Source organism: Tachyglossus aculeatus, chromosome 2 (assembly GCF_015852505.1).
Source record: "Tachyglossus aculeatus isolate mTacAcu1 chromosome 2, mTacAcu1.pri, whole genome shotgun sequence".
NCBI lineage: Eukaryota > Metazoa > Chordata > Mammalia > Monotremata > Tachyglossidae > Tachyglossus > Tachyglossus aculeatus.
The window spans coordinates 126,563,319-127,716,751 of record NC_052067.1 but is presented as its reverse complement, the minus strand read 5'-3'; the positions used below and the strand labels follow the sequence as shown (position 1 = coordinate 127,716,751).

The 1,153,433-nt window shown below is 42.1% G+C and overlaps 1 protein-coding gene and 6 non-coding genes across 12 annotated transcripts; 4 read left to right on the top strand and 3 right to left on the bottom strand.

Moving 5' to 3' along the window:
* The first annotated feature begins 59,990 nt into the window (after positions 1 to 59,990).
* LOC119925040 lies at positions 59,991 to 60,128 on the top strand. Its single transcript, XR_005449712.1, has one exon. It is a non-coding gene; the product is annotated as a small nucleolar RNA SNORA7 (small nucleolar RNA).
* Positions 60,129 to 458,204: 398,076 nt separating this feature from the next.
* Positions 458,205 to 458,342, top strand: LOC119925134. Its single transcript, XR_005449801.1, has one exon. It is a non-coding gene; the product is annotated as a small nucleolar RNA SNORA7 (small nucleolar RNA).
* Positions 458,343 to 477,503: 19,161 nt separating this feature from the next.
* LOC119924475 lies at positions 477,504 to 477,609 on the bottom strand. The gene has a single exon (XR_005449187.1). It is a non-coding gene; the product is annotated as a U6 spliceosomal RNA (small nuclear RNA).
* Positions 477,610 to 606,127: 128,518 nt separating this feature from the next.
* LOC119924825 lies at positions 606,128 to 606,265 on the bottom strand. Its single transcript, XR_005449515.1, has one exon. It is a non-coding gene; the product is annotated as a small nucleolar RNA SNORA7 (small nucleolar RNA).
* An 8,210-nt stretch (positions 606,266 to 614,475) lies between these two features.
* LOC119925017 lies at positions 614,476 to 614,613 on the top strand. Its single transcript, XR_005449689.1, has one exon. It is a non-coding gene; the product is annotated as a small nucleolar RNA SNORA7 (small nucleolar RNA).
* A 7,095-nt stretch (positions 614,614 to 621,708) lies between these two features.
* KLF12 (Kruppel like factor 12) lies at positions 621,709 to 1,113,556 on the top strand. 6 transcript variants are annotated; one of them, XM_038765808.1, is made up of 8 exons: positions 621,765 to 621,831; positions 763,546 to 763,609; positions 828,722 to 828,811; positions 836,421 to 836,499; positions 926,277 to 926,826; positions 969,661 to 969,796; positions 1,065,485 to 1,065,642; positions 1,105,347 to 1,113,556. In XM_038765808.1, the coding sequence occupies exons 3-8, from the start codon at positions 828,759 to 828,761 to the stop codon at positions 1,105,526 to 1,105,528; spliced, it is 1,158 nt and encodes a 385-aa protein (XP_038621736.1). In that variant the 5' UTR covers positions 621,765 to 621,831; positions 763,546 to 763,609; positions 828,722 to 828,758; the 3' UTR covers positions 1,105,529 to 1,113,556. The 6 variants fall into 6 exon arrangements, with proteins under 6 accessions (XP_038621729.1, XP_038621736.1, XP_038621752.1 ...); XM_038765824.1 differs by lacking the exon at positions 836,421 to 836,499; XM_038765816.1 differs by lacking the exons at positions 621,765 to 621,831; positions 763,546 to 763,609 and adding an exon at positions 621,963 to 622,096.
* Positions 751,265 to 751,402, bottom strand: LOC119925118. The gene has a single exon (XR_005449786.1). It is a non-coding gene; the product is annotated as a small nucleolar RNA SNORA7 (small nucleolar RNA).
* Positions 1,113,557 to 1,153,433: the final 39,877 nt, after the last annotated feature.

The following is a 1,153,433-nucleotide window of genomic DNA, read 5'->3' as shown; positions in this document are numbered from 1 at the left end:
GGAATAAGTGGTCAACAGAAAGTGGTTGGGATCATTGCATCCACTCATTCATTCAATTGTATTTATTCAGCACTTACTGCATGCAGACCACTGTACTAATTGCTGGGGGTCAGAGAACATGAGTTCTAATTCCAGCTGTGAGACCTTGGGCAAGGCACTTCACTTCTCTGTATCTGTTACCTCATCTCTAAAATGGGGATCAACATTGTGAGCCCCATGAGGGTCACGGTCTGTCCAACCTGATTTCCTTGTATCTACCCCAGTGCTTAGAATAGTGGTTGGCACATAGTAAGCGCTAACAAATACCATAATTATTCTTATTAGAAGTGATAATTATTAATAATAATATAATTATTACATTCCCAGCCCACAGTGAGATTACAATCTAGGGGGGAGGCACATTAATATAAAGTACAGATATGTACATCAATCAATCAATAGTATTTATTGAGCACTTACTGTGTGCAGAACACTGTACTAAGCGCTTGGGAAGTACAAGTTGGCAACATATAGAGACGGTCCCTAGCCAACAGTGGGCTCACAGTCTAGAAGGGGGAGACAGAGAACAAAACCAAACATATTAACAAAATAAAATAAATAGACTAGATATGTACAAGTAAAATAAGTGAATAAATAGAGTAATAAATATGTACAAACATATATACATATATACAAGTGCTGTGGGGAAGGGAAGGTGGTAAGACGGGAGGGAAGGAGAGGAGGACAAGGGGGAGAGGAAGGAGGGGGCTCAGTCTGGGAAGGCTTCCTGGAGGAGGTGAGCTCTCAGTAGGGCCCTGAAGGGAGGAAGAGAGCTAGCTTGGCGGATGTTGGCAAGGAGGGCATTCCAGGCCAGGGGGATGATGTGGGCCGGGGGTCGATGGCGGGACAGGCGAGAATGAGACACGGTGAGGAGATTAGCGGCAGAGGAGCGGAGGGTGCGGGCTGGATTGTAGAAGGAGAGACGGGAGGTGAGGTAGGAGGGGGCGAGGTGATGGACAGCCTTGAAGCCCAGGGTGAGGAGTTTCTGCCTGATGCACAGATTGATTGGTAGCCACCAGAGATTTTTGAGAAGGGGAGTAACATGCCCAGAGCATTTCTGGACAAAGACTATCCGGGCAGCAGCATGAAGTATGGATAAAAGTGGGAAGAGACACGAGGATGGGAGATCAGAGAGAAGGCTGATGCAGTAGTCCAAATGGGATAGGATGAGAGCTTGAACGAGCAACGTAGTGGTTTGGATGGAGAGGAAAGGGCGGATCTTGGCAATGTTGCGGAGCTGAGACTGGCAGGTTTTGGTGACGGCTTGGATGTGAGGGGTGAATGAGAGAGCGGAGTCGAGGATGACACCAAGGTTGTGGGCTTGTGAGACGGGAAGGATGGTAGTGCCGTCAACAGTGATGGGAAAGTCAGGGAGAGGGCAGAGTTTGGGAGGGAAGACAAGGAGTTCAGTCTTGGACATGTTGAGTTTTAGGTGGCAGGCAGACAGCCAGATGGAGATGTCCTGAAGGCAGGAGAAGATGCGAGCCTGGAGGGAGGGGAGAGAGCAGGGGCAGAGATGTAGATTTGGGTGTCATCAGCATAGAGATGATAGTTGAAGCCGTGGGAGTGAATGAGGTCACCAAGGGAGTAAGTGTAGATTGAGAACAGAAAGGGACCAAGCAATGAACCTTGGGGAACCCCCACAGTAAGGGGGTGGGAGGGGGAGGAGGAGCCTGCAAAAGAGACTGAGAATGAACGACCGGATGGATAAGAGGAGAACCAGGAGAGGACCAAGTCTGTGAAGCCAAGGTTGGATAGCGTGTTGAGGAGAAGGGGGTGGTCCACAGTGTCAAAGGCAGCTGAGAGGTTGAGGAGGATTAGGATAGAGTATGAGCCATTGGATTTGGCAAGCAGGAGGTCATTGGTGACCTTTGAGAGGGCAGTTTCCATGGAATGTAGGGGACGGAAGCCAGACTGGAGGGGGTCGAGGAGAGAGTTGGTGTTGAGGAATTCGAGGCAGCGCGTTGCATCAGTGTTACAGGGCTGGGTGTGGGGAATGCATAAATTGAGTAAGTCAGGGTGACACAGAAGGGAGTGGGAGAAGAGGAAAGAGGGACTTAGGGAAAGCCTTTTTGAGGAGATGTGCCTTCAATAAAGCTTTGAACGCAGGGAGAGTAATTGTCAGATTTGAGGAGGGAGGGCATTCCAGGCCAGAGTGAGGACATGGGCAAGGGGTTCTTCTTTATTTCCTAGTCAGTTGTATTTATTGAGCACTTAACTGTTTGCAGAGAACTGTATTAAGAGCTTGGGAGAGTACAATACAACAGCATGGCCTAGTGGATAGAGCACAGGTCTGGGAATCAGAAGGCCATAACTGTGGTATTAAGTGCTTACTATATGCCAGGCACTGTTCTAAGCACTGGGGTAGACATAAGCAAATTGGGTTGGATACAGTCCCTGCCCCACGTGGGGTTTACGGTCTTAATCCCCATTTTCCAGATGAGGTAAATGAGGCACAGAGAAGTGAAATGACTCACCCAAGGCATCACATCAGATAAGTGGGAGAACCAGGATTAGAGCCCATACCTTCTGACTCCAAAGCCCATGTTCTATCCACTAAGCCATGCTGCTTCTCTAACTGTATACAGAGCACCTATGCCTTTAACATTGACTGGAAATGCTGTTCATGATGGGAAATGTTTTATACGAGACATTTGGCCTCTATTTGAGCAAGTGGAAAAAATTTGAAGGATATTTGCCAAATGTTGAAATAGTCTGAAATTTAGGAGTCAAAGAAGGCTTATTTCATAACTTTCATCAGTCAAGACCCTGAGTAGAATAACTAAAACCTGGTAATCCAGATGTTTCAGGCTATTGTTTATAAAAAAAAAAACTCTAAAGATTCATGTTCTGTGTAAGATATTTAAGGGAAGAAATGGTTGTAATTAACAGTGATGAAAGTTTTTGGAACACAGGCAGATTCCATCATTAGAGAACAAATGATGATCGGAATGCAGGAAGCTGATGGAAGAGAATCTACTGAGGCAGGGTAATGGGATTAAAAAACTGATCATTAAATATGTCAAATAAAGTTAATCCATTATATGTTCAGTTTATGGGGAAATGTCAATAGACAAAATTACATGGCAGAGAACCAGAATGTGGTTGAAGTGGATCGAAGGATACAACTGCAGTTTTAGAAAAAAACAGGCATAATGATCATTTTTAAATTGAAAGCGCCAACGTTATAGTTTGTCTTATAGTTTGTCTTCCCTCCCAAACCCTGCCCTCTCCCTGACTTTCCCATCTCTGTTGACGGCATTACCATCCTTCCTGTCTCACAAGCCTGCAACCTTGGTGTCATCCTCGACTCCGCTCTCTCATTCACCCCTCACATCCAAGCCGTCACCAAAACCTGCCGGTTTCAGCTCCGCAACATTCCCAAGATCCACCCTTTCCTCTCCAACCATACCGCTACCCTGCTCATTCAAGCTCTCATCCTACCCCGTCTGGACTACTGCATCAGCCTTCTCTCTGATCTCCCATCCTCGTGTCTCTCCCCACTTCAATCCATACTTCATGCTGCTGCCCGGATTATCTTCGTCCAGAAACACTCTGGGCATATTACTCCCCTCCTCAAAAATCTCCAGTGGTTACCAATCAATCTGCGCATCAGGCAGAAACTCCTCACCCTGAGCTTCAAGGCTCTCCATCACCTCGCCCCCTCCTACCTCACCTCCCTTCTCTCCTTCTCCAGCCCACCCCGCACCCTCCGCTCCTCTGCCGCTAATCTCCTCACCGTACCTCGTTCTCGCCTGTCCCGCCATCGACCCCCGGCCCACGTCATCCCCCTGGCCTGTAATGCCCTCCCTCTGCCCATCCGCCAAGCTAGCTCTCTTCCTCCCTTCAAGGCCCTACTGAGAGCTCACCTCCTCCAGGAGGCCTTCCCATACTGAGCCTCTTCCTTCCTCTCCCCCTTGTCCCCCTCTCCATCCCCTCATCTTACTTCCTTCCCTTCCCCACAGCACCTGTATATATGTATATATGTTTGTACATATTTATTACTCTATTTATTTTACTTGTACATATCTATTCTATTTATTTTATTTTGTTAGTATGTTTGGTTTTGTTCTCTGTCTCCCCATTTTAGACTGTGAGACCACTGTTGGATAGGGACTGTCTCTACGTGTTGCCAACTTGTACTTCCCAAGCGCTTAGTACAGTGCTCTGCACACAGTAAGCACTCAATAAATACGATTGATGATGATGATGATAGTTAATGCTGAATGGATGTAAAGTGGAAATTTGGTTGAGAAGCAACATGGCCTAATATAAAGAGCAAGGACCTAGGAGGCAAGGAAACTAGGTTCGTATCCTGGCTCTGACCCTTGCCAGCTGTGTGACCTTAGGCAAGTCACCTAACTTCTCTATGCCTCAATTTCCTTAACTGTACATTGAAGATTCAATACCCATTCTCCCTCCCACTTAGTCTGTGACCCACCAAGGACAGTGATTTATTTGACTTGCTCTAGTCTCTAAAATCCTTGTCTACTCACTCTGTTATATGATGCCCTTCCAAGCACTTGGCACAATGCTCTGCTCACAGTAAGCACTCAGTAAATACCATTGATCGATTGATTGTATCTACCCCAGAGGTTGGCATAAAATAAGCATTTAATAGTTAATGGTATTTATCAATCAGTGGTATTGATGGATTGTGTACTGTGTGCAGAGTACTAAACACTTAACAGAGTACATTACAAGAGAGTTGGTAGGCATGAACCTAACCACAGTGTCCATGACTGAGCTCCTTATCTTCCCTCCCAAACCTTTTCCTCTCCCTGGCTTTCCCATCACTGTTGACGGCACTACCATCCTTCCCGTTTCACAAGCCCACAACCTTGGTGTCATCCTTGACTCCGCTCTCTCATTCACCCCACACATCCAATCCATCATCAAAACCTGCCAGTCTCACCTCCACAACATTGCCAAGATCCGCCATTTCCTTTCCATCCAAACTGCTACCTTGCTGGTTCAATCTCTCAGGCCCACGTCATTCCCTGGGCCTGGAATGCCCTCCCTCTGCCCATCCACCAAGCTAGCTCTCTTCCTCCCTTCAAGGCCCTACTGAGAGCTCACCTCCTCCAGGAGGCCTTCCCAGACTGAGCCCCTTCCTTCCTCTCCCCCTCGTCCCCTCTCCATGCCCCCCATCTTACTTCCTTCCCTTCCCCACAGCACCTGTATATATGTATATATGTTTGTACATATTTATTACTCTATTTATTTATTTATTTATTTTACCTGTACATATCTATTCTATTTATTTTATTTTGTTAGTATGTTTGGTTTTGTCTCCCCATTTTAAACTGTGAGCTCACTGTTGGGTAGGGACTGTCTCTATATGTTGCCAATTTGTACTTCCCAAGCGCTTAGTACAGTGCTCTGCACACAGTAAGTGCTCAATAAATACAATTGATGATGATGATGATGATGATGATCCCGACTGGATTACTACATCAGCCTCCTTTCTGATCTCCCATCCTCCTGTCTCCCCCCACTTCAGTCTATATTTCACTCTGCTGCCCGGATTGTCTTTGTACAGAAACGCTCTGGGCATGTGACTAGACTAGACTTCTAGACTGTGAGCCCACTGTTGGGTAGGGACTGTCTCTATATGTTGCCAACTTGTACTTCCCAAGCACTTAGGACAGTGCTCTGCACACAGTAAGCGTTCAATAAATACGATCGATTGATTGATGTCACTCTCTTCCTCAAAAATTTCCAGTGGTTGCCCATCAATGTTCGAATGAAGCATAAACTCCTCACTCTCGGCTTCAAGGCTGTCCATCACCTGGCCCCCTCCTACCTCACTTCCCTTCTCTCCATCTCCAGCCCAGCCCACACGCTCTGCTCCTCTGCTGTTAACCTCTTCACTGTGCCTCGTTCTTGCCTGTCCTGCTGTCAACCCCTGGCCCACATCCTACCTCTGGCCTGAAATGCCCTCCCTCCACGCATCCGACAAACTAGCTCTCTTCCTCCCTTCACAGCCCTACTGAGAGCTCACCTCTTCCAGGATGCCTTCCCAGACTGAGCCCCCCTTTTCCCCTCCTCCTCCTCCTCCCCTCCCCATCGCACCCACCCTGCCACCCTAACCTTTTCCCTTCCCACAGCACTTGTATATATTTGTACATATTCATTACTCTATTAATTTTATTAATGACATGCATATAGCTTTAATTTAATTTATTCTGATGGTATTGACACCTGTCTACTTGTTTTGTTGTATGTCTCCCCCTTTTAGACTGTGAGCTTGTTGTTGGGTAGGGACCATCTCTATATGTTGCTGATTTGTACTTCCCAAGCACTTAGTACAGTGCTCTGCACACAGTAAGCACTCAATAAATAAGATTGAATGAATGAATGAGTTTAAACTCTATTGTCAGAGAAAGACCTTAGAATGAATTACAGATAGGGAGAATGGCAGAGATAAGGGCATGTACACGAATGCTATGAGGCTGGTTGTGGGGGCAATAGCAACGTGCTTAAGGGGTACAGAACCAATTACCTAAGTGATGATGGAGGGAAGGTGTATAGGGAGAGGATACTCAGGGAAGGTCTCTGGGAGGAGTTTTGATTTTAATGCTGCTTTGACAATTCGAGCACCAGTTGAGCGGTGTTGGATATGAAGTGGGTGGGAGTTCTAGGTCTGAGGAAGAATGTAGGCAAGGGTTGGTGTCAAGACAGATGAGGTCGAGGTATAATGAGTAGGAGTCATGTGTGGGCTGGGTTTGGGTTGCAATATATCAACAGTGATAGAAGGGGGAGAGAAGGTTGAGTGCCTTGAAACCGATGGGAAAGGAGTTTCTGTTTAATGCAGAGATGGATCAGCAACCATGGGAGGTTTTGCAGGAGTGGGAAGACACAGACTGGACTTTTTTTGAATAATAATCTGGGCAGTAGAGTGAAGTATGGAGTAGAAAGGGGAGAGGTAGGAAGCAAGTGGGTTGGTGAGGAGGCCAATGCAGTAGCTGATTTATATGATCAGGTTATAAAATGGATATGATAACTGCACATTTACAAATACTACAATTGCTATTATTTCCCAAATAACATTTCATATAGGAGTCAGAAGGTCATGGGTTCTAATATTGGAACTGCCACTTGTCTGCTGTGTGATCTTGGGCAAGTCACTTTACTTCTCTGGGCCTGTTACCTCATCTGTAAAATGGGAATTAGAACTGTGAGCCCCATGTGGGACAGGGACTGTGTCCAACTCAAAATTCTTGTATTGCCCCCCAGTGCTTAGTACAATGCCTGGCACATAGTAGGCACTTAACAAATATCACAATTATTATTATATATTATATATATGTATATACATATATATATGTGTGTGTAAATATACATGTATATATAAATTACCTTTCATTTTTGAAGATGCTATTATTGTGAGCTTGTAACCATGTATGGGGCATGGTTGAACATAAGCAGCATGGCTTAATGGAAAGAGCATGGTCTTGGGAGTCAGTTGTCATGGGTTCTAATCCCTGCTCCGCCACTTATCCTCTGTGTGACCTTGGGCAAGTCACTTAACTTCTTTGTGCCTGTTACCTCATCTGTAAAATGGGGATTAAGACTGTGAGCCCCACGTGGGAGTACCTGATTACCTTGTATCTACCCCAGCACTTACAACAGTACTTGGTACACAGTAAGTGCTTAACAAATACCATCATCATCATTATTATTATTACTTGTGCCATCGATCATTTATTTCACATACTGAGCTCAAATATATTGTCTCTTCCTGTGTGATGAATTCGTCTTTTGCAGGGCTTTTCACTGTTTCAAGCATGCATCTTGGTATCTTCATTTTTCCAGTCTGGTCTGATTACTATAGTTGTCTGCCCAAAGTCCACCACTTATCTGATCTCCCTGTTTTTTATGGTATTTAAGTGCTCACTGTGTGTCAAGCACTGTTCCAAGTGCTGAGGTGGTTACAAGTTAATCAGGTTGGACACAGTAGCTGTCCCACATGGGGCTCACCATTTCAGTAGGAGAGAAAAGAGGAACCGAATCCCCATTTTACAGTTAAGGAAATTGAGGCACAGGGAAGTGAGGTGACTTGCCCAAACTCTCACAGCAGGCAAGTGGTGGATCTGGGATTAGAACCTAGGCCCTCTGGCTTCCAGGCCTGTGCTCTATCTATTACACCAGGCTGCTTCCCTGTTTGCATGTGCCCCTCTAATTTATCAGGTAACAGCTTTCTGGGAATTCTACTGTTGTCCATTCTTCTCAGGTCCTGTGCCCAGTAAAACTGAGCTGCTTTGTTAAACTGACCGCAATCTGGGAACACACAGTTAAAGATCACCTCCTCCCATTTGATAAGGTGTATTATTGTAGGTGAGGAGCATGTAGTTACTCAAGTCGATGTATATCTGCTTTCTGGGGTAGACCCAGTTTCACTGCCATAGATAAAATTGGACATCACCATACTTCGATTTGGTATGAGGTTTGAATGGCCCAGTGTTGCCAAAAGGTACAATGGTCTTTGAGTTCCATTTTCTAATGTCATCATCATCAATCGTATTTATTGAGCGCTTACTGTGTGCAGAGCAATGTACTAAGCGCTTGGGAAATACAAATTGGCAACATATAGAGACAGTCCCTACCCAACAGTGGGCTCACAGTCTAATGTGATTAGCTACCATTAAAGTAAATGTACTGCACTCAGGGATTTTTTTTTAAATGGTATTTGTTGAGCACTTATAAGGTATCAGGCATTGTACTAAGCGTTGGGTTAGATCAATCACTGTCTTATTTATTGAGCACTTACAGTGTGCAGAGCAATGTATTAAGTGCTTCCAAGAGTACAGTATAACAGACACATTCCCTGACCACAGCGAGTTTACAGTCTAGAGAGGGAGAAAGCTAATCAGGTTGGACACAGTCCCTGACTCCCATAGGTCTCATAGTCTTAATTCCCATTTTACAGATGAGGTAACTAAGTCACTAAGGTCAAGCAGCAGACAAATGGAAGAGCCGGATTAGGACCCAGGTTCTTCTGACTCCTAAGCCTGTGCTCTGCCCACCAGGCCTCGCTGCTTCCCTGTTAAGGTACTAAGATTTGTGTTCCGGTGAAAATGTTTGATTCCCAGAAAAGCCCTTGAGTGTAGTTTGGTGCATAACCTTGGTATTCTTTGGGTTTAGGGTTAGCCCCTTTATGGCCTAATCATATGCTTATGTTCACTCTTGATGACATCTTACTTCTGGCTTCATAAGATGGGATCAGAGAGGATGATGGAAGTTCTCCTCCTGGCCTCTTCCCTCCTGCATTTCTGGTAGGCAGCATGGGAATATTACACTGAGGGGGGGAAAGAATAAATTTTATTTTAAAGCCATAAACAGAGCCAGTCATGGGTGCTGGGCAACCTGATGATGAAAGAAGGATTCTCCCGGAGGTGTAGGGGAGAGTAGGAGGTGTCGGGTTTGGGGTATACTGAAGTGGGAGAGAAGAGAAGTGGTGTCAAGGAGACTAGGGAGACTGTGGTGGGGCATGGAGAGAAGGAAGCTGTTGGAATTCCAAATTGCAGGGAGGATGGAGTGAGGAGAAAAGGGGACCAAGTGACAGGGGTACTAACCTAGATAAACTGGAACATCATGGGAATCAAAGCAAGTTTCCTCTCCATCAAACAAGCATCTAGGAGGTTTTGTTGGGATTTTACCAGGACTTTCAGAGACATGAGAAGTAAAGGTGGGGGGAGTAGAAAATCATCAAACCTATTGTGTATAAAGTGCTCCAGGAATCTCTTGATGATTAGAACTTTAAATGCAGATTATTATTAGTTTTGAGATACCAACCTCGGACCTCCTTTGTAGAGTAACACTACAGAACCACAGCCCTTTAGCTCAGAATGATTAAAACATAAAATGAACACAAGGGAAAAAGTCTTGTCTTCATTATATTCAGTGTTATTCTGCACAATGACTATAATCTCCCTCAGGTTTTACCAGACATCTGAAGCTATTTAATTTATATTAGTTTATTCATTTGAATTCACCTTGGACTTACTGAAGGGGAAAGCAAAAAAAAAAAAAAAGCTTAGAACAAATGATAAAATGTAGCTAACAAGACATGTTAATGGATCTTAATAAAAGCTATCTGTGCTGAAAGCGAACTCCCTTTAGCCCCAAGTCACAAGGCATATGCCAAAGTAAATGTAAATGTTATCAACTGTGTGCTTTGATCCTCATCATTTTTAGATAATAATTATGCTGAATGCCTGTATTATTATAAAAATAATTGCTTTTTAAGACATTTGTTAAGCATTTACCCTGGATCAGGGACTGTACTAAGCTAATCAGGTTGGACACAGTCCATGCACATGGGGCTCACAGTCTTAGTCCCCATTTTACAGATGAGGTAACAGAGACAAAATAAGTGAAGTGATTTGTCCAAAGTCACACAGCAGGAAAATTGCAGAGTTGGGATTAAAACCCAGGCCCTTTTAATTATAATTATTATGGTATCTGTTAAATGCTTACTATGTGCCAAGCACTGTTCTGAATGCTGGGGTAGATACAGGGTGATTAAGTTGTCCCAAGTGGGGCTCACAGTCTTAATCCACATTTTACAGATGAGGTAACTGAGGCATAGAGAAGTTAAATGACTTGCCTAAGGTCACCCAGCAGACAAGTGGCAGATCTGGCATTAGAACCCACGTCCCCTGACTCCAAAGCCTGTGCCCTTTCCACTAAGCCACTTCTGTTGTCAGTCATTCAATTGTATTTATTGAGTGTTTACTGTGTGCGGGGTACCGTACTAAGCACTGAGTACAGTAAAACAATATAACAAACACATTCCCACAGTGAGCTTATAGTCTAGAGGGCAAGATTGACCTTAAAATATAGAAAAAAATTGCAGATATGTATTTAAGTACTGTGGGGCTGGGATGGGGGAATGAATAAAGCAAGCAAATTAAGGTGGCGCAGAAGGGAAGAGAAGCAGCGTGGCTCAGTGGAAAGAGCCTGGGCTTGGAAGTCAGAGGTCATGAGTTCTGATCCCAGCTCTGCCACTTGTCAGCTGGGTGACTTCGGGCAAGTCACTTCACTTCTCTGTGCCTCAGTTCCCTCATCTGTAAAATGGGGAAGAAGACTGTGAGCCCCACGTGTACCTTGTATCTACCCCAGCTTTTAGAATAGTGCTTAGCACATAATAAGCGATTAGCAAATACCACTATTATTATTATTAAGTGAAGTGACTTACCCAAGGTCACGCAGCGGACAAGTGGTAGAGACAGGATTAGAACCCAGGTCCTTCTGACTCCCAGTTCCTACCTCTATTCACTAGGCCATGCTGTGTAAGGAAGAGAGGCAGGTGTTTTTAGCCCGATTTTGCAGATGAGGAAGCCAAGGAACAGAGAGTTTAAGCGACTTGCCCAAAGTCATACAGCAGGCAGGTGGTAAAGCCCAGACTAGCACCCTCTCACTTCAAAAATGGTGTTCTTTCAAAACACCACACTACCTTCCCTAGGTCTGGGCTTCTGTCTGGATTTTAATCCACAGATTGGAGGGCCAATCTGCAATGTCTAGTACTCATCCCTTTCAGCTCTGAATGGACCAAGAGCTGCATTGAATGTGATGTTTCTAGAACCCTATAATACGTAGGTCACCTGAGAGCACATGTCAGCTCCCTTTACCCAAGGGCAGCAGCACAGTAATGCTAATGCCACTCTCTTATCCACACATTACATTTCTCCTCTGCCTCCCCCATATCTAGCTGAGTGTAGCCATTAACCCAAATTCCTCTCCCTTCTTGTCTTCAATGCCATTATCCTTCTCCCTTCAACATCATCATCCTTTCCCTCTGACTTCATCATCCTCCCCTTCTTTAACTTCATCCTCCTCCTCAGAACAGTGCTTTGTGCATAGTAAGTGCTTAATAAATGCCATCATTATTATTATCCTCACTGAACCCTGATCCAGTCACCCCCTCCCGTGGGTGACGTTCTCTCTGGATCACTGAATGGGGATCTTGCTTCTTGTCCTGGTCTTTCACCCAGATCTGGCAGTTATAATAATAATAATAATGATGGCATTAAGTGCTTACTATGTGCAAAGCACTGTTCTAAGTGCTGGGGAGGTTACAAGGTGATCAGGTTGTCCCATGGGGGGCTCACAGTCTTAATCCCCATTTTACAGATGAGGTAACTGAGGCACAGAGAAGTTAAGTGACTTGCCCGAAGTCACACAGCTGACAATTGGCAGAGCTGGGATTTGAACCCTTGACCTCTGACTCCAAAGCCAGGCTCTTTCCACTGAGCCACGCTGCTTCTCTAACTGTCTAGGGCTAATCAAACTACACTGTTTCCCTACTTATTGGTTCAACTGATTCTACCTGCAGCCATTTGTTCAACCCTGTTATTCCAACTGTGCTTGATTTTTCCTCCACTGATTGGTTTCCTAAGTCAGCTGTGGTAACTGGATTATTTTACAGTTCCATTCCTTTCCCCAAGCAATAACCATCCTCACTACAATATTTGTCAGACATAGGTCCCTGCCTCCAACTCTTTAATCCTTCCAATTTTAAGACTAACAGGGAGAGCAACTGGAAGAGGGAGTGGAGGACTGTGGAGGTGAAGAGAGAAGGAAGACTGGAGTGGGTTGAGCATTGGGTTGAGAAGCAGTGTGGCCTAGTAATAATGATAATAATAATATTAATAACAATAATAGAATAGTTGTTCTAAGTGCTGGGGTAAATACAAAGTAATCAGTTTGTCCCATGTGGGGCTCACAGTCTTAATCCCCATTTTACAGATAAGGTAACTGAGGCACAGAGAAGTTATGTGATGTGCTCAAAGTCACACAGCTGACAAGGGGCAGAGCTGGAACTAGAACCCGCAACCTCTGACTTCTAAGCCCGTGCTCTTTCCACTAAGCCACGTTGTTTAAAGAGCATGGGCCTGGGAATCAGAGGACATGGGTTCTAATCTCAGCTCTGTCAATCCAATTGCTCTGCCTGCTGTGACCTTGTGCATGCCACTTAACTTCTTTGTGCCTCAGTTTTCTCAACTGTAAAACTGGGATTCAATACTTGTTCTCCTTCCTACTTAAGACTGTGAGCCTCCACGTGGGACAGGGATTATGTCCTACCTATTTAACTTGTACCTACCCCAGTGCTTAGGACAGTATCTGAAACAGAGTAAGTGCTTATCAAGTACCATAAAACAAACAGTAAACTACATGGATTAATCAGTCATTGGTATTTATTGAGGACATACTATGTACAGAGCACATTAAGGGCCGGGGAGAGTACAATACTACAGAGTTGGTAACCACGATCCCTGCCCTCATGGAATTTACAACATAGGGGTGGAGAGAGACATTAAAATAGATCATTGATAAAGGAAGTAAGAAAGTATAAGGTTATGGACATAAGTACAGTGGGATGGGATGAAAATCAACGTGTTTGGGGGATGCAGATCACGTGAATAGGTTTTGCCATGGTGTCCGGAGAAGTAGTAGAAGTAATGGGAAGAGGAAAATGGGAAATCATAATCAGTCTTCTTGGCATGAGGGCAACAACAGACCTAGAGAGGGCCCTCTCTCAGTACTTAAATCCCTTGTTCTAGCTTTTCAGTGCATTAATAAAATCACACAGCAAACAGGGGGCTTTCAGTGGAGGAGGAGTACCTGGTCTAAGGCAAGTATGGGGGGAGTCTTTGACAAATGAGTAGAAATTGAAATAGAAGCGTTTTTCAAAGCGGTTATGTGGCTTCATCCTACTGCTTTCCTCCCTTCTGTCTGTCTCTCTCTTTCTGTCTCTTCCTCCCTCATTCCTGCTCCCATGTTCTGATGAAGGCATCGTGGGAAGGCAGACTTGAGCAGTTGGAATGGCTCAGTATGAGTTCCAGAGTGGCAGCCTTGGAAATATTGGAAATCTCTCCAATACGTACCTATGTATGTACACATTCATGCACAGCCTCCCTTCCAGACTCCCCCGGCCAGGATTAGAAAATAAGTGATCACAGTTTCATACAAAACAACACTAGCTGATTCTCTTAAAGAAATGCCAAAGGCCTTCTTTCAGAAACATAGTGATTCTTTCGGATGTCACCCTCAAGTGTAGTAAGATATTAGAAGATTAACAGAGGAATAAATGCCGATGGATGTGTGTGTGGGAGGGGGTGGTGGGGAGGGGTCTGGGTGAATATATAAAATGGGCATGCCTCTGTATGCATCACTTAATAGTTTGTGGTACTGCATGTCCCTATCCAATTGACTGTGTTTTATAATAAAATAATTCATATTTAAATAATCTTGTGGGTGAAGGCTTCCTTAACTGATCAAAACTATAATGATAATAATAACAATATCCATGGTATTTTTAAAGTGTTAACAATGGGGTTCTGGGGTTACTATGAGAAGCAACGTGGCTTAGTGGAAAGAGCACGGGCTTGGGAGTCAGAGGTCATGGGTTTGAATCTCGGCTCTGTCACTTATTAACTGTGTGACTTTGGGCAAGTCACTTAACTTCTCTGTGCCTCAGTGGCCTCATCTGTAAAATGGGGAGTAAGACTGTGAGCCCATGTGGGACAACCTGATCACCTTGTATCTATCCCAGCACTTAGCACAGTGCTTGGCACATAGTAAGTGCTGAACAAGTACCATTATTATTATTATTATTATCAGACACAGTCCTTGTCCCCATGGGGCTTATAGTCTAAGGAGAAATAAGGTACAGAGAAGTCAAATGACTGGCCCAAGGTCGCACAGCAGACAAGTGGCAGGCAGAGTAAGGATTAGAACCGAGATCCCATCCACTCCCAAGCCTGAACCCTTTCCACGAGGCTACACTTCTTCACACTCCACCATGAATTGTTTTTGTTGATGAAAGCTTTAAATGCTTGGAATGCTTTAAAACTAAAATCAGTTTCCTCGTGGTTGCACACACATTTCCCTTGACCACAGTGCTGGGTTGTTGGAATTTGCTTTTAAGCCAAGAAGTACTTCATTGGTGACCTAATGTGTAATAATAATGATGGCATTTATTATGCGCTTACTATGTATAAAGTACTGTTCTAAGTGTTGGGGAGGATACAGGGTGATCAGGTGGTCCCACGGGGGGCTCACAGTCTTCTTCCCCATTTTACAGATGAGGGAACTGAGGCACAGAGAAGTGAAGTGACTTGCCCAAAGTCACACAGCTGACAATTGGCGGAGCTGGGATTTCATTCATTCATTCATTCATTCATTCAATCATATTTATTGAGCACTTACTGTGTGCAGAGCACTGTACTAAGTGCTTGGGAAGTACAAGTTGGCAACATATAGAGACGGTCCCTACCCAACAACAGGCCCATAGTCTAGAAGGGGGAGATTTGAACCCATGACCTCTGACTCCAGAGCCCGGGCTCTTTCCACTGAGCCATGTAAGAAAACAGATATTTCCGTCTCAGGGAATGAAACGTGAATATCAGTGAATCGATGGTATTAATTGGGAACTTATTAGGTGCATTAATTCATTCATTCATTCAATTGTATTTATTGAGTGCTTACTGTGTGCAGAGCACTGTACTAAGTGCTTGGAAAGTACAGTTCAGTAAAAAATACATGTGTGCAGCACTGTACTAGGTGCTTGGGAGAGTCCAACAGAATTAGCAGACATGCTCCCTGCCCATAATGAGTCTACAGGCTAGAGGGCATAGTAGTCTACTCATTCTTTACCAGGCTTCTTTTAGATAGGAAACCTCCACTACAAAGCCAAGACCATTCTAGTAGTAGCAGTAGGAGCAGTTATAGAGAGGTCACTTAGTCTGGTGCACTATATTAAGACCTGTGGGAAGCAGGGTAAAGATATAACACTTTTCCTGCCCACAAGGAGCTAACTCTTTGAGTAAACAAACATATAAAATGTTTATAACTTTAGTGATCAGAGTAAATAATTATGTGAATGTTGCAGCATGGCCTAGTGGAAAGAGCACTGGCCTTAGAGTCAGAAGACCTGTGTTCTAATCCCCGTTTTGCCGCTTGCCTGCCACGTGGTCATACTGGGCAATGCCAGTGGATTAATTACCTCAGTGAAAATAGTACAAACTGTTATCATGCAGAAATATTTTTCTCTTCAAAGTCTTCTCTTTAGAAATGCACAGTTTATTAACTTTGGGAAGGCTGTGTTATCTGGGCTTGCCTTGCTTCAGTATCATGGAAGTGTACGTGTATGTAAAACGACAGTAATTTGCTATATTGTACTCTCCCAAGTGCTTAGTACAGTGCTTTGAACACAGTCAGTGTACAATAAATATGAATGAATATTTGACTGTGCAGATGACACCGAAAAGACCACCATATGACTACTCATTTTTTCCGCATTGTGCACACAAAAATCGCTCCTTCACTCATGCTTTGGGTTGCTCTTGGCAAATCACTTACCATCTCTGTGCCTCAGATTCCCCACCAGTATAATGGGGGTTAAATGCTTGTTTTCCTCCTTGCTTAGACTGTGATTGCCATTTCTCTGCACAAACCTATCTGAGTCAGGTTGGGTATCCCCGTTGCCGGATTTGACCCAAGGTTTCTGGAGGAAAAAACCGGGTTCAATTCCATTCTCTAACCTCTTCATCCCAGGAATCGGCTACCAAAAGGAGAGGACTCTCAAGCAGAGGCCCACGCTGGAACTGCCCTGTTGTGTTGCCAACTTGTACTTCCCAAGCGCTTAGTACAGTGCTCTGCACACAGTAAGTGCTCAATAAATACAATTGAATGAATGAATGAATTTGGGACAGGATTATGTCTACCTCGCATCCAGCCCAGCACTTAACCATTCATTCATTCATTCATTCATTTGGGTTATTTTTTGAGCATTTATTGTGTGCAGAGCACTATGCTAAGTGCTTGGGAGAGTACAATACAACAATAAGCATACATATTCCTTACCCATTATTAGCTTAGAGTCTAGAAGGAGCAAATTCAGTGCTGGACACATAGTAAGTGCTTAACGAATTCCACGGCTATTAAATGAGTCTCTGTGTCTTAGTTGGCCTGTGAGTTTGTAAGATTTAGGATGCTAGGAAATTTAACTCCAAATTGACAAGTGTTCCATCCCTTTATGGGATACTTTCAGATTGCATCTTGGCTCAGTGGAAAGAGCATGGGCTTGGGAGTCAGGGGTCGCGGGTTCAAATCTCAGCTCTGCCAATTGTCAGCTGTGTGACTTTGGGCAAGTCACTTCACTTCTCTGTGCCTCAGTTACCTCATCTGTAAAATGGGGATGAAGACTGTGAGCCCCACCTGGGACAACCGGATCACCTTATATCCTCCCCAGCACTTAGAACAGTGCTTTGCACATAGTAAGCACTTAAAAAATGCCATCATTATTATTATTCCCTGAGGTGAGAGAATAAGCAATGAGATCTGGTGTTGTCAGCTCTGTGAATAATCGACCAAATACATAAGGATGTCATCATACCACTTCTCTTGTACTGTACTCTCCAAAGCTCTTAGGTCATTGTTCTGCACACAGTAAGAGCTCAGTTAATAGGATCGATTTATATATTTACAAATATCTCCTCTTAGGATTATTCACTCAGTCCATTTTTAGAACACAGCACACAACTTTCCCCACAGGCCAACATTCAATATGTGTTCAACAGCAGCAGATTGTATTGGCATGTCCAACAATGCAGATGTTAACGTTAATATATTGGGTAACTTGGAATAAGCTTTTGTTCCAGATCTTCCCAGTGGTCATACTGAGCAATGTCAGTGGATTAATTTCCTCAGTGAAAATAGCACAAACCGTTATCATGCAAAAACATTTTTCTCTTCAAAGTCTTCTCTTTAGAAATGCACAGTTTATTAACTTTGGGAAGGCTGTGTTATCTGGGCTTACCTTGTTTCAGTATCATGGAAGTGTATGTGTATGTAAAACGACAGTAATTTGCTATATTGTACTCTCCCAAGTGCTTAGTACAGTGCTTTGAACACAGTAAGCGTACAATAAATATGAATGAATGAATGAATATTTGACTGTTCAGATGACACTGAAAAGACCGCCATATGACTACTCATTTTTTTTCCTCATTGTGCACACAAAAATTGCTCCTTCACTCATGCTTTGGGTTGCTCTTGGCTCAGTGGAAAGAGCACGGGCTTTGGAGTCAGAAGTCATGGGTTCAAATCCCAGCTCCGCCAACTGTCAGCTGTGTGACTTTGGGCAAGTCACTTAACTTCTCTGTGCCTGTTACCTCATCTGTAAAATGGGGATTAAAACTGTGAGCTCCCCGTGGGACAACCTGATCACCTTTAACTTCCCCAGTGCTTAGAACAGTGCTTTGCACATAGTAGTGCTTAACAAATACCATTATTATTATTATTGTTATTATTAAAGGCCTGTTGTTGCTTCTAAACATCTTGGTATCCTAAGTTTCCTGAATCTTTTTTCTCAAAGATTTCTACACCACACAATCCATTAAAAGTATTTAATGGTATTTATCACTTACGTTATGCCAAGGACTGTTCTAAGCTCCCGGGGGAGTACAATACAGTTGGTAGATACACCTTAGGCTGGTCTGTCTACTGATGCTGGTTCCACAAGGGGTTGGTGTATTTTATTCTACAAAACGATATTCAGGCAAAATCCTTCAAGATGATGCAACAGATGAGTGTTTTTAATGGCTACAGATGGATCATCCTACAGTTTGAATTGCTTAGTTGCCCAATCTTCTGGGCAGGGGGGTAACTAAGGCCCAGAAAAGTTAAGTGACTTGCCCAAGGTCACACAGGAGACATGGTGGAAAAAGGATTAGAACCCAGATCCTTCTGACTTCCAAGCCCGTGCTCTACCCACAAGGCCACATGGGTGAAACTGGAGTTGAACACCACAGCATTGGCAGGGAGGACCCCAGTCCAGGCTCTCATAGCCAGGGATTTCCCAGACAGTTGTGGAGAGTTGCTGTTGTTATTACCGCAGCTGCTAAGCTGTATGCATGAAGGGAGACTTGCATGCATACATTTTCCACTACTGGACCAGGGGACAGAGAGGCTGCTCTGGCAGGGGCAGGAGTCGGGGGTTGGTCTCCCCGCACATCAGCCCATGCTCTGGAGCAGAGAAGACCTTTTCCCTCTCCTCAAAGCAGGAAAGTAGCAAAAAATGAAGCAGCTCTGTCCCAGCTCCTCGGGAAGATTTGTGCGACCCAAGTTCTGTCTCTTCATCAGTCTGGAGAGGGGAAAGCACCTGCAGGAAGCCTCGTGTTTTCTTCTTCCTTTCAAAAATGACCAAAAATAAAATCCCTGGGAACATGCTAAGGTAGGGTCAATCTCCCCCACCCCCCCAGACTCAGGAGCACTGGGGCCATTGTCAGGCCCATGGGAGCCATACGCTGGGGATGGATGGACATGAGGATGGGGGCAGATCACATCATATGACTGAGAGAGGCAGCAGCACCATTTTGGATCATAGCCCAACTCCCTGTGCCTCAGGTTTGGTGGAACTAATTCAACTAAATCCAACAATCCCACCAAATGAATGTAAATCGTACCCTCATCCTGAACCCCTGTTGTCTCTCAACCAGAAGCAGCATGGCTTAGTGGAAAGAGCATGGGCTTTGGAGTCAGAGGTCATGTGTTCAAATCTTGGCTCTGCCAATTCTCAGCTGTGTGACTTTGGGCAAGTCACTTAACTTCTCTGGGCCTCAGTTACCTCATCTGTAAAATGGGGATTAAGACTGTGAGCTCCCCGTGGGACAACCTGATCACCTTGTAACCTCCCCAGTGCTTAGAACAGTGCTTTGCACACAGTAAGAGCTTGATAAATGTCATTATTATTATTATTATTATTATATCACATTATTTGAAGCTGGATTTCACTGAGCCTTTAAAATGTCTATTGTGCTTTCCCTGCTTACACCCAGGGATTGTTCGTGAAGCCTACTATCTTTCATCTTGCTCATGTTCCTGTTTAGCTAAAGTACGCTGTCATAATGAGTATTGCCTCACCAGGAGTGAGCTGAGTCTTTCCTGCACATGGTTTTTGAGAGTCTCGGTCATTATTATTATTAATAATAATAATAATGGTATTTGTTAAGCACTTACTATGTGCTAAGCACTGTTCTAAGTGCTGGGATAGATACAAGATTATCAGGTTGTCCCACTTGGGGCTCACAGTCTTGATCCCCATTTTCCAGATGAGGTAACTGAGGCACAGAGAAGTTAAGTTACTTGCTCAAAGTCACACCACTGACAAGTGGTGGAGTCGGGATTAGAACCCACAACCTCTGACTCCCAAGCCCATGATTTTTCAACAGGTTTTACCGGCCTTGATGCTGTATCCTGGTTGAAAACTGGAGTCAATTGCTGAGGACAGACCTGGCATGTAACAGGGGAAATAGGGTGTGAGAATGAAAAAAGTATTAAGAAGTCTCCCTGGAGGAGATGTGATTTGGAAAAGACTTAAAAGATGGGGACACCTATGGTCTATTTTATATGAAGTGTGAGGGAGGTGCAGACAGGTAGAGGGTGTGAGCAAGAACTTGAATGTATGAGCAAGAAGTTGAAGATGAGGAAAAAAAAATGAGGCTTTTTTGCGGGTGGTTTCCTGTTTTCCCCACTCCAGACTGATGGAGAGACAGAAGCTGAGGGTGAGAGAGAGGAAAAGTGAGTAGTCCATCATTAATGGAAATAGGGTGCTGGTAGGAGTGGAAGGGAGTGAGTGTAAGCAGAGGGAAGAAAGATAATTGCCTTAAAGCCAATGATTGAGGAATTTTGGCTTGTCATAGCATGGAAAGGGGAATCCACTGGAGGATTTTGAGGAGTGGTGTCATGTGCAAAATGATGTTTTAGAAACATCTGGGCAACAGAGTGACATATGGACTGGAGAAGCTAGAGGCAGTGAGTTCTGTGAGAAGACTAATGTAGTAGTCGAGTCAGTCTAAGAGGAGTGTTTGGTCCAGCATCATGGAAGTTTGAATGAAGAGGAAGGGACAAATTTTGGAAAAGTTCTTTCATTCAATCATATTTATTGAACAGTTACTGTTTACAGAACACTGTACTAAGTGCTTGGAAGACAAAGCATCGATTGACTAGGTAGAAATTCAGGATAATGCCAAGGTTACAGGTTTGAGAGGTTTTGAGATTTTGAGAGTGGTGACATAATAATGATTGTAGTAATAATTGTGGTATTTGTTAAAATGCTTATTATGTTCCAGGCACTATTGAGACTGTGACCCCATGTGGGACAGGGACTGTGTCCAAACCAATTTGCTTGTATACACCCGAGTGCTTAGTACAGTGCCGGGCATATAGTAGACACTTAACAAAAATTTGTTTGAATGCTTTCTTATACCTTTACATCTGGCCTTGGAATCTTTCATTTTCCTGCAAATACCACAAACATTATTATTATCATTATAGTAAACACTGGGATATGTACAAGGTAATTGGGTTGGACACAGTCCCAATCCCACATAGGGCTCACAGTCTTAATCTTCATATTTCAGAGGAGGTAACTGTGGCACAGAGAAGTTAAGTGAGTTTCCCAAGGTCACAGAGCAGATAAGTGGCAGAACTGGGATTAGAACACAGGTCCTTCTGATTCCCAGGCCGATGCACTATCCACTAGGCCACAACGTTGATGGGAAAGTCAAAGGGGATGGGAGAGTTTCAAAGGGAAGGTTAGGAATGATTTATGGTGTATTGAATTTGCTTTATCAATCAGTCATATTTATTGAGCCCTTACCGTATGCAGAACACTGTACTAAGCACTAGGGAGAGTACAATATAACAATACAGCAGGCACATTCCCTTCTCACAACGAGCTGACAGTCTGAGGTTTTTGGTCACTAGAATGTGGTGTTGCAAGATCTGTGACTGGTACAATTTATGATGTGTGGATGTAATGTGTTTTATGCATATTGTGGGGAAAACCCAGTTATGGTTGAGAGGGAGTGGTAAGAGAGGAGCTAGAATCACAAGTCTCCCCCTTCTAGACTGTGAGCTCACTGTTGGGTAGGGACCGTGTCTATATGTTGCCAACTTGTACTTCCCAAGCGCTTAGTACAATGCTCTGCACACAGTAAGCGCTCAATAAATATGATTGAATGAAGGAATGAATGAAGTGTAATTATAGAAGCAGAACACGCAAAAACATTAGATGTCTTTAGTACACTCCACGTTGCAAATAATCATGGAGAAGTAGCGTGGCCTCATGGGTAGAGCACAGGCTTGGGAGTCAAAAGGACCTTCTAAATTCTCAATATAGTGCTCTACACACAGTAAGTGCTCAATAAATACGATTGAATGAATGAATTACCTGAGTCTTATTTTTTGGGTTTTTTAAAAATGGTACTTGTTTTAAGCACTGACTATATTACAATTGAATGAATGAATGAATATGCCACACACTGTAATAAGTGCTGGGGGAGATACAGATTAATCAGTTTGGACTCAGCCCGTGTCCCACATCGGGCTCACAGTCTTAATCCCCATTTTTACAGATGGGATAACTGAGGCACAGAGAAGTTCAAATGACTTGCCTGAGGTCACAAAGCAGGTAAAAGGCAGCGCCGGGATTAGAACACAGGTCCTGTTTCTCCCAGATCCACACTCTACACACTAGACTAGTTCGAATCCCTGCTCTGCCAATTGTCTGATGCTTGACCTTGGGCAAATCATTAACTTCTTTGTCCCTCAGTTATCTCATCTGAAAAGTGGGGATTAAGACTGGGAGATCCATGTGGAATATAGACTGCATCCAAACTAATTAGCTGGTATCTACTCCAGCACTTACTACAGTGTCCAGCACATAGTAAACCCTTAACAAACCCTTCTACAGCCCAGGCCGCACCCTCCGCTCCTCTGCCGCTAACCTCCTTACTGTGCCTCATTCTCACCTGTCCCACCAGTCAACACCCAGCCGACGTCCTCCCCCTGGCCTGGAATGCCCTTCCTCTGCCCATCCGCCAAGCTAGCTCTCTTCCTCCCTTCAAAGCCCTACTGAGAGCTCACCTCTTCCAGGAGGGCTTCCCAGACTGAGCCTCCTCTTTCCTCTCCCCCTCCCCCTCCCCATCCCCCCACCCTACCACCTTCCCCTCCCCGCAGCACGTTTGTATATGTTTGTACAGATTTATTACTCTATTTTACTTGTACATATTTACTATTCTATTTATTTTGTTAATGATGTGCATCTAGCTTTACTTCTATTTATTCTGATGACTTGATACCTGTCCACATGTTTTGTTTTGTTGTCTGTCTCCCCTTTCTAGACTGTGAGCCCGTTGTTGGGTAGGGGCCGTCTCTATATGTTGCCAACTTGTACTTCCCAAGCGCTTAGTACAGTGCTCTGCACACAGTAAGCACTCAATAAATACGATTGAATGAATGAATGAATGAACAAGTACCATAAAAAAGATGTAAAGAATGCCCATTCAATGCATGCCTATTTTCTAGAGACTGTAGAGGAAAAACAGGCAACCTATTTATTTTAAGAATTAGAAAAAAAAATCTATGGAAAATAGACACTTCTGCAAGGGCAAATGGGAACTTTTACCTTCTTGTTGACTGAAAATCTCAAGGTAGAATTATACTATTTTTATGCTGAGAATGTTTTGAAATCAGAATTCACTAACTCTCTTTAGTTCAACTTTTTTGTAAAGTATGTTATATGATCGATGGCCTTTTGACCTTCCTGATCTGCTTTAGTTTTATTTGCAGCATAAGGTCATTTTTCTTTGTTTCATGAACTGTGCAGTATGTGCGATCTGAATTTTTAAACATGGCAGAAGCGATTTCTCTGAAAGCAGAGTATTAAATAGAATTAAGCATCTGAAAATAAACAATCAATGCCAACAAAGTCAGTAACGAATAACACATATTCTTTTTATCAATCATTTTTCCGGAATCCACAATGTCTTTCTGGGAGTAGGACTCCATCATGTGTAAGTGACGTGTTCCACATACTATAAAGTAGTTGAAGGGAGAAGATGTGGAAAGTGAGTAGAGCAAGAAGATGATAAACTCTTTAGGTGGTAACATTCCCTAAGAAAATTGTGAACATATAAAGGACCTCAGAGAGAAAATTCTTTTCTGCAGCTGTGCAGTAGTGAGAGCAGAAGGAAATCTGTTCCTTTCCATACCAATTCCATACAGCTTCTCCTGGGGATTACATAGTTGAATAAAAATTTCTGTTTGAATGCTTTCTTATACCTTTACAGCTGGCCTTGGAATCTTTCATTTTCCTGCAATTCTGTTGCAGAATTTGTTTTCTACATAGTTTTCTATGCAATATATTTTATACAATTATTTTTCTGTACCATTTCTAGACCAAGAAAAGAAAATACTGCTGCAGTCCCCAGAGATTTGAGTATGGGAAGAACAATTTGTTCTGTGGAGTTTAAATGCATTTTATTTCACAGGTACCCAAATTGGAAACAACACCTGGCAGAGAATGCCTTTTTATGTGGAAAAAATGCTAAATTCAATTGAAATGTCACTTCCAAAGTTTTTCTCGGGCTTGTTATCAGTTGTGTGTTTCATCCTCTGTTTACCACCCCAATCTCTAACATATCTGTCCTGGTAATCAATCAATCAATGGATATGAGGGCTTACTATGTGTGGAGCACTGTAATAAGCATTGGGAAATGCAATCCAATAGAGTTGGTTGGCAAGGTCACTGTCCACTGGAGCTTGCAGTTTACAGGACTGCTAAAATGTTGTTTGTCACGGTAGGTAAATTGGAAGGTAGAAAGCCCTTCAAGGCGGGTACTGGTGATGGTGAGAGACAGCTAGGTGGCAATGCAGGTTAGTATTCACAAGTGATAAGATCTGTATGATCTCAGCCCTCTTCCTCAAACCAGTTTTGAATTCAAACTTGGCAAAATTGCTGCTTTGCATTTAACAAATCTTGGAATCGGATCAATTTTGACTTCATAAATCTGAGCATTTAAAATTCAGTAAAATACATTAGATTGATAATATGTATTCTGATGGCAGAGCAGCTAACCTGTGCCAATTTTGATATGCCTCATTTCTCAGAAATTTAGGATCACACGGACTGAAGGAAAACCCTTTTAAGGAGGAGCAAAAATTGAAATTAAACAATCCAAATGTACGCTTATTCTTCCAAGCTTTTGAGGCAGAATACTAATTTTTATTTGGTTATATTCTGAATGAAATAGTTGTGGGTAGACTCACTGAGCTCTAAAGGATTCTATCATTTTGCTGCCCCATGCATTTTCGCTGTGACTGAGGCTTCAGGAATACTGCAGCTGTTTAGCTCATCAAACGGTTAAATGGATCACTACCACAATAGTCTGTTTTCCTTAGGTATTCAATTAGTAGAACTGAGAGTGTGCTTTGAAGTAGGATATTCATACCTACATGTTCTTATTTTATAACTAAGTCCTAAGCACTGGTCCTCCTTAGCCTGTTACCTTCATAGTGTTACTAGGGCTAGTGATGTGTGTTGACACTCCATAAAGTAGAAGGCACAAAGCTGAATTTGGAAAGCCAAGATTTACTTTTACGGATGCTACTCATACGATGAATTGTAACTAAATTAGATACGAGTTTCACCCCTGTGTTGAACATTCTCCAAGATGAAAGAGACTGGGGCAAAAGAATCCATATAGATTGCAGGCTAGGCATAATGATCCATTGCTTATATTCTCGGCTTGTTTGTTAGACTGAGAAAATTGTGGAGTTTCCTGTTGCTGTCTAGAAATAATTATGGTACTTGAAAAATGTTATGTGCTGTGCACTGTAAGTGCTGAGGTAGATAATCAGATTAGATATAATCCTGGAATGCAAGGGGCTCACAGTCTAAGTGGGAGGGAGTAAGTCTTAACCTCCATTTTTAAAATGAGGAAGTTGTCATCAATCGTATTTATTGAGCACTTACTATGTGCAGAGCACTGTACTAAGCGCTTGGGAAGTACAAATTGGTAACATAGAGACAGTCCCTACCCAACAGTGGGCTCACAGTCTAAAAGGGGGAGACAGAGAACAAAACCAAACATACTAACAAAATAAAATAAATAGAATAGATATGTACAAGTAAAATAAATAAATAAATAAATAGAGTAATAAATATGTACAAATATATATATATGTTGTGTTAGAGTATGCTTCCCGTAATCAATCACATCAATGGAAAGCACACCATAAGTACTTCCCGAATGTTAATGTTGAGAATCAGCCTGGCTCAGTGGAAAGAGCCTGGGCTTAGGAGTCAGAGGTCGTGGGTTCTAATCCCGGCTCAGCCACTTGTCAGCTGTGTGACTTTGGGCAAGTCACTTAACTTCTCTGTGCCTCAGTTACCTCATCTGTCAAATGGGTATTGAGACTGTGAGCCCCATGTGGGACAATTTGATCACCTTGTATCCCTCCAGCACTTAGAACAGTGCTTCACACATAGTAAGTGCTTAAAAAATACCATCATCATCATTATTATTATTAATCCTCCTCTTCCTACTATTATCAATTAATGGCATTTGTTGAGCACTTATTGTGTGCAAAACACTGTACTAAGCACTTGGGAGAGTACAACAGAGTTAGTAGAATCTGCCACTGGTGAGCCTACTCCTGTAGTTACTGCTACTAATACTTGGATACAGGAATAAAGATAAATATTTCAGCTGGTGGAAGTAACAGCAGAGGCTACTTTGGTAGTTGAAGAATTCATTTCATTCAATCGTACTTACTGAGCGCTTACTGTGTGCTATACATCAGCTTCCATTTCTTTTGCTTGATTTCACTGTTGCCATCTGCTTTGTTCTGAGTTCATCACTGGTATTATGATTATTTTTAAATCATATATGCTTTTTATGAATGATGAAAGAGTCAGACAAATTTTTGGATGGTCCTGTTGATTCAGGTTAATCAGGATAATTGTATGAACATGAAGTGATTCAGCAAGAATCTAAATCAATAAATGTAACCCGGGCAAAATAGGGGATGAAACGTATAGGTACACTGACTTTGGGAGGTTTTGAATAAATCAGGATTGACTAAGGGGATAGCTCTTATGCTCCATGGTGCAAGTCCAGTGAATTATTATTGTTATTATTATTATATTAAGCACTTACTGTGTGCCAGGTGCTGTTCTAACCACTGGGGTAAATATAAGCTAATCAGGTCTGATGTAGTCAATATTCCACATGGGATTCACAGTCTTAATTCCCATTTTAAAGATGAGGTAACTGAGGCATAGAGAAGTTAAATGACTTTCCCAAAGTCACAGAGCAGACAAGTGGTGGAGCCAGGACTAGCAACCAGGACCTTCTGACTCCTAGGCCTGTGCTCTAAAGCTTGGAAGGTATTGTATATTATTGATAATATTAATAATGGTAGCATTTGTTAAGCACTTACTATGTGCAAAGCACTGTTCTAAGCACTGGGGAGGATACAAGGTGATCAGGTTGTCCCACTGGGGGCTCACAGTCTTAATCCCCATTTTACAGATGAGTTAAATGAGGCACAGAGAAGTTGTGACTTGCTCAAAGTCACACAGATGACAAGCGGCAGAGCTGGGATTTGAACCCATGAACTCTGACTCCCAAGCCCGTGCTCTTTCCACTGAGCCTCACTGATATTTGGGGAGGGAGGGAAGGTTGTGTTTAGACTACCCAAGGGCTTAGGTGATCTACAAGTGCTGAAGTGGAAATTGGAGGGGAGAGAAGATAATTCAGGAAGATCCAACTTGTACTTCCCAAGCGCTTAGTACAGTGCTCTGCACACAGTAAGCACTCAATAAATACGATTGAATGAATGAATGTGATTTCCAAAGGGTTTTGAAAATGAGGAGAGCAGTACTTTGCCGTTTATGCAGGAGGAAGGAGTTCTAGGTGAAAGAGATTGTGGGAAGCAGCATGGCCTAGTTGAAAGATGATCTTGGACTCAGAAGACCTGGGTTCTAATCTTGTCTCTGACACTTTCCTGCTGTGTGACCTTGGGCTAGTCACTTAATCTTTTTGTTCTTCAGTTACCTCATCTGTAAAATGGGGATAAAATACATGTTCTTCCTCCCCTTTAAACTGTGAGCCTCATGTGGGTCAGGGACTGTGTCCAATCTGCCTATACGGTATTAACCTCAGTGCTCATTGCAAAGATTGGACCATAATAAGGGCTTAACAAATGTGATGATGTTGACTCCCACACATGTCTCACTCCCAAAGAGGAGGCCATCAGGTCCACAAATACTCACACATCCCTAAATTCACACCTATGTAATCTGAATTAAAAATAAATAACAGTAGCACAATTTGCATCCTTTGACAGATCAGTGATAGCATGAAATATAAGCCTTTGGCACTCACAGTTAATTTGGTAATAGTTAAATGGTGGATTGGGTGAACCCCAATTGCATTGCTTGGAGAAACAGCATGATCTAATTAGAAAGATCACGGGCCTGGGAATCTAATGGCCTGGTTGCTCTGCTGCTGGCCTTCTGTGTGACCTTGGACACATTTGAACACCCCACAGAGAAAAACAGTGATGCTTTAGCATAGCAAAATCGAGAGGCTTCCCTCACCTATATTACAATTCAACCCACTTTCATTTAAAATCCCTATTTTACAAAGGAATACTCTTACTGTTCTATTACACACAGGAAACCCTTAGTCCAGATGAAGTGTAGCAGGTTGATTTCTCATATTTTGATCTCGATTTCTCTTGATCTTGCTGGAGTGGATATGATATGATCATGTCACTGACAGATAGTTGTTGAGCTTCAGTCATAAGGTCATGTTCAATAGTCCCCATCTCTTCTTTGTGTCTAGTTATATGTAGTTCTTCTGGATAAAGTGCTCCATGGAGTAAAACGGGCTTCCTGAAATTCCGGGATTTTAAGCTTTGAAAACTACTAATCAGGTTTAGTTGGAAGTTATATTCCTAAATAAAAGTTGAAGTACAAAAAATATAATTTTATCTAATAATCTTACACTGTGGAATTCAATTTCAATCAGTTCCTGTGCTCCTAATAATATTTAACAAATCACTATTCTTACTTCAGTAGGCTCTGCTCAGGGTGATAGTAGAATCTATTTCTGTCTGTAAAGGCCTTCCTATCTCTGGAATGACATTAATGATTAGCTTTCTCTTTCACATGGACTCCCACCAGCAGAACTACCTAGGTGACTTCCTGCCCCCTTAGATGATTAGAATCCTGCGTCTCACTGAGACAGGCAGGTGGATCAAACTAACCAACTCCGTTTGGCTGCTTTAAATTCCACGTCCAGACCTTCAGGAAAGAATATGGGCTTGTCATACCTCTGACCTACCTAGCTGAAGGTAGATGCTTTAATTCCATAAATGTGCAGAGAATGGATTCTGATTCAGGTTAGGCGAACATGAATATTAAAGAAGGCGATCCTGAAGAGGGCATGAAGCTGCGGCTTGAATACAAAATTGAAGAAAAGAATGGAAGAAAAGCTGTTGCACAAGGAAATACAGTTTCAACTAAAGTAGGGTGAAGAGATTTGTAGTCAATTATTCAATTCTAGCTCTTAAAATATTGAATTTGACTTTAATATTGGTTACTCTATTCACCACTTGCATTAAATTTCAATTTATCTTGCAACCATAGGAACTGCAGCATATAGGAAGCAGCATGGCCTAGTGGAAAAGGTTAGACCTGGGAGTCCCAGGACCTGGGTTCTAATCCCAGCTCTGCCACCTACCTGCTGTGTGCCTTGGGGCAAGTCACTTTCCTTCTCTGTGCTTCAATTCCCTCATTGGCAAAATGGGGATTCAATACCTGTGTTCCCTCCTACTTCGAATGTGAGGACCATGAGGGATGTGATTATCTTGTATCGATCCCTGTGCTTAGTAAATGCTCAACAATTGTTATTATTATCATATGCCTTAATATGACACTGTCGGGGGAAGAAAGAGAAATGAGAATTCCAAGATTTTAAACCGACCCCAAAAGGAATATCTTCATTTAGGAAAGATTAATCTTACTAAAACCTTGATGGTGATGATGAGAGATTTCTAAAAAGATTATAAAGTCATAGCCTAGTTTTTACAAATTTCAGCTAAATCAAGAAGCAGCGTGGCTTAATGGATACAGCATGGGCCTGGGAATCAGAAAGACATAGGTTGTAATCCCGGCTCCACCATGTGTCTGCTGTGTGATGTTGGGCAAGTCACTTAATTTCTCTGCACCTCAGATGCCTCATCTGTAAAATGGGGATGAAGAGTGTGAGCCCCATTGGGACAGGGACTGTCTCCAACCTGCTTAACTTGTATCTACCCCAGTGCTTAGTACAGTGCTTAGCACATAGTAAATGCTTAACAAGTACCATAATTATTATTATTACTTATTATTAGTGTGAATGGTCATCTTTGCACAACAAACACACTACTTAATAATACTAATATTAGGGTGAAATAAGACTGAATAAACCCACGGTGTCTCCTTGGACAACATTATGGTTCCTAAATGAAAAGTTTGAAGTGTTCACTGCTTTGCAATGGTTCTAATGATCCCTTTAGACAGGTGTAGACTTTGCAGTCTTGTGGAGCCAGACGGTGAGATGGCAACTTTTGGAGGAGTGAAAATTCCTTAGAGTTATTCATTCATTCATTAGTAATTATTGAGTGCTTACTGTGTGCAGAGCACTGTACTAAGTGCTTGGAAAGTACAGTTCAGCGACAAATCCCTAGAGCTTTTGGTTTAGAAAGTCAGAGCGGTGGCATGAAACACATCATTTATTGCCCAAAGCTCCAACTCCTTATTGAGCTGGGTATCCTACCAATTTACTCTTTAGTAATGTCTGCTGCGTGACCTTGGGCAAGCCACTTAAATTCTCTGAACTCCAGTTTTCTCACCTGTAAAATGGACATTAAGACTGTATGTCTTATGTGGGACAGGGACCGTGTCCAACCTCCTTATTCTGTCTACCCCAGCATGTGGTACAATGTCTGGCACATAGTAAATGCTTAACAAATACCATTAATAGGAAGAAAAAAAAAGTTAGCAGGAGAGGGGAAGAAGAATTAATGGTTAAACCATTTCAAAAGAATAGACTTGCTACCTGGAGTCTTCTTGATCCACAACCACCCAACCATGCATATTCAACATATTTCCAAGGTTTCAGTGAATTGTTAAGAAGTAACCCTTTCTGATGAGTTGCTCAGAATCCTTTAGAGCCTGAAGAGCTTTCTGAGTCATCACAAAAGCCGTCACCAAAACCTGCCGGTCTCAACTCCGCAACTTTACCAAGATCCGCCCTTTCCTCTCCATCCAAACCGCTACCCTGCTCGTTCAAGCTCTCATCCTATCCCGTCTGGACTACTGTATCAGCCTTCTCTCTGATCTCCCATCCTCGTGTCTCTCCCCACTTCAATCCATACTTCATGCTGCTGCCCGTATTGTCTTTGTCCAGAAACTCTCTGGGCATGTTACTCCCCTCCTAAAAAATCTCCAGTGGCTACCAATCAACCTGCACATCAGGCAGAAACTCCTCACCCTCGGCTTCAAGGCTCTCCATCACCTCGCCCCCTCCTACCTCACCTCCCTTCTCTCCTTCTAAAGCCCACCCCGCACCCTCCGCTCCTCTGCTGCTAATCTCCTCACCGTGCCTTGCTGTCACCTGTCCCACCATCGACCCCTGGCCCACATCATCCCCTGGGCCTGGAATGCCCTCCCTCTGCCCATCCGCCAAGCTAGCTCTCTTCCTCCCTTCAAGGCCCTACTGAGAGCTCACCTCCTCCAGGAGGCCTTCCCAGACTGAGCCCCTTCCTTCCTCTCCCCCTCGTCCCCCTCTCCATCCCCCTCATTTTACCTCCTTCCCTTTCCCACAGCACCTGTATATATGTATATATGTTTGTACATATTTATTACTCTATTTTACTTGTACATATCTATTCTATTTATTTTATTTTGCTAGTATGTTTGGTTTTGTTCTCTGTCTCCCCCTTTAAGACTGTGAGCCCACTGTTGGGTAGGGACTGTCTCTATATGTTGCCAACTTATACTTTCCAAGCGCTTAGTACAGTGCTCTGCACACAGTAAGCGCTCAATAAAAAATGATTGATTAATTGATCTTGGCGAAGCCTTCAAGAATTAAATTGCCACCTGATGTTCCTCCACCCCTCTCTACCCACTAGCAAACAAAATCTCCTCACCGTTGGCTTTAAAGCACTCCACCACCTCACCCCCTCCTACCTCACCTCACTTCTAACCTACAATTGAGGCCGCACACTTTGCTCTTCTAGTGCTAACCTTCTCAGTGTGCCTCCATCTCGCCTGTCCGGCTGCCGACCCCTCGCCCATGTTCTTTTCACTACCCCATGCTACAGACCTGGGTGGAGTCTCACTGGCCATGGACTAGGAAACCACCCGCCTAGGAGCCGGGTTGCTCTTGGTCCCATCCACAAGAGCTAATTGTCCTTTCCACTAGTAAGTGGTCATTGAAGGTGGTTTAGTAACTGTTAATGGAAACTCTGCTGGCTGGGGGATCTAGGGCAGGCTCCCCTGGAATTAGGATTCCAGATTCATCACAAAGAGTGTAATGTAATTGGGGACCACAAAATTTAGGGCTCTTTGCAAACCTGTGCCAAATTTTTTTTTTAAAAAAATTTTCTTTTATTTGGGTCTTCTGCAAAAAAAAAAGGTTGCCGATGTAGTATAGAGGTAATGTGAAGAGAGAGAAAGAGAGAGAGAAAGGAAGCATGATTTATTCACGCCAGCCCCACAACACTTAAGTAAATATCCTTATACCCCACTATTTCTCTTAAATAATAATAATAATAATAATGATGACATTTATTAAGCACTTACTTTGTGCAAAGCACTGTTCTAAGTGCTGGGGAGGTTACAAGGAGATCAGGTTGTCCCCCGAGGGGTTCACAGTCTTAATCCCCATTTTGCAGATAAGGGAACTGAGGCACAGAGAGGTTAAGTGACTTGCCCAAAGGCACACAGCTGAAAATTGGCAGAGCCAGGATTTGGACCCATGACCCCTGACTCCAAAGCCTATGCTCTTTCCACTGAGCCACACTGCTTCTCTAGCTGTAGAGAAGCTGTAGTTCCTAGCTGTAGTTTATTAAAATGTCCTCTTCCCCTGAAGACTATAACTTTGCTGTGGGTGGGGACGGTGTTTACCAATTTTTTTGTACACTTTCCCAAGTAGTTCAGGCTCTGCACAGAAGCACTCAACAAATACCAGTGAGTGCTTTCTATTTTGTTCCTCTTCTTGCTCCTCTTTTAGCCCCAATCCACACTTCTCTCCCCAAAGGGGATGGTGGCAGGGGAGCTGCATTATGAACCTTTCTGCTGTAATCTAGGCATTTCTGTGTATTGTGTGTCTACAAGCCTGCACCATTCCCTCAGGCCAACCTGAACCTGTCTCGAACTCACACCTCCAGGTTTCCGAAGCTAAGTTGAGGGCCAGCCTGGAGAAGTAGGCTTCTGGGGTGGGTACAATGAGTTTCCTTTGTGGTGGAGGTGAATCAATCAATCAGTAATGATAAGGATAATAATTGTGGTATTTGTTAAGCTCTGTTCATGTGCCAGGCACTGTACTAAGCACTGGGGGAGATACAAGATAATAGGTTCAGGCACAGTCCCTATCCCACATAGGACTCACAGTCTTCATCCCCGTTTTAGAGATGAGGTAACTGAGGCATAGAGAAGTGAAGTAGCTTTCCCAAGGTCAAAAAGCAGACAAGTGGCAAAGCTGGGATTAGAACCCATGACCTTCTGACTCCCAGCCCTGTGCTCTAGAGGTCCACTGGGCCATGCTACTTCTCAATCATATTGCATTTTTTGACTTTTTACTTTGAGCAGAGCACTGTACTAAGTGCTTGGGAGAGTCCAATATAACGGAGTTGGTAGAAACATTCCTGCCCATAACAAGCTTACAGCCTAGTGGACTAGACTACAGTCTAGAGGTGGAAATGGGAAATTCAGACTATGCTTGGGTAGATTTCTAGTAGACCCCTTGTTGCTGAAGGCATTTTGATACCCCCATTAAGGATGTCAGAAAACCTATAAAAGTAATTGACAAACATAAAATTTAAGAGGAAGGTTGTGAGGAGTGTTTCATATTTAGGAGCATGCTCCTCTTAAGGGTCCCTTATCCATCTGGTGTGTGTTGAGGGAATGCTTTCTAGCAGCTTGAGAGATCTTGACATGTAAGCATTTATCCTGAAGAGACAATGGGATGATTCCACACGATAGCTGTGTAATTGCATAGGAACAAGATTCTGGGAACTGGTATTTCATGCATTTTAATTGCTGCTCCCTAGAAACCCTGAGAAAGCAAACTGTTGTGGTTTATGAGTTTTTCCAGAGCACTAAATCTTTATGTAATCGATACTATATATGTTAACTATCTTCTGTATGCCTGGAGTAAGTTTGAGTTATTAGCTGCCTCCATAGCTCAACCCATTCTTCTTTTTGCTATCAGTTACCATTTATCTATCCATCTATAGCATACAGATGGTTTACAAGAATATCTCTAGGTGCATAAATAAAGCAGTTGGCAGACGGGTGTTTTATTGCATACAACAATACATGCTGGAATCAGTGCTCTACGAAATTGACCACTGCCTTTCAGCTCTGAAAAATACAACATTTATGAACGTAGGGATTGGTTTCTAGGAAAATAGCTGACAGGAAAAGGTGAATTTAATGCCCTCTGGGCAATGTGAGTTCATTTCAGCTAGAGGTAAAGTAGTATTTTCTGTGCTATTGTGCTAATAAACCCCACTCCTAGTTTGGACAGATTACCACTCTAGATAAGTAGTAATTCTGTGCTAACTTACATGCCTCTGCTGAGACTACTAAACTACATCCCGGTTCATGCCTGATCCCTGCTGGGAACTGGATTGAAACTTCAAATGCACATCTCATTATCCAACATCTAACTGTCAGGGCACTGCATCAGTCAATCACACCATGGGGCTTAGATTCACCTTAGCTGTGGACAGCTGCTGCTCGTGATTAAAGGGCATTTATGTGGTGCTTCAGTCTCTTTTTAAGACACAAAAAGGGAGTGGGTGATCATTGGAAAAGAGAATGGGGGAAACTTCAAAGAATTGGAGGAGTCAGCCACTCATTCATGTGATGTTGAAAAGCACGAGTCTGAATCTTGAAGAACCTGGGTTTGAGTCCTGGCTCTGCCACTTGACCACCACGTCACTCTGGGCAAGTCGCATGGCTTAGTGGATAGAGCACAGACCTGCGTGTCAGAAGGACCTAGGTTCTAATCCCGACTTCACCACACAGCTGCTGTGTGACCTTGAGCAAGTCATATAACTTCTCCAGGCCTCAGTTACCTCATCTGTAAAATGGAGATTAAGAGTATGAACCTCACGTGGGACAGGGACTGTGTCCAGCTTGATTAACCTGTATCTGCCCCAGCACTTAGAACAGCACTTGGCACATAGTAAGCACTTAGCGAGTACATAATAATAACAGTTATTATTATTAACTTTTCTGGGCCTCAGTTTCTTGATTGGTAATACGGGGCTTAAATAGTTGTTCTCCTTCTTACTTAATATTATAATAATGATAATGATGGCATTTGTTAAGCACTTACTGTGTGCCAAGCACTGTTCTAAGTGCTGGGGTAGGTACAAGGTAATCAGGTTTTCCCAAGTGGGGCTCACAGTCTTAATCCCTATTTTACAAATGAGTTAACTGAGGCACAGAGAAGTCAAGTTACTTACCCAAAGTCACACAGCTGATAAGTGGCAGAGCCAGAATTAGAACCAAAAACATCTGGCTCCCAAACCCATGCTCTTTCCACTATGCCATGCTGCTTCTTACTTAAGACCGTGAGCCCCACATGAGATAGGGACTGTGGCCAACCTAACTCACTTGTATCTCCCTCAGCACTTAATACAGGACTTGGCACAAAGCAAGTGTTTAACAAATACCAAAACTATGAATTTCCCAAAATTCCTAGAAGTGCAAAGCATCTAGGCTTGTTAACCCAGTCCCCATCTCCTCACACAATACTCTTGCTTCTGGTATGCCATGGGAACTACAGAGCTGGGAGTGAAGGAGTCTGCTTGGAGTCCCACCCAAGTCTTCCCACCCAGAAATCTGACCTTGCTTTCTCACTGGGTACCAGTTCAAGCCTCTTAATGTAGACCACTTTTCCTTTCCACACTGAACTCCTAAAACTTATTCTGTGGTTGGGTAATCTAATGGCTCGCTTAATGTAGTTCAAAAGAAAATTTTTAGTGTACAGAGGTGGCCCTGTCCCCCTAGGTTTGCTTTTCTTTGCTGCTATTATTCTTTAGCTTTATTTTTCCTGCAAAAATTAAAATTAAAAAATCGTCTTTGTGTGCACCAAAGTAATAAGCCTTTTTGAGGGTGGGAAAACTTGTTAATGGAAATTTCTCATGACCTTAGACTAGGATGGTGTAAACTCTGGGGGATTGATAGGCTTAATGAAAATAATGAAGAAAAAGCTGTATACAGTAGGCAAATACTTTAGTGCGATTTTTGGATTCAATTAACATGAAGAGAACTCAGCAATGATGAAGATAATAGCAACATTTGTTAAGCACTTAGTATGTTCCAAGCACTATTCTAAGTGCTGGGGTAGGTAATCAGTTCAGACATAGTCCCTCTCCCACATAGGGCTTACACTCTAAGCAGGAGGGAAAATAGACACTGAATTCTCATTTTACAAGTGAGGAAATTGAGACCCAGAATGATTGTCAGTTTCCCCAAAGTCCCACAGCAGGCACGTGTCAGAGTCAGGATTAGGACCCAGGTCCTCTGAACTTTCCCACAGCACTAAATTCTAAATTTAGAATTTGTTAACATTTGTTAAGCACTTAATATGTTCCAAGCACTATACTAAGTGCCGGGGTAGGTAATCAGTTCATAGTCCCTCTCCCACATAGGGCTCACATTCTAAGTAGGAGGGAAAATAGACACTAAATTCTCATTTTAAAAGTGAGGAAATTGAGGCCCAGAAAGGTTGTCAGTTTCCCCAAGGTCCCACAGCAGGCACATGTCAGAGTCAGGATTAGGACCCAGGCCCATGAACTTTCCTATAGGTCACACTGTACCTCATCAGTGCATACTGAGGGAATTTACTACAGATACTGATAATGCTTGGAGGGATTACTTTAAATTGTGGGCCTGTACCCCACTTTGTCCATCTCAGAAGGCTTTACAATAAATTAGTCACCTTTGTAGTTAGCCACCAATAACCTTCCCATTGGGTATCCAGGCTTCCTGTTCCCATCAAGCCCTGGACACATGAGGCTGTTAGAAATTGAAGCAGCAGAATCATAGTCCTTCTGGAATTTTAGAAGGTTGGGAAGATTTGCTTGTGACTGGACTCTGGATGATCTGAGTAGCAGCACCCTAAGACCCGGAATAGTTCCCTTTAATGCTGGACTTGCTGTAAGCTAGCTCCTTGTGGCAGGAAATGTGTCTGCTGGTTCTGTTGTATTGTATTTCCCTCCCTGACTGAGCCCTCTTTTCCTCTTCCCTCATCTCCCTTCTGTATTGCCCTCACTTGCTCCCTTTTCTCATCCCCCCGCCCAGCCCCACAGCACATAAGGACATAACTGTAATTTATTTAATTCTAGTAATATCTGTCTCCCCCTTTAGACTGTAAGCTCGTTGTGGACAGGGACTGTTTCCGCTTATTGTTGTACTGTGATAATTATAATACTAATGGTATTTGTTAAGCACTTACTACGTGCCAGACACTATACTAAGTGCCAAGGTGGACACAAGCAGAGTTTCAATCCCCATTGTACAGATGAGGGAACTGAGGCACAGAGAAGTGAAGTGATTTTCCTGAGGTCACGCAGCTTAGAAGTGCAGCTGGGGTTAGAACCCATGACCTGACACCCAGGCCCTGATCTATCCACTGCATCATGATGAACTTAGTACAGTGCTCTGCGCACAGTAAGTACTAAATAATTATCATTGAATGAATGAATGCTCTGCACTCAGTAAGCACTCAGTAAATGCCATTGATTAATTGTATTCTGTGCTTTATTGTCTATGTTGCTCTTGTGTTCATATTGTTTCTTCTTTCAGCCAGTCAAAAATATTTATTGAGCAGTTACTGTGTGCAGAGCACTGTGCTAAGTGCTTGAGAGAGTACAATACAGCAATAAACAGACACATTACCTTCCCACAATGAGCTTACAGCCTAGAGAGGCCTGTAAGCTATTGTATTTGTCACCAAACCTCTACTTACCTTTCTATAATTGTGAGTTCCTGGACAGCTATGGATTGTATTTATTCTCACCCATTTATTTTTCCCTAGTGCTTAGTGCAGCGCTCTGCAAGCAGAAGATGCTTAATAAATTATTTTCTACTACTCCTGAATGATCTACACAGATAGAAGTATTTATTATTAGAAAGAGGGGATTTTTTGGGACACAGTAAGCTATGACTATCATGAGCAAACCATTTCTTTCTCCCTCTCCTAGGACTTCAGGAAGGTCTGCAAGGTTATTATGGGCAGGGAACATGTCTGCCACTTCTGTTGTGCTCTTAAGTACTTAGTACAGTGCTCTGCAAATAGTAAGCACTCAATAAATGCCATTGATTGATTTGTATTAAAATTCAAGGATGTTTTCATAAAACCTCAATCCTGTCCCTCAAACTGTCCTTGATTTTCAAACTGAAAAATAAGCACCTTTCTCAACAAGCCATTTTTATTTGCTTTGGGAGACCACAGTGTACTTTATTCTATTTTTTTTAGAGAGGATGACATATCAGAGGAAACATAGGGACAGAGTGACAAATGTGTTGGGCAAGATGCTAGTGAACCTGTATGTTCAGTTCCTCCATGGTATACTTTTTCACTACACCATCTGGCTAGAATTCTATAAGAGAAATTATGTTCTGACATGTTTTTCTACCTGTTTAGGACACAGTGTGATGCTGGAAGAAATTGGTGCATGGGGCATGAGGAATTGATTGAGACACATGAACCATAACATGAGTGTCTCTCTCTGTCTGGGCCCTTGGAGAACATAATTCCTGAGATTTAGGAAAACAGGAGGGTACATTTGAGGCAAACTGCGAACATTAAAAAAATGACCAGATCCTATGTTTTGAAACTACAAAAATATTAAGATCCCTTAAGGCAAAAATCATATCTGCCAACTGTATAATACTCCGCCAAGTACTTAGTACAGTGCTCTTTACACAGTAAATGCTCAATGAAGTCTTGCGATCATTATCTGAGAGAGACCATTTGTTCTCTAACCTGATACTTATGTCTCTGGAAAAGGAATGCTGGAAGCTCCTTGTCTTATGCTGTCGAGTCGTGTCCGACCCATAGCAACGCCATGGACACATCTCTCCCAGAATGTCCCATCTCCATCTGCAATCCCTCTGGTAGTGTATCTGTAGAGTTGTCTTGGTAAAAATACAGCCTCAGCTAAATGAAGAAAAGTTCCTGATGATGATCTGCAAACACCGTTCTAAGTATCCAAAAATTGTGTGAATGTGTAGGGATTTGGTGCTCCCTCATATTTGTTTAGGAGTGTGAGTGTGTAGAGTGAGATGTTTTAAGTGCCTGTTCTATTTCAAGAAAGAGCTTGGCCTAGTGGATAGACCATGGGCCTGGGGGTCAGAAGGACATGGTTTCTCATTCTTGTCTGTCCTGCCTGTCGAGCCCTGGCCCACGTCCTTCCTCTGGCCTGGAATGCCCTCCCCCTGCACATCTGCCAAACTAGCTCTCTTCCTCCCTTCAAAGGTCTACTGGGTGCTCACCTCCTCCAGGAGGCCTTCCCAGACTGAGCCCCCCCTTTATCCTCCCCTTCCTCTGTCTCCCCTCCCCATCACACCCCTCCCTCTTCCCCTCCCCACAGCACTTGTATGTATTTCTACATATTTATTACTCTATTTTATTTGTACATATTTACTATATTTATTTTATTATTGATGTGTATATAGCTATAATTCTATTTATGCTGATAGTATCAGCACCTGTCTACAAGTTTTGTTGTCTGTCTCCCCCTTCTAGACTATGAGCCCGTTGTTTGGGCAGTTCTCTGCACACAGTAAGTGCTCAATAAGTACGATTGAATGAATGAGTAATCCCAGCTCTGACACTTTGTCTTCTGTGTGTCTTTGGGCAAATCACTTCACTTCTCTATGCCTCAGCTACCTCATCTGTAAAATGGGGATGAAGACTGTGAGCCCCATGTGGGACAGGGGCTGTGTCCAGCCCGACTTGCTTGGATCTGCCCCAGCGTTTAGTGTAGTGCTTGGCACATAGTCAGTACTTAACAAATAGCACTTATTATTATTATTTTTAATGAATACCATTGATTGACTGAAACATTAGCTGGTTTGTCCACTAAGAGTCTTCTCAGTTAGAGAGGGCTAAGTAGTGCAGAGCTTAGAGAGTGAGCCAACGGGCATTTGCTCCAAAAACCTGCATGAAGTACTAATTACAGAAATACATTTCCATAAGGGGAATGAGAAACAGGGACAAGTTTGACCTGTCCCTCTCCCTGCCCCCAGGCTAAGGGAAGATTGGCCAGCTTCCTGAATTCCGGATACAGCCCAGGCTCCTCCAGCTGACAACACAGTGTCTGGCGAAGAGTGATTGAGGAAAAACCCTGAAAAGCTTTGTCAGTCAGACAGAGTCAGGGTTCCTTGGGTGAGTTTGATTTTGGAACAAAGCCCAGGTGGTTCTCAAATGCTTTGTCTGGGCACCTCAGGCCCCGTTAACATTTGAATGGTGCTTAGCTTTAGGCTGGCTCTGTGTCAAAATGGGATAAAATAATATTTTCCATGGTCCGTTGCTACTTCCAAATCAGTTTTGCCTCATGCAGATGGGATTGTCAAGATGAGGAAAGAAACTTTGGCTTTTCAGTGGTCAGCCCATGCTTTCATCCATTCATTCATTTGTTCAATTGTATTTATTGAGAGCTTACTGTGTGCAGAGCACTGTACAAAGTGCTTGGGAGAGTATAGCATAAAAATAAACACACGTTCACTGCCTCTTCTCCCTCCTTGACACTTGACTCTCAGTATGAATTCTTCATTCCTAGAAGAATATGTTTTGTTGCTTACTGATAAAGCAGATCAACATGATATGATAATAATGATAATAATGTCAGTTAAGCTCTTATTATGTGTCAAGCTCTGTTCTAAGCATTTGGGTAGATAGAAGCTAGTCAGGTTGGACATAGTCCCTGTCCCACATGAGGCTCACATTCTTAATCCCAAATTTTTCAAATGAGGTAACTGATGCACAGGGAAATTAAGTGACTTGCCCAATATCACACAGCAGACAAGTGGCTGAAGTAGAATTAGAACCCAAGTCCTTCTGACTACCAAACCCTTGCTCTAGCCCATAGGCCAAGCTGCTTCTACTAGTAGAAACAACAAGGCTTATATAATAATGTTAGTATTCGTTAAGCGCTTACTATGTGCCAAGCACTGTTCTAAGCGCTGGGGTAGATACAAGGTAATCAGGTTGTCCCATGTGGGGTGCACAGTCCTCATCCCCATTTGACAGATGAGGTAACTGTGGCCCAATCAATCAATCAATCAATCGTATTTATTGAACGCTTACTGTGTGCAGAGCACTGTATTAATCGAGTTGCCCAAGGTCACACAACTGATAAGCAGCATGGCTCAGCGGAAAGAACACGGGCTTGGGAGTCAGAGGTCATGGGTTCAAATTCTCGCTCTGCCACCTGTCAGCTGTGTGACTTTGGACAAGTCACTTAACTTCTCTGTGCCTCATTTACTTCATCTGTAAAATGGGGACTAAGATTGTGAGCCCCACATAGGACAACCTGATCACCTTGTATCCTCCCCAGTGCTTGGAACAGTGCTTTACACATAGTAAGCACTTAACAAATAGCAAAATTCTTATTATTAAGTGGCAGAACTGGGATTAGAACCCACAACCTCTGACTCCCAAGCCCATGCTCTTTCCACTGTCATGATATGTGTGTGTGTGTATTTATATAGCATATATATATATATATATATATATATATATATACAGATAGATATGTGCATATATTATCGGGTTGATCTATTTTTATAGTTGTTAGGTAAATGTAAACTTTTGTTTTGCACCATTGCATTTGGCATCATCAGTTCCTAGGGCCATCTCGAGTGGCCCTGATATAAGACAACTTGACAAATGAGGCTGTGTTTCCTGAGAAATGTTGCTAGGAAGCAAGTTGCTCCTTGATATCAGCTTCACACACCTCCTGCTGCCTCTCCTGCTTTCCTGATGCAGTGGAACCTAAAGATGAAAACAATGAAAAAATGAGCCAGAAGGAAGGTGTTTTGCAGCCATATGTTTTGCTCATGTTGCCATGAAACTACTTTTGGATTGGTCCATTGAAAGAGAAAAATATAATCCTCTTCCTATAAAATGAGCCAGTATGTTTAATTTTCACGGAAAGAAAATGTCCCCTTAATATAGCATGAGATCTGTGAAAGGGTATTACGAGTTATTGATGTTTTCTCCTCAGAGCTTTTTGAGTTTGGAAGGGACTTTAAATTGCAATTCTATTTTGGTTGCTTAAGATGTCGAATGATCTTTAGATGTCGAATTATCTTTAGCTTCTTCAAAAGGCTTTTTGGTTATAAAATAATTCAATCAGGAATTAGTCACACATTTATTACACAAAAATCCATATGCATGATAAAAAATGATTTCACAATGGAAGAAAAATCAAGTTGTTATAGCAACTGGAATTATTTGATGTAATCACTGTGTTAAAGAAAAACCCTTAGTAAATATAGCTTTGCACCTGTTATCATGGCTCTAAGATGTTTCCCCTCAATAAGACTTCCAGAAACAAATGAAATCCTGGGGAAATATCTTTAAAAAAAAAAAAAAGGTTATGATACATTGTTCCATTACTGATTTTTTTTAACTCTCGAATTGGAATGTCTGTGTCTGATCTTTTTTTGTTTTTGTTTTGCAAACTTCCCACAGTTTTGATTAAAGGGAGTGACTCATGTTAAATTTCTAATATGATAAGGTAGGTTATTTTCTGTTCAATCTTATGATGTGGAAAACAAGATGCTTCATTTCACTGAGTACTGCCAGCTGCTAAATAAAAATATCTATATCCAGTTGGATATAGATATCTAATGTCTTTAATGTCTTAGAGAAGATTTAATGGAGACACCCTAAGGAAATTAAATCCACTTTTACACCACTGGGTGTGATGGAGGCCAATATCTCAAAAATTGAATCCTTGGAACACTGTTAAAATGTACAATTATTAGGATCAAGTAAGCTGGCATAGAATGAGATAACTTCCCTAAATCCAAATGTCGCTCTGATGCAATTTGCCTCTGAAATTATGAAATGGAAATATTTAGAAAGCGGACATGTATCTTTTCAGGCACATATTAAACCCTCACTAGCATTACATCCCAACTGAAATAAGGGCAAAACAATGTAACAGAGTCTTGTTTCCTAGAGTGTTTTAAGCACTAATAAATGGGATTTCATGATATCTCTATCTTTTTGCCAGAAATCTTGCTCAGGTAGCTCATCTTCCTTGCATCTAACACTTTACAGTGGATCTGGGATAATCTTTGATCCTTACAGGGCTCTAGCTAGAGAAGCAATTGCCTTTGTTACCCTTTCCAAGTGGATATAGCCTGATACAAGGCAGACAATGAAGTGGGTTTAGTACAATACATATAGAGGTTGGCTATGTGTTAGGGTGTTTCCAAGGGGATTTAGGGATAATTACAGAAGGTAACAGTGTGTGCGTGTTGCTGGGGAGAGGGGGGGCACAAGGACACATCTGTGCTCCGAGCATTCTAGGACAGGTGGTTCTAGTGATCTTGTCATAATATGCCTCATCTTTGTGACTTTTGCTGTTACAGCTGGGCTGTGGAGGAGAAAATTACAGTGAGGTGGAGACACTGGCCTCTCAACAAATATGAAGGCCAGTCACTTGCCCTCAGGGCTTGGAACTCCCTGTCCCTCCAAAACTGCCATGGCTCAACCCTTCCCAACTTCAGGTGCCTCCTAAAATTCCACCTCCTTCAACAAGTCTTCCCTGGCTACTAGTATCTTAGATCTTGTTAACCCTCATTTGTTCATGTCCATCCCTAGCACTTTCATATATTTATGCCTTAGATTAAACATTTGATTTTATTTGATTCCCCTGGTTGAGAATAATATACAGCTGTTTCCCCTGAAACAGTGTACACTTCTTGTGAGCAAGAACAATATTGTCATGCTTCTATAGTGCATTCCATAAGCACTTTATAAAGACCATTACTACTACTACTAAGAATAATAATTGTGGTATTGGGTAAGTGCTTATTATGTGTCAAGCACTGTACTAAGCACTAAGGTAGATACAAGAGAACCTGGTTGGACACACAATCCCTGTCCCACACGGGGTTGAAAGTCTAAAGAGGAGGAAGAACAGGTATTACATCCCCATTTTACAGATTTGGAAACTGAAGCACTGAAGTGACTTGCCCAAACAGGTTAGTGGCACAGCTGTGATTAGAACACAGACTGCCTGACTTCCAGGCATGTGCTCTTGATACGAGTAGCTTGGCTCAGTGGAAAGAGCATGGGCTTTGGAGTGAGAGGTCAAGGGTTCAAATCCCAGCTTCGCCAATTGTCAGCTGTGTGACTTTGGGCAAGTCACTTAACTTCTCTGTGCCTCAGTTACCTCATCTGTAAAATGGGGATGAAGACTGTGAGCCCCTGTGGGACAACCTGATCACCTTGTAACCTCCCCAGCACTTAGAACAGTGCTTTGCACATAGTAAATGCTTTATAAATGCCGTCATTATTATTATTATTAAGCCATGCCATTCCCTATTTCTATTGCTACTTCTGAGCCATCACTTCACTGATGGCACAGTTTGTAGGATCCTGTGATAATAGGACTTAATTCCCCAGTACAGGTTTACAGGGGGGGGAAAAATCTCCAGAATACTCAGATATTTATAAAACCACTGCTAAAAGTATTCATCTAGATTGAGTTGTGCTATAATGAATTCATTTGACATTAAGATGGACTAGCTGACTAAATTATCTATTTTTTAAATGGTATTAGTTAAGTGTGTATTATGCACAAGGCACTGTAATAGCGCTGGGGTAGATACAAGTCAATCAGGTTGGACAGTCCATATCCCACATGGGGGTCACAGTCTTCAACCCCATTTTCCTGATGAGATAACTGAGGCACAGAGAAGTGAAGTGACTTACTTAAGGTCACACAGCAGACAAGTGGCGGAGCAAGAGTAGAATCCAGGTCTAATGTCAATTCACAGTTTGTAAACCAAATCTAGAAAATGGATTAATTCATTTGTTCAAGCAATAAATTGTATTTAATGAGCACTTATTGTATGCAAAGCACTGTACAAAGCACTTGGTAGAGTACAATCCAACAATAGACACAGTCCCTGCCCATAACAAGCTCACAGTCTAGAGGGAAGTAGACATTAATATACATAAATAAATTAATTACAGACATATACATTCGTTCTTTGGGAGTGGGAGGGAGGATGAATCAAGGGAGCAAGTCAGGGAGATGAAGGAAGGAGTGGGAGAAGAGGATGGCTCAGTCAGGGAAAGCTTCGTGGAGGAGATATGTCTTCAATAAGACTTTGAAGTGGTGGAGAGAAATTATTTGCCCAAGAATGGGAGGAAAGGTGCACCAGGACAGAGGCAGGAGGTGGACAAGAGGTCGTTGGTGATGAGATAGAGATACAGTGAGAAGGTTAGCATTAGAGGAACAAAGTGTACAGTTGGGTTGTAGTAGGAGAGTAGTGCGGTGAGGTGAGGTAGGAGGGGGCAAGGTGGTGGAGTGATTTAAAGCCAATGGTGAGGAGTTGTTGTTTGATGTGGAGGTGGATGGGTAACCACTAGAGTTTGTTGCTTAAGCTCATTTTTTCCCCTAAAATTGTATTTAAGTGCTAATTATGAGTCCAGCCCTGTTCTAATTGTTGGGGTAGATACAAGTGAATTGAGTTGGGCACAATGCCTGTCACTTGTCGGGGTCACAGTCTAAACCAGAGGGATAACCGGTATTTAATCTCCATTTTATAAATAAGGAAACTGAGGCCAGAGAAGTTACATGACTCCCCTAAGGTCACACAGCATACAAGTGGCAGTGTCAGAATTAGAACCCAGGTCCTCTAATTTCCAGGCCAGTGCTCTCTCCACTAGGACACACTGTTTCCCTGCTTTTTGTGGGCTGGGAATGTGTCAAGGAACTCTACTTCTTTGTACTCTCCCACGTGCTTAGTACGGTGCTCTGCACACAGTAAGCATTCAATAAATTCCACCAATTGATTTACTTGATTACATTTGTGAATTTCCTCTGGAACAATGGCTGCAACTTGAACCTTCCTAGATCTGGCTGCTCTCCTATATTTATTATTATCACTACAATAATAATGACTACAATGATATCATTATTATATTTGTTAAGCACTACAATGTATAAAGCACAGCTTTACTTGCTGGACTAGGCATAGGTTTAGCAGGTTGGATACAGTCCCTGACCCATATTTATTCAAGTTTATTGTGGGCAAGGAATGTGTCCATTTATAGTTGTATGCTCCCAGGAGCTTAGTACAGTGCTCTGCACACAGTAAATGTTCAATACTAGACTGTGAGCCTGCTGTTGGGTAGGGACCGTCTCTATATGTTGCCAACTTGTACTTCCCAAGCGCTTAGTACAGTGCTCTGCACCCAGTAAGTGCTCAATAAATATGATTGAATGAATAAATACAATTGAATGAATGAATGAATTCCATAGATGAACTAAGGGCGGAATCAGCATTGTAATATTAAAGGTAGTACGCAAGTGTTCAATATGGTCTGTTTCTGCTCCCTTAGTTACTCTAGGAATTATTCAAGACAAACAAGTAAGCTAAACTTGAAAACCCCTGCTTAGAGTGATGGGAGTCTAATAAGGGGAATTCGACTTAATCTGTTTCCCCAACCCATTTCTGCAAAACCTAATTCCACTCCAGTTTCAAGAATACTTGTGTCCTGAAGAACCAGAGCAGGAAGTAAGCAAGCCAAAGCAAGCAAATGAATTGTTCACCTCTGTCCATGTAGTCAGATACACAGTTTTGGACTGTGAGCCCACTGTTGGGTAGGAACTGTCTCTATATGTTGCCAACTTGTACTTCCCAAGCACTTAGTACAGTGCTCTGCACACAGTAAGCGCTCAATAAATATGATTGATCAGTTACATCATGCTACTACTTAGAGAAGCAGTATGGCTCAGTGGAAAGAGCATGGGCTTGGGAGTCAGAGGTCACGGGTTCTAATCCTGCCTCTGCCACATGTCTGCTGTGTGATCTTGGGCAAGTCACTTCACTTCTCTGAGCCTCAGTAACCTCATCTGTAAAATGGGGATTAAGACTGTGAACCCCACGAAGGACAACTTGATCACCTTGCATTCCCCCAGCGCTTAGAACAGTGCTTTGCACATAGTAACAAAGTGGTTAATGGCTCATTAACCAGACTTACAAGAGGTCTTCCACCTCAGTCATCACCACCCTGAGCAGTTCTGGGATGCCTTGTCCCCTTAACATTCATTCATTCGATCGTATTTATTGAGTGCTTACTGTGTGCAGAGCTCTGGACTAAGTGCTTGGAAAGTACAATTCGGCAATAGAGACAATCCCTACCTAACAACAGGCTCACAGTCTGTGTCAGGAACTGGGTGGTCAGGTGCTGTTAATCACTTAATCAAGGATATTTATTGGGAACTTACTTTGTGCAGAGCAGTGTGCTAAGTGCTTGGGGGAGTACAATGCAATAATAATAGTAATGATTATGGTATTTCATTCATTCAATCAATCGTATTTATTGAGCACTTACTGTGTGCAGAGCATTGTACTAAGCACTTGGGAAGTACAAATGGGCAGCACATAGAGACAGTCCCTACCCAATGGGCTCACAGTCTAGAAGGGGGATGAATGAATGAAGCACCATTTAAGTGCTTCCTATGTTCCAGGCACTACACTAAGCACTGGGGTGGATACAAGCAAAGCAGGATGGACGCAGTCCCTGTCCCATGTGGGACATCTAGTTTCAATCCCCATTTTAAAGATGAGGTAACTGAGGCCCAGAGAAGTGAAGTGATTTTCCTAAGGTCACACAGCAGACAAGTGGTGGAGGTGGGATTAAAACCCAGGTCTTCTGACTCCTAGACCCCTGCTCTATCCAATTAGCTGTTCTTGCTCCTCTCCCACTTCAAAGCAGCTGGTACATTGCCCTCCTCCATTGCCCACCTGCTATGTGCCATTTGCTCTTGTCTCTCCTGCCATCAAACTATTACTCACACCCTCCCTCCAGTCTGGAACTCCCTCCTAATTCAAATCCAACAAACCACTACTATCCCCATCTTCAAAGCCCTACTGAAATCATTTCTCCACTGGAGAGCCATTCCTGCCCGATTTCTCATCTCCTCACCCTCACTTTTATGCTCTTCAATCCATACCCACTAAGCACTGAGCAACTCACTCCACCCTCACACACAGCACCTGTGTACATATCATCATACACAGTTGTCTTCCCTGCCTCTGTTGGTGGAGGGGTTGTGTCTCTTTATTGTACAATTCCAAGTGCTTATCACAGTCTTTGGAATACCGTATGCTCTCAACAAACACCACTGGTTGATTGGTCTAAGGTGGGAGGGTTGCCAAAAAGGCACAATGAGATGGTGAAATTGAGGAGAATAAAGAGTGGGAACTGGGGTTCAGTGGGAGAAAAGAGTAAGATGGAGACAGCTGATGTACACAACCCAGTAGGAGAGTTTGGGCAGGAATAGGGATAGGAAGGTAGGATGATGATAGGAAACGGTTCAGTGGAATTGAGAGAAGGTATAGGAGAGACTTGGGCATGTTTGAAGGCAGAATTGAAGGAAGCAGAGTGGAAGAGTTTTGAGAGAGGGTGTGGAGGGGTCTGAAGCCCAGGGATGGGAGATCTACTGAGAGATGCCTGAGAAGGATGAGAGAATAGATACTGTAAGCTTGTAGAGGACAGGGAATGTGTCTACAAACCCTGTTTTATTGTGTTCTCCCAAGCACTTAGTACCATGCTCTGCACACAATAAATGCTCAATTAATATCATTTATTGATCGATGATGGGATGTTGGGAAGTTGAGGGAGGCTCAAGCTGGTACCAGAAAATTCAACTCCCCATTATCTGAGTTGGTCCATTTTATGTTTAGGACATTTGTTAAGCATTTGCTATATAATAATAATAATGGTATTTGTTAAGCACTTACTATGTGCAAAGCACTGTTCTAAGTGCTTGGGGGATACAAGATGATCAGGTTGTCCCACATGGGGCTCACAATCTTAATCCCCATTTTCCAGATGAGGGAAGTGAGGCACAGAGAAGTTAAGCGATTTGCCCGAAGTCACGCAGCTGACAATTGGCAGTGTAGGGATTTGAACCCATGACCTCTGACTCCAAAGCCCGTGCTCTTTCCACTGAGTCACGCTGGCTATTGCTTTCCCTATTTAAAACAATTCTTTGTTATGAAAAAAGTAGCATTGCCTAAAAAGAGCATGGGGCTTGGAGTCAGAAGACCTGCATTCTAATCCCTATTCAGTCAATTGCCTGCTCTGTGACCTTGGGCAAGTCACTTTATTTCTCTGTTCCTCAATTTCCTCAGCTGCAAAATGTTCTCCCTCCTATGTCAGGCACTGTACTAAGCATTGGGTAGATTCAACCTAATCAGGTTGTACACAGTGCCTGTACCACATTGGGCTCACCATCCTAATCCCCATTTTTTATGGATGAGGTAATTGAGGCACATATGCCCAAGGTCACACAGCAGTCAAGGCGTACGTCCAGTTCCTGAAGACTTTAGGCATCATTTTATAAGTAGCAATTTATCTTAGTATAGAACTTGGCCCTAGGCACTATGGCACATATTTGGCATTTAGTGACTCACAATATTTTAACAATGATAATAATTATTATGGTATTTAAACACTTACTATGTGCCAAGCACTGTTCTAAGCACCAGGGTATTTACAAGGTAATCAGGTTGGACACAGTCCCTTGTTCAATAAGGGGCTCACAGTCTCCATCCCCATTTTACAGATGAGGTAACAGAGGCACAGGAAAGCGAAGTTACTTGGCCAAGGTTACAAAGCAGACAGGTGGCAGAGCCAGGATTGGAACTCATGACCTTCTGAACCCCAGGTCCATGCTCTATACGTTAGGCCACACTGGTTTCCTTGCAGCAGTGGCCAAACCATGGCTCGTGAACACATATGGCCCTAATTCACTAACTGTGTAGTGGAATCACCTAGGCTTCGTTATTGATTATTTCGCAGCAGCGGCAGTTCTAGTGTTTCAATTGCACATGTGGCATAGAGTTCACTCCCCACAGGTTCCTCCCCTGACTGTCACTCACCACTATCACACTTATCTCATAGAGAAGCAGCATGGCTCAGTGGCAAGATCATGGACTTGGGAGTCAGAGGTCATGGGTTCTAATCCCAGCTCCCCCACGTATCAGCTCTGTGACTTTGGGCAAGTCACTTAACTTCTCTGTGCCTCAGTTACCTTATCTGAAAAGTGGGGATTAAAACTGCGAGCCCCACGTGGGACAATCTGATTGCCTTGCATCTCCCCCAGTGCTTACACAGTGCTTGACACATAGTAAGCGCTTAACAAATACCAAAATTATTATATTGGAAGCAGTGTGGCTCAGTGGAAAGAGCCTGGGCTTGGGAGTCAGCGGTCATGGGTTCTAATCCCAGCTATGCCACTTGTCTGCTGTGTGACTTTGGACAAGCCACTTCACTTCTCTGTGCCTCAGTTACCTCCTCTGTAAAATGGGGATTAAGACTGTGAGCCCCCCGTAGGACAACCTGATCACCTCGTAACCTCCCCAGTGCTTAGAACAGTCCTTTGCACGTAGTAAGTGCTTAACAAATATTATTATTATTATTATTATTATCTCCACTTCCTCCCAACCCTCATGTAGACTGCTTGCCATTCTGATTTAAAAGGAACTTTATTTAAAAATCAGGTTTCTCTTTGTGGTATTCAATTCTTTAGGCTTCATTCCCCCCAGCCCCCCACCATGTTATATTGCTGTTATCTTATCCCTCTCTGTCCACATCCCTGAATCTAATGACCCAGAAAGTATCAGGCAGCAGAGCCTCTCCAGCTCTCAGTCTTCCATTACCTAGATAATAATAATAACGATGATGGTATTTGTTAAGAACTTACTATGTTCCAAGCACTGTTCTAAGCACTGGGGTAGATAAAAGGTTATCAGGTTGTCCCATATGGGGCTCCCAGTCTTAATCCTCATTTTACAGATGAGATAACTGAGGCACAGAGAATTTAAGTGACAAGCCAAAAGTCTCACAGCTGACAAGTAGCTGAGCCGGAATTCAAACCCATGACCTCTGACTCCCAAGCCCATGTTCTTTCCACTAAGCCACGCTGCTTCTCTATCCGATCTTTCATTTGTCTTGCATTTTCTAGAGACTAGGTAGAACTTAATTCTCAGTCTGTCCCCAAACCTCCAATATTCCATATTCCTAGAAAGGGCAGGAGAAAGTTTGGAGACCTTGAATTCTCCATCCCAGCCCCACAGCCAAGCACCGGTTCTCTGACCTTGCTCCAGGATATGGAACTTCATGCTGGGACCTCAGGGAAAGATAAGTCATACTGCAACAGTTAATAGACCCCAGGAGACGAGAGAGGATCGGTGGCAGAAGGAGAGGAGAAGAGCACAATAGCTAATAAGCCACTGTGTATGAATTGGTGACTCCCCCTGCTTCACCATTATGCAGTTGGAGAGTAGGTGGGGGGACTTGGGGTCTGGGTAGGAGGGAATTGTGATTTCATAAAAGAGTTAAGATAGCAGCTAGGGGGCTTGGCTCCACCATATATTGCCTTTGTAAAAGTTTTGGTAGGCTGATACGTTTCTAAAACTCTGTAGGGATGATCCCTCTTATGTTTTTTTAGGGTGGAATAGGCTATTTTGGAGCCCAACAGCATGAACATCTTGCTGCTTGCCCTTTGACCTTATTATCATTAAAAATGGTTAGCCGACTTACAACTAAACAAGTCTCCCTAAGGCAGGCATTTTGCTTTCGTCAAGATGACAAAGTGGTATGCAGTGTTTTGGCAGCTTAACCGGAATGCTAAGCAGCTTGACAAGGATGTAGGGAGAAGAAATATGGAGAGAAAATGTTTTTTCAATTATTTTTATACAAGAATAATCAATTAAAACTTCAATTTTCTCTGAGCTTGTTTGGCAGTAAATAACTCCTGATTTTTTTTTTCTCAGAAGGAACATGAGGGAGCCTTTTCATTGCCAAGTAATTTTGAGGCAAGGGGAAAGGGTATTGAATTATAGCGAAGATATCTTGCACATATGTATAGCACACCTGGATGAAAAGATTTAGATGAAAACTGATCTTCCCGTAAATCCCTTGATTATCTTTTAAGGTTTCATTTTAAAACCTGAAGTGTGAAAATATTGAATTGCTAAACTTGTTCCTAGTCACTTAGTGCCTTTTCAGAGCGTTTTACATCTTACAGTTTTTGTGAGCTTTATTTTGAAGTCATAGTAATCCAGATAACTGGTTCTGACTAACATTTTCTGCAGGTCTTTCTATCTATAGATTCAGTTTGCACAGATTCACAGTTGCAGTCCTTTAACCACTTAATTACTGGTAGAATTTTGGATCGATTTGCAAATCCATTACCGACACAGGTCAAAATGCAATATTTTAGAGCCCTATCTGAATAGGATGTTATGGAATAATAGGGGAGCACTGTGCCATATCATGTCTGTGAATTTGTTTGGTTATTCTTGCCCATTGTCTTTGTCAGTGATGATTCATGGAATCAAGTTTATCTCTCTGAATGAACTGCTCTTAGCTTGCTTCGGTTAGACTTCATCTTTTTCTTTGTCACTCTTTCAACAATTTAGGGTCATTTTGAAGCCTGTTTCTGCATTCCTCGGTGCCAGCCCTGCTTCAATTTACCATACTTTGTAAATTTATATAAATCTTTGAGGAATACATTCCCTTGTATCAAACCCAGTGTATACCCTTTGTGAAGCCACTTAATAAGATCCCACTCATATCTCTTCTTTTGAATAGAGACATAATTTTTGTGTCCATTCACCTAACAGTAGTATAATCCCCTACCCCCTACATCACCCCCACTCCCTCCCTCTGCTCTATCCTCCACCTGGCCCCACAGCACTTGTGTATCTATGTACATATTTATTTTATTATTCTATTAATTTTATTAATTATGTGTATATATCTATAATTCTACTTATTTATATTGATGCTATTGATACCTGTTTGGTTTTGTTTTGTTGTTTGTCTCCCCCTTCTAGACTGTGAGCCTGTTGTTGGGTACGGATTGTCTCTGTTGCCGAATTGTACTTTCCAAGCACACAGTAAGCGCTCAATAAATATGATTGAATAAATGAATGAATATAATCTAACCAGATCTTGAATGCTATAGTCATTAGATGATCACATCAAGCAATATGGATTAATATATTATAAATCAATTTTAGGGTTGTATGGTTGTCCATTCAGTATATTTATTCCCAGCATTCAGATATATCCATTTGTCCTGCAATAGTGATGAGGAAGAGCATATGCATTTTTTTCTTCCCATTCTTCGAAAAACTCTAGGTTAAAGCGAGTTAGAAGTGCACAGCTCTGGGGGGCAGAGTACAAAGTCATTTATTATATATGTAGTAACTTTGAAAATCATTTTGCAGCATAGTGTTACTGACCTATAATCATTACAGTGAATTTCCAGGACCATTAGATGCAACAATTATTAGACTCAGTAATTATTGTAAATTGTGGTATTGGTTTATCAAAAATGTGTTAAAAACAATGAAAACCTAGAAAATTACTAACTAAAGCTATTTAGCTACATAGAATTAGTTAATGGAATTAAGGACGAGATTACACCATCAATAGATGTTTTAGTGGGGCATTAGCCTACTTGTGTGAATCCTTATTACCGAAATAGAATACTTGTGGATGAGGTTTTCACTAGTTGCCCTGAAGCAAGAACCAGCATGTCCTTAGGACATTTGCATAAAACCTGTTTTTAGCTCTGGTGTCAGTACTGTTTCAGGAGAGAGAGAAGGGAGAGAGAGGGATAAACTTCACTAATTAAATCACCTAGGAACTTAGTCAGAAGCCCTTTGAAGAACTGGGGATTGTTGAATTCCCACCTTGACAAGAGTTAAGTACTTCCTTTTCTGTTATCCAGGCTAGGTAAAAATATTAAAGGATAGTTGCTATCCTAAAACTGAATATTTTTAGTCTGTCAACCTTTCTCTGATGCTTTAGAATGCCACTTGCTAAAGAGAGTACTGGATTTATGCTTTAGGAAAACGCAGCACATAAGAGCTGGAAGAAAAGTCAACTGAATGAGTAAAAAATGAATTAGAGCATTAAAATGGAAATGCTATGCATGAGGCTTTTGAGCTTTCTCTTAGTTGACAGCTAGCACACAATTAAACAACACTCTCCTCTGGATCCTTAGTCTTGTTGAACTGGAAATTAGGTGATTTGGGATTGTGCTTCTACCCTGCCTTTGTTCAAGTTCATGTTCATCATCTGAAAACCCAAAGTGCCCTGAGCTCCTATTAAGTTCTCATGGGACTTTTGAGCAACACCCTGCACCCTTTAGTCAGTCACTCAGTCGATCATAGTTATTAAGCACTTATGGTGTGCAGAGAACTGTACCAAGCATTTGAGAGAGTATAATATAGCAATATAACAGACACATTCCCTGCCACAATGACAGAAACCTTTCCTGTGTGACGGTGTAAATGGGAAAGATAGATCATCGGCATCATCTTGTGGGGATTCCCTAGATTAATTCATCATGAAGGGCATAAGAAGATCAACTGGCAGGTTGGTATTCGGTCTTCAGTAAAATCATGAATAAAGAATGCATTTTTTCATCTCCTTATACACGTCTCCTCATCACCTACCCAGTGAGGGTCCCTACCTTGCTTCCAACAGCTACACTTGATGCTACTTTTTAAATTCAATCTTATAGTCCTGAAGCCATTCCCGTGGGCTTGGGTATACCACCAAATGGTAATACAAATTAATCAGTTCTTGAAAGCTATTGTCATTAGATGATTACATCAAGCAATGTGGACTAACATTATAAAAGTGCTTAATGTAGTGCTATGTACACAGTAAGCACTCAATAAATACAATTATGAAATCCATCTTAATGATGATAAAATGGTCCATTGGATATATTCTCTATATGCAGATACACATGCAGATATATCCATTTGTCCTTTTGTAAAGATAAGCAAAAACACATTCATTCTTTCATTCAATCGTATTTATTGAGTGCTGACTGTGTGCAGAGCACTGTATTAAGCGCTTGGGAAGTACAAATCATAAAACTTTTTCTTCCCATCCTTCTGAAGACTAGGTTATTAATAATAATAATAATAATAATACTAACAATGGCATTTATTAAGTGCTTACTATATGCAAAGCACTGTTCTAAGTGCTGGGGAGGTTACAAGGTGATCAGGTTGCCCCACAGGGGGCTCACAGTCTTAATCCCCATTTTACAGATGAGGGAACTGAGGCCCAGAGAAGTTGTGACTTGCCCAAACTCACCCAGCTGATGACTGGCAGAGCCAGGATTTGAACCCATGACCTCTGACTCCAAAGCCTGTGCTCTTTCCACTGAGCCACACTGCTTCAGGTTTCCCACAGTATGAGATGGGTTCTCAATGATGGGAAAGGGAGAGAGGCAGTTGTTGCTCTTATCTTCACCAGAAAGAGAATTGGTTGTGGTGAGTTTTTGGATGTATGTGAGTGTGAAGAGGGCAAAAAGTGAGGGACTACTTAATCTGAAATCTTGAGGTGACTGGGATTCAGTAATTAAAAAAGGTGGAATTATTTTTATTTTCCCTTAAGCACTTAGTACGTGTCAAGGGCTGGGATTTATAATCCCCTTTTTATAGATGAGGAAACAGGTCCAGAATGGTTAAGTGATTTGTCCAAAGTGGGCCAGTGGAAAATCTGATTTATTCCTGAAGGCATCTTTGCTCTTCTCTCCACCTACTCTTCATCTATCTGGGTCCTGTGGCAATAATCAGAAACATGATTGTGACTGGTTTATCAATCAATCACTCAATCAAATGTATTTACTGAGTGCTTACCGTATGCAGAGTGCTGTACAAATCACCTGCTCTCCTAATATAGTAACAATATAGCAAGGTTGGTAGAGACATTCCCTGCCCTGAAAGAGCTTACCGTCTAGAGGGAGAGACAGACATTAATAGAAATAATTAAATTACTGAGAACTTTGGGGCTGGGGGTGGAGTGAAAAGGGGATGTGAGGGTGATACAGAAGGAAGAGGGAGTAGGGAAAATGAGCTCTTAATCTGGGAAGGCCTCCTAGAGGAGTCAGATATGTAGGGGCAGGAGTTTCTAGTCCAGAAGCAGAATATAGGTGAAGGGTCAGAGGCAAGGTAGATGAGAGGTAGAGTGAGTATGTTGGCATTAGAGGAGAGAAGTGAGTTTTCTGGGTTGTGCTAGGAAATCATCGAGTTAAGATAGGAGGGGGCAAGGTGACCTGAATGCTGTAAAGCTGTTGGTGAGGAGTTTGATGTGGAGGTGGATAGGCAACCACTGGAGGTTCTTGAGAATTGGGAAAATATGGACAGAACGTTTTTCAGAAAAATGATCTGGGTAGCAGAGTGAAGTATGGACTGGAGTGAGCAGCGTTAGGAGACAGGGAGGTAACCAAGGAGATTGATGCACAGTCTCCCACTGTTGAGCTGAATATAACATCACTACCATTCTCTAGCCTGGTCACCACTGATTCCAGGGAAAATTTCCAGAAATAAAATGTCAAATTTAGATTAGTCTCTTTGTCATCCTAAAGCATGTGAATGAAAATCTTAGTATTGTTTCTGACAAACATTCTAATTGCTCATTGTGGGCAGAGAATGTGTCTGTTTATTGTTATATTGTACTCTCTCAAGCACTTAGTACAGTGCTCTGAACACAGTAAGCACTCAATAAATGAAATTGAATGAATGAATATTTTTGTATCAGTTATATTTATTGAATGCTTACTATGTGCAGCACACTATAATAAATGGGAAGAGTACAATATAACAGAGTAGGTAGACATGTTCCCTGCCCATAAAGAGCTCTTTGTACCATCAAAATCCGGGTTTTTGTTTTTACAACTTGAGTAGGCATTAAGCAATCAATCAATCATTGGTTTTTAATTAATGCTCACTATGTGGAGCAGTTTCTGCTTATTACTGCCTCAAGAGGTAAGGACAATCCTGTTAAAGATTTCTCAGCACAGTTTAGCTTAATTAGCTCAGTACTTCATAGCTTAATTCACAACTTTATCATTCACAGGAAACACATCTCAAATTAGTTTTTATAACTAACTGAGAAGCAGCATGGCTTACTGGAAAGAGTATGGGCTTGAGAGTCAGAGGTCATGGGTTGTAATCCTGGCTCAGCCACTTGTCAGCTGTGTGACTTTGGGCAAGTCACTTAACTTCTCTGAACCTCAGTTATCTCATCTATAAAATGGAGATTGACTGTGATCCCCATGTGGGACAATTTGATCACCTTATATGCCCCACATTGCCTAGAACAGTGCTTCGCACATAGTAAGTGCTTAACAAGTGCCATCATTATTTTTATTATAAAGGCAAAACCATTTTATTGAAAGTACCAGCACATCAGATTGGAAACAGTGTTGGGCACACCTTGCTTTGACTTTTTGTATCTGGAAGTCATTCTGGTTCTGGGTTAGAACTGGAGGCCTTAGGGAGGCTCAAGACATCAAGATGCTTCTGCAGAATCAGATCCAGCACCACAGAAGGGGTTTGGGCTGTGATGGGGTGAACCCAAGCCTCAGTTCAGTCCTGATGTCCCTTGTCCAGAGATCCCTAAATGGGATCTAGAATGGACTCACACCTCTTTGAAGGATCCTAGCCTTCTAACCAGGTCAGTCAGTAATATTTATTGAGTGCTTAATGTATGCAGAACACTGTAAGCTCTTGGGAGAGTGTAATATAACAGTAAACAGAAACATCCTCTGCCAACAGTGAACTTACAGTCTAGAGGTCAACATGAACTATGTGAGTCAGACCCTGGGGCAGATTTTGAAAAGACTCAAAGCAGGAGGCGAAAGCTGGGTAGCATTTCCTCATGGTTGAATTTTCTTTTACTATTCATTCACTCAATCAATGCAGTTTATTGAGTACTTACTACGTGCAGAGTACCATATTAAGTGCTCAGGAGAATACAACAGAGTTGACAGAAATGTTCCCTGCCTAGAACAAGCTTGCCATCTTCTCTCTCTTCATGTGTTACCTCCGAGGACATTTGGCGCAGGTTTTCTGTTGAGGGGTGTGGCTATTGTTTTCAACCCCACAGTGTTTGACTGGGCTTCCAGTTTCACTCATTGCATTCAATTTACTGGGCACCTAAGTGTGTACTAGCACTTAGTACAGTGCCTGGCAGATAGTACACCGAGACACGCAGACACGCAGCAGCAGGAGGAGCTGCAGCAGCAGCGGCCCTCGTGTCTTTCTCTGCCAAGAAGGCCAGATGCCTGCTCTGCAACCAGAACCAATATACTGAGCTAAGGGCCACGGGATGGCCCAGCCCGCCCCCTCCACTCCTCTGCCGCTGCTAACCTCCTCACTGTACCTATTCTTGCCTGTCCTGCCGTCGACCTCCAGCCCACGTTCTTACCCTGGCCTGGAATGCCTTCCCTCTACAAATCCACCAAGCTAACTCTCGTCCTCCCTTCAAAGCCCAACTGAGAGCTCACCTCCTCCAGGAGGCCTTCCCAGATTGGGCCCCTTTTTCCCTCTCCTCCTCCCCATCCCCCCAGCCCTACCTCCTTCCCCTCCCCACAGCACTTGTATATATTTGTACAGATTTATTACTCTATTTTACTTGTACATATTCACTATTCTATTTACTTTGTCAATGATGTGCATATAACCTTAATTCTATTTGTTCTGGCATTTTTGACACCTGTCCACATGTTTTGTTTTGTTGTCTGTCTCCCCCTTCTAGACTGTGAGCCCATTATTGGGTAGGGACCGTCTCTGTATGTTGCTGACTTATACTTCCCAAGCGCTTCGTACAGTGCTCTGCACACAGTAAGCACTCAATAAATACAATTGAATGAATGAATGAATAGTAAGATCTTAACAAATACCATAAAGAAAAGATTATTTTGGGCTTCAAAGTGTTCCAATAAACCCTGAATTTAGAAAGTCTCATTTGAAGAAAAAAACACCATCTGCCTCTTTGGTTTCACCATGTTTATGAACATCACCATGGCAAAGAGTTAATGACCAGTTGGGACTAATTGCCCTTGGCTTTGCCTCAGGCCATTGACTCTCCCAATTAGTCATTAATTCCCAGAAATGCCCTGTGCTTTAATTGCTACTGCTGAAGCAAGGGTTTATTGATTCTGACAAGTACTTGGTTTTTTTGTTTTTGTTTTGTCCTTTCTTGACTTATCATTTCTCCTGAATTTTCCTACTCTTGAATTATATTTGATATAAACACTGTAGACTACATATGATTTAAATCACTTTTTAAGGAGTTCTCTATAAGAATGTAATTTCATCTATTTCAGTAATTGCAGTAAAGGCTTAATGGGTATATGGATTCCAGATCACTTTGGAAAGTGCACAGAAGATACTGGTAAAGATATTATTCTTTTGTTCTGAACGCTTATATGTTGCCAACTTGTACCTCCTAAGTGTTTAGTACAGTGCTCTGCACACAGTAAGTGCTCAGTAAATATGATTGAATGAATGAAATCTGGACTCTGTGCTGACTGATTGATTAACTGATTAGGCTCCTGGAGCTTTAGAGGGGAATTTGTTAGCAGGGTAGAAATTGGGGTCTGTCCACTCCCAAGCCATGACCTTAAACATTCTTGATGAGAATATTGATTAATATTTCCTCAGGTAATGTCAGGGACCAGTAAGGTTGTTTGAGCATTTCTAAGTTAGGAGCCTCCTCTCAGGGTCACACCTGGAGAGTTTCCAGTACTCTACCAGTCACAGCTATGGGAGGGAGAGTCAAGCAGAGGCCTACCTATTCCATTCCTAGCTTGGACAGTGGGTTGCGAGTGGAAGGCAATCTGCTACAAGTCAAAACTCACCCATGCTGGGCAGCAGCAGCATGGAAGAGAGTCGGGGGTGGAGACTCGAGTTTGCTGCACGGAAGGTGGAAATGGTAAACCACTGCCATATTTTTACCAAGAAAACTCTGTGGATACATTGGCAGAATGATTGCAGACAGAAAGTGGGGCATTCTAGGAAAGATGTGTCCATGGTGTCGCTGTGGATTGGAAACAACTCTACAGTATAAGACAAGTCAGAAGCAGATTGGCCATCAGTAGAGCTGGAACAAATGAGAGCCTAGACTGATATAGTGAACATTATGAGGCTTTGGAGATGGTAATCTTGAGGGAAAGAAACGGGAATAATTATTTAGAGAAGAAGAGGGAAGGGGAAAGAGCAAAGATATGACAGATACTTTAAAGATTAAGAACCATAGGAATAATAATAATGATGGCATTTATTAAGCACTTACTACGTGCAAAGCACTGGTCTAAGTGCTGGAAAGGTTACAACGTGATCAGGTTGTCACACAGGGGGCTCACAGTCTTAATCCCCATTTTACAGATGAGGTAACTGAAGCACAAAGAAGTTAAGTAAGGAATGAAAGGGGAAGAAGCCTGGCCAGTTAAAATTAGACTGAACCTAGACTTTGATAGAAAAACGAAATGGAAATAGTTTTAGATTGGCAAATTGAATGGGTAGTAAAACTTTAAAAATATAACTAAAGCCTAGAGAGGTAATGGTTTACCTTTTGCCTCTCTGGCCTTCTGGGGCTATTTGGCTGGCCTCTCCTTCCATTCCCACTCCCTAACTGTGAGGGTCCCCCAAGGTTCAGATCTAGGTTCCCTTCTCCATTTACACACACTTCTTTGGGGAAAGAAATGAATGAGTTCCTCTTCTAAACTGTGAACTCGTCGTGGGCAGGAATCTGTTTGTTTGTTGTATATTGTACTCTCCCAAGCACCTAGTACAGTGCTTTGCACACAGTAAGCACTCAATAAATATGATTGAATGAATGAATGATCCCCTATTCTGCCTCTATTTCTGACCTCTCTCCTCCACAATCTCACATTTCCATCTGCCTTCAAGAAATCTCTATCTGGCTGCGCTGTTTACAAATTAAACATATCCAAACTGAAGTCCTTATCTTCCCTCCTATATCCTCTCTCCACCCTGTGACTTTTCCATCACTGTTGATACCACCCTGCCTGTCTCACAAGCCCACAACCTTAGTGTCATCCTTAACTCATTTCCTTCCTTCAACTGGCATATTCAACCATTCATCAAATCCTGCTGGCTCATTCATTCAGTTGTATTTTTTGAATGCTTAGTGTGTACAAAGCACTGTACTAAATGTTTGGGAGAGTACAATTTTATCATCAGAATTTGCTCCATCCTCTTGATCCAAACAACTACCATGTTAGTCCAATATCCTAATAATATCCTTCCAATATTCTGTTTTGACAACTATGTCAGCTTCCTCAAGGACCTCAATGACAAAAACTCCTCACTATTGGCTTCAAAGCTCTCCATCTCTTCGCCCCCTCCTACCTCACCTCCCTTCTCTCCATCTGCAACCTAACCTGCACACTTCACTCCACTGGTGCTAACCTTCTCATTGTACCTCGATGTCGCCTGTCTCACTGCCAACCCCTGGCCCACATCCTACCTCTGACCCGGAACGCCCTCCCTTCTCAAATCTGACTGACAATTACTCTCCCCTGCTTCAGAACACATCTCCTCCAAGAGGCCTTTTCAGACTAACCCCCACTTTTCCTCATCTCCCACTCCCTTCCGCATCATACTAACTCACTCCCTTTGCTCTTCCCCCATTTCCCTGCCCCACAGCACTTATGTATATATTTGTAATTTCATTTATTTATATCGATGTCTGTTTACTTGTATTGATGTCTGTCTGTCTCAGTACATTGCTCTGCACACAGTAAGTACTCGATAAATACAATTGAATGAATGAAAATGACCTCCATGTCACTAGCCTCATCTTGCCAAGTCCATACTTCACTCTTCTTCCTATAGCACCTTTCTAAAAAAAATAGTTCTGTGTACATTTCCTTACTCTTCAAAACACTCCAGTGGTTACCCATCCAGCCCCAAAATCAAATGGAAACTCCTCACCTTTGCCTTTAGACACTCAACTAGCTCTACTCCCACTACAACCCAGTCTAATACCAATACCAGCCTACTAATACCAACCAACTCAATGTGAGTCTCACCTGTCTTTCTTGCGATCAACCTGTTGCTTATAATAATAATAATAATGCTGGTATTTAAGTGCTTACTACATGCCAAGCACTGTTCTAAATAATAGTAATAATAATAATAATAATAATAATGGCATTTGTTAAGCCCTTACTATGTGCCTAGCACGATTCTAAGCGCTGGGGAGGATACAAGGTAATCAGGGTGTCCCACGTGGGGTTCACAGTCATAATCCCCATTTTACAGATGTAACAGAGGCACGGAGAAGTTAAGAGACTTGCTCAAAGTCATACAGCAGACAAGTGGCAGAGCCAGGATTAGAACCCACAACCTCTGACTCCCAAGCCCGGGTTCTTTCCTCTGAATTTTCCACTGCATTTAGCCCACTAAACACTGGGGCAAATACAAGGTCATCAGTTTGGACACAGTCCCTGTCCCACATGGGACTCACACCCCTAAACCCCATTTTACAGATAAGGTAAATGAGGCCCAGAGAAGTTAAGTGACTTGTCCAAGGTCACACAGCAGACAAGTGGCAGAGGCGGGATTGGAACCCACGTCCTTCTTACTTCCAGGCCCAACCTGTAACTACTAAGGCAAAATGCTTCTCTAAAAATAATAAGGTCCCCCTTCTCCTTCATATTTATCAGACCAACACTATCCATATCTTCAAAACCCTACTAGCATCATATAATAATAATAACTATGGTATGGTAGGGAAGCAGCATTGCTCAGAGGAAAGAACGTGGGCTTGGGAGTCAGAGGTCATGGGTTTGAATCCTCGCTCCTCCACCTGTGAGCTGTATGATGTTGGGCAAGCCACTTGTCTTTGCCTCAGTTACCTCATCTGTAAAATGGGGATTAAAAGTATGAGCCCATGTGGGACAACCTGATCACCATGTATTTCCCCCAGAGCTTAGAACAGTGGTTTGCACATAGTAAGCACATAACAAATACCATTAGAGAAGCAGCGTGGCTCAGTGGAAAGAGCCCGAGCTTGGGAGTCAGAGGTTGTGGGTTCTAATCCCAGCTCAGCAATTTAGCTGCGTGACTTTGGGCAAGTCACTTCACTTCTGTTTGCCTCAGTTGTCTCATCTGTAAAATGGGGATTAAGACTGTGAGCCCCACGTGGGACAACCTTGATTACCTTGAATCCCCCCCCCCGCCACCGCCAGCTCTTAGAACAGTGCTTGGCACATAGTAAGTGCTTAACAAATACCAATATTATTATTATTATTACTTGTTATGGTACTGTTGATACCACCCTACCTGTCTCTCAAACCCATGGCCTTATTGTTATCCTTGACTCATTTCTGTCCTTAAACCGGCATATTCAACCATTCATCAAATCCTGCTATTCTTGTACTTGTTAAGTGCTTTCTCTGTGCCAAGCACTGTTCTAAATGTTGGGGTAGATACAAGTTGATCAGGTTGGATGCAGTCCCTGTTCCACTTTGGGCTCACACTCTCAATTCCCATTTTTTACAGATGAGGTAAATGAAGCATACAAGTGGTGAAGCTGGGATTAGAATCCATATCCTTCCGACTCCCATGCTCATTCTCTATCCACTATACCATGCTGCTTCTCTAAATCATATCTCCTCTGGGAAGCCTAGAGGGGAGACTGGAATTAATAAAAATAAATGAATTGTGGTATATGCACATAAGTGCTGTGGGGCTGATTAGCTCTTCTCCCCTTATCTATGCTTACTCCTCTCCCACTGCATAAGTGCTGTGGGACAGAGGGACAGGCAAAAAATGGGAGCAAATCCAAGTGCAAGGGTGATGCAGAAGGGAATGGGAATAGGTGAAATCAGGGCCTAGTTAGGGAAGGCCTCTTGGAGATGATGTGAAGATGGGTAAGGCGATCGTCCATCACATATGAAGAGGAAGGGCATTCCATTCATTCACTTGTATTTATTGACTGTGTGCAGAGCACTGCACCAAGTGCTTAGCACTGGCATTCCAGTCCAGAGGCAGGATATGGGTGAGAAGTCCACGGTGAGATAGATGAGATTGAGTTACAGAGTGTAGGTTGGCATTAGCGGAGATGCGTGCGGGCTGGGTCATCATAGAAAATCAGGGAAGTAAAGTAGGAGGGGGCAAGGTGATTTCAGTTTGATGCAAATCCATAACATGTTTTTCATATGTGTTTTGGCTCGAATGGAATTAGGGAACATTCTTCCAATAATACAAGACTTTTGGGGCTTAGCATTCTATATTGCTAAGACTGAGCCCCTTCCTTCCTCTCCCCCTCGTCCCCCTCTCCATCCCCCCCATCTTACCTCCTTCCCTTCCCCACAGCACCTGTATATATGTATATATGTTTGTACATATTTATTACTCTATTTATTTATTTATTTTACTTGTACATATCTATCCTATTTATTTTATTTTGTTAGTATGTTTGGTTTTGTTCTCTGTCTCCCCCTTTTAGACTGTGAGACCACTGTTGGGTAGGGACTGTCTCTATATGTTGCCAATTTGTACTTCCCAAGCGCTTAGTACAGTGCTCTGCACATAGTAAGCGCTCAATAAATATGATTGATGATGATATTGCCAGACTGAGCCCCCTCCTTCCTCTCCCCTTCCTCCCCCTCCCCATCCCCCCCCACCTTACCTCCTTCCCCTCCTCACAGCACCTATATATATATATATAAACATATATATATATATATGTTTGTGTGTATTTATTACTCTATTTTATTTGTACATATTTATTCTATTTATTTTATTTTGTTAATATGTTTTGTTTTGTTCTCTGTCTCCCCCTTCTAGACTGTTGGGTAGGGACCGTCTCTATATGTTGCCAACTTGTACTTCCCAAGCACTTAGTACAGTGCTCTGCACACAGTAAGTGCTCAATAAATACAATTGAATTGAATGAATGAATGAATATTGCCAGAAAAATGATTTCTGCACATGTGCATGGAATCACAGTGTGTCTTAGGTTTGCTCAATTCATTCATTTTGAGAATGTTATGAACATTTTATATTTATCTCCCCCATTAGAGTGTAAGTTCACTGTGGCTAGGTAATATGTCACCTTGTTATTCTGTACTTCCCAAGCCCCTAGTATGATGCGTCACACCAAGTCAGTGCTTAATAAATGCTATTGCTACCACTACTGTTAAAATGTTATTACTACTATTATTGCTATTAGTACTCTGGCAGAAATTTTTGTAACTGTATGTGTGGGCATTTTGGTACAATATCTCCTCCCATTAAGGTTTATTTTTTTTTCTTGGGATTCACTTGCAAAGTCAGGCAGTCATTTTTGAAGATATTCCCCAACTGTGAATGAAGCCATGCTTATGAGTACAAGTGCCATGATTAATTTATATTCCCATAAAATGGTAGGATGTGTTTTCCTGGTGCTTAATTAACCACCTTCCAAATGAATCAAGACCCTTAAGTGTAATTATCCCTGTATATACCTGATATAACGCTCACAAGAATTATACAGTAATTACAGAAAAGTCAGAGGTAATCAAGTAATTTGCAGGAAAATGTGAACTTCCATTATTTAATTTATGAAGAGTGGGAATTTTTACTACCCATTTTTTTCTATCAGAGAACAGCTATTCTTATAGTCTATATGGCATCAGGGAGAGTATCACTGCACTGTAAGATAAATGGCTTTGATTTGATAAAGTGTTGATATTTAAACAGAAGCATGAACTATCAAAATGCTCAAGGAAATAAAGGTCTTGTTCTCTCAGGAGATCACTGCCTCATTTTGGCATATAATCTATTTCTGAAACACATGTTGCTTATATGATGCTTTGACACATCAGGAGCTTCGTTTTTAGTTCTTGAACACTTTACTGAGGTAGGTAAACTTGGATCTCATAGACACAGTGACATTGAGGAAAACAATGGTAAACCTTTCCCTTTATTGTGATCTGACTTCAAATTTTAGATGAAAATTCAGACCCAATCATGCCTTGGCCCAGAACTGGAGGGACATTTCTTTGACAAAGTCTTGGGTTGTTACCTTGAAACTGTCTCTGATTTCTTGGGTTCCTGGGTACTAAGTGTCTCTAAGACTACATACTCTCATTTTGTGAAAAAGAAGGGAATAGATGACTGGCTTGAGAAACAGGATGGTGTAGTGGCTAGAGCATGGGCCTGTCTGTTGTGTGACTTTGGTCAAGTCATTTCACTTCTCTGTGTCTCAGTTACCTCATCTGTAAGAAATGGGGATGAAGAGTGTGAGCCCAAGGTGGAACAGGGACTGTGTCCTACCTAATTAACTTGTGTCTACCCCCAGCATTTAGAACAGTGCCTGGCACACAGTAAGTGCTTAACAAGTACCACGATTATTATTATTAAAACAATTTGAGAATCAGAGTTAAAAGTGTTGTTGTTCCAGAAATGTTTAAGAAGTCATCGGGTCCATTTACCCAGTACACAATTGTATTTCTGACACTGGTTAAGAGTAAAATGATTTAGATAATGTTTTGAGGTTCCTTGTTGCCCTGTGATTTTTGTTGCCCAAATATACAATGTACTGGTAGATTTCAGAATGGTTAATTTCTGGATCACATGAAGCTAGACTTTAAGCACATTCATTCATTCATTCAATCGTATTTATTGAGCACTTACTGTGTGCAAAACACTGTAGTGAGCACTTGGGAAGTACAATTCAGCAATAAAGAGAGACAATCCCTGCGCACGCCAGGCTTACAGTTTAGAAGGGGGGAAGACAGACATCAATATAAATAAATAGAATTATAGATATAATAAATAGAATTATAGATACTGTAGGTAGGTTATATATCTACCAACTCCATTTTATTGCATTCTACTGAGAGCATAGTGCAGTGCTTTGCCCACAGTTAAGTGCTCAATAAGTTAAGTGATTGATTGATCAGGTCATTGCATGATTTTTTCAGAGGCTTTTTGTTTGTTGTTACTAAGTTGTGGAATAGGTTTTCCAAACAAGGTATGCACACTTTATTATGTGACTAAATCAGAATTTCAAAAAGCATGTGAAGGAAGTTTTATGAAAAATGGACCCTGTACCTTTCCTGCAAACACATTAAAGAAAACTTTTATGAGATTTGTCCATTATTAAGATGTAACGTTACCTCATCCATGCCTTTAAGAGTGTAAAAGGCTGTGGGAAACAATTCTATTTTGGATAATCACAAATGAAATTTGGCTGGAGTTTACCACAAAAGCTTGCTGTTACCAATCCAACAATGACTTCCCATAGCAAGATTTTGGAAAATTCCTTTCTTGAGCTAGTGCTCAAAATTCCTCCACAATTGCAGAAGCTGAAACTGTGTGTATTAGAAAATTCAGAGTGCGTGTAAAAATCTGGGGAAAGGTGAGCAAAAGCGGAGGGAGAGGGCACGTATAAAAGGAGTGTGGACTAGTGGAAAGAGCACAGGCCTGGGAGCCAGAGGACCTGAGTTCTAATCCTAGCTTCTCCACTTGCCTGCTGTGTGACTTTGGGAAAGTCACTTAACTTCTCTGTGCCTCAGTTCCCTCATCTCCAAAATGGGGATGACATACTTGTTTTCCCTCCTACTTTGATGGTGAACCCTATGTGGGATCTGATTAACTTGTATCCACCCCAGCACTTAGTACAAAGTTTGGCACACAGTAAGTGCTTAATAAATACCACTGTTTTACTATTATCATTATTATCATTAATGCAGCGACTGCCTGGTGTTGGAAGGCATCATTAATAATGGTGAAATTTCACCTGTGAGTGCAAGTGTGACTGATAAAACTGATAGAGAACTAAAAATTCTTCCATATTAGCAGGAGATAACAATTGCATTAGATATACTTACTACAATTTAAAATATTTGAATTTAGTCAAAATCAACCCTTTGCTTCCTTCCCTTACAAAAGGACAATGAGAGATGGTTTGTGGCCTTCCTTCAGTTCTGCTTGGGTCAGAAAGCTCACCTCCTCCAAGAGGCCTTCCCAGATTGAGCTCCCTTTATTCCTCTCCTCCTCCCCATCCCCCCTGCCCTACCTCCTTCTCCTCCCCACAGCACCGTATATTTGTTTGTACAGATTTATTACTTTATTTCACTTGTACATACTATTCTATTTATTTTGTTAATGATGTGCATCTAGCTTTATTTCTATTTGTTCTGATGACTTGACACCTGTCCACATGTTTTGTTTTGTTGTCTGTCTCCCCCTTCTAGATTGTGAGCCCATTATTGGGTAGGGACTGTCTTTATATGTTGCCAACTTGTACTTCCCAAGTGCTTAGTATAGTGCTCTGCACGCATTAAGTGCTCAATAAATACGATTGATGAATTGAATGAATGAATGATGATGGTATTTGTTAAGTGCTTACTATGTGTGAAGCACTGTTCTAAGTGCTGGGTGGATACAAGGTGATCAGGTTGTCCCACGTGCAGCTCACACTCTTCATCCCCATTTTACAGATGAGGTAACTGAGGCACAGAGAGAAGCAGTGTGGCTCACTGCAAAGAACATAGGCTTTGGAGTCAGAGGTCATGGGTTCAAACGTCGGCTCCACCAATTGTCAGCTGTGTGACTTTGGGCAAGTTACTTAACTTCTCTGTGCCTGTTACCTCATCTGTAAAATGGGGATTAAGACTGTGAGCCCCCCGAGGGACAACCTGATCACCTTGTAACCTCCCCAGCGCTAAGAACAGTGCTTTGCACATAGTAGGTGCTTAATAAATGTCATTATTATTATCATTATTATTATTAAGTGACCATCCCAAAGTCACACAGCTGACATGTGGCGGAGCCAGGATTAGAACCCATGACCTCTGACTCCAAAGCCCAAGACCTTCAGGAACAAAGAATCAATCAGTCATCAGTGGTATTTGTTGAGTTTTTACTGTGTATAGAGCACTTGAATGCTTGAGAACAGTTGGTAGACAATCCCTACCCATAAGGAGCTTACAGACTAAGACTGCCTCTCCTAGTTCATAGTCCAGGTAATACTGGGAGCCCATGTTGAACCATTTCAACAGAGCAGGCATTCCTGAGACATTTGAGAAACACCAGTTTCACTGTATCGTCTTATCTCTCTTTAGCAATCAATCTATCAATCCATGGTATTTGTTGAACAGTTACTGAGTGCGGAGTACTGTACTGTTTGAGAAAGAACAAAAGAGTTAGTAGAGGTGTTCCCTGCTCACAAGGAGCAGTGTGGCCTAATGGAAAGAGCATGGGCCTGGGATTCTAATCCTGGCTCGCCATGTGCCTGCAGTGCAACATTGGGCAAGTCATATAACTTCTCTGTGCTTCAGTTATTGAGAGATGTGGTTTTAGGAGGGCTTTGAAGGTTCATATCCCCTTCAGATATTAAGGGGAGTTCCAGGTCTGATGGAGAATGTGGGCAAGTGGTCGGTTGCGGTAGAGATGAGATCAAGGTACAGAGGATAGGTTGATGGTAATGATAATAATAATAATGATAATGGCATTTATTAAGCACTTACTATGTGCAAAGCACTGTTCTAAGTGCTGGGGAGGTGACAAGGTGATCAGGTTGTCCCACGAGAGGCTCACAGTCTTCATCCCCATTTTACAGATGAGGTAACTGAGACCCAGAGAAGTTGAGCACCTTGCCCAAAGTCACACAGCTGACAATTGGCAGAGCTGGGATTTGAACCCATGACCTCTGACTCCAAAGCCCGGGCTCTTTCCACTGAGCCACGCTGTTTCTCCCAGAGAGAAGTGCTTAATTGTAGAGAAAATTGTAGAGAGGTGGAGTGTGCGTGTTGGGTTCTAGTAGGGAATCAGCAAGGTTAGGTTGGAGGTAGAGGGCTGATTGAGCTCCTTAGAGCCTATGGTTAAGAGTTGCTGTTTGATGTGGCAACTATTGGAGGTTTTTGAGCAGTGGGGAGGTATGAACTAGTGGCTTTTCAGAAAAATGGGTAACAGAGTGAAGTTTGTCCTGGAGAGGGGCGAGAGAGGATGCTGGGAAATCAGAAAGAAAGCTGACTTAGAAGTCAAAGTGAGATATAATAAATGCTTGGATCAGCATAGTAGCAGTTTTGTTGGAGAAGAAAGGACAGATTCTAGAGATATTGTGAAGTTAGATCTCATAGGGAATTATAGTGGTAAAGTCTACATCAGTAGGAAAGTAAGGGGGAAGACAGAGTTTGGGTGGGAAGATGAGGAATTCTGTTCTGTTTAAGTGCTTAGTACTTTGCTGTGGAAATAGTAAGCACTCAATAAATATGATTGATTTTGGACACAAAAAATTTGAGGTGTCAGTGGACATCTAAATATACACATCCTGGAGTCAACAGAAGAAGAAATGTCAGGTTGGAGAGGTAAATTTGGGAATCATAGACAAGGTATGGGAATGAATGTGTTCTCCAAGGGGGTGAAGAATAGAAGGGGATCCAGAACTGAACTCTGAGGGACTCCTAAAGTTAGAGGGTGAGAGACAGAGGAGAAGCCTGCAGAAGAGACTGAAAAGGAATGGGCAAAGAGATGGGAGGAGAAGCAGGAGAGGACAGTTTCAATGAAGTCAAGGTTGGATAATATTTTCCAGGGAAGGGGGTGGACCACAGTGTCAAAGGCAGCAGAAAGGCTAAGGAAGACTAAGATGGAGTTGTGACCATTGCCATTAGGATGAAGGAAGACATTGGTGACTTTTGGGGCTCACAGTCTCAATCCTCATTTTCCAGGTGAGGTAACTGAGGACTAGAGAAATGAAGTGACTTGCCCAAGGTTACAGGGCCAACAAGTGGTGGAGCCGGGATTAGAACCCATGTCCTTCTGACTCCCAGGTCTGACACCGTGCTGCAGCTGGGTGGATGAGAGGGCAGAACTGAAGCAGGTAATGACAAATTTGAGATGAAAGAGGTCAGCCTCCTGTCTGAATTTCTGTCAGCAGTGCCCTGCACATTGTTCTCAAGAGTGGAGAAAGTATTCTGTAGATGTGATACACAGGACTGCGGGTTGGTGATATGAGGGAGCCAGGGAATAGAGTTTCAGCTGGGAGGGGGCTGTTGAAGGTGTGAATTTGTGTGTCAAGAGAAGGTAGGGTGGTTAAGGACATCAGATGGAGGATGATGATGAGAAAATTGTTGGGGGGCAAAAGAATGGAGTTCTCAGTTGGGGAATAGGACAGATTTATGGGAGAAAGGGATATGGGAGAGAAGGCAAGTCAGAAGGTTGTGGGAGGAGGTTGGAATTCCCTAGTTGGTGAGGTCAGGAAATGTGTCTACCAATTCTGTTGGATCGTACTCTCCCAAGCGCTTAGTACAGTGCTCAGCACACAGTAAACAATAAATATGATTGATCAGAGATTGTATAGGGAATAGAGATGATGAGATTAAGCCCCCTTTTTCCTCTCCTTCTCCCCATCCCCCCAACCTACCTCCTTCCCCTCCCCACAGCACCTGTATATATGTTTGTACAGATTTATTACTCTATTTATAAATCTATAAATTTATAAATACATAAATACAAATTTATGTACATATAAATATGTACATATTTACTATTCTATTTATTTTGTTAATGATGTGAATCTAGCTTTATTTCCATTTATTCTGATGACCTGACACCTGTCCACATGTTTTGTTATGTTGCCTGTCTCCCCCTTCTAGATTGTGAGCCTGCTGTTGGGTAGGGACCACCGTCTCTATATGTTGCCAACTGGTACTTCCCAAGCGCTTAGTACATTGCTCTGCACACAATAAGTGCTCACTAAATACGATTGAATGAATGAATGAATGAAGTGTGTGGCCATGTTGGTGAGTGGGAGAGAAGGGTGAAGCTGGAGGTCACTGGCGTTGATGAGTGAGAAGAAGTGGTCAGTAGAACGGTTGTCGGAAACATTCACGCGGATGTTGAAGTCCCCAAGGATCAGTGTCGGGACAGAGAGAGGAAGAAAAAAAATAAGAAAGGGGTTGATATGTTTCAGAAAGTTGGAGAAGGGGCCTGGGGGATGGTAAATAATCAATATTTGGAGTGAGTATAGAGATGGAGGGCATGGGAGCAGAAGGAAGGGAAAGAGATAGGGGACAAGAAGGAAGCTAACTTCCACCCCCTGCCACCTTTCCCATTATGTCTTTGGTAATGGGAGAAGACGAGGTCCCCCTGAGGGTCTGGCTTGGTTCTAAGAGGGATACTTCTCCTTTAAATCAATCAATCAGTGGTATTTATTGAGCACTTACTGTGTTCAGAGCACTGTACTAAGCCCTTGGAAGAGAACAATGCAACATGTCGCCTTCCCACAAGGATCTTACAGTTGTGGCTCATCGACAGCTGGGGGGAAAGGCAGGCTGAAAGAGGAATCTGGTCATCCCAGACCAGCAGATAAGATATAACTGGGATTCCTCTGTCTTTCTCCCCTCACCCCGGGACTGGGTAAAATCTGTTGAGATTGAAGGAGAAAAGCTTAGAAAAGATCCAGTGCTTAGCACAGTGCTTGGCACATTGTAAGCGCTTAACTAATACCATAATTATTATTATTGTTATTAAGGAGGTACCCAAAGTGGGGAATGGGGACAGGCTTAGCGGGGCTTGAACCCAGGCCATATTTTGTGTTTCTGCTCTGTCACAGCGTCTCCTGGGGTGGCCACTGATTGACTGATCTCTGAATATCAGTCATCAGCAGCTCTGACTGAAGTGCTGTTACTAATCAAAATAGATTTTATGAATTTAATGAAATGGGCCTGGCTTATTGTGCATTTGGATCTGTGATCTTTGGACATTTCATATTCATCCTGACCCCACAGTACCTATGTACATATCTGTAAATTATGTTATAAATTATTTGTTCATATTAAATGTCTCCCTCTGCTGTAAATTCATTATGGGCAGAGAACGCTCATTATGTCTGCTAATTTCTCTTGTACTCTTCCAGGTGCTTAGAACAGTGCTCTCTGCACAGAGTAAGTGCTTAGTAAATACCTTCAGTAGCCACATTGCCATTTATATAACAAATCTTACAGCCTTTGGGTAGACTCACTGTACCTCGCTCTCGCCTGTCCCGCCATCGACCCCCGGCCCACGTCATCCCCCGGGCCTGGAATGCCCTCCCTCTGCCCATCCGCCAAGCTAGCTCTCTTCCTCCCTTCAAGGCCCTGCTGAGAGCTCACCTCCTCCAGGAGGCCTTCCCAGATTGAGCCCCTTCTTTCCTCTCCCCCCATCCCCCTCTCCATCCCCCCGCCTTACCGCCTTCCCCTCCCCACAGCACCTGTATATATGTATATATGGTTGTACATATTTATTACTCTGTTTATTTATTTATTTATTTATTTTACTTGTACATTTCTATCCTACTTATTTTATTTTGTTGGTATGTTTGGTTCTGTTCTCTGTCTCCCCCTTTTAGACTGTGAGCCCACTATCGGGTAGGGACTGTCTCTATGTGATGCCAATTTGTACTTTCCAAGCGCTTAGTACAGTGCTCTGCACATAGTAAGCGCTCAATAAATACGATTGATTGATTGATTGATTGATTGACTCATAGTAGGCATATTGAAATGGGAAATCAAGAGTGTGGACCTCAAATTATCACCTATTGGAACCAGTAATATTTGCTCTTAGTTGGGTGGGGTCACAGACTGAAATTACCACTTAAATTTCCAGAATTTAGACTGTGAGCCCACTTTTAGACTGTGAGCCCACTGTTGGGTAGGGACTGTCTCTATATGTTGCCAATTTGTACTTCCCAAGTGCTTAGTACAGTGCTCTGCACACAGTAAGCGCTCAATAAATATGATTGATGATCTGAGGTCCTTTTTTAGGTATTTTTTACAGTTTTTTTAATTTTTATTTATGGTATTTAAGTGCTCACTGTGTGCCAAGCACTATACTAAGCATTGGGGTAGCTATAAGTTTATCAGTTTGGACACAGTCCCTGTCCCAGATGAGGCTCACAGTCTTAATTACCATTTTACAGATGAGGTAACTGAAGGCACAGGTAAGTCAAGTGACTTGCTCAAGGTCACACAACAGGCAAGTGATGGAGCTGGGATTAGGTACCAGATGCTTCTAGCTCCCAGGCCTATGTCGTACCCACTAAGACCACACTGCTTCTCTTGAATACTGCATCAGTCTTGTTGCTGGCCTCGCTGCCTCCTGTTTCTTCACATTCCAGTTCATACTTTACTCTGCTGCTTGGTTCATTTTTCTTAAAAACCAGGCAGTCCACATCTCTCCTGTCCTCAAGAAACTCCAGTGGTTGCCCATCCAACTCTGCATAGAAAAGAAACTCCTTACCATCAGTGTTACAAAGCACTCAATCAGCTCACCCCCACTATCTTACCTCGCTGAATTCTTACTACAACCCAGCCTGCACACTTTGCTTCACTCCTATAACCCCAACCAACATCAACATTGTACTTCCATCTCATCTATCTCACTACCGACCCCTTGCCCATGTCCTCCCGCTGACCTGAAATTCCCTCTCCCTTCATATATGACAGACCACAATTCTCCCCACCTTCAAGCCCTATTGAAAATCACATCTATTCCAAGAGGCTCTCCAGAATAAGTCCTCATTTCCATTACTATCTCTCCCTTCTCCATTGTCTATGCACTTGGTTCTATAAACTTTAACCACTTGACATTCATCACACAGTCAGCACTTATGTACATATCTGCAATTTAATGTCTGTCTTCCCCTCTAGACTGTAACCTCCAGGTGAGCAGGGAACATGTCTAGCAACTCTGTTATTTCGTACTCTCCCAAGCAATTAGTACAGTACTCTGCACACAGAAAGTGTTCAATAAATACCATTGATTGATTGGTTGATGGATTTTTGGTTAATTGCTATTGCATAATCGTCATAGAATAGAATCCTGACCAACGTACCTTGGCTAAAGCAGGCTATTTTACACTTGCAATGTCTCATTTGTAAATAGCCTGCTATGAGTAATAGGAAGTGATCCAGATGGTTGTTAAAAGACACAAGTTTAACGGGCAACTCCTAGTGGACTAATAGTTTTGACTGAAAAACATGCACCTGCAAGACATAACGCTCTAGTTTTTGTTGAGAATATAATGAGCCTGTGCTCAAGCAGAAAGACACTCCAGTCTCTCTGGGAGTTAGAAACCTTGAATTATATGTTCAAAAAAAAATCCAATTCTTTAGCCTCCCCTGTGGCTGACATGATATAATCATCCTTTTCCCAGGTTCAGTAATTTCCAGGTGTAAGTGGCGACACTTTTTGCACAATATGTAATACCTGTTAAAATGTTTCTTGAAGCAGTCAGTAAATTTAAGAAAACATAAATCATGCTTCTGTTCCAAACTATTGCCACCTGCAATACAACATAAAGATGAATGTATGTGTATGTTTATGCATATACACCAGAACATCTGGGTACAGGTATAGGTATACATACAATGTGTTCCCAGGCTCCCATTACAGTGTAACCCTAAATACTGTGGCTTTAATTTTTTTTTACCAGGCCCCCCGCCACTGGCCCAGATGTCCTGCCTAGGCTCCTCCCTGGCACGCCTGGGTTCTTTCATTCACAGCATGGCTCAGTGGAAAGAACAAAGGCTTTGGAGTCAGAGGTCATGGGTTCAAATCGCGGCTCCGCCAACTGTCAGCTGTGTGACTTTGGGCAAGTCACTTCACTTCTCTGTGCCTCTGTTACCTCATCTGTAAAATGGGGATTAAGACTGTGAGCCCCCTGTGGGACAACCTGATCACCTTGTAATCTCCCCAGTGCTTAGAACAGTGCTTTGCACATAGTAAGCACTTAACAAATACCATCATTATCATCAGCAGCATTCAATCGTATTTATTGAGCATTCTGTTGTGTGCAGAGCACAGTACTAGGTGCTTGGTAGAGTACAATATATACAATATAACAATAAAGAGACACATTCTCTGCCCACAATGAGCTGAGCAGTCCATAGGTTCAAAAGTAGTAGATTCATTCATAAACATGGTCAGACTTCTATTTGGAATGTGAAATGCCAATCATTTGATCCTGGGAATCTCTTTCATTGAGAGGAGCAGCATGGCCTAGTGGATAGAGCTCAGGCCTGGGAGTGAGAAGGACATGAGTTCTAATTCTGGCTCTGCCACTTGTCTGCTCTGTGACCTTGGGCAAGTCACTTCACTTCTCTGTGCCTCAGTTATCTCATCTGTAAAATGAGATGAAGACTATGAACCCCATGTGGGACAGGGACTGCATCCAACCAGATAAGCTTGTATCTACCCCAGCACTTAATACAGTGCCTGTCGTATAGTAAATGTTTAACAAATATCATAAAAAGAAATTATAGAAATTATACTTATGAGAATCCATTCCTACTCTCTGACAAGGCACTCCCTAATTATCTTTGGCTCTTCTTCTGCCTCTCATCCAATCAGCAGATCCTTCAGTTGTATTTACTGTGTGCTACTGTACTAAGTGCTTGGAGTTGATCAATCAGTCAGTGGCATTTATTGAGCACTTACTGTATGTAGAACACTGTATTAAGCTCTTGGGAGTGTACAACACGACAGAGTAGGCAAGCTTCCTGCCCACCAGGATCTTACAATCTAGAGGGAGACAGACTCTAAAATAATTCTGTATATGTACATGAGTGCTGTTGGGCTGAGGGTGGGGTGAATATCAAGCACTTGGTACAGTGCTCTGCACACAGTAAGTGCTCAATAAATATGATTGAATGAACTGAATTGACTCATTAGAGAAGCAGTATGGCTCAGTGGATAGAGCCTGGGCTTCGGAGTCAGAGGTCATGGGTTTGAATCCCGGCTCCGCCACATGTCTGCTGTGTGGCCTTGGGCAAGTCACTTCACTTCTCTGAGCCTCAGTTACATCATCTGTAAAATGGGGATTAAAACTGTGAGCCCCCCGTGGGACAACATGATCACCTTGTAACCTCCCCAGCACATAGAACAATGCTTTGCACGTAGTAAGAGCTTAATAAATGCCATCATTATTGTTATTATTGAATGAATGCATCAAGTGCATAAAAAGTACAGACCCAAGTGTCTATGTGATACAGAAGGAAGAGGGAGAAGGGGAAATGATGGATAATTTGGGAAAGGCCTCTTGGAGGAGTTGTGATTATAATAAGGCTTTGAAGGTGGAGAGAGTGATTGTCAGATATTAAGAGGGAGTGAGTTCCAGGCCAAAGGGAGGACTTGGACAGTGGGTTGGCGGTGAAATAGACAAGATCTAGATATAGTGAGAAGGTTGGCATTTGAGGAACAAAGGGACCAGGCTCAGATTACTAGGAAGTAATTAAGTTTAATGGTGGGGAGGGAGTAAGCTGATTGAGTGCTTTTAAGCAGATGGTAAGGTGGTGGAGGGGCAACAATTGGAGGCTTTTAAGGAGAGGGGAGAAGTAAACTGAATGGTATTTAAGAATAACAATCCAGATAGCAGAGACTGGAGTGGGGAGAGACAGGAGGCAGGGAGTACACTGAGGAGGCTGATGTGGTGGTCAAGACGGCATATGATAAGTGCTTGAATCAGCAAAGTGCAGTTTAGATGGAGAGAAAAGGACTGATTTTAGGCAGGTTGTGAAGGAAGAACTGACACGATGTGGTGAAAGATTGAATAAGCAGGTTGATTGAGGGAGAAGAGTTGAGGATAATGCTAAGGTCATGGGCTTCTGAGACAGGGAGGATAGTGTACATAAGTGCTCTGCCAGGGCAGGGGGTGGGGTGGGGGGCGGGTGTAGAGGGACTCGTTCTGTTTCATGTCCCCTTCTCTTCTCTCTCCTCTCTCACTCTCTTGGGAAACTCATTCACTCATTCACCTGCTCAGGAATGATTCCCCAATCTACTTCTATTCATCTACCTTCTAACCTGTTCTACAGTACCACATTTTCTCTTGCCTTCAGGCCATAGCTTCATAGATACTCCCACTGGCTTTTAACATGTCTTACACTGAACTCATCCCCGTCATAGCCCCATTTCCATCACCATCCAGCCTGTCACTAGAGTTTGCATCCTCTGTGATAACTTTTACTCCTCACTCTCTTATATCTCTCATACTTAGTCTGTTGCTACATCTTGCCAGTGCTTTCTCCATGGATATTTTGGATCCACCAATTCCTTCCATACAGATCATCACCACTACAGTTCTAGCACTTAATGTCTCCTGAATAAATTTACTTATGAGCCCCCTCTTGGTCTCCCAGTCTCTGAAATATCTCCCCTGCCATTCATCCGCCACACTGCTGCCTGGATCATCTCATTCATTCATTCAATTGTATTTATTGAATGCTTACTGTGTGCAGAGCGCTGTATTAAGCACTTGGGAAGTACAAGTTGGCAACATAAAGAGGTGGTCCCTGTCCAACAACAGGCTCACAGTCTAGAAAGGGGAGACAGACAACAAAACAAAACATGTAGACAAGTGTCAAAATCATCAGAACAAATAGAATTATAGCTGTATGTACATCATTAACAAAACAAATAGAATAGTAAATATGTACAAGTAAAATAAATAGAGTAATAAATCTGTACAAATATATACAGGTCCTGTGGAGAGGGGAAGGAGGTAGAGCCGAGGGGATGAGGAGGAGGATGGGGGTTGAGGGTATGGGCTGGGCTGGGCCAGGGGTCAATGGTGGGGGTCTCCTTAATCCATAGCTCAAAACATGGCTCTCCACTTCTCAAAAACCACCAAGGGCTTCCCTTTCCCCTCCTAGACTCCTTGCCATAAATCAGTCATGATAATACTAATGGTTGTAGTATTTGGCTTCAAGACAGCCCACCAACTTTCTCCATATTTCTCATTGTCTGTCTTCACTCATCTCAACTTGCATTCTTCACTCCTGCCAAACTCATTACTCACTATTATATCCCTCTATCATCTTGCCCAAACTCTTGATCACCCCCTCCCCTTTAAATCCTCTGGCCCACAATTGTCCCATGTTTCTAAAACCCTCTGAATTCCTACTTCCCCAGTTAATTTCCTTCTACTTGTTTTTTGTTATCCCAGCAGCCACCTTAGCACTTAAGTAACAGCAGCCCCTTAGATCCTTTATGTACATATTGATTTATGTACTTTACTCCTTATACACAAATGTATTAGCTTATGCATCTTTTTATTCTTCTGTTATAACCAGCCGTATCTCTCTTTTCCCTCCTAGATGCCAATAGCTTGAGTTTGTCTGTCTCTTTTCATCAAATTGTAAGGTCTTTGAGGGCAGGGATTTCATATTTTATTTATAGTATGCTTTCACAAGTGCTCGTTAGATTGATCTGTACAAAACCGGTATAGAGTAAATACCACTGATCATTTGACTGATTGTAATGTAAGCACTGTTCTATATTTGTAAAAAGTGAAGAAATTTCAGAGAGTGAAATGAAATGAATTTCCTTAATTAGCTTGAATAACAACAACAACAACAATAATATTGATAGTAGTGTTTGTTAAGTTCTTACTATGTACCAAACACTCCACTAACCTCTGGGGCAGTAACTAGTTAATGAGGTCATATACAGTCCCTGTCCCTCATGGGGTTTGCAGTCTGAGCAAGAGGGAAATATCAGACATTTAATCCCCATTTTACAGGTGGGGAAACTGAGGCACAGAGCAATTCAGTGAATTGTCCAAGTTCACACAAGAGGCAAATGGAAAGCTGGGATTAGAACCCAAGCCCTCTGTCTCTCAGGCCTAAAATCTATCCACTAGGCCATGCACTGTTCTATGATGTATTGGTGTCCGATTGTTTTGGGTGTGCATATGTGTGTATTTATTAGGCCATTGCCAATAACCTGTCTGACAGCTCATAGAGAAGAGGCCCACATATCAGACCATGAATCCATCCTTGCCAAAATTGAAAATGTGGATGAGATAATCCTGTAGACATACCTGGCAAACCTACAGGTTATTCTAGAATTGATACCTTTAACCCTTGAACAATCTACAGAAAGGGATAGGTTTCAGGTTTTCCACTATGTATACGACTCTGCTGCTATGCTGATTTATAAGGTATTGTGGAGATTATAGTGACACAGAGGGAATAATGAAGGTGCCTTTCACTATGATTTAGGCTGCTGTTAATAATAATAATAATGATGGCATTTATTAAGCACTTACCATGTGCAAAGCACTGTTCTAAGCACTGAGGAGGTTACAGGGTGACCAGGTTTTCCCACGGAGGGCTCACAGTCTTAATCCCCATTTTACAGATGAGGTAACTGAGGCACAGAGAAGTTAAGTGACTTGCCCAAAGTCACACAGCTGACAAGTGGTGGAGTCAGGATTTGAACCCATGACCTTTGACTCCAAAGCCTGTGCTCTTTCCACTGAGCCACGCTGCTTCTCTAATGGGCTTGTGGTTGAGAACATGAACTGGTGCATTGGTTTGGTTAGAGGGAAAGGATCATCTTAGAGTTTCTTAGCTCTGGACCTGAGCCTAGCCACTTCAGTCCCTGGCCCTCAGTTTGGAGCTGGGGCATTTTTTTAAACCTGCTTCCATTTGAGCAGCTGAGGCCTCGAAACACATCCTGGCATGTGCACATAATCCTTCAGTCCTAAGCTAGCCATCTTTGCCCAACATCAAACAAAAACTCCTCACCTTTGGCTTTAAAACACTTAATCACCTTGCCCCCTCTTACCTCACCTCACTACTCTCCTACTACAACTCAACCTGCACATTTCGTTCCACTAATGCAAACTTCTCACTGTACTTCATTCATTCAATCGTATTTCAATCTCATCTGTCTCACCGCCAACCTCTTGCCTATCCTACCTCTGACCTTGAACATCCTCCTTCCTCATATCAGACAGATAATTGCTCTTCCCAACTTCAAAACCTTATTGAAGGCACATCTCCTCCAAGAAGCCTTCCATGACTAAACCCTCCTCTCTTCTTCTCCCATACCCTTCTGCCCTGCTCTTTCTTTCTCCTTCATTCATCCTCCCTCCCATCCCCACAGTACATCTGTTTATGTCTATATAGATCTGTAATTTATTTATTCATCTATTTATTCATTTATATTAATGTCTGTCTCCTTCTCGAGACTGCGAGCTCATTGTGGGCAGGAATGTGTCTGTTGTTATACTGTACCCTCCCAAGTGCTTAATACAGTGCTTTGCACACAGTAAGCCCTCAACAAATATGACAATGAATGAATGAATGAACAACTCTATTCTTAGCACCACACCAGCAGGAGGATTCTCTTTCTTCTCATCTCCTTTAGATGTAAATATTATTCGTTCAACACTTCATCATAACAAAGTACAGCACTCTGCCTTTGATTTCATCCTCAAAAGGGGGTTAGGCGTTCTTGTTCTTTCTAATAATAATAATAATAATGGTATTTGTTAAGTGCTTACTATGTGCAAAGCACTGTTCTAAGCGCTGGGGAGGTTACAAGGTGATCAGGTTGTCCCATGGGGGGCAAACAGTTTTAATCCCCATTTTATAGATGAGGTAACTGAGGCACAGAGAAGTTAAATGACTTGCCCAAAGTCACACAGCTGACAGTTGGTGGAGCCAGAATTTGAACCTATGACCTCTGACTCCAAAGCCTGTGCTCTTTCCACTGAGCCATGCTGCTTCAGCATCATTAAAGTGTAGCAACTTAGTGACCGCATAATCAATCAGTCAGTCAATTGTATTTATTGAGATCTTACTAGGCACAGAGCACTGTACTAAGCACTTGGGAGAGGACAGTAGAGCAATATAACAGACACATTCCCTGCTCACAGCGAGCTTACAGTCTAGTGCTGGAGTCAGACATTGAAATAAATAAATAAAACTACAGATGTGCTCTGGGGTTGGGAGGGGTTAATGAATAAAGGGAGCAAGCAAAGTGACACAGAAGATAGTGGGGGAAGAGGAAAGGAGGGCTTAGCCAGGGAAAACCGCTTGGAATAGATATGCCTTCAATAAGGCTTTGTAGGTGGGGTGAGTAATTGAGAAGCAGCGTGGCTCAGTGGAAAGAGCCTGGGCTTTGGAGTCAGAGGTCACGGGTTCAAATCCCGGCTCCGCCACTTGTCAGCTGACTTTGGGCGAGTCACTTAACTTCTCTGGGCCTCAGTTCCCTCATCTGTAAAATGGGGGTTAAGACTGTGAGCCCCCCGTGGGACAACCTAATCACCTTGTAACCTCCCCAGTGCTTAGAACTGTGCTTTGCATATAGTAAACGCTTAATAAATGCCATTATTATGAGAAGCAGCGTGGCTGAGAAGCAGCGTGGCTCAGTGGAAAAGAGCCGGGGTTTTGGAGCCAAAGGTTAAGGGTTCAAATCCTGGCTCCGCCAATTGTCAGCTGTGTGACTTTTGGGCAAGTCACTTAACTTCTCTGGGCCTCAGTTCCCTCATCTGTAAAATGGGGATTAAGACTGTGAGCCCCTTGTGGGACAACCTGATCACCTTGTAACCTCCACAGTGCTTAGAACAGTGCTTTGCACATAGTAAGCGTGTAATAAATGCCATTATTATTATTATTATAATTGTCTGTCAGATATGAAGAGGGTATTCCAGTCCAGAAGCAGATGTGGGTGAGATAGATGAGATTGAGGTACAGTGAGAAAGTTGACACTAGAGGATAGTTGAAGAGGTGTGAGGTGAGGTAGGAGGGGGCAAAGTGATTGAGTGCTTACTCTATACAGAGCACTGTATTTATTGAGATTTTACTGTGTGCAGGGTACTAACCCGCAATGGACTGGGCTCTAATCCCGGCTCTGCCACTTTTTTTTTAAGTGGCATTTATTAAGCACTTACTTTGTGCACAGCACTATTCTAAGCACTAGGGAGGTTACAAGGTGATCAGGTTGTCCCACGGGGGGCTCACAGTCTTAATCCCCATTTCACAGATGAGGTAACTGAGGCACAGAGAAGTTAAGTGACTTGCCCAAAGTCACACAGCTGACAATTGGTGGAGTCTGGATTTGAACCCATGACCTCTGACTCTAAAGCCCAGGCTTTTTCAATGAGCCATGCTACTTCACTTGTCTGCTGTATGACCTTGGGCAAGTGGCTTAACTTCTCTGTGCCTCAGTTACCCCATCTGTAAAATGGGGATTAAGACTGAGCCCTATATGGGACAGGGACTGTGTCCAACTTGATTAATTTGTATCTACCCCAGTACTTAGTACAGTGCCTGGAACAAAGTAAGCGTTTAAGAAATACCATAAAAAAAGAGAGTGGAGAGACAATCCCTGCCCTCACGGAGCTTTCAGTTTAGTTGGGGAAACAGACAATAAAAGGATTACAGAAAGGAGAAGAAGCAGTGCATAAGGATATGTATGGAAGTGTTGTGGGGCTGGGGATGGGGTGAGTATCGATGTGCTTAAGGGATACATACCCAAGTGCAGAGGCCACACAGAAAGGGGTTTATAATAATAATAATAATATAATAATTATTTTGGTATTTTTTAAGCACTTACTATGTGCAAAGCACTGTTCTTAGTGCTGGGGAGGATACAAGGTGGTCAGGTTGTCCCATGTGGGACTCACAATCTTAATCCTCATTTTACACATGAGGTAACTGAGGCACAGAGAAGTTAAGTGACTTGCTCGAAGTCACACAGCTAAGTGGGGGAGCCCTAGACTGTAAACCCTTTGTTGGGTAGGGACTTTCTCTATATGTTGTCAATTTGTACTTTCCAAGCACTTAGTACAGTGCTCTGCCCGCAGTAAGTTCTCAATAAATATGATTGAATGAATGAGTGAACAGGATGGGGAAATTAGGTGAGTCAGAGGAGGATTCTGAAAAGAAGCAGAAACAATGAGGAGGCGAACTGTTTGGTTTAATCAATCAATCATATATACTGATCACTTTTTGTGTGCAGAGCACTGTACTGAGCACTTGGGAGAACATGGTATAACAGCATCGTTAGACACATTCCGTGCTCACAATTATTTTCCTTTGGGATGGAATCCTGCATGAAAACCTTGGGTTTTAATCCAGATTGGGACATTTAATAACTCCATGGAAAATATCAACATGTGTGTCACAAGCCCCCAGTTCATACCAACCAGGACCTTCCTGGACCGGGGCAGCCTCTGTGACACCTAGTAGAGTTCAAACCATACCTCTGATCACCAAGGCTAATGTGAAAAGTTTTTTACTTAGTTTTGCCAACATGCAAGGGAGTGACACGTACACACACTCACTCACTCCACTCCACCAAGGGTCCAATACCAGTCTGTGGTCAAAGGAGCCCATTCTGCCAACGCTTCTTCTTTCTGCTTCTAAGTGCTGCTTCTTTCTGCTGCTCTCCTGCTGCTTGCTTCTCTCTTCACCTCAGCAAGCCTCTGTCTGTAAGTGCCTCCAAATACCCCACGTGTGCCTCAAAGCAACTGCCTTTCATCTGCTGTAAGCATGGCACCTATGGCTCTATGTAACAGTCATTGATTGATCCAGGCCCATTACGGGGTAGAACAGGGAGAGAAAGTCATGCTTCCCTCCATGCTCCGCAGCCCAAAAGCCAGCAGTCACCTGCCTCAGATAGAGCCCATCGGTGGCTTTGCAAAATCTCTTCCTTGTTTTTTGCAGGATCAAAAACCTTGCTGTGGTCTCACCACAATAAGAAATTGAATTACTGTAATGCGAGGAGATGGAATAGTGAAATGATTAAAAAAAACCAACATGGAAAATAAAAGCTAATCCCAGAGCCCCCAGTTCATCTAACATGAGCCATCTACAGAGATGATTATAAACCCCACACAAATATCAGCCTAAGAAAATTAATTGCTGTGATGAAAAGAAAATGAATAGTAAAATGGTCACAGTGAAAATGATTTAAAATAATAATAATCATCATCATCATCATAATTCCAACTAATTTTGGGAAAACTTTACCCATGTGAGCTTGAGGTTGTTCTGCGTTATATTTAGAATGAGTGGTATTTATTGAATGCTCACACAATGTGCAGAGCTCTTGCACCACACAAGGTGCTTAAAGGTACGGGTAATATTTATTAGGCACCTACTTGTGCAAAGCACTGTACTAAGCTGCGGTAAAAAATACAGAAATGAAAATTAGACACAGACCCTGTGTCTAATAATAATGAAATAAATAATAAATAAACAATAATGAAATAATTATGAAGTGAATAAGGTGGGCTGAGGAAGCAGGAGCTGTTGACAGACAAAGAACAGCGAAAAGACAAAAAGCACTATTAGAAGATGCCTAGGGGAATCCCGATGGCATAGAGGAACAAGGTGATCTAGTGGAAAGAGCACAGCCTGGGAGTCAGATTACCTGGGTTCTAATCCTGACTCTGCCACTTTCCTGCTGTGGGATCTCAGGCAAGTCTCTTTGCTGCTCTGCATCTCCGTTTCCTCATCCGTATAATGGAGATGAAATCCTACTCCCTCCTACTTAGACAAGGACAACAATGAAAATTGCAGTAAGTGGAGCATTTAGCAGAGGAAAAGAGTGTCAATAACCACATCCATGCATTCAGTAAGCATTGAGCGCTTACTGTGTACAGAGCACTGTACTAAGCGCTTGGGAAGTACAAGTTGTCAACATATAGAGACGGTCCCTACCCAACAGCGGGCTCACAGTCTAGAAGGGGGAGACAGACATCAAAACATAACATATTAAAAAAATAAAATAAATAGAATAATAGTACGTTAAAATTCGAGAAGGCCTAAAAGTTGAAGAGAAGCAGCATTGCCTAGTGGATAGAGCATGGTCCTGGGGGGGGCAGAAGGACTTGGATTCTGATCCCAGCTCCGCCACTTGTCTGCTTTGTAACCTTAGGTGAATCACTTCACTTCTTGGGGGCTCAATTATCTCGTCTGTGTAATGGGGATTGAGACTGCGAGGCCCAAGTGAGACAGGACTGTGTCCAAACTGATTAGCTTGTTTCTACCCCAGTGCTTAGTATGGTGCCTGGCACAAGTCAGTGCTTAACAAATACCACAAGAAAGGAAAAAAAAAAAACCTTCATGCTGCTGGAGTTTCTTAATCTAAGCAGAAGGAGAAAGGGCCAATTGGGAGTTCTATTGGTGGGAGGATATGTAGGCTTTTTGTCACTTATAAAGTTCTGGTGGCCTGGTTGTGAGGGGAGCAGTTGTGGGACCTTTCTGCTAGAGACTCCTTCCCCTTCCTCCCATCCCCTCTATCCCCAGCTGGAGAAGATGCCTATGGAAGTCCCACTGGCATAGAGGAGCAGGGTAATCTAGTGGAAAGATGACAGGCCTGGGAGTCAGAGGACCTGGGTTCTAATCCTACTCTGCCACTTGCCTGCTCTTTGACCTTGGGCACGTCTCTTTACGCTCTGCATCTCCGTTTCCTCATCTGTATAATGGGGATGAAATCCTACTCCCTCCTACTTAGACTGTGTGTCACATGTGATAGGACCTGTCCAACCCGATTTGTATTATCAGGCTTATGTTCTTTCCACTAGGCCACACCATTTCCCATATGTCCCCCCTTTCTAATTTACCTCAGTGATTTCCTACTATAACCCAACTTGGGTACTTGGCTCCTCTAACACCAACTTAGTCTCCGTACCTCAATCTTGTCTATCTTGCCACTGATGCCTTAGCCAATTGTCCCCCAGCCCTGGAACTCCCTCCCCCTTCCTATCTGTGAGACTACCATTCTCCCCATCTTCAGAGTCCTCCTAAAATGGCATCATCTCCAAGAGGCTTCCTCTGACTAAGCCCTCATTTCTTCTTTCTGCCTTTCCTTTTCACACAGCTGCCTGGATCATTTTTTTTTACAAAAATGTTGAGTCCATGTTTCCCCACTCCTCAAGAACCTCCAGTGGTTGCCCACTTACTCCACATCAAAAAGAAACTTCTTCCTATCAGCTTTAATAATAATAATAATGATAATAATAATAATAATGATAATAATGATGGCATTTATTAAGCACTTACTATGTGCAAAACACTGTTCTAAGTGCTGGGGAGGTTACAAGGTGATCAGGTTGTCCCACGGGGGCTCACAGTTGTAATCCCCGTTTTACAGATGAGGTAACAGGCACAGAGAAGTTAAGTGACTTGCCCAAAGTCACACAGCTGACTATTGGCAGAGCCGGGATTTGAACCCATGACTGCAGACTCCAAAGCCCAGGCTTTTTCCATTGAGCCACACTACTTCTCTTTAAAACATTTAATCACCTTGGCCTCTCCTACCTAACCTCACTACTCTACTACTACAACTCAGCCTGCACACTTCTAATGCCAACCTACTCACTGTCCCTGCCTAACCCTTATTTCCTCTTCTCCCACTCCTTTCTGCATCACCCTGATTTGCTCTCTTTATTAACCCCTCTCTTAGCCCCAAAGCACTTAGACACATATTGGTAATTTATTTATATCAGTGTCTTTCTCCCCTGCTAGACTGTAAGTTCTTCGTGAACAAGGAATGTGTCTACTAACTCTGTTATTTTGGACACCTCCAAGCACTTAATACAGTACTCTATGCACAGTACATGCTCAATAAATGTAATTTGATTGATGGATTTCCTTCTGGTTCACATCTGCACTTGGTCTGTATTGTTTCAGCACTTTGATATTCAGTCATTTCTCAGCATTTATGCACATATCCTTGTTATCTGCTATATCTCCTACCATAATTTATTTTAGAGCCTGTCTTCCCCTCAAGACTGTACCTCCTTGTAGGCAGCGAACATATCTACCAACTCCGTTGCATTATACTCTCCTCAGCCCTTAGTGCAATACAGTGTTCTGCATATAGGTTGTGCTCAATAACTGTGATTGATTGTGCTACAAAAAGCCAAGTATTTTATTTTTGCTTCAGATATGGTTGGGAAGGATATTATGCAGTGCATGCAAATAAATGTGGTAGGTCATAATAAACCAATGTAATCCTATTGTGGAATTTGGTGAATAATAATTCTGTTCTCATTCTGTCCACATCCTTCCTAATTTATAAGATTCCATCCTGTTCTTTATAATCTTCACCTTTCCAGAATCCAAATCTTTCCATTCCTTCCTCAGTCGGAAATATTTCCGTCTTCTAGATCATTTTGGTCACAGGAGACTCTTCCTTAATGTTCATCAATAAAGCTATCCTTTAAAATAGATGTAAATGGGAAAATGTGTATCTTCAATATCGGATTTCTTAGAATTCGTGTCTCCTTTTTTTTTAACCTCATAGAATATCTTTACATTTACAGAAAAATGGAATGAAAGAGGAAGGAAAATAAGTCATATTCATCAGATAAACCTTTGTTCAATGACATTCAACCGGGAATACCACAGAGGAATGATGGAGGAAAAAAGAAGTAGCCTTCCATTTAGAGTAAATCACTGTGTTAATTGGGGATCAGGTGGCAAGCTTCATGGAGTCAGCAAAGAGAAAATAGTATTTATAGGAGCTGTCAATGTAAAACATGTACACTCCTGATTTGACCCCGTGTGAAAATGGCACATAGCATATTTCAAAATATATTAGAAAATTAAACTCCCCTTAGCTTAGCAAGCTTGTCAAATCTGACGACTGTAAAAATAAAACATAAAGAAAAGTGGCCTTTCCCTTGTGGTGCATTTTTTCCAAATCCTCATAGAATATTGAAAACCTAGCTAAGGTTATAAGATGTTATTCAAGCAAATAATCATGATTCCTGTTGGAATATTCCCATAGCTATCCTATCAGTTAGGAGTAGTGATTCCTATTAGAGCAGTTATTTGATCGGGGAGATAGTGGTAAATGTCTTTAATGTGTCCTGGTAGACTGGTAGAATATAACCAAAGCTAAGGTGATGTTGAGTTATTCTACCTTGGATGTGGATATGATAAAAATGTAATCTGGATATTTTTGTCTTGAACACAGATGTATGTGGCCTGGCTGATGTGAACTGATTGCCTTCATAACTTAAATTCAGTGAGAAATTTCTCAGTGCTTGGCTTCATTTGGTTGGGAAGCTCTAATTTCTAAGAATTTGGTGGTTTGCATGAACAAAACAAAAACAAAAAACTTGAGAATGTATTCTGAAACTTTTTTAGGGTGTGTGTGGAAATGATACAGTGAATCTTAATTAATCTCATTTCTGGTATGCTAAGGTCAAGGATCCTTTAGGTACTAGAACCGCATGTTTATTTCAAGTGATTATAGTAATCCTAATAACAAAGATTTGAGAAAATGAAAATAATTAAAACCAACGTCATATTTTATCTTTGACTTGTGCATATGGATAGGCAAGCAAAGTCTGTAAGTGATAAATTAGTATCCAGTAAAGTGAGAAGACATCCTTAGAAGCTGTAATGTATTTCTGACATGCAGATTTTGCTTGCCAACCATAAGGGGTGTGAGGCATGAAAATACACTCATTTAGTCAAAGCCTCTTTCCGTATGACCAAAGGCTAAAGGTATAAGGGATGTTAGAGGCATCTAAGTTTCCATCAGGTAGAATTTAAGAAGTTTGAGGAAAACAAATGAACAGAAAATAAAGTCTATGCCTATTGCAAGCTATGCTGTCCCGTGCTACTTCTGACATGTCTACACTGGGAAATTCTGAACAAAACCAGAGGTACTCTTCAGTATCTCAGAACTTTAAGCAGCTACTGAATTCTGTTACCTTACTGGTATTCTCTCTAGCACTACCATCGGCTTTAAGGCACTTGATCCTCTCTCCTTTTCCGTCTTGTCAGGCTAGTCTGTCTGCTGCAATGATCTCCAAATAATAATCATTACCAGTGTGCATTTGATGAATGCTTAGCATGTGTCTAGCACTGTTCTAAGCACTTGGGTAGATTCAAGTCCATCCAGTTAGATCCAGTTCCTGTCTCACATATGACTCACATTCACTGCAATACCGCACTGTTTGAAACTTGGCTATACTATGGATGAAAATGGCCTTTTCTGCCCTTCTGGCTTGTGTATTCCTTTCAATTCACCACACAACCGCTAATTGGGTACTCTGCTGTCATCCACCTCCCTCACTGGGTATCTTTCTGTCATCCATCCCCCTCACCTGTGCCACTCACAGAGAATGTGTTTATTGTTTATTGTGCTTTCCCAAGTTCATTCATTCATTCAATTGCATTTATTGAGTGCTTACTGTGTGCAGAGCACTGTACTAAGCTCTTGGGAAGTACAAATCAGCAACATATAGAGATGGACCCTACCCAACAACGGGCTTGCAGTCTAGAAGGGGGAGACAGACAATAAAACAAAACAAGGAGAGAGGTGTCAGTGCCATAAGAGTAAACAGAATTATAGCTATATACACATCATTAATAAAATGTATAGAGTAATAAATATGTACAAATATACACAAGTGCTGTGGGGAGAGGAAGGGGGTAGGGTGGGGGGGCGATGGGGAGAGAAGGAGGAGGAGAAAAAAAGAGGGGGCTCAGTCTGGGAAGGCCTCCTGGAAGAGGTGAGCTCTCAGTAGGGCTTTGAAGGGAGGAAGAGAGCTAGATTGGTGGATGTGTGGAGGGAGGGCATTCCAGGCCAGAAGTAGGACATAGGCCAGGGGTTGACGGTGGGATAGGAGAGAATGAGGCACAGTGAAGAGGTTAGCATCAGAGAAGCGAATTGTGTGGGCTGGACTGTAGAAGGAGAGAAGGGAGGTGAGGTAGGAGGGGGCGAGGTGATGGAAAGCTTTGAAGCCGAGTGAGGTATTTTTGCTTCATTCGAAGGTTGACAGGCAACCACTGGAGATTTTTGAGGAGGGGAGTGACATGCCCAGAGCGTACAGTTCTCTAACATAGTAAACATTCAATAATAATAATAATAATGATGGCATTTGTTAAGCGCTTACCAGTGCAAAGCACTGTTCTAAGCACTGGGGGGGTTACAAGGTGATCAGGTTGTCCCACGTGGGGCTCACAGTCTTAATCCCCATTTTACAGGTGAGGGAACTGAGGCACAGAGAACTTAAGTGACTTGCCCAAGGTCACACAACAGACACGTGGTGGAGCCGGGATTTGAACCCGTGACCTCTGACTCCAAGGCCCGGGCTCTTTCCACTGAGCCACGCTGCTTCTCTATTCATATTCTTCAATGAATATGATTGAATTAATTGAATGAGCTGTGTTACTGTGGGCATTGTTTTAATACTAGTGACCTATCTGCATTTCAGGACTTTCCTGTTAGCAATCTTATCCTACCACTTGGTGGTTCATGTATGACACAGGTGAAACTCACCCAGGAGCTCAGTGGATTTTCTGAAAGAAGTTCAGACCTCAGAGCCACATATAAGTTTGGAGCCCCAAAAGACCTTGTAGACTTCAACCATTGTGGAAATTTTGCCTTCCTGCTGGATGGAGGTAATGCTGGCCTTTTTCATTTCAGTCAAACAGTGGTATTAATCAGAACTTGGTGTCTGCTTGCAGTAGGGGCCAGGGAAGAAACTCCAGATGGCAGGAAAAAATGTGACCTAGGGAGCCATGGGTAGGAGTGCTTTGTCTGCAGGCTTCCTGGTGGCAGCCCTGGAGGTGGGTTTTTGCTAGTCACTGATGACCTCTATGCCTTCAGTGAGATGTCTGGGCTTCAACTGTAGAGAGGAGACAACAATTGAGATGCAGGGATTTACGGGGAGGTTTGTAGGATGCCTCCAAACCTGTTGAAGAAGAATGAGAATTATGGAGATCTCTGGGGACTCAGAGGAGGCAGACCAGGGTCTAAGCACCCCTATAGTAATGCCAGGGTCACTTTCACCATGGAATTAGGGCTGGAAACTCCCATAATTTCACAATAGGTTTAAAAACAGAGGTAGATCCAGTGAAGGACAAGTCCATAGCACACCAATGATCTTTTTTCACACAAAATTTAGAGGGAGTATCAGACCCACTCTGTTTTTTTAACCACACCTGCAATGCAAACAAACCCTGCTGGTGGGCGGAATCTTCTTTGGAAACAAAGCACTGCTATGTTATATTGTATCAGCAGCTTGTTAGTTTCGTGAAGGGAACTTTAATTACTGTTCACTTTCATCGGTTATTAACAGTGAAATTTAACAGTTACAGTTATTTTAATTGATTGGTATGGTGATAATTAACTACTGATACAGTTCCAGAGAAACACAATGTGCTCCAAGGGCTGGAAGTTTGAAAATGAAAGGGCAAACAGGGTGGAAATAACAGCTAATATTATCTATACTAGGGGAAAACCCTGGTTATTAAAGCACTCTACATTGCAATAGCCAGATTGGAATATGGAAAATTAGACGTGGATGCTCAAAACCTTGAGTGGAAAAATCGTGGAACAATTATTTTCAAGGAAATATGTAAATAGATCAGTTCACTCTAAGCACATTTTCAAAAATGTCAAAGCAGTAACAATACCTAAGTCAGTGACCTAACTAGAAGCAAAACTAACTTTGCATTTTAATGTGTGCTTTATTTGTTCATGTCTCGACTCAACAAAACCTTTCAATATTTGCCCATCCATCATTACATAAAGCAGAAATTCCTCCCCATCAACCTTAGGATACTCAATCAATTTGCTCTTTGTATTTATCCTCACTCCTCTCCCACTGCAAGCCTGCCCACATACTTCACTCCTCCAGTACCATCCTATGCACTGTGACTTGTTCTCATCTCTCACCACTGATCCTCTGTCCTCCTCCTCCATGGCTGGAATTCCCTCTTCCTCCATAGCCAACAGACCGCCACTATCCCCATTTACAAAGTCCAACTAAGAGCTCATCTCTTCCAGGAAGCCTTCCATGACTAATACCTCATCACCCCACCTAGTTTCCTTCCTTACTGCATCACCTGAAGTATGAGGGAGAGGGGATAGGGAAATGAGGGCTTAGTTGGGAAAGACCTCTTGGAAGAGATATGATTTTAATAAAGCTTTGAAGTTGAGGAGCGTGATTGTCACATACAAAGGGGGAGGGAGTATCCCTTTTAGCACAGCATTAAATAATGAGTCAAAGCAACAGTTTTGATGAAACTTTTTGTAGCTAGGTCTCTGATTACTCTGTTGATAATCCTGCCCCCAATTAAAGACTCTGGATAATGCCTTCCCTGAAGGAGACAGAGTTCTCCTTAGAGCAGGAAAGTGAGGGCCATTATAGGTAGGGAATGTGTCTGTTATACTGTATTAATTTTACTCTCCCAAGCATTTATACAGTGCTCTGCAAGAAGTAAGCACTCTATAAATGTGATTATTGATTGATTGGAAGCTGGATCATGGCTGAGATGGATTGTGTGTTGCTGCTATTCTGAGACCAGCAAGAAGCCTCTCTATGTGGCCCTGTCTTTCTACTTAAGCTATCTATGTGTGAGATAAAAAGGAAGCTAGAGCAGGTTAATTGGTTGTTAGCCTCATTTAAGGGTTACCTAGGAGAAAACCCTGCTTCTCAGCCCTTTATTTTCCCAAGCAAAACTCTCAGAAAGTCACATGGCCTAACTCCAAGACTATCTTTAGCAAATCTTCAGTTTGACCCTGACAATCTTTCAAACATCACTCAATCAACCAAAGCGATATATTGTGCCCTTCCTGAAAGTGGAAAGTTTTATGAAGCATTTGGGAGCATACAAAAGAGTAGATATAGATAATCCCTGCTCACAAAGAATATACGCACTGTAATACATTGCAAACTTTGTCTTTAGTATTTTCTGTAATGATCTCACCCATTTGAATTACTAATTATAATCTGATTTTGGTCCTTCCCTAATTTGTGGGTCTGGTTTAGTCATGGCCACTTGGGCCAACCAAGAACTAGTTTTGACCCTTGCCTATGGTTAGGCAGCTAAAAAACTGGCCACACTTTGATCCAGTGAGTAAAAACTCTCACTAGAATCCAATGAGTGTGCTTGAGTATGTATAAACAGCAAGCGTGGAAAAAGTTAAATTATTCTTTCATAAATTAAACTAAAAAAAGTTTAGAGTGTTTGAGTATAACTGAAATAATGTATAGCTTTTTCAGACAGAACATTCCAAAGGGCCCCAAGAGCTTTCTCCATCTTAAAATGCATTTGTCAAGTACTCATATACCATTTTTATTTCTCCTTAAAATCATCTCATTAATTTCTGAAAACCGATCAATTCTTGTGTCTCAGTTAAGTCCTGATGATACTTCTCTCTATTAAATGAGAAAATATTAATCCCAGAAAAAATTAAATGGCTTGCTATTGGTTGTTCCTAACATAAAATTCCATAGCATTATAAGAACAGGCTATTTCGCTGTTCTTTAGCTAATGTGTCAGATACTTCTTAAATGCCAACCCAAATTCCAAAAATGATGATGTGATTATTTTATATTTGATTAGCCTACCAAAATATTCAGATATCTGTTCCAAAATTGGGTATAAATCCAATTTTATTTGACTCTCGTTTCCAGGGAGAGCAGAAACCATGAATAAAAATGAGACAGATGGACATTAAAATGTACCGTATTTTGACAGAATTGTACCAACTAATGGTATATTTTTATTTGCTTTATTTTATTAGTCTAGAAATCAAGATTAAATAAACTCTTAATGTCCACATTTTTATATTCTCTATTGCCCTAATTCTAAAATTTCAGCAGTAAAGAAAATTAAAATACCATTTTATATTAGAACATCCATAGATGATAACTTGCTCGCAAAGTGTTAGAAGAATGTGTATATCCGTATCCCTATATGAAAATCAAGGTCAGAGCACAAAAAAATGAAAACCAAATTTTGTGAAAAATCTTTAGTTTTTTAGTACAGCTGATTATCTCGACTAATTGACTAATGAGGTGAGTTCAGATAAAATAAAAGGTTTGGATAACTGAGTAAAGACAGGTTGGCCCTTGACATATCCTTTCTTAAATCACAATTATTACAGCTTTTTTAATTTGTTTATCCTAGATAGCTGCAGTTAGGATATGAGATCAGTTTAGATTCTTTTTTTTAAATGCTCATATGATGGACTATCTTCTGTATTTAAAGCAAAAGAGTATTCGAAACAAGTATAGTTTAGAATTTTTATTTTTCCTAGATTCAATTGGTCAATCACATTTTTTGAATGACTTCTAGGGCATAGCCATATACAAAGAACTCGGGAGAATACAATTAGAATAAGTAGACTTTGTTCCTACCCTTACAATATGATGTGCATATTGTGGGGCCTGGGGGGACAGATAATAATTAATTATGGTACTTAGTTCTTACTATGTGCCAAACATTTTTCTACATGTTGGGGTGTTTACAAGTTAACCAGGTTAGATGCAGTCCCTATCCCACATAGGGCTCACAGTCTAAGTAGTAGGGAGTAGAATTTAATCCCCATTTTACAGATGAGGTAACTGAGACACAGAGAAGTGACTTGCTCAAGGTCACACAGTAGACACATGGCTGAGTTAGCATTAAAACCTGGGTCCTCTGACTCCCAGACTGATGCCCTTTTCACTAGGCCATGATGCTTATTGGATATTAAAGTAAATTATGGATAAGAGGGAGTGGTAGAGTATGCACATATGTACTGTCTTTGAGTGCTGTGAGGGTTGAGGCTATGTATGTGCTCAGTGATGTGATAAAGTGGGGTGACTGGAAATCAACCCAATCAGGTCTCCTGGGGGATATTCATTCATTCATTCAGTTGTATTTACTGAGCGCTCACTGTGTGCAGAACACTGTACTAAGTGCTTGAGAAATACAAATCATCAACATATAGACACGGTCCCTATGTGATTTAATTCATTCATTCAATCATATCTATTGAGCACTTACTGTGTGCAGAGCACTGTATTGATAATAATAATAATAATAATAATGGCATTTATTAGGGACTTACTATTTGCAAAGCACTGTTCTAAGTGCTGGGGAAGTTACAAGGTGATTAGGTTGTCCCATGGGGGGCTCACAGTCTTAAGCCCCATTCTACAGATGAGGGAACTGAGGCACAGAGAAGTTAAATGACTTGCCCGAAGTCACACAGCTGACACTTGGTGGAGCCGGAATCTGAACCCATGACCTCTGGCTCCAAAGCCCATGCTCTTTCCTCTGAGCCATGCTGCTTCTCAATAATGGCATTTGTTAAGCACTTACTATGTGCAAAGCACTGTTCTAAGCACTGGGGAGGTTACAAGGTGATCAGGTTGTCCCATGGTGGGCTCACAGTCTTAATCCCCATTTTACAGATGAGGTAACTGAGGCACAGAGAAGTTAAGTGAGTTGCCCAAAGTCACACAGCTGACAATTGGCGTAGCCGGGATTTGAACCCACGACTTCTGACTCCAAAGCCCATGCTCTTTCCACTGACCCATGCTGCTTATTAAGTGCTTGGAAAGTACAGTTTAATAATATAGACAATCCCTGCCCACACATCAAATCAAGTAAACAGTCATCAATATAAATCAAATTTGAAGCAGATTTTCACAAGTGCTGTGGGGATGGTTGTCCTGTCCACAGTGACAGGAAAGTCAGGGAAAGGACAGGGTTTGGGAGGGAAGATAAGGAGCTCTGCCTTAGACATGTTAAGTTTTATATGGTGGGAAGACATCAATAGTTACAACAGGACTTGAGAGAGGCGATACTGGCAAGGCTTGGGAGATAGAGCAGAAGGTGTTGATTTCAATAATGATGTGAAATTTTGGAGGAGGAGGAGGGGATTTGGGATGGAAGATGAAGAGTGAAGTTTGGATATATTGAGCTTGACATGCCAATGCATTATCCAGGTAGAGATATTTTGAAGGCAGAGAAAATTCAAGATTGCAGAGAATGAGAGAAGTTAAAGTAAATTTGGGAGTCATCCACATTGAGGTGGTAGTTGAAGCCACTCCAAGACAGTGAATTTTAAATGAGATGAGAAAGGAAACCAAACAGAGTGTCGAGATAACCTCAGGGAGTGGTCCGCAGTATAGAAAGAAGTTGAGAGTTCTGGGAGGATTAAAACTGAGTAGACTCCACTAGATTTGGCTTTAAGGGGCTCATTATACTTTTTTCCTCTTATTGATAATTTATTTTAATGTCTGTAAATTTCTTGAGGACCAGGATCATATGTATTACAGTTGAACTGCTCCAAGTTCTTAGTTCAGTGGTCTCCACAGAGTAAGTGCTCAATAAATACTATTGATTAATTGCTTGAATAAGCGCAGTGCCAGTGGAGTAAAAGGAGCATAAATGGGATTGAAGGAGGAAGCTGGAGATGGAGAGAAGGCAGCGGATGTTTGAAACCCATCCAAGAAGTAACCCTTCTCCTGGAGCTAGTCTAAGTTTCCCAACTTTGAACTGTTCAAGTCTACACTGTAAAAGAAGCAGGGATGACTCCAGCACTGAATTCAAAAAACTACAACTGAAGTTGATTTTCCATTTCACAAGAAGAAAAGTAACTATGGAGTTTGGGAAGCAGACAGAAATATTAGAATTGAAACCCTTTCTCTAAAACATTCCTCTGCTGAGTTAACCATTCACCTTTGTGGCCACGATCAATTTCAGTGTAGGGGAAAGAAGCCAGAATTCATCAAACAAAAATTTTCCAGGTCCAAACATTCTTGAGGAATGTCAAATGAGCATGGCCAGGATTGACTCAAATAATATCCTCCACACAAAAATGGGGAAAAAATTTGAAAAAAACAAAACAGGTAAGCCAACTGGTCTTGGAAAGAAATAACATATTTGGTGGCATACCTCATGGCATTTTTGATACAAGGAAAATGTCTACTTCTCTCAAACCTCCTAAGAAGAATACACTTTAAACATGAAGCAATTCTAAGAAGATCAATCCTTTTGCTTAGCCAGAAGGAGATTCCCTCTCCTAATTAGCCTGTTGATTAGTACAGGAGGTTGTGTTGATAGGATTTTCAGATGGGGAAATGTCATCTTCAAGCAGGTGCTTTAGGTGAAAGATTTACATGATGTGACTATTCAGTCTTTGAACAAAATTACATCTTTTTGCTTTTAGGTGAAAGAAAGATAAATCCCGGTTATACCCTCTGAGTCTTTGATTCCTTGATCCTTGAAGTGTTTAAACTTTGGAATTCATAGCCACTTTAAAGGAAAAATCTGGGTTTCAACTGAAGTTAATCACTTGCATTAAATAAATGTGACTTCTGAAGGCTCACTGATGGACACAAAAGTGTTCCCTTGAGGTTTAGTTTTGGAAGAGGCAGTAAAATATTCTCAGTTGAGCGTAGAGGTCAGGCACAGATAAACAAGTGTTCCCCTTTTGTGGTACATTACAAAATCACCAAAGCAAAGGAAGATTTCAATGGTAAATGTATGTTTATACATTTATACATTTAGGTTATACATACATTTGTATATATATTTAATAGTATAGAACTGAAGAAGGTCACTCACTGGTGAGGACAATGGCTAAAGAAGTGAGAAATTGATACTAAATGAATCAACATCACTACAATCTTAAATAACTCCCTTCTCCCAGTGGTTAATGGCTCCATTATAAGGTTGATCAGGAGCCTTTTGAAGAGCATCACACTGTGGTCAGATCTGTCCGATATTTCTGTCTGATGATCACAATCCAAGATCCCTTCAGCACTCTGTTTTTCCGGGGTTTTATTTCCAGGATTGCTCTTGGAGAACGTATAATTCACAGTGGGCCCACTTTATGTTAGCAGAGATAAGATAGACTGCTGGAAGAGAAGTAATTAAAAAAAGAGATGTGAATTGAACAACAGTGAAAGGATCATGGAACAACAGGGGGTTAACTTAGGAAATAATAATTTTGAATAGAACACTTCCCGAGCAAAACAGAGTGATGCATTTCAATGTTTCTAATCCATTCATTCATTGTCATATTTATTGAATGCTGACTGTGTGCAGAGCACTGTACTAAGCTCTTGGAAAGTACAATTTAGCAATAGAGGCAATCCCTGCCCATGCCGGGATTACAGTCCAGAAGGTGGGAGGAAGATATTAAAACAAGTGAACAGGCATCAATAGCCTCAATATAGATAAATAGAATTATAGATATAAACACATCAAAACATGTAAACAGGCATTAATCCCATTAGTTTTACTATGAAATGTCAAATAGTATAATTTCTTAAGGAAATCTGACATAAAACAACCAAATAAATTTCCAGACATTATGGTGCTTCTTGATTCCATAGGAAAGTGTGCATTCCCCATCTCTATATGTCATTAATTGTGTATCTGTCCTTAGAGAAGCTGCGTGGCTTACTGGAAAGAGCCCGCGCTTGGGAGTCACAGGTTGTGTGTTTCAATCCTGGCTCCGCTACTTGTCAGCTGTGTGACTTTGGGCAACTCACTTCACTTCCCCGTGCCTCTGTTACCTCATCTGTAAAATGGGGATTAAGACTGTGAGCCCCACGTGGGACAATCTGATAACCTTGTATCTGTCCCAGCACTTAGAACAGTGGCTTGGCATGCAGTAAGCAGTTAAAAACACCATCATCATTATTATTATTTTAAGTCATTTAGTTTAGAAATCTCAGATTTCTTGAAAGCAACATCATATCCATAGAGCATTTCTCAAAGAAGGCCCAACTCTAAAATGATTTCACTAAGAAATTTAATTGTAACTATATATTTAGAGCATTTCTAAAATTGTAGTATAAACTAATAATGAATTAAATATTTACTGGTGAGTATGTTGATAACCATTGTAACAAATGGATCACACACTTTTCAAACATCCCATTTTATGATGTAAATTTTGACACTAAAATATAATTTAGTGCAAAGTCCCCTATTTTTTGTCATTTTCCTCAGGTGTCCAGAACCACTCCACAGACATTCAGGAATACTTTTGGAAACATATCTGTGTAGTGAAATGATGTGCACCCATAATAACTTGGGGAGTCTGAGGGAAGCAGTACAGAAGCAGTGAAAAGAACAGGGGGCTGGGAGTCAGAAGGCACGGTTTCTAATCCCTGCTCTGCCCCTTGTTTGCTTTGTGACCTTGGGCAAGTCAATTAATCAATTGTTCAATCAGCTGTTTTTATTGAGTACTTACTCTGTGCAGAGCACTATACTAGGCACTTGGGAGAGTAGGTATACCAGAGTTGATAGACATATTCCCTGCCCAAAAGAAGCTTAGAGTCTAGAGGAGGAGTTTACAGTTTCTGTACTTGTTACCTCATCTTTAAATGGGGATTAAATCTTCCTCTCTCTGACCTATACTTGAGCCTCATGGGAACAGGGATGGACTATGTCCAACCTGATTGTCTCATCTACCCCAGTGCTTCTTTCCATGTCTGGCACATAGTAAGCACTTAACAAATACCATGAAAAAAGGCGTCTTTATTTCCTTGCCTAACTTGTCTAACCCAAGAGCCATAATCGAGGTGTTAAATGCTTAAAGATGTGAAAAATGAAATAGCCTTAAGTACACGTGTCTATAATTTTGGGCAGTTCAGTGACTGAATCCTCTAACAGGCGAGGGACAAGCAATGAAGCCACAACACTGTAATGCTCTGAGCCTAGCTTTAGATATTAGTATTTGGGAATATTTGCCCTGCTTCCTAGGGTCATAACTCTTCCAAAAATAACTGATATTTTCTTTTTATGAAAGGTTACCTCCCCTTGATGTCAGAATGCAGGATGATGTTGGAATATTCAGCATTCATTCCTTGGGCTAATGGGAAGAAATGATGGAAGAAATTCTGAGCTCTTTGGCTGAATGAACTATAAAGTCCAGATAGTTTAGCCTGCTTGCCCTTTGTGTGAATTATTATTATCACCATTATTGCTAGTATCATTATTATTATCATTATTATTGTATTTACTAAGCATTTACTGTGTGCCCAGCACTATTCTAAGTACTGGGGCAGATACATGATAATCAGGTTTGACACAGTCCCTTTCCCACATGGGGCTTAGAGTCTAATTCATTCATTCATTCATTTATTCAGTTGTATTTATTGAGAGTCTACTGTGTGCAGAGCACTGTACTAAGTGCTTGGGAAGTACAATTCCCATTTTACAGATGAGGAAACTGAGTTAAATAGAAGTTAAGTGACTTGCCCATGTCACACAATAGCTAATACACACATAGCTTGCCCATGTCACACAAAAGTAGAACCAGGATTAGAACCCAGGTCCTTTGAATCCCAAGTCTGTGCTCTTACCAATAGGTCACACTGTTCCCCATGGATCAAAGCGAATGAAGGCTTTTCTGAGTGTAACTGGTTCCCCTTTTAGCTGTTCAGACTCATTTTTCACTGAATTAATTCAGGATGAAATTTGAGCAGAGAAAACTCTACTTTTCAAATACATAAAATATTCTCCATTATATATCAGATCTAATTCCTGGAGTGATTAAATTTTCACACTAGTATTTAGTAATGAATCACTGCTTATAAGTTAAAAACTTGAACAGAGTAAAACAAACCCAAAACAACAAAATAGGAACAGAACAAAAGCAACAAAATAATAAAAGCAAAATGAAATAAAAAATTAGAAATTAATCCAATAAAATAATTCCAATAAACAAACCAAGTGTGTGTTGAAGAAAGTGTTGATGGAAATTTAACTAAGTTTTGTTTCTTGGTTGAAAGACCTGAGGTAACTAACTGTATTTGGAGTAGATGAAAGTGACTATTGGTGAGAATATTGCCTTTGACAGTTGGACAAAGAAAAAATGACACTGATACAGAAATAATTGAAGAAATTAGTTGCCTCGCATCCATTAGAAAGCATTATTTCCAATAATGTTAAAAAGGTAATCAATTAATCAATCCATCAATCATATTTATTGAGCACTTACTGTGTGCAGAGTACTGTACTAAGCGCTTGGGAAGTACAAGTTGGCAACATATGGAGACAGTCCCTTCCCAACAGTGGGCTCACAGTCTAAAAGGGGGAGACAGAGAACAAAACCAAACATACTAACAAAATAAAATAAATAGAATAGATATGTACAAGTAAAATAAATAGAGTAATAAATATGTACAAACATATATACATATATACAGGTGCTGTGGGGAAGGGAAGGAGGTAAGATGCGGGGGATGGAGAGGGGGAGAGGAAGGAAGGGGCTCAGTCTGGGAAGGCCTCCTGGAGGAGGTGAGCTCTCAGTAGGGCCTTGAAGGGAGGAAGAGAGCTAGCTTGGCGGATGGGCAGAGGGAGGGCATTCCAGGCCCGGGGGATGACGTGGGCTGCGGGTCGATGGCGGGATAGGCGAGAACGAGGCATGGTGAGGAGATTAGTGGCAGAGGAGCGGAGGGTGCGGGGTGGGCTGTAGAAGGAGAGAAGCGAGGGGAGGTAGGAGGGGGCGAGGTGATGGACAGCTTTGAAGCCGAGGCTGAGGAGTTTCTGCCTGATGCACAGATTGATTGGTAGCCACTGGAGATTTTTGAGGAGGGGAGTAACGTGCCCAGAGCATTTCTGGACAAAGACAATCCGGGCAGCAGCATGAAGTATGGATTGAAGTGGGGAGAGACATGAGGATGGGAGATCAGAGAGAAGGCTGATACAGTAGTCCAGACGGGATAGGATGAGGTGCTTGAACGAGCAGGGTAGCGGTTTGGATGGAGAGGAAAGGGCAGATCTTGGCAATGTTGCGGAGCTGAGACCGGCAGGTTTTGGCGACGGCTTGGGTGTGAGGGGTGAATGAGAGAGTGGAGTCGAGGGTGACACCTAGGTTGCGGGCCTGTGAGACGGGAAGGATGGTAGTGCCGTCAACAGAGATGGGAAAGTCAGGGAGAGGGCAGGGTTTGGGAGGGAAGACAAGGAGTTCAGTCTTGGACATGTTGAGTTTTAGGTGGCGGGCAGACATCCAGATGGAGATGTCCTGAAGGTAGGAGGAGATGTGAGCCTGGAGGGAGGGGGAGAGAGCAGGGGCGGAGATGTAGATCTGGGTGTCACCAGCGTAGAGATGATAGTTGAAGCCATGGGAGCGAATGAGGTCACCAAGGGAGTGAGTGTAGATTGAGAACAGAAGGGGACCAAGCACTTAACTTTGGGGAACCCCCACAGTAAGGGGATGGGAGGGGGAGGAGGAGCCTGCAAAAGAGACTGAGAATGAACGACCGGAGAGATAAGAGGAGAACCAGGAGAGGACGGAGTCTGTGAAGCCAAGGTCGGATAGCGTGTTGAGGACAAGGGGGTGGTCCACAGTTTCGAAGGCAGCTGAGAGGTCGAGGAGGATTAGGATAGAGTATGAGCCATTGGATTTGGCAAGCACGAGGTCATTTGTGACCTTTGAGAGGGCAGTTTCCGTGGAATGTAGGGGATGGAAGCCAGACTGGAGGGGATCGAGGAGAGAGTTGGTGTTGAGGAATTCAAGGCAGCGCGTGTAGACAACTCGAGAAAGGACAGTCTCCTGGGAAAGATGAAAAGGCCACTGTGAGGGACAAGCTAATTGACCTAGAGAAAATGGATACATTGGATGAACATGTTTCAGAAGTTTATGGAAGATAAGATTTCAACATTGATTCTCAGATATGGATTACTTTGAAGCTCCATCTACACTTCCCAAAACAGTTTTATTTATGGACCTCCTGAATATTTCAGTGCATTCTAAACTGCTTTTTAACAGAATCTTGAGGCACATTTGGCCAAAGCCTCCATGAGGTCAAATATAGACTGTCAACTTCCAAAAATATAAAGGATGTACACAATTTGTTTCATTTAAGTGTAGGCATAGCTGGAATGACAGCAGTTTTCTGAAGCAGAAGGATGCCATGTTTTTTTGTTTTTTTTTTCTGAGTGCTATGAGTTTAAATAAGGGATGTAAATCAAATATCTCCAGTTTGCAAGTCCATGGGGTTGGCAGAGGCAGAATAGTCTGGTTTAAGTTACCATACCTCTAAGAAATGGGAAGTACAAGAGATTGAGGAAGTCAGTAGACACGTTAAGAGACTCAGTGGTATATGGAAGAGGTCCATGATAGGGGTGTGTATGGTCTGCTAATTTATGACTCTCATAATAATGAATGGTTACCAGGCGACATTTTAAAAAAAATCCTCCATTTAAAATCTTGGCTTGCACAAGCAAAGCAGCGTGGTTTAGTGGATAGAACACCAGCCTGGGAATCAGAAGGACGTTAGTTCTAATCCTGGCTCTGCCTCTTGTCTGCTGAGTGACCATGGGCAAGCCACTTAACTTCTCTGTGCTAAAGTTCCCTCATCTGAAAAGTGGGGATTAAGACTGTGAGCCCCGATTAAGACTGGGTCCAACCTGTTTATCTTCTATCTACCCCAGCACTTAGTACATTGCTTGGCACATAGTAAGTACATAACAAATACCGCAATTATTATTTTTGTCATTATTATTGGCTGGAAAATTTGTTTTCTGAGTGCTTGTCTCCACTAGGCTAGGCCTGAATGGCGGGAAAATCCATTTGTTAAGTCTGCCACCCTCCACACCAGTGATGCAAATCCCTCTGGTTGAACCACCACCCAAGTGTTTTCCATGGACCTACCTTAGTCTCAGGTGGTCTTCTACTGTGCCATAGCACCCACTCTATCCCGCTTCTCAGGGTCAGTCTGAGCTGAGTCACACTTGCTCAGAAACCAGTCAGTCAGTTGTATTTACTGAACCCTTATTGCATGCAGAGCACTGTATTAAGCGCTTGGGAGAGTACAATATTTCATTCATTTATTGAGCACTTACTGTGAGTGGAGCACTGTACTAAGCTATTGGGAGAATGCAATATAACAACAATATAACAATGTAAAAGACACATTCCCTGCCCACAATGAGGCTTCCAGCTCCAGGAAAATGGGGGTAAATGGGTAATCTTTAGGGAGGTTCTGGTGGATTCTGATCCCAACCAGGGTGACATAGGAGAAACTTTCCAATGGGTTTTGCCCCATGAACTCCCACAGAACTTCCACAGGTTTCTTCTTTGCTGGGGACAGGACAGCGGGAGGTAAGCAGTTTTCCAGCTAAGAAAATTGGCATAAATGGGTGTTCTCTATGGTGACAGGAAGGTTCAGGATTCTGTTCTCATGAAAACATGGAGTAAACAAGTGGTCTTTGGGGAGATGGGGGAAGAAGGCCACCCTAAGGCAGAGAAGACATTCTTTATTAGGATTGTCAAAGCCAAGACTTTAAAAAAGGGAGAATTACTTTGTAAAGTATCTTTAAAACAATCGATCTTGGGGAATTGGCCAAATGTGAGGATCTCTGAATGGTCCTGGCTTTCTGCTGAAGTTCAACTATTCATGGAAGAAGGGGAGAGTCTAAAACATTAGAGATGCAGTGATTGGTTTGAATGAAAATGACATTTTTATTATCTCATATATTTTTGCACTATTTCAATTGAGAAGTTCAATTTTTGCCAACTGTGCTTGGCTCAGTCAGACATGGACTTTATATATATATAAATATACTATCTATATAAATATATATTATTCCATAGATGATATATACATCATTAGAGAAGCAGTGTGCCTCAGGGGAAAAGAGCACGGGCTTTGGAGTCAGATGTCATGAGTTCAAATCCTGTGTCTGCCAATTTTTAGCTGTGTGACTTTGGACTAGTCACTTAACTTCTCTGTGTCTCAGTTACCTCATCTGTAAAATGGGGATTAAGATTGTGAGCCCCCCATGGGACAACCTGATCACCTTGTAACCTCCACAGCGTTTAGAACAGTGCTTTGCACATTGCCAGTGCTTAATAAATGTCATTATTATTATTATTATGGTATTTAAATGGTATTTGTTAAACACTTAAGAGATGACAGGCACCATTATGAGCACTGGGGTAGATACAAGCTTATCAGGTTGGATACAGTCCATGTCCCACAGTGGGCTTGTGGTCTTTAATCCATATTTTACAAATGAGGTTACTGAGGCACAAAGAAGTTAAGTGACTTGCCTCTGGTCCCACAGCAGGCAAGTGGCAGAGTCAGTCACAAAATGTATCATTCTATTGCTGATTTCTGCTGTCCTTGTGGGAAGAAAAAGTGTCACTTCTTTGTTCTGCACTTCCCAAGTGCCTGGCCAAGTGCATTGAATCTTGTGGGTGATCGATAAATATTACTACCGCCTTATGTTTGAAAACATATTGTTGTAGAAGCTATATTTGGTAAACACCCACTGTGTGTCTTGCTCTACTGATGCTTTAAAAGGAAGTTAAACAGAATATGCTTTGAGTTAAGAATTTAAACCAGTTTGAAATGATGTTTTGGAAAGCCTAGTTATTTACCGAAAACATATTGCTAATCATGCTACATATATATATAATGTGATGCTTGTAATAAACTGGCAGCATAGGATCTTTAACACAAGGAATATTTCCCTCATCCTATTCTACACCAGAATCAGTAAAATTTAGACCCAGGATATCAGTCTCGTTCATTTTCTCAGCTTAATACACTTACTAAGTAAAATATATGTGCATTTGGCAGTTGAGACCAGAAATAATGAGGCACTTAGAGAAATTAGATTTCTACATTACAATATAATAAGGTTTTAATGATACAAGTAACATATACCATTCATACATTTTGGTGTGCCGAAGCCATGCTGATTAACAACAGGGATTTTGTGTGTGTGTGTGTGTGTGTTGTTGCCAGAAAAGTTCAGATGATTTACATCCTCATAGAACAATGTTGCCCTACTGGAATAAAATCAACTATGAAATTATGTACAGCTTTTATTAATTCTACCCTATTGGATAATTGGAGATCTCCAGTGTTTTTTCAAATGACGGAGTGGGGACCTTGGCTCATTTTACATTTTTTAATTTCATGCTTGTCTTCTGCAAAGCATTTTTCATGGATTTAAATTCAACAAAACATAGCATAAAGCGTGTGTTAATGAATTGATTAAAATTTTATCCGGAAGTTAGTGAAACTGCAATTTCTTTTACCTAACTGTTTATTCCCAACTGCTGCAAAGTTCAGTTGAGGATATGTTTACTCAAGAAACAGTTATGCAATTAAGAATGTGCAATGTGTTAAGAAAAGTCAAGTAGGCTGTTGATAAGAACATTGCTATCAAGATTTTGCTCAAGGAGAAAGAAACCAAGGAAGGGAAGGAATCGCCATCAACATTAAAACAAATTTGCAGTAGGGGTGAAAATGACTAGAAGACATGAAGCAGAATGTGGAGATAAGAGTCTAAATTCTAATTTGAATCAATTGCTTATTTGCGCAGAGCACTGTACCAAGCACTTGGGAGAGTACACTACTGCAGAGATGGTAGACAGCTTCCCTCCCCACAAGGAGCTTAGAGTCTAGAATTTGAATGCTGAATTGGTCTTGTGACTGAATGGAGGACAGTTTCCAAACATTTTATCCCTGAAAGTGTACCATATCACTTGTTTTAATAAGTTAATATGCTGCCTATCTATTTGTTCAGAGAGCCATTGTGGTTAGCTAAGCAAGTCAGCTTAGATCAATATTTACTTTAACTGCGCTTATTCCCAGAGTAGTTTTTTTCTAGCTTCTTAAAAATGCTTTTCCATTTCAGCAGGAAAAAAAAAAACTAACTAAAAGGAGCTGGAACTTCAAAAAATAATAGAACTGGCAATCGTGCCCTAAAAAGATAAGGAAAGTCTAATTCCTCTTTCCCCTCTCAGGATCGCACCTGGAGAGTTTCTGGTACTCTACCAGTCTCAGATGCAGGAGGGACAGTCAAGCAGAGGTCTAGAAGCTGGGTGAATTAATGGAAAGAGCAAGGGCTTGGGAGTCAGAGGTTGTACATTCTAACCCCAGCTCCGCCACTTAACAGCTGTGTGACTTTGGGTAAGCCACTTCACTTCTCTGTACTTCAGTTCCCTCATCTGTAAAATGGGGATTAAGACTATGAGCCCCACTTGGGACAACCTGATTACCTTGTATCGACATAGCTCTTAGAGCAGTGCTTGGCACATAGTAAGCACTTAACAAATACCATCATCATTATTATTATTACCCATTCCATTCCTAGCTTGGGCAGTGTCTAGTGAGTGGAAGGCAATCTGCTACAGAACAAAACTCACCTGTGCTGGATAGCATGGGAGAGAATAGGGAGTGGAGACTCAAGTTTGCTGCACGGAAGAATCCAATTATAAATGACTCACATTTTTACCAAGAAAATTCAATGGATCCACTACTAGAACAATTGCAGATGGAGGTGGGACATTCTGGGCGACCTGTGTCCATGGAGTCGCTATGGGTTGGAAATGACTCAGTGACATAAGACATGACAAAATTCCTCTTTAACTTCCATTATATGGACTGTGATGTTCTGTTACTGAGACTTATTCTTGTCTTCATTTGGGATTTTCTTGTATCTGTTAGAGTATTCCCCTGAAAGCTACTGCCTTGAGACAGTTGAATAGTGTTATCATTAGAGGCATGTCAACAGAAGAGTGCTTCTTGTGGTCAGTCAGCTTGCATTTTAAAGCAAGATATCCAATTACCTTACTCATCATTGAATTTCAAAGAGCAACAAACAGTGACCATAGAGTCATCAGTTAAATTAGTCTTTGTTTCTCTGACCTTCCCGCAGTAGGGTTTCTTATACAAAATACATTTAAAATAAGATTTTCTTTTTATCAGTTAAAATTTGGTTTTAATCCAGGTTTTGTGTTTTTTAAAACACATACTTTATAAACCAACCATGTCAGGAGGACAAATAGCAAGTTCTTCCTAATTCATAGATACTTCAAGTTGCGAACTTGAAATAGCTTCTTCATTCATTCAGTAATGTTCATTAAGTGCCTTCTGCTTACAAACCTCTGTACTATGCTTTAAAGGCACTAGGATAAAAATACAGCCATATTTCCTGACCCACAAGGGGAGGGAGAGGGTAGAGATGGTTTGTGATGGACCCACAAGGAAATGTTGATATGATTTAAACAAAGAGGCAGGGCCTAATCATGTCATTTGTTTGTTAAGTGCTTACTATGTGCCAGGCACCGTACTAAGTGTTGCAGTGAATACAAGCAAATCAGGTTGGACACGGTTCCTGTCCCACTTTGGGCTCAAAGTTTCAATCCCTATTTTACAGATGAGGGAACTGAAGCCCAGAGGAGTGAAGTAACTTGCCCAAGGTCATGCAACAGACAAGCGCCAGAGCTGGATTAGGACCCATGACCGTTTTGTCTCAGGCACTTGTGCTACCCACTATGAAAACAAGGGGACCATAAAAGCAAATGGAGAATCCTCACAAACCCATAATCTTGGCATTATCCTGGACTCAGATGCTTTTTTGACACCTCTCCACATGTTTCATTTTGTTGTCTGTCTACCCCTTCTAGACTGTGAGCCCATTGTTGAGTAGGGACTGCCTCTGTATGTTGCCAACTTGTACTTCCCAAGAATTCAGTACAGTGCTCTGCACACAGTAAGTGCTCAATAAATACAATTGAATGAATGAGTGAATGAATAAATGAATGGTCAGGGCTCAGTGGAAAGAGCACGAGCTTTGGAGTCAGAGGTCATTGGTTCAAATCCCGGCTCCACCAATTGTCAGCTATGTAACTTTGGGCAAGTCACTTAACTTCTGTGCCTCAGTTACCTCATCTGTTAAAATGGGGATTAAGACTTTGAGCCCCCTGTGGGACAACCTGATCACCGTGTAACCTCCCCAGTGCTTAGAACAGTGCTTTGCACATAGTAAATGCTTAATAAATGCCACCATTATTATTACTATTATTATTATTATTATCTCATTTCATGAGGAGCAGTTAGTGGGTAGACCATAGGCCTGGAAATCAGAAGAACCTGGGTTCTAATCCCGGCTCTGCCTCATGTCTGCTGGGTGACATTGGGCAATTCAACTAACTTCACTGGGCCTCATTTACCTCATCTGTAAAATGGAGATTAAGAGTGCGAGCCCCATGTGGGACAGGGACTGTGTCCAACCTGAATGACTTGAACCTACTTCAGTGCTTAGAACAGTGCTTGACACAAAGTAAATGCTTAACAAGCACCATAATTATTCAACCGGCACATTCAGTCTGTCACCAAATCCCGTCAGTTCTAGAATCTGCCCCTTAATAATAATAATGATGGTATTTGTTAAGCGCTTACTATGTGCAAAGCACTGTTCTAAGCGCTGGAGAGGTTACAAGGTGATCAGGTTGTCCCACGGGGGGCTCACAGTTTTAATCCCCATTTCACAGAAGAGGTAACTGAGGCACAGAGAAGTTGTGACTTGCTCGAAGTCACACAGCTGACAGTTGGTGGAGCCGGGATTTGAACCCATGACCTCCGACTCCAAAGCCTGTGCTCTTTCCATTGAGCCATGCTGCTTCTTCCCACTGTGAGCCACTGTGTTCTCCCCACACCCAAATTGCTACCACTCCTCGCCAAGTAAAAGCCTCCTCACTGACCTTTCTGCTTACAGCATCTCCCTTCTTGAGTCCACACTTCCCTCTACGGTGTAGATCATTTTTGTTAAAAAAATCATTTTGCACAAATCTTCCCACTCCTCAGAATTCTCCAATGTCTGTGCATCCATATCCGTATTACACAGAAACTCTTACCACTGACTTTTAGCTACTGATTAGGGAAGCACTGTGGCCTAGAGGAGAGAGCATGGCCCTGGGAGTCAGAAGGACCTGGGTTCTAATCCCACCTCTGCTAATTGCTTACTGTGAGACCTTGGACAATTCACTTTACATCTCTGTGCCTCAGTTTCATCAACTGTAAAATGAGGATACCCGTTCTCCCTCCTACCTAGACTGTGATTAACCTGTATCTATCCCAGTGCTTAGAACAGTGTTTGGCACATAGTAAGCGCTTAATAAATACCGTAGAAAAAGAACTGAAACTCAGCTCCCTTTCTCCTTGATTGTAAATTCCTTGAGGTCAAGGATCTTGCCTGACAATTCTATTTTACTTTCTTCTCTCAAGTTAAGAGGTCAATAAATACCACTGACTGATTGATGCATATTTGACTTTAACTCCTCTGACTTATTGTATCTAGATCTTATCTTTCTCACCATGTCATACTTTCCTTCTAATCTGGATTGCTGCTTTATGTTTCTTAATCACTTAATCATTATTATTGTGGTATTTGTTTAGTGTTCACTTCGTGCCAAGCACTGTACTAAGCACTGGAATAGAATCAGAATATCCCGATCAGACACAGGGACAGTCTCAGTGCCACAGTTTTAGTGGGAGAGAGAACTGGTATTGAATCTCCTTTTTACAGATGAGGAAACTGAGGCACAGACAAGTTGTGTCTTTGAGACTTGCCCAAGATAATAATAATTATTATAGTATTTGTTAAGCACTTAGTATGTGCCAAGCACTGTTCTAAGCATTGAGATAGATACAAGGCAATCAGGTTGTCCCATGTGGGGCTCACAGTCTTAATCTCCATTTTACAGATTAGGTAATTAGCTGAGGCATAGAGAAGTCAAGTGGCTTGCTGAACGTCACACAGCAGACATAGCCAGGATCAGAACCCAGGTCCTTCTGACTCCCATGCTCTTTCCATTATAACTCAACTGGGACTCCTTTGTGTTATAGTGCTTTTCTATGACATTGATATATCCCCTGGCAAGATTTTTATGATTCCCAACAAAATCTCTTTCCAGTTTTTCCAGTATATGCCAGTCATATTGGCTGCCTTCAATATCCCGTAATAATTTACTTTTTCAGTAATTTTTCATGCTTGAAGAACAATTATTCTCATTTTAAAACCCTCCTTTTTGTGGTAATATGATTTCCCACAGAATAGCTTAAGTTTTTCTCAGATAAACTTCCTAAATCAAATTATCAAGCTGTATTTGAATTTCCTCTCTTTGGAAGATAAATCAGATCAGGGCTGAAGTCACTCTCTTAGAAAGTTTACTTGCAGTAAAAATTTGGCATAGATTAATTCTGTTTCTGAAACAGACTCCCTTTGTACCTAATTAAAAAATAAATCCCACCCCATGCCTCTTGACTTCAAGAATTTTAGGTTTCCTTATTATGTTCTATTGACATGAAATAATTCTGCGCCTAAACCTTTGATGAACTGAGCTTTGAAATATATCCCCAACAGTTTTTAGAAGATAGTTCATAAGCACTCTCTATGTAATTTTAGTGGAAATTGCATAGGAGACCTTACAAGATACAAGAGGGAAGCCATTTGGCCAATTAGATAGAAAACAGGCCTGGGGGTCATAAGAACCTGGGTTCTAATCCCAGTTCCATCACTTATCTGCTGTGTGACCTTGGACAAGTCACCACACTTCTCTGTGCCTCAGTTACCTCATCTGTAAAATGAGGATTAAAACTCTGAACCCCACGTAGGACAACCTGATTACCCTGTACCTACCCCAGTGCTTAGAACAGTACTTGACACACAGTAAGCTCTTAATAAATACCATTATTATTGTTATTATTTGACAGATGATCTTTTCTGGTCTCAAATAAGCATAAGGAAAAACAGAAAATATCCAACCCATCCTTGTCCAAGGATTGGAGCGGGCAACATATTCCCTGTCTCCCTGTGTATATCCAAGAAAAATCCACACCTTTTTTCTTTATTGGGAACAGAGCTGAGGAGGCAGGAGAAGGCAAACAGTCAGGACCTAGGCTTCCAGCTCCAGGAAAATCAGGCCTACATGGGCTCCCCATTCCCACGGGAATTGGAGTAAAAGAGTGGTTTCTGGGAAAGCAGCCTTTCCCAGAGGACTCCCAACCAACTTTCCCAGCTCAGATCATCCCCTCATACTTAGCAATGACAAAGTCAGGCCTTACTAAATTGAGAAAATAAATAATAGCTCTTTGTAAAACCATTTTCTAAAATGATCAAACTTGGGAATTGGCCAAAGAGGAGAATAATAATAATAATAATAATAATAATGATATTTTATAAGCACTTACTATGTGCCAAGCACTGTTCTAAGCGCTGGGGGACATACAAGGTTATCAGATTGTCCCAGGTGGAGCTTGCAGTCTTAATCCCTATGTTACAGATGAGGTAACTGATGCACAGAGAAGTTAAGTGACTTGCCCAAAGTCACACAGCTGCCAAGTGGCGAAGTCGGGATTAGAACTCACGAATCTCTGTCCATCCAATCAGATTGGCTTCATGGCACCCTTTCCTCAAGATGAATTTGATTATGATGATAAAATGCAGGTTTGAAAGCAATGAGAGGAACTGCTAGTCACCTCATCAGTGCAGCGGATGACTATCAGTATGTCATTTAAGTGTGGATATATATTCATTCTCATAATTTTATTTTCAGGTTCACCTGCACATTACTTAGACTGTGAAAGTCATGAGGTGCAGGGATTGTGTCTGACCTCATTAGCTTATATCTACTCTATCGAGAGTAGATATACTACTCTAATCTAGAGTTTAGATTAATGCTTGAAACAAAGTAAGCATTTAATAAATGCAATAATAAGAACACTTGATTGACTGTCATTTTTAGCTAGGTCAATTTCAAACATGGGAAAACAGCCTTGGACATGAACTTAAATGATGTTTGTCTTTGGCCTTTACACTAAACAAACTTTATTAACCAAGTGATATTTCTGAATTACTCTATGCTATGCTGGTGTCATTTAGAAAGTACACTACCAAACATAATCAAAGTTTGCCTCTCAATTTAAATAGAACTACTTCAAATGATTGTATCACTACATAGTTTTACTAGTTTGAGTACTTACAAACATGTGAACTTTTCTTCATTTAAAGTCAGGGAATCAATCAATCAATCAATCAATTGTATTTACTTGCTCAATCATTCAATTCAATTGTATTTATTAAGCTTGTACTGTGTGCAGAGTCCTTGGGAGAGGGAATGTTAAAACATCTGCCTTTTTGACTCCTTAATAACTAGAAACAAATATGGTTCTAATATATTAATGTATATAATAATGATGATGATGGTACTTGTTAACACACTTGTTAACAGTGTGTCAAACACTGTTGTAGGGCTGGAGTAGATACATGTTAATTAGGTTAGACACATTCCCACCCGTCATGGGGTTTACATTCTTAATACTAATTTTCCAGGTGAGGTAGTTACCTCACAGAGAAGTTAAGTGACTTGGCCAAGGTCACACAGCAGACAAGTGGAAGAGCCAGGATTAGAACTAGATCCTACTGACTCCCAGGACTGTGCCTTTATCCACTAGATCCTGCTCTACTCAAAGTAAATTTACCTCTGGGATTGTGTGACTGAAAGACCAATGTGGATCTAAAACCACAGTCACAGTGAAGGTCCAAAATGTTCAGGTGTTGGGTTGCTGATTACAGCATTAGACACTGGTTGGTTTTTTTATTTTAAATATTGGGGTTTCATTCTTTTCTCAACCATCTTACTTAAAAAGGAACCACAACTACCTTGGTTGAAATGCCACCATGGAGCATCAAAAATGTGGGAGGCAGTAAAGCAAGGCCTCCAAAAACATAGCATTTCTGCTGAAAGTCAGTCCATTGCAAACATTCAGCAGAGATGTCATGTTTTTTGAGGCCTCGTTTTACTGCCTCTAAAATTTTCAATGTTCAATTTCCAACTCACAAAATAGCAGCACTTTTGGATATCCTTCTCCTCACATTGACCTCAAACGAGCATAGCTGCCGTGCTATTAGGTTAAGTTTATAATAATTATGGTATTTGTTAAGCCCAGACTGATTATTTGGGATCCTTTGCTAACTTGACATTCAATATGGCACTTATGTAACACTGTTGGAATTCCTCAAGTAGTTGAATGTGATGTCTGTTCAGAGACATAGGTCCACACCTTTCTTCATAAGGTCAGGGATTTTATGGGGAGGTGGGGACTGGGAATAAATAGAGCCAGTTGGCTTCCAAAATGCTACAATTTTGGATATTTTCCTCCTTTATTGGAAACTCTTAGGCTTGGGAGAAACATGATTGGGTGTCTGGTAGTTTCTGGTGCTTTGCTATTCTTCATGGTTCTGACTGCCAGGATAATTTTCTCAATAGTTGGGACAGGCAACATGTTGGTAGGTTATTTGTGTTTTTTGGGATCTCATCTTCAGTAGATTACTGAAGTATTGTTGTCATTCCTCAAGATTTCCCTAGTCTGTTAAGACTGGAGTTATCTTCCCTCTTCAGAGGTGCTGTGATCATCTAGTCAGGTTCGTCAGGTACTGCAAAGAGTAGGTGATTTAATACTTGTTTGGGTGCAAATAGTGGAACGGAAGTAGCAACATCATTAGCAATTGCAGATTCACATTCTCATTGGCACTTGCCAATTGGAAACAAGTGGTCTAGTGGAAAGATGGAAAAAAGATAGGCCTGGGAGTCAAAAGACCTGGTTTCTAATCCCAGGTCTGCCACCTGCCTGCTATGTGAGATTGAGCAAGACTCTCACCTTTTCTGTGCCTCAGTTCCCCTTCTGTAAAGTGTAGATTCAATACCTATTCTCCCTCCTACTTAGATTGTGAGTTCCATGTGTTAGAGGTACTGTGTCTGGCCTGATCATCTTGAGTCTACCCCACTGCTTAGGACTGTGCTTGGCACATAGTAAGCATTTATCAAGATTTACAATCAATAATAATGAATGATTATTGTTATCATCATGATTATTACTATGATAATTATATCCAGGCAAAAACAAATCCATCATTCTGCTACATATATCCTCCTTCTTCTTCCTGACTATGTTGATGTTATTCTTTCTGGAAGACAGTGAGTACGCATTTTGGATTCCTACTGATTATACCTCACACAGCAATCAGCTAACAATTCACTTGGATTCTGTTTGCATTGTAAAGGGATATGAGAAAGGTGTTTATTGAAAAGATCTTCTGAACAAGTTCATCAAATGGTTCATTGGGCAGTGAAAAGAAGAAATGTCAGAGAAAACAGAAAGAAGATTAGAATGGAGTGAAGAACAGGTAGCCTAACCTTACTTCCATAAAATTTTTAAGCTTTTGTAACCCCCTTTCCCCACTTGTTTCATGATGATTACATTGGCACCAAAATAAACAATTCTAGAGCAATTCTAGAATACTTGAGATGAGAAAATTAGAAATGTTTATCAGATTAGTACTCTGTTGTTGGCCTTGGTATAAACATTTGCAGAGGAGAAAGTAGAACAATTGGAAACATTCTAGAAATTTTATGTCTGTGTCTACGTGACTATGTCTAAGCACATATGCATGTGTACCTTTGTCATTTATATTCCTTTTTGTCTAAAAAAGAAAGGAAAATGTACTACAATCAGCTCCTAAAGAATATTTTAATTTCATCAAACATTTAATTTCCCCATCGATGCAAAAGATGAGATTGATGTAGGCTCATTGTGGGCAGGTAACATCTCTACCGACTCAGACTGTAATAATAATAACAATAATTATGGTATTTGTTAAGCACATAGTAAGTGCTAGACACTGCTAAGCACTTTACTGAGCTCTGGAGTAGATACAAGCAAATAGGGTTGGACACAGTCCCTGTTCCACATGGGGCTCACAGTCTCAGTCCCTATTTTACAGATGAGGTAACTGAGGCCTAGAAAAGTGAAGTGATTTGCCCAATGTCACACAGCAGGCAAGTGGCAGAGCTAAGACCAGAATCCATGGCCTTCTGACTCTTCCAAGCACTTAGTACAGTGCTCTGCAGTACTGTAGATGCTCAATAAATATCACTGATTGCTTGACTGGGGTCTTCATTCCTAGTATTGCCCTAATTTCAAAATAATGTGATTGATTATTATCATACTTTATGCCCAGTGAAATTAGATGAAGTAGTCAGTGCTAGGCAAGCATGAAGAAGGTTTATCAATCAATCAATAATTTTTATTGAATCCTTATTCTGTGCAGTGTAATATATGAAGTGTTTGCTGCAATAGTAGACACAGTCTCTAGTTCAGAAACTATACAGTCTAGCTAGAGAACAGAACAGATAATGCTCTGGGTAGTTGTGAGTAAACCATTGTGTAGTTAGAGGGATCCTTCCTGGGGGAAACAAAATTAAGCATCTTAGGGGAAGAATGCTTTGAATAGGTTGTTGAAGCTAGGAAAAACTATGTTCTGATGGATTTGAAAGGCGGGGGAAATCCTAGGCAGGGAGTGAAGAAGTAGCCAGAAGTTTATAGTCTAAGATGGTTGGCAAGTAAAGGACAAAGGGGATGAGACTGATTATGCTAATGAGAAAACTGTTTCCCTAATTCATGTGCTATCTTTTATGATTAACAATTTAGAAAGCCTCTGAATTTTTGTTGACTCATGTAGGGTTAGAGGTTGGTTGACTTCACTCCCTCCCCTTTGCTTGAGTTAATTGTAAAGAGACAGTGCAGCACATTCATGAACTTTATATAATGTTTCTGTCACCTCTCAAAGATGAACAAAAGAATGATAGTCAACAAAGAGTTATGAATGATGTGATTTTTTTTACCTCTCCCTTCTTTCTTCCTCTTGTCCTAGAAAAAAAATACTAAAATTCACACTCAAGTTTTGTTTGGAGACAGGTTAGTGTGGTGAGCCCACAACAAGCTGCCTTATTTGTGACTGCTTGTGATCCCGTGAACAACCAAGGAAGAGACTCACAAAGGCAGTGATGGGCTCTCCCTGGGACAGGTGATGGCTGGCCTGTTGAGGTGGAGCATGGAGGGATTTGTGTCCTTCTCTCCCTGTTCTACCCAGCAATGGGCCTGGAACAATCAATGACTGCACATAGAGCCAGAACTGCGGCGCTTAAGGCAGATAAAAGGTGCTAGTTTTGAATCATGAGGAGGTACACACTGTGGCATGCAGAGAGGCACACAAAAGCACACTCAGAGGAAAGCGCCTGGAATAGAAGCACACAAAGATAAGCAAGCATTGAAGCAGGAGAAGCACTCAGAAAGGCAAGAGCACTTGGAAGCAGAAAGAAGAAGCATTGCCAGAATGGGCTCCTTTGACCCCAAACTAGAATTGGACCCCTGATGGAGTGAAGTGAGTGAGTGTTTGTGCATATGTGTCACTCCCTTGCACATTGGTACAACTAAGTAAAAACTTTTCCACAGTAACCCTGGTGATCAGAGGTGTGGTTTGACTTCTACTACGTGTCACCAAGACGTCCCTGGTCCAGGAAGGTCCTGGTTGGTATGAACCAGGGGCTTGCGAGGGTCATTGGCATCACTTAGTAAAGTAATTTTTATCCTTTAGCATGAGATAGGAGTGCTGTTGTAGCAATTGAGGTTCTCTGTGTCCAATCTGATTATCTTGTCTCTATTCCAGCACATAGTTCAGGACCTGGCATATAGTAAGTACTTAACAAATACCGCAATTATCATTATTTATTATTGTGATCCACTTTACAGGAAACCTGGGAGTTTGCACTTTGCTGTATTTGGGTTTGCACTGACCTTTTAACACTGTACAGCTCTTCGATATACATTGTATTCACATTGCACTCTCCCAAGTATATAGTACAATGCTCTGCATACCGTAAGTGCTCAGTAATTACCATTGATTGATAAATATTTGCTAGGTCTCAGTTACGCCTTGCAGAGACACCTCCAAAATGTACATGACATTTAATCCCAGTTCATTGAAGACCTAGCTATTCAGACAGCAAAACCAGTGTTATAAAATGACTTTGAAAGTATTGGAGGTGTAGGTAGTCTAGGGTAGTAGGGCTTAGGTGGGCACAAAACCCTGAGGATTGATGATCTGCTGGAAGAGGTTGATGGTCCTTGGCTGTAACTTGGGTCATTAACCACAACCAGTCATTAATTGCCTGGAAATGTCTTGGGCTGTGGTCATTACTGTGATTATAAACTGAATTAATGCCCAGTGTGTCAGCCAATCAGATTATTTCAATTACCTCTTTTCTCTATTCAATTTATAACTTTAAACAGAACTGCAGGCAATCAGACTTGATGATAGATTATTTTTCTGCAATATTACATTTTGAATGAGTTATTTGGGATGCTTACAGCTACACACAGCATTTGAATGTGTTAATATTCTAAGTGTTTGGAATTTATAGAAATTGATTGGCCATGCAATTTTTTCATACTGATTTAGAAAACATTGGAAAGATTATGTTTGTTCCTTTTCCTGAATTAGAGTTGCATACAAGTTTCTTGATTTCTGGTATTTTCAATCAGTCAGTGGTATTTATTGAACATTTATTGTGTGCAGAGCACCATACTAAATATTTGGGAAAGTAGAATACGACCAAGGTAGTGGACACATTCTCTGCCCACAATGAACTCACAGTTTAGTGGGAAAAAACAGACATTAATATAAATAAATGTGAAAGGGAGAATGAATAGGGAAAAAGAGGGCTAGGAGACTATATTGAAAATGGTTCCTCACTAAAGCAGGGCAGTTCTTTTCCATTAGAAATTAGAAGCAGCATGGCATAGTGAATAGATCACTGGTCTGGGAGTGAGACGGTTATGGGTTCTAATCCCGGCCCTGCCACATTCCTGCTGTGTGATCTTGGGCTAGCCACTTCACTTCTCCATGCCTCAGTTTTCTCACCTATAGAATGGGGGTTGAGGCTGTGAGCCCCACATACAACAGGGACTGTGTCCATCTCGATTTGTCTGTATCCATCCCAGCATTCATTCATTCATTCAATCGTATTTATTGAGGGCTTACTGTGTGCAGAGCACTGTACTAAGTGCTTGGGAAGTACAAGCTGGCAACATATAGAGATGGTCCCTACCCAACAATGGGCTCACAGTCTAGAAGGGACTTAGTACAGTGCCTGGTACATAGTAAGCGATTAACAAATACCACCATTATCATCATTATTATTATTGTTGTAACATCCTTTTTTATTATTGTTGTAGAGATTTTTTTAATTTCTGGTTTTAGTTTTTTTGGTTTTTGGTCTAGACTGACTACTCTTTTTGGCTGGGATCCAGTGAAGCTTGCACAGCTTAAGTGGATGGTCATTACCATCCTTGCTATTGGGAAGATTGTTAATAAATCAATCAGTCAATCAACAGTATTTAATGTGTGTGCAGAACACTGTACTGAGAGCTTGAGAAATACAATAGAATTGATAGACTGATCCACTGCCCACAAGGGCCTTACCATCTATAATCTACAGGGGAAGACAGACATTAAAATAGATTAGCAAGGGGCAGAAATAGGTAAATAACTATTGGCTGGGTCACAAGCCAGTATGGGAATGTCACCTTAGCCCCCCCAAAAAATTGCCAAGCAATCTTGCTTTAAATTGAGTTCTGAATATAATTGCCAAAAATGTCAATAATTATTAATAATAAAAATAAGAGGAATAATATTTCTTGAGCACTTACTATGTGCCAAGCACTGTTCTAAGGGGTAGATACAAGGTAATCAGGTAGTCCCACGTGGGGTTCACAGTCTTAATCCCCATTTTCCAGATGAGGGAACTGAGCCATAGAGAAGTTAAGTGCCCAAGGTCACACAGCAGACAAGTGGCAGAGCTAGGATTATAACCCATGGCCTATTTCTTAATGCCCTAAGAACTAAAGAAAGGGTTGAGGAGAATATCCTGGAAAATGAAAGTTGAAGCAATAAAATGACAAAGAATACAGGATGCTTTTCAAGGACATTCAGAATAATAATAATAATATGCTATTTTTTTAAGTGCTTTCTAGCTTCCAAATACTGTACTATGTGCTGTACTAAGGTGTATACAAAGATATACAGGTTGGGCACAGTCTCTGTCCCACTTGTCTAAGGGAGAACAAGAATAGGTATTTAATCCCCATTTTGCAGATGAGGACACAGAGGCAAAGAGAAGTGAAGTGACTTGCCCAAGGTCATCCAGCAGGCAAGTGGTGGATCTGGGATGAGAACACAGATTCTATGATTCCCAAACCCAGGTTCTTTTCATTAGGCCACACTTTTTCTTGCAGAATATAGGTTTTAAGAACTTGTACCGATCCTCAGCTCTTTTGTATCTATTTTCAATTACACATTCCATTGCTCTTCTTGACTACTATAATTGCAAAAGGTATAATTTTATAATTTTATACCTTTCTCCCCCATTGGTGTATATGCTCTTTGTTGTACTTTCCAATCAGTTAATAAATCAATGTTATTTATTGAGTTCTTACAGTGTGCAGAGCACTGTCCTTAGAGCTTGGGAGAGTACAGTACAACAGAATTAGCAGATATATCCTCTACCCATAGTAAGCCTAGAGGGGGAGATGGACATTAATATGAATGCATAATTTGTAATATACAATTTAAAGATATGTACATATGTGCTGTGGGATTGGGGATGGGGTGAATATCAAATTGTCAAGTGCTTAGAACAGTGCACTGCACCAAATGACTCCTCAGTAAATATTAAAACTACTTGTAGAAGGTGAAAAAATATAGGGCTGAAAGAAACGTTCAGGAGACATTGAAAGGTGAAGATGACAATGAAAATAGACTAAATATGTAAATAATTCTACCTTGACTTCTACTCACCCAAAGTTATAACACAGCACACTCATTCATTCATTCATTCAATCATATTTATTGCACGCTTACTGTGTGCAGACCACTGTATTAAGCGCTTGGGAAGTACAAGTTTGCAACATATAGAGACGGTCCCTACCCAACAACAGGCTCACAGTCATGTGGCCAGGTGTCAAGTCATCAGAACAAATAGAAGTAAAGCTAAATGCACATCATTAACAAAATAAATAGAATAGTAAATATGTGCAAGTAAAATAAATAGAGTAATAAAACTGTACAAACATATATGCAGGTGCTTTGGGGAGGGGAAGGAGGTGGGGGGGATGGGGATGGGGAGAGGAAGGAGGGGGCTCAGTCTGGGGGAGGGGGCTCAGTCTGAGCAAGAGAAACCCCCAAACCAGTGCTGGAAGTAATTTAGAATAAGTGGAATACATCATTTAAATGGGAAACCCATAAATTATCTTGATAGTGATGCCATATCAAAGTGGTAGGCATTCATCCAATTAAGGCAGCAATTCATCATATACGCTATTGACTTGCATGAGTGCCTGCAGACCATAATTGCCCTATCCCAATTTTTGAGGCAGAAATGAAAGGTTATTCTTTGTACCACAAAATTGTAAACAGTGATAGCCAAGCTGCCACGGAGAAGAAGGATGAAGCAGCATGGCTTATTGGAAAGAGCACAAGCCTGGGTGTCGGAGAACCTGGATTCTAATCCCAGCTCTGCCAACTGTTTGCTGTGTGACCTTGGATAAGTCAGTTAAATTTTCTGTGCCTCAGTTTCCTCAAACATACCATGGGGATTTAATACCAGTTCACCTTCCTATTTATCTGCTTTGTGATTTTGGGCAAGTCACTTAACTTCTGTGCCTCAGTTTCCTCATCTGTAAAATGGGGATTAGGAGTGTGAGCCCCAACATGGGACAGAGACTGTGCCCAACTTGATTTGTTAGTGTCCACCTCAGCACTTAGTACAGTGCCTGGCACACAGTAAGCGCTTAACAAATACCAGAATTATTATTATTATTATTTTGCCCCACGTGGAATGGGATTGCGTGCAACATGTGGAACAGCTCTTGACAACACAATAGTAATAGCAATATGCTCTAGGGAGAAGATACAGAAATATTTTATTCCATGGTCCCAGCCTGCTCCCATCCAGAACTAATCATCTCTCAAGGGGTATTGTTGGATTCTGTCTATAACATGGAAGCTCTGCTCACTGTAATATAGCCAAGCTTGATGGAACGCAAGAAGAGACTGAGCCAACAGCAGGATATCCAGACAGCTGCTCCATATAGGGAGAGCTGAAAGTGAGAAACTGAAAGCAAGAAGGACAGAGGAACCATTTTAAGGCTGATGTAAAAACAAAGCCTCAGTGCTGCATCACAGCTAAAACTTGGGAGCCAGTTACTTAGAACCGAACAGCTTGGTGCTCTGCTGTCATGAGAAACTGCGTGGCTCAGTGGAAAGAGCACGGGCTTTGGAGTCAGAGGTCATGGGTTCTAATCCTGGCTCCCCCACATGTCCGCAGGGTGACCTTGGGCAAGTCACAACTTCTCTGTGCTTCAGTTACCTCATCCGTAAAATGGGGAGTAAGACTGTGAGCCCCATGTGGGACAACCTGGATCACCTTGAATCCTCCCCAGTGCTTAGAACAGCGCTTTGCATATAGTAAGTGCTTAACAAATGCCATTGTTATTATTATTACCCCAGCGGTTAGAACAAAGCTTGGCAAAATGTAGGCGCTTAACAAACATCATAATTATTATTATTAGAGCACAGCATTTAAGTTCAATTATATGTGGTTGAAAATGAAGTGAATTAAACCTTTCCAGACAATAAATTTATCAGTTTTCTAATAATTTAAGATATTTTGTTTGTATTTAACAATGAAGAAATAACATTAATGTGCATTTGTGTGCAGAGCATTTGTTAAGCTCTTATGAGTATACCCTCAAGTTGAGTGAGAAGATATGATCCCTATCTTCAAATAGCTCACAATTTAGCAGATTTAATCTAGTTTATATTTGATGAAGATGATAGCACATCTAATAGCTCCTCATCTAGACTTTAAGCTCGTTGTGGGCAGGGAATATGTCTGCTTACTGTTTTGTTGTTGTATTGCACTCTCCCAAGCGTTTAATAGTGTTTGTCACACAGAAGTGCTCAATCAATACAGTTGAATAAATGAATGACTATGAACTTCCTTGATCTAATCACTTTACCATCAGCAAAACCTTTGCCAAATACACGGTGATATGGAACTTTGGTTTGGTGGAATAAGTTTCAGATAATAGATTCAATGTTCAAGATAGGGCAAATGAATGTACTCAAGCAGTTAGTTTAATTGCTCAGAACATGAATTAAAATGTGGCCATTTTTGATGTTTATCCTTTATCCACTCTGTCATTTTTTCCTTTAAGAATACATGTCAATGGCCTACCACCCTCTTTATCTTCCATCTTTGATCTAAGAATCTCATTATTTTATCAGTCCTAAATGTCCTCGGACTTCCCTGTTGGTTTTCAGTTTCTTTGGTTCCCACCTGATGGATCAGAAGGCCAGATATTGCCTGGGTGAGAGCTACATGGCTTGCTTCGACTCTTGCTTGTTGCCTTCTCCTGCTTCTCAACAAACACTTGGAATGTGGTGACCAAGTGAGACTTTTGCTCACTTATTGCTTCATTGCTCTTTGAGTTACAGCCATCTTCTCCACTGTGTCCGCTCATTGATATCAAAATAGTGGAGTCAACATTCTGTCTTTTCTTTATGAAACTGATCAACGCTGCTTTGTCATCCTGCTCCGATCACCATCAGAGAATCATTAGCCTCATTTATTTCCCGGCTAAAATAGATGTACCTTTCACTTCAATTTTGTCATTTTTTACTTCTTTCTGGGCGTATTTTTTCATGTGTATTTATTTGGCTTTTGAGAGATTCCTGATGCCCTTGGGCAGCTATAATTTGTGCATTAAAAGATGTACAATTGAGTTCCATTTTTTTGCCTGGCCCATTAATCACCAAAATTAAACAACCCCCTTGTTACTTTAGTGAATGTTAACGAGTCTTGTTTACAAAATTTACTCCATCATTTAGCTCTTTTAAGATTACTTCCTCCCAGTCCTAGAAGTGTGGTTTGGATAAAAGTTATACATTAAAAAAGTACACGTTTTAAGAAGAGGTTCATTTTCTATTTTTCATGCTCAGTTCCCCACTTAATATTTAAGAGCTTATCACTGGTAATTAGCAATGTCCTAGGCATGTTGTGTTAATCAGGTTAGACAATTAGACAGATTCAGAGTTGGTTCAGCATTGCTTGTTACATTTGAAACATATTCTACCCCATTCCCAAACTAAAATTATCCAGCAGAACTCAATCATCTTTCCAAATGAAAAGATAATTGCCAATAGACGACCTTTCCCATTCCATGCTGCAGAGAAAGGCAGGGTGAAAATTGGGTTCCAGGAACTGCAGTGTCAATTTCCGGGATGCCAAGTTCCCAAATACCAGTTCTTTTGGTATGTCAAATTGCTCTTCTCCAAATCACTGCATTAGAAGAGCTATGGGCAGGCAGGGGTAGATCTCGTACCCTATCTGAATTAATAATTCTGGCTTGATTCCCAGATCACATCTTCATCCACGATGCCTCAATCAATAAATCAATCAATCATATTGAGCAGTTATTGTGTGCAGAGCACCTTACTTGCCTAAACATTTAATACTATGCTTTGTACACAGTAAGTTCTTAATAAATGCCATTGATTGATTAACTGACACTTCTTTAAAATAGTAATTTTTGAGCACTTACTCTGTGCTAGGCACTGTTCTAAGTGCTGTGATTTGTCTTATGCTCTCAAGTCGCCTCCAACCCGTAGCGACGCCATGGACGCATCTCTCTCAGAATGTCCCACCTCCATCTGCAATTGTTCTGGAGTGTATCCATGGAGTTTTCTTGGTAAAAATATGGAAGTGGTTTACCACTGCCTCCTTCCAGGCAGTAAAGTTGAGTCTCCACCCTCGAATTTCTCCCATGCTGCTGCTGTCCAGCATGGGTGAGTTTTGACTTGTAGCAGATTGCCTTCCGCTCGCTAGCCACTGCCCAAGCTAGGAATGGAATGGATAGGCCTCTACTTGACTCTCCCTCCCTTAGCTGAACCTGTGAGAAGACTGGAAACTCTCCAGGTGTGACCCTGAGATGGCAAGAGCTGGGATAGATTCAAGCTAGGAAGGTTGGACACAGTCCAAGTCCCATGTTGGACTTCCAGTTTTAATCCCCATTTTACAGATGAGGTAACTGTGGTACAGAGAAGTTAAGTGACTTGCCCAAGGTCACATAACAGACATGTGGCAGGGCTGGGATTAGAACCCAGGCCCTCCTACTCCCAGCCCGGTGGTGATCTTTTCACTAAGCTCCACAGCTTCTCAATGACTTAATATTTCCCCTATTCATAATTTATTTTATTGTATTTGTCCACCTATAGAATGTAAGCCCTTGAGGACAGGGACCATGTCTACCAACTTTGTTCTACTTTGCTTCCCCAAGCATTTAGTACAGTAATCTGACACATTAAGTACTTAAAAATGCCATTTATTGATTGACTGGTATATCTGTGCCTGGCTCTAAGCCAGTTTGAGACCATGCATTTCAAAGTGTTTGCACTCATTAACTTTGAATCTCTGTCCTTTACTCTTCCCTAGAGCTATGCAGCCTGCAGTGACCTCAGGAATTTGTTAGAAAGTTAGCTCTTTCAAGACAGGCCCGATGACCCTGTTCATAATAAATTATGGTATTTATTAAGCTCTTACTCTGTGCCAAACACTGGGAAGATGCAATCTAGAGGATTCAATTATCAGTCACGGTGGTTGCTCCTCTAGACTGCAAGCTTGTTGTAGGCAGGGAATGTGTCTATTTACTGTTATATTGTACTCTCCCAAGCACTTAGCACAATGCTCTGCACACACTAAGCGCTCAATAAATACAATTAAATGAATGAATGAATGAATGAACGAATGAGCTCACAGTCAAAGGTACTGTGGGAAACATAGCCTACTCCTGTTTTCCGGATGAGGGAACTACAGGACAGAAATTAGGTAGATCACACAAGGCTCATAGCACGCAGGTGGCAGAGCTGGAAGCAAAATTCATGTCTCTTGCTTCCTAGTCCCACCCACTTTCCATGAGGCCAAGCTGCCTTTTGACAATTTGTGCATAACATCAATATACTGCAATTTCAGGAGTCAATCTGCAAAATGAACTAACTCATCATAAGCAGGGAACGTGTCTGCTAATTCTGTTTTATTGTACTCTCCCAAGCATGTAGTATAGTTTTCTGCACATAATAAGCACTCAGTAAATACCACCGATTGATTAAAAGAAATGCCATTACTAGTCAAACCAGTGATCTATCCAATAGGGCTAATAAGACACCACTTTGACTCCAATAATAGTAACTGAGAAGTACCATGGCCTTGTGGAAAGACCAGGGGGTCTGAGAACTTGCGATCTAATCTCAACTCTCAAAAACTCCTCACTCTCGGCTTCAAGGCTGTCCATCACCTTGCCCCCTCCTACTTCACCTCCCTTCTTGCCTTCTCCAGCCCAGCCCGCACCCTCAGCTCCTCTGCCACTAACCTCCTCACTGTGCCTCAGTCTCACCTGTCCCGCCATCAACCCCTGGCCCATTCCTGGCCTGGAATGCCCTCCCTCTGCACATCCACCATGCTAGCTCTCTTCCCCCCCTTCAAAACCATACTGAGAGCTCACCTCCTCCAGGAGGCCTTCCCAGACTGAGCCCCTTCTTTCCTCTCCTCCTCCCCATCCCCCCGCCCTACCTCCTTCCCCTCCCCACAGCACCTGTATATGTGTTTGTACAAATTTATTACTCTATTTATTTTACTTGTACATATTTACTATTCTATTTAATTTGTTAATGATGTGCATCTAGCTTGATTTCTATTTATTCTGATGACTTGACACTTGTCCACATGCTTTGTTTTGTTGTCTGTCTCCCCCTTCCAGACTGTGAGCCCGTTATTGGGTCGGGACCGTCTCTACATGTTGCCAACTTGTACTTCCCAAGCGCTTAGTAAAGTGCTCTGCACACAGTAAGCACTCAATAAATATGATTGAATGAATGAATGAACTCTATCACTTGCCTGCTGCATGACCTTGGGCAAGTCACAACTTCTCGGGGCCTTATTTCTCTCATCTGTAAAACGGGTACAGGGCAGGGGTAGGGGGAAGAGAGGGGTGACTTAGAATGTTAGCCCCATGAAATGTAACAGGCTTCTAAATGCTACTTAGCAGGTTCCATGTAGCATGTGTGTCGACGGACGACAATACTGCTTTTAGGCAAATTCCTCCCAGAGTCCCACTTACATGCTGCCTCTCTAAGCTGTGTTTGGTCTTGTTGGGAATCTGTAATTCTCATTTTACAGATGAGGACACTGAGGCACAGACAAGTGCAATTAGTTACCCAAGAGCACACAGCAGCCAAGTGGTAGAACCAAGATTGAGACCAGATCCTTGGCTTGTGATCTTGCCACAAAGCCACACTGTTTCTTTACAAGGAGGTTTTGCAAAAAGTTGTCTTCCCCCCTCCAAGAGTGTAGGCTCCTAGTTGGTGGGGAATGTCACTGTTTATTGTTCTACTGTACTTTCCTAAGTGCTTAGTACAGTGCCTGAAACTGTCATCATTATTTTGGCCCCTTCTCTTCCCCATTCTTCCCCTCCCCGCCTCCCACACACCCTTCCCTCCCCACCCCTCAGTCTGAGGGAATTAATCAGATAATGTGGCCCTGATTGGAATTTCTGCCAACCAACAAGATGCTATCTAGGGGAACCAGTCAGAGCATGTTTCCCATAAACAACCAGAAGGTGGTCCTTTCAACTATTTCTTGGTCCTTTGTACTTCGGCAAGGCCCATTTTTCTCATTTATCCTTTTGGTAACTTACTAATTCCTTAGTACCAAATTGCTTCCCCACAACAATGGCAGCCCAGTTGCCTCTCAGAAAGTAATTTGCATGCCAGGAGAGTGTTACTAACAATTTCTATACAACATAACCTATTTTGCTTTGCACTTGGGAGACAAAGACTGCATTCAGTTCCAGTTGGGTGTGTTATCTCCTACACTGTACAGTTTTCTTCTCTAACTATTTTAGGTGGAAAAAGATAAAGTTTCACCTCCTCAGTTGGCATTTTACTTGATTCTTAACATTAGATGTTTACTGAGTAAAGAATCTTAATGAAAATCTATATTGGCGAGGACTCCATCGCTTAAAATAGATGTGAGTAATTTTCAATAGAATCTTTCATTAATTTTATAATTATCACTGGTGGAATAACTATTTAAAATAAAGGTAGAATTCATTATGCAAGACAAAAGTGTAGAATTATGTGCTTATGTATTTTTTATCGTGACACTTAATTGCATATTAAAAATGCATTGCCTTTGACAGAAACAAAGTGAACTCTGGGGAATAAACACGCCAAGCTGTTTCAGTTTTCTTAAAGCAACTGTAATTGGTGATTTAAATATCATTTTCTGTTTAAGAGAATTGGAATGGAGATTTAGTCTTCCAGCTGTCTTTCCTGAACAGTCATGGAATTCTTGGGGATTTGATGTCGATCTTCCCCAGAACACAGCCATCACTTGGTTTAACTGCAGAGTACATTAATTCATTCTAATTAATGTAATATGGAGAATATCCATTGACAGTAAATTAGTGGTTAAGTGAATAAACATGCTAAAAATCCCTGAAGTAATATTCCTTAGGCATCTACTTTGTCAGTTGCTGAAGACACATGGGCTACAAGTGGGATGGATAATCTCCGGGGGAAATCAGCATTGTGAAGAAATACTTTGCTCCGGTCAATATGGGGTACTTTACTGCGCTGGATCAATATTGGTAAGAAGTTGATTGGGATTGGGTGGATGAAAGAACTGTCTTTAGGGGATTTCTGTGTCCTCAGGTCTATTGAAAGTTCCTAATAAAGTTAGAAAGACCCAGACTTTACATAGGGGAGAAAAAAAAAAAACTTGATCACCATCATTCTAAATTGTTTCAGTGTTTATTTTAGGATAAAATTTTCAAGCTGAATGGATGAAGATATTTTAGTGGGCCTCACAGGCCTTGCTTAATTGTTGTAAAAATTGTGGCTTATGTGACTGCAGATGGAATCCCTTCAGGGGAAGGAATCGGGATCACTGAGGTATAAATATGTTGGTAGTGTTGATGTTAAGTGAATGGGGCCATGATAAAAGTGTACGGTGGACAGTCATCAGTTCTAAACCAGAAAATCATATTTTCCACTGGTTTGCCCCCAGTATGTTCCAATATGGCACTGGATAGTTCTATGGCTCTTTCCAGATTACCTGAAGCAAGGCTCCCGGTGTTGTGGCTCCTGCCTCCACTTTTTGTGTTCTGGATGTTGTGTCAGATTTCACACTGACCTGGGAGGAGGAACACCAAGGCTCTGAAACAAGTGAAGGGTGCTTACTGTGGGCAGATACCTCTTTTAAATGCTTGGGAGAGTACAAGACAATATCCATCCAACTTAGTCAAGTGCCCCATATTGACCTGAGCAAAGTATTTGTCATAATGGTAGATATGATTCCCCTCCCACAAAGGGCTTACAGTCTAGTGGGGTGTTCTAGGTCTTTCTCGAAATTGGAATACTTATGGAATGTGACAGCCAGGTCATCATTATGTTATGCTATGTGCTCCAGTGCAACAGGTCTGTTGCAGGGTGGGTTCCTTGTCCAGTTTTCGAAGGGGCCCCCAATGTCCAAATCACACTATGGAGGAGAGGAAGTTGTAGCTGGGTCATAGAGAAAAAAATATTCTAATGTCTATTGCTTCCAATCCTAGATGCCTTTCACGTATTCTGAAACATTTCTTGTGACTCATGGTTTTCAGAAGAAAAATTTTCTCTGTTCCCAGCAAAGCATTATCTTTTTTTGTAAATTATAGCACTTAACCCATATGGAGTGACATACTGAATGAAGCAATGAGATTTCGGTGCAGAATTGCTAATTCCGCAATTTTATATATTTTTCAACTTTTGAACAGTATGGAGAAAAGGGAAAACAGGTTTTGGGGACTTGCTCCCTAAGTTATGAAAATGAATGTCTGCTATAAGGGTCGAAATGGACCATTGCAGGAATGTCGGTATCCAACTATCTGATTGTAATGGGAGATCCAAATGTCTAGCTTGGCATTTATGTCCAAACAAAGAAAAATGTCATCGGACCACATGGGATGGACAAAATAAGCAGCATTCTTATACTTTCACATTTCAAGAACACGGCAATCAAAAGCCTTTATGGAAACTAGTAGGTAATTGTGTCAGAGAGGCCAGCATGGTTAGGCAGCATATTCTAGAGGAAAGATCATGGGAATGAGCACCAGAAACTGAGTTCCTGTCTTAAATTTGTTTTATTTTACTTCAGATATCTGTTAAGTGCTTACTCTGTGCCAAACACTATACAAAACACTTGAGTAGATGCAAGATAATCAGATTCCACATGAGGCTCACACTCTGTAGGAGGGAGAATAGTTATGGAATCCTCGTTTTGCAGATGAAGAAACTGAGGCACAGGCAAGTTAAGTGACTTGCCCAAAGTCATACAGCGAGTATGTGGCAGAGCCCAGATTTAGAACTCAAGTCTTCTGACTCAGAGGCCCAGGCTTTGTCCACTAGGCACACTGTTTCACTCAAGTAAGTGCTTAACTTTGCCTCTGGCCTGTTGTGTGAATTTGCATAAGCTACTTAACCTCTCTGGGTTTCAGTTTTCTCAGTAATTAAATGAGGATTAAAATACATGTTCTCTCTACTTCTTTGATTGTGAGCCCTGACTAGGATAGGGAACCATGGACGATTGGATTATTTTGTATCTACCCCAGTGTTTTGCCCTGGGTTTGGCACATAGTAAGTGCTTGATAGATTTCATAATTTTTACAGGGCATTTCAGGCAGCGATCTTGTTTACCAACTCTATTGTACTGTATTCTCCCAAGCAGTTAGTACAATGCTCTGCAGCGTAAGAACTCAAAAAATATCATTGTTTAGTTGATTCAGTAAAGTATGGCGTGGTTCTTTTTTTGCAGGACCTTCAAGAGAATTGTGATATATGGAAGCCAAAGTGCAAATAGCAACTGGGGCTGCAAACAAGAAGCAAAACGGAACAGCAAAGACAGTGCAGTTGGAACTATGGATTCACAATAGCCTTTTCAATCACTCATGAATGTATGAGTAAATCTTACCATCAGCAATGTGCTCCTCAAATACAAGCTATCAACTTGGGAAGGAGATGGTCAGATTATTCTTCAGATTTTTATTCTCTAAGTTATGATTTCTTTTTGCCTTGCTGGAAACATCACTTTTTTTTCCTGAAGCCTTGAGGTCCCTTGAAATATTTATGATTGGATGTGATGAACTTTGGTTAACCAAATCCCACACGTGATGGAATTTTGTCAAGTGCTAGGAACAAAATCCAGCAGCATCATTTTTTCCTCTTCTATAGGAAGCATCAGGCACTTATTTCAAAGCCCTTTTACTACATGATTGGGTGTTTTTTCTCAAGAGATCAAAGTTTCCAAGAAAAAAACTTAAATAGGCATAACTTAGTTTGATCCTTTAGGATACATATACCTAATACTATAGGCTCTTGGATAAAATCCACATGACTCAGGAGGCAAAACAGGATTTTGTATATAGACCTCACTTTTCTGGAACAGTTAGTCTTTCAAATCTTCCTCGTGAGCTTAAGGAGATGGTTAGATGGAAATCTCACGTATGATTTCACCTGCTAGAACCACCATGGGAATACTTTATAAAATCTTGGGGTGTGGCTTTAATACTGATTTTATTGCAATAACTTTTCATTTTTAGTTGCAGTGACATGAGAATAGTTTTCATATATATGAACAATGTGAGACAAAAGTAGCATATAAATCAATTTTTCCTAATCTTTTTTTTGTGTGGTATTTGTTAAGCACTTACTATGTGCCAGGCATTGCTCTAAGCACTGGAGTAGATACAAGGTCATCAGGTTGGACACAGTCCATTTCCCACATAGGGCTCACAGTCTTCATCTCAATTTTATAGATGAGGGAACTGAGGCAAAGATAAGTTAAGTGATTTGTCCCAAGTCACACAGCAGACAAGTGGCAGAGCTGGAATTAGAACCCACGTACTTCTGAATCCCAGGCCTGTGCTCTATCTACTAGACAAGCTGCTTCTCAGACAATGCTTCTTCTTTCTCTAGTCTTAGAACTAGTAATAATAATAATGGCATTTATTAAGCACTTACTATGTGCAAAGCACTGTTCTAAGCGCTGGAGAGGATACAAGGTGGTCAGGTTGTCCCACGGGGGGCTCACAGTCTTAATTCCCATTTTACAGATGAGGAAACTGAGGCACAGAGATGTTAAGCGACTTGCCCAAAGTCACACAGCTGACAGCTGGCGGAGCCGGGATTTGAATCAATCAATCAATCAGTCAATCGTATTTATTGAGCGCTTACTATGTGCAGAGCACTGTACTAAGCGCTTGGGAAGTACAAATTGGCAACATATAGAGACAGTCCCTACCCAACAGTGGGCTCACAGTCTAAAAGGGGGAGACAGAGAACAAAACCAAACATACTAACAAAATAAAATAAATAGAATAGATATGTACAAGTAAAATAAATAAATAAATAAATAGAGTAATAAATATGTACAAACATATATACATATATACAGGTGCTGTGGGGAAGGGAAGGAGGTAAGATGGGGGGATGGAGAGGGGGAGAGGAAGGAAGGGGCTCAGTCTGGGAAGGCCTCTTGGAGGAGGTGAGCTCTCAGCAGGGCCTTGAAGGGAGGAAGAGAGCTAGCTTGGTGGATGGGCAGAGGGAGGGCATTTCAGGCCCGGGGGATGACGTGGGCAGGGGGTCGATGGCGGGACAGGCGAGAACGAGGTACAGTGAGGATTTGAACCCATTTGAACCCATGACCTCTGACTCCAAAGCCCGGGCTCTTTCCACTGAGCCATGCTGCTTCTCCCGGAGAATTAACAATCCCCATATTTGCTGCCATAATGACTGGGGTACCTGTTAAGCGTTTCTATAGGCCAGACACTCTGATAAACGCGGGGGGAAACCCAAGACAATCAGGTTGGGCACTGTCCCTGTCCCACACGGAGCTCAAAACCTAAATGAATGGGTATCTAATCCCTATTTTTACAGCTGAGAAAACTAGTAGTAATAATACTAGTAGTAGTAGTAATAGTATTAGTAGTAACTTAGGTCAGTGCACAATAATAATAATAATCATGGTATTTGTTAAGTGCTTACTGTGTTCTAAGCACTGGGAAAGATATAGGGTAATCAGGTTGTCCCTCGTGGGGCTCTGTCACCCGTTGTCCGGGGACGGGTTCATTCAGTGATCGGCGAGACGAGAGAGAGAGAGGCCGGGGACGGAAAGCCTAAGTTTTATATAAAATTTATTCCGCGAGGTGAACTGAATTTATGTAATTGTTTAGGCGCAATGGATTGAGCTTCCCTTTCGGGAGGAATATAATCAATTAGCAATATTAGAGCTTCCCTACACGGGAGGAACACAATCATCCGTTAATCGCGCGTGGGTGAGTTGGTTAACTCTCATCCATGTGCACTTCCCACTCGGGAAGAATCCACTTACTTTCCCACATGGGAAGAACTCATTCCATTCCCCGCGCACGTGGTGGGCAGCTAGCTCTCACAGTGTGCTCTCCTTATATGGGAGGAATCCACTCATAATTCCCATCAGCAGCGGTATACCTGGGTCCCACCCACGAGACACTTACCCATCCTGTGGCCCTTGCCTCAGTGTGTTGGTTCTGGTTGTAGAGCAGGCATCTGGCCTTCTGGGCAGGGAGAGACACGTGGGCTGCTGCTGCTGCTGCTGCTGTTGCTGCAGCGGCTGCTCCTGCTGCTGCGTGTCCTGGTGTTCTGACCTCGAAGGCCAGAGTCAGCAGGTATTTATTGCCTTTGCCCCTAGGCCATTCCAGCTTCCAGCCTCAGTCTATCCAATCTCTGCCCTCCCCCCTCCTCCATACCTAATTTGATTGGCACGGGGGCGAGGGACACCTTCTGTATTACCAGCTTGGGCTGTCAATCTAGCAGATTTGGTCGTGGGGGCGGTATCCCACCCTCACTTCCGAGTTCCGCCTGCTGGCTCAGGCGGTCACGAGATAGCTTTTGACCTTGAGATGACTGGTACCCAAGGGTCACCTCAGGACAGGCTCGCAGTCTTAATCCCCATTTTACAGATGAGGTAACTGAGGCACAGAGAAGTTAAGTGGCTTACTCAAGGTCACACAGCAGACAAGTGGTGGAACCAGGATTAGAACAATACTTTGCATTTGGTCTTGAATCAGGGGATGCAAGACCCTGGGTTACTTGGATTCTGAAGTACTTGCATGTGTGAGATGGAGATGAAAGGATCACAATACATCCAATATGGGCAAGCATTTGACTTTACACGTATAGGGATGCAAATGGGATCTGTTAGGATACTTGCAGTCAGTCCGTATGCCCGTAGGAGAAGAAGTAAAAAAGAACTATGTACGGAGGAGGGATAATACCATAGCAGCATCCTTCTGGCTTGAAGGAGCCCTGGATTCTCAAGCGGACCTTCTGTTCTCACACTGTTCCATGTTGCAGTATTTCTGGTGTCAGTTGCAGTATTTCTAGACCCAAGGCTGAGACTCAACTTCCTAGATCTTTCAGCGGTCTTATAGACAATTTGACTGTCCAGCACACTGTGTGTAGCTAGGTCTCCAAGGCTTATCAATTGATAAACATCTCTTACTGCCCTGGGTCCATTGATTGTCTGCAGGACTGTTAAGTGCTTTTGTGTAAAGCCACAAATTGAAGTGCTATTTAAACTGTGTATTGGGCTCTCCAAGGTGCGTGGTCAGCTCTCGGGCACAACACCCCTCATTCCTTTTTGTTAACTCTATATTTTCCTCCTCAAATACAATCTTCTTATGCTAAACTGACATCTACATGCTGCTTAAGAGAAGCAGCATGGTCTAATGGAAAGAGCCCAGGCCTGAGATCAGAGGACCTGGGTTATAATCCCAGCTCTGTCACATGTCTGCTGTGTGACCTTGGCAAGTCACTTAACTTTTCTGTGCCTCAGTGATCTCATCTGTAAAATGGGGATTAAGACTGTGAGCCCCGTGTGGGACAGGGACTGTGTCTCACTTGATTACCGTATATCTACCCTAGTGCTTAGAACAGTTCTTGGCACATAGTAACCACTTAACAAACACCACAGTTTTTATTATTATCATTATCTATATGCAGTATATACAAAATAACAAATTGACATTTCCCTGCCCACAAGGCACTTACACTGTAGCAGGGGAGACAAACAAAAATATATGCACCTAAAGTAATCTTGTTGACTGGAAATGTTTTATTGAAAATTCCAGAAAAACAAAACACATCTTTTCGCTCCACTTTTGATGGCCACTTTCCTTAAGACTAACTATTTCTATGTAATGCATATTTTTAAACATTACCCAAGGAGTGGTGAAACAAATTTGGCATTAACTATCTGATGATCTATTCAATGAAGGAACAGAAAAATATAGTTAAAAGACCCAAGCTGAGAACTCTGCCTACATCTTACCTCACAATATTTGTCGTTACTTTGATCTCTTCATCTGTGAACTGTTCTAGTCACCCTGCTCCTCCCACTCAGTTCAATTTGGATGGGAAAGTAATGTGAGGTAAGCTTTGGGGAATTGTCCTCCTTCACATTTATGTGGAATGTATCTGGGAGGAAGGAGGATAGTGATATCTCTCCCCCCTGTGCTTGAGAGTAATGCTACTGGTCCACAACCTTAGACCGTGAGCACCATGCGGGACAGAGACTCTGCAGATCAGATCATCATATATCTACCCCAGCAGTTAATATACTGTTTGGCACATAGTAAGCACTTAACAAATATTCTTCTTCTTTCTTTTTTCTTGATCCCCAGGCCCGTGCTCTATCCACAATGCCACACTGCTTTGTTACAGTGCTTGGCACATAGTAAGTGCTTCACAAATACCATAAAAATATTTTTTAAGTGCTTACTGTGGATAGAACACTGCATTAAGTTCTTGGGAGAGTATGATACAACAGTTGGTAGACATATTCCCTACCCTTGAGAGATTTCTCTGCTGGACTTCTTTCTTTAAAGTCCATTGCTCTTGCTCTGCTTCTGCTCTCTCCACAGATGAACACTTTCGCTGCTACTCTTCTCTTCCCCAGCCATCTAAAAGGCTCCAAACTCTCAAGGCCCAGACTCTCCAGCCTCTCTGTCTTCATCTTCTTTTTCATTTACTCTGTTCTTCTTCCTCCTTTCTCTTCCCCATCCCTTCCTACTTTTGCTCAGAGCTCCACTCCTGCTTCCTCTGGTGGCCCATCCACTTGGCCATTTCCTTCCAGGGACCCATCTCTGAGCCAAGCAGAATGATCTTTGGTGACCAAGACAAAAATCACAATTACATTCTACTCAGAACAATAAAGTAGCGATTTATAAATGTGGCTTGGAACGATCTACTGTCACCACCAAATGTCTTTCTCCCTCTCTATCCTTCTTTCTCTCTTTCCATTAGAGAAGCAGTATGGCTTAGTGGAAAAAGCATGGGCTGGGAGTCAGAGGAAGTGGTTTTTAATCCTGGTTCTGCCACTTGTGTGCTGTGTGACTTTGGGCAAGCCACTTAACTTCTCTGGACCTCAGTTCCCTCATCTGTAAAATGGGGATTAAAACTGTGAGCCCCACATGCGGCAACCTGTATCTACCCCAGAGCTTAGAACAGTGCTTGGCACATAGTAAGTGCTTAACAAATACCATTATTATTATTATTATTATTATTATTACCTCTAAGAAGATCCTGTTTTCAGGGCTTTACTCAGGCTGGGATGCTCGCTAAAGTCTGTATTCTTAATACTCCTTCAGTGGAACATTCAATCATTCTCACGTTCTCACGGCACAGCATGGGTCTTTCGGGCACCACAATGCATTCCGACACTGCATTAGTTACACATTAAAAATTTGAGAATCCATTTTCTCTGGAATAGAATTCACATACAAAGCCTAATGATTCAAACCAGACTCCGACCTTTCTATGCTTTCCTTGGAAACTAACTTAAAATGAAATTGCTATAGCCTAAAGCACACATGGGCTCTGAGCATTTGTATTATGAGGGCATTTGGAGATAGCCCAGTTTGAACCGATTGGACATTGCTTCTCCTTGGAAATGCTCTCTCCCGCAACAGGAGAATTGTTTGGGTGCCAGACTGAAACCATCTTCAACCAAGCAGAGGATGGAGAATTTGTTGATAGATTGGAAAGTGATACCAGTGTTCTTTTTCCAAACTCAACCTGATGATTTACTGGGGTCATTTTAGGAACTTTCCATTATTTAAAGGGCAGATGATCTGGAGAAAGTTTCAGTGTGGTGTTTTCCCTGTTTTGGGTGCTTTTTTCCTAATCTTTCATGATTTTGTAATAATCTTCTATACCCAGACACAGTTTGTGTGCCAATCTGCATGGAAAATTATAGCTTATAATAATGATAGCATTTATTAAGCAGTTTCTATGTGCAAAGCACTGTTCTAAGCACTGGGATTTGCCTGTTCAGCCTTATAGCTTGCATGAAAAAGGTAAATATTTCACATACTATCATTTATTAGCATGATGATGATAATGATGATAAGAATAGTTTTATGATGCTGTAGTATCCTCTATATTCATGATAAAATAAAATGCCAAATAAAGGTTTCTTTGTTTGAAAATTGGGGTGAAGTGACTTCCACATAACTTCATATACAAACTTGAAGGGAGAAAGTTCATTCACTCATTCATTCAATCATTTTTATTGAGTGTTAACTGTAAGTAAAGCAGGGCTCTATTAAGCACTTGGGAAAGTACAATATAACAATAAGCAGACATATTCCCTGCCCACAACCAGCTTCTATTGTGTTAACTGAAAAAAAGCAGAGTGGAATAAATGTAAATAACGAGGGTAATGATGATTGTTGTTATTAGTGATTGACTTTTATTTAGCTTTCAATATCTGCTCTCCAAATATGTTCACGTTACGTTAGGTAAACTTTTCAATTAAATTAGCACAGTTAAAATTGTAAATGTCTTCCTTTCCATTCAAATAGCCACCATATCCTTGGTCTATTTTTCATTATGTTCAATCAATCATATTTATTTAGAGGCTACTATGTTCATTACTGTACTGTACTAAGTGCTTCGGAGAGTTGCTGCCCACAAAGAAAATACTGCCTATTCATTATGATATTTATTAAATGCTGAGATAAGGTACAAGATTATCAAAGCAGACACATTTCCTGTCCTACATGAGGCACAAAATATATCTCCCCTTATTTTACAGATGAGAGATCTGAGTCCCAAACAAAGTGCTTTGTTCAAGATCACACAACAGCCCAGAGGCAGTGGGCACTAGAATTCAAGGGTCACCTCATGATGAGTTGTAGATTCTTTCCACTAGGTTTTGTTGCTTCCTCTCGCCTCAGAAATCTTCAGTGTTCACCTATCCCTTTCTCCTGTAGAAACTCATGAATGTAGCAATAAAAACACTCAAATACTTCTCCACCTTAGACGTATTTCTTATCTTCTCTCACTACACTCCAGCTCATCCTGTTAGTTTATTTCATGCTATCCTTCTCACCATGGCTTGATCTCATCCTTCTTTCCACTGACCAGTTTTTAATTCCCCCTAGCTTTGTATTCCCTCTTCTTCCAAATATGCCAGACTATAGCCCTCTCCATCTTCAAAGGCCTTCTAAAATCATATCTCTTCCAGGAAACCTTCACTGATCATTTGCTTTGCACATAGTAAGTGCTTAACAAATACCAAAATTATTAATTATTATTATTATTGTAAAGTGACCCTGAATGGCACAGACTAGACTTTAGACTTGTATGTGGCAACTTGGGACTTCAATAATTGATGATGGTGCTTTGACCCAGAGACTTTGCGTCGCCTTTGATCCCAAAACTTTGTGTCTTCTTCTTCTCATATACGTAAATGAGAAGCAGCATGGCTTAGTAGATAGAGCACAGGTCTGGATGTCGGAAGGACCTGGATTCTAATACGGCTCCGCCACTTGTCTGCTGTGTGACCTTGGGCATGTCACTTTACTTCTCTGTGCCTCAGTTCCCAGATCTGTAAAATGGGGATTAAGGTTGTGAGCCCCAACTGGGACCAGGACTATGTCCCATAATAATGATGGTATTTGTTAAGCACTTACTATGTGCAAAGGACTGTTCTCGGTCAAATCTGATTACCTTGTATTTACCCCAGCACTTAGAATAGTTCCTGAGAAGCAGTGTAGTTTAGTGGAAAGAGCATGTACTTGGGAGTCAGAGGTAGTGAGTTCTAATTCTGCCTCTGCCACTTGTCAGCTGTGTGACTTTGGGCAAGTTGCTTAACTTCTCTGTGCCTCAGTGACCTCATCTGTAAAATGGGGATTAAGACTGTGATCCCCATGTGGGACAACCTGATTGTGTGCATCTACCCCAGCTCTTACAACAGTGCTTGGCACATAGTAAGTGCTGAACAAATGCCATAATTATTACTCGACAAATACTAAATTTATTATTATTATTTATTAACACTTGATATTCACCCCAGCAACAGCTCTACTGGTATCGCTTTCCAATCCATCAACAAATTCTTCCTCTCCTGCTCAGTTGGAGACGGATTCAGTCTGGCACCCAAACAATCTACCTGATGCAGAAGAGAACATTTCCAAGGAGAAGCAATATCATATCGGTCAGTTGCATGGGCAGAACCTGAACCGAGGTTTCTGACCCCAAGATCTCAGGCAACATCATGGCCTATGAGAAGCAGCATATCCCTAATGCATAAAGCACGGGCCTGGGAGCCAGAGGACCTAATTTTTAATCCTGGCACCACTGCTTGCCTACTGTGTGACTTTGGACAAGTCACTTAACTTAGAGAAGCAGCGTGGCTCAGTGGAAAGAGTATGGGCTTGGGAATCAGAGGTCATGGGTTCTAATCCCGGCTCCCCCACTTGTCAGGTCTGTAACTTTGGGCAAGTCACTTAACTTCTTTGGGCCTCAGTTACCTTATCTGGAAAATGGGGATTAAAACTGTGAACCCCACGTGGGACAACCTGATCATCTTGTATGCCCCCCAGCACTTAGAACAGTGCTTCACACATAGTAAGCACTTAACAAATGCCATCACTTTTTTAAATTTTATTTTTTAACTTCTCCGTGCCTAAGTTTGCTTAACTAAAAAATGGGGATCCATTACTGATTCTCCCTCCTACTTAGACTGTGAGTTCCATGTGGGGTAGGGACTGTAACTATCCTGGTTAACTTGTATCTGCCCCAGCACTTACAACAGTCCTTGACACAAACTAAGCACCTAACAAATTAATTTATTCATTCATTTCATTGCATTTATTGAGTGCTTACCATGTGTAGAGCTCTGTACTAAGCACTCAGAAAGTACACACCACAATAACCACTGATGTTCCCTGCCTAAAATGAGCTTAAAGTCTAGAGAGGGGGGAGAGAGACATCAATACAAATAAATAAAATTATACATATGTACATAAGTGTTGTTAGGCTGGGGGTGGAGGTGGAGAGCAAAAGAGCAAATCAGAGTGATGCAGAAGGGAGTGGGAGAAGAGGAAAAGTTGGGCTTAAACTGGTAAGACCTCTTGAAGTTGGAGAGAGTCATTATCTGTCCGATTTGAGGAGGGAGGATGTTCCAGGACAGAGGTAGGACATGGGCTAGGGGTTGGCAGCGAGATAGGCGAGACTGATACACACTGAGAAGATTAGCACCATCATCATCATCATCATCAATCGTATTTATTGAGTGCTTATTGTGTGCAGAGCACTGTACTAAGTGCTTGGGAAGTACAAGCTGGCAACATATAGAGACAGTCCCTACCCAATAGTGGGCTCACAGTCTAAAAGGGGGAGATAGAGAACAAAACCAAACATACTAACAAAATAAAATAAATAGAATAGATATGTACAAGTAAAATAAATAAATAGAGTAATAAATATGTACAAACATATATACATATATACAGGTGCTGGGGGGAAGGGAAGGAGGTAAGATGAGGGGGATGGAGAGGGGGATGAGGGGGAGAGGAAGGAAGGGGCTCAGTCTGGGAAGGCCTCCTGGAGGAGCGAAGTCTGCTGATTGTGTTGTAGAAGGGGAGAAGCAAGGTGAGGTAGGAGGGGGCAAGGTGGTGGAGTGCTTTAAAGCCAATGGTGAGGAGTTTTTGTTTAATGCAGAGGTGGATAAGCAACCACTGGAGTTTTTTGAGAAGTGGAGTAACATGTTCTGAATGCTTTTGTAGAAAAATGATCTGGACAGCAGAGTGAAGTATGGACTGGAGTGGGGAGAGACAGTTGGCTGGGAGGTCGGCAAGGAGGCTGATGCAGTTATCCAGGCAAGGTGCGATGAATGATTACATTTATGTGGCAGTTTGGATGGAGAGGAAAGGGCAGATTTTAGTGATGTTGTGAAGGTGGTACTAACAGGATTTAGTGTGGGATTGAATATGTGGATTGAATGACAGAGAGGAGTCAAGGATAATGCCAAGGTTATGGACTTGTGAGACAGGAAGGATGGTGAGGCAGTCTGCAGTGATGGAAAGCCATGGGAATGACAGGATTTGGGAGGAAAGATAAGGAGCTCTGTTTTGGACATGTGAAGTTTGAGGTGAAAACTATGTATACATCCATGATTTATTTTAATGTTAGAAAGCAGCGTGGCCTATTAGAGCATGGGCCTGGGAGACAGAAGCACCTGGGTTCTAACCCTTGCTCCACAATTCTGCTGTGTGATCTTGGGCAAGTCACTTAATTTCTCTTTGCCTCATTTGTCTCATCTATAAGATGGGGATTAAGACTTTGAGTTCCAAGCGGGACATGGACTGTGTCCCAACCTCATTAGTTTGTATTTACCTCAGCACTTAATACAGATCCTGGCACATAGTAAGCACATAATTAACACCATAAAAAGTCTGTCTCCCCCTCTAGACAAGGAAAAGATCATGTGTACCAATTCTATTGTACTCTCCCAATCACCACTGCATGATTGATCTTAACCTGAGAGAACCATGTGCATTTTTTATGGTGCTTGTTAAGCATTTCCTATGTGTCAAGCACTGTTCTATGTTCTAGGGTAGGTACAAATTTATCAGGTTGCAAACAGTCCCTGTCCTACATGGAACTCACAGTCTAATGAGGGAGAGCAGGTATTGAATCCCCATTTTACAGATGAGGTGGCCGAGGCACAGAGAATTAAGTAACTTGCCCATTGGTCACACAGCAAACAATAGGCAGAGCTGGGATTAGAATTTAAGTCCTCTGACTCCAAAGCTCGTGGTCTTTCCACAAGTCTATGCTGAGCGAATGAACAGAGACAGGAGAATCAAGGGTGAGGTAGAGCTAGGAGGATGACTTGGGAGAAATGGAGCAAGCTCAGTTGAGAAATGAACAGAACCAATAATAGATTGTCTGTGGTTTTATGTTATTATGTCATTCATGAATTCATTCATTCAGTCATATTTATTGAGGGCTTTCTGTGTTCAAAGTCCTAAGCATTTGGGAGAGTACAATATAAAAATAAGCTGGTACATTCCCTACCCACAATAAGCTGTGTCCTTCTGATATGGCACCTGCCGACTAGGCTGTGGTTGGAAGGCAGGGAGGTTGAATGGCCTTATGCTATTTTCTTCCATAAAGTTAATTCCACTCACTGAATCCTTTAAGGAATGGATAGGGAAGGGTCAGCTTGTCTTGTCTTTTGCTGTTATTTCTGACCCATAGTCACTATGGCCACATCTCTTCCAGAAAGCCCCACCTCCTTCTGTAATCATTCTGATAGTGGATCCATAGAGTTTTCTTGTTAAAAATGCAGAAGTGGTTTACCACTGCCTTCTTCTTTGTGGCAAATATGGGTCACTACCCTCTACTTTCTCCCATGCTGCTGCTGCCCAGCACAGGTGAGTTTCGACTTGTAGCAGATTGCCTTCCACTCGCTAGCCACTGGCCAATCTAGGAATGGAATGGGTAGGCCTCTCCTTGACTCTCCCTCCCATAGCCGAGCCTAGTGGAGGACTGCAAACTCAGGTCCCATACTGAGAGGGGAAGGGGCACATACTCCTACCTATTAGAGGAGAAAGGAGGAACAGAATCAGAGTGACAAAGGAGTGTCCACAAAGAAGATTGTCTCTATCACTCATCAGTCAACAAACAGAGAAGCAACATGGCTCAGTGGAAAGAACCCAGGCTTTGGAGTCAGAGGTCATGGTTTCAAATCTCCGCTCCACCACTTGTGAGCTGTGTGACTTTGAGCAAGTCATTTCACTTCTCTGTGCCTCAGTTCCCTCATCTGTAAAATGGGGATGAAGACTGTGAGCCCCCTGTGGGACAACCTGATCACCTTGTATTTCCCCCAGTGCTTAGAATAGTGCTTTGCACATAGTAAGCACTTAGTAAATGCCATCATCATTATTATTATTAAATAGGAATGAGTGTCCTTGATGTCTGTACTAGGTCCCCTTATTTTATTGGTCTGTGTGTCACAATAGAGGCCCAACCATGGTATTCCTCTTGCTGGATCTGCTGTTGCCTTTTTTTTTCTTTTTTTGTTATATGGCATTTGTTAAGTGCTTACTGTGTGCCAAGCACTGTTCTAAGTGCTGGGGTAGATACAAGATAACCGGGCCAATTGCAGTCCCTGTCCCATGTGGAGCTCAAAGTCTAAATAGGAGGGTTAACGGGTAATGGATCCCCATTTTGTAGCTGAGAAAACTGAGGCACGGACCAGTTAAGTGACTTGCCCAAGGTCACACTGTAGGCAAGTGGTGGAGCTAGAATTAATAATAATAATAAGAATAATGATTGTATTAAGCACTTACTATATGCCAAACCCTGTTTTAAGCACTGGGGTAGATACAGGGTAATCAGGTTGTCTCACGTGGGGCTCACAGTCTTAGTACCCACTTAACTGAGGCCCAGAGAAGCTAAGTGGTTTGCTCAAGGTCACACAGCAGACTAGTGGCAGAGCTGGGATTAGAACCCACAACCTCTGACTCCCAGCTCTGGTTCTTTCCACTGAGCCATGAAGGTCTTCTGGCTCCCAGGATTGTGCTTTATCCACTAGGCTATGGTGCTTCCCAAATGCCATAGTGCTTCCTGAGATCCTGGGGTGAGGAACTTTGATTCAGGTTCTGTCCATAGAAAGACTTACTGGGTGGCTTTGTGCAGGTTTGTTGCCCAATTTCTGCCGTATAAGAGCAGTTAAGAAGCCTTTTTTAATGGTTTTTGTTAAGCACTTACTATGTACCAGGTACTGTACTAAGCACTGGAGTAGATAACACCTAATCAGGTTGGATACAGTCCATGTCCCACATGGGGCTCACAGTTTTTATCCCCATTTTGCAGTTGAGGTAACTGAGGCCCAGAAAAGTGAAGTGACTTGCCCAAGGGCACACAGCAGACAAGTGACAGAGCCAGGATTAGAGCCCATGTCCTTCTGCCTCCCAAGCCTGTGTTCTATCCACTAGGCCATGCTGCTTCTGAACTTTTCCAAGGAAAAGCCCCAAATGCTATATTAATAATAATTATGGTATTTATTAAGCGCTTAGTATGTGCCAAGCACTGTTCTTAGTGCTGGGGTAGATACAGGGTAATCAGGTTGACCTATTTGGTGTTCACACTTTTATTCCCCATTTTACAGATGAGGCAACTGAGGTAGGAGAAATTAAGTGACTTGCCCAAGGTCACACAGCTACGAGTGGCAGAGCTGGGATTAGAACCCAAGTCCTCTGAATCCCAAGCCCGTGCTATTTCCATTAAGTCACTCTGCTTTTCTAGTGAATCATATTAGTGAATCATTCCTGACATAGAGGGTAGTTCGTGGTTTTCATTAAAGGATGCAGTAGGGAGAGTTACAATTAGAGGAGGGGGTCTCCTCCCATCCGGGAGTCTCCGGGTCAGGTCATCCATCCCACTTCTGCCACTCTACACAGAGTGGAAGTCATGAGTTCCGCAAAGATTCCTGATGAATTTAGATTTTTCTGGGCAGTCTGTTGAATCTTTTCTTTTTCTTCCTGAAGTTCTGAAAAACTTCTCAAGGACAAAGTTTTATTTATTTTTTTATTTTTTTAAAATTTTTGGAGCTCAGATGAGTTGAACCAGATAACTGACCCACTGTGACCAGATCTGATGCTCAAGGCTCTGTGGTAATATCAGTAAAGAAGGATTTATTTTCTAAGAGCCCAGTAGAAGTGAAAAGCCCTGCATTATAGCGAGCGATAATGTGATTATTCAAAAAGGAAAGAGGATTCGAATTTAAGTTACTTAGTAATACAAGGTACGTAACTAGAATAATATTTAACTGAAGTCTGATTAGAACAAACACACTGGAGATTTGTGTAAAAACCTTGTTCAGTAGAACAATTTAAATTTTGAAATGTTGCGATACAGCCTGAATGTTCAATTCATTAGACTCGATGCATACTGTGATAGTTACCTCTGTCCTCTAAGCCTTGGAAAATGAAATAGCACTTGGATCTTATAGCATCCCTATAGAAATCTACAAGCAAAGAGATGGCCTAATCCTCAGCCTCTGCACGGGCTTTAATTAAGCATACAGATTACTGAGGAGAGGCCACAAGGCTATAAGCACATCATCATAAATTACATCTTCAAGAAGAAAGGGAAGAGGGTTGACTGTGAGAATACTAATAGTGGTATTTGTTAAATGCTGACTATATATCAAGCACCGGTGTAGATTCAAGATAATCAGGTCAGAAGAGTCCCTATTCCACATGGAGATTACAGTCAAAGAGGGAGGGAAAACAAGTTTTTCATTCCCATTTGATGATGAGGAAACTAAGGCACAGAGAATTAAGTGACTTGCTCAAGGTCATGCAGCAGATTTGTGATTGATCCTGGGTTCCCCTTACTTCCAGGTCAGCCCTCTTTCCACTAAGCTATGCTGCTTCTCTTATGGCAGGAAGCATGTCTACCAAATCTGTATCTTGTACTTTCTCCCAATCTCTTAGACAGTAAGCACTCAATAAAAACAGTTCATTGATTGACAGACAAGGGAATCTGCCTACTAGCATTACTGCTGAGCAGACTCTTACAAAACATGCCTTAAACTCACTACTGGGCTATAATCTCCCTGAAGGCAGAGATCATGTCAACTTTTCCTCATCTCCCACTCCCTTCGGCGTCGCCCTGACTTGCTTCCTTTGCTCTGCCCCCACACCCCACTCCAAGCCCCACAGCACTTATGTATATATCTGTAATTTTATTTATTTGTATTGATGTCTGTTTACTTGTATTGATGTCTGTCTCACCCCGTCTAGACTGTGAGCTGGTTTTGTTCAGGGATTGTCACTGCTTATTGTTGTATTGTACTCTCCCAAGTGCTTAGTACAGTGCTCTGCATACAGAAAGTGCTTAATAACTACAATTGATTGAATGAACCAACTTGTATTGTATTCTCCTGAGTGCTTAGTACAGTGCTCTGCCCACACTAAACACTCAATAAATACTATTGATTGATTGACGGCCCTCACACTGCACTCATCTAATGCTAACTTTCTTAATGTAACTTGATCTCATCTATCTAACCACTGATCCCTCGCCCATGTCCTGCCTCTGAACTGAAATGCCCTCCATCCTCAAATCCAACAGACAGTCCCTCTTCAAAGCCTTATTAAAGGCACATCTCTTCCAAGAGGCCTTCCCTAATCTGATTAAACCCTCCTTGCCTCTTCTCCTACTCCCTTCTGAGTCACCCTGACTTCCTCCCTTTGTTCATCCCCTCTCCCAGCCCCACAACACTTATGTACATATCCGTACTGTATTTATTTCTATTAATGTCTCCCCCTCTAGACTGTGAGCTTGTTGTGGGCAGGGAATGTATCTGTTTATTAATATATCATACTCTCCCAAGAGCTTAGTACTAGTACTGTGCATACAGTTAGTATGAATGAGGTAACTAATAAATACTATAGAATGAATGAGTAAACATAGATCAGAATCATGTGCTAGGAGAATCACTTTGTGGCATCAGACCATCATGCTGGACAGCAGCTAGAAATTTAGTAGAGAGGTCCTGATGTTGTTATGTTGACCTTCCAAAGGCATTTGGTGTCATCAGTAGGACCAAGACTCTGGGAATTGTTAGGTAAATTTGAATATCCTGAAAATATCACCAAGGTCCTCAGGCCATTTCATGATAGAATAGATGGTAGAGTCACACCCTAACCCTGACCCCTATCTGACCCTTTCCCCATCATTACTGACATGAGATCTAGTTATACTCAATCTATTCTATGCTACAAGAATACTGGTAAATTTCAACCAACTTTGAGATTCTTCAGAAGATTTTAAATAGTGGTTCAGGAGCTGCTTTATGCAGAAGGCTGTATTTTGGAGGCATGCATTCAAGAAGATACACAAGTGACAGTGCTAAGCGCTTAGTACAGTGCTCTGCACACAGTAAGTGCTCAATAAATATGATTGAATGAATTATGAATTACTTAGATTCGAAGCAGTCCTATGGATTGATAAAACAGAAGTTATATATTAGTTTATAACTATGTGAAATCCTATACATAGTCAAAGGTTTTCACATACAGCACAGAATATTTCAGTTAAATAGTCATTGGATTCTGCTACCTAGGCAATTTGCTGTCCAACAGTATGGAGGCAGGTAAAGAGATATGAAACAGAATTTTAAAAAATGGCAGCATGACTTTCTGCTGACTGCATTATAGTGTATGGTGACCTCTGGGCATTACCGCTGTGAGCAGGGATTGTCTCCATTTGTTGCTGAATTGTGCTTTCCAAGCACTTAGTACAGTGCTCTGCAAACAGAAAGCACTCAGTAAATACGAATGAAAATGAATGAATGAATAAGTTCATGGCCTAGTGGATAGATCAAGGGCCTGGGAGTTAGAATGACCTGGGTTCTAGTCCTGGCTCTGCCACTTGTCTTTTGTGTGACTTAGGCAAGTTACTTCACTCCTATGGACCTCAGATACCTCATCTGTAAAATGGGGATTAAGACTGCGAGCCCTAATAGGGACATAGACTGTTTCCAGTGTAATTACGTTATATCTATCTACCCCAGTGATTCGAACAGTGCCTGGCACATAGTAGGCACTTAACAAATGCCATTAAAAACAGTTCCTTATCTAGTTAAAGGTGTAGAAGGCTTTTATGTCCAAATTGCTATATTTCTGCGAGACCTGTACCTACTGAATATATATCCAGCTTCTAGGGCAGTTTCACCACTGCCAACTAGGAGCCAAATTCAACATCAGGTGGCAGGGCCAGATTTCCAACTATGAGGTCCCGAAATATGTCAGCTCAGCAACAGTGATGCAGTTCTGAAAGTAACACACCCTGCTGGGCCAGAATACAGAAACAATGGAAAACAGCAGGATGCCCAACATCCGCCATAGTATTAACTGAAATGGAGCACATGTGAGCTGAGAGAACAAAATACCAGGCATTGTGATTATAATAATGATAATCATGATAATAATGGTATTTGTTCATCATCATCATCATCAATCGTATTTATTGAGTGCTTACTATGTGCAGAGCACTGTACTAAGCGCTTGGGAAGTACAAATTGGCAACATATAGAGACAGTCCCTACCCAACAGTGGGCTCACAGTCTAAAAGGGGGAGACAGAGAACAAAACCAAACATACTAACAAAATAAAATAAATAGAATAGATATGTACAAGTAAAATAAATAAATAAATAGAGTAATAAATATGTACAAACATATATACATATATACAGGTGCTGTGGGGAAGGGAAGGAGGTAAGATGGGGGGATGGAGAGGGGGACGGGGGGGGGAGAGGAAGGAAGGGGCTCAGTCTGGGAAGGCCTCCTGGAGGAGGTGAGCTCTCAGTAGGGCCTTGAAGGGAGGAAGAGAGCTAGCTTGGCGGATGGGCAGAGGGAGGGCATTCCAGGCCCGGGGGATGACGTGGGCCAAGGGTCGATGGCGGGACAGGCGAGAACGATGTACGGTGAGGAGATTAGCGGCGGAGGAGCGGAGGGTGCGGGCTGGGCTGTAGAAGGAGAGAAGGGAGGTGAGGTAGGAGGGGGCGAGGTGATGGAAAGCCTTGAAGCCCAGGGTGAGGAGTTTCTGCCTGATGCGCAGATTGATTGGTAGCCACTGGAGATTTTTGAGGAGGGGAGTAATATGCCCAGAGCGTTTCTGGACAAAGATAATCCGGGCAGCAGCATGAAGTTTGGATTGAAGTGGAGAGAGACACGAGGATGGGAGATCAGAGAGAAGGCTGATGCAGTAGTACAGACGGGATAGGATGAGAGCTTGAATGAGCAGGGTAGCGGTATGGATGGAGAGGAAAGGGCGGATCTTGGCAATGTTGTGGAGCTGAGACCGGCAGGTTTTGGTGACGGCTTGGATGTGAGGGGTGAATGAGAGAGCGGAGTCGAGGATGACACCAAGGTTGCGGGCTTGTGAGACGGGAAGGATGGTAGTGCCGTCAAGCGCTTACTATGTGCAAAGCACTGTTCTAAGCGCTGGGGAGGTTACAAGGTGATCAGGTTGTCCCATGGGGGGGCTCACAGTTTTAATCCCCATTTTACAGATGAGGTAACTGAGGCACAGAGAAGTTAAGTAACTTGCCCAAAGTCACACAGCTGACAGTTGTTGGAGTTGGGATTTGAACCCATGACCTCTGACTCCAAAGCCTGAGCTATTTCCACTGAGCCACGCTGCCACATTCATAACCATGAACAGAATGTTGCCATCATTAGCGCCACCTTTCAAAAAGATGGACAGTTATAGACTGTAGGATAGACAGATAGCAAGCTACTTTTTTATGAGATTTGTTAAGAGCTTACCTTCTGTCAAGCACTTTTCTAAGTTAGGGGGTAGATGTGAGTTTATCAAGTCAGACAAATCCATATACATTCATTCGATCACATTTATTGAGCATTTACTGTGTGCAAAGCACTGTACTAAGCCCTTAGTACATAGTACTAAGTCCCTATCCCACATGGAGCTAACAGTCTAAGTAGGAGGGAGAACAGATGTTGTATTTTTGTATTGTTTATTGTTTTATTGTACTCTCCCAAGTTCTTAGAACAGTGCTCTGTGCCCATTAAGCACTCAGTAAATATAAATGAACAAAGGTACAAAGATGTTAAACCTCCATTTTGGGGCTGAGGAAACTGGGGCACGGAAAAATTAAGTGACTTGCTCAAGGTCACAGAGACAGTAGGTGGTGGAACTGGAACTATGATCTTTCCACTAGGTCATGCTGTGCTCTGTCCTTGTTTACCAACTCATTTATATTTTACTTTCCCAAGTGCTTAGAACAGTGCTCTGCACAAGTAAGCACTCCATAAATATTACCAATTGATTGATAGATATACAGACATTCACCCCAACCTCAGCCCCACAGCAATTATTTGCATATCCTTACACTCTGCCATTTCCTCCATCTGGAATATTTTTAAGGCCTGTCTCTTTTTTGATATTTGTTAAGTGCTTTCTATGTGTCAGGCACTGTACTAAGCACAGGGGTAGATACAAGGTAATCAAGTTGGATACAGTCTTAACCCTGATTTTACAGATGAGGTAACTGAGAGTCAGAGAAGTGAAGTGTCTGGCCCAAAGTCACACAGAAGACAAGTGGCAGATCTGGGATTAGAACCCAGATCCTTCTGACTCCCTGATGCATGCTCTTTCCACTAGGCCCAACTGTTTCTCTTGTCTACCAATAATATTGCATTGTACTTTCCCAAGTGCTCTCACAGTGCTCTGAACACAGTAAGCACTCAATTAATACCATTGATTGATAGATTGATATAATAATAATAATAACAATGGCATTTATTAAGCACTTACTATGTGCAAAGCACTGTTCTAAGCTCTGGGGACGTTACAAAATGATCAGGTTGTCCCATGGGGGGCTCACAGTCTTAATCCCCATTTTCCAGATGAGGTCACTGAGGCACAGAGAAGTTAAGTGACTTGCCCAAAGTCACATAGCTGACAACTGGCAGAGCTGGGATTTAAACCCATGACCTCTTACTCCAAAGCCCGTGCTCTTTCCACTGACCCACGCTGCTTCTCTAATAGTGCTACATGGAATCATTGCTTCTGGTCATCTAGTGTCCAGGTTTATCGTGTTGGCCCTTATGGATTTAAAAATCCCAGTTAAGTGCCAGATTGTTAATGAAATGAGTGGTTGAGTAGGTGGAAGCTCTAGGCAATAAAGAAAGACTGGATCTTGAAGTCCCGTTTATTTTATATCCAAGGTAGTCATTTTCATCTAGATTCTTTCCAGGTTCATCTTATGAGACTTTTGAAAGTGATTTTCATCTTAATATACATTTTGTGGAGATACTGTTTGCCAAATATTTTTTGCTTCCGTACCATGCTTCCAGTAATGATCTTTCGTTTCATGAAACTTACACAATTGGTTTTTTTTCATGAAAAATAGCTTTCTTTGGTCAGTGTGGACCATGTAACTGGTACTGGTCAGTGGGAAATATGAATAGCAATGACCTTGATTTGGCATAAGAGGAGTTTGAACTCGAAGCTCCTCAAGCAGCTCAGCCACAAAAGTTCTTCCCATCCAAACCCTGTCCTGTCCCTACCTATCCCATCACTGTAGACAAAGCCATTAACCACCCTATCTTACAGGCATATGACCTTGGTATTGTCCTCGACTCACCTCTCTCATCCCACAACATATTCAATCTGCCACCAAATCCTGTTGGTTGTACCTGCACAACATTGCTAAAATCTGCCCTTTCCTCTCTATCCAATATGCTACCAGGCTTAACCAAGAATTTATCCTATCCCACCTTGACTACTGCAACTGCCTCCTCACTGATCTCCCAGCCTCCTGTCTCTCCCCGCAGCAATCCATAGTTCAGTCTGCTGACTGGATCAAAAACGTTTAGTTAATGTCTCCCCACTCCTTAAGAACCTCCAATGGCTGCTCATCCATCTCCCTATCAAGCAGAATCTCCTTACCATCGGCCTTAAAGTACTCAGTCAGCTTGCCCCAACCTACACTCCGCTCCTCTAACATCAGCGTATTTACTGTGTCCCAATCCCCTCTCTCTCTCACCACCAACCTCTCACCCTTATCCTGTCTCAGTCCTGGAATGCTCTCCCTTCTCATTCCCGAAAGAAAATTACTCTCCCCCATTTCAAAGCCTTATTGAGGGCACATCTCCCAGAAACTTTCCCTGACTAAGCCTTCTTCCCTTTTCTTCCACTCCCTTCTCCATCACCCTGACCTCCTCCTTTTATTCACACCCCGTCCCAGCCCTACAGTGCATGAGTCCATATCCACACTTTATTTATTTATATTGATGTCTGTCTTCTCTTTCTAGCCTGTAAGCTCATTCACTGTGGGCAGGGAATGTGTCTGTTACATCATTATATTGTACCCTCCCAGGGACTAGTACAGTGCTCTGCACACATTAAGTGCTCAATAAATATTATCGAATGATTGATTAATTGATTGAAATTGTATACAGTTTTTGTTAAATGTTTCGTCTGGATTTTTTTGGCAAAACATGCTAAGAAATGAGTCAGAGAAATATAAGTAATGTCCTTTGGATCCCATAACCAAGAATCATATAGTGAGTCTACTGTTCTCTCTAACTTTGGCATTTTAAAGCTTCAAGTGAAAGAAAATGTCCAGAAGAAGAAAAGCAGTCCTGCACCTGGAAAGCATTTCCGTAATGTGTTCTGGCAGGAGTCTTGGCTACCCATCGTATGAATGAAAGGAGCCTATTTTGAGTTTTCAGAATAAGAAATTCTGTACAGGATGATTCATCTGAGCATCAGTTAATTTCTGGATGCCACAATTATTGTCCTTCAGAGAAGGAAACTAGGTGAATTTGGGGTTAAGTTGAAGTAAAATCTAAGAATACAGGAATTTGATATGTAATGTCCACCAATTTCTTTGGAAGAGATGAGGATTGGAAGAGCGTAGAGGATTTGGCAATATCAAAAACCACAAAGTCCTGCGTTGTCATTATTCATGATCACCATGAAAATGCAGGAATTTTGAGCTTCCCTTCATGAGTTATAGAGGTACCTAAAACTCACATATTTGGCATTTTTAGCACATTGTACTTTATCAATCATTCAATGGCATTTATTGTGTGGCTACTGAATGTAGAACATAGTGGAAGGGTATGGAGCAAAGCAGAGTATTAACTGTCCCTGCCTTGAAGTTCTTACAGATGGATGGGCATCCAGTGGGTATGTAAACTGTAATCCTCCAAATGTTGCCTGTGGTCAACAGAGTAAGGCCAGGCAGGGGACCCAGTTTTGAATAGGCCATGGAAGATGAGGTGAGGAGAAGGAGGAAATGGTTGCATTGTAGGACCTTGGGAAAAGCCATACTCACATCATCTCCCCATTCAATCAATCAATCAATCAATCATGATATTTATTGAGAGATTGCTGTGTGCAGAGCAATGTACTGAACACTTAAGAAGTAAAATATAACAAGGTTGGTGGACATTTTCCCGGCCCACAAAGAGTTTATGGTTTGAGAGGGAGAAAGATGTTAAAATAACTTATGGATACATACATAAGAGCTGTGGAGCTGAGAATTGGATGAATATCAAGAACAGTAATGTGGCAGAGAGGAAAGAGGATGGGCCAGTTGAGTCAGAGAACAGGGGTTCTAATACCAGCTCTGCCTGCTGTGTGATCTTGGGAAAGTCTGTTAACTACTCAAAAATCTCCAGTGGCTACCAATCAACCTACACATCAGGCAGAAACTCCTCACCCTCGGCTTCAGGGCTATCCATCCCCTCGCCCCCTCCTACCTCACTTCCCTTCTCTCCTTCAACAGCCCAACCCACACCCTCCGCTCCTCTGCCGCTAATCTCCTCACCGTGCCTTGTTCTCGCCTGTCCCACCATCGTCCCCCGGCCCACGTCATGCCCCTGGCCTGGAATGCCCTCCCTTTCCACATCCGCCAAGCTAGCTCTCTTCCTCCCTTCAAGGCCCTACTGAGAGCTCACCTCCTCCAGGAGGCCTTCCCAGACTGAGCCCCCTCTTCCTCTTCCCCTCCTCCCCCTCTCCGTCCTCCCCGCCTTACCTCCTTCCCTTCCCCACAGCACCTGTATATATGTATATATGTTTGTACATATTTATTACTCAATTCATTTCTTTTACTTGTACATATCTATTCTATTTACTTTATTTTGTTAATACGTTTTGTTTTGTTCTCTGTCTCCCCCTTCTAGACTGTGAGCCCAGTGTTGGGTAGGGACTGTCTCTATATGTTGCCAACTTGTACTTCCCAAGTGCTTAGTACAGTGCTCTGCACACAGTAAGCGCTCAATAAATGATTGATTGATTGATTGATTCTCTGTGCCTCAGTTTCCTCATCTGTAAAATGGAAATTCAATACCTGCTCTCCCTCCTACTTAGAGTATGAGCCCTATGTAGGACAGGGACAGTATACGGCCCAATTAACTCTTACCTACCCAAGTGCTAAGAACACTGGGCTTGAAATATAATCAACACACAGTAATAATCATCATCATCATAATAACAATAACATAGGGTGTCTGTCCAACCCTTCTCTGTGTCCAAAGATAACTTGACAAAGGTTGTTTCCTAGGCAACAATCTATCATTGGCTTAGGTATTTGTGGGCAGAGTTCCCAGTTTTCCGCCACCAAGAATGAGTGTTCCTAACAGTGTTGTGAACTCCAAAATGAGGGATAATGTGATCACACAGGGGCAGTGAAGGTAATTGCTAGCAATAAATTCATATTTCTAATTTATATTAACATCACTGGTGTATAAAAACTTTAATGATTTTAATTTAATTATTCAACATTTATGCAGTGTTCTTTTGCAATTTCAGATAGAAGGGCAATAAGCCTGTTTGCTGGGTACAACACTATATCTGATGAGTCTGGTTTCTTCTGTTTCTATTGCAGGATGGATGGAGTCTTATGTTCAGAATGTCAGGTGAGCATCATCTCTTCCACTGTGTTATGAGGGTAGGGTGGAGGGGCTGGGGGTTGGGATGGGGTGGCACTTGGACGAGAGCTGTTTTGAAAGAACTTTCTTCTTCTTCTTCTTCTCCTTCTTATTCAATCATATTTATATTTATGCTCCACCAACTGTCAGCTGTGTGACTTTGGGCAAGTCACTTGACTTCTCTGTGCCTCAGTTACCTCATCTGTAAAATGGGGATTGAAACTGTAAGCCCCACCATGGGACAACCTGATCACCTTGTAACCTCCTCAGACCTTAGAACAGTGCTTTGCACATAGTAAGCGCTTAACAAATACCATTATTATTATTATTGGGTGCTTACTGTGTGCAAAGCACTGCACTTACCTCTTGGGAGAGTACAATATAACAAAAAACAGAAACATTTCTGCCCACAGTGAGCTCACAATTGAGAGGGAGAGACAGGCATTAATATGAATTAATAGATTAATAAAGCAGCGTGGCTTGGAGGAAAGAGCATGGGCTTGGGAGTCAGAGGTCATGGGTTCTAATCCCAGCTCTGCCACTTGTCTGCTGGGTGACCTTGGGCAAGTCTCTTAACTTCTCTATGCCTCAGTTCCCTCATCTGTAAATTAGGGATAAAGACTGTGAGCCCCAGTGGTACAATCTTATCTTGGATCTACCCCAGTGCTTAGAACAGTGCTTGATGTGCATATAGCTTTAATTCTATTTATTCTGATGATTTGGACACCTGTCTACATGTTTTGTTTTGTTGTCTGTCTCCCCCTTCTAGACTGTGAGCCCGTTGTTGGGTAGGGACCATCTCTATATGTTGTCAACTTGTACTTCCCAAGTGCTTAGTACAGTGCTCTGCACACAGCAAGGGCTCAATAAATATGATTAAATGAATGAATGAATGCTTGGCATATAGTAAGCACTTAACAAATACCATTATTATCATTATAAATTACAGATATATTCAGATACATATGTGCTTTGGAGATGGTGGGTGGGAGGAACAAGGAAGAGTGGCACAGAAAGGAGTGGGAGAAGAGGAGAGGAGAGCTTAGTCAGGGAAGCCTTCTTCAAGGAGATGTGCCTTCAATAAGGTTTTGAAGTGGGGAAGAGCACTCATCTGTCTGATATGAAGAGGGAGGGTGTTTCAGGCCAGAGGTAGGATAGGGCGAGAGGTCTGCGGCAAGATAGATGAGATATTACTTTGATATTACAACTTCCTCCTTTGTGTTTCCCTGTTTCTAGGAGAAGGAGCAGATGGCCCAGAAGAGAGAGTGAGAGAAATCAGTGAATACCATGACTGGACCAGGAAGCATGGGTCCACTAATGAGATGAATCAATTAATCAATTGTATTTATTGAGAGCTCCCTGTGTGCAAAGTACTGTACTAAGCAGTTGGGAGAGTACAATAGAACAGAGTTGGTAGATATGTTCCCTGCCCATTCTCTACTCTGCCCTAATCCTCCTTGATCACTCAGCTGCCTTCGACACTGTCACCCACTTTCTTCTACTGGAAATGTTCTCCAACCTTGGCTTCACTGACACTGTCCTCTCCGGGTTCCCTTCCTATCTTTCTGACATCTCATTCTCAGTCTCTATCCTGGGCTCCTCTTTCTCCTCCCACCTGCTAACTATGGGTGTCCCTCAAGGTTCAGTTCTGGGGTGCCTTCTATTCTCTATCTACAGATATTCCTATGGAGAATTCATTCACTCCCATGGCTTCAACTACCAAATCTGTATGGATGATTCCCAAATCTACATCTCCAGCCCTGATCTCTCTCCTTCTCCGTAGTCTCACATTTCCTCTTGCCTTTAGGACATCTCTACTTGAATGCCTCATCAACACCTCAAGCTTAACATGTCCAAAAAGAACCCTTTATCTTCCCACCCAAACCCTGCCTTCCCCATGACTTTCCCATCACTATAGCCAGAACCACCATCCTCCCTGTTTCACAAGTAGTGTGGCTTAGTGGAAAGAGCCCAGGCTTTGGAGTCAGAGGTCATGGGTTCAAATCCCAGCTCCGCCAACTGTCAGCTGTGTGACTTTGGGCAAGTCACTTAACTTCTCTGGGCCTCAGTTACCTCATCTGTAAAATGGGGATTGAAATTGTGAGCCCCCTGTGGGACAACCTGATCACCTTGTAACCTCCCCAGCGCTTAGAACAGTGCTTTGCACATAGTATGTTCTTAACAAATACTACCATTATTATTATTATAATTATTAGAGCACAGGCCTGGGAGTCAGAAGGACTTAGGGTCCAATCCTGACTCCAACTCTTGTCTGCTGTGTGACCTTGGGCAAGTCACTTCACTTTTCTGCTTCTCAGTTCCCTCATCTGTAATATGGCGATTAAAACTGTTGGCTCCACTGTGGGACATGGACTGTGTCCAACCTGATTTGCTTGTTATCCAACCCAGTGTTTAGTACAGTGCCTGGCACATAGTAAGCATAACCTTAGCATTATCCTTGACTCACTTCTCTCATTCAACCACGTATTCAGTCTGTCACCAAATCGTGGCTGTTCAACATTCACAGCTTTGCTAAAACAATGCCCCTTCCACTTCATCCAAACTACTACCATTTTAATCCAAGAACTTATTCTATCCTGCCTTGATTACCGTATAAGCCTCTTCAATGACCTCCCTGCCTCTCATCCAGTCCATACTTTACTCTGCTGCCTGGATCATTTTTCTACAAAACTATTCAATTCACATTTTCCCACTCCTTAAGAACCTCCAGTAGTTGCCCCTCCACCTATGAAACAAACAGAAACTCCTTACCATCAATTTTAAAGCACTCTGTCACCTTGTCCCCTCCTACCTAAACGCGCGGCTTTCCTACTCCAACTCAGCCGGCACACTTTGCTCCTCTAATACCAACTTACTCACTGTACCCCAATCTCCTTTATCTTCATTCATTCAGTTGCATTTATTGAGTGCTTACTGTATGAAGAGAACTGTGCTAAGCACTTGGAAAGTGCAGTGCAGCAATGAGTAGAGAAAAAACCCTGCCAACCACATACTTACAGTCTAGAGGGGGGAGACAGACATCAAAACAAGTAAACAGACATCAATATAAATAAGTAGAATTATAGATATATACATGTATACATAAGTGCCATGGGTGTGGGATGGGGAGAGCAAAGGGAGTGAGTTGAGGTGATGTGGAAGGGAGGGGGAGCTGAGGAGAGCGGGCTTAGTCTGGGAAGGCCTCTTGGAGGAGTATACCTTCAGTAGGGCTTTGAAGGAGGAAGTGTGATCATTTGGCGGATTTGAGGAGAGAGAGCGTTCCAGGACAGAGGTAGTACATGAGCCAGGTGTCAATGGCGGGACAGGAAAAAATGAGGCACAGTGAGAAGGTTAGTACCAGAGGAGTGAAGTGTATGGGCTGGGATATAGAAGGAGAGAAGAGCAGTGAAGTAAGAAGTGGCAAGGTGATGGAGAGCTTTAAAGCCAATAGTGAGGAATTTTTGTTTGATATGGAGGTTTATAGGCAACCATTGGAGATTTTTGAGGAGTGGATGTAACGAGTCCTGAACGTTGCTGTAGAAAGATAATCCAGGCAGCAGAGTGAAGTTTGGTCTGAAGTGGGGAGAGTCAGGAGGTTGAGAGGTCAGAAAGGAGGCTGATGCAGTAATCCAAGCGGGATAGGATGAGATACTGTACTAATGTGGTAGTGATTTAGATGGAGAGGAAAGAGCAGATCTTGGCGATGTTGTGAAGGTGACACCGGCAGGCAGGCTTTAGTGATGGATTGGCCATTTGGGGTGAATGAGAGAGTGGAGTAAAGGATGACACCCAGGTTACAGGCTTGTGAGGTGAGAAGGATGGTTGTGCCATCTACAATGACAGGAAAGTTTCAGAGAGGACAGGGTTTGGGAGGGAAGATAAGGAGCTCTGCCTTGGATATGTTGAGTTTGAGGTGGCAGGAGGATATTCAAGTAGACATGTCCTGAAGGCAGGAGGAGATGAGAGCCTGGAGGGAGTGAGAGAGAATAGGGGAGGAGGTATAGATTTGGATGTCATCCGCATAGAGACAACAGATGAAACCATGGGAGCAAGTGAGCTCTCCAAGGGAGTGAATTTAGATAGAGAATAGAAGGGAACCAAGAACTGACCCTTGAGGGACCCTTCCAGTTAAGGAATGGGAGAGGAGGAGGGGCTCCTGAAGGAGACTGAGAATGAATGGCCAGAGAGATGAAAGGAGAACCAGGAGAGGATGGAGTCAGCGAAGCCAAGGTTGGATAGAATATTGAGGAGAAGGAGTTGATCCACAGTGTCAAAGGCAGCTGAGAGGTCGAGGAGGATTTGGATGGTGTAGTGACTGTTGGATTTGACAAGAAGGAGGTCAGTGGTGACCTTTGAGTGGGAAGGTTTGGTGGAGTGAAGAGGGAGTAAGCCAGATTGGAGGTGGTCCAGGAGAGTTGGAGAAGAGGAATTTGAGGCAGCGAGTATAGATGACTCCTTCAAGGAGTTTGGAGAGGAAGGGTATGAGAGAGATGGGGTGATAACTGGAGAGGGCTTTGGGATCAAGAGAGGGTTTTCTTAGGTTGGTGAAGACATGGGCATGTTTGAAAGCAGTGGGAAAGAAGCCATTGGAGAGTGAGTGGTTGAAAGTGGTAGTTAAGAAGGGAAGGAAAGAAGGAAGAGGCGAGAGTTTTTACAAGGTGCGAAGGAATGGGATCCGATGTGCATGTGGAGGGGGTGGCACTTGAGAGGAGGCAGGAGATCTCCACTGGAGAAACTGCTGGGAAGGATGGGAAAGTTGAAATGGGGGCCAAGAGGAAGGGGCTTGAGGAAGGCGAGGGGTGATTTGGGGGAGCTCTGCTGACCTCTTGCCAAGATCCTGCCTCTAGCCTGGAACTCCCTCCCTCTTCATAACTTAGAGATGATCACTCTCCCAACCTTCTTAACTTTATTAAAATCACATCTCCTCCAAGAGGCCTTTTCTGACCTAGCCCTCATGTTCTCTTCTCCCACTCCCTTTTGCATCATTCTTTCACTTGGATTTATTCACCCTTCCCTCAAACCCACAGCACTTATGTACATACCAGTAATTTATTTATTAATGTTAGTATCTGTCTACCCCTCTAGACAGTAAGCTTGTTGGGGACAAGGAATATGTCTACCAGCTCTGTTATTTTGTACTCCCTCATGCACTTAGGACATGCACTTAGTATTTCATTCAATTGCATTTATTGAGTGATTACTTTGTGCAGAGTACTGTACTAAGCGCTTAGTACACTTAGTACACAGTAAGCACTCAATAAATATGATTGATTAGTTAATTAATTGAGTGACTTCCCACAACAAGCTCACAGTCTAGAGGGAGAGAGAATCAACGTCTCAGGGCTTCACCTCCAGCCCCATCCTGGTCAGAGTTCATGCTCTGCTAAGCATGCAGAGCTAGAGCAGGGAAGGTGTCTTCTGTGGCACTGTGAACCAAGCTAGTGGAAGAGTACAGAGAGGGAATTGTGTGGAAGAACCTGGCCTGAATTCAGAGATTTGGCCACCCTGAGGTGGGGAAAAGTGTTTCGCCACCATTTTTCCCCTCTATATGGTCATATGGAAGTCAGCCTGGGCTTCCAGCCCAGAGTATTTCCCTCCCTTGGCCCAGAGTCATTTAATTCCATTCCCAAGTTCCTACTCACAAGGGTTCTGCTTCTAACACAGGCTGAGCACTTTCAAATGCTTAATCCTTCCTCATACATTCATTCACTCAATCGTGTTTACTGAGTTCTTACTGGGTGCAGAGCACTGTACTAAATGCTTGGGAGAGTAAAATATAACAATATAACAGACACATTCCCTGCCCTCATTCCTTGCCTCCTTCCTGTGAGCCTTCCACCCTCTTCACCACAGCACATCCTGAGGTGGCCAATTCCCTAACTTTCTTTCTGAAGCTGATCCTGAGAAGATTGGGCCACAGGGCCAGAGAGGTAAGAACCAGAAAGAAAAAAATATAGAGCCAGAAGCAGAAACATGGTGATGGAGAGGAGAGGACACCAAAATCTTAGGATCCCCATAAACTTTTGCTAGATTTCCCCTGGTCTGAGCCATTCTGCTTTCCCTAGTCAAGCTCCATTAAATGGATGCCACAGTAGGTAACCAGCTGACACTCAGTTCCAGGGCTGTGAAATGGCCAATGGCCTCTTGGGCTTCTTGTGACCTTCAGCACCAAGAATCAAAGGCAAACTGATGACAGATAATTATTACAAGACAATGAGCAGCAGCCAGCTACTCCATTGTTGATTAAAACAAATGCAAATAATCTGTGTCAAATGAGTTGGCTTTGCACTGCTGAATTCAGCTAGCTAACAAAAGCTTTGCCTGAAAGGTGCTTTAATGTTCATGAGAAGAACTGCCAACCCCAATTGGACTGATATCTGTCTGTTGCCAAGAGATGCATTGGCCTTTTCCCCATCCATTGTCTAAATGATGGAATACATTCTTCAGAAGGATCAGGGAGAAGAATAAAAAGACTAAAAATTGCCTCTGACAAAAACTTTTGTGGAATCAGTCTAATAGATATGAAGTCTGAGTGTTGTTGAGCGTCTCCTGATCATCATCATCATCAATTGTATTTATTGAGCTCTTACTATGTGCAGAGCACTGTACTAAGTGCTTGGGAATTACAAATTGGCAACATATAGAGACAGTCCCTACCCAACAGTGGGCTCACAGTCTAAAAGGGGGAGACAGAGAACAAAACCAAACATACTAACAAAATAAAATAAATAGAATAGATATGTACAAGTAAAATAAATAAATAAATAGAGTAATAAATATGTACAAACATATATACATATATACAGGTGCTGTGGGGAAGGGAAGGAGGTAAGATGGGGGGATGGAGAGGGGGACGAGGGGGAGAGGAAGGAAGGGGCTCAGTCTGGGAAGTCTGGGAAGGCCTCCTGGAGGAGGTCCTGATTCCTGATGACGTATGGAAAACTTCGCCTCTCAAAGACCTTTAAACTTTCTCACAGACTTCCTGTTCTCTAAAAGACTGGGCAAGAATCCTGTTCTCTTAGTGTTCTCCTATAAAGGTTGGCAAGGAAAAATGCATTATTCATTGTTACCTGGAAACCTCCCTGGACTCTCTAGCTTACAGTTATATATTCAGGGTTGAATCTGGGGGTAAAAGAGTATTATGGGATCTGGAAATCTGACAAAATTGATTATCGTGGAATATAGGACAGTCAGAAATCTTGGACTCTAATCTTACCTCTGCCACAGATGATGTTGACTTCTGCCCATCCCACTCTTGGTGCCTCAGTTTCTCCACTTGCCAATTTCAGATAATACCTTTTTCTAACTATACATGGATGTGTTGAGGATGAATAGTATAGCTGTGTCTCAGAATGAAAGGTGCAATAAAAGTTCATAATAGTTCTCATAATGAAAGAATAGTAAGTCATCAGGACTACATTTGAAAGTTTAAACTCTCCTTGGAGGGTAGTGACATATTTGTTGTTTTATCAAGGCTACTCACAGTCACTGCAGATAATTCAGATGTTATGACCCACATGATGTGAATGATTTCATTTCCTTTAAATCGAGTTTATTGGGAGTGAACCTTTGCTTGTCAAACATTCAAGTTGCTAATAAAAAATGTAAGAAATCCCTCAAATTTTTCAAGAGCGAAACAAAAATTCATCTCTCGGGGTGCTTTCCTTTAAAGTGTTTTTGGTATTACCAATGAGAATTCCCCAAAATCTTACATAGTGTTTTTGTGGGGAGGGGGCGAAATCACATAAATACTCGGGGGAAATTAAAATATTGTCATTAATTTTGACATTGACAGTTCTACATGACAAATTCATTCATTCATTCATTCAATTGTATTTACTGAGCACCTACTGTGTGCAAAGCACTCTACTAATAGCTTGGGGAGTACAAATTGGCAACATATAGAGACTGTCCCTCCCCAACAAGGGGCTTACAGTCTAGAAGTGGGAGACAGATAACGAAACAAGTAGACAGGTGTCAGTACCATCAGAATAAATGGAATTATAGCTATATGCACATCATTAATAAAATAAATAGAGTAATATGTACAAATATACACAAGTGCTGTGGGGAGGGGAAGGGGGTAAGGCAGATGGAGGGAGGGAGGGCGATGGGGGGAAGGGAGAGGAGAGGAAAAGTGTAGGCTCAGTCTGGGAAGGACTCCAGGAGGAGGTAGGCTCTCAATAGGGCTTTGAAGGAGGAAGAGAGCTAGTTTGGTGGATGTGTGGAGGGAGGGCATTCCAGGCCAGAGGTAGGACGTGGGCCAGGGGTCGAAGGCGGACAGCTGAGAACAAGGCACAGTGAGGAGGTTAGCGGCAGAGGAGCAGAGTGTACGGGCTGAACTGGAGAAGGAGAGAAGGAAGGTGAGGTAGGAGGGAGATAGGTGATGGAGAGCTTTGAAGCTGAGAGTGAGGAGATTTTGCTTCATTTGAAGGTTGATAGGCACCCACTGGAGATGTTTGAGGAGGGGAGTGACATGCCTAGAGCGTTTCTGTAGAAAAATAACCTGGGCAGCAGAGTGCAGTATAGACTGAAGCAGGGAGAGACAGGAGCATGGGAGATCAGAAAGGAGGCTGATACAGTAATCCAGTTGGGATAGGATGAGAAGTTGAACCAGAAAGGTAGCGGTTTAGATGGAGGGGAAAGGTCAGATCTAGGTGATGTTGTGGAGGTGAGACCTGCAGGTTTTGGTGATGGATTGGATTTGTGGGGTGAATGAGAGAGAGGAGTCGAGGATGACATCAAGGTTGCGGGCTTGTGAGACGGGAAGGATGGTAGTGCCATCCACAGGATGGGAAAGTCAGGGAGAGGACAGTGTTTGGGAGGGAAGATAAGGAGCTCAGTCTTGGACATATTGAGTTTTAGATGGTGCTCAGACATCCAGATGGAGATGTCCTGAAGGGAGGAGGAGAAACGAGCATGGAGGGAAGGAGAGAGAACAGGGTGGAGATGTAAATTTGGGTGTCATCAGCATGATAATAATAATAATGTTGGCATTTATTAAGCACTTACTATGTGCAAAGCACTTTTCTAAGCACTGGGGAGGTTACAATATGATCAGATTGTCCCACGGGGGGCTCACAGTCTTAATCCTCATTTTATAGATGAGATAACTGAGGCACAGAGAAGTTAAGTGACTTGCCCAAAGTCACACAGCTGACAATTGGCAGAGCCAGGATTAGAACCCATGACCTCTCACTCCAAAGCCAGTACTCTCTTCCACTGAGCTATGCTGAGATGATAGTTGAAATGGTGGAAGCAAATGAGTGAGTATAGATGGAGAACAGAAGGGGATCAAGAACTGACCTTTGAGGAACCACTACAGTAAGGGATGGGAGGGGGTGGAGGAGCCCTCGAAAGAGACTGAGAATGTATGGCCAGAGAGGTAAGAGGAGAACCACAAGAGGACAGGGTCTGTGAAGCCAAGGTTGGATAGCGTGTTGAGGAGAAAGGGATGGTCCACAGTGTTGAAGGCAGCTAAGAGGTAGAGAAGGATTAGAATAGAATAGGAGCCATTGGATTTGGCAAGAAGGAGGTCATTCGTGACCTTTGAGAGGGCAATTTCGGTGGAGTGTAGTGGACAGAAGCCAGATCAGAGGGGGTCTAGGAGAGAGTTGGGGTTGAGGAATCTGAGGCAGCGAGTGTAGACGACTCATTCTAGGAGTTTGGAAAAGAAGGGTAGGAGGGAGATAGGGCTATAACTAGAAGGGGCAGTGGGGTCAAGATAGGGTTTTTTTAGGATTGGGGAGACGTGGGCGTGTTTGAAGGCAGAGGAGAAGGAACCAGTGGAGAGTGAATGGTTGAAGATGGAAGTTAAGGAGGGGAGGAGGGAAGTGGTGAGAGTTTTCATAAGATGAGAGGGAATGGTGTCCAAAGCACAGGTGGATGGGGTGGCACTTGAAAGAAGGGAGGAGATCTCATCTGAAGATACTGAAGATACAAATCCCACTTCATCTTAATTTTCACTGATGAGACTGGATATCCTCTATAAATTTAATTTAAGTTCTCTCAATTTAAGGTATATTTGAATTTCTTCCACAGCTTTGATATCTGATCTAATTAATTTGTTTCTACCCCGGCTCTTAGAACACTGTTTGTCCTAAAGGCAGTGCTTAATAAATACCATAAAACAAACAAAAAACAAACAAACCCCTTTATTCTTCTCCCTTATCCTACCTTCCCTCCTTGGTTATCACTACCACACCACATTCAGTGATCATACTGTTGTGACTGTAAATAAGTCTCCCTATTTTATGACACAAATCTCAAATCTCAAATCTCCCTGTCATTTTGCCTTACTATGCCTAGATGTAAAAATGCCTTCATCAGTCAACAGTAGTATCATAAATACTCCATTAAGGGATATTAATGAAAGGGACTGCCATAGAACCCATAGTATTAGCTTGGTAGAGTCCCCATAAAAAGGTAATAAATCAGGTACTCATAACAGCAGATCTATAGTACTTAGCATATAAAAATGTGGTCTTTGTCAGATATACAGCTCTGGGTTCCCTTAGCCCTCCAATATTCTGACCCAAATAACAAAAATAGCCAGTTAAATGACCTTTTCAAGCATCACCCTTCTCCATTTATGTACTTCCCACCCCTTCCCACACAGGAGAGATCACAGGAACATAAAGGCTTATTTGTGAGTTTATTAACAACACATACCATAAGACCTTTCAGAAGATATATGGAGGGCTAAGTTAACAGCTTTCTGGTAGAAGGGGAAGCCAGAGGCATAGCCAATCACAAGTAACAGACAGAATAAGGGTGCTACTCTAGCACTGGTTTGTTACTCTCTGTATGGGTCCCTAAGTGAAATCACCATTTTGATTGAGTCACTAGGGCCACCTCTCCCTAGCTGTTTTATTTTCTGAGATATTTTTGTGCTCACTGGTCCATGTTTTGAAAGTTTATTCAATATTGAGTGCCTATTTCTTTTGAAAATCACAGTAAAAGGTACAGATCCAAGTGCATGGGTGATACAGAAAGGGTGGAAAGTAGGGGAAAAGAGAAGCTTAAGTTGGGAGGGCCTTTTGGAGGCGATATGATTTTGGATATCACTTTAAATGTATTTGGGCAGAGTCTGTAGGATATAAAGGGGGAGAGGGTTACAATGCAGAGGGAGGACAAATGGTCAGTGGTGAGATTGACAAGATTATAGTGCAGTGAGTAGGTTGGCATTAGATGAGCCAAGTATGTGGTCTGGGTTGTACTTGGACACCAGTGAGGTAAAGTAGCAGGGGAAGAGCTGATTGATTGTCTTAAAACTGATGGTAAGGAGTTTCTGTTGAATGTTGGGGAGGGTGAGTAACCATTGGAAGTTTTTTAGTAGTGGAGAGATGTGTCCTGAACATTTCTTTGAGCCCCATGTGGGACAGGGACTGTGTCCAACCCAATTTGCTTGTATCTACCCCAGGGCTTAGTACACTGCCTGGCACATAGTAAGTGCTTAGCAAATACTATTATTATTATTATTATTATTATTATTATTATTATTATTTAGGAAAATGATTTGGGTGGAAGGGTGGGGAAAACAGGAGGCAGGGAGGTCAACAAGGAGGCTGATGTATTAGTGAAGGTGAGAATCAACCGGTAGTAATTTGGATGGAGAGGATAGGGAAGATTCTAGAGATGGCTGTGACAGGATCTGAGACAGATTTAATATGTGGGTTAAATAAGAGAGGCGAGTTGAGGATAGTGATAAGATTATAGTTCTGTGAGACAGGAAGAATAGTGGTATTCTCTGCAGTGATGGGAAAGTCAGGGAGTGGACAAGGGTTAGGTGGGAAGATGAGGTATTCTCTTTCTCACTCTAATCCTTTAATGTCAGAATAGGCTGGCTCAGCCACATTTGGCTTTCTCCCCATTTCAGTTGCCCTCAGCACCTCTAAAGCAATTTTTGTTACAAGACAGAGTTCTTCCCTCCAGTAAGAAAGAAGCATGGGTAGCCTTATTTCTTCACACCCAAGAAAATGCAAGTGATAAATGTTTTTGCATTTGGGAAACTTCTGAGGTTTCTGCTTAACCCCAGCTCTCACTCTTTCTCCTCCAAAGCTAACATAATAAAAAAATTACATGGTCCCTGTGAGTCTCCCAAGTCTGAATCATATCTCTACTTCCACATGAAGACAGCAGCCCCTTAGGATTCACCAAAACTAATTCCTTCCCACCTTCAAAGGCATTCTAAAAAGCTACCTGTTCCAAGGAGTATATTTGATGAGATAATCAGTGGTATTTATTGAGCACTTTCTATGGGCAGGGCACTGTGCTAAGTGATTTAAGAAAGTACAACATAACTGAATAGTGGAGGTGGTGGCTGTGATCCCCGCTCCCACAGTCGTTCCTGTTGTCCCATCAGCCACCTCCTTCGTTAGCACCTACCTTCGAATATTTGTTTGTATATCCATTTATTTAAATGCTTACTGTTCATCACCTTTGACCCAGACTGTGAGCCCCATATGGGCTAGGACTATGTCATACCTGCTATGTACCCCAGTGCTTAGACCAGTGCTTGGGACATAGTAAGCAGTTAACAAATACTATTATTAGTTTTATTATTATTTGTTTCTATGCTCTTTCTCTTCTACCTACTGCAATTCATGTTCAGTTTTCTCCATTAAATCGTAACCCTTCAAGGGAATGGACTATATATTTACTTCTATTGCACATTCCCAATCAAAAATCAATTGCATTTATTGAGCACTTACTGTGTGCGCTTAGGAGAGGCCAATATAACAGAGTTGGTAATCACACTCCCTGCCCGCAATGAGTTTGCACACTGGAGGATGAGTTTAACATCAAGTAGAGTGCTCAATAGCCAGTAGGTTTTTAATAAATGTTGTTGCTGATTATAGTGAATATTTATTAGGAAATCATCACATTTTTCTAAGGAATTATAAATGTAATTACAATTTATTCTACCCCAATTTCCTTTCTAGCTGTTCCTTGTCACAGCTTCTTGGAATATAATATTCAACCGTCTTCCACCACTTTTCCTGTCCCTGGGACCTTAATTTAGGGACAAATATCTTGCTTGTAAATTTCCTGGAGACCTGCTGTAAACAGGAAATATTTTCCTTCTTGAAAATATGGAGTGAACTTTGATCTCAAAAACTGACCAATTTAATCCTATCATTATTCCCGCTAGCTGTAAATCTTTGGTTCCCTTCAGTTGTTTTGTTTCTAAATCCCTTTCTTGTCCATTTATGGCCCACTGTGAATGTTATGCTGGTTCCCTTGGCAACTGCCCCACACTATGTATCAGTGGTTATCCAGGGATGCAGGATTTCCATCACAAGGTGATAAATAACAGGGACAGCCTAGAGAACTGTATCTTCATTTACTTACCCATAAATGTGACCAACCATGACATTAGAATTTCTTTTTATATATTAAATTATGTAACCTCGTTAGGAAAATAACTGAACAAAATTTCATTTGAAATACTTGAGGGTAAGTATAATGTTGATTGATGTCTCAGCTTGAATAAGATATCAGAAGATGTAAATTCTGGCCTAATTTGAAAGATGTGTGAGATTCAGATACTTAAATATCTAAATTCTTAAAACTCATGCAACATTTAAATTATAGTTCTTTAGAGAATTGAGATTTACTTAGCTCTAGCAGTTCTGAAATTGATGTTTCTCTGTCTATTATTTTTTCTCTTATTTCTCAATTTCTCTTTTTATTTATATTTCTCTGCCTTCTTTTTCTCTCTTTCTAAAGAAGCAATAACTTTGCAATATCCAGATATTAAATATTCAGATAGCTATGCAAGAAAAAGGAAAAGTGTGGAGATTAACTGTACACACATTTTTTAATGGTCTGGGATAAATCTGAGTGGTGTAGAAATAAGTATATGCCTTTTGAATGTCTCTAAAGCTAGTATTCAGATCTCCAGTTCAGTGCTCTAGATTTTATTGTTGCATCTGTTATGATGATTTTTGAACAACTTTACAAACAGCAAATCATAAACTCTGATAGAGTTGGTCTGAAACTTAATTCTTGTCTTGCTAGTCAAAGGTCCTATTAATACAGAATGCTTAGTATTGATATTATTAGCATTACCTTAGGAACTGCGATATAATTTACAACATATGAGTCTGTGAAAGACATTGTACTTCTCATCTTTTAGAATTTTGGGTAGGATTCTTTTCTTTCATTTGTAAAACTCTGCAAAAAGAAAAGTTTAGCCTCTGTGAACTAGTCAGCTAAGGTAAAAGATCACACACTATTCATTTGCCTTCAGAGAATGGGAAGATGGATTTGAGTTTATGACCTTTATCTCTTATATGACTATTGGATGAGTTAATATTTATCTAAGGTAGACTTTGACAAAGCTACTGCTGACTGAAGAAAAGATGGAATATTCTCTGTGTCCGAATATTTAAAAAAATAAATAAGTCCAGGCCCTTCTTAATACAGAGATTTCTTTTTTAAGTCATATTTCATCAGCTGGCCTTATACTTCTCATTCAGTTATATCATTTTAAAAGTCATTGAATTATTCAGTTGATTACCTCTTTAATTTAAATGTTCCTTGTATGCTCTTTTTGTGGCTTTTTCTGATTTGAGCGTTGTCTCTACAAAACTTCACCATGTGGTTTGTCCTACTTGAAATATGCAAAAATGCTCTTTTTTTGCCTAAAAATTGAGAGAAAAATAAATGGCAAATGTTTCATTTCTCTATCATAGTATAGTCAGATGCTATTGGAATGAGGGACTTCAATCTTAAATACCAATGTGAACAATGAATGAAACTTCTCCAAGATTCAGGCAGCCATCACAATTGTGTACAGGGCCCAAAAGCATCTCTTTAGTTTTGACAAAAATAACTAATCAATTAATAAAAATCAATATATTACAAAATAATCCTTCTGTCAATCTGTACATAGAGATGTACTAAATAAGTACTTTAAAGAGTAAATTAAATTGGGTAGACACTATCTCTATCCTAAAGGAGCTTACAGTCTAGCTTGGGGAGACAAATTGAAAGAAGAAATGCATAGCCTGAAACTTTTTTTTTTGGCTTAATACCATTATGACATGCGGAAGGCTTACAGAAGCCTGCACGATATCAGGTGAATCAGTGTAAGCAAAATGTACAGCCAATAGTAGAGCTCTGGGTCTTTGCTGATCAACAGCAAACTAATACATTTTACTCATTTTCAAGAAATTTTATGGGCCCATAAACACTACCAACTGCACTGCTGAAGAGCAAAGATGCTCCATCCACAGGATGACACTGCCATCATTTTCTGAACAGACTTGTTTCTACAGGAACTGTGTCTGATCTAGGTTGTGTTTACCATAAGCCTTAGTGCAGAGCTTGCTACGTAGTAAACACTTAACAAATACCACAGCTATTATCACTCTTTCAGATGAGACCCTCCGAAGCATTACAGGACCAGTCAGTTTATGAAGGCATATTTTCAGCCCCAGTTTTTGGAGAAATTACTAACTCAGGTATGAAAATGCTTTATCAGCTAGTGCCCAGTTCTGCCCCTTGCCTGCTGTTGGGACCTTGGGCAAGTCAGTTAACTTCTCTGGGCCTCAGTTTCCTGTTCTGCCTCCTACTTTGACTATGGCTCCATGAAGGACAGGGACTGTGTCCAATTACCTTATACCTACCCCAGACGTTAGTAGAGTCCATGATACAGGATAAGTCTTGTCTTGTCTTATTCTGTCAAGTCATCTCTGACCCATAAGCAACTCCATGGACACATCTCTCCCAGAATGCCCCACATCCATCTGCAATCATTCTGGTAGTGTATCCATCAAATTTTCTTGGTAAAAATATAGAAGTGGTTTACCATTGCCTTCTTCCATTCAGTAAATTTGAGTCTCCGCCCTTGACTCTTTCCCATGCTGCTGCGCAGCACAGGCGAGTTTTGACCCATAGCAGATTGCCTTCCACTTGCTAGCCACTGCCCCAAGCTAGGGAAGGAACGGGTATGCCTCTGCTTGCCTCTCCCTCCAGTAACCGAGACTGGTAAAGTACTGGAAACTCTGCAGGTGCGATCCTGAGAGGAGACAGAGGGTAAGTGCTCAATTATTATTGTTGCTGTTGTTATTATTAACATTATTATTGCCAATAATGATAATAATACACCACTGTTTAGATTGGGGTTTTATCCCCAGTGTTTATCTTTTATTTGGCAGGTGAATAATGATGTTTCCTGTTATGAGGTAGTTTTTGACACACTCAGCAAAATGAAGACATTGCCTTTGAGTTGCTAATCCTTGCTGTCCAGAACTTACTCCATGTGTGGGCATCCCTTCTACTGTGGTATTGAAATAGCCCTGTACAACTGATGCATGGGAACTATGATTAATAGCCCTATTAAAAGGACATGAGACCTTCCCCAACTATACCCTCATTTTCTCATCTCTAATTCACTTCTGCATTGCCCTTGCACCCTTTATTCACCCCTCCCTCAGCTCCATAGCACTTATGTACCCACCCATTATTTGTTTATATTAATGCTTTTCTCCCTCTCTAGACTTTAAGCTCATCGTTGGCTGAGAATGTCTACCAACTCTGTTATATTGTACTGCTCCAACTACTTAGTACAGTGTTCTGCACACAGTAAATGCCATTGATTGATTAATTAATTGATTGAACGCATTTGGCATTGGTGCTATTGTGATAAGTTAAACATTACGGAAGTCTTCGGTATCTTCATTCATTCAGTCAACAGAATCTATGGTGAGCTTTCTAGGGGAGAGTACAATATAACAATTAACAGACACATTTTCTGCCCACAATGAGCTTACAGTCATCCCAGTTTGTCATTGTTGAGGCATAAGGGCTTATAATGATAGCAAAGCACTTCTGTTTCAGGGCCAGGTGTAGGATCACTAGATGGTTGCTTGTACATCTGGGCAGTCTGACTGTCAAGTCCAAAAAAAAGGCAAATACGCATTATTTTGGAAAGCAAGGAAACTCCCAGGTAGGGTAGGATAATAATAATAATAATACCAATAATAATAATAGTTATTATTTTTATTGGTATTATTATTATGGTATTTGTTAAGCACTTGCTTTGTGTCAGGCACTGTACTAAGCACTGGGATGGATACAAGCAAATCGGGTTGGACACAGTCCCTTGTCCTACGTAGGACTCATAATTTCAACCCCCATTTTACAGATGTGGTAACTGAAGGAAGTGAAGTGACTTGCCCAAGGTCACACAGCAGACACGTGGTGGAGCTGGGATTAGAATCCATGATGTTCTGCATCCCAGGCCACTGCGCCTCACTCTCAAATGCTTGCCACTCAACTTTAAATCAGCCTACTCTCACTAGAGCTGTGATTGCTTTGCACACAGTAAGTACTCAATAAATACAATTGAATGAATGAGTCCAGGTCTGGTAGTTCATATACTATTAAAGCTGTTCTTATAGGCTGAAGATTATTTTCCTGGCTCCATCACTTAAAAGTAATGATAATGATAATATTATTTGTTAAGCACTCACTATGTTCCAGGTACTGTTTTAAGCACTGGGGTGGTTACAAGCAAATCAATTAGATACAGCCCCTGTTCCACACGGAGTTTACAGTCTTAATCCCCATTTTGTAGATGCAGTATCTGAGGCGCAGAGAAGTGAAGTGATTTCCCCAGGTTGGAGGCAGGATTAGAATCCATGACCTTCTGACTTGCATCCCCGTGCTTTTTTTTACCACTCTGTGTTGCTTCTCCACTTTTCTGCCATGATCCCTTGGGCAAGTCATTTCACTTCTCTGTTCCCCATCTGTAAAATGGGGATTGAGACTGTGAGCCCTCTGTATCCAGTTGGATTAGCTTGTATTCACCCCAGGGTTTAGAACACTGCCTGGCACAAAATAAGCACATAACAAGTACCACAATCATTATTTATGAACCCGCAGCTTCCTGATGTTCTATCATAATGCAGTGGCTTTTTTCTTAAAGAGGGTCTTTCTTCTGCCTGTTTTGGCACTACAAATATCAAGTGAGACAGGCAATTTTTAGGGACCACTATTTTAGTCTTCTTCTCCATTCCAGATGAGCAGGACATGCCTAAATAGAATTGCTCATCCATCCACAGGAATCCCCCTCCTTCCTCTCCCCCACCTCCCCCTCTTCATCCCCCCCCGCCTTACCTCCTTCACCTCCCCACAGCACCTGTATATATATCAATCAATCAATCAATCAATCAATCAATCGTATTTATTGAGCGCTTACTGTGTGCAGAGCACTGTACTAAGCGCTTGGGAAGTACAAGTTGGCAACATATAGAGACAGTCCCTACCCAACAGTGGGCTCACATTCTAAAAGGGGGAGACAGAGAACAAAACCAAACATACTAACAAAATAAAATAAATAGAATAGATATGTACAAGTAAAATAAATAAATAAATAGAGTAATAAATATGTACAAACATATATACATATATACAGGTGCTGTGGGGAAAGGAAGGAGGTAAGATGGGGCATGGAGAGGGGGACGAGGGGGAGAGGAAGGAAGGGGCTCAGTCTGGGAAGGCCTCCTGGAGGAGGTGAGCTCTCAGTAGGGCCTTGAAGGGAGGAAGAGAGCTAGCTTGGCGGATGTGGAAAGGGAGGGCATTCCAGGCCAGGGGCATGACGTGGGCCGGGGGTCGATGGCGGGACAGGCGAGAACGAGGTACAGTGAGGAGATTAGCGGCAGAGGAGCGGAGGGTGCGGGGTGGGCTGTAAAAGGAGAGAAGGGAGGTGAGGTAGGAGGGGGCGAGGTGATGGAGAGCCTTGAAGCCCAGGGTGAGGAGTTGTATGTATATATATATATGTTTGTTCATATTTATTACTCTATTTTACTTGTACACATTTATTCTATTGATTTTATTTTGTTAGTATGTTTTGTTTTGTTGTCTGTCTCCCCCTTCTAGACTGTGAGCCCGCTGTTGAGTAGGGACCGTCTCTATATGTTGCCAACTTGTACTTCCCAAGCACTTAGTACAGTGCTCTGCACACAGTAAGCACTCAATAAACATGATTGAATGAATGAATGAATGAAATCAGGCTGCTACCTCTTTAATAATAATAGAAGTATTTGTTCCAGGCACTGTACTAAGTGCTGGGGCATATACTAGCAAATCAGGTTGTACACAGGTCCTGTGGGGCTCACAGTCTCCATCCCCATTTTATAGATGAGATAACTGAGGTATAGAGAAGTGACTTGCCCAAGGGTCCACAGCAGACAAGTGGAGAAGCAGCATGGCGTGGTGATTAGAGAACGGGCCTGCGACTTGCACAAGGTCACACAGCAGGCACATGGTGGCGACGGGATTAGAACCCATGACCTTCTAACTCCCAGGCCTGTGCTCTATCCACTATGCCATGCCACTTCTCAACCAATAGCAACCAATTTATATTTAGCAACCAATATCTTGGACCACCTATCCAGGTAGGACTGTTTGGAGTAGAGGTATCATGTATCCCAACATCAGTAGCTCTTGCACTTGAATTATTTTTCATTTGTGTTCGTGGTTTCTGCTAAGTCACCTCTTGCCTAGTCTGCTAGAAGCCAAAAGAATGCCTTGAGAGGTACTTGGTTAGAAATCATTTGCCGTCTGTGCCACAAAACAGTGTATCACTGTCCTCTGGTCCTCTGACTTCCAAACAATTGCTCTTTCCACTAGGCTATGCTAATTCCCTGAGAGAGAGATCATCCCTCCTAGGCTATAAGTCTACATGTTAGTCCCTGAGTCCAGTGAAATGCTCTTTTCTTCTATCAGACATTGCCCTCAGAAAATGTTGAGGACATTTAGCTGTTAAGATTTAGAGAACAGCTTGTTCTATTAGTTCTCTAGGCAAAAATTTCACAGCATCCTATAAACACAAAACGTGGCTTAGACATTCCCACTCTAAGGCTCTCATCTTCAAGACTTTATCAAGTTCCAAAACCCATTTTGTAAGCACTTTCCCTCCTGAATTTCTCGCAGTGTATTTCTAGGGAAATTTCACTCATGTGTTTCTGATTCACTCACACAACTCAGCAGACTGTTTCCTGCCTGAAACACATTTCGTTTTTTTCTTAAATATAGGAAGTTGTGTTCTGTAATAGTAAGTAAATGTGAAACTCAAATAGTTTGAGATTTTGTTTTTTCTTTCCAGGTATTTAACTGTTTACTCTGTGCCAGGCACTGTACTAAGCACTGATTTAGATTCCAGTTAAATTCGATACAGGCTGTGAACCAAGTGGGCTCATAGTCTTAATCCCTATTTTACAGATGAGGTAACTGAGACACGGAGAAGTAAAGTGACTTGTCCAAGGTCACTCATTAGACAAAGGCCTGAACCCACATTCCAGAAGTCCTTCCTGCTTCTAGAAGCAGCATGGCCTAGTGGATAGAGTCAGAATGCTGCCTGGGAGTCAGAAGGACCTGGGTTCTAATTCCGGTTCTTCCCCTTGTCTGCTCTGTGACCTTGAGCAAGTAGCTTTACTTTCCCATCCCTTAGTTACCCCATCTGTAAAATGGGGATTCAATACCTATTTTCCTTCTACTAAGATTGTGAGCCCTGTGTGGGACAGGGACTGTGTCTGTCTTGATGATGATGATGATGATGATGATGGCATTTGTTAAGCACTTACTATGTGCAAAGCACTGTTCTAAGGGCTGGGGAGGATACAAGATGATCAGGTTGTCCCACCTGGGGCTCAAAGTATTTATCCCCACTTTACAGATGAGGTAACTGAGGCACAGAGAAGTGAAGTGATTTGCCCAAAGTCACACAGCTGACAAGTGGCGGAGCTAGGATTAGAACTCATGACCTCTGACTCCCAAGCCTGGGTTCTTTCCACTGAGCCATGCTACTTCTCATGTCTTGATCATACTATATCTTCTCCAGTACTAATAACAGTGCTTGACACATAGTAAGTTCTTAACAAATACCACAATCATTATTATTATTATTAATAAAAGGAAAATGTAAAGCACATGCTGAATTTAAAACTAAATTTAGACTGCATGTGGGTCTCTAAAAATACTTTTTTATTGAGCTTTACTGGGTATACACCCAATGCAACGTATTTAGGATCACCCATGAATTTTTAGGGAACCAGTCCTCTCATTAGATTTTTTCTCTATAAGAGAGCCACTCCTTTCTGTATAATAGTGCTCTGTGCTAGTCTACTCTCAGCATTAAGTCCCACTTTTCAGCAAGGATGCAGTACGTTGGAAGTTTTGTTTTATCGCGTTTTGAAAATGTTTCTTCTGTCCTCCTTGCTTTCCCTTTCCAAGTTTCAGCTCTCCATGCAGCAGTTACTGGGGTTATCCAGCTCTTGCTCTTTCTCTTTGTACTTCCCACCCAGTTGGTTGTGGTATTTTTAAGGCGAATATAGCCGTGATGCTAAGAGTTGGTCTCTGCTCCAGAACTACATTGTCTGTGATCTTGTCTTTCCATTTGATATTGAAAACGGGCTGTAAATAGCCTTCGTGGAACTGCTAGATGTGTTACCTGTGCCCGGCCCAGGTTTAACAGCAGTTAAGAAAGTTGGACAACCCTACAGCTCCACAAACGTTTAGTTTGATCCTTAGGTTGTTGCGACACTGCCATCACGCTCAGCATGACAGTATCCCCAAGGATGTGCTGACCATCTAAAGTACGTTTTCTGCTTCCTCATTTATCATTGCGTCCTTGGTCAGTGGGAGACCAAAAGGTCACAGAATCACATCATGGCTTTCACCTCTGTGGGAAATGCCAATGGAATAGATAGATAGGTCCTTCTTTCAAAAAAACCCCAAAGAATGCAGCTGCAACACAAAGTTGCTGAAATCACCTGCTCTTGAGAAGGAGCACGGCCTAGATCATGTGTCTGGGAGTCAGAAGGACCTGGGTTCCAATTCCCACTCCACTACTTGTGTGCTGTGTGACCTTGGACAAGTCATTTAAATTCTCTGTGCCTCTGTTACTTCATCTGTAAAATGGGGATTAAGATTGTGAGCCCCATGTAGTACAGGGATTGTGACCAACCTGATTAGGTTGTAACTACCACAACACTTAGAGCAGATTTTGATGCATAGTAGGCGCCTAATAAATACTATTATTATTATTATCACTTGGCACATATTAAATGCTTAACACATACCATTATTATTATTATTATTATTATTATTATTATTATTATTATTATTATTACCTAATACATGGTTGCCAGCCACACTTAAGTCATGTCATAAGAAAAAAAGGCTTATCTCAGACTGTAACTTTTGTAAGCCCATTGGTGGGTAGGGATTGTCTCTGTTGCTGTATTATACTTTCTAAGTGCTTAGTACAGTGCTCTGCACACACTAAGTGCTCAATAAATATGATTGAATGAATGAATGAATTAAATTAATTAGAGTAACCAAACTTCTTATGATTGCAGGTTTACATCCCTAGAATTTGTCAGGTCTCAAGGGCCCAACTCGGGACCTGAGAGATTATATTAGAGGATTTGTGTGTTGGGGCCAAGGGAACGATCACCACAACTTAGTCAGAAACTAGATATTTACTAAACAGCATGCAATCAACAGAAAATCAGAGCTTCGGCTATAACAACACAACTGTTTCCTGTCCAAACCAGGCCTAAAGTCATTCTACCGCAAGGGGGTCAATCTCATCCAGTGTTCAGGTCCTTAATGAGCCCGACTGGCATGGGCATCCCCCACCTGAAAAGTCCCTGAGCCCGGGCTGTTTCTGCCTTCCCCTCAGAGGACAGTGAGCAGGAACCGAATCCCATTTCTATGTCCTCTTATACTATTCTTGTTGACTGTAACATCGAGCTTCCTCCGGATATGCCTTAATCCATTACTACCAAATAGTTTGCTCGGTTTTTGGCAATTTGGGATGACAGTGCAGTTTTCTTTCTTCTCCCATTTGTTTTCTTCTCCGCTTTTCTTTCTTCTGCACTTTTCTTTCTTCTCCAGATCCTTAAGCCCGGTGCTCCACCTTGTCAGGATGTGATAAGCAGAAGGCTGGGGGTCGTGGTCATTGAGAACCTTAGTTTAGGAAGTAGATTAGGCGTTGAGTTAATGATAGAAAGAGTTTGTCTGAAGAAGTGGGTGCTAGGGTCAAGTTATTGCTGGGGTCTTTAGCTTAGCCCATTTCCTTCAACCCTCCACCCCAGCCAGAGCAAGATCATGGCCCTGGCTCATTTCCAGTGTCCAGAGTCCAGGGCTACAAGGCTGACATCCTTTACATAGAGACAAACAGCAGAGTAGTAGGTGAATCAATAGCCATAAAAATAGGAGGAATAAGACCATATGTATTATCACTTGGTCTTTGCTTGGAGCATATCTATACATCTGGCTGTGATCATAGGAAGTGATATGCCAAAGGGCACTACGTTTAACATGGTCTTTTACACAAGGTGCAAACTGCACTCAATAGTAGTTTAGTTTGTTTTTACATAATCATTTTTAGCAAGAGTCTGGAACCTGATACATTTTGAGAAAAAAATCATTTGGTGATTTCATTTTCTACCCAGAACCTTCTAGTGCTTTTGATGCCTATCACTTTAATGTCAGCCGACAAACACCGACAATAGGTTGCAGATGCATGAATACGTTCACTTTGCCATGGCTAATTCAACCTTTAAATTTCTGCAAGCACAAGAAAAATGGACTCCGATATGGAGAAGCACAGTCCAGAAGGCTGTGTATTTTTTATTCCTGCTTCTAGAAGGGAAATGTAAAGCATGTGCTGAATTCTATTTGTTCAAAAATTTGGGGCAGGGTTGGCACACCTGAGAGAATGTGGGCAGGTCACCCTCCTCCCCGCCTCCTACATTCATCACAGTCAGGTTCCGTTCTAGGAGATCCAAACCAGCAGCTAAATAGCAATTTTTTTAAACAAGCAGGTGTTGCTTTTACGAAGACCATATGTTCTTCCACAAGCCTTATCCAAAGCACCTACCATGAGTGCTAGAGTCTGTGGCCCAGTGGCATCCAGCCAGATTTCCTGCAAGAATGCTTTCTGTACTCTAAGGAGAGCAGGTGTGTGAGGGGTCTGGAGATGGTGGGCCATAAGAGACAACTCTGAAACTTTAAAACACAGTTCCATTCACCAAGTAGAGCTGTAGGCCAAAGTGACGTGTGACATTCTTTCACCTAAACTGATTGGGCTTCCAGAGCCTGTGGTAAATAGAATTTCCCAACAATGGCATCCATGTGAACCAGTGTGACCTGGTGGATGAAACACACGCCTGGGAGCCAGAGGACCTGAGAAGCAGCAGGTCCTTGTGGATAGAGCATGGGCCTAGGATTCAGAAGGTCATGGGTTCTAATCCCTGCTTTGCCACTTGTCTGCTGTGTGACCTTAGACAAGTCACTTCATTTTTCTGGGCCTCAGTTTCCTCATCTGTAAAATGAGGATTGAGACTTTGAGCCTTATTCATTCATTCATTCATTCATATTTATTGAGCACTTACTGTGTGCAGAGCACTGTACGGGTCAGGGAATGTGTCCAACCCGATTTGCTTGTATCCACCCTGGTGCTTAGTACAGTGCTGGACACATATTAATACTAATATGTTAATAATATAATAGTGCTTAGCACATAGTAAGCACTTAGCAAATACTATTATTATTATTTGGCTTCCAATTCTGGGTCTGCCATTTGCCTGCTGTGTGACCTGGGGCAAGTCACTTCACTTCTCCGTGTCTCAGTTTCCTCAACTGAAAAATGGGGATTCATTATCTATTCTCCCTCCTACTTAGGCTGTGAGCCCCCTGTAGAACAGGGACTGTATCTGGCCTAATTAACTTGTATCTACCCCAGTGCTTAGAACAGTGCTTGATATTCATTCATTCATTCATTTAATCGTATTTATTGAGCCCTTACTCTGTGGAGAGCACTGTACTAAATGCTTGCAGAGTACAATATAATAATACACAGACATGTTCCCTGCCCACAACAAGCTTACAGTTTAGAGGCAGGGACAGACATTAATATAAATAAATTACAGATATATACATGAGTGCTAAATGCTTAACAAATGCCATAAAAATGCTGACACCGAGTACCTTTCTGACAAACAGGCAGCGGTCCAACCAGGTGGATTTCTCAAATTAAGAATAACACTAATTACAGAGAAAGAAGAGCACCACTTGAAGCTGAAAACTCCCCATTCAATCATGATTGAAAACAGGCACCCTAAAGGGACAGAAAAAGCATGGAGGGTTTGTCTAGCTAAGTAAACAGAATGGTTTAGGCTGTAACCACAGGGAGATCAAGGGTAACATCTGGGACTCTGAGTCAAGTGGACAAGCGATGGTCTATGCTGGGAACAATCTACTGGGTAAATATACCTTTGCAAATCATAGTCAAATGTGTTTGTGTTTCCAAGGAGAAAGCATACTGTGTTTATTAAAGACAAGGCTTCTGTGTCATGGGTGAGAGAGACCCCCTGGCCACTGAAATTTTACATGAATATGGGATACTTGAGAGGAATAAAGTGGGAGTTTGAATACACAATTTTATTTGAGCTTCATTTTGCTTGTGTTTCATGTCAGTGAGCAAATTGTCAGGGAGCAAACTGGAAAAGCAGCAGCGTGATGGTGAACCCATTTCTGCATTGCCGTTTTAGGAGTTTTAACAGTGTGGCCTAGTGGAAAGAACTTGGGCCTGGGAGTTAGGGACTTGGGTTCTAATCTAGCTCTGCCACTTGTCTGCTGTGTGACCTTCGACAAATCACTTACTTTTTCTGTGCCTCAGTTCCCTCATCTGGAAAATTGAGATTAAGACTAGGAGCCCCACGTGGGACATGGACTGTGTCCAACCTGTTTGGCTTGTACCTACTTTAGTGCTTAGTACAGTGCCTGGCACATAGTAAGGGCTGAACAAATACCATTAAAAAAAAAAGTACCTTTCCTGTCCAGGGTATCAAAGAGAACTCTTAGTGCTGCCTTTGCATTCTTTAGTCCAGCCCCTGTTTGCTTTTATCTTATCTCTAGATATTTACCACATAATCCATTCCTTCCAGAAACTCAAAAGAGAACTGCATGAGCCATTCTCCAAAGAGCCCGCTGAGGCAGAGAGTTGAGTAGAATGGAAGTTCGAAGACCTGGATTCTCATCCTGGCTCTGCCTGCTGTGTGACCTTGGGCAAGTCACTTAAATTCTATGTGCCTCAGTTTCTTCATTTGTACAATGAGAATTCAATACAGCGAAGCAGCATGGCCTAATGGATAGAGACTGGGCCTGGGAGTCAGAAGGTCATGGATTCTAATCCCGGCTCCACCGCTTGTCTGCTGTGTGACCTTGGGCAAGTCACTTCACTTCTCTGGGCCTCAGGTACCTCATCTGTAAAAATGGGATTGAGACTGTGAGCCTTACTGGAACTGGGGCTAGGTCCAACTCGATTTGCTTGTATCTACCTCAGCGCTTAGTATAGTGCCTGGCACATAGTAAGTGCTTAACAACTAACATCATTAGCACCTAGTCTTCCTCCTACAGACTGTGCGTCCCATGTGGAATAGGAACAATTGCTGATCTGATTGTCTTATATCTATCTGAGAAAGTACAGTGCTTGGCACATAGTAAGAACTTAACAAATGCTACAATTATTAAGGAAAGAGTAAGAATACAAGTCACAGATGGTAGCAACTGCCTAGGTTGTCAAGAAACACAGGCTCCTATTTTCCTTGTTAAAAAGCAGTGTGGCCTAGTGAAAAGCGAATGGGCCTGGGATTCAGAGGAGCAGGATTCTATTCTGGCTCTGCCACGTGTCTGCTGTGTGATCTTTGGCAATTTACTTAAGTTCTCTGTGTCTCAGTTTTCTCAACTATAAAATGGGGATGGATTGTAAGTCCCAGGTGGGACACAGATTAATGTGGGGCAGTTCATTAATTCATTCACTTTCTCCCTTCAAGGCCCTACTGAGAGCTCACCTCCTCCAGGAGGCCTTCCCAGACTGAGCCCCTTTCTTCCTCTCCCCCTCATCCCCCTCTCCATCCCCCCATCTTACCTCCTTCCCTTCCCCACAGCACCTGTATATATGTATATATGTTTGTACTTATTTATTACTCTATTTATTTATTTATTTATTTATTTATTTTACTTGCACATATCTATTCTATTTATTTTATTTTGTTAGTATGTTTGGTTTTGTTCTCTGTCTCCCCCTTTTAGACTGTGAGCCCACTGTTGGGTAGGGACTGTCTCTATATGTTGCCAAATTGTACTTCCCAAGCGCTTCGTACAGTGCTCTGCACACAGTAAGCGCTCAATAAATACGATTGATTGATTGATTGATTTGTTGAGCGCTTAATGTGTGCCGAGCAGTTAGAGACTGAGGGGAGAGAGGAGAAGCCCCTGGGAAGTTGATGATACTAGGCCAGGATATTTTGCTTCCTGGTGGCTTCAGGAACAATGTGACTCCTTAACAATTTGGCCGTGAAATCTGGAAGTCCTGAATGGAATAATAATAATAATAATGGTGGTATTTGTTAAGCGCTTACTATGTGCCAAGCACTGTTCTGAGCACTGGGGGGGATACAAGGTGATCAAGGTTGTCCCACGTGGGGCTCACAGTCTTAATCCCCATTTTACAGATGAGTAAACTGAGGCCCAGAGAAGTTAAGTGACTTGCCCAAGGTCACACAGCTGACAAGTGGCAGAGCTGGGATTTGACCCCGGACTTCTGATTCCCAGGCCTGAGCTCTTTCCGCTGAGCCACGCTACTGGAAGTCAGTAGGCCTGGCATGTAGGGCGACCTTACTCTGCTGCTACAACCCAGTACACATAATCTGCTCCTCTAATGCCAACTAACTCAACATAGCCTAGTGGAAAGTGTACAGGCTTGGGAGTCAAAGGATCTGGATTCAAATCTGGACTTTGAGCTCATCTTCTAGGCTATGAGCTCGCTGTGGGCCGGGGTTGTCTCTATTGTTGTATTGTACTTTCCCAAGCACTTAGTACAGTGCCCTGCACACAGTAAGCACTTAATAAATACAGTTAAACAAACAAATGAAATCATTACTCATCCACTTGTCTTCTGTGTGACCTTGGGCAAGTCACTTCACTTCTCTGTGTCTCAGTTACCTCTTTGGTAAAATGGGGGTTGAGATTGTGAGCCCTAAGTGGGACAGGTACTTTGTCCAGCCTGATTATCTTGTATCTATCCCAGAGCGTAGTACAGCCTGTCACATAAACTGCTTAGCAAATACCATCGGGGCAAGAAAAAAAGAGGCCTTTAGTTTCCAAACTGAAGCAGAAAGCAAAAAAGTTGTTGCTGTCAATAGTCTTGTTTTGTTTGGTACATTTTTTCTATCCCACTAGGTCAACTCAGGATTTATTTGAGAAAACACCAGCAAACCAGTTGCAGTGGCTGTTGATTCTAAGAGAACGGAGGATGTGAAGGATGAGGTTATAGGGTTCATTCTTCATGGCACCCTTTCATCCCACAAGAACATTTTTAAGGAGTATTTAAAAAGGTTTCTATGTGTTGGATGAAATAACAAATCTGGACAACAGGAACCCAGAACCTTTAGGAACTTAGAATGTGTTTTCCAAGCATGCTCTATTTCTGTTTTCTTTTTTATACAAGGTACCTCACCTCAAACAGCTGCCACTCAGCTCAAACATTAAGAGGTGTCCAGATTTTATATTGTATATAGATATAATCAACCTAACCATAAGCAAATACTTATGTCAACTATTTTATTCATTTAATCATATTTATTGAGCACCTACTATGTGCAGAGCACTATACTAAGCACTTACTTTATGCTTATTATGTCCTAATCTCTGGGTACAGAGTTATCAAAATGGACCGAGTCCCTGCCCACCTAGAGCTCAGAATCTATTTTACCCCCATCTTATAGTTGAAGTCCATAGAGGTCAAACCTCAGTCTCCTGTTTCTCAATCCCATAATTTTTTAACAAGGTCAATAGCAGGATGAAAATGAATGGTCCTGGGAGTCAAAAGATCCGGGTTCTACTCCTGGCTTCACAACTTGCCTACTGTGGGTTCCTGGGCAAGTCATTTACCTTCTCTGTGCCTCAGTTTCTTCAACTATAAAATGGGGAATCAACACCTCTTCTCCCGCCATACTAGAAGAGAGATTATGTTTAACCCAGTTAACTAGTATCTACACCAGCACTTAGAAGATTGCTTGACACATAAAAAACTCTTAACAAATACAATAATGAGGATGTGATGATGATAATCGTTCCATAAATACTCATTCATTCATTCAATCGTATTTATTGAGCGCTTACTGTGTGCAGAGCACTGTACTAAGCACTTGGGAAGTACAAGTTGGCAACATATAGAGACGGTCCCTACCCAACAGCGGGCTCACAGTCTAGAAGGGGGAGACAGAAAACAAAACAAAGTGTACTAACAAAATACAGTAAATAGAATAGTAAATATGTACAAGTAAAATAAATAGAGTAATAAATCTGGCCCCACCCACACTGCGCAGCCTTCAAATGCCACCAAGTCGTTTCTGACCCATAGCGACTCCATGGACACTCCTTTTTCAGAACATTCCAGCTTCTGTCATAAGGTCATTCCGGTATGTGTATTCATAGAGTTTTCTTGGTAAACATATGGAAGTGGTTTACCATTGTCTTCTTCTGTGCTGTTGTCTTTATTCAACATTTTGATCACTTGATCATCTGCCTTTGACTCTTTCCCATGTTGCTGTTGCCCTGCACAGGTGAATCGACTTTGTCCTTACCTCAGTTATATTAGAGGATGTCACAACTTTTGTAGGATGTTTTCTTAACAGGGGATAAATAACCTTAACCTGAATGTAAATTTCTGAATTGAGATGTTGATTAGCTGTCACAAAGTCATTTAGGAATGGAATTATATAAATCAAAACCATGCATTTTGATAAGATCAAAGCTGCAGATCAGATACCTAAAATATGAGTGTTTCTAAAATCAAGAGAATGCTTATGAAATAAGATTATGATTGAAAAGGTATACTGGGATGGCTAGGTGGCACCCCCTTAACAGAAATCAGTATGCGTTATATAAAAGCATCGTAAATAATGAATGATGTTTGGATTTACCAAAATACCTCTACTAGAATTTCTTACCACTTCAATGAAACTGGATAATAAGGATAATTACAGTATTTGTTAAGCGCTTACTATGTGCCAAACCCTGTTTTAAGCACTGAGGTATATACAAGGTAATCAGGTTGTCCCACTCAGGGCTCACAGTCTCAATGCCCATTTTGCAAATGAGGTAACAGGCACAGAGAAGTTAAGTGGCTTGCCCAAGGTCACCCAGCAGGCAAGTGGCAGAGCTGGTATTAGAACCCACGACCTCTGACTCCCAAGCCCGGGCTCTTTCCACTAAGCCACACTGGATAACTAGGGCATGTGAGATACATCTTAGATAAGGATGATGATAATGGCGTTTATTAAGCATTTGCTGTATGCTAAGTACTGTGCTTAGCATTGCAGCATGGCTCAATGGAAAGAGCATGGGCTTTGGAGTCAGAGATCATGTGTTCAAATCCCAGCTCTGCCAATTGTCAGCTGTGTGACTTTGGGCAAGTCACTTAATTTCTCTGTGCCTCAGTTTCCTCATCTGTAAAATGGGGATGAAGACTGTGAGTGCCCCGTGGGACAACCTGATCACCTTTTAACCTCCCCAGCGCTTAGAACAGTGCTTTGCACATAGTAAGCACTTAATAAATGCCATTATTATTATTGTTATTATTATAACAGACAAGTACCTGGCCCATACAAGACACAGGCATTATCAACTTTCTCGTTTAATGCACATATTCAATCTGTCACCAAATCCTGTCAGTTCAACCTTCACGACATCACTAAAATCTGCCCTTTTCCTCTCCATCCAAACAGCTACCACATTAATCCAAGTACTTATCCTGTCCCACTTTGATTACTGCATCAGACACCTCACTGACCTTCCTACCTCCTATCTCTCCCAACTCCAGACCATACTTCACTCTGCTGCCTCTATCATTTTTCTAAAAACAGTTCAGTCCACATTTTCCCACTCTTGAGAACCTCCAGTGGTTGCCCATCTACCTCCGCATCAAATAGAAACTCCTTACTATTGCCTTTAAAGCACTCCATAACCTTACCACCTCCTACCTTACCTCGCTGCTCTCCCACTACAACCCAGGCCACAAAACTTCCCTCATTTAATGCTAACCTACTCACTGTACCTCAATCTTGTCTTTCTGGCCATTGGACTCTCGCCCATGTCCTGCCTCTGGCCTGGAACAGCCTCCCTCCTCATAACTGGCAATCACTCTCCCCACCTCCAAAACCATATTAAAAGTACATCTTCTCCACAAGACCTGCCCTGATTAAGCCCTCATTTCTCTTCTCCCATTCCCTCCTGTATCACCTTTGCACTTGGATTTGCCCCCTTTATGATTTTAGGAATATCAAGATGGATCCTGTTAGCTTCTGTTGTATCCCTACCTCATCCCTACAGCAATTACGTACATATTCATAATTTATTATTTTTTATTCATTCATTCATTCATTCAATCATATTTATTGAGTGCTTACTGTGTGCAGAGCACTGTACTAAGCACTTGGGAAGTACAAGTTGGCAACATATAGACACGGTCCCTACCCAACAACGGGCTCACAGTCTAGGAGGGGGAGACAGACAACAAAACAAAACATATGGACAGGTGTCATCACCAGAATAAATACAAATTAAGCTAAATACACACCACTAACAAACTAAATAGAATAGTAAATATGTACAAGTAAAATAAATAGAGTAATAAATCTGTACAAACATGTATACAGGTGCTGTGGGGAGGGGAAGGAGGTAGGGCAGGGGGGATGGGAAGGAGGAGAGGAAAAAGGGGGCTCAGTATGGGAAAGCCTCCTGGAGGAGGTGAGCTCTCAGTAGGGCTTTGAAGGAAGGAAGAGAGCTAGCTTGGTGGATGTGCAGAGGGAGGACATTCCAGGCCCGGGGAGGATGTGGGCCTGGGGTCGATGGCAGGACAGGTGAGAATGAGGTACAGTGAGGAGGTTAGCAGCAGAGGAGTGGAGGGTGTGGGCTGGTCTGGAGAAGGAGAGAAGGGAGGTGAGGTAGGAGGTGGTGAGGTGATGGAGAGCTTTGAAGCCGAGAGTGAGGAGTTTTAGCTTGATGCGTGGGTTGACTGGTAGCCACTGGAGATTTTTGAGGAGGGGAGTAACATGCCCAGAGCATTTCTGCACAAAGATGATCTGGGCAGCAGCATGAAGTATAGACTGAAGTGGGGAGAGATAGGAGGATGGGAGATCAGAGGATGCTGATGCAGTAATCCAGTCGGGATAGGATGAGAGACTGAACCAGCAAGGTAGTGGTTTAGGTGGAGAGGAAAGGGCGGATCTTGGCGATGTTCCGGAGGTGATACCAGCAGGTTTTGGTGACAGATTGGATGTAAGGGGTGAAAGAGAGAGCAGAGTCGAGGATGACACCAAGGTTGTAAGTTGTGAGATGGGAAGGATGGTAGTGTCGTCTACAGTGATGGGAAAGTCAGGGAGAGGGCAGGGTTTGGGAGGGAAGGTAAGGAGTTCAGTCTTGGACATATTGAGTTTCAGATGGAGGGCAGACATCCATATGGAGATGTCCCGAAGGCAGGAGTATGTCTGTCTCTCCCTCTAGACTGTAAGCTTGTTCTAGACAGGGAATGTGTCTACATCTCTGTCATATTTTACTCTCTCAAGTGCTTAGTACAGTACTCTGCACACAATAAGTTCTCAATAAATGTGATTGATTGGTACAGGAGAAGGAGAACAGGTATTTTATCCCCATTTTACAGATGAAACTGAGGCACACAGATGTGAAGTCACTTTCCTAGGTCACACATCCGACAAGTGAATAGCCCAGAACCAGAAATGCAGTCTCCTGAATCCCTGTTCTGTGGCCTTTGTACTAGCCCACATTACGTGTTCCTTACCACCTGCAGTATTTTAATTTGACTCCGGTGACTTCACATTCATTTTCAAGTCAGTCTGTCTGTCTCTCTCTCTCACGTGTGCATTTGTGTATATGTACATATGCATGTATCAGCAGCATAGCCATTACTATAAAACAGTTCCTGTCTCACAGACCTTTGTTGTTACTCATAGTCTGTGCAGTTGGAAGGGTTTTCTGGTGGCTGGGAGTTACATTCTTACTCTGACTTTCTTTCCAATTAAGCTTGGCAGTGTAAGATAGGTCAGATTGGACTGGAGTTAATGGAGAAAGGTGAATGGGGAAAAGATCAAAGAGGCCACCGGCAGTCTGACTCAACAGTCCTATAAATGTTTAGCAGCCTGAGGATCTTAGTGAATTTCTTAGAACAGTCTAATGTAATTACGAATGCTGGGGTGCTGTGTGATAATAATGGGAATAGATCACAGATGCTTCCCCTCACACCTTCTATTCCTTATCCCAGACTGGCTAGGGGGAGAGGGGGAGGGTTAAAGAAGCCCTGATGACCGGGGTGGCTACAACCAAATCAGGTTGGACCCAGTCCCTGCCCCACATAGTCTTAATCCCCATTTTACAGATAAGGCAACTGAAGCACAGAGAAATGAAGTGACTGGCCCAAGGCCACACAGCAGACAAGTGGCAGAACAGGGATTAGAACCCATGACCTTTTGACTCCCAGTCCCAGGCTCTATCCACTACACCATGGGAGTAATAAGGGTGGCCAAAGTGAAACAAAGTAAAATAAATTCAGCCATGTGGAATGGGTTAGGAATTCCTGGGCAAGGGATCAGGCCAATGAGGGTGGAGTAGAGGAAGTGGATGAGGGAGTGTGCCAATAAGGGAGGGTGAAGAGAGATCACAGGAAATTAGGTTTATAGGTGTGATCTTTCCAGGGATTCTCAGTTACAAGTCCCATGCCAAGAAAGCCCCTGGAGTCAATCAATCAGTCAAGCAATAGCATTTATTGAGATTTTACTGTGTGCAGAGTACTGTATTGAGTGCTTGGGAAAATACAACACCACAGAGTTTGCTGATGCAATCCTTAGCAGTAAGGATCCTACAGAGTCAGAAGATCATTGGTCCTAAACCCAGCTCTGCAGCCTGCTGTGTGACCTTGGGCAAGTCACTTCACTTCTCTGTGCCTCAGTTACCTCATCTGTAAAGTGGGGATTAAGACTGTGAGCCACCATATGATACAGGGACTGTGCCCAACCCAATTGCCTTCTATCTACCTCAGTGCTTAGTACAGTGCTCTGCACATAGTAAGCACTTAACAAATACCATAATTATTGTTACTATTAATTAGTATTACAGCCTACAGGGAGAGACAGACATTAAGATAAATTGTGGATGGAGGAAATAGTAGAATAATAGAAAAAATAGAAGTCTCTCCTTTGTGAATATCAGGAGGGACCCTGTTAGCTTCTGCTGGATCCTAAAGTCCCCCAGTCCTTCCTTCTCTGGGATAAGCAGTATTTGATGTTCCTGCTTAGCAAATCCCCAATTCTTCCAACCCTATCATTGCCACTACCCCTTGTGTTTAGCCCAAACATCTCCCTGAAGGCAAGGAGATCATCTGGGGACTAGCCAACTACGCTCCTCCCAAGCTGGCTACAGGATGTTCGTGGAGAACATGCTTTCTCTGGCTGTTCCACAGATCCATGAGTCTCCCCGACCCCCTGTGCTCCTCCTCCAGCCCTATCAGAGGAAGACAATAAGATCACAGTGTAGCTTAATGGATAGAGCCTGGGCTTGGGAGTCAGAGGTCGTGGGTTCAAATCCCAGCTCTGCCACTCTTCAGCTGTGTGATTTTCCAGGCCTTCCCAGACTGAGCCCCCTCCTTCCTCTCCCCCTCCCCCCTCCCCATCCCCCCGCCTTACCTCCTTCCCCTCCTCACAGCACCTTTATATATGTTTCTATGTATTTCTTACTCCATTTATTTTACTTGTACATATTTATTCTATTTATTTTATTTTTTAATATGTTTTGTTTTGTTGTATGTCTCCCCCTTCTAGGCTGTGAGCCCACTGTTGGGTAGGGACCATCTCTATATGTTGCCAATTTGTGCTTCCCAAGCGTTTAGTACAGTGCTCTGCACACAGTAAGTGCTCAATAAATATGATTGAATGAATGAATGAATTTTGGGTAAGTCACTTAACTTCTTTGTGCCTCAGTTACCTCATCTGCAAAATGGGGATTAAGACTGTGAGCCCCACGTGGGACAACCCTATTATCATGTATCTACCCCAGAACTTAGATCACTGCTCAGCACATAGTAAGCACTTAGCAAATACCATAATTACTGTTGTTATTATTATCACAGAGCTCAAGAACATTCAATAATCTTCTTGACAGTATTCTTAAGGTATTAATAGGGCAACAAAGAACACGGGCCTGGGAGTCAAAAGGACCTGCGTTCTAATCCCGGCTCAATCACCTATCTGCTGTGTGACCTTGGGCAAGTCACTTAACTTCTCTGTGCCTCAGTTACTCATCAGTAAAATGGAGATTAAGACTGTGAGCCACATGTGGGGCAGGGGTAGTGTCCAACCTGATTAACTTGTATCTATTCCAGTGTTTAGTAGAGTGCCTCGTGCATAATATGTGCTTAACAAATACTATAAAAAAACCCCAAAATAAACAGATGCCTGTTTCAAACATGTCTTTTCTAGATTTAGTACTCTCCCCACAGTCTGGACCCCCTGTACTTTGATGTAGGCATTTCGGGATTCAATTTCCACTGGTCATTTTTTCCCTTAAAGTCAGGAGCGTCACTCCTCCAATGTCCTAACCCCTGTTTCCCAAACCTTCAGGTATCCTAACACCCACATGGGATCATGTCTTATGGTATTTGTTAAGCTTACTATGTGCCAAACACCATTCTAAGCCTTGGGGTAGTTCCAAGTTAATTAGGCTGGACATAGTCCCTTTCTGGAGAAGACCTCGAAGTCTGAGAAAGAGGGGAAACAAGTATTTAATCTCCATTTTACAGTTGAGGAAATTTAGGCACAGAGAAATTAAGTGACTTGCCTGGGGCCACACAGCAGGCTGTTGGCCGAACTGAGATCAGAACCTAGATCCTCTCACTCCCAGGTCTATTCTCTTTCCACTAGGCCATGCTATGCCCTGTATCCGTCCAGAATCATGGCTCCAAATCTTTCCTTAATCCTTCCATTACAGGATCAAGACTTAAAAAGTTCATCTAAAATAGCTGAGGGATTTCTCCTTTAACTAGTCAGCCCCCAACATCCCTTCCAATCCTTCATTCTGACTGGTTTATTCCAAGATAGTACTATGAAAAGCATTAGTAGCTGCAAATGGAAAGAGCATAGGTTTGGGAATCAGAGGTCATGGGTTCGAATTCCTGCTCCGCCGCTTGTCAGCTGTGTGACCTTGAGCAAGTCACTTAACTTCTCTGTGCCTCAATTATCTCATCTGTAAAATGGGGATTAAGAACCCCACGTGGGACAACCTGATCACCTTGTATCCCCCCCCCCCCAGCACTTAGAACAGTGCTTTGCACATAGTAAGTGCTTAACCAATACCATTATTATTATTTTTGGGAAGCAGCATGGCTCAGTGGAAAGAGCACGAGCTTCAGAGTCAGAGGTCATGGGTTCTAATCCCAGCTCCACCACTTGTCAGCTGTGTGACTTTGGGCAAGACACTTAACTACTCTGGGCCTCAGTTACCTCATCTGTAAAATGGGGATTAAGACTGTGAGCCCCATGTGGGACAACCTGATCACCTTGTATTCCCCCCAGCACTTAAAATAGTGCTTCACACATAGTAAGTGCTTAACAAATGCCATCATTATTATTATTATTTATCCTTCCCTTAGGGAGAAGCATTTAGGAGATCTTCTTCTGGATTGCTCTTCCCCTTCTGAGTGTAGGGACTAGTTCCATTAAAGAAAGATGGGGTCTGTATGGACAAGGCAATGAGAGACTAATAATAATAATAATAATAATGATAATAATGGCATTTGTTAAGCGCTTACTATGTGTGAAGCACTGTTCTAAGCACTGGGGGGATACAAGGTGTTCAGGTTGTCCCATGTGGGGCTCACAGCCTTAATCCCCATTTTACAGATGAGGTAACTGAGGCCCAGAGAAGTTAAGTGACTTGCCCAAAGTCACACAGCTGACAAGTGGAGGAATGGGATTAGAACCCTTGACTTCTGACTCCCGTCAAAGTCAAAGCTCTTTCCACTGAACCATGCTGCTTCTCGATTACAAACAATTCTGTTAGACGGTACTAATTCTGTTGCATTATATTAATTCTGTTGTACTCTCCCAAGTGTTTAGTACAGTGACCTGCACATAGTAAGCACTCAATAAATACCACTGAATGGTTGGTTGATTGAGAGGGTGGAAGGAGGGTGGGACAATTAAAGGAAAATAAATCAAATGCCACACCTAGAGTACAGGTAGTAATAACAGTTGGAATTAATTTTGGTATGCTTGTAGCACCAAGGAAATGATTCCGGGCTCTCTGAGAATCCCTTCTGAATCTCTTCTTATTTTTCAAGTCAAAATGTCTTCCAATGGCCATAATGACTGATTTGGATAGAAACAACTCAGGGATTTTAAAGTAACCTGCAGCAAAGCGAGAAATGTGAATGAAGGCAGCATGTTCATTTCAGTCTTCTGGAAGAAGCTAGGTGCATAGTCAAAACATGTAAATCAGGAAGCCACAGCTTATATGATACCTCTCTCCCTCTCATTCTCTCTTCTTCTTAATTGATCAATCAGTGATATTTATTGAATGCTTACTACATGCTGAGCACTGTAGTAAGCACTTGGGAGAGTGCAATAGATTTGAAAGACACAATTCCTGCCCTCAAGGAGTTTATAGTCCAGTGGAGGAACTTACCTTTTCGCTTCCTTTTCTTAAGTGCTCCTAAAACATGCCGGACTTTACTGAAGAAGCCCACAGTAGGAAACCTTCCACTACTGTAACTCACTGGCTCTACAGGCTCCCAACATGTTTACTGATATATTGTACTTTCTCAAGCTCTTAATATAGAGCTCTGCACACAGTAAATGGTCAGTAAATATGACCAACTGACTGACATGTGTTGCTGTGTATCCAGGCAGACATATGGTGGAAGAGCATTTCTTAATTTTGTGATTATGTTTTAGCCAAAGCGCATGTATGTGCTCTAGCAGAATTGAGTTTATAGCCATCTCCAAACTCTTGCCATCAGGGCTACCGAGTGCTGCTTTTGAGGGTTCTGCTCGATTAGAAGCAGCCTGGCCTAGTGACTTTAATAATAATAATAATGGTGGTATTTGTTAAGTGCCAAATATGTGCCAAGCACTGTTCTAAGCACTGGGGTAGATACAAGGTAATCAGGGTGGCCCACATATGTGGGGCTCATAGTCATAATCCCCATTTTACAGATGAGGTAACTGAGGCACAGACAAGTTAAGTGTCTTGCCCAAAGTCACACAGCTAAGTGGCGGAGTCGCGATTAGAACCCATGACCTCTGACTCCCAAGCCTGTGCTCTTTCCACTAAGCCACACTGCTTCTCTAAGACAAGAGCAAGGTCTTGTGAGTCAGAAGTTGTGGGTTCTAATCTTGTCTCCACCACTTGTCTGCTCTGTGGCCTTGAACGGACATTGAATCCTCATTTTATATGTAAAGAAACTGAGATAGAGAGAAGTTGAATGATTCACACACAGAGAAGTTAAATGAGTCGCCCCAGGTCACACAGAAAGCAAAAAGAGCCAGGATGAGAATCCGAGTCCTGAGACATCGGCAAGGCCTGTGCCCTTTTCATTAAGCCATGTGGCTTCTCAATGAAGCCTCTCCCTGATACATCTCTCCCAGAAGGGCAAGTTGCCTGCTGGAGCAGAATAGTATTTATTGAGCACTCACTGTGTGTAAAGGACTGTACTAGACACTTGAGAAAGTACAACAGAGTTGGTAGGCTCCATCCCTGCCCACAAGGAGTTTACCATCTACAGAGAGAGCTGGATATTAAAATAAATTACACATAGGGGAAATAGTTGAGTGTAAGGACATTTTCATATTTACACCACTGGACATTCTCCTGCCTCTCCACAATGATTAGAGAGCATGGACATGAGAGTCGGAGGTCATGGGTTCTAATCCCAGCTCCACCACTGGCCAGCTCTGTGACTGGGGCAAGTCACCTAACTTCTCTGTGCCTCAGTTACCTCTTCTGTAAAATGGGGATTAAAACTGCGAGCCCCATGTGGGACTGTGACTGCGTCCAACCTGATTACCTTATATCTACCCTAGTGCTTAGAGCAGTGCTTGGCACATGGTAAACAGATAACAAATCTCATATTTATTATTATTATTATTATTATTATTATTATGTCAAGGGTCTTGTAGGTGGAAAGTTACTTCCTCATTCTCAACCTTGAAACAGCAGGCACGCATAAATGCATATGATTTTATACATATTATTGAACATGGGTCTGGTGTGAATGAGATTTTATCCAATAGTGGGTTTATGAATGGGTATGGGGAGATAATAATAATAAAGATGTTTTTCTTAAGAGCTTTCTATGTGTCAACCACTATTCTAAACTCTGGGGAAGATTAAGGTAATCGCATTGGGCACAGCCTTTCTCCCACCTGGAACTCACAGTCAAAGTTGGAGGGAAGCAAGTATTGAATCTCCATTTTACAAATGAGGAAACTGAGGCACAGAGAAGTTGTTACTTGCCCAAGGGCACACACTAGGCAAGTGAAAGAGTTAAGTTTAGAACTCAGGTCCTCTGACTCCCAGGCCTATAATTTTTCCACTACACAAGGCTGCCTCAGAAAGAAAGGGGAAGGAGGCTCATTGTAAAATGAAAATTTAAAAAAAAATATTTAAAGGAAGAGAGGGAAGAAGGGAATTAAATTAGTTGGGCCCAGACCAGGCATAATAGTGCTGCATAAACAGAATAAAGAAGCTCATTTTATTTTCTTGCTCAGTACTTTAGATAACCTAATTAAGGCTGAATGCTCAACCATTTAACCAAATGGAGGGAAATTTGTAATTGTAAAATGATCCGGGAGTAAGCATAAAGAAAGCAAACAAGATTTAGTGGGGTGTAATCTGTTTCCTGTTGGTGAATTTTATTAAATAACATAGTTCATTCTTTAGAACCGAACAATAGAAAATGTTTACTCATGTTCAGTTTATAAAAAACTACCCAGTGTTTATGAAACAAATTGATTGATGACTCCTACAACAATATGTCCTGTTGAGGAAGAAATAAGGGAAAAGACAGGGAAACCAAGCCACCTGTAGCTTATAATAGCAACCGCATTTAAGCAACTACTGTGTGCTAAGCACTGGGGTAGGTACAAGGTTATTGTACAAACGCCATTTATTCAAAATAAATACCCTTTAAGAGCCAACAAGAGGTTTGATGGTTTTATTCAGTTTTCAAAGCTAGTCTGATTTGAACACCCTAAAGGAAGAGATCTCAACTTTACCAATGCATTTCACCTAGTTTTATTTTGCTTCAGTTTTTCCATCTACAGAATGGAAACTGGTTAACTGGTTAAATTGATCAATGGAAACTGGTTAACTTGTTTCTCTTAGGCATCTTTAAGAGATCAATAATATAGCTAATGTAACATAATAAAGCATGAGAAGCAGTTTTGCTCAGTGGAAAGATCATGGGTTTCGGAGTCAGAGGTCATGGGTTCCAATCCCGGCTCCACTGCTTATCAGCTGTGTGACTTTGGGCAAGTCAATGAACTTCTCTGTGCCTCAGTTACCTCATCTGTAAAATGGGGATTAAGACTGTGAGCCCCCCCGTGGGACAACCTGATCACCTTGTAACTCCCCAAATCTTACAACAGTGCTTTGCACATAGTAAGTGCTTAATAATTGCCATTATTATTATTATTATATCTAGGATGAATCTTAGTTTCTTAGAAAGTTGTTGAATATGTTTTCTCTACCAGAATTTCAGTTCAGACTTTTGTTTGCCAATTTCCTTTGCTCATTACACATTTCTACCCACTGACCCTGACCTCACGCTTTGATTATAATAATAATAATGATAGCATTTATTAAATGCTTACTATGTGCAAAGCACTGTTCTAAGCACAGGGGAGGTTACAAAGTGATCAGGTTGTCCCACGGGGGCTCACAGTCTTAATCTCCATTTTACAGATGAGGTAACTGAGGCAGAGAGAAGTGAAGTGACTTGCCCAAAGTCACACAGCTGGCAATTGGCGGAGTCGGAATTTGAACCCATGACCTCTGACTCCAAAGCCCGTGCTCTTTCCACTGAGCCACACTGCTTCTCTAATAATAATAATAATAGTATTTGTTAAGTGCTTACTATGTGTGAAGCACTGTTCTACATATTTAGACTGTTTCCAAGTCTGAAGGGTGTACTAAAAGCAGATGGTTTGTTTTTCATAACTATGTGCCAAAGAGCAAATGGGATTCTGGATTCAAATCTTGCATGATATTTGAGTCCTTTGCTCCTTTAACCTACTCTTCGACCTCCTGCCTTCTACCTGAGGCAGCTCAGATGCACGACTGAATATTCATTAGTAATCGAAACCTCTGAAGGGAAACTCAATTTAGTATTTCTGGAAGTGGGAATGTGTATGTGGGAAGTTGGCTGGCCTAAAAGAAAGAGCTGGGGCCTAGACATCCAAGGACCTGGGCTCTAATCATGGCTTTGCCCCTTGTCTGCTATGAGAACTTGGGCTGGTCATTTAAATCATCTGTGCTTCACTTTCCTCATCTGTAAAATGGGTTTTGAATATATGTTTCTCCTCCCCCTCAGAGTGTGAGCCCCACATGGAACCAGTTCTGTGTTCCATCTTATTATCTTGTCTTTACTCCAGTGCTTAGTACAGTATTCGACACACAGTAGGTGCTTAGCTACATGAAGAACACTGTTCTAAGCACTTGGTACTGTTGTAAGTGCTTGTGTCCCGGTTGTTCAGTGGTGAGGTGGGATGGAGCAGGAGTTCAATGGAGAAGGGAGAGGAAGCATAGGGTGGAAAGATCATCAGAAACTTTCAATAGGATATTGAAGTCCCTGAGGATCAGTGTAGGGACCGGGAGAGAAGGAGAGTGAGAAAGGGATCAAAATGATTCAGAAAGTTGAAACTAGAGCGTGGGGAACGGTAAAAGCTAGCAACAAATAGCAGAGTGGGTCAGGGGAAGCAGATGATATGGGCTTCACAGGAAGTGTGCGAGTTGGAGAAGGTGGGATAGAGCAGAGCAGTACTTAGGAGCTTTCCCAGTGAATCCTGGGGAGTGGGAGAAGATGAGGTTCCCCTGGAAGAGAGCAGAGAGGAAGACCGTGTTGTCCAAGGAGAGTCAGATTCAGTGATGGTGAGCAGTGACTGGGTCAGGAATAGGTCAAGGATGAAGGGAAGTTTTCCTACAATGGAGAAGGGTTTCCATAGGCCACACTTGGCTGTGACTGTAGGGTGAGGAAGTGGGGAGGGGAACAGCGTGGAGAGGGGATAGATGATAAAAATAATAATAATGATGGTATTTATTAAGTGCTTACTATGTGTAAAACACTGTTCTAAACTCTGGGGAGCTTACAAGGTGATCAGGTTGTCCCATGGCGGGCTCACAGTCTTAATCTCCATTTTACAGATGAGGTAACTGAGGCCCAGAGAAGTTAAGTGACTTACCCAAAGTCACACAGCTGACAACTGGCAGAGCCGGGATTTGAACCCCTGACCTCGGACTCCAAAGCCCGTGCTCTTTCCACTGAGCCACACTGCATAGGATAGATAGGAGTGAGCTGTGGGGAGGGGAATGAGGGGTTAATTGGGAAGGAAGGACAGGGATGAGGTGATTAGGCAAAAGGTATTGAGGGAAAATGGAAAAGACAGAATGTTTAAGACTGGTGATTAATGCAGGTTTTTTAGATAACTCAGCAGCTCCTTGTCAGGGAGACCTTTCAAAGTGAACAGGCAAATATTGATACATCATTAAGCAGCTGCTTCCTGAGCTGCGTTATCAGTGTGTCTACAGTGATCAAATGAATAATATCTCTGCCATGTTGAAATTTCATTTACAGTGGGTAAAACCAGTCAACACCTCTTCTAGCCTACAAAAGGGAAGAACAGATAAAATAATTTCCTATGGATTCCATAGAAAAAGGCAGGGATTGTGCCTACCAACTCTATTATACTGGACTCTCTCAAGCAAGTGATACAATGTGTAAATAAATACGACTGATAAGTGACTGAAAGTGATTCATCAGAGGCAGGGGTGAGGGGAGGAAGCAGTGGAGAGGGACCTGCCTTCCCTGCAGCACTGGATGGAATGTGATAATACTAATAATAATGTTGGTATTTGTTAAGCGCTTACTATGTGCCATGCACTGTTCTAAGCGCTGGGGTAGATACAAGGTAATCAGGTTGTCCCATGGGGGACTCACAGTCTTCATCCCTATTTTACAGATGAGGTAACTGATAAGCAGAGCTTTCAGGCCAAGTTCTGGTTTCAGCAGAGCTTGAAAGAGAGGTAGCACAGGGGGCTTGGGAGGGAAATGGATGGAAATCTATTCTCTCCCATCCTGATTCTCTGCTTCTTTCAGCTGAAGCTGGAGAAATCCATTCAGCTCCTCTCCCAGACTCACTACAGCCCTGTTACACTTCCTCTCCCACCCCAATTCTGTAATATTTTCAGGGCAGGGAAGGAGTGGTAGTTTGGTGGGGAATTGTTGTGTGTTATCACAGTTGGAAATGCCTCTGGCCTAATGCAGTGTTTTGTATCCACGGTGATTGAAAACTGAAAGGCAGATAATAGTAGGAACAGAGTGAGCTTCAGTGAGGAACTGAGAGTTGAGTGGACAAAGTGGCAAGAGGAAGCGTTGTCAGGTCAAACCGAATCCTCGATGCTACTTGGGGCAAGGAAGCTGGGACAGAATAGGGGTCCTGCCTGGAGCCCCCTAACATTATTTTACCTGCTTTCTGATGGAAGCCATAGTGATGGCACATGACTTGAGAGGAGCGGTGCAAATCACTGGTGAACAGCAATAAAAATTAAGTTTCTGAGTAGCGTTTTGGGGCCTCGGGAAGTGGGTGGAGGGGGCCATGTTTGGTGTGCATGAACAATGCCTCAGTGCTTAGTACAGTGCCTCACACATAGTAAGCACTTAACAAATACCATTAAAAAAAAGAGAGGCAAGGGAACTGGGACAAAAAGGAGTGACCTAAGATGTAGTGTTTAATTATCTCAAAGGGCTCAGTCATCATGTCATTGATTTGGGGTTGATTTTGGAACTGGAAACTTAAAACTCACATTTATGTCTGTGGCAAAATGTATCACAGCATAAGCTATTTTACCCCCTAAGTGCATTTTTGAGGAACATGTTATATGTATATCCTGGAGTGTTCTTCTACTAAGAGCTCATATTGGGCTTCTACTCTTCTACTTGAGAAACAGCGTGGCTCAGTGGAAAGAGCACAGGCTTTGGAGTCAGAGGTCATGGGTTCAAATTCCAGCTCTGCCAATTGTCAGTTATGTGACTTTGGGCAAGTCACTTAACTTCTCTGTGCCTCAGTTACCTCATCTGTAAAATGGGGTTGAAGACTGTGAGCCCCCCATGGGACAACCTGATCACCTTGTAACCTCCCCAGTGTTTAGAACAGTGCTTTGCACATAGTAAGCACTTAATAAATGCCATTATTGTTATTATTATTAGTCAGTCAACCCATTATTTTAGTCTAAGAGTATTACTAAGGCAGGAGATGTGATCTTCAGGGTAAGAAGTAGTCCTGAGTCAATTGTACTGCATATTTCTGGCCCATAGACCCTCACTGCTATGTTTGTGCTTTTACTGGTTTAAAACGTATGTTCTGCTTTACTTTCCGCATTTCCTGTTTTCCCCACCCTCAGAAGTTTCACTTGCTCATTTTAAAACCTAATAAAGCTCAATTGTGGGTAAAGCTGTGGTTTTAAGTCTATAAAAACGATTTCAGGGTTGTCCTGCCAAATGAGATCACAGCAACAAAGTCAATGTGGTAAAAATATTTTCATTTTGTTTCTTTTAGTCAATACCAGTGTTGTCTCTGATTCCTCCCATTTGTTCTCTTCTGGACCTCTTCTTCTCCACCCCTGTACTTAAGAGCTCTGTTTCTTCTCAGCCTGTTTCATGCTGCAACCACCTCCCCCTCTTCCAATCTGATTGCCAATGCTGCCACTGTTAGAAATCTGCTCTCACCCTAGGGCCAACTGAACACTAGTAGCAGCCTTGCTAGCCCCACCATTTAGGACAGAGGCCTGCTGGAAAAGAGGAAGTTCTCCTCTATTGGGACCTAACCATCTGATTAATCAATCAATTAATCAATGAATCGTATTTATTGCGCGCTTATGATTAGTGATTAATGCTTGGAAATATATTTGTCTGGAAACCAATGCTATATAACATTTCAAATACTACTGATAATGATGGATAGTAATCCGAATCAAAGACTAGAAATTAGAAGGCAGATATGGTTTGGGGATACCTGTGACCGGGCCTAAGTTCGATTGATTTTATGATTGGCAGTCAGGAGTTGAATGGTTCTCAGTTTCCAAGGTCACTAGGTTAAAAAAAAAAGCCTTGTTAGTTCTTTTACAGATGACCTGCTATTCAGTAAGTTATCTGATAACTCATTTAGTCAAAAGAAACAGTCTCTTCATATTCATAATTGTACTTAAATGATTATCATATCCGTCAATAGTATACACAGAGATGGAGAATAATCAAAGCCCAATTGTTCAGCACATGATGATGTAATTGAAATAAAAATAGTCGTACTTCTCATTCGGATGGCTCTCATTAGTGCTCTAACCTGAGAACTCAAATAAAACAATGTTTTCAGTCTCCAAGGCATTAAATGTGATTATGCCAAATCTATAAATCATCAGGCAGTAAAGCTTCAAGGCAGTAGAGATGTATGTCACATTTAATTAAGATGTTACCTATCATTTATTATATTGAAATAGTGTTTACATCCTGTAATGTGGTGTATGCTATTCTTACATATTAAAATTTTACATCAGTACATTGCAACAGCCCAATGTGATATTAAAATATGAATTATTAAAATCTGACTGAATATCAACTTTGCTAAGCTAACAAATCCTTCGTAATTACCTAACGTGGCTCTAACACTCTGCAAACCTGTATAAGCTTTTCCTTTTCAGAGTCTGTTCTACTTAGACCAGGTATTTTACTGTTTTTTATATTCATAGACAATAATACTGACACTTCCTATATGTTGAAGGGTACTGGAAAAGATGTGTATGTGACTATCATTCCATTGAACTGGGAGAAGATGCATAAATCAGGATGTCCATAAATCTGGAGTCATTAGCATTATTGATGTAAAATCATTTCATTCCTGCTCTTTTTTTCAGACTTTCAGATCACTACTCTGCCCACGTTTAAAGCCTTATCAAGGTCACATCTTCTCCAAGAGGCCTCTGATTAAGCACCCCTTTTCCCGATTCCTTCCCCTTTCTGCATTTTCTGAGCACGTGGGTGTGTCCGCTTTGGCCACTCAGTATTGATCCCACCCTCAGCTGCACAGCACTATATATTATGAATTTATTTATTTATACGAAAGTCTGTCTACTGACATATCTACCAATTCCGTTGTATTGTAATCTCCCAAGTGTTTCGTGCAGTACTCTGCACACAGTAAGTGCTCAATGAATACCATTGATTGATTCACTTTTCAGATTTGTCTTTAATACGGATTATTTTAAAATAATACAAATGAACAATTAACCTCCTGGCTGAGTCAATATCAATCAACTGACAAAGTGAGTCAATATCAATCAATCAGTTGTATTTATTGAGCCCTTTCTGTGTACAGAGCACTGTCCTAAGAACTTGGGAGAGTATAATATAACAATATAACAGAATGGGTAGACACATTCCCTGTCCACAAGGAGCTTACAAGTCAATCTTACGACCAATCTCCCGGAAGTCCGCTGGACTTTTTTAAATTTTTTTTTTACTTCTTCCATCGCTCGGTAGTTTTTTTATTGAGCATCTATTGTTGCAGAATGCTGTACTAAGCCCTTGAGGAGCCGTGTGGCCTAGTGGAAAAATTTTGGGCCTGGATGTCAGAGGATCAGTGGAAAGAGCATGGGTTTGGGAATAAGAGGTCATGAGTTCTAATCCTATCTCTGCCAGTTGTCTGCTGTGTGAGTGTGGGCAAGTCACTTCACTTCTCTGTGCCTCAGCTATCTCATCTATAAAATGGGGATTAAGACTGTGAGCCCCACGTGGGACAACCTGATTGCCTTGTATCTACCCCAGAGCTTGGAACAGTGCTTGGCACATAGTAAGTGCTTAACAAATACCATTATTACTATTATTTATTAATCTCGGTTCTGCCACTTGTCTTCTGTGTGATCTTGGGCACTTAAAAATACCACAATTGTTCTTAAGTACCTATGTGGCAAACAAATTGAAGTAAGTAGTGAAGAAAACAAGGGAGACTAGAAATCAATTGGGTAAGGCCACCTAGAGGAGATGTGCTTTCACAAGAGACTTTGAAAATGGGGAGGGCTTGTCTGACTAATTTGGAGAGGTCGGGAGGGAGGGAGTTTCGAGCTGGGGGTAAAACAGTTGAGCAAGTTGGCAGAGCGCTTAGAACAGTGCTTTCCACATAGTAAGCACTTAATAAATGCCATTATTATTATTATTATAACAACAAGGAACGGTGATTAGTTGACTTTATCTCTGGGTATTGTTGGAAGGTTTACTGCCTGGGTAGCAGAATTTGGTGACAGCATAAAATTCTTTATGGTTGAGTGCTGTGGGTTTTCCTCTACCCACTGGTATACAATCTCAGTCCCTTTGGGTTTATAGTCAATCCATATATTTTTTATGGCATTTTTTAAGAGCTCACTGCGTGCCAGACACTGTACTAAGTGCTGGGGTACAAAGTCCATGTCTCACATGGGACTCACAGACTTAATCTCCATTTTACAAGTGAGGTAACTGAGGTTCAGAGAAGTTGAGTGACTTGCCCAAGATATTGCTGAAATATATCAGAAGGTCCCACTATCTAGCCAGGTACTGTGCCAAAAATTGTTTTGTGGGGCTATGTCAGAAATTGTGGGATCTTCGGAAGAGTCAACAACTACACACTAACACCACTCCCCAATCCTCTCATCCCAAACAAAGCCTTGTTCGGAGTGCAAATTGTACTTTAATGGACTTTTGAAATCATATTTTTTGCTGGAATTTATGTCATTGACATATATAGAAATCCAGTAGGGTCTAAAGCAGATGTGAGCAAAAAGCACAAATTCAGATAGTGTGAATGGGTGGTTTTATTGTATTCTCAAAGGAGAATTCCCAACCTCCCAGATTATGGATGAAATATTGCAATAATATATAAAACTGATTAGTTCTACAAATTGAGAGTTTTTCTCTTTATGTAACAATTCTTAGAAAATGTATACATTTTATCTAAAATCATTTTCACACATTATTAGGTAACATGTATAACTACCATTCCTTCTGTAGTATTTAAAACAGTTCTGTTTAACTGCTATAACTCTGTCAAAGGAAACAGTCCTGAGTTCCAATCGTCACAGGGCCAGTAATTTTGAGACAAATTTAGATAGTCACTTAATCTCTGGGTGCTTCAATTCCTCATCTGTAGAACAGGAATGACACTCATCTGGTATTTCACCAGGATATCACTATATTTCTAGGAAAAAAGTATAAACAATTTTGAATTCCTCCGAGAATGATGGTATAACAGTACAAAATAAACAGTGTGGCCTAGTGGAAAGAGTTGGGCCTAGGATTCAGAGAATCTGAGTTCTAATTTCTGCTCTGCCTCTTATCTGCTGTGTGACCTTGGCAAGTCACTTCACATAATAATAATAGTAATAATAACATAATAATAATGGTAGTGTTTGCTAAGAACTTACTATATGCCAGACACTGTACTAAGCACTGGGATGAATACAAACAAATCAGGTTGGACACAGTCCCTATCCCACATGGAGCTCACCATCTCAATCCCCATTTTACATGAGGTAACTGAGACACAGAGAAGTGAAGTGACTTGCCCAAGGGCACACAGCAGACAAGTGGCGGAGCCAGGATCAACACCTATGATTCCCAGTCCTGTGATTTATCCACTATACCATGCTGCTTCTCTCTGTGCCTCAGTTCCCTCATCTGTAAAATGGGGATTCAGACTGTGAGCCCCACGTGGGACAGGGTCTGTGTCCAAATTAATCATTTTTATACACTTAGTACAGTGACTGGCACATAGTAAGCACATAACTATTAACATTAAAAAAAATTGAAAAGCAACATGGTCTGAAAGAAAGACCATGGGCCTGGAGGTCAGATCCCACCTTCGAAGCCTTATTAAAGTCCCATCTCCTCCAAGAGGCCTTCCCAGATTTAATCCTCTTTCCCTGACTCCCTCTCCCTTCTGCATCATCTATACGTCTGGATCTGTACCCAGCCCCACAGCACTTTGGACATTTCTGTTATTTATTTATGTTTTTGTCTCTCTCTCCCTCTGGATTGTAACCTCACTGTGGGTAGGCAATGTGTCTACTGATGCTGTTGTATTGCACTTTCCCAAGTGCTTAGTACAGTGGTTTGCAGACAGCAAGTGCTCAATAATTACCATTGATCTATTACTTGATTTATTGATTTTTTTTTATAATGGCATTTATTAAGCGCTTACTATGTGCCAGAGCACTGTTCTAAGCGCTGGGGAATTTACAAGATGATCAGGTTGTCCCACGTGGGGCTCACAGTCTTCATCCCCATTTTACAGATGAGGGAACTGAGGCCCAGAGAAGTTAAGTGACTTGCCCAAAGTCACACAGTTGACAAGTGGTGGAGCCGGGATTTGAACCCATGACCTCTGACTCCAAAGCCCGTGCTTTTTCCACTGAGCCACGCTGATTCAGAGGATATGGGCTCTAATCCCAGCTCTGAGATTTGTATGCTATGCAAACTTGGGCAAACCATTTAACCTTTCTGTACTTCAGTTTCCTCATCTGTGAAATGGCAATTCAATACCTGTTCTCTCTCCTACATAGACATGAGTCCCATGTGGAACAGGGAGTAACTTCAACCTGATAATACTGTATTTACCCCAGCACTTAATATAGTGCTTGGCACAGAGTTAGTGTTTAACTACCACAATATTTATTAGTAGTAGTAGTATCACAATTATTATTATTATTATGCAATGACTTGCTTAAAGGTTGAAAGTGCCAAGAAGCATGAAAACAAACCATTATTTGCAATAATAATAATAACAAGAATATATTTGTTATATATTCTTGTTAAGAGAAACAGCATGGCTCAATGGAAAGAGCACGGGCTTGGGAGTCAGAGGTCATGGGTTCAAATCCCGGCTCTGCCAACTGTCAGCTGTGTGACTTTGGGCAAGTCACTTCACTTCTCTGGGCCTCAGTTACCTCATCTGTAAAACGGGGATTAGAATTGTGAGCCCCCGTGGGACAACCTGATCACCTTGTAACCTCCTCAGCGCTTAGAATAGTGCTTTGCACATAGTAAGCGCTTAACAAATACCATTATTATTATTATTATTATTAATTTGTTCAAATAGTATTTGTTAAGCACTTCCTATGTGCCAAGCATTCTGCTGAGCACTGGGATAGTTACCATATAATCAGATCTTCCTCCACTGTTTGCCACAAGAGGGGTCACAATCTAATAGGGATGGGCATAGTAACCTCATTTAACAGAGGAGGTAACTGAGGCATAGAGAAATTAAGTGGCTTGCTCGTCACATAACAGGAAAGTCACGGAGCCAGGATTAGACTCCAGATCTCCTTGCTTCCAGGCCCCTGCTCTTTCCACTAGCCCCACTTGTATTTCCCAGCAAGTAATTAGATGGAGCTAATGGAATGAAATAAGTCCAGTTTATCTTTATATTTGTATAAAATGAAAAGCTTTTATCCTAATACTGTTAGGTCTCTCCTATACCTTAAGTAGCCATTCTATTACAAATTTAAGAAGAGCTTGGAATCTCAAATGAAGATGCTGAAGTAATATCTCCATTCAAAACAAAACAAAACAAAACCCAGAAGCTAAATTTTCCCCAAGGTCCTTAAATAGAGAACACTTGTGCAGTCCCTTGGGTATCCTGTTATCACTGATTTCAAGCCAACCCATAGGGGTTCGGTGAGCATTGCCTCATTGCTCATAACCTGGCTGAGTTTCATATCTCATTGCTGATATTCTTAACCTGCCATCTGATGATAAGTATGGCACAGAGGGATCACAAATTTACCTACATCGGCAGCTGAATGTGTCTTAATAATAATAATAATAAAAATGCTATTTGTTAAGCACTTACTATGTAATAGACAATGCTCTAAGTACTGGGATAGATGCAAAATAATCGGGTTGGACACATTCCCTGACCCATTTAGGGCTCATAGTTTTAATCCCCATTTTACAGATGAGGGAACTGAGGCATAGAGAAGTGAAATTACTTTCCCAAGGTCACACAGCAGACAAGTGGCGGAGCCGGGATTAGAACCCAGGTCTCTCTAACTCCTAGGCCCATGCCCTATACGTGAGGTCATAAGGACCTTCCACTCTTTTTTACATTCCCTCAGAGGAATTCTTTGTAGGTAGAGAACGTTTGCTGTTTCTGTTGTATTTTACTAAGAGCTTACCACCAAGAGTTGCACACAGGAGATCCCATGCATGCTAAGTTTTCCATCAGTGAAGTAGGCGGGAGGGGAAGGGGGAAAACCTTTATAGAAGGTTGAGGTCTTTGAGGTAATAGATTTTTAGATTTTCAATTTGGTACAATAATAATAATAATAATTTTGGCATTTTTTAAGCACTTACTATGTGCCAAGCACTATACTAAGCACTGGGGTGGATGCAAGCAAATCGAGTTGGACATAGTCCCTGTCCTACATAGGGCTCACAGTCTCAATCCCCATTTTACAGATGAGGTAACTGAGGCACAGAGAAGTTAAGTGACTTTTCCAAGGTCACACAACAGATAAGTGGCAGAGCCGGAATTAGAACTCATGACTTCTGACTCCTGGGCCCTTGCTCTATCCACTACGCAACACTGCTTCTCTGTACGGATTGATTTTCCATTTTCTTTGAGTTTCTGTTCCTCTCCTAAAGCTATGCAACAAACAGAAATTCCCCACCATTGGCTTTAAAGCACTCAAATCGCTTTGCTCTTGCTTACCTCACCTCACTACTCTCTTACCACACCCCAGCTGGTGCACTTCACTCCTCTTTTCCTAACCTCGCTATACATCAATCTCATCTCTCACTTCCAACCAGTCGCCCACATCCTGTCTCCGGCCTAGAATGCCCTTCCTCCTCATATCCAACCAACGATTCCTCTCCCCACCTTCAAAGCCTGATTGAACGCACATCTCCTCCAAAAGGCCTTCCCTGACTGACTGCTTTTCCTTTCCTTCAACTCCCTTCTGCATCACCTGGACTTGCTCCCTTTATTCATTCCCCCCTCCCGGCCCAACACCACTTCTGTAGATATCTACAACATTTATTTCTATTAATGTCTGTCTACCCCTCTAGACAATGAGCTGGTTGTGGGCAGGGAATGTCTCTGTTGCCGTATTGTACTCTTCCCAACACTCAGTATAGTGCTTGGCACACAGTAGGTGCTCAATAAATACAATTGAATGAATGAATGGATGAATATATTGTACTGTCTCAGGTGCATAGTACAGTGCTCTGCACACAGTAAGTGCTCAATAAATATGATTGACTGACTATGCTGGCCTTTTCAATTCTGCTTCCTCCTCTGACCACAGCGCTATCTGAATCAATGGATAGTGAACTTCTGAGGTAACAGAAATCACTGTTAGTTTCCAATTCTGGTTACTGATAACAAATCTTTAGTTGAAGATAGAACTATTTCTGGTACATGACCTCAAGTTTCTCTAGGCTTGTTGCCAGTCCATTATGCTGAGCTGACTGTGGAAAGTGATTCATTATCACTTACATGTCTTCCTTTGTATGGGCACACAAGCAGAAGTCATCATGAAACACAATCTCAATTGATAGGCCCTCACCATGGATGGTTGGGGATCTCTGCTGAAAACATATCAGCTTGATGGGAGGAATCAGCCCCATGTGAGCCCTGAATGGAAAATGGATTATGTCCAACCTGATTACCTTGTGTCTATCGCAGCACTTAGTACAGTGCCTGACACATAGTAAATGCTTAACAAATACCAAAAAAAAAATCAGGGGAAAAGTTTCTCTTCTGGAGTCAGGCTTTCAGAGAACTGCAGTTAGTTAACAGGAGGCAGATTTGAGAGTAGAAAAGGAACCCTATAAGCAGTAAATGCTTCAGTACAACAGAGGACTATTTTATTCTGCCATCAGTTTGCTAGTACAAAGTATTTTTTGTTTTGTTTTGTTTTTGGTATGTTTTTAAGCACTTAATATGTGTAGAGCACTGTACTAATCATTGGGGTAGATACAAGCTAATCAGTTTGGACAAAGTCCCCTTCTCACATGAGGCTCACACACTTCATCCCCATTTTACAGATGAGGTAACTGAGGCCCAGAGAAGTGAAGTGACTTGTCCAAGTTCACACAGCAGATAAGTGACAGAAATGGGATTAGAACCCATCATGGATGGCCTAGTGGATAGAGCACAGTCCTAGCAGTCAGAAGGACCTGGCTTCCAATCCCAACTCTACAACTTTGCTGTGTGACTTTGAGCAAGTCCTTTCCCTTCTCTATGACTCAGGTTCCTCATCTCCTAACTGGGGATTATGACTGTGAGCCTCACGTGGGACAGGGACTATGTCCAACCTGATTAGCTTGACTCTAACCCAGAGCTCAGAACAGGGCCTGACACATAGTAAGCACTTAACAAACACCATCGTGGCTCAGTGGAAAGAGCACGGGCTTTGGAGTCAGAGGTCACGGGTTCAAATCTTAGCTCTGCTAATTGTCAGCTGTGTGACTTTGGGCAAGTCACTTCACTTCTCTGTGCCACAGTTCCTTTATCTGTAAAATGGGGATTAAAATGGGGATTAGGACTATGAGTCTCCCGTGGGACAACCTGATCACCTTGTAACCTCCCCAGTGCTTAGAACAGTGCTTTGCACATAGTAAGCACTTAATAAATGCCATCATTATTATTATTATTATTATAGAAAAACACAAACAGGTCCTTATTGTGGTGATCCCACAACAAGCTGCCTTGTTAATGACTGTTTGTGATGCCGCAAACAACAACAAGGGAGAGACTTTGTGAAGTCACTGAGGGGCTTTACTTGAGGGCAGGTGATTGCTGACCTGTGGGGGCAGAGCATGGAGGGAGGCATGGCTTTCTCTCCCTGTTCTACCCAATCACCAATCACTGACTGCCACTTAGGGCCACAGCTGTGACCCCTAAGGCAGATAAAAGATAGTTGTTTTGAATTGGGTTGGCACGTGGAGGCGGCACAGAGGCAAGCAGAAGGCAGCCCAGAAGCCCACTGAGAGCAGGAGAGCAGCACCTGGAAGCTGAAAGAAGAAGCATCAACAGAACGGGCTCCTTTGACCACAAACTGGTATTGGACCCTTGTTGGAGTGGAGTGAGTGAGTGAGTTGTATATGTATGTGTCACTCGCTTGCACTTTGGTAAAACTAGGTAAAAACTTTCCACAGTTACCTTGGTGATCAGAGGTGTGGTTTGAACTGTACTAGGTGAAACTGAGGCTCCCCCTCATCCAGGAAGATCTTGGTTCATTCATTCAATCATATTTACTGAGCGCTTACTGTGTGCAGAGCACTGTACTAAGCGCTTGATATGATGTTTGTACTAAGCGCTTGATGGTTGATATGAACCCAGGGTAGGGGGAGGCTCATGACACTTCTGACTCCCAGGCCTGAGGTCTATCCACTAGACCATACTGCTACTCAATATTTTCTCAGTATTAGTCAACAATTTTGCTGCATTAGCAGGCATACTACTGATGACACATAAACAGCACCATGGTCCTGCCTCTGGCCTGGAATGTCCTCTCATCGCAGATCCTACAATTACTCTTCTCCTGTATCTCTCTTCCCCCCCCGAACTTTATTGAAGGCACATCTCCTCCTGGAGGTCTTCCCTGACTAAGCCCTGCTTTTCTTCTCCCACTCCCTTCTATGTTGCCCTGACTTACACCCTTTGTTCTTCCTCCCTCCCAGCCCCACAGCACTTTTGTATATATCTGTAATTTATTTATTTGCAGTTATATCTGTCTCTTTTTCTCCCCCACCACCTTTAGACTGTAAGCTCATTGTGTGCAGGGAATGTGTTCGTTTATTGTTGCATTGTACTCTCTGAAGTACTTAGAACAGTGTTCTGCACTCACATATATATGAATGAAGTAGCATCATCTCTGAAAACTAAACACTATTTACCTACATGTATGTAGAAAGAGATATACTGAAGCATCTGTTACATTGCACTTTTCTGAAGAGCATTGTAATTTAAAAACCTTGTAAAGTAGGAAAAACATTTGTGTCTAGTTTTGTTAGTGCTATGCCCAAAACAGACATCATCCCTTTGAAAAAACAAAAAAAAACCCATTCAGAATGGGCTTATTCCTTTCATAGGCTAGAAACATGCAATCGTTATCTATTCACAACATTCTAAGTCCTTCAAGTGTGATCTAGCCAAGAAAACATTAGACAGGGAATCCTAATCAATCAATCAATAAATGGTATTTATCGAGTGCTTAATATTTGTAGAGTATTTTAGTAAGTCCTGGGAAGAGTACAATACAGCAGAATTAGCAGACAAATTGCCTGCAAATAACAAGCTCAGAACACTTGGCTTTTTCCAGGGTTTTGCTATTACCTTTCTGGATGACTTTGAACAAATTATTTAACCCCCGAGAGCCTCTTGTAAACTAGGAAAGAACAATCATTTTCTTCTTTAGACTTTCCCGGGATATTATGATGAAAAATGAGCTAATTTCTCTTTTAGAATTGGAGTTCCTTGGGGGAAAGCAAAAACTATTGCTTTATGGGGCTCTTTTGTTTTAGCATTGTGGATGGCACAACAATACACACTATGGAGGAAACTCCATAGTGGAGGAAAACTGTGGAGGAAAGAGATATCTGTGACTCTTCCCATGGCCCATAGGGAAGAGTCATAGCCTTTTTTAAACTGCAGCATCACTCCTTGGTCACTGCTATAGTCTCAGACGATAGGACTGGACTCTTCTGGTACAATGTTCGGCATAGAGTAGAACCCTTCTAGATGCTCAACAGAGGGTGCCCTATTGGTCAAAGCAAAGGCCTGGAATCAGGAGATATCAATCAATCAATCATATTTACTGAGCGCTTACTATGTGCAGAGCACTGTACTAAGCGCTTGGGAAGTACAGATTGGCAACACATAGAGACAGTCCCTACCCAACAGTGGGCTCACAGTCTAAAAGGGGGAGACAGAGAACAAAACCAAAGATACCAACAAAATAAAATAAATAGGATAGAAATGTACAAGTAAAATAAATAAATAAATAAATAGAGTAATAAATATGTACAACCATATATACATATATACAGGTGCTGTGGGGAAGGGAAGGAGGTAAGATGGGGGGATGGAGAGGGGGGCAAGGGGGAGAGGAAGGAAGGGGCTCAGTCTGGGAGATATGGATTTACTCTATCTGCCATTTGCCCACTCTGTGACCCTGGAAAGGGTTACCTAACTTCTCTGTCCCTCTGTTTACTCATCTGTAAAAGGGGGATTAAATACCTGTGCTCGCTCCCCCTTAGATTTTGAAACAGGGATTGTGTCTGCTCTCATTGTATTTTATCTACCCTGGTGCTTGGTTCCTAATAAGCACTTACCATCATCATCACCATCATCAATCGTATTTATTGAGTGCTTACTGTGTGCGGAGCACTGCACTAAGCGCTTGGGAAGTACAAGTTGGCAACATATAGAGACAGTCCCTATCCAACAGTGGTCTCACAATCTAAAAGAAAAAACAAAAAAACCCATTCAGAATGGGCTTATTCCATTCATAGGCTAGAAACATGCAATCATTATCTATTCACAACATTCTAAGTCCTTCAAGTGTGATCTAGCCAAGAAAGCATTAGACAGGGAATCCCAATCAATCAATCAATAAATGGTATTTATCGAGTAATGGTATTTACCAAATACCATTACTATTTTTATTAGCTATGCTGCAGGCTGTTCTGATTTACTTTCAGCTCTGGTTGGGCATTCTTCAGGGACCCTGAAGAATCTGTACACATAATCACCTGGAGGACTGAAAAATGATGGAACGGTGGTAGAGGGAGGTGGTAAAGAGGCACTAGCAGCTGTGTAGCTAGCCCTAAGTGGAATTAGGGCTGTGACCAACCCTTGTATCTTGTATCTACCCCAACGCTTACTATAGTGCTTGGCAAATTCACTCATTCATTCATTCAATCGTATTTATTGAGTGCTTACTGTGTGCAGAGCACTGTACTAAGCGCTTGAGAAGTACAAGTTGGCAACATATAGAGACGGTCCCTACCCAACAGTGGGCTCACAATCTAGAAGATAACAAATACTCAACAAATACCACAATTATTATTGTCAGATGCTGATGATTGATGATTATGACCAATCAGTCATATTTATTGAGCACTTAACTGTGTGCAGAGCACTGAACCAAGTGGTTGGGAGAGTAGAATATGACAGAGTTGATAGACACATTGCTAAAGTGAACTCAGTCTAGAAGAGGAGACAGACACTAATATGAATTTAAAAAATTACAGATATGTATATAAGTGCTGTGGGGCTGAGGGAGGGATGCATAAAGGAAGCCAATTAAAGTGATATAGAAGGGAGTGGGGTAAGAGGAAATGAGGGCTTTGTTAGGGAAGGCCTATTTGAGGAGAGAGTAATTGTCTGTTGGATATGAAGAGGGAGAACATTGCAGGATGTGGGTGAGTAGTCAGCGGTGAGATACATGAAATTGAGATACAGAGAGTTGGTTGGAATTAGAGGCGTGAAGTGTGTAGGCTGGGCTGTAGTAGGAGAGCAGCAAAGTATGGTAAGAGGGGGGAAAAGAGATTGAGTTGTTTAAAGTCCATGGTAAGAAATTTGTTTAATGTGAAGGTGCTGGAGGTTCTTGAATGCAGAAATATGGACCAATCATTTTGTTGAAAAATAATCCATCCAGCAAGTGAAGTATGGACTAGAGAAGGGAGAGTGAAGAGGCAGGGAGGCCAGCAAGGAGATGGATACAGTAATCAAGGCAAGATAGGAAAAGTGCTTATAGGATGAGTAGAAATTTGGATGGAGAGAAGAGGGCAAATTTTAGCGATTGTTTTGAAGGTTGAAGCACCAGGATTTAATGATAGATTGAGAACCATCGGCCACCTACTTCATTAGGAAAATTAAGACCATCAGGTCTGAGCTCCCCAAAGTCACCCCTCCTCTCAGCCCCCTCTTCTACTTTTCCATCCTTCCCAGCAGTATCTTCAGAGGAGATCTCTTTCCTCTCAAGTGCCACCCCCTCATCAATCAATCAATCAATCAATCATATTTATTGAGTGCTTACTGTGTGCAGAGCACTGTACTAAGTACTTGGGAAGTACAAGTTGGCAACATATAGAGACAGTTCCTACCCAACAGTGGGCTCAGTGCATCAGACCCTATTCCCTCCCACTTTATAAAAACTTTTGCCCCTTTCCTCCTCCCCTCCTTAACTTCCATCTTCAACCACTCACTCTTCAGTGGCTTCTTCCCCTCTGCTGTAAAACATGCTTACATCTCCCCATCATAAAAAAACTCTCCCTTGACCCCACAACCCCCTCCAGTAATCTCCCCATCTCTCTCCTACCCTTCCTTTCAAAACTTCTTGAAGGAGTCATCTACACTCACTGACTCAAATTCCTCTCCTCCAACTCTCTTCTGGACCCCCTTCAATCTGGCTTCTGCCCCCTCCACTCTATGGAAACCTCTCTCTCGAAGGTCACCAATGACCTCCTTCTTACCAAATCCAACGGCTCCTACTCCATCTTAATCCTCCTCGACCTCTCAGCTGTCTTCAAAATCCTCTTCTCCTCAACGTGTTATCTGACCTTGGTTTCACCGACTCTGTCCTCTACTGGTTCTCCCCTTTTATTCATTCATTCAATCATACTTATTGAGCACTTACTGTGTGCAGAGCACTGTACTAAGCACTTGGGAAGTACAAGATGACAACGTATAGAGATGGTCCCTTCCCAACAACGGGCTCACAGTCTAGAATGGGGAGACAGATAACAAAACAAAACATGTGGACAGGTGTCAAGCCATCAGAATAAATAGAAGTAAAGCTAGATGCTCCTCATATCTCTCCAGCCATTTATTCTGTCTCCTTTGGGGGTTCCTCCTCCCCCTCCCATCCCCTAATTGTAGGAGTACCTCAAAGGTCAGTTCTTGGTCCTCTTCTATTCTCCATCTACACTCACCCCCTTGGTGAACTCATTCACTCCTATGGCTTCAGCGTTCATCTCTATGTGGATGATGCCCAAATCTATATCTCCTCCCCTGTTCTCTCTCCTTCCCTCCGGGCTTGCATCTCCTCCTGCCTTCAGGATATCTCTACTTGGATGTCTTCCTGCCACCTAAAGCACAACATGTCGAAGATAGAGCTCCTTATCTTCCCTCCCAAACCCTGTCTTCTCCATGACCTTCTTGTTGCTATGGATGGCACAACCATACTTCCCATCTCACAGGCCCACAACCTCGGTGTCATCTTTGACTCCGCTCTCTCATTCTCCACACATATCCAATCCATCACCAAAGCCTGCTGATCTCAGCTTCACAATATCGCCAAGATCCTGCCCTTCCTCTCCATCCAAACTGTAACCATGTAAGTACAATCAGCCATCTTATCCCGACTGGATTACTGCATCAGCCTCCTTTCTGACCTCCCAACCTCCTGTCTCTCCCTATTTCAGTACATACTGCACTCTGCTGCCCAGATTATCTCTACAGAAAAGGCTCTGGACATGTCACCCCCCTCAGAAAATCTCCAGTGGTTGCCTATTAACCTCCGTATCAAAAAAAAACTCCTCACTATTGGCTTCAATGCTATCCATCACCTTGCCCTCTCTTATCTCATCTCCCTTCTCTCCTTCTACATCCCAGCCCACACACTCTACTACTCTGGTGCTCACCTTCTCACTGTGCCTCGTTCTTGCCTGTCCTGCTATCAACTTCTGGCCCATGTCCTACCTCTGGCCCAGAACGCCCTCGCTCCTCAAATCCGCTAAACAATCACACTTCCCTTCTTCAAAACCCTACTGATGCTCACTTCCTCCAAGAGGCCTTACCAGATTAAGCCCCCCCTTTTCCTCAGCTCCCCCTCCTCTCCATGTCACCCAGATTTATGGCCTTTGTTCTACCTCCAGCCACAGAACTTGTGTATATATGTACATATCTGTAATTCTATTTATATTAATGCCTATTTACTTGTTTTGATGTCTGTATCCCCCCCACCCCCCCCACACACACCTTCTAGACTGTAAGCCTGGTGTGGGCAGGGATTGCCTCTCCTTATTGCTGCATTGTACTTTCCAAGCACTTAGTATGTTGCTCTGCTCAGAGTAAGTCCTCAATAAATACAATTGAAAGAGTCAAGGATAATGCCAAGGTTATGAACATGAGAGACAGGAAGGATGGTGGTGCCTACAGTGCCCTAAATTACAGTGGCCTACAGTGATGAGAAAATCAGGGAGAGGACAGGGTTTGGGTGGGAAGATAGGGAGTTCATGATAATGGTGACGATTATCTTCCATCTACAAATCATTGATGATAATGATGACGATTATCCTCCATCTACAAATCACCCCCCACCTGCTCTGCTTATTCAAGCGTATGGATTCTGTTTCACAGAGAATGAGACAATGGCGTTCTCAGCAGAATCACTAGACTCATGAGCCTACCACCTGTCTCCAGCTTATTCATTCTCCCAGACAAAGCTCAGTGCTATGTATTTGAACATCAGCACAAGGATCCGTCTCAACGTTTTTGCATTCTGTGTATTTCAGTGTGGGAAAGGACAGATAGGCAGAATGGGAGAGAAGAAGAATATAAAGAATGAACTCATCTCCATGTGAGTCTAAGATGGCAAAATTTTAATGATAATTGCATTTGTTAAGCTCTTACTATTTTCAGTCACTTTTCTAAACACTGGAGTTGATCAAATATAAGCAAATCAGACAAAGTACTTGCCTCTCATGAGACTCATATTCTAAGTTTAGGGGAGAACAGGTACTGTATCCCCATTTTACAGAAGAGGTAACTGAATCAAAGAAGTTAAAGAACTTGTCCAAGGTCACACAGCATGGAACTGACAGTCAAAATTAGAACCCAGGTCCTCTGGATCCCAGACCCAGGCTCTTACCACTAGGCCATGGCTTCACTTGAGTAGAATGAGGTACTTTGTAACCAATTGAATCAGACATATCAAAATGATTTTTCTATAGATACACACTAGTATTTTCAAAATAAATTCATTTGTAGTTTTATAAATAGGATATATAACTTCTCCCTAAGTGTCACTTCTCAAAGCCCCAATTCTTTATGAACTGCTGGTTTTAAGGAATTTTAGTCACCTACTACTTAAAGAGGCATTTCTGCAGTAATATGGGTATGCATTTGAATATAGCTGACCTTTGGATTTCAAGATGTTTCTACTGACAATAAGATTTTACCCTTGTTTGTTTATTCGTGTGTGTGAGCATGCAAGATAATGATGATAATAATAATAATGGTATTTGTTAAGCGCTTACTACATGCGAAGCACTGTTCTAAGTGTTGGGAGGATACAAGGTGATCAGGTTGTCTCTTGTGGGGCTCACAGTCTTAATCCCCATTTTGCAGATGAGGTAACTGAGGCACAGAGAAGTTAAGTGGCTCACCCAAGGCCACACAGCTGACAAGTGGTGGAGCCAGGATTCAAGCCCAGTGGCCTCTGACTCCCAAGCCAACCTCTTCCATTCTGTGCCCACCTACAGACTGTCCTTTGCTGTGGCATTTACTATATCAAGACCTTCCTCAAGTGTCTGCAATCAAAGACAGACTTCAATGCTCACTGCTTAAAGACGACTGTTCCGTCTACTATTGTTGCCTCCAGGATACAAAAATATTTCTCATCGTTTGAAGAGCTTAATTAGCTATTTCAAACTTTGTTCTGCCCTCCTTATTTAGACCTTTTCAGCTCATGATACAGCGATTGCTTAGATACCCGACCGTGATCCATTCTTCCCTGAAGCTGTGTTATCGTATGTTTTGCGCGGTGCCGATAGGAGGTCTGTATTTCAGTTCTTCACTTTTAGTGATTCAGGATTGCCATTTGATGTCAAGTATGCTTTATAAGTGATAGAATTTCTCAAGAAGACAGATGTGAGTTGGTGATAGGCCTGATAGTAATAATAGAAAAGGAAAACACTAATAGTGTATATTAAGGACTTATTATGTTCCAAGCACTGTACATACTGGATTGGAGTAAAGATTATTGGTCATTCACAGTATTTTTCCCACACGGGGCTCACAGTCTAAAGGTAAGTGTGAGGCTCACAGCCCAAGGGTAAATATGATTGATTGAGTACAAAGAACTGTACATAAGAACTCTGGGAGGCTGTGATTACTAAATGCTTACATGGCATTGAATTTCTGGAGTTGTTATGGGAATAATGTGGAGCAATTAGAAATTAATCGGAGAAGTTCTACTGGAGGAGATGTGATATTAGTGTACCTTTGAAGATGAAAAAATAGTGATGATTATGATGGCATTTGTTAAGTGCTTACTATGTGCAAAGCACTGTTCTAAGCACTGTGGAGGATACAAGGTGATCAAGTTGTCCCACGTGGGGATCACAGTCTTAATCCCCATTTTACAGATGAGGGAACTGAGGCAGAGAGAAGTTAAGTGACTTGCCCAAAGTCACACAGCTGACAAATGGTGGAGCTGGGATTAGAACCCATGACCTCTGACTCCCAAGCCCAGGCTCTTTCCACTAAGCCACATTGCTTCAGATATGAAGTGGGAACTTCCAGGCAGGAGGAAATGCATGAGTGAGAGGTCATTGGAAAGAGAGATGAGACCAGGGCACAGTGATAAGTTGGCTTGAGAAGAATGACTGGGAGCCGTGGTGCGGTGGGAGAAGAGAATTCATCAATCTGTCGTATTTACTGAGCATTTATTCTGGGCAGAGCAGTGTCCTAAGCACTTGAGAGAGTACCCTACAACAGAGTTGGTAAATATGTTCCCTGCTCACAAGGAGCTACAGTCTAGATGGGGAAACTGCAATTTGTTTTAATGTCTGATATGTTCGAAAGTGCTGTGGGGCTGAGGGTGGGGTGAATAAAGAGTAATAATGATATTTGTTAACTGCTTACTATGTGCAAAGCACTGTTCTAAGCATTGGGGGAATACGAAGTGATCAGGTTGTCCCAGGTGGGGCTCACAGTCTTCATCCCCATTTTACAGATGAGGTAACTGAGGCACAGAGAAGTTAAGTGGCTTCTCCAGGTCACACAGCTGACATATCCAAGTGCAAGGGTGACACAGAAGGGAGCCACAGAGGGGAAATGAGGGCTAAGTCGGGGGATGCCTCTTGAAGATGTGGTTTTTAATAAGGTTTTGAAACTGGGGTGAGTGAAGATGTTGGATATAAGAAGGAGGGAGTTCAAGGCCAGAGGCAGGACGTGGGTGAGGAATCAGTGGTGAGGTAGACAATATCCAGGTTCATTGAGTAGGTTGGCATTGGAGGAGAGAAGCAAACTTGCTAGGTTGTAGTAGTTTGTAGAAGGAAATGGATAAGTAGAAGGGAGAGAGATCTGAGTGAGTGTCTTAAAACCATTTGTCAAGAGTCTCTGCTTAATGTAGAGAGGAATGGGCAACTCCTGGAGTTTTTGAGGAGCAGGGAAATATGCCATAAATCATGTTTTAGAGAAATGATCTGGGAAGTAGTGAAGTATGAACTGGAGGGAAGAGAAACTGGATAGCAACAGTGTGTCAGGGCAACTATTATGGAGGTGGAAAGAGGTAGAACCCTTTAGTTTGATTCATAAATCTGAGCTGTTGAAAACTTGGAGTGTCAGATCTCCAGTCTTGGAGTAATGGATGAATTTAGTGTAGATTCTAGCTTCCTCATTCAGAGGTATTGGGGAATTTTAGGCTCATCTGTTAGATGAATCTTATTGGGAGAATGGGTGTCACATGGTTCTGTTGGAAAGTTGGCTTACTTTTTCTATCGTCTTCATTTTATTCCACTGAAGGTTTGCTGTTGAAGCCATCTAATCAAGTGAATTGAATTGTGGTCAGCCTTATCTCTCAAGTGTGGCTGTCAAGTGGTTGTTTTACACTTTTTCCCACACATTATCAGAACTTTGGTGGTACAGATAATAATTACGATAATAAGAATGATGATGATGGTATTTGTTAAACGCTTACTATGTGCCAAACACTGTTCTAAGCGCTGAATCCTGCTCTTGGCTGTCCACTGGGAGCAGTAAGAATCTGCAGGAATCAAGGACAGAACTGAGCTTAAGTGATAGGAGTCTGAATCTCCAGACCAACAGTTCCCTAGAGCTGCTATTTCCCAGAAGTGACAGTGTTTGAATTTAGGTTAGATATGCTATTTAATCAGCCCTTTCCATGCACCAAGCACTCTACTAAGTGCTGGGGTACATTTGAGACAACCAAATCAAATCTAGTTCCTGGCCTACATGGGACTCACAATATAAGAAGCAGCAAAAATGGAAAGAAGAGAAAGGGAAAAGACCTGAGTTCTAATACTGGCTCCACCACTTGCCTGCCCTGTGACCTTGGACAAGTCATTTAACTTTCTGTGCCTCCTTTTCCTCATCTGTAAAATGGGGATTAAGTCTTACTTCCTCTTACTTAGATTGTGAGCTCCAAGTGGGACAGGGACTGTGCTCTCCTTCGTATCTACCCCTGAGTTCAGTGCAGTTCTTGGCACTTAGTAAATGCTTAACAAATACCGGAATTATTTTTATTATTCTAAGCCTTTAAGTCATAAATCTCCCACTGCATGTCTGTCTCTCTCTCTCTCTCTCTCTCTCTCTCTCTCTCTCTCTCTCTCTCTCTCTCTGTCTCTCTTTAACTTTGCTTTAACCATATTTAAATGCTTCTGGTAGACTCAGCACTATCTGGAATAGAGACAAAGTAATCAGGTTGGACACATTCCCTGTCAATGATCAGGAGGAGTTTTTGCTTGGTGCTGAGAGGAATAGGTAACCATCGCAGGTTTTATTTTAGATGTGAGAGATATGCAGAGAATGTTTTAGAAAAATGATCTGGTCAGCAAACTGAAGAATGGACTGGAGTGGGAAGGGCCTGAAGGTAGGGAAGTCTGTGACAAAACTGATTCAGCATATAACAAGTGCTTGGGTCAGCATAGATTTTGTTTGGATGGAGAAAAAGGAACGGGAATTAGAAACGCTACGGAGGAAGAATTGATTGCATTCAAAGCTGGACTGAAATGGAAGTTGAAAAAGTCCAGATTATTGCCCCTTCGTACCATACCTTGCTACTCTCCTCCTACAAGCCAGCCTGCACACTTCGTTCCTCTAATGCTAACCTTCTCATTGTACCTCGATCTCATCTATCTCACCACCAACCTCTCACCCACATCCCTCTCTGTCCTGAAACGACCTCTCTCCTCAAATCCGACAGACAATTGCTCCTCCTCACCTCTAAAGCCTTATTGAAGGCACATCTCCTCCAAGAAGCCTTCCCTGACTAAGCCCTCCTCTTCTCTTCTCCCTCTCCCTTCTGCATTGCCCTGACAGCTCTCTTCATTCATACCCCCTCCCAGCCCAATGACACTTATGTACACATCTGTAATTCATTAAAGTATTTATTTAATTATATTAATTCTTGTCTCCCTCCTCTAGACTGTGAGCTCCTTGAGGGAAGGAAATGTGCCTGTTTATTTGTTATATTGTACTCTCCAAGCACTTAGCACAGTGCTTTGCACACAGTAAGTGCTCAATAAATATGACAATGAATAAATGGTAGTGTTGTTGACTGATGGAAAAGTTGGGAGAAGGAGGGGATTTAGGAGAGATGATGAGGAATTCAGTGTTTTGACATATTGAAACTGAAGTCCTTAGAGGACATCCAGGAAGAACTGTCTGAGAGAGAGAGATAAGTGCAAGAGGAGAGAGATAAGAGCTAGTGAGGTAGATTTGGGAGCCATTCACCTAGAGGTGAGAGTTGAAGTCATGGGACATCTGAAATCCCCAAGGAACTGAGTTAAAATTGAGAAGAGAAGGAGAATTGGATGAGGATATTGATGGACCACCCACAGTGGAAGGCAGAGGACAAAACTAGAAAAAAAATGGCAAAGATCGGCCAGAAGTAAAGGGAGTACCAGGAAAGAACTGTGTCAGAAAAACCAAGGTTCAGTAGTGTTTCCAGGAGCAGATGAGGAGGATAAGGACAGATTGATATCCTTCAGATCTGGTGAGAAGGTGATTACAGGTGATGTTTTTGAGAAGGCAGTCTTAGTGGAGAAGGGAGCAGAGAGCAGAATGGAGTAGGAGGAAAGATAGTGGAGGCAAAGGCTGTAAACAACCTGTTCACGGATCTGGACAGGATGCTCCCTAAGAGCAGGAATTGTATCTGTTTTTTTATACTCCCCCCAAGGGTCTAGTACAGTGCGCTGCACACAGTGAGAGCTCATTAAGTACCACTGATTGACTAAGTGGGAGGAGGGGAATAGGGCAATACCTGGAAGACAGTGTTGTATAGTGGAAAGAGCACAGGACTGAGCTCGCTCTTTCAACTGTCTGCACTTTGACCTTGGGAAGATCACTTAACTTTTCTATGCTTCAGTTTCCTCATCTGTAAAATGTAAATTGAATGCCTGTTTTCCTTCCACTTTTGATTGAGAGCCCCATGAGGGACAAGGACTATGTCTGATCTGATTGTATATATCCCAGTACTTAGCACAGTGCTTGGCACTTAGTAAGTGCTTAAAAAATGCTATTATCATTGTTACATTCAGTGAGGTCTAGAGAATGTTTTTGAGGGCTTTTTTTGTTTTGTTTTTTGTTTTAGGACAGGGGAGATGTGGGTGTGTATGAAGGTAGAGAGGAATGTGAGGTACCTGAACTGGAAAGGAGAGAATTATGCACACCAAATAGCAAGCAATGTGATGGATGATGCAACTATGAACATTACCCTGGGCCCTAACTTATCCTCTTTCTCTAAACAATATGAAATGTGTGTCAAAAGTGACTGACGATTCATATTTAGCAAGAGGCAGAAGACCAGTACTCAGAAACTTTTTCTGTAGGGCATATTGCCCCAAAAAGGATTAAAAATCGCAGTTTAAGCCACCAAAGACGCTTGATGGTAATTCTGTGAACATTGGTTACAAATGTTATCTGAAAGCAGTGTCTTGAAAGCTTCAGAAACTATATACAGAAGCATAAGCAAAGTAAATGTTTTACCAACTACCCATATGTTTGTGCGTGTGGCTTGTAAAGTGCCCACATTATTCTAACATGGAGAAATAGAAATTTAGGCTTTTGCAAAGTCAACTATTGAATGATGGTCATCATTGCTTTTAATTTCCACAAAGGCTTATATACGTAGACTAAGAAATCCTGCAATAAACACGGAGGTAGCACTATTATTGTCACCTTCTGGAACACTCACTCAGGCATTTGCCTGGAAATCTCTTCTGGAATAGCCCAGATTTTCCAGAGAGGAGAAGCTTACAATGCAGTAGGTCATTTTTCCTTTTAAAGAAATATAATGGATTTATATCATCCAATCAATCAGTGATATTTTTTGAACACATAATGCAGGCAAAGTACTGTACTAAGCCCTTGGGAGAATACAATACAAACAGAGTTAGGAGACATGCTCCCTGCTCTCATAGAGTTTATAATCTAGACCAGGAGATAGACATTGAAATTAATTACAGATATGAACATAAGTGCTGTGGGGCAAATATCAGCACCAAGGGGTACAGATTCAAGGGTATAGGTTACGCAGAAGGGAGATGTGATTTTAATAGGTGAGTCTCATATGAAGGGGAAGGGAGTTTCATGCCAAAGGGAGGACAGGGGCAAGATGTCGTTGGCAAGACAGATGAGATTGAGGTACGATGAGTAGGATGGCATCAGAGGAGTGAAATGAGAGGGCTGGATTAGTGTAGGGAATCAGAAGAGTTGGTAGGAGGTGATGAGCTGATCAACTACTTCAAAGCTGATGATAGGGAGCTTCTGATCGATGCAGAGGTGGATAGACAATCATTGGGGGTTATTAGGGAGTGGGGGAAAAGTGGATTGAACTTTTTTTTAACGATCCAAGCAGCAGAGTGAGGTAACAAAGCTACCCAGCTTCACAAATTATCACCAGTGACATCACATATTCACTCCAAACGAGTCATACTAAAATTCTAATGAAAAACAAATATGAGAGAAGCAGCATGGTTCAGTGGAAAGAGCACTGGAGTCAGAGGTCATGGGTTCCGCCAATTGTCAGCTGTGTGATTTGGGGCAAGTCACTTAACTTCTCTGGGCCTCAGTTACCTCATCTGTAAAATGGGGATTAAGACTGTGAGTCCCCCATGGGACAACCTGATCACCTTGTACCTCCCCAGCACTTAGAACAGCGCTTTGCACATAGTAAGTGCTTAATAAATGCCATTACTATTATTATTATTATTTTGAGAGAAAAATAAATAAGTTTCTCAGCATTACCGAGAGGCCCTGGTATTACTCATCCCTAAATGATAGGCCACTTCAGGCCATGTTTCTACAGGCACTCAAAATCCACACCTTCAGAGCCTAGCCTGGCATGAGGATTGGGGTGGTGGACCAGGTAGTGGATGAGGTCCAGCCTAATCCTCAGCTTTGACCACGCACGGGCTGTGAGAAGAGGAACCAAACATGGCATGAATTCAGATTAAAATGGAAGGTGGTATGGCCTTCCTTGAGAGGGCAGCCCCACACTTAGGAGCAGTATGGCTGCTGGAAAGAAAGCTGGAAAGAAAGCTGGAAAAAAAGCTGCTCTTTTGGAAAGAGCATGGGCCTGCAAGTCAGAGGATGTGGGTTCTCATCTCAGATCTGGCATATATCTTCTGTGTGACCTTAGGTAAGTCACTTAACTTCTCTGGGTCACAGTTACCTCATCTGTAAAAGAGAAGACTTTGAGCCCCACGTGGGACAGGGACTGTGTCCAACCTGATTACCCTCTATCTACCCCAGCACTTAGAACAGTGCTTGGCACATAGTAAGCACTAACAAGTACAGCAGAGTGGCTTAGTGGAAAGAGTCCAGGCTTGGGAGTCAGAGGTCATGGGTTCTAATCCCAGTTCCGCCACTTGTCAGCTGTGTGACCTTGGGCAAGTCATTTAACTTCTCTGTGCCTGTTACCTCTTCTGTAAAATGGGGATTAAGACTGTGAACCCCATGTCGGACAACCTGAATCCCTTGTATCTACCCTAGTGCTTAGAACAGTGCTTGGCACATAGTAAGCGCATAACAAATACCAATATTATTATTATTAAGTACAATTGTTATTATTATTACTATTACTATTGCTTGGGGAGCACCCCCTGAGGTAATGGCCATGGACTACCACACACACACAAATCCAGTAGCCACTCAGTGGCCGCACGGTGGCTCCAACATCATTCATTCGTTCATTCATTCATTCATTCAATCGTATTTATTCATTCATTCACTCAATCGTATTTATTGAGTGCTTACTGTGTGCACAGCACAGTGCTAAGCGCTTGGGAAGTACAAATGGGCAACATATAGAGACAGTCCCTACCCAACAACAGGCTACTGTGTGCTCACTGTGTGCAGAGCTCTGTACTAAGTGCTTGAGAGAGTGCAATATAACAATAAACAGAAACATTCCTAGTCCACAACGCCCACCCCTAAAATGGGTGGGAGAGATGCAGGGCTGGAAGGAAGGAGGAACAGACCCGGGAGGGCCTAGTAAAAGCACAAGGGTGTGACCACCCTTTTGGATTTGAACAGTTTGCAAGCGCACGTTGCTTTGGGGGCTTTGTAGATGCCGAGCCCCCTGGGCCAGACACCTCTGGGTGACGTGGAGCTTTCCTGTCCCTGCCCAGCCTTGGGTCCCTGTGAGCCCAGGAGTGGATCTCTCCCCGACACAGTGGAATCCAACCCATGCTCTGGCTGCTCCCGCTCTTTCGGATAGATTGTAACTTCACTATGGGCAGGGACTGGGTCTATTGTTGGATTGTACTCTCCTAAGCACTTAGTACAGTGCTTTGCACATAGTAAGAACTCAAATACGATCCACTGGTTGAAGATGTAGAGCCTCCAGCCCGGGGACGGGACGGTGACTTCTTTACAATTCCTTAGCCCTGCCCCCCATTTCAGTATGAATCGACACCACTGACTGGGCCCAACTGTGTTTGCGCTGGCCCATGGTGGCCCATGCTAGCCCTAGAGGGTCAGAAACCATAATCAATCAATCATATTTATTGAGCGCTTACTGTGTGCAGAGCACTGTACTAAGCGCTTGGAAAGTACAAGTTGGCAACATATAGAGAAACCTAAGAAACCTAAACCAAGACTAGGTTGGACTCTACTAGCAGAACATTTGAAAACTAAAGGAGATTGGAGTGTAAGCTTCTAAAGGGAAGGGATCATATCTACCAAACATATTCTATCAGCTCCCTCTCTTTTGCCTATTTATAATAATAATGATGGCATTTATTAAGCACTTACTATGTGCAAAGCACTGTTCTAAGCGCTGGGGATGTTACAAGGTGATCAGGTTGTCCCACGGGGTTGTCCCCATTTTACAGGTGAGGGAACTGAGGCACAGACAGGTGAAGTGACTTGCCCAAAGTCACACAGCTGATAATTGGCGGAGTCAGAATTTGAACCCATGACCTCTGGCTCCAAAGCCTGGGTTCTTTCCACTGAGTCACGCTGCTTCTCTAGTCTAGGATAGTCTAGTCTAGTTCAGGATGGAATTTATCCATTCTCTAGTCCTGTACACCCACGACTGGGTGCCTCATTCTCTGAAATCAACCTCCTCACTATCTCTTGTTCCCATCTGTCCCACCACCAACCTCTTTCTCACATTCTCAGTCCTCCCTGGCACTGTCTCCCCTTTTACATCTAGTAGACAGCTGCTCTCTCCATCATTAAAGCCCTTTGGAAATTACATCTCCTCCAGGAGGCCTTCGCTGACTCATCTCTCATCTCCCCACTTTAACCAGCACTTAGAACAGTGCTTTGCACATAGTAAGCACTTAATAAATGCCATTATTATTATTATTATTTAATATCACCCCTCAATTGTCGTGTCAGACCTTTTGCATCACCAAAGAATTTAGTTATTCACCATCGCGCCCCCACCCATCATAGCACTCATCTACATATTTTTGTGTTCTATTACCTGAGACTGTCTTCTAGACAGTGAACTCTTGTTGGGTAGTGACCGTCTCTATATGTTACCGAAGAAGCCTACTTCCCAAGTGCTTAGTACAGTGCTCTGCACACAGTAAGCATTCAATAAATATGATTGAATGAGTGAATGTCCCACATGGGACTTACAGTCTTAATCCCCATTTTACATATGAGAAAGAGAAGCAGCATGTCTCAGTGGAAAGAGCCCGGGTTTGGGAGTCAGAGGTCATGGATTCTAATCCCGGCTCCCCCACATGTCTGCTGTGTGACCTTGGGCAAGTCATTTAACTTATCTGGGCCTCAGTCACCTCATCTGTAAAATGGGTATGAAGACTGTGAGCCCCACATGGGACAACGTGATTACCTTGTAAACCCCCCAGCGCTTAGAACAGTGCTTTTTACATAGTAAGCACTTAACAAATGCCATCATTGTTATTATAACTGAGGCCCAGAGAAGAGAAGTAAATGCTTAAAGTTACGCAGCAAAGTGGCAGGCCAGGATTAGAACCCAGGTCCACTCTCTTTTCCCTTTCTCTTCTTTCCTTTTTCCCTTTCCCCTTTTTGTAATTATCCTAAGCTGACAGCACACTAGTTTTGGGAAATAAGGCTTTGGGATATGGGATTAGAGGAGACATTTTGAATAGTACTATGAAGTCAATTCAATTTTATGGACAATCAATCAAACATTTATTAAGTGATACTGTGGGCAAAGAACTTTACCAAGAACTTAGTGATTCTTAGTATATTGGGGAATTCCCTAATGATTAAATGTTTTTGAGGCTGTTTTATGAAATGATTATTCCTTTTCTTGAGTATGTTAAGGCTCAATTTCAGCATTGCAAGTGAAAAGGGGTGGGACGAGGTGGGGGAAGCAGGGTGGATCAGGGTCCTGCCTGGGATTTGGGAGGGAATTTTCAAGGAAGCAAGAGAAGAGTTAGAGGAAAAAAAGAACATCTCCTATTTTCTCTCCTACTTGTTTGCAATTTATTATCTGCTTGTATGCTTCCATTTTCCCTGTCCTGCTCCCAAAAAGCTAAAAAAGTGGTAGGTTTTTAATGGGGAAGCAGAAGAAAGACGGAAGAAGAAAACTAGATATTCTATTTTCCATCCTAATTGTTTCCATTGTATTATTTGACTCAGAAGATGAATATATCATCTTTCAAATTTGATTTACTGAATAATGACGAAGATGTTTTATTTTAAAAGATGAAAGTGGACATTTCCAAATATATGTGTTTTGATTATTAAACATAAGTGCACCTTCTTAGCAAGTTAATGATTGGTGAAATTGTTAAGTCTAAACCATTAATGGAACTTCGGCTCCTTTTTGCTAGTCTCAGTTGTTTTTTCCACCTTAGAATATTTTATGGCAAAAACAATTGTACTGTCAAGGAGTCGCTTTTTAGTTCCTGAGTTTGGAATAGACTCGGCTCTCCTAACAGTATGAGTTTGTTAATAGCATGTTAAAATTCAATTCCACCAGTTTGTAACTTTGTAAGTGAGCTAAATGTGATGTAAAAGTAAACAGTGTTTTTTTTGTTTAGAAGTAAGCTGTGCAACCATGGTCTTACATTACCTGGCACTCTGGTGCTTTGAAGATTCTCCTACTTCTGACCACACACTTGCACTGAGGATACTAAAAAGTAAATGGAATTAGGAAATAAACCCAGTTTTAAGAAAAAAGCAGTTTGATCTTAACCAATTACTGAAGGGTGGCTAAATATACTACTATTACTACCACCACTACTGCTACTAATAATACTAGTTGTGAAACACTTATTATATGCCTGTATATATGTATATATCCTGTATATATGTATATATGTTTGTACATATTTGTTACTCTATTTATTTATTTTACTTGTACATATCTATTCTATTTATTTTATTTTGTTAGTATGTTTCGTTTTGTTCTCTGTCTCCCCCTTTTAGACTGTGAGCCCACTGTTAGGTAGGGACTGTCTCTATATGTTGCCAACTTGTACTTCCCAAGCACTTAGTACAGTGCTCTGCACACAGTAAGCGCTCAATAAATACGATTGATGATGATGCCAAGTGCTGTGGTCAGTGCTGGGCAGATGTAATATAATTACATCAGACACCGTCCCTAACCCACAAGGGGCTCACAATCTGAGACAGAGGGAGTACTGGTTTTTAATCCCCCATTTTATAAATGAGGAAACTGAGTCACAGAGAAATTCAGTGTATGGCCCAAGGTCATACAGCGGATAAGTGACCAAGCTGGAATTGGAACCTGGGTCTTCTGAACTCCATCCTGTGCTCTTTCCACTAGGTATGCTACTTCTCAAAAACAATCAAGAAGTGGAAAAGACTAAAAAAAAAAAATAGGGGATAATTTTTACAAATGATAGCCAGTCTCTTCCAAAAACTGTTATAGATTATATTTTATCATATTCAATCTGATGCATATGTACCACAAATAACAGATCTTGTCTCTATGTACTATAAGCTCTTCCAGAAACATCTGGTGCTTAGATTCTAAAATACATAAAATAGCGTATTGAAAACCTTGTAATTGTTTGTGGTTGGAACATGCTTAGTGAATTCTAGAGACTCTCAGAGACAGTGTAACTTGTTGGTCGAATTTCCAAATAGAAAGATGAGGTTTGAAAATAGCTTTACGATGAAGAATTTAGGAATAATGTTCAGTAATTCAAATCCATGTTATTAAAAATGAGAGAAATGGATAGATTAAACATTCTACCATGTGAAAATGAGATCTTTACATAAAAAAGGTACAAAATATGAATGAAAATTATTGGTTAAGATTACAGTTGGAAATGCAAGAAGAGATAAATATCTGAGGATAGGCTTCATAAATGGAGTTGAGGCTATGGAAAAATTAGAAAATTTGGCCTTCTGATTGGATCCAACATAACTCTCAGCAAAAGGAATCAATTTTCCCTTGACTTATGTAATTCTCCTGCTTCATTACCTTCCAGCTCCTTCTCTCACTGTCCCTTGGGTTTCTCCCATTGTCCTTTTCTAATAATAATCATAATAATTAATAATAATGACAATAATAATGATATTTGCTAAGCACTTACTGTGTGCCAGGCAATCCTACACCCTTATCCTCTTCCTCCTGATCTCTGTTTCCTTCCAGGCCAACACTGCTCCCATCCTCCTTCTGCTCTCCTTTCACTCACCATCTCATGATCTCACGTACTTTATTTTTTTATTTTTAATGGTATTTATTAAGCGCCTACTATGTGCAAAGCACTGTTCTAAAACTTTACTCTTTTTGGACACACTTACTCTCTTCTTCCTTATTTCCCCTACTTCCTTCATATAGCCAACTTGTCTCCTCCTGAATCTCTACTTCATTTCCTCACTTCTTTTAATCAGTCACTTAATCAGTCAATCAGTGGTATTTATTGAGTTGCTGTTGAGTGCAGTTCATTGTATTAAGTACTTGGAAAATTGAACAGAAGCAAAACACACATTCCTTTCTATAAAGAGCTTACACACTAATAGGTGAGAAAAAACATTATTTATAAATCCCAGGAGCCATAGGAAGAATAAGGATCTGACCGATAGCAGAATATGCCAGATAAAATTCAAAATTAATCAGAATAAATAATTGAAGGCATAATTGGATAAAGATAGATAGAAAATGCCCAATGTTGATATAGATACATATAAATATATTAGTTTGGCTGTTAGGTCGATCCTTAATGAATTCCCAACATTGTAAAGCATACTCCCTTCTTCATAGTATTTTTTAAATGGCATTTGTAAAGTGATTACCACGTTCCAGGCATTCATTCATTCAATCATATTTATTCAGTGCTTACTGTGTGCAGAGCATCTACTAAGCATCTGGGAAAGTTTAATACAACTGTGAACAGACACTTTGCCTGCCCACAACTAGTTTAGTCTAGAGGGGGGCTTATGTACTAAGCACTGGGGTAGATAAGAGATAATCAGGTTGAACATGGTCCATGTCCCACATGGGACTCACAGTATTAATCCCCATTTTACAGATGAAGTAACTGAGGCACAGAGAAATTAAGCCACTTGCTCAAGGTTGCACATCAGACAAGTGGCAGAGTCAGAATTAGAACCCAGGTTCTGCCAACTTCCAGGGCTATGCTTTATCCACTAGGCCATGATGCTTCTCATATCCAATTTCCCCCATCCTAGATTTGTTGAACAGTTCCACTTTTCATCTATACACATGTACACTCAGTAACTCAGCCTTAGGCACACATACACACACATACACCTATGCACAGAGTAAATATGAGTTATTCCGTGGGTTGACACTTTTTCAGCTCAGAAATTAAGTCGAGCAAAAGAGAAATTTCACTGGAAGTTACCTAACAAAGAAAAAATATTTGAGGGCTATCCATGAAGACTGGAAATGATGCGCAGGTCTAAAATCAGGTAAGAACAGTCAATCAATGATAATTATTAATATTTAATAATAATAATTATGGTATTAAGTGCTTACTATGTGCCAAGCACTGTTGTAAGCACTGGGGTAGATACAAGGTAACCAGATTGTCCCCTGTGGGGCTCACAGTCTTAATCCCCATTTTACAGATGAGGTAACTAAGGCACAGAGAAGTTAGGTGGCTTGCCCAAAGTCACACAGCAGACAAGTGCCAGAGCTGGGATTAGAACCCGTGACCCTCTGACTCCCAAGACCATGCTCTTTCCACTAAGCACTGCTGCTCCTCTAATGCTTTTAAGCATTAGATTTAGGCATTTAAGCATTTAAATACTTACTTTGTGCAGGGCACTCTACTAAATTCTTGGAGGAGTACAATACAATAGATTTGGTAGAAATGATCTCTGCAATGAAAGAGCTTCATTCATTCATTCAATTGTATTTATTGAGTGCTTCCTGCAAGCATTGCACTATACTAAGCACTTGGAAAGTTTAATTCAGTAACAAAGAGAGACAGTCCCTGCCCACAACGGGCTCACAGTCTGAGTCAGACAGTGTCTAGGAAAGAATTAATAGATTCTTCATTTCTTTGCTATAAGAATGCCAAGGCTTTTTCAAGATTTCTAGCCCCAATCTTTTATCAATCTCAAAAACATGATGCATATCTCATTTACTATTTCCAAAACTTTGATAGTACATTAAGTATTAGTAACAGTGATATAATATTCCTTTTGGCCATTTCTATAGTTTCATGTGGAGCAAAAAAGGTGAGTCCTTAAGTACTAAACAGCTTTTTCTTTATTGACCACCTTAAATTTAAGGAACCATACTCACATAATCGGGTGGATATCGTATACTGGAAGAGTATTCATTGATTCAGTTCTAGACATGCCTCAGGTTTTTCTACAGAACCAGAAAGTTAAAAAGTGGCAAGCAAAGGTAATCCAATTCTCTCACTGTCAGACTCCATTAGACTTATTCTTTCTACTAGCAAGGCTCCCTTCATCATCTCTAGTAATGCAAGGGTACTTTTAACTGGACGTGACATGGCTAGTCTAAAAAAGTTAAAAAAAAGTTAGAAATGTACTGAAAGACTTTTTCTTTGTTAAATATCCTGGGGAAAGACTTCATGGGTAAGAGTATCAGGGTTACAAATAATCATAAACTAGACAGTGGGATATGAAATTTCTGGATGCTCTTCTGATAACGATCATCCAAGTGATGTCTTCCTCAGTGAAGGGAAAGGGGAGAGTAAAGGCAGAACCTGTGAGAGAGAAGGGGTGGAGAAACCAACATTTCTGGCCCCATCTTCTGCAGGCTGGAGGGACACCACTTCTCGGAGAGGCCCAGTGGATAGAGCTTGGTCCTTGGAGTCACAAGGACCTGGGTTCTAATCCCAGCTCCACCACTTGTCTGATGGGTGACCTTGGGCAAGTCATTTCACTTCTGGGTGCCTCAGTTACCTCATATTTAAAATGAAGATTAAGATTATGAGCCCCACTTGGGATAGTGACTGTATCCAACTCAATTATCTTGTATCTACCCCAGCGCTTAATACAGTGCCTGACACGAGTGCTTAAATAAAACAATTATTATTATTATTAATAAGAACAAGGAAGGGTTAAGGCTCAGGACTCAGTCCAAATTCCTGTCAGGAAGCATGGGAGGCAACAAACATGGCAGAACTCCTGTGAATCCCATGGCTACGTAATGTTGATGATGTTGGGAGAGAAGGATTTAAGAGTAGAATTTCTGTCCTACTAAATCACTCTGGAGCCTCAGAAATGACCAGCTGACCTGGGCTTCACTTCCATAGGGGCACTCTTGGTGTTATATTGTACTTTCCCAAACATTTAACAAAGTGCCTGCACACAGGCACTGGTGATGATGGTTTTTGTTAAATACTATGTTCAAATACTATTCTAAGCACTGGGATAGATAAAAGCTAATCAGGTTGGTCCCTGTCCCATATGGGGCTCTGTTTTAATCCCCATTTATAGATGAGGTAACTGAGGCACAGAGAAGTGAAGTGACTTGCCCAAGGTCACACAGCAGACAATTGGCAGAGCAGGGATTAGTCCATCTGACTCCCAAGCCCATGCTTTATCCACTAGGCCATGCTGCTTCTCCAGAATGATTGAACATAAATATGTTTGACTGATGACTGCAGCTTTTATTGCGATTGGCTGACTGAATTTCAGGAGGCTTTATTTTATTGTATATATTAGGCATTTATTGAGAAGCAGCATGGCTTAGTGAAAAGAGCACAGGCTTGGAAGTCAGAGGACGTGGGTTCCCTCCACACATCCGCCCAACTAGCTCTCTTCCTCCTTTCAAGCCCTACTGAGAGCTCACCTCGTCCAGGAGGCCTTCCCAGACTGAGCCCCCTTTTTCCTCTCTTCCTCCCCTCCCCATCGCCCCCCTGCCCTACCTCCTTCCCCTCCCCATAGCACTTGTATATATTTGTATGGATTTATTACTCTATTTAACTTGTACATATTTACTACTCTATTTTATTATAGAGCATATAGCTATTTATTCTGATGGCTTTGACACCTGTCTACATGTTTTCTTTTGTTGTCTGTCTTCCCCTTCTAGACTGTGAGCCCATTGTTGGGTAGGGACCGTCTCTATATATTGCCGACTTGTACTTCTCAAACGCTTAGTACAGTGCTCTGCATACAGTAAGTGCTCAATAAATACTATTGAATGAATAATCCTGGCTCCACCACTTGTCTGCTGGGTGACCTGGGGCAAGTCACTTAACTTCTCTGTGCCTGTTATCTCATCTGTAAAATGGGGATTAAAACTGTGCGCCCCACATGGGAAAACCTTATTACTCTGCATATATCCCAGAGTTCAGAACAGTCCTTGGCACATAAAAGCCCTTAACAAATACCATTAATATTATTATTATTATTATTATTATTATTATTATTATTATTATGTGTTAAACATGGCTCTAAGTACTGGGGTACGTACAAATTAATTAGGTCAGGCAAAGTTCCTGTCACTCATAGAACTCACAGTCTAAGTAGGAAAGAAAATAATAAATTAATCCCCATTTTACATTTGAGGGAACTGAGGCCCAGAGAAGTTAAGTGACTTACCCAAGGTCACACAGCAAGAAATTGGCAGAGCAGGGATTAGAATTTCTTTCTTTAACAAGGGTATCTTTGCACTTGGCCAAAGAAGCTCTCCACCAGAGATATGAGATTGTGAGAGAGTGGGAAATTGTTCATGTACTTGTAAATATAAGTATTTCTAAATGAATTGAAGAATGTAAAGCCAAATGAATTGTGGAACATGAAGGAAGCTGGATTTGAAAGAAGGATGCACTCAGTTCTAAATGAAAATGGAAATTTGAAAAGTAATCTGTCTCTGGAGGTTCCATCTAGTTAGGAATAAAATAAATATGATTATATTTACTATTCTAATCTTTAGATCTAATGTAATCTTCCCCTACAGAAAACATTCTTGGCAATTAATTTCTCAGCAACAGATGATAATCTGCCATTCCCTGTGGATAGCATCTGGTTTAAGAGCATGTTTCCATCTAAAAGTGCTCTCTACTCGTTAGTCTTGGATATATGTGTATGTCAAACTCCCACATTTTGTTAATCTTCATGTTAATTCCTGGAACTCCATTTCTTCTTCATAACCGGCAGATGATAGTTCTCCTCTCCTGTTCTCCAAGGGGCCTTCTCAGAATAAACCCGTATTCTGTGTCCCTCTTGCACTTGGATTTGACCCTTTATTCACTGTACCCTCAGCCCCACAACTCTTAAACATATCCATAATTCAATATCTGTCTCCTCCTCCAGACTGTAAGCTCCTTTTGGGTAGGGAACATGTCTACCAAATCTCTTACATTGTATTTTCCCAAGTGATTAGTAAAATGTTCTGTGTGCAGTAAGTGCTCAATAAATATGATTGATTGATTCATTCATTCATTTCCATTTACTCTTTAAGTGTTTTATTTGGGCACACAAAAAAATTATTTTACCTATAGCCCTTCATTCTATGGTGAATCTGAGTTGTTAACCTGTTTACTAATAGTGTTGTAATGTACTCACCCAAGCACTTACTACACTGTAATGCACATAAGTGCTCAACAAATACTTGATTATCATTATAATTATAATATGATCTGTAATATTGTTATATGTTATAATTATTATCTTTAATAATAGTATTGGTTAAATACTTTCTATATGCCAGGCACTATGTTAAGCCCTGAGGTATATACAAGATAATAAGGCCAGACACAATCTCTGTTCCATAGATGGCTCACAGTCTAAGTAGGAGGAAGTTCTCACAAGAAGGCACGTATTTCCCAAGCGCTGTACTTCCCAAGTGCTTAGTACAGTGCTCTGCACACAGTAAGCGCTCAATAAATACGATTGATGATGATGATGGTACTTGTTAAGTGCTTACTATGTGCCAAACACTGCTCTAAGTGCTGGGGGAGATACAAGATAATCAGGTTGTCCCACATGGGGCTCACAGTCTTCACCCCCATTTGACAGATGAGGTAACTGAGGCACAGAGAAATTAAGTGACTTAATGTCCAATTAAGTGACATGTCCAAGACTGAACTCCTTATCTTCCCTCCCAAACCTCGCCCTCTCCCTGACTTTCCCATCATTGTTGACAGCACAACCATCCTTCCCATCTCACAAGCCCACAACCTTGGTGTCATCCTCGACTCCGCTCTCTCGTTCACCCCTCATGTCCAATCCATCACCAAAACCTGCCGATCTCACCTCCGCAACATCACCAAGATCCGCCCTTTCCTCTCCATCCAAACCACTACCCTTGCTCGTTCAATCTCTCATCCTATCCTGACTGAATTACTGCATCAGCCTCCTCTCTGATCTCACATCCTCCTGTCTCTCTCTACTTCAATCCATACTTCACGCCGCTGCCCGGATCGTCTTTTTGCAGAAACACTCTGGGCATGTTACTCCCCCCCTCAAAAATCTCCAGTGGCTACCAATCAACCTATGCATCAGGTAAAAACTCCTCACCCTCGGCTTCAGGGCTCTCCATCCCCTCGACCCCTCCTACCCCACTTCCCTTCTCTCCTTCTACAGCCCAGCCTTCACCCTCTGCTCCTCTGCCACTAATCTCCTCATTGTGCCTCGTTCTAACCTGTCCCGCCATCGACCCCTGGCCCACGTCATCCTCCTGGCCTGGAATGCCCTCCCTCTGCACATCCGCCAAGCTAGCTCTCTTCCTCCCTTCAAAGCCCTACTGAGAGCTCACCTCCTCCAGGAGACCTTCCCAGACTGAGCCCCCTCCTTCCTCTCCCCCGCCTCCCCCTCCCCATCCTCCCCGCCTTGCCTCCTTTCCCTCCCCACAGCACCTGTATATATGTATATATGTTTGTATGTATTTATTACTCTATCTATTTATTTTACTTGTATATATTTATTCTATTTATTTTATTTTGTTAATATGTTTTGTTTTGTTGTCTGTCTCCTCCTTCTAGACTGTGAGCCCACTGTTGGTTAGGGACTGTCTCTATATGTTGCCAACTTGTACTTCCCAAGTGCTTAGTACAGTGCTCTGCACACAGTAAGCCCTCAATAAATACAATTGAATGAATGAATAAAATGACTTACCCAAGGTCACACCTCTGACAAGTGGCGGGGGGGATTAGAACCCACTACCATACATACATATACAGCAATTCCCTATGAAAAACCAGCTTCCCTGTGAAAGATTTCCTTTTTTACATGAAAGATTCCCAAGTCCCAAGGACAATTCACAAATGAATGTTTTAAGAAATGAAATGCTGCAAGTTAAAAGGCTAACCTTCAGTAAGGAAAGGGGACAGGGAGAAAGGGGAAAGAATGAAAGTGTTTGCTTTGTGTTCACCTTTCTTTCTATGAAGAGTTCAAATCTGGCTGGAATTAATTCCAGACAATCTTAAAGAAGTTAAAGTGTATTTTGACTGGGTTATGGTCAGCCTTGCTCCAGTTCTACTTTGTCTTTCTCACCATTTTAATCACTTGTTCCAGGTCTGACCTAGAGTTTGTAAACAACTTGTTCAGTTTGGCACACACTAATACTACTGGAGTTATAGAACTGTAGGTTCATCTCAGATTGCTGGGTGTCTTTAATGGGAAGCAGTGTTGCCTATTGGATAGAGCACGGGCCTGAGAGTCAGACGGTCCTGAGTTCTAAACCTGGCTCTGCCACTTGTTTGCTGTGTGACCTTGGGCTAGTCACTTCACTTCTCTGTGCTTCCATTGCCTCATCTGTAAAATGGGGATGAAGACGGTGAGCTCAGTGTGGGACAGGGACTGTGTCCAACCCAATTAACTTGAATCTACCCTAACACTCAGTACAGTGCCTAGCACATAGTAAGTGCTTAACAAATACAACAATTATTATTATCTCACCAGTCTTACTCAACCTACTTCAAAATATTTGAGAAGGGAGGGCTAGTTAGGTAAATTTAGAATGGTGTCCTAATATTGCTGTCAGCCTATTCTTTGGTGCTTATTTTCAAAATTAGTCATAAAAATTAGACTTACAGTATATATATATATATAATATATATATATATATATATAGTGTGTGTGTGTGTGTGTGTGCATATATATATATATATATATATATATATATATATATATATACATATATTCCATCTTGAGGAGTCTCAGTTTAGAGGTATAGCATTTAAAACTCAAAAAATCAGGATATGTCCTCTTTTTTATATATAGAAATAATAACATCTTTGGCAATATAAATTCTGTAATTAGAATTCAGCTGGCAGTTTCATTGATGAATAAGACACATTGGAATAGTTTCAAATCCCCAGACCACAGCTCTCTCCATCTTCAAATACCTCTTGGAATCCCATATTTTCCAGGGAAATGTTTCTCAATTTTTTGCCATTGATTAATTTTCACTCCCCAGTTCTTCCCAACCAATCCCTTCAGGATTTCTGCACTTTGTGACAGTTGGGGATTCCCCAAAACTTTCTCTCTGTTACAGACAATTATAATACCATGGCTTAGTGGATAGAGTATGGGTCTGAGAGTCAGAAGGACTCTGCTCCTCCACTGTCTCCTGGGGACCTTGGGCAAGTCACTTCAGTTCTCTGTGCCTCAGTTTTCTCACCTGTAAAATAGGGATTAAGACTGTGAGCCCCATATGGAACAGAGACTATGTCCAACCTGATAAGCTTAGATCTATCCCATTGCATAGCACAGTGCCTGGCACAAAGCTAAGCACTTAATACCATATATTATTATTATTATAAATAAATACATTAAGGATATGAACATAAATGCTGTGAGAATAAGAATGGGTGACTAAAGCTTGCAAATCCAAGTACAAGAGTAATGCAGAAGGTAGTGGGAGAAGAGGAAATGAGGGCTTAGTTGGGGAAGGCCTCTTGGAGAAAATTTGTTTTTTAATAAGACTTTGAAGGTAGGGAGAGTGATCGTCTATCCAATAGGTAACAAGTGAAATTAAATTCCAACTTCAAACTGCACATCCTTTATTAAGCAACCACATTAAATTCTGTCATGATTTCCCTGCTTCTTCATCCAGGAGTCTGTACGAATCTCTCCTGGGTTTTTCTAGTACCTCTGCCCACTGAGTCCTTGATGAGCTCCACCTCCCCAGGTCCACGTTCTGGTTCCTTTCTCAAATCCAATGCCTGGACTTTCTGGCATTGAGAATCTCTCCCACAGCACACTTTTTTTTCTCATTTATGACGTATGACCCTTCTCCTTCCATGTCAATTAGCCTATTCCTCTTAAACCCTCTTAGCCTCCTCTCAGATTGACCCTTTTGAGATGCCACCAAGAGGTAATGATTGACACCTTACTCAGATTAGCTTTTCTTCTGAAAATCTCTTTAGTTAATAACTGGCTTCATTCGCTAATGAGTTTTTCTTTACAAGGTCCAGCCAAGCTAGTGTAACTTTCTAAGTGTTATCAGCTCCTGAACTAGGCTATGGCATTCAGTCACCCCAGTAACTGACTGGGGGGCCCTGCCTCATTCTGTCCCTATTAGTTTTGTGTAAGAACTATTTTAGGATTGCTCATTCATTCATTCAATCGTATTTATTGAACACTTACTTTGTGCAGAGCACTGTACTTGGACTTGGAAAGTACAATTTAGCAACAAATTGAGACAATACTCCCATAGTCAATGCATAAGTTTGGGTTGAGCAGGCCTTTCTGAATTCCTTCTCTGTCTCCAAATATGAGTTTAGAATGAGCATCACATATTTTTAAAAATGTGATAATTTGTTAAATGTTTACTCTATGCCAAACACTGTAATAATAATAACAACAATGATGGCATTTGTAAAGTGCTACTATGTGCAAAGCACTGTTCTAAGCACTGGGGAGGCTACAAGGTGATCAGGTTGTCCCACGGGGGGCTCACAGTCTTAATTCCCATTTTACAGATGAGGTAACTGAGGCCCAGAGAAGTGAAGTGACTTGCCCAAAGTCATACAGCTGACAATTGGCAGAGCCGGGATTTGAACCCTTGACTTCTGACTCCAAAGCCCGTGCTCTTTCCACTGAGCCATGCTGCTTCTCTGTACAAAGCACTGGGGTAGATACAAGATTATCATGTTGGACATGCTTCCTGATGTCCCAAAGAAAGTTTGCAGTTTTAGTCCCCATTTTACCTCACACAGCAGGCAAGTAGCAGAGTCAGGATTAGAACTCAGGTTCTCTGACTCCTGGGCCCATGCTCTTTCCACTAGGCCATACTGCTTCTCACACTAATGGTTACTGGAGAACCTCGGTACACTTCTATTTATACTCTCTACTATTTAAGCACTTATTTATTCACCTATCAATTTTTCCATTCTCCTTTCTGAGAATATTGGCATGCATTTCACCTTGGCTCTATTGTAAACTCATTTAGGATAGGCATTGTGTCTTTTATCCCTATCATACTCTCTCAATAAAAGTAAGAATGGCAAAGATAATAATAGTAATAATAATGATGCTTTTTGTTAAATGCTTACTAAGTGCCAAGGACTTCATTAAGTGCTGGGGTAGATATGAGATATGGAGGTTCCATATGGGCTCACAGTTAAGTAGGAGGGAGAACAGGTATTACGCAGGTAAGGGAGAGAGAGGTGAAGTGACTTACCCAAGGTCACACAGTAAACAATTGGCAGAGCTGAGTTTAGAACCCAGGTCCCCTGACTCTCAGGCCATACTGCTTCTTTCAAGTGCTTAGTAGCATGCTTTGCCCCAGTAAGTGCTCAATAAATACTATTGATTAATTAATGATTTGCTCTTTTACAAGTTCCTTTTCTTTGCATAAAATTAAATGCATTTCTTAAACAATCTGGAGTGGTTGTCACAATATATAGGGTAGTATTTTAAACTCATATTTTCATATCTGATGTATCAGTTGCAAATGACTTTTATAGGAACTTAAATATGCATTATTGAAAAGAAGCAGATATTACCCAAACAAGACACATTTTAGCACTTTTATCTCTTAGAAAAAGTTTTCAGATCTTCCACACTTGTGTCTCGGGACACTTGGAATACTCATAAGATTATCTGCGGTGTTTTAAGACTTCGAATAATAAAGGAAACGGTGACTTTAGAAGCTTATTTTAAAAGTTCTACTTTTGGTATTGCCAAAGCTGATGATCTTTCTCTGAAGTAGGGAATAATAGTTATAATAATAATGTTGGTATTTGCTAAGCACTTACTATGTGCCAAGCACTGTCCTAAGTGCTGTGGTAGATACAAGGTCATCAGGTTGTCCCACGTGAGGCTTACAGTCTTAATCCCCATTTTACAGATGAGGTAACTGAGGCCCAGAGAAGTTAAGTGACTTGCCCAAAGTCACATAGCTGACAACTGGCGGAGCCGAGATTAGAACCCATTCATTTGATCGTATTTATTGAGAACTTACAGATGACCTCTGACTCCCAAGCCCATGTTTCCACTGTTCAGAAATAAACTAAAATAGTGTCCCCCCAAATTTGGATGCCCAAAATATTTTCTGGATTTAATTTGGCAGCCACTACACATGTATTTTAGTCACACTGACCACAGAAACATATCAGTCCAGGTAATGAATATAGCATTGAATGAAATTTCATTGCTCAAAAAGGAGCATTATGTTTTAAAATTTAAGTAAAAAAATACATTTATTCTTTTTTTATGGCACTTTTCTTCTGACCTCACATTATCCTCAGGAATTTTTAAATGATCTAAATCACTGTCTTCCTTTACAAGTTTAATATTGTGAATATATCCAATATCTGGCTTTGCATTGAAGCCAAACAACCCAGTGACTTTTTTAGAGAATCATGAGCTACTGGACTCCTCCAAATCGCCCTTAGGGTTAAGTAAACCCTTAAGCATTGACGAACTATAGTTTATGCATTGGAACTCTTCACTTGATTTGGATTACCATGCCTTGCTTTATCTGGGGGCATCATGTAATTTGATTTTTATTGACTTGTTTGTTTACTAAATAAATTCTACAAGCAACCTCAGCTCAAATTAACACCCACCTGCTTTATGCTAACCTGAAAGTCTTAGAATCGGCAAGAGGAATAGAGAGCAAGTTCAGCAGAGTGTTATCTCAAAAAAAGAAAGTTAGCAAAAAATCTCAAATCTCTTGCACTGCCCTCTGACCACGAAATATGACTTTCTGAATCTAGAATCTTAACTATCTAATTATGAAGCCCTTGATATTCAGTATTTCACTACTGGCTAAATTGTCAATGTGGCCTTAATTAACTTGGCATAATCTGTAGTTTTGGGGTTTTATCTTTTCAATTAACATACCCTTAATGAGCGGTTTGTTCTGATTACAGCATGCAAATCATATTATGCAGACTTGAGTCAATCATATTTATTGAGCGCTTACTGTGTGCAGAGCACTGTAGTAAGCGCTTGGGAAGTACAAGTTGGCAACATATAGAGACAGTCCCTACCCAACAGTGGGCTCACAGTCTAAAAGGGGGAATTGTACCCAATTGTCGGCTACTATTTGAACTCCATATTAAGGAAACCCTGTGTTTCTGCACATGTCCCCATCCTGTTTTTTCTGACATGGTGGCATCCTCTAGCCAATCAAACTTGCATTATCAAATGAATATTCCTCATTTCTCCAGAAATATTCTAGGCAAAATGCATAGTGAAAGCATGTGCTACTAAACTAATTAAGAAAGTACAAACAGTAATACTAAATTGACAATAATTCTTTGAAACTTCATAAATGCTCATGACAATCACTTTCAAATCATAATGAAAAAAAGAGCTCTAATTTTTTTTAATACAAAGTTCTTTGATTATGGAAAGTTATTCTAAGGTTTCCTGCTTCCAAGTTTGAATATGATACCTAAGGAGACACATTCCTTTGTATGCTATTTGTTATTAATAAGCAAGTAAGCTGGGGCAGTAGACAGTGAAATCCTCAGGATTTATATAGGCTCTATTTTTTTGAAAATGAATCTCAGAAGCAGCAGGTAGCGATTCACATCTTAATCCTTAGATTGTTATTCATTCTTATAGTATTTCCAAAAGTGTAAATTTCTGGTGAATGATTCACTTTTACCCTTAAAGTTTCTTGGGTAAATTAAATGATTCGAGATTTTTTTTCATAAAGACATGTATACTACCTCTTAACCCATCTCCTATTACCACAAAGTAGAAAATGTAATAGATGGAACTTGGGAAATTCAAGGCCTTGCAGTTTTTTGATAAATTCAGATCTCTGCTGTTGTGAAGTTGTGGAGGCCAGAAAAGGCAGCTACCCTGGCTGTAGTGGGAGCCCATTGTGGGCAGGGATTGTCTCTCTTTACTGCTAAATTGTAGTTTCCAAGCGCTTAGTACAGTACTTTGCACGTAGTAAGAGATCAGCACTTGGGAAGTCCAAGTTGGCAACATATAGAGACGGTCCCTACCCAACAACGGACTCACAGTCTAGAAGGGGGAAACAAACACAAAACAGGTGTCAAGTCGTCAACACATCTTTCTTATCACACCAAATCTTGTCAGTTCAACCTTCATAGCATCCTCTCCATCCAAACTGCTTCCATGTTAATCCAACCACTTATCCTTGAGTATTGCATCAGCCTCCTTGCTGACCTCCCTGCCTCCTGTCTCTCCCAATCCAGTCCATACTTTGCTCTGTTGCCTGGATCATTTTTCTATGAAACTGTTTAGTCCATGATTCCCCACTCTTCAAGAACTTCCCATGGTTGCTCATCCACCTCTATATCCAACAAAAACTCCTTACTATCAGTTTTAAAACAATCATCTTGCCCCCTTCTACCTTAACTCCCTGATTTCTTACTACAACCTAGCCTGCACACTTTGCTCTTTTATTGCCAACCTACTCACTGTACCTCGATCTTGTCTATCTCAACACCAAGGAAAGGCCCTTGTTATCACCAAGTTACATTAACAACAACCTCATTCGCACCTACTCAGCCTTCCTGTCCCGCCATCGACCCCCGGCCCACGTCCTCCCCCGGGCCTGGAATGCCCTCCCTCTGCCCATCCACCAAGCTAGCTCTCTGCCTCCCTTCAAGGCCCTACTGAGAGCTCACCTCCTCCAGGAGGCCTTCCCAGACTGAGCCCCTTCCTTCCTCTCCCCCTCGTGCCCCTCTCCATCCTCCGCATCTTACCTCCTTCCCTTCCCCACAGCACCTGTATATATGTATATATGTTTGTACATATTTATTACTCTATTTATTTATTTTACTTGTACCTATCTATTCTATTTATTTTATTTTGTTAGTATATTTGGTTTTGTTCTCTGTCTCCCCCTTCTAGACTGTGAGCCCACTGTTGGGTAGGGACCGTCTCTATATGTTGCCAGCTTGTATTTCCCAAGCGCTTAGTACAGTGCTCTGCACACAGCGCTCAATAAATACGATTGATTGATTGATTGTCTGTAGCCTGGAATGCCTCCCATCTTCATATCCAACAAACCATCAGTCTACCCACCTTTAAAAACTTATTAAAACCACATCTCTTCCAAGAGGCATTCCATGACTCAGCCCTCATTCTCTCAACTCCCATTCCCTCTGCATCACCCTTGCACAATTTTTTTGTTGGTATTAAGTGCTTGCTATGTGCCAAGCACTATTCTAAGCCCTGGGGTGGAGGGGGGAAGAATAGAAGGTAATCAAGGTTGTCCCACGTAAGGATCACAGTCTTAATCCCCATTTTACAGATGAGGGAACTGAGGCACAGAGAAGTTAAGTGACTTGCCCAAAGTCACACAGCTGACAAGTGGTGGAGCTGGAATTCGAACCCATGACCTCTGACTCCCAAGCCAGGATTTTCACTTGGATTTGCACCCTTTATTCACCTCTCCCTCAGCTCGAGAACACTTATATACATATCCATAATCATGTATTCATATTAATGTCTGTTTCTCCTTCTAAAATGTGAGCTCATTGTGGGCAGGGAACATGTCTACCACCATTCTTATGTTTACTCTCCCAAGGGCTTAGTACAGTACTCTGCATACACTAAACTCTCAATAAACATGATTGATTGTAGTAATTGCCTCTATAAATATTAATAATAATGATAGCATTTATTAAGTGCTTACTATGTGCAAAGCACTGTTCTAAGCACTGGGGAGGTTACAAGGTGATCAGGTTGTCCCACAGGGGGCTCACAGTCTTAATCCCCATTTTACAGATGAGGTAACTGATGCACAGACAAGTTAAGTGACTTGCCCAAAGTCACACAGCTGACAATTGGTGGAGCTGGGATTTGAACCCTTGACCTCTGACTCCAAAGCCTGTGTTCTTTCCACTGAGCCAAGCACTATGTTCTGTAAAAGAAATGCACTGGTAAGAAACACACATAGTTCCCAGCCCCTACAGGGAGCTATCAATAGAAGAATAAAAGGAGGGGGATTGGTGTCAGGCACTTGAGGAAAGATAAATAAAAATTCAGGAATGATGGATAATGATGTGGTTGATGATGTTTAAGATTGTTCTGAACCAGAATCCCTTTTGTCACCTCATCCTGACCTTACTTCAAGAGAGCTTATGTACATATCTCCCCCTTCTAGACTGTGAGCCCATTGTTGGCTAGGGATTGTCTCTATCGCTGAATTGTACTTTCCAAGCACTTAGTCCAGTGCTCTGCACACAGTAAGCACTCAATAAATATGATTGAATAAATGAATGAACGAACACCAAAGGAGAGGGAGGATTTTAGGCTTCTCATAGCAACCATCCCAGAAGTCACAGCCGCGGTAGCTGCATGAAACATTTTAACATTTTAAATGTTGGTAAGGTAGACTGCCATATGTCTTGTACTTCTTGGGCTAGAGCAAAGGCTGGTGGGTATTCTGGGGGCAACAATCAATCAATGGTATTATTGTACACTTACTGTTCATTCATTCTTTCATTCACTCTATACTGTGTGGAAAGCCCTCTATTAAATTATTGAGGGAATATAATAGATTGAGTAGGCATGATCTTTGACCTCAAATAACTTACAATCTAACTGGGGAGACTGAAATTAAATTAATTACAGATGGAGAAGCAACCAGGCATAAAGATATGGACATTAGAGTTGTGGGACTGACAAGTGGGATGAGTACCTAAATCTTTAGGGAGCTTGGAAAATCGGTTGGGCAGGTGAACTTTAGTCAGGGAAGGATTCTGGAGGAGATGTGATTTTGAGAGGATTTTGAAAATTGGGAGACTAGTGGTCTGCCAGATGACAATAATAATAATAATAGTAATAGTACTTAAGCACTTATTATTTGCCAAACACTGTTCTAAGCACTGGAGTAGATACAAGCTAATCTGGTTAGTCACAATCTCTGTCCCACATGGGGCTCACACTCTCAATTCCCATTTTACAGATGAGGTAACTGAGGCCCAGAGAAGTGAGGTGACTTTCCCAAGGTCACACAGCAGACATATGGTAGAGCTGAGATTAGAACCCAGGTCCTTCTGACTCTCAGCTCTCAGGCCCATGCTCTGTGGTGAGAGGAGTTCCAGGTAGGAGGGAGTGGGGAAGAGTCATTGGCAGGTGAGATGAGAGTGAGGCACTGTGAGTACGTTGATGCTAGAGGGGTGACGTTGGGGGCTGTTTGTAATAGGAGAGGAGCAAGGATAAGTTGGGGGAGAGAGCTGATTGAAAGCAGCAGGGCTCACGGGCTTGGGAGTCAGAGGTCATGGGTTCTAATCCTGACTCCCCCACATGTCTGCTGTGTGACCTTGGGCAAGTCACTTAACTTCTCTGAGCCTGTTACCTCATCTGCAAAATGAATATTAAGACTGTGAGCCCCAAATGGAACAACGTGATCATCTGGTATCCCTCCCAGCACTTAGAACAGTGCTTGCACGTAGTAAGCGCTTAACAAATGCCATTACTATTATTATTATGTCTTAGAGGAGTGTCTATCCTATTTGGTTGGGGCTCTGAGGTTGGATGTGAGGGGAGCTTCTGTTTGAGTCCTTCCAGGGCCGGAGAAACTGTCTGGCCCATGAAAGTAGTCATGCTTAATGGCAGGTATCTGGGGTGGGCAGGGAATGTGGAAGAAAAGAAAACTCTCTTTTCTTCCACTCTCCAAGTGCAGTGTTCTGTTCACAGTAAGTGTTCAGAGAATACTACTGATTGACTGAGGGCTTCGATCCTTGCACTTCGACAATATATTGTTTGTGCTCCATAGTTTGGGACTGTGAGCCCCATGTGAGACAGGGACTTTGTCCAACCCTATTTACTATCCATGCCAGTGCTTAGTACAGTGTCTGTCACAGAGTAAGCACTTAATAATACCACAATTATTATTATTATTGTTATTACTATTATTATTCTTTGCTGACCTAGGTCCACAAACCCTGCCTGATGTTACACCCAATCACTGCAAGGAATTCATTCCTTCCCTTTCCCCAAAGCAAAGTGGAGCTCATTGTGGACAGGGAACATGTCAGTTTACTGTTATACTGTTCTCTCCCAAGCACTTAATAAAGTGCTCTGCACACAGTAAGGACTTAAAAATTATGACTGAATGAAGCCAGCTTCTCTGCTATTTGAAAACAGCACAGAACTACTGCCTGGTAGAAAAGGCTCTCTAGATCTGGCTAAAGTCTGCTCTTCTGCCTCACCCTGATTATGATGAAGAAGAGCATACTATGCTGCCTGTTGAGAGAGTGGGATTTTTCTTGGCTGCTGCTAAGGCTAGAATCTTAGCTCCACCTCAGGCTAAGAATTTTGCATTTAAAAAGTCTTGCATTGATTTCCTAGAAAGCAGATAAGCTTATAAAAATGGCTGCAGGAAAAGTCCCTGATAGAGAGAAAGAGAGGAGGTCAAGAGAAGGCAGAGATATTCATCAGGATTTAGCTAACTGCATGTTCTCTATGAAGAAAAGCAGACTACTGTTCAACCTAAACTTGACACATTTTTAGGTAAAGCTGTACAAACACTTCCACAATTATCAACAGAGCAAGCGTCTATTTCTGCAGCTTCTGGAAAAGACTAATAATCATACAATGACATTATTGTGTTATGTTTTTAATGGTATTTGTTAAGTACTTATTAGTATGTCCAGACATGTACTAAGCGCTGGAGTAGATACAAGATAATCAGGTTGGACACAGTACCTGACCCATATGGGGCTCACAGTCTTAATCCACATTTTACAGATGAGGTAACTGAGATCCAGAAAAGTCAAGTGCCTTGCCCAAGGTCACATAGGAGACAAGTGGTGTCACTGGGATTAAAACCCAGGGCCTTCTGACTCTCCACTAGGCCATACTGCTACCCATGCGGCTTTGAATTAGTTTAAAATCAATCAATCGTATTTATTGAGCACTTACTGTGTGCAGAGCACTGTACTCAGCGCTTGGGAAGTACAAGTTGGCAACATATAGAGACAGTCCCTACCCAACAGTGGGCTAAAAGTCTAGAAGGGGGAAGAAATATTTAAAAGAAATAATAGCTTTGTGTTTAATGTTACAGAAAGCTATATGAAAAAGAATTCCAAATCATTTTTCTAGAGGTTCTGGAAGGGATTCCAATATAGAATTTGTTAGTCTGTGTAGAAATCCACATTGAGACACAGCTTTTCATGATATACCAAGTAATCAAGGAATATGTTGAGTCTTCACCATGGGCTACACCTGAAATAATGGCCATTAAATGGGGTCAGCAAGATGCATTTAACAAGAGTTTTGTATGGATGAAACTGGTGAAAATCTGTTTATTATAGCATTATATACTGATATATTTTTTAGCATTATGTAGCAGTCCACCATTTCTGAGTATGTTGCTACCAGTAGGCATGAGAGTGCAGAGAAAAAGACTAATACAGAACTGACACACCTGTGGAAATGTCTCCTGGTAAAATGGATCCTTGCCATGCCATTAGGCAAACTCCCTTCTCCCTTCTCTCTTCTCCCTTCTTTCTTATTATCATGACCAGTGGCAGCCAGGAGAGAACTCTCCCCAGAGAAGGTTTCACAATTTAAGGCTATATCCACCTAAATCAGTGTGAAGTGGCCTTTGTACAGTAACATTTTTTTGTGAATTTGGGATTCCTGGTGACCAGGAAATAGAAAATGCAACCAAAATTGTGTAATGCTTCAGTTTATTTGGGTGGGTAAACCAACCCGAAGAAAATGTTTCAGCTTCTCATAAATAAGATATAAATCCCTTTCAGAAGAACACGATTTTTGGGCTATTGAGTCCCTGCTCTTCTATTTTGCCCAGATGCCCTAATTTTCATTCAAAGAAAAAGAACATTAGAATTTATTACATTGTCTGGAAGCCCATAAAAATGAAGTCATCTTGAATAGTTTCTTTCACCACATCTCCCCAAGGGCAGAGGCTCCGGTCTTCTAGCAGCACATTTGACAGTCGACAAATACAGTCAACGAATAGAAAATTATGACAATTTTATGGTTTCATTGGAGGACAGCTATTCAACAGATCTGATGACATATTTGTTGGCTCTGGTTTGTGTTTGTGTAGGCTAACCTTCCCACTCCTTGAGCTAGCTCCCCCATTCATTGTGAATATCAAGCTTTTGATGTCTCTCAGGAAATAATATTCAGCTGCTTATAAGATTCAGACAAAAGCTCAAGTGAATGCCAGAAACCTGGAATTCTAAGTTCTTTGGGAAGACCTGGAGGGTATCTCCTAAAAATTTTATGACATTCTTTAATGGTCGGAGAAGAAGCTTAAAAGAAACAACTGGAATTTGAAATGTGTTGCATAGTCTTGACACCCGTCTTGTTTATGGTGGCAAACAACCAGGAAGTAGGCAGTGGTCTGATTTTGAAATGAGACTTTTGCACAAGAATTTTGCAACACAGACTGATACATGTAATAACTAGCACTCTCCAATAAGTCGTGCTTACTATTTTGTCCTGTAAAAGAAGCACTCTAGTTGAAGACAGCAACAACCCCCATGCCAAAAAAAAAAATATAGTTTTGTCTTTTCACAGTTTAACTTTTTTTCTTCCTCTTATTTGACCTGTGACTTTTTACTTTCCTAAGGAAATGGATAAATACATAATTTGCATTCCAGACAGGAAAGTGGGTTGTGAAAAATTCTAGTCTTATTAATTCTCTCTTACATGTCTTGAAAAAAATAACTAAATACCCTTGGACAATAAACATTGCCCTTACCTGCTCCAATTCAATTATGTCCTTAGAAGAAATTCAGTCAGTTTTTTCAAGATGTGGGAACTTACTGTCACTAATATCCTTTTGCATGTCATATGAGGAGTAAGGAGGGTCAGTTCAAACTTCATGCAATACTTTATGATAGTCACTTGAATTAAAGGCCAAAAACAGAGTAGATTAGTAACCCACTTCATTTGAGTGATTTTTGACTTTCCACACTGAAGATGGAGACATTGACAGCCCCTAACAATAGGATGAAAATATTGGTTATGGACTAACAACTCGTGAGAACAAATGTTGGCAGATTGACTGTCGAGATTAAAAATATAAATAAAAAAAGATAAAATATGCCTTTTGGCTCAAGCAAACTCTAAAGAAACCATATGAGCTTTTACTTAGTTCCATAATTTTATTAACATCAAAGCCCCTTTTTATTTTAAGTTGGACTTTAAGCAAGATAAATGAAACATAAGCCTGATTCATTGAATGACAATTTAGAGAGGGGTATTTCTTAGTCATAGCAAAAGACGTGGTCCCAAATATGATGTTCAATTCCAAGAAGGTTTTCTAGAGGGAGCTTGCAAATAACAAGAGAGATATTTGTTATATTGCCTTTCTGGGTGAGGGAGTCAGCTTGTACGTCTATTGAAATTCCACATCACTCAGTATGGTGCTCTCGCTACTCTCCTATGACGAACTAGCCTGCACAATTTGCTCCTCCTATGCTAACCTTCTTGCTGTACCTTGATTTCGTCCACCTCACCACTGACCTCTTTCCTTTATCCTGCCTTTGGCCTGGAACGTCCTCCCTCCTCATATCCTACAGACAATGACTATCCCCACCTTCAAAGCCTTATTGAAGGCCCATCTACTCCAAGAGGCCTTCCCTGACAAAGGCATCCTCTTCTCTTCTCCCACTCCCTTTTCCATCACCTTGATTTGCTACTTTTATTCATCCCCAATTCCAGCCCCCCAGCATTTACATGCATATCTGTAATTATTTATTCCTATTAAAGTCTGTCTCCCCGTCTAGACTGTAAGTTCATTGTGGGCAGGTAATGTGTCTGTTATATTGGACTGAGTAATAATAATAATAATAATTATGGTATTTGTTAAGCACTTATTATTGCCAAGCACTGTTCTAAGCGCTGGGGTAGATACAAAGTAATCAGGTTGTCCCAAGTGAGGCTCACAGTCTTAATTCCCATTTTACAGATGAGGTAACTGAGGCACAGAAGAGTGAAGTGGTTTGCCCAAGCTCCCACAGCAGACAAGTGGGGGAACTGGGATTAGAATCCACGTCCTCTGACTCTGAAGCCAGTGCTCTTTCCACTAAGTGCTCAATGAATACGACTGATTGACTGGCTGACTGATGTCTTGTGCTCAATGGTGAGGTAAAACTGAGATGATGAATACGGTATACACTGCTGAACAAAAGTAACCTCATTGCACTTCCTCCAGCACAAAGAATGAAGTCTCAACACCAGCCCCCAGCCCCCACTCCACCCCAGCAGCCCCTCTCCAGACAGACAGAATGAAGATGAAGCAGCAGTGTCAGGACTTGAAACCAAAGCTCTGATTCCCGCTGCCCAAAGGTGAGTGAATGCAGGTTCAGAACAGTGCTTTGCACATAGTAAGTACTTAACAAATACCAACATTATTATTATTATTATTATTAAGGACTATTTACCTGGAGCAGTGGGAATTCTGAAACTTCCCACCTCCCAAACCAATTCTGCTACTTGTCTTCTTGGTTGGTTGATTTAGTAGATTGTTGTTTGTGATCTTTTGTTACCATCATTCTGTATCCCTCCACCTCTCAGCTAGATTTTGAGCCCATGAGGGACAGGGATTGGGATGATCTATTTTGTTTATATCTACCCCAGTGCTTAGTACAGTGCTGGCACCTCCTTACTAGAAACCATACCTAAATAATTAGAAAGCAACCAAAGCTATGGCTAGACACTATTGGATACATTTATCTTTAACTCCAAAATAATTGGGCATATTTTTCCTTCAGTTGAAGAATAATGATGGTATTTGTTAAGCGCTTACTATGTGCCAAGCCCTGTTCTAAGCACTGGGGTAGATACAAGGGAATCAGGTTGTCCTACGTGGGGCTCACAGGCTTCATCCACATTTTACAGGTGAGCTAACTGAGGTACAGAGAAGTTACATGACTTGCCCAAAGTCACACAGCTGACAAGTGGCAGAGGTGGGATTAGAACCCACGACCTCTGACTCCCAAGCCAGGGCTCATTCCACTAAGCCAGGCTGTTTCTCTAAATTGAAGAACACTTGAAGAACTGTCTCATGAGGTACTCTCCAGTGAAAGGTCTAAGGCCTCAACCAAAAATGTTGAATTTGTTCCTCTTTACAAGTAACGGTTGGAAAGAAAAATGTTTATCATGCAGCTAAGATGGACAAGTAAAGAGGATAAAATGTCCAGTCAAGACAGTGCACTTGTCCTTTTTCTTTTACATTTGTGGTGTTTTGAGTTTTCTCTTCAGGTTCATGTGGCCACATTGCTTATTGCTGCATACCGCTTTTCTTGCTATTTTCCTCTTTTCTGCAGTTGGGGGTGTGCTTAATAGGTGTCTGTTTAGTGTCTTATTAAAAATTTTCCATATGACATTAACCACATTTATTTTTATACTATAATCATCAACTTCATTTCTTAGTGCTCTGAATTACTTTTTGGTAATTTTGGAAAGGACATTAACTATTTCATACCTCTGGTGAGAGCACTGATATCTTCTGAATGAGTGTTCTATTCCAGTGAATTTAATCCCAGACTTTTTTCAAGTGCATACTTGATTGCTAGGGAGTAAATACAGGGAATGCGGGGATTGAGTTCATTAGAATTATAGTAAGAACTATTACTTGTTTCTGTTTTGGTCAAGAATATTCAGGGTCTAAGTTTTCTACAGGGTTCCTGATGAATATTAAAATTAAAAAATACTGCTCTTTCATTGGTTCTACTACCCAGCTCCACCACTAGTTTGTTGTGTGACCTTGGGCAAGTCACTTCACTTCTCTCCACTTCAGTTACCTCACCTGTAAAATCGGGATAAAGCCTGTAAGCGCCTTATTGGACAGGGACTGTGTCCAACTTGATTAGCCACCTGTGTGACTTTGGGCAAGTCACTTAACTTCTCTGTGCCTCAGGTGCCTCATCTGTAATGTGGGGATTAAGACTGTGAGCCCCACGTGGGACAGCCTGATTACCTTGTATCTCCACCCCCGGCAACGAGAATAGTGGTTGGCACATTGTAAGCGCTTAACAAATACCATCATTACTATTATTATTATCTACCCCAATGCTTAGAACAGTGCTTAACATGTAGTAAATGCTTAACAAATACTATCATCATCATTATTATTATTATTACCAATGCCTTCGGTTGCTTGACAATGATCTGGTTCTTGTGTGTACCCAATTTTTTGCACTTTAATCAGTCAGTTGTATTTTCTTGAGTGTTTACTGTGTGAAGGGCACTGTACTAAGCACTTTGAGAGTACAACACAACAATATAATCGACACTTTCCCTGCCCAAAACGAATCCGAACTCACTTTGATGATGGTTGTGGAGTCATCTGTCAGGCTAATCGATTGAGCTCTGGTCCTTACACTTCAGGACAGAGGAATTGATTATAGTTAGAATGTTTTTCAGTCTCTTCCTTACCAGTTGTGTTCTTACTGGAGCAAGGAGGGCACATTGAGTAGGAGCACTTTGAGGAAAGTATGAATCATTCTTTCACATCCCCGGAAAAAGTATGACTCAATCAGCTTCAGCAGCTTTCCAAGACGTAAGTGTAGTATTTTTTTTTTTAATGACATTAAGTTCTTACTATATGTACTAAACACTGGGGTAGATATAAGTTGTAATTGGGTTGGACACAGCTCCTGTCCCACATGGGGTTTACAGTATTAATCCCCATTTTTTCAGATGAGGTAACTGAGGCTCAGAGAAGTGAAGTGACTTGCCCAAGGTCAAACAGCAGACAAGTGGCAGAGCCGGGATTAGAACCCATGTCCTTCTGACTCCCAGGCCCATGCTGTAACCACTAGGCCAACCTGCTTCTCTATTAGTAATTGGGTCTGTCTTTCAAAAATATTCCAGAGTCTGTGACACATGGCTACTTGGGGTACTTGCCCCTCAAATTTGATGAAATTGCTCATTTTTGTTTTCCTTTAAACAGAAACATGTTAATGTTTTCACCTTCACAACATCATAAAATCTTCCCTTTCCTCTCCATACAACCGCCACCACGTTGATACAGTCACTCATCCTACCCTACCTAGATTACTGCATCAGCCTCCTTTCTGTCCTCCCAAGCTCCTGCCTCTCCCCACTCCAATCCATACTTCACTCCACTGCCTGAATCATCCTTCTACAGAAACATTCAGGGCATGTCATCTCACTCCTCAAAAATTTCCCATGGTTGCCTATCCACCTCCATATCAAACAAAAACTTCTCATTATTGGCTTTTAAACACTCCATCACCTCGCCCCCTCCTACCTCACCTCCCTTCTCTCCTTCTACAACCCAACTCGCACACTTCCTAAGAACACTTTCCCTCGATCTCAGCTGTCTTGCCACTGACCCCTGGCCCACGTCCTACCTCTGACCTCGAATGCTCTCTCTCCTCAAATCCACCAGACACTTACTCTCCCCCCTTCAAAGCCTTACTGAAGGCACATCTCCTCCAAGAGGCCTTCCTAGACTACACCCTATTTCTCCTCATCTCCCATTCCCTTCTGCCTCACTTGACTTCCTCCCTTTGCTCTTCCCTCCTCACCCTGCCCCCCAGCACTTATATAGACTGTGAACCTATTGTTGGGTAGGGACCATCTCTATATGTTGCCAACTTGTACTTCCCAAGTGCTTAGTACTGTGTGCAGAGCACACAGTAAGTGCTCAATAAATACAACTGAATGAATGAATGACTATATATATATGTAATTTTATTTATTTATATTGATGACTGTTTACTTGTACTGATGTCTGTCTCTTGCCCCTCTATATTGTGAGCTTGTTATGGGCAGGGATTGTCTCTCCTTATTACTGTATTGTACTTTCGCAAGCACTTAACACAGTGCTCTGCACATAGTAAGTGCTCAATAAGAACAATTGAATGAATGAATGAATGAATGAGGTGATCCTGTGGTCTCTGGTCAGAAATCAATGATATTTTTTGAGCAATTACTCTGAACAGAGCTCTGAAATGAAGGATGAACCCCAATCCTGAGACTTCTGAACTGAGAACCTGAACAGAGGAGTAAATTATGCTGTTAGTGGCTTGTGAGGGTGTTTGTTTGATGGTATTTATTCATTTATGGAGTGCTTACTTTGTGCGGATCACTGTACTAAGAAGCACTTGGGAGCATACAACACAACCGAGTTGGTAGACACATTCCCTCCCCACAATACATTTGCGGTCTAGAGGAAGAGCTTACTGTCTAGAGGGCTACAGTGTGGTACCACCCCTACTCTCTCACCCCTGCCAGCTCTAGGGAGCAAGCAGAGGAAGGCAGGGCATAGCACACTGCCCATTGTGTATGCTGACTTTGCCCATGTGAGACTGGTTACACCAGAACCAGGGCTGTGCTCAGGCACATCACAGTGTATAAAGCACTGTCTGGGAGTCTGAAAATCATGGGTTCTAATCCTGGTCCACAACATGTCTGCTGTGTGACCTTGAGCAAGTCACTTCACTTTACTACTTCTCTGTGACACAGTTACCTCATCTGTAAAATGAGGATTAAGACTGTGAGTCCCATGTGAAGCAGTGTAGCTCAGTGGAAAGAGCCCACGCTTTGGAGTCAGAGGTCATGGGTTCAAATCTCAGCTCCTCCAACTGTCAGCTGTGTGACTTTGGGCAAGTCATTTCACTTCTGGGACTCAGTTACCTCATCTGGAAAATGGGGATTAAAACTGTGAGCCCCTCGTGGGACAACCTGATCACCTTGTAACCTCCCCAGCACTTAGAAAAGTGCTTTGCAATTGTAAGCACTTAACAAATACCATTATTATTATTATTATTATATTATTATTATCATAAGAAGCAGCATGGCTCAATGGAAAAGCAACGGGCTTTGGAGTCAGAGGTCATGAGTTTAAATCCCGGCTCCACCAGTTGTCAGCTGTGTGACTTTGGGCAAGTCACTTCACTTATCTGGGCCTCAGTTATCTCATCTGTAAAATGGGGATTAAGACTGTGAGCCCCCCATGGGACAACCTGATCACCTTATAACTCCCCAACACTTAGAACAGTGCTTTGCACATTGTAAGCGCTTAACAAATACCATCATTATTATTATTATAAGAAGCAGCATGGCTCAATGGAAAGAGCAACAGGCTTTGGAGTCAGAGGTCATGGGTTCAAATCCCGGCTCCACCAGTTGTCAGCTATGTGACTTTGGGCAAGTCATTTAACTTCTCTGGGCCTCAGTTATCTCATCTGTAAAATGGGGATTAAGACTGTGAGCCCCCCATGGGACAACCTGATCATCTTGTAACCCCCCGTAGCACTTAGAACAGTGCTTTGCACATAGGAAGTGCTTAATAAATGCCATCAAAAAAAAATGTGGGACAGGGACAGTGTCCAACCTGATTACCTTGATACCTGCCCTACTGCTTAGAAGAGTGCTTGGCACATAGTAAGCTCTTAACAAGCACCATAATAATCATTGTTATTATTTTTGGTAGTAATAGTAGTAGTAGTAGAATTAGGAGGAGGAGGAAGAGGAGGAGAAATAATATTTAAGTGCCCTAGTATTTAGTACAGTGCCCAGCACATAGTAAGCTCTTAACAAATAACATCATTAGGAAATAGTTGACTAGATCGTTAACAGAGTCTGGCAAAGCAAAATGAAATTCTAATCAACTGGTGCAGATGCACAGAAGAAACAGTGCCCAAAGGTTAAAGTCCTTAAAGACCAGCTGTTCTGTTTTGAGGTTTAAGTTTATGGGTGAGTGAATTCTTATTTTAGTAGTAATTCTCCACTCGTGGCTGGCTGAACTACACTTACCTTTATGCCAGTAATTACAACCGTAATAAGAGAAAATCTAATAGGCAGTCACTTTGTAATACTAAGCACACTCAACCGATATTCTTAAAATGTACTGTGTAAATATTATGTTTGAAAATGATAGGGTTTGTGTAACAGATTGTTGGTCATGATTTGGTATTATCAACCATGCTTGCACACTGATAAAAATCTCACCATCAGCAGCACCGTCCTTGAACACAAAGGAGAGTGAGCACTGTCCTATACATTCCTCCATTTGTAAATATTTTTATATAAAGACATTCCTGTCCGAAGGATGCTAACTCTCTGCTGAGATACAACCTAAGCAAAAACCTCCTCGAGCTCTGCACTGAGCCATTTTCTCTCACTTAATCCCCACAGTAAGACATAGGAAGCAGTGGGGAGAGGAAAAGTAAGTCCAGAATCATCTTGTGCCAAACTGGCTCAGGATATGTTTGAATAACAAAGATACAACAACAAATAAAAATACTGGCAGCCGAGAATTCTCAGAGGCTAACAAAGTTGAGTCCCAAACTAAAAACTCACTCTCACTCCCCTTAGAGCAGAATGCTAATAATGAAGATGTGGGACACAGGGCTACCATGCTCTCATTTTGGGGTGGGGAGGCAAATTGGGATGGGCATTGGAAGGGTAGGGCTTTGAGAAAGGGATAGGAAGGGAGAGGAAAAGGCTGTCAGGGAAGACTGCGGGTGAGGTGGGTATAGAACCAATTTCCACTGGGCTCTGGTTTCAGTGGCTATAGAAAGCTCTGGCCAAGCCCTGGAACCTGGTGTGGCTAAAAGAAGCTTGATTTGAGCTGCATTAAGAAGCTGACAGGGGGTGGAAATGGAAGCCAATGTCTTGGTTCTATTTAGACCCCCTTTCTAGCTCAAAGAGTTGAAAGAACAGAGATATTCCAACTTCACTTCTTGGGAGACAGTTCTACAGGACTAAGCCCTCCCCCCCCCGCCCCCCCCCCCCCCCCACACACACACTCTGCAACCATTCAGTCCACATCTCCCCTTTCCTCAAAAACCTCTGGTGGTTGACCATCTATCTTCTCATCGAACAGAAACTCCTACCCATCGGCTTCAAAGTATTCAATCACCTTTCCATCTCCTATCTCACCTCACTGATTTCCTCCTACAAACCACACATTCAGTCCTCTAACATTGAACTACTTATTCATCAACTTACCTTCATTTCGTCTGTCTCATTCCCGACCCTTTCATTCATTCATTCATTCAATTGTATTTATTGAGCGCTTACTGTGTGCAGAGCACTGTACTAAGCACTTGGGAAGTACAAGTTGGCAGCATATAGAGACAGTCCCTACCCAACAGCAGGCTCACACAGCCCCCTCCCCATCCCCCAACCTTACCTCCTTCCCCTCCCCACAGCACCTGCATATATGTATATGTGTTTGTACAGATTTATTACTTTATTTATTTTACTTGTACATATTTATTCTATTTATTTTATTTTGTTAATATGTTTTGTTTTGTTGCCTGTCTCCCCCTTCTAGACTGTGAACCCGCTGTTGGGTAGGGACCATCTCTATATGTTGCCAACTTGTACTTCCCAAGCGCTTAGTACAGTGCTCTGCACACAGTAAGTGCTCAATAAATATGATTGAATGAATAGAAGGGGGAGACAGACAACAAAACAAAACATATTAACAAAATAAAATAAATAGAATAGTAAATATGTACAAGTAGACCCTTCTAGACTGTAAGCCCATTGTTGAGTAGGGACTGTCTCTATATGTTGCCAACTTGTACTTCCCACTTGCCTAGTACCATGCTCTGCACACAGTAAGCGCTCAATAAATACTATTGAATGAATGAATGAATGAATGACCCCTTGCCCAAGTCCTCCCTCTGGCCTGGAACTCCCTTCCTCTTCGTTTATGACAGACCACCACTCTCCCCAACTTTAAAGCCTTATTAAAATCACATCTCCTCCAAGAGGCCTTCCCCGACTAAGTTCTCATTTTCCCTACTCCCTCTCCCTTCTGCATTGCCCTTGCACTTGGATCTGTACATTTTATTCCCCACAGCCTCAGCCCCCAGCACTTATGTACACATCCATAATTTATTTTAATGTCTCCCTCTTTAATGTCTCTCTCCCTCTCAAGAGTGTAAACTCCTTGTGAACACGGATCATATTTACCAACTCCATCGCAATTAACTCTCTCAAGTGCTTAGTATAATATTCTGCACACTGTAAGTGCTCAGTAAATTGATTGATTGATTATTCCATTAGAACTGACATCTCCTTGAAAAGGCGGAAGAGGTGGATTCTGAAGTTGGGATTCAACTCTGCTGTCCTTGAAATGGCTGTGCTGCAAATAATTCCGGTGTTGCCTCAGTGTTAACTATGGCCAATGAGAGGCTGAGTCAGAAAAAGTAAAATAATCGCTAATGGGTGATTCCAGGAAGGGCTATGTAATCGGGACAATGACTGAAACAAGGTCATGAAAACAAAGGAATGGAATGATGGGATATGAAGCATCAGGGGGAATATGAGGCCCAGGGTTACTAAGTGGATAGGGAACAGAGAAGAGTTCATGGAAAAGCACGTGCAGAGAGGGAAAGTTCTCTCTCAAATGCTTCCCGCAGTGGGGTTGATACAATATTATCAGGTTGTCCCACGTGGTACTCACAGTCTTTATCCCCATTTTACAGATGAGATAACTGAGGCACAGAGAAGTTAAGTGACTTGCCCAAAGTCACACAGCTGACAAGTGGTGGAACCGGAATTAGAACCCATGACCTCCAACTTCCAAACCCATGCTCTTTCCACTAAGCCACACACTATCTTCCTGCTACCCACTTCCTCTCACTCCTCAAAGCCACCGCCTTCCTGCCCCAGCCCACCTCACCCACTCACCAACTAGTACACACTTTTTGTAGCATCACTGTCAGTGGTTAGACAGTTTCTAACCTCACCAATTCTGAAATCCACTCTCCAACTACAACCTCCTCACCTTCCTTCTCTTCCACACAACCTCTCCCAGTAACAATGTCCTTTTGCCTCAGATGTCCCTGATCTCTCCTGTTTTCCAAAATCATCTTGCCCTGTTTGATCTCCATACCCAACTTACCATCTCTCAACACAGAAATCCACACGCTTAACTCCACTCTCTCCATTGACCTCATCTGCCTCTCTCCCTGGCCCTTCGTCATCTTGTGTCATCAACTCACAGCTCTGAACCACCTCTAATATACTCATCAGCTCTTGCATATGAGTTGTAGAGTGCTGCTGGAAGAAATTTGGAAACCAGGCTGACCTCATCTGTCCCCTACTCTTCCTCCCCAGCTTTAACTCTGCCCTCTCCTCCACCCAGCAAAATTACTTCTCCATCCTTATTGACTCCCATGGAAATTGCCCACACCAGCTGTTTCAGACTAAAACAACTGAACTGACTGGAGTGATTTTTGAATTACATAACCTGGTTAAAACATCTTCTTTTATCCAGTTACTGTTGAGATTGTTCTTAATTGTATGTCTGATTTTGTAGAGAATTCCCTAATGACCATCTATGAGATTAGCAAAATCAAGAGAATGATGTGAAAGGGAAAATAGGATGACAGTTCAGGGTTACAAATGATCTTTCATTGTTACAGGGTTTGATTGAACTTAATTGTGTTCCCATAATTATACATTTTTCCCCTCAAAGGTTGCTTTTCATTAGGTGAACAGGTGTTCATGTACTGAAAACCAGTAAAAAATATGGTCATTTTTGTCCCAAGCATCCAAAAATAAAATTTCTGATGTTTGTATATGAAGAATGAGACTAGAATGACCAGGGAACTAATTAGTCACAATAATTTTGTTAATAATCACACATCATCTCTGTATATGTACAACATTAAGCCTTATTATCATTATTGTATCCAACCTGATTATCTTGTATCTACCCCAACACTTAGCAAAGTGCTTGGCACAAAGTAAGCATTTTAGAAGAACCACAATTATTATTGTTGTTATTGTTGCTGTTGTTATCTGTGCTTAAATTTACCTATATATGTGTATGTCTGTCTAGGAATGTGTGTATAGAAAATTATTCAATTCTCTAGAAACATTTAGCATTCATTCATTAGTTAGATATTTGCCACAATTTTAGAGTTTAAACAACTTCAGCTTGAATTGAAGCAGATCCCTTGATACCTTCTTCCTATAAGCACTCAATAAATACCATTGATTGACTCACTGATTGATTTTTGAAATGTTCTCTAAATATTTAAAAGTCTTCCTCATCCCTTTGTTTACCAATTATGAACTATAAAATAAATTAAAAATCTTGGAATGTTAATTTGAGTATATTTCTGAAAATGAAATTTGTCTGTTTTAAGCAATGAAAGCATTTAACTCAGATCATTTTTGGGAATTAATATAAAATTTGGTGTAGTAATCTACCTTTTCCCTTAGGCCTAAAATTAAATGGAAATAATGAAGACCATTGGTTTATTGATTTTTACATAAATTTTGTATTTGTCAATGATGAAAAGAAGAGGAAAAGGAAGAAGCTGTTGATAATGGCATTGAAGATTTTTGGTGGATGCTAAAATTTCTATTTTGGTCTGTGTTCATTTTTCAAGTTATGCTGAGAAATATGTTTCAAAAGGGAGTTTCTTTAAGAAGAGTGTTCTATAAATGTTATCAGGTGTTCTACATTTGCAAAAATATTTGCTTGGTAACAATAACATCTATATACATTAATTTAGGAGCAAATTTTTGCCTTTTCCTAGATTATTGGTATATTTTTTTTGTGAGTTTCCCATTTTTGCAGGAAATTATATGATATGGATTGCTGATTTTCGTGTTCTGAGAAACAGTCATTGTCTGTAGTTGAAGAAAAAAATAATGCATTGGTAATTGTGCCATCAGGTTGAAGACATCTTTTAAAGGAGAGAGACAGAGAGAGAAAGAGAGAGAGAAGACTGAGAGAAGGTTTCCGGGCCATTTTCCCTCGTCTCACAATAGTATTGAAATCTAAACCATTTAGTGGTGTTCAGCATCTATAATAGTTATACCTGCCTGTCTGTTGCATCTAGCTTTATCAGTTCAGATATGGAGACTAAAAAAGCTGGCCAAGAAAATCCCAGGACATAATAGCTAAACATCAACAGCAAGTCTCATTTAGTCATGCTGTCTAGCATTCCCTTTCTCTTCCCATTCTCTCCTGCCCTTTGCTTTCCTAACTCAGCCTCTCATTTTGGGATGTTGGAACTGTGTTTGGCAAGGTAGGTCTTCGTAGGAAGTGACAGATGTCAGAGAATCTAGTGTTAATTATCAACGAGGGTTTCTGTACAGATTAAGCCAGCTAGGTTTTGTCCAGTGTTTTCTCTTGATAACTAAGAACAAATTACAAATGAGGCGGTCCAGAAATTAAAGACAATTTCAATTTAAGGTGCAATTTTTCATTTAATATAACAAAATCATTAATATTTCAATAGAAGGTATTTGAAATGAGAAGGATCTGTGTAAATGTACAAATTTATTTTAGAAACGAGCAATCAATCATGTCAGCAGATTTCTGTATTCATCCAACCCTTGTGGTGTTTACATTCAAAACTCTAGTGCCGATTTACAGTATCCTAAGTAAATGGTGTTAGCTTTGAGGCCTGAGAAAGAAGACATGAAAACTGCTAGTGTTGTCACTGTGTTTGGCTAATTACCAACTTCCACCCTTGAAAATCTAGCCAGTGGATTCTTTTAGGGCCAAAAAATTGCAGGGATTAAGAATTAAAGGGAAAACATTGCTTGCAAATCTCGCTGGTGTGCTTGAAACTCAAAGAAGTCTCGAAGAGTATATGAGTTTTTGATTTTCTACATTTGTTATATCTGAAGCAATACTTAGGCATATTGGAGTTGACTCATAGCTCCATATTCCAGATATAAAGCATGACTTTAATATCACTTTAAGTTTTATGGGTACTGTATGGAAAAACTGCACACAGATTAGGACGTTTACATTTTTCTATTCTGCTTAGAGCACTGCAGCAGGCAAAGAGCCATGCAGACAGCGATATATTTAATAGGCCCCTTGAGGTGTGAATGGGTTCATGTTCTTTCCCATAGGGCCACCCATTTTAGGAAGTAATGAACTGGGAGAATTGGGTTCCTGAACATTACTCGGAGCATGTAGGGATACACAGAGAATAGGAGGCAGTCAGATCATGATAGCTGCCCACAGGGAGACCAAAGGTGGCCAATAACACTCCTACTGAACCCCCTTTTTCCTCTCCTGCTCCCCATCCCCACTGCCCTACCTCCTTCCCCTCCCAACAGCACCTGTACAGATTTATTACTCTATTTTACTTGTACATATTTAGTATTTATTTTGTTAATGATGTGCATATTGCTTTAATTCTATTTGTTCTGACAATTTTGACACCTGCTTACGTGTTTCGTTTTGTTGTCTGTCTCCCCCTTCTAGACTGTGGGCCCGTTGTTGGGTAGGGACCATCTCTATTTGCTGCTGACTTGCACTTTCCAAGCACTTAGTACAGTGCTCTACACACAGTAAGCGCTCAATAAATATGATTGAATGAATGAATGTAATTGGAAGTTAGCACAGAAGGGACACTTTGTGAGTGGGATGCAGAAAAGCCAGGAATACTCAGAGTTGGGAGTTTAAGGCTGGAGTGGTGGCACATAGATGAGAAAAAATGGAAGATTTTTTAAAAGCCAGAAGAGAGTGAAGACAAGAGTCAGAGTAAGGTGTGGGAGGGCGGGGAGCGGGGGGGGCACGGGGGAAGAGATTGAGAGATGAGAGACGTTGCACATTGCCTAGTGGAAAGAGCACAGGTCGGAGGGACAGAGGACCTGGGTTTTAATCCTGAGTCCACCTCTGTGACCTTAGGCAAGCCACTTAACATATCTGTGCCTCAGTTTCCTCATCTGTAAAATAGGGATTTGATAGTTGCTCCCTTGCCTACTTGGACTCTGATCCCAACGTGGGACAGAGATTGTGTCTGATCTGATTATTCATTTCAATCATTCATTCATTCAATCGTATTTATTGAGCACTTACTGTGTGCAGAGCACTGTACTAAGCGCTTGGGAAGTACAAGTTGGCAACATATAGAGACAGTCCCGACCCAACAGTGGGCTCACAGTCTAGAAGTATTTATTGAGGGGTTACTGTATGCAGATCACTGTACTAAGTGCTTGGGAGAGTACACTATAACAATAAATAGGCACATTCCCTGCCCACAATGAGCTTACAGTCTAGGGGACCTTACAGTGTAAGAAAGCTACAGTCTAGTCTACAATCTGATCATCTGGTGCCTACCACATTACTTGGCACATAGTATGCACTTAAAAATATACGGTTTTGGTTTTTTTATGGTATTTGTTAAGCACTTATTGTGTGTCAAGGATTATCTTTCTACAGAAATGTTCAGGGCATTTCACCCACCTCCTCAAAAATCTCCAGTGGTTGCCTATCCACCTCCGTATCAAACAGAAACTCCTCACCATTGGCTTTAAAGCGCTCCATCACTTCACCCCCTCCTACTTCCCCTCACTTCTCTCCTTCTACAACCCAGCCCACACACTTCACCCTTCTTACTCATCATCATCATCATCAATCGTATTCTCCCTCCAGATGCCTTCTCCCTGTGCTTCCATCTCGCTTGTCTCACCACTGACCCCTGACCCATGTCCTACCTCTGAACTGGAATGCCCTACCTCCTCAACTCCACCAATTACTCTTTCCCCTGTTCAAAGCTGTACTGAAGGCACAACTCCTCCAAGAGGCCTTCCCAAACTAGACCTCGTCCCCCTCGTCCCACTCTCCATCCCCCCCATCTTACCTCCTTCCCTTCCCCACAGCACCAGTATATATGTATATATGTTTGTACATATTTATTACTCTATTTATTTATTTATTTATTTTACTTGTACATATCTATTCTATTTATTTTATTTTGTTAGTATGTTTGGTTTTGTTCTCTGTCTCCCCCTTTTAGACTGTGAGCCCACTGTTGGGTAGGGACTGTCTCTATATGTTGCCAATTTGTACTTCCCAAGTGCTTAGTACAGTGCTCTGCACACAGTAAGCGCTCAATAAATACGATTGATGATGATGATGACCTTCCCAAATCTTCCCTTCTGCATCACCCTGACTTGCTCCCTTTGCTCTTCCTCCCTCTCCCCACCCCACAGCACTAATGTATATATCTGTAATCTTATTTATTTATATTGATATCTGTTGATTTGTAATGATGTCTGTCTCCCCCCCATCTCCTTAGAGTGTGAGCTTGTTGTGGGCTGGGATTGTCTCTGTTGCAGTATTGTACTTTCCCAAGCGCTTAGTACAGTGCTCTACACACACTAAGCACTCAATAAATACAATCGAATGAATGAATGAAGTGGCTGATACACATTTATCTGGTTGGACACAATCCCTATCCATATGGGTTCACAGTCTAAATTGGAGGGAGGAGGATGTAATCCTCATTTTACAGATGAGGTGACAGAGGCACAGAGTAATTAAGTGACTTGCCTAAATTCAGACAGCATGCAATGGGCAGAACCAGGATTAAAACCCAGATCCAACTTGTAATAATAATAATGATGGCATTTATTAAGCGCTTACTATGTGCAAAGCACTGTTCTAAGTGCTGGGGAGGTTACAAGGTGATCAGGTTGTCCCACGGGGGGCTCACAGTCTTAATCCCCATTTTACAGATGAGGTAACAGGCACAGAGAAGTTAAGTGACTTGCCCAAAGTCACACAGCTGACAAGTGGCGGAGCCAGGTTTTGAACCCATGACCTCTGACTCCAAAGCCCGTGCTTTTTCCACTGAGCCACACTGCTTCTCTGTACTGCTTCTTCTTGTACTTCCCAAGCACTTAGTACAGTGCTCTTCTCACAGTAAGCGCTCAATAAATACGATTGACTGAATGAATGAATGAATCCTCTGACTCCAAGCCCCATGCTCTTTCCACTAGACCACGTCTTCTCATTTACTATTAGGAGAATAAAGTAACTCATGTTTTCTGTAGATTGAACCACTAACAGTCATTGCATCTCAGTGTGCTTGTGCAATTGTTCATTTTTGCCCATCATTTTTCCTGGCTTCCTGATGAAAGAAATGGTTCAAAACTTTCAACGACAGAAAACTGTCATTGAAGAAGTTAACTTTCTTGGACCCCAAATAAAAGTCCTAAGGTTATTTGGCCATTACCTGCTTTAGAAATTAGGCTCCTGCTTAACTTAATCGGTATCCAGGGATCAGGCCCAAAATAGATAGTTCTGACTTTTCTGAATCTGTATTTTGTCATATTACAAGTTCCTAGAATAACAGTTCCCTACAGAAACCTCTAGAGAGTTATATACAGAAACAAGATTGCAGCTTGTTCTTATGCTTGTGGCGCATACAGATGAGGGTTCTGAGAAGCAGAATCTTTTTCCCTCACCCTTGTATCTGGGAAATACAAATGGTCATGCTTTACCGTTGCCTCTGGGAAAAGACCTTCATTGTAGGAGGGAGAATTCAGAAACCCTCCATAGTATTTATCATTGCACAGGTAGAGGGATATACAGAAACAGCAAGGTGTAGTAGAAAGAGTTTGGGCCTAGGAATCCCAAGGCTGGAGTTCTAGACTCAGCATTCGTATTTGATTGTAAATTGGGGCAAGGTATTTAATGGGTTAATTAAACACTTCCACTCACCTCAGCTTCTCCATTTGCAAAATGGGAATAAAACCTGCCTCTCCCTACCTGACGAATAGATTGTAAGGACAGAGCTGACCTAAGTAATGTCACTAAGCTTTGGTAATTGATGCACTGTAGAAAATCCAGCTATTATAGGGCCTTGCAGATTTAGGGCTCAAGCCTCTAAATGCCTAACAGCAAAGTACCCAAGACCAAACTGGAGCTGTGCATGTGGTGCAGTGAAACTGCAGTGTCCCACACCCCCTCACTCTTCAGAGTTTGGAGTGTGTCCCAAAGCACTGAGCCAGCACGGCCAGGGTCTGCCGTCATTTATCCTTCTTTCAAATCCCTCTGCTGAATAACAAAATCACTATGATGTCGTTGCTTAGACCTTGGGTACACCTAAGTGTCTGTCTCATTATTTGGGAGGTGGAAGGTGTTATAGGTAATTAAAAGTTAATATTTAGCTCCTATACTGAGCTTAAATAGACCCTCTGCTGGTTAGATTTCCAATCCCGCGGCATTTGATGATTTTCTTCCACGTTTTGGCATGGCTACTCAGCTAAGCTTTGAAATCTCATGTGATGAAGTTTGCCAGACTTTGGTACTATAGTGATCAGACTGTCTAGATCCTTATAGAATTTTCCTTTTCAATGGTATGATTTCTGATTATGGACTAGGATAATCGTTCACAACAGTACTAAAAGTTTTAGGGCAAGTATATAATCATCTGTGAGAATGATCCTCCATACAGATTGAGGGCACGAGATTAAGAACTGTCCCATTTCAAATCCAACTCGAGAAATCAATCCATCAGTCAATGGTATTTATTGAATGTTTATTCTGAGCAGGCTAAGTGCTTAGGAAAATACAACAGAGGTGTTAGATGTGATTCCTGCTCACAAGATAAGCGAAACCTCTTCTTAAGAAAAGAGGTATCAAGTACCAGCCTCTATGCAAGCCCCTCATTAGATAATTTGGTTTTACTTAATCCTGTGATGTCAACTACAACCAGCACCATTCTTTCAACTGGCCAACTGTTGTTTTCCCAATTACATTAGTGTAATGATGTTACACTATTTTAAATGCAGTTTCTGTCTACTTTTGAGCAACTGCAACAATCAGTTACATTTACTGGGCCCTTACTGTGTGCGGAACACTGTACTAAACCCTTAATTTAAGTGCTTAGACTTCCAATTCTTCACCTGGAGAACTATTCTGTTAAGCGTGGCTCAGTGGCAAGAGCCCGGGCTTGGGAATCAGAGGTCGTGGGTTCTAATCATGGCTCTGCCACTTTGCTTTGTGACCTTGGGCAAGTCACTTCACTTCTCTGTGCCTCAGTTACCTCATCTGTAAAATTGGGATTAAGACTGTGAGCTCCACGTGGGACAACCTGATTACCTTGTAGCTACCCCGGTGCTTAGAACAGTGCTTGGCACTTAGTAAACACGTAACAAATACCATAATAACAATAATAATAATATAGTAATAATTGTAGTAGGAGTAATAATAATAATAATAATGGCACTTGTTAAGCACTTACTATGTGCAAAGCACTGTTCTAAGGCTCTGGGGAGGTTACAAGGTGATCAGGTTGTTCCACGGGGGGCTCACAGTTTTAATCCCCATTTTACAGATGAGGTAACTGAGGCACAGAGAAGTTAAGTGACTTGCCCAGAGTCACACAGCTGACAGTTGGGGGAGCTGGGATTTGAACCAATGACCTCCGACTCCAAAGCCCATGCTCTTTCCACTGAGCCACGCTGCTTCTCGTGGCTCATGCTCTCGTGGCTCACTATTACTACTTTGAGTAGTGATAGTAGGAAAAGAAGGAGTAATTAGTATTTAAGTGCCTATTTTATGCAGAGCGCTGTACTAAGTGCTGGTAAAGAGTACCCAGGTGAGAATTGGACAGAGGCCCTGACCCTTGATGAAGTTACAGTCTATGAATGCTAACAGTGGAGGAGGTCTGAAGGCAGACACATTGAGTGCAATGAAACACCAAAATGTTAAAATAATAATAATAATGACATTTATTAAGCACTTACTATGTGCAATGCATTGTTCTAAGTGCTGGGGAGGTTACAAGGTGATCAGGTTGTCCCACTTGGGGCTCACAGTCTTCATCCCCATTTTACAGATGAGGGAACTGAGGCACAAAGAAATGAAGTGACTTGCCCAAAGTCACACAGCTGACATTTGGCAGAGCCGGGATTTGAACTCATGACCTCTGATTCCAAAGCCCGGGCTCTTTCCACTGAGCCACGCAGGGACTATGTCCAACCTGATTCACTTGTATCCACCCCAGAACTTAGTACAGAGCCTGGCACATAGTAAATGCTTAAAAAATATCACAATTATTACCACAGTTATTAATGCTTGTTGTTGAGCTGCAGAGGTGAAGAGGAGTTGAGACGGCAGAGCAACTGCTTTTTAGACCCCGTCCGGCATGCACAGAGCATTCTGGGGGCAGGAAGACAGTTTTTCAGCCACGATGGAAGGGCTTAAGAGCTTGAAGGTGTGTTTCACTCAGCCGTGATGGAAGACTGGGTTCCTTCTGTAGCTCTGACTTGGAACTAAGCTAGCTTCAAGATTGCAGTGATTGAAATAGCTGTTCATAACACTTATAAGCCTTGACTAGTGTATTAATGGGTATGTAGCAAGTTAAAATATCTTTATTAACTAGCTGCCATTGGCTTTAAAGCTCTCCACCACCTTGCCCCCTTATCTCCTTCTACAGTCCTCCCCGCACACTCCGCTCCTCTGCTGCTAACCTCCTCACTGTGCCTCATTCTCACCTGTCCCACTGTTGACCCCTGGTCCACGTCTTACTTTTGGCCTGGAATGCCCTCCCTCCACACATCTGCCAAACTACCTCTCTTCCTCCCTTCAAAGCCCTACGGAGAGCTCACCTCCTCCAGAAGACCTTCCCAGACTGAGCTCCCCTTTTCCTCTGCTCCTTCCCCCTTCCCCATTGCTCCCACTCCCTCCCTCTGTCTTACTCCCTTCCCCTCCCCACAGCACTTGTGTATATTTGTACATATTTATTACTCTATTTTATTATTGATGGGTATATATATCTTTTATTCTATGTATCTATTTTGATGGTATTGACAGTTGTCTTCTTGTTTTGTTGTCTGTCTCCCCTTTCTAGACTGTGAGCCCATTGTTGGGTAGGGACTGTCTCTATCTGTTGCCGAATTGTACTTTCCAAGCACTTAGTACAGTGTTCTGCACACAGTAAGCGCTCAATAAATATGATTGAATGAATGAATGAATATTCAGTTTATTGTATTTGACGACTGAGACTTTCCTTCCTCAACTGCTTATTACCTCTGAGGCCCAGTGGAATGAATCATGTTCCCCTAGAATGTAGCTAAAGAGACATTTTTAACTTTTCTCTCGCTCCTTCATTGCCAGCCTTCAGTCTATTATCAGACCCTCCTTCACCCATAGAATTTAGAGAAATTCTCTGATTTGTTTGAATTTCCACAGCCCTTATTCAGACCCTAATTGTCTTTGGTCACTCTTTCAAATTATCTCTTTGCCTCCATTCATTCAATCATATTTATTGAGTGCTTTCTGTGTGCAGAGCACTGTACTTAGTCCTTGGGAAAGTACAGCACAGCAATAAAGAGAGACAATCTCTGCCCACAAAAAGCTAACAGTCTAGAGCAGGGGGAGATGGACATCGATACAAGTAATCAGATATCAATATGAATAAATAAAATTGTAGATATATGCATAAGTGCTGGGGGCTGGGAGGGGGAGGAGCATAGGGAGTGAGTCAGGGTGATGCAGAAAGGAGTGGCAGATGAGGAAAAGGGGGCTTAATTTGGGAATGTCTCTGGGAAGAGTTGTGTTCTCTGTAAGGCTTTGAAGCGGGGGAGAGTCATTGTCTGGCGGAGTTGAGGAAGAAGGGCGTTCCAGGCCAGAGGTAGGACGTGGGACAGGGGTTGGGGACAAGACAGGTGAGAACAAGGCAAATTGCAAAGGTTAGCACCAGAGGTGCGGAGTGTGTGGGGTGGGCAGTAGAAGGAGAGAAGGGAGGTGAGGTAGAGAAGCAGCGTGGCTCAGTGGAAAGAGCACGGGCTTTGGAGTCAGTGGTCATGGGTTTGAATCCCAGCTCCGCCACATGTCTGCTGTGTGACCTTGGGCAAGTCACTTCACTTCTCTGAGCCTCAGTTCCCTCATCTGTAAAATGGGGATTAAGACAGTGAACCCCGCGTGGGACAACCTGATCATCTTGTAACCCCCCAGTGCTTAGAACAGTGCTTTGCACATAGTAAGTGCTTAACAAATGCCATCATTATTATTATTATTAGGAGGAGGGCAAGGTGATGGAGAGCATTAAATCAATCAATCAATCATATTTATTGAGTGCTTACTGTGTGCAGAGCACTGTACTAAGCGTTTGGGAAGTACATGTTGGCAACATATAGAGATGGTCCCTACCCAACAGTGGGCTCACAGTCTAGAAGGGGGAGACAGAGAACAAAACCAAACAGATTAATAAAATAAAATAAATAGAATAGGTATGTACAAGTAAAATAAATAAATAGAGTAATAAATACGTATAAACATATATACATATATACAGGTGCTGTGGGGAAGGGAAGGAGGTAAGGCGGGGGGGGATGGAGAGTGGGAGGAGGGGGAGAGGAAGGAGGGGGCTCAGTCTGGGAAGGCCTCCTAAAGCCTCCTTAAAGCCTTAAAGCTCCTTAAAGCCAATTGTGAGGAGTTTTTGTTTGATATGGAGCTTGATAGGCTACCATCGGAGATTTTTGAAGAGACGGATGACATGCCCTGAACGTTTCTATAGAAAGATAATCTGGGCAGCGGAGTGCAGTATGGAATGAATGAGTGATTGGAGTGGGGAGAGGCAGGAGGTTGGAAGGTCAGAAAGGAGGCTGATGCAGTAATCTAGGCAGAATAGGATGCTTTCCAACCTTTTCTATCAATCAATCAATAGTATTATTGATCAGGTGCCATTATCTTTCCTGCCAGGGAGGTGGAAAGCAGGATGGGATGATAAAAATAATAGTAATAACAATAATAATAATAGTATTTGCTAAACTTTTACTTAATGACAGGCACTGTACTAAGTGTTAGGGTAGATAAAAGCTAATCAGGCTGGACATAGTCCCCATTTTACAGATGAGGCAACTGAGGCCCAGAGAAGTGAAGTGACTTGCCCGAGGTCAGATAGCAGACAAGTAGTGGAGGCAGCATTTACACCCATGAATTTCTGACTCCCAGCTCTGTCCTCTGTCTCTTTGCTGGTTCCAAATGGAGCTAGGGTCAGCATTGGAAAAGGAGGGGCAGGGGAAGAGTGAAGTTGGCTTGGCTATGGCCCTCAAGTGGCTACAGCTTACATTCATTCATTCATTCATTCATTCATTAAATCACATTTATTGAGTGCTTACTATGAGCAGAACACTGTATTAAGCACTTAAAAAGTACAATTCACCAACAAATAGAGACAATCCCTGCCCAACAGCGGGCTTGGGAAGACAAGGCTATAAGTGTTGCATTCAGTTCCTTACGTGAACTTTTTCTACACATGAAAAGATTATAAATTACCTTGCAGATTCAGTAGCCTATGGACTAACAACATGTCAGCAGAACACTGTTAGTAATGTACTAGCCTACACTCAGAAAATCCTACTCATAAGGGAAGATTTTCATTATACAGGAAAAAACAGGCTACAGTATAAAAACTGGACATACTATTGACCTACCCTTGTGACTGTCTGGCAACTAAATAATCCTCCCAGACTAGCCTGCCCCATACAGGGCATGCATCTGTTTCTAAGCCTGCTACTTGATAGTCTGATCCATGCAAATCCTTTGCTCAGGGAGGCAACCCATCTCTTGAGCTCTATCTTTAAATTGATCTATCTGCTATGGTGGTGGTGTGACTGGCCACGATTACATTTCGTTGTTTGAGATTGGGTTTCAGATGTTTCTGCAGGAGCTCGATTGCTAGCAGAATCTGGGAATTCCTGGGGACAGAAGGAAGCGGAAGCATGGGAAGAAGTGGTGTGTTCATCCAACATGTGTACCTGAGTTCCTATCAAGTCAAAGTGACCTGATTATTTTCCAGCATAGCTACTCATCAGGCCCTTCATATATTCAGATGACTCTTTTATATTTGTCACTATTCAATTCCAGCTCTTATCTCCTCTTCTTGAATTCTAAACCTGATATCCTCATTTACTAAGATTTCACCTTGACCGTTAAAATGCTTACATTGCATTGCATGTTTACTCCAAAGTAGCGTGCATTGTATTAAATAAATACCATAATTTGATTCATTCTGGTTAGCCTGCCTGGGGAAAAAGGGACTTGTTTGCATCTCATCGGGCAGAGAGTAGAGGATTCTCATGTGTTCTGCATGTTACACAGATTTCTAATATAAAGTGTTCAACATATTTTCTAAAAACAAATAAGGAATTAGTGTAGAAAACAGAATAAACAAATAAGGTTAAAGATGGAATCCATCACCTGAACATAATGAAATCTGACTCTGGTTATAATGCCAAATATGAAATTATCCATTTCTTGGAACCTCAGCCAGTTGTCATCATTCAGGAAAAAAAGAACCCTCAAAAAAAATCTACATTCCTAATGCTGTTTTGATATTACTATCAACACTCCCTAATGTAAAGTAACTGTAAAAAGGTTTGAGGAAAAAAAAAACTATTTATTGAAATTATATTTGTGTGTTATCTACATAGGAATAGCTCGAGGAAAATGTTATAAATAAAACCCAAATACAATTATCAAATTGATCATCGAACCCCCAGAGCAGAAATGCCCTGCAAAGGCATTCAGTCTTCAGTGGACATGGGAACAGTTAGCCAACCTCCTCACCCCTCAGCCTTCTCTCGGTTAAAATCCAGGATTCTTTTAATGTTTCTTCTCAAAATCTCAAGAACAGAAAATAATGGATTTAATAGAAAAATCTATACTACAGGCCTAAATGAACCAAGGGATTTAGAAAGGCATTCTACAGGGTGAGCACTTCACTCAATGTATTTCTGAGTCAGACTCTCTGATATGATTTGGGAGCTTTAAAAGCTGTGTAAATTTTTTCATGTCACTGGGGCATTAGCAAGTTGCTGATTCTTAGAGTAAAATAGTGTTTTAGTGGCCTGAAAATGACACAAAAGGAGATAGCCTAGGTACTGGGAAGATCTTGTTTGATAATGGGGGAAGGAGAGCAAAGTGGAAGATGATTGAGGCTTTGAACAAAAAACTTCATTAGTACCTGCAGGGAACTGTGGATTTACGTTGATGCATAGGAAGACTAAGGAGCTTCTGTAGACTGTAGGCTCCTTGTGGGCAGGAAACCTGTCTACCAGCTCTGTTGTACTAAATCCTCCCTATCAATTAATCAAGTAAGGGTATTTAAGAGAAGCAGCATGGCTCAGTGGAAAGACCATGGGCTTGGGAGCCAGGGGTCAACCCGGCTCTGCCACCTGTCAGCTGTGTGACTTTGGGTGAGTCACTTAACTTCTCCAGGCCTCAGTTACCTCATCTGTAAAATGAGGATTAAGGCTGTGAGCCCCATGTGGGACAACCTGATCACGTTGTATCCCCCCACCCCAGCGCTTAGTACAGTGCTTCACACATAGTAAGTGCTTAAGAAATGTCATTATTATTATTATTATTATTATTTATTAAGCGCTTATGGCATGCAGAGAACTGTACTGAGTTCTTGGGAAAGTACAACTGAGTTGATGGACAAGTTCCCTGTCCACAACAAACTTAAAGTCTAGAGTTTTATTCATTCCTTCATTCAATAAATCATTTTTATTGAGTGCTTACTGAGTGCAGAGCACTGTACTATGCACTTGGGAGGTTACAATACAACAATAAACAGACACAGTCCTTCCTACAATGCCAAGCACTTAGTAGAGTGTTCTGTGCTCAGGAAGGGTTCAGTAAATACCACTGATGGAGTGATTGAGCTCAGCTCAGAGGATGTGTTTGATAATGAATTTGTTATGTTTTAGTTAGGAAAATATAATAAAAACATGTTAAACAAAGAAAACTATAGCAGGAATCTATGTAGACAAGAAAAAAGCATAGTTTTTCTCCTTAACCTGTGTGATTGGTCTCAATCATGATCATGAGCATCATCAGTGGTATATATTTATTCATTCAATCATATTTATTGAATGCTTACTGGGTGCAAAGCACTGTTCTAAGCTTTTGGGAGAGTGCAATACAACAATAAACTGACACGGTCCCTGCCTTTATTGAACACTTACCTTGAGCACAGTACTAAGTGTTTAGGAAAATACAATGTGACTGAATTCGTAGATATGTTCGTCAGCATTATCATCATCATCACTATTTACTGAATACCTTTTGGGTGACGAGTAATCTATTGTGCTCTTGGGAGCAGACAATACAATTAAGTCACTGAACATCTCTTCCATAAACTGTAAGGTCTTCAAAAGGACACAGATTCATCAAATACAATAGAAAGAAGAATAAAATGAAAGTTATATCTAGTAAAAACAAATGTAATCAATGAAAGGACTAAATAGAATAAATAGGTCCACACATAAGTGCTAAAGGATGGCTGATAATAATAATGATGATGGTCTTTGTTAAACACTTATTATGTGCCACTCCCTGTTCTAAGTGCTGGGGTAGATACAAGGCTATCAGATTGTCCCACATGGGGTTCACAGTCTTAATATCCATTTTACAGATGAGGGAACTGAGGCACAGATAAGTTATGTGACTTGCCCAAAGTCACACTGCTGACAAGTGGCGGAACAGGGATTAGAACACATGACCTCTGACTCCCAAGCCTTTGCTTGTTCCACTAAAACATACTGCTTGATCAGGAAGATGGGGCTTAGCCCTGGAATGCCTTCTTGTGGACGTGGCTTGATAGGAAAGCTCTGAAGGTTTAGAGGGTTTCGGTTGAATGTTTGAGGGAGGATGAAGTTCAACATCAGACACTGAGCTGGAAACTCATAGATATAAGTGATGCAATATTAAGTGGCTTTCCTCATTTTTCTCACCTTCTTTCCTCCTCCTTTCTTTCTTTTTTTCTCCTATTCCCTTATTACTAGATTTCATTTCCCCCCATGATAGTCCCTTCACTGCTCTCCCCCTCCTCCCCATCCCCACTGCCTTACCTCCTTGCCCTCCCCACAGCACCTGTATATATGTATACATGTTTGTACATATTTATTACTCTATATATTTATTTATTTTACTTGTACATATTTATTTTATTTATTTTATTTTGTTAATATGTTTTGTTTTGTTCTCTGTCTCCCCCTTCTAGACTGGGAGCCCGCTGTTGGGTAGGGACCATCCCTATATGTTGTCAGCTTGTACTTCTCAAGTGCTTAGTACAGTGTTCTGCACACAGTAAGTGCTCAATAAATACGCATGAATGAATGAATGAATGCTAAAAAAGTCCGCAAAAAAGTGGGGCAATTATGTGAGTCCTCATGAAATTGTTTTTAACGTCTGCCTTCATCACTAGATTGTAAGCTCCTTGAGAGCAAGAATCTTGCCTACTCACCTTATCATATTGTACATTTCCCCTGTACTTAGTATAGCGCTTGGCACTCAGGAAGCACTCAGTAAATACCAATGATGGATTTACTGATTAATTGAATAAATAGGGCATTTAATACTTTAGCTTTAGGTAAAAGGCTATACTTGAAATCACTAGAAATGTGTGACCACCCATCAGAATCGCTGTAATGAATAGAAGCAGTGAGGTCTAGGTGAAAGCACAATGGACCTGGAACTCAGAGGACCAAGGTTCTAATTACAGCTCTGCCACTTGCTTGCTGTGTGACCTTGGCCAGGTCACTTCACTACTCTGCTGCTCCTCTGCTGCTAACCTCCTCACTGTGCCTCATTCTCGCCTGTCCCACTGTAGACCCCTGGCCCATGTCCTTCCCCTGGCCTGGAATGCCCTCCTTCCAAACATCTGCATAGAAGCATAGAAGCAGCGTGGCTCAGTGGAAAGAGCACGGGCTTTGGAGTCAGAGGTCAGTGGGTTCGTATCCCGACTACACCACGTCTGCTGTGTGACCTTGGGCAAGTCACTTAACTTCTCTGAGCCTCAGTTACCTCATCTGTAAAATGGGGTTTAAGAGTGTGAGCCCCCCGTGGGACAACTTGATCACCTTGTATTCCCCCCAGCGCTTAGAACAGTGCTGTGCACATAGTAAGCGCTTAACAAATGCCATCATTATTATATTATTATCTGCCAAGCTAGCTCTCTTCCTCCCTTCAAAGTCCTACTGAAAGCTCACCTCCTTCAGGAGGCCTTCCCAGACTGAGCCCCCTTTTTCCTCTCCTCCTCCCCATCCACCCCACCCTACCTCCTTCCCCTCCCCACAGCACTTGTATATATTTGTACAGATTTATTACTCTATTTATTTTACTTGTACATATTTACTATTCTATTTATTTTGTTAATGATGTCCATATAGCTTTAATTCTATTTGTTCTGATGATTTTGACACCTGTCTACCTGTTTTGTTTTGTTGTCTGTCTCCCAATTCTAGACTGTGAGCCTGTTGTTGGGTGGGGACCATCTGTATATGTTGCCGATTTGCACTTCCCAAATGCTTAATATAGTGTTCTGCACACAGTAAGCTCTCAAAAAATATGATTGAATGAATGAGTGAATACTCTGTGCCTTAGTTACCTAATTATGTCAAGTGGGGATAAAATACCTGTTTTCTCTGTCTTACAGACTGTGAGGTCCAGGTGGGTTGGGGATTGTGTCCAACCTGCTTCTCTTATATCTATCCTACCAATTAGTATAGATACCACAGTTAACATTAATATTTATTAAGCCCTCCTGCAGAAGGAGAAAGGCCTTTGGAGAGACACAAGCCCACAGATCACCTCTGTCCCCACTAAACCCAAGCCTCGGGCCCCAAATATCTGAAAGTGGTATATTTCAGGACTCATGATTGTCATGTCCAGTGACACTTGTGGAAAAAAAATTTCATTTTCTAATTATGTCTTTCCTTTCTTTCCTTCAGAAATATTAGCTCTGATTTCTTAACAAGGGTTTAATCTTTTTTTTCTTGTTTCACTGAATGAAATATTCATCAGTGATGATGATTTAGAATCTGGTCAGTCGGAGTGGAGTCAGACTAGGAAATATATGCAGGAGGTGAATTGTGATCAAGTCGTCTTTGCTACAGAACATTCATATTTGAATTTTCCTGACTTCCAAGTGTTTTTATTCTCAACCATAACATAGCTTTAATCCTGTTGGGGCATTTTACAGGTCAGCCTATTTTGTTGCTATTCCTGCTGGCATCCAGTCCATTAACATATGTTGAGGCTTGCTGAGAAAGCATTGATTTAGACCCGAGTTAGATGTACTCTAAAGTGATGAAGGGACAAAGTAGCCAGCAGTCTATTGTGTCATCTTAATTTAAAGTGATGTTTTAGGGGATTGCATTAGGCCAATAATCTAATACTTGTGGCTTCTGTTGGGTTACTGAGTTATGTTTAATATACAAAACTCTTGATTTTTCTCCTGGCTTAAAGCCACACTGCATTAAAAAAATAATTGGCTCTCTGCTCTGCCTGGAAGCAGGTGACTGTACCATCTGGATATGGCATTCTCCACTTCACTGAACAGGCTTTCTGCTACAATCTCACATGTCTGGCCTCGGGGAAATAGACGGGGGGACAGTAGCAGGATCAGGGATCCTGTGAGCAATTTTCTTTTCTTATTTGAATTTACAGCCTTATGTTGAGGACCATTTCCAGGAGGGAGAGGCAAGTTCAGGAAATGTGGGAAGCATATAGGGGGTAGATTTAATTCCAGATCTTCCGCAATAGGATGCAGATATTGCCATTTTCCACTGAAGCTTTCAAATTCACTCGTATTTTGGGAAACACTCTCCTCACCATTCAGAGGCTGCAATTGTCTCAGTGCAGAGAGGCAGCCTCACAGATCATATGGAAGCAAGGATGGAGGTGGCCTCCTAGCTGGAAAGAGCCATTTGTTGGGTGGGTAACAGCATGAAACCCATAGCTGTATTCTGGGACAGTTAGCAGTTGCAGCAATACATCTGGAGGGCAAATATCACTTGTCTTTTTGTGGTTATTTTTAATGATATTTGTTAAGCACTTACTATGTGCCAGACACTCTACTGAGGTAGATACAAGTTAATTGGGTTGGCCACAGTCCCTATCCCACATGGATATGAGCTCACAGTCGTAATTCCCATTTTACAAATGTGAAACTGAGGCTCGGAAAAGTTAAGTGACTTGCCCAAGACCCACAGTGTACAAATGGCAGAGCTGGGTTTAGAACCCAGGTTCTATCCATTGGGCAATGCTCTTTCCTCAAAATTTCCACATGGATCCTTGAAACATCCTGTTGTCCTGGCCAGAAACTGTTTGTACGGCTCTTTTCCTTTCTTTTCATATCTGGCAAGGGAAGTCCCTTTTAGCCAGTGCTTCTTGTCTACAAGAAAACCATCAAGAGATCTTGATGTGTGGGCTAGAATTTTTCCTGTGACATCAGGAAGTGGAGTAGGGAAGGGGAAGGAATGGTGGGGAAAGAGAAGGATTAGAAATTTAATCATATTCACCCTAAAGACCAGCATTAGGTTTCTGAACTGCTGTTGATGATGACCAGATCAGTCTTCACACAACGGGTGATAAACTTATATGTTTTTAAATTAATAATAATCATGATAACAATAAAGATAATAATTATGGCATTTGTTAAGCCCTTACTATGTGTCAAGCACTGTTCTAAGATCTGGGGTAGATACAAGGTAATCAGGTTGTCCCACATGAGGCTAACAGACTTAATCCCTATTTTACAGATGAGGTAACTGAGGCACAGAGAAGTTAAGTGGCTTTCCCAAGGTCACACAGGCAAGTGGCAGAGCCAGGATTAGAACCCTCATCCTCTGGCTCCCTGGCCTGTGTTCTTTCCTCTACACCATGCTGCTTCTCCCTGTCCCATGTGGGGCTCACAGTCTCAAACCCCATTTGACAGATGAGGGAACTGAGCCCCAGAGAAGTGAGGTGACTTGTCCAAGGTCACAGAGCAGATAAGTGGCAGAGCTGGGATTAGAACCCAAGACATTTTGACTCCCAGGCCCGTGCTCTATCCACTATGCCATGCTAACTAGGAAACTATCTCTCTCATCCTATCCTGACTGGATTACTGCTTCAGCCTCCTCTCTGATCTCCCACCCTCCTGTCTCTCCCCACTTCAGTCTATACTTCACTCTGTTGCCCGGGTCATCTTTGTACAGGAACGCTCCGGGCATGTTACTCCTCTCCTCAAAAAACTCCAGTGGCTGCCTGTCAACCTACGAATCAAGCAAAAACTTCTCACTCTCTCCTTCAAGGCTCTCCACCACCTCACCCCCTCCTACCTCCCCTCCCTTCTCTCCTTCTCCAGCCCAGCCCGCACCCTCCACTCCTCTGCCACTAACCTCCTCACTGGGCCTCGTTCTCGCCTGTCCCGCCATCGTCCCCTGGTCCACATCCTTCCCCTGGCCTGGAATGCCCTCCCTCCACACATCTGCCAAACTAGCTCTCTTCCTCCCTTCAAAGCCCTATTGGGAGCTCACCTCCTCCAGCATGCCTTCCCAGACTGAGTCCCCTTTTTCCTCTCCTCCTCCCTACCCCTGCCTCCTTCCCCTCCCGACAGCACTTGTATATATTTGTACAGATTTATTACTCTATTTTACTTCTACATATTTACTATTCTATTTATTTTGTTAATGATGTGCATATCTCTATAATTCAATTTGTTCTGACGATTTTGACACCTGTCTAACATGTTTTGTTTTGTTGTCTGTCTCCCCCTTCTAGACCGTGAGCCCATTGTTGGGAAGGGACTGTCTCTATATGTTGCCGAGTTGTACACCCCAAGGGCTTAGTACAGTGCTCTGCACACAGTACGTGCTCAATGAATACGATTGAATGAATGTATGAATGAATGTGGGCTGAAAATGTCAGGAGATTCCAGAGATCCAGAGATCCGTTTATAGACATAGTGGCTTTGCAGAGACAAGTTTGATTTGGAGAAGGATAAAGTTAGGAATATTCAAATGTGCCTTTAAAATATTAAGATGCATGTCAAATTAAACAATATCCAAGGGTTCCTCCATGTATCCTGTCATTACTGCTGGAACAAGAATAGTGGCCTGAATGAATCATTTGCTTGAGCCAACAATGGCATTACCAACGGTCTTAGCTTTTGGGCCTCTAGTACCTGATACTCTTCACTACTGACTATGAAGTACTCAGTGACCACTACTGAGTTCCAAAAGAGAGACTGGATTGGATCACTCCATTAAGACCTCCCTAGACCTTCCTAGACCTTCCTTTCTTCTCCCGGACTTTCCCGTCACTGTAGACGGCACCACCATCCTTCCTATCTCACAAACCCGTAACCTTGGCGTTATCCTTGACTCCTCTCTCTCGTTCAACTCACATATTCAATCCTGTCAGTCTCACCTTCACAACATAACTAAAATTTGCCCTTTCCTCTCCAGCCAAACTGCTTCCATGTTAATAAAATCACTCATCCTATCCTGCCTAGATTATTGCATCAACCTCTTTGCTGACCTCCCAACCTCCTGCTTCTTCCCACTCGGTCACTCATTCAATTCATTCAATCATATTTATTGAGCGCTTACTGTGTGCAGAGAACTGTAGTAAGTGCTTGGAAAGCAGAATTCAGGAACAAATAGAGACAATCTCTACCCAACAACAGGCCTCAGTGACCTCATCTGTAAAATGGGGATTAAGTCTGTGAGCCCCCCGTGGAACAACCTAATCACCTTGCAACCTCCCCGGTGCTTAGAACAGTGCTTTGCACATAGTAAGCACATAATAAATGCCATTATTATTATTATTATTATTAATCCCCATAGATTCTATGTATAGATCCATAGAATTATAGATATATGCACATCATTAATAAAATAGAGCAAGAATTATGTAATTATATATACAAGTGCTGTGGGGAGGGGAGGAGGGTAGAGCAGAGGGAGGAAGTCGGGGCGATGGGGAGGGGAGGAGGAGCAGAGGAAAATGGGGGCTCATTTTGGGAAGGCCTCCTGGAGGAGGTGAGCTTTCAGTTGGGCTTTGAAGTGGGGAAGTGTGCTAGTTTGGTGGTTGTGAGGAGGGAAGACATTCCAGGCCAGAGGTAGGACTTCTGGTAGGGCCAGGGCTTGATGGTGGGACAGATGAGCACGAGGCACAGTGAGGAGGTTAGCATCAGAGGAGCGGAGTTTGCGGGCTGGGCTATAGAAGGAGAGAAGGGAGAGCTGAGTCCATACTTCACACTGCTGCACGGATCATCATTCTACAGAAACATGTGAGCCCACTGTTGGGTAGGGACTGTCTCTATATGTTGCCAATTTGTACTTCCCAAGCGCTTAGTACAGTGCTCTGCACATAGTAAGCTCTCAATAAATACGGTTGATGATGATGATGATGATTTAGGACGTCACGCTGCTCCTCAAAATATCCTGTGGTTGACTATCCACCTCCTTATCAAACAAAAACTCACCATTGGCTTTAAAGTACTCCATCACTTTTGCACTCCACACCTCACCTCACTTCTCTCCTACAACCCAGTCCACACACTTCTCTCCCCTGCTGCTAACCTCCTCACTATACCTCGATCTCTCCTGTCTCACCACCGACCCCTGGCCCACGCCCTACTTCTGACCTGGAACGACCTCCCTTTTCAAATCCACCAGAAAATTACCCTCCCCACTTCAAAGCTTTACTGAAGCCACATCTCCTCCAAGAGGCCTTACCTGACTAAGGTCCACTTTTCCTCATCTCCCACTCCCTCCTGCATCACCCTGAATTTATGCCCTTTACTCCTCCCCACTCCTGCCCTACAGCACCTATGTCTATATTTGTAATTTTATTTATTAAATTGATGTCAGCTTATATTGATGCCTGCCTCCACCCCCCCACCCCCGACTGTGAACTCGTTGTGGGCAAAGATTGTCTCTCTTTATTGCTGTATTGTACTTTCTCAAGCACTTAGTAAAGTGCTTTGCACTCAGTAATCACTTAATAAATACGACTGAATGAATGAATTAATGAATGAATGGAGCAAAATCCTTGGCTGGCTCTAACTCTCATCTGTGCTCTTTTCTAGGTCAATTAATCAATCAATGATATTTGATGAGCATCTACTGTGTGCAGAGGACTGTACTAAGTGCTTGGGAAAGTACAATTGGGAGAGTACAACTATGTATACATCTGTATTTAGCTGTAATTTATTTATTTATTCATTTATTTATATTAATGTCTGTTTCCCCCTCTAGACTGGGAGCTCATTGTGCGCAGGAATGTGTCTGTTTTTATATTACACTCTCCCAAGTGCTTCAGTGCTTTACACACAGTAAGTGCTCAATAAATACGATTGAATTAATATAATTCAATGGAGTTGGCAGGCAAAATCTCCACTGACAAAGAGAGTATAGAAGCAGAGAAGCAGCGTGGCTCAGAGAAAAGAGCACGAGCTTTGGAATCAGAGGTCATGGGTTCAAATCCCATCTCCGCCACTTGTCAGCTGTGTGACTTTGGGCAAGTCACTTAACTTCTTTGTGCCTCAGTGACCTCATCTGGAAAATGGAGATTAATAATAATAATAATAATGGCATAATGCTTACTATGTGCAAAGCACTGTTCTAAGCACTGGGGAGGTTACAAGGTGATTAGGTTGTCCCATGGGAGGCTCACAGTCTTAATCCCCATTTTACAGATGAGGTCACTGAGGCACAGAGAAGTTAAGTGACTTGCCCAAAGTGACACAGCTGACAATTGTTGGAGCTGGGATTTGAACCCATGACCTCTGACTCCAAAGCCCGGGCTCTTTCCACTGAGCCACGCTGCTTCTCTAAGACTGTGATTAAAATTAAGATTGTGAGCCCCACGTGGGACAACCTGATCACCCTGTATCCTCCCCCAAACGCTTAGAACAGTGCTTTGCACATAGTAAGCACTTAATAAATGCCATTTAAAAAAATGAGCTTGAGAACAATTCCGATTTTGTCCCATCTTTCTGCACTGATTTTTTTTCCATTCACATATTCCATAGTGAGATATCCAGATTTCTTGAGGTTGTCTTTCAGTGCCCTATCCATTTCATGCCAAGTCTGTGATTACTATGAGCATTCTGCACTTCTTGCCCAGCTGGGCTCTGATTAGCTATCATTCTAAGATAAATTGCTTTCAAGTATGTCACTCTGTCCCTACTGAAGAAGTGCTACCTCAGAAGCTCTGACAGATTAGGTCTCAGGCAGCACACTGGCTGCTCCTCCAAAGCCATTCAATAACAGAACAGCCATGCTTGTTTTTGTTTTAACATTAGCAGCAGTATTTTTGACTTTTCAGTGATGACGTGTTTGTTTCTCTACACCTGGAAGACTGAGTCACCAGTAACTGAGATTCAGATAATATTTGAAATCGCTCAACGAGGAGCAGGTACATTTTTCACATTTAGAAAGATGAAAACACACCCAATGATTATTACATTAAAAATAATATACTTTATGGACATGAGATGGAAAATCCTTAGGATAAAAATTGTGCATTTTGGACACAAAACTGAAGAGTTAAGCTTTGAAACTGTGGGAAGGTATCCACTAAATATCAGTGTGTTTCAGTTAACCTCTCCTCTTAATTGTTTACCAAAAGCAATGTAAGGGCATCTCCATGGCATAGCTACATAGCAGTTAAAGTGCATTCTCCATGATGACATAAAAGCCCCCTCTTCAAGTTTTGTGAAGCTGAAACCAGGCTAAACACTGTCTTCATCAATCTTCTATTTTTCCAGCTTGTTCGTGAGAGTAAGGAAGCAGGGGACGGGAATTGGTGAAGGGAAGTTAGCCATTAAGGAGAGAGACATCCAATAAGCTGTGCTGGTCTGGGTGAAACCTGAGTGGATGAAGTACCTAATGATTATAACCTAAATTGATGTGTCTACAAGGAGTAAATCTAACAATGGTGGCTCAACCATTCATCTACCTTGAGCTAGGAACACTCACTCAGAACTGAAAATTGGTCAAAAAATATCTTTTTTGTTCTGCATGTGATCAGGGAAATTTAGATCGTGAAGGGAGTAGAATATCTTTAAAGACTGAAGAAATTCATTTGGATGCATTTTGAAAATGCCAGAGGATTACCATGAATTGAGGTTTTAGGACTACATAATTAAGGAAAATCTTTTGATTTCTTCAGGGACTGGAACAAAGAGTTAGTAAGAACGCGAGTATACTACACCATCCTCATATAACCTATCACAATAAGGCTTGCTTCAGATTTTGTAGAAATTCTAGAATTTGGAAAGACTGCAAGGTTGTTGGAGGAAGGAAACGTGTGTCTACTAATTCTGTTGTATTGTACACTCCCAAATTCTTAGTACAGACAGATTATCAGGCAGAAAATTGCTCTCCCCCACTGCAAAGCCTTATTGAAGGCACGTCTCCTCCAGGAAGCCTTCCCTTATTGAGCCCTCCTCTACTATTGCTCCTTCTTGGTCCTTCTTTCATCCTCTCTCCCTTTCCCATGGCACATATGCATATATCTGTATATATCTGTATATATAAATTTATAGATTTATTTATTTATATTGCCTGTCTGCAACTCTAGACTGTGAGCTTGTTGTGGGCAGGGAACATATTTGATATTATAGTGTACTCTCCCAAGCACTTAGTACAGTGCTTTGCACACAATAAGTGCTTGATAAATATGATTATTATTATCAATAATAATAATCAGAATACAGTGCTCTGCCCATAGTAAGTGCTCAGTAAGTACCTTTGCTTACTTGACTGTTAGGGTCAGGTTAAGATTTTGGGGCACTGGAACACACAGAACTGGAGATAGGAGGATAGGGGAGCAAGGGGAAAAAGGAAAAGAGGAGAAGGAGTAGAAAATTATGATGGGGGAACAAAAGGGAAAATGGAAGAGGAGAATGGAGAAGAAGAAGGAATCAAATGGAAAAGAGAGGAATCAAACAGAAAATTCCAGAACTGTTCGCTCCTTGTTGACGAGGACGTGCCTACCAATTCTGTTGTACCACATCTTCCAAAATGTGTAGTGCAGTGCTCTGCACACATAAGCATACCATAAACGCCATGGACTGATTGATTGATTGCTAGTCATCTTCTACTGGCACATTGATGTTATCATCTTGGTGATGATTTCCACCAACCAATAGCAAATTGAGAATGCAACTGTTTCTAGCTGAGGCACTGGCCTCCTTTCTTCTTCCCTGGACCATCCCCCCACCCAAAAAAAGGGTATCTGGGTAAGATGAAGATGAAACAGACCTCTAACCTGACCCCTGGGGATCTAGAGATGGGGAAAGAATCCTCAGGCCCATCTCCCGGACCCTGAAGAGGTGGGTAGAAACCACAGCTAGATTTCTGAGTTCTGCTTCATGCATCTTTTGTTCCCATTGGGCAGGGCTTCTCCATGGAGGTGAGAGACCAATTTTATGGGAAGGATGGCCATGGCACCTCCCCTCCCTCCAGGTCCAGATTGAACTCCTCTTAGTTACTGCTTCCTTATCCTTGGCAAAGTCAGTTTATTTTTTTTATGGTATTTGTTAAGTGGTTTCTCTTTGCCTGACATTGTACTGAGCACTGGGGTAGATATAAGCTAACCAGGTTGGGCACAGTCCATGTCCCACAAGGAGCTCACAATCTTAATCCCCATTTTAGCGATGAGTTAGCTGAGGCTCAGAGAAGTTAAATGATTTGTCCAAAGTCACAAAGCAGACAAGTGGCAGAGCCAGAATTAAAACCCAAGTTTTTCTGACTTCGTGACCTGTGAGCTACCCCCTAAATTGCGTCTTTAGACTGCAACTGTTTTGCTGCTCATTAGAGGAAACGAACTTTTGCAGGCTCATTTTTTTCAAACTCAATCCACTCTTTATCATATAACTGTAACTAGTGACAGTCAAATGACTTCTTATGTCAGAACTATATAGCAATATAAAACTTAAAATAAACAATAATGATCTAGATGATTACCTTACAAGCACTGAAAGATCAAGGAGTTATTTTCTATTATATTTACACTCGAAGCTCTTGTTATGGAGTGTGCGATAGAGAAGAATTATTATTCCTCCATTACTTGGTATTTCAGCATCATTCAAGGAAGGCTATCTGGAGAAGATGCAATTTCAGAAGTTCCTTTAAGATAGGGAGCTATAGGATGTGAAGTGGGAGAGATTTCCACGTAGAATTGAGGAAGGGAGCAAGAGATCAGGGGTGAAACAGAGATTAGAACAAAGCCCAGTGAGCAGTCAGCTTGATAGGAGTGAAGTGTTCAAGTGGGGGACAATGGAAAAGAGTGACGATAGTCTACAGAAGTTGGAATAGTTTACAAACCAGCATTTTCACAGATATTTTTAAGGTGGATGTGCATAACCTGAAGATAAAAAATTCTGAAATTCCATCCCACTTCTTCCCTAGGGAGAGAGAAAAAATTATTGGGAGGTGGCAGTGTCGGGGGGAGTGAATAAGTAGTAGATTGAGCCATGATCTCAGTATGTGGGAGAAATAGATGCAATCAGTAGGTGATGCTTTCTGTTTCCACGGTTACTGCCTAGCGAGGGCTCTAGACCCGGTGATGATAATAGAAACTGCCTAGTTGATTCATTTTAACTCCCTCTCTATATTTATGAATGCCAATACAGGAACTCAGTTTATTAGTTCCAATTAATACTTTTTCTGGATTCTCAACCTGTCACTTCATGTTTCTCATTGTGTTCCTTTACTCTGATAGTGATGTGATACATATTTCCTAAAATCATCTTTGACTTAGGTGTTTCAAGGTGTTTATTTTGTTTCCTCCTAAAGAAACGTATTCTAAATTCAGCCAAAAGAGACTGATTTTTGATTTTTATCAGCTCTGGGAAAAGGAGATGAAGGGTTTTGAATTGCCTACCCAAAATCAAAAGGAAACTTTTATAAATCCAGACAGCAAAATAAGTTTTTCTTCTAGGCAATGACGCTGGATCACATTAAAGCATTCATAGTTTACTTGAGGTAGACCACTCTAGTCGGAGGAAAGACATGTGGTCTTAGGAGAAAGGTACCACCACTTGAAAATCACTTTGAGATCTTCTCTAATATAATAATAGCTTGGATTTATATGATGTCCAAGGTTTAGCTTAAAGACTTTCTACATGGATAGGCAACAGAGTCAAGTATGGATTGGAGTGGGGAGAGACAGGTGGCTGGGAAATCAGCAAGCAAGGCAATACAGTAATCAAGGCCAGAGAGTTATCGGATGGTGCCCATCCACTTCCGTATCAATCTCTATCTTGCCTATCTCACCACCGACCCCTAGCCAATGTCCTATCTCTGGCCTGAACTGCCCTCCCTCCTCAAATTTGACAGACAATTACTCTCCCCAACTTCAAAGCCTTATTGAAGGCACATCTCTTCCAAGAGACCTTCCCAGATTAAGCCCTACCTTTTCTCATGTCCCACTCCCTTCTACATCTCCCTGGTTAGATCCCTTTGCTCTTCCCCCCTCCCAGCTCCAGAACACATATATGTATCTGTAATTGTATTTATTTTTATTGAGGTCTCTCTCCCCTCCTCTAGACTGTAAACTCACTGTGGACAGGGAATGTGTCTGCTTCTTGTTATATTGTTTACTAAATGCTTAGTACAGTGTTCCCCCCTCCCAGCTCCAGAGCACTTATGTATGTATCTGTAATTTTATTTATTTTTATTGAGGTCTGTCTCCCCTCCTCTAGACTGCAAACTCACTGTGGACAGGGAATGTGTCTGCTTCTTGTTGTATTGTTTACTAAATGCTTAGTACAGTGTTCTACACACAGTAAGGGCTCAATTAATATGAATGAATGATTGAATGAATGAATGAACAGTGTTATATCATTGTAGCATATTCTCCCAAGTGTTTAGTACAATGCTTTGCAAAGAGTGAGTACTCAATACATGTGATTAAGTGATGTGTATTTTCTGACTGCTCTGGACAGTGAGTCTGTTGTTGGGTAGGGATTGTCTCTATCTGTTGCCAAATTGTACTTTCCAAGTGCTTTGTAAGCGCTCAATAGATATGACTGAATGAATGAATGAATGAAATGGGAACTCACTAAGTAATATTACTACTACTATTATGACCCTAGAAAATATGCACATATCTTATATAACCTATTATTCCAGGTCCCAACCAAGTACCCATTACTTTTTACTTTTCACTCTCAGCAATTTATTTTATTCATTCATTCAATCATATTTATTGAGTGCTTCCTGTGTGCAGAGCACTGCAGTAGGTACTTCCAAAGTACAATTTGGCAACAAATAGAGTCAATTCCTACTCAATGGGCTCACAGTTTAGAAGGGGGGAGACTGAAAACAAAACAAAACAAGTGGACAGACATCAATAGCATCAATATAAATAAATAGAATTATAGATATATATGCATCTTTAATAAAAAATAGAATAATAAATATGTACAAATATACACGAGTGTTGTTGGGCAGGGAGGGGGATAGAGTAGAGGGTGGGAGTAGGGGTGATGGGGAAAGGAGGAGGAGCAGAGGGAAAGGGGGTCTCAGTCTGGGAAGGTCTCCTGGAGGAGGTGAGCTTTCAGTAGGGCTTTGAAGGGAGGAAGTGAGCTAGTTTGGTGGATGGAAGACAGAGGGCATTCCAGGCCAGAGGTAGGATGTGGGCCAGGGGTTGATGATGGGACAGACAAGAATGAGGTACAGTGAGGAGGTTAGCAGAAGAGGATCGGAGTGTGTGGGCTGGGTTGTAGAAGGAGAGAAGGGAGGTGAGGTAGGAGGGGGCGAGGTGATGGAGGGCTTTGAAGCCAGTGGTGAGGAGTATTTGCTTAACATACCTCCTACTACTGTTGGAGGATGGGGATCACGCCTAGTAATTCATTAAATTGTATTTATTGAGAGTTTACTTTATGCAGGGCACTGTATTAAGTGCTTGAAAAGTACAATTCAGCAACAAATAGAGATAATCCCTACCCAACAAAGGGCTCCTACTGAATTCTTCCATGATCTTAGTACAGTGCTCTGCACAAAGTAGGTGTTCCATAAATAAAATTGATTGATTGATTACTCCATTCTCCCGATTGCTTAGTACTGTGCTCTGCCCATAGTAAGCACACAATAAATGCCATTGATTGATTGATTGATTGACTTCCTTATTTCTCCGCCAATATTTCTATTCAGTCCATCAATCATATTTAGTGAGCAGTTACTCTGTATAGAGCACTGTACTAAACATTTGGAAGAGTACAATAATACAAAATAACAGATACATTCCCTGCCCAAGGCACACCCCTTCCAACTCTTCTTGGTCACATGGACCACCTAAATTTGATCAGAATTACCACAGATTAGGTCACCTCAGCCCTTTTTACCGTAGGTATAAGTTAAAAAGAGAACTACGTCACTGCATGGAGGATTTCTTTTAACCAGACTCCACGGAAAAGAGTAACTGGGGCAAGTAGCATATGACAAACTGAAACTTTTACCAGAGAAGTCTTATTAAGGAACTCTCTTCCCCACCCAAAAGGGGCAAGTGGAGTTATTATACTATTAGTGGAAAAGTCAAATAATTCCCCAAATGCTCCAATAATTTCTGGGAGGTATAAGTGGGACCACCCCTTTTGTAGTAATAATAATAATAATGGCATTTATTAAGCACTTACTATGTGCAAAGCACTGTTCTAAGTTCTGGGGAGGTTACAAGGTGATCGGGGGGGGGGGGCTCACAGTCTTAATTCCCATTTTACAGATGAGGTAACTGAGGCACAGTGAAGTTAAGTGACTTGCCCAAAGTCACACAGCTTACAACTGGTGGAGCCAGGATTTGAACCCCTGACCTCTGACTCCAAAGCCCGTACTCTTTCCACTGAGCCACACTGCTTCTCTTTTGTACCCTGGTTGTTGTAGTCCACCTGGTCCTTTCCTTTCCTACAAATCTCTTGCTCACTGTTCAGCTAGAACTGTTCTAAAGCATTACATCAAATCCCTCCAGATGTGACCTCACCATCTAACATTCACAAATAACCAATATTTCATCTCAAATCTTCTCCCTTCTCATTTCATACTGAGCCCCCTCACACTGAGCCAACTCTCCCTATGTGGCATGTCTCATGTGTTCAACCCAATTTGCTTGCATCCACCCCAGCACTTAGTACAGTGCCTGGCACATAGAAAGTGCTTAACAAATAGCACAGTTCTTCTTCTTATTATTTTTATTAATAAAGTCCTTCCCTTCCCCTTCCACCCAAAACCACAGAATTTTCTTCATTCCTTTTCTGAAAGGGACGCAAAAGCATTTTGCAGTGTCAACTTAAAATAAATTCATAATATTGTAATGGCCAGTCCCAGTGGCTCCCACATTTATGAGAGGGAGGAAGAAGTCGGGAAGATCACTCTCTGAGATGCCTGTCCATGAAAGAATGATAATAATAATAATGGCATTTGCTAAGCACTTACTATGTGCAAAGCAGTGTTCTAAGCGCTGGGGAGGATACAAGGTGATCAGGTTGTCTCACGTGGAGCTCACAGTCTTAATCCCCATTTTACAGATGAGGGAACTGAGGTACAGAGAAGTTAAGTGACTATCCCAAAGTCACACAGCTGACAATTGGCAGAGCCGGGATTTGAACCCATGATTTCTGATTCCCAAGCCCATGCTCTTTCCACTGAGCCACGCCGCATCTCAAGTGTAATACATACCTGAGTCAATCAGAGAGAAGGGTTGGGGAGGAAATAGAGGGGTCAACTAGTTGGAGGAAGATACCCTCAGCCATCTTGGAGGTGAGTAAATCCTGGCAAATCCTGGCTCCGCCACTTGTCAGCTGTGTGATTTGGGGCAAGTCACTTCACTTCTCTGTGCCTCAGTTACCTCATCTGTAAAATGGGGATTAAGACTGTGAGCCCCTGTGGGACAACCTGATCACCTTGTATGCTCCCCAGCACTTAGAACAGTGCTTTGCACTTAGTAAGTGCTTGATAAATGCCATCATTATTATAAGCGCTTAGTACAGTGCTCTGCACATAGTAAGCGCTCAATAAATACGATTGATTGATTGAGTAGAGTGAGCTGTGAGCCTGGGAGAGGAGGTCACTGGGAGAGCTCATGTTGTGAACCTGGGTGGACACAGAGCACAGGAAGGAATCAGAGAGGATCCCAGATTAAGGCTGGGATTCCCTAGAAGTTCAGAATCCAGAGTTGGGACTCCAGAGGAGTAAGGCTCCTGCCCCTGAATGACTTGGAGAGGGTGAGACTGGAACCTGAGTTGTTCCAAGAGATGAAGGAAAGGACCGGAGTCACGTTAGACTAGGATGCCTACCAGGAAGTACAGAGGATCCTGGGAGGAAAAGCATTAGATGCAGGGAAATGTGGTTTGTTAAGAAATCACTGGACATTTTTGATATCTTAGATCTTGGTGTCTGCCTGCAGTAGGAGCCTGTGGAGAAGCTCTAAGAGCTGGGGAAATATATAAACCTACAGAAATGGATCCCCAAGTCCAAAGGTGTGGGAGGGAGTGTTTTTTCAGTGAGCTTCCTGCAGACAACCCTGGGAAAGGTGGGGTAGACTAATCTCTGCCCTATGAGCCTATGCCTTTGGGAAGACACTAGGACACCAGTGATAAATGGAGACAGTGATCGGATGCTGCCAGCATTTGTGGCTCAGTGGAAAGAGCACAGGCTTGGGAGTCAGAGGTCATGGGTTCTAAATCAGGCTCCGCCACTTGTCAGCTGTATGACTTTGGGCAAGTCACTTGACTTCTCTGTGCCTCAGTTACCTCATCTGTAAAATGGGGATTAAGACTGTGAGCCCCATGCGGGACAACCCGATTACCTTGTAAACCCCCCCCCCACAGTGCTTAGAACAGTGCTTGGCACATAGTACGCACTTAACAAATGCCATCATTATTATCCCTGAAAATAAAAATGTGACCAAAATGTATTAGAAGAATGGGTGCACTGTGTGACTTCATCATCCAGTGGAGGCTGACTAGGATTTGTGCACTTCTATAGTGAATCTGATGATTCTTTCAGCTGGGATTTAAGGCCTGGTATTATCACACCAGAAAAACAAACAAATGGATTTTGGAGCAAATTCAACCAAAGTGGTCTTCAGAAGGCCAAATGACTGGACTTAGATTAGCATATTTTGGACACATAATCAGAAAGACTGATTCTCTGGAGAAGATACTGATGCTAGGGAAAGTCCAGAGAAAATGTGGTAGAGACAGACCCGCAGCTAGATGGATAGAGACCATAACAATGATAATAAAAGAACCATTAGAAAGGTTGTAGATTAGGGCAGAGGACAGGACGTTCTGGAGAAAGTATATCCATGGAGTTGATGAAACAACTCAACGGCACTTAATAATTATAATAATAATGATAACTATCACACCCAGGTTCCAGTCTCAGCTCCACCACTGACCTCCTGGGTGGCCTTGGACAAGTCACTTAAATTCTCTATTCCTTACTTTTCTCATCCATAAAATGGGGATAAAATTTATGTTCTCCCCTCTTTGTTTAGACAGTGAGTTATTAGGTGAGATAGGGAGTGTTTCCAATCGGATTCTTTTGTATTTACCCCAATGTTTGGAACATAACATTTTTCTTAAACAATAATTTAAAAAGAACTAAGGAGTGACAAAAGCTTAGCACCAATTGGAGGCAAAATGTTAGTTCCGTCCTAATCAGAGGCCCCAAAAAGTCAATCCACTTTATTGAATGGCTGATTCTTGCCCATTATATTACTACTCAAAGGTAACGTTAGGGTGTGGAAGCGGGGAAAAGGTGACTGTATTTATAAAATGAATTTTGAGTGTTACCGCCTGTATTTAGAGGGAGAAGTTGCAAGACAAGTTAGATGAAGTATGGCATATTAACATAATGCTAGCTTCAGGGTAATAGCTACCTTTCCCTACCTGTTTCACTCACTTGATATATTAACTCAGAAAGTCATTTCACCTAAGCTTTTCATCTCTACAACAGGAGTGAAACTTGCTATATGGTTTGTAAAACACTTTGGGCTTTTTAGATTAAAGATGGCATAAAAGCACGTTCTTGTGCAGATCAAATCCACAGTGGAATTGAATATTGAAGGCAAACTCTTTCTGATCTTTTGGGCCATTTCATTTAGTAGGAAAGGAAAAAATTAGAAGTCCTTCCAACCCCAAAATAAAACCTCTCCCGGGCTACAAATTAAATTGCGATCTTCTCTTCGTAAACTGACACTAGTAGTACAATATTATATTTTAAAAGTTATCCTCTGGGGCAATTTAAATTCAGAGTTCTTATCATGGCAATAACCTCCTGCCGCACATAAAGATAGTACATAGTGAATTATTTCCAGTTTTTATAATTTCCTCCACGTTCCCATAACGGAGGTGGAAGCCTTTTACTAATTTTTGTTATTATTCAGTGTTGAAGAGTGCAATAAATACAGATTCAGAATATTTACAACCAGCGTTTATGGCCACATCATTTTGGAATATTCATTGTTCAATGTTTTACAATTACTACTTGTAATATTTTATTTATTATTGGGAATCTACCAAAAACATACTGAATTTCTCTTTCTGTGTTCCCAGTCCTCCTTCTGCGAAATTACTATTATGTGTGAAATAAGTAAATGATAAGGCCTTCTCACACCACCACAAATATCACTTTGCCACATACTGAATGGCAACATTCATTCATGCGCAAAATATATAATCCTCTAGAAAGAGTCTATAATACTAAATGGTAAATGACTTTGTTATAGAATGAGAGGATCTTTATAAGAAGCCATTTATTTCAGTTTTCATATTTGCATCCTTTATTGGTTTCCATTTGCACTGCTATAAAATAGGGACTACACTTTTAGATATTTGGGTCTAATTTGAATCCCCAGTATCCATATAAATAGCATTTCAGAACCCAGTTAATGTGGGCTAAGTAAAAGACAGACATCTAAGTTATTTTATGACCTTCTCAAAAGTTGCCATCAGGGTTTTCTTTCTTTTTTCAATCAATAGGCACTCTGAAATACTTTATAAATTTGTTTTGTGGTATTAAGTGCTTACTATGTGCCACGCACTGTACTAAGCACTGGGGTGGTAATAATAATAATAATAATAATAATAATAATAATAATAATGGCATTTGTTAAGCACTTACTATGTGCAAAGCACTGTTCTAAGTGCTGGGGAGGGGAAACAAGGTAATGAGGTTGTCCCATGTGGGGCTTACAGTCTTAATCCCCATTTTACAGACGAGGTAACTGAGGCTCAGAGAAGTTAAGTGACTTACCCAAGGTCACACAGCAGACATGTGGCGGAGTCGGGATTCGCACCTATGATCTCTGACTCCAAAGCCCATGCTCTTTCCACTGAGTCACGCTCACAGTCCCTGTCCCATATAAAACTCAGAGTCTTAATCCTCATTTTACTGATGAAGTAACTGAGGCACAGAGAAGTTAAGTGACTTGCCCAAGTCACACAGCAGATAAATGGTGGAGCCTGAGTTAGAACCCAGATCCTTCGGACTCCCAGGCCTGTGTTCTATCCACTAGGTCATGCTGTTTCTCTAAATATAATGAAACAGAATAAAGAACTCAGTTTGGATAGACTAGGAGGAGTCATTCATTCATTTATTCAATCATATTTATTGAGTGCTTACTATGTGCAGAGCACTGTACTAAGTTCTAGGGAGAGTACAATATAACAATGAACAGACACATTCCCTGCCCACAGTGAGCTTACAGTCTAGAGGGGGAGACAGATATTAATATACATTAATAAACTACAAATAAGTACATAAGTGCTGTGGGGCTGGGAGAGGGGATGAATAAAGACAGCAAGTCAGGGTGACAGAGGGGAGTGGGAGAAGAGGAATGGGGGACTTAGTCGGGAAGGCCTCTTGAAGAAGATGTGCCTTCAGTAAGGCTTTGAAGATAATGAGAGTAATTGTCTGTCATCCCCTTCACTAGAGGAACCTGTGTTGGTCTCTGATTCTCAGATCATCAGTTGTAGTGGTTCGAGTGTGGACCTGGAAAACAGAAAGACATGGGTTCTAATTCCGGCTCCCCAACTTGTCAGCCGTGTGACTTTGGGCAAGTGACTTAACTTCTCTGTGCCTCAGTTATCTCATCTGTAAAATGGGGAATAAAACTGTTAACCCCAGGCAGGACAACCTGATTACCTTGTATCTACCCCAGCACTTAGAACAGTGCTTGGCACATAGTAAGCAGTTAACAAATACCTTCTAGACTGGTTGGATTTGAGGAGGGAGGGCATTCCAGGCCAGAGGGAGGACGTGGTTGAGGGTTTGACGGGGAGATAGATGAGATTGAGGTATAATGAGAAGGTTAGCATTAGAAAAGTAAGCGTGCAGGCTGGCTTGTAGTAGGAGAACAGCAAGATAAGGTGGAGGAGGGGTGAGGTGATTGAGTGCTTTAAAACCAATGGTGGATTCTTATAGGCCACCTGTGATGCTATTGATTATCAGTAGTATGTGCTATATTGCATTCTGCAAGCTTCTTGTTTTATATGTAAATTCCACTCAATATGGTAACTTTAAAATGCTCAAGTCACTAAATTACATGCTGATTATTCTATAACTGTGATTGATTTAAGTCACTCTTCCTTTGAACTCATACCAGCTAACCAAACCCTAATATATTGAGAGCATCTGCAAATGCATTTCGGGAAAATGCAATTGTTTAATCAAGGGCCAGAAGCAGCGTGGGTCAGTGGAAAGAGCCCGGGCTTTGGAGTCAGAGGTCATGGGTTCAAATCCCGGATCTACCAATTGTCAGCTGTGTGACTTTGAGCAAGTCACTTCACTTCTCTGGGCCTCAGTTACCTCATCTGTAAAATGGGGATGAAGACTGTGAGCCCCCCGTGGGACAACCTGAACACCTTGTAACCTCCCCAGTGCTTAGAACAGTGCTTTGCACATAGTAAGCACTTAATAAATTCCATCATCATCATTATTATTATTCAGCCACTCAGACAAGTAACCATCCGCAAGCTTTTCTTACAACAAATGATTGAACAGGCTATCTGCAATCACGCAACCTAGACCCTGGTGATAAATGCTTTAGAAATGCTCAGGGAACCCAAATTTAAGAATGTACCATCATTAGTGGTAATTGGGGAAGATCTTTAATTGGTATCTTCATAATTTAAAACATTTCAAAAATGAAAAAACCAAATAATAGATGTAATATTTTGATTAAATATATCTGGTCTGTCCTAAAGGATCCAATTGCTTAACGAATTGATTTACTCACCATGGACTGTATAAATTTAAACCATCTGTGGATGCTTAATGATGTGTTAATGCATGCACCTGGTGATGTCTGCTCATAGGAGAATATGAATCATCACATTTTGACTTCAGAAAGAGGCAGGAATGCTTAGCTTATTTTTGAAATCATTTAAGGTGCATCCAAGCTGTTCAAGCAACTAATGTTTTTAGAAAATTGGACCTTACTAATTTAATTCAGACCATATCAACAAGCTGATGTTTCTGACATTTATATTTCTTTGACCTGTTGTGGACATATTACATTAGAAATTCAAACAGGCACGGACTGGGGTGTCAGGAATGGCCAAGACTAAAATTTTGTTACTCCGAGTACCCAGTTGTATTTCTAAATTTAATTTTACTCTTTGTTTTAATGGAAAATTTTAGACTTTTCAAAACTGGAAACATTTCCATTGAACAGTTAGTCAATCAAATTTATTAAAAATCAATCACATTTATTGAGTACTTACTGTGTGCAGGGCACTGAACTAAATGCTTGGGAGAATACATATTACAATAGACAGTTAATGAATTCCCACTGTCTGCAGAGTATAGTACTTGGCACTATGGGGAATAATCTATTTACCTTATTCTCAGAGCTTCATTTCTACTTAAATAACTGCAAAACATTAGTCTGAAACTGGCTATGAGGATAGTGGGAAGTAGAGGTGGGAAGAGGGAAAAGAATAGAACAAGAAGGAAGTTAGAGGAAGGAGGAGTGAGGAAGGGGAGATTAGATTCTAAGCAGGACATATTAAAAATTATAACAAAACCAAAAATTTCTCCCTGCATTTGTCTTTTCTTAACTAGGGTATTTGTTTTAATGTTGGTGGTTTATGGAAAGTACTATAAAAGCACTTAATAGAGTGCTCTGCACACAATAAGTGCTCAGTAAATGTCATTAATTGACTGACTGATATAAATGACTCAAACATTTCAATCCAGTGTATTTCTACCAAAACCTTCATCCTTCACCTCAGGCCTCACAAAGCGCAGTCTTATTTGCAATAGGTTGAATAGAACTATGTATGTATTCTTGGATTCTTCTTTTTTGCCTTTCATTTTGCTAGCAATCCTCATGGTTTACTTGAACTACTGCCTGTATGTATGTGACTGCTGGCATATCCATAAGCACCTGCTAATTGTGTTGTTGCCAACGTGTACTGCCTTAATGAAATGTCACTATTTCACCAGCAGTTGCAATCAATCTATCAATCAATGGTATCTGCTGAGAGGTTATTTTATGCAGAGCACTGTACTGAGCACTTGGGAGATTACAATTCATTACAGTGTGGTTAGGATGATCACCAGTCATTTTTTATGACATTTATTAAGCGCTTACTATGTGCAAAGCACTGTTCTAAGCGCTGGGGAGGTTACAAGGTGATCAGGTTGTCCCATGGGGGGCTCACAGTCTTAATCCCCATTTTACAGATGAGGGAACTGAGGCCCAGAGAAGTGAAGTGCTTGCCCAAAGTCACACAGCTGACAATTGGAGGAGCCGGGATTTGAGCCCAGGACCTCTGACTCCAAAGCCCATGCTTTTTTCCACTGAGCCACGCTGCTTCACTAAAGCAGTATGGCCCAGTGGAAGGAGCACAAGCCTGGGTGTCAGAAGGCTTAGGTTCCAATCCCAGCTCTTCCACTTTTCTGGCCTATGATCTTGGACAAGTCCCTCACTTCTCTGCGCTTCAGTTTCCTCAACTGTAAAATGGCGATTCAATATCTTTCTCTCTTCTACATAGACTGTGAGCCCCATGTGAGATAGGGATTGTGTCCAACCTAATTGTCTTGTGCTAACCCTACTGTTTAGAACTGTATTTGGTACCTGTTAAGCAATTAAAAAATACCAAAATAATAATTCCTCTCCCTAGTCTAGTTTACCCTCTTAGGGTCACACTTGGAGAGTTCCCAGTCCTCTTCCAGTCTCACCTATGGAAGGAAAGAGTCAGGCAGAGGCATATCCATTCCATTCCTAACTTCGGCAGTGGCTAGTTAGTGGAAGGCAATCTGCTACAAGTCAAAACTACCCGGTGCTGGGCAGCAGCGGCATAGGAGAGAATCAAGGGAAAAGACTCAAGTTTACTGCACAGAAGAAGGCAATGGTAAACCATTTCTGTATTTTTACCAAGAAAACTCTGTGGATAAACTACCAAAACGATTGCAGATGGAGGTGGGGCATTCTGGGAGAGATGCATCCATGATGTTGCTACGGGTTGAAGATGCTTGATGGCATAAGACAAGACAAGAATAATGATTACAGTTGATGGACATGATTCCTGCAGTCAAAGAGCTTTCACATTGCACCAGAATGTCTCCATCCCTGGAAATTACCCTTTTCAATCAATAGAAATTACTGAGCAATTACCCAAGTTCAGAGCACTGTACTAAGTGCTTGGGAGAGTATCCTTGATTAGAAGATGCTCTCAAGGAGTTTACAATCTAGTGGGTCAGACAGACACTAAAATAAGTTGCAGTTAGGTGGAAGTGATTGAGTATTTCTTCACATGACTGCCTCCACTGTATAATCCTTCCATCACAATTTTTGAGGAGGAAATATAAAATTATGTTTTATGCCACATAATTGTAACTGTTAGGCTCATCCTGGGGAAGTAGAGGAGGGACGAAAGGGTGAGAACGGGATACAGTACATGGGGATAGTTGTTGGGTTTGTGTGTGTGTGTGTATGTGTGCATGTGTGTGGTATTAAGCACACTCAGTGTGCCATGTACTGTAGTAAACCCTGGGATAGCTACAAGATAATCAGGCTAGACACAGTCCCTTTCCCACACAGAGCACACAGTCTAGAGTGGAAGGAGTAAGATCTAATCTCCATTATATAGATGAGGAAATTAAGGCAAAGAGCAGTTAAATGATTTGTCAAGGTCACAGAGCAGACAAGTGGCAGAGCAGGAATTACAACCCACATCCTCTGACCTCCAGGTCTGTGCTCTTTCCATTAGGCACACTGCTTCTCCTGTGAGGTCAGGATAGGAGGAGGAGAATGGTGAGAATCTGGTCAACAACAGCAATGGTGGGGGATTAATTCACTGAGTGCCTAATGTATACAGATTTGGGAGAGTGAAAACCATGCAAGAAAATCAGTTTCAGTATCCTCTTACCTCCTTCTTCCTTCTCTCCACCTCTTTTATTCAACCCATCAATAAGTCAATGGCATTTATGGGCTGCGTAATATGCACAGGGCACCGTACTAAGCACTTGGGAGGGTACAACAGAATTATTAGACATGTTCTGTTTTTGCCTGCTCCCCTTATTGCTCAGATTCAATTCCCTGCATGATTCCCTCTCCCCTGTTTTTAGATTCCAAAGCTATGGAAAATGTGGTGAAATTATGTGACTAAATAAGGTATGTTAATAGTGTTAGGGGAGACTGTTAGTTCCTAGGTGGCTCAGATGTGCTGAGGTGGCAGTTTGGAGGATAAAGGGTGAGGAAAAAGATTCCTGCAGAAGATACGATTTGAGAAGGGCTTTGAGGATGAGGAGAGTTGTGGTCCAACTCAGAAAATACAAGGTTCCACTGACTCAACAAACCAGTATGTAGATCTCCCCCTTCTAGACCATGAGCCCACTGTTGGGTAGGGACCTTCTCTATATGTTACCAACTTGTACTTCCCAAGTGCTTAGTACAGTGCTCTGCACACAGTAAGTGCTCAATAAATATGATTGAATGAATGAATAAATAAATAGGCAGTGGTCTTGGGAAGAAAAGTCTCAGGGAGGTTTTTGTATTTTTTAAAGAAAAGTATTATTATTACTATTATAATATTTGTTAAGTTATTACTATGTATCAAGCACTGTTTAAAATGCTGGAGTAGATACAAGTTAATTAGATTATTCTGCCTCAATCCCAAATGGAGCTCATAGTCTAATTAGAAGGGAGATTGGAGAGGTTCACTATTGGAAACCAAGGCCCCTCTCGCTTAGGTATTACCCAAACTACTTGTTAGCCTGATAAAGGAATTGAAACCCTAAACTAAGTGCTGCATCAGTTAACATTTACAATGTTATCCTAATTTGGAAGAGTGGACCAACAGCTCCAGTTTTTTTCCAGTCTGAATAGGGAGAGGGTGTTTAAGCTATGGATCCATCATTCTAAACCATATTTATCTTGTTCTGACCATGGGACAGGTGAAAAAGGTGAGAAGTATGGGGTTTAAAGAAGCCAATTATTAGCTGGTCTAGTAATTCCACTCCTTAAACTGCTCTAATGAAATTGGAATTATAATGATGATGGCATTAGTTAAGTGCTTACTATGTGCCTAGCACTGTTCTAAGGCTTGGCCGGGTGGGGGGTACAATTTAGTCAGGTTGTCCCACGTGGGGCTCACACTTTTAATCCCCATTTTACAGGTGAGGTAACTGAGGCACAGAGAAGTGAAGTGACCTGCCCAAAGTCACACAGTTGACAAGTGGTGGAGCCAGGATTAGAACCCACGACCTCTGACTCCCAAGCCTGTGCTCTTCTCACTGATCCACGCTGCCTCTCTATTCTTTATTGAGCACTTACTGTGTGCAGAGCACTGTGCTAAGCGCTTGGGAAGTATAATTCAGCAACATATAGAGATGGTCACTACCCAACAATGGGCTCACAGTCTAGAAGGGGGGAGAACACCCTAGAAGGGGCAGATCTGGCCACTCCAGGCCTCTGGCCACCAACTGGGCCCTGTGGAGAAGGAAGCCCCTCTACCCCACCCCTCACCCCAGCATCCAAGAGAAGCAGCATGGCCCAGTGGAAAGAGCCCGGCCTTGGGAGTCAGAGGTCGTGGGCTCCAATCCCGGCTCCGCCACCCACCAACCATGTGACCCTGGGCAAGTCACTTCACTTCTCTGGGCCTCAGTTACCTCATCTGTCAGTCATTCATTCAGTCAATCATATTTATTGAGCACTTAATGTGTGCAAAGACAATAATGCTAGGAAAAGTACAGGGAAAATGTGGAAGAGGCAGACAGGCAGCCAGATGGTTAGAGACCATAACAATGCTAATGGAAGAACCATTAGGAAGGTTGTGGATTATGGCAGAAGATGGCACGTTCCTGAGAAAATATGTCCAGAGTTGCTATGAATTGGAATTGATTCGACGACACTTGATAATAATAATATTGTGCGCAGAACACCGTCCTAAGCCCTTGGGAGAGTACACTGTGAAAATATATAGACATATTCCTGGTCCACAATAAGTTTACATCCATCCACCCATCATTTTTTTTAATAATTGGGATTTTGTTAAGCCCTTACTATGTGCCAGGCACTGTGCTAAGCACTGGGGGGTTGGGGGAGGAATACAAGCAAATCGGGTTGAATACCATCCCTGTCCCACATGGGGCTCATGGTCTTAATCCCCATTTTACAGATGAGGTAACTGAGGCCCAGAGAAATGAAGTGACTTGCACTAGTCACACAACAGACAAGTGGAAGATAGTAGTCCCCCTAAATTAGTGGCCCAGGGCAGGCAAAGAAGACACACGCCAGTCATCTGGGCTCCTCAGAACAGTTCTGTCTGCATCTCCCTCCAATCGCCTATGGCAGCCTCCTTTATAGCTAATTATAAAGCAGTGATGAAGGAGAACAAATTCCCCCAGTGTCTCCATTCTTGTATCTTTAAAGCCTTATCAGTAGAAACATTTGCGTTGTTGGCAGGATAGCTGACATTTTCTTGCTGAGGAGTATTTTAAATATTTCAATCTCTCCTTTCTGGATTAAATCTGTTGCTTCCTTTATGGAAAGACATTGGTAGCAGCAAATGCATTGCCTTTGATTTCTGGCTTTGGGCGGTTACCGGAATGTCAGGGTATGTTGGAAGCTTATTTTGCAGCTTGTGAGATGAACCCATGGAGCTCCTGGAGGTGATCAGGTCCGTATTTGGCACAGTTGATGAATTCTTCGCCTCATGAGAATGGGCTGCCAGCCCTGGGTAAACAGATGGTGGCCACACTACTATCCAATAAACCTCTAGTCAGTTTTATCCATGCCAATTTTCTCTCCATACTCAATCTCTTGTTTTTATGGTAGATTATTAAGCATGCTCTTGAGAAATGTCTTACTTCCATACCCCTTTCAATCCACTTTCAGGCTGGGTTTGGGATCGGAAACTATTCTTAGAAAATAAGAAAGTAAAATTTGTCTCTTTACCTATTTTGTGCTTATCAGTAATGTCCTACTTGGCTGATATAAGATCATAGCCAGTTCATATTTTCTGCTAGTAATGGAAGGAGTTCCATGCTGGTAGCTGCATTTTTACTACTTCTCCAAAACCATCCCAAAAGTTATTTATGGAAAATTATTCATTCACTCAAAGGACTTGAAGCTGAAATCTCAGGAAGCGTTTTCTTTCATCCCCAATGAATCAATAGCACACTTTGAAGCTTTGAAGCCCATAGTAAGGAGTTTGGGCTTCATGTGAAGGTTGATAGGCAACCACTGGAGATTTTTGAGTAGGGGAGTGACATGCACAGAGCATTTCTGTAGAAAGATAACCTGGGCAGCAGAGCGAAGTCTAGACTGAAGTGGGGAGAGACAGGAGGTCAGGAGGTCAGAAAGGAGGCTGATGCAGTAATCCAGTCGGGATAGGTTGAATGATTGTACTCACAAGGTAGCAGTTTGGATGGAGAAGAAAGGGAGGACCTTGGTGATGTTGTGAAGGTGAGACCGGCAGGTTTTCGGATTGGATTTGTGGGGTGAATGAGAGAGCAGAGTCAAGGATGACACCAAAGTTGCGGGCTTGTGAGATAGGAAGGATGGTAGTGCCATCCACAGTGATGGGAAAGTCAGGGAGAGGACAAGGTTTCGGGGGGAAGATGAGGAGGTCAGTCTTGGACATGTTAAGTTTTAGGTGGCTGGAGGAAATCCAGGTGGAGATGTCCTGAAGGCAGGAGGAGATGAGAGCCTGGAGGGAAGGAGAGAGAACATGGGAGGAGATGTAGATTTTGGTATCATCTGTGTAGAGATGATAGTTGAAGCTATGGGAGTTAATGAGTTCACCAAGGGAGTGAGTATAGGTGGAGAACAGAAGGGGAGCAAGAACTGATCTTTGAGGAACTCCTACGGTTAGGGATGGGCTAGGGAGGAGGAGCTTGTGAAGGACACTGAGAATGAACAGCCAGAGAAATAAGAGAAGAACCAGGAGAGGACGGGGTCAGGGAAGCCAAGGTTAGTACAGTGCTCTGCACACGGTAAGTGCTCAATAAATACGATTGAATGAAGGTTGGATAATGTGTTTTTCCATCAACCGTGGAAACTTTGAGCATATTTTGGTATTTGTTTGTGTTGTGTTTCGGTGTTTCATCTCTCTGATGTATCTTTATCTAATCCTTATGCCCCGCTTAAACTTTTAGATTGAGAGCCCCCCCATGGAGAAGCAGCATGGCTCAGTGGAAAGAGCACGGGCTTTAGAGTCAGAGGTCATGTGTTCAAATCCTGGCTCCTCCAGTTATCAGCTGTGTGACTTTGGGTAAGTCACTTCACTTCTCTGGGCCTCAGTTTCCTCATCTGTACAATGAGGACTGTGAGCCCCCTGTGGGGCAACCTGATCACCTTGTAACCTCCTCAGCACTTAGACTAGTGCTTTGCACATAGTAAGTGCTTAATAAATGCCATCATTATTATTATTATGGACCAGGTCCTGCATCTAATTACCATCTGTGTATTCTCTACCAGCACTTAGTATGGCATTAATAATTATCATCATAATTATTAACTATAAAAATATTTAGAATACAATTATATAATGATTATTCTATAATAGAACATATTATAATGTTATTGTTATGGAACTTGTTTAGTGTTTACTAACAGGTCAAGCACTGTTCTAAGTTCTGAGGTAGGTACAAGATAATCATGACACAGGCCCTGTCCCACAGGGGACTCACAGTTTTAATCCCCATTTTCAGGTGAGGTAACAGGAACTGAGAAGTTAAGTGGCTTGCCCAAGGTCTCACAGCACACATGTGGCAAATCTAGGATTAGAACCCAGGACCTCTAATACCATGGCCCATGCTGTTTCCACTAGGCCATGCTGTTTGACATCACAGAAGTTTAATAAATACTACTACTGCTGTATGGTTCAGTGGAAAGAGCCTGGGTTTGGGAGTCAGAGGTCATGGGTTCTAATCCCAGCTCCACCACTTGTCAGCTTTGTGACTTTGAGCAAGTCACTTCACTTCTCTGTGCCTCAGTTACCTCATCTGTAAAATGGGGGTTAAGACTATGAGCCCCACGTGGGACAACCTGATCACCTTGTATCCTCCCCAGTGCTTAGAACAGTGCTTGGCACATAATAAGCACTTAACAAATGCCATTATTATTATTACTACTACCACCACTATGAATCAAGTGTGTTTTTTGAGCACTTAACTACATGCAGAGCACTATACTAAGAGCTTGGGAGAGCAGTGTAACAGTTGCTAGAAATGTTCCCTGCCTAAAATGATCTTACAATCTAGAGACTATCCTATTACTGCTACTATTGCTACTATTACTACTGCAAAATTTTTGTCAATATGTTGCAATGCATTGGGAACACCATATTTGCATGATCAGAATATACATTTTCCAAGTTTTTCCACATTCATTTATGACTCGATTCCTGCATGCTAACAGAAAATAACCAGAAAACCACAGATATCTTGCAATTCACATTCCCCTGTAGGGAGCCAAGACCTGAGAGCAGGTGGGCCTGGCAAGCAGCTGAAGAAATGGAGGAATAGACAGGAGGTATCCACCCTCCGGTGTCATTCAGTAGCAGAAGGGTGAGAACCATAGTTGAAAAAGTGTCCCGAGTATCCAGTTGTAGTAATAATGATAACTGTGGAATTTATTAAGCCTATGTAACAGGCAGTGTACTAAGTGCTGGAGTAGTGCAAAATAATCAAGCTGGACACAAAATAATAGAGTCTCTGTCCCACATGGGGCTCACAGTCTAAACTCCCATTTTACAGATTTGGAAACAAAGGCGCAGAAAATAATAGTGGTATTTGGTAAGCGCTATGTGGCAAGCACTGTACTAAGTGATGATGAGAATACAAGCAAATCAGGTGGGACACAGACCCTTTCCCACAACAAGCAGCGTGGCTTTGTGGAAAGAACATGGGCTTGGGACGTGGGTTCTAATCCCCGCTCCACCATTTGTCTGCTGTGTGACTTTGAGCAAGTCACTTAACTTCTCTGTGCCTCAATTACCTCATCTGTAAAATGGGGATTAAGACTTTGAGCCCCACGTGGGGCAACCTGATTACCTTGAATCTACCTAGCACTTAGAACAGCCCTGCACTTAGAACAGCCCTACTGACAGCTCACCTCCTCCAAGAGGCCTTCCCAGACTGAGCCCCCTTTTTCCTCTTCTCCCCATCCCCACTGCTCTACCTCCTTCCCCTCCCCACAGCACTTGTATATATGTTTGTACAGAATTATTACTCTATTTATTTTACTTTTATATATTCACTATTTTATTTATTTTGTTAATGATGTGCATTTAGCTTTAATTCTATTTGTTCTGATGACCACATGTTTTGTTTTGTTGTCTGTCTCCCCCTTTTATGCATTCATTCATTCATTCAATCGTATTTATTGAGCACTTACTGTGTGCAGAGCACTGTACTAAGCGCTTGGAAAGTACAAGTTGGCAAGATATAGAGACGGTCCCTACCAAACAATGAGCTCACAGTCTAGAAGGGGGAGACAGATAACAAAACAAAACATACTAACAAAATAAAATAAATGGAATAGTAAATATGTACAAGTAAAATAGAGTAATAAATCTGTACAAACATATATACAGGTGCTGTGGGGAGGGGAAGGAGGTAGGGTGGAGGGGATGGGGAGGGGGAGAGGAAGGAGGAGGCTCAGTCTTGGAAGGCCTCCTGGAGGAGGTGAGCTCTCAGTAGGGCTTTGAAGGGAGGAAGAGAGCTACCTTGGCAGATGTGCAGAGGGAGGGCATTCCAGGCCAGGGGCAGGACGTGGGCTGGGGGTCGACGGCGGGACAGGCGAGAATGAGGCACAGTGAGGAGGTTAGCGGCAGAGGAGCAGAGGGTGCAGGCTGGGCTGTAGAAGAAAAGAAGGAATGTGAGGTAGGAGGGGGCGGGAGATTAGCAGCAGAGGAGCGGAGGGTGCAGGCTGGGCTGTAGAAGGAAAGAAGGAAGTGAGGTAGGAGGGGGGCGAGGTGATGGACAGCCTTGAAGCTGAGAGTGCGGAGTTTTTGCCTGATGAGTAGGTTGACTGGTAGCCACTGGAGACTTTTGAGGAGGGGTATAACATGCCCAGAGCGTTTCTGCACAAAGATGATCTGGGCAGCAACATGAAGTATAGACTGTGAGCCCGGTGTTGGGTAGAGACTGTCTCTATATGTTGTCAACTTGTAATTCCCAAGCACTTAGTACAGTGCTCTGCACACAGTAAGTGCTCAATAAATACGATTGAATGAATGAATGAATGAACAGTGCTTGACACATAGTAAGTGCTTAACAAATACCATAATTATTACTATTAACAGGGTAGCAATCTTAGTACCGATTTTATAGATGAGGTAACTGAAGCACAGAGAAGTGAAGTGCCTTGCCCAAGGTCACACAGTAGACAAGTGGCAGGTAAGTGGCTTGCCCAAGGTCACACAGCAGACAAGTGGATTAGAACCCAGGTCCTTTGACTCCAAGGCTCACGCTTTCCTCTAAACCACACTGCCTCTTCTTTGATAGTCTCTGATACAGCCAAATTATGATAATGTGGCTGAGGTATGAATGGTTGGATATGAATGGTTGGATCATGGGGTATTTTTCCCATAGAGTTGCAGGCAATTAGATTCTGTCTCAGAACCAGCTCATCATGATGGCTGAGGCCTACAGATGCATACATGTCACTTCTCTCTTCCCCACTGTATTATATCAACATTTCATTTCCTCTTCCTAACATGCCAATTGAGGAAACAGCTGCTGAGGTCACTAGTTTGAAAAAAGAATAAAAATTATAGGCGCATGATGAGGAGATAGGGTGGGAGAACGGGCAGGAAAAACTGCAGGAAACAAGAGAGAGAAGGGTTGGGACAAAGGAAAATGGAGAATGAAGGAAAGGGAAATGGCTTCCCTGTAGTGATCGGAAAAACCATCTGGACAGATACTGCAAAAATTCAGTGAATTATGTAGGACCTATCTATCCCTGAGACTGTGAGCTCCCTCTACACTGTAAGCTCACTGGAGTCAAGGAACATTGTATTTTCCTCTAAGAAATGCTTAGCACAGTGCTCTTCACACAGTGATGATGAATTCTACATATTGTTGTGTGGCGGTAAGCCAGAGAACAACTTTAATTGCAAATCACTTATGCAAATGACACTGTATAGTAGGAAAATCTGTAACGGACACTGAGGGTGAGTTCAGTCTTCTTTGGATACACTTGCCTGAGGCAATGTGCCAAGACTGGTAGAGTATTGGAAACTCTCCAGGTGCAATCCTGAGTACTAAATCCCAAACCACTGGCATTGTCAACTTTTTCTGAGTCCAGCACCAAATGGAATTCTGTATACTGGGACTTTTTTATGATATTTGTTAAATGCTTTCTATGTGATAGGCACTGTACACTGGGGTAGATACAAGCTAATCAGGTTGGACATAGTCCTTCTCCGAATAGAGCTCACAGTCTTAATCCCCATATTACGGATGAGGAAATGGAGGCACAGAGAAGTGAAGTGATTTGCCCAAGGTCACACAGCAGACAAGTGGCAGAGTTGTTATTAGAGCCCAGGTCTTTCTGACTCCCGGGCGCATGCTTTATTCACTAGACCAAGCCACTTACATGGGTTAAAAAAAAAAAGCAGTGAAAGACCCACCATTTCTCATAGAACCAAGTCCAGGCAAAATCACATTTCCCAGACCTTTCTTCCTGTTCCAGTAGAAAACACTAGATAGATCCAATAAGAACATGATTGATGAGTTCTCAGGAGTGAGGCTATAACCAAAACAATAAATGCTGTAGTTTTGTCCTCCTAAGTGCATTATGAAGAAGCAAAATGTTAGAGTCTCAGTAGTAAACTGCTCTGAATGACTTCATGAGTGTTGCTTGGTGTTTTCCCTTCAGCTTGATTTTGAAAACATTCATTTCAAACTAAACTGGAGAGCCTGTTATAAAATACTTTTAAGTCTGGGAGAAATGACACAATTTCTTCACCGACAGATCCCTGTCACTGCCCAGGTATGATTTAAGTTCCTGGGGGCAAGATTCACTGCTATATATAAAGTTATAGCACTTGTGTTCAGCTACTCTTTATTGACATTGCAGAAGGAGACCTTATGGAAGAAGCCAAAATTTATGGACTTGATTTGAGAGTCTGGCATTCATTAGTTTCTTGTGTGTGACCGAAACTGCAGATTCCTAATTCCTGTTTTCTCTGAATCCATCTCTAGTGAGTCAAACTGGAAACATAAACAGAGCTCTCCATAAACAGTTTTCTATTTAACAATTTGAAATGCCCCATGTGGACTCCTCCTAATCCTCTACAATCTTTGTACACAGCTTCTATATACTCAATCAATCAATCAATCAATCAATCGTATTTATTGAGCACTTACTGTGTGCAGAGCACTGTACTAAGTGCTCGGGAAGTATAAGTTGGCAACATATAGAGACAGTCCCTACCCAACAGTGGGCTCAAGCAGCATCGTCTGGTGGATAGCACAGGTCTGGGTTCTAATGCCAGCTCTGCCACTTGTTCGCTGTGTAACCTTGGGCAAGTCACTTCACTTCTCTCAGCCTCAGTAACCTCATCTGTAAAATGGGAATTAAGACTGTTAGTCCTTTGTGGGACAGGGGCTATGTTCAACCCGATTACCTTGTATCTATCTCAGTGCTTAGTGCAGTACCTGGCACCTAATAAGCACTTAACAAATACCACATTTCATTCATTCATACATTCAATCATATTTACTGAGCGCTTACTGTTTTCAGAGCACTGTTTAAGTGCATGGGAAGTACAAATCGGTAACATATCGAGACGGTCCCTACCCAGCAATGAGCTCGCAGTCTTGGAGGGGGAGATAGATAACAAAACAAGACGTAGACAGGTGTCAAAACCGTCAGAATAAATAATTTCCTACTATTACTTTTACCCATCACTTTTATTTCACCTCTCCTATTCTTGACCCACACTGCCTTCTGGTTTTTACTTTCTTATTACCCTGAGACTAAGGTCACCATGGCCCTACTAAGAGCTCACCTCCTCCAGGAGGCCTTCCCAGACTGAGCCCCCTCCTTCCTCTCCCCCTCCTCCCCCTCCCCATCCCCCCCACCGTACCACCTTCCCCTCCCCACAGCACCTGTATATATGTCTATATGTTTGTACATATTTATTACTATATTTTATTTGTACTTGTTTATTCTATTTATTTTATTTTGTTAATATGTTTTGTTTTGTTCTCTGTCTCCCCCTTCTAGACTGTGACCCCACTGTTGGGTAGGGACCGTCTCTATATGTTGCCAACTTGTACTTCCCAAGCTCTTAGTACAGTGCTCTGCACACAGTAAGCACTCAATAAATACGATTGAATGAATGAATTAATTTGCTGACCTGGTAGTCAACACTAATTGGCTCTCTTTACTCCTAATATTTTGTACATTCTTGGGTGCTTTTTCCATGCTTTCTACTCTGTTAACCACTGTCTTCTCCTGCATATGCTCTCCAATTGTATTTTGATCAGTCTGGTTCCACTTTCATCTCCCCTTTGTGCCTTATTTGCTGACTCTTCTCCGACATCATTTAACAGTGGGGGTCCTACAAGGTTCTGTTCAATTGGATAAGATGCACTCTATCTTCACCAATAGAAAAATTTACTGCATCAGCTTCCTTGCTTACCTCCCCTCCTCCTGTCTCTCCCCCACTCCGGTCCATATTTCACTCTGCTGCCCCGATCATTTTTCTACAAAAATGTTCAGGACAAGTCAACCTGCTCATGAAAAAACTTCAGTGGTTCCCCATCCACTAAAGAAGAGATGCAGTGTGGCTCGATGGAAAGAGCACAGGCTTGGGAGTCAGAGGTCATGGGTTCTAATCCCGGTTCCACCACAGGTCTGCTGTGTGACCTTGGGCAAGTCACTTAACTTCGCTGAGCCTCAGTTACCTCATCTGTAAAATGGGGGTTAAGACTGTGAGCCCCACGTGGGACAACCTGATCACCTTGTAAACTCCCCCACGCTTAGAATGGTGCTTGGCACATAGTAAGTGCTTAACAAATGCCATCATTATTACTATTATCCACCTCCGCAACAAACAAAAACTCCTCACCTTTGGCTTTAAAGCACTCCACTTCCTTGTCCCCTCTTATCTCACCTCACTTCTGTCTTTCTACAACACATTTTGCACACTTTGGTCCTCTAGTACTAACCTTCTCCTTGTGCCTTATCCTCCCCTATCTCTCCTTCCACCCCTAGCCCATGTCCTGCCTCAGGCCTGGAACACTTTCCCTCCTCTAATCTGACAGACAATTACTCTCCCCTCTTCTTCAATGTCTTATTGAAGGCACATCTCCTCCAAGAGACCTTCCCTGACTAATCCCCATCTTTCCTCAACCCCCATTCCCTTCTGTGTCACCTTGACCTTCTCTTTTTGCTCTTCCCCCTTCCCAGCCCCACAGCACTTATATATTTATCTGTAACTTATTTATTTGTACTGATGTCTGTCTCCCTCTCCTCTACACTGTAAGCTCACCTTGGGCAGGGAATGTGTCTGTTTATTGTTATAGCATACTCTCCCAAGTGCTTAGTACAGTGCTCTGAACACAGTAAGTGCTCAATAAATATGATTCAATGCATGAATGAATATGGCTAATTAACCTGCTGTGCACATTTGTGTGCATTAATTAACACCTTGTAACATTTGTTATTGGAGAGAGAAGAACTGAGAGAGTTTACTGGATAGCGAAGAGCATTGTTCCTTATCAAACTGAATGTCATATGAAGAGTCATGCTAAGGAGATTTACTGTAAATATATTTCTTTTTTACACCCTAGTTACTTAAATATTTTTCTTTTCCTTGATACATCCATCCTCCTCCTGTGAGAACCTACTTCTACCATTACAGAGAAAAACTACTGGTTCTACTAAACCCTATAATTCTAGATGGAAATCTGGCAGTTTTACCTGCCTTCCCAACAATGATTTAATAGCAGCACCCCGTAATAGAGGTTCTTATCACTAAAATGCCAACACACTTTCCAAATGTATTACAAGAGTCTTACTAGTAATGTACTTGAGAAATGTCATAAACTAGTAAATATAAGATAAACTTAAAATGTATGAACAAAAGCCATGTTGTGCTTCAATACATTTATTTGAAAAATATAAGAAATCAATTTATTAATCTGCAAATTCAGAGAGCAATATTCAAAGTTCTCAACTGAGGGATAGGAGACTGAATTCACAATGCATTCCTCCAGAAGGAGAGGGCATATCTCTCCGTTCCTAAAGAAAATGCATTTGAAAAAGCACACAGAAGATGATTCCACAGTATTCTAGGAGTAAAAAAATGACAATACTAACTGCCAGTGAAAAATTAACAAATCAATTTCCAGGTGCTTGTAAAATCACCCAATCTAAATCTGGCCAATTAGCTAACCAGGACTCCTTTGAAATAGAGGTCCTTTTATATTTTGCAGATATTTTCAGAAATTATTTTGCAGATTAGCTGGCTGGGTGTACCTCTTTCTCATTAAAGATTTCAGATTTTCAGATTTAAAATCTGAAACCTCATTGAGTCAGTTGTCCTACTTGGCATATTTACCCATATTCCTCCCCACAGTAAATACCCTGAGTATTTTCAGCAATGTTCAGATGTCAGCAGAGATGCTGCTTGAATCATTAAAAAAATTCAAAACAGAAAACTGGCAACTTATTTTGGGGGACTAAAAAAAAGAAAAAGGTCATGTTTTCATCCCCTGAATTTGTTCTTCAAGAAATGAACTTTTAAATGAAATATGAAGTGAAATAAAACCACTCCACTGAAGATCCTTTAGCTACTTCTGACATTGTATTATTTTTCCTGTTGCTTCTCATTCTGGGTTAGTAAAATCGCTTTTGCTTGAAAAGCCTAAAGAATTTTTGTAGGCTGGTTAATAGTGTTGTTCAGGCTTGAGAAGTGAGGGCATCTTTGTTATATCTCATGAGGTATTTTAACCAAAAAACCAGCTTCTGAGAATAAGAAGCAGTGTTGCTCAGTGGATAGTGCACAAGCCTGGGATTCAGAAGGACCTGGGTTCTACCTGACTCCTCCACATGTCTGTTGTATGACCTTGGGTAAATAATTTAATTTCTCTGGGCCTCAGTTACGTGGTCTGTAAAATGGGGATTAAGAGTGTGAGCCCCATGTGGGACAGGGACTGTGTCCAACCTGATTAACTTATACCTACCCCAGTGCTTAGAACAGTGCATGTTGTAAGCATTTAACAAGTATCATAAATATTAAGAAGACTGCACTTTGGGGGGCAGTTTTTGATGAACTTGATAAAGTGTTATCAGAAAATCTGTTTCATTTGAGTTCTAATAATTATATTGGTGATATTTGTTAAGAGCTTACTACGTGCTAGGCACTGTACTAAGTACTGGAGTGGATACAAACAAAGGCGGTTGGGCACAGTCCCTGTCCCACATGGGGCTTATGGTCTCAATTCCCATTTTACAGATGAGGGAACTGAGACCTAGAGAAGTGAAACAGCTTGCCCAAGTCGTACGGGGGAGACAGACATGGCATAGTGGATAGAGCACGGGCTTGGGAGTCAGAGGTGATGGTTTCTAATTCTGGCTCCACTACTTGTCTGCCGTGTGACCTTAGGCAAGTCATTTGACTTCTCTGTGCCTCAGTTACTTCATCTGTACAATGGGGAATAAGACTGTGAGCCCTATGAGGGACAGGAACTGCATCCAACCCGATTTGCTTGTACCCACCCTAGCGCTTATTATAGTGTCTGACACACAGTAAGCGCTTAAATACAATAATTAAGTCACACAGCAGACAAGTGGTGGAGCGATGATTAGAACCCATGACCTTCTGACCCCATTATGTCATACTGTCACACTGTCATATATGTCATACTGTCATTATGTCATTATGTCACATCCAAGCCGTCACCAAAACCTGCCGGTCTCAGCTCCGCAACATTGCCAAGATCCGCCCTTTCTTCTCCATCCATACCGCTACCCTGCTCATTCAAGCTCTCATCCTATCCCATCTGGACTACTGCATCAGCCTTCTCTCTGATCTCCCATCCTCGTGTCTCTCTCCATTTCAATTCATACTTCATACTGCTGCCCGGATTATCTTTGTCCAGAAACGCTCTGGGCATATTACTCCCCTCCTCAAAAATCTCCAGTGGCTACCAATCAATCTGCGCATCAGGCAGAAACTCCTCACCCTGGGCTTCAAGGCTGTCCATCACCTCGCCCCCTCCTACCTCACCTCCCTTCTCTCCTTCTCCAGTCCAGCTCGCACCCTCCGCTCCTCCGCCGCTAATCTCCTCACCGTACCTCGTTCTCGCCTGTCCCGCCATCGACCCCCGGCCCACGTCATCCCCCGGGCCTGGAATGCCCTCCCTCTGCCCCTCCGCCAAGCTAGCTCTCTTCCTCCCTTCAAGGCCCTACTGAGAGCTCACCTCCTCCAGGAGGCCTTCCCAGACTGAGCCCCTTCCTTCCTCTCCCCCTCGTCCCCCTCTCCATCCCCCCATCTTACCTCCTTCCCTTCCCCACAGCACCTGTATATATGTATATATGTTTGTACATATTTATTACTCTATTTATTTATTTTACTTGTACATATCTATTCTATTTATTTTATTTTGTTATTATGTTTGGTTTTGTTCTCTGTCTCCCCCTTTTAGACTGTGAGCCCGCCGTTGGGTAGGGACTGTCTCTATATGTTGCCACCTTGTACTTCCCAAGTGCTTAGTACAGTGCTCTGCACACAGTAAGCGCTCAATAAATACGGTTGATGATGATGATGATACTGCTTCTCCTACTTTTTCCTAACATAGACTAGAAACAAAATACCCAAAAAGTGAATTCACTTCCGATAACTTGCTTCTTGGTGGTGAAAAATGTCAATAAAATATTCATATCACATTGAAATTTTAAGCAACACTATAAGTTTAGGCATCTCAAGTTTTCATAGTATTCCCCATGGTGGAAAAAAGATAACCAGATACTATCACAGTGTTTCATATACAACATATACCTATAAGCAATATATTTGTCTCAAGCCAGTTCCCCAGTTGATACCTAGGTCCAGGTTTTGGTGATATTTTTCTCCTGAATTTACAAATGAAAGATGTCTTTTCCAAGGGCTGTGAAAAGCGGCAGGTTTAACCCTGAGGGTCCTCATAAATCTAAAATCTGTATTTCACTCCTCACTAATGGAAACAACAGGAAGCCAACAGAAAACTTAACTCAAAGCCCTATTGAGAGGTCACCTCCTCCAAGAGTCCGTCTCAGACTGAGCCCCTTTTTCCTCTCCTCCTCTTCATCCCCCCTGCCCTACCTCCTTCCCCTCCCCACAGCACCTGTGTGTATGTTTGTACAGATTTATTACTCTATTTATTTTACTTGTACATATTTACTATTCTATTTATTTTGTTAATGATGTGCATTTGTTCTGACGACTTGACACCTGTCCACGTGTTTTGTTTTGCTGTCAGTCTCCCCCTTCTAGAATGTGAGCGTGTTGCTAGGTAGGGACTGTTTCCATACATTGCCAACTTGTACTTTCTAAGCATTTAGTACGGTGCTCTGTACACAGTAAGTGCTAAATAAATACAATTGAATGAATTAATGAACAAATGAGAGTGTGGAGGCAATTGTTCTGTTTCCATGCTAATAACCCCTAAACTTTTTTCTGCACCCCTAAATAGCCTCCCTTTTCTGTTTTGCCTGTTGGCTCCTTGGCATTACCGACTGGAGAATATGCAGGATGTGATGTGACTTTGACTCTAGACTGTGAGAACGTTGTTGGGTAGGGACTGTCTCTATATGTTGCCAACTTATACTTCCCAAGCACTTAGTACAGTGCTCTGCACACAGTAAGTGCTCAAGAAATATGATTGAATGAACGAATGAATACCCTTCTGGGTGGAAGCTTCAACATAAGCTCACCTGTAGATTGTCTGTAAACTCACTGTAGGCAGAGAATGTGTCTACCAACTTGATTGCATTGAATTATTCCAAGCAGTTAATACAGTGCTCTGCACACAGCAAGTGCTCAATAAATAACACTGATTGATTGGGTGATAAATTAGGCTGACACTTTCCCCGGTATATCGTATCATACCTTTTTTTCCAGAATAAGGCTATAGTTTGCCCTTACTTTCCATCTTTGTTGCTGCTGCTCTCATCCGCACCTTAGAAAGAACACTAACATCATGTAGCTTTGACCTTCTATGCGTAATTAGCAATGATCAATTTCCCATGATGCAAATGTCAGGAGGTGGTTCTTGAAAAGTCATTTCTCTCCACTTCAAGGACAATAACTCTTTGAAGCTGACAAATTATGTGCATTCCATTTCCTCGTTACCCAACTACTGACTTCTCATGCCATTTATTAAAAAAAACCAACAACCCACTTATCACAGATGGGATTTACAGGCGATCTGAGTGAGTTGGTAATTGTGTTTTATTCCTTGAGAGCCTTTCTGTGGAGCAAACCTGGATAAGGAATGGTGTGTTTAAGATTTTGAGGGCTGGCATAGACCAGCATGGAAATGATTAATAACAAGGCTGCTTCTGCCTCTACACACGTGATGGCCCCAAGCCATAACTCTTATGAGGATAAAAAAAATAATAATAATGGCTTTACTAAATGCTTACTGTGTGTCAAGGTCTGTACTCAGCACTGGGGTAGGTGAAATATGATCTAGTAGGACACAGTCCTTATCCCACATGCAGCTCAATCAATCAATCAATTAATGGTATTTATTGAGCATTTACTATGTGCTTGGGAGAGTATAATACAACAAAATTAGCAGAAACATTCCCTGCCCATAATAAGCTCACAGTTAAAGTAGTGGGGAGAACAAGTACTGGAATCCCCATTTTCACATACAGAAACTGAGGCACAGAAGAGTTAAGTGACTTGCCCAAGGTCACACAGCATGGACGTGGCAGAGCTGAAACTCAGGTCCTCTGACTTCCAGTCCCATATTCTTTCCAATAGGCCATGCTAGTCATCTCAGAGAAGCAACATGGCTTAGTGGGTACAACATAGACCTGAGAGCCAGAAGGACTCTGCCCCATGTCGGCTGTGTGACCCTGGATAAATCACTTAATGTCTCTGGGCCTCAGTTACCTCATCTGTAAAATGGAGATTAAGGGTGTGAGCCCCATGTGGGACTGGGACTGTGCCCAACCTGATTAATTTGTATCTACCCCAGCTCTTAATACAGTGCTTGGCTCATAGTAAGCATTTAACAAGTACCATAATAATTATTATTATTGTTATTATTAGGAGCTAGGTTCCCTCTAGGTAAGGGAGCTGTCCAGATTCTGTTCATGGAGCTAGAAGTAGGGAGGTGGGTTGATCACGTAATTTATAGAGAATAGGCCCTAGCTGTGACATTGGAACCATCTGCAGGGGGTGTTTTTATAGCTACTGCAGGAAGAGAAGTGCAGGAACATTCTGTCCCATTCCATGTGCTTAAGATCGGAGCATGGCCAGGGTGCTCTAACCCAAACCTCCAACTCTGACATCAGCCTGTAACAGATCGCTACTGCCTGTAATTGGAGTGTTCCCCACAATAAACCATCTCAGATAAATGGAGAACATAACTTTTCATAGCACCAGAAATGACTCCACTTAGTATATCCCATGAATGCCCAGTTGAATCATTACCACCACCCTGTGTCTTTTAGAATTTCCCCAGAGCAGCAAAAATGTGCTACTAGAATGAACACAGGTGGCTTTATGTTCTTTTTTTCATGTCTTTGTTAAGCACTTACTATGAACCAAACATTGTATTAAGTGCTGGGGTAGATACAAAGTAATCATGTCGGACACAGTCCCTGTCCCACATGGGGCTCGCAATCTTGATCTCCATTTTACAAATGAGGTAACTGAAGCACAGAGAAGTGAAATGACTTCCCACAGCAGATGAGTGGTGGAGCTTGGGTTAGAACCCAGGTCCCAGGAAATTTGTCTTCCAACTCTGTTGTACTCTCCCAAATGCTTAGTACACTGCTCTTCACACTGTAAGTGCTCAACAAATACGATTCAGCGATTAAGGTTCTCTGAGTCCCAGGCCCAAGCTGTATCCACTAGGCCATACTGCTTCTCTGATGGGGCCTTTCTCTGAGCATGTGACATCTGAGAAGGGCCGTTGGAAGAAGAAGAGCAGAAGGGTAATGAATAAGGCAAAGGCATTTCCTTTACAGCTTAATTATGGTAGAAGATGCGAAGTGTGGCCTAGTGAAAAGAGCATGGGTCGGGAGTAAGAGGACCTGTTTTCTAATTCCTGCTCCTCCACCTCTCTGCTGTGTGACCTTGGACAAGTCCCTTAAATTCTCTGTGACTCAGATACCTCATTTGTAAATTGGAAATGAAGACAGTGAGCCCCATGTGCAACACGTACTGTGACCACCCTGACTAGCTTGTATCCACCCCAATGCTTAAAACTGTGCCTGGTACGTAGTAAGCACATAACAAATACCATCCACAAAAGAAGGAGGAGATGGAGGGTTATTTTCTGGTTCTGTTCAGCAGATCTTTGCGAAATCACATTAGAAACAGCAGTGCGAGATACCATTTTTATTCTAAATTCATCTAGCTGTCGAAACTGAACTGTGGCACACGGACTCCCATTTTCCCATCTTCTCTTTTATGCCTCTGGTTGGATATCTTCAGTTCTAAAGAAGCAGCAAGGCTTAATGGTTAGAGCACTTGCTTAGGAGTCAGAAGGACCTGGCTTCTAATCTCATTCTGCCACATTCATTCAGGTCAGTTGTATTTTTTAAGCACTTACTGTATTAATCTGTCAGTTTTACAGTTTTAGACTTGTGAGCCCCATACAGGATAAAGTCCTTATCCCATATGCAGCTCAATCAATCGATCAATCAATGGTATTTATTGAGTGCTTACTATGTGCAGAGCATTGTACTAAGTGCTTTTGAGAGTATAATACAAAAATCCCATCAGAAACATTCCCTGCCCATAATTAGCTCATGATCAAAGTAGTGGGGAGAGCAAGTGGGAAAGGGACTATGTCCAACCTGATTAACTTGTATCTATTACAGTGCTTAGAACAGTGCTTGGCACAGAGTAAGCACTTAGCATTCATTCATTCATTCATTCAATCATATTTATTGAGCGCTTACTGTGTGCAGAGCACTGTACTAAGCGCTTGGGAAGTCCAAGTTGGCAACATATAGAGACAGTCCCTACCCAACAGCGGGCTCACAGTCTAGAAGGGGGAGACAGATGACAAAACAAAACATATTAACAAAATAAAATAGACTAAATATGTACAAAAAAATAGAGTAATAAATACATACAAACATATACAAATATATGCAGGTGCTGCGGGGAGGGGAAGGAGGTAGCGTGGCTCAGTGGAAAGAGCCCGGGCTTTGGAGTCAGAGGTCATGGGTTCGAATCCCGGCTCCACCACGTCTGCTGTGTGACCTTGGGCAAGTCACTTAACTTCTCTGGGACTCAGTTACTTCATCTGTCTCTCCAGGCCAGTGAAGGGACTGGGTGGTGGCTCCAGCAGCCGTCCGGGGGGCGGCCGGGGGAGTCCCTGGGGTCCACGGGGGGGGTCCTGGAGGGGGGTCCCGGGGCAGATCCGAAATTCCAGACCACCAGGGTCTGCAGGAGCAGCACGGTGAGCGCAGCGATCAGCGCAGAGTGCGAGCGCCGGGCCATCTTGCGGGGGCACGGGCCTGCCACCATCTTCGCCCGGGCTGCCCTCCTCCTGTCAAGTACCATTATCATTATTGCAAGTAGCAAGTAGCAAGTACCATTATCATTATTGTTATTATTATTATTATTCTAGCCACACTACTTCCTCACAGTTTCAACATCTGACCCCCTTCATTATCTTAGTCATCTCAACTGAGCATTGGCTTCCATCCTGCGCTCAATAAATATGATTGATTGATTGATTGATCCTGAATTCTGCATCCCGAGAGTAACAGGAGGTAGCAACAGTTCTCCGAGACAGACCAAATCTAGTAACCAGAGCACAACAGGCCTGAACCTAGAACATACCCACCGCTCCCATTAATGGACCAAACCATATCTAGATATTCATTCTCCAAGTGTTTCTGTCCTTGGGAGGGATTGTTCCAGAAAGGAGTCTGATCAACTGAAGTCTTCAAAGCCTAAAACCTGCTGACTCTATCCTTGGAAGAAATGGTTATTGAGAGGTATGGAATTTACCTGGACTTTCATCTTTCATTTCCTAGGCTTTTTTGGCTCATTGCTGAAGCTCCTGGAAAAGGACATCATTAGTAGCCATCTTTAAAATCTCTGAGGGTCATGACAATAATAATCATGATGATGATGGTATTTGTTAAGCACTTACTATGTGCCAAGCACTGTTCTAAGTGCTGGGGTAGATACAAGCTAATCAGGTTGTCCCACGTGGCACTCCCAGTCTTAATCCCCATTTTCCAGTTGAGGTAACTGAGGCACAGAGAAGTTAAGTGTCTTGCCTAAAGTCACACAGCTGATAAGTGGCATAGCCGGAATCAGAACCCACAACCCTGACTCCCAAGCCTGGACTCTTTCCAGAAGCCATGCTTCTTCTCATGATCTTTCAGTAAGCTCTGAAATGCACCAGTTTTCCTGAAACCTTAATTGCTTTGCTTAATTGTACACACAGTCTTAAATATTTGGGAAGATATCGTGTGAAGAGGCCCAAAATGATTTTGTGTTCTATGCTAGCAAGGGGCAGGTTCCCCTAGGCCAAAATGAACCACCCATCTCAGAGTATCAGAATTTTATCTCCACCTCTTGGTCTTAAACTGAGTATAATGATAATAGTGATAATAATAACTGTGACACTTGTTAAGTGGTTACTATGTGCCATGCACTGTTCTAAGCACTGAGGTGGATACAAACAAATTGTGTTGGACACAGTCCCTGTCCCACATGGGGCTCACAGTCTTAATCCCCATTTTACAGTTGAGTGGACCCAAAGCACAGAGAAGTGAAGTCACACAGCAGACAAGAAGCAGATTAAGGATTAGAACCCAGGTCCTTTGGACTCCCAGGCCAAGGCCTGCTTCTCTGGTTGAAGGGCTAATCCCACCACCTAGGAATAGACCGACGAAAGGCTTAGAGAAATGAAAATCCTCTAGAAAGTCAAAACAGAACCATTTGGTTAAGCTATGACATTTCCCAAGGCACTGAAACCTACAGGAAATATGCATGAAACCATCTGATGGCATATGGAGAAGCAACATGGCTCAGTGGAAAGAACCCGGGCTTTGGAGTCAGAGGTCATGGCTTCAAATCCGGCTCCCCCACTTGTCAGCTGTATAGCTTTGGGCAAGTCACTTAACTTCTCTGAACCTCAGTTATCTCATCTGTAAAATGGGGATTAAGACTGTGAGTCCCCCATGGGACAACCTGATCACCTTGTAACCTCCCCAGCGCTTAGAACAGTGCTTTACACATAGTAAGCACTTAGTAAGTGCTATCATTATTATTATATTCGGTGCTTGTCACTGGGGCAACACATTCAATATTCAGATTTTCCTGGACGTGGGCATGAATGTAATTGCAGGATCACATTTTCACATTTTATATTTGTGTTTTCCTTGCCAAATTTGGGTAGTTTACACCATCCTGTGAGTACACAGGGGGGAAATTCAAAGGAGAACTACAAAGTGGAATTGCAAAACTCACCCTGAAACTCTTTTTTCAACTTTTCACCTTATTCCTTTTTGTTAAGAAAAGTTTCCTTTGATGGCCATCAAAAGACTAGGTCCTCCATTCTCTCAGGTAGTAGAGTAGATCTCACAGAACCTCCTCATGCGAGCTGAAGCGAAATCACTATTTTAAAGTAGTTTCATTTAAAAGGAGTTTGAAGTCACAGCAACAAATGATTTATAGAGGTTAGTCCCCTGAGTAGGGAGGAAACACCTCCAGTGACTCTATGGAACACCTTGGGTTTATCTCTTCTGGCAGCCACTTCACTAACAAATAATAAAATAGCAATTTAATCCTGCATTCATCTTGTAGGAAAGGCAGCTGAGAGCTTTGAATGAATTTTTCTCTCATCATCCTTTTCCTTGCAGCCCCAATTATTCTAGATGTTCCTGTGTTTCTGGTCACTGATGATTATTTTTAAAGAGAGATTTGATGGTGCCATGGGGAATCTTTGCACTACAACAGAATCACATATGGGTGAAAAAAATTCAGCTACAGGTAAGAAGTTTTTTTGCATCTAATTTTCAGTGTTTTTTATATTGGAATTCAGCTTTTCAAGCACTGAAGGGCTAGAAAACAGGTAGAAAAATAATCAAAAAATTAGATTTGACTTTTCAATCAATAAACTTTCAGTGTTTTTCAGTGTTTTCTTGCTGTTCTTCAGTTCTTTCTCCAGCAATCTTTGCAGCTCCTTAGTCTTCCATGCACTTGTAAAGGAGAGGGCACCTGCTTAGGGCAAGAGAAATTCTGCTGCACTGAGTTGAATATTGGGATCACGTAAGGAAACAACTAAGGTGATTCATCTCAGTCTGATCTCTCTGCTTCTGTTAAGTCTCCTGGAGAGAACTCCAGGTAGCAAAGGATTCCAGTTCTCTTCTTATGGGTAAAAAGAGACTGAGGTTTTAACAAGGAGAAATGTTCAGTCTGGGCCTGAATTTCACAGGAATTAGCTGGGGGAAAGGAGGAGGAAGAGGAGGAGATGATGATGATGATTTGTCTAGGTAATTTGTGACTTCAAATCTGTTCTCTTCTCTGAATTTCCCAGAAGCCCACTGCTACTGGTTGTGAAGGGGTGATGTAGCCCAAATCTAAAAAAAAAAATCATACTGAGTGAATGAGCACTAAGTTTTTAGGGCCTATAACCATATTGATGATGATGATCCCTGCCTACAATTTAGTTGGCTTAGCATGGTCTAGGGGAAAGAGCACCACCTTGGGAGTCAGAGGACATGAGTTCTAATCTGACTCTGCCACTTGTCAGCTGTGTGACTTTGGGCAAGTCACTTAACTTCTCCGCGACTCAGTTACCTCATCTATAAAATAGGGATTAAGAATGTGACCCCACAGGAGGCAACCTGATTATGTTGTAACTACCCCAGTGCTAAGAATAGTGCTCGGCACATAGTAAGTGCTTAATAAATACCATTATTATTATTACTATTATTATTATTATTATCTGGTATAGTCAGAGCAAAGAGATGGAGGGAAATGTCAGACAAATAATAAAAATCATTAATAAGTGAGGGCTGAGAAGGTTACCAGGAGGACACGAAGACCATAAAGGAGGGACATTAATCAGGGACTGCTTTTTTTTAAAGAAGTGAGTTTTTTAAGGAAGAGTTGAAAGAGGAGAGAGGTGCAGTTTTATAAAGCCAAGTGGAGAAGGCACAGACATGAACAAAGGATCAAAGCTGGGAGGGTCTTGGGAGAGGTAATATCACTCCAAACATTAAAGACTTGAGTGTATTTCACAATGTATTGCACCACTCCCTGCTTTCTTGCTTATTTCACTCCATGCCCCAGCAGGAACAAAACTGGCAGGAATGCCAATGACCAGTATGCCAATCAGTTCCTTGATAAAGACTCTGAAGTCTCAGTATTGTCAAAGATGGAAGCTTTACTTGGGGGCAGGGAAGATCACAATTTCGTAGTCAGAGAAGAGAGCAAAAAGGTCAAAAGTAACTAGCTGACTCACTGAGCATTTATTTAAGAGGCTGGGTGGCTTAATAGGGCAGCGATTCCATTTGTTTTCAAATATTTTCTGTAAATATTCAACAATCAGTGACATTTACTGATCAATTATGGAATGCAGAGCACTGTACTAAGTGCTTTGAAGAGTACAACAAAGTTGATAGACCCATTCCCTGCCCACAACAAGTTTATAGTCATGTCTCTATGCTTTCGTTACACCATCTGAAAAGAGGTTTAGAATCACCAGCTAAAAAGCCTCTCTCACATTGCTCCAGATGAATAAACCAGACTCCATGTTGAGGAAGAACTGGTCAGCTACATCATCTCATTGCTATTCTCCAGGCTATTTTGCCATTCTCCCAAGCAAATTAGCAGTACGTCTCCCAGGCTGGAGAGGTAGGCTGCTTACCCTGACCTTTAAGTACATTAGCCTCCACAGCTGTGGCTGCCAATCCCTTAAATCCAGCTTCAGGCTGCTTTCCACTTAAATGTGTAAGGTCACCAAGCCCCCTATAGGAAATGGGGATTTTAACCTACACTGCTGTTTGCAGCTGCTGAAATGGCTTTATGAACTTTGCTGCAAGAATTGGAGAATCTCAAATATGGGGTAATAAGCTTCAGAAAAGGTTTCACTTTTGGAGTCCTGGAGATATGTTGGGTATTCCTGCTGGTCTCTGGACTGAGAAAAGTGACTGGAAGAGGGGGGAGAAAAAGGAGAGGAGGAGGAAAAGCAGAAGGTAAGTTCTCCTTTTCTGACAGTTTTTCCACTTTGGCTGGCATGCCATGCTCTTTTTCTCAAGTGTAAAGGTTAGGAAAATTCTGGCCTAAAATCTGTTTACATGGTTTTAATATCAAGCTACCTTGGGAGTCAAATTGTACTTAAATGCCAATATCTTCTGAAGTTGCTTTGAGCACTTTTCATGAGAGAAACACGATAGATGTTAAAAGCAATTTCAAGAGAAGGTAGATTTTCAAAATACAGCATAGAAATAAGTGGATGGCCGCTCTTGGATATTTTTCAGTTTAGGATTAACATTTAAGAACACTCTTGCTCAGGTGACTGATATATTATCAAACAACTGTCTTTAGCAAATGTATCTAGCGGTTCATTTCTATATGGTTAGGCTGTTTGATTCCTTAGATTTGAAACCATGGATTAGACTTGTCCTTTGTTTTACGAAGGATACTAATACCATAGCATGATGCAGTTTTCTGTTCTGTGGTAAGATACAGTTTATCTGAAACAAATTTCCCATTGTTCTTATCTGCAGAGGAACCTTTTTATTCTTTTATAATTGAGTATTTCAAAGAACATCTGTAAGAAGACACTTGGTGATTTCATTCTAAGGAATAAATATCCATTATTTCCAGCTAACAGCTTGCTTCTGCAACACAGGTTGAAGAAGCACACTCCTCCTGCTTTTGTTCTAAACCGTCATTCAATAAATATCATTAAGCAAATCAAGCTCTTTAAAAGCAATTAGCACTTTAAACCAGATTGCCATTTCAAATTCATCTATAAAGTGGGGATTAAGATTGAGAGACCTATTTAGGGCAGAGACTGTGTCCAAGCTGATTAGCTTGTATCTACTCCAGTGCCTGGCATAGTGTCTGGCACACACTAAATGCTTAATACCATTAAAAAATCAAAATAAATGTTTTTGCTTCTACTGGTATTCTTAGGAGAAACCATTTGCTTTTTTTTTGTAATTTATTAAGGCCTACTACAGTTGTATTCAGGTGGTTACCGGAGTACCCTTAAAGATCTTATTTTTCCCAAAGACTTTAGTCTCTTCTTTTCCATTTGCCAGAGAAAATCTTGATCATAATCTCTTTTCTTGTCTTACCTCCGGAAACGTATATAACATCAATCAATGGTTTAATTAACCATCAATCAAGAACTTACTGTGCTTAGAGAACTGTATTAAGAGCTTGAGAGAGTACAACAAACTACAACATGAATTTATCTTTTGCTTTCAACACTCAAATTACATGAATTTATCTATCTTACTTTCAACTCTTAAATGACATGTTGATTCACACTACTGTTAAGAAGAGACATTAGTTTAATAGAGAACTTCACTATGTTGTCACTTGTTTTGTAAGATTCTTTCATATGTCTGAAAGTATATGGTATTTGGTTCTGTAAATTGTTCTGTAAAGTTCAGGATCATAGGGAATCAAGATATTTTAGATTTCACAGTTATTGCTTAATCTCCTTTTGCCAAACTAATCTTCAATCCATAGTTAGATGGTAGATTCCTCTATTCATTAATTCAATCGTATTTATTGAGAGCTTACTGTCTGCAGAGCACTGTACTAAGTGCTTGGAAAATCCTTACCCAACAACAGGCTTGCAATCTAGAAGGATCATTCTCCTATTGATATGTCCACAAAGTAAAGTATTCCTCCAGTTAGGACAAACATAATAGCAATAGTGGTTTTTGTTAAGCACTTGCTAAGCAACTAGCACTGTACTTTGGGCTGGCATAGATACAAGATAATCAAGTCCCATATAGGGCTCAGAGCCTAAGTAGGAAGGAGAACAGGATTGAAGGCCTATTTTGCAGATGAGGGATTGAGAGACAAATGAATTAGGTAACTTGCTCAATGTCACACAGCAGGTGATTGGCAGGGCAGGAATAGAACCCACTTCCTTTGACTCCAAGGTCTGGGCTCATTCTATTTAGCCAAGTTGCTTCTCACATGAATGCTACACTCAGACAAATGCTAAACTGTAAGCTCATTGTGTTCTGGGAGCTTGTCTACCACCTCTGTTGTATCCTCCCAAGCACTTAGTAATAATAATAATAATGACAATGTTTAAGTGCTTACTATGTGCCATGCACTGTTCTAAGCTCTGGGGTAGATACAAGGTTATCAGGTTGTCCCACGTGGGGCTCACGGTCTTAGTCCCCATTTTACAAATGAGGTAACTGAGGCACAGAGAAGTTGTGATATGCCCAAAGTCACACAGCTGACAAGTGACAGCACCAGGATTCAAACCCATGATCTCTGTTCCCAAATGGTATGTCCAAGACTGAACTATATGTCCCAGATAAACTCCTTATCCTCCCAAACCCTGCCCTCTCCCTGACCTTCCCATCACTGTTGATGGCATTACCATCCTTCCTGTCTCATAAGCCCTCAACCTTGGTGTCATCCTCAACTCTGCTCTCTTATTCACCCCTCACATTCAATCTGTCACCAAAACCTGCTGCTCTCACCTCTGCAACATCACCAAAGTCTGCCCTTTCCTCTCTATCCAAACCGCTACCCTACTGGTTCAATCTCTCATCCTATCCCGACTGGATTACTGGTCTCCCATCCTCCTAACTCTCCCCACTTCAATCTATACTTCAGGCTGCTGCCCGGATCATCTTTATGCAGAAACGTTCTGGGCATGTTACTCCCCTCCTCAAAAATCTCCAGTGGCTACCAGTCAACCTACACATCAGGCAAAAACTCCTCACTCTTGGCTTCAAGGCTCTCCATCCCCTCGCCCCCTCCTACCTCACCTCCCTTCTTTCCTTCTCCAGCCCAGCCTGCACCCTCTGCTCTGCCACTAACCTCCTCACTGTGCCTCATTCTCACCTGTCCCACCGTCGACCCCTGGCCTGGAATGCCCTCCCTCTGCACATCTGCCAAGCTAACTCTCTTCCTCCCTTCAAAGCCCTACTGAGAGCTCACCTCCTCCAGGAGGCCTTCCCAGACTGAGCCCCCCTTCCTCTCCCATTCCCCATCCCCCATGCCCTACCTCCTTCCCCTCCCCACAGCACCTGTATATGTTTGTACAGATTAATTACTCTATTTTACTTGTACATGTTTAATATTCTATTTATTTTATTTTGTTAATATGTTTTGTTGTCTGTCTTCCCCTTCTAGACTGTGAGCCCATTGTTGGGTAGGGACCATCTCTATATGTTGCCAACTTGTACTTCCCAAGCACTTGGTACAGTGCTCTGCACACAGTAAGTGCTCAAATACTGTTGTGAATGAGCCCATGATCTCTGATTTCCCAAGCCTGTACTCTTTCCACTAAGCCATGCTCCTTCTCATAAGTAGTATATAATATAGTACTATAGCACATATTATAGTGCTCTGTGCACAGTAAGTACTCAATAAATAGCATTGATGTCAGCTAGTCAAATTTCTGTGAAAGAGAACATGATGGAGGTTTCTTAACATGCTCTCACTTATACCATGTCATCACACGATCTTATAATACCAAATGAAGGTAGATCCTTAGCACACTAAAGAAAGTAGCCTGAGACTTTAGTTGACTGTTGTGAATGAGCTATGAAATTGCTCTAATAGACTTCATTTGATTGTCAAGTCCCCAGAAGTACAGTTTCATTGATAGACTAAGTGAAAAATCTCAAATAGGAAAATCATGTTGGTTTTATTCATTGAAAATTACACATGTTGAGCAGGCTCTGAGTGTTTGCCAAGACTGAAAAGCATAATAGATGGCTGCTCTGAGAAAAAGATAAAATGATACGTATTCAGAATCACCACCCACCACCTCTATATCATGTTGTTATGCAGTACGGTGGCTGAGTGTTTTACAGGTCTGTGTCATAATTCAATATATTCAATTTTCCACTAGAACTAGGGGCCACGTAACCCAGTAGTGTCAGTCTTATGATGTACGGACAATATTTACTTTACAATTCAAATGTTCCTGAATTCAAATAACATTGTCCTCAGTGAAAAAGAGTCTATTTTTATCTCAGAGTAAAATGAATCATTACATTTTAACATTTAATTACTTTTATCATCCAGACAATGCACATTTGAAACATATTTAAATAACCTTTATTGCCCAGAAAGGCAAACCAAGTGTAATTTAGTGGGTGGATAGTTTTTAATATGAAGCAGGGGATTCATTTGGCTTGAAGATTGGAGTGGCTTACTTCGAGTTTGTAATAAAGATTTGGTATTTCTTGGGCCATTATTCTTTTGCAAAGTGGAAAAAATGTGTTCAACAGCACTGCTTCACTCCCCCTGAGTGAAACCGACTTTCGTTTTGAGCAAAATGATGTGGTATTACGAACAGCATCCCTGTTAATTGGTACAAGGACTAGATGCAGTTGGCTTCAGGAGGACAACGAATGGCAATAAGAAGCAGCATGGACTAGTGGATAGAACATGGGCCTGGAAGCCAGAAGGACCTGAGTTCTAATCCTGACTCCATTGCTTGTCTGCTGCATGATGTTGGGCAAATCACTTCAGCGCTCTGTGCTTCAGTTACCTCACTGGTAAAACGGGATTGACTGTGAGCTCCATGTGAGACATGGACTATGTCCTGATTACCTTGCATATTCTTTAGTGCTTAGTACAGTGCCTGACACATAGTAAGCACTTTTAAAAAAAAAAAGACATTACAGCATATCATATTGTCTCCTGAAAGGATAAAACTACCAAGCAAAATGAGATGAGAATGTGTGCCTGGAATGTCAGATTAAATTTTAGTAAAAGAATCAAGATAATTTTCATGTTTAGCATCAGGCATAGCCATTGATTCAGGTTCAGAGGAGGAAAAACAATCTTTACTTGTCTAGAAACAGATGTTAAGCTACTAAGATAAAAGATAAATATCATCAGTCTTTTGCTTCTCCAGAAACTCTGCAAACTATTTCAGGTAATGCTTTAAGGCATTGCCTTCACAGTCAAAGATGGGAAATCCCACTAGACACTAAAAGGTTGTCTTATTGACAATAGCGGGGCAATAAGACAAACTCTCAGGGTCATCCTAACTGGGATTGCTCTGTGACGCTGAGGTGGCTAGCAGTTGTCTGAAGTAACTAGAGTATGTACTTGAAGTGCTCTCCAGCTGTTACTGAAACAAGTTATTATAGTAGCCTGCTTCCTTAGCTAACTCAAGGAATGGCCAGAGTTCCCAACAGGCTTTGTGACTATACATTTTTTTTTCTTCATATTTAGAGCCTCAAATAAAATTTGATGAGGGCAAAATCACTCCAGTGGAGTGATGAAGTAGGCTTTTGAACATCAGAAGTGCTTTGTTCAACTTTATACACAACTCAGTGATATTTATTGAATGCTAAGTGTGTGCAGAGCACTGTGCCAAGCACTTGGAAGGTTACAGTGTAATAGAATTCATTCATTCAATTGTATTTATTGAGCACTTACTTTGTGCAGAGCACTGTACTAAGCGCCTGGAAAGTACAAGTTGGCAACATATAGAGACAGTCCCTACCAAACAGCGGGCTCACAGTCTAGAAGGGGGAGACAGAGAACAAAACAAAACATATTAATAAAATAAATAGAATAAATATGTACAAATTAGAGTAATAAATATGTACAAACATATAGGTGCTGTGGGGAGGGGAAAGAGGTAAGGTGGGGGGATGAGGAGGGGGAGAGGAAGAAGGGGGCTCAGTCTGGGAAGGCCTTCTGGAGGAGGTGAGCTCAAAGCCCTACTGAGAAGGGAGGAAGAGAGCTAGCTTGGCGGATGTGCGGAGGGAGGGCATTCCAGGCCAGGGGGATGACGTGGGCCAGGGGTCGACAGCGGGACAGGTGAGAACAAGGCACAGTGAGGAGATTAGTGGCAGAGGAGCAGAGGGTGCGGGCTGGGTTGTAGAAGGAGAAAAGGGAGGTGAGGTAGGATGGGGCGAGGTGATGGAGAGCCTTGAAGCTGAGGGTGAGAAGCTTTTGCCTGATGCATAGGTTGATTGGTAGCCACTGGAGACTTTTGAGGAGGGGAGTAACATGCTCTGAGCATTTCTGCACAAAGATGATTTGGGCAGCGGCATGAAGTATGGATTGAAGTGGGGAGAGACAGGAGGATGGGAGATTGGAGAGGAGGCTGATGAAGTAATCCAGTCGGGATAGGATGAGAGATTGAATGAGCAGGGTAGCAGTTTGGATGGAGAGGAAAGGGTGGATCTTGTTGATGTTGCAGAGGTGAGACCAGCAGGTTTTGGTGATGGATTGGATGTGAGGGTTGAACAAGAGAGCAGAGTCGTAGATGACACCAAGGTTGTGGGCTTGTGAGATGGGAAGGGCGGTAGTGCCATCCACAGTGATGGGAAAGTCAGGGAGAGGGCAGAATTGATAGACATGCTCCCTGTCCACAGTCTAGAGGAGGAGACATGTACATACGTGCTGTGGAGCTAAGAGTATGGTACAAATTTAAGTGCAAAGGTGACACAGAAGGGAGAGGGAGTAAGGGAAATGAGGGTTTAGGGAAGGCCTCTCAGAAAAATCTCAGTGATGTGATTTTTTTCATAAGGCTTTGGAATTGTCCCAAGTGCTTGGGAAAGTTCAATACAACAATTCCTCTCCAAACTCCTTGAGCAAGTTGTCTACACCCACTGTCTCCATTTAAGATGGATCTGGGAAGTTGCCCAGATTATACATCTGGCTTTATGACAATCTTCAGAGGAAAAGATGTAAGGGGAAAACAGTGAAAAAGATCACATTTATTAACAGGTTTATGTGTGAAACTTTTCACAGCTGTACAATCAACCCACGCTTTCTCAGATACCATCTGGCTCTGTTCTTTTTTTCTTTTATTATTTTTTCAATAAATGAATAATACTGTTGATCAATAGTAGTTACATATGACAAGTGAATCACAGATTCCAGGAATGCCCAAACTGAGGCTCTTGACCTGTGTAGCTGGTGGTGAAAAGTGAGGTTGAATATTCTTTGTGGCTCAATCAGAAGTGAAAATATACAGCAATGTACCAGTACTCAGTTAAAGAAAAACAGAACTTGTCAGAAGGACAATTCTGTTATGAAAACTATTTTGCTGCTGTTTCAGACCTAACTTTGTTTATTTTCTAACATGAATAAAGTAACCCCTGGAGAAAGAAAAAGTATATTCCAAAATGTAAAGATCATGTTCTGATTTGTGCTGTGCCTTTTCATATACATATAGTCATAAAAGAATGTTTTCAAGATAATACTACTGTTGGTGAAACCCGAACTGTACATAGGTGCAACAAAGGACAGCATTTTTGTGTGCACACTGCAGCCAGGACTGTGGGTTTTGCATTGGTCTTTTTGGTCACACATGCACCTATGGGTGCAGCATGGCCTATTTCTGGCTCCATTTGTCTGTTGTGAGACCTTGGGAAAGTCACTTCTCTTCTCTGTACCTCAGTTCCCTCATCTGTAAAAGGGGGATTAAGATTGTGAGCCCTGTGAGGGACAGGGACTGTGTCCAACCCAATTATCTTGTATATACCCCAGTGCTTAGAACAGTGCCTGGCACTTATACCTTTAACAGATGCCACTATTATTATTATAGGTGAATTTGATTGTCCGTGACATCTTCAGATATGAAGAACTGAATAACCTCAGCATTGGCAGGTGATTGCAATGTAAAGATTGGAGTGTCTGAAGGATCAGTAGATTGTAAAATGATGGGAGAGTAAGGAAAGATTAGATGAAGACTGTCTTAGAGATTAGATACTACAGAATGGAGTAAGAACCATTTAATAATAACTTTGGTATTTCTTGAGCTATATGGCCAAGAAATGTACTAATAGTAATAATTTGTGGTATTTAAGCACTTATTATGTGTCAAATGCTGTACAAAGTGCTGGGATCAATAACAAGATAATTGAGTTTCTAGACTGTGAGCCTGTTGGGTAGGGACCGTCTCTATATGTTGATGACTTGTACCTCCCAAGCACTTAGTACAATGCTCTGCACACAGTAAGCACTCAATAAATACGATTGAATGAATGAATGAGTCCCACATGGGGCTCACAGTCTAGGAGGGAAAATAGGTATTGAAACCCCAGTTGCTCGTGAGGCATCTGAGGCACAGAGAGGTTGTGACCTGCCCAAGGTCACACAGGAAGTAAATGGCAGAGCCAGGATTAGAATCCAGGTCTTTTGATTCCCAGGCCTGTGCTCTTTCCACTAGGCCATGGTAGGTATAAGATCATCAAGTCATACAGCGTCCGTGTCCCACATAGTCTAGGGAAGAGGGAGAATCGTGAGACAGTTCTCGTGGATAACAGAGAGAAAGGAAAAAGCTCTTCCTTTAGGTTTCAAAGGACTTCTTTCTTGCTTTATGACTTCTCTGTAAGCTCGTTGTGGTCAGGGAATATGTCTACCAACTTTGTTATACTGTACTCTCTCAAGCTTTTAGGTCAGTGCTCTGCACATTGGCAGTGATCAATAAATACCAGTTATGATGATGATTCCTACTTCCTACAGTGATTTATACCTGTTCAATTTCCTCTGACCTTTACTCATGGGAAGAGCACGGTATTTAGTGACTGTTTAAACATACAATTAGGAATGGAGTTTTTAGATCCATCAGTTGCCCTGCCCAATTTGAAGCTCCATCTAAGTGTGTTTGGTTACTCTAAGGCATTGCCTGCACAATAAGATGTAAATTTTTTGTATGTGCAAAAATTATTTTGGAAATGTAAAGACCCAACCCTCTAAAGGGCAAATCTAACCTATGGCAGACAGTAAAACCTGTGCAGAAATAACATGATGACTAAAGGGGAGTAATGTTTGTGGACCTGGTGGAAATGAGAGCTCCAAACATCACTCAAGTATTGATGATGTGTGATAAATTTGAGAGAGAAAGAAGGCACAGGACTTAATGGAGCCAGACATTATGAATCTTGCTATTCAGGTTAGCAGGAGTCATTTGAACATAAGACTAGGGATCGACCAAAAAAAGATTCCTAGTTAAATCTACAACACCTATAAGCACGGAACCAATGAATGGTTGGAAGCAATTCATTCAGGAGTTGGATTTGTTCTTGAGATGAAAGTGGATAATAATGATAATGGTACTTTGTGCCAAGCACTGTTCTAAGCACTGGGGTAAATACAAGGTCATCAGGTTGTCCTATGTGGGGCTCACAGTCTTAATCCCCATTTTACAGATAAGGTAACTGAAGTACAGAGAAGTGAAGTGACTTGACCAAAGTCACACAGTCGACAAGTGGTGGAGTCTGGATTAGAACCCACATCCTCTGACTCCCAAGACTGTGCTCTTTCCACAAAGCCATGCTGCTTCCCTAACTCTAAAAGTTTATTTCAATGCCTTCCACTCCCACTAGATTGTAAATTCCTCATGGGCAGGGATTGTGTCTACCACCTCTATCATCTTGTATGCTCTCCCAAGAGCTTAATATAGTGCTTTGCACACTGAAAGTGCTCAATTAATATTAGAAATTATTAGATCTAAATGACCTGATTATGATTTAGTAGGGTGTCAGCATGAACAGAGAGATGCCATGTTAGATGATAATTTCATCCTTACAAGACTTATATAAGTGCATAACAACCATTATTAATGTTCTCTTTTCCACATGATGTTATTAGCTATCACTTTAATTGTGCTGTTATTTAGTTTTAATAGGCATATTGGATGTCTAAAATGGTTGTAGTAGTAATGGTACTGCATGCCCAATCAATGATCTACTTGTTTATAATTATTGTGCAGCCTCTAACCTCAGTTCTGAAATCCCATTCTTTCACCAGAATCTCTCAACTGCCTTACCCTTTTATTTTTTTACATTTTTTTAATTTTTACATTTAAGTATATTTTATGTATATATTTATATATACAATATATTTATATTATATGTATATATATAATTTATATTATATATGCATATATATTTTATGTATATTTTTACATTTAAGTGCTTACGATATGTCAGATACTTTACTAAGTGCTAGGACAGATAAAAGGTAATCAGGTTGGACACAATTCATGTTCCGTGTGGGTCTCACAGTCTTAATCCCCATTTTACAGATGAGCTAACTGAGGAGCAGAGAAGTTAAATTACTTGCCCAAGGTCAGACAGCAGACGTTTAGCAGATGAGATTAGAAGCCTTCTGACTCCCATATCCATGCTCTCTGCAATAGACCACAACCCCTCCACAAAAAACTGTACTGTTGTCTCCTCTACACAGATTCATTCAGTCAATCATATTTATTGAGCGCTTACTTTGTGCAGAGCACTGTACTAAGCGCTTGGCAAGTACAAATTGGTGACATATAGAGATGGTCCCTACCCAACAACGGGCTCACAGTCTAGAAGGGGGAGACAGACAACGAAACAAAACGTGTGGACAGGTGTCAAGTCATCAGAATAAATAGAATTAAATCTAAATGCACAGATACTTCCAGTTCTTGACCCCTTCCACTTAATCCAGGCTATCATGCCCCATTTGGTCTCCCTGTCCAACAATTGCCTGAACCAACTATTTCTGACTTAATACCCTCCTCCTACCCCAAATCCTCTCACATTTCCTTTCTCTTGCCCCTGATGGTCTTGTCAGCTATTCCATGAACAAAATGGAAACCTTCACATGTAAACTCCCTAAAATCTCCACTGCACCTCTCTGATCCTATTCTCCTACTGCCACCTCATCAGTTTCTTCATCCTTATCTGCTCTCTGTCAAGAGATTTTCTGCCTCCTTTCAAGATGATTTTGATGGTATTTGTTAAGTACTTACTATGTGCCAAGCACTGCTCTAAGCACTTGGGGAGATACAAAGTCATCAGGTTGTCCCACGTGGGGTGCTCAGTCTTAATCACCATTTTACAGATGAGATAACTGAGGCCCAGAGAAGTGAAGTGACTTGCCCGAAGTCACACAGCTGACAAGTGGCAGAGCCGGGATTAGAAACCACAACCTCTGACTCCCAAGCCCGGACTCTTTCCACTGAGTCATGCTGCCTTTCCACCTGCCTCTATGACCCCCATCTCTTTGCACCTTACTAAAGCACTTTCACAAACTCTTATTCCCTCCCATCCATCATCTTTGCCACTCACTTTCTGATAGTTCTTTTCTCTCTGCTTTCAAATGCTCCCCAAAATCCCTTATTATAAAAACCCTACCTTGACCTCACTGTCCCTTCCAGCTCTCACCCCATTTCTTTCATACCACTCCTTTCCAAACTATTTGAATGAGTTATTTGCTCTTGCTGTCTCCACTTCCTCTCTTCCAAGACCCTCCTCAAACTCCTGCAAACCAGCTTTTGTCCCCTCCACTTTATGGATACTACTCTCACAAAAAGTCACTAATGATCTCCTCCTTGCTAAATATAATTGATTATTCTCCATCCTAATTCTCCCTGACCTCTCAGCAGTCTTTAGTGGGTCAGTGGTGAGACAGATGAGATCAAGATAAAGGTTGACTTTACAAGAGCTAAATTTGTTGGCTGGGCTGTAGTAGATTTGCCAGCCACACACTTAGCTTTGTTAATGCCACCTATTCACTGTATGTTGATCTTGTCTTTCACAACTGACCCCTTGTCCTGACTCTGGCCTGGAACTTCTTTCCTCTGGCCAGGAGCTACTTTCCTCTTTATATACAATAGACCACCACATTCCCCACCTTTATAAACTCTACTAAAATTCATTCATTCAATCATATTTATTGAGCACTTACTGTTTGCAGAGCACTATACTAAGCTCTTGGGATAGTACAATACAAAAATACACTCCCTGCCCACAACAAGCTTATAGTCTAGAGGGGGGAGACAGACATTAATATAAATAAATTAAAGATATGTACATAAATGCTGTAGGGCTGGGAAGGGGTAAGAACAAAGGGAGCAAGACAGAGTGATGCAGAAGGGAGTGGGAAAAGAGGAAAGAAGGGAAGAAAAGAAAAAAGAAAAGAAGGAAGATTAGGTCTCTTGGAGTAGATATGCCTTCAATAAGGCTTTGAAGGTGGGGAGAATAACTGTCAGATTTGAGGAGGGTGTGCATTCCTGACCAGAAACGGGATATGGGTGAGGGGTTGATGGCAAGATAGATGAGATCCAGGCACATTGAGAAGATTAGCATTATAGGAGTGATGTGTACGGGCCAGATTGTAGTAGGAGAATAGTGACGTGAGGTAGGAGGGGGCAAGGTGATGGAGTGCTTTAAAGCTAATGGTGGTGATTTTTTTTTTTTTGATGTGAAAGTGGATGGAAAACCAGTGGAGTTTTTTTTTTTTGAGGAGTGGGGAGGCATGTCCTGAATGTTTTTGAAGATAAATGATCCAGACAGAGGGGTCAAGTATGGACTGGAGTGGGGAGAGACGGGAGGCTAGGAGGTCAGCAAAGAGGCTGATGCAGTAACCTAGGTGGAATGAGATGAGTGACTGTATTAACGTGGTAGCAGTTAGGATGGAGAGGAAAGGGTGGATGGACAGGATTTAGTAATGGTTTGAATAAGTGGGTTGAATGAGATAGAAGAGCCAAGGATAATGCAGAGGTTACGGGCTTTTGAGACAGAAAGCATTGTGGTGCTACAGTGATGGGAAAGTCAGGAGGGGGGCAGGATTTGTGTGAAGATGGAGAGTTCTGTTTTGTACATGTTAAGCCTGAGGTGATGGGAGGACATCCAAGAGAGATGTCTTGAAGGCAAGAGGAAATTTGAGACTGTGGAGAGGGAAAGAGATCAGGGCTGGAGAGGTAGATTTGGGTATCATCCAAGTAGAAATGTTAGTTAAAGCCATGTGAGAAAATGAGTTCTCTGGGGGAGTGGGGGCAGATGGAGAATAGAAGGGGACCCAGAACTGGACCTTGAGGGACCCCCTGCCCGCCATAGTTATGGGTTGGGAGGCAGAGGAGGAGCTCGTGAAAGAGACTGAGAATGAGCATCCAGAGAGATAGGAGGAGAGCCAAGAGAGGAGAGTATCAGTGAAGCCAAGGTTGGATAACATTTCCAGGAGAAGGGGGTGGTCTATAATATCTAAGGCAGCTGAGAGGTAGAGGAGGATTAGAATGGAGAAGAGGATATATGGAAGATGAGGGCTTAGTTGGGAAGTCTTTCAAATCCCAGCTCCATCAGCTGTCAGCTGTGTGACTTTGGGCAAGTCACTTAACTTCTCTGTGCCTCAGTAACCTCATCTGTAAAATGGGGATTAAAACTGTGTGCCCCCCGCAGGGCAACCTGATCATCTTGTAACTTCCCCAGCACTTAGAACAGTGCTTTGCACATAGTAAGCACTTAACAAATACCATCATCATTATTATTATCATTTTAGAAGAGATGTGAATGAATTCTCTGAGAGAGAATAGGGGACCCAGAACAGAACCTTGAAGAATTCTCACAGTTAGGAGGAGGGAGACAGAGGAAGAGCCTGAGAAGAAGCAGCCAGAGAGAAGAACTAGGAGAGGTCATTTCACTGAATTCAAGGTAAAATAATGTTTCCAGGAGAAGGGCCTGGTTGACACTGTCCAAGACAGCTGAGGATGTATGAGAGGTCACTGAATTTGTCAAGAAGGAGGTCATTGGCGACCTTAGAGAAGGGAGTTTCAAAGGAGTGGAGGAGGGGGACACCAGATTGTAGGAGGTCAAGAACAGAATAGAAGGAGAGGAAGTGAAGGTGATGGGTGTAAGCAATTCACTTGAAGTATGGCATTGCCCATCCACCTCTGCATCAAACTGAAACTCCTCACCACTGGCTTTAAGGTACTCAGCCCGTTCTCTCAGCACTACCTAACCTTGCTTTCTCCTCCCCAAATATAATCCAGTCTACACATTTTACTTCTGTAAGACCAGCTTACTATATCATGATCTCACTTTTCCCAGCATCAACTCTTTTTATTCATGAACTCCTTCCACCTTCATTTGGACAGACCACCTCTCTATTTTTAAAGCCCTCCAAAAATCACGTAACCCTTCCCCAATTAATTTCTTATCCTATTTTGCTCCCCTCCTCATCACCAATGTTCTTGAGTCTGTACCTGCTAAGCACACAGGTAATAATAATAATAATAATAATAATGGCATTTGTTAAGTGCTTACTATGTGCAAAGCACTGTTCTAAGAGCTGGGGGGGATACAAGGTGATCAAGTTGTCCCACGTGGGGCTCACAGTCTTAATCCCCATTTTACAGATGAGGTAACTGAGGCACAGAGAAGTTAAGTGACTTGCCCAAGGTCACACAGCAGACATGTGGTGGAGCCGGGATTCAAACCCATGACCTCTGACTCCAAAGCCCGTGCTCTTTCCACTGAGCCACATTGCTTCTCCTCACCATGTCCCTTACTGAACTTGTGCACATACGCTTATACTCTGTTGTTCACCTACCTTTAATTTTATTTTAATTTCTAATTCTCCCACTAGACTGTAATCTCCTTGAGGGATCAGTGGAAAGAGCACGGGCTTTGGAGTCAGAGGTCATGGGTTCAAATCCCTGTTCTGCCAATTGTCAGCTGTGTGACTTTGGGCAAGTCACTGAACTTCTCTGTGCCTCAGTTTCCTCATCTGTAAAATGGGGATTTAGACTGTGAGCCCCCAGTGGTACAACCTGATCACTTTGTAACTTCCCAGTGCTTTGCACGTAGTAAGTGCTTACTAAATGCCATCATTATTGTTATTACTCTGTTGTACTTTCCAAGGTGCTTAGTACAGTGTTCTGCACACAGTAAGTATGATTGGTTGCCCATGTGCTGAGCACTTCGAAAGACTCAGTGGAGTGAAGACACACTCTTTAGATATTTTCCATGTCAGTGTGTTTCTCTGCTGATTTCCTTTCTATAATAAAATCAACTCACTTCTTGGTTTTCAATTACTGTTATCAGAGCATTTCTGCACTGTGACTTCTCCTGTGCTCTGAATTTGTGCACCTGCAATGCTGATAAACATCATGAACGTTCACCTGATTCACTGCAAGTATTTGGGCTTTCTATTGGAGGGAAGAAGGAAAACACTGAAATATTCTTTGCAAGTCAGCCAATGTATTATTCGGTGTGAGATACCACTTTTGCCTGTATAATAATTGTTTCCTATAGCATGATTTTATTTTGAAATAATTTAACAAATCCCAGAAAATAGAACAGACTGTCTTCTGATTCCCTTAACTCTCCCTCCCCCTCCCCAGATTCCATTTTCATTTTTTTTTTCAACCTCTGCTACCCACTGGCATCAGCGGGGAGAACCCTCTGTGCAGTACATGAAGTGCGCTTGGCCATAGCAAGCCCCAGATGCTAGGCTCAGGATGCCCTCTCTTCAGGAGCTGCAGCTGGCACTTTGGCAGACTCTACAAGCTGATGGGCTGGCAGCTTTGTTTTGTGCCTCTGGTCTGTCATCTGTCATGTTGTTAGGCTACTGATGGGTTGTCTCTGCAGTTCTACTCTCCCTTTCCTTCCTTTTCAACCTGCTTTCAGTTGCTTTTGCTGTCTATTATAGAAAGAAAATCAAGAAGTCAGACTCCTCTCAAAATTTTTTTTTTTTTTGGCTCTGTTGGGCGTCAGATCATCAGCTGTGAAAAACAAGACACTTCCAGGGGTATATTCATATTCCAAGTGAAAACGTCAGCAGTAGAATTCTATGCTAATGCTCTTTTTTGTGACCCATCTACCTTTTGGTTTTAATTGTAACGTTTCCTCTTGCCTGCATTGTTCACCAGTGTCTGATGAACATAGAACATTGTTGATTACCCAGTCAGTCGTTTGGTAATCTGGTTGTGACCTACGTTAACTATGCTCTGTATCTCTCCGAATTCTCATCTGGAAATATCAGGGCATGTCACGATTTGGGTAGAGACAGTTCAAATGAAATATTAAAGACAAAGCAGAATCAGCTTATTGCTAACATGTCCAATGGCTGGAGAAAATTCCAGGTTTCATTGTATATGCTGCACCATCTGCCTACACAGAGAGGCTGAGCCAAAGACTTTCCCTGGGGAAATAGCTGTGGATAAGTTATTCAATTAGAGCAGCATTATTGGCCAGCTACCTTGGAGAATTGGGTTGATGATGTTGTGATTATCTTGCTCTACATTCCTTCATGTTTCCGACGGACTGCATTGCTCTGAAACTATCTTTAAGTGTTGGCTCAGCTATATGGTGGGCAAACAGTGGAAATGGGGAATATCAGAAAGACCTGAGAGGAAAAATCAATTTTGAAGGTGCTTTCTGTGCTTAGTTACAGCCTCCCTACTCTGAGTTTGTTGTATTTTTGTGAACTGCAATTGGGTCAACTGACAGAAATGGCAGTGGTAAGGAAAAAGAACTCCATAGTATACTTTAACTCATTTTCCAAAAAAGAATCCTTCATGTGCATTACAAAATGGCAGAATGCATAAGCCTCATAAAATGTGGAATTCTAGGAACAAGAGAAATGTTAAAAGTGCCAAGTCATTATTTCATCATAGATTTAGATACAGCTTCTATCTCATAATCATATCTTATGACTAATGAAGTTCTTAAGGAAATCAATACTATGATTTTAATGATTAATTTACTTTAATTTGTATTTCCCTTTGGCCTCTATCCGTTGTGTCCTTGGGTTGTTCGGTATTTATCACTTCAATCTTTCCTCCTGTCTCTGCCAATCTCACTATGTTGTAAACTCCTTTAGAGTAAGGATTAATGTGTTCTTATTCCATTGTATTCTTCCAATCAGTATAGTGCTTTGCAACCAGTAAACACTCAATACCATGGATTGATTGATTGTGCCCATCACCAATTGACCACTATCCCTCCCCTTAATAAAATGTGAGCCCCTAGAGGATGAAGCACCAATATTTACTAACCACTGGGAGAGTAGTTGTAGACACCCTCCCTGTCCTCAGGGAGTTTATATCATCCAGGGGAGACAGAAGCTAAAATAAATTACAGGTAAGTAGCCCTTTAATTTTTATCTATGTATATGCACTTCCCCTCACACTCAAGTGCTTTGTATGCATGTATGTATCCCTGTGTTTTTGTTTTGCTGTTTCATTTTAAATGGTATTTGTTAAGAACTTATGTGCCAGGCACTATACTAAGTTCTGGGGAAGTTACAAGGTAATCAGGTGGACATAGTCCCTGTCTCCCATAGAACTCACTCTTAATCCCCATTATACAAATGAAGCAAAGAAGTTAAAGAAAAAAGTAGTCCAATATAACACAACAGATAAGCGGCATTCAAGCATGTGTCTTCTGACATGCAGGCCCATGCTCTTTCCACTAAACTGCTCTGCTTCTCACTGTGTACAGAGCATTTCAGGTGTACAGCCCATTGTAAAGTGAAAGTTATGAATGGCCATAGTGACCAGTGGTATATGAGGTTGCTAACAACCAGCAGCCAATGACATAGTGGAAAGAGCACTGGCTTGGGAGTCAGAGGTCATGGGTTCTAATTTCAGTTTTTCCACCTGTCTGCTGTGTGACCTTGGGCAAATAATTTTTCTCAGTTACCTCATCTGTAAAATGGGGCTCATCTGTAAACTGGGACAATCTGAATACCTTGAACAGTGCTTGGCACATAGTAAGCACTTAACAAATACCATAATTATTATTATTAATGACCTTAGTAATCACTGCCATGTTTGCCACCCACATTGCTGAGAGGTTTTTCAGGATTCCCCCTGAACTGGTCCATCTAATGAAATGCTAGTAACTCTTTGGTCAGAAAACTTGTCCTCTGATGGCATAACACCGGTATGGATTCTCCTTGCAGAACCAGGATTAGAACCCAGATCTTCTGATTTCCAGAATGATCATCTTTCCCCTGAGCTAATAGCAGGGCTATTTATTTCATATTAGCCTCTTTGACAGCATCTCAACCTCTATCCTCTGACTCCTCCAAACTAAACTACATGCTATTTGCACAGATCACTTTTCTGAATCTTTGCTCAGGCCACTTTTCTCCACTCCTCAAAACACTTGACTGATTCCCTCTTCACATCAAACCAAAACTTCCAATAGCTACAGGGCTTCCACGATCTGGCCCCATATTTCCTATATATTCTCTTCATCTGCTACACCCCAACTCTATGTCTTTGATTCTCCCAAGTGAACTTTTTACCTGAGGTCTTTCAGTCAATCATATCTGAGTGCTTACTATGTGCAAAGCAGCATACTAAGTGCTTGGGATAGTGGAATATAATGGTCACATTCCCTGGCCACTAAGAACTTACAGTCTAGAGGGTACACCTCTGACCCTTGCTCATGCTGTTTCCACAGCTTGGAACTCTCTCTCTCCCCAAATGAAGTAGACCATTGCTCTCCCCAATTTCATATCACTCCTTAAATCTGAACCTTCATCTATAGTCATTTCTCATTCAAGTTCCCAGCAGCTTGTCATAACATCTGCAGCATGGCTCAATGGAAAGAGCACGGGCTTTGGAGTCAGAGGTCATGGGTTCAAATCCTGACTCTACCACTTGTCAAGGTATGTGACTTTGGGCAAGTCACTTAACTTCTCTGTGCCTCAGTTACCTCATCTGTAAAATGGGGATGAAGACTGTGAGCCCCCCGTGGGACAACCTGATCACCTTGCATCCTCCCCAGCACTTAGAACAGTGCTTTGTACTTAGTAAGCTCTTAAATGCCATTATTATTATTATTATTATTCCTTCACTCAACTCTAGCACTTAAGTACTAAACACTCACCTTAGCACTCATGTATATCTTGTCTAATGCTGTCGAGTCGTTTCCAACTCATAGCTACACCATGGACACATCTCTCCCAGAATGCCCCACCTCCATCTGAAAATCATTCTGGTGTGTATCCATAGAGTTTTCTTGGTAAAAATATGGGAGCAGTTTACCATTGCCTTCTCCCATGCACTATACGCACTCCCTTGGTGACCTCATTCGCTCCCACGGCTTCAACTATCATCTCTACGCTGATGACACCCAGATCTACATCTCTGCCCCTGCTCTCTCCCCCTCTCTCCAGGCTCGCATCTCCTCCTGCCTTCAGGACATCTCCATTTGGATGTCTGCCCGCCACCTAAAGCTTAACACGTCGAAGACTGAACTCCTTGTCTTCCCTCCCAAACCTTGCCCTCTCCCTGACTTTCCCATCTCTGTTGACGGCACTACCATCCTTCCCGTCTCACAAGCCCGCAAACTTGGTGTCATCCTCGACTCCGCTCTCTCATTCACCCCTCACATCCAAGCCGTGACCAAAACCTGCCGGTCTCAGCTCCACAACATTGCCAAGATCCGCCCTTTCCTCTCCATCCATACCGCTACCCTGCTCATTCAAGCTCTCATCCTATCCCGTCTGGACTACTGCATCAGCCTTCTCTCTGATCTCCCATCCTCGTGTCTCTCTCCACTTCAATCCATACTTCATACTGCTGCCCGGATTATCTTTGTCCAGAAACGCTCTGGGCATATTACTCCCCTCCTCAAAATTCTCCAGTGGCTACCAATCAATCTGCGCATTAGGCAGAAACTCCTCACCCTGGGCTTCAAGGCTGTCCATCACCTCGCCCCCTCCTACCTCACCTCCCTTCTCTCCTTCTACAGCTCAGTCCGCACCCTCCGCTACTCCACCGCTGATCTCCTCACGGTACCTCACTCTCACCTGTCCCACCATCGACCCCCGGCCCACGTCATCCCCCGGGCCTGGAATACCCTCCCTCTGCCCATCCGCCAAGCTAGCTCTCTTTCTCCCTTCAAGGCGCTACTGAGAGCTCACCTCCTCCAGGAGGCCTTCCCAGACTGAGCCCCTTCCTTCCTCTCCCCCTCGTCTCCCTCTCCACCTTCCCATCTTACCTCCCTCCCTTCCCCACAGCACCTGTATATATGTCTATATGTTTGTACATATTTTTTTACTCTATTCATTTAATTTATTTCTACATATCTATTCTATTTTATTTTGTTAGTATGTTTGGTTTTGTTCTCTGTCTCCCCCTTTTAGACTGTGAGCCCACTGTTGGGTAGGGACTGTCTCTATATGTTGCCAATTTGTACTTCCCAAGTGCTTAGTACAGTGCTCTGCACATAGTAAGCGCTCAATAAATACGATTGATGATGATGATGATAAATTGAGTCTCGTCCGTGACACTCTCCCATGCCGCTGCTGCCCAGCGCAGGTGAGTAGCAGATTGCCTGCGACTCTCTAGCCACTGGCCAAGCTAGGAAAGGAATGGGTAATCCTCTGCTTGACCCTCCCTCCCATAGCTGAAACTGGTAAACTACTGGAAATTCTCCAGGTGCAATCCTGAGCGGGTCTCATGCATATTTGTGTACTTATTTTTATTTATATCCATTACAGTCTATGGACTTTGAGGGGTGGGGTGGGTGTATCAGTTGATTTTTATACATATTCTTTACATTGAATGGACATCTGTATTGCTGCTACTACTTATGTAAGTTTTAACATAATCCACTGTGGAGAGGATGTATGCAAACTTAGAATTTGGAAGGATCTAAAGGTCATCTAGGTCACAGATTTTCTCCTTACTGAATAGTCCCTAATAGGACTTATGGTAATTTAGAAATTCTCAAATGAGCAATAACAGGCAGAAATTTTTGCGGCATTTGCTGCCCTTGTCAAATGGTTCTATCCTCCAGTTTATGCACGAGAGAGCCGAGTCCTCTTCTTCATCTGTTGGCTCAATTCAGTTTTCTCTGGGCTTGGCAGTGATGAAATCCTTCCTATCCATTCTTATCTATCTGAGTATCTATTTGCTGTTGGTAAATATTTTGCGAGGAGTCAACAGGCTTACATCTTCCTTAGGACAGCTGCCTGATTCAGTGTTTTCCAAATCTTTGTGTTTTTCTATCCATTGAAATGAAAACAAATGTTAAGTTGACATCCTGCAAGTTTCCCAGTTCTCTCCATTGTGGTTTCTGGAAAATCAAGTCATGTATCGGAACATTCATAATTCCTAATGCTCAAGATGTGTGTGTATACCCTTATGTAAAATGCTAAACTATTTATAATATATATTTATGTATATATATATATGTATTATATATATATGTATTATATGTATATATAAATATATATGTATATATATATATATATATATATATATATATATATATATATATGTTAAAAGTCACTGTGTGAACATATATTTGAAAGCGGTACAGACTAGGAACCTGAATAGCTGTGACAAAATTGAAAATAAAACCAAAACCACTGACATTAACAAAGATAGCATAGGGGATCCTTCTCCTAGAAGACCATCTGGACTCTGTGGTAATCATATTGGAGGGAATTAGAAGAGCAGTATATATTCCAAAGCAAATTATGCCATCATTTCCTAAGTATTTATAATTGCTTAATTGTCCTTAACTAAACCTTTCTTAAAAATTACCTCGAAACCATTGTGAAATATTGATTATTGAATATTTACCCCTTTGTGTTCACCCTCTTCTCCCTCCACCCCCCCGCCCAGTGTTTAGAAGCACATGTTCATTTAACCCTTGACTAATGCTGAAATGAACTATTGGCACCCGGGGGAAATATTGATTGGAAAAGGAGAAAGCTCTATAAACTTGAGCTTTCCACTGTTTAAATAATATGATCATTCAAGATGTGCCAAAACATGCATATGGTTTAAGAAAAATTTATAAAATGTGTGTTTTGTAGGTATTGCTGGCCTTTTTGTTCAGAGATGGATGATACTACTGACAATAGGGCCTATTCATTTGTGTATGAGAGGCTGAGGATCATTTCTACCTACTCTACAGCATTTTATTTTCCCAAACGTTTAATTACAGTGTTCTGCACACAATAAGCACTCAATAAATACCATTGATTGACCGATAATCTCTGTAAAGCCTGTGTTCAATGAGACTAGCAGGTCTCCTGATTGTTGCCTGCAGCTGCAGGGTTAATTACCATGACACTTAGATGGAGATTGACAGCTGTGTCACAGAAGCAGAGTGACTCAGTGGAAAGAGCCAAGACTTTGGAGTCAGAGGTCATGGGTTCAAATCCCCGCTCTGCCAATTGTCAGCTGTGTGGGCAGTCACTTAAAGTCTCTGTGCCTCAGTTACCTCATCTGGAAAATGGGGATTAAGTCTGTGAGCCCCACGTGGGACAACCTGATTACCCTGTATCTACCCCAGCGCTTAGAACAGTACTTTGCACACATAGTAAGTGCTTAATAAATGCCATTATTATTATTATTATATAAAAATTGACCACTAAATAATAATAATAATAATGATGATGATGGCATTTATTAAGTGCTTACTATGTGCAAAGTACTATTCTAAGCACTGGGGTAGATACAGGGTAATCAAGTTGTCCCACGTGGGGCTCACAGACTTAATTCCCATTTTCCAGATGAGGTAACTGAGGCACAGATGTTAAGTGACTGCCCACACAGCTGACAATTGGCAGAGCTGGGATTTGAACCCATGAGCTCTGACTCCAAAGCCTCGGCTCTTTCCACTGAGTCACACTGCTTCTCTTATATCATCATCATCATCAATCGTACTTATTGAGTGCTTACTGTGTGCAGAGCACTGTACTAAGCACTTGGGAAGTACAAATTGGCAACATATAAAGTCCCTACCCAACAGTGGGCTCACAGTCTAAAAGGGGGAGACAGAGAACAAAACCAAACATACTAACAAAATAGAATAGATATGTACAAGTAAAATAAATAAATATACACACACACTTATGTACATATCCAAACTTGTTTATATCGATGTCTGGCTTCCCCCTTTTGACTATAAACTCATTCTGGGCAGGGAATGTAACTGTTATACTGCTGTGTTATAAAGTGCCCTGCACACAGTAAACACTCAATAAATACAATTGATTTTGCTCAAATCGAAATCCTTTAAAATCCTGAAGATAACTGACTTTTCCAAAGGGAAATAGGTTGTAAAACAGTTGATTACACTAAATAATTGTACAGTATCTCTTATAAGATGCTAAAAATTGGGAAAACCTCAGCAGAAAACTTAGTGATTCTCAAATGTTTATTCTGAAATTTCTTGGCTCTCCTGATTGTCCCGTATGCAATCAGTGGCATTTATTGAGCAGTTACTGTGAGCCAAGCATGGTACTAAGTACAGTAGAATTGGTTGATGCGATCCCTCAAGGAGTAACGATCTAGTGGAGGAGTGTACAATCTAATGGAGAAATTTATAATCTAGTGGTAGAGTTCTGAAAGGAAAAGGAAAAAAAAAAAGTAAAGCTTCCTCTCACAGCCTCATAAATCACTGTAATTTATAACTCCAAACCCATCTGGATCCCAAAATAAAAGTTAGAGATTTCAATTATGTAGAAGAGCAGACTCATGTTTTTATTAGAGATAAGGGTATTAAGGCATAAGGAATCTTATTCCAGTGTCTGAATGAACCTGGACTGAAATAGATATATAGTCATCCAGGAGGCAGTGAGCTGCAATTTCAAATTTAAAAACATAATATTCCCAAAAAATGTTGTACATACCTATAGGAAAGTAAAGTTAGTGTTGTAAGCCCACAGCAAATGCGTTATTAGTAATAATAATGGAGGTATTTGTTAAGCACTTACTATGTACCAAGCACTTTTCTAAGCACTGGGGTAGATATAAGATAATCAGGGTGTCCCACGTGGAGCTCACAGACATAATCCACATTTTACAGATGAGATAACTGAGACACAGAGAAGCTAAATGACTTCCCCAAAGTCATACAACTGTGAGCCCACTTTTAGACTGTGAGCCCACTGTTGGGTAGGGACTGTCTCTATATGTTGCCAATTTGTACTTCCTAAGCGCTTAGTACAGTGCTCTGCACATAGCAAGCGCTCAATAAATACGATTGATGATACAACTGACAAGTGGCAGAGCTGGGTACAGAACCATTGACCTCTGACTCCCAACCTCGGGCTCTTTCCACTAAGTCATGCTGCTTCTCTGTGACTGTTTGTGATCCCAAGGAAGAGATGAGCAAAAGCACTCTTGGGCTGTACTTGAGGACAGGTGATTTTTGGCCTGTGGGAGCAGAGAGTGGAAGGAGGTGTGGCTTTCTCTCCCTGTTCTACCCAGTAATGGACCTGGACCGATCAACGACTGCCAAGTATAGCCACAGCTGGAACACCGAAGGCAGATAAAAGGTGGTCATTTTGAATCATGAGGAGGCACACAAAGGGACAGAAGCATGAAGAGAAGCAGCTGAAGGCAGCAGCACTTGGAAGCAGAAAGAAGAAGCATAGGCAGAATGGGCTTCTTTGACCAGCACACTGGTATTGGACACTTGGTGGAGTGGAGTGAGTGTGTGTGTATGCGTCAGTCCCTTGCACGCTGGTAAAACTAAGTAAAAACTTTCCACAGTAACCTTAGTGATCAGAGGTGTGGTTTGACTTCTACGTGTCACCGAGGCTCCCCCGGTCCAGAAAGACCGTTGGTAAGAAGCAGGGGCTCGTGACAGTTGGACTTTAAAGTCTCACCAAAGTTGCTTACAGATGATAATGATGATAATAATAATAATAACGGTATTTGTCAGGCACTTACTATGTGCCAAGCACTGTTGTAAGCGCTGAGGGGATAGAAGGTAATCAGGTTATCACTAATAGGTGAGTTTGTGGCAGAAAAGAGGAATGTGATAGTTCTAGCCACACTGTAGAAACACGCAGACTGTCTTGTTCTGTTTGGAATGGGGATGGTAAGAAATTGACGCATTTCCTCTGCACTGATACATTATTTTCCAGTATAATTCAGTAAGAAAAGATCACGCAATAATTGGAGAGATTCACCTCCTAATATCTGTCCAAAACTGAACACATACACAACCAATCCTTCCAGAAATTACTCTCCCCATCTTCAAAGCCTTATTGAAGTCAAATCGCCTCAATGTGAGATGTTCCCAGACTAAGCTCTTCTTTTTCTTTTCCCCCACTCCCGTCTGCATTATCCTGACTTGCTCCCTTGGTTTCCTGCCCCTGCAGCCCCAGCCTCACAGCATTTACTTATATGTGTGTAATTTATTTGTATTGATGTCTGTCTCCCTCTCCCCCTGTCTAGATTGAAAGCTTGTTGTGGGCAGGGAATATGTTTATAGTTGTTTCATATTCTCCCAAGTGCTTAATACAGTGCTCGGCACAAAATAAGTGCTCAATAAATATGATTCAAGTAATCCATTCATGTAAGGACAGGGGAAAATTAAGAAGTGAAAGAAACACTTCTGCACTAAAAGAGGGCAAGCAGCATGGACTAGTTTCATTTGAATGACAAACAACCAAGCTTTTGGACTCTATTTTTGCATCAATATTTTGTGGCTCAGACTGTTGGCTACCAAAACTTCCTGAAAAGAAACATGGCCTAAAGGAAAGAAAAGGGTCTGGGGGGCAGAGGATCTGGTTCTAATCTACCCCAGCACTTAGTACAGTCACTAGCACATAGTGAAAGCTTAACAAATACCTTTTAAAAAAGAGAGAGAGAATGCACTTAAGAGAGCAATAGAGTGAAGTGCAGGCAAAGTGACTCAGCATATAAATGAAGTCCTAGCATTTGAAGAGAGATAAAAACAACTAGCAATTGGTGCAAGGTAGACAGGTTGTGCAGAAGCGTCCTAATTCAGACACCGTATTTTTTTCCTTCCTAATATTGCTCTGGACCACTTACATAATCTGGGATTGTCTCAGCAAAACTAGGATCTGTGGAGAGCCAAGTGGGCTATGTAATTCACAGGTCAATAACCTCTCACCTACCACTTGGGGCTCGAGAAACAGAAAACATCTGAACAGAAGTCTGAGAAAATGCTGAGAACAGATTCAATGACAAAACATTTTGGTTGGAGTTCAATAGGAACGCCTGCCTATGAATACTGTAATGACTGAGGGTATGTCAGATGAAAGGACTTGAAAAATATCTTCTTCTCAAAGAATGGTGCTTTTCCACCATTGAGTCTTAAACCAGGAAAATGTATAGGGACTATTTGTGAGTTCCAAGTCCTTTACATCTAATCTGTGTCTATTATCTCCTAGTTACCTCAGCAAAGGAGAAACTCCATCTTTATGGCTCAGAGAAATCATACCTGCTTTCCCTAATAGAGCCAGAAAGAGAGGTTTGGAACAAAGCAGAAGCCAATTGATGCAGGAGTTTGTGGGGGAGAGAAAGCACTTTATACTGAGAGAGAAGCTGCTCTCTGACCCTTTGTAGTAACTGCCACCTACCTTCCCATCACTGAGGGTCCTTGCTCCCCTGTTCACTGACTCTTCCATCACCCCTGAGCCTATTTTGAAAACTTGTTTGCGCTTCAATATTGCTTCACTCCTGATGTTTCTATCTTCAATTCCTCCATCCCACTTTTTTATTATTATGGGACCATTAAGCACTTATTATGTGCCAGGCACCACACTAAGCACTAGATACAAGCTAATCAAGTTGGACACAGTTCATGTCCCAGCTGGGTCTTATAGCCTTCATCTACATTTTAAAGAGGAGGTAACTGAAGCACAGAGAAGTGAAGTGACTTGCTCAAGGTCACACAGCAAAGTGGCGGTGCTGAGATTAGAACCCAGTTCTTGATTCCCAGGCCCATGCTAGGTGTGCCTTGGGGCCACTTAAACTTGTAATTGTAAATCTCATAATTCCTAGCTTTGTATTTTCTCCCAGCATTTAATACAGTGCTCTGCACACAGTGAGTTTTAATGAATGCTATTATGATTCAGCTAGAGCTGAGGGGCAGGGGAACATTATCCTCATTCTCATCCTCTTCCTTTTCCTCCTCTGCCTCCTCTTCCTCTTTCTTCATCCACCATCTTCCTTTTACAGAGTGCCTGCCTCTGAACCACTGTACTATAGTGCTAAAACAAATACTTGTGGAAAGTAAAAGTTGTAATTTGCAATCTAATGGGAAAGAAAAGTGGATATAAATTACCAGTTGTACAATAAGGAAAAGGACTTAGATACTAATGATTAAAAAGGCAATTAACAAAATAAATTACTACATTCAGGAAAATTTCTTGTAAATAGGTTGCATTTACTTAACCATCTTCTTAGCTAAGAAGGCTAGAAAACAGATCTTGAAGAGTTAGGATGGGGTCCCTTATTTAACTTTTTTAAGATGAATGGGGAGGGGGCAGCATCATTCTGCTACTTGGTTGTTTCCATCTTCTTTTCAGCTGATCAGATCAGCACAGAATACAGTGATTTAAGAATACAGACTATCTTTACCACCAGAAGGGATAGGGTTGTGGTTTTTTTTCTAGATATTGCTGTTTTTTTATTAAAAAGAATCACTCTTCTGAGAAAACCAATGTGCATTTTAAAATGATAGTTCTGAAAGGAACCCTAAAATAGATGGATCATTTGTATATCTTCTTGAGTACTATCATTTTTGGCTTTATTGCAATCTTCCTTTATGTGTTACCGGAATCAAGTAGACCATAGGTAAACAAATGATAATTTTTATGCTTAATCTGAATTAATTTATTCAAAATGTAGAATACATAAACTAATTGTGTCCCTCTGGGAAGCATATACATCACTTGCTGGAAAATAGCTAGGAGTAGAATCCTTAGGCTTGATTCCTAAAGGGAAAAGAAAAATATTGGCTGAAAGCATTGTTTTGGGACTAAAATGTTACTTTGATACACTAGGATGAAGGTAATATATTTTCACTCTCTCTAAATCCCTTATTTGTTTTACTAAATCTAAATGAATGATCTTCAAAGATTTTCTACAGGTCGTTTAGGCAGAACCTGTGAATATCATGCCATCTCCAAAACTTACTTATTAATTTTAATTTGCTGCCAGCTTCTACAGAAGACAGATATTTTCAAAGAAGAAAACCAAGGAAATATCCTTCAGGGAATTTGGATAAATATTTTAACTCCCACTACAGAGACCTGAATAATGAGGTTACTTGCATTGTTTTTCTCTTTAAAAAAGACCAAAATGTTAAGGTTTTCTGTGTATTGTAAGCACAATAAAATGAAGTCATATACACCCAAATTTTCACAGTGTTCAGGAGCCATTGCTAATACAACAGTAAAATTGGAAAGTACTTATAATGACTTGTTGGATTTGAACTATATTTGAACTATATATACATTTTATACATTACATTTTAATGCCAATTAGTTAATGTATATTAATGTTAACTCTCAAGGACTAAACAGCAATCATTTATTGAATGCTTACTGTGTGTAGAGCACTTCTAAGTACTTGGGGGAGCACAATATAATAGAGTTGGCAGACATGTTCCCTACCCAAAAGGAGCTTACAGTCTAGAGGGGCATTCATATGAATAAATAAACTATGGTTATGTACAGTATTGCTAAGTGTGGGGTGAATAAATAGTTCTAAGGCAACACATCACAATACAACCTTGCCTTCATGGAGATTCCATTTTAAAGAGTAGGAAACATATAAATAATCATAACTATTGATTTCTTCTTCAGATCCCCAATCCTCTTATGCATAATGCCATAATCAGTGAACTAGATGTGGATTTGTTCTACAGCCTAGGAATACACTGGGAATTTATGGAGGCTTTTACAGATCACGAGGTTACCTTCTCACTGTGCCTTGTTTTCACCTGTCCTGCTGTCAACCCCTGGCCCAAGTCCGACCTCTGGCCTGAAATGCCCTCCCTTTTCAAATCTGCCAAACTAGCACACTTACCCCGTCTTCAAAGCCCTACTGAAAGCTCACTTCCTCCAGGAGGCCTTCTGGGACTGTCCCCCTTTTCATCTGCTCCCCCTCCCTTCCCCATAGCCCCAGCTTGCTCCCTTTGCAAGGTTAGACCCTTCTCCTCACCCCACAGCTCTCGTGCATACATGTACATATTTATAATTATAATGCTATTTATTTTTTAATGTTATCTATAATTCTATTTATAATGATGCTACCAATGCCTGTTTACTTGTTTTGATGTCTGTCTCCCCCCTTCCAGATTGTGAGCCTGTATTAGGCAGGGATTGTCTCTACTTGTTCCTGAATTGTACTTTCCAAGTGCTTAGTACATAATTCTGCACACAGTAAGCCCTCAATAAATACGATCGAATGAATGAACGAATCATTTCAGCAAAATATTTTTTCCCTGCCTGAAACACTTTGGAAGAGTTAAGATTAGAGTTCATTCAGTTTCATGGTATTTCTTGAGTACCAAACGTGTACCAGTCACGGCTTAGTAGAGTGCTCTGCACACAGTAAGCACTCAATAAATATGATTGAATGAATGTTCTAGGTGCTTGAAAGAGAACGCCGTCATAGACTTGATAGACACATTCTCTGCCCCCAAGGAGCTGTATATAATATATTGCTTGCATTTTGATGGGACCCAATGTTAAGGGAAACTTGCACTGTACTTTTAACTATGCCATTCAAAGCATTTCCTCTGACACCATCGGTTGCCATACAACCATTATGTTAGGTTGTTGGGGAAGCAGAGTGGAAAGTGGAAAGAACGTGGGCCTGGGAGTGAGAGGACCTGGGTTCTAATCCCAGCTCACTATATGTCTGCTATTTGACCCTGGGCAAATAATTTAACTTCCCTGTGGTTCAGTTACCTCATCTGTAAAATGAGCATTAAGACAGTGAACTCCACGTGGACAAGGACTGTCTCCAACCTGATCATCTTGTATCTACTCCAGCGCTTAAAACCATGCTTAGCACATAGTAAGCATATAACATATACCTCAATTATTATTTTATTTGCTAAAATGTGTAGTGAAAAGGAACATTATAGCAGAACTGAATAACTGAGTGTGTACTACTATGGAGAAGATGTAGCACAAAAAGAATCTCCCATTTTTTAAAGTTCCTGTAGGTAGTACGCTACTCACTTGGGAATGCATTGATTTATATTAGCCCACCAGGGTGCCAATTAGTGTTCTGCAGTAATCATTTACTGAATACATTTTTACTTGTACTTTTGCACAGTTTTCTCTGTGTGTTCCAGAAATTCCTTATTCTTGTAATCAGTCAGAATGTTTTAACAAACACAACTGCTGCTCCCTGAACATATAATTTAGGGAATGTATTCATTTGTAAAGAATTCCTGTTTAAAAAAATAAAAGGGAAACTAAGAAGATTCAGTCTAGTTATAATCCTTTTAGTACCAGAACAAAATAATTGGACTGAAATACAAATATGGAGATCTTCCAAGCTGAAAACATCTGTTTTGGCTACCTTGACAGTGACGATTAACAAATTCAAACTGTTCATGCCAAACAAATGGAAAAATAACCCCAATGTATTACTGGAACTCCCATTTAAGCCATTCCATAGCTCTTGAAAATCCTGATGGCTTTGAGGAAAAGGGTCGAGGAAATATAAACTAAAATACTTCTCAAAGGTTTCTTAGTCACAGAAAAAGACAATCTTGGCAACTAAGGTTGGGCACTGAATAACAAATACAGTGGAAAGCTTGAGGTAAACAGCACATGGTCTTGCTATCATGTACTTCCTCTTGGAGATTTGGAGATCGTTGTTTGAACCTTGCTTTACTTGCATCTCCTCACTGTATCATTTTTTCATTCTGGATGAAGTAGGAGTAACAATATTAGTAGCATATATTGAGTGCCACTTGGTGCAGTAATAGGTGCTTTAGAAGTATAGAACAACAAAGTGAAATGTTCTGTTCAAAGGAACCCTACATTCTAATGGAGGGATGGATTAAATAGGTTCATGAGTGTTTCTGGGGAAACAAAATAGGTCTGAACCTTTCTTCTACACCTCTGAGAAACTGAGTTAACTGAGTCATAAAATGGAAAGTGCAAATGAAATTTAAAAAAAGCTTATGCAGAAAGAGAGTACAGTAAACTGATCTGAGGCAGGGAATCCAGAGCATTGTGGTAATTTTGGGTTGTGTGTTGACCTGATGAATGACTTAGGCAACTATTGAAGCTTCTTACAGCTTAGGGTTTTCCTTCTGGAGTGAGGACTGTGATGTTAAATATTGTGGAAGGCTTTAAATATATAAAGCTAAGGATGCATGCTCATTCCTTTCATATTCCTAGCTCGGTTTTATTGAATTCTAGGCTTGTAGAGTTCAGATAAGCTAAGGTTAGATAAATATTTAGACCACCAAATGGTTTGTCTTTGCTGTTAAATATTTATATATGACTTTTTATTTTTAAATTTAGAATAACTTAGTTATCTCCCAAAAAGTCCTATTTTGGTGACATTTTAAATTTACTATTACATTTTTATTATTTTGCCAATAGGGAAAGGGAGACCCAGGGAAGTTATTTGCCCTTGGAGTAAGCAGAAATGGAAATCTCAGTCTGCAATTCCCATTTTGTCTATTAGCCCACTGAACCATGGTTTAAGAGGGTCACTCATTGGTACCCGAGAGCCACAATTATCCCCATTTCCAGTTTTCCCTTGATTGTCTTAGCATTTCTTCCTGCCTCTTCTTTCTGTCATTTGCCTTTATTAATTATGTATGCTTGAGTGACTTTAATTAAGCTCAACTTAGAACAAATTCCTTAACTTGGTACACCCAAGGGGGGGTGGGGGGGGAGAATCAGTTTTGTGTGTTTTTTCAGTCAAATTATATGACTGAGTCCAGAAAGGCATTTCCCCAGAAAGATTGGAATCTGCTATTTTAAACTAAACCATTCGGGTGAGCCACAGATGGCTTTCTAAATAGCATTCTTTCATTTGTTTATTGAGCCTAGGGCGAGTAAATAGTATGCATTTGTGTTTGGGTGCATGTTGGGAGGAGAGGGGATCACCCTCTCAAGGACAAGGTCCCAGTCCACTGTCCCAGTGGAGTCTCTAAAACTAAGCTTGATTCAAAATGGCTAATTTGGGATCCCTATGAATGGAATGGACAGAATAATTGCTTTTAAGTTATAATAAATGGTATCTACTGAGAGTTTGTGTTCAGAGCACTGTACACTTTTCCCAAAGTGCTTGGGATAGTACAATACAAGAGAGTAGGTAAAAGTGCTCCTTGTCAGCCAGGAACTTACAGTCTAGACATTCATATAAATTAATTATGGATATGTACTAAAGTACTGTGGGAATGAGGGTAGGGTAAATATAGAATGCTTAAAGGGTTCAGATCCAAGTGAATAGGTGAAGAAGGGAAAGGGAGTAGGGAAATAAAGGGCTTAAACTGGAAAGACTTTTGGGAGGAGATGTGATTTTTAATAAGACTCTGAAGGTGGGAAGAGTGGTGGTCTGTCATATTAAGTGGGAGATAGCTCTAGGTCAGAGGGAAGATGTGGCAAGGATTCACTGGTAAGATAGATGTGATTGAGGTACAGTGAGTAGGTTGGTGTCAAAGGAATATAGCATGTGGGCTGGATTATAGTAGGAAATAAAGTGAGGTTAGGTTGGAGGGAATGAGCTGATTGAGTGCATTAAGGCCAATGGTAAAGAGTTTCTGATGTGGACATGGGTGGGCAACCTCTTTTTTTTGAAGAATAATATAGGCAGCAGAGTGAAGTATGGACTGAAGAGGGGAGAAAAAGGAAGCAGGGAGGTCAGTGGGAAGACTGAAGTAGTCAAGACAGGCCAGGATAAGTGCTTGGATCAATGTACTAGCAATTTGGAAGGAGAGGAAAGGGTGGATTTTTAGCAGGGGTTTGAAGGTAGAAGTGAAAGGATTGCATGACATATTGAATGTGTTGTTGAATGAGAGAGCTGAATCTAGGACAATGCCAAGATTACTGGCTCGTGATCTAGGAAGGATGGTGGTGTTATCTACAGTGATGTGGAGGTCAGTGTTTGGGGTGGGAACATTAAAAGTTCCATGGACAGTTAGGACACAATATGCTGTAATGCAGGCTGATTTTTCTTCTGCTTTCAGAAATGGGGAGACAGTCCTGGAGCAAGACTCCAGGAAGATTGTTTTACCAAGACAGAAATCAAAATGGAAGCATACAGTGTGGAGGGTGGATCAGTTACAAATTGTTTGTGTTTATACACCTCTATATTCTCTGCTGCTCCCTTGAAATTAGATTGCATAATAGCAATAAGTGCATATACTATTGCATTTGCCAAGCTGCTCCCTCTTGAAGAGGAGCTTGTAGCAGGAGAAAGTATATCTAGCTAGAGTGCCCACATTGGCATACAAATAAGTAAAACAGACCCCAGATGCAGGAACTTCCAATGTTTTATTTTGGCTAAAGGAGGAAATGTAACCAGAGGACCACTGTTTCATCCACCTTGGGTCTCTCCCCAATACATTAATGACTGAAAAGGTCCATCTGGCTTCTAAATAAATACTACTACTACTTTTATTATCATCTAATGTCATGTAGTCATTTCTGATTCATAGCGACTCTATGGATGTATTTTTAACCACAATGTTCTATCTTCTGCCATAATCTGTAACCTTGCCAATGATTTTTCCATTACTGTCATTACAGTTTCTATCCATCTAGATGCTGGTCTGCCTCTTTTTTTTTTTTAATTGGTATTTGTTAAACACTATGTGCCAAGCACTGTTCTAAGTGCTGGGGTAGATACAAGGTAATCAGGTTGTCCCACGTGGGGCTCACAGTCTTCATCCTCATTTTACAGATGAGGTAACTGAGGCACAGAGAGGTTAAGTGGCTTGCAAGGTCACACAGTAGAAAAGTCGCGAAATTTATCCCCTGGACTTTTTCTAGCATTAGTGTCTTCTCCAGAGAACTAGTCCTCCTGATGATGTGCTCAAAATATGCTAATCCAAGTCGATTCATTTGGCCTTCCAAAGGTCGCATTGACGTAATTTGCTCCAAAACCCATTTGTTTGTCTTTCAGGCAGTCTATGATATTTGCAAAAGCCTCCTCCAACACCACATTTCAAAAGAATCAATGCTTTTTCTATGCTTTTTTTCCCCAATGTCCAGCTTTCAGATCTATAAGTCATCATTGGAAACACCATTGAATTGACAATTTTATTTTTGTGGCAATTGTTACATCAGCACATTTCATGACTTTTTTTCAAGCTTTTCATAGCAAATCTTTCCAACACTAATCTGCAGCATATTTGTTGACTGCTAGTGCCTTGATTATTGATTCCAGGAGAGAAGAATTGTCAACTGTCTTCTCTCCATCTGGTATAAATGTGCTTAAAATGTCCAGTACTACTACTGAGGTTTTTAATCCACTTTTTCCATCCCATTTGGAAGAGTTAGCTTCCCCACTCATTATGGCTTTGGTGATTCCTAGATTTCCAAACTTTATCTGTTAACCACCCCACATGTTTAATGAGCCTGGCAAGCTATGATGGTTATCCATAGGTATTTACAGTCCTAAATTCTAATAATTCCCCTGTAGTCTTGGAAAAGACCCTTTACTTTGTACATACCTTCCTATTGTGCAGTCCAACAACAACAAAAAAATCGTCACAGCCACACATCACAAGTTTTTTTATTTGTAATATTTAATAAAGATCTGTATGGATAAGGACAGACCGAGTCTGTTGACCTAAAAGTGGGCTAAACCTCATCAACCAAAAGAAGTAGCTGGTTATGATCCATGTGGGGCATGGTGTCCTTCACACCAACAACAGAAGCCAATCAAGGGTGCCTCCAGTTTTCTGAACTGATGACAGGCTGTGGCTTAAATTAATGACAGGGGAAGGGTGGGGCTGGAGCATGACTTAGGAAAACAAGGTTAGATTAATGCAAAATGGAAACTGTAAACAAAAAAGAGTAAGTCTGGTTATGAGTTGGTTTCCACATATAGGAAAAGGAAAATGACGCTTATATGGGGGACAACTAAATCCTGAAACCTATTATTCACCTAAACACTTTAAAAAGGAAAGAAGGGGCAAAGTATTTTAAAGACAATAAAAAAATGCCCTTAGCAAGTTTGCACTCCAATTCTAATGGTTTTTGTGAAATGTGTAGCTTTTTCTGCACCTTTTAAACTTGTGTTGACTTTATCAAATAAATGATAGCTCTACCTTTTATTCAGTGGTGTACTCAAGTACTGAACTAGAAAAGAAATGGAGTCGTTGTACTGGGTTTTTCTGTCTAATAATTAGAAATCAGGAGTACGCACATTAAGATCTTACACATATGTTTGTGTCAAAGTACTGGGCTCAGGGAAAAAAAAATATGTTGAACAAAATCCAAAGAAAATATCAGTTAAATATTTTACTTACAGCTATTTCCTCCCCTAAATCATGTGTGAAAGGTACAGGTTTTGCCCAATAAAGCTGACACAATGTGAATAAAAGTTGTGGCTGCTGGAATTATTAGTGTTAACATAGTAAACGTTGAAAATAGGGGAATCAACTCTGGCAGCTGCCCTTCTGCCCTTATTTTTTTTTTCTTTAGTGGCATTTGTTAAGCAGTAATGTGCCAAGCACTCTACTAACTCCTGGGGTAGAGAAAAGACAATCAGATAGGACACAATCCTGGTCCCAAATAGGGCTTACTATCTAAATTAGAGTGAGGAGAATGAAATCCCCATTTTACAGATGTGATAAGGCACAGAAAAGTTAAATGAATTGCTCAAAGTCACACGGCAGACAGGTGGCAGAGCTGGAATTCAAACCCAGGTCCTCTGAATCCCAGTCAAGTAATCTTTCCACTAGGCCACGCTGATTCTTAAAAATCAATCAGTCAGTATTTATTAGACTGTGAGCTCATGGTGGGCAGGAATATGTCTCGTTATATTGTATCCTCCCAAGGACTTTAGTACGGTGCTTTGCACTCAAATACAATTGAATGAATTAAGCACCTACTCGGGACAGTACAACAGTGAAGAAATGCTCAAAGACTTCCAGGTGAATGGAAGGGGCCACAGCGAGATCACATTTACAATCCTAAGCACATAGAGGACAGCACTCTGCAAGGTAACAAATAAAGGAAATTTGGACCGATCTGGTCACTGGTGGGAAGGATAATGTGTGAGATGTACCGTTTTTGGGGACTAGCAAGAAGCTTAATGCCCTGTTTCACTAGCACAACTAGGGCCATTGAGGCCCATTAAATTCCCACTTGGCCCATGTGGCAAAAGCTGCCATAGCAGCTGGAATGGAGGTGGCAGCCCTGTGTGGGGTAGTATTTTCATGGAGAAGAAAGCAGAGACAGCTGAAGTAAACCTCTCCTGCAGGAACCCCATCACTGCTGCCCGGTTGCTATGGCTACCCCTTGTGGTCCATTCCTTGAAGACTTTAAAGGTGGAACTGTAAGTGCAGGACATGTCCAGGAAATGGCAGTGTCTGAGGAGTGTGAGTGGTAACGACAGCGGTTCTCTTTCCAGTCAGCTCTTGTCTCAGCCACACAAATGCCAGGACATGGGAGAAGAAAGGTGGAGAGGAAAAGGGGCTGCTTTTTTCTCAGCTGCCATAAGACTCACTCAAAATCAGTCAGGTGAATGATCTTGTTTGCATTTCCTCTGTCTCACCTCTCTGAGGCTGAAATTTTTTTGTTGCTGCTATTTTTGAATGGTATTTGTTAGCACTTACTATATGCCAGCCCCTGAATTAAATACTGGGGTCGATTCAAGATAATCCTGTTGGACATAGTCCATGTTCCCTTCAGGGCTCACAGTATTAATCTCCACTTTACAGATGAGGCCCAGAGATGTTCAGTGACTTGACCAAACAACAGGCAAGTGGCAGAGCTGGATTAGAACTCAGATCCCTCTTACTCCCAGGCCTGTGTTCCATTCCCATTTAAAAGAAAAACAATCTCTAACCAGTCTTCTGGCAGCCTCCTACTTCCCCAGAAGGGAAGTGATTTCAGGGAGTCTGAACAGTGGCTGGCCAGTCAGTCAGAGGACGATATCTCAGAGTAAAATGGGAATGGTTAGGATATGATGACCAAAAAGATGTCAGACTGTGTGGGGCCTGGAAGTTTGCACAGTGCATGTTACCTACAATTGAGCTAACTATATGATGATAATGGACTACAACAGGATACCCAAGAACTTGCTCTGTGGTAAATCAAAGGTGTCAATCTGAAGAGAAGTTTAAAGACACACTTAAATGAAACATAAAACTATGGAGTATCTAGCAGGAGGTACCTGCAAAAGTTAACTTAGGCTGCCATACAACAATCAAAAGGAGTATGTCTCAAAGCAGAATTAAACATTAACAGGGGGAAACCAAAGGATCACAGTCTTAATCCCCATTTTACAGATGAGGAAATTGAGGTGCAGAGAAGTGAAGTGACTTACCCAAGGTTATGCAGCAGACAAGTGGCAGAGCCAGGATTAGAACCTATGACCTTCTGACTCTAATCCTAGCTCCACCACTTGTCTACTATGTGACCTTGGGCAAGTTACTTCACTTCTCTGTGCCTCAGTTCCCTCATCTGTAAAATGGTGATTAAGACTGTGAGCCCTGTGTGGAACAGGGACTGTGTTCAACCCAATTATCTTGTATCTACTCCAGCGCTTAGAACAGTGTCTGGCACATAGTAAGCACTTAACAAACACTATTATTATTATTATTATTATTATTATTATTATTATTATTATTATTATTACTGGAACAAAATGGTGTCAACTTTAAGGGAAGCTACATGGTCTGGTGAAAAGAGCTTGTGCCTGGGAGTCAGAGGACCTGGGTTCTAATGCTGTTCCTGCCACGTTCCCACTGGATGAGTTTAGGCAAATCATTTAACCACTCTGTGCCTCAGTTCCCTCATCTGCAAAAATTTGGATTAATTACTTGTTCTCCCTCTGACTTTAGCTGTAAAACTGATGAGGGACAGGGACTCAGGCTGTTTTATCTTGAACCCACCCCACCACTTAACTACAGTGCTTGTCATATAGTAAGCCATTTATGTAACACCGTTACTATTAGCATAATTAGGCACCCACTATGGAAGAAACTGTTAGGTATGCACTGGTCTTACAGTAGCACATGTGCTTACTCACAGTCTCACCGATCAGCATGACCTAGTGAAAAGAGCATGGGCACACCAGGTCTGAGGATCTGCATTCTAATCATGCCTCTACTACTTGCATTCTGGGGGATATTGTGTAAAATATTAATTTCAGCGTACGTGGAAGTCAGTGTTTTAAACCAACATCCCTCCACTCTATTGCTCTTTTTACTTTTCTGCATCATATCCAAATATCCAACTAAAATTCTCTCAACAATCTCTGATAGCCAGCTGCGGTATCCGCCGGATCCAAGCTTCCACCCTGAATTGAGAACTCAAGGCTTTCCGTGGTGATGTACAGTCTCTAAGGCCAGTCCATTTAGAATTCTGCCATTCATTCATTCAATCGTATTTGAGTGCTTACTGTGTGCAGAGCACTGTACTAAGCGTTCGGGAAGTACAAGTTGGCAACATATAGAGACGGTCCCTACCCAACAGTGGGCTCACAGTCTAGAAGGGGGAGACAGACAACAAAAAAAACACATAGTAACAAAATAAATACAACAGTAAATATGTACAAGTAAAATAAATAGAGTAATAAATCTGTACAAACATATATACAGGTGCTGTGGGGAGGGGGAGAGGAAGGAGGGGGCTCAGTCTGGGAAGACCTCCTGGAGGAGGTGAGCTCTCAGTAGGGCTTTGAAGGGAGGAAGAGAGCTAGCTTGGTGGATGTGCAGAGGGAGGGCATTCCAGGCCAGGGGGAGGCCGTGGACCGGGGGTCGATGGCAGGACAGGCGAGAATGAGGCCCAGTGAGGAGGTTAGCGGCAGAGGAGCAGAGGGTGTGGGCTGGGCTGTAGGAGGGAAAGGAGGTGAGGTAGGTGCGGGCGAGGTGACGGAGAGCCTTGAAGCCGAGAGTGAGGAGTTTGTGCCTGATCATCATCATCATCAATCGTATTTATTGAGTGCTTACTGTGTGCAGAGCACTGTACTAAGCGCTTGGGAAGTACAAGTTGGTAACATATAGATACAGTCCCTACCCAGCAGTGCATAGGTTGATTGGTAGCCACTGGAGAGTTTTGAGGAGATTAATAACTCCCAAATGGAGATTTTGCCATTCTCCATTGGAAGTTATCTGTGCAACTACTAAAATCTGAAAGTTATAGTGAAACAAATAAACATAATTTTTTCATTTAATAATTGGTGGTGACTTTGCCAGAGCTCTAGGCATGATTTGTAGAGTATGCCTAGAGTTGTGGGTTTTTAGGTTAAAACCAATATTTGCAGGCAACACCTGACTAATAAAAGACCTTCATTCTCTAGCTCCTCTCTTCTCTCATGAAACTCATGATTGGAGTCAATGGCGGATCTGTGCATGGAGTCTGCAGTTTCATAGCCTTATTGGTAAATATTAGTTAGGGTGGAGATTCTGGACTGTTTTTTAGGCTACCACTGCAGCAGTTGAGACTGTTTATTAACTTCATTTGATAGTTGAAGAGTTGGCCAAATCAAAGGACTTATTTTTCAAGTTGCGACACAGATGCACTTTTTTTTTTTTTATCTTTGAGCTACCTTCAATAATCCAAGTGGAGTGCAATGTACTTTTTTCCCTTGATTGGTTTTTGAAGAAAGTAGACTTGCATGGACTGTACTATTGTTTTATGAGAAACAATCGAAACATTTGAGAGCATAGATGATGAAAATGCATTGCTTACCCACATGCGTTCATGTGGGATTTCTGATTCACATTAGTTTATGGAGGTGGTGTCTCTCTCGATAGTAGCACAGGAGGCTGGTATGTCTGATGCCCCAATAATCTTAAAGTCATTGGTCTCTTTCAGACTGGGAATCAGACTGAAGCCCTGCCACTTGCCTGATGTGTGAGCTTGGGCAAATCACTTAAATTCTCTGTGCCTCTGTTTCCTCATCTGTGAAAAGGGGATTCATACCTGTTCTCCCTCCTACTTAGACTGTGAGCCCTGGATGGAGACTGTGATTGACTCAATCAATTTGTAACTACCCCAGCTCTTAGGGTGCTAGGCAAAAAGTAAGTGCATAACAAATACCACAGTTGTTATTATTGTGAATCAAGAAAAATGTTTACCTACTGATAGCTAACTAGGAGAGGGCACATCTCTCTAGGAGCGGCCTGGCTCCTACTGCAAAGTAACTGATCAACGATAGCAGGTGAGTTTTCCATTTTCAATAGGGATGTTTTATTGCAGAATCAATTTTCTTTTTCTGCATTATATTTTCTTTATTGCTTACTATGTGACTGCCTCTGTGCTAAGCACCGGGGTAGATACAGGCTAATCAATTTTGTCTCAACCCAAGTCCCACATGGGGCTCACAGTCTTAATCCCCATTTTGCAAATGAAGTAACTGAGGCAAAGAGCAGATTAGTGACTTACCCAAGGTAACTCGGCAGATATGTAGCGGAGCCCGGATTAGAACCCAGGTCCTTCTGACTCCCAGGCCTGTGCTTTACTAGGTCACGGTGCCTTAGTGAACTTTAATCATGGGAGTTGTATTCAGTTAAGGCTGAAATTTAAGATATAAACCCAGCCAGAAATCAAGCAAAGGAGCTGATGGACTCACCATTGTAGTCTAAGATGTTTAATGGAGATTCCAAGATCCAATTTCTCTGTTATCTACAAGAAAAGTCAGGAGATTTGAGATCTGATTTCAAGTCTGGGTAGACATAATCAAAGACACTTAGATGGAATCTTTTTTCAAAGGGAAATATCTTGTCTTGTTCTTTCTTTGAAATTATTCATCCCAGCCTCACAACATTTATGTACACATCTTTATACTCTACTAGCTCCCCTATCCATAATTCATTTTGATGTCTTTCTCCCCCTTGTAAGCTCCTATGGGCTGGCATTTGCACCTGCCAACTCTATTGTTCTCTCCTAGCGCTTAGCACAGAGCTCTGGAAACAGTAAATTGCTCAAAGAATGTATTCATTCACTTGCAACTCTCTTAAACATTATTTTTGCCCCTAGTAAGCCCTTGATAAATACTATTGACCGACTGACTGATTTCACCTGTCTAGATCTCTGCCCCATTCTTTTCTGAGTCTCTCTATATTTTATGTACATTCAGAAAATAAATCTTACCTTTCAGCATCAAGTTCTTAGAAAATGAAATTATTGCCTTTATAACCTGAACGTTTTTACCCTTTCATTTTACAGTGTTCATTAGAATCAATTGAACTCCACCCACATAAAAGGCAGAAATGATTAAAAGAAAGGCTATAGGAATGTGTTTCAAGAAAGCAATTTGATAACACAAGTCTTATTACAGAAGCTATTAAAATCCAGTTTAAGATGATATTGCTGTCATAATCACAGCAGAGTCGAGGTTTTGGAGCATTCCAGCTTGGCATGCAGAGTGCTATATCATTGACTCCTTAGAGAGCTGGAAACAGTGGAGTGTTGAAATTGAGTCAAAACAGACTTACTAGTTCTCTTGAAGATGTTTCAAATTCAGATCGCGATGATGATTGAATCAGTCTTAAAATCTTTTTCAAAAGCTATTTGGCACTCTTACTTCCTTCTAGATTGCCTCTGGCCTACAAAGTGTGCAAAGACACCCTTCGCATGTCCAGTTGCTTCTTTCTCCTATCTCGACCTTTTCCTTCTGGCTGATGTCATGCCCAGTGAAAAAAAAATCTTTAACCAAATCTACTTGAGTAGAGTGAATCAATCAACGAACAAATGCCATTTATTGAATGCTTGCTTTGTGAAGAGCACTGTACTAATCCCCTGGGAGAGTACAGTACAACAGAGTTGCTAAACATATTCCCTGCCTATAAGGAGTTTACAGTCTAGAGGGAAAGAAAGACATTAAAATAAATTAGAAGTCCTGCATTACAGGTCCCATTATCTTCTCTCCAGATAAGTAGGTATGAAAGTGCAGAAGGTGGGGAGGAAAGAGGGAGAAAGGTGCAGGATGATACATTTGTAGTTGGCTTGAGTATTGAGTCCCTGTTGTCTATTGCCCTTTAGTTTTTGGTTGAAAGTTCCATTTTAGTCATAATATAAATTTGACTTCTGCAAAATTGTTCACTTATTTGCTGTCTTCACGTTACACCGCATACCTGGGCAACACTTGTGAGTCACGTGCATCTTGGAGGTCTTGATTTGTTCAGTGTTATTGCTGGCAACCCCCCCGTGATAATTCTCCTTTCATGGATTTGAGATCTAAAACAGCTGAAAATACTGCAGTGGTTGAACTTCTCTTGCTCCTGCTGCCTGAATTCCTTTGGTCCTGTACTTCCTGAATCCCTGCGCCTGGGCTTATTTGCACAACCATTTTTAGATGTTACTGAAGAATGCACAAATTATATGATCACATTTAATTCAATGCAGAACAAACTGCTAGAATAAAACCTAAAATTCCCTGAATCAAAGTACTATTGATTCAAGCTGTAGCAGTAATCCTGTGTGGAAAGTGAGATCTTTTTTCAATTGAAATATTATGGTAAACTCTACTTGAATTCAGAAAACCAAGATGTATTTGTTAAATTGAAAATCAGTCCTTAAATCCTTCTTATGGTTCTTTGACAGAAACAATTATATGATTAAAAAAACCCAGCTATTACAAATAACTGACAGTGTCAGCTAGAATGTCAGTATAATAATAATAATAATGGTATTTGTTAAATGCTTACTACATGCAAAGCACTGTTCTAAGTGCTTGGGTTGATACAAGGTAATCAGGTTGCCCAATGTGGGGCTCACAGTTTTAATCCCCATTTTATAGATGAGGAAACTGAGGCACAGAGAAGTTAAGTGACTTGCCCAAAGAAACAGAGCTGATAAATGGCGGAGCCAGGATTAGAACTGACAACTCTGACTCCTAAACCTGTGCTCTTTTCACTGTCATGCTGCTTCTCTAAGATAATTATCATCATCTCCAGTATTTATTGAGCATTCCTATGTGCAGAGCATTGTACTAGGCCCTTAGAAGCTTATAATAAAATATATTTATAATTATGATGTAGATGACACAGTCACTGCCCCAAGGATTTTATAATCCAGTAGGGGAGATACACAGTCACACATAATATGCATGTTAGGGAATTAAAGGAAAATCTTCTATACAACCAGTAACAGAGATGTCAAAATAGTAATGAATACATGGAATAAATAGGCCAGTATACACAGTATACAGTTAGTGCTAAGAGTGGCCGAGAGGTGACCAGGTGAGGGAGGTGGGAATTATTTGAGTATATCTCCAGGAAGAAATGTTTGTTTTTTTATTAGAGAGATTTGAAGATGAGGAGGGACATGGTTTGGGAGATTGGAAAAGTGAGAGATTCATAGCATCTGTCTGTTATGTGACATTGGACAAGTTATTTCTTTGAGCCTTAGTTCCCTCATCTGTAAAATAGGGATTAAGACTGTAAGATAATACTGATGGCATTTATTAAGCGCTTACTATGTGCAAAGTACTGTTCTAAGCACTGGGGAGGGTACAAGGTGATCAGGTTGTCCCACCGGGGACTCACAGTCTTCAACCCCATTTTACAGATGAGGTAACTGAGGCACAGAGAAGTTAGGTGACTTGCCCAAAGTCACACAAAGATCCATGTGGGACATGGACTGTGTCCAACTGGATTATTTTATATCTACCCCAGTGCTTAGCGCAGTGCCTGTCACATAACATCATTAAAAAATGTTGAGATCTAGATAGGAGGTTAGTTTGGGAGAAGTGGCAAGAGTGAAGAAGTAGCTTTTTCGTTTTTGTTTTTTTTATAACATAGAAAAGAGTAGCCATTGGTGGCTTTTTAGGAAGTGATATTTTTTTTTAATATGATCCTGGGAGAAGTGTGGCCTAGTGGAAAGAGTACAAACCTGGGTTCTACTCCTGGCTCTGCCACTTTCCTGCTGTGTGACCTTGGGCAAGTCATTTACCTGATCTATACTTCAGTGTCCCCATCTGTAAATTGAGAGTCCAATACCTGTTCTCTCTTGTACTTAGACTGTGAATCACATGATCAATCAATCAATCGTATTTATTGAGCGCTTACTATGTGCAGAGCACTGTACTAAGCGCTTGGGAAGTACAAATTGGCATCACATAGAGACAGTCCCTACCCAACAGTGGGCTCACAGTCTAAAAGGGGGAGACAGAGAACAGAACCAAACATACCAACAAAATAAAATAAGTAGGATAGAAATGTACAAGTAAAATAAATAAATAAATAAATAAATAGAGTAATAAATATGTACAACCATATATACATATATACAGGTGCTGTGGGGAAGGGAAGGAGGTAAGACGGGGGGAAGGAGAGGGGGACGAGGGGAGAGGAAAGAAGGGGCTCAGTCTGGGAAGGCCTCCTATATATGATGTGCATATAGCTATAATTCTATTTGTTCTGATGATTTTGACACCTATCTGCATGTTTTGTTTTGTTGTCTGTCTCCCCCTTCTAGACTGTGAACCCGGTATTGGGTAGAGATGGTCTCTATATGTTGCTGACTTGTACTTCCTAAGCACTTAGTACAGTGCTCTGCACACAGAAAGTGCTCAATAAATACGATTGAATGAATGAATGAACATGAGGGATAGGAACTGTGTCCAACCCTATTATCTTGTACCTACACCAGTGCTTTGTACAATGTTTGGCACATAGTGAGTGCTTTGTAAATACCACAATTATCATTGTTATTAGGGCTGGATAGACTGAGGCAGGTGGGGAAGGGTATGAGGACTCAAACCAGGATGGTCACTGTAAAGAGGAAGGTGAAGACACTCAGATTTTTAGGGAGACTGCATGCGGAGAATGAATGTTCAAGGTAACTCAAAGGAGTCAGCAAGGTGGCCAGGTTCTGTTATGGGGCACGTAGTGGTGGTGCTAATTGTGATGGGATATGTGAAAGTTGATGTAATGAAATGGTTTTAATTTTCATTTGCTGAGTGATTTGGGGGGGGGGACCTTTAGAAAGAAAAAAATCAAAGCAAATTATTTTACATGAATAGCTATAAACATCATCCATCTGTTCATCACTGGGAGAGCACCAGATTTGGATGCTTGGAGAAGCAGAAAGTGGAAAAGACACCACACCCAAAAACAGTATAATTCCATTGTGTATTTTCTTGGCAACCTCAGGCTGTGCCACTGCCATTTTCCATCCCTCATTCTTTCCTCAGCTTCAGCCTCATGATACAAAATGCAACACATTAAATAATAATGGACACTTCTTCGCAGATAATGACTAGCTGAATTAAGTCCAGGGGTAAAGGTGATAGGCATAACTCTTAACTCCAAGAGGAGTTTTGAGAGGAACTCAAAACATTTCCTTCTGTAGAGGAAATGCCAAATCTGGGTCAAAACTGTTCTCGTACATAATGCAAAAATAAATACCAAAAAAAATGCAGAAGAAAATCCAGACAAGTAGTAACTGCTTTATTGGCTGTTTGGGGAATATTCAGGTGAAACGCACATTGGCATGAATCTATACTTGCTTTTAGGTTTTGAATAGCTATATTGTGCCCAGAGTAACAGCCTGTGGGCCTATGGATAATGAAAATGATAAACGATAACACTAGAAATCTATTTTATAGAAAGAGTCTTATTCCATAGTCTCTGAGCCAATGTGTATTATAAACATACACTTATTCTCATGAGACAGCTGATGCAGATATTCCTTCTTTTCTAAAAGGAAGAAATACTTTCTTGTAAGACTGCCAAATGCCACATAGGCCAAATGCCCCCACTCTTAGGCTGTGAACCTCCTGTGAGACTCAGACTGTCTTGGACATGATAATCTTATATTTGCCCTGGTGCCTAGTACAGTGGTTGGTACATTGTAAGCATTTAACAAATGTCGCTAATGTTGGGAGCTAGAAGGGTAAATGCTCGGTCTGTGAGTCCCAAGTGGGATAGGGACTGTGTTCCTCCTGAATGACTTGAATCTACTGCATCGTTTTGTACAGTGCTTGATAGGTTTATGTTTAACATATCTTTTATTTAAAGTCCTTCTATTCGAGCAACATGCTTCTGCCAAATTTCAGGCCAAGTCATTCCTCCCCACTGATTTCAAACATGTTCATGTGTGCCTTATCCTAAAAAAAAATACCCAAAACACTCTCCCTTGACCCCATGGCTCCCTTCAGTTATTGCCCCATTTCCCTCCTACCATTCCTCTCCAAACTCCTTGAGCGAGCTGTCTATACCCTCTATCTTAATTTCTTCTCCTCCACCTCTCTCCTTAACCCCTCCAACCTGGCTTCCATCCCCTTCACTCCACACAAACCACCCTCTCAAAGGTCACAAATGATCTTCCTCTTGCCAAATCCAGTGATATCAGCTCCATCTTAATCCTCTTTGACCTCTCAGCTGCCCTTGTCACAGTTGACCTTCCCCTTCTTCCCCCTTATCTAACCTTGACTTCACTGTCCTCTCCTGGTTCTCCTATCACTCTGGCAACTCATTCTCGGTCTCTTTTGTGGGCCCCTCCTTTGCCTCCCACCCCCTACCTGCGGGAGTGTCCCTCAAAGTTCAGTTCTGGGCCATCTTCTATTTTTCATCTACAACCACTACCTTGGAGAACTCATTAATTCTGCATCACCCTGTCTTTTTAATTTATATTTACATTTTTAATTTATTTATATTTATATATTTTAGTTGTATTTATATTTTCATTTATTTATATCAATGTCTTTCTCCCCATCTAATTTGTAAGCTTGTTGTGGGCAGGGAATGTTGAATTTTGCGTGTTGCATTGTGTTGTATTCTCCCAAGTGCTTAGTACAGTGTCTGCACATAGTAAGTATTCAATGAATTGATTGATAGTGGAGCCCACCTTTTCAACTGTGAGCCCATTGCTGGGTAGGGATCATCTCTATTTGTTGCCAAATTGTAGTTTCCAAGAGCTTAGTACAGTGCCCTGCACACAGTAAGCACTCAATAAATATGATTGAATGAATGGGTAATCTGGAAGGATAAGACAAGAAAGAAGGGGTTTAGCAGACTGAACAGCCACAACAGTCAAATCCCAAGAAGGTTTCTAATGCCTCCGGGTATTTGGGAGTAGGGGTTAAAACTAAAATGACGGTTTTATTGTTAAAATGATTATTTTTATTGTTACAATGATTTTTATTGTTAGATTATTACTGCTGAAAGACTATATGGTAGGCTATCATACTATGATACGCAGGTTGTCAGGATGAGTTTATTTTGCAATGCAAGGTATACATTTGACAAACCCCCAATTTCAACACACAAGAATGTGAAGATGGGGTTTTGCAAATTTCATACTGGGAGGCATGTATATTGTTTGAAACGTGTGCCTCAGTGATATCATTTATAAAATGTCGTTTCGTAGATTTCACACTTTGACAATAATTTTCTCTCATATATTGGAGAGCAAGAGAAATAGGCTGACAGAATTGTCCTTCATATTTGAAGAATACAACATTGACTGAGAAATTAATCTGAGTGCATCGGTGATGTAAAAGGCCTCTATAGGACAAGAGTCTGAGCTGACTTCCCACTCTGTTCACCGAAAACCTGTCCCTTGTTCTATTTTACAGCATCTAATGCTATTTTTGTTTTTCCTTCTTTAAAAACTAATCCTTATGAAGATTTTATTCTAAAAGAGTCACTTACTTCTTGATAGCCATTTATTATGCTGGTATATCTTCGACAGCTGCCTCACACGTTTCAGCTGGGATAAAGAATTGTTTGAGACTACAGTGCCTTTAAATCATTACTCCACTTTTCATGCTTTCAATTTCCCAATTTCTATTCTCCTTTCAAGAGTTTCTTGGGAATCCTGCTGTCACTCATTCTCCTCACAGGGTCCACCCAGCAGAGCTGTGTTGAGGTGAGCATAGTTTCAGTGCTAGGGGTCTTTTTGTTCCGTTATTTCTTTGTGATCCATTCTTGACACTTGATATTGAGCATGACCAATAAATAACGCTACTGGATCTGCTAAAGGAGGTGGCTGTATAGTTTGTGTGTAGTCCAGATCATACAACTGTCAAGAAGGTTGAATGACACTATGGCTCTGTAGATCCTTAGTTTGGTCCGGAATCCCATTCTGCGCTGCTGCCATGCTGATTGACAGTCTCCCCAAAGACCGACTGATCGTCTTGATACTGATTTCTATTTCCTTCTCTATTGTTTGGTTATTGGTCAGTGATCAGCCTAGCTATTCTTCAGTAACTCAGCTAGGAAATAGCAGAATAAAGTGTCTTCACATTTTAGGTTTTGTTTGCCTTTGTGTATCTTGAAGATGCATGACCTAGTGGACAGAGCACGGACTTGGGAGTTAGAACTGAGACTGAGCCCGATGTGGAAAAAGGACTGTGTCCAACACGATTTGCTGGTAACCACCCCAGCACTTAGTACAGTGCCTGGCACATAGTAAGTGATTACCAAATACCATAACAATTATTATCATTATTATTATTCTAATCCATATTCCATTAGAAAGTTTGCGGATTATGGCAGAGGACAGGATGTTCTGGAGAAAGTATATCCATGGAGTCGCTATGAATCAGAAATGACTCGACGGCACTTAATAATAGTAGTAATCCAGGCTCTGCCACTTGTTTGCTGTGTGACCTTGTGTGGGTCACAACTTCTCTGTGCCTCAGTTCCTCACCTGTAAAATGAGGATTTAGACTGTGAATCCCACATAGAACAGGGATTGTGTCCAACCTAATTAGCTTGTATCTACCCCAGCACTTAGAACAGTTCTGGACATACAAGTGCTTAGGTACCACTGTTATTATTATTATTATTATTGTCTTCTATAATAGAGGGTGTGTTGAAGGGAACTCTGAAGTCATCTTTTTAGGATTCTCTCCTTTTTCAGTGATAAGACTGGAGGTGCTCACACTATTCAGACATTTCATGACGTCACAAATGGGGCACTTATGTTATTTAGTGGGAGCAGAATTTTTGGTTTTGTGACAGTCTACATCCTAGATCCCTTCCAATGGCTTAATATATCATCTCTACGCTGATGACACCCAAATCTAAATCTCCACCCCTGCTCTCTCTCCCTTCCTCCAGGCTCATATCTCCTCCTACCTTCAGGACATCTGCCCGCCATCTAAAACTCAGTATGCCCAAGACCAAGCTCCTTTTCTTCCCTCCCAAATGCTACCCTCTCCCTGACTTTCCCATGACTGTAGATGGCACTACCCTCCTTCCTGTCTCACGAGCCCACAACCTTGGTGTCATCCTCTACTCCACTCTCACATTTACCCCACACATCCAATCCATCACCAAACCCTGCCGGTCTCACCTCCACAACATCACCAAGATCCACCCTTTCCTCTCCATCCAAACCACTACCATGCTGGTTCAATCTCTCATCCTATCCTGACTGGATTACTGCATCAGCCTCCTCTCTGATCTCCCATCCTCTTGTCTCTCCCCGCTTCAGTCTGTACTTCACTCTGCTGCCCAGATTATCTCTGTGCAGAATCGTTCTGGGCATGTCACTCCCCTCCTCAAAAATCTGCAGTGGTTGCCTGTCAACCTACAAATCAAGGAAAAACTCCTCATTTTCGGCTTCAAGGCTCTCCATCACCTCGCCCTCTCCTACCTCATCTCTCTTCTCTCTTTCTACAGCCCAGCCCACACCCTCTGCTCCTCTGCTACTAACCTCCTCACTGTGCCTCATTCTCGCCTGTCCCACTGTCGACCCCCAGCCCATGTCCTTCCCCTGGCCTGGAATGCCCTCCCTCCACACATCCGCCAAGCTAGCTCTCTTCCTCCCTTCAAAGCCCTGAGAGCTCACCTCCTCCAGGAGGCCTTCCCAGACTGAGCCCTTTTTCCTCTCCTCTTCCCCTCCCCATCACCCCCCCAGCACTACCCCATTTCCCTCCCCACAGCACTTGTATATATTTGTACAGATTTATTACTCTATTTTACTTGTAGATATTTACTATTCTATTTATTTTGTTAACGATATGCATATAGTTATAATTCCATTTGTTCTGATGATTTTGACACTTGTCTACATGTTTTGCTGTCTGTCTCCTAGACTGTGACCCCGTTGTTGGGTAGGGACTGTCTCTATATGTTGCCGACTTGTACTTCCCAAGTGCTTAGTATCGTGCTCTGCACACAGTAAGTGTTCAATAAATACGATTGAATGAATGAATGAATTTTGACATCCCACTCCCAATTGCACATGTTCCTTAATTTAGCAAAATCTGATTCAGATTTCTGAAATCCTCACTTCTGTATGAGTTTTCAGGAACCAAGAATGCTGCAGGTACAGTGTTTCACAGCAAGTGGCCATTTTTGTCTTCCAAGCATTTGCATCCAACTAATCTTGACTCCTTCTCTTGGCTGTGCCCCATATTTTGACAACTGCATGGAATGCAGCATCATGTAAAAGTATCTGTTCATTGTGTATGTTGGTGATGGGGGTTCGATTGCTTTTTGAGTGTGTTCATTTCACTTGGGTAATGTTGCTGCAGGATTGTCTGTGAGTATCTTCATTCTCTAGGAACTGTTATGGGTGGACACATCATTCATTCATTCATTCAATCGTGTTTATTGAGCGCTTACTGTGTGCAGAGCACTGTACTAAGCGCTTGGGAAGTACAAGTTGGCAACATATAGAGATGGTCCCTACCCAACAGCAGGAATGGTTCTAAGGTACTGTCTGAGCTTGGGGCTAGTAACAAGGGTCTCACCAGTTCTGTGTTCCATACATGGCTTCTGTGATGGATATATCTTTGAGCCCTCTGATACATTACACCATAATCAATCAGAAACCACAGTTTAGGGTATGGATACACTCAGGAAGTTTTCTTTTGTTTGGCAAGACAATTGTGTCAGTTAAGCTGATGTTTTCTGGCAGGACAGCAATGCTAGTTCTTATCTTATGTTGTCAAGTCATCTCCGACTCATAGCAACACCATGGACAGAACGCCCCACCTCCATCTGCATTGTTAGTTAGATTTTTCAATTTCATACAGTTCAGTGACTTGATGCTTAGATGTTGCTTCTAATCCAGCCATTGAAATCTCTTGTATTGGTCATCTTAGAGTTTGGAACCACACAGGTGAGTCTATTCTGATATTTGTGTGTTTTAGTTTTTTTGGAAGTAGGGAAATAACAGCTCCTGTTGAAGTTCTTCATGTTCACTAGTCTCATCTCTCTGATAAAACCCACCTGCTCAATCTAGCACCAAGTCCTCTCAGTTGTACCTTCACAACATTGCTAAAACCTGCCCTTTCCTCTCCAACCAAACTGCTAGTACACGGATCCAAGGGCTTGGAATAATGATAATTATTATGGTATTAAAGTGCTTATAATGCACCAGGCACTGTTCTCCTAACCCACCTTGACATATGCATCTGTCTCCTCACTCCTACATTCCTCCTGTCTCTCCCCACTTCAGTCCATACTTCGCTCTGCAGCACAGATTATTTTTCTAAAAAACATTTGGTCCCCATCTCCCCACTCCTCAGGTACCTCCAGTGGTTGCCTGTCCACCTCCACATCAAACAGAAACTCCTTATGTTCATCTTAAAGCACTCAATCAGCTTGTCTCCTCCTACCATACCTTGCTGATCTCCTACTACAGCCCAGTGGTAACACTTTACTCTCTTAGAGTGAGCCTGCTGAATGTGCCCCAATCCCAATGATCTCACTGTTGAACTCTTCCCCACAACCTCCATCTGGCCTGGAATTCCTCCCCCTCTATATACACCAGACCACCACTCTCCCCTGCAGCATGGCTCAGTGGAAAGAACCCGGGTTTGGGAGTCAGAGGTCATGGGTTCAAATCCTGACTCCGGCAATTGTCAGCTGTGTGACTTTGGGAAAGTCACTTAACTTCTCTGAGCCACAGTTCTCCCCTCTGTAAAATGGGGATGAAGACTGTGAGCCCCACGTGGGACAATCTGATCACCTTGTATCCCCCCAAATGCTTAGAACAGTGTTTTGCACATAGTAAGTGCTTAACAAATGCCATCATTTTGTTTTATAATGTCACATCTCTGAGACCTTTCTCAGTTAAACCCTCTTTTCCCTGGCTCCCTCTCCTTTCTGCATCTTATATGAACTTGGATCTGTAATTTGGACATTTGTTATTTTCCCCTCAGCTCTTGATAATAATAATGATGATGGCATTTGTTAAGCACTTATGTGCAAAGCACTGTTCTAAGCGGCTGGGGGTAATACAAGATGATCAGGTTGTCCCACAGGGGCTTACAGGCTTCAACCCCATTTTACAGATGAGGGAATTGAGGCACAGAGAAGTTAAGTGACTTGCCCAAAGTCATACAGCTGACATGTGGCTTGGTTTTGTTCTCTGTCTCCCCCTTTTAGACTGTGAGCCCACTGTCGGGTAGGGACTATCTCTATATGTTGCCAACCTGTACTTCCCAAGTGCTTAGTACAGTGCTCTGCACACAGTAAGCGTTCAATAAATACGATTGATTGATTGAAGTGGCAGAGCGGGGATTTGAACACATAACCTCTGACTCCCAAGCCTGGGCTCTTCCCACTGAGCCATGCTGCTTCTCTTAAATGCATATCCAGAAATTATTTATATTAATATCTTCCTTCCCATATGAATTTATTCAGTGGTATTTATTGAGCACTTATTATGTGCAGAGCACTATACTTAGTGCTTGGGGGAGTACAATATAACAATAAACAGACACATTCCCTGCTCACAATGAGCTTACAGTCTACATGGGGAGACAGACATTTATATACATAAATTACAGATATGTACATAAGTGCTGTGGGGCTGGGAGGGTGGGTGAATAGAGGGAGTAAGTCATGGTGACACAGAGGGGAGTGGGAAAGGAGAAAAGGGGGCCTTAGTCAAGGAAGGCCTCTTGGAGGAGATGTGCCTTCAATAAGGCTTTGAAGAGGGGAGGGGAAGTAATTGTCAGATTTGCAGAGAGAAGGGATGGAACAAATCTACCAATTCTTTGGCTTTTACCCTTCCAAGTGCTTAATATAGTGCTCTTTGTACCCACTAAGTGTTCAGTAAATAACACCAATTAGTCTACTCCTGGCTCCATAAAAACAATCAGTGGTACATATTGAGATTTCCCCAGTGCAGAGCTCTGTAGTAAGTGTTTGGGAGAGTTCAATATAATAGAGTTGGTTGTCATGATCTCTGCCTTCAAGGAGCTCAGAGTCAGTGGGGGAGGTAAAAGCAGCTGTTACTTCCCCAGTTCTCTGCAAGGTCATATATGAGAGAGGTGGGAGTGGCAACCATGAACAGAACTGGAGTTTGCATTCTTGCCAAGGCCAGGAAACCCCGACAGAAGTGCACCCTTCCTGGTTTCAGCAGATGAGAGTTCTCATACAATGCCAGCATTGGCTGCCCAAGAACATGCTGAGAAATTAGTTCATGACAGCATTTCAGTTTGTACAAATCCACAAATAGGGAGATAGATCATTGTTTTTACAAAAGGCCACAATTTGTTGGCCTTCTTATATAATGTATCAGCCTTTCAAAGATCCTTCTAAGAGCCATGACTGGGATCACTAGCTGGGAGATTTTCATGGCACTCCACTTGCTAGCTTTACCACCGACCCCTGCCATTTTAGCAGGAGTGGAGTTTTTGTTGTCCAGCTCTCTGACATCTAAATGTGCAGCACACTCAAATTCTGAGCCCTATTCTCTGCTTGACCCCCTCCAACCTGGCTTCTGTTTCTTCACTTGACAGAAACCACCCTCTTAAAGGTCACCAATGATCTCCCTCTTGCCAAATTCATGGGCTCTACTCCATTTTAATTCTCTTCGACCTCTCAGCAGCTGTCTACAATGGCTTCAACCTTGACTTCCCTGACACTGTCCTCTCCTAGTTCTCCTCTTACCTCTCTGGCCTCTCATTCTCAGTCACCTTTGGGGGCTCCTCCTCTGCTTCCCACCCCCTAACTATGGGGAGTCCTGAAGGTTTAGTTCTGTGTCCCCTTATATTCTCCATCTACATCCATTTCCTTGGAGAACTCATTCACTCGCAAAGCTTCAACTGCCACCTCTATGTAGATGAATCCACATCTGTGGGACATGTTTCCCCACTCCTCAGACTCCATTGGGTGCCCATCCACCTCCACATCAAACAAAACCATTGGCTTTAAAGCACTCTATTACCTTGCCCCCTCCTACCTCAACTTTCTACTCTCCTATTACAATGCAGCTGGCACACTTCACTCCTTTAAGGTTAACCTTACTGTGTCTCCATCTCACCTATCTCACTGCTGATCTCTTACGCATGTCCTGCTACTGGCCTGGAATGACCTCCCCCCCTCAAATCTAACAGATACTTACTCTTCCCCTCCTTCAAAGCCTTATCGAAGGCACATTTCCTCCAAGAGGCCTTCCCTGACTAAGCCCTCCTATCCTCTTCTCCCAGTCCCTTCTGCATCACCCTGACTTGCTCCCTTTATTCATTCCCTCCACCCCGCCCAACGGCACTTATGTACATATCTGTAATTTATTTATACTAATGTCTGTCTCCCCCTTTATACTGTAAGCTCGCTGTGGGCAGGGACTGTGTCGGTTTATTGTATTGTACTCTCGCAAGTGCTTAGTGCAGTGCTCTGCATACAGTAAGTGCTCAATAAATAGAATTGAATGAATGACTGCCAAATCTACTTCTCCAGCCCTGATCTCTCTCACTCTCTGTAGCCTCACATTTCCCCTGCCTTCAAGACATCTCTACTTGGATGTCTTTCCAACACCTCCAGTTTAACACAGCCAAAACAGAACTCCTTATCTTCCCACCCAAACCCTGTCCTCCTGGTGATTTTTTTTTTCCCATCACCACCACCCTTCCTGTCTCACAAACCCATAACCTTGGCATTATCCTTGTTTTCAATCCACATAGTCAAGATATCATGGAACCCTGTCAGTTCAACCTTTACAACATCCCTAAAATCTGCCCTTTTCCTTCTATCCAAATTGTTCCCACATTAATCCGGGCACTTATCCTAACCTGTCTTGATTATTGAATCAACCTCGTTGCTCCCATCCCTGCCTCCTATCTTGCCTTTCCAGTCCATACTTCACTCTGCTTCCTGGATCATTTTTCTACAAAAAACATTGTCTGTTTTCCCACTCCTCAACAGCCTCCAGTGGTTGCCCATCCACCTCCACATCAAACAGAAATCCCTTGCTGTCGACTTCAAAGAACTCAATCACCTTGTTCCCTCCTACCTTTCCTCGTTGTTCTCCTATTATTACAACTGAGCCTGCACACTTTGCTCCTCTAATGCCAACCTACTCTTTGTACTTCATTATCACCTCTGTCACCTCCCACCCCTTACCTGTGTCCTGCCTCTGGACTGGAATGCTCTACCCCTTCACTTTCAACAGATGATCACTCTCCCCTGCTTCAAAGCCTCATTGAAGGCACAGACCCTCCAAGAGGTCTTCCCTAATATAACCCTCATTTCCTCTTCTCCCATTCCCTTTTGCATTGCCCTGATTTGCTCCCTTTTTTACCCCTCCCTCAGCCCCACAACACTGATGTATATATCCATAATTTATTTATATTAATGTCTTTCTCCCCCACTGGACTGTAAGCTTGATGGGGGCACAGAATGTGTCTACCAACTCTAGTGGTGTACTCTCTCAAATGCTGAATACAGTGCTCTGCACACAGTAATTGCTAAATAAATATGATTGATTGTCTTAGATACAATCCAGATGCAAGTGAGCCATGTCTGATGTGGGTCATGTCCAGAAATACTGAAAAATTGAGCTCATTTTCCCCTTCTCAAGGAATCCCATTATAGATTCTCAAGTATCAGGAACAACTACATGCTCCAGTTTGATATTTTTGTCATTACCCATTACTAAATGTCATTTAGAATATGATACCATGCCATTCCATAAGTTCTTTTGGATTCAGAGTTAAAGAGAGAAAGCTTGGCACCTAAGAGCCAAATCCATCAGTGCATTTCTGGGAAGCAGAGAGAGCACTAGTCATTCATTGCAGTGGAGGAAATTACTCTGCCACTTGGGCAATTGAAATCCCTATCACTCTTACACTGTGATAGAAGGTTATTTGAAAACAGTTTCCCCACTAACTGATATGACAGTGAAAACCAATGTTTATCCTTCTGGCAAAAAACTTTTACCATACATAGTATTCGGCCAACAGGCATTCACCTCTCTAGCTGCACAAGACTTGTACATCATTTTGAAAATATGTTCTTGGTAAATACATAGATATCACTAAGCACTTGCAGTACTGATGGAACAGACTTTCATAAAAAGAATGAAAGATTTATTGCTGAGATTCTGAGCCTAGTTGTTTGAGAGTTGGATCATTCCTTGACAAGGGAATGAATTCTGAGGGTCTTTTGAGTGCATCTCTATATATAGTTGTCCTTTGGGTTTTAAAGGAAGATTATATCAGTGTGTACAGTCAGTGTACGATTCATGTGTGACTGATGGTTCTTTTCCTCAGTCTCTGCTTTCCTCAAAGGGTTGCTTTCACTCCAGCCTTTCTTTTTTCTTTTTTGATTGTTTCCCCTACCCACAGGAAGGGACAGAGAAAATGATGTGGGAACAGGGAGGCCCAAAAAATGGCTTGGAAATATTGGTAGGGTATATTCTCCTTTGGAAGGGAGTATTCAAGTAATGGCAGATAGCAAGGGGTCCAATAAAAGGGGGTTAGTGAGGATGTGGCAAATAGAAAGGGGGATGTAGATGGAAACAAAGAGAGGAAGCATTTGAGGAGGTGGTCAGAATAGTTTGTGTGAGAAATATTCCGATGACTGAGGAGCAGCTGGTAGAAAAGAATGGAAAATTCCCTAAGGAACAGAGGAGATGTCAACAATTAATTTTTACTGACAATCGGACTGTCATGGACTGATCATTAGATGCCTGATGTATGTATAACAACGTGTGTAAGAGTGGACATTTGACTTTTCATTCAGACTGTGCCAAGTTTGAGGGAATTCTGAAAGGATTCTTGGAAACGGGAGAGATAAGACTATATGCTAGGGGCAGTGAACATTTATGTAGAGGGTAGGCATATGGTTGTAGTGGAGGATTTATTCTTGAGCCATATGGTAGAATACCTCAAGCTCACAAACAAGTGAGTGGATTTCATCCTGTTTTATTTTGAGCCACTGAAGAGTTTTGAGGAGGGAAATGGAGTTAGTCAAGGCAGAATTTTTTGGTCGTTGAGTTTGAGAGGGAGTAAGAAGTGCAGATTGAAGGGAGGAAGGGACTGGAAGTAGGATGCATGCATACAAGAGTTGGCAAGGATCTCATCCTATCCCGTCTGGACTACTGCATCAGCCTTCTCTCTTATCTCCCATCCTCGTGTCTCTCCCCACTTCAATCCATACTTCATGCTGCTGCCCGGATTGTCTTTGTCCAGAAATGCTCTGGGCATGTTACTCCCCTCTTCAAAAATCTCCAGTGGCTACCAATCAATCTGCGCATCAGGCAGAAACTGCTCACCCTCAGCTTCAAGGCTCTCCATCACCTCGCCCCCTCCTACCTCACTCCCTTCTCTCCTTCTACAGCCCACCCCTCACCCTCCACTCCTCTGCCACTAATCTCCTCACCGTGCCTCGTTCTCGCCTGTCCCGCCATTGACTCCCGGCCCACATCATCCCCCGGGCCTGGAATGCCCTCCCTCTGCCCATCCGCCAAGCTCGCTCTCTTCCTCCCTTCAAGGCCCTACTGAGAGCTCACCTCCTCCAGGAGACCTTCCCAGACTGAGCCCCTTCCTTCCTCTCCCCCTCGTCCCCCTCTCCATTCCCCCGTCTTACCTCCTTCCCTTCACCACAGCACCTGTATATATGTATATATGTTTGTACATATTTATTACTCTATTTTACTTGTACATATCTATTCTATTTATTTTATTTTGTTAATATGTTTGGTTTTGTTCTCTGTCTCCCCCTTCTAGACTGTGAGCCCACTGTTGGGTAGGGACTGTCTCTATATGTTGCCAACTTGTACTTCCCAAGTGCTTAGTACAGTGCTCTGCACACAGTAAGCACTCAATAAATACGATTGATTGATCGATCTCAGGGAACAATAATCAGGACAAACCATTATGACTGGACTCACCATCACTTTATGTTATCTGAAACTTTTTCCTAAAAAGTGAACTCTAAAGGATTTGTTTCCTTTCCTTCCATTCATCCTGAAGACTAACTGAAGGAACAAATCACTGGTATTTATAGAACATCTGTTTCAGGGAAGCACTGACAAAAGCCACTGGAAAAAGTTCAGCAGAATTCAGGGACATGTGCCCTGCCCTTGAGGAGCTTACAGTCAAATGGTAGAGCTTAGAATTTAATGGGGGAGTGGAGGGAGGAGAAAAGGAGAAATAATAGCCTAAAATAAAAGCATACCAATTCAGAGCAATGGGAACAACAACTATGAGCTGTGGGGTTACAAGTTCAAAGAAAAAAGTTCCCTGCACAGTTTGCAGTTCCTGGAGCCCCTTTAGAAACTGACCCACCACTCTCCTCTACCAGGCTTTAAAGTAAGAGAGCGAGACTCTAATTTTATGAGTTTCCAAGTGTGTGTGGCAGGAGCAGAGACTCTGTTTTACTTGAGATAACTGAAGTTGTAAAATACCCTATTTATGAAATCAAATCTGAGATGATCTGGGAATGGGAGATGGAATTTATTGTTTTTATCATAATTATATTTGCTAAGCACTTTCTGTGTGTCATACACTGTTCTAAGTTCTGAACTTAGGTCAGATATGATTCCTGTCCCACAGGAGGCTCACAGTCTAAAGTGATGAGGATAAAATAAAGTGGGAGAATGGATGACCAGCAGGATTAAGGAGTGGTGGGAAAGATTGGAAAAATACAGAAAGAATTGACGTCACCAAAGCTTTTATAACTCTTCACTCATCTCGTCCATATTATGCTGTATAACAGATAGGTATTTTTCATTAATAATTCCCAAGTGCTTACTATGTGCCAGGCACTGTACTAAGTCCTGAGCTGGACACAAGACCGTCACATAGGACACAATCCCTCTCCCACAGCATTTATGTACATATTTGTAATTTATTTATTTCAGTTATCTGCCTCCCCCTCTAAACTGTAAGCTCACTGTGGGCAGGGAATGTTTGTTGTTATGTTGTACTCTCCCAAGGATTTAGTACAGTGTTCTGCACACAGTTAAGTGCTTAACACAATTGAATGAATGAATAAATCAGAATTGCAAATGGGCCTCACAGTCTAAGTAGGAAGGAATAGGATGGGGATTAAATCATAATCCCTCATAATTAGTGATCCGCATGCTATGGGCACTAAGTCTAACCTGATTAACTTGTATCTACCCCAGTGTTTAACAAATACCCAAGTTGCTATTGTTATTTTATATGAGGAAACTGAGGTGCAAAGAAGTTAAGTGGCTTGCCCAAGTTCGCACAGTGAGCAAGTGGCGGAACCCAGATCTCCTGACTCCCAGTCACCCATGCTTGCCTCTAGGTTATGCTGTTTGTCAGATATACAATAAAACAAGTACATGGCAGGAGTGAGAATTGCTTGAGGTATATTTGATTGGATTATTTGTGTGCCTGGGTGCACATATCTGATTGTCCTCCACCGAACTGAAGAGGTGGATTTGCAACCTGCTTCTCAGCAGTGTCCTCTGGTTCCTGCAGATGGGAACTGATTTGTTTGAAACAACTGCCAATCATATGACTCAATCTGACAGAGATGGGGTTGAGCCAATTACCCTTCAAGCCTCACACACCCCTGTGAGCTTCATAATGCTGCATCCTTGCTTCTCAGGGTAATAGCAACAGTATTATGATATATTACAAATAATAATGATGAGTGTTTGTTAAGCTCGTACTATATGCCAAGTAATTTACTAAGGTCTGCAGTAGAAATAGGGCATCAGGTCTCACGTGGTGCTCACTGGTAAGTAGAATGGAGAACCGGCATTGAACCCCCATTTTGTAGATGAAGGAACTGGGGCACAGTGAAGAGACTTGCCCAAAATCATATAGCAGGTAAGTGGCCAAGTAGGGATTAGAATCGGGCCCTTGACTTTTGGGTCCATCCTCTTTCCACACATTCCCATAAGCCTCATAGCACTGCATCCCACATCTGAGGGATGTGTCATGTCTTCCTCCATAACCCATGGCCTGTGCCGTTCGCACCCCTCCAGAGGACAATGAGAGGGTACAAGGAGGTACCAGGGTTATTATGCCACCTCTGCCACTCCTCCAGAGGGCAGAAGGAAGTGTGGGGAGGGAGGGGCACCAAGTTGCTGCAGAAGGGGTAGAATAGGGATTATGCAGTGTTCCACCATCTCTTTCCCCTGGCCTCGCCAGAGACAATCAAGTTTAAGCTACTTAGTCAATGGAGGAGGCAGTGAGATTCATTCAGTTGTATTTATTGAACACTTACTGTATAAAGAGCTTTGTACTAAGTGCTTGGGAGAATACAATATACCAAACTGACACATTCCCTGCCCACAATGAGCTCACAGTCTAGAGGGGGAGACTGACATTATAAATAAATAGATAAATTACAGCTATATACATATGTGTTGTGGGGAAGGGAGAGAGGATGAATGAATAAGCATGAGTGACACAGAAGGGAGTGGGAGAAGAGGAGAGGAAGGCTCAGTCAGGGAAGGCTTCCTGGAGGAGATGTGCCTTCAATAAGGCTTTGAAGTTGGGGAGAACAATTATCTGGCTGATAGGAGGGAGGGCATTCTAGGCCTAAGGTAGGATGTGGGCAAGAGGTAGGTGGCAAGATAGATGAGATCGAGGTTCAGTGAAAAGGTTAGCGTTAGAGGAACGAAGTGTGCGGGCTGGCTTGTAGCCAGGTGAGGTATTAGAGGGCAAGGTGGTTAAATGCTTTAAAGCTAGTGGTGAGGAGGTTTTCCTTGATGCAAAGGTGAATAGGCTACCACTGGAGTTTCTTGAGGATGGGGGAAACATGGTCTGAATGCTCTTTGAAGAAAAATGATTTGAGCAGCATAATGGAGTATGGACTAGAGTGGAAAGAGGCAGGGAGGTCCGCAAGGGGGCTGATATAATAATCAAGGCAGGTAAGGTAAGCGTTGCAGTAGTGTGGCAGCACTTTGGATGGAGAGGAACGGGACGATTTTGGTGGTGATGTAAAGGTAGAACTGACAGGATTTAGTGATGGCTTGAAGAAGGGAGGGGGCAGGTGTTTTGATGAGGTGAGAAGGAGGGGGGTCTAATGCAAAGGTGGAGGGGGTGGAGACAGCACACTTCCTGCTGTGTGACCTTGCGCAAGTCAGTTAGCTTCTCCTTGCCTCAGTTTCCTCATCTGTAAAATGGGGGTTCACTTTCTATTATCCTATTAAATAGTGAGCCCCATGTCAGGCAGGGGCTGTGTCTGAAATGATTAACTTGTATCTACCCAAGCCCTTAGAACACTGCTTGACAGATAGGAAGTGCTTTAAGAAGTACCTCAATGACAGGTATTTCATTCATTCATTCAATCATATTTGAGCGCTTACTGTGTGCAGAGCACTGTACTAAGCGCTTGGAAAGTACAGGTTGGCAACATATAGAGATGGTCCCTACCCAACAATGGGCTCACAGTCTAGAAGGGGGAGACAGACAACAAAACAAAACAAGTAGACAGGTGTCAATACCAACAGAATAAATAGAATTATAGCTACATACATATCATTAATAAAATAAATAGAATAGTAAATGTGTACAAGTAAAATAAATACAGCAATAAAACTGTACTAACATATATACAGGTGCTGTGGGGAGGGGAAGGAGTTAGGGTGGGGGGATGGGGAGGAGGAGAGGAAAAAGGGGGCTCAGTCTGGGAAGGCCTCTTGGAGGAGGTGAGCTCTCAGTAGGGCTTTAAAGAGAGGAAGAGAGCTAGCTTGGTGGATGTGAGGAAGGAGGGCATTCCAGGCCAGGGGGAGGATGTGGGCAGGGGGTCGACAGCGGGACAGGTGAGAACGCGGTACAGTGAGGAGGTTAGTGGCAGAGGAGTGGAGGGTGTGCAGTGGGCTGTAGAAGGAGAAAAGGGAGGTGAGGTAGGAGGGGGTGAGGTGATGGAGAGCCTTGAAGCTGAGAGTGAGGAGTTTAATTCTCATTTTACAGATGAGGACACTGAGGCACAGACAACTGCAATTACTTACCCAATAGCACACAGCAGACAAGTGGTAGAACCAAGATTGAGACCAGATCCTTGGCTTGTGATCTTGCCACAAAGCCACACTGTTTCTTTACAAGGTGTTTTTGCAAAAAGTTCTATCTGTTTTAAAATAAAAAGCAGCTGGATGGCAAGTACTGCAGTTTATTGTAAGCTGAGGACTGTAAGCTCGTTGTGGGCACCGAATGCGTTTGTTACATTATGTTATATTCTCCTAAGCATTTAGTACAGTGCTCAGCACACAATAAGTGCTCAATAATTATGATTGACTAATTGCTACTAATGCAGCTGCCTGGATTTACCCACATCCATGTGTGTCCATTCCAAGCTTGCATTGCTTAAAGCAGTCTGATTTTGCTTAAACATCTGACAAAATTCCCCTGTAATGTTCGAATGAAACTTGTTGAAAGTCATACCTTTATTAGATATAACTGAACACAGGTTTGGTTGTAACACCAGTGATCGGTTTAACCACAATCTGTCACCAACTTAACACTGAGTCGGTCCGTTTCCTTTTGACTATTGGATAAAATTATTGGCCACCTGTTGTGGTGCCATGGAGCCTTGAACGGGAACTGCAACAAGAAGCCACATGGGTAGAAACTGCTGCCAAAGGCTTATTGAAGGCACATTTCCTCCAAGAGGCCTTCCCTCCTCCTTTCCTCCTCTTTCACTCCCTTCTGTGTCACCCTGACATCCTCCCTTTATTCATTCCCCCATCCCTCAGTCTCATAGCACTTATATACATATTTGTAATTCATTTATATTAATGTCTGTCTCCCCTCTAGGCTGTAAGCTTGGTTTAGGCAAAAAATGTGTTTATTATATTGTAATAATAATAATAATGATGGCATTTATTAAGTGCTTACTATGTTCAAAGCACTGTTCTATGTGCTGGGGAGGTTACAAGGTGATCAGGTTGTCCCACGTGGGGCTCACAGTCTTCATCCCCATTTTGCAGATAAGGTCACTGAGGCACGGAGAAGTGAAGTGACTTGCCCAAAGTCACACAGCTGACAATTGGCAGAGCCAGAATTTGAACCCATGACCTCTGACTCCAAAGTCCGAGCTCTTTGCCACTGAGCCATGCTGCTTCTCTATTGTACTCTCCTAAGTGCTTAGTACAGTGCTCTGCAGACAGTAAGGGCTCAATAAATATGACTGAATGAATGAAAATTGGCACCCAAATTTGTCCAAATCAATATTGTGTGCAAAATCTTCTAGAACTTTGGGTGGGTATTGATTACAATTATAATAATTTGAGGCATTTGCTGAATGCTTACTATGCGCCAGGGATTGTTCTAAGCACTGGGGTGGATACAAGTAAGTAGGGTTGGACACAGTCCCTATTGCACACAGGGCTTACACTCTTCATCCCCATTTTACAGATGAGGTAACTGAGGTGCAGAAAACTTAAGTGACTTGCCTGAGGTCAAACAGCCTAGGATATGTGGCAGAGCTGGGATTAGAACCCAGGCCCCTCTGACCCCCCCAGGCCTAGGCTTTTATCCGCTAGGCCATGCTACTTCTGTAGAAGTGTACTAAAAACTATGCAAATATAATAATTATATTAATAAAGATGATGGTATTAAGTGCTTATTATGTGCCAAGACTGTTCTAAGTGCTGGGGTAGATAAAAGATAATCAGGTTGTCCCATATGTGGCTCACAGCTTTAATCTCCACTTTACAGATGAGGTAACTGAGGCACAGAGAAGTTAAATGACTTGCCCAAAGTCACACAGCTAATAAGTGGTGAAGCTGGGATTAGAACCCACGACCTCTGACTCCTAAGCCTGTGCTCTTTCCACTCAGCCGTGCTGCTTCTCAATCAATCAATCAATTGCATTTATTGAGCGCTTACTATGTGCAGAGCACTGTACTAAGCGCTTGGGAAGTACAAATTGGCAACACATAGAGACAGTCCCTACCCAACAGTGGGCTCACAGTCTAAAAGGGGGAGACAGAGAACAGAACCAAACATACCAACAAAATAAAATAAATAGGATAGAAATGTACAAGTAAAATAAATAAATAAATAAATAAATAGAGTAATAAATATGTACAACCATATATACATATATACAGGTGCTGTGGGGAAGGGAAGGAGGTAAGATGGGGGGATGGAGAGGGGGACGAGGGGGAGAGGAGGGAAGGGGCTCAGTCTGGGAAGGCCTCCTGGAGGAGGTGAGCTCTCAGCAGGGCCTTGAAGGGAGGAAGAGAGCTAGCTTGGCGGAGGGGCAGAGGGAGGGCATTCCAGGCCCGGGGGATGACAAAAATATGGAACGCTTCACGAATTCTCTATATTCAGAAGATTTGGCACTTAAATCCTAAGAGCGTATAACCTAAGAAATAAAAGCATAATTTTATCAAACACAAAATGAAGTGTTTTTTGGTTTTGCTTTTTCCACTGTTAATGCACATGGATACTTCATGCCCTGTTGACATTTCCCTGAAACAATAATCCCCTCCCCTTAGAATTCACGTTTCACCTGCTCTGGTGTTTCGTTCCTAGAATTCCCAATTACATTCTGCAAGGAATGAGCCCCCAAGCTGAGGTTTGGGGATTGGGTGGAGAGTTGATAGAGCATTTTGAGAGAGGATGTTTTTCCTTGCTTTGGACTTACGGTAACTTGCTTCCACTTAAATCATGCAGTCAATTAATGACATTTATTGAACACTTACCATGTACAGAATGCTGTGCTAAGTGCTTGGAAACATACAAAACATTGGTAATAATAATAATGGCATTTACTATGCGCAAAGCACTGTTCTAAGCACTGGGGAGGTTACAAGGTGATCAGGTTGTCCCACGGGGGGGCGGGGGGCTCACAGTGTTAATACCCATTTTACAGATGAGGTATCTGAGGCACAGAGAACTTAAGTGACTTACCCAAAGTCACACAGCTGACAATTGGTGGAGCTGGGATTTGAACCCACAACCTCTGACTCCAAAGCCCGTGTTCTTTCCACTGAGACACAATCCCTGTAACCAAGAAGCTTATAGTCCTACAGAATTTACAATCTAATGGATTTCAAGATAATTCCACTTATGGTATGGTGGGCAGGGGTAGGTTTGGGTGAAGTGGGGTGGGGGGATGTTTGAGGGTAGGAGGCTCCGTCACTGCTCCCACTCTGGTTTCTTCAGAAGCGTCATGGCCTTGTGGAAAGATCACAGGACCGGGAGTACGGAGACCTGGGTTTTAATCCCATTTCTGCCACTTGCCTGCTGTGTGAACTTGGGCAAATCAATAGACTTCTCTGTTCCACAGTTCCTCATCTGAAAAATAGGGATTTATTACCTGTTTTCCCTCCCCATTAGCTTATGACCCCCATGTGGGAAAGGGACGGTTCTATCAGATTGCAAGGGAGTTACCAAAGTGGTTAGAACTGTGCTTGACACATGGTCAATGCCTAACATACTACAATTATTATTGTCATTACTATTATTAATGCTGTGCAAGGGCTTATGCAGCCCATCCCTGGTGAGCTTTCATCATAAACCTACTTTAACATTGTCCCCTGCATTGGGAGGGAAACCGATTACTTCAGCTCCCTAAGGAGGTGAACATTGACCTTGTACTTATTTCCTCTTGACCTTGTGATAGCTTGAGAAGTAACATGTGTAGTTAGAGCACGGGCCTAGGAGTAAGAAGGCCAGGGGTTCTAATACCAGCTTCACCATTTGTCTCCTGTGTGACCTTGGGTCCAGTCACTTCACTTCTCTGTGCCTGTTGCCTCATCTGTAAAATGGGGATTGAGACTGTGAGTCCTTCAGTTGGACAGGGACTGTGTCCAACCTGAATTGCTATTATAATAATAATAATTGTGGTATTTGTACCCACCCCAGTACTTAATGCAGTGCCTGGCATAGAGTAAGCACTGAACAAATACCATTATTATTATTGCTGTTATCTTTATCATCATCATTATTGTAGTTCCTCAAAATGAGAATTTTGCAAACTGAGAATACTCCATCCAAATTCCATGTGTGAGAAATGAGTTTCCACAACACATCGTCTAGAAGATTCTACTTTTAACTTCCGATACTCAAATCTGCCAAAACATGTGTTTTCATTTTGCATCTAAGTCTAGAGTATAATAGGATGAGGGAAAATTCACTTTGACGAACTTAGGCTTGTTTGTATACAGTACGACAGTGTCAGAAGAAACAGATGGGTGTGTGTACACAGCATTGCAAATGGTGAATACTACACTGCGTGTTCAGTCATGATTGGAGCCACTGTCATTGGAGTGCACTGCAATGTACTAAATGCTTGGGAGGGCAGAGTAGAATTCATATACATGGACCCTCCTCTCCAGATGTTTAAAGTCTATTGGTGGATACAGGCATTAAAGTAACTTAGAGAAGCAGTGTGTCTAAGTGGAAAGAGCAAGGACTTTGGATCAGAGGTCATGGGTTTGAATACCAGTTGTGCCACTTGTCAGCTGTGTGATTTTGGGCAAGTCACTTAACTTCTCTGTGCCTCAGTTCCCGCATCTGTAAAATAGGGATTAAGACTGTGAGCCCCCTATGGGACAACCCGATCACCTTGTAACCTCCCCAGCGCTTAGAACAGTGCTTTGCACGTATTAAGTGCTTTATAAATGCCATTATTATTATTATTAAATTATGCTTCTTGATGCTGGAATCAGCATAAATGCCATCCCCACATTATAGGATTTAATCAATCAGTTGTATTTTTTTAGCACTTACTGTGTGCAGACCACTGTACTAAGTGCTTGGGAGAGCATAGTATAACAGAGCTGGTATGCATGTACCCTGCCCACAATGAGCTCACAGTCTAGAGTCCACAGCCTAGCCAAGATAAACTGGATGTGTTTGGCTTGCTGTGAATCTATGCACCTCAACTAATGTCCAAAGGTAGAATTTATCTCCCTCTATATCACCTTACCTTCTCTTCCTTTGGCTTCCTCTCCCCTTCATTATGCAACCACCCTTCCTAACAGCACAGTGTCTCTCCTTTCCCATCCATTCTTTTCACCACCTGGTCCAGCTTTCTTTTCTTTCAGTACATGGAAAAAAAAATAAAACACAGTTTACTAAGGTAGCTGAAAAATTCCCCCAGCACTGGAAGAATTTGAGCAGAAAGCAAGTAATTGGTATGAGAATTGACGGTGCCATAAGGCCTCTGTTTTGTTAACATTGCCAGCTTCATCTAAGAAAGGTGTAAGCTACATCTCTTGTGACCAGAGGGGACAGCAAGAACTCTGCAAAGCGCAATAGGTTTGTAGTTACATATGTTCTAGAGTGAGCTCAGAAAACTGACCAACCAGGACCTGTCTAGCCAAGCTGATGTGGGTAAATCTGTTGCAATAAGTACTAATATAATCTGTCTTGAGGATGCCAGAATTTATCTGGGCAGGGTGCATTATGACTATGATATTGATAGATGGAGCACAGGACTGGGAGTCAGAAAGTCATGGATTCTAATTCCGACTCCACTATTTGCCCGCTCTGTGACCTTGGGCAAATCACGTCACTTTTCTGCGCCTCAGTTACCTCATCTGTACAATGGAGATTGAGACTGTGAGCCCCATGGGGGTCAGGGGCTGTGTCCAACACAATTTTCTTGCATCTGCCCCAGCACTTAGTAGTGTCAGGCACATGGTAAGTGCTTAAATAACCACTGTTGTTGTTGTTATTCTCACAGTGCTCACAAATCAGGGAAGGAATTTTCCCCAGATGCAGTTTGTAAGGGAAATAGAGAGTGTAAAAAGACAGCAGGCTTACATAGAAAATATGTTCTATATTCTCCCTCTCACTCCGTGGCACAAGGCAGCTCCAGAGCCACTCCAGCTTCAGCAAAGAAGATGACTGAGGAGTTGAAGCTGTTTTCAGTGGGGTTCATTTGAGCCTTGTCACACCTGACCCCAGAGTAGGCAAGAGAATGGCCAGACTGTCAAGCAGGCTGCCACAACTCTGTTTTTCTTCTTTCTCAAACACTGTACTATCAACACTGGGCTCATAATCCAAGTCGAAGGGAGAACAGGTATTGAATTCCCATTTTACAGATGAGGACACTCAGGCACTGAGAACTTTACATGACTTGCCAGAGGCCATAAGAGGTGAAGGAGAATTAGTACCCAGGCCCTCTGATATCCAGGCCCATGCTCTTTCCACTAGGCTACAATGCTTCAAAAAAGAATGCTCACGGTGTGGAGAGCACTGTACTAAACCATTGGGAAGGTGCAATCCAGCAAAGTTGATAGACATGATCCCTGTCCAAAGGGAACTTACCATCTAGAGTGGGAGACAGACACTAAGTTAGAGATGGGGAAATGACAGGATATAAGGATATGTAGATGAGTACTGTGTGACTGAGGGTGGGTTGAATATTAAGTGCTTAAAGGCTACAGATTCAAGAGCTTAGGCATTGCAGAAAAGAGAGGGAGGGGGAAGACTATTAAGCCTGATGTAATTGTAGCATATAAACGTGCTAGATGTGGAGTTGATCTCAGCACTGAGCGATCCTCTAAATCCTGATAAAGAATGACTCTTGGAGGAGTCACATTATCTTTCCTCATGGAAGCAAATTTGCGTTGTTTCTTCAATTCCTCGCATTCCTAACCTCCCTCTTGCCTTCCTCTTTCCTCCTTCCCCACTTCAGGAGGCCTTCCCTGTTTGATTTCTCTTTGCCAGCAATGTCATCCCTGAAACGGACAACTCTACTATTTGGAATACACCAGCTATTAGTCCTAACTTTCACTCTCTACGCTCCTAACTTTCCTTTTCCCTGATTTTTCTTCATGAGTTTTTCGAAATCCACACTGAACCTGCTGTAGAAACAAATTGTTTTGAACCTTCAAACCTCTCATTGTTTTTTTCCATGTCATTAAATTAATGGCATTTATTGAGCATTTACTGTGTGATCAGCACTTGAGAGTACAGTAATAACAGAGTTGGTAGACATGTTTCTTGCCCACAACAAACATACAGTCTAGAGTGGGAGACAGATACTAATATAAATTGATTATGGATTATAGAAATGTACATGTGCTGTGGGGCTAAGGGAGAGGTGAATAAAATGTGTAAATCCAAGTGCAAAGGTGACATAGAAGGGAGTGGAAGAAGAGAAAATGAGGACTTAATCAGGGGAGGCCTCTTAGAAGAATTGTGCTTTTAATAAAGCTTTGAAGGTGAGGTGAATGATCATCTGTTGGATATGAAGGGAGAGGGCTTTCCAGGCCAGAAACTAGAAGTGAATGAGAGGTCAGAGGTGAGGCAAGATTGTGGTACAATGAGTAGGTTAGCATTAGAGAAGCAAAGTGTGCTGGTGTTGTAATAAGAATTCAGGGAGATAGGTGAAGGGGGCAAGGTGATTGAGTGGTTTAAAGCTAGAGGTAAGGAGTGAAGAGTGGAGAGACATGGACTGAATGGTTTTGTAGAAAAATGATCCAGGCAGAAGAACAATACGTAAAAAGGTCAACAAGGAGGCTGATGCAGTAATCAAGACAGGGGAGGATAAGTACTTGGATTAGGATGGAGAGAAAAGGGCAGATTTTAGCAACGTTGTAAAGGTTGAAACAACAGGGTTGGTGACAGACTGGATATGGAGGGTTGAATAAGAGAGATTAGTCAATGATAATGCCAAGTTTATGTGCTTGTGAGACAGGGAAGATGGTGATGCTGTCTGAAGTGATGGGAAAATCAAGAGGAGGACAGGGTTTCAGTGGGAGAATAAGGAGTTCCCTCACCCACCTGTGGAATTTGGTGAATTGCTTTTCTGTATTTTCACTGCCCACATCCTTTGAAATTTTATAGACTGCAATCGTCATTCTCTTAAAGCTTCAACTTTATTTCAGTGGCTTATTGTCAACTCATTATTAAAACCGTTGCCATTATGATTATTGTTATTGTTCCTTACTGCAAACAATAAGCACTTAGAACAGTGCTCTGTATACAGTTGCCAGTCAATAAATACAAGTGACTGATTTTAAGTGCTTACTATATGCCAAGCATTATATAAATTATTGAGGTACATGTGCAAGATAACCAGGTTGGTCACAATCTTTTTCACCATCCTGGGCTCAGTGTTTAAGGGGAAGGGAGAACCAGGTCTTAATCTCCATTTTACAGTAGAGGAAACTGGAGCCCAAAGAAGTTAAGGGATTTGTCCAAGGTCACCGTCAAGTGGCAGGCTTGAGGTAAAAACTCAGGTCTCAGGAAAGGGCTCTTTCCACTGGGCTATGCTGTGGGATCAATATTACGGGCAATAAACTGAGCATCAAGAAAAAAACAGTTTTTACCTGGTCATTTATAAAGCCAATTAGTGAAAACACTGAGATAATTTTCAATAAATTCTAATAAGATAACCTGGAAGTCGGCTATTCTTTCAAAAACTCGGAGTAACAATGTGCAAGTGCCAGGAATAAAAACAACTGAAATTTGAGATGGGGGAAAAGGCTGTCAAGGAAGAAAAAGAGCGCTATTATTTATAGAATCTATTAAGCACTTGCTGTTTTCCAGCAATGTGGAAACATAAGTTTGAGAAGAGTCTTGTGGGTCATAGTTTAACAGTAGCTGGTTATGATTCAGTAATTTAGTGTAGTTTTCTAAAATGTCACCATGATACAGACCTATATCAACAGGAGAATTAATAGCAAATTTTGGAAAGTGATCATTTGCACTGACATCTGCTTTTTTTTCCAAAATTATCCATTGGTGAAATTCTTGTGAAAGGATTATGTTTAGTTTTGGTTAACCCATTTTAAAAGGATTCACATTAACCTGGATCAAGAAAAGAGCCACAAAATGATTAGTGTTGGAGAATTGGATACTGAGGGGTTACAGAAATACTAGCTTCTAGCCTTGTAACAGCCTAGAAAGAGCCCAGACTTGAGTCAAAGTACCTGGGTTTGACTCCTGGCTCTGCAATTTACCTGACATGAGACGTTAGACAAATCAATTCATTTATCTGGACTTCAGTTTCCACATATGGAAAATGAGGATTCAATATCTCTTGAAATTGTGAGTCTCAAGTAGGACCTCTATCTTGCTGCTGACTTCTTGCCCATGTCCTGCCTCTGGCTGGAACCCACTCCTTCATTATCTAACAGACAATCATTCTCTTCACCTTCAAAGCCTTATTGAAAGCATCTCCTCCAAGAGGCCTTCCCAGACTATGCCCTCATTCCCTCTTTTCCCACCCCCTTCTGTGTTGCCCTTGCACTTAGATTTGCAGCTTTTATTCACCGCTCCCTTAACCCAACAGCGCTTATGTACATAACCTTAATTTATTCATTTATATGAATGTCTGTCTCCCGCTCTAGTCTGAAAGCTCTTTGTGGGCAGGGAACATGTCTACTAACGCTGTTACATTGTACTTACTCTCTCATGTACAGTGTTCTGCACACAGTAAGCACTCAAATGCAGTTGATTGAGGACAGGAACTGTATCCAACATTATTATCTTGTATCTATCACAGCTCTAAGTACATTGCCTGGCACAGAGGAAGTGCTTAACAAATACCACAGTTGTTGTTTTCATTGTTAACGTTATTATCATCATTAAGGTGTAGACCACATGTTGTCCATGTCACACAAGGATGAAACAAAATGGGTTTAAATAATGCTCCCCCCTTCTAGACTGTGAGCCTGTTGTAGGCAGGGATTATCTCTATTTGTTGCTGACTTGCGCTTCCCAAGTGCTTAATGCAGTGGTCTGCACACAGTGAGTGCTCAGTAAAATGATTGAATGAATGAATGAATGCAAGAAATATTTCAGATGGGCAGAATCACCTAGATCGATTAATCATATTTTTTTGAATGCCTTCTGTGTTCAGATTTATGTACATTTTGGAGAGAAACAAGGGAGCTTAAAGTCATAATAAGGGAACAGGCCATCACAGGAAATAGCACAATTTGGTACTTTGAAAATCTTCACGAAAAGCTAAGCAAGTGGCCATCGTCCTGTGGTTGGGTCACTATCGTGGCAGGAGGCAAGGGGGGTCTCCTTGCCCAGGGTCAAAGGGCTTCTCACCATCCTCTCCAGTTCTATGCTATGATCTAATAATAATAATAATAATGATGGCATTTCTTAAGTGCTTACTATGTGCAAAGCACTGTTCTAAGCACTTATGAAAGGGATGGGCAAGTGTTATTACTCTCTACATTCTCTAATTTGCAAACCGTTCCAATTTTTCTAAGCTAAAAAAGATGTCTCACTGCATTCCTTGAAATCAACAGTTTGGGGAGTTTGTGAGAAAGGAAGTATGTCTACTGACTCTGCTGTAATTGTATTCCCCCAAGGGCTGTACATCGTAAGCTCTCAAATACCACTGATTGTTGTTTAGGGACTTTTCAGTACAAACACCTGCAATACTGATTCCAGTTGGGTTGGTTGAGATCATATCTGTAATTTATCTATTATATTCATAACATTTATATTTTCTGTCTCCCCCGCTAGACTGTATGCTCACTGTGGGCAGGGAACATGTCTAACAATTCTATTTTTTTTAATGCTATTTAAGCACTTATTGTGTCAGGCACTGTACTAAGCACTGGAATGGATACAAGCAAATCAGGTTGGACACAGTCCCTTTTTCCACGTGGGGCTCGCAGTATCAATCCCCATTATATAGATGTGAGTAACAGAGGCACAGAGACATTAAGTGACTTGCCCAAGGTCACACAGTAGACAAGTGGCAGAGCCAGAATTAGAACCCGTGACCTTCTGACCCCCAGGCCTATACTATACCCACTAGGCCATGCTGCTTTTATTCTCATGTAATGTACTCTCCCCAGTGCTTAATACAGAGCTCTGCACACAGTTAGCTCTCAGTAAATGTGATTGTTTGATCTTTATGTCCAGAAAGCATAGAGTCTTATTTGTTGTTTTCATGACAAACATTTTTTCAGAAGGATGTAAAAATTCAAAAACAGCGTGTGATGAATTCAGTTCATACTGATGTAGTTTTTAATTGACCGGAAGTCTCACTGGAATGTTGCCTCAAACATTTTTAGTGCCCTGCAGCTTTAAATTGAATGCCTTATGTTAACCTAGAGAATCTTTTCAGAGACGTTTTCATCTTTGCTTTTCATTGTCCTTGACTATTCACGACTTGTCAAACAGCCACCCACAAAGAGAAGACTCCTTCAGTGGGTAAAGTGTCCTCCTAAAGCCTTAACAGTCTGAGGAAGCACACTGTAGTTCAACTCTGACACCTTTCTTTCCCATAGCTGAGACTGGTAGAGTACTGGCAACTCTCCAGGTGCGATCCTGACAGGGGAATGTTGCATTTACTCCCACTCTCTTTACAGTGGCAGGTACATAGTAAGCACTTAAAAAATACCATTTAAAAAAAAAAACAGAAAAAAAACTTGTGTTCCATTCCTGCCTCCACCTCTTGTCTGCTGTGTGATTTCAGGCAAGCAACTTTCCTTTCTGTTGCCTCAGTTTGGTCGTAAGTAAAATGGGGATTCATTTCCTGTTTTCCCTCTCCCTTAGATTGTGAGACCTATGTGGGACATGGAATGTGTTTGAGCGTGGGGAAGCAGCATGGCTCAGTGGAAAGAGCACGGGCTTTGGAGTCAGAGTTCATGGATTCGAATCCTGTCTCCGCCAATTGTCAGCTGTGTGCCTTTGGGCAAGTCGCTTAATTTCTCTGTGCCTGTCACCTCATCTGTAGAATGGGGATTAAGATTGTGAGCCCCCCGTGAGACAACCTGATCACCTTGTAACCTCCCCAGGGCTTAGAACAGTGCTTTGCACATAGTAAGCACTTAATAAATGCCATCATTATTATTATTATCTACATATGGTGTATTTACCCAAGTGCCTAGTACAATCCTTGGATTGTAGTAAGTGCTTAACATGCCTATCATTATTATTATTATTATTATTATTATTATTATTATTATTATTGTCATCACCATTGTTCTTTAAGGAAACGATACATTTATCTAAATGAAGAAAAAAATGAAATCTAGGCCCACCTTTCAAATACATGGTAGGAAGTGGGACAGTTATTCTGTGATTGAAGCTACCCTGTGTAATCTCCACCTGTTCTTGAAAACTTTTACAACTATGTCCTGCAATTTAATTAGGGTAAAATTAGAGGAAATCTGGGGCTGTCAGTTGCTTTCCTCTCTTCTTCAGTTTCCCTTTTAGAAGAAGTTCAAGATCATCTCATTCTCTTTCTGCTTTTGTGTGTGTGTGTGTGTGTGTGTGTGTGTGTGTGTGTGTAGAGTTGCTCCAAACAAGGAGAAAACTATCAACCTGTAACACTTCCATTGTCATTTCCTTCCACTCTTTTATTGTCCTGCCTTTTACTTAACAAAAGAAGACTGTTTAGAAAATGTCTTTTCCAATACAGAACAAAACCCCAAATAAAAATTACAGGGTAGTATAGCCAATTTCTCCACCAAGCTGTAAGTCATTAGCATAATTTTTAAACCTGTTATTCCAAGATGCTGTCTTGAACTCCTTTCTCCTTCCAAGCCTATCCTATTGTCCCACTGCCAAATGTTTAAGTATGAGCCATCCAAACTGTCTTTGCCTGTGGAATTTAGACTTAGATATCAGGCTTTCACTAATCTTCCTGAGGCACAAGTTTTAACTGGAAATGCCAACTAACAAACAGTACTTTGTTGACAAAACTCACATTTTATGCTTAGTTTGTGAGTTCTGGAAAAAGTCATTTGAAGATGAAAATACATTGAAGTAGAGAAAGGAAAATTCACAGGAAGGCTGAGACCTTCACTCTTCCAAATGTGATTCCAGCCTCATCTTAATATACCTTCCTTCCACCCTCTCCAACTTATTGCAATTAGTTAAAAGTCAGGCACATTTGGATACTCAGTAAAATAGAAAAGCACTTTGTAAGGACTTTATAAAGGGGACTGGATTAAATAGGCTTTTTTTTTAAAAAAAAAAAAGCAAAACAGTTATTGTCCTTTGAGGAGCCTTTCCACATTTGGTCACATCAGTGGAGATCCCTCAAGGTTTAGTTCAGGGCCCCCTTCTATTCTCCATCTACACTCAATACCTTGGAGACCTCATTCGCTCCTATGACTTCAACAACCACCTCTATGCGGATGACACCCAAATTTACATCTCCATCCCTGATCTCTCTCCAGTCTCACATCTCCTCGTGCATTCAAGACATCTCTACTCAGATGTTTTCCCATCACCTCAGACTTAACATGCCCATAAAAGAGCTCCTTGTCTTCCCACCCAAACCCTGTCCTCACCCTGACTTTCCCATCACTGTAAATGGCACCACCATTCTTCCTATCTCACAAGCCCATAATCTTGGTGTTATCCTTGACTCCTCTCTGTCATTCAACCCACATTCAATCCATCACTCAAACCTGTCGGCCCAATCTTCATAACATAGCTAAAACCTGCCCTTTCCTCTCCATCCAAACTATCATGTTAATGTAATCTAATCTAATGTAATCTAGGCTATCCAACCTAGATTACTGCATCAGACTCCTTGCTGACCTTCCAGTCTCTTGTCTCTTCCCACTCCAGACCATACTTTACTCTGCTGCCTGGATCATTCAGGAAATGTCACCCTGCTCCTCAAAAAACTCCAGTAGTTGCCCATCCACCTCTGCATCAAACAAAATCTTGTTACCCTTGCTTTCAAGCACTCCATCACCTTGTTCCCTCCTCCCTCACTTCACTTCTCTCCTTTTACAACCCAGCCCAAACACTTCACTCCTCTAATACCAACCTTCTCACTGTGACTCGATCTAGCCTGTCTCACTGCCGACCCCTCGCCCATGTCCTGCCCCTGGTCTGGAATGCCCTCCTTCCTCAAATCTGACAGACAATTACTCTCTCCCCCACTTCAAAGCCTTTTTAAAAGCACATTTCCTCCAAGAGGCCTTCCCAGGCTAAGCCCTACTTTTCCTCATCTCCCACTCCCTTTGGCCTTGCTCTGATTTGCTCCCTTTGCTCTCCCCGTCTGCCTCAGCCCAACAGCACTTTTCTTCCTATCTCTAATCTTATTTATTTTTATTGATGTCTGTTTCCTCCGCACTAGACTGTAAACCCACTGTGGGCAGGGAATGTGACTGTTTATTCATTTACTCATTTATTAGCACTTACTCTGTGTAGAGCACGGTTTTAAGCACTTGGAGAGTAGAATTCAGCAATAGGGAGAGAGAAATCCCTCCCTACGCTGGGTTTACAGTCTAGAAGGGGGAAAACAGACATCAAAACAAGTAAACAGGCATCTATATAAATAGAATTATAGGTATATACACATCAAGACAAGTAAATAGGGAATCAATATAAATAGAATTATAGATATATACATATATATAAGTGCCATGGGATGGGGGTAACAGCAAAAGGAGCGAGTCATTGTGACATGGAAGGGAGGGGGAGTTGAGGAAAAGTGGGGCTGTATTGCTGTACAATACTCTCCCCAGTGCTTAGTACAGTTCTCTGCATACAGAGAAGCAGTGTGGCTCAATGGATAGAGCACAGGCTTGGGAGTCAGAGGTCATGGGTTCTAATCCATCTTGGCCACTTAGCTGTGTGACTTTGGGGAAGTCACATAACTTCTCTGTGCCTCAGTTACCTCATCTGTAAAATGGCAATTATGACTGTGAGCCCCATCTGGGACAACCTGATCATCTTGTAACCCCCCCCCCCAGTGCTTAGAACAGTGCTTCACACAAAGTAAGCACTTAACAAATGCCATCATTATTTATTATTATTTACAGTAAGTGCTCAATAAATATGTTTGAATGAATGAATGGTTTTCACCAGAAAGTGATAACTATATAGTTGGGAGAGGACAATACGGTTAGTAGACATGATACTTGCCCTCAAAGAACTTGTCAGGAGAGAGACAGGCAACCAGAATCAAATACAGGCAGTGAGAAACAATAAACTGTAAGGTCATATCCCCATTTTCAACAGGGGGGATTTAAGTCCTCAAGGGCTTGGATTATTTGGAAATTCTGAAATGGAAGTTAGGAAAAAATAGAGTGGGGAGATGAGAGATTGATCAGGGAAGTGCTCCCAGAGGATATGTGATTTTATAAAGGTTTTGAAGGCAGTCAGTCAATCATATTTATTAAGCACTTACTGTCTGCAGAGCACTGTACTAAGCACTTGTACATCCCAAGCGCTTAGTACAGTGCTCTGCACACAGTAAGCGCTCAATAAATATGATTGATTGATTGACTTGGGAGAGCACAATATAGCAGACACATTCCTTGCCCCAGGGAGAACAGCGATCTCACTTGTGAAGGGACAAGGAGTTCCATTAAAGTCTAAGCCCCTTAAATATGGAATTATATCCACTAACAGTATTGCAGTTTCCCAAGTTCTTCCTTAGTACAGTGATCCTCACACAGTAATTGCTCAGGAAATATGCTGACTGATTGAATGATTTCAGGAGAAAGGAGGATGTAAGTAAACTACAAGCTAGCTCTCAAATAGTCTCGGAGTAACATGAAAAATTGAAATCCACCTAGACAGTCTTTAACGTCCCTCTTAAATGATATTACTCTCATTCCCAATCATTGCCATTGATGCCAGTAAATAACAGAAATGGCTGACTGGACGTTCGTTATCTTTTTTTTTTTGACTTTTCCATTATCTGGTTAATGTCCTAACAATGAGGAAAATAGGCAAAAGGCAGGTGACCACAGGAAACGACAGGCAAAACAAAGTCAGTCAGTCATATTTACTGAGCTCTTACTGTGTGCAGAGCATTGAACTAAGGGCTTGGGATTTTAACAGACATTGAAGCAGTGTAGCTCAGTGGAAAGAGCACGGGCTTTGGAGTCAGAGGTCATGGGTTCGAATCCAGACTCTGCCAATTGTCAGCTGCGTGACTTTGGGCAAGTCACTTAACTTCTCTGTGCCTCAGTTACCTCATCTGTAAAATAGGGATTAAGACTGTGAGCCCGTGGGGCAACCTGATCAACTTGTCACCTCCCCAGCACTTAGAACAGTGCTTTGCACATAGTAAGTGCTTAATAAATGTCATCATCATTATAGAGAAGCAGTGGCCTCAATGGAAAGAGCACGGGCTTTGGAGTCAGAGGTCATGGGTTCAAATCCCGGCTTTGGCAATTGTCAGCTGAGTGACTTTGAGCAAGTCACTTAACTTCTCTGTGCCAGTTACCTCATCTGAAAAATGGGGATGAAGACTGTGAGCCCCTCCGTGGGGCAACCAGATCACCTTGTAACCTCCCCAGTGCTTAGAACAGTGCTTTGCACAGTGTAAGTGCTTAATAAATGCCATCATTATTATTATTACCTGACCGCGATGAGTTTACAGTCTGAAGATGGATAATCCATAAAGTAAATAATCGTTCCCTGCTTAACAGAGAGCTGGCAATAATAGTCTTTAAAGGCATCTCACATGTGCATTTGTCTGGACTCTTCATTGTAAAGCTTATTGTGGGCACGGAAGAGTTTTAGCAATTCTGCTGTATTACAATCTGAAGCTCTTAGGTCAGTGTTCTGCACACAATAAACACTCAATAAATATCACTGATTGATTTTGTTTGGGGATGGTAGGATGTTTGTCTTATTTTTCAAAACGTTTTCTTCCCTGGTTGATTGTATCTTCCTAGGGATTTATGGCATACTTGACCTGTGCATTTTATTTTACTTCAGCTGGTACTGTGAAGCTTGAATCACTGAAAAGAAGTGTTTGTCGTTTCAAGTATTTTTCATACAAAACTTTATCAAAACTCCATGTCACCAATGGCGCCACTGGGAAATAAGGAACTAGAGGAATGATGGTTGGAAAACTATTGAAATAAAACATAGTTTCTATTGGACCAGGCTAATGATGGAAAATGTGTCTTTTCTCCTCTATAATAGCAAAAATAAGATTGTAGCATTTATTAACTGTTATTTGTCAAGCATTGTGCTAAGCACTGGAGTAGAGACAAGACTATCAGATTGGTCCCAGGCCCTGCCACAGCTGAGGCACACAATGTAAAAGAAAAGGAGAGTAAGAATCTTGTACCTATTGCATGTGGCAAAATTAAGGCACAGAGTGGCCAAATATCTTTTCTAAGGCTTTCCTGTTCCACCCACTCTTAATATGTGATTTTTATCTGTCTCCCCATTGGATGGTTAGTTCCTGGAAAGACATCAGTTGTGTGTCTTGCTTGTGTGGTGCTCCCCAAGCACATTTTAAAATGGTATTTGTTAAGCACTTACTACGTGTCAAGCAGTGTGGCTCAGTGGAAAGATCCCAGGCTTAGTAAATATGGCTCTGCCACTTGTCAGCTGCGTGACTTTGGGAAAGTCACTTAACTTCTCTGTGCCTCCATTACCTCATCTGTAAAAATGGGGATTAAAACTGTGAATCCCCCATGGGACAACCTGATCACCCTATAACCTTCCCAGAGCTTAGAACAGTGCTCTGCACATAGTAAGCACTTAATAAATGCCGTTATTATTATTAATCAATCAATCGTATTTATTGAGCACTTACTTGTGCCGAGCACTGTACTAAGCGCTTGGGAAGTACAAGTTGGCAACATATAGAGACAGTCCCTACCCAACAGTGGGCTCACAGTTTAAAAGGGGGAGAAATAATAATGATAATCAATGAATAATAATAATATAATATATAATATACTATAACATATTATAATATAGAATATATAATATAATGTATAATATAATGTATGATATATTATAACAATATTCAATAAAGTTGAATGTAATAATATTAATAATATAATCATATGATATGATATAATATAATGTTTATAATAATAAATGAATAAATTATTGTTAGTATTAGTATTACTAGCATACTAAGCACTGGTGTAGATACAAGCTAATCAGTTTGGACCCAGTCCCTGTCCCATGTGGGGCTTGCAGTCTTAATCCCCATTTCACAGATGAGGTAACTGAGGCTCAGAAGCTAAGTGACTACCCAAGGTCACACAGTAAACAAGTGGGGTCTTCTGACTCACAGGCTCTTGTTCTTTCCCCTAAGACATGCTGCTTCTCTAATATGTGTTAAAGCACTTAGTACAGTGCTTCATTGTCAGTAGATCAGTAAATACCAACGATGACATAGACGTAAATGATTGTTTTAAAGTTTATTTCAAGCTTTGAAAGGCTGAAAATTTTGTATTTTCCTCTGACATATAGCTCTCACCCTTAATGCTGATTAATATCTTATGGGAAACACTTTTAAGTGCTTAGTACAGTGCTCTGCACACAGTAAGCACCCGATAAATACAACTGAATGGTTGAACACTTGCAGCTCCTTAAAGTCAGTGTTAAATTGAATTTAAAATGTGAAAATTGCTCTCATTATTAATAAACTGTTGATTTGCAGGACTGCCATACAATTCTGCATCTGCCTGAAACAGCTTTCTGGCAGAACTATATCACACAACAAATTCATATTCACATTGTGGTGACTATGCTGGTTTATTCTTGCATTTTAGTCTATCCAAATTAATTTCTAAACACTGCATTCTATCAGGGATGCCTGTATAATACTCATATTAGGAGAAATGACAAGGATGCCCTAAAAGAACCCTTAATGCTACATTGATTCATTGTATTTCTTTTCAGAACTCCATTCCAAACCACTTGCACCCATTCCATCATTTTATTCTCACAATCTCCATTGGAGATAAGAAGGGGACAGTATTATTGCACCCATTTTATGGATGAGGAAATTAATATGCCAGGAGATATCAAGGGATTATTTTAATGACATTCATTAAGCTCTTACTACATGCAAAGAACTGTTCTAAGCGCTGGGGAGGTTACAAGGTGATCAGGTTGTCCCGCATGGGGCTCACAGTCTTAATCCCCATTTTCCAGATGAGGTAACGGAGGCACAGAGAAGTGAAGTGATTTGCCCAAAGTCACACAGCTGAGAATTGGCAGAGCCGGGATTTGAACCCATGACTTCTGACTCCAAAGCCTGGGCTCTTTCCAGTAAGTCATGCTGCTTTTTCCAGGTCACACAGTCTACCAGTGGCTTAGCTACCATGTCTCTGATCCATAGACCATATCGCTACTCACTTTGAGGCAGGGACTCTGTGTAATTTAATTAGCTTCTGTCTACCCCACCACAAAAACGCAATGCTGAGTGCATTGTAGAGGAGAAATGTGTCCTGATGGAGAGAGCATGGGCCTCAGAGTCAGGAGACCTGGGATCGAATCCTAGCTCTGCCGCTTTCATTCATTCATTCAATCGTGTTTATTGAGCACTTTCTCTGTGCAGAGCACTGCTATGTGACTTTGGGCAATCCACTTAAATTTTCTGCACCTCCGTTTCCCTCATCTATAAAATGGGGATTCAATACCAGTTCTCCCTCCTACTTTGACAGTGAGCCCAGTTTGGGTTCGGGGTTATGTCAGTCCTGATAATCTTGTGTCTATCCAGCACTTACCAACTTGTACTTCCCAAGCACTTAGTACAGTGCTCTGCACACAGTAAGCACTCATATGATTGATTGATTACTGTAATACTTAGCACATAGTTAACACTTATCAAACACCACAGCTGTTAGTAGTGGTTAACAAACACCACAATTATTACTATTACTGCATTGAACATGTCATGTGAAGCAGATATAGACCTGCCTCCGACTCTGCGTTTAGTTTGAAAGTCAATTTTTAGAGGGTTGGAGCCAATTAGTATGTTATAAAGCTTCACTCATGTCAGGCCAATTTTCCCTATGGGTGATATTCCCAGAATGGAATGGAGCTTGTCCACAAATTAAGAAGACCTGCATGTTCTTCCAAACTTCTAGAGGATCGTGAGACCGTGATACAATCAAATACATTGCCAAGTGCTCCAAACAGCAAACCACCCGTGACATTTTCTCTCACTCTGCAAGCATCTAATCCTGTTACTTCATTCTTGTGAACAGTTTAAAAAAAATTTACCACCGCAGACTTTCTAATTCCCTGACAAAGTTTACATTGATCTCCACCTCCTAACTTCCTTCAGCTGTCGTCGTTTTATTAGGCTAAAAGGAAACAAGCATTCACCTGTAGCAAATTCTCTAAAACTGCCTCCCACATCGATTCCTCTGAAAATTAAACTAAAATGGGGGGAAGAAGAAGAAGAAGGCAGGTTAAATTGATATCAGACTTGGTGTCTGCTTTTTGTTGTATCCCTTGATTACATTTGATCTGTTCTCGTCTCTTGGAGACCCTTGGCACGTAGAAATGTCCTCTTTGGAGAGCAGAGATGTGGAGTGAGGCAACCAGAGATACTTTTCAGGGAAGCTGGCTTTCTGGCAATTTATCTAATGGACAGGAAGAAAGAGGCAGTCACACACAGCCAGAGCAGTGAAATGCAGTTGTGAAGGTAGAAAGTGAGAACCTGGGAGTCAAATCTATCTTCAGACATTAACGAATGAGGGAGACACTTCAGGAGGCAGTTGGTGATTCATTCACTCGATTGTATTTATTGAGCACTTAGTATGTGCAGAGCACTGTACTTAGCACTTGGGAGAGTACAATAGAATAGACAGACACATTCAGAGAAGCAGCATGGCTCAATGGAAAGAGCCCGGGCTTTGGAGTCAGAGGTCATGGGTTCAAATCCTGGCTCTGCCACTTGTCAGCTGTGTGACTTTGGGCAAGTCACTTCACTTCTCTGTGCCTCAGTTCCCTCATCTGTAAAATGGGGATTAAGACTGTGAGCCCCATGTGGGACAACCTGATCACCTTGTATCCCCCAGTGCCTAGAACAGTGCTTTGCACATAGTAAGCACTTAACAAATACCATCATTATTATCATTATTATTATTATTCCCTGCCCACAACAAGCTTATAGTCTGGGTGCAGGGAGACAGACACTGGTATAAATAAATTACTGCTATGTGCATAAACGATGCAGTCCCCTGTAAAAATGGTGGAGGAAAGAGCTACCTGTGATTCTGTCCATGATAACATAGATGTCAGTGCTGCAGTAGGAGTCTTGGGATTCAGTTTCCAGTAACTTATGTCAAGGGACAGTGAAGTTCACAGGGGCAGAAATATTCCTTGGATGGACTCCACCAAAGATGGGATAAAGCATCATGTGGAAAGGGAAGAGATGACAATTATTTTCCTGTCTAAAGGTTGCAAATGTCCACAGCTTGTACATCCAAGCCCGTTGTTGGGTAGGGACTGTCTCTATATGTTGCTGACTTGTATTTCCCAAGCGCTTAGCTCAGTGCTTTGCACACAGTAAGCACTCATTAAATATGATTGAATGAATGAATGAATGAAAGGAATAGCCAGTGCTTTTTACCTTCCTCTAATTTGTGGCTTTATATTTCTTCTATGCCCTTCTACAACTGGCTGTATTCACATTAGCTACAGTAGCATAGTTCAGTTGAATGGATTTTTGTGGCTTTTGCTTTTGTTTGTTTCCTGCTGATAGTTCATCTGAGATCAACCAATTGGACTTGGACTCATTTTAATTGTTACCCATGGGGAATTGGGGTGATCTATGGCCTGAATGCTTCAGTCCCTCAGGAACTTTAGGCTACTGTCTGACTTGAGAAGGTTTGAAAGTCTTTCATCTTTATACAGGCCCTTGTATCTTAAAACAGCATTAAGAAATAAAGGAAATACATTCTTCCACATCTTTAAGATTTCCTTCAATACCTGGACCTAGTCTAGCACCTTGAACTTCAGTGAAGGAGTTTTAATGATGTTTTATTGAGCCCTGTGGTTAAACACCATTATGGGGTCCAGATGAAAACCTGGGATTATTTTATTGAAAAAACAATAACTTTTTAATGGATTTTTAAATTTTATTTCTCCTATTATTGTCCATGTTTGGTAAATAGGTAAAGAAGACAAAAAGGCTGCTTAGAGAAATAGATGCTTGCACACGTCCCTTGTGCTGGTTAATGAAAAATATTTCCTGTCTCGCGATTTTTTTTTTTGATGGCATTTATTAAGCGCTTACTATGTGCAAAGCACTGTTCTAAGCACTGAGCACTGTTCCAAGCGCTCTTCACTGCTCTTCACTGATTTTCACTGCTCTTCACAACAGAGCGTACCTTCAAGAATTGATCAAGGGTTAACAATTGTCAGAGTACAATCCAAGATAAAACTGTAAGACAGTGTAATTCTGTTGCTCCTTAGGTTACAGCAGGATAGTATTTCACACGGCTACTGAACTTCTCAGCTTGCTTGTTACGTTCCCGTGGCTCAGTGGAAAGAGCGCGGGCTTGGGAGTCAGAGGTCACAGGTTCTAATACCGGCTCCACCACTTATCAGCTGTGTGGCTTTGGGCAAGTCACTTAACTTCTCTGTGACTCAGTTCCCTCATCTGGAAAATGGGGATTAAGACTGTGAGCCCCATGTGGGACAACCTGATTACCTTGTATCTCTCCCAGCACCTAGAACAGTGCTTGGTACATAGTAAGCACATACAAATACCAAAATAATAATAATTATTATCTTCAAAATCATACCAAAATCCCACTTTGAACAGGTGGTGTTCTCCAAATAATTTCCACCGCTCCAACAGCTCCCCTAAGTGTACATGCATGGACACAAATCCAGATATAAGGGAGTTGTAGTTTACTTATGTAGATGTGTGTGTGTAAATATGTATATATTTGCTTTTGGTCCAGTTGAAAAACACTGTTCTGTCTGCTGTGTGACCTTGGACCAGTCACTTAACTTGTTTGTGCCTGTTACCTCATCTGTAAAATCAAGATTGAGACTGTGAGTCCGATGTGGGTCAGGGACTATGTCCAACCTGATTTTCTTGTCTTCCCCCACCAGCGCTTAGTACAGTGCCTGGCAAACAGTAAGTACTTAACGAATGCCACGGTTATTTTTATTTTTAAATCTGGAGATGTGGGTTTAGTTTCCAGCTCTGCATGTAGTTGGCTCATGTGTGTCAAGTTTCCCATGCACTTCACAGTATTCTGCACCTCCACCTACGCACTCACTCAGTGTACTCAGTTCTCAACTGGGAACCTGCTCTCCACACAGTAAGTGCTCAATAAATATGATTGAATGAATGAACCTGACTAGTAAAGACTGAGCATTCGCAAGTGACATTATGCAAGCCACTAATTCGCTTTATAATCAGTTCCTCTTTCTCCACTCCCTTCTGCATCACCCTGCCCCACAGCACTTATAGACATATCCATCATTTAGTTACATTAATGCCTGTCTTTCCTTCTAGACTGTAAGCTCATTGTGGGCAGGGAATTGTACTTTCCAAGCACTTATTACAGTGTTTTGCACATAGTAAGTGTTTAATAAATATGATTGAATGAATGGAATGTCTGTTGTCTTGTACTCTCCCAAGTGCTTAATACAGAGCCCTACCCCCAGTAAGCGCTCAATAAATACGATTGAATGAATGGAATGTATCTGTTGTCTTGTACTCTCCCAAATGCTTAATACAATGCCCTACATACGTAAGTGCTCAATAAATATGATTGATGCATGGGCTCAATGCAGAGGGAATCTATAACCATCATCATCACCATGGCCTAGTGGAAAGATCATGGGTCTGGGAATCAGGGATATGGGTTCTAATTCCAGCTCTGCCACTTGCCAGCTGTGTGATCTTGGACAAGTTACTTAACTTCTCTATGTCTCAGTTCCCCCATTTGCAAAATGGGGATTCAATGTCTATTCTCCCTCCTACTTAGACTGTGGGCTGTGTATGTGGCCCGATTATCTTTTATCTACCCTGACACTTAATGTAGTTTGTGGCACATAGTATTGCTTAACGGTTAAGGTGATTATGTATCAATCATTAATATTTGGCACTTACTATGTGCAGAACTAAGTGCTAAGTGCTAGGGAGAGTACCTCAGCACTTAGTATGCACTTAACAAAATTATTAGTATTATTATTACTGTTACAACAGAATCTAATCTCTGGGGAGGTTACAAGGTGATCAGGCTGTCCCATGGGGGGCTCACAGTCTTCCCCCTCGTCCCCCTCTCCATCCCCCCCATCTTACCTCCTTCCCTTCCCCACAGCACCTGTATATATGTATATATGTTTGTACAGATTTATTACTCTATTTGTTTTACTTGTACATATCTAGTCTATTTTATTTTGTTAATATGTTTGGTTTTGTTCTCTGTCTCCCCCTTCTAGACTGTGAGCCCACTGTTGGGTAGGGACTGTCTCTATATGTCACCAACTTGTACTTCCCAAGCGCTTAGTACAGTGCTCTGCACACAGTAAGCGCTCAATAAATACGATGGATTGATTGATTAGCAGGCCCATTTCCTGCCCATAACAAATATGCATAGTGTACTCCACTTCATTCATTCATTCAATTGTATTTAGTGAACGCTTACTTTGTGCAGAGCACTGTACTAAGTGCTTGGAAAGTACAATTCAGCAATAAATGGAGACAATCCCTACTCAACAACAGGCTCACACTCTAGAATCAGGGGTGTGGGGGGAGACAGGAAACAAAACAAAGCAAAACAAGTAGACAGGCATCAATAGCATCAATATAAATAGAATTATAGATATATACACACCATTAATAAAATAAATAGAATAATAAATATGTACATATATACACAAGAGCTGTGGGACAGGGAAGGGGTGGAGCAGAGGGAGGGAGTTGGGGTGACAAGGAGGGGAGGAGGAGCATAGGAAAAGGGGGGCTCACTCTGGGAAGGCCTCCTGGAGGAGGTGAGTTTTCAGTAGGGCTTTGAAGGGAGGAAGTGTGTAGTTTGGCGTATGTGAGGAGGGAAGGCATTCCAAGCCAGAGGTAGGATGTGGGCCAGGGGTCAATGGCAAGACAGGTGAGAACAAGGCCCGGTGAGGAGGTTAGCGGCACAGGCTGGGATGTAGAAGGAGAGAAGGGAGGTGAGGTAAGAGGGGGCAAGGTGATGGAGAGCTTTGAAGCCAATAGTGAGGAGTCTTTGCTTCATGCAAAGGTTGATAGGCCACCACTGGAAATTTTTGAGGAGAGGGTGGTGACATGCCCAGAGCGTTTCTGTAGAAAGATAATCCGGGCAGTAGGGTGAAGTATAGACTGAAGCGGGGAGAGACAGGAGGTTGGGTGATCAGAAAGGCTGCTGATGTAGTAATCTAGTTGGGATATGATGAGTGATTGTACTATCAAGGTAGTGGTTTGAATGGAGAGGAAAGGGCAGATCTTGGTGATGTTGTGAAGGTGAAACCTGCAGCTTTTGGTGACAGATTGGATATGTGGGATGAATTAGAGAGCAGAGTCAAGGATGACACCAAGGTTGCAGACTTGTAAGAGGGGAAGGATGGTAGTGCCATCCACAGTGACTTACTCATTCTTCCATTCTCTTGCTATTACAAGTTGTCTACATTTTTCAACTGGTCATTTGCAAACAATCTGTGTCTCTGTGTATTCATTGATTCAATCGTATTTATTGGGCACTTACTCTGTGCAGAGCACTGTACTAAGCGCTTGGGAAGTACAAGTTGGCAACATATACAGTCCCTACCCAACAACGGGCTCACAGTCTAGAAGGGGGAGACAGACAACAAAAGCAAATCCCTTAGGGAGCATGTTCCTACCAATTCTGTTGAACTCTCCTAAGCACTTAGTACAGTGCTCTGCACAAAGTAGTCAATAAATACCACTGATCAGTTGGAAGCTCCTTCAGGGTAGGGTCTGTGCCTTTTCAATTTTATTATACTTTTCCAAATGCCTAATACAGCTAACTGCATGGAATAGGTGCATAAGGATTGATTGAAGTCCAGTGAAACTGATTTGGTCCAGCTTGGGTAAGTGTTGGATTTTGGGTCAAATCTTTAGAGTACTCACATATCTGGTCAGGTCCTGGTAGCAGGAAGACCACTTCCCACTCCATCCCAGCACTAGTCCAAAATGATGTAATCCATCAGGAGTAAGTTTGGCTGTGCCATGTGCATGGAAGGTGTGTATGTTCCTATGCATAGTTAAGCCTGAGATGGAACAATCCTCTCTGTCTCTTGTATACAAAACATGTCTGGGGTACTCTTCTTCTTCTCCACTCTGGTACAAACTCGGGATAGATAGAAGCAGTTGTGGCTTAATGGAGAGAGCACAGGCCTATGATTCAGAAGGACCTGGGTTCAAGTCCCGGCTCTGCCACTTGTCTTCTGTGTGACCATGGGCACGTCACTTCTGTGGGCCTCAGTTCCCTCATCTGTAAAATAATGATGGCATTTGTTAACCACTTACTATGTGCAATGCATTGTTCTAAGCGCTGGATGGAGATTAAGACTGTGAGCCCCATTTGGGACATGGAATGTGCCCAACCCAAGTATCTCGTTTCTTCCCTGTTACTTAGAATAGTGCTTGGCACATAGTAAATCCTTAACAAGTACCATTATTATTATTATCATGGGTTGGAGAGGCTGTTTGCCCAACCCCCAGTCTTGCAACCTTTATGATACTCTGCTGCTCCATGGATCATCTTAGCTAAGAGATGCTCAACATACCTCTATCTGCTCCTCTAAATTTTCTTATTGTATCACATCTCCTCCTACAGTGAGCAAAGTCTCCTGTCAACAAGCTACAAGGCTCTTCCACCAACCCAATCCTTGCAAGCCTGCTCTCCTCACCCTCTTCAATCCAATCTGCTCTCTTCATACTTTCCAAGATAACCTCAAACAATACCATGCTCATTGTGGGCATGGTGAAGTAGCATAGCCTAGTAGATAGAGCACAGGTGGTCTGTGTTCAGGAGGTGCTGGATTCTAATCAGAAGTGTTGCTCAGTGGAAAGAACCTGGGCTTTGGAGTCAGAGGTCATGGGTTCAAATCCCAGCTCTGACAATTGTCAGCTGTGTGACTTTGGGCAAGTCACTTCACTTCTCTGGGCCTCAGTTACCTCATCTGTAAAATGGGGATTAAGACTGTGAGCCCCTCGTGGGACAACTTGATCACCTTGTAACCTCCCCAGTGCTTAGAACAGTGCTTGGCACATAGTAAGCACTTAACAAATACCATCATCATCATTAATCCCAGCTCTGCCACTTCTCTGCTGCGTGTGACCTTGGGCAAATCGCTTCACTTCTCTGTGCCTCAGTTTCCTCATCAGTAAAATGGGGATTGAGACTGTGAGCCCCAAGTAGGGCAGGAACTATGTCCAACCTCATGATTTTGTAACTACCTGTCACCCATCACCGGGGATGGGCTCGTTCAGGAATCAGAGTGGAGAGAAAGAGAAATTGGGGACAGAAGGGCTGAGTTTGATACAAAGTATTTTCTGTGAGGTGAACTGAATTATTTGATTATTTTAGATGTGGCAAATTGTTATTTCATTATATTAGAGCTTCCGAATCAGGAGGAATATTACTTATGTGTTACATGTGGCAAAAACACCCAGGTCGCACTTGGGAGGACTTCACTTATGGTCTGTTCGTACATGTTGAGGTGGCTAGCTCTCACCCATCTGTACTTATCACTTGGGAGGAATCCACTTATGCGTTATACACCCATGGCGAAGCACCTGACTTCCAGTCCCATGAGCGTTCACCAGGACAGGACACTCACCCATCCCACGGTTCCTCACTTGGTACAGACAGAGTGGGCTTCTCATGCTCTGGGCAGACATGACCTGCAGTCACCTGTTGCAAGTCTCCATCTGCTGCCAGAAGGTCAGATATTTATCACCTGTGCTCCTAGGCCATTCCAACTTCATGCCTCAGTTTATCCAATCTCTTCCCTCCCCCCTCCTCCAAACCTGATTTGATTGGCAGGAGGGCCAGGGACACCTTCTATTTTCCCAGCTTGGGCTGTCAACCTAGGGTTCTGGTTGTAGGGGTGGTAGTCCATCCACACTTCCCAGTTTCCACCTTAATGGCTCGGGCAGTGATGGGATAGCATTTAACCTTGAGATGGTGGATACCCCGGGGTCACCTTGGGACACTTCCCCGAAGTGTGTTCCATACAATGCCTGGCACAGAGTAAGTGCTTAACAAATACCACTGAAAAAAGGACAAGGAGCATGTCTACAAACTCTTAACTGCTACAAAGCCCTTAGTAAAATGATCTGCACTCAATAAATATGGTCCATTGTTCTCAGCTCTCCCACATTCCTTTTCTTGTTCATTTATTCAACCATATTTATTGAGCACTTACTGTGTGCAGAGCACTGTACTAAGCACTTGGGAAGTACAAGTCAGCAACATACAGAAACAGTCCTTACCCAACAATGAGTTAACAGTCTAGAAGGGGGAGACAGACAAGAGAACAACACATATGGATGCTATCCCCCCAGGTTGGAACTTCTTTCTTTTCCATACGGTATAGATTACATCCCACTCTACAGACAGACACCTTCTGGAAGTGCTGCTGCTTCAAAATATCTTTCCAGATGAATTACCAGCATCAATCGGGGTTTATACTAAGTAATATAAATCCATCAGTCATCCCTAGCACTTGTGAATATATTCCCGGTCTTGGCATTTATCAATCAATCAATCAATCGTATTTATTGAGCACTTACTGTGTGCAGAGCACTGTATTAAGTGCTTGGGAAGTACATGTTGGCAACATATAGAGACAGTCCCTACCCAACAGTGGGCTCACAGTCTAGAAGGGGGAGACAGAGAACAAAACCAAATATATTAACAAAATAAAATAAATAGAATAGATATGTAGAAGTAAAATAAATTGATAGAGTAATAAATATGTACAAACATATACATATATACAGGTGCAGTGGGGAAGGGAAGGAGGTAAGACGGGGGATGGAGAGAGGGACGAGGGGGAGAGGAAGGAGGGGGCTCAGTCTGGGAAGGCCTCCTGGAGGAGGTGAGCTCTCAGTAGGGCCTTGAAGGGAGGAAGAGAGCTAGCTTGGCGGATGGGCAGAGGGAGGGCATTCCAGGCCCGGGGGATGACGTGGGCCGGGGGTCAATGGAGGGACGGGTGAGAAGGAGGCACGGTGAGGAGATTAGCGGCAGAGGAGCAGAAGGTGCGGGCTGGGCTGGAGAAGGAGAGAAGGGAGGTGAGGTAGGAGGGGGCGAGGTGATGGAGAACCTTGAAGCCCAGGGTGAGGAGTTTCTGCCTGATGCGCAGATTGATTGGTAGCCACTGGAGATTTTTGAGGAGGGAAGTAACATGCCCAGAGCATTTCTGGACAAAGACAATCCAGGCAGCAGCATGAAGTATGGATTGAAGTGGGGAGAGACACGAGGATGGGAGATCAGAGAGAAGGCTGATGCAGTATGTATATTTGGTATTTGAGCATACAATTATTTATTTTAATTTTTTATAGTATTTTGTTAAGCACGTACAATGTGTCAAACATTATTCTAACCCTGGAGTAGTAGAAGTTAATTAGGTTGGACACAGTCCCTGTCCCGCTTGGAGTTCGCAGTCTTAATAGATTACTCTATAAATTTTATGATGCTCATTCTACATTATAGCATAAGTTCTTTTTGGGCAGGAAGTATTTCACTTGCTTGGTTTGTACATACCAAGCACTTAGTGCAATACATTGTACCCAGCCAGTGCTCAGTGCATACAACTATTACTATGATTATTATTAAGTGTCCAAAGAACTTAAACCTCTGAGAACAGCTTTTATGAGATTAAGCACTTTTCCACAGCTCTGTTTACCCTTGAGAGAATTGGGCTCAATGAATTTAATCCTGTTTCTGCAGACAGTTTGGTTACTTGGGTAGTAAGAAGACAAATTGCCATTGCCTCTCTTTATCGATCTTTGCAAAGTAAAAAAACATTGTCTTTTGTGAACTGACCTACACCAATTATGTCATTTTGGTTCCTATGGGTGGACATTACTTTAGGTTCTTCCTTTGGAAAAAGAATACAAGGAAAAAAGTTCTCAATTCCAGTTTCATCAACTAATAGTTTTACTGATTAGTTAATTTTTAGAATCACCCTTAGTTCAGCATGTATTTGCTGGAGATTTGCTAGATTACACCTAGAGGTGTAAGTGGGCTATGTTGATTTATTTCCAGGGTTGAGCATTTCTTTTATAAAAAAACCAACAAAACTGGGCACCTCACAGCTTCACTTCTCTGCTCTTCACTATATCACTTTAATAAACTCACTATTGAATCCACTCCGAAGTGGCAGGACTTGAGAACCGACAATCTGTCAACACTCTGAAGCATTTGACTTCAATAGAGTGTGCTTCAAAATGTTCTCTCCATAGAGTTGCCAGTCTATGCATGTTTCTTCTCCTCCATCAAAAAGTACACATTTATTGTATTACACTGACCTAAGAATCCTGAAGTGTTTTGTGCTTATTCCTTTTTTAAAGCATGGCAGTTTTCACATCAGATTACCTTTCTAAAAGTCTTCTCTGCCTGCAAATGTTTTCCGCTCATTTGGGTAATATTTACTCTTTCAAATAAGCCCATGCCTGTGTCAGAGTGAGATCCTTATGTGAAGGGAAAGAATCATTTTCCAAAATAAGGTTATTTTTTGATAAGGGGAAATCCTCTAAAAAAAATCTAAAAATAGATTAGCATTGTCAGCTAAACATGCTCTTGGCATTTAAAAGGGAAAAGCGATGGGATTACACGGTAAGGGATTTTATTTGATACTTCTACTCGTGTTTATGGGGACAGAGTAGCTCAGAGGAGATTAAATGTGTGCACCATTCTCTGTATACACTGAGGTTTTTGTTCTCCTTTATGAAAAATCAACTTGAATTCAATGCAATGTCCTAGGCAGGGTAAACAAATCCTGCTTTGGGGTATCTGACCTGCAGCTGGAAATGTGGCAAGTTGTTCTCCTCATTACTATCAACTTCCCTAACCTCAGTGCTAAGAACAAGGGCCAGTTCTGAAAATCAGGCAAGAAGATAAAAGCAGAAACAGCATCAGATGCTTCAGGGCTCAAAGAAAATAGTGATAATAATAATAACTGTATAATTAAGGAGAAGCAGCATGGCTCAGTGGAAAAAGCATGGGCTTTGGAGTCAGAGGTCATGGATTCAAATTCTGACTCTGCCAATTGTCAGCTGTGCAACTTTGGGCCAGCCATAACTTCTCTGTGCCTCAGTTACCTCATCTGTAAAATAGGGATTAAGACTGTGAGCCCCCCATGGGACAACCTGATCACCTTGTAACCTCCCCAGCACTTAGAACAGTGCCTTGCATGTAGTAAGTGCTTAGTAAATGCCATCAGCGTTAATTAAGGGCTTATTATATGCCAAGCACTGTACAAAACACTGGGATAGATACAAAATAATCATTTAACACAGTCCCTGTCCAACAGAGGGCTCACTGTCTAAGGAGGAAGACCAGATATTATTTAATCCTCATTTTACAGATGAGGAAACTGAGCCAAAGAGAAGTTAAGAGACTTGCCTAATGCAGCAGACTAGTGGAAAAGCAAGGATTAGAGCCCAGGTCCTCTGACTCCTAGGCCTGTGCTCTTTCTACTTGACTATGTTGCACCTCATGAAAACACAAAAAGGGACAGTCTTTTTAGGTACAAATGAGAATTTGAGGCTCCTACTTGTCTTTCTTAATCACACAAATGCTCATAGGCATAGTCCATCATTAATGGCCTCTTCTTCTAGAACCATGGACTACTATAGTCATTTACAAGTGCTGCACTCTATTTGGGAACAATAAATCAGAGCTAAAACAAAAGCATGGGTTTCTCTTTTTGGAATTGCCTAGAGCAATCCCCCCGACAAATTCCATTGCATATATTAAACAATTAGGGTTGTTTAAATGGAAATGAAAAGAAAGGTTTAAAATGGATTACTGATTTTTTATAGTATTTGTTAATCACTTACTATGTGCTATACACTCTACTAAGTGCTGGGATAGCTCCAAGCTAATCAGGTTGGACACAGTCCCTGTCCCACATGGGGCTTGCAGTCTTAAACCTCATTTTACAGATGAGGTAACTGTAGCACAGAAAAGTGAAGTGATTTGCCCAAGGTCACACAGCAGACAATTGACAAAGTCAGAATTAGAACCCAGGACCTCTTATTCCCAAGCCCGTGCTCCTTCCAATAACCTATGCTGCTTCTCTGTTAAAGGATATTAAAAAGAATGACTATTTTACTGTTTCATCAAGTTCCCTTTAATACCACTGACAGAGATAGGAGCCCAGATTTAGAAGGACCATTTACTCAACCATTTTGGCACCTTTCGACTATAAGTTCCCCTGTAGTAATAATAATAATAATGGCGGTATGTAAGCACTTACTACGTGTCAAGTACTGTTTTAAGCGCTGGGGTAGACACAAGGTAATACAGTTGTCCCACATGGGGCTCACAGTCTTAATCCTCATTTTACAGATGAGGGAACTGAGGCACAGAGAAGTTAAGTGGTTGCCCAAGGTCACAAAGTTGACAAGTGGTGGAGCTGTGATTAGAACCCATGACCCTTGACCCCCAAGCCCGGGCATGTGGGGCAACCTGATTACCTTGTATCTACCCCAGTGCTTAGGACAGTGCTTGGCACATAGCGCTTAACGAATACCAACATTATTATTATTATTATTGTAAGTCCCTTGAGGGCAGGGATTGCGCTACCAACTCTATCATCTTGTACTTTGCTAAGCATTTAATACATTAACTGACTGAATAGCCATAACTCTTTTAATTTGAACAGTATACTAAACTATTTTCCCTTTCCCAAGCAATAAAATCACACTTTTTTGTATAAGAAAAGCAAAATCTAACACTAATAGTAATGAAACTGCTCCATGTTTTCAAGTGGTGTTTAGTTTGTTGTTTCAGTGCTTGATTTAAAGCAAAATGGACATACTCCTCTTGGCACTAGATAGCATCTGGTATTAGATTGCTACTTTATGGTCTTGTTCTGGAACTGAATTTTAATTATGTGTTTTAAATGTTATCATTGAAACAGAAAATTAACATGAATGGATAGACATATTGATAAATTCAAACTTAGTTTTTCTTCACAGGGGCATAATTAATCATAAGAGAAGATTTCCATAAATGAGACAAGGGCCTGAGTTTCTGGAGCTCATTTCATACATTTCGGTTAATTCACATCATGCGTGGAACATAATTGATTTGGTAAATGTACATTCAGGAGGCTACATAAACACACACACACACACACACACACACACACACACACACACACACATATCCCTAAACATGCTAAATCATTTGTTGTATGGAAAACATTTCCCTTCCATTGACTAACCCACGCTCTCCCAATTTTTCAAGAGCTCTTTTAATAGTACATTATCGTTTATCAAGTCCAAAGTTTACATTTTGAACACACATCACCATCTTGAATCCATAACTTGGAGCCTACTCTGCTCTTTCCAAATCCATCTTATGTCTGAAAAACCCAAAAACAGATTTCTTCGTAAGGATTAGAGCATGCACACATTTCTCATTATTACTCATTATGGCCAGTAGGAGAGGAGGGAATTCCAAGCACAATAGGTTTGCATGATATTTGTTGCTAGGAACTCATACACATTCATGCAGGTAACATATACTTGAGAGTCTTAAATGCAATATTATCTTTTGTCAGTGGAGAAAATAGAGGGGTAAAAACACCCACATTATTCCCAGTTAATTATTAACAAATTTCACATTGGGGATATTCCTGAAAATTTGCTTTATTTTCTTTCTTTTAAAAATTATGAATTTATCTCAATGTTCATTTTGGGGTAACATGATGCAAAACATTAAGAAGCATGAAAAGTCATGAAAAGTTTCTGACCCAAACTATCAATCCTGCAATATAATACAATAATACAACTTGAGGGTTCTTCTAAAGTTAACCATGCAGATCTCAGTTTGAGTTTTCTATATGGAATTCGAAACCAGAAGAGTTTGCCTGTTATGGCTTTCCATTTCCCTCATTACTCAGAAGGATAACATGTTTTGATTATGTACATACAAAAATACATCTATATATTAATAACTAGCAGGCTAGTAAGGTAATTATATGCAAGTTCCATATGGATGAGGTATTCTCTGCATTCCTAGTCAAGGCCTGTCTTCAGTGCTATTATCAGATCATTAACTTTTCATTAGAGTACTAAAAAAGTTTTGATACCAAGACAGTAGGTTATGCATTGACCTGAACACTAACTGAGAAATTGCCTACTCTGGAAATCACTGAAATCCTTGAATGCTTTTTTCACTGAAAGAGAGGCTTGAATAAGAGGAATTTTGAATGGACCACTCTACAGTTGGACATCTTTGCATTGTTCTTAAGAATAAAGTATACCTTAATTTATGACACAGATGAACAATGTCATGAATACATCACTAGAGTGGAGATAAAATGTGAGGGTAGAAAATATCACCTCTAAGGAGAATGAAGTATATCTTTTTTCTATTACTCACAAATCTTTGAATAAATACCTTTCTCTAAAGTTGAATTTTTTATTTATAATTTAGTGACTACAGCATAATTGAATATGATTAGAAAATTGGATAATCATTTACAATGTTTTATTTCAAAATGAATGTCTAATAGCATTTCAATTAATATTATGTACAGCCATACATGATGTACTGAACTATCCTTATCAGTTTTGTTCCTTAAATTTAAGGCACTGTAGAAGAGTAATTCCTATTTAATCATGAGATAGGCCCTTGGAAAGAGTTTTCCATTGGCTTTTATTTTTGGTTTAATGACGCTTCCTTCACATTTTTTTATATTCCTTTCTTTAATTCTGGGAAATTTTTGATAGGCTTGAATTTTATCATTTATTGGTCTTCACGGCACCATGAGCTAGAAAAGTAGGATCTACCTTTATAGTACATTTTCCGTTTATTGTTTTTCTGAGTTGTCAAAGTGACCGCAACCAAAGAGTAGATCAAAAAATGAATGGTATTTCTTGTCACACATCCATGAGGTTACTATTTATCAGGTTGGTTTTCTAATGCTTAAGTCACTCCCTGGCAGGAGGGTTGGGAAGGGTAGGGGCTGAATTTGCTTTGTCTAGATTTCATAAGCCTCTTTAATCAGTCAATCACATTTATTGAGTATTTATTGTGTGCGGAGCATTATACTAAGCACCTGGGAGAGTACAGTATAATAACCATTGTTGGGTAGGCACCGTCTCTATATGTTGCTGATTTGTACCTCCCAAGTGCTTAGTACAGTGCTCTGCACACAGTAAGTGCTCAATAAATACTATTAAATGAATGAATACCCTGCCCAAATCAACTTACAGTCTAGAGAGCAGTACAGTGGTAATGACAGTGGGGTTAGCAGAAATTATGCAGATTTTGCCTGATTTAAACTCTAAATAGTATCATTGTCTCCAGACATTACTTAAAAAAGTCAACTCTTTTTTTTTCCACTTCTATTTAAGAAAATTGTAATTCTTCCCTAAAGAGGTCCTTGAACTTACCAAATGATCATGTAATCTTCCTAGTAGATTTTTTTAAAAAAATATTGGACTCAACCAAGGTTACATGAAGAACACCTGTTAGACTCAGTGATCCATTCTATGTGCAACGTAATGGTATAATGAGCATTATATTATGACCATTATCAGGCTCTAACACCTGAATAAACTGGAAAGCACTGGATAAATAAGGTTACACTATCAATCATAATCAGGAGGACTAATTCTCCGGAGAAGACACTAATGCTAGGAAAAGTCCAGGGAAAATGTGGAAGAGGCAGACTAGCAGCTAGATGATTAGAGACCATAACAATGATGACGGAAGAACTATTGGAAAGGTTGTGGATTATGGCAGAGGACAGGATGTTCTGGAGAAAGTATATCCATGGAGCCACTATGAATCAGAAATGACTCGATGGCACTTAATAATAGTCAATCAATAGTATTTACTGAGTGTTTACTGTGTGCAGAGGACTGTAGCAAGAGTTTGGGAAAGTGCAGTACTGTAGAATAGGTCGCGGACATCTTCTAGACTGTTAGCTCATTGTGGGCAAGAGAATGTCACTATTGTTGTACTGTACTTTCCCAAGGGCTTTGACAAGTGGATGAAAGTGCTTTTAGAAGGTGGGAATGGATTGTTGATACTTTCCCAAGTGCTTAGTACCACGCTCTGCACATAGTAAGCGCTCAATAAATACGACTGAATGAACGAATGATCGCTGCCCACATAGAACTTACTGACTAGAGGAGGAAATGAAAAGAAAATTGCAGATGGATACGTACATAAATGCTGTTGGAGTGAGTGAAAATCGAAGTATTTAAGACCCAAGTACTTGGGCCACATAGAAGGAAGGGCAAATAGGAGAAGAAGTGCGGCTCAGTGGAAAGAGCCCGGGCTTTGGACTCAGAGGTCATGGGTTCAAATCCCGGCTCCACCAATTTTCAGCTGTGTGACTTTGGGCAAGTCACTTAACTTCTCTGGGCCTCAGTTACTTCATCTGTAAAATGGAGATTAAGACTGTGAGCCCCCCCATGGGACAACCTGATTACCTTGTTACCTCCCCAGTGCTTAGAACAGTGCTTTGCACATAGTAAGTGCTTAATGAATGCCATTATTATTATTATTATTAAGTGGAGAACTAGTCAGGGATGGCATCTTGGAGGAGATATGATTTTAGGAGGGCTTGGAAGGTGGGAAAAGCGGTCTTCTGTCAATACGAAGAAGGAGAGACTTCTTGGTCAGAGGGAGGATGTGGGTAAAGGGTCAGCGGTGGAAAAAGATGAGATCCAGTTACACTGAGTAGATTAGCATTTAGCACAATGCTTGGCACATAGTAAGCACTTAAGAAATACCATCATTAATTAATTAGCATTAAAGGAGTAAAGTATTTGGGTGGGTTGTAGTAAGAGATTTGTGAGGAGGGGGAGAGTTATATATTAAGTGCCTTTAAGCTAATGGTAAGGAGTTTCTGTTTGTGGAACACGCTTTATAGCACAAATAACTATATATTCCTTTACTGAAAGTAGGTGACATGAAACTTTACTTGAAACCTCTGGCAAAAAATGTATTAACACTACTGAAATTGCAATTGGAGAATACTGGACAAAATAATTTGCATATTCAAGACATGGTGTACTGTACAGATGTGTTTGCCTTTCCATTTATTTTTAGTTAATCCAAACTCATTAATTTTCAGTTAATCATATTTATTGAGTGTTTACTGTGAGTAGAGTACCTTAATAAATGCTTGGGGGAGAAAAATATAACAGACGCATTCCCTGACCACAGTGAGTTTACAGTCTAGAGGGGGAGACTGACATTAAATACATAAAATTAGGGATAGGTACATAAGTGCCGGGGCTGGGAGGCGGGATGAATAAAGGGAGCATGTCAGGGCAATGCAGAAGGAGTGGAAGAAAAGGAAAAGAGGGCTAAGTCAGGGAAGGCCTCTTGGAGGAGATGTGCCTTCAGTAGGACTCTGAAGGAGGGGAGAGTAATTGTAGGATAAAAAGAGGTTGGGTGTTTCAGGAATGAGCTGACAGCAAACCGACACTTTGGAGGACATTAATGTCCATATATGATGTCAGCCATCGTTTTATTAATAGGATAACCATTCTTTAAGAAAAGTCATTAACACTGATGCTTCAAACCTATGGAAATCAATACATTCTGGCATACTGAGAGAGTGTTTTCCAGGCTGAAGTTTTGTTAGCGAAGGAAGGTGATCCGCCGCCCTCTCCTCTCTACCCAGTCTTGATGATCAGATTACTGCTCTCAACTCTACCCTTTCTACTCAGCTAGACTCACTCGCTCCCCTTTCCCTTTGCCGCTCTCGCACCACTAACCCACGGCCCTGGATCACTGCCACTGTCCGCCTCCTTCGCTCTTATGCTCGAGCTGCCGAACGCTGCTGGCGAAAGTCTAAACACCATGCCAACCTCGTTCACCTCAAGTTTATCCTTTCCTGCCTTAACTCAGCCCTCTCTTCTGCCAGACAAAACTATTTCTCCTCCCTTATTGACACCCATGCCCATCACCCCCGCCAGCTCTTCCGTACATTCAACTCCCTTCTCAGGCCCCCGGTTCATCCCCCTCCTCCTTCCCTCACCCCCAACGATCTGGCCTCCTACTTCATTAACAAAATTCAATCCATCAGGTCCGACCTCCCCAAAGTCTCTTCCCCCCTTTCTCCAACCCCCCGGCTCTCAACACTCTCTGCTACTCTCCCATCCTTCCCAGCGGTATCCTCAGAGGAACTCTCCTCCCTCCTCTCAAGTGCTACTCCGGCCACCTATGCTTCTGACCCCATTCCCTCTCATTTTATGAAATCTATCGCTCCATCCCTTCTCCCCTCCTTAACTTCCATCTTCAACCACTCACTCTCCACTGCTTCCTTCCCCTCTGCCTTCAAACATGCCCATGTCTCTCCCATCCTAAAAAAACCCTCTCTTGACCCCACCTCACCTTCTAGTTATCGTCCCATATCCCTCCTACCATTCCTTTCCAAACTCCTTGAACGAGTTGTCTACACGCGCTGCCTAGAATTCCTCAACAACAACTCTCTCCTCGACCCCCTCCAGTCTGGCTTCCGTCCCCTTCATTCCACGGAAACTGCCCTCTCAAAGGTCACCAATGACCTCCTGCTTGCCAAATCCAACGGCTCATACTCTGTCCTAATCCTCCTCGACCTCTCAGCTGCCTTTGACACTGTGGACCACCCCCTTCTCCTCAACACGCTATCTGACCTTGGCTTCACAGACTCCGTCCTCTCCTGATTCTCCTCTTATCTCTCCGGTCATTCTTTCTCAGTCTCTTTTGCAGGCTCCTCCTCCCCCTCCCATCCTCTTACTGTGGGGGTTCCCCAAGGTTCAGTGCTTGGTCCCCTTCTGTTCTCAATCTACACTCACTCCCTTGGTGACCTCATTCGCTCCCACGGCTTCAACTATCATCTCTACGCTGATGACACCCAGATCTACATCTTTGCCCCTGCTCTCTCCCCCTCCCTCCAGGCTCGCATCTCCTCCTGCCTTCAGGACATCTCCATCTGGATGTCTGCCCGCCACCTAAAGCTCAACATGTCGAAGACTGAGCTCCTTGTCTTCCCTTCCAAACATTGTCCTCTCCCTGACTTTCCCATCTCTGTTGATGGCACTACCATCCTTCCCGTCTCACAAGCCCACAACCTTGGTGTCATCCTCAACTCTGCTCTCTCATTCACCCCTCACATCCAAGCCGTCACCAAAACCTGCCGGTCTCAGCTCCGCAACATTGCCAAGATCCGCCCTTTCCTCTCCATCCAAACTGCTACCCTGCTCATTCAAGCTCTCATCCTATCCCGTCTGGACTACTGCACCAGCCTTCTCTCTGATCTCCCATCCTCGTGTCTCTCTCCACTTCAATCCATACTTCATGCTGCTGCCCGGATTATCTTTGTCCAGAAACACTCTGGGCATATTACTCCCCTCCTCAAAAACCTCCAATGGCTACCAATCAATCTGCGCATCAGGCAGAAACTCCTCACCCTGGGCTTCAAGGCTGTCCATCCCCTCGCCCCCTCCTACCTCACCTCCCTTCTCTCCTTCTACTGCCCAGCCTGCACCCTCCGCTCCTCCACCGCTAATCTCCTCACTGTACCTCGTTCTCGCCTGTCCCGCCATCGACCCCCGGCCCGCGTCATCCCCTGGGCCTGGAATGCCCTCCCTCTGCCCCTCCGCCAAGCTAGCTCTCTTCCTCCCTTCAAGGCCCTGCTGAGAGCTCACCTCCTCCAGGATGCCTTCCCAGACTGAGCCTCTTCCTTCCTCTCCCCCTCGTCCCCCTCTCCATCCCCCCATCTTGCCTCCTTCCCTTCCCCACAGCACCTGTATATATGTATATATGGTTGTACATATTTATTACTCTATTTATTTATTTATTTATTTATTTATTTGACTTGTACATTTCTATCCTATTTATTTTATTTTGTTGGTATGTTTGGTTTTGTTCTCTGTCTCCCCCTTTTAGACTGTGAGCCCACTGTTGGGTAGGGACTGTCTCTATGTGTTGCCAATTTGTACTTCCCAAGCGCTTAGTACAGTGCTCTGCACATAGTAAGTGCTCAATAAATACAATTGATTGATTGATTGATTGAAAGCCAAATTGTAGATGGTTAAGTGGAGCGGTAGAGACAACTGGCATTTTGAACCCATTAGAGGAGTTTGGACAGGGATGGGAGGAGGGTGAGGGGTTAATAGTTGGATGGTGTGGTGGAGTCCAGAAAATATATATATTTTTTAAGAATAACAGAATCATAGGTGTGTTTGAAGGCAGAGGGGAGGGAACCATTAAAGAGTAAGTGGTTGAAGATAGCAGTCAGGGAGGGAAGAAAAGCAGATGAAAGTGCTTTTAGAAGGTGGAAATGGATTGTTGATATTTGGAAAAATCAGAGACTTCTCCAAAAAAATGTAACATAAGAACATGGCATATGAACAATACGTACGCATTTATTTTAAAACATACTAGAAACTATTACTGCTATTAAAATGAACAACAAGGCATTTCTTTTGTGACAGCTAATGAAAAAGCCCTGAAGTTACTTAGGTAAAATAAGCATAATTTTGAAAATGGCAAAACATCTTCCTCATTTTCGGAGTTATTAAAATATAATTAGCAGTGTGTATATTGTGGTCTTGGGCTGAATCGAAGCAATAAAATTGGATACATGCACATTCAATTATTTATTCACAGTTTAATTTCTTTTGGTTGAGGGGGAAGGGAACTCTCCAAAAAGCTATCCTTGAGCATCTTTTCACAGGCTGAAAGGTGAAATCAAGATCTTCTTAAAGCTTAGGAAAGTCTCCATGCCATATGAAGGTTTGCTTTTCTCAATGCATAAAAGACTGACGCTACATTCTAGAAGTGAACTGCCCTACTAGACAGCACTGAGCTAAATATTTCTCTCTACAATCAACATTTTAGACGAGGGAAGCCTCTGACTGTAAAAATCATCTACATAATAGCAGCACCCGGCTGCTTAGGTAGAGGAAAAGCCAAGGTCAGGGTGGCATCTCTTTACGAAGAGCTATCCTGGAGATTTTCAGTGAAACAGAAACCAAAGAAATGACAGAGAGAATCAGGGTATCATTGTTTTCCCTGGTGCAACATGTTCGGGTAACAAGGCATGAAACAGTGTGGCCTAGAGGAAAGAACACAGGGCTGGGAGTCACAGGACCTGGGTTCTAATCCCAGCTCTGCCACTTACCGACTGGACGACCTTGGGCAAGTCACTTCTCTGTGCCTCAGTTTCCTTATCTATAAAATGGAGATTCAATACCTGTTCTTCACCCCACTTTAGACTGTAAGCCCCGTGTGGGACAGGAACTGTGTCTGACCTGATTAACTTGTACCTATCCCAGTGCTGAGATCAATGCTCAATGCGCTTAACAAATACCTTAAAGACATTAATTTCTCAAGAACCTGGACAATCATACCAATGAACCAGATAAAAAGCCCAATAATTAGGGGATCCAACAAAATTAAAGGAAACCAGCAAGCCTAAGTAACAGAAATGTTGAACTAGACTCTCCCTAAAACTGAAGTCTCTTTTAGATCTGCAGGGTTTTAACAAAATATAAGATCTACCCAGGATACTTCCTATTGATTCATTGAGCACAATGGAGGTGTGAATGTCAAAACAATAGATGAGCCAAACACGTTGGTTTACATGATGCTCACACAAAATCGGTAGATGAACAGAGGATAGGCTCATCCATGTATTTCACCAGAAGCAAAGCCAGGGAAGTTTCAACACAACAGAGACTCCACTACTTGCCTGCCGTGTGACCTTGGATAAGTTATTTAACTTCTCTTTGCCTCTGTTTCCTCATGGAGATAGAATAAACTTTCCCCCCTCCCCTTTAGGCTGTGAGCCCCTTACGTGGCAGGGATTGTATCTGACCTGATTATCTTCTACCTACACTAACACCTACTGGGTGCTTGACAATAAGAATTTAGCAAATACAGTTGTTATTGTTATTACTATTATTACTGGCATCATCCTTACTAGTAAGACACAGAAATGTCCTTTGTGCTCGAAGAAGATACTATTAACAGTGAAATTTACTAATAGGGGCATGTGTGACTGAATAGCCAAGGTGAATTACCATAAATAGGACATGTACTTGAGTTGTTTTTCATTAGTGGTAATAGTTTAGGCTGTCATCCACACTTTCTTTCCCAATTCCTCTGGGTTCCTTCCAACTTATGTTACAAGTGGTTAGTTAAGGCACAGATTCAATCTGTCCATGAAGCAGAACATTTTTGTGCATTTGGCCCTTCTGTGCTCTTTTCCAGTATAAACATCATGTTTGCAAGAGCTACATCTTACAAAAAAATCATTAATGATAATGATGATAATAATAATAATGATGATAATTGTGGTATTTTTCCAGCTCTTACTATATACCAGGCACTATATTAAGTGCTGGGGCAGATACAACACAATCGAGTCCATGTCCCACACAGGGGTCCCAGTCTTAATCCCCAATTTAAAGATGAGGTAACTGAGGCACAGAGGAGTGAAGTGATGTGCCCAAGGCCACACAACAGACACGTGGTAGAGCCAGGATTAGAATCCAGGTCCTCTAACTCCCAGGCTCTAGGTCAAGTTGCTTGTTTATAGGTGATTCTGCTTGGGTTGTTCTTCGGGAAACCAGGTCTAATGCAGCTATTATCTATTTAGAAGCGGTGTGGTCTAATGGAAAGAGCATGGGTCTCAGAATCAGAAGACATGAGTTCAGCGTGGATCAGTGGAAAGAGCATGGGCTTTGGAGTCAGAGGTCATGGGTTCAAATCCCAACTTTGCCAACTGTCAGCTGTGTGACTTTGGGCAAGTCACTTAAACTTCTCTGGGCCTCAGTTACCTCACCTGGAAAATGAGGATTAAAACTGTGAGCCTCCCCGGGACAACCTGATCACCTTATAACCTCTCCAGCGCTTAGAACAGTGCTTTGCACATAGTAAGCGCTTAACAAATGTCATCATTATTATTATTATTATTATTATTATTATCCTGGCTCCTCTTCCACGTGCCATGCTGTGTGACCTTGGGTAAGTCACTTAACTTATCTGTGCCTCAGTTCCCTTATCAGCAAAATGGGGACTCAATACCTCTACTCCCTCCTACTTAGACTTATGAGCCCCATGTAGGACCTGGTTATCTTCTAGCTACACCAGCACTTAGCACCTTTCTTGGCACATAGAAGGTACTCAACAAATACTATTATTATCATTATTATTATTATTATTATTGTTATTATCATGAATAAAGTGTAAGACACAAATGGAACACTGAAATATGAAACAGAGGTGGCTGTTTTCATGTTTTGAAAAATATGATTTTGAAAGTAGTGCTTAGCCATTTGAGTTTGCCTTAAAATAACATCCCACCCCCTTTAATATCCATGGGCAAAAATAATCATAACAATTCTGATATAATAGTAATAATAATGATGGCTTTTGTTAAGTGCTTGCTATGTGCCAAGCACTGTTCTAAGCTCTGGGGAGGATACAGGATAATCAGGGGGCTCACAATCTTAAGCCCTATTTTACAGATGAGGGAACTGAGGCCCAGAGAAATGAAGTGACTTGCCCAAAGTCACACAGCTGATATCTGTTAAGCACTTACTGTTTGCCAGGCACTGTACTAAATGCTGGGGTGGATACAAGCAAAAATCACTTGGCAGAGATTTGGAATAATAATAATTAACAATAATAACTCTATTTGGTAAGCGCTTACTACATGCCAGGTACTGTACTAAGCTCTGGGGTGGATATGAGCAAATCAAGTTGGACACAGTCCCTGTCCCACGTGGGGCTCACCATCTCAATTCCCATTTTAAAAAGGAGGAAACTGAGGCACAGAGAAGCAAAGTGACTTGCCCAGGTGTCGCACTCCCCCGGTTCGTACCGACCAGGACCTTCCAGGACTGGCTGAGCCTCGGTGACATGTAGTAGAGTCAAACCACACCTCTGATCACCAAGATTACTCTGGAATTTTTTTTTTAACTTAGTTTTACCAACGTGCAAGGGAGTGACACATACACATTCTCACTCATTCCCCTCCACCAAGGGTCCAATACCAGTCCGTGGTCAAAGGAGCTCTTTCTGCCAGGGCATCTTCTTTCTGCCTCCAAGTGCCATTGCTTTCTGCTGCTTCCAAGTGCTGTTCTCCTCCTGCTTCTGCTTCTCTGATCCAGGTGTTTTCCTCTGTGCTTCCTGCAGGCCTGTGTGCCCTTTGCTTGCCTCCCTGCAGGACTCAGTGTGCCCGTTGTGTTCCTCCTCGCGATTCAGAGACTACCTTTTATCTAATAATAATAATGATGGGATTTTTTAAGCACTTACTATGTGCTATGCACTGTTCTATGCGCTGCCTTAGGCATTGGAGCTTTGGCTCTACATGCACTCACTGATTGTTCCAGGCCCATTCCCGGGTAGAACGGGGAGAGAATGCCATGCCTCCCTCCATTCTCCACCTCCGCAGGCCAGCAATCACCTGTCTCGGAGCCCATAAATGCCTTTGCCAGTCTCTCCCTTCTTGTTGTTCATGAGATCACAGTCACTAATAAGGCAGCTCGTTGTGGGCTCACCACATCCAAGGTCACACAGCAGACAAGGGGCAGAGCCAGGATTAGAACCCATGATCTTCTGACTCATAGGCCTGTGCTCTATGCACTACGCCATGCTGCTTCTCAAATAGCAGTTTGAAAAGTGTATGAAAAGAGTACTCTGCAATCTGGGTTGTATCTTGGCTCTGCCACTTTACCTTCTGTGGGACCTTGTGCAAGTCACTTGATTTCTTTTCCCCTCTTTTTTTTTAATCTATAAAATGAGGAACTGTGTCCAAGCCGATTATCTCATATCTACCCGAGCACTTAGTACAGTAGGCTCATAGGAAGCACTTCACAAACACCACAATTTTCATTATCCAATTAATAGGAAGTTGTACATAATAGAAGGAAGCAAGAAACTAAAATCCAGCAGAAGCCACTGACAGTCAGGAAGGGATTAATCTAGAAAAAAAAAGACTTGTGAGAATGGCTTCATTCATTCACTCACTCAGTCTTAGTTATTGAGCACTTACAGTGTACAGAGCACTGTACTAAGTGCTTGGAAAGTACAATAAAGCAATAAAGAGAGACAATCCCTGCCCACAACGGGCTTACAGTCTGCAAGAGGGGAGACAGACAACAATACAAGTTAATGGGCATTATATAAATACGTAGAGTAAGTAGGCTTCTTTATTTGACTCTGAAGTGCTTAGAACAGTATGCTGTACACAGTAAGCACTCAAATACAAATGAATAAATGAATATGATTTGATTTAAAAGTAGGAGATAACTCACAATTGCACTGGTGAAAGAGAATAGTGAAATGAGTGATGATAAGGTTTACTTGGAGGGAGCTGATAGAGTGAGCTGGCGTAAAAGGGAAAATGAAGGTAAAGAGGTAAAAAGGAACCTGGCTGATGAAAAATGTTGAAGTTTCTTTTTTTTTAATTCATTCATTCAATTGTATTTATTGAGTGCTTACTGTGTGCAGAGCACTGTACTAAGTGCTTGGGAAATATAAGTTGGCAACATATAGAGATGGTCCCTACCCAACAGTGGGCTCACAGTCTAGAACCTGTTTGGTAGCTAAGGTGGCTGATACACTTTGAATGGGTCAGTGACAAACTCAAATGGGTGAAGTCCTACCTGTGACTGTGGTTTAAAGACCAATGTTGAAATAGCATACCCATTTTCTGAAAGAACAGAGAAACTTGCTAAGGGTTTGTCCTACTTTGGGTCTGATTCTGCTTTTGATTCTGCCTCACCTTCAGTCTTAGTCTAGTAGTTCTGGAATAACTACTCCCCATCATCAGGGGTGAAAAAATACTCCTGCCCCTCTCTTACTTAAAGGCATGTCTAGGGGAGATGAAACACTGCCCATGGAGCTGAATTCACAGGACTGTTTAAATGCTTAATTATGTGTCAAACACTCTGTTAGGTGCCAGGGTAGATGCAAAATAGTCAGGTTGGACACAGTCTCTGTCTCACTTGAGGCTCTCAGTCTAAGTGGGAGAGAGAAGAGGTATTGAACCCCATTTTACATATGAGGAAACTGAGTCACCAAGAAGTGAAGTGTCTTGCCCAAAGTCATAGGGCAGACAAGCAGCAGAGCCAGAAATAGAACCCAGGTCCTCTGACTCCCAGATCTGTGCTCTTTCCACTGGTCATGCTGTTAATAATAATAATAAGAAGAAGAATCATATTAATAATGTTATTTGTTAAACTTTCACTATTTGCAAACAATGTGCTAAGTGCTAGGATAAATATAAGATAATCAGATAGGACACAGTCCCTGTCCCTCATGAGGTTCATAGTCTAAGATGGAGGGAGAGCTGGTATTAATCCCCATTTTATAGGTGAGGAAACTGAGGCACAGAAAAGTTAAGTGACTTGACTAAGATCACACAGCAGGCAAGTGGTAGAGTGAAGATTAAAAGCCAAAGGACTCTTTCCACTAGACCACAACACTTCTGTAACTTCAGCATGGCATAGTGAATAGAGCACATGCTTTGGAGTCAAAAGGTCATGGGTTCTAATCCCGGCTTCACCATTTGTCTTCTGTGTGTCTTGGGCAAGTCACTTCACTTCTCTGGGCCTCAGTTACCTCATCTGGAAAATGGGGATTAAAACTGTGAGCCCTATGTGGGACAGGGACTGTACCCAACTCCATTTGCTTGTATCCACCCCAGCACTTAATAAAGTGCTTGGCACATAGTAAGCACTTAACAAGTACCATTATTATTATTATTATTATTCATCTCTAGTTTCATTTTTACTTAAAATAGTGATTGTATCTTTTGTGTCTTATGACATTTCCTCAGTGACTGATACTTTGAGGACATTTTAATGCAGAGATCTGAGGAACGGTTTTCCTCCGTGTCTGTAGAGTTCTGCAGGTTTGGCATTGAGTCCAGTACCTTTTGTGGCCTTGACTGGGGAGGTTACTTCCTTCAAAAGTTGGAGCTGAGGTCATACCTCCTTCTGGCCAGTTTTCTATATCTTGAGTACCTCCTCCATAGTGGAAGGCATGTACCAGCTTCATTATAATAGTGGGGGTGTTTTTTTACAGTATTTGTTAAGCACATACTATGTGCAAAGCACTGTTCTAAGCTCTGAGGCAGAAACAAGTTTATCAGGTTTGGCCCAATCCCTGTCCTGCATGAGGCTCACGGTCTAGATAGGAGGGAGTGGGATTTAATCACCATTTTATAAATGAGGAAACTGAGGCACATTGAAGTGACTTGCCCAAGGTCACACACTGGAGAGGTGGCAGAGCCGGGTTCCGAACCCAGATCCTCTGACGTCCAGGCCTGAGCTTTTTCCACTGGGCCATGCTGATAGTAATAACTGTAATGATAATAATTCCTATAAAGATAACAATAATGATACTCATAATATTTATTCTATTTGAGCTCTTTACCAGTGTTGGAGTAATGTAAATAGGGTCACAAAAGTGATGAATAAAAAAGTCTTCACTTTGGTATTCCACCAGTAATCACACGTTTTTTTAACTTGACTGGTTTCGTTTTGATTACGAGGAGCCGTAAAGTATTGTTGATGCATTTCCCTCTTTGATGCAAGTTCAATTTTAATCTCTGAGTCAATTCCAGATTCAAAGGAAAGGTGAAAGAGGCAAACTGTGAAGCAAACGGAACATTTTCCTCATGGGCAATACTGTTAACATGACATTTCAATTGCTCTGTACATTTGCTTCTGCTATGTGTGGGTAGGAAGAATGCACCTCTCTTCCTATCTAAATTTAGGCCACTAATGTGAACATTACAGTTCAGTACCCAAACAAATGCTTTGCACTGAGAAAATGATTCAAGTTGACTATGTTTTCAGCTCAGACTCCAGAACTAACTTAGTTAATTGAGGAAATTAAGAATCACCTAGGGTATAATTGTCCCTTTCATTTTACATGAGGAGGGAGGAAAGTGATTTATCTCAGAAAACAAGAGCCCCGAGGCCTGCTAAGAAAGAGAATAAGAAAATTTCATTTGAAGAGAAAGAGTAACCATGTAGTTTGGGAGTTTTGTTTTTACTCCAGGAACAACCAAAACAACATTTTGTTCTCCTCCAGAACATTTGTAGCATTAAAGTAATTTTCAAGTTTATTTTTCAATGTTATAAATTATTTATTTAAATTAATGTCTATAAATTATTCATAATGTCTGTCTCCCCCTCTAGACTGTAAGCTCACTGTGGGCAGGAAATACATTTCTCAACTCTGTTGTATACTCCCAAGGAATTAGTACTGTGCTCTGTACATAGTAAATAGTCATTTTTTTATAGTATTTGTTAAACAATTACTATGTGTCAGGCATTGTACAGAGAGTCAGCTTGACACAGTCCAAGCCCCACATGGGGCACACATTCTTAATCCCCATTTTACAAATGCAGTAACTGAGGCTCAAAGTAATAATAGTAACAATAATAATAGTAATGGCATTTATTAAGCACTTACTATGTGCAAAGCACTGTTCTAAGTGCTGGGAAGGTTACAAGGTGATCAGGTTGTCCCACAGGGGGCTCACAGTCTTCATCCCCATTTTACAGATGAGGTAACTGAGGCACAGAGAAATTAAGTGACTTGCCCAAAGTCACACAGCTGACAATTGGCAGAGCAGGGATTTGAACCCCGGACCTCTGACTCCAAAGCCCATGCTCTTTCCACTGAGCCACGCTGCTTCTCATAGTAAAGTGACTGGTCCAAGGTCATACAGCAGACACATGGCAGAGTGGAATTAGAACCCAAGTCCTGATTCCCAGGCCTGTGCTCTATCCACTAAGTCATGGTGCTTCTCTATATAGCCAGTTTGGGCAGAGTCCATTCCCCATATGGGGCTCAGTCTTATTCTCCATTTTACAGATGAGGTAACTGAAGCACAGAGAAGTTTAGTGACTTTCTCAAGGTTGAACTGCCAACACATGATGGAGCCAGAATTAGAACTTCTTACTCCCAGGCCCATGATCTTTCCACTAGGCCACCCTGATGATAATGATAATTTTACTTCACACTAATGCCTGAATTCTATCTCCTCCATTAGATATGCTTGATATAGAAGCAGCGTGTCCTAGTGGCAACAGCTTGGGCTTGGGAGTCAGAGGATGTGGGTTTGAATCCTTGCCCTGCCACTTGTCTGCTGTGTGACCTTGAGCAAATCACTTACCTTCTCTGTGCCTCAGTTACCTCATTTGTAAAATGGGATTAAGACTGTTAGCACCATATGGGACAGGGACTGTGTTCAACTTGATTGCCTTATTCTACCCTATTGCTTAGAACAGTGCTTGGCACATAATAAGTGCTTAACAAATGCCATTGTTATCATTATTATTATTATCGTTATATTGTGAAATAATTTCTTCCCTTTGGAACTTGACGTTTTCAGAAGAAAGTTTTGAGAGATTTTGAACTTCAACCCAATGTCTTTATGATGCTACCTCTAGGCTGAGCTCATTGTGGGTGGAAATTTTCTCTTCTTATTGCTCAATTGTGCTTTCCCAACCACTTAGTACAGTGCTATGCACATAGTAAGCGATCAATAAATACGACTGAATGAATTAATGAAAAGGAAGAGAATAAACCAGTGTTTATGGAATGGTCTTCAGGACTTAAGCTTCTGTCCATTTTTTCACCTTGGTGTCTTCCTCCAGTTAACCTTTGTTTCCAAATACTTGCTTCTGCTCTGTTCAGGAAAAGTCCCTGAACAAAAGGGCCCTGAATGACTGTCAGTGGATGGGTTCCCAGGCCATGATATCTTTAATATCCTCTCTAATTTTCTTATTAAATAGTCTTATTACTATTGCATTAATTGAATAGTCTCGAATTGTTGAATAGTCTTATTACTTATTACAGTGGAGCAGCATGGCATAGTGGATAGAGCATGGGCCTAAGAGCCAGAAGATTGTGGGTTCTAATACCAGCTCTGCTACTTGTCTGCTGCCTGGCCTTGTGTAAGTCACTTCACTGTGCCTCAGTTACCTCATCTGTAAAATGGGGATTGAGACTGTGGGACAGGGACTATGTTCAACCAGATTTCCTTATGTCCATCCCAGCACTTAATACAATGCCTGTCACGTACAGTAAGTGCTTAACAAATTCCACTATTATCATTATTACCCTCTAAATCCAAATTGACTTTCTGTTTCCTAGCCCAAAACTGGAAGAAAAAAAAAATATTAAAAACATTTTCTTTAGAGCAGAAAGTGAGATTCTCTTAATGTTGGAAAATGATGGCTTTTAAAATTATCTCATAAACAAACTCAGGCAGTCTATTTCTTAGTCTTTCATATTCATTGGGGTCAACTCCAGATATGACTGAAATGTCTGCCCTATAGAACTTACAGCTGACACGAGACAGCTCTTACTCTGCGGCATCTAGGATAAAGTCCATTAAGCAAGAAACAAAAATAGCATTTTTCTAAGATTTTCAGATGTCTTTCCTGAACTTCCCAAGCATTTTATCTAAGGTGCCATTCTGCACTAGATACAGATGGAGAAGACTTGGCAGTTCATGCACTGTATTAAGGTATGACAAATGACAGGGGAAAGAAGAAGTTTCAGATAGACATTAGCTGTGGAGACCAAGGAAGAGAAAGTGTGAAATTGGAACTGGCACAGATTCCGGCAACTATCAAAGCTGGCAAATCCTCTCTCACGCCTCACAGTGCAGTGAAACCTTCAAGTGAACCTTAGGAAGGCCTGGAGGGCATGAGATATTTCTGAGTCCATGAGAACCACTAATCTCTAGAGAATGCCCTATTTAAACAGAATTTTGGATCAGTGTTGGATGACTGTTCGAATGCAGTAAATGGAAACTAGGCAGTGTACTTGGCTAAGGTGCTATTTTCAGTTGTAATTTTCTCTATTTTTCAAGGTTTTCAACAAATGTGAAAACAATCCTCTAATCCTTTGAACTACGTGATGTGCAGTTTCCAAGTGCTTTTAAGAAGATATTTCCAATTACTTGAAATAGAAAAAAATCCATGAAGTTTGTTTAATTCTCTGTCGACATCAACCCTGGAACTCCTTCCCCCTTCATTTCCAACAGACCACCACTTTCCCCATCTTCAAAGCCCTATTAAAAGCTCATCTCCTCCAGGAAGTCTTTCCTAACTAACCTCTCATCTCCCCACCCTATTTGCCATCCTTTCTGCTTCATCTCTGTACCGCTTAAGCACTTTGATAATCTCCCTACCCCCACAGCACATATATATATGTATATATACATATACACATACACACACACATACACACGTAGGGAAAGAAACATAATATAAGGGGATTTTAGATATATATGTGTATATGTGTGTGTACATACATGTATATATATATATACATGCATGCACATGTATATGTGTATATATGCATGTATGTATACATAGGTATATATTATAAGTATATATACATGCATGTTTATATAAATATATATAATATATATAAATATAATATATGTAAAATCTCCTTATATTCTGTTGCTTTCCCTATCTATGACTTTTTTAATGCCTACCTCTGTGTTCTTGATTCTGATCTCACTGTGGAAAGAGAATGTGTCAGTTTATTGTTGTATTGTCCTCTTCTAAGTGCTTAGTACGATACTCTTAACCAGAGCAAGCACTCAATAAATACTACTGAATGAATGACTGTCTACCAACTCTGTTGTATTGCACTATTCCAAACCTTAGTACAATGCTCTGTACATAGTAAGTATTCAATACATACTGTTGATTAATTGATTGATTAATTGATTAGGAATAATCTCTCAGTTCAGACTGAAACTGTTCGATTCCAGGCCTAAGCTTCATAGGCCAGGAGGGAAACATGATCTGGAAAGTTGTGACCATTTTCTCAGTCATTTGTATAATAATGATGGCATTTGTTAAGCGCTTACTATGTTGCAAAGCACTGTTCTAAATGCTGGGGTGGATACAAAGTGATCAGGTTATCCCATGTGGGGCTCACAGTCTTAATCCCCATTTTACAGATGAGGTAACTGAGGTCCAGAGAAGTTAAGTGACTTGCCCAAAGTCACATAGCTGGCAAGTGGCGGAGCCAGGATTTGAACCCATGATCTCTGACTCCTAGCCTGTTCTTTTCCCACTGAGCCACGCTGCTTCTCTTTGTATTTACTAAGCACTTACTGTGTGCAGAACATTGTACTAAGCATTTCCACTAAGGGTCTTTCTTTTGTTGTTAATAGTTCTGGGATTCTATTACAAAAAGTCTGGTCATCTTTAGATAAGATAAGGGAGAAATGTAGCATCGATAGAGCCCGGGTCTGGGAGTGAGTAGGTCATGGTTTCTAATCCCGGCTCTGCCACTTGTCTGCTATGTGACCTAGGGCAAGTCACTTCACTTCTTTGTGCCTCTGTTACCTCATCATATAATGGAGATTGAAACTGTGAGCTCCACATGGGACAGCTCAATTTGCTTCTATCTGCTCCACCGCTTAGTACAGTGCCTGGCATATATTAAGCACTTAGTAAATACCACAGTTAAAATCCTCATTCTCGGCTTCAAGGCTGTCCATCACCTCGCCCCCTCCTACCTCACCTCCCTTCTCTCCTTCTCCAGCCCAGCCCGCATCCTCCGCTCCTCTGCCGCTAACCTCCTCACTGCACCTTGTTATCGCCTGCCCCACCATCTGTCCCTGGCCCGCGTCCTTCCCCTGGCCTGGAATGTCCTCCCTCCACACATCCACCAAACTTGCTCTTTTCCTCCCTTCAAAGCCCTACTGAAAGCTCACCTCCTCCAGGAGGCTTTCCCAGACTGAGCCCTTTTTCCTCCCCTCCTCCCCTCCGCATCGCCCCCCCACCCTACCCCCTTCCCCTCCTCAGAACACTTGTATATATGTACATATTCATTACTTATTTTACTAGTGCATACTTACTACTCTATTTATTTTACTAATGATACGCATATAGCTATAATTCTATTTATTCTGATGGTTTTGACACCTGTCTACTTATTTTGTTTTGTTATCTATCTCTCCCTTCTAGATTGTTAGCCCATTGTTGGGTAGGGACCGTCTTTATATGTTGCCGACTTGTACTTACCAAGCTCTTAGTACACTGCACTGCACACAGTGAGTGCTCAATAAATACGATTGAATGGATCAATCAATCAGGACAGAGAAACAGAGTAGAGGGAGAAAATAAAAGTAGGGAAAGAAGAGGAAGCCCCCACCCCATCTCAGGACTATACCTGGAGAGTTTCCAGTACTCAACCAGTTTTGGCTATGGGACGGAGAGTCAAGCAAAGCCATACCCATTCCCTTCCTAGCTTGGCCAGCGGCAAGCTAGTGGAAGGCAATCTGCTACAATACAAGTCAAAACTCACCTGTGCTGGGCAGCAGCAGCCTGGGAGAGAGTTGAGGGGGGAGACTCAAGTTTTCCGTATGGAAAGAGGTAACGGTAAACCACTTCCATATTTTTACCAAGAAAACTCTATGGATACACTACCAGAAAGATCTCAGATGGAGAGTGGGACATTCTGGGAGAGATGTGTCCTTGGAGTCACTTTAGGTCAGAGATGATTTGACAGCGTAAGACAAGAAAAGGAGGAGAGAGGAAAAGATGGAGATAATGATGAGGAGTAAAGAAAAGGAGAGAGTGGGAAAACTGGGGGCCTAGGACTGTTCCAGATGTAAGGGAGACTGAGTCATCCCCTCCACACACCAGTTGCCAGCCCCCCTTCTCTGCATACCGGGGATCTGAGACGAGCCAAAGTGAAAGTCTCCAAATGCTGTACACACACCACCAAGCCCCATGTCTACACCACAGGGAAGAGAGACTGGCCCCCTCAGTCTCCTCTCCAGCACTGAAAGTCTGGACCTGCGTCATGAGGAACAAATACTATTCTCCAATCTTTCAGTCAAAAGTATTGAGTGCTTACCGTGTGCAGGGCACTGTACTAAGCACTGGGGAGAGGACGTGAATGCTGAGCCACACTCAGACACCAAGACTGCACCTAACAGGCAGGACGCCAACCTGAACTTGGGGATGGGCCCAGAAGAAAAGATAAAGAGTACTCTGAACATAAATCCAGCTTATAACCATGTGCTTACTTATGGCACATTAGTTTCTTGCCATCATCATTATCAATGGAATTAATCCAGTGCTTACTGTGTGCAGAGCACTGTACTAAGTGCTAGGGAGAGTACAATACAACAGAGTTGGCAGACACATTCCCTGCCTACACTGAGCTTCCAGTTTAGGTGGGGAGGAGGACATAAATATGAAAAACAATTTATAATATATAATCTACATAAAATGTAATTGTATATGTAATTATACATGTGTATATATTTATAATTTATAATATATAATTTATATCAGGGAATTAAGTATTTATGCTAGATTATTAGAAAGTATTCATTTAATTCTATAATTTTACCATCTGTATGTATTCATGGGGAAGGGTCTGCTGATAATAAAATCTGGGCTGATTAAATATTTATTCAGTTATTAATGATATTTATAAAGCATTTACTAGAATCCGAGCACTGTGAGTGTAGACAACTCGCTCGAGGAGTTTGGAGAGGAATGGGAGGAGGGAGATGGAGTGATAACTGAAGGGAGCCGTAGGGTCAAGAGGAGGGTTTTTTTAATGTTGGAGAGATGTGAGTGTGTTTGAAAGCAGAGGGGAAGCAGGGAGGCTGAAGATCTCCTCTTGAGATATTGCTCAGAAAGATGGGAGAGTTGAGGGAGCAAGAGGAGGGAGGGACTGGAGAAGAAGAGGGAAGACTTAAGGGAAATTATGCTTAATGGTTTCAATTTTCTCAACAAAATATATAATAATATAATAATGATGGCATTTGTTAAGCACTTACTATGTGCAAAGCACAGTTCTAAGGGCTGGAGGGGATACAAGGTGACCAGGTTGTCCCACGTGGAGCTCACAGTCTTAATCCCCATTTTACAGATGAGGTAACTGAGGCTCAGAGACGTTAAATGACTTGCCCAAGGTCACACAGCAGACATGTGGCAGAGCAGGGATTCGAACCCATGACCCCTGACTCCCAAGCCCAGGCTCTTTCCACTGAGTCACGCTGCTTCTCTTTATAAGGTCAAGTCATTAGGACCAAGAGATGGCGGGGACAGGGAGCAGGGATTTTAAGGGGGGAATTAAATATTTTTAAACATTGCTAAAATAAGTCCTTTTCTCTCCAACCAAACTTCTACCAAGCTGATCCAAAACAGCTTCTCCCATCTTTACTGCATCTGCCTTCTCGCTGACCTCCTGGCCTCCTGTCTCTCCACACTCCAAGCCATGTTTCACTCTGCTGCGCAGATCGTTTTTCAACAAAAAGAGTTTGGTCCATATCTCCCCACTCTTCAAGAACCTACAATGGCTGCCCATCCACCTCCACATCAGAGAAACATCTTAACATCGGCTTCAAAGCACTCAATCACCTTGCTCCCTCCTACCTTACCTCGCTGATCTCCTACTACAGCCCAGCCTGCATACTCTGCTCCTCTAGCTCCAGTTTATTCCCTGTGCCCCGATCTCGTCTATAATAATAATAATAATAATAATGTTGGTATTTGTTAAGCGGTTACTATGTGCCAAGCACTGTTCTAAGCACTGGGGAGGTTACAAGGATTAGGTTGTCCCACAGGAGGCTCACACAAATTTAATCCCTATTTTACAGATAAGGTAATTGAGGCCCAGAGAAGTTAAATGACTTGCCCAAAGTCACACAGCTGACAGTTGGCGGAGCAGGGATTTGAACCCATGACCTCTGACCCCAAAGCCCGTGCTCTTTCCACTGAGCCACACTGCTCATCTATCTCACCACCAATTCCTTTCCCATGTTCTCCCCCTAACCTGGAACTCCTTCTCCCTCCATATACACCAGACAGCTACCCTCCCCACTTTCAAAGCATTATTAAAGTCATATCTCCTCCAAGGGACCTTCCTGGATTAAGTCCTCATTTCCCCAGCTTGCTCTCCCTTCTGCATTATCTATGCAGTTGGATTTGTGAAATTTAGACATTTGATATTCACCCCATGTTACTTATGTGCATATCTTTATATATTATGAATTGCTTATTTATATTAATGTCTGCCTCCCCCTCTAGACTCTAAGCTCATTATGGGCGGGGAACATGTCCGTTAATTCTGTTGTACTCTCCCAAGCAATTAGCAGCACAGTGCTCTGAACAGCATAAGTGCTCAATAAATGTTATTGATTGATTGAAACAGCTGGTATTTGCAATAGACTTGGGAGTCACACCACTGACCACTCGCCCACGTCCTGCCTCTGGCTTTGAAGTCATTTCATTCATTCATTCAATCATATTTATTGAGCGCTTACTGTGTGCAGAGCACTGTACTAAGTGCTTGGGAAGTACAAGTTGGCAACATGTAGCGATGGTCCCTACACAACAGTGGGCTCACAGTCTAGAAGTCCCTCCCTCTTCATATCTGAAAGACATTCGCTCTCCCCTTTTTCAAAGCCTTATTTAAATGCATCGCCTCTTGAAGGCCTACTTTCAAGCCCTTATTTTCTCTTCTCCTACTCCTTTCTGCATTGGCCTAGCTCTAGGATTTGCATCCTTTATTCATCCCTCCCTCAGCCTCACAGAACTTATGTCCATGTTCATAATTTTACTTGTATTAATATATGTCTCTCCCTCTAGATTCTGTAAGCTCGTTGTGAGCCAGGACCATAATAATAATAATAATAATAATAATAATAATAATAATAATAATAATAATAATAACCATGGCATTTGTTAAGTGCTTACTACGTGCAAAGCACTGTTCTAAGCGCTACCAACTGTATTGTGTTGCATTCTCCCTACAGTGTTCTGCAGTGTTCTATTAGTGTAGTGTTCCACACTTGGTAAATGCTCAATAACTATGATTGATTGATAGGGGCAAGAATTGTAACAACATTTTTCTTTCAGTAACACTATGCCCATGTCACAACCGTTTCTCCCTATCCCAAATCTACACATTAACTTGTCAGTCACGTTAGCTAGAACCGAGTTGGATTTTGAGTAGAACTAACCCTAATCAGTTTATTATATTATATTCAAATCATGAATGGGAATGAAAACATGCTTTAGAACTGAACTGCACATGTGAAGTTGTTGGTGTTCCTCTCCATTCTTCTTCTTAATCCTCTGTGCTGCATTTTATTCTGTCGTCACAGTCTCACCAGAAGGAATTAAATTAGGGTCTTGCATGGATTAGAAAGCTAGGAGATTCTCCATAGTTTCCACAGACATTTCTCTGCACTTTCATAAATAGTACCACATCTAAAGCATTCCTGTCATCAAACAGGAAGTGATAAATGTTTGAACCATTTGTCCATCCAGGTATTTATGTATTGTTTGTGTTGTACTCTCCCAAGTGCTTAGTAGAGTTCTCTGCTAATAAATACAATTGATTGATTTCAAAAGAATAATTTTTCAAGAGTCAGTATGGAATTGTCCTTGAATTGCTGAAATTAGTATGGGCATTTAACTCAAATTGTAGGAGAAAGGCATCCATCAAAAAATTTCTTATAGTCATCCCATGGACAAGATTCACAGTATGTCAAAAGACATGTTTAAAACTTCTTTGAGTAAAGTTATTTTGTCTATCTTTGAGGATATGAACACTGTGATGTTCTTCAAATCCTTACCACCTCCGGGTAGAAAAACAATTTCCATTAGTTGTATTTCAGAAGTGGTAAAGTCTTGTTGGGCCTCTTTAAAAACTATTTTTCTTTCTTTCATTTTCTACAAATGCTTTTCGGTTACCTTTAGTTTTAGAATTTCACCTTTTTAACAGAGCAGAAAGAGTTGCAGATTCCATGTTGAGGAAAGTCAATGAACAGTGAAACATGTGCTTTAGGAGTATGTGAACTCTTTTGAATGCTGTCCTTCACTGAGGCCATGCAGAGATAAACACATCTGAGTGTTGGAAAATTGCAAATTGTCACGGTCAGTTATCAGTTCCTTTGACAGGTTACATTGAAAGAGAATAAAAGTTCTGAAAGAAGAAAGAAACGATGCTTAATTTGTACTTCTTCCCTTCTAAGAAGTTGTACTGGTGCTAGATTCATGGTTATCTCCTTTTGAGGAAAAGGATTTTTCCTCAAAAAACTGGCATATCACCTCTGTAAGAGAAGGGAAGGAAAATTAGCTATACCAAAGGAACCTGAACATAAATATATACCATTTCTGCAATCAAAAATCTATGCTATGCACAGAGTACATGGTTTTTTCTGGTTTTTTCCTACTCTGATGCAAATTTTATTTTCCAGTGATAAGGTATTACATTACAGAGATGTTTAAAATCATTGTCCAGCTTCTTTGTATTTGATTAAACAAATGTTGATTAATTGATTAAACAAACAGACAATCAGGCTGAGGCCCCACATTCTTACCTAGAATTATTAGTATCATTTATTTATTCAGGGCTTCCATTATGCAGAATACTGTTCTCAGCACTGAGAAAAGGTAGGTGGGAACCTACAGTCAGTAGAGGGAATGGTGACAATGGTGATAGACACACAAAGGAAGAAATAAGAAAGAAAAACAATACATTAAAAATGATAAAAAATAACAATGAAAGCTAGAGTAATAATGATAATAAAAATGATAAAGATTTGGTATTTATGCAATTACTATGCACCAGGAACTGTTTTAAGTACTGGGGAGGATACAGGTGAATCGGGTTGGACACAGTCCCTGTCTGACATGGGGCTCACAATCTTTGTTGTTGTCTTATGCTGTTGAGTCGTGTCTGACCCACAGTGATGCCATAGACACATCTCTCCCTGAATGCCCCACCTCCATTTGCAATCTTTTTCATACGCTATCCATAGAGTTTTCTTGGTAAAAATATGGAAGTGGTTTATCATTGCCTCCTTCCACGCAGTAAACCTGAGTCTCTGTCCTTGACTCTTTCCCGTGCCGCTGCTGCCCAGCGCAGCATGGCTTAGAGCCCGGGTTTGGGAGTCAGAGGTCGTGGGTTCTAATCCCACTTCTGCCTCTTGTCAGCTGTGTGACTTTGGGCAACTCACTTCACTTCTCATCCCTCATCTGTAAAATGGGGATGAAGCCTGTGAGCCCTAATTACCTTGTATCTACGCCAGCACTTAGAACAGTGATTTGGCACATAATAAGTGCTTATCAGAGAAGCAGTGTGGCTAGAGAAGCAGGCATGGCTCAGTGGAAAGAGCCTGGGCTTTATCCCAGCTCCGCCAGTTGTCAGCTGTGTGACTTTGGGCAAATCACTTAACTTCTCTGTGCCTTAGTTCCCTCATCTGTAAAATGGGGATTAAGACTGTGAGCCCCCCGTGGGACAACCTGACCACCTTGTAACCTCCCCAGTTCTTAGAACAGTGCTTTGCACATAGTAAGCACTTAATAAATTCCATTATTATTATTATTATTATGATTAACAAATGCCATCACCATCATCATCACCACAGGTGAGTTTTGACTTGTGGCAAATTATCTTCCACTTACTATCCTCTCTCCAAGATAAGAATGGAATAAATATGCCTCTGCTTGACTCTCTTTCCCATAGTCGAGACTGGTAGAGTACTGGAAACTCTCCAGTTGTGACCCTGAGAGGGGCTCAAAGTCTTAATCCCTATTTTATAGATGAGGTAACTGAAGCACAGAGAATTGATTTTCCCAAGGTCACACAGCACATACGGTGGACCTAAGATTAGAACCCAGATCCTTCAGATTCCCAAACTCATGCTCTACCCACTGTGCCATGCTATCATAATCTTTGTAATGTCCTAACTGATGTGGAAGGATGCTGACGCTAGTTTTTATCCCTAAAATGGTGGACAGAGAGTTGGTGTTGGAATCATTCTCTTCTGATTCCAGGGTTCAAGGGGAGGGGTGGTTCCAAAAAAAATCAACCAATCAATGGTATTTATTCAGCAGTAGTAGTAGTCGGAAGGCTTGCTTCAGGTTTCCAGAGGATTCATTCTGCCTTTTGACCAAATGTATTTCTACCTTCATTAGGTAATGGTCAAATGGCAAGTGATGATTACCAGCAACGAAGTTTTGGATAGGAATCAGGCTAGTATAGAGAAGCAGCAGGCTCAGTGGAAAGTGCCCAGGCTTAGGAGTCAAGGTCATGGGTTCAAATTCCACCTTTGCCACTTGTCAGCTGTGTGACTTTGGGCAAGCCACTTAACTTCTCTGTGCCTCAGTTACCTCATCTGTAAAATGGAGATTAAGACTGTGAGCCCCATGTGGGACAATCTGATCACCTTGTATCCTCCCCAGTGCTTAGAACAGTGCTCTGCACATACTAAGAACTTAATAATAATAATAATAATGGTATTCTTTAAGCACCTACTATGTGAAAAGCACTGTTCTAAGCACTGGGGGGGATACACGGTGAACAGGTTGTCCCACATGGGGCTCACAGTCTTAATCCCCATTTTGCAGATGAGGTAACTGAGGCACAGAAAAGTTAAGTGACTTGCCCAGTGTCACACAGCTGACAAGTGGCAGAGCTGGGATTAGAACCCGTAACCTCTGACTCCCAAGCCTGGGGTCTTTCCACTGAGCCACGCTGCTTCTCTAATGCTACTATTATTATTATTATTATTATTATTAAAGCCTAGTTTATTAACTCCTACCTTCACTGGGTGAGACGTGAGAAGGGAAGTCAGCAGGAATCCCATAGAGCTGCTCTGCAGTGGATCTGAACTCGGATGGTGGGGGATCCTGGCCCGTGACAGATAAGGAGTAAAATGCACTTAACTCCTATCCACACTTGCACCTCTGGTCCTGTGTGCCCCAGAGTTGGTGTCTGAAACTTGTTTAGAAACCAGTGGAATGGTGCAACGCTAATCTGGCCCGATGCTACTCCTGCTCCCCTGTCCCGTGCCCATGGTGGGTGAATGGTCCCCTTGCAGCCTGACTGGGCTGACTGTCACCTTGGTGTTTTGTTTTTTTTAATGGCATTTGTTAAGAGCTTACAATATGCCAGGCACTAAAATGAGTGTTGGGGTGGTTACAAAGTAATCTTCTTTGACACAGTCCACGTCCCAGTTGAGGATCCCAATCTCAATCCCCAATTTACAGATGAGGGAACTGAGGCACAGACAAGTAGAGTAACTTGTCCAAGGCCACTCAGCAGATATGTGTTGGAATGAAGATTAGAACCCAGGTCCTGGTGACTCCCGGGACCCTGCTCCATCCACTAGTTTATGCCATTTCAGTACTACTAATTGCCCCAGCAGGTGGAGAGATAAAGCCCGGGCGGGAGGTGGCGGGGGAAGGGAAGCAGGATATGGTTGGGAAAGATAGGGGTTGCACCCATTTCCCCCGGGGATTTAGGATAGTTAGGAGGCAAGAAGGAGGGGCGAGAGCTACTCTAGGTCACCCTCTGTCTGGTGGATAATCCACCTCCTGCAATGTTGGACAGGGCTGATACAGAACAGATGGTATAGAGAATACCCACCATCTTGTGCTGAGCACTTACATGTGCAAAGCACTGTACTAACTGCTTGGGAGATTACTGCAATACAGTTGGTAGACATGTTCCCTGCCCACAAAGAGCTTACAGTCTGGTGTCTTAGGCCTAGAGACATGAAGACAAGGTCCTAGAGAGTAAGAATTCAGTATTTCTTAGGGGAAACAGAACTCTTCTTGCCTATAATATTAGTATTTAATATTACTTTAATAATGATATTACTAATAATTTAATAATATTACTTTAACAATAATAATAATAATAGTAGCATTAGAGAAGCAGCGTGGCTCAGTGGAAAGAGCCTGGGCTTTGGAGTCAGAGGTCATGGGTTCGCATCCCGACTCCGCCACATGTCTGCTTTGTGATCTTGGGCAAGTCACTTAACTTCTCTGGGCCTCGGTTACCTCATCTGTAAAATGGGGTTTAAGACTGTGAGCCCAACATGGGACAACCTGATCACCCTGTATCCTCCCCAGCGCTTAGAACAGTGCTTTGCACATAGTAAGCGCTTAACAAATGCTAATTATTATTATTATTATTATTATTTCAAATCACCAAATCACATTTTTTCCCCTGAAAAATCTATTCATGAAAGTGAGACTTAAAATAATCTGTTTGGATTGGGTTATATTTTAGTTTTATTTATATTTTACTTAACATCATCTATTTTTTTCCTGCAAATGCTTTTGTTTTTGAAGTAGAAAACAAAGAAGAACTGAGCATTGAAAAATATTTAGAATTCAGCTGCCAAAGGTTAAAATATTCAGTTTTGCTTCTACTTTCGATTAGTATAATTTAATGATTCAAACGGTAACTAAGAAACAACATATGAGAAATGAAAGTTCCCTTTTTAAACCATCCTACTCAGGTGAAAGTGTAACGAGAATCATATAAATTTTTAGTTTTGCTAGTATTGGTGCCATCTGATTTACATATGGTAATGACTGATTTTATTATGCTTGTAACCTAAGATTTGAAGCAAATGCTCTGAGATTGCTGTAGCACATTGCACCCTCATTTTATCACCTACTAAGTGGGGAAAATACGACAATATTTTCTCAATAGGGTTATTGTAGAGTAGAATAATATAGTTGGCCTCAGTGTTCACTTATCTACTGAGCTGGGCCAATTTTTTTTCTCAAAGAAGTTCACTATAAATTATGTTTTAATGTCCTTCTCTGAGAAAATAATTATGTATTTTCCTGTTAAAAATAAAACTATGGGACAGATACCTTTTACTGAGAAAATTTTGGAGGAAAATATAAAGAAGTTTTTCTTTTCATTTAAAAAACTGTCCTCTTTCTATTCATGGTTTTCAGTTTTTAAATTCTAATTCCCAAATTTTAAATATAATTTACCAAAGTACTTTGGTTTTTGGCTTTGCAAAACTCATTTGGCTTGTTATAGGCAGTCCATTGGCAATTATTTTTCTATGCTCAAATGTACGAGTTGAGCAAATTATCTTCATCATTACGTGGATTTCTGGAAAGAGTGAGCAAGACAGCTTTCCCCTAACATACAAATTGCTATTTTTCCTAAGGCATCTCCAAATGTTTCACTAAATGATTTTAACTGCACAATATTGTTTTCTTCAATGATAGCTACAAACTTTAAATAGCCCCAGCAGCTAAGGTTTGTAGGGGTTCAATAAGAAGAAAAGGATTTATATAGAACACAGTATGGCTGTTATTCATGGAGAGGAGGACGTGTACAGGTCAGTGAAAACATTTTAGTTGGCCATTATTTAAGGCAGGTGAAGAAAGGTCGTTGGTTGGATTTGAGAGAAAAGCTGACAGAATTGTGAACCAGCCACTGAAAAAGGATCATGTCTACTTTACCATACTTTCCCAAGACTTAGTACAGTGCTCCGCACCCATTGGGAATTTAATAATAATAATAATAGTAATAATAATAATAATAACAATAATAATAATAATAATAATAATAATAACAGTGGCATTTAAGTGCTTACTATATGCCAGGCACTATTCTAAGTACAGGGATCAGGTTGGATACAGTCCCTTTCCCGCATGGGGCTGGCAATCTTAATCCCCATTTTACAGATGAGGTCACTGAGGGAAGAAAAGTGAAGTGACCTGCCCAAGGACACACAGCAGACAAGTGGCAGAGCTGGATTAGAACCCAGGTCCTTCTGACTCTGAGGCCTGTTCTGTATCCACTAGGCCATGCTGGTTTCATAACTATCTTTTCTTACCCAATCTACCCTTCTGCACTTATTCTTAGATTAGGACCTTCAAAGGACCTGGGGCAGTGTGTAATTATCACCAAGTGCATTTGTCTCAGACCTTGGTAATAATAATAATAATAATAATAATAATAATAATGGCATTTATTAAGAACTTACTATGTGCTAAGCACTGTTCTAAGCGCTGGGGGGGGGGGTTAAAAGGTGATCAGGTTGTTCCATGTGGGGCTTAGAGTTTAAATCCTCATTTTACAGATGAGATAACTGAGGCACAGAGAAGTTAAGTGACTTGCCTAAAGTCACACAGCTGACACTTGGCGGAGCCGGGATTTGAACCCATGACCTCTGACTCCAAAGCACGTGCTCTTTCCACTGAGATACGCTGCTTCTCTATACACTGCTTCATATACAGCAAGCTTGTAATACATGCTATTATGCCACTATATTCATTTTGTGCCATTCGAAATGAGAGTATTTTTGTATTTTGAGCAAGGTGTTTTGGTAGACCTTCATAATTAACCTTTCATAAATGGATATTTTAGGTGATAAGCCCACAATTTTAGTAATAAATGGTTATAGCAGCAGATGTGCAAATTAGTCAGTTCTGCTACATCATATCCATCAATCAATAGTATCCAGTATTCATTCTGTGCTATAATCACAACTTGCCTAGGACATAATAGAAAATTAAGAAAACGCTCTTCCCACGTCATGATGAGCCTGTTAGAGGAATGGTGTAATCCTCAACTATTGTCTTGACCACCTTTCTTTACTAACACACCATTGTTTTTACCTACTGAGCACCCGAAGCAGTCAATCAATTAAAGGTACTTATTGATCACTTATGGTGTGTGGAGCACTGTACTGAGCTTTTGGGAGAGTAATAATAATAATAATAATAATGATGGCATTTAAGTGTTTACTATGAGTAAAGCACTGTTCTAATCACTGGGGACATACAAGGTGATCAGCTTGTCCCATGGGCTCACAGTCTTCAACCCCATTTTACAGATGAGGGAACTGAGGCACAGAGAAGTGAAGTGACTTGCCCAAAGTCACACAGCTGACAATTGGCGGAGTCAGGATTTGAACCCATGACCTCTGACTCCAAAGCCCGGGCTCTTTCCACTGAGCCACGCTGCTTCTCTAGAGTACACTACAACAAAGCTGGTAGACATGTTCTCTGCCCATAAAGAGTTTACAGTCTACCGTTTACACTTTGATTTCCTACTGGCACCTCAAACTTAACGTGTCAAAATCAGAAGTTTCCATCTTCCTTTCTAAACTGGTTCTTATTAATTTTCCCATCTCTGGCACCGACACCACCATCCACTACATTCCAGAATCTTCGAACCTTCATTCATTTATTCATTTAATCGTATTTATTGAACATTTATTGTGTGCAAAGCACTGCACTAAGTGCTTGGGAGTGTTCATTTATAATAATAATGGCATTTATTAAGCACTTACTATATGCAAAGCACTGTTCTAAGCCCTGGGGAGGTTACAAGGTGATCAAGGTTGTCTCACAGGGGGCTCACAGTCTTAATCCCCATTTTACAGATGAGGTAACTGAGGCACAGAGAAGTGAAGTGACTTGCCCAAAGTCACACAGCTGACAGTTAGCAGAGCTGGTGTTTGAACCCATGACCTATGACTACAAAGCCCGTGCTCTTTCCACTGAGCCATGCTGCTTCTCTTTCTGTACTCCTAATTGTCTTTCAACTCTCAATCAATCAATCAATCATATTTATTGAGCGTTTACTGTGTGCAGAGCACTGTACTAAGTGCTTGGGAAGTACAAGTTGGCAACATATAGAGACAGTACCTACCCAACAGTGGGCTCACAGTCTAAAAGGGGGTGACAGAGAACAAAACCAAACATACTAACAAAATAAGATAAATAGAATAGATATGTACAAGTAAAATAAATAAATAAATAAATAGAGTAATAAATATATACAAACATATATACATATATACAGGTGCTGTGGGGAAGGGAAGGAGGTAAGATGGGGGGATGGAGAGGAGGATGAGGGGGAGAGGAAGGAAGGGGCTCAGTCTGGGAAGGCCTCCTGGAGGAGGTGAGCTCTCAGTAGGGCCTTGAAGAGAGGAAGAGAGCTAGCTTGGCTGATGGGCAGAGGGAGGGCATTCCAGGCCCCGGGGATGACGTGGGCTGGGGGTCGATGGCGGGACAGGCGAGAACGAGGTACGGTGAGGAGATTAGCGGCAGAGGAGCGGAGGGTGTGGGCTGGGCTGGAGAAGGAGAGAAGGGAGGTGAGGTAGGAGGGGGCGAGGTGATGGACAGCTTTGAAGCCCAGGGTGAGGAGTTTCTTCCTGATGCACAGAAACTCAGAAATGTCATTTCCTTCAAAGGCTCTCGTTTTCTTCAAAAGCATTCAGGCTATGATTTCCCACTCCTCCAGAAACTCGAGTGGTTGCCCATCTACCTCCACATCAAACAAAAACTCCTCACCATTGTCTTTAAAGCACTCAATCACTTTGTCCTCTCCTACCTTGCCTCACTACTCTCCCACTACAGCCCAGCCTGCACACTTCATTCTTCTAATGCCAACCTTCTCACTGTACTTCCATCTCGTCGCTCACCACCATCCTCTCGCCCACATCCTACCTCAGGCCTAGAATATCCCTCCTCCTTATATCAGCCAATTTATTGCTCTCCCCCACTTTAAAGTCTTATTGAAGGCACATCTCTTCCACGAAGCCTTCCCTGACTAACCCCTCCTCTCCTCTTCTCAGTTTGCATCACTCTGACTTGCTCCCTTCATTCATCTTTCCTCCCATCCCATATCACATAGGTATATACCCGTAATTTATTTGTTTAATTAATGTCTGTCTCCCCCTCTACATTGTGAGCTAGTTGTGGCAGTGAATGTGTCTGTTGTTGAGTTGATGATGATGATGGCATTTATTAAGTGCTTACTTTGTGCAAAGCACTGTTCTAAGCGCTGGGGAGGTTACAGGGTGATCAGGTTGTCCCAAGGGGGGCTCACAGTTGTAATCCCCATTTTACAGATGAGGTAACTGAGGCACAGAGAAGTTAAGTGACTTGCCCAAAGTCACATAGCTGACAATTGGAGGAGCCAGGGTTTGAACCCATGACCTCTGACTCCAAAGCCCGGGCTCTGTCCACTGAGCCATGCTGCTTCTCCCCAATGTACTCTCCCCAATGCTTAGTATAGTGTTTTGCATGCAGTAAGTGCTTAATAAATACGATTGAATGACTTGCACATGACTTTTTCCTAATATTTCCTGCATCTGTCCATTCTTTTACACCCAAACTGTTATTTCCTCTATCTAGGATTTTCTCATATTTGCAGTTACACAATTGTATCAACTCTCCAGTTATCCTGCCTCTAGCTTCCCCATCTCCAATACCCACACACTGTCACATGAAAATTTCCTTGGTGTCACTCATCACATAACTACCCTCCAAAATCCGCATCCTCATGAAATAAAAATTCTTCAGGGCTTTCCACCTAATCTCTTCATTTTACATATCAGCTCAATCATTGGGTTGCTCGAATCATGACCAAAAAAGTCACTCAGAATGTATCACTCCCTCTCCCCGAAAGCCTCCCCGCAAACTCTCTAAATTAAAGTAAGACTACTGGATTTAAGATCTCTTTAACTGTCTCTTTTTTTATTTATTTGTTCCCATCCACTGCTACATCCCAACTCAGGTGCTCTGCTAGAATAGTAAGCTGAAAAATGAATCAAATCCCGTTCCTCATCCATTAAGGCACTATTTTGCCTTCAGGTTGTGAGCTCCTTGTGGCCAGGGAATGGGTCTACCCACTATATTATTTTGTGCTCTCCCAAGTGAATAGTACCGTACTTTGTACACAATAAGCACTCAATGAATACCATTGATAGATTCCTGAAGTGGGTGGAATTCAGAGTGGCAATGACCACCATGCTAATAATTATGGTTCTGCACCCCTGCCAAAGAGCTCTGGTGGTGGTAATCTATGGTAGTACTCTGTCCCTCAACAGGTTAACCAGAGATAAATAAGATTTTACCTACCAAGGCTTAAAGCTAACTCCCATGTCTTTTACTCATGGGAGAATTAGTATGGTGATTATATTTCTTTATGCATCTGACTAATTATATTGGTTTGTGTAATCACATGTTTTTGGATTATACCATTTGGTATAATCATGAAATGTCTAGAGTAGAAATGTATGATGATGAGACGTTTGCCCGTATTCTATTTATCCACATAGATGGATTTATAGATATAGCATATTGCTATCCATTCTTGATGCATACTGAATACTTTTTTATGGTCCTAGAATATTGCAATAAAAAAGTTTACAAAACCCATTCATCAATTTAACTATATGTAGAAAGATGTGGAAAATTCAAGCATCAATCTTCAAACCATATCGATAAATCACCAAAAATGGCAGGTAGTCTGACACTGAAGTCCCTTTTCCATAGAATATATGTTACAAAATTTTTATTTCAGGATGTTATTTTCTGTGACATTGTTGGATGCAGTTTTTTTTTTTCAAAATTGATTTTAATCCCTGCTGATACAGTGATTCAGTTCTTGGTGTTGGGCTACAAAATAAGCTTCTTAACCTCAAATTCCCCTGAAAAATAGAGAAACATAACTTCTCAGTAAGATGACCGATAGTTCAGGAGGTTTGTGAGCCATTAAGGGAAATTTTAGAAGCATATACAAATTTCCCAGAATTGGGACAATCTTGATCAAATTGAGTTTTCTACCTTGCACCAAACCCCAGCTGTTCTTGCCCACTTCAGTTGATTGGTCTTGCACTTACAGGCTGAAACATACATCCAAGATTCTGGGAAATGGAGTAGGGGTACCCTAGAATGCTGGAAGATTTTTAGCTTGCTCAACTCTCTTTCAACAATTCTCCTTACCTTGTTTCCTAGTTAGCCAATAGAGCAGGGAGTGGACAGGCATCCAAGCTTAGGAGTTGTGTCTCAATTTTCAACAACAAAAGGGTATTAGAACATCCTTCTGTTGGACTACAGGCCCTTTGAGGTGTTGTGAAGTCTGGTCAGAGGCCAGAGGTCTGTCATAATGATTCAAATAACTTGCAGCTAATATATAGAAATTACCAGGCAAAGGGGTCTGAGAGAAATTCACAGACCTACTGTGCATCCCTAAGGATTGAACTTTCAACTACTTCAGCTTCCTGTAACCATGCTTCAGAGCCCTCCTAAGTCACCTTCTCCAGTTCATCTCTCTAACTAACCTACCACCTTCCTGGTCACGAAGCTCCCTGTGGGCTGGGAAAATGTCTACCAACTCTGTTGTGTTGTACTCTCCCAAGGACTCAGTACAGTACTCTGCATGCCATAAGTGCTCATTAAATACCGATGATGATGATACTTCACTCTGCTGCCCAGATTATCTTCCTACAGAAATACTCTGGGCATGTCACCCCCTTCCTCAAAAATCTCCAGTGGTTGCCTATCAACCTTCGTGTGAAGCAAAAACTCCTCACTATTGACTTCAAAGCTCTCCATCACCTTACCCCCTCCTACCTCACCTCCCTTCTCTCCTTCTACAGTCCAGCTGGTACACTCTGCTCCTTTACCACTAAACTCCTCACTGGGCCTCGTTCTTGCCTGTCCCACCATCGACACCTGGGCCACATCCTACCTCTGGCCTGGAATGCCCTCTCTTCACACATCTACCAAACTAGCTCTCTTCCTCTCTTCAAAGCCCTACTGAGAGCTCACCTCCTCCAGAAGGCTGTCCCAAACTGAGCCCCCCTTTTCCTATGCTCCTCCCAACACCTTGAAGGCCTCCCTGTGCTCTATCCCCCTCCCTGCACCACAGCACTTGTGTATATATGTATATATTATTCTATTCATTTTATTAATGATACATATATATCTGTAATGATATTTATTTATTTTGATGCTACTGATACCTGTCTACTTGTTTTGTTTTATTTCCTGACTCCCCCCTTCTAGACTGGTAGCCTGTTGTTGGGTAGGGGTTGCCTCTCTCTCTCGTCAAATTGTACTTTCCAAGTGCTGAGTACAGTGTTCTGCACACAGTAAGTGCTCAATAAATATGATTGGAAGGATGAAATGAATGAATAAACCCCCATCAGTATTCGCACCAGAGCTGGGCTGAAGAATGATAAGTGAACTTCAATACAAGGAAATGCACTCAGAAATGAAGAGTTGGTGTTATCTGACAATTAAGATGAGCTTGGAACATCAGCGTTTTGACTATTATTTAAAATCATTAGTCTGATGTTTGACAGTAGCCAAAAAAGTCAACATAATATTGTGTGTCATTAAGAGAGGGAGAGAAAACTAAATGTAAGGCAAAGTTGTGCCACTAGAAACAGTAGTATGCTCATACGCATCTAAAAGTCCTCCAGAATCAATCCATCAATTCATGGCAGTTATTGAATACTTACTGTGTGGGGCACAGTGTACTAAACATTTGGGAGATTACAATACAGAGTTAGCAGACATGTGCTATGCCCATAAAGAGCTGACAGTTCTAGAGGGAAGACACAATACCTTTCTTGATTTGGTTTGTGACCTTGTCTCCCCTAGTACTTTGTTCAGGGCTACAGTCTGGTAGCAAATTCAAGAACAGCATTCAGGTCTGTAATGCCAAAATAATTACTTGGTTGTGAAAAGGAATAACCAGGCCCAGGGTTGCACAAAATCCCAACCTTTTAGAGACATTTGCCAATTTATTGCTCCTCACTTATTTTGGGAAGCAGTTCATAATCATCTTCAGGTAATCTTCTAGACTGAGAGCCTGTTGTTGGGTAGGGACCGTCTCTATATGTTGCTAACACGTACTTCCCAAGCAATTAGTACAGTGCTCTGCACACAGTAAGCACTCAATAAATACGATTGAATGAATAATGAAAGAACCATAAAAGGAATGAGGAAAGTCTATTGGATGTAGTTTCTGGAAATGAAAGTCAGAAAGTATGCTGAGGAGAAGAATCTAATTAAAAATAGCAGTGGTGGAGAGGGTGAGAATAAAATGATGACATGTTTGGCAATTAAAATCTTTTCATTGACCCTTTGTACTAAAGGGGTTGGAATTCTGTCTAAGATTGCCTAAGGCTGATGTTAGGGATATGTACATAAAAGATCGTAATAGTTTTGAGTTTAAAAGGAAAGATAAAGTGATCTGGTATCTGCAGTTAATCGATCAATGGAATTTTCGGTGCTTACTGTGAGCAGAGTGCTATGGAGTTGGTCAACATGATTCCTGTCCTTAAGGTACTTACAGACTAATAAAAGTAATAACAACGGTATTTATTAAGTGCTTACTACATGGCAGGCACTGTACTAAGCGCTAGAGTAGATATAAGCAAATTGGGTTGGATAAAGTCCCTGTCCCACGTGGGGCTCACAGTCTCAATCCCCATTTTACAGATAAGGTAACTGAGGCAGAAAGGAGCAAAGTGACTTGCCTAAGGCTGCACAGCAGACAAATGGTGGAGTCAGGATTAGAACAAATGACCTTCTGACTCCCGGACTCATGCTGTATCCACTATGCCATGCTGCTTCTTACTAGTGGAGACGAGAGTCAGAGAGTTCAAAATGATGTTTTCATAAAGATGGGAGAGATCTGAGAATACTTGTGGCCTTTAGGTAAAAAAAAAAAAAAACAGAGAAAGAGGTGCCCATGCATCTCTTAAGCTTAACCTTAAGCTCTGCACACAGTAAACATTCAATAAATTCCATTAATTAATTTATCAATGTGCCGTGCTTACAGTATAAATCCATCTAAAAATAGTTTTCTTTGAAATTCTACATCAATCAGTGATATTTAATGAGTGCTTACTGTGTGCAGAGCACTGTACTAAACAGTTGGAAAAATACAATATACTATAAACGATAGCTGTGACCCATACCCTTTAGGACCTTTCAGTTACACTAGACTCTAGACTGTGAGTCCCCTTCTAGACTGTGAGCCCACTGTTGGGTAGGGACTGTCTCTATATGTTGCCAACTTGTACTTTCCAAGCACTTAGTACAGTGCTCTGCACACAGTAAGCGCTCAATAAATATGATTGATTGATTGATACAAAGGGGAGATAAATTTCAAAATAAATTACAGGAAGCAGTCAATAATTTCCATTGACTGATTCACCAGTTGAATGGAGGGCGAGTCAGCTCTCAGCACTCTGTTTCATTATGCCTTGAATGCTGTTTGAGGGTCCTGTAGAGAAGGAGTGTAGGTGGTATGAATGTGCCTGTCTAGGCCATGATTCACTGACTGCAAAAAACAGATAGTCCTGGAGGAAGTGAACAGGACTTGTTGTCTCCTTTGGGGCTGGTGGGCGAAAAGTGGCCATTGCCATATTCCCAGAACTTTATTCATGCACCAAGATGAGCAATATTACTATTCCTGAAACTATTATTTCATAAGAGATTTCCATCATTTTACTTAGTAGCTTAACTTTAAAGAACTGATTATTATGTTCCAAAGCATATTTCAATGTTCCTAAGCAGTTGCCTTTCCTAGTGCAGAATTGCTCCCCTCTCAGGGTCGCACCTGGAGAGTTTTCAGTACTCTACCAGTCACAACTACGGGAGGGCGAGTCAAGCAGAGGCATACCCATTCCATTCCTAGCTTGGGCGGTTGCTAGTGAGTGGAAGGTAATTTGTTACAAGTCAGTGTGGCTCAGTGGAAAGAGCACGGGCTTGGGAGTCAGAGGTCATGGGTTCTAATCCCGACTGCCAACTGTCAGCTGTGGGACTTTGGGCAAGTCACTTAATTTTTCTGTGCCTCAGTTACCTCATCTATAAAATGGGGATTAAGACTGTGAGCCCCCTGAGGGATAACCTGATCACCTTGTAACCTCCCCAGCGCTTAGAACAGTACTTTGCACATAGTAAGTGCTTAATAAATGCCATTATTATTATTATTATGTCTGCTGTGTGACCGTGGGCAAGTCACTTAATAATAATAATAATAATAATAGTAATAATAATAATAATGATGGAACTTCTCTGAGCCTCAGTTACCTCATCTGTTAAATGAAGATTAAGACTGTGAGCCCCATGTGGGACAACCTGATCAGCTTGTATCCCTCCCAGCACTTAGAACAGTGTTTTGCACATAGTAAGCACTTAACAAATGCCATCCTTATTACAAGTCAAAACTCACCTTTGCTGGGCAGTAGTGGCACGGGAAAGAGTGGAGGGCAACTAACGTCTCTAATGAAAGACCAATATGTACTTTCTTTCCCCATCCTCAAAACATGACTAATACCATATATTCTTTATCAATCGTTCTAACTGAGCAGCTACTCCTTGTAGAACACTGTATTAAGTTCTGACGAGAGTATAATAGTGAATAACAGGCACTTTCCCTAACACAAGGAACTTCTTCCTGTAAGCTTTTCCTGACTACTTTCTTATTATCCCACTCCTTCCCTTCCAGATCTTCTATATACTTGGTTCTGTACATCCTAAGCATATGCTCACCCCATCCTTCAAAGCACTTATGTACATATTTTTAAACTCTGTCACTTCCTGTATCTGTCATGCATTCTAATGTCTGCCTCCCCTTTAGATTATAGGATACTTGAGATCAGGGATCATATTTACCATCTGCACTGTATTTGCCTAAGCACTAAGTGAAGTGTTCTGCACACATTTAGTGCTCAATAAATTCTACTGGTTGATTGATTGTTTTACAAAGCAATATGTAATATGTGTATTTATTGAGTCTTTACTGGTACTGAACTCTGTATTAAATGCTTGAGAGAATACAATATAAGCAAGTTGGTAGACTTGTTCCCTGTCCACAATGAGCTTACAATCTAGAGGGGGAGAGAGATAATAATATAAATGAATAAATTACAGATATGCACATAAATGCTGCGGGGCTGAGGGTGGGGTGAATACAGGATGTAAATCCTATCCCTATGTGGCATATTGTGGGCAGCAATATTAGACAGCAAAAATAATACACTAGGCAACTGCGGATAATAAGCTTCCAAATCATATAGGCTCAATGTTGATCGATTTTCTGTAGGACCAACCTACCAATTTCACACTATATGATAAATGATTTCATTTATTTATAGTATTTAGTAAAAAGGAACGAACTCTTAGCAAAATGTGTTTCCATGCCTCCCAGTGAGTTCATCTCCTGGCAGCTTACATAAAATGAAATATGTTTAGTTCAAATCCAATAATTTTGAAAAGTAATGATTTTAAAAAAAGTACACCTACCTACATTCAAGTTATTCGTTTTATTGGTATTCTATAGAAAATGCATAAGAGTTTTGTTATTGATTAATATTAGCTATTAATAGAATTAAGGGGGTGCATCTTCTCCCCCTCTGTTCGCCACAACATGCGTCATTATGGAACCGACTGATACAGCATGAGCTATGTCTAAATGGGCTGTCATTTATGTGGGAGGTTGTTTTTTATCAAGGTCCCTCTCTGTCGCCTCCAATCTCTCCTCCCCACACCCCATGAACTCATTCTTTTGATTGATGCTCGCAGTGGGAGGGTACCAAATTTAGTTGCTATGCAATGACAGAACTTCCTTCCTGATAAAAGAAAAAAGCTTTAGGACTCTCCTACTGCACTGGCTAAATGATCTATAACAATTTGGGAGCACATGAATTTTTACTTATGCCACAAGGGGTTAGTCAACAGAAAAGAGATAATCCTTGGTTAAGAAGAAATCTCAACTTTATTTGCATTCTTCCTGCCTTCATAGTCTAAGTTCTCAAGCCATGCCTTCTCACTGTTCAACTCCAGCTTGTCCTGTAACTCTTTTGTTCCATATTTGTTGGCCAGCCATCATTTGTTGTTCTATTTCCCTTGGGTTAATGGATGCAGTCACAGAACACTCAGAACAATTAAAGCACTCCATCATCTTGCCTCAGACCCCACACTTTGCTCCTCTCACTTTACCTCAATCTCATTTATTTCTCCGCTGACCACTCGCCTCTCGTCCTGTCTCTGGCCTGGAGAGCCCGCCATCCTCATATCTGATAGACCATTACTCCCTTGCCCCACCTTCAAAGCCTTATTGAAGGCACATTTCCTCCAAGAGGCCTTCCCTGATTAAGCCCTCTTTTCCTCTTCTTCCACTCCCTTCTGCATCACCCTGACTTGCTCCCTTTATTCATCCCCGCTCCCACTCCCACAACACTTATGTACATATGCATAATTTATTCATTCATTTATTTATATTAATATCTGTCACCCGCTAGGCTGTAAGCTGGTTGTGGTCAGGGAATATGTCTGTTACACTGATATACTGTGCTCTCCCAAGTGCTTAGTACAGTGCTCTGCATACAGTAAGTGCTTAATACATACAGTTGACTGACAACTGTAGACTCAGAAACAAAATTCTGCTGAAGATGGTCGGGAGTATGAACCCTTTAAATAGCTGAGCCATTAAGAGCCATGTACAACCAACATGAAATCATCCTTCCATGGGCAAATGATTAGACTCACAGTACATCTGGAACTGGGCTGTGGGTTGGGTGTGTAATTGGAGTGTTTGGTGACCTGATGTGTCTATTTAGGCAGGATGCTTGCACTTTGAGAAGGTTATTTCTACCATCTGAATGGCCTGAGGCCCTTATTAGACTCCTGTTTTCAATTATGGCTGTGTGGGGAAATCCATCAACTGCAGTGGTGTGACAGCAGGGTCGGAGGGGAAAGGATTTCCTAGGCTACCCTCATTTGTTGGCCTTTCTTGGGACCACAAATGAATAGGAGATCCCTTCTTCACCTTTCCAGTCTTCACTTTTTCCCAGAACCTTGTCTCCCAAGCCAAGTATTTTTGATTTTTTTATAATAGCATTTATTAAGCGCTTACTATGTGCAAAGCACTGTTCTAAGTGCTGAAGCACTAGTCCAGTGGAATTTGTAATGTTTCTCAGTCTCTCAGTAGATTACTCCTTTCGTGTTTGAAAGATCCATCAGTAATAATAATAATGATAATAATAATAATAATAATAATAATAATAATAATAATAATGTTGGTATTTGTTAAGCACTTACTATGTGCCAAGCACTGTGCTGTTTGGTGTAGTGGATAGAGCATGGGCCTGTGAGTCAGAAAATCATGAGTTCTAATCCTGGCTTCACCACCTGTCTGCTGTATGATCTTGGGCAAATCACTTCTCTGGGACTCAGTTACCTCATCTGGAAAATGGGGATTGATACTGTGAGCCTCAAATGGGACAGGGAATATGTCCAACCCAATTTGCTTGTACCCACCCCAGTGCTTATAACAGTGCCGGGCACACAGTAAAACCTTAACAAATGTCCTCATTATTATTATTTATTGAGCCCATATTAAGTACTGGACTAAGCACTTGGGACTGTACAATAGAGTTTACGATCTTGGTGCCCCCCTCTAAAAACAGTATCTTTATCTCCCAAATATTTCCTACTGAGATACCTTAGGGGACCTGAACAATTTGAGATTTTTCTCTCTAAAGCATCTGGGGGCGTTTGATTTCTCTATTAGTCGTCAAACTGGCAGGATAAGTTTCATCTCATTACTATTGTTCTCAGATGAGGCTTAATCCCCTAATTGGAAGGCCTGCTAAGAAGAAGGAATGGATAGATCTGCAGCAGAGCTCATGGTATGCTAAGACTGTAGACTGTTGGCTCATTTTGGGCAGGGAATGTGTCTGTTTATTGGTATACCGTACTCTCCCAAGTGCTTAGTACAGTGCTCTGCACACAGTAAGTGCTCAATAAATATGATTGAATAAGTAGTTTCATGCTCAACTAGAAAGAGGAAACCTCCTGAATAGACCCTAGAAACATGAAACCTGAGAAGGGATAGTTCTGGCCCTTAGGGTACGTACTCATTCGTTCATTCATTCAATCATATTTATTGAGCACTTACTGTGTGCAGAGCACTGTATTAAGCACTTGGGAAGTACAAGTCGGCAACAAATAGAGACAGTCCCTTCCCAACAGCAGGCTCACAGTCTAGAAAGAGGAGACAGACAACAAAACAAAACATGTAGACGGGTGTCAAAATCTTCAGAACAAATAGGATTATAGCTATATGCACATCATTAACAGAATAAATAGAATAGTAAATATATACAAGTAAAATAAAGAGTAATAAATCTGTTCAAATATATACAAGTGCTATGGGGAGGGGAAGGAGGTAGGGTGTGGAGGATGGGGAGTAGAAGATGAAAAAGGGGGCTCAGTCTGGGAAGGCCTCCTGGAGGAGGTGAGCTCTCAGTAGGGCTTTGAAAGGAAGAAGAGAGCTAGTTTGGTGGATGTGTGGAGGGAGGGCATTCCAGGCCAGGGGAAGGACATGGGCCGGGGGTTGACGGCGGGACAGGCGAGAATGAGGCACAGTGAGGAGGTTAGCGGCAGAGGAGCGGAGGGTGAGGGCTGGGCTGTAGAAGGAGAGAAGGGAGGTGAGTTGGAGGGGGCGAGGTGATGGAGAGCCTTGAAGCCGAGAGTGAGGAGTTTTTGCTTGATGTGTAGGTTGACAGGCAACCACTGGAGATTTTTGAAGAGCGACATGACATACCCAGAGCATTTCTGTACAGAGATAATTCAGGCAGCAGAGTGAAGTATAGACTGAAGCAGGAAGAGAAAGGAGGATGGGAGATCAGAGAGGAGGCTGATGCAGTAATCCATTCTCAGTAATCCAAACTCAAGAAAGTTGTCCCAGCTGGTGTCCAAGTGGAGCAATTTAGTGCTGCAGAGCTCTCCAGAGCAGAGAATCAGTGCCTTAGGGACTTTCTGCAGACTCTTTTAAATCCAGGCAGGGATGAAAACTTTGAACATCCAGGGCCAAGTGCAGGGTGATACTCTGGTCCTGTAAATTCGTGCTCTAGACTGTAAACTTGTTGTGGGCAGGGAATGTGTCTACCAACTCATTTGGTACTCTCCCAAATCCTTATTATCATAATCTGCATACAGAAGCAGTGTTGCCTAGTGGATAGAGCATGGACTTGGGAGTCAGGAGGACCTGGGTTCTAATCCTGGCTCTGCCACTAGCCTGCTGGGTGATCTCAGGCAAGTCACTTAACTTCTCTGGGCTTTACTTACCTCATCTGTAAAATGGGGATTAAGAGTGTAAACCACATGTGGAACAGGGACTGTGCTCAACCTGATTAACTAGGATCTACCCTAGAGATTAGAGCACTTAGCATAGTAAGTGCTAAACAAGTACCATCATCATTATTATTATTATTATTATTATTATTATTAATTGTTATAAATTATTACTTCACTTCTCTATGCCCTAGTTACCTCTTCTGTAAAATTGGGATTAAGATCTTGAGCCCCTAAGAGAACAGGGACTGTGTCCAACCTGATCAGCTGGTATCTACCTCAGTGTTTAGTACAGCACCTGGCACATAGTGTGTATCAAATACCATGGAAAAAAAGTAAGCACATAATAAATATGATTGATTGATTAGGCCACAAGGGTCTGATGAAATGGCCTCTCCCACCAGGCTTTTAATCCATAGGAGGCCTCAGGATTCACAAATCTAATAACACTCTGCTCACGCTGGGCTGGCTAAGGAAACCACTACTGAAGTTTCTCAATCCCTCTTCAAGAGTATAAGAGAATAAGAGAACTCCCCACCCTTTCCTGCCATGCAGGACCCTTGCCCTCAGCATGCTCTGTGCACCAGAGAAGCAGTGTGGCTCAGTGGAAAGAGCATGGGCTTTGGAGTCAGAGGTCATGGGTTCAAATCCCTACTCAATCAATCAATCAATCAATTGTATTTATTGAGCGCTTGCTGTGTGCAGAGCACTGTACTACGCGCTTGGGAAGTACAAGTTGGCAACATATAGAGACAGTCCCTACCCAACAGTGGGCTCACAGTCTAAAAGACTCCACCAATGTCAGCTGTGTGACTTTGGGCAAGTCACTTAACTTCTCTGGGCCTCAGTCACTTCATCTGTAAAATGGAGATGAAGACTGTGAGCCCCTAGTGGGACAACCTGATCACCTTGTATCCCCCCAGAGCTTAGAACGGTGCTTCGCACATAGTAAGCACTTAACAAATGCCATCATTATTATTAGTATTACCAGCCACACTCCCTCTCCAGCAATCGGAACCATCCTCCTTTCCTCCTCCCCAGCAGGAAAGAGAAGATTTGCAGCATGAAGCCTCATATGACCTCTGGAAAATGAACGGCTAATGTCGTCCTTTCTGGGGATTTAGGTATACTGTGGACTCTGAATCACATGGAGCCTGAAATTCTGCTCCTCTAAGTCACAGTTCCCTACTGACTTGTTTGGGTGTTTTTTGTGAATGTGAATTTGTCCTTGTCCCTTATACTGTTTAATGTTTGATTTTATTGTTTCATTGCTCCAGATATGTCTATCTCCAGACCTCTCCCCCACCTCAATTCATAGGATGTGTGGGGCAGGGTCCTAGTCTAATTCTCACATAATAATATTATTAATAATAATAATAATAATAGCATATATTAAGCACTTACTATGTGCAAAACACTGTTCTAAGTGCTGGGGAGGTTACAAGGTGATCAGATTTTCCCATGAGGGGCTCACAGTCTTAATCCCTATTTTACAGATGAGGTACCTGAGGCACAGAGAAGTTAAGTGACTTGCCCAAAGCCACACAGCTGACATTTGGTGGAGCCGAGATTTTTTCCCTTGAGCTCTGACTCCAAAGCCCGGGCTCTTTCCACTGAGCCACGCTGCTTCTCTGTGTGTACTCTTTCCCAGCACTCAGTACAGTACAGTATAGAGAAGCAGCGTGGCTCAGTGGAAAGAGCATGGGCTTTGGAGTCAGAGGTCATGGGTTCGAATCCCAACTCCGCCGCATGTCAGCTGTGTGATCTTGGGCAAGTCACTTAACTTCTCTGGGCCTCAGTTACCTCATCTGTAAAACGGGGATTAAGACTGTGAGCCCCACGTGGGACAACCTGATCACCATGTATCCTCCCCAGCGCTTAGAACAGTGCTTTGCACATAGTAAGTGCTTAACAAATGCCAATTATTATTATTATTATTATTACAGGAGTCTGCTCCCAGCCAATGCTTACTACATACTATTACTGTTATGAACCCATAACCCAAGCCTGAAGACCAGCCCCAAGAAGTTCACTGTGGGCTGGGAATTTGACTGCTTATTGTTGCACTGTACTCTCCCAAGCTCTTAGTACAATGCTTTGCACACAATAAGCGCTGAATAAATATGATTGAATGAATGACTGAATGAAAATAATGAGTTTTCTATTGCAATCTAGGGCTTGGATCTGGCTAGAGCCATTTCCTCTGTCCCATTATCTAGTGTTGGAGCCATTAAATCAATGATATCGACTTGTCAGACCATTTCTAGTGATATCATTCCTAATAGCAATTGAGTATGAAAGCTTTGTGAGGGCAGAGAACACAGAATGGGGAATCGTGAGACTTGATTTTTCAACCTAGCTCCATCATTTCCCTGTTGAGTGACCTAGGGCAGAAAATAAGCATGTTCAAATGGAAAGAACGCGGATCAGAGAGTCAGAGGGCCTGGGTTCTAATCTTTACCCTGCCACTTGTCTGCTGTGTGACCTTAGGCAAATCACTTACCTTCTCTGTGCCTCAGTTCCTTCATCTGTAAAATGAGGATTAAGACTATGAGCCCTATGTGGGACAGGTCCGGATCCAACCCAATTACCTTCTATGCAACTCAGTGCTTTAGTACATTGCCTGACACATAATAAGTGCTCAAAAATACCATTAAAAAATCACCTACCTTCTCTGTGCTTCAGTTTCATCATCTGTAAAATGTGGATTAAATATCTATTCTCACTCTCCCTTAGTGGGTAAGCCCCATCTGGAATGATGACAGTGTCTTATCTGATTGCACTGTGTCTGCTACAGTGTACTTCGCATAGTACAGGTGCTTAACAAATATTATCATTATTATCATTTCTACTTCTTCTTTTGTTCTCTCCCAAGCCCTTAGTATACCCTGCATAGAGTAAGCACAATAAAAGCTATACATCGAAAGAGTGATTGATTGCCTACTGTTCTAATTTACTGACTGACTGATGGAGCCAGACTTGGATTTTACTTGCCAACAATTCAACATCCTCTCAGCCTCCTGAAATCCTTTCTTGTCTTTAGAATCAAGGAAATTCGCAAAGCAGTTTTATTCTGTTTTGATGCATTTTTATGTTTCTGGTTGACAGTTTCCCCCCTGAATATGAGATTTCTTCCATCCAAATATAACCGACTTAAATGTCTGTTTCACTCAGCTTCCCAAATCAATGTCACCAATGTGTAGTTTTGTACTCTACATTGATTGACTTTGATGACATGTAGCCTCTCTGAACATCTTCTGCATTTTTATCTGTGTTGGTTCATTTTTCAATATATACGTATAATATCTGATTCATACTAAAATTTGCATATTTTATTACATACTTTAGTTAGGGTGTCTGTAATAATTATCTCCTTGTAGCATAACACTGCTTTATATCATTTTATTGTAGCTGAAAAAGTCTTTAAAATCATGGCAACCTGTCAAAACCTTTCTTAAAAATTAATAGTGTTTCTGTAAGAATGATCTTCTACATAAAAAGATCAAAAAAAGACAAACAGTTAACACTGTCTTCTCTGTTTGAGAATAATGCCATCATCAGTATAAGGTGCCTGGGCATCCTTAAGGTAGACTCTATTTTTTCCCCCGATTTCTGCACAAACCTTCTCCTAGCATTTGAAACATGCTAAAATGCTTATTTTTTCATTATTATTTTTAAACTCAGTTTAGGTGAACTTTAAGTCAATAATGAGAGTTCCAAGATATTACAACACCACTATACTTTCTCATTAGGTAAAGGTTTAAAATGTGTTACTTCTTGTGCCCAATTTAAAATGTATTTTGCATCAAAGTTAAACATTCTCAGTGCCTTCTGTGACTCTGTCTTCTGTTTTGAGAGAGTTATGTTTTCAATCACCTATATTTTGTTTTGGAATATTTCTACACTTTACTGATCATTTTTTCTCTAAATTCCCCAAGTATAAACTTACAGTTGCCTTTATTCAATTTCAACTTGTTTCATGTCTTTCAACTAGTGTCATTCCAATCATATCCAACCTAAATCAATGTCATAAATGCCTAATTTTTGTACTTTCTGAATCTTTGGCTATTTGCTGTACTCTTTTATGAAAATCTGCTGTAGCAGAATATACTTAAATGAAACCTGAAGTTCTTTCTTGTAAGGATTGAATTACCTATATTTTTACCTTCCAAAAGTTTATGAAAACAGAGATTGGGACTCTAGGGAACAAACACATTAGAAGAGTAATGAGCTATTAGCAATAGAATCAACTTTACTATACTTTTACAAGGGCTTATTACAGTGCTTTTCACAGAGTTGCTGCTTAAAAATTACTATTGATTGATTGCTTAATTGATTAATTCCTTGTGGAAGTATCAGTCTTGCATCAAGTATTTCAGACATACTGAATGAAGAACAGAGATGCACATAAAACACCCTGCAGAGATATGTATAAGGAAAAAATTTGGTTGTCCTACATTTGACCAAGCATTTAATTTTTTCTAAGTATGGGAAAAATGTTTTCTTTCTATGTATTCGAATATTTAGTAGTAATGGTAGTAATAACATTTATTCAGTGCTCATTTTCATGATATTTGTTAAGCACTTTTTATGTATCAAACACTGTTCTAAGTTCTGTGGTAGGTGCAAATTAATTAGGGCAGACACCATCCTTGTCATGCTTGGGGCTCAAAGTCTAAGGAGGGAGAACAGGTATCCCCATTTTACAGTTGAGGAAACTTAGGTTCAGAGAAGTTGTGACTTGCCCAAAGTCACACAGCAAGCAATTGGCAAAGCCAAGATTAGAACCCAGGTCCTTCTGACTCCCAGACTTGTGCTCTCTCCATTAGGCCATGCAGTTTCGATGTATTAAATCTCTGGGAAGTGGAAAATAAATTGAGTGGCACATTTCCTATCCATGAGGAGCTTACATTCTAATGTGGAGGGAGGCACATTTAAGAACAAAATGGCAACTAAATGATATTTATTTAGAATCACTAAAGCAGAAACCACTGCTGGACACATTTTATTTTTCTAATAGTCCTTGTAAAACTACTACATTATAGTTTTCTTTTAACTACAGTTGTCCAGGATTTGAGCACGTATACTGTATTATATTCTTTATGCTTAATTGGGATCTGGTGTACGTCTTTTTGCTTTCAAATACCTCTGAAAATCTACATTCATTTTACCCCCTTAGTTCGAACTATATAATCTGACCTGAAACATACTTATAATCCTAAAATTGTGAAAATACTTCTGCTTAACAACATCTCTTTTTCTCACTGCAAACATCTTGCTCATACCCTCCTCTTGTTTGGAAATATCCGTCCCCCTACCACCACATCTGAATCCTCTAAACAGTATACTCGCCGTCGGCAGGGAATGTGTCTGCCAATTCTGTTGTACTGTGCTCTTCCAAGAGCTTAATACAGTTCTATTCTATTTATTTTATTTTGTTAGTTATCTTTGGTTTTGTTCTCTGCCTCCCCCTTTTAGACTGTGAGCCCACTGTTGGGTAGGGACTGTCTCTATATGGTGCCAACTTGTACTTCCCAAGCACTTAGTACAGTGCTCTGCATACAGTAAGCGCTCAATAAATATGATTGATGATGATGATGATGCTCTGCACAGTGAATGATCGATAAATACCACTAACTGATTCACTGATCTGGCAGATTACTGCTCTCCCTATCTTCAAATACCTTCTAAAAATCCTGTCTTCTCAAAGAGGGCTTGTTCTGATTAATCTCTCACCTCCCCATCCTATTTCTACCTCCTACTTCCACTTCAGCACTTTTGTTTCACCTAAACATGAAACTTTAAGTTCCTTGAAGGCAGGGGACATGTCTACCAACTTTGTTATATTTTATGTTCCCAAGGATTTAGTACAGTGCTTTGTGCACTGGAAGCACTTATTAAATATGACTGATTGATTGAACTCTTGGGTCTTCATACCAACCCCATTCCCATAACAGATATGTGTAGCTATTTCAGTTCTCCTGCTTTACCTCTTCTAGGCATTTCTAAATGGAAACATCTTTGTGATTGATGTCTCCCTATTTTATTCTTTTGGTCATTTGATGCCATTTTCATACTTTTGTCATTTAAAAATAAAAAGTTCTTCCTTAATCAAATTCTGGATCTTCTGACACCTAATAAATACATCATTTTAATCTCCTTTGCTTACATCCATCTGAGGATAATTCATTTATTTTAAGCGATTTTCCCCCAAAATTCGTATTCCTTATTTTGAGCAACATTTGATCTCTCTTGAAGGAATCAGAATACTGAGCTTTAATTGAAGTTCTTTAGCCCTGTTAAATAGTTTGTCTAATACCTGACTTAAACCCCCAATCTCTCAAAGTTTCATGTTCCTTCCACATGCAAGAACCGTGCATTCAATTCATTCAGTCAGATTTGTTGAGCACTTACTGTGTGCAGAGCATTGTACTAAGTGCTTGGAAAGACTTGGATTATCAGGTCAGAGTTTAGAGCTGCTGATTTTATACTCTGATAGATTAAAGTTATTAAATAATGAGACTGCTTTAAATTAGAAATATTGAAACCCTCTGAGGATCCTCTTTAAAATTTACATTTCAGGAATAAATCAAACTCTGGTATAAAACATTCCATTCACGAGCAGCATTAGCTGTCAGTTTAAATTCTATGTACTTCTTTTTACCTGTGCCAAATTGAAATATATATCTTCCCTTAACAGTTTGGTCTTTCTTCGATTTATTCTTGATATCATATTGTTTTATTTCGCCAATAATTAATATGGAACTTTCTTTTTAAGATAAAATGATGCATCATAAATGTGATTTAAATATTTTACATCAGCTCCTGCTAGACTCCACTCTCCATTTCAGCATTCCCAATCCTGACTCGATTATCCTTGGTATCCATTTATTCTTATTTGGGTCACCCAGTGATAACAGGAGCTTTATGGGGTCTGTTTTCATCAAAACATCATGAGGTAATGGAGGTTCTCAAACCTGAATCCCAGCTGAAAGAGCCCCTAAAATTATTTTAGAAGTTCCTGGTCAGCCTCCACTAATGATGATCATATTTGGTAAATGCTTACTAGGTACCAGGCACTGTACTAAGCACTGAGGTAGATACAAGTTAATCAGGTTAAACACCATTCCTGTCCCATGAGGGGCTCATTTATTCATTCATTCATTCAATTGTATTTATTGAGCGCTTACTGCGTGCAGAGCACTGTACTAAGCACTTGGGAAGTACAAGTTGGAAACATATAGAGATGGTCCCTACCCAACAGTGAGCTCACAGTCTAGAAGGGGGAGACAGACAACAAAACAAAACATATTAACAAAATAAAATAAATAGAATAAATATGTACAAATAAAATAGAGTAATAAATATGTACAAACATATATACATATATACAGGTGCTTTGGGGAGGGGAAAGGAGATAAGGCAGGAGGATGGGGAGGGGGGAGGATGGAGAGAGGAAAGAGAGGGCTCAGTCTGGGAAGGCCTCCTGGTGGAGGTGAGCTCTCAGTAGGGCTTTGAAGGGAGGAAGAGAGCTAGCTTGGCAGATGTGCGGAGGGAGGGCAATCCAGGCCAGGGGGTTGACGGGGGCCGGGGGTCGACAGCGGGACAGGCGAGAACGAGGCACGGCGAGGAGATTAGTGGCAGAGGAGCAGAGGGTGCGGGCTGGGCTGTAGAAGGAGAGAAGGGAGGTGAGGTAGGAGGGGGTGAGATGATGGACAGCCTTGAAGCCGAGTGATTTGCACATAGTAAGCACTTAATGAATGCCATTATTATTATTATTATGGTTGTTGAAGCTGTGGGAGTCAATGACTTCTCCAAGGGAATAGGAGTGATGAAGAATTGAAGAGGACACAGAATTGACACTTGAGGGACTCCCACAGTTAAGGGGTGGGAGGCAGTGGAGGAGCACATGAAAGAGACTGCAAATGATCACCCAGGGAGATAGGAGGAGAGCTTATAGAGGACGGTGTCAGTAAAGCCAAAGTTGGATAATGTTTCCAGAAGGAAGGGGTGACCCACAGTGTTGAAGGCAGTTGAGAAATTGAGGAGGATTAGGATGGAGTAGAGGCCACTGGATTTAAAAAGAAGGAGGTCATTAGTGACCTTTGAGAGGGCAATTTCCATGGAGCAAAGGGGGTGGAAGCCAGGTTGGAGGGGGTCAAGGAGATAATTGGAGGAGAGGAAATGGAACCAGTGGGTGAAGAGAACTCACTCAAGTGGTTTGGAGAGGGATGGCAAAGCACTCCATTACCTTGAGGTGAGGTAGGAGGTTACCTCAGCACGCTACCTACTATAACCTACTGCAAAACTTTGCTCCTCTAATGCTAACCTTCTCACTGTGCCTCAGTGTCATCCATCTTACCATTGACCTCTCGCCCACACCTTGTCTCTGGCTTGGAACACTCTCCTTCCTCAAATTCGACAAACAATTAATCTCCACCCTATTCAAAGCCTTATTGAAAGCCCATCTCCTCCAAGAGGCCTTCCCTGACTAAGCCCTCTTTTCCTCTTCTCCCACTCCCTTCAGCATCACCCTGACTTGCTCCTTTTATTCATCCCTCCTCCCAGCCCCATAGCACTTAGGTATCTATCTGTAATTTATTTGTTTATACGAATGTCTATCTTCCCTTCTAGTGTATAAGTTCAATGTGGGCAAGGAATGTGTCCTTTTATTGTTTTATTATACTTCCCCAAGAGCTTAGTACAATGCTCTGCACACAGTAAACACTTAATAAATACAATTGAATGGATGAATAAATGGGGTCGAGGTGGGGTATTTTTAGGACAGTGGATACATGAACATGTTTGAAAGCAGTGGGGAAGAAGCCATTGGAGAGTGAACAGTTGAAAAATGGAGGGGGAGAAGGAAGAGGGCAAGTGCTTACTGCAGTGCTAGGCACACAGAAATCAATCAGTCGATCATATTTATTGAGTGCTTACTATGTAGATAGCCTGCACATAACAAGATTACAGCCTAGAGAGAGCGCTCAAAACCTATGATAGATTGATTCAATAAGGTATGAAGAGATAGGATTGGAGATACAGGTAAAGGAAATAGGAGATATCCTCTTGACACAGGAAAACAGACTGGCTAGGAGAGTCAGAGGACTTGGGTTCTAATCACAGCTCCACCGCTTACCTCTTGTGTGACCTTGGGCATGTCTCTAAACTTCTCTGTGCCTCAGTTCTCTCATCTGCAAAATGGGGATTCAATATCTGTTCTCCTTCCTTCTTAGAATGTAAGCCCTATGTGGGACCTGATTATCCTGTCACTACCCCAGTGCTTACTACAATACTTGGCATATAGTAAACACTAAGCAAAAGCCACTATCATTATTATTATTATTCCACTGAGAGTATATGGGGTATGATGACTTGAGAAAATTTGATGGGGTCCAGATATTGGAGGTCTCTGTGGGGGAATTGGACAGATCTTTGGGGGTGGGTGGCAGAGAAGGCAGGTAGGAGGTTGTGGTCAGATAGAGGGATTTCAGAGATGATGATGTTGATAGGAAACAGGCAGCGGAAGGGTCATTGGGTACATCAACAAGGATATTGAAGTATCCAAGGATCATTGTAGAGTTGGAGAAAGAAAGAAGAAATGTGAGAAAGGGATCAAAATGGTTCAGAAAGTTGGAAGTGGGTTCGGGATGGTAGATATCTTTGACTAAAGTGGGTGGTAGAGGCAGATGATTTGTGTTTTGAAGAGAGAGAAATAGAGGGATGGGAGAGGTGGGATGGTGAGAAAGAGGTATTGGGGAGTGGAAAGGAAGCCAACTCCTCTCCCTTCCCTGTGAGGCTTGGGGAATAGGAAATGATGAGGCCTCCTCTACAGACAGTGGCAGGGAAGACAACAGTGTCACCTGAGGAGTGCCAGGTTTCATTGATGGTGAAAACCAGCCTTGATTGTCTCAGGAACAGGTCAAGGATGAAGGGAGTTTTTTCCATGGTGAAGCACGTAAGTCAGTACAACTGGTTTACCTATTTGGTGCTGAGAGATTATTTATTATCATCATCATTATTATGGAAGTAAGTTCTTACTATGTTCATTCATTCATTCAATTGTATTTATTGAGTGCTTACTGTGTGCAGAGCACTGTACTAAGCGCTTGGGAAGTACAAGTTGGCAATAAATAGAGACGGTTCCTACCCAACAGTGGGCTCACAGACTAGAAGGGGGAGACAAACAACAAAGCAAAACATATTAACAAAATAAAATAAATAGAATAAATATGTACAAATATAATAAATAAATACATAGAGTAATAAATATGTACAAACATATATACAGGTGCTGTGGGGAGGGGAAGGAGGTAAGGGGGGGATGCGGAGGGGGAGGAGTGGGAGAGGAAGGAGGGGGCTCAGGCTGGGAAGGCCTCCTGGAGGAGGTGAGCTCTCAGTAGGGCTTTGAAGGGAGGAAGAGAGCTAGCTTGGCGGATGTGCGGAGGGAGGGCATTCCAGGCCAGGGGGATGATATGGGCCAGGGGTCGACAGCAGGACAGGTGAGAACGAGGCACGGTGAGGAGATTAGCAGCAGAAGAGCAGAGGGTGCAGGCTGGGCTGTAGAAGGAGAGAAGGGAGGTGAGGTAGGAGGGGGCGAGGTGATGGACAGCCTTGAAGCCGAGGGTGAGGGGTTTCTGCCTGATGCGCAGATTGATTGGTAGCCACTGGAGATTTTTGAGGAGGGGAGTAACATGCCCAGAGCATTTCTGGACAAAGACAATCCGGGCAGCAGCATGAAGTATGGATTGAAGTGGGGAGAGACAAGAGGATGGGAGATCAGAGAGAAGGCTGATGAAGTAGTCCAGATGGGATAGGATGAGAGCTTGAATGAGCAGGGTAGTAGTTTGGATGGAGAGGAAAGGGCAGATCTTGGCAATGTTGCGGAGGTGAGACTGGCAGGTTTTGGTGACGGATTGGATGTGAGGGGTGAATGAGAGAGTCGAGTCGAGGATGACACCAAGGTTGTGGGCTTGTGAGACAGGAAGGATGGTCGTGCCATCAACAGTGATGGTAAAGTCAGGGAGGGCAGGAGAGGGCATGGTTTGGGAAGGAAGACAAGGAGTTCAGTCTTGGACATGTTGAGTTTTAGATGGCAGGCAGACATCCAGATGGAGATGTCCTGAAGGCAGGAGGATATGCGAGCCTGGAGGGAGGGCGAGAGAGCAGGGGTAGAGATGTAGATTTGGGTGTCATCAACGTAGGGATGATAGTGGAAGCCGTGGGAGCGAATGAGTTCACCAAGGGAGTGAGTGTAGATCGAGAACAGAAGGGGACCAAGAACTGACCCTGACCCTACATACCAAACCCTTTTCTAAGCACTAGGGTAGACAGAAGATACAAAATAATTAAGTTGGACGTAGCCCCTGTTCCACATGGGACTCACAGTCTAAGGAGGAGGGAGAACAGGTAATGAATCCCCATTTTTCAGATGAGGAAACTAAGGCACTGAGAAGTTAAGAGATTTGCACAGGTCTCACAGCAAACAAATGGCAGTGCTGGGATTAAAAGCAGTGTGAGAAGCAGCGAGGCCTGTTAGAAAGAGCAAAGCCCTGGGAGTCAGAGGACCTGGGTTCTAATCCCAACTCTGCCACATACTGTGTGACCCTGGCCAACTCACCTTGTGTTTAGTATGGTGCTTTGCACACAGTACCTCAGTTTCTTCAATTCGCCATCCTACTTAGTCTGAGAGCCCTATGTGGTACTGATTATCTTGTATCTACCCCAGCATTTAGTACAGTACTTGGCACATAGTAAGGGCTAAACAAATACCACAGTTATTATAGGAATCTGGAAATCGAAATTCTCAGAAGTCTCAGAGAGAGTTAAGATCTACTTCCCTTATCCCTATCCAGGTGATTCAGATTTCTGTTCTTCCATGTGCAGGCATCTGGGTCACTTAAACACCTCCTGGGATAATTTAGGCATGCAGTATATTTGTCCAAATTCCCAGGTTTCTCAGAGTCAGAAAAGTTTTGGGTAGAGAGAAGACCTCCTCAAAGCCAACAGCTGTGCAGCTCCTGCCAGACTACATCCTGGGGATTTCTGGAATAGCCATCCAGCATGCAAAAGGCAGGGAATGTGTTATACTCTCCCAAGTGCTTAGTACAGTGCTCTGCACACAGTAAGCATTCAGTAAATATGACTGACTGACTGATTGACTTAACCAGGTGCCTACAAAATGGAGTTCATTCATTTATTCTACACTCACTCCCTTGGTGACCTCATTTGCTCCCGCGGCTTCAACTATCATCTCTACGCTGATGACACCCAAATCTACATCTCTGCCCCTGTTCTCTCCCCCTCCCTCCAGGCTCGCATCTCCTCCTGCCTTCAGTACATCTCCATCTGGATGTCTGCCCGCCACCTAAAACTCAGCATGTCCAAGACTGAACTCCTTGTCTTCCCACCCAAACCCTGCTCTCTCCCTGACATTCGCATCACTGTTGACGGCACTACCATCCTTCCCGTCTCACGAGCCCGCAACCTTGGTATCATCCTCGACTCCGCTCTCTCGTTCACCCCTCACATCCAAGCTGTCACCAAACCCTGCCGGTCTCAGCTCCGCAACGCTGCCAAGATCCGCCCTTTCCTCTCCATCCAAACTGCTACCATGCTCATTCAAGCTCTCATCCTATCCCATCTGGATTACTGCATCAGCCTTCTCTCTGATCTCCCATCCTCGTGTCTCTCCCTACTTTAATCCATACTTCATGCTGCTGCCCAGATTGTCTTTGTCCAGAAATGCTCTGGGCATGTTACTCCCCTCCTCAAAAATCTCCAGTGGCTACCAATCAATCTGCGCATCAGGCAGAAACCCCTCACCCTCGGCTTCAAGGCTGTCCATCACCTCACCCCCTCCTACCTCACCTCCCTTCTCTCCTTCTACAGCCCAGCCCACACCCTCCGCTCCTCTGCCACTAATCTCCTCACCGTGCCTCGTTCTCGCCTGTCCCGCCGTCGACCCCCAGCCCACGTCATCCCCCTGGCCTGGAATGCCCTCCCTCTGCACATCCACCAAGCTAGCTCTCTTCCTCCCTTCAAGGCCCTACTGAGAGCTCACCTCCTCCAGGAGGTCTTCCCAGGCTGAGCCCCCTCCTTCCTCTCCCCCTGACCCCCCTCTCCATCTCCCCCATCTTACCTCCTTGCCTTCCCCACAGCACCTGTATATATGTATATATGTTTGTACATATTTATTACTCTACTTATTTATTTATTTTACTTGTACATAGCTATTCTATTTATTTTATTTTGTTAATATGTTTGGTTTTGTTCTCTGTCTCCCCCTTCTAGACTGTGAGCCCACTGTTGGGTAGGGACTGTCTCTATATGTTGCCAACTTGTACTTCCCAAGCGCTTAGTACAGTGCTCTGCACACAGTAAGCACTCAATAAATATGATCGATTGATTGATTACTCATTCAATTGTATTTACTGAGCACTCACTTTGCGCAGAGCATTCATTCAGTCATTCACTTGTATTTATTGAGCACTTACTGTGTGCACCGCACTGTACTAAGCGCTTGGGAAGTACAAGTTGGCAACATATAGAGGCAATCCCTACCCAACAATGGGCTCATGGTCTAGAAGGGGGAGACAGACACCAAAACAAAACACTTGGACAGTTGTCAAGTCATCAGAACAAAAAGAATTAAAGATAGATGCACATTATTAACAAAATAGAATAGTAAATATGTACAAGTGAAATATATAGAGTAATAAATCTGTACAAACATATATGCAGGTGCTGTGGGGAGAATAAAAATATGGAATGCTTCACGGATTTGCATGTCATCCATGCGCAGGGGCCATGCTAATCTTCTCTGTATTGTTCCAATTTTAGTATATGTGCACTGTAATAAGCACTTGGAAAGTACAATTCGGCAACAGATAGAGACAATCCCTACCCAACAATGGGAGTAGCTGAGGAGGTGTCCTCCTTATTATCTGCAGCGGCCAGAGCAGCAACAACATTATTTCATTCACTCAATTCATTCAATCGTATTTATTGAGTGCTTACTATATTCAGAGCACTGTACTAAGCATTTGGGAAAGTACAACAGGCCTCCACATCCAAGATGGGGAGACATTTCCCTTCCCTCTCTTTTTACTACACCTGCTTCTCTACTAGTGCTAGCTATCGCGAGCATCTAATGGTGAGTGCTAGATATTGGTAAAAATGGATTTATATATAGTGAATGTGGTGAACAAGCAGCTTGGCCTAGTGGGCTGAGCGTGGTCCTGGGAGTCAGAAGGATCTGGATTCTAATGCCGGCTCCGCCACTTGTCTGCTGTGTGACTTTGGGTACATCACTTAACTTCTCTGTGCCTCATTAACCTCATCTGTTAATGAGTGATTAAGGCTGTGAGCCCCTTGTGAGACATGGACTGTGTCCAACTGATTAGTTCGTATATACCCAGGCACTTAGCCCAGTGCCTGGATCATAGCAAGCACTTAACTAATACTTTTGAAAAATGTATATAAAAAGTGTGTTTTTATCTCTGCTGTTTTGCTATTCTTCTGTCTCTACCTTTCATTCTTTTCTGCCTTTCTCTCAGTCCCCTTTCCCCGTCCCTTCTTGGCTCAACTCTACACAAGCTTCTCCCCCATCTCACTTGGAATGTTAGAAAACAATTCATATTAACCCTCAACACTCTTTTCTCAAACTGTACCCAATAGGGTTCATCATTTGAAAAGGCACAAGGAATGACAACACGCAGAAATAACAATACCTTGCAAAATGAAATAGGAAAAAATTCAAACCCTGAAACTCGTAAAAAAAAGGAGAGGGTGCTGAATGTACTGTTTTAAATGAAAATGTACAAAATGAATACTGTAAAGCTTTCTGGTAGTTGCTTCTTAGTCTACAAAGCACAGAGGAGAAACTAGGTGTTTAGAAATGGATGTATTGATTTCTCTGCAGTTGAAAAAAGTGACAAAATGAGAAGCCAGTTGAAAAGGAGTCAATCACAAAGTTACTCTTGGGGACCTAGAGTTAAGAAGCAAAAAAGGAACAATTGTCCAAGATATTAGAAAAGAAAAATATCAGTAGATTGCAGTCAAGTAGGAAAACTGAGTAATGAAAAGGAGTTGCACAACAAAACAAACGTGATTTGAAAATTGATCTACTACATTAATATTAAGGAGAGTCATATAGGATTAAAAAGAACTAAAGTTTGTCTTTCAGTATTTTAGACTGACAGTAACAGATCAGCAACAAGCATTTTCACCTTGTGGTACATGAAGTTAATTCACTATTCCTTCCATCACCTAGAAAGCTTGTCTGGGCTTCAGGGTTTTTTCAGCCAATGAGAGTTTATTATGGTGATGTAATGCTGCTGAGTTGTATTCCAGCACTGACTATGTGGTCCCTCTGCATTGTGTTGGAAAGATTGGTAGATTGCTGGGTCATTTTTTTCTTCTCAGCCTGTTCACAAGCTTCAATTAATTGCATAAGAAATCTACATATATATATATACACAAATATATGTATATGTATATAGATGTACACACACATATGTATGTATATATATACTTACATATATTAATATTAATTTTCCTTCAGACTACTTAATTAGTTCTCTAAACTCAAACATTAGGTGATGAATTCCAGAACGATTATATTAGAGACAAGAAAAGATAACAGGGAGGCTAAATGAAAGCGAATTAAGAATAATTTATTCTGTGTCTTGTCTAACGGCATTCACTACATAAAAATATTTATTTTAGGTAAAACTGTTTCGTGTGTTTTAACAAAAGAAAGCTTTTTTTTTCCATGAGCACACCTATCTTACTGAAAATAACTGTCAATTAAAATGATTCAAAATGATTACTACCCATCTTTTTCATCTATGTTTGCAGATTGTGGAATTTGCCTTTGGGGGTATTTTTTGGCAATGTGTCAATGGTGTTTGTGTGACCCTGTATGTTATACATTTTAATACATGTGTGATTGTTTAAAGATACACATGTGAATATATCTCTAGCTTTTTACCTTGATCTTAGTTTTCCCAAACTACTGCATGTATATAAATATATATATATTTTTCCCCATACTTACCTTCTTGGTTAACAAATACCTACTCTTTTTTTTCTGATTCTAGTTCTTAGGTCATTATTCCATCTTCATCCTTTTCCATAATAATTATTATTGTGGTATTTGTTAAGTGCTTACTCTGTGCCATGCACTGTACTAAGCACTAGGGTAGATTCAGGCTGATCAAAATCTTAGTTTACTCTGTACAAAATGCTTTCTCCCCTAAAAGGAACATTTTCGTATACCTGAAAAATATCAGTTAGTACGGCCATAATAAATAAATAATAATAAATAATATTTTTATATTACATTAGCCACCAGATTAGTTCTGAGAAAACTTTGCATTTTCATAAATTTTTATGTAATTCATGCATTGTGAAGTTAATTTATAATAAACTGAGACATAGCACTTAGAATCACATTTTCAAATCATTCAGTTTCCTAAACGTTGCATGCTTGTAACTGTTCTTCAGACCACTAAACCTCAGGAGGTTATTTACTTAAACTAATTACATTCACTTTTACAATCCTATTGATTTGGAAAACTACATTACAGCTAAACCATCTGAAACTTTCCTGATTCAACAAATTTTCTGATGTGAAATTACATACACTTACAGTTCCTTCGTGCTTGAATATGATGTTTCTGGTGATGAAATTTAACCCATGGCAATATATATGGCTAAAATGACCAAAGTGTGGTGATCAGTCCAGTCCATGGTGTTTGTTTGCATCGACGTGTGTTGCTATTTGCAGAACTTGGCACTGTTCAAATCTTTCTCTTGGTACCTTAGATAAAGATATTCTCAGCATGTGGGGCAAATTACAAGGGAGACTGAATTGATTTTTTTTCTTGGGTTGAGAGCCAGACAAAATTTAGTGACTTTATTCCATTCCTTGTTAAATTAATGGGAAGATATTTCTTCCAGTAAGAGTTACAGTTATTCGTGTATGAATATGTTCATGATATGTTACTCAAATGCAAAATAAACCAAAGATCCCTGTCATCCAGAAGTTTTCATACTACATGTAGTAATTTTATATTTTTATATTATTTCTGGGAGAAATGGTGAAGACTGATGGTCTGTGCTTTCAGGATAACCACTTAAGATTAATCTATCTTATTGAAATTTATGGAGTGCTTAATATGTGTGGAGCACTGTATTAAGCACTCAGGAGAGTAACGATGGTGATGATGATGGTATTCGTTAAGCGCTTAACATGTGCCAAGAACTGTTCTAAGCACTGTGGTAGATACAAGGTAATCAGGTTGTCCCACTTGGGGCTCACAGTCTTAATCCCCAGTTTGCAAATGAGGTAACTGAGGCCCAGAGAAGTTAAGTGGCTTGCCCAAGTCACACAGCAGACAAGTGGCAGAGTAGGATTAGAACTCACATCCTCTGGCTCCCAAGCCCATGCTCTTGCCCCTAGGCCACGCTGCTTCTCTGTATACAATATAAGAGAATTGGTAGACATGATCCCTGCCCTCAAAGGGTTGAGACTCTTTGCCAGGGGGAGAGTGGCATTAAAATAAATTGTAGATAAGGAAAACCTCAGTGTGAAGAATATGTACTTAAGTCCTGTCAGGCTGTTGAGTATCAAAGAGCTTAGAGGGTCAGAGCCAAGTGCAGAGGTGACGCAGAAAAGAGGGAAAATAGGATGGGAAAAAGAGAGGTTAGGGAAGGTTTCCTGGAGGAGATATGGTTTTAGTAGGACTTTGAAGATGGGGAGAGTGGTGGTTTGTCGGCTAAAAAGGGAGAGAGAACAGGTAGACTGTCTATAGAGATTAGGAAGTGAAAAGAGTTTAATAGAGAGCTGGGCAAACAGAATGGCCTAGTGTAATTAGCATGGGTGTGTGATCTTGGGCCAATCAATCAATCAATCATTCAATCGTATTTATTGAGCGCTTACTGTGTGCAGAGCACTGTGCTAAGCGCTTGGGAAGTACAAGTTGGCAACAGAGACAGTCCCTACCCAGCAGTGGGCTCACAATCTAAAAGGGGGAGACAGAACAAAACCAAACATACTAACAAAATAAAATAGACTAATTTACTATTTACTAATTTACTATAATTATAATTTACTATTATAATTTATTATAATCACTTAACTTCTCCGTTCTTCAATTTCCTCATCTGTAAAATGGGGCTTCAATACCTATTCTCCCTCCTGCTTCGACAGTGAGCTCCATGTGAGACAAGGACTTTGTCTGATCTGATTATCTTGCAATTACCTCAGTGGTTAGTGCCACGCCTAGGATGCAGTAAGCACCTAACAAATTGGGAGAAGCAGTGTGGCTCGGTGGAAAAGAGCCCGGACTTTGGAGTCAGAGGTCATGGGTTCAAATCCCAGCTCCTCCAACCCTCAGCTGTGTGACTTTGGGTAAGTCACTTAACTTCTCCGTGCCTCAGTTACCTCATCTGTAAAATGGGGATTATAACTGCGAGCCCCCCGTGGGACAACCTGATCACCTTGTAACCTCCCCAGCACTTAGAACTGTGCTTTGCACATAGTAAGCGCTTAATAAATGCCATTAAAAAAATGGCAGTGAAAAATATACTTGGGCAGAGATGAAATGAGATGTTGTTTCTCCCCCAAATGGAGCTGAGGATCAAGAGCATTTGGATGACTAGGAGTACTTCCCAAGCGCTTAGTACAGTGCTCTGCACACAGTAAGCGCTCAATAAATATGATTGATGATGATGATGAGTAAAGTGGATACAGTTGTCAATTCCAGGACATAAGTGTGGGGGTCATGATAAGTTCACTGAGGGGCATCCTAGGTTCAGCCACTTTCCTTGGAGGGTGACGAGACTCCTGGATGAAGATTAATTTTTGACTGGAATATGTGGAAAGCAGTGTGGCCTAATGGAAAGATTGCAGGCCTGGGAGTCAGAAGACTTGGTTTCTAATCACGGCTCCACCACCTGTCTGCTGTGTGACCTTGGGCAAGTCATTTCACTTCTCTGTGCCTCAGTTCCTCTAGACCGTAACCTCAATGTGGGCCGGGGATGTGTCTACCAACTGTTTTTCATTGTACTATACGCTTCGTACATTACTCTGCACACAGTAAGTGCTCAATAAACGTGATTTATAGATTAATCTCTAAAATGGGGGCTAAATCCTACTCCCTACTTCCACGTTGAGAAGCAACGTGGCTCTGTGGAAAAGAGCCCGGGCTTTGGAGTCAGAGGTCATGGGTTCAAATCCTGGCTCTGCCACTTGTCAGGTGTGTGACTCTGGGCAAGTCACTTCACTACTCTGTGCCTCAGTTCCCTCACCTGTAAAATGGGGATGAAGACTGTGAGCCCCCCGTGGGACAACCTGATCACCTTGTAACCTCCTCAGTGCTTAGAACAGTGCTTTGCACATAGTAAGCGCTTAATAAATGCCATCATTACTCCCTACATGTGAGCTTCATGTGAGATGGGGACTGTGTCCAACTTATCTACCCAAGCTCTCAGTACAGTGCATGGCACCTAGTGAGCACTTAAAGAGAAGCAGCGTGGCTCAGTGGAAAGAGCCCGGGCTTTGGAGTCAGAGGTCACGGGTTCAAATTGCCAATTCATTCATTCATTCAATCGTATTTATTGAGCATATACTGTGTGCAGAGCACTGTACTAAGCACTTGGGAAGTACAAATTGGCAGTATATAGAAATGGTCCCTACCCAACAACAGGCTCACAGTCGAGAAGGGGGAGACAGACAACAAAACAAAATTGTCAGCTGTGTGACTTTGGGCAAGTCACTTAACTTCTCTGTGTCTCAGTTACCTCATCTGTAAAATGGGGATTAAGACTGTGATCCCCACGTGGGACAAACTGATCACCTTGTATCCCCCCAGCACTTAGAGCAGTGCTTTGCACATAGTAAGTGCTAAATAATGTCATCATTATTATTATTATTACTGTGTGACCTTGGGCAAATCACTTCACTTCTCTGTGCCTCAGTTAAAATGGGGGTGAAGACTATGAGCTCCATGTGGGACAGGGACTATGTCCAACCTGATTACCTTGTATCTATCTCAGTGTATGGAACAGTGCTTGGCACATAGTAAGATCTTAACAAATTACCACAATTATTATTGTTATTATGTTCCAGGCACTGTACTAAGCACTGGGGTGGATACAAGCAAATCAGGTTGGACACTGTGCCTGTCTCATGCGGAGCGCACAGTCTCAATCCCCATTTTACAGATGAGGTAACTGAGGCCCAGAAAAGTGAAGATACTTGCCCAAGATCATTCAGAAGACCACTGGTGGAGCTGGGATTGATAATAGTAATAATAATAATAACAGTGGTATTTGTTAAGTGCTCACTATGGGTCAAGCACTGTTCCAAGTGCTGGGTTAGATTCAAGGTAACCAGACTGTCCCATGTGGGGTTCACAGTCTTAATCCCCATTTTACAGATGAGGTAATGGAGGCACAGAAAAGTTAAGTGACTTGTCCAAAGTCACACAGCTGACAAGTGGTGGAGCCAGGATTAGAACCCATGACCTTCTCACTCCCAAGCCTGTGCTCTATCCACTGTGCCATGCTGAATCTCTGATATCATTATCCTCATCATTATGAGGTGTTCATTCTTGGCCACATCTGATGAGGTGGAATGAAAAACTTTAAGGCAGATATATCAACAAGAGAACCTGGAATCAGTGGGAGAAGGGGAAGGAGAGAGAGCTAGAGAAAGAGATTGAATATAGAAGGATGCTCAGAACAGATGATGGAATATGAGAAAAGAGGGACATCAAAGGCTCCCAGGGAAATATTATGTAGTATTTACTTCTCCTTCAGTCAGAGAAAGAGAAATAAAGCTACAAAATCTGGATGGGAAAGACTTTGAAATAGTTATGCCCCAATAACATTAGAGTGCTGGAACAGAATGAGAATAGTCTTAGCTGTGAAGGAGCCGTTAAGGACTGTAGTGATCATAGTTTCAATGCATTTCTGGAAAATCAAGGTGGACTGGATCATGCAAGAAGCAATTTTAATGAAAGAAATCAAAACAACATAAAAATGTGTCAAAGACAGGAGCCTGGAAGCAAATGAGAGAAAAGAGATAAATATCTGGAGGGCAAAATGGTTTTGAGGCTATAGGGAGAAGCAAGAAAGTGGTTATGAGGAGATATACAGAGAGGTTTCTGATCTGGGTTGCATTACTTAAATGTGCTGTCAATACCAATCCTGTTTCTGTTTTGTAATTAGGAAATAAACAAAAAATTTTAAAATAAAAAGCTATAGTCCTTGCCCTCTAAAAGGTAATGGATAAAGACAGTGGACATAAAGTGATTAATATATTTTATTGAGAAGCAGCATGGCCTAGTGGAAAGAGCACAAGACTGAGAGTCAAAGGATCTTGGTTCTAATTCTGGTGCCATATCTTGTCTGTTGGGAGACCATGGGCAAGTCATTTAACTTCCCTGTGCCTCAGTTTCATTATCTGTAAAATAGGGATTAAATCAATCATATTTTTGAGTCCATACTGTGTTCAAAGCACTGTACTAAGTGATTGCGAGAGTACACTATGGCATACCTATTCCGTCTCCCCTTCATTCATTCATTCAATCATATTTATTGAGCGCTTCCTGTGTGCAGAGCACTGTACTAAGCACTTGGGAAGTACAAATTGGCAACATATAGAGACAGTCCTTACCCAACAATGGGCTCACAGTCTTTAGACTGTGAGCCTGATGAGCAACAGTGAATGGGTCTGATCTGATTGTATTGCATCTATCCTAGTTCTTTTTATGGTATTTGGCACATCAGAAGCACTAAACAAATACCACTATTTTTATCATTATTACTACTATAGTCAAAAGATAGCGATCATAAATCAAATGATACTAATGAATAATTCAATAAATAAGCAGAAACACAGTTTACTGGGCTGGAATGACTAAGGAGATGCAGAGGATTCATCAGGTAAAGCTTCTGGATGAGGTGACTTACAAGTTCTTTGAAGGTTTGGCCAAGCTGAGGGTAGAGTAGTGAAAATGTAAAACAATAGATTGAATGGAAAGAAAGAGATAATTATGGGGTTTATTTGTATGCAAAAATGAAATATGTACTTGCAAGCTTTAAAGTCTCTTGCAGTTGAAATGCTAACTTTTAATTTTCCATCCTAAATCATTGTTTATTCTGCAGTAACAGATGTTTACATTGCATATTGCAGATAGACTACCATTACAGACTGCTGTTAGAGAAGTAGAAAAGGGTTTTCTGACATCTCAAGTTTGTCGGGATGTGATGTCAGAAGAAACAGTTATCTGTAGGTGTGTGACGTGGGTCAAAGTTTAAGCCTTCAGGGTAGTTTCTCCAAAACATTGAGTTCCTCAAGCATTGACTCCCATTAAAGGAGTACTGAATGTCTTTTGCACACGAGCACACCAGCCTGCAGAAATGTGAAAGGATGGTTGGAAAGAGTCCACAAAGAGCTAGGGTCAGGAGGCTTAGATCTGTCACTGCAAGACCAAGCCATCCAGGCCGATTTTGTCCCCATTTCATATCTGTAAGTTATTAACTTATATTAATGTCCGTCTCCCCCTCTAGACTGTAAGCCCGTTGTGGTCAGGGGACGTATCTGTTTATTGTTATATTATTATTCTACCTAGCGTTTAGTAAGCAATAAATATGACTGATTGAGTCACATCTGTAAAATGGGTATGATAACACATATCCAACAGGGCTTCAAGAGAAGCAACGTGGCTCAGTGGAAAGAGCCCGGGCTTTGGAGTCAGAGGTCATGGCTTCAAATCCCGGATCCTCCAAGTGTCAGCTGTTTGACTTTGGGCAAGTCACTTAACTTTAACTTCTCTGTGCCTCAGTTACCTCATCTGTAAAATGGGGATGAAGACTGTGAGCCCCTGGTGGGACAACCTGATCACCTTGTAACTTCCCCAGCTCTTAGAATTGGCCCTACTGAGAGCTTACCTACTCCAGGATGCCTTCCCAGACTGAGCCCCTTCCTTCCTCTCCCCCTCGCCCCCCTCTCCATCCCCCCATCTTACCTCCTTCCCTTCCCCACAGCACCTGTATATATGTATATATGTTTGTACATATCTGTTACTCTATTTATTTATTTATTTATTTTACTTGTACATATCTATTCTATTTATTTTATTTTGTTAGTATGTTTGGTTTTGTTCTCTGTCTCCCCCTTTTAGACTGTGAGCCCACTGTTGGGTAGGGACTGTCTCTATATGTTGCCAACTTGTACTTCCCAAGCGCTTAGTACAGTGCTCCGCACACAGTAAGCGCTCAATAAATACGATTGATGATGATGAACAGCGCTTTGCACATAGTAAGCGCTTAATAAATGTCATTAAAATAAATAGAGAAGTTTCTCATTTCACTTGGGTAGCTTGTTTTGCAAGCTACCTATTGCTGGGACTTAGAAGGTGATGGTGAGACTTTGTCCCTTTCGATAGGAGCCGAAATGATGCTCCCGGGACTGCAGTGAGACCCAGGGATTTAGACAATTTTACCCTGAGTGAGGCGTACTTTAGGTAGGAAGGACAAATCCAATTGGGGAACAGACTGGAGTGGACATTGTGATTGGTTGGATTTTGATGCAGTGTGAACCATAATGTTCTCTGAAATATGGTATGCAGGAAATTCCCACAGATGTACCCTACTGCAGTTTTGAAAGGCAGGATGATTTTCAAACTGGATTTGGTGAAAACAAATGACATCATTCCTGCCTCCGCTGAAAAGCTGCATCCCCACTGGACTGTTTCCCCCCTTGCTCTTTGTTTCTGACTGCAGGGCTTCACGTTGTTATGCTGCTCACTGAACTGGCTAAATCTTTCAGTGAGTAACCTCACATCATGACTTAGCTCTAAAAATAATAAAAACTCAAAAAGGAAAGAGCAAGGTATGCTAATATGCATTTAAGGGAACCGTTCCTCCCTTTGGATGTGGCAAAATACCCGAAGATGTGAGATAATACAGGCAGAATTCCCACTATTGAGGAAAATCTTGTCAAGTGACTGAGGGCCTGTCTCTGTTGCAATGAAGGCAGGGTGACATGCACCCTGAATTGCCTTAGGGAGAACTTGTTATAAAATGCACAATGCTGTGACTCTGCTTTCATTTAGGAGACTATTCTGACTTAGTCCAGATAGCTGGGAAAGACCTCACTAGATTATTAAACAATAAAGAGCTTGCTAAGAATAATAAAAAATATTGTCCTGTACATGAACGGTTTCTACCGTGTAAAATTCTCTTTCAATATTAGTATGGACTATCAGTTTGGGATGGTTGAACATGCTTCCTGTCAAGGATTCCTGTTTAGGATTCATTTACCTGGCTTTGTTGTCCATATGTTCTAGCCATTACGTTTTAAAGAATGTTCTTTAAAAAGATGATATGTACATAGAAATGCTGAAGCTGCCTATAGGGACAGTAGAAACTCGGCAATAAATTGGAAGAATCTGACAGAAATGTTCACACCAGGGAATCGATTATTTATTAAATATGATTGATTGTAATCATCTATCCAGATCAACAATAATAACTATTGTTAAAGCAGATGATTAATAACAACCAAGGAACTCATTTAGATGCAAACGTGTGCTACTCAACAACATTCATAACTGACTGATCATAGACATTGAATGAAATGGATAAGATGTTTACCTGGTTTTCTGAATTCCACCACAATCCATGATGTCCCTGCTTCTCCCCAAATGGATTTTTTTTACCATTTTACTGTGGATTACTCAAAACGCTGAAATCAGATTGTCTTCACAGAATCTATACCAATTTCAAATTACAGGTGAAAATAATTATAGAGCTAGAGGCCAAAAATCTAAGTTGTGAAAAACACAAGTGAGTTCTTTTGAACTGAAATAAGAAGTAGGCAAATAAACTTCCTTGCACTTTGTGTCATACCTTGATTCAGGATCTGATTGACAAGTTTTAATTGGCAGGTTTATGTAGTGGTCCCCATAGAAATCTCGTTGCTAAGGAGCCTAACCTTGATCTGCCATTAGATTGTAAACTCCCTGAGCACAAGGAATTGGGTCTTATCTCTCCACTGGAAAGCAGCATGGACTAGTGGAAAGAGCATGACCCTCGGAGCCAGAAGACCAGGGTACTGATCCCAGCTTTGCCACCTACCTGCTGTGTATGACCTTGGACAAGTCACTTAACATATGCCTCAGTTCCCTCATTTGCAGAATAGGGATTCAACACCTGTTCTCCCTCCTATGTAGACTGTGAACTCCACGTGGGACATGATTATCTAGTATCTATTCCAGCACTTAGTACACTGCCTGGCACATAGTAAGTGCCCAATAAATATTATTATCATTATTATTGTCGTTAGTATTGTTTATTACTATTATTCTCTCCCAAGTTCTTTGCATGGATGTGTTAAAGAAAAACTGAGAAATAAAATTTGAAAGGGAAAAGTGTTCTGAAAAATTCCAACATTACCCTCTATTTTCTGGTTTAAACATTTTTCTCCTCTTTTTGCCTATTGTTTAAAAGCATTTCTTACCCACAAAGTAGGCATTGGTAAAGAGGATGTGAAATTCAAATCAGGACTTTTATTAGGTAGCGATGGTATTTATTGAGCACTTACCGAGCACTGGAATGAATACAAATTATATAATTCAAACAGTCCCTGCTCAAAATATATATGAGAGAAGGCAGCCAATTATAAAAGAGAAATTGCGTGTAGATACCACATTATAATGGCAACGTAAAATAAAAATCCCTGAATCAGTAACTAAGAGCAGAGCGAGTGAGATAACTAATCCTTGGAGGGGACAGTCAGGATGTTTCCTTTCTCCTTACCTCAACTCCTGGCTATAGTCACTGGTTTCAAATGGCCAAAAACTACCCCTTTGATGCATTCGGGGCCAGATCAGGGTGGGGTTGGGGGGGAGAGGCATCTCTCCCATGGTGAACCGTGGGTGGTAGAATTATTTTGGGGGCTTAGAAGACCCCTCAGAAAATTCTGTAACTCTCATGGTCATGAAAGTTCCAACCTCATGGGTCATGACTAAGAGTGGCCCCAGGTTCCTGCAGGGGGTAATAATAATTATGGTACTTATTAAATGCTTACTATGTGCCAAACACTATTCTAAGCCCTGGGTTAGATACGAATTCGTGACTTAGTGGAAAGAGCATGGGCGTGGGACTCAAAGGTCATTCATTCATTCAATAGTATTTATTGAGCACTTACTGTGTGCACAGTACTGTACTAAGCGCTTGGGAAGTACAAGTCGGCAACATTTAGAGACGGTCCCTACCCAACAATGGGCTCACAGTCTAGAAGGGGGAGACAGACAACCAAACCAAACATGTAGACGGGTGTCAAAATCATCAGAACAAATAGAATTATAGCTATATGCATATCATTAACAAAATGAATAGAATGGTAAATAAGTACCAGTACAATAAATAGAGTAATAAATCTGTACAAATATATACAAGTGCTGTGGGGAGGGGAAGGAGGTAGGGCAGGGGGTATGGGGGAGAGAAAGGAGGGGGCTCAGTCTGGGAAGGCCTTCTGGAGGAGGTGAGCTCTCAGTAGGGCTTTGAAGGGAGGAAGAGAGCTAGTTTGGCGGATGTGTGGAGGGAGGACATTCCAGGCCAGAGGAAGGACATGGACCAGGGGTCAGCAACTAGACAGGTGAGAACGAGGCAGAGTGAGGAGGTTAGTGACAGAGGAGAGGAGGGTGTGGGCTGGGCTGGAGAAGGAGAGAAGGGAGGGGAGGTAGGATTGAGGGGGCGAGGTGATGAAGAGCCTTGAATCAATCAATCAATCAGTTGTATTTACTGAGCGCTTACTGTGAGCAGAGCACTGTACTAAGCGCTTGGGAAGTACAAGTTGGCAACATATAGAGATGGTCCCTACCCAACAGTGGGCTCACAGTCTAGAAGGGGGAGACAGAGAACAAAACAAAACATATTAACAAAATAAAATAAATAGAATAGATTTATTCTACTATAGTAGAATAGTAGAATAAATAAATAGAGTAATAAATGCAAAAAAACATATATACATATGTATATACATACATGGTGTTGTGGGGAAGGGAAGGAGGTAAGGCGGAGGGGAAGAAGGGGGAGAGGAAGAAGGGGGCTCAGTCTGGGAAGGCCTCCTGGAGGAGGTGAGCTCTCAGTAGGGCCTTGAAGGGGGGAATAGAGCTAGCTTGGCGGATGTGCGGAGGGAGGGCATTCCAGGCCAGGGGGATGACGTGGGCCGGGGGTCGACAGCGGGACAGGTGAGAACGAGGCACAGTGAGGCGATTAGCGGCAGAGGAGCAGAGGGTGCAGGTTGGGCTGTAGAAGGAGAGAAGGGAGGTGAGGTAGGAGGGGGCGAGGTGATGGACAGCCTTGAAGCCCAGGGTGAGGAGTTTCTGCCTGATGTGTGGGTTGATTGGTAGCCACTGGAGATTTTTGAGGAGGGGAGTAACATGCCCAGAGCGTTTCTGGACAAAGACAATCTGGGCAGCGGCGTGAAATATGGATTAAAGTGGGGAGAGATAAGAGGATGGGAGATCAGCAAGGAGGCTGATACAGTAGTTCAGATGGTATAGGATGAGAGCTTGAACAAGCAGGGTAGCGGTTTGGATGGAGAGGAAAGGGAGGATCTTGACAATGTTGCGGAGCTGAGACCGGCAGGTTTTGGTGACGACTTGGATGTGAGGGGTGGACAGAGAGTGGAGTTGAGGATGACACCAAGGTTGCGGGCTTGTGAGACGGGAAGGATGGTAGTGCCATCAACAGTGATGGGAAAGTCAGGGAGAGGGCAGGGTTTGGGAGGGAAGACAAGGAGTTCAGTCTTGAAGCTGAGAGTGAGGAGTTTTTGCTTGATTCATTGGTTGATAGTCAACCACTGGAGATTTTTGAGGAGGGGAGTGACATGCCCAGAGCATTCCTGTACAGATATGATCCAGGTAGCAGAGTGAAGTGTAGACTGAAGCAGGGAGAGTCAGGAGGATGGGAGATCAGAGAGGAGGCTGATGCAGTATTCCAGTCAGATGATAGCATGAGAGATTGAACCAGCAAGGTAGCAGTTTGGATGGAGAGGAAAGGGCGGATCTTGGCGATGTTGCGGAGGTGAGACCGGCAGGTTTTGGTGACGGATTGGATGTGTGGGGTGAACGAGAAAGAAGAGTTGAGGATGACACCAAAGTTGCGGTTTTATGAGATGGGAAGGATGATAGTGCCGTCTACAGTGATGGGAAAGTCAGGGAGAGGAAAGGGTTTGGGAGGGAAGATAAGGAGTTCAGTCTTGGACATATTGAGGTCGTGGGTTCTAATCCCAGCTCTGCTACTTGTCTGGTGTGTGACTTTGGGCAAGTCACTTCACTTCTCTGTACCTCACTTACCTCATCTGTAAAATGGGGATGAAGACTGTGAGCCCCACATGGGACAACCTGATAACCTTGTATCTATCGCAGCTCTTGGAACAGTGCTTGGCATATAGAAAGTGCTTAGCAAATGCCATCATCATCAAATTAATCAGATTGAACACAGTCCTGTCCTATATGGGGCTCACACTCTTAGGGCAGAGTCTGTAGTCCCATGATGATGAGTTGGCAGAGTAAAGCTTGTTAAGAGTTTGGGTAATATATTTCATAGAACATAATAATAATTAATAATTATTATGGTTTTTGCTAAGCACTTACTATGTGCTAAGCACTGTTCTAAGTGATGGAGTAGATACAAGGTAATCAGATTGTCCCATGGGGTGCTCACAGATTTAATCCCCATTTTACAGATGAGGTAACTGAGGCACAGAGAAGTTAAGTGGCTTGCCCAAGGTCACACAGCAGATGAGTGGCAGAGGCAGGATTAGAACCTACGACTTCTGACTCCCAAGCCAGCGCTTTTTCCACTAAGTCATGTAGAAACCCATGTGAAAATGAGGCTACTGAAGTTTCATTTTTCATACCATTCTTTTCCCGCAATGAAACAGATGAATGCAGTGCTCACTTTTAGAAGCACCGCAATTTATAACTCATGTTTTAAGCCACTAGCCTGCTTCCATTCACAGATTTTATGTGCCCTCATTAATGATATCCAGTACGCTCCACTTCAGTCAAGTTGGATTTATTCTGGTAGGCTTCACTGAACTGGTTGCAGGCCTATTCCCAACCTTCCAAGGTCAATTTAAATTGGAGTTTTATCCTCCAAGGTCTAGAGAAGCAGCATGGTGTGGTGGATAGAGCAAGGGCCTGGGAATCAGAAGGTCGTGGGTTCTGATCCCAACTCTGCCACTTGTCTGCTGTGTGACCTTGGGCAAGTCACTTAAGTTGGCTGTTCCTCAGTTACCTCATGTGCAAAATGGTTATTGAGACTGTGAGCCCCACATGGGAAAGGGACTGTTCTAACCTGATTTGCTTGTATCCAATGCAGTGCTTAGTACATTTGACTTCCTAAAATGGTAATAGAAAGGGTTTCAGTTGTTTTTAAAAGTTGAAAAGCATGACATTAGACCTCTAGACTGTAAGCTCATTGTGGCCAGGGAATGTCTGTTATATTGTACTCTCCCTAACATTTAGTACAGTGCTCTGCACATGTAAATACTCAATAAATACAATCGACTGTCATTAGCACACCTCCTTAAAAATCTGCAGATGACACAAGAGGTGGGGAGAGACAAAGAAAGGGCACAAGACGGAGATAAAGGGAAAAATCTAATAATAATAACATAATAATAATAATTATGGTATTTGCTAAGCACTTACTATGTGTCAGGCACTGTAATAATAATGATGGTATTTGTTAAGCATTTACTATGTGCCACACACAGTTCTAAGCACTGGGGTAGATACAAGGTTATCAGGTTGTCCCACGTGGGACTCACAGTCTTAATTCCTACTTTACAGATGAGGTGATGGTGGCACAGAGAAGTTAAGTGACTTGCCCAAAGTCACACAGCTGACAAGTGGTGGAGCCAGAATTAGAACCCACAACCTCTGACTCTCAAGCCCATACTCTTTCCACTAAGCCACACTGCTTCTCTATGTACCAGGGTGGATACAAGTTACATCGAGTGGGACACAGTCCCTGTCCCATGTCGGGCTCATAGTCTCAGTCCTCATTTTACAGATGAGGTGATTGAGGCCCAGAGAAGTGAAGTGACTTGCCCAAGATCACACAGCAGAGAAGCAGCGTAGCTTAGTGTAAAGAGCACGGGCTTGGAAGTCAGAGGTCATGGGTTCTAATCCCAGCTCTGCCACTTTCCAGCTGTGTGACTTTGGGAAAGTCACTTAACTTCTCTGTGCCTCAGTTATCTCATCTGTAAAATGGGGATTAAGACTGTGAGCCCCACATGGGACAACCTGATAATCTTTTATCTACCCCAGTGCTTAGAACAGTGCTTAGCACATAGTAAGTGCTTAATAAATATTATCGTTATTATTGTTCCAGTGCTTAGAACAGTGCTTCGCATATAGTAAGCACATAACAGATGCCATCATTATTATTATAATTATTATTATTATTAAGTGGTGGAACTGGGATGAGAATCAATGACTTTGTGAGTCCCAGTCCTATCCTTTATCCACTTTACCACATTGCTTCTCAATGCACACCCCTGGCTTTTTATTCATGGCCCCTAGCGAAGGTTAATACTGACAATTCTTGGAGTGCAACTTTCTAATACATTACTACGCACAACAGCTGATGTCTATAGTGCAGAGTTTCAGAGTTAACTGATGGGTGTACTGTGAAGGACAAAATAAAAATTCCTTGTTAGAGTCAAAATATTCACCCATGATTTCACTTCAATATACTGAGCCCATCATTCTAGCATACTAGCAGATTAGGTTAGTCTGACAGAACAGATTCTTCACAGGGTCATGCTCGCTATTATACAAGTACACTACTCCTTTCAAGAGGTTGAAAATTGATTTTGTGCCTTATTTTAACAAGATAGAAGCTTGTAAGTTTGTAATTTCCGGGGTCATCCCTCCGTTCCCTATAAAATTTATATACTACATTGGTTCTTTTCCAGACATCGGGCATTTCAATGCCCCTGAAGTGACTTTAGCCACTTTCCTAAATACACAGGGACATAAAGATTTTAGGGTCCATGAATTTTAAGACAGAAATCTCTTTATATATGAATACCCACACACATATATCTTTCACCAAGTTTTCATCTATTCCATTCTCGTTTTCCTTCCTCCAATTGAAACTATTGTTAGTTCTGGTTTTAATGCACTGTTCCCTTTATATTTTCCTTCATTATGAAGTTTTAAATAAAATCTAACTCTCTGTGCCCTCTTTCAAGAGAGCAATCTTTCTCATAAGCTTTTTCTAGTTCCCTAGGAATTTCAAAAAAGTTTACGTATTTCTATTTTTCTTTTGCAAATTGAATCTCATTTCTTCCTCTGGCTTTTCAGATCTTATCTCCACAACCCTTTGCTATGTCTGCTTACTTTTCAATCTTGAAGGGAAACATTTTTAATTTTATGATACCACTTTTTTAAATCATCAAAAAATTCCAAACTCAATGATCTTTTTTAAGCCTAAATACCATAATCGGAATTTAATGTACAAGGGAAAATGGGTCGACAGAAATAAAGTTGTCTATTTGCGTATAATTTTCCATGTTTCAGATTTCATATGCAACTGCTGCTGCACCCTTTATAAGGCAACTTTCCTTTTTGACCTAATATTTTTATGTCTATTTAAACCTCTCTTTTCCTTGGAAAGTGCTTGAGAAAACAGCATTCACTTATCTCTCCAGTGACCTCTCCCATAATCATTTCCTTGACTGATTTCAATCTGTGTTTCAATTTGGTTCCTGCACAGAAGACTCTCATTCTCTCTTACATGAAGTTACCAACCTTCTCTTGCTTGTATTATCTCTTCCTTTTCTCATTCAGATCAGAGCAGCTTTTTACACTGTAGGCTACTCCATAACAATGGTAACGTCTCTAATTATTTTTTGCTATTGTTCTGCTCTTATAAATTGTATATTTTTCTCTTATTACCACAATGCCAAGGATGTTCTTCATTTGTGTGTATAGCAAAAAGGATTTAGTCATGTCACATAACCATACATACTTAAAATCTCACCGACAATAGTGTCACACATATGAGAGAGTCCTTCATGTTTTATTTATTACATTATATATGAATAATAATAATTATGGTATTTGTTAAGTGCTTACTATATGCCAAGCTCTGTTCTAAGCACCGGGGGGGTGGGGGATATAAGGTAATCAAGTTATGGGGCTCACAGTCTTAATCCCCATTTTACAGATGAGGTAACTAAGGCACAGAGAATTTAAGTGACTTGCCCAAAGTCACACAGCTGAAATGTGGTGGAGCCGGAATTAGAGCCCATGACCTCTGACTTCCAAGCCCGTGCTCTTTCCACTGATCCATGCTGCTCTAATATATAGCATGAATATATCACGCTAATCCAGACATGGAGCATAGGACCACTTCCTATGCTGGATTCATTACCCGTTCTCCAATGGTGTCTGATCTGATTATCCCGATTCTGTCCCAACATTAAGCACAGTGCTTGGCACATAGTAAACACTTAAAAACACGAAAATTGATATTATTTATTTATTATTATCATTATTATTGTAATTGCTAAAATTAAGATGTTATGGTAAAGCAAGATCCTAAGGTAAAGGAGCTCCTGGAAAGTCAGGTCACCAACATCAGAACAATGCATTGTCTTCTTCAATCTTGAAAGACACCCATATACCATCAATGCACTCAGCAGTCCATAATCAATGTTAAAAGTCTATCATCTTCTAACAGTAGTTACAGCCTTGTCTTCTCTAATGCTGTCGTCTCTGACCCATGGTGATGCTTTGGACACCTCTCTCCCAGAACGCCCCATTTCCACCTGCTATCGTTCTGGTAGTGGATCCAGAGAGTTTTCTTGGTAAAATTAAGGAAGTGGTTTACCATTGTCTCCTGCATAGTCAACTCCAGTCTCTGCCCCTGACTCTCTCCCATGCTTCTGCTGCCCAGCACAGGTGATCTTTGACTTGTAGCAGATTGCCTTTCACTCGCTAGCCACTGGCCAAGTTAGGAATGGAATGTGTAGGCCTCTGCTTGACTCTCCCTCCCATAGTTGAGACCAATAAAGTCCTGGAAATTCTCCAGATGTGACCCCGAGAGGGGAGTTACAGCCTAACCTGAGATAAATGAATCTTACTCTATGCTTGTGGAACTCCAGAGAAGGAGAATTCCTGGGAAATCTCATCAGGATTTCAACTGGAAAGACTCTTAATAATAGCATCAGTAGTTGTAATAGTGTTTATTGAACACTGACTTAGTGCAGTGCATTGAACTAAGTGCTGGGGAAGACAAAACAAAGTGACACTTTTTTGCCCACAAAAGTCTAAAACTAATAGAAAGATGAGGAAATGCTACGTTCTTCTAGATAATGGGCCCACTTATTTTAGATTCAGCTGAATTGCGTTAGGCCTTTGACGTGCTAAATTTCAAGGATAATTTGGGTTATTAAACGCATGGATTTGTGTAAAAATAAAGTGTTGCATTATTAATTCAAATGTATTTATTGAGCACCTAAAGCACTGTACTAAGCACTTAGGAGACTGTGCTTCTAGACTGTGAGTACAGTGCTCTGCACGCAGTAAGTGCTCAGTAAATACGATTGAATGAATGAGAGTTAAATGTAACAAAAAACAGACACATTCCCTGCCCACAATGAGCTCACAGTATAATTAGTATGGTTAATTAGTTAGTCAAGAAGAAAGACCCAGCAGGAAAGCAAAAATGATTTTGTTGGTTACATGTTTAAAGATTCAGATCCATTTATGATAGCCCATTTAGTATGTTTCCCACACAATTTGCTAAAATTAACTCCATTCACATCATCATGTACCTATTCACAAATTCTCCTCCGGAAAGTATGTTCCAAGAGTCTCAGCTCTCTAACATAACAGAATCTGAAGTGTAATGAGGGTGAAAGATAAAGAGCTTCCCTAGGATTCAGATTGTTTTCTCTTTTAAACCTATCCAAAATGAAACAACATGTTGAAATGTATATTAGAGATTTATCAAAATGATTATGGAAAATCAACTTACAATAGTAATTACAATTTGGATTTGAGGGTGACCACCCCAGATCTCTGTTTCCTGACAGAATTCACGGTCAGTGCAAAACCTTTAGTTTGGTAATTGTGGCTGTTTTTTTCAAGACGATGAAGTTGTCTCACTAAATTTAGTTGCATGCCACCTTCTGAACTAAGGGCATCTGATTGGAAAACACTGAAGGATTGGAGAGAGCATATGCACACAATTTCCTGTTTTTAAAAATTTAAAATTCCTGGTCCAGAGCTGCTTTAAACTCTGGGTGAAGGGAATGCCTTACCTCAGGGGGGTAGGGCCTCTGGGGGACAAAAAGAAGAGGTTAAAGAGGGGAGCAGTATGGGCTAATGGATAGAGCCTGGGCCTGGGCATTAGAAGGGCCTGGGTTCTAATCCCAGTTCTGTCACTTGGCTGCCGTGTGACCTTGGAAAGTCACTTCACCTCTCTGGGCCTCAGTTCCCTCATCTTTAAAATGGGGATTAAGACTGTGAGCCCCATCTAGGTCAGGGACTGGGTTCAACCCAATTTGCTTGTATCCACCCCAGCGCTTAGTAATAATAATAATAATAATGATGATGGTATTTGTTAAGCTCTTATTATGTGCCAAGCACTGTTCTAAGCACTGAAATACTGGTATTTATTAAGCACTTACTATGTGCCAGACACTGTTCTAACCACTGGGAGAGATACAAGATAATCGGGTTGGACACAGTCCCTGTCCCACATAGGGCTCTCAGTCTTAATCCCCATTTTACAGATGAGGGAACTGAGGCACAGAGAAGTTAAGTGACTTGTCTGCTGTGTGACCTTGGACAAGTAGTGGAGCCGGGATTAGAACCCATCACCTTCTGACTCCCAAGCCCCTGCCCTATCCACTAGACCGTGCTGCTTGCTTACCATGTGCAAAGCACTGTTTTAAGTGCTGGGGATAGAAGCTAATCAGGTTGGACACAGTCCCCATCTTAAATGAGAGTCATAATTATTCATTCATTCATTCAATCAATCATATTTATTGAGCACTTACTGTGTGCAAAGCACTGTACTAAGTGCTTGGGAAGTACAAATTGGCAACATATAGAGACGGTCCCTACCCAACAGTGGGCTCACAGTCTAGAAGAGGGAAACAGAGAACAAAACAAAACATATTAACACAATAAAATAAATAGAATAAATATATACAAATAACATAGAGTAATAAATATGCACGAACATATATACATATATGCAGGTGTTGTGGGGAGGGGAAGGAGGTAAGGCAGAGGAGATGGGGAGGGGAAAGAGGGGGAGAGGAAGGAGGGGGCTCAGTCTGGGAAGGCCTCCTGGAGGAGGTGAGCTCTCAGTAGGGCTAAGCACTGAAATAATGGTATTTATTAAGCACTTACTATGTGCCAGACACTGTTCTAACCACTGGGAGAGATACAAGATAATCGGGTTGGACATAGTCCCTGTCCCACATAGGGCTCTCAGTCTTAATCCCCATTTGACAGATGAGGGAACTGAGGCATAGAGAAGTTAAGTGATTAATTAGGGTACTTCTTCCTGGCACATAGTAAGTGCTTAACAAATACCACTATTATTATTATTATTAAGCTCACTGTTGACAGGCAATGTGGTCTGTTTATTGTTATGCTGTACTTTCCCAAGAACTTGGTACAGTTTTTAGTACAGTGCTCTGCATACAGTTAGCACTCTATAAATACGACTGACTAGTATTGAGCATCTACTTAGTGCAGTTAAAGAAGTACGAAACAAAAATCAACCAGTCAGTGGTATTTACTGAGTGCTTATGCTCCACACCTATGAGGAGCTTAAGCCTCAGTGGGGTGGAGGAACATAAAAATATTTATAGAGTAACCTAATTGGATGTACTATCAAATAAACATATACACAAAACTGCTGAGGATGGATTATATATAATCTCTAGAGATAATAGTAATTATGATATTTGTAAGCGCTTACAATGTGCCAGGCATTGTACTAAATCCTGGGATGAATGCAAGCAAATAAGTTTGGACACAGTCCCCGCCCCATGTGGGGTTCACAGTCTCCATCCCTATTTTACAAATGAGGTAACTGAGAAATGACTTGCCTAAGGTCACACAGCAGACAAGTGGTGGAGCCGGGATTAGAATCCATGACTTAATGACTCTCAGGCCCATAATCTATCCACAAGGCAATGCTGCTTCTGGTGGGGTTGGGCGCTGTGAACAAATCAGGCAAGGATTGTTGGAGGAGGTGGGGTTTTAGGGGGACTGTAATGTGGGGAGAGCTGTGGCCTGTCGGATTTAGGGAGGAAGGAGTTTTCAAACCAGGAAACCAGCGTGAGCAAGAGGACAGATGCTGGAGAATTGAGACTGAGGTGTGTTGGAACATTAACTTGAGGGGAATAAAGAAAGCCAGTTGGGGAATAGAGGAAAAGTGGCTGAAGTGGGTAAAGAGGCTTGAAGCAGACTTTGAAGAGTTTTGTGTTTTCTATGGAGGAACATTGGAAGCTTTGGGTGGGGGGAGAAGAGAGGAGAAGGCCAAGTCTTCTCATACAGCATCTCATCTGACCTTATCTGATTAGGAAATTAGCTCCTCTTAACCACAAAAGAGAGTTAGAGCCCTTCTTTCCTGTACCTTCCCCCGTTTGAATCTTCTCATTAACAGCACATCAAAGCAAGACTAGTTCACTAGCTAGGCACTTACGGAGAGCAGCACACTCTCCTAAGCAATCAGTCATTTATTGAGCCCTTACTCTGTGCAGAGCATTATACTAAGCACTTGGGAGAGTATGATATAATAGAGTTGGTAGACACAGTTCCTGCCCACAAGGAGCTTACAGTCCTACTCGGAAAAATTCAACAGGAAGCAAAAGACCCATTTCCTCCCCAAAAAGAGTTTACACCCTAATTTCAGTGTGAACATACCTCCCCAACCTGCTCATTGTGACCAGCTTTCTGAGAGTGTGTGGAGAAAACTTGATGGAAGAAATATACCTTTTTCTAAAAGAATGATTCTTCTTTGAGTATTTAGTTTGAATCAGTGCATTTCTTAAATGATGAATCTGTAAAACCCCCAGATATTACTTCTACCCCTTTGACTTTAATCTCGGTGAAAGAATTTAAGCGCTGATGAAGAGTGACTCATTTTTTTTCCAAAAATTATTCAGTTTGGGATCAAGGAAGTTGGAGAGCCAGAGGTGAGCAGGGAAAAACAACTGTATTATTTTTTGTAAGAATTAGTTTAACTCCAATTTCAGAAAACATTCTAGGGGTAAAGAGAAACCTGCAATGCCTAATGCTCTTTAGAAGGATTTAAGAATGACACTTCCCCCCACCAATAAAGCCTGAGATTTAAAGAACCCAGTGTCAGCAACATCAAATAGCAAGAAACAGGTCTGAGTATGACATCATTGGAATGCGTTTTCATTGGCTGTTCATAGTCTATGTGCTGAATAATTTTCTATTTGTGGAAACAGCAGCCTTATTCAAATTAACCTTTTCATGCTGGGGAGAAATGGGGAGGTGTAATGAGCTGCAGTGTTTTCCCTGAAGGTGATTTGCTCTAAAATCTGCCTCCCATTGCCTTTGAGCTGAAATATACAAACTAATTGAACTGCAGCAATGTGTCACATGGATAATAGCTGCTTGAATAAGACTGGGACAGTAGAAAAGGAAAAACAAAGTATCTGTGGAATACTTAAAATAAATTTCTGAATTATCCTTGCTCTCCTATCTCCATTAATAATAATAATAATAATAATAATGGCATTTATTAAGAACTTACTATATGCAAAGCACTGTTCTAAGAGCTGGGGAGGTTACAAGGTGATCAGGTTGTCTCACGGAGGGCTCACAGTCTTAATCCCCATTTTACAGATGAGGTAACTGAGGCCCAAAGAAGTTAAGTGACTTGCCCAAAGTCACACAGCTGGCAATTGGCAGAGCTGGGATTTGAACCCATGACCTCTGACTCCAAAACCCATGCTCTTTCCACTGAGCCATGCTGCTTCTCTGCTTCTCCATTGCTTATCATCTCTTCTTGGCTCTTTCTTAACCCCAAATACTGAGAAGCAGCGAGGCTCAGTGGAAAGAGCCCAGGCTTGGGAGTCAGAAGTCATGGGTTCAAATCCTGACTCTGCCACTTGTCAGCTGTGTGACTTTGGGCAAGTCACTTCACTTCTCTGGGCCTCAGTTCCCTTGTCTGTAAAATGGGGATTAAGACTGTGAGCCCCACGTGGGACAATCTCATCACCTTGTATCTACCCCAGCGCTTAGAACGGTGCTTTGCACATAGTAAGTGCTTAACAAATGCCATTATTATTATTACTATCATTATTACTGCAAAGATGAAACTCAGTGTATGCCCTGCCAGCCATCTCAGGGAGTTATAATCTACTATCCGTCAGTCAATCGTATTTATTGAGCGCTTACTATATGCACAACATTGTATTAAGTGTTTGGGAGAGTACAATATAACCGAGTTGGTAACAATCTACTAAACCTTCAATTCACCCTTTCTGGATCAGGATGGTTTGGGTCAATAAAATAATCTGGTATTGAAGGAATCCTCAGAGCTACAAGCTTTAGTCTAATATTTTAATATTTAATCTCTAAAAGACCTCTAATTCTTCTCTTATGATAATGCTACTAAAAAGAGAAGCTGTGGCATAGGAGAAAGACCATGGGCCTAGAAGTCAGAGGACCTGAGTTCTAGTTCTGGCTCTGACACTTGTCTGCGGTGTGACCTTGGGCAAGTCACTAAACCTCTCTGTGCCTCAGTTTCCTCATATGTAAAATGGAGATTAAATACCAGTTCTCCCTCCTACCAAGACTGTGAGCCCCATGTGGGACAGGGGCTGTGTCCAACCAAATTGTCTTGTATTTTCCCCCAGTCCTTAGAAGAGAGCTAGGCACTTTGTAAGTACTTAACAAATACAAAATAAAGATAATGATCATAACGTATTGAACTAAAATGTAAATTACAGGTACATGAAAGTACAGTTACTCAGATTTTCAGAGCTGCCTCCAAATCCCAACTCATGACCATTCTGTAAAATGCAATCTTTTTTAAAAGATATAGGGCCCATTATTAGACATTAAGACCAAGGAAATTTTGAGAAGAACTGCTTTTAGGTGATTAGCTTTGGTTTTTACAGGAAAAATGAATGGTTGCACTTCTTTTTCTCTCTTGTCCCTGTGTTTTGTTAACTAATTATTCAAATTATGAAGCATTTCCAAGTATCATTGGCTTGAAATTTCAATTTCCTGCCTGTAGCAGATTGTATTTATGTATTCCTTCTTGCTGCCCAATTTCATTTGTTCCTCAAAAAGCTTTGCAAAGTCAGAGGAGGATGCAAATATCGAAGTGCTGCAGGAAGTTTAGCACATCATCTCTGTTTACCATGTTGCATCCAGTATGGCATGGGCTTTTCTCCAAAATCTCAGAACACTAACCATGCTCTTGCAATGGCCATTTCATAGAGTTTATTAAACTTCTAAAGGCCCCTCCTGATTAATCCTTTGAAAGCTCACCCTGTCTGGGCTTATTAATTTTAATAAATAATGATAATGCAATGAATAATTCATTCATTCATTCAATCATATTTACTGAGCGCTTACTGTGTGCAGAGCACTGTACGAAGCGCTTGGGAAGTACAAGTTGGCAACATATAGAGATGGTCCCTACTCAACAGCGGGCTCACAGTCTAGAAGGGGGAGACAGACAACAAAACAAAACATATTAACAAAATAAAATAAATAGAATAAATATGTACAAATAAAATAGAGTAATAAATATGTACAAACATATATACATATAACAAGGTGCTGTGAGGAGGGGAAGGAGGTAAGGTGAGGGGATGGGGAGGGGGAGGAATAATCTCACCCAACCAGTTTATTACATAGTTCATGTATTGCTCTGAAATTAACATTAATATCTAAAATGCTCATTCTTCCCAAAAGTAAATATTCACCAGATGATTGGGTACAGAGAAACATTCCAAATACGAGGCCTCTGTGCCAAGGAATTCTACCCAAAACTATGTGGTTTTTGGAGAGAGAAATAAAAACCAGGCTGGAAGCAGAAAGGTGAACTAACAATCTCTTTCACAGGCTCCCTGTCGAACCTGTAAGCTCCTTGTGGGCAGGGAATATGTCTACCAGTTCCTTTGTATGGTACTCTCTCATGAACTTAGTACAGTGCTCTGTATATAGTAAGTACTCAATAAATATCATTGATTAATTAATGGGAGCAGTCAATCTTTTGCAATTCTCAAGTGTCTTTAGTATTAACTTGCTTCTTTTAAGTTTATTGTCATCTGTCAGCCTTTTTCTACATCTCTCATCAAGACTCCTAGGCTATTGCTGGGGTAGTAAGCTCCTTAGAGGGAGGGGATCTTTCTGTTTATTGTTATATTGTACTCTCACAAGCACTTAGTACAGTGCTTTGCACACAGTAAGTGCTCAATGAATGCAATTGGAAGAATGAATAGTATCACAATATCACAAAAATGAACCAGGTCCTGACACAATACTCTGTCTCCAGCCAAGTCATGCTGACTGCTTTTCTTGGACTTTCTAATTTTCCACCAAACTCATGACTCTCCCTTCTGGCTCTTGCATATTCTGAGTCCCTATCCCAGACCTTTCTCAACATACCTTTAGCTAGGTGGAACGCTGGCTGGTGATGATGATGATGATGGTATTTGTTAAGCACTTACTACATGCCAAGCACTGTTGGATCCCAAACGCTTCTAAGAGGTTGCAGACTTGATTTGGGCAGTCACCATCTCTTGGCTAATTTATGTAGGGGCAGTGTGCATTCTGGCAAAAAGCCCAGTGCTGTTTCAGAAAATGATTTTCAGATTTGTAAAATACCACTATAGGTAAGTGTGACCAATACATAGTTGCAGTGTGTCAGCTTAGGAACACTACTGAAATATTGAATGACTGCCTTGTGGCTCCACTATTTTTCTGATGTTTCTGTGTGACTCTCACAAATGTTGGCTTATTTTAGTTGGTGCCAGCAAATTACTGTGACCCTCCTTATCTGAACTCTGGGGCAGTTCTCCCCAGGTTGTGATGGGTGTGTGTGCATGTGTGTGTGTGTGTGTTTTGCTTTGGCTTTTTCTTCTTCAAACCAGAAAAGTAGCTGCTGAAAGCCGAACAGTTTCTATAGCAACCCCTTGGCAGCTTCTTCAGTGTATCTGAGACCGAATAACAGTGTTGATTCCCGAGGCTGGGTGAGTGGGGGTGGAGCCCTGAGGAGGTAAAGGAAGGTTACTGTGCACTTAGTTAATATGCAAAACCACTTACCGCAGTGCTGGATGAGCAGTGAACAAGTGAAAACAAAGCCAGGCCTGATCCGCTAACATGGACTTTACACACAAGTTACTCTGTCTGACGATGCAGATGTTTGGCTCCATCAATTAGAGCAAAAGGCGCAAGAAGTGATCCTGAATGAATTGGAGAGTACACAACTGTATTTTTGTGCTGGCCTGTGAATCTAGAAGAAAGAAACGCCCGGGTTTAAATGTCCTTTTCCTCTTTGTTCTGTTCAAAGAAAAATATAGTCATCTGAACTACAGAAATGGTATTTTCTGTAGCCTGCCAAAGTTCAAGTTTGCATCAGGTATATGTTCTGTAAGGTAAACCAACATGTTCAGATACAAAGGGGTATCACATAATTGGTTTGTTTTTAAACAAAGCTTAGAATGCAGGAATCATCTTTCACCTCAGAGTTTTCAGACAAAGAGGCAGCATTGTGGCTCAAGCAGTGTGGCTAAGTGGAGAGAGCAAGGGCTTTGGAGTCAGAGGTCATGGGTTCAAATCCTAGCTCCGCCAATTGTCAGCTGTGTGACTTTGAGCAAGTCAAGTGACTTCTCTGGCCCTCAGTTACCTCATCTGTAAAATGGGGATTAAGACTGTGAGCCCCCGTGGGACAACCTGATCACCTCCACAGCACTTAGAACAGTGCTTTCACATAGTAAGAGCTTAATAAATGCCATTCTTATATTATATTATATAAACACCAAATGGGTGATTTCCCAACTTTGCCAGCGCCTTGTTTTGCCGTGTGGATCTGATCTCAGTGTGGCTCAGTGGAAAGAGCATGGGCTTTGGAGTCAGAGGTCATGGATTCAAATTCTGACTCCACCAGTTGTCAGCTGTGTGACTTTGGACAAGTCACTTGAGTTCTCTGGGCCTCAATTACCTCATCTGGAAAATGGGGAATAAGACTGTGAGCCCCCCATGGGACAACCTGATCACTTTGTAACCTCCCCAGCACTTAGAACAGTGCTTTGCACATAGTAAGCGCTTAATAAATGCCATTATTATTATTATTATTGTTGTCTCCACATTTGGTTCCCCAGAGAGCAGCCATGGCTTTCCCTAGTCTATGTTGGACCTGGCAGAGGTTATTTGCATGAGTGATGCTTCTGGCTAGCTCCTCCCAAGAACCCAAGAAGGTGGAATGGGAAGGGGAAGAGGCTTTTAATTTCACATTGCAAAGAGGATAGTCTGCAGTGGAAAGAGCTCAGATCTCCCAGCAGGTGTCCCTGGGGATGAAGAGCCTCAGGAGCTTCTGGGACTGAAGGATGCACTGCAGAAGAAGACAAACAGAGAATAATTAATAATGCTTGACGGGCTACAAACCAAATATTTCTAGCATATTCCCTTTGTTAAATGAGTAAAAAAGGGTGAATCTGGCCCATCTGATTATGTATGATTGCCAGTTTTTTCTGTCTCTTCCAAGGTCTTCAAGATTATGGAGCACACAGTAAAATTCCAAAAGGAGGAAAGGGACATATTCAGATTCAGAAGCAGCCTGGCCTAGTTAGCAAAAACAGCACAGTCCAGGGGTCCCCCACTCCATCCCCCCCCATCTTACCTCCTTCCCTTCCCCACAGCACCTGTATATATGTATATATGTTTGTACATATTTATTACTCTATTTATTTACTTATTTATTTTATTTGTACATATCTATTCTATTTATTTTATTTTGTTAGTATGTTTGGTTTTGTTCTCTGTCTCCCCCTTTTAGACTGTGATCCCACTGTTGGGTAGGGACTGTCTCTATATGTTGCCAATTTGTACTTCCCAAGCACTTAGTACAGTGGTCTGCACATAGTAAGCGCTCAATAAATACGACTGATGATGATGATGATGTCAGAGGACACGGGTTCTAATCACAGCTTAGCCACTTGCTTCATTCATTTATTCATCCAACCAGTCATAGTTATTGAGTGCTTACAGTGTGCAGAGCACTGTACTAAGTGCTTGGGAAAGTACAGTACAGTAATAAACAGTGACATTCCCTGCTGACACAGAGCTTGCAGTCTAAAGGGGGGAGAAAGACATTAAAAAAAGTAAACAGGTATCAATATAAATAAACATTCATTCATTCATTCAATCATATTTATTGAGCACTTACTGTGTGCAGAGCACTGTACTAAGCACTTGGGAAGTACAAGTTGGCAACAAATAGAGACGGTCCCTACCCAACAACAGGCTCACAGTCTACATCCACATCAAAACAAGTAAACAGGCATCGTTGTAAATAAATAGAATTATAGATATATACATATATACATATGTGCTGTGGGGCAGGGAGGGGGGTAGAGCAAAGGGAGCAAGTCAAGGTGAAGCAGAGGGAAGGGGAAGCTGAGAAAAGGGGAGCCTTAGTCTGAGAAGGCCTTTTGGAGGCGGAGAGCCTTCAGTCGGGCTTTGAAAGAGGGAAGAGTGATTGTTTGGAGGATTTGAGGAGGGAGGGCATTCCAGGTCAGAGGTAGGATGTGGGCTAGGGGTCGATAGTGGGAAAGGTGAGAAAGAGGTACAATGAGAAAATTAGCACCAAGGAGCAGAGTGTATAGACTGGGTTGTAGAAGGAGAGAAGGGAGGTGAGGTAGGAAGGGGCAAGGTGATGGAGAGCTTTGAAGCCAATAGTGAGGAATTGTTTTCGATATGGATGTTGCTAGGCAACCACTGGAGATTTTTGAGGAGGGGGTGACATGCCCAGAACGTTTCTGTAGAAAGATAATCTGGGCAGCAGAGTGCAGTATGGACTGAAGTGGGGCGAGACAGGAAGTTGGGAGGTCAGAAAGGTTGCTGATGCAGTAATCCAGTCGGGATAGGACGAGTGGTTGTAGTAACGTGGTAGCGGTTTCGATGGAGAGGAGAGGGCAGATTTTGGCAATGTTGTGAAGGTGAGCCCGGCAGGATTTGGTGATGAACTGGATATGTGGGTTGAATGAGAGAGCAGGGTCAAGGATGACACCAAGGGTGTGGGCTTGTGACTGAGCCCCCTCCTTCCTCTCCCCCTCCTCCCCCTCCCCATCCCCTCCGCCTTACCTCCTTACCCTCCCCACAGCACTTGTATATATGTATATATGTTTGTACATATTTATTACTCCATTTATTTTATTTGTACATATTTATTCTATTTATTTTATTTTGTTAATATGTTTTGTTTTATTCTCTGTCTCCCCTTCTAGACTGTGAGCTCACTGTTGGGTAGGGACCGCCTCTATATGTTGCCAAATTGTACTGCCCAAGTGCTTAGTACAGTGCTCTGCACACAGTAAGCGCTAAATAAATAGGATTGAATGAATGAAAGTGAGACGGGAAGGATGGTTGTGACATCCACAGGGATGGGAAATCAATCAATCAATCGTATTTATTGAGCACTTACAGTGTGCAGAGCACTGTACTAAGCGCTTGGGAAGTACAAGTTGGCAACATATACAGTCCCTACCCAACAGTGGGCTCACAGTCTAAAAGGGGGAGACAGAGAACAAAACCAAACATACTAACCAAATAAAATAAATAGAATAGATATGTACAAGTAAAATGAATAAATAAATAGAGTAATAAATATGTACAAACATATACATATATACAGGTGCTGTGGGGAAGAGGAGGAGGTTAGATGGGGGGGATGGAGAGGGGGACAAGGGGGAGAGGAAGGAAGGGGCTCAGTCAGGGAAGGCCTCCTGGAGGAGGTGAGCTCTCAGCAGGGCCTTGAAGGGAGGAAGAGAGCTAGCTTGGCGGATTGGCAGAGGGAGGGCATTCCAGACCAGGGGGATGACGTGGGCCGGGGGTCGATGGCGGGATAGGCGAGAATGAGGTACGGTGAGGAGATTAGCGGCAGAGGAGCGGAGGGTGCGGGCTGGGCTGTAGAAGGAGAGAAGGGAGGTGAGGTAGGAGGGGGCGAGGTGATGGACAGCCTTGAAGCCGAGGGTGAGGAGTTTCTGCCTGATGCGTGGATTGATTGGTAGCCACTGGAGATTTTTGAGGAGGGGAGTAACATGCCCAGAGCGTTTCTGGACAAAAGACAATCTGGGCAGCAGCATGAAGCATGGATTGAAGTGGGGAGAGACAAGAGGATGGGAGATCAGAGAGAAGGCTGACGCAGTAGTTCAGACGGGATAGGATGAGAGCTTGAACGAGCAGGGGAAAGGTAGGGAGAGGATAGGGTTTGGGAGGGAAGATTAGTAGCTCTGTCTTGGACATGTTGAGTTTGAGTTGGTGGGAGGATATCGAAGTAGAGATGTACTGCATGCAGGAGGAGATACGAGCTTGGAAGGAGGGAGAGATAACAGGGGAGAAGATAAAGATTTGGGTGTCATCTGCATAGAAATCTTAGTTGAAGCTGTGCGAGAGAATGAGTTCCCCAAGGGAGTGATTGTAGATGGAGAATAGAAGGGAACCAAGACCTGAATCTTGAGGGTCCCATACAGCTAATGGATGGGCAGGTGTGGAGGAGCCCGCAAAGAAGACTGAGAATGAATGGCCAGAGACCTTGAGCAAGTCATTTAACTTATCTGTGCCCCAGTTTCTTCATGAGTAAAATGGGTACCCCATACCTGTTCTCCTTCTTACTTCGAATGTGAACCCTGGTTAGGGCAAAAACTGTGTGTGACCTGAATAAACCTTGTACCTATCCGAGTACTTAGTACAGTGCATAGTATATAATAAGCACTTAACAAATAGCACAGTTATTATTATTCACTGGGAACACATCAAATGATGAATACATTAAGTGATATTCTCCAATCAATATGAATAAGCACGAATAATGTATTGAGAATGTCCCTTATCAACCATCACAGTGTTTCAGGTAATTCAGAAGCAATGACCATTATAACCTCCAGGATATTACTAGCTATAACATCCACTCCTATTGAACAGTTGGGAAACCTGTCATGTGCTCCTGAATTTTTATAAGCATGACGATCCCATCATATTTCAGTTCTGAAATATATTTCAGAGAAGCAGCTTGGCTCAGTGGAAAGAGCATGGGCTTTGGAGTCAGAGGTCATGGGTTCAAATCCCAGCTCCACCAACTGTCAGCTGTGTGACTTTAGGCAAGTCACTTAAGTCACTTCTCTGAGCCTCAGTTCCCTCATCTGTAAAATGGGATTAAGACTTTGGGCCCCCCGTGGGACAGCCTGATCACCTTGTAACCTCCCTAGTGCTTAGAACAGTGCTTTGCACATAGTAAGCGCTTAAATGCCATCATCATTATTATTATTATTCTAGTCTGAAAAATCATTTTTCGGTCATGAATCCTGACCCCATGTGACAGAGAGGAATCTCTTTGGAATATTGTGACCCCTAGTGGGTTTTTAGCTGTGACTTGTTGTGGGCATGACTCGTTTATTTTCATAAAAACATAAGAACAGATCCATAAACAGGATCCATAAACTGAGTTCAAATCCCTCTTTTGCCACTTGCCAGCTGGGAGATCTTGGGTAAGTAACCTAACTTTTCTGTACCTCTATTTCTTCACCTGAAAAATGGGAATTCAATACCTGTCCTCCCTTATACTTAGCCTGTGAGGCCCACGTTGGACAGGAACTGTTTCAGACCTGCTTATATGGTACTAACTCCATCGCTTAGAAGAGTGTTTCGGCACATAATAAGAACTTAATGAATATTACTATTATTATGAGCACTCAGAGCAATGACCAGGCACACACTTACCTGTCTGGGGGTTGGTACCTGTTCAAAATACTCAAGAAAATAAGCACAACTAAGTCAGGAGGCTTTTTTCATCTCCCCTCCCTGAACCTCTGAACAGATGAGGTAACCGAGGCTTAGAGAATTGAAGTGACGTGTCTAAGTACACCCAGCAGAAAAGTGGTGGAACAGGGATTAGAACCCAGATTCTTCTGACTCCTGGACTGAACTCTATCCATTAGGCCATATGGCTTCTCCATCATCAGCATTCATTCAATCATATTTATTGAGATTTTACTGTATGCAGAGCACTGTGCTAAGCGCCGGGGAGAGTACATTACAACAATAAACAGACACATTCCCTGCCCACAATGAGCTTACAGTCTAAAGGAATAATAATTGTGGTATTTGCCAAGTGTTTACTGTGTGCCAGGCACTGTACTAAGCACTGGGTTGGATGCAGTCCCTTGCCCCAAATTGAGCTCACAGTCTCAATCACCATTTTGCAGATGAGGTAACTGAAGCACAGTGAAGTGAAGCGATTTGCCCAAGGTCACTCAGCAGACAAGTGACAGAGTTGGCATTAGAACCCATATCCTTCTGATTCCCAGGCCCTTGCTCTGTCTACTACACCATATCAGCAGTGAAGGATACTGGCCTAAGAGTCACCTAGGATGTTCCGGGAGGTGGACAGATGCAGGAGGAATCCTGAAAATTAGCTGACTAATGCGGCTGTCAACAGCCACAGCTGCTAGGTAATATGATTATGGCACAGGATAGGCTCTGGGCTACAGTCTTTTTTTAACTGAATTTGTGATGCACTTACTATGTGCCAGGCACCGTACTAAGTGCTGGGGTAGGTAAAACTAATTAGGTGGGTCACAATTTATGTCCCACATGTGGCTTGAACTTTTAATCCCCATTTTACAGATGAGGTAACTGAGGTGCAGAGGATATAAATGACTTTCCTAAGGTCACACAGCAGGCGAGTGGCAAAGCCAGAATTAGAACCCAGGTCCTTTTACTCCCAGGCCCATATGATTTTCATCTTAAATTAACCTTGCAAACCTTTGCATACATTTTACAGTTTTCTGCCTGCTGACGACCAGCTTCCCTTGTTCACTCCAGGCCCTAGCAGAAACCTGATAGAAAGGGAAGAGAGAGTTTGGGTGTCACTCCCCTAACCATTATCATAAAAAACAATTCCTTCAAGCCTTGTTCTCAGCCCTCACATTTCAGTAATGTGGTTTATCCATTGTTCTTAATGGGAAATCTCAAACTCCAGTTCTTAATCTCAGGAGAAGCAGCATGGCACAGGGCTTTGGAGTCAGAGTTTATGGGTTCAAATCCCTGTTCTGCCAATTGTCAACTGTGTGACTTTGGCCAAGTCACCTAACTTCTCTGTCCCTCAGTTACCTCATCTGTAAAATGGGGATTAAGATTGTGAGCCCCCCATGAGACAACCTGATCAGCTTGTAACCTCCCCAGTGCTTAGAACAGTGCTTTGCACATAGTACAAGCTTAATAAATGCTATTATCATTATTATTTGTTATAGTACTTCTAGAGAAGAGACACTGCCTAATGGAAAATGTAGGGGCTTGGCAGTCTAAGGACCTGTGTTCTAATTCATTTGATCGTATTTATTGAGCACTTACTGTGCGCAGCGCACTGTACTAAGCGCTTGGGAGAGTATGATGCGATAAACAGACACATTCCCTGCCCACAACGAGTTTACAGTCTAGAGATCCTGGCTCTGCCACTTGTCTGCTGTGAGACCTCAGGCAAGTCACTTATTTTCTCTTTGCCTCAGTTCTTCATCTGTAAAATGGAATTCAGAATCTGTTCTCCCCCCTCCTTAGACTCTGAGCCCCATGTGAGACACGGTCTGTGTCTGACTTGATCATCAGTGGTATTTACTGAACACTTATTGTGTGCAGATCACTGTACTAAGAGTTTGGGAGAGTACAAGAATCCTACTTGAATACCTTGTACCTACCCCAGCTCTTAGTAATGATAACAGTAATAATATTTGAGGCATTTGTTAAGTGCTTACTATATGACAAGTACTGTTCTAAGCCAAGCACTGTCCTAAGAAGTAGGGTAGAATCAAGGGGCTCACATGAGGCTAACAGTCTTAATCCCCACTTTCCAGATGAGGTAAATGAGGCACATAGAAGTGAAGCGACTTGTCCAAGGTCACACAGCAGAAATGTGGCAGTGCTGGGATTAGAACCCACATCCCCTGACTTTCAGATCCATGCTCAGTACAGTGCTTGGCTTGTAGTAAGCGCCTCACAAATGGCACACATTATTACTCTCCCTTCCATTAAATTTTGATGGATCACTATCCATGGCAGTGGGAGGGCCCTGACCTGAGCTGTATGTTCCCTCAATTGCCTGGAACTCTGTCCCTCCTCAAATCTGATGGACAGTTATTCTTCCTCCCTTCAAAGCTTTATTGAAGGCACATCTGTTCCAGGACGCCATTCCTGAATAAGCCCCCGGCCCCTTTCCTCTTCTTCCACTCCCTTCTGCATCGCCCTGACTTGCTCCCTCTGTTCTTCCCAGACCTGCAGCACTTACGCACATACCTGTAACTTATTTTTTTATATTAATGTCTATCTCCCCCCATCTAGATTGTAAGCTCATTTGTGGGCAGGGAATGTGTCCATTTTTTGCTTATCGTACTCTTCCAAATAATAATAATAATAATAATAATAGTGGTATTTGTTAAGTGCTTACTAAGTACAAATCACCGTTCTAAGCGCTGGGGGGATACAAGGTGATAAGGTTGTCCTACATGGGGCTCACAGTCTTAATCCCCATTTTACAGATGGGGGAACTGAGGCACAAAGAAGTTAAGTGACTTGCCCAAAGTCACACAGCTGACAATTGGTGGAGTCAGGATTTGAACCCATGACCTCTGACTCCAAAGCCCGAGCTCTGAAAGAGCTCCGAGCTCTGAGCTCTTTTCGACTGTGAGCTCACTGTTGGGTAGGGACTGTCTCCATATGTTGCCAACTTGTACTTCCCAAGTGCTTAGTACAGTGCTCTGCACACAGTAAGCACTCAATAAATACGATTGATGATGATAATGATGATGAAATGCTTAGTGCAGTGCTCTGTGCCCGGAAAGCACTTAATAAATACAACTGATTGACTCAGAGAGGCTTCCTCAAGTATTTTTGAGATGACAGGAGGAAGCAGAGCAGCAGAGATAACACTGAAGCCAGGTTTGCCCACTATGTGACTCCTTCTCTTCTCTTCACCAGGAGAGCTGGGCTTACTCTGGATTTTCTGGGATCATTTCAGCCAAAGTCCCTCCAACCAGTGGGCATTAAAAACTGGGATTCTGAATTGACCAAGCCTTGAGTTTAATAAAGGAAGTTTGTGCAGTAAATGGCATCAATTTTAGAGGAAATGGAGTACCTTCAATCCATCTATCCATGAGGCCATGAGAAACAACACAGTCTAGTGAATCAAGCAGAGGCCTGGGAATCCGAAGAACTTGGGTTCTAATTCATTCATTAAGTTGTATTTATTGAGCACTTACTGTGTGCAGAGCACTGTACTAAGCGCTTAGAAAAGTCCAATACAACAATAAACAGTGACATTCCCTGCCCACAATGAGCTCATAGTCTAGAGTTGGGGAGAAGACATCAATACAAATAGATACAGTTACAGATGCTTTCATAAGTGCTTTGGGGCTGGGAGGGGTAATTCTGGCTCTGCTATTTGTTGACTGTGTGATCTTGGCCAAGTCACTTAATTGTGCTTTCTGAAGCACTCAGAACGGTGTTTTGCACACAGTAGGTGCTCAATAAATACAATTGAATGAATGAATTAGAACCCAAGTCTAAGCACAGTATTTTGACCTCCAGGTTGTCTTGTATCTGGATGGGTGAACCCAAGTTTGAATTTCAGTCTTTTTTGTTCACTCTCTTGAGCTAAACATTTTCAGTCTATTTTCACTTTTCCTTACTTTCGTATTATCTAAATCATGGCTCAGCAGGTGAGAGACATGAACCTATTAATAGACATTTTGAATTACATCAATTCCTTCATTATTAATGGTCTTGGTAATCAAAAGGAAAGCATCTTGTTTGAAATAGAATATTCATGAAATAATTGTCGAAACAATGTAATCTGGCATCTGGTTGAAGATTTGTTTTCCACCTGGTTTAAATTTGTGCATAATAACATTTCCCTTTGGTTACTATGAATTTTTTCCTTTTTTCAGTAATATCTGAGTGGATGGTCACAGTGTCATTTATCAATGTGGGGGTATGGAGGGGGTCTATGAATTAAAAATATATTTTGTACCAGCTGTTTTCAATTGTTAGATTACTTTCCAATCATTCATCCTATTGGTAAATCATATAGCATTATAAAGTGTTTGGTATTAGTACATTGCAATTCATTTAATTTTCCTGCAGCCAATTGTAAAATGTTCAGCAGTTAAAAGATCCCTATAAGAGGTCTCTGTGCTCCTTTGGAATGTTATTATCAATCAGTGGTATGTATTGAGCACTTACTGTGAGCAGAGCACTGTACTAAGTGCTAACAGATTTGATAGATCCGTTCCCTGACCGAAAGGAACTTGCAGTCTTTTTCCATTACGGATGTACATAAATTCAGTTGTTCTTTCATTCAATCATTTATTGAGTGCTTACTGTGTGCAAAGCACTATATTAATTGATTGCGAGAGAACATTATGACAAAAAACAGACAGAGTCCCTCCACACAATGACCTTACATTCTACTGTGGGTGGGAGGATAGGACTAATATCAAATTCTTAAAGGGTACAGATCCAAACGTACAGGGGGAATGAGAGCTTAGACAAGGAAGGCCTCTTGGAGGAGATGAAATTTTAATAAGACATGTATTCAAACGGAACTAAGTTTTAGAAAGACATGCCTCACATAATACGAGACTCTGGGAGCACTGGTTAGAAAAATTTCCAACTAAGACTGCATTGAACTTTTGTGATACCTGCCTGAATCTGCAGAATCTTAAAGATGAATTCTCTAACAGTCTGTCAGTTCTGGGATGAATAATAAGTTAGAATTTGGGAGGGTGGATGTCCTCTTCATTGAACAGCTCTTGCTATTTAACACTTAATTACCGAGCTGTGCAAAACAGAGATTTTTGAGGTCGTTGCCATTAGAAACTGAGTCATACTGTCTAGGGCTGTGGTGATAATACAGTCCCTTGCCCTGGCTTTTCTGGTTACTTCTCCCTTTCCTCTTACCGCCCCTCCTCCACTAAATTAACTGACCTAAACTCTGAGGTGTTGTTCTGTTTGCTATGATTTAGCCACCTGTTTGCAATGTTTGTGGTGAGGGGTTGAAGAAGAATGGTGTTGCTGACCTAATAAGCATCAGAGTCTCTTCCTGAAGAAGCTTCTCCCAGAAAAATAATTGAGGCATAAATTAAGAATATTTGAAGAAATGCATCTATCTAAAGAGAGGTTGTGAATTTTATGTTGCTGTTACAACTGGTTCAGGGTCAAACACAGTAAATATTTAGTTCCAGTATTGTTGGCAAGTACAGGAAAATAGTTCTGATCACTGAAGAGATGACAGAAATGACTAGCAGATTTAAAAAAAAAAACAAAAAAAAAGGTAAAGCCACCCTATTGTCCAACAGTAAAACTACACTTTATAATTAATTATTTCAACAAGATAGTAACAGTGAGTCCTTTCTTTCTGAACAAGAAGTGCCAAGGGGCAAACAATAACTCAAAATTAAGGTAAATGAAGGAAATAATTAAACGCTGAATTCTAGTAGACATTATATTGTGTGTGTGTGTGTGATTCAGGGTGCATTTAAAATCAAGAGAAAGCCAATTTCCTATATCACCAGAGTTTGGGGAAAACCGGAGTTTTGAATTATTTTTCTCATTCCAAAGAGAAACACCATGGCCTAGTGGATAGATCATGGGCCTGAGAGTCAGAATAACTTGGTTTCCAATTCCGGCTCCACCACTTGTCTTCTGTATGACCTTTAGCAAGTCACTTCACTTCTCCGTGCCTCAGTTATCTCATTTGTGAAATGGGTATTAAGACTCTGTCCAACTTGATTACCTCATATCTACTCTAGTGCTTAGAACAGTGTCTGGAAAGTAGTAAGCGCTTAACAAGTGCCATAACAAAAAGATAAACCTCATACCTTTTCCTCTGCTGATTGTTCATGGAATAACCCTGATAATCCCAGCAGAGTAGAAAGCAGATTTTCTGGCAGGTTGAGTTTTCTCAGGGCCACCATGCACTTTAATGAGAAAGCCCTGTGGTCTGTCCAGGGGAAAGATCACAGATGTGGGAATAGATAGAAATATATGAGTTATAGTCACCGATCTGTCTTTTGGCCTAGTCCACCATGGGGTGAACATTTCTGACCACAGCATTTATGTACATATCCTTATATACTTCAATTTCCACTACCTCTAGTTTATCAATCATATTTATTAAGTACTTCATGTGTGCAGAGCACTGTACTAAGCACCGGGGAGAGTACACTAAAACAGAATTGCTAGACACATTTTCTGCCCACTATGAGGTAATAGTCTGTCTGGATCCTCCTGTAGACTTTAAACTCCATGCGGACAGGGATTGTGTCCACCAACTTAATCGCGTTGCACTTTACCAAGTACTGTGTTCTGCATGCAGTAAACAGTCAATAAATACTATCGTTTGACTGACCAAACTACCTAGGACATCCCATGGTAAAACCAGCAGTCAGTCAGTCAATCATATTTTTTGAGTGCTTACTTTGTGAAAAGCACTGTACTAAGTGATTCGGAGTGTACAATATAACAGACACAGTCATTCAGTCATATCTATTGAGCACTTTATTCAGAGAACTGAACTAAGTGCTTGGAAGAGTACAGTATAACAACAAACAGATGCATCCCCTGCCCCCAATTAGCATACATTCTAGAGGAAGAGACAGACATTAATATAAATAAATTACAGATATGTACATATGTGTTGTGGGTCTGGGAGGGGTTGATAAATAAAAGGGATGTCAGGATCATGCAGAAGGAAAGGGAAAGAGGAAAAGAGGGTAGTCAGGGAAGGCCTCTTGGAGAAGATGTGCCTTCAATTAGGCTTTGAAGGTGGGGGAACGAGTAATTATTCATTTGTCAGATATGAGGAGGGAGGATATTCCAGGCCAGAGGCAGGATGTGGGTGAGAGGTTAGCAGTGAGATAGATGAGATCAAGGTACAGTGAGAATGTTGACATTAGAGGAGCAAAGTGTGTGGACTGGATTGTAGTAGGAGAGTAGTGAGGTGTGTTAGGAAGGGGTACAGTGATTGAGTGCTTTAAAGCTACTTGTGAGCAATTTCTGTTTAATATCGAGGTGGATGGTCAACCAATGGAGGTTCTTGTGGAATGGGGAAACATGGCCTGAAAGTTTTTGAAGAAAAATGATCTGGGCAGCAGAGTGAAGTATGGACTGGAGTGGGGAGAGACAGGATGCTGGGAAGTCAGCAGGGTGGCTTATACAGCAATCAAGGTGGTATAGGGTAAATGGTTTGATTCGCATGGTAGCATTTGGATGAAGGGGAAAGGATGGATTTTAGTGATGTTGCGAAGGTCAAAAGAACAGGATTTAATAATGGATTGATTATGGGTTGAATGAGAGAGAGGAGTCAAGGATAATGCCAAGGTTACAGGCTTGTGAGACAGGAAGGATGGTGGAGCCATCTAAAGTGATGGGAAAATCTGGGGAGGACAGATTTGGGGTGGGAAGATAAGTTCTGTTTCAGACCTGTTAAGTCTGAGGTGACTGGAGGACATCCAAGTAGAGATGTCTTGAAGGCAGGAGGTAATGCGAGACTGCAGAGAGAAAGACAGATCAGGGCTGGAGATGTAGATTTGGGTATCACCTGCATAGTGATGATAGTTGAAGCCATGTAGTTGTAGTTCATTCATTCATTCAACTAATTTAATCGTACTTACTGAGCGCTTACTGTGTGCAAAGCATAGTACTAAGTGCTTGGAAAGCACACTTCAGCAATAAAGAGAGACAATACCTGCCCACACTGGTCTTACAGTCTAGAAGAGACAGACATCAAAACAAGTAAACAGACAAAAGTATAAATCAACAGAATTATAGATAGATACACATCAAAACAAGTAAACAGGCAATAATACAAGTGAATAGAATTATAAATGTGTACATATGTGCACAAGTGCTGTGGGGCTGGGGGAGTAGAGCAAAGGGAGCCAGTCAAGGCTGCGGGGAGGGGAGGGGGAGCTGAGGAAAAGGGGGGCTTAGTCTGGGAAGGCCTCTTGGAGGAGGTGAGCCAGCTGGATAATGTGGATGGTGAAGGTCGCAGTAGCTACTAAAACATCCCCTTGTTGGGACATCTGCCCATTCTGCCTGCGGTTACTTCAGTCAGTCTATTGATCAAAGGTATTCACTGAGTCCTTATAGTGTAGAGCACTGTACTAGCACCTGGGAGAGTACAATACAATGGAACTGGTGGACAAGATCCCTGCCCTATCCTTTGACCCTACAGCTCACTCCAGTTATGGCCCCATCTTCCCATAATTCCTCTCCAAATTCTTTAAGTTTTACATCCACTGCCTCCAATTCAGTTGTATCTATTGGGCATTTGCTGTGTGCAAAGCACTGTACTAAGTGCTTGGGAGAGTACGATACAACAACAAACAGACACATTCCCTGCCCAAACTGAGCATAAGGTCTAGAGGGGGAGATAGACATTAATATGCATGAATTAATTAATTACAGATGTATGCATATGCGCTGTGGGCCTGGGCTGCTCCATTTCCTCTCCTCCAGTTCTCTCCTTAACCCCCTGCAATGTGGCATCTGTCCCTTCCTGGCCATAGAAACAGCCCTCTTAAAGGTCACCAATACCTCCTTCTTGTCTAATCCAATGGCCACTACTCCATCCTAATGCTCCTCAACTTTTCTATTCCATTCAACATTCTGGACCACCCCTTTCTCCTGGAAGCAATTATTTAATTTTGACTTCACTGACACTTGCCTCCTTGGGTCCTTCTAACTCTCCGGCTGCTCTGTCTCAGTCTCTTTTGCAAATTTTTCCACTGTCACCCACTTTCAAACTATGGGGGTGCCTCATGGCTCCATTCTGTGTCCACTTCTATTCTCCATCTACCCCCATTTCCTTGGAGAAGTCACTTCACTCTCAAGACTTAGAAGAGAAGCAGCATGGCCTAGTGGCAAGAGCTCAGGTTTGGGAGACAGAGGTCATGGGTTTTTATCCCAGCTCAACCACTTGTCTTCTGTGTGACCTTGGGCAAGTCAATTCACTTCTCTGTGCCTCAGTTACCTCATCTGTAAAATGGGGATTGAGACTGTGAGCCCCACAGGAGGCAGGAACTGTATCCAACCCGATTTGCTCGTATCCACCCCAATGTTTAGAACAGTGCTTGGCACACAGTAAGCACTTAAGTACCATAATTATTATTTTCCTTCACACCTTTTAAAAACTCTTGCCCTTTCCCTTCTCCCCTCCTTAACTACCATTTTCAACCACTCGCTCTCCAGTGGCTTCCTCCCCACTGCCTTCAAACATGTCTACACCTCTGCCATCCTAAAAAAAACCCTCCCTTGACCCCACTGCCACCTCCAGTTATCAACCCATCTCCCTCCTACCCTTCCTTTCCAAACTCCTGGAGTGAGTTGTCTTCACTTGCTGCCTTAAATTCCTCTCCTCCAGCTCTCTCCTGGACTCTCTCCAATCTGGCTTCCGCCCCCTCCCCTCGACTGAAACCACCCTCTCAAATCTCACCAATGACCTCCTTCTTGCCAAATCCAACAACTCCTACTCCATCCTAATCCTCCTTGACCTCTCAGCTGCCTTTGACATTGTGGACCATCCCCTTCTCTTCAGTACATTATCCAACCTTAGCTTCACTGACTCCATCCTCTCCTGGCTCTCCTCTTATCTCTCTGGCCTTTCATGGGCTCCTCCTCCCCTTCCAATCCCCTAACTTTAGGGGTTCCTCAAGGTTCAGCTCTTGGTCCCCTTCTATTCTCCATCTACAATCACTCCCTTGAGGAACTCATTTGCTCCCAATGCTTCAGCTATCAACTCCATGCGGAAGACATCAAAATCTATACCTCCTCCCTTGTTTTCTTTCCCTCCCTCCAGCCTTGCATCTCCTCCCGCATTTAGGACATCTCCGCTTGGATGTCTTCCAGCCACCTCAAACTCAACATGTCCAAGACAGAGCTACTAATATTCCCTCCCAAACCCTGTCCTCTCCCTAACTTTCCTGTCACTTTGGACGTCATAACCATCCTTCCCATCTCACAGGCCAGTAACCTTGGTGTCATCCTTGACTCCGCTCTCTCATTCACACCACATATCCAACCCGTCACCAAAGCCTGCTGCTCTCACCTGCACATCATTGCCAAAATCTGCCCTTTCTCTCCATCCAAACTGCTAACACATTAGTACAACCACTCATCCTACCCCAACTGTATTACTGCATCAGCCTCCTTTCTGCCCTCCCAACTTCCTGTCTCTCCCCATTTCAGTCTATATTTCACTCTGCTGCTCAGATTATCTTTCTACAGGAATGTTCTGGGTGTCACCTGCATCCTCAAAAATCTCTAGTGGTTGCCTATCAACCTTGGTATAAAGCAAAAACTCCTCACTATTGGCTTCAAAGCTCTCCATTACCTTGCCCCTTCTTACCTCACCTCCCTTCTCTCCTTCTACCTCCCAGCCCACACACTCTGCTCCTCTGGTGCTAGCCTTCTCACTGTGCCTTGATCTCACCTGTCCCTCCAGCTACCCCTTGCCCACGTCCTACCTCTGGCCTGGAATGCCCTTCCTCCTCAAATCCACCAAACAATCACTCTTTCCCCTTCAAAGCCCTACTGAAGGCTCACCTCCTCCAAGAGGCCTTCCCATACCAAGCTCCCCTTTTCCTCAGCTCCCCCTCCCTTCCGTGTCACCTCGACTCGCTCCCGTTGCTTCCCCCCCAGTCCACAGCATTTATGTATATATGTATATATCTATAATTCTATTTATATTGATGCCTGTTTACTTTTTTTGATGTCTGTCTCTCCCCTCATAAACTGTAAGCCCATTGTGTGCAAGGATTGTCCCTCTCTGTTGATGAGTTGTACCTTCTAAACACTTAGTACAGTGCTCTGCACACAGTAAGCACTCAATAAATATGATTGAAAGAAGGAACTACCACCTCTTTGTGGATGATTGCCAAATCTCCCTCTCCAGCCCTGACTTATTTCCTTCTTTGCCATCTTGCATTTCCTCGTGTAGTCAGGGCATTTACACTTGGATACTCTGCCAGCACCTCAAATTTAACGTGTCCAAAATAGAATTTATAATCCTCTTAACCAAATCCTGCCCTTCCCCTGTCTTTCTCAACACTCATTGTAAACAACACCAATTTTCTCCCTGTCTTACACACCTAAAATCTTGGCATCATCCTTGCCTCATTGCTATCATTCAGCAAACATGTTCAATCTGTCACCGAATCCAGTTGGTTCAACCTTCATGACGTTGCTAAAATCCATGCTGTCCTCTCCATCCAAACCGTTTCTGTGCTGTTACAAGTACTTACCCTGTTCCACCTTGACTACAGCATCAGCCTCTTTGCTGACCTTAATTGTTATTATCATTATTATTATTATTGTTGTGTTTTCTAGGTGCTTACTATGTGCCAAGTACCATTCTAAGTGCTTGGTTAGATACAAGTTAGTCTGGACACAATCTCTGTCCCACATAGAGCTCACACTTATCCCCATTTTACAGATGAGGTAACTGAGACACAGAGAAGTGAAATGATTTGCCCACGATGAGCTTTGTTTCCTGCACATGATGAGCTTTGTTTCAGCCAATTGTCATTAGCCTGAGCTGCCATAGAGTAGTTGGAACTGGATACTTGCCCATCCACATGTTATTAAGGAAACAGCATGACCTAGTGGATAAACCATGGGCCTGGGAGTTAGGATCTGGGTTCTAATTGTGGCTCTGTTGCTTGTCTGCTGTGTGACCTTGGGTGATTCATTTCTCCGTGCTCCATTTACCTCATCCATAAAATGGGGAGTAAGTCTGTGATCCCCACGTGGAACTGGGACTGTGCCCAACTGATTAGCCTGTATCTGCCTCAGTGCTTAGAACACTGCTTGACAAATACCATCATTATTATTGCTATTATTATAGAAATAAAGTAGTATATTAGCTTTTAAGGAGGGATGCAAGGAATCTCTTTTCATTTCCTACTTTCATATTTCATCTTTCTGGTCTCTAACCTAATATTAATCAATTCATTCATTGAGTATTTATTGAGTGCTTACTATGCGCAGAGCATTGTACTAAGCACTTGCATTTATTGGGAGTTTATTGTGAGTAGAGGCATATGTACAATCAATCAATAGCATTTACTGAATGTTTAAACTGTGCAAAGCGTGTTACTAAGTGCTTGGGAGAGTACAGTTAGGCAAGTAGGCACAGTCCCCGTTTTTGAGGAGTTTGCAATCTAGTGAGTGAGGTAAGTACTAAAATAAATTACAGGAAAGAGGGGGTAATTGAGTTGCACTAGATGCCTGAAAGAGTACAGAAAATAACAACAAATCTGGTCTTTGGAGAGAAGGTGAATTTAAATTTAAATGAATTGCAATGTACTAATACCAAACACTTTCAATCCATTTAAATATTTACAAACCGTGGCAGAAGGAAGGAGAAAAATGAGTGACTGATGAGCAAAAGTATGAAAGATAAACCAGATGAATAATTGACTAAATTGTAAGGTCCTTAAGGGCAGGGCTCAGTACAGTGTTCTGCCAAGTGTAAGTACTCAATAAATACGATTGATTGATTGTTTTAAAAGTGAATAAATAAGTAGAAAATGTAGATCAATATCTAACCCCAATCTATATATCTAGAACTAATTGGCTATTGGGTTGATGTGCTGATTCAATTTGGGGCAAATGGAATTCATCTGGGAAGAATTCCTAGAACAGATGAGATTTTAGGAGGACTTGGAAGATGGAGAGAGTTACAATCTGTCAGACATAGAAGGAAATGTGCCCCTACTGAAAGAATGTCATGAGCAAGTGGTCGGAGGCGGGAGTATTGGGAGGGAGGTACAATTAGTAAGTTAGCTAGAAAAGAATGAGTGCTCGGTATTAGTCTCAATACCCCATAAGAGCTAACATCTTATTGTTATCATCACAACCTTTTTTGATCCTCTTGTAGCTTTCAAGTAAAGGGATTATGTATACCCAAAACCTGTTTGAATCAAACAAGCAAGTAAAATGATGCTACCAGATACTTAATTCAAGATGCTTTTATTTCATATCCTTTTTCATTTTCATATTTCCATTTAGTAACTCCATCTGCCTAGGTAAAATGAAAATGTGGTCCATAGAAATAGATAAAATATATCAGGTAGAAAGCACCTACTGCACTTTTAGTCACTAATTTTGTAATTTTACCTAATTTTTCCCTTTAAAATTCCTGCTCTTCACTGATCATGGTTTCGTTGACCTCCAGATGTTTTCAGATTATCTCTTAGCATGTTTTCTGTGAATTTACTGCCTTTCGATGAGCAACTTGTGTAATAATTTCCAGGTTCACTTGTGATCATTCTTTTCGAAAATATCTTTTTCTCTCCAACTTTATTTTGTTAATGATGTGAATTTTGCTTTAATTCTTTTTGTTCTGATGACTTGACACCTGTCCACATGTTTTGTTTTGTTGTCTGGCTCCCCCTTCTAGACTGTTGAGCCCATTGGTGGGTAGGGACCGCGTCTATATGTTGCCAACTTGTACTACCCAAGCGCTTAGTACAGAGATCTGCACACAGTAAGTGCTCAATAAATATGATTGAATGAATGAATGAATTTGATAGGCTGGTAGTTTTACCTATTATTTTATCTGTCACATATAGAGTTGAGAAAGATGAAGTCACTGTCAGTAGCTCAGCCCTCCATTCCTATATTGCAAATTAATCAGGAAACGGGATACTGAGGTAAAGAGCTCAGGGAGAAGCCTAGGAAATATAGATATCATCTTTAGGGAATCTTGGTGTGATGAAATGGAAGCATTGAAAGGCAGGTAACAGGGCAATCAGCAGCCAATTGGACAGTCAATTCATCGGTAATATTTACTGAGTGCTGGCACTGCACAGAACATTGTACTAAGTTTGTTCATTCAGTCATACTTATTGAGCATTTACGGTGTTCATGGTATTGTACTAAACTCTTGGGAGAGTATAAAATAACAATAAACAGATCCATTCCCTGCTCACAGCAAGCTTACAGTCTAGAGGGGAGCGCTTGGGAAAGTACAATACAGCAAGTAGACACAAGCCCTGCTTCAGCGTGGCTCAGTGGAAAGAGCACGGGCTTGGGAGTCAGAGGTCATGGGTTCTAATCCCAGCTTCACCACTTGTCAGCTGTGTGACCTTGGGTAAGTCACTTAACTTCTCTGTGCCTCAGTTACCTCATCTGGAAAATAGGGGTTAAGACTGTGAGAACCCATGTGGGACAACCTGATTAACTTGTATGTCCCCAGTGCTTAGAACAGTGCTTGGCACATAGTAAGTGCTTAACAAATGCCATCATTATTACTATTATTGTTATTATTATTATCATTATTTCAAGGAGGCTACAGTCTAGTGGGCAAGGAAGGTGCTAAAATAAATTCCAGGTAGGAGGAAGTAATTCAGTGCAAGGATAGGTATGTAAATGCAACACAGCTGGGTAGGCACCCAAATGCTTAGGTAACTTGAAAAGGCTAAAGTGGCTGTTGTGGGAAATAGAGTGGGGAGTAGATAGAGCATGAGCCCAGGAGTCAAAAGGACCTGGGTTCTAATCCCTGCTCTTCCACTTGTCTAGTGTGTGAACTTGAGCAAGTCACTTCACTTCTCTTGGCCTCAGTTACCTCAATGGGGATTAAGACTGTGAGCCCTATGCGGGACAACCTGATTAGCTTGTAACTACCACAGTGTTTAGAACAGTGCTTGACATATAGTTAGTGCTTAACAAATGCCATTATTATTATTATGAGAGATTATTCAGGGAAACTCTCATGGAGATGAGATTTCAGGGAGAGCAATGATCTGCTTGATGTGACTTGAGAAGAAGTTACAGAAAGAAAGGATCGTGTGAGCAAGAGTTGGCAGCAAGGTAGAGTAATAATAACAATAGCTATGTTATGATACTTCTTAAATGCTTACTGTGTGCCAAGCACTGTTCTAAGTACTGGGGAAGATACAAATTATTCAGCTTGGACACAGTCCCTGACCACATGGGACTCACACTTTTAATCCCCATTTACAGATGAAGTAACTGAGGCCCAGAGAAGTTAAGTGACTTGCGTAAGGTAACATAGTAGACAAAGGGAAGAGCCGGGATTAGAACCCAGGTCCTTCTGACTCCCAGCCCGTGCTCTATCCACTAAGCCACACTGCCCAGGAGTAGGTTAACTTGGTTGTTTGCATCCATCCAAAAGGAGTACCCGCTGTCCAGGGGATTGACATTTCCAGAAGTGAAGGCAAACACATGAAGTCATTGTAGAGGAGTGCATTGGGACAAAGAGAAGAACAAGGAATTAGTTTATTTTGTAAAAGTGTTTAAACTTACTTTGGGGAAGAGCAAGGTGGTCTAGTGGATAGAGCACGGGCCTGAGGGTCACAAGGATCTGGGTTCTAATTCTCTAATCCCGGCTCGGCCGCTTGTCTGCTGTATGACCTTGGGCAAATCACTGAATTTTGTTAGACCTCAGTTACTTCATCTGTAAAATGGGGATTAAGACTGTGAGACCTATGTGGGACAGTGACAGCGTCCAACCTGATTAGCTTGTATCTACCCAACAACTTAGAACACTCTCCTGGCAGATAGTAAAAGCTTAACAAATACTGTAAAATTAAAAAAAGTGGTGTTTATATATTGGGGAAGCAGCATGACTTAATGGAAAGAGCCCAGGCTTAGGAGCCAGAGGATGCCGGTTCTAATACCTGCTCTGCCACTTGTCTGCTGTGTGACTTTGGGCAAGCCACTTAACTTTTCTGTGCCTCAGTTACCTCATCTGTCAAATGGGGATTGAGACTGTGAGCCCCATGTGGGACAACCTGATTACCTTGTATCTACCCCAGCACTCAGAACAGTGATTGGCACATAGTAAGTGCTTAACAAATACTATTATTATTATTATATATTTGGGACTCATGGAAAGTGCTGTTAAATGAAATAAAAAGTTTGGTGATCTTCTGAACTGTACCTAACTGGAAATCCATTGACCTTAAGATTCACACAGATAAATGAATCATGCAGACTGTCTGTGCAAGAGAGTACAGGAAATTTTTCTGAGCTTACTTGGACTTTATCCAAAAGGATCACTCTCCAGCAGCCAAATATTTCTCTCAACTACTTTGCGTGTGTGCAATATATTTATCATTAATTCAGACATTCAAATTGATGATTGCATAACGATATTTTTTTACATATATGTCTGCTCAATTTATTTTGACAGTATTGTAAATCTTTATGTTTTTCTCCCCCATTGTGTTTAAATTCCTGTGGGCAGGGAACATATCACTTCATTATTTTGTACTCTGGAAAGCCTAGTATAGCACACAATACTGTGTATTCACAATGAATACTGCTGCTACTCCTACTTCTACTGCTTCTGCTATGACTACTAAATCATCCCCTTACCTTTTCCCTCAGTTACCAATTTTCTAAATATAAATGATCATACACAATAGAGCAAAATTTCTTAACTTCTCTTCTTGTAGTAATAGTAACAGTAATATTTCTTGAGCACCCAGTTTTCGTTGTGCAATCAATCTATAAATCAGTCATATTCAGTGAGCCCCTACTGTGTGCAGAATACTGTACTAAGTACTTGGGAAAGTACAAAAATAACAGAGTCGGTAGACACTATCCCTGATCACAGCGAGCTTACAGTGTAGAGGGGGAGACACATTACATGCTATGATATATATCTTTATTGCTGAATTGTACTTTCCAAGTGCTTAGTGCAGAACTCTGTACTATATATTAATATACAGTACATGTATTATATATTAGTATATAGTATATATAATATAGTATATATACTATATAGTGTATATAGTGTAGTATATACTATATAATATATAGCATATATTATCAATGATATATATTATGCACTTTGCTAGGTGCTTGAGGAATACAGAGTAAAAAGTGACATATTTCCTGCCCACAAGGAAATTGCATCCTAACGGGGGAAATGAAGCCATCATGTATCTCAAAATGTAAAATGTTGTACAAATATTTAGTTTAATTAAAGAAAATCACTTAATGGATTCCCAATTTACATATTGCCTGGCTGATTTCCCTGCAAAACAACCAATTTCTCACTTTCTACAATGAAGATTTTAGTCCACAGCTGCCCTAAAGCACCCAACTATGGTAACGTCAATACTCCCAAAGAGTAAAGGCACAATTCTGCATTGCAATACTATTATTAATTGCTTCACTGGCCTGAACAATCCTCATTAGTTTTTTCTTGCTACCAGCATTTTAGCAAGATAGCACTTTATCAAGTGCTAAACAGAACTCCTCATATTCCCACTCAAGCCCTTCCCTCCCCTTACTTTCCAATAACTGTAGACAGCACCACCATCCTCCCTGTCTCACAGGCACCTTGGCATTATCCTCGACCCATGTCTCTCATTCAACCCACATATTCAATCAACCTTCACAACGTCATTATAATCCGTTCATTCCTCTCCATCCTAACTGCATTTATCTTATCCTGTCTTGATTACTGTATCGGCCTCCTTGCTGATCTCACTGCATCCCATCTCTCCCCATTCCAGTCCATACTTCACTCTGCTGCCCGGATCATTTTTCTACAGAAACATTCAGTTCATGTTTCCCCACCACTCAAGAACCTCCAGTGCTGTCCCATCCACCTGAGTACCAAACAAAAACTCTTTAACTTTAGTTTTAAAGCACTCAATCACCTTGTCCCCTCTTATATTACCTTCTTGTTTTCCTATTACAACTTAGCCCTTACACTTCATTTCTCTAAAGGCAACCTACTCATTGTACCTTGATCTCATCCATCTCACCACAGACCCCTGACCCACATGCTTCCCCTGGCCTAGAATGCCCTCTCCCGACAATCACTCTCCCCACCTTCAAAGTCATATTAAAAGCACATATTCTCTGCGAGGACTTCTCCAATTAAACCCTCATTTCTTCTTATCCCACTCCCTTTTGCTTTGCCCTTGCATGTGGATTGGCTCCTTTTATTCACCCCTCCCTCAGCCCTGCAGCACTTCTGTACATATTCATAATTTATTCATTTATATTAATGTCTGTCTCCCCTTCTAGACTGTCAGCTCATTGTGTCATGGAATGTGTCATAATGTAGTCTCCTGAGAGCTTAGTACAATGCCGTGCACACAGTAAGCACCCCATAAATATGATTGATGTAGATACAAAATAGTCAGGCTGGACCTAGTGCCTGTCTCACTTGGGATTCATGGTCTAAGTAGGAGAGGTACAGGTATTTAATTCCCATTTTACAGTTGGGGGAAACTAAGGCACAGAGAATTTAGGTGATTTGAGCACTGTCACACAGCGAGTAAGTGATAGAGCCAACATTAGAACCCAAGCAATGTAGGAAGCAACATGGCCTAGAGGAATCAATCAATCAATCAATCGTATTTATTGAGGGCTTACTGTGTGCAGAGCACTGTACTAAGCACTTGGGAAGTACAAGTTGGCAACATATAGAGACAGTCCCTACCCAACAGTGGGCTCACAGTCTAAAAGGAGGAGACAGAGAACAAAACCAAACATACTAACAAAATAAAATAAATAGAATAGATATGTACAAGTAAAATAAATGGAGTAATAAATATGTACAGACATATATACATATATACAGGTGCTGTGGGGAAGGGAAGGAGGTAAGATGAGGGGATGGAGAGGGGGACGAGGGGGAGAGGAAAGGTCACGGACCTGGAAATCACAGGACCCCAGTTGTAATCCCAGCTCAGCTGCTTACCAGCTATGTGATCTTTGGCAAGCCATTTCATTTCTCAGTGCCTCAATTTCCTCACTGTAAAAGGGGGGTTTAGTACATGTTTTCGTTTAGTACCTGTTCTCCTTCCGGGTGGCTCTGGGGAAAGAGCCCGGGCTTGGGAGTCAGAGGTTGTGGGTTCTAATCCTGCCTCTGCCTCTTGACAGCTGTGTGACTTTGGGCAAGTCACTTAACTTCTCTAGGCCTCAGTTACCCCATCTGTAAAATGGGGATTAAGATTGTGAGCCCCACATGGGACAACCTGATCACCTTGTATCCTCCCCAGCACTTAGAACAGTACTTTGCACATAGTAAGTGCTTAACAAATACCAAAATTATTATTACTATTATTACTTAGGCTGTGAGTTCCACATGAAACAGAGATTGTGTTCAATCAGACGTGTGTATCACGTATCTACCCCAGTTGTTAGTACAGTGCTTGGCATATAGTAAGTGTTTAACAAATATCACAACTGTTACTATTAAGTCACCTGACTCTTACATCCATATTCTTTCCAACAGGTTATGCCTCATGTAGTAAGAGCAAATTGTGTTTGCAATTTGGTTTTCTGTGCTCCTGAGCCACTGAAAAGAGAGGGTGTTATTAGAGGAACTTTGACTTATTTGGACTGTAAAGAAATCAAGTTTCATCATTATCAGAGAAGCAGCATGGCTCAATGGAAAGAGCCCGGGCTTGGGAGTCAGAGGTCGCGGGTTCTAATCACAGCTCCACCACCTATCAGCTGTGTGACTTTGGGTAAGTCACTTCACTGGGCCTCAGTTTCCTCATCTGTAAAATGAGGATTAAGACTGTGAGCCCCACGTGGGGCAACTTGATCACCTTGTACCTACCCCAGCACTTAGAACAGTGCTTTGCACATAGTAAGTGCTTAACAAATACCATCATTATTATTATTATCATCAATGGCATTTATCAAGTGCTTACTGTATACACAGCACTGAGTTAAGCACTTGGTGAATTCAGTACAACAGAGTTGGTCGACTCATTCCCTCACTACAGTGAGGTTTTTGGGGACAGACTTTTTATAAAACAATTATAATTTGCATTTTAGATTTCAGTGGATGACAAACAGCTTCATGAAGGAACTGATCTTTCCTACCATTTTCTGTTGTTCCTAGTTGGTACTGATGAATCTGCCATTTCAAAATAGCTAGAAATGGCAATCCCCAAATCTCTCATGTAGCTTTATTTACTGAGGGATTGGTGTAACAACTATATACATTTTATTAATGTCATTTTTAGAGATTAAAATGATTCCCCCCCCACCAAATGCTTTTCAGGTGTCACAAAAATTCCTTTCCAACTGTTTCCTGTGTGATGACTAACACTGGTAATGAGAGGAAGAAAGTAACTTTATAAAGTTAATCAGTTATTGTGACTGTCTTCATATTTGATGCAGTAAGAAATGACAACTACAGTCAAAGCCATAATGAGCTCACGTAGAGTGCAGTAATGAAATTGACTATAGCAATTATTATCACCAGAAACAAGCTTAGCCCTTCATTACTAGAAGCAAAGAAAAGACAATGCAGTCCTACCCTCTGAACTTCATAGTTTCCAAATCACTTATTCTTCAGCTTTTGTTTAGTCAACATTACTCTGGATGTATTTTTCCTTAAAATTAAGCAGAAGAGTTATTGCACATATATTGACATATAAATTCATTTTATCTTGATTATCAGATATGGATGTTCACACAATATTATTGTTGGTATTTGTTAAGTGCTTACTATGTGCCAAGCACTGTCCTAAGCATCGGGGTAGATACAAGGTAATCAGATTGTCCCACATAGGGGTCACTGTCTTCATCCCCATTTTACAGATGAGGGAACTGAGGCCCAGAGAAGTTAAGTGACTTGCCCAAGGTCACACAGCTGACAAGTGATGGAGTCGGGATTAGAACCCATGATCTCTGACTCCCAAGCCTGGGCTCTTTCCACTAAGCCATGCTGCAGTACTCCATATCTTTGAGCAAAGAACCGAATCCCTAAACATCCATGGTACTCTCTCCCACTACCCACCTGTTGCTCACACCCTCACTTCTGTCTGGAACTATTTTCCCCTTTGCATCCGGAAGATCCACTGCTTTCCCCATTTTCAAAGCACTTCTGAATTCACATCTCCTCCAGGAAGCCTTCCCCAATAAAGTTCCAATCTCCCCATTTTATATTCCCATAAATGGCACTTCAGATCTTCCACACCACTTAGTAATGGTATTTTAATAATAGTGTTTGTTAAGTGCTTACTATATGCCAGGCACTTTTCTAAACACTCAGATGTAAGATATTAGGGTTGGACACAATCTCTGTCCCACTGAGGGCTCACCCATTTTACAGATGAGGGAACTGAGGCCCAGAGGAGTGAAATGACTTGCCCAAGGTCACACAGAGGATGAATGGAGGAGCTGGGATTAGAATCAGGTCTTTTTGACTCCCGGGCCCATGCTCTATCCACTAGGCCATGCTATTTCTTAGATACTCACACCTTCCTGTAGCAATTAGCCACACCTTTATACTTAATAATAGTATTGATTTAGCTCTTGAAATGTGCAGAGCACTGGACTAAGCAGTGGGAAAAATATGTGGATGAGCTATAGATATAGTCTATGGCCCATAAGGAACTCACCATCTAAAAATGGTTGTGCTGCAGAGGGAGAAGGGGTGTTGGCACTGTTGCCATGTGAGGTAGGCCAAACAAAAAGTCAACAGCAAACATGAAAGGAGCAGCAGGATTTCAGGCTCCTCATGGCTCTGACCAACAGACACAGAAGTCACAGTTGTGGATAGGATGATGGCCTTCTCAGTAGTCTAAAAGTTGAAGACCTTCTCAATGAGTTGAAGACCTTCTCAGTGGTCTAAAAGTTGAAGAGGCTTCACGCTGTCACTGTTCGAGTCCTTCACTGGGCTAGCACAGAGGTAGATGGGAGTCTCAGTACTTAAAACAGTGCTTGTCACATAGTAACCACTTAACAAATGTCATTATTATTGTACAATGGGCCCTGGGGTCAGGAGTGAATAGAATACCAAACATCTTCCATGGCTGCCAGTGTTTATTATGAATAATAATATAATAATAATAATGATAATGAAGTGTGGTATTTGTTAAGCCCTTTTAATGTTCCCGACACTCTTCTAAGCACTGGGAAACATACAAGATAACCAGGTTAGACACAGTCCCTACCTTACAGATGGCTCACAATGTTAATCCCCAGTTTGCAAATGAGGAAACTAAGGCCCTGAGAAGTGAAGTGACTTGCCCAGGGTCACACAGAAGACCGGTGACAGAGCTGATATTAGAACCCAGGTCCTTCTGACCCCTAGGCCCGTGGTCTATCCACTAGGCCACATTGCTTCTCCAGCATTTGAGTCCTCTTCGTGCCCACCTGAAGCAGTAGAAAAATTTCTTCCCACTTTTACTTTCTACTCTCCATAATTCATTTTAGTAATTTAATTTAGTGCCTGTCTCCCTGGCTATATTGTAAGCTCTCTGAAGGCAGGAATCATGTATACTTCCTCTATTGTACTTTCCCAAGCACTTGGTAGAGTGTTCGGCACATAGTAGGTTCTCAGTAAATACTACTGATTTTTTAATGATATTTGTTAAGCACTTATTACGTGTCAAACACTGTTCTAGGCTCGGGGTTAAAAACAAGGTAATTAGGTTGGCACAGTTCCTGTCCCGCTGGACTGATAAGTTCTAATTGTAAATCTTCTATTAATGGGACTCACAGTCCAAATAGTTTGGATTAGGATTTAATCCTCATTTTACAAATGAGGAAACCATGCTCATTCTACTAGGCCAAGCTTTTTTTCCACATGATTTTGGACTAACAAAGAGTAAAAGCCATTACTGACTGTCAGGAATGCAGTGTATAAATACTTTGCTCCTTGAATGATTCAACTTGTGCTCATACCAACCCACACTGTTCTATTTCTATAGACACACTGGTATTGGGGTCTTAGAAAGTGAACACATAAATGTCAATGTTGAAGCAGAAAACCAATTGAATGGTAAAATTGGTAACTTATAAGATATGTCCTTCAAAATAATATCATTACCTAGCCACCCACTTATTTATCATGAGAAGCAGCATGGCTCAATGGAAAGAGCCTGAGCTTGGGAGTCAGAGGTCATGGGTTCAAATCCTGACTTCGCCAATTGTCAGCTGTGTGACTTTGAGAAAGTCACTTATCTTCTCTGGATCTCAGTTACCTCATCTGTAAAAATGGGGATGAGGACTGTGAGCCCTACGTGGGACAATCTGATCACCTTGTATCCTCCCCAGCACTTAGAACATGTTGTGCTTTGCACATAGTAAGCACTTAACAAATGCCATTATTATTATTATTATCCTGTCTCTCCTCTTTTGTCCCCTCTACTTTTATATAAAATATAGTTTGTTCCTGTCTCCATTTATGCTTTCATTTCTTTCTATTTGGCTTCTACCTCAACAACTCAACTATGAAGGGTTTTCAATGTCCAACATAGTGTCACACCATCTATCCTCTATTTCTATCCTCTTTGTCTTGATTGTTGTTTGGCAGTTCATCAGTTACTCCTCCAAATGCTTTCCAATCATGATTTCCACTCTCTCTACTTCCAGAGTTTGCTGCTTCAGTATCCTCCTGATCATCTGTTCCTGTTCTCTTCCACTAACTAGAAGTTTCCTGGAAATCTTTTTTTTTTCTTTTTTATAGAATTTAAGTGCTTACTGTGTGCTAGGTATTGTACTAAGTGCTGGGATAGATACAAGCTAATCAGGTTGGACACAGTCCCTGTCCCACATGGGCCTCCCATTCTTAGTCCCCATTTTACAGATGAGGTAACTGAGGCACCCCTTCTCAGAGTCACACCTGGAGAGTTTCCAATATTCTACCAAACTCCATTAGGGGAGGGAGAGTCAAGCAGAGGCATAACTGTTCCATTCCTAGCTTGGGCAGGTGCTAGCGAGTAGAAGGCAATCTGCTACAAATCGAAACTCACTTGTGCTGGGCAGCAGCAGCATGGGAGAGAGTCGGGGGTGGAGACTCGAGTTTACTGCGTGAAAGGAGGTGATGATAAACCTCTTCCATATTTTTACCAGGAAAACTCTATGGATCCACTACCAGAACAATTGCAGACGGAGGTGCGGTATTCTGGTAGGGATGTGTCCATGGCATTGCTACAGGTAGGAAACCACTCGACAGTGTGAGACAGGACAACTGAGGGACAGAGAAGTTAAGTGACTTCCCCAAAGCTTCACAGCAGAAAAGTGGCAGAGCCGGGATCTATCCAGCATTCTTCATTTACGTTCTTTGGATACCTTCGCTGCAGACATCATTTAATTATCTGAATGTCTTGAACATCTTCCAGATGGCCTTGATTCTGCAAGCTAATTGTACGTCTTCTATTGCCTAAAAACACATCCACTGGAATGTTTTACTGCCACTTCTGGACTTAGTAATTAATAATAACTGTGATATTTGTTAAGCACTGATTACATGTCAAGCATTGTAATAATAATAATGACATTTGTTAAGCGCTTACTATGTGCTAAGCACTGGGGAGGTTACAAGGTGATCACATTGTCCCACGGGGGGCTCACAGTCTTAATCCCCATTTTACAGATGAGTTAACTGAGGCACAGAGAAGTTAAGTGACTTGCCCACAACTTGTCACATAGCTGACAATTGGCAGAGCTGGGATTTGAACCCGTGACCTCTGACTCCAAAGCCCAGGCTCTTTCCACTGAGCCACGCTGCTTCTGCTGAGGTAGATTAAAGATAATCAGGTCCCATATGGGGATCACAGTCTAAATAGGAGGGAGAAGAGGTATCAAATTCCTTATCTTCCCACCCAAACCCTGTCCTCTCCCTGACTTTCCCATCACTGCAGATGACACCACCATCCTTCCCGTCTCACAAGCCCACAACCTTGTCATTATCCTTGACTCCTCTCTCTCATTCAACCCATTTTTTCGAACTGCTACCAAATCCTGTCAGTCCCACCTTCAGAACATCACTAAAATCTGCCCTGTCCTCTCCATCCAAACCGCTACCATGTCAATGCAGTCACTCATCCTATCCCGCCTAGATTATTGCATCAGCCTTCTTTCTGAACTCCAAACTTCCTGTCTCTCCCAACTCCAGTACATTCTTCATTCCGCTGCATGGCTCATCTTTCTATAAAAACCTACAGAACACATCACCCACATTAAACAAAAACTCCCCACTATTGGCTTTAAAGCACTCCATCACCTCGCCCTCTCCTACCTCACCTCACTTATCTCCTTCCTTATCTCCAGCCCACACATTTCACTCCACTAGTGCTAACCTTCCCACTGTGCCTTGATCTCATCGCTGACCCCTGACTCCCTTCCTGCCTCTGGCCTGGAATGCCTTCCCTCCTCAAATTCAACAGACAATTACTATCCTCCCTTCAAAGTGTTACTGATATTGAAGGCACATCTCCTCCAAGAGGCCTTCCCAGATTATGCCTCAGCTTTCCTCATCTCCCACTCCCTTCTGTGTCACCCTTACTCCCTTTGCTTTACCCCACCCCCACAGTACTTATGTACATATAATAATAATAATAATGTTGGTATTTGTTAAGTACTTACTATGTGCAAAGCACTGTTCTAATTGCTGGGGATGTTACAAGGTGATCAGGTTGTCCCATGGGGGGCTCACAATTTTAACCCCCATTTTACAAATGAGGTAACTGACGCACAGGGAAGTTAAGTGACTTGCCCAAAGTCACACAGCTGACAGTTGGCGGAGCTGGGATTTGAACCCATGACCTCAGACTCCAAAGCCCATGCTCTTTTCCACTGAGCCACGCTGCTTCTCATAACTAGTGTATCAAGTGCCCCTGTATTGTCATCTTCCTTCTCCCTTCCTTTCTTTGATTCTCTGCTTTAAACACCTTCTCCCTTTATTGCTAAACTTAATACCCTGCATGGTAGCCCCACCCCCATTTGGGGCTTGCAAAAATTATGAAGAAAACCAAAGCAATTATGATGATAGTGAAGATTGTGTGTTTTTAAGTGTTTATTATGTGCCAAGCACTGTACTAAGTGCTGAGGTAGAAATAATTCATCAGTAAGCAATCAATGATGTGTTTTGAGTGCTTACTGTATGCGGAGCACTGAACTAAGCACTTAGGAGGACTACAATACAATAGAGTAGGTAGACACAATCCTTGCCCACAAGGAGTTTACAGTCTAGAGGTGGAGACAAATATTGAAATAAATTTCAGTGCTGTGAGAGTGGGTGAACATCAAAATGGTCGTGGGTTCAAATCCCGGCTCCGCCAATTGTCAGCTGTGTGACTTTGGGCAAGTCACTTCACTTCTCTGTGCCTCAGTTACCTCATCTGGGAAAAGGGGATTAAAAACTGTGAGCCCCCCGTGGGACAACCTGATCACCTTGTAACTTCCCCAGCGCTTAGAACAGTGCTTTGCCTGTAGTAAGCACTTAATAAATGCTATTATGGTTATTATTATTATTATTATTAAAGTGCACAGTGGATACAGACCCAAGTTCACATGTGATGCAGAAGGGAGAGTGAATAGGGTAAATGAAAGCTTAGAGATATGATTTCAGCGGGGCTTTAAAGGTGGGGAGAGTGGCGATCTGTCAGATATGAATGTGGAGGGTATTCCAGGGTAGAGGGAGGACATGAACAAGACATCAGCAGTGAGAAAGATGAGATTGAGGAAATGGATAGGCAATCATTAGAGTTTTTTGAGAAATGGGGAGATAGGGACTCAGAGCTCTTTTAGAGAAAGATAATCAGGTCAGGCATGGTCCCTATCTCACTTGGTGCTCACAATCTGAATAAGAAAGAAAACAGGTATCTAATCCCCATTTTACAGATGAGGAAATTTATGCACAACAAAATTAAGTGACTTGCCCAAGGTCACACAGCAGCCTTGAGGCAGAGTCAGGATTAGAACCCATGTTTTCCGACTTCCTGGAACATGATCTTTCCAGTAGGCCACGCTGCTTACAATTATTATAATAATACTGTATATGAAAAGAGCTGAAGGACAAGGAAATGAGGGAGGTCCACTGAAGCTTCTTTTATCAAAGCCCTAGGTGGAAGCACAGTGGGAAGAGCCAAACTATGATCGTAATTAAGGACATACAGTTTTCTGCAAATGCAATGTCTATGACTGCTCCTCATTTTTCTTTTCCATTTACCCCTTCTGGAGCTCCTTTGGACCAACCTAAACTGCCTTATTTTTTCTGTTAACCTTCTTCCTAGACATCCTCAACTCAGTTGAATTCTGAGGACTTACATTCTGAACTAAGAAGCCTCTTTAGTGACATTTCCTTGGTAAAGAGCAACCACCACATTGACCTCAACAGGTGTGTCACACTCAACAATGGGATGAACACTGACAAGGTCACAGCAAAATCAGCTGCTGAGAAGCTTTCAGAGATACCACATTCCGTGGCTCCCATGCCAGGGCCATCATTTCCCAGGGTCTGCTGCTTCTGGTGAAACCAGGTGAAAGGGAATGAATGCATCCCCTCATCCTTGCTGGAAAAAAAAAAGCAAACTCAAGTGCGTATTCAGTTCCTGCTTTTCATCCTGAAATAAGATAAGTATCTTTTCATGAACACAAACTGTTCATTCACTCATTCAGTCATTGAATCATTCAATTGCATTTATTGAATGCTTACTGTGCGCAGAGCACTGTATTTAGCATTTGGAAGAGTACAATATAACAATAAACAAGCTTACAGTCTAGAGGGTGATGACAGTGTGGTTTTCAGGAGGCCCGTACCCACCTGGTTTCAGCACCAGATGCCAAAACATCTAATATTTCTATTTTCAGAGCTGAACATCTCCTCTACACCCCCGGCCCTAGCTCCTACTGACAAATTCTGCAGTTTGGAAGTGGCGGCTGTGTCCATAGGGATCCTGAGGGAGAATGCAATGGCAGCATGGAATAAAGGATAGGGCATGGTCCTGGGGGTCAGAAGGACCTAGATTCAAATCCTGGCTCTGCTATTTGTCTGCTATTTGACCTTGGGTAAGTCACTTCAATTCTCTTGGCTTCAGTTACTTCATCTGTAAAATGGGACAGGGACTGTATCCAACCTGATTAGCTTGTATCTATCTCAGAGCTACATACAGTGCCTGGCATAGAGTAGGGGCTTAAATACTATAAAAAAAAAAATGAGAAAAGATCAGAGTCCTCCAGGGAATGCTCTGGGTATATTTGTGCTGAGTACCACAAAATGGCACCCTCAGGAGAAGCAGTGTGGTGCAGTTGAAAGAGCACATGCCTGAGAGAGAACCTGGGTTCTAATCCTGCCTCCTCTACTTGCCTGCTGTAGAACCTTGGACAAGTCATTTGACTTTTCTGTACTAGTTACCTCATCTGTGAAATAAGTAAAATTGACAATCTATCAATTGTATTTATTGAGCACTTATTATGTGCAGAGCACTGTACTAAGCCCTTGGAGGCCGTGATTGGGTCCACCCTGTGTATACCCTGTGTTTCTCCAATGTTTATTACAGTGCTTGGTATATATAAAGTACTTTACAGTTATTATCATTATTACTATCATTCTTAACACAAAGTGGAATAGATCATTAGCAGTAATAGTAATGATAGAGGTAGAGCCCATTGGTGGGTAGGGATTGTCTCTATCTGTTGCCAAACTGTACTTTAAGTGCTTAGTACAGTGCTCTGTACACAGTAGGTGCTCAATAAATATGATTGAGTGAATGAATGAATTTATTGAGTTCCCATTATGGGCAATGCACTTTGCAAAATGCTTCATAATTACAAACCAATGAAGGGAAAAAGTCCCTGCCTGAAAGGCAATTAGAAGGGGAGACGGACATAAAAACATATACTAATTAATTTATGAAAATCAATCATTGAATTTGTAACTGAAAAATCTTATATTACAAAGCCCTGTGGATGCGTATACATAAATACTTAGGTGGAGTGAGTTGGTTAGCTGGAGAGGAATGAAGATTGCGAATTTTGGTGTAGTGAAGGAAGGCAGTGGATTAGTATGAGAGAGTTAATGTTTGATGGTTTCTATTTTATAAAAAAAGCTGTTGAGTTCATCAGGGATTAGAAAAGAAGAGGGTTGGGTAAATGGGTTCTACAAAAGGAAGCTGAAGGTTTCGAAGACTTAATGAGTGTTGTGGGCATAAGAGTCAATGAGGGAAAAATATGAGAGTTGTCAAGTAAAAAAGAGGGTTTAGTTACAGGAAGACAGAATGAATTTCTAATTACAGAAGTCGGGATGGAGTCTGGATTTTGTCCAGCTGTGTTAAGCTGCCTGGGAGCAAGAGCAGAAGAAGCAGCCTGGGATGGTGATCCAGGAACGTGGGCTGGAGAAGTACAGATGGGCTTACCGTTTGCTAATCTATGACACCCATGACTAATGAAAGGCTTTTGGGAAAACTTAATTTTTTGGATTCCTTGAATTAAAATTCTGGGGAAGCACCATGACCTAGCAGAAAGAGCTCAGGCCTGAGAATAAGAGGATCCACCACTTGCCTGCTGTGTAACACTGAGCAAGTCACTTAACTCTGCCTCAGTTCCCTCATCAGCAAAATAGGGATTTAATACCTTTATTCCCTCCTACTTAGACTGTGAGCCCCATGTGGGCCCTGATTATCTTGTATTTATCCCAGCCCTTTCCCCTCTCAGAGTCACACCTGGAGAGTTTCAATTACTTTATCAGTCTCGACTAGGGGAGAGAGAGACAAGCAGAGACTTGAGAAGCTGCGTGGCTCAGTGGAAAGAATCCAGGCTTGGGAGTCAGAGGTCATGAGTTCTAATCCCCACTCTACCACTTGTCAGCTGTGTGACTTTGAGCAAGTCACTTAACTTCTCTGTGCCTCAGTTTCCTCATCTGGAAAATGGGGATGAAGACTGTGAGCCCCACATGGGACAACCTGATGACCTTGTATCCCCACTCCCAGCACTTAGAACAGTGCTTCACACACAGTAAGCACTTAAATACCATCATCATCATCATCATACCTATTCCATTCCTAGCTTGGGCAGTGACTAGCAAGTGGAAGGCAATCTGGTACAAGTCAAAACTCACCTGGCCTGGGCAGTAGCAGCATGTGAGAAATTCAAGGGCGGAGACTCAAGTTGTTTGTATGGAAGGTGGCAATGGTAAACCACTTACGTATTTTTACCAAGAAACTCCTGTGGATCCACTACCAGAACGGTTGCAGATGGAAGTGGGGCATTCTGGAAGAGATGCATTAATGGTGTCACTACAGGTGAGACATGACTCAACAGCATAAGACAGAACAAGACCCCGGCCCTTAGTAGAGTGCTTGGCACATAGTGAGGGCTTAACAACTACCACAATTATTATTAAAGCACTGGTGTGGGAAAATGTGTGTGTTGAGTGCCCACCCCACTTAGGTCCCATCTGATTGGTGAGCAAATCTACCTGTTGGGTTCCCTGCGACAGTGACAGAATCCCTTCTGGGTTCAGTGGTAGGAAGATAGGTAGGGAGGTTTCTTTGGGGTTTATTTCATCCCACATTCCACTCCGAAGGGGAGGAGAAGAGGAGCAGGTGAGTGAATGTCTGGGTACTCCAACACGGGCTATTCATTCAGTCAGTCATATTTGTTGAGCACTTACTGTGTGCAGAGCACTGTACTAAGCACTTGGAAAGCACAGTACAGCAATGAAAAGAGACAATCTCTACCCACAATGGGCTTACAGTCCAGAGCAGGGGAGACAGACATCAGTACAAGTAAATAGCCATCAATATAAACAGAATTATAGAAATATACATATACATGTAAGTGCAATGGGGCGGGGAGATGGGGGGGAAGAGCAAAAGGAGGGAGTTGAGGTGATGCGGAAGGGAGAGGGAGCTGAGGAAAAGGGGGCTTAGTCTGGGAAGGCCTTCCAGTCGGAGGTGCACCTTCAGTAGGGCTTTGAAGAGGGGGGAAGAGTGCTAGTTTGGTGGCTGTGAGGAGGGAGGGCATTCCAGGCGAGAGGTAGGACGTGGGCCAGGGGTTGGCAATGAGACAGGCGAGATGGAGGCACAGTGAGGAGGTTAGCACCAGGAGCGGAGTGGGCTATGATTCTGATGTGGTCTGGAGCCATCCTCTGGAACACTGTGGAGGCATGGGCAGTGGCCAGAATTCATCAGTTATGATTCCTTCCTCTGATGGTCCTGGAGATCAGGGACCTGCCCCCCAATCCCTCACTCCTCACTCTCAGCTTCAAGGCTCTCCATCACCTCGTCCCCTCCTACCTCACCTCCCTTCCCTCCTTCAATAGCCCAGCCCTCACCCTCTGCTCCTCTGCCTCTAACCTCCTCACTGTACCTCGCTCTCGCCTGTCCTGCCGTCGAACCCTGGCCCACGTCCTTCCCCTGGCCTGGAATACCCTCTCTCCACACATCCACCAAGCTAGCTCTCTTCCTCCCTTCAAAGCCCTACTGAGAGCTCGCCTCCTCCAAGAGGCCTTCCCAGACTGAGCCCCCTTTTTCCTCTCCTCCTCCCCCTCCCCACAGCACCTGCATATATGTTTGTACAGATTTATTACTATATTTTACTTGTACATATTTACTATTCTATTTATTTTGTTAATGATGTGCTTATAGCTTTAATTCTATTTGTTCTGATGACTTTGACACCTGTCTACATGTTTTGTTTTGTTCTCTGTCTCCCCCTTCTAGACTGTGAGCCCGTTGTTGGGTAGGGACCGTCTTCATATGTTGCCAATTTGTACTTCCCAAGCTCTTAGTACAGTGCTCTGCACACAGTAAGCGCTCAATAAATATGATTGAATGAATGAATGAATCCCTAGGGCCCTAGGGGCTTTAGTCTATGAAGTGAGGAGCTGATGGAAGTAACCTGGTCTCCCTCTGACCAAATTGGGAGCTGGGCATAATATTGAGGAGGCCAGGCTGAGTGCCCACAGAAAGGATGGCCAGGTACATGGGCGCCTTCTAGGGTTGCCACCTGGAAACAAGGAGGGCAGAGAAAGTAGTCTTTTTCTGCTTCCAGCTTCAGGAAAATTGAGGGTAATTGGGTGGAACCTGCCCCCCAAGAAACTGAGAAGCAGTCCTGCAGTGAAGAGGGTCCCACCCTGTGTCTTCCCCTTACTCTGCCCTTCTTGGCTAGCCCTGCCCAAATCAAGTCTGAGAACACTTGAGAAAGGCAATAGTTGCCTTGTAAAATCACCTATGAAATGATCCATTTAGAGGAATTTGCCAAACAGGAGTCTCTCTGGGCATACTGTCATCAGATTAGTTTAGTACCATATGGAGATGTAAGGTATGGGTTGGATATGAAAATTGGCTAGAATGGCAACCCTCCTCCTTATCTTCACTGCAGCTGTTTTGCATCATTCATTCAATCGTATTTATTGAGCACTTACTGTGTGCAGAGCACTGTACTAAGCTCTTGGGAAGTACAAGGTACAACATTTAGAGACGGTCCCTACCCAACAGTGGGCTCACAGTCTAGAAACTCCTTACTCTCCGCTTTAAAGCACTCAGTCACCTTACCTCTCTTACCTCACCTCACTGTTCTCCTACTACAACCCAGCTCCTCTAATGCCAACCTGCTCACTGTACCTCGATCTCATCTACCTAACCAGCAACCTCTCGCCCACCAACTGCCTCTGGCATGGAATGCCCTTCCTCCTCATATCTGACAATGACTCTCCCCACCTTTAAAGCCTTATTGAAGGCCTGGATTACATTAGGATCAATATTCTACCTGATTAACTCCAAGAGTTCCATCTGACTGCTCACTACTGGGTTAATAGTAGTAATGCTGGTATTTGTTAAGCGCTTACCAAGCACTGTTCTAGGTGCTGGTGGGTACAGGGTAATTAGGTTGTCCCACATGGTTCTCACACTTTTAGTCACCATTTTATAGATGAGGTAACTGAGGCACAGAGAAGTTAAGTGACTTGCCCAAGGTCACACAGCAGACGTGACAGAGCCGGGATTAGAACCCAGGACCTTCTGACTCCCAGCCTGGGCTCTTTCTACTAAGCCATGCTGCTTCCACCACTGCTGCCATCCTCTGATAAGCAGATGGGACTGAGACTCAGGGGCCATTACCCGGCATGCCCTCAACTTCCACCAGCCTGGATGGTGGGATCTGGAAGCCCAAAATGAAACCTATGTTAGTATTTCAAAATAATAGCTCTGACTTTAATTGTCATTCTCAAAAATCTTGGGGAAAAATCATTCCGTTACCAGAATCATTTTCTGAAAAAAACATTTAGTCTATCTCCCCACCCCTCAGAAACCTCCAACTGTTGCGTATCTACAGCCGTATCAAACAGAAACTCCTTTAAGGCACTCAAACAGCTCTCTCCCTCCTACCTAATCTCACTGATTTCCTAGTACAACCCAACCCACATACTCCACTCCTCTAACAAAGTCCACCTGTATATATGTATATATGTTTGTATGTATTTATTACTCTATTTTATTTGTACATATTTATTCTATTTATTTTATTTTGTTAATATGTTTTGTTGTCTGTCTCCTCCTTCTAGACTATGAGCCCGCTGTTGGGTAGGGACCGTCTCTGTATGTTGTCAGCTTGTACTTCCCAAGCGCTTAGTACAGTGCTCTGCACACAGTAAGCGCTCAATAAATACGATTGATGATGATCTCCAAGGGTGTTGGCAGGGAATGTGTCTGTTTTATTGTTAAACTATACTCTCCCAAACACTCAGTACAGTGCTCTGTACATAGCAAGTGCTCAATAAATACTATTGACTGACTAACTCACTTGGGGACAGGAACAGGTAAAGAAGAGGCATGAACATTTTTCTGGGAGCCTTTATCTCTCTTGCTTTGACCTTGTCACTCACCAAGTTTTCTTACTTGTACCCTTCACTCCCCCCTTCCTAGCTCTGTGAGTTGTCACAAACTTTAGTGTCCCTCACTTTACCAGAAAGTGGTTCTGTCATCTTCCAAAGCCATAGACAGGATCAGTCTTCACTCAGAATCCTTCCCAGACCATCTAAGGAGGAGTTAGTTGGAGAAACGTTCAGGAAATGTCACCCCCCTCCTCAAAAACCTCCTCTGTGCCTCAGTTATGTTATCTGTAAAATGGGGATTAAGACTGTGAGCCCCACGTAGGACCACCTGATCACCTTGTATCCCCCCAGTGCTTAGAACAGTGCTTTGCACATAGTAAGCACTTAAATACCATTATTATTATTATTATTATCACCTCCATAGCAAAAAAAAACTCCTCACCATTGGCTTTAAAGCTATCACCTTGCCCCCTCCTACCTCACCTCCCTTCTCTCCTTCTCCAACCCAGCCCACACACTTTGCTCTTCTGGTGTTAACCTTCTCACTGTGCCTCGATCTTGTCTATCTCACCACCAACCTCTGGCCCACGTCCTACCTCTGGTTTGGAATTCCCTCCCTCCTCAAATCTGCCAATTACTCTCCCTGCTGCCCCCCACAAGCCTTACTGAAGTCACATCTCCTCCAAGAGGCCTTCCCAGACAAAGGCCCACTTTTCCTCATCTCCCACTCCCTTCCATGTCACCCTGACTCATTCCTTGTGCTCTTCTCCCCTCTCCCCATCCCAAAGCACTTATGCATATATCTGTTATTTTATTTATTTATACTGATGTCTGTCTCCGCCCTTCTATGAGCTCACTGTGGGCAGGGATTATCTCTCTTTATTGCTGTATTGTACTTTCCCAAACTCTTAGTACAGTGCTCTGCACACAGTAAGTACTCAGTAAATGCCATTGATTTATTGATTGATTGATTTTACCCATTTATGTTTCCAGATTGGGAATTTTCCATCTCAAATCTGTTTGCTACTCACCTGGGGCTGTCATCACCACGATATCATCATAACAGCTTGTTCTTGCGGCTAGAATATGGTCCTGGAGGTCAGAAGGAGGTGGGTTCTAATCCCGGCTCCACCACTTGTCTGCTCTGTGACCTTGGGCAAGTCATTTCACCTCTGTGGGCTTCAGTTATCTCATCTGTATAGTGGGGATTAAGACAATGAGCCCCATGTGGGACAAAGACTGTGTCCAACCCAATTTACTTGTATCCATCCCAGCACTTAGTACAGTACCTGGTACATAGTAAGTGCTTAACAAATACCACAGTTATTATTATACTAATAATAACAACAACAGTAATTGTAGTATTTGCTAAGCCTTTACTTTGTACCAAGCACTGTACTAAGGGAGCTAAACAGTCACCCAGTCTCCAAAGTGGGCTATGGGATTCTTGTTGGATGCCTCCCACTCCAAGCTTGTGTTCTCAGCAGAGAGTTCGTATAAGTTCCTCTCCAACTAGGTAGGTAGTAAGAGCAGCAATTGAATTTATTAAGCACTTAAATTGAGCAGGGCACTCAGAGAGAATAGAGGTGGGAAATAAAATTTCCTCACAGGTGTGTGACTTCTACAGTGGGAGCCTTCTACAAGAATGAGATCACCCCAGGACTGCACCACTCCCGCCCAGGAATCCTGGTGCTCAGTGACTTCACCTGATAGTTTTCCTCCAGGAGACGTAGCAAAATCCCCTTAATCTTGGAGCCCCTCTCAGGGTCATACCTGGAGAGTTTCCAGTACTCTACCAGTCTCAACTATGGGAGGAAAAAGGCAGAGGCATATCCATTCTATTCCTAGCTTGGGTATTGGCTAGCTAGTGGAAGGCAATCTGCTACAAGTCAAAACTCACCCATCCTGCCAGCAGCAGCATGGGAGAGAGTCGAGAGCAGAGACTCTAGTTTACTGCGAGAAACGAGGCAATGGTAAACCGCTTCTGGATTTTTACCAAGAAAACTCTACGGATACACTACCCTAATGATTGCAGATGGAGAGCAGAGCGTTCTGGGAGAGATGTGTCCGTGGTGTCGCTATGGGTCGGAAATGACCCGACGGCATAAAACAGGACAAGATGCACTATGCAGACGGCAGGATTGGTAATGTCCACAGGAATCTCACAGACACAGATGAGGTTCTATCCTCTAGAAATGGTGAATTCATTATCAGTCACCCTAAATAGGATAGAAAATAATTATTCCCAATGTTTACATACTCCTATCATCAGAAAGACTAAGTGCTATATAGTAATAAAATCCATTAGCTTTTTACCTTTCAATGAGAGTTGCTTTTGGTTACATTCCTACCTTTCATCTTTTTATTTTTAATAGTAATAATGATGATGGCATTTGTTAAGCACTTACTATGTGCAAAGCACTGTTCTAAGCGCTGGGGAAGATACAAGGTGATCATGTTGTCCCACGTGGGGCTCACAGTCTTAATCCCCATTTTGCAGATGAGGTCACTGAGGCACAGAGAGGCTGACTTGTCCAAGGTCACACAGCTGACAATTGGCAGAGCTGGGATTTGAACCCATGACCTCTGACTCCAAAGCCAGTGTTCTTTCCATTGAGCTACGCTGCTTTTCAGCCATGCTGTTTCTCTTTTGCCCTGGTTGTCTGCAGTGAGCTCATTGTGGGCAGGGAATGTGTCCATTCATTGTTAAGTTGTACTCTCCCAAGCACTTAGTACAGTACTCTGCACATAGAAAGCACTCAAAAATGATTGAATTGAATGAATGAAAGATATAGAAAATGCAGGCACAACACTCACATCCTATGGTGCTTCCTATTTGCCTCTAATGTTTCCCTTGATGTTCTGGTCTTTCAGAGGAATGCTAGCAATTATAGTACTAATATATAATATAATATAAACTGAAGCAGCATGGCTCAGTGGAAAGAGCTCGGGCTTTGGAGTCAGAGGTCGTGGGTTCAAATCCCAGCTCCGCCACTTGTCAGCTGTGTGACTTTGGGCAAGTCACTTCACTTCTCTGGGCCTCAGTTCCCTCATCTGTAAAATGGGGATGAAGACTATGAGCCCCTCGTGGGACAACCTGATTACCTTGTATCTACCCCAGCGCTTAGAACAGTGCTTTGCACATAGAAAGTGCTTAAATACCAACATTATTATTATTATTACTAATAATAGTTGCAGCATGTGTTAAGCACTTACTATGTGCCAAACACTCTACAGAATAATCAAGTCAGACACGGGGAGGAAGAACAGCTATTTCAAGGCAGTGTGCTTACCACCTCTGTTTTATTGTTCTCTCCCAAGCACTTAGTTCACAGTAAGTGCTCAATAAATACTACTGATTGCTTGCTTCATCCCCATTTTACAGATGGAGAAACTCAAGAAAAGAGATGTGACTTGTCCCAGGTCATACGGCGGGTGGTGGAGCTAGGAGTTGATCTTAGGTTTCCTGATTCGCAGACCTAATACTCTTTCCTCTACGCACCCACTGTCCTCTTTTAATATCACTGCATTTCTTGGCACTCAGAATCTACAGCAGAAAAATAATCATATTTTATTTTATTATTCCTTACTCTATAGCCTCACAACATTTTCCAAAACTAATTATTATTGTTATCATTGTCTTCAGTGACTGAATAAGCGCTTAGTACAGTGCTCTGTACACAGTAAGCACTCAAATATGATTGAATGAATCTTCAATGCCAATCATAGTAGTATTCTCTTCCTAGTTCTTCATCTAACGTAGTATGCTCTCTCTCTCCCCTCCTTCCCTCCCTCTTCACCCTCTCTCTCTCCCTGTTTTTTTCTCTCTCCCTCTCTCAATCCTTCCCCCTCAATCCTTCTTTTCTCTCCTATTTCCTATGCCTGACTAATTTCTTTTCAATGAAGTGTGTCCACTGAAATTTTCTTACTGCCACCTACACCCATTATTGGTGAGATAAATACACTTGATCCAAGTTTTAAAACCATGGAGCCAGGAACAAATTAATTTCCATGGCAAGATGGCTTTTCAGCTGATTAGTTGCTTTCCTCAAGTCACAGGGTTCCAGCTAAACTTCAAGTCCAGTGTTTCTATTCCCTCACTTGAATAATTAACTCTTCTGACCTTCCCTCAACATTTGCCTCCTTAACCTTGTCAAATGCTGTCATTACGTTTGAGTGCTAGATGTGCTTCCTCATACTTTCCATGTGCCGATGCAAATATCCAGGCACGGAGCTCACAGTTCTAAATGTCGAAGTGCTTGAACTCTGAACAAGTCTCCTCCTCACTCAGTTGTTTTTTTAACAAAAACAGAGTTGGGTTTCCAGGAAAAACACTACTGTGATCACCAATTTTGTTCCCCTGCCATGTCAGAACCTACATTTCCGGGTAGTTACACAGAGAGCAGGGTGGTGAGGCACAAGAGGTCACTTCACGGTGGACTTTGATTATCAACAAAACCAGGAAGCTGCACAGATCCTTGGCAAGCATCCACCTTTACATTGCTTAGAAGCAGATAGTGTGTTCCACTCTGTTCTTTAAAAGAGCAGATTGCCACCACTTAAGTGCAATTTGAAAGCTATGGAATGAGAGAGAGGAGGTACACCACACTTTGCATCTAAGAAAAAATTCAGAAAATACAGAGCAGGCACTATTCTGAATATCTCCCTTTCTTGTAATCCATGAGACAATTTAGTTTGTTCATCCATTTTCCAAACTATACAAAAACTGTCATGTGCACCTTACTACACTCCTACAAGACATTTTTTGTAAAACTTCTAGTGAAGGAAACACTCCTGTTCTCCTGTTCTGACTCTCCCCATTTTCAAAGCCCTGACAAAATCATATCTCCTCCCTCAAGGCTTTCCTAAGCAACCTCATCTTCCCATCCAATTCTCCTTCCTTCTGCATCACTGATGACTAACTCTCAGTCAATGGTATTTTGAGTGATTCTACATATAAAGCACAATAACAATAATAATAATTAAAATAATTATGAAAACAATAACACAAGTGCTTACTATGTGCCACCCACAACTCTGAAAATTGGGATAGAAATAAGTCAATCGAGTTGGACACACTCTCTGCCCAATATGGGGCCCACAGTCTAAGTAGAAGGGAGTAGAATTTAATCTCATTTTTACAAAGCAAACTCATGGCAGAGCTGGGATTAGGAACCAGATCCTCTGACTCCCAGTACTAGGCTCTTTCCACTAGGCCACACTGCTTCTCTGAACTGAACTAAGTGCTTAGGAGAATGCAATACAATATAATTGGTGGACACAAGGAATTTACAGTCTAAAGGGGAAACAGACATTACAATAAATTCCATATAGGGGAAATGAGAGAGTATAGAAATGCATACTTCTACTGTTCCTTTTGCATCACCCGTTCACTTAAACCTATACATCCTAAGCACTTTTATCTTCACCCAGACCTGCCCCTGCAGTTCTGCAGTTTATTTTGATAGATTTTTCCCCCACCAGAAAGTGGAGTAAGAATCCCCTTCACCAACTCTATAAGGCTTTCCCAAGCATTTAGTACAGTACTCTAGATGGTAAACTCACTGTGGGCAGGGAATGTGTCTGTTTTACTGTTATATTTTTCTTTCCCAAGTGCTTAGTACTGTGCTCTGCACACAGTAAGTACTCAATAAATATGACTGCTTGAATGAGTGCTCTGCAAACAGTAAGTCCTCAAAAGATACCATTAAATGATTGGTTGATTGACATTCTAATAGTGAGTTGGAGTGAGATAAAGAAATGTATTACTAGCAAACTTCTAATTTGAAAGGTGGTAATCAATTCAGAAACCACATAATTACTTTGCAAGCTAAAATACACTAATAGGGGCATTTAAGGCATTATATCCTAAGAAATAAGGCTACAATGCAATTAAAAGTGAAAAAAATGGATATATCCCATAATTGAGGCCTTGCATCTTTTGGGAAAGCTGACAAATATTTTCTGTCATATGATGCAAATAATCCACACTTTAAAGTGGCAAAAAAGCACCATTAAGTTTTGGGGGGTTATCTTTATTACTTACCTAGTCCTAGCTAAACAAATCAAGATATGGTCTGACAAGGTACATAGTTTTTAAGGAAACAGGTTCTCCCAGTTTAGTCCTCTGTCTCCTATTTTTTTTTCAATTGTTTTCACTCTAAGTTTAGGGCAAATGGCAGTGTTGAGTCATATCATCTCTCTGAAGCTGCAACCTCATCTAGTCAGAGATGTGACCTGATATTATGATTCGAGCAACTGTCATTTGGATACATGGCTTTCATTCCCCATCACCTTCCCAAAATATCTCACTTGTGGAATAAATCTGATCTCCAAAGTTGGGTTCATACCTCTTTAAAGTTCTGAAAAAGTGGAAAAAGATGTTTCTATCTGGAAGAAGAAAAGAGTCACATTATAAAACTGCTATCACTGATTGCCTCCGACTATTTATTTGATCCTGATTTAGACGTCAGCTCACTAATCTGAAGAGTTGCTTCATGGGGTAACGGCAGGAAGAGGTTATTGAAAACATTCTTAGGGATTGAGGCCATGGAGTTTGCTGCTGCTGAATTATGCAAGCAGATCCCTTAGAAACAGAGAGTTTATATAAACCACAGAGAACTGAACTGAACTTTATAGGATACATCCAGCTTTCAATCTAGTTCAATACATTTAATAAATTGTGAAATTGAAAATTTGTTTTAAATAGAAGTACTATGTCTTGAAGTTCTCTTTTCCAGGCTTCTTTTTTCTTTCTAGGATTTTTTTGTTTTGTTTTCCACCCCTGTACAGTTTGAAAACAGATTTTACAAATTATATGGATGAGAGGAAATCACTGTTTTGAATAGCTCCAGGATGCAAAATCTTGTCTTTGCTGTGTTTTCAAGCAGTGGAGAAAAGAGGGATTGTTACGAAATATTAGTTATGAGGTTCATTCAGGGACTTTTAGAAAAGCCCATTTAGACCACAAAATTAAACCAAAAGGCACTAAATGGGTTGAGTGTGATATATCAGAGTTAGAATCACAATTTTCCCTTCAAACTCAGTTTTCTACCATGCTTCATACAGTTCATCCTTGAATCCAACCATTTCACAATAATAGTAGTAATAATGATGATGATGTTATTTGTTAAGCGCTTACTATGTGCCAAGCACTTTTCTAAGCACTAGGGTAGATACAAGGTAATCATGTATCTGGCCTCTGACTTCAAAACCCTTGCTCTTTCCACTGAGCCACACTTAGTACAGTGTTCTGATTGTAGTAAGTGGTCAATAAATATGATTGATTGAGGTTGACATAACATAAGGCAAGGAATGTATCTGCCAGCACTGTTGTACTGTACTCTTCCAAGTGTTCAGCACAGTTCTCTGCAAATAGTATTCAATAAATATGAGTGATTGATTGACATGGGGTCTCCCAGTGGTAACTAACCAATTTTTGACTGGCATGGGAGATGTTGCTCTTTAACTTGCTGTGAATTAAAAAAAAAAAAAAATCAGGAGGCTTGCTGGACTTCGCCATTTATATGGTTGTTTTTGTAACAGTTCCTCAACATCAATTTTGCTCTTCCTGTCCCCATCTCCTCCGCTGAATTCACAGTTGTTATTAATCTATCCCAATCCTTGAGAAATCCCAGGCTGTGACAGCATTATTCCTTGGTTTAAAGGTTCAGTTTTGGCAGTGTGGCTCTTCCTAGATTCCCCTCTGAAGAAAATTGGTCCCGTTGGGAAGTCCTTGGGCCTGACTTCTCTCCCAGGACCAACTTGGAAAGCAAGGAGAATCTACCAAGGAAAAATCTCTGCACTGTTTTCTGAACTTCCCGGGATGCGGTAGAAAAATGAAGCTTATGGAAGTCATACAGCCCAGGGCTGATCATTAAAGCCTCTCTCAAGAGTTGCGTAGAATCAGAGTTAAAACCATGGTGTGGGAAATTGCAACAAAAGCTAGTTCAATTTCATTCAGTCGTATTTATTGAGCACTTACTGTGTGCAGAACACTGTAGTTTCTTAGCCACTGTGTCAACATATCAGTGGCCTTACCAGGTATCTTCATCCACTCAGTCAATCATATTTATTGAGTGCTTACTGTGTATGGAGCACTGTACTAAGCACTTGAGAGAGCATAATACAACAATAAACAGACACATTCCCTGCCCACATTGAGCTTATGGTCTTTCCCCTCACTCTCATTTGTTTCCACTCTCTCCTGAACTGATGGTGCTGGAATACGGGAATATGGTTTCTGATTTTTTTTTTTTTTTTTTTACCAAAGATGATGATAATGAAGATAGTATTGATTTAATTCAGAAAACTGAAAGTACCTTGTATTCTAACCCTAAGTCATTTGTCAATTTTAAATGTACTTAAAAGACCACTTTAAGTATTTAGAACCATAGATCTGAAATCATTTAAATTGTGCAATCCTTCAATGAAAATTAGCAGGTTGATACTTTCTCTTTAATATTACTGTTCTTTGACAAATAAATCAATCTACACCTATTCTGATGCTGAATATTTCATGCAGTGCTATGAATTTGCCTTCCTGAGACATTTCATTTTTATTTCATTCCATTTTATCATCATTTCTCTCCAGTTTAACTCGAGGTGTTTCTTCAATAAAATACTTTCAATATTTTCAGCAGCCCTTTTGCAAAATATGACAAAATGCCCTAGAGAAAAAGGTACAGGGAAGAGATAATATCCTTCAAACATAGGTACTCTATCTCTCATGCACACAGACAAGTAAAATATATTTATCAAGATGAAAAGTGACTTTTAAAATTGATATAGATACACATACGTATTCTTCCAGAAATAGTATCCTTTTACCTCCATTGCAATAAGCCTTGTATCTGTCTTCCCAACTCATGGAAAAAGGCATTTCTGAGTTACTGATTAATTTCCTACTCATGCTGATGTTTGCTTCTAAGGTTCATAATAATCAGTTATACCTTTTCCTACCAAAGAGAAAACTAAATCCATGGGAAACTAATGATTCTTTTGGGGAGAGTCATAAAACATTCATTCCTCCAGGTAAACAGTCTATTCTATCCCACAATACCTAAGCATATTGATTCCTTTTTCTTCAAATCATGACATTCTAATAGTGGTTCTTCAGCTTACTATAATCATATTGAGTCACACCTTTTCAAAAAGGAATTATTAAGAACCCACTTACACATGGTTCTGTATGACCACAAGTAGCAGGCACAGTGCAGAGAGATAAACATGTAAAAAGACATATAAATAGAACTAAACAACAGACCAAACTTGAAACAACCTCTGCTTGAAGGCATTGAATGCTACTAACAACAGGAGATTGAGGGGGGAAGAGGTTTTTTGTAAGGAGGTAATAAACCATCCCATTAGAAGTGTCCTGAAGGCATAATGAGTTTTTGTACTACAGAGGGGGAGTTTGGTGAAGTCGTTTGCCTTTATAGGTGGTAAATGATACTGCCATGGGAGGAGACTGCCAGAGTGTGAGATGTAAAATGAGAATCTGAGAGCAAGAGATTTCCATTTCTAGATACAGTTTTGATGTTATATTTATTATAGGCTCCCCCACAGTATTATGCCTCTGCAGATTTGTAAGAAACCACACATGTAATAATAATTAATAGTAATTTTGGTGTTAAGTGCATATTATATGTCAAGCACTGTACAAAGTGCTGGATTAGGGTCAACATCCTCAGGTCCCACATGAGGCTCACAGTAAGTAGGAGGGAGAAAAGAGATTGAATCCTCATTTTGCAAATGAGACCCAGAGAAGTTGTGATTTGCCTGAGGCCACTGCCCAAGATAAGTGCTAGAACTAGGATTAGAACCCAGAACCTCTGACTCCCAGGCGCATGCTCTTTTCCAGTAAGCCACACTGCTTCTCACATTTCATGACAAATAAAAGATGGCAAATAAAAATCCATATCAGCTTGGATATTTTGAGTTGCTCAATGAACAGTTTTCTTGGATTGTCTTCCAAAATACAAGGTGGAATTTGACTATGGCTTCAAAGTTACCTTCCCTACTTTGTAAATAGCTAGATTTTTCCTCATTCACTTGTTGGTTGAGTTCCAAATACCTACCATTTCTTTAAATGATGTTTCTAATTAACATCTACTATCCTCTTCCTTTGTTGGATTTGACAAATTGTCTCTAACGTTCACCCTGAACTTTACGTGCCTTCTTTAGCATTTATTCATGGTTTTAGTTATAATTAGGAAAAAAAATGGCTCTAAGATCTAAAGAACAATTCTTCACTGTGAGCCATTCAGAATGGCATATCTCCTCCATACCTTAATGGAGCCATTCCAGATGTGACAGTTGTATTTACTTAATGGAGCCTTAATCTAACTACCACTAAGTAGCTAACCAACTTCTGCTAGTATAATTCCTAATTATAAAGACAAACTGTGATATATTGACATTTGTAGGAGTGCAGAGGAAATGGAAAGGAGAATTTCATCCAGTTATTCAGTTCCTATTAGGCAAACCTCTATTAGTCTCTCAGATACTGAAAAGACAACAGAGCCATTTTATTTTTCAGTGGTATTTACCGAGCGCCTATTGTGTGCAGGGCATTTGGGAGTCTCCTTTGGATCTGAGCAATCCAATTTAAGAATGGACAGCACTGCACAGGGGGCTGGAAAAGGTGCCCACTTATCTGCCTATGTTTATAATGTGAAATCAATCAATCAATGGTATTTATTGAGCACTTGTGTGCAGATCATTCATTCAGTCAATCATTTATTAAGCACTTACTGTGTGCAGAGCACTGTACTAAGCACTTGGGAAGTACAAACTGGCAACATATAGAGATGGTCCCTACCCAACAACAGGCTCACAGTTGTCCTAAGCGCTTGGGAGAATACAATGTAACAGAATTCCCTGCCCACAAGTAGCCAGGGAACTATTTTTCCTCTTCTACCTCACCTCACTGCTCTCCTACTATGACCCAGCCTGCACACTTCGCCCCTCCACCAACCTATTTGCTGTACCTCAATTTTGTTAATCTCTCCGCTGACCTCTAGCCCACATCCTGTCCCTGGCCTGAAATGACCTCCCTCTTCATATTTAACAGACTCTCCCCACCTTCAAATCCTTATTGCAGGCACATCCCCTCCAAGAGGACTTCTCTGACAGCCCTCATTTCCCCTTCTCCCACTGCTTCTGCATTACTCTAATTTGCTCCCTTCATTCACCCTTCCCTTAGCTCCACAGTACTTACGTACATATCCATAATACATTTATTTATATTAATGTCCATCTCCCCCTCTAGACTGTAGGCTCATTGTCGGTAGGGAATGTGTCTACCAATTCTGTTATATTGTAATAATGATGGCATTTATTAAGCACTTAACTATGTGCAAAGCACTGTTCTAAGCACTGGGGAGGTTACAAGGAGATCAGCTGGTCCCACGGGGGGCTCACAGTCTTAATCCCCATTTTAAAGATGAGGGAACTGAGGCACAGAGAAGTTAAGTGACTTTCCCAAAGTCACACAGCTGGCAATTGGCAGAGCCAGGATACAAACCCATGACCCCTGACTTTAAAGCCGGTGCTCTTTCCACTGAGCCACACTGCTTCTCTCTCCCAAGAGAGAGAACTCTTGGGAGTTGTACTCTCCGAAGTGGTTAGTACAATGCTCTGCACATAGTAAATGCTCAATAAGTATTATTTATTGATTGATTGAATGATATAGGACTGAAACTGCTTTCTTAGCCACACAGAAGGATTGAAATTGTACTTTCAGCCATATCAACTTCAATGGCAAATTTCTAAATTCCTTGGCCAACTTATCCAATGATATGCTTTCAATTAGCAACTTTTTGCAGAAAACTTCCAACTTCCTATACTTCAAGTTCAGAGATGAGGCTAAGGGCATTGATTTCTTCATTATGTAAATAAAACATGAATGAATCAATGAATTGTATGCATTGTGTGCTTATTCAGTCATTCGGTGCTTACTGTATGCAGAGCACTACACTAAGTGCTTGTGAAAGTACAATACAGCAAATAGAGACAATCCCTGCCCATAAAGAACTCACAGTCTAGAGTGGACCCTGAGCATTCTGTGCATGATCAACAATTTCTTCCTCATCTTGTGATATAAAGATTGTTACTTGCTGTACATATGTATTCATGACCTGCATTTCAGTTGAGAAGCAGCTTGGCCTAGGGGAAAGACCACAGGTCTGGGAATCAGAGTACCTGGGGTTTAAACCTGGTTCTGCCATTTACCTGCTGCGTGACATTGAACAAATCACTTTATTTCTCTGTACCTCAGTTTCCCCATCTGTCAAGTGTTCTCCCTTCTACTTAAACTGTAAGCCCCACTTGGGGCAGGGACTTCTGCCTGACCTGATTATTTTTATGTGCTCTAGTACAGTCCCTGGAACGTAGCACTTTAAAAATATTATTATTAACAATCTTCTTGAAATGCTTTTTATATTTTTGATTATGCTTTGCCAGCTTTGGCTGACTTCTTCATTTTCATATCACAATCTAAGACACATAAGCAGCGTGGCTCAGTGGAAAGAGCACGGGCTTGGGAGTCAGAAGTCATGGGTTCTAATCCTGGCTCTGACAATTGTCAGCTGTGTGACTCTGGGAAAGTCACTTCACTTCTCTGTGCCTCAGTTACCTCATCTGTAAAATGGGGATTAAGAATGTGAGCCCCACTTGGGACAACCTGATTACCTTGTGTCTCCCCCAGTGCTTAGAACAGTGTTTGGCACATAATAAGCGCCTAACAAATGTCATCATTACTATTATAAGGCAATAGAATGAATTACTACTAATAATAACGGTATTTCTTTAGTGCTTACTATGTGACAAGTAATAATAATAATAATGATTGTGGTATTTGTTAAGCACTTTCTATGTGCCAGTCATGTACTAAGCACTGGGGTAGTTACAAGGTATAGGGTTGGATGTAGTCCCTGTCTCACATAGGCCTCACAGTCTCAATCCTCATTTTACAGATGAGGTAACTGAGGCCCAGAGAAGTGAAGCAACTTGTCCATGGTCACACAACAGACAAGTGGTGGAGCCAGGATGATAATGATAATAATGATGATGGCATTTGTTAAGCACTATGTGCGAAGCAGTGTTCTAAGCACTGGGCACTGGGCACTGCCCAGAGTCTTCTGACTCCCAGCCCCATGCCCTATCCACTAGGCAACATTAGAGAAGCAGCGTGGCTCAGTGGAAAGAGCACGGGCTTTGGAATCAGAGGTCATGGGTTCGCATCCCGGCTCTGCCACATGTCTGCTGTGTGACCTTGGGCAAGTCACTTAACTTCTCTGAGCCTCAGTTACCTCATCTGTAAAGTGGGGATTAGGACTGTGAACCCCACATGGGACAACCTGATCACTTTGTATCCCCCTCAGCGCTTAGAACAGTGCTTTGCACATAGTAAGCGCTTAACAAATGCCATTATTATTATTATTATTATTATTATTATTACTGTGCTAAGTGCTGTCTCTGAGATCCTTCCCCTGCCTGACCTCCCCCAGGCTGATGAGGTTTCACCTCCCCCTACCATCAGGTACCCACCTTTGTGAATTTGTCTCTGAGGATTACCCTGCCGCATCACTCTCCACCACGGAGCCAAATCTTATCAGATACTCAGTCTACGAGCCAGTCACTGGAGACCCACTCCCCTTCTGTCAGACATTCAATAACAAGTTCTAAGTGAAACCAAGTGATCATTGTATAGCAGCAAGTTTTATTCAGTTCTTAATCTAAATGAAGGGGTTAACACATATGCACACACATAAAAATACACACACACACACGTACATATTTATACCCACATTAGCTCCCAGTCTTACTGTTTTCCCCAAGTTCATGCAGATGATCCCAAATCAGAGGAGTCTGAGGATTCCTGCTACCCATAGCATGGCATCCCAATGTGGCATGGCTTAGTGGAAAGAGCACGGGCTTGGGAGTTAGAAATCGTGGGTTCTAGTTCCACCTCTGCCACTTGTCAGCTGCGTGATTTGGGGCAAGTCACTTCACTTCTCTGGACCTCAGTTACCTCATCTGTAAAATGGGGAATAAGACTGTGAGCCCCACGTGGTACAACCTAATCTTTATCTTGTATCTACCCTAGCACTTAGAACAGTAGTAGGCACTTAACATCATTATTATTATTGTCTTAGGTGATTCTCAGCGGCCATAATATAGGCATCTTAGGTGGTCTTTGCTGCAGCCACACAGGATCCCGTTCTTTCCCCCTTTTTATCCATTCGGGGTAGTTGTTTGCTGGGGTCACAGTGGGTCCTGATTTGCTGCTTCTATTACCTCATGCCCCCACCCCTCAGGCTGTTTTTGCAAGGTAGCTTATCTTGCATCAACTCAGGCAGTCTTTCTTCTGCCCGAAGACAATTCAGTTCCTCCTCAAATTTCTCCTCTGATGTTGTTCACAGAGACACAGAACCCTCTCTTTAAAAAAGGCTTCTGAATTACAAGATGGATTCACTCTTGCTCACTGCCCTGTGCTCTTCTACTTGACCACATTGCATCTAACAAAAATACATTACAAATAATAGCAAATAAATATGGGGGGAAATTCAGGACCACCTTACTGTATCCAGCTTCTGCCTGTCTCTTCCCCTTAGGAAATGTCTTCCCTCTGTGTGGACAGGAGATGCCTGCTTGATGCCTCTATTTCCAAGTTAACAGATACTGCTAGAAACAGTGTGGCCAAATGGCTAGAGCATAGGCTTGGAAGTCAGAAGGGCCTGGGTTCTAATCTTGTTTCTGCCCCTTGTCTGCTCTGTGACCTTGAGCAAGTCATTTAACTTCTCTGGGCCTCAGTTATCTCATCTATAAAATGGGATTAAGACCGTGAGCCCCATGGACATGGACTGTGTCCAACCTGATAATTTTATATCTACCCCAGTGCTTAGTACAGTGCCTGGTCCATAGTAAGTGCTTAACAAAGACCATAAAAAACGTTTGCATTGTCATTAGATAGATTGGATTACTTTGCAGCCTGATGATCATGAAGGATTTTTCTGGAGCTTTTATTCAAACCCTCTTCTGGAGTATTCTGGATCGATGTTTCTGCAATCATTATATTCCAATAGCCTGCAGCTGTGTCCATCTTCTGAGGTTGTGTTTCACTGTATCTTTAAAGGATCTGTTTTATTCTTACCCTGTTAATATGGACCAGATTTCAGTTTATCATAGAGCAGTTGAGGAAATCCTACTGTTCGTGGAGAAATGACTGAACAGAACTTACTGAAAAGTTTCTCTTTATCCATAATAAACTAAAAAAACCCCGAAGACAGCATGTTTTGGAACAAACAGCTTGATTCCTGGAGAATATGGTTTGTTATAGCTTGAAGAAAACTTATAATATGCATTTTCAGATACTTCACCTACCAATTAAGAGTCTGTGTTGAAACAGTGATGCACACCCATAGAAATCTTTGGGGAAAAAAGTAGCCTCATCACGAGTTTCTGATGTCTGCTCCAGAATCTGGGCTTCTGAATGCATTCACAGCAGGTATGTGGTTGGTTGGGAAGTTGGTTTTGAGAAAGTTTGATGCCAAGGTCAAGGATTTCCAACCCAACAGCAACCATCCTTCCATTTCCTCAGTGGGCAGGAGATGAGCCAGGGAAGGGAGCTGGCTAAGAAGTGAGGGAAAGAAGCTAAGAAGCAACATGGCCTAGAGAAGAGAGCCCAGGCCTGAGAGCCAGAGGACCTTCATTAATTAATTCACTCAATCATATTTACTGAGTATTTACTGTGTGCAGAACACAGTACTAAGCTCTTGGGAGAGTACAATATAACAGCAGGCAGACATTCCCTGCCCACAGTGAGCATACAAGTCTAGAGGACCTGCATTCTAAACCCTACTCTACTACTTGCCTTCTGTTCAAACTTGAGCAAGTCAACAGATTTCTTTAGACATCAGGTTTCCTCACCTGTAAAATGCAGATTCAACTCCTGCTTTTTCTCCTATTAAAACTGTGAACCCCATGTGAAACAGGGACTCTGTTAGACTGGATTATCTTGCATCTACCTTAGTGCTGAAAACAGTGTTTGGCACATATTAGGCACTTGATAAATACCACAATGATCACAATTATTATTATTAAAGCAATTTCAAAGAGGCAGGAGAAAGAGCTCAGTGTTAATGGGGGAAGAACTTTTCTGTGGCCTCTCAAAGTCTGATTTCTCTGTGTCTCAGAGGAAGACTGTGGCGAGCCCCTGCTTCCTTCCAACCAGGACCTTCCCAAACCAGGGAAGCCTCAGTGACACATAGTAGAGTTCAAACCACACCTCTGATCACCAAGGTTACTGTGGAAAGTTTTTACTTAGTTTAATAAACATGCAAGGGAGTGACACATGCATACATACATACACTCACTCCACCAAGCATCCAATACCAGTCTGTAATCAAGGAAGCCTGTTCTGCCAATGCTCCTTCTTGCTGCTTCCAAGTGTTGCTCTCCTGCTGCTTCAGTGTTTGCTTCTCTGAGTGCCTGCAGATGCCCCAGTGCAACTCAAAATGAGCACCTTTTTTGTGCCTTAGGCATCACAGCTGTGGCTCTACATAGCAGCCACTGATTGCGCCATGGTTGTTACTGGGTAAAACAGGGAAAGTCACAACTCCCTCCATGCTCCATCACACAGGCCCGCAATCACCTGTCTCAGGTAGAGCCCATCAGTGGTTTCACAAAGTCTGTTCCTTGTTGTTGCTTACAGGATCACAAACAGTCTCTAACGAGGCAGCTTGTTGTGGGCTCGCCACAAAGACCAAACCAGGTTTCTCACTTCAACTCCTGTCTTTTATCATCCGAGCTGCCCAAGCTATCTCCACCTCCATTCATTCAATCGTATTTATTGAGTGCTTACTGTGTGCAGAGCACTGTACTAAGCGCTTAGCACTGTATTACTAGAGCAGCTGCTGCTACCCTAATCCCAGCTCTCTCTGCCATTGCTCTATTGTTATTCAATCCTCCAGATAAGTGCATTTATAGATTCTGCAGAAGTCCTGAAGAATGCCCCGCCTGAGGTGAAGTACACCAAGACAATTTGTGGCATGGTTAAAGAAAATAGTAATAATAATGGTATTTGTTAAATGGTTACTATGTACCAATCACTAAGTTAACCACAGGGGTAGACACCATCAGAGCAGATACAGTCCCTGTCCCATGTGAGGCTCACTGTCTATGGAGGAGAGAGAACCATGAGGAAACTGAGGAGTAAGGAGGTTAACTAACTTGCCCAAAGTCACACACTAGGCAGGTGGTAGAACCGGGATTTGTATCCAGGTCCCAGGCCTGGGGTCTTCCCCCTCATCCATGTCCAGTTATTGTTATTTTGTACTCTCCCAAGCTCTGCTCACAGTAAGTGCTCAATAAATATGATTGAATGAATGAATGCTGCCAAGTGAAGAAAGTGAGCTCTAAAGAGGGTAAGTGTAGCTTACACAGGTCACACAACAACCCAGATGCAAAGACATCTGCTTTTCCTCTGCTCCTCCTCCCCTCCCTATCACCCCTACTCTCTGCCTCTGCTCTACCCCCTTTTCTGCCCTGCAGCACTTGTGTATATTTGTACATATTTATTATTCTATTTATTTTATTAATGATGTATATATATCTATAATTCTATTTATCTATGTTAATGTTATTCATGTTATTGTTTTGTTGTCTGTCTCCCCCTTCTAGACTGTGAGCCTGTTTTTGGGTAGGGATTGTCTCTGTACTCTCTGGAATTGTACTTTCCAATAATAATAATGATGGCATTTATTAAGCACTTACTATGTGCAAAGCACTGTTCTAAGCACTGGGGAGGTTACAAGGTGATCAGGTTGTCCCACGTGGGGCTCACAGTCTTCATCCCCATTTTACAGATGAGGGAACTGAGGCACAGAGAAGTGAAGTGACTTGCCCAAAGTCACACAGCAGACAAGTGGTGGCACTGGGATTCGAACCCATGACCTCAGACTCCAAAGCCTGGGCTCTTTCCACTGAGCCACACTGCTTGTGATTTCCAACCACTTACTATAATGCTCTGCACAAGGTAAGCGCTGAATACGACTGAATGAATGAAGAATGAATGAATGAATGAAAAGACATATATATGTATATATGTTTGTACATATTTATTACTCTATTTATTTTACTTGTACATATCTATTCTATTTATTTTATTTTGTTAGTATGTTTGGTTTTGTTCTCTGTCTTCCCCTTTTAGACTGTGAGCCCACTGTTGGGTAGGGACTGTCTCTATATGTTGCCAATTCGTACTTCCCAAGCACTTAGTACAGTGCTCTGCACATAGTAAGCACTCAATAAATACGACTGATGAAGACGTGATTAGAACCCTGTAAATAACATAGTCCGAATTGTACCAGTGCTGGTAAAGTAATGAATGCCTGTACTGTGATCTGACATGGGAGATTCCAGTGCCAAGTGGGTTTAGCAGCTGAGTTCCACAGCTGTGCCAGACTCACTGTACCTCGGTCTCATCTATCTTGCCGCCAACCTCTTGCCTACATCCTACCTCTGGCCTGGAATGCCCTCCCTCCTCGTAACAGGCTGAGTATTGCTCTCCCCCACTTTAAAACCTTATTGAAGGTATATCTTCTCTAAGAAGCCTTCCCTGACTAAGCCCTCCTCTTCCCTTCTCCCACTCCCTTCTGTGTCTTTCTTATTTGCCCTTCATTCATCCTCCCTCCCATCCCCACAGCACATATTTATGTATCAGTATATATCTGTAACTCTATTTATTTATTTATATTATTGTCTGTCTCCTCCTCTAAACTGTGAGTTCATTGTGGGCAGGAATGTGTCTATTGTTATATTGACTCTCCCAAGCTCTTAGTACAGTGCTTTGCACACAGTAAGTGCCCAATAAATATGGTTGAATGAATGAATGAAAGGAGAAGAAGTCAAAGGCTTAGTCCAGGTTGGCTCATGGGTGCAGCTACAGAAATGCCCATGGCATAGAGGCAGTTTTCCCGCTGCCAAAAACTGTGTGCCAGCCATAGTGCTGGGCATGGACCAGGGAGATGTAAAACTGGGCTGCAGAATTTTCAACCCACAGACTTCCTTGATGACTTAAAGACTTTCAAAGACCCATTGAATTAGAAGAGCTTTCAAGAGGATGAATCAATGAATCAGCGGTATTTATTGAGTACTTGCAAGGCACTGTACAGTGCCACTGTACAGTCTCCACTGTTCATCTGCTGTGTGACCTTGGGCAAGCCTCTTAACTTTTATTTGCCTCAGTTACCTGGGTTTAAAATGAGGATTAATTCTGTGAGTCTCATGTATCACCTGGACTGTGTCCAACTTGATTAGCTTATAGCTACCCCAGAACTTAGTACAGTGCCTGCAACATAGTAAATGCTTAACAAATACCATAAAGAAAAGGAGGGGGAAGAGGTATTGAATACCCAGCCTACAAATGAGGAAACTGAGGTATAGTGGACTTAAGTGACTTACCCTAGGCCACCTAGAGATTGAAAGAGCAGGAGTTAGAACTCAGATCCTCTGACACCCAGGTATGTCCTCTTTTCATTAGGCCATGCTGCTTCTCTACTATTTGTTGATTGGTTCACCAATTTTAGAACCTTGCTTTATCCCCATGATCCAGGAGAAGGTTAATATTGGTATTTTCTATGCTGATTTGACTGAGCACACCATCCAGAATAACCTGAGGTTCTTTCTTCTATGCTACTTAGTAAGTGCTTACTATGTGTAAAGCACTGTACTAAGCAATGGGAACAAAACAAGATAGGTAAGTTGGACACAGTTCCTGTCCTACATAGATCATTTCTCAAGTTCACCTTTTTTGCCAAATGATGAACAGAGTCCAGACCTGCTGATAATAATAATAATAATAGTATTTGTTAAGTGCTTACTATGCGCAAAGCACTGTTCTAAGCATTGGGGGGATATAAGGTAATCAGGTTGTCCCATGTGGGGCTCACAGTCTTCGTTCCCATTTTACAGACGAAGTAACTGAGGCTCAGAGAAGTTAAGTGACTTGCCCAAAGTCACACAGCTGATAAGCCGCAGAGACAGGATTAGAACCCATGACCTCTGACTCCCAAGGCTGGGTTCTTTCCACTGAGCCACGCTGCTAATGGAGTCAATACCTTCATAAAGTTCTCAATACTGAGAGAATCAGCATCGAGACAAAAATGCAAAGATCATAGCCTTTACGAAAACATTTGATATTCTCCTTTGACCATGGTTTATATATCTACTAAATTTTTTTAATGCCCCAAGAGTTTAAGATTACCACTCGATGATATGACTGACCATGTCTAGACTGGAAGAAGTTTCATATCATTTCTCCACCATCAACAGAGCAAAGTAACATCCTAATTTATGAAGCCTTGTGTCAGAATGTTGCAAGAGATCTGGAAGCTGGTGTCAGAAAATGATAATTCTGTTTTCTGAACCTCAAAAAGGCTGAGAGATTTGGTTCTGCTTTAGGTTTTGAGGTTAATTGATTTAATTTTAGGCAGAAGCTCCAGTCAAGCCTTAAATCTTGCCATTCTGGCTTAAGGAAACCCTTTCAGTTTGCTGCTGAAAGGTTTAAATTTTAAATTTCAGGTGGATGTAAAAAAAAAGCCTCCTCTTTCATTAGACATTGGAAATATATATATTGGAGGCTATGGAACATAGAGAGCCATCTGTTTGGGACAGGCTAGTTACTCACTTGTCTGAATGCAGAAACAGAGACAGATAAGCTCTTAAGATTCCTCCAGCAGGATTTTATGATTCTCTGAGTCCTGTGAGTAAAATATTCCCTTGAATCAATCAATAGATGAACGGTCCTGTTCTCCAAACCACTCTTTTGAAGTCCTAGTGTCACATCAAAGTGCTCCATTTGGAAGGAGACAGCATCAAATCTGCTGGTTGTATTACACTGGCTGGCAATAGTTGAACAATTAGCATACTAAATTAGCTAAAATAAAAAAGAAAACATTCCAACTCGATGGGAGGCCATTGTTACTTTCTTGGTTTCTCATGTGTGTTTTGTGGATTGCTTTAGTTAAGGTTTGTACAGCTGAACTGGAGTGTTAATGGGTTCATTATTACTTCCAAGTAAGCGGATGCCAAATATTTCAAATTTCACCAAGCCTAGGATTAGATCTGTAACTATTCTGATACTGGCTGTAACGCACAATATTAAATTGTACTTCCCAAGTACTTAGTACAGTGCTCTGCACACAGTTAGTGCTCAATAAATAAGACTGAATGAATGAATGAAATAAATTGCCAGAGTGTGGACTTCATTTCATGATCACATGTTGAGCTAAGCAAGCACCTTTCACCATCTTCAAAGCATTCTTGAAATCCTAGTTCCTCCAGGAGGCTTTCCTCAGTTAATTTTCCTCCTCCTCAGCTCATAACATCCTAACTATCTCAGAACTTATGTATTCACAGTCTTCAATAGCACATTTATATGTATCAATTTACACACTCCCCTATTTAAGTACTTATTTATCCATCTATCCACCTCTTCATTTGATTTTTCTAGTTATCTGTAATAACAATGATGGTACTAATAATAATGGAGTCTTTGTTTAAGTAGTTTGCATGGTATGGAGTATGGGATATTTTTAAGTGGTTTTTTAAGTACTTTTTTAAGTGCTTACTATAATAATAGTAATAATAATAGTATTTGTGGAGCACTTACTATGTGCCAAACACTGTTCTAAGCTCTGGGGTAGATCCAAGGTAATCAGATTGTCTCATGTGGGATTCACAGTTTTAATCCCCATTTTCCAAATGAGGTAACGGAGGTCCAGAGAAGTGAAGTGACTTGCCCATGGTCACACAGCAGACAAGTGGCAGAGAGGGATTAGCACCCACGTCCTCTGACTCCAAAGCCCGAGCTCTTTCCACTAGGCCTCGCTGCTTCTCTATGGGCCAATACTGTTCTAAGCATCTGGTATCTAAGCATCTATGTATCTGGGGTAGATACTAGATGACTCTAATAACAATAGGTTATGTTAAGTGTACACTATATGCCCAACATTGGTGTAGGTAAAAAATAATTCAATCAGATATAGTCGTGTATGATGCGTAACTTGCAATCTGAGAGATAGGGAAGCAGTGTGGCTCAGTGGAAAGAGCATGGGCTTTGGAGTCAGAGGTCATGGGTTCGAATCCTAGCTCCGCCACATGTCTGCTGTGTGACCTTGGGCAAGTCACTTCACTTCTCTGAGCCTCAGTTCCCTCATCAGTAAAGTGGGGATTAAGACTGTGAGCCCCCTGTGGGACAACCTGATTACCTTGTAACCTCCCCAGCGCTTAGAACAGTGCTTTGCACATAGTAAGCCCTTAATAAATCCCATCATCATTATTATTATAGGGAGAGTAGGGGATTGTATTCCCATTTTAAAGTTGAGGAAATGAGTCAATCAATAATGGTATTACTGAGCCCTTAATTTACGCAGAGAACTGGACCAATTAAGCACTTGGACTAGATCACTTCAGTAGAGTTGATCGCGAAAAGGAGCAATTGGTGGACAGGAACATTTTGGGTTAACCACTTTTTTTTCACCCCAATCATGCTCCTGCATTTCCTATCTTTTCCACTTCTAGGTTCTTCTCTCTCCTCTTCCTCTCCCCTCCCTCTCCTCTCCTTTTCCTCTCCCTCTCCTCAATCCCAGTGACATAGATGCACGCGTACCCTCTCCATAGGATGATGGGGACAATGAAAGTGATAGCACCAAAAGCAATCAATGCTGATAAATAGATCTATAAGGAGAAATGACAGGAAGCAGCATGGCCTAGTGGGTAGAGCACAGGCCCGGGAGTCAGAAAGATCTGGGTTCTAATCCCTGCTCTGCCACTGGCCTGCTGTGTGACCTTGGGCAAGTCACTTGATTTCTCTGTTCCTCAGACACCTCATCTTTAAAATGGGAATTAAGACTGTGAGCCCCATGTGGGACAGGGACTGGGTCCAACCTGATTAGCTTGTATCTACAGCAGTGTTTAGTACAGTGCCTGGTACATAGTAGGTGCTTAACAAGTTCCACAGTTATTATTATTAATAATAAATGCCACACACACACAAAAATTGATGTTAATTCAGCGAAGGCTGGTGGGATCACATAACTGTCTTTGAATCTGCTTTTATCACCAAATGAAAACCAGATTTAAGCTTCAAAGTACCCTACTGGGGAACGCGCCTACCAACTCTGTTTTATTGTACTCTCCCAAGTGCTTAGTACAGTGCTCTGCACATAGTAGGTGCTCAATAAATACTATTAATTGGTTGACTGATAAAATTGGTTTCCCCAAACCCCTGCAAGCCATAAGGATTCCAGGAGATCAGGGCATTGGAGGCCCACTGGAGGAGAAGTGGATCTGAAGGCACTACTGTAAGCTCTAAATTGTAAGCTCATTGTGGGTAGGGAATGTATCCATTCTATTATTATATTGTACTCTCCCAAGTACTTAGTACGGTGCTCTGCACACCGTTAAGTGCTCAATAAGTACAACTGAATGAAAGAATATATGTATATATGTTTGTACATATTTATTACTCTATTCATTTATTTATTTATCTTGTACATATCTATTCTATTTATTTTATTTTGTTAGTATGTTTGGTTTTGTTCTCTGTCTCCCCCTTCTAGACTGTGAGCCCGCTGTTGGGTAGGGACTGTCTCTATGTGTCGCTGACTTGTACTTCCCAAGCGCTTAGTACAGTGTTCTGCACACAGTAAGCGCTCAATAAATACGATTTATTGATTGATTGATTGATTGAATGGGTGAATGAATGCCCAAAGTCATACAGCAGACAAATGGTGGAGCCGGAATAAGAACCCATGACCTTCTAACATCCAGGCCTGTGCTATATCTACTAGCCAAGCTGCTTTCTACTGCTGCCCTGACCAGAGTGAGCCTGTGTAATTCAGTTCAGAGGAACCAGTTTGGATCATTTGTACTTCCCCAGCGCTTAGTACAGTGCTCTGCACACAGTAAGCGCTCAATAAATATGATTGATGATGATGATCATCATCATGGAGCCATTTTCCCATTCCTAACAGAGGCAGTTCCATGCTCCGGACAAGTGCTCCAATTCCCCACCCCTCAGGCGTAGCCCTGGATTTCTTTTCATGTTTAGTACAGGTGCTCTGTAAATACTGAGCACTCAATAAATACCACTAATTGATTTGAAATTTCCCAAACCAGGACACTATGTGTTTTTCCAACCTAGGGTATTTACTGTCATTATTTTAGTGTCACATACATCTAAACACTATGAATACAGTGACCTAGCATTACTGACGAGTGATACAAAATCTTTTTGAGTCTATTGTTCCTCATATTTGCATGTTTTATGCACCAATCTATCCCTTTCACCTGTGATTCTCCTGTGATGAAAACATTATAAAAATAGCATTCCACCCACTGTAACATCAGGTTGGTAATAATTACTCCTCATATTGAGATGACAGATATAATTTCTATTCTTTTATATTTACATCTACAATAATGGAGCAGAAATTATGAAATAAATTGTTAAAATGCTCTGAGAGATTCAAAGTGTGTACATAAAAACAATTAAAGAGAGAATACATCCCTTTTGTGCATTCTGTTGGAAACTTACTTCTACATACTAATTAATCTCTAGTTGTCTCACAAAAATTGAGCTAGCCTGAGAAAATTGGATGATTCCTTTTAAACATTATTATAGAGCCAAACTCAAAAATTGGAAGCAGGGTTTACAAGTTTACTTTAATAGTTAAAAATGACAATCAAAATGAACTACAGATAAACTATGTTGTCATGTTTTACGTTCCTTTTTCATGCATCTTTAATATCCTGGAATGAACAACCATAAATATTGCAATGTTTCAATTTTTTATTGAGCACTTTTATATGGTTTTAGCTTTTACTGATCTTACACTGTAAGAACAAAATTTGATAGGAATTTTCACCTTCTGCAAATGTTCAGGTATTAATTAGCTTTTACAAAACCTATCCAACTGTGAGATGCCTTTCGGTTGTGTAATATCTGGATCCTACTATCTGTTGAAAGTTTTAAAGAAAAAGCCATTTCTTCATGTGTGCGTTCTTCCCCCAATTTGGCTCAGGTGCTCCCAAGCCATGTAGCTCCAACTCTACAGCACTGAAGTACAAATAATAATAATAATAATAATAATGGCATTTATTAAGCACTTACTATGTGCAAAGCACTGTTCTAAGCACTGTGGTGGTTATAAGGTGATCAGGTTGTCCCATGGGGGGCTCACAGTCTTAATCCCCATTTTACAGATGAGGTAACTGAGGCACAGAGAAGTTAAGTGACTTTCCCAAAGCCATACAGCTGACAAATGGTGGAGCCAGAATTTAAGCCCATGGCATCTGACTTCAAAGCCCATGTTCTTTCCATTGAGCCACGTTGCTTCCCATATGCTGATACATTACTATTTCCCCTATCTGTAATGTATTATAATGTCTGTTTATTTCTGTAGGCTGTAAGCTCCTTCAATCAATCAATTGCATTTATTGAGCACTTACTGTATGCAGATCACTTAATGAAGCACCTGTTTTGTTGTATGTCTCCCCTTTCTAGACTGTGAACCCGTTGTCAGGTAGGGACTGTGTCTATCTGTTGCCAAATTGTACTTTCCAACCACTTAATACAGTGCTCTGCACACAGTAAGAGCCCAATAAATGCAATTGAATGAATGAATGATTGTATCTCCCCCAGAGCCTAGTACAGCACTTAGTACAGTGCTCTGCACACAGTAAGTGCTCAATAAATATGATTGAATGAATGAATAGTACAGGGCCTGACACATAGTAAGCACTTAACAAATATCATAAAAAATGATCTGCAGTGTCTCCGCCTTTTAGATCATAAGCTCTTTTACTGCAATTATCATTTCTACTGCCATTTCCATTATATTTTCCCTCGTCCCTAGAAAAGAGCTCAGCTTGCAGCAGAGCACATAATAAATCATGGATGATAATGATGATGATTACACAACATCATATATATGGCATGTACAAAAATGATGAAGATGGCACATACAGCAATGGTGAAGATGATATGGCGATGCTGACAACATAATAATGACGGTGGAAAAGTCTGAAACTTTTTCTCTCAAGCCAGGAGACATACCAGTGATAGGATTTGTAAATTGCATTCTCATGCAAGCCTAGTTTAGTGGATTGTGGCTTCCAAAAGCTTTGCCAAGTCTGCCCTTAGCAATCCCTCCTAAGGTTAACTTGCTCTTTGCAGTTAACTTCGCCTATGCAAATTCAAAGCAATAATAATTTTCCACTAGCAATCTCTCCAAAAATGCAGCCAGAACCTATGCAGACATAACAATTTTATGTAGCGGGAACCATTGTTCCAGGGGCAAATGTTAAACTGTTGCTAAAGTAAGATCAGGGCATGCTATGAAAAGACAGCCCCAGGGAGGGCAAATACATTTCTCAGGTTATACAAAGCCTCACTCTCTTCCTAATTTTCAGTTTCGCTCCACAGGGCTACAGCTGTGACCACCCTGGAGAAGCAAACTTTCAAAAGATGCTATTTCTGAAGAAAACAGTTGTGTTTAGCCTTCTTCAGAGAAGGTTGAACATAATGCATGCAGTCAAGATTAATACTTTTGCAGCCAAACATACCCCTAATTGCACCTCTGAGCCCACCTCGGAAACTCTGCCTGTACAACCATGTGATAGAGAGAATGTGATGTTTTGCCCCATACCCAGACCTGTCCATTTCTCCTTTGCCAGCTACTGTTCTTAGGGTGACTTTCACCACCCAAGAAGTCTGGCAGAGAGGAGAGGAAGGAAATACAGCATTTAAAGCTCTATCAGGGACCACAAGGACCCAATCTCATGTCCAAATGCCCCATCTGCTTAAAATCAATTAAGAATTTTTCAGCCCTGCTTTTCTGAATTGTGACAAAAGGTGTAATAACTACCCTTCACAAGTCTGATCTTCTAAATGTCCTTAAGCCCTGTTCACATTCTGCAAAATGCTTGAAACTGGGGTTAGGTTTATCCTTCATGGTCACTTCCAAATTCCAATGAGAGAATGTTTAATCAGTGGAATGACCACTATTTTTTTATTATATTTGTGTCAAATCTTAGTTGGAAGACACACAAGAATTTAAAATGATATTAATGCAACCCTCCCTACAAATCCATTTTATGGTTTTTGGCAAACATAATATCACATCACAAAGGACAAATGAGTGTTTTAGTGTTCTTAAATGTGCTATAAAAAACAGTGCCAAAAATTGAATTTTGAAATGGTCCTTTATGAACTACAGTTGGATTTAAAACCCTTGTTCAGTTGATTACCTCTTTTCATGTAAGTACCCTTAGTGATCTGTTAATTTTTGCATTTCCAAATTCTTTTGAAAGAATAAAAAAGTGTCCTAAACTCTTCTCTCTATCCTGACCCCTAAATTTGGTGGAAGACAAGCTTATCCAATTATCATGTCACACTTGCTTTTGGTTTTTGAATAGCAAGCACGAGCTTGAATATGACTTTGAGACTTTCAAAATGAGAGTTGAGTCACGGTGGGCAAAACACAGCTCCAAGGTGGCCCAATATGAAATGACAGAAGAATATGTCCCAAGTGTCCCAGGTTTCCACAATTCTTTCTAAATATGGAACTAGTTATAATATCCTGGGGGGTTGTCAACAAAATAGTTATTGGATGTGGCATATTGGAAAAGTGATTAAAAGAAGAGTTCTTCTCATAGATGGATGATGAAGGCCCTCATGAATGGAGCAGGTCATTTTGTACATCCTAAGATTAGAACTGAATTGTGGAAGTACGGGCCTCTTTCACTGAATGTGATGAGGGGGAAAACAGCTTGGGAAGCAGTGTGGCCTAGTGGAAAGAGCATGGGCCAGGGATTAGGGGTGTTCCTTAAGGTTCAGTGCTGGGTCCCCTTCTATTCTCCATCTATACCTTCTCCCTCCATCTATACCTTCTCCCTTGGAGAACACATTCACTTCCATGGCTTCAACTACCACCTCTATGTGGATGATACTTAAATCTACATTTTCAGCCCTGATCTCTCAACCTCTCTCCAGTCTCGCGTCTTCTCCTGCCTTCAAGACATCTCTCCTCGGATGCCCCCGCATCATCTCAAATTTAGCATGTCCAAAACAGACCTCCTTATGGTCCCACCCACACCCTGTCCTCTCCCTGACTTTCTCATCATTTAAGGTGGCACCACCATCCTTCCTGTCTCACAAGTCCGTAACCTTAGCATTATCCTTGATTCCTCTCTGTCATTCAACCCACATATTCAATCCATCACTAAATCCTGTCTGTTCCACCTTCACAACCTTGCTAATATTCGCCCTTTTTCCTCTTCATCCAAACTGCTACCATGTTAATGCAATCAACTCACCTTATCCTGTCAGGATTACTGCATCAGCCTCCTTGCTGACCTCCCAGCCACTTGTCTCTCTCCACTCCAGTCCATACTTCACTCTGCTGCTCAATCATCTTTCTTCAGAAACGTTCAAGACATGTCACCCCCCTCCTCAAAAATCTCCAGTGGTTGCCTATCCACCTCCTCATTCAAGCAAAATCTCCTAACCAATCTGGCTTCCATCCCCTCCACTCCACAGAAACTGCCCTCTCAAAAGTCACCAATGACCTCCTTCTTGCCAAATCCAATGGCTTCTACTCTATCCTAATCCTCCTCGACCTCTCAGCTGCCTTTGACCCTGTTGACCATCCCCTTCTCCTCAACACATTATCCAACCTTGGCTTCATGAACTCTGTCCTCTCCTGGTTCTCCTCTTATCTCTCTGACCATTCACTCTCAGCCTGCTTCATGGGCTCCTCCTCCCCTGTCCATCCCTCAAGAGGTTCCTCAAGGGTCGGTTCTTGGTCCCCTTCTCTTCTCCATCTATATTCACTCCCTTGGTGAACTCATTCACTCCATGGCTTCAACTATTACCTCTACACAGATGACACCCAAATCTACATAATAATAATGATGATGGCATTTGTTAAGTGCTTACTGTGTGCAAAGCACTGTACTAAGCGCTGGGGGGCTATACAAGGTGATCTCCTACATCTACAAACCTCCTCACCATGGCCTCTCATGCCAGGCCTGCCTTGGGCTAGTATAGCATGTCTGGAGGCTTGTACCAGATTCTGCAAAACCACAGAATTTCTAACCTCCGGCTCTCACCTACAGAAGCTCATCTCTATTCGCTTAAGGGAAAATCCATCCTGGTATGAAAAAGCAGTTGAATTGCAGAAAAGAAGGAAGGAAGGAAAATGAGAAAATCAAAACCATGGCTATTAACATGACTTTCAAGTCTTAATTGCGCTTTACTTCACAGCATCTTGACGGATGTGATAAGTGGAGAAAAATGGTATTTGTAAGGCAAGACTAAAAAAATCTTGTTTCACAGTAGCCAATAATGAGGAAAACCCCCATCCTGTAATAATGCATAAGTGAAGAGCCTCCAGCTGTTGCTACCCAGCAAGGAAACATTAAATCAGCCACCTGTGAGTCACAGATGTCAAGCTATATGTATTCTGTAGCTAATTCCAAAATGGAATATACTACTTGGCACATTCTTGATATAAAATCATTCGGAAGGATAATTCATTAGAAGGGAAGCTTACAATATTATGATGGAGACTTTTTTTATTGCTTCATTTACAACTGACCTGAAGTTTTAATCTGGAATCTCATTAGGATCAACCTGGATTCTAAAGCTTGGTGGGAGTAAAGGATATGTTTATATATATAAACTTTCTAGTTTAGTTTTGACTTTTAGTTTTGAATCTGCCACTGGCCTGCTAAGTGACCTTGGGCTAGTCCTTTAAACCCCTGTGACTCAGTTTTCTAGCCTTTTCTACCAATCAACCAATAAAAGGTGGTCACTGGTGTTAAAGGGCTTTGGAAAATTGAAGGTGTTTGGCACATTTAAGGTATATGCCAGAAGATGTGGGAAGATTTTCCATCCTTGTTATGATCAACAAGGAGGCAGATTAGGAGATTGTTCAATTATGCAATGGAATTTATTATTGAAAGCTAACATAAATGTGTGCAATAAGGAAAACTAAGATTCTATTATCTTTGCCTTCTTCCTCAGTGTCCAGTTCACTCAAACAAGGCTGGGTCAGTAAGTGAGTCAATCATATTTGTTGAGTGCTTACTGTGTGCAGAGCACTGTACTAAACTCTTGGGAGAGTACAATACAACCGTATCACAGAAACATTGTCGGGCTACACAAGCTTACAGTCTGTCTGTATTCTTTTCACAGCCCCAAGTTCCCCAATAATAAGAGCTAAGTAAAGCATTTGTAGATTTAGGCACTGCCACTTCATGTTAGAGGTTTGGCCAGAAATTGTGATTATCAGAACTGAGCTGTGTTTATTATTTAATCAGGTGGGAGATTAAGAGCAATGAAGCAACCAGTTATTGGGTTTCATTTCCGCCTTGCATTTGAACAATGAAATCATCGTGGTTCAGTGGAAAGAGCACGGGCTTTGGAGTCAGAGGTTATGGGTTCAAATCCCAGCCCTGCCACTTGTCAGCTGTGTGACTTTGGGCAAGTCACTTAACTTCTCTGGGCCTCAGTTCCTTCATCTGTAAAATGGGGATTAAGACTGTGAGCCCCCCGTGGGACAACCTGATCACCTTGTAACATCCCCAGCGCTTAGAACAGTGCTTTGCACATAGTTAGCGCTTAACCAATGCCATCATCATCAGATAGGACACAGTCCCAGCCCCACATAGGTTCACACTCTTGATGCCCATTTTACAAATGAAGTAATTGAGGCACAGAGAAGTTTTCGTGCAGAAACACTCTGGGCATGTTACTCCCCTCCTCAAAAATCTCCAGTGGCTACCAATCAACCTACGCATCAGGCAGAAACTCCTCACTCTCGGCTTCAAGGCTGTCCATCACCTCGCCCCCTCCTACCTCACCTCCCTTCTCTCCTTCTACAGCCCAGCCTGCACCCTCCGCTCCTCCGCCGCTAACCTCCTCACCGTGCCTCATTCTCACCTGTCCTGCCATCAACCCTGGCCCACGTCCTCTCCCTGGCCTGGAATGCCCTCCTTCTGCACATCCACCAAGCTAGCTCTTTTCCTCCCTTCAAAGCCCTACTGAGAGCTCACCTCCTCCAGGAGGCCTTCCCATACTGAGCCCTTCCATCACTAAATCCTGTTGGTCCTACCTTCACAACGTCACTAAAATAGGCCCTTTCCTCGCCATCCAAACTGCTACTATGTGTGATACTACTCCAAATTGCTACTTCTGTGATATTTCCATGTCCACTAATACAATCTGTTGGCCATCCTAATGTCTCCATTAGATTATTGTTCTTTCCATTCTTCCTTCTTTTTCAGTCCATTTCATTGATCTTTCAAGGAAAGTAGCTTCTGGATTACTCTAGACAACTATTTTTTCCATAATAACGTAGTAAAGGGCATCAGTGATTTTTGTGTTTACTGGTTTTTACCAAAATTCTATGTCTCAGCCATTTCTCAGCTATCAGTCAGTCACTCAATCCTATTTATAGAATGCTGTTGTGTGCAGAGCACTGTACTAAGCACTTGGAAAGTACAATATAAAGAGTTGGAAGGCACAGTCCCTGCCCACAAGGAGCTTACAGTCTATACTGGGAAAGACAGATATTACAAGGGATTGCAGATAGAGGAAATATTAGAGTACAAGTAGAGTAGAGTATAAGAACATGTACATAAGTATTATGGGGCTGGGATGAGTTTCAACATGTTTAAGGGTTACCCAGACAAGTGCATAGTAGACTCAGAGGGAAGATGGGAGAAATAAAGAGTTTTGTCTGGGAAAGGCTCTTGGAGATGTAATTTTGGGAAAGTTTTGTGGGTGGGGGAGAGGGGTGAACTGTAGGATATGAAGTGGCAGGGAATTCCAGACCCTGAAGAAGAATATAGGCCAGGGGTTGGTGGCGAGAAAGATGAGATCAAAGTACAGGCAGAAGATTGGTGTTAGAGGAGTGTAGTGTGCAGATTTGATTATAGTAAGAGTTTATCCATTCAATTGTACTTGTTAAGCACTTGCTGTGCGCGGAGCACTGTACCAGCACTTAGAAGAGTGCTTTGCACATAGTAAGTGCTTAACAAATGCCATCATTATTATTATTATTACTATGCACTTGGGAGAATACAATATTACAATAAACAGACACATTATCTGTCCCCAATAAGCTTACAGTCTATAGGGGGAGACAGTCATTAATACAAATAAATAAATTGCAGTTATGTACATGAGTGTTTGGGTCTGGGAGGGAGATGAATAAAGGGATCAAATCCTGGTGACACAGAAGGGAGGGGGAGAGACAAAAGGCAGGCTTAGTCAGTTTAGGGAGGTTAGCTAGGACTGAGAGACCTGAGAGCTTGAAAGCTGGTGATTAGGAGTTTCTTTTTGATATGGAAGTAGGTGTGCAACCCATTGGAGGTGTCTGAGGAGTGGGAAGACAGGGGCATAACATTTAAAAAAAAAATGATCTGGGCAGAAGATTGAAGAATGGACCGGAAGGGGGAGAGACAAGAATTAGTGTGACCTAGTGGAAAGAGCACATGCTCGAGGGACTCCGGCTGACAGAGGGTAGGAGGCAGAGGAGGAGCCTGAGAAAGAGAATGAGAATGAGTAGCGGACACTGCTTCTCTTAAGTGAAGGTCCCACAGCAGACGAGTGGCGGAGCCGGGATCGGAACCTGCGACCTTCCTCCTCCCAGCCCCGTGCTGTACTCACTGGGCCACTTCTCATGTGCCGCTTCCCACATTCCATTCTATCCGGACTGCCCGGAGCCGGGGAGAGGCGGGACCGTGCCCAGGGGGACTGTAGTCTTTCAGACTGGCATCTGTGCAGTCGATAACCAACACAGAGAAGCCGTGTGGCTCAGTGGAAAGAGCCTGGGCTTTGGAGTCAGAGGTCATGGGTTCGAATTCCGACTCCACCACATGTCTCAGTTGAGGACAATTTGACAGAGGTGGAGTCTTTGCAGCCTGAAGCATCCGGGAGCCTTCTGAGTCCCTCTTCATGAGCAGCTTGGCTCAGTGGAAAGAGCATGGGCTTTGGAGTCAGAAGTCTATTATTATTATTATTATTATTATTATTATTACTCTATTTATTTTATTTTGTTAATGTGTTTTGTTTTGGTCTCTGTCTCCCCCTTCTAGACCATGAGCCCACTGTAGGGTAGGCACCATCTCTAGATGTTGCCAACTTGTACTTCCCAAGTGCTTAATACAATGCTCTGCACACAGTAAGCTCTCAATAAATACGATTGAATGAATGAATGAATGAATTGGATGAGAGGAAGTGGAGACAGTGGATGTAGACCTGGGTTTGAAACCTGTCTCTGTAAGTGGCCTGCTGTGAGAACCTGGACAAATCACTTAAATTATCTGGGCCTCAGTTTCCTCATCTGTAATCTGTAAATGGGGATTCAGGCCCTGTTCTCCCTTCTACAGGGACAGTTTCTGGCATAAGTAGTAATAATAATAATTATATATAATTAATAATAATCAATTAAATAACAGTTAATTACAGTAGTTTTTATTACTATTAAAAATAATAATAACAGTAATGGTACTTGTTAAGCACTTTGTGCCAAACACTTTTCATTCATTCATTCATTCAATCGTATTTATTGACTGCTTACTGTGTGCAGAGCACTGTATTAAGCACTTGGGAAGTACAAGTCGGCATGAATAGAGACAGTCCCTACCTAACAATGGGCTCACAGTCTAGTCTTAGTATTTTTCACAAAGTCTTAGTACTTTTCTAAGTACCAGAGTAGATACAGGTTAATCAGGTTGGACACAGTCTCAATCCCCATTTGATAGATGAGGTAACTGAATCCCAGAGAAATTAAGTGACTTGCCCAGGGACACACAGCAGACATGTGGCAGAGCCAGAATTGTAACCCAGATTCCTTTGGACTTCCAGGCCTGTGCTCTATTTGATAAACCATGCTGTTTGCACCTGACCCAATGCTTAGAACAGTGCTTGAAATAATAGAAATCATTCAATCAAAATAATAACAATAAGGGAGGTCAGAAAGCAGGCTGATGAAGAAGTCAAGGTGGGAAACGATAAATGCTTGGATCTGCATGGTAACAGTTTAGGTGGCAAGGAAAGGGAGGACTCTAGAGGTGTTGTGAAGTTAGAACCAACAGAATTTCAGGGCATATGGAATTTGTGCATTGAATATAAAGAGATGAGTCAATGAGAATGTCAAGGATGCAGACTTGTGAGATAAGGAGGATGGATGGTAATGCTGTCTACAGTGATAGGAAAGTCACAGAGAGGTCAGGGTTTCGGTGGAAAGATGAGGAGTTCTGTTTTGTGCACATTGTTTGAGATGTCAGAGGGGCATCCACTTAGAGATGTCTTAAAAACTGGAGGAAATACAAGACTGCAGAGGAGAGGGTGGCCTAGAGACGGAGATTTGGGAATCATCCAAATAGAGGTGGTAGTTGAAGCCATGGGAGTGAATGAATTCTCCAAGGTAGTGGGTGGAAATGGAGAATAGGCAGCCAGTAGAGGTCATAGAGGAGTGGGGAGACATGGACTGAATGTTTATTTTGAAAAAGATCCAGGCAGCAGAGGGAAGTATGGACAGGAGCCACGGAGATCAGTGAGGAGGCTGATGCCATAGTCAAGGTGGGTTAGGAAAAGAGCTTATATCAGCATAATAGCAGTTTGGATAGAAAGGATGAATTATAGGAATATTGTGAAGGATATGGTGCCAGATTGAATATGTGCGTTATATGAGAGAGATGAGTCACAGACAATGGCAAAGTCATAGTGGCTTTGTCAACAGTGATGGGAAAGATGGGGGAGGACAGGGTTTGGTGGGAAGATGGGGAGCTCTATTTTGCACATATTTAATTTGAGGATTGGTGGGATATCCAGGTAGAGATATCCTGTAGCCAGGAGGAAACATGAGATTGCAGAGCAGGAGAGAGGTCAGGGCTGGAGAAGTAAATTTGGGAATTATCTGTGTAAAGATGGTAGTGGAAGCCACAGGAGTGAATAAGTTCTCCCAGGAAGTGAGTGTAGATGGAGAATAGGAGGGGACCCAGAACTGAGGCTTGAGGGACCCTTGCTTGTCAAAGAGAAGGAGGGAGGCAGAGAAGGAGCCAAAGAAAGGGACTGAGAATGAGAAGCCAGAGAGATAGGAGGAAAACCAGGAAAGGACAGTATCAGTGAAGCCAAGGTTGGATAACATTTCCAGAAGAAGAGGATGATCCACAGTGTCGAAGGCAACTGAGAGGTCTAGGAGGATTAGGGTGGTGAAGAGGCTGTTGAATTTGGTGAAAAGAAGGTCATAGGTGACCTTGGAGAGGGCAGTTTCCATAGAATGAAGGGGAAAATGAACCAGTTTGAAGGAGAGCAAGGAGAGAATTAGATGAGAGGAAATGGAGACAACAGGATAGACAACTCTCTCAAGGAGTTTGGAGAGGGATGGTAGGAGGGAGATGGGACTAAAACTAGATGGAGCCATGGGATCAAGAGAGGGTTTGTTTTTAGAATAGAGGAACATGAGCATGTTTGAAAGCAGTGGGGAAGAAGCCATTGGAAAGTAAACCGTTGAAGATGGTGCTCAGGAAGAGAAGAAGGCAGATATGATATGAAGGGATGGCTCAGAAGCACAGGTTGAAGGGGTAGAATTTGAGAAGAGGAGGGAGATCTCCTCCAAACATATTTCTGGGTAGAATAGGAGTGTCAAAGATGGGGTTGGAGGAGGAAGGGACTGAAGAGGAGCAGGAGAGGTTTTAGGGAGACCACACCTAATGGTTTCGATTTTATCAAGCTGATGTAATAGGTGAAAGATTACCTCTTCTCTCATTTTGCAAAATTTATTTCAGGTCATTTGCCACTTAATGAGAATACATTATCATTAATTAAAATTACCCTTCTCAAAGCAAATGAATATAGTGCACAAAGTCAGCCATCATAATTGCTTTTATTTATGTTTGTGCATATATATACTCAACACACCATTTGGTAATACATATTGCTTCTCCTTATCCTTGAGATTTATTTCATACAAATGTATTTATGTAGTGCATTATGGAAATGGTCTGAAAGAATGAAATATTTATTTTGGGCTAGATTCTGATCTACAAGTTTGTAAAATGTCTCTTCAGAGTCATAAACGAAGAAAATATTTGGTAACTGTGGTTACCGATTGATCTGATAGGGATGATGCTGCAGCTGATCAGGTACTGGTCTGGGATTTGGTGAAGTATATATTTAGGTCCATGTGGGATAAAAACCGGATGAAACCCCTTGTGGTTAGGGATCATGTCTACCAACTCCATTGTATTGTACTCTCCTAAATGCTTATTATAATGGTCTGCCCAAAGAAAGTGTTCAGTAAATACCACTTATCGACTGATTTATTGATTCCCTCCCTTTCTAGGCTATAAATTTGCTGTGGGCAGGGACCGTCACTGCTAATTCTGTCATATTGTGCTCTCCCAAGTGCTTAGTACGGTGCTCTGCGTATAGTAAATGCTCAATAAATACAATTGATTGGTGAAGAGCTGTGGCCAAAGGAGATCCTTTCTCATCTTGGTGTTCTATTGCCCAAAACACTAAACGAGTCCATGTATTAGAATCCTTTGGGAATTAATCTAGTCTGGGAGTTGGAACCTGGAAGGACCTCAGCCAATCGGTGAAACCGGCCAAAATTTTACAATCCAAAGGAAGAGGAGCTTGCCCTTTATCTCTCCCTCCTTTCCGCATTGTGCTGCTCTGCTTCCTCCCTGTGGCTAAATTGTAGTGTCTAAACCTACACAGGTTCTCTCATGCCAACGAAAGCTTGTTGGCTATCAAACTGCAAGAGATTTAGTTTTTTCATTCCCTATTAAATGTTTTCCTTGATCTATTACTCCGTGAGTAAATGGAAATATCTGAAGCTACTGTGAATTTTGTGAATGATCGACCCTTCGCACAAAAAGTGGTCTGGATTATAGCAATTATCCTTTGGTGAGGAACCATGATATATGAGTTTTTTTTAGAATCCAAACTATAACACCACAGCAATGTAGCTGTCCATTCTGCATCTATTAAAATCATATTAAGAGGTGAAGCGTAATTTTGTTCCTCTTCTCTAACAAAATGTCTGGGGAATCTTGCAGTGAAAATTGCCACTATTCTAATCACTGCCTACACAAAAATACTTTTAAATGAATGAATAAAACTATCATTACCATATATTACTTATATATTTTTCTGTACGTTAAATTAGTTGTTTAGGTTCTCATCCTGATATGTTTTTACTTCTTCCCACATCATAATTGCTCTTCCTGCCTTCTCTAGAAATATATATTTATCTTTATTCCCCATTATACTGTAAGTTCTCTGAGGACAGGAATCTTGGGTCTTGCTACTACTTAGCGAGAAGCACGATAGCTTAGCAGATAGAGCACAGGCCTGGGGGGGGGTCAGTAGGACCTGGGTTCTAATCCTGACTCTGCCACATGTCTGCTGTATGACCGTGGGCAAGTAACATAACTTCTCCGTGCCTCAGTTACCTCATCTGTAAAATGGGGATGAAGAATGTGAGTCCCATGTGGGACAGGGACCGTATCCAATCTGATTAACTTGTATCTACCCCAACACTTAGAACAGTGCTTGGCACATAGTAAGTGCTGAACAAGTACAAAAATTATTATTATTACTGCTGCACTCCCCAGCACTGAATTCACTTTTTAGCACTTAAAAGGTATCCACTGATTGACTGATTGATTGGGAAAGACCCATGCATATACTAAAATATTAAATGTAGGCCTTTTTAGACCTCTATTATATGGACAAAATTTCAAGTAATAGAGGAAAGTAAAGGAGGTAATTGATTTTTAGAACTTTTAATGACAAAAACCCTATTACTGCTACCTAGTTGGCTGACTTCCCCTAGTGGGTTCTTCTGCTCACTTGCCATAGACCTCATTCATGGGACTCTCCTAAGCCCTTCTGTGGCAGCACTGAAACCGGTAAAGCCCCAGATCCCTGTTGGTCAGTCAGGCTCAACTCCTGCATAAATACGATTGAGTGAATGAATGAATGAATAATAATTAATAAATGTGGTATTTGTTATGTGCTTATTACATGCCAAGCACTCCAAGTAGGAGGGAGAACAGGAACTGAATCCTCATTTTGCAGATGAGGGAATTTAGGTCCAGAAAAGTGAAGTGAGTTGCCCAAGGTCACACAGCAGACAAGTGGCAGAGCCAGGATTAGAACCCAGGTCCTCTGACTCCCTATGTTACCACTAGCATTTAGTATATACTTTCAATATGTGAAGCATTGTCCTAAGTGCCATAATCCCTTTTTTCACCAGGGGTTCACAATCTAAGTGGAGGAGGACAGATACCCAGGGCAGTAAGAATGTTCACTAACAGCATGTAGTAAAAGGAGGTTACAAAGTGTATTCTGTAATTGTTTTGAATGGCCGATTGGCCTATATATTGTGTAGGCAGGAATGCAGAGGAAAAAACATGATCTCTAGCTTCAAAACAGTGTCTACAGAGATAAAGAGAGAAATAGGTTCATCATTTATAATGATATGGACTCATTCATTCCCTTCTTTATCCACTAGTTGCCTCGAGGTAACTGTGAAATGTTGATAATAATGATGGCACTTATGAAGCGCTTACTATGTACAAAGCACTATTCTAAGTGCTGATGTTAGTTGTGAGTCTGTGATGGGGGCGGGGGAAGCAGCATGGTGTAGTAGTTAGAGTGTGGCCCGGAAGACAGAAGGTCATGGATTCTAATTCTGGCTCTGCTGCTTGTCTGCTGTGTGACCTTGGGCAAGTCACTTAACTTCCATGTGCCTCGATTACCACATCTGTAAAATGGGATTAAGGCTGTAAGCTTGTCCAACTTGATTTGCTTTTATATACCCCGATGCCTGGCACATAGTAAGTACTTACCAAATGCTATAATTATTAATTATTTGAATGAGACATTGGGTTGGCTTAGAAAGTTGTCTGGCTGGCCTATCAATTCTATCACATGGTCTAGAGGACAGAGCAGAGAGTTGGGAGCCAGAAGGTCATGAGTTCTAATTTCGGCTACGCCATTTGCCTGCTATGTGAACTTGGGCAAGTCACTTAACTTCTCTGGGCCTCAGTTCCTTTATCTGTAAAATGAGGATTAAGACTGAGTCCTGTGTGCTCTGCACACAGTAAGCGCTCAATAATCACGATTGAATGAATGTGGGACAGGACTGTGTCCAACCCAATTATGGTGTATCTACCCCAGTGCTTAGAACAGTGCCTGGAACATAGTAAGCTTTTAACAAATACCATAACAACAATAATAATAATAATTATTCATTCATTCAATCATATTGAGCGCTTACAGTGTGCAGAGCACTGTACTAAGAGCTTGGGAAGTACAAGTCGGCAACATACAGAGATGGTCCCTACCCAACAACGTGCTCACAGTCTTATTATTAATATTGTCAAACCTGAGGTGAAGGGGTTGAACTATAGTCCAAAATGCCACTGCCTCCCCCTTTAGTCCAGTGCTTAGAACAGTTCTTGGCACACAGTAAGTGCTTAACAAATACCAACATAATTATTTTTATTTAGTCATATGTCTCAATCTAACACCGGCCTAGTGTCCATGGTGTCACCTCCCCAGGTCATTCATTCATTCATTCATTCAATCAATCGTATTTATTGTGCGCTTACTGTGTGCAGACATAAGACACAATCTGACGCTGCATTGTTCCAGCCCCTCTCCTGCAGCCCCAGCGATCCCCAATCTAGGGGTCCTCCCTACCTCAGACCTCTCCTGGCCCTGGAGGATGGATTTTTAATTTATTTTTAAATAAAAAGAAAACAAATACAAGGTTTCTCACAGGTTCTTTCCTGCTTTCCCTGCTCTTATCTGGCAAATGGGGAGACGAACCTCATGCACATGACATCTCTCCAGGAACTAGTACAGAGCTGCTTCCATGCACACCACAGTGGCCTCTCTGTCCCTTGGCCCAGCAGTAGGGGAAGGGAATTGTTCCATCGTACTCTCCAACATGCTTAGTACAGTGCTCTGCACACAGTAAGAGCTCAATAAATACTATTGATTGTCTGACTGACTGGAAACTGCATGCTCACATGTCTCTTCTCACCAACACAGATTAGCAATGGTAGCATCGGCAACCCTTCATGAGTTCCAGCTCCCGGACCTCCCACCTTACTTATTATCAATCAGTCATTCATATTTATTGGGTTCTTACTGTGTGCTGAGCACTGTACTAAGCTTTTGGGAGAGTCCAATGTAACAGTCTAATAGAGTTGGTGGACATGTTCCCTGCCCACAATGAGTTTATAGTCTAGAAGGGGAAACAAACATTAATATAAGTAAAAATAAATTAAGGATGTGTATATAAGTATTCTAGAGTGAGGTTGAGGAAAACGTGAATGGAGGGAGCAAATCCAAGTGCAAGGAGGATGCAGAAGGGAGTAGGAGACGGACCTCAGACAGAACAAACCCTCCCAAGGAGCTGGAAGAGCCCTGGCTGTGGTGGCCCAGATTGGGGTCCCCCTTTCCTCGGGGTTCACTCCCAAACACTTCGATTTGGGAAGAAAACATGCTCACCCCCATGGTCAGCCTGGGTTTCTTCCTCCCAAGCTTCCCCCAGAATTCCGCCTCCCACTTTCCTGGCAACACCCCCGCTTTAGCAGATCAGGTGACCTAATAATAAAAATAATAAAGATGGATCAATCAGTAATTATTAAAAAGCACGTGATCATAATATTATCTTGAAGGATTTCTCTTGAATTAAGTTGTGTAGAGCAAAATGTGCCACCTCACTGTGGAAGCATAGTTATGTTGTTTCACACAATGAAACCTGTATGGTTAGTAGGAATCTTCTTTTTAATAGTTCCCCCCACCCTTGACATCTACTCAAAATTTTTGGTAGATTTCTTCACATTTTATCTTTGAGGTGGAAAGAAACCAAAAATAGCACCATTCAAGGGTGAGTGTAAGCTCTTTGAGAACAGGGATTGTGTCCCCCAAGTATTTTTTATTGTACTTTCCCAAACACTTAGTATTATATGTCATCTGATTAACTGTATCTACCCCGGTGCTTAGTGCAGTGCTTAGTAAGCACCAAACAAATGCCACAGTTAGTATTAAGCACCTAGTAGAGTGCTCTCCTCATAGTAAGTTATCATAGATTGATTCATAAACACTGAGAGATGATGACATTTGGATTTCAAAGACCAGTTTTCTGTCTGATTTAAGCACTCGAGGAGTCTCTGAATCAGAAGGGCTTTATGCGCTGACCTCACCATTTTCTTGGCAAAAGGAGTCATTTCTGGACTTTATTGAATAGAGAAAGGTTGTGAAAGGAATTAGTAATACAATCCTTCAATTGCAGGTATTTAAATTGATTAGCTGTCAACTCAAATGATTCTCTAAATTCAGCAAACTAAATCATTCTGTCTTCGAGGATGTTTCATGCAATTTGCTAAGGCTTTGGTCCAACCATCACTGCCAGATAAAAGTTGCTTATTTTCCTAATTATCCATGGAGAAATATGGGTGGGGTGGCATAATACCTCAGTTAATAAACTCAGAACAGAGTGGTAATCTGTATCTGGTGTGACAGATAACCTACCTCAAGAAACATTCAATGAAATACATGATCCTTTACTTGCCTTTCATATTTGGTTCAACAGTAAACTTCCTGTTCCCAGTTGATAAGATGCTCCAGTATGCAGTATGATATGGATTTAATGTCCCTAAAGGGAAGTGCACTGAAAAGCAATTGCTACCAAACAGGTTCCTTTCTGCCAATTCAAATCCCGCCTCTAGCATATTAATTTGCTTAGAGGATTTGGAGCTATTGTAAGTCAGCAAAAGATGCCACAAATCCTAAAGTGACAAGAAGGAAAAAACACTCTGCAAAACACTGCATGGCTGATATTTATCAGGCACTGCTCCCTGCCAACAAGGCACCCACATTCTAACTAACCAAGCAATCCATCACATTTAGCTTCTAGACTGTGAGCCCGTTGTTGGGTAGCGATTGTCTCTATCTGTTGCCAAATTGTACTTTCCAAGCGCTTAGTACAGTGCTCTGCACACAGTAAGCAATAAATGTGACTGAATGAATGCATTTATTGAGTCCTTACTGTGTATAGAGAACTGTACTCAGCACTTGGGAGAGTCCAATATAAGAGTTGGTAGACACATCCCCTAGCCACAAGGAGCTTACAAGGAGCCCTTGAGAGGGAGAGTAGAGGGAAGAAGCCATAGGTGATGACTCCTCATCTCTTTTAAGATTGTGATTTTTAACTTCAGATTCCTGTTTCTGGTCCATGCAACAGCCTCATGGAAGGACAATTTCCCCATTTGACCCTGATATAAGCCCGTTAATGATTCCTGCCTTAGCTTTAGCCTTATCAATCAATCAATCGTATTTATTGAGCGCTTACTATGTGCAGAGCACTGTACTAAGCGCTTGGGAAGTACAAATTGGCATCACATAGAGACAGTCCCTACCCAACAGTGGGCTCACAGTCTAAAAGGGGGAGACAGAGAACAGAACCAAACATACCAACAAAATAAAATAAGTAGGATAGAAATGTACAAGTAAAATAAATAAATAAATAAATAAATAGAGTAATAAATATGTACAACCATATATACATATATACAGGTGCTGTGGGGAAGGGAAGGAGGTAAGACGGGGGGATGGAGAGGGGGACGAGGGGAGAGGAAAGAAGGGGCTCAGTCTGGGAAGGCCTCCTGGAGGAGGTGAGCCTTCTGCTTCACTCTCTCCTGAGCTGTCTATGAAGCGGGAAAAAGCCCAGATGTTCTGAACCTGTCCCATCCCAGCTGGTATCATCACATCAAGGAGCCAGTTCCATACAGCAATTCCTGCCCACGTCTCTCCAGGCGGTCAGGAGCCAGATGGAAGGAATTGCAAGTCAGGAGTTGGAGAAGACTTAAATTGGAACAAAGGGTACCAGTGTGACTAAATGACAGTGGTCGTGGATGAGTGGGGATTGGAGGGGAGATACAGAATAAGTTTGTGGAAAAGGGCAATTGCTATGATGAGAGACAGGCAGAGAGACAGGAAGAGAGTGGGAGACAGAGAGACAGAAGAGAGAAGGAAAGAGAAACAGAGAGAGACAGAAAGAGAGCAGAAGAGAGAGTTTGTGGGTGTGTGCATAGTTCCACTGGTTTTACAAAAAGCAAAAATATCCCCAACGTTTGCACGGTTATCATGAGTTCCATGCCCATTTATGGCACAGCTGCGTCCACAACTGGGAAGTCCCTCAGAGATATTCTATTCTCCGACAGATTGATGCTTAACCCATGATGGCCACCAATCAATCAATCAATCAATCGTATTTATTGAGCGCTTACTGTGTGCAGAGCACTGTACTAAGCGCTTGGGAAGTACAAGTCGGCAACATATAGAGACAGTCCCTACCCAATAGCGGGCTCACCACTTTGGACACTCGTGATGGTGGATGTACCAGAGCCTTCAAGGCCATGTGGTCAGAGTCCCTGACAACCCTTCCCCTTATCACAGGTAGGTCAAAAATGTTTAGTTTATGCAGGGATGCATAACCTTTCCCTAACAATTGCCCCTTAAGTAACTGTGCAGTTTCTGTCCAGCCCATGTCCTTGATTGGCTTCTGTAGTCGCTGTTGTCTTTTAGACTGTGAGCCCACTGTTGGGTAGGGACTGTCTCTATGTGTTGCCAATTTGTACTTCCCAAGCACTTAGTACAGTGCTCTGCACATAGTAAGCGCTCAATAAATACGATTGATTGATTGATTGTCTGATTTTGGCCTCCCTTGAACCAAGAGCTGGAACAAGACTGATGTATCTCCTCTGGAACGAGGGCAAGCTGTGACAGCTTGGATTTTTCGCCTCCAGAAGGCCAGTTTTCTAAAGCCACCACTGGCTGTGGGCGAGAACAAACCTCACAGAGATTTATCTTTATGAGAGAAACTCTAAGGCTGCAATAACATGGTTTTTTTTTTCTTTTTCAATCAATCCTATTTAGCACTTTCTGTGAGCATAGCACTGAATTAAGCACTTTGGAGCGTACAGTACAACAGAGTTGGTAGATGCATTCTTGTTCCTTTCTGTGGTTCATTTTTGTTTAGATGCTCACTTTCACTCATTTTACAAGGTCAAAAAAAATCCCAACTTCAGTAGAGCCAACATTCATGCCTTCAATTAATCAATCAACAATATTTATTGAGTGCTTACTATGTCCAGAGCACTGCACTAAGCACTTGGGAGAGTACAGTACAACAGAATTAACAGGCACGTTCCCTGCCCTTAAGAGCCATCCGCAATTGTTTATGCAATGGTCGAGGGCACGGGAGTGTCAGCAGCTGAGGAATTTGATTCTGTGTCTACAGATTGCACCCACTATCCTTAGCAACTGCTTGGTGAAGTGTGTTCCTGATTTCTTGATTTCACGGACCAGGAGAAAGAATGTGGAGGGGTCAGGGCAATCCCCCCTGACATGAGATATTAATCAATCAATCAATAGTATTTATTGAGTGCTTACTGTGTTCAGAGCACTGTGATAAGCACTTGAGAGAGCACAGTGCAACAGAGATGGTAAATACGTTCCTTGCCCACAAGGAGCTTGCAGTCTACAGGGTGAGACAGACATTTATTCATTTAATCATATTTATTGAGTGCTTACTGAGTGCAAAGCACTGTACTAAGCACTTGGAATGTACAATACAGCAATGAAGAGAGACAGTCCCTGCCCATAATGGGCATAGAGTCTAGAGGTGGGGAGACTGACATCAGTAAAGGAAATAGGCATCGATATAAATAAATAGAATTATAGATATACATATATACATAAGTGCTATGGGGCAGGGAGGTATATGTATCTGTTTAACATGTATACATATATATATATATATTGTGTGTGTGTGTGTGTTTCCTTTTACTGGCAGTTTACATGCATATCTATATATAGCTATCTATATGTATATAGATATAGATACATATCTCCCTCTCGGGATCACACCTAGAGAGTTTCCAGTACTCTGCCAGTCTTACCTGTGCTCACCTGTGCTGGGCAGCAGTGGCAGGGGAGAGAGTCATTCATTCAATTAATTCAATCATATTTATTGAGTGCTTACTGTGTGCAGAGCACTGTAGTAAGTGCTTCAAAAGTAAACTTTGGCAACAGATACAATCCCTACCCAACAATGGGGTCACAGTCTAGAAGGGGGAGACAGACAACAAAACAAAACAAGTAGACAGGCATCAATACCATCAAAATAGATAAATAGAATTATAGATATATACACATCATTAATAAAATAGAGTAATAAATATGTACAAATATACACAAGTGCTGTGGGGGGGATGCGGGTAGAGCAGAGAGAGAGAGTAGGGGCCATGGGGAGGGAGGGAGGAGTAGAGAAAAAGGGGGGCTTTGTCTGGGAAGGCCTCCTGGAGGAGGTGAGCTCTCAGTAGGGCTTTGAAGAGGGGAAGAGAGCCAGTTTGGCAGATGTGAGGAGGGAGGACATTCCAGGCCAAGGGTAGGACGTGGTCAGTGGTCGACGACAGGACAGGCGAGAACGAGGCACAGTGAGGAGGTTAGCGGCAGAGGAGCAGAACGTATGGGCTGGGCTGTAGAAGGAAAGAAGGGAGGTGAGGTAGGAGGGGTCGAGGTGATGGAGACCTTTGAAGCAAACAGTGAGGAGTTTTTGCTTCACGCGACGGTTGATAGGCAACCACTGGAGATTTTTGAGGAGGGGAGTGACATGCCCAGAGCATTTCTGTAGAAAGATAACCAGACAGCAGAGTGAAGTATAGACCGAAGCGGGGAGAGACAGGTGAATGGGAGATCAGAAAGGAGGCTGATGCAGTAATCCAGTCAAGATATGATGAGAGACTGAACCAGCAAGGTGAGGATGGAGACTCTAGTTGACTGCGTGGAAGGAGGAAATGGTAAACCATTTCTGTACTTTTACCAAGAAAACTCTATGGATCCACCACCATAATGATTGCAGATGGAGATGGGAGATGGGAGTTGCTATGAGTTGGAAACAACTCGACAGCATAAGACAAAAATAAAATCTATCAGATGAGAAGCAGCATGGAGTAGTGTATAGGCCATGAGCCTGGAATTCAGAAGGCAGTGGGTTCTAATCCCAGCTCCACGACTTGTCTGCTGTGTGACCTTGGGCAAATCACTTAGCTTCTGCAGTGTGGCTTAGTGGAAAGAGCACGGGCTTGGATGTCAGAGGACGTGAGTTCTAATCCTGGCTCTGCCACTTGTTGCCTGTGTGACCTTGGGCAAGCCACTTAACTTCTCTGGGCCTCAGTGACCTCATCTGTAAAACAGGGATTAAGACTGTGAGCTCCACGTGGGACAGGGACTGTGTCCAAACTAATTTTTCTTTTTTTTATAGTATTTGTTAAACACTTACTATATGCCAAGCAATATTCTAAGCGCTGATTTGCTTGTATCCATTCTAGCCCTTAGTACAGTGCCAGGCACATAGTAAGCGCTTAAAAATTACCATTATAATTCTCATTATTATAATTGAATATGCCATATGTTATTATCCAGTTCCAAGTGAATTGTCAAACTAGGGGTATCAATTAATCACATTTACTAAGTGCCTACTATGTGTGGAGCACTGAACTAAGCACTTGGAAGAGTTCAATAAAACAGTTAGCAGACAAGTCCCCTGCCCACAAGGACCTTACAGTCTAGAGGTAGAATAAAGGCGCTATTATTTTAGAGTGCCACAAGACAGAGACATTGAAAATCTTTCATTTCACCTTCATAAACTTAATATCGACAAATTCTACTGAACATTTAAACTGTAGTCTAATCCTAAGTGGAATTTTTAAAAATCAAAACATTTCACTTAAAAAGCCTAAAATGAATATCAAAATACAGTATCTACTCTGGATTATAGTATTGGTGATTACTTGGTGCAACTAAATCTTTACTTTGCATTTAATTAGTAAATCTCAAAGCTGCCTGGCCAGTATGCGCTTAATAAATGCCATCATTATTATTATCATTATTATTTATTCCAATTGCTTCATTCCAGGCATTTCATTTCTCAGGGTAGAAAAAGACAGTCCCTGGGATCTATCATTTGGATGGTCCTGGTTCCATTGTTACACACATTCTTTTCAATACTCCGGGGTACTGTGGAGAGGAATTTTCAGGATCTACATTATTATCATGATCAAACACTTCACATAATCCAATGCTATCTGTCATTTGACTGAGGAGAGCCAACCTTGAGTCCAGAGAATTATTTTTTCTGTTAATAACCAGATAACATGATCAAAATAGAATCTCCGTGAGAGATTTATGAAGGGATCCACTGTCCACAATACCAGACTGCTAATTTGCTGGATTTTATGGGTTTGGTGAAAGATCACCTTTATAAAATCACTCTAAGAACATGCAGACCATAAAAAATAAAGGTAAAGTCAAGAACGTGGCCTAAAAGAAAAAGATAAAAATAAACTATTCTGCTACATTGACTTTGAGGTTATGGCACAGTCATTCTTCATTCTTGAAACTACAAACAGTTGCCTTACTCCTCATTCCCTTAAAAGGTTATAATATATGGGTCAGCTTGACTTTGGTCTTGTAGTTACCCAAAACACAGCTGACAACTTCTTTAGCGATTTATCAATTAAGTACCATTTCCTTGTAAGAGAAGCTGGTTTCTACCTTTCAGGATATTACATTTTAGATAGAAAAGAATTTATGAATTTATGTAACACCTCGGGGATGGAAGTCTAGATGGAAAATGTGTTTAAACACAGGTACAGTATGTCTCCAGATAAGGGGACACAGAAGATTAAAGAGGCTTAATGAAGGATGATAATGATTGTACAATCATTCTGGGCTCACATTTGCAGCAGTGTCTGTGTTTCTGATTTATTTTAAATGGTTAACATGTTTCTTAGTTAAATGAATTCCACTCGAAGGGCAGACCTCCCAAATGTGATTTAAATGTTTGTCTTAAACACATCCATTTCTTTTTTTTTTTTTCCAGCCATTCACGGAATTCAAGCCCCTGCCCACTTTCCTGGAATTCTAATTTTGAAAAATGCCTTTGCCCATCTCTAACTGCAATCAGTGTTTCCTACGCATGTTTGATTTCCAAAACGAAATGATTGTTTTCAACCTGGGATGGAGAGAATGGCAGAGATGCTTTGGCGGATTTAAGATGAATATTCTAAACCCCGGTGGTCTCTACACAAGGCTGACTCCGTGTGGACATTAACATTTAAAATGAGTGCAGATGTGTTGCCTGCTAGCTTTTCCAGGAAACCCAGCCTAAATGCCTCCATGGAAGGGAAATCAACTGAGTGGCTCTATTCCTTGCTTTTCTGTGACTACTGTGGATTTACCTGGGTGACTCACCAGACCTCCTTAAATTTTGGACTTTTCTTTATAAAATAAAACTATATCAAGTTCCTATGGGCACTGAATGATAACAATCAAGCTCATGGTTATAGTGAAACATTCTTGTTAACAGACATGAGCTGCAAAAACAAATGCTTTAAACAATTCCTAAAAATTAAATTACATAAATATAGTACACGTTTAGTTTTTCACAGCACTCTTATTAGTCAATCCATCAATGGTATTGACTGCTTACTGTGTTCAGAGTACTATACTAAGAGTTTGAGCAAGTACAATAATATTAGAACAGTGCTTCGCACATAGTAAGCACTTAACAAATGCCATTATTATTATTATTATTATAGAAATGATAGTCGTGATCCCTGCCTATAAAGAGCTAGTCTACAATCTTATCTACAATCACTCAGTCTAGAGTATTTATGGACGGTACAGTGTACTGGGTGCACTGGAACATTCAAATGAAGAATAAGATATGATCCCTTCACCTGGAAGAAGTCCTAATGTAATGGAGAATACTTTACGTTCCTCAAAACAGAAATGTACATACTTACAGCATATGCATATAACTATAATTCTATTTATTCTGACGGTTTTGACACCTGTCTACTTGTTTTGTTTTGTTGTCTGTCTTCCCCTTATAGATTGTGAGCCCGTTGTTCGGTAGGGTCCGTCTCTATATGTTGCCGACTTGGACTTCCCGAGTGCTTAGTATAGTGCTCAGCACACAGTAAGTGCTCAATAAATACGATTGAATGAATGAATGAATGAATATATGTGTACGGTCTTTCGCCTTTGAAGAAAACACCGTAGATGATGAAATTATCCTATGAGTGTGTGTGTGTGTGTGAGAGAGAGAGTGTGTGTGTGTGTGTGTGTGTGAGAGAGAGAGAGAGAGAGAGAGAGAGAGGGAGGGCTTGGAGCTGTTTTCTCTTTCTTCCTTAGGATACTTTTGTGCATAAAGAACCATTCCCTTCTCCTTTATCCTCAGGAAGTGACTCCCAGTTTTCAGATGGGAGGCAGTGGAGCCTGAGGATTTGTTTCATCGGGTCCTGAAGATGTTTCATTTGCCCTCTTTGCTCTTCGTTTCCCAATTTCAGCTCTCTGTGCAACCGTTGGGATATCCTGCTGTCATTAATTTGGCCCACATTTTCCACCAAGCATAACTGTGTTGGGTTTGAGCACATTTTCAATTTGAAAAGGCCAACTTTGTTCCACAACTTGGTTTTATATGGCCCTGCATTGCTATTTGATATTGAGTGTATCCCATAAATAGTTACTGATAGAAACTGCTTATTCAAGCAGTCAGATGTAGTATCCGTGTACACGGACCTAGGTCTTACAGCCATAGAGAAGACTGGACAACATTACAGCTCTGTAGAACTTTGGTTTGTCTTTGGTTAAATGCTACGTCCCAACACAATCGGTTTGACTATCTTCTCCAAAGAATATACCAGCCTTCTTGATTTTGTTTTCTACTTCCTTGTCCATCTTCGTATTGTCAGTTAGGGAACTACCTAGGTAATAAAATCCTAGGACAAAATTTAGCTTCCTGTTGTCCAGATAAGTATTTGGTTGACTGTATGACTGCCCTAGGACAGGTCTGGGAATTAGAAAGTCTTGGTTTCTAATCCCAGCTCCACCACTTGTCTGCCGTGTGACCTAGGGCAAGTCATTTCACTTCTCTGTGCCTCAGTGACTTCATCTGTACAATGAGGGTTGAGACTGTGAGCCCCACATGGGACAGGGACTGTGTCCCGCCTGATTTGCTTGTATCCACCCTAGAGCTTAGTACAGTGCCTGGCACATAGTAGGTGCTTAACAAATGCCACAGTTAGTATTATTATTATCACATCACCAAACTTATCTTCAGACTTACTACCAGCCTGGATTGCCTGACTGATTTGGTGAAGTAGTTTACAGCCATTTTTATGTCATTCTTGAGGTTGTGCTTCTAGAGCAGAGTCATCAGTGCTAAGCACTTAGTACAGTGCTCTGCACACAGTAAGTGCTCAATAAGTACAATGGAATGAATGGATCTGCTTAGGGCCACTACTGAATGACTGTCTCGAAGGATACTCAAATTTTGCACTGGAAGAGTTTCTTAGACACTGAGGCATAGTCTAGCACCTTCATGTAGGTCTCTAATATCTTCCAGACCGGCTATATAAAATAAGGTGAACAGGACCAGACACACTGCAGCAGCGTGGCTCAGTGGACAGAGCACGGGCTTTGGAGTCAGAGGTCATGGGTTCAAATCCCGGCTCCGCCACGTGTCTGCTGTGTGACCTTGGGCAAGTCACTTAACTTCTCGGAGTCTCAGTTACCTCATTTGTAAAAATGGGCCTGAAGAATGTGAGCCCCACGTGGAACAACCTGATCACCTTGTATCCCCCCAGCGCTTAGAACAGTGCTTTGCACATAGTAAGCACTTAACAAATGCCATCATTATTATTATTATTATTATTATTATTATTCGTGCTTTACTTCATTGGCAATGGGGAATGGATCAGGCAATGCACACTCGGCTCTGATCTGGGCAGCCATGCAGCGTGGCCTAGTGGGCCTGGAAGTCAGGAGGTCCTGGGTTCTAATCACAGCTCCACCACTTGTCTCCTATAAGACATTTGGTAAGTCACCACTTCTCAGTGCCTCAGATACCACATCTGGAAAATGGGGATTGAGACAAGGAGTCCAGTGTCTATTATTTTATATCTACCCCCATGCTTATTACAGTGCCTGGCACATAGTCATTGTTTATTAAACACCACAATTGTTATTATGATGTAGTGTCAGAATCTTGATGAACTTTTGAGGGCAACCGGATTGGCTTTGTCATTTCCAGAGCGCTGATCTATGTATGATGGCAAATTTTTGTGAAGTTTATGAAATCTGTCTAGATATCTTAGTGCCGTTCCCTGCACTTTTTGTGCATAAGACTTTCAGCAAAGATCATGTCCACTTAGCATTGTGTGGCCAAAAGCCACATCATGATTCAGGCAGCATTTGGTTGATGATATGAGACACATCTCCTCCAATCAATCAATCAATCAATCAATCGTATTTATTGAGCACTTACTGTGTGCAGAGCACTGTACTAAGCACTTGGGAAGTACAAGTTGGCAACATATAGAGACAGTCCCTACCCAACAGTGGGCTCACAGTCTAAAAGCCTCCATGAGGCCTTCCCTGACTAAGCCCTTACTTCCTCTCCCTCGACTCCCTTCTGGGTCATCCTGATTTGCTCCCTTTATTCACCATCTCCACCTCAGCCCCACAGCACTTATCTACATATCCATAACGTATTTATTGATATTAATGCCTGTCTCCCCCTCTAGACTGTAAGCTCACTGTAGGGGGAATAAGCCTGTTACTCTGTTGTATTCTACTCTCCCAAAAGCTTAATACAGTGCTCTGCACTCAGTAAGCACTCCATAAATACTATTGATAGATACTCTTTAGCATCCAATCCAGGCGGATTCTGGCTAGGATCTTGTCAGAGCTGGAAAGTAATGTGCTACCTTGAGTATTGCCATAATCTGATCTTTCACTTTGCTTCTTGAAGACGACTGATATCCTTGAGGTCTCTCGATGTTTCCTCAGTGGTCCATGTTGAAGAAAAGCTTGTGTAAGGGCTTAAACAGGGTGATGTGTCTGTTTATTATCATATCATACTCTCCCAAGTGCTTAGTACAGTGCTGCACAAACAGTAAGCGTTCAATAAATAGCATTGAATCAATGAATGAGTGGAGGGCTTGTAGAGCTCAGCAATCATGCCAATCAGGGGCCAGGGACTTTTCCATTTTTCATGGCTGTGCTGCAGGCACTTTCTCAATTGCTGGGACAAATCCCACTTCATATTTTGGAAGGTTCTGCATTATTTGGCAGCTCTCATCTTCAATACTGGGAAGCATGTTGAAGCCATTGAAATGTACTTGCAGTCTTTTCAGGATTCCTGTCATGACCATGCAGCTGTCTTTATTCTTCACAGCTCTGCTGATGACATAATATCTTTAGAGATAACAATAATACTTTTTATGGTATTTGTTAAGGGCTTACTATGTTCCAAGCACTGTTCTAAGCGCTGGGGTAGATACAAGGTAAGCAGATTGTCCCATGTGGGGCTCACAGTCTTAATCCCCATTTTACAGATGAGGAACTGAAACCCAGAGAAGTTAAGTGACTTGCCCAAGGTCACACAACAGACAAGTGGAGGAGCCGGGTTTAGAACCCATGACCTCTGACTCCCAAGCCCAGTCTCTTTCCCCTAAGCCGCACTGCTTCTATGGTATACCATAAAGATACATAAAAGGGTTGGTCTCACATTGGTTTGATTTGTATACTACAGCGCAGGTTTCTACAAGCTTTAGAAAGTGGTATCCATCCATTAATACTTGTGATATTTGTTAAGCACTGACAATGTATCAGCCACTGTACTAAGCTCTGAGGAAGGTACAAGCAAGTCAAGTTGGACACAGTCCTTGTCCCACATGGGGCTCACAGTCTTCATCCCCTTTTTGCGAATGTTAGTGAAATCAAACACTGTTTCCCCATCTAGACTGTGAGCTCGTTATGGGCAGGGAATATATCTGCTAATTCTGTTGTACTGTACTCTCCCAAGAGCTTAGTACAGTGCTCTGCACATAGTAGGTGTTCAATAAATATTATTGATTGAATAAGGAATGACCCACAGTGTTGAAAGCAGACAAAAGATCAAGGAGGACTGGTACCCAGTAGATCTGGTTGGACTTGGCTCTAAGGAGGTGACTGGTGACTTTGGAGGAAGTACTGAGAACCTTAATCTGCTTTTTCAAGAAATGTATAGAGGAAGTAATGGCTGTCAAGGCATACAAGGTGTTCAACGACTATGGACCGGAATGGGGGTGGAGAGTAGGAGAAGCAGCATGGCCTAGTTGCTAGAACCCGGGCCTGGGAATCAGAAAGTCATGGGTTCTAATCCCACCTCCATCACTTGTCTGCAGTGTGACCTGGGGCAATTCAATTCACTTCTCTGTGCCTCAGTTGCCTCATCTGTAAAATCCGGATTGAGATTGTGAGCCCCACGTGGGACAGGGGACTGTGTCCAACCCAATTTGCTTGAATCCATCCCTGTGATTAGTACAGTGCCTGGCACATAATAAGCACTTAACAAATACCATTATTATTATTATTATTATTATTATTATTATTATTATTAGTAGTAGTAGTAGTAGTAGTATTAGGGTGATGGGGCTATGGAAATCAGAGAAGGCTTACCTATAACACAGTCATCATTTAAGAACTCCTGAATGAGTTACTCAAGGATTCTCCATGTTGCACCAAACCCATCTAATGGAGTATCCCAGAGACTCACAATCAATCAATCAATCAATCAATCGTATTTATTGAGCATTTATTGTGTGCAGAGCACTGTACTAAGCACTTGGGAAGTACAAGTTGGCAACATATAGAGACAGTCCCTACCCAACAGTGGGCTCACAGTCTAGAAGGGGGAGATAGAAAACAAAACCAAACATATTAACAAAATAAAATAAATAGAATAGATATGTACAAGCAAAATAAATAAATAAATAAATAAATAGAGTAATAAGTAATAAATAATGGTATTCCAACCCAGTTTCTGGATTCCTTGTGACTTAAAACAAAACTCTGTAGATCATGTTGAACTGCCTGTCGCTATTACAGTGCTCTGCACACAGTAAGTGCTCAATAAATACGATCAAATATTACACAGCCCTGCTCTTCTTTGTTGGCAATGTGATGGGAAAGAATCAGACACAAAACCCATCTACTCTAATCAAATGTGAAAAAAAAGAGACTAACATAAAACTTTTATGAACTGAATGAACCAGTTGTATTTACTGAGTGCTTACTTTGTACAAAGCACTGTATTAAAAATAATGATAATAATAATAATAAGAATTTTGGTATTTGTTAAGTGCTTACTATGTGCCAAGCACGGTTCGAAGCACTGGGGGGATACAAGGTAAACCAGGTTGTCCTACATGGGGCTCAGTCTTAGTCATCATTTTACAGATGAGGGAACTGAGGGACAGAGAAGTGAAGTGACATGCCCAAGGTGACACAGCAGACAAGTGGCAAAGCCAGGATTAGAACCCATGACTTCTGACTTCCAAGCCCGGGCTCTTTCCATTGAGCCACGCTGCTTCTCACTTGAACATAAAATAAAAGATAAAAAACATAAATTCATTCATTCATTCAATCATATTTATTGAGAGCTTACTGTGTGCAGAGCACTGTACTAAGCACTTGGGAAGTAAAGTTGGCAACATATAGAGACGGTCCCTACCCAACAACGGGCTCACAGTCTGGAAGGGGGAGACAGAAAACAAAACAAAATATGTGGACAGGTGTCAAATCATCAGAACAAATAGAAAGCAGCATGTCTCGGTGGAAAGAGCACGGATTCTGAGGTTGTGGGTTCAAATCCTGGCTCCACCGATTGTCAGGTGTGTGACTTTGGGCAAGTCACTTAACTTCTCTGTGCCTCAGTTCCCTCATCTTTAAAATGGGGATTAAGACTGTAAGCCCCCCATGGGGCAACCTGATCACCTTGTAAACTCCCCAGGACTTAGAACAGTGCTTTGTGCATAGTAAGCTCTTAATAAATGCCATCAATGTATTATCATTAACCAAATAGAATGGTAAATATGTACAAGTAAAATAGAGTAATAAATCTGTGCAAACATATATACAGGTGCTGTGGGGAGGGGAAGGAGGTAGGGCGGGGGAGAGGACTTACACAAATATATATATATATATATATATATATATATATATATATATAAAGATGAGATCAAGATGAGATAAACACTGACAGTTTGCCACAATGCAAATTTTAAGAACAATTAAATCCACCAACCTAACCTCACTGGGCATTGTATTTAGCATGCAGGGACTGGTCAGTGTTTGCTGTCACAATGGCCCCATGCAGTCATCTTCATTTTGCACTTGGCAGCTGTTCTCATAAGCGCTTAGTACAGTGCTCTGCACACAGTAAGTGCTCAATAAATACGAATGAATGAATGAATGAATTAGCACTTTGACCCTCTGGAGTGGAGGTTCTCACTATTGCCTAATCTGTCCCATTAGATCATGAAATAGGAAACTCCAACTTTACATTTCCAAGGGTTAAAAATAATGGATTTGGGATTGCTTCCTTTTCTTTTGTAGTTATATTATGATTATACGATCCAAGGTAGGTTGGGATGGAGTACTGTAGCAGTTTATTAGTATGGGACAGTAATTAATATTTTAGCCTCTCTAAAGTAAATCGAATCCCTTATTTTATTTATAAAATGCCATCCTAGTTGAGGCAGTGAACACAATATTTAATAATTGATGTGGATTTGTAGAGCTGAAATCTTGTAAACAAAGTAGTATTTCAGTGTAACGAAAGCTGAACAAGCTCTCTTTGTGATATGTACTATCATTTTTATAGCACCTATTCTCCTAATATCAAGGCAGAGAAATCTTAGGTAAAATAATGACAGAAAAGCATTTCATTTTTGCTCCTGGAATTAGGGAGTTTGGCCTAGTACGCTTTCAGAAGCACATGTATTTCAAAATATTTTTCCAGTCTTCCCAACTTTAATTTTTTTAAATTAAAATTTGTAGGCTCTTTTAATGTAATGTAAACACATATGCACTGAAGACCCTTAGAGGACTGAATCTCAGGGATTTATATTAAAAATACCGAAATGTAAACAACATGTAAGTGAGGGCATGCATAAAATTTACAATGGACAGATTTCCCTTTCTATTATTGGATTTTTATTCCTTTCACTCGTTATTTATTCTTTATTCCTCCTTGCCTCATTCTTGTGGAAAATGGAGTTGAGAAACTGAGACACATTGTCAGCTGGTGATGTTAACAAGCTTCTTCATGCCAGGAGAAGCCATATGGAAATGGTTTATGTTATAACAGTTAGTGATAAATTGTACAAAAAGGACACATAGCTGTAGTTGATGTGGCACAATGACAAGAGAGAACGGGAATTTTATTTTACTGTTTATTAGTTGAATAGTATAGAATAGCTGGGAAGATTTAATGTTCTCTCTGTTTTTTTTTTTAATTAATTGCACATGCTTTTAAACCGTAAGAGATTCTGGTATGCTGTGTATATAGTATAGTGGGCTAATCTATGAACTGGAAATAAGAATCAGGAATACCAGTAAAGACTTTATTAGTGAAACAAACAAACAAGCAAACAAAAATTAGATTGTCAATCCCATCCTTCACTTGGCTAGCCAGTCAATGAAAAATATCATTTAAGTACTTTACTGATTCATAAAAGGAGAACGCATGATGGTTTAAAAAAAATTAGAACCTACTAGAGAATGCAAAACCAATAGATTCATAGAAACATTTCTATTTTACCCTCCCAGTAGCCTGCACCATCCAAGTGCTCAGTAAATAATAATAATAATGATTTTGGTATTTGTTATGTGCTTAATAATAATGATGGCATTTATTAAGTGCTTACTATGTGCAAAGCACCGTTATAAGCGCTGGGGAGACACAAGGTAATCAGGTTGTCCCACATGGGGCTCACAGTCTTAATCCCCATTTTCCAGATGAGGTAACTGAGGCACAGAGAAGTTGTGACTTGCTCAAAATCATACAGCTGATAAGTGGCGGAGCCGGGATTAGAACCCTTGACCTCTCACTCTGAAGCCCACGCTCTTTCCACTGAGCCACGCTGCTTAATATAATCAGATAAACAATGAATTGCAGTGTAATGCCCACTCTAAGGGTGGGTAAGCAAACACACAATCAATCAATCAATTGTATTCATTGAGCGCTTACTGTGTGCAGAGCACTGTACTAAGCGCTTGGGAAGTACAAGTTGGCAACATATACAGACAGTCCCTACCCAACAGTGGGCTCACAGTCTAAAAGTCACTCACAGTCACTCTTATGAGACAGTGAACTGAGGAAGATAACTGACCCCTGCAGGGAAGAAGAAGAAGAAGAAAGAAGAAGAAGAAGAAAGAAGAAGAAGAAGAAGAAGAGGAAGAAGAAGAAGAAGAAGAAGAAGGAAGAAGGAAGAAGAAGAAGAAGAAAAAGTAGAAAAGAAGAAGAAGAAGAAGAAGAAAGAAGAAAGAAGAAAGAAGAAAGAAGAAGAAAGAAGAAGAAGAAGAAACAGAGTCAGTCAGATCCATTTCCCCTAGCTGCCCAGAAACTTCCTCCCACCTAACAGGGCTTCCATAGAGAGGAACTGATAGCTCTCCAGAGTTTCTGGTTGAGTTGCTCTGCTCCTAATCTCCATGCACGGCAAATCCCAATCTGGAATAATAACAACATCAAGATTCCAGGAGGTGTCGGTGAAATGCAGAGTCAGCTGTGTCTCATTCTGCAGCAAATAATAATGATAATAATGGCATTTATTAAGTGCTTACTATGTGCAAAGCACTGTTCTAAGTGCTGGGGAAGTTAGAAGGTGATCAGGTTGTCCCATGTGGGGCTCACAGTCTTCATCCCCATTTTACAGATGAGGTAACCGAGGCACAGAGAAGTTAAGTGACTTGCCCAAAGTCACACAGCTGACAATTGGCAGAGCCGGGATGTAATGACCAGCTTTCTGAAGGAAAATCATCTCGGTGAGCATAGCTATGGGGTGTATCTATGAATGATAGAGGTTTTAATGTCTGTCCATTTCTGTCTGTATGTGTCTTTGGAGTTTCTCTCTTTTCTCTGCCTCCTTCTTTCCCCTAATCTTGAGCCACTTGCCTTGGCCCTACAGGGTTTCTGCCTTGTAACCAGGTCTTGTTTAATGCTGTCGAGTCATTTTCGACCCATAGCGACACCATGGACACATCTCTCCCCGAACACACCGCTCTCCATCTGCAGTCACTCTGGTAGTGTATCCAGAGAGTTTTCTTGGTCAAAATATGGAAGTGGTTTACCAATGCTGCCTTCCGTGCAGTAAACTACAGTCTCCACGTTCAACTCTCTCCCATGCTGCTGCTGCCCTGCACAGGTGAGTTTTGACTTGTAGCAGGCTGCCTTCCACTCACTAGCCACTGCCCAAGCTAGGAATGGAATGGGTAATAATAATAATAATAATAATAATAATGGTATTTGTTAAGAGCCTACTATGTGCAAAGCACTGTTCTAAGTGCTGGAGAGGTTACAAGGTTATCAGGTTGTCCCATGGGCGGCTCGCAGTTTTTAATCCCCATTTTACAGATGAGGTAATGGAAGCACAGAGAAGTTAAGTGACTTGCCCAAAGTCACACAGCTGACAGTTGGCGGAGCCGGGATTTGAACCCATGAGCTCTGACTCCAAAGCCCGTGCTCTTCTGCTTGACTCTCCCTCCCATAGCCGAGACTGGCAGAGGACTGGAAACTCTCCAGGTTTGACCCTGAGAGGGCTTGTAACCTGGTACAGCCAAAAATTAATAGAGCTATTTTTATTTGTCAATATCATTTTCTTTGTAATAGTAGTCATAGTACTTATTAAGCACTTATTGAAATAAGTGCTGGGAGAAAATTACCCAGGAGGGAATTCAACTTGGAACCCTGTCCCGTGAGGGGCTCACAATCTAAGATTTATAATAATGATAATAATAATAATGGTATTTGTTAAGTGCTCACTGTGTGCCAGGCACTATACTAAGCTCTAGGGTGAAGACAAACAAATCTGGTTGGACACAGTCCCTATCCCATATGGGGCTCACAATCTTAATCCCCATTTTACAGATGAGGTAACTGAGGCACAGCAAAGTGAAGTGACTTGCCCAAGGTCACACTGCAGACAAGTGGTGGTGCCAGTATTAGAACCTATTACCTTCTTACTCCCAGGCCTTTGCTCTCTCCACCACTCCATGCTGCTTCTTGGTTCTGTTTAAAAAAATGTATTAATTTGCTAGTATATAAATTTCCTACTGTCATACAGTACTTTTTTAGGGAATTTAAGAGTAAGCTGACACTTTCATAAAAGTGCAGCATGCATGCAAATGTATAACAGTCTTAAGAGCTCATCCTAGGAATAATTCTAACTAAGGATGTTACTAGGAAATCGGAATGAGAGACTGTAGGTAGAGTAAGTCTAGGGAGGCATCTTGGATGTGAGTTTTGCACAGAATTTTGAAGTGAGGAGGGAAGAAAGTCTGGTTTGGTAGAGAGGAAAGGCAAGAGCGTTCCAGGCAGAAGCTGGAGAAAGGAGGAGACAGGCCAGACATAAATAATCACAATCAAATATGACTGACAAAGCAAGTGACGGAAGCAAAAAAAAATATGCACAGCCAACTACAGTGTCATTCATTCATTCATTCATTCAATCGTATTTACTGAGTTTGTCCAGAGGTCATTCTCATAATCAGCACTATCACCACAGTTTTTTGCTAAGCCAACCAAATTGTACCATGCAGTGTCCTGGGTGCTGGAAAAAAGTACAGTAAAAATGAGGAGGCAGAGACCCTGTCCTCAAGGATCTCACAAAACAAAATACAGGAGGAAATTCTTATGCAAAACCCAACTCTCAGAAGTGGACACAGCGCATAATAGCATGGTGATAATGAATTAGCAACCTCGACAAGCAGGGCCAAGTGGTTGAGTATGTTAAATCACATTCAAGGCCAATATGTTCCAGTTCTTCCCAGTTCTTCTCAGTTTTCTAGACCAAATTAAAGGCAGACTCCTTGGCACTGCTGCCTCCTCTCCTGGAAGGTGATCAGAGGGATACGTCTATCATATTGGATGTTTTTTCACCCCAACTCTTGTCAGAGACCTGAACAGTGTCCTGCACATGATGAGCGCTCAATAAATACCACTGATTGATGGATTAATTGGGGCTGCAAATCTATCTCACAAAGCTATGAAAATAATTGCCTTCATCACTCCCACTGAGTGGACATCAGAGAATCCAGGTGTTACTTCAGGAATTCTCAGAACTAAAACTCATCCATCATGTCCAATGGGACACTCCATCATCATAAATTCAGTGCGCTCTCACATCTAAATGATCGTACAGAGTTTTTCTTGGCTTATCATTTCCCTTACTCTCTTTTTCAATCAGTCAATCAGAGGTATTGAGCATTTACGGCACACAGAGCATTGTATTAAGTGATTGGAAGAGTATAAATATAACAGAGTTGTTAGACATGTTCCCTGCCTGCAACTATTTAACAGTCTAAAGGGGGAGTATTTCTGGAGTACTTTGGTTGATTTGATAGATGTCACTATCTCTGCTAAATCGAAATGTACTTTAATCACTCTATTTGGCATAAATAATGGCAACTCTGTTAGCAAATGGATGTCTTTTTGTTGAATAGGATGTGAAAGAAAACTCTTCCAAAATTAAGTATTGTATTTACATGTCCACATAGAACATCTTATTCAAAATCTTGAACTAGAAACCTATTTACATTGCCATTTGATCATATCACTATTTATTGCATTTTTAACGGCCTTCAGTGTATTTAAATTCTTTTGGTTGATTTGGGGGGAATCTGGGGAAAACATCAGTGCACTTTGAATTATTTTCAATGGGAAACTACACTTCATTGACAGTTTTCGCTTAGAGTTCTATCTTCATAGATAAAGAATGCTAACAGTTTAAAATGGTAGTATCACATCAGGTCTGTGGCATCACTTCTGGCTCAGAGTAATCTGTCTCAAATCTTCCTGTTACTCTCCTCAGGGATAGGTTATGGGATATTATGGTGGGAGGCATGGAGGGAGTTGCAAACTTCTGGACACTTAGACTGCAAGCACCATGTGGGACAGGGACTGTGTCTGACCTAATTAGCTTGTGTCTACTCCAGCACTTAGAACTGTGCCTGGTACATAGTAGGCACTTTGTTTTGTCTTATTCCGTCGAATTGTTTTTGACCCAGAGCGACACCACGGACACATCTCTCCCAGAATGCCCCACTCTTCATCTGCAATTGTTCTGGTAGTGTATCCTTAGAGTTTTCTTGGTAAAAATAAGGACGCGATTTACCATTGCCACCTTCCGCATAGTAAACTTGAGTCTCTGCCCTCGGCTCTCTCCCATGCTGCTCAGCATGGGGAAGTTTTGAATTATAGCAGATTGCCTTCCACTCGCTAGCCACTGCCCAAGCTAGGAATGGAATGGGTAGGCATCTGCTTGACTCTCCCTCCCATAGCCAGGACTGATGGAGTACTGGAAACTCCCCAGGTGTATCCCTGAGAGGTGAGTAAGTACTTAACAAATACCATAATAATAATGCTGTGCAGCTCACAGTGTTGCAACCACTGCCTGGCCAACCATTGAATTTTAAGGTGGCTCCCCCTAAGGAACTGTCATTTATGCTGCCCATTTCCTTATACAATGACAACAACTTGCTGGCATCTGCTATCACCAGTCATTCTATCAACAACATTTATTGAGCGCTGACTCTGCAGAGAGCACTGTACTGAGCATTTGGCGGAGTACAGTACAATAGAGTTAGACACAATCCCTGCCCTTAGGGTGCTTACAGTCTGACAGGTGGCAGAGCAAAGATTAGAACCCTGGTCACCTGGCTGCTACTCCTGTGATCTTTCTGCTAGGCCACGCTGCCAGCCAAATGATGGTATTTACTAAGTACCAATGTGCTAAACATTAGATTAGTTACAACATAACCAGATCAGACACAGCCCCTCTTCCCAAAAGGGCTTGCAGACTAAGACGAAAGGCAAATGGGTACTTTATCCCCATTTATAGATGAGGAAACTGAGGCATGGAGAGGTTAACTGACTTGTCTATGATCATCCAGCTGGCAAGTGGTTGAACTGTGAGCCCGTCTTCTAGACTGTGAGCTCATTGTTGAGTAGGGACCATCTCTATATGTTGCCGACTTGTATAATAATAATAATAATGATGGTATTGGCTAAGCGCTTACTATGTGCAAACCACTGTTTGAAGCACTGGGGCATATAAGGTGATCAGGTTGTCCCATGTGGGGCTCACAGTCTAAATCCCCATTTTACAGATGAGGGAACTGAGGCACAGAGAAGTTAAGTGACTTGCCCAAAGTCACGCAGCTGACAATTGGCTGAGCTGGGATTTGAACCCATGACCCCTGAGTCCAAAGCCCATACTCTTTCCACTGAGCCACACTGCTTCTCTAAGCCCTTGTACTTGTACTTCCCAAGCTCTTAGTACAGTGCTCTGCACACAGTAAGTGCTCAATCACCATCATCATCATCAATCGTATTTATTGAGCGCTTATTATGTGTAGAGCACTGTACTAAGTGCTTGGGAAGTACAAATTGGCAACATATAGAGACAGTCCCTACCCAACAGTGGGCTCACAGTCTAAAAGGGGGAGACAGAGAACAAAACCAAACATACTAACAAAATAAAATAAATAGAATAGATATGTACAGATAAAATAAATAAATAAATAAATAGAGTAATAAATATGTACAAACATATATACATATATACAGGTGCTGCGGGGAAGGGAAGGAGGTAAGATGGGGGGGATGGAGAGGGGGACGAGGGGGAGAGGAAGGAAGGGGCTAGGATTTAGTAGATTGAATGAGAGAAAAGAAAGACAGCCTGAGTCAAGGGGCTGAGGATTGTGAGCTGGTAGTACACGGAAGATGGCAATGTTTTGGGCTGAGATGGGAAAGTTGGGGAGATCTATTTCAGTCGTGCTGAGTTTTGAAGACCTGGCAGGAACAGCCAAATAATGCTCTCCTGGAGGCAAGAAGAGATGTGTCAATTAATCAGAGGTGTTATGAAATTGTATTGATCAATCATATTTATTGTTTCCTTTGAGCAGAAACAATACTAAGTGCTTGCAAGCATACAACAGAGTTGGTAGACACGTTCCCTGCCCACAGAGAGCTTTTGGTCTAGAAGGGGAGACAGACATTAACATAAATTATGAGTATCAATCATTTACTGAGCACTCACTGTGTGCAAAACAGTATATTAAGTGCTTGGGAGAGTACAATATAACAATATAACAGAGTTGGTGGACATGTTCCCTGCCCATGATGAGCATACAGTACATAAGTGCTGTACGGCTGAGGAAAGGGTGAATAATAGGTACAAATCCAAGTGCAAGGGTGACACAGAAGGGAGTGGGAGAAGAGGAAATGAGGGATTAGCTGGGGAAGGCCTCTTGAAGGAGAGGGGCTTTTAATAAGGCCTTGAAGGTGGGGAGAGGGATCGAACGTCGGATATGAAGGGAGAGGCGGCAGTGATGAGTGGGCGGCAGATAGATGAGATGGAGGTGCGGTGAATAAGTTGGCACTAGAACAGAAAAATATGCAGGTTATAGTAGGAAATCAGAGGTGAGGTAGAAGAGGGCAAGGTGATTGAGTGCTTTAAAACAAATGTAAGGTGTTTCCGTTCGACGCAGAAGTGGAGAGGTGAGGTAGGAGAGGGCAAGGTGATTGAGTGCTTTAAAACAAATGTAAGGAGTTTCCCTTCGAAGTGGAAGTGGATGGGCAACCACTGGAGGTCCTTGAGAGAAGCAGCGTGGCTCAGTGGAAAGAGCACAGGCTTTGGAGTCAGAGGTCATGGGTTCAAATCCCAGCTCTGCCAACCGTCAGCCGTGTGACCTTGGGCAAGTCACTTAACTTCTCTGTGAGGTCACAAATTCTCTGTGCCTCAGTTACCTCATCTGCAAAATGGGGACCAAAACCGTGAGCCCCACATGGGACAACCTGATCACCTTGTAACCTCCCCAGCACTTAGAACACCGCCCTGCACATAGTAAGTGCTTAATAAATGCCATCATTATCATTATTATTATTAGGAGGGGAGAAACATGGACTCAACAGTTTTGTAGAAAAATGATTGAATGAATGAATGAATGAATTAATTAATTAATGAACCCAGGTCTCCTGATTTCCAATCCCATGGTTTTTCCACTTGGTCACTCTGCCGCCCTAGTAGTAGAGTCTTCTAAGTCAACTTTAATTTGAGAAGCAATTGGAAGGCATTTATTGAGCACTTACTATGTGCAGAACACTGTACTAAGCACTTGGAAGAGTACAACAGAGCTGGTAAACATATTCCCTGCTCACAGGGAGCTTACAGTCTACATGTGAGTGATGCCTGAGGTAAATAGTTTTTTTGCTGGGTTTAGGATGAATTCGTCGGGGCAGGGTGTTTGCAGGAAGATTGTGTCAGTAGTGAACAGGCAAGGACTGGATAGGGGTTGGACAGAGAGACAGTGGTTTCGAGGAAGGAGAAGGAGACCAGAAGCCGCGTGGCCTATTGGAAAGGAGAGGGCCCTGGGAGTCTGAGAACCTGAATTCTAATACAGGTTCTGACACTTAACTGCTGTGTGACCTTGGACAAGTCACTTAAATTCTCTGTGCCTCAGTTACCTCATCTGTAAAATGGGGATGGAGATTATGAGCCCTACTGGGACAGAGACTTGTGACCAACCCAATTTTCTTGTATTTACCCCAATGCTTAGTACAATGCCTGTAACATCACTGTGGGCAGGGAATGTGTCTGTTAAATTGTTGTGTTGTACTCTCCCAAGCGCTTAGTGCAGTGCCCTGCCCAGGTAAGTGCTCTGTAAATATGATTGATTGATTGGCACATAGTAAGTGCCTAATAAATACCACTGGGGAAAAAAGGGACAGATTTAGAAAATATTTTAGAGAAAGAACGGGCTGGATTTGATGGCAAATCAGATGTGGAAAGGGAGAGAAAGGAACTAATAGCTTAGAATATGAAGGATTCAGAGTGGTGGTATTATTGAAGATTATTAAGGAAACGGAGTTGCTGAGGATCTGAAGGGGCAGTTGGATCTGAAAGGACGATCATGAGCTCTGTTGAATTTTTGGGGCTTTTTATTATTGTCTGGACAGCTAAGGGGATACTTCTTATAGACCATAAGAAATATAGACCAGTGCCTAGGACACTCCTCTGACCAAGCACTTAGTACAGAGCTAAGTGCTAAGTGCTTAGTACAGTGCTCTGCACACAGTAAGCACTCAGTAAATACAATTGAATGAATGAACCCAGTGAAAGCTCAATAAATGTCATTGACTGTACTCTGACTGGTGAGACGATGAAATGGAGCTGGAGATGTAGAGCTGGGAGTCATCAGATTACAGGGGGGTAATTGAAACCATGTGGATGGATGTGCGTCCTGAAGGAGTGTAGAGGCAGAAGGAAAATTAAGGGCACGTTTCCCCATGGCTGTAAGTACAAACGGACCGGTACCAGAAGAGGGGGTGGGCTTGAGGCATTTAAATGTTCCTGATCTTCTGGTAAGACTGGAGATTATGGGGAGGGAGGAAGCAGCGTGGCTCAGTGGAAAGAGCCTGGGCTTTGGAATCAGAGGCCATGGGTTCAACTCCCGGCTCTGCCAGTTGTCAGCTGTGTGACTTTGAGCAAGTCACTTCACTTCCCTGGGCCTCAGTTACCTCATCTGTAAAATGGAGATGAAGACTGTGAGCCCCCCGTGGGACAACCTGATCAACTTGTAACCTCCCCAGCGCTTAGTACAGTGCTTTGCACATAGTAAGCGCTTAATAAATGCCATAAAAAAATTGTGGAGGCAGGAACTCACCCTGCGGCCCAAGGGATGAAGGAATATGGAGGTTCTCCAGGCCAGGCTTGAGGTTGAGTTCTGTCAGTCCAAAGAGTGAGAGCAGAAGGACCACAGGCAGTGAGTGAGGTTAAGAAGGTCACAACTGGTTCATATATTTTCTGAATTCCCACTTAATTCCTGCGCCAATTCTCAAGCTGTCATTGTTAGTACTTCAATCTACTATTCTGGGAAAAAGAACACCGGAAGAGTCCTAACTGTATCTAGGAAATATTAGGTGTCTAACAACGGATGGAATTTGGGCTTTTGGGAATGGGCAAATTGAAATCCTCATTCAGAAAAAAACCCAAAAATTGATGATCAGCCAAGAAAATATTATTTTGTTTTTGTTGAAGTTGAAATACCATTTTATTTAAAACAGAACAGCATGACTATATTCACTATTACATTAAACCCAAATCATTATGAACTAGTAGCATGGCTCAGTGGAAAGAGCACGGGCTTTGGAGTCAGAGGTCATGGGTTCAAATCCTGGCTCTGCCGATTGTCAGCTGCGTGACTTTAGCCAAGTCACTTAACTTCTCTGTGCCTCAGTTCCCTCATCTGTAAAATGGGGATTAAGACTGTGAGCCCCCTGTGGGACAACCTCATCACCTTGTAACCTCCGCAGTACTTCGTTTAATAAATGCCATCATCATTATTATTATTATTAGTGCAAATTTCAAGATGTATGTTTTTATTGCTTTTTAAGAGTTTGGAAAAAGAAATTGTTTGGAACAAAATTTGCTTCCTTAAAGGCTTATGAATAAATTGTTTACAATATCTAAAGATTGAATTGAGAGTTGTCAAAGGAAAGGGGAAATTCTAAACTTGCATAGTCATGTTTATTTCCTGGTGACAACATAGAATCATCCCCAAAGGAATTTATTGAGCACTTACTGTATGAAGAGCACTGTACTAAGCACTTTTAGACTGTAAGCCCACTGTTGGGTAGGGACTGTCTCTATATGTTGCCAACTTGTACTTCCCAAGCGCTTAGTACAGTGCTCTGCACACAGTAAGCGCTCAATAAATACGATTGATTGATTGATTGGGAGCCTACAAAACAACACAGTTGGTAGACACAAGTGAGTAATTTAGAACAAGATGGAGCTGGACATGTCACAGCATTAATTTACTGAATATTTTTAGACTGTATGCTTCTCTAGATTGTCAGCTCATTGTAGGAGGGCATGTGTCTGTTATATTGCTATATTTAATTCTCCCAAGTGCTTAGTATAGTGCTCTACCCCCAGTAATATGACTGACTGGGAGATGATGATGATGATGATAATATTAATAACAATAATAATGATGGCATTTGTTAAGCACTATGTGTGAAACACTGTTCTAAGCACTGGGGTGGATACAAGGTGATGAGGTTGTCCCATGTGGGGCTCACAGTCTTAATCCCCATTTTACAGATGAGGTAACTGAGGCACAGAGAAGTCAAGTGAATTGCCCCAAGTCACACAGCTGACAAGTGGCGGAGCCAGAATTAGAACCCATGACCCCTGACTCCCAAGTCCATTCTCTTTCCACTGAGCTATGCTGATGTATTGCACTGTATAAAAAAAATAAATTCTAATACTCCTAAAATAATAATAAACCTTTCCATTAACTTGAGGAAGAAAATTCCCCCAAAGTACAGCCCTGAAAATTATTAATTCACAAATTCACTGATTTCACAGACATATAAATATCCTTCCCTCTTTTCTGCCTGAAACTCTCTCCCTCTTCACATCGGGAATACCACGGCTCTCTTCAACTTCAAAGCCCTTCTAAAATCACATTTCCTCCAGGAGGCCTTCCCTGATTAATCTCTCATTCCTCTGCCCTAACCCTCCACCCCAACTACTGCCACTTTAACACTTTTTTGTCATCTAGGCACTTCAGTCAGCACCTCCAAAAAATAGAATTTCAGGAGGGGTTTGAATATGAGGAGAGCTGTGCTTTTTGTCAGATATGAAGGAGAAGGGAGTGCATAACAAGAGGTCAGCAATAGAAGAGACCAAGATTTATTTATATTAATGTTTGTCTCCCCTCCTCTAGACTGTAAGCTCGCTGTAGGCAGGGAACATGTCTATTGTTGAATGTACTCTATCAAGAGCTTAGTGCAGTGCTCTGCACACTCAATACATACTCAGTACACTCAGTACACTCAGCACACTCCGTACAGTGCTCAATATATATGATTGAATGAATGAATGAAAGAAAGAGTACCAATTGTGGTAATTAAGTGCCTACTATGGGCCAAGCATTGTACTAAGCACTGGGGTTGATATGCTATAACCAGGTCGGATACAGTCCCTGTCCTCTTTGTAGGAGGGAAAAGAGGTATTGCATCCCCACTTTACAGATGAGGAAACTGAGTCACAGAGAAATTAAATGGCTAGCCTAAATTACCTAGCAGGCAGGTGGTGGGACTAGGTTTAGAACCCAGGTCCTCCTACACCCAGGTCCCTGCTCTTTCCATGAGTCCACATTTCTTTTCATTGGCACAGTGAGTAGGTTAGTCGAGAGGAAGGTAGGCAATAAACTGGGGTGCAGTGTATGAAGAGTAGATAAGTGGAATTGAGATTGCTGATTGAGTGTCTTAAAACAAGTATGAGTAGGTTCAACTTTGTGCATAGAGGAATGATCCACCAGTTGAGGTTGTTTTGTTCAGAAAGATGATCCAGGCAGGAGTGAGGTATGGGCTAGAGGTGAAGAGAGGCTGGAGGTAGGGAAGACAGGAGATCAATCAATCAATCAATCAATCAATCGGATTTATTGAGCGCTTACTGTGTGCAGAGCACTGTACTAAGCGCTTGGGAAGTACAAGTTGGCAGCATATAGAGACAGTCCCTACCCAACAGTGGGCTCACAGTCTAAAAGGGGGAGACAGAGAACAAAACCAAACTTACTAACAAAATAAAATAAATAGAATAGATAAGTACAAGTAAAATAAATAAAGAAATAGAGTAATAAATATGTACAAACATATATACATATATACAGGTGCTGTGGGGAAGGGAAAGAGGTAAGATGAGGGGGATGGAGAGGGGGACGAGGGGGAGAGGAAGGAAGGGACTCAGTCTGGGAAGGCCTCCTGGAGGAGGTGAGCTCTCAGTAGGGCCTTGAAGGGAGGAAGAGAGCTAGCTTGGTGGATGGGCAGAGGGAGGGCATTCCAGGCCCGGGGGATGACGTGGGCTGCGGGTCAATGGAAGGACAGGTGAGAACGAGGCCCAGTGAGGAGGTTAGCAGCAGAGGAGCGGAGGGTGAGGGGTGGGCTGTAGAAGCAGAGAAGGGAGGTGAGTTAGGAGGGGGCGAGGTGATGGAGAGCCTTGAAGCCCAGGGTGAGGAGTTTCTGCCTGATATAGGATATGGCCATCTGGATCAGTGAAGTGGCCATGGAGATGGAAAGGAAGATGGGGCTCCTGAAAATACTGTGCACCCAAATTGGGTATGGGAAGGATGGTTTGTCATTCAGTCTGATGGGAAAGTTAGATGGAAGACAACAATTACAAGGGAAATGAGGAATTCAACTTTGGGCCTGTTAAACCTGAGCTACACTTTGAGTTAGGAGAAATGAAAGATTACCGAAAAGGGAAGAGATTGGATCTAGAGTTAAATTTGGGCATTGATCCCATAGAGGTGGTAGTTGAGTTGTGGGAGCAATTGAGGTTCCCCAGTGGAATGAGTGTAAAATGAGAAGGGAAGAGCATCCAATAGAGAGCCTTGAAGGAGACCTGTGCCTATCTTTCCAAGTGAAATTTAAGTAAATTGGTTTTGCAAAGCTATCAGTCTACCAAAACTTTGACTAGACTTTTCATGCTTTGTCACCCATTTGTTTTAGTGGTTTTACTCCCTGCTGCCCCTCGCAGGATCACACCTGGAGAGTTTCCAGTACCCTACCAGTCTCGGCTATGGGAGGGAGAGTCAAGCAGAGGCATATTCATTCCATTCCTATCTTGGCCGGTGGCTAGCGAGTGGAAGGCAATCTGCTACAAGTCAAACTTTACCTTTTTGGGCAGCAGCGACAGGGGAAAGAGTCAAGGGCGGTGATTCAAGTTTACTGCGTGGAAGAAGGCAATGGTAAACCACTTCCATCTTTTTATGGAAACAAAGCTCTATGGATACGCTATCAGAATGATCGCAGATGGACAGTGGGGCATTCTAGGAGAGGTGGGTCCCTGGAGTCAGTAGGGGTCAGAAACGACTTGGCAGCCTAAAACAAGACTCCCTGCTAGCCTTCTCTCCTCAGTGACTCTAAGGAGGTCTTTCCCCACACTTCCGTGGGCCCCTCCCCCTCTACCCACCAGCACACTAGATTAATCTCTCCCTACTCTTTGTTTCCCCCATTCCAGTTCCTACTCAGTTTCAGGATCCAAGTGTTTTGTCTTGCATTTCCATTTCCCACATCCTGTCACTACCATCCTACCATGGGAAAAGGCATTCTGTAACCCGAAACTCATTCTCTTTCTCATTTACTATTTGTATTACCTCCACTATTGTTATTTTGCCATGATTTCATTTAACCCACAAGTGGAGGTAGGAGAATGTTGAGCTCTGATTTGGGACTAAGAGAAGTCCTGTCAGAGGTGAATCCAGGACTCTTTCTGAAATGGGAATAGTGATCACCATTCTAGAGGACCTGTGTTCTAATTCCAGCTCTACCTTGTATGTGACCCTGGGCAGATCGCATAATATTTCTGTGCCTCCATTCTGCAAAATGGAGATTTAATACTTGTTCATTCAATTCATTCCTTAAATCATATTTATTGAGCATATACTGTGTGCAGAGCACTGTACTACTACTACTACTACTACTACTACTACTACTAATGATGGTATTTGTTAAGCGCTTAATATGTGCAAAGCACTGTTCTAAGCACGGGGGGGTACAAGGATATCAGGTTGTCCCACGTGGGGCTCACAGTCTTAATCTCCATTTTACAGAAGAGGGAACTGCGGCACAGAGAAGTTAAGTGACTTGCCCAAAGTCACACAGCTGACAAGTGGCGGAGCCAGAATTAAAACTCATGACCTCTGACTCCCAAGCCCTTGCTCTTTCCACTGAGTCACGCTGCTAAGCGCTTGGGAGAGTACAATGTAACTATAAGCGGACATTCTCTGTCCACAATGATTTCTCTTCTACTTTGGTTTTGAGCCCCAAGTAAGGTGGAGAATTTGTCCAACCTGTTTTTTGTTTTGTTTTGTTTTAATGGTATTTGTTAAGGCACCGAACTAAGCACTGAGGTAGATGCAAAATAATCTGAACACAACGCATGTTCTACATGGGGATCACAATCTTAATCCCCATTATATAGATGAGATAACAGGCACAGAGAAGTCGAGCGACTTGTCTGTCCCAGGTCATGCAGTAGACAAGTGGCGGCTCTGTGATCTTTTATTTTATGATATTTGTTGTTAGGTGCTTACTTTGTGCCTTCTTAAAATGTGCTTATTTCTATAGGATGAGACCCCGGGTCCTTCTGATTCCTAGCCCTATATTCTATCCATTAAGTCATACTGCCTGATTATTTTGCATCTACTCCAGCACTGAATACAGTACTCGGCACCTGGTAAGTGAGTAGCAAATAGTATTATTAGCTGATTTCCACTAGGGCTTTTGCAGCAGAGGGCTCTGTCACAGGGCACACATTCCCATCCTCCACCTTGTCAAACGATATTTGCTAAAAGCTGGGTGGTTCTTAGGTCACTAATGGCATAGCCGTCGTCGTCCTTCCCCCTTTCCCCAGCTCAGCAGGGATCCTGAAAACAGTTGGCTAAAGTGGGCAGCTGAGGCCGCAGCATCTCCCGAGGTGGTTACCATGGCAACGGGCGGCGGTCCTATGTTGCTAAGACACCGCATCGGCACTAGGCTGCAGTCACCCTGGCCGTCTCTCGGTGGATTGAGTGGTCCTGTTTCTTGTGTGATGTACAGCCCTCCCCCCCTCACCATCCACCAGCCCAGAGCCCCCCATCCCCTCTCCTGAGCTACCGCGGAGGAGACTCGGGGCCGGAGGAGGAAAAAGAACAACTCTCTTTGAAATAATTCACATGGGAACGGCCCTCACATCCTCCCCGATCGTTTCTCTGGTACTGCGTTTCGGACAGTTCTGACTTTCTTTCCCCTCTGCCGATCTGTTTCATTTTCTTTTTCTGCTTCTTTGATGATTTCCGGCTGTTTCTCGCCGTCTCTTTCTCCATCCCAAGTCACTTTCTTTTTTTTTTTTTAGATTTGTCAATTGTTTCTTCTTACAGACTTCCCTTTCCCTAGTCCTCCCGGTTTCTCTGGTGTTTCTGGCTTTCCAGTTAGTGTCCCAGCAGTCGGCTCCACGGGACCCTTAAGTGACCGAGGGTGCCTGGCCCATAGTAGGCGCTTAACAAATACCATAATAATAATAATTATTATTATTCCGGATCAGGCGGGGGGAGAAAGGAAAAGACTGGAGGAAAGAAGTGGGATTGGGGTCGATCACACCTTCATTTCGGGCAGAGTCAAATGTGCCATCTTCAAATATCCCCGATTTGCCCGTCCCGCGGTTGCATCAGGAACGCAATCCTGTAGCCAATTTCTCTCCGACACCCTGCGCTGAAGCTTTCTGTCCTTCCCTTCTCCCTGCTCGATCCTCCCCCTTTGGCTTCATTAACCTCCCAGCCCCAGGAGCTGCAAGGAATCGCTTTGGACTAACGGGCTGGTTTATTTTGTTTGTTTGTTTGCTTTCTCCAGCTTGAATAAACTCCCCGGGGCACAGGGAGAGGGAGGAGACCGGATGAAGGATGACCCGGAGCAGGGAGAGGGGGAGAAAAACAGGAGGGAAAGAGACCGAGGCGATGAGAAAATGAGAAGGCGAACTAATGTTAATTCCTTAGGGTGTCCAACCCTCTGATCGCTGCGGACTGCTCTCTCCCAGGAGCTCGGCTTCTCCTTCTGAGGGTATTTGGGGTTCACCTTTCCTTTACCAGCGCTTAGAACAGTGCTTGGCACATAGTAAGCGCTTAACAAACGCCATTGTTATTATTATTATTTACCCAACGCGCCCACCCGAAGCTGAGCTACGAAGCAGGGTTGGATTCCTTTCCATTTTCGACTTAGGGGGCCTTTTCTCCGAGCAACGGGGCCGAGGGACGGCGACTCCCGCTCAGCATTTCGCCAACCCAGCCAAGCCGTCGCCTCTCCCCGCCCCCGTTCGCCCAAACAAAGGAAGGGGGGCGGTGTTGTGGATTCATAGATCTCCACCATCAGCAACGTGGGTTTCATTCAAAACCCAAACAATGACTTCCTTTTTTTTTTTTCCGCCCCCCTCCCTCCTAGTCTCTCTTCCTCTCCCGGGGCGAAGGGACAAGCAGAGGCTCCTCGGCCCTGGGCTCCGGCCCCCAGCCCAGCCCAGCCCCTGGTCCCAGCCCCTTCCCCTCTCCTAGCCCAGCCCCTGGTCCCAGCCCCTTCCCCTCTCCTAGCCCAGCCCCTGGTCCCAGCCCCTTCCCCTGGTCCCAGCCCCTTCCCCTGCTCCCAGCCCCTTCCCCACTCCCAGCCCAGCCCCTGCTCCCAGCCCCTTCCCCTCTCCCAGCCCCTTCCCCTTTCTCAGCCCAGCCCCTGGTCCCAGCCCCTTCCCCTCTCCCAGCCCAGCCCCTGGTCCCAGCCCCTTCCCTTCTCCCAGCCCAGCCCCTGGTCCCAGCCCCTTCCCTTCTCCCAGCCCAGCCCCTGGTCCCAGCCCCTTCCCTTCTCCCAGCCCAGCCCCTGCTCCCAGCCCCTTCCCCTCTCCTAGCCCAGCCCCTGCTCCCAGCCCCTTTCCCTCTCCTAGCCCAGCCCCTGGTCCCAGCCCCTTCCCCTCTCCCAGCCCAGCCCAGCCCAGCCCCTGCTCCCAGCCCCTTCCCCTCTCCTAGCCCAGCCCCTGCTCCCAGCCCCTTCCCCTCTCCCAGCCCAGCCCCTGCTCCCAGCCCCTTCCCCTCTCCTAGCCCAGCCCCTGGTCCCAACCCCTTCCCCTCTCCCAGCCCAGCCCCTGCTCCCAGCCCCTTCCCCTCTCCTAGCCCAGCCCCTGGTCCCAGCCCCTTCCCCTCTCCCAGCCCAGCCCCTGCTCCCAGCCCCTTCCCCTCTCCTAGCCCAGCCCCTGGTCCCAGCCCCTTCCCCTCTCCCAGCCGAGCCCCTGGTCCCAGCCCCTTCCCCTCTCCCAGCCCAGTCCCTGCTCCTTCCCCTCTCCCAGCCCCTGCTCCCAGCCCCTTGCCCTATCCCAGCCCAGCCCCTGCTTCTTGCCCTCTCTCTGCCAGCCCCTTCCCCTCTCCCAGCCCCGCCCAGCCCCTGCTCCCAGCTCCTTCCCCTCTCCCAGCCCAGCCCCTTCCCCTCTCCCAGCCCAGCCCCGGCCCTGCCCTGCTCCCAGCCCCCTCCCCCCGCTCCCGTCCCCAGTCACAGCTCAACCTAAACCCCGGTCCCAGCTCAGCTCAGCTCCAGCCCTAGCTCAGCCCCAGTGTAGCCCGAGTCCCAGCCCTAGTTTAGCCCCAGGTCCAGTCCAGCCCCAGTTTAGCCCCAGCCCCAGATTAGTCCCAGTATAGCCCCAGCCCAGTCCCCGGCCCAGTTTAGCCCCAGCTCAGCCCGGGCTCATTGTTTCAGTTGGGCGGCGCTGCCCGGGGCCCAGGGGCAAAATCCCGGAGCGGAACGGCCGGAGTCCAAAGCGGCGAGCCCGCCCCTCTGGCCGCCCACACCTTTCCAACTTAGCGAGCTGGCCCGGCCGTTCGGCCAGCCGCCGCCGGCAGAAACCCCTCCCTCGTCCTTTCCCCCCCCTCCCTCGCCCTTTCCCCTCTCCTCCCCACCTCCCCACCTCCCCACCTCCCCAGCCCATGGCCTGTGCCGCCAGGCCAGGCTCTGGTTTCCTCTGCCCCAATTGTGCCACTAACGGTACGCCCTCCGACCCGGGAAATAGGGAACTTGCTCCCAGCTCAGCGAAACTCTTCAGCTTAGGAATGATTTGTTCATCTCGGTGAGAGCCGCGCAGCCCTTCCCCTCCCCCAGCGGCAGAACTCTCTCTCTCTCTCTCTCTCTCCTTTCTCTCATTCTCTCTCCTTTCAGTCTTTCTCTTTTCTCTCTTTTCCCTTTCTCTCTCCTTTCTCTTTCTCCTTTTTCTCTCAATCTCTCTCCTTTCTCTCATTCTCTTTCCTTTCTCTCATTCTCTCTCAGTCTCTCTCCTTTCTCCCGTTCTTTTCTTTCTCTCATTCTCTTTCCCTTCTCTCATTCTCTTTCTCCTTTTTCTCTCAATCTCTCTCCTTTCTCTCATTCTCTTTCCTCTCTCTCATTCTCTCTCAGTCTCTCTCCTTTCTCCCGTTCTTTCCTTTCTCTCATTCTTTTCTTTCTCTCATTCTCTTTTCCTTCTCTCATTCTCTTTCTCCTTTTTCTCTCAATCTCTCTCCTTTCTCTCATTCTCTTTCCTCTCTCTTTCTCTCTCTCAGTCTCTCTCCTTTCTCCCGTTCTTTCCTTTCTCTCATTCTTTTCTTTCTCTCATTCTCTTTCCCTTCTCTCATTCTCTTTCTCCTTTTTCTCTCAATCTCTCTCCTTTCTCTCATTCTCTTTCCTTTCTCTCATTCTCTCTCTGTCTCTCTCCTTTCTCCCGTTCTTTCCTTTCTCTCATTCTCTTTCCCTTCTCACATTCTCTTTCTCCTTTTTCTCTCGGTCTCTCTCCTTTCTCTTTCTCCTTTTTTGGTTCTCCTTTCTCTCTCTCTTTCTCCTTTTTTCTCTCTCCCTTCTCCTTTCTCTCTGTCTCTGTCTGTCCGTCTGTGTCCCTGTGTCCGTGTGTGTGTGTGTCTGTGCGTGCCTGTCTCCGCCCCTCCGGTGGGCAGAGTCCGGGCGGGCCCGATGGTGTGGGCGGGAGAGCCGGTGTCCCCCGCCCGCAAACCCCCCCTCCAGGCCTGGGCAGCGGGTTGGGTCCCCCTCCCCTGCCACCCCTGAGGATGGGGAGGGGGACCCGGCCCCCCGGCCCCCCGGGGAGGGCCAGGAGCCGCCCGCCAGGTCCGCCCCTCCCTCTCTCCTTCCCTCCCTCCCTCCCTCCCTCCCGCTGCCCCTCCTCCGCCTCCGGTGGAGACGTTTCGGGGAGACACAATGTTAGAGCAATAAAGCCACGGAGCTCCCGCCCGCTGCTGGAGGCCCAGCCCAGCCCAGCCCGGCCCGGCCCCGCTCCGGCCTCCGGCTTTGTTCTGGAGGGCTTTTGTCTGAGGGTGGGGGGGTCCTTGGGTCGGTGGCTCTCCATCAGCCCCCACCCCCGGCCTCTCCCGCCGCCTCTGGGGGTTGCCGGAGGAGAGGACAGAGGGGAGGGCAGGGGAGAGGACAGGACAGGGGAGAGGAGAGGACAGGGGAGAGGACAGGGGACAGGAGAGGAGAGGACAGGGGGCAGGAGAGGAGAGGACAGGGGACAGGAGAGGACAGGGGACAGGAGAGGAGAGGACAGGGGACAGGAGAGGAGAGGACAGGGGACAGAAGAGGAGAGGACAGGGCAAGGGATAGAAGAGGGGAGGACAGGGGAGAGGAGAAGACAGGGGAGAGGAGAGGACGGGGGAGAGGAGGGGGGCAAGGGAGAGGAGAAGGGATGACAGGGGAGAGGAGAAGATAGGGGAGAGGACAGGACCGGGGAGAGGAAAGGGAAAAGGAGAGGAGAGAAGAGAGGACGGGGAGAGGAGAAGATAGGGGAGAGGAGAGGAAGGGGAGAGGAGAAGATAGGGGAGAGGAGAGGACAGGGGAGAGGAAAGGGGAGAGGAGAAGATAGGGGAGAGGAGAGGACAGGGGAGAGGAAAGGAAAGAGGAGAGGAGAGAAGAGAGGACAGGGGAGGGGAGAAGATAGGGGAGAGGAGAGGACAGGGGAGAGGAAAGGGGAGAGGAGAAGATAGGGGAGAGGAGAGGACAGGGGAGAGGAAAAGAAAGAGGAGAGGAGAGGAGAGAGCTCAGGGGAGGGGAGAAGATAGGGGAGAGGAGAGGACAGGGGAAAGGAAAGGAAAGAGGAGAGGAGAGAAGAGAGGACAGGTGAGAGGAGGGGACAGGGGAGAGGAGAAGAGGGGAGAGGACAGAGGAGAGGAGAGGAGAGGAGAAGCGCCCACCGGCTCGCGAACCCCCTCGCCCGGGCCCCAGTGTCATTTGATGCGGGCCCCCGCTCAGGCTCAGATTCCCCAGGCTAGCTTCTGTCCCTCTCTTGTTTCGGAAGCCTCCACCCACCGGCCCACCCTACATTTAGCTCATCATGTGATCCGGGTAAGTCATTTGCAAGTACCACAGTTCTCTCTGTTGCCCCCCTCCCCTCCCCGCCCCCCATTCATTTCCTGAGAACTGCATAGAGCAGCTGAGAGAGACCTCTGTGTGTGTGTGTGTGTGTGTGTGCGCGTGTGAAGGAGTCTGTGGGTCTCATGTGTGTGTGTGTCTGTGTGTGAAAAGGAGAGAGGGAGGGAGTGAAAGAAAGAGCGGTGGCTCTGTATAAGGGAAAGAAAGCAATTTCTCCTGCTCTGCAGCTTCTGTTCAGGTCTGTGCCTATTCCTTTTCCCAATAAATAAACCTTTTGCTTTTCCTTTTTCTTTTTTTGCCATCCGACATCAGTCCGAATTCTCATAACATGCTTTTAAAAATTATTATTATTATGATTCCCCCCCTCTCCCGTCATCTGCTCAAGTTAAATCATTTTGTTGGGGCTGGCTTCTTAAGCGGGTAAAGTGTTAGGAGACGGGGTGGGGAGAGGGCAAGGCATAGAGGGACGCGATGGCAAAGCAATTCTATCAGGCTTAATGATCTGGCCATGGATCGCGTGGGTGCGCTTTTCTTTTTTCTTTGGAAAGAAAAACTTAACAACTAATGTGCATTAATCAGATGCGTTTCAACTCCCAGCTTCCTGGTCGCTCCATTTGCCCGATAGTTGTCACGGATTAAAAGGAAAACGTCATGACTCGATTTCGGAGCTCGCTGAAATAGTTTTCCCTCATTATTTTTTGTTTATTTATTTGGTACGGGACCGTGCCACAGCAGGGTGAGTGGGGTGTGTTGAAGAGGTCGAGGGGTGGGAGGGAAGAGAAGGGGTTGAAGTGGAGATGACACCACTGGCATTATGAGCGGTCCAACTGCTACATTCATTATTGTCTCTGGTTGTAATGATGTGTAACTGTCACTTGCTATGGTGCAGAGTTCATGGAAGTGGCCCCGAAGCGGCCCAGGGCTCTTATTTTCCCTTAAGATGGACTAGCTTAGAGTTGTCAAGGCAGAACTTCGTGTTTCAACCCACTCGTGAAAATCCTCTCTAAGATAGCTGTGAAGTGTTGACCCCCGGTGACATTTGGGGATGAAGCTCCCCTGAAGGAAGAATCCATCCCACTTTGGTCAAGGGGAAGGCCCAGCGGAACTTTCCGCCAACTCTTACCTTGGTTTTGGGGAGGGGGCTGGGAAAACTCAACAGTTCGTTGGATAACTTGTTTTTGGTGAGCGCTGCCAAAAAGTCCTGATTCCTTTGTTACGTTTCTTTGTGGTCTCCCTACTCCCACCCGCTACTCGGAGCATGCCGTGCTGCAATACTTTCATAGTTAACAGCTATAATTCAGCCGATTAAAGCTGACCGTGTTGAAGTGGAAATATTAGTTTGGTGGAATGTGTAATCGGGTTAGACGCTCTGCATTGGTATTGTCAGTCATTTGAATTTTAACTGTTCAGAAGGTTAAAGAACCATTCCATATAGATAGCTTTAAAACAATTCTAGGGACTTACCAGGCTTCCTAATGCATCTGTGTGACATTTTTTTTTTCCTTTTTCCATCAGCCTTAACACTGTCTGCTTCATTGTAATGTCGAGAAAAGGAATGGCTCTATTTACATTTTGTGCATGTGCATCCAAAGGTTTCGGCAGACATCTGCCAATCAAATGAACGTCATCCAGAAAATCCACCTAGACTATTCCATCCCCTCTTCTGACTGGATGATAGAACTGTTTAGCGGAGGAAATGCTCTGATATGAAATTGTGGATCATGGCGAGCAGCGAGACATAGAAGCATCTGATGTGAGTAGGAGTGGTCACTTTGAAAGAGTGGGCGTAGCCCATGGAGTGAGAAATATTTCTTAGACTTGATATTTTATAACAAGTGACCAACACCTTCTTCACATACGGTTTACCATTTTTAGGCATTGAAATTAGAGTGAAGGCATTTCTTTTCAATGGCAAAATTCAGTTGAAGATGTACAGTGAGGATAGGATGTTGAAGGGTAAAAACATTGTTTTGGTTGCCTTCTTCCATTCTTTGTGCCGGCGAACTCCATAAGAAGCTCAATCTCTTTTCCTTTCGCTAAAAATATGCAACAGGTCTTGGAAGAATGATGAACATTAAGTTCTAAATGAATTGAAAATGGTCCGATTAGGGCATAAGAGTGAAGGGGTAAATTTGTGTTAATTACAGGAGGCTGCATACTGCATATGTTTGAATCGATATCTTTTTTTATTAATGTGTAGCTAGAGAAACAGCAATGCATTTTAATGTTTCACATTAGTACTAAAACAATCCCATTAAAAATAGTCATTTGGTATATACAGGAAAGACACTAATCAAAAGAGGAAATGTTTATATGAGTGTTATGTGTCCACTAAAAAGTAAACTAAGACAATTAAACATATTTGTTGTAAGATTTTGTTCATTTCCTTGACTAGGAAAGACCGTAATGACTGTTCCCTTAGTAAAAAAAAAAAAAGAAGATTTCATTTCAACAAATGAAATGTCATTTTGGGAGAAAACTGATATTGGTACAGCGTTAAAGACCTTGACCTTCTCAACTCTTGGTGAAGAGTTGTTTACTACAGCTGCAGTCTTTGTGCGTGCAAAGGGGAAGGACTGCAAACATAAGTATCAAGTATATTCACTTTGCTGAGGGAAAAACAATTACTTTCACCAAGCTTTAGGGAAATAATATTAATAGTTATCTGCTGGCTCTTTAAATTCACACTCCTCTGGGGATTGTTTCAGTCTTCCTGTGAAAGGCACATATACTTTTAACTGTCCTCAAAGTGAGGCCCGATCATAGCAGCAGATTGCCAGCACACTCATAAAAATAGTCTACTTTTTCTAAAAATGAGAAGTAAATGTTATCTAAGTCAATACAACAAAAGGGAAAATGCATTTAGGACCCTACTAGGGTATTTTAATTGAGACCAGTACTGGTCAGTCAATTAAGAGCACTCTGTAATCCAGTGAGCTCACACAACTAGATACCTGAACTTCTTTTTTTGTTTTTTTTTCTACTGAGTAAAAAACAGAGCTGATAGTTTCACACACGTTTAATAAGTAAAGCAAAAAAAAAAACCCATTAGAATGTTGAAGCTTTTTTAACGTACTCAAGACAGATTCTTAAGATTTGGTTTAATAGCTGGCTGAAGATGATCTGTTTAGTGAACATAAAAAAAAGTCAGCCAATGGGAGAACTCTTGTGTATTCCAGGCAAGTTTATGCTGTTGTTTCTTCAGCAGCAACGAAGAGTGTCTCTACAGTCTATTGAGATTTTCTTTCAATCACTTCTTGACAAATGATTTTAAAAATAGATTGGAATTTAGTACTTTGACCATTTTAGGTTTCTGGAGTAAGAGCTCTGTTCTCACGTGCTGCCAGTAGCTAATGTATGGGCTTGCTAGTTATGAGCTGCTGACTGGATCAAGAAAATTCTAAAATTCTGTGCTTATCCTTTCGTCTCCAATTACAAGGCATTTAAAAAGCATAAGCATTCCAAGGTGTTTATATGTGTCAACAGGTGAGCTCCGGGAGGCTGCAAATTCTGGGCAAAAGCAGTCAGATGACATGAAACAATCCCCACTAGTTGTGCATGCACTGGCACCAGTTGAAGCGGCATTGGGAAAAAAAAAATTCCATACATCAGCTCTGGCCCCAAGTTCATCTCTTGAGGTACTCTGTGGATGTGGATTGGAACATGCCCTCTCTGCCATTCTGTCATATTTTCATACCCAGAATTTTTAACTGGGCTGAGTCAATGCTTAATATTGGGAAGTATTATTATTCTTATAGTAGTAGTAGTATTTGTTTAGCACTTACTATGTGCCAAGCACTGTTCTAAGCACTGGAAAAGATACAAGTTAATCAGGCTGGATAGTCACTTTCCCCCCTGAGGCTCCCAGTTAAAGTAGGAGGAAGAACAGCTATTGAAGCCCCATCTTACAGATGAGGACACTGAGGCCCAGAGAAGTTAAGTAACTTGCCCAAGATCATACAGCAGAAGTGGCAGATCCAACATTAGAACCCAGATCCTCTGTCTCCCACTCCTGTGCGCTTTTCACTAGGCCATGCTGCTTCCATCTAGACTGTCTGTGTCACCACATTTTTGGATGGGGACTCACTGTTGAAATCACTCATTCAGTTCATTCAGTTGTATTTATTGGGCACTTACTGTGTTCAGAGCACTGTACTAAGTGTTTGGAAAGCACAGTTGAGCAATGAGAGACAATCCCTGCCCACACCGGGCTTACAGTCTAGAAGATAATGATGGTATTTGTTTAAGCACTTATACAAGCAAATTGGGTTGGGCAGAGTCCCTGTCCCATGTGGGGCTCACAATCTCAATCCCCATTTTATAATGAGGAAACTGAGGCACAGAAAAGTGAAGTGACCTGCCCAAATTCACACAACAGACAAGTGGCGGAGCTGGGTTTAAAACCCATAACTTTTTTATTTCCAGGGCTCTGCTCTATCCACTATGCCACGCTGAATGTTATCTTGCTATCCAAAATATATTCTTCCCTCTTAAAAGCTTCTATTCAATGCACAAGAAGTCATCCTCTTGTGTATATCCAAGATTTAAGAAAAATACAAACTCTGTCAATCAAATCATTCTGAACGCTCCATAACCACTGTCTTAAGTCACTGCAGGCATTCCTTCCCAAAAGGCAAAATATTGAGTAAACAGATGGGCCTCCTATGTGACTTGAAGGTCAATAAACTTAGGCTTTGTCTGACCACAGGAAGAACAAATTCTAGAATCAGAGAACTGTCTCTGAGTTGAGGCCACTAGTGTTCGTGGCTAGCCCCAAGAGTAGCCACACCCTGCTGATCTCAGACATCCAAGCCTGTGGCAAATGATAAATATTATATGATCAACCTACCACAAATGGTTACTTACAGTGTTCTTTTTCACTATTTAGAGACAAGCCACTGAAACAACTCTATTGTTATTAAAGTGGTGTACTTGAGTGGTCATACACTGTTGAAGCTTTGCCTTGTCTTGCTATAAATTATAGGGTGAGGCACACCAAAAAATTCCAGTGTAGCTAAGACTGCTAAAAGAAAAAAGAGTAACATTTTACTTTTGGCATTCCACCCACAATGTGAACTTTTCTCTAAGGGGTAAATATGTGGTTTTCCACTACCATTGTTGGGAATTGGGCACCCACCTTCAGATGTTACATAACCTTTTTCCCAAAAGTCACAGAGAAAAACAAGACCAGCTATCACCTTATTCCCTAAAGTATAAAAATTAATCAAACCAGTTCCATAACAAGTTAGGAGAAGCATTTCCTTACAAGAGAAAGATCCAAGTTTGCTCCTGAAAAGTGCCATGGCTCACTTTAAGCCTACACATAGACCAAGAACATCTTTTCTACCAACTGTCTAACAAGGTAATACATTACCAAAATTGAAGTGCCTAATAACTAAGAATCTCCACAAATTGAGAATTGACATTCTGTTGTGAACAAAATTAGCCACTGACAAACTGATTAATGTACTTACTCTCTAACTAGGTATAATTAGAGTTAGGACTAGCTTGGATAAGATCAGCTTTACATTTATAGCTAGGGATAAGAATCAGAGATTATTTTGGATAAATGACTTTTTCATTTGAAGGTAGGGTGTGTCATCTTTGACTCTTCCCAATTTGTCCAAAGTACAGGACTCTTGAGAAGTGAAGGACCCAGGAAACGTTTCACTCTGAGCCCATACATTACAATTTCTGTAATTTTTTTTGGTATTTCTTAAGTCCTCACTTTGAGGCAAGCACTGATCTGAATGCTGGGGTAATAATAATAATAATAATAATGATGGCATTTATTAAGCATGTACTATGTGCAAAGCACTGTTGTAAGCGCTGGGGAGGGTACAGGTTGTCAGATTAGGTTGTCCCACGGGGGGCTCACAGTCTTAATCCCCATTTTACAGATGAGGGAACTGAGGCACAGAGAAGTGAAGTGACTTGCCTAAAGTCACACAACTGGCAATTGGCAGAGCTAGGATTTGAACCCATGACCCCTGACTCCAAAGCCCATGCTGTTTCCACTGAGCCACGCTGCTTCTCAGATACAAGATAGAAGTCTATCAGGTTGGACACAGTCCCTGTCCCATATGGGGCGCAAAGTCCAAGTTGAAGGGAGGAAGATGTAATCCTCATTTTACAGATGAGGAAACTGAGGCAAGGAGAAGTTAAGTGACTTGCCCAAGGTCACACAGCTGACAAGTGGAGGAGCCAGAATTAGAATTCAGGACCTCTGACTCCTAGGACTGTGGTCTTTCCACATACCCATGTTGCTTTTTGGTAGTCCCACTGTGCATATCAATCAATCAATCAATCAATCAATCAATCGTATTTATTGAGCGCTTACTATGTGCAGAGCACTGTACTAAGCGCTTGGGAAGTACAAATTGGCAACACATAGAGACAGTCCCTACCCAACAGTGGGCTCACAGTCTAAAAGGGGGAGACAGAGAACAGAACCAAACATACCAACAAAATAAAATAAATAGGATAGAAATGTACAAGTAAAATAAATAAATAAATAAATAAATAGAGTAATAAATATGTACAACCATATATACATATATACAGGTGCTGTGGGGAAGGGAAGGAGGTAAGATGGGGGGATGGAGAGGGGGACGAGGGGGAGAGGAGGGAAGGGGCTCAGTCTGGGAAGGCCTCCTGGAGGAGGTGAGCTCTCAGCAGGGCCTTGAAGGGAGGAAGAGAGCTAGCTTGGCGGAGGGGCAGAGGGAGGGCATTCCAGGCCCGGGGGATGACGTGGGCCGGGGGTCGACGGCGGGACAGGCGAGAACGAGGTACAGTGAGGAGATTAGCGGTGGAGGAGCGGAGGTTGTGGGCTGGGCAGTAGAAGGAGAGAAGGGAGGTGAGGTAGGAGGGGGCGAGGTGATAGAGAGCCTTGAAGCCCAGGGTGAGGAGTTTCTGCATATCACCAAATCACTCAGGGACAAACAAACACACACACTCACAGGGACACCAACTCAGTTAGAGACACACCCTCTTGCCCACAAAGCCACATTTACACAAACAGAAATACTGGAACGATGTTGAAGTCTCCGTCATCTAGCAGAGCAACTGCAACTGGAGCGAGGATGAGTTTCAACTAACTTTCTCTACTGCTTCTGGCTCTAAAAATAATTGTGCCTCTGCCCAAAATCCAGGAATAAATGGAATACCTGTGTCAGAACTGAGGAAGAGAGATCGTCCAACTCCCACTGCTGCCACCTTATTGCCCACCGTGATGGAAGACAGTACATGGTTTTTGGTTTAGTCTCTTCCCTGCTCTTGTTACTGCTCCACTTCTGGCAGGGATCTTGTACACAAGAAGACTGAGGGGCAAGCTTTGGCTTCTGTGCTCTACTTCTTGGTGACCTCTGGATTTCTATACTCCAAAGGGAGGCTCAGAAGAAACACATCGGCAGCTACAGGGGGAGGAAAACTCCAGCATCGATGCTACTGCAGCCATAGCACCTGGGTTCTAATTGCGGCTCTGCCACTTTTCTGCTGTGTGGCCTTGGGCAAGTCACTTAACTTCATTCCCCCATCTGCAAAATGGGGAGTCCATCCCTGTTCTCCCTCCTACTTGACTGGAAGCCTCATGTGGGACCTGGTTGTATTGTATCTACCCCAGCATTTAATACAGTGCTTGGCATATAGTAACCACTTAACAAATACTACAGTTATTATTATTGGAAAATCCACTCCTACACATCCTGTCAATCATATTTATTGAGCGCTTACTGTGTGCAGAACACTGTACTAAGCGCTTGGGAAGTACAAGTTGGCAACATATAGAGACAGTCCCTACCTAACAGTGGGCTCACAGTCTAGAAGGGGGAGACAGAGAACAAAACCAAACATATTAACAAAATAAAATAAATAGAATAGATATGTACACATATGCTTACCACAACAGAGTGGACCTAGGGAGCCAGAAACCATTCTCTATTTTGCTCAGTTTTCCTTCACCAACCAGTTTTAAATATCTATATTTGATGTACGGAGAAGTGGGGTATCGTTTTGAGTATATAGTCTATAGTTCTGAGTAACCATGGTTTATCGTGGTTACACACCAGACAGCCAGCAGCCGTGTTATCTCTTGCCATCATGGTGTTTTACATCGCTGCAGGCTTTTCTTGTTCTCAAGCTCTAGCACTCTCCTCGTGAGGATCAGCTGGGAACGTCGATTCTACAGCTTCATGCTAGAAACACAGAGCTGTTACCTAGGCAGCAAACAGATAGATAACTCACTGATAGAAAAGAGGAAGTAACCGGGCAATCAATGTTATTTATAAAATGCTCATTCTGTGCCAAGCACAGTACTAGGCACTCGGGAGAGTACAATAGAGTGGGTAGAAGACAAAATCGAGGTCAGCCCATCCTTTGGGAGGCCAGCAGACTGAGTGGTGGCTGTGTGGAATTGGGCTCCAGATCAAACTAAATGTAAAACTGCCCCCATCTTCCCTCTGGCTACGGAGTTGGATCGTACACATACGCCTTATCCTGCTCCATGAGGAGTTCAATCAGCGTCATTTTGGGGCCACGTGCAATATCAGATGGCAAGACAAGATCACGAATCGTGGCGCTCTGGAATTCCTCTAGCACCGAAGCAAAGTTCACCTTATCACAGCTACGCTGGGTGGAACATGTGAAGAGAATGAGTGACAGCTGAATCTCCAAAGGGCTGCTTGTATGGAGAGCTGGAATCGGCAAATTGAAACACAGAGGGCAGGGGAAACATTTTAAGGACATGATAGAACAAATCCTCAGACAATGCTGCATCCCAGCTTGAGACTGGGAGTCCGCTGATGAGAAAAGATCAGCAAGGCACACTGCCATGAAGAAGGGGGTGACTCTCTTCAAATAAAAGTTTCCTTAGGAGCAAGAGGCAAGGAGGCAAAAGAGAAAGCAATTCCAGGCACTGCAAACATTAGTCATAGCAACACAACAAGGGTCAACCTTTTGTGGGTCCAATGTGTCTGGAATTGTGGATCTTTCCATTCACTGATTCATTCATTCAATTGCATTTATTGAGCGCTTACTGTGTGCACAGCACTGTACTTAGCGCTTGGGAAGTACAAGTTGGCAACATACAGAGACGGTCCCTACCCAACAGCGGGTTCACAGTCTAGAAGGGGGAGTCAGACGACAAAACAAAACATATTGACATAATAAAATAAATAGAATAAATATGTACAAACATATATACAGGTGCTGTGGGGAGGGGAAAGAGGTAAGGCTTGGGGATGGGGAGAGGGAGGAGCAACAAATGCATTCATGGATGAACCTCACAATCAGTGGTGCATTCTTTGCATATGCAGGAGAACTAAGCATACACACACACACAGACACATATTTACACAAATATAAATCTACAAATAAGTATACAGTGTCGAGCTCAGTTTCATCTTGTGTCTCACCCCATTAAGATCTAGTTGCAGGACATTTAACTCTTTTCCCAATTTTATTGTGATTTTTGCTCTTACTAATGAAGCAATCAATACTATTTTGGAGAGCCTACTCTCTGCAGTCCGAGCACTTGGGAGATTACAATGGAGGTATTAGACGCGTTGTTGGGTAGGGATTGGCTCAATTTGTTGCTGAATTGTACTTTCCAAATTCTTATTACAGCGCTCTGCACAAAGTAATCACTCAATAAATATGATTGAATGAACGAATTAAAATCTAGCTTGGGCAACGTACATTAACAAGTAGGGGGAAGAGGAAATGTGGGGATATTTATCACTTAGTACTTCAGTAAATAGGATAAATAAGGTATTTATATGAGTTCATTCATTCAATTATATTTACCGAGTGCTTACCGTGTGCAGAGCACTGTACTAAGCACTTAGAGAGTACAATTTTGCAACAAATATTTTCAGGATGGTTGTGAGAACAAGTGTGTAGTTGGTCCTGAAGTGCTGAAGTGAAGTGGGACGGTTGTGACAACTGGGGAATCTTTGAATTAATCAAGGAAGGCCTCCTGGAGGAGATGCAATTTCAGAAAGGCTTTGAAAAATCACCTATACGTGAAAAGTGAATGAGCAATTCATGACAAGGGCAAGGAGAGTTGACAACGGTTTTTCAACCTTGAAATTGTTACAATTTTTCTAGAGTAATTTGTACTTGAATTATATCTCAGCATAACAGTACATAAAAGGGTCTTTCCCCATTGCAGGTTTCTTTATCGGTGTATTTATCATCATTGGTTCAGTCTAAGAATGTTTCTATTTGACTGTCACGTACGTAATCAGCTCTACCCAATGTGACCACAGGCTCCTTCACTCTACCTGTTCCATAAATTACATTTTAAGTAATGTAATTACATTTACTTGTTAAGCGCTTACTATGTGTGAAGCACTGCTCTATTTTACTCTCCCAAGCAAAGAGTACAGTGCTCTGCTCATAGTAAGCACTCAATAAATGCCACTGATTGATTGATGAATCTTCTAGCTTTGAGCTGTAGTTTTTCTGGGACTTTCAGGAGCCTAACCCCAAAGACTGGAAGGGAAATCTGTTCACACGTACCGACACATACATGCAAGTACCCATAAAATATCATGTTCTAGTGTGTGTAGAAAGATGGCAGCATCCGTCAAGGTCCATGGCTTCCTTTCCTTGCGCCACTTGTGCTGTGGTGGCAGCATGGCTCAGTGGAAAGGGCACGGGCTTTGGAGTCAGAGGTCATGGGTTCAAATCCCGGCTCCACCAATTGTCAGCTGTGTGACTTTGGGCAAGTCACTTAACTTCTCTGTGCCTCAGTTACCTTATCTGCAAAATGGGGATTAAAACCGTGGGCCCCCCTTGGGACAACCTGATCACCTTGTAACCTCCCCAGTGCTTAGAACAGTGCTTTGCACATAGTAAGTGCTTAACAAATACCATTATTATTATTATTATCTCAGTCACCATGATCGGTATGGATATGATTCAATAAGATCGTTATTATGAGATGAGTCACTAAAATGCTTTGACCTTCTTAATTGGGAACATAAACATTTAATTGTAATATTTCATGAAGGAGGGCCACTTAAGGAAACTGTTATGTAATGAAAGAAGACCACTAACATTGTCAGGTGGTAACCCATAGCTATTCTAAATGTGGGCAAAATATAGCAATTAATCAATTAATGGTATTTATTGAGCCCTTAATATGCACAGAGCATTGTACTAACTAAGCCCTTGGAAGAGTACAACAGTGTAAACAGATGCAATCCCTTTTCTTGATTACCTTACATTTTAGTGAATGTCAATGTAGCTAGGAAAGGGAGCCCAATCCTTTAGTTACATAAGAATAGTAGATTGCTGTATACCTGCAAAGGGCAGTTAGGAAAACCTCAGAGAGCAAGATAAAAAAATATTATAATTATTTAAACCTCTAGACTGTAAATCCCTCTGGACTGTAAGCTTGTTCTGTGCAGGGAATGTACCTACGAACTCTGTTATACTGAGGCATTTTACTCTGTATATTGTACCCAAGCACTTAGTACAGTGCCCTGCATACTGGTAGTGCTTTATAAACATGATTGATTGATTAAGCGAGTGGTAAACTTCAAAACAGAAACATGAAAAACTGCGGATCAATCAAGGTACAAGGTACAATCAAGGTACAATCAAGGTACTACAATCAATAGTACGTTTGAGCTCCTAATGTGTACAGAGCAATTTACTATGTGCTTGGGGAGAGTACAGTAGAATTAAGGGACTTGTTTTCTGCTCTCAAGGAATTTACAATCTCACAGGGGATACGAGATGAGTTGGTGATTAAATAGCAGAGTGTTTGAGTCTTTATAATTACTGTGTTATTTGTTAGGCCCTTTCTATAAGCCAGGCACTCTACTAAGCGCTGGGGTAGATGCAAGCAAACGGGGTTGGGCAGAGTCCCTGTCCCATGTGGGGCTCACAGTCTCAATCCTTATTTTACAGATGAGGTAACTGAGGCGCAGAGTAGTAAAATGACTCATCCAAGATCATACAGCAAACAAGTGGAGAATCTAGGATTAGAACCCACAACCTTCTGACTCTCAGGCCCTTATCAAGCTACATCAAGCTTCTTCCCTTTATGTAGTGATATGGTAAGTTTGTTGTGGGCAGGGACTGTGTCTACCAACGCTGTTGCATTGGACTCTCCCAAGCACTTAGTACAGTGCTCCGCACACAGTCAGCGTTCAATAAATGCCATCGATGATGAGGATGGTGATGATGACTGTTGTGAATTCATAAGCACAGAGAGAGACAGCTCCACATTGCAGAGGTGATAGTCGGAGGTATCGCCAGGGGAGAAGGAAAAATTCACCAGGGCAAGTTTCTTGGAGGAGAAGCAGCATGGCCTAGTGGATAAAGCGTGAACCTGGGAGTCAGAGGACATGGGTTCTAATCCTGTCTCTGCCACTCGTCTGTTGGGTGACCTTGGGTGAGTCACTTAACTTCTCTGAGCTTCAGTTTTCTCTTCTGTAAATGGAGATTGACTGTGAGCCCCACATGGGACAAAGGTTGTAACCAACCTGATTAGCTTGTATCTACCTCTGCATTTAGTACGGTGCCTTGTGGCTACAGCACTTGCCTAGGAGTCAGAAGGTCATGGGTTCTTATCCCGGCTTCGCCACTTGTCTGCTGTGTGGCCTTGGGCAAGTTGCTTCACTTCTCTGTGCCTCAATTACCTCATCTGCAAAATGGGGATGAAGACTGTGAGCCCTATGTGGGACAGAGACTGTGTCCAACCCAATTTGCTTGTGTTCACCCCAGTGCTTAGCATAGTGCCTGGCACATGGTAAGCGCGTAACAAATAATATAATTATTATTGCACATAGTAAGTGCTTAACAAATACTATAAAAATGGGGATTTCAGAAGGCTTTGAACATGGGGAAAGCGGTCACCTGGCAGATTGAAGAGAAAGGAAGTTCCAGGCATTCCCTCATCTGTAAAATGGTGATAAGATGGATTTTAATAATAATAATAATAATAATGACATTTGTTAAGTGCTTACTATGTGCAAAGCACTGTTCTAAGTTCTGGGGGGATACAAGGTGATCACATTGTCCCACGTGGGGCTCACAGTCTTCATCCCCATTTTACAGATGAGGGAACTGAGGCTCAGAGAAGTTAAGTGACTTGCCCAAGGTCACACAGCAGACATGTGGTGGAGCCAGGATTAGAACCCATGACCTCTGACTCCCAAGCCCAAGGTTCTTTCTACTAAGCCACGCTGCTTTAAGCCCCATGTGAGGCAGGGAGTGTGTTTGATTTGGTAACCTTCTACCTACCCAGGGCTTAGCACATTGCAAGTTGTTAATAAATGTCATAAGTAGCATTTGTATTATTAGGAAAGAGTGGATGAATTAGGAGAGAGTTGATGGTGTACTTTAATTCATTTATTCATTCAATCACATTTATTGAGCGCTTACTATGTGCAGAGCACTGTACTAAGTGCTTGGGAAGTACATCGGCAACATATAGAGATGGTCCCTACCCAACAACGGGCTCACGGTCTAGAAGGGGGAGACAGGCAACAAAACAAAACATATAGACTGGTGTCAAAATAGAACAAATAGAATTAAAGCTATATGCACATCATTAACAAAATAAATAATGGCAAGGGTCAGGAGCTGCATATCACCAATTACATCTGAGCCAATTTGATTTTGTTGTAAGAACCCAAATGAGCTAAAGCTGCTGAAGGAATGTGCTCCCTGGCCACGCACGCTTACTTGTTTCACCCCTAATAAATCTTGGTCACTTCCCCTTTGATAGTTCAGTGCTGAGCTGGGCTGAGTCCGGGCAACGCAGCCTCATCTTGGAGCCCTTCCCACCTTGTGGTTAAATCTGATGGTCCTTGAATAGACCGGCGCAGGTTTATATCGCTCTATAGACACCATGTCTTTCTCCTATCTGGAAGGAAGAGGATATGGGAAAAAGATTCGGCCCCGGGAGATAAGAACAGAGAGTTCATTGAAAGCATTTCCGTATTTGTCAACAGCAAAGACGTTAAAAGGACTCATGTCATCTCAAAATCCAGGGCACGAAGAAGCTGTGGATAACTATACTTTCTGTTCCTTCCCCAGCTTCTCTCTCTAATAATAGGAGTAATGAGGGTATTTGTTAAGTGCTTACTACATGACAGGCACTGTACTAGGTGCTGGGGTGGATACAGGCAAATCAAGTTGGACACTACAGTCCCTGTCCCAAGTGGGGATCACATTCTCTATTCCCATTCTACAGATGAGCAAACTGAGGCACAGAGAAGTGAAATGACTTGCCTAAGGTCACACAGCAGACAATGGCAGGGCTGAGATTAGAGCCCGTGACCTCCTGACACCCAGGCCCCTGCTCTATCCGCTATGCCGTGCTCTAGCTGAGCCACTTCCCTGAAAAGCTTGAGCACTCTTTCTAAGTTTCCAGTGGTCTTCACCTCTCTGCCATTGGTAAAAGGAGATGGTCTTAAAAAAGGAATGATAGCCCTGCTCTGGCCTGCTCTAGGTATTACTATTATTATCATTATCATTATTATTATTTTACTGAGAGGCGCTTGCATCTTCCCTTCTTGCTTTGCTACCTTTTTTCTTTGATTGAATCACTGGGATTAAAGTATCAGTAGATGGTTATTTAAATGCCTGAAAGTTGCCTTTTTGAGTGGCCAGCAATAGATCCTTATAAATAGTAATATTTAATACTGTGTATTAATTATAGGACCATTCATGCTGACAAGAAGGTGAGATGACCACACAATGCTCTTAGCATTTACAGAGCAGAAGTTTTATTCATATAGTAGATAAAATCCATTTCAAGAAAAGTGAATTCTTCCTTATAGGAGATATTGCGGAAAATCTTATTCATTGTGTCTAAGGTGGATGTGACATTGAAATCGATGAGTGGGAGCTACAAAAGCCTCTTTTAACTTTCTCCAATGCCCCAAATTCAGGTTACAGCCCTGTCTTCTTCTTTTTCTTATTCTTCACATTTTGGTGGCTACTATTATCTTTTAATTGAGGGTTTTGCTACTCACCATGCTTTGAAAAATTGCTTAGCTTTACAAGGATATATGTCCAGTGCTTTAGAGATAAGAAGTCAATTAATTCCAAGATGTGTCATCCAACAACTACGGTTGATCATTTTCCTTACTCCTTATTGGAAACCAGCCCCCCCGGTAAACTAAAGGCAATTTCCCCCAAGCGCAGCTCAGCTGCAGAGTAAAGAAACACAATTTGGTAATCCTTATACCTCCACTTCCAACAATTTTAATATCTATCTTCAGCTCTTCTGAGTTTCTGGTGATCAGACTGACAATAATGTATAAGGACTTCTATAATGCATGACATAAATGAACTAGTAGACAAATTACCCCCTTACCCATATATCATAATTCAGTTTTTTCTCTTATAACATACCAAGTATAGCAAAAATGTCTCTAAATGACTCATTTAATTGTCAATCTGTTCAAACAGACATAATAAGAAATAATTGAATATGATGTCAGTTTCATATTCATTCATTCATTCAATCATATTTATTGAGCTCTGACTGTGTGAGGAACACTGTACTAAGCGCTTACAGTGTGCAACTCATTTTTTTTTAAAACAGTGGAGTATTTCTGCCATAAAAGCAGATTGAGGTCATCTAAAAATTGGAGCCAGAGTTCAGATAATTGGAATTCATGGTTTTCTAAACTTTTTTTTAAAGCTGCAAAATAGTTGGAATCCTCCCAGGGTTCTCTTTAAGGCCCCTACCATTTTCTTGAAAACACTGGATAAGTGGTGAAACAAAAGGAACTCTTTAAAAGAGCATAAGAAAAAGAAATGAGGCGTTCTCAGTGCTTTTTATAACACAATTTGAAAAGACCATCATTTTCCACTGGCCTCCATCTTGTAAGTGAAGTTTTTTTCTGAAAAGAATGATAGAGTACTGAAAGAAAAAGAAATAAGCAATACTGTATTCTTTGATGGGTGTCTTTTTAAAGGATTGATATCAAACTAAATTCAAAATTTCCTTTTTAAATCAAACTTGGTAAATATTTCAGAAATTAGGCAGGCTAAAACAACAGTCACTCTTAAAAGGAGGAAATGAAAGTAATGGTAACAGGGCTTGAAGTTGGAAGCTAGATAGGAGAGAGAGAAGGAGACAGAAGGTGCTTTTGGTGCCACAAATCTGGTGTCCTTATTATTTGGGGTTGAGAGACGAGCCTGAGAAATGTCTCTTCAGGAGATATGAAACGAAGAAGGATCTGATTCCTCCATTCAAAATCATGCAGGTGATTTTGTGATGGCTTTTGTTACTACTATAAATGGAAAATGTTTACTTAAATAGTCATATTTAAACATGTACGACATATGACAATCAGCCTTCAATTGTCAATCAGATGAAAATAAAAATCAAGACTACAGTCTTTCTCATCTGCAAAACGAGTATTAAGACTGTGAGCCCCCCCATGGGACAACTGGATCACCTTGTAACCTCCCCAGTGCTTAGGACAGTGCTTTGCACATAGTAAGTGCTTAATAAATGCTATTATTATTATTATTATTATTATTATTATGCTGGCTTCTTCACCCTGAGGAAGTGGCTGGTCTTTTGTACTAGTGAGTTACTTTGTTCTACTGCATCAGTCTTCTGTCTCTCCCCACTCCAGTCCATACTTCACTCTGCTGCCCAGATCATTTTTCTAAAAAAAGTTCAACCATGTCTCCCCCCTCCTCAAGAATCTCCAGTGGTTGCCCATCCACCTTAGTATCTTTCCTACCATTGGCTTTATGGCACTAAATCACCTTGCACCCTCCTATCTTACCTTGCTGCACTCCTAGTATAAACCAGCCCACACATTTTGCTCCTCCAATGCCAACCTACTCACTATATCTCCACCTCGTATATCTCCCTGCCGATTCCTCACCCACATCCTATTTTTGGGGCTGGAACCCCCTCCCTCTTCATATCCTACAGACTATTACTCTCCCCACCTTTAAAGCCGTATTAAAATCACATCTCTTCCAAGAGGCCTTCCATGACTAAGCTCTCATTTCCCTTACTGACCCTCTCTTCTGCACTTGGTTCTGTATCTTAGAAGCATTTTGATATTCATACCACTCGCAGCCCAACATCACTTATGTACACGTTGAAAGGTACATCAGTTAAAAGGTCTGTTGGTAACATTTTTATGGCATTTATTGAGTGCTTACTATGTGCAAAGCACTGTTCTAAGTGCTGGGGAGGTTAAAAAGTGATCAGGTTGTCCCCCGGGGGGCTCACAGTCTTAATCCTCATTTTACAGATGAGGTAACTGAGGCCCAGAGAAGTTAAGTGACTTGCCCAAAGTCACACAGCTGACAAGTGGGGAGCCAGGATTTGAACCCATGGCCTCTGACTCCAAAGACTGTGCTCTTTTCACTGAGGCATGCTGCTTCCTATTTTACTGTCTGTTTTTCCTGCTAAAGACCAAGGTACAGTGAGTGCTCTCCTAGTTCTCAGCCTAACTACAACCATTTCTCTGCAGCTTCTTATGAGGGCCTGTCCTCACCTCCTCATCTTTTTACTATGGCTCAGCTGAACTTTTTCTCAAGGCTAAATTCTAGGCCCTCTGGTCTTCTCACTTTACCTTCATACTCTTATGAAGCCCATGAGCTGTCAGCTATTTTCTACTCTTACCTTTCATGTGAGGAAGTTAGTAAACTGGAGGAGCAGCATGGTCTAATGGAAAGAGGCCTCAGTGGACCTGAGTTCTAACTCTGGCTCTACTCCTTGTGTGCCTCGTGACCTTGGACAAGTCACTTAAATTCTCCGTGGCTCAGTTTCAGCCTCAGACCCAACTCCAGATGGAATGCAAGGTAACCACCATGTGCCCCAGGGGGGCACATGCCAGAGGCAGCGACGGTCCTCCTGGCCCATTCAGGATGGTATCCACGCCAGCCCAACCCCACCTCCCCAACCTTGGCAATGCACATATTCGGTGGTCTCTTGAGTTCGTTCTATTTAGGTGACAAAGGAAGGCACAGATGGGTGGGCGGGAGATGGAGGAGTCAGAGAGGATGAACTCTGGCAGGGAGGCACAAGTGGTGAGGGGAAGAGCCAGGATCCAGCTCCCAATTAGCATCTGAACTGTATATATGTATATATGTTTGTACATATTTATTACTCTATTTATTTATTTATTTTACTTGTACATATCTATTTTATTTTGTTAATATGTTTGGTTTTGTTCTCTGTCTCCCCCTTCTAGACTGTGAGCCCACTGTTGGGTAGGGACTGTCTCTATATGTTGCCAACTTGTACTTCCCAAGCACTTAGTACAGTGCTCTGCACACAGTAAGCGCTCAATAAATACGATTGATTGATTGATTGATTGATTATTGACTCCTGAGTGGCCGGCCCCTGTGACAGGCTGCTGCTCTAGCCCAGCCTGACCTGATCCTGGGCCCCAGGGGAAGCCCAAGGATCCACATGTTCAGCGCTGCCTGGGATCCTTGAGCGGCTCATCTCCTCCATGTTAACCCGGGGCTGGAAGTGTGGACTAGGGTGGCAGGGAGGGGGCTAGATGTGGCAAACTGATGCTGCCTGGAGCTGAGATGGTGGTGGGGCAGCTGGGGAAGAGCCAACAAGGTATGGAGCCTTGGAGAAAAGAGATAGCTGTGCTGTTCTGTGTGAAAAGTGATATCAGCGGGGCAGAAGGGGAGGCTTCGGCACTGCCTCTCCCCATTGAACAGGGTTTCCTCTCACCTGTGGGGGTTTTCTCAGATAATAATAATAATAATGTTGGTATTTGTTAAGCGCTTACTATGTGCAAAGTACTGTTCTAAGCGCTGGGGTAGATACAAGGTAATCAGGTTGTCTCACGTGGGGCTCACAGTCTTCATCCCCATTTTACAGATGAGGGAACTGGGGCCCAGAGAAGCAAAGTGACTTGCCCAAAGTCACACAGCTGACAAGTGGCGGAGCCGGGATCTAGGTGGTTGGTTGGAACGCCCCCACCCAGGCACAGTGGAGGTTCATCTGGGATGCTGGGACACAATGTGGCAGGGGTTGAGAGGAGACACTGACCTATTTTCTTCCTCCACAGCCAACTAGCCTGTCCTCCCAAGCCACAATGTGCAGTCCAGAGCTGGAGGAAGTGCCCTGGTTTACCACCCAACAGGACCCGAGAGACCCCACTTGCCATATGGGGGCGCGCTCACCGTCACAATAGTAATTGTGGTGTTTGATAAGCGCTTACTATGTGCCAAGTACTGTGCTAAGTTCCAGGGTTATAATGCAATCAGATACAGTCCCTGTCTCACGCAGAGAAAGGGGAAAGGAGAATGGAGATCGATCGTATTCCCACTTTTACAGATGAGCAGCACAGAAGTGAAGTGACTTGCCCAAGGTCTCAGAGCAGACAAGTGGGAAAGCCAGGATTAGAACTCAGGTTATCTGAGTCCCAGGCTTGTGCTTTCCACTAGGCTATACTGCTTTTCATGTGATGATGTTACAGGGTGTGCCATATAGCATCACCAGATCATGTGACAGGGGCAGGAGGAAGTCACATGTAATGATGTGGCCTTCAATCAATCAATCAATCATATTTATTGAGCGCTTACTGTGTGCAGAGCACTGTACTAAGTGCTTGGGAAGTACAAGTTGGCAACATATAGAGACAGTCCCTACCCAACAGTGGGCTCACAGTCTAAAAGACCTAAAAGTTGGCCTTGTTCAACTTCCTTCAAAATCCTAAAAACCCACTCGCCTTAGGAGGCATTCTCTAATTAATCACTCAATCATCATCACCTCAGAACTCCTACTTACTATCCTTTTATTTCCACAGTGTTACTTTATGTATCCATTTACGTTTATATATCCATTCTCTATTCTCACATATCAAATTTTATATGTGTATAATAATAACGATAATTATAATAGATAATTAGTACTGTGTGCCAAACACTATACTAAGCTCTGTAGTACATACACAGGGAAATTGTAAGCTCCTGTTCGGCAGGTATCACATCTACCAATTCTATCATATTTTACTTTCCCAAGTGCTTAGTACAGTGCTCTGCACACTGTAAGCACTTAATAAATACCATCAGTTGATTTACTGATCGCAGCATAGTTCCTGTTCCAATGTGTCTGTACTCTTACTGATGCTGCATGCATTTATGTAACTGTTTCTTCTGGCATTGCATCATCTTCTACCCAGACAGAAGCTCACTGGGTGAAAAATGCTCCATAATTGCACAATTCTAATTCTATTGAAAATGCATGATTTGAAGTTCTGCATGCTAACTGTATGCCTTCAGATCCTTGACCTGATCAAATTTCTTTCAGAAAGAACTTGAATCAAAGAACCGGGAAAGCTTCAAATGGTCATTTATCCCTGCCTAATGAAAACCAAAAGTTAGGATTTTCAAGCTTTTTAGAAAATGTATCCCTGAGGTTTCAAGATTTTACCTGATTTATCTCCCTCCCCCTTCCCACACATAATTTACTTCATGTCACAATGAACTTTCCCAATTCCTCCCCTCACACAATCTTTCTTATGCTAAACTCTTTCCTTCCCCAACCCACAAACAGCCAGAACCAGATATTAATGATAATGTCTATCTCCCCTCTAGACTGCAAGCTTGTTGTGGGTGGGGAAATATGTCTACCGACTCTGTTGTATCGCACTTGTCTGCTTTGTGACCTTGGGCAAGTAATTTCACTTCTCTGTAGCTCAGTTACCTCATCTGTAAAATGAAGATTGAGACTAGGAGTCCCATGTGTGACAGGGTCTGTGTCTAACCCGATTTGCTTATATCCACCCCAGTACTCAGTACAGTACCTGCCACACAGTAAGTGCTTAATAAATACTACAATTATTATTATTATTATTCTACCAAGCACTTAGCGCAGTGCTTGGCACTCAGTAAGTGCTCAGAAAATACCATTGATAATAACTGGCATTTGCCAAGTGTTTACTCTGAGACAAGCAATGTGAAAGCTTTGGGGTTGATACCATGCAACCAAAACTGGATAGAATTCCTGCCCCACAAGGGGTACACAGTCTTTGAGGGGGAGAGCAGTTCATTTCTGTTTTACAGATGAAGAAATGGAGGCATAGAGAACTCCAAAGTCACACAGCAGGAAAGGGGTGAAGCCAGGATTAAAATCTAAGCCTCATCCTTCCCTGGACAATGCTCTTTCAGTCAATCGTCAGTCACCCATTATTAATTGGTGCAGACCACTGCGGATGCTACCACAATGGACACATTCCCTGCCCGCAACAAGTTTACAGTCTAGAGACAGAGACAGACGTTAACCTCCCCAGCGCTTAGAACAGTGCTTTGCACATAGTAAGCACTTAGTAAATGCCATCATTATTATTATTATAAATACATAAATGACAGCTCTTTCTACTTAGGCCATGCTCCATGATGGTTGGGGATAAAGTATCTGAGCAGAGCAGGAGATTTCTTTGGAAGTTGATTGTTTGGGAGATGTGGCCTCAGGGAAGCTCCGGAACTAGATAACCTGGAATGAATTCTGTATCTATATTCAGGGCTAGCCTCAGACATTTGGGAGCCCTGAGGCAGGAAAACCTCGCCACCCCACCCCCCAAGATGTGTGGGGCACCAATTCATCTTTATGTAGGTGGAACTCTTGAGTCTTGAAATCAATCTTCCAGCTCAAACGCTGCAAGCAAATTCCTTCAAACCAGAAACCCTTAATTACAAAGTCGAATTAAATTAAAATCAAAATAATTCTTCAGAATCTGCTTAATCACTATAAAATTTCCATTACAATGAAGTATGTGAACTTTCTAGCAATAATTAATCAACACATAGAGCCGTCAATTAATGAAGAAAGCGTCCTTCGACTTGAACACTCTTACTTACAATGCTGTGGGGTTGCTTCACTTTTCATGGAATGAGCACAGCTTACCATACGAAATACCATGTTATCTATGCCCGAGAACTCATTTTTATTCATTCATTCATTCAATTGTATTTATTAAGTGCTTACTGTGTGCAGAGCACTGTACTAAGCGCTTGGGAAGTACAAGTTGGCAACATTTAGAGATGGTCTCTACCCAACAACGGGCTCACAGGCTAGAAGGGGGAGACAGACAACAAAACAAAACATGTGGACAGGTGTCAAGTCATCAGAATAAATAGAAATTAAGCTAGATGCACATCATTAACAAAATAAATAGAATAGTAAATATTTACAAGTAAAATAAATAGAGTAGTAAATCTGTACAAACGTATATACAGGTGCTGTGGGGAGGGGAAGGAGGTAGGGCGGGGGGGATGGGGAGGAGGAGAGGAAAAAGGGGGCTCAGTCTGGGAAGGCCTCCTGGAGGAGGTGAGCTCTCAGTAGGGCTTTGAAGGGAGGAAGAGAGCTAGCTTGGAGGATGTGTGGAGGGAAACCTAAGAAACCTAGAAACCTAAGGGGAAATTTGACACAAAATGGCCTTCCAGATCAGGACTTGATATTTTAGCCTTAGTGTGCCTCTTCTCTGAACTTTGTCACTGTTAAGAATCTCAAAATGGTCATGTTACATAGATGGTTTTCATCATTACCCATGTTACATTGGGTATCTGTCCCTCATGATTTTGCATAAGAACATATTCATTTATTTGTTGCTCTGAGTTTAGGAAAAATTGGGGCACTTTGGGAAATATTTAACAGAAAATACTACTCCTTTGCCTGTTTCCTGTTGGTGTGTTGGTTTCCTTCATATCCTGTGGCTGCAATGCTTCCGATCATTCCTTGCTACAACCGCAGCATCATGGACAAGTGGATAGAGCATGGGCATGGGAGACAGAAGGATATGGGTTCTAATCCTGGCTCTACCATTTGCCTGCTGGGTGATCGTTTCCCCTCCTTAATTTCCATCTTCAACCGCTCACTCTCCGCTGGTTCCTTCCCCTCTGCCTTCAAACGTGCCCATGTCTCTCTCATCCTAAAAAAACCCACTTTTGACCCCACCTCACCTTCTAGTTATCACCCCATCTCCCTCCTACCATTCCTTTCCAAACTCCTTGAACGAGTCATCTACATGCACTGCCTCGAATTCCTCAACACCAACTCTCTCCTCGACCCCCTCCAGTCTGGCTTCCGTCCCCTACATTCCACGGAAACTGCCCTCTCAAAGGTCACCAATGACCTCCTGCTTGCCAAATCCAGTGGCTCATACTCAATCCTAATCCTCCTCGACCTCTCAGCTGCCTTCGACACTGTGGACCACCCCCTTCTCCTCAATACGCTATCCAATCTTGGCTTCACAGACTCCGTCCTCTCCTGGTTCTCCTCTTATCTTTCTGGTCGTTCATTCTCAGTCTCTTTGGCAGGCTCCTCCCCCCCGCCCATCCCCTTACTGTGGGGGTTCCTCAAGGTTCAGTTCTTGGTCCCCTTCTGTTCTCGATCTACACTCACTCCCTTGGTGACCTCATTCACTCCCACAGCTTCAACTATCATCTCTACGCTGATGACACCCAAATCTACATCTCTGCCCCTGCTCTCTCCCCCTCCCTCCAGGCTCGCATCTCCTCCTGCCTTCAGGACATCTCCATCTGGATGTCTGCCCGCCACGTAAAACTCAACATGTTCAAGACTGAACTCCTTGTCTTCCCTCCCAAACCCTGCCCTCTCCCTGACTTTCCCATCACTGTTGATGGCACTACCATCCTTCCCGTCTCACAAACCTGCAACCTTGGTGTCATCCTCGACCCCGCTCTCTCGTTCACCCCTCTCATCCAAGCCATCACCAAAACCTGCCGGTAACAGCTCCGCAACATTGCCAAGATCCGCCCTTTCCTCTCCATCCAAACCGCTACCCTGCTCGTTCAAGCTCTCATCCTATCCCGTCTGGACTACTGTATCAGCCTCCTCTTCGATCTCCCATCCTCTTGTCTCTCCCCACTTCAATCCATACTTCATGCAGCTGCCTGGATTGTCTTTGTCCAGAAACGCTCTGGGCATGTTACTCCCCTCCTCAAAAATCTCCAGTGGCTACCAATCAACCTACATATCAGGCAGAAACTCCTCACCCTGGGCTTCAAGGCTGTCCATCACCTCGCCCCCTCCTACCTCACCTCCCTTTTCTCCTTCTATAGCCCAGCCCACACCCTCCGCTCCTCTGCTGCTAATCTCCTCACTGTGCCTCATTCTTGCCTGTCCTGCCGCCGACCCCCGGCCCACGTCATCCCCCTGGCCTGGAATGCCCTCCCTCCCCACATCTGCCAAGCTAGCTCTCTTCCTCCCTTCAAGGCCCTACTGAGAGCTCACCTCCTCCAGGAGGCCTTCCCAGACTGAGTCCCCTCCTCCCTCTCCCCCTCCTCCCCCCTCCATCCCCCCCGCCTTACCTCCTTCCCTTCCCCACAGCACCTGTATATATGTATATATGTTTGTATGTATTTATTACTCTATTTATTCTACTTGTACATATCTATTCTATTTTTTTTATTTTGTTAATATGTTTTCTTTTGTTCCCTGTCTCCCCCTTCTAGACTGCGAGCCCACTGTTGGGTAGGGACCGTCTCTATATGTTGCCAACTTGTACTTCCCAAGCACTTAGTACAGTGCTCTGCACACAGTAAGCGCTCAAAAAATGCAATTGATTGATTGATTGATTGATCTTGGGCAAGTCACTTCACATTTCTGTGCTTTAGTTGCCTCGTCTGTAAAATGGAGATTAAGATCACAAGTCCCAAATGTGTCCAACCTGACTAGCTTGTATTACCCCAGTGTCTAGTACACTGCCTGGCATACAGTAAGTGCTTAACACATACCATGAAAAAAAATCCTAATCAATGGGAATAAAAACTGCTGTATCTTGATGTTTCTCTGAAATCATATGACTAATGTATGCTTTGTAATTAAAATTTCTGAATATAAAATCTCCGGTGTTGCAAATATTCAACTACCATCCCTCACCACCCATGTGTTGATGCCCTGAGGTGACTGACTCCTCTTGCTTGCTTTCTGAAGCCAGCCTTGTCCAGCCCCATAACTTCTCTATTTTCATAGCATCTCTGTAGTCATAACATCTGTGAGTGACTGTAGGGAATCAGTAGTATGTTAGCAAAGTTACTCATGAATTGGCCTAATTTTCAAGGAGTCTGCAAGAAAATTCTCAGATGAGTTCACGGCAGTGATCTAATTTTTAGTGTAACAGAGTCATAGACAACTGTGAAAAGGCCACTTGTTTAGAGAGGCGTGGTCACATCATAACTGAAAACACTGCTTCTGTCTATCTCTTCTGGCTGTAACAAGGAATAATGTTAACAAAATATTTATAAGTCTTCAAATGAAAATTACCAAGGGAGCACTGAGCCTGACAATTATTACAAGGAGAATATAAAGGTGTCAGTAGCATAGAAATCTTGGCTTGATATTGGTAGTTGATTATAGTATGAAGTAAAAACAAAATCAAATGTGTAATGCATCCCGTTGTAAGGGAGGGTCAGACAATCTCATTAATAATAATAATATTACTATGTAATATTAGTAATAATATATTTCTATGTGTTAAGCACTGTGTTAGGTGCTGGGGAAGATAAAGAGTAGGCAGATAGGACTCAGTCCTTGTCCCACATGGAGCTCACAGTCTAAGTAGGAAGGGAACAAATATTTAATGCCCATTTTTCAAAAAAATAGAAAGCACAGGATCATCAATATAGTTCATTGACCCAATCTTACATCTACAATATGCTATCTAATATGAAGTTCTGCAACAAATTTTGGCCTCTGTTAGCTATTGCTTCTTCCCTTCCGTAGATTTGTGGGTATTAAGGATGGACAGCACAATTTTGCTAACAATCCCTAGATTTGACTTCTTACGGCTAAATAATAAGGATTGGACAGGTTCCTCTGAGCTCTTTGTCATTAAAACTCTCTTCACCTCCTGGTCCTGATAAAGTCTTAGGGTATTGAACAATAGGTCACAGCACAAGATTTATTTGTTCAGCTTGGCTCCCAGTTTTATGATTTCCCTAGCATGACTTCTTTCTTTGAGCTATTTTATATTGGTTAAATCGGTATGTGCATCCAGAGACCTCAGTAATGTGTTAATTTGGGAACAAAAGCAAACAAACAAAAAATCCTAAACACCAGAAGAAATTTTTTAAAAAAGAAAAAGACAAGTTGCCAATTACAGGATTGTAATAGAACAAAATCACATTTTGCAATACCGATTATTCTCTATCTCAGTTGAGTGGGAATCTAATTAAAATCGTGCTAATAAAGCTTAGAGAAAACCTGTCAAGCCACACAATCTTCACTATTGAACTGAACTTGGAATATCCATAGAGAAATCTTAACCTTATTTTCTGTGGAATTTCTGAGGTGAGAGTAACTCTCTTTGTGTCTGAACTCAACTACCAGGGAGGGGGAAGAATATGATTATTTGTCTGGTATTTTATTATGTATTTATTTGCCATATCTATTAATATGGTCCTTTGGGAAGCCTGCTTTTTATGTTTGCCAAAATACGGACAGTAAATAATTACAGTGGAACTGTTAAGAATTTTCAAGATTGTCTTAACATTCTCCTGACAATCATGGACATTAAAATATTCCATAAGCACATCCATTTCATTACAAATCTAGTAGAAGATAATATTTTTTGAAGCCTGATTTTTGCCTCATGTGTATGGAGTCCTCTTTAATTTTTGAATGACTGCTTATATGAGCTTACACATCCCTGATGATTGTAAATGACTTCACCAAACCACCCAGGAGGAAGGGAATGACAGCAAGGAAATCAAGGGCATGTATATTGGCAAGATAGTGACTAAACACTGTCACAAAATGATGTTACTTAGGAAGCACTCTAGCGATGCAACAACAAAGGAAGTAGAAGATCATAACAAGGAGGCCAGGATATCCTTGGGGACACTTTCATACAGATTCTGGAGGCCTCTTAGTTCAGGCTTCAGACCAGCTAAAGATCTGCAGAGCTATACGCTGACCGACTTTCTCTACAGCTATATCCAGCTCTTCAAGTATTTCCTTCAGCATCATTTATGAATATACTCAACACAGAATGACAAGACAGCGTCACAAATAGCAAAATCCTAGAAACACGTCAGCTGCTGACCAACTTCCTCTGCAGCCACATCCATCTCCTTGGGTATTTCTGTCAGTGTCACTTAGGAGCTATAAACTGAACGACAAGACAACATCACAGATGGCAAAATCCTTGAATGAAGTCAGTCTTCGAGCACTGAAGCTACGCTTATCTCAATGAAGGGAACATACAAAGAGAATGGACAACAGTGTACAGCAGCTGTACAGTGAACTGAAGTTGGGAAATCCAAAACTAAAGAGGACAGTCAAGACTACAGTTATCTCAGTGGGGGAAAAAAAACAACTGGACATCAATTATCACAGATAAACCATCATGGCTCAACACATTCAAGAAAAGGGCAACTTTTAGAGCAGGAGTTTTGTAGGATCTGGAGATGAGGTGGCAAAAGAGAAAACAAGAGCTTAGTATGCTGCAAAAATGAACATAACGGCAAAACAAAGCATACGCTGCATGTTGTGCTCAGGGCGGTTGCTACTGTTATTGGTCTTGTTAGTCACCAAGGCACTCACAACTGAATTTCACTATTGGTAGTGCCTTATATGTGAATGTCTATGTACGAGGCATGAAGAAAATATTTCCCTACCTGTGTAAAGCACTACCCTCATTTTATGTCCTCAAGTGCCAAATTCAGTGCTTCATATTCAGTTGTCATTCAAGAAAGTTGTTCATGATTGTGATGGTAACAGTTTGATGCGTCATTTTGCTGTTGTGATAGGTAGCGCATATAACCATGGAGACCATGTGCCTTCAATAAGACTTGGAAGGTGGGGAGAATCATTGTCTGTCAAATACAAAGAGGGAGGACACTCCCTGAACCTCTCCAGTTTTACCGTCCTCCTGCCCCCTTTTCAAGTCTCCCATCCTTCCCAGCAGTATATCAAAGGACCATCTCCCACTTCCTCATAAAATCTATCCCCTTCACCTTTATCTCTGACCTACGCTTTACTCCTTAGTAAAACACTTGCACCCCTTTTTTCACCCCTGAACACATCTTCAGCTGCTTACTCTCCAGTGGCTCCTTTCTCACTGCTTTCATATATATATGTGTATATATACACATATACATATATGTATATACATGTATATACATATATATGTGATGTGTGTGTGTGTGTATTTGTGTGTATATGTGTATATATATATCTCCATGTATCCCCTAACCTAAACACAGCTTTCTTGGATCCCACCAGTTATTGCTCCATTACCTTCCTACGATTCCTTTCCAAACTCTCTGGGGATGTTCACACCCACTCCCTCCATTTTCTCTCCCCCAGTTCACTTTTTGATCCCTTGCAATCTGACTTCAGCCTGCTCTACTCAATCAGTCAATCAGTGTTATGTATTGGGTGCTCACCATGGGAAGGGCATGGTACTAAGCTCTCAAGAGAGTATAATCCGGCAGCTGAATTGGTGGATGTGTTCCCTGCCCACAGGTATCTTATAGTCTAGAGGAGGAGTTAGTGACCTCCTTCTAACCAAATTCAATGGCCTCTATCCCATACTAATCCTTCCGAACATTTCAGCTGCCTGTACCACTGCACCTCCTCCTTTTGGAAACACTTTATATCCTTGACTGCACTGACACTACTCTCTCCTGGTTTTCCTCCTATCCCGTTGGCCATCCCTTCCCAGTCTCTTTCACGGGCTCTTCCTCTTCAACCCTCTGATACTGCAGAGAGGTGGCGGGGGGGGCGTCCCTCAAGGTTAAGTTCTGGGTCCCCCCGCAGCGTGGCTCAGTGGAAAGAGCCCGGGCTTTGGAGTCAGAGGTCATGGGTTCAAATCCCAGCTCCAGCAATTGTCAGCTGTGTGACTTTGGGCACGTCACTTAACTTCTCTGTGCCTCAGTTATCTCATCTGTAAAAATGGGGATGAAAATTGTGAGCCCCCCATGGAACAACCTGATCACCTTGTAACCTCCCCAGCGCTTAGAACAGTGCTTTGCACATAGTAAGTGCTTAACAAATATTATTATTATTATTTTTTTTCTCCATCTATTCCCACTCCCTTGGAAAAATCATTCACTCCCACAGCTTCAAATACCATCTCTGCAGCCTGGCATTTTTTTCTGCCTTCAGGACATCTCTACTTAGATGTCCTACTAATACCTCAAACTTAACATTTCTTTAACAGAAATCCTCATCCCACCCAAATCCTGTCCTCCATGTGTCTTTCCCATCACCGTAAATAATATCGCCATCCTCCTCACAAATCTGTAACCTCGGCATTATCCTTGGCTCATCTCTCTCATTCAACCCGCATACTGTCTGTCAGTTCTACCTTCACAACATCTCTAGAATGGGAAACTTCCTCTCTATCCAAACTACTTACCACACTGATCCAAGCATGTATCATATCTGTAATTTATTTTAACATCCGTCTCCACTAGATTGTAAAATCCCTGTGGGCAGAGTTTGTGTCTACCAGCTTTATTGTATTTTCCTGTTTCCCCAGTTGTTTAGCACAGTGTTCTGTACACATTAAGCAGTCAATAAACAGCATTGATCGATTCATTCATTGCTGTTGAATGAGAATAAGTCATGTGTTTACCAACAGGACAAGTTCATAGAATTGAGGATAGAATCACTGTTCCAAATAGATCACTCAGTGCTCGATTTTTCTCTTTGAAAAACTTTTGCTGTTTATAGAGCTAGAATAATGATTGTGGTCCACTCTGTTCTGAGACTTCATACACAGTCATTGAATAAAGTGCACTAAAAGAGTATTCAAGTACAATGGAGACTCAAAGCCAAAAGGAAATTTCATTATGCCCTGGAGAGCTGTGTAAACCAGTGAATGTTTACTCTTTTTTTTTTAAAGTACAGTGTAAAACAAATTTTATACCCCACTTTAGGAAGCTAATTGCTCTACTGGGAAAATGCTTATCACCTTTCTGAAATTAAATTGACCTTTTCCCTGATATATTACAATTCCAGCTTTTAGCTCACTTCACAGCCTTCTAACAGAAACTCTTTCATTTCGCTGTTGCATCATGATTTAAACTTCCACTGAGATACTCAAAAATGGCATGTGCTTTTCTGGCGAATTGCAAACGGGTGTGAAAAGACAATCCCTGGAGTTAAGCATGGTATTTCCAAGACTTGTCAATACGTTCTCACACAGACATTTGAACTGTTCTCTTTGTGTACTGGCCTTTTATGGGGGAAGAAAAGAAACCCGTAAAAGTATCATTTTTCTACTTAAAAGACTGAAAATTTTAGTTCAGCTATTAAATTACAGAAGCACTTTATAGGCTGTACTTTTTTGTTTTTTAATTCTATTCAGATATATTGTACAACTATATATAGAGAGTGTTGTCCTTCATCGCTGGTGAAATGCACATATGCGTGCATGTGTGGCTGGTGTGGAATGTGGACCTCCAGTCCTGTCCACACACACAGAAAAATTGTCCCTTATTGTGTTTTATATTTCATAATAATAATAACAGTAGTAGTTGTTAAGCGCTTACTATGTGCCAAGTGCTGTTCTAAGTGCTGCAGATCAGGTTGGACACAGTCCCCGTCCCACATGGGGCTCACAGCCCCATTTTACAGATGAGGTAACTGAGGCCCAGAGAAGTGAAGTGACTGGTCTAAGGTCACATAGCAGGCTTGTGGCCCGTGCTGTATCTACTAGTCCATGCTGCTTTCATATTTATAGCCCCTGGCACTGTTTTCTCTACTGCCTTCTTGTCTTCTGTTCTTTATGATTTTTTTTTCTTGAAGGGAACTATTCCTTTGTTGATAGCACTGTTGCAATTGACTCCCAGTTTTCTCCTGGGATGCAGTATTGTCTGAAGCTTTGTTTTACCACTTCCTTAAAATATATTCTCTGCACCCTTTGCTTTCGGTGTGCCAATTTCAACTCTCCCTACAACAGTTGTTTGGCTATCCTGCCGTGTGGCACATTCTCTTAACATGTCCCACCTGCTGTAGCTGTATTAAGGGGAACACAGGTTTGTTAGGGAGACTGACTACATTTCAAAACTTCATCATGTGTGATCCTGTCTGGCCATTTGATATTGAGTATAGCCTGTAAGAGACCGTGATAGGACAGGGAGGTGTTTGTTATATTGTACTCTCCCAAGTGCTTAGTACAGTGTTCTGCACACAGTATGCACTCAATAAAAAGAAGCTGACTGACTGGAGTGCTCTGACCATGGTAACTGCCCTTGAATCCACACACCTCAGGAACTCTAGTCTGACATCTCGCTCTGCCTCCTCCTCCAAGTGGACATGGCATAGGTTTTCTGCAGCTCCCGGGAACTGTATCTCTGCAGAACCACACACAAAGGTGAGGCATTGCTGTCCTGGAAAGGGGCGGCTTGTGATGCCTGAAGGAAAGAAGAGTGGTGGGTAATAATAATAATGGCATGTATTAAGTGCTTACTATGTGCAAAGCACTGTTCTAAGCAAGGGGGAGGATTCAAGTTGATCAGGTTGTCCCACGAGGGGCTCACAGTCTTAATCCCCATTTTACAGATGAGGTAACTGAGGCACAGAGAAGTTAAAGTGACTGGTCCAAGGTCACACGGCAGGCTTGTGGCCCGTGCTCTATCTACTAGTCCATGCTGCTTTCATATTTATAGCCCCTGGCACCGTTTTCTCTACTGCCTTCTTGTCTTTTGTTCTTTATGATTTTTTTTTCTTGAAGGGAACTATTCCTTTGTTGATAGCACTGTTGCGATTGACTCCCAGTTTTCTCCTGGGATGCAGTATTGTCTGAAGCTTTGTTTTACCACTTCCTTAAAATATATTCTCTGCACCCTTTGCTTTCGGTGTGCCAATTTCAACTCTCCCTACAACAGTTGTTTGGCTATCCTGCCGTGTGGCACATTCTCTTAACATGTCCCACCTGCTGTAGCTGTATTAAGGGGAACACAGGTTTGTTGTTAGGGAGACTGACTACATTTCAAAACTTCATCATGTGTGATCCTGTCTGGCCATTTGATATTGAGTATAGCCTGTAAGAGACCGTGATAGGACAGGGAGGTGTTTGTTATATTGTACTCTCCCAAGTGCTTAGTACAGTGTTCTGCACACAGTATGCACTCAATAAAAAGAAGCTGACTGACTGGAGTGCTCTGACCATGGTAACTGCCCTTGAATCCACACACCTCAGGAACTCTAGTCTGACATCTCGCTCTGCCTCCTCCTCCAAGTGGACATGGCATAGGTTTTCTGCAGCTCCCGGGAACTGTATCTCTGCAGAATCACACACAAAGGTGAGGCATTGCTGTCCTGGAAAGGGGCGGCTTGTGATGCCTGCAGGAAAGAAGAGTGGTGGCTAATAATAATAATAATAATGGCATTTATTAAGTGCTTACTATGTGCAAAGCACTGTTCTAAGCACGGGGGAGGATTCAAGTTGATCAGGTTGTCCCACGAGGGGCTCACAGTCTTAATCCCCATTTTACAGATGAGGTAACTGAGGCACAGAGAAGTTAAAGTGACTTGCCCAGAGTCATGGGGAGTAGAGACAGAGTAATATGGGTTTTGAGTTCCTGAGGTCCCTGAAGTTTGGAAGCAGCTGGAACAGCCCTACCAAGCCTCAGGAGAGCAGCTCTTGAGAGGTGGGAACCCAGGTGTGTGCCAATGGAAGATGGACGGTCGGAACTGACTGGGCAGCAGGAGGGAAAGTATAGGGATCAAAATAATCAGTCATTGTTGTTGAGTGCCTTTTGTGTGCAGAGAACTGCACTGAGTGTTTGGGAGATTTCAATAGAATTAGTAGACATTATCCTTGCCCTTAAAGAGTTTACAATCTGTTGGGGGGAACTGACACTAAAATCAATTACAGGTAGGGAAAAGCAATCAAATATAACAATAAATACATAAGGACTGTGGGATCAATCGATCAATGGTATTTACTGAATGCTTATTGGATGCAGAGCACTGTACTAAGTGCTTGGGAGAGTACAGTGCGACAGAGTTGTTAGACACATTCCCTGCCCACATCATGTCTACGGTATAGAGCGGGATGGGAGAATGGTGAGTCCCCAGGTGCTTGGGTGAGGCAGAAGTGCTGAAACACCAATTGGGGAATTATGGTTTGGAGATGAGAGAGTAATCAGGGAGGACCTCTGGCTCCTTTGCCATTTGGGGTCATGTCGGGGATGATTCTTGAACAAAGTCTAATTGAATATATTCAGTCGTATTTATTGAGCATTTACCATATGCAAAGCATTGTACTAAGAGCTTGGGAGAATACAGTATAACAACAGACACATTCAGCGTGGCTCAGTGGAAAGAGCACTAGCTTTGGAGTCAGAGGTCATGGGTTCAAATCCTGGCTCTGCCAATTACCGGCTGTGTGACTTTGGGCAAGTCACTTCACTTCTCTGGGCCTTAGTTCCCCCTTCTGTAAAATGGGGATGAAGACTGTGAGCCCCCGTGGGACAACCTGATCAGCTTGTATCCCCCCCAGTGCTTAGAACTGTGCTTCGCACACAGCAAGCACTTAATAAATGCCATTATTATTTCCTACTGAGAACTCACCTCCTCCAGGAGGTCTTCCCAGACTAAGCCCCCTTTTTCCTCTCCTCCTCCCCATCCCCCGCATCCTACCTCCTTCCCCTCCCCACAGCACCTGTATATATGTTTACAGATTTATTACTCTATTTTACTTGCACATATTTACTATTCTATTTATTTTCTTAATGATGTGCATCTAGCTTAATTTCTATTTATTCTGATGACTTGACACCTGTCCACATGTTTTGTTTTGTTGTCTGTCTCCCCCTTCTAGACTGTGAGCCCATTGTTGGGTAGGGACCATCTCTATATGTTGCCAACTTGTACTTCCCAAGTGCTTAGTACAGTGCTCTGCACACAGTAAGTGCTTAATAAATATGATTTAATGAATGAATGAATGACCACAATGATCTCACAGTCTAGAGAATGAGCTCACAGTCTAGACGGTAACTAGCATATAGGCCTATGGTAATGTATATAATAATAAGAATGATAGCATTTATTAAGCGCTTACTATGCACAAAGCATTGTTCTAAGAGCTGGGGAGGATACAAGGTGATCAGGTTGTCCCACCGGGGGCTTAATCCTCATTTTTCAGATGAGGTAACCGAGGCCCAGAGAAGTTAACTGACTTGCCCAAAGTCACAAAGCTGACAACTGGTGGAGCCAGGATTTTAATCCCAGGGTACACCTGATTATGATGCAACAATTCATGATGTATCAGTTTATGATATACCATTATTTTCAAGGACAGTATTGAGGGTGTTTCCCTGGGTACATGTGAGCATTAAAAGTTTAAGATATATGGTCTATGCCCCCAGCAGGCTTATAATTTGATAGGGATACAGGGAGAGATAAATTGCATGCATTCGGTAGGAGCAGAAATTTTGGGTTTGCCTTTGAAGATGGTGCTTTTGACAGTGAGATTTTTCTTGATGAGCATGAGGCTGATCAGAACTCTGTGACACTGCCTTCTACACTGTGTGTGCAGGTGGTTTTGTGTACATGTAATGACCTGATATTGCCACTCCATTTTGTTTGTTACCACAGTGCCTGAAGCTGATTTTGTTTCTCCTCCTTGGTTTCAATTCATTCATTCATTCAATTCAATTCATTCATTGGTTTCAATTCATTCATTGGCTTTCATTCCTGAAGCCAATGGTGCCAAGAGCCTCCCAGTGTAGTAATATATACTACTGTCTCACCCGGTTGTCAGTGCTATGCCACATCACATGAGGTTTACTTTATTGTGTCCTTCAATGCTTCTTCTGTCCACTTATTCTATATTCTCTTTGTGGTTTCCCTATTTCAGTTCCCCTTAAAGTGGCCATATGGACATTCAGTTATTACTAACTCAGCATGGTCTAAGAGAAGCAACATGGTTAGTGAGTAGAGTATGGGCTAAAAAGAATATAGTCCTGAGAGTCAGAAGGACCTAGGTTCTGATCCCGGTTCAGCCATTTGTCTGCTGTATGACCTTGGGCAAGTCACTTTCTTTGGGCCTCAGTTACCTCATCTGTAAAATGGGGATTAAGACTGTGAGCCCCATGTGGGACAAGGACTGTGTCCAACCTGATTAACTTGTATCTACCCCAGTGATTAGAACAGTGCTTGAAACATAATAAGCACTCAACAAATACCATCAACACCATCATATCTTGCACCCAAGTGAAGATACGAAGTGATGTGTATTCTTTCAGTGTTGGTAATTTGACTGTTCTACGTCGTTAATGCTTGTCCTTGTCCCATTTGGTCCTTGATGTTAGATATTGCAAGTAGGTATCTTCAGTGGAGCTGTTTTGTGGTGTTTACGTTAGGTATAAGACTCAGAGTTATAGGGAAGTTGGACTCCACAACTGTCCAATAGACCTTCAGCTCAGTCAGAATGTTATTCACTGTTAAAATTTCAAGGGCCATGTAATCTTGTAACCAAGCTCCATTCCTGTTTTTCAGCTATTTCCCTCTCCCTACTGCTTATTTTTGAAGTTTCTCGGAAAGGTACAGATACCCTTCAAGTGATATCTTAAAAGGCAAAGAGAGAAAATGAACCAAAGATATTTGAAAATTGCAGGTTTAGAATTTTTTTTCCCTTTCATGAGAGTTGAGATTATTTGAGCAAGGGACTCCTGCTAGCAATTCCATAATTCTAAGTATAGGGCTTTGGAAGAAGTAAAAGTCTGTAAAGGTCCTTTGGCTTTGGGATTCCCCACCCCTTCTATTCTATTAAGACAGCTTTTCCAATAGGACTTTTCTGTGCAGCCAACAGTTATGATTGAATACAAAAAAATGCACAAGTTCAGTCTCTACTGTTTCAATTGGTGGTAATGTGTGTTTTTATTTATTATAAAGTTTTACATTTCAATTGTCCTTGGTTTCTTAAGTGCAGGGAAAGAAGTGGTAGACATTTATGGCTCATATCCTGATGTGTGAAGTGGTTACTTTACCCTTCTTTATGTACTTTCATGTTATGGCTACTTTTCTATACGTCCTTGGGGTTTTAGAACTGAACATTCTATCAGAGATTTATTAGCTCAGCTTCCAGAAGCCAAGCTGTAAAGCGGTGACCCATTCTTTGCTAAGTTATTTAATGAAAGATGAACTGAATCAAAAGAAGTGATATCGTACGGTATTCTAGGACTTGCATCATCATTCGATTCTCATCTGAGGCTAAGCCTCAGGCGGCACTTTCATTACGGGGCCTTTCCTATGGACCTATCTTAATTAGAGAAGCAGCATGGCTCAGTGGAAAGAGCACAGGCTTTGGAGTCAGAGGTCATGGGTTCAAATCGCGACTCCGCCACTTGTCAGCTGTGTGACTTTGGGCAAGTCACTTAACTTCTCTGTGCCTCAGTTCCCTCTTCTGCAAAATAGGGATTAAGACTGAGCCCCTTGTGGGACAACCTGATTACCTTGTATCCCCCCAGCACTTAGAATAGTGCTTGGCACATAGTAAGTGCTTAACAAATGCCATCATTATTATTAGTATTATTAATTAGCATATGCTTAAACTTGATGTGTGAGTTTTTTATCATCCTGAACTAGACCATACTTTCATTACAATTTGAATTTATTGGTCTTTCAGTTTTAGCAGTTTACTGATTGAGTAATGAGTCTCCTAATTCAGCCCCAACATCTCTTTATCCAACATAAAAAGATGCAATCCATACCTACACAAGAAAAAAAAACCAGTTTGTCACAGTCTCAGCCCTTTTCGTAGACAGGTTAAATTAATAACAAATAGAAAAAATCAGCTTCTTTGTTTTGCCTTTTAAGCATTTAATTTTGGCTCATTGGAGCGATGATTGAATGATCACTTTTCTGAGTCAGGAAGGGTAATGCAAAGCTCACTATTGTGTATTGTGATTTGGTTTTATTTCCCCAGAGGCATCACCTTCCACTTGCTTACACTGGAACTCATCTGCCATTTTTCAGCCCATTTACTCTTTGATTTTTGAGGTCTTCCTAGACCCCATTGTGAGGAACAACAAGGTCTGGAAGAACACAAGTCTGGGAGTCAAAAGATCTGGTTCCTAGGACAAGATCTGCCACAGGATTGTGATGTAAAGATGGACAAAGTAATTCCTCTTAGCCTCAAGTTTTCATCTGTTAATTGGAGACAATAATCCCGGCCTCTAGCTACCTCCCAGTGATGTTGTGGGGATAGAAATTATAACAGGGCAATCTGTAAATGTGGAATTTCATTGTTTATTTCCTGTGGCTCAGTGGAAAGAGCACGGGCTTTGGAGTCGGAGGTCAGGGGTTCAAATCCTGGCTCCGCCACTTGTCAGCTATGCGACTTTGGGCAAGTCACTTAACTTCTCTGGGCCTCAGTTACCTCATCTGTAAAATGGGCATTAAGACTGTGAGCCCCACGTAGGACAACCTGATCACATTGTAACCTCCCCAGTGCTTAGAACAGTGCTTTGCACATAGTAAGCGCTTAATAAATATCATTATTATTATTATTAGCATATATGAAAATGCTTAGTAAAACAAGTTCTAGCACTGATCCTTCACCCACTAAAATAGTGGAAATTGGGAGGTCCCAAACTAGGGGGATAGAAAAAGGATTTTTAAGTCACAAACTCGATTTCCAGAAAAAAAATCTTCAGGCAGTGATAACTACAATAATAATAATGGCGTTTGTTAAGCACTTACTATGTGCTAGGCACTGTTCTAAGCGCTGGGGTAGAAACATGGTAATCAGGTTAGACACAGTCCCTGTCCCACACTGGACTCACAGTCTTAATCTCCATTTTACAGAGGAGGGAATTGAGGTCCAGAGAAGTGAAGTGACTTTGCCAAGGTAACGTAGTAGACAAATGCTGGAGCTGGGATTAGAACCTATGACCCTCTGGCTCCCAGACACAGGCTTTTTCCGTTACCCAATGCTGCTTCTCATGCTGCTTCTTGCTGTTGAAAACATGCAAAAATTAGAAATGGGAAGGTTCTTTATAATCAATCAATCAATCAATCGTATTTATTGAGCGCTTACTGTGTGCAGAGCATGGTACTAAGCGCTTGGGAAGTACAAGCTGGCAACATATAGAGACAGTCCCTACCCAACAGTGGGCTCACAGTCTAAAAGGGGGAGACAGAGAACAAAACCAAACATACTAACAAAGTAAAATAAATAGAATAGATAGGTACAAGTAAAATAAATAAATAAATAAATAGAGCAGAGACTTTTAGAATGTGGTAATGATGATGACTGTGAAATCTGCTAAGCACTAATTATGTGCTGAAAGGATGCGTAGTTACTAGATAAGAAAATTGGACACAGTCCCTATTGCACATGGGCTCACAGTTCAGTGGTATGTGGGGAGAACTCTCTCTTGGAGATGTGAAGAAACTAAGGCAAAGAGAAGTTCAGTGACTTGTCCAAGATCACCCAGCAAGGAAGTGATAGAGCTGGCGCAGAAACCCAGATGCTATTCTTTTCCCAGCAGGCCATGTTGTTTCTTTTCTGTTGTGGTAACTAAGTGGGAGAAGAAAAATGGCACCAGACACTAAAACAAACAAATAGAATGGCACAGGAAGGGGTAGTCACTATACACACATGGCCTAGTGGATAGAGCAGGAGCCTGAGAGTCAAAAGGCCCTGGATTCCAATCCCTACCCCACCACTTGTCTACTTGTGACCTTGGGCAAGTCACTTCACTTTTCTGTGCCTCATTTACCTCACCTGAAAAATGGGGATTAAGACTGTGAGCCCCACGTGGGACATGGACTGTGTCCAAGCTGATTACTCCAGTGCTTAGTATAGTGCTTGGCACATATTAAGCGCTTAACAAATACTATTAAAAAAAAAAAACCTATGCAATAAGGATTGCTTGTCATATATCAAGCATGTTTCTAGACACAGACACAGTTTATCTGAAATACAGGCTTCCCTTGCATCTGTCTCTAAATTGCTTTTTCTGATCACACTGGTCATTGTCAACTCACTTTAGTACCTAGCCTAGTTCTCTAGACTGTAAGCTTGTCCTCTAGACTGTAAACTAGCTGTGGGAAGGGAATGTGTCTTTTTATTGTTATAATGTCCTGTCCCAAGAGCTTACTGCAGTGCTCTGCAAATAAGTGCTCAATAAATACAATTGACTGACAATAAGGTATTCTGTTGTACTCCAATCTTTCTACAAATGCTGCCCATCAAAGTTGTACTGTAATAAATACGAGTCAGAATCTCATTGTAAGGGATTTTATTCTACTTATTAACTTTGGTTACTGGGGTGTGAGCACTATGTACATTTGAGGTTTCCCTGAAATGGAAAGTTGGACCAACTCTGTGGACTTTCAGTGTGGTCTGGAGCTGGCTGCTCAGCTAATAGTGCTATATTCTGTCTGGACTGCTACCTTCTTTGACATGGTGAGAAGCAGCGTGGCTCAGTGGAAAGAGCCCGGGCTTTGGACCCAGAGGTCATGGGTTCAAATCCCGGCTCCGCCAATTGTCAGCTGTGTGACTTTGGGCAAGTCACTTCACTTCTCTGGGCCTCAGTTCCCTCATCTGTAAAATGGGGATTAAGACTGTGAGCCCCGTGTGGGACAACCTCATCACCTTGTAACCTCCCTAGCGCTTAGAACAGTGCTCTGCACATAGTAAGCGCTTAATAAATGCCATCATTATTATTATTATGGTGAATTATGAAATGATTGGAGTAAATCTTGCTTAGTGAGCAGAATTCCAAAACAACCGCCAACAAAGCTGTCAGTCAAAGTCTTTGGCTCACAATAAGGTTTCCTTGGTGTTCATTTCTGCTTTGCTTCTGTTAAGCATATTTTCAACATAAATAGTAGCAATAATATTTATTAGGCGCTTACTGTGCCTTTAGCATTGTAGTAAGCCCTGTAAGAGAATGCATTTGTGGACATTAGACAGGTCTCTGTGTTTGTATTGACTCTGCAAAGTGTGTTAGTATAATTGGTGTGACCTCTTGCGTTTGTATTTCCAGAGGAAAATGATCAGCATATTTTGTTTCCCTATTCAGAATCCTAGGGGATGATGGCATAAATCACTTCTAAAATCTAAATCTAAAAAGTCACTTCTCAACCTCTTCATTGAAAGTGTTTATTCTCTTTTCTCTTGTTAATGCCCATGTCACTTGCTATAACAATTGCCTTGGTTCTCCTTTCCCTTTATCTCCAATTGCAGTTTTAGCATTGTAGTCATTACTGAGTGTTGAAACAGTCCTCATTTCTACAATTTCTGCCCAAAGCTTCTAAAGTATTTAAGCTGTGCCTCAGATAATCTCCAACATCCTCTTACTACCTGGAAAGAAACACACATTTTTTTTCCCTGCTCATTCCTTAGGGACTGGCCATTTGATATATTGCCTTTCTAAGAATATATCTATCCCTGTCCTCTTTTTCCTCAGCCCAAAGAATGAGGTTCAATATAGAGAATTTAATTTAGAATGGGGTTGTGGTATAGAAATGAGGAAGCTACATAAAGATTCAAAATTTGGGGAAACAAAAAGGAAAAAATTGGAAAGAAAAAAGATTAGTGAGGAAAGAAGGAACTCTCAAGTAAAAATAATGAGCTTAATTGTTCCCCTCACAACTGGGAGGTCAGAAGGCAACCTCCATCCATGCTTCTGCCATTTCCCTTTGGCCAAGCTTACCTCAGGTTAAATACTGCAGAGACTAAAAAATTGTCTTGCAGCAAAATTGTCTTACATTATCTCATGATGCAGACGAAAGAGAAGCTAACAGAAACACATATTGTCATGAGCCCGCCCGGGGATAGCTCCTCTACAATATCAGGCACTCGACCTCTGAGCCCTTAACCAGGGATTTTACTCCCTTATTAATTCATGTGCTCAAATGGCATGTCAAAAAAGCAAATCCAAACACCACTCTAAAGTGAAAAGCTTTATTTTAAACTAAAACAGGGGTTAGGTGCATATGCACACAGGCACACACATGAACACACAAATCACAACACCTGGAGTTACCAATCCAACTGGTTTGCCCCAAGTCTTGGTGAAGATGATAGTTTCAAGGAGTCAAACTGCCCGCAGCATGTCATCGTCCTGGTTTTCCCCAGGTCTGGGTGAAGATGAGCCCACGTTGGAGGAGTTTCAAGGAGTCACACTACCCACAGCTCATTGTCGTCCTGCTTCAAGTCTTAGGTGCTGGGCCGCGGCATGGGTCAGATGGTTCCATGCTGGGCAAACCGGGTAAAGATGGCCAGTTCTTTCCTCCTTTTTATCTATGTTCTCAGGGAATTGCAGCAGGGGGGCTGTTCAGGATTGCCGGCTGCCTTCTGCTCATTAGCTCATTCAGGGTAAACCAGACAGAAGGGGACCCTTCCCCGGGCTTATTCCCAGTGGGCACAGACCCATCAGGCAGTTCTTTTCATGCCCAGCAGAGAAATTTAGCCCCTCCTTAAGCCCTCAGCAAAACAATTCAGTTCCCCTCCTCAAAACTCCTTGGAGAGATAATACAGTTTCTCCTCTAAATCATTCTTTGGCCTTGTTGCTCCCCTAGTCAAATAATACAAGATGGAGTCGTCCTTTGGCCTTGTTGATTGATTGATTGATTGATTGTTGCTCCCAGGATCAAATAATACAGTACGGAGTCACTCTCCCTCACCATTCATTCATTCATTCAATCGTATTTATTTATTCATTCATTCATTCATATTTATTGAGCGCTTACTGTGTGCAGAGCACTGTACTAAGCGCTTGGGAAGTCCAAGTTGGCAACATATAGAGACGGTCCCTACCCAACAGCGGGCTCACAGTCTAGAAGGGGGAGACGGACAACAAAACATATTAACAAAATAAAATACATAGAATAAATACAAATAAAATAAATAAACAGAGTAATAAATACATACCAACATATATACATATATACAGGTGCTGTGGGGTGGGGAAGGAGGTAAGGCGGAGGGGATGAGGAGGGGAGGATGTGTTCATTCATTCATTCATATTTATTGAGCGCTTACTGTGTGCAGAGCACTGTACCAAGCTCTTGGGAAGTCCAAGTTGGCAACATATAGAGACGGTCCCTATTCATTCATTCATTCAATCATATTTATTGAGCGCTTACTGTGTGCAGAGCACTGTACTAAGTGCTTGCGAAGTCCAAGTCGGCAACATATAGAGACAGTCCCTACCTGACAACGGGCTCACAGTCTAGAAGGGCTCAAGCTCTTAGTACATTGCTCTGCATGCAGTAAACATGCAATGAATAAAACTGAATGAATATTGAGCACTTACCGTGTGCAGAGCACTGTACTAAGTGCTTGGGAGAGTACAATACAAGAGAATTAACAGAGCCCGGGCTTGGGAATCAGAGGTTGTGGGTTCTAATCCCGGCTCTGCCACTTATCAGTTGTGTGACTTTGGGCAAGTCACTTCATTCATTCAGTCAATCGTATTTATTGAGCGCTTACTGTGTGCAGAGCACTGTACTAAGCGCTTGGGTAGTACAAGTTGGCAACATATAGAGACGGTCCCTACCCAACAACGTGCTTACGGTCTAGAAGGCAGGCTCACTTCACTTCTCTGGGCCCCAGTTCCCACTTCTGGAAAATGGGGATGAAGACTGTGAGCACCACGTGGGACAACCTGATTAATTACCTCGGATCTACCCCAGCACTCAGAACAGTGCTTGGCACATAGTAAGCGCTTAACAAATACCATCATTATTACAACAGAATGAACAGGTGTGTTCCCCGCCCATTAATGAGCTTCCGGCCTCAGTTACTTTATCCTTCTGCATCCCTCGGACTTGCTCCCTTTGTTCGTTTCCCCCCCTCCCCAGTCCCACAACACTTATATACCTGTCATTTCTCACATCATTACATGTAAATCAGAAAAGCAACATTGCCTAATGGAAAGAACAAGGGCTTGGGAGTCAGAGGACCTGGGTTCCAATCCTGACTCCACACTTGTCTGCTGTGTGACCTTGAGCAAGCCACTTCACTTTTCTGTGCCTCAGTTACCCCATATGTAAAATGGAGATTAAGACTGTGGAATGTGAACCTTATTCAACCTTATTGCCGTGTATCTACCCCGGGGCTTAGTACAGTGTCCGGCACATTGTGTGGGCCTAACAAATACTGTTTAGAAAACATGACTTTAAGCAACGTGGGATATGTGGAGAGATGTCAAAGGAGAAGAGAGCCAAAACTAACCAGTCAGCCACTAAATTATGAACTTCTAGGAATAATTAAATATGTTATATCTCCCCACACATTCTTTCACATCACCTTTAAGAATGATGATGGTTCTAGTCTTGTATTAGACAAGGCAGAAATTATGAAGAAATGTCAAAAACGTTTCATCATTCTTCTTTCAATACACCCAGCGAAACAGAAAACCTGCCAACATGCAAAGACACTGCACTTGTTCCAAGAATTAAGGAAGTCACCATGGCAGTCAAAGCCCCGAAAAATGACAGAGCACCTCAACTTGACTGCGTACCACACTGAACTCTACAAGCTGTCAGGCAACGTTCAGCATCAACAGTTGTGTGTTCTTGGGCAAATCTCTTTGGGCAAATCTTGGGCAAAACTGAGGCAAATCTGTGCCTTAGTTTCCACAACTGAGAAGCAGCTTGGCCAAATTGATAGATCAAGTGTCTGGAAGTCAGAAGGACCTGGGTTCCAAACCCAGCTCCACCAGTTGTCTGCTCTGTGACCTTGGGCAGATCACGTAACTTCTCTGTGCCTCAGATACTTCATTTGTAAAATGGGGATTAAGACCATGAGCCCATTGTTTAGTACAGTGCCTGGCACATAGTAAGCACTTGAATATCATTACCCCCCCTCCCATAAAAAAACCCAAAGAACTGCAAAATGAGGATTTAATAACTGTTTACTCTCCTACTTTGACTGTGAGCTCCACGAGGGACAGAGATTACGTCCAACCTGATTAACTGGCATTTACCCAGTGCTTAGAACAGCGCATGGTACATAGTAAGCACTTAATGAATGCCATAAGAAAAAGGTTATTCCTCAACATGGAATACTGAGGAGAGGCCACAGCATCTAAATGATGTCACTGTTATCACCATCTCTTAGAAGGAAGTTAAAAGATCAGATCATGGACCCAATCAAGGCATTTTATTATTATTTTACCAGGAAGGTTCTAATTTGAGTCCTGCCGGATAGACCACTGATAAAAATCATTAATTGCACATTCATATAATCTGAATGAGACTTCAAATCACAGCATGGCATGAGAGACCTGATTTTAGCAACAGCATTTTAGATTCTAGCACTTTTCAGGGAAACGCGGAAGTACTCGGTTTAGTTTCTCCACAGAGCATCTGTAATACAGTCCCTCTCTACTCTCTTCTCCCTCCCTCTCCCTTTCTCTTTCCCTCACTTTTTCCCTTCCCCCAACTCTGTCCCTCCTCCCTCTCTCCTTTTCCTAGGTTTTTTTTCTCTCAATTACACATAATATTTATAAGAATTTCTTTTTAGGTTTCAGGGTGCTATGCATCTGTTGGTAGAGAATCGGTTCCACCTTATAGAAGTAGTAGCACCGAGGTCAGATTTGGGAATAGAGAGGGGATTGTTAAAGCAAGTGGCAGATTTGTTGTTTGGTCTTAACCGCCTCTAAGTCCAATTTCTTCTTCTGTGTGAATACTCTAGACTGTAAGCTCGTTGTGGGCAGGGAATGTGTCTACCAGCTCTGTTACACTGTAGTCTCCCAAGTGCTTAGTACAGTGCTCTGCACACAATAAGCACTCAATAAATATGACTGATTGAGTGATACAGGATTGCCTAAGTGCACTTGTTATACTGTAGTATCTATGTACGGGCAGGTAAGCTCATTTTCTAGACTGTAAGCTTATTATGGGTAGGGAACTAGACTGCTAATTCTGTTGAATTGTACTCTCCTAAGCAATTAGTACAGTGCTCTGCATATAGTAAGTGCTCAATAAATATGATTGATTGATTGATTGAAGGTTTATTTTTGCTCAGTAGTTGTACTACAGCCTAATTCCTCCTTCACATTGGAGAGATTTGGTTTTATTCTTGTAATACCTGAAATAGAAAGTCTGCATTACATGCTGTGTTTGAGGCGGACCTACCTGAATAAAGTGAACGACAATGATGATCCTTAACTTAATAATAATAATGATTATTGCAAAATCTCCTCATAACAATAAAACTAGTGAATGTGAGGTGTTCAGAGGCAGATGTTAATTAATCGAATGATTGATTCACGTTAATGTTTAAATGATTAATAATAAATTTTACTATTTTCTCCTTAGTTTGGTGGATGGTTAAATGTTTTAAAATGCAAGTGAAATCATTTTTGTTGTCTAACGTTTATGTATCACTAATTCCCAATTAGCTACTTGAAAACTGAAAACTATGTAGGGGAGTTTTTTTTTTTAATGGCATTTGTTAAGCATTTGATTTGTGCCAGGCACTATACTAAGCATTGCAGTAGATACAAGATATTCAGGTTGGACACATTCCATGTCCTTTTTGGGGCTCACAGCCTTAATCCTCATTTTATAATTGAGGTAACTGAGGCACAAAGAAGTTAAGTTACTTGCACAGGGTTGGAGGTGGGGTTAGAACCCAGTTCCTCTGCTTCCCAGGGCCATGTTCTTTCCAGTAGGTCACACTGCTTTCACACTGAGATCAAATTGTAAATTCCATTAGAAGCAGTGTGGCTCAGTGGAAAGAGCATGGGCTTTGGAGTCAGAGGTCATGGGTTCTAATCCCTGTTCTGCCACTTATCAGCTGTGTGACTTTGGGCCAGTCACTTCACTTCTCTGAGCCTTAGTTCTCTCATCTGTAAAATGGGGATTAAGACTGGCCCCACATGGAACAACCCGATCGCCTTGTATTTCTCCCAGCACGTAGAACAGTGCTTTGCACATAGTAAGTGCTTAACAAATACCATCATCATTATTATTACTATTATTATTGGTTCTCTCAGTGGTTAGTATAGTGCTTTCCACATGGTAAGTGCTTAATACGTAATATTTTTACTACCTTTTCATACTTACACATTTGCAGTCATAGCTGAAACCGATATTTGTGGAGAGGGACAAGTACCATTTGAGATTGATACTTCTAATCATTATAAGAGAAACACAGATGAAATATCTGAAAAGCTGATCAATGGTTCAAAAGAACATGATCCTGATTCTCACCTGTGGGGTCAGAGACAAGGTGGTTTGCAAAGCTGCAGGGGAATGATTTTAGTCTTCTTCAACCCACCCCATCATATAACTCCCATTAGGATTTTCCTTGGTGAGCTTCCCTTATTGAGGTTAGTGAGCTACTGGAGAAGCAACATGTCCTAATGGAAACAACACAGGTCTGGGAATGAGAGGACCTAGGTTCCACTCCCAGCTCTGCCATTTTTCTGTTATGTGATCTTGGGCAAGTTGCTTCACTGCTCTATGCCTCAGTCTCCTCACCTGTAAAATGGGAATTAAATACCAGTTCTCCCTCTCCCTTGGACTGTGATCTCCATGTGGAACGTGGATTTCTCTGACCTTGCTATCTTGATCTATTCCACACTTAACTACAGTGCTTGGCACACAGTATGTACTTAACAAATATGATTATAATTACGATTCCCTCAGATTTTCAGATGCTCAGTGCTCTGCACATAGTAAGCGCTCAATAAATACGATTGATGATTGATGATGCTCAGAGTGTGATAAGGAATAGGGCTGTTTATTTTAAAATGTGGAAAAGATCTAAGAGAATAAGGTGGTAGGTATCAGAGACAGACAGAGGAAGACAGGAGAGAAAAGAGAAATAGAAACACATAGGCAGGCCAATAAGCCGATCATATAGAGAGGAGTAGTAACCATGGGGACAATTTCACACACACCTGAGGAAACGAACTCATCCATCTCACATACAGGCACAGACATGCACTCACTCAGGAACATAGTGTGGCCTAGTAGAAAGACAATGGGTCTGGGACTCAGAGGACTTGGGGTTCTAATCCTGGCTCTGCCATTTTTATTTATGGCATTTCTTAAGCACTTACTATGTGTCAGCTATGGTACTAAGCACCGAGATAGATACAAGAGCATTAGGTTGGACACAGTCACTGACCAACATGGGGCTCACAATATCAGTGCCCATTTTGCAGTTGAGATAACTGAGGCACAGAGAAGTTCAGTGACTTCCCAAGGTGACCCAGCAGCAAGTGGCAGAGCATGGATTAGAACCCAGGCCCTTCTGACTCTCCCTCTCTGCCCATCCGCCAAGCTAGCTCTCTTCCTCCCTTCAAGGCCCTATTGAGAGCTCACCTCCTCCAGGAGGCCTTCCCAGACTGAGCCCATTCCTTCCTCTCCCCCTCGTCCCCCTCTCCATCCCCCCTCTTACCTCCTTCCCTTCCCCACAGCACCTGTATATATGTATATATGTTTGTACATATTTATTACTCTATTTATTTATTTATTTTACTTGTACATATCTATTCTATTTATTTTATTTTGTTATTATGTTTGGTTTTGTTCTCTGTCTTCCCCTTTTAGACTGTGAGCCCACTGTTGGGTAGGGACTGTCTCTATATGTTGCCAATTTGTACTTCCCAAGCGCTTAGTACAGTGCTCTGCACATAGTAAGCGCTCAATAAATACGATTGATGATGATGATGACGACTCTCAGACCCATGCTCAGTCAATAGACCATGCTGCTGTCTGCTGTGCCAGCTGCTTCTCGCTACCTCAGCTATCTGATTGGGAAACTGGGAAATAAGAAGGCAAGCCTTATGTGGGACAGGGATTGTACCCAACCTAATTAGTTTGTATCTATCCTAGAATTTAGTAGAGTGCTTGGCACATAAAAAGAGCTTAACAGAAAATAAAACAAAAGAAAAGCAACAAAAACTTATATACACTAACCCACACAACTATGCCCAGCTGAAACAGAAGTGTTGTGAGAGGATAAGAAATAACCCTAGCTGAATGTTGCCACTGTCACTGCTGCACTCTCTTAATCCCTTGTATGTCTGCTTGGGGTGGGGTCAGTAGGGTGACCCATCTCTGAGATCCAGTAGAAAACAATGGCAGGAAGTCCATCCAATTCCTTAACATTGCGTTTAAAGCACTCAATCACTTTCCCCACTCCTAGTTTACCTCCCTGATTTCCAACTACAAACCAGCCCGCACACTTTGCTCTTCTAATGCCAATCTATTCACTTACCTCCATCTCATCTATCCCGCCACTGACCTCTTACCCCTCGTCCTGTCTCTGGGCCAGGAAGCCCTCCCTCTTCATATAATAATAATAATAATAATAATAATAATAATGGTATTTGTTAAGTGCTTACATGTGCCAAGCACTGGGGTAGATACAAGGTAATCAGGTTGTCCCATGTGGGGCTCACAAGCTTCATATCCATTTTACAGATGAGGTAAGTGAGGCACAGAGAATTGAAGTGACTTGCCCAAAGTCACACAGCTGACAAGTGGAAGAGACAGGATTAAAACCCATGACTTCTGCTTCCCAAGCCTGTGCTCTTTCCGCAGAGCCACCCTGCTTCCCGTCTCAGACAGATGATCGCTCTCCATACCTTCAAAGCCTTATTGAAGGTACGTCTCATCAAGAGGCCTTCCCCATCTAGACCCCAATTTCCTCTTTTCCTGCTCCTTTCTATGGTACCCTTGCTCTTCGATTTGCACCGTTTATTCACCCCTCCCTCGGCCCCACAGCACTTATATACTTATCTGTAATTTATTTATTTATATTAGTGTCCATCTCCCACTCTGAACTGCAAGTTCACTGTTGGCAGGGAATATGTCTACCAACCCTGTTATATCGAACTTTCCCAAGCCTTTAGTACAGTGCTCTGCACTTAGTAAGTGCTCCATAAATAGGATTGATTGGTTGATTAAGAACTCTGGAGAGTTAGGTAATGGCCACAGTTCACTTGCTTCGTTCATTCATTCAATCGTATTTATTGAGCACTTACTGTGTGCAAAGCACTGTACTAAGCGCTTGGGAAGTACAAGTTGGCAACATATAGAGATGGTCCCTACCCAACAGCACCTGTTGTCATAATGCTTTTTTTCCCCACAATTCCTTCACTTAAGCTGATATACCAGATTTATTGCTATGCCAAAAGGGAGATTCTTTTTTTTTTAACAGTTCTGTTGACCTTTTGGAAGGAGACAGAATTGTCCTGAGAGGATGTAGTAGCCCTGACTCCTGGGAAATATCTGTGATATATTTTAAGCAGGTTTCAATCGAACAGCATACTGGAAAAAGCAGATAAATATGCAACAAAAATCTACTGTTTTCTATGCAAATGTTTTTGGATAATCCAGTAAGCACAGATACTGCCTAATGTTGGTATACTGTATAATATGCCATAAGCACATTTGCTATTAATAGATCTTGCCAATCAGTTTCAGGTGGAGTTCAGGTAAATCTGGCTTGAATAAATGTGCAAGGTTTGGACAGGTTCAGTCCGTGTGCTCAGCCGTTTGTGAAATTCCTAGTACTCCCAAACCAAAGGGATCAGTGTGTGAGGTGAAGTGGTGTCTGAGATTGCATAAGCAACATAGTTCTTGGCAAATATTCCTGTTTCTCCTCTGCTTATGTAAGGAATTGTGCTGACATAGAGAATGTACGAGTGTGGTGTAGTGGATAGCGCATAGGCCTGGGATTCAGAAGGTCATGGGTTCTAATCCCAGCTCTGCCATATGTCTGCTATGTGGCCTTGGACAAGTCACTTCACTCCTCTGGACCTCAGCTACCTCATCTGTAAAATGGGGATTGTGACCTTGAGCCCCACCTGGGACAGGGACTGTGCCCAACCTGATTTGCTTGTATTTACCTCAGTATAGTGCCTGGCACATAATTAACACTTAACAAATACCACAGTTATCCTTATTATTGTTATCATTATTCTTTGCACCAGGATAACAATAATAATAAAGATGGCATTTGTTGAGTGCTTACTAAGTGTGAAGCACTGTTCTAAGTGGTGGGGGGATACAAGGTGATCCTGTTGCCCCACGTGGGGCTCACAGTCTTAATCCCCATTTTACAGATGAGGGAACTGAGGAACAGAGAAGTGAATTGACTTGCCCAAAGTCACACTGCTGACAAGTGGCAGAGTCAGGATTAGAACCCATGACCTCTGGCTTCCAAGCCCATGCCCTTTCCACTGAGCCACTCTGCTTCTCGAAAGGATAGCCTTTTGATTCACTGGTAAGCACACATCAAAGCAGCCGTTTCTCTCTCCACCAAGCCCAGAGTTCCCAGATATCGATGGGAACATTTATTTATTCATTCATTCATTCATTCATTCATTCATTCAATCATATTTATTGAGTGCTTACTGTGTGTAGAGCACTGTCCTAAGCACTTGGGAAGTCCAATTCAGCAACAGAGACAATCCCTGCCCAAAATGGGCTCACAGTCTAGAAAGTGTGTTTATTATACTTTACTACATCTTATAGCATTTACTGCATCAAGCAAGTAGGAGAGTACAGTGCCATGTGTACACACAATTTTTACAAGGAGCTTACAGAAGATGGGGAGACTAGAGGTGTCTCAGGTGTGAAAGGGTGGGGCTTTCCAGGCAGGAGGGATCAAGATGTGAAGAAGAGAACCACGGCAAATGATAACAATATTTTCATTTTTTTTTCCATTTCAGTGTCTAAAGTTGTACCTACCCATTTAGAAACTAATAATCAGGCAGAAACTCCTCACCCTGGGCTTCAAGGCTGTCCATCACCTCGCCCCCTCCTACCTCACCTCCCTTCTCTCCTTCTCCAACCCACCCTGCACCCTCCACTCCTCTGCCGCTAATCTCCTCACCGTGCCTCGTTCTCGCCTGTCCCACCGTCGACCCCCAGCCCACGTCATTCCCCGGGCCTGGAATGCCCTCCCTCTGCCCATCCACCAAGCTAGCTCTCTTCCTCCCTTCAAAGCCCTACTGAGAGCTCACCTCCTCCAGGAGGCCTTCCCAGACTGAGCCCCTTCCTTCCTCTCCCCCTCGCCCCCCTCTCCATCCCCCCATCTTACCTCCTTCCCTTCCCCACAGCACCTGTATATGTGTATATATGTTTGTACATATTTATTACTCTATTTATTTTACTTGTACATATCTATTCTATTGATTTTATTTTGTTAGTATGTTTGGTTTTGTTCTCTGTCTCCCCCTTCTAGACTGTGAGCCCACTGTTGGGTAGGTACTGTTTCTATACGTTGCCAGCTTGTACTTCCCAAGCGCTTAGTACGGTGCTCTGCACACAGTAAGTGCTCAATAAATACATTTGATTGATTGATTGATTAATAATGATAACAATAATAATGGTATTTGTTAAGCTCCTCCTATGTGCCAAGCACTGTACAAAGCACTGGGGTAGATACAAGTTAATTCACTTGGACCCAGTCCATGTCCCACATAGGGCTCCCAGTTTTAATCCTCATCTGACCTGACACCTGTCCACATGTTTTGTTTTGTTTTGTTGTCTGTCTCCGCCTTCTAGACTGTGAGCCCATTGTTGGGTAGGGACCGTCTCTATATGTTGCCAACTTGTACTTCCCAAGCGCTTAGTACAGTGCTCTTCACACAGTAAGTGCTCAATAAATATGATTGAATGAATGAATGAATGAATCTGACAGACGAGGTACATCGGGCCAGAGAAGTGAAGTGACTTTCCCAAGGTGACACAACAGGCAAGTGGCGAAGCTGGGATTAGAACCCAGGTCCTTCTGACTCGCAGGCCTGGGCTCAATCCACTTCGCCACTCTGTGAAAAGTAAGCTTGATGCAACTTATGATCTTGACTGAACAGTGCTTGTGAATTAGGCCACGGGAAGTGCTTTTAATCTTTTTTGGTGCTATGTAAATAGTTGCAAATGTTAGACATTTGCTTGAATCCAGCCTATTGGCATGTTGCTCAGGCTGGAAAAGTAATGTGTAAAATCATCTCTCTACGCTTTCTTTGCCAACTTCTTGCAAGTATGCTAATGTTTCCAAGAGGATGACTATCATTCCAAAGCCAAAAATTGTGCCTAATAACTGAGCTCATATTGTTATCCCTGACCTGAATTTGACAAACCCGGGCTGCCCTTCAATTTAGCAGTTGTGCTTAGTGAAAAGACTCTGTAGAGCACAATTTTTAGCAAGGACAGTGCTCTTTCCCTGAAATAGCATGGACCACCTCAGACACATTGATCATTGGGTGAAATCCCCAAATATTCTATAGCTATACACATTGTAAACCTTCCAAATAAGTCGTTTTCGAAGAGTAGCTTTTGTATGCTATTAATCAGGAGATTTGCGGCATTATCATGCCAGATAATGCTTTGCTTAATTTGTGACAATATGTTTCCACACAATTAATAGAATACAAAAGAGCATCATTAATTAAAATTGAGCAGCTCATACATGTATATTATATATGTATATATTGTCACTTCTCATGGTAAAGTGAACGCAGTTAATCAACATAATGGCTATTTTTCCTTAAAGAACTTGAGTTCTGATGGACCTATTGTTCCATAAATAAGGATGGTTTGAGCCTCCATTACTGTGTTTAAAATAGCTTGCAACTTTGAAGTAATTTGGAAAAATCTCTAATGTATTGGTAAATCTTTTTTAAAAAGTTAGTTGTTTTCATTCTGGCAACTGTGGATAAAAATGCTATTAAGGGACATGAGCATATTCTGTAGAACAGTATCAGTTAATCAGTGATATTTTTTAAATGCCTACTGTGTGCAGAGCAGCAGTTAGCACTTTGGAGAGTACAACTGAGTTGACACATTGTAGATGACATTCGTTATTCAATAATTTAATCATAATAATTGAGCACTTATTGTGTGCCAAGAACTGTACTAAGAGCTTGGAAGAGAACAATGCAATAACAGTTTACATTAAACGCAAACTTTACCAATATGAAGTTGATTTCTGATTTGGATGATCAATAGTTCTCATCATAGCCAGAGTCAGCTTTAGGGCATGAGGGTCAGTTGCCCTGGAACCACTATGGTCGAAGCTCATCTGACTGAGGGGATTCAGGGACGGCTTGCTTTGCCGTCAAGTGACCTTGGACAAGTCACTTCACTTCTCTGGGCCCCAGTTACCTCATCTGTAAAATGGGGAATGAGATTGTGAGCCCCATGTGGGACAGGACTGTGTCCAACCTGATTTGTTTTATCCACTTCAGCACATAGTACAGTGCCTGGCACAAAGTAAGCACTGAACAAATATGACTATTATTATTATTATTGTTATTATTATTTGCCATCCTCTTTGGCCACTTGGGCGATCACTGATGATGTTGGAGAAAATTGGATAGTACTTTGTCAGTTCTCCTCTCCCCCACGTCTTACACAGACCCAGACAGGAGACAAACGAGACGAATGTACATTGATTTTAAAACCATAACAGCATTGGAGTGGAGGCCCTACTTTATGCCTCACTGCTAACCAGGCACCTCCATGGAGTGAAAATGTCTATGCCAGTGTAAATAACGGGCTTGAAATGAAAATGCCATATTTACTTCTACAACTGCCTCCCACTCCCTGATTTTTGAGGAAGAAATAAAGGATAAATTCTGTAAGGAATGATAGAGGCTTGTGCCTGTTAGGAAGATAGAATGCTCAGGATACCAGCTCACAATGCAAATTTGTTTTTTTGGGAAAATGGGTCCATGAGCCAAGATTGGAAGGTGAGAAGGGGGATGGGGAGGCAACTGTAATTCACTGAGTGCCTATTGTTTGCAAAGTGCAATGGAAATATATGTGAACCTCTTCCCTTTCTCTTTGTTCTCCAGTCCTTTTCTCCTTTTTCTTCTCCCCCTATTCTCTTGCTCCCCATATTACTAGACTTACTGTCCAGTATAGTAGGCCCTCCCCAGTTTGCCAAAATTAGGCAAAATAATAGGGCGTTTTTATGAGGACATATAGTAGTTGATAATGTTTAGGGCCACCTCCCCTCCTTCTTCTTCTCTCACATTCGCCAGTCTTTTTTAAGTGAAGTAGAACCCTAGTTTATCCTTTGCCCTGAGCCCACTAAAAGCCCAGAAAAGGCCCTTTTTGTGCTCAAGTGTGCAACTAAGCTCGCTGTGGGCTGGGAAAGTGTCTGTTTGTTGTTGAATTGTACTCTGCCAAGCACTTAATACAGTATTTTGTACACAGTAAGCTCTCAATAAATACAATTGAATTGAATGGGGATAATATAGTCTCCCTCTCCAGAGTACACTTGAACAGACAGATGATAACCCCCTCCCCCTCCCAGCCCACAGCACTTAGATATTATTATTGCTACCTAGTGCCGTAGAGTCATTTATGAATAATAGTGACTCTATGGATATAATTTCCCCAGAACATCCTGTCTTCTGCTATAGTCTGTAGCCTTGCTAACAGTTCTTATGTTATCGTTGTTATGATTTCTTATCCATCTAGCTGCTGGTCTGCCTCTTCCACATTTTCCCTGGACTTTTACTAACATTAGTGTCTTCTCCAAAGCATTTTGACTTCCTGATGATATGGCCAAAATGTGTTAATCTAAGTTGAGTCATTCGGCCTTCCAAAGACCACTCAGCTTAATTTACTTCAAAACCCATTTGTTTGTTTTACAGGCAGTCCATGGTATTCACAAAAGCCTCCTCCTACACCACATTTCAAAAGTACATATCAGTAATTTATTTCTTTCTATTAATGTCTGTCTTCTCCTCTAGACTGTAAACATGCTGTGGTGAAGGAACTTGTCTTTGATATTATTATATTGTACTTTCCCAAGCACTCGGTACAGTGCCCTGCATACAGTAAGCATTGAATAAATATGATTGACTGACTGACCACCACACTAGTGCATTGTAGATGAGCATTTGCACCCTCCACAGTGAGCAAAGTCTGAGCGAAGAGAGTTTTGTTGATATTACTATAGCTCAGGTAACATAATCTTTGATCATTGTTCCTCACATAGCCTTTATTCTAATAATAATAATAATAATGATCATTGTGGAATTCGTTAAGTGCTTACTATGTGCCAGGCATTGTACTAAATGTTTGGGAAGATACAAACTAATCAGGTTGGACACAGTCCCTGTCCCACATGGGACTCACAATCTTAATCCCTGCTGATCCTCAGAGACTTCAACATCCACATGGATGTACCCTGTGACTCCTCTGCCAACCACCTTCTATCACTCCTTGACTCCGCCAACCTCCTGCTCCACCCCACCTCACCCACTCACTAACTTGATCAAACCCTCAACCTTGTCATCTCTTACTGCTGCACTATCTCCACCCTCAACAACTCTAAAATCCCTCTCTCTGACCAAAATCTTCTCACCTGCTTCCTCTCTCAAACTCTTTCCCCCTTAAATCTATATTACTCCACCACAGAGACCTCCACTCTCTCAACCGCATCCATCTTTCTCGGTGCATCACACTCCACCTCGCATCCCTATCCGCTCTACCCACTCTTGAGGACCAGATTACTGCTCTCAACTCCACCCTCTCTACTCAAATCAACTCATTCACTACCCTTTCCCTTCCTCACTCCTGCACCACTAACCCACAGCCTTGGATCACTGCCACTGTCCCCCTTCTTCACTCTTATGCTCAAGCTGCTGAACGTTGCTGATGAAAGTCTAAACACCAAGCCAACCTTGTTCACTTTAGTTTATCCTTTCCTGCCTTAACTCTGCCCTCTCCTCTGCCAGGCAAAACTATTTTTCTTCCCTTATTGACATCCATGCCCATCACTTCCACCAGCTGTTCTGACATTTAACTCCCTCCTCAGGCCCTCTGTTCCTCTCCCTCCTCCATCCCTCACCTCCAGCGATCTGGCCTGCTATTTCATTAGTAAAATTAACACCATCAGGTCTGAGCTCCCCAAAGTCACCCCTCCCCCTTCTCCATCCCCCCCAACCCTCTTCTCTCCTCTCCCATCCTTCCCAGCAGTATCTTCAGATGAGATCTACTTCCTCCTCTCAAATACCACCCCATCCACCTGTGCTTTGGACCCCATTCCCTCTTATCTTGTGAAAACTCTCATCCCTTCCCTCCTCCCCTCCTTAACTTCCATCTTCAACTGCTCACTCTCCACTGGTTCCTTCCCCTCTGCCTTCAAACATGCTCAAATCTCCCCCATCCTAATAAAACCCTCTCTTGACCCTACCGCCCCTTCTAGTTGTCACCCTATCTCCCTCCTACCCTTTCTTTCCAAACTCCTAGAATTTCATTCATTCATTCATTCAATTGTATTTATTGAGCGCTTACTGTGTGCAGAGCACTGTACTAAGCACTTGGGAAGTACAAGTTGGTAACATATAGAGACAGTCCCTACCCAATAGCAGGCTCACAGTCTAGAAGGGGGAGACAGACAACAAAACAACACATATTAACAAAATAAAATAAATAGAATAGTAAATATGTACAAGAAAAATAGAGTAATAAATCTGTACAAACATATATACAGGTGCTGTGGGGAGGTGAAGGAGGCAAGAGAGAATAGGGAGGGGGAGAGGAAGGAGGGGGCTCAGTCTGGGAAGGCCTCCTGGAGGAGGTGAGTTCTGAGTAGGGCTTTGAAGGGAGGAAGAGAGCTAGCTTGGCGGATGTGCGGAGGGAGGGCGTTCCAGGCCAGGGAGAGGACTTGGGCCGGGGGTCGATGGTGGGACAGGTGAGAACGAGGTACAGTGAGGAGGTTAGCAACAGAGGAGTGGAGGGTGTGGGATGGGCTGTAGAAGGAAAGAAGGGAGGTGAGGTAGGAGGGTGAATTCCCTTCTCGTCTGTGAGCCCATTGCTGGTTAGGGACCATCTCTGTATGTTGCCAATTTGTACTTCCCAAGCTCTTAGTACAGTGCTCTGCACACAGTAAGCGCTTGATAAATAATAATAATAGCATTTATTAAGCATTTACTATGTGCCAGGCACTGTTCTAAGTGCTGGGGAGTTTACAAGGTGATCAGGTTGTCTCATGTGGGGCTTACAGTCTTAATCCCCATTTTACAGAAGAGGTAAGTGAGGCACAGAGAAGTTAAGTCACTTGCCCAAGGTCACACAGCTGACATGTGGCGGAGCCGGGATTTGAACCAATGACCTCTGACTCCAAAGCCCGTGCTCTTTCCACTGAGCCATGCTGATGAATATGATTGAATGAATGAATGAATTCCCATTTTACAGATGAGAAAACTGAGGAACAGAGAAGTAAAGTGACTTGCCCACAGTCCCACAGCAGACAAGTGTTTGAGCCGGGATCAGAATCCAGGCCATTTGACACTCAGGTCCCTGCTCTATCCACTATGGCACAGATAGCTCATTTTGTGTAATCTTTTTAAATCATTTGCTCTACATAGTTATATTTGTTTAAGCTGTGTACAATTTGAATCCTGTGTTTACCAAGGAAGCTTGGCAGTCTTGAAACAAAGCTTTCTAATTTTTAGTAGACTTTATTTAGCAGCTGGTGCAACGGAATTCAAACCCTATAATGTTCAGTAGAACAAATGCAGCTTAGACTGTTTTTTTTTCTAAAAATACATAAAAAAAGAATTTCCTGAAGCAAAACTGAACAAGATTTACAATCCAAGATATCTTGATTAATTTTTTTTCTTGGAAAGATTTATGAAAGTGTAAAGGTCAACAATGCTCTATAGGACCATTTCTCTCTAGACTAAGGAAATAGAAACCTGTGTTTATTTCATTCTTTGCACTGTGAAAAAGCATGTCAATAAACTTCAGTAGGGTGTAAAGTAATGATAGTTTCCACAAGAAAGAGTCAGGATGCTGTGGGAGAACATCTTAGCTATAGTTTGCCACAGTCCCTGATTTCTTTGTATGAATTTAGGATCATTTTTTCGGAGCTATAAAAGGAAATAAATGAGATGTGTGATCAGGTAAATTAACCTAGGGATTTCTCAAAAAGTAGGAAAATCAGGCAAGAAAAATGGGACAATATTGCCTAGTTTCCTTCCTGTCTCCAGTCTCATCAAATAAGGCAACAACTCTGGAGATTGTATCTAGTCAATTTTAGGGCAAGAGAGGGTAGATATAGCAGTCAGCACACAAACCACTAGTGGAAAGAGGCTTGTTTATTTTGGAGACTGTCTTATTCTATTGATATTCTTTGCTTTAATCACCTGGTGTTCTCTGCTTGTAAAGGAGGTCAGGGCTCTGAATGCTTCACCAAACTCCGATTCACTATTTGTACATATTTATTGTACTTATTTTATTTTGTTAATATGTTTTGTTTTGTTGTCTGTCTCCCCCTTCTAGACTGTGAGTCCACTGTTGGGTAGGGACTGTCTCTATATGTTGCCAACTTGTACTTCCCAAGCACTTAGTACAGTGCTCTGCACACAGTAAGCGCTCAATAAATATGACTGATTGATTGATTGATTGATTGATTCTATCTGGACTGGTAAACTAGCCGTGTTTGGGACGCAGGCATAAACAGGTTCAGATTCTAGAAGAGTTGCAGCTCAAATTTAGATGGGCCTCCTGTAATAATAATAATAATAATAATGGCATTTTTTAAGCGCTTACTATGTGCAAAGCACTGTTCCAAGTGCTGGACTGGAATACTTGTGGATTTGGGACAGTGCAGTTAAGCAATTTACCCGAATGCTGAATTAATCATCATCTGATGTGCTCTCAATAAAATAAGTGCACTGAAAAGTGATATCCAAACCACCAAGAAAGTTCTGTTATTATTGTATTTGTTTAGCATTCACTCTGTGTCAAACACTGTACTAAGCCCTGAGGTAGATTCAAAATAATCAGGTCTGACACAGTTCCTGTCCCACATGGGACTCGGAGTCTAAGTGAGAAGGAGAACAGATACTGAATTTCTGTATTTCAGATGAGGAAACTTAGACACAGAAGTTAAGTGGCTAGCCCAAGTTCATACAGCAGATTTTAGAGCTGGGATTAGAACCCAGGTCTTCTGATTCCCATGCTCTTTTCACTAGGCCAGGGTGCTCCTTTCTATTTCAAGTATCTGGAAAACGAAGCTACCATTAAAGAGATTTATGAAAATATCATAGTAACACTATTGGAGAGAGAGGCACCAGTTACAAGTACCAATGTGAAAATTCAATTCAATTCAATTCAGTGGAATTCAGTTCAATCATATTTATTAAGTGCTTACTGTGTGTAGATCACTGTACTAAGCACTTGGGAAAGTACAATATAACAAGAAACAGTGATATTCCCTGCCCACAGCTAGCAGTCTAGAGGGGAGGAGATAGACATCAATACAAATAAATAAAATTACAGATCTATACATAAGTGCTGTGGGGCTGGGAGAGGGTGGGAAGAGCAAAGGAAGCAAGTCAGGGTGATGCAGAAGGGAGCGGGAGATGAGGAAAGGTGGGGCTTAGTCTGGGAAGGCTTCTTGGAGGAGATGTGCCTTCAATAAGGCTTTGAAGCCGGGGAGAGTAAAAAGTGAAAGGCTACTTCTCTAAGATAATAATGATGGCACTTGTTAAGTGTTTACTATGTGCTTGGCACTGTACCAAGCTCTGTGGTGGATAAAAGCAAATCGAACTGGACACAGTCCCTGTCCCATGTGGGGCTCACATTCTCAACTCCCATTTTGCCGATGAGATAATTTAGGTACAGGGAAATGAAGTGACTTGCCCAAGGTCACACAGCAGACAAGTGGCGAAGCTGAGATTGGAACTCATGACCTTCTGATTCCCAGTCCCATGCTCTAGCCACTAGACCGTGCTGCTTCAATACAGCTGGTGGACCTAATCCCTGCCCACAGGGAGCCTGGTCAGAAAGGGAGGGGAGTCTCTTGGACAAGGTAGACTTTTGGGGGGACTTTGAAGATAAAGTGGGAGTTGGTTGGGAAGGTTTGAGGGGCCCAGGTGAAGTTCTATTTAGAGGGAAAGACATGAGCAATGTGTCAGATTTGGGAGAACTCTGAGTGACCAATGGTTAGGAGATTAGTTTGGGAGGGACGAGAACTGTAAGCTGAGTTGTGGCTAACTGTGTAGAGAGTGACTAGTTAGATAGCTGTGGTAAAACTTAAAATACAGTTCCACTGATGCCACCAATGCGTAGTATTTGCCATGGAGAATAGATTAGAAAGGACTAGAATAAACTTTATGGTCCTACAGTGTGTCAGTCACTGGAAAAGTGCCTGATGGATCAATTTCTGATTCCAATTAATCATGCAAGCAATGGTACTTACATATTTACTATTCTATCTGTTTTGTTAATGATGTGCATCTAGCTTCATTTCTAGTTATTCTGATGACTTGACACCTGTCCATGTGTTTTGTTTTGTTGTCTGTCTCCCCCTTGTAGACGGTGAGCCCGTTGTTGGGTAGAGACCATCTCTATATGTTGACAACTTGTACTTCCCAAGTGCTTAGTACAGTGCTCTGCATGCAGTAAGTGCTCAATAAATATGATTAAATGAATGAATTAATGAATTCAATCATATTTATTGAGCACTGACTGTGTTCAGAACCCTGTACTTTGGAATGTAAAATACAGCAATAAAGAGAGACAATCCCTGCCCACAGTGAGCTCACAGTCTTGAGGGGGGGAGACAGACATCAATAAAAATAAATAAAATTACAGATGTATACATAAAGTGCTGTGGGGTAGGGAGAGTGGGGGAAGAGCAAAGGGAGTGAGTCAGGGTGACACATATGAGAGTGGGAGATGAGGAAAGGTGGGGCTTAGTCTGGAAAGGCCTCTTGGAGGAGATGCACCTTCAGCAGGGCTTTGAAGGTGGGGCAAGTGATTGTCTGGCAGACATGAGGAGGGAGGACATTCCAGGCCAGAGGTAGGATGTGGGCCAGGAGTCAGCAGTGAGACAGATGAGATTGAGCACAGAGAGATGGTTAGTACCAGAGGAGCGAAGTGTGTGGGCTGGGTTGTAGAAGGAGAGAAGGAAGGTGAGGTAGGAGCGGGCAAGGTGATGGAGAGCTTTAAAGCCAATAGTGAGGAGTTTTTGTTTGATACAGAGGTGGATTGGCAACCTCTGGAGATTTTTGAGGAGGGGAGTGACATGCCCTGAGTGTTTCTGTAGAAGGATAATCTGGCAGTGGAGTGAAGTATGGACTGGAGTGGTGAGAGACAGCTGGTAGGGAAATCAGAAAGAAGGCTGATGCAGTAATCTAGGCAGGATAGGATGAGTGATTGTACTACCATAGTAGATGTTTGGATGGAGAGGAAAGGGTGTATCTTAGCCATGTTGTGAAGGTGAGAATGACAGGATTTAGTGATGGATTGGATATGTGGGTTGAAAGAGAGAGAGGATTCAAGGATGACACCGAGGTTATAGGCTTGTGAGACGGGAAGAATGGTTGTGCCGTCTACAATGATGGGAAAGTTCGGGAGAGGACAGGCTGTACGGAGCACTTTACTAAGTGTTTGGGAGAGTACGATATAAGACCGTTGGGAGACATGTTCCCTGGCCACAAGGAGCTTACAGTCTAGAGGAAAAGCCAGGTAGAAGGCTCTCACACCCACAGCTTCATTCCACCATGGAATAGGCTAAGAAAGTCGATGAACTTCTTGGGGTAGCCAAATTTGCTTAGTATTTGTCAGAGCTCTACACCAGCTATCAGCTATATAGCCACATAAGTGTTAGTGTGGACTAAGAACAGCCTAACTCTTTATACATTTTCTTGTTTTTGATGTAATTTACAGTATGAAAACTGAAAACAATGCCATGTTCTTTCAGCCACAAACATGATAGCACAATAAGGGTCAACATTTGTGGGTGCAATGTGACTGGAGCTGTGGGCCTGCACTGGATTTACCAATCACACCAAGACTCTTGGGTGACCTTTACCCTCAGTGGCATCCTCTTTGAGTATGAAGACAATGATAATCATAATAAAAAGAACTGTGGTATTTGTTAAGCATTTACTATTGCCAGGCACTGTACTAAGAGCTGGAGTGGATACAAGCAAATCGGGTTGGGCACAGTCCTTGTCCCTTGTGGGACTCACAGTCTCCCCATTTTACAGATGAGGTAACTGAAGCACAGGGAAGTGACTTGCCCAAAGTCACACAGCAGAAAAGTGGCGGTCCGGAGATTAGAACTCATGACCTTCTGATTCACAGGCTGGAGCTCTATCTACTATGCAGGGGTGGGGGAGGGGGTGTAGGGTGTTTGTGTGTGTGTCTCTAATGATGATTTTAAATGATTTGTAAGATCTGCGATCTGAAAATTAATGTAGTGATCATGACACACTTCTGTTACTCCTCTACCATTGTATCCCCCATATGGTCGCATATATCAACTTCTTAAAATACTCTTCGGAACTTGCTATTCCCTTCCTCAAAAACCTCCAAGGCTCCCGTTTCTCCTCACCTAAAACAAACTAACACTGTCTTCAATGCTCTCCCACCCCTTTCTCTTTCTTACTATGCACTCCTCTCTCCCACTCTATCCAATTTATGCTTCTTGCTTCTAAAAAAAATCTCACAGTGCACCTTACCCAGTTTTAATACTAAGGCCAGGATGTTTTATTCCCACAGCTTCTGGAGAGTTGAGAGTGCTCTATGGCTTCTTCTACCTACCCTTCTTCTTCTACCTTCCCTCCCAATTCAGCCATATCAGACCATATAATGGAAGCACAGTGGGTTGGTGGCAGCACAGAGCCTCATCCCAGCCTCTTTGGATGAGTCTGGAAACTGGAATCGACTGATCCAGGTCAGATCCCTGTTGGCCTGCCTATCCTACTGGTCCGGGCTTTCTGAGGCAGTGTCACAGAGCTGCCAGTCTGGTCCTAAGTGCTCCTGCTGGGAGCAAGCCCTACTAGTCAGAAAAGAACCAAGTTTGGGCCTCCTTCTCCTCTTCTTCAACCTACAGAGGAATTCTTTGCATGTTAGTTGCCCTGGTGTCTCATCTGAGCCAAGGAATAACTGGCCTCATTATTATTTCCTGCCTAAATGAGCTCCTTCAATACCTTTTTTAAGGAAAAGCAGTCCAACATGGTCCTAAGCTATGGTGTTAAAATAGTTTGCATTGGGTCGTTCAAAGAGTAGTGGTATTGTCTGTGGTAGCCCAGAGAGAAATAGAGTAGTAACAGAAGGCCGAGGGCGGCCAACCAAGCCCAAGGGTTGCCGATAATCGCTTTCTGAGCTCCTCCTAATGGCAGCTCCTTTGGGCATCATAATAGGCTACTTTGGTGGGAATTCCATCCAGGCAGCCAAGGGTATAATCAGCAATGTCTCTGGAAGCATCCTTGATTGTTTATGTGGTGAGTAAGTGTGTGTGTGTGTGTGTGTGTGTGTGTGTGTGTGTGTGTGTGTGTGTGTGTGTGTGTTTTCTGCCCCTTGTGTCTTTATCTCTCTTGATTTGTTAAAATAATTGTGGCATTTGTTAAGGACTTACTATGTGCTAAGTACTGTGATAGGTACATGATAAGCGAATTGGACTCAGCACCGTGCCTGGTCCACTTGGGGCTCAAAGTCTAAGGGGGTGGGGATGGGAGAATGGGTGTCTTATCTCCATTTTTACAGCTGAGGAAAATGAGGCACAAAGAAGTTAAATGAGTTGTCCTAGGTCACGCAGGAGATGTGGAACTAGAACCCACATCTCTGGACTACCAGGCCTACGCTCTTCCCATTCATTCATTCATTCAATCATATTTATTGAGCGCTTACTGTGTGCAGAGCACTGTACTAGGCGCTTGGGAAGTTCAAGTTGGCAACATATAGAGACAGTCCCTACCCAACAATGGGCTCACAGTCTAGAAGGGGGAGACAGACAACACAACAAGACATGTGGAAAGGTGTCAGGTCATCAGAATAAATAAAAATAAAGCTAGATGCACATTATTAACAAGAAAATAGAATAGTAAATATGTACAAGGCCTTGTGGCTGCTTCTGTTTCTTGTTCTGTCTCTCTGATGGACTGTGCCTCTCTCTCACTCTCACATTCTCTCTCACACCTTCTAGATCCATCTGTTTGTTTTTTTCTGTCTTTTTCTTCCCTCTCAAAGTCTTGGATGTTGGTTCCATGTCCCCATCTCACTATATGCTCCAGAAAAATGGTCATTTTAGTGAAAGCACCACTTCAGTCCTAAAGAAATGAACCATGCTACTACATAAGATCTATGTCCATAAGCCCATGTGGCAAGCTTATGTGACTGGAATCCAACTCGGAGCCATAAAAGGCAGTGAAGCAGTTTTTCTAAATGTTTTTATATACAATTCTGGTACATGCTGACTAGCACTGAGTTATAATTTTGCCAAAGCATTAGCTTCTAATCAGTTGGTAAAATACTGTTCAGGAAGAACGTGGTCAATGGTCAATAATAATATTAAGAACATTAATTGTGGTGTTTGTTAAGTGATTTACTATGTGCCAGATACTGAGGGGGATACTCTCCTGGTTCTCCTCTTATCTCTCCGGCCATTCATTCTCAGTCTCTTTTGCAGGCTCCTCCTCCCCCTCCCATCCCCTTACTGTAGGGGTTCCTCAAGGTTCAGTTCTTGGTCCCCTTCTGTTCTCGATCTACACTCACTCCCTTAGTGACCTCATTCGCTCCCACAGCTTCAACTATCATCTCTACGCTGATGACACCCAAATCTACATCTCTGCCCCTGCTCTCTCTCCCTCCCTCCAGGCTCACATCTCCTCCTGCCTTCAGGACATCTCCATCTGGATGTCTGCCCGCCACCTAAAACTCAACATGTCCAAGACTGAACTCCTTGTCTTCCCTCCCAATCCCTGCCCTCTCCCTGACTTTCCCATCACTGTTCATGGTACTACCATCCTTCCCATCTCACAAGCCCACAACCTTGGTGTCATCCTTGACTCCGCTCTCTTGTTCACCCCTCACATCCAAGCCATCACCAAAACCTGCCTGTCTCACCTCCACAACATTGCCAAGATCTGCCCTTTCCTCTCCATCCCAACCGCTACCCTGCTCGTTCAAGCTCTCATCCTATCCCATCTGGATTACTGTATCAGCCTCCTCTCTGATCTCCCATTGTCCTGTCTCTCCCCACTTCAATCCATACTTCACGCCGCTGCCCAGATTGTTTTTGTCCAGACACGGTCTGGGCATGTTACTCCCTTCCTCAAAAATCTCCCTCCAGTGGCTACCAATCAACCTACGCATCAGGCAAAACCTCCTCACCCTGGGCTTCAAGGCTGTCCATCACCTCGCCCCCGCCTACCTCACCTTCCTTCTCTCCTTCTGCAGCCCAGCCCACACCCTCCACTCCTCTGCCGCTAATCTCATCACTGGGCCTCGTTCTCACCTGTCCCGCCATCGACCCCCGGCCCACGTCATCCTCCTGGCCTGGAATGCCCTCCCTCCGCACATCCGCCAAGCTAGTCTCTTCCTCCCTTCAAGGCCCTACTGAGAGCTCACCCCCTCCAGAAGGCCTTCCCAGACTGAGCCCCTCCTTCCTCTCCCCATCCTCCCCCTCCCCATCCCCCCGCCTTACCTCCTTCCCCTCCCCACAGCACCTGTGTATATGTATATATGTTTGTACGTATTTATTACTCCATTTATTTATTTATTTTATTTGTACATATTTATTCTAATTATTTTATTTTGTTAATATGTTTTGTTTTGTTGTCTGTCCCCCCTTCTAGACTGTGAGCCCACTGTTGGGTAGGGACCGTCTCTATATGTTGCCAACTTGTACTTCCCAAGCGCTTAGTACAGTGCTCTGCACAGAGTAAGCGCTCAATAAATATGAATGAATGAATGAATGAATGAATACAAGATAATCAGTTTGGACACAGCCCCTGTCCCACGTCGTTCTCGTGGTCTAAGGAGTGGGGGAAGACTACGCATTTAACCCCAATTTTAGAACTGAGGAAACTGAGGAACAGATAAGATAAAAGACTTGTCAAAGGTCACACAACTGACTAGGTGCAGACCTGGGAATAGAACCCAGGTCACCTGTTTCTCAGGCCTGTGCTTTTTCCACTAGGCCATGCTGCTTTAAATGAAGTGAAAAGTGAAGGAAAGGACGTGATAAACACTCATCAAACATTTTGGAGCTTAGTAGACAATATAATTCTTATAAAACTGGCCCGGGCTTCTTTTACATTTATTTTACAAAGAGGTTGTGAGAATCAATGCTTCGAGTTTGCTGTGATGGCAGAAATGTCTTTAAAGGTCTCCTGTCATCCTGTGTTGATCAGGTATGGTGGTAATTAAGTTTTTATTTCAGTCTGTGCTTTGCCTTCCTTACTGCTGGAAGAGTGAATAATGTGGATCTTTTTAATTGGTCGGTGTCAAGTAACCACAAAATAGGACATAGGCAAATGTATAATTGGGGTAATGTGTTAAAAGGCTCTCCAGGAGTTTTGATGACCATGGGGAAGAGGTAATACCAGACATATTCAGAAATAGGCAGAGCTTTAGATGGTCAAATAATGCTTTCACTTTAGCTCATATTCTGCTCGGGCATTTTTAAGGAGTTATGATATGTCTAGCAAGCAGTTCTACTTAAATTTCAGAAAGAGACTTTTCCATATTCAGAGTGAAACAAAGTATTCATTTAGAGAAAATAAAAAAAAATTTAAAAAAACCTCTTCCATCCAGGAGCAGACTGCATTAAGGTTTTGCCAACCGTCCTGTTTGCAAGAACTAGTGAAGTCATCAAGCCAGTTCTATTTTAGTATGCTGACAGAGTGCACCACGGCAGCTGGAGATGCAGATGGAGGAAGGGAGGAGATAGAGGAGGGAGAGAAGCAGGAATGGAAAGTAAAGGGAAAGAGAGAGAGAATAGGAGAGTTTTATAAACAGAAATTTTCCATAGAGATTGGCAGAATCACCATTTCATTGCTGAAGGGGTTCTAAAATCTCAAGTACATATGAACAGTATTCTACAGTGGGCTAAACCTGTGGGCTTAAAGGAGTACATAGACTGTATACATTATCTGAAAGAGCCTGCCTTTAAACAACTAGCACATAGCCTCGTGTCAGAAGGACTTCGGTTCTAATCTTGGCTCCGTCACTTGGGCAAGCCACTTCACTTCTCTATGTCTCAGTGAAAAAATGGGGATCAAGACTGTGAGCCCTTTGTGGAGCGAGACTATGCCCCACCTGACAACCTTGTATCTAACCCAGTGCTTAGCACAGTGCCCGGCACATAGTAAGAAATTTACAAATAAAGAGAGAAAGTGAGAGAGAGAGAGAGAGGGAGAGGGAGAGAGAGAGAAGACTTCATCTATTGCACAGCATAACCTTCCATGGGCAAGTAAAATGGTATCTGTCAAGAACTTGGGTAAAAGTCTTATATTTATACAGTAAGACATAATTTTTTGACCAAAAAAAGGTCAAAAAGGCAAAGGCTAGCAATCTGTTATCACAATCCAGTAGAAGACAAGCAAGAAAGCATTACTGTAAGAAGTAAGGCATAGCATGTAGGTGGCAGGGAATGTGTCTGATAACTGCTGTATTATACTCTCCCAAACACTAGGACAATGATCTGCATGTAATAAGCACTCAAGGAACACCAACAGCATATTGAAAATGAAATTTAAGGTCATTTTGTACCAAAATTAAATCCACTAAGATATAATATAGGGGAAAATAGTAGTGAGAAGAAGTTTTCATCCTCACAATAACAAAAATCCTCCACCCTTAAATATTTCTTTACTCCATTAATTCCATTTTAGGGGTGAGGGCGTATTTGGGCTCCTTCTTTGTGCAGTATAAACACTATACAAAGATAGAGCAAGGGTCTGGGATTTGGAAGGGCCTGAGTTCTAATTCCGGCTCGGCCTCTGTCTGCTGGGTGACCTTGGGCAAGTCACATCACTTCTCTGTGCCTTAGTTACCTTATCTGTATAGTGGGGATTAAGACAGTGAGTCCCATTTGGGACAGAGACTGTGTCCAACCCAATTACTTTGTATCTACACCAGTGCTTAGTACAGTGCCTAGCATGTAGTAAGCCCTTAACAAATACCACAATTATTATTATAATTCTTCTTATTATTATTATTGGACTGTAAAGTTCATTCTTGGTTCATGAACTGGGAATATATTTTACCTGCCTTTAAATTGAGCCAAAGGCACGTTCTGTACTCCTTATCTTGATACACTTGCAGTAAAACATTGTTATTCTTTTCAGATGATGAAATGTTGAGTTTTGATCTCATTAAGTCTGTTCGCCATATGCAGGCTCAGTCAACATTCTGGCACATGTTTTGCTGATCTGAACAGAGGGGGCATGCTTTAGATTCTAGTCTAAAAGCAGAAGGCAGCCTAGGGAAGGGAATACCGTCTCTATGCAATAAGGAGTTAATTGAACTAGACAGACTTCTAGCACGAGTGCATTCGGAGGTCATGTCTGAAAGCTACCATGATTCAATCTGATGTAGCAATGGGACCCTGAGACAGGAAGTTGCCTTGTTTATAAAAAACAGAGTAACCACACTCTCAAACAACCCCAAAAGATTCCACCAATTCTTTCATTCTCAATAGTGTATAACACCACTAAGAATAAACATACAAAAGTATCAGCACATCAGTTATTAGACATTGTCTACAGTGACCAGATTTCCTGATAACTGGAAGTTTCTTGATGCAATTTTGAATTTCTGATTGCTTTAAGGATAAAAAAATTGTGCAGCTTATCACAGGGCTTCAGGGTACTAACAATAGCCTGTATTCATATGCGCATGGAGAGAGAGAGGTTCTTTTTGAAGATAATCATATTGATGGTGACTCTATTAGTGCTTTTGAATGTGGTTGGAAAAACTATGTAAGACCAAAACTTCTGTTCACTCTGTGTCCACCTCAAGATTATCCTCTGTTGCACTGATGCATTTCTACTCCCAGCCTATGACAAAAAAAAAAAAATATCTGTGTTTTGGGCTCTCTTCAAAAGGACCAATCAATGTAATATTTTGAATGCTTGTTTTCTGCAGAGCATTGTCCTAGTTGCTTGAGAGTTTGTTTTTTTTTAATGGTATTTGTCAATCTCATGCTGTGTGCCTAGTATTATATTAAACACTGGAGTAGATACAAGCCAATTAGGTTGGACACAGTCCCTGTCCCATATGGGACTCACAGTCTTAATCCCCATTTTACAGGTGAAGGAACTGAGGCACAGAGGAGTTAAGTAACTTGCCCAATGTCACACAGCAGACTAGTGACAGAACCAGGATTAGAATCCAGGTCCTACTGACTCCCAGTCCCGTGCTCTATCCATGAAATCAGGCTGCTTCACAATCGAAATAGCAGGCATGAAACTCAGGGAGCTTATAAAACAGCAACCTTTCTCCCAGATGCTACATATCATCTTGTTCTGTCTCTTACTGTTGTCTCCTATCAGCCCCTTGCTGCACTGCAATGATTCATTCATTCAATTGTATTTATTGAGCGCTTTCTGTGTGCGGAGCACTTTACTAAGAGCTTGGGAAGTACAAGTTGGCAACATATAGAGACAGTCCCTACCCAACAACGGGCTCACAGTCTAGTAGGGGGAGACAGACAACAAAACAAAACATGTGGACAGGTGTCAAGTCATCAGAATGAATAGAAGTAAAGCTAGATGCACATCATTAACAAAATAAATAGAATAGTAAATATGTACAAGTAAAATAAATAGAGTAATAAATCTGTACAAACATATATACAGGTGCTGTGGGGAGGGGAAGGAGGTAGGGCGGGGGGGGATGGGGAGGGGGAGAGGAAAGAGGGGGCTCAGTCTGGGAAGGCCTCCTGGAGGAGGTGAGCTCTCAGTAGGGCTTTGAAGGGAGGAAGAGAGCTAGCTTGGCGGATGTGTGGAGGGAGGGCATTCCAGGCCAGCAGGAGGACGGGGGCCGGGGGTCGACAGCGGGACAGGCGAGAACAAGGCACAGTGAAGAGGTTAGCGGCAGAGGAGCGGAGGGTGTGGGCTGGGCTGTAGAAGGAAAGAAGGGAGGTGAGGTAGGAGGGGGCGAGGTGATGGACAGCCTTGAAGCCGAGAGTGAGGAGTTTTTGCCTGGTGTGTACACAAGAAACGTGTTGTCAACACCTTGCATCTCCTGATGATGACAGTAAACAGGGTTCCTACAAGAGCCCGCAACATGAGACAGATGAACCATGTTCAACCAATGGTATGATACTAAGGCTAAAGAGGCCACCAAACTAGGGATTTTTTACCCATGACTGCAGAAGATATATAGTCCCTTCCATAGTGCCAAAATTCCACTGGAGAAATCAGATAGAACCACCCTCCACCCAAAGAGGGACTTTTGCCAAAACAGCAAGAATACTACAGTGGCCCTTTGAATTTTCTTTCCTTACCCCATGGAACCCAGAATGCTGCCCAAAATAAGGAGTTATGGTGTCAGATCCAATTTTTGAGAAAATTGTTTCAGCAAAGACATGGAGAATAGTATTTATTCTTTGCACACATTTCTCCTTTATTTATTCATTCTTGACATATATTTATACACATAGCCTTTACCTGATGATATTCCTACAGTCATCTACAACTGTCCTGCAATCGTGGGGTAGGCCTAATTCTTAGATATCTGCAAAAAGTCTTCCTCCTCAACATTATGGATACGGCAGAAGAGGAAAAGGATTTCAATAAGGATGCAGTTTCTGGAGTGAGATGTGGGCCTAGTGGCCTATTCCTTAACCAGATATAAGTGTACCTCCATGTATTGTTCCCTACATAAAAGGGACTTAAAAATGTGTTTAAGCTTAAAAGCTGGGATCTAGCAGGTGAAAGACAGTGTCCCTATTGCTTGGAAGATCTGGTTTATCTAAGGCTTTCTGGTAGTCCTGGCTGGTTGCTATAATTAGCAAAATCCAGTATGGGACCTCTGGGACCCTGGGGAAGGGGTGGGATATTTTTAACCTATTAACATTCTAGGGATGGTTCTGTCAGCAAGGAGGAAGTATTGGCATCCTCTTTCTGACCTCTCTGGAGTCCAAGAAAGAGTCTTTGCAAAATTTTCTACTAAGAGCCAGTTGAGATCAGATGCCAAACATGACAATGTTTTCACGTGAAGCAGTGTGGCCTAGTGGAAAGATCATGGGTCTGGACATCAGAGGACCAGGGTTCTAATCCCACCTCTGCCACTTACCTGTTGAGTGACTTTGGGGAGGTCACTTCACTTCTCTGTGCCTTCACTTCCTCATCGGTAAAATGGACATTAGATACCAGTTCTTCCTGCCTCTTAGAAGGTGACTCCTATATAGGACAGAGATTGTGTCTGGCCTGAGTATTTTGCATCTAACCCAGCACTTAGTACAGGGATTGGCACCTAGTAAGCACTTAGCAAATTCCCCAATTATCGTTGTTATTATTGCTTTTTTTTAAATGTTATCGGTTAAGTGCTTACTAGGTGCCAGACACTATATTAAGCACTGAGGTAGGAAAAAGATAATAAAGTTGGACACACTTCCTGTCCCACAGAGGGCTTACGGTCTTAATCTCCATTTACAGATTAAATAACTGAGGCTCAGTGAAGTTAATAGACTTGCTCAAGGTTATACAGCTAACAAGTGGTGGAGCCGGATTAGAACCCAGGTCCTCTGAACCCAGGCCCATGCTTTTTGCACTAGACCATGCTGCTTCTCTACATTTCACCAGGCACAGCATTGTTTGATCACACAGCACCCTGAATCCATAGCTGCTGCCAGTGCCCTTGACAAAGGTCACTGTGGAAGGTAAGCAGTGTGGCCTGCTGGATAGCACATGGGCCTGGGAGTTAGAAGGACATGGGTTCTAATTCTGGCTCCACCACGTGTCTGCTGTGTGACTTTGGGCAAATCTCTTAACTTCTCTGGGCCTCGGCTACCTCATCTGTAAAATGGGGATAAAGACTGAGAGCCCCATGTGGGACAGGGGTGGTGGTGCTGATTAAGCACATAGTACAGTGCTCTGCACACAGTAAGCGCTCAATAAATATGATTGAATGAATGAATGCTTCACAGCTGCAAAAAGAGCAGGGGGACACTTTCCCTAGGGAAAGCGCCTTTTTTCATTTTGGGCAAGGGCCACGACCAGAAAACATGGGGCATTTTCCTAGCGGAGCACCATGCTTCCAGCGTTTAGAGCCAAAGCAGAGAGGGAATGAGTTTCCCCCGTCCACTGAGGATGAGATTGAAAGACCCGCCCTTTCGCTCATTTTAGTAAGCGCTTAACAAATACTGTTATTATTATTATTATCATTATTCTTCTCATGGTCAGGTTAGGCCACAGCAACTCTTCCTGTCAGTACAGCTGGAGTTCCGACCCACTGTGGTTCCTAAACTAAGCCCTGATCCAGACCATTTAGTTGGGAATGGCATGCAGTAGAATAAGTTGAGAAGCGGCATGGCCTAGTGGAAAGAGCGCAGACCTCGGAGTCAGAGGACTTGGATTCTAATCCCGCCTCTATCACTTGTCTGCTAGATGACCTTAGGCATGTCTTTTAACTTCTCTGTGCCTCAGTTACCCTCACACATAAAATGAGGATTAAGACTGTGAGCCCCATGTGAGACAAAACTGTGTCCAACCTGATTAGTGTGCATCTACCCTAGCGATTAGAACAGTGCTCAACACATAGTAAGCACTTAACAAATGCCATTATTATTATTGTTATTATTATTATCATCATTATTACCACACAATTTGTCTGGAATGTTGTTAGGGAATAAGGGAACATCCATCCAATAACCTGTTTGAGCCTGTTTGAATACAGCATAATAATAATAATTGCGGTATGTGTTAAGTGCTTACTATATGCCGGGCACTGTAGTAAACACTGGGGGCAGGAAATGCAAGCAAATCAGGTTGGATGCAGGATACCATGATGCTGGAGAGACAGCTGGCCCAAGTGAGTTTTCCATGACATAAGTCTTGAAAGAATTCAAACACCGTCATTTCAGGAGAACTGGACATAGATGCATGCAAGTATTGAGGAGGAAGCTTTCCACTACTCACTGCCTTCAGAGAAAAGGTCGGAGTCAACCCTGCAACACAAGCTGAAATGCCTCTGTAGAGTTCAATCATCTCCCAGAGGAGCATCAACAACCTAAGTAGCTATTGGACAGCACAAGGGGATTTCATTTTCTTAAAATCAGAAAGAATCTAGCCTGTAGGATACATTCAAATACGAAAATCAAGTTCGTCTGCATTCCTTTGCAATAGTTGGAAAATGACTGTAAAATACAAATAACCCTGTCTCAAAATCAATACTTTATTATTTTGATATGGATGTACTATATAACTCAGATGTTTCATTCTCTTTGTATACCGTGCTAGATCTCTTCAGAGACTAAAAAGTATTTATCAAACTTCTCATTAGGTCCAGTAAGCTTCTGAAGGATATAAAGGTGATACTTGTCTCAGAGTAATATATCAGATACCTTGCAAATTGACTATCTGATGCATAAATAACAAATACACTCAAATTACTCTCCACGACAGATTAAAGATATAAACAACCTCAAATGCAAGCAAGACTTTGGGACTAAAAAATATCTTATGAAAGAAGCAACGCTCAACTAAGCTGTTCAAATAATTGTCAGAAAAATATATGGTAGACAAGTTACCAATAGTCGGTAACGTACGATTATACTTCACAAAGTTCATCTGTGGATGTGACTAGGATATCAAAGCTCGTATCAGGGGAGGCTACCCAGATTCTAAAATTTAGAGCCTGCGGCTGCTATGTTGCATTGCAACTTTTGAGATCTACCTTACCATCTCAGTTAGAGCTCTGCATAGGTTAGATTTAGGCAGCCCTACTTAACTGATAAACAAGTTCCACCCAAGAATGATAAGCAAAGGAAAACTGAGCATCAGGCCTGCCCTCCCTCTGTATTTTAAAATGTTTCCTGACGGAGAAGGGCCATCGCCTTAAAGAAAGTGGATGCCCTTTCCAACAACCCCAAGTTCTTTCTGAAGCAGCAGTTGCAACATAAGGGCGATCACTAGGGACCCTAATGTGTATTTACACATTTGTGTGTTTGCTTTGGCTTTATTACCTTCCAAGTGAGAAATAAAGCCAATGAAACCCCCAAACATTTAAAAGTGCAATTAGCTTCCTTCCTCCCTTAATGCTTAGTTGGCAGGAGGAGGCTGGGAAGCTGTCTGAGTTTACTTGAATCTGATTCCGCTAGTGTTGGCTCTAGTCTATGAGAACTGGCTTTCATGGATTCCACTACAGGATCCCTCCACCAGTTTCCTAAATGTGGCTGGTTGTCAAAGACATATTGGGGGACCATGATCCTGGTGCCAAATTTTGCAACCAGCTACGGCGATGTGGAAGGCAGCTGCCCTATCTACCACGGCTCGTGCTCATTTGGGGTCTGGCATACACGCTACTCCCTTAGCTTAGCTTGGCTGTGCTCCTTTTGATTGCTGCTGTCCAAACTCAGGGTCACTATAGTTTTTCTTTCTGAGAATCGGGATTCACCTTGTTTTGCTGTTTAATGCTCTAGATCTTAAGATTGTATGATTCAAAACATCTCTCAGAGCAAGAACTTCCTTATTAGATCTTAAATGACAGGTGGAGTGTTTCTAGCCCACCCCAGCTTCCAGGCTGATTTGCTGACGATTATTCCACCCCCCCGCCTTACTTCCTTCCCTTCCCCACAGCACCTGTATATATGTATATATGTTTGGACATATTTATTACTCTATTTATTTTACTTGTACATATTTATTCTATTTATTTTATTCTGTTAATATGTTTTGTTTTGTTCTCTGTCTCCCCGTTCTAGACTGTGAGCCCACTGTTGGGTAGGGACCGTCTCTATATGTTGTCAAATTGTACTTCCCAAGCACTTAGTACAGTGCTCTGCACACAGTAAGCGCTAAATAAATACGATTGAATGAATGAATGAATTAACACTCAGCTGGAAGTCACATGTATCAGGGCTTTCCCAAACAATTGGAACATATGGGTGCTAGGTTGAGTGTATCCTCATTTTTAAACATTGAAATTTCAGGGGCTCTGACTACCTGTTCCTTTCCTCAAGTGATCATTCTAATTTACTTGTGATTAATACCGATTTGAAACAGTCTTCCTGTGAAGATGGTAGTCCAGGTGCGTGATACAAAAAGTGTTGTTATAAATTGTTTTAGTTTATAATAGTGTGGAGGGGAAGAAGCGGAGAACAAAACGTTTTTGGTGCATGTGGAGGTAAGGGAAGATTGAGTCCTATTATTTGTAGTCTGTAGTTTGATTTCCCTAGTAAGCCTGTGCATGAATATTATGAACACAAAGTAACACTCACATGGGATCTTCCTCTTTCTGCAATTTACTAGGTTTCCTCAGATACCTTTGATCATCTAGTAAGTGCTTTGTATTTATTTGTGCTTCAACTAAGCTGTCATTTCTTTCCCACTAATAAATTGTTTACCAGACAAATAGTTCTTCCCTACTGAGGTCCTATAAAAGAAAGCATTGGCAGAATTTTTAGCAATGCAAAAAGTTTCCCAGCGCAAAAGATTTTCCATGACAATTATCCAAATTTATCAAGTCTTTTTTTTGAATTCCTAATTAAAAAACATGATGTATTTTGCAACTAGAGTTGGAAAATTCACTTTGAATAAAATTAACCCAAATATGTATTTATTTTATTTATGTTATTTATTTGAATGAATAATATAACTAATAGGGTTAGTTATGTTTGATGTCACGTGTATACATGTGTATATATTGACATATCTGTAAGTAATCAATATGTGAGTTACTAGATTCTTAACTATCTTAACCCTTAACTGGGTGGGTAAGTGAAAACTATCTTGGAGGAATCTTATATGAATTACTGTTGTATGATTTCTGCCTTAAATTACTTTTAATACGGAACATACACTTTAGGAGAGTTCAGAAGATATTTTTAGATGATATTATATGAAATTCTGTGCTTGAGATTGTGTTTAGCACCTCTTATTATTATTACTATTAACAATAATAATAATCATAATGGTATTTGTTAGGCATTTACTATGTACCAAGCACCATTCTGAGCACTAGGATAGATACAAGGTAATAATAATAATGGTATTTGTTAAACTCTTATTATGTGTGAAGCACTGTTCTAAGTGCTGGGGAGGTTACAAGGTGATCAGGTTGTTCCACGTAGGGGCTCACAGTCTTAATCCCCATTTGACAGATGAGGTAACTGAGGCACAGAGAAGTTAAGGGACTTGCCCAAAGTCACACAGCTGACAAGTGGTGGAGGTGGGATTAGAACTCATGGCCTCTGACTCCCAAGTCCATGCTCTTTCCACTGAGCCACGTTAATCAGGTTTGACACAGTCCATGTCCCACATGGGGCTCACAGTCTTAATCCCCATTTTACAGATGAGGCAACTGAGGCCCAATGAAGTGACTTGCCCAAGGTCACACAACAGACAAGTGGCAGAGCTGGGATTAGAGCCCACGTCTTCTGACTCCCAAGTCCGTACTCTTTCCACTAGAACATGCGGTTTTTTTCTTCATAAACTAGTTCAGTGCTTATTCTCTAAAACAATGATATGTACAATATGGCTGCTCAGTAAATAATGCTATTGTTGCTGATGATAAAGAAAATGATGAGAATCATGATGAGGCTTTGTAGAATCAAAGAATAAAGTAGATTTTACAGATTTCCAATTGGCAATGATTTTTGGCCCAGAAACTGAAAAAGAAGGAAAAGATAGATGCTTCAGAAATAATACATCAATATATCCCCCCCTCTAGACTATGGGCAGGGAATGTGTCTGTTAATTGTTTTATTGTTGTATTGTTCTTTTCCAAGCTCTGAGTACAGTCCTCTGCATGCAGTCAGTGCTCAATAAATGTGATTGAATGACTACGTGATCAAAAGTACTTATTGAGTGCCATTATTCCAAGCACTGTAGTGGCCTCCCAGGTAAGCATTTAAAAGACACAGAACCTGCCCTCTGAAATCAATCAATCAATCAATCAATCGTATTTATTGAGCACTTACTGTGTGCGGAGCACTGTACTAAGCACTTGGGAAGTACAAGCTGGCAACATATAGAGACAGTCCCTACCCAACAGTGGGCTCACAGTCTAGAAGGGGGAGACAGGGAACAAAACCAAACATACTAACAAAATAAAATAAGTAGAATAGATAAGTACAAGTAAAATAAATAAATAAATAAATAGAGTAATAAATATGTACCAACATACATGCACATATACAGGTGCTGTGGGGAAGGGAAGGAGGTAAGATGGGGGGGATGGGGAGGGGGACGAGGGGGAGAGGAAGGAAGGGGCTGAAAGTTTCCATTCATATGGGATAGAGGGTGGACAAAAAAAATGACTAATAAGCAAAAGTGAGAAATTGTGTATCATTTATAGGTACGGTGAATAATTGCATTAGGAGATGACTACTCTAAGAGATGGCCTTGTATTTTCCTTTTTAAGAGAATGGTAACATAGAGTGAGTTTCGAGATGTCTTTCTGATTTGAAGCTGTTGCTTTTGCTGGCCTGATTTTATCACTGTGAGACAGGGTGGCAGTTAAGGCCAAGGTGATTGACGATACTTTCTGTTTGGTGTGCATGAAAAGGCTGTTTCTTGCTACAGTGTTGCATTTCTTACCCCTAGTGCCTGATGCTGTTTTCATTTCTGGTTTTGGAATCAGGATCCCCCGAAACCTCTGCCCCAAGTCAACCACCCATTTCTGATCGCTGCCTTTCAGACATTTAAGTCTGTTCCTTCCTTGCTCTTTGCCAATACTTCACTATACTGTCTTGTCACATGAAGATTTGCTCTTTCGTATCTTAAACATTTTCTTTTGTCAGCCAGGTTTACCATGCTTCAATCAAAGAGCCCAGGCTTGGGAATCAGAGGTCATGGGTTCTAATCCCGGCTCCGCCACTTCTCAGCTGTGTGACTCTGGGCAAGTCATTTACCTTCTCTGTGCCTCAGTTACCTCATCTGGAAAATGGGGATTAAGACTGTGAGCCCCATGTGGGGCAACCTGATTACCTTGTATCTCCCCTAGAGCTTAGAGCAGTGCTTGGCACATGGTATGCGTTAAACAAATGCCGTTATTCTTATTATTATTTAACTCTTGTGGGCAGGCAATGTATTTGCCAACTCTGTTGTATTGTACTCTCCCAAGCTCTTACTACAGTCCACTGCATATAGTAAGCACTCAATAAGTAACATTGATGATGTATACAGTTACTGTGAACAGAACACTGTACTAAGCTCTTAGTAGACATAGTCCATGCCCACAAAGAGCTTACAGTCATCTCACCATAGAGCAGTTGTCAGGGGATTTTGTTGTCTTTTGTGCTCCTCTCATGTTCTGTCCTTCAACGGTGTGATGTTGCTTCAATGTCACTGGTCTTTGGGTGTTTTAGGACCTCAAGGTTTATGGTTAGTTTTGCCAGTTGAGGCTATCCATTAAATAAAGAAGAGAAGCAGCGTGGCTCAGTGGAAAGAACACAGGCTTGGGAATCAGAGGTCATGGGTTATAATCCTGGCTCCACCACTTGTCAGCTGTGTGACTTTGGGCAAGTCACTTAACTTCTCTGTGCCTCAGTTACCTCATCTGTATAATGGGAATTAAGACTGTGAGCCCTATGTGGGACAACCTAATTACCTTGTAACCCCCCAGTGCTTAAAACTGTTCTTGGCACACAGTAAGCACTTAACAAATGCCATTATTATTATTATTATTATTATTATTATTATTATTACTATTACTTTTACTATTATTATTATAAAGACAGCAGTGATGGATCAACTATTCTAGGAGTTTCGTATGGTGCTCATGGCTGGTCCAGGACTCACCACCAAAAAGAAGATTGGACCCTATCTTTGCCTTATATGTTTGTGGTTCGGTTTTTACCTTGATGCCATGCTAACACTTCAGTCTTCTTTGGAGTCTCCAAAAGGATATTCTAGCCTTCTTTGCTTCTGTTTTATGATCCTATCTATTCTTGTGTCATTGGACAATAAACTCGTCTCTAGGCTGTACACTCATCTCTAGTTATTCATTAATTCATTCAATCATATTTATTGGGTGCTTACTGTGTGAGAGCACTGTACTAAGCACTTGGGAAGTACAAGTCAGTAACATATAGAGACAGTCCCTACCCAACAACGTGCTCACAGTCTAGAAGGGGCAGACAGAAAACAAAACAAAACATGTAGACAGGTGAACTCGTTATGGGCAGGGAATGTGTCTGTAAATTCTGTTGTATTGTACTCGCCCAAGTGCTCAGTATAGTGCTCTGCACAGGGTCTTGTCTTGTCAAGTCATTTCCAACCCATAGCGACACCACAGACACATCTCACCCAGATCGCCCCGCTCTCCATCTGCAATCGTTCTGGTAGTATATCCAGAGGGTTTTCTTGGTAAAAATAAGAGCATGGATTACCATTGCTGCCTTCTGCACAGTAAACCTGAGTCTCCACCCTCGACTCTCTCCTATGCTGCTGCTACCCATCATGGTTGAGTTTTGACTTGTAGCAGATTGCCTTCCACTCGCCAGTCACTGCTCAAGCAAGGAATTTAATGGGTATACCTCTACTTGACTCTTCCTCCCATAGCCGAGACTGGTTGAGTACTGGAAACTCTGCAGATGCGACCGTGAGAGGGGTCAGTTCATAGTAAACACTCAATAATTACCATTGATTGATATGCTCTTCTACTAATAGCATTCAGCACCTCAGGTCAACTGTGTTTCACCCATGTTCAATCTGTCAGTGGTATTTATGGAGTAAGCACTTTATACTGTGGGCAGAGCACTGTACAAAGACCTTGTACTAAGGTCTTTGATTGCATTTAGAGTTTGTGAGCTGCATATTGCTATATAGCCTCAGTTTTCTTAAGATGAATGGTCAATTCCTAGAAACTCATTGATTTTGAGAAAGTGTTTGACATTATCTTTGTGGCTTCTTCTATGTGTGCTTTCAGAACATAGTCATCAGTCTATGGGAGTTACAGTATCAGTGACCTGAAGACTTTTAGTGATGCCCTGGTTTGGTTTCAACATGACTAGTGTACAATCTTGTCAATCTCGCATCTTGTGACTTGTCACACATGCTTCTTAGCTTGTTCTGCAGTCTATGACATAACCTAGACTGTATTCATTCATTCAGTCGTATTTATTGAGCGCTTACTGTGTGCAGAGCACTGTGCTAATCGCTTGGGAAGTACAAGTTGGCAACATATAGAGACAGACGGTCCTCAGCAACCCCTCTGTCAGGCTTCTGAAATTCATGTTACTGAAATGCTGCTTTTTCGAGTGTAGCTCTTTGATCTCATAGGCATTTTCATCAAATTGGTCTTAGTGTTTAAGGATTTAAAGTCTGTTTGGTATTGAATATCCTGTAGAGTTACCCAAGTGTTGGTCATGTACTGGAAGGTATTGAATATCCTGTAGAGTTACCCAACTGTTGGTCATGTACTGGAAGCAGATGAAATTTCCTGCCTTAATAGGCTGGCTTTGATGTTATCATAAAATTCTTTATATAATTTCTCCATCCTCTAGACTGTAAGCTCAATGTGTGCAGGGAACTTAGCCATCACCTTGGTTATATTGTACTCTCCCAAGGGGTTGGCATAATGCTCTGCACACAATAAATGCTCAATAACTCCCACTGATTGATTCTCCAGGAACTCAACATCCAGTCAGTTACCTGAATGCAATCCACTGGAAATATAATTAGGGAAAGCTTCGAATATATTATAATGATAATGATGGTATTTGTTAAGTGCTTACTATGTGCCAAGCACTGTTCTAAGTACTGGATAATAAGAGTGGTATTTGTAAAGCTCTTACAGCCAAGCACTGTTCTAAGCACAGGGATAGATATAAGGTTATCAGGTTGTCCCACATGGGGCTCACAGTCTTAATCCCCATTTTACAGCTGAGGTAACTGAGGCACAGAGAAGTGAAGTGACTTGCCTAAAGTCACACAGCTGACAACTGGTGGGGTAGGGATTAGAACCCACGACCTCTGACTCCCAAGCCTAGGCTCTTGCCTCTAAGCCACGCCGCTGATCAGTTCAAGGCTCTGTCCCAGACACAGTACCAGGAATGTGAGAATCAGCATGGCTCGTCAGATGATGCTGCTTATATCACGGGTACATACAAGATACCTTTCTCTTATGTGGCAAGTGAAAAATGATGTTTGTTATCACGATCCCCTGCTTGTCACAGTGATTTCCTTCAGGTTTTAGCAAGATTACTAAGCCTGCATCAAAATCTCCTGAATTGATCCTATAGGGAATCATTCTACTCATTGGCATCATTCATTATGCCACTGATAACTGTGACATAGCATCTCTGTTTCCCAGGTAGGCGTAGGGTTATTATTTGATCACTATGTCGTTCAACAAGTTGGGAAGGTTTGAGTCAAGCATTTGTCTTTCTTCCAAGTCTATGCCTGAGAGCTGACAGAGAGGTTATCTTCAGAAAAAAGGGAGTATTTGGTATTTATTTCTGCTAGCTGTCATTTATCAGGCAGTCCTGTTTACACATAAGTATACGGACACATGCACACACACAGACACACACATCCCCTGAAATAACCTCCTCCTGTGTCCCTGCATTCACACCTGAATGATTTACTTTTAAAACTCAAATATTCACCAGTGCTGAGAATTCACACATGAACAGTTTTGTCAAAGAATGAGAAGGTTAAAAAAAAAGAATTGTGATATTGTGGTAATGTTCAGAGATTGCTTCAGCTGCACTTGAGGCAAAATTGAATGTGGTTTATGATATTGCAGACCTCTTATTCCTTCAAGCATGTTGTTGCCGTTCTGAGGGACAGAAGGCAACAATGACAGGATCATTGTTCTGACCCTATAGTTGCATTGCTTATAGTTTCTAATGTTTACAAGAACCAATTTGATGTATATCCAAACGCTGTAGGTTATTTAACCACTCTGTGGGTATGCCTCAGACATGACACAGTTAGCTCCTGAAGATTGGGTCTGAAGTGGAAATGTACTTTTCTCATAACCAAAGTCGGATACCCAATATTTACCAAATCTACTCAGGATTATGGACGCCATTAGTGTAATAAATTGATTATACTTAATACTGGTAATAATGGTATTGTTAAGCACTAATAATGTGTCAAGCACTGTTCTAAGCTCTGGGGTAGATAGAAGGTAATCACGTCCGACACAGTCCATGTTCCCCATGGGGCGCACAGTCTTAAATCCCATTTTACAGATGAGATAACTGAGCCCCAGGGAAGTGAAGTGACTTGCCCAAGGTCACGCAGCAGACAAGTGACAGATGCGGGATTAGAACTCAGGTCCTTCTGACTCCCAAGTCTGTGTTCTATCCACTAGGCCATGCTGCTTCCAAGTTGAGGTCCATGGCGGGGCAACCAGCTTTTACCTCATCAGCGCTTAGAACGGTGCTTTGCACATAGTAAGCGCTTAATGAATGCCATCATTATTATTATTATCAGATTTAAAATAGATCTGCCCCTCTTCTCTGGCAATTCCCTCTCACGATTTGATAACTCTGCCAAACCTCTCCAGCTCTGCCATTCCTGTCCTCTGTCGATGTATCCCTTCCTTTCCCCCAAACTGAGGCTTCTGAAATTATTTCCTCATTTCCCCTGGCTTCAGTGTTTCAATACCATCCTTGTTTCACCTGTCTACATGTGCTGTTTCACCTGTCTACATGTTTTGTTTTGTCATCTGTCTCCCCCTTCCAGACTGTGAGCCCATTGTTGGGTAGGGACTGTCTCTATATGTTGCCGACTTATACTTCCCAAGTGCTTAGTACAGTGCTCTGCACACAGTAAGCGCTCAATAAATACGATTGAATGAATTAATGAATGAACCTTCCCCGCCATTGCTCAGGACAAAAGAGCTTGTGCCATACAGGAGCCTTCGTGTTGTAAAGTCAAAATGTATTTGTTGTAAATCTCAAATCAGGTGCACATTTAGACTAAGCATACTTGGATGTCATAAAGTGAAAACTTCCTGGAGAACCTTTACTTCTCTTTGGAATAGCTGCTTTCAGGAACTTGATTCGCAATCGGACAATCACTAGTTTCTGGTCTTGCAGATCTGCCCACAGGTAGAAATGACTAATCATGCTGACCTTTTCCCTGGAATAAATATGCTTTGCCATCATCACTATCAATCAATCAATCAATCAATCAATCGTATTTATTGAGCGCTTACTATGTGCAGAGCACTGTACTAAGCGCTTGGGAAGTACAAATTGGCATCACATAGAGACAGTCCCTACCCAACAGTGGGCTCACAGTCTAAAAGGGGGAGACAGAGAACAGAACCAAACATACCAACAAAACAAAATAAGTAGGATAGAAATGTACAAGTAAAATAAATAAATAAATAAATAAATAGAGTAATAAATATGTACAACCATATATACATATATACAGGTGCTGTGGGGAAGGGAAGGAGGTAAGACGGGGGGATGGAGAGGGGGACGAGGGGAGAGGAAAGAAGGGGCTCAGTCTGGGAAGGCCTCCTGGAGGAGGTGAGCTCTCAGCAGGGCCTTGAAGGGAGGAAGAGAGCTAGCTTGGCGGATGGGCAGAGGGAGGGCATTCCAGGCCCGGGGGATGACGTGGGCCGGGGGTCGATGGCGGGACAGGCGAGAGCGAGGTACAGTGAGGAGATTAGTGGTGGAGGAGCGGAGGGTGCGGGCTGGGCAGTAGAAGGAGAGAAGGGAGGTGAGGTAGGAGGGGGCGAGGTGATGGACAGCCTTGAAGCCCAGGGTGAGGAGTTTCTGCTTGATGCGCAGATTGATCGGTAGCCATTGGAGGTTTTTGAGGAGGGGAGTAATATGTCCAGAGCGTTTCTGGACAAAGATAATCCGGGCAGCAGCATGAAGTATGGATTGAAGTGGAGAGAGACACGAGGATGGGAGATCAGAGAGAAGGCTAGTGCAGTAGTCCAGACGGGATAGGATGAGAGCTTGAATGAGCAGGGTAGCAGTTTGGATGGAGAGGAAAGGGCGGATCTTGGCAATGTTGCGGAGCTGAGACCGGCAGGTTTTGGTGACGGCTTGGATGTGAGGGGTGAATGAGAGAGCGGAGTCGAGGATGACACCGAGGTTGCGGGCTTGTGAGACGGGAAGGATGGTAGTGCCATCAACAGAGATGGGAAAGTCAGGGAGAGGACAAGGTTTGGGAGGGAAGACAAGGAGCTCAGTCTTCGACATGTTGAGCTTTAGGTGGCGGGCGGACATCCAGATGGAGATGTCCTGAAGGCAGGAGGAGATGCGAGCCTGGAGGGAGGGGGAGAGAGCAGGGGCAGAGATGTAGATCTGGGTGTCATCAGCGTAGAGATGATAGTTGAAGCCGTGGGAGCGAATGAGGTCACCAAGGGAGTGAGTGTAGATTGAGAACAGAAGGGGACCAAGCACTGAACCTTGGGGAACCCCCACAGTAAGAGGATGGGAGGGGGAGGAGGAGCCTGCAAAAGAGACTGAGAAAGAACGACCGGAGAGATAAGAGGAGAACCAGGAGAGGACGGAGTCAGTGAAGCCAAGGTCAGATAACGTGTTGAGGAGAAGGGGGTGGTCCACAGTGTCAAAGGCAGCTGAGAGGTCGAGGAGGATTAGGACAGAGTATGAGCCGTTGGATTTGGCAAGCAGGAGGTCATTGGTGACCTTTGAGAGCGCAGTTTCCGTGGAATGAAGGGGATGGAAGCCAGACTGGAGGGGGTCGAGGAGAGAGTTGTTGTTGAGGAACAACAACTAATATCTATGTATTGCTTTAACATGTCAATCCCTTTCCACTTTTGGTCTATCTAGTTGTACAAAGAGCAACTGTGTATTTATTGGTTTTGCTGTCCTTGGTTTTTGTTTCTGCTTTTCCCCTGGTCTTCTCAAGATGAAAACACTTCCCCAACCATCTTGAATGGCATATTCAGCATGTTTTATGAAACTGGTGAGGACACAGCAGCATCTGCTGCCCATGAGGTGCCTCAGAAATATCCTGTTATCTGAGGAGACATAGGATAAGACATTTAATAAACAATCAGTGGTATTTATTGAGCACACACTATGTGCAGAGCACTGTACAAAGCACCTGGGTGAGTACATTATAATAGAGTTGGTAATAATACTGGTATTTGTTAAGTGCTTACCATATGCCTAGTACTGTTCGAAGCACTGGATTAGATTAAATTGGGGATTAAGATTGTGAGCCCCTCATGGGACAACCTGATCACCTTGTAACCTCCCCAGCGCTTAGAACAGTGCTTTGCACATAGTAAGCGCTTAATAAATGTCATTATTATTATTATTATTATTATTATTATTATTATTATTATTCCCTACCCCCAGTGAGTTTGCAGTGCATCCAACCTCAGCATGGCTCAGTGGAAAGAGCACGGGCTTTGGATGTCATGGGTTCGAATCCCAGCTCCGCCACATGTCTGCTGTGTGACCTTGGGCAAGTCACTTAACTTCTCTGAGCCTGTTACCTCATCTGTAAAATGGGGATTAAGACTGTAAGCCCCACGTGGGACAACCTGATCACCTTGTATCCCCCCAGAGCTTAGAACAGTGCTTTGCACATAGTAAGTGCTTAAGAAATGCCATTATTATTATCTTGTTGAACATAGTGGTGTCAAGTGAGAAAGTGTGGATGGCTTAGTGCAACCCATTACAACTGCTGTAAATACAACGCAAACAGGTGTCATTCCTGGAATAGGTCATACCTATTCCCTCTCCTCTGACCTAGGGGAAGAGAGTGGTGTCATTGGATAACTCTTGCTGCTGCGGTAGTCATAGTAATGGTACTTATTACTAAATAAATAGTAATTTAATAATAATCTCTCCTACTACAACCCAGCGTGCACACTTAAGTCCTCTAATGCCAACCTACTCACTGTACTTCAAACTTATCTATCTCGTTGCTGACCTCTCATCCACAATCTGCCTCTGGCTGGAATGCCTTCCCTCTTCATATCTAACGGACATTGACTCCACCTCCCTTCAAAGCTTTACTGAAGGTGCATTTCCTTTAAGAGGTCTTCCCTGACAAAACCCTCATTTCTTCTTTTCCCATTCCCTTCTGCATTGCCCTGATTCACTCCCTTTACTCACTACCCCCACCCCTAGCCCTACATCACTTATGTACATATTCCTAATTTATTTATATTGCCTCTGTCCCTTTCTAGACGATAAGCTCATTGTGGGCAGGAAATGTGTCTGTCATATTGTTGTATTGTACTCTGCCAAATGCTTAGTACAGTGCTCTGCACACAGTAAGCACTCAATAAATACGCTGGATTGATTATGAAATGTTTAGTAGATATGAAATGATATGCTAAATGCCGGGGTCAACATAAGGAAAAAAGTTTCGACATATCTCTTTATCAAGACGGGGATGGGGCAGGAGGGGGCTCGGGTTCACAAACTAAATGGGGATAAACAATGATCAATCAATGTTATTTACTGAGTGCTTATTGCACATTGTACTAACCACCAGAGTACAGTACAGCAAAGTTGGTAGGTAGGTTTCCTGCCCTTCAGGTGCTTATTTTCTAGCTCATCCACAAAATAGATGAGTAACAGTGGAAAATTCATTGAAAATTAATATTCCAAGATAAAAATAATTATATTGATAATTATGGCATGTATTAATTGCCTATTATATGGAAACTGTACTATATGCTGGGGAATATAAAGAACATTTGCTTTGGACACAGTCTCTGCCCCACATGTGGTTCATAGTTTAAGTAGGAAACAGAATAGTTATTGAATTCCCATTTTACAGATGTGAAACCTGAGGCACAGAGAAGTTGAATAACTTACCCAAGGTCACACAGCAGGCCAGTGGCGGCATCAGTATTAGAACCCAGGTCCTCTGACCACTAGGCCCACAATCTTCCTACTAGGCCATGCAGCTTCTTCACAATTGTACAATAAAGTGGCTAAATGCAACTTCTTTGAGGGAGGAGTCACCATGCAGCTCACATCCTGGCTCAGTCTCTTTTTAAAAAGCCCAATATTCAAATCAATCAATGGTATTTTTTGAGCCATACTGTTCGCAGAACATTTTCCTAAAGGTACAGCACAGGAGAGTTGGTAATCATGGTCCCTGCCAACAAGGAGCTTACACTCTAGAGGGAGAGGCAAATATTTAAATAAATTATGGATAGTCACGTGAGCTATATGGGACTGAGTATGGAGTGAATATCAAGAACTTAAAGGGTACAAATCCAAGAGAGTTGATGAGGGTAGAGATTATGCAGTGACTAGAGATGATGAGTTCAAGCATGTTTCCATGTTGTTGAGTGTGTGGGGTTGTTGTGGAGCAGGAGGTCATTGGAGTTGAGGAGTGAGAGGAAACAGGCCGTGGAAGGGTGTCACTCCAATGGCAGAACGCATTTCTGAACTGGAAAAGGAGCCCAGGACTCTGCTATACCCTAGAAGCAGGAGGTAGCATTACTTCTGATGAATGATCACCACAATCCAATAAACCTACACAGGGCAGCCATCATAAAACAGAATGACTTATGATATCAGTGTTAAGCACATAATAATAATAATAATAGTATTTCCTAAGTGTTTACTATGTGCCAGGCACTGTACTAAGCGCTGGGATGGATACAAATGAATCCGGTTGGACGCAGTCCCTGTCCCACATGGGGCTCACAGTCTCAATCCTTATTTTACGGATGATGTAACTGAGGCACCGAGAAGTGAAGTGACTTGCCCCCGTTCACACAGCAGACAGGTCTATGCTGTGTGTGGGGGTGCAGAACATAATACTACTACTAATGATGGTATTTCATTCATTTATTCAATCATATTTGTTAAGCACTTACTATGTGCCAAGCACTGTTCTAAGCACTGGGGTAGATACAAGGTAATCAGGTTGTCCCACGTGGGGCTCACAGTCTGAACCTCCATTTTACAGACAAGGTAGCTGAGGCACAGAGAAGTTAAGTGGCTTGCCCAACTTCACACAGCAGACAAGTGGCAGAGCCGGGATTAAAACCCATGTCCTCTGACTCCTGAGCCAGTGAACTTTCTGTGTGCAGAACACTGTAGTAAGGACTTGGGAAAGAACAGTACAACAGAGTTGGTGACATCTGCCCTGCCTGCAGTGAGCTCACGGTCTGGACAGGAAGACTGACGTTAATGACAGGGAACGTGTCTGCTAATGTTGTATTCTCCCAAACACTCAGTAAAGTGTTCTGCACATAGTAAGCACTCAGCAAACACCACTGATTGATTATTACAAATAAATAAATGAATTATAGATACGTACATATAGGAATACTGACGTTAATGACAGGGAATGTGTCTGCTAATGTTGTATTCTCCCAAGCACTCAGTAAAGTGTTCTGCACATAGTAAGCACTCAGCAAACACCATTGACTGATTACTACAAATAAATAAATGAATTATAGATAAGTACATAATTATTGTGGGGCGGAGCGTAGAATGAATATTAAGTCTCTAAAAACAAAAAGGAGAGAGAGTCTATTAAGGAGGGCTTAATTGGAGAGGCCTTTAGGAGGAATTGTGACCTTAATAAGGCTTTGAAAGTGGAGAAACTGTTGGTCTGGCAGATTTGGAAGGGGAGGGTGTTCCAGGTCAGATGGAGCCCCTTGTGGGACAAACTGATCACCTTGTAACCTCCCCAGCGCTTAGAACAGTGCTTTGCACATAGTAAGCGCTTAATAAATGCCATTATTATTATTATGGAGGACGTGGGAGAGGAGTCGGCAGCGAGCTGGACGAGATTGGGGAACAGTGAGCAGGCTGACACTAGAGAATCGATGAATTGTGTAGGCCCAGCTGTAGTAGATCAGTTTGATAAAGTAAGGGCAAGCTGACTGATTGCTTTAAAGCGTATGGTAAGGAATTTCTGTTTGATGTAGAAGTGGATGGGTAACCACTGGAGATTCTTGAGGACTGGGGAGACATGGACTGAGCTTTTTTCAAAAATGATCTGGGCAGCAGAGGAAAGTATGAACTGGAATGGGGGAAGAGAAGAAGAGAAGCAGCATGGCTCAGTGGAAAGTGGAAAGTGGAAAGTGACAAGCTCACTTGTCAGCTGTGTGTCTTTGGGCAAGTCACTTCACTTCTCCGTGTCTCAGTTACCGCATCTGGAAAATGGGGATTTAGACTGTGAGTCCCATGTGGGACAACCTGATTACCCTGTATCCCCCCCAGCACTTGGAACTGTGCTTAGCACATAGTAAGAGCTTAACAAATGCCATCATCATCATCATCATCAAGAAGCAGGGAGGTCAGCAAGGAGGCAGATTCATTTGTTCGGCGGGAAAGGATTAGTGCTTGGATCAGCATAGTATCAGTTTGGATGGGGAGAAAAGGATGGATTTGAGCAATGTTCTGAAGAATCGATAGGATTTGGTGCCAGATTGAATATGTGGGTTTCATGAACGAGATGAGTTGAGGAAAATGTCAAAATTGTGGGCTTGAATCCAACGTGTATGAATCAAAAAGACGAGGAAAAGACTCACTAGCTTAAGTCTCTCATACACTGTCAGAGCTTCAACAGCATCCTAACCCACCCAAAACATCCCCAGTGCATCCATCAGATAATACTAGGCGAATTTCCTCAAACTACACCCGTAGTTTAACTATCCAAACCTTGGACTCATCCATCATATCCTAGCTGCAAAGTTCATTGGACACATCAAGCCAGCAAGGAAAATAAAGCTTAGAGGTTGACATAGTACACCCCTAAATTATTTGACCCAGAGGAGAGCCAGATAGACAACACTATTGAAGAAAAATCTATTCAGAGGGAGACCAATAAAACATGAATGAAATGTTCCCCAGAAAACCTCAAGGAAGAACAATCTCCATATGGCTGACTAAAAATTTGAGACTGTATGTAATCCAGTATACATCTGCCCTCTGGTCTTTGGGTGTGATGATAGTACCGCTTATGAGATTTTATCCTTATGAACATTCTCAAAAGAAGGGCAAATGATTATTAATTCATTCATTCAATCCTATTTATTGAGCACTTACTGTGTGCAGAGCACTGTACTAAGCGCTTAATCCATAATACCTTTCTGTTCACCTTAAGAACATCTAGCTGTGTTCTTCTATTTTCTGTTTTCAATGTCTGAATCTGTCCTTGATTCTGCCTGTTGGTAAGGATTGTCCCAGAGTTGCCATTTCAAAGGATCCACTCTATTCCAAGCATTCATTCCACTAAAGGGTTTCTGAAAAAGACTTTTTGTACTTTTAGTTCTATTGCTCTTGTTAGTATAAAGAAGCTACTACTCTCTCCTCACATTTTTATCCTAACTCCTAAACATCTCTTTCTCTCTTTTGATCCACTTTTCTGGATCTACCCAGTGAAGTTTGCTAACCATAGGTTATTTTTCAGTCTATTTCCATGAATCTACAAAAACTGTCCTGTGAAACCTAGCACAGCCTGATGTCCATTCCAAAATGAATTTAATTTTATTGTAGTTATTTATTTCCAGGGACATACGTATGATTGCGCCTGGAGTATCTATTTATTGATTGTCACTATCATTTGCATTTTCCAAGTAAATCTTATAGAAGTGTAGCTTAATCAATTGCTGTCTGAACTGCTGTGTCATACAATCAAATGTTCATATTTATAAATATTCGGTATAAATATTATCAGGGGACATGCTATGAAGATATATGCCATTTTTCTTTTTATACCCTTTATGAGATCCACTTCCCTTCCTCCCACCCACCATATCCTCCTAAAAGATCACTATTCCAGGAAGCGCTTCCTCACAAAGCCCTACTGAGAGATCACCTCCTCCAGGAAGCCTTCCCAGACTGCACCCCCTTTTCCCTCTCCTCCTCCCCATCCCCCCCAGCCCTACCTCCTTCCCCTCCCCACACGTGTATATATTTGTACAGATTTATTACTCTATTTATTTTACTTGTACATATTTACTATTCTATTTATTTTGTTAATGATGTGCATATAGTTATAATTCTATTTATTCTAATGATTTTGACGCCTGAGTACATGCTTTGTTTTGTTGTCTGTCTCCCCCTTCTAGACTGTCAGCCCATTGTTGGGTAAGGACCATCTCTATATGTTGCCGATTTGTACATCCCAAGCACTTAGTACAACGCTCTGCACACAGTAAGAGCTCAATAAATACGATTGAATGAATGAATGAATTAATGTCTCCAAATCCCCCATTATGCCAACCCATCAGCTACCTAATCTTGCATATATTAACCTGTTAATTTATTTGTCATTTAGTTTTTATTAATTTATGCCAGTTACAGTAAAGTCTCAATTAAAGTCTCCAGTTTATCCTGTGTCTCAGGTGACTGACCCAATGGAAGAACATGGATAATCAAAAAATATCTCCCGCAGGAGGAGGTTGAAGTTTTTTTGGCTTGGGTGTGCTATCGCTGGGTCCACCTGGTCGATTTTGGGCTAGAGGCAGAACCTCCCTGTATTTTCAACCTACAGGTTTTCAGGAAGGGAGTTTGTCCTTGCCCCCATTTATCTCTGTTGAACATTTTTTTCTTTCTTTCCAGTTATCTACTTCTCTATCTTTATGATTAGAGTGGCCATTTATCTACTTTCATAACAGGAAATGGGAGCTTTGGGCTGGCCTGACCCTGTCCAATACCGACAGGGCATTAGATCCCTTGATGCCTATAATTCTTATTTCAAGTAATTTATTTCTATATTTCTATGTTTCTTATTTCTTGGTTTTTATACTTTATATTATATTTTATATTTATATATTCTTATATTTCTTATATTTCTTATTTTCTCACATTTCTTATTTCTATACTTCACGCTGCTGCCCGGATCATCTTTGTGCAGAAACACTCTGGGCATGTTACTCCCCTCCTCAAAAGTCTCCAGTGGCTACCAGTCAACCTACGCATCAGGCAAAAACTCCTCACTCTCGGCTTCAAGGCTGTCCATCAACTCGCCCCCTCCTACCTCACCTCCCTTCTCTCCTTCTCCAGCCCAGCCTGCACCGTCCACTCTTCTGCCACTAATCTCCTCACTGTACCTCGTTCTCGCCTGTCCCACCGCCGACCCCCGGCCCACGTACTCCCCAGGGCCTGGAATGCTCTCCTTCCGCACATCCGCCAAGCTAGCTCTCTTCCTCCCTTCAAAACCCTTCTGAGAGCTCACCTCTTCCAGGAGGCCTTCCTAGATTGAGCCCCCCTTCCTCTCCACCCTCCCCCTCCCCCCACCCTACCTCCTTCCCCTCCCCATAGCACCTGTATATATGTTTGTACAGATTTATTACTCTATTTTACTTGTACATATTTACTATTCTATTTTATTTTGTTCATATGTTTTGTTTTGTTGTCTGTCTCCCCCTTCTTGACTGTGAGTACATTGTTGGGTAGGGACCGTCTCTATGTGTGGCCAACTTCTATTTCCCAAGCGCTTAGTACAGTGCTCTGCACACAGTAAGTGCTCAATAAATACAATTGAATGAATGAATGAATGAAGTAATAATAATAATAATGGCATTTATTAAGCGCTTACTATGTGCAAAGCACTGTTCAAGTGTTGGGGAGGTTACAAGGTGATCAGGTTGTCCTATTGGGGATTCACAGTCTTAATCCCCATTTGACAGATGAGGTAACTGAGGCACAGAGAAGTTAAGTGACTTGCCCAAAGTCACACAGCTGACAATTGCCAGAGCCAGGATCTGAACCCATCACCTCTGACTCCAAAGCCCATGCTCTTTCCATTGAACCATGCTGCTTCCCCACCCTCTTTCAGCTCCTTCCCCAGCTGAGGTACCCAACTTCCTTCAGACTCCACTCCTGCCACCATGCCCATGAGGAACCTGGGAACAGAATAAGAATAATAATAATAATGACTGATCAATCAATCAATCAATCATATTTATTGAGCGCTTACTGTGTGCAGAGTACTGTACTAAGCGCTTGGGAAGTACAAGTTGGCAACATATAGAGACAGTCCCTACCCAACAGTGGGCTCACAGTGTAGAAATTGATAAAATTGATAATAATTGTGGTATTATTTAAGCATTTGCTATGTTCCAGGCACTGTACTAAGTGCTAGGTGGGTACAAGCAAATCAGGTTGAACACAGTCCATTCTTCATTCGATCTCATTTATTGAGTGCTTACTGTGTGCAGAGCACTGTACTAAGCCCTTGGACAAGTACAATGCAGCAATAAAGAGAGACAATCCCCGCTCACAATGAGCTCACAGTTCCTGCCCCTTATGGGGTTTGCAGTCTTAATCCACTTTTTACAGATGAGGTAACTGATGCTCAGAGAAGTTAAATGATTTGCCTAATGACACATACCAGACAACTGCTGGAGGCAGAATTAGAACCCGGGTCCTTCGGACTCTCAGGTCTGTGCTCTATCCACTAGGCAAAGCAGTATCTTTAGAGCTGAGATCTTCCCCTGGAGAAATACTATAGGTTGAGGCAGACTTTCCGCAATGTTCCCTAAGTTGTAACTACTTTGGACGGCATGATCTCTATAATGCATGTGCTACTGTCATGTGTTACTGGCTGCCTAGTGGAATAGTAAGGGCTTACTGAGTACAGAGTGCTGTACTGAGCTCTGGAAAAGGATACACAGGAGAGAATTAGACACGGTTTGGTATCCACAAGGATTATTCCTGGCCGCCCTATTTATGATCTTATGATAGCCTTGAAGGGTGTCAGAACTCAGAAGACGGGTTGGTTGTGGAGTCGAAAAGCAACTCCATGACAATTGGTAACCAACAGTAGAGAATAGCAAAACAATGATTAAGTAGAGAATAATAATAATTGTAATAATAGTAATTGTGGCACTTAAGCACATACTACGTGCTGTGCACTATTCTAAGCACTGGGATAGATACAAGTTAATCATGTTGGACACAATCCCTGTCTCTCATGGGTTTTATACTCTTAATCCCTATTTTATAGATGAGGTAACTGAGTCCCAGAGATTTTAAGTGATATGCCCCAGGTCACACAACAGGCATATGGCAAAGGCAGGATTAGAAACCAGGTCCTTCTGATGCCCAGGCCCGTGCTTTATCCACTACTCCAGGCTGCTTTTCAGTGAATTGAAATATCCCAAAAGCCTACCAGTTATACTAAGGGCTAGAGTAGCTGAAGTGGTTTGCGTGAGAGAGTATTATCAGAAGGCTTCACTGTGAAGCTTATTTCCTCTCTGTTATTGGTAAAGCTTATTTGGCCGCAATCGATGCAGTGGCACAACCTTCCATTTATAAATATTTCTGACAATTTAGCTCTTAGTCTGTCCCCGATGAAGCTTCACGTATCCACAGCTTCAACACTAACACATAAGAATCAAAATAGAAATGATGATCTGTGTTTGTTTCATTTAGTGCCAGCTGGCTTCCTGACATTATGGAAATTTTTCTCCACTTTTTCTAAAAAGTGAAAATGTGGCCCAGTACCATGTAAGTCTGCTGTGTGTCTTGGTCAGTCACATTTTCAGGAATAGGTTCTGGTTGAAGTAATTTCATCTGAGGCTTTTTCTACCAAGAATTTCTCAATAAGTAATTGAATTGGAAATATTGGAGTTCACTATGGCTATCGAAGTAAACTATGGATAAACCATATCACTGAGAAGAGTGCCGGAGAGATCTTTATAAAATCAATGAGTGGAGGACTTGCATTGTCATATCTTCATCAGCCAAGATTTGGATTTTATTTTCATTCATTTCTATCATGGATACTAGTAATTGTATGTGTAATGAATTTTAGGAAAGATTTTCTCTCTAGTATTTATCATCATTAACATCACAAGTGTTTATGATAAAGTTCCTACTCTATTCCAAGTAAGGTACTGAAGGTTTGGGTAATATAACAAAGAGACATATGACATGGTCCTTATATTTTGATATGGAGTCATGGGAGTAACTTGCCTTAAATGGACCGAGGAATTTTTTAAAAAAAATTAATAGAAATATTAATAATAGAATTAATTAAGCATCTCCTGGGTGCAAAGCACTGAACCAAGTGCTGGGAAAAAAATAGTTGGTTGAAATAAAGACAGTGTTCTTGTCTCCAAAGGACTCACAGTCTAAAAGTGGAGTCTTGACTGTAAACTCGTTGAGGGCAGGGAATGTGTCTGCTATATTGTTGCGTTATAAGTTGTCTGTTGTCTGTCTTGTTGTCTGTTATATATTGTTACTCTCCCACAGGCCTGTACAGTGTCCTATACACAGTAGGCACTCAAGAAATAGGACTGATTGATTTACTGATTAATTGACTGAACAGTAAGGAAGAGGAGGGTGTAAGCAACTGATACATTAGTTACGTAAAGAAGACTGGAAAGAAAAAAGTGTGAGAGACAGGACAAAATGAGCAGTCAATTGGATTAATCAAGCTATTACCGTGTGCAGAGCTATGTGCTAAGTACTTGGGAGAATACAACATAACAATAAACAGACACATTAACAGACACTTTCCCTGCTCACAATGAGCCAACAGTTATAAAATGGACAAGTTATACTTTAGTTCCATTAATCAGTCCATGGTATTTATTGAGTGGTGACTGTATGCAGAGCACTGTACTAAAGTACTTGGAGAGTATAGTACAATAGAGTTGGTAGACCCATTCCTCGCTTACAACAAGCTCACGATTAAAATGAATTTGGAGATGACACTGGACACGATAAGGTCAATACTGATGTCAGAATTGTGTAGGTTATCAGTCCAGGCTGGTCCGTCTATGGGGTGAAAAAATAGCATAAGGTAGCCTCTGAGACTAGTTTTATTTGTCCTCTCACCCTCCCCAATTAGAAGCATTTGTCAGTCAGTCAATCATATTAATTCAATCATATTTATTTAGTGCTGATCATGCACAGAGCACTGTACTAAGCACTTGGGAGAGTACAATATAGCAATAAACAGACACAGTCCCTGCCCACAACGAGCTTACAATCTAGAGGGGGATGCCGAAATTGTGGGCTTGTGAAACAGGAATGATGGTGGTAGGGGTGTGTACAGTGATGGGAATGTTAGGGAGAAGAAAAGGGTTTGGGTGGGAAGGTGAATACTTCTACTTTCAGCATGTTTGTATGTGTTCAGTTGAGGTGTTGGTGGGATATCCAAGTTGAGCTGAGTCATGAGCCCTCAGTTCGTATGAGCCCATTATTGAGTAGAAACCATCTCTATATGTTGCCAACTTGTACTTCCCAAGCACTTAGTACAGTGCTCTGCACACAGTAAACGCTCAATAAACACAATTGAATGAATGAATGAATGAATGAATGAACCTGGACCTTCCTGGACTGGAGGTGACTCATAGTAAAGTTCTAACCACAACTCTGATCACCAAGGTTACTGTAGAAAGTTTTTTACTTAGTTTTACCAGAGTGCAAGGGAATGACACATACACTCACTCACTCCACTCTAACAAGGGCCCAATAACAGTCTGTGGTCAAAGGAGCCCGTTCTGCCCATGGTCCTTTAATTAATTAATGATGGCATTTATTAAGCGCTTACTATGTGCAAAGCACTGTTCTAAGTGCTGGAGAGATTGCAAGGTGATCAGGTTGTCCCACATGAGGCTCACAGTCTTCATCCACATTTTACAGATGAGGTAACTGAGGCCCAGAGAAGTGAAGTGACTTGCCCAAAGTCACACAGCTGACAATTGGCGAAGCTGGGATTTGAACCCCTGACTTTTGACTCCAAAGCCCGGGCTCTTTCCACTGAGCCACGCTGCTCCTCTTTCTGCTTCCAAATGCTGTTGCCTTCTGCTGCCTTCTGCTGCCGGTTTCTCTTTGCTTCTCTGAATGCCACAGCTCCTTCTCTTGCTGCTTCGGTGTGTGTCCCCCAGGTTGCCTCAGGCGTCACAGCTGTGGCTCTACATGGCCACCAGAGATTGGTCCGGTCCCATTACCAGGTAGAACAGGGAGAGAAAGTCCCACTTCTCACCATGCTCCACCCCCTCATTCATTCAATCGTATTTATTGAGCACTTACTGTGTGCAGAGCACTGTACTAAGCGCTTGGGAAGTACAAATCGGCAACATACGGAAACAGTCCCTACCCAACAATGGGCTCACAGTCTAGAAGAGGGAGACAGACAACAAAACAAAATAAGTGAACAGGTGTCAAGACATCAGAACAAATAGAATTAAATCTAAATACACATAATTAAAAAAATAAATAGAATAGTAAATATGTACAATTCAAATAGAGTAATAAATCTGTACAAACATATATACAGGTGCTGTGGGGAGGGGAAGGAGGTAGGGCGAGGGGGATGGGGAGGAGGAGAGGAAAAAGGGGGCTCAGTCTGGGAAGGCCTCCTGGAGTAGGTGAGCTCTTAGTAGGGCTTTGAAGGGAGGAAGAGAGCTAGCCTGGCGGATATGTGGAGTGAGGGCATTCCAGGTCAGGCGGAGGACGTGGGCCAGGGGTCGACGGCGGGACAGGGGAGAACGAGGTACAGTGAGCAGGTTAGAGGCAGAGGAGCAGAGGGTGCAATCACCTGCCCCAGGTGGAACCCATCAGTGACTTTGCCAAATCTCTTCATTGTTGTTGTTCGTGGGACCACAAACAGTTACCACAAGCTGACCTGAAGGCAGATGAAAATATAAGACTGCAGAAAGGGAGAGCTCCCGGGGCTGGAGAAGTAAATTTGTAAGTCATCTGCTTAGAGACTGAGCTTCGGTAATTGTGCACACCGTGGTAGAGAAAGCCTTCATATGGGAATAATAGCATTCACATCTCTTTGGTCACTGTAATTCTGGTACTTACATAGGTTGATGTTTGGTAAAAATCATATTTGCCTTTGGCTCTCTCATTAGGGCCTGTCAATACTTAGTGTAGGAACCTTCACTTCAGACCCAGAGTAGAATTCCTTCTTAATACAGAATTTCTAGCTGCATTTCTCCAAAATTATTTTTAAAGTAGTTTTAGGGAAAGTTTTAAGTTTAAAGATAAACTCTATCTTGCTATGGAAACAAACCCATGGAAATGAGCGTTTCTATTTTCTTATATTAAAAGGGATTTTATTTATAGCACTCTTCCCAAGGTCATGGAGCATATGACTCACGTTAATAAATAGATACTTCCAACGGTGGGTATGCTTAAAATTGAGTGCTGTGTTGGGGTCCATAGTTGGTGGATATATTAGTCTGAATAGATGGCCTTAATCAGCAACTTTTGCCCACATTGAAAGACTTTATTGATTCTGCACATTTGTGAAGTTTCAGTGCTCTGTGTACTCCTCACTTCTACCTTTAAAGGACCTACTCTCTATTCCTTTATTTTCTGTGAATGATAACATTGTTTTGGTTGTGATTTGACTGTTGTTTTTAACCTCAATTATTAGGGTTGAGAAAAGAGCATCTTCAAAGCACGGCAAAGTTGACGCCCATTAATTTGGTCCTAGTGTGAATTGTAATAATCTTATATTGCGATATTTTATGTAAGTAGTGTAGTCACTGATGGTCCCTTTGGATACTTGGTACTGATTATAATATAATGTCATGGTTGTGTTCTTAAAGATCCTTGTGTTTTAACTGGAAATTCATTGGTTGACACAGGTGATCAAAAATATCACCAAAGGTGTTAGACAGTTTTTGCTACAAATTCTTAGGCGATTAAGTATTGCATGTTCTTTTACAGTTACATTCATTATAAAAAAAAGAATATTCTCAAAATAAGATGTAACTGTGTGGGCTAATAATTTCTGTAAGAAAACTACAACAAACCACCATGCTTTCAATAAATGGTATTTATTTAGCATCTATTATGTGAAAATCACTCTATTAAGCACTTGGAAAGGTACCATGCAATAGAGTAGGTAGATATGATCCTTGCCCACAAGAAGTTTGCAGGAAATGTCATTTTAAGAGGGCTTTGAAAATGAGGAGAGAGGTGGTATTTTGGATAGGAGAGGGGAGGGAGTTCTGTAGCAGAGGGAGGATTGGGCAAGGTGTCAGTGGCAAGAAGCGTGAGATTGTAGTATGGCGAGTATGTCTGTTGTAATAGGAAATCAGATAGGAGGGGGAAAGCTGAATGAGTATTTCTAAGATGATGGTAGTGAGTTAGATGTGGAAATGGATGGGCAACCATTGGAGGCTTTTGAGGAAAGGGGAAATATTAACTGGGCATTTTTTAGAAAAATGATCTGAGCAGCGAAGTATGGCCAGAAGGCAGGGTGGTCAGCGAGGAGGCTGATACAGTAGTTGAGGTCAGATATGATAATTTTGGGTTTTTATGTTTTTGTTTTTTTGGTTTTGTTTTTTTTGTCTATCTCCCCCTTCTAGACCGTGAGCCCATTGTTGGGTAGGGACTGTCTCTCTGTGTTGCCCATTTGTACTTCCCAAGTGCATAGTACAGTGTTCTGTACATTGTAAGCACTCAAAAATATGATTGAACGATTGAATGAATGAATGAATGAATAATTTCTTGGATTAACATGCTGGCAATTTGGGTGGATGGGAAGCAGTTAATTTTAGAGTTGTTGTGAAGGTAGAATTGTACTCTCCCAATGTTTTGTAGAATGCTCTGAATACAATAAGCTCTCAATACATACCACTGATTGATGGATTGAGAGAAAAAATAGAGTTTGGTGGCAGACTGAATATGCAGGTTAAATGAGAAGCAGCATGGCTCAGTGGAAAGAGCACGGGCCTTGGAGTCAGAGGGCATGGGTTCAAATCCCGGCTCCGCCAGTTGTCAGCTGTGTGACTTTGGGCAAGTCACTTCACTTCTCTGTGCCTCAGTTACCTCATCTGTAAAATGAGGATGAAGACTGTGAGCCCCCATAGGACAACCTGATCACCTTGTAACCTCCCCAGCTCTAAGAACAGTGCTTTGCGCATAGTAAGTGCTTAATCTTAATAAATGTCATTATTATTATTATTATTATTATTATTATTATTATTATTATTATGAGCGAGATGAGACAAGAAGAATGCCAAGGTTATGGGCTTGTGAGACAGGGAGGGTAGTGATCATTGCCTGCAGTTATGGGAACGTTATGGGGAAGGACAGAGTTTGGGTGAGAAGATGAAGAGTTCTCTTTTAGACATGTAAAATCCCCATCTTCAAAGCCCTCTAAAATCCTATCTCCTCTAAGGAATCTTCCCTGACAAACTTCTAATTACCTTACCTAATTTGCTTTCCTTTCTGTGTCAGCTTTGCATTTGTGTCTGTATCCCTTAAACACTTTGATCCTTCCCGCCCCCCAACTCCCAGCCCCACAGCACTGACTGGCATATTCATATACTCTACCACTGCCCTTATCTATTATCCATTTGAATTTCTGTCTCCCCCACTAGACCGTAATCTTCTTGAAGGCAGGGATCACTTCTACCACCTCTAATGTTTGTACTCTCCCAAGTGGCTAGAATAGTGCTATGCACACAATAAATGTTCAAACAATACTGTTGATGGGTTGATTGGTTAGAGGGAATGACAGATAACATTCAATTTACTACTTGTTCAGAACATTGCAGGGCTATTTCGAATCATTTTTTTACCATTTTCAATTATGCTCAGAACATTCATTTAACCGAAAGATTGACAATTGTTTTATCTTCGACATAAACTAAGAAAAGTCATGTAAATTTCCCGTCTCATAGTACTTGGTAACTATTGCCTTGAACAAGAGACAGGCAAGGGTGGAAGATAAAGAAGGGAATATATGAAAGAGTAAAACCCATTTTAACCATTTTAAGAAAAACATGTTCTTAAAGTAAAAATATTGAAAACACAACTTTCTCATAACTGTAGACAACACCATTGGACACCATGTCTCACAAGCCCATAAACCTCATTATTCTTGACTAATCTCTCTCGTTCAACCTGCTTATGGGGGCTGTCACCAAACCCTATCGTGGCTTAGTGAAAAGAGCCTGGGCTTGGGAATCAGAGGTCATGGGTTCTAATCCCAGCTCCTCAACTTGTCAGCTGTGTGACTTTGGCCAAGTCACTTAACTTCTCTGTGCCTCAGTTACCTCATCTGTAAAATGAGGATTAAGACTGTGAGCCCCAACTGGGACAACGTGATTGCCTTGTATCTACCCCAGTGCTTAGAACAGTGCATGGCACATAGTAAGGGCTTAACAAATACCATCATTATTATTATTATTCTATCTTTGAAATAAAGTACCTGGTAGTGGAGTTAGCCTCAAATGAATTAGAGTAGGGTCATGAGAAAATACACAAATATCACCCCCGTTCATGAATTAACAAATGGTACCTCGGTGGTAATGGTAGATTCTGTATCACAAAATCCTTTCCAATTTTTTGCTGAATTTCTACTTTACTCTTTTCACTGATGATTACAGCCAATAGTGAGACCAAAGCTTTTAGGTCTTTGCGTTGAAGTCACTCTCCTCTGATCAATCAATCAATAATCTTTATTGAGCACTGTGCTACTTCTCTAACCCTTCTTATGTTAGCAGTTGCCAAAGTAATTATGGTTAACCTATGTGTAATTTGCTTTGTCAGGATCATCATCATCATTTCCAAGTTTGTTTGTTTTTTTTTGCTTATTTGCATATCGTAGATCCAATAACAGCTTTCCTCACGTGGACACAAAGGGTTGTGTCTTATATTGTGTTCATTAAGCAAACACCTGGTCCCCAGCTACTAAGTTACCATAGGTCAGAGTTTAGCCAGGCAGGCGAACAACTTTAGCAAATATGCTTGTTATCATTATCTTCAATAACAGAAATGATTGAGTCTCCCTCCTTGGCGTGGAGCCCCAAAACAAATCCTGGGGGAATCCAAGAGGAAGAAATAAAGACATGCCCTTGAGAAGCTTACAATTCAGAAAAACTTCTGTTACTTCCTGTGCTCCTCTTCTTTTGGCATTGCTGAATTAGAAATGATGCAGGTGGACAACAGAATCTGGAGGGCCAAGATGGCAGTGGGAGAGCCAAGAGTAAGCAAAGACTGAACCTCCTGGCCTCTGCCCTTTTCTCCTTTTTCTGCATTAGTGGAATAAGGCCGACCACTCCTGCTTCCATACAGTAATGGAGCCCAAGTTGTCCATCAGTGGTGGGTTTGTTTCTAAGAGTGTGTAGGTGAGCTGAAGTAATGCACGGGGTCGCGTATGGTGATGTGTCCTGTCTTCCAGGGAGCAGGCTGATCCTAAAATTCTTGCCCTTCTCCGGCACGGAGGAGGCGGGAGAGGGATATATGTCTTCTGCTACTGCTGTTTTTAATTGGCCGCAGAATGGGAAAGAGGGTTGCCTGCCCTGAGTTGAAATGCTCTGGAGAAATTTCACCCCCTCAGGGCCAGATTAACACAGGGGCAGTGGAGGAACAGCTTCACACTCCATTGAGTATCTTGTTAGAAAGAGACATGGAAGTTTTTTTACTTTCACATCAGTAGTATTTATTGAGCACCCGCTGGGTACAGAACACTGGACTTAAGCACTTGGCAGGCACAGTAGAAGAAAACTGATCCCTCACCCCAAGCGATTTAACTTGAGGAGACAGCCACCAGGTAATTTTCAGATAGGAGGAAGAAGAGCTCAAATGGTATAGTTTGAAAGTACGTAAAAAGTGCAGCAAAACGTAGTGAACGTGAAAGTGCCGAGAGGATATGACAGTGGATTTCAGATGTTTTTTGAAGGAGGGGGAGTTGGAGGAGGAAGGGTGTGAGTCAAGGGTCATCAGACATGAGGCAGAGAGAGAAGAAGGTGACCTTGGGAGTAGCTAAGTGTTCAAGTTAGGGTAAAATAGGAGAAGAGTGGTTAGGCAAGAAGGAGAGAGCTGATGGAGTGCCTTCAAAGCCAGTGGTCAGGACTTTGTTCGTTGCAGAGAGGAGTTAATAACTACTAGAAGTTAGATGTAGAGAGGAGTGAGTAACCAACCACTGGAAATTTTTGAGAAGTGAAGAGATGAGTGCAGGCAGATGATTTGGGCAGCAGAATGAAGTATGGACTGGGGAGAGGAAAGGCTGATGGCAGGTAGAGCAGTGAAAAGGCTGAGACGGAAGTCTGGCCAGACTATGGTGAGCTATGGGGCCATGGTGGCTGTTTGGATGAAGAGGGGAGGGTGGATATGGGACTTTCTGCTTGTGCCAGCTTGTAGATGATTGCCTTAAACCCAGAACAAACTCAGGTAATGGGAGGAATGTCCCTACAACAGCTCTCCTCCGTTGTAATATTAAATGTGTCGTTTTGCTATAGCGTTATTGACTTCTAAAGCCAGTATTTCAGTACTCTTACCTCGCTATAAGACTACAAAGTTTGCCTTGGCCTAAAGTCTCTTTTTTCTCTCTGGAAAAACTTTGACTTGCTTTAATTGTTACCAAATTGTACTTTCCAAGCGCTTAGTACAGTGCTCTGCACACAGTAAGCGCTCAATAAATACCGTTGAATGAATTTCCACATATTGCCATTTCTTCATGAAAAATGATATTAAGTGCTTAACAAGTGCCTATACTATTATTACTATATGATCAAAATATTACATTATATACAATGCAATTTTATAACATAATGTTATAATGAATATGAATGAATAAATTATCATTATGATACTTGTAAAGTGCTTACAAGTGCCAAGTTAGTAAAGTGCCAAGCACTGTACTAACTACTGGGATAGGTACAAGATAATCAGGTTGGATACTGTCCCTGTCCCAGAAGGGGGTCACCGAGTTAGTAGGATTTAATCCCCATTTTACATATGGGGTAACTGAATTGACTTGTTTTAGGTCATCCAACAGATAAATGGCGAAGGAAGGATTAGAACCCATGTCCTCTAGCTCCCAGGCCTGTGCTCTTTCCTCTAGGCCACACTGCTTCTCAATTTTGCTCTGTCAACTCCGGTTACCTGTGGAACTCCAATTTACCCTTTCTCCTTTGTGAAACACTGGGGTTTTTTTTTTTTTTTTTACCTCCTTTAGTAACACAGGCTGCTTCTTAAAGCCCTGTACAACTGTGCACAACATTGGGAAGTAGCTTTTACCATACCTCATTTAAGCATGGGTTATTCGCTTCTGACATGCCTGTTTGATGATGCTTACTGTAATCTTTAGATTAACTGCTCCCCAAAATTTCTTCCGCAAGGCATATCCTCACCATTATGGGCTCATTCATTTTTGTAAGTGGTTGTGCTAAAAAAATAGACCTCGGTCTAATGGCTGCTCTAATAATTTCGTAAAATGTGGTAAGGATAAAATGGAAATATTTTCCAAGAACCGATTGATGTCTAGATGTGGGCATTTTCTAACCAAAATAAAATCTCGAAGGACTGATTATCCCGTATCAGTATATATGCATGCATTTTCTCATGCAGTGGCCCTCAATCATGACATTTATAATTGTAATTTCAGTCTGTCTACCCAGTTAGATGGCAAGATCAAGAGAACTGCATATGTGATTTCCCAAAGTGACCTGGAAGTTGAGCCTGGAAGTCCAGTTTCAAAAGAGCTATAAATATTGAGAAGCAGTGTGGCCTCCAAGAAAGAGGGTGGACCTGGGTTCTAATCCTGGATCTACCACTTGCCTGCCATGTGACTTTGGGCAAGTCACTTCTCTGTGCCTCAGTGTCCTCATGTGTAAAATGGGGATTAAATACCTATTCTCCCTCCTACTTGGACTTTCAGCACTGTACGGGATAGGGACTGGGTCTGACCTGATTATTTTGTGACTTTTCCTAGCACCTAGTACAGTGCTTGTCGTAGAGTAAGCACTTAATAAATACCACAGAATAATAATCATTCCTCTACACCATAAGCTCTTCCTCTAGAATAAGCTTCATTGGGGAAGGGACAGGTTTACCAACTCTGTTGTAGTGTACTCTCCCAAGTACTTAGTGTAGTGCTCTGTACCCAGTAAGCGCTAATACCACTGATTGACTGAATTCAACAACTACAGCTTGTCTGTCTCTATAGCATTTTTTCTGTCAGCTCCACTGCTGAGTTATCACCCTTCAGCTGGCTATACAACAGTTGTTTGGGTATCCTGCTGCTCTCCATGTTTTATATGCATAGTCAATAATAATGGCCGTGGTATTTGTTAAGCACTTACTTTACTAAGTGCTGGGGTGGATATAAGCAAATCAGGTTGAACACAGTCCCTGTCCCATAAGGAGCTCCCAGTCTCCCAGTAAAGCCCTCCATACCTAGCTATCCAGGCATATAAATGCTTGTGGTTCAGGACCTTCTTCTCTAGATTTATGACCAGTCTATAGCCCTTTACTGGCTCTGCACAGTGATCCCTAATCTCTGGCATGTCTTCTTGAATGTACACTTAGGGAATTCAGACATCCTCATGCAGACTCTCCTGGCTTAGAGTCAAAGACTTTTGAAGATATTCACAGCCTGTTGAGTCGAGAAGAGTTTTCCAGAGAATTTGAAGCGTAGTGAAAGCACATGCTTCCAACTCCTTATACCATAAACAGGGCTGAATAAAATGTACTCGTCAAAAGTGGACTGGCTCCTCGATTCATCTGTACAGAGCCTGGATTGACAAAAAATTTGTCACTGTCATCATCAGTTAGCTATTGAAAACATGTGCAACACACTGCATGAGCATAGTTTTTAATATGATTATTTTTAAGACTGGGCAGGTATTTATTTTTCCATTTTCTTTCTCTTTTTTAAGCAAACTAGTGGTTTTCTAATTGTCTTAAATTACCTTGCCATGAAAGCTTGGGTAGGCATATCTCTCTCTATCTTGGAACCTCCCCATTCTAACAATGCACAGACAATTTCCCTTTGTCAATCCAGAATTTACAGTTCAATATTCTTCAAGACATTAGAATCAGAGGAACTTTTTTCAGGTTTTTTTCAAGTCCATTAGAAAAAACACCTTGCTTCATATATTCATAGTTTTTAAATCATAGAGGCTGTTACACCCTTTGAAGGTGATGAGAATTTTCAACTAAGATGTTATCATTTAACATTATTAAAAGCAGATGTAAGACATGTTTAAAGAAAGCTACATCATGAAACTGGCTAGATTTTTTTCTTGGGTGGGACACTGATGTCTCACATTTTAAAAATTTGAATTCAAAATATGCAGTTCTTTAATAAAGTGTTTAAGAGAAAACTTTAAATAGCATGGATCTTCAACAGTGCGACTCGGGTCACTGGTCTATTTTTCTAGGACTGAATAATTTATTTGCTGTAGCAGTTCATATTAGGCCTGGAGTGATTATTCAATGAAGTCAGTACTTGAACAGCTATTTTAACTTAAGGGGCACTGTAAATTAGTGATAGTGGGTTCTTTTTCTTTCTTTCTTGGATGTAGTTAAGAGTTTGGTCATTAGAGTTGAAGATGTAAAATCATCCTTGTTAATTCCCTCCATTGTTCTGTCACTTTCGAACCCCTCCTTGTGATTGCAGACCTATTCTGCAGTGAAAGTCATTTTCCAACTGTCAATTTCCCCATGAGGATAAACAACGGAGATGATGGATAAATTTACATAAAGCGAAAAGTACATTAAGGTGTAAAATCAATCAATGGTATTTATTGAGCACTTGGTGCAGAACACTGCATTAAGCAGTTGGAAAGAGCACGAGCTTGGGAGTCGGAGGTCATGAGTTCTAATCCCGGCTCCGCCACATGTCGGCTGTGTGACCTTGGGCAAGTCACATATCTTTTCTGAGCCTCAGTTACCTCATCTGTAAAATGGGGATTAAGTGAGCCCCACGTAGGACAACCTGATCACTTTGTATTCCCCCTAGTTCTTAGAGCAGTGCTTCACACATAGTAAGTGCTTAACAAGTGCCACCATTATTATTTATTATTATTTAAAGTATAATTGATAGCAAATGAGAAGTGTGAGATCTGAAAACAAGAATGAAAATTATTATGGAGGAAAATGTGAAAAGGAGTAGAGGGGATAGAGGGGATTTCTCAGATCTGCCTTCAAGACATCTCTACTTGGATGTCCTACCGTCGTCTCAAATTTAGCATGTCTAAAATAGTACTCATCTTCCCAACCAAACCCTCTCTTTTCCCTAACTTTCCCATCACTGTAGATAACACCATCATCTTTCCTGCCTCCCAAGACTGTAAACTTGGCATCATCTTTGACTCCTCTCTCTCATTCAACCCACGTATTCAATCCATCACTAAAGCCTATTGTTTCAACCTTCAGTTCGACCTTCACAACATTGCTAAAATCCTCCCCTTCCTCTCCATCCAAACTACTACCATATTAATCCAAGCACTTAATTTATCCCGCCTTGACTACTTTATCAGCCTCCTTGCTGACCTCCCTGCCTCCTGTGTCTCCCCATCCCAGTCTATGCTTCAATCTGCTGCTCAGATTATTTTTCTACAGAAACACTCAGGTCATGTTTCCCCACTCCTCAAGATCCTCCAGTGGTTCCCTATTCACCTCCACATCATACCTCCACATCGTACAGAAACTCCTTGCCACTGGGTTTAAAGCAGTCAATCACCTTGCCTCCTCCTACCTCACCATGCTACTTTCCCACTACAACCCATACATAAATGCCATTAAAAACAAACCAAAAAAAACCCCAGCCCACACACTTCCCTCCTCTAATGCTGATTTTCTCACTGTACTTTGATCTCAACTATCTTGTCACCAATCCCTTGCCCATGACTCTGGTCTGGAATGCCCTCTCTCCTCAAATCTGCCGGACAATCATTCTCTCTCACTTCAAAACCTTATTGAAGGCACATCTCCTCCAAGAGGCCTTCCCTGACTTAGCCCTCCTGTCCTCTTCTCCCATTCCCTTCGACTGGCTCCCTTTTTTCATCCCCCAAAACATTACCACAGCACTTGTGTAATTTTATTTCTTCATATTAATGTCTGTCTCTGCTCTAGACTGTAAACACACTATGGATGGGAAACATGTCTGTTATGTTGTTATATTTTATTCTCCCTAGTCCTTAGTACAGTGTCTTGCACATAGTAAGAGCTCGGTAACTATGATTGACTGAGTGACTGGCTCAGTGGAAACAGCATGGGCTTTGGAGTCAGAGGTCATGGGTTCAAATCCCGGCTTTGCCAATTGTCCGCAGTGTGACTTTGGGCAAGTCACTTAACTTGTAAAATGTGGATTAAGACTGTGGGTCAACCTGATCACCTAGTAACCTCCCCAGCGCTTAGAACAGTGCTTTGCACATAGTAAGCACTTAATAAATGCCATTATTATTATTATTATTATTATTATTATTATTATTATTATTATTATCTTCCTATTCTGGCTTTGTTTGCAGTCCAATTTTATTCTGTTTAATTATTCTCCTCATCCAAATTTCCCAAATGAAAATATCTTAAATCTTTCATCCTAATTTGACTACTCTTTTTCACTCTTTTCTGACATCCCTCTGTTTTCACATATGAGAGTCTCTGCTGTTCTTCCTCCTGCTACTGCTGTTGCTGCCTCACCTCGAAGGTTCTCTTCAGGAGAATTATCACTTTAATGGTAGTTTCTGATGGTTACAGATAAGAGGCCAGTCACTCATAGGTGGTGATTCATAATCAGGACCTGTAAAGCAGCAACTCCAGAATATGATACTTCGCCACCTTTCAAGTTGATTAGTAGAAGACACTGCCTTTATTGCAAGTTTGAACGAGAAAGGAAACAGGTCAACTCTAGGTTGACTGCTACCTGTGCTCTGATTCATGTCGTAGTTTTCTGGAGCTAGATTAAAAAGTACACAGTTGATAAATATACCATATTTAAAAATAAATACTTGTTTGGAGTACTTTTCCCGTGCTATCACACTACATATATCTTTTCAGGTTTCAAAATTTGCTTCTCAGTGATAGAGGTTTGCGGCCTTGAATTCAGTGATTTCTGATTTGGTAATTTAGAATCTATATAAACTATAGGTTTGCCAGGAGGGTGACTCATCAGTTTCTAATCTTAGTCTATAGAGTCACAAGAAACCCAAATAACTTTTCTCTTTCCTTTGCCCATTTTCATGCAATTTCAATTTAGGTACTTAGAGAGTACGGAGCTGTTTTAAAGCTGTGTTCCCTCTAAATCTGGCAATGTATTTCTTAAATAAGGAGTCAATCAACAGGCAGTCATTTCTCCATAAAGTATAAATTGTCCTATCTTGTCTCTTCAGGACAATATAAACAAGCTGTAAGAACTAGGAGACGTAGATTCTTGAGGTGGCATGACTGACGGCCATTAGTTAGAAACAGATTGGAGTTGAAATGATCCTATTAACTCGAGGATACAAAAGCCCCCCAAATGATCAGCTTTCACCATTCGAAGGAGTCTTCTTTGCACATTTAATAATTATTTTTCTTAACTTTGTTTTGGGAACTCAAGGTGTGATTATATGGCAATAAATAATCCCTAAGTGATTAAATGCACATTAAAACACCTGGCACTCCCAAAATAATAACATTGGGCATTGGATTATCTCATGAGATCAGTTTAATGAATGTTCTTGTTTTACTCTCATCTAAACTATTTATATCACAGTTGTGCTATGAATACTATTGTACTTTGTTTATGAATAAATTGGATGCAGCCCTCTAAAGGGCAAGGGCATATTATGATCCAAGAGCTTTAAAACATTTGGGTACTCAAGGAATATTAATGAATAATGGCAGTAATAATTAGGTTGAATGAACCTTGAATACTAAATAGATATCACTTTGTAATCTGTCTGGATTCATCATTTATGTTCAATTATTCTTTTTTAAACCTGAAAAGGTGTCTGACATTTAAATTTCACCAAAGTTTACCACTAATGAGTGGCAATTAATTGCAAGAACTCCTTCTAGACTGTGAGCCCACGGTTGGGTAGGGACTGTCTCTATATGTTGCCAACTTGTACCTCCCGAGTGCTTAGTACAGTGCTCTGCACACAGTAAACGCTCAATAAATATGATTGATTGATGTGTGTGCAACATGATTCCTGATTCATATGTAAACTTAACCTGAATGTTATTAGAAACTGAATTTTGACATCAGAAGATAGACATAACTGGAGGGAATGACATTTGCATAACAGTGCTTTTTTGCCACCTTTGTTTTTAATGTTTAGCTTAATCTTATTCATATTGCTTTAAGCTTCTTTAAAAATATCATAATCAAATTGAAGGATTTTATTTATTTCTCTTACAATTCAGTAGGATAAACATCAGTCATTTAATGAAGATGTTTCTTCTCAGGCCCTGTGAGTTTGCATTTGTTTCATTTATTTATTCAATCACATTTATTGAGCGCTTACTGTGTGCAGAGCACTGTACTAAGTGCTTGGGAGAGTACCATACAATGACAAATGAACACATTCCCTTAGGAGTAAACAACTTGACTTTGATATTTTACTTTTCAAAGGGGTAACAAATGGATTATGCTCCTTTAATAATAACCTATTATGTCAATTCTATTTGCATTTTGTGGCTCAAATCATTTTTCCCTCACTTATTTTTAGTGTGGAAGGATCCCAGGCTAAGGCCAACACCCATTCTGTTTTTTTTTCTTTTTATCTGACAATTGATAATTAGGGCTCAAATGTGTGGTAACTACTGAAGATGGAATGGTTACTATAAGGAAATATAATTTTCTCCAGGACTTCTCTTTTGCTATTTATCGTATTCATCTTCTGTTTTGTATGTTTTTTGTTGGTGTTCGTATTTGCTGTTCTCAAGTCACTGATCCAGTGGGTAGTACCGAGATCCAGAGTGTTTTTGAAAACCACATAGGAAGGTAAACCAAGACCTGAGTTCTGCCATTTTCTAAAATCATGGTCTGCTAATACTAGGAATATGGTTTGCAGTTCCAGTAATGACCCCTTAGAAAGATTTTAATTGAGCTGGAGAAGGTTCAGAGAAGGGTAATCACAATGACCTGAAGGATGGGACAATTTTCGTAGTATAGGGTAAAAGGAATATGACTGAAACTCCAAAATGGAAAAGATGAGGTTGACATGGGGTTTAATTGATTCCGCAAAATCGTGAAGAGGCTGAAAAGGCAGACCAAGGAATCTTTCTTTACCAAAGCCCACTAGTTCAAAGTTTATTATCAGATGGCTAAGCAAGATCATGAGCAATGTGGTTTCTGGAATGTGGTCTCTCTTTTATTATTGAATCCCAGCTTCAATGCTGGGGTCTAATCCTGATTTGGCCACGTTCCTGCTGTGTGACCTTGGAAAAGTCACTTAACTTTTCTGTGCCTCAGTTTTCTCATCTGAAAAATGTAGGTTAATTATTTGTTCTCCCTATTCCTTAGACTGTGAGTTCCATGTAGGATAGTGACTGTGTCCTATGTGAAGATCTTCTATCTATCCCAGCATTTGGTAGTTTTAATCTCATATCTATTCCAGTGCTTAGTACAGAGATTAACAGAAGTCACAATTATTATTGAACTTATTCTCACATTAACACAGCTGCCCTGAGTGGAACACTCACAGAGAATGTGGGGATATGCTAATAAATGATGGGTATCAGAGAAAGATGGCAGGATACTTAATGAACTGCTGTATAAAGTACTGAAATTGGGAAACCTCAAACAAGGTGAGCAGAGGAAACATTTTAAGAATGCAGTAGAGCAGAATCTCAGGCAGTGCTGCATCTCACAGTGAAAAGTGGGGGACAGTACCCAGAGATAGACCAGCAGGACACACTACTATCAAGAAAGGAATGGCTCTCTTCAAGCACGAAACTTTGAAGGAAGAAGAGACAAGAGACACGGAGGCAAAAGAGAAAACAGCATCAGATGCTGCAAACATTAAACATGGCTTTAAGACTTCGTGTGCTCCTAACGTGGCCAGGACTGTAAGCCTCCATTTACCCATTTAAACATACACGATCTAAAAAGTGAATTTCTCCATCAGTGGTTTCTTCTTTGCATAGGAAGAACATCTGTGTGGAAAATCCAAGGAACAGGATGCATCCATTAAGGCGGTGATGCTATTGCCCAATGAAAAGGACAGAAGAGCCTCAGTTCTGTCACCTTCCATGTGTTCTGAGGTGGAGGCCAAGACAGGAGGCTCCCAGCAATTTTGGACTGTATACACAAAGGATGGCACAAATTATTCTGCTGTTCCCCAATAATACTTTGGCTCTCAAGGACCCAATAGCAGATCCGATGCTAAGGGGACCCATATTGGATCATGCCCTGAGGGTTACCTTCCATATGACTGTCCAGCCTTGTAGTAGTATGGGTTTGGGGAATTGGGATTCTTCTGGCTAAACTGATATCTGCCTACCTTTCACCCACCTCCAGCTACCTTCATTAATTTAAAATACCTGAACCTCAGTGTCTGAGCTGGAGCATACTCGGTACATGATCAGTTTAGATCCCGCAGGATTCTGGGACTTCTAATATGGATATTGAAACTTCCAGGGGATTAAGCCACACATTTCTTCTTCCAGCTCCTCTCTTACAAGTGTCAAAAGGGAAGGGGAAAGTACCGCAACTTGTAATTCTGCCTCAATGTCCCAGTTTCATCAAAATTAATATTGACAACCTACCAGTGATATTTAATAATAATAATAATAATTAATGATGATGGCATTTATTAAACACCTACCATGTGCAAGGCACTGTACTAAGTGCTGGGATGGATACAAGCAAATTGGGTGGACACAGTCCCTGTCCCACATGGGGCTCACAGACTCAATCCCCATTTTACTGAGGCACAGGGAAGTGAAGTGCCTTGCCTACGATCACAAAGCAGACAAGTGGAGGAGCCAGGATTTGAACTCGTGACCTTCTGACTCCCAAGCTCTATCTATTACACCAGGCTGCTACTCCATGAGTGCTTATTGTGTGCATATCACTGTAATAAGTGCTTAATATACTAATAAAAGAAAAGGGTGAAGACTATGATGATTAATTAATATTAAAAGCTAGTTGATTATGTGCAGGGACAGAAACTATCATTTTCTTGAAAGACCAAATCATCAGAGATGTGAATTGAAAGACTTTCAGCACCACTCTAACACTCTATCTTCAGTGAATAAATTTTACTCCCGGACCAGTCAATCTTATTTATTGAGTGCCTACTGTGTGAGAGTACAGCAATATAACTATAATCTAAATATAATTATAACTACTATTATGTTGCTGTATTCTCTTTTGCAGTAGAATGTGGAGTGTGAGCAAGAGTGTAACAGGAGAAGAGATTCTATAAGTGGGTTGGAGAGAGATGATTGAGTACCTAAATAGCAATTGACAGGAGTTCCTGCTTCATATGGAGATTATTATGTAAACATCGGAGGTTTCTGAGGAGAGGGAAGACATGCACGGAATGTTATCTTAGAAAGATGACCTAGACAGCGGAATGAGGTATGGACAGGAGAGAGGAGAGACCGGAGGCAGAGCTTAGTGCAGTGCCTGACACATAGTAAATGTGAGAAGCATAGAGAAGCAGCATGGCTCTGTGGAAAGAGCATGAGTTTGGGAGTCAGAGTTCATGGGTTCAAATCCCTGCTCCACCAGTTGTCAGCTGTGTGACTTTGAGCAAGTCACTTAACTTCTCTGGGCCACAGTTACCTCATCTGTAAAATGGGGATTAATACTGTGAGCCCTACGTGGGGCAACCTGATCACCTTGTTACCTCCCCAGCGCTTAGAACAGTGCTTTGCACATAGTAAGCGCTTAATAAATGCCATTATTATTCTTATTATTATAGTAAATGCTTAACAAATACCATTACATCAGGAAGGAGGTTGGTTTAGTAGCCAAGCCAAAATATGAGCAATACCTGGGCCAGTGTGGGGGCTATGTGGAGAGAGAAGGATTGACCCAGGAGATGCTCTGGAGAAAATGACAAAAGGAGTTGACGACAGACCGACAGAATGTAGGGGTTAAATGAGACTTAGAGTAAAGGATAATTCTCAGGCTGTGGACTTCAACAATAGAAAAGAAAGGGCTAGAAAGAGGAGAGGGTTTGGAAGGGATGTTCAGTTTGGGATATTTGAAACTTGAAGTACCAGCATGACATAATAACAATTGTGGTGTTTGTTAAGTGCTTATTATGTGCCAAGCCCTGTACTAAGCACTGGAATAGATACAAGATAATCAAGGCCCACATGGGGCTCACAGTCTAAATAGGAGTGAGTCAATTGTATTTATTGAGTGCTTACTGTGTGCAAAGCACTTTACTAAGTGCTTGGGAGAATACAATATAACAATAAACAGACACATTCCCTACCCACAAGTACAGTTTAGTGGGTAGGTATTGAATCCCCACTTTGCAAATGAGGGAACTGAGGCATGGAGAAGTTAAGTGACCTGCCCAAGGTCACACAGAAGGTACATGGTAAAGGCGAGATTAGATCCCAGGTCCTCTGACTCCCATGTCTGTGCACTTTCCACTAGGCCATCCTGCTTCCCCATGTAGACATTTCCCGCCGCCTCCAATACATCTGGGTAGAGATATCCTGAAGGTGGGAGGAAATATAAGACTCCAGGGAATGAGATAGCTCTGGTCCAGTGCAGCAGATATGGGTTTCAATAATCAATCAATCATTTGTATTTATTGAGCACTTGCTTTGTGACGAGCACTGTACTAAGTGTTTCAGGAAGTAATTAATTAATTATGGTATTTGCTAAGCATTTACTGTGTTCCAGGCACTGTACTAAATGCTGGGATGGATACAAGCAAATTGGGTTGGACACAGTCTCTAACCCACGTGGGGCTCATAGTCTCAATCCCTATTTTACAGATGGAAGTAACTGAGGCCCAGAGAAGTGAAGTGACTCACCCAAGTTCACACAGCAGGCAAATGGCTCCCAGACCCATGCTCTATCCACTATGCCATGCTGCTTCTCCATAATATATATAATACACCTACATAATGGTGGTAGTTGAAACCACCGAAACCAGAGTGAACTTAGAATGAGAAGAGCAGTGTTTATAAACAAAAGACAGCTTACTTGCCAACCCTCTGAGTCTCTTTGTGTTTAGCCACACCTTCCAGGCTTTAAGTGCTTAATATAGGGCTACACACATAGGTGCTCAATAAATAGGATTGATTGATTGAGCCCAAGAGTGTACAGTTTCCAGGGTCTGGTCCTGAGGGATGGCAGCTTTCCAACATTCTGAATGTTGGCACTGCTAAGCGCATATTATGTGCCAAGCACTGTACCAAGCACTGGGGTAGATATAAGATACTCAGGACTTACAGTCTAAGTAGAAGGGAGAACCGGTATTGAATTTCCATTTTGCGTTTGAGGGAACTAAGGCATGGAGAAGTTAAGTGATTCAGTAAGCCATTTCTGAGTGGTCTTGGGAGGAGAGTAACTTTGTCAGACTTCCTGGACTCCACGAGTCATAGAGCAACAGTGGAAAGGGAAAAGCATAGAGTGGATTGTGCAACAGAGCTTCCTCAGTCTGAGGATGAAATTCACATTTTGTTCATAAATTCATGCTTTCGGATGACTGGCATTATAAATCTTGGAGAAAACATGGGTTATCTTTCTCATGAAGGTCATTATCATCAGAGGTGTGTATCTCATTGAGCTTCTTGAGAAGGAGCAGGCCATAGTGGATTGAGCACAGTCCTGGGAGTCAGAAGGTCATGGGTTCCAATCCTGGATCCACCACGTTTGCTGTGTGATCTTGGGCAAGTCACTTCACTTCCTCTGTGCCTGTTACTTTATCAGTAAAATGGGGATTGAGACTGTGAGTCCCACATGGGACAAGGACTATGTCCAACCCGATTTGCTTGTATCCACCCCAGCTCTTAGTACAGTGCCTGGCACATAGTAAGCACTTAACAAATATCACAATTATTATCATCATTATTATTACTCTGTTTCTACCAGATAGAAACCCCAGATTTGCTGAAGTAACTTGCCCCCTCCCCCAGTTCCCTTTCCTAGCCAGTCCTCCACATTCCTGCAGGCTGACAGGGCCAGAGGAGGTGGGGGGAAATGAAGATTTTCAAGAGAGGTGGTGTTTCCCATTTCTGCCAGAATTGGTAAGGGACCCTCGATGGTATGCTCCCGCAGCCCAGTGTTCTGTGGTGATGGTGTACGTGGCCTTGGGGAAGAATGGGGAGGAGAGAGAAAAGCCCGAGTTTGGTGGGAGGGAGGGCAGGGAAGCTTTCTCCCCACCCCAGCAATTTGTTTCCTCCTGCTTTCTGGATGGTGGCTTGAAAAGAGAATCAGCTCCTCTGCCCAGTGACAATAACAGAAGAATGTAGAGAGTAGTGGACTGTAAACTCGTTGTGGGCAGGGAATGTGTCCATTTATTGCTATATTGTACTCTCCCAAATCCTTATTGCAGTGCTCTGCATACAGTAAGCTCTAAATAAATACGACTGAATGAATAATAGCATTCGTTAAGAGCTTTCTGGGTATAGAGCACTGTACTTCTTCCGTAATTTTACCAAGAAAACTCTCTGGATCCACTACCAGAATGGTTGTATATGGAGGTGGGGCATTATGGGAGAGATGTGTCCATGGCCTTGCTATGAGACTAAGACAACTCGATGGCATAAGACGAGACTAAATGGAGATAGAGAATACACTGGTGAGATTTAGACACCTGTCCCTTGTAGGCTCACAATGTGAGACTTTGAATGGGGAGAAGAAAGGGACTTGGCATCCCAGGAGGGGTTGGTTACATGCTGGTTTCGTAACGGGCTGGTTTTGCCTAACTTGACAGGAAGGGGACTAGTTCATAACTATTGAGTCTCTCCTTCCTGCTCTCCCTTCTGCGTCATCTATGCCTTTGAATCAGTGACTTTTGGAAATTTGACCCCAACTCCACAGCACTTATGTATATAAACTATTTATATTAATGGCTGTTGCCTTCTAGACTATAAGCTCATTGTAGGTAGGGAAAACCTGCTAATTTTGTTATACTGTAGTCTCCCGAGTGCTTTTTACAGTGCTCTGCATGATAAATAAATTCCATTGATTGACTGAGGCTCCAACTTTCCTCTTGGCACATGAAAAACAGTTAGAAACCTTGAGATGTTGTGCTATCCAACGGAACAATTACAGAAATGGGTGGGGAATCAGCATTGCGATAATGAATTTCATTCATAACTTTATTGGTTGGAAAGATTCCTGGGTAGATTGGAATACATTCTTATTTTCCAATTTTCCAATTTTCTAATTTGATTGAATCAATCAATCAATATGCTTGGGAGAGTACAATAGGTATGTTTCCTGCCCACATGTCAGGAATAGAAAATGGTGTACAGTCTTGGGCCTGTATAACTACGCTACGATTTTCTAATATTTATGGGGATAAGTTGATGAGAAGCAGTGTGGCCTAGTAGAAAAAGCAAGAGCCCAATAGTCAGAGGACTTCAGTTCTGATCCTGACTCTGCTGGGTGACCTTTGGCAAGTCACTTAACTTCTCTGTGCTGGAGTTATCTCAACTAAAAATCCTTGATTAAGACTGTGAGTCCCAAGCGGGACATGATTTGTGCCCATCTTGATTATCTTGTATCTATCTAGCTGCAGCACTTGGTACAATGTCTGACACATAGTAAGTGCATTTTAGACTGTGAGCCCACTGTTGGGGAGGGACTGTCTCTATATGTTGCCAATTTGTACTTCCCAAGCACTTAGTACAGTGCTCTGCACACAGTAAGCGCTCAATAAATACGATTGATGGTGATGATGATGATGATTCATAAAACAATACCATTTTCTAAAGAAGGACTAGGCTTATTACCTTTCCTTCTGATTTGATGGACTATACAGTTTTGGAGTAGCCTAAAGATCTTGGTAAACTCCTCAGTGTAACTAAGTTTAGACTGTAAACTCTTTTGGGCAGGGAACGTGTCCACCAACTCTTCTGTTATGCTCTCCAAGAGCTTAGTACAGTGCTCTGCACATAGTGTTCAATTAATATGATAGATTAATTGATTTGTTTAGAAGTACCAAGAGCCCAGGTTTGTTGATGCTGTCAAATGCTTTCATTCAGCCTAGGTCATTAAAAACAATGAATTGGTCTTATTTTTGCAATTTTCTGTTATCTGTTGTGCTACCTAGATCATATCTGTTATGTTGAGCTTTGGTCAGAAGCTTCATTGTAATTCAGACAGTAGCTGGTTAACTCTAGTGGTCAGCACTCTTGTCCCAAACAATTCCGAAGAGAAACTTCCAGGCAATGGGAAGTGGTGACGTAGATCGGCAGTTCCCCCTTTCAGTTTTGTGTTTGTGTTAGAAATGGTGGGACCTCTGAAGGCCTGTGGTATTTCTTCATTGTTCTGTGTATTAAAAGAATGTGTGCGGATGTTCCAGCATTAATTTCATGCTGGTTTGAGATTTCTGCGGGAATACCACCTCAACTAGTTAGGTCTGCTGTTGGTTTGCCATTTTTTCATGGTAATAACTTCCTGCACATTTCAGATTTGACCCCTTTTCAGTTTCAATACTGTCTCCTAAATGTTGTAAGGCATTTTAGAATATCATCATTTACATAGGATTACTTTTGTGTCAGGGTTATGGGTTGTTCCATCTGTACTGCACACAGTAAGTGATCACTACCTGGCCTACTGGGTACAGAACAGGTCTGGGTGTCTCGGAGTCAGCCTCTGCCACTTGTCTGCTGTGTGACCTTGAGCAAGTCACTTTACTTCTCTAGGCCTCAGTTACCTCATCTGGAAAATGGGGATTAAGACTGTGAGCCCTATTTGGGACAGGGACTATGTCCAACCCAATTACCTTGTATCTACCCCAGTGCTTAATACAGTTTCTGACACATAGTAATCATTTAACAAATACCACAATTATTATTGTTAGCATTATTAATAAAAACAATTTATTGGAACTCTTCAGCAGGGTGCAGTAGTATGCACTGGACCATAGTTCCTTTGTTACTGAGGAAAATTTCATAGTTTGATGGTAGCCCATACATTGTTTGCTCTTTTCAGCTTTGCCAACCTGACACAATGGGATATATGTGTTTATTAGTTAATCTTCGTGCTCAGTTTTGGATTTTGGAAGACGCCTTTTTTGATGCCATCATATAGACATTGCAAAATATTGACAACACATTCCTTGTTTTATCGCAAATTGTCTTCGTTCACCAAGTTATTTTTAATTAAACTAATATTTGCAGTGGCACGTTGCCTTCCCCAATTAAGCCCCCATTTCCTCTATTGACTCTCCCCTCTGAGTCACCTATGTCCTTGGATTTGTTCCCCTTAAGCCCTTGATATTCACCCCATCCTCATCCCCATAGCACGTAGGTTCATATTCTGATAGTCTGCTATTTCCCTCCTCCATAATTTATTTTAAAGTCTGTCGTCCCTTCATTCAACTGCAACTTCCTTGATAGCAGGGATCGTAACTATCAACTCTATTTTTTTGTACTCTCCCAAGAGTTTAGACTAGTTACCTGAAGTAAATGCTCAATAAATACTATTGATTGATTGATTGATTGATCCCCCTGATAGGCAGTGTCTTAGAAAATGAGCCATTCATTGTTCTTGTGGGGACTTGTAGCTAGTTAGACCAAAGTATTTACTGAGCCCACACTCCAGCTAGAACACTGTAATAAGCACTTGGGAAAGTACAGTAGAGTTAATGGACACTATCCTTACCCTTGAGGACTTTCAATAGAAATAGATTTTCAAAAGGAATACTGTGATTATGTTGCCAACTTGTACTTCCCAAGCACTTAGTACAGTGCTCTGCGTTCAATAAATAAGATTGAATGTGATGCTGTCACAGAGAGCCTTGCAGGATTCTTTGTGCTCCAAGAAATTTTGTATCTGCCTGTCTTGATTGTTAGGATGTGACTTTGTTACGTTGACTCTATTGTAAGCATGTTGGGAGCCTATGAACTGATCAGTCTGATCATTTTATATCCATTCCTGTGTTTTAACACAGAGCAAGAGGAGCTCTCAGAAACAGTGAAAAGCCCTGCATTTGACAAATGTATCAGCGAAGTAAGAAACTATCTTGACAAGGTCACAACCATAAACTCTGCCTGTAGACTGTCTATATTAGATTCTGGCCTCATAAAGACAGATTCTGTTATCTTTTTCCCTACCACACTGTGCCTCCTAAAATAAAATCTATCTTGGCAATTTAGTAAATGAAATTCAACCCAATTAAGTTTTAATTTGTCATTCAATAGGTGTGGTGCTAAAATGTCTAGTGTCAACACCTTTGTGCATTTGCTCCTATGCAGTGCTGCTTGTAAAATACCTTTGAAACCTCAAATTTTAACTGTAAATCAATCAAAAAATGGTATTTTTCAAATGCTTATTGTGTAAAGAGCACTGTATTAAGCACTTGGTAGAGTACAATACAACGGGATCCGTAGACCTGTTCCCTACCTACAGGGAGCTTACAGTCTAGATGGGGAGACAGACATTAAAAGAAATTACAGATATATATATATATATATAAATGCTGTGGGGCTCTATAATGCCTAATGATTGTGTGTAGTTTGAAAATATGACTTTGTATGTTGATTTCACTACTAATAAATCTTACATCCACTCAAGTTCGTCATATGAAAAATGCAGAGCAAAAGAATATTTCAATCTACACTTGTTTAGATCACTAAAAAAACTAAGCTCATTAAATGAATTGCTCATTCTGGGTTCTCTCATAGGTTTTATCTCTAATTACATTTAGTTATATGGGCACAACTGAAAGCCTTTTGCAGTCTTAATAATTTTCTGTTAAAAATTAAAGATCTCCAGGATTTTCCAACTTAAAAAAATCATATGGGCATTTAAAATATGTAATTATGGAGAATTCTATATACACTACATTTTTATGTTTCTTTCTAATTGCTACCATATATTTTCAATTCAGAGTTCACTCTTAAGTGCAACAGGACAATATTTTATTTGAGGCATTTATGCTTTATTAGTATTATTATTATCATATTGTTATGATATTTTAGAGCTTACTATGTGACAGGAACTGTTCTAAGCACTGGGGTAGACACAAGTCAATCAGGTTGGTCACAGTCCCTATCCCACAAGTTGGAGGGAGAAGAGGTATTGAACCCCCATTTTACACTTGAGGAAACCGAGGCCCAGAGAAGTTAAGTGACTTGCACAAGGTCACACAGCAAGCAATCGGCAGAGCTGGGATTTTAACCCAGGTTCTTTGACTCCCAAGCCCATGTTCTTTCCACTAGGCAATACTGCTTCTCATCTAATTAGGGTCAACTTAAAAAAAAAAAATAATTCATCTGCTTTTAGATTATAGAAAATAGAACAATAGGCAGATACCTGTATATATGTATATATGTTTGTACATATTTATTCCTCTATTTATTTATTTATTCATTTTACTTGTACATACCTATTTTATTTATTTTATTTTGTTAGTATGTTTGGTTTTGTTCTCTGTCTCCCCCTTTTAGACTGTGAGCCCACTGTTGGGTAGGGACTATCTCTATATGTTGCCAACTTGTACTTCCCAAGCGCTTAGTACAGTGCTCTGCACACAGTAAGCGCTCAATAAATATGATTAATTGATTGATAGATACACAAACTGACAAACATTATAGGTAGATAGCTCACCATGAAGCAGCTTTTTAAATATTTTACTGACATCCATCCTTCCTTACATCTTCCCCCCCATAAAGTTTTGGGAAGTGAACATTGCTGTATTTAAGGTCTTCATTGCTTATGACCCTAATTTGCAATTTGTTATTAAGAATGTCCTGGAAATGATAGACTACTTAGAGATTTGGTCGTAGGTCCAGATTTCACAACCGCATATGTCGTTGGACAGCACTCTTGTAGATTTTAAGCTTGATTTGAAGTGTGATACAATAGTTTTTATTGAGCACTGACTGTAAACCGAGCACTGTACTAAGAACTTGGAAGAGTACAACAGAGTTGGCAGACTAACTCCCTGTCTACAATAAGTTTACAGTCTTTTGAGAAATACAGATAATAACATGAATCAATAAATTACAGATATATACATAAGAGCTGTGGGGATGAGGATGGGGTGAATACCAAGTGTTCCAATGGCACACCTCCAAGTGCATGATTCATATAAGGAGAGGGATTGGGAAAAAAGATTTAATGGCTAAAGGCCTCTTGGAGGAGAGAAGCAGCGTGGCTCAGTGGAAAGAGCACGGGGTTTGGAGTCAGAGGTCATGGGTTCAAAACCCGGCTCTGCCACTTGTCCGCTCTGTGACTTTGGGCAAGTCACTTCACTTCTCTGAGCCTCAATTACCTCATCTGTAAAATGGGGATTAAGACTGTGAGCCCAACGTGGGACAACCTGATCACCTTGTAACCCCCCAGTGCTTAGAACTGCTTTGCATATAGTAAGCGCTTAACTAATGCCATTATTATTATTATTATTATTATTATTATTATTATTATTATTATGTAGCCTTAATTAGGCTTTGAAGATGGAGAGAGTAGTAGTCTGGCTTCTAGACTGTGAGCCCATTGTTGGGTAGGGACTGTCTCTATATGTTGCCAACTTGTACTTCCCAAGCACTTAGTACAGTGCTCTGCACACAGTAAGCGCTCAATAAATATGATTGATTGATTGATTGATTGATTGATGTGGAGGAGGAGGGAGTTCCAGACCAGAGGGAGGATGTTGGAAAGGGGTCGATGGGTTGAGATAGATGAGATTGGGTCACAGTGAGCAATCTGGCTCTAGAGGAGTGACATGTATGGGCAGGACTGTAACAGAAGATCAAGTGAGGTGAGGTAGGAGGTGGTAAGCTGATTGAGTGGGACACAGCATGACCTAATGGACAAAGCAAAGATCTGGGAGCCAGAAGATTCCTACCCCTGCCACATTCCTGCTGTGCCATCTGGGAAAAGTCATTTAACTCCTCTGCATCTCAGTTTGCTCAACTGCATAGTGGGGATTTCATTCATTTATTCAATCATATTTATTGAGCACTTTACTTTGTGCAAAGCACTATACTAAGCACTTGGGAGAGTACAATACAACAATAAACAGACACATTCCCTGCCCACATTGAGATTCAATACTTGTACTCCATGCTATCAATCAATCAATCAATCAATCATATGTATTGACTGCTTACTATGTGCAGAGCACTGTACTAAGCGCTTGGGAAGTACAAGTTGGCAACACATAGAGACAGTCCGTACCCAACAGTGGGCTCACAGTCTAAAAGGGGGAGACAGAGAACAAAACCAAACATACTAACAAAATAAAATAAATAGAATAGATATGTACAAGTAAAATAAATAAATAGAGTAATAAATATGTACAAACATATATACATATATACAGGTGCTGTGGGGAGGGGAAGGAGGTAAGGCAGGGGGATGGAGGGGGGAGGAGGGCGAGAGGAAGGAGGGGGTTCAGTCTGGAAAGGCCTCCTGGAGGAGGTGAGCTCTCAGTAGGGCCTTGAAGGGAGGAAGAGAGCTAGCTTGGCTGATGGGCAGAGGGAGGGCATTCCAGGCCCGGGGGATGACGTGGGCCGGGGGTCGATGGCGGGACAGGCGAGAACGAGGCACAGTGAGGAGATTAGCGGCGGAGGAGCGGAGGGTGCGGGCTGGGCTGGAGAAGGAGAGAAGGGAGGTGAGGTAGGAGGGGACGAGGTGATGGACAGCCTTGAAGCCAAGGGTGAGGAGTTTCTGCCTGATGCGCAGATTGATTGGTAGCCACTGGAGAGTTTTGAGGAGGGCAGTAACATGCCCAGAGCGTTTCTGGACAAAGACAATCTGGGCAGCAGCATGAAGTATGGATTGAAGTGGGGAGAGACACGAGGATGGGAGATCAGTGAGAAGGCTGATACAGTAGTCCAGACGGGATAGGATGAGAGCTTGAACGAGCAGCGTAGCGGTTTGGATGGAGAGGAAAGGGCGGATCTTGGCAATGTTGCGCAGCTGAGACCGGCAGGTTTGGGTGACGGCTTGGCTGTGAGGGGTGAATGAGAGAGCGGAGTCGAAGATGACACCAAGGTTGCGGGCTTGTGAGACGGGAAGGATGGTAGTGCCGTCAACGGAGATGGGAAAGTGAGGGAGAGGGCAGGGTTTGGGAGGGAAGACAAGGAGTTCAGTCTTCAACATGTTGAGTTTTAGGTGGCGGGCAGACATCCAGATGGAGATGTCCTGAGGGCAGGAGGAGATGCGAGCCTGGAGAGAGGGGGAGAGAGCAGGGGCCGAGATGTAGATCTGGGTGTCATCGGCGTAGAGATGATAGTTGAAGTCGTAGGAGCAAATGAGGTCACCAAGGGAGTGAGTGTAGATCGAGAACAGAAGGGGACCAAGCACTGAACTTTGGGGATCCCCCACAGTAAGGGGATGGGAGGGGGAGGAGGAGCCTGCAAAAGAGACTGAGAATGAACGACCTCCCATGTGGGACAGAGACTGTGTCTGACCTGATTAACTTGCAGCATTTAGAACAGTGCCAAACACATAGTAAGAACTTTGAATATAATTTTTTTAAAAGTGGTTTTCAGGATGTGGGCTTGTACATCATAAGAGGAAGTATTGGTTAATATTCCTAAAGGGACATCATGGACTGGGAGATGGTGGGGTGGAAGAGATTATTTTTGGGGAGGAGATGCATGGGAGAGAAGACAGGAAAAGAGATTACAAATTTCTATTCTCTTTGTTTCTCTCTCTCTCTCTCTCTCTCTCTCTCTATATATATATATATATATAGTCACTATATATTATATGTATTTAGTGACTATATATAGAGAGAGGCAGAGACAAAGAAAATAGAAATATATATATATATATGTTAATATACATATATATTCTCCATATTAGTAGAAAATACCGCTGCTGAGTGAGTGTGTGGATGAAAATCCAATGAGGAATGCACAGTAATAATAATGGCATTTATTAAGTGCTTACTATGTGCAAAACACTGTTCTAAGCGCTGGGGGGATACAAGGTTGTCCCACGTGGGGTTCACAGTCTTCATCCCCATTTTACAGATGAGGCCACTGAGGCCCAGAGAAGTGAAGTGACTTGCCCAAAGTCACACAGCTGACAAGTGGCGGAGCCGGGATTTGAACCCATGACCTCTGATTCCAAAGTCCGTGCTCTTTCCACTGAACCACGCTACAGTCCTGACCACACTTTACCCCCTCAAAAGCCTATCCCTATGTTCTTATGTTTCATGCTTCCCCCCTCCCCTGACCCCTTGTTCTCTTATTTCAAACAGAGCTAGGGATCAAAGAGGGCCTCTCCTTTCCTCTAGACTGTAATTCTGTTAGGGGCAGGGAAGGTGTTGGTTATGTTGTGTTGTACTTTCCCAAGCACATAATACAGCGTCCTGCCTAATAAATGTGATTGGTGAATTGATTAATAACCATGTGTCATGGTGGTTTCACCTCAACAATTGAATCCCAGTTTTCAGCAGCATAGACTTCCTTGTTTTTCCTTACATTGTTGGGTGATACATAAGTATGTAGATAACAGAATACTCTGAAATCCTTCAGCTCCAAGTTTCCAGTGAGGATCTTTGGCTATGGGAAAAGTTTCCCTGGAACTCTAATTTTGTTACCTTGTTTTGTTTAGAGTTATTGTTAAGTCCATAGCACTGGGCTGACTGCAAAGTGGCTTATCCCTAAGCCGATGTCACCTGCAAATAGCAGGTCTGGAGTGACTAGCTTTAGGGCCTCATTAATGTGTATAACCTGCTCGACTGAGTTTCCTGTAAATTTGGAAGACTATTCTATGCCAGTGTTGTAAAACTCAGCTCCAATTACTTACTAACTCCTGTGTGTGTGTGTGTGTACACCTTCTGTGCTTGCAGCACTGTCTAGTGGAAAGAACATGGGCCTAGGAATCAGAGGATCTGGGTTCTAATTCTGGCTCTAGCATCTGCCTGTTGTGTCATCTTGGGCAAGTCAATTAACTTGTCTTTTCCTCAGCTTCCTCATCTGCAGCACATTTAATTTCATTAAAAATGAATCTCTATTTTTCAAAATTTTTTACTTCAAGTAGTATATTCATAAAGCCAGATAAATCATAATTTAGCCACTTTTCTTTGGACAGTTATTTGTGCTTCCTGTATATAGAAATGAAAGACAAATTTGAAGTTGGAGACTGAGTAAATGTTGAATTTAAGTTTTCAATCATCTTTGGCTTTACTCTGGAATTAAGCTGTTTGCTATTAATAATAATTGTGGTATTTAAGCGCTTACTATGTGTCAGGCACTGTACTAAGCACTGGAGTGGATACAAGCTAATCAGATTGGACACACTTGCCTGTCCAACCTCGGGCTCACAGTCTTCATTGCCATTTTACAGATGAGGTAACTGAGGCAAAGAGAAGTGAAATGACTTGCCCAAGATCACACGGCAGACAAGTGGAGGAGCCGGGATTAGAATCCATGACCTCCTGACTCCCAAGTCTGTGTTCTATCCATTAGGCCACACTGCTTCTCAATTACATAATGTGCTGTTTTTTATGGTATGTGTTGAGTACTTACTATGTGCCAATCACAGTACTGAACTCTGGGGTAGCTACACAGTTGTCAGGTTGTACACAGTCCCTGTCTTGCATGAGGCTCATTGTCTTAATTTTGGAGTATTCCTTGTTTTAGAGAAAAACTTATCTAGAATTAACCCTTGTATTACGTTTAATTATTTAAGGTCCCCTTGCCTTAAATCGCCTTCTAGGGAAATCACAGATTTGTATTTGTAGTGAATGGACGTAAAAGGTTAAATGCATCTGTATAAATATATTTGTTTCTTTATGTGTACAACCACCTTGGTTGTTTCAAATACCATTTATCAAACTAATGCATTTCTTTTCCTTTCAGTTTCTCCTTTGCTTTCTCTGACTGCTATTAATGACTCTCTACTCTATCTAAAATTGTGTGCAAGAATAAGGGACAAATTAAAATACAGATCAATTCATTTTGCTACCATTTACCACTCTTGATAAAAAGTTCTGGAGAGGAAAGAGATAAATAGATGATCCTATATGAGTGGGTTTTAAAAAAATTAAATAAAGACTTCATCTATCCATTCACTTGGTATAGGTATGTCCTTTAAGACCCCATTTAAATACTGCTTTTAATGGATTCCTACAAATGTATATGCAAATATTTGCATATCTAACCAGCTCCAATTCACAAGCATAGCACAAAATTCAAGAGTAACAAAACAAATGCATGCTTAGACTCAGAATTGCATAATGCATGGTTAAACTAAAGATGCTAACATGGCAAAATTGCAGGCAATAACTGGATTCTCATCAATCAATTGTATTTATTAAATGCTTCCTGTATGCAAAGCACTGTACTAAGCACTTGGGAGAGTATAACAGAGTTGGTAGACACATTCCCTGCCCACAGTTAGCTTACATTTTAGAGGGGGAGACAGGCATTAGTATAAATAAATTAATTATGGTTATCTTAGCAGGATGAAATATTTGGGAAATGATCTTTTTAATCTGTTTAATTAGAATTAAAAAGTAGGCTTTTGCATTCTATTAAAGTAGAGAAGGTCTCTGTGTAGTTTTGCAAAATCTAGACTAGTCAGGTACATCAAGCCAAAGTTAAAATGTTTCTCTGACTAATTTCAGCCCTTTCTCTTACTTTCCAATATATATATATATATATATATATATATATATATATATATATATTGGAAAGTATGTATGTATGAATATATATATATATATATGCATACATGCATATTATACATAGATTATTCATGAAATTTACTCCTTTTCCTCCTCCTACTTCCATTTCCCACTTTCACTCTCCTCTCCCAGTAGAGCTAATATACTTTAGGAGAGCATGCTAGTGTAGCATATCTAGCCACTGAGAGTTTGAAATGAGACCTTGATTAACCATTACTGCGCAGCAACAAGGGCTATGGGTATTTGAGAGTAATAAATATGGAGGCATACTGTATCCAGATAAGGGGAAGAGGACTTTAACAATATTATCAAGTAATCCAGACTCAGCTGTGCAGGCTCAGAGAGAGTGGCTGATTGAAAGTGTTCGAAGTGAAGTGGTGGGAGGGGAACAATAAAGAAAAATGAAGTGTAGAGAAGAGAGGTATTCCTGTCCAAAAATAGAAGATAAAATGCCATAGTCACTGAGGACTGTGGACTAGTCCAGTTTCCTCGAAACACTATCTTTTCTTGGCTTTGCTGATAAAGTTATCTCCTGGTTTCTGTCATTTTGCTGCTCACTCTTTCTCAGTCTTCTTCACAGCTCTCTCCCTGACTCCCACCCCCTGACTATGGGTGTCTCTCAAATTCAATGTCCCCTTTTCTTTTCAGTTTATATAGTCAACCTTGGGGTACACCCATTGGCTATCACTATCACCTCTATGCAGTTGACTCCAAATGTACCTGGCTAAGCCTCTGTCTCTGTCTGCATTCTCACATTTCTGCTCTCCCCCAGAACATCTTTACATACACATCTCACTTGTAATTCAAGAACAATGTGTCCATAACTCAATTCCTCCCAAATCATCTCCTCCACCTAAAGTTTCTATCTCATTTGACGACTCCACCATCCTGCTCACCTCACAAGTCCATAATCCTGGAAATCCTCTATTCCCTCTCTCTTTTAAACCTCCATATTCAGTCTATTATTAAACTTTGTAGGATCTTCCTCCACAACACTTTCAGAATGGGTCCCCTTCCTATCCATCTAGATGATCACCACACTCATCTAGGCAGTTATCATACCCGCAACTCGACTACCTGATTAGCCTCTAGTCTCCCTGCTTCTAGTTCTTGTCCTGACTCAGATCATGTTTTAAAAGCATGGTTAGTGCCTTAGTGGAGTGCTTTGCACAGGGCAGGCACTGAATAAGTTCTACTGATGGATCAATTCCAGACAATAGGAAATGGAAGTTGTGCATTGGCCTTTTCAGACCCATTTCCTGGATCTGAATGATAGACTAGTTATTATAGCTGGGGGCACTGTAGAACACTATGACACTCAGAACAGCAGCTGCTCAGATTAAGCCATTTCATTAACTCTATACAAAAGCGATAAGCTACCTTCAACACTATGGACCAATCCCTTCTCCTGGAAACATTATCTTACCTCAGCTTCCCTGACATACATTGTCCTTCCTGTATTTATTTGGCCAGTACTTCTCTGTCTCTTGGGCAGGCCCTTCCTCTATTTCCCACCCTCTATCTGTAGGATTCCCTCAAGGCTCAGTTCTGGGTCCCCTTCTATTCTCCATCTACACCCACTCCCTGGGAGAACTCATTCCCTACCTTGGCTTCAACTACCATCTGTATGTGGATGATTACCAAATCTACTTATCTTCCTCAACAGTCTTGCATTTCCTCCTGCCTTCAGGACATCTCTAATTGGATGTCCGGCCAACACCTCCAAGTTAACGTTTCCAAAGTAGAGCTCCTCTTTTTCCCACCCAGTAATGTTCTCCTCTTCCTTACCCATCCCTGCAGACAACACCATTTCCCTCACAATCTCAGAATTCCATAACCTTGATATTATCCCGGACTCATCTCTCTCATTCAATCAACATGTTCAGGCTGACATGAAATTCTGTTGGTTCTACCTTCACAGCGTTGTAAATATCCTCCCATTCCTGTCCATCCAAACTTCTACCTCACCAATATAAGCATTTGTAATACGTATATTGTTGTGGTCCTATGTTGTCGAGTCGTGTCCGACCCATAGCGGCACCATGGACATATCTATCTCAGAGCACCCCACCTCCATCTGCAATCTTTCTGGAGGTGTATCCATAGAGTTTTCTTGATAAAAATACAGAAGCGGTTTATCATTGCCTCCTTCCATGCAGTAAACCTGAGTCTCTGCCCTCGACTCTCTCCTGTGCCACTGATGCCAAGCACAGGTGAGTTTTGACTTGTAGCAGATTGCCTTCCACTCGCTAGCCACTGCCCAAGCTAGGAATGGAATGGATATGCCTCTGCTTGACTGTCCCTCACATAGTAGAGACTGATAGAGTACTGGAAACTCTCCCAGTGCAACCCTGAGAGGTGAATACTTATGTACATACCTTTAAATTGCATATTGTAAATTATTTATTTATATTAATGCCCATCTCTCCCTCTAGACTGTAAACTCATTGTGGACAGAGAATGTATCAGAAGCACTTAGTACAGTGCTTTGCACACAGTAAGTGCTCAATAAATGTGATAGAATGAATGAATGAATAACTCTCTTTTACTGGACTCTCCCAAGCTCTTAGGACAGTGATCTGTAGACAGAAAGTGCTCAGTAAATACAATTGACTGATTATAATATCCCACCTTGACTATGGCATCAGCCACCTCGCTGACCTCCCTGCCTCCTTTCTTTCCCCACTGGGGTCCTGACTTTGCTGTCAGGATTATTTTTCTGAAAAAGGTTCATTCCCCATCTCTGCACTCCTCAGTCCCCTCCAGTGGTTGCCCATCCATCTCCACATCAAAAAGAAACTCCTTGCCATTGACTTTAAGGTATTTGATAAGCATGCCCCTTTAATCAATTAATCAATGGTATTTATCATTTACTGTGTGCAGAGCACCATACTAAGAGCTTGGGAGAGTACAGACCAACAGAGTTGCTAATACACATTCCCTGCCCACAGTGAGGTTACAGTCTAGAAGGGGAGACAGACATTAATATGAATAAATGAATTACAAATAAGTACTTAAATGCATTTCCTATGGCAACCCAGCCCACACACTTCTTTCTTCTAAAACCAATCTACTCACTGTACATTGATATCTAGCTTTCCTATGACCCCTTGCCCATGTTCTCCTTCTGGACTGTGAGCCCGTCGTTGGGTAGGGACCATCTCTATATTTTGCCACTTAGTACAGTGCTCTGCACACAGTAAGCGCTCAATAAATACGATTGAATGAATGAATGGTCTGGAACTGCCTCCCCCTGAAAATCTGACAGACTACCACTCTCTCCACCTTTAAAGCTTTATTAAAATCAAATCTCCTCCAAGAGGCCTTACCTGACTAAGCCCTCATTTCTCCTACTCATTCCCCCTTCTGTGTCACCCTTGCATGACATATGTACCTGTAAGCCCTTGATAGTCACCCTCAGTTCCACAGCACTTATTTACAAACCCATAATTTCTTTTGATATCTGTCTCCCCCTCTAAACTGTAAGCTCGTTGTGGACAGTAGTAGTAATAGTAGTAATTGGCATTTGTTAAGTGCTTACTATGTGCAAAGCACTGTTCTAAGCACTGGGGAGGATACAGGCTGATCAGGTTGTCCCACGCGGGGCTCACAGTCTTAATCCCCATTTTACAGATGAGGGAACTGAGGCCCAGAGAAGTGAAGTGACTTGCCCAAGATCACACAGCAGACATGTGGCGGGCGGGATTCGAACCCATGACCTCTGACTCCAAAGCCCGGGCTCTTTCCACTGAGCCACGCTGCTCCTCTAGAGCAGGGAATGTGTCTACCAATTCTTTTGTACTGCATTCTCCCAAGTGCTTAGTAGGGTTCCCTACAAACTGAAAGTGCTCTAACAATTCCCGCATGGGTCAGTGGAACAATCCCGGGCTTTGGAGTCAGAGGTCATGGGTTCAAATCCCGGCTCTGCCAATTGTCAGCTGTGTGACTTTGGGCAAGTCACTTCACTTCTCTGTGCCTCAGTTACCTCATCTGTAAAATGGGGATGGAGACTGCGAGCCCCCCATGGGACAACCTGATCACCTTGTAACCTCTCCAATGCTTAGAACAGTGCTTTGCACATAGTAAGCACTTAATAAATAAAATTAATTCCATTTTGATTATTTTTCACTCATGGAAAAAGTTTTATCTTCCAATAGGTACCCCTTCAAAAATGAATTTTAAATCTGTAGATTGCTAGAGAGAAAAACTTACGATTTTCCAGTAACTTGATGACAAGTCTATGTTTGTGTTGAGAAATGACTGACGAAAATGTTGAAAACTGGAAGCAATTACAGGTTGAAGAAACTTTCCAGAGCGGTACACCCCACGCAGATTTTGCATGTGGCTGCATGTGGTTTAATTGAGTTTTATGAGTGAATCCAATTTCACTCAGTTTAGGTTTGGGCTATGGAGGGCACAGATTTTACACCTACAGGAAATCTGGCCCACATAGCTTACACATAGGAGTTGGCTCAGAATGGGCACTGGTAAGCACTTAGCACAGTGCTCTGCACACAGTAAGCACTCAATAAATATGATTGAATGAAAGAATGAATAAGAGCTCAGAGTTGTGTCCTTTTCCTGAGTACATTTCAAAAAAAAAAAAATAAATAAGGTCATTGCTGGATGCCAAAGAAAATTTTCCACTTGAAATGGAAATTATGAAGTAATTTGAATAATGCCAAGAGAGAGTAAACAAAAATGACGGTCTCCAAGATACATTAGAAACGGGGCAAATAGTCTACAATATTTAGAAGATTCCAAGACCGCAATACTTAATTACATTTAGTGAGGTCAGTGTTCCAAGGGAGTCTGAACTTTCAGAAATCATACCCATTTTAATTTGAAACACAAATCTTTTTTTATGGGGGAATTTGAATTTTTAGGAGTCATACACATGTTAATTTGGAACACAAATCTTTCTTTTTTTTTACTTTTTAGGAGAATATCTAAATCAGAATTATAAAGAAGATTGGGACATTAGCCATCATGGAACTATCCCATTTTGCACAAATAAATAAATGATTTTACTCTACCTAGCCATTTTACAAAATTTCAGCATATTTCATAAAGTAAAATGAACCAATTTTGAAGCAAAATTGATGTGGGAACTTCAGGTAAGGATGGATGGTAGAGTTGGTGACAGATATAGAAAAGCACTTAAATGCAAAATTTTCAGTCAATCAATTATTGGTATTCATTGAGTACTTACTGTGTGCAGAGCACTTGCAAATGATTGGGAGGATACAATATAACAGAATTGATAGACACTTTCCCTGTCCATAATCATCATCATCATCATCACATAATGAGGTTACAGTCTATCAATATTATTATCTAGAGAAGCAGCGTGGCTCAATGGAAAGAGCCCGGGCTTTGGAGTCAGAGGTCATGGGTTCGAATCCCGCCCGCCACATGTCTGCTGTGTGATCTTGGGCAAGTCACTTCACTTCTCTGGGCCTCAGTTACCTCATCTGTAAAATGGGGATTAAGACTGTGAGCCCCATGTGGGACAACCTGATCACCCTGTATTCTCCCCAGCGCTTAGAACAGTGCTTTGCACATAGTAAGCACTTAACAAATGCCAATTATTATTATTATTATTATTATTATTATCTGGCTTCAGAAATTTGGTCACCCTGAGAGAAGTCAAACTTTTCCATCCTTACCCTTTCTGGGTGATATCAGTATGGCAATATGGCTCAGTGGAAAGAGCACGGGCTTGGAAGTCAGAGGTCATGGGTTCTAATCCTGGCTCTGCCACTTGTCAGCTGTGTGTCCTTGGGCAAGCCACTTAACATCCCTGTACCTCAGTTCCCTCATCTGTAAAATGGGGATTAAGACCGTGGGCCCCACATAGGACAACCTGATTGCCTTGTATCCCCCCAGCACTTAGAACAGTGCTTCACCCTTAGTAAGTGCTTAACAAATATTATTATTATTATTATTATTATTATTATTATTATTATTATTATTATTATTATTATTATACCATGATGCTATCCTTACAGGATTTTACAACATTCACAGCCACTGACTCCAGTGTCCTGCTGCCACCCTTTAAATGATGTTGCCCCTGCTTTTACCTCCCCAGTAATCAAATGCTCTGAGACCCCCAAATTCCATCTGGTAATGCACTACTGAACACTATCCTAAGTGCTAGGAAACAATGTACACATGGGAGGAAGACATAGTCCCTGTCCCTTAGGGGATTCACAATCCAAGAATATAAATTGGGAAGAAAGTCACATCACTTGTAGTGAAACAGTGAAACACTAAAACATCAAAAAAGATACCAAATGGATGGAATAAAAGATTAATCAGTAGAGGGTGGTGGCTAGGAGAGAAGAGTTTCAGGCTCTTTGTGGCTCAGAGTTCAGTGAACACCCATAACCACAGAAACCACTGTAGTAGCCACCAGTTTTTCTGGAATTTTGTGGTGGCCTCATGCTGCTGGTGATTTTCTCTTTCCTCCACCTGGATGGAGGAAGGCAGGGATGAAGGGGTCTCCTCGATGATGCAGAGGATAGCGGGTTTCCAGAGAGGCAGCTTGGTCGTTTCTCTCTTGATGGGGACAATGAAAACACGCAGCATTAAGCCTGTATTTCTGTGAGTTGTTACACACAGCACATATTGGGAGAAGGGGCCCTTGGAAAGAGCCTAATGGATAGAACACAAGCCTGGGAGTCAGAAGAACCTGGGTTCTAATCCTGCCTCCACACATAATAATAATAATAATAATAATAATAATAATAATAATAATAATAATAATAATAGCATTTGTCAAGCTCTTGCTATGTGCTAAGCACTGTTCTAAGTGCTGGGGTAGATACAAGGTAATCAGGTTGTCCCTTGTGGGGCATACACTATTGATCTTAATCTTAATGCTTAGAGATGCAGCATGGCTAAATAAAAAGAGCACAGGCTTGGGAGTCAGAGGTCATGGGTTCTAATCCCAACTCTGCCACTTAGCTGTGTGACTTTGGGCAAGTCACTTCACTTCTCTGGGCCTCAGTTACCTCATCTGGAAAATGGGGATTATGATCGTGAGCCCCACGTGGGACAACCTAATAACCTTGTATCCTTCCTAGTGCTTAGAACAATGCTTTGTACATAGTAAGCGCCTAAAAGATACTGTCATTATTATCTTATTATTATTATTGTTATTATTAATCCCATTTTACAGAAGAAGTAACTGAGGCACAGATAAATTGTGACATGCTCAAGTTCACACAGTAGACAAGTGGAAGAGTTGGGCTTAGAATCCAGGTCCTTCTGACCTTTGAGACCGTGAGCCCACTGTTGGGTAGAGACTGTCTCTATATGTTGCCAACTTGTACTTCCCAAGTGCTTAGTACAGTGCTCTGCACACAATAAGTGCTCAATAAATACGATTGATTGATTGATTGATTGATTGATTGATTGATTCTGACTCCCAGGCCTGGGCTCTATCCACTAGGCCAAGCTGCTTCTCGATTAAGGCTTTGAGCCACTTGTGGGACATTATAATAATAATAATAATAATGATGATGACATTTATTAAGCGATTACTATGTGCAAAGCACTGTTCTAAGCACTGGGGAGGTTACAAAGTGATCAGGTTGTCCCATGGGGGGCTCACAGTTTTAATCCCCATTTTACAGATGAGGTAACTGAGGCACAGAGAAGTTAAGTGATGTGCCAAAAGTCACACAGCTGACAATTGGCGGAGCTGGGATTTGAACCTGTGACCTCTGACTCCCAAGCCCGTGCTCTTTCCACTGATTCCTACTTGTCCAATATGACTGGTTTATATCTAACCCAGCTCTTTGTACAGTGCCTGGCACATAGTAAGCACTTAAAAAAGCACTACATAAGAAAAAAATGGTGGTGGTTACCTGTTGCTTCCCTTGGCCATAGTCCAGAGGAGGGCAGAGAGACACATTGTCTTTGCCTCAGCCATCTTTTAATCAATCAATCAATCAATTGTATTTATTCAGTGCCTTCATTCATTCATTCAATTCATTCAATCGTATAATCGTATTTATTGAGCGCTTAATGTGTGCAGAGCTCTCTACTAGGCTGAAGTTCAGTTCAGCATCAGAGACGATCCGTGCCCACAATGGGCTCACAGTCTAGAAGGGGGGAAACAGACATCAAAACAAGTAAATAGGCATCAGTAGAATCACTATAAATAAATAGAATTATAGATATATTCACATCGTTAGTAAAAATAAATAGAATTGTAATTATAAATATGTACATATATATATATGTTCTGTAGGGTGGGGAAGGGGGTAGAGCAAAGGAAGCAAGTCGGGGAGATCCAGAAGTGAGGAGAAGCAGAAGAAAAGGGGGGCTTAGTCTGGGAATGCCTCCTGGAGGAGGTGAGCTTTCAGTAGAGCTTTGAAGGGTGGAAGTGTGCTAATTTGGCAGATTTGAGGGGGGAGGGCATTCCAGGTCAGAGGTAGGAGGTGGGCCAGGGGTCGATGGTGGAACAGGCAAGGACGAGGCACAGTGAGGTTAGTACCAGAGGAGTGAAGTGTGTGGGCTGGAATGCAGGAGGAGAGAAGGAAACTGAGGTAAGAAGAGACAAGATGTAAGAAGAGTGGATACCAACAAGTCAGTTTGGACACAGTCCCTGTTCCACATGGGGCTCACATTCTCAATCCCCATTTTACAAGATGAGGGTACTGAGGCACAGAGAAGTGAAGTGATTTGCCCAAGGTCACACAGCAGACAAATAGCTGAGCTGGGATTAGAACCCAAGGCCTTCTGACTCTCAGGCCCATGCTCTGTCCACTAAACCATGCTATTTCTCCAGTAGCTCCTGAATCACTACCTGTAGTGTATCTCTCCCTTTAACTGTATCTCCTTGTCTTTTCTACCTTTGTTGCCTCTTCCCCTTCCCCTTCTTCTTCTTCTTTTTCTTCTCCTTCTCCTTCCCCTTTCCCTTTCATTTCTCTATTCATTCAATCATATTTACTGAGCACTTACTGTGTGAATACTGTACTAAACACTTGGGAGAGCACAGTACAACAGATACATTCCCTTGTCACAACGAGCTTACAATCTAGAGGATTTTTCTTCTTCTTCTTCCTCCTCTTCTTCCCCTTCTCCCCTCCTTAACTTCCATCTTCAACCACTCACTCTCCACTGGTTCCTTCCCCTCTGCCTTCAAACGTGCCCATGTCTCTCCCATCCTAAAAAAACCCTCTCTTGACCCCACCTCACCTTCCAGTTATCGCCCTATATCCCTCCTACCATTCCTTTCCAAACTCCTTGAATGAGTTGTCTACATGCGCTGCCTCGAATTCCTCAACAACAACTCTCTCCTCGACCCCCTCCAGTCTGGCTTCCATCCCCTACATTCCACAGAAACTGCCCTCTCAAAGGTCACCAATGACCTCCTGCTTGCCAGATCCAACGGCTCCTACTCTATCCTCATCCTCCTCGATCTCTCAGCTGCCTTTGACACTGTGGACCACCCCCTTCTCCTCAACACGCTATCCGACCTTGGCTTCACAAACTCCGTCCTCTCCTGGTTCTCCTCATCTCTCCGGTCGTTCATTCTCAGTCTCTTTTGCAGGCTCCTCCTCCCCCTCCCATTCCCTTACTATGGGGGTTCCCCAAGGTTCAGTGCTTGGTCCCTTTCTGTTCTCGATCTACACTCCCTCCCTTGGTGACCTCATTCGCTCCCATGGCTTCAACTATCATCTCTATGCTGATGACACCCAGATCTACATCTCTGCCCCTGCTTCCTCCCCCTCTCTCCAGGCTCGCATCTCCTCCTGCCTTCAGGACATCTCCATCTGGATGTCTGCCCACCACCTAAAACTCAACATGTCCAAGACTGAACTCTTTGTCTTCCCTCCCAAACCCTGCCTTCTCCCTGACTTTCCCATCTCTGTTGACAGCACTACCATCCTTCCCGTCTCACAAGCCCACAACCTTGGTGTCATCCTCGACTCCGCTCTTTCATTCACCCCTCACATCCAAGTTGTCACCAAAACCTGCTGGTCTCAGCTCCGCAACATCGCCAAGATCCGCCCTTTCCTCTCCATCCATACCGCTAACCTGCTCATTCAAGCTCTCATCCTATCCCGTCTGGACTACTGCATCAGCCTTCTCTCTGATCTCCCATCCTCGTGTCTCTCCCCACTTCAATCCAGACTTCATGCTGCTGCCCAGATTGTCTTTGTCCAGAAACGCTCTGGGGATGTTACTCCCCTCCTCAAAAATCTCCAATGGCTACCAATCAATCTGTGCATCAGGCAGAAACTCCTCACCCTCGGCTTCAAGGCTGTCCATCACCTTGCCCCCTCCTACCTCACCTCCCTTCTCTCCTTCTCCAGCCCAGCCCGCACCCTCCGCTCCTCTGCAGCTAATCTCCTCACTGTACCTCGTTCTCACCTGTCCCGCCATCGACCCCCGGCCCACGTCATCCCCATGGCCTGGAATGCCCTCCCTCTGCCCATCCGCAAAGCTAGCTCTCTTCCTCCCTTCAAGGCCCTACTGAGAGCTCACCTCCTCAAGGAGGCCTTCCCAGACTGAACTCCTTCCTTCCTCTCCCCCTCGTCCTCCTCTCCATCCCCCCATCTTACCTCCTTCCCTTCCCCACAGCACCTGTATATATGTATATATGTTTGTACATATTTATTACTCTATTTATTTATTTATTTATTTTACTTGTACATATCTATTCTATTTATTTTATTTTGTTAGTATGTTTGGTTTTGTTCTCTATCTCCCCTTTTAGACTGTGAGCCCACTGTTGGGTAGGGACTGTCTCTATATGTTGCCAACTTGTACTTCCCAAGAGCTTGGTACAGTACTCTGCACACAGTAAGCACTCAATAAATATGATTGATTGATTGATTCTTCCTCTTCTTCTTCTTCTTCTTCTTCTTCTTCTTCTTCTTCTTCTTCTTCTTCTTCTTCTTCTTCTTCTTCTTCTTCTCCTCATCCTCCTCCTCCTCATCCTCCTCCTCCTCCTCCTCCTCTTCCTCCTCCTCCTCCTCCTCCTCCTGCCCCTCCTGCCCCTCCTCCTCCTCCCCCTCCCCCTCCTCCTGTTCCTCCTCCTCCTCCTCCTCTTGTTTTTCCTGTTTTTCTTGTTAACAAGGTTCTCAAAACTCCATCTCCAGCCCTAATCTCTCTCCTTCTCTGCGGATGTCCCGCTGACACCTCAAACCTAACCTGTGCCAAACAGAACTCCTTATCTTCTCACCCAAACTCTGATCTCCCCATCTTTCCCATCACTGTAGACAAACCACTATCTTTCCTATCACACCTTGGCATTGTCCTCGACCAATCTCTCTAATTCAACCCACATGTTCAATCTATCACCAAATCTTGTTGGTTCTACCTTACCATTCATTCATTCATTCAATCGTACTTATTGAGTGCTTACTGTGTGAAGAGTACTATACTAAGTGCTTGGGAAGTACAAGTTGGCAACATATAGAGATGGTCCCTACCCAACAATGGGTTCACAGTCTAGAAGGGACAACCTTATTAAAATCCTCCTTTTCCTCTCCATCCAAACTGCTACCATACTGATCTGAACACCTACCCTATCCTACCTTGACTACTACATAGGCCTCCTTGCTGACCTCCCTGCCTCCAGTCTCTTCCACTACAGTCCATACTTCAATCTGCTGCATAGATTATTTTTCCAAAAAACATTCAGTCCATGTCTTCCCACTCCTCAGGAACCTCCAAACGTTGCCCATCCACTTCTGCATCAAACCGAAACTCCTTATCATCGGCTTTAAGGCACTCAGTGACTTTGCCCCCTCCTAGCTTACCTCACCGATCTCCTTAAACAGCCTAGCTAAAACACTGTGCTCCTCTAGTGCCAGCTTACTCACTGTGCCCTGATCTCATCTATCACACCATCGACCCCTTTCCCACATCCTCCCCCTAGCCTGGAACTCCCTCCCCTTCCATATATTCCAGACCACCACTCTCTCCACCTTCAAAGCTTTATTAAGGTTACATCTCTTCCAAGAGGTCTTCCCCAGTTAAGCTCTCTTTTCCCCCAGTTTCCTCTCCCTTCTGTGACATCTTTGTACTTACTTGGATCTGTGACCTTTGGGCATTTGATATTCACCACACCCTCAACCCTATAGCACTTATGTATATATCTATACATAAATTCTTATAAATTATTTATAGGAATTAATGTCTTTCTCCCCCCCCCCCCCCCCAACACTGTTTGCTCATTGTGGGCAGGGAACATGTCTGCTAAATCTATTTTATTCTGGTCTCAGCCTGGCTTAGTGGAAAGACCATGGACTTGGGAGTCAGAGGAGTGGGTTCTAATTCCGGGTTCACCACTGTCTGCTGTGTGACTTTGGGCAAATCACTTAACTTTTCCATGCCTCAGTTACCTCTTCTGTAAAATGGGAGTTAAGATGGTGAGCCCCATGTGAGACAAACTGATTACCTTGTAATTACCCCAGCACTTACAACAGGGCTTGGCACATAGTAAGCGTTAACAAAAAGCCATAAGGGTAATAATAATATAGGGTCTGCACATAGTAAGCCCTCAGTAAATGCCACTGATGACGATGATTGATAAAGGTGCTTACATTCTAACGGGACAGACAAAGTAAGCGAAAAACATAGGTGAATGTACAATTGAGTAACTATATATGCATGTGTTCAGGATAAGTATAAGCAAGTACCTATTTTATAGAAATGGCTAATTCATATGATTTTGGGTGCTTCGAGTTTGTCGGAGAAATCATGTTGGAAGATTTTGGGATTTATAGCGGCCTTTGAATAAGGGGAGGTTTGTGAATTGTTGAACTTGGGGAGGGAAAGAGGGAATTATTAGCTGGGGAAACCCCATGAAAAAGGGGTTAGAATCAGAAAAATTTAGAGTGACATGTAGATAGAAGGTAAGTTTGGTAAAAAATGAAGAGAGTGGGTTGTTGTAGTGGGTGAAGTGGTTAGGTGTATTAAATGGATTGAGTTGATGGAGAGCCTTAAAGTCATTTGGAAGGAGATTATGTTTAATGTGCAGAGGCACAGGAGAGTTTTCAAGAACAGAGACATGTGTGTCAAGCAACTGATTTGCAATGACAAGATAAAGCAGAAGATCCCTATTTAGTATTATTATATTATCAGTCATTCTTTGGCAAAGTGCTGATTCAATCAAATAAGAAAGGAATTGGTAGCTTCATAAAACATGAAGTGTTCGGATTGATTTTCAGTGAAAATACACAATGTATTCCAATATAAACAGTCTTCCATAAATGGAGTGTGTCCTAGAACCTGAGAAAAATAAAATTTGATCTTGACTTCATGCTGCCGTGATAACGTTACCTTACAGCTCTATTCTTCAGTTTCCTCAGCTGTGAAGAAATAGTAGTGGCAGATATATACTCAGGGGATATATAAAAATTGTTAAACATGTATATTTCTAATTAGAATCTTTGATTAAATTATCTTTCCTCTCCATCACTACACCAGGGTTGAGTCACTGACACATTTCGCCTCAATTCTTTGAGTTGCAAGAGGTAGAATGGGGTTTTTGTTTGCAAAATACTTATTGTTCATTCATTCATTCATTCATTTAATCGTATTTATTGAGCACTTACTGTGTGCAAAGCACTGTACTAAGCACTTGGTAATATTGGTCTTTTAGACTTTAGTCTTTTAGACTGTGAGCCTGTTTTTGGGTAGGGACCGTCTCTGTATGTTGCCAACTTGTACTTTGCAAGTGCTTCGTACAGTACTCTGCACACAGTAAGTGCTCAATAAATATGATTGAATGAATGAATGGTCTTATTTATAAATAGAAGATGATCAACGCACCCAGACCCTAGGTCATTTTAAAATGTGTAATCAACTGCACTTTGCAGTCAGTGACCTTAAACCTGAAACAACGAAATGACTGTATCCATTGGACCATTTTGATTACAGAATCAGAGGAATTTGGAGAGGAATCTCATCTACCACTGACTTTTTCCAGAAACAGGCCCAACGGCCAAACCAGATGGGACCACTGGGGCCATCTTGAACTACCCTCTACTCAGCTTAAATGGATCCAACATGCATCAAATGTTGAACCTTAACTGTGCCAGAAGACCTCCATGACACTGGACTTTTTCTGGGAACATTTTACCCTGGTCAAAGAATCAGTGGTATTGACTGAGCACCTATTGTATGTAGAGCACTGTTTTAAGGGCTCTGGAGAGTACAGTACAATAGGGTTGATAGATAAAATCTTTACCTTCAAGAAACTCAAAATGAAGTAGATCAGCATCACCTGGAGGGTGGAAAATAGCCCTGGAGTCTCTAAGAGCCTCTGAACCAGCCCAGAGTTTGGTGTTCATTCACAAATTTTCACGAGTTACAGGAACATTCCTGATGGAATTTGAAATGCTCCACAAGTTCATCAGTGTATGTTAAAATGCCTGACACTGGGCTAGTTTGGTAACTAAATTGTAATACATTTCTTATGGAGATCAAAGAAAAATAACTTTTTTTTCATTAAATCATTTTCATTTTTGTAGGATTATTGTGGTTCTAAGAACAAATGGATGATTGACTATCTCTATGAAGAGAAAAACAGTAAAGGTTAGTTGGCGATTTTATTGTTGTATACTGAAAATATTTATGGTCAGCTGTAGGGATTGTTGAAGTGGATGGTTCCCAGGAACACTATCTGACGCCATTTTCCAATCCTGTTTTTCTCTCTCCTCCTTGCTCAATGTGCATTATTTGGTGATCTGAGGAAAATGACATTTCCCCAGTCAGAAGTTCTTAACAGTATAGGATTACCTGTAAGTGCATTATGTTCTTCAAAAATACACCTTTCCTACATCACAACTGGGATAGTGCTGCATCCTGGAATCAATGCCTCCCAGTTCAATCTGGAGAATGGGAAGTTTAAGAATGAAAGAAATATTTTTGCAGTTATTAGATCTATGCTTTGAACATCGGCTGACCATTTTTCCTTACCCCAGTGCCCATTTTTCCAGGGCAGGCAAAGTGTTAGAGTCCCAGCCATGGTTATGATGGTCAAGTTATAAATTCAGAGTGCTAAGAAGAAAATGATGCTGTGCAGTTTTAATCATTCAAAAATATTTTTAGATGTTTCATATATTCATATATAAATATATACATATGTATCTATATATATCTATACATCTATATATATATATAATAAGTTCTGTCTAGAATATTTGAAGTTGTTTATGTATATCTATATAACTACATATCTGTTTTAGATATATATCTCTATCTGTTTATTTGAAATATATAGATATATAGAGAGACACAATAAACAACTTCATATACTCTGTCTATTAGGGAGTGTGTTTTACTTTGATAGTTTTCCACAATCTTTACTTAAAGTGATTTAAAAATCTAAGGTCCAAAGAAGACAATAAATTTCCAGTGGATCAGGTATGATCTCTACTCCTTATATCTATATGCACCTCAGTGCCTAACAAATATTACAATTATTATAATCATTGTTACTGTTAAAGGCCAAACTAATAGCAGCAAAATTATTATCTCTATTAGTTTTTTTTTAAAAATCTTGTGTATTTCAAGGAGTCTATATGCAAAATACTTTTGTATTTCCCAATTACCTCCACATACCAGATTTTGGGTATACAGTCATTCCACCTAAAGTAGCCAAATATACCACTTTTTAAACCTGAATTTGGTCAATGACTGATTTATATGAGTATAACATTCTAGCCAATGGAGAGGCAACAGTCTAGCCAGCATTGTAGCCGATGGAGAGGCAAAGTGGTGTAGTCCACAAAGGATGGGAGGCCAAGAGACCTGGATTCTAGTCCCAGATTTACCACTTGCCTGATATGTGACCTTTGGCAAATTACTTAACGTCTCTGTGCTTCAGTTTTCTCATGTGCAAAATAGGAATGATATTTGTGCTTTCTCCCTGTTAGACTGTGAATCATATGTGGAACAGGAACTGTCTCTGATCTGATTGTATTTCATCCAACCAAGTGTTAATCACAGTGCTTGGCACATAGTAAGTGCCGGTTAATGCTGTTCGAAAATGGGGAGCTCCCTCTCTCTAACTCTTCTCTCTCTCCCATGCTTAACTTTTTCTTTCCTCCTTTGTTCCTATTCCTTTCTCCCCTCCCTTCCTCACACCATTCTGTAGCTCTAATCTCTTTTTCCTGTCCCCCTTCCTGCTCTGCAGCCCCTGTTTTCTCTGACTGATTTGATAGAAAATGTTACTTTCATAGTAAAAGTGTTTTGAGAATGCCAATTTATTTGGGCATAAATTAACAAATTTGGACCATACCAATTTGCCAACTGTGAGAAGTACTTCTTGGGAGGCCTCTGAATACTGGCCTGTGCCTAGCAACCAACCTGATTTGCTCTTATCCACTCCAGTGCTTAGTACAGTGCCTGGCACGTAATAAGCACTTAACAAATATGGTAATTATTATTATTATTATTATTCAGTGTGACCTTGGAAGTTACTGATGATTTCTTCGGAGTACACTGGAGTCACGCAGTTGCTTGTGATATTAGCACCACCACTGTAATTTGCTGTGTTGCGCCCAAGACACTTAGATATGGTCTTGTCTACCTCCCCATCTTTCTTGCATAAAACTTCCCTTCCATCAGCTGTGTCCTAGCTAATCACATCAAGCCTCTGCCAAAGAGGGGTCTCTTGGAGTGATTAATTTCCCCATTTTAGAACCATCTGAGTCTTCTCGGCCTTATTTGTGTGCGCAGAGGGCTAGCCTGATAATCCATTTCATGGCCACCAACACAGCAACTTGGTGGATGATTGGCAAGAGTTGCACAGTGACAGTTGAGAGGAATGTTTTAAAGAATGCATTTCTTTATTTTGCCTAAAGAGTCTTACCACGTTTGCAATGTTTTCCTTTCCCTGATCCGGTTTCTTTGCATCTGGGCTTGTTCCTTCATAAAATAACAAATAATTTCAGAGATGATTTCAGTTATCCTCTTTCAAAAAAACATCAGCGTAAGACCCGGCCTATAGTTTTCAGGAAACTGAGTCTCGCTGTTGCATGTCTTAAATGGTTTCTTGTGTAAATGTCTGGCTCTTGGCTCTAGTCCATTTACTTTCCAACTGGTTCAGGGTGTTTATTCAGCACTCCTCGACAGCTGGTTTAGGGCAGGCATCCAAGACATACATAGACTTACACATTAATACATCATTTCACACTACATACCAAAGCACTTGTTTGGTGAGTACCCAGTGAGCAATGCTTAGACCACGTCCAATTAGTTTGGCAAGGTTGTTTTCTTTTAAAGTGCCACTGTGTACTGACAAGGAATTTGCCACTTTCTTCAAAATTATTCATTTATTGAGTGCTTACTATGTGCAGAACATTGTATTGTGTGCTTGGGAGACTGCTGTATAACATAGGTGGTGCACGCGTTCCCTGCCCACAATAAGCACAATTAATAGAAAGTTTGTTGTTCATTTTTTCCACCATTTCATTTATGATGGCACACAAAAACATGTGTGAATATTGTACATAATAATAATAATGATAATAATGATGGTATTTATTCAGAGCTTACTATGTGTAGAGCACTGTTCTAAGGTTACAAGGTGATCAGGTTGTCCCACGGGGGGCTCACAGTTCTAATCCCCATTATACAAAGGAGGTAACTGAGGCACGGAGAAGTTAAGTGACTTGCCCAAAGTCACACAGCTGACAGTTGGTGGAGCCGGGATTTGAACCCATGACCTCTGATTCCAAAGCCCATGCTCTTTATACTGAGCCACGCTGCTTCATGAGTGAACTGTGCAGCCTTCCCTTTGACAGTCGCACTCCTAACAGTAGGATACTAGAGATGGGTTTGGCTGAAAAGACAGATGTGTGACCAACGATCACTGCTCTATCGCCTGCAGTTAGAGATGGATCCTTGCTCCACTAATGGCTTTGCCCCACGCAAACCTGAATCTTACAGTCTAGGGGGGCAGACGGACATTAATATAAATAAATACAATTACAGATATGTACATAAGTGCTGTCGGGCTGGAAGGGGTGAAGAAAGGAAAAAGGGTGACACAGAAGGGAGTGGGATAAGAGGAAAGGAGGGTAGGGAAGACCTCTTGGAAGAGATGTGCTTTCAATAAGGCTTAGAAGTTGGGGAGAGAAACTGTCGATATGAAGAGGGAGGGCATTCCAGGCCAGAGGCAGGACATGGGTGAGAGAACAGCGTTGCGGTAGACAAGACTGAGGTGCAGTGAGAAGATTAGCATTAGTGGAGTGAATTTTGTGCGGACTGGGAAGTTGCAGGAGAGTCACAAGGTGAGGTAAGAGGGAGCAAAATGATTGAGTGCTTTAAACTCGAGGGTAAGGAATATCAAATTGATACCGAGGTAGTTGGGCAACCGCTGGAGGTTCTTGAGGAATGGGGAGACATAGACTGAATGGTTTGTGGAAAAATGATCTGGGCAGCAGAGTGAAGTACCAACTGGAGTGGGGAAGGATAATAATAATAAAAATAATAATAATGATAATAATGATGGCATTTGTTAAGCGCTTACTAAGTGTGAAGCACTGCTCTAAGTGCTGGGGGGGATACAAGGTGAACAGGGTGTCCCACGTGGGGCTCACAGTCTTCATCCCCATTTTACAGATGAGGTAACTGAGGCCCAGAGAAGTGAAGTGACTTGCCCAAAGTCACACAGCTGACAAGTGGCGGGGCCGGGATTAGAACCCACGCCCTCTGGCTCCCAAGCCCGGGCTCTTTCTAATGAGCCACACTGCTTCTCTGTAGCAGGGTAAGAGGCAGGGAGGCTAGCAAAGGAAAGAGCATGGGCTTGGGAGCCAGAGGACCTCGGATCTTATCCCAGATCTGCCGCTTGCCTACTGTGTGATCTTGGGCAGCTCACTTCATTTCTCCATGCTTCAGTTTCCTCATCTGTAAAATGGGGATTAAATGGCTGTTCTCCCTCCTACTTAGATCATAAGTCCAATGTTGGACAGGGACTGTGTCCAACTTGATTAACTTGTTCCTACCCCAGTGCGTAGTACAGTGCTTGAAACGTGAAAAGACTTAACAGATACTGTCCTTATAATCATTATCATTATCAAATCAGTGATGTTTATTGAGTGCCTCTTGAGTGTACTACACTGTAGTGAGAGTATTCCACTGTTTGGGAAAATGCAAGAGAAGCAAGATAAACTGGTTCATTGTTTAGGGAAGTTATTGAAATATTAACATTGTTTCCTATACCAAAATGAGTTGACTTCCCTGCTGCTCTCCTAAAAGATATTTGTGCAAATGAAAAGACAGTGTTGTGATCAGGGAATGTGCCCACCCACTCTGTTATAGTGAACTTTCCTAAGTGCGTAGCACAGTACGCTGCTCACAGTAAGCACTCAATGACTATGAACAGTTGATTAATTGACAAAACATTACTGACACCATTTCTTCAAGAGGAAGAAGCAGCGTGGCTCATTGGGAAGAGCACGGGCTTTGGAGTCAGAGGTCATGGGTTCAAATTCCAGCTCTGCCAATTGTCAGCTGTGTGACTTTGGGCAAGTCACCTAATTTCTCTGTGCCTCAGCTACCTCATCTGTAAAATGGGGATTAAGACTGTGAGCCCCCTGTGGGACAACCTGATCAGCTTGTAACCTCCCCAGCGCTTAGAACAGTGCTTTGCACATAGTAAGTGCTTAATAAATGTCATTAATATAATATATAACCGTGATTTGCATGTAGTAAGCACTTAACAAATGCCATTATTATTATTATTATTATTATTATCATTATTATTATTATTATTATTATTATTATTCAAGCCTAGATATTAGGTCTTCCCAGATTATGCGCCATTTTCCCTTAGCTCCCATTCCCTTCTGTCTCACCCCGACTCACCCCACAGCACATATGTGTGTGTGTGTATATTTATATATATATACTAGAGAAGCAGCATGGCTCTGTGGAAAGAGCACGGGCTTGGGAGTCAGAGGTCATGGGTTTAAATTCCTGCTCCACCACTTGTAAGCTGAGTGACTTTGGGCAAGTCACTTAACTTTTCTGTGCTTCAGTTCCCTCATCTGTAAAATGAGGATTAAGACTGTGAGCCCCACGTGGGACAACCTTGATTACCTTGTATCCCCGCTAACGCTTAGAACAGTACTTGACACAAAGTAAGCACTTAACAAATATCAACATTATTATTACTATTATTATCATATGTAATTCTATTTATTTTTATTGATGTCTGTTTACTTGTATTGATGTCTCTTTCTCCCCCCACCCCCTCTAGGCTGTAAACTTGTTGTGGACAGGAATTGCCTCTCTTTATTGCTGTATTGAACTTTCCAAGTGCTTAGTACAGTGCTTGGCACATAGTAAGTGCTTAACAAATACCACCATTATTATTATGCTCATTGTTGTGAAAAGTATTGGTTTGGTTTTTTTTTTAATCTACTTTCCTGAAGTATTCTGTTTTCTGTCTTCTGAAAGTTTCCATTACTACAACAGTAATCATAGAAGTTATTTGTGTTAACCTAAACCTGATTTTTCCCCATTAATAGTTTCACAAGAATAGTTAAACTCATGACATCTCCTATTCAAAATGGAGATAAGGTTCTTTGAGTATGATCCCCACTGGCACAAAGATTGTTTCTGATCTGATAAGTATCTTCAAGATCATTGCAACCCAGTCTCTACTGTCAGTAGGAGTCAAATTCAGTGTGTATGGTGTGCAGAGCACTGCACTAAGCTCTGAGAAAGAGTATACGGGTGGGAATTAGTCAGGGAAAGGACTGGGGATGGACACATCGGGAGCGATGAAGCAGCGAAACATAAAATCACTTTCGAAAAAAACATTCAGTCCAAGCCCTGGCAGCAGTGTGAAGTATGAAGTGGACTGGGGAGAGACAGGAGGCAGGGAGGTCAGTAGTCGAGGTGAGGTGTGATAAGTGTTCCAACGAGTATCGTGGCCATTTGAATGGAGAGGAAAGGGCAGAATTGGCAAGGCGAAGGTGGAACCATTAGAATTTGGCTAGAGAATGAATATGTGAATTGAATGAGAGACATAAGTTGAATATAATGTCAAGGTTTCAGGCTTGTGAAACAGGGACGATGGCAGAGCTGTCTACAGCAATGGGAAATTCGGGAGGAGGATAGGGTTCATGTTGGAAGATGAGAAATTCTATTTTGGACATGTTAAGTTGGAGGTGTTGGCAGGACAAATACTAAATTGCAGAGAAGGAAACTATTACTACTATTATTGTACTACTATTACTACTACTACTACTACTAAAGGAGATGGAGAACAGGTATTTAGTTGCCATTTTACAGAAAGGAAACTGAGGTACAGATGATACAAGAACACACAGTTGGCAAGTGGTAGAGCTGGGATTCAAATCCAAGTAAACTGATTCCCAGTGCTATGCTCATCCTACTAGGCCATGCTTCCTCTCCATAATTTTGGCACTTCCGATATGTCTCATAAGTACGTGGATATTCACACCCTTCGAACCTTTGATACCGCTACTGATAACTTAGTTTAGCATCTATTTCCCATGATAGATTGAAAGCTCCTTGAGAGCAGGGAATTTGTCTACTAAGTGTATTGTACCCTTTCAAGCACTTGCTACAGAACCCTACACAGAGTAAAGTATTCAAATTCCTTCAGAAGCAGTGTGGCATAGTGCCAACAGCACTGGCTTTGGAGTCAGAGGTCATGGGTTCAAATCCCGGCTCCGCAATTGTCAGCTGTGTGACTTTAGGCAAGTCACTTAACTTCTCTGGGCCATAGTGACCTCATCTGTAAAATGGGGATTAAGACTGTGAGCCCCATGTGGGACAACCTGATCACCTTGTAACCTCTCCAGCACTTAGAACAGTGCCTTGCACATAGTAAGTGCTTAATAAATGCTATTATTATTATTATTATTATTATTATTATTATGGGATGAGGCCACTGTCCACTGACATATCTCCACAATGCCCAGCACCCAGGTCCCCTGGTGCTCTGAGCATATTATCACTCAGTTTGATTTCTAATTCTACCCATTTTTTTGCCCTTTTTCCTAATAGCAGGTATAACAAAAGGCTATTTGGGAATTTGCTATTTGCGTTAGACAAGAATATTTTGAATGTTTTAAAAACACAGTAAACAAAATCATTTTAATGATGACAGCGCATTAATAGCTCAAAGCTCCAGAGGAACACAATTAACTAGCATTCTGAAGAAACTTGAAAATTGCAGCAAAAGAAAGAGGATTCTAAACTCTCGTAGTCGCCTAATGCTTCGATGATTATGTTAGTTTTATTTTCCCACGTGGTTAGCCTTTTTGCAGAAAATTCATTCCTGGTCCAAGGCTGTTTGACAGAAATAAAGCATGTATACAGGGGATATGGAATAAAGTTACCAAATCTGTTGTATGATCCAGCATATCTACTAAGTGACTGATATTATAATGTCCATCCTGAGATAGATGAACAAAAGCTGGGTCATCAAGCACACTAATTAATTAATTGATAATAGCATTTGTTAAGCATTTACTATTGGTCAAGTACTGTACTTTTAGACTGTGAGCCCACTGTTGGGTAGGGACTGTCTCTATATGTTGCCAACTTGTACTTCCCAAGCGCTTAGTACAGTGCTCTGCACACAGTAAGCGCTCAATAAATACGATTGATGATGATGATGATGATGAAGCACTGGGGTTTATTCAAGATCATCATAATAGACATGGTCCCTGTACCACATGGGTTTCCGGGCACTGAGGAGATATTTCAGTGGACAATGGCCTCATTCCCAAAAGATGGCTTCCCTAGACTATTTTAGATAAAATAGTCCCTCACACCCTGTGCCTATCCTTGAAGCAGCAGGCTAACACCGCAGGCCTCCCGCCTCCTCCAGTTTCTTCTCAACATTGGGCTGTAAGAGCCATTTTCACACCATGATCGGCCCTTCCTTCCTTACGACTGGAACCAGCGTCACGTTGTAGAGATACCGAGCACAATATGTCTCTTGGGCACATCTAGTCCTTCATACCTCCTTATACAGTGGAGGAGGGCCTGCGCTTTTTGGAGAGCTATCAGGGGAAAGAAAGGTGGAGAAAGAAGATGGCGATTTTACTCACACAAACCCACGTTCTGTTTTTAGGAGAAGACGGTTGTTCTGCCAGCAGGGAAGGTGACCGTCATCCCCCCTCCCCAGTCTGGACTGGAGATTTAATCACAGCATCGGCGGACACGGCCTCTCGCGTCTCTGGGCTTTCATGCCCAGGACCAGTAATGATGATAATAATTGTGGTATTTGTTAAACACTTACTATATGAGAGGCACTGTAATAAGCACTGGGGAGGATACAAGCAAATCGGGTTGGGCACAGTCCCTGTCCCACGTGGGGCTCAGTCTCAACCCCCATTTTACAGATGAGGTAGCAGAGGGCCAGAGAATCGAATTGAATTGCCCAAGGTCACACAGCAGACATGGGGAAGAACAGGGATTAGAACCCATGACCTGATTCCCAGGCCCGTGCTCTATCTATGATGCCATGCAAGGTATCGGCTGAGTGCCCGCTGGGTGCATTGCACTGTGCCAAGCGTTTGGGAGAACGCCCGCGGCCCCGGGGAGGCCTGCAGGGCCTAAGGGGAGATGAAGCTCTCCCCTTCCTTCCCCACCCCCCTTCTCTTCCCCTCGCTCCGCGGGTTGGGAGGGGTCGTGGCAGCATCGGGGCAAGGGAGAGGGAAACCAGAAAAGATGGGGGCGCTCGGGGTCTGCGGCGATTCACCTCCTCCAGGAGGCCTTCCCAGACTCAGCCCCTTCCCTCCTCTCCCCCTCGTCCCCTTCTCCATCCCCCCCCATTTTACCTCCTTCCCTTCCCCACAGCACCTGTATATATGTATATATGTTTGTACATATTTATTACTCTATTTATTTATTTATTTTACTTGTACATATCTATTCTATTTATTTTATTTTGTTAGTATGTTTGGTTTTGTTCTCTGTCTCCCCTTTTTAGACTGTGAGCCCACTGTTGGGCAGGGACTGTCCCTATATGTTGCCAATTTGTACTTCCCAAGCGCTTAGTACAGTGCTCTGCACACAGTAAGCGCTCAATAAATACGATTGATGATGAAGAAGAGCCCTGGGCCAACCAGCCTCCTTTGGCTTAGGGGAACCAAAGTAGGGCCAGTGACTGCATGGCCCTTGGGTTTCCTGGCTGGGGTCCCAACGAGGAAGGTGCAGAGAGTTCAGTTATCTTCTTTCTCATCACTACCCCTCAGCAGCCCTGCCCTCCCCTGCTCCCCTGGACTCATATTTATTACTCTATTCATTTTATTAATGATACATATATATCTATAATTCTATTTATCTATTCTGATGGTACTGACACCTGTCTACTTGTTTTGTTTTGTTGTCTGTCTCCCCCTTCTAGACTGTGAGCCCGTTGCTGCGTAGGGACTGTCTCTATCTGTTGCCGAATAGTACTGTCCAAGTGCTTAGTACAGTGCTCTGCACACAGAAAGCACTCAATTAATAAAATTGACTGAATGAATGAACAAATGTCCGTGATTGATCGATCGGTAATGGAAATCCATCCAAATGGCGTAACTTCCTCCATCAAGTGTTCTTTCAGGGTTACTAATAAGAAGCCAAATTGATTCATTTCATTGGCACACCCTTTGCAATCCCATTCTTTTCCTTTTGGCCCAACTGATAATGGCTGAAGGCAGGCAGTCAAAAAAAGAAGAAGCAAGGGACGTTGATAATCCGCAAAATAGGACGTGAAAATAAATCCTCATTTAATCAAATTTTCCCCGATTACGACTGCTGTTCCGGAGAAAGATTTGTGTTACTTTGCAACAATAAGGACTGTGGTGATAACAGGATTTCCTGCAGCCTAGTAGTTCTGCACCACTTTCCCGACTCAAATTTTGCAAGGATAAAGCAATGCATTTTAGTGCGGCGGCTCCGTTTTACAATAAACAGGCTAATTTGGACAGTTAGCTCTTTGAAATTTCTGATCTCCCAAATGAAATTTCCAATATATTGCTTATATTTTCCTTGAATTGTTGGCAGTGCAGACTATGGATATTAGAAATGCATCCTTTTTTGATTGACTGGTTTTTACAAAGTTTTTGCAGCCTAATATAGCATTCAGTTGCCATAGGATTTCTTGATTTTTTTCAAGCTAATCCGATGAGTGCCTTGTTCTTATCTCTCCTGTTGTTCTGTTATTCACACCCTTCACAATTGCCTCCCCCTTTGACCACGGTTCTCCCCATCTTCAAAACCCTTCTGAAGTCACATCTCCAGAATGCCTTCTCTGATTCATTTCTGATTTCCCCTGCTGATGTGCCCCCATTGCCACCTCAGTAATTCTGCTACATGTAAGCACTAAAGTAGCAGCAACTGTGCAAAGCCTTTATGTATATATTTTACATGTCCTATTACTTAACTAATAATAATGATAATAATAATGATGACATTTGTTAAGCACTTACCCTGTGCCAGGCACCGTACAAAGCGCTGAGATGGATACAAACAAATCAGGTTGGACACAGTCCCTGTCCCACGTGGGGCTCACAGACTTAGTCCCCATTTTATATATGAGGGAACTGAGGCCCAAAGAAGTAAAGTGACTTTCCCAAGGTCACACAGCAGACACGTGGCAGAACCGGGATTAGAATCATGACCTTCTGACTCCCAGTCTTGTGCTCTATCCACTACACAATGCTGCTTCTCACGCAGCCACTTTATCATCAGGCAGCCTCTTTTTCTCTCTTCCTGAATGATTCCTTGATAATATTTACTCAGCACCTCCTTAATCAATTGAACTTACTGAGCACTTCCGATTTGTGGAGCAACGGAAGAAGGGCTTGGGAGAATACAGTAGGACAAGAAACAGATATGTTCCATGCCCACAACATCCAATAGGATGATAAAGCAGTGTGGCTCAGTGGAAAGAGCACGGGCTTGGGAGTCTGAGGTCATGGGTTCGAATCCTGACTCCACCACATGTCAGCTGTGAGACCTTGGGCAAGCCACTTAATTTCTTTGTGCCTCAGTTACCTCATCTGTCAAATGGGGGTTAAGACTGTGAGCCCCACATGGGACACCGGACCAGCTTGTATCCCTCAAGCACTTAGACCAGTGCTTTTCCCATAGTAAGCACTCAACAAATACCATCATTATTAAAGCAGACTCTTTCCCTGCCCACTATGAGCTTCCGGTCTAGACAGGGAGACAGATATAAATAGGAAGAAGTAAATGACAGATCTGGACATAAGTGCTGTGGGTTACTAATTTGCACTAACTTGCTTACCAAATTTATGGTTGTCTCAGGGTGCTCTACATCCAATAAATACCAATAATAGTAATAATGATAATGATGGTATTTGTTAAGCGCTTACTATGTGCCGAGCACTGTTCTAAGCGCTGGGGGAGACACAAGGTAATCAGGTTGTCCCACGTAGGGCTCACAGTCTTAATCCCCATTTTACAGATGAGGTAACTGAGGCACAGAGATGCAAAGTGGCTTGCCCAAGGTCACACAGCGGACAAGTGGCAGAGCCGGGATTAGAACCCACATCCTCTGACTCCCAAGCCCGGGCTCCAGATCTTTTTTTCCTTGCCATCAAAGGAAGGACCTGTAAAGGACTGTGGAAAACATATATGACCTCAAACACAATGACAAGCCCGTGCTCTTGCCCATAAACTGTGCTGATTGGTTGATCGATTGATCCCCTTTTCCTTCTTTCACTCTGTAATTCACTTTAACATTTGTGTCCTGTGCTTATGTGCTTGAAGCAGTGTGGCTCAGTGGAAAGAGCACGGGCTTGGGAGTCAGAGGCCATGGGTTCTAATCCCAGCTCCCCTACATGTCTGCTGTGTGACCTTGAGCAAGTCACTTAACTTCTCTGAGCCTCAGTTACCTCATCTGTAAAATGGGGATTAAAACTGTGAGCCCACGTGAGACAATGTGATCACCTTGTATCCCCCCAGTGCTTAAAACAGTGCTTGGCACATAGTATGCGCTTAACAAATGCAATTATTATCATTATTATTATTATGTAACCTAAGCTCCTTCAGGGAAGGATTTTATCTACTAATTCTGTTCTCTCCCAAGCACTGAGTACAGTGGTCTGCTTGTAGTAGGCAATAGTGCTTTGCACATAGTAAGCGCTTAACAAATGCCATTATTATTATCATTATTATTGATTTATTGAAGATTAATAAACGATTTCAAAATGAAATGGCTCGATTAAATTATCAGGCTAGGCAGATAGCACATGTGCAAGTTGCAGTCCTATACCTTGTCTCTGATAAAATCATGTGCAAATTTCCTACCATTGTACCAATTGATTTTTGGAATGCTTAGTCGTGCTATAAAGTAGTGCCAATTTTAGGCTTCTCAGTGACAGAAATCACTTGTGGTCAATCAGAAATAATGTGGACTCTACCTCAAAAATGTAAACTCGGCTATATAATAATGATGGTATTAGTTAATCGCTTACTATGTGCGAAGCACTGTTCTAAGCCCTGGGGGGATACAAGGTGATCAGGTTGTCCCATGTGGGGCTCACAGTCTTAATCCCCATTTTACAGACGAGGTAACTGAGGCACAGAGAAGTTAAGTGACTTGCCCAAAGCCACACAGCTGACAAGTGGCGGAGCCGGGATTAGAACCCATGACCTATGACACCCAAGCCCATGCTCTTTCCACTGAGTTTTTAATGTTCATTTGAGAATGTTTTCATTTTAATATACAAAAGGACAAAGGTGGAGTAGGGAGGAGAGGTAGGAAAATTTGACTATTTGTTGAATTACGAAATACCGCTAACTTTCTGCATTTTATGAACGCTTTCTTAACCCCAGGCCTAGAAATGAATGATACATTAATTTATTTTAGTATTTTACAACCTCAAGGGTAAAGCTTAGCCATTTTTCAAGAAAAGTCCATGACATTCATATGGTGGGGAGGTGGAGATGGGTGGAAGGGAGAATTGCGTCTTTTGGTGGTAAATATGAAGTACTTAGACTTATCACACTGGTACCAGTAACCAACAAGCTGATTGATGCCAAAATGAGCATTGAAATGTTCCACAACATGTCAAAACATGGAAAAATGTCAAGTCACAATGAAAAGCTAAATAACAGTTTGAGGAATGTGCCAAATATTAGTTTGCAAACGACCATCCACATCTTCTGCCTGTCAAATAAGATAAAGATGTTATGTTGCCTTCAAGAGTAAATGCCTTATTAACTATATTAGTACTCAGCAGTGGGACCCGATGTACGTAGGAATTATTATCGACATGCATTGCCCCAAATCTGGAACCAGTCATTACTTCTGTGATCCAGATTATCTCTAGGGACTCAGTCAGATGATTGAAATATATCACACTAATGATTTAGATGATTAAATGTTAAACTTAAGGGGGACGAAAAGTTCACAAAGTGGATTATCCTGGACATCCTGTTACGGTTAAGGTCCCATCTTAAAATTAGCATTTTAATAATTACTAGCTTGATTTTATATGTTGTATTCAAATGTATTATACAATTAATAAAACAATAAAATGGCTGATGTCAAGCCAGTGGGCATTATCAGTTAAAGCAAACGAAACTTGTTTAATGAAAGTGACCCACGAAGCTAGGTACTCCTTTTTTATGGTCTTTATGAAGAGCTCACTATGTGCCGGGCACTGTACTAAGCACTGGGGTAGATACAAGCTAATCAGGTTGGACACACTCCACGTCTCACATGGGGCTCACCCTCTTAATCCCCATTTTACAGATGAGGTAACTGAGGCCCAGAGAAGTTAAGTGACTTAACCAAGTTCACAGAGCACACATGTGGTGGAGCCAGGATTAGAAAAGAAGCCAGGCCCTTCTGACTCTGAGGCCTGTGCTCTATCTACTAGCCCTTGCTGCTTCTCAATCAACACCTCACTATAGTTAATTAATCTAATACGCTATCTATTGAAATACATGCCGCAATTTGAGTATCAGAAAAGAAACATTTCTGAGTAGTGAAAAGATTCCATGGATGGAGATCTCCAGATCTTTGTATATTTGCCATCAAATGAAGAACCTGTAAAAGACTGTGGAAAACATATATGATCTCACACACTATGACAACTTCATTCAAGTTGTATTTGGATGCATATATCACTTGTTGTTTTCCAGACTGATCCAACTGATGAACTGAACCTGGTCCTATCTAAGGTGTGCTGATGCAGATTGAAAACCCAGGTGTGGAATTAATTGGTACTTGTATTATTACCTCATCTGTAAAATGGGGGTAAAACTGTGAGCCCACCTGGGACAACCTGATCACCCTGTAATCTCCCCAGCACTTAGAACAGTGCTTTGCACATAGTAAGTGCTTAACAAATACCATCATTAATGTTATTATTACACTATCTTGTATTATTTACAAATCAGAATACAAGTCAGTGAAAAGCAGCGTGACCTAGTGGATAGAGACGGGGCTGGGTGTCAGAAGGACCTGCGTTCTAACCCCAACTCCACCACATGACTGCTGTGTGGCCTTGGGCAAGTCACTTAACTTCTCTGGACCTCAGTTCCCTCATCTGCCAATGAAGATTAAGACATGGAGCCCCATGTGGTACAGGGCCTGTGCCCGACCCAGTTATCCTGTCCAGTGCTTAGAACAGTGCCTGGCACATAGTAAACACTTCATTAAATTCAATCATATTTATTGAACACTTACTGTGTGCAGAGTACTGTACTAAGCGCTTGGGAAGTACAATTTGGGAACACATAGAGACGGTCCCTACCCAACAGCAGGATCACAGTCTAGAAGGGGGAGACAGACAACAAAACAAAACATATTAACAAAATAAAATAAATAGAATAAATATGTACAAATAAAATAAATAGAGTGATAAATACGTACAAACATATATACATATATACCGGTACTGTGGGGAGGGGAAGGAGGTAAGGCGGGGGGGATGGGGAGGGGGAGGAGAGGGAGACGAAGGAGGAGGCTCAGTCTGGGAAGGCCTCCTGGAGGAGGTGAGCTCTCAGTAGGGCTTTGAAGGGAGGAAGAGAGCTAGCTTGGCGGCTGTGGGGAGGGAGGGCATTCCAGGCCAGGGGGATGAGGTGGGCCGGGGGTCGAAGGCGGGACAGGCAAGAACGAGGCACAGTGAGGAGACTAGCGGCAGAGGAGCGGAGAGTGCGGGCTGGGCTGTAGAAGGAGAGAAGGGAGGTGAGGTAGGAGGGGGCGAGGTGATGGACAGCCTTGAAGCCAAGGGTGAGGAGTTTTTGCCTGATGCATAGGTTGATCGGTAGCCACTGGAGATTTTTGAGGAGGGGAGTAACATGCCCAGAGCATTTCTGCACAAAGACAATCCGGGCAGCAGCATGAAGTATGGATTGAAGTGGGGTGAGACAGGAGGATGGGAGATCAGAGAGAAGGCTGATGCAGTAATCCAGTCGGGATAGGATGAGCGACTGAATGAGCAGGGTAGTGGTTTGGATGGAGAGGAAAGGGCGGATCTTGGCAATGTTGCGGAGGTGAGACCGGCAGGTTTTGGTGACGGATTGGATGTGAGGGGTGAACGAGAGAGCGGAGTCGAAGGTGACACCAAGGTTGCAGGCTTGTGAGACGGGAAGGATGGAAATTCTGTCAACAGTGATGGGAAAGTCAGAGAGAGGGCAGGGTTTTGGAGGGAAAATAAGGAGTTCAGTCTTGGACATGTTGAGTTTTAGATGGTGGGCAGACATCCAGATGGAGATGTCCTGAAGGCAGGAGGAGATGCGAACCTGGAGGGAGGGGGAGGGAGCATGGGCAGAGATGTAGATTTGGGTGTCATCAGCGTATAGATGATAGTTGAAGCGGTGGGAGCGAATGAGTTCACCAAGGGAGTGAGTGTGGAAACACTTAAGGAAACACTTAACAAATACCTCAAGTATTATTATTATTATAGGATAGATCACTCCTTCACTAATGGGTTTTCTCCTAAAGTGCCTTTACCTGTTTTTTGTTTTTACCTGTTTTTACCTGTTTTACCTGTTTTTTGAGCCTTCCTCCTGGCATCCTTCTCTTCACCAAGTCCTTGCTCTAGATGAACAATCCTTCCCCATATGTTGCCTGTTAGACTGGTCTGTCTGCCAGAGTCATTTCTCAAGAATCCTTTGCTTAGTTGCATTATTGTTTTGTGTCTTCCCTAGTGCTTTGCTTTTTGTGTCTTCCCTAGTGCTTTTGGTGCTTGGCACACGGTGGCACTCAATAAATATCATTAGTGGATTCATCACCTAGTTTGCAATGTACTTTGCCATGTCTCTAGAGCCTTGAAGAATGGCAAAGAGTCCAAACTTGGAGGACTGAATGCCGAGATCAACAAAGGAGATGATATATGTTTGTTTTTAGGGGTGGGATTTTTATTAATATATGAAACATTGAGGAAATTTTATTCTCATCATTATTATTATATTTATTAAGTGCTTACTAGGTGTAAAGCACCATTCCAAATGCTGGGCTAGCTGCAGGTTAATCAGGTTGGACAGCATGGCTTAGTGGATAGAGCAAAGGCCTGAGAATCAAAAGGACCTGAGTTTTGATCCCGGCTTCTCCACTTGTCTGCTGGGTGGCCTTGGGCAAGTCACTTAACTTCTCTGTGCCTCAGTTACCGCATCTTTACAATAGGGATTAATACTGTGAGCCCCCTTTGAAACTTGGACTGTGTACTGCGATTAGCTTATACCTACCCCAGCACATAGGAAATGCTGAACAAATACCATTAAAAAGATTAAGAAAGGTGGGGGGGACAGGTATTGAGTCCTAAATTTACAGTTGAGGAAACTGAGGCACAGATAAATTGAATGATTTGCCCAAAATCACAAAGCAAGCAATTGGCAGAATGGGCAAGTCACTTAACTTCTCTGTGCCTCAGTTCCCTCATCTGTAAAATGGGGATTAAGACTGTGAGCCCCCCGTGGGACAACCTGATCACCTTGTAACCTCCCCAGCGCTTAGAACAGTGCTTTGCACATAGTAAGCGTTTAATAAATACCATCATCATTTGAACCCAGGTCCTCTGATTCCCGGGCCCATGCTCTTTCAACTAGGTCATGCTGCCACAGGATAAAAAATTCTAAAATGTTATAAATTGTTCAGGCCCTCCATTGCTCACTTGATCATACCCAGTACTGTTCTGCATCAGTAGTGAATACCCTTGTTGCACTTCTAGAAGAGTAATTTGGCTCTGGACCATAGCAGAACAGAGTGGACTTGACCTTTCTTGCACACTAGTGCAAAGAATATTCAGACCTTTATATGTGTCAGATACCTGATTTCCAACAGCTAAGAAGCATATTTGGCTCCTTGGGAAGTTCAATGAGAGTTTAAAGTTACGTAATAATAGAATTCCTTAATTTTAGGGTTGAAACTGATTACCCATCCCACTTCACCTGTTCCTCTTTTCCCCCTCCTTTGAAGCCCATATCAGCTGCATTTACCCCTCTCTCCAATTACTAGTCACCATCATCTATCACTCCCCCGGCCCCACATCCAACGTTTTGAACCATTTTGATCTCTTTCTCAATCTCATTTCCTCTTTCTCTGTCCTGTATTGATTCTCACTATCCACGAGGCTGTTTCCATCCACTGCTCGCTTCCTCTCCCTCGTCAACTCCGCTGACCTCCTGCTCCACCCCATCTCAACACTCACCAACTTGGATACCAACCCAGTCTCATCATCTTTAGCTACTGTACGATCCCCCACTTTGAAATTGCTCTATCCGACCAAACTTCCTCACCAGCCTTCTCTCTCACACTCCTGCTTCCTGTAAATCTGTCCTGTTCCCCGACAGAAGCCTCAGATCTTTTGACCGCTTCATGTTTCTAAAGTCATCACGTTCCATTTGGTCTCCAAACCCAAACTACCTTCTCATCATCATCATCAATCGTATTTATTGAGTGCTTACTGTGTGCAGAGCACTGTACTAAGCACTTGGGAAATACAAGTTGGCAACATATAGAGACAGTCCCTACCCAGCAGTGGGCTCACAGTCTAAAATGGGGAGACAGAGAACAAAACCAAACATCTCTTGACACACAGGTTACCATTACTATTATGGTATTTGCTAACCTCTTACTAGCGCTGCCGTAGGTATAAGTGAATTAGGTCAGACACAGTCCCTGTCCCACATGGGACTCACAGTCTGTTTAGGAGGGGAGAACGGGTCTTGAATCCCCATTTTACATTTGAGGAAGCAGAGGCACAGAAAAGTTAAATGATTTGCCCAAGGTCACCCAGCAGGCAAGTGACAGAGCAGGGATTAGAACCCAGGTCCTCAGACTCACAGCTCCACACTTTTCCCACTAGGTCGCAGTCTCTTCCAGCTTTCAGATCACACCCTCAACTCCACCTATAATAATGATGGCATTTGTTAAGCGCTTACTATGTGCAAAGCACTCAGTTTCTTCACTCCCCGGTCCCTCTGACAGCCTCATGCCACCAACCCTCTCTTGACCCTACCGCCCCTTCTAGTTATCACCCTATTTCCCTCCTACCCTTCTTTTCCAAACTCCTAGAGTCCCCTTCTAGACTGTGAGCCCGTTGTTGGGTAGGGACTGTCTCTATATGCTGCCAACTTGTACCTCCCAAGCGCTTGGTATAGTGCTGTACACACAGTAAGTGCTAAATAAGTACGACTGAATGAATGAACCCACAGTTCTGGATTGCCTTGACTCTATGCTTGTTGTGTTCCAGTTATGGAGCACTGCTGGTGGAAATCCACACTCATCCATCTCAAACTCAGCCTTACATGCTTTACCTCTGTCCTCTTTTCTGCCCAGCAACACTATTTCTCCATCCATGTTTCCAACCTTATCCCTCTGCATCTTATCAAAACATTTCCCTTCTCCCTTCTTCCTTCCCTGATTGCATGACCACACCACCACCCTACCTAGCTCACAAGCCTGTAACCTTGGCAATATCCTCAACTCGTCTCTCTCAGTCAACCCATATATTCAATCTGTCACCAAATCCTGTCCGATCTACCTTCACAACATCTCTAGAATTTGTTCTATCCTCTCCACCCAAACTGCTACCATGCGAATCCAAGCATCTACCATAGCCTGCCTTGACTCCTCGCTAACCTCCCTGATTCCTGAATCCCCCCACTCCAGTTCATACTTTACTAAGCTGTGTGAATCATTTTTCTAAATACACTTCAGCCCATATCTCCCCACTCCTCAAAAACCTCCCAATGGTTGCCCACCCACCTCCACATCAAACAGAAACTACTTCCCATCAGCTTTAAGGTACTCAAACAGCTTTCCTCCTCCTACCTTACCTCGCCAATCTCCTACAATTCAGCCCATATGCTTTGCTTCTCAAATGCCTACCCACTCAGTGTACCTCTATCTCGCTCCTTGATCCTGTAGATCTTGTTATGGAAGCAGCAAGGCTGAATGGAAAAAGTATGATCCTGAGAGTCAGAGGACCTGGGTTCTAATCCTAACTTTGGCACTAGCCTGCTCTGTGACCTTAGGCAATAATAATATGGTATTTGTTAAGTGCTTACTATGTGCCAAGCACTGTTCTAAGCACTGGGGTAGATACGCAGTAATCAGGTTGCCCCATGTGGGGCTCACAGTCTTAATCTCCATTTTACAGATGAGGTAACTAGGTGCAGAGAAGTTAAGTGACTTGCCCAAAGTCACCCAGCTGATAAGTGGTTGAGTTGGGATTAGAACCCATGAATTGTAGCAACTTTTAGCCCCTCCCCAAGCTAAGATGGAATGGATACGCCCCTGCTTGACTCTTCCTCTCGTAGCCGAGACTGGGAGAGTACTGGAAACTTTCCAGGTGTGATCCTGGGAGGGCAATCGCACCTTACTCAGCCTATTATACTTAGCAGTGTTTAAAGGTGCAACATCAAAAGTCTTTCATCAGTCATCCAATTGCTTGTGTTGCAAATTCCTTGTGGGCAGGAACTCAATTGTACTGTATGCTCTCAAACACTTAATACAGTGCTCCGCACACAGTATGCATCAGATAAATGTCATTGATTGAATGATTGATATACCAGTGGTTATAATCTATAACTCCCATATAGGCCATTCACTTTGCAGGATTACTGAAGTACTATGGACTAAGTTGGTGTATGGAAGTGTGATATTATTTACTAGCTTGCTCGCATGCAACCAATGAAAGGTTTTTGACTATGGTAAGTAGTTGAAAGCTGTCACTAAGTTTTGATGCTGAGGTATCCAGTTTTTCCACTACACACTGTGGTAAAGGGGAAATAGCATGGGACTCGAGGTCAGGAGACATGGGTTCTAATCCTGGCTCTCCCATTAGCCTACTGGTTGACCTTCGGCAAGTCACTTGAACTTCGTGCCTCAGTTTTCTCATATGTAGAATGACTGCGAATCCCATGTGGGACAGATTAATAATAATACAAATCATGAAGATGGTATTTGTTCATTCACTCATTCAATCATATTTATTGAGCGCTGAGTGTAGAGCACTGTACTAAGCCCTTGGGAAGTACAAGTCAGAAAGCACTAAGCATTAAGTGCTTACTACATGCCAAGCACTGTTCTAAGAGCTAGGGTAAATACAAGGTAATCATGTTGTCCCACGTGGGGCTCACAGTCTTAATCTCCATTTTACAGATGAGGCAAGTGAGGCACAGAGAAGTTAAGTGGCTTGCCCAAGGTCACACAGCAAACAAGTGGTGGAGCTGGGATTAGAACCCACGTCTAATGACTCACAAACCCGTGCTCTTTCCACTAAGCCACATTGCTTAGTGTAGTGGCAGACTCAGCCAGGGGGATGGGCGGAACTTTGAGGGACAAAGAGACCAAAGGGGCCACTACAGAGGCAGCCAAAGCTGCTGGCCCCTTCTTAGCAACTACGGGGGCTGTAGCAGAGAGCGGAGCACCGAGAGGTAAAGTGCATCACATGGTCTCCCTTCTATCTTTAGAAGATGCTCTATACTCAGAGAGCAGTTCTTGATCAGTTCTTCTCTCCTTCTACAGCCCACCCTGCACCCTCCGCTCCTCTGCCGCTAATCTCCTCACCGCGCCTCGTTCTCACCTGTCCCGCCGTCGACCCCCGGCCCACGTCATGCCCCGGGCCTGGAATGCCCTCCCTCTGCCCATCCGCCAAGCTAGCTCTCTTCCTCCCTTCAAGGCCCTACTGAGAGCTCACCTCCTCCAGGAGGCCTTCCCAGACTGAGCCCTTACCTTCCTTTCCCCCTTATCCCCCTCTCCATCCCCCTCATCTTACCTCCTTCCCTTCCCCATGGCACTTGTATATATGTATATATGTTTGTACATATTTATTACTCTATTTATTTATTTATTTATTTTACTTGTAGATATCTATTCTATTTATTTTGTTTTGTTAGTATGTTTGGTTTTGTTCTCTGTCTCCCCCTTTTAGACTGTGAGCCCACTGTTGGGTAGGGACTGTCTCTATATGTTGCCAACTTGTACTTCCCAAGCGCTTAGTACAGTGCTCTGCACACAGTGAGTGCTCAATAAATACGATTGATTGATTGATTGATCAGAATCAGCCAGCTGTGACAGTGGTGAGTGTGGGAAGCAGTGTAGTCTAGTGACAAGAGTTCAGGCCGGAAAATCCTCTGGTCTGAGGATCTGTGTTCTAATTTTGCCACAGCCCCATGCTGTGTGACCCACTATGATTATCTAGTACTTACCACAACACTTAGCTTTGTTCCTGGGGCAATGTAAATACTCTTAATACCACAACAAATTGGTGAGCTAACGAGTGGGCAGACAAAATATCCCCCTAATGAATGACAGAGCGTGGCAACAGTGTTTAATTATATGGAATCTAAAGGTCTGTGATGTGGTTGTACTATCTAATTTTCTAAATGGCTCTCTGTAATCAACAATTGAAAATTTGATCCTTAAGCGGAGTGACTATATGTGTATATGGTTGATTGTCAATTGTAACATATGATTAATTATAACTTGAAATGCTATTTAAATCTTACCTATAACTCCTCTCCTTTAAATTGGATTGCATATTGATTTTTCAGGGTAAAACCACTGACAGGTTTTAGTACATTTTTAAAAGCATTCAACATAGCTTATTAAAAATGGTGCCTTATGACAGTTGCATGCAATGAGATGTATTAGAAAAAAATTGCTATAATAGTTGAGCATTCAGTCAGATTTATGGAGTGCTTACTCTGCACAGAGCACTGTTATAAGCACTTGGGAGAGTACAGTATAACCTAGTTGGTCTATACATTCTCTTGTCTTATGCCATCGAGTCGTTTCTGACCCATAGAGACACTTCGGACACATCTCTCCAAGGTCGCTCCGCTTTCCACCTGCAATTGTTCTGATAGTGTATCCATAGAGTTTTCTTGATTAAAAATCCGGAAATGGTTTGACATTGCCACTTTCCGCGCAGTAAACTCGAGTCTCCGCCCTCGACTCTCTCCCATGCCGCTACTGTCCAGCATGGGATAAGTTCCGTACCCACAACGAATTTGCAGTCTAGAAGATCGTATCTAGAGAAGCATTGCCCTTGATGGAGACAGCTCTTCAACACCTCCACAATACTATCTGCCTCAGGTGTTATCTGCATCCAACTGGGCCATATTAGCCTGTTTCTTCCATTATTCTCCCTCTAGACTGTAAGCTTCTTGAGGGCAGGGGGTGTGTCTACCAGCTCTGTTGTATTATAATGCCCCAGGTTCTTAGTAAGTAAGCCTCCCAAAGTAGGTCTCAAAAATACCATTGATTGAATGATCATTAGAGAGCTGTGTTTTATATCTCAGGAATTTCTCTGGAAGTAACACAAGCAATGTTTCATTTTGTGGGTTGGATTCATGAGGAGAGACACTGTTACACTTTCCCTATTGCCTAAACCAGTAGCAAACTCAGATATATGTACTATGTTTGCAATCGATATTCACGGAGAAGCAGCATGGCTCAATGGAAAGAGCCCGGGTTTGGGAATCAGAGGTCGTGTTCTAATCCTGGCTCCACCATATGTCTGCTATGTGACCTTGGGCAAGTCACTTAACTTCTCTGAGCCTCAGTTACCTCATATGGAAATTGGGGATTAAGACTGTGAGCCCCACATTGGACAACTTGATCATCTTGTATACCCCCAGGGCTTAGAACAGTGTTTTGCATATAGTAAGCGCTTAACAAATGTCATCATTATTATTATTATTATTCAATCCCCCATCATTATTTAACAATGTAAAAGTGGTACTGTCCTTCTAGACTCCTTTTCTGGCACTGTTCCATTTTTCACTTGAGTATCTCCATTCAGTATCTCAGAGATCTTTGACTAGTGACCATGTCTAGAAACCTGAAAAACCCAGAACAACATACATTTTTCTGAACCCAAAGCATTCCATTCGACATACACTTTTTTATGGTTAGGTGTTTTGCACTTTCTATGTGCCAGGCACTGCTCTAAGCACTGGGAGAGATACAAAGTAATCAGGCTGGACACAATCCCTGTGCCACGTGAGGCTCACAGTCTTAACCCTCATTTGAAGATGAGGGAACTGAGGCATAGAGAAGTGAAGTGATTTTCCCAAGGTAACACAGCAGACAAGTGGTAGAGCCAGAATTAGGACTCAGGTCCTCCCGACTCCGAGGCCCATGCTGCTACCCACTAGGCAATGTCGCTTAAGTCTAGCAGAAAGAACAAGATTCTAGTTCAGAACTAAAATAAGTCTAATTTTCCCATCCCAACAATTCATTTTGAGCCTGATGATTCACTGTGCTCCTCATTAAATCTTTTATATTTCAAAGGTGAGGGAATGTCATGGAACAGCAAATTTTCTGCCAAGAATTTCGCCTTTATATTGCTTTACCATTTATTTTGTTCATTTTGGTTTGATATCATTTCACTGTAACTAGAAATATTGCAATATATTGGGTGTCATCTAGGACAGACTAGAAAGTGAATATGAATCCAAATCAAAACTTTTTATAGGAACAAGAGACCAGTTATTGCAGGCAGCAGTTAAAAATCATGTTCATATCAAAATGTCCTTGGTATTTAGACAATGCCATGGTGAGAATTACACAAGAAAGATGATTTGGACTTAAAAGAGTTCATCATCGATAAAGTTTGGCTCCTCAAGATATGGAAGATGTGGGAGGGATTCAGATTGCTATGCTAAATGGAAATTAATTTTGGTGCAACTAAGGTTGAATTGAGGATTTTCCCAAATTTGTTGTGATGGGACAATGTTATTTTCCAGAGCTATTTTCCAATGCTATATCCAGTATGTGGAAGTGGAAAAATCAGTGAAGAAAATTTTATGTTACTTATAGTCTCACTGTGTTCCCTGTTTTAATGAATCAGGATTGATTTTCTTAAGAATGAAATGCTTCCCAGGACAGATAAATCCTCTCCTAGGATGTCAGGATTTGTGCAATATTATGTATATAGCATATGTCTCCCTTTTTATTTTATTACTATACAATTTCAGATTATTTTTGAACAGTATAATTCCACCTCTCTTGAAAAATTGACCCTATTAATTAAGAAGGGCTGAGATTCCTTTGTAGTTCATCTAGCATTTTCAGATCATTGGATAATATATTCAGTTGGACTTGGGCAAACTTTCCTATCTTAAAGCCTTGTCATAAATACCCTAATGAAGTGGATATGGGTGATGTGTTCTAATAAATTATGTGTGCAATGCCAAATTCTGAAAGTGTGCGGGTCTGTTATAAGCCTTTTGCAATATTTTAAGGCACAGTTGTGTAGATTTGGGTTCTTGCCAGAGACTGAGTCTGGAATTTGTTGGATATGTTTATTTTGGAAAGAGAGGCATGTGTTTGGATTGCATTATGTCTACTCTTGTATGTATCATGATATCCTGGAATACAGACCGCTCACCAGCATTACAGTCCTTTGATTCGGGATTGGGGGCAGAGGGGGCACTTCAGGCAGGATCTCCAGGTTACTGTTGGGTACTGTAGAGAATAGGGATACAGCAAGCAGAATAATCTAAAGATATAATGGAGCAAAGGTTCCTCCAGTGCAATATATAGCTGTGGGCAGTTTGCAGATTTGCTGGAGACGGGCCAATCCAGCAGGCAGCAACTAGGAGAAAAATTTATTTCCGTCTTTGAGCGACGATTTCATCAAGGTTGGAATATCAAGAGTGAGCCTCCAAAACAGATAGATGCTGTAAAAGAGCAAGATATCTTCATGTGCAAACAGAAGCAGTGCGGCTTCATGGAAAGGGCACAAAATAAGGAATCGCGAAATCTAAATTCTAATCCCTTCTCCACCATCTACAGTCTTTGTGACCTTGGGGAATCACTTTGATTATGTGTGCCTCAGTTCTCTCATCTTTAAAATGGGCATGAAATACCCCTCTCCATTCCCATTAGACTGAGAGTCCACCCCAGGTAGGACAGAGACTGTTCTGATGTGATTATATCTATTTCAGTGCTTATTCATTCATTTAATGATATTTTTTGAGTGATGACTGTGAGCAAAGCACTGTACTGTGCTTAGCACTGTGCTTGGCATACAGAGATTATTATTATTATTATTATTGCTATTATTATTACTGCAAAGATAGTGTTAGTCCCTTAGTATATACAGCTGCAATCCCTCAAATGAACACTCCGTCACCGTCAGTAGCATCAATCAATCAATCAATTGTATTTATTGAACGTTTACTGTGTGCAGAGCACTATACTAAATTCTTGGGAGAGTGTAATATAACAGTGTTGATAGACACATTCCCTGCTTACAATAACCAATCAATCGTATTTATTGAGCGCTTACTGTGTGCAGAGCACTGTACTACAGTCTAAAGAATAATGATTTTGTTAAACTCACCTGTGCTGGGCAGCAACGACATGGGAGAGAGTCGAGGACGGAGACTCAAGTTTATTGTGCGGAAGGAGGCAATGGTAAACCACTTCCATATTTTTACCAAGAAAATTTTATGGATACACTACCCGAATGATTGCAGATTGAAGTGGAGCATTCTAAGACAAAGGTGTCCATGGTGTCTCTGTGGGTCAGAGATGACTCGACGACCCAAGACAAGAATAAGCACTTTTTATGTGTCAAACACTGTACTAAACAATGGGGTAGATAGATAATCGGGTCTCACATGGGCCTCATAGGCTAAGTAGGAGAGAAAACAAGGACTTAATCCCCATTTTGCAGATGGGGGATTGAGATACAGAGAGGTTACGTGACTTGCCCAAGGTCACACAGCAGATAAGTGTCAGAGCTAGGATTAGAACACAGATCCTCTGATTCTCAGGCCCATGCTCTTTCCATCATCTTCAGACATGATGATTAGCTATGTATGTAATAATGATGGTATTTGTTAAGCACTTACTTAATGTGCCAAGCACTGTTCTAAGCACTGGGGTAGATACAAGGCAATCATGCTGTCCCGTGTGGGGCTCACAGATTTAATCCCCATTTTACAGATTAGGTAATTGAGGCACAGAGAAGTTATGTGGTTTACCCAAGATCACAGAGCAGACAAATGGTGGAGCGAGATTAGAACCCAAGTCCTCTGACTCCCAAATCGAGGTTCTTTCCACTAGGCCACATTGCTTCTCTACGTGTACCTGTAGTACATTAATTCTTATTTTCACTAAAATATAAATTATTATGTGAAGCATACATATTGAAGTTTACATAGTTTGTCACTTGGGCCATTTTTGTCTTAAATTTACTAGCTCATGCATCACATATTCAAAACAAAAGTTCAGCTCTCTTAGATTTTTGTCAGTATCAGGCATCAATTCATTTCATACTTTTTGAACTCTCATTGTTTAATCTATCTCTGAGGGCTTGCTGCCATTCCATTGATTGCTCATAATAATGATAATAATAATGGCATTTATTAAGTGTTTACTATGTGCAAAGCACTGTTTTAAGCGCTGGGAAGGTTACAAGGTGATCAGGTTGTCCCACGGGGGGCTCACAGTCTTAATCCCCATTTTACAGATGAGGTAACTGAGGCCCAGAGAAGTGAAGTGACTTGCCCAAAGTCACACAGCTGACAATTGGTCAATTGGTCATTGAACCCATGACCTCTGACTCCAAAGCCTGTGCTCTTTCCACTGAGTCATGCTGCTATTCAATCTTTCAGAGTTTATGGGATTTACATTCTTTTGGGAAATCCCAATTATGGGATTTTCTGCAGCTCAGACCTCCGTTTAATCCTCAGGAAAAGGAAGTCTGACACTTTGTTTAGGAGCATGCTACTGGTGATCATGATCATGATGGTAATAATAAGATTTTTTTAAGGTCAAGCATTGACCTAAGCACCCTGGGGTAGATTTAAGATAATTAGGACCCCCTTGGGGTTCCCAGTCTAAGTAGGAGAGATAAAAATTTAGATAGCTCTTTCAGATTCATTCATTCATTCATTCATTCATTCATTCATTCATTCTTTCAATCATATTTATTAAGCCCTTACTGTTTTCAGAGCACTATACTAAGCCCTTGGAAAGTACAATTCGCAACAGATAGAGACAATCCCGACCCAACAACAGGCTCACAATCTAGAAGGGGGGAGACGGACAACAAAACGAAACAAGTAGACAGGTATCAGAGGCAAACATGTGCTCCAGCGGTTAAACAATTTCAAATTTCCACACCCTTTTTAACAATTTTTTTTTATCAGCTAAGGCACTCATGTGCTTCTTCTCTAGGTTAATTGCCAGTTGACATCATTTTCCTAATTCAAAATTCATCTCTGCCATGAAGCAGTGTGGCCATATGCATAGAGCACAGGTCTGGGAGTTAGAAAGTTATGGGTTCTACTATGGGCTCCACTGTGTGACCTTGGGTAAGTCACTTCCCTTCTCTGGGCCTCAGTTACCTCATCTGTAAAAAGGGGATCTAGACTGCGAGCCCCACATGGGTCAGGGACTGTGATCCACCCTATTTGCTTGTCTTCACCCAAGTACTTAGTACAGTGCCTGGAACTTAACAACTACAATTATTATTATTATTATTATTATTATTATTATTATTATTATTATTATCATCATCATTATTATCATTATTTTCTCTATTCCTCCTTGTGCATTTGCTTCTGTCACATAGCACTATGTGTTAAGGTCCCGTTTGACTTTCCACGATGCTCCTAACCTCACAGTTTGGAAAAGTTTTCCATAGCATCATCATCATCATCAATATCAACAGTTGTTTTCCTAGAGTGGCAGAATGCAACAAGACAGCAGGTGGGCAAGAGGCAGTGCCCACTGTGAGAAGTGTGCACAAGAAGTTTACATACAAACTAAATTATGAGCTACATGACTGTAAACATGTATATTTTTTATAATAATGATAATTATGGTATTTTCTAAGCACTTACTATGCACCAAGCACTTTCTAAGCACTGGGACAGATTCCAGGTAATCAGGTTGTCCCACGTGGGGCTCACAGTCTTAATCCCCATTTTACAGATGGGGTAACTGAGGCACAGAGAGGTTAAGTGGCTTGCCCACGGTCATACAGAAGACAATTAGATTAGATTAGATTAGAACCCACATCCTCTGACCCCCAAGCCTGTGCTCTTTCCACTAAACCACACTGCGTCTCTGGTATTCGTTAAACTTGCCCCCTCCTATCTTACCTTGCTGCTTTACTACTACAACCTATCATGCTCTCTTTGCCCCTCTGATGCCTATTTACTAACCATATTCTCAATCTCTTCCATCTTGCCATGGACTCCATGCCTTCCTCTGGCCTGGATCTCCCTTCTCCTTCATAAACAACAGATCACCACTCTCCCTACCTTCATAGCCTCATTAAAATCACATTTCCTCCAAGAGCCCTTCCCTGACTAACCCCTCATTTCTCCTACTCCCTCTCCCTTCTGTTTCACTCTTGCTCTTGTATTGTCGCCTTTTATTCACCCCAACTTCAGTTCTATAACACTTAAGTGCATACCTTTTAGACTGTGAGCCCACTGTTGCGTAGGGACTGTCTCTATATGTTGCCAATTTGTACTTCCCAAGTGCTTAGTACAGTGCTCTGCACATAGTAAGCGCTCAAGAAATACGATTGATGATGATGATACCTTTAATGTGTTTTTTTTCATGTGTATCTCCCTCTCTAGACTGTGAGCTCCTTTTGGACAGGGAACATTTCCCCCAGTTCTGTTATAGTGTACTCTCCCAAGTGTTTAGTACAGAGCTCTGCAAATAGTAAGCTCTCAGTTAATACCACTGATGATTGATTGATTGGATGCTAGTTACACATTGCCTTCATCAACCACATTAGCACCATCAGACTTTCACTTGCAAAAGTATGATCTTTAAATATCAAGAGGGTGATCTGCTTTCTTAGATTTTGTATGTATTAATGTAAGATTTAAATTCACATTGAACACAGTCTTCAAATTAGATCTTCATTCAGTTTCCTTAATTGAACTTTTGTCACAGTCCCTTCCAAGGAAAAAATGAAGGAGAAATACGAATTTTTTCCCCAGGATGATCCTGTTAAGATTTTCTTATATCCTATCCTTAAGAATTTGTAAACTTCTACTTTGGATCCTGAATAAGTCTTTCAGTGTGCCACAATACATTCTGTTCCCTTAACCGTAAGCTCAATGAAGGGACAACAAGTGAACAAGACAGGTCCTTGTGCCGTTTAGTCCAATTACATTAGATTCGTTGTCATTTGAAAAAAATTTAATAATACATTCTAAGCTGCAGTGCACAATACTCATGTCTGCTTCACATTAGTTTGTGTTGAGATTGATCTAGAACTATAGAAATCATTTGTGTTAACATGAAAAAACTCATTCACAAAGCTTTATTTAGAATTCTTTTGGACATATTGTAGAGAAATTCTGCAAAGTAAACATGGCATGTGGAAAATGTTGGGAATGGGTATGTGGGTATACACATTCTTAGTTTGTTGATTTGCAAGCCTGGATCTAAGGCCCATCTGTTAACCTTTTTGTGAGCATGAAGATGAATTGTATGAGGGAAATAGAGAAATATGTGTATCTGTCTGGAATAAGTACATAGTTTTCATCTAATCATAGACCTGGAACAGAGCTCTTGAGTTCACCTGTCTTTGGGTGATACTGTATTAAGTCCATTGCTGAAAGTGCTAATATTCTCTACCCATATGTCTGCTAACCTATATTGTGCTGGATGATATTATGCCTGTGAAACTAACTTTCTGTTTTCCATCAAACTCCTCAAACATCCCATAACAGTAGAAAGTCAGGGATTTCTTTCAAAAGTATCCCCGAGGGTGTTTGTGCCCTGAACTCTGTGGATACACAACTTTACTTCCAATTACCCGTTTTGCATTCTATATTCATTCATTCATTCAATCGTATTTATTGAGCGCTTACAGTGTGCTGAGCACTGTACTAAGCACTTGGGAAGTACAATTCAGCAACAACTAGAGATCATCCCGTCCACAATGGGCTAATAGTCTAGAAGGGGGCAGACACACATAAAAACAAGTAAACAGGCATCGGTAGCATCATTATAAACAGAATTATAGATATATCAACATCATTGATAAAAATAAATAGAATTATAATGTTAGATACGTACATATATACACAAGTGTTGTGGGGCAGGGAGGGGAGTAGAGCAAAAGGAGCGAGTTGGGACAATTAGGAGGTGAGGGGGAGCAGAGGAATGGGGGGCTTAGTTTGGGAATACCTCCTGGAAGAGGTGAGCTTTCAGTAGGGCTTTGAATGGGGGAATTGTGCTAATTTGGTGGATTTGACGAGGGAGGGCATTCGAGCCCAGAGGTAGGTTGTGGGCCAGGGTTCAACAGTGGGACAGGTGAGAATGAGGTACAGCAAGAAGGTTAGTACCAGAGGAGTGAAGTTTGCGGGCTAAAAGTCCCCCTTTTAGACTGTGAGCCCACTGTTGGGTAGGGACTGTCTCTATATGTCGCCAATTTGTACTTCCCAAGTGCTTAAGTACAGTGCTCTGCACACAGTAAGCGCTCAATAAATATGATTGATGATGATGATGATGATGATGATGATAGGATGTAGAAGGAAAGTCTTCCCATACAAAAGCATTGTTAAATGTCACCACAAAATGGGACGCTGCTGAATCCTTGAAAATATTTCACAGTGTCAATAAATACCGGTATGAGAGGGGAGTTCTCTGTAAATTTGAACATGAATCTACACATTTCTCAGTGGACCCAGAAAACATGCTAAATAATAATAAACCTAGAACAGTGCTTGGCACATAGTAAGCGCTTAACAAACACCAGTATTATTATTAATATACGCTACCCTGGTTCTTGTCCCGTTATACCCGAGCTCACAGGTTCCATTCCTCTAAAACCAACGTAAGCACTTCTTCTTTCTCATCTCTCTCACTGCCAACCTCTTGCTCACAGCCTCCCGGCTGCCTAGAATTCCATTCCCTTTCCATCTGGAGAAGCAGCGTGGCTCAGTGGGAAGAGAATGGGCTTTGGAGTCAGAGGTCATGGGTTCAAATTCCGGCTCCACCAACTGCCAGCTGTGTGACTTTGGGCAAGTCACTTAACTTCTCTGGGCCTCAGTTACCTCATTTGTAAAATGGGGATTAAAACTGTGAGCCCCCCCGTAGGACAACTTGATCACCTTGTATCCTCCCCAGTGCTTAGAACAGTGCTATGCACATAGTAAGCACTTAACAAATACCATCATTACTATTATTATTATCTGGATGGCTGACTTAGCTCTCTCCAAAGCCAAGGCCCCTTCAAAATCACATTGTGTCCAGGAAATCTTCCACGTCTCCTAAGCCCGTATGCACCCTCTCTGATCCCTGCAGGACTAATTTACACATTTTTAGGCTCTGTTGCTTCCTCCTGCCACTTAATTTGTTAATGTCAGTCTCTTAATCAATCAATCAATCAATCGTTTTATCTAGCACTTACTGTGTGTAGAGCACAGAACCATTGCTATATTGTGAAGTCCTTCAGAAGAGATCATGTCTGCTAATTCAAGTGTAGCCCCCTAAGTGCTTAGCAGGCTGCTCTGCTCAATGAATAATATTGATTCATTGATTACTACTGGCCAAATATTTACGCAGTTATGATTGAAGGCTGATCAAAAGCATGCAATTACATCTTCCCTTAGCTTTCTCTTCTCCAGGCCTTTATAAATAAAGTTGTTTTAGTCATTTTTCATCAGGTTATTTTGGTTGCTCAATTTTGTATTTTTTGACCAATGTGAAACAGACTGTGTCTCTATTTGCCTGTTAACCTTCGAATCAAGCAAAAACACCTCACTCTCGGCTTTAGAGCTCTCCATCACCTCTCCCTCTCCTACCTCACCTCCCTTCTCTCCTTCTCCAGCCCAGCCCGCACACTCCGCTCCTCTGCCACTAACCTCCTCACTGTGCCTCATTCTCGCCTGTCCCACCATCGACCCCTGGCCCACGTCCTACCTCTGCCCCTACCCTCCCTCCCTCCACACATCCGCCAAACTAGCTCTCTTCCTCCCTTCAAAGCCCTACTGAGGGTTCACCTCCTCCAGGAGGCCTTCCCAGACTGAGCCCCCCCTTTTTCCTCTCCTCCTCCTCCCCTCCCCATCACCCTCCCTCCCTCTCCCCTACCCCCCTTCCCCTCCCCATAGCACTTGTGTATATTTGTGCATATATATTACTCTAGTTTATCAATGGTGTGTATATAGCTATAATTCTATTTATTTTGATGGTATTGACACCTTTCTACTTGTTTTGTTTTGTTGTCTGTCTCCCCCTTCTAGACTGTAAGCCCGTTGTTGGGTAGGGACCGTCTCTATGTGTTGCCAATTTGTCCTTCATCATCAATCATCAATCGTATTTATTGAGCGCTTACTATGTGCAGAGCACTGTACTAAGCGCTTGGGAAGTAAAAATTGGCAACATATAGAGACAGTCCCTACCCAACAGTGGGCTCACAGTCTAAAAGGGGGAGACAGAGAACAAAACCAAACATACTTACAAAATAAAATAAATAGGATAGATATGTACAAGTAACATAAATAAATAAATAAACAGAGTAATAAATATGTACAACCATATATACATATATGCAGGTGTTGTGGGGAAGGGAAGGAGGTAAGATGGGGGGATGGAGAGGGGGATGAGCGGGAGAGGGAGGAAGGGGCTCAGTCTGGGAAGGCCTCCTGGAGGAGGTGAGCTCTCAGCAGGGCCTTGAAGGGAGGAAGAGAGCTAGCTTGGAGGATGGGCAGAGGGAGGGCATTCCAGGCCCGGGGGATGACGTGGGCCTGGGGTCGATGACGGGACAGGTGAGAGCGAGGTACGGTGAGGAGATTAGCGGCGGAGGAGCGGAGGGTGCGGGCTGGGCTGGAGAAGGAGAGAAGGGAGGTGAGGTAGGAGGGGGCGAGGTGATGGACAGCCTTGAAGCCCAGGGTGAGGAGTTTCTGTCTGATGCGCAGATTGATTGGTAGCCACTGGAGATTTTTGAGGAGGGGAGTAATATGCCCAGAGCGTTTCTGGACAAAGATAATCCGGGCAGCAGCATGAACTATGGATTGAAGTGGAGAGAGACATGAGGATGGGAGATCAGAGAGAAGGCTGGTGCAGTAGCCCAGACGGGATAGGATAAGAGCTTGAATGAGCAGGGTAGCAGTTTGGATGGAGAGGAAAGGGCGGATCTTGGCAATGTTGCGGAGCTGAGACAGGCAGGTTCTGGTGATGGCTCGGATGTGAGGGGTGAATGAGAGAGTGGAGTCGAGGATGACACCAAGGTTGCGGGCTTGTGAGACGGGAAGGATGGTAGTGCCGTCAACAGAGATGGAAAAGTCAGGGAGAGGACAAGGTTTGGGAGGGAAGACAAGGAGCTCAGTCTTCGACATGTTGAGCTTTAGGTGGCGGGCAGACATCCAGATGGAGATGTCCTGAAGGCAGGAGGAGATGCGAGCCTGGAGAGAAGGGGAGAGAGCAGGGGCAGAGATGTAGATCTGGGTGTCATCAGCGTAGAGATGATAGTTGAAGCCGTGGGAGTGAATGAGGTCACCAAGGGAGTACGTGTAGATTGAGAACTCTGCACACAGTAAGCGCTCAATAAATACGATTGAATGAATGAATTAAACTGTCTAATTTGATTATTCTGTATCTATTCCAGCACTTAGCACAGTTCTTGGAACACAGTAAGTGCTTGACAAATCTAACATTTATTGCTATTATTACTCTCCAAGTTTCTACGCCTTGTTTCTGTTGTGGATTCAAAACTGAACATCCAATTCCAGGAAAAGCTTAGCCACTGCTGCATAAAGTGGGGAAATAATATTTTGATTTTATGTGACATTATCTTAATTAAACATAGCACCACAGATATATTTGCAGCATGGCGGATGTTAAAGTACAGGGAGCAATGTCAAGACTCTGAGCCTTTTTATAGACTTTACAAAAGCATTTGACCTAACCAATTGACCAGAGCTATACAACAGACCTGAGAAATTCACCCAAACCAGTCTTTTCCATCCTGTAATTCTCCAGTTTATTTTTCTTCCTTAAATTACTTTGAACGTGTTCCTATTTACCTTCAGTCTCATTAAAGTTGCTATTTCTCTAGCTTGTCAAGGTTATTTTAAATTACAGTCCGATTTTCCAAAGTATTTGGTGTATTTCCTAATTTTTAGCCTTGGCAGATTTATTGAGCGCACTTTCTATTCTGCCTTCTAAGGATAATGAGACTTTTTTAAAAATTGAAAAATGAATGATAAAAATAATAATGCACAGTTAAGATATATGCAAGTATCCCCAACCTCATTTTTCTGAAGTTCTTAGGCTCTGAAAGCAGGCTCTGTGTATGTGGCATGCTTCCTCTCCAATCTGTGCTTCTGTTGTTTTCTATCTTTTCCAGGAGACGTCTCTGCCAGCCTCCTGAATGGCCCAAAGTGGCCAATTGGGATGCGCAGGCAAATTGGTTGGAGGTTTCCAAATTGGAACTATTCCCCAATTAACCCCCACCTTCCCAGGTTATGCCAATCCAGCCATTTCTCTTAGCATTTTCGATTATTTCACCTTATGTAAAGCAACTACATAACTAACTCCCACCAAGGCCATTTTGTGTATCCTCATTTCCTTCAAACTATGCTGGGCTACTCAGGGTTCCTGTGTATGAGATGGGGATACCAGACTCACGTTATTTCTAAATTCATTGAAATAGTGGAATTATGCTTTAAACAGTAAATGATCAGTCACTGGCAATGAATGTCTTATCAGAATATCCTCCCTCTTCTCTGCATTCACAGAATCTCAGTTTGAATAGAAAGGGAATGCTATATCTAAAGCTAATGTTGATATGAGGTTAGAGACGGCTGTTTAAAATTGCATGAGGGCTGCATGGCTACTTTCCAGTGTTTTAACAAAAAATAACCAGCTTCCGATTTCGTTGCAGGGTATAGGCAAGGTCTGAATAGGATATTTTTACATCAGAAGCAATTGCTAACATAGTCTTTTTAAAGGATGCATGATTAAAAATAGTACTGAGCTTCATCTTTGTTATCCCGATTTAAGTGAGTCTAAATGGGGATCTGAAAAAGGTATAGGTGGAGAGAAGGTTCTTAGGGTTTGTTTTTGTCTATCTGTTACAAACCAAACAGTGAATCGGGCACTGTTCCCAAAAGATTAAGGAAACAGAGAATTACCTTCACCGCTCTGGGGCCCAAATCCAATTCTTTGTTGTCATCACCTCCCAGACAGTCAGTTCAGCAGTGACTATCTGGAATTTTACCTTCCATTCCTTCTAAAATGATCAGTTTGAAAAAACCTCAAACACAGCTTATGATAATTTGCCACAATAACAGGGAGGCTGAAAATGATCTTTTAGATAAATCTAGTAGTTACTTCTTACATTCGATGGCAGTTTTAAATATTTGTCTCCCTGAAGATTGCTGATTTGACTACATCGCTATATCTCTCCTTAGATCCACATTGTGCCGTAAATTCATTCACTCAGGTTAATCAAATAAACTTCTGTCTAGTGAATGCCATACATGGGACAGGGACTGGGACCAGCCTTGTAAATCGTGTATCCGCCCCAGTGCTTAGTATATCCCTTGACACACACTAAGCACTTTAGCAAATACCACAATTATTATTATTGTTATTATTAAGCCAAACTATGGACTTCTACATATGGACATACACACTCACAGCACCAAAGATCTATTGTTAATAAGAGATGCCTCCACCCTTTTCCCAGCTGAAGATGGAATCTTAAAAAAAGACAAGAATGCTCCAGTCATATCCTAACCTCTCCCATCACCGCTGAGGATGATGTTGAATGAATAATAATTGGTTGTCTAACCTGAAATACAACTCGGGCTCCAACACTTGATAAAGTTTCCACTGTCATCATCATCGTACACCTCTGTACCTCTGATCATCCCTGTTGTGTGTAGGATTTGGCAGGTTTAGGCTGATTCATAACCTCAGTCTTCCTCAGACTCATTGTCAATCCATTGCACTTTGCTGATTCTGTGAGGCCGTGTGTAATCCTGTGTCTGTCTTTGTGTGAGTATGCATCCAAAGCACAGTCATCAGTAAATAGAAATTACTGTAAGAGTAATTTGAGGGTCTTTGATGATGCTCTCAGCTTGTTGAATTCAAAGATTTTTCCAGAGGAAGTTTCCCAGAGGATAGCAAAGTAGCATGGCTTAGTGAAAAGAGCCCAGGCTTGGGAGTCAGGGGTTGTGGGTTCTAATCCCACTTCACCACTTATCAGATGTGTGAGTTTGGGCAAGTCACTTGACTTCTCTGTGCCTCAGTTACCTCATCTGTAAAATGGGAATTAAGACTGTCAGCCCCACGTGGGACAACCTGATTACCTCGTATCTACCCCAGCACTTAGGACACTGCTTGCAACGTAATAAGCGCTTAACAAATACCATTATTATTATCATTTTTTTATTATCATATTCTCCTGGTTCTCTTGCTGAAACCTTGAACATGGCTGCATAAAAGAGGTTGAAGAGTGGACCAAGTATATCAACTTGCTTTACTCCATTGGTGATGGGAAAGCAACTGAACAACCCCCTCCAACTGTACCACTATCAGCCATAATTTTAATATCTTGATAGCAGTGAAATAGTTTCAGAAATTTCCAGAAAACCAAAGCTAGTCCATTCTACCTTCATAGCATCTCTAGGATCCATTCCTTCCTCTCCATCCAAAAAGCCAACGTGCTGCTCCAAGCTCTTACTTGTCATAATAATAATAATGATGGCATTATTAAGCACTTGCTATGTGCAAAGCAATGTTCTAAGTGCTGGGGGGACACAAGGTAATCAGGTTGTCCAATGGGGGGGGGGGGGGGCTCACAGTCAATCCCTATTTTACAGATGAGGTAACTGAAGCACAGAGAAGTTAAGTGACTTGCCCAAAGTCACACAGCTGACAACTGGCAGAGCCAGGATTTGAACCCATGACCACTGACTCCAAAGCCTGTGCTCTTTCCACTGAGCCACGCTGCTTCTCTGCTTTTCTGCTTGTCATAGTGCACTTCAACTACTGCACTAAACTCCAAGCTGACCTCGCTGCCTCCAGTCTCTCCAAACTCCAGTCCATACTGCACACTGCTGCCCAAATCATTTTGCTAAAAAACTGTTCTGTGTACATTTCCCCAATCCTCAAAATTCTCCAATTATTGCATCAAAAAGAAGCTCCTCACCACTGGCTTTAAGGTTCTCAATCACCCCTCTCCCTCCCAGCCAATGTAACTCCTCTCCTACTACAACCCAGCCCACATATTTCACTCCTCTAACACCAGCTTATTTACTATAGCTCTGTCTCTCTCTCTCTCTCACCATTGAACCCTTTCATTCATTCAACTGTATTTATTGAGTTAATAAGGATAATAATGGCATTTATTAAGCGCTTACTATGTGCAAAGCACTGTTCTAAGTACTAGGGAGGTTACAAGGTGATTAGGTTGTCCCACGGGGGGCTTACAGTCTTAATCCCCATTTTACAGATGAGGTAACTGAGGCACAGAGAAGTTAAGTGACTTGCCAAACATCACACATCTGACAAGCGTCAGAGCTGGGATTTGAACCCATGACCTCTGACTCCAAAGCCCATGCTCTCTCCACGGAACCACTGTATGCAAAGCACTGTATTAAGTGCTTAACCCTTACTCATGTCCTCCCTCCTGCCTTGTATTCTACTTTCCCAACTGCTTAGTACAGTGCTGTGCACACAGTAAGCGCTCGGTAAATACGACTGAACGAATAGTACTCCTTCCCCTTTCCCATCCAGCAGTCCACCATCATCAACATTATCACTGATATTTATTGAGCACTTACTGTGTGCAGAACACTGTATTAAGCTATAGGAAGACTACACTACAACAGAGTTGTAGGCATGTTCCCTGCCCAGAGTTAGCTAAGATATGCTCTCCTCACTTTCATAGTGAAATCTCCTCCAGGAAGCCTTCCCTGACTAACCTCTCACTACACCACCCCCATCCTCCCTCCCTTTGGTGTCACCTGTGCGCTTGGGTCCCCTTCAATTCTATGATAACTCATGCTCAGCCCCAAAGCACTTATGTACACATCCTTTAGCTCTGCTGCTTCCCCTACCTGTAATTTTTAATATGTCTCACCCCTTGATTATAAATTTCTTGAGGGCATGGATCTTCTCTACTAGCACTAGTGTACTGTGTCCTCCTAAGTGCTTAGTGCCCTCTCAGGGTCCCACCTGGAGAGTTTCCAGTACTCTACCAGTCTCAGCTATGGGAGGGAGAGTCAAACAGAATCCACCATTACTAGCTTGGACAGTGGCTAGCGAATGGAAGGCAATCTGCTACAAGTCGAAACTCACCCGTGCTGGGCAGCTGCAGCATGGGAGAGAGTCAAGGGTGGAGACTCAAGTTTACTGTTCTGGAGGAGGCAACAGTACACCACTTCTGTATTTTTACCAAGAAAATTCTAAGGATCCACTACCGGAATGATTGCAGATGGAGAGCTGGGTGTTCTGGGAGAGATGTGTCCGTGGTGTCACTATGGGTCGGAAATGACTTGACGGAATAAGACAGGATGAGCTCAGTACAGTTGCTGGCTCACAGTAAGTGTTCAATAAATGCCATTGATTGATAATGGATTACTGGTAATGTTAATAATAATAATGATGGCATTTATTAAGCACTTACTATGTGCAAAGCACTGTTCTAAACACTGGGGAGGTTATAAGGTTGTTCCACGGGGGGCTCACAGTCTTCATCCTCATTTTACAGATGAGAGAACTGAGGCACAGAGAAGGTAAGTGACTTGCCCAAAGTCACACAGCTGACAATTGGTGGAGCTGGGATTTGAACCCATGACTTCTGACTCCAAAGCCCGGGCTGTTTTCCACTGAGCCAATGTGCTTCTCATTCATCTTAAATGCATTTATAAGGTCTTCAGAAACAGCTTGGCTGTTTTCATGTTCTTCCTTGTATTACTGTCATATCTGATGTATCACCAAGATCACATTCACTGTGCCTTGAGGTCATGACTTAAGCGAGAGGGAAAGGTTTCAGGGACAACCCCACCCCACCTTCTCCTGGAGAAATGTTCTATGTTTGGAGTTCCGGGGACCTTCCATACTGAATGGAAGGAGGTGGTGAATTTTTCCCATTCTCAGGGTAGCCCAATCAATCAATTAATCAATGGTATTTTCTGAATGCTTACCATTGTGTGCAAAGCACTGTATATAGTGCTTGGGAGAGTACAACAGAGTTGGTAGATGTGTTCCCTGCCCACAGTGAGATTACCTTCAGTCAGTTCTACATTGTATTCCTCATACTGTGAACACAGAGGTGAACAATTACGTGAATGTGTGAACAATTCTGGTTTTCATTTTCCAGAGAAAAACGGCATGTCATCCAAAGAAGCCCTTATGCATTTAGTTTGTGACCCTAAACGCCTGGTGTTAAGTTGATAATTAGAACCAGAAAATTGAAGAAATTTGTTGTGAGTGTGAGCTGATTAATTTGCTAGTTAAAGAGGCAAGACTGGGAAGGAGGTATACAAGAGAAGAGGATAGCATAGAACAAAATATAAACTGTCTGTTCACCAGGCACTAATAATCCAGAATCTCCTTAAAAAAATAATGCAAGCAAAAGGAAATTGGGATATACGAATAAGAGTAAGGAAGGCTGGGTCAGGGTTCAGAAGATGGAGCATAGCAAACTTGATGGAAACAAGGAGAATCATATAAATCTAAAATGGAAGAAGAGGGGAAAAAACATCATTAGAAGAAGTAAAACCGGGTAGCGAAAGAGAACAAGAAGGACATCGTTTTCATACTTAGAAATTGCTATACCATGAATTAGATATGAAGTAAAATGTACATGAATTGTTCAGGTTTTTTTCATATATTTAGAGGGAAATGGCAACAATCTGGCACAAAGCACTGTAGTAAGATTTTGGAAAAGTGCAACAACTAATTAATGCTATTTGTTTAGTACTTACTTTAAGGCACTATACTAAGTACTTGGGAGAGGATAATATAACAGAGATGGTAGACACATTCCTTGCTCACAAGGAGCTTACCATCCAGAGGGAGAAACAGCCATCAATACAGCACTCATGTACATATCTATAAATTGTATATAATAAAATATTCATTTATATAAATGCCTGTCACTCCGCTAGACTTTAAGCTCACAGTGGGAAGGGAACATGTCTACCAACTCTGTAGTATTGTATTCTCCCTCAAGAAGCAGTGTGTCTTAATGGATAGAGCAGAGGCTTGGGAGTCAAAAGGATCTGAGTTCTAATCCTGACTCCACCACTTGTCTGCTGTGTGACTTTGGACAAGTCACTTAACTCCTCTGTGCTCAGTTCCCTCATTGTAAAATTGGAATTAAGTGTATGAACCCCATGTGGGACAGGGACCGTGTCTAACCTGATTAACCTATATCTATCCGAGTGCTTGGAACAGCACTTGGTACATAGTAAGTGCTTAAGAAGTACAATAATAATAATAATAATAATAATAATAATAATAATAATAATAATTGTTTAGTACAGTGCGCTTCATGTGGCATAATGGATAGAGCACTTAGGATCAGAAGATCATGGGTTCTAATCCTGGCTCCTCCACTTGTCTGCTGTGTGACCTTGCGCAAGTCACTTCACTTGTCTCGGCCTCAGTTACCTAATCTGTAAAATGGAGGTTGAGCTATGAGCCCCATGTTGGACAGGGACTGTATCCAGTCCAATTTGCTCATATCCACCCCAGTGCTTAGTACAATGCCTCACCCATAGTAGGCATTTTACAAATACCATAATAATTATTATGATTGCTATTACACAGTAAGTGCTCAATAAGTACCACTGATGATGATGAATGATTAATATAAATAAATATGTTACAGATATCTACATAAGTGCTGTGGGGCTGAAAGTGGGGGTAATAGCAAATGCTTAAAGGATGCATATCAAAATGCATAGGCAGAGGAGTTGGGAGAACGAATAGGGATTAATCCGGAAAGGTCTCTTGGAGGAGTTGTGATTTAAATAGGATTTAAAGGTGTGGAAAGTGGTGGTCTGTCCTATATGGAAGGGAAGGGAGTTCCAGTTCAGGGGATAAGATGTGGGCAAGGGCTTGCTAGCAAGATAGATGAGATCAAGATATAGTGAGCAAGTTGGTATTAGAGGAGCAAAGTCTGCAAACTGGATTATAGTAGGAAATTTACAGGGTCAAGTAGGAGGGGGAGAACTGATTGACTTTTTAAAGCTGATAGTAAGGAGTTTCTGTATAATGTAGAGGTGATTCTTGAGGAATGGAGAGACAGAGACAGTTTTCCTTTTTTTTTAGAAAAATGATCTGTGCAACAGAGTGAAGGATGGACAGGAGTGGGGAGAGACAGAAGGCAGGGGGGTCAGCGAGAAGGTGAGATAGCATAAATGCTTTGATCAACATAGAAGCAGTGTGGATGGAGAGGAAAGGGTGGATTTTAGTGATTTTATGAAGATAGAACTGACAGGATTTGGGGACATTAAATATATTGCTTGAATGAGAGAGATGAGTCGAGGAAAATGCCATCAATCAGTCATATTTATTGAGCTCTTATTGTGTGCAGGGTACTGTACTAAGCACTTGGGAGAGCAAAAGACAACATAACAGACATGTCTACAGTGATGAGAAAGACAAGGGGAGGACAGGGTTTGGGTGGGAAGATGAGAATTTTTGTTTTGGAGATGTTAAGTTTGAGGTGTCTTAGGAGATCCGGGCAGGGATATCTTGAAGACAGGAGGAAATGTGAGATTGCAGAGAAGGAGAGAGAACAGGACAGGAGAGATAGATTTTGAAAGGAGGTGGAGATCTCCTGTTGAGATACTGCTGGAAAAAATAAGAGAGTGAATCAAAGAGGGTGCCATGCTCCATGCCTAATGTAGCTTGCACTTGACTGGGGAAGACTGTCATAAAAGCATTTGGAAATGATGAAGTACTGTGTCAGGAATGATGGATGAGCCTCCGTTCTGAGACTTCTGGATTGAGAAGCTGGACAGAAATATTGGTTCTAGCGATAGTGGTTTAGGTGTGGCCCCTTGCCCTCACTTGTCCCTTCCAGGGTTGACTCCACTGGAACACAGAAAGTAACAAGCAAAGTGTCAGGCAGGGAAGTTGCACGTTGCCAAGTACATTCACTCATTCAGTTGTATTTATTGAGCGCTTACTGTGTGCAGAGCACTGTACTAAGTACGTGTGCAACATATACAACTGGGACTAAAACTCGGTTGCCTTTAAGAGCTGTGCTTTTCCTTTTTTTTGGTATTCAATCAATAGCAGGATTATAAAAGTATCTGCAAAAAGAGTGACCAGAATCAATAATTGAGCATACAGTTGCACTTAGCACAAACATACGCATGTGTATATATACATATATATCCAAGTGCTGATGATGAGTAAAAATATATATGTAAATTATTTTTAGAATGTATGTGGAGTAACCCTGACCAGAATTTGTACTTTTCATTTTACAATTTAAAACCCACCACTTTTCATTTGTCTTGAAATTGAAGATTTTTTTTTAAACCTCTTTCAAAATGTGTTGTCTGTCAGAGCTTAATTTTCTTTGTGGGCAACGCTATAAGAATTTTAATGAATCATATTTTCCTCTAATATTGAATAACATGAGAATCTGAAACATAATGACTGAAAATTCTCCAGAGTGTTGAGATGAATAAAGATTTGGATTTGCCATTCCTGGCAATAATCACAGGAAATAAAATATCTTTAAATGACTTGACCAATGCACATATTCTGTTTCTCATGTTATTTTTCAGTTGCAAGTTATTACGAATATTTTGACTTCAACAAAGAATCATTCCTTTAAAGTTTTAAGTAGTCAGTTTTGTAACTTTATGCTTGCAGCTTTGGAAAAAATAATAGATAACGTGTGACCCCAAACTATTAATTTGTATTCTGTCATCTTGGACCTTCAACTAGACAAAACAAAATGCGAACTGCTTATTAAATGCTAGGTTGAAGTGAAAAATCATTTTTGAAATCATGAGAAGAGGAACTGAATTCAGTAACTTTACTGATGAGCAAGAGGCAAAAATTTAGAAGATAGCATTCAAATTTTCAGGTAATGTTATTAAATTCAAAGTGACCTTTATTGATCAATCATATTTATTGAGCACCTAGTCTGTGCAGAGAACACTGTATTAAGTGCTCAGAAAGGTACAGTAGAAGGTGGGAGACATAATCCCTAAAGAATTTACTATTGAGCAGGGGAAACAATTTACAGATAGGAGAAAGAAAGACACAAAGAGTCTTTTCTTGTCTTATGCGGTCAAGTTGTCTCCGACCCATAGCGACTCCATGGACACCTCTCCCAGAATGCCCAACCTCCATCTGCAATAGTTCTGGTAGTGTATCCAGAGAGTTTTTTGGTAAAAGTATGGAAGTGATTTACTTTTGTCTTCTTCCTCTCAGTAAACTTGAGTCTCTGCCCTCGACTCTCTCCCATACTGTTGCTGCCCAGCATAGGTGACTTTTGACTTGTAGCAGATTGCCTCAGTTACCTCACCTGTCAAATGGGGATTAAGACTGAGCACCGCGTTGTACATCGATTGTGTCCAACCTGATTAGTTTGTATCTATCCCAGTGCTTAATACAGTGCTTGCGACATAGTAAGTGCTTAACAAATACTCTAAAAATAAAATATATTAAAGATTGTGAATGCAGATGTGCCTAGAAGGTCTGAGGTGATGGTTTGGGAGGATGTGTCCTGGGAATTGAAAACATTTCTTCTGGAGAGCCTCTAGGAGAAGGTAGGATTTGATAGGCTTTGAAGTTGGAAAGAAATGTGGCCTGGAGAATTTGAAGGGAGGAAAAAGTTTCTGGTAGGACAAAAGCACTCAATAAATATGATTGAATGAATGAAAAGGTGTGAGCCAGGAATTGGGGCCGTGTAAGCAAGCCCTGGAGAGAAGTTGAGCTAGGGAGCAATGGAGAGTGCCAACTGGGGTATAATAAAAGAAAGTGGATAAATAAGAAGGAAAGAGTTGATGGAATTCTAATGAAATTAGAAGTTTGAGGCAGAGAGGAATGGGCAACCATTGAGGTTTTTAAGTTTTAGAAAGATGACCTGAATGTGGACTGGAACAGGGAAACGAGTGAAGAGACTGATACAGTAGCGGAACTAGGAAATAATCAGCACCTGGGCCAGGGTGGTGGTTATTTGTATGGTAAGGAAAGGGCAGATCTAAGAAATATTGTAGAGGAAAATGTGATGAAATATGAAGAAAATGGAGGAATGTGATAGTTGAAAGAGAGCCGGTGATAAAGGGAAATAAAAGGCTGCAAGTTTCAGAGACAGGGAGGATACTGGTGTTGCCAATCATAATAGAAATGAAAGGTGGAGGAGAGCATTTGGGGGTTAAGATGAGTTTGGATGTGCTGAGTTTCCTGTGCCAGTAGAACATCCACATAATGTGGATTAACGTGCCAGCTTGAGGAAATGCAAGTGTGGAGCGACAGTGAGGTTGAAGCTAGCAAGATAGATTCAGAAATTGGATAAATGGTCAACTCAAAGTAAGAATTAAATTCCTTAGAAACAAATGCAAGGCTGTGAGTGCTGTGACAGGGTTGTGATTTGCATGACAATCTTATTGGTGACCTCAAAAGTTGTCTTCATGCCCTATCGAGTCTATTGACTTTTTGGGGAAGGGGTTGAATTATTCTCCTACATGGTGCCATTCACCTTCCCCTTCTCCCTCTCTCAGTCATACGGCTCAATCCCTAACACACACCCCGTCCCCTCCGTCCCCCTCTGCTTCGCTCCAGGGGCAAGAGTCAGTTAATCATTCTTACTGAAATTTTCTACAAATTATCAACTATTTAATCATGAGGAAATTGAGGCAAAAAGAAATGCCTTGCTCCTTGCTTCTCACTCACTACACCCCAGTTAGCAATCCCCACCTCCACCCCATCATGCTTTCCCAAGCATTTAGTGGATTGTTCTGTAGTAAGTGCACATTAAATACCATTGATAAATTGATTGATCTGAGTGGCCCTAAAACTTTAAGCAGGCAGCTGGAGAGAATTAAAGGTGGGGTGTTCAAAGGAAGCACCCTGAAAAGCAAATACCCTTGTAACAAACAGTGCCAGTGCTGCCAGTGCTTAGAACAGTGCTTGGCACATAGTAGCACTTAACAAATACTATTATTATTATTATTATTATTATTATTATTATCTGGTGGGTAATAATAATAATAATAATGATGACATTTGTTAAGCGCTTACTATGTGCAAAGCACTGTTCTAAGTGCTGGGGAGATATAACATGATCAGGTTGTCCCACGTGGGGCTCACAGTCAATCCCCATTTTACAGATGAGGTAACTGAGGCTCAGAGAAGTTAAGTGACTTGCCCAAGGTCACACAGCTGACAGTTGGCAGAGCCGGGATTTGAACCCATGACCTCTGACTCCAAAGCCCGGGCTCTTTTCCACTGAGCCACGCTGCTTGATTTGCAGGGTGGTTTCCCTGGCTCCGAAGCACAACTCACAGCACCTGGAAATAACTGAGTTGGCGATGGTGAATACTTAAGATATCTTCTTCTCTGTCTTTGCCCTTTTTTTGTTGATCATTCAGTCATATTTATTGAGCACTCACTGTGTGCAGAACACTGTACTAAGTGCTAGTTTCTGTTGTTGTTTTTATGGTAATTGTAAAACACTTACTATGTGTCAAATACTGTTCTAGGAAATTAGATTGGCTACAGTCCCTGTCTTTCATGGGGCTCACAGTCTAAACAGAAGGAAGAATAGAGGCACAGAGAAGTTAAGTGACTTTCCCAAGGTCACACAGCAAGCAATTGGCAGAGTTGGAATTGACCCCAGGACCCCTGTCTCCCAGGCCCGTGCTCTTTCCAAGACCACAAGGCTTCCCTGTGTGTTGGAAGCTAATGCTTCATTGTCTAAAGTTTCTTCCCACCAGCTGCAAGGATTTTAGCTTGCAACACTCGCCTCCCACCCCAGCCCCATTATACAAAGAAACACAGCCACTGGTAGGTCATTTGGTAATGTGGTTTACCATTGAGAAGGAACATCATATGTGTTAATTCTCTCAAACTTTTTGGAAATTATTTTGAGGTATTTTTTTTGGAACATCTGGGATGTAAGTAAATAATAATAATAATAATAATAATAATAATAATAATAATGACATTTCTTAAGTGTTTACTATGTGCAAAGCACCGTTCTAAGCACTGGGGTGGATACAAGGTGATCAGGTTGTCCCACGTGGGGCTCACAGTCTTCATCCCCATTTTACAGATGAGGTCACTGAGGCACAGAGAAGTTAAGTGACTTGCCCAAAGTCACACAGCTGACATGCGGCAGAACAAGGATTTGAACCCATGACCTCTGACTCCCAAGCCTGTGCTCTTTCCACTGAGCCACACTGCTTCCCCTAAAGACATGCCTGTTCACAATTAACAGTTGAGTCAGAGTTCTAGGAGAACAGAGAAAGTCCATATCATAAAAATCACACTGTACATCGGGATAAAGAGTCTGACTCACAATTCCAGTGATCTGAACTAGAACTTCCTTACCCTTCCTCCACCCACCCACCTTCGATTCTCTCCAGCTGCCTGCTGAAAATTTGAGGGCCATACAGATCAATCAATAAATCAGTAGTACTTAATGACCACTAACTAAATACAGAACACTGCACTAAATGCTTGGGAAAGCATTGTGGGTGAGGATGGGAGTGGGATTGCTAGCCCCAGTATAGTAAGCAAGGAGCAAATGACTAAACTTTGTATCTGTTTCTTTACAACAAAATAATTTATAAAGCAGTCATATCAACTAATCAATAGTGTTTTTTGAGTGCTTACTGTGCTTAATGGGAACAACTTTTGTTGTAGAAGCCAGAGTTGACTTAAAATGCAAATGAAGGCCAGGCATAATAGTGAATAATGAACAGATTTAAAAAAAGGACTATTTTAATTCATACTGTTTAAGCAGGATGTTACAATTTGTAGTCATCTTCTCCAGCTCCCAGGACTATATTCAACATGAATTAATGATAGACTCATGCTTCAAATAGAGATATAAAACAGAGTCAAAAGCAGTCACCCTCTAGACTCATTGTGGGCAGGGAATGTATCTGCCAGCTATGATGACGATGATATTTATTAAGTGCTGACCTTGTGCCAAGCACTGTTCTAAATGCTGGATGTTAAATTGTACTCTTCCAAGAGCTTAGTACAGAGTTATTCACATAGTAAATGCTCAATCAATAACCACTGATGGATTGAAAAACAGATGGCTTCCTATTAATTAATTCCCAAATATTTGAAAATGCGATGAGCACAATTTAAGTATTTGTAAATTTTCTTCTCCGCTTGTCTGTCCCCACTCCCCATTGCTCTACCTCCTTTTTATTTTTGGAGTGAGGGTCTTTCTCCAGGGTCCTGGGCCATCTCACAAACAAGTCTTCCTCTGACTAGGACCTGGTGGGATGGATTGCATAACATGATTTTCAGCTTCAAGTCCCTTCTCCCTCTTCCCTGGCACTGCCCCCTTGCTTGGAAGGTCACATAACCTCTTAGTATAAAGTTTGCAGAGATCAGATCAGGTGATTTGGATGATCTCAAAGGATTAAACTTCACTTACAAGTCATAGGACTAAGTCAAACCGCCATGGAATTGGTTTGTGCACTTAAGGATGAAAGACAAACATCCTTCACAAAAAAAGATGGGGAAAAGTGTGTACCATTCTTTTAATATGAACACCAGGTCACAATAAATGAAGGAATGATGGAGAAGTGTGTATTTGAATTTGGTTTGTGTAACCTAGGACAGTAAAGTTCAGGATAACATGTTCAAGATCATGTTCAAGTTCAGGATACATGTTGCCAACTTGTACTTCCCAAGCGCTTAGTACAGTGCTCTGCACACAGTAAGTGCTCAATAAATATGATTGATGATGATGATGATGGTAACAATAACTATTTTGAAATATCTGAAGGACTCGCATGGAAACGTTGCTGATCAGTTCTTCATGTCTGCCTTATCTTTATATCACTAATAATAATATACTCTCCTCTCTCCTACATTCCAGCTCACACTCCATCCCTCTCAACCTGACTTTTCATTGTGCCTTGCTCTTACCCTTCCACCTTCCTGGAAGTCCTCACTTCAAATTCACCACATCACGGGTGTCCCCGTCCTCAAAATCCTTCTGAAAATTCTACTTCCTCCTGTCCCAATTAAATTCTGTTTTCTCCAGGTTATATTCCCTAGCTACCACTTCACCACTTCTGTACTAACTTCACTTTTGGATACTCAAAACCATTTTAGCACTTCACATATCAACTGACATACCTAAATACTTAGCACTTACTAATCTACACGCTGAAATTTCATGTGTCTTCCTCTCTGTAAATTGCATCAGTGTATTTTCCCTCCAAGGGATTGTGAGGCCCTTAAGGGCAGGGATTATGTTTAAATCTTTAGTATACTCTCCCAAGAGAAAATACGCACACAGTAGACACTCAGCAAGTGCTATTGGTTGATGGATAGACTGAGGACCAAATAAAACAGGAAGGATTTCAATCCACCTTCAGTACATTTTTCTGACTACCCGAGTTTTAAAACACTGGAATCAGCTAACAAGAGAGGTTACAGATGTAATATGCCTCAGCTGTGACCCCTCTGAAGTTCACACTGTTCAAAAAGGCCCGTCTCAGGTGCTGGAATGGAATTTATGGCAAAAATAAAATTTCCCAAAAAATCCACCCCAATGGACCGTCATGCCTACTCCCTCTACCGAGTGTTTCAGGATTTCCGGCCCATTGCCAGTACTGCACCTGGTGTCCCGTTGGAATAACACTGGAGTTCCAAGCTTCTATTTTGCAGTCTCCTACACTTGTTATGGTTTATAACAAATGGGCAACTCCTGTTCTTAATAGTTTTGCCTTTAGTCTTCCTGAAGGAGGTCTCTCCAAACTCTTTTACTTTATAATTCTGGGAAATCACATAATTTTAGGAATGCACATTCATTTTCTGCCAAGAGGAGTTGTGAGTATTGCACAAATGGCACAAAAGCTGTACAGACCTCACAAATGGCTCACATGATTATGCCATTCTCTTTTGAAGAAAATAACATATTGACGCTTCCCCTTTCAAATTTTTTATCCATCCTATGGATCTCTCTTCTTGGCGCGTTTTCCAAAATGCTAAGAATGAAAGGACATGTTGTATTTATCTTGATAAATCATTTTTTGAGATGCAAAGATTTTTTGAAGTCGGTAGGTGCTTTAATCAACATAGATTTAGCCAGGACTCTGCTCACTGTACTCATGAGGTAGAAAATTTACTCTGGGATGATAGGAGGAAGTTTGGGAAGAGGAGTGATAGTATATTTTAGAGAAAGGCAGACACTAAAATATTGTTTGTCAGAACTGTTCAAGATGCTCTTTTGAGAGGATAAATAGAATTCATTCTGTTGTAACTCCCAAGTGCAGCCCTATTTGACTGAACCTTTGGAAAATGAAAGAGTGTAAAGATCTATGGATCAGTCATCATATTCTTTGTTTTCTCCAAAAAGTGACAGCATTTGAGAGCACTACTCATTTTATGCTTTTTCTTCTCAAGGCATAGGAAGAACAGAAATGATTTCTTTAATTCATATTCCAAAAGAAGTTTTTTATTCCCCAAACTTCAACAGACGTTTTTGAATGAATAGATGAATGGATAGATGTGTTGAAATGCTTTCCCTCATTCACTTGCCCAAAACTCTCTGCAGTCTTGCAGTTCCTGCTGCCTTAAAGACATCTCTTGTTGGACGTACTGTGGTTATCTCAAACTTAACACATCCAAAACAGAACTCCTTATCTTCCCACCCAAACCCTGTTCTTCCCTGGCTTTCCCATCACTGTAGACAGCCCCACCATCCTTCCTGTCCTTTCTCACAGGCCCTTAATCTTGTCATTATCCTTGATTCCTCTATTTCATTCAACACACATATTCCATCTAGCACTAATTCTGTTGGTTCAGCCTTCACATGGCAAAAATCCATCCTTTCCTCTCCATGCAAATTGCTACCACATTAATCCAAGCACTTATCCTATTCCACCCTGATTATTGTATCAGCCTCCTAGTTGATCTCCTTGGCTCCTGTCTCTCCCCACTCCAGTCCAACTTCACTCTGCTGCCCAGATCATTTTTCTAGGAAAACACTCAGGCCATGTTTCCCTACTTCTCAAGAACCTCTCATGGTTGCCCATCCACCTCTTCATCAAAGAGAAACCCCTTACCATTGACTTTAAAGCACTCAATCACCTTGCCCCCTCCTTCCTCACCTCTCTGATTTCATCCTACAACCCAGCCCACAAACTTTGCTCCTCCAATGCCAACCTACTCACTTTACCTCGAGCTCATCTATCTTGCCACCAACCTCTCACCCACGCCCTGCCTCTGGCCCGGAGTGCCCTCTCATCATATTCAACAGTGGCTTTCCTCCATTTCAAAGCCTTATTGAAGGTACATCTCCTTCAAGAGGCCTTTCCTGACTAAACCCTCTTTTCCTTTTCTTCGACTCCCTTCTGCATCACCCTGATTTGCTCCCTTTATTCATTCAATCGTATTTATTGAGCGCTTACTGTGTGTAGAGCACTGAACTAAGTTCTTAATCACCGTCACCCTTGCCCAGCCCCACAGCACCTACATTTATAACTGCAATTTATTTATTCATTCACTCAATCGTATTTATTGAGTGCTTACTGGGTGCAGAGCACTATACTAAGAGCTTGGGAAGTACAAGTTGGCAACATATAGAGACAGTCCCTACCCAACAACAGGCTCACAGTCTATTTATGTTAAAGTCTGTCTCCCCCACTAGACTATAAGCTCGTTGTGGGCAGGTAATGTGTGAGTCATATTGTTGGGTTGAACTTTCCCGAGCACTTAGTACAGTGTTCTGCACACAGTGAGCACTCAATAAATACAATTGATTGATTCATTGCTGATCCCAGTTTACTGTGGATTGAGTATAATCCAACAAAAAAGAAGTAACAAAACAAATTACAGGTATATTATATACAGATAATCATAGTGAATGTTTAACTGAATCATGTGTAGCTACACCTAAGCCTTTGACACTGTGGACCACCCCCTTCTCCTCAACACGCTATCCAACCTTGGCTTCACTGACTCCATCCTCTCCTGGTTTTCCTCTTATCTCTCTGGCCATTCATTCATTCATTCATTCAATCAATCGTATTTATTGAGTGCTTACTGTGTGCAGAGCACTGTACTAAGCACTTGGGAAGTACAAGTTGGCAACATACAGAGACAGTCCCTACCCAACAGTGGGCTCACAGTCTAGAAGGGGGAGACAGACAACAAAACAAAACATATTAACAAAATAAAATAAATAGAATAAATATGTACAAGTTAAATAAATAATTTGAGTAATAAATATGTACAAACATGTATACCTAGATATATGAATACATATATACATACATACATATATAATAATAATAATGATGGCATTTATTAAGCACTTACTATGTGCAAAGCACTGTTCTAAGTGCTGGGGAGGCTACAAGGTGATCAGGTTGTCCCACAGGGGGCTCACAGTCTTCATCCCCATTTTACAGATGAGGGAACTGAGGCCCAGAGAAGTTAAGTGACTTGCCCAAAGTCACACAGCTGATAATTGGCAGAGCCGGGATTTGAACCCGTGACCTCTGACTCCAAAGCCCGGGTTCTTTCCACTGAGCCATGCTGCTTCTCTTAATATATATACAGGTGCTGTGGGGAGGGGAAGGAGGTAAGGCAGGGGGATGGGGAGGGGGAGAGGAAGGAGGGGGCTCAGTCTGGGAAGGCCTCCTGGAGGAGGTGTGCTCTCAGTAGGGCTTTGAAGGAAGGAAGAGAGCTAGCTTGGCGGATGTGCAGAGGGAGGGCATTCCAGGCCAGGGGGAGGACATGGGCTGGGGGTCAATGGTGGGACAGGCGAGAATGAGGCACAGTGAGGAGGAGGAGCTGAAGGTGCAGGCTGGGCTGTAAAAGGAAAGAAGAGAGGTGAGGTAGGAGGGGACGAGGTGATGGACAGCCCTGAAGCCAAGTGTTAGGAGTTTTTGCCTGATGCGTAGGTTGATTGGTAGCCACTGGAGATTTTTTTGGATCTCAGTCTCTTTGCGGGCTCCTCCTCCCCCTCCCATCCCCTTACTGTAGGGGTTCCTCAAAGGATCAGTTCTTGGTCTCCTTCTGTTCTCTATCTACACTCACTCCCTTGGTGAACTCTTTCGGTCCCACGGCTTCAACTATCATCTCTACGCTGATGACACCCAAATCTACATCTCTGCCCCTGGTCTCTCTCCCTCCCTTCAGGCTCGGGTCTCCTTCTGCCTTCAGGACATCTCCATCTGGATGTCTGCCTGCCATCTATAACTCAATATGTCCAAGACTGAAATCCTTATCTTCCCTCCCAAACTGTGCCCTCTCTCTGACTTTCCCATCAATGTAGATGGCACTACCATCCTTACCGTCTCACAAGCCCGCAGCCTTGGTGTCGTCCTCAACTCCGCTCTCTCGTTCACCCCACACATCCAATCTGTCACCAAAACCTGCCAGTCTCACCTCCGCAACATCACCAAGATCCAGCCTTTCCTCTCCATTCAAACCGCTACCTTGTTGGTTCAATCTCTCATCCTATCCCGACTGGATTACTGCATCAGCCTCCTCTCTGATCTCCCATCCTCCTGTCTCTCCCCACTTCAGTCTATACTTCACTCTGCTGCCCGGATCATCTTTGTGCAAAAATGCTCTGGGCATGTTACTCCCCTTCTCAAAAATCTCGAGTGGCTGCCTGTCAACCTATGCATCAAGCAAAAACTCCTCACTCTTGGCTTCAAGGCTGTCCATCACCTTGCCCCCTCCTACCTCACCTCCCTTCTCTCCTTCTACAGCCCAGCCCACACCCTCTCCTCCTCTGCCACTAACCTCTTCAGTGTACCTCATTCTCGCCTGTCCCGCCATCGACCCCTGACCCACATCTTTACCCTGGCCTGGAATGCCATCCCTTCACAAATCCGCCAAGCTAGCTCTCTTCCTCCCTTCAATGCCCTACTGAGAGCTCACCTCCACCAAGAGGCCTTCCCACACTGATCCCCTTTTTTCCTCTCCTCCTCCCCACCATCCTGCCCTACCTCCTTCTCCTCCCCACAGCACCTATATATATATATATATATATATATATTTGTACAGATTTATTACTCTATTTATTTTACTTCTACATATTTACTATTATATTTATTTTGTTACTCATGTGCATTTGATGACTTTGACACCTGTCTACATGTTTTGTTTTGTTGTCTGTCTCCCCCTTCTAGACTGTTGTTGTGTAGGGCCCATCTCTATAAGTTGTCAACTTGCACTTCCCAAGCACTTAGTACAGTGCTCTGAATGAATGAACTAATGAAGTCTTAGTATTCATCTTCTGTTGACTCAATCAATCAATCAGTCTTCAAGAGCAATCAACCAATCAATGATATTTGTTGAGCACTCACTATATGCAGAGCATTGTGCTTACTGCTTGGGAGAGTACAATACAATAGAGTTGTTAGACCCAACACTTATCCTGAAAGAGCTTACAGTCCAGTGGAGGAGACAGACATTAATGTAAATTCCAGAGAAGGGAATTGGCAGAGTGTAAGGAGATGTGCATATATTCTGAGTGGCTAGAGGTAGGATGAGTATCAAAGTGCTTAAAGTATAGAGATCCAAATGTCTAGATGATGCCGAAGGGAGGATAAATAGGATAGGAAAATGAGAGGTAAGTCAGGAAAGGCTCTTGGAGGAATGTGATTTTAGGTAGGGATTTGAAGGTGGGGAAAGTGAGGTGGGGAGAGTGGTGGTCTGCTGGATGTGAAGGGGGAGGACAATCCACGTCAAAGGGAGGACATGGGCAAGGGATTGGTGCTGAGACAGATTCATTCAATTCATTCAATCATATTTATTAAGCTCTTACTGTGTGCAGAGCCCTGTACAAAGTGCTTGGGAAGTAGAAGTCGGCAACTTATAGAGACGGTCCCTATCCAACAATGGGCTCACAGTTTAGAAGGAGGAGATTTAAGTACAGTGAGAAGGTTGGCATTAGAGGAGCCAAGTATGTGAGCTGGGTTGTAGAAGGAGATGAGTGAGGTAACGTAGGAGAGGGAGTGCTGATTTGAGTGTCTTAAAGCTGATGGTAAGGAATTTCTGCTTGATGCTGAGATGGATGATTTATGAAGATGTTAATCTGTCAAACGCATTTGGGCAGGGAGCCTGTCTAACGATTCTACTGGACTGTACTCTTCCAAGCACTCAGTATAGTGCTTTGTACATAGCAAGTGCTCAATAAATACCATTGATGATGATGATGGAAACTTCAAGAGCTCTAAGTTTACTGGCCAACATCATATGTAAATATGCACATGCCTTTTCATCTATTTCCAGAAGCAGAATGGATAAGCAGCATTGCTCAGTGGAAAGAGCCCGGGATTTGGAGTCAGAGGTCATGGGTTCAAATCCTAGTTCTGCCAATTGTCAGCTGTGTGACTTTGGGCAAGCCACTTAAGTTCTCTGGGCCTCAGTTCCCTCATCTGTAAAATGGGGTTGAAGACTGTGAACCCCCTGTGGGACAACCTGATCACCTTGTAACCTCCCCAGCGCTTAGACCAGTGCTTTGCACATAGTAAGCACTTAATAAATGCCATTATTATTATTATTATTATTATTATTATTATAACCTGAAACATACTTGAAGAATAGTTTTTCCCATCAAAATGTAATCTTGATACGATTGATTGATTGACTGATTGATTGATTTTCCATATATTTTGAGATATAGTGGAACTGGAAATTCAGTAATCACAAATTGTACCTAACTGGGCTTTGCTACTTTGGAGAGGTAATGCCAGCAGGCTGCGTGCACAGCACAGACTGAGTTAAAAATATATTAAAAAAGCCAGACAGAAAGTCTAATGAAAGTAGAGTAGTATAAAGCTTTTTACCTACAATAAAAGCAGCAAAGAACCATCTCTGAGATACTAAAATTGATGACCCTGAGTAATTTGTGTTTATCTCTTTAGTAGCAAATGGGCTATTAATTTCACAGCCAATATGATTTGATTAAGATCACGACAAGATATATCTGAGAACATTACCCATTTGTTTGAAAATGTGAATTTAAATTTAGGATGTATTCTGTTACTATATGCCTCTGATTCAGAACTGAGGCAGGTAAATCTTTATCAGTGCTTTCAGTGACCAGGTGCACATTGCTTTGAAAATGTGTTTTTTATTGTTTTTGAGCCTGTTTTCAGTCTGAAATCCAGTGTTTAAGCTTCCACAGAAAGTGTAACACAATCAGCGTCAAGATTTATTTTCTTCCTGCCAATACTCTTCTGGAAAAGTAGAAGTAGATCTACAATCACGGTCTGCTCCAACAGTTGTATAAATAACTGCTATGTTTTTTGCCTATTTTAGTTGTGGTAGACACTTCCTGGGAAAACCAGTTCTGGTGAATGATCCCATGGAAAATGTGGCATGTTACCCCAAGGATTGTATTATCTTTTTTCTTCTTCACATTTGAACCCGAAAGGTGGAACCTGCCTTTAGGATATGCAGCCTTTGGGAACAAATTAGAGAGATGGTACCTCACACCGTGGAATCCAGTTACATTTTAATGTGTTAAATGGTACATGAACCAATCAGGTGTCCATGATTTATCATTTTTAAACTTCAAAGGCTCCGGTTAGCTTGCATTTTTTAAACTAATGAGTTTATCACAGCCAGTGGGAAAATGGTTAAAGTATATCAGCTGTAAATTGGTACAAAGCACTAAAAGGGACATTAGCCCCTAATCAGATTCAAACAGTTCATTAAACTTGCCTTTCTGAAATCACTCTTTGTCTTTTTCCCCTCTCTGCCCATGCCTCCTGCAGAAGGCAGCTCTTTTTTTTTTCTCTGGGTATGACTTCCTCAGGGATCTGGAGCAATATCAGCTCATCCTTCTTTGTCTACAAACTAAACAGCCGTAGGGATGCCTTCTTAGGGCATAGTCCTGATTTGGCTGTAAAACTCAACTGCTCTTTTTATAAATCATGAAGGTGAAGGATGCTAGCTGTATAAAGGCCTTTTGGAGGTTCTGTGGTGGAATAGCAATCTGACCTCTCCGATTGCTCCACCCAAAACCAAATATCAAACCTCGGAAACCAGAGAAGCCCTAGGGTAATGATATTTATTCCTCATCAGGGAAAAACAAATGGTCCTTTTTGGGGGGAGGAATTTCAAGTTTGGAGCTCTTCTGGAAGACCCTGATGCATCTTAATTTATGATAATGATCAGTCACAAAAATTGATAGTAAAGAGCAACTCTAAAAATGTTTAGCCTTCCAAATCTGTGATACTGAGGTTCACGATTTTTCATCACAACCCCAACTTCTACAATTTTAGAGTGCTAGATACATTTCAGAAACAAGTGCTACTGCCTTTTCATTGTTTTTATTGTTGTGCTGTCTTTAACTGTGATTCGATTGCCTAGCATGAAGCTTTAAATGCCCATTATGTGTCTGTGCAGGTGGTGTCTCTTTTCAGCCCAATATCTAATCTTAGCACTTGTGTATTTCATTCCTACCCCTAGCATCCATAAGTGTATGTGCAGTTTATATCATCTTATTTATGTAGTTATCTAAACATTCAACTATTTTTTCAGCTATTTCATCTTTATGTGCGTGCACAATTTTTGCTTTATCTTTATTCTTTCCCTGCCTTTACATTGTGAGCTCTTTGGTGTCAGCTGTGTGTCTTCCTAGTGCTGCAGTCTCCCAAACACTACCATAGCTAGTCTTCAGCAGATACTCAAAGAATATCATTGTTTGATTGAATAATTTTCCTTTTTTGCTTCCCTGGAGTGACTGAGCTCCATACTGATTATAATCGCCCATGAATCAATCAATCAATCATATTTATTGAGCACTTATTGTGTGTAGAGCACTAAGTACTAAGCACTCGGGAGAGTATAATATACAACAGTATAACAGACATATTCCCTGCCCACAACAAGCATACAGTCTAGAGGAATTCGGTTCCAAGCATTTGTTGAACTACCTGAAGCAATTGCAGCAAATTATAATGCACACTTTAAGATTTAACCAAGAATAAAATGTTCTCTTGCATAGATCAGTGGCTAGTAATGATGATGATGCTGATAATAATGATGATATCAAGGCACAGAAGATAGGATTGTGTTAGAGGAATGAAGTGTTTGAGCTGAGTTGTAATGGGGGATGAATGAGGATAGGTAAGAGGTGGAGAGCTGATTGAGTGCTTTAAAGTCAATTGTGAGAAGTTTATGCATGATGCAAAGGAGTGAGAATACATGTGCTGAACAGTGTTTTAGAGAAATGATCTGAGGGGTAGAGTGAAGCACAGGCTGGAGGTCAATGAGAAAGGAAAAATATGACAAGTAATTAGATCAAACTGGTTTGCAACGAGTGGCTTCAAGGGATGTTGTCTAGGTAGTTAAGGTAGAACCAACTGCATTTGAAAATGAGAGGTTTAGAGGATTAGGGTGAATTTGACAAGAAGGAGGTCATTTCTTAGTCCACATTTTCAATGGAATAGAGGAGGGGAAAGACAGAATGGAGGGATTCAAGGAGAGAGTTGGAGGATAGGGAGTAGAAGTAGCAGGGTTAAACTTGTTAAATTACTTTTGAAAGGAATAGTAGAAGGGAGATGGGTGATGACTTCAGTGAGATCAAGGGAGGGTAGGATAGAGATATATGGGCATGTCTGAAAGCAAAGAGGAAGGGGCCATTGGTAAGCGTGTGGTCGAACATGGTGGCCATGAAGGGAAGAAAGGAGGAGGCAAGTGGTTTAGTGAGGTACAAAGAAATGGGGTTGGAAGAGCAGATGTTGCAGGAGGGGATAGGGGTAGATTTCAATATGATATGGGAGATTTCCTTCTGAGAAATGGCAGGGAAGGGTAAGAGTCAAAGGGGCTGGAGGAGATTAGCATAGAAGAGGTGCAGTGGATATTTTAGGGAGATCAGACATTATTTCATTTTTATTGATGAAATAGCTGGCAAGGTTGTCAGGGCAGGAGATGAGGAGGCAGGGGGAACAGGAGGTTTAAGAAAGGAGTTAGAAGTCTGAAGCAGTTGGCATGGGCATCAGAGGCAATGAAGGAGAAGTATTGTTCCTAGGCAAAGGAGACCGTCTCTATATGTTGCCCACTTGTACTTCCCAATCGCTTAGTACAGTGCTCTGCACACAGCAAGCGCTCAATAAATATGATTGAGACCCGCCTTACCTCCTTCCCCTCCCCACAGCACCTGTATATATGTATATATGTTTGTACATACTTATTACTCTATTTATTTTACTTGTATATATTTATTCTACTTATTATATCCTGTTAATATGTTTTGTTTTGTTGCCTGTCTCCCCCTTCTAGACTGGAGCCCGCTGTTGGGTAGGGACCGTCTCTAGATGTGCATTCATTCATTCAATCGTATTCATTGATGGCAACATATAGTTGTTGCCAACTTGTACTTCCCAAGCGCTTAGTACAGTGCTCTGCACACTGTAAGTGCTCAATAAACACTATTGAATGAATGAATGACTCCAAATCCCGTGATCTTTCCACTGCTTCTCAAGCTGGAGCCACGCTTGTACTTCCCAAGCGCTTAGTACAGTGCTCTGCACACTGTAAGCATTCAATAAATATGATTAAGACCTGCCGTACCTCCTTCCCCTCCCCACAGCACCTGTATATATGTATATATGTTTGTACGTATTTATTGCTCTATTTTACTTGTACATATTTATTCTATTTATTTTATTTTGTTAATATGGTTTGTTCTGTTGTCTGTCTCCCCCTTCTAGACTGTGAGCCCGCTGTTGGGTAGGGACGGTCTCTAGATGTTGCCGACTTGTACTTCCCAAGTGCTTAGTACAGTGCCCTGCACACTGTAAGAGCTCAATAAATACGATTGAATGAATGAATGAATGACTCCAAATCTCATAATCATTGCACTGCTTCTCACACTGGAGCCATGCTTGTACTTCCCAAGTGCTTAGTATAGTGCTCTGCACACTGTAAGCGCTCAATAAATACGATTGAATGAATGAATGAGAAGGCAGTACTTTTTAGTGCATACATGTGCATCGGGGGAAGACTATTGTAGAGGTGATGCAGCGGTGATGATTTTGTGGGATGAGGTCAATGGAAGGACAGGAGTACAAGGGGAGGTCAGTGAAGGGGGCAGAGGTGAGGGCATGGATCAGTGGTCAGTCTGGTCAGACACAGTTCCTGTTCCACATAGTCAAAATGGTATTTAATCCTCATTTTACAGGTGAGACATGGAGCCACAGAGAAGTTAAGTGACTTGCCCAATACAAGCAGCAGAGCTGGCGGGCAATTGGCCGAGCGGGGATTAGAACCATTATTCATTCAATCAATCACATTTGCTGAACACTTACTATGTGCAGAGCACTGTACTAAGCACCTGGGAAAGTGCAATATAACAGTAACCCAGAATCCAGGTCCTCTAGCTTCCAAACCTGTGTCCTTCCGCTTAGGCCACACTGCTTCTCTGCTGAAAGTATATAACATATCAAGGGAAGACTTACCTATGGTTTTTGAAATAAAACTTTTGTTTAAAATTAGATGGGCTTTAAATTAGAAAATGAAATAAAAATTACATTTCCCTTTGTGCTCCCTTTCCTCCCTCCTGATCCAATATACTTTTAAACTTTGAGAAATGATTGCTCAATGGGGAAAAACAAATGCGTCAATAGAATTACTCATTTTTACTGTTTAAAATATGTCTCAGTATTATATTTTATGTTTAGGTGATGTTTGTAATCTCAAACTGTGTTTAAAGTATGAGCCACGTTCTAGAATTTATCACACAGGGAGCATTTTGAAACAAATGGCTGGTTTTTTCCTATTGATTTCTTTCAGGAAAATGTAGAAGCAGAATTAATAGAGTTAATGAAATTCGGTTTGTGAAATTCTGGATAAAATGATCATAGATTGAGGTTTTATAAACTAATCACAGACATATAATCTTACTGAAGAGTGTTGGTAAATGGATATGAAATATTAACTACTTGGGAAAATCAATTTATACTTACCGTCATGTGACAGTCCACATTAATTAAATTAATGTTTAATAAATTCACATTGGGAAGCAGCATGGCTTAGTGGGAAGAGCCCGGGCTTGGGAATCAGAGGTCGTGGGTTCTATTCCTGGCTCTGCCACTTGTCATCTGTGTGACTTTGGGCAAGTCACTTAACTTCTCTGTGCTTCAGTCACCTCATCTGTAAAATGAGGATTGAGACTGTAAACCCCACGTGGCACAACCTGATTACCTTGTATCCACCCCAGCATTTAGAACAATGTTTGGCACCTGGTAAGCATTTAACAAATTCCACTATTATTGCTATTATTATTCTTAAGCAGTATTTATAGTTGTCATAAAGACTTTAGATTTTTGTATCAAGATTATATAGTCAGACTTAAGGAACATTATTTGGGAGAAAATATTGCCGGATGAATGAAGGAATTATGTGATGATTAAATGATCAGCAGCCAATTCATTAAGCACTTACTCTAGGCAGCACACTTGTACTGAGCTCTTCGGAGAGTTCCATAATTAGGCACAATCTCAATCCTGAAGGAGTTCACAGTCTAGAGGGGGAAAACATACCAAAATGAATTGCAGGTAGGGAGAAGCAACCAAGTTTAAATATATTTACATAGGTGCTATGGGGGAGAGGATGAAGTACTACCTTAGTGCTTAAGATGTGAGAACCCTAATAGAGTGGGGTGTAGAAATAGTTTAGGGAGATAGATTGAAGAGGAAAGTTTTACGGGAGAGCATGCAATTTTAGTTCAGTCTTTGAAAATGGGGGTAATAGTAGTCTTCTGTCTGAATAATAATGATGGCATCTGTTAAGTGTTTACTATTTGCAAAGCACTGTTCTAAGTGCTGGGGAGGATATAAGGTGATCAGGTTGTCCCACGTGGGGCTCATAGTCTTCATCCCCATTTTACAGTTGAGGTAACTGAGGCCCAGAGAATGAAAAGACTTGCCCTAAGTCACACAGCTGACAAGTGGCTGAGTCAGGATTTGAACCCATGACCTCTGACTCCCAAGCCCGTGTTTTTCCACTGAACCACGCTGCTTCTGAAGGGTGTTCCATACAGGAGGGAGGATACGAGCCAAAGGTCACTGGCTAGAAAGATGAGAGGTAGGTAAATGAGCAGATCGGTGTTAGAAGAGCAAAGTATTCAGGCTGGGTTGTAGTGTCGGAGGGATCCACGGCAATTGGAGGATTTTGCTCTATGAAATGTTAATCAGGTGAAATCCTTCAAACTGATCCCATAAAGAAGCACTTCATTAAACCACCTGACCAGCTCCCCATGTAGTTTAAATTATGTAGTCTACGAGGTGCAGCTGGGGAAGAAGGAGGAGGGATTTGGGGTGGAGTTGTGGAGGAAGGAACCCAACCTGTCCAGGATTATTTTCATGGCTCCGGGGTGGGCTGAAAAATGTATTTGCCTCCACTGCTCCACTGGAGCAGGGAAAGCAGGAAAACACATTTCCCTCCTAGTCCCTGCTCATTTGCTTGGGTTCCAGAGCTGGAGAAGCAGGAAAACAAGTTTTCCTCCATTGTTCTGGTTAACTTTCCTGGGTTATTTCCACATCAGAGGGGGAGATCTGAAGCTACTGTTCCCCCCTCACCTCTGCAGACCTTGAGATTTTGTGGGGGAGGGAGCTGGCCTAAGTTTTCTCAACGGGGCATGAGTTCATGCTACCTGAAATCTATCTCCCTATGGGGCGAGTGGAGAAGATGAATCAAGAAGTCTCATGTTTTTTTTCTTTTTATTTAAAAAAGCTGACAAAATAATTCTCCAGGGCCAGCAGCAGTCCGAGGCAACTGAGGCGACCTCCCTATTGGGTCAGGGAGTGCTGTGGTCATTGCCCAGCCCAGCTGGGCCACCCCGGGGGAGCAGGTACCAGGCCAGCATCAGGTTATATAAATAATAATAATAATTGTGGTATTTAGTGCTTAAGATGTGCCAAGCACTGGAGTAGATAATGGTAATTAGGTTAGACACAGTCCCTGTCCCACATGGGGTTCGTCATCTTGATCCCCATTTTACAGATGAGGTAACTAAGGCACAGAGTAGTTTGCAAGCAGAGGCAGCTTGGAGCAATGGATAGAACACAGGACCGGGAGTCAGAAAGTCATCGATTCTAATCACGGCACCGCCACTTGTCTGTTGTGTGGCTTTGGGTAAGTCAGTTTACTTCTCTGGACCTCAGTACCCTCATAGAGAAGCAGCGTGGCTCAGGGGAAAGAGCCCGGGCTTTGGAGTCAGAGGTCATGGGTTCAAATCCCGGCTCTACCAATTGTCAGCTGTGTAACTTTGGGCAAGTCACTTCACTTCCCTGTGCCTCAGTTACCTCTTCTGTAAAATTGGGATTAAGACTGCGAGCCCCACGTGGGACAACCTGATCACCTTGTAACCTCCCCAGTGCTTAGAACAGTGCTTTGCACATAGTAAGTGCTTAATAAATGCCATCATCATTATTATTATTATTATCTGTAAAATGGGGATTGAGACTGTGAGCCCACATGGGACAGGGACTGTGTCCAACCTGATTTGCCTGTATCTACCCCAGTGCTTAGTACAGTGCCTGTCACCTAGTAAGTGCTTAACAAATGCCATTATTCTTAATTATTATTATTATTACTAAGGTGACTTGCCCAAAGTCACACAGCAGTTGGCAGAGCTGGAATTACATCCCACGTCCTCTGACTCCCGGTTCTGTGCTCTTTCTACTAGACCAAGCTATTTCTTCATACATCGTATGCTTAACTGTGGCATTTGTTAAGCGCTTATTATGTGCCAGGCACTGTACTGTAGAGAAGCAGCATGGCTCAATGGAAAGAGCCCGGTCTTGGGAGTCAGAGGTCATGGGTTCAAATCCCAGCTCTAACAATTGTCAGCTGTGTGACTTTGGGCAAGTCACTTAACTTCTCTGTACCTCAGTTACCTCATCTGTAAAATGGGGATGAAGACGGTAAGCCCCACGTGGGACAATGTGATCACCTTGTATCCTCTCCAGAGCTTAGAACAGTGCTTTGCACATAGTAAGCACTTAAATGCCATCATTATTATTATTATTATTATTATTATTATTATTATTATTATTATTACTAAGTGCTGAGGTAGATACAGGGAAATCAGGTTGGACACAGTCCCTGTTTCATGTGGGCTCACAGTTTCAATCCCAATTTTACAGATGAGAGTACTGAGGTGCAGAGAAATAAAGTAACTTGCCCAAAGTCACATAGCAGACAGAGGTAGGATTTGGGTGAAGGATCAGCATAAATCTCTCAGAGCAATCAGATGTCTCTTATAAAAATCATACCCCCATCATGGATTCAGGTGGAGAGGGATAGACAAACATTGGAGGAGTTTGTGGAGAGGGGGCATTGTACACAGAATTATATTTTAGAAAATGACATGGGCAGGAGAATGAAGTAGGGTCTGGACAGGCAGAAAGGTTCAGGAGGAGGCCGATGTAGTAAAGATGGGATGTGACAACTGTTGTGACCAGTAAACTGGCAATTTGGATGGAGATGAAAGGGATGATAATAATAATAATAATAGCATTTATTAAGTGCTTACTATGTGCAAAACACTGTTCTAAATGTTGGATAACTCTAGAGTTGTTATAAAGATAGACCTCACAGGATTTGGTAACCAATTAAGTTGCATGTTGAAAGTAAGAGAGGAGAGTTAAGGCTAATATCAAGGTTGCAGACTTTTGAGATGGGGAGTGTGGTGGTGGTGTTAACAGTAATAAAGTGAGTGGGGGGAGAGGGTTTGGGTGGGAATATTTAGTGCTCACTTTTTTCAGCTTCAGGTGTCAGCAGTACATTCAAGTAAAGATGTCTTAAGGGTAGGAGGAAATATGACTGCTCTACTATCAAAACCATTCTTGTTGCTACTGGATTTAAACCATTTTATTATGCTCTTGATATATTGAAACCTACATAGTCTAGGTATCATTAGTATAAATCTTTGGCCATTACATCAAAATTAATTTAGGCAGAGGAATAATTGGTTTGTCTCACATTTCACTGCAAAAGTGAGTTAACATTGGGGGTGTACTGTGTCAGGCATTTATGCTTTCTTCAACATTTTACAGAAAATTTTCTTCTATTCTCAGAACATCAACACCTTTGAGAACAGAATGTTAATGCTTGATGGGATGCCGGCAGTCAGAGTCAAAACAGAGCTGTTGGAATCAGAACAAGGGGTAAGTAAATGTTGCAAGACATTATCTTTTCTCTTGGTGACATAGAAAATCCCTTCCAAATCAACCACAGGCCAGTCATACATAGCATAAAAAAAAAATTCTTTTTCCTTTATCAGTCTGGCTCTGTGGAAACCATAGTGTATGTGGAATAAAAGTAATGCTGTAGACACTATCCGAAATTTTAGAAAATATGTATAACTCTCGGGAACGTATAGCTCCTTATTTACCTTTAGCTTGGGAAATGTTTTGAATGGACCTGTAAAAGGAAAAAAAAGGTATCAATAGTAAGTATGCATAATGGCAGGGATGCCATTCTTGTGCAGGTTTATTTTCAACCTTTAAAGATTGGAAAATAGCAAGAATAGTTATTAATTGAACAACTTTAAGAAAAGCAAATAGAAATAAACCATGAGGAATTGAAAAAGAAAGAAAAAAGTGTTTTATAAGTTTCACACCCTTTAGATGGGAAGCCCACTGTGGGCAGAGAATGTGTCTACCAACTCAGTTGTTTTGTACTTTCCAAAGCGTTTAGTATAGTGCTTTGCACATGGTAAGCACTCAATAAATATGATCAATTACAACTACCTTAAAAATGAATTACCATTTACTCTAGGTGGAAGAGTACAGCATTGCAGTTGTTTTTAAAGGCATTAATTATTTTGCTGTCGCTAACATTTATAGATAGTCTAAAATATTTGTGGGGGTGTTTCATTTGCTAGTCAGTCCTGACACACACATTTGGGAGAAAGGGAACAGACACTTAATAAGAATTTCATTATAATTAGGACGATCGCATTACTTCTTTAAAAAATACAGGCATTGGAACATCACCCTATGCTCCTCCTTTGGTAGCCATAGACACTGTGGGAGTTGGGAGGTGGGAGGAAGAATGAAAGCAAGAGACTACTTTGGCGCCTAAGAAAAAAAGACGAAAGGAGCTTGTTCCAGGCTGACTGGAATTCTGAGCATTTAAAGTTAACTAGAATAGTTGGGGCTTGGTATAAGGTACAAATCTAAGTCAAACCAGCCCCTGATATAATAATAAAAATTGCAGTATTTATTAAATGCTTATTATGTGCCAAACACTATTTTAAGTGCCAGGGTAGATACAAGATATTCAGTTTGACATCATTCTACATGGAGCTCACAGTCTACATAGGAGAGAGAACAGGAATTGAATCCCCATTGTACAGGTAAGGAAACTTCTAGACTTCTAGAAGTCTAGTTTTCTAGATTGTGAGCTATTGGGTAGGGACCGTCTCTATATGTCATCAACTTGTACTTTTCAAGTGCTTAGTACAGTGCTCTGCACACAGTAAGCGCTCAATAAATAAGATTGAATGAATGAAACTGTGGCATAGAGAAGTAATAATAATAATAATGATGTCACTTATTAAGTGCTTACTATATGCAAAGCACTGTTCTAAGCACTGGGGGGATACAAGGTGATCAGGTTGTCCCACGTGGGGCTCACAGTCTTAGTCCCCATTTTACAGATGCGGTAACTGAGGCACAGAGAAGTTAAATGACTTGCCCAAAGTCACACAGCTGATAACTGGTGGAGCTGGGATTTGAACCCATGACCACTGACTCCAAAGCCCGTGCTCTTTCCACTGAACCACGTGTTAGATATAGTCATGTAGCAGGCAAGTGGTGGATTCAGGACTATAACCCAGGTATTTTTATGATATTTGCTAATCACCTACTATGTGCCAAGTACTGTTCTAAGCTCTGGAGTAGAACACAAGTTAATCAAGTCTGACCCAGGTTGGGTTCGTGGTCGAAGTAGGTGGTAGAAGAGTTTTTGAATCCCTATTTTGCAGGTGAGGAAGCTAAGCTACAGGGAAGTTAAGTGACTTGTCCAAGGTCACACAATAGGCAAATGGTAGAGTCTGGATTAGAACCCAGGACCTCTGGCTCCCAGACCAGGCTCTTTCCACTAGGCCACACTGATTCTTATGAAAAGTGCCTAGGGTAGCCTACAAACCCACAGGGTTGTCCTGACCTGTAGTCAATGAATTATAAGATTCCTTCTTTTAAAGCACCAAGTCTGACTACAAGTAGGATTGAAATCTACCCAAAAATCAATAACAGGATATATCATGTTTTTAAAGCTGCTTTCTTTTGTTTTCTAATTATATGGTTGAGGGAGACAAAACCATATAACTTCATGGGAAAAATTAAACACCTTTTCAGAAGAAAATTGCCATGTTCTAGAATTATTTAGGCCTTGAAAGGAGATAAAAACTGTGGAAAAATACCACAGTTAATAACTAAAAAGTTCCATTTTATTCTTAACTGGGAAGATGGGAGACATATGCTTGGCATTTCTTCAGTACATTATATTACACCAAGTTCTCCTTTAATACAGGAATTGTGCTCCTGCAGAAACTTCAAACTAAGGAAAACTTGTGTTGTAGTGTTCACCTTGTGCCCAATGCTGTGTTCATGAGCACCACCATTTTTTCCATGTCACCCCTAGAAAGACTTGATTGGGCAGAAGAATTTTCTCTGTTTTCGATATCACTTCCTATAAAAAATGCACAGTAAAAACATTCATTCATTCATTCAATTGTATTTATTAAGCGCTTACTCTGTGCAGAGCACATGTGTTTTGGAAGAACCTGTCCATATTTACATTGCACAATAGTATAAATGTGTATTGAAATGTCACTGTAAATGTTGTTATTATTATCATTAATTGTATTTATTGAGTGCTTACTTTATGCAAAGCATTGTACTAAACACTTGAGTGAGTACAATGTAACATCATAAACATTCCCTGCACATTATGAGCTCATATCTCTCAACACCGCCATCGCTGCTAGGAGTAAAATAATTTATACATTACATTTTGAAAAAAAGCGAATGGAGAAATGAGGCAAAATTATGACAAGTAAAATAAGTCCTCAAATATATGTACATATTCATACATATATATGTGTGTATGTATATACGTATATATACATATATATTACTGATCTGAAACCTTTTGTACTATCATTTAAAAAGTCAGCATTAATGACTTCCACATAAGTTATCATGAAGACCATCGTCCTTAGATTTTGAAGTTCAATAAGCTTGAAAATTTGCAAGACTTGAGAAAAGGCTGTCCTCTCCAGGGAATATGCAGTCTAAATGGAAACTCTGCATGATACTCCTCATATAGGAGTTATATTCTCGGTATATTCTTTAACGGGGTGAAGTAACGTATCATGCTGAGAATTTTACTGCATATTTAGTTAATGAAAAGAATCACCCTCCGAGTGAAAATAGTGTGTAACTTGTTACTGTGGCTTACATTCTGAGTTTGGATTTTGGGAAGAAATAAACAATTGGGTTGGTGTGTAATTTCCTCAGTTTTCCTTGAAATTCATTCATTCAATCGTATTTATTGAGCACTTACTGTGTGCAGAGCACTGTACTAACCGCTTGGGAACTACAGGTTGGTAGCATATAGAGATGGTCCCTACCCAACAACGGGCTCACAGTCTAGAAGGGGGAGACAGACAACAAAACAAAATATATTAACAAAATAAAATAAATAGAATAGTAAATATGTACAAGTAAAATGAATAGAGCAATAAATCTGTACAAACATATATACGGGTACTGTGGGGAGGTGAAGGAGGTAGGGCCAGGGGGAAAGGGAGGGGGAGATGAAGGAGGGGGCTCAGTTTGGGAAGGCCTCCTGGAGGAGGTGAGCTCTCAGTAAGGCTTTGAAGGGAGGAAGAGAGCTAGCTTGGTGGATGTGCAGAAGGAGGGCATTCCAGGACAGGGGAGGACTTGGGCCGGGGGTCGATGGCGGGACAGGCGAGAATGAGGCACAGTGAGGAGGTTAGCGGCAGAGGAGTGGAGGGTGTGGGCTGGGCTGTAGAAGGAAAGAAGGGAGGTGAGGTAGGAGGGAGTGAGCTGATGGACAGCCTTGAAGCCGAGAGTGAGGAGTTTTTGCCTGATGTGTAGGTTGACTGGTAGCCACTGGAGATTTTTGAGGAGGGGAGTAACATGCCCAGAGCGTTTCTGCACAAAGATGATCTGGGCAGTTGCGTGAAGTATAGACTGAAGTGGGGAGAGACAGGAGGATGGGAGATCAGAGAGGAGGCTGATGCAGAAATCCAGTTGAGATAGGATGAGAGATTGAACTACCAGGGTAGCGGTTTGGATGGAGAGGAATTTATGGAGCTCTAAAATATCATCTGCAAACAGACCCACATTGCCAATGAGTAGAAATTGGAAGAGTACAAGGGTATAAGGAAGCTGGCTCAAAACATAGGCCTATCACATAGCACCAATCCAGAAAACCTAGTATCACAGAAGATGTTTTCTTTACTGCAAAATAATGTGGAAAGGTATTCCAGACCTTATCAGTTAAGCCCCTCAAGGATGAGTACCATGTCTACCAACTCTATTGTATTGTGTTCTCCCCATTGTATAGTCTCCCTATAATGCTCTTCAGACAGTAAGTGCTCAATAAATATCAACATTTATGGATTTCCAACTAACTTTCATCTTTATGGACAGACCTTAAGCAGCTGAAGTGTATGCGTAGAGAAGCAGCGTGGCTCAGTGAAAAGACCCGGGCCTTGGGAGTCAGAGGTCATGGGTTCTAATCCCGGTTCCATCACTTGTCAGCTGTCTGACTTTGGGCAAGTCACTTCACTTCTCTGTGCCTCAGATGCCTCATCTGTAAAATGGGGATTAAGACTGTGAATCCCACATGGGATGACCTGATTACCTTGTATCTCCCCCAGTGCTTAGAACCGTGCTTGGCACATAGTAAGCACTTAACAAATGCCATCTTCATCATTATTATTATTATATATACGAAGAGAAGCAACACAATTAATGCAAATAAAATATTAAACTTATATTTGAGTCAGTCAATTCTATTCATTGAATGCTTACTGTGTGCAGAGCACTATACTAAGCATTTAGGAGAGTACAGTATAATAACAGACACATAACCTGCCCACAGTGAGTTTACAGTCTAGAGGGGGAGACAGATATGAATATGAATAAATGAATTACATATATGTGCATAAATGCTGAGGGACTGGGAGGGGGCATGAATTAAGGGAACAAGTCAGGGTGATGCAGAAGGGAGTCGTAGAGAAAGCAGAGTGGTCTAGTGGGAAGAACACAGGCCTCGAAGTCAGAGATTCTAATCCCAGCTGGATTCTAATCCCAGTCCTGCTAATTGTCTGGTCTGTGACTTGTATGATCTTTGGCAAGTCACTTAACTTCTCTGTGCATGTTACCTCATATGAAAAGGGGAATTAAGACAGTGAGCCCCATGTGGGACAGGGCCTGTGTCCAATCTGATTAGCTTGTATAAATCCCAGCGTTAGGTACAGTACTGGTACATTAGTAAGCATTAAGAAATACCGAAAAAAGTAGTTGTAGTAGTAGTAATAGTAGTACATTAAGCACTTGCTGTGTGCTAATCTCTGGGACATGGTACATGGTTGAGCATTGGACAGGATTCCTGACCCTCAAAGAGTTTACAGTCTAAAAATTGGGGGGGCAGAGGAGACAGGTGAAGGGCACATATGGAGAAAATAAAATGATAAAAACCAAAAGATGAGGGCAGGGATGAATATGAAATAAAAAGTGTCAGGTGCCATGGCTTGAAGAGCAGGGTTTCAGGGTTCTCATGGCTCTGAAGCCAATGGTTTTAGTGACCGCCTAATGCTCTGCATTCTGTGGAGTTGCCACCATGCTGCACCCATCACTGCTTCCATTTCTTCCTCTGAGATGAAGCAGGGCAGGCTGGGAAAGAGGCCCTGATTTGGGGCATAGCATAATAATAATAATGGTATTTATTAAGCACTCACTGTGTGCAAAACACAGTGCTGGGGAGGTTGCAAGGTGTTCGGGTTGTCCCACGGGGGGCTCACAGTCTTCATCCCCATTTTACAGATGAGGGAACTGAGGCCCAGAGAAGAAAAGTGACTTGCCCAAAGTCACACAGTTGACAACTGGTGGAGCCGGGATTTGAACCCATGACCTCTGATTCCAAAGCCCGTGCTCTTTTCCACTGAGCCACACTGCGTGCCTGATGAGGGTATTACCTTGACTCACTGGGTTGTTTTTTTTGTAAAAATATGTAAATAAATTAAATAAAATAAAATAATCAAAGATCCCAGTAGATGCTATGGGGATATGGAAGTTAACCTCTCAAGTCTTTTTAATTGGATCATATTAAATTTAGAATTTCTGATATTCTAGACTTACCTCATTTCTGTTGGCAATAGATTTTAATCCAAACCATTTATGATTTTATCAAAATCCGTAGTTATTAGCTTATTATTAACATATGAAATGGAAGGACAATAGATAAAAGAGCAAAAATCAATTGAATGTCACTGAATCTGCCTCAGCACTTAGCATAGTAGAAATATTTAATAAACACCAGGTAATACCAATAATTGAGAAGGAGCTTGGCCCAGTGAAGGGAACTTGCCTGGTAGTCAGAAGACCTGGGTTCTAATCCCAGCTCTGCCTGTTTTCTGCTGTGTGACCTCGGGCAAGTCTCAGTTTCTCTGTTCCTCAGTTACTTCATCTGGAAAATGAGGTTCAAGATGTGTTCAACCTGATTAGTTTGTATCTACCTCAGTGCTTAGTACAGTGCTTGCCACAGAGTAGAAGCTTAACAAATACCATGTAAAATAGTAATCACTTAGTAAATTTGAATAAATAGCATTACAAGTACCACTGAAACCAGACCAGGTATCACAGGCTACACACAATCCCTTTGCTATGTGAATGAAAGAGGAGAGGTGTCAATGGGAGACTTTCGCAGGGGCTGTTGTGATGAGGTTGCTTAATGGCACTGTATTTATCCAGATCATGCCACAGCCTGATATTGGCTCCTTCCAATGCCAGTCTAGCCTGGCCAAGTTCTAGCTGTAATATAAGGATGCCAAGCTGCAAAGGGACAGAGAATGACTTCAACCATGCTCGGGTTATATCTTAATCAGGCAATGGTATTCATTGAAGTCATTCATTCATTCAATCATATTAATTGAGCGCTTACTGTGTGCCGAGCACTGTACTAATAGCTTGGGAAGTACAGGTTGGCAACATATAGAGATGGTCCCTACCCAACGGCGGGCTGTTTATCAATTGTAGAGCACTGTACCAAGTGCATGGGACCCCAAAATACAAGGATTGATAGATGTGTTCACTGCCCCACAAGGAGCTTACAGTCTACAGGGGGAGACACCACTGGAGTAGATTAGGGTGAGGGGAAAGGGTGGGGAAATTTGCTCAAGTATTGCGGGATTGGGAAGCATATCAAAGTGCAATACAAAGTCTCCTATGCAAATAGTTTCCCACCTATTTTGGACTCAGGACTACCTCCTGTGAGAGAGGAGGAGGTATAGAACTGAAAGAATTCAACTGATTCCAGCCCAAAGTAGGCCAGGTTTGTCTCTGGGAAATTGTGAGATTTTTCTGAGCTGATAGAGGGTTTTTATGGGGGTATTCAAACTCTTAGTTCAGGGGGCCTATGCACGTTTCTGATTTGCTGACCAAAGCATGGTATTTATTCCCCAGTAGCTACTGGTTAAATGTTCACAGCTGAGGCATTCAGTGTTTCCTTTTCTAGACTCAGCCATGCTTGTAAAGAAATCTCTACCACAACTAAGAGGTCTCTAGAGGGAATGGAGCCAAAATGTAATTGTAAGGTGAGTATGAGTTAACTCCAAAGAATTTCATTAAGAGGGCTTGAAATGTACTGCAGAATGTTACTTTAGGCAGTTTCTTTACTAGGTCACAGTTTACATTAGTTATTTCAAATTGTGTCAGCATTACCTGAAAAAGGCACATATTTCCAATAGTGACTATTCTTGATTCTGAATGAGACATTTAGTGCAAATTATTTCACAGTCTAAAAAGAAACACTGTTACTTTAATGACTATCATGAGTGAAGAAAAAAGCATTCAAAAAAGGCTACTGGCATTGCCCTTTTACAGAGTTTAATTATTACCTCCCCTACTGTGAAACAGTTGCTAATAAATTGATAAAATCACCTTAGAAATGTGAATTTGCTTATCATTTCATAGTCTCTGGTTAACCCCTGCTTGCCATCTTTTGATCTGCTGCAAAATCATTGTGTGTCAGTACCTCAGTTTCAAAGAGAAACAAGCTCAGAAGTTATATTCTTATTAATGTGGAAAGACCAAATGTTCTACTAGGAATGAGGTTCTTACTTAGACAAGATATATTTTGAAAACCTTCACCTACCATTAAGAAACTGCACTGGCTTTAAGAACAATGTCAAAATTTCAAACGTATATTCGTTGAGATTGAAAAATAATAGATTTATAGCAAACTGACTGTATACGAATAAGTGGAAAAGAAACAGAAACAATCAAGGCATGGCTTTCTAGCGTCATAATCTGTAAACCTAGAATGCAGAAAACTCACATTTAGTCAGTCTGCCAGTCAACTGTATTTCTTGAGCACTTACTGTGTGTAGAGCACTGCACTAAATGCTTGGGAGGGTACACTATAATGCCCTGAATCAATCAATCAATCGTATTTATTGAGCACTTACTGTGTGCAGAGCACTGTACTAAGTGCTTGGGAAGTACAAGTTGGCAACATATAGAGTCAGTCCCTACCCAACGGTGGGCTCAGTCTAAAAGGGGGAGACAGAGAACAAAACCAAACATACTAACAAAATAAAATAGAATAGATATGTACAAGTAAAATAAATAAATAGAGTAATAAATATGTACAAACATATATACATATATACAGGTGCTGTGGGGAAAGGAAGGAGGTAAGATGTCGGGGGGATGGAGAGGGGGACGAGAGGGAGAGGAAGGAAGGGGCTCAGTCTGGGAAGGCCTCCTAGAGTACTCACTGGATGTAGAAGGTTTTTGGTTATTCTAAGAATCAATCTGTTAATCAATCCATGCATGATATTTGGTTTTTGAGTACTGTGTAGAGAGAACTGTGCTAAACTGCTTGGGAGAGTATAATAAGTATGCACAGTTCCTGCTCTCAGAGAGTTTACAGCATAAAACAAATGGTTGCCTTCCTACTTTCCTACATCTACTCAAATACTTGAAACTTCAAACTCCATGTTGTGCACTTAAATAAATCTATGTGAACCTCTGAGATACCAGAACGGAAGGAAGACCTTAACTGCAAATCCAGCAGCCAAATGGCATTGCTCTGAAGAGGAGAGGTTTGTCCGGAAAGTGTAAATGGCATCTGCCCAAAGCTGTTCTTCATAATGTCATCCAGATCGACTTCCGTGAGGGAGTCAGCCTTCAGACACTTTCCTGAACCCCTGCTCCATTCTGGCGAGCAGAACCTTTCCAAGTTTGACTGTTGCATTGATTGACTGACCAATGCTCTACACCGCCATTTAACCAGGACTTTGGTTTAAGACTTGGAAAGAAGATATCTCACCATTAATAGAAATGCAGACTGTAGCTAGACTATAAGCTCGTCCTATAGACTGCAAGTTCACTGTGGGCAGGGAATGTGGCAACTAACTCTATTGAATTATAGAGAAGAATCCCAACACTCACTGCTTTGTGCATTCAGATCTACCATGCAACAAATCTGTTCAGTTGTTCAGTTGAGTTTTTGGAGCTGCTTACCCCAAAATATTGCCATATAGACTACTAGAAAGTATCATTAATCCATGACAAAATTGGGTAGTGGTAATAAGGAATGGAGAAAGGGCAGCATGAGTAAATGTAAATTCCAGGAAATCTCCATTTCCTTTACAATTTCACTTTAGCCCCACTATATGTTTTCAGTGGTAAAAATGATACATCAAAAAACTAAAATCTTATGTATTCTAATCCGTTATCCACGTTTTTTAAAATTAGACCCTACAAACTATATTAACATATTGTCAAAAAAATTATCACCTCAGTTGTGTCATGGTAGCATATGTGAGACATAGCATTTTGGGTTTTTTCTACAAGCATCATCGTATGTTTCAATTAGGAATGATGGAAAAAAGAGATCAAGCGCAGCCCAGTGATGAATCTGAGCTAAGGAAGAAGGAGAAACAGTTTGATTCAATGGAATTATTTTCATCCCACCCCAACAAGATCACCTATTTCTGAAAGGAGCGTGAAAAGTTGTGTTTTGTAAATTTCAAAGTAGGTTCAGAAGCTGAGTTATTAGTGGGCAGGGATTGTGTCATCAACCTTCTCGTACGCTCCCAAATAAGAGTATAATGCCCTGTACACAGTAAGTGCTCAATAAATACTGTGGAAAAATTGATACAAACATATACTATGTAAATACCCTGCTATCACATTATGATTTGCATATAACACAATGGAAGAATTAGGAAATGTTCAGTGTATAAATAAATGATTGTGTACCTGCACATAGTATTGTCAAAGCGCAATATTGCTACCTACCTCCTCCCTCTGCCAGAATCTCACTTCATTATGATGATGATGATGGCATTTGTAAAGCACTTACTATGTGCCAAGAACCATTCTAAGAGCTGACTATATCAATCGATCAATCAATCATATTTATTGAGCACTTGCTGTGTGCAGAGCACTGTACTAAGCGCTTGGGAAGTACAAGTTGGCAACATATAGAGACAGTCCCTACCCAACAGTGGGCTCACAGTCTAGAAGGGGGAGACAGAGAACAAAACCAAGCATATTAACAAAATAAAATAGAATAGATATGTACAAGTAAAATAAATACATAAATGGAGTAATAAATATGTACAAACATATATACATATACACAGGTCCTGTGGGGAAGGGAAGGAGGTAAGAAGGGGGAGATGGAGAGGGGGATGAGGGGGACTGTATTATATAATACAGCATATCACGTCTTTTGTTTTTGCAACTTTTAAGTATTAAAGTACGTCTTCTACTGTTGGTGAGCATAATAATAATGAAGAAATTCGTGTTCACATGTCAGTCCTAGTATTATCTACTATTATATACTGTCCATCAATTAATTGTATTTACTGAGTGTTTTACTGTGTGTACAGCACTGTACTAAGTGCTTTGAAAATACAATGCATTAGAGTTGGTAGTTACAGTCCCTGCCCATTATAAGTTTACAGTCTAGGAGGGGAGACAGGCATTAATATAAATTAATAAATAATCAATGCCACTAATCCATTAATTACCAGTAGTGAAGGCTATATTATAACATAAGTTTCCTACAACCTGAGGTTCTTTAAGTATACAATAACTGGTTTTTAGAAGAAATGACTATATGTTTAAAAATGTTTCTGATGAAACTTGAATATTAAATAGATATTATGAATAAATTAAAGAACTGCCATAGACTTGGTACCTATAGTAAGGGAATAGTAAATATATTTGACGAACAATGATAATCAATCGTATTTATTGAGCGCTTACTGTGGGCAGAGCACTTTACTAAGCGCTTAATAATAATAATGATGGCATTTATTAAGCACTTACTATGTGCAAAGCACTGTTCTAAGTGCTGGGGAGGTTACAAGGTGATCAGGTTTTCCCACGGGGGACTCACAGTCTTAATCCCCATTTCACAGATGAGGTAACTGAGGCACAGAGAAGTTAAGTGACTTGCCCAAAGTCACACAGCTGACAATTGGTGGAACAGGGATATGAACCCATGACCTCTGACTCCAGAGCCCGTGCACTTTCCATTGAGCCGTGCTACTTTCAATGGAACCTTTTAATTAGCTGTTTCAGAAAGGGAAGAAGAAAGTTTATTTTGGGTTACTGAATAGAGAAGGTTGGAGTTTAAAGTGAGATTGAAAAATTGTTAAAAATTAGCCAGAAATATCTGACTTCCTTTTTGTCATAGATGCATCATATTTTATCATTATATGCCACAACACTTATTAAGCTAGTATTATATTTGAATTTCTAATAACTATAGCTAATGAAGGCACCTAGCATCACATATATTTTATACAGAATTAGTTGTGCTTGTTTGTTCATTTTTATTTTGTGCTTCTCTATTGGGAAATATTAAGGCAATTTTTTTCCAAATACCATTGTCTGTACATTCTGCATCCTTAAAGAATTGTATTGCTTGCTTTTGATATTGTACTATACTAAACTTTGCATTCTTTATCTTGTTGCTATTCTATGGCATACCTCAGATTTGTAACAGAATCATGATAATTGGAGATAGAAAAAACCTATTAGCTCATCTTGACAGTATTGTCCCCTACAGTGTATGCCTAAATTCTTAAATTCTGAAATCCTATTTAACAAGCCTTGACAGCTTTGGGCCCAGGAGATTAGTACACTATTTTCTGAAGTGAAAAGGGATAATTCAGATGATCATTTCTTCACAGAAGGTAGTCTTATGTTCCAGAAATCCTTCCAGTATTAGGTTTTATTATTTTTTTTCCTTCATTTTAACTTCTGTAGCATTTCTGTCATTTCACGTATTAATTTCCTTTCCAAATCTACCCTCACTTAGATTCCATTAGGTCTCCTTAGTCTCCTCTAATTATTAGCTTTGGGGGATCGGGGTTGGGGATAGAGGAGGGAATGAAGGAAGGTGGGAGGGAACTATATTATCCAGAAATTATAAACATTTTCCGCTATATCTCCCATACTGTGACCTGGAATATAGTGTAACATCCTGTTCTCAACAGCTGTTTGATAGATAGCTCAGATCAACTTATTCACTATCAAATCAGCAGCTGCAAGTCTGGGATCAAATTGGTTGCTAGGGAAAGGAGAATAATGAAGGCTGTTAAAGAACGGGGGTGAGATATGGGGGAGGTATTCAACAGCAAGGGGACACCTCCTAGAGCATCAAAAACCCACTTCCCTAACCATCTTTCTGCTAGGATCCCAAGATGTCGAACATTTTTTCATTTGTCAAATCACCTGGAAGAGACACTGGTGACCTAAAACTGAAGTCTCCTGATTTTCTTATTTAACACACCCTGAGGATTTACACAAAAATGATGTGAGGTACAGAATATATATTCTTAAAACTATTCATAGCACTTATGTGAGACAAATAAAGCCAGAATAGAGGTGTGGTAGACTAATCCAGATCTTTCAAGCTCACCTCCTCCAGGAGGCCTTCCCAGACTAAGCACCCCTTTTCCTCTAGTTCCCCTCCCCTCCCAATCACCCTGACTCCCTCCCTCTGCTCTACCACCTCCCTGCCCCACAGCTCTTGTGTATTTGTTTTATTAATGGTGTGTATATATCTATAGTTCTATTCATTTATACTGATGCTATTGATGTCTGTTTACTCGTTTTGATGTCTGTCTCCCCCTTCTAGACTGTGAGCCCATTGTTGGGCAGGGATTGTCTCCATTGCTGAATTGTACTTTCCAAGCGCTTAGTACAGTACTCTGCACACAGTAAGCGCTCAATAAATATGATTGAATGAATTAATTGATTAATCTTTCAGTTTGAAAGTACAGGTACAGACCTAGACCCTTAAGCACCACCACCACCACCTCCCCGTTCTGGGAGTCAGAAGGACTTGGGTTCTAATTCCAGCTCCAGCACTTGTCTGCTGTGTGACCTTGGGCAAGTCACTTAACCTCTTTGTGCCTCAGTTACCTCAACTGTAAAATGGGGATCAAGACTGTGAGCCAAATGTGCCCAACCTGATTACTTTGCCTCTTCCCAGCACTTAGTACAGTGCCTGGCACATAGTAAATGCCTGACAAGTACCAAAATGAAAGAGTAAGAGGGAGACTGGGTATATAATCTGCATTTTACAGTTGAGGAAATTGAGACACAGAGAACTTAAGTGACTCGCCCAAGGTCACACACAGCAAGCCATTGACAGAGCTGGGATTAGAACCTAGATCCTCTCACTCCCAGGTCTGTGCTCTTTTCACAAGGCTGTGCTGCCAAGTGGAAAGCGATGATAATCTTAGTATCTTTGTATCTATCCCAGTGCATAGGCTCAGAGTTTGACACATTGTAAGAGCTTAATAAATACCATAACTAATTAACTGTGAATGTAAGAGATTGGGAGGCTGTTATTTGTATGAGAGTGTGTTGAGTGCAAGAATCATGTTTATCATACTCTTTCAAGCACAAAATACAGTGCTCCACCAGGAATAAGCGCTCAATAAACACCATGGATTGATTGTGTGTATATGTATGCCTATGTAAACATGGTCTATGTGATCAGTGGGAACCTGCAACTGACATCCTTTCAATTATTACGTGAAATGTTAATTAGCCCAGAGAAAGCCAGCTTAATTTGTTTCCGAAACAGTTCCTCTCTGATCCACCTTGTTGTGATTATAGATAATGGAAGGGATGTTATCTTCAAGGTAAAATAACCAGTAGATATGGTTTCCATTTCATGTAGGTTTGGTGATGTGCCTTAAATGTTTTCATAATCTTTGATGTTGGAGTTCAACGGCCAAAGTCGAGAGATGAAAAAATAGGAAATTGAATATATCTTAACCTGTAACCCCCAAAATCTTTCCCTATCGGGTGGAGGCCTTACCTTGATATCAATCCTCCTGTTTCAAACAATTAAATATGTTCCCTTCCCTAAATCGCCAGCTTATGGAGTTTCATTTTATTTCAGTTACTGTTGTGCACTTGAATATATTTGAAAAATGGAAAGTTAGGAAGAGACTGAAATGGAGAGCGTAGTATTAGGTTATTGTGGAAGACGGTGATTACTCTGAATTGTATTTCAGATCAATAGACAAGAATGTATGAATTTTACACTAAAAGTGTTTTGTTTTTTTCTGCAGTATAGTGAAAGTACTTTAGATCACGATTACTTAAAAAGCAGAGAAGAAAGTGTTTTCTTCTCTGTAAAATGGAGTACAAAGACTTTTAAAATTTTGCTGGTAGAACTTCAGACAGTAATCATGTCATTTAATGTTTGAGCTGACATAATGTAGATTTTCTTTACCATGTTAAAATAATATAGGATGTGTTTGGCAGAACATTGTGAATGAAAAATTATTTGCCAATCTTCATCACTGTACTGCATTAGGGCAGTTTTCAATTCAGTCAGGTTGGGTTAGATCCATTTGTCAATGGATTCTGTGTCACCCATGAGATTTTTCTTCTTCAATTTGGAGAACGTGTTAGAAGTAGGGTCTATATGTCATTGATAATAATCATCTTTGGTCGAGTTATCTTAAAATTTGTACTAATATTCCCCTGAAAATTCTCCAAAGCAGGTTGATGTAAAAGTAATGTTTAGAACTAAGAACAAGGTGGCTGGAAGATATTTCCATGGCAACGAAAGAGTCCCTACAGATGCCTTCCTTCTGAAGTTGAAGCTGTTTACGAAAGGCTGGCTGTTCCACAATCTCTAATTATCATTAGGGAGAGAAAGGTTGGGAATGTGGGTGGATGCCTTAGCTGATGTTTTTTGACTGATTTGTGTAACGTCGCTTTGAAAAGCAAATTCAAAAGAATATTCAGAACTTGAGAACACTGTAGGGCTCATCTCTGGAGGAGAGTTAGCTGAATAGGAGGGAAATGTCTGAACAAACAGTACATGTCAGTTACATTCACAAGATTAAGGAAATCTATCAGTTTTGCTCAGGTTGGGCCCTCTGCCTATTTATGTTATAAAGATATAGTCGTTTCCACTTTGAGGAAAAGAAGCATTCAATCTAGACTGTGACCCCTTCTAGACTGTGAGCCCGCTGTTGGGTAGGGACTGTCTCTATGTGTTGCCGACTTGTACTTCCCAAGCACTTAGTACAGTGTTCTGCACACAGTAAGCACTCAATAAATACGATTGATTGATTGATTGGTATTTACTGAGCACCTACTGCATTGAGTGCATGAGAGAGTACAACAGGAGTAAAAGATATGATCCTCACTCTCATGATATTTACAGGCTAATCAACTTTATACAATTAGTTGAAGATTTTAGTGTTTGTCTCCCCCTCTAGACTGTCAGTTCCTTGTAGGCAGGGAATATGTCTACCAACTCTATTATATTGTACTCACTTAACAAAAACAATTATTATTATTATTACTTTCCCAATTGCATGGGATAATAATAATAATAATGATGATGGTATTTGTTCAGCGCTTACTATGTGCCAAGCACTGGTCTAAGCACTAGGGTAGATACAAGCTAATCAGGTTGTCCCAGGTGGGGCTCATTCTTCATCCCCTACTGAGAGCTCACCTCCTCCAGGAGGCCTTCCCAGACTGAGCCCCTTCCTTCCTCTCCCCCTCCTCTCCCTCTGTATCCCCCCCACCTTACCTCCTTTCCCTCCCCACAGCACCTGTATATATGTATAGATGTTTGTATGTATTTATTACTCTATTTTATTTGTACATATTTATTCTATTTATTTTATTTTGTTAATATGTTTTGTTGTGTTCTACTGTCTCCCCCTTCTAGACTGTGAGCCCACTGTTGGGTAGGGACCATCTCTATATGTTGCCAACTTGTACTTCCCAAGTGCTTAGTATAGTGCTCTGCACACAGTAAGCTCTCAAGAAAGACGATTGAATGAATGGATGAATCCCCATTTTTACAGATGAGGTAGCTGAGGCACAGAGAAGTGAAGTGACTTGCCCAAAGTCACACAGCTGATAAGTGGCGGAGGTAGGATTAGAATCCATGACCTCTGACTCCCAAGCCCATACTCTAGGACACTAAGCCATGTAATTGTGACTTTTATTAGGCCCTTACTTTTTCCAGGTGCTGGGGTTGATGAAAGGTAATCAGGTTGGATATGGTCCCAGTCCCACACGGGGCTCACAGTCTTAATCCCCATTTCACAGATGAGGTAACAGAGGCACAGAGAAGTGAAGTCACACAAAAGACAAGTGGTGGAGTCCGGATTAGAACCCAGGTCCTTCTGCCTCAAAGACCCATCCTCTATCAACTAGATCACAGTGCTTCCTAAAAATAACAGGAAATAAACTAGGACAGTGTTCTTCATGGACTAAGCACTCAATAAATATGATTGAATGAATTAATGAATGAATAAATATGATTAATTGATAGAAGATGAAATCATTGCTCTATGCAGCTGAAACTCAAATTAATAGTTTTTCCTTGGCCTTTGGCAGTAGATTCAGAACAAGTATGGAAACAGAATTTCACAGTCCAAGCACACAGTACAGTGCTCTGCACACAGTAAGCGCTCAATAAATATGATTGAATGAATCATCATCATCATCATCAATCGTATTTATTGAGCGCTTACTATGTGCAGAGCACTGTACTAAGCGCTTGGGAAGTACAAATTGGCAACATATAGAGACAGTCCCTACCCAACAGTGGGCTCACAGTCTAAAAGGGGGAGACAGAGAACAAAACCAAACATACTAACAAAATAAAATAAATAGAATAGATATGTACAAATAAAATAAATAAATAAATAAATAAATGAGTAATAAATATATACAAACATATATACATATATACAGGTGCTGTGGGGAAGGGAAGGAGGTAAGATGGGGGGATGGAGAGGGAAACGAGGGGGAGAGGAAGGTCTGGGAAGGCCTCCTGGAGGAGGTGAGCTCTCAGCAGGGCCTTGAAGGGAGGAAGAGAGCTAGCTTGGCGGTTGGGCAGAGGAAGGGCATTCCAGGCCCGGGGGATGACGTGGGCCGGGGGTCGATGGCGGGACAGGCAAGAGCGAGGTACAGTGAGGAGATCAGCGGTGGAGGAGCGGAGGGTGTGGACTGGGCTGTAGAAGGAGAGAAGGGAGGTGAGGTAGGAGGGGGCGAGGTGATGGACAGCCTTGAAGCCCAGGGTGAGGAGTTTCTGCCTGATGCGCAGATTGATTGGTAGCCACTGGAGATTTTTGAGGAGGGGAGTGATATGCCCAGAATGTTTCTGGACAAAGATAATCCGGGCAGCAGCATGAAGTATGGATTGAAGTGGAGAGAGACACGAGGATGGGAGATCAGAGAGAAGTCTGATGCAGTAGTCCAGACGGGATAGGATGAGAGCTTGAATGAGCAGGGTAGCGGTTGTGATGGAGAGGAAAGGGCGGATCTTGGCAATGTTGTGGAGCTGAGACCAGCAGGTTTTGGTGATGGCTTGGATGTGAGAGGTGAATGAGAGAGCGGAGTCGAGGATGACACCAAGGTTGCGGGCTTGTGAGACGGGAAGGATGGTAGTGCCGTCAACAGAGATGGGAAAGTCAGGGAGAGGGCAAGGTTTGGGAGGGAAGACAAGGAGTTCAGTCTTCGGCATGTTGAGAATGAATGAATAATTGTGTATAGAAAGACCGTGGCTTTTGCTTTAAGGTAAAGTTATATGTGTGTGTGTGTGTGTGTGGGTTGGTGCAGAGGAGAGGGGATTGCCTTAGAAATATATTTTGTGAATAAATCCATGCCTTCAATTGAGACGATATTTAGCATGATGCCTTTGGGAACATTACACGTGACATGTGGATTTTATCAGCATTTGGAGCTGACCTGAGTGAACAAGTTAAAATGCAGTCTGCATACACCCTGACTTTCCTATCACTGTAGCGGACACCACCATTCTCTCCAGCTCAGAAGCCTTGACATTATCTTCAACTTATCCCTCTCATTCATCACGTACATTCAGACTGTCATGAAATCCTGATGATATTATCAATCAACCAATCATGCTTATTAAGCACTTATTGTGTGCAGAGCACTGTACTAATCACTTTTTTAATGGTTTTTGTTAAGCACTATGTGCCAAGCACTGAAATAAGTCCTGGGGTACATGCAAGCTAATCAGTTTAGTTACAGTCAATGTCGCATGTAGGTCTTACAGTCTTTATCCCTATTTTATAGGGACTGTCTCTATATGTTGCCAACTTGTACTTCCCAAGCGCTTAGTACAGTGCTCTGCACACAGTAAGCGCTCAATAAATACGATTGATTGATGTAACTGAGGCACAGAGAATTTAAATGATTTGCCCAAGTTCACACAGGCAGATGAGTGGTATAGCCAGGATCAGAACCCAGGTCCTGTGACTTCAAGGCCTGTTTTCCTACACTGCTTGGGAAAGTACACTATAACAGGAAAAAAAGTACAAAAAAAAACTGGAATGGGTAGATCCATTCCTTGACCACAGAGAGGTTAGTCTCGAGTCTACAATTCTACCTTCCCAACGTCACTAAAATCCATTCTTTCCTATCCATCCAAACTGATACTATGCTGATCCAAGCACTTAACCTATCCTGCTTTGACTATTGCATCAGTTTCCTCGCTGATCATCCCGCCTCTCATCTCTCCCCACTCCATTCCTTACTTCACTTTGCTGCCCAGGTCATTTTTCTGAAAAGCCAGGCAGTCCCACTACTCAGAGACCGCTGTTGGTTTTCCATTCACCTCCGCATCAAACTGAAGCTCCTTAGCTTTGGTTTTAAGGCCCTCGTTCAGCTCTCTGCCTTTTTCCTTACCTCATTGATCTCGTTTAAGCCAATCTACACATAAGCCTACTCACTGTACCTCAGTCTCATCTATTCCGATGTTGACTACTGGCCCACATCCTCATTCTGGTCTGCAACTCCCTCCCCCTTCATATTAGAGAGAGGACAAGTTTCTCCATCTTCAAAGCCTTATTACAATCCAAGAAGCCTTCCCTGATTACGCCCTCACTTCCTTCCCCTCTGCACCTAGCTGGGTAAGCGCTCAATAAATATGATTGAATGAATAAATACGACTGAATGAATGGTTTCCCCTTAAGCATTCCGATAGTCACCCCACCTTCAGCCCCACAACACTACTGTACATGTCCTTTATGCTCTACCATTTCTCCTATCTTTAGTTAATTTTATTATCTGCCTCCCAATCTGGGCTATAAGATCCTTATGTACTGGGAATTTGTCTATCAACTCTATTGCACTGTACTCTTCCAAATGCTTAATTCAGTGTTGTGTACACAGTAAGCTCTCAATAAACACCACTAATTGATAGATTGATTCCAGTGAAATAATCTTCCATACAATTAACACTTGGTAATAGCATTTGTTAAGCACTTACTATGTGCAGAGCACTGTTCTAAGCGCTGGGGGGGATACAAGGTAATCAAGTTGTCCCACGTGGGGCTCACAGTTTTAATCCCCATTTTACAGATGAGGTAACTGAGGCTCAGAGAAGTTAAGTGACTTGCCCAAGGTCACACAGCAGACATTTGGCAGAGTCAGAATTCGAACCCATGACCTCTGACTCCAAAGCCGATGCTCTTTCCACTGAGCCATGCTGCTTCTCTACTTGCTATCCTTCCCTACTCTTCCCTTATGTGAGAAACTTCCATAGTTTTTCCATATATTCATATATTGTCTTATGAACAAATCAGTAAAAATAGAAACCAAAAAAGTAACAAATTGCTTTGTAGATGGGGCTTGATGGAATATTGTTAAGTTAATTTTGTTCTATTGCATGTGCATTCTTAGCAATTCTTCACCAGTAGATTTAAAATTTTCAAGTAGATTTTAAAGACATATAGGCTTTGTTTTATATGGCTCTTATAACTCCCTGCATCTGTAGTAGCATGCATTATGCAGAGTATATGATCAAAATATTCTGCCAGTGATGGTGATACCTATTTAATATGTTGAGATTTCACGTGGAAGCTGAATAATCTGGAATTGAGAATCATGAAATGAAAATATTCAGTAAAGGGTCAGCCTGTGTAATTTATCTTTGGTAGATTGTTCCCCAGTGTTTAGTATGATGTGTGGTCCCTAGTGGGTACTTAACAAATACCAAAACTGTTTAATATTATCAATAATATCATTATTCCTGCTCTACCAGGAAAACTGTCAAGTGCTGAATTTAGCTTCTGCTGGAGCTGAGCTTACTTGAAGCATGATTCAAAGCATGAACTTTTTCTTAATAATACTATTATTCTTATAATAATAATAATAATAATGGTGTTATATGGAACTTACTACATGTCCAGCACTGTAATAAGCTCAAGGGAAGGTAAAAGATAATCAGATCAGACATAGTCTCTATCCCTCATTGGGCTCACAGTCTAAGTAGGAGGGAGAATAGGTATTGTATCCCCATTTTCTGATGAGGAAACTGAGGTACAGAGAATTGAACTGAGTTGCCCAAGGTCACACAGCAGACAGGTGGCAGAACAGAGATTAGAACCCAGGTCCATGCTCATTCCACTAGACTAAGCTGCTTCTCAATGACACATGAATAGAAAGAGATAAAAAAATCATGACTTCTGTCTGAGTGACAGATTGTGGTGACAAAGTCAGTCAGTATTTACCGAGTGCTTATTGTGTGCAGAGCACTAAGCTTGGGAGAGTACAATATAACAGACACATTCCCTGCCCACATTGAGTTTATACTCTAGAGGGGGAGACAGACATTAATAAATTAATGATCTGTACTTAAGTGCTGTGGGGCTGGGAGGGGGGAGTGAATAAAGGGAGCAAGGCAGGGTGACATAGAAGGGAGTTGAAGAAAAGGAAAAGAGGGCTTCTTGGAGGAGATGTGCCTTTGAAGGGGGTGAGGAAGCATTTCAGGCTTTATTCACCAGGCATAGGGTCTACAAAGCCTAGCAGGGGCCCTAGCCATTTGCAGACTTGCGAGGCCAGGGCCTACTATCAGAAACGTATCTCTCCTACTGAGTGAACCGGAGAACCATTCTCCACGCTGAACGGTGGGATGATTCTGAACTACAAGGTCTCAGAACAGAGCTTAGCAACTCTGAAACAATGCTTAGCTGAACATGACATTTCTGGGTAGTGCTTAATACAGTGCTCTGCACTGTAAGCACTCAATAAATACGATTGACTGAATGGTAAGGGCTCAGTGCATGTTTTAAGAACAGCAGCAGAAAGCCTAGCCAGTTCTCAGTGGAGGAATTAAACGCAGTTGTTTCTTGATCACTCCTCCAAATCAGGAAATCTCACTCCAAGCTATGTTTGTCAGCCTACCTAATTTATTGGAAACTTGGCATCTCCAGATATAGTTCCCTTACTCTTAGCAAACCAGCCATCTGAGAGCCCTACCTGGGACAACCCGGTAAACTTGTATCTCCCCCAGTGCTTAGAACAGTGCTTGGCACGTAGTAAGCGCTTAACAAATACCATCATTATTACTACTGTTATCATTATCATTACTATTGTTTGACAGGTAGCAATCAGGAGAAAGGTTGTTGTTGTTTTTTTTTTTTACCAAAGGCTAGATGAAATTTGAGAGCTCAAAAGGCCTGAAGACAGGTTCTCTATGGGATAATTCATTGGCATAACGAAGACTAGATTGTGTACATTAAAGGGAGGATCTATCACTTTTCTATCTTTTCAGCCACATGCGTATAATAAATGGGAACGCTCCATGTCCAATCTGATTACTCTGTACCTAACCCAGTGCTTAGAACATTCCCTGGCACATAGAAAGCGCTTAACACATACAACAAAAGAAAATGAGCTTCTCATGTTTTAAAATGAAGGGCAACTGTATATTTGCTTATGGGTCCCTTGAATAGAGAATGACTTTACTGCCTTAATTAACTGAACTGTAACTGTAGGTAAGTAATTCAAAAGCTATTTTCTGTGGTTTATTTTTATTATCTCCAGTCCATAGTGACTCACCATTACCCTCAGAATTAAGGTCAACTCCTGATCATGAATTTTAAATTTCTATATCATGCTGTCCAAGTCTTCCACCCCTATCACAGGCCCTACTAGTATGATGTCTGCTCCCATGCTTCCAGCCAGGCAATCCTAATCCTCACTCATTTCTTCCTTAATTATATCTGACTCTTCCTACCTATGTACCTTTAGAGAGGCCGTGATACAGCTTGAATTTCCATTTTCAAAATTTTTGATCACTCCTAGAGATGCTTCCCTTGTTTACTTCATCCTGAAGTACATGGTTTGCCCCATATAATGCAATGAATTCACCAAATCACTTAATGAAAGGGTGACCTACACAATTCATTTACCTATTCCAGCTTCTACATTGAGGCAGAACTAAGTTAAATCAGGCCAGGCATGTGAGTATCTTTGTTCTTCTAAATTATCTCCTGGGAAGAAGTGAAATAATAAAACCTTGAATTAAAAAACCAGTATTGTATAATTACATAAATCTTGATGCATAACAGAGAAGCAGCGTGGCTCAGTGGAAAGAGCCCGGGCTTGGAAATTAGAGGTTGTAGGTTCTAATCCTGGCTCTGCCACATGTCTGCTGTGTGACCTTGGGCTTCTCTTGTATATTTGTATATATGTTTGTACATATTTATTACTCTATTTTACTTGTACATAGCTATTCTATTTATTTTATTTTGTTAGTATGTTTGGTTTTGTTCTCCGTCTCCCCCTTTTAGACTGTGAGCCCACTGTTGGGTAGGGACTGTTTCTGTATGTTGCCAACTTGTACATCCCAAGCGCTTAGTACAGTGCTCTGCACACAGTAAGTGCTCAATAAATACGATTGATTGATTGATTCTCTGAGCTTCAGTTCCCTTATCTGTAAAATGGGGATGAAGACTCTGAGCCCCATGTGGGACAACCTGATCACCTTGTAGCCCCCCCCAGCACTTAGAACAGTGCTTTGCATATAGTAAGCACTTAACAAATGCCATTATTATTATTATTATTATTATTATTATTATTATTATTATAATCAAAGTCCCTAAAGAAACATTTTAAGAATACTATTTGGCTTAATGAGTCTAGCATTATTTTTATTTAGGAATAATCCAAGAAAATAATAGTTTCTGCTGTGATTTTAATTTCAAATTCTGATAATTCATTTTCAAATTCTACAGGATCTGTTTAAAAAGATTTTGAGACTGTGATTCCTGTGAGGGACAGGGAACATATAATGCTTGGCACAGAGTAAGCGCTTAACAAATACCATCATTATCATTATTATATCCTGTCAATGAAAAGCAGTCTGAGAAGTAGCGTGGCCTAGTGGAATGTGAATGGGTCTGAGATACTGACAATCAGTCGATTATATTTTATCATTATCATTGTTAATTATTTTTTATTATTATTGTAATATTTGTTTAGTGCTTACTATGTGCCAGGCATAGTACTAAGTGCTGGGGTAGATACAAGCTAATCAGGTTGGACACAGCCCCTGTCCTGTGTGAGACTCACAGTCTCAATCCCCATTTTACAAATGAGGTGACTGAGGCACAGAGAAGTAAAGTGACTTGTCCAAGGTGACACAGCAGACAAGGGGTGGAGCCACAATTAGAACCCAGTTCCTTCTGACTCCCAGGCAGGCCTGTGCTGTGTCTACTAGGCCATTTTGAGAGCTTACTCCTTGCAAAGTCCTGTACTAAGTGCTTGGGAAAGTACAGAACAACCGAGTTGGTACACACATTCCCTGTGAACTCACAGCCTAGAAGGAGCTCATTGGTTCTAATCCCAGCTGGGCAATTTTCCTGTTGTGTGACCTTGGGCAAATTCATTCATTCATTCATTCAATCGTATTTATTGAGGGCTTACTGTGTGCAGAGCACTGTACTAAGCGCTTGGGAAGTACAAGTTGGCAACATATAGAGACGGTCCCTACCCAATAATGGGCTCACAGTCTAGAAGGGGGAGACAGACAACAAGACAAAACATGTGGACAGGTGTCAAGTCATCAGAATAAACAGAAATAAAGCTAGATGCACATCCTTAACACAATAAATAGAATAGTAAATATGTAGAGGTAAAATAAATAGAGTAATAAATCTGTACAAATACATATACAGGTGCTGTGGGGAGGGGAAAGAGGTAGGGTGGGGGGGATGGGGAGGAGGAGAGGAAAAAGAGGCTAATAATAATAATAATGCTGGCATTTATTAAGCTCTTACTATGTGCAAAGCACTGTTCTAAGCACTGGGGGGATACAAGGTAATCAGGTTGTCCCACAGGGGGGCTCACAGGCTTCATCCCCATTTTACAGATGAGGGAACTGAGGCCCAGAGAAGTGAAGTGACTTGTCCAGAGTCACACAGCTGACAACTGGCAGAGCTGGGATTTGAACCCATGACCTCTGACTCCAAAGCCTGGGCTCTTTCCACTGAGCCACGCTGCTTCTCCAATCATATAACTACTCTGTGCCTCAGTTTTCTCATAGAGTTCAATGTAAGTTCAATACCTCTCCTCCCTCCTCCTTTGACGGTGAGTTCCACTTGGGAAAGGAACTTTGTCCAACACCACACAGAGAAGTAGCATGGCCTCCTGGAAAGAGTATGGGGATGAGAGTCAGAGTACCTGTGCCCTAATTCTTTTCTGTTGTGAAACCTTGAGATAGTTAACTTCTCTGTGCCTCAGTTACCTCATCTATAAAATGAGGATTAAGACTGTGAACCCTATGTGGAACAGGGAGCGTGTCCAGTCCAACTATCTTGTATAAGTGCTTAGTACAGTTCTCTGCACACTGTAAATGCTCAATAAATACAATTAATTGATCTACTCTAGCCAGTACTATGTGCCTGATACATAGCAAATTTGTAACAAATACCTAAAATAAACTAAAAACCCCTCTTATTCCCTTGTATATATCCAGTCATTTTATACAGTGTTTGGCATACAGTAAACATTTCACAAATACTGCAATTATCATGATTATTATTATCATTGTTCTACTAGTTTATGTTATTATATTCTAACAGTTAACTCTTGCTAAGTGCTTAATACTATGCTAAACAAACTTTGGACATTTAATAAATACTATGCATTGATTTACTGACTGATTAGAATGATTAGAATGATTTTATCGTGTTTGATAAAAATACTTTCAAGAGAGTGAACATTTCTGTTCTTGATAATCACCATGACGACCATGACATGCAAAAATGCCTCTCCCACAAAAGGAAATCACTTCATTATTGAGTTTTGAAAGTCAACTACTACTTTCAAACAACTACTAAGGTGGAAAAGATTTGTCCTTTGTGTCAAAACAATGATTTAATTCTTTTCTGACATTATCTGTGAAAATTGTTTCTGTTTTTTGCCCAAAAAAAAACAATCAATCAAGCATATTTATTGAGCACTTACTGTGTGCAGGGCACTGTACTAAGCCCTTGAGAGAGTACAATATAACAAATTTGGTTGACATGTTCCCTGCCAACAATCAGTTTAGAGGGGGAGACAGACTTTAACATAAAGAAATAAATCACAGATATGTACATTGGTGCTTTGGGGCTGAGGAAGGGGTGAAAATAGGGGATGAAAATCCGAGTGCAAGGGTGACACAGAAGAGTGTGAGAAAAGAGGAAATGAGGGCCTAGATGGGGAAGGCCTCTTGGAGGAGATGAACCTTTCATTTAGGCTTTGAAGGTGGAAGGTGAGGAGAAGTGATCGTTTGTTAGTTTGTTAGATAAGAAAACAGAGGGAGTTCCACGCCAGAGGCAGGATGTGGCAAGGGATCATGGACAAGATAGACTGGAAGGAGGTAGAGTGAGTAAGTTGGTATAGAGGAGGGAAATGCATGGGCTGAATTGTAGTAGGAAATCATAGAGGCAAAGTAGAAGGGGGCAAAGTGAGTTCTTTAAAGCCTATGGTTTCTGTTTGATGTGTAGCATATGGGCAAAAATTGGAGGTTCTTGAGGAGTGGGGAAACATGAATTGAAATTTGGTCGAAAAATAATACGGGCAACAGAATTAAGTATGGACTGGAATTTGAAGAGACAGCATGAAGGGAGATAAGAAAGGAGGCTGATACAGTGATCGAGGTAGACTAGGATAAATTCCTGAATTAATGTACTTGCAGTTTGGATGCAGTGGAAAGGGCAAATTGTACCAATCATGTGAATGTTGACCTGACTGGATTTGATGACAGATTTAATATGTGGGTTGTATGAGACAGATGAGTCGAGAATAGCACCAAGGTTATGGGTTTGTTATAGAGCGAGGATGGTGGTGCTGTCTGGTGACAGGAAAGTTTGGGCAGGGACAGAGTTTGTGTAGGAAGATAAGGAGTTCTTTTTGAACATATTAAATCTGAGGCATCAGCAGGACATAGGAGTAGAGGTGTCCTGAAGCCTGGAAGAAATGACAGGAAGGAAAAACAGAAATAAAAAGACAGGAAGGAGAGAGATCAGGGCTGGAAATGTAAATTTAGGAATCATTTGCATAGAGGTGGTAGTTGAAAACTTGGGAGCGAATGAGTTCTCCAGGGGTGTAGATGGAGAATAGAAGGGGACCCAGAACTGAGCCTTGAGAGACTCCCACATTTAGGGGGCGGGAGACAGAGGAGGAGCCCATGAAAGAGCCTGAGAATGAGGGGAACAGAAGAGGAAGGACAGCGTCAGTGGAGCCAAGGTTGGATAATGTTTCCAGGAGAATGGGATGGTCGACATCTAAAACATCTAAGAAGTCTAGGAGGATTAAGATGAAGTAGAGGTCATTGGATTTGTCAAGAAGGAGATCATTGGTGACCTTTGAGAGAGCAGTTTCTGTGGAGTGAAGGGGGAAGAAGACAGATGGTAGGGGTTCAAGAAGAGAATCAAAGGAGAGGAACTGGTGACAGTGAACCGCTCGAGGAACTTGAAGAGAGAAGAGTCAATACCTGGAAGGAGCCATGGGATCAAGGGAGGGTTTTTTGTTATTGTTTTTAGGATTTGCGGGGAGATGAGCTTGTTTCAAAGCAGTGGGGAAGAAGCAATTGGAGAGTGAATATTTGAGGATTGCAGTTCGGAAGGAAAGAAAGGAGAGGGCAAGTGCTTTGATAAGATGTGTAGGGGTGGGGTCAGAGGCTCAGGTGGAAGGAGTGTATTTTGAGAGGAGGCTGGAGATCCCCTCTTGAGATATTGCCGGAAAAGATGGGAGAGTTGAAAAAAAGGTTGGAGGAAGGAGGGACTGGAGAGGAGCAGGGGAGATTTTAGGGGGCTCACACCTGATGATTTCAATTTCCTCAGTATAATAGGTGGTTAGATCAATAAGGGAAAGAGATGGGGGATGCAGGAAGATGGGGTTTGTGAAGGAGTTAAACATCTGAAACAACTGGTGAGGACAATGGGCAAGGGAGTAAATAAGGATGGAGAAATAATTTTGGTGGGCAGAGTTAAAGCACGCAAGGAAGAACTTGAGGTGGATGAGGGTGGCTTAATAGCACCAGTGGCGCTCAGCGTCTCATGCTCAGTATTGAAGGAATAGGGCTGTGAAGGTGATCCAGAGTTATGGGTTAGTGGTATGGGATCAATGAAGGGGTAGGGAAGAATGAGTTGAGTGCAGTAGCGAGGGTGGATTTGAGAGTCTCAATTTGGTTGTCAAAGGAAAGTAGTTTGGGTATAAAGGCTAATTGGAGCATAATAGCTTGAAAAAAATGGATGGAATTAAATGATATGAGGTATTCAAAAGATCTGAGATGGCTGTAGGGAAACAGTACAGATTTGCGGTGAGGGGCATATGGCAGAAAAGGCAGATAAGGAGAAGCAGCGTGGCTTAGTGGAAAGAGCATGGGCTTGGGAATCAGTGGACATGGGTTCTAATCTCAGCTCCCCCACTTGTCTGCTGTGTGACCTTGGGCAAGCCACTTAACTTCTCTGGGCCTCAGTTACCTCAACTGTAAAATGGAGGTTAACAATATGAGCCCCACTTGGGACAACCTGGTGACCTTATATCTACCCCAACAGTCAGAACAGTGCTTGGCACATAGTAAGCACTTAATAGATACCATTATTATCATTATTATTATTATAAGGATGTTTTGATCAGATGGGGGGATTTCAGAGTTGGTGAGGGTAGTGATTATACATTGACTAGAGATGATGAGCTCGAGTTTGTGTCCAGGTTAGTGAGTGGGCAAGGTGGAGTGGAGCAGAAGGTCAGTTGAGTTGAAGAGTGATGGCCAGCAGGTAGTGGAAGGGTCAGCAGGAACATCCATGTGGCTATTGAAATCCCCAAGGATCAAAGTAGAGATGTAGAAGGAGAGGAGAATGTGAGAAAGGGATCAAAATGGTTCAAAAATTTGGAGGTGAAGCCCTGGGGGATGACCATGCCTAGTAATTGGAGTGGGTGGTAGAGGTGGATTATTTGGGCTTCGGTAGAAGGGAGAGACAGAGGGAGGTGGAATGGCTCAAAAGCAGCACTGGTGATTGGGATGGAAGCCGACTTCTCCCCCTTTCCCAGTGAGTCTGGGGGAATGCTTGAGCCACGGGTGGATAGTAGGTAGATTTTAAGTAAAACTATAATGAAGAAACTTTATAAGGGTCACTTTTCTTTTGGCTGGTAGGCGGACACATTTTTTGTGATATGTTATTGCTGTACAGACCAAAGAAATTCCCCCAAGGACCTGGGCCTATGACCTCTGAAAGAGGCAAAGATGAGTAATAACATTTAGAGTGTGGGAATTGTCTATAGAGATGCTAGCCTTATCTGATATCAAACTAAAGATAAGAATAAACGTAGCCTGCTAGGAACTTTTGTACAGACAATGTGGATGTCAAAACTGCATTTCCAAGGCAACTAAAATGAAAATAAGCATACTAAATTAATGTTCTCTGATAATTCGTATTCTGATCGCAAAAATACTCCTATTCAGTAGTACATGTGAGGACCAAAAATATATGTAAGAACTCACTCTTCTGTGAATAAAATGTTTATTTGAAAATCTGGTTCTTTAAAATGGATACAAATTTGTATTCATGTCCTTAGAAGGAGTGTTCTGATCTTCCATGACTTTGCTAACTTTGACAATGTGGATCATTCCTTCCTCCTTGATGTACCTTCTTACTTGATTACCCCACATGTTACTCTCAGCGTTCTCGTTTTATCTCACTCTCTTCCCTTTCTTAATCTTATTCATTGGCTCCCCTTCCACCTTTCATCCTCTAACTAGTTACTACAGTGCTCTGCACACAGTAAGTGCTCACTAAAAATGATAATGATTGTGGTATTTGTTAAGTGCTTACTATGTGCCAGGCACTCTTTTGAGTACTGGGGTAGTTACACGCTAATTATGTTGGACGCAGTTGCTGTCCCACATGGAGCTCACAGTTTTAATCCCCATTCTACAGATGAGGGAACTGAGGCACAGGGAAGTGAAGTGTTTTGCCCAAGATCACACAGCAGACAAGTGGCGGAGGTGGGATTAGAACCCATAACCTTCTGACTCCCGGGCCCAAACTGTCAGCAAACCTAGCCTGAAATCTTGCTTGTCCTATCGATCAGTATAAGCCCCTGTGTGCTCAGCACTGTACTTAGTGCTTAGGAGAGAGAACAATACAGTTACCTGATACAATGCTTGCCGTCAGGGAGCTTATGATAGTTACTCTACTGTATAAGTTTCTTTCCAAGAACTGGTAATAATAATAGTACACTTTTCAAAAGCTTACTATGAGCAGAGCACTGTACTAAGTACTGGCAAAGAAGACAATGGTGGGAATTGGACATGATCCCTGACCCTAGGGGGCTCATACAGTTGAATCTTTCACACTCTGGTACCAGTCTCACTCCACTTTAGTCTAGCACTACATCCTGCTGCTGGGATTGTCTTCCTGGGTTATCATTTAGCATCGTATCTCTTCCCTCTGCAACAGTCTCTACAAAAATCTGTGCAAAAATTCACATGAGGCAAGTACTCCTCACAGTTGGCTTCAAGGTTCTCCCCAGTTCTCTTCTTCTTACTGTCACCCACTTCTGCCCAGACCTCACACTTCACGCCTTTCAAACTCACTTTTTCAGTTTCCCCTTTATACCACTTCCAACCCCTCAATCATGTCATTATCCTGCAAATACACCAAACCACAGGTCTCCCAGTTCTCAAAACCCTCTTAAAATCCCACCTCCTCCATATCCAAAATATCCCAGTGGAATTGGCCCACCATTCCCTTAGCTCATTTTTTCTATCCTCAGGATTCATGTCCTTACATATAATTTCATTTTTATATTGAATTATTGATTGAGCTAGTTCATCTTGATTTATTCATGCTGCTTCCTGATTATCCCTATTTTTCCTCCTGTGACCACCCTTTGTAAATAAGATTTGTCTGTCTTCCTCCATAATTGCAATTTCTTTGAGGGTAGGAAATGTATGTCCTGATTCCATTGTACTTTTCCAAGGGCTTAGAACAGAACGTCCCTCTCAGTTGGTACTCAATGAATACAACTGATTGATTACACCCCAAAAAATATTCAGTGAATATTGATTATGTTTGAAGCCTTACGCTTGAGGCATAATAGTATTTGGTAAGTGTTCACTATGTGCCAGGCACGGTACGAAAAACTGGGGTAGATACAACAGAATCGGGTCAGATACAATCCCTGTGTCATATGTGGCTCACAGTTTACAGGGATTGGAGAAAAGAGTATTTTAAAGATGAGAAAACTGAGGCACAGAGAAGTTAAGTGGCTAGCCCAAGGTCACACAGTTGGCGAATGTAGGAGCCAGATTTAGAACCCAAATACCATGACACCTAGAACCATACTCTTTCCACCAGGCCACACATAATGTGGACAAGACCACGTTTCCTTACTTTCTCAATGAAATTTTACTCTGGAGCCAAATCTAAAGTTTTACTCAAATCCATATTATCTAAATCTATTGCTTCCGCCTTGGCTATGTGAACTGTCATTCTGAGTTAAAAATAAACTAATTTTCTGTAACAATACTAATAATAATAATTATCATCATTCTGGTATTTATTAAAAGCTTACTATGTGCCAGGCACTGTACTAAGGCCTGGGTTGGGTACAAGGAAATCAGGCTGGACACAGTCCCTGACCTGCATAGGACTCACAGTCTTAACCCCCATTTTTGAGCCTCCATTTCCCAGTTTTATGGGAAGCAGCGTGGCTCAGTGGAAAGAGCCCGGGCTTGGGAGTCAGAGGTCATGGGTTCTAATCCCAGCTCTGCCGCTTGTCAGCTTTGTGACTTTGGGCAAGTCACTTAACTTCTCTATGCCTCAGTTCCCTCCTCTGTAAAATGGGGATTAAGACTGTGAGCCCCACGTGGTACAACGTGATTACCTTGTATCCCCCACCCCCGAGTGCTTAGAATAGAGCCTGGCACGTAGTAAGCGCTTAACAAAAACCATCATTATCATCATCAACATCATTTTGATATTCACCCCACCCTGACCCACAACAATTAATCAGTCAATCAGTGCTTTTTCATTCATTCAATCATATTTATTGAATGTTTAATGTGTACAAAGTACTAAGTATTTGTGAGAGTACAATATAACAGTAGACACATTCCCTGCCCATAATGAGCATTTATTAAATGCTTATTGTGTGCAGACCACTGTAGTAAATGTTTGGGAGAGTACATTACAGAATTAGTGGACACACGGAACTTATGTCTATGTCCTTATAATGATAATAATAATAATGACATTTATTAAGCACTTACTATGTGCCAGGCACTGTTCTAAGTACTGGGGAAGTTACAAGGTGATCTGGTTGTCCCAAGGGGGCTCACAGTCTTCATCCCCATTTTACAGATGAGAGAACTGAGGCACAGAGAAGTTAAGTGACTTGCCCAAAGTCACATAGCTGACTCTTGGCAGAGCCGGGATTTGAACCCATGACCTCTGATTCCAAAGCCCGGGCTCTTTTCCACTGAGCCATGCTGCTTCTCTACCTCTAGGTGTAATTTATTTTAATCCCTGCTAGTCTTTGGCAGGGATCATGACTGCCAACTCTATTTTATCGTACTCTCTGAAGTGCTTAGTAGAGTGCTCTGCATATAGTAAGTGCTCATTAAAACCATGGCTTGATTGATCGGTGGCGCTGCATTTTCACCAGTGACTTTTCTACCACAAACTGCCTGACAGTTTTAAAACTTTCAACTCCAATTTCAATCTAAATATAGGGAAGGAGGGAGCAAGAGTTATTTTGTTGTTGTAGTCCCATTAAGAACCCCGTTCATCCTGAAAATGTTAGATTGTACCAGTGAAGAAAGGTAATGCATCCGGCTAATGGCTTCCTTAAAATTTGCGGAGTACCTACGATTAATAGCTGATGCCAAGCATGACATAGGTTAGATGAAACTTTCCTCTTTACCTCTGACCTGTCAGGCTCTGTTTAAGCATGCAATTTACTTCCCATAAAGCACTATGAATTGATAGATCTGTACTGTTACATTCCTTCAGCCAAACCACGTTGACATGGGTGAGACCCTTGGTTAATTTCAGCAAGACCTTTTGATTAGTAAAATCAGAAACAGCTTCTAAAAATAAACTATAATTAGTTTGAGACTAAAATTATTTGCTTCTACGGTGGCCTTCCTTTAAGAGATCATCAGTGATAATGACCAATGTCATTATCATCATCATTATAATAATCTTATCACGCTAGGATTTTTCAAGTTCCTATTTGCATGTGGTGCTATATCAGCCCTGAGCAAATCAAATAAAACAACTAAATAACTTTCCCCTTGGAGCTTGCAATCCGAGGCAGATGGCAAAAGTTTGTATATCCTGAATCAAATTCGAAAAAGAGCAAAAAGCAATCTTTAAACCGTCCTCATTTAGTCTTTCATATTTCCTTGATTACCTTCTCTAAGGAGGGGGGCTAGACAACAGAGTTCATGAAGAAGGAAGAGATAATTGGAATGAAATAAAGAAAAAGGGAATTCAGCATCATATTACAAGAATGATATTTTCTTAGCCTTCAAACTTCATCTGGCAATTTATAATATGGGAATTAAAAATTAATCAATCGTATTTACTTGCACTGTACTAAGCATTTGGGTGAGTACAATATAGCAGAGTTGGTAGACATGTTTTCTGCCTACAAAGAGTTTACATTCTTGAGGGGGAGACAGCCATTAAAATGAATTACAGATATGTACATCAGTGTTGTATATACTTTAAAAACATTTAAATATGCATTTTATTTTTACTAATAAAATAATAATAACTGTAATATGTTAACTGCTTACTATGTACAAAGTGCTGCACTAAAATAATCCCAAATGGGGTTCTCTCCAGCTGAATGGGAGGGTGGACAGGTATTATTACTTCCTCATTTTATAGATGAGGAAACTGGGGTACAGAGCAGTTAAGTGACATGCCCTAGGACACATGGCAGGATTCGCACAACCTTTACCAAAACTGACTACGATATTTCTAATATTTCACATATTTTTCTCCAACCCAAAACCCAAAATTTTAAAAACTTAACTGACACAGAAGAAAGCAAAAAAGTCATTCTTTGTGTAAATTTTTTTAAACAAAAAGGACCAAAATATTGGATGTTGAGATTGTCTTCTGCACTTTGATTTCCAGTAAAGACCTGATTTCACCTCAAAACCTTCATTAATTATCAGCCCAACCTAAAAAAAAAAAAAACCCCAAACCTTTAGGAATATATTATATGAAAGAGTTTTATCCGGTTAAAATGATCTGTAGTCATTTCAAAAGAGACCTTTAAATAACTTTGTTTTAGATTGTGAGCACCAGGAGGGGCAGAGACTGTATTTAATTCTCACCTGTGTATTTTCTCCCAGTGCTTAGTACAGGTCTTTGCACACAGTAAGAGTTTAATAATCAACCAAGCAATCAAATTTATAGAGCGCTTACTGTGTGCAGAGCACTGTACTAAGTATTTGGGACAGTTCAAAATAACAATAGAACAGACACATTCCCTGCCCACAGTGACCTTATTACGGATATGTACATCAGTGCTGTATATACTTTAAAAACATTTAAATGTGTATTTTATTGTTACTAATAAAATAAATAATAATAATTGTAATATGTTAACTGCTTACTATGTACAAAGCGCTGCACTAAAATAATCCCAAATGGGGTTCTCTCCAGCTGAATGGGAGGGTGGACAGGTATTACTTCCTCATTTTATAGATGAGGAAACTGCGGTACAGAGCAGTTAAGGCTCTGTAATAGAGGCTACTATTACTCCTACCATGTCTTTAACCTAAAGGCATTACTACCTGATAGGTAATATTTAAAATGCACATTATTTGGCCTGAAGCATTAAAAATAATTTTTTTAACAGAATTGCTGCATTTGTCATGACAATATTTGATGTTTGATTCTCTGTACTGAACAAAGAATAGCTTTCATTAAATCTGATTTCCACATAAACGTCCAAGTTTTAATTTGCAATGACATCATCAGTCAGTCATTCAGTCGATATTTATTAAGTGCTTGTTGTGTGCAGAGCACTGTACAAAGTGCTTGGGAGAGTGCAATACAACAGGCACATTCCCTGCCCACAGAGAGTTTACAGTCTAGAGGGGGAGACGGACATTAGTACAAATAAATAAATAATGGGTATGCATTTAAGTGCTGTGGGGCTGGGAGAAGAAATGAATAAAGGGTAATAGAAAAGAGTGGAAGAAAGGAAAAGAGAGCCTAATTATATTCATTCATTCAATCAATCGTATTAATTGAGTACTTACTGTGTGCAGAGCACTGTACTAAGCGCTTGGAAAGTACAACCGATAGAAGTCCTCTTGGAGGAGATGTGCTTTCAATAAGGCTTTGAAGTGGGGTGAGAGTAATTGTCCTTTGGATATGAAGATAAGGTGATCCAGTCCAGAGGCGGGTCATGGGCAAAATATCGGTGGTGAGAATGATGAGATAAAGGAAGAGTGAGTAGGTTGGCATTGGAGGAGTGGAATGTGTGGGCTGGGTTGTAGTAGGAGAGAAGCGAGGTGAGGAGGGAGTGCTTAGTACAGTGCTCTGCACACAGTAAGCGCTCAATAAATATGATTGATTGATTGAGGGGGCAACATGACTGAGTGCTTCAAAACTAATGGTAAGGAGTTTCTCTTTGATGCAAAGGTAGATGAGCAATGAGCAGCGTGGAAACGTGGGTCTGGATGTTTTTGTAGAAAACTGATCTGGATAGCAGTGGGAAGTAGGAACTGGTGTGTGGAGATCAGGAAGATTGGCACATAATCAGGGAAGCAGTATGGCATAGTGGACAGAGCATGGGCCCGGGAGTCAGAAGGTCATCCCGGCTCCACCACTTGTCTGCTGTGCAACAGTGGGCAAGTCACTTCACTTCTCTTGGCCTCAGTTACCTCATCTGCAAAACGGGGATTGAGATTGTGAGTCCCATGTGGGACAGGAACTGTGTCCAACCCTATTTGCTTGTATCCACCCCAGTCCTTAATTCAGTTCCTGGCACATAGTAAGCACTTAACAAATACCACAGTTATTATTATTACTGTTAGAAGTGCTTGGATTGCCGTGGTAGCGGTTTGGATGGAGAGGAAAGGGTGGATTTTAGCAATGATGTGAAGTTTAACTGACAGGATTTAGTGAAAGATTGAATATGTGCATTGAACGAGAGAGAGGAGTCAAGAATAATGCCAGGTTTATGGGCTTGTGAGACGGGAAGGTTGGTGATGCTGCCTTCAGTGATGGGAAAGTCAGGGTAGGCCAGGGTTTGGGTGGGAAGATGAGGAGCTCTGGTTTTGACAAGTTCAGTTTGAGGTGATGACAGAACATCCATGTAGAAACGTCTTGAAGGCAGGAGGAAATGAGAAGGAGAGAGATCAAGGATGGAGATGTACATTTGGGTATCATTTGCATAGAGGTGGTTGAAACCATGTGAGCAAATGAGTTCATTCATTCATTCAATCATATCTACTGCGCGCTTACTGTGTGCAGAGCACTGTATTAAGCTCTTGGGAAGTACAAGTCGACAACACATAGAGACGGCCCTACCCAACAATGGGCTCACAGTCTAGGAGGAGGAGACAGACAACAAAACAAAACATGTAGAGACAGGTGTCAAAATCATCAGAACAAATAGAATTAAAGCTATATGCACATCATTAACAAAATAAATAGAATATGTACAAGTAAAATAGAGTAATCAGTCTGTACAAATATATATATATATGTATATATATATATATACAAGTATACAAGTATATATATATATATATTTGTATATATATATATACAAGTGCTGTGGGGAGGGGAAGGAGGTAGGGCTGGGGGAATGGGGAAGAGGAGAGGAAAAAGGGGGCTCAGTCTGGGAAGGCCTCCTGGAGGAGGTGAGCTCTCAGTAGGGCTTTGAAGGGAGGAAGAGAGCTAGCTTGGAGGATGTGTAGAGGGTGGGTATTCCAGGCCAGGGGAAGGACGTTGGCCCGGGGGTCGACGGCGGGACAGGTGAGAATGAGGTACAGTGAGGAGGTTAGTATCAGAGGAATGGAGGGTGCAGGATGGGCTGTAGAAGGAGAGAAGGGAGGTGAGGGAGGGGGCGAGGTGATGGAGAGCCATGAAGCTGAGAGTGAGGAGTTTTTGCTTGATGCGTAGGTTGACAGACAGCCACTGGAGATTTTTGAGGAGGGGAGTAACATGCCCAGAGCATTTCTGCACATAGATGATCCGGGCAGCTGAGTGAAGTATGGACTGAAGTGGGGAGGGACAGGAGTATGGGAGATCAGAGAGGAGGCTGATGCAATAATCCAGTCGGGATAGGATGAGAGATTGAACCAGCAAGGTAGCGGTTTGGATGGAGAGGAAGGGTGGATCTTGGCAGTGTTGCGGAGGTAAGACCGGCAGGTTTTGGTGATGGATTGGATGTGAAGGGTGAACGAGAGAGTGGAGTCGAGGATGAAACCAAGGTTGAGGGTTTGTGAGACAGTAAGGATGGTAGTGCCATCTACAATGATGCTACCAATCAATCTGCGCATCAGGCAGAAACTCCTCACCCTGGGCCTCAAGGCTCTCCATCACCTCACCCCCTCCTACCTCACCTCCCTTCTTTCCTTCTACAGCCCAGCCTGCACCCTCCGCTCCTCTGCCACTAATCACCTCACTGTGCCTCGTTCTCGCCTGTCCCGGTGTTGACCCCCGTCCCATGTCATCCCCCTGGCCTGCAATGCCCTCCCTCCCCACATCCGCCAAGCTAGCTCTCTTCCTCCCTTCAAGGCCCTACTGAGAGCTCACCTCCTCCAGGAGGCCTTCCCAGGCTGAGCCCCCTCCTTCCTCTCCCCCTCGTCACCCTCTACATTCCCACCGTCTTACCTCCTTCCCTTCCCGACAGCACCTGTATATATGTATATATGTTTGTACATATTTATTACTCTATTTTACTTGTACATATCTATTCTATTTATTTTATTTTGTTAATATGTTTTGTTTTGTTGTCTGTCTCCCCCTTCTAGACTGTGAGCCCACTGCTGGGTAGAGACTGTCTCTGTATGTTGCCAACTTGTACTTCTCAAGCGCTTAGTACAGTGATCTGCACACAGTAAGCACTCAATAAATACGATTGATTGATTGATTGATTGAGACGGGAAGGATGGTAGTGCTCCAAGGGAGTGGGTGTAGCTGGAGAATAGAATGGAACTTAGAACTGAACCTTGAGGGACCTCCACAGTTAGGGGATGGGAGGCAGAGAAAGACCCTGCAAAGGAGACTGAGAATGAGAGGCCAGAGAGATAGGAGAACCAGGAGAGGACAGGGTTAGTGCAGTCGAGGTTAGATAATGCTTCCAGGAGAACAGGGTGGTCGACAGTGTTGAGGAGGATTGGAAGGGAATAGAGGCTTTTTTTGTCTTTTTAAAATGGTATCTGTTAAAGGCTTACTATATGTCAAACACTGTTCTAAGAGCTGGAGCAGGTACAAGTTAATTACGTTGGGCAGAGTCCCTGTCCCGCATGGGGCTCAAAGTCTAAGTAGAAGGGAGAACAGGGATGCCCATTTTACACTTGAAGAAACTGAGGAACAGAGAAGTGATGTGGTCACATAGCAGACTGGTACCAGAGATGGGTTTAGAACTCAGATCCTTCTGACTCCAAGGCCTATGTTTTATCCACTAGACACCACTGCTTTTTGCTAGAATGAAAATGTGTGGCCTGAAAATGAAAGTTCAATTTATAATTTCCCTTCTAACATGATTTTTATTGTTATTTTATCAGTTAAATGCTAATTATGTATCATGCACTATTCCAAGCTCTGGGGTGGATGCAAGCTAATCAGTTCGTACAGAGACTCTGTCCTACATGGGACTTACAGTTTAAGTAGGAAGGAGAAAAGAAATTGAATCCCTATTTTATAGATGAGGAAACAGGTGCAGAGAAGTTAAGTGACTTTCCTAAGATCACACAATGAGCCCCACAAGGGACAGGGACTGTGTCCAACCCAATTTGCTTGTATCCACCCCAGCGCTTAATACAGTGCATACCACACAATAGGCGCTAAAGAAATACCACCACACAGCAGGCAGCTGTCAGATTCAGAATTAGAACTCAGGTCCTCTGACTCCAAGGGCTGTGCTCTATCTACTACTACTACTAATAATAATAATAATGGCATTTATTAAGCACTTACTATGTGCAAAGCACTGTTCTAGGTGCTGGGGAGGTTACAAGGTGATTAGGTTGTCCCATGGGAGGCTCACAGTCTTAATCCCCATTTTACAGATGAGGTAACTGAGGCACAGAGAAGTTAAGTGACTTGCCCAAAGTCACAAAGCTGACAATTGGCAGAGCTGCGATTTGAACCCTTGACCTCTGACTCCATAGCCCGTGCTCTCTCTGATGGTGCTTACTATGTGCAAAGCACTGTTCTACTAGGCCACACTGCTCAATACTTGGACATACTTTGGAATGAGTGAAAATGAAGATCGCAATACTGAAGTACTGAGGATAGGCATGAAATACTTTTACGGTAAAAGTTCATGTAGATTAATGTTCATTTGACTTGGGATACTGTGAATTAACCAGACAAGTCTTTCTGAATGAGTGGGATTTAAGGAGGGTTTCCAAAATAGGAAAAGCTATAGTCTGGCAGGTTTGTACGGAGAAGGAACTCAAGCTGCGTTAATAGTCCAAGTGAGAAGTTAGAGGTGAGAGAGACGAGAATGAGGGGAACTGAGATGGTTTGTACTCAGTGAAGAATGTTGATATAAAAGATGAGGAGAGGTTGAGAAGAGCCTCTGATGTGTGAGGAGTTTTCAGAGGATATTGAGGATAATTGGTAGCCATTGGTAGGTTTTGAGAAATGGAGAGATGAAAACAGAGCAGAGTTTTGGGCAGCTGAATCAGGTAGCAGAGTGTATGTTAGCCTGCAGTGGGTGGAGGCTGGAGGCTGGGAGATAAGTGATGAGGCTGATTCTGTATTCCAATTATGATATGGCAAGAGATTTGAATAAGGTTTTAGCTGTTTGGTAGGGAAGAAATGGGTATTCCCTGGAAGTGTTGTGGAGGGAGAGATTGCAGAATTTAGTATTTGATGAAATATGAGAAGTGAAAGACAGTTAAGCACTTTGTGCCAGGAACTATACTAAGTGATGGGGCTTAAAGTCTGTGGTCCACAAGGAACTTCAAGTTGATGTCTGTCTCCCCGCCCCTAAACTGTGAGTTTGTTGTGGGCAGGGAATGGCACTGATTATTGTTGCATTGTACTTTCCCAAGCGCTTAGTATAGTACTCTGCCCACTGTTGGGTAGGGACTGTCTCTATATGTTGCCAACTTGTACTTCCCAAGCACTTAGTACAGTGCTCTGCACACAGTAAGCGCTCAATAAATACGATTGATTGATTGATTGCTTAATAGATATGATTGAACGAATGAATGAAGTCTTAATCTCCGTTTTACAGATGCGGTAACTGAGGCACAGAGAAATTAAGTAATAATAATAATGATGGCATTTATTAAGCACTTACTATGTGCAAATTCTATTCGCACTATTCTAAGTGCTGGGGAGGTTACAAGGTGATCAGGCTGTCCCACGGGGGGCTCACAGTCTTCATCACCATTTTACAGATGAGGTAACTGAGGCCCAGAGAAGTGAAGTGACTTGCCCAAAGTCACACAGCTAACAACTGGCGGAGCTGGAATTTGAACCCATGACCTCTGACTCCAAAGCCCGGGCTCCTTCCACGGAGCCACGCTGTTTCTCTACTTGCTTGGGCAAGTAAATCACTTGCAAGTAAATCACAAATCACTGCTTGGGCAAGTGATTTGCCCAAGGTCACACAGCAAACATGTGGTAGAGCCAGGATTAAGAACTGAAGTCTTCTGATTCCCAGGCCTATGCTTTATCTAGGACCCGCTACTTGCCGGTGACCTGTTTATAAAGCAAATCAGTGCCTTTTCCAGGATTTTTTCAGCTGCAGAGGGCACCTTCTCAAACCTGCGTTTATGGAGCAGGGAAGATGAGGTGTCACTTACAGAGATGTGAAGGCTAAGAGATGAGTTTGAAGGAAAGTGATGGAACAATTGAGTGAAATATTGATTTTTATTAAGGGTATTATTCCCAGAGATTGTTGTAAAATAAAATACACAAGTCGGTATGTCTTGTCTAGGCAGTATCCTCAAATCAAAGATGTTAAGCTTTGGGAACATTGTAGAATGTTTGGAGAATCATTTTTCAATTATTTGGAAAACAAATATGTCATACTATTGCTAAATCCACTTTAAAAGGGTAATGAATTGAAAATTGGACCACATTATTCATTCAGCATAAATTTATTTGGGAATTTCTTGCTGCCTTTCAAGCAGCGATATGATAACCAAATGTAATGAATCTGGTATATACTAAATGCCTACACTGTAAGGAGCAACACACTAAGGAGCACAGTGAAACTATAAGATTCATTCCCTGCCATCAAATGAATTTGCAACTTCAATAACCATTTAGCTTCATCTAAATGATATATGGATTTTAGTTGCATACCAACTTCAAGGCTCAACCAGAAAATTAGAAAGGAGTATGAAGAAGCAGCAGAGGCTAGTGGAGAGAGCTTAGAACTGAGGGGTCGGAGCACCTGGAGTCTAATGCTGGCTCTGCCTGCTGTGACCTTGGGCAAGTCACAACTTCTCCTTGCCTTACCTCAGTTTTTTTCTTCTGCAAAATGGGCATTAAATACTTATTGGTTGTTTTTTTCTTTACGATTTTTTAAGCACTTACTATGTGCCCAGCACTGTACAAAGTGTCAGGGTAGGTACAAGATGATGGGTTGGGCACAGTCCCTGTCTCTCATAGAGCTCACAGTCTTAATCCCCATTTTACAGATGAGATAGCTGAGTCACAGAGAAGTGAAGTGACTTGCCCGGCTTCACACAGCAGACAAGTGATGGAGCTGGAATTAGAACCCAGGTCTTACTCCTAAACCTGTGCTTCATCCACTAGGTCATGCTACTTCTCTCTTCCTCCCTCCTCATTAGACTGTGAGCCTTTTTTGGGACAGGGAATGGGTCTGACCAGATTATCCTGTATCTACTCCAGCACCTAATACAGTACTTTTCACATAGTAATAATAATAATAATAATAATGGTATTTGTTAAGCACTTACTATGTGCTAAGCATGCTCTAAACGCTGGGATACAAGGTAATCAGGTTGTCCCACGTGGAGCTCATAGTCTTAATCCCCATTTTACAGAAGAGGTAACTGAGGCACAAAGAAGTTAAGTGACTTGCCCAAAGCCACATAGCTGAAAAGTGATAGAGCTGGGATTAGAACCCATGACCTCTGACTCCCAAGCCTGTGCTCTTTCCACTGAGCCACACTGCTTTCAGAAATACCACTATTTATTCACTTAACAAAGGTGCTGGTGGTCATTTAGAAGATTCTAAATAGATAACTATTCCAGTCTCATTAACACTGAAGTAATGTTCATTCATGAAGCACTTAATAAATACAATTGAATTCAGTCATTCATTCGATCATATTTATTAAGAGTGTGCAGAGCACTGTACTAAGTGCTCAGGAGAGTACAATACAACAATAAGCGGACACATTTCCTGCCCACAATAAGCTTACAGCTCCACTGACGATGAGACTTATATGAACGGAACAGATCAAATCACCCAAGCAGTTTCTGCATGCGGAAATTCAAGGGGCCACTAAAAACAAGGTAAAAGTAATTTTTTTAAAGACATAGCAAAGTCCAGTCTAAAACAATGTGAACTAGCAGTGGCCTTTGGGGAGACCATTTCACTATTAAGCCAGCTTTGGCAAACAGAAATTTATGAAGGCATCATTTTCCTTGAATATAGAGGTTTTTGTGAAGATCTGGATTCCAAGGGGGAGGCTTGAAAATAAGAGTGGGCTCTTCCTGGAAGAAATCCATTAGCATGACAACCAATGAGGAAGGGAGACAAATTGATGCATTACAGGTAAATTTCAGCATTGATAAAAATTTATACACTTCTTTTGCATGTACTCCTCACCTCTCTCCTCAAGTAATAAATGATAGAGCATGGTATTTTCACTGACTGTAGCCTAATGGTCTTGAGTTTATAATTCATGGGCTACAGATGAGCCTTCTTGGAATAATAATAATATAAATAACAATTATAATACTGTATAATCTATAATAAAATAATGATGTATAACAATAAATATAATACTACAATGATGTAATAAAATAATAATATGATAATAACTATAATAATAATTTTAGTTGTGATATTGGTTAAGCACTTACTATATGCCAGGCACTGTACTAAGCGCTGGGGTAGGTGTTTGTTAAGTGCTTACTATGTGCAAAGCACTGTTCTAAGCGCTGGGGTGGATACAAGGCGATCAGGTTATCCCACGTGGGGCTTCAATCTTAATCCCCATTTTACAGATGAGGTAAATGAGGCACAGAGAAGTGAAGTGACTTGCCCAAAGTCACACAGCTGACAAGCGGCGGAGCCGGGATTTGAACCCATGACCTCTGACTCCCAAGCCTGTGCTCTTTCCACTGAGCCACAATTGAGTTGGACATAGTCCCTTGTCCTACATAGGGCTCACAGTCTTATTCCCCATTTTCCAAATGAGGTACCTGAGGTACAGAGAAGTGAAGTGACTTACCCAAGGTCACACAGCAGACATGTGGCATAGCCGGAAGTAGAAACCAGGTCCTTTCGACTTTCAGGCCTGTGCTCTATCCACTAAACCATGCTGCTTCTCTAGTCACAGGTGGCTTTTGAGTATAGTTGTCTTTTCCCACATATGACACTGGAAGGGCACTGTCGTCAGCTTTATCTGCCCGGGAAGGATCTGGGCAGGAAATGGCTGAGCCACCCAACTCCTTTGGAGATGGAGAAGCACATGTCATGTGATAATGAATGGCTCTCTGTGACCCAGCTGATAAAAAGATTTCATTCAGTTTAGCTTTCCTGCGCAGGAAGGCCACTGACCCCTGTGCTAGACAATCGGAACACAGCTAGTGTCTGGGGGTGAGCATCAGCATAGTGACGTAGAAAGAAAGAAAGACAGGCCTGAGTCAGAACACCTGGGTTCTAGTTCTACACTCCTCTCCTTGGGTGTCCACCTCAGTGCTCTGGGCATGTTATGCCCCTCCTCAAAAATCTCCAGTGGCTACCAGTCAACCAGTGCATCAGGCAAAAACTCACACTTTCCATCACCTCGCCCCCTCCTACCTCACCTCCGTTCTTTGCTTCTCCAGCCCAGCCTGCACCCTCTGCTCCTCTGCTGCTAACCTCCTCACAGTGCCTCATTCTTGCCTGTCCCACGTCCTCCCGCCGGCCTGGAATGCCCTCCCTCCGCACATCCGCCAAGCTAGCTCTCTTCCTCCCTTCAAAACCCTACTGAGAGCTCACCTCCTCCAGGAGGCCTTCCCAGACTGAGCCCTTTCTTTCCTCTCCCCCTCCCCATCCCCCGCCCTACCTCCTTCCTCTCCCCACAGCACCTGTATATATGTTTGTACAGATCTATTACTCTATTTTACTTGTAAAATATTTTACTATTCTATTTTGTTAATGATGTGCATCTAGCTTTACTTCTATTTATTCTGATGACTTGACACCTGTCCACATGTTTTGTTTTGTTGTCTGTCTCCCCCTTCTAGACTGTGAGCCCATTGTTGGGTAGGGACCGTCTCTACATGTCCCCAACTTGTACTTCCCAAGTGCTTAGTGCAGTGCTCTGCTCATTAAATATGATTGAATGAATGAATGATGGCGGCGGCAGTTCTGGATCGCCACCAAGGTCGCCGGGCGACTAAAGAATTAGTCTAAACAGCATGTGACTATTAAAAGTTTTAATGGTTTGTGGGAAGACCACCAAGGTTGCCGGGCAACTAAAGAATGTCAAAACAGCATGTGACTATTAAAGGTTTTAATGGTTTGTGGGTAAGAACAAATAGGGGGTAATACACCCAGAAAGCTCCTTTCCTTAATGGAGAGGTGCCCCGAATGCCCAATGTAACAAGCTTATATATTGTTGATACTTCCTGGTTGCTGATCACAGTGATTGGTGCAGAATTGGTGCAGAATTGGTGCAGAGGGGACTGGATTGGTGCAGATTTGGTGCAGAGCTGGGCGGAGTCTATCTCCCTGCTGGGTTTGGTTCCCCGGACCCAGCTAATGGGCTGCAGGGTTTAAGGCCCAGACCAAATAAGGCAACATTACCAAATATGCTCAAGCAATGTCTGCAACTTTCCATAGTGCCTGGGCCCAAAACAGCATGTGACTCCAATGCGACCCCATCACTTAGAGTTTAGCAGATGATAAGCACTTAACCAGTACCATTATTACTGGCATCATCACCATCATCATCAACCAAAAGTGTGCTCTCAGACTCTAATTAGGCCCCGCAAAACAATTTCTGGAAGGGAAGGAGGGGAAACTACATTTCCCAGGAAGCAAAGGGGCTGATTTTCAACCATTTTGCAACAGTATGATGTTATACGGGCCAACCAAGCCCCCACACTTTTCTGAGTGACAGAATTGCCCTCCTTTCTTGTCTACCTTGGTAGAGTGAGGGTTACTTCCTCCAACTCTCCAGGTCTTTGAAGCCAACTTCACGTGGTAAGAAGACTCTTCATCACCAAATTGAAGTAGGTTCTCAAAGTTCCTCACCTTATTCTCTGCCTGCGGTAGGTGTTCAGCAAATATTGGTGATATCGCTGTGAACAATACTCATACACACAGTCAGGTGCTTGAAGATCCCGGCAGCTTCTTTGAGGAATTCTAGATGAGCCACGTGCACTTCTGTAAAGTGTAGCAGAAGGTCCCAGAGGACCTGGGTTCTCATCCTGGATGCCACGTCTCTGATATATGACCCTGGGCTAGTCACTGAACTTCTCTGTGCCTCTGTTTACTCATCTGTAAAATGTGTTTTCAATATCAATTCTACCTCTTACCAAGACTGTTCGCCCCGAGTTGGATAGGGACTTTATCTAATCCTAATTACTTGTATCTACCCAGGGTTTAGTGCAGCGCTATGAACAAAATTAGTGCTTAACAATTGCTACTATACCACAGTTTTTTCATTCATTCATTCATTCATTCATTCATTCAATCATTCATTCATTCACTCATTCATTCACTCATTCATTCATTCACTCATTCATTCACTCATTCATAATCTCAATTTCTTGTATCTACCCAGGGTTTAGTGCAGCACTATGAACAAAGTAAGTGCTTAACAACTACTACTATACCACAGTTTTTTGTTCATTCATTCAGTCATTTTCACGCATTCAGTTATATTTATTCAATCAATCATATTTATTGAGCACTTACTGTGTGCAGAGCACTGTATTAAGTGCTTGGGAAGTACAAGTTGGCAACATATAGAGACTCCCTACCCAACAGTGGGCTCATAGTCTAAAAGGGGGAGACAGAGAAGAAAACCAAACATACTAACAAAATAAAATAAATAGAATAGATATGTACAAGTAAAATAAATAAATAAATGAATAAGTAGAGTAATAAATATGTACAAACATATATACATATACATTCATTCATTCAATCGTATTTATTAAGCGCTTACTGTGTGCAGAGCACTGTACTAAGTGCTTGGGAAGTACAGGGTGGCAACATAAAGAGACGGTCCCTACCCAACAGCGGGCTCACAGTCTAGAAGGGGGAGACAGACAACAAAACAAAGCATATTAACAAAATAAAAAAAATAAAATAAGTATGTACAAGGAAAATAAATAGAGTAATAAATATGTACAAACATATATGCATGTATACACTTACTGTTTGCAGACAACTGTACTAAGCGCTTGGAAAATACAATACAGCAGTAAAGGGAGACAATCCCTTCCCACATCATGCTTATAGCCTGGGGGGCTGGAGTAGAGATTACCTTAGATATCTATTGACCTTTCCATGTAGATTGAGTACCATGTGGATCATGCACTGTGTTTAACTTCAGTATGTTGCATCTACCCCTGGATTATTCAGTGCTTGATACATAGGGTAGGCTTACTACATGGTGCAGAGGATATCACTACATCACTATGTTTCCATGGCCTGGGAGTCAGAAGGTCATGGGTTCTAATCCCGGCTCCGCCGATTGTCTGCTGTGTGACCTTGGGCAAGTCACTCACTTCTCTGTGCCTCAGTTACCTTGTCTGTAAAATGGGGATTGAGACTGTGAGCCCTACGTGAGGCAGGGACTGTGTCCAACCTGAGTTTCTTGTATCCACCCCAGTGCTTTCTACAGTGCCTTGCACATAGTAAGCTCTTAACAAATACCATTATTATTATTATTATTATTTTATTATTAAGTATCACCATATTATTATTATTATCATCATTAAACCAGGTAAAGTAGCCTAGGTAATCTAGATCCTGAGGGAGAATGAATAAGTATTTTTGGAGTAGAATCAGAAAACACCACGGAATCTATTTCATCTTATCCTTGTGTCCCTCTCCTTTACCTAGAGATCAGGCTTCGTATTTTCAGTTAACCTAACTGCTGTTCCTGTTCTTAAAGAGAGAATGGATTATCATTAGTTTACACAGGGTTGGCCTCACCAACGATAAATTGCCAATGGACTGTAAGCTTCTTGAAGACAGGTATCATGCACCCTGTAAGCAATTAGTAAATGCCATTAATTGATTGATCAGGGTGAACAGTTATCCATTTTTCTCACATGTCATTACTAGATAATACCTAGTGATTTTTCCCATTGTTGTTGATGCTTTTTAGAGAGCAGAGCTCAATGTGGTCAAGGAATATGTCTGTTTATTGTTATATTGTCCTCTCCCAAGCATTTAGTACAGTGCTTTGCAAACAGTAAGCACTCAATAAATAGGAATGACTATGGGTTTTGACCAATGTAGCAGGTGGAGACTCTCACACAATTGGCATTTGTCTGGATCCATTCCTAGTCACTGTGTTTATGCAGGTCCGTAATAGAGGTCACTGGCTTGCCCCCATAGAGCCCCTAGAGCACCTCCCAGAAATGTGGCTAGCTTGATTGTAAACTACTTGAGGGAAGAGATCATGTCCTTTTCCTCTATTGTTCTTTCCCAAGCATTTAGTACAGTGCTTTGCACACAGCATGCACTCAATAAATATCATTCATTCTTTGATTATAGCTCTTTCACTCAAAAATGTTTGATTTACCACTCAGCTATCTTTCTGAAACCAGGGCAAACATCCCTGCTCTTTTGGACTCCAGGTCCAATTAATCAATTAACCAATCAGTGGTATTTAGCGACAGCTTACTATGTGCAGAGCACTGTAGTAAGCACTTGGGAGAGTACAACAGAGTTCAGTCAATCAGTCAATCAATTGAATTTATTGAGCACTTACTATGTGCAGAGCACTGTATTAGGCACTTGGGAGAGTATAATACAACAGATTTAGTAGGCATGTTCCCTGCCCCAGGGAGCTTACAGTCTAGAGGGAAAGACAGACATTAATAGGAATAAGTAATTTATAATGTATAATTTGAAGATAGAGCCATATGTGCTGTGGGGTTGGGAGTGGGGAGGATATCAAGTGTCCAAAGGTCACGGATTGAGGCGCATAGGTGACGCAGAATTGAGAGCAAGCTGGGAAAAGGAGGGCTTAACTGGGAAGGCTTCTTGGAGGAGGCGTGACCTTAATAATGCTTTGAAGGTGGAGAGAGTGGTGGTCTGGTATATATGGAAGGGGCAGGAGTTCTAAGCTAGTGGGATGACATGAGAAAGGGGTCGGCGGCTAGATAGATGATAATGGGGCAGAGTGAATAAACTGGCCATGGAGGAGCGGAGTTTGTAGGTTGGGCTATAGTAGGAGATTAGTGAGGTGAGGTAGGGTGGCAAGAGTTGGAAGACATCTTCCATGCCCATAAGAAGTTATAATGTTATAAGTGTACAGGGCCAGCTAACAACCAATCTGCTCTTGATCATTCCTATTGATACGGAGACTGTGAGCCCATTGTTGGGTAGGGATTGTCTCTTTTTGTTGCCAAATTATACGTTCCAACCCCTTAGTACAGTGCTCTGCACACAGTAAGCTCTCAAAAAATACGATTGAATGAATGAATATAAAACCTACTGCTCGGTGACGAGGACTTACCTCAGCAGGAAGTTCATATCCCTAATAATAATAATATTAATTGTGGTATTTGTTAAGCGCTTACTCTGTGACAAGCACTAAGCATGGGGGTAGATAATAATGATGGTATTTAGAGAAGCAGCGTGGCTTCGTGGAAAAGAGCATGGACTTTGGAGTCAGAGGTCATGGGTTCGAACCCTGGCTCCGCCAATTGTCAGCTGTGTGACTTTGGGCAAGTCACTTAACTTCTCTGTGCCTCAGTTACCTCATCTGTAAAATGGGGATTAAGACTGTGAGCCCCACGTGGGACAACCTGATCACCTTGTAACCTCCCCAGCACCTAGATGCAAGGTCATCAGGTTGGACACAGTCCCTGTCCCACATGGGGCTCACAGTCTTAATCCTCATTTTACAGATGAGGTAACTGAGGCACAAAGACTTGCCCAAGGTCACACAGCAGACATGTGGCACAGCCACATCCTTTAACTTCCAGGCCCATGCTCTTTCCATTAGGCCTTGGTGCTGCTACTGTAAGCTCACTTTGGGCAGGGAATGTGTCTGTCAACACGGTTATATTGTACTCTCCTAAGTGCTTAGTACAGAGCTCTGTGTATAGTAAGCGCTCAATAAGTACAACTGATTATTTATCCCTCGTAATTCATTTGTGGGGGCAGTATCTCCTTTAGGAGATACTAAACCTCTAAAGATACTAAGATACTAAGCCTCTAAACCTTTTAAAATGGTGTTTAATGCTCTCTGGACAGGTGACCATGAGCCATTTGAGTGACAGTTTTCATCATGACAGTCCTAACTACTTCCTCCCCAGGGGCACAAATAATGGGTGGAGGTTGTGTAAAGTAGGGCTTTCCTCCTACAAGCTGTTGTTTGAGCCCAGGCAAGAACATCTGCAATATCATTGTCGGCATTTATTGAATATTTACTGAATGCAAAGCACAGTACTCTGATGCCCTAGAGAGAATACACAGAAGTGAGACACACAACAACTCACCTTCAGGAGCATACAGTCCAATTGGGTAGACACACAAATGATTTTACAAGTACCTAGAGCTGGAACAAGAACAAAAATTTAACAGGAAGTAGTGCTAATTCATCAGATTTGAATGACCAAATAAGTATTAAAAAAAATGAAAATGTACCTGGCTACAGAAGGGCTGCTGATAGAAATGGAATATATTAGTGCAATTAAGGTTGGTCCAATTGGGTGTTGTAAATTAGGCAGGAAAAGCTTCCTAGAAGAGCAGCAATTTTAGATATTTGGGCAGAGAGTGTATGTACAAACTGTATTGTGTTGAACCCTCCCAAGTGCTCAGAACAGTGCCGTGCACACAGTAAGCACTCAAAAATTCCCATCAATGGATTGATGTGAAAAGCTGTGGTCTGCAGGATTTTCTGGAAGAACGAGTCCCAGGTAAGGGGAATAGTTTGAAGTTACCCCTCTAGACTGTAAATTCTTTGTGGTTAGGGCACATATCTACCAACTCTGTTATATTCTACCTTCCCAAATGCTTTGTACAGTGCTCTGCACATGTTAGAGGTGGTAGAGTCAAAAGTGAGGTAGCATTAGAAGGTAAACCTGGTAGTGTGTACCCAGTATGCACCTTAGTACAGTGCCTGGCACGTAGTTAAATGCTTAACAAATACCATCACCATCACCTGCTTCACCTGGATAATAAGAGAATAATCGACTCTACGTCCCAGGGCTTCAAGCTGATCAATTTAGGTAATTCATGTAAAACAACCCTGTGATATGACCCATAATCATTTTTATTTACCTGTGTTATGGATAAATGTGCCTCAGTTTAGCCTCTGCACAACAGACATCCTAAAGAAATTTTAGTCAATTAGTCAAGCGATGGTGTTCATTCAGATCCTACTGTTTGTGGAGTACTATTTGAGAAGCAGCGTGGCTTAGCTGAAAGAGCACGGGCTTGGTAGTCAGAGGACATGGGTTCTAATCCTACTCCGCCACTTGTCTGCTGTGTGACCTTGGGTAAGCCACTTAACTTTGTGTTTCAGTTACCTCTTCTGTAAAATGGGGATTAGGACTATGAGCCCCACATGGGACAACCTGATTACCTCATATCTACTCCAGCGCTTAGAACAGTTCTTGGCACATAGTATGTGCTTAACAAATACCATAATTGTTATTATTACTGAATTCAGTGTTTGGGAGAGTGAAATACAATAGAGTTGGTCAACACGATCCCTTCTCTCAACAAGTTTTCAGTCTAGTGTTTTAACCAAATTCAATTTTGGTTCCAACCATACCAAAAATGTACTTAGGTTTCAATTCAGAAGAAGAAACTATCATTTTCAAAACTGCAAAGATGGTGACCATGATCCTGGTGAAGAAGAAAATTCTATTGCATAGTGAAGGGCTTAAGTGTTCATATGCGTGGATACCAATTGGGTGGATTTGTAATAAACTAAAAGAAAGCGATAACTTCCGTACTTATAATACATTTGCCTCCAAACCCTGTACACCTGAATTTATAACCTCAAATAGGTGTGAGAATCAATTAATTTAAAATGTAGCATTATCATTTACCTCTGAAGTTATATCAACATGTGATCACCACATAAATCGAGAAGGGTTGGTTGCTTTAATGATTTATATGAAGTCTTTGTTTCCTGCAGACCTGTTGAAAAGTCAGTGAAATTGATACGGCCCATTAACTCTTCTGAGGATGATAAGAGACATCCATTAACATTGTCTTGGAGCTGAAGGTCAAGAGTAAATGTCAGTGGAGCTATTACTATTTTATTATTATGTCATTTGTGACAGCTGAAATTCTATGAAAAGTAGTTACTGAAGCGCATGTAGTAATTATCTCTTCCTATGATAATGAGCCCCTTTATATCAAACTTCTAGTCCCATCCTGGTCTGGATTCATAGTGAATAAAGGTATTGGGTCCTTGTATGAGAAAGTTGTAAATCACTTAACTTGGGCAAAATTAACTCCTTCAGTTCTGTAATGTCTTAATATCCTGAAGGAATGACTATACCTTCAAAAGGGCAAATTTACCAAAAGCCTGTAAGAAACCCTCATTTTGAACTCCAGTTTGGACTAAACCTGGACCTCTAAGGCTTATCCTTGAGTCAACCAATCAACCATATTCATTGAGCGTTTACTGTGTGCAAAGCACTGTACTAAACTCTTAGAAGAGAACAATATGACAGGCAAGTTCCCTGCCCAAAACGAGCTTACAGTCTAGAGGGGGAGACAGACATTAGTATAAATAAATTATGGACGTGTACATAAATGTCGTGGGGCTGGGTGGTGGGGGTGAATAAAGGGAGCAAATCAGGGTGATGCAGAAGGGAGAGGGAGTAGGGGAAATGAGGATTTAGGGAAGGCTTCTTAGAGGCGATATGGCTTAAATAAGGCTTTGAAGGTGAGGAGAGTACCTGACTTTCAAATAGGAAGAGGGAGGGTATTCCAGGCCAGAGGCAGGAGATGGGCCAGCGGTGGGTGGCAGGATAAATCAGTTCAAGGTACAGAGAGTATGTTGACAGCAGGGGAACAAAATGTTTGGGCTGGATTGTAGTAGGAGAGCAGCGAGGTGGGACAAGGTGATTGAGTGCTTTAAACCAAGTGATAAAGAGTTTCTGGTTGATTCTGAGGTGGATGGGCAACCACTGGAGCTTGCTGAGGAGTGGGGAAACATGGCCTGAATGTGTCTGTAGAAAAATGATGCAGCCAGCAGAGTGAAGTAGTGGCTGGAATGAGGAGAGACACTTAATTTAAGAAGCTTAATTAAACATGGAAGTTGAATAGCAAGGCCAATGAGTAGATGCTCTCTTCACATCCAAAGACTAATCCAGTTTTGATTCTGCCCACTAGGTTCTTAGTCTAGGTTCTGTTCTCTTCTGCTGAGGGCAGAGAACAGTACTCTGCACACAAGAAGCGCTCAGTAAATGCGATTGAATGAATGAATGAACAGTGCTTCACATTCAGTAGGTGCTCAATATCAAACACTGAGAGAAATAATAAGGAAGCTATCTTTACTCTGGTTCCAACTTAGTTAATATTGTTTGGCAACAGAAAGGTTCAGCCTTTTAGAGCCTCCACCCTCTCCTGGAATCTCTGGGTTGGAAATTGTCAGGTCTGCCACCCACGAGACAAGGAATGGTCCAGGGAGAGTCACTTGAGTTGGACCTAAGACTTCTACTTCCTTTAGGAAGATGCTGAAAATTCCATCCCAGCCCTGGATTAATCCACTCCCTATTCAGCAGATTGGATTAATCGTCCCTAGCCAATGGGGAGATCCTAGTCCAATAAAACATAGGTGCATTGTAGCACATGATAAAGTAGATTATGGGGACCTCCCTAGAATGATTCTGGATTAAGTCAATCAATCAATCATATTTATTGAGCATTTACTGTCCGCATGCCACTATAAACTCTTGGGAATGTACAGCGTAACAATATTGGATATTAACATCCATTTATGGTATCGACACCCATCTACTTGTTTCGTTTTGTGGTCTGTCTCCCCCTTCTAATAATAATAATAATGATAGCATTTATTAAGTGCTTACTATGTGCAAAGCACTGTTCTAAGCGCTGGGAATTACAAGGTAATCAGGTTGTCCCACAAGGGGCTCACAGTCTTCATCCTCATTTTACAGATGAGGTAACTGAGGCCCAGAGAAGTTAAGTGACTTGCCTAAAGTCACACAGCTGACAACTGGCGAAGCCAGGATTTGAACTCATGACCTCTGACTCCAAAGCCCGTGCTCTTTCCACTGAGCCATGCTACTTCTAGACCGTGAGCCCGTTGTTGGGTAGGAACCGTCTCTATATGTTGCCGATTTGTACTTCCCAAGTGCTTAGTACAGTGCTCTGCACACAGTAAGCGCTCAATAAATACAATTGAATGAATGCATGAATGAACAGTAGAGCAGACATATTCCCTGCCCACAATGAGTTTACAGTCTAGAGGGGGAATCAGATTTTAACATAAATAAATTATGGAAATGTGCATAAAGTGATATGGGTTTGGGGGTGGAGGTGCTGATTAAAGACTGTATGTTCAGTAAGTATGCTCAATAAATAAGACTGAATGAACGAATAAATGAATTGAAGTCAGGGCGATTCAGAAGGGAGTGGGAGAAGAGGAAATGAGGGTTTAGTCAGGTCAGGGTTTAGTCAGGTCAGAAGCAGGACTAAGGCTGGCATTGCAGGGCAAAAAGGAGAACTTTTGCATGTATATTAACACAACCAAAGTACAAACACTGGCCTTGGGCTAGGGAAGACTGCTATTCCCCTGTCAGAGCTCTCGTGCTTTCATAATTATGTAGTTTATTTGGATTGGTAACCCGGCAACCTTAGCTGAGTGGCTCCAGTCAAAATGGATGTGTCCTGCAGTTTGATGTGCAGTTTACCCTTCCATAAAAGGGAAAAAATATTTTTTGATTTTTCTAGTGGGTGAGAAAGAGGACAGAAGACGACCCTGGAGATATGTTAAAAAAAATCTGAAGACCAGACTCCAGCTTTGTGTACATTTTAGGGAACTGGCAAACATTTCTAGATCATTTTATGTGAATGAGATTTTCTCTCTCTTGGAAAAGCCAGTACTTTTAATTCCTATTCAGTGTTGAATGCTGTTATTTAATGCACTGTCAGAGAATTCAGGTCCCTAAACATCTTTATAGCACTTGATTTAGTAAGTTTTAGTAAAGACTCTGAAGGGGAAATGTATTTAGTAAGAATGCCAAAGATAAACTGTATACCAGTGAATTCTCTTCATGATTAAAATGTACTGCTAATATTGTAACATACGCTGAGGAAATATGCTGCTATAAAAGAAAAATATATCAGAATTTGTAGCATTTCTCTTCTGTTTTGATGCAAAACTCCTCATGGTGATTAAATGAAATACTGAATATACCTGAGACTCTGAGAGATCAGAAGCTCCTCAACTGCATATGGCAGTAGAGATCGGTTTCCACTAGTTTTCAACAGTGGAGATTTCAAATATGGAGAATTTGTAGCAATGGCTGGTATCACTTTCATCGCCAACTGCCGTCGAAAACCTTGGGAACATGATTTTACCTAGGTCTCTGGTTTGCATTAGTGAAAAACGTAATCGTTTTCCCTTGACCCGAGCTGCTCATCTGCCATGAAGAGAAGCAGTGTGGCTCAGTGGAAAGAGCACGGGCTTGGGAGTCAAAGGTCATGGGTTCAAATCGCGGCCCCACCAATTGTCAGCTGTGTGACTTTGGGCAAGTCAGTTAACTTCTCTGGGCTTCAGTTCCCTCATCTGTAAAATGGGGATTAAGACTGTGAGCCCAACGTGGGACAACCTGATCACCTTGTATCCTCCCCAGCGCTTAGAATAGTGCTCTGCACATCGTAAGTGCTTAACAAATGCCATCATTATTCAGCATTAACAAGAATCTGTCCTGGTTCATGAATTAGTGCCGGAGGGTGTGTCAGTTGTGCATCACAGTTTCCCATCACTTCACTTGCATTGACAAAACCTCACCATCAATGAGGCATCTTCAGATGCAAAGGACAGAGTTTGTGTCCGTACGTATGAATGTGTCTCGCTACTAATCGAATGTATAGGGTTGCAAGTTATCATATAATTATTATATAGTATATGATCCACAGTATTATATTTGGGAGAGCGATTAATGTGATAGAGTCCTCTAACCAGGAAGCAGGTCACGCTCCGGGGTACTTAAGCTAGAGGGTGAATTTGTCCTGCTTTATCCACCCCCCAACTGGCCTCTCTGACTACTGGTGTGTGAAAATGCTAGGGACTGCGAAACAAAGAACTCTTCTGCATTTACAGTTACAGTTCCCAGATTAATTGAATAATTCAATGCCAAAAACGCACTCAAAAAATAGCTCCAGAATATTTATCGTGTGTCGACATTAAGTTTATTCTTAGATGAACTGATGTGGAAAACATTCTAATTTATCGTGGTGTGTAACTGCTTGCGGTTGTTGAACGGTGTTGTGGAGTTCCACAGATGAGGCTTTTTTTTGCATCAGTTTTTGGCAATCTGAATAATTTACCTTTATAGAATGATCTCAGCGTGGCTCAGTGGAAAGAGCCCGGGATTTGGAGTCAGAGGTCATGGGTTCAAATCCCGGCTCCACCTCTTGTCATCAGTGTGACTTTGGACAAGTCACTTAACTTCTCTGTGCCTCAGTTACCTCATCTGTAAAGTGGGGATTGAGACTGTGAGCTCCACGTGGGACAACCTGATCACCTTGTAACCTCCCCAGCGCTTAGAACGGTGCTTTGCAGATAGTAAGCGCTTAATAAATGTCATTATTATTATTGTTATTATTATTATTGTTATATTCTTCATTGAAGCCTTCATCTCTGTGATCCATAAAGTAAAGTTAAAGTTGCCTACTCAGGCAATCCATAAAAAAACAAAACAAAAAACAAAACCTAATTTGAAATCATCCTAGCATGGAAGCTATGTTATAAGGATATGATGTTGTTGCTTTCTTAAAATTCATTCATTCAGTCATATTTATTGAGCACTGTACTAAGTGCTTGGAAAGTACAGTTCAGCAATAGAGAGACAATCCCTGCCCACAATGGGCTTATGAAGTCCAAGCATAAGAAACTGAACCTGACTTCATCAAAACGTTTCCCCCCAAAATTGTTTCCAACCTTGCCTTTTTGCATTGCCAAGTCATCCTGCAAATTCCTATTTTTTTTAAAATGGTATTTAAGTGCTGATTGTGCTGTAGTAAAGTAGCATGGCGTAGTGGCTAGAGCACAAGCCCGGGAGTTAGAAGGTTAATGGTTCTAATCCTGGCTCTGCCACTTGTCTATTGTGTGACCTTAGGCAAGTCACTTCACTTCTCTGTGCCTGAGTTACCTCATATGTAAAATGAGGAATAATAATATCGATAATGGCATTTGTTAAGTGCTTACTATGTGCTGAGCACTGTTCAAAGCTTTGGGACAGGGACTGTGTCCAACCTGATTTCCTTGTATCCACTCAAGCACTTAATGCAGTGCCTGGCACATAGTAAGTGCTTAACAAATAACATAATAATTATGGTAATAAGTATCAGTAATGATAACGATTATCCTTATCATTATCAATATTATTAATCGTCATTCTACATATGAGGTAGAGGTACATATGAGGTATATATAGGTACATAGAGGTACATATGAGGTATATATATATATACCTGCATATATGTATATATGTTTGTGCATATTTATTACTCTATTTATTTTACTTGTAAATATTCTATTTATTTTATTATGTTAATATGTTTTGTTTTGTTGTCTGTCTCCCCCTTCTAGACTGTGAGCCCGCTGTTGGGTAGGGACCGTCTCTATATGTTGCCAACTTGTACTTCCCAAACACTGTGTGCTCTGCACACAGTAAGTGCTCAATAAATATGATTGAATGAATGAATGAATATGAGGTAACTGAGGCACAGAGAAGTGAAGTGACTTGCCTAAGGTCACACAATAGACAAGTGGCAGAGCCAGGATTATTTATTATGATGATGATGATTATTATTATTATTATTATTATCATTATTTAAGCACCGAGGTAGATACAGACAGATCAGGTTGGACTTAGTTCCTGTCCTACATGGGACTCACAGTCTTAATCCCATTTTACAGAAGAGGAAGGTGAGATACAGAGAGTATAAATGTCCTGGGTCAAAAGCAGACAGGTGGCAGAACAGGGATTAGAACCCTGATCCTCTGCATCCCAGAACCATGCTCTTTCCACAAGGCCTTGCTACTTCCTTCGTCGTCTTTACATGTAGATGGTATTTATATTCATTTACATTTTTCATAATTACTTCTGATGTTTTCTGTGTTTTACCAAGTATTTACTACCGAAATTGAAATGCTTATGCCTGACATTTTCTCTACATCTAATTGAAAAAGTGCATCTTGGTTGTTTGAATCCTTCATTAATTTGAATGCCTCCTCTATTCTTAGTTAATCACACCTCTTATCAATTAATTAATTCATTCATTCAATCGTATTTATTGAGCGCTTACTGTGTGCAGAGCACTGTACTAAGCGCTTGGGAAGTACAAGTTGGCAACATATAGAGACTGTCAAATGAGAAGCAGAGTGGCTTAGTGGAAAGAGCACAGGCTTGGGAGGAAGAGGACGGGGGTTCTAATCCCAGCTCCGCCACCTGTCTGCTGTGTGACCTTGGGCAAGCTGCTTAACTTCTCTGTGCCTCAGTTACCTCATCTGTAAAATGGGGATTAAGACTGTGAGTCCCATGTGGGACAACCTGATTACCTTTATCTATCCCAGTGCTTAGAACAGTGCTTGGCACATAGTAAGCACTTAATAAATACCATAGCTATTATTCTTAAATACATTCATTACTTTTTGTGACCCTCTGGCTTAGAACCCCAGTTTTCCACAACTCACTCTCCCTTCTGTATTGACTGCATTTGATAGTCACCCCACCCCCAGGCCCGCAGCACTTATGTTCATATCCATAATTAATTCATTTATATTAATATCTGTCTCCCTCTTGAGACTATAAGCTCATTGTGGACATGGAATATGTCTTTCAACTCTGTTGTATGTAGTCTCCCAAGTGCCTAGTACAGTGCTTTGCGCACAGTAAGCACTCTATAAATACCACTGACTGTATCAATAATTATCCCTGTTTCATTTGTGCAAAAACTAGGAACATTTCACTCTTCTCACAGCTTATGTATTGAACATCTAAAAGTGTATAAAAGATCCCAAAGCATATACGGTTTGATAGTAAAGATTTGGCTAGGCATAATAATTTGGTTATTTCTATAGTATTTTAGAGTTATATGAATTAATTCCTTTCGGAAAGCAAAGGGAGGATAAGGAACTGTTTTTAATGGTATTTAAGTGCTTACTATGTGTTCAGCAACCAATCAATCAATCAATCAGTGGTATTCATTGAACACTCACTATGTGCCAAGCACTGTACTAAGTGCCTGGGGGAGTACTGTAGAATGGAGATTAAGTCCTACTTCCTCCTACTTAAATTGTGGGCCCTTTGTTGGGCAGGGACTGTGTCCAATCTGATAAAATTATATCTTCCCCAGCTCTTAGGAGAGTGGTTGACACACAGTAAGCACTGAACAAATACCATAAAAAATATAAAAGAATTAGCCGATACTTTCCCTGCCCATAACGAGCTTACAGTCTTGAAGGGAAGACAGACATTAATATAAATTAATGTGATTTATAATATGAAGATGCATTCATTCAGTTGTATTTATTGAGCGCTTACTGTGTGCAGAGCACTGTTCTAATCTCTCGATATGTACATAAGTGCTGAGGATGAGTCAAGGATAATGCCAAGGTTACAGGCTTGAGAGATAGGGAGGATAGTAGTATTGTCTACAGTGATGGGAAAGACGGGGAGGACAGGGTTTGGGTGGGAAGATTAAGGAGTTCAGTTTTGGACATGTTTAGTTTGAAGTGTCCGTGGGACATCCAGCTACAGATGTCCTAAAGGCAGGAGGAAATTCAAGATTGCATGGAAGGAGAGTGGTCAGGACTGGAGATATAGATTTGGAAATCATCTGCGAAAAATGATAGTTGAAGCCATGGGGCGAATGTGTTCTCCAGGGGAGTGGGTGTTGATGGAGAATAAAAGGGGCCCCAGAGCGGAACCTCGAGGGATCTAAATGTCAGAGGGTTGGTGGCAGAGAAAGAGCCATCAAATGAAACAGATGGCACTATCAGAGAGATGGGGAGGAGGAAACCAAGAGAGGACAGTGTCAGTGAAGCCAAGGGTGGAGAAAGTTTCAAGAAGAAGGGAGTGATCTACAGTGGGGTAGATACAAGTTAACCAGTTTGGACATATCCTTTGTCCCACCTGGTGCTCACGGTATAAGTAGGAGAGAGAACAGTTATCGAATCCCCTCTTTCAGTCAAGGAGACGGCTGGAATTTGAACTCAGGTCCTCTGACATCCAGTCCTGTGATTGTTCCACTAGTCCAAAGTGCTTCTCCCTAGGCCGTGCTGCTTCTCTGTTTGCAATAATAATGATGATGATGATGACAATTATTAAACATCTTCTATATTCCCTGCTATACAGCAACCTCCGGATAATTAAAAAGGGCGGTCCAAAATAGAGAGATTTTTACAGTCGAGGAAACTGGGACATTGAGATGTTAAATGACTTCAGCAAGCCAGTGGCTGAGATGGGAGTTTCTACTCTCTCCTTGCCGCACGTCCTGTGTTTTTCCATTATATCACCCTGAATAGGCACCTGTCCACTGCAACACATTGTATCACTACACAAAAAAACATGTTGAGATCGCTGGCCCTGGGAAGCTTTGGAACCCTGTTTCAGCATCATGACAACCTAAGTCATAATGGTTTGGAGGCGAAGATTTGGGGTTGAGGGTGAGCGCAGGACATTGGGGTATGCTTTCTTAAGAAAAGGAATACCAAAGGTCGTCTAGGCCAGCTTCAAGACCGAGGACAATCCAGGGGTGCTGTGATCACGTTAAAGATGTGGGAATAGTCTGGATTCCACACAGGGACCGACCATCCAGGGTTTCCTAGAGGACTTCCAGATAACTGGAAAAAGATCCATAGCTAGAAATGAGATGGAATACAGTTTTACATGAGAGTCCTCAGAGATCCGCGACCACCTTCGATTCTCAGGGGAGGTCCTGATTGAGGTTTTTGCACATGCCCATTACTGGGTGTAGTTGTCACAGTCCAGGTGTGTCGAAGGACATTCTCCAGGTGTCCGTTAAGGGGTGGTCATCCTGGTTTATTTTATATTTATGAGGATCAAAGGTTCTTATGACAAGATTCCCCATCAGCTGCAGTGCCAAACCAGAAAGTGGCAGTGCATTGATAATCTGCTTCCACCCAAGTCCAGAAGTAATGGTCCTCCTCCTTAAAGCAAACCACAGCCACAGAAATGCACACATGAGGCCTGGGAGACTTTGCATCTTTAGTCAGTTGTATTGAGTGCTTACTGTGTGGTGATGATGATGACGATGGTATTTGTTAAGTGCTTACTTTGTGCCAAGCACTGGTCATAAGCGCTGGGGTAGATATAAGGTAATTAGGTTGTCGCATGTGGGGCTCACGGTCTTATTCACCATTTTACAGATGAGGTAACTGAGGCACAGAGAAGTTAAGTGACTTGCCAAAAGTGGTGGAGGTGGGATCAGAACCCACAACCTCTGACTCCTAAGCCTGGGCTCTTGCCACTAAGCCACGCCGTGCAGAGCACTGTATTAAGCACTTGGGCAAGTGCAATATTGCAGAGTTTGGTGGACATGTTCCCTGATCACGAACTCACCATCTCACCTTTTTTTGTCAGTGACAATTGTTTACGTGCCTACTCTGTGCCAGGCACTTTACTAAATGTTGGTAAATCATGTCCCACAAAGGCCTCACTATTTTAATCCTCATTTTACAGATGAAATAACTGAAGCACAGAGAAGGTAAGTGACTTGCCCAAGGTCATGCGACAGACAAGTGGCAGACCGAAGATTTGGAGAAGCAGAAGCAGCGTGTATTTGTGGAAATTGCACGGGCTTGGGAGTCAGAGGTCATGGGTTCTAATCCCGGCTCTGCCATTTGTCAGCTGTGTGACTTTGGGCGAGTCACTTAACTTCTCTATGCCTCAGTTACCTCATGAGTAAAATGGGGATTAAGACTGGGAGCCCCCCGTGAGACAATCTGATCACCTTGTTACCTCCCCAGCGCTTAGAACAATGCTTTGCACATAGTAAGTGCTTAATAAATACCATTATTATTATAATTATTATTATTATTATTATCCCGGCTCTGCCATTTGTCAGCTGTGTGACTTTGGGCGAGTCACTTAACTTGCCTGTGCCTCAGTTACCTCATCTGTAAAATGGGGATTAAGACTGTGAGCCCCCCGTGAGACAATCTGATCACCTTGTTACCTCCCCAGCGCTTAGAACAATGCTTTGCACATAGTAAGTGCTTAATAAATACCATAATAATAATAATAATATATAATAATATATTGTATAATAACATATTATATAATTATATAATACAATATTATATAATAATAATAATAATTATTATTATTATTATTATCCCGGCCCACCACTTGTCAGCTGTATGACTTTGGGCAAGTCACTTAACTCCTCTGTGCCTCAGTTCCCTCATCTGTAAAATGGGGATGAAAACTGTGAGCCCCACTTGGGACAACCTAGACCTTGTATCTACCCCAGCGCTTAGAACAGTGCTTGACACATAATAAGCGCTTAACAAATACCATTATTATCACTGTTATTAGAACACGGGTCCTCCGACCTGCAGGCCCATGCTGTTGCCATTAGGCCACACTCCTTCTCAATTATCAGCGGATAATTTTGCCTGACAGAATCAGATTGTTCTTCTCCTGAAGTTAATGAAGCCCTCCTGGTGGCTCAAGGGAACGAGCACCATAGTGAGTGTCAGGAGATTCTAGACTCAGTTCAGCCTGGATCTAGCTAATATAATAATATTATATTAGCTTATATTATATTATATATTATTATATTATCATTATTATATTATCATTATTATATTATATTATATTATATTATATTATTAATATCACCGTTTTAGACTGTGAGCCCACTGTTGGGTAGGGACTGTCTCTATATGTTGCCAATTTGTACTTCCCAAGCGCTTAGTACAGTGCTGTGCACATAGTAAGCACTCAATAAATACGATTGATGATGATAATAATGCTGGCATTTAATGACAGCACATCCACTTTGCGGTTTGCTGCATTCCTGCCTGCCTTCTTACTGTTTTCATTCCATATCCAAGTAGGAGCATGCGTGGCTAGGATGAGACAGTTTGAGGGGCTCTGTGCAAGCCACTAGTAGTAGTAGTAGTAGTAGTAGTAATAATACGTGATTTAGTCGAAAGAACACGGGCTTGGGAGTCAGAGGATGTTGGTCTAATCATTGTCGTATTTATTGAACGCTTACTGTTTGCAGAGCACTGTACTAAGCGCTTGGGAAGTACAAGTTGGCAACATATAGAGACGGTCCCTACCCAGCAGTGGGCTCACAGTCTTGAAGAGCGGGCTCCTGACTCCACCACTTAATTGCTGCGTGACCTTGGGCAAGCCACTTCACTTCTGTGGGCTTCGGTTACCTCATCTGGAAAATGGGGGTGAAGACCGTGAGCCCCACCGGGGACAATATCTGGGGCGGGGGGCGGCCGCAGGCGGGGTCCTAGAGTCCCAGCTCGCTCTCTCCCTCCCTTCAAGGCCCTACTGAGAGCTCACCTCCTCCAGGAGGCCTTCCCACACTCAGCCCCTTCCTTCCTCTCCCCCTCGTCCCCCTCTCCATCCCCCCCATCTTACCTCCTTCCCTTCCCCACAGCACCTGTATATATGTATATATGTTTGTACATATTTATTACTCTATTTATTTATTTATTTTACTTGTACATATCTATTCTATTTATTTTATTTTGTTTGTATGTTTGGTTTTGTTCTCTGTCTCCCCCTTTTAGACTGCGAGCCCACTGTTGGGTAGGGACTGTCTCTATATGTTGCCCATTTGTACTTCCCAAGCACTTAGTACAGTGCTCTGCACATAGTAAGTGCTCAATAAATACAATTGATGATGATGACAACCTGATTACCTTGTATGTACCTCAGGGCTTAGATCAGTGCTCGGCACATAGTAAGTGCTTCACAAATGCTGTAATTATTATCATTATTAAGCACTTACTATGTGCCAAACACTGTTCTACGCATTGAGGTAGATACAAGGCAATCAAGTTGGTAACAGTCCCTGTCCCACTGGAGGCTCCTTTTACACATGAGGGAACTGAGGCACAGAGCTGTTAAGTGACTTGCCCAAGGTCACACTGAAGACAAGTGGCAGAGCTGGGATTAGAACCCATGACTTTCTCTCAGGCCCATGCTCTATCCTCTACACCATAGTTCTTTAGTCAGTCCCTCTGTTTAGGTCCTGAGTCCCAGAGTTGCAGGACCAAAGAGCCCGGGCTTGGGAGTCAGAGGTCGTGAGTTCTAATCCTGGCTCTGCCACTTATCAACTGTGTGACTTTGTTGGACACTGACAGAATCCACAAGAAATCCAAATCACTGCCAAATCCACTCCGTGTGAATATTTTTATTTTCTGACTCAAAGACTGAAACCCTTCTGCCACAAGAGAAACCACACATTCAGTGTGTAGGTGGCACATTTGTTGCGAAATGAGATTAGGTCACCATTATAATGAGTACAAGGATTTGAGATCGTACATGAAAGCAGAGAATCCTTGACTCCTGAGTCCTTTTTCGTAATGTGAAACCATTTCAGTCAAGCTTCTCAGATTAAATCCTCAAAAAAATTTTTTAGTCCAGTGCCTGGAACATAGTAAGCACTTAATAAATACCATTAAAAATAAACAACCAAAAAAAATCCCCAACTTCTTTATTCAAATGATTTGTTTTGGGGATCCGAGAACATGATAAAATATGTTGCGGAGGATACTTGAACATTGTCATCCTTAAGGAAGCGTGCATCTGCCAAGTCATTTCCCCTAATCTATGTTCCCAACAGAACTGTATAGAGAAGCAGCGTGGCTCAGTGGAAAGAGCACAGGCTTTGGAGTTAGAGGTAATGGGTTCAAATCCCAACTCCGCCAACTGTCAGCTGTGTGACTTTGGGCAAGTCACTTCACTTCTCTGTGCCTCAGTTACCTCATCTGAAAAATGGGGATTAAGACTGTGAGCCTGCTGTGGGACAACCTGATCACCTTGTAGCCTCCCCAGTGCTTAGAACAGTGCTTTGCACATAGTAAGCACTTAATAAATGCCATCATTAACTATACAGACTCTGTCACTTTTCGGCTGTGTAACCTTGGGCACGTTACTTAATCCCTCTGTTCTGCAGTTATCTCATCTGTAAAATGGGGATTAAGACTGTGACCCACATGTGGGACATGGACTGTGTCCAACCTGATTGTCTTTTACCAACCCCAGCACCTAGTATGGTGCCTGGCACATAGTAAGCTCTTAATAAATACCATAAATAAAAACCATCCCACAATGACCCTCGTCGACCGTCATGAAAAATCTGGAGCTCAATAGGAGGGCAAGAAAAGTTCCCCGGGTGGACCCATTTTTTGAAAGTGTGTTTTTTACTATTCTGTAGAAAGGTCACATGCCAAATAGATTTGTGTGAAAAATGATTTACGTCACACTGACTTTTAAGGTCTTATTATGTTCTATGTTATATGCATGCTGTAATCATTAACTTGCTAAACTATAATTTGAAATTCATAAAAATCCAAGTAAAATCTTTAGAGTTAAGCTAAAGGATTGCCTACACTGGCAAAAAGATTTGTGAGAAAGGTTAATTTTCCTCTTGTGTCACCACTGAATTCATATGAATGCAGACAGGAAAAAAAAATCTATCAGGAAGTGTTCAAATCAGGAAGCTGCTTTCTCTAAAGTGACTGAGCAACTGAACTGAGCACTGATAAACAAACCAGAGCAATGCACCACATTTTAAAGTTTTCTCAAAATACTCCTGGAAAATAGGGAATAAAACCATGAATTCTGCTGCTCCGTGTAAAAGTGGCGTGAAATAGGATTCAAAATACCTGGTTTCAAATCCCTGGTTGGCCAACTGCCTTCTCTGTGAACTTGGGATGTTACGAGGGTTTTTCATCCCTAAATCCTGTCTAAAAAAGTCCCTGGAGTCACTTTAGGAGCAAGTGTCTGAGCCTCTCCTGGGTCTTAAAAGCCTTCCAGTTCTCATGTTCTCTTATTGCAGGTTACCCTTATAGGGACACCCTACTCACTGCCCCCTAAATCCCTGCACCCCTATCGCTCCCACCACTCTAAAGCCAAATCAGTTAGTCAACCAATAAGTGGTATTTATTGGATGTTAACTATGTACTGAGCACTGTACTAAACACTAGTACTAAGCATTTCCTCTAGCCTGTAAGCTCGTGGGCAGGGAATGAGACTGTTTATTGTTGTATTGTACTCTCTAAAGCATTTAGTACAGTGCTGTGCACACAGTAAGCACTCAGTAAATGTGACTGACTCATGGCAATATAACTGAGTTGTAGACACTTTTCCTGCCCACAGTGAGCTTAATAATAATAATAATGATGATGATGATGATGATGATGATGGCATTTGTTAAGCACTTACTATGTGCTTAACATTCACTGTTCTAAGCACTGGGGAGATAAAAGGTGATCAGGTTGCCCCACATGGGGCTCCCAGTCTTAATCCCTATTTTACAGATGAGGTAGTTGAGGCTCAGAGAAGTTAAGTGACTTGCCCAAAGTCACACAGCTGACAGCTGGTGGAGCCGGGATTTGAACCCACAACCTCTGACTCCCCAGCCTGGGCTCTTTCCACAGAGCCATGTTACAGTATGGAGGGGAAGAGAGCGATCTAAGCCCTCCCCCCAGCTCAACTTTTCCACTGCTCCTCCTCCCTTCCCCATCACCTTGACTCCCTCCCTCTGCTCTACCCTCCTCCCCGCCCCACAGCACTTGTGTGTATATATATATATATATATATATATATATATATATATATATATATATATATAAAATGTATATATATATAATGTATATATTTATTGTTGTATTTATTTTATTAATGATGTGTATATATCTATAATTCTATTTATTTATATTGATGCTATTGATGCCTGTCTACTTATTTTGTTTCATTGTCTATTTCCCCCCTTCTAGACTGTGAGCCCGTTGTTGGGTAGGGATTGTCTCATCTGTTGCCGAATTGTACTTTCCAAGCACTTAGTACAGTGCTGTGCACACAGTAAGTGCTCAGTAAATACGATTGAATGAATGAATGAATATCAATATAGTAAATAAATTACAGATATGTACATAGGTGCTGTGGGGGTGAGGATGGGGTGAATGCCAAGCGTCCATAGATTATAGTTCAAAATGCATAGATGATAATAATAATAATAATGGTATTTGTTAAGCACTTACTATGCGCACAGCACTGTTCTAAGTGCTGGGGGAATACAAGATGACGAGGTTGTCCCACGTGGGACTCACACTCTTAATCCCCATTTTACAGATGAGGGAACTGAGGCTCAGAGAAGTGAAATGACTTTGCCCAAAGTCACACAGCTGACAAGTGGCAGAGCTGGGATTTGAACCCATGACCACTGACTCCAAAGCCTGTGCTCTTTCCACTGAGCCACGCGGCTTCTCGATGTCACAGAGGGAGAGGGAGCTGGGGGAAAGAGGGCTTAGACATCTCTGCAGAGGCATCGGGGTCATGAGGGACTATTCTATTTATTTTATTAGTATGTTTTGGTTTTGTTCTCTGTCTCCCCCTCTTTAGACTGTGAGCCCACTGTTGGGTAGGGACTGTCTCTATATGTTGCCAACTTGTACTTCCCAAGCGCTTAGTACAGTGCTCTACACACAGTAAGCACTCAATACGATTGATTGATTGATTGATTGACTAGTTTACCAACCCACTCCCAGTTCTAGCTGTAGGTAACCTATGGACAAAGTGTTTCTTTCTGTGCTAATGGCTCCTAAGTCCCCCTACCTCTCCGACACCTGGAGTTCCTCCCCTGATACCTACCACGGGCAGACACTGATATCTGAGATCTTAGCAATATTTGATGCGTCCTTAAAAATGGTAAAAACCCAAACAAGTGCAGTTCAAACTGCCTTTACCTGGATCTAAATAATAATAATAATAATGATGGCATTTATTAAGCGCTTACTATGTGCAAAGTACTGTTCTAAGTTCTGGGGAGGTTACAAGGTCATCAGGTTGTCCCACGTGGGGCTCACGGTCTTAATCCCCATTTTACAGATGAGGTAACTGAGGCCCAGAGAAGTTAAGTGACTTGCCCAAACTCACACAGCTGACAAGTGGTGGAGCCGGGATTTGAACCCATGACCTCTGACTCCAAAGCCCGGGCTCTTTCCATTGAGCCAAGCTGTTTCTCCTACCTCCCCTCCTCTGCATTTCCATATAGGCATCCCAGAGCTCACATTCTTCCCTCCCTCAGGGATCAATCAATCATATTTATTGAGCACTTTGTGCAGAGTACTTTATTAAGCGGTTGGGAGAGCACAACACAGCAGTGCAGCAGCCACATTCCCTGCCCACAGCAGGCTTACAGTCCAGAGGGGGAAACAGACATTAATATAAATAAATTACAGATATATGCATAAGTACTGTGGGAATGACAGGGGAATGAATGAAAGGAGCAAATCAGGGTGATACAGAAGGGAGTGGCAGAAAAGGGAATGAGGGCTTTGGGAAGGCTTCTTGGAGGAGATGTGCCTTTAATCAGGCTTTGAAGGTCGGGAGAGTCATTGTCTGTTGGATATGAAGAGGGCGGGCACTCCGGGCAAGAGGGTAGAATGTGGGCGAGAGGTTAGTGGCAAGACAGATAAGATCAAGGTAAAGTGAATAGGTTGACATCAGAGGAGCGAAGTATGCAGGCTGAGCTGTAAGAGAAGGGTAGCAAGGTGAAGTAGGAGGGGGCATGGTGGTTGAGTGATTTAAAGCCAATGGTAAGGAGTGTCTGCTTGATGTAGTTGTGGATGGGCAACCACCGGAGGTTTTTGAAGAGTGGGGGAACATGAGCTGAACATTTTTGTAGAAAAATGATTCGGGTAGCAGAGTGGAATATGGACCGCAGTGGAGAGAGACAGGAGGCAGGGAGATCACCAAGGAGGCTGATATGATAATCAAGGTGGGGTAGGATAAGTGCTTGGATTAACATGGACAGTTTGGTTGGAGAGGAAAGGGTTGATTTTAGGCAGAGAAGCCTCGCCCCTTCTATCGTCCTAGTTGCTGGACTCTGATCTACCAGGATCTTCTCTGGTCCTGTTCTGTTCCCTGTGTCTGTCCAGGTTGCATAGCATGATCTCTCCCCATGTCCTTCTCTCCCAGGAACATAGCTTCCCTCCTTTCATCTCAAGATAATAATAATAGTTATTATATAATATTAATATTAATTAATATAATAATATTATAATTTATAATCATAAGACTGTGAACCCACTGTTGGGTAGGGACTGTCTCTATATGTTGCCAACTTGTACTTCCCAAGCACTTAGTACAGTGCTCTGCACACAGTAAGCGCTCAATAAATACGATTGATTGATTAATAATGATGGTATTTGTTAAGCACTTACTGTGTGCCAAGCACTGTTCCAAGCACTGGGGTAGATGCAAGGTTTTCAGGTTGTCCCAGGTGGGGCTCACGGTCTTAATCCCCATTTTACAGATGAGGTAACTGAGGCACAGGGAAGTTAAGTGACCGGCTCAAAGTCACACAGCTGACAAGTGGAGGAGTTGGAATTTGAACCCATGACTTAGGACTCCCAAGCCCGTGCTCTTTCCGCTAAGCCACGCTGCTTCTCCAAAGGTCTTCCTCTTCCCTCCACCCTGACCCCTCCAACCTAATCCCTCCACTGCCTGATTTGGTTTATGCTTAAGGGAGGGACATTTCTGGCTTCTTCCACCCCCTCCTAAATGTGGGAGCCAGTAGAACTGGGCATTTGAACCTTGACCAAGTCACTTAATCTGCCTGTGTCTCAGTTTCCTCATCTGTAAAATGAGGATAGATTATCGTTATACTCCCTTTTTAACTGGGGAGCCAATGTGTGACTGGGGTCATTCATTCGTTCATTCACCTGTATTTATTGAGCGCTTACTGTATGCAGAGCACTGTACTAAGCACTTGGAAAGTACAATTTGGCAACAGAGACAATCCCTGCCCACAGTGGGCTCCCACTCTAGAAAGGGGGGAGACAGACATCAAAAAAAGTAAACAAGACAGCAATAGCATCAATATAAATAGAATTATAGATTTATGCACATCATTAATATCAATAAATAGAATAATAAATATATATATATATATACAAGTGCTGTGGGGCGGGGAGGGGGTAGAGCAAATGGAGCTAGTCGGGGCGATGGGGAGGAGGGGGGAGAAGAGGAAAAGGGGGGGCTTAGTGTGGGAATCTGATTTGATTATCCTATATTTTCCCCAATGCATAGCACAGTGCTTGGCACATATTTATCACTTAATACGGTCTATTTCTCTCACATCTGGTGGGGGGGAATGATATTCAAAATTTATCTATCCAGTATTCATAAACAGAAGAGTTTAGAGTATTTGAAAATAGTTGTATCCAAATTACATCCTCATGAAAATCCTGAATATTCACTCTGTTGTGTTACAGCTTTTATCTTTAAGAAACAACTTCCCCTGGGTTGGATAGACTTTGAGCTTTGTCTCATTCTCTCTCCCTTTTTTAATTACTTCTGTTCTTGTTTTGGTGGGGAGGTTCTGATTTTTGATCAGTACCTTTTTAGTAGAAAATGAAAGTAATCATTCAAAGAACTCATACCTCCTTTGGTTATTCCGTAACTTTAACGCATACACATTCAAGTTCAGAAAGTGACCTCATTATAGTGATTCTGTCTGCCTTACTTAAGACTATAGATAATTTTCAATTAATTATGGTAATGGTGAACAGGGATGGTATAGCAAGTGATAGCCAGAAAATGTAGGACATTTCAATTTTGTCTCATTTTCCAGCAAACTTTTTATCAGAGTTGCAGAAAACTGTACAGTGACTGTTCAGTCATTTCTGCATATTTTCATTATCCACTTCTGATATAATGAGATGGAAAAGTTAAGGAATGTCTGTCCAACGACACAATCCACAAGTCGGCACAAGTGTTTTGCACTGATTTTACTCCCAAATGGTTTTTATTTCAGAGCTATATATTCAAGGACATGCTTACAAAATAGGTTAACCTCTTCAGAAAACATCCAGCTATCCAGACATTCATTCATTCATTCATTCAATTGTATTTATTGAGCACTTATTGTGTGCAGAGCTCTGTACGCTTGGGAAGTACAAGTTGGCAACATATAGAGAAGATCCCTACCCAACAACGGGCTCACAGTCTAAAAAATTCACTTCTGAAACATGAAGGATATGCCATTAAATAAAAAATTTGGGATAAAGCTGGGTGGCCCTCTCAGCCACATGTGTAGATTAAATTTTGAAATACATTTTGAGTAGGTATAACCAGAAATTGCAGGTGAATGGAAATTATGACCAAGAATTAAATTATTTTTAGTGCATGCAACATGAAGGATTTAGTAGTACACTAGGGGCAAGAGGAGCAAATGTTGGTTTGATTGATTGGATTTTTCAAAGTAGCATGGTCTAATGGCTAGAGCATAGACCCAGAAGTCAAAAGAACTGGAATTCTAATCTTGACTCCGCCACTTGTCTGGTATTTGACCAAGAGAAAGTTACCTCATTTCTCTGTGCCTCAGTTACCTTATCTCTAATACAGGGACAAAGACTGTGAGCCCAATGTGGGACATGGACTATATTTCAGCTCAGTCATTAGCATATACCAAAGCTCTGAGTACATTGTCTGGCACATAGTGTTTAACAAATACCATATAAAAACAGATGTACCCCAAAATCTTTACATGTCCAGAGCTCCATTCCCATATTGTCTATATCCTGTCTACATAAACTGATTGATTAGCTGAGTAGACCTGAGAAATCTGTCAAGTATTGCTTTTCTTCTACCTGCAACATTCTCTAAACGTGGCCAGCATATTTTTGCTTTCTATGCTTCCATTTATTTATTTATCTTTATTTTTACTCCTTCTACTTAAGCTCCTTCTTAAAGTTACTGCGGCAAGTGACAAACAATTGGTACACTTCAGATCCAGTGGGCCTTCAATAAATACTATTATTATTATTAATGTAGGAGCAGTGTTAGGGATAAAAGGAACAGAGGGAGTGTAATTCTGAAAATAGGGAAGAAAGGAAAACCCTCTTGATATGGGTCTTTATCATTGTTTTGTTCTTATGCTTCCTGTCGCATTTTCCCCTTCCTCTTCTCTGATTCCTGATGCGGTTTCTCCCCCTCTTACTTCCGTGAGCTCAGAGCAGAATGGTTGGCCGGCTCTGTTTCGTAGTGATCTCCAAAATCATCCGGTTAACAAGAGGACGTTGGTGGCTGAAGAGCTTATTTAGGGAAGGTAATCTAAACTACAGAACATTATAAAGCAGTTATCCTAATGTGCCTTCTAAAATACCTTCACTCCCCAGCAAATTAAATAGCACTCTAAGTGCTCTTGTTGGTGTAGCAATTGACAGGCCACTTAATACTGCACGATCTAGCCTAGTATTTCTAGCCTGCTATTTCAGGGGTGTTGTGAAGGTTAATGAGTTAATGTTATAAAGTACTTGGAAGCGCTCAAAGGAGATACATAAGCAAAAATGTGAAACCTGATCCCCCGCGAAGGAGAGAAATAGGTTGTCAAGTAGGGATGCCTGTGCACACATAGCGAGCGTGTTCTTTTTGCCTAGTCCTCTCAAAGACTACTTGAAGAGGATTGATATTGGAGAGTGAGGAAGAGTGTGGAGGGAGATTGCTTTCTCCTCTGCTGTTCCCAGGGATGTGTCATCCAATCCAAAGCTCCAGATTGGAGAGTTGGGTGCATCTTTATTACAACGTAAATTAGGATTTCTCCGAGTTGCATAATGAGACAGTTAAATATCAAAATGCTTGCATGTGCCCTTCTTAAACTGCCTGTAGGCCAATAAGTGATGATTGATCACAAAACAGATATGCTTGGAAATTTTTTGTCACGAAGTTTGAGATGATTTTCATTTCTCACCAAGACGTAATAATCTCCTCCTATGAATTTTTCCGATATATAATCTAGTCTGCTTTCTGCCTTATAGCTAATGACTGTCGCAAATCACTGCACTGTTTATGAGAGGCAACATGAGCCGAAGTTTCAAGCATGCTTTCGTCAGGGAGACAGAAAATCCAGCTGCTATTTTCAGCACCTTAGTGCCGTCGTTCTCATTTACAAAGGCTTCTCTTAGTCTTGTTGCCCTATAAACAAATGAAGTAACACTTTAATGTGGGGATTGATAAGGACTAATGATGTAAATCCTTAAACAGCTTTTTCACAACTTTTAACTCATCTGAAAGCTCTTCGGCTCAGGCCCTTGCAGACGCCCTTACTCCACCTATTCCCTGGGTGGCCATCACGCCAGTTTGCAAAGCACAGTACTACTAGCAACTTTGGCATATTTCTTGTTCTAATAACAATAATGATCATGGCATTTATTAACTAATTACCCTAGGCTACTTGAAGCCATACATACATATAAAATATTATAATATATATATATATATATATATATATATAAATCACATTATCCCAAGTTCCTGGTACTGTGCTCTGCACATATTAAGCTCTCAATAAATTTCATGTCGACGTGGGAGTTTTTTGGTGTAAAAATGTGTCCAGAAATATCTAGAGCATAAAGTGGCAAGACCCTGTATTTGCAGAATATGTCTGGAATGGACTGGGATTTTCCCTTACTTTGTTGCTTTCTTCTTTCCAGCAAAGATTGGTTCAAGGGAATGCAGGGAATGTGTCTGCCAACTCTGTTAGATCAAGCACTTAGTACAGTGCTCTGCACACAGTAGGTGCTCAATAAATACAATTGAATGAATGAATTGTATTTGCCCGAGCACTTGGTACAGTGCTCTGTATGCAAGAAGCGCTAAATAATGCTGCTGAGAAGCAGCGTGGCTCAGTGGAAAAAGCCCGGGCTTGGGAGTCAGAGGTCATGGGTTCTAATCCTTCTCTGTGCCTCAGTTCCCTCATTTGGAAAATGGGAATTAAGACTGTGAGCCCCAACTGGGACAACCTATTTACCTTGTATCCCCCCCAGTGCTTAGAACAGTGCTTGGAGCATAGTAAGGGCTTAACAAATGCCCTTATTAATTAATTAATAAATACCACTGATTGAATGTTTTATGGAAGCATGTTTAATAGTTCAGGTCTAATCCCTGTCAGGAGAATGGGCAGGGTGAAACAGGGTTCTAATGATGTTTCCTGTCTTCAGCACAATGTTTGGCAAGCATATTTTATGCATATTTATCTTGGGTATTCCTTTGTCATTCTTTAATGTGAAACCACTTAACTAAAATCAGACAATTAATCAGATCATTAATATGGTTAGCCATCACTTGGGGACATCCTTTCCACTGAGGTTTAAGTTTTTGAATCAACAAACAAGATGGGATTTCATGATATAATGCTATCTGATGCTTTGTAAATCTAGGTCAGTAAAATACTGCTATTATGTGGTTTTCAGGGTAAGAGAGAAATAATAATAAATAGAACGTGAAATTAAATAATGGTATTACCACCCACGGGCCCTCTCTACAACAGTAAGCATATCAATTCCATTCCAGATGGGGATTAAAATGGTTATTTGTTGAATTTAAATTACAGTTTATATGTAACATTTCTTGACCTAAGCTTATACAAGATTTTCAAGAACATTAATAATAATATCAAGCAGCAGTGTAATGATTTTCACCATCTCTGAAGAACACCAGGGTTTTCAATAACTGTAAATCATTCTATTATGCTCTTTCAAAGATATCTTCTTTCAGGAAATTGTGAATTTATTGAAGCATAAATACATCCAACTGTTTAAAAGATAACTGTGGAAGTGAAATATGGATCTGTGGCACATACACACACACACACACAAATACAGTCACACGTTCCATGGAATATTATGGGAGAGGATGGCAGAGTGTACAGCCAGTGCTGGCTGGCTTTCATTTCCAGCGCAGCAGCAGAGTGGCAGGCGGAGAGTGGCATCCAACACTTGACCTAGTGGATAGGACATAGGCCTAGGAGTCAGAAGGACCTGAGTTCTGATCCTGTCTCCACCACTTTTCTGCTGTGTAATCTTGGGCAGGTCACTTCACTTCTCTGGGCCTCAGTTACCTCATCTGTAAAATGGAGATCAAGGCGGTGAGCCCCATGGGGAACATGGACTGTGTCCAACCTGATTACCTGGTATCTACCCCAGTGCTTAGAATAGTGCCTGGAATATAGTAAGTGCTTAACAAATACCATTAAAAAGAAAAAATGGTAGTTCTAAGAACCCTCGGTGGCAGACATCCTCTCTACCTGAGCCCTCGAGTAACCTGCATTTGCCTCACATCTCTGGTCCAAGCTCAGGCCCTGTCCCAGAAGTGCTCTCCAACCCTGGCCCTTTTATTCCTGCTGAATTCCCATCATCATCATCATCAATGGTATTTATTGAGCGCTTACTATGTGCAGAGCACTGTACTAAGCGCTTGGGAAGTACAAATTGGCAACATATAGAGACAGTCCCTACCCAACAGTGGGCTCACAGTCTAAAAGGGGGAGACAGAGAACAAAACCAAACATACTAACAAAATAAAATAAATAGAATAGATATGTACAAGTAAAATAAATAAATAAATAAATAGAGTAATAAATATGTACAAACCTATATACATATATACAGGCATCCCAGAGATCAGAAGGGATTCTGGCGTGCTCCCTTTGAGTATCACCACGGGGTCAGCAAAGATTTAGGGAGCTTAGGTGGAATCAGGCTCATTGGAGCTAACGTATAGGGTAAAGAGGAGGAGGTGAAGGCAGATTCTTCCCTTAAATTGGGAAGACGTAGCCTCTGTTGCCCCTGGTTGACTGCTCTTCTCCCATCCCCGGCATTTCCTTTTTCAGCAAGAGTGGAGGATTGGAAAGTGTTCCTTCCCCACTGTCACCGAACACCTGGCTGAGCTGATGGGGCTGCCAAGGCTGCCTGATTTTCTTGATCTTTTGGTGGGAGGAGACCGTGTACAGGCACGGCGGCCCTGAGACCCTGGAGAAGTCTGAGACCATCAGCACAGTCCAAATCAGGAGCCCAACCTCACTGTCCTCTACCAATCAGTCAATCAATCGTATTTATTGACCGCTTACTGTGTGCAGAGCACTGTACTAAGCACTTGGGAAGTACAAGTTGGCAACATATAGAGACAGTCCCTACCCAAGAGTGGGCTCACAGTCTAGAAGGGGGAGACAGAGAACAAAACCAAACATATTAACATAATAAAATAAATAGAATAGATATGTACAAGTAAAATAAATAAATAGAATAATAAATATGTACAAACATATATACATATATACAGGTGCTATGGGGAAGGGAAGGAGGTAAGAAGGGCGGGATGGAGAGGGGGACGAGGGGGAGAGGAAGGAGGGGGCTCAGTCTGTGAAGGCCTCCTGGAGGAGGTGAGTTCTCAGTAGGGCCTTGAAGGGAGGAAGAGAGCTAGCTTGGAGGATGGGCAGAGGGAGGGCATTCCAGGCCAGGGGGATGATGTGGCCTGGGGGTCGATGGCTGGATAGGCGAGAATGAGGCACGGTGAGGAGATTAGCGGCAGAAGAACGGAGGGTGCAGGCTGGGCTGGAGAAGGAGAGAAGGGAGGTGAGGTAGGAGGGGGTGAGGTGATGGACAGCCTTGAAGCCGAGGGTGAGGAATTTCTGCCTGATGCGCAGATTGATTGGTAAACCAAGGAGTTTTTGCTTGATGCGTATGTTGACTGGTAGCCACTGGAGATTTTTGAGGAGGGGAGTAACATGCCCAGAGCATTTCTGGACAAAAACATTCCGGGCAGTGGCGTGAAGTATGGATTGAAGTGGGGAGAGACACGAAGATGGGAGATCAGAGAGAAAGCTGATGCAGTAGTCCAGACGGGATAGGATGAGAGCTTGAACGAGCAGGGTAGCAGTATGGATGGAGAGGAAAGGGCGGATCTTGGCAATGTTGCGGAGCTGAGACCAGCAGGTTTTGGTGATGGCTTGGATGTGAGGGGTGAAGGAGAGAGCGGAGTCGAGGATGACACCAAGGTTGTGGGCTTGTGAGACGGGAAGGATGGTAGTGCTGTCAACAGTGATGGGAAAGTCATGGAGAGGGCAGGGTTTGGGAAGGAAGACAAGCAGTTCAGTCTTGGACATGTTGAGTTTTAGGTGGCGGGCAGACCTCCAGATGGAGATGTCCTGAAGGCAGGAGGAGATGCGAGCCTGGAGGGAGGGGGAGAGAGCAGGGGCAGAGATGTAGATTTGGGTGTCATCAGCGTAGAGATGATAGTTGAATCATCAGCTCTTAGTGCAGTGGTTGGAACACAGTAAGCGCTGAGAAGCAGCATGGCTCAATGGAAAGAGCACGGGCTTTGGAGTCAGAGGTCATGGGTTCAAATCCCGGCTCCGCCATTTGTCAGCTATGTGACTTTGGACAAGTCACTTAACTTCTCTGGGCCTCAGTTACCTCATCTGTAAAATGGGGATTAAGACTGTGAGCCCCCCGTGGGACAACCTGATCACCTTGTAACCTCCCCAGCGCTTAGAACAGTGATTTGCATGTAGCAAGCGCTTAATAAATGCCATCATTATTATTAACGGAAACCACAGTTATTAACAGAACCACAGGGGGAGATTCTGGCAGTGGGAGGTTGAATCTGTAATCCCGGGCCTTTGTTCTCTACTATCCTGATCAGACAGCTGCCCGGGAGTCATATAAAAACTGTCAGGGAGCTGCATGTGTTCTGCAAGAATTCACTTCCTCGGACAACCTGAACTTTAGAGAAACTGCTACCGTCGATAACTTCCATTCTTGCTTCTGTTTGTACTTTCTCAAATGCTTAGTGTAGTTCTTTGAGGACTTTATGTGCTCAATCGATAGCACTGATTGATGAAGTTAATCCCTTAGATTGCAAACGGCCATAAATACCATTAGGTACATATTAAAACTAAATTTTTTAAAAAATCTGGATGCCTAGAAGGAAAAATGAATATGCATGAGGTTCCCCATTTGTTGTATAACACATTCAGACTTTCTAGATTTGAGAGGAGCCTTATGTCATCTAGAATTGATGGGCATTATTTCAATTTATAGGAACTAGAGTCAAATTTGTCAAAACACATGTTTCATGTATTCAGCCCAAATGGAAGTTCAGATAATCAATTAGTGTTGAGCCCTGACTGTCTCTAAGCTCTTGGGATCAATTCATTCATTAATTCAATCGTATTTATTGAGTGCTTACTGTGTGCAGAGCACTGTACTAAGTGCTTGGGAAGTACAAGTTTGCAACATAAAGAAACGGTCCCTACCCAACAACGGACTCACAGTCTAGAAGAATTAATCCATTGTATTTCTTGAGCATTTACTGTGTGCAGAGCACTGTACTAAGCACATGGGAGAGTACAGTGTAATAGAGTCCGCCGTAGGCATTTTCCCTACCCATAACAAGCTTACAGTTTAGAAAGGGATATTAATCTAAATAAATTACAGATATGTACACAAGTACTGTGGGGCTGAGGGAAGGATCACTAAAGGGTGTAAATCCAAGTACGATGGTGACACAGAAGGGAGAGGGAGAAGAGGAAATGAGGATTTAATCGGTGAAGGCCTCTTGGAGAGGTGTGCTTTTATGTTATTTACATTCATTCAATCATATTTACAGTGACTTTGAAGACAGGGACAGTGATCATCTGTTAGATATTAAGAGGGAGGGTGTTCCAGAAATTGTACAGTAGAGTAGGTAGACACAAACCATGCACTTCAGGATCTTATAACTTATCTAGTAGCGTGCTTCCATGGCACTAAATGCAGTGCTAAAAATTATTAAATATTTATGCAAAGAGAAAAAGAAGCTTCTTTTTAATCACATTCAGCAAGTAATTATATGGGATCCAAAAACTTTTGAAGTTGTTTGTTCCCCTCCTTCTATGAAATGTGAAGATTAAAGCCTGTCTTAGCTTCCTTATCTTGTCCATAGAATACATTGCCACACTTCAGTTTTATAAAATCGGGTTATCGGGTGCAGTTTAACGTTACCCAGGCCCCATTTCTGCAAAGAAGCAAGGGAAGGGTCACTCTAATTTGGGGAAGTTTTCTGGCGCTTCCAGGAGCTCTTTCCAGGAAAAATGGGAAGAGGAAATGAGATAATCTGCACACAGTAAGCACTCAATAAATACGACTGAATGAAACATTTGGCAGTCTTATCTCAGTGTCCCTCCCTGTTCCATCAGTCCTGGAAGATTGACATTTTTAACTTCAGCTGCTGGAGGGAAATCTAGTGGTAGAAATGCAATAAGAATTCTACTTGCGCTGATTTGATTTGTTGCCATGGGAATTGTAAATCACCATTTTTATTCCACAGAGATTGCACAAATGCAGTTATTGCTATATCTCATCATATGGACATTTAATCTGCCTTTGATTTACAGACAAAAAGATAACAAATCTTAAATTAATTTTGGGAAAATGAATAGGCATTAAAATAGAGCAATGGAATCAGATAGATATTACAAGACAGACACATCTGAATTTTGGTCACTGCCTGCTGTTGAATGATTTTTCTAATATTGAAAATTCATATTCCAAAAACAATGATGAAAGTTTATATAGAGCAGTGCCGTGAGCCATAATGATCATCTGGCTTCGCACGCCAAGGGAGAGGGAGCTAAAGTTCTTCCAAATCAAGATAATGTTGTAGGAAATCCAGGTGCTTAGTACAGTGCTCTGCAAACAGTAAGCGCTCAAAAATACAATTGAATGAATGAAAAAAAATTGGATTATGGCAGAGTGTCAATTATAATTATGAGGCTTCATATTGTTGAAAATCTTCAAGTTTCTTGAGGGCAGGAATCATGTCCCCTAACTCTGTTGTAAAAAAATATAATCATAATAATAAAAGTATTTGTTAAGTGCTTACTATGTACCTGGTACTGTAATAATAATAATAATAATAATAATAATAATAATAATAATAATGACGGCATTTATTAAGCACTTACTATGTGCAAAGCACTGTTCTGAGCTCTGGGGAGGTTACAGGGTGATCAGGTTGTCCCACGGGGGGCTCACAGTCTTAGTCCCCATTTTATAGATGAGGGAACTGAGGCACAGAGAAGGTAAGTGACTTGCCTAAAGTCACACAGCTGACAAATGGTGGAGTCAGGACTGGAACCCATGACCTCTGACTCCAAAGCCCGTGCTCTTTCCACTGAGCCATGCTGCTTCTGTACTGTACAAAGCTCTAGGGTGAAAGAAAATCAAATTGGACACAGTCCCTGTCCCATGTGGGGCTCACAGTCTCAATCTCTACTTTACAGATGAGGGAAATGAGGCACAGAGAAGTGAAGTAACTTGCCCAAGGTCACACAGAAGACAAGTGGCAGAGCTAGAATTAGAACTCATGACCTTCTTCACTCCAAGGCCCCTGTTCTATCCACTACACTATGTATTCTTCCAAGGGCCTAGTACAATGAACTGCGTGGAGAAAACACTCAATAGATGCTATCAATTGATTAATTGATTAGGATAGGACAAGCCCCAACTATAGTGGTGACTATTAGGATGCAAAGAAGAAGATTCCAGAAATGTTGTGGAGGAAAAGCTGGCAGAATTTGGAAATAGATCGAATATAATTGCTCATTATTATTATTATTATTATCAATTTTTTGAGTGCTTACTGTGGGACAAGCATTATACTAAACGTTGGAAAAAATTGAAAATTAAAAGATAGCGAGGAGTCAATGATAATGGCTTCCCCCACATGGTCATTCATGTTTCTTAATAACTTAGGTTTAAATCATTCCACATGCTTATTACATACTTCCTGTTGACAAATTCATCAAGCCTTGTGTTTTGACAATTTCTTTGATTTTTTTTAATCTTCATGCCTGTAATTTCATATGAATCAATCGTTGATCAACAGTAGTTATTGAATACTTACTGTGTGCAGAGCACTGTATTAAGCACTTAGGAGAGTACAGTTCAATACTACAGAATTGGTTCATTAGCTCTGTGCCCTCAGGGAGCATGCAGTCTAGAAAGCACATGTGTGTCTCTGTATAGAGGCATTACAGTTCTCCATATTTGCATGATGCTTCTTAGTACAGTGCTATGCACACGGTAGGTGCTCAGTAAATACGATCGAATGAATGAACAGAGAGGCCCTACCCATGAGGATGAATGTGTCTGAAAGAACATGTGATATCAATAATAATAAGAAGAATGATAATGATGGTATTTTTTAAACACTTCCTATGTGCCAAGCACTGTTCTAAATGCTGGGGTAGATACAAGGTAATCAGGTGGTCCCACGTGGGGCTCACAGATTTAATCCCCACTTTCACATGAGGTAACTGAAGTGCAGAGAAGTTGTGACTTGCCCAAGGTCACACGGCTGGTAAGTGGCGGAGCCAGGATTAGAGCCCACAACTTCCGACTCCCAAACCCATGCTCTTTCCACTAAGCCAAGTCTTCATCATCTTTTAGCATCTTTATCGTCTTGAGAAGCAGCGTGGCTCAGTGGAAAGAGCCTGGGCTTGGGAGTGGATTCTTATCCCGGCTCTGCCACTTGTCAGCTGTGTGACTTTGGGTAAGTCACTTCACTTCTCTGTGCCTCAGTTACCTCATCTGTCAAATGGGAATGAAGACTGCGAGCCCCCTGTGGGACAACCTGATTATCTTGTATCCGCCCCAGTGCTTAGAATAGTGCTTGGCACATAGTAAGCACTTGACAAATGCCATCGTCATCATTATTATAATTTAGCTTGTGTGGCAAATTTAATTTGTCAGTGAATGCATTGGTAGTCAGGTTTGGGAAAAGGATTAATCTTGGTGGATATGTGTAAGCTCCAACTTTTCATTGAGAGTGTTGGGATGGGGATTGAAAGGCGGGGCCGGGAATGTTGGGTATTAGAGTCTGGGGGAGGAAGGATTCACCACTAGCAGGTTCACCTCTCACACTCATTGCCTTCATGAATTTGCTTCCGTGGGTGGAATTGTTAATGCTACAGAGGATCAGGTTTATTTGGAAGAAATATAGCATGCATACATTCTACCACCTGGTAATATGTTGTCTAATTAACTTTGTCTCTGGGGAAAAAAAACAAAAAAACAAAAAGCGATTGCGCCTGTTTCGGCACTAGTGAGCCCCACTTCTACATTCCCTTAGAGGGGAAGTAGATTTTCCCGTAGTTGTTAAACTACTCTCTCCCACCTATCCGTTCCAATTGAAAAAAAATCACCTTTTTTATCTATACAATTTAGTGGTCTGTGTGAAAACCATTATGTTATTGCAGAAAGCAAATCCAAGAATCCTTTTTAAGGTGACAGGCAATCTATTATTTTCCTTAACATCCTGATAGGGAAAGTCTATAACATTCTTTGGTCATACACGTAACTAGGAGGTTTTTGAGTATTTTTAAGTCTAGCTTAAATCTTTCTTGCATTAATTTCCTTTTAACTTGTCTCATATCAATTCCATTTGGATAATTCCCATTCTTAGTCTTCTCTTCAACTAAGCAGAATTTTAAGTCTATTCTTTTAAGTTGATTTTCCAGATGGTTCATATTGTTAATTTTGGGATCTTTGATAATTAAGCTTATGTTCAGTGAGTACAAAAAAAAAAAAACAGAAAGCACCCCGACTTTTTTTCATCCGAATCAGAGAAGAATTACTATTCCCTATCTGACTCCTAGTCTTTCCTTTAACATTCTAACTGAGGACAGATAAAGCACCTGTATCTTTGGATCCACCACCAGAACAATTGCAAATGGAAGTGGGGCGTTCTGAGAGAGATGTGTCCATGGCATCACTGTGGGTCGGACTTGACTCGACAGCATGACAACAACAACAGTATCTTTAGAAGGGAAGCAGAGTACAGACCTGGGAATCAAAAGGACCTGGGTTCTAATCTTGGCTCCTCCCCTTGTATGCTGTGTGACTTCGGGCAAGTCACTTCTTTGTTCCTCAGTTCCGTCATCTGTAAAATGGGGGTCGAGACTGTGAGCTTTATGTGGGACATTTACTGTGTCCAACCCGATTAGTTTGTATCTACCCCAGTGCTTGCTTGTCGCATAATGAATGCTTTATGAATACCATCATTATTGTTATTATTATTATTCTCTCCTCGACCCATGTTTTCAGTCAGGATTGACATGAATCCTTTATGAATACCATCATTATTGTTATTATTATTATTCTCTCCTCAACCCGTATTTTCAGTCAGGATTGACACCACCGCCATTCTCCCTGTCTTTTGAGCACCAAACCAGCTCTTCTTCTAGATTCCTCCCTTTTGTTCAAGTCCTGTCTCCAGTTTGTCACCAATCCAGTAGGTTCTTCTTTCCACTACTGGTCCGTGTACTCTAAAGCACATAAGCCCCACCTCCAAAGTTATGTCTAATCAATGCCTGTACTAAATTCTCCCTCTTCCACTGCTTGTCCCTGTGTCCCAACTAATCAGTCATTAATTCCCCCCCTCTAGATTGTATCGTATTCTCCCAGTACAATACAGTGCTCAGTTAATACCGTTGATTGATTGAATGATTGATTACCTGTGCCTCCAGACTCTAGGCTCTTTGTGGGCGGGGAATATGTCTACCTACTCTGTTGTATTATGCTCTCCCAAGTGCTTAGTACAGTGCTGTGCGCACAGTAAGTGCTCAATAAATATGATTGATTGAATGAATGAATAGTAAGCACCCAAAAAATACCATTGATGATGATGAAACATTAGTGATGATGTTGATTGTGTGCAGAGCTGTATTAACAAATTGGGAGAGTAAAGTTAAATTAGCACATATTATCCCTGCTGTCATGGAGCCTGCCATCTAATAAGGGAGACAAGAAATTTTTAAAAAATAGAGTTGGAAGTAAATGTAAGATAAGTCCATGGTGGTAAATGGGTTTTTAGTTCTTAATTAACTGTAGTATTGTAGTCTCCCAAGCGCTTACTACATCAGCCTCCTCACTGACCTTGATATGCGGATGTTTCCCAAAACTACATTTCCAGCTCTGATCTCTCTCCTTCTCTACAGTCTCACATTTCTTCCTGTCTTCCGAGCATCATTACTTGGATATCTTGCTATCGCCTCAAATTTAGCATGTCCACAACAGAACTCTTCCATCTGCCCACCCAAACCCTGTCCTCCTTCTGACTTTCTTGTCACTGTAGACAGCACCACCATCCTCCATGTTTCACAAGCCTGCAACCTTGGCATTTTCCTGGAGTCATCTCTCATTCCATCCACTTATTCAATCTTTCACCAAATCCTGTCGGTTCAACTTTCACAACATCACTAAAATCCGTCTTTCCCTCTCCATTCAAACTGTTACCATGTTAATCCAAACACTTATCCTATCCTGCCTTGATTATTGCATTGAAGCAGCGTGGCTCAGTGGAAAGAGCACGGGCTTTGGAGTCAGAGGTCACGGGTTCAAATCCCAGCTCCTCCAGTTGTCAGCTATGTGACTTTGGGCAAGTCACTCAACTTCTCTGTGCCTCAGTTACCTCATCTGTAAAATGTGAAAACTGTGAAAACTGTGAGCCCCCCGTGGGACAACCCAATCACCCTTGTAACCTCCCCAGCACTTAGAACAGTGCTTTGCACATAATAAGCGCTTACTAAATGCCATTATTATTATTATTATCAGCCTCCTTGCTGACCTCCCTGCCTCCTGTCTCTCCCCACTCTAGTCTGTACTTCACCTTGCTGCCTGGATCATTTTTCTACAAAACATTCACACCATGTTTTTCCACTCCTCAAGTACCTCCAGTGATTGCCCATTCACCTCTGCATCAAGCGGAAACTCTTTATCACAGGCTTCAAAACACTCGGTCTCCTTACCCCTTTCTACCTTAGGTCGCTGCTTTCCTACTAGAATGCGACCCTCACGCTTCACTCTTTTAATGAGAACGTACTCACTGTACGTCCATCCCGTCTAGCTCGTCGCCAACCTCTCACCCAACGTCCTGCTTCATGCCTGGAATGCCCTCCCTCTTCCTATCTGAGGGATAATCACTTTCCCCACCCTCAAAGCCTAATTGAAGGCAAATCTCCTCCAAGAGTCCATCTCCAGTTAGGCCCTCATTTCCTCTTTTCCCGTACCCTTCTATATAGCCCTTGCATTTGGATTTTCACCCTTTATCACCCCCATCAGCCCTAGAGCATTCACAAGCCTATCCATAATGTGTCTTCCAACTCTGTTACACTGTACTCTCCCAAGTGCAAAGTACAGTGCTCTGCACCTAGTAAGCACTCAGTAAATATGATTGATTGATTAGTACAGTGCTCTGCACACAGTAAATACCATTGATTGATCATTTACAGAGGGGCCATAAAAATATTGAAGTTATAGGTGGGCAGAAAAGACTAGAAGCAGAGTGATTAGCAGAGGCCGATTCATTGGTCATCCCTGGATTATTCCAAGTGTGGTGGTCTTTTGGATAGGGTGCAAGGAAAATGTTTGGATAGAAAAACTGTCAGGATTGGCGACACACTGGATGAGGGAATTGAACAAAAGGGTGGAATTGAGGATAATAGCCGGTTTGCGTACTCAGAAGACAGGGAGAATGGTGGTATTTTCAGTGCTGAATGAAAACATGGGTCAAGACGAGCATTTGAGAGGGAAGTTGAGCAATTCAGTTTTTGACGTATTCATTCATTCATTTAATCATATTTATTGAGCGCTTACTGTGTGCAGAGCACTGTACTAAGCGCGTGGGAAGTACAAGTTGGCAACATAGAGATACGATCCCTACCCAGCAGTGGGCTCACAGTCTAAAAGGGGGAGACAGAGAACAAAATAAAACATTTTAACAAAATAAAATAACTAGAATGTGTACAAGTAAAATAAATAAATAGAGTATTAAATACGTAAAAACATATATACATATATACAGGTGACATATTGAGCATGAGCAGCAGTACATCCATGTAGGGATGTTGTGGGGAAGGAGAATATGAGCCAACTTGTGATGGGTGAAATCTGAGCTAGCAAGGTAGAATTGACAGCCACCCACATAGAAGGTGTGGCATAATGGTTAGAGCACAGGTTGGGAGTCAGAAGGTCATGAGTTCTAATCCAAGCTCTGCCATTCGTCTGCTGTGTGACCTTGGGCAAGTCTCTTCACTTATCTGGGCCTCAGTTACCTCATCTGCAAAATGAGGACTGAAACCGAGAGCCCCACATGGGACAGGGGCTGTATCCAACCTGATTTGCCTGTGTCCAACCCAGCACTTAGTACAGTGCCTGGCACACAGTTAGCGCTTAACAAATACCACAATTATTATTATTAAGGGATGTAACCAGTTCAATCAAGCTGGCTGCTCACAATTTGGGGCATGGGGTGGAGCCAGGACTCAGGCAACTTGGCCACCGGTTGGGGCCACATAACAATTTTCTATCCCCTCCTGCTTTCAACAATGGTGATGCCAAACTTTCAATCGTATTTATTGAGCGCTTACTGTGTTCAGAGCACTGTACTAAGCGCTTGAACTTGAGTGGGGGGGGGCAATAGAATTCCTTGAATTACCAAAAAAAAAAATAATAAACTGAGTGGGAAGACAGGTATGACAGGATCCATAATTGAGGGGCATGGAGTGGATCAGGAAATTCCTGAGGAATAAGTGGAAGGGAAAGGGATGACCAGATTGGGGGTGATGGGTAGTGATCTACAGTGTAATTTTAATGGACCCTTTAGGGCTCAGTTGTCATGTTGGAGCTGATTCTGGAATAAAACCAATTTGCATATCTCTATAATAATAATAATAATAATGGAATTTATTAAGCGCTTACTATTTGCAAAGTACTGTTCTAAGTGCTGGGGAGGTTACAAGGTGATCAGGTGGTCCGTCGGGGTGCTTACAGTCTTAATCCCCATTTTATAAATGAGGTAACTGAGGCAGAGAGAAGTTAAGTGACTTGCCCAAAGTCACACAGCTGACAATTGGCGGAGCCGGGGTTTGAACTTACAAATGGATAGGGTAATCAGAATAAGTAATTGACTCTACTGATGTTCATACATATACAGACGTACCACAGAGTATGTCCATAACATGTTCCTTGAGTATGTTGTATCGAGAATGGCTGTTTCCCCTCTAGAATGTGAGCTCCTTGTGGATTTAGAGCATTTAGTACAGTGCTGTGCATACAGTAAGCACTCAATAAACACCACTGATTGAATGACTGAGTGATTGATGAGGTATGTTTTACTATAGAGAAGCAGCGTGGCTCAGTGGAAGGAGCATGGGCTTTGGAGTCAGGGGTCATGGGTTCTAATCCTGACTCCATCACTTGTCAGCTGTGTGACTTTGGGCAAGTCACTTAACTTCTCTGTGCCTCAGTTCTCTCATCTGCAAAATGGGGATTAAGACTGTGAGCCCCAAGTGAGACAACCTGATTACTTTGTATCTACCTCATCGCTTAGAACAGTATCCAAGACTGAACTCCTTGTCTTCCTTCCCAAACCCTGCCCTCTCCCTGACTTTCCCATCACTGTAGAGGGCACTACCATCCTTCCAGTCTCAAGCCTGCAACCTTGGTGTCATCCTTGACTCTGCTCTCTCTTTCACCTCACATCCAATCCTTCATCAAAACCTGCCAGTCTCAATTCTGCAACATTGCCGTGATCCGCCCTTTCCTCTCCATCCAAACTGCTACCTTGCTGGTTCAATGTCTCATCCTATCCTGACTGGATTACTGCATCAGCCTCCTCTCTGATCTCCCATCCTCCTGTCTCTCCCCACTTCAGTCTATACTTCACATTGCTGCCCGGATCATCTTTGTGCAGAAATGCTCTGGGCATGTTACTCCCCTCCTCAAAAATCTCCCGTGGCTACCAATCAATCTGCGCATCAGGCAGAAACTCCTCACCCTGGGCTTCAAGGCTGTCCATCCCCTTGCCCCCTCCTACCTCACCTCCCTTCTCTCCTTCTACAGCCCAGCCCGCACCCTCCGCTCCTCCGCCGCTAACCTCCTCACCGTGCCTCGTTCTCGCCTGTCCCGCCGTCGACCCCTGGCCCACACGTCCTCTCCCTGTCCTGGAATGCCCTCCCTCCTCACATCTGCCAAGCTAGCTCTCTTCCTCCCTTCAAAGCCCTACTGAGAGCTCACCTCCTCCAGGAGGTCTTCCCAGACTGAACCCCTTTTTTCCTCTCCCACTCCCCATGCCCCCCACCCTACCTCCTTCCCCTCCCCACAGCTCCTGTATATGTGTTTGTACAGATTTATTACTCTATTATTTTACTTGTACATATTTACTATTCTATTTATTTTGTAAATGATGTTCATCTAGCTTTACTTCTGTTTATTCTGATGACTTGACACCTGTCCACCTGTTTTGTTTTGTTGTCTGTCTCCCCCTTCTAGACTGTGAGCCTGTTGTTGGGTAGAGACCGTCTCTATATGTTGCCAACTTGTACTTCCCAAGCACTTAGTACAGTGCTCTGCACGCAGTAAATGCTCAATAAATACGATTGAATGAATGAATGAATGTTTGGCACATAGTAGGTGTTTAACAAATACCATTATTATCATTATTTTTATTAATAAGTACCTTGAATATATCTCTCCTCCTTTAGCATGTAAACTACTTGAGGGCAGGGAATACGCCTCCCGCTTCTTTTATACTTTCCCAGGTACTTAGATTTGTGCATCATCCTTTGTGGGTGCTCAGTAAATACCATTACTTTTAGTATCAAACAGCAAAAATAGTGTAATTGGGAGAAAAAAGCATTGATCCCAGGCCTTTTACATGGGCCAGCATCATTCACTTTGAAGACCATTCAAGCTGGCTTTGTTCTGTCATAGACAATCCTCTTTCCAGTTTTCATATGTTCCTTAAGTTTTTTTTTTTCTTGGTGTGTATGTGTGTTTATGTGTGTGTGCTGTTTGCGTCCCTTCTGTCTCTCCCTGTTTCCTTTTATATGGATTTTTGTTTTCTGTAATGAGGTGACAATATTATTTCAGGAAATCAAACCAAGAGTTTTCTGGTTACTTCATTACAGGGAGCAGAAACACATATAGCATGGGACTGGTTTAGGTTTTCATGCCTCATTCCAAATCTCATTATAGGCCTGTAAAATTCTGATTTGTAGTATACATTATTTAATTTAAAGGTAATGACTGCTAATGCTTTAAACATCCTCTGACAAATTCCCTCCACACCAAATAAGTATGTAATAGAAATTATTCATAAAAATATTTACAATTCAATATTGTATTTTGTATTAAGGGATATATCCTTATTTTCTGCTTATCAAAAGAAAGACATCATTACTGCTCACAGGACCAGAGGAAGGTGGTTGAATTCATCATGTGTTGTAATTAAAACTGCAGGCCGTTTCAACCCATTGGTTCCTAAACAACCATCTGTTTGACTTCTCCAGATTTCTCTTAAAAGCAGGAATGTCATAATCAGTCAATCAGTCAAATCAGTTAATCAATCAGTGGGATTTATTGAACACTTACCTTGTCCTGAGCACTGTACTAAGCACTTTGGGAAAATATGACAGCATCGGCAGACGTGATCCCTAGCTACAAGGTGCTCACCGGGAATACGAGGAGGCAGATATTAAAAATAAATGACAGATGGGGAAAATAGTAGAGTATAAGGGTATATACATACGTGCTGTGGGGTTGGGATAATTATCAAAGTACTTAGGGAATACACAGCCAATTGTTTAGTGGATACGGAGTGGGCGGTTTTGTGGGGTGGGGTGGTGGGGGGTACAAATGAGAGCTTAGAGAAGACCTCTTGGAGAAGATGAGATTTTAGGAAGGTTTTGAAGATGAAGAAAGTTGTAGACTGTTGGAGATGAAGGGGGAGGGAGCTTCAGACCCGAGGCAGGACTTGGGTAAGGCATCTGTGGCGAGAAAGACGAGATTGAGGTACAGACAGTAGGTTGGCATTAGAGAATGGAGTGCGCTTTAGTTTTCATCATTCAGCTCCGGGATGCTGTGATTAAGCCCACCCTATTCTAAATCTTGACTCTGATTTTCCCCCAATTGTTAGAGATGTCTTTCCGCTAAACAAATCTATTCAACCAAGGCTTGCCAATCCCCTGACTTCTTATAGACATGTAATATAAAAGTGGGGGTATTCAGCATTGGAAAGTGTAAGTTGTTTGATTCAGATATATCTACAAATGGAAGTCTAACTCAGCATAAAGGAAACTCTTCTCTTTGAGAGTCCAGGAAGTTGGCACTTCTAGACTGTGAGCCCACTGTTGGGTAGGGACTGTCTCTATATGTTGCCAACTTGTACTTCCCAAGCACTTAGTACAGTGCTCTGCACACAGTAAACGCTCAATAAATACAATTGATTGATTGATTGATTAAAGTTATCAGTTTTACTAAAGACAAACTTTGTCATCCGCACAAGTTATAGGCATTTCTAATGTTGCAATATATAATGAAAGCCAATTAAAACTATTTATTTGCAAACCAAGGATGGGATCTTCTTCAAGAAGCTGTTAAAGAAACCATCGTGAAACCACCAATTTTGTTTCAAATGAGTGATTATTTTTGAAATTTTTTTGGAAAGTTAATATCTTATTCAAAGCCAAAGTTAAAGCCAAAGAACATGTTATTTAAAATGCATTTCTAATGAGATATTCATTCATTCATTCAATCATATTTATTGAGCTCTTACTGTGTGCAGAGCACTGTACTAAGCGCTTGCGAAGTACAAGTTGGTAACATTTAGAGACGGTCCTTATCCAACAGCGGGGCTCACAGTCTAGAAGATACATCACTGAAAACTGGTAGTGCTACCCATGATTATAAATAGAGGCTTTCCTAACATTTGTGTAGGTTGACTATGGTTTCTAAGGATTAACTTGATTGATAAGCACAAAATTTAAATAAGACATTCATTCCATCATTCTACAGAGGTATCGGAATATTAATGTATTTAGGGAAGTGGTGACTTTTACCAACAGTTGATAACAGTATTTGTTAAACACATCAGTGGTTAATTTTTTTCTCCTTTGATTCTTATTGACCGAGAAAAGAAAAGCCCATTTATAGTTTTTTTCAGTTTAAAAAATTAAATTAAAAACTTTGTATCCAATGATGATGTGTACTAGATAAGGTGAATACTTCATTGTATGTCAGCTTAATGCATAACAGCCTACTGAAATCATTGTGTAAGTCTAGAAGAAAAGGATTGGGTGCAACATCACTGTATTTCCTTTGGCTGAACCATTATCTTCTTCACCTTGGCCTTTTCAGTGTGTTTACTTGGGCAAATCAAATGCAAAGAATTTATGTTGTTGTCCTTTAAAGGGATGCCTCATGATGATGATGATGGGATTTTGTTAAGCGTCAGTCACCTCATCTGCAAAATGGGGATTAAGAGTTTGACCCCCATGTGGGACAGGGACTGTGTCCAACCTGATCACCTTGTATAATAATGATGGTATTTGTTAAGCGCTTACTATATGCCAAGCACTGTTCCAAGCGCAGGGTGAGATACAGGGTTATCAGGTTGTCCCAAGTGTGGCTCAGTCTTATAATGGCATTTATTATAATGACATTTATTAAGCGCTTACTATGTGCAAAGCACTGTTCTAAGCACTGGGGAGGTTACAAGGTGATCAAGTTGGATACAGTCCAACTTGACAACCTGATTACCTTGTATCTACCCCAGTGCTTAGAACAGTGCTTGGCACATAGTAAGCGCTTAATAAATGCCAACATTATTATTATTATTATTATTATTATTATTATAAGTTGTCCCACGGGGGGCTCACAGTCTTAATCCCCATTTCACAGATGAGGTAACTGAGGCCCAGAGAAGTGAAGTGACTTGCCCAAAGTCACACAGCTGATAAGTGGCAGAGCCGGGATTTGAACCCATGACCTTTGACTCCAAAGCCCATGCTCTTTCCACTGAGCCATGCTGCTTCTCTAATATTTTATATAATGAAAGAATACTGTTATTTTATGACAGATTATTCAGTCACTTTAATGTAGAGCTAATTTAACCCATCCTGCTCCCCCACCAATGTGGTGTCAATTTCTGGAGAAAGAACATAGGCCTGGGTCTGGGTTCGAATACCAAATTCACCACTTGGCAAATGTGTGATCTTGGGCAAGTCACATAACTTCTCTGGGCCTCAGTGTCCTGTTACCTGTTCTCCCGCCCATATTTAACATATAAATATTAAATAAATATTAATATTTATTGTCCATGTGAGACGGGGCTGTACTTGAGATTGTGGGACTGCAGGTTTTGTGCTTGGCGAGGAGCCTCTCCCATCTCCAGGCTAATACTCAGACACCACCCTTCCACCTTTGCCTTGCTTCTGTAGACAGTCAGCTCATCTCTAGCCTGTCAACTCATCTCAAGACTGTAAGTTCATTTCTAGACTGAAAGCTCGCTGTGGGCACGGATTGTGTCTGTTCGCTGTTATATTGTCCTCTCCCACGTGCTTAGTACAGTGCTCTACATACAGTAAGTGCTCAGTAAATATGACTGAATGAATTCTCTCCGGGCCCCCAGTGCACAAGAGAAACAGAGGTCAGGTGGAAAGCACAGATGGCCTGTGTTCCCGCCAATCCTTCCGATCCAGTCCTGCCCGCCAGGGCCTCGAAGATAAGCAGGCAGAAGCAGCTGGAGGAGCCCCTCCCAGTCTCCTTGGCCGATTGGCGTTTCCTTGCAGGGTTTGGAGTGGAGTCCCCCTCCATGTCCCCAGCTCCACCACCCTTACCTCCTCTCTCACAGATCATTGGCCACTGCACTGGTGGCAGGGGACATGTTCTGACCCCAGCCAGGAACTGCCACTCGGCATTGGGGATTGGACAGGAGCGAGAAAGAGAGAGAGAGCATAAGAGAGTGAGCAGGCACATGGTAATAATAATAATGGTACTCCTCACCCTCGGCTTCAAGGCTGTCCATCACCTCGCTTCTCCTACCTCACCTCCCTTCTTTCCTTCTACAGCCCAGCCCGCACCCTCCACTCCTCCACCGCTAATCTCCTCACCGTGCCTCGTTCTCTCCTGTCCCGCCATCGACCCCCGGCCCACGTCATCCCCCGGGCCTGGAATGCCCTCTCTGCCCATCCGCCAAGCTAGCTCCCTTCCTCCCTTCAAGGCCCTACTGAGAGCTCACCTCCTCCAGGAGGCCTTTCCAGACTGAGCCCCTTCCTTCCTCTCCCCCTCGTCTCCCTCTCCATCTCCCCCATCTTTCCTCCTTCCCTTCCCCACAGCACCTGTATATATGTATATATGTTTGTACATACTTATTACTCTATTTATTTATTTATCTTGTACATATCTATTCTATTTATTTTATTTTGTTAGTATGTTTGGTTTTGTTCTCTGTCTCCCCCTTCTAGACTGTGAGCCCGCTGTTGGGTAGGGACTGTCTCTATGTGTTGCCGACTTGTACTTCCCAAGCGCTTAGTACAATGCTCTGCACACAGTAAGTGCTCAATAAATACGATTGATTGATTGATTGTATGGTAATGATAGCATTTATTTAGTGCTTACTATGTGCAAAGCACTATTCTAAGCGCTGGGGAGGTTACAAGGTGACCAGGTTGTCCCTTGGGGGCCTCACAGTCTTAATCCCCATTTGACAGATGAGGTAACTGAGGCACAGAGAAGTTAAGTGACTTGCCCAAAGTCACACAGCTGACAAGTGGCCAAGCCGGGATTTGAATCCATGACCTCTGACTCCAAAGCCCGGGCTCTTTCCACTGAGCCATGACACTTCTCATGTGAAGCTGTGTTCTAAGCACTGGGATAGATACAAAAGAAGCAGTGTGGCATAGTGGAAGGAGCACGGGCTTGGGAGTCAGAGGTCATGGGTTCTAATCCAGGCTCCTTCACTTGTCAGCTGTGTGACTTTGGGCAAGTTACTTAACTTCTCTGTGCCTCAGTTACCTCAACTGTAAAATGGGGATTAAGACTGTGAGCCGCACTGGGACAACCTGATCACCTTGTATCTCCCCCAGCGCTTAGAACAGTGCTTGGCATGTAGTAGGCACTTAACAAATACCATCATTATTGTACAAGGTGATCAGGTTGGATACAGTCCCTGTCCCCCATGCAGCTCAAACTCTTTATCCAGTTTTGCAGATGAGGTGACTGAGGCCCAGAGAAGTGAAGTGACTTGCCCAAGGTCACATAGCAGACGTGTGGCAGAACTGGGATTAGAACCCAGGTCCTTCTGCCTCCCAGGCCTATAATAATGGTTTTTGTTAAATGCTTACTATGTGTTCTAAGCACCGGGGTGGTTACAAGGTGATCAGGTTGTCCCACGGGGGGCTCACTGTTTTAATCCCCATTTTACAGATGAGGTAACTGAGGCATAGAGAAGTTAAGTGACTTGCCCAAGGTCACACAGCAGATGTGTGGTGGAGCTGGGATTAGAACCCAGGTCCTTCTGCCTCCCAGGCCTATAAGAATAAAAATAATGACGGTTTTTGTTAAGTGCTTACTAAGTGCAAAGCACTATTCTAAGCACTGGGAAGGTTACAAGGTGATCAGGTTGTCCCACGGGGGGCTCACAGTTTTAATCCCCATTTTACAGATGAGGTAACTGAGGCATAGAGAAGTTAAGTGACTTGCCCAAGGTCACACAGCAGATGTGTGGTGGAGCTGGGATTAGAACCCAGGTCCTTCTGCCTCCCAGGCCTATAAGAATAAAAATAATGACGGTTTTTGTTAAGTGCTTACTAAGTGCAAAGCACTATTCTAAGCACTGGGAAGGTTACAAGGTGATCAGGTTGTCCCACGGGGGGCTCACAGTTTTAATCCCCATTTTACAGATGAGGTAACTGAGGCATAGAGAAGTTAAGTGACTTGCCCAAGGTCACACAGCAGATGTGTGGTGGAGCTGGGATTAGAACCCAGGTCCTTCTGCCTCCCAGGCCTATAATAATAAAAATAATGATGGTTTTTGTTAAGTGCTTACTAAGTGCAAAGCACTGTTCTAAGCACTGGGAAGGTTACAAGGTGATCAGGTTGTCCTACGGGGGGCTCACAGTTTTAATCCCCATTTTACAGATGAGGTAACTGAGGCATAGAGAAGTTAAGTGACTTGCCCAAGGTCACACAGCAGATGTGTGGTGGAGCTGGGATTAGAACCCAGGTCCTTCTGCCTCCCAGGCCTATAAGAATAAAAATAATGATGGTTTTTGTTAAGTGCTTACTAAGTGCAAAGCACTATTCTAAGCACTGGGAAGGTTACAAGGTGATCAGGTTGTCCTACAGGGGGCTCACAGTTTTAATCCCCATTTTACAGATGAGGTCACTGAGGTCCAGAGAAGCTGTGGCTTGCCCAAAGTCACACAGCTGACAGTTGGCGGTGCCAGGATTTGAACCCATGACCTCTGACTCCAAAGCCCATGGTCTTTCCACCGAGCCACACTGCAGCTTGTTGGCTCCACATCGGTATCTGAGACCTGGCTACCACCAAGGACAGCCAGTCTCTTCTTGCAACACGCTCAGCTTCCCCCGGCCCCCAGCAGCTGCTCGATGCGGACCAGACATGCTGCCTTGGCCGTAGGCCTGTGGGTTGACTGGATGGGGGACAGAGGGGAATCATCATCATCATCATCAATCGTATTTATTGAGCGCTTACTATGTGCAGAGCACTGTACTAAGCGCTTGGGTAGCACAAATTGGCAACATATAGAGACAGTCCCTACCCAACAGTGGGCGCACAGTCTAAAAGGGGGAGACAGAGAACAAAACCAAACGTACTAACAAAATAAAATAAATGGAATAGATATGTACAAGTAAAATAAATAGAGTAATAAATATGTAGAAACATATATACAGGTGCTGTGGGGGAGGGAAGGAGGTAAGATGGGGGAGGGAGAGGGGGACGGGCTCAAGAACGATGAGCTCAAAGCATGGGGACCCCTCATGGTCTCTCCCTGTTGCTTCATTATGTGCCTTTCCAACTGCTGAGGCTGTCATTTTCTCCCTCCTCATCTCCCCTTCCTCCCAGCCTTTCTCTCACAGTGGGATGATGACCTGCCAGGACTCTGTGCGTGATAGCCAAACAGTAGCCATTTTAGTAAAGTCTGGTATCTCCCCCTTTTAGACTGTGAGCCCACTGTTGGGTAGGGACTGTCTCTATATGTTGCCAACTTGTACTTCCCAAGCGCTTAGTACAGTGCTCTGCACACAGTAAGCGCTCAATAAATACGATTGATGATGATGATGATGATGATGATGATGGTATCGTCTTCCTTTGTCTCCGACATTGGCCATATTGGTAGATTCAGGAGACATGCAATGACCATCTGAAACGGTGGTGGCTTGGGTCACACGCTCCCCCCTTCAATCAGTCAGTCTGTTAATCCTGTTTATTGAGCACTTCCTGAGTGCAGAGCACTGTACTGGGCACTTGGGAGAGTATGGTATAACAATTTTCAGATAGATTCCCTGCGCACAGTGAGCTTACAGCCTGGAGGTGGAGATTTCAATCCTGTTTATTGAGCACTGACTATGAAAATAAGAACTGTGGTATTAGTTAAGCGTTTACTACATGCCAAGCACTGTACTAAGCGCTGGGGTGGTTACAAGCAAACTGAGTTGGACACAGTCCCTGTCTGACGTGGGGCTCACAGTCTCAATCCCCATTTTACAGATGAGGTAACTGAGAAGTGAAGTGACTTGCCTGAGGTCACACAGCAGACAAGTGGCAGAACTGGGATTAGAACCTAAGACCTTCTGACTCCCAATCAATCAATCAATCAATCGTATTTATTGAGCGCTTACTGTGTGCAGAGCACTGTACTAAGCACTTGGGAAGTACAAGTCTATCGACTAAGCCACTAACTGTGTGCAGGGCACTGTACTAAGCACTTGGGAGAGTCCAACACAACAGTATAACAGTCACTCAGCCTGGGGGCATGAAGAACCTTTTGGGTTCTACAAGACAAAGTCAATTTAGTTCAAACCAGTTGTCAAGTAAATGAATTGAATTTTCATCTGCAGTTTTATTGCTGCTTCCCGCTTGAAGTAACCCCTCCCTTAACTCGTCCGATAATGTAAACTCTTCAGATAAACAGAGGAGTCATGAAGTAGCTGTATGATTTATTTAGGTTAAAGGGATTATATTTTATTACTTTTTTAAGAATAGAACGTTTCTGTGTTTCAAATCTGTAAGACAGAATGAAAATGAAATATCAACACACCTAAGTTTCCCTAAAGTATTTGGAGTAGTGACATTTCTGTTGGTAGATTTCTACTTGGCGATTGGTCCTGTCGTAAGCGTAGAGCACAGCCTGGGGTTGAATTAGACTTTTTGGAAAGGGCCTTAGTACTTCCAAGCTATTTAGTGATTTGCTTTTCCCATCAATTACATTTTACCCTTGGGGCCTGAAAGGCTTCCCAGGTACTAATTCATTTATTCACTCTGGATCCAGTGGACTAAAAGGTGATTTTAATGATGTGGTAAATTTTCCAAAGCTTTTCTCCAAATAATATTTTAGTCTATTTCATTTAAATGCAGGTATTTTTGAAGGAAATAACCCCGACTGCAAAGATGTTTTTTGTTGTTGAAAACAATCCAATCCCCATTTCTTAAAATGAAGAACTTGGTTAAGATGCTCACTGTGTAGTGCGCGAAATATTAGCCGCCCCGTGGATTTTTAGCCACTATTGATAGCCATTTTTACTTTCTGGTCAACTGTGCGTTACAGACTTAACTGCTCAAGAGTTCAACAACCTGTTTCATTTTCTCTACAGTCTCCAAATAGCCACAGTTACCCAGATATGGAATCGGTTCCCCTCTTGCTAAATAACATGAAGGCGGAGCACCCAGAGGACTCTTTGTCTACAGACCATTTCCAAACACAAACTGAGCCAGTGGACCTGTCGATAAACAAAGCCAGGACATCCCCCAGCGCCGTCTCGCCTTCCCCGGTTTCCATGACAGCCTCGGCCGCCTCACCCTCGTCCACTTCAACTTCCTCGTCGTCGTCTTCTAGTCGCCCAGCCTCATCCCCAACCGTCATCACATCGGTATCTTCCGCGTCATCCGCGCCGTCAGTGTTAACTCCGGGCCCGCTCGTGGCGTCCGCTTCTGGGGTCGGAGGTCAGCAGTTTTTGCACATCATCCATCCCGTCCCGCCTTCGAGCCCGATGAATTTACAGACTAACAAACTGAGTCACGTGCACCGCATACCTGTGGTGGTGCAGTCGGTCCCTGTGGTGTACACGGCCGTGCGCTCACCGGGGAATATCAACAACACTATAGTAGTGCCGCTGTTGGAGGACGGGAGAAGTCACGTCAAAGGTAAGGTTGGAAAATCGGGTCTCGATCCTTTCGGGGAAACTCTTCCGGTTTTTAAATTGGGTTCATTGGAGAGTCCTGAGACACGTGCGAATGGGGCAGCACCGCGTTAAACCAGAGGTTTGCTAGTCTCAATTTAGGGCAGTGCTTGTCTTTGCTTCAGTATAAGGAGCGTTCAGACAGGACAGATTAATCAAAGTAGACAAACTTCATTACAGCTGAGCTTTTTCCTTCCTTTACTGAACATACCACTTGATGCCCGGGGAGGCTTGCTGGGAAGAATCGAAAACTACCAAGTCCGCCTGATGGGGTTTAATATCTGTTAGTGCGTCTACTTTGGTGTTCAAAGAAAAGAGGATTAGTGTATGATTGCTCTGATAGCCGGAGAGATTGGCAGATACGAATCTCTCCCAAGGGATTAGCTTCTGTGGATTTTCCAGCGAGTGTATTGTGTCCCCGGTTGTTCAGATGGGAACTGCTTTGGGAGACGATGGAGGGACTTGGGACAGCATTGTTGGACTATAAAAATAGGATATGGTGAGCTATGGGGTGCTCTGTGCCCTGCTTTTTGCCCCGGGTGACTGAATATTTCTCCATGATGGGAGCATTTTCAGTTAGAATTGTGTTTTTAGAGGCATTGGGATGGGGAATCACTAAAAATTTCCCTAATAAGGCTGCAATAATCCTAATAATATTGCACATAATGAGAATTGTTCAATAATAATAATAATAATTGTGGTTTTTGTTAAGCGCTCACTGTGTGTCAGACACCATACTAAGCATTGTGGTGAATACTAGAAAATTGGGCTAGACATAGTCCCTGTCCCGCATGGGGCTCACAGTCTTAATCGCCATTTTACAGATAAGGTAACAGAGGCACAGAGAAGTGAAGTGTGACTTGACCAAGGCCACACAGCAGACAAGTGGCAGAGCCGGGATTAGAACCCATGACTTTCTAACTGCCAGGGCTGTTCTCTATTCACTACGCCACGATGTTTGTACAGTATTTATTATGGTACTCAAGTGCTTACTCTGTGTCAAACACTGTGCTAAACCCTAGGGTCGATACAAGATAGGTCCCTCAGAGGGCTCAGAGTCGAGGTAGGAGGGAGGACAGGTATTGAATCCCCATTTTGCAGATGAGGGAACTGGGGCACAGAGAAGTTAAGTGACTCACTCAGGGTCACACAGCAGGTAAGCAGCGGAGGCGGGATGAGAACCCAGATCCTCTTGCTCCCTCTGACTCAATTGCTTCATATGGACTCTGGGTGTTTTGGGCTGATCCCTACTATTTTCCAACTGTGTAACTTTACACAGTTACACTGTGTAACTGTGTAACTTTTTCACCTTTAGCTGGGAAAAAGCTCCAGAGTTTAATTTTCCACTGGTTTAATCTTTAGCAGTTTCTTGGTGATCACTCTGTCATTCCCTTCAGTACCTTCTTTGAGGTAAAATGGAAAAAGCAATACTCTTGCACAGGTGGGATGTATCAATTTTCATAAGTTAGATTTGTTCAGAAATCCCTCAGCGTATCTTTGTGTTTATTTGCTTAGAGCCGCTGTCACAATGTCTAATATATTTGACTTTGTAGTCTGACCTCATACTTGGGTTTTAAAATATTGCATGAAAATCTCAAATCAAACAGTGTGCCTCACCATTTTGAAAAATAATTTTTAAAAAAACTCAATGTATTGTATTGCTGTACTTTAGAATTATTTGTAGAAATGGAGTTGCTGATGTAGCATTTATTTACTACGTATATAGGGGTTATGTCCCTATCAAGGTGAGCTTAAAAATGTATCCTCTATCTAAACTAAAAGAAAACCATCTGAATTTCAGCATCAAAAAGTCCACGTTTTTCTCCCAGTGACTTAATATGCCAAACACTCATTGCTACCTTGACAGCTTCTCCTTAGTATTATTCATGGCAGAAAGTATTTACAGGCATCACTGAACAAGAAAAGGAATTGATCCATCCTAGAGAGGCAACATGCCTAGTAGAAAGAGTACAGGCCTGGGAATCGGGACCTGAGTTCTAATTCAGGCTCTGCTATGTACTTGCTGTGTGATCTTGGGCAAGTTACGTACCTTCTCTGTGCCTCAGTTTCCTCATCCATAAAATGGGAATTAAATCCTACTCCTCCCTACTTATATTGTGAGCCCCATGTGAGACAGCAATTGCGTGCAACTTTATGATCTTCTATCCACCCCAGTGCCTAGTAGAAAGAGCACAGGCCTGGGAATCAGAAGACTTGGGTTCTAATTCCACCTCGGACATTTATCGGCTGCGTGACTTTGGGTAAATCAATTAATTTTTCAATGCCTCAATATCCTCTTCTGTATAAAGAGGATTAAATGCCAGATCTGTCTCTTCTCTAGACTCTGAGCCTCATGTGGGACAGAGATTGTGTCTGACTTAGTTGTCTTGTGTCTGAGGGAACATAGTAAGTGCTCAATAAATAGTATTGTCAATCAATCAATCATAGTTATTGAGCACTTACTGTGTGCAGAGCACTGTACTAAGCACTTGTCATCAGTAACACAGTTATTATAATAATTATTATTATTTTCCTGTATTTCTCTTCAAGTGAATACTCTAGTGTATTGGTACCACTTATGATGTGACTCAACAAATTAATTTGAATAATGAGAATGATGAATAATAATAATGAGAAGCAGGGTGGTCTAGTAGAGTGTTTGCCTGAGAGTCAGAAGGATGTGGGTTCTAATTCGGATCCATCACTTGTCAGTTGGGTGACCTTAGACAAGTCAATTAGCTTGTACTTCCCAAGCACTTAGTACAGTGCTCTGCACACAGTAAGCACTCAATACATACAATTGAAGGAATGAATGAATGAACTTCTCTGTGCCTCAGCTACCTCATCTGTAAAATGGGAAATAATGCTGTAAGCCCCATATGGGACACAGACGGTGTCCAATCTGCTTATCTTATTATCTACCCCAGCATTTAGAACTGTGCTTGACACACAGTAAGTCCTTAACAAGTACCATAATGATTATGTAATATTAATAATATTATTATATACTAGTATAATATCATACTATTATTGATAATGATAATGCAGAACCAGCGTGGCTCAGTGGAAAAGAGCCCGGGCTTTGGAGTCAGAGGGCATGGGTTCAAATCCTGGCTCCGCCACTTGTCAGCTGTGTGACTTTGGGCAACTCACTTCACTTCTCTGGGCCTCAGTTCCCTCATCTGTAAAATGGGGATGAAGACTGTGAGCCCCCCATGGGACAACCTGATCACCTTGTAAGCTTCCCAGTGCTTAGAACAGTGCTTTGCACATAGTAAGCGCTTAATAAATGCCATTATTATTATTATTATTATTTTTATTATTAGGTCATCATCTTTTTTATGCCTCACAGCTGCGTTACTGTCCTGAAATACAGTAAAATCAGTTGAAAGAAGTGTAATTCCCCCATGTCCGTAAGCTCCTTGTGGTCAGGAAATGCACATATCACCTCTCTTTTATTGTACTCTCCCAAAACGTTTGATTGATATTTAAGGTGTAGTTATAAATACAGGTAATATATTTTCTTGAAAATCACAGAGGCATCATTAATGGCTGTATTTTGGGATAATCAATCAATCAATCATATTTATTGAGCGCTTACTGTGTGCAGAGCACTGTACTAAGCGCTTGGGAAGTATGCCTGTAGAGTTGTAGTATATTGATAAATACAGATAAATAGAGGCATTGTTTGTCCTTTTCATTGTTCCTGTTACTTTTCAAGAGAGGAAAAAAACAAGAAGATCTGTGGCATCCCATGGATTACTATGTAATAAATAGGGATCCATTCCAAACCTCTGGGAAAACATTTTGCATTCCTGTCATACAAAATCCCTTGCAGCCAGTCCATTTCTTCTACATATTGCTTCACGCTTTAAACTCCTCTTTCTGTCAGAGCACTGTTCAGTCATTTTCTAAATTTATCTGAGTCCTTTAAAACTAGCACAAGGCTTCCTAATTCTCAAATTTAATCTGGTGGTGGGGAGACCATAATGTCTTCATCAGTTCTGGCATCTTGCAATCCTGCGTTGGGTTTTTGAGGTGTCGCAGAATAATGGCTGTGTCCCCAGGTTATATGTTGTCGTAGGATGACTGAAAGCTGGATTAAGGCATCAAACCGTAAAGGCTGTACCTCTGAGTTGTTTGTATCATGGGATGGCATACCCTGGTTTTTGCCTACCTAGTTTTCCTAGATACCGTAGCAAATCAAGGCTATAATCTGTGTTGTATTGTACTCCATTGGGCTCTATTGTTTTGAAGCAGCATAGCTCAGTGGAAAGAGCCCAGACCATGAGGGGATGTGGGAGAGGGTCCAGCTCTGCCACTTGTCAGCTGTGTGACCTTGGACAAGTCACCTAACTTCTCTGTGCCTCAATTTCCTTAACTGAACAGTGGAGGTTCAATAGCTGTTCCCCCTCCTACTTGGATTGTGAGCCCCATGTGCCTGGCCTGAATAACCTTTACCTATCCCAGCCCTTAGGAAAGTGCTTGATACATGAAAAGAACTTAACAAATAGCATAATTTATCATTATCATTAGTAGTAGTGGTAGTTGTAGTACAGTGCTCTTCACACAATAAATGCTTAGTAAATACCAGTTTTTGTTTGAAATCATCACTGATGGTGATAAAATTCACATAGGTGTCTTGTAAAAAGACACATTTCTCAGTGTATACATAAGAGTTTGTACAGGTAACAGTGTGGGACAATGCTCATAAGTTGCCCCATCTAAAGGAGACTCCTTATTGAGAGGAAGAGGATCAGGTGGCTATTTCAGAGGCATGGCATAAGATGAGAACTCTTATGTTATGTTATGTCTACACATAAACCCTGTGGTTACTTATGTTTCACTATATCCCTTGACAAATTTTTCACACTTTGTAATTTCAAAAGCAAATGTCGAATTGAGTAAATTCAGACAGAATACATACGAGTCAGAAAGAGACCTCGATTTTGTCAGTGTAGTTTTGTATAAAAGGTTTAATTAAAACCAAGAGTTTTGAGTAATTTTTTTCATATGGGTGGAGTTTTCTGTTGCTCTCATTTTAAACATAATTTCTACAGGAATGAAGTGTTTATGCCTGATGCTGTACTTTAACTTCTTCCCTTCTATGCGTGAATGCCATCTGGTTGGAACATAGTTTACCCAAGAGTTCTCATCTTATGCCATGCCTCCGAAATAGCCACCTGATCCTCTTCCTCTCAATGAGTCTCCTTTAGATGGGGCAAATTATGAGTATTGTCGCACACTGTTACCTATACTCATATAGTGAGTGCCTCTCTAACTTGAAAAAGTGAAAGAGGGAGGGAAGAAGGAGGGAGTAGATGGGAAAGAGAGAGAGAGAGATGGAGAAGCAAAAGAAAAAAAGGAAACCTTGGTTTTAGGGTGGAACCACACTGTAGTCATTGAAGTGAACAGAACAAAGATAATTCTGTCCTTACTGAAAGGGATATGGAAGTTAAAGGACAAAGCACGCAAAGGCTGATCCTTTCCTTTCTATAGAGGGAGGCGCCTTCTGGGGTTTTGCCAGCAGTGATGAAAATTTCAGGATGAAGGACCATCTAGGAAATTTTTCTTGGTGGGAGAGCTCAGAGGGAATCCTATAAATAGCTGGGTAATTATGGGTCGTGAAGATGTTTTGTTTTGTTGTCTGTCTCCCCCTTCTAGACTGTGAGCCCATTATTGGGTAGGGACCGTCTCTATATGTTGCCGACTTGTATTTCCCAAGTGCTTAGTACAGTGCTCTGCACACAGTAAGCGCTCAATAAATACGATTGAATGAATGAATTGCAGCAGGTACGTTGGCAGCTCCTGCTGGGGTGCAGAATTAGGGGATGACATTGGCACTGGGCTGTGGTCAGACTGTAAAAGGTTTCTGTGTGAAATTATTGCATGCACTTGGCAACGTGTTGAACCCCTGCTTACGTAATTGTGTGTTGCAGCAGTAACATTATTACAGAGAAGCAGTGTGGCTCAGTGGAAAGAGCACAGGCTTGGGAGTCAGAGGTCATGGGTTCAAATCCCGGCTCCACCAATTGTCAGCTGTGTGACCTTGGGCAAGTCACTTAACTTCTCTGGGCCTCAGTTACCTCATCTGTAAAATGGGGATGAAGACTGTGAGCCCCCCCGTGGGACAACCTGATCACCTTGTATCCTTCCCAGCGCTTAGAACAGTGCCTTGCACATGGTAAGCGCTTAACAAATGCCATTATTATTATTATTATTATTATTGGCCGGAATACAAGAGTGTGAGGGGAGATGTAGTGGTACGTCGTATTCAAAGAAGACACCGTTGACAGTTGGAATTACTACAAGTGCCTGAGTGGCTGAAAAGGCCACTGAAGCCACCCCAGTCCTGGTTGCATTGTGTACACAAAAAGGCTTGTTGTGTTGCCAGGCTTAATATTAGTTACACCTAGGCTGTTTTCCCTCCTTTTGTCTCCGTCTCATCATGCATAGCTCATCTGAAAAATGGGGATTAAGACTGTGATCCCCATGAGGGTCAAGGGACTGTGTCGCATCTGATAATCATATATCTACCTTAGCGCTTAATACAGTGCCTGGCACATAGTAGGCACTTAAATTGTCTGACGCATAGCGACTCCATGGATGCATCTCTGCCAGAACAGCCCTCCTCCACCTGCAATCGATCCGGTAGTGTGTCCAGAGACTTTTCTTGGTAAAAATACAGAATTGTTTTACCATTGCCTCCTTCCACTCAGTAAACTTGAGTCTCCGCCCTAGACTCTCTCCCATGCCGCTGCTGCCCAGCCCAGGTGACTTTTGACTTGTAGCCGATTGCCTTCCATTCACTAGCCACTGCCGAAGCTAGGAATGGAGTGGGTATGCCTCTGCTTGACTCCCCATCCTGTAGCTGACACTGGTAGAGTACTGGAAACTCTCCAGGTTTGATCCTGAGGGGGACAGGCACTTAAATACCATTTTATTTTAAAAAAGAGACAGTTACTCTCTCCTTGAAGACAGTGCACCATTCTCATCTGTCCTCAGAACCTGACTTTCCATTTTTATCAACAGCAGCTGACTCTCAATTTTCACCTGGGAATCAGCGTGGGTGAAGGTCTGTTTGACCATGTCCTCAAAATGTTTCCTCTGTCCTTCTTGCTTTCGGTTTCCAGTTTCAGCTCTCCATACACCAGTTGTTTGGTTTTCCTACTCTCGCTCATTGCCTTCAAATGTCTCACCCAGCAAGGCTGTGCTAAGGTGAGCATAGCCTCGATGCTAGGAGGCCAACTGCATTCCAGAACTTCAGTGTTCATGATCTGCTCTTGCCTTTTCATTCATTCAAGTAAATGGCGGTTGAGGGAACTGCTCAACGAGGTGGTTTTGGTGCCTCCGTGAGCTATAAGTACTTGCGTATTATATGTACATATTTATTATTTTATTATTCTATTTATTTCATTAATGATGTGTGTATATCTATAATTATATTTGTATTGACGCTGTTGATGCCTGTCTTGTTTTATTTTGTTTTGTTGTCTGTTTCCCCCCTTCTAGACTGAGAGCCCATTTTTGGGTAGGGATTGTCTCTATTTGTTGCCAAATTATACTTTCCAAGTGCTTAGTACAGTGCTCTGCACACAGTAAGCGCTCAATAAATATGATTGAATGAATGAATGAATGAAATCCCACAGACAATTACTGTCCCCCCCCCCCCATCAAGGCCTTATAATAATAATAGATAATAATGGCATTTGTTAAGCACTTACTATGTGCAAAGCACTGTTCTAAGTGCTGGAGGGGGATACAAGGTGATCAGGTTGTCCCACGGGGGGGCTCACAGTCTTAAACCCCATTTTACAGATGAGATAACTGAGGCTCGGAGAAGTTAAGTGACTTGCCCAAGGTCACACAGCAGACCTGTGGCAGAGCCGATATTAGAACCCATGACCTCTGACTCCCAAGCACGTGCTCTCCACTGAGCCACGCTGCTTCCTTTATGATGGCACTTCTCCTCCAAGAGGCCTTCCCAGATTAAGCCCCACTTTTCCTTATCTCCCACTCCTTTCTGTGTCGCCCTGACTTGCTCCCTTTGCTCTTCCTCCCTCCCAGCCCCACAGCACTTATATACATATCTGTAACTTTGTTTATGTGTATTGATGTCTGTCTCCCCTGCTCTAGACTGTAAGCTCATCATTGTTTATGGTTGTATCATACCCTCCCAAGTGCTTAGTAGAGTGCTCTGCACACAGTAAGTGCTCAATAAATATGATTGAGTGAATTAATGCTTAATAAATGTCATAAATAATGGTATCTACTGATCACACTTACTCTGTGCAGAGCATTGTACTAAGCAATTTGAAGGGTACAATGGAGTTAGGAGATGTGATCCCAGGTCTTCAGAGCTTACAATCTAGTGAGGAAGACAGATACTACAATAAATTACATGTAGGAGGAAGCACCTTAATTTACTGTTAGGTAAAGTTAAGTGCAGCAGAGGAAGGGGGAGTGTTGAGTACCCAAGGATTTAGGGAGTGATGATGATGATGATGATGATGGTATTTGTTAAGCCCTTACTGTGTGCAATGCACTGTTCTAAGCACTGTTGGGGAAACAGGGTGATCAGGTTATCCCATGTGGGGCTCACAGTCTTAATCCCTATTTTCCAGATGAGCTAACTGAGGCACAGAAAAGTGAAGTGACTTGCCCAAAGTCACACAGCTGACAAGTGGTGGGGCTGGGATTAGAACCCGTGACCTCTGATTCCCAAGTCTGGGCTCTTTCCACTGAGCCACACTGCTAATCTAAAGATAATAATAATAATAATAATAATAATAATAATAATAATAATAATGGTATTTGTTAAGTGCTTACTATGTGCCAAGCACTGTACTAAGCACCGGGACAGATACAAGGTTATCAGGTTGTCCCACACATGGCTCACAGTCTTAATCCCCATTTTACAAATGAGGTAACTGAGGCACTGGCAGAGCTGGGATTTGAACCCACGACCTCCTACTCCCAAGCCAGTGCTCTTTGCACTAAACCACGCTGTTTCTCTGAGCATTCAAAAGAAATGTATAGATGTTGCAGAATTGCTGGAGTGGCAGTAGAGTGCCAGTAGTTTGGAGTTAATAAGAGAAGACTTTCTAGAGGAGGTGCGGTTTTTGAAAAGTTTCAAAGATAGGAAGATCAATAGATCAGGAGATTAGTGGCCTACCGGATTCATTCATTCATTCATTCAATCGTATTTATTGAGTGATTACTGTGTGCAGAGCACTGTACTAAGCGCTTGGGAAGTACAAGCTGGCAACATATAGAGATGGTCCCTACCCAACAGCGGGCTCACAGTCTAGAAGGGGGAGACAGACAACAAAACAAAACATATTCACAAAATAAAATAAATAGAATAAATATGTACAAGTAAAATAAATAAATAAATAGAGTAATAAACGTGTACAAACATATATACATATATACAGGTGCTGTGGGGTGGGGAAGGAGGTAAGGCAGGGCAGATGGGGAGGGGGAGGAGGGGGAGAGGAAGGAGGGGGCTCAGTCTGGGAAAGCCTACTGGAGGAGGTGAGCTCTCAGTAGGGCTTTGAAGGGAGGAAGAGAGCTAGCTTGGCAGATGTGAGGAGGGAGGGCATTCCAGGCAAGGGGGAGGATGTGGGCCAGGGGTCGATGGTGGGACAGGCGAGAACGAGGCACGGTGAGGAGGTTAGCGGCAGAGGAGCGGAGGGTGCAAGCTGGGCTGTAGAAGGAAAGAGGGAGGTGAGGTAGGAGGGGGCAAGGTGATGGACAGCCTTGAAGCCCAGGGTGAGGAGTTTTTGCCTGATGCATAGGTTGATTGGTAGCCACTGGAGATTTTTGAGGAGGGGAGTAACATGCCCAGAGTGTTTCTGCACAAAGATAATCCGGGCAGCAGCATGAAGTATAGATTGAAGTGGGGAGAGACAGGAAGATGTGAGATCAGAGAGGAGGCTGATGCAGTAATCCAGTCGGGATAGGATGAGAGATTGAACCAGCAGGGTAGCAGTTTGGATGGAGAGGAAAGGGCGGATCTTTGCGATGTTGCGGAGGTGAGACCGGCAGGTTTTGGTGACGGATTGTATGTGAGGGGTGAACAAGAGAGCAGAGTCAAGGATGACACCAAGGTTGCAGGCTTGTGAGAAGGGAAGGATGGTAGTGCCATCTACAGTGATGGGAAAGTCAGGGAGAGGGCAGGGTTTGGGAGGGAAGATAAGGAGTTCAGTCTTGGACAGACTGAGTTTTAGATGGCGGGCAGACATCCAGATAGAGGTGTTCTGAAGGCAGGAGGAGATATGAGCCTGGAGGGAGGGAGAGAGAGCAGGGGCAGAGATGTAGATTTGGGTGTCATCAGCGTAGAGATGATAATTGAAGCCATGGGAGCGAATGAGTTCACCAAGGGAGTGAGTGTAGATAGAGAACAGAAGGGGACCAAGAACTGATCCTTGAGGAGCCCCTTCAGTAAGGGGATGGGAGGGGGAGGAGGAACCTGCAAAAGAGACTGAGAATGAACGGCCGGAGAGATAAGAGGAGAACCAGTAGAGGACGGAGTCTGTGAAGCCAAGGTCGGATAGCATGTTGAGGAGAAGGGGATGGTCCACAGTGTCGAAGGCAGCGGAGAGTTCGAGGAGGATTAGGATAGAGTAGGAGCCATTGGATTTGGCAAGCAGGAGGTCATTGGTGACTTTTGAGAGGGCAGTTTCTGTGGAATGTAGGGGATGGAAGCCAGATTGGAGGGGGTCGAGGAGAGAGTTGGCATTGATATCTAGATATCTAGAGAAGCAGCATGGCTCAGTGGAAAGAGCCTGGGCCTTGGAGTCAGAGGTCATGGGTTCAAATCGCGGCTCCACCAATTGTCAGCTGTGTGACTTTGGACGGGGGTTCAGGCAGGACAGAAGATCTTAGCCAGAGTTTGATAGCTGGAATGATGAGAACAAGGCACATTGCCAAGATCCGCCCTTTCCTCTCCATCCAAACTGCTACCCTGCTCATTCAAGCTCTCATCCTATCCCGTCTGGACTACTGCACTAGCCTTCTCTCTGATCTCCCATCCTCGTGTCTCTCTCCACTTCAATCCATACTTCATGCTGCTGCCCGGATTATCTTTGTCCAGAAACGCTCTGGACATATTACTCCCCTCCTCAAAAACCTCCAATGGCTACCGATCAATCTGCGCATCAGGCAGAAACTCCTCACCCTGGGCTTCAAGGCTCTCCATCACCTCGCCCCCTCCTACCTCACCTCCCTTCTCTCCTTCTACTGCCCAGCCCGCACCCTCCGCTCCTCCACCACTAATCTCCTCACTGTACCTCGCTCTCGCCTGTCCCGCCATCGACCCCCGGCCCACGTCATCCCCCGGGCCTGGAATGCCCTCCCTCTGCCCATCCGCCAAGCTAGCTCTCTTCCTCCCTTCAAGGCCCTGCTGAGAGCTCACCTCCTCCAGGAGGCCTTCCCAGACTGAGCCCCTTCTTTCCTCTCCCCCTCGTCCCCCTCTCCATCCCCCCGTCTTACCTCCTTCCCTTCCCCACAGCACCTGTATATATGTATATATGGTTGTACATATTTATTACTCTATTTATTTATTTATTTATTTATTTTACTTGTACATTTCTATCCTACTTATTTTATTTTGTTGGTATGTCTGGTTCTGTTCTCTGTCTCCCCCTTTTAGACTGTGAGCCCACTGTTGGGTAGGGACTGTCTCTATGTGATGCCAATTTGTACTTCCCAAGCGCTTAGTACAGTGCTCTGCACATAGTAAGCGCTCAATAAATACGATTGATTGATTGATTGATTGATAGTGAATATTGTCTTGGGAGAAGTGAACCTTACGAGTACTGGAGCGTGGATAATCATTGGAGATAGAACGGACTGAGTGATTTAAAGCCTATGGTCAGGAGTTTCTGGTTGAGGCAGAGAAGAATAGCCAACAATTTGAGGATTTTGGGAGTGGGGAATCATGTATAAAATAATAACCTGGGCAGCAGAGACTCAGTAAATGCCAATGATTGATTGATTGATTAACTGGAGAGGCGGGAGGTTGGAGGCAGAGAGGTTTGTGAGTAGGCTGATACAGGAGTTGCCTAGTGATATAAAAGTAATAATAAAGATAATAATGATGATGGTATTTAAGTGCTTACTATGTGTCAAACACTGTTCAAAGTGCTGGAGTAGATCCAAGTTAATCAGGTTGGACACGTCCCTATTCCACATGGGGCTCACAGTCTTAATCGCCATATTACAGATGAGGTAACCGAGGCACAGAGAAGTGAAGTGACTAGTCCAAGGTCACACAGCGGACAAGTGGTGGAGCCAGGATTAGACCCCAGGTCCTTCTGAGTCCCAGGCCCATGCTGTTTCCACTAGGTCATGCTGCCAAATGCTGGAACCAGCCTGGTAGCCTTTTGGATTGAAAGCAAGGGGTAGATGCTGGAGATTTGAAGACAGACCTGACACGACTTAGGGATTGACTGAATAGGTGGGTTAAACAGAGAGAGGAGTCAAAGGTAATCATCATGGTTGTGGGCTTGTTTTGCTGGGGAGAGTAGAGGTGATGTCAACAGTGATGGAAAATTATGGAGAGAAGCTTTAGGAGGGAAGTTGAGTTCAGTTTAGGAAATTTTGAGCTCGAGGTCCCTGGGAGACATTCTTGTAGAGATGTTCTGAAGGCAGGAATGGATATCTGGTTGAAGAGGAGGAGATAGTTTAGGGATTGTTAAATAGGTTTGGGAGTCATCCACTTAAGTGTTGCAGCCAAAGCCATGGGAACAGGTAGATGGAGATGGAGAATGGAAGGGAACCCAGAAGAGAGCTTTAGCTAGCCCCCACAGTTAGGGAATTGGAGGCAGAGGAAGGATTAGAGAAAGTGACTGAAAAGAGCAGCCAAAGAGGTAGGAGGAGAACAAGGAGAGAAGTCTATCAAATAAATCATTTTTGCAGTGTTTCCAGGAGAAGGGAGTGTTACTCAATGGCAAAGGCTGCTTAGCAATCAAAGGGAATTGGGAAGTAGAGTCTGTTAGATATGGTGAGGAGGTGGTCATCATTGACTTTGAAGAAGACAGAGTTCATTGAAGTCTCCCAAGTGCTTATTACAGACATCTACACACAGTAAGCATTCGATAAATACAATTGAGTGAGGTTCCATGGAGTGGAGTCGGGGTTGGGAGCTGGATTGGAGGGGGTCGAGGAGGGAGTTGGAGCAGAGAAAGTGGAGACAGCATTTAGGAAGTTTGGATATGAATGGTAAGAGGGAGATGGGTTAATAGCTGGAGGGGGCAGTGATCAAGTGTGGTTTGTTTAGGATAAGAGATCGTGATGATGATGATGATGGTGGTATTTGTTAAGCACTTACTATGTGCCAAGCGCTGTTCTAAGCACTGGGATAGATACAAGGCTATCAGGTTGTCCCACATGGGGCTCACAGACTTAATCCCCATTTTACAGATGAGGTAACTGAGGCCCAAAGAAGTGAAGTGACTTGCCCAAGGTCACCAAGCAGACAAGTGGCAGAGGCAGGATTAGAATCCACAACCTTCTGACTCCCAGTGCTCTATCCGCTGTGTCATGCTGCTTCTTATAAGGTGTGAAGGGATGGGGTCACAGTTCATTCATTCATTCAGTCAGTCAGTCGTATTTATTGAGCTCTTATTATGTGCAGAGCACTGTATTAAGCACTTGGGAATTACAATTCAGCAACAAAGAGAGGCAATCGCTGCCCACGATAGGCATTTGTTAAGTACTTACAATGTTCCAGGCACTGTACTTAATGCTGGGGCAGACACTAGGTTGTCAGATTAGACACATTCCCTGTCCCACATGGGGCTCATGATCTTAATCCCCATATTACAGATGAGGGAACTGAGGCCCGAAGAAGTGAACTGATATGCCCAAGGTCACAGAGCGGACAAGCGGTGGAGCAGGGGTTAGAAACCAGGGCCCTCTGACTTCGTGCTGTAGCCACTAGGCCCTGATGCTTCTCTTCATCCTCCAGTGTGGCTCTCTCTCATCACACCCCCTTTCCCTCTCTCTTCTCAACCTTTGAATCAATCAATCAATCAATCAGTCGTATTTATTGAGCACTTACTGTGTGCAGAGCACTGTACTAAGCGCTTGGGAAGTACAAGTTGGCAACGTATAGAGACATTCCCTACCCAACAGTGGGCTCGCAGTCCAGAATGCCACAGTCTTTGAATGCCACATTGTCCATCTCTGCTCCCCACTTCAGCTCCTGGTCACTGATGTTTACTGCCTCTTCAGATCCCCCCTCTGCTTTTCATTCAGAGCTGTTTTAATCAATCAATCAATCAATCGTATTTATTGAGCGCTTACTGTGTGCAAAGCACTGTACTAAGCGCTTGGGAAGTACAAGTTGGCAACATATAGAGACAGTCCCTACCCAACAGTGGGCTCACAGCCTAAAAGGGGGAGACAGAGAACAAAACCAAACATACTAACAAAATAAAATAAATAGAATAGATAGAATAGATATGTACAAACCTTCTTTTTACTAACCTTCCCAAGAGCTCTCCTTTCTCTCACTCTAATAGTTGGGGTTTTCAATTATCTATCGTGCCGATGGGCACCCCTGATTCCCAGTGCGCTTCCCTCCCTCTTCTCCTCTGAGAATCTCTTACCCCACTCCACCTTAAACCACTCAACAGCCAGGATGTAGACTTGATCTAATCATCTCCAAACAGTGCTTTATCTCTAACCTCACCAACTCTATCCTTCCACTTTCCAAACACAACCTTCTCACTGCCTATGGGAGGTCGCAGGTATAGAGAGGGTAGATTTATTGAGAGACAGCCTGATGGATGAGAGAGTAAATTATTTAATTAATAGCTTTTATACTTTAGTAGGCAGTAACCAAGGAAGTGTATATCTTATAACAAATCTGAATTTACAAAGCTGCCTTGGTTGTAAATAGAATCTGAGGATAATAATAACTGCGGTATTTGTTAAGCACATACTATGTGCTCAGCACTGGGATTGACGCAGGATGAACAGATCAGACACTGTCCCTATCCCACAGGGGGGCTTACAGTCCAAGAGGCAATGAGAACAAGTATTGTATCCTTATTTAACTGATGAGATAACTGAGGCACAGAGAATCAGTCTATCAGTCGTATCTATTGAGCTCTTACTGTGTGCAGAGCACTGTACTAAGCGCTTGGGAAGTACAAGTTGGCAACATATAGTGACGGTGCCTACCCAACAGTGGGCTCACAGTCTAGAAAGGGGAGACAGAGAACAAAACATATTCACAAAATAAAATAAATAGAATATATATGTACAAGTAAAATAAATAAATAGAGTAATAAATATGTACAAACATATATACATATATACAGGTGCTGTGGGAAAGGGAAGGAGGTAAGGTGGGAAGGATGAAGAGGGGGAGGAGGGGGAGAGGAAGGAGGGGGCTCAGTCTGAGATGTTAAGTGACTTGCTAAGAGCCGCACAGCAGTTAAGCATCAAAGCTGGGATTTGAACCCAGCTCCTCTGACTCCCGGGCCCGTGCTCTATCCACAAGGCCAAGGGTCTGGGCAAACAATAAAATAATCAGTTCAGAATTGGAGTATGGTAACACCATGTTCTTTGTCTCATACATCTTTATGATTTCCAAAAATCAGAAGGGTCACAGGATAGACACGATTTTTCTATTGGCCATTGATTCCCTAATCTCAGTCACTAGCATTTAATAAGTACCTTCTCTACTAAGTGTTTGTGAGAGTAGCAAAGTTAAGACATGATTCTTTGCCCATAAGTCATTTATAGTCAATTAGTCATACAATCTATCATATTTATTGAACGCTTGCTGTCTGCAGAGTACTGTGCCAAGTGTTCAGGAGAGTACAGTGTAACAGAGTTGGTAGACGTGTTCCTCACCCAGAAACAGCTTACAGTCTAGAAGGCGACGCAGAAATAAATATAAATAGATAAATTACAGATATGAAACATAAGTGTTTTGGGGCTGAGGATGGGGTGAATAAAGGGTACAAATCCAACTGCCAGGGTGACACAGAAGGAAGTGGGAGAAGAGGAAAGGAGGGCTTAGCTGGGCAAGGGCTCTTGGAGGAGATGTTTGTACATTTAACATAGCTTTGAAGCTAGGGAGATATGAAGAGGGAGGGAGTTCTAGGCCAGAGGCAGGACTTGGGGCAAGAGATGATGGTGAGATAGATGAGATAGAGGTGCAGTGAGTTGGTTGGCATTAGAGGAATAAAGTGTGTATGCTGGGTTGTAGTAGAAAATCGGGGAGGTAAAGTAGGAAGGGGCATGGTAATTGAGTGTTTTAAAGTCGATGGTAAGAAATTTCTGTTTGCTGTGGAGGTGGATGGGGTTATTGAAGAGTGGGGAAACATGGACTGAACTTTTTTGTAGAAAAATGATCCGGGCAGCAGAGTGAAGTGTCACCTTGAGCGGGGAGAGACAGGAGTCAGAGAGGTCAGTAAGGAGGCTGATGCAGAAATTCAAGCAGGATAGGATAATGTGGTACCAGTTTGAGTGGAGAGGAATGGACAGATTTCAGTGATGCTGAGAAGGTTTAACCAACAGGGTTTGGTGACAGATTTTTATATTTTGTTAGTATGTTTGGTTTTCTTCTCTGTCTCCCCCTTTTAGACTGTGAGCCCACTGTTGGGTAGGGACTGTCTCTATATGTTGCCAACTTGTACTTCCCAAGCGCTTAGTACAGTGCTCTGCACACAGTAAGCGCTCAATAAATACGATTGATGATGATGATGATGATGATGCGTGGTGAATGAGAGAGATGAGTCAAGAATAATGCCAAGGTTAGGGGCTTGTGAGACTGGAGGATGGTGGTGCTGTCTACAGTGATGAAAAAGTCATGGGGAGGAGCGGGTTTGGGTATAAAAGTAAGGATTTATGATTTGGACATGTTAAGTTTGAGGTGTCGGTGGGACATCCAAGTTTAAAATGTAGTGAGACGTCTTTTTAGGATGACATGGATAGTAAACTCTTCCCCTAGTTTGTAAGCTCTTTGAGGGCCAGGAGCATGCCTTGTAATCATATCATACTCTCCCAAGTTCTTCAGACGGTACTGTGCATTCCATAGGTGATCAGAATAATACTTAGTGATTTATGTCTTTGATATATTCCATCATCCAAGTTGGTTTACATTATAAGGTTTAATTTTCAAATTGAATACACCACACAAAAGTATGCCTTACATGATTTAGGCGATGATCTAAATTCCAAATGTTGAGAAATATTTTAATATTTCAGATGAACTATCAATGTATAAAATTACAACCATTATCTTTTATTCTGAAAGTACTAAGCAAAGTTTCCTTCCTGTGAAAGTATAATGACTAGTGAGTTTGATAAGACACTAACAATGAGCCAGTTAGGGAGGATTTGATGTTTCCCATCGTTCATGTTGAGAATCATACTTTCTGTGTCTGCTGCTGTAAATAGCATCAGCAACACGATCCCATAAAACCTCAATAAAATCTGAAAATTGTAGAGTATGGGTAATCCCTCCATATATTGTAATAAAATGTCCCTCTGTAGAACATATCTTCTCCCCCATTAAATTCATGGGAACTGTCATTTTGTACATAAAGTTTTATTAAATAAATCGACCATCTCAGTGTTAGAAGAGAGAAAAGTGTTCTTTATTTAAAAGCTGAAAAAGGTCCAGGTTTATTTTGGATGTTTTTGGTCCACATTTAAAGGTACATATTTCAAAAACAAACCTTAAATCAAAGTGAAAATTTAATTCATCTGTACTATGTCGTGACTATCACTTGACACCTGTCCACATGTTTTGTTTTGTTGTCTGTCTCCCCCTTCTAGACTGTGAGCCCGTTGTTGGGTAGGGCCGTCTCCATATGTTGCCAACTTGTACTTCCCAAGCGCTTAGTACAGTGCTCTGCACACAGTAAGCGCTCAATAAAATACAATTGAATGAATGAATATCACTGTGAGAAAAGGAAAAAGAGTGGCGCCATTTACCAGAATGGACTCATCCGTTAGATCCAAACATTCAGATTTATTGCCATGAGGACCCAAATGGAAATGGCTGTTTGAAAGCTAATAACACTAGATTGGAAGCTTCCTGATAATAGGGATCCATGCCTTCCAACTCTTTTTTTTTCCTATCCCAAGCACTTACTACAGGATCTGCACACAGTAAGCCCTCAATAAATACTACTGATTGTTGCATAGAAATATTACCGGCTCTTTTATGCATCTACGAAGAAATGTAGATAGCTTTTCTAATATATTTCTTCCATGCTGAGGATCAAGATTCCTGTACTGAGTTGTGCCAGACATATGCCCCAGATAGTAATATTAAAACATGGCCAGTAACAAATTCCCTGACTGAGCCTGTAGCGAGCCCCCCGCCCGCTTCTACCAACCAGGACTTTCCCGGACCAGAGGAGCCTCGGTGGCACATAGTAGAATCAAATCACACTACTGACCACGGAGGTTACTGGGGTAAGTTTTTGGCTTAGTTTTACCTACGTACAAGGGAGTGACACATACACACTCTCACCCACTCCACCACCCAAGGGTCCGATACCAGGCTGTGGTCAAAGGAGCCCGTTCTGCCGATGCTTCTTTTCTCTGCTTCCAAGTGCTGCTGCCGCCGCTGCTTTCCAACACTGCTCTCCTGCTCGCTTCGTCAGTGCTTGCTTCTCTTTGATGCTTCTGCTCCAGGTAGTTCCCTCTGTGCTGCTCTGCGTGCCTCCTTGCGATTCAAAATGAGCGCCTTTTATCTGGCTTAGGCATTGATTGGTCCAGGCCCATTACTGGGTAAAACAGGGAGAGAAAGTCATGCCTCCCTCAGTGCTTCACCCCCCGACATGCCCGCAATCCCCTGCCTCAGGTAGTGGCATCAGTGGCTTTGTAAAGTCTCTTCCTTGTTGTTGTTGTTCACGGGATTTCAAACAGTCACTAATAAGGCAGCTTATTGTGGGCTCACCACAATCCCTCATTTCCTCCTCTCCCACTCCATTCTTTGCCTCCCTTGCACTTGGATTGGCACTTTACGTTCACCCCTCCCTCATCCCCATAGCACTTAGAGAGACAGCATGGCTTAGTGGCTAGATCCCGGGCTTGAGAGTCAGAGGACATGGGTTCTAATCCCACCACCACCACCTGTCTGCTGTGTGACCTTGGGCAAGCCACTGAACTTCTCTGTGCCTCAGTTACCTCATCTGCAAAATGGGGATTAAGACTGTGAGCCCCACTGGGACGCGCTGATTACTTTGTATCTACCCCAGCAATTAGAACAGTGCTTGGCATGAAGCAGAGAAGCAGAGAGAAGCAGCATGGCTCAATGGAAAGAGCACGGGCTTTGGAGTTGGAGGTCATGGGTTCAAATCTTGGCTCCGCCAATTGTCAGCTGTGTGACTTTGGGCAAGTCATTTAACTTCTCTGTGCCTCAGTTACCTCATCTGTAAAATGGGAATTAAGACTGCAAGCCCCCCGTGGGACAACCTGATCACCTTATAAACTCCTCAGCGCTTGGAACAGTGCTTTGCACATAGTAAGCACTTAATAAATGCCATCATTAATTAATTAAGTGCTTAACAAATGCCATTATCATTTATTATTCTTATGTACATATCCATAATTCACTTATTTATTTGTTTTAAAGTCTGTCTCCCCCTCGAGGCAGTAAGGTCATTTTTGGTCAGGGAATGCGTCTACCATCTCTGTTTTATTTATACTCCCCTAAGTGCTTCGTGCAGTGCTCTGAACATATTAAAAGTGCTCAAACATTTTGAGTGATTGATTGATGACAGTGCTATGCTCATAATAATAATAGTGACAATAATGGCATTTATTAAGCGCTTACTATGTGCAAAGCACTGTTCTAAGTTCTAGCACTGTTCTAAGCGCTGGCACTGTTCTAAGCTCCTCACAATAGCTCATAATTCCGCCATTTAAGGCTGAGGTTTCTCTGAAGCCTCACCGTCTCATCCCACGTCTCTCCTACCCAGCTCTCGTTTCTCCACACAAGTGCTGGTGGATGAGGTTCAGAAAAGCAGGGTGGGTGGTGGGGAAAAGGCAGGGAAAAAAGATGGGGCATAGAATGTAGCAGTAGCTGAGAGATAAAACCACAGATGGATGAAGAGTCCCAGAGGAAGAAAGATGGACAGACAGAGACACCAACAGAGGGATAGAGACAAAACGTAAGACCTCATGCTGATTCTCCTAGTCCTCACTCCTCTTGCCCCTTACCTCTCATCTTCAACCTTCCCCTACCCTTTTCTCCCCTCCACCCCCAATTCCTTGACTTCATTTCCTGGTTTCATTCCCCGTCTCTCTTTGGCTTCCGGTGTGTACAGCTACGCAGTCAGTTAGCTTTCTCTTCATTCATTCAGTCATATTTATTGAGTGCTTACTGTGTGCAGAGCACTATACTAAGCACTTGGAAAGTACAATTCGACAACAGAGACAATCCCTACCCAACAGCGGGCTCATAGTTGCCAGTGAGCTTGGGGAAGTCACTTTTTTGTGCCCCAGTTATCTCATCAGTTAAATGGGGATTAGATACAGGTTGGATATAGTCCATGTCTAACGGATTAGATACAGGTAGGACGTGGACTGTGCTTAGAACAGTGTCTGGCACATGGTAAACACTTAACAAATACCATTAAAAAAACCAGTCTTACTGTTGCCAGCATCAAGGGAAGACCAGTAACCCAATTTTTTTTTTATCGCAATTAAACAGTTTGTCTTCAGATTGTTAGGTGGATTATTTGGAGACAAGTTGATGGGAGATTGATCCAGTGTCTCTTTGCCTGCCTCTTGGTTGACTGAGGCCAGGGATCAGGGGAGTGAGAAGCGTGTGACCTTGGGCAAGTCACTTCACGTCTCTGGGCCTCAGTTACCTCATCTGTAAAATGGGGATGAAGACTGTGAGTCTCATGTGGGACAGGGACTGCATCCAACCTGATCACCTCTTATTTACCCAGCACTTAGAACAGTGCTTGGCACATAGTAAGCGCTTAACAAATACCATAACAATAATAATAATGTGAGATGTTCCTGAACCAGGTTAATGTCCCTTGGGAAAGTTCAGAGGCAGGAAGAGGATTCACCTGTCTCCTCTACCAGTGACTCATTCACTGCTAGCATTATTTGAGGTGGAATCATGGCTGATATGAAATTTCTACTGGAAAATCTAGTAAGGAAGAAACACAATGTCACACGTAAATCTGACGTAAGACTCTAGAGATGGGTAGGGAGATTTGGACTTTGAAGCTTAGTGAAAGAGAAACGTGGCAAAATTGTATTTTTTAGCCGCTAGAGCATGTCTAATGCTCTGTCACGTTCTGAAGAATCTGCTGCTCTCATTTTAAGAATGAAAGGGAGGAATCTAGTAAATCATGATACTGTGTATTTATTTGCTCCTAAGGTCTCTTCATCAATCCAATAGCTAAAACCTGAACAGTAGCACGGTATTTGAATTTGCAACCTCTTGCATCTTCAGTAGTTCCAAACAGCAGCACCTGGCTGTAGGTGAACATCCTCGGGCACTGGAAAACCTTGTTGAGATGTGGTTCACTGATTTTCAGAGATCAACATCTGTGACTCTTTGAGACATTTCTGGCCCCAGCCCTGAGCTATGTGAGGGCAGAGAATCAACAAGAAATAAGCATGCTACATCAGTATGACAGATCCATTAAGCCTCATTCTGGCAGTTGTTATTTTGTGAGAAATGTCAAAAGTAAGCACAACATATATTGCACTTCTCTGTTATTTGAGTATTTTTTAAACAATCGTAGTGATATGGGCCTCAGCTTCCTGTGTAACAAAGTGCTTTACAAATTGTATCATTTCATAGCACAGTAATGAGCTCAGTTCAGTTTAGAAATAGGAGAAGTGGAAAAGTTGTTAATGACAACACGTTACCCTTCAATAAGTCAGTCAGTCAGTCAGTCTGTGAATAGTATTACTATTATTATCATTATTATTAAGCACTTAGCTGTGTGAAGAGCACTGTACTAAGAACTTGGGAGAGAACAATATAGCAATATAACAGACATTCCCTGCAACTCACTTAACTTCTCTATTCCTCAGTTTCCTCATCTGTACAGTGGAGATTCAATGCCTAGTCCCCTCCTGCTTAAACTGTGAGCCCCAGAGATTGTGTCCAACCTGATTATCTTTTAACTACTTAGGACGGTGGTTGGCACATAGTAAGAGCTTAACAAATAGTACAGTTATTATTAGTATTACTACAGTGCTCTGCATACAGTAAGCACTCAATAAGTATGATTGAACGAATGAATTATTAATGATAATGATAATAATGATAAGAGGAACGGGGATTTGGTGAAAGATTCTATGAAGGTATGGTGCTTGATTTGTGTCTACCTACAGGGTGCTTTCCATTATGGCCTTTGGCCGGTAATTAATTCACTGTGGTATTTGTTAAGTGCTCACTATGTTCCTGGAACTGCTCTAAGTGCTGGGGTATCTATGGGCTCCTCTTCACCATCCCAGCCTCTAACAGTGAGAGTCCCCCAACTTCAGTTCTGGGTACCCCTAATACTCTTTCTACACCCACTCCCTTGAAGAACTCGTTTCCTTCCACAGCTTCAACTACCATCGTTAATCATTCCCAAATCTACATCTCCAGAGCTGACCTCTCTCTTTCTCTGCAATCTCACATCTCCTTCTGCCTTAAGGACTTCTCTACTTGGGTATCTTGCTGACACCTCAAACCTAACATGTCCAAAACAGAACTCTTCATCTTCCCACGGAAAGCTTGCCCTCCCATTGACTTTTTCATCAGTGTAGACAGCACTACCATCCTCTAGACAGTACCACCATCGTCCCTGTATAATAAGCCTATAGCTTTGGACTTATCCTCTATTAATCTCTTTTATTCGACCCACATAGGCAGTCGGTCACTTAAGCTTGTTGGTTCTAGCTTTGCAACATCTCTAAATCCACCTTTCCCTCTCCATCCAAACTGCTATCACACTAATGTAAGTACTTATATACCAGCTTGACTACTGAATCAGCTTCTTTAATGACCTCCCTGCCTCCTGTCTCTCCCCACTCCAATCCCCTACTTCACTCTGCCTTATGGATCATTCTTCTAAAAACAAAAAAAAAAAATTCGATCCACCTTCACATCAAACAGAAACTCCTTACTATGGGCTTTAATAAATTCAATCAGCTCCACCCGGCTCCTACTTTACCTCATTGATTCCCTACAACAGACCTGCTAATGCCAACCCACTCTCTCGACTTCGGTCTCATCTATCTCAGTTCCAGTCCCTTGCCCGTATTCATTCATTCAGTCAGTCATATTTATCGAGCGCTTACTTTGTGCAGAGCACTGTACTAAGCACTTGGGAAGTACAAATTGGCAACATATAGAGATGGTTGCTCCCAATAACGGGCTCACAGTCTAGAAGGGGAAGACAGACAAAAAAACAAAAACAAGTAGACAGTAGACATATCCTCCCTTTTGCATGGAACTCCCTCCCCATTCATATCCAATAGCCCAAAACTCTCCCCATCTTCACTACCCTATGAAAATCACCTCTCCTCCAGGAAACCTTCCCTGATTAATCAATCAGTCATATTTATTTAGCATTTACTGGGTGCAGAGCATTGTTCTAAGTGTTTGGGGAAGAGTACAGTATAACAGAGCTAGTAGTTAGGTGTCCAGCCTACCAGGAGTTTGCAGTTTAGACTAATCCCTCATTTTACCTGCTCACTCACCTTCTGTGTCACGCCACCTTTGACCCCACATTTATTTGTACATTTTTGTAATTTATTTTAAGACTTTATCTCCCGTACTACACTGTAAACTCCATGTGGGGGGGGGGGGGGGGGGGGTTGCCAACTCATAGTATATTCTCTAAAGTGCTTAGTACAGTGCTGTAATCACAGTAAATGCTCAACAAACACCACTGATTAATTGATTAATAGGCAGAATACTCCAGTGGCAAATTCATCTGTACTGGCCCACACGTACTATTCAGAAAGACGTCCGGTTTCCCCAATGTGAGTTAGTTTAGTATCTTCTTTGTTTATTTCAGGTTTATCTCTGTCCCTTACTGAATAAACAGCATTTCTGGTTGATTCAAATTGTACATAACCCAGCAACCAAAGTTAGTTCAGAATTTAAATGGAAAGAAGATCCCTATCCAAACCTTAGCTTTTCACGTCTTCAATGTCTTTCCTATGTGACACCAAGAAGAGGCATTATCCAATAGAGAAATAATTGGGTTTGAAAAGCAGTGTAGGGCCCAGATTCATGTCAGTAGTCTTCCTAAAGTGGTTAAGGATAGAACACTTTTTCTCTCTTGGTATTAATTTGTTCATTCAGTTGTATTTATTAAGCACTTACAGTGTGCCGAGCACTGTACCGAGCTCTTGGGAAAGTACAACAATAAACTGTGACATTCCCTGCCTACAGTGAGCTCACAGTCTTGAATGGGGGAGACAGACATCAATAGAAATTATTAAAAATTACAGTTATATACATTAATGATGCAGAGCTGGGAGGGGGCAGGGAAGAGCAAAGGGAGCAAGTCAGGAGTAGGATGTGAGGAAAACTGGAGGGACAACATATTAGTGCATTTCTTTTTTTCTCTCAATGTCTTGGATTGTCTTTCAGTAAACTAACTCCTTGAAATTCTGTTTTCACATCCACGGCACCTACACACACCAGAGGTGAAATCAGCACACACTAAAATTTAATGTAAATGCTGTCAATATTCTATTCCTATCATATAACATTACATTAAGCATCAAAAAGTCAAAATAAAACCCAGTTTTACGCTTGTACTAGTGGACAACAAGACTGAAAATCACTCAAGTAATGTTAATTCAGTACAGACCCAAATTCTGCTTCTAAACAAGAAAAACGAGGTGGATTTAAATTGAGCTTTTGCTCCTTACCGCCTTTACCCATGGAAACCCTGCAGTAGAGTGACTGATCACTGAGACACCCCTCACAGTGCCTGGTTCCGGGAGATTAGGACTGATGTGGATGGTAATCAGCATCTACTCTGGTGAGTTACCTTCACGTGTGCTTGTTAGAGTGATTGTCCAACCCAAATAGGATTGGTGAGAAGGAAGAAATGCTCCATTCATTCATCTTTTTTAGAGGACCGTATGCTACCAAGAATGAGAATGATAGGCCTTTAACCCCTGCAGTGTGGATGCAGTGCCATGGATGCTGTGCCCTTCCTTCCTTTCTAGGCAGTTGTCAGCCCCTTCCTTTTTAAATGCTCAAGATCTCTTCCTGATGTGGGACTCCGGCTTTCCTCAGTAAAGATGTCTCCTCCCAACCGCGGAAATGCAGACCTTCTTCAAAAAGAAATGAGTATATTCATAGAACAGTGTAACATCAGTGTAATAGTAGAGTTCTGCAAAGACGAGTCCAGTTAGTTCATGTTAATGTCAGTTACAAGGCTGCAAACACACCTGCAGTCTGCAAGAATTAATCCATAGCTCCCCTTTTGATTTTTTTTGTTTCCCCATAAAGCACTCTTTCTTTCGATGGACATTTACTCATTCAATCGTACTTACTGAGCACTTACTGTGTGCAGAGCACTGTACTAAGCACTCGGGAGGTACAAATTGGCAACATATAGAGACGGTCCCTACCCAACAACGGGCTCACAGGCTAGAAGGGGGAGACAGACAAAACATGTGGACAGGTGTCAAGTCATCAGAATAAATAGAAGTAAAGCTAGATGCACATCATTAACAAAATAAATAGAATAGTAAATATGTACAAGTAAAATAAATAGAGTAATAAATCTGTACAAATATGTATACAAGTGCTGTGGGGAGAGGAAGGAGGTAGGGCCGGGGGGGTGGGGAGGAGGAGAGGAAAAAGGGGGCTCAGTCTGGGAAGGCCTTTTGGAGGAGGTGAGCTCTCAATAGGGCTTTGAAGGGAGGAAGAGAGCTAGCTTGGCGGATGTGTGGAGGGAGGGCATTCCAGGCCAGGGGAAGGACATGGGCCAGTTATGAAAGCCAGCTATATCCATCTGCATAAGTCAACTTCCCAGAAGGAAGTCCACAGTGGGGATGTGATTTGCCTAAGAGGCATTGGCTTGGCTTACAGATTTGTCCGAGTGTCCTATAAATTTTCCAAATCCCAGAGCGAAGGGGTTGAATGACAGTTTTTTGGTCATAGGGTACATTGTGGTGTTGCCCAGGTGCCCACTTCCCGTTTCCCAACCTTCCCACAATGGTGACAACGACGGCTCTCCGTGACCAGCCGGGCAAGACCCAGCTTCCACGATCCAGATTGGGGTACCTCTGCCCCTGCATGGGGGGCAGCTCCAGGTTCACCTAGATGCACTGCAGGATCTGCTCTACCTCCCTCACAGCCCCACAGCACTTGTGTATATATGTACAAATTTATTATTCTATTTATTTTATTCATGATTTGTTTATTTCTATAAATCTATGTATTTGTATTGGTACTTTTGGAGCCTGACTACTTGGTTTGTTTTGTTGTCGGTCTCCCCCCATCTAGACTGTGAGCCCGTTACTGGGTAGGGATGGTCTTTCTTTGTTGCTGAATTGTACTTTACAGTTGTGTAGTAAGCACTCAAGAAGCAGCATGGCTTAGTGGAAAGAGCCCGGGCTTGGGAGCTAGAGGTTTTTTGTTGTTTTTTTTAATGGCATTTATTAAGTGCCTACTGTGTGCAAAGTACTGCTCTAAGCACTGGGGAGGTTACAAGGTGATCAGGTTGTCCCACGGGGGGCTCGCAGTCTTAATCCCCATTTTACAGGTGAGGTTACTGAGCCACAGAGAAGTTAAGTGACTTGCCCAAAGTCACACAGCTGACAACTGACGGAGCCAGGATTTGGACCCATGACCTCTGATTCCCAAGCCTGTGCTCTTTCCACGGGCTAATCCCATGCTAATTGTGGGTGCTAATCCCGGCTCTGTCACTCGTCTGCTGTGTGACTTTGGGCAAGTCACTTAACTTCTCTGTGCTTGTTACCTTATCTGTAAAATGGGGATAAAGACTGTGAGCCCCGCGTTAACTGAACGCTTTCCTCAGTGCTAACTCACATAGTCTGAGGAACTTTGACTCTATGAAAATGCCCTTTACTTTGCTCCTACAGATATAGGACAATCCAGTAGGGTAAGATAGAAAACTCATGACATACTAAATAACATTTTCTATTTTCCTCTTCCTCCTTCAGAATTAGAACATCCCAATTTTTATTATTATGGTATTTATTAAGCGCTTACTATGTGCCAAGCACAATTTCTTTCCTTTCCTCAGTATCCACCCTGATGGTTGTTTGCTGCTGATAAGCACAGAGAATGTCACAGTTTTATGAACTTGACAGAAAATACTGAATTGAAGTGTGAGACATTTCCAAAAAGGAAAAGCTAAACAGAGTTGAAAAATTCAATGATTAAAAACAAATAGAAATGGTACGACTATCCCATATGAAGTCATTTCAAAATGTAGTAGTTTTTGTACATTTTAGAAAAGTACAACATTGGGCAAGTTGATTTGGTGGGAGAAAGCAGAAGTCTTTGAAATTAAATGTGCCTCTAGGTCACGATATTCTGGAATGCTTACATCCCATTTTATCTTTTTTTTATTTTTGAACCAGTAAATAATAGTACCCTAATGGGTCATTTAAACAGCATCTAACTAGGCTCAATATAGCAGATGTTTGAAGCAAAACCACTCAATTTCCAGTTGATTTTTCTCTCACTTTTGAAATTGCATTTATCAAAACCCTCTGGGACTTGATTTCATTTTAAATCCAAGCTGTTGATTTAAAATAATTCCTAGCAGCCTTCAAGCCTTTCTGCGGAAAGTAAATTTGAGCCGAAACCATGTTCCAGAAAAACGTGGTGAGATAAAACTCCTGCTTCACTAATTGAAAGCTGTAAGGAGAAAGGGATGGATCTATGTTTTACAAATGAAGATGAGTTTAGTACTGTCACGCTTGTCCATACACAGCTGTCCTTTGTGTTCAAGGATGACCGTACTGATGGCGAGATTTTATCCATGTGTGAGAATGGCTAACCTGACTGAATTATGACCGACAAGGCTTTCGTCGATGCGTGGCAGTAAAGGTTGTCCTAGGCTGTTGGCTTTGCTCCCTGCCTCTTTGCTGCTGTTTGTAATTCTGATTTTTGGCGTGGCCAAACCCTTGCTCTGTTTCTACTTTTTGCATGCCGATTGGTCTGTCTGCCCCAGGAGGTCCTGGATATGTTTTGCTATGTCACATTGTCAGTTTTACATCATTGTGCTTTTCATATTCTTCTGTCCACTGTGTTTATTGGATCTCCTTGTCAGCAATTCAAAGAGCAAATATCAGGGTATCCAGCTGGTATCCATTCTCGTCCGACACTGTGCCTATGGAGAAGTAACTTGGCCTAGTGAATAAAGCACAGGCCTGTGAGTCAGAAGGACCTGAGTTCTATTCCAGGATCTGCCATTTTGTCTGCTGCATGATCTTGGGCACGTCGCTTCTCTTCTCTGGGCCTCAGTTACATCTTCTGTAAAATGGGGATTAAGACTGTGCATCGCATATGGGTTGGGACAGTGCCCAACCCAGTTTGCTTGCATCACCCCAGGGCTCAGTACTGTGCCTTATTGTAGTGCACATAATAATAGTGATGGTATTTGTTAAACGCTTAGTGGAATAACAAATTCCACAATTATTATTTTTAACATTATTATTGTGGGGGTATTAGGTGATGGGCATTGCCCTGATGTGGATGAAATTACTGCATTGATCCTCCCTTGCTATTTGATGGTGAATAAAATACAATTCCTCTCTCAGGGTCACGCCTGGAGAGTTTCTAGTACCCTACACTCACTCGATCTACACTCGATCTACACTCGATCTACACTCACTCCCTTGGTGACCTCATTCGCTCCCACGGCTTCAACTATCATCTCTACGCTGATGACACCCAGATCTACATCTCTGCCCCTGCTCTCTCGCCCTCTCTCCAGGCTCGCATCTCCTCCTGCCTTCAGGACATCTCCATCTGGATGTCTACCCGCCACCTAAAACTCAACATGTCCAAGACTGAACTCCTTGTCTTCCCTCCCAAACCCTGCCCTCTCCCTGACTTTCCCATCTCTGTTGACGGCACTACCATCCTTCCTGTCTCACAAGCCCGCACCCTTGGTGTCGTCCTCGACTCCGCTCTTTCATTCACCCCTCACATCCAAGCCGTCACCAAAACCTGCCGGTCTCAGCTCCGCAACATTGCCAAGATCCGCCCTTTCCTCTCCATCCAAACCGCTACCCTTCTCGTTCAAGCTCTCATACTGTCCTGTCTGGACTACTGCATCAGCCTTCTCTCTGATCTCCCATCCTCGTGTCTCTTCCCACTTCAATCTATACTTCATGCTGCTGCCCGGATTGTCTTTGTCCAGAAACGGTCTGGGCATGTTACTCTCCTCCTCAAAAATCTCCAGTGGTTACCAATCAATCTGCGCATCAGGCAGAAACTCCTCACCCTGGGCTTCAAGGCTCTCCGTCACCTCGCCCCCTCCTACTTCACCTCCTTTCTCTCCTTCTACAGCCCACCCCGCACCCTCTGCTCCTCTGCCGCTGATCTCCTCACCGTGCCTCGTTCTCGCCTGTCACGCCATCGACCCCCGGCCCACGTCATCCCCCGGGCCTGGAATGCCTTCCCTCTGCCCATCCGCCAAGCTAGCTCTCTTCCTCCCTTCAAGGCCCTACTGAGAGCTCACCTCCTCCAGGAGGCCTTTCCAGACTGAGCCCCTTCCTTCCTCTCCCCCTCATCCCCCTCTCCATCCCCCCAATCTTACCTCCTTCCCTTCCCCACAGCACCTGTATATATGTATATATGTTTGTACATATTTATTACTCTGTTTATTTATTCATTTATTTATTTATTTATTTATTTATTTATCTTGTATATATGTATTCTATTTATTTTATTTTGTTAGTATGTTTGGTTTTGTTCTCTGTCTCCCCCTTCTAGACTGTGAGCCCACTTTTGGGTAGGGACTGTCTCTATGTGTTGCTGACTTGTACTTCCCAAGTGCTTAGTACAGTGCTCTGCACACAGTAAGTGCTCAATAAATACGATTGATTGACTACTAGTCTCAACTCCAGGAGGGAGATTCAAGCAGAAGCATACCCATTCCATTCCATTCCTAGCTTGGGCAGTAGCTAGCAAGTGGCAGGCAATCTGCTACAAGTCAAAACTCCTCTGTGCTGGGCAGTGGCAGCATGGAAGACAGTTGAGGGTGGAGACTCAGGTTTACTGCACGGAAGGAAGCAATGGTAAACTACTTCTGTATTTTTACCAAGAAAAGTCTCTGGATCCAGTACCAGAACGATTGCTGGTGGAGGTGGGGTGTTCTGGGAGGGATGTGTCCATGGCGTCACTATGGGTCAGAGGTGACTTGACGGCATAAGACGAGACAAAAATACAAAAGTGACACTGACTAGGACAACTGCTCTAGAACTTCAATGTGCCACCATTGAAAAACTTCTAGACCTCATGGTCGAAGATATTCTAGACTGTGAGCCCACTGTTGGGTAGGGACCGTCTCTATATGTTGCCAACTTGTACTTTCCAAGCGCTTAGTACAGTGCTCTGCACACAGTAAGCGCTCAATAAATACGATTGATTGATTGACTGATTGATTGATTGACTGAAGATGATCATAGCTGGTTAATTTGCAGCCTGTTTATTTATATTGTGTTCCATACCAGAGAGGGATAGTGAGTGGCATGGAAAGAGAGTGTAAGTGGCACTGTGCAAATCATTTGCACTACAATCAAAGTCTTTTTTGTCACTCTGGGTCCCAATATTGAAGCCCATCAAACAATAAATCTGGTGGCATTTACTGGATGCCTACTGTGTGCAATCAATCAATGGTATTTTTTGAGAACTCACTATGTATAGAGCACTGTTTTAAGTACTTGGGAGAGTACAAGACAATTAACAGTAGACAGATTTTTTTTTTGTGTGTGGTATTTGTAAGGCACTTACTATGTGCCAGGGACTGTGCAAAGTAATAATAATAATAATGATAATGATGGCATTTATAAAGTGCTTACTATGTGCAAAGCACTGGTCTAAGCACTGGGGAGGTTACAAGGTGATCAGGTTGTCCCACAGGGGGCTCACAGTCTTAATCCCCATTTTACAGATGAGGTAACTGAGGCCCAGAGATGTGAAGTGACTTGCCCAAAGTCACACAGCTGACAATTGGTGGAGCCTGGATTTGAACCCTTGACCTCTGACTCCAAAACCCGTGCTCTTTCCACTGAGCCACGCTACTTCTCCAAGTACAGGGGTAGATACAAGCAAATCAAGTTGGATGCAGTCTATTTCCCACATGGGACTCACAGTCCAAAACCCGTAGTTTTCAGATGAAGGAACTGAGGCACAGGGAAGTCAAGTGACTAGCCCAAGACCACGCAGCAGACAAGATGGATCTGGGATTAGAACTCAAGGCTTCTGACTCCCCAGCCCGTAGTCTATCCACTAAGCCACAGTGCTTCTACAGATGATCAGAATTATATTACAGAATTCATTATTCCACATCATCCTGCAGGTTTTTTGTTTTCATCATGTGAATTTGTCAGTGTTGAGTTTTAAATTTCCATCATTCTTGATGTGTCTGTCTCCAGTCTTTTCACCCCACTTATCCTCTTAGACCGTGAGTCCTCCGAGGAAAAGGAAACATGTCTAATTCCCACCTGGGTGTTCTCTGCAAGTGCTCAGTACAGAGCTCTGCACACAGTAGGTACTTAACAAATACTATTCCTGCAACCTGTTGTGGAAGAGAGAAAGAGAATGTGGCTATTTCTGAACAAATCATCGTAACTACTGAAAAATCTGAAATGCATGCTCTGTTGCTGATTGCCTGCTCCAAAATTCCTTCTTGTCTTATACCGTCGAGTCGTCTCCGACCCGTAGCGATGCCATGGACACAGCTCTCCAGAACGCTCCACCTCCATCTGCAGTCGTTGTGGTACTGGATCCATAGAGTTTACTTGGTAAAAATACTGAAGTGGTTGACCATTGCCTGTTTTCATGCGGTAAACTTAAGTCTCCGCCCTCGATTCTCTCCCATGCCGCTACTGCTCAGCACGGGTGAGTTTTGACTGGTAGCAGATTGCCTTCCACTCTCTAGTCACTGCCCAAGCTAGGAATGAAATGGTATATGCCTCTGAGTGACTCTCCCTCCTGTAGCTGAGACTGGTAGAGTACTGGAAACTCTCCAGGTGCGACCCTGAGAGGGAACAAAATTCCTACTATGAAGAAAATTTCTGTGCATGTAGGGGACTTAGGATATTGACTATTCAATTGCCAATGAGGCAGCAATGATGCCCTGTGTCTGAGCAGCTCTTCTTAAAGATGCAGTCCTGCTTTTTGTCCATTGAAACAGCACTGCTCTGGGAAACAACACACTTTTTAAAATTGTAGTAATAATAATAATAATAATAATGGTATTTGTTAAGCACTTACTATGTACGAAGCATTGTTCTAAGAGCTGGGGGGGAGACAAGGTGATCAGGTTATCCCATGTGGGGCTCATATTCTTAATCCCTATTTTTCAGATGAGGTAGCTGAGGCACGAGAAGTTAAGTGACTTACCCAAAGTCACACAGCTGACAAGTGGCGGAGCCAGGATTAGAACCCACGACTTCTGACTCCCAAACCTGGGCTCTTTCCACTGAGCCCCACTGCTTCTCCTATGATCTAATGCTATTTGTTGAGTGTTTACTATGTGCCAGACACTGTATTAAGTGCTGGGGTAGAGACAAGATGATCAGGTGGGATATAGTCCATATCCCACATGGGACTCATAGTCTTAGTCCCCATTTTGCAGAGGAAGTAACTGAGGCGTAGAGAAGTGAAATGAGTTGCCCAAGGTCACACAGTAGACAAGTGCCGGAGTCGGGATCAGAACCCAGGTCGTCGGATTCCCAGGCCTGTGCTCTTTTCTGTAGGGCACACTACTTCTCCGCTGGATTCTTGTCCTGGTTTAGCTTGTTAGGGCTATGCCATCAGTGATTAAAAGGTCTCCCCAAAAGACCACTCCCAATCTTCTGTGAGGAAGACATGCTCTTTTCTGTGAAGAGGACATGCCATATGGAATTCTGAAAACTAGCTGGCAAATGCTGCAGTGGCTTCCAAGGCACTGCCTTCTGGTCATGGGATTATAGCCCAGCAACACTACTGTGCTTTGGCCATAAAAGAGTCCTATACATAAAGACTTCCTCATGTAATTCACTCATTGTATTTCATGCCAGAGAGGGATAGTGAGTGGCAGGGAAAGAGACTTTACGTGGCACTGTGTAAATCATTCAAAGTAGAATCAATGTCTTTTTGACACTCTAGGTCCCAATATTGAAGTCCTTCAAATGATCAGTTGATCAGTGGCATTTACAGAGGCCTGCTGTGTGTGATCAATCAATCAATCAATGGCATTTTTTGAGCACTTACTGTGTGCAGAGCACTGTTTTAAGTACTTGGGAGAGTACAATACAAGAGAATTAGCAGACACATTCCCTGCTCCTAATGGGCTCACAGTCTAGAGGTGGGTGAAAGACAATAATATGAATAAATAATATATAATAAATAATTTGTAGTGCTGTGAAGCTGGGGGTTGGGTGAATATCGAATGTCCAAAGGTCACAAATCCAGGGCTTAGAGAGCAAGCTGTGGAAAAGAAGGTTTGATCAGGGAAGGTCTGATTAATCAGGGAAGGCAGAGCATTACTAAGCACTCGGTTAATAATAATGATGGTATTAAGCGCTTACTATGTGCAAAGCACTGTTCTAAGCGCTGGGGAAGTTACAAGGTGATCAGGTTGTCCCATGGGGGGCTCACAGTTGTAATCCCCATTTTACAGATGAGGTAACTGAGGCACAGAGAAGTTAAGTGAGTTGCCCAAAGTCACACATCCGACAGTTGGCGGAGCCGGGATTTGAACCCATGACCTCTGACTCCAAAGCCCGTGCTCTTTCCACTGAGCCCAGAGTTGGTAGGCGCAATCCCTGCTCTTAAGAAGTTTGCAGAATAGAGGAGGTGACTGATATTAAAATAAAATACAGCGAGGGGAAGCGGCAGAGTAAAGAATATGTACATAATTGCTGTGAGGCAGGGAATGGGGAGAATATCAAGGTGCTTTTTGGGTACGGTCTCAAGTGTGAAGCTGACACAGATGGGAAGGTGAATGGGATGCGGAAGTGAGGAGTTAGTGAAGGCTTCTTGAAAGAGATATGATTTTAGTTGAACTTTGAAGGTGGGGAGAGTGCTGGTTGTTAAGACATGAAGGAGGAAGAAATTCCAAAGCCAGAGGGAGGAGCTGAGCAAGTGGTCGGCAGCAAGTGATATGCGATTGATGTACAGTGTGTATGTTGGTGGTAGAGGAGCCCAGTGTGTGGGCTGGGTTGTACTCCGACAGTAGGGAGGTCAGGTAGGAGGGGGCAAGGTTATTCAGGGCTTTGAAATCAATGATGAAGAGTTTTTGTTTAAGAACTTCTGACCTCATTCCTTCAAACCTCATCAAAACACTTACCTCATCCCGTCTTCCCTTCCTTAGCATCATCTTCAACTGCTCATTCTCCATTTGCTTCTTTCCCACTGCTTCAAACATGCTCATCAGTCCCCTATCTTAAAATCAACCTACCTGACCCCACAAATCCCTTTAGTTATCACCCCAAATCACTCCTACCATTTTTCTCCGGATTTCTCGTACAAGTTGTCTACACTTGCTCACTCCACTTCCTCTCCTCCAGGTTTCTCCTTTAACCCCACTAATATGGCTTACTTCACAGAAACTGCCCTCTCAGGGATCATCCTTCTGGCCAAATCCAACAGCCCCTACTCGATCCTCCTCCTTTTTGTGCTCTCCACTGCCTTTGGCATGCTTACCATTCCCTTATACTGGAAACGTTATTGACCTCGGCTTCACTGTTTTCTCCTGGTTCTCCTCCTATCTCTCTGGCCACTCATTCTCAATCCCTTTCAAAGGCTCCTCCTCTGCCTCCCATCCACTAACTGTGGGAGTTCCTCAAGGTTCAGTTCTGGGTCCCCTTCTATTCTCCATTGAAATCCATCCCTTTGGAGAACTCATTCGCTCCGATCACTTCAACTACCACCCTATGCAGATGATTCTCAATTCTTCATCTCCAGCCCTGATCTCTCTCCTTCTCTACAGTCTCATATTTACTCCTGCCTTCAGGACATCTCTACTTGGAGTCCTACCGACACCTCAAATTTAACATGTCCAAAACAGAACTCCTCATCTTCCCAGTCAAACCCTGTTCTACCTGTGACATTCATTCAAACTTACTTATTGAGTGCTTACTGAGTGCACAGCTCTGTACTGAGCACTCGGTAGAGTACAGTATAACAATAATCAGACACACTCCCTGTCCACAACGAGACATCACTGCAAAAAGCCCCACCATCCTTTCTGTCTCACAAACCCATAACTTTGGCATTATTTCTCATTCAACCTGCCTATTCAGTCTGTCATGAAATCCTGTTGGTCCAACCTTCACAATGTTGCTAAAATCCACCATTTCCTCTCCATCCAAACTTCTACCACCTCAATCTAAGCACTTATCATATCCCACCTTGATTAAAGCATCTGCACACAGTAAGTGCTCAATAAATACAATTGAATGAATGAATGAATCAGCCTCCTCATTGACCTCCTAGCCTCCTGTCTCTCCTCACTCCAGTCATACTTCAATCTGCTGCCTGGGTCATTTTTCTAAAAAAAACCCCAAAACATTCAGTCCATGATTCCCACTCCTCAAGAACCTCTAGTGGTTGTCCAGCCACCTCAACATCAAACAGAATCTCCTCGTCTTGACTTTAAAGCACTAAATCACCTTGCCCCTTCCTATCTCACATCACGGATTCCTACTCCACCCAACACACTCTCTTCAATCCTCCCACAGCAACCTACGGAGAAGCAGCATGGCTTACTGGAAAGATCACGGGCTTGGGAGTCTAATCCCACCTCTGCTGCTTGTCAACTGGGTGACTTTGGGCAAGTCACTTAACTTCTCTGTGCCTCAATTACTTCATCTGTAAAATGGGGATTAAGACTGTGAGCCCACATGGGACAGCCTGATTACCTTGTATCTACCCCAGTGCTTAGAATAGTGCTCGGCACATAGTAAAAGCACTTAACAAATGCCATCATTATTATTATTATTACTCACTTTACCTCAGTTTCTTCTATCTCACTGCCAACCTCTTGTCCACATCCTCCTTCGGGCTTGAAATTCCCTCCCCCTTCATATCTATCTGACAAATACTCTCCCCACCTTCAAAGCTTTATTGCAATGATATCTCCCCTAAGACGCCTTCGCCAAATAAGCCCTCATCTCCCCTACTCCTCCTTCCCTCAGTATCACCCTTGCACTTGGATTTGAGAAGCAGCCTGGCTTAATGGAAAGAGCCCGGGCTTGGGAGTCAGAGGTCATGGATTCTAATCCAAGCTCCACCACTTGTCTGCAGTGTGACTTTGGGCAAGTCGCTTAACTTCTCTGTGCCTCAATTACCTCATCTGTAAAATGAGGATAAAGACTGTGAACCCCATGTGAGACAACCTGATTATCATGTATCCATCCCAGTTCTTAGAACAGTGCTCAGCACATAGTAAGCGCTTAACAAATACCATTATTATTGTTATTATTGCCCTTTATTCACCCCACCCTCAGCCCCACAACGCTTACGTATGTTCCCATAATTTATTTTAATGTAAGTCTTTCTCTAGAATGTAAGCTTCTTGTGGGCAGGGAACATCCCTACCAACTCTGTTAAGTGTACTCTCCCGAGTGCTTAGTACCCTGTTGTGCACACAGTGACTGTTCAGTAAGTGCGTTTGATTAACTGATTGGATGTCTTCAAGCCGATGTCAAGGAGTTTCTGGTTCTGCGGAGATGGAAAGGTCATTATTGCAGGTTTTGGGGAGCGGGGAGATGTGCACAGAAATTTTTGTGGAATAATGATCCAGGCAGAAGAGTGAAATCTGGGCTGGAGTGGGAAGAGACAGGAGACGGAGGGAGTAGCAGTTTGGATAGGGAGGAAGGGACAATTCTAGGTGTGTCACGAAGATAGAAACAACAGGATTTGATAGACTGAATAGGTGCATTGAATAAGAGAGATGAGTTAAGGTTCCATTGACAGGAAACTGCATCTGTCCATCCATCCATCTGTTTCATATCCATTGCTCATCAAATGGGAAAGGGCTGAAAAAGAGTCCTAAACTTTGCCCACCTTATCAAAGTCAACATATTTTAAGTGCAACTTTCAGACGTATTATTACGTATGTCATTTTCAAAGGGTTAAGGTGGATATACTCTTACTAGGACTTAGCTCATTGCTTTGCACTTGTATTTAAATGTAGGCTATTTATATCACACATTGGAGAGGTAAGAAAATGAAAAGGAAGTAATAGTTGATAGAGCCCAGAAGTGATCAGTTCTGTGTGGTTTTTACAAAGTACTGTGAAATTGTAAACCCCTAGAGAGCAGGAATTGGGTCTTTTACCTCTATTGTATTGTCCCATGTGCTAAAGACTTCTCACACAAAAAGTGCTCAGTAAGTGAAGCTGTGAGGTGGTAGGGAAATCACCTTGTAGTATAAAAACATTGCAGTTCTTTATTAATGCTGATATAGTTCATCTTGTTTTAATCACAAAGGCCCTTAGACAATCAGAGACACTCTTCTAGTGAATATCAGACAATTGTAAATTGGTGGATATATTCTTTTCATCATTGAAATAAGTGGTTGTATTCATGCTGCTTTATGGAAATGAAAGTCTAATAGCTGTTATTATATCAACAAACATATTAATTTTTAAACTCTTTTTAAAAACTTAATTACTTCTTTCCAGTTCCCGGAGGAGTAAGCCTTATGATAAAAGTGATAATGATTTCGATGTTGAAGATTTTACTTTTAAGAGGAAGGAAAACTGAACACAGATCATTTCTCCAGGTCCTGGAATGTAGACCAGAGAAGCAGTGTGGTTCAGTGGAAAGAGCCCGGGCTTTGGAGTCAGAGGTCAGGGGTTCAAATCCCGGCTCCACCACTTGTCAGCTGTGTGACTTTGGGCAAGTCACTTAACTTCTCTGTGCCTCAGTTCCTCATCTGTAAAATGGGGATTAAGACTGTGAGCCCCATGTGGGACAACCTGATCACCTTGTAACTTCCCCGGCACTTAGAACAGTGCTTTGCACATAGTAAGCGCTTAATAAATGCCATTATTATTATTATTAGACTAGACATAATTAATCTAAGGTTATTACGTGTGCAAGAGGCATCTTGTCACGTGGCAATCATTTTGTATCGAATAAAAGAAGCCAAGTTTGTTAGCCCAAAGAATATGATAGTTCCAATTGGATTCAATCAATCAGTGATAGTTATTGAGCATCTAGTATGCACAGCACTGAAATAGTCACTTGGGAGAGTACAGTGGAGCTAAAAAGCATATTCCCTGCTGTCAAGTATCTGTCAATCTGGCAAATAGTTCAAATTCTGAATGTGTGATGTGTATATCAGGGAGCGTTCCAGGATGTTAAACTGCCCAGGTTATGCCAGGCTCATTCATTCATTCATACAGCCTGTACTGTGTAGTATTTGTTATTATGGGCAAAGCCCAGAGCTTTGTAAAGAACACAAGACAAGGAGGCAAGTGAGACAGGAGTGCCAGGCACTGGAAGCATGAAGCATGACACGCAACAAGGGACAGCATTTTTCCGTCAACAATGTGGCCAGGATTATGAGCTCCTCATAGGCAGGAAACGTGGCTCCCAACCCTGTTGTATTGTAATAATAATAATAATAATGATGGCATTTATTAATTGCTTCCTATGTACAAAGCATTATTTTAAACGCAGGGGAGGTTACAAGGTGATCAGGTTGTCCCACAGGGGGCTTATAGTCTTAATCCCCATTTTACAGATGAGGTAACTGAGGCACAGAGAAGTGAAGTGACTTGCCCGAAGTCACACAGCTGACAATTGGTGGAGCCGGGATTTGAAACCATGACCTCTGACTCCAAATCCCGTGCTCTTTCCACTGAGCCACACTGCTTCTTCTCTACTGTGCTCTCCTAAGCGCTTAGTATAGTGCTGTGCACACAGTAAGCACTCAGTAAATAGCATCAATTTATTGATTGACTGTGGGCTCTTCAGCCACACCCGCTTTCAATTGAACTTCACCATCAGTGATATCTTCTTAGAATAGGAAGGACAGATTTTATATGCAAATATTCTGAATTCAATTAATCTCCTGTTCCATTCTCAAGCCTAGCCATGTACTGTAGGTTGAACAGGCTAGAAGCTACAGTACAGCTCTGCTGTATTTTATGGTGACGAAAAAGGGGTCAAGGAGAGTCCTTTCATCAGTGACTCAAGTGATCATACTGTCATGGAGTAGCCTAAGGATCTTGGTGAACTTTTGAAGACAGGGCATTTCTTTTTGGAGTAGCCTGGGGCCTGGTCTGTTCGTAGTGTCAAATGATTTTAAAATGTCTAAAAAAGCAGTTAGGAAGGACATGATGTTACTCCCTGCTCTTTTTCTGAACCAGCTCCCCCTCCCCTCCCCATCACCCCAAATCGCTCCCTTTGATCTACCCCCCCTTCCTGCCCTCAGCACTTGTGTGTGTGTGTATATATATATATATACATATTTATAATTCTATTCATTTATATTAATGCCTGTTCACTTGTTTTGATGTGTATATATCTGTAATTCTATTTATTTATATTGATGCTGTTGATGCCTGCTTACTTGTTTTGATGTCTGTCTCCTCCCTACTAGACTGTAAACCCGTTGTGGGTAGGGATTGTCTCTCTTTATTGCTGAATTGTACTTTCCAAGCACTTAGTACAGTGCCCTGCACACAGTAAACACTCAATAAATATGATCAAATGAATGAATGAAACTGCCGTCCTGCAAATCAATCAATCAAGTCAATCAATTTTAAAACCATATTTAGAAACAAGCATAACAAATTCTAAAATGTAGATTATAACAATGATAACATCAATTAAGTGATAAATACATCCCTTTGAGGTAGACAAACTACCACAGTTGGATTAACTGCCTATTTTCTTTTCTCTGAAGGGTGGCAGAACCTGATCTTATCCAGAAAATAGACGAAACACCAAACCAAACTAACTTCAATGTAATGTTAGGGTTCAAGGTTTAAACGATGATTTTTTTAATTTTTGGTGGCATTTGTTAATCTGTTAATTTTTTAATTTGTTACTGTGTGCCAGGCACTGTACTAAGTGCAGGGGTAGATTCAAACTAATCCCCAAGAGGGGCTCACAATTTAAATCCCCATTTTACAGATGAGGTAACTGAGGCACAAGAGAAGTGAAGTGACTTGTCCAAGGTCACACAGTAAAGTGGTGATATGGGATTAGAACCCAGGTCCTTCCGACTCCCAGTCTCCTGTTCTAGTCCCACAGGCCATGTTGCTTCTCAGTGTCACATTTCTTAATGTCACACACGAAAACCACCATGCAATATGGAATTTGTAAGACTGTAACTTTTCATTATTTTAGTTATAAATGGCTCGTAAGTCCTTGAATTCATCTAGAAATTTAATTTTTCCATACCACTTTCATGTTGGTTAGATCACTGTAATATTTACTGTTGCCACTGATTTGTTCAGGTACATCCTGCAACAGGGCGATGAGGAATAAGTTGAACAATTTTGAATTTTCTCCCCAACACTGATTTACTCTGTGAGTGAGGGAAAAAAAGTGAGAGAGAAAACGTCTAACATTTATTTCAGTCATTCATTCAATTGTATTTATTGAACACTTACTATGTGCAGAGCACTGTACTAAGCACTTGGAAAGTACAATTCGGCAACAGACAGAGACAGTCCTTACCCACCAATGGGCTCACAATCTAGAAGGGGGGAGATAGACAACAAAAGAAAACAGGTAGACAGGCATCAATACCATCGAAATAAATAGAATTATATATGTATACACATCGTTAATAAATAGAATAATAAACATGTACAAATAAACACAAGAGCTGTGGGGCAGGGAGGGAGGTAAAGCAGAGGGAGAGAGTAGCGGTGTTGGGGAGGAGAGGAGGAGCAAAGGAAAAAGGGGGTTCAATCTGGGAAGGCCTCTTGGAGGAGGTGAGCTTTCAGGGCTTTGAAGAGGGAAAGAGAGCTAATTTGGCAGATGTGAGGAGGGAGGGCGTTCCAGGCCAGAGGTAGGACGTGGGCCAGGGATAGACGGGGGGACAGGTGAGAATGAGGCACAGTGAGGAGAGTAGCGGTGGCAGAGGAGCGGAGTGTGCAGGCTGGGCTGTAGAAGGAGAGGAGGAAGGTGAGGTAGGAGAGGGCAAGGTGATGGACAGCCTGAAAAAATAAACACACCACTGTAAATAGCAGTTGCTGGCAAGAGTAGTGAAGGGCGATGAGACTGCAACTGAAGGAGCCGATCCTTCCAGAAGGATGAGAAGCAGCATGGCTTAGTAGAAAGAGCACAGGCTTGGGTGTCAGAGGACCTGAGGTCTAATCACGGCTCCACCACTTGTCAGCTGTGTCACCTTGGGCAAGTACCTTCACTTCTCTGTGCCTCATTTCCCTCATCTGCACAATGGGGATAATAGGGATTTAATACCTGTGCTCCCTCCTACTTTGAATGTGAGCCCCATGTGAGACCTGATAATCTTGTATCCACCCCGGTGTTTGGTGCGTATTAAGCGCTTTATAAGTACCACTGTTATTATAATCATTAGGGAGTGTGTTTGTGTATTGTTCTATTGTACTCTCCCAAGTTCTTAGTATAGTGCTTTGCACACAGTAAGTGCTCAATGAATACGATTAAATGAGTGAATGAAAGAAGGGGCATCAAAACCACCGACAATAGGGGAGTGCCAGGAATCGATTGAGAGGGACAATCACAGAGAAGAAAACTCACCCACCTTTGTGGATGATCAGAAAGGAGAACAGGTACAGAGGTCATGACAGCTGGACTGGCTATGGCCTCTTGCAGAAGATTGCACAGATTCTCCACTGCGCTAACCCCCAAAACCTGCACAATACCCCAGACATCTCCAGTGCGACCTTGGAGCGGTGGAAACCTCCTTCTCGGGTGGGAGACACCGATCGGAAAGTGTTGAAGGAAGGCTTACACTCGTTGTGGGCATCTGATACATTGTTGTGTCACCCAAGGACTTAGTATGGTGCTCTGAATTTGTTACTTCTTGTGGTCTAACAGAACCTTAATGAAAAGGTGTTGCAAATAAAATTGCCGCTAAGAACCACTGCCTGCTATCTGGGGGAAATGCTAAAAGAATAATCTAAAATTTTCATTTATCTACTAGTTGAGATTACCACTCCAGAAGGTCTTTTTCCTAAAGCGGGTGTCGTAGAAATTTCTGACTTGATTTTTAGGCCACTTTTGAATCCCTCATTTCTAGCAGAGAGGCTGCAGAACAATGTAGATTGGCAACAGGAGGAAGAAAAGTTGAAAGAAAGGTTTGGGAATCTACAGATTGAATAATTAGACCCTGAATAGTGAGTTGTTGAAACTTCTACAATTTAGCATGCTCGATCTCCTTAGTAACTAATGTGAGGTTGCTAAATCAAATAAATAAGTGGCTCTAGAAAAAGAAAAATGTCTACATCTTCAGTATATAAAATATTTCCTGCAAGAATTCACTCACTCTTCATTTGATTTATGAAGGAAACGCGATTAGATCGCACAACTACATGGAAGAGAAATTTGGGCCCTTACTTTGTTTGGAACAAGATTAACTGCATAACACTAATTTTAATCCATTATACATCTTTTTTTTCAGCACAAATGGACCCTCGAGCCCTATCTCCCAGAGAAATTAAAAGTGACAGTGATGATGACGACCTGCCAAATGTGACCTTAGATAGCGTTAATGAAACTGGATCCACGGCCCTTTCCATAGCCAGAGCCGTTCAAGAGTGAGTATTGTCATATTGCCATGGATGTTCCATAGATAATGGAAACACCAGCCATCTGCTGTTTTAGAGATATGTTTTCCTACTTTAAGATGACATCCACACCAGCATCATTCCATTTGAGTTCATGTTGTTCCAAGCAAGAGGAAAAAAAAGATGTTTTTCTGCAAAGGAAATTGATAGTTTTAAGGAATAGCTTTAAACACAAGTCATGACAATACAATAACCACGATAATCCAATGGCAAAATGAATGGGGAGGGGAGGTGACGACCGTACTGGGAAACTCTTTGACTCGGTAAAATATCAGAAGCCCTTCAATTCTGCTTGTGAAGGAACCCAAGCAGAAAGGAGAAATTAGTAAGAAATTAACCAAGAAACAGACTTTTTAGAGCCAACACTTCAAAATACTCTTAATCATTCTCCGTGGTCTCCTACTAGGCTGAACACAGAGTCATTTGAGTCTTCTTATGATTACTGCACATTTAGAAGGTATATCTTTTTAACATTTCTAAGGCTATAGGAGAGGAAAGGGAAAAGGAAAATATGGGAGGAGTATGGGTGTAGTAGTGAAGCAGCATGGCCTAGTGGAAAGGACCTACGTCGTGTGTCCTTCAGCAAGTCACTTAACCTCTTGGCTATTAACAAGCTAATCAAGTTGGACACAACCCCTGTCCCATATGGGGCTCACAGTGTCTTGATCCCCATTTTACAGGTGGAGGTAGCTGAGGTGCAGAGAAGTAAAATGACTTGGCCAAGATCACACAGCCAAACAGGCAGCCAAGCAGGTTTAGAACCCAGGTCCTTCTGATTCCCAGGCCCATGCTGTATAAGTAGACCATGCTGATTCTCTTCAAGTTACCTTGAAGAGCTTTAAGAAGTTCTTATTTCTCCAAGTAATTCTCATTGACCCCTTCCTGCTGTGCCCACCATCTGAAAGGCCCAGAGTTTTAAACACTCTCTTCCACAATGCCCCACCTCCACCTGCAATCATTCTGGTAGCCAGAGAGTTTCTTGGTAAAAATACAGAAGTGGTTTACCATTGCCTCCTTCCGCGCAGTAAACGAGTCTCCGCCCTCGACTCTCTCCCTTGCCGCTGTTGCCCAGCACAGGTGAGTTTTGACTTGGAGCAGATTTGCCTTCCATTCGCCAGCCACTGACCAAGCAAGGAATGCAGTGGGTATAATAATAATAACAATGTAGGTATTTGTTAGGTGCTTACTATGTGCCAAGCACTATTCTAAGCTCTGGGGTAGGTACAAAGTCATCAGGTTGTCCCATGTAGGGCTCACGGTCTTCATCCCCATTTTACAGATAAGGTAACTGAGGCACAGAGAAGTTAAGTGACTTGCCCAAGGCCACACAGCTGACAAGCAGCAGAGCTGGGATTAGAACCCATAAACTCTGACTTCCATTAAGCCACTCTGCTTCTCTGTGTATGCCTCTGATTGACATTCCCTCCCCTAGTCGAGACTGATACAGTACTGGAAACTCTCTAGGTGCATCCCTGACAGGGACAGTGGCTAGCTAGTTGAAAATATTTTCTACATCTACTTCCCTGCTTTTTAGACCACGTCATAGTCAGACCAAGAACCATAAACAGTGATCTCTCTTACAATCAGTCAATCAATTAATCAGTCAGGTTTATTGAGCAGAGCACTGTGCTAAGCACATGGGAGAGTACAGTATAACAGAGATGGTGGATGCGTTCCCTTCCCACAAAGACCTTTCAGTGTAGAGTTCTGATTATACCCTAAAGCAGACCTGTACCTGAAGCAAAGCTGTAACCTTTTGAGAGACACACAAGCAACCGTGTCTTTATCACGCTTCTTGTAATCCTCACTCTCATCCCAAAAGGGCTAATCCCATTTCAAGGGGCGGATGAGTAATAAACAATGTTTAGTTTATGTTCCTTCTAACCTGCTGTCACATCATTCTGCTTTTCCCCATCTTCCCGTAATCCTAGTCCCCACGGCAAGTGCTTGCCATAATGTTTACTTGGAATTCCTCTGCATTTTGCTTTCCAACATTGAAGTTGCTTCTGGCTGTTCACAACCAACGTTATCTTACACAAATTCAGTTCTGGGGCACTAATTCCCGCTGCCTGTCACATTTAGTCACGTGTAGCTGGTGAAAGACAGGAGAGGAGCACATAGGGGAGTTTCTCCCAGTCCTCCCAGATGATGCAAAGCAACTTTAAGGACCTCATTCTGGAATCCACTCAGCAAGTGCATGGCGAGTAACCCTGCTGATGGTGAAAGATGGTGGTCCATAATAAAGGCCCTTGCAGCAAAGGAAACATTTGACCCCTTCCATGATCTGAAGTCCAGCCCTGGCTGCGTTGCTCTGCTTGGATGCATGGATGGCTTCATCCTGCAACCTCCCATAATGAGAGTTCACTCACAAACAGCCTCTGAAATTTGCTCAGGCACAACCCAAGAACCAAGTGAAGGAGTCTTCTCGCATACCAATTTTCCTCTGCGTTAAGTAGAAATACCTAACCACTGACTTCGTCTCCACAGCAACTCTCTTATGACAGCTATTTTTTACCTAATATACTGCAGCTGATTCTATTCTCTCCCTCCCCAGATAACCAGCAGCGTGGCTCAGTGGAAAGAGAACGCGCTTTGGAGTCAGAGGTCGTGGGTTCAAATCCAGGCTCCGCCAATTGTCAGCTGTGTGACTTTGGGCAAGTCACTTCACTTCTCTGTGCCTCAGTTACCTCATCTGTAAAATGGGGATTAAGACTGTGAGCCCCATGTGGGACAACCTGATCACCTTGTATCCTCCCCAGTGCTTAGAAAAGTGCTTTGTACATAGTAAGCGCTTAACAAATGCCATTATTATTATTATTATAACCATCTTAATGTGCTTTGTTATCATTATTATTAGTATCATTATAATTATTCTCATTATATTGTGAAGTGCTTACCGTGTGTCAAGCACTGTTCCAAGCACTGGGGTGGATATTAGGTAATAGAGTCAGACATAGTCCCTGTCCCACAGGAGGCTCACAGTCTAAATAGGAGGGGGAACAAGTGTTGAACCCTTATTCTACGTTTGAGGAAACTGATGCTTTTAGACTGTGAGCCCACTGTTGGGTAGGGACTGTCTCTATATGTTGCCAACTTGTACTTCCCAAGCGCTTAGTACAGTGCTCTGCACACAGTAAGCGCTCAATAAATACGATTGATTGATTGATGCACAGGGACGTTAAGGGACTTTTTCAAGGTCACACAGCAGGTAAGAGGCAGAATTGGGCTTAGAACCAAAGTACTTGGTTTTAGGACCCGAGTACTGCCTTGGTTACTGCATCTGCCTTCTCACTGACCTCCCGGCCTCCTGTCTCTCCCCACTTCAATCCACGGATCCTTTATCAGTGAAAACGTTCAGTCCATGTCTCCTCACTCCTCTAACGGCTGCCCGTCCTCCTCCCCATTAAACAGAAACTCCTTATCATTGACTTTAAAGCACTCAATCAGCTTTCCCCTCCTACCTCACCTCACTAATCTCCTACTACACTCCACTCCGGTCCTCTAGCTGCAGCTTACTCAGTGTGCCGCGATCTCATATATCTAATTCATTCATTCATTCATTTGATCATATTGATTAAGTGCTTACTCTGTGCAGGGCACTGTAATAATAATAATAATAATAATAATGACATTTGTTAAGCGCTTACTATGTGCAAAGTGCTGTTCTAAGTGCTGGGGAGGCTACAAGGTGATCAGGTTGTCCCACGGGGGGCTCAGTCTTAATCCCCATTTTTTACAGATGAGGTCACTGGGGCACAGAGAAGTTAAGTGACTTGCCCAAAGTCACACAGCTGACAAGTGGCGGAGCTGGGATTTGAACCCATGACCTCTGACTCCAAAACTTGTGCTTCTAGACTGTGAGCCCACTGTTGGGTAGGGACTGTCTCTGTATGTTGCCAACTTGTACTTCCCAAGCACTTAGTACAGTGCTCTGCACACAGTAAGCGCTCAATAAATACGATTGATTGATTGATTGTGCTCTACCCACTGAGCCATGCTGCTTCTCTAAGTGCTTAGGAAAGTACAATAGAGTAATAAAGTGTGACAATCCCTGTCCACAATGAGCTTACAGTCTAGGAGGGGGTGGAGACAAACATCAATACAAATAAAGAGACATCAATATAAATAAATAAAAATTACAGGTAAATGCATAAGTGCTGTCGGGAGGGGAGAGGGGGAAGAGCAAAGGGAGCAGGTCAGGGTGATAAAGAAGGGAATGGGAGATAGGGAAAATTGGGGCTTAGTCAGGGAAGGCCTTTTGGAGGAGATGTGAGGCACAGAGAGAAGGTTTGCACCAGAGGAGCAAAGTGTGTGGACTGGGATGTAGAAGGAGAGAAGCAAGGTGAGGTAGGAGTGGGCAAGGTGATGGAGAGCTTTAAAGCCAAAAGTGAGGAGTCTTTGTTTATATGGAGGTGGATAGGCAACACTGGAGATTCTTGAGGAGTGGGGTGACTTGTCTTGAACGTTTCTGTAGAAAGACAGTCCAGGCAGCAGAGAGAAGTATGGACTGGAGTGGGGAGAGGCAGGAGGTTGGGAGGTCAGCAAGAAGGCTGATGCAGTAATCTAGGTGAGATAGGATGAGTGATTAACACGGCAGCAGTTTGGATGGAGAGGAAAGGGCAGATTTTAGCAGTCTTGTGAAGGTGAGACTGACAGGATTTGGTGACAGATCTTGCTGCTGTCATCTCTCCCTCATCCTTCCTTTAGCCTGGAAGTCCCTCCCCCTCCATATATGTAAGACCACCATTATCCCCACCTTCACAGTATTTTTAGGGTCACAACTTCTCATCTGGTTGAGTCCACTTTTCCCCTGCTCGCTCTCCCTTCTGTGTCATCTATGCACATGGATCTGTGACTTTTGGATTTTCTATATTCACCTCACCTCCAACCCCAAGCACTTATGTACATATTTAAATTTATATACCATATATTATTTATCCATATTAATGTCTATCTGTCCCTCTATACTGTAAGCTCATTATGGGCAGTGAACATGTATTGTACTCTCCCAACCACTTACTACAGTGCTCCTTACATAGTACAGATTGACTGATTGATTGAAGTCCTCAGTCCCACGCCAGTGCTCTTTCCACTAGGCAATGCTGCTTTCCTGTTCTTGATTCATTCATTCACTCATTCAATCGTATTTACTGAGCGCTTACTATGTGCAGAGCACTGTACTGAGCGCTTGGGAAATACAAGTCGGCAACATGTAGAGATGGTCCCTACCCAACAACGGGCTCACAGTCTAGAAGGAGGAGACAGACAACAAAACAAAACATGTAGACAGGTGTCAAAACCATCAGAATAAATAGAATTATAGCTATATGCACATCATTAATAAAGTAGAGTAGTAAATAAGTACAAGTAAAATAGAGTAATAAATCTGTACAGATATATATACAAGTGCTGTGGGGAGGGGAAGGAGGTAGGGCAGAGGGAGGGGGACTATGCGGAGGGGAGGAGGAGAGGAAAAAAGGGTTCAGTCTGGGAAGGCCTCCTGGAGTAGGTGATCTCTCACTAGGGCTTTGAAGGGAGGAAGAGAGCTAGTCTGGTGGATATGTGATTCTTCGCCTCCAACCTACTATGAATGCCTTCCTCCTGCGTGGAACTTCCTTCCCCTTCAAATACACCAGAACACAACTCTTTACCTCTTCAAAATCATCCTGAAAGACCCACCCCCTCCAGGAAGCACTCCCTGATTATAATAATAATAATGGCATTTATTAAGTGCTTATTATGTGCAAAGCATTTTTCTAAGCACTGGGGAGGTCACAAGGTGATCAGGCTGTCTCACGGGGGGATCACAGTCTTAATCCCTATTATACAGAAGAGGGAACTGAGGCACAGAGAAGTGAAGTTACTTGCCCGAAGTCACAGAGCTAAGTGGTGGATTCGGGATTCGAACCCATGACTTCTGACTCCCAACCTGGGACTGTTTCCACTAAGCCACGCTACTTCCCTTATTTCCCTTATTTCCACTACCCCGGGTTGTTTCAACCATTCAACACCTTTTACAGTTATGTTTATAAGGCAATTCTTAGCCCTTCTCTACATAGCTATTTAAATATGCCCCATGCCTTTTCAATTACTTATTCATCTGCTCTATTCCAGACTTCCCTTTCAGATTGTAATGGCAGAGACCATGTTTTCAAATGCTTAGTTCAGTACTTTTCTACCGTAAGGATTTAATACATCATCTTGATCGATACACTGATTAGTTGGATGCTTATTCCCGAGAGTCACATTTGATATCTAGAAGAGCCATATCTCTCGCCCAAGGCATTTTGTTCCCATCCTGCCTTAGCTTCTTCTTAAATATCATGTATTTCTCTTATAGACATTGGACTCTTCTCACACATATATTTTGCCTGCAGTTAATTTCTGAAGTTTTTTTTTGTGTGTGTTCTGTTGGCAAATACCCAGAATGTGTCTATGAATAGTCTGTGGTAAATTCAGTCAAACTGCTGGGATAAAACCACATTTACCTAATGCTCTTTGAATTTAACAGTAAGGGAGAACACTTCTTCCTCCTGCTATCACTGGAGACCAAACCATATTTTTCATGATTTCTGTCAGATAAGATTTGATCATTCTTTTCTTTTGCGTATATCCATGATTTTCTGCTTCATATCCAATGATATTCTTTATGTAAATATTCATTAAAAAATAGAAGTAAATTATACAGTGTCTTGCAGTACATGTAAGTTTATTAGAATGTGATTCCACCAGGTAAGTGAGGATAGAGCCATTTCTTTGGTAAGATAGACATAATACATAAGGTATTCTTGATAAGAAAGTAATATGAATAAAAAACGAACCATAGAACTTTTACCTGAAGTTAAGGTTGGAAATAGGGCATACATTTCCAAGCTTATATAATAATAATAATAATAATGATGGTATTTGTTAAGCACTTACTATGTGCCAAGCACTGTTCTAAGTGCTGGAGGGGATACAAGGTAATCAGATTGTCCTATATGGGGCTCACAGTGCTCATCCCCATTTCATATAAGAGGGAACTGAGGCCCAGAGAAGTGAAGTAACTTGCCCAGGGTCACACAGCCGACAAGTGGCAGGGCTGGGATTAGAACTCATGACCTTTGACTCCCAAGCTCGGGATCTTTCCACTGTGCCAAGCTGCTTATATCTACCGTTTGCCACAGAAGAATGAAAATGAGGACAGGGAAGTGCCCAATAAATAAGGAATGCAACGTGTTTTTGTAATGTTAGGAGGAGATAAAAGTGAAAGGAAGGATAGAGGAAGCCTGCCTAATATGTAATGGAATTCTATGAGGATATAGACATAAGGCTGAGAAATGTAAAGCCAGAGCAGTGAGGGGCGACATCCCCCTGATGTTCATTTGTCAGATTCTGAATGTTCCAGTTTGCTTTATGATATTAATTTCTGATTAAGGAAAGGACATTGTGAACATTCGATGAAAAAGCATCTTTGACAAAACCTAAGAGAAAAATAGCTAAAGTGGAGGTGTTGAGATTGGAATTGGAAACAGATATTATGGTCGTGACTATAGGTGAAGGTTGTTCTTGTGTTTGCAGCATTAGATACGGCTTGCGGGTAATGCTTCTACCCGGCCCACACACTCCACCCCTCTAATGCCAACTACTCACTGAATCTCGATCTCATCTAGCGTGGCTAGATGAGCAGCATGGTTCAGTGGAAAGAGCCCGGGCTCTGAAGTAAGAGGTCATGGGCTTGAATTCCGGCTCCGCCACGTGTCTGCTGTGTGACCTTGGGCAAGTCACTTAACTTCTCTGAGCCTGTTATCTCATCTGTAAAATGGGGATAAAGACTGTGAGCCCCACGTGGGACAACCTGATCACCTTGTATCCCCCCCAGCACTTAGAACAGTGCTTTGCACATGGTAAGCGCTTAACAAATGCCATCATTATCATTATTATTATTATTATATATCTCACCACTGACCCCTTGCTCATGTTGTACTCTGGCCTGGAGCTCCCTCCTTCTTTCTATCTAGCTGATGATCACTTTCCCCACCTTTAAAATCTTATGAAGATCATATCTTCTCCAAGAGGCCTTCCCTAAGTCGTCATTTCCCCTTCTCCTACGTCCTTGCATGTCACCCCTGCACTTGGATTTGCACCCTTTATTCTCTCAACCTCTTTCAACCCACGGCATTTACGTACATTCATTCATTCATTCAATCATATTTATTGAGCGCTTACTGTGTGCAGAGCACTATACTAAGCGCTTGGGAAGTACAGGTTGGCAACATATAGAGACAATCCCTACCCAACAGCGGGCTCACAGTCTAGAAGGCGGAGACAGATAACAAAACAAAACATGTGGACAGGTGTCAAGTCATCCGAATAAATAGAGATAAAGCTAGATGCACATCATTAACACAAAAATTAGAATAGTAGATATGTACAAGTAAAATAAATAGAGTAATAAATCTGTCCAAACATATTCAGGTGCTGTGGGGAGGGGAAGGAGGTAGGGAGTGGGGATGGGGAGGGGGAGAGGAAAAAGGGGGCTCAGTCTGGGAAGGCCTCCTGGAGGAGTTGAGCTCTCAGTAGGGCTTTGAAGGGAGGAAGAGAGCTAGCTTGGCTCTACGTACATATCGTATTTATTATTTATTTATTTAGTATTCATTTATGTATAAATGAATGAAACAAATAATTAAATAATCAATAATTAATAATAAATTATTTAAAAATAATAAATGTATTTATATTATTGTCTGTCTCCCCCTCCAGAATGTAAACTCACTGTGGGGAGGGGGCATGTCTCCCAACTCTTTCATTCATTCTTTCATTCAGTCCTATTTATTGAACACTTACTGTGTGCAAAGCACTGTCCTAAGCACTTGGGAGGGTAGACTAGCAATAAATGGACACATTCGCTGCCCACGGTGAACTCTTTCATTCATTCCTTCATTCAGTCCTATTTATTGAACACTTACTGTGTGCAAAGCACTGTCCTAAGCACTTGGGAGGGTAGACTAGCAATAAATGGACACATTCGCTGCCCACAGTGAACTCTTTCATTCATTCTTTCATTCAGTCCTATTTATTGAACACTTACTGTGTGCAAAGCACTGTCCTAAGCACTTGGGAGGGTAGACTAGCAATAAATGGACACATTCGCTGCCCACAGTGAACTCTTTCACTTAATCTTATTTATATTTTTATTACATTATATAATATTATATTGTATATTTAGACTCTGTTATTCTCTTCCAAGTGCTTAGTACACTGCTCTGCACCTAGTAAGCACTCAATACCATTGAGTGATTGATTGATTAATCCAAGCACTTAGTCTTTCTCACCTTGATCATTGCGTCGGCTTCCTTGCTGACCTCTCTTTCTCCTCTCTCTCCCCACGCCAGTCGTACTTCACTTTGCTGCCCGGATCATTTTCCTGCAAAACTGATCAGTACGTGTTTCCTCACTTCTCAAGAACCTCCCATGGTTGCCCATCCATCTCCACATTGAACAGGAACGCCATAACATTGAGTTTAAAGCACTCAATCACCACGGCCCGCCGACCCCCACACCATACCTTGATGCTTTTCTACTACAACCCAGCCCACACACTTAACTTCTCAATTACCAACCTACTCACTGTACCTTGAAGTCATCGGTCATGCCGCCAACCTCCGCCCAAGTCCAGATTCTAGCTCTCCCTATTCATATGTGACAGGCGATCAATCTCTAAACCTTCAAAGTCTTATTAAAAGCGCATCTCCTCCCCCGGCTAAACTTTCATTCCCTCCCCACTTCCGTGTCACCTCTGCACGTGGATTTGCACCTTTTATTCAGCTCTTAGAGAAGCAGCGTGGCTCAGTGGAAAGAGCACGGGCTTTGGAGTCAGAGGTCGTGGGTTCAAATCCCGGCTCCACCAGTTGTCAACTGTGTGACTTTGGCAAGTCACTTAACTTCTCTGTGCCTCAGTTACCTCATCTGTAAAATGGGGATTAAGACTGTGAGCCCCCCCATGGGACAACCTGATCACCATGTAACCTCCCCAGTTTAGAACAGTGCCTCGCACATAGTAAGGGCTTAATAAATTCCATCAAAAAACTCTTTCTTAGCCCCACAGCATGTATATGCATATTTGTAATTTCTTTACTCATATTAATGTCTGTCTGCCCCTCTAGACGGTAAACTTATTGTGCAAAGGGGATGTGTCCACCAACTCTGTTATATCATATTCTCCCAGTTGCTTAGCGTGGTTCTCTGCACACAGTAATAATAATAATGACAGTAATGGTATGTGTTAAGCACTTCCTATGTGGCAAGCATTGTTCTAAGCGCTGGGGGGATACAAAGTGATCAGGTTGTCCCACGTGGGGTTCACAATATTAATCCCCATTCTACAGATGAGGCAACTGAGGCACAGAGAAGTTAAGTGACTTGCCCAAAGTCACACAGTCAGTAAGTGGCGGAGCTGGGACTAAAACCCATGACCCTCACTCTGAAGCCTGTGCTCTTTCCACTGAGCCACAATGCTTCTCTAATAAATGTGATTCATTGTTTGATTTATTGATTGTTCATTCATTCATTCAATTGTATTTATTGAGGACTTACTGTGTGCAGAGCACTGTACTAAGCGCTTGGGAAGTACAAGTTGGCAACATATAGAGATGGTCCCTACCCAACAGCGGGCTCACAGTCTAGAAGGGGGAGACAGATAACAAAACAAAACATATTAACAAAATAAAATAAATAGAATAAATATGTACAAATAAAATAAATAAATAAAGTATTTATTTATTTTGGTTGAGGAAATCAGAAATTCGTAACTTACATTGTCAATCACGGATTTCAAGGTTGTGGTCAATGCATTAAAATGGACTTAATGCACTCCTAAAAATAATTGAGAAAACTAAATAAGGTGATAAGTGAGTTCTACATTGAAAACAGTATAAGCAACAGGGCAGTCTAGAATTTGTGTCTTTCACTGTGTGCTTTGGGAAGAGTGCAATGGGAGAATTAGAAAATATTATTCCCACATCATGGGCTTGTTTTTGGCAATGTGCGGGTCAGTAGAAACAGATGTGTTTATGCACATGGTCCACAAGTGTAATGCAAGTTTTTCTTAGTGTAGCATTTGTCAAGAACATAATCTGTGTGTTCTAGGAAAGCTGAGTGTATTTCCTAGGGATTAATGAGAGGATCTATTTTGTTTAACATATTCATAATTGATGTGAAACAGCACATAGTGAAAATTCCAAGTTTTCAGATAATAATGAACCAACTGTATCGATCACTTAATGTGTGAAGAGGACTGTACTAAGCACTCAGGAGGGTACAATAAAGCAGAATTGGTAGACCAACACTGGGATGATGATGATAATAATAATAATAATAATAATAAGTGCATTTATGAAGCGCTTACTATGTGCAAAGCACTATTCTAAGCACTGGGGAGGTTACAGGGTAATCAGGGTGTCCCACGGGGGACCACAGATGAGGTCACTGAGGCACAGAGAAGCTAAGTGACTTGCCCCAAGTCACACAGCTGACAATTGGCAGAGCGGGGATTTGAACCCCTGACCTCTGCCTCCAAAGCCTGTGCTCTTCAAGCGTGTAGTACAGTGCTCTGCACACAGTAAGTGCTCAATAAATATGATTGAATGAAAGAATACATCTTGAAACTGAATGAGTCGGCCACAAAATGGAAGAGGAGCCTGGCGAAAAATGCCATTAAAAATGATCCAAGTGGCAGCTACATTATATTAGCCTCAGGAAAAAGATCTAAGAATAATTTTTGACCACTCCTTGAAAGTCATCAATTCAGTGTGGGTGACAGGATGGAAGTGGAGACCAAATGAAAAGTCATAGTTTTAATCAATCAATCCATGGTATGTATTGAGTTTCTATTGTGTGCAAAACACTGTAATGGGCATTTAGAAGAATACAGTAGAGATAATCCACATGATTCCTGTCTTCTAGGAGCTTACAGTGTAAAACCATTATAAACGAAGAGGGTGAACACTCAGTCTGCAGAAGTTAGAGGCGAGGAACCAGGCTACAGCTGGCAAACTCTACACTGCCAAGAACCTCCATGATGCTTTGTAGGCAGTGAATGTATCTGTTTATTAACAATAATAATAATAATAAGAATAATGGTATTTGTTAAGCATTTACTATGTGCCAAGCACTGTTCTAAATTGTTATATTGTACTCTTCCAAGCACTTAGTCCAGTGCTCTGCATACAGTAACTGCTCAATAAATACATTTGACTGACTGACTGAGGACTCAGAGCACAAGGCTGTCATTGAACTCTGCTACCTGAGCTGCAGGCAGTTCAGTTTCTCCAACAAAAGACAAAGAGGTAGAAATATCAGTTCAGATAGCTATAATTTCACTGGGGAGATCGACAATGGATTCTTTTTAACCGGGCTTCAAATTACACTAAGGGTTATTTTAAGAATGCAAAAAAAAAAGACATAATTAATGAATTTAATTTACAGTTCCTTTGATTCGGCTTATAATACAAAGAAGAACTTTGTGACGCAGGCAGACACATTTTAGAATCCATTTCATTGTAGAAGTAAGATAGACAACTATCTCGCTAGGGTGGTTAATAAATGCTTATTGTAGGTTTGTGCTACTTAGAGCAAACCACATGAATCTGCTGTCTCTTGAGAATCACAAGCTAGTAGTTACACACAATAATGAAGATATGCAGCAAAGTAATATTGGTACCCATCCCGATACCATTTCTGAATGTTTCTATCAGTTACCACTTCTAAATATCGATTTTTTTATTACAGTGAAATATTGTAAATTTGGATAAGTAGGCACAATAACCAACTTGGTGTGATTGATTTTGCATAATTGATGCCAGAAGAGATTTAAAGCTTTATCTGGTACTGAATGCAAAACTGTTCCATTTTCTTTCACATTACAAAGCTTGACTTCATCGAGTAATAAACGATACAGTATAAGAAACAACATTTGTTAAACAACTGGCAGACAAGCACAGGGTGACACAAAGAACAGATCAGTTTGGAATAGAAGACTGTACCGATCTAAAATGCATAGGTACATTGCAACTAAATTGAACTGTGTCCAACCTGTTATGCTTCTATCTACATCAGTGCTTAGTACAATACCTGATACATCATAAGCACTTAATAAATGCCATAGCCTTCACCGCCCCCCCTGCAAAAAAGCCCCAAGGATTACTGTAGAATGCAGTGAATTGAGTAGGTCTAAATACTTTGTTTAAAGTGCCTGTGGGCTGCTTAATAAATGATGGCATAGGGCTCTGATTATAAAATGACAAAGGGATGTCACGTATTATGATGTGTACGTTACTACAGTTTTTGGAAAACTCTAAGGTGATACCAAGAACAGAGTCATATTTTATGTAATGTTTTGATCCTGCGGATAATTTATATTTAATTATTTTTCATCATCATCATCATCATTATTGGCAATACTATTTGTTGAGCACATACTGTGTGCAGAGCACTGTACTAAGTGCTTGGAAGAGTACAATATAACAGAGTTAGTAGATACACTTCCTGCTAGTGGGGGGAGACAGACATTAATATAAATAAATGATTTATATTATGTAATGTATAGATATGAACACCTGAAGCTTTACCAATTTGTATTTTAAGATAAAAATGTTGGGACATTTTAGAAAGAATAATTTCATTCATTCATTCAGTCGTATTTATTGAGCGCTTACTGTGTGCAGAGAACTGTACTAATCACCTGGGAGAGTACAATATAACAATAAACAGATACATTCCCTTCCCACAACAAGCTTACAGTCTGGAGGAGGTAACAGATATCAATACAAATAAATAAAATTACAGATGTGTACAGGAGGGCTGTGGGCCTGAGAAGGGGGTTGATTAAAGTAAGCAAGTTAGGGCAATGGAGAAGGGATTCGGAGAAGAGGAAAGGAGAGCTCAGTCAGGGAAGGCCTCTTGTTGAAGATGTGCCTTCAATAAGGGTTTGAAATGAGAGAAATTGTCTGTCATATATGATACTGTGTTGGAAGTACTTTACTAAGTGCTTTTTTCATGCACCAAGCCATAAAAAAACCTTAAAAGTTTCTCACCAAAATGCAGCTTTGTAGTTATCCCAGTTGCTAGTGGTTTAGGCTTTTGCCATTCTAGAACACTTCATTGCTAACAACCTTCAGAAATGTTAAATTTGTACTTCAGTGCAAGGCACTGAAGAAGATGAAAACAGTTTGCATTTGGGAAAGTTGTGTACTAGAGAATAGGTTAAGGAGCAAAAGAAGTCAACTATTTCATTTTTTTTAAATAAATTATATACCGAAACCCAGTTCTCTTAGTTCTCACAAACCCAGATTTAAGGAAAGCTCATGCTGTAGTAAGTAGAGAGGCCTACTTACTACACCTGGGTTCTAATCCTGGATCTGCCACTTGCTTGCTGTGTGACCTTGGTATGTTTCTTAACTTAGTGCCTCAGTTTTCTCATCTGTAAAATGAGGATTCAACCTGTTCTCTCTCCTACTCAGGCTCCAAGTCCCAGATCAGACATCCCTATATTCTAACATGCCATTTCTCCTGATACTAGAGTGTACCGCTTCCAAACAGACTCTCATTGACACTTGATTACCTAACAGTGTTCCAGACACAAATCCTAGTGAAAATACATACTTTAGCTGAACCGAATATAATAGAAATTGCAGGTGAAAGTTCTGCGCTTAATAGAACTAGAATACATAGGCAAATTCCACTTAGATCATCACTTTGTCTGTAGATGTAATTATAGTGACCCAGAATAGATCCTTGGGAAAGAATACCTCTGGTGATATCAAGATTGGGTCCGTGAGTTCAAAGTCATTTATCTGTAAACAAAGGGAATTTCTCAGTAAATGAAAGAGTAGTGAGGACAGAGAGGAGGCAGAATTGTTCCATCGATAGCATTTATTGAATGTTAACTGTATGCAGGGCTCTGTGTTCTCTGCACTTGAGAGAGTACAATGTAACAAAATAACAGACTCATTCCATGCGCACTTCAAGAATGTAAATAGCAAGAAGATTTGGGGCCATCTTGGGGTGGAACCTAAAGTATGCCAGGATGATCAGGACAAACACAGCTGGTTCATTCAGTACCATCATCAAGAAACAGTTTCCTGAACTCGTTATCTCTAGAAATCACCTTTATGTGGAAGCCAATGTCCACAAGTATCGTGATGTCTTTACCCTACTACATTTTATTCTGCCAGGAATCAAGTAGGAGGCTGCCATATATTTTTGCAGTGAACCCAGTTTATGCATGTGGGTTCAAAAAATCCTTTCTTTTCAGCCTCCTCAATACCAGAGGGTCTTCCTCCCCACATCAAAGATGGGTTTAATTGGCATTCCTTTAGAAATGACAGTGGTTTCCAAATGAACTCTACCCAATTTATTACATTTGTAGGTACATCTGCTGCAGAAAATTACATCATAGATCCACCTCCTCTCCTAGCTTCTTCAAAATTTTGAATTGAGGAGTCAAAGCTGAACTGGTGACCTTGAAAAAGGAGGTTTTGACTTGCAAGGAACATGTGTTCCAGTAACCTCTTTTAATTCTTGCAGAAGCTCTTTTGAAGCATCATGGTGGGACAGATTTTTCCTCATTAATGTAACCTTATCCAGACTCTAATGAATATGTCTTCCAGAAATAGAGTTTTGGAGAAATACAGACTTGCCTTCAATCATACAGCTATCCTTCACTTTTAAAGATAGCTACTGAAGCTAAGATCCTACTTATGTAATGGATTTACCAGATGTATTAGGATCGAGTGTCCAGTAGATACAATTCACTATTATAGGGACTCGAGAAATATGAGATAAAAAGAAGACTTGTTCACTACCCACAGGGAGCTAATAGCTGGGGCTGAATGCAACTGCTCTGTAGTCAATTCATGCCATTTGCAAAGCACATTTACACAGTACATTTGTAAAAATTGTTCTCTGATGCTCTGACGTGGCTCAGTGGAAAGAGCACGGGCTTTGGAGTCAGAGATCATGGGTTCAAATCCTGGCACCGTCAATTGTCAGCTGTGTGACTTTGGGCAAGTCACTTCACTTCTCCGTGTCTGTTACCTCATCTGTAAAATGGGGATTAAGACTGTGAGCCCCCTGTGGGACAACCTGATCACCTTGTAACCTCCCCAGCGCTTAGAACAGTACTTTGCACATAGTACGCGCTTAATAAATGCTATTATTATTATCATTATTATTATTGTTGGCACTTTGTCAGGGAGCTTACACTCTAGTGACGGAGAAAGGCACACACGTATTGTAAATACGAAGATAGCACATGAGAATAAAATATAGACCCAACTAGAAACAGCAAAAATATATGAACATAATCAGTCGGTAAATGGAGAGAGTGCGTGCGTGTGTGTGTGTGTGTGTGTGTGTGTGTGTTATATGTAAATGTTAGGTCACTGTTGAGGTGTAGTAGCAATTAGTTTGAGAATATCTTCCAGAGTTGGCTTGTAATTATGACCTGCCATTTGACAATGTTTGGTGTAGGGCACATTTTGAGGTGGTATATGCAGCGAATCCAAAGAATACAATTGTTTCCTTCCAACCTCCGTGAACTATTTGCAGTCACTCTGGAGAATAGATTGGAATTGCTACAGGTAATTCTTACTTCCAATATACAGATTTCCCGCGAATTGGGAAAGGTTGCAGCAGCTGGTTTGCTTCACCACCAACAACAGACTCAAGTAATATGGGTCCTGTTTTTGCCAAGCTCGGTGCTCTTTCTACCTTGCTCCGCTTCCTCATCGCATAATTGATTTGATTTGTAACATATTAAATTTGGAATTGTATAAGCAGCTGGTGGAATATCAAAGCCACTGAAGTGCAGGAAGTCCTAACACACAAATCAAATTTCAACCGGAGTGCCAAAACGTTTTGTTTGTTTTTCTAATTTTCTTTCTCTGATCCTGGAGAGAATACTTAGATATTTGCCTAAAAATACTCATCTCTAATGATTCTGCAGTATTCCTTTAGCGGCGTGGCTGGTAGAATACAGGATATGTGAATCGGGCTCACTACATCTTGCTGTTAACTAGATAGCACTTTGAGGTTGTTTCTCTTTTAATCTGTGTTTTAAAATAAATCATTTCTTTTATTAATAGCATCATTAACTTCAGTTCTAGCTAGATGCAAATTGAAAGTGGTGCTGTTTTGAGCTGGTTTTTATTGTAGTGCCTGGCAAGATGCACACTAAGATGTAAAACTCTGTTACTAATTGCCAGCCCCATTAATAAACAGCATGAGGCAAGGAGCTCTGCTCCATCTACTACTCAAAATATGAGCGGAGGTCAGCACCACAGCAGAGGAAATAAATAATACAGCCTTGCACTAAATCCTGATGCATGAAAGTGAATGAGAATTGATATTAAATATATTTAATTTTAAAAACAAACAAAATCAGAAATCTTCCTGTTCTCCAATGAGGACAAAGGGAGTTGAATGCAGTGTGAAAAGGGAAAAAAAACATCAAAAACTGTCCAGTCAATTTTTAGTGGGTTATTTCAAGTGATGTTTAATACCATTCATATCTTCATTCATTCATCCAGTCGTATTTATTAAGCGCTTTACTGTGTGCAGAGCACTGTACTAAGTGCTTGGGAAAGTACAACACAACAATAAACGGTGACGTTACCTGCCCATCACGAGCTCACAGTCTAGAGGGAGGGGGAGATGAGGAGTGGGAGATGAGCAAAAGTGGGGATTAATCTGGGAGGGCCTCTTGGAGGAGATGTGCCATCAGTAGGGCTTTTAAGTCAGGAGGATAGTAATTGTCCATCAGATTTGAGGAGGTAGGCCATAACGGGCTAGAGGCAGGACGTGGGCCAAGGGTCGGCATCGTGAGTTTGAGGCACAGTGAGAAGGTTAACAGCAGAGGAGCGAAGTATGTGGGCTGGGTTGTAGGAGAGAATCGAAGTGAGGTAGGAGGGGGCAAGGTGATGGAGTGCTTTAAAGCCAAAGGTGAGGAGTTTTTGTTTGATATGGAGGTGAAGAGGTAACCACTGGAGATTTTTGAGGAGGGGGAATGACATGTCCTGAACCTTTTTGTAGAAACACGATCTGGACAGCCAAGTGGAAGTGTGGACAGGAGTGGGAAAAGACAGGTCAGCAAGGAGGCTGCTGCAATCATCTAAGCAGGTTAGGATGAGTGATGGTATTTATGTAGTAGCAGTTTGCATGGAGAGGAAGTGGTGGATTTTAGTGATATTGTGAAGGTGGGACTGACAGGATTTGTTGATGGAGTGACTATGTGGGTTGAATGAGCGGAGTCAAGGATAATGCCATGGTTACGGGCCTGTGAAACGAGAAGGATGATGGTTCCATCTATAGTGACGGGGAAGTCAGGGAGAGGACAGGGTTTGGGTGGGAAGATACGGAGTTAATAATAATAATGACGGCATTTGTTAAGCGCTTACTATGTGCAAAGCATTGTTCTAAGCGCTGCGGAGGATACAAGGTGATAAAGTTGTCCCACCTGGGGCTCACAGTCTTTATCCCCATTTTACAGGTGAGGTAACTGAAGCACAGAGAAGTTAAGTGACTTGCCCAAAGTCACACAGCTGACAAGTGGTGGAGGCGGGATTTGAACCCATGGCCTCTGACTCCAAAGCCCGCACTCTTTCCACTGAGCCATACTGCTTCTCTGTGGACGTGCTAGGCTTGAGTGATGGGAGGACATCCAGGTAGAGATGTCTTGAAGGCAGGAGGAGATGCCAGCCTGGAGAGAGGGAGAGAGATCAGGGGAGGAGATGTAGATATAAGTATCATCTGCATTGAAATGGTAGAGATGGTAACAATAAACAGTGACATTCCCTAGCCACAGTGAGCTCACAGTCTGGAGAGGGGAAGACAGACATCAATGCAAATAAATAAGATTGCAGATATATACATGCGTGCTTTGGGAGTTGGAGGTGCGGGGAAGAACTAAAGGGAGCACGTCAGGGTGATGCAAACGGGAGTGAGAGATGAGGAAAAATGGAACTTATTCTGGGAAGGTCTCTTTGAACGGGGGAGAGTGATTGTCTGATCTGAGGAGGAAGGGCATGCCAGGTCATAGGCAGGATGTGGGCCAGGGGTAGGCAGTGAGACGGGCGACAAGGCACAGTGAGAAGGTTAGCACTACAGGAGCGAAGTATGTGATCCATTCTTTTGTTGAGTTGATTACAGGGATCTGCTGTGTACTCTTGCTTTCTCCAGAATTGAAGTAAAAAAAATGAATAATTTCAATGCAAGGAGAAATTTATGCAGCATCTGTAGTTAATCATTTATTACAAATTTTGTACAACCTACTTGTCTCCTTTCTTTAGAAGCATCATGGCATAGTGAATAGAGCATGGGCCTAGGAGTTAGAAGGTCATGGGTTCCAAACCCAGCTCTGCTACTTGTCTGCTGTGTGACCTTGAGCAAGTCAGTTCACTTCTCTGGGCCTCAGTTACCTCATCTGTAAAATGGGGTTTGAGACTGTGAGCCCCACATGGGACAGGGACTGTGTCCAACTCCATTTGCTTGTATCCATCCCAGTTCTTAGTATAGTGCCTGGCACATAGTGAGCGTTTAACAAATACCATTATTATTATTACTATCATCATTGTTATTGTTATTATTATTAAAAAGATGTAAGCTGCTCAAGGGCAAGGAGTTTGTCCACTACCTCTATTGTACTCTCCCAAGCACTTAGTACAGTACTCAGTCCATAGTAGATGCTCAATAAATGCTGTTGATTAACTGATTAATTAATTATAGGCTGGGTTTCAAATCACAGTTTTTTATAATTCCAAAGAAATAGTAAAGATATAATTATGTTGAAGCCATCTCTTCCCTAAGTAGGGAATGGAAAGTTGTCTTGAATATGAGCTAGAAGCCCTCAATGAATTTTATGAATGTAGCAGTAATCTGTTTTGCACATACACACAAAACCACACATGCGCACACACATGCATGCATGCACACACACACACACACACACACACACACACACACACACACACAAACACACACTGCAAGAAGCAGCATGGCTCAGTAGAAAGAGCATGGGCTTTGGAGTCAGGAGTCATGGGTTCAAATCCCGGCCCTGCCAGTTGTCAGCTGTGTGACTTTGGGCATGTCACTTAACTTCTCTGTGCCTCAGTTCCCTCATCTGTAAAATGGGGATTAAGACTGTGAGCCCCCCGTGGGACAACCTGATCTCCTTGTAACCTTCCCAGTGCTTAGAACAGTGTGTTGCACATAGTAAGCACTTAATAAATGCCATCATTATTATTATTATTATTACTGCAAGAGCTTTATGGGAATAGCTGAACATTGGTACACCATAATGTTGCATTCTCAGGATATTTGGAGAAGTCCCCATGTGCAGTCCGTAAGCTGGATGAGAGCAGCTATTCTGTTCTTAATACTGACTCCGTCAATTAATCAGTGGCATTTATTGAGCATTTACTATGTGCACAGCACTGTAATAAGAATTTGGGAGAGTACAAAACAACAAAATTAGTGAACATGTTCCCTACCTGTAATGAGCTTACAGTCTAGAGAGGAAGACAGACATTAATGTGAATGAATAAGTAGTTTATAATATATGATTTAAAGATATGCACATAAGTGCTGTGGGGTGCATTCATTCATTCAATCGTATTTATTGAGTGCTTACTGTGTGCAGAGCACTGTACTAAGCGCTTGGGAAGTATAAGTTGGCAACATATAGAGACAGTCCCTACCCAGCAATGGGCTCACAGTCTAGAAGGGGGAGACAGACAACAAAACAAAACATGTAGACAGGTGTCAAAATCAAAGTAGGAGTTTGGGGAAAAGGTATTTAATCCCCATTTTAGATGAGAAAATGAGGCCCAGACAAGATAAGTAACTTGCTGTGTGAGGTCACACACAGCAGGCAAATGGCAGAATCTGAATTAGAACCCAGGTCTTCTGATTCATTCATTCATTCATTCAATCGTTGGGAAGTGGGGTGAATATCAAATATCCCAAAGTCACAGATCTAAGTGTAATTGTCACTCTCTGTCCAACTCAGAAGGGTCGAAAGACCCAAATGAGCAAAATGGGGTGGTGTTACCGAGCATGGAATTTCAAACAATTCTCTATTGGAGACACGGATTAAGAAAAAGGAGACGTTAGCATTCCTACATATATTTTCCAGGGACAGTGTAAAAAGCTGGATGAAAAAAGTGTGAGAATCCCTTAACATTTCTGCCAGAACTCAACAGAGTAGCCAGCTAATGCTAGAAGTGTTTGCGCCATCACATTTTTGTCACAATTCAGCACAATAGGAATACAAAATAATTGGGATGCCGCAGATAGAGCATGTTTCGCATGAGAGTATAATGTCTCCTAATTGGACTCAACCGATTGGAAGCAATGGGAGGCTCTGCATTTGCCCCCCGGTCCCCCAACTCCAAACTCCAGCCTTTCTGGACGCCGGAGCTCATGCAGAAAACATTGTGGCGATCAGACAGGCTGGCTGGGTAAAGAACTTGAATCACTCTTGGCCAATATGGTCCAAGCATTGTCATCAGAGAAGCAGCGTGGCTCGGTGGAAAGAACCCATGTTTGGGAGTCAGAGGTCATGGGTTCAAATCCCGGCTCTACCGCTTGTCAACTGTGTGACTTTGGGCAAGTCACTTAATTTTCTCTTTGCCTCAATTACCTCATATGTAAAATGGGGATTAAGACTGTGAGCCCCACGTGGGACAACCTGATCATCTTGTATCCTCCCAAGCGCTTAGAACAGTGCTTTGCACATAGTAAGCGCTTAACAAATGCCATCATTATTATCAAGTGTAACAAAGTAGACTTGGAAGCAGGTCTGATAGTAGATGTAGTTGTAGTTGTTATAGTAATGGTAGTATTCATTCATTCATTCATTTCCCCATCTTACTTCCTTCCCTTCCCCACAGCATCTGTATATATTTATATATGTTTGTACATATTTATTACTCTATTTATTTATTTTACTTGTACCTATCTCTTCTATTTATTTTATTTTGTTAGTATGTTTGGTTTTGTTCTCTGACTCCCCCTTCTAGACTGTGAGCCCACTGTTGTGTAGGGACTGTCTCTATATGTTGCCAGCTTGTACTTCCCAAGCGCTTAGTACAGTGCTCTGCACACAGTAAGCGCTCAATAAATACGATTGATTCATTCATTCATTCATTCAGTCGTATTTATTAAGCACTTACTGTGTGCAGATCACTGTTCTAAGTGCTTGGGAAATGCAATTCGGCAACAAATAGAGACAATCCCTACCCAACAATGGGCTCATAGTTTGGAAGTCTAGAAAGTAGCAGCAGTAGCAATAGCAGTAATGGTAGAGAAGCAGAGTGGCGCAATGGAAAGAGCACAGGCTTTGGAGTCAGAGGTCATGGGTTCAAACCCCGGCTCCGCCAATTGTCAGCTGTGTGACTTTGGGTAAGTCACTTAACTTCTCTGGGCCTCAGTTACCTCATCTGTAAAATGGGGATTAAAACTGTGAGCCCCACGTGGGACAACCTGATCACCTTGTAACCTCCTCAGCGCTTAGAACAGTGCTTTGCACGTAGTAAGCGCTCAACAAATGTCATCATTATTATTAGTAGTAGTAGTAGCAGGAGTAGTATGAGAAGCAGTGTGGCTTAGTGGAAAGAGCCTGGGTTTGGGAATCAGAGAATGTAAGGTCTAATCCCGGCTCCACCACTTGTCTGCTTTGTGCTTTTGGGCAAGCCACTTAACTTCTCTGTGCCTCAGTTGCCTCATCTGTAAAATGGGGATTAAGACTGTGAGCCCCAAATGGGACAACCTGATTACCTTGTACCTACCTCAGCACTTAGAACTGTGCTTGGCAAACAGTAAGCGCTTAACAAATACCATCATTATTATTATTATTATTATTAGGAGTAGTAGTAGCAGTAGTTGTAGTAGTAGTAATAGTAATAGTGGTTAAGGAGTCACTATTGCAGGCAGAATAGTGAACTAATTACTAAGGGAAAAATGCAATTATGAGAGTTAGAGCCCTCTGGGGGCTCATAAACTAAATAAAGGCTGGGGAAAGATTTGATGGCAGACAGATTAGGAAAGAAGAAATTTATAAGTACAAAAATAAACTGAAAAACAAAGTGCAGAACCCAGAAGTCTGGTGGTAAAGGAGACTGGTAGTGACCACAGAGTTCTACCGCCTGGGTTGTCCATACACAAGCCACACCGAAGCTTCCTCATGGAAATTGGAAAAGGCACTGCATAAATTCATCATGGCTTCACATATGCACAGTATGTCTCCTTGTGGGCAGAAATTATAACAATAATAATAATTATGGCATTTGTTAAGTGCTTACTATGTGCAAAGCACTGTTCTAAGCACTGGGGGGAGATACAAGGTGATCAGGTTGTCCCACGTGGGGCTCACAGTCTTAAGCCCCATTTTACAGATGAGGTAACTGAGGCTCAGAGAAGTTAAGTGACTTGCCCAAGGTCACACAGCAGATGTGTAGCAGAGCCGGGATTTGAACCCATGACCGCTGACTCCCAAGCCTGTGCTCTTTCCACTGAGCCATGATCTACCAACTCTATCATATTGTAGTCTCCAAAGTATTAAGCACAGTGCTCTGCACACATTAAATACTAAATAAATTCCATTGATTGATATCAGTTACAGGGGCCCTGAGTGACATGATGTGGCTTCAATCAATCAATCAATCAGTCAGTGGTATTAGCTGACTGCTTATAATGTGCAGAGCACTGTACTGAATACACACTTGGGAGAATACAATACAACAGAATTAACAGACCCATTCCCTGCCCATAACAAGTTCACAGCCTTGTGTTGGATGGGAACCAGATCTGATCAGGTTATCTTGAATCTACCCAGTGTTTAGTACAGTGCTTTATGCAAAGTTCCTAACAATCATTATTATTAATACACTTTTCTGTAAAACAGATTCTCCGCCAACATTAGTGATTGTGACTTTCCCATTGTAGAATGAGACGAACCACATGAGTAGCATACATAAAGAATGAGTAAATTATAGACAGGTATATAATTTGAATACAGACTCAATCATTTGATCATCATCAATCGTATTTATTGAGCGCTTACTATGTGCAGAGCACTGTACTAAGCGCTTGGGAAGTACAAATTGGCAACACATACAGTCCTTACCCAACAGTGGGCTCACAACCTTACTTATGTTTTTTTCCCACCTATATCCTTTAACTTATATACAGTCCTAATGCCTGCCCCCCACCCCCCTTCAGTGGCTTAGTGGGTAGAGCAAGGGCTTGGGAGTCAGAAGCTCATGGGTTCAAATCCCAGCTCCTCCACTTGTCTGCTGTGTGATCTTGGGCAAGTCACTTCACTTCTCCAAGCCTCAGTGCCCTCATCTGTAAAATGGGAATTCAGGCTGTGAGCCCCACATGGGACAGGAATTGTGTTCAAGTCGATTTGCTTATATACACCCCAGTGTGTAGTTCAGTGCCTGACACAGAGTAAGTGCTTAACAAATATTATTATTATTATTATTATTATTATTATTATCATTATTATTATTATGGCTGTCATCACAAATTTTACAAGTGTATTCCTGCAGCCAGAGCTTGGGAAGCAGTGTGGCTCACTGGAAAGAGCACGGGCTTGGGAGCCAGAGGTCATAGGTTCTAATCCCGACTCTGCCACTTGTCAGGTGTGTGACTTTGGGCAAGTCACTTAACATCTCTGGGCCTCAGTTGCCTCATCTGTAAAATGGGGATTTAGACTGTGAGCCCCACGTGGGACAACCTGATCACCTTGTATCCCCCCAGTGCTTAGAACAGTGCTTTGCACATAGTAAGCACTTAACAAATGCCATCATCATCATCATCATCATTAATGTTTATATGAGAAACAGAAGAAAATACAGTTGGGTGGAAGGAAAAGAGTTTTGATATTAGATAATTGTGGGCAGGGAATGTGTCTGTTTATTGTTCTGTTGTACTCTCCCAAGCACTTATTACAGTGCTGTCACATAGTAAGTACTCACTAAACACGATTGAATGAATAATTGATATGGAGTTGATGGAAACTCGTAGACCAGAAGTAATCCTCTTTGAAAGCTACTTGCAAAATACCCCTTTGTGCTGCAATTCGTGGACATTTAAGATGTAACTAAACCTTTGACTTTTTGGTATTTGAGTAGTTATTTATCCATGTCTTAGAGGATAGCTGGCAGATATTATCTCCGGAGCTATGGACCGGATATCTCTCTCTTTCCTCAGCAATGTGGGGTCCAGTTTTTTTGTTTTGTTTTTCCAAATGGAATGTGCATTGTTACTAGAGTCTACAGGTGTCAGGTTCTCCACTGCCTAGATAGAAAAGTTGAATGCTGGTTTCCTGGTTTGTACGTCATCTGGCTGGAAGCTAGGGTTCAAGAAAAAATCAACTCTATCATCACAGGAGCCGTATGACCACTCAGACTGTGGAGGTGTTGGGCATATTATTAGACACGTAAGCCTCTAGAATACCGTTGTTTTTAATCTGTTCATATAGCTAAGTTTTCTACTTAGGGAAAGCTTCCACTCTGTCATCTTCCTATTTTTCTTATGTAACTTAAATACACTGTTTTATGTTGGCCAGTTTGTTTATTTGAATTAATTGAACTTGCCCATTTGATTAGTGGTGAAGAGCAGGTATCTGATTGGGGTTATCTATAGTGACTACATATTCCCAGTCAAAGTGAGACAGGAGACCCAGGCAGTGGGCCAGACGTGGGTGGGGTGAAGGTGGGAAATTAATGGGAGGCAGGAAAGAGGAGTAAGGAAAACATCAGAAAAGAAAGAAAAAGACAAGTAGATGACAAGTAGAGACAGAGTGACAGGCAGGTATTCAGGGGGAGGAAGAAGATAACACAGGCAGAGGAACACATTCACGCACACACATGCAAACACACAACCCAGATGCTCATATATAATATACATTATTTATATGTATATATTTATACATATATATATATATATTTATATTAATATACACATACATTTAATAGAGAGACACACACTCACCCAAATATACAAACTGAGGTTTGGGGCAGAGCTAAGCAGAAAATACAGAAAGAGATATAGAAGAGGAAAAAGTGAGGGCCGCCACTACAGCTCCTCAGGTTTGTCGTTGTCACTGCTTGGCCATCTCCAAAAAGCCCCGAATGGAAAGGATCAGTGGGAACTAGGAAACCAGTAGCCAAGATTGATGTCTTCATCTGAGACCTGAGTTTTTCTGCTGCTTCTGCTCAGTTGGGCTGCTCCTTTGCTCCCCAGAGTTCTTGCTGTCCCAAAGCCACCACTGCTAAAACTGTACGTTTTTCAGTCTCACTGTCTTTCTTTCAAATGAGAATAGTAATAATAATAATTCTGGTATTTGTTAAGAGCTTACTGTGTGCCAGGCACTGTACTAAGCACTGGGGTGGATACAAGATTCAAAATGGGTTGGACACAGTCCCTGTCCCACGTGGGGCTCGCAGTCTCAGTTCCCATTTTACAGATGAGGTAACTGAGGCACAGAGAAGTGAAGTGACTTGCCCAAGGCCACACAGCAGATAGGGGGTGGAGCCAAGATTAGAACCCATGCCCTTCTGACTCGCAAGCCCAGGCTCTATCTACTACACCGTGCTGAAAAGCCAGGTCGTGTTTGTCTGGTCACCTGATTTTTTACTCTGAATGAAGTGTGAGCCTCATTTCCCTTTTCAGAGAATTTTGTCTTTTGAGCAAGAACCTAGAGGTTTTGAGCAAAGACATCAATCACAGGAAACAAAAAAGCTTTTTTCCTAGAGGAAGTGAGGCACATTGGACATTTGAAGGAACAACTCTGAGCGAGAGAATGTGAAATCACAATTGATCCAGCCTGGGATGAAAACAAGCTCTCTGACTGACTTTGGCTTTGCTCTCTTGTTTTAGCCTAAATGAAGCAATGAAAAATTTATGCAGTCAGAAATAGGAAAAGCATCTGAAGCATTTCCTCTACTACTGATCCCACCCCACAGAACTGAATGCATGAAAACAGGCTTCCGGTAGGACAAACAGCAGAAGAAATGATCTGGAATGTTGGCCAGTTCCCAAGTATTGCTACCTCAGTTTCAATTAGCCACCTTCCTTACCAAACGAAACCCTTTAATTTTGGTTTTAGTGTTATAAAATACACGGGTCACTGCACTAGAAATGTGGGCGCACATTTTAAATTTGCATGCTCTGTGATTTTTTTTCAATAAATGAACCCGTGTACACCCGTCCCTCAAAACATATTACTTCTTTCAAGGTTGAATCCTAATTGCTTTGATTAGCAAGGCCAAATTTCAAGGTCTGCTTGCTCTGCCAAAGCAAAACTCATCTGCAAGATGACTCTAGTAAATTTCCATGAAGTTCCATCCCGCGGCTCTTTCATGATTATGCTCTTTAGGTCCTTTGCCAGGCTGAGAACACCACCTTCCTCTTCACGGTGTTTGCCATCACCATTTGGATTCTCTACCAGAGTGTTGGCCCTAGGCACTCAGCTTCCTTCCCGGAGTGCTTGCCCTCTCCACCCACGTTTCCATTTATTCATTCATTCATTCATTCATTCATTCAATCGTATTTATTGAGCACTTACTGTGTGCAGAGCACTGTACTAAATGCTTGGGAAGTACAAGTTGGCAACATATAGAGACGGTCCCTACCCAACAACAGGCTCACAGTCTAGAAGGGGGAGACAGACAACAAAACAAAACATGTGGACAGGTGTCAAGTCAACAGAACGAATAGAATTAAAGCTAGATGCACATCATTAACAAAATAAATAGAATATTAAATATGTACAAATAAAATAAATAGAGTAATAAATCTGTACAAACATATATACAGGTGCCATGGGGACGGGAAGGAGGTAGGCCATGGGGGGGATGGGGAGGAGGAGAGGAAAAAGGGGGCTCAGTCTGGGAAGGCCTCTTGGAGGAGGTGAGCTCTCAGTAGGGCTTTGAAGGGAGAAGAGAGCTAGCTTGGAGGATGTGTGGAAGGAGGGCATTCCAGGCCAGGGGGAGAACGTGGGCTGGGAGTCAACGGTGGGACAGGCGAGAAGAAGGTACAGTGAGGAGGTTAGCGAGGAGGTTAGCACCCAGAGAGTTGGCCCTCAGCAGCCAGCTTCCCTCCCAACGTGATGACCCTCAGCATACAGCGATCATCATCATCATCAGTCGTATTTATTGAGCGCTTACTGTGTGCAGAGGACTGTACTAAGCGCTTGGGAAGTACAATTTGGCAACATGTAGACAGTCCCTACCCAATAGTGGGCTCACAGTCTCTCAGGGTGTTGGCCCGCTCCTCCCAGATTCCCACCCAGGGTGTTGGCCCTCAACATAAGCTTCCTTCCCAGAAGGCTTGTCTTCCCCATCCAACGTCCCTCCTAGAGTGTTGGCCATCAGCACCCAGCTTCCTTCCCAGTGCTTACCAAATACCATCATTATTATTATTAACATGATCATATCAGAGCGCTTGCCCCAACTGCCCAGTTTCCTATCCAGAGTGCTTGCCCTTGCCACCCAGCTTCCCTCCCGGAGTATTGGCCGTCAGCACCCAGCTTCCTTCCCAGAGTGCTTGCCCTCACCGCCCGGTTTCCTCTCCAAAATGCTTGCCCTCCCACCCCAGTTTCCCTCCCAGAGAGTTGGCCCTCCCCACCTAATGTCCCTCCTGGAGTGTTGGCCATCAGCACCCAGCTTCCTTCCCAGTGCTTACCAAATACCATCATTATTATTATTAACATGATCAATCAATCAATCAATCATATTTATTGAGCACTTACTGTGTGCTGAGCACTGTACTAAGCGCTCAACATGAGTGTTGAGCGAGACCTGAGCGAGACCGGAAGGATGTTTACATTATTGCCTCTCTGCATTAAATGCTGGACTATGTCGCCTGTTACCATCCAAACCTTTCCTAATGATAAATGCAGTGATTTGCCAGGCGGGACCTAAAACCACCCAAGTAACTGAATATCAGATCCTGGGAGAACAAAACACAGAATAAATTTTTTGACATCAAATCAGCCCTCACAGTGCTAGAAGCTGCGGCTTCCTTGACCGATAGGAAAATTAAAATGGCAGCTGTCGCAGTAGCAAGGCCCGTCGGGGACAAGTACTTATCCTTTCTCTTTCAGTCAGGAGTTCATTTGGAAAACTGCAAAAATCATTCCCAGTTTTCGTGACCTCCTTGGTCCCTTACTTTATTTGGGTCGAAGTTTCTCGAACATGGAAACTTTTCACTTCTCATAACCCCTTCCTGGAGGAAAAGCAGTTTAACAGAGCACCTCAGTCATTTACCTGGTGGTATCAAATGGAGCAAAGCCAAATGCAGGGGAGGAAATTGAGCTACTAAATTAACAAAAACCTCCTTATAGCAAATCAATCAATCAGTAGTATTTATTGTGCACTTAATGTGTTCAGAGCTCAGGACTAAGCGCTTGGGAAGCAGCATGGCCTAGTGTATAGAGCTTGGGCCTGGGAGTTAGAAAGTCACGGGTTCTAATCCCAGCTCTGCCACCTGTCTGCTGTATGACCTTGGATAAGTCATTTAACCTCTCTGGGCCTCAGTTCCTTCATCTGAAAAATGGGGATTCTTAACAATAATAATAATAGTCATAATAATGATGGTATTTGTGAAGTGCTTACTATGTGCCAAGCACTGTTCTAAGTGCTGAGGTAATTAATTAATTACAGATTAATCTCACTTCCAACCCAACTCTCTTGTATCCACCCCAGCACTTAAAACAGTGCCTGGCACATGGTAAGCACTTAACAAGTACCGTGATTATTAATTATTATTACACTATAACAGAATTGATAGACATGTTCCCCTAAGCCAGGAAGTAATACTAATAATAATAATAATACTGGTATTTGTTAAGCACTGTGTGCAAAGCACTGCTTTAAGTGGTGGGGGGGATACAAGGTGATCAGGTTGTCCCACGCGGGGCCCATCGGCTTAATCCTCATTTTACAGATGAGGGAACTGAGGCCCAGAGAAGTTAAGTGACTTGCCCAAAGTCACACAATTGAAGAGTGGCGGAGTCAGCATTAGAATCGATGACCTCTGACTCCCAAGCCTGTGCTCTTTCCACTGAACCACGCTTCAAGAGACCAGGCCTTCTCCGTGAAAGGAGATATTAAACTCCTTGAGGGCAGGGATCATGTCTACCACTTCTGTTAAATTCTAATATTTTATTTATTCATTTATTTTACTTGTACATATCTATTCTATTTATTTTATTTTGTTAGTATGTTTGCTTTTGTTCTCTGTCTCCCCCTTTTAGACTGTGAGCCCACTGCTGGGTAGGGACTGTCTCTATATGTTACCAACTTGTACTTCCCAAGCGCTTAGTACAGTGCTCTGCACACAGGAAGCGCTCAATAAATACAATTGATGATGATGATGATGATGATAATAATAATAATAATAATGATGGTATTTGTTAAGCACTTACTGTGTGCCAAGCACTGTTCTAAGCACTGGGGTAGATACAAGGTAATCAGCTTTTCCCACGTGGAGCTCACAGTCTTAATCACCATTTTACAGATGAGGTCACTGAGGCACAGAGAAGTTAAGTGATGTGCCCAAAGTCACACCGCTGACAAGCAGCGGAGTCGGGACTAGAACCCATGACCTCTGAATCCCAAGCCTGTGCTTTTTTCACTAAGCCACGCTGAATTTTCCGAAGGCCTTAGTTCAGTACCGTGCACACTATAAACACCCAGTTAATACCGTTCATTGATAAATTGATTGATTGATAGGCTGTACACAAGGGTTCACCAGGGGTGGAGCTGGGTTGGGGCAGGGGGGATGAGGGGGCACTGAATTACCATGGTGAATTACCAAGAAAAAACCTGGAGATGATATCCTCTCGGGAGAGCTGATAAGGAAAGTAGAATGGTATTTCAGTGGGGGTGGGAATCCCTGGGCATATATTATGTACAGGTGTGAGGCTATTATTTGTGTTATCATTAGGATTACTGTTGTTATCATTAATGAATAATTAATATTTGATAAGCACGTATATCCCAAACAGTGTACCAAGTCCTGGGGTAAATAAAACGCTGGTTAGGATAAGTGATTGAATTAACATGGTAACAGCGTAGATGAAGAGGAATGGGTAGATTTTAGTGATGTTGTGAAGGTTGAACTGAAAGGATTTAATGAGAATGGGCCTGGGCGTCAAAAGGACCTAGGTTCAAATCCCTGGCTCCACCACTTGTCTGCTGTGTGACCTTGGTCAAGTCACTTCATTCCTCTTTGCCTCAGTTGCCTCATCTGTAAAATGGGGATTAAGACTGTTAGCCTTGTGGCTTGATTTCACTTTTGAACTTGTTACTGAGTGCCTGAAATTGAAGGGGAGACAATTCCCCTGGGACGGGCACCTGAATTGAAACGGGAGACAATCTCCAGGGAAGGGCTCATACATGGAGTGCCTGAGGTATATATGTGGTATATATGTGGTATATGGAATATTATGATATATTATGGTATACTAACATATACCATAAAAAATGAATATTCCAGAATTGGGGCTCCTTCCCCGCTCCCTGCTCCAGATTGAAGCCAGTAGCCCGTGGGAGTCTGAGGGCGACCGAAATTGTGCCTCTCCTCCAGGGACAGTGTCCAACCAATTACTTTGTATTTACCGCAACACTTAGTTCAGTGTCTGGCACATAATGCGTGCTTAACAAATACCACAATTATTATTATTATCATCATTTGCTATCTGTAAAATTAATTGAGTTCTGTATGTATATAATGTGTATATATGTGTAAACAACTCAATTATTTGTGACTTCCTAGGAGGACTATTCATAAGTGCTTAAGTTGGTTGAAGGGAACTTGGAAATCAGGGAGAGGTTGTCGAAGGAGATGGGATTTCAGGAGGACTTGAATGTGGGGAGAACTAGAACATGACTCTAACTCTGTTATATTGTACTCTCCTGTGTGTTTAGTACAGTGCTCTGCATGTAGTTAGTGCTCAGTGAGTATCATTGATTAAGTGGGGTTGGATGGTGAAGCCGATTGTGAGGAGTTTTTGCTTGCAGTGGAGAGACATGGGGAGATCCAGTGGAGGAGTTTGAGGAGAGATATGGGCTGAGCAAAGCTTTGGGAAGAAGATCTATGAAACGGTGTGTGATATAGCTATGAGAAGGGGGAGAGAGAGAACCTAAAGGCCAGAGCCAGTTTGGGTGCAGTGAACAATGATGGACAGTTTGCTTAATCATTCTTTTGTCCTCATAAAATTCCAAGTAAAACCTATACCTCTAGGCTGTAAGCTCGTTGTGGACAGATATTGTATTTACCAATTCTGTTGTACTCTCCCAAGCACTTAGGACAGTGCTCTGCATGCAGAAAGCGTTCAGTAAATGTCATTGATTGATTAATTGATTGATAAAGCCTCTATTCCCTAAATAATGATGACCACTGGACATAATCTGTTTTGGAAACCTCTTTTTCATGAGTGGCCAGTTCATGTCAAGGTTCTGATAAAGCATCTGAGGCTACCGTGCTTATTGTTCTCCTTCCCCTGACAAGACAACATATATGGGGATCTCAACGGATTGTGGTATTTATTAAGTGCTTACTATATGCCAAACATAGTTCTAAACACTTGTCTAGATAGGAGGTAATCAGATTGGACACAGTCCCTGACCCACATGGGGCTCATAGTCTTAATCCCAATTTTACCAGCATGGCTCAGTGGAAAGAGTCAGAGGTCATGGGTTCTAATCCCGGCTCCGCCAATTGTCAGCTGTGTGACTTTGGTCACGTCACTTAACTTCTCTATGCTTCAGTTCCCTCATCTGCAAAATGGGGATTAAGACTGTGAGCCCCACGTGGGACAACCTTGATTATCTTGTATCCCCCCAGCGCTTAGAACAGTACTTGGCACATAGTAAGCGCTTAACAAATACCAACATTATTATTATTTTACCGATGAAGTAACTGAGGCACAGGGAAGTGCCTTGCCCAAGGTCTTCCAGTACACATGTAAGAAGCAGCGTGGCTCAGTGGAAAGAGCCCGGGCTTGGGAGTCAGAGGTCGTGGGTTCTAATCCCGGGTCCTCCACTTGTCAGCTGTGTGACTTTGGGCAAGCCGTTTCAGTTCTCCGGGCCTCAGTTCCCTCATCTGTAAAATGGGGATGAAGATTGTGAGCCCCACCTGAGACAACCTGATCACCCCGTATCCTCCCCAGCGCTTTGAACAGTGCTTTGCACATAGTAAGCGCTTAACAAATACCATCATCATCATCATCATCAATGAGACAGTGTGATATACAAAAACGCTGCCAAGGTTTGGAATTTCTGAACTGCTCCTTAAACAGCTATTTCTATAATAATAATACTATTGCCACCACCTCATCCCACTACAAACCACGTTTCTCTTCATGGTCCAAATTAGTTTTCCACATTATTCTCTCTCTACCATTCGTTCCTCAGATTCCCAACTCTTGTTGTCTGGCAAGGAGTAAGAGGGCAGTCGTTCTCTAAGGAAAGTAGACTGTAAGCTCCTCCGCTTGATTGTAAATTCCTTAATAATGATGGTGTTTGTTAAACACACACTCAATCAGTGGTCTTTATTTAGCACTTACTATGTGTCAAGCTCTGTTCTAAACGCTGGGGCAGATACAAGTTATTCAGGTTGGACACAGTCCAGGTCCGCAAGGCACTCACAGTCTAAGTAGGAGGGAAGAGAGGTTACTGAAACCCCATTTTACAGATGAAGAAACTGAGGCACAGAGAAATGAAGTAACTTGCACAAGTCACATAGCAGCCCACTGGCAGAACTGGGATTAGAACCCAGTTCCTCCGACTTCCAGGTACTTGTTCTTTCCATTAGGCTACACTGCTTCTCTCCATATGGACGGGCATCATGTTTAACAATTCTTTTATACTGTGCTCTCCAAGCTCTTAGTAAAGTGCTCGGCACAGTAAGTGCTCAATAGATACCATTAATTGATTGAGGAGGAACATGAAAACAGCCATGGTTACTATCATCTTCCAATGTAGAAACTTGTTTTCTTTGGGCATTTCTGCTCCACTGTGTTGTACTGACCACCTGGGATTCTTTTGGTCACAAATCCCAGAGTTTATGTGGCTGAAAACTGAGCATTTTTTGTCAGAAGACAGATCAGGGGGTGTATATCTGGTCTGGTTAGGCTAATTGGAAATTTCCATCTGAATGAAGTGTTAGCTTCATTTCCCTTTGAGGAGCCATAATGTTTAATCCACAACCTGGGTAATCTTGAGAAAGCATATGTGTTATGAAAAAAAAAAATAAAAAACAAAACATTATTCTGAAAAGGTATGGTGCAACTTGGAGTTTTCAAGGAAAAACTTGAGTGAATGATTAGAAAATAAGGTCATACAGCAGACCTTCAAGTTCAAAGATAATACTCCTGATGATATTGGAGTGTTTTCAGCATGTGAGGAGCAGGCAGATAAAATTAGCTTGTGAATGAAGATTCCTTCTTTACTGTGTGCCTGAAGTGATTGTCTGTTGCTGTATTTGTTCCCCACGATACCCGGTTCCATTTTTGTTTTTCCCTGTTGTGAGCACAACTTTCCTGATTCCTCAGTTCCCAAGATTTACCCCATTTTGGATTTCTCCTTGCCAGACTGAACTGTTATCAGTTTCTCCCAACTGTCCACTGCTCTCCTGCATTTTTGGAGGTTTTACTTGATTGTGTGTTTAAAGTTAGTCAAAAAAACCTTTCCTTCCCACCCTTTTTACAGCTTCCCTATTTCATCTTAGCATTAGTTTGGCATGCAGGTGTCATTTGTTCTCATTTATCTTGCCCAGTGGAAATGTTTGTTTCCAGAGCATGAATCAATAGCATTAATTGAGTGTCTCTACTTGTGCAGGTGATTCTATTCAGCATTTGGAAGAGTACAAAATAATTAGTAGATGTGATTAATCGATCGATCGATCGTACTTATTAAGCAGCGTGGCTCAGTGGAAAGAGCACAGGCTTTGGAGTCAGAGGTCATGGGTTCAAATCCTGGCTCCGCCAGTTGTCAGCTGTGTGACTTTGGGCAAGTCACTTAACTTCTCTGTGCCTCAGTTTCCTGATCTGTAAAATGGGGATTGACTGTGAGCCCCCCTTGGGACAACCTGATCACCTTGTATCGCCCCAGCACTTAGAACAGTGCTTGGCACATAGTAAGTGCTTAATAAATGCCATCATTATTATTATTATTAAGCGCTTACTATGTGCAGGGCACTGTATTGACAGCTGACAGAGTACAACATAATAGAGTTGCTAGACATGTTCCCTGCCCACGAGGAGTGTACCGTATCCTCAAGGGGAGACAAACAGTAAAATAAATTAAATTAAAATAAATTACAGGAGGTAGTAGTAGACTATGAAGAATAGAAACATGTTCATGGGATGTTGTGCTTAGGTGATGCAGAAGTGCGTGGCCTAGTAGAAAGAGCACAGGCCTGAGAGTCAGAGGACTTGGGTTCTAATCCCAGCTTTGCCAATTGCTTACTGTGTGATCTTGGACAACTCACTTATCTTCTCTTGGAGAAGCAGCGTGGCTCAGTGGAGAAATCTCAGCTTTGGAGTCAGAGGTCATGGGTTCAAATCCCAGCTCCGCCAGTTTTCAGCTGTGTGACTTTGGGCAAGGCACTTTACTTCTCTGTGCCTCAGTTAACTCATCTGTAAAATGGGGATTAAGACTGTGGGCCCCCCGTGGGACAACCTGATCACCTTGTCATCAATCGTATTTATTGAGCGCTTACTATGTGCAGAGCACTGTACTAAGCGTTTGGGAAGTACAAGTTGGCAACATATAGAAACAGTCCCTACCCAACAGTGGGCTCACAGTCTAAAAGGTGGAGACAGAACAAAACCAAACATACCAACAAAATAAAATAAATAGAATAGATATGTACAAGTAAAATAAATGAATAAATAGAGTAATAAATATGTACAAACATATATACATATATACAGGTGCTGTGGGGAAGGGAAGGAGGCAAGATGGGGGGATGGAGAGGGGGACAAGGGGGAGAGGAAGGAAGGGGCTCAGTCTGGGAAGGCCTCCTGGAGGAGGTGAGCTCTCAGTAGGGCCTTGAAGGGAGGAAGAGAGCTAGCTTGGCGGATGGGCAGAGGGAGGGCATTCCAGACCCGGAGGATGACGTGGGCCAGGGGTCGATGCCGGGACAGGCGAGAACGAGGTACGGTGAGGAGATTAGCGGCGGAGGAGCGGAGGGTTCGGGCTGGGCAGTAGAAGGAGAGAAGGGAGGTGAGGTAGGAGGGGGCGAGGTGATGGACAGCCTTGAAGCCCAGGGTGAGGAGTTTCTGCCTGATGCGCATATTGATTGGTAGCCACTGGAGATTTTTGAGGAGGGGAGTAATATGCCCAGAGCGCTTCTGGACAAAGATAATCCGGACAGCAGCGTGAAGTATGGATTGAAGTGGGGAGAGACACGAGGATGGGAGATCAGAGAGAAGGCTGGTGCAGTAGTCCAGACGGGATAGGATGAGAGCTTGAATGAGCAGGGTAGCGGTTGGGATGGAGAGGAAAGGGCGGATCTTGGCAATGTTGCGGAGCTGAGACCGGCAGGTTTTGGTCACGGCTTGGATGTGAGGGGTGAATGAGAGAGCGGAGTCGAGGATGACACCAAGGTTGCGGGCTTGTGAGAGGGGAAGGATGGTAGTGCCGTCAACAGAGATGGGAAAGTCAGGGAGAGGGCAGGGTTTGGGAGGGAAGACAAGGAGTTCAGTCTTGGACTTGTTGAGTTTTAGGTGGCAGGCAGACATCCAGATGGAGATGTCCTGAAGGCAGGAGGAGATGCGAGCCTGGAGAGAGGGGGAGAGAGCAGGGGCAGAGATGTAGATCTGTGTGTCATCAGCATAGAGATGATAGTTGAAGCCGTGGGAGCGAATGAGGTCACCAAGGGAGTGCGTGTAACCTCCTTGTAACCTCCCTAGTGCTTAGAACAGTGCTTTGCACACAGTAAGCACTTAATAAATGCTATTAATAATAATAATGGTATTTGTTAAGCACTAAATATTATTATTATTGTTATTCTCTGTGCCTCAGTTTCCTCAACCATAAAATTGAGGATTAAATACTGTTCTTCCTCCTACTTAGACTGCAAGCTCTATCTGGGACAGGGACTGTGTCCAACTTGTATCTTGTATTTGATTAACGTGTATCTACCCCAGGGCATAGAACAGTTCTGGACACATAGTAAGTGCTTAACAAATACAGTATTAATAATAATCATAAAACTGATAAAAGTGCCAAAATGGCAGTTGGCGATATAAGGTGGGTAGATTAGAAATCAGTAAGGGAAGCCTATTAAACTATAGATCAGAGTGTGAGTTTGTTGTAGGAAGGGGATGTGTCTGAAAACTCTGCCATATTATTCTCTCCCAAACAGCTGATATAGTGTACTGCACCCAGTAATAAATGCTCAATAAATATGATTGATTGATTGATTGGTGATGTGATTTCAAAAACTCTGAAGACGGGCAGAGCAGTGATCTGCCCCATCTGAAGCGGGAGGAGGTTGCAGGAAAGAAGGAGGCTGTGAAATGAGGAGTCATAGTGAATAGTTCACATACCCATACTCAGTGGAAAGAGCATGGACTTTGGAGTCAGAGGTCATGGGTTCGAATCCTGACTCTGCCACTTGTCAGCTGTGTGACTTTGGGCAAGTCACTTCACTTCTCTGGGCCTCAGTTACCTCATCTGTAAAATGGGAATGAAGACTGTGAACCCCCTGTGGGACAACCTGATCACCTTGTATACCCCCAGCGCTTAGAACAGTGCCTTGCACATAGTAAGCGCTTAATAAATGCCATTATTATTATTATACAGAGAAAAAGTCAAGCTTGGGTCTAGAGAGGGAGAAAAGAATGCATAAGTAGGTAAGAGAGAGCTGATTTAAAGTCACTGTTCTGCTTGGTGCAGAGAGGAGAGAGAAGGAGGATGGTCTGGTGAAAAGAGCATGCATCTGGAAGTCACTACACCTGGGTCCTAATCCCAGCTCTGGCCCTTATCTGCTTTGTGACCTTGGATAAGTCACTTAACTTATCTGTGCCTATAAATTAATGGCACATAGAAAGCCCTTAAATATCCAGCTCTTAGAACAGTGCTTGACACAAAGTAAGCGCTTAGCAAATACCATCATTATTATAATAATATAATATTAATATTATGAAATATAATAATAATAATAATAAAACAGCATACCAATGGAGGTTAGGGGGGAGCTGGGAGATGTGTTCACACTGACATTGTAGAAAAATGAGCTGAACAGCCGATTGACGTGTGGATTGGATTGGAGCCTGGGAAATCAGCAAGGAGACAAAGGCAGTTAGTAGTCAAGCCAGGATATCAATCAATCAATCAATGGTATTTATTGAGCGCTTACTATGTGCAGTCTAAGTGCTGGGGAGAGTACAGAAGAAGAGAATTAGCAGACACATTCCCTGCCCATAAAGAGCTTACAGCCTAGAGGATATGACAGTCGCCTGGACCTGTAGCCATTGAAATGGATAGAGCACAGGCTTTGGAGTCAGAGGTCATGGGTTCAAATCCCGGCTCCGCCAGTTGTCAGCTGTGTGACTTTGGGCAAGTCACTTAACTTCTCTGTGCCTCAGTTACCTCATCTGTAAAATGGGGATAGACTGTGAGCCCCCCTTGGGACAACCTGATCACCTTGTATCCCCCCAGCACTTAGGGGATATGACAGTTGCCTGGACTTGTAGCCGTTCAAATGGATAGGAAGGGACAGATCCTGGAAACGTCATGGAGGCAGAACTGACAGGCTTCAATGACAAAATTAAAACAGGGGTTGAAAGAGAGAGAGGAGTCTAGGATAATGCTAAGGCTACTGGCTTGAGAGATGGAGGGGAAGGGAGCAGTCAGAGGACCTGAGTTCTGATCCCAGCTCTGGCCCTTGGCTGCCGCTAGACCTTGGGCAAGTCACTTTTTATGGTATTTGTCAATTCCTTAATGTGTGCCAGGCACCGTACTAAGTACTGGATTTGATACAGGCTAATCAGGTTGGACATAGCCCCTGTCCCACCTGGGCCTCATAGTCTTAATCCCCATTTTACGGATGAGGTAATTAAAGCCCGTGGAAGTTAAGTGACTTGTCCAAGGTCACACAGCAGACAAGTGGTAAAGCTGGAAGTAGAACCCAGGCCGTGACTCACAGTCCCTTCTCTGTTCCATCCACAAAGCCATGCTGCATTATTTCTCTGTGCCTCGGTTTCCTCATCTGTAAAATTGGAATTCAATTCCCATTCTCTCTCTCACTTATACCATAAACCCTGTGTGGGACAAGGACTATATCTGACCAGAGACTGTTGTACCTACCTCAGCACTGGCACATAGTTAACACTTAACAAATGCCTCAATTATTATTAATATTGTTATTGTCCACAGGGATGAGAAAGTTAAGTGGAGGAGAAAGTTTGGGATAAGTGGAGCTTGAGAAGCCATAGTATATCCAGGAATAGGATGTGTTGGATAGAGTAGATGTGAGATTCCAGAGAAGGAGCGTGGTTTGGACTACTAGGATAGATTTGGGAGTCCTCGGTCTAGCGATGATCATTGAAGCTGTAGGTTTGGATAGACTCCCAAAGGAGTGAATGTAATTTAAGAAGAGAAATGGACTCAAAACAGACCCTTGAGAGACACCCACAGTTAGAGTGGAGACAGAGGAACTAGCTAAAAAGACTGACAAGAATTGACCTGAGAGGTAAGAGGATGACCACCATATTCTTTACCTCATTTGTTTTGTGATCACGTCTTCCTGATAAAGAGCAGTAGTTCTGCATGGTACTCATAGTGTGGTTTATATTCCCTTTTCCTCCCTCTTCTGTCAATTAGCTTAATGTGAGCATTACCATCTGACATAATTTGCCACAGTTCAGTACATTGTAGACTGTCAATAAATATAAAACAATAGTAAAAAAGCATACCCTTTCATTCAGCAATGAAAAATATGAATGTCTACATTCAATCATCAGTGAAATTTCTGGAATCCTTAGTTACAGAACAAAGTGGTTTAGCGATGCCTGAGTTAGCGGGAAGCTCGGGGAAGAATGATGAGCATTTCTTACAGGTATCGCCTCTGTGCAGGTGCAGGAATCAGGTGATTGTGAATAATTTATGGAATGAAAATTAGATAGTGATTGCTTGCTACTGTCTCACTACCTATGTAACACAGAAAACAGTGGAAAATACCTGTGGAAAAGGGCGAGACGATGGCAGAAAGTGACACAGAAAGTGCCAACATGCAGAAACATTGATGTCCTCTTGAACTGGTATAAATGGAAAGGCATACTGATTATTGGTTATTCATGAAGTAATTTTTCTAAGAAAAAAAATCACATTTTTGTCATCTGTTGATCTACTCCTGGAATAGACTTTTTTGTTTTTCAAAACAATTCTACCTATTTATTCATTTATTCATTCATTTATTTATATATTAAGGTTCAGAAAAGAACCTTTCAGGAGTTCTCTCCTGGAGGTCAGATGTGATTACTCACCCACCTATGTGCACATATCTTTGTGGCATTAATGTTTGTTTGTTTTTCCTTCCCCCATACGAAGGCACTTAAATATACACCCATTCATCTAGGTAGATATGCATATGCTCATCAATCAATTGATGACGATTATGGTATTTGTTAACCACTTACTGTGTGCCAGGTACTATACTAAGCACTGGGGTGACTACAAGCAAATCAGATTGGACAGAGTTCCCTGTCCCACATGGGGCTCACAGTCCCAATCCCCATTTTACAGATGAGGAAACTGGGGCACAGAGAAGTGAGGTGACTTGCCCAAAGTCACAGAACAGACACATGGCAGAGGCGAAATTAGAACCCATGACCTTCTGAATCCTAGGCCCATGCTTTGTTCACTATGCCATGTTGCTTCCTCAATCAATCAATTGTATTTATTGAGCACTTAATATATGCAGGGCACTGTACTAAGTGCTTGGGAGATTACAATGCAACAGAATTACTTAGACACATTCCCTGCCCATAATAAGTTGACAATCATAAATTCATACATAAATATGAATAAATAGGTGACATATATTTTAAAAATGTATACATAAGTGGTGTGAGATTGAAGGTGGGGTGAGTATCAGTTGTCCAAAGGTCACAGATAGAAGTGTATAGATGAAGCAGAAGGGAGAGCGAGCTGGGGATAAGAGGGCTCTTGGAGAAGATGTGACCTTAATAATGCTTTGAAGATAGAGTGGTAGTCTGGCATATATGGAGGGGAAGGGAGATCCAGGCTAGGGGGAGGGTGTAGGAAAAGGGTCAGTGATGAGAAAGAGAAGATTGAGGCGCAGTGACTAAGATGGCACTAGAAGAGTGGAGTGTGCAGGCTGGGCTGTAGTAGGAGATTATTGAGGTGATGTTGGGTGGGGCAAGCTAATTGAGGGCTTTAAAGCCAATGATAAGGAGTTTTTATTTGCTGTGGAAGTGGACGGGCAGCCATTGGAGTCTCTTGAGGAGTAGGGAAATATGTGCGGGATGTTTTTATAGAAAAATGATCTGAGCAGCAGACTGAAGTATGGCCTGGAGTGGGGAGGGACAGGAGGCTGAGAAGCCAGCAAGGAGGCTTATACAGTTATCAAAATGGGATAGGATAAGTGTATGGATTCACATGGTAGTAGTTTGGATGGAGAGGAAAGCGTGGAAAGGGAAGCAATGTTGTGAAGGTAGAACCAACAGGATTTGGTGACAGATTGAATATATGGTTATGCCCGTGTACAAACACATGCACACACATGTGTGTGTGTCTAGATGAATATGTATATTCATATGTATATTTACATGGTTTTTCAATGAAAAGAGCCTATATGGAGCTCAAGGATCCATCCTTACTGGAAAAAAATTTGTGGGGAGGGTGTTGATTCAGCATTGGTATTGTTAGCCACACAAGAACCCATGAATAAAAGCTCATCTTCAGCATGGCCTAATAGATGAAGCACAGACCTGGGTTCCAATCCTAGCTCCTCCACTAGCCTGCCGTGTGACTTTAGCAAGTCACTTAACTTGGTCCACAGTGTCAAAGAGGTCGAAGAGGATTAGGATAGAGTAGGAGCCATTGGATTTGGCAAGAAGAAGGAGGTCATTGGTGACATTTGAGAGGGCAGTTTCAGTGGAGTGTCGGGGACGGAAGCCAGGTTGGAGGGGGTCTAGGAGAGAGTTGGAGTTGGAGGCAGTGAGTGTAGACGACTCATTCTAGGAGTTTGGAAATGAAGGGTAAGAAGGAGATAGGACGATAACTAGAAGGGGCAGTGGGGTCAAGAGAGGGTTTTTTAGGGTGGGGGAGACGTAGGCATGTTTGAAGGCAGAGGGGAAGGAACCAGTGGAAAGTGAAGAGTTGAAAGTGAGCAGTTGAAGATGGAAGTTGAGGAGGGGAGGAGGTTAGGGGCTTGAGTTTTCATAAGATGAGAGGGAATGGGGTCTGAAGCACAGGTGAATGGGGTGGTACTTGAGAGGAGGGAGGAGATCTCCTCTGAAGATACTGCTGGGAAGGATGGGAAAGTAGAGGAGATGATTGAGGGTTGGGGGGATGGAGAAGGGGGAGGGGTGACTTTGGGGAGCTCTGACCTGATGGTGTTCATTTTCCTAATGAAGCAGGTGGCTGGATAACTGGGGGTGAGGGATGGAGGAGAGGGAGGAACAGGGGGCCTGAGGAGGGAGTTAAATGTTCGGAACAACTGACGGGGGTGATGGGCATGGGTGTGAATAAGGGAACAAAAATAGTTTTGCCTGGCAGAGGAGAGGGCAGAGTTAAGGCAGGAAAGGATACATTTAAAGTGAACAAGGTTGGCTTGGTGTTTAGACTTTCACCAGCAGCGTTCAGCAGCTTGAGCATTAAGAGTGGAGGAGGCGGACGGTGGCAGTGATCCAAGGCTGTGGGTTAGTGGTACAGGAGCGATGAAGGGAAAGGGGAGCGAACGAGTTGAGTTGAGTTGAGTTGAGTAGAGAGGGTGGAGTTGAGAGCAGTAATCTGGTCATTAGAGTGGGTAGAGAGGATAGGGAGGCGAGGTGGTGTGCGATGCGCTGAGAGAGATGGATGGGGTTGAGAGAGCGGAGGTCTCTGTGGGGAAGTAATGTAGATTTACAGGGGAGAGGAGTAAAATGGGGATCAAGACTGTGTGCCCCATGTGGGACAGGGACTTTGTCCAACCTGATTAGCCTGTATCTACACCAGTACTTAGAACAGTGTTTGACAGATAGTAAGTGCCTAACAAATACTATTATTATTATTACCAATAATAATAAGTGCTCAAAGCCAGACGAGTTCATTTCCTCAATTTCCCTAACGCCCAGTGCTATATCACATAGTTTATTGTCTTATATCACTGTGCCTCCAAAGTGTTCACCGCTGAGGAACTAGTGGATTTAAAATATTTCAACTATTATCAGATGAATTCTATTTTATTTTCTTTTTTATTACTGTCATCAGATGGAAACACATTCTGAAGGCAGGTGCATTTCATCCTCAAAGCCCTATTGTTTTCCTTATGTAAATTCCTTATTCTGTGTTGTTATTTTAATGTCCTGTCAATAACACAACATTCCTATCCATGAGCATAAATCTTAGTGAAGAGGTATGAACTGAAATATAGTTCCCTTTCGTTGCAAATTAGAGAGAATTCAGCCTTAAAAGGAGGATATTCCAGTAGTGAAAGTTAGGTTCAAAGAAGAAGATTCCGGCACACACCCGATAATACACGAATCGTCTCTCTGAATCATAAAGAGATGTCTGATCTGGATGATTACTGCTCACTTGAAAGAACATGGTTATTTTTGTAAAACCTCTTACTTAGCATGAATCTCACACCGTGAGGAGGAATAGAGCCGAGCAAAAAAATGATTGATCTCTCTCCATGGGCAGTCTCTAAGTAGAGAAACTGTTTCCCAGAATGAAAAACTTGTGAATGTCATCAAGGTCCAGAGAGGAGTCACATAAAGTATTTTGGGTTGTTTTATTGTACCGCTTCCTCTTTCCTTTCACTCCTGCCAGGTGAGAGAGTCGTCATCTGTTTGGTCCTATGGGGGTGTGTTTTTCCCTCATTTATGTAGCTGGAATATGAGCTGACTTTCATTTCTATCCTGATTTTGTCATTTCTGCTAGGCCCCAGTTTGGAGGAATGCCATCACCAACAGGTGATCTTTGTAGCTGCAAAACAGCAGGCAGTAGGCTGTGCTTGGATGAGACAGTTCACCAGAGGGGCTGTCTGGCCTGTCTCCATCTCTCTGCATAATTAACACTCCTTCCCCTCACACGGTGCAGAAAATCTGTGCTAAGCAGCTCAGCTGTGGCAAGCCCTGTAAGGAAAAGCATGTTTCTAGGAGACCCTGAAAGAGCATAGACCTCAGTATGTTACAAAAGATAAAGGAAAAATCTTGAGGTTTGGCCCTCTTTCTGCTTTAGAATAAAGTACTATTAAATTTATTGTGAAATGATATTCACTCGGAGGACTCAATTGATCAATCAGTGGTATTTATTAAGTGCTTACTGTGTATTAAGCGATTGGGAGAGTACAGTACAACAGAGGTGGTAGAGATGTTCCCTGCCCACAACAAGCTTACAGTCTAGAGACGAGCTATTTAGTGAGTGTTTACTCTGTACAGAGCATGGTACTAAGTTCTTGGAAGAATATAGTGAAATAAAATTGATAGATATGATCTCTGCCCACACGGAGCTTATAGTCTGGAGGGGGCTAGGAATTGGGAAGGAAATAAGCTAATCGAACTCACCTATTATGAAACCAAGTTGAAACGCTTTATGGTAATTGATGCCCCTTTTTTTCTTTGAAGTAAGGGACCTGTCTGTACGAACGTGTCAGGATTCCTTTTTCTCACTTGGAGATAGTTAACAAAAGCCAAATCAATCAAAAAACCAATCAATCAATGTTATTAATTTAGTGCTTACTAACCTCCCCAGCACTTAGAACAGTGCTTTGCACATAGTAAGTGCTTAATAAATGCTATCATTATCATTATTATTATTATCCCCATTCATTCATTCCATCATATTTATTGAGTGCTTACTATGTGCAAAACAATGTACTAAGTGCTTGGGAGAGTACAGTACAACAGCAGACACACTTCCTGTCCACAATGAGCTCACAGTCTAGAGGTGGAGACAGACAGTAACAAAAATAAGTGAATAGATAAATAAATAAATTACAGATATATGCATTTGTGCTTGGTGATAGGAGGGAGGATGGATGAAGGGAACAAGTTCGTGGGAGCCTTGGGTTTAGTGCATTTTCTCTCCAAACCCAAGTTTTAGGTGGCTATCACTGAGACCCTAAGACACACTGTAGGTTGCTGAATCGTGTAGTGTAGTGGATTAAGCCTGGGCCTGAGAGTCAGAAGAAGGGCCTGGGTTCTAATCCTGACTCCACCACTTCTATACTGTATGAGAAGTAGAGAATTGGCTCCGCCAATTGTCAGCTGTGTGACTTTGGGCGAGTCACTTAACATCTCTGTGCCTCAGGTACCTCATCTGTAAAATGGGGATTGACTGTGAGCCCCCTGAGGAACAACCTGATCACCTTGTATCCCCCCAGTGCTTAGAACAGTGCTTTGCACATAGCAAGCACTTAATAAATGACATTATTATTATTATTATTATTATTATCTTGGGCAAGTCACTTAACCTCTCTTTGTCTCAGCTCCCTCATCTGTAAAATGGAGATTAAGACTGTGAGCGCTACGTGGGACAGGAACTGTGTCAAAGCCGATCAGCTTGTATCTACTCTAGTGCTCAGAGCAGTGCCTGGCACATAGTACGTGCTTAACAAATACTGTTATTATTATTATTAATAATAATCATATCCCAGGTCTGGAAAACAATGACTCAAGCTACCTATGGGGGTGATTGTTTTCATTTGACCTTAGCAACTGATAGGAAATAGCGTCATGGGGCCACCTTTCCTGGATGGGCCATGTTCTTCTATACTTAAAATAAGCATGAGTGCCTTTTCTATCATCTGAACTGAGACTACAGCTATTTGAATCCTTTTTAAAGGCTGGGGGCAAATTAGAAACTAATATTTTGAAATTATAAATATGCTTTTTTTCAATTAACACTCCTCTGAATACCTTCATGCCCAGTCTATTAAAGACACCATATTTTATAACTGATAGAACTCACGGTATTTCAATATCTACCTCTCATCTGCCTAAACCCCCTTATGTCCTCATTAAATCAGTCAGGGGTATGTATTAAGTGCTTACTAGGTGCAGTGAACCTTTAAGAAACATTTAGCAGACACAATCCATACTATCAAAGAGCTTAAAAGCTGAAGCAGCGTGTCTCAGTGGAAATAGCCTGGGCTTTGGAGTCAGTGGTCATGCGTTCAAATCCTGGCTCCGCCAATTGTCAGCTGTGTGACTTTGGACAAGTCACTTAACTTCCCTGTGCCTCAGTTACCTCATCTGTAAAATGGGGATTGACTGTGAGCCCCCCGAGGAACAACCTGATAACCTTGTATCCCCCCAGTGTTTAGAACAGTGCTTTGCACGTAGTAAGCGCTTAATAAATGCCATCATTATCATTATTATTATTAATAAAATCTAGTTGGGAGAGAAACATTAAAATAAATTACAAATATGGGAAGGCAACAGGGTCTAAAGACACATACGTAAATGCTTTCGGGAAGAGTTTTCAAGTGCTTGGGAGGGAGAATTAGAGGCTATCCGTACGCATTTCTCCTGTAAATTATCTGGTACGAAAAAACTGAAATAAGATAAACTTCCATCTTATGTTGGTGAATATATCCTCCTCAGTACTAAGAAATGTTTCATTCAAGTAGCCAAATTGTAGATCGTTGCAGGCAGGGAATGTATCTGTTTATTGTGATATTGTACTCTCCCAAGCACTTAGTATAGTGCTCTGTATATAGTAAGTGCTCAGTAAATGTGATTTAATGTGATGTGATTTAAATGTGATGAATTTAATGAAACCAGTCTGTGTAATAATAATAATAATAATTACAATGATGATGGTATTTGTTAAGCGCTTACTATGTGCCAAGTACAGTTCTAAGTGCTGGGGCAGATACGGGGTAATCAGGTTGTCCCAAGTGGGGCTCACAGACTTAATCCTCATTTCACAGATGAGGGAACTGAGGCACAGAGAAGTGAAGCGACTTGCCCAAAGTAACACAGGCGACAAGTGGCAGAGCCGCATTTAGAACCCAGGACCTTCTGACTCCCAGCCTGGGCTCTTTCCACTAAGCCATGCTGCTTCTCTCTATACTTACTGTATTCCAACAAAAAAGGAAGCTGTTACCAGGAGCCAAGCATTTATAAAGTCTCTCTGTAGAACACTTCCTCAGTTTTAATGTACTGTATTCTATTAACTTCCCCGAATGTTTCAGTTATCTCCTCAATTTCAACTTATGTGACAGTTATCTACTCTTCAAATTTCAGTACTAGACTACAGTTTTACCTCAGGTGTTCCATCTCTCGAATGAAAGACTATTAATGGAGATGACTGGCTTCTCAAGTATTTTGTTTAATAAAAATGTTTCAGCAATAGGCTTCCATGCTCCTAAAGTAGTTGCCATTAATATTTGCTCTAAAGCATGAGTTCAGTCCTCATAATGGTGATTGAAAATATAAATAGTTCGCTTTTCAGCCGTGGTTTGCTTAATGTAACAGAAACAGGGTATTAAGACCATGCAGAGGAATAAAGGTCACAGCGTTTCACACACATAAAGTTTCTCTATTAATAGTCCATATGTATTTTATTTCCTCCAAGATACGGCTCTGAATGAAATTAGTCCCTCATTACGTGGCTGATGTATTAAAGTGCAGATTGTAGCGACGTGCTCTTTATTGCCTTCAGATACCCTTCTTTGTGTTTTGAGGTTGACCCTGTTACTCTGAAATATAAATGTAAATTAAATAAGCATTTTATAAAGTCAGGATGACACAGAAGAGTACATCGTGTATTCAGAATGACTTGTAGAAGTTGTATTGTTTTATACATTGATACATTTGCAAAACATCTCTTCTCCCTTCTAGGGTTTTCTTCTTTGTGTAGTTAAAGAACGTCTCAAATATTCTCCTTGGGTAGTTTGTAGATACTCTAAGGTTTTCTGCACAATATGGGCAACAACTCTCAATTTTGTGATATAACTTTAACAATTTGTTTTGCTGTATGTAATTGTCAGGTATACAGAAAGAGAGTAAAAGACAGCAAGGGAGACAGAAAGGAAGAGAGAGAAAAAATAGGGAGAAAGTGAGAGAGACTTGTTTGACCGTATTTGGGGGTTATTTTAAAATGTGTGTTAGAGTATGGGGATTTGAGAAGAGTGCCTGTACTTTCAGGAAACCAATTAATTGTATGATATTCTGACAATGTAGAGGTAGGGAATCATACATTAAATTTTCTTAGTTAAATTTAGGGAACAGTAAAGCTTTGATGAACATGCAAGACCATTAGTGATTCTGCTTCCTCTAGACATTCTTCCATGAAAAATTTCATCTTGGTTGGTGATGATATAGCCAGTCATGACAGTATGCCTCTCTAGCCTGCCACCTATATAAAAAAAAATGATAATACTTGTTAAGCGCTTACTATGTGCCAAGCACTGTTGTAAGCGCTGGGGTAGATACAAGCTAAGCAGATTGTCCCACATGGGGCTCACAGTCTTAATCCCCATTTTGCAGATGAGGTAACAGGGTCACAGAGAAGGTAAGTGACTTGCCTTATTAGAATCCACAACCTCTGGCTCCCAAGCCAGATAGGGAGGTGGATGGGCAACCACTGTTAAAATATACATTTTCATCCACTATTACATGTCTGAAAAAGCTGTATTGACAAAACACTCAATGAATAAGGCATTTCATATTACAGTTAACATGTTCAATATGATGGCAGGGTAGCCTCCTTTCCCAGTAAAAAATATATGTGGCCGTACATGCAATTTTCAAATGCTTTCAGATATTCACATATCTTCTAAATTATCTCATTTCTCTGACTTTCAAAAATCTTACCTATCGGATCTCTGTAAACCACCCTATCATTTTCCTAAGAATTGGAACCAATCAAGCAATCAACAGTATCTACTGAGCATCTAAAATAAAAGGAGCACTGTAATAATAATAATGATGGTATTTGTATATGCCAAACATTGTTCTAAGCGCTGGGGTAGATAGAAGGTAATCAGGTTGTCCCACGTGGGGCTCACAGTCTTAATCCCCACTTTACGGGTGAGGTAACTGAGACACAGAGAAGTTAAGTGACTTGCCCAAGATCACACAGCAGACAAGTGGCACAGTCAGGATTAGAACCCCCGACGTCTGACTCCCAAGGCCATGCTCTTGCCACTAAGCCACGCTGCTTCTATGTAGCGGGTAGTAAGTACTTGGTCAAGCAATCGACAGTATTCACTGAGCACCTAAAATGAAAAGAGTGCTGTAGTGTTTGGGATCCCTGCCCTTAACCACTCACAGTCTAGTTGGAAGAAATAATAAAATAGAAATAGAAATCGCTCCTTAACTGGACTCCCTACAGACGAACCGTGTCCTAGATTGACCTAATCCCAAATCAATTCAGAGATTTCTACTAATAAATTCTAGAAAGGACATGAATAATGGAGGAAACACTTTCAGAAGATTGTTCTCTCATCTGAATATCTGAGGATCGCTGTATTCCAATAGCTTTTCATGTGTTGCAGTTCCATACAAATTGTAATTTTGGTTCAACTCGATTGAAATAGCTGTGCTAGAGACACAATAGGGGACCTGGATTTTGTTGCTTTCATCAGCATGAACAGTGGTATTTCTAGAGGGCTTATTGTGTGCTGATTCTCTTGTATTGTACTCTCCCAAGCCCATAGAACTATGCTCTGCACATGGTAAGTGCTCAATAATAATAATGATAATAATAATGATAGCATTTATTAAGCGCTTACTGTGTGCAAAGCACCGTTCTAAGCGCTGGGGAGGTTACAAGGTGATCAGGTTGTCCCACGGGGGACCCCCAGTCTTCATCCCCATTTTACAGATGAGGGAGCTGAGGCCCAGAAAAGTGAAGTGACTTTTCCAAAGTCACACAGCTGTCAAATGGCAGAGCTGCGATTTGAACCCCTGACCTTGGACTCCAAAGCCCGTGCTTTTTCCACTGAGCCACTCTGCTTCTCTATAAATACCAATCAATCAATCAATCAATCGTATTTATTGAGCGCTTACTATGTGCAGAGTACTGTACTAAGCGCTTGGGAAGTACAAATTGGCAACACATAGAGACAGTCCCTACCCAACAGTGGGCTCACAGTCTAAAAGAGTGGGCTCACAGTCTAAAAGCCATAGATTGATTAAATGACTGTACTAAGTGCTTGGGAGAGTATAATATAATGGAGTTGGTAGACATGTTCCCTGCTTCGCTTGAATATAGTGTTGATCCTGTGTGAAAGTTATCCTACTCCATAGCCATATTCTAGAGATACTAATCTTAAGTGTACTCTGTGCCCCTGAAAATGTCCTCGGCACTTACCCACCAAGAGACGTACAGCTGATTGGGAATCAATAATATTTTTTGAGGCACTGTACTGAATCCTGGGGAGAGTGCAATACCAGGTAAGGACACCCAATCTGCCCTTAGGGATCTTACAGTTTGAGGGCACTCTGCAGTCATCCAAGTGTTGTTCTCATGGCTTACCTTCATGTACCTCATGTATCTTCTCCCAACATATCTACCCTACCTAAACCATCCTGTGGTTTATTAAGACTGTGAGCATTATGTGAGACAGAGACTGTGTCCAAATGATTATCTTGTATCTACCACCAAACTTAGTACAGTGCCTGTCACATAGTAAGCACTTAAAAATATGATTATTATTATTATTATTATCACTCTCCTCATGTTCATTGCCCTCTTAAAATTTCAACTGTGTTATTCACTATCCCAAATTAACTCCCAACTTTTTATCATCCAAGCAGTCTCTTCTAGCATTTATGTATTTATATCCATTCTCAGCACTTATGTATATGTGTAGTAATAGTAGTAGTAGTAATTGAAGTAGCATTGGCAGTAGTAGTAGTACTTACTAAGCTCTTACTGTTTGAAGACTACTATATTAAGCAGCGTGACTCAGTGGATAGAGCACAGGCCTGGGAGACAGGAGGTCATGGATTAATCACGGCTCTGCCACTTGTCTGCTGTGTGAACTTGGGCAAGTCACTTCACTTCTCTGTGCCTCAGTTACCTCACCTGCAAAATGGGGATTGAGACTGTGACCCCCAGTTGGGACAGGGGCTGTGACCAACCTGATTTGCTTGAATTCACCCTGTGCTTCGTACCGTGCATGGCACATAAGTGCTTAACAAATACCACAATTATTATTAAGTGGGAAATACATAGTCTCTGTACCTCAGAGGTCTCAGAGGTGGTTAAGTGGGGAGAAGAGACTGGAGACAGACACATCAGGAATCTGTATGTTAACTTGTACAATTATTTACTCAATTTTTTATTCATATGAATTCTGAAATTTGACCCTGACATTTTTGTTTTACTTACTGGCTGATGTTCTTTCTTCCACTTGCCCTATTTCTTTATATTTTGCCTATCTGTCTACCTCTCATTTGATTTAACCTCCCTGTCCACGGGGAAAATGTCTTTTGCTTCTGTTGTGCTTTTCTACTTAGTACATGCTTAGAACTTAGTATTCTGCTTCACACTCAGTAAGCACTTGACAAATTTCAGTGGCTAGGCCTGAGGTAGTAATGAAATAGTCTACACTAGGAAAACAGCCGACAGACAACTGAACGCTTCCTTGGGGAACCCCAAAATGAATGCATTGATGGATTATGTGTATGATAAGCAGCATGGCTTGGTGGAAATATATATACATATATATATATATATATATATATATATATATATGTATATATGGTTGTACATATTTATTACTCTATTTATTTATTTATTTTACTTGTACATATCTATCCTATTTATTTTATTTTGTTAGTATGTTTGATTTAGTTCTCTGTCTCCCCCTTTTAGACTGTGAGCCCACTGTTGGGTAGGGACTGTCTCTATATGTTGCCAATTTGTACTTTCCAAGCGCTTAGTACAGTGCTCTGCACTTAGTAAGCGCTCAATAAATACGATTGATGATGATGATGATGATGATGATGGAAAGAGCAAGGGCTTGGGAATCAGAGGTTGTGGGTTCTAATCCCAGCTCCGCCACTTGTCAGCTGTGTGAGTTTTGGGAAAGTCACTTACTTCTCTGTGCCTCAGTGACCTCATCTGCAAAATGGGGATAAAGACTGGGAGTCCCTCATGGGACAACCTGATTACCTTGAAGAGAAGCAGCATGGGTCAGTGGAAAGAGCACGGGCTTTGGAGTCAGAGGTCATGGGTTCAAATCCTGGCTCCGCCAATTGTCAGCTGTGTGACTTTGGACAAGTCATTTAACCTCTCTGTGCCTCAGTTACCTCATCTGTAAAGTGGGGATTAAGACTGTGAGCCCCCCATGGGTCAACCTGATCACCTTATAACCTCCCCAGCTCTTAGAACAGTGCTTTGCACATAGTAAGTGCTTAATAAATGCCATTATTATTATTATTATTACCCCACCATTTAGAACAATGCTTGGCACATAGTAAGCACTTAACAAATACCATCATCATCATTATCATCGTCAAGGCAGTTCTGACAGATGGAGAAGCAGAAGACAGAATCCAGAAAGTCACCTTATCCTGTGGGAAACTGTGGAATGTGGATGTCAGGAGAAGTGGATGTCTTCAGAGCTGTTGTGCTGCCAACTTTTTGTATGTTTGGTAGATCTCTATCAACCACCATTTCTTGAGAAGTTCCATTAGCTCCATTAGCGTTCTTAATTTAAGGCCAAGAGGTGGGGGACAATCACAGATGATGAGCCTCTAGACTGAAGCCGCACTGGAACCCTTCCCACATGATCTTAGCTCCACCAGGAGGGGCACAGGCAGAGAATGAACGGCAACTGTTAAAGTAAGGGAACTGAAAACAGTGGGACCTGGGAATGTTTTAAAGAAGTAATGAGGAGCAGTAAAACAGCATTTAAATGTTGGAAGTCACATGAGGTAGATCAAGGAATCCTGCAAGGAAGAAAGGAGATGCTCTTTCCACTATAGCATCAACCTCCTCGCTGACCTCCCTGCCTCCAGCCTCTTCCCATTCCAGTCTAAAAAATTGTTCTGCTTTCATCTCCTCACCCCTCGAAAACTTCCAATCATCCATCTTAGTATCAAAGAGTAATTCCTCATCATCAGCTTTAACACACTCAATCGCCTCTCTTCCCACTAAATAATGAGAAGCAGCATGAAAAGAGCACGGGCTTGGGAGTCAGAGGTCATGGGTTCTAATCCTGCTCCACCACTTGTCAAGTGTGTGACTTTGAGCAAGTCACTTCACTTCTCTGTCCCCTCAGTTGCCTCATCTGTAAAATGGGATTAAGACTGTGAGCCCCACGTGGGACAACCTGTTAACCTTGTATCTACCCCAGCACTTAGAACAGTGCTTGGCACATAATAAGCGCTTAACACAAAACATCATTATTATTATTATTATTATTATTATTATTATTATTATTGGGAGTCAGAGGATGTGGGTTCTAATCCTGGCTCCCACCACTCGTCTACTCTGTGAATTTAGGCAAGCCACTTAACTTCTCTATGCCTCAGTTATCTCATCTGTAAATGGGGATTAAGACTGTGAGCCCCATGTGGGACAACTTGATTACCTTGTATCCATCCCAGTGCTTAGAATAGTGCTTGGCAAATAGTAAGCGCTTAACAATACCATAATTAAATAACCTTGCACATCACTGACTCCACACACTTCATTCTCCTAACACCAACCTACTTAGTGTACCTCGATCTCATCTATCTCCCCATCGACCACTTGCTGTCATAATAATAATAATAATAATAATAATAACAATAATGGCATTTGTTAAGCGCATACTATGTGCCGAGCACTGTTCTAAGCACTGGGGTAACTAGGAGGTTATCAGGTTGTCCCACGTGGGGCTCACAATCTTAATCCCCATTTTACAGATGAGGTAACTGAGGCACAGAGAAGTGAAGTGACTTGCCCAAAGTCACACAGCTGACACGTGGCAAAGGCGGGATTAGAACCCATGACCTCTGACTCTCGAGCCTGGGTTCATCCTCCCTCCTGGCTAAAATTGCATTCTATTTCATATCCACCAGACCACCATTCATCCCATCTTAATAATCCTACTAAAATCATATTTCTTCCAAGATGCCTTCTGTGCTTAATCTTTCATTTCCCCACCGTATTCTCCTTGCGTTTGGATCTGGACCCCTTTTACACTTTGATACTTTCCCCACCCCCATCTCTATAGTTCTTTTGTGCGTACCCTTATATTTTGCTGCTTCTCATATATATAATCTATTTTAATGTTTGTCTTCTCCGGGTAATTTCCTTGAGGGCATCTTCAGGGATGGTATCTACTAGCTCTACCAACTCTACCAGCCTGTACTATACCAACTCTCCCACGTGCTTAATACAGTGTTCTGCACATAGAAAACACTCAATCATTTGATTTTTGAACACAATTTTGGAGTAGATCTTAAGACTGTAAAGCAAAATCAAAGGCAGCTTTAGGTGCAGTAAATCAAAAAGAAGATGACATCGGGATATGAGAAACAGAAGAAAATTCAGTTGGGTGGAAGGAAAAGAATCTTGACATTAGCCAATTGTGGGCAAGGAATGTGTCCCTTTATTGTTATAGTGTACTCTCCCAAGCACTTAGTAGCAGTGCTCTGTACACAGTAAGTGCTCAATAAATATGATGGAATGAATGAATCAGGACATTATTTATCACTATGCACTGTGTGCAGTCTGCGTTGTGTTTATTCAATCATATTTATTGAGTACTTTCTGTGTGCAAAGCACTGTACTAAGCACTTCCACACGCAGGTTTCAGCCCCAGCTGCCCAAACGAACAAAAGTAGTTGTTAGTACCCTGGTGATTGAATATAAAGGACAATTCCTGATCAATGTACATAGCATGGAGAGGCCCAAATGAAAATTATGTTTCTGAGGGGCCCTAAATTGGTGATCTCCGATCTCTCCAGTGGAAAACAAAAAGCACCGCAGAGTTGCATTTTATTTTCTCATTCCTGTGTCTTCCTATGATCTTTGCATCATTTTCCCACAGAGTTCTGAAAAGGAGAAGAAACACCGCTTGTCTTACATTTTGCAGTTAGATACAATCAATCAATCAATCAATCAATCGTATTTATTGAGCGCTTACTATGTGCAGAGCACTGTACTAAGCGCTTGGGAAGTACAAATTGGCATCACATAGAGACAGTCCCTACCCAACAGTGGGCTCACAGTCTAAAAGGGGGAGACAGAGAACTGAACCAAACATACCAACAAAATAAAATAAGTAGGATAGAAATGTACAAGTAAAATAAATAAATAAATAAATAAATAAATAAATAGAGTAATAAATATGTACAACCATATATACATATATACAGGTGCTGTGGGGAAGGGAAGGAGGTAAGACGGGGGGATGGAGAGGGGGACGAGGGGGAGAGGAAAGAAGGGGCTCAGTCTGGGAAGGCCTCCTGGAGGAGGTGAGCCCTCAGCAGGGCCTTGAAGGGAGGAAGAGAGCTAGCTTGGCGGATGGGCAGAGGGAGGGCATTCCAGGCCCGGGGGATGACGTGGGCCGGGGGTCGATGGCGGGACAGGCGAGAGCGAGGTACAGTGAGGAGATATAATACCTTTCTATTATTTTCCACTTTAGACCTCAATTATTTTGTACTCTTCAAAGAACCCTGTAGCTTAACTGCAGGGACGCACTTTTTTTTTTTTCCTGTGAAGTGTCTTTCAGTGATCTTCCCCACGCTGCCCAGGGAGGGGAAGTCTTTATTTGGGTGAGAGAAGGAGGTATGGAATGATCTTGAAGGTAAGGAACAAAAGACCCTGAAATCCAGAATATAACCGGGTTGAGAATGGAGGAAAGCTTCTGCCATCTAGAGGTAAAATGAGACAGCCACATTCTGGAAATATAGCCAAAAAATGGAGAAAGTCACCATAATTTCAGAAAAATGTAGACTCACAAGGAAGGACCTATAGAGGTCATCTACTCCAATTCCTCTCCTCTGGGAAGACTGCACCTACAATCCCTGAAAGTTACATTTAGGGATTCCCCAACCTTCCTTGTACATGGGGTCTCCCTGTTATTACATTGACCGCATTCGCCTTCCTCCCCTCATTGGCAAAAAGTGGTAGCAAGTAGCTTCATGACCATTATCACATTTCTTTTTTAACGTGGAAATTGTTATGGCGGCATGCACTCCAATTTGGCCTTCTCTTTTTCAATTGCACTTCATTTTTAGTAGTCAAGCTCCTTGGTAAAATGACATTGAACAGAGGCAGAATAATAGGTAACTTCATGACCATCCGTTTGAGTCATCTTTGAGAAAATAAACATTTTACCCTAGGGAATGAGGTGGAGAGAAAAATGATTCAAGGCTTTCCCTCTTCAACAAATGAGTGTATTTCTTTCCAGTAATGATAGTTCATCTGACAACCTGTGAACTTCGCCCAGCTAAAACCCAGTTTTGCTCAGAGTTTATGTCTCTGTCCCTCTGTCCTTAATGAGTCAGAATTCATGATTGGTTCTGCTGCGATCCAAGAGGATATGATTACTTCTAGAACAGAGAGCAGCTGGCCTACCTGTGTAATGTCTCTTTGAAGGATCAGGGTGGGGACACTGCAGAGGGGAAGGGCAGACAAAGTTTGGTAGGGAGTGCATGGAACACACTGATCGACGTCTTCATTCCTGTGAAAATCTAATTCTCCGCCCACCAAATGATTTCCTGTCTATCCTGTATTTCTCCTTTCAAATTAATGGGTCTGTAGATAAGTACACGTGATATGTTTAAGACTGTGAAAACTATTTAGATTTTGAACTCCACTTACTAAGTGATCATTTTTGTTAGTAAAGAACCATGCTGTCACTCCATTACCTCCTTGCCTTTCATTTAAATCACTTTAACATGCCAAAGAGAAGATGTCTTTTCCCTGAAATTTGGCATTATGTACATGAATACTGGGACTCCCACCGTTGGCATTCATTCATTAGATGATGGAGAAGTTTGATGATTCATTCATTCATTAGATGATGGAGAATTTTTCTCACTTGCTTCTCGCTTCAGTTTTTATATTTTATCAAGTGCTTAGTACAGTGCTCTGCACACAGTAAGTGCTCAATAAATACGATTGATGAAGTTTGATATAAATGTGCCAAGTTGCGAACTGGGTGGTAACGGATGAGTCATAATTAACATCACTGTCTTCTTTTTAACTATCCGCACACCCATCGATGCGGTCCTCAGCCTCGATTTAATCCTAGGATTGACTAAGTATAAATTAAAATAATATTGACCATTACGGTATTTATTTAGCTCTTGCTCTGTGTCAGGCGCGAGCACCGGGATCAATTCGACATAAACAGATTGGACGTAACCCCTGTCTCACATGGGGCTCAAAGCCTAACAGCGGGGAGATCAGGTAGTTTATCCCCATTCTACAGTTGAGGAAATCGAGGCTTGGAGAGGTTAGGAAGATGAGTTGTGAAACCGGGATGAGAACCCAGCTCTTCTGACTTCCAGTTCTGTGCTCTTTGTACTCATCTTGTCTTATGCCATCGAGTTGTTTTCGACCCATAGCGACACGAAGGACACATATCCCCGAGAATGCCCAGCTTTCCATCTGCAGTTGTTCTGGTAATGGATCCAGAGAGTTTTCTTGGTAAAAATCCAGAAGTGGTTTAGCATGGCCACCTTCCGTGAACGGGTTTGCCTCTGCTCGACTCTACCTCCCATAGCCGAGACTGGTAGCGTCCTGGAAACTCTCCAGGTGCGACTCTATCTACTAGACCTTCTTAAATAGAGGAAGGTTTCAAGCTCCTTGAGGGTAGAGATCATGGCTACTCCATTGTACTCTCTCAAGCACTGAGAACAGGGCTCTTCACATGGTATGCCCTCAGTGAACACCACTGATTTATTGACATATTAGTGGAATCAAAAAAGAGAGATGTTAGCCTATGATTGCACTCCCCTTTCCAATAATTCGGAGTTGCATGAGGTAAAACGCTGTATAGTTTCCAGGAATCAGTCCTCTAGACTGTAAGCTTGTTGTGAGCAGGGCTCAGTTGTGAACTCTGCTATTTTGTATTCTCCCAAGCACTTAAGACAGTGCTTCACATATAATGAATGTGATTGAGTCATTATTATCATTATATCAACAATATTAATTGACTCTTCATGATGTATCTGCTGCCGACCTTTAAGATAATATCAGATCACTTGTTTTTTCCCACCTCATCAGAATCAAGTGTTTTGAAGGATTAAAATTACAATTCTCCTCTCCATCTGCTTTTAGTGTATGCGCTTTTCCTGTGTTATTTTCCCAGTTCATTCATTCATTCAATCGTATTTATTGAGCGCTTACTGTGTGCAGAGAACTGTACTGAGCGCTTGGGAAGTACAAGTTGGCAACATATAAAGACGGTCCCTACCCAACAGTGGGATCACAGTCTAGAAGTGGGAGATGGACAACAAAACATATTAATAAAATAAATAGAATAAATATGCACAAATAAAATAGAACAATAAATTCTTCCAAACATATATACATCTACATTCATTCAATTGTATTTATTGAGCGCTTACTTAGCCCAGTTGCTCTTTCGCTTTCTCCCCCTTACAGTTTTCCGCATATGAGTGAGAAGAGTTTGATTAATGGAGAGTTAGTTAAAAATTAATAAATTAATGAAGAAAAAGGATCACCTGCTAAATGTTGCCTTAAATGTAGTTTGTGCTAGAAGATTACTTTCACCTTTGTTCTTGGCTCTGTCTATATTCATGACTTTGAAGTTGATCACGCGTCCCTAAAATGTGCAGAGAACAGCACATTTTTCAGTGGTCTTGAAGGATTTAAGAATTACTACTCAGGAATTTTATTTGTGATCATGTTTGTAACATAAGCCCTGGGCTGCCTTGAAACTCCACAGGATGAGAAGAATTTTTTTTCAGCTCATTATACTTAATGCAGTTTGGCCACAGATTGAGGTAAATCATGATTTATTTATGTGCTGACATTTACTTATTGGATTTCTTAATTGTGACCATTATTTAAAGCTGCAGGGTGAAAGCCCAACACACATTTAAGCACTTTTAGTGGCTAATAGCCAGAGAAAAACAAAGCAAAGTAGCAGTGTTTCACAGTTGTATTTTGGGCAATGACACATAGTGCATGTCGCAATGTGGTATGTTAGACTTTTCTTAGTTAACCAATCATCAGTAATATTTATTGAGCTTCTACTATATGCATAGCACTTTTCTAAGCACTTGAAAGAGTACAATAGAGAAAATAAACCTGCCCTCAAGAGGTTTACAATCTAGTGGGAGAATTCTATTCATTCATTCAATCATATTCATTGGATGCTTACTACTATTAATAATAATAATGATGGTATTTGTTAAGCACTTACTATGTGCCAGGCACTGTACTAAGTGCTGGGTTGGTTACAAGCACATCGAGTTGGACACAGTCCCTATCCCATGTGGAGCTCACAGTCTCAACCCCCATTTTACAGATGAGATAACTGAGGCACAGAGACCTCAAGTGACTTGCCCAAGGTCACACAGCATCTTACCTCCTTCCCTTCCCCACAGCACCTGTATGTATGTATATATGTTTGTACATATTTATTACTCTATTTATTTTACTTGTACATATCTATTCTGTTTATTTTATTTATTTTTTATTTTTTAAATGGCATTTATTAAGCGCTTACTATGTGCAAAGCACTGTTCTAAGCGCTGGGGAAGTTACAAAGCGATCAGGTTGTCCCATGGGGGGGCTCACAGTCTTCATTCCCATTTTACAGATGAGGTAACTGAGGCCCAGAGAAGTTAAGTGACTTGCCCAAAGTCACACAGCTGGTAATTGGCAGAGCTGGGATTTGAACCCATGACCTCTGACTCCAAAGCCCATGCTCTTTCCAACTGAGCCACGCTGCTTCTTTATTTTGTTAGTATGTTTGGTTTTTTCTCTGTCTCCCCCTTTTAGACTGTGAGCCCACAGTTGGGTAGAGACTGTCTCTATATGTTGCCAATTTGTACTTCCCAAGCGCTTAGTACAGTGCTCTGCACATAGTAAGCACTCAATAAATACAATTGATGATGATGTGTGCAGAGCACTGTACAAAGCGCTTGGAAAGCAAATTCAACAATAGAGACAATCCCTGCCCACATCAGGCTTACAGTCTAGAAGGGGGGAGACAGACATCAAAACAAATAAACAGGCATCAATATAAATAAATAGAATTATGCATATATATACATCAAAACAAGTAAACAGGCATCAATATAAATAAATCGACTGACTAAATCTGTGGGCAGGGAATGTGTCGGGTTTATTATTATATTGTACTCTCCCAAGCGCTTAATACAGTGCTTTACCTACAGTAAGTGATCGAATGAATGAATGCATTCAAGCAGCCAAATAAGTTATGTAGAGGAGGAAGCATTAGAGTATAAAGATATGTCGATAAAGTGGTATAATTTACCCACAGGATGAAGAAGGCGAAGGGAATATACGTAAGAGATGATGCATGCCATAATCCCAGCTCTGCCACTTGTCTGCTGTGTGACCTTGGGCAAGCCACTTCACTTGTCTGTGCCTCAGTTACCTCATCTGTAAAATGGAGATTAAGACTGTGAACTCCATGTGGGACAGCTTTCTTACCTTGTATCTACCCCAGCGCTTAGAACAGTGGTTGGCACATAGTAAGCACTTAACAAATACCATAATTATTATTATTAAATAAATCAAGCAATCAATAGACTGTATTAAGTGCTAACTATGCACAGAGCTCTGTACTAGGCATGTGGAAAAATACAATAGAATAAGGAGAAATGACCTCTGCTCCTAAGGAGCTCACAATCTAGTGAGAGACAGACGCTGTAGTAAATTACAGAAAGGATGAAGTAGGAGAGTGTAGGAACGTTTTCATAAGTACTGTGGAGGAGAATGAAGGGGAATCGGTACCCAAGTGCTTTGGTATATATTAAAAGCACATCTCCTCAAAGAGGCCATCCACAACTATAAGCCTTTATTTCTTCTTCTCCCACTCCCTTCTGCTTCACCCTTGCACTTAGATTTGTACCCATTATTCACCCTTCCCACAGCCCTTCAGCAGTCTTGTATGTATCCGTAATTTATTTTTATTTAATTATATTGCCTGTCTCCCCTTCTGGACTGTAAGCTTACTCTGGACAGGGAACGTGTCTACCGACTCTGTTATTATTGTACTCTCCCAAGCGCTTAGTACATTGCTCTTCACATAGTAAGCAATCAATCAATACGATTGATCGACTTTGACGTAGAAGTGCTGCGTGGCTCAGTGGAAAGAGCCCGGGCTTTGGAGTCAGAGGTCATGGGTTCAAATCCCAGCTCCGCCAATTGTCAGCTGTGTGACTTTGGGCAAGTCACTTCACTTCTCTGTGCCTCGGTTCCCTCATCTGTAAAATGGGGATTGGGACTGTGAGCCCTCCGTGGGACAACCTGATCACCTTGTAACCTCCCCAGCACTTAGAACAGTGCTTTGCTCATAGTAAGCGCTTAATAAATGCCATTATTATTATTATTATTATTATTATTATAGTAGATGGGAGGGATGTAGGTTGAGGAGATGTCTCTGGAGGTGATGTGATTTCAGAAAGTCTTTGAAGATGGAAAGAACTGTGGTGTGGAAGAGCAGCGGTCTCAAACGCTTAGTACAGTGCTCTGCACACAGTAAGCGCTCACTAAATACGATTGCATGAATGACTAATAAGTGGATTTGGGAATCATCTGCATAAAGGTGGTAGTTGGTGCTAGTGGAGTGGATAACCACCTAGGATAAAGAGGCAGTGTAGCTTAGAGGAATTGGGGAAGGCAGACATGGTAGCTTAAAGGTAGGCTAAGAGAAGGTAAGGTAGACGTAACTTACCTGTAAGCTCTATCTCTACCTTTAGAGGTAGAAGTAGCTTAGTGCAGACAGTGTAGCTTAGAGGAAAGGGCACACGACTGGGAGTCAGAGGACCTGGATTCTAATATCAACTTTGCCACTGGTCTGCTGTGGGACTTGGCCAAGTCACTTCATTTCCCCATTCCTCAGTTACCTCATCTGTAAAATGGGAATTCAAACCGTGAGCCTTATATGGGACGTGATCTGGGTCCAACCTTATTATCTGGTCTTGTCTTATGCCGTCGAGTCGTTTCTGACCCATAGCGACTCCATGGACACATCTCTCCCTGAACAACCCGCTCTCCAACTGCAGTCATCCTGGTAATGTATCCATAGAGTTTTCTTGGTAATTAATAATAATAATGATAATAATAATAATAATAATAATAATAATAATGTTGGGTCTTTGTTAAGCACTTACTATGTATGAAGCACTGTTCTAAGCACTGGGGGGATACTAGGAGATTAGGTTGTCCCACATGGGGCTCGCAGTCTTAATCCCCATTTTGCGGATGAGGGAACTGAGGCACAGAGAAGTTATATGACTTGCCCAAAAGTCACACAGCAGACAAGTGGCGGAGCCGGGATTAGAATCCATGACCTCTGACTCCCAAGCCCCTATTCTTTCCACTGAGCCACCCTGTTTCCCGAAATACAGAAGTGGTTTACCATTTCCGTCTTCCACGCAGTCAACTTGAGTCTCCACCCTCTACCCTCCACCCTCCCGTGCTGCTGCTACCCAGCACAGGGGAGTTTTGACTCATGGCAGATTGCCTTCCACTTTCTAGCCACAGGCCAAGCTAGGAGTGGACTGGATATGCCTCTGCTTGATTCTCCCTCCTGTAGCCAAGATGGTAGAATACTGGAAACTCTCCAGGTGCGATCTGAGAAGAATATTATCGTGTAGCCCAGAGTTCAGTACAGTGCCTGGCAAAGAGTAAGTGCCTAACAAATGCCAGTAATAATAATTAGTAATAATAATACTCTATAGGATGGAAACATCCAGCAGGGATCCTGAACTATTGTTGATTAATGAATGTGGCTAAAGGTACTATGGCCTGGTCCTCTGATGAGCTGGTTTAGAGTTTGGTGAAGCAAATTATGGTTAGGGGAACTTTTTTAGACGCTTCTCAATCCAGGATGATCAGTCCAGTCCTAAACAGGGCTGCACAAACATTTGGGGTTTCCCTGAGCATTAGTGCTGCCTCACTAATCAATCAGTGAATGGTTACTGTGTGCAGAATACTGTACAAAGTGTTCGGAAAAGTACAGTATAACAGAGTTGGTAGACATGATCCCTGTCCACGAGGACTCACTGTGGGCAGGGAATGTCCCTGTTTATTGTTGTATTGTACTCTCCCAAGCACTTAGTACAGTGCTGTGCACACAGTAAGCACTCAATAAGTATGATTGACTGAGGACAGAGCCTATTTGCATTGGACATTTGTTTAGAAAAAAAGGAAAGGGGTCATCCCATTGTCAGTGGAGCACACCACATCGCTAAAATGTACCCTTTCTTCTCCATCCAAACTGTCACCATGAAATACAGTCACTCATTCTATCCCACCTAGATTACTGCATCAACCTCCTTGCTGACCTCCCAACCGTCTGTCTCTCCCCACTCCAGTCCATACTTCACTCAACGGCTCAGGTCATCTTTCCACACAAACGTTCAGGATGTGTCACCCACCTCCTCAGAAATCTCCGTATCAAACAAAAACTGTCACCATTGGCTTTAAAGTACTCCATCACATTGCCCCTTCCTACCTCATCTCGCTTTTCTCCTTCTATAATGTAGCCCACATACTTTGCTCCTCTGGTGCTAACCTTCTCACTGTGCCTCAATCTTGCCTGTCTCACCACCAGCCGCAGGCCCACATCCTACCTCTGGCCTGGAATGCCCTCCCTCCTCAAATCCACTGGATAATTACTGTCCCCCACTTCAAAGCCTCATTGAAGGCACATCTCCTCCAAGAGGCCTTCCCAGACTAAGCCCCACTGTTCCCTCATCTCCCACGCCTTTCTGCATCACCCTGACTTCCTCCTTTTCCCTTCTCCCTCCTCCCAGCCCCATAGCACTTATGTTTATGTCTGTAATTTTATTTGTTTGCATTGATGTCTGTCTCCCTTCCTCTAGATTGTGAACTCGTTGTGGGCAGGGAATGTCACTGTTTTTTCATGTATTGGACTTTCCCATGTACTTAGTACAGTGCTCTGCACGCAGTAAGCACTTAACAAATGCGATTGAATGAATGAATGAATGACAGGGTTTGGGTGGGAAAATAAGGAGTTCTGTTTTGGACATGTTAAGTATGAAGTGTCAATGGGACATCCAAGTAGAGATGGCCTGAAGGCAGGAGGAAATACAGGATTGCAGAAAAAGAGAGAGGTCAGGGCTGGAGATGTAGATTTGGGAATCATCTACATAGTGATAGTAGTTGAAGCTAATGGAGTGTATGCGTTCTCCAAGGGAGTGGGTGTAGGTGGAAAATTGAAGGGAAACCAGTACTGAATCTAGAGGGAGGCCGAGGAGGAGTCCACAAAAGAGATTGAGAATCAGTGCCCGGAGAGATAGGAGGAGAACCAGGAAAGGACAGTTTCAGTGAATTAAGGTTGGTTAATGTTTCCAGGAGAAGGGGATTGTCGAAAGTGTTGATACCAGCTCTAGACTGTAAGCTCACTGTGGGCAGCGAATGTGTCTGTTATATTGTTGTACCCCAAGTGATTAATACAGTGCCCTGCACACAGTAAACGCTCAATAAATATGACCGACTGACTGACTGACTGACCAAGAGGTTGCGGAGGTTTACAGTGGAATCGAGGCCATTGGAATTGGCAAGAAGGAGAATGTTGGTAACTTCTGAGAAGACAGTGCCTGTAGCATGAAGGCGGCGGAAGCCAAATTAGAGGATGTCACAGGGAATTATTGTTTTTAATAATAATCATTATAATAATAACAATTATGGTATTTGTTAAGCACTGTCTATGCACAAGGCATTGTACTAAGCTCTGGAGTGGACACAAGCAATTCGGACTGAACACAGTCCCTGTCCCACATTGGGCTCAATGTCTTGTTCCCCATTTTGTTGATGAGGTAACTGGCACAGAGAAGTGAAGTGACTCACCGAAGGTCATAAAGTAGACAAGTGGCAGAGCCAGAATTAGAACCTAAGTCTCTCTGACTCCCAGTCCTGTACGCTATCCACTAGGCTACTCTGCTACTCATTGGAGTAGCAAAAGCTGAACTGGAGAATAGGAGTTGGAACTAGCTGGTTTAGATAACTAAGAGCTTGGAGAGGAATTGTAGGAGGGAGATGGGGTACCAACTGGAAGGAGCTGAGGTGCCAAGACAGGTTTTTCTAGGATAAGGGAGACATGAGCATGTTTTAAAGCAGTGAGAAAAAAGCCATTGAAGAGTGAACAGTGTGGGAGGGAAGAAGGGAGGACACAAATGCTTTGATAAGGTGAGAAGGGATAGGTTTGTAGGTGCAGATGGAGGGCATGGACTTTGAGATCAGACAGGAGATCTCCTCTTGAAATACTCTTGGGAAAGATGGGAACGTTGAAGATGGGGCCAGAGGAGGGAGTGACTCGAGAAGAGCAGGGGAGATTTTAGGGAGATCATTAATTAATTAATCGATTATGGTTTTTGTTAAGCTCTTACTATGTGCCAAGCATAGTTCTAAACACTGGAATAGATACCAGTTAATTCAGTTGGACATAGTCCCTGTCCCCCATGGGGCTCACACTCGTGATCCCCATCTTACAGATGGGGTAACTGAGGCCCAGAGAAGTTAAGTGACTTGCCCAAGGTCACACAGCAGACACTTGGAAGAGTCAGGATTAGAACTCAGGTCCTTCTGACTCCCGGGCCCGTGCTCTATCCACTAAGCCACGCTGCTTCAATTTCCTCAGTAAAGTACACAGCCAGGTCATTAGGGGTGAGAGTTGGGGGAGGTGAGGTTATGGGGAATTTGAGGAGGGAGTGCCCACCGTTGGGTAGGGACCGTCTCTATATGTTGCCAACTTGTACTTCCCAAGCGCTTAGTACAGTGCTCTGCACACAGTAAGCGCTCAGTAAATACGATTGAATGAATGAATGGGACAACTGGCGAAGGCAGTGGGCATGGGAGTCATTAAGGATGGAGAAATAATGTTGCCAGGCAGATAAGAGGGCAGAGTTAAAGCAGGCAAGGATGAACTTGCAGTGGAAGTGGTCTACCTGTTATTTGGATTTCTGCCAGAAGGTCATTCATTCATTTATTCATTCATTCATTCAATCGTATTTATTGAGCACTTACTGTGTGCAGAGCACTGGACTAAGCGCTTGGGAAGTACAAATTGGCAACATATAGAGACGGTCCCTACCCAACAACGGACTCACAGTCTAAAAGGGGGAGACATACAACAAAACAAAGCATGTGGCAGGTGTTAACTCATCAGAACAGAAGGAATTAAAGCAAAATGCACATCATTAACAAAAGAAATAGAATGGTAAATATGTACAAGTAAAATAAATAGAGTAATAAATATGTACAAACATATATACAGGTGCTGTGGGGAGGGGAAGGGGGTAGGGCGGGGGGATGGAGAGGAGGATCAGGTTTGGTCGGGTCCGGTCCCGGGGTCCGAGGGCAGGGGAGGGGGCTGCCTGGGGGAGGCGACCCCTCTCCTCCTCCCCCTCCCTCCCGCCCTACCTCCTTCCCCTCCCCAAAGCACCTGTATAATAATAATAGTAATAATAATGGCATTTGTTAAGCGCTTACTGTGTGCAGAGCACTGTTCTAAGCGCTGGGAGGAATACAAAGTGATTGGGTTGTCCCAGGTGGGGCTCACAGTCTTCATCCCCATTTTCCAGATGGGGTATCTGAGGCTTACAGAAGTGAAGTGACTTGCCCAAGGTCACACAGCAGACATGTGCCGGAACGGGGATTCGAACCCATGACCTCCAACTCCAAAGCCCGTGCTCTTTCCACTAAGCCATGCGGCTTCTCTACCTGTATATATGTCTGTACAGATTTATTACTCTATTTTACTTGTATATAGTTACTATTCTATTTATTTAATTTTGTTAATATGTGTTGTTTTGTTGTCTGTCTCTCCCTTCTAGACTGTGAGCCCGCTATTGGGTAGGGACCGTCTCTATATGTTACCAACTTGTACTTCCCAAGCGCTTAGTACAGTGCTCTGCACACAGTAAATATGATTGAATGAATGAGTGAATGAATGAGGAGAGGAAAAAGGGGGCTCAGTCTGGGAAGGCCTCTTGGAGGAGGTGAGCTCTCAGTAGGGCTTTGAAGAGAGGAAGTTCTCTGAGGCTCGTTCCCAGAGGTGAAGGATGTGGACTGTGGAGGTCATCCAGGGCTGCGAGTTAGTAGTATGAGATCTTTGAAGGGATGGGGGAATGAGCGATTGGAGTTCAGTAGGCTCTGTTTGAAGAGCCGGATTGACACTGCTACATTTGATTGAGTTTAGCCATATAACAATTATTTATGTTGGCAAAGCCAGGACACAGAAAAGAAAATTACTAATTTGAGAACAAGAGAGAGAAGCAAAATGTTGCAGAGTTCATTTTTTCTGTGTAAATGAGTGATTGGAGTTCAGTAGGGAGGTTGGTGTTGAGGGCATCAATTTGGTCATCAAGGGAAGGAAGGTAGTTTGCTTATGGAGATTAAATGGGGCATGACAACTTAAGAAAATTGATATCGCTATTGATTTGGTGACATTTAATTTCCATGTATATGTTACTAAAGGCTAGTAATAAGTAATAAAGTAATCAATATAGTAATAAAGTAATTGTTGGTTTCACTGGGCTTGCTTCTCCCCTGACTAATGAGGACAGAGGGAGCAAAGCCTTCAACATCTCCAGACCTTCCACCCAGCGAAGTGGGGAGTTTCTAGCCTAACATGGGAGCTGTCCCTTTGTTACTCACATATTCACTTAATAAACATTAAATTTGCATATTTTAAACATGTGTTGGTAGTCTTACACCTATTTTTTTGTTATATGTAAATTCACTTCTTGTCTAGACTACATATTAAGGGTAATAATAATATTAATGATGGCATTTGTTAAGCCCTTACTTTGTGCAAGTACTGTTCTAAGCACTGGAGGGGGATACAAGGTGATCAGGTTGTCCCACGTGGGGCTCGCAGTTTTAATCCCCATTTTACAGATGAGGTAACTGAGGCGCAGAGAAGTTAAGTGACTTGCCCAAGGTCACACAGCTGACAATTGGTGGAGCCGGGATTTGAACCCACGACCTCTGACTCCCAAGCCCGTGCTCTTTCCAGTCAGCCACGCTGTAATAGCAGATTTATATATTCGTATGTAATAGTCACAAGGTGACATTGAGAAAAGACCATGGTAATTCTTAGATATCTTTATATGTGAGCTAATATATCACTGAAGAAAACTCTAAGTACACCTTTGAACCCCCAGAAAAGCCTGCATTACCCCGTACAAGAAACTTTTTGACAAGCCAGGGGTTTGGACAGATGGCTTCTAATAAAATATATTTTATAGAGAGAGCTGGGGCAATCAAAGATTTATCAAATGGATAGTAAATCATTCTAGCAGTAAAGAAGAGAATGTAGCAGAACCTGCAGAAACAGAAGCCTGTTCTTTTGCCTGTGGTATTGGTTTTTCAACTGGAGTGAATAATTTGTCCAATTTTGGTTGAACAACAGCTGTCTTCCTGTATTCCTAAAGTATTGTATTCTGAGGCACTCCAGTACACTTATTCACACCTTTCAACTCGGCCTTGCATTAAGCTCCTGAATGTATCTGCTTTTAAAAAAATATGTACTATCTGTCAACCAATGGTATTTATTGAGTTTTTACCATATGCAGAGCACTGTACTAAGTGCTTTGGGCAAGTGCAGTATAATAGATTTGGTCCATCTGGTTGGGCATCGTACAGTGATGCTTTGGGTCGTGAAAAGTTCGAACAATCCTGGATGCATAATTCCCCTCTCCTCCCTGCCCCGGTCTTATGTATTTGGGGGTATCTGTATCCTTGGTTAAGGTATCAAGTAATAATGATGGAAATTCTGGCTTATAAATATCTTGGAGTGGCTTCAAGCTGGGGCTGTGACTGCATTATGAGTGCATTATGTGTATGCACTTAATGAATTTGAAGAGAGCGTATTCGATCTTGTATTGGAAAGTCCATTTAGATCCCTGTAATCTAACAACCTGTTTGAAGAGCCGGATTGACACTGCTACATTGGATTGAGTTTAGCCATATAACAATTATTTATGTTGGCAAAGCCAGGACGCATAAAAGAAAATTACTGATTTGAGAAAGAGAGAGAGAAGCAAAATGTTGCAGAGTTCATTTTTTCTGTGTAAAATTAAATACCGTATGCTTGTCAGGATGGCTAGGAAACATTTTTTTTTCCTGACAGGTCGGAGAGAATCCTAGTATATTATTATACAGGTAGAGATTTTGGCCTGTGAGAAATCAAGGAGAACACTGCCACTAGATTCTGCTGTCTTATTTTTATTTCCCCTTTCCAGGAATAAAAGTGGTTTAATAATGTATGTAAGGCTTAAGTACAGGATAGTAAACGAATATAATTCCATAGCTCTTTATCATAAATCTCTAGTGGAAAATAGGCTTAGTTAATGATCAGCATAAAATAGATGTTTGGCTTTTTTTTTAGTGTCATTTTTGAGTTCTTCATATTGGTTGAGAAAAGCATGCACCACATTAAACCACTATACTTTGAAAATATTGTAAATTGCTAATGTTGAAAGCAACAGATACAGCTTTTGAAATTGGCACATATATTGGTTGATCATAAGAATGGGTTATATCAGGACAATCCTTACTTTGTAGGTTTTCCCTGATAACAATTAGCTTGGAGAACATTTATTCAAATGGTATAAAATTGTAAAGGACTAATTTTTCAGAAAAGCAGTTCAGGAGGTGTCTAATTTAACTACGACAATGCTTAAGGAGCCCAGCCCAGGACTGGGAATCAAAAGGCCTGGGTTCTAAACCTATCTCTCCCACTTGTCTGCTGTGTGATCTTGGGTAAATCACTGAACTTCTCAACACCTTAGTTTCCTCTTCTCTAAAATGGGCAGTAAACACCTGCTCCCTCTCCTACTTAGACTTTGAGCCTCCGTGGGAAAGCATCTGACTGTCCAACCTGATTAAGTTGTAACTACCACAGTTTGGCACATTGTAAGCACTTAACAAATACCAGTATTATTACCATTATTTAATTAGACAATGAGCCTTATGTGGGACAAAGACTTGGTCTAATTAAGTTAAAATATATGTAGCTCTTAGTACCATCCTTATCACTTAATAAACTCTTAATAAGTGCCACAATTATCATTATCATTATTATTGCCAGTGGAGTTTAGAGGTGTTTACTCTGGAGATGGATATGATTTGATGATGGTCATCAGTTCAGGATCCTTGTGAGATTAGAAAATTATCCTAATTCTGACCCAAATCTAGAGAAACTGAAGTAAAGTTTCCTTCCCTTCTTACATCTTGTCCGATATTATCCTCTCTGCTATTATGGAGTCCTGTCACAAGAAGTACCACACCTTCCTTTATGTTTAATGTTGATGTATATTTAATTATATGCTTCTATCTGATCTCCAAAGTGCTCTTAGTTAATATGTAGCAGTTGTTACTCATCAGTGTGTATTCAGGTATGAGAATTTCACGTATGTGAGGTATATGTAAATTCAATAAAATGCCTCTATTTCATACAGTTGAGAACTCCAAATAGCAGCTACATATATGGCAAAACCACCATTATGTCAGGTCCCTTGTTTCTCTGACCAGAATCCATAGATTCCAAAGGGAGATTGAACAATTTATCGCTCAGGAAATATAAACCATGTGTCATTATTATCCCTAGTTGGTGATGAAATCGGGGAGAAAATGGGGTTAATGGCTTTTCAAGTTTTCTAGTGATTATAAAGTACTTTCCTATACAATCTTCTTGGAAATTTTTCATGATATGACCTTGCTAGAGTAAGAATTTAAATTGAAAAAAAAAGAAGCACACAGAAAGCAGTACTCTCCTTTATCCAGCTCTACCTAGCAGTGAAAGAATAAAATCCATAAGGCAGACAGTGAATACTAGTCTTCTAGACTGTGAGCCCAATGTTGGGTAGGGACCGTCGCTACTGTATGTTGCCGATTTGTACTTCCCAGGTGCTTAGTACACTGCTCTGCACACAGTAAGCGCTCAATAAATACAATTGAATGAATGAATACTTGGGGCCTCATCCAAAAGTCAGGAAATAATTTACAGAGCATCCAGAATTGTTCATCGGGAGGTGAACAGAGTTCATATTTTCAAACTTTGTGATATTGTTAATCCATCTTCCTTTTCAATTCGCAAACCAGTCTTTTTTTCTCTAAATTCAACCCCAAAAGCTTGCTAATAACAGCAAACGTAAAGGCTATTAGCGTTGGCAATGCATATTTTCCCTTTGAGATGACCTTAAAACCTTTGCTCAGTGTATTCATGTTCTTACCTGCCAAAGGTAGATGAATGAACTAAGCAGCTAGAAGATAAGCTTCTAAGAGGCTTAGTTTTTTTTTCTTTTATTTAAACCAAAATCATCCAGGGTGTGAAAATCTATAGCAATTTTATTTAATAAAAGATTTACAGTAAATTCCATCCTATAAGAATTTTCAGAATATTCTTACAACTGTTTATCTGGTAAATTAATTTGAGAATCAAACACAGAATATTTAACATTGTATTCTACCTCATTTATTTTTGAAAGGACTGAGATTTACAGGGTTTTGCATAGTAGAAATCTATATGTTTAAAACATACCGGGTTTGTCAGAGTTGCCGTATATTTATAAATATTTACTATATCACAGATGCTCAATACATTTTAAAATCATTTTCAGGGAAACTGTTAGGAAGAGAAGTGGCAGTTTCTCTGAGTCACCATTTTGATGTAGTCTAGCAAAGGCATAAACTACTTGAATCAGAATTTGGCATGAGATCCAAATAGCATTGCGGACAAGATTTTTATATCAAGATAAATTTGGGAGAATTGCAGGAGCAATACCAAAACTCCTTAGAAAAGCAATGGATTGGGACTGCCAGCCCCTGAACAAATTTGAGTACCTCACACTCTTCCAACTACAGCTCAAAAGCAAAGTCAGTTGGGTTGGAAGTGAAGATGCCTTGAATGACCCTTTCCCCATTACATAGTAAGTGCTTAATAAATGCCATTATTGTTATTATTATTATTATAACTACCGAAGAAAACCAGAGGCTTGTGTTGGTTTAGTCCTACTCAAGTTATTATATGCTACTATGATTGTTTGAAGAAACCTGGATCCTGACATCCCAATACTCTTACCATCTACCACCATGGCTTTGTGGAAAGAGCACAAGAGTCAGAGAACCTAACCCTCTTCCGCCAAGCTAGATCTCTTCCTCGCTTCAAAGCCCTACTGAGAGTTCACCTCCTCCAAGAGGCCTTCCCAGACTAAGCTCCCTTTTTCCTCTCCTCCTCCCCATGCCCCCACCCTACCTCCTTCCCCTCCCCACAGCACCTGTATATATGTTTGTACAGATTTATTACTCTATTTCACTTGTACATATTTACTATTCTATTAATTTTGTTAATGATGTCCATTTAGCTTTAATTCTATTTGTTCTGATGACTTGACACCTGTCCACATGTTTTGTTTTGTTGTCTGTCTCCCCCTTCTAGACTGTGAGCCCGTTGTTGGATAGAGACCGTCTCTATATGTTGCCAACTTGTACTTCCCAAGCACTTAGGACAGTGCTCTGCACACAGTAGGTGCTCAATAAGTATGATTGAATGAATGAATGAATCAATCAATCAATCAATCAATCGTATTTATTGAGCGCTTACTATGTGCAGAGCACTGAATGAATGGGTGCTAATCCTGACTCCGCCCTCTGCCTGCTGTGTAACCTAGGTCAAGTCACTGAACTCTGTGCCTCAGTTTCCTCATCTTTAAAATGGGGACTCAATCCCTGTCTTCCCTCCTACTTAGACTGTAAGCTCCATGTGGTTCAGGGACTGTATTTACCCCAGCACTTGGCATATAGTAAACATTTAACAAATACCATAGGTATTAATTATTATTATTATTATTATTATTATTATTTTATCATCATCATTAGGAAGCAGAGAGGATTAGGACAGACTGCTACCCTCTAGACTGGTGTTTCCACTGCAAGTCCCAGCTCCGCCACCTGTCAGCTTTGTGACCTTGGGCAAGTCACTTAACTTCTCTGGGCCTCAGTTCCCTCATCTGTAAAATGGAGATTAAGACTGTGAGCCCCATGTGGGACAACCTGATCACCTTGTATCTCCCCAGTGCTTAGAACAGTGCTTCGCCCACAGTAAGCATTGAACAAATACCATTATTATTATTATTATCATTATTATTATCGCCAGTGCTGCTTCTCAGCCCACCTAAATCTACTTCTAGCTCATGGATTGTTCCTTCTCCTTCTCATTCACTGGCTCCTGTCCACCTCTTCTCCCCAACTGTAATGCTTCCCTAAGGGCTCTGTACTAACCTCTGTTCTCTTCCTGCTTTACATTCACTTTAGGGGAATTAGTCCACTTACATGCTTAACTATACTTCTTCTTGGATGATTTCTTAATCTCCTTTTTCAATCCTGACTCCTCACCTAAAAGGAATCCTGCATTTCAGCTTGCCTCAGGACATCATAATAATTATGGTATTTGCTAAGCGCTTACTATGTGTTGAGCACTGTTCTAAGTGCTGAGTCCATAATACATGGGGCTGTCCCACCAATGCCAATCAATCAATCATTGATATTTATTAAAAGTTTACTGTGGGCAGAGCATGGTGCTAAGTGCTTTGGAGAGTGCAATACAGTAGAGTTGGTGACACAGTTCCTACCCTCAGGCAGTTTACAGCCTAGTTGGGAGGCAGAATTTAATATTAATTGCAGATAGGGGAAATGGCAGATTATAAGGAAATGTAGGAGGACTATGAGGAGGACGAAAAGCAGTGTGGCCTGTTGGAAAAAGCATAGACCTGGGAATCAGAGGATCTGGGTTCTAATCCTGGCTCTGCCACCTTTTTGCTGCGTGACGTTACACAAGTCACTTAATTTTTCTGTGCCTCAGTGACCTCATATGTAAAAGGGGATTAAAGTTGTGAGTTGTACATATCTTTTATCTTCCCCACCACTTAATACAATGTCTAGCACATAGTAAGTCCTTAACAAATACCATATTAAGAAAAAGATATGTACATACATGCTGTGGGGCTGGGATGTGGTAAGTATCAAAATGCTTAAGGGGTACAGACGGAAGTGCAAAGGTGATGGTGAAGGAAGAGCGAGTAGGAGAAATGAGAGCTTAGTTGAGGAAGACCTTTTGGAGTATATATGTTTTTAAGAAAGGCTTTGAAGATGGGGAGAATGACAGTCTGCTGAATATGAAGGCCAAGGAGTTCCAGGCCAAAGGAGGTTTCAGTCAACGGTCATCGATGAAACAGGCGAGATCAAAACACAGTGAGTAGGATGGCTTGGGAGGAGAGAAGTGTGCGGGCTGGACTGTTTTACAAAATCATCGAGGAACGTTAGGAAGGGGAGAGCTGATGAGGGTCCTAAAGCCAGTGGTAAGGATGTTCTATTTCATTCATTCATTCATTCAATCGTATTTATTGAGCACTTACTGTGTGCAGGGCACTGTACTAAGTGTTTGGGAAGTACAAATTGGCTGATGTGAAGGTGGATTAGCAACCATTGACAGTGTATTTCATTCCTATCTCCGTAACTCATGAACATACATACTCTTTTATTTACTTTCATTAATATATTTATCCATTCAAATATTTAGTTAGCTGTTTTGTTCTGACATGTTTGTGCTGATTCCTTCTATCTGAACTCTTCTTCTGGCTTCCACTCTCTTTAAATCATTTTGCCAGTAGGAAGTAAGATCCTTCACTACATTGTAAACTCCTTGAGAGCAGAGAGTATACCTTTGAACTCTACTGTACTGAACTCTCAGGAGCACTTAATACTGTGATCTGACCACAGTAAGACCTCAATAAATGCATGTCCAACCTGATTTTCTTGTACCCATCCCAGCGCTTAGTGCAGTGCCTGGTAATTTTTTTGGTATTTCGTAAGTCAGGAAAGAAAAATCTATTTTTAAAGAAAAAATAAATCGTAACAAACTTGTCCCAGTCCTTGCAGTATGCAAATCTAAAGATCTCTACCCTTACAAGAAGACAGAATGGTCATTAGCAAGATGAGCCAAAATCCACAAAATAATGTAAATGTCTTTGGGGCATTATTTACTTTTAAACTCACGTGCAGAAATTTCGTGAGTTGGTGCCAACTCCTATTGACCTTCATTTTAAAGTGAAATACGATTGGCGGCTTAGTTTTGGGATAGTGTCCTCTATCTACATATGAATCAATGACAGTGAAATGCCCTGGCTCAGTATATGACTTTTTTGAGAAAAATATATGTATTCAATCTTATTTTTGTTGCGGTAGCAATAACTTAAAAATTAAAACATTGAGTCATGCATCTTACTCTTTGAAAGCATAATTCTCAAATACCCCAGGGCCAACTCCTCTCCCCACCTGGATTTTGGTGGTATAACTGGAATGTTATATAACCAGACAGAGATGCTTTTCAGGTCCTAGAAAAATCTTTAATTAGTAGTAAAGCAGCTTGGCCTAGTGAAACTCTCCCAAGCGTTTATCGCAGTGCTCTGCACATAGTAAATACAGTGCACTGCTCATAGTAAGTGCTCAATAAATAACATTGATTGATTGATTGATTGAAAGAGCATGTCCTGGGAATCAGAAGACCTGGATTCTAAACCTGCTCTGTGGCCTTGGGAAAGTCACTTAACTTCTCTGTGACTTCAATTCATTCATTAAGAGAAGCAGTGTGGCTCAGTGGAAAGAGCCCGGGCTTAGGAATCAGAGGTCATGGGTTCTAATTCCGGCTCCACCACTTGTCTGCTGTGTGACTTTGAGTAAGTCACTTAATTTCTCTGGGCCTCAGTTCCCTCATCTGTAAAATGGGGATTAAGACTGTGAGCCCCATCTGGGAAAACTTGATTACCTTGTATCTCCCCCAACAGTGCTTAGCACATAGTAAGCACTTAACAGATGCCATCATCATTATTATTATTATTATTATTCATTCAATCATATTGATTGAGCACTGACTGTGTGCAGAGCAGTATACTAAGCACTTGGGAGAGAACAAAATATCAATAAATAGACACATTCCCTACCCAGAAGTTTCCTCCTCTTTAAAGTAGGGATTAAGTATGCTAATATTTCATTAATATTCTCCTTCTTAGACTGTGATCCAGGGACAGTGTCCAACCTGATTCATTTTTATCTACCCCATCACATCATATAGAACAGTTCTTGACATATAGTAAAAACTTAACAAATGCTATTAGCATTTGTCTATGCATTAAATCCCTGTCTGTTCAGCGTTAGTAAAATGACCAGATATTTCAGTTTAGAAGAAGTGGTAGTCCTGTTTAGGAGTTAAATGTCCTACTTTTCATGGTTCCCCTTACCCACTGAAACATCATGTCTAAACGGAGAATTATCCCACATCATCCATGTACTTTGGGTGATGGAATATGCCGTCATATATGACAAATTTGCTTCAGTCCAGTCGCAAAGACTTTGAGACTGAGAACCTCTGCAAAATAATTGAATCCGGTGCTACTTGCACTTTTACGGTCCTGCCAGTCCAGTTTCCTTGACAGGAACAGCACATCACAACCGTGTCTAATCTATACCTATGTATTTTTTTTTCAACACTCAATACAATGCTCTGCACACAGTAAGTGCTAAATAAATTACTACTAGTACCATTTATGGACTGTGCCTTAGGACAAATAGACCAGAAAGCTGTAGCCACAGTACTCCGCTCAATAGCCATTGCACTCTTGGTTGTGAAAATTAGCCTGATGCTTTTAGTCTCCCTGCCCAGCCTGCTCACCAGGCAAGATATTGTGTGTGGTGTTTCATCCAGAAACTGTCACAACTGATAGCATTGTCCCAGCGGTGACTACACTTCAGTAGAAGTGTGGATTGAATGATTATAATGATAATAGCATTTACTTTATGCCAAACACTGTACTAAGTGCTGGGGTAGATACAACATAATGAGGCCGGACACATTTCCTGTCTTACGTGGCTCCACAGTCCAAGCTGAACTATATAGAAAGGGCAAAATAAAGCTTGCAGTGCTAAAGTTGAGAGAACCTGTAATTCATGCAGTACAGTAACTCCAGGGTACTATTAATTCTTTCTTTCATTCATTCCCATTTATTGAGTGCTTACAGCGTACAGAGCACTGTACTAAGCACTTGGGAAAGTATAATACAGCAATAAACAGTCACATGAGGAAAAGTGGGGCTTAGTCTGGGAAGACCTTTAGGATGAGAAGTGTCTTCAGTAAGGCTTTGAAGGAGAGAGAGTGTAATTATCTGTCGGATTTGAGGAAGGAGGGTGTTTCAGGCCAGAGGCAGGACAGAGGCTAGGGTCGGCAATGAGACAGGCAAGATTGAGGCACAATGAGAAGGCTAGCAGTAGAGGAGTGAAGTGTGTGGGTTAGGTTGTAGATGGAGAGAAGTGAAGTGATGTGGGAGGAGGCAAGGTGGTGAGTGCTTTAAAGCCAGTGGTGAAGAGTTTTTCTTTGATATGGAGGTAGGTAGGCAACCACTGGAATTTTTTGAGGAGTGGGGGTGATATGTCCTGAATGTTTTTATAGAAAAATGATGCGGGCAGTAGAGTGAAGTATGTTCTGGAGTGGGGAGAGACAGAAGGCTGGGAGGTCAGCAGGGAGGCTGATGTATTAATCCAGGCAGGATAGGATGAGTGATTGCATTAATGGGGTAGCAATTTGGATGGAGAGGAAAGAGGGGATTTTAGCAATGTCGTGAAGGTGGGACTGACAGGATTTAGTGATGGATTGAGTATATGGGTTAAATGACAGAGAGGAGTCAAGGATAACTCCAAGGTTACGGGCTTGTGATCTTGGGAGGATGGAATTTGGTTGGGAAGCTTAGGAGTTTTGGACATGCTAAGTTTGAGGTGACGGGAGGGCATCCAACTAGTGATATCTTGAAGGCAGGAGGAGATGCGAGACTGGAAAGATGGAGCGGGATCAGGGCAGAAGATGTAGATTGGGATATCATCCGCATTAAAGGAGGTAGTTGAAGCCATGGGAGAGAATGAGTTCTCTAATGGAGAATAGAAGAGAGCCAAAAACTGAACCTTGAGGAACTCCCTCAGGGAGGGGGCGGGAGGCAGATCAGATCAGTATTACTTTAGTTTTACTATTAGTATTAGTGCTTCACTCCGGGTCTAGTCTGAAACATGAAGAGTTTCCTGAAGATTAGATTCAGGACTTAACGTTGAACAGACTTCCTCGTCACCCAAACTGCTACCATTCTGATGGAAGGTGTGGTCATTCCAAAACTAAACAATTACATCAGCCTTCTCATTGATCTTCTGGCCTCCAGCCTCGGACCCTTCTGGTCTATGCCACCTGCCGCTGCACGGATCATCTACCCCAAATCTCACCCAACCCACATCCCTCCACTCCTCCAAGCCCTACACTGGCTTCCTCCTCACAATCAGGCATTAAGGCTCTCTACCACCTTGTCCCACCTGTCCATTTTCTTCACCCGCTGTTCCTCAAGGGGCTGAATCAGTTTCTCCTAAGCGGGCCTTCTAGCTGTACCTCACTCTCAACTCTCCAGCTTGGAATCCCCTCCCTACCCGCATCAGGCAGACCTCTGCTCTCTCCACATTCAGAACCCTCCGAAAATCCCACCTCTTCCAGTAAGTTTCTCCAAGTCCTCCCTCAGCACCACAAGCCATAGAATTCCATCATCCACCTCTGGCGTTTCTGAATGAATTTATTACCGTCTTTAGCACTTATGTATATATGTGTATGAAATTGTTAATTTTGACCATTCTAGTTGTAAACATCTTTATTTTTGTCTCCCTCATTAGAGTGTAAACTCCTTGTGTACACAGAATGTATTACTTCATTATTCTGTGTTTCCCAAGAGTCCAGCCGTTTTGAAGGCATATCTACTCTAGGAGTGTTTCCCTGGTTGATCTTTTCTCTCCCTACCCTACATCCCCCACCCCCAACTCCAACTGCAGCATTCCCACCTAATCACCTGAGCGCTCACACAGCCCTATAAGCTAGAAATAATAATAATGGCATTTGTTAAGCACTTACTCTATGCAAAGCACTGTTCTGAGTACGGGGGTAATCAAGGTTGTACCACGTGGGGCTCACAGTCTTAATCCCCATTTTACAGATGAGGTAACTGAAGCTAGAGAAGTTAAGTGACTTGCCCGAGGTCACACAGCAGACATGTGGTGGAGCTTGGATTCGAACCCATGACCTCTGACTCCCAAGACCGTGCTCTTTCCACTGAGCCATGCAAGCTCATCGTGGGCAGGGAATGTGTGTGTTATACAGTTTTATTGTACTCGCTCAGGCACTTAGTACAGTGGTTTGCAACAGTCAGTGCTCAATAAATACTGATTGACTGGCTGACTCACACCCCATGGTGTATGTGTGAATGTGCACACACACACACACAAGCACACACACCCACACACAAACGCACACACACTTTGTGTTTTCCACATACCTGCAATTCAGTGTGGTGTTTCTCTTCCCTGATAGATTGTAAAATGCTTGATGGTAGAGATTTTGTCTGTCAACTACTGTACTCTCTCAGATGCTTAGAACAGTGGGCACTCAATACCTTTTATTGGTTGAGTGACCAAGTGGGTGCTCAACAAATACTGTTACTGCTTCTATTCCTCCTTCTATCTCCCCTTCCTAATACTTCCAGGGAAGCAAGTGGGATGGCACTGAGAAGAGGCAGGTAGGCTCTCCGGTGCTAAATATTAGAGTGCGTACTCTTGAGTCCTTTGCTCAGTCAAGAACGCTTAATTATTATTATTAATTATAATAATAATAATGGTATTTTGTTAAGTGCTATGTGCCAGGCACTGCACTAAGAGGTGTGATAGATACAGAAAATTGGGTCAGACAGAGTCCCTGCCCCACACAGGGCTCACAGTCTTAATCTCCATTTTACAGGTGAGGTAACTAAGCCCGAGGCCACACAGCAGACAAGTGGCACAGCTGGGATTAGAACTCAGGTCCTGCTACTTCCAGGCCCGTGCTGTATCCACTAGACCATGCTGCTTCTCTTTCAGTGGTATTTGATAAGCACTTTCTATGTGCCAGAAACTGTACTAAGCACTGGGATAGATACAAGTTAAACAGGCTGAATACAATCCCTATCCCACATTTGGCTCTTTTAAGCCCTAGCTAGAAGCTGCCTGGAAATGTTTGGGTGAGCCAGGAGGGAATCGGCCCAAAATTCCGAGGGGTGACAAAAATAATTTTCTCCCCATGGCTAGAATCCCATGAAGGCAATGACGAGAGACATCATAGAGGTAGGACCTGTAAACTTTTTTTATGCTATTTGTTTTTTTGGTATTCATTTTTATGGTACTTGTTTTTTTAGTATTTGTTAAGTGCTTACTATATAATAATAATAATAATAATAATGACATTTATTAAGTGCTTACTATGTGCAAAGCACTGTTCTAAGCGCTGGGGAGGTTACAAGGAGATCAGGTTGTCCCACAGGGGGCTCACAGTCTTCATCCCCCTTTTACAGATGAGGGAACTGAGGCCCAGAGAAGTTAAGTGACTTGCCCAAAGTCACACAGCTGACAATTGCCAGAGCCGGGATTCGAACCCGTAACCCCTGACTCCAAAGCCCGGGCTCTTTCCGCTGATCCATGCTGCTTCTCCAACTATATGGCAGGCACCAAACTAAACGCTGGGGTAGATAGAAGCTAATCATGTTGGACACAGTCCATGTCCCACATGGGCTAACTGTCCTAGAATGGCTCAGTGGAAAGAGCCCGGGCTTTGGAGTCAGAGATCATGGGTTCAAATCCTGGCTCCTCCAATTGTCAGCTGTGTGACTTTGGGCAACGCACTCAACTTCTCTGGACGTCAGTTATTTCATCTGTAAAATGGGGATTAAGACTGTGAGCCTGCTGTGGGACAACCTGATCACCTTGTAACCTCCCCAGCGCTTAGAACAGTACTTTGCACATAGTAAGCGCTTAATAAATGCCATTATAATCATCATTAATCCCCATTTTACAGATGAGGTAACTGAGGCACAGAGAATTTAAGTGACTTGCCCAGGGTCACACAGCAGACAAGTGGTGGAGTTAGGATTAGAACCCAGGTCCTTCTGACTCCCGGGGCCATACTCTATTCTCTAGGCCACATTGTTTTCCCTTGAACAGAAGCCCTCATTTTGAACAACGAGATTCCTAAGAGCCTTGAAGCTTTGAACCCATACAAGCAATCTGTTGGTTTAACATTGAATACATTTAGTCTTTCCTTTGGAAAACATTTTGAAATTGCTGCAAGTAGCCTTTGAACTTCACGCCACTGGGCTATGTGTATTTTGGCATTTTCCCTACTAGGGAATCCAGCCTCCAGAGGTGATGTCCCACATCAAATTTGAGGATATCTGGGCACTTGAGTATTTAGTTTACATTTTTCAACTCAGTAAGTGAAGTAGTCACTCCCTAATATTTATTGAGCACTTACTCTGTGCAGAGCACTGTACTAAGTACTTGAGAAAGTACAGTTACATTAATAACTGTAACTTCCCTTATTAACATTAATAACTTCCCTCATCTGTAAAATGGGGATTAAGACTGTGAGCCCCCCGTGGGACAACCTGATCACCTTGTAAACTCCCCAGCGCTTAGAAGAGTGCTTTGCACAGAGTAAGTGCTTAATAAATGCCATTATTATTATTATTATTAAGAATACATATAATACCTACCTGAAAGACCCTACAATCTAGTGGGGAAACAATTTTCATACTTACAAATTCTCAGCTTCAATTGTAGTTTGGCCTATCGTTTTAATTAATATATGAACTATAATTATTAATCATATTAATTTTAGCTATAAATAAGGAATTCTGCATTAAATATTTCTTCTTTTAATCAGTTGTGTTTTCAATGGAAAGATAGAATAATGAAGATATAGTTTACTCAAATTGCATACATGTTATTCCTGACTTTACATTCGTTAAACACCTGCTTGATCCCTAATATATCACCTCCAAAGCTGAGTCTGTGGGATTTTGGCTGGATGGCATATGTGTTTTGCTAATATTCATTCATTCATTCATTCCATCATATTTATTGAGCGCTTACTGTGTGCAGAGCACTGTACTAAGCGCTTGGGAAGCACAAGTTGGCAACGTACAGAGTCGGTCCCTACCCAGCAATGGGCTCACAGTCTGGACAGATAACAAAACAAAACACGTGGACAGGTGTCAAGTCATCAGAATTAATAGAAATAAAGCTAGCTGCACATCATTAATAAAATAAATAGAATAGTAAATATGTACAATAAAATAAATAGAGTAATAAATCTGTACAAACATCTATACAGGTGCTGTGGGGAGGGGAAGGATTTTATAAATATATAAAGTAATATATATATTTTTTAAAAAAGCAAAGCCTCTGTGTCCCCTGGCTTTGTGGCTCTCATTCCTAGCTTTGGGAATGTTTCTACTCTGTAAGGTTGTAAGACCATTTCACTCTTTTCATTTTCTTATAAAAATTCCAATTTCAGAGAAGGGCATCTCATTGCAATGAGGTCATTTTCCTGCCTATGACAAATGATCTTTTATCAGCTGCTGATTCTAGTTATCCCTAATTTTTTTTTTTCACAGCAGCTTTGTAGTACCTTTTCTACATAAGTAGCACTGCTCTTCCACGCGACTTTTCAACTCTCTCTGGATTTAATTCTAATTTAACTTGCCATTCCATTAGGGAACCATTCACCACTACAGTCATGATTCATTCGTTTGTTCTCTCTAAATCTTATTATTACAACTCATTGCTTATGAATCTCCCTCAGGCATTCATTCATAAACTGTAAATGCAACAACCTCTTGGGGAAGGGAGTGAACCTTCGATAATTGTTCTTTTGGAATTTGCAATTGTCTCTGGTGCAGTCTTGCCTTAGCACTTAAAAACACTCTTTCACATCAGCAGAATGTCTCACCCAGAGCTGGTTCCTGAGAATTACACACAGGCACAAAGCCATCTTTCCTTTCACAGATACAATGAAGTTTTATCTATGTAGATAATATCCTGTACATTTTCAATCTGATTCTCTTTTTATGCAAGGAGTGGTTGTTTAATACAAATGTACTTGAATACTGTTCTGTAAAACTAAATTAGAATGCATAAAATCAATTTGACTTTAGGTACTTGACTAAACTTAAAAATTAAATTATGTTTTTATTGAAATACAATTAAAATTAATTCTGCCCCTTTTAATGGAAGAGCCGCTAATTGTGGTAAAACAGGAAGCCTATTATTTAATTAGCAGACTAATGCAGATGTCAAAGGTATCTGACAATTCCCTCCTACTTAAACTCTGAGCCCTTTGTAGGACAGGGACTGCGTCTGATCTAATTAACTTCTATCTAAGCCAGCACTTAGAATAGTGCTTGACACATAGTAAGCACTTGTCAAATACCATAATAATATTTAACCTGCTTCTTCCACAAAACAATGTTGCCTAGTGGAAAGAGCATTGTCCTGGGATTCAGAAGGCCTCAGTTCTAATCCCAGTTCTGCCCCTTGCCTGATATGTGACCCTGGACAAGTTACTTCATTTCTCAGCGCCTCAGTTTCCTTATCTATAAAATGGGAATTCGTTGCCTGTTCTTGCCCCCACTTGGGCTGTGAACCCCAGGTGGGTCAGAGATTGTATCCGACTTGATTTTTTATATCTGCCACAACACTTACTGTGTGAATGATTCATAGTAAGTACTTAACAAATTCTGTAAATATTACCAGTGAGACAGAAGGACCAAAGAATGATTTGGTGTAAAGGAACTTTCATGGTGGAGGAGCAAGGGGATCCAGTGAGAGACCTGATCCATCTCTCCATCATTTCCAACACAACAATCACCATCACGAAAGCTTCCCTAATGTTAATCAGTGAAACAATCAATCAGTCGTATTTATTGAGCACTTACTCTATGTAGGGCACTGTACTAAGTGCTTGGGAGAATGCAGTTTAACAGAGAGGGTAGATGTACTGATTAGTAATTATTTGATTCAGCGGCTTTTGCCTCATGAAACCAAAATTGGGACCCTTATCTGTATGACCCTATATCAAAACCAAAATTAGCCACCCTATCAAATTATAAATATGGGATTAGAAACTCATCCAGGACCTAGGAGAAAATTTTGTAAACATGGCTAAAGCAAATTCTCAACACTGATAATGATAATAATAATGGCATTTATTAAGCACTTACTATGTGCAAAGCACTGTTCTAAGCACTGGGGAGGTTACAAGATGATCAGGTTGTCCCACGGGGGGTTCAAAGTCTTAATCCCCATTTTACAGGTGAGGGAACTGAGGCCCAGAGAAGTTAAGTGACTTGCCCAAAGTTTGAACCCATGACCTCTGACTCCAGAGCCCGGGCTCTTTCCACTTGTGAACTTGGACAAGTTACTTCATTTCTCAGCGCCTCAGTTTCCTTATCTATAAAATGGGAATTTATTGCCTGTTCTTGCTCCCACTTGGGCTGTGAACCCCAAGTGGGTCAGAGATTGTATCCGACTTGATTTTTTATATCTGCCACAGCACCTACTATGTGAATGCTGCTTCTTTCTATAATGAACAAAGCTAGTATTTAATCAGTACCTGTTGAAAGGGTGACAACAGAAAATGCCAAAGTTAGGTTTGCAAGGCACCTGTTAAAGCCACTGAAGTTTAAAACTGCCAGGGCTATGCTTGAGAATAAAATTTCAGGAGATTAGGCACTTTGTGGTTCATCAGATGGCTGTCTGAAGCTTTTCTTGAGAAAGTGACTGGACCAAAGGGAAAAAGAAAAATCATGTCAAATTAACTTGCTCTAACTTCTGCTTTATAATAATAATAATAATAATAATAATAATGGCATTTTTATGTGCTTACTATGTGCTAAGCACTGTTCTAAACACTGGGGGGTAACAAGGTTGTCCCATGTGGGGCTCACAGTCTTCATCCCCATTTTACAGATGAGGGAACTGAGGCTCTGAGAAGTGAAGTGACTTGCCCAAGGTCACACAGCAGACATATGGCGGAGTCAGGATTCGAACCCATGACCTCTGACTCCAAAGCCCTGGCTCTTTCCATTGAGCCATGCTGCTTTATCCCAGGCATAATATAAGATAAGAGAAATGCCTCATCACATGGAGCCCTTCACCTGAATATGGGTTTCTGGAGAGCAGGATTCAATCAATCGGTACTACTATTTATTGAGCAATTACTATGTGCAGAGCACTGTTTGTTACAGCACAACACGCACGCATGCCCACACACACCCCTCAGCAAATACAAACTTTTTGAACTGCTTCTAACTCAGACAAACTTGATTCCACCCTCCAGAGTTTAGTGGGGCTTTAACCACTCCCAGCCACAATTGACCAAATAATTAATCTCCCCCCAGTATATTCCAATAACCAATATTCCAATAATAAAAATAACAATTATGGTATTTGTTTGGCACTTACTGTGTGCCAAGGTAAGTGCTTAGTAGAGTGCTCTTCACACAGTAAGTGCTCAATAAATATGATTGAATGAATGAATGAGGTAGGTACAAGGTAATGAGGTTGTCCCACGTGGGGCTCATAGTCTTAATCCCCCATTTTACAGATGAGGTAACTGAGACACAGAGGAGTTAAGTGACTTGCCCAAGGTCTCACTGCCGACATGTGGCGGACCCGGGATTCGAACCCATGTCCTCTGACTCCTCTTGCCATTACGCCATGTTGCTTCTGGGAAGTGTAGTCAAAACTAGCCTCTTTGCCCCGTGGGTGGTGTAGTTTTGTGTCTTTACTTGCTTCCCCACAATCCTCTTGCCAGAATTGTTTCTGAAGGATATTTAAATCAGTCAAATGAAGGTATTTATTGAGGGCTTTCTTTGTGCAGAGCTTGCAGTCCGGAGGACTGTATTTAAAGCACACTGCAGTGCTTTTAGACTTTTAGACTTTTAGTCTTTTCAACTGTGAGCCCACTGTTGGGTAGGGACTGTCTCTATATGTTGCCAATTTGTACTTCCCAAGCGCTTAGGACAGTGCTCTGCACACAGTAAGCGCTCAATAAATACGATTGATGATGATGATGCAGTTATCTTGTGGCCTTGCACCACTGCAAACACTGTATAATTCCAATGCACTTATTTATTTGGAGGTTAAACACTATGTGCAATGCATAGTGTCCACTTGAGTTAGCCGTAAGCTTGTCATCGTCATCATCACCAGTAGCATTTACTGGGTGCGTGTAGTAGACAAAGCAGTGTATTAGCTTTTGGAGAGCACACTCTACAGTGCAGAGGGCTCTAAAGGGTACAACAGAGCTAGTAGATGTGATCCAGTCCCTCAAGGAGCTTACGATCAACAAAGTTCTGCCTCTGAGGTACTCACAATCTAACGCACTTCATGGCATTCAATCTTCCAACCTTTCTTTGTTCCTATTTATTCTTCAGGACTTTCCATTTGCCGAACTTAGGGTTGCCACAGTTTTCCCACATTTATTTCCCCATGTTTGTAGGAAGCATCACAAAGCTAAGGCAGCAGATTATTTTTATTCAAGCTGCATCTACGGCTTGATCTAAGAAGATACTCATTACACCTATATATCAACCAGTCATATTTATTAAGTGCTTACTGTGTGCAGAGTACTGTACTAAGTGCATGGGAGAATACAATTCACCACCCTCTTTCTTCACCCTTCCGGGTGTGCTGATTGGCCCTCTAATCTTTGGTCCATCCATGTGTTTTGCTTTCTTTCTTCTCTTCTCTTCTAACCTTGTGACAGATTTCTGTGTGATTGTAGTTCACGGATGCAGGTGTGCCCTTCAAGGATAGAGAGATCAGGCCGAATCACAATAATGGGAGTAGATTTAAGGAAATCTATAATGGACCTCCATCCTATACCACTCTCATGCCCATACAGGATCCATAGTCGCTCTATGTTCCAGCCTTGTTAAACGCTGTTTTGAGCTGAATAAATAATAATAATAATTAATTCCATCATTTATTGAATGCTTACTGTGTGCAGAGCACTGTACTAAGTGCTTGAAAAGTACAATTCAATGATGATGATAATGGTATTTGTTAAATGCTTATAATTTACCTGGCACTGCACTTATCACTGGGGTAGATACCTGCAAATCAGGTTGGACACAGTCCCTGTCATCACCATCATCATCAATCGTATTTATTAAGCGCTTACTGTGTGCAGAGCACTGTACTAAGCGCTTGGGAAGTACAAGTTGGCAACATATAGAGACAGTCCCTACCCAACAGTGGGCTCACAGTCTAAAAGGGGAAGACAGAGAACAAAACCAAATATACTAACAAAATAAAATAAATAGAATAGATATGTACAAGTAAAATAAATAAATAAATAGAGTAATAAATATATACAAACATATATACATATATACAGGTGCTGTGAGGAAGGGAAGGAGGTAAGATGGGGGGGATGGAGAGGGGGACGAGGGGGAGAGGAAGGAAGGGGCTCAGTCTGGGAAGGCCTCCTGAAGGAGGTGAGCTCTCAGTAGGGCCTTGAAGGGAAGAAGAGAGCTAGCTTGGCGGATGGGCAGAGGAAGGGCATTCCAGGCCCGGGGGATGACGTGGGCCGGGGGTCGATGGCGGGACAGGCGAGAACGAGGTACGGAGTCCCACATGGGGCTCAAAGTCTCAATCCCCATTTAACAGATGAGCTAACTGAGGCACAGAGAAGTAAAGTGACTTACCCAAGGTCACACAGCAGACAAGTGGCAGAGCTGGGATTAGAATCCATGACCTTCTGACTCCCAGCCCGTGCTCTATCCCACTAGGTCATGCTGTTGGCACCGAGTGGGGTTGGCGGGGGGTGGGGGTCGCAGACAACCCCAAGGGCAACTGTGGGGGATGGTGCCACACAGCCCCGAGGAGTGTGTGGTAGGGGGATGCCCACCAGAAAATAGTGTGGGTCAGAGAGAACAGGCAAGCTTTGAGCGAGCGTATGTGCCGTGGTGGCTGGGGTGGTAGAAGTTTTTGTACATGGGATAGTGGGTGGGCAAAGCACACTTTGATTGATCGATTGATTAGACTGTAAGCTCCTTGTGGACCATCATCATCAATCGTATTTATTGAGCGCTTACTGTGTGCAAAGCACTGTACTAAGCGCTTGGGAAGTACAAATTGGCAACATATAGAGACAGTCCCTGCCCAACTGGGACTGTCTGTCCAACTGGAGAGATGCTGGGAATCGCATCTCTCTACTCTTTTGCAGAGTACTCTCCTTAACACTTACTACTGTGCTCTGCATATGGGAGTGTCCAATAACACTCTGGTTTCTCTTCAGATCGTAAAAATCTTTTACTAAATCAATCAATCAATCAATCGTATTTATTGAGCGCTTACTGTGTGCAGAGCACTGTACTAAGCGCTTGGGAAGTACAAGTTGGCAACATATAGAGACGGTCCCTACCCAACAGTGGGCTCTCAGTCTAGAAGAGTGGGCTCACAGTCTAAAGATTTCCGTGGAGAGGAACAGTCATGAGTTGGTAACTAATTTTTTGAAACCTCGTTCTCCCAGAATGAGCCCTGTTTTTCCTCTCCTCCTCCCCACTGCCCCACCTCCTTCCCCTCCCCACAGCACCTGTATATATGTTTGTACAGATTTGTTACTGTATTTATTTTACTTGTACATATTTACTATTCTATTTATTTTGTTACTGATGTGCATCTAGCTTTAATTCTATTTGTTCTGACGACTTGACACCTGTCCACATGTTTGGTTTTGTTGTCTGTCTCCCCCTTCTAGACTGTGAGCCCGTTGTTGGGTAGGGACTGTCTCTATGTGTTGCCTGCTTGTACTTCCCAAGCGCTTAGTACAGTGTTCTGCACACAGTAAGCGCTCAATCGATACAATTGAGTGAATGAATATACCACGTATTGATTGATTGATTGAATGAGAATTGTTCAAGATTTCCAGTTTTCACTTTTCAGTCTTCTGATCGGTTGAGTCTCTTTCACCTCATTGGTCACCATTCGCAAACATTTTCTATGCATTTGTGACTGGAGAGAGCTGCCGAGTGGATTTTTCAGGTTCGGGAGCCGGAGCGTTTCCTAGAAATAACCTTCCTCTCTAATTGAGGCACAGAGAAGTGAAGCGACATACTCTAGGTCACACAGCAACTTAAGGTTGGAGCCAGAATTAGAACTCCTGACTCTAGGGAAGCAGCATGACCTAGATGAAAAAGCACAGCTCTTCAGCAGCGTGGCTTAGTGGGAAGAGCGAGGGCCTGCGAGTCAAAGGTCGTGGGTTCTAATCCCAGCTCCGCCACTTGTCTGCTGGGTGACCTTGGGCAAGCCGCTTAACTTCTCTGTGCCTCAGTTGCCTCATCTGTAAAACGGGGATGAAGACTGTGAGCCCCTTGTGGGACAACCTGATTACCTTGTATCTATCCCAGTGCTTAGAACAGTGCTTGGCACATAGTAAGTGCTTAACAAATACCATCATTATTATTATCCAGCGTGATGTTGGGCAAGTCATTTACATTCTCTGTGCCTCAGTTACCTCATCTGTAGAATAAGGATTAAGACTGTGAGCCCGATGTAGGACAGGAACTATATCCCACCCAGTCATTTTGTTTCTACCCCAGCTCATAGTAAATTGTCAAGCACCTAGTAAGCAGCGAGAAGCAGTGTGGCTCCGTGCTAAAAGCCCGGGCTTGGGAGTCAGAGGTCATGGGTTCTAATCCCAGCCCCGCCACTTGTCAGCTGGGTGACTTTGGGCAAGTCACTTCACTTCTCTGAGCCTCAGTTACCTCATCTGTAAAATGGGGATTAAGACTGTGACCCCCATGTGGGACAACCTGATCACCTTGTATCCCCCCAGTGCTTAGAAAAGTGCTTCACTCATCGTAAGTGTTTAACAAGTGCCATCATTATTATTATTATAATAAGCACTTAACTGACTCCTAATCTCATTTCCCCCCCCCCCCGCCCGGGCTGTGCAGCTTCACTAAAAAATGTAATTCCAACCTGTTCATCATTCTTCAATATTTACATTACTTTTGGGTCCCTAACTATGCATATTGCATTTTTTTATGTTTTTCCATTTATTTATATTGTTTTGGCCCCTCCTTTTGATTTTGAGATTTGATTAATGAACATTATATTTCTCCATTGGGAAACTACTGCATTTAGAAGTTTTTTGCTTAACACTGTATTTTTATGAAATCAATTAAGAATGCTAACTGGGGTTTAGCCATGTGTGCAAGATATTTAAATCTAAATTAAAACTCATCCACACTTCAGAATAAATTGGTCCAGGGGATGAGACATTTTATCTATTAGTTACAGATGATTCATGATAATATATTTTTGTATTTGGAATAGAGTTTTTCCATTTAGTGGTTTATGCCTGCGATGAGTTCAGCATATTGTGTGCAAAGATTAAGTGTGCTATCATTCTCAAAGTGTTAGGGCTGTTTAATGCAGCCTTGACATGTAGTGTCTTCAATTTAAATGCAGCAGTCGAAAAACAGGATTAGAAGATAATGTAGGATAATTGATTGGCGTGTACTTTTTCAAATCCAGGGTTGTTTTGATTGAGATGTAGCAGCAGGAGTGACCTCAAAAATGAATGATTTTAAAGAATTCCCGAATGGGAATGAAATGAGCTCCCGTCCCCTCAGGGGGATGATAATTTAAAACTATAATTATCTAGTTTGCTATCACATTAAAGCAGCAGCTTGAAGATCTCCTCGATTTTACAAGATCTAGGAGCAAGGAGGGGTTAAAGTGCTTAGACACTTGTAGACACTGTAAGATCCTCCCCTAGACTGTAAACTCATCCTCTAGGCTACATACTCATCCTCTAGAGTATATATATATTATTTTAGACTGTGAGCTCTCTGTTGGGTAGGGACTGTCTCTATATGTTGCCAACTTGTACTTCCCAAGTGCTTAGTACAGTGCTCTGCACACAGTAAGCGCTCAATAAATACGATTGATCGATTGATTGATTGATATACCTGTTCTCTAGAATGTAAGCTCTTCCTTTAGACTGTCAGCTCCTTCTCTAGACTGTCAGCTCCTCCTCTAGACTGTAAACTCAATGTGGGCAGGGAACATGTCTATTAACTCTTTTGTATTGTAGTCTCCCTAGGGCTTAGTACAATGCTGTGCACACAACAGGCGCTCCATAAAAGCTATTGATGGTAATGAAGATGATGACAAAGTACATTTCAAGAGCCATCTTGGCCTAGTGGATAGGGCCAAAGGCCTGGGAATCTGGAGGATCTGAATTCTAATACCAGCTCAACCATTTGTCTGCTGTGTGACCTTGGTCAAGTCACTTAACTTTTCTGTCCCTCAGTTTCCTCTTCTGCAAAATGGGGTTTAAGATTATGAGCACAACATAGGATAGGGACTATGTCCAGTCTGATGAGCTCGTGTTTATTCCAGTTCTTAGTACAGAGCCTGGTACATTGTAAGCACTAAACAAATACCATAAAAAAGTAAATTCCACAAGATTTCAAAAATGGCACCGTCATTGCTCTCTTAAGCAAGAACAGTAAGAATGCAGACTAGGCAACTTAAGTGGAAATTTGCTGTCTTCCTTGCTATGAATATTCATTCATTCATTCATTCAATCGTATTTATTGAGCACTTACTGTGTGCAGAGCACCGTACTAAGTGCTTGGAAAGTATAATCTGGCAATAAATAGAGACAATCCCTACCCAACAACGGGCTATATCTTAGACAGAGTCATTTTGTATTGCCTAATGATGAACATTGTTATCCATATTCCCAGAATTAAAATCTTTGCTGCAGGGTAGATAACAGAAGTGTAAGAAAAAGTGCAAAACAATGATGAAACACATACATAGTGAATGTAGACGTAACCAAAGCTTATGACTCCATCAGCTGACCTCTCCCTTCCCAGAATTTACCACAATGTTTAGATTATGGAACAATGAGCAGGCTGGACTGTAAGATTTGGAGGGGGAATTAATTCTTTCTCCTCATTCTTATGGTGACAGGGACATGGAGGCAGGGACATGCATGAGGTCCAATACAGTTCAAACTATTTTCAGAGTCAAGGATGAGGATGAATTAAAGAATCTAAAATCTGACATTGCCCGGCTGTGGGCACGGAATGTTTCTACCAACCTGCTTAATTGTATTATCCTGAGTGAATCCAAATAGGATTGATTGATTGATTGAAATAGCATACTAATATTGATATCACTAAATCAATCAATTCTGTTTATTGAGTATTTACTGTGTTCAGTATTTACCAAGCACTTGGGAGAAGCAGCGTGGCTCAGTGGAAGGGGCACAGGCTTTGGAGTAAGAGATCATGGGTTCAAATCCTGACTCCGCCAATTCTCAGCTGTGTGACTTTGGGCAAGTCACTTAACTTCTCTGGGCCTCAGTTCCCTCATCTGTAAAATGGGGATTAAGACTGTGAGCCCCCAGTGGGACAACCTGATCACCTTGTAACCTCCCCAGCGCTTAGAACAGTGCTTTGCACATAGTAAGTGCTTAATAAATGCCATCATTATTATTATTATTGAAGGGTAACAGAGTTGGTAGACATGTCCCCTGCCCACAATGAGCTTACAGTCTAGAGATGAAGACAGGCATTAATAAAAATAAATTATGGATGTGTATAGAAGTGCTGTGGGAACGGGGGTGGGGTGAATAGAGGATATGAATCCAAGTGTAAGGTTGATGCAGAAGGGGGTGGAAGAAGAGGAAATGAGGGCCTAGTGAGAGAAGGCCTCTTGGAAGAGATATGCTCTGCACACAGTAAGCGCTCAATAAATACGATTGAATGAATAAGGCTTGGGAGGTTGGAGAGTGATCATCTGTCGGGTATAAAGAGGGAGGGCATTCCAGGCCAGAGGCAGGATGTGGGCGAGAGGTCAGCGACGAGATAGACTAGATGGAGATATAGTAAGTAGCTTGGCATTAGAGGAGCAAAGTGGTAGGCTGGATAGGAAGTCAAGGATGGAAGGCAGGAAAGGATAAGGCCATTGAGTGCTTTTAAGAGAGCTCATTCAACTCAACAAAAGAAGAGCACCATCAAAAGTCATTCAGAAGCTACTATACACTTTTAATTTAATTAAAGAAGATATACAACTGATTATGCATTGCTTTTTAAAATAGCAAAATGATATGAACGAGCAACTAGTCTGAAGAATCTACTGTTGTGAAATAGCTTGGACCTGTCACACAGGTTAAACTCTTTAGCACACAGGCACACTGAGTGAAACTCTTATCACTGAACATCATTACTGAGGTAACATATTAATCAATCCATCAATCATATTTATTGACCACTTACTGTGTACATAGCACTGTATGTAGATCTTGGGGGAGTTCAATTTGGCAAACATGTTCCCTGCCCTGAGAGCTTACAGTGTAGCAGAGGTTGAGCATGTAGTAATACAAGGCTAGGCAAAGAGGTAAAATAAACATTATTGGGAGACTAAACAAAGTGTAACACAATTAAGTCCTTAGGCTCCACACCAAAATTCAATAGAGGTTTAAACATCCACTGTTCAATATGGCTGTGAAACTGGATGAATTGAGATCCACAAACAACTTCTAAAGCATTTCCATCAGCTGTTCCCCCTCTAGACTATAAGCTAGTTGTGGGCAAGGAATGTGTCTGTTATATTGTTATATTGTACTCTCCCAAGTGCTTAGTGCAGTGCTTTGCACACAGTAAGTCCTCAATAAATATGATTGATTGAATGACTGACTGTACCGTTGTGTCATATTTATCAATACTGTTGAAGCGAGGACACGAAATCCTTAGGTCCTGAAAAGCACCAATAATAATAATAATGGAATTTGTTGGGCGCTGACTATGTGTCAAGCACTGTTCTAAGCACTGGGGCAGATATAAGCTAATCATCAATCCATACTTCAATCCATACTTCACTCTGCTGCCCGAATCGTCTTTGTGCAGAAACGCTCTGGGCATGTTACTCCCCTCCTCAAAAATCTCCAGTGGCTACCAAGCAACCTATGCATCAGGCAAAAACTCCTCACCCTCGGCTTCAAGGCTGTCCATCACCTCGCCCCCTCCTACCTCACCTCCCTTCTCTCCTTCTCCAGCCCACCCCGCACCCTCCGCTCCTCTGCCGCTAATCTCCTCACCGCGCCTCGTTCTCGCCTGTCCCGTCGTCGACCCCCGGCCCACGTCATCCCCCTGGCCTGGAATGCCCTCCCTCTGCACATCCGCCAAGCTAGCTCTCTTCCTCCCTTCAAAGCCCTACTGAGAGCTCACCTCCTCCAGGAGGCCTTCCAAGACTGAGCCCCCTCCTTCCTCTCTCCCTCTTCCCCCTCCCCATCCCCCCCGCCTTACCTCCTTCCCCTCCCCACAGCACCTGTATATATGTATATATGTTTGTACATATTTATTACTCTATTTTATTTGTACGTATTCTATTTATTTTATTTTGTTAATATGTTTTGTTTTGTTGCCTGTCTCCCCCTCCTAGAGAGCCCGCTGTTGGGTAGGGACCGTCTCTATATGTTGCCAACTTGTACTTCCCAAGCGCATAGTACAGTGCTCTGCACACAGTAAGTGCTCAATAAATACGATTGAATGAATAAATGAATTATCAGGTTGGACACAGTTCCTGTCCCACAAGGAGCTCACAGTCTTAATCCCCATTTTACAGATGAAGTAACTGAAGCCCAGAGAGGTTAAGTGTCTTGACCATGGTTACACAGCAGATCCAGAGATAGAACACAGGTCCTTCTGTCTCCCAGTCCCATGCTCTATCCACTAGGCCGTATATGGTCCCCTGTCATTGAAGCAAAACATGAGGCATTAAATCTTTACTGGCAACTGGAGCATGGAAACGGAATCCTCAACCAGTTCTGAATGCTGAACTAAAGCAGATTGACCTCAAAAACAGAGTTCAGAAACATTTCAAAATATATTAAGCAAAATTCTAGGAGTATTCGGGAAGAAATCTTTTCAGCGAAAAATCATGCCATTTCAAAGCAGTAATTTGAAAGAGGGGAATTACATAGTAGCTTAATTATTAGCAGAAGGTATTCCGTTTATTTCATAGGAAGAACATTCCCGGGTTTTAGTTTCAGAAAACACAATAAATTTCTTGGGTTCCTGTTTAGGCTAAGTGATTTCTTTTTAACGATCAGGTCGTGGGATTTTTTGCATTCTCTACATATAAGAGATTTCTGTGTTTCTTCCACAAGAACCACACTTTTAGCATATCAGTTTGAATTTTCAAAATTTTAGAATGGATCCAAAATATATTTTCATGTTCATTTTATGCAGGGTAATGCTTTCCATTCATTTCTTTTCCTACTCTTCTTCCTCTTTTTTTGTAGTTCGATTTCACCATTCAGTATTGAGAGCACAAGGCGTCAGAGACGGTCGGAGTCCCCAGATTCCAGGAAACGGCGCATCCATAGATGTGACTTTGACGGCTGCAACAAGGTGTACACAAAAAGTTCTCATCTGAAGGCACACAGGAGGACACACACAGGTAAGGATGCGATCTAAAACCAGGCGACGACCCACACGCGGAGATGGGTGAACTTCAGTGAAAAACCATCAACTCACTGAGAGGTTAAGCCATGCTAGGCTTCTGAATGAATGACAGTTTGCACTGAGACAGATTTTACTTTCATGTAAAGCATTGCCAGTGCAAATAAAATGAGTTTTTTCTTCTGTTTCCCTGGGATATTTAAAGGGATGTAAAGGAGAAGAGAAAGGACGGCTTGGCTTTGCACACAGTAAGCACTCAGTAAATACAATTAAATGAATGCCTGCCTTTCCCAGTTTCTTCCCCTAGTTGCTGGAAGGAGACTCCTGTCTCTCCACTAACTCCTTTTGGTAGCACAGTACATTGATACCGCCAGCTTCCCCAGAAATCTAACGGGACGCATCGCCTGTAGGAGTAGCTCATATTTATTGAGCGCTTACAGTGTGCACAGCACTGTACTAAGCACTTGGGAGAGAACTATAAGCTCCCCCGGGGCTTTCCATGGTCGATAGGCAAATGCCTCTTTTCCTTGGAAAGTTTGGCAAGGATTTATGAGGTTGGAAAACTGAGGATATTGTATAGGTCATATTTTTCTGATGTGTCTTGCCAAGGTTTTTTACTTGGGTTCTGGTAAATCATCCTTCCCTTTGATTCTTATGCTTGAGGAGAAAAAACAAAATTTGCAGGCTTAATAGTCAGGCCTGAACTATATACTAGGTGTGATTTCTCTAAGATTCTAAACACCTTCCCAGACTAAGCCCCCTTTTTCCTCTCCCCCTCCCATCCCCGCCGCCCTACCTCCTTCCCCTCCCCACAGCACTTACATATATGTTTGTACAAATTTTTTATCCTATTTACTCTACTTGTACATATTTACTATTCTATTTATTTTGTCACTGATGTGCATCTAACTTTACTTCTATTTATTCTGATGACTTGACACCTGACCACATGTTTTCTTTTGTTGTCTGTCTCCGCCTTCTAGACTGTGAGCCCGTTGTTGGGTAGGGACCGTCTCTATATGCTGCCAACTTGTACTTCCCAAGTGCTTAGTACAGTGCTCTGCACACAGTAAGCGCTCAATAAATACGATTGAATGAATGAATGAACTATATAACAGTACAACAGACGCATTCCTTGCCTACAACACGCTTACAGTCTACAGGGGGAGGCCTACATTAAACAAATATATTACAGGTATTTATATAAGGGCACCCTCAGGATTGCACCTGGAGAGTTTCCAGTACTCTACCAGTCTCGGCTATGGGAGGGAGAGTCAAGCAGAGGCCTACTCATTCCATTCCTAGCTTGGCCGGTGGCTGGCTAGTGGCAATCTGCAACAAGTCAAAAGTCACCCATGCTGGACAGCAGCGGCGTGGAAGAGAATCGAGGGTGGAGACTTAAGTTGACTGAAAGCAATGGTTAACCACTTCCAATCTGGTTGGTCCTGAAAATTTTATTTGCAACTTTGTAGATAGAACAATATTCTAAGATTTGAAACATGCAGCTCTTTTTTTCCTTCTCCCATTTTCTCAAGCACTTATGATGGGTCATGTACTCTAGTAAGCGCTGGGGTAGATACAAGCTAATTAGGTTGGACACAGTTTTATGTCCCACATGGTTGCCCACTGTCTTAATCCCCATTTTACAAATGAGGAAACCGATGTACCAAGGTAGCTTACCCACGGTCACACAACAGACAGATAGCCCATGCTTAAGCATAAGATTTCCAGGCAGTAAGCATATGCTCAGTGTAGAAGAATACAGAAGTGGAGACGAGGGAGTATTTATTTTCCCGTCTGCCTTTTGGAATATATGAAAGGGAAAATGGGGAGAGCCGTATTCAAAGTGTCCCTCCATTTTAGAGTCTATAATAAAATTAGGGAATATTAAACGACAGAAAAAAGTCAATTTTGGGGCATTATGTTGGGATACAGTCCGTAATTAGATCAGAAAGTACAGTGAATATTATTGCAGTTGGATACATTTATGGAATTAATTATCCTCCTGCAAACTTGAATATACAACCCAATTTTGGACGAGGTAAGCAGAAACATCAATTTACATAGGCTTTAGTAAATATCTGCTAAGTTGTTCCCTTAGCTTCAGGCAAAGTGAGTCAGTTATTTGTGTATGATCAGTAATAATTAATGTGTAGTTGAGGATTAGAATTGAATGAATTATGAAAGCCACGCACGCTATGTGAGGTGAACAAACTCTCACAAGACCTTCCTTAAAGATCACAGCCAACTGCCATTTATTTGTAAGACTGTGAAATGTTCTAGCAAAGGATCTCACTGCATATTTTCCGTATCTGATAGGCATTCTTGTTCAATTGGGCATAATCTTCATTTAGTACTCTTAATGAGTTCCAAGAAACAGTGTGTTAGGCAAAAGAACACCAAATGAAACATAGCTTCCTTAGGAAAAAATGTAGAGTGAATCAATGCACTCCCAATTTACAAAAATAAAATAGACAAAACAGTGTTAAAATGATTTTAGGTGGCAAAAGCCAAATATATATATATATATATATATATATATATATATATATATATATATAGGTAATACTCTTTATTAACCCACACGACCAAATGACAATGTAAATACGTACCCATAGCAAAAGAGTAGTTGGATTTTTTTATGGTATTTGTTAAGCATCATAACAAATGATAGTGTCAGGCACCATTCTAAGTTCTGGGGTAGATAGAACGTAATCAGGTTGGATACAATCCATGTCCCCACTGGGGCTTACAGTAGAGAAGCAGCGTGGCTCAGTGGAAAGAGCCCGGGCTTTGGACTCAGAGGTCATGGGTTCAGTCCCAGCTCTGCCAGTTGTGAGCTGTGTGACTTTGAGCAAGTCACTTAACTTCTCTGTGCCTCAGTTACCTCATCTGTAAAATGGGGTTAAGGCTGTGAAACCCCCGTGGGACAATCTGATCACCTTGTATCATCCCCAGCACTTAGAACAGTGCTGTGCTCCTAGTAAGCGCTTAATAAACGTCATCATCATTATTATTATTATTATTTACAGATGAGGTAACTGAGGCACAAAGTGGTGACTTGCCCCAGGTCACACAGTGGGCCAGTGGCAGAGCTGGGATTAGAACCGAGGTTCTTCTGACTTTGGGGTCGAGTCCTGTCAGTTTGACCTTCACAACACCGCTAAAATCCGCCCATTCCTCTTCATCCAAACTGCCACCACATTTATCCAATCACTTAGGCTACCCCTCCTTGCTGACCTCCCAGCCTCCTGTCTCTCCCCACTCCAGTCCATACTGCACTGTGCTGCCCAGATAGGTTTTCTGCAAAACTGTTCAGGCCAAGTCCCCTAAAGAACCTCCAGTCGTTGCCCTTCCACCTCTGCATCAAACAGAAACTCCTCATCATGGTTTTAAAGCACTCAATCACCTTGCTTCCTCCTACCTTATTGTGCTGCTTTCCTGCTGTAACCCAGACCGTGCACTTCACTCAACTAATGCTAACTTTCTCACTATGCCTTGATCTCATCCATTTGTTCATTTTAATTGTATTTGTTAAGTGTGAGCCCACTGTTGGGTAGGGACTGTCTCTATATGTTGCCAATTTGTACTTCCCGAGCACTTAGTACAGTGCTCTGCACATAGTAAGCACTCAATAAATACGATTAATGATGTGCCAGGGACTGTACTAAGCATTGGTGCGCAGTCGACCTCTTGCTCGCATCCTGCCTCTGGCCTGGAATGCCCTCCCTCCACAAATCCTACAGACAAGTACTCTCCCAACATTGAAAGCCTTATTGAAGGAACATCTTCTCCAAGATGCCTTCCCTGACTTAGCCCTCTTTTCCTTTTTTTCATCTCCCTTCTGTGTCGCCCTGGTTTGCTCCATTTTAATCTTTCCCCTTCCCGGCCCCACAGCGCTTACATACATATCTGTAATTTACGTATTTATATTAATGTCTGTCTTCCGCTCTAGACTATAAGCTCACTGTGGGCAGGGAATCTGTTTGTTATATTGATTTACTGTACTCTTCCAAGCCCTTAGTTCAGTGCTCTGCACACAGTAAGCGCTCAATAAGTACAGCAGACTGACTTGACCGATTGACTCGGCCACACTTAGTTTTGTATAAAAGTGATAGTTCTCGCCAGAGCTTTGAATGACTTCATTCGATGCTCACCAGTTCAGCTAAGGGCCCAATAAATACTATTGATTAATTGATTGAACGATCTAATTTAGCGCCCAGGCTTAGATTCTTTAAATGTTTCCTGTGGGTAGCTTCTCATGGCTGAATGCCAGTCTCTATTTCCCCACTGCTTCCCAGAAAGGGGCTACTCTATTCTGTGATCGGAGATTCGCTTTGAGGTTAGGATACATTGTACTTGCTATTTATTTGCAAAGCAATGAACTTCCATGTAAAACTCAGCAGCTGTGTGTTGATGGTGTGCTTTGAGGCCATGTACGTCCAACACAGAATCCATGAGAACCAGCATGGCCTACTGTAAAGAGCACAGGCCTTGGAGTCGGAAGGGTCTGAGTTCTAATCCCGGCTACACCACTTGTCTCCTTGGTGACCTTAGGCAAGTCACTTAATTTCCTTTGCCTCAGTTACCTGATGTGTAAAATGGCGATTAAGACTGTGAGCCCCATGTGGGACATGGACTGAGTCCATCCTGATTACCGTGTTTCCAGCCCGATACTTAGTACAATGCTTGGCACATAGTAAGTGCTTAACAAATGCCATTTTAAAAAATGTACAATACTCATAGTGTACACGCGGCAAAGCCAGAGCCCTATCACCAGCGTGGCTCAGTAGAAAGAGCACAGGCTTTGGAGTCAGAAGTCATGGGTTCAAATCCCGGATCTGCTGAGTCTCCGCTGTATGACTTTGGGCAAGTCACTTAACTTCTCTGGGCCTCAATTACGTCATCTGTAAAATGGGGATTAAGGCTGTGAGTGCCCCATGGGACAACCTGATCACCTTGTATCCTCCCCAGCGCTTAGAACAGTGCTTTACACATAGTAAGCGCTTAATAAATGCCACTATTATTATTATTATTATCACCAAGTGCAGAGACGCTGTAAGAAACATAAGGATAACGTTCAGTTGTGCTGACAAGGAAAAGTACTAGGCTAGGGGCATTGCTGTATTTGAAAACTTAGTTCCTTTTAGTGAGTAAGATTGTGGAAATAAAACAAAATGGTAGTTAATTTTGTTATTTGTAGAAATAGTCACCTTGTCCACAAGTCATGACAGCATTGCCAGAATCCTTTACCCTCCTCTTCTGTAAAAGTCGTTCAGTCAATCAGTCAATCAGTTATGATTATTGAGTGCTTTTGGTGTGCAGAGCACTATACTAAGCACTTAGGAGAGGGCAGTACAGTTGGTAGATACTACCCTTGCGCCCAAGGAGTTAACGGTCGGGTGAGGACATTTTTTGTGTGACATAAGTCATGTAGAAGAGTGGGGCTGTAGTAGTAGTAATAGTAGTAGTATGAAGAGGAGTAGAAGTAGAAGTAGTAGTGGTGGTAATAGCAGTGAGCAACATGGCATAGCATCTTTTGAGTCAGAGGTCTTGTCTTGTCTTACATCTCTCCCAGAATGCCCCATCTCTATCTGCAATCAATCAATCAATCGTATTTATTGAGCGCTTACTGTGTGCACAGCACTGTACTAAGTGCTTGGGAAGTAAAAGTTGGCAACATATAGAGACAGTTCCTACCCAACAGTGGGCTCACAGTCTAGAAGAATAATAATAATGATGGCATTTATTAAGCACTTACTATGTGCAAAGCACTGGGGAAGTTACAAGGTGATCAGGTTGTCCCACGTGGGGCTCACAGTCTTCATCCCCATTTTACAGATGAGGTAACTGAGGCACAGAGAAGTTAAGTGACTTGCCCAAAGTCACACAACTGACAAGTGGCAGAGTTGGGATTTGAGCCCATGACCTCTGACTCCAAAGCCCAGGCTCTTTCCACTGAACCAAGCTGCAGTCTTTCTGGTAGTGGGTCCATAGAGTCTTCTTGGTAAAAATACAGTAGTGGTTTCCCATTGCCTCCTTCCACACAGTCAGCTTGAGTCTCTGCCCTTGACTCTCTTCCATGCTGATGCTGCTGCCCCGCATGGGTGAGTTTTGACTTGTAGCAGATTACCTTCCACGTGCTAACCACTGCCCAAGCTAAGAATGGAACGAGGAGGCTTCTGCTTGACTCTCCCTCCCGTCGTCGAGACCGGTAGAGAGGACTGGAAACTCTCCAGGTGCGACCCTGAGACGGGAAGTCAGAGGACCTCGGTTCTAATACTGGCTCCAATCCTTGCCTAGTATGTGATTTTGAGCAAGTCACTTAAGTTCTCTGTGCCTCAGTTTTCAAATCTGTAAAATGATGATTCTATCCCTGTTCTCCCTCCTATCTGACTATGAGTCCTATTTGGGGCAGGGACTCTGTCTGACATGATCACGTAATATCATCAGCATCATCATCATCAATCGTATTTATTGAGCGCTTACTATGTGCAGAGCACTGTACTAAGCGCTTGGGAAGTACAAATTGGGAACATATAGAGACAGTCCCTACCCAACAGTGGGCTCACAGTCTAAAAGGGGGAGACAGAGAACAAAACCAAACGTACTAACAAAATAAAATAAATAGAATAGATATGTACAAATAAAATAAATGAATAAATAGAGTAATAAATATGTACAAACATATATACATATATACAGGTGCTGTGGGGAAGGGAAGGAGGTAAGAATGGGGGGGATGGAGAGGGGGACGAGGGGGAGAGGAAGGAAGGGGCTCAGTCTGGGAAGGCCTCCTGGAGGAGGTGAGCTCTCAGCAGGGCCTTGAAGGGAGGAAGAGAGCTAGCTTGGCAGATGGGCAGAGGGAGGGCATTCCAGGCCCGGGGGATGACGTGGGCCGGGGGTCGATGGCGGGACAGGCGAGAGCGAGGCACGGTGAGGAGATTAGCGGCGGAGGAGCGGAGGGTGCGGGCTGGGCTGTAGAAGGAGAGCAGGGAGGTGAGGTAGGAGGGGGCGAGGTGATGGACAGCCTTGAAGCCCAGGGTGAGGAGTTTCTGCCTGATGCGCAGATTGATTGGTAGCCACTGGAGATTTTTGAGGAGGGGAGTAATATGCCCAGAGCGTTTCTGGACAAAGATAATCCAGGCAGCAGCATGAAGTATGGATTGAAGTGGAGTAATATCTACTCCATAATATCTACCCCAGTGCTTAATACAGTCAGTGTGAATCACAGTAAGTGTTTACCAAATGTCATTATTGTTTTTATTAGTAATAATAATAATAATGGCATTTATTAAGGGCTTACTATGTACAAAGTGCGGTTCTAAGCACAGGGGAGGTTACAAGGTGATTAGGTTGTCCCACGGGGGGCTCACAGTCTTAATCCCCATTTTACAGAAGAGGGAACTGAGGCCCAGAGAAGTTAAGTGATGTGCCCAAAGTCACACAGCTGACAATTGGCGGAGCCGGGATTTGAACCCATGCCCTCTGACTCCAAAGCCCGGGCTCCTTCCACTGAGCCACGCTGCTTCTCTAAGTAGTAGTAATAGTAGTAGCAGTAGTAGTAGCAATAGTTTTATTAAGAGCTTACTGTGTGCAGAGAACCCTAACCGCCACTGAAGCATGTCGTAAACATTTCTGGGGCAGTAAAATTACTACCTAGAGGTCCAGGGCTGAATTATTCCTATTTGGCTGAAAACGCTCAACTTGAGCAAACTCCTTTAAACTTCCTTCTAGGCCTAATGTATTCTATTTATATTACCCAGTTGAATTTTCAGAATTCGTTGACTGACCTTACCAGGTCAGACAGGTCTTTGAGCTTCTACCATGTCGAAGGAATAAGATTGAGACATTCATTATCTTATTTAAATATTTTAAACCATAACCTTATGGACGTTATCTTTTGAAATCAGATCCAATTTCCGAAGTCCGGGCGTTCCACCAGATGGTGTACTAGAACAAGAGATGCTTCCTAGGGAAACTAGCTGTTTCAAAGCCGACTGAGCAGGGCCATCTAGTGAGGAGCAGGGCAGCCCCCCGAAGCACCGTGCAGTTTCTCACAGGTTAGAATGATTAGATAAAAAGCAGAAACCTGCTTTTTACGAAAATAGAACTAACTGCTAAGAATTGGTGTTCGGAATTTCCATCCCCAGCAAAAACTCCTAGTGTGTAGTGTTTGAACAACTTGAAGAAGGCCCGAGTGTGTTCTGTTTCAATCAATCAATCAATCAATCAATCAATCAATCAATCGTATTTATTGAGCGCTTACTATGTGCAGAGCACTGTAGTAAGCGCTTGGGAAGTACAAATTGGCATCACATAGAGACAGTCCCTACCCAACAGTGGGCTCACAGTCTAAAAGGGGGAGACAGAGAACAGAACCAAACATACCAACAAAATAAAATAAGTAGGATAGAAATGTACAAGTAAAACAAATAAATAAATAAATAAATAGAGTAATAAATATGTACAACCATATATACATATATACAGGTGCTGTGGGGAAGGGAAGGAGGTAAGACGGGGGGATGGATAGGGGGACGAGGGGGAGAGGAAAGAAGGGGCTCAGTCTGGGAAGGCCTCCTGGAGGAGGTGAGCTTTCACAACCCCTCTAGACTGTTAGCCCGTTGTTGGGTAGGTACCATCCCTATATGTTGCCGACTTGTACTTCCCAAGTGTTTAGTACAGTGCTGTGCACACAGTAAGCGCTCAATAAGTCGATTGAATGAATGAATGAATGAACCCTGACAGAAACTGCCCGTCTCTGCAGAAACTGCAGAAGTTTTGTCACGGCCTGTCAGATCTCCTAGGAATTCTGATTGATTCATAATAATAATAATAATGACATTTATTAAGCGCTTACTATGTGCAAAACACTGTTCTAAGCGCTGGGGAGGTTACAAGGTGATCAGGTTGTCCCACGGGGGGCTCACAGTCTTAACCCCCATTTTACAGATGAGGGAACTGAAGCACAGAGAAGTTAAGTGACTATCATCAATGGTATTCATTTATCGACGGCTTATTGTGCTCTGAGCACTGCACTAAGCACTTGGGAGAGTACACTACAACACAGTTAGTAGACGCGTTCCCTGCCCACAACGAACAGGTTTATCAGGTAGGACTCGGGGACTGAATTAGGGACTAAAGCATTGAGAGTTGTTATCATCGTTACTGTAACAGTACGATTATACTTAAATAAGATTTGGGTTGCTAAGAGTTATCTTGTAATTACTTTGACCTAATTGTAAGAGTCCCTGAAAGTAAGATGTTATGGTTAAAATTATAGCAGTCTTATTTTTGAGAAAACTTTATATTATTGATGTTCCAGAACTGCATCTTAAATGCCTGATTTTAAAATTATCAATCATATAGCAAAGAACAGATGTTGAAAAGTAAATTAGTGATTAAAGGAAGCAAATTACTAAATTTAGTCATATCTACTACTATAGTGAGGTTAGTATTTTGTACATTATGCAATAAGAATGTATTTGTATGAAGTTATTATTAGATTATTATTACATGAGTCAAATATAGTTGACTAAATATTATTGAAATACATTATTTTTTAAAAGTCGTCCTTCACAGAGAAGATATCACAGAAATGAACCTGACATTCATCAATGTTCTCCATTGAAGTTCACCCTTTTTTGAACTGGCATCTGTGTTGTTTGCTGTCCTTAGCATGTTTTCACTTTTGCCTTCTCATCTTACCTTTTTTCAAAAAGACTCTCCTTGAAAAAAACCATTCGTTTTTGATTGCAGGACTCCAGACTGTACTATGAGTATACTATGATATGTAGTTTATTATCATTTATTACATTCAAGGTCATTTCTAAGCTTCTTCCCAATTATTGAAACTTTCTGTATCCTAAAATTCATCCAACGAATATCACCAAGGCTTTGTAGGTGGTACAGTTTAAACTTGTGTGTACTGCAAGTGGGTGGGAAATAGCATGGCAGGAACATTAATAATAATAATATTAATTTTAGTAACTGTTAAGGTTTACTACAGCATGGCAGGAACATTAGTAATCATAATATTAGTTTTAGTAACTGTTAAGGTTTACTATATGCCAAGGACTGTGCTAAGTGTGGGGTAGATGCAATAACATCACAGTCTAAAGAGGAGGGGGAGCAGGTATTTAGTCCACATTTTACACATGAGGAAACTGAGTCACAGGGAAATTAAGTGACTTGCCCAAAGTCACACAGTTGACAAGGGGCAAATTCCAGATTAGAACCCAGGTCTCCTGACAACCAGCCCTGTGCTCTTTCCACTAGTTCTTGATAAACGCTTGATAAACACCTCTTCCCTCAGCCCCACTGCACTCATATACATATCCTTCATATTTTTAATATCTGCCTCTAAAGTGTTAGTTTGTTGTGTGTGGGGAATGTATCTAGCAAACACTGCTCTACTCAAACAAGTGCTTAGCGCAGTGCTCTGCACATAATAAACACTCAAGTAAAACCATTGATTGATTGATCGATTGATAGGTCACACTGCTTCTCAGTGAAGAATGGGAGAGAGAGACAGAGAGAGACAGAGAGAGACAGAGAGGTGAAGCAGCAAGACCAAGTGAAAAGAGCCCAGGCCTGGGAATCAAAGGACCTGGGTTCTAATTCTGGCTGCATCATGTCTGCTGTGTGACTTTGGGTAAGTCACTTAACTTCTCTGTGCCTCAGTTTCCTCAACTGTAAAGATCACAATTAAATCCTAGCCCCTCAGAGTTAAGAGTATGAGGCTCAGTTGGGGGCTAGGATTATGTACATCTTGATTATCTTGTATTAATTCCAACACGTAGTACAGTGCTTTCACACATAATAAGTGGTTAACAAGTACTATGATAATAATAGTTATCATTATGTTAGAAGTCTCCAAGCTCCTGCAAATGTAAAACTATCCTTAAATGTAAAACATTGTTTTCATCTTGAACTTGTACCCTGTCATGTGGAGCCCCAACACTGAAAACAAAAACCCACATTTTTTGTTACTACAACAGCAACAAATACACAAGATAAGAATCTTGATTCAGGTTTTTCCCCATATTCAGATGTCATTCCAAAAGTAGGTAAAATGTCATAACAAATACCTTGAGCCTGAGCATTACGAGGCCCATTTGTAGCATCTGATCATTTTACCAGTGTTAAGCTGTGAACCCAAACATTTCAGAGATGCGCTTTACAGCTAAGCAAACGTCTCCATTTCCTGTAGAAAAGAGATGTTCCATTTCAGTCGTTCGAGACAAGTATAAAAGCGGGCTAGTGAGAAACCAGGTGTTTTTCAAAGTTCACGTTCCAATCTTGAGCTTACTCCATTCATGATTTTCATATGAATGGGCGCCTGTCAATGGGTCCTTGACAGATTGCCCTTTCAACATTCAGGTTAAGCTCAGAAATAAGAGGCACCAAAGAAATGGTATTTTTTTCTGCTATGTGGCTTTTAAGAAATGCACTCAGTACCTAGTGTTTTCTTAGGCTTCATATCATCATCTGGCTGCCGGTCACAGAGCTAGCTATATTTACCCACTCTTCATCCATCTTTATAACAAATATTGAAAGGAGTGGCCATTCTGAAGATCACTGTTCTTGTTTGTTTTGTTTTAGACATACAGCTAGTTTAGGCACAGATCTAAATTATCTTTGTTTCCTCCGGCCCATTTCACTTTGTTTATTGGAAATTCTTTAAACTGAATGTCTTTTGAGAGAATATTTATTGTGAGTTTCTTTAGTCTTGAAGTTTAAAAAAAGAGGCTATATATTTTTTGAAAGCTGATGAGTCAGTGTTATATCTTTTAAATGTGTAAGGATCATTTAATGAAAAAAATCAGAGTGTCTTGCTATTGGCTTCATGGCTTTGCTTCCCTCTGTAAGTATGTGGGTTGGTGGAACTTGTTGTCACAGGGGAAGAATTCCATGTTTAGGAAAAAGTGTGAGCAAACTATTGAAGACACCAGAGTAGGAGTGAGTTAGCTAGACAGTGAGCTGGGATGTATCTGGAGAAGAAAACAAAAAGGTTAAAAGAAACCCGGTGAAGAGCCTTAAATCCAGTGGTTAGGCTGTGGGAAGAAATGGGTTTGGCATTTTAAGAACGTAATCCAAAACTCTGTATGTTGGATCAACTAGAGAGGAGAGAAGCTTGAAGCTGGGAGATCATTAAGAAACCTGCTGAAGTACTTCAGCCAGGGGGTGACTAGGTCTTGAATCAGTGTATAGTGGCCACAGTTAGGAGGAAAAAGAGCCTGGAAATATTGTGAAAGAAGATCCAGTGGGATTTAGAGAGTCACTAAATGTAGGAGGGAAAAGACAGAGGGATATTCCAGTGCTTAGAACAGTGCTTTGCACATAGTAAGCGCTTAACAAATGCCATCATTATTATTATTACCAAAGATAACACCCAGAAGGCAAGCTTCATGGGGAGGATGGTGGTTCTCTGTGCACATTAAGTGCTCAGTTAATTTTATTATTCAATTAATATGGACCATGATAGGGAGATTAGCCGCAGAGAAGATGAGGAGGCTGCGAACATAGTAGAATATGGCTGATGTGGTAAGGAGGAAGAGGAGGAGGTCTCTGGTGACTTTGGATAGAGGGGTCTCTATGGAGAGAAGGGGTAACGAGTTGCATTATAGAAGGTACAGAAAGCTCTGGGGGTGGGTGTTCACACATGCTTGTTCAGTGTGTACGCGTGTGTACACGTCCCCAGACTTTAAGGCTAGTACAGGAGATTTTAGTCTCCAAAGGCTTCTAGAGGTCTTGGAGCGTACCTGCCCTTGGAAACCCTGTGCCGTAGACACCGTGCCCCCTTGAAAATCCACCCCCCCAGAGCTCTGCCCCAAACTTGCCTCCTCACCCCAAAGTGGTAAACTGGCAGTAGGTGATCCTTGAGGGGCAGGATTCAGTCTGATTCCCCACCATTAGCGCTTAGAACCGTGCCTTGCACATAGTAAGCACTTAATAACTGCTATTATTATTATTATTACCTGCACTGGCTCCTCCAAGGGGTGCTTTCTGTGCTTACTGTGCTTACTGTGCTTACAGTAGTGCTTACTGTGTGCAGAGCACTGTACTAAACACTGGGGAGAGCACAATACAACAACAAACAGACATATTCCCTGCCCATAATGAGCTTACAGTCTAAAAGGAGTCTAGTGGTCCTGTACATATACCATTTTACTGGGAGAGCTGAGGTGCAGGCGTGAACACAGGTGGCTTATGATCCCATGTAACTAGAACTTCCTGATCCCAAGGCAAGTCTTAATAGTCCTCCTCCTCCTTATTATTGTTATTATAATTATTATTATTATTGTTAATAATGGTATTTGTTAAGCACTTACTACGTGTCAGATACTGTTCTAAGCGCCGAGGTAGGTATAGGAAACAGCATGGCATAGTGGATAGAGCACAGGCCTAGGAGCCAGAAGATCATGGGTTCTAATTTTGACTCCTCCACTTGTCTGCTGTGTGACCTTGGGAAAGTCACTTCACTTCTCTGTGCCTCAGTTACCTCTAAAAATGGGGATTGAGACAGCGAGCCCCACATGGGGTAGTGACTCTCTCCAACCCAATTTGCCTATATCCACCCCGGCTCTTAGTACAATAAGCATTTAACAAATACCACAATTATCATTATTATTATTACAAGGTAACTAGGACAGACACAGTCCCATTCCCTCATGGGGCTCAGTCTAAGTAGGAGGGAGAATGGGTTTAAGCCCCATTTTACAGTTGAGGAAATTGAGGCACAGGGAAGTCACAGGAGTTGCCCAAGGTCACACAACAAGCAAATGGCAGAGTCGGGATTAGAACCCAGTGCTTTGCACATAGTAAGTGCTTAATAAATGCCATTAAAAAAAAAAACCAGGTCCTTCAGACTTCCAGGCCTGTGCTTTTTCCACCAGGCCTCACTGCTTCTCTTTCCTGCCCAATGATAGCCCACTGTCCCACTTAGCAACTTAGAGAAGCAACCATGGCCTAGTGGAAAGAGCACAGGCGAGGGAGTCAGAAGGACCTGGGTTCTAATCCCAGCTCCGCCATTTATCTGCTGTGTGACCTCAGACCAATCACTTAACTTCCCTGTGCCTCAGTTACCTCATCAGTAAAATGTGGGGCACAGACTGTGTCGAACCCAGTTTTATCTTGTATCTGCCCCAGCACTCAGTGCAGTGTGTGGTACATAGTAAGCACTTAACAGATGCAATAAAAAAATTGATCTGGAGCTAGTCAGGTAATTTATTTGTTTATGTTAATGTCCGTCTCCCCCTCTAGACTGTAAGCCTGTGGGCAGAGAACGTGCCTACCAGCTCTGTTATATTATACTCTCCCAAGCGCTTAGTAGTACAGTGCTCTGAACACAGTAAGCACTCAATAAATATGGATTTATTGACTGATAGAGGGGTGACCTTTGTGGCCCTTTGAAGTAGGCCCCCTCCAACTCCACCGCCTATTTTAATAGCCTCCACTCCACAGGCAGCCTGTACACTCCCTGTACACGCGAGATGTCACCCCACCCACTGTAGACATGACCCCCTCCGAGTGGCACGGGCCTTGGACACTGGCCCCACATTCGGGGGTGGATGATCCTCACTTACTCTTCGCCCATCCTCAGCCACCAGAGAAGAGGCAGTCAACAGGTCAGGGAGTGGGCCAAGACTGACCTGCCCTGACCCCAAGGGGCGCTTACAAAACTGCCCTTCAGAGGGAAACCCTTCCCTTCATCATCAATCGTATTTATTGAGCGCTTACTGTGTGCAGAGCACTGTACTAAGCGCTTGGGAAGTACAAGTTGGCAACATATAGAGACAGTCCCTACCCAACAGTGGGCTCACAGTCTAAAAGGTTCAGTCTTCCCTTCCTTATTTTGGATCAGGAGCCCCTGAGGGCCAAAGCCCATGGCCATGCCCATGCCACAGATACCTGTGTGTCCGACCTCGGTACTTAATACAGTGCTCTGTGTACATGGCGCTCAATAAATACTATCCATACTAGCCGGGATCGTGTGTACCAACTCTGTTGGATCGCCATCTCCCAAGTGCGTAATACAGTGCTCTGCACACTGTAATCACTCAATAGATACCACTGACTGTCTCTATATGTTGCCAACTTGTACTTCCCAAGCGCTTAGTACAGTGCTCTGCACACAGTAAGCGCTCAATAAATGCGATTGATGATGATGATGATGATTGAGTGGCAAAGAAGGTTTAGGATAGAAGACGAGTTCACTTTCTGACATTGAGTTTCAGGTGCCAATGGGTCATTCAGATGGGGATAGATTTGGGAGTCTTCTAAATAGGGGTGATAAATGAAATCTTATTAGTAGGTGAGCTCACCAGGAGAATGAGTGACAAACAAGAAAAGTAGAGGATCTAGAGCAAAGTATATTACAGATGAGGAAACTGCGGCACAGAGGTCAGTTACTTGCGCAGATCACCCAGCAGGCCATTGGCGGGGCAGGAATTAGGACCCAATATATCCAATTCCCAGTCCCATGCTGTTTCCACTATTCATTCATTCATTCAATCGTATTTATTGAGCACTTACTGTGTACAGAGCACTGTACTAAGCGCTTGGGAAGTACAAGTTGGCAACATATAGAGACGGTCCCTACCCAGCAGTGGGCTCACAGTCTAGAAGGGGGAGACAGAGAACAAAACAAAACATATTAACAGAATAAAATAAATAGAATAAATATGTACAAGTAAAATAAATCAATAAATACAGTAATAAATACGTACAAACATATATACATATATACAGGTGCTGTGGGGAAGGGAAGGAGGTAAGGCGGGGGGGATGGAGAGGGGGAGGAGGGCCATGCTGTATCCTCCCTAAAATGAGAAGGGTGACATTCTTGACAAATCCCCTCGTTATGAAAACGTGGGAAGCAGTATGGCCTAGTGGAAAGACCACGGGCGTGGAAGTCATAGGGCTGGGTTCTAATCCCCCAGCTCTCCACTTGCCTTCTGTGTTACCCTGGGTAAATCACATAACATCTCTGTGCTCCAGTTTCCTCATCTATAAAATAAGGATGAAACTCCTGTACCCTCCTAATTAGATAGTGAGCCCCATGCGTTACACGGATTGTGCCCAACCTGATTATCTTGTATCTACCCCACTAGTGCTTGGCACATTGTAAGAGCTTAATAAATACGATTATAAGGCACTTTGTGTATGCTGGTCTGGATCAGTGCTGCATGCATGGTCTCTACCATTGGAGAAGCAGCGTGGATCAGTGGAAAGAGCCCGGGCTTTGGAGTCAGAGGTCATGGGTTCAAATCCCAGCTCCACCAACTGTCAGCTGTGTGACTTTGGGCAAGTCACTTCACTTCTCCAGGCCTCAGTTCCCTCATCTGTAAAATAGGGATGAAGCCTGTGAGCCCCTTGTGGGTACTTTGTACCCCCCAGTGCTTAGAACAGTGCTTTGCACATAGTAAGCACTTACTAAATGCCATCATTATTATTATATTATTATTCAGACAGAGCACTATGTTCTGTACAAACAAAAGCGCACTGTAGAAATCACACTCCTTAATATAGTCTATCTGAAACACATCGTGAAAGTGGTTATCAATGGAGAACTGACTGCACTCTGATAAGTGACTCGCTAAATTTATTCATTCACTCATTCTATCGTATTTATTGAGCGATTACAGTGTGTAGAGCACTGTAATAAGTGCTTTGCTTAGTAGAGTTCTAAAGTTGTTGCTGGCAGAACAGCACAGAAACACTCTGGGAGGGAAGCTTGAATTTCCATTCCCAGTCCTGTGTAGCATTGTTCTGGAGCTGCTGGAAGATAGAAAAATGGAGGTGATTTTATTTGGGGTATGGGCTTAGATTGTTTTGAAAATAATTATAACTGTTCCACGATTTAGGAAATTAAGAGGAATAGTTTTGATTTTATTCCGTAATGAATCCGAAAATCAATGACTCTGTTGTTTTAATGATACGTTTAAAGGACCCCAGTTAAATGCATCTTGCCCATATTCTACAATTCCCCCTTAAATATTTAATGGAAATAGTGTTTAATATCCCTGTTGTTTTACCCAACACAGAACAGCTGCACACAGTCCCTGATGAGACATCTGACTTTTCTCTTCAGGCCAGTTCTTTTCATAGGAAAAAAAAAATCATGGAAAATCCACCTCCTACTGATTTAGCTAAATTCATTTCTGAAAGAGTTTCCCATGTTCGTTATTCTATCTTTTGCTATTTATCCCTGAATCATTTTCTGTTACTTATAATCAGTTTTATTGGTTCATCTTCACACCACCCTTGTGAGGTAAAGTTTTTGATTGTAATTTGGTATTGTTATCTGTGTAACGTTTGTTTTATAATTGTCCGCTTCACAGTTTAATTGCTTGAAAATAAAAATGTATAATTTAGTATGCATTTATTGCTGCAGCTAAGACAACATATCCATAATAGTTTTTAAAATTGGCCACGGCAGTATTGATACAGTTTAAAAAGGTGGATTTTTCATCGGCCCTCGTGGTCACTATCACCAGTTACTGCCTGGTCAGTCCAAAGGCCCCCAGGAAATTATGGCAATTCTAGCTCCCCAAGGTGGAATTGGGGGTGGGGAGATAATTCTCGGCAGGACTACCCCAGAGATCTTGATTTGCTGATTGGTATATGAAGAAAGAGCCCGTGTTTCAGATTTTTTTTTACAGCATTTGTTAAGCACTTACTTTGTACCAGGCACCATATTTAACGCTGAGGTAGATATAGTTTGGACACAATAATCCCGTTTTAATCTTAATCCTCATTTTAAAGATGCGTTAGCTGAGGCACGGAGAAGTGAAGTGACTTGCCCAAGGTCACACAGTAGACAAGTGGGGGAGCTGGAATTAGAACTCACATCCTTCTGATTCCAAGACTTGTGCTCTATCCACTAGACCACGCTGCTTGGGATCTAGATTTGAGTTTAACAGATGAGGAAATGGGGGTTTGGAGCTGGGCAGTGGTGACTCGAAGATTTCACAGTAATCAATCAATCGTATTTTTGGAGTGCTTACCATATTCAGAGCACTGTACTAAGTGCTTGGGAGAGTGCTGTGTAACAGATTTGGTAGACATGTTCGCTACCCACAAAGAGCTCTCAGGTCTAGAGAGAGAGACACGTTAATATAAATTAATAAATAATGGAAATGTATGTAACTGCTATGGGCTGAGGTTAGGATAATAATAATAATGATGGCATTTGTTAAGCACTAACTATGTGCCAAGCACTGTTCTAAGCGCTGGGGAGGATACAAGGTGATCAGGTTGTCCCACGTGGGGCTCACAGTCTTCATCCCCATTTGACAGATGAGGGAACTGAGGCTCAGAGAAGTTAAGTGACTTGCCCAAAGTCACACAGCTGACAATTGGCAGAGTTGGGATTCGAACCCATGACCTCTGACTCCCAAGCCCAGGCTCTTTCCATTGAGCCACGCTGCTTCTTAACTGCAAGGATTTGAGAACTAGCATGTCTCAGTGGAAAGAGCACGGGCTTTGGAGTCAGAGGTCATGAGTTCAAATCCCGTCTCCGTCAATTGTCAGCTGTGTGACTTTGGGCAAGTCATTTAACTTTTCTGTGCCTCAGTCACCTCATCTGTAAAATGGGGGTTAAGACTGTGAGCCCCCCGTAAGACATCCTGATCACCTTGTAACCTCCCCAGCACTTAGAACAGTGCTTTCTTTGCACATAGTAAGCGCTTAATAAATGCCATTATTATTATTATTATTAAGGATGACACAGAAGAGAGTGGGAGAAGAGGAAATGAAGGCTCAGTCGGGGAAGGCCTCTTGGAGATGTGATTTTAATAAGGCTGTGATGATAAGGAGAGTAATGGTGTGTCAGTTATGAAGGGGAGTTCCAGACCAAAGGCAGCTTGTGGGTGAGAGGTTGGTGGTGAGATTGCCTAGTGAGTTGGTTGATTTTTGAGAAGTGAAGTGGGTGGAGAGGATTTTGGTAGGAAACCAGATGTGTAAGGTGCAGGGGAAAATTGAGTGCTGTAAAACTAATGGTAAGGACTTTCAACTTGATGCAGAGGTGGATGGGCAACCACTGGAGGTTCTCGAGGAGTGGGGAATTGTGAACTGAATGGTCTTGTAGTCAAATGATCCGGTCAGCAGACTGAAGTATAGACTGGAGTAGGAAGAGATAGGAGGCAGCGAGGCGGTTGACAGTTTCTACACATCCTATTTGTTGGACTTTGTTTTGTTATCTTTCTCTGCCATAGTCCATTTTGGAATCAGACTTAATTTCATTCTGTTTTCTATTTTTAAATCCGCTTAGCCCCTTCTCTTGTGTTCCACAGCAAGTATTTTTTAAATTTTGCAATACCTTTGGCCTCTGCTCTATCATCCTGTCTCCTGCCTCAAATTCCTTTTATCCCTCAGAATGCACTCCCCAAATCCCCTTTCCTAACTTTTCCTTCTTCCATTCTTTTCCACATCCTCCCTCTTTTAATTCTTGTCTTTATTCCCATCAACATCTTCTGGCCTTAAGAACTCCCTCATGAATCCTAGAAGCTTCTCAAAATGAAATATGAAGAAATGTTGAATTGTTCTATGAGCTACATGTTTTTTCTCTAGGACAGTTACGTATGTATTTACCTATAAAGCAGCGTGACTCAGTGGAAAGAGCATGGGCTGTGGAGTCTGAGGTCATGGGTTCAAATCCTGGCTCCGCCAATTGTCAGCTGTGTGACTTTGGGCAAGTCACTTAACTTCTCTGTGCCTCAGTTACCTCATCTGTAAAATGGGGATAAAGACTGTGAGCCCCACCTGAGACAACCTGATCACCTTGTATCCTCCCCAGCGCTTAGAACAGTGCTTTACACATAGTAAGTGCTCAATAAATGCCATCATTATTATTATTATTATTATTACACATATTACAACCCCTGCTCATTAGGAATGTATGTTTTAATATAGAATGACACCCACATTGTACCCACTATATATAAATATGTGTATATGTATACAAATATATGTGTGTGTATGTATATATATGTATATATATATAAAGTTCATATACATAGGTGCATATATGTGTTTTTGTATGGTTTGGATACATACAAACAACATATACAGTTGTTGACCTCTTCTAATTGTGAGCTTAAATTTTCTGTTACTGTGCTATGCAAAGCTTTTAGTGAAGACATTTTGAAGTGAACACTTCAACATTTAATTGCTTAAATTCATAATATAGTCTTGGTACACATTAACAATGGAAAAATCATAAGTAGTATTAACTGTATTGAGCCGCATCTTTTCTAAAATATATTTACGGGATTTTTGTCAATTCTCTGGATCATGGGGAGGCATTAATACAGTGTACCTTGATTTATTAGGGAAAACCTTGCTTCGTTCACCACTATTTAGTTTAACAGTCTATTTTTGTGGACCAATAACCAGCACTAAGTAGGATTTTTCATGGAATAGTGACTTAACACAGGCTACTTCTGGGTCCACTGTGGTACTCGTTTGATACTCGCTTCCTTGGGGAGTTCATCGTCTCATATGGTTTGCACTTATGTACATATCTGTAATTTATTTGTTTACATGAATGTCTGTCTCCTCCTCCAGTCTGTAAGCTCGTGGTGGCAGGGAATATGTCTGTTTATTACTATAGTGTAGTCTCCCAAGCACTTAGTACAGTACTCTGCACACAGTAAGCGTTCAATAAATATGATTGATTGAGGGAAGGGAAAGGATAAGAGACTAATGTCTGCCAGTACCTGGCTATATTGCTACTCCTCCCTTTCCTTTCCCTCCTTTCTTCCCTTCCTTTTCACTCATTTTTTTTCTTTCTTCCCCACTTCTCCCACCTATTGCTAGTAGCCACAGCTGCTGCTAGAACACAGCCAAGCAGCTCAGTGAAGTCATCATGTTGAGCTGTGTGCAGCATGATGTAATGATGACACATGTCAAGGTGGTGAGCCATAAAACTGAGTCTCTGGTCTTTTGTATGTATTTACGTATCTCTGTCTCTTAACATATATATATAAACATATATATATAACATATATAAAATCTAGGTAGATGTAGGTGTATATATACCTAGGTATATATATATGTACATATATATATATATATATATATATATATATATATATATATATATATATATGTATACTTCTCCACTTAGCCACATGCTGGATATCTTTACGTGCCTTAGGATGAGGCACACCTCAGGATTTTTATTTTACATGTACCTCACAAATGTAGGCTTTTGACCATCAATTTGTCGAACTCATTTCACCATAGACTTAAATGTAATTTGTTATGTTCCCGTTCCTGACATCACAACTCTCAGACAGTAAGCAATCAATAAATACCATTGATTGATTGATTGATTGATTCCTGAGACCTACAGGCAATCGAAAAGTAAGCTCCTCTCCGCCAGCCCTTGCCCTTTGGCTTTTCCCCTTCATTATTCCTAGAGAGGTTTCTGATTCTGATTCTGATTCGGCCCTACTGAGAGCTCACCTCCTCCAGGAGGCCTTTCCAGACTGAGCCCCTTCCTTCCTCTCCCCCTCGTCCCCCTCTCCATCCCCCTCATCTTACCTCCTTCCCTTCCCCACAGCACCTGTATATATGTATATATGTTTGTACATATTTATTACTCTATTTATTTATTTTACTTGTACATATCTATTCTATTTATTTTATTTTGTTAGTATGTTTGGTTTTGTTCTCTGTCTACCCCTTTTAGACTGTGAGCCCACTGTTGGGTAGGGACTGTCTCTATATGTTGCCAACTTGTACTTCCCAAGCGCTTAGTACAGTGTTCTGTACACAGTAAGCGCTCAATAAATATGATTGATTGATTGATTGATTGATTCCCAGTGCACTCCAGTTTCATTCCTGTCCATACCTTTCTCCTTCCCATCCTGCCACCAAAGTTTCCACCCATGGTTGGATAATTGCATCTCAGCCTTGACTACCGCTGGGGCCCAACTGCATCATGGCTGTCTGTCTGGTTCCAGTCTCTGGACCCCAGAGCCCAGGTTGCCCAGACTCTACTTCCCTAGGCCACTTCTGGGCCCCTGCTTGGGCCCTGGGACTCTGAGCAGCCCTGATCTTCTAGTTTAACCACCACCATGACCGCACCCCTCCTGTCTCCCCTTCTCCTCCATCTTCTTCCTCTTCCCCACCTTCTCCTACCCCTCGTTCTCCTCCCAAGGCTGCGGTTATTACCCTCATCCGTTGTCTTCGTGTGTGTTTGCTGCTGCTGCTATAGACTGGCAGGGGCCTGGAGTGGGGTGAGTTTTCAGCACTTCTTGACTGGGTGGGAGTAGCTGGGGGTGTATGGAAGGAAAGGAGTCAATTTAGGATTCTGGAGGGAGACAAAATTACCCAGAATTAAGTAAAGAGGGAAATCATTGGGGTGAAGGGAGTGGTGGTAGGGGGAATTACATTCCCCTGTGCTACTTGGACAACATGTCAGATGATGCTTTTAGATGTCAGATTTTAATAATGGCATTTATTAAGCACTTGATATGTGCAAAGCACTTTTCTAAGCACTGGGGAGGTTACAAGATCCCACGGGGGGCTCACAGTCTTCATCCCCATTTTACAGATGAGGGAACTGAGGCCCAGAGAAGTGAAGTGACTTGCCCAAAATCATACAGCTGACAATTGGCAGAGCCGGGATTTGAACCCATGACCTCTGACTACAAAGCCCGGGCTCTTTCCATGAGCCACGCTGTGCCAGTAATTAGTGCATGGTGTGGCTCCAGATTCTATTTATTGTGGTTGCTTGAAACTCGGGGTTCACCCATAATAGCAATGATAAACCCATTCAGGAAGTAAGATGGGGGGCTCCCCTAATCAATTACAATCAATTACAGAAGGATCTCACCTGGATCCGCCAAGCTTTCCCAAATTTCATTCGGAGTTAAACAGGATAATTTTCCAAACATCACCTTTATGTATTTTACTGCCCCCAATGATGGTGATGTCCCCGCTCTTAAACAATTAATGACCCTTGGTCTAGTGATAAGTATTTCGGGACCATGAACCTGCCTAGTGATGTGGTCAGACTCACTCACAACCTCCCGCCTCTGCCAGTCCTGTACCCCAGGGCCATGTGTGCGACAAGTGAGTCGGCAGATGGGGTGCTCTGATTTATGAAGTGCCCATGAGAATTTTACATTCAAGAGTGCAACATAATGCCAGTGCGATTCAGTAGAGCCCTGGGTCAGCAGATAACGACTAGTGGAGCCATGATGGTGCTTAGAGCGCTTAGTACAGTGCTCTGCACACAGTAAGCGCTCAATAAATACGATTGAATGAATGAATGGTAGCATTTGTGGTCTTTGCCATCCAGGCGAGCTGGCTACTTAATAATAATAATAATTAATAATAATAATAATAATGGTATTTGTTAAGTGCTTACTATGTGCAAAGCCGTGTTCGAAGCACTGGGGGGATACAGGGTGATCAGGTTGTCCCCCACCTGGGGCTCACAATCTTAATCCCCATTTTACAGATGAGGTAACTGAGGCCCAGAGAAGTTAAGTGACTTACCCAAAGTCACACAGCTGATAAGTGGCAGAGCCAGGATTAGAACCCACGATCTCCGACTCCCAAGCCCGGGCTCTTTCCACTGAGCCATGCTTGATTCCTGCCTGTCTCTTCACCCCTTCCTAAGAATTTATTGGGTAAGAAACCTTCAACACCATTGGTAGACCCCAGGAGACATTACCCTATTTCTGACTGTTCTTCAACCCCCGTCTCACCGTGATGAAGTATGCATTGGATGAAACCGTTGAGGCAACAGAACTTCTTCAAACCTGTACAGCGACTTTATTCATTCAGTCTTATTTATTGAGTGCTCACTGAGTGCAGAGCACTGTACTAAGCACTTGGAAAGTAAAATTCAGCAACAAATAGAGACAGTCTCTACCCACAATGGGCTCACAGTCTAGAAGTGGGGACAGACATCAAAACAAGTAAACAGGCACCAATAGCATCAATATAAATAAATAGAATTATAGATTTATGCACATAATAAAATAGAATTATAAATATGTAAATGTATACACACAAGTGCTGTGGAATGGAGAGGGGGGTAGAGCAGAGGGAGGGAGTGGGGCGACGGGGAGGAGACTGCACCAGAAAAAGAGCTTTCAACATCTTTTATTATGCGTTGTTCACAATATGCCAACCAGTGATTTGGGTGGGAAATTTTACTGAAAAGGCAGTGTGGCCTAATGGATTGAGCATGAAGCTGGGAGTCAGAAGGACCTGGCTTCTAGTTCAGGCTCCCCAACCTGTCTGCTGTGTGACTTTGGAAAAGTCACTTAGCTTCTCTGTGCCTCAGTTACCTCATCTGTAAAAGGGGGATTGAGATTGCAAGCCCCATGTGGGACATGGATTATGTCCAACCTGGTTATCTGGTATCGACCCCAGCACATAGTACAGTGCCTGGCACATAGTAAGCACTTAACAAATACCAAAAAAGTGAAGAAATGAAAAACAAAGATTGTTAAGGGAGATTTACACCAAAGCCTGTATTACTGCAAAATGAAGCACCTAAAAGCCCTGCAGTGCATCTACAATTATTTTTTTAATCCTGTGCTCAGAAAAAAAGTGACTTTTACATTGTCAATATAATTGGTTTTTTTGAAACATTATGGAAATAGTAGGGTTTTTCCTTGTATTTTTATAAAATCTATGATCTCCAGTGATTTCCAAGAACTACTTGGAATGGACTCTTAAGCATAAAATACTGTGGGGCAGTCCTTATATGTTACATGTTATTTTGGGCATCCTCCCAAAACAAATTTATCTTTCCAAATTTCAATTGGTGACTCCCAGCCCTAGAGCCAATCAGCAAAGGTGTGGGATGATTCAATGTTACTTGTTAGTATTCGGTGTGATAGTAATAAGTGCAGGAAGGGTACTATTTTTACTTTTATACACATTTTAATTGGGTAAGTCACTCAATTTCTGTGTCCATTTCCTTACATGTAAATTGGGAATTAAAGACCTGTCCTTCCTCCTATCTAGATTGCTAGCCCCAAGTGGGAGAGGGACAGTGTCTAACCCGATTACCTTGTACCTGCCCCGGTACTTAGTACGGAGCTTGGCACATCGCTAGCACTAAGTATATATGTTTATATATTTACATTTCATACATTTTATATGTTTATATATTTTAATATTAAATATACATATATATAGTTAGTGCTAGCGATGTGCCAAGCACTGGCATGTATATATAGACATTTAAAATATATATGCATATATATATGCACATATATTTGCATATATATATTTTAAATGTCTATATCCCCTAGACTGTAAGCTCTTGGTGTCCAGGAATTGTGTCTATCAACTTTGTAGCATTTTACTCTCTGAACGGCTTAGTACAGTGCTTTGCACACAGTAAGCATTCAAGACTACCATTGAGTGATGGATTGAAATAAACCTCCTCTGCAGTTAGGACAGACAAAACATGAATCAGACATTTTGAGTTAAAATTCATTCATTCATTCAATTGTATTTATTGAGCGCTTACTGTGTACTAAGCGCTTGGAAAGTACAATTCAGCAGCAAAGAGAGACTAGTCTGTGCCCGCAACGGGCTCACAATCTGGAAGGGGGAAGACAGACATCAAAACAAGTAAAGAGGCATCAATAGCATCAATGTAGATAAATAGAATTATAGATATATATGCATCAAAACAAGTAAGCAGGCATTAATTGTAAATAAATAGAATTATAGATCTATAAAATGAATGGCACCTATACCTCTAAATGTGCAACCTCCTTCCTGTTTCAAGTTTACATCAGGATACTCCATTATGGCATGGCAGGGAGGTACAGGTGATGAGGAGGGAGTCCCATGGAGATAAACAGAGAAATAAACTTAAAAGGTGTGATGGAGGAGGGGGCAAGAGAAGTGTTTAAAGAGATGGGAAAGAGCGAGGGAAGTAGCACGGAGAGGTCATCGGAGAGGGTCAGCTTGTCTATTTCACTTCCCATTAAGTAAAGTCCGTACCTTATTTTGTAACTTCTCTGATCCCATAGATCAACTAATAGATCTCTGATCTTAGAGAAGCAGCGTGGCCCCGTGGAAAGAGCACGGGGTTGGGAGTCAGAGGTCATTGGTTCGAATCCCCGCTCTGCCGCTTGTCAGCTGTGTGACTTTGGGCAAATCACTTAACTTCTCTGTGCCTCGGTTACCTCATCTGTAAAATGGGGATTAAGATTGTTTGCCCCACTTGGGGCAACCTGATCACCTTGTATCCTCCCCAGAGCTTAGAACAGTGCTTTGCACATAGTAAGCCCTTAACAAATACCAATATTATTATTATTATTATTGTTATTATTATTAATATAAATACATTCATGTAGCTGTGATGCCACTGGAGATCTAAACCTTAAATCCCAACCAAAATAGCCCTCGGAATCACTCTAGGAGCATATTCCTGACTGTCTGTGCTAATCCAGGAAAGGGATGCCATCGTAGATAACTGAAGTGAATGGACTGTATAAATCAATCATATTTATTGAGGACTTATTGCAGAGCTGTGCTGTACTAAGCAGTTGGGAGAGCACAATGTAACAATACAAATTTTATGTGTTTTATTTAAATAATAATCCATTGCATAGAATATCATCATAAATATACAAATTATAAAAATAATATAATATAGATTCAAGTCAAATTTGAATCTCATTTTACCTAATGGTTAAATGCCTCCTCCTCGATCATATCTTTCCCCAAAGCTATGAGGAGTTGCAGTCTTGACTGCTTTAGGTTTGTTTACCCCATTGCGTTTCCCCCACTCAGTTTCTTAACATTCAGTCGAGTTCCAGATGAGCCGCTCTGATTTATTTCAGTTGGAACTGGTCCCTTCCAAGATTACAGTTCTGCTGCTGGTTCAGGTTACTGTTCGGCAAAGTTGGGCTGCTTGCCTTCATGTACGTCTGAGGCCAAACAGAATCCTACAGTTGGGGAATTTGCTTTTCAGGTTTTACCGAAATTTTATCCTCATGTCTACTTCCCTACCCATTTTATTTCATTCACTTGAATCCCCCAAAAATCTGTGTTATGTCTCTCTGCCTCTTCTATACTTGCTTTTTTTTAAATGGCATTTATTAAACGCTTACTATGTGCAAAGCACTGTTCTAAGCGCAGGGAAGGTTACAAGGTGATCAGGTTGTCCCACGGGGGGCTCATAGTCTTAATCCCCATTTTAGAGAGGAGGGAACTGAGGCACAGAGCAGTGAAGTGACTTGCCCAAAGTCACACAGCTGACAATTGGCGGTGCAGGGATTTGAACCCATGACCTCTGACTCCAAAGCCCATGCTCTTTCCACTGAGCCACGTTGTTTCTCTGATCTTCCATCGCCCTTCTTGTATCTCCCCCACTTCTCCCGCAGCAGAGAGTCCTGCTGCCCCATCCTCATTTCCCACTTTCTTCCCCCCTCCTGGGAAAGCTGAGCCAATAGGAAAGTCAATGGCAAGAAAAGGCCTCTGATGCTGGTATGATATAGAGAAGCAGTATGGCTCAGTGGACAGAGCCCGGGCTTTGGAGTCAGAGTTCGTGGGTTCAAATCCCGGCTCCACTACTTGTCAGCTGTGTGACTTTGGGCAAGTCACTTAACTTCTCCGTGCCTCAGTTATCTCATCTGTAAAATGGGCGTTAAGACTGTGAGCCCCCTGTGGGACAACCTGATAACCTTGTATCTACCCCAGCGCTTAGAACAGTGCCTTGCACATAGTAAGCACTTAATAAATGCCATCATTCATTCAACCAATCAATCAATCGTATTTATTGAGCGCTTACTGTGTGCAGATCACTGTACTAAGCGCTTGGGAAGTCCAAGTTGGCAACATATAGAGACGGTCCCTACCCAACAGTGGGCTCACAGTCTAGAAGGGGGAGACAGACAACAAAACAAAACATATTAACAAAATAAACAGAATAGATATGTTCAAGTAAAATAAATGAATAAATAGAGTAATAAATCCGTACAAACATATATACATCTATATAGGTGCAGTGGGGAAGGGAAGGAGGTAAAGAGGCGGGGTGGAGGGGGAGAGGAAGGAGGGGGCTCAGTCTGGGTCATCAATCAATCAATCAATTGTATTTACTGAGCGCTTACTGTGTGCAGAGCACTGTACTAAGCGCTTGGAAAGTCCAAAATGGAACATGGAGACGGGGGGGATTTATTATATGACTATGGCCAACTCTGCTGCCACACTTCAAGGCGAACCTTTGATTTTTCTCCTGCTTCCCCCTTGCTGTGGAAAATGACCAGACGCACAGTTTCTGCCACTGTACCCCATTCACCATCAGTTATTGTATTGTACTCTCCCAAGTGCTTAGCACAGTGTTCTGCACATAGTAATTGTTCATAAATAGTAGTCAGTCATAGTTACCATTGATTGACTGACCCTGAAAGAGGCATTTGTTATATATCCACCTAACTCCTGGACCAGCAAAAGTGCTTATTAAAAACATGAAATAAAACCTCGATTCTTTTTTTTATTTCTAAAGGCTAGTCCTATGAAGCCCTACATTAAAAAGGAGGAAGAAATGCCAGTAATTAGTTTTCAAATTATTAGTGTCTTAAATTCCAAAAAATCCATACTCTATCCATTGGCTGCAGAATAGTAATCTGAAAGTCTTGGAGGCCCTCAAACTGACCCTAATCCCTAAGGTCTTCTCCACCTGCTGCTTCCAATGAAAGTGAATTCCAAGTCTTTTGGCTCAAAAGAGACCACCCTCACACATGTAGCAAATTGAATAGTCATTCTCCTTGATGCATTTAGCCAACTACGACACTTTTCTCTCCATATCTAGGTACCCTGAAGTAAGTTTTCAATAAGAGATATTCTATCCACTCAGAGTGGCCTAATCGATAGAGCAAGGACTTGGGTTCTAATCCGGCTCTGTTGCTTGTCTGCTGTGTGACCTTGGGTAAATTACTTAACTTCTCTGGGCCTCAGCTATCTCAGTGGTGCAGTGGGAATTAAGACTGTGAGCCCCATGTGGGACCGGCACTGTGTCCAACCCAATCTGCTTTTATCTACCCCGGTGCTTAGGACAATGCTTGGCACATAGTAAGCACTTTACAAATGCCACAATCATCATCATCGTATGTTCTAAATTAGTATGAAATGCCTGAGCAGTTCTCCCTTCTGGAAATGACTACTGGACTGCTGTTCTCAATTTCTTCATGTTCAGGCGATTTTTATTCTCCACAAGAAAATGAGATTGTGTGACTTAGTCTGCCATTTCTTCTTCAGCACCCAAATCTAGTTTGACACTGGGTAATCTTTGGGTACTGTGTCAGGTATGAAAAATATCTATTTGTTCTCTAATAATGCCCCAAAGCTATAATAATAATAATATTGTGCTTACTGTGTGCTGTTCTAAGTGCTGGGGTAGATACAAGATCATCATGTTGTCCCACCTGGGGCTCACAGTCTTAATCCCCATTTTCCAGATAAGGGAACTGCGGCACAGAGAAGTTAAGTGACTTGCCCAAGGTCACACAGCTGACAAGCAGCAGAGCCAGGATTAGAACCCATGACCTCTGACTCCCAAGCCTGTGCTCTTTCCACCAAGCCACTGCTTCTCTACTAACCCATTAAACACACAGACCTCATTTTCTTCTCTGAGATATCCAAAGTCAGGACTTTCGTATACCACATACTCTGTGTGTACTCTACTGCTATATTGAGTGTGATATATGGTAGTTTGGAACTAAACTATGCCTTTCTTTTGGAGAGCAGCACTGTGGACTCTTAAATCTCTGTCCAGATTAGCTGAAGGTGAAAATGTATTTGTTCTGCAAGGATTTAGATCCCTGAAACCTTTGAAGCAGCTTCAACTCCCACTGGAAAGAAGACAGTTTTAGGAATCAGGAGATCTGTATTCTATTCTCTATCTTCTCAAATAGGGAATTCCCCATTCAAATGTAACAATAATGTCATTGTTATTAGTAGTAGTATCTTCATCTTTACTAATAATAATACTAATTATGGTACTTGTACTAAGCACTGGGGTAGATACAAGAGAATCGGGTTGAACATAAGCTTTGCCTCACGCACTTTGTAAGGGAGAGAGAAACCAGGTATTTAGGACAGATGAGGAAACAGGCACTGTCAAGTTAAGTGACTTGCCCAAGGTTACTCAATGGACAGGTAGCAGAGCTGGGATTAGGCTGCAGATCCTCTGACTGTGTGCAGCCTGATAATCTTGTATCTACCCCAGCAGCGTGGCTCAGTGCAAAGAGCCTGGGCTTTGGAATCAGAGGTCATGGGTTCAAATTCCGGCTCCGTCACTCATCAGCTGTGTGACTTTGGGCAAGTCACTTAACTTCTCTGGGCCTCAGTTCCCTCATCTGTAAAATGGGGATTAAGACAGTGAGCCCCACGTGGGACGACCTGATCACCTTGTAACCTCCCCAGTGCTTAGAACAGTGCTTTGCACATAGTAAGTGCTTAATAAATGCTATTATTATTATTAGTAGCAGTATTAATATTAGTATTATTACCCCAGGGCTGAGTTTGGTGCCTGGCGTATAGTGCACGCTTAATAAATTCCGCAGTTATTATTACTAACTTCCGGGCCCATGCTCTTTCCACTAGGTCTCGCTCCTTCTATAAGCTTGTTAAGAACCTTGCCTAGTTTAATGTAGTGTTTCAGCAATTCAGTCACTGAAGACAGGTGTAAAAATATCAATCACAAATTTTTCAACAGATAAATCCATAAGTAACTGAGTTGAAGATGTGACTGAGATGGTGGGGATAGTAAAGAAAGAATGAAGCTTTGTAAGAGAGTTCATGATAAGTGTAGTCTGTTTCCTATATTTAATCAAGCTTAAAATGATGTAAGCCTAAATAAGAAATAAGACAGAATGTGAATAAACATGCAGTTTCAAGTACAGATACCAAAATCATTAAATAAAAGGAATTTTTTTTTTTTTTGGCTGGTACCACTGAATATCAACTGATTGGTTTGGAAACTACAGCTACAGTACTTTTGATGAGTTTCCAAAGATGCTTGTTTAGTTCCTCGAGGAAATTCTTTTAACCTTAGCAAATGGCAGATAGGCAATCCATTTCTAGTCTATTTGAACTCACTAGAACCAAGACGTTTGTGAAGTCCTCTCAAGTATTGTTAGCGTAAAGATCAAAGGAAGTTTTTGTGCTGATACGATTAAGCAGATAAGCAGGATAAAAGGGAGATGGAGGCAGGAAGATCCCAGATCAAAATTTACTGCATAGGAAGCAGTGTTGCCTAGATGAAAGATAGGTTCTAATTCTGACTCATCCGCAAAGCTGCTTTGTGACCCTGGGCAAGTCACTTCACTTCCCTGTGCCTCAGTTCCCTCATCTGTAACATGGGGATTAAGACTGTGAGCCCCACATGGGACAATCTGATTACCTCGTATCTACCCCAGCGCTTAGAACAGTGTTTGGCACATAGTAAGTGCTTAACAAATACCATCATTATTATTAATTGGAGAAGAGATGCTTAAGAGAGCAGGTATAGACAACTTGCTCAAGGAGTTTGGAGAGGAATGGGAGGAGGGAGATGGATAACTGAAGAGGGCTGTGGGGTCAAGGGAGGGTTTTTTTAGGATGGGGAAACATGACCATGATTGAAAGCAGTAGTGAAGAAGCCATTGGAGAGCAAACAATTGAAGATTGTGGTCAGGGAGGGAAGAAGGGAGAGGGCAATTATTTTGATAAGGTGTGCAGAGATGGGGTCAGATGCACAGGTGAAGCGAGTGGATTTTCAGAGAAGGCAGGCGGTCTCCTCTTGAGGTACTGCTGGAAAGGATGGGAAAGTTGAAGGAGGGCCTGGAGAGGAGCGGCAGAGATTTTAGGAAGATCACACCTGATGGCAAGCAATGGGAGAGGTGGGGAGACAGGGGCTTTGAGGAGGGAGTGAAACATCTGGAACAACTCAATGTCAGTAAGGTTGGAGAAATCATTTTGCTGGGCACAGAAGAGGGCAGAGTTAAAACGTGCAAATATGAACTTGAGGTGAAAGAGGTCCACCTGATATTTAGATTTCTGCCAGCAGCACTCTTTATCTCATGCACAGGCATGAAGGAAGTGGATTGTGGAGGTGATTCAGGGCTGTTTGGGTTAGTGGTACGAGATTGATGAAGGGATAGGGGAGCTGAAGAATTGCATTGAGTAGAGAGGGTGGAGGGGAGGGTGTCAATTTGGTCGTCAAGGAAAGGAAGTTTGGGTATGGGGGCCAAATGGGGCATGATGATTTGAGAAAATTCATTGGGGTTAAAAGATCGGAGGTCTCTGTGGGGGAACAGGATAGGAGTAAGCGTTTGGGAAAGAAAGCAGGTGAGGAGGTTGTGGTCAGTTAGAGGGATTTCGGAGGTGGTGAGGGTAGGGATTGTACACAATGACTAGAGGTGATGAGATCAAACGTGTCCAAGTTGAGTGGAGGAGCTGGGATGGAGCAGGAGATCAGTGGAATTGAGGAGTGATAGAAAGTGGATAATGGATGGCTCGTCAGGAACATCTGTGTGGATATTGAAGTCCCCAAGGATCAATATAGGGATGGAAAAAAAAGGAATTTGAGAAAGGGATCAAAATCAATCAATCAGTCTTGTTTATTGAGCGCTTACTGTGTGCAGAGCACTGTACTAAGCACTTGGGAAGTACAAGTTGGCAACATATAGAGACAGTCCCTACCCAACAGTGGGCTCACAGTCTAGAAGGGGGAGACAGAGAACAAAACCAAACATATTAACAAAATAAAATAAATAGAATAGATATGTACAAGTAAAATAAATACATAGAGTAATAAATAAATAAATAAATAAATAAATAAATAAATAATAAATCAAAAGAAAGTTGGAGATGAAGCCTGGGTGGTGATAGATGACCATGACTAGTATCTAGAGTGGATGGTAGAGGTGGACGGTATGGACTTCAAAGGAAGGAAAAGGGAGGGATGGGGAAGGTAGAATGGTGCAGAAGCAGCACTGGGAGGAAAGAAGGAAGCCAACTCCTCCCCTTATCTAGTGAGTCCTGGGGAGTAGGTGAAGATGGAGACCCCTCTAGAGAGAGCAGCAGGGGAGACTGTTATCTGGGGAAAGCCAGGCCCCAGTGATGGCGAGGAGGAGTAGCATGTGCGTTGGGAACAGATCAAGGACGAATGGAAGCTTTTCTATGATGGAGCTGGGATTCCACAGACCGCACTTGGCTGAGGTTGGGAGGGGTGGAGGGCGGGGGGATTCTGGTGGAGGGGATGGCACAAGAGGTGGAGAGGAGTTGGATGGGAGTGAGTAAATGGGGGCCGGCACAGGGGGAGGGAGATGAGGGGCGTCACTGGGACAGGATAACAGGGATGGATTTGGGAAGCGGGGTTGGGGCAGCTCAAGAGGTGGGGAGGTTTGGGATGGAGGTGGAGGAGAGGGTGTGCTGGGAAAAGGGGGCAGGGATGGGCTGACTGGAGAGTCGGGATTGAGGGGTCATGATGAGGTTAGGTAAATTGAAGGGTCAGACGTGAGGTTATCAACAGCAATAACTGCTTCTGGTTTCCTGAGTAAATTGTTGGATTGAGCACAGGTCTTTGGGTCCTTGAGAATGAAGATGTGAGAATTTAGGACTAATTCAGAGGCTGGGTTGATGTGAAGGCAGGCAGCTACTGATATGCAAAACACTGGGTCCTTGTCATCTGTGTGTCAGACAGCCACATCTGTTCTGGGTTCTCCACTGTAGATTCAGGCCAGGATCCAAGAGAAGGGGGAAGATGAAGAAATGACTGCTTCTTGGCCACAGCAGTTAGAGAATGAAATGTCAGAGTCTTGACAGGTAGATGGCAAGCAGTGGTTATGATGGCAGAGAGATCTCATTGTCCTCAGGCAGGTCTCTGTCCTGGTCGATGTTCACCGGTCCGTGTCGGTTTGTGACTCGTTAAAATGGGGGTAAGACTGTGAGCCCCATGTTGGACAGGAACTGTGGCCAACCTGATAATAATAATAATCGTGGCATTTATTAAGTGCTTACTATGTGCAAAGCACTGTCCTAAGTGCTGTGGAGATTACAAGGTGATCAGGTTGTCCCACATGGGGCTCACGGTCTTAATCCCCGTTTTACAGATGAGGTAACTGAGGCACAGAGAAGTGAAGTGACTTGCCCAAGGTCACCAGCAGACATGTTGCAGAGCAGGGATTAGAACCCATGACCTCTGACTCCAAAGCCTGGGCTCTTTCCACAGAGCCACGCTGCTTCTCTGATTAGCTTGCATCAACCCTGTGCTTAGAACAGTACATAGTAAACACTGAAATATCAAAAAACATAGTAAGCGCTTAAATACCAAAAAAAAAGAGAAATGGACTACATCCAACCTGATTAGCTTGTATATACCCATCCCTTAGTACAGTGTCTGGCACATAGTAAGCATAGACAAACACCATATATATTATGATAGAAATTGAGGAGAGCATGGGCCCAGCAGTCAGAGGACCTGGGTTCTATTCCCAGATTTACCACTTGCCTGCTGTGTGACCCTGGGCAAGTCACTTAACTTCTTTTGCCCCTCAGTTTCCTAATTTGTGAAGTGGGGATTCAATCAATCAATCAACTGTATTTATTGAGTGCTTACTATATGCAGAGCACTGTGCTAAGCACTTCAGAATTAGCAGTCACATTCCCTGCCCATGATGAGTTTGCAGCAAGGAAAGACTGGGATGGAGGGGGTGTTGCAAATGGTGATTGAGTGTTTTAAAGCCAATGCTAAGGAGTTTCTATTTGGGACAGTGTTGTGTGGGCAACCATGAGAGGTTCTGAAGGAGTGGGGAAACATGGATGAACAGTTTTAGGTAAAATCATCCGAGAAGAGACGTGAAGTTTGGGCCGGAGTGTGAAGAGGCAGGAGGCAGGGAGGTCAGCAAGGAGGCTGATGCAGTAGTCCCGGCGGGCTAGGGTAAGTTCTTGTTCCAGTGTTAATGAGGTCGGACACAGTCCCTGTCCCACATGGGGCTCGTAGTCTAAGATGGAAGAAGAACAGATACTGAATCCCCATTTTACAGATGAAGAATCTGAGTCACAGAGGAGTTAAGTGTGAAGCACGAGAAGCAGCGTGGCTCAGTGGAAAGAGCACGGGCTTTGGAGTCAGAGGTCATGGGTTCAAATCCCAGCTCCACCAGTTGTCAGCTGTGTGACTTTGGGCAAGTCACTTAACTTCTCTGGGCCTCAGTTACCTCATCTGTAAAATGGGGATGAAGACTGTGAGCCCCTCGTGGGACAGCCTGATCACCTTGTAATCCCCAGTGCTTAGAACAGTGCTTTGCACATAGTAAGCGCTTAATAAATGCCATCATTATTATTATTATTAAGTGACTTACCCAGGGTTACACAGCAAGCAAGTTGTAGAGCTGGGATTAGACCTTAGGTCCTCTGAATCCCAGACTTATGCTCTTTCCCCTTGGCCACACCATTCCTTCAAACAAGAAACTAACCTTCCCTTAGTAGCCAATTTGAGGGAATCATCATAACAATTGAGTCACAGTTCAGATCATTTTTACCCAAAAACTCTGATTTAAATTTGTCCATTTTGTCCCAAGGCCCTCTTTGGTTTTCAGGAATCATTCAATCATATTTATTGAGCACTCACTGTGTGCAGAGCACTGTACTAAGTGCTTGGAAAGTACAATACAGCAATAGAGACAGTCCCTGCCTACAACAGGCTTACAGTCTGGGGGGGGGGAGACAGATATTAATCCAAGTAAACAGGCATCAATATAAATCAATAGAATTATAGATATATACATATCCATGTAAGTGCTGTGGGGCGGGAGGGGGGGAAGAGTAAAGGAGCGAGTCGTGGTGACACAGAAGGGAGTGGGAGCTGAGGAAAAGTGGGGCTTAGCATGGGAAGGCCTCTTGGAGGTGGTGTGCCTTAAGTAGGGCTTTGAAGGGGGGAAGAGTGATTGTCTAGCGGTTTTGAGGAGGGAGGGCGTTCCAGGCCAGAGGTAGGACGTCGGCCAGGAGTTGGCGGCGAGACAGGCGAGATGGAGGCACAGTGAGAAGGTTAGCACCAGAGGAGCGGAGTGTGCGGGCTGGGATGTAGCAGGAGAGAGGGAGGCGAGGTAGAAGTGGGCAGGTGATGGAGAGGTTTAAAACCAATAGCGAGGAGTTTCTGTTTGATACGGAGGTGGATAGGCAACCACTGGAGACTTTCGAGGAGGGGGGTGACATGCCCTGAACATTTGTGTAGTGTCACCCGTCGTCCGGGGACGGGTTCGTTCAGTGATCGGCGAGGCGAGAGAGAGGCCGGGGACGGAAAGCCTGAGTTTATATAAAATTTATTCCGCGAGGCGAATTGAATTTATGTAATTGTTTAGGTGCAATGGATTGAACTTCCCTTTCGGGAGGAATATAATCAATTAGCAATCTTAGAGCTTCCCTACACAGGAGGAACACAATCATACGTTAATCGCACGTGGGTGAGGCGGCTAGCTCTCACCCATGTGTACTTCCCACTCGGGAAGAATCCACTTACTTTCCCACATGGGAAGAATTCATTCCATTCCCCGCGCACGTGGTGGGCGGCTAGCTCTCACAGTGTGCTCTCTCTACATGGGAGGAATCCACTCATGATTCCCCTCTGCAGCGGGGTACCTGGGTCCCACCCACGAGACACTCACCCGTCCCGCGGCCCTTGCCTCAGTGTGTTGGTTCTGGTTGTAGAGCGGGCACCCGGCCTTCTGGGCAGGGAGAGACACGTGGGCTGCTGCTGCGTGTCCTGGTGTTCTGACCCCGAAGGTCAGAGTCGACAGGTATTTATTGCTTGTGCCCCTAGGCCATTCCAGCTTCCGGCCTCAGTCTATCCAATCTCTGCCCTCCCCCCTCCTCCATACCTAATTTGATTGGCACGGGGGCGAGGGACACCTTCTGTATTCCCAGTTTGGGCTGTCAATCTAGCAGATTTGGTCGTGGGGGTGGTATCCCACCCTCACTTCCGAGGTCCGCCTGCTCGCTCAGGTGGTCATGACATAGCTTTTGACCTTGAGATGGCCGGTACCGAAGGGTCACCTCGGGACACGTAGAAAGATAATCCTGGCATCAGAGTGAAGTATGGATTGAAGTGGGGAGAGGCAGGAGGTTGGGAGGTCAGAAAGGAGGCTGATGCAGTAATCCAGGGGCGATAGGATGAGTGATTGTTCTAACGTGGTAGCGGTTTGAATGGAGAAGGGGCGCATCTTCTGAAGGTGAATAGGTAACTTGTCAACATCCTGCCCTAAAATCTTCACATACACAACAAATAATTAAAAATCACTCCATAGTCTTTTCTTCTCTAATAATAATAGTAGTAATTGTGTATCGTAAGTGCACAACAAATAATTAAAATCACTCCATAGTCTTTTCTTCTCTAATAATAATAGTAGTAATTGTGTATCATAAGTGCTTACTGTAATAATAATAATAATGGTATTTGTTAAGCACTTACTATGTGCCAAGCACTGCTCTAAGCACTGAGGAAGATACAAGGTAATCAGGTTGTCCCATGTGGGGCTCACAGTCTTAATCCCCATTTTACAGATGAAGTAACTGAGGCCCAGAGAAGTGAAGTGACTTGCCCACGGTCACACAGCTAAGTAGTGAAGCCGGGATTAGAACCCATGACCTCTGACTCCCAAGCCTGGGCTCTTTCCACTGAGCCATGCTGCTTCTTTTGCACTGTTCCAAGAGCTGGGGTAAATGCAAGTCAGTCAGGTTTGACACAGTCCCTGTTCCTCATGGGGCTCACAGTCTTAATCTCCATTTTACAGATGAGGCAACTGAGGCCCAGAGAAGTTAAGTGATTCACCCAAGGTCGCACAACAGACAAGTGGAGGAGCTGGAACCAGAATCCTGGTCCTTCTGACCTCCAGGCCTAAACTCAATCCATTAGGCCATGCTGCTTCTCTTATTTACCCAACGTCAATTTTTAATAAGAGGGCTAGCTAATAAGGAATTCGTTCCCCACTCTTTGTTGGCATTTTCAAACTGTTAATATATCTCACTGTTATTTGGGGCATTCAGATTCCAGTGTGAGTCCAATATGGGTCAGGGACCATGTCCAACCTGATTATCTTGTATCTACCCTAGCGCTTAGTACAGAGTACAGTGATTTTGTACATAGTGCTGAACTAATGCCTTAGTTAATCAAATTAGAAAACACATACTGTATTACTACCATCTCTTTCAGTAGATTTGCCTGCCTTCGGTGACGAAGTCTGAATTCAAACAGGATGTCATATCTTTTGAATGTGTAGAATCAAAGAATTGAATAATAATGACAGTATTTGTTCATCCATTCAATCGTATTCATTAAGCGCTTACTATGTGCCAAACACTGTTCTAAGACCTGGGGTAGATACAAGGTAATCAGGTTGTCCCATGTGGGCTCACAGTTCTTAATCCACATTTTACAAATAAGGTAACTGAGACAAAGAGAAGTTAAAGTACCTTCCCAAAGTCACACAGCTGATAAGTGGTGGAGCCGTAATTAGAACCCATGACCTCTGACTCCCAAGCCCTTGTTCTTTCCACTAAGCCATGCTGCTTCTTAGAGTTTAGTAGTCTCATCTGAACATCGTTGGTCCAGGGGAAGACAGGGAAGGTATATATCACTTGCTTGTTTTGTACTTCCCCGGTGCTTAATAAATAATGTTTTATTTGTGCTTAAATAAGTATTTTTTGCTTTTGGTGGTGATTTTTCGGTTGTTATTTTTTCCTTTTTTTTTTGTTAATGGTGTTTGTTCAGTGCTTACTGTGTGCCAGGCACTGTACTGAGCACTGGGATAGATACAAGATAATCCAGCTTTTTACGGTCCATGCCCCACATGGGGCTCACAATCTTAATCTCCATTTTAACTGAGGGACAGAGAAGTTGTGAGTGGCCTAAAAATCACTCAACAGACACATGGAGGAGCTGGAATAAAAACTCAGATCCCCTGACTCCCAAGTCCATGAGCTTTCCACTAGGCCATGGGAGTCAGAGGATCTGGGTTCTAATCCCAGCTCTGCTAATTCTCTGATGTGTGACTTGGGGCAAGTCATTTAACGTCTCTGTACTTCAGATCCCTCATTTGCAAAATGGGGATTCAATACCTGTTCTCCTTCCTACTTATATCCTGAACCCCACGTGGGACCTGATAATCTTATATCTACCGCAGCGCTTAGTATAGTACTTGGCCCATAGTAAGCGCTGAACGAAAATGAAAATTATACTAGTTATCATTGGTATTATCATTACTGCTTCTACCACTACTAGCAACGTGAGAAGCAGTGTGGGTCAGTGGAAAGAGCACAGGCTTGGGAGTCAGAGGTCGTGGATTCAAATCTCAGCTCCGCCACTTAGCTGTGTGACTTTGGGCAAGTCACTTCACTTCTCTGGGCCTCAGTTCCCTCATCTGTAAAATGGGGATGAAAACTGTGAGCCCCACATGGGAGAACCTGATCACCTTGTATCCTCCCCAGCACTTAGAACAGTGCTTTGCACATAGTAAGCGCTTAACAAATGCCATCATTATTATTACTACTACTGTTACTAAAAACCGTTCTTCTGGTCTTTGTCAATGAAGAATCACCAAGAAGCCCAAGAAAGAACTCCCCCTCCTTGGCTAATTAATGAAGCTTGTAAGGCAAGGAGTGTATGAGCTAATTGAGAACACTGGATGAAAAATAACTTCTTGTCCTGTTCCTTCCTCCCAGGAGAAAAACCTTACAAGTGTACTTGGGAAGGCTGCACTTGGAAGTTTGCTCGCTCGGACGAACTGACGAGGCATTACCGCAAACACACGGGAGTGAAGCCATTCAAGTGTGTGGACTGCGATCGCAGCTTTTCCCGATCTGACCACTTGGCACTTCATCGTCGGAGGCACATGCTCGTCTGAGGCAACGCTACTACCTGAGTCCTTCCAAGTGTAAGAGCTGGGTCTCTGAGCTACCCCTAATTCAGCAGGACTGAATCCCCTTCACAGTGTTAACACAAAAGGGCATCATCATCATCCTCATCACCATCATCCCACCGTGTCTGATGGGAGAGCGAGGCTAGAAACGCCCCTCTCCTCCTCCCGTCTGCCTGAAGGTAACCCCAGCTCCATGGCTGACAGAGCCGTCTTCATGCTGGCCTGGGAGATTAGGGACACAAAGGCTGAAAGGTCTGGCATCGTTTTCCGTGCTGGGTCCTCTTCCATTTGTAGATGCTTATGGCTTGTACATTTTCTCAGCTGTTAGACATTTTGTTAATGCAGTTTAAAGATCAGTTACCATGAATGGATGGCAGAGAGCAAGCCCTTTAGGACTTGGACTGTTATCCCAAATTTCTTCTGATGGGTTTTTTTAATAACCTCCTAAGTAATGTTGAAAATCCACCTAATCTATGTTTTTGGCAAGCCGCTTAAAGTAGTAGATGAGAAGAATCTGATGGAGAGGTCCATCAATGGAAAATCAGCAGCAGGCAAGCAGACCATTGCAGGAAATGGTGGCATGTAAAAATCCCACAGAGCGTGGATGTATGCCCTGCCCTCTTAAAGAACCAACATTTAATCTTTCATTTGTTTTGTCACCGGTCATTTTTTGGTTTGCTTTGGTTTCACTGACTGTACAAGTGTGTAAACAAAGAGGCAGCCACATTTCAGTGCAGCCCAATTATCTTATGGTCTGTCTTGGACTAGTCTTGGAAGTGTGTCCTGGTTTGCATAGGAAGAGTCTTTCTTGAAAACAACTACTGCCCTAAAGCCCAGTGCAGCTTTCTGCACTGCCCTCTTCTCTTCCCCCTCCCTCCCACCCCCAAATGAGAGTCATCTCTTCCAAATCTCAATATTTGGTACAAGGAATAAGGAAAAGAAACCTTCCTAGACACTCTGGCACCAGCATAAAAGGTGTGTCTGTCCAGGCAAAGTCAGCGCCCATGACAAATCAGACATAGCAGAGATGGAATTAATGTGCCTCATGAGGAGAAAAGCAATAATGAATGAAAGGACTTTCCTCCCAGAAACTTCCTTGAGAACTCCCATTACCAAGTCTCATAGTTACAGAGTAAAAATAGCCCTGTAGATGTTTGGTTACAATGACCATGGAAGAGTAAGCTTTCTGTTTACTTGTCGTCCTTGGGTTGTGTTTCCCAGCTAAGGACTGTGATTCCTCTTTGTTCTTTTAGTGCATTGGTTTGGATACTAGAAATGCAAAGTAATCAGGGCAGTTCTTCTTGGGATCAGGCTAGTAAGGAAAGATATGCTCCCAGAGGAATAAGTGCAATGGTGCTAGTTTCTACACTAAGGGAGATGAGAGTAGGAAAATCTCTAGAAATTTTCCCATGGAGTTTTCTTTCAGGAAGTGATTGATCCCAATGACTCCATACCGGTCTCTACAGGAATATTCTACCCAACCTTTTTGTATTCTGGATAAAAGCAAATTGCATAGCTTCATACACAAACCCCCAAAATGACGAGCCAATTTGTATTCAATAAAGTATATGATAAAGCAATATTTCACTAACATTTTTTCCTGAAAAAGTTATTTATTCAACTTAGTGTGGTTGTAGGGGCTTGGTGTGATTTTTATTTGTGAAGATTTTTATAGCATGGTAAAAAGGTGTCCAGAAAGATCTTTTGCAATATATTTTCATTATGAACACTTTATTTGGGAATTGCACAGATTAAAACCTCACAGTGTTTATAGCTCATTTTGAAATGTCTGACCAGTGTGAAATAACTTCTGATTGCTAAAATAACCTCATCGGTGAGTGTTAATTTGAAAAATGAAAATAGATACAGGATCTGTGAACATTTAAACCAGTAATATCTATCACATCTAGTATTAAAGGGTATTTTAATTCAAGGTATTCAAGGAATAGTTTAAGGTTTTTCAGGTTAAGAGCATCGCCTCAGAAATATGTGCTTGATAAAATCTACCAGATAGTTAAAGAATCCATTGAGAAAGAGTCCATTCTATACAAGGACGACTGCCATGAAGACTAACTAATAAAACAAGGGGACCGTGACTACTCTGAAAATTTCCTGCATTTAAGTAAATACTACATGTCTGCTCAATGCCTAAACACAAATCCTAGGTTTGGTTTGATGGAATTCAGTATTTTGACAGTTCACTGAAGAGAATCAGCGTGGGAAACCGATTACTCCAAACTGATTCTCTGCCCTAAATAGGTACATGATGAGAGTCTGGGATAATGAGTGATCTAATGTAATACTTGAATGAGTGATCTAATGTAATACTTGCCGCAGTGTGCAAGGATAGCTAATTGATGTCTTCTCACTGAGAGGCAAATTTTACAAATTACAGGTTAAATTCATTCTGAGAACACCTAAAACTCAGTACAGAGCCAGGATTGAATTAAAGTCATCCCAGAGGGATCAACATATTGCTGATAGAAAAAGGAATAAAGATGTAAGCAGGCGAACCCTTACAAGGTATGTAAGACAGTCTTGGACCTAGAACCATTAAACCTCCTCCTTCAATATGGCATCATCCCAGTAGCTAGATCAAAAGGAGAAAATAACTAGTGGACATGTAACAGGAGCATTTTAGTTGAACCGTAGGCGACTGGAATTTTGTTTAGTCTGATCTTATCAATATCTGTCTCCCTGTCTAGACCACAAGCTCGTGATAGTCAGGGAACATGTCTGCTAATTCTATAGTTTTGTACTCTCTGAAGCACCTACTACAGTGATCCGTACATAGTTAGTGCTCAGTAAATACTATTGATTTGGTATGGCTCTTGGTACACTGCAAATAATGTTTATAAAAGTGAATGGTTTTATAAAGTTGCTTGGTAGTAGAAGTGAGAGAGAGAGAGAAAGAGAGCATATGTGACGGAGAGGGAGAGATGGGGGAGAGGGAGGAAAGGAGGGATGGGAGAGAGAGAGAAAACATACTTATCCTTCCTTTCCTACTCCTGTTATAGCTATAGGAGGTACAGGGACCTAATCCTCTCATTTTGTGGTTTGTAAATCTTGATAACTTCAGTGGGAATGGCATTAGTGGAAAGGTTAGTGGATTCAGTCATTTATGTTTTCATTAAATCTCTGTCCTTTTAATTTGGTTTTAAACGTTTAGAGGAAGGACAGTTACACTTTCTCCTCTTGTTCGTAGAGGGTAGGTCTCCTTATAGTTGGTCTTTGGTCCCCTTAAGCCTGGGTTCAGACAGAAATCTTCAAAGACTTACACCGTGAAGACCATAAAGCTATTTCTGGCATCCTCTTTATAAAATACTATAGACCATTTGTTTTTAAAAGAAGTTGAATAACAATGAGGTAAACCACATCGTTTTTTTAAAAACAAGGGCACATTTCTTAATTCTCTAAAGTCTAAGGAATAGGAAGATGATTGTTTGCAAAAGAATGTACAAAATGCAAAATATTGAAAGTGGCGGTCTCTAAGTTATCTGAAGGGTCTCTGTCAATCTGGTTGTAGTAGCACAAAAGGCTGGTAGGGTCTCCTTTTCTTAAAAAAAAATTGAACTATGCTGCACTTTGAACTCGGTTCATTAAATCTCAGTTTACACAGGGTCTACAGATGCAGTACTTTTTATTCTAGTCTTGATTTATTCCACTTACCAGAGGTGTAATTGAATCAGTCTGGTCTGATGGGACCTTTAATTGAATTGCACACTCCTGCTCATGTTTGTTCACTGTTGTCCTGGAATAGTTTTAAGAGGATAATTTACCAATCAGAAGATTCATTTAAAATGTATTTAGCAGAGTTTAAAATACCAGCATCTATAGAGTCTGAAGATTTAATTCCAGAGTTTAAAGGGTTGGAAACACCTCCTGTGATTCATAATCAGACACAAGCAGTGGTATTTATTGTGTGCTTACTGTGTTCAGAGTACCATACAAAGTGCTTGAGAAAATATGGTAATACAGATTTAGTAAATATGTTCCTTTCCCACAGCAAGCTTCCAGACTTCAGGGAGCTTACAGTCTTTGGTTCACTGTGCAATGACTACACCCGAGTGACCCAATAATGTTGTTTCTTATTTTAGTGGGTAAATTATCTTCTTATACAAGCTATTACTTGATCAAAAACCATCCATCTACTTCTTGAGAGTGGCTGCTTTCACTAGATATCTCTTTATGGTTTACGAAGAGGACATTATGCTGTGTCTTCCATAATATGGCCGATCACCTTCTCTTTGTACATCCCTTCCCTTTGCCTTCCAAACACTGTACTTCACGTGTATACACCTACAGAAATGTCTGTGTCTTTTGTGCTATCATGTCAAGAATCGAAAAAAAAAGAATTTGATAATAATCCACACTGTCAGGGAAAATGATTTACCTATTAGGAACTCAGCACATATTGCTACACATCTCTTGACTTGCATTTTTTAATGTTCATAAAAATAAAACTCCTCTATTTTCACAATGCCATTAAAAGTGTAAGTTTCATAACCCATGCCAATCGTACGTTATTCTGTTAAATACTGAACGATTTCAACGGAAATTCAGATTTTAGTAAAAAAAAAACATTGGTAGACTACTGCATCTTTAAAAATAGAATGAAGGTATTTTACTAAACTTTTAGCAATTGAAATATTCTGTAATATACGTGATAGTGGAAAAGTATTTTCAAGCTCACAGTTTTACACAGGTTGTAAATAGTTTAATGAAGTACGTTTTTTAAAAGGTTTTAGTTTTCATCATACAAAATGTGTTCGGATAGACTTTGTAAATCTTCCAAATAATTAATATTGCTTTGGAACGCCACTGATCCACTTGGTCAGAGCATGTTCTGTTTGCCCCAGATGGAGTGGCCCTCTCATCTCCATGTATCTAACATGGTATCAAATACAGTGAATCATTCTGAGTCCCGGGAAACGGATCCCAAATGTAAAATTCCCTGGTCTCACCAAGGCAAAACAGCTGGAAAGGTGTTTCGAATCATTTTCTTTCTCCCTCAGCCCAAACGCTTCTTCATGAAAAGATTATTCTGTTAGAACCGGTGGTCTTTTGACTAATTCCAGAGGGAGTTGTAGATCTTTTAGGTATGGAGACATGTCAGTGGTTGGTGCAGTTTGGGATGGTTGGGTTGGAGTATTCCGAAAACACGCTTACAGCAGCTCTGCCTAAGATAACGCCAGTCCTCTGAATTGAATTAGAAACTGAAAGTGCCTGATCATGTACACTACAGCTGATGGGATGTTCCGATACTTTTAAACAGCAATAATTATAATTACAATTCAATTAATCAGTCATTTTTGCAATAATTACATCTAAAAAAACCCAAACCTGCTTTGCCCTTTATGCATCCTGATCCGTTGGCAGTTTTTTTTCTTAATTCAATCCTTCATGCACGACAACAGGGTTTAAAAGTCAATCAACTTGCAGCTGAGCTGTGAACATATTTTACACTGCATACCTCAGTTCCAAATTGTAGATGAAGTTTCTCATACTTTTTCACCCTTGATTCATGAATAACCTCCAGGAGTTACCTAAGATTTTTCTCAGTGAAACATAGCCCTGAAAATAACAATAAGCATAGCTTATCTCGCCAGATGTATGCGAATAGTAGGACTAGCGCAAAGTTTCATTTTCGTGTAAATTCTTGTTGAATCCAGTCCACTAACTTTGAGCTATTGAATGTAAATATCCATGTCTCTTGCTGTTGTTGTTTTTATCTGTTTCACCCAATGAATGAACTTTTGACTGAGCGTTCTCAAAATCTTTACAGGATTTTTTAGGGAATCTAAAAGATTAGTAGGGCTATCTGTAGTGCTTAAATCATCATCTCAGTCGGCTAAGGGTTTTGGGCGTTCCTGTAAATGATGCCAGTGACAACAGGAGAAAAGCTTAATCTCATGAAAATGGACACTCTTATGTCAATCAAGAACAGGAAGGGTTCTTTCAATATGGGCGGTTGTCCTCCTGTTTAAAGATGAATCTTCTTTAAGCTGTTCATTTCCAGAACTGGCGAACAGTAGCAGCACAGCCAATAAAGAATGTATTGCACAGTTCATGGGGAATTTGAGAAGCAGTAACATTTAGGTAACAAAAAAAATGATATTGGTTCTTTTCAGATTTCTTACTTCCCTAAGGAGTATTCTAAAGGTTTTACTAAAGAACAGTGGCATTCACATAGTAGATTAATTTAGCTAAAAACAGGTCAAATAAGAACTTCTTTTTGGAGGGGGGCGTTGGCTTGGGTTTCTTTTTTGTTTTTAGGGTTTTTTGTGTTTTTTTAATGCACAAGATTTCTGACAGAATGTTGATTCATTGATGTGCCTAATGGACTTTGAAAACATTGCAAGTCTGTCATTTTTCATATCGTTTCTGTTTCTGAAAATGAATCCCCTGACTTACGATCTGTCTTCCTTGATACTTGGCTAAGAGAGGAGAAAAGCCTGTATGAACAAATTCCCTTCCATGCTGAAACGAAACATTCTGTGTGCAAAATCTACTGTAGACTGGGATACTTCTCAGATAATTGGGCTTCTCAGGCAATAATTTCTCAACCTTTAAACCACAAACTGAAATGAGTGGAAAAATGATGCGTCGTGAAAAGTCACAATATTTTTTCCATCCTAGTGTTCGTCTCAAGATGTGAAGAGTGTATGAGACATCAGACCCTGTGTTTTGTGTTAATACCCCGAAAAATTGATTTGCTGTGTGCTTTAGTTGGATCTTGCCATTTCCAATGAGTGCAGTTTTAGACTTTTAAAGAAATGCGTGTTCCACAGGGGACATCTGTCTTCTAGCAGGGCAAACGGTAGAGGGTGAGAAAGGAATAATGTTTTGGGGATACCAAAATCCTTCATTACATATTTCTTTCTCTAAAAGAAATGCTATACAATTCATGCTGAAAGTTTTGGTACACAGTTTTATTGCTAGGTTCCTTCTGTAGCAGCAAGGGCGCTATGTTCCCATAATCAGATAATGATGTAAATTGAATTATTCTACCTTAGCCTGTTAAGTGCATGGTCTTGTCCTGGATCACTAGTGTCTGTATTCAAGAGTCTCTCCTGTCGACTCCACTCCAACACTATTCAAAGCTCATTCTGCTAGAAACCTCATAGAAATACAATTACCATCAAAAGGGACTATGAATGCTTTTTATTCATTTGTCCATGTCTAACTGGAATGCATTGCATCACAGTGAGGAGTGCCTGAATGATGTGAGGTAAACATTTACACAGCCAGCTCTAAAAACAACGTTGGATATTATACCCCACTTGATCCAAACACAATTGCGGGAATCATAAAAGGCTCCTTGCTAAAAAAAAACTCCCAAAAAACAAAAGAAACCAATTGAATTTGGATGTCTACAACAGAACATCCTCACGATCGTCTGTTGTGAAAAAAATAACCAGACTAGACCACATATAAGATGCCCACCTGCCTCTCAAAATGACATACCTATCATTAGAAGTAGTCTAGACACTGTTCTTTATATGTGGTAAAGTTGATTCAAAGGTAGTGTTCTTTTGAACAATTTTCTCAGCTGTATTTGAAGAAACAAGAGAATATAGATAAACACCATCAATGGCCAAATCAAGCAAGCATCTTTCTACCAATTAGATCATTACTTTAATATGTATGGCAATTGGGCCAGATGATCTTTCTGGGTAAAAATATAAAAACATCCCGTAGTTCACAAAACTATTATTTTAGGCCTGGAGCCGTGGAACACTGCATCGAGTAGACATTTTGCGCCTGATCTCTTTTATGTTATATTGTGTAAGAGATTTTATTAGTCCAAAAGCTATAAAGAATATCACAATAAGGTCCCATACTTAAGAGAATTTCAAAAACCCATGCTAGCAAGCATTAGTTCATTAAACCTTTCTCTTTTGTTTCCTGTTCAAGGGATTTTAACCCAAAACAAATGTATTTCTTTGAAACTCATCTGAAGCTCTAATTTCCCAATAGTTTCTTCTGCATTTATATACTATGTAGTGTTTAGGTAACACCTGTTATAAGTTTATTAATATTATGTCAGTGTTGTTCTTGTATTTATGTATAGTGTATGTATTGTAAATATATTCAGAGCTTTTTTTCCTCTTACTGTAAAATGGTGATTTTGCCCTATGATAATGTAAAGGGAGACCCTCCTAATGAAGTTCTGTCAGAGGATGATTATTCCAGTCTATTCTCAGAGATTTAAATGAACAAGTGTTATTGTTTTTAATGGTGTCTCAGACATATTCTGTTGGTGCATTGCTTTTCTGTATTCAACTTTCCTATGAATTGAGCTGTGAACTGAAATAGAGTTTAAACCTTTAAATGTATGCATTTGTATAATTATCTGAATGAAGGCATGAAGGTTAAATAAAGCATTTTGTATGGAACAAAGCTCCTAATTATCACTGTGGGTGATTAGATTGTTAATTATTCAGCATTCCAATGAAGTCATTTCCATATGCAGGAAGGGACTTTTGGGGAAAAAAAAAAAATCTGGAAACGTCCCAGAGAATGGATTGGAATTATTTGTTTTTTTAAAGCAAGGATGAAAGAAATGTAGGCTTTTGAGTGTATTATGATTGGAAAAGGAAAATGAAACTTAAAGAAACCCTTGGAATCACAGGTAAGTTCTAAGGGCATGTAAAGAATGCATTTTTTTCCAAGTTTTCACAAATAGGTCCCACCCCATGTGAGGTATCAGGCAGTGGATGACCAAACTTTGCATTAGAACAAAGGATTGTCCCAAAGCTGTTTTTTTGTCCGTATGGAGAATAGGATATGTGGAGTTGCCTAAGAGAAGAGCCTTCAATTAGCTTATTATTGAACAAACTGTCATAGAAAATAGTTAATGAATGAAAAATATTTTCAAAATGGAAACTGAAGAGAAGGACAAATAAGATGGTTCCTTGCCAAGCAACCTAAACATAGCTATGGGTGAGCAGTGAACATTCTGATTGTTCACTGGTTTCCTCTTGACTTCCTTGAGTCTCAGAAGAGCCAGTCATTTGCTGGGTGACAACTTGTCTACATCAAGACAACTAAAGTCAGATAATCTAAAAGATCAAATTCATGAATATTCCAGATATTTGTCAGCCCTACTCAAATTCAAGCTCCTTTTGAAATATTGATGTGAGAACATGTCACAAAGTCGTATTCTGCCTTTTTTCCAGGAAACGTGGATGATTAGATAATTTGATTTTAGATAGGTTGATTTTAGGTGCTTTTTTATATTATAATTCATCCAATTTTAAATGGCTAGAAGGAGCATTGCATAGAGAGTACAAGCCCGGGAGTCAGAAGGTCATGGGTTCTAAATCGCAGTTCCACCGGTTGTCTGCTGTGTGACCTTGGGCAAGTCACTTCACTTCTCTAGGCCTCAGTTATGTCATTTGCAAAATGGGGATTGAGCCCGTGACCCCATGTAGGTCAAAGATTGTGTCCAACCTGATTTGTTCATATCCAGCCCAGTGCATAGTATGGTGCCCAGCACATAGTAAGTGTTTAACAAATATCATAATTAAGAGAACTAGTGTGGTTCGGTGGAAAGAGCATGGTCTTGGGAGTCAGAGGTCATGGGTTCTAATCCCGTATCCCCCATTTGTCTGCTGTGTGACTTTGTGCAAGTCCCTTAACTTCTCTGTGCCTCGGTTGCCTCATCTGTAAAATGGGGATGCAGACTGTGAGCCCCACGTGGGACAACCTGATTACCTTGCATCTCCCCCAGCACTTCAAACAGTGCTTGGCACATAGTAAGTGCTTAACAAATACCATCATTATTATTGTCATTATTATTATTAAGTAATATTCTCCCATGGTGCAGGCTAAAAATTAGGGAAGCAAAGATAAACTTGTCCTCTCATGTGGTTTGTACTATTTTCAGTGATATGATTCAAAGAGGTATCATTCCATAACTTCAATTTTAGCTTAAGGTTTTATTTTTTGATCAGTTTTCAATTCTGTCTGATTTAATATATTTAATGTTAAATGTTATTTAATTAGCCTGTACTATTTATTAAGCACCTCTGTGCAGAACACTGTACTAAGCATTTGTGATAGTACAATGGAGTAGGCAGACATGGGTTTCTGCCCTTAGTAAGCTTAAGATCAAGCAGTACAAATCAATGTTGTAATCATAATAGTTTTCGGGTAGGCGCATGGAGACAAAGTGAATGTTTACAAGAGTTCGTGCTTAAATAAGGGGGTATGTAAGATATATGTACTTTTTTCATTCATTCATTCAATCGTATTTATTAAGCACTTACTGTGTGCAGAGCACTGTACTAAGCGCTTGGGAAGTACAAGTTGGCAACATATAGAGACGGTCCCTACCCAACAGCGGGCTCACAGTCTAGAAGGGGACTGTGTATTGTATTGTACTCTACCAAGAGCTTAGTATAGTGCTCTGCACACAGTAAGCGCTCAATAAATATGATTGAATGAAAGGATTGATGGATCGATTGAAATTGCTAAGGGAGGTTTTGTCTGACGAAGTGCTCAGGAGGGTGTGGGATTCCAGGCAGGGGGAAGAGCGTGAGAAAGAGATTGAGGACAGGAGAGACAAGACCAAGAAACCTAGTTGAAGTAGGTTAGTTTAAGAGAGGCATAAAGTAGAACCTGGGGTGTAGTTGTAGAAGAGTATGGCTCAGTGGATAGAGCATGGGCCTCGGAGTAAGAAGGTCATGTGTTCTAATTCTGGCTCTGTCACTCATCTCCCGTATGACCTCAGGCAAGTCACTTCATTCATTCATTCATTCATTCAATCGTATTTATTGAGCGCTTACTGTTGCAGAGCACTGTACTTGGGAAGTACAAGTTGGCAACATACAGAGACGGTCCCTACCCAACAACAGGCTCACCGTCTAGAAAGGGGAGACAGACAGCAAAACAAAACATGTGAACAGGTGTCGAGTCATCAGAATAAATAGAAGTAAAGCTAGATGCACATCATTAATAAAATAAAATAAATAGAATATAAATATGTACAAGTAAAATAAATAGAGTAATAAATCTGAACTTCACTTCTCTGGGCCTCAGTTACCTCATCTGTAGAATGGGGAGTGATACTGTGAGCCCCACGTGGGACAGGGACTGTGTCCAACTCTATTTGCTTGTATCCACCGCAGGGTTTAGTACAGTGCTTGGCACATAGTAAGTAGTTAACAAATACCATTATTACTATTATTATAAGAGCAGATATAATAATAATAATAGCATTTATTAAGTGCTTACTATGTGCAAAGCACTGTGCTAAGCGCTGGTGATGTTACAAGGTGATCAGGTTGTCCCACGGGGGGCTCACAGTCTTAATCCCCATTTTACAGATGAGGTAACTGAGGCCCAGAGAAGTTAAGTGACTTTCCCAAAGTCACACAGCTGATAAGTGGCGGAGCCAGAATTTGAACCCATGACCTCTGGCTCCAAAGCCCGTGCTCTTTCCACTGAGCCACACTGCTGGATCCAGATGATTGGGTGCCTTAACGCCAATTTTTAGGAGTTCCTCCTTTATGTGGAAAGGAACTAAATAAACTAGTGGCAGGAAATGGTTCAAAAAAAAATATGCTTTAGATTTGAATTCCTCTGGGCTTTATCAGAAAGAAAAAAAAAAAAGCTTAGAACCTGAAAAAAGCTTTACTCCTTCAAAATGATTTAAGGATCCCACATGGCCACTCTGCTTTTCATTCTACATAGCTCATTGTTGTCCCACCAAAGTTGCTGTAGTTAACTTCCACACAATAAGCCACTTGTTCTTTGGCAATGATTTGTCTGGATTTAATATATTTCTGTCCCAGAAGTGCTATAAGTATAAATTACATCACTTCCTGTTTCGTCTAAGCTCTCCAATGAACGCCTACACAACACACTCTCTTGACCTATTGTCTATTTCTGAAGAATTATATTTTCCATTTGCATCAACAATTTTCCAATTGTCCTTTTTTTTTTTTTTTTGGCTCAGTACGTTCCTGGAAATTTGGTCTTATTCAGAATAATAAGTAACTGAAACTCAATTTGCCCAGTGTGGTTTTTCCATATGTGGGAAGCAGCCCGGCCTAATGGAAAGAGTCTCTGATTTGGGACACCTGGATTATAGTTCCAGCTAAGCCACTGGCTGCTGGGTGACCTCAACTAAGTCATTTAGCCTCTCTGTGCTTCTGTTTTCTCATCAATCGATCAATCCGTAAAATCTGCACAGTAGCAGCTTAAGTCTCTGCCATTGTTTTGATCAACAATTGGATCACCTGATCATCTGCCTTTGACTCTTTCCCATGTTGCTGCTGCCCAGCACAGGTGAATCAACTTTGTCTTGATTATAGGTAATCCTGAAGAGAGTAGAATAATAATAACGATAATAATAATGAGTATTTGTTAAGTGCTGACTATGTGCAAAGCCCTGTTCTAAGCCCTGGGGAGGTTACAAGGTGATCAGGTTGTCCCATGGGGGGCTCACAGACTTCATCCCCATTTTACACGTGAGGTAACTGAGGCCCAGAGAAGTGAAGTGATTTGCCCAAAGTCACACAGCTGACAGTTGGTGGAGACAGGATTTGAACCCATGACCTCTGACTCCAAAGCCCATGTTCTTTCCACTGAGCCGTGCTGCTTCTATGTCTTACCTCTAGGCTTCATTAGCGTATGGAAACTCTCCTGCCACAGTAAGGTATTGATTTAGGAGACCACCGTAATAAGCACTTAATACCTGCCTCTTCCAAATTCACAGACATATTGTGATAATGAGATGAACTGATATGATAGTACATTGGAAAAAAAAATGAAAGTACTATAAAGACTCAAGGTATTATTATTATTTTCATATATTATATATATATATATATATATTACTATAGTATGTATATCCCCTTATAGTATATCATATATAATATATATATTACTATAGTATATATATATCCCCTTAGTATATCCCCTTACTGTGGGGGTTCCCCAAGGTTCAGTGCTTGGTCCCCTTCTGTTCTCAATCTACACGCACTCCCTTGGTGACCTCATTTGCTCCCACGGCTTCAACTATCATCTCTACGCTGATGTCACCCAGATCTACATCTCTGCCCCTGCTCTCTCCCCCTTTCTCCAGGCTCGCATGTCCTCCTGTCTTCAGGACATCTCCGTCTGGATGTCTGCCCGCCACCTGAAACTCAACATGTCCAAGACTGAACTCCTTGTCTTCCCTCCCAAACCCTGCCCTCTCCCTGACTTTCCCATCTCTGTTGACGGCACTACCATCCTTCCCGTCTCACAAGCCCGCAACCTTGGTGTCATCCTCGACTCCGCTCTCTCATTCACCCCTCACATCCAAGCCATCACCAAAACCTGCCGGTCTCAGCTCCGCAACATTGCCAAGATCCGCCCTTTCCTCTCCATCCCAACCGCTACCCTTCTCGTTCAAGTTCTCATCCTATCCCGTCTGGACTACTGCATCAACCTTCTCTCTGATCTCCCATCCTCGTGTCTCTCCCCACTTCAATCCATACTTCATGATGCTGCTGCCCGGATTGTCTTTGTCCAGAAACACTCTGGGCATGTTACACCCCTCCTCAAAAATCTCCAGTGGCTACCAATCAATCTGCGCATCAGGCAGAAACTCCTCACCCTGGGCTTCAAGGCTGTCCATCACCTCGCCCCCTCCTACCTCACCTCCCTTCTCTCCTTCTCCAGCCCACCCCGCACCCTCCACTCCTCTGCCGCTAATCTCCTCATCGTACCTCGTTCTCACCTGTCCCGCCATCGACCCCCTGCCCACGTCATCCCCCGGGCCTGGAATGCCCTCCCTCTGCCCATCTGCCAAGCTAGCTCTCTTCCTCCCTTCAAGGCCCTACTGAGAGCTCACCTCCTCCAGGAGGCCTTCCCAGACTGAGCCCCTTCCTTCCTCTCCCCCTCGTCCTCCTCTCCATCCCCCCCATCTTACCTCCTTCCCTTCCCCACAGCACCTGTATATATGTATATATGTTTGTACATATTTGTTACTCTATTTATTTTACTTGTACATATCTATTCTATTTATATTATTTTGTTAGTATGTTTGGTTTTGTTCTCTGTCTCCCCCTTTTAGACTGTGAGCCCAATGTTGGGTAGGGACTGTCTCTATATGTTGCCAACCTGTACTTCCCAAGCGCTTAGTACAGTGCTCTGCACACAGTAAGCGCTCAATAAATACGATTGACGATGATGATGATAGTATTATATCAGAGAAGCAGCGTGGCTCAGTGGAAAGAGCCCGGGCTTGGGAGTCAGAGGTCATGGGTTCTAATCCTGGCTCCAGCACTTGTCAGCTGTGTGACTTTGGGCAAGTCACTTCACTGGGCCTCAGTTCCCTCATCTGTAAAGAGGGGATGAAGACTGTGAGTCCCATGTGGGACAACCTGATCACCTTGTATCCCCCCCAGCACTTAGCACAGTGCTTGGCACATAGTAAATGCCTAACAAATACTATTATTATTATTATTATTATTATCATTATTACATCAAGCACCTTCTTATAGCTTTGAGAAGCAACAATGAATGGAATAAAATCTGAAATATGGTGAATACAAGTTGCCTGATTAGCCGGTTCTAATTAATCCTTCCATCAATGTTTGGAACGGCAGGGCTAAGTTAATCATGCAGATCCCAACCATGTGTTAAGGACCTGATGACTTTGTAGCTGTGCCAACGAATCAGCCCAGTTTGCCTTGAGAATGGTCATTTATGATCATGAAATTAAGGCAGTTATTATGTAATATTGATTCCTCTTCTCCTTCTGGCTCAGGAATATTCATAATTAACCACTGATGTCCAAAGAAGCTAGTGACTTTTCCATCCACCTTTCCCCTCTAGACTATAAGCTCATTGTGGGCAGGGGAACGTATCAACCAATTCTATTATACAGTGCTTTCCGAAACTGTGCTGTGCTCTGCACAGAGTAAGGGCACAATTAATATGATTGATTGAGGTGGGCAAGAGGTTGGCAGTGAGATAGACTAGATCGAGGTACAGTGAGAATGTTAGCATTACAGGAGGAAAATGTGCCGCCTACATTCATTCATTCATTCAATCGTATTAACTGAGTATTTATTTTAGAGAAGGAGCGTGGCTCAGTGGAAAGAACATGGGCTTCGGAGTCAGAGGCCATGGGTTCAAATCCTGGCTCCGCTAACTGTCAGCTGTATGACTTTGGGCAAGTCACTTCACTACTCCGTGCCTCAGTTACCTCATTGTAAAATGAGGATTAAGACTGTGAGCCCGACTTGGGACAACCTGATCACCTTGTATCCTCCCCAGTGTTTAGAAGAGTGCTCTTTTAGACTGTGAGCCCACTGTTGGGTAGGGACTGTCTCTATATGTTGCCAATTTGTGCTTCCCAAGCGCTTAGTACAGTGCTCTGCACATAGTAAGCGCTCAATAAATACGATTGATGATGATGATGATGCTCTGCACATAGTAAGTGCTTAAAAATGCCATTATTATTATTTATTGAGTGCTTACTGTGTGCAGAGCGCTGTACTAAGTGCCTGGGAAGTACATGGATGACCTTCATGGACCTACTCTCATAGGCCTACATGGGTGGCTCCTACATCTACTTCAATAGCTTCAACTCCTCTTCTACTTTGTAGTCTCACATACCCTCCTGTCTCCAGGTCACTGGCTACATGATTGTTCTCCTGGAACCTCAAGCACAATGCATCAGCCCAAGCTCAATGTGTCCAGAACTGAACTCTTCACCTTCCCCCCCAAACCTTTCACCTAATTTTTGCATCACAATTTGCAACTTTACTATCTTCCACTTGTCTAAAGTTCACAACCTTTGCATTATCCTTGGCTGCTTCTCTTTAAACACCCATATTCAGTCTGCCACCATATCTTTTTGACTCTTGATAATGATGGTATTTGTTAAGTGCTTACTATGTGTAAAGCACTGTTCTAAGCACTGGGGGGATACAAGGTAATGAGGTTGTCCCACGTGGGGCTCACAATCTTAATCCCCATTTTACAGATGAGGTAACTGAGGGCCAGAGAATGAAGTGACTTGCCCAAAGTCATACAGCTGATAAGTGGCGGAGCTGGGATTAGAACCCATGACCTCTGGCTTCCGAGCCTGGACTCTTTCCACTGAGCAACACTGCTTGTTCCTTCACAACATTTCTAGAATACAACCCTCCCTCTCCATCCACACTGGTACCACACTTATGAGCCACAGGAAGACTGGGCAAGAATAGCGGATGGCCCAACAGAACACATCACTGCTATGGGAAAAGCCACTCATACTGATCAATCAATCGTATTTATTGAGTGCTTACTATGTGCACAGCACTGTACTAAATGCTTGGGAAAGTACAGTATAACAGAATTAGCAATCACGTTCCCTGCCCCTCCTGAGCTTATAGTCTAGAGGGAGGCTGATGGTGAGATACTCCCTACCATACTGCAAAGAAAAGTCCTAAGGAATTAAACAATCCAGGATGCCAGTCATCTGGCCAGCACCATTTAGCAACTTTCAAGATGCCTGAGTAGCCCCATTTATGAATTTCCAATGACGTAAAGAGACTGGAAAAGTTGTCAATGAAAAATAACCTGCTACACTCCAAACTAGATGAGGCTCTACCAGTTTTCCATTTGTGGAAAATCAGTTTTCCATTTGTGGTATGATGGAGATGTACGTAAATTCATCTCACACACTTTACACGCACACACACACGACAGGAGCTATGTCTGATCCGCTTATGTGGTAGCTCTCCCAGTGTCTGTACAATGCTTGGCATGGAGAAAATGCTTAGCAAATATAACCCCCTTATATACACACACATATGCCTGTATTTTACTCACCTAATCACCTCCACACATAATACCCGCCACTTCTGATTTTTGAGGAAGAAGTCAAAGATGATGTTTGCAAGTGCAACAGTGTGATCACTTTGAACTCGGGAGTTTCCTCAGTAGGGAGTTTAACATAATTAATTAGATTCCTTTTGTATGTAGCACTTTGGAGAGTGCAATGGAATTAAGAAACTAATATTAAGTTCTCTCTTACGTTTCCTTCTTTTTTTTTGATTCTGCTAGTTTTATGCAAGTAAATATGGTGTACATAAAGTAGCAAATTTGGCTGTTGAGAGAAACTCACCCAGATTCTCAGGCTCCTTCCTGACTGAATGGTTGAGTCTGAGCTGAATGGACAATATCTGATTCTTTCCCCATTACCATTTGATTTAAATGGGGCTCTGAGACAGGTCCAGTCTGATTCATCCTGTTCTAGGCTGCAGTTTATGGAGAAAATGAAGGATCTGGAATTGGGAGTCCTCTTCCTCCCTTCAAAGCCCTACCTTGAGCTCACCTCCTCCAGGAGGCCTTCCCAGACTGAGCCCTCTCCTTCCTCTCCTCCTCCCCATCCCCCCCGCCCTACTTTCTTCCCCTCCCCACAGCACCTGTATATATGTTTGTACAGATTTATTACTCTATTTATTTTACTTGTACAGTACCTATTTTCTACTCTATTTTGTTAATGATGTGCATCTAGCTTTATTTCTATTTATTCTGATGACTTGACACCTGTCTACACGTTTTGTTGCCTGTCTCCCCCTTCTAGACTGTGAGCCCATTGTTGGGTAGGGACCGTCTCTATATGTTGCCAACTTGTACTTCCCAAGCTCTTAGTACAGTGCTCTGCACACAGTAAGCACTCAATAAAACAATTGAATGAATGAATAGTCTTCCTGCTTAACAGTCAATGGGCATCATCAAAAATGTTTGAGACTGGTTCAGGAGCTGCTCTCTGCAGAGTACTGTATCTTGGGGTCACATTGGAAGAAGAAATAATAATGGTGGGTTTTGTAAGGTCTTTACTATGTACCAAGCACTATAATAAGCCCCGGGGTAAATGCAAGATAATCAGGTTCTGCAAGGGGCTCACATTCTAAGAAAGAGGGAGAATAGGTATTGAATCCCCTTTTTGCAGATGAGGAAACTGAGGAACAGAAAAATTAGAGTGACTTGCCCAAGGTCACACAGCAGATATGTGGTAGAGTTGGGATTAGACCTTAAGCTCACTGTGGGCAGGGAACCTGTCTTTATTGTTGTATTGTACTTTCCCAAGTGCTTAGTACAGTGCTCAATGAATATGATTAAATGAATGAATGAATGATTGTATGAATGCTGAGAACCCAGGTCTTCTGACACCCAAACCCATGCTCTTTCCAATAGGCCATGAATTGATTTACATTTTTGGCCCAGGGCTACAGTTTGACAACTGTAGCTATGTAATAGTGATAATAATAATAATAATAATGATATTACCAATCACCATCATGGAACCCTACACATAAAGAAATGTCTTCATCTGCAACCCAGAACTCAAAGTAATCAATGAACGCTGCTACATATTCTCTTACCTGCCGAGAAAAGAAGCATCACAAGACCTTTTTAACTTAAGAACTTTGGCTAGGCTGTGACAGTGACTGTTGGCTACAACTGACATTTTTGTGACTGCTGGCCCCTGAGCCACAAATAGCCTGAAACTCTGCTCTTATAGCCACAGCCACTGATTGCTCTTTGTTTGCATTTATTGCTGTCCTTGTTTTTTGTGTTGTTTCTGTTATTATAATACTTGCTAAGCACTTACTCTGTTCCAATAATTGTTCTAAGCTCTGGGATAAATACAAGCTAATCAAGTTGGGCACAGTCCCTGTCCCACATGGGGCTCACAGTCGTAATCCCCATTTTACAGATGAGGTGACTGAGGCCCAGAGAAGTGAAGTGACTTGCCCAAGGTCACACAGGAGACATGTGGTGGAGGCGGGATTAAAGCTCAGGTCCTTCTGATTCCCAGGTACGTATCCACTAAGCCACACTGCTTTTTTTTATCTTTCCTTAGGTGTCTAGCCCCAGTTCATTCATTCATTCATTCAATCGTATTTATTGAGCGCTTACCGTGTGCAGAGCACTGTACTAAGCGCTTGGGAAGTACAAGTTGGCAACATATAGAGATGATCCCTACCCAACAGTGGGCTCACAGTCTAGAAGGGGGAGACAGAGAACAAAACAAAACGTTTTGCTTGCTTCCAACTTTTTCTCAGTTTGTGAGACCGTTGAAGACCCAGGTGCTTAATTAATACTATCACTAGTACTACGAGGTAGTATGCTATCGAACGATGCACAGATAGATAAGGAATCAATCAACTGTGTGTAGGGCACTGTCCCAAGCTCTTGTGAGAGTAAAGCACAACAATAAAACAGGCACAACAAGCCCACAACAAGCTTACAGTCTAGAGGGGGAGACATAAATTAATGTAAAAAAATGGCTAGGTACAGCTGTGGGCATGGGGAGGGGAGTGATGATGAATGAAGGGAGGAAGTCAGGGTGATGCAGAAGGACCTTAGGAAATGAGGGCTTAGTCAGGGAAGGCCTCCTGGAAGAGATGCCTTCAATAAGGCTTTGAAGATGGGGAGAGTCATTGTCTGTTGGATATGAAAAGGGAGGGTGTCCCAGGCCAGCGGTAGGAGGTGGGAAGCAATAACTTTCCACATGTTTAAAGCTGACCCTATATAAAATCAATTAGCGATTGTTTTTCTCAACAATCTTGATAAGCTGAACATATGCACATTTGAATTTCTCTAATTCCAACATATAAAGAAGTCTTCACCACCCAAGATAGAATGGCTCTAGTTACTTTTCTGGCTAGATAGCCGGGAGGGGCTATGTTTCTTTTTCCTTCATAAATCTTTATAAATTACAAAGAAGGCCTCTTGGGTTTCTTTTTAATGTGTTCAATCATGTGACTTTCTATGTGTATTTAGGCTATCAATAGACAGAAACTAATAGTAAAGCTCAGAACCAGATACAAGCACAAATAGTGAAACCGAGATATTTGCAGAGCTCTATAAATCTCTCTTAAAACATAGTTTGCCGTTTAATCTTTACATACAGGTAAGTTTCAAGGTTAACTACCTCAGAATAGCTTTTGTGATTTATAATCTGCTCAGTTTCTTATCAGGGGAAGGTGGTTTCCTTCTGTAAAATTTATTATGGGTCATTTCTTGCATTTCCTGGGAGCATATCAACGATGAAGATGTCAAATGCTTTGGTAAGGTTAATGTAAACAATATAGAGGTCTTGGTGTTCTCTGCAGTCTTATTTGGGCAGCAAAATCACATCTGCTGTACTGAAGTTAGATCTGAAACTGCACAGTGAATGGACCTTTGCACAGTTGAATCTGTTCTTCAATGGCCTGTCCAGAAGAAGTCTGATGTGATGGTCGCCTTCCATTCATTCATTCAATCATATTTATTGGTTACTGCATGCAGAGCACTGTACTAAGCTCTTGGGAGAGTTCAATATAAAAATAAACAGACGTGCTCCGTGCCCACAACGAGCTTACAGCCTAGAGAGGAGATTTCCTTGTAATTACCAGTTAGCTCTTTGTCCTTTGTCCTCAAAAATGATGATGATGATGGTGCCTCTGAAGCCTTAGGGCTTTTCCTCAATGATCCATATTTGTAGAAAAGCTCACACAGTTATCTAAAGACTTGGTCCTCTCTGGTAAATTTTTATAGGATGGCATGGACATATCAATGTTTTATGACTCTGTGGAGGTTGCTTCTTCAGAAGACAGAGCTAAAGTCAAGTGTCCACATTTTGGCCTGTTCACTGTCACTCAGTCGTATTTACTGAGTGCTTACGTGTGCAGTGCACTGTACTATATTGTTTCTGAGAGTATGTTATGACAGAGTTGCCAGACATGTTCACTTTCATCTGTGTAACATTCCCTGTCTGTGATGGAGTGAAGTGTGGATGGGGAAGAATTCTGAACGGGGCCTTCAGCAAGTATTCTGTGGGGCTGTAAAACTGTTTGATAATAATAATGTTGGTATTTGTTCTCTGCAGTCTTTTAGACTGTGAGCCCACTGTTGGGTAGGGACTGTCTCTATATGTTGCCAATTTGTACTTCCCAAGCGCTTAGTACAGTGCTCTACACACAGTAAGTGCTCAATAAATACGATTGATGATGATGATATTTGTTAAGTGCTTACCATGTGCCAAGCACTGTTCTAAGTACTGGGGGAGATACAAGGTCATCAGGTTGTCCCTGATAGAGCTCACAGTCTTAATCCCCATTTTACAGATGAGGTAACTGAGGCATAGAGAAGGTAAGTGACTTGCCCAAAGTCACACAGCTGACCAGTGGCAGAGCTAGGATTCGAACCCATGATCTCTGACTTCCAAGCCCAGGCTCTTGCCATTAAGCCACGCTGCTATATTGATGAGTAAATTCCTTGGTGCAGTTTAATCCCTAGTCTAACGAATCATTTTGGCCTCAGCTAATTATCAGCTTAGATCATCTGGTCTCATTAGGGAAGCAGCGTGGCTCAGTGGAAAGAGCCTGGGCTTTGGAGTCAGAGGTCATGGGTTCAAATCCCAGCTCCGCCACTTGTCAGCTGTGTGACTTTGGGCCAGTCACTTCACTTCTCTGTGCCTCAGTTACCTCATCTGTAAAATGGAAATTAAGACTGTGAGCCCCTTGTGGGATGGCCTGATCACTTTGTAACCTCCCCAGTGCTTAGAACAGTGCTTTGCACTTAGTAAGCACTTAACAAATACCATTATTATTATTATTGTTATTATTATTATCATCACCTCTGGTATCTAACCACTGGTCCTGCATGTTTCTTAGCTTCATCTGTATATCCTTCTATTGGTTTTTATAGTCCTCCATTTCGGTGTGATCAGGAACTGCTGCAATATGTTGATAATGCAATTCTTAATGAAAGTAGACTTTTAACTGAACTGTTTTCATCAAACCGGTTTTTAGGGTGTTTCTTTGGCATACCCACACTGCTGATAGCTGCCTAGTAGGCAGTGTTTTCTTGGAAAAATGCCCATATCATAGTCATGTTGCTTCTTGTAGCTGAGGATCCTTGTTTTGATCCAGTTTCCAGGATTTGTCACTGGGCACCATGCAGATTTCTTATATTTTGTGGGAGCTTGGCATTTACTCACTTTGATGTCTTGGGAGCTACTTTGGAAACAACTATAGCTTGAGTGGATGAGCCAATTTATAATCCAGTACTTGTCCCCGTACATGACTGCAGCAATCTGCCCTCTTTCAAATCCAATTGTTGGATGTCAAGATGGTGCCATTATTTAGACCTTCGGTGTTTCCAGGCTGCCTTTTCAGGATGTGGAAAATCATTCTTAGGATTACGAGCTGTTGCTTGGCACATCCACTGAGCAGACGTAGACCATTACAATTTTGTTTTCAATCCCATGTAGTCTCATGACTTTTTTTTTCCATGTTACGGTACCACTGCTCACCCAGGTACTAAAATTTCCCATGATGATAGGCTTAGCAGATTTTCTAACCTAATATGATGAGCCCATCGATAAATTTAAAAGGCATCGGAAATCATCAGCTGGCACTTCCTTTTTTTTTTTGGACTGCGGTAGGAATTCTCTACTTTTTACTCCAGGATTTAGAAGGAAGCACTTAACAAATGTCATTATTTTAATAAGGAAACCCACTGCTTTTGTCTCTAATGATCCCAATTGCTGAGTATGGTGGAATGCACCAAATGGGTGTTCAATAAATATTACCCTTACTACATCATCATCATCATCAATCGTATTTATTGAGCGCTTACTGTGTGCACAGCACTGTACTAAGCGCTTGGGAACTACAAGTTGGCAACATACAGAGACAGTCCCTACCCAATAGTGGGCTCACAGTCTAAAAGGGGGAGTAAGTAGTACTACATACTACTATTACTACTATAATGACTAACAGTATTACTGCTACTGCTACTTCTACTACCTTTAGCTACGCTGTCCCAGTGGTTAACTGTACATTCAGCCAAAGGGTAGATTACCTCTCCATATGTTTAATAATAATAATAATAATGACATTTATTAAGCACTTACTATGTGCCAAGCACTGTTCTAAATGCTGGGGAGTTTACAAGGTGATCAGGTGTCCCACAGGGGGCTCACAGTCTTAATCCCCATTTTACAGATGAGGTAACTGAGGCACAGAGAAGTGAAATGACCTGCCCAAAGTCACACAGCTGACAATTGGTGGAGCCGGGGTTTGAACGCATCACCTCTAACTCCAAAGCCCATGCTCTTTCCACTGAGCCATGCTGCTTCTCTAATAATAATGGCATTTGTTAAGTGCAAAGCACTGTTCTTTGTGCTGGAGAGGATACAAGGTGATCAGGTTGTCCCACAGGCCCACAGTCTTAATACCCATTTTATGGATGAGGTACTGATGCACAAAGAAGTTAAGTGACTTGCCCAGTGTCACACAGCTGACAGTTGTCAGAGCCGGGATTTGAACCCATGACCTCTGACTCCAAAGCCCATGCTCTTTCCACTGAGCCACACTGATTACCCACCACCCCCCGGCCAATACATGTGGTATTGATTAATCCTGTACACAAAGAAGAAAGGTTTTTTGACTGCACTTTCTAACCCATGGAAAGAGGGGGATTTGTGCTATAAGTCAAATTAAAGGGATGACTGCCCAGAAGATTAGAATCATCCCATCAATTAATAAATAGCAACTATTGAGTGCTTGCTCTGTACATACCACTGTACAAAGCACTTGCAAGTGTACAAAAGAATTAGTAGGTACAATCTGTGCCTTCAAAGAATTTAGAATCTAGAAACGAGAGGAAGTGAATTCCAAAGTTAAATGCCATCTTTACTTCTATAAAGTGAGACCAGAGAAACTTCCAACCGGAAGTGTGCTTTGAGAGAACAAGGTGGCCTGCAGAATACACTAGTAAAATGATGAGGACATTTCAGATAACAAAAGTGTGAAATATGTCTCTGTGAGTATGAGAAGCAGAGAAGCAGTGTGACTTAGTGGATAGAGCATGGGGCTGGGACTCAGAAAGACCTGGGTTCTAATCCTGCCTCTGCCACATGTCTGCTTTGTGACCTTAGGCAAGTCACTTCACATCTCTGAGCCTCCATTGCCTCATCTGTAAAATGGGGATTAAGAGTGTGATCCCCCTGTGGGACAAAGACTGTGTCCAACGTGATTAACTTCTATCTACCCAAGTGCTCAGAACAGTGCTTGGCACATAATAAATGCTTAACAAATAGTATAATTATTATGAGGTCTAGGACCTCATTTAAAGAAGGGACAGGAAATTTCTCCAGTGCTTCAAATGATCTAGTCTTGAATTTCCAATACAGGAAATCAAATGTTCTCCTTTCCTTCTAACAAATGATTCATTCAATCATATTTATTGAGCGCTTACTGTGTGCACAGCATTGTACTAAATGATGTTTAAAGGAAAACCATAAAGTCCTTTAACATGAAGATAGCAAAACCCAGAATGAATTCCTCATTCCCCTAGAATGTAAGCTCGTTGTGGGCAGGGAACATGTCTACCAACTCTGTTATATTGTACTCTTCCAAGCACTTACTACAGGGCTCTGCACATTCACTCGTTCAATCGTATCAAGCACTTACTGTGTGCGGAGTACTGTACTAAGCACTTGGGAAAGTAAAATACAACAATAAAGAGTGACTATCCCTGTCCACAATGAGCATAGTAAGAACTCAATTAAATATGATTCATTAATCGATAATTCCTGAATTTTTCCATTTATACACAGTCAATGGGTTACAATTGTTTATTGAGTGCTTAGTACAGTGCTGTGCACACAGTGCGCACTCAATAAATACGATTGAATGAATAAAGTTGTATGCAACAGATACAATGCTTTCTGTGTAAATAGAGTCAAATAGAGAGAAAGCTAGTGTACCAGTGGTGTCTGGAATGAGGTTTCAGCAGGAATTGACCATCTGTTACCTTGCCCCTCACCAAACCCAGAATTTGTATTTTTTTCCTTTATTAGAATGGACATATGAAAACATTTAGCTTTCATTCTCAGTGCAGTTGGCACTGGGGATGCATGCCTACAGTCTCTAGCTCGGCGCACTCCCAAACAGAATACTTTATTCTTAACAACTAAGTCCCTGATATTAAAAGTCACCCTTTAGGTATTGTTAATTTTCTATTGTTTGGGGGAAGATGACATTTATCTGGGCTGCATGATACAAAAAAAGTCAATCCAGATATGTGGATATTCTAGATAACTGAGTTTTTCTAGATTTTTCCCAAATAGTTCTGCCTATATGTCACCTGTTAATTTATGCCAGTCGTGTTGGGTGATATATCAGTCAATCCATTAATCAAATTTATGAAGCACTTACTGTGTGTACAGCACTGTTCTAGTGACTTGGGGGAAAACAATATAACAGAGTTGGTAAATATATTCCTTTCAAGATGTTTACAGTCTGGGAGACAGAAATCAAAATAATTTACGGCTCTGTACTTAAGTGCTGTGAGGCTGAGGGTGCAAGGGTGATGTAGTATTGAGAGGGAGTAGGGGAATTGAGGTCTTAATCAATCAATCGTATTTATTGAGCACTTACTGTGTGCAGAGCACTCTACTAAGCGCTTGGGAAGTCCAAGTTGGCAACATATAGAGACAGTCCCTACCCAACAATGGGCTCACAGTCTAAAAGGGGGAGGCAGAGAACAAAACCAAACATACTAACAAAATAAAATAAATAGAATAGATATGTACAAGTAAAATAAATAAATAGAGTAATAAATATGTACAAACATATATACATATATACAGGTGCTGTGGGGAAGGGAAGGAGGTAAGATGGGGGGGATGGAGGTCTTAGTTGGGAAAGACCTCTTAGAGGACGTGTTTTAATAAAGCTTAGATATTAGGGAGAGTGATGGTCTGTCGGATATGAAGGGGAAAGGAGTTCCAGGCCAGAGGCAGGAAATAGATGAAGATAGAGGAGCCCCTCTCAGGGTCCCACCGGGAATGTTTCCAGTACTCTACCAGTCTCAACTATGGGAGGGAGAGTCAAGCAGAGGAATATCGATTCCATTCCTAGCTTGAACAGTTGTTAGCCATTGGAAGGCAATCTGCTACAAGTTAAAATTCACTTGTGGTGGGCAGCAGAGACGTGAGAGAGAATAAAGGGCAGAGACTCAAATTTACTGCTCAGAAGGAGGCAGTGGTAAATTACTTCCATATCTTTACCAAGAAAACTCTGTGGATACACTACCAGAACGACTGCAGATGGAGGGGGGGGGGGGGGGTTGTAGGAGAGATGTGTCCGTGGTGTCACTATGGGTCAGAGATGACTCGACAGCATAAGACAGCATAGAGAAGCAGCGTGGCTCAGTGGAAAGAGCATGGGCTTTGGAGTCAGAGGTCATGGGTTCAAATACCGGCTCTGCCAATAGCCAGCTGTGTGACTTTAGGCAAGTCACTTAACTTCTCTGGGCCTCAGTTACCTCATCTGTAAAATGGGGATTAAGACTGTGAGCCTGCCGTGGGACAACCTGATCACCTTGTAACCTCCCCAGCACTTAGAACAGTGCTTTGTACATAGTAAGTGCTTAATAAATGCTATCATTATTATTATTATTACAAGACAAGGCAAGAGATAGACGAAATCGAGGTACAGTATGTGAGTGTTAGTGGAGCAAAATGAGAGTACTGGGTTGTAGAAGGAAATCAGCGAGTTGAGAAAGGAGAAGGTGAGGTGATTGAGTGCTTTGAAACATGCTAAGGAGTTTCTGTTTGAACCACTGGATATTATTAATAATAATAATAATGGTATTTGTTAAGTGCTCACTGTGTGTCAAGCTATGTTCTAAGCGCTAGGTTGGATACAAGATAATCAGGTTGGACAAAATCCCACATGGGGCTCCCCATTTTATAGATGAGGTAACTGAGGCACAGAGAACTGAAGTGATTTGCCCAAGGTCACACAGAAATGAATGGCGGAGTCAAGATTAGAACCCAGGTCCTTTTGACTCCTAGGCCCATGTTCTATCCACTAAGCCATGCTGCTCTTGAGGAGTGGGGAAACATGGACGGAAGGGTGGTTTTTTTGGAAAAATGACCCAGGCAGCAGAGTGAAGTATGGACTGATGTGGAGAGATACAGGAGACAGGGAAGTCAGCAAGGAGGGGATGCAGTATTCAAGGTGGAATAGGATATGTGTTTGGATCAGAATAGTGGTAGTTTAAATAGAGAACAAAGAGGGGATTTTAGTGGTGCTGTATAGGTAGAATGGACAGGATTTAGTTACATATTGAATATGTGGGTTGAATGAGCAATATGAGCCTAGAATACTGCCAAAGTTATGGGTTTGTGAAATAGAGAGGTTCGTAGTGCTGTCTACAGAGATGGGAAAGTCAGGGGAGGACAGGATTTGGGTGACCAGATAAGGAGTTCTATTTTGGACATCAATCTATCAATCAGTGGTATTCACTGAGCATTTACTCAGGGTAAATAGATATATATTCACATCCAAGCCATGACCAAAACCTGCCGGTCTCAGCTCCACAACATTGCCAAGATCCGTCCTTTCCTCTCCATCCCAACCGCTACCCTGCTCATTCAAGCTCTTATCATATCCCGTCTGGACTACTGCATCAGCCTTCTCTCTGATCTCCCATCCTCGTGTCTCTCTCCACTTCAATCCATACTTCATGCTGCTGCCCGGATTATCTTTGTCCAGAAACGCTCTGGGCATATTACTCCCCTCCTCAAAAATCTCCAGTGGCTACCAATCAATCTGTGCATCAGGCAGAAACTCCTCACCCTGGGCTTCAAGGCTGTCCATCACCTCGCCCCCTCCTACCTCACCTCCCTTCTCTCCTTCTACTGCCCAGCCCACACCCTCCGCTCCTCCGCCGCTAATCTCCTCACCGTACCTCGCTCTCGCCTGTCCCACCATCGACCCCTGGCCCACGTCCTCCCCCGGGCCTGGAATGCCCTCCCTCTGCCCATCCACCAAGCTAGCTCTCTTCCTCCCTTCAAGGCCCTGCTGAGAGCTCACCTCCTCCAGGAGGCCTTCCCAGACTGAGCCCCTTCCTTCCTCTCCCCCTCGTCCCCCTCTCCATCCCCCCATCTTACCTCCTTCCCTTCCCCACAGCACCTGTATATATGTATATATGTTTGTACATATTTATTACTCTATTTATTTATTTTATTTGTACATATCTATTCTATTTATTTTATTATGTTAGTATGTTTGTTTTGTTCTCTGTCTCCCCCTTTTAGACTGTGAGCCCACTGTTGGGTAGGGACTGTCTCTATATGTTGCCAATTTGTACTTCCCAAGCACTTAGTACAGTGCTCTGCACATAGTAAGCGCTCAATAAATACGATTGATGATGATGTTGATGATATATGTTCTTAGTTTTAAATGGTAGCAATACTAATGGTAAAATAATATCCATTTGTGTGTGACACTCTATAAAGAGTAATCCTTCAATAAATATTATTGGTTGATTGATTGATTGATGGAAATGATTGATGTGAGATCTACCCAACAAGCTGCATTTTCTGCCCTTAAAAGTAGAATAATGCTGTGCTAATACAGTTGTCCCATACAGAATGGGTTTCAACTCTGCTTCTGAACATCAAGGTCTACTAAGTCTTTAGGTTCAAGGGAAAGCAGCTCATCTTCTGAATGCTGCCTGCAATGTCTCTCAATTAAGTGGTCATGCTATTTGCGCAAGTCACTTAACATCTGTGCCTCAGTTACCTCATCTGTCAAATGGAGATTAAGATTGCGAGCCCCATGTGGGACAGTTATAATCATATCAGCGCTTAGAACAGTGCTTTGCACGTAGTAAGCACTTAATAAATGCCATTAGTATTATGTCATATACATAATATTATAAATCTTATTATACATTATATTATATGCAGTATATTATATATAATACATATATCAAATGATTATAATCCATTATATATCTATAATTCTATTTATTTATATTGATTCTATTGATTCCTGTTTACTTGTTTTGATGTCCGTCTCCCCGGCTTCTAGACTGTAAGCCTGTTGTGGGAAGGGATTGTCCCTATTTGTTCCAGAATTGTACTTCCCAAGTACTTAGTACAGTGTTCTGCACACAGTAAGCTATCAATAAATATGATTGAATGAATGCATAGATGAATGACGGACTGTGTCCAACCTGATTAGCTTGTATCTACCCCAGCATTTAGAACAGTGCTTGACACAGACCAAGTACTTAGTCCCATCATTATTATTGTACGGTTCCATATTAGGTTGTTACATTTTGCACTGCAAAACGCTGAGGCAAAATCCTTTTGAAGTGATACAACAAATGGGTGGTTTTAGATAACTATTGATTGTCTCATAGTTTAAATTATTAGGTCACCAATTTCTCTGAGCAGGGGGCGGTGCCAGGGAGGAGGGAAACGGAACTTTCCGTGAAGCTCCGTAGAAGAAAGGGACTCACACCAGAGCCAAACATGCACACGTAGTGTCCACCACAGTCCCTTCTGGGGCAGAGACACAGGAAACTTTTTTTTTTAAATGGTATTTGTTAAGCGCATACCATGTGCCAGGCACTGAAGTAGGTGCTGGGGTAGATACAAGTAATTAGGTTGGACACAGTTCCTGTCCCACTTAATCCCCATTTGACAGACGAGGTAACTGGGGCACAGAGGAGTTAAGTGACTTGCCTAAAGCCGTACAGCAAAGTGGCAGAGCCAGAATTAGAACCAAGGTCCTTCTGACTCCCGGGCCGTGCTCTATCCACTAGGGCCTCACGATTTCCACCATACACCATTCATTCATTCAATCGTATTTACTGAGCACTTACTGTGTGCAGAGCACTGTACTAAGCGTTTGGGATGTACAAGTTGGCAACATATAGAGACTGTCCCTACCCAACAACGGGCTCATAGTCTAGAAGGGGGAGACAGACAACAAAACATGTGGACAGGTGTCAAGTCGTCAGAATAAACAGAATTAAAGCTAGATGCACATCATTAACAAAATAAATAGAATAGTAAATATGTACAAGTAAAAAAAATAGAGTAATAAATCTGTACAAACATATACACAGGTGCTGTGGGGAGGGGAAGGAGGTAGGGCGGGGGGATGGGGAGGAGGGGAGGAAAAAGGGGGCTCAGTCTGGGAAGACCTCTTGGAGGAGGTGAGCTCTCAGTAGGGCTTTGAAGGGAGGAAGAGAGCTAGCTTGGAGGATGCGTGAAGGGAGGGCATTCCAGGCCAGGGGGAGGACGTGGGCTGGGGGTCGACAGCAGGACAGGTGAGAATGAGGTACAGTGAGGAGGTTAGTGATGGAGGGTGTGGGCTGGGCTGTAGAAGGAGAGAAAGGAGGTGAGGTAGGAGGGTGCGAGGTGATGGACAGCCTTGAAGCCGAGAGTGAGGAGTTTTTGCTTGATGTGTAGGTTGACAGGCAACCACTGGAGATTTTTGGGAAGGGGAGTAACATGCCCAGAGCGTTTCTGCACACAGATGATCCGAGCAGCAGACACCAGACCCTGAGTGTTTATGCCATCGGAAGTCTGTCTCCCACTGTCCAGAGTGGAGGAAAGAGCAAAACCAAGTTTGCCTGACACCTGATTTTCTTTTTCTTTTCATTAAAAACCCAGTGAAAAAGAAATCCAGGTTTCATTTTTCTCTTTCCCAAGCAGAAAAATCACTTGACACCCACCCAATATCTGCACCGGGTTCTACAGGGAGGAGGGCAACAGACTGACATCAAACTGCCTCATAGAACAGTCAGGGGGAGATAGCGCCATGTTGGATCATGGATCAATACATTTGCCTCAGTATTGATGGGCCTGATAGGATGCCCAAATTCATAAGCCAACCAGCACCTGTTATCCAGATCACACCCTCACTGATATCCAAATCACACCCGCATCGATCCCTTCGTAGCTGTGCTTCACCACCATCTTTAAATCATTGAATCTTCCCCTTAAGCTGTTGGTCCCCCACTCCCTACAGTTCTTCATAATGCAGCTGCTTCGGTATCCTGCTATCGTCCATTCTCTTCACATTTCCTGCCCAGTGGTGAGGTCTTGCCGTGATCATTACATCCATATTGGGTTGCTGACTGCATTTCAGGATCACATTGTTGGTAACCTTTGCCTGTCATTTAATGTTGAGTGAGGTTCTTAGGTGGCAATCTCTCTCTTCAAATCCACCAGACCTTGGCTTTCACCATCTTTAAAGCCCTCCAAAAAACTCACCTCCTTCAAGAGGCATTCCCCACCACTTCTGTCACTTGCTTGCTGTGTGACCTTAGGCAAATCTCTTAACTTCTCTGGGCCTCAGTTCTCTCATATGTAAAATGGGGATTCAGAATCTGTTCTCCCTCCTACTAATAATGCGGGAGCTGATGATCCTGTATCTACCCCAGCGCTTAGTACAGTGCTTGGCAGTGCTTAAAATACCACTATTATTATTTTTGTTATCATTATTTTTACATTGTTATTATTTTAAAGCATATAGAATTATCATTTTTAATGCCCAAATAATTCTGTTTTTTGTCTTAAGCCTTGGTGTAAAAGCAAAAAGCCAGATGAACTTTGCATTTTTATGCTTTCACTAGTAGAATTATTTTCTCTCCTACTTAGCTTGTGAGCCCCATGTGGGACATGAACTGCATCTGACCTGATTATCAGATACCTACCCCATGGATGTTACAGTGCTTGGCACACAGCAAGTGCTCTACAAATATCACAATTATATCAATAATAACAACTTAAAGTCCTTCACTGAGAAGTGAGTAGCTCATTCATTGATATACTATTCTTGTCAGGGCAGGCACAAGAGAGAGACAGAGACAAAGAGAGAGCTTCATCCTCAGGATGTTTTACAACTATGGAAACTGAAGTCCACAAGGTAGTGTGACTTGCCATGAAACCTGCACTTGGAAGCCAAGCTAATAAAACAGCAGGCTCCCATTATATTCTTCTATCATCAGGTCAGTACTTCTCACTCACAAAAACAAAGACTAACATCCAAGCATTTTTACCAATGTGGCCTAGGGGGAAAAACCTGGGTTTAGGAGTAAGAACCCCTGGGTTCTAATCCTGATCCTGTCAGTTGCACACTGTGTGACCTTGGGCAAGTGACTTAACTTCTCTGTGCTGCAGTTTTCTCAACTGTAAAGTGGGAATTCAATAACTGCTAATAAATAATTATGGTATTTGTTAAGCACTTGTTATGTGCCAAGCACTGTTCTAAGCACTGGGGAATATACAAGTTAATCAGGTTGGACACAGTCCCTGTCCCACATAGGGCTTAGAGTCTTAATCTCCATTTTGCAGAAGAGGTAATTGAGGCAGAGAGGACTGAAGTGACTCGCCCAAAGTCACACAGGGGACATGTGGAAGAGCCAGGATTAGAACCCAGGTTCTTCTGAATCTTAGGCCTGTGCTCTACCCACTAAGCTAAGCAGCTTCTCTACCTGTTCTTCCTGCTACTTAGACTCTGAGCCTTAGATGGTACAGGGATTGGGTCCTACCTAATTAACTCATCTCTACTCCAGTGCTTAAAGCAGTGCTTGACACAAGGTAAGCCCTTAACAAATATAATGATAATAATATCGTTATAATAATGCATTATTATTATCATCATTATTAACCCATGGAAGTCATAGAGTCTGAACTCAGAATGCAAATCAGTCCTACGATGTGTGCTGTGCAATGGAGGTGGGACATTATTCATTCAATCGTATTTACTGAGTGCTTACTGTGTGCAGAGCACTGTACTAAGCAATTGGGAAGTACAAATCGGCAACATATAGAGACGGTCCCTACCCAACAATGGGCTCACAGCCTAGTGACATCTCAGTATGAGAAGCAGCATGGCATAGTGGATAGAGCACAGGCCTGGAGTCGGAAGGTCATGGGTTCTAATTCACTCATTCAATCATATTTATTGAGCACTTACTGTGTGCAGAGCACCATACTAAGCACTTGGAAAGTACAATTTGGCAACAGATAGAGACAATCCCTACTCAACAACAGGCTCACAGTCTAGAAGGGGGAGAAAGACAACAAGACAAAACAAGTAGACCGGCGTCAATACTACCAAAATAGATAAATAGAATTATAGGTACATACACATCATTGTATATACCTATACCTGTATATATGTATATATGGTTGTACATATTTATTACTCTATTTATTTATTTATTTATTTATTGTACTTGTACATTTCTATCCTACTCATTTTATTTTGTTGGTATGTTTGGTTCTGTTCTCTGTCTCCCCCTTTTAGACTGTGAGCCCACTGTTGGGTAGGGACTGTCTCTATGTGATGCCAATTTGTACTTCCCAAGCGCTTAGTACAGTGCTCTGCACATAGTAAGTGCTCAATAAATACGATTGATTGATTGATTGATTGATCATTAATAAAGTTAATCTTGTCTGCTGTGTGACCATGGATGGGCAAGTCACTTTACTTCTCTGTGCCTCAGTTACCTCATCTGTAAAATGCGGATTGCAACTGTGGGACAGGGACTGTGTCCAGCCCAATTTTCTTGTATCCACCCCGGTGCTTAGTAATAAGTGCTCAACTAATACCATCATTGTTATTATTATCTCAGCAGTTTTTGAAAACAAAGTTAGAAAACAAAGTAATTGAGCTCATCTTGGCCTCGGCTCCTTCACAAGAAAAGAAACTATGAGAAAAACGAAGTCCAAAAATGTTCTTTCCCCAGAGACCTATTATCAGTGGCATGGCCAGTGATCAAAATTTCTCATGCACTCTACACCTGCAGCATGGTGTGTGAGGGAAGTTTTGCTTTGTCTGCTCATCAAGACCAGGAAGACCTCCCAAGTTGTGTTCTGTACTCTCCAGTTGTCTTGTGGAATGAAAAAATATTTAAATCCAAGTTTACTTATGGTTATAAAAAGTCACCTAGGAATTCTAGAATTGTCTGATTATCCTGTGTTTTGTCTTCTGGTCTCCAAGAAAATGGACTTAATTTCATCCAGGTGACTGCCCATTAAATATAATCTTGTCTTAATTGGTGTTACCTTGACCTCTACTTGTGAAGTCTGTTTCGTGGTCTACATTTCTAGAGAGTCCCATTTTCCACATTGGTTTCCAAGATTTAATTATGGCAACAAATGAATACAAAGAAAGGTTCCATCTGCGAAGTGGCATGAGAAATTATGGATTCCACTGGCCTGGGCCAATACCTTCTCTCTAAACTAAAAGCCCCTGAAAAATTAGCCCACTATTCACAAGGAATGGGGGCATGATTTTCATTTAACAAAAAATTAAACAGTGACACCAACTCTTCTTATGAATCAATCAGTCAGTCAATTGGTGGTAGTTGTTGAGCACTTATTTTGTGCATAGTACTTGTACTGAATGATTGGGACAATAAATTAAAACTGGTAAACCTGATCCCTGTCCTCAAGGACCTTACATTCTAGCAGGAGAGACAGACATTAAAATAAATTACAGGTCAGAGGAAAAAAAAGTATAAGGTTATGTACACACTGCTGTAGATGGGGGTTGGTGGGGGGTAAGTAAGTGCTTGAGGGGTGAGTAATTGCAGGGTGAGGCATTAGGGAGGGAGTTTTGGCAAAGGCATTTCCATTGGAGGCTTAGAAATACATTGAGTACATACGAATGGGACAAACGCCTTTTTAAAAGGGAATTGTTCAGGAGAAAATCCATTCTTGCTCAATACCTGCCTTGAACTAGGAACCAGCCTAATGTTCGCAGGGATTCACTCAACGGGCCCAAGACTCGTGTATTTTGTTCTTGCTTTTTTGCCAAGAAGCATTAACTACTTTTAGAATACTTTTTAGACTGTGAGCCCACTGTTGGGTAGGGACTGTCTCTATATGTTGCCAATTTGTACTTCCCAAGCACTTAGTACAGTGCTCTGCACATAGTAAGCACTCAATAAATACGATTGATGATGATTAACTACCTCCAGACCAGCCTCAGGACCCTCTGACATTTGCCGGCCCACTTGATTGGGAGAAGCATTTTAGATATTTCCCTGCCTGTAGCACAAGCCTCTGCCCATTACCACCGAGGCAACATCGCAGTAATAATAATAATAATAATAATAATAATGGCATTTATTAAACGCTTACTATGTGCAAAGCACTGTTCTAACACTGGGGAGGTTACAAGGTGATCAGGTTGTCCCACAGGGGGCTCACAGTCTTAATCCCCATTTTACAGATGAGGTAACTGAGGCCCAGAGAAGTTAAGTGACTTGCCCAAGGTCACACAGCTGACAACTGGCAGAGCCAGGATTTGAACCCATGACCTCTGACTCCAAAGCCCGTGCTCTTTCCACTGAGCCACGCTGCTTCTCTAAGCAGTAGGCTAACTGTAGGGAGGGTACTTTAAACTGTAAACTCCTCCCTCTAGACTGTAAATTCCTTATAGTCAGGGAACGTGGCTTAATGGAAAGAACATGGGTTTGGGAGTCACAGGACGTGGGTTCGGTTTAGAACCCACCACTTGTCTGCTGTGTGACCTTGGGCAAGCCACTTAACTTCTCTGTGCCTCAGTTACCTCATCTACAAAAATGGGGATTAAGACTGTGAGCTCCAAGTGGTACAACCTGGTTACCTTGTATCTACCCCAGTGCTTAGAACAATGCTTTACACATAGTAAGCACTTAACAAATACCATAATTATTATTACTATTCATTCATTCAATCATCTTTATTGAGCACTTACTGTGTGCAGAGCACTGTACTAAGCACCTGGGAGACACATTCCTTGCCCACAAGCTTACAGTCATGCCATGTTACAGTTATCTTGTTGTTCTATGCTGTCAAGTCATGCCCAATCCATAGCGACACCGTAGACACATCTCTCCCAGAACACCCCACTTCCATCTGCAATCGTTCTGGTAGCATATCCAATAGAGTTTTCTTGGTAAAAATACGGAAGTGGTTTACCATTACCTCCTTCCAGGCAGTAAATGAGTCTCCACCCTCGACTCTCTCCCATGCCACTGCTGCCCAGCACAGGTGAGTTTTGACTTGTAGCAGATTACCTTCCACTCACTAGCCACTGTCCAATCTAGGAATGGAATGGGTATGCCTCTGCTTGACACTCCCTCCTGTAGATGTGACTGTAGAGTACTGGAAACTTTCCAGGTTCCATCACTTCACCCCCTCCTACCTCACCTCCCTTCTCTCCTTCTCCAGCTCAGCCTGCACCCTCTGCTCCTCGGCCGCTAACCTCCTCACTGGGCCTCGTTCTCACCTGTCCCGCTGTCGACCCCCGGCCCACGTCCTCCCCCTGGCCTGGAATGCCCTCCCTTTACACATCCACCAAGCTAGCTCTCTTCCTCCCTTCAAAGCCCTACTGAGAGCTCACCTCCTCCAGGAGGCCTTCCCAGACTGAGCCACCTTTTTCCTCTCTTCCTCTTCCCCCCACCTTACCTCCTTTCCCTCCCCACAGCACCTGTATATGTGCTTGTACAGATTTATTACTCTATTTTACTTGTACATATTTACTATTCTGTTTATTTTGTTAACTATGTACATCTAGCTTTATTTCTATTTATTCTGATGACTTGACACCTGTCCACATGTTTTGTTTTGCTGTCTGTCTCCCCCTTCTAGACTGTGAGCCCATTGTTGGGTGGAGACCGTCTCTATATGTTGCCAACTTGTACTTCCCAAGCGCTTAGTACAGTGCTCTGCACACAGTAAGCGCTCACTAAATACAATTGAACGAATGAATGAACCCAGAGAGGGGAGTCATGAGACTACATAGGATTAAAAACAAAATTGTAGTGGCCTACTTCTGCTCAGTGGATGTGCCAAACATCGGCTTGTAATCTTAAGAATGATTTTCCACTTTCTGAAAGAGAGCAAGGCAACTTAGAAACACACAAGGCCCAAGTAATGTACCATAGTAACGTCCAGTGATTGTATTTGAAAGAGGGCAGATTGTTGCAGCCACGCAAAGGAACAAGTATTGGATTAGTGACCAAATCATGTAACCTCTGCCCATTACCACCTGATGTGACCTCAAGGCAGACAATTGGTAGGGAGCTGTCTGGAATTTTAAATGAGAGCGGGTACTCAAAACTATCAGCTCCTCGCTCTAGACATTAAGTGCCTTGTGGGCAGGGAATATGTCTACCGAATTTGTTATAGTGTATGCTCCCAAGCACTTAGTAATAATAATAATAGCAACAATGATGGTATTTGTTAAACGCTTACTATGTGCAAAGCACTGTTCTAAGCGCTGGGGAGATACAAGGTGATCAGGTTGTCCCACGAGGGGCTCACAGTCTTAATCCCCATTTTACAGATGAGGGAACAGACACAGAGAAGTTAACTGACTTGCTCAAAGTCACACAGCTGACAACCGGTGGGGCCGGGATTTGAACCCATGACCTCTGACTCCAAAGCCCGGGCTCTTTCTACTGAGCCACGCTGCTTCTCTTAGAGTGTCCTGCACATGGTAAGCAATCAGTCAACATGATTGATGGATTGATTGATTGGGGGCAGAGTTGGGAAGCGTTGCTCCTGACAACCAGACAGAAGCTGGAGCAAGTGGTTGGGGCTCCTGAAATTCCTTTACTTCTTTTCCCACTGCCTGCATGTCACCTCTTGACACCCAGCACAACAATCGATCAGTCAATCAATGGGATTTATTGAGTGCTTTACTGTGTGCAGACCACTATATTAAGCGCTTGGAAGAGTTGATAATAATAATAATAATGTTGGTATTTCTAAGCACTTACTATGTACAAAGCACTGTTCTAAGCGCTGGGGGGTACAAGGTGATCAGGTTGTCCCACGTGGGGCTCACAGTCTTAATCCCCATTTTACGGATGAGGTAACTGAGGCCCAGATAAGTTAAGTGACTTGCTCAAAATCACACAGCTGACAAGTGGTGGAGCGAGATTAGAACCCATGACCTCCGACTCCCAAGCCCGGGCTCTTTCCACTGAGCCATGCTGCTTCTCTATAGACTCAAGGAACTTACAATCTACAGGGAGAGGCACAGAGATTCAATTGTACCCCATGATACAGCATTACATATGCCCCAGAAACGTGGCTGCACCATTAATTGCTTTATCGTGTTGTATATATCCCATAGATTTACCTGAAATTTGTTAAATTCCTTTCCAGAGCCAGCACTGACATCATGATCTATTCCTATAGGAAAGTAAATATTAAAACTCTTCCCTCATCTGAGAAACAGCATGGTATATTAGATAGAGCATTGGCTTGGGAGTCAAAAGGCCATGGATTCTAATCCTGGCTCTACCACTTGTCTGCTATGTGACCTTGGCAAGTCACTTCACTTCTTCATGCCTCAGTTACATCATCTGTAAAATGGGGATTGAAACTGTGAGCCCCATGTGGGACAGGGACAGTGTCCAACACGATGTGATTGTATCCACCCCAGTGCTTAGTACAGTGCCTGACAAATAGTATGTGCTTAAAAAATACCATAATTATTATTACCATTATTATTATTATTTATTCCCCTCCCTTGATTCTAAGTGATTTTCTTATCCTCTGTATCCCCAAATCAGTCATTTCCTCCCCCATTTTCCCACCTTCTTACAACAGTATAAGGGCACCCCATGATGTGGTGGGTGTATTTTCCTCAAAAATGTGGCTGAATTGTAAGTGGTTGTATCATGAAATGCAGTTTCCCATAGATTTACTTGTAAAAATTGGGGTCTGTTCCCAAACCCCCATTTGTTAATAGGGTTCGATTGCCAGTCTATTTTATTTTCGGTGGCCAGGTCACTGATCAAAAGTCTTCTGACCAGAAAGTCATTTAAATACTAAGTAAGCACCAAATACCCTTATGTTAGCTGTCAACAGATCAGACAATCTTCCATCTTCTTGTCAGCAGGGAATGTATATTCTACCTCTATTAATCTCCCAAGTGCTTCTTTGTACACAAGTTCTTAATAAATGCTATTGATTGACTAATTAAAAAGGATAAATCAATCAATGGTATTGAGCACTTACTGTGTGCAGAGCACTGTTCTAAATGGTTGGAAGAGGACAAAATGAGTCAGTAGACATTCCCCTGCCCACAGAGAGCTTACAGTCTAGAGGAGGGATGCAGTTCAGAGCATAAATCCTGGAGTAGCCTGTAGAGGAGACATTTCAGAACATCATTTTAATGGCTAAGAAGGGAAGCCGCAAAAATGGAAAAGAGACTAATAAGCTTGAACAGAAGATACTATAGTCATTCATTCATTCAATTGCATTTATTGAGAGCACACTGTGCAGAACACTGTACTAAGCGCTTGGAAAGTCCAATTTAGTAACAAATAGAGGCAATCCCTGCCAACGATGAGCTCACAGTCTAGAAGCGGGGAGGCAAGCATCAAAACACTTTGGTAGTGACACAGTGATGGGAACATCAGGGAGAGGACAGTTAGTCATTCATTCATATTTATTGAATACTTACTGGGTGCAAAGTGATGTACTAAGTGCTTGGAAGAGTACAATATAACAATAACTAGACACATTCCCCACCCACAACAAACCTAGCCACCAAAGTCAAATTTAAGGGTCCACAAAACACCCTGCTTAAAAATCATGATATATAAAAAATGGATTTTGGTGTCAGTGAATTTTACTGACCCTAGTAAGACTCAATTCTCCATCTGCCATGTTCATTCAGACCTATTAGAGATTAAGATCATTTTAGATTTATTTTATCTGTCAATGCCAATCCTACCCTGAGTTTTTATGCCAAATATCACATTGGATCTATGACCCAAGAAAAACCTGAAAGGAATATGACCACAGATCTTCAATTTAAAGTAACATTTTCTGTAAAATTGGAAATAGTTGCTTTTTTTTTTTTTTAGAAAGAATGGAACAGTTCAGAAGCATAATTTATGGTTGACTGGATTTAAACAGCATAATGAAAAACTTCTGTGGATATTACATTTTGGATATAAAGAGCAAGTCAATCCCCATGTACCCCTTCTTACATCCTGCATTAAGAACAAGCCAGAAACTTTAATGAAGTTAAAGTCTCAGAGAAGCTTTTGCCATTTCCTCTGGGAAATGGGGCTCACTGTCAGGAGCCCTTCTGATAGCTTTGATTTCCTTTCCTTTAAATTCATCCAATTATTTCTTCCTGTTCACTATGCTTCTTATTTTCAAGGTTCAGCTGTGTGTCGATACGTATAAATGCACACTCTTCACTGCCGACTGCTACAACTCCTCATGTGAGTAAAACTCCTTATCCTATTGAACATTTATTTAGGTCCTGGAAGGATTATGAATCATAACTTCTTAGGTATTTGAAACAATCCCTGGTTTACCCTCACCAACCTTTGGTGAGAATATTTGACTCATTGGTATTTACGGACATCTTTTATTTGTGTTCAGCTAGACGATACGATAATATCCGTATTTCACTCAACTGAACTTTATTTTGAAAAAAAAAGTATTCCACTAAGAATCAAATCCAATCAAGGCATTAAATCGCAAACATTTCCTATAAAAACAAGTCACCACTGTTGCCAACTAAATCCCCTCCATCATCAACATACTAGTGTCCCTGTAAGAGAGCTCACACACACAACTGCACACACATATCTATCCTGGCATTACTGTGTAATTAATTACCCAGAGAATGAGCTGGAAGGTGAGGAGATGCCACATTTGCATTCCCAACCAGTAGTTACCCCTTCCGTCACAAAGGAGTCGAGACAAAAACCAAAAAGCAGGGACTGACACAGATTCTCAGAGACCAGGCTCCAGAGACCAACATTTTTACCACTCCCATGCTTCTCCCTTATTCCACCCTGGCGGCAGATTTCCTCCCCTCCAAAAATTCCTTTCAAGGTAATTTAGGACAACCCTGAGGTGTGTATAATCTGGAGAAGTGAGGAAGTATTCTTATCACTCCTGACTACTGCTAAATCTTTCCTGGCGCTCAATTCTGTAGTTCCATGGTTTTTATTATTATAAATAATGATAATAGTGGCATTTGTTAAGTGCTTTCTGTGTGTCAGGTACAGTGCTAAGTGCTGGGTAGATAGAAGCTAATCGGGTTGGGCAGAGTCCATGCCCCACATGGGGTTCATTCTCTTAACCCCCATTTTACAGATGAGGGAAATGAAGCACAGAGGAGTGAAGTGACTTGCTCAAGGTTACACAGAAGACAGGTGGCAGAACTGGGATTAGAACCCAGGACCTGTTGACTTCCAAGACCATGCTCTATCCACTAGACCATGCCACACTTTCTGGAGATTATATTTGTGTTACAATCGGATTGTTCTTCTTTTCTGTTGCCAGTGAACTCACTTGGTGCTTTCTTTACTCCCGTGCTGCTGTCCGTCACTTCCTTACCCCATCCTCCTGCTCCTTCCAGTAGCCCCACCAACACATATAGTTTGAGTGCCCTAAACGTTGTATTCATTGGCCAAACACCCCTCTAACTTTAATGTCAGTCACCTTAACGATCCCCATCAGGCATATAGTGGGTGTGCATTTTACTTATTCATAATGGTATCCTTTAGATGTTTGCATGTGATTTTATGCTCTTTTCCACTTATTTTCTCTCAATTGCATAAAAGTATCAATCAATCAGTTGAATTTATTAACCTCCCCTTCTGGGTAAAGTTCAGTACTGAGCATTTGGGAAATTATAAGAGAAGCACCATGGCCTAGCGGAAAGAGCACAGGCCTAGGAGTCAGAGGAGATGGGTTCTAATCCCAATTTTGCTATGTGCCTGCTGTGTGAACTTTGGCTATTCACTGTACTTCTCGGTGCCTCAGTTTCCTCACCTGTAAAATGGGGATTAATCCCGCTCCCCCTATTTAGATTGTGAGCTTGGTGTGGGGTAGGGACTGTGACCAACCTGTTTAACTTGTATCTACCACAGTGCTTGGTACACAGTAAGCACTTAAATACTAAAATTATAAATTATAATTGTTATAATTAGTTGACATGATCCCTCCCTTCAAGGGGCTGACCATCATTCTGAGGGGAGACAATACTGAAGTAAATCTGATGGGGATTGATCTACTCTCTCAATTCCACAACCCTTTAGCTTGAGAACTTTGTGACTTTCCTAACAATCTTCCAATCTGTCCCTCTCTCTCCCTCTTCTGATTCACTGCACATGCTAAACCCCAGCCTGGAGGCTGGGAGATTAGTGAGAAGGTTGAAACAGTAGTGTAATTGTGAGGTGCTCTGAGGAGTAGTCTGAGGAGCTCAGACTAGCGTAGGAGCTGTGTATGAGTGAAATGGAAGGGGCAGAAGTAGAAATGCTTAACAACAGATCAAATGTGAGAGCTGTAAAGCGACTCAGGAATGACCCCAAGGTTGTGGTCTTCTGGGACAGGAAGACAAGTGATGATGTGATATGTACATCATAGAGAAGCAGCATGGCTCAGTGGAAAGAGCACGGGCTTTGGAGTCAGAGGTCATGGGTTCAAATCCCAGCTCCTCCGATTGTCAGCTGTGTGACTTTGGGCAAGTCACTTAACTTCTCTGTGCCTCAGTTACCTCATCTGTAAAATGGGGATTAAGACTGGGAGCCCCCCATGGGACAACCTGATCACCTTGTAACCTCCCTAGTGCTTAGAACAGTGCTTTGCACTTAGTAAGCTCTTAATAAATGCTATTATTATTATTATCATAATGTCAGTTAAGTGAGTAATACCTAGAGTACATGTCACTCTTTATGCAGTAGGATGCTCAGTAAATACTGTTAAAAACCAGTCTTTTGAAGGACCCACTCACCCTCTTTGCCCAGCTTTTACCTCGGTGTCAGTGTATTACTGAGGTGGTAAAATTCAGTGACAGGATTTACCTGTGACTCCAGTGTGGATCGCTATATTCACTCGGTCATATTTATTGAGTGCTTACTGTGTTTTATGTACAAGGCTTTCCAGATGGAGGAGAATATGTAACATCAGCCTTCTCAAGACTAATTCATCTAGAAGGCTCTGCTGAGTCTGAAGAGTGGTTCATAATTATCTGTACGTCTTCTTGTTAGTGTGTTTGCACCTCCATAGCAAAGTCATAAGCTAATATGAGTGCTTCACGGACCTAGAATGATGCTCCTAGCTTATTGAGTTGAAAGAGATTCACAGAGGATCAGAATTAAACAATTGTGAACAGCAACTTCACAGTTCATTGTTGCATTCTAGATTGTGGATGGGAGGACAATCCTAGAAAAGACATCCGAGAAGACAGCAATGCTTTACTCCTTTGGTGACAGAGTAGGGTCTTGATAAACTGTTCAGGGCAGGCATTTTTTTTAGTAGGTGCCAGAAGTCTAGGAGTACTGATGAAGTCAAAGACTTTTGTGAGGGGCAGGCTCAGCTTCACCATGTGAGAAGCAGCGTGGCTCAGTGGAAAGAGCAAGAGCCTTGGAGTCAGAGGTCATGGGTTTAAATCCCGACTCCGCCAATTGTCAGCTGTGTGACTTTGGGCAAGTGACTTCATTTCTCTGTGCCTCAGTTCCCTCCTCTGTAAAATGGGGATTAAGACTGTGAGCCCCCCGTGGGACAATCTGATCACCTTGTAACCTCCCCAGCGCTTACAACAGTGCTTTGCACATGATAAGCACTTAATAAATGTCATCATTATTATTATTATTATCTGGTTGTGTTGGTATTTTTCCTTGTACTTCTCATGTATCTGCTACCCAACAGAGATCATGCCCTCTGGTCCCTGCTATGACCTGAAAATGCATTGCAGTTCCATGAGCCATAATTTAGTGTTCTGGCTTGGCTTCTTGTCAGCAATGGAGAGCAGAAACGATAGTACTGCAGTTCAGCTTTTGTTATCATTAATAATAATGCTAATAATAATAATGATGATATTTGCTAAGGACTTACTATGTGCCAAGCACTGGGGTAGATACAAGGTAGATACAGTCTTAATCCCCAGTTTACAGATGAGGTAACTGAGGTACCGAGAAGTAAAGTGGCTTGCCCAAGATCACACAGCCGACAAGTGGCCAAGCCAGGATTAGAACCCAAGTCCTCTGACTCCCAAGCCCAGGCTCTTTCCACTTATCTCTGTGTGCTTTTCCCTTTCTTTTTGAAGATGGTGATACTGGCAGCCTTACTGAAATCCTGTGCCTTCTCCTTTGGTATTCCATATGAGGAGGAAAAAGATGGAGCTGATTGAGTAGGAAGGTAATTGCTTCCTGCTTGCAGTTCTTGGCAGGTCAACCATCCATTTCATAAGAGAAGTACCATGGCCTAGCCAAAAGTACACAGGCATGGATTCTAATCCTGGCTCCGCCGCTTGTCTGCTATGTGACCTTGGGCAAGTCACTTTGCATCTCTGTGCCTCAGTTCCCCCAGCTGCAAAATGGGGTTTCAATACCTGTTCACCCTCCTACTGAAACTGTGAACCCCAGTGTGGGACATGGACTGTTTGCTGCCTATCTTGTATCAAGCCCAGAGCTTGGTACAGTGATTGGCATAGAGTAAGCAGTTAAATACCACTACTATTATAAGCTTTGCTTCAAATCTCAAACTACACCAGTGGGGATATAACGTTTTCTCCAAAGGTATACAAAGAATAGCTAATAAAGAACCAGTACATTATCTAATATGGGTTTTGTCCAAAATTATTTCAGAAATGCTTTATTATCATTATTATGGTATTTGTTAAGTGCTTACTATGTGCCAAGCACTGTTCTAAGCACTAGGGTGGATACAAGGTAATCAGGCTGTCCCACATGGGGCTTACAGTCATAATCCCCACTTTACAGATGAGGTAACTGAGATCCAGAGGAGTAAAGTGACTTGCCCAAAGTCACACAACTGATAAGTGGCAGAGCCGGGATTAGAACCCAAGACCTCTGACCCCTAAACCTGGGCTCTTCTCACTAAGCCACGCTGTTTCTCAATCATCAAATCTCAATGCTTTTGTAATCATGTAGGAAAGAGGTTGAGAAGTCAAAATTATTAGCATTACAGGGTTCTATTATTCATTGTGTAAATATCCATTTAGAGGCCTGAGAATAATCTTTTTTCTTTTAAGTATATTTCTTGCTTGACAATGACTGATTTATTTCCCTTGTATTTTGAATAGTGCTGAAATCAGTATAATTTTAAATGGCTGTTGCACACTATTTGCAGTTTATCTCAGTTGGTGCCAAAAATGACATATTTATTTAGGCATCTTCAATACTGTTAAATGAGGTCTGGGACAGCGCTTGCTATCAAACATGCCGCATGAGAAATTTAATATGTAATTTAAGTTTAAACAAAGCCACCCTGTACAAAATCCATTTTTTGGCCTCCAGAGAAAATGAAAGATGAATGCAAAACACTTCCAGACGTTAAGCATGAAATCATAGTGCCCTAAATTTCTCAATAGAGATATTAAGAACTAGGCCTCTACCTTTAACCGATGTATATGCTGAGAGAATAAAACATATAAAACCAGTTTATATCACTGGAGAGTATGGATTATCATACTCCCGTGCACATGAGTCATGGGTTTCTTACCAGTTAGAATCCATCCTGCCGCTCGCTTCAAGGAACAGCCAGTGGACTAAGAACAAAGCTGGTCCATGGGAGCTTCAGGATGGAGAAACAGTGGGATCAGAGAGAAACTGGCAGAATTAGGTTTCCTCTAGCTGGGTTTTCCTCTGGCCCACAACAGAAGGATCTCTTGGAACGTCTCTGCCCAACCATCTACTGCTCCGTGGAGCCTGGGTTTTTTACTTCCCATCCTCCTAGTGGGGTGGCCTAGTGGATAGAGCTTGGGCCCGGGAGTCTGAAGGATCTGAGTTCCAATCCTGGCTTCGCCACTTGTCTCCTCTGTGACCTTGGGAGAGTCACTTCAGTTCTCCATGCCTCAGGTACCTCAGCTGTAAAGTGGGGGTTAAGACTGTGAATCCATGAGGGACAGAGACTTTGTCCAATCTGATTTCCTTATATTCACTCCAGTGCTTAGAACAGGGCTTGGCACATAGTAAGCATTTAACAAATACATTTTTTCCCCTTGGAACACACATGGTTTCAGCATAAATCTCTGGGCTAGCATTGGGCAACCACTGACACCAGTGGAGTTAAGAGAAGAAGGGTCATGAAAGCCACAGAGGTGAGGTCCCTGGTGGTGGTGGCCAAGGGCTAGATTCGTCCCTTCTGCTCAATGCTTAAAGCATCCCTGATGAGGTCGCAGTATGGGGTCATCTATACCTACTCTTTTAGAATGCACTCTTCCAAGTGCTTATTACAGTGCTTTGAGCCCCCCTACTAGACTGTGAGCCCGTTGTTGGGTAGGGACCGTCTCTCTATGTTGCCGATTTGTACTTCCCAAGTGCTTAGTACAGTGCTCTTCACACAGTAAGTGCTCAATAAATACGATTGAAAGAATGATACCACTGATTGATTGTAGTGTTAATAGTATTTCTTCAGTGCTTACTGTGTGCTTACTGAACTAAATGCTGGAAAGGAATACACTAATAGGAATCAGGAAAATGCCGTTAATCTGAAAAGGCTCCAGTCCAAATCCCTTCCTTCCAATACACTATGGCAAGGGTTTCCTTTCCCTTGAAAGGACTTTGATTCACATCCTCCCTTGTTGCTAAACCCTCTTCCTCCTTGGTCCCCGCCTTAGATTTAAGTTGTGCAGCAGTAAGGATCATGCCTTATTCTTCCTGTGTGGTTCCCCTCGCCAGTTTAGCGAAGCAGTTTAGAGAAGCGGTATAGCTCAGTGGAAAGAGCATGGGCTTGAGAGTCAAAGGTCAAGGGTTTGAATCCTGGCTCCGCTACTTGTCTGCTGTGTGACCTTGGGCAAGCCACTTAACTTCTCAGTGCCTCAGTTACCTCATCTGTAAAATGGGGATGAAGACTGTGAGCCCCACGTGGGACAACCTGATCACCTTGTATCCCCCCAGCATTTAGAACAGTGCTTTGCACAGAGTAAGCGCTTAACAAATGCCATCATTATTATTACTATTATTTAGAATAGCATGCTCTGTATAAAGTTGGCATTTCAATACTGACGATGAGAATGGTGGTGGTGATGATGCTGATAATGCTTCTTCAGACACCAGGGAGGGTCTGTAATGTCTGCAGGATCAAAGAGCTGAGAAAACACGGTGGTGACTAGAAAGCCTGCTATCTGAAGGGAGGTCATTTTCAGCCAAGATATTCTAGGAAAATGGGATTTGGTTGTGTATAAATGTGTGTGTTCAGCACACACTCACATCCACTCCAGGTTCACCTACAAGAAAAACATGACCTCATAGAAAGACCATGGGACTGAGTGTCAGGAGACCTAGGTACCAAGGTATTCGGGTACCAAACCTGCCACTTGATTTTGAAGAAGTCACTTAATCTCTCTTGGCTCAGTTTCCAATCCTGCACAGTCGGGGTAAGATAAATAACTGCCTCTTAGATTGTGAGCCCTGCGTAAAGCAGGTACTGTGTCTGATCTCGTCTTCTTATATCTACCCCAGTGTTTCTTAGCATGCTTTTCCACATAAGAAACACTTGAAACTACGAAACACCACAGAAATAATTATGATGTAGAAAATTGAAATTGGATTATGAATCTCAATTAGGGCAACAATACCAGGAGGACAGCAAAGAAGGGATGGACCTGTGGCAAGGCTTGACCTGTGGTGGGGATAGTATCACCTGTTTTGGGGTTGACAGCTATGGGGGCCAGAGAAAGGGACAAGGGGAGGAGCAGCTTGGAAATGAGAAGAGATTTGCTGTATGGATCCAGATTGATAGAGTGCAGGCCTGGGGGTCAGGGAACCTGGGTTCTAATTCCAGCTCCACTACTTTCCTGCCAAATGATGTTGGGCAAGCCACTTAACTTCTTTGTGCCACAGTTTCCTCAACCGTAAAATGGAAATTCAATACCTGGTCTCCCTCCCCTTCTGACTGTGAGTCCCTTGGGGGGACGAGGATTGGGTCCAACCTGATTATCTTGTGTTTACTCCAGTGCTTGACACACTGATTCATTCAGTGCAAAACACTGTACTAAGGACTTAGGAGAGTACAATATAACAATAAACAGACACATTCCCTGCCCACAATGAGCTTACAGTCTAGAGGGGGAGA

Excerpts from the sequence above, each read along its gene's own strand:
- KLF12 (XM_038765801.1), top strand. The coding sequence starts at position 621,721 with ATGCGGGCCCCCGCTCAGGCTCAGATTCCCCAGGCTAGCTTCTGTCCC. Across the intron at positions 828,812-926,276 it reads TGTTGGAATCAGAACAAGGG|TCTCCAAATAGCCACAGTTA; the intron begins GTAAGTAAATGT and ends TTTTCTCTACAG. Across the intron at positions 926,827-969,660 it reads CGGGAGAAGTCACGTCAAAG|CACAAATGGACCCTCGAGCC; the intron begins GTAAGGTTGGAA and ends CTTTTTTTTCAG.